Here is a 903,329-nt window from a genome sequence, read left to right as displayed (position 1 = left end):
GTCTATCATCTGTCCTCTTCCAAATTGGCAACGATTGGTGTTGCAATTGTTTTACTGAAGTCACTCCAAATAGACGGGGTTGTGAAGAGAGAGGAACGTCACCAAACAGGATGTTGGGTGTGTAAATGTTATAAAATATCTGGAGAGCAACTGGCCAACTTTTTAAATGTGGATAAGCTGTTCCCAAACATGGATCGACTGCCCAAGAGAAGCAGACATACAAAGAAAAGCAAAGGCTCAGACTTCCCTGGTGGCGCAGTGGTTAAGAATCCGCCTGCCAACGCAGGGGACACAGGTTCAAGCCCTGGTCCAGGAAGATCCCACATGCCACGGAGCAACAAAGCCTTTGCACCACAACTACTGAGCCTGCGCTCTAGAGCCCATGAGCCATGACTACTGAGTCCGTGTGCCACAACTACTGAAGACCACACGCCCAGAGCCCATGCTCTGCAACAAGAGAAGCCACCGTGATGAGAAGCCCGCAGCTGCTCACGGCAACTAGAGAAAGCCCGCACGCAGCAACTAAGACCCAACGCACTGAAAAATAAATAAATAAAATAAATAAATTTAAAAAAAGAAAAAAGAAAGAAAAGCAAAGACTAATAAAAGTAAGCAGATGAATTGACCAGGTAGGAAACCAAGATAATTCAGAGAACAGAAGAGAGCTTAAAAAAATCCTAATTATCGGGGCTTCCCTGGTGGCGCAGTGGTTGAGAGTCCGCCTGCTGATGCAGGGGACACGGGTTCGTGCCCCGGTCTGGGAAGATCCCACATGCCGCGGAGAGGCTGGGCCTGTGGGCCATGGCCTCTGGGCCTGCGCGTCCGGAGCCTGTGCCCCGCAACGGGAGAGGCCACAACGGTGAGAGGCCCGCGTACCGCAAAAAAAAAAAATCCTAATTATCATTTTCAAATCAACTACCCAGAAAACAAGAATGTGATAAAGAAGCAATCAGGGAACAACAACCAAAAAAGTGCTCTTGGAAATTTAAAAGAACATTACTGAAACTAAACCAAAAGTTAAGTTGGATGGCTGGAAGAAGAACTGGAGGAATTTCCCCAGAATATACAGCAAGGCAACAGCTATGAAGAGCTCAAGAGACACTAGACCTAGTGGAAGGGAGAAAAATATCAAAGAAATAGTAAAAATTTCCAGAGCAATAGAAAGACATGAATCTTAGAATAAGAGAATTTGTCTCATGGAAACACAACACGTTTTTAAAACACCCACATCTAACACATCCTCATGAGATTTAAGAACTTTCAAGATAAAAAGAATAAACTAAGAGCTCTAAGAGAGAAAGAATTCACTTATAAAGGAATTCAGAATCAAGCTTGCATCAAACTTATCATGAATGGTGCTCAATGCTACAAAAATGTGGAATAATTCTTTCAAAGTCTAAGTAAATATATATAAAATAGATAACCAACAAGGACCTACTGTATAGCACAGGGAACTATACTCAATATCTTGTAATAACCTATAATGGAAAAGAATCTGAAAAAGAATAAATATATATGTATGTATAACTGAATCACTTTGCTGTACACTTGAAACTAACACAGGGAATTCCCTGGTGGTCCAGTGGTTAGGACTCGGCACTGTCACTGTCAGGGGCCTGAGTTTGATCCCTGGTTGGGAAAATAACATCCCGCAAGCTATGCCACATGGCCCAAAACAAAAAGAAACTAACGCAACATTGTAAATCAATTATATTTCAATAAAACATTTTTTTTAAGTCTAAGTAAAAATCTCTTTGAATCTAGGTATTTAAGCCTTGCCAAACTATCATGTAAGGGTGAGGACAAAGTAAGTTCATTTTCAGATATGAAAAGACTCCCAAACCGAGCACATTATTGAAGATGTAAGTTGTGGATGAAAATGAGGGTGAAAAACCCAAAGATATGGGACCCAAGAAATGGGAGAACCAACCAAGGCATCCACTGGAAAGAAAACTGCAGAATCTCTGCAGTAGGGGGAGGGAGCATTCATTCAAATTAAGCAAGAGGTCAGTGCCTCACTGGGGAATTTCTTCAAGAAGAAAAATGGAAGGATTTATTTCAGGAGATGGAATGAGGGGAAAACTGGAAGATCTTAGCAACATGATGTACATGTACAGCTTTTTACATGTCAATCATAGCTCAATAAAGTAGTGTTTTAAAAAAAAAAAAAAACGAAACTGAGCTATTTGTAATGAGGTGGATAGACCTAGAGTCTGTCATACAGAGTGAAGTTAGTCAGAAAGAGAAAGACAAATACCGTATGCTAACACATATATACGGAATTAAAAAAAAAAATGTCATGAAGAACCTAGGGGCAAAATGGGAATAAAGACACAGACCTACTTGAGAATGGACTTGAGGATATGGGGAGGGGGAAGGGTAAGCTGTAACAAAGCGAAAGAGAGGCATGGACATATATACACTACCAAACGTAAGGTAGATAGATAGTGGGAAGCAGCCGCAGAGCACAGGGAGATCAGCTCGGTGCTTTGTGACCGCCTGGAGGGGTGGGATGGGGAGGGTGGGAGGGAGGGAGATGCATGAGGGAAGGGATGTGGGAACAGATGTATATGTATGACTGATTCACTTTGTTATAAAGCAGAAACTAATTAAAAAAATAAATAAATTAAAATAAATAAATAAATAAATAAATAAATAAATAAAAATAAAATAAAAATGAAGGACTTCCCTGGTGGCTCAGTGGTTAAGAATCCTCCTGACAATGCAGGGGACACGGGTTCGAGCCCTGGTCTGGGAAGATCACACATGCCGTGGAACAACTAAGCTCGTGCGCCACAACTACTGAGCCTGTGTTCTAGAGCCTGCATGCCACAACTACTGAGCCCACGTGCCACAACTACTGAAGCCCATGCACCTAGAGCCCATGCTCCGCAATAAGAGAAGCCACTGCAATGAGAAGCCCATGCACTGCAACGAAGAGTACCCCCGCTCGCTGCAGGTAGAGAAAGCCTGCGTGCAGTAGCGAAGACCCAATGCAGCGAAAAAAAAAGAACAAAAAAGGAAAACAGGTATTCACACAAAAACTTGTATATGAATGTTCATATCATCGCTATTTACAATAGCTAAAAGATGAAAGCAACCCAAATGTCCATCAACAGATCAATAGATGAACAAAATGTCCACACGATGGAATATTAAACAGCCATGAAAAGAAATCCAATTCTGATACATGCTACGACATGGATGAACCTTGAAACTATGATGTCAATTGAAAGAAGACAGACTCCAAAGGACTTATATTGTATGATTCCATTTATAGGAAGTCAAGAATAAGCAAAACCATAGAGACAGAAATTAAGTAGTTGTTGCTTGGGGCTGAGGAGAATGGGGACAAGAAAGCAAAAGGGTATGGGGTATCTTTGGGGGGGTGAGAAAATGTTCTAAAATTGATTGTGGCGATGGTTGCCCAACTCTGTGGATATAGTGGAAAACACTGAATTGTACACTTTAAAAAAAGAAGAAAAGCTGACTGACTCAGGGCATGTACTAGCTGAGTGGCTGTTAGCAAATTCCTCAATGACTTTTATCCTCAGTTTGCTCAGCTGTAAAATGGGAGGATGCCTGACTTCAATGTCACTGAGAAGATTTTTCTCATCTCATGCAGGCAAAACAGCCCAGCACCCAGTTCTTCTAAGTGACACAGTGGAGAGTGATGTTGAAACGGAGGAGGGCCCTATGATCCGTGACCCTACCCCCATGTCCTCAGCCTGCCTTTTGTCTGTGGAAAAACTTTAGCCAAAGAATAAGTTCAATCAGAGAAGTGAGAAAATGCAGAAACAAAGGAAAACAGTCCAACAAGACTTAATTATAATAGTTTAGTCACTAAGCATAGTCAAGGACCTTTCGTTCCTCCTCAAGGACTATAGATCATATTCTGAGCCATGTCCTGTGAGCTGTTTTGCAGATACTGAAACCCCCATCAGGTGGAAGATGTTAACTACATGATGACCAGACTGTAGCCATGACATAAGCTGCCACAATTCTGAGAACTGGCCTCAGAGAAATGGAGACAAACCGACCCTGGAACTGAAGAGTAACTGTACCTAAAACAATCAAGATGACACTGGTCAGACCACCGAGGACCAGTTTCAAGATGCCTGTCGGAGCTGCCTGTGCTGGTTCTGCATGTAGCCCCCTCCCTCCGTCTACAAAAGAGCTTGCCCACCTATTGGGCTGGGGTGGGTCTGCCTTTGGACAGGGGTCCACCCTTCTCCCCGCCCCCCATCCAAAATCAAGCAAACTTTCCTTTCCCCCAACCTGGCCTCTTTATTGGCTTTTGAGCAGCGAGTAGGACCCCACTTTCAGTTACAATGTTATTAGTAAAATTCCTAATTCCAACAACTAGGAATCACTTGTTTGTTCTTTTTCCTTTATTGTGTTGAGCCTAGATCAGAAGATGCAAAGGTGGGTCCCGGAAATATAGGCATGTCTATGGGCTGGGAATTTTCTTTGGGGATCCGTGTTCAGCAAATTCTACCATTTTGTCTTTGTTCCTGGGAAGAAAGATTGAAGGAGAGGTACCTCCTGCGGGACTTGTCAGACGCCGGTGCCCAGCTGGCTCAGGTTGACAAGTGAAGCGCGTGTCTGCTATACTAGTTTCCACATTGCTGGAAGCCTGCAAAGGGGAATCCACTGTTTGCTAATGTTGCAGTTTTCGCAAATGATCAAACTCGGCTCTCCCTCAAGAGCAGAAAAATCAACCTCAGTTCAGTGCACCCTTGGCCCAAATGGTCAACTCTGGATCTTTTGAGCCATCAGAAAGAGCTTTTCCATCAGAAACGACGGTTTTCTGCTTCTCCCTTGTGAAGAGACCTATACCCTCTTTGGGAAACCGCTGCTTTTCCCATCAATAGCACAGGCTAATTTTTCCCCCTTTCTTTAGCTCTGCAAATGATTAATCCGGCAACAGACGCGGTGATCTTCTATGAGCTGACCACCTTCGATTGGACCGATAGCCCATGAATTTTGGCAAAATGCCACTGCTTCCCAGCCATGCTCATCACTGAATGAGGGTGACAGGCAGATACGATCATGTTCATATCAAGGAGGCTCTGAGAATAGCATTTAAATGACCCAGCTGTGAGAAGAGGTCTCCAAAACCAGGAGACCAGACCATTAGCTTTAGCAGTGAGCAAACAGAAAGCCCAACAGTAGTACCCTCACACCTAGGCAAGGGAGGCCCCACACTGCACAGGTCCCCCGGTCTGGCTCTCTTCCGCCTGTGTATTATTACAGACCTGCGCCCCTCCCAGGGAAGGAGGCTATTATGGGACGAATTTTACCCTCCCCCAGATTCATATGTTGAAACCCTAACTCCCAATCTCTCAGAATGTGTTTGTATTCAAAGATAGGACCTTTAAAGAGAAGATTGAGTTAAATGAGGCTCTTAGGTTGGGCCCTACTCCAACGTGACTGGTGTCCTTATAAGGAGAGACAATTTGGTCAAAGAGACGCCAGGGGTGGGCACACACAGAGGGAAGACCACACAAGAAGGACGCTGTCTGCAAACCAAGGAGAGAGGCCTCAGAGGAAACCAAACCTGTCAAGACCTTGATCTTGGACTTCCAGCCTCCAGAACTGGGAAGAGATTAATTTTTTTTTTTTTTTTTTTTTTGGCTGCACAACGCGGCATGTGGGATCTTAGTTCTCCAACCAGGGATTGAACCCACGCCCCCTGCAGCGGAAGCGTGGAAACATCAACCTCAGTTCAGTGCACCCTTGGCCCAAACTGTCAACTCCGGATCTTTTGATCAATCAAAGAGAGCTTTTCTATCAGAAATGCCTGTTCTCTGCTTCTCCCTTCTGAAGAGAATTAGACCCTCTTTGGGAAACTGCTGCTTTTCCCATCAAAGCAGCATCCTAACCACTGGACCACCAGGGGATTCCCAAGAAATTAATTTTTGTGGTTTAACCCAGCCAGCCTTTGGTATTTTGTTATGGCAGCCCGAGGAAATTAATGCCAATGGGACATGCCCACTAGGAGTTTTGGGCTCCCCTCTGGACCATATTCTAGGTATGTGGACCACAGGATCCCTTGCACAATGGCCCCAGGCTCACTTCCAGGCCAGCAAGGGCCTCTACTTAAGGCCAACCTCTGAAGGGAAGACCAGAAAACCTGTGTGCCCAGCCCTGAGCCTGGGAGCCGCTGTCTGCAGAGGGTCTAAGGAAAGGTTGCTTCTGCAGGACAGGTGGCCATGTGTGTGCAGGTAAGTCTCTGTAAGTTGGGGAGAGGGATGTGGGAAGGAAGAGGTGGGGGTGGACCGTGGGCCAGGTGTCAGGGGCTGAATTTCCCTGTTCAGACATTTTCTGCACGTGACTACGAAGAATCTTAAGGCTATTCAATCGAGCCTGGCTGTCTGGGTTGTTTTGAAGTGTCAAAGCTGGGGGATGGCACACATTTCATTTAATAATTAGCCTGATCAGTAACTTTTAAACATTTATACATGGTATGTGGACCACCATGAACGTTGCTTTGGGGCCCTACAAATGTTGGGGTCAGGCCAATAGCATCCAACCAACACGGGAGTTGAGTTGGGGATCCCCCGGCCTTGGGCAGCCACATTCTCATCCTTCTGATACTTAGGGAAGGGGAGTGGCCTGTGGTTTCTCTCAAGCTGCATTTTCCGTCCTCTTAAACAGAGAGTCAGCCCAACATACCCATCTCTGGGGAGTTACAAGTGATATCTGCTGAAGTCATTTTTGAAAATACAAACCAGGGATGCTCATTCAGGAGGAGGGCACAAGAGCAGGATTTCAGTCAAGGAGGTGGGTCTCATTAGAAAGAGCTGGCCTGTCATTTGTGGTTGTCTGCGGTTTGCGTTCTTAGCCAAGCGGGGTTGCCATGGAAACCCTTTTTCAGGCCCCGTGGGCTGTATTCAGGTGCTTGTCACCCATGATGTCCAAATGTTTATTTGATAAAAATTTTAATGTGTTCTAAGTATTCGGAGGCTGCTCCCTGCATAATTGCTGTCCATGGAAAAGAGCGCAGTGTTCCCTGTGTTTCCAGTTCAAAGTGTAACTGTACCTTTCTCAGGAACAAGTTCAGCCACATGTTCAGAGACATGGCCCCAAAACAGATGGTCAGAGTTCTTTTTCCTCTGCTTCTGGGTATTGTCCAGCTGGCCTCTGGAGTAAGGTCCTGGCTTCCGTGGGCTTTATTCAAGGTTTCCTTCTGGGAGAAGAGAGGACAGATTATAAAATGAGGGTTTTTTTTTTTTTTCCCAGCAGAAATATTTATGCACATATGCCAAGGATCATACTGGTACCTGTTCAGTCCCAAGTGCAGGCTTCAGGATCGTTTTTGTAAGCATCATAGAAACCGAGAGAGGAAATAATGACTCTCCCTTGGAAGCACAAACTTGAGTGTAAATATTAAACTTTTGGTGAACTGGCAAAAATAAAACGAATTCCCAGATCGTACAGGGCCCTTCAGTCCATACGCCTGTGTGTGGGAAAGCAGCTCTCAGAGGAGATGTATGAGCTTGAAAAATGAAGCCAAATGTGGCTTTGGACCGGGGACAGCTTTGCCCAAGGCCAAGTCCAGGTATGTCTTCATTTGGATGCTGTTTAATGACACTAGTGCCTGATTCATTCATTATAATCTGAAAGAAACTTGACGATGTTACTAGCAGAGAGCTGGAAAATTGAGTGGAAGAGAACACACCTAAGAACAACAGAATTTCAAAATTTGAGGGTCAAATGAAATAAAAAAGGAGACAACGAGGGGAAAAAGAATGGGAAGTATGGCATGTTTTCTGGGGCAGGAAAGACTCTTTTGGTTTCGAGCAATAGGAAATCCAACACAAAATGGTTTAAGAGAGAAAAGGAGGGGTATGGCTAGATAAAATTAAAAGTGCAGGAAGCTTCAGGTATAGCTGAATCCAGGTGCTCCAATCGTCGTCACTCTCTCGGGCTCTCAATTCTGCCTTTCTCTGTATTAACTCCATGCCCAGGCTGGCAGGATGATGGCCACCAGGAGAGCCAGACTTGATTTTTAACCTCTCAGCACCTCCAGTGAAAAGAACCATTCTTTTTGCTAACCATTCAGACAAAATACTCGGAATTGAATCTCTTTAGACCATTGTATTACGTATGTATTTATCAAGCCACCACTGTGTCTAAGACTGTTCAATGCTCTAGTTGCCTGGGTCAGATGCCTACCTCCAGAGCCAAGGAAAACTCATAGACCAAATGTGGACTCAGTTCCCCGCACCCCCAGATTATATGGTTTTGTTAACAGAAGAAGAAGAAGGAATAGATGCAGGGCTGGGAAAAGGCACGATGAAGACGGCCCAGCTTTACCAAACAACGTAGTGCTCAGAGCATCAGTGCCCTACAGGGGCCACGACCTTGCTGACCTGTGAACCCAGCACTGGTCATCAATGACTCCTGATGTGTTTGCTTCCTCTGCCCGACCAGCACCTGGAGAACGGACACCATTTTGAACAACTGCATCTCATTCACTGCTGGCCCTGTACTCCACACACAGGCATTAAGAAAATGCTTGTGTGTCTGGAGAGAGGATTTGGAAGTTGCTGAACAGAAGTGAACATATATTTTGTCATTTCTTCTTGCCTTAGCTCACATGTTTGTGGTTTTGATACCTTGTCTTTAAGAAAGTGGCAAATCCCTCTTGTCACTTTCCTCCTCTTCACCCCCACCACTCTGCTAACCACAGGTGCTAGAAAAAGATAACAAGAGCTTGGATATGATATAAATACACGGGGTCTGGGGTGGATGTGGCTCTGAGATGCTGTTGGATCGTCAAGTGGAAGTTCTGCACATCCTCACTGGGGCAGCACTGAAAAAGCTGATAAAGTTGCGTTCAGCCTTCACTGGAGCAAATAACAACCTCTCCAAACAGAAAGTAAATCAATAGCGGCTGAAGGTTGGGTTTTCCTGGTTCAGAGGCAGAAGATGTGAATCATGTTCTCCTCTCTGATTCCCTTTTATGTCTCTGCAGACGTCAGTGCAGAAGAGCCAGCAAAGGAAACGGTGCATTTGGAGAACAGTCCACCTGCCCCGTGGAGATGAGTATGTTTAAGGAGATAATGTCACTTACTGAACCAGCAGGACCCTGAGACACGTTTTATACCGTTTTTCTGCAGGAATCAAGATGGTATAAAATCGGGCTAACTTCTCAGGGTTTTCCTTTGCTAAATTTACACACATGCACACACACACACACAATACACACACACACACACCAGCTTCCCAGATAGCACAGCCTCTACAGTGCCACACAGTAACAAATAAGCAAAAGAAGAAATAGCAGTCCAGCAGCCAAAAGTAATACTTTAAGTGTAGCTTTCGTTGGGGACTTGCCTGGCCGTCCAGTGGTTAAGACTGTGCTTCCACTGCAGAGGTTTGATCCCTGGCTGGGGAACTAAGATCCCATATTCGGGATCTTTATCCTGCAAAAAAAAAAAAAAAAAAAAAAAGAGTAGCTTTCATTAAGATCAAGTTTTTTGGTCGCAAGTATCAGAAGTTGGCTCTAGCTACTGAGCTCAGAAAAGCATCCTGCAAGGCTGTTGGGGAGCTCACAGAACCCTGGGCAGGACAAGAGAAGCAGCATGGAAGCTAAGACTCCAAGTACCACGTCCAACATCACACGGCAGACCCAGCCAGACGCAGAAACTGACACTGCTATTGCTGGCCCGCCGAGCCCCAGAGAAGACCCACAGCTGGTGCAGACCTCCCCCTCCCCTCAGGGATTCCACCTCTGCCCCAGGAACAGGTCGCTACATCACTGAGAAAGGACTAGTGCTACTCACACCGCCAACAGCTGAACCTCGCTTCAGGCAAAAGGACCAACAAAAATGGCAGCGCTAGGCTGAGCTATGTTCACGATGCCCACATTGGAACTCAAGTTGCATCTGGGTGAATCTCATTGACTCAGCTCAAGTGCATGTGCACATGGGGAGAGGCAGCACCTGGAGCCCTAGAGCATCTCTGTGTGTCCTTGCTGCAAGGATTACCATTTCCTGATTCTGAGCACTCTCAGTAGCTAGTCACATAGGCAACTGAGAGGGTCAGGGCGCCCATGGAGGGACCAATGGGCAGCTGCTCACGCCCCATGTATGTTACCGAAGGCACCCTTGGCACCCGGCTGTGGTGTAACCCACTGTGTGTGCAGCTTCCAGCTTTGTGGGATTTGGGCAGTAAACCCGGTACTCCGAGGCAGATGTTCACATGCTCCCCTTGCTGTGGCTGGTCAGTTCCTTGCTGTCATCCATCACTCCAGAACCATTAAGTCTTTTTTTCTTCCAGTTTTATTGAGATATCATTGACATATAGCCCCGTGTAAGTTTAAGGTGTACAGCAAAATGTTGTTACATACATCATGAAATGATTATCTCCAGTTCAGTGAACATCCATCATCTCATACCGATACAAAATTACAGGAAATGTTTCCTTGGATGAGACCTCTTAGGGTTTGCTCTCTTAGCAGCTTTCATATGTAACATACAGCCGTGTTCATTATAATTGTCATGTTACCTATTACATCCCTAGCCCTTATGTCCAATTCCCCCTCCCCCCAAACCCTGCCTCTGGTGATCTGATCTCTTTTTTTTTAAGCAGATATTCATTTTTAATTATTATTTATTTATTTTTGCTGTGTTGGGTCTTCGTTTCTGTGCGAGGGCTTTCTCCAGTTGCGGCGAGCAGGGGCCACTCTTCATCGCGGTGCGTGGGCCTCTCACTGTCGCGGCCTCTCTTGTTGCGGAGCACAGGCTCCAGATGCGCAGGCTCAGTAGTTTTGGCTCACGGGCCTAGTTGCTCTGCGACATGTGGGATCCTCCCAGACCAGGGCTCGAACCTGTGTCCCCTGTATTGGCAGGCAGATTCCCAACCACTGTGCCTCCAGGGAAGCCCCGATCTGATCTCTTTTTCTGTGAGTTTCTTTGTTTTTGACCATTAAGCCTTGTTGTCTACTTTTGGTGACCTCGGAGTTGTGGGAAACCAACCTGCTTTCCTGCCTCGTCATCAGCTTCAGGGTCTTCGTTCTGCTTATTCTCTGTGAGGTTGGGGTTCTTCCCTGACAGTCGGCACCCCGCAATAAGACCGGAGGTGGAGGGCCTGGCGGCTCGGACTCTGACTTCTCAAATGGGAAAATGAGACTCATAATATGAGAATTTCTCTGTGAGAGGCAGATTAAAGACATCCCCATCCTAAACCTTGGAACCTGAGAATATGTTACCTTCATGGCAAAAGGAGCTTTACCGATGTGATTCAGTGGAGGACCTTGAGATGGAATGGGTATCCTGGGTTATCCAGGTGGACCCAGTGTAATCACAGGGGTCCTTAACAGTAGAAGAGGGAGACAGACGCCACTCAGAGGAAGATGGGAATGCTGTCACAAGGCACAGAGAGATGCAACATCGCTGGCTTCGAAGGCGGAGGAGGGGCCGGAAACCAAGGAATGCCTCAGCCTCCCAAAGCTGGAAAAGAAGAAAACAGACCCTGCCCAGAGCTTCCAGAAGGAACCAGCGCAGCTGACACCTTGGTTTCTTAGCTTAGCAAAAGTCATTGCAGACTTCTGACCTACTGAACTGTAAAATAATGAACTTATGTTTGTTTCAAGCCACTTTCATTTGTGGTAATTTGTTACAGCAGCGATAGGAAACTAATACATTCCCTAAAGGTAAAAAGACTGTTCAAAAGATAATGAGCACCAAAAAAAAAAAAAAAAAAAGACAGGAAAGAGGAGACACAGGACAATGCCGTGCAGGGTCTGAGGTGGACAGGACAGGGCAGTGACATTTTAGGAGGTATCCTTGCCTTGTGTCCACTGGAAAAAAAAAAAAAAACGTGAGAGTTGTGAGTTAAGTTTTATTTGGGGCAACAAGAGGATGATAGCCCAGGAGACAGGCTCTCAGGAGCTCCGAGGAACTGCTCCGCAGAGGTTGGGGGCCGGGGGTCAGTAGACATGTGACTCTGGAGAGGGAGTGCGTGCAGTCGGGCACACATCTTGGCAGAAGGTGGCAGCTCGTCACGAGGAGCAGATGTCACCATTAATGACATTAGCGCTTTTCTAGACATGAGGAAATACTAGATTGGGCTCTTAACGTCTTCCTCTGAAAATCTCTAACTCTCTGAGGGCCTGTTCTGCCAGCTTTTCCCGGAGCACCAAGGGCCTCCTTCCTGATCTCCACCCGGAACTCCTTTCATGGGGTGTCAGAGGTCAGCAACAGCAGTGGCCAGTGACTTCACCCTTGTAGAGCAGGTGGCGAGTGACCGTTTTTGGTCACTTGCTGCAAAGGGAAATGTAAGAACAGACCCAGGCAATGAAGACTCAGCTCCTCAAAACTCAGTCCAGGCTCTCCTCTCTGCTCCATCTCTGTATCCTTCTCCTTGGTAAAGCTCCTCTACGACCTCATGATGATGTAAATGGGTGTCTCTCTGCCGCAGCCCTCCCCTCTGAGCCCCAGAAACTAAAGTCCCCTCCACCTGGCCCTGTTCCTTTCCAACCATCCTGGGAACTTGGCTGGAAAAAGTAGAACTCTCCTGAAATGGAAGATAATGGGGGTGAAAAACAACAAAAATTCCTTATTCAGAGGTATGGGTGGGAGTTGTTAGCTGAAAGCTTTGAAATACATTTTGCCTTTGCTTTATGGAATTGAAATAAGTGGTAAAAAAAAAAAAAAATTATTGGGGCTTCCCTGGTGGTGCAGTGGTTGAGAGTCCGCCTGCTGATGCAGGGGATGCGGGTTCGTGCCCTGGTCCGGGAAGATCCCACGTGCCATGGAGCGGCTGGGCCCGTGAGCCATGGCCACTGAGCCTGCACGTCCGGAGCCTGTGCTCCACAATGGGAGAGGCCACAAGAGTAAGAGGCCCGCGTACCGCAAAAAAAAAAAAAATTATTACTCTATGGTTATCGGGTTAGTCAGCGTTGTCCAGAGGAACAGAGCCAACAGGCCCCATAAAGAGAGAGACACGAGGAGATTTGTTACAGGAACTGACTCCGGCGATGATAGAGGCTGAGAAGTGCCACTATCTTCCATCTGCAGGCTGGAGACCCGAGAAAGCTGGTGGTGAAATTGGGTGCAGCTCCAAAGGCCTGAGAATCAAGAGGTGGGTGGTGTAAGTCCTCAGTCTGGGGGCACAGACCTGAGATCCCGGAGGCCGATGTGTCAGGGCAGGAGAAGATGGATGTCTCAGCCCTGCAGGGAGAGGGAATTTACACTTCCTCTGCCTTTTTGTCCTATTTAAGCCCTCGCTGTATGGGATGACGCCTCCCACGTGGTGCGGGCGATCTTAGCGTACAACAGATTCAATCGCCCATCTCCTCCAGAGACGCCCTCACAGACACACCCAGAAGTAATGTTAACCAGCTACCTGGGCTTCCCTCAGCTTAGACAGTTAACACATAAAATTAACTATCACATTGGAACGCCCTGGTGGTCCAGTGGTTAAGACTGCAAGCTCCCACTGCAGGGGGCACAGGTTCGATCCGTGGTTGGGGAACTAAGATCCCACATGCCGCACAGCCTAAATAAATAAATTAATTAAATTAAATTAACCATCAGAGTTATGAGACCCACACGTCTAACTAAGATCAAGGTAGAGATACTTGACTGTGTTTTCAGGTATGGATATAATTGCTGAAAAATACGTCTAAAATGTGAGGTGTGATTACAGATATTATACGGTTTCATTATGATTTTTTCCTGAGAATGGACATTCCCCAGCTCCAAAGTGCACTTATACCCAAGTCTGTTGTTTGACAATTTTCAGGAATTGGGCAGGGAAGGGAGGGGGGCTGCCTGGGATGGGATGATGGAAAGTTCTGGACTCCAACAGGTCTGCGCTTCCATCGGGCTCCCCACTCTCTAGTTACATTAAGAGAACTTAGAGTTTGGGTTGCAATTAACATGAATTTGAAATATGTGAAAATGGAAAAAAAAACCATGGGGCAACCTTAAAATATCAATAAAATCTCAATTATCAGCAAAATTTAAAACAACATGAATCTCATAAATGTATCAAAAGTCACATAAATGTAAAGCTGTCAGATAAAGTCAGTTGTGACCTGTGTGCTGTTTACTGACACATTTTGTTACCATTTTTTACCAGGTAAACAGAATTAGCCGCCAACATCTGTTAGGAATGCCTTGAACTAAATGTCAAGGTACCCCAGGCCTTCAGAAATGCATGTCTCCCCAAAGAGTAGTTTTCCTAAATTCTAATGTTTGTAAAGTCTCCAATGCAGAAATACCAGTGGCTATTCAACATTTGAAAAGATTCTCAACAGCACTGAAGATGGGGAAAATATACAAATTAAAACAAAGTATTTTTGGCTTCTCAGATTGTCAAAGATGACAACATGATGATATGGCCCGTATAGTCCCTACACTGTTTGTGCTCATGTAAAAGCACACGTTTTTGCTTGTCCAAAGGGATTGGACCCACTTGGAGGGCAACTTAGGAACAGCTCCAAGTGTGAAAGGGCAGGGGGTTTCTTTCCAGGGTGGTGAAAATGTGCATTGATTATGGCAATGATTGCACAATTCTGTGAATATACCAAAAACTGTATTGACTCTCAATTCTACTCTGAAAAGTATAAAAAGGTATTTGAACATGTGTAGCCCTCCTCCACTCTTCTGTACCACAGAACACAGAATACAGTTTGGCTACTTTATCAGTGTTCCCAAGAGTGGGATATACACTAATACCATTTTCAGTGCATGGGAGAAAAGTTAATTTATTACATACAAGGGATGCCTTAGGCCAGGCATAAGGCGTAACTCTCATGGAAACCCTAGCTGAGAAAGTGGTGGGTATCTGAAACGCTGGAAAACTGGAGATGGCCTAGAAGTTTCGCCAAAGGGATAATGGTTGAATCAATCCATTTGTCTAGTGCACTAGCCTTCAGCTATTAAACAGAATAACATAGACACAGATATACTGATATTTCCATGATCAACAGCTAAATTTAAAAGAAAATTGCACCATAATGTGATACCGCTTCACACCCACTAGAATGACATTTATTTAAAAAGACAGATTAAAACAAGTGTTGGCAAGGTGGTAGAGAGATTGGAACTCATACACTGCTAGTAGGAATGTAAAATCTGACAGCCGCTTTGGAAAACGGTCTGATGGTTCCTCAAATGCTCAAACGTAGAGCTACCGTATGACCCAGCAATTCTACTCCTTGGTATACACCCAATGGAAAGGAAAACATATGTCCTCTTAAAAATGCGTACATGAATGTTCATAACAAATGTTTTTCATAATAGCCAAATGTGTTTACAAAGTGTAAATAACCCAAGTGTCCATCCACTGATGAAGGAACAAAAAGTGGTGTAACCATACAATGGAATATTACTCACCCATAAAAAAGGAATGAAGGACTGAAACCTGCTATCACACGTGTTAATCTTGAAAACGTGTTGCTGAGGGAAAGAAACCAGGAACGGGACTTCCCGGGCAGTCCAGTGGTTAGAACTCTGCACTTCCACTGCAGGGGGCAAGGGCTCGATCCCTGGTCAGGGAACTAAGATCCTTCATGCCGCGCAGTGTGGTCAAAAAATTAAAAATTAAAAAAAAAAGAAACCAGGTGCAAGAGGTCACATAGGGCGTGATTCCATTTACGTAAAATGTCCTGCGTAGGCAAATCCATAGAGACAGAGTGTAGGCTAGTAGTCGTCAGGGACTTGGGAGAGGGGCACAGGGGGTGGCTGTTGATGGTTACAAGGTGTCTTTCCTGGGTGGTGAAAACGGGCATGGATTACGGTGATGGTTGCACAACTCTGTAAACATACTAAAAGCCGTCAAATTATACTCTTTAAATGGATTCACTGTATGACATATGAAGTATATCTCAATAAAGCAAGAAAGCAAGAAAGTTGCAGGTGAGGGACTTCCCTGGCAGTCCAGTGGTTAGGACTCTGTGCTTCCACCACAGGCAGGGGGCACAGGTTCCATCCCTGGTCGGGAACTAAGGTCTTCCATGCTGTGTGGCCAAAAAAAAAAAAAAAAAAGTTGCAGGTGAAATAGATGATGCCCAGGAAATGAAAGCTCACAGGCAGGGCTGGGGTTTGCTCTGTGCTGAAAAATATGCTGGGGTTGGGTAAGGAATATGTGAGGGCTCACATGTCTCTCTACCTTGCATATTAAAACAGCCAACATATACCTTTTTTAAGTGAAGTCTGTTAGATCAAACCAGCCTGACAGAGTGTTGATTCCTGGAAACTGAATGATGAATGTGTGAACATCACTGTACTCCTCTCTCTACCTTTGGGCAGGTGCAAAGTATTCAGTTATAGAAAGATTTTTTTATTGAAGTAGAGTTGATTTACAATGTTTCAGGTGTACAGCAAAGTGATTCAGTTATATACATATATATATATATATATATTCTTTTTCATATTCTTTTCCCTTATAGGTTATTACAAGATATTGGATATAGTTCCCTGTGTGATACAGTATGTCCTTGTTGTTTATCTATTTTATATATAGTAGTGTGTATCTGCTAATCCCAAACTCCTAATTCATCCCTCCCCCGCTTTCCCCTTTGGTAACCATAAGTTTGTTTTCCATGTCTGTGAGTCTGTTTCTGTTTTGTAAATAAGTCCATTTGTATCATTGTTTTAGATTCCACATATAAGTGATATCATATTTGTCTTTCTCTGTCTGACTTACTTCAGTTAGTTTGATAATCTCTAGGTCCATCCATATTGCTTCAAGTGGCAAAATTTCACTCTTTTTTATGGCTGAGTAGTATTCCATTGTGTGTGTGTGTGTGTGTGTGTGTGTGTATATATATATATATATATATATACATATATATATAAACACACACACCACATCTTCTTTATCCATTCATCTGTCGATGGACATTTAGTTTGCTTCCATGTCTTGGTTATTGTAAATAGCACTGCAGTGAACAGTGGGGTGCATGTGTCTTTTCGAATTAGAGTTTAGGTCTTTTCCAGATATACGCCCAGGAGAGGGATTGCTGGATTATATGGTAGCTCTATTTTTAGATTTTTTAAGGAAACTCCATACTGTTTAGAAAGATTTTTTTTAAGTAAGACAAATAACAACATCAAGATTATAATTTAATTTTAGCCAAAGTAATCGTAATAATCTGTATATAGTTAAAGCATGCAAAGGAGGTTATAATCTATACTAGTCATTATCTCTTGATGGGCTAGGGTGAGACATGGTGGCAAGGTACTCTCATTTTCTACTTTATATATTTTTTCATTGTTTGAATTTTTACAGCAAGCAGGTACTGTCTGAGAACAAAAAATTGTTCTTTTTCATTTAATTTTTATTTTATATTGAAGTATAGTTGATTTACAATGTTGTGTTGTTCTAGGTGTCCAGCAAAGTGATTCAGTTATATATATACTTATATCCATTCTTTTTCACATTCTTTTCCCATATAAGCTATTACAGGATATTGAGTAGACTTCCTTGTGCTATACAGTAGGTTCTTCTTTGTTATCTATTTATATATATAGTAGTGTGTATCTGTGTGTATCTGTTAATCCCCAATTCCTAATTTATCCCTCTCAACTGCCTTTCTGATAGGGGATGTTTTCAACTACACAGATAAAGCCAAGAGTATCCCAGCTGTTGGTCTTCCTGTGCTCTGTGTCCTCAGCTGGGCCACACGCGTCCGAAGCACCTTGCAGAGCTCTTGCGAGGCTGAGAGGGACTAACCCACCCAGGCACTCAGCCAAGAGCAGCACGAACCATCTCCTCTCCACCGCTTCCTTCACAGTGGCGTCAATCCTGAACAGAATTTTGATTTTGGTGAATCGTCTGCCGTTCACCCAAATACCGCATCACCGTTTTTCTTCTTTGAGCATCACCGTGTTTCTTCTTTGCGACGTGTCCTTTTGCCCTAGCCCCTAAAAGTCCTTCTCAGAGGTATGAGCCAGGCGCCTCCGTTATAAATTCATCTGGCAAGTCACAGCACAGGTGACCCGTCAGCACCAGAACACCAAATGGTTCTCCAGGGGTCTGAAAATTATGATTCTCTCCACATGTCCACCCTTCAACAAACCAGCATCCGTACAGACAGGCTCTGACCTTTGCAAGTTTGCTGAATGCCAGGGAGGGTCGGGAATATTCCTCGGGCTGACACAGAGCCCAGGGCCCTGATGCTGGCTCCGACGTGATTACGTCTTGCAACCAGCATCTTATCCAGGTAATTCGCTGCTGGACCTCTTTCTCTTCCCCAGCCTGATAAAACGATGCCGATAAAGCCTTTTGCAATCCCATGGAGGAAAACAGATCTCAGCTGGACCCACCACCGACAGCGAGTTTTGAAAATGAAGCATATTTTTTTCCTTTAAATGAAAGACTTTGTCAAGGTTTATGGTGAAGCAGGTCTAAATAACCTTGTAATTCATTCTCATCAGGGCCCTGGAGTTAAAGTCAATGTGTGAGTAGCCAGGGAGGAACGTGGTCTCCGTCATTCCCAGGAGCGTACATTTAGATGGAAAGTGGTAAGTGGAGCTGGGGAACATTGTGCACCCAAGGCAAATGTAGTCTCGTTACCAGGTAAGGAAATTTCCCTTGTCTTCCACTATCAATTTTGTCAGTGTTGCCAGTACTTTTTTTGTGGTTCTTATCCAACTCTAAAGAGCACATTGCTCTGTTGAAGACTGGAACCGAAAGGGATGAGGCTTGAGGGGGACACAGCTGCCCCTTGGGTTTGGTGGGACGGGCGGGGTCGCCTAGTCGGGATCGAGGTCCTCGCTCTGCCACCACGTGACAATGACATCCCGAGATGTGGCCTGGCTCGGACGAGCTTATCACTCAGGGCTCTCCCCAGCCCTTTAAATATTCACGCAACACTTTAAAAACTTCCCTATTAATCCATGCATTCATTCAAGGACTGTTCTGTGTGTGGAGCTCATTTCTAGGCAACAAGGGCACTACAGTTAATAAGACAAGAAAACCCCCTGAAGCCATGCATCTTACATTCTCCTGGAGAAAGACAGCTGATAAAGAAGCAGCTAAGGAATACTCTTAATAAAAAGTTATATCGTTAGCTGTGCTAACAATGTGCAGGAAGTTTGAAAACATTATCTCAAGTGAAAGAAGCCAGGCACAGAAAGCCAGGCCTTGAATGATGCCACTTACATGAAATGTCCCAGAAGAGGCAAATCCATAGACACAGAAAGTAAATGGTGCATGCCAGGGGCTGGGGAAGGGGAAATGGGGGGACCGCTGGTGGGTACTGGCTGTCTTTCTTTGAGGATGAAAATGCTCTAAAGTTGATGTGGGGATGGATGCACACGTCTGTGAATATACGGAAAACCACTGAGCTGTGTATATTCAAAAGGTAACGTGGAATATATGTGAATGATGCCTGCTGTATATTTTTGCCGAGTAAATGCTGCCCCAGGACAATGTGACTTAGTAAATGCTTATTGGTGATCCTGAGTTTATGGGTCAGCTGGGGGGATTCAGCTGATCTTGGCTGGTTGCTCCTGGGTCTGTGGTCAGCTGGAAAGATGGCTGAGGACTGGTGATGGACTCACGTGTCTGGTCATTGGCTTACTGTCGGTGGGGCAAGGGGACATGAGTGGCCCATGCGTCACCTTCCACTGGACTGGTCTGGGCTTGTGCACATGGTGCCCGCAGGATCCTGAGGAATGGTGTTTGAGTCTTCTGGAGACCTTGGAAGTGACACAGCATCACTTCCGCTACATCCTTCTAACCAAGGCAAGTCCCCAAAACAGCCCCGAATCAAGAGTCTAGACTCTTTTTTTAACAGCTCTAGTAGGATATAATTCGCACACCATCTAATTCACTCATGTGAAGTGTATATTTCAATGGCTTTTAGTGTATTCACAGTTCTGCATCCATCACCATGATCACTTTTAGGACATCCTTACTACCCCCAAAAGAAACTCTTCACCCTTTAATCTCACCCCCTAACCCTCCGATCCCCCAGCCCAGCCCTGTGCAATGACTCCTTTCTGTCTCTATGGATTTGCTTGATCTGGATAGTTCATATAAATGGAATCATACAGTACATGGCCTTTTGTGTCACATTTCTTTCACTTACACATTTTCAAGGTTCATCTGTGTGGTAGCCTGCATCCCTACTTCATTCTTTTAATTGCTCAACAATATTCCATTATATGGATGCCGCATATTTAACAGTTATAGACTCCTAGAATATTCTCCACTTCTTTATGGGGGAATGGCAGAGTCACACAGCAAGGAACACGGATGCAGGATGGGGGAGAATGGAGCCCATTTTTGCAAATAATCTACCCAGCAGCATAAATCAGTCCACATAATTTGGAGAGTGATTCGGCTGAATCTGTGTGAAGTCTGTGTTCCCTTTGTGGCAGACGTGGGTTCCCCTCTCAGCAGTGAGTCCTGCTTTTTTTTGCTTGCGTCGATTTTGTACAAGTGACAATAAGCCCAGTCTCAGGGGATGAATCATGATTGATCCAAGCCAAGCATGGCAATCCCATTCCTTTTGTCAAAAACTGGTCCAAGGTAGACATGTGACACCCTCTGGCCAATGACAATTAAGTGGAGTCCGCTGGGGGTCTCGGAGAAAGAGCTTCTTCCCTCATAAAGCAAGAGCTCAGCACAAGTACTCTTTGCCTATTTCCCAAATATTTTTAAGGGTCATTTTGATGCTGTGTGATTTTGGCCCTTTGCTCTATCTACAGAACTCTCATCTCATGTACTGGATTGATTATCATGCCTCCCCCCAAATTCATGTCCACCTGGAACCTGAAAATGTGACCTTATTTGGAAATGGGATCTTAGAGATGGAATCACAATTGGATGAGGTCATACTAGTTTGGGGTGATCACTAATCCAATGACTGATGTCCTTACAAGAAGAGGGAAATTCAGACACAGAGGGACATGGGAGAACACCACGGAATGAGGACAGCAGAGATTAGAGTGATGTGTCTACACACCAAGGACTGCCAGCATCAGGTTGCTAGGAGCCAACCCTGCCACCGCCTTGACTCTGGACGTTTAGCCTCCAGACTGAGAGGGAGTGAATTTCTGTTGTTTTAAGCCACTCCGTTGTGATACTTTGTTGTGGCAGCCTTACGAAAGTCATGCACCACGAGTTCCAGAATTTTTAAAAAATGGACAAATTCCTTACAGCCAACCACAGGGACAGGAAATGGGAGCCTGTCTGGGGACTAGAGGTGGAGGCGGGAGGTGGAATGGGAGAGGAGAAGGCACTCAGGGCTCTGGACGAGGCTTGCATCACACACCCCCATCCTCACTTTCAAGCCCTCCGTGCCCAGAGCATCCCTTGCTCCCAAGCTCAGCTCACCTGGGATGGGACAGGGTGTTTCTCTGCCAACAAACATGTGACCTTCGTCGTGATGACTAGAGTAAAAGCCTCCGTCACGCTCCACTCCCCTCCTCTTTATCGTAGGAAAGAAAATACACGGATTCTCATTTTAAAGGATTATGGGCCGTGGATGCCTGCTTTCCATGTGTTAGGAGCATATAAAAATGTTGGAGTGGGCTTCCCTGGTGGTGCAGTGGTCGAGAGTCCGCCTGCCGATGCAGGGGACACGGGTTCGTGCCCCAGTCCGGGAGGATCCCACATGCCGCGGAGCGGCTAGGCCCGTGAGCCACGGCCGCTGAGCCTGTGCGTCCGGAGCCTGTGCTCCGCAACGGGAGAGGCCACAGCGGTGAGAGGCCTGAGTACCACAAAAAAAAAAAAAAAAAAAAAAAGGTTGGAGCAATGAAAATGAGTAACTTGAGGTCTGCATACAATAAAGTAGTTTTATTTTCTATTATAAAGCAGTTTGGCTTGAGGTGACAAAAATATGTTGACATTTGGGAGGGCTGGAGTTTCTCCTTTGGTCAAGGACAAAGGTTGGTCTCTGGGAGGTCATTTAATTACCTACGATTGAGGCTCTGGACTGATTCTTCAAGTAAGAACTTGGATGAGTTTGGACATCCCAGAGAATGGTACCTGTGTGTCCTGATTATCATATGATACCCTGAGATTTTGTCTCCAGGGTTGCCACTTAGTTGATCGGTGCATGTGTATGCACACACACACACACACCTCACAGACATGCCTCCCCACATGCAGGTGCAACCACACAAACACATGCATGTGAACTCACATGCACACACGTAGACATGCAAAGACACGTGCACACATACACATAGATACATGTGCACATGCATATATACACAAATACACATGCGCACACATGCACACACACAGAGACACACACACAAACCTGACAGTCATGGTCCTTGCACACACACATATAGATGCACAGACACACATGAACACGTATACACATACACACACATGAACAGTCATGAACACACTCAGATATGCACACTGACATCTGTGCACACATACACATAGACATACACATACACAGCTCTCCCTACCTGACCACAGTCCCCCCGATCTCATCCCCAGTAGGCGTGTTCAGTGTGCTGTGGTGTGGCGGTCTCCTTGGGGTCTGATACTGGGGGTCCCAGGAAAACGTGGACCCCCGCTGCTTCCCTGCTGACTGTGTGGACGGCCTCTCAGGGAAGGATCATGAGACGAAATTCCTAGATCCTGACAAATCATGTGGATTCTGCCCCCACCCCTTGCCCATCTTCCCCGAGCCCTGTCACCCAGGGAACTGTTGCAGGCAGGGACCCTGATTGCGCGGCTGGTACTCTGAAGAACAGAGGAATCACCACGACAGCAGCCACTGCCCATAGGTGCCGAGAGGTCCGCGGAGAGTGTGCTGTTCTGCTTCCCATCAGAGTGGGCCTGGGAGAGGGAGCCCTTCACCCCCCGGTGTAACCAATGCTCTCTTCTCCACGACTGTCTCTTCCTACCACGAGGGGCCCCTCAAAACACTGCCTTCTTCTGTTGAGGAGATGCTCACGTTGCGACATAACAGTGCAGTGATGCTCAGGACATGCCCATCCTGTGCCACCATCACCTCCAGCAAGTCCAGGGCAATTCCACCCCATGAAAGAGAAACCCTGTGCCCCCCAGCCCTCACGCCCTATTCCTCCCCTCTCAGCCCCTGGCCCCCATCAGCCTGCTTTCTGTCTCTATTGCAGACCTTTCACGTAAATGGAATCTTACAGTTCGTGGCCTCCGCGTCTGGCTTCTTTCACTTAACATCGTATTTTTGAAGTTCATCCATGTCGAAGCTGGTATCCGTGCTTCAATCCTTTTTATGGCTGAACACTATTCCAGTGTATGGATACATCCCATTGTATCCATTCATGCCTTGATGGACATTGGGGCTATTTTCACCTTTTGGCTGTTGTGAATAGAGCTGTCATGAATATCTGTGTAACACTTTTTTGTTTGAACGCCTGTTTTCCATTCTTCTGGGTAGGAACCCAGGAATGGAATTGGTGGGTCATACGATCATCCCATTTAACTTTTTGAGGGCCTGACAAACTGTTTCAGCCTTTTTATTTAGCTTAAACTTTTAAAATAATTAAATCTAACACAAATACAGAAAGCTAAAAAGACAGAAAATTTTCAATTTATTATTAAATTATATTATATAAATTATTATATTAATAAGTAATTAATACACAATTATAAGATGAACAGCCTGGTAACTAGCTGGTATATAACTGGTATACCATCCAACCCAGAAGCCCCCTGGGTATGCCCCCACAATTATAATTCTACCTGTTCCTTAAGAGTAGCTACTATCTTGACATTTATGCATCATTTTTTTGTGTGTGTGTGTGGTACGCGGGCCTCTCACTGTTGTGGCCTCTCCCGTTGCGGAGCACAGGCTCCGGACGCGCAGGCTCAGCGGCCATGGCTCACCGGCCCAGCCGCTCCGCGGCATGTGGGATCTTCCCGGACCGGGGCACGAACCCATGTCCCCTGCATCGGCAGGCGGACTCTCAACCACTACGCCACCAGGGAAGCCCTATGCATCATTTTAAAAATCAGTGAACACTATAGCTTGGTGATCTTTTCAATCACAAACACAAAGTTCATTCCATTTAGTAGCTGTCTAACATTACACTGTGAAGATGAGCTACCGTTTATCTAACCAATCTCTGTCCTTGAATATGTGGATTGTCTCCAGGGCTTTGCTATGACCTTCAGAGGACTCCTCATCCCTCTAAGACCCTTGGGTCCTCTTCGGTGAAATGAGAGATGAGGAAGTGAGGAAAAGCATTTGGCAAAGTGTAAGGCACCATGTAAACACAGCACCAAGGCCTATGCTAGACCCTGATAGAACCCTAGGTGTCCAGGGAATGAACGTAGAGTGGAACCCAGTCATTAGGGGGCACCTTGCTAAGTCTGTGCAGAAAGCTGAATTCTCCTTAATAACCACACCAGTCTCCCCATCCCACCTGTTCTTAGAATGTGGCAGAGGCTCCTTTCCCAGGGAGGTGGTCTAAGTTCCTCCTCTTGTATCTTGGTGGGACCCAATGGCTGCTCCACCGATAGCATATGGCAGAAGTGATGCTACGTGATTTCCAAATCGAGGTCTTAAAAAGAATACAGTTCCTGCCTGGCTCTCTCTGGGAAATGCTCACTCCAGGGGAAGACAATCGCTTCACCATGCTGTAAGGAAGCCCAAATTGATGCACGTGGATTGACCCAAGCAAGAGATTAAAACGGAGAGACCACATAGAAAGATGACATGCTACACCCATGTGGAGAGAGTCACATGGAGCCTTACCTGACTTCCCTCTAGTTGGGATGGTTTCATATTCTCATTCCCAAACCAACCCTGTTGAGCAAAACGGGATTCTCATGACTGGTCTAGGGAGGGATACGGCTCTGTGGAAGGATGAGCATTCACCCAGTGATGACAGGTTCTTTTTGCGAGAAGGAAGGCAGGTGAATGCTTTAAGTATCTGCTGGAGGGGAGCGGAGGGGTGGCCGAGTGCAGGTAGAGCTGAGCTGGTCTTTGAAGGATAAGATGAAGGATGGAGAAAAGAAAACATCCTAGGAGAACTATGTGGTAGTGGGTTCTGCTGAGACTTTTTAAGCCTAAAAACTCCCAAACCTTCCTTCCAGAGTTGTGAGTTTCAATTCTTTTCCCTGACCAGCATTTTAAGATATTTGTCCGTGTTCAGCATTTTACCACTTGGATCGGAGGTCCGCAGACTTCTCAGCTGTTTAACTTAAGTACCCAAAGAATGGCACTTTCTTTTTCTTTTTATAAATTTGATTTTTAAAAAAATTAATTTATTTATTTTTGGCTGCGTTGGGTCTTTGTTGCTGCGTGCGGGCTTTCTCTAGTTGTGGCGAGCGGGGACTACTCTTTGTTGCCGTGTGTGGGCTTCTCATTGCGGGGCCTTCTCTTGTTGTGGAGCATGGGCTCTAGGCACGTGGGCTTCAGTAGTTGTGGCACACGGGCTCAGTAGTTGTAGCTCGTGGGCTCCAGAGCGCAGGCTCAGTAGTTTTGGTGCACAGGCTTAGCTGCTCCGTGGCATGTGGGATCTTCCCGGACCAGGGCTCGAACCCGTGTCCCCTGCATTGGCAGGAGGATTCTTAACCACTGTGCCACCCGGGAAGTCCAAGAGTGGCACTTTCTTATCGATTAGCGATTAGCGCTCTTGGCAGGGCTGCGGAATGTGTGAACCAGATTGAATTTCCCATCAGCCTTGAGCATCCCCTTAGTGGCAACCCGCTCCCATGGGGAGAAATCGATGGAGAGGTAATTAAGGACCTTGTAGTATCAGGGAAATAATTATGGGGGGGAGGAGCACAGTAGTTCTCAGATGTTGTGTCTTGCCAGGTAATTCATCAGCAAACAAAGACGTGAAGATTCCTTTGTGGGAAGGAAGAAAAGTGCTCTCGATATGGCAATCAAAGGAATTAGAGATGGCAGTGGAGGTGTCATTATTCCAGGACAGAAACTGCCCTTATTCACAGAAGGTGCTCAGGAAACCTCATGGGCTTTGCTTGCTGTGAGTGTAGCAGCGTGGGGTGGGACTTAGAAACATCAAATATTGGTAGAAAACAATCTACTCTGTGCTAAGCACATTGCACATGGAATCCAGGGAGGAGCTGAGCCACTGTCCTCCAGCAGTGAGTAACTAATGATAATATTAGTTCCCCGACCAGGGATTGAACCTGAGCCCTTGGCAGTGAGACCATGGAGTCCTAACCACTGGACCGCCAGGAAATTCCCTCAGTATCTTGTAATAATCTATAAGGGAAAAGAATCTGAAAAAGAATATAGAGATGTGTACAACCGAATCACTTCATTGTGCAACTGAAACTAACACAACATTGTAAGTCAACTTGACTTCAATTTTTTTAAAGGGGGGAGAAAAGCAGTAGTGTACGAAAATTTAAAACCTTGGGAAGCAGACTGTGGTGTGATGACAGTACATAAACAATCCATACTTGTATGCAATCCGGTTGCAGTATCCACCAAGACAAGCAAAAGCCGCGGCAGGCAACCTATTAAGTAGACCCAGACGTCCTCTGTTAATTCTCTTCCCTGGGGTGTGGGCTGCCTGGAGAGACTTCCACCTAACTGATAGAATGTAGCAAAAGTGCCTCTTACAGGAAAAGTCTGGCTTCCATTTCCCACAGTCTGTTTCCCTATCTCTGCTCCATCTCTTTTCTGGGAGAAGCGAGCTGCCAGGTTGAGACACCCTATGGAGAAGCCAGGTGGCGAACATCCGAAGTCCCGCCAAGAGCCGCGAAGTGAGCTTAGAATTGGGTCATCCCTTCGTCCAACACTGAGATGACGGTGGTCCCAGGAGACACCTTGATTTCCACCTTACGAGAGGACGCAGCTGAGCTCTGCCTGGATCAAAACTGTCTGGTAACAACTGTGTGTTGTTTTGAACGGTCAGGTTTGGGGGGTAATCTGTGACACAGCCCTAGATAACTACTACAAAGCTCTAGATGTAAACGTTTACCTATATTTCTACACATTCAGAGTAAGCGGACCTCAAAGTGTTCCTGTGACGTGAGCTGAGTATGAACAATTCACCGAAGCAGGACACACGGTCTGTTCCGTGCCACTGTTTCATCCGATGTTAGGATGTCTGAGTCTTTGGAGAACTGCTTTATAAATTCACCTGCCTGTCCTACAGTGGCCTTGAAGTGTTTTGTAAAAATTTGACATTCTGTTCAAAACCAGACGCAGCTCTGTAATCAGGGTACTCAAACAATAGAAGCATCACAAACTTTAGCTTTGAAAGCTTTTGGCAAATTGCAGTCACTGGGGGGGGGGGAAAGCTGGGAAGCAGGAAGACAAAGTTTATCCCTATGGAGGCATGTGATTAGCAGAGCAAATTAAACAATAAGGGTGCAACCCCACAGGAAAGATTTAATTTTGAAACATCAGAGGATTGTGCTTTGAAATATCCTGACCTGGAAGAAAAATCTTGTGATAGAGTTCCTCTATTTAATTAGAGAAATTGATATTCTGCGTCAGAATGGAGTAAAATTGAGAAGGCCTGCAATCTTGCAGGATCTAAATGTGGTGAAATATTACAAGAAACCTTAAGGAGAGGTCATTTATTTGATAGGTTTTGTGCTGTAAAAATATTTGTCAAAGAAAGGTCTTCTGAAGGAAGCAGAAAAGGACACGGCTTGTGAAAATATTTGGGCTGAATATTTGATTGTTAATTGCAATATTCAACATCTTAGTTTTTTTTTTTTTTTTTTAAAAAAAACCCTTTATGTAGCAGCTTTGGTTCTGAGCTTATATTAGATAGATTATATTAAGAAAATTGTTTTCTTCTTTAGAAAAATAACTGGGGCATAGTATTAAGGACACACATGACTAAGAAATGAATGAAAGGATGTGAATATGTACTGTGATGGTTAATGTCATGTGTCAGCTTGACTGGGCTTCCCAGATACCTAGTTAAACATTGTTTCTGGGTGTGTCTCTGAGGGTGTTTCTGGAAGAGATTAACATTTGAATTGGTGAATTGAATAAGGCAGATGGTTCTCTCCAGTGTGGGTGGGCATCACCCAATCCACAGAGGGCCTGAATAGAACAAAAACGCAGAAGAAGGGAGAATTCTCTCTCTCTCCCTCTCACTTTCCCCCTCTCTCTCCCCCTCCCTCTCTCTGCCTGACTGCTGACCTGGAACATCCATTTTCTCCTGCCCTCAGAATGGGACTTACACCATCTGTTCTCCTGGTCCCCAGGCCTTTGAACTTGGACTGAATTATACCACCAGCTTTCCCGGGTCTCCAGATTACAGATGGCAAATCATGGGACTTCTCAGCTTCCATAATCACATGAGCCAATTCTTCATAATCAATCAATCAATCGTTGGTTGTTTCTCTGAAGAACCCTCATCAATACAGGAACCAAGAATAATTAGCCTGCTTCTGTTATTTGTAAGTTAATATAAGACATTTATACAAAATATAGTAATATACATTTTAAAAATTAATGTAAAGAAGTTAACGTTTTTCCTGTCATGTACACAGACATCCGTTGTGTATGTTTTAGGAAGTGTTATAGTTTTGAAAGTAATTTTTGAATAGATTTTAAAGGTCCATCAATATAATAAAGCCAATTTTTCAGTCCCTTAAAATACTTTTAAAAGTACAGAGTGCTCATTATGGTTTTTTTTGGCTGCATTGGGTCTTTGTTGCGGCGCGCGGGTTTTCACTAGTTGTGGCGAGCGGGGGCTACTCTTCATTGCTGTGTGTGGGCTTCTCATTGCAGTGGCTTCTCTTGTTGCGGAGCACAGGCCCTAGGCGTGCGGGCTTCAGTAGTGGCAGCATGCAGTCTTAGTAGTTGTGGCTCGAGGGCTTCAGTAGTTGTGGCTCGTGGGCTCTAGGGCACAGGCTCAGTAGCTGTGGCGCACAGGCTTAGTTACTCTGCGGCATGTGGGATCTTCCCAGACCAGGGCTCAAACCCGTGTCTCCAGCATTGGCAGGTGGATTCTTAACCACTGCGCCACCAGGGAAGTCCTGTTAATTATGTTTAAAGCCTTCACTCCCAAAGGTGTCTTGGTTTGGATGATATGAGGAACGGAAATTTCCTCTCTAGAAACAGGAGTGATGGGGAGTGAGCATCCTCCCTGTTGGGTGGCTTCGTTGGCTCATGTAATACATTACTTCCTAGACTCTTTCCACCTTCTGAGATTTTGCTGGTAGTGTTGCCTTCATCAGCAATGCACTGTTTCTCCTTTATCCCATTAAATACCTGATGATTGAAGTGCTATAAGGCAGGGTCCTCAACCCTGGTGCCAAAAAGGTTGGGGACCACTGCTTTAAGGCCAAAATGTGGGATGTGCAGCACGGAGGGTACTTGGGATGATTTACGGTGTGCAGGGCAGGGCATTAGAGTAACCTCACATGCATCACGCTAGAAACGCTCCCGCTTCAATTCTCCATCATGCTTCCTGCATTCCACCCTTCGCCCTTAGAACTTCTTCTCTATCCAGTGAACAGAGCGATTCTTAGATCTCAGCGATTCACAGACCTCACTTAGATCATATCACTCCCCTGCTCAAAGCTCCCCGATGGCCCCCCGGCTCACTCAGAGGGACATTCCAGGTCCTAAATCCCTGCTCCATCCAGTCCTGCCCCCACCTCTCTGCTTCAGCCACACTGGCCCATGGTGGTTCTTTCTGGCCTGCAAATAACTGACAGTTCCAGGAGCTGGCAGTGCCACCATTGGGAGCATAAATGATATGGTGGATAGAATGCATGTGTTCTCACCTCTGCCTTCCCCCTTCACCCTTGCTATGGCTTCCCTGGGGGTGGAGTCTATCTTCTCCACCCCTGACACTGGGCTCAGCCACGGGATGCCTTTTGGCCAACTTGACCCTGGGGGGCTGTTTGTTGCCCGGCATTATCACAGCGATAGCTAACTAATACAGACAGTACATAAGATATGGACATCACTTGTCCATTCACTGCCCCAATAAGTATGTGTTGGCCACCCACTTTGTGCCCAGGACGCAGCAGAGAAGAAAGCAAAATCTTCTGGTGCTTACGTTCCAAGGGTGAAGACAGAAAACACCACGGAAAAGCAAATGCGTCTCAGGTGATAATAAATGGTGTGATGAAGTGAAGGGAGCTGCAGGGATAGGAAGTGACCAGGGTGTCAACAGAACCAGCAGGGAAGCCCACTCTGATGGGGAGACATTGGTTGAAGACCCATACATGTGTATCTGGGCAAAGCATTCCCAGAGGGAACGGCCAGCACAGAGGCTCGGGGACGGGAATGAGCTTGGAGTGTCCCAGGAGCAGCAGGAAACCCGACGTGGCTGGAGAGGTGGGCAAGGGGCAGGGGTGGTGGATGGCAACGAGGCCAGAGGCAGATGACACAGGGCCTTGGCAGGAGGCCAGCTAAGGATTCGGGGTTACGCTGTGAGTGACGAGATCTGACGGAGATTTTAAAAGAATCACCTTGTGGGGTCCATGGAGAATGGACTCTGGGCACCAGGGTGGAGCCAGGAGAGCAGAGTAGGAGCCCGGGGTGGGGGGGAGGGCTGGACCAGGACAGCGACTGTGGGAGCGGGGGTGGTTGGAGCTGGGGCGTATTTTGCACATGATGGGATTTGATGATGGAGATCATGTGGGCTGTGAGAGGAATGACAGCGAACACACAGCACTTGCCGTGTACCCGATACTGCTCTGATGCCCTGAATCCCAATAACCCCAGGAGGTGGGTGCCCTGTCTGTCATCTCAGGCGACTTGCCCATATGCAGTTTAGCAAGTGGCAGCGTGGGACGTGAACTTCAGTGGTCCAGCTCCAAACTTTTAGCCTTCGTGCTATTGTGCTCCTCAAGAGGAAATTTGGGAGGTTCAAGTCCCCCAGGAGAGAAGTGACTGGTCTGCAGGACAAGACAAGAGGGCGATGCCCGGGACCATGACAAACTGGTCCCTTGAGCTCCATGCTGCTGGCCAGCTGTGGGGCGCGGGGGACAGAGGGAGAGACAGAATCCAAAGGCTTCTCAGAAGAGACAACTGTGGATGGAGTCTTAGAGGTCGACCAGGTGCTCACCAGGTAGAAAAGGGAGGACACCCCGCCCCCGCCAATTCCGCCACCAGAGAGACACATGGGTAGGAGGTCTGTCCCAGACTGCTCGTAGGCAGCTCCATCCACTATTGTAAAGCACTGGGACAACCCAAATGCCACCAGCCAGAGTCTGGATAAAGAAATCCTGGCAAATTCATATACAAGAATACTAAGTATACTGTAGAGCACAGGGAACTATATTCAATACCTTGTAATGACCTATAATGGAAAAGAATCTGAAAAAGAATATATACATATATGTATAACTGAATCACTTTGCTGTACGCTGGAAACACACACTGTAAATCAACTATACTTCAATTTTTTTAAAAAATGGGGAAAAAAAGAATACTAAGTAGAGTGAAAATGAATGAACAGCTGCATCAACAGAGCTGGATCTCATATATGAACTACTGAAGCACGTCGTCAAAGGATACATTCGCTGAGTCCATTTATGCAAAACTTAAATGCATACGAAACTAAAAAACAATGTCCAGGGACACATACACACGCCGTAAAGTGATGCAGGCAAGACAGTGATAAATACAGAATTTACAGTGGAAGAGGACCAGGGAGGGGGGATGTGGGCACACGGCCAGCTCTGAGGGTTTTGGTAAACTGCTATTTCCTTCACTGGACAGTGGGTACATGGGGGCTTATTTGATTCTTCTTTCTAGGCTAGCTATGTTTTGTATGTTAGTTTTTAAGTACAGAATTTTGTATAGTTTGTGTAATTAAAAGGGGAGGGGCCTTCCATGTAAAAGGAAACGTGCACGCAAAGTTTAGGAACCCAAGGGGCTTGAGTTATTGGAGAACTGGGTAACATCACCTGAGAGGTGGAACCAGCGCCCGGCCCCACCCAGGCTTCACGCCTTCCCCTCCTTTACGTGCTCTTCTCCAAGCGCTTCCCACCAGATTCAGGAGGAGTGATCTTCATCTGCTCTCCTGCCCCGGCTCCCAGCATGGCTTCTGGAGAAGCTGGTGGGAGGGAGCCAGAGGCTAAAGCTGACCCGGGGTGTGTGCATGTGTGTGTGATTGTCTATGTGTGCATGTGTGTACATGCATACATGAGTTGGGTGCATGTGTGTGAGCCTGTGCATTTGTGTGCGTGTATTTATGGCTGCATGCATGTGTGTACTCATTCATGAACATGTGCAAGTGTGTGCATGCATGCATGAGTATATATGTGCATGTGTGTGAGCATATGTGTTCACGTGCATCACGTGTGATTGTGTACATGTGCATGTGTGCATGCATACATCAGTTGGGTGTGTGTGTGATCCTGTGTATTTGTGTGCATGTATTTATGGCTGCATACATGTGTGTATTCGTCCATGAATGTGTACATGTGTGTGCATGCATGCATGAGTATATATATGCATGTGTGTGAGCATACGCGTTCACATGTGTGTCGCGTGTGATTGTGTACGTGTGCATGTGTGCACACATACATGAGTTGGGTGCATGTGTGTGAGCTTGTGTATTTGTGTATTTATGGCTGCATACATGTGTGTATGTCCATGAACGTGTACATGTGTGTGCTTGCATGCATGAGTATACACATGCATGTGTGTGAGCATACGCGTTCATGTGTGTGTGTGTGTGTGTGTGTGAAGAGACAGTTGCTAAGCTCTGCCACTGGCACGTCCTCCTCTCAATGCAGAATCTGGAGACAAAGGGGGTCTTTATTTTACAGGCCCCACAGCTGACACCACCAGGCCTGCTGTTGGGAGCTGAGGACCAAACACCCCCTGCCCCCCAGGGGGAGCGAGGCTGCCCGTTCCCGCAGCAGCTGGACCATCTCCGGGGAGATGTCTGAGCAGGGCCTGGCATGCAGGCTGCTGGCCTGGCTTGGCTGCCACGAGGCTGCCCGGCAGACATTGTTCTCACAAGCCCCGGCATGAAGCGTGCGGAGGAGCCTCACCGAGAGCCCCCGGCTTGCCACTGCCACAGTCCTGACGGTTGGAAACTGGAGGTTGAAGGAAGCATGAATCCGCGGTGTGGGGACACGGCTGAGCTTGCAGACTGACGGCGTGAAACAACATGGACCCAGACGCTGAGAAAGGCACTGCCTCCTCAGTCCTCCCTGGGCCCCGCAAGGAGCCTCGGCGGGGGCTGGCAGCGTTGACACTGCCCCAGCTCCGGCCCATTGCCCTGTTTTATTGACAGGCAACTGTGTGTAGCTGCGTTCCTGGAATGTGATGGTTCCTTTTCATTGTTGGTGCATGGCCGTGGTTTGCCGTTCCAGGCAATGATATCACTTCCTTTTACAATAAATCCTGTGATGACCACACTCCCCTCCCCTTTTCTGTCCCCCTGGAGTTTGCCCTCCAGTCCAGCGTTTCTCTACAGCAGTCAAAGAAGGCGCATTTAAGCCCCCATGCTACCGTTGCTCTCTGCCCTTGCCAAAAAAAGTGATCAAGGAAAAAACATATATTAAATAGTACCTGGTGTCATGGGCTGGATTGTGTCCTCCAGAAAGATGAGCCCAAGTCCTCCCCGCTAGGACCTGAGAATGTGACCTTATCTGGAAACAGGGTCTTTGCAGATGCACTCAAGTTCAGATGAGGCCTTACTGGATTAGGGTGGGCAAATGTTTCCTGGGCTGAGCCTCTGTGTTGTGTCATTTTACTTAAAAGACCTCATTTTGTTCTGATGACAACTTGTGAGATGGAAAAGAGGTTCAGTTTGAGGAGATTCTGCTTAGAGGGTAAGATAAAGCAATCCAGGCAAGACCATCCATTAATAAAATGGGTGAAGTCTTCTGTAGAGTACTGACTGCTGAGGGCCTTGAACTTGGATGAAGGACTGAAGTCCTGAAAGAGTCCGAACAGGTAGAACGGGTAGCAGAATATGTAATACGCATCGGTTAGTTAGCTAAATTTGTTTCCCTTCCTGTGGAGGCCGTCTCCCAGACTTTCCTTGGGGAGCCACACTCCCCCACTCTTCATTTGTCTGGCTTGGGGGAGCTGAGTCTGACCCGTCTCTAGGGTGGCATGAGACCCAGTCCTGGGCAAGCCTAGTATTGCACCATCCCAGCCATGGTGATGGGCATGTGTCTGTAACCCTGCCAGTAGAGCCAATGAGATCAACGCCAAGACTTTCAGTGGAACTTTTGGTAAACAGAAACTGTATTTCCATGGGACTTAGAGCTGGTAGAATGAAAGCATAGAGCTCCTAGGGATCAGGAGCTCTTGCAGTCTTGTGGGGAAAGACAGAGAGTGAAGCCAACACAGACAAAAGCATATTCAAAAGGTGGGAAATGTAGGAGTCCTGACAACATAATGTGAGCTGCTGGATCCAGCCATACCTGAAATCCATACCTGGGCTTTTCACTTATTTAAACCAATTAATTCTGTCACTCATCACTTCATGACAGTAACATATTTCTCCAGGACTGAACCTTTGCAGAATAAGCAACATGAGTCAGATTACTTCTTACCAAGGACAAAAAAGTAAGACCGGGCTTCCCTGGTGGCGCAGTGGTTGAGAGTCTGCCTGCTGATGCAGGGGACGTGGGTTCGTGCCCCGGTCCGGGAAGATCCCACGTGCCACGGAGAGGCTGGGCCTGTGAGCCATGGCCGCTGAGCCTGCACGTCCGGAGCCTGTGCTCCGCAGCGGGAGAGGCCGCGGCAGTGAGAGGCCCGCGCACCGCAAAAAAAAAAAAAAAAAAAAAAAAAAAAGTAAGACCGTATAGAATCTGTCTCTTGGATGGACTTTCCCTCTCCAGGAGGTAAGAGCAACCTGGGCTAAGGAGTGTGAGACGCCATGGCTTTACTTCATTAGAATGATATAAATTGCCGCAATATGAATTGCCTGCCCCAAACAGACAAATTCATCCAGGGGTTGTGTTCCAACCTGTGACCCACCGTTGTGAAGGTTCTGAAGACAGGGGTGTGGAGAGTCTATTTTTCACGTGGATGAACTGTTCAAGAAAGGCAGTTTTGTTTCATTTTGGCCATAATGAACCATTATGCTGACTACTGAATTCTCTCACATCAAGGGCCAGAAACGCAGAGCTTGCCTGACCCAGGCAGGTGATGTAAATGCGTTAACCAGCTTGGCCGAGGGTGTATGTGTGTGTCCCACCCACCCACCCCCCACCCCTTGGAGAGGCAGGTACTGTGACAAATCAGAAAGACATCCCTTCCCAAGGACGTGGCTCCAGCTTATGCCCCAGGGACTGGAATCCGTCTTGACCTATTTTCAGAAGTATGGATTTTTTAAAATATAAAATCTGCTCATTTTCCACTGTTGGGTGTAGTGGTTTGAAGAGTATTCCCCCCCAAATTCACATCTACTTAGAACTACAGAATGTGACCTTATTGGACATAGGGTCTTTGAAGATGGAAGTAAGGTAAGGATGGAGATGAGATCACACTGAGTTAGGGTGGCCCTAAATCCAATGAGTGTCCTTGTAAGAGACAGAAAAGGACATACAGAGACACACAAGAGAAGGCCCTTGGAAGACAGCGGCAGAGACTGGAGTGATGCAGCCATGAACCAAAGAAAGCCAAGAGCCCCCAGGAGCTGGAAGAGGCAGGAAGTATCCTCCCCTGGAGTCTCTGGAAGAAACATGGCCCTGTGGACACCTTGATGCCGGACTGGTAGCTTCCAGAACAGTGAGAGCATTAATTCCACTTGATTTAAGCCACAGTGTTTGTAGCAATCTGTTACAGCGGCCCCAGGAAGCTGATATACTGGGTGAATTTTTTTAAATACTCAGGACCTGGACCCATTCCAAGCTCCCTCCAGCCCTCAGGGAGGACCGCCTCCACAAGGCCAGCAAGCGGATCTGAACACACAGCTCTAGGAACCTGCAGGGGTAAAGCACTGGTCCCTCGAGAACCTCTTTCTTTAGGAAGTGTTTTCGCAGCTGGACGAGGAGGGGACACCCACACGGAACACTCCAGGGAAGGAGGCTCCATTCCTTGTCACTGGGCACCTTCCATCTTGGGAAACGTCCAAACGCAGTTAAGGGGGGTTTGTCTACTCCGGTGCCCTCGAGTGCAGGCTCTCCGCTTCTTCACTTGTGGGCGTCCCCTCGGTCCCCGAGATATCTTTCTGGAAGACTTCCGGGCTAGCTGGCACCATCTCACAAGTGTCCTGGATACTCCTCCCCATTTCAAAACCCTCCCAGCCCCACTGAGCGGGCCAGGGGGCTTCCAGCTTGTTGCCCTGGGGCTTTTCATTCATTCGTTCATTCATTTTGGCTGTGCCAGGTCTTAGTAGCGGCATGCTGGATCTTTAGTTGTGGCATGCTAACTCTGAGTTGCGGCACGCCTGCAGGATCTAGTTCCCAGACCAGGGATTGAACCCGGGCCCCCTGCATTGGGAGCGTGGAGTCTTACCCACTGGACCGCCAGGGGAGTCCCGCCCTGGGGTTTTTCTGTCTCCACTGGGGCTGGCGGGCTGGGGGATGATGTGCAGACCCACTCAGCACTCAGCCTTGGCAGCCCAGAAACGAGCGGGGAGAGGGTGCCGCATTGGACAAGGCGGGGATGGGCCCAACGGATGGACGGATGGTCCCCATGTCCGCAGGCAGACAGCTCTGAGACACGTTTCAGAAGGGCCCACGGAATCCAGTGCCAGGTACCACAGTGGAAGCAACCAACTCGGTAACTTCTCTGTTACCTGCTCTCTCTCCTCCCCCGTTTCTCTTCCCCGTCCCCCTTTCCTGCTCTGGGATCCCACTGCAGTCTCTCCCCAGGGAGATGCAGCCTCACAGATGGGGCTGTGCTCTCAGATGGCATGTGAATCCCTCCGAGGCTAGAAATGAGATGCGCTTCATCTCACGGGCAATGAGGAAACGTGTTGGCTCTTATTACAAGAGAGGGTCCCATGTGTGAGAAAGTGAAATAAAGCTAAAGACACATGCAACCTATTATATTCGCTCTAATGAATTCTAAGTAGGCCTCAATACTACGTTGACCCTAAGAGGTTTTGGGAAAAATGACTTTTTTTTTTTTAACTATTTAATAGCTTTTATTCTACACATTTATAAAAGTAACAGTCTTGCCAGGGAAATAGTTTTCACCCAACCACCATATATCTGAAAGTATTATGTTAAAGTATAAACTCAAAATGAGGCCAAGTAGGATCAGTAATACTGGGGCTCATAACATAGGAGCTGAGACTTCCCGCGTCTGGAGGAGTTCCATAACCCTAGAAGAGCAGGTTCTGTTTCAACTTGGAGCAAGAATGGTAGACAGAGGTCTACAGAGGTCTACAGATGCAGGACCTAGTCCTGCATCAGCTACTTTTTAGTGTTGGTGAAAATGAAAACCATCCATCTGTTTTGATGCCTGTTCAGTCACACAAGAGAAAGCCATGAATGGTTCCCCACTTTGCACAGTCCGGTTTGCTTAGAGAGGACGTTTTCCCTGGGCATGTTGGAAAAATGGGGGAAACCATGATTTCATCTGTTACACCTTTTTTTTGCACACACTTTTCAGCCAAAACTGAATTTTGGTGGATTCTAACTGTATTTTTCTTCTCTATACAATTAAAAAGAAAAAAAAAATCTTTTTTAACCAAAATATAATTAACATATGACATTGTGTAAATTTAAGGTGTATATGTCGACTTGATACATTTATATACTGCACTATGATTACCCCAGGAGCGTTAGTTAAGACCTCTATCTCATTTTTACATAATTATCATTCCTTTTTTTGTGGTTGGGAGCGATCAAGATCTAGTCTGTCACCAGCTTTGAAGTTTACAATGTAGTATTGTTGACCATTATCACTATTCTGTGCATTCGATCGGGACTTATTTATCTACTAGTTCCCAGTTTGTCCCTTTAAACAAGGTGATTTTTGTATCAGAGGCATTCAAAAACTTTCTTGGCAGTTTTGGAAAATAGCCTGTAGTTCTATTTTCAGCCACTAGATGGCAGGGCAAACAAGAAATGGCAGACAACTCATGGGCTTAGTGATTGCTTGACCAGAGGGGGAGCAGGATCACCCTGGGAAGTGGTCTGAGCCCAAGTCTTGCTCTGCATCCAATTGCCTCACCACAGGGGATGATGCTACCCTGTCATCTTATACCGTTTTCAGCATAATCCTTATGCTTTCTGCAATGTTATTGTTTGCTTACGTGTTTACTGTCCGTCTCGCTCATTAAGACGAGACTTCCAGGAGACCTGAGACTTCACTGCTGCAGCCCCCAAGTTTAAAACCGAGCTAGCACACACGAGGTGGCTAAGGGGTGTTTGTTGAATGAATGAATGATAGGAGTGGAAGAATGAACGTGACCTCTGATCCACGCGAACAGGCTGAATCTCCTTCTCTGACTTTGCTGTTTCCGACGGCACCGGACCTCACTGTGAATGATGATCTGCACTTAACACGGTATCCAGGACATTAGAAAACTGCTGAATTCCATGGTTTGACTTATGTCTTTGAAATATGTGAGCCCTGAAGAGCAGTAAGCAAGAAGTCCTCTGGGTCTAACTAGCTCGGTTTGGGTTTAAAATTTAAACTGGCAAACATAAATCCACTCGGAGGCTTCTCCGATCATCCCTGAAGTGGGTCCATCCCCTTTGGGCTCCAGGAATGACAAATGGCTCAGACAGGATGGAAGCTGTAAATTCTGGCACATCGAGGTTGCCTGAGATAAATCACCCATCTGCAATGAGTCAGAGCAGGCAGAGGTTTTGCTGGGAGCGTGGGGAACACCGGGGATGCCCCATCCTAGAAATGAACAAGCCACGGGCTGAGGGATGGAGAGAATTCACACAGCAGGGCCGGGACGAAGGGTGAGGACAGTGAGGCTGAGTCTTGCAAGAGCAAAGGGCTTGTGGTCCCTCCCTCCATCTTCAAAGCCAGCAACCGGATCACTCGGCTTCCCCGTCCCTCCATCCTCACTTCTCTTGGCTCTCAATCTCCAGCCTCCTTCTCGCTTATAAGGAGCCCTGTGATTCCAAAAGCTCCCCCAGATAACCCAGGATACTCTCCTCCATCTCAAGGTCCTTCATCACATCCTCATCTTTTGCCACATGAGAGAATATATCCTAAATTCTAGGGATTTGGATGCGGACATCTTTGGGCGGAGGGCAGTACTCAGCCTAACACAATGCTGATCTGAGTTTGAACCTGCGGTTAATAGAGAATGAAGAAAAAGCTCATGGTCTAGGGGCTGCTTCCATGAAGTACAGTTAGCTTTGTTGAATAGGCCACCTTGCGTGGAGGACTGTGTGTCCTGCTTCTAAGGGCAGGGTCCAACCTTGACTGCTCTGTTCCGGCCACGGGATGGCCACTCTCTGTGAACTTGCTTCTCTCAAATGAGGGGCCCTGTGGGTGACAAATTCTTCCAGACCCAACGCCGACAGCATCCTCCAGGAGTCACCGGGGATTGTATATACACAAGGAGGATGCTGGGGTGAGCCCGCCCGGCCCGGGAAGGCTGGCCCTGTTTGAGACTGGAGACAAGAGTAGCTCCCAGGGACTGGTAACTTCGCTTTGGTTTCCAGACACACTGACAATCACACCCGCAAAGAGCACGTGGGGATCAAAGACCTAAGTCCGAGGTGTGGCCCTGACGACTTGGTTATTCCTCAAGGAAGCACGCGTGGGGTTTGAAGGTTTTGGGTGGCCTGGGCATGGGGTCTGACAGGTCCGAGGAGCTGTCCTTTGCAGTTTGGGGTAGGAGAAGGGCTTTATCAACACTCAAGGGTCTAGGAATTCCCTCGCGGTCCAGTGTTTAGGACTCTGTGCTTTCACTGCCGGGGGCCCAGATGGGTTCGATCCCTAGTTGGGGAACTAAGATTCCACAAGCCTCGTCGTGCAGCCAAAGAAAAAAAAAAAAAAAAAGAAAAAAAAAAAGGGTCTAAATGACAAATAGGGGCTTCCCTGGTGGCGCAGTGGTTGGGAGTCCGCCTGCGGATGCAGGGGACACGGGTTCGTGCCCCGGTCCGGGAGGATCCCACGTGCCGCGGAGCGGCTGGGCCCGTGAGCCATGGCCGCTGAGCCTGCGCGTCCGGAGCCTGCGCTCCGCAGGGGGGGGGGCCACAACAGTGAGAGGCCCGCGTACCGCAAAAAAAAAAAAAGACAAATAAAATGGTAAGATATCTAGAGTGTACATCGTGATGATATGCTATCCCTCAAGGAAACTGATCAAAACAGAAAATCAACTCGAGGACCTCCTACTCATCAGGAAAACCCCGTCCCTGTCCCTGCGGTGTGTCCTGGGCCTGCCCTGGGGCCTGTGGCAGGCAGGGCCCCTGCCTTAAAGCCTCTCACCATCAGCACATTTCTGCCTTAAAGGCATCACCTAGTGACAGCACCCGAGTTCCTCTTTCCTATTTCCCTTTTTTTCCCCATTTTTTTAAACATCTTTATTGGAGTATGATTGCTTTACAATGGTGTGTTAGTGTCTGCTGTATAACAAAGTGAATCAGCTATGCGTATACATATATCCCCATATCCCCTCCCTCTTGCGTCTCCCTCCCTCCCACCCTCCCTATCCCACCCCTCTAGGTGGTCACAAAGCACCGAGCTGATCTCCCTGGGCTATGCGGCTGCTTCCCACTAGCTATCTGTTTTACGTTTGGTAGTGAGATGGATGGACCTAGAGTCTGTCATACAGAGTGAAGTAAGTCAGAAAGACAAATACCGTATGCTAACACATATATATGGAATCTAAAAAAAAAAAAAAATGTCATGAAGAACCTAGGGGTACGACGGGAATAAAGACACAGACCTACTAGAGAATGGACTTGGGGATATGTGGAGGGGGAAGGGTAAGCTGGGACAAAGTGAGAGAGTGGCATGGACATATATACACTCCCTGATAGGTTTTAAATATCGGCGTGAACGTGAGAAGCGGCTCAGATGTGCATTCTGTCTGGCGGGGACGGGATTCAGAGCAACGTCAGTAATAAAGGGCTGCTTAATATGCCTTCATAAGCAGAGTAAATGTTTTTCTTTTTTCTGTTGTTTTTTTTTTGGCTGCACCACGAGGCTTGCGGGATCTTAGTTCACCAATCAGGGGGTCGAACCTGGGCCCCCTGCAGTGGAAGCACGGAGTCCTAACCACTGGACCACCAGGGAAGTCCCGAACTCTCAATTGATTTAAATGGCCTGTTGGAATTTTCTTGACTTCAGGAACATACTACTTTTGTGTTCGGAATGTAGAAAAATTAAAATCCTGGACCAAAAATGAAAAGGAGGGAATTCCCTGGCAGTCCAGTGGTTAGGACTCTGCGCTTCCACTGCAGGGACCCTGGGTTCAATCCCTGGTCGGGGAACTAAGATCCCATAGGTGTGGCCAAAAAAAAAAAAAAAAAAAAAGAAATAAGAAAAGTAAACAAGGTGACATGGCCATGGCCATACTCATTTTCTGGCCAGCGTGCCCTGCTTGGCGGCGTGGATGGATGACCCAACAGGGGAACGTCCCACTCTTCCTAATCCCGTTTTCTACAACAAATGCTACTTTTGTTCATGTCCACATCTGTACCCATCAAGTGAATTTATACAGTAATACAAAGTATAAACATTCATGTCTGGATCTGTCCAAAAAAATTAATTTTGTTGGCTATTAGCACTGCCAGAACAAGAGGGGGCGATTTTAGCATTTTTACCAAGTATGTGTGGAAGGTAGTTTTGATTTATGATGAGCTTCTCTTGTGAAAACATGCCAGGGCTCACGCACTGGCTTCAACATTCTGGAATTTTGACTGCCGGTCAGCCATGGCGATGGGCAGAAGGATGGCCCCCAAGGATGCCCACAGCCAGGTTCTCGGGACCTGTGGCGACGTGACCTCACCTGGCAGAGATAACTGCATTTGCTTATTAGCCGACTTGAGATCAGCCCGGGTTATCTGCGTGGGCCCAGTAACATCACAAGTATCCTTGAAAATGGAAAGAGGAGGCCGAGAAGGTCAGAGGGATGTGGGGTGACTCAGCATGCTGTTGCTGGCTTTGCAGAGGGAGGGAGGGGACCCCAGCCAACGGATGCGGGCAGCCTCCTGAGGCCGCAGAAGGCAAGAAAAGTAATCCCTGCGGAATTCCCTTGCGGTCCAGTGGTTACAACTTGGCAGTTCCACTGCCGTGTGCCTGGGTTCAATCGCTGGTCGGGGAACTAAGATCCCGCAGGCTGCATTGCTCGGCCAAAAAAAAAAAGTCCTATCTGCAGCCCCCAGAAAGGAAGGCAGCCTTGCCAAGACCTTGACTGTGGCCCAGTGAGACCTGCGTTACATTCCTAGCCTGCAGAACTCTGGGAGAATACATTTCTATTGTTTTAAGTCCCAGTGCTAACGGCACTTGGTGAAGGCGGCCCTAGGAAACTGCTAATAGAAACATCTCCCTTCCCACTTCTAGAGGCCAAGGTGTGGGCAGGGCCGTCCCTCTGAAGGGCCTGGGGAGCGGGGGGCCCTCCCTGGCCTCTTCCAGCCCTGGTGTTGCCGCATGCTCCTCGGTGCCCTCGGCCTGCGGAAGCATCACGCCGCTCTACGTCCATGGTCACGTGGCCGTCTCCCTGGGCGCCTGTGCGTCCAGGTTTCTCTCTTCTCCTTAGGACACCAGTCGTCCTGGATCCGGGGCCCAGCTTGATGACCTCATCTTACCTTGATTCCACCTGTAAAGATCCTATTTCCAAGTGAGGTCACACTCACAGGGTCGGGGTGGACACCGTGCAACCCAGCACAGCAGCCGGCGTTTCTCTACCAGGACGGCTCCTGGGAAGCAGGTCTGTTACAAGGAGGGTCTGGCCTCTCGTGCCCTCTGGGGTGCTTCAAACTTGGAGGCCCGTGTGCCCACGCTGTACAGAGTGGTGCTGGGTGCGTGGCTTTTTCTGCGTCCTTTTTTTCTTTTTGCCCCCGAGTTTGTGGTCCCCTGCGTTTCTCCTTAAGGCTTTGGCTAGCGGTGTGAGGACACTGGAAACGGGGTATCCCACACACCGGGGGCCCCTCTTGACAGGCTCGGGCCCCTGTGGGGAAGGGCTTTTGAAAACCTCGCACCCCGTACCCCGCTTCTTGCTCTCTGGACTCATGCCCAGCCCCCCACCTCCAGCCCCGGCAGGGAGAATGTCACGTTGGGATTCCACCACTTTCCCACGACCATAACGCTCACTTTATGCAGATGCTGGGATTTCGTAAAGCTCTCCCTTTTCTCCATTCTCAGAACCACAGGAGACTCCAAGACCTCCCTTGCCCCGCGTGGTCCCTGGCTACCACCCCACTTTCTGGTTCCCTTTAGGGCAAGGTTAGCGGGATTTTACGGGTGCCCAGCCCTCCCCTCTCTGCCGTCTGCAGACCCTCCCGTCCAGCACACCAGCCCTCGACAGTGGTCACCAGGGTCCCCATGTCTGACTCATTGCTCAGCAGGAGAGAGACTCGGTCTCCACTTCCTTCTGGAGAGACACCGCCACCCCTCATCCCTTTGACCTCGGAGCATGGGAGTGGCCACGTCACATCCCTTTTCTCTTGTGCCCTCACAGACGCAGGCTTCAAGCATCCTCTACCCAAACCGGAATCTCCTACCCAAATACTGTAGTCGGTGGAGCAGAAACCCCTTCGGTCACGATACTGATCTATTTTTAAGAACAACCGCTAATGACTGCAGCTCCGAGCGTCAGGGGAGAGTTGAGGAAGGATACGGAGAATTACGTGCAAGCCAGAGGTCCTGCTTGGCCCGTCCACCTTCAACTCTGCCACTGGAGTCCCAAGGTCCAGGTCAAGGGCTTCATCGTACATTTCTCCAAAGCTCCACATAGCTGGCCGCCTGCTCCCCCACTCCTATCCAAGCCGTCTTGCTGCGACCCAGAGCTACTGGAAAATCAGCCTGGCGCCTGTCGGGTCTTCACCGCCACGCAGCCAGGCTCCGGTGAAGTCACTTCCGTCTGGGTCCGCTCACCTGTCAGCCCCCTCCCCGCTGAGGCTCTGGTCTGGAGGAGACACCAACACAGGTAAGCCTGCAGGTGCAACACTCCGGCACTGGCTCGGCTTCCTTTGTGAGGCACGTGCCTTTCAGTCCATTTGGAAGTTAGTAAATGCTGATTTTTCATGGTTACGCAGCCTTGCTGTGTTTTGGTTTTTCCCTTGCATTTTGTACTGTTCACTTATTTAATACGTCCTAGTTCCATAAAGCACTTTTTAAAAGGTATTATTTCCTCTACAAGGCCTTATTTCCAACAGAGCAAGGTGTTACAAAGAACATTTAAAAACATCTGCTCAAATGACTTCATTCTACTTGAAGATGCCCGTCCACTATTTGGTAGGTTTTAATAACAGCAAATCAGTGTGTGCTGTGTGGCGACTTCAGATGATTACAGTACTCTGCTCTTCTTTAATGTGCTTTGATTCTCAAGCAACGGGGCTGTTTTGCACCAAGTGGAACAGTCTGAAAACACTGAAGCCCGTCCATTTTTTATTACCTAGAATTTAGAAGTGATCGGGGTTTTGAAAAGAGGCCCAGTGTCATTTTGAAAGGACTTGTTGTTTTGAAGCTTTTCAGTGTAACACATGCAGTGTTGTGCTCTCCCCACCTAGCGAGAAGGGGCCACCTCAGCATCTGGCTAGGAAGGGGGCAAGGGGCTCCAGCGGCCCCTCGGAGGTGGGACCCCCGCTAGTGAAGTGGGACGTATGGACGGCAGACGGACCGGAATGTCCCCAACTGCAGCCTGTGAGGTCTCTGTCTGAAACTGGGAGGCTCGTAAGCTCAGTCTTACAGGAGCTCAGCCTTAAGCGAAACCTTAGTCTTTAAACCCACCCACGATACCGTGTAGAAACAAGGCGCCCAGTTCCGCCCACCTTCGGGGGAGATAAAGCAGGGATGAGTGCTTTCCAGTGGATGACAAGGACACGTGCCTTCTGAGGCCAATAAATGCCGGCAAAAGGCACATATCAAAGTCTCCAGGGCCTGCACTCTTTAAATAAAATCCCTACAACAGCACATACTGATTTTGTGTATTTGTTTCTTCAGCTGCTGTTCAGAGCCATGTGGGGACCACGATCCGTAAACTCTCCAAATTCAGATGCAAAGTTAGAGGCTGTCAGTTCTGTGCCTGACTGGCTCTCCGGACAGCGTCCCCTTGATAGCAGAGCGTGTACCTACCCGGCTCTCTACCTGGGCTGATTCCCAGCCCCCCTCCCCGGGGGGTAGGACGGTGGCCCGCATAGGGCCCCATCTGCCGCCTTCACGTGCCCCGGCCACACGGAGCCCAGGGAAGGGCTGGCTCATCACACCTCCCTTTTCCCTTTTGTGCCCAATTCCCTACAGAGAAAATGTGTTTTCTGACGGCACGGGTTAATGGTCTTCAGTACGCAACAGATCCTCAAGACAGAAACTGTACCTCTGGGGGATTATGTATTTCCTAGAGCAGTGCTTTCCAACCCTTTTTATTTATGTTTTTAACCCCAACTCACACCTTCAGCCCCTCTGAGAACTGGTGTTACAGAGTCATCGGTCCGCAACCTGTCTGAACCCCACCAGTCACGACCTTCTTGTGTTTTTCTATACTTTGTATTAAAAACAACAAGATAACCCAAAACAAGTAGGGTGTTTGCATTTGTTTTTCTGTTTCTGCCAAACATAAAGTTCTATTTTAATACAGAGCAGGCTCAAGAATCACTATCCTAGAGAAATCAAAGAGCTGCGTCAGGAACAGGTATTTTATTGTGACTTTTTGTCAGTTCCTGACTCAGGACCCTGTACCCCGTGACAGTTCAGGAACCCTCATGATATCCACATGTAAACGCAAATACACGACGACTGTGGACAGACCACGCAGAGAAGGAGCCAGTGGGTCTCATATTCGAGGTGCTTTTTATAATAAAATTACGGCAAAAATACAGCAACGAATAAGACAACAGTTTATTAGACAAAATGAGAACCCCCATGTCACGGAGAACACCACGACCAGAGTCGGTGACTGCAGACAGCTCCGGTCCACAACGGGCACTCCCAACGGTCTCCAATCGCACCAGTGCTGCTCAGAAGGGGGGTTTCCTTCCACCCATCATGGTGGGTCTTTAGTCTCGATGGTACCAGAATGAAACTGTACACAAGGACTGACCAGGCGGGGTTTAAAACACGCATTAGGCTGCTCTGCAGGCTGAGACGGAACACACAGTCTTAAATAGTTTTTAATGAAACATCACGCTCTTAAGGAAAGAGCAACGAAAGAGCAATGGCGATGGTTTAAGAACTCAGCATTACGGGAAGCAGCAGACAGAACACATTCACCACCGGCCGGTGCCGAGGACCCGCACGGGCAAGATCTGTGGCTCATGAGAGAAACCATAAACAGGGCTTTTCTTTAAAACCTCGGCAGCACTTGACCACACTTTTATTTCTTAACAAATCCTCCCCTTCCTCAATATAAACAGATGTTTATTCATCGAAGAAAAGAAAGTGAGAACGTGTGTTGTGGGAAGGAGAGGATGAGATGTGTTTAAAATACCGGGACGCCAACCAGCACGGGTGTTGCCTCCCGAGACTTTGTACCCGCGGCAGCAGGTGTCTGTCAGAGGGGAAACCAGCTGCGGGGCGACCAGGGGCCTTTAGCAGGGCTCAACCACAGGAAGGCACTTACCTAGGCCACCGGGTGGAAAAGAAGGAACCAACCCCGGCACCACACAAGTTTTAGGGAAGTCAGCCGTTTGCTCTCCGAGCCCCCAGAGCACCTTCCCACGGATCTGTCCGTCCATCTGTCCGTCCAACAGACCTGACGGGGGTGCAGGAGCATCAGGTCCTCCTGCTGGCGGGCGTGCCGTTTGCTCTCGACCGCTGCAGGTCATATTTCACGGAAACAATAAGGAAGAGCAGGAGGGTAGCTCCTTGAATAGCAGCCAGAAGGAAAAAGTAATAGTTCAAATAGCAGCCGTTGATGTTGCCTAGAGAAAAGGAAAGAAAGAAGCAAGGAAGCTGCACTTAGAGAGAGTTTAAAAGATTTTATTTATTTAACCTGGTTCCTACGAAGGTCAGGGTGACTTTTAACTGTGGTCATTAAAAAAGAAAAAAAAGAAAGAGAGAAAAGAATCCTACCCCTAATTCAAAATACACAAGTGCTTTGTTTCCAAAGCCACTGTGAGTCAGCTGTGTCCCAACACGGGCTCCGGGCTGGGCCCTCCTGCCCCCACACGATGAGGAGCCCCCCACTGTCTCCACGTCAGATCCTGCAGCGGACGGCCCCTCTCGCCTGGGTCTACGGTCTGCACACGTGCCAAGACCGCGCATCGGGCCAGGACGCAGCCCGGACGTCACGTCAGGTGTGAGTGCTGGACTCCCGTGTCGTCACCTGACATCAAACAAAGTACCGTCACAGGCCGGGACAGACGGCTGAACACACACTCCACGCGCTAGGGGAAGGCAAAAGCTTGCTTTTCACGTTTCTCCTTAAAAACTTCAGGCTGCAGGTTGATACACAGGTGCCCACTTTAACCCTAGGAGCTGACACACTGAATGGCCAACTCTGGCCTGAGCACCACACGAAGCGTCCTACGTGAGAGGCTCCGTTCAGTGCCCAATCAATGCCGAGGTGGCGGAGGTTAAGGGCACGGACCGCGGAGCTCCACCAAGGAGGCTCAGACCCCAGCATCTTGGTCTCTGGGCCCAGGTTCCCTGCCTGTCAAACGTGGAGACAGCACCCGGGCCACACGGCCACCTCCTCTTCACGGGGCCCCGTTAGGAGCCCCAGTCCACATGCAGGTCTGGGGCCCCAGGGCTGTAAACCTGCCGTGTGTCCCCTGAGAAGCGGCCACGCAGCGTGGAGACGCAGGGCTGTGTGGAGGGGACACCAGAGCCGCACACAGCACGCCACCCCGGCTCCCAGCAAAGACGGCGTCACCACAGCCCTGGACGGTCTCCCGCTGACGCCGCTGGCCACCCACTGGAAAGGGCCAGGCCCACTGCCGAACAGAGGGGCAGAGAGGGGCGGGGCGTCAGCAGCATCTCTGGAGGACGCTGGCATCTTAGGAAGAAAGCTGCTGTGCTCTCTGACCGGCTTCAAAAGCATCTCCCATTGGCTTATTTAAAACGCCAGACTTCCTTTCCTCTGAAGGTCTCTGTCAAGCTGGGTTATTCTGGAACTTCCTTTTTCTATCTGAGCATATACGCGTTAAAATCGGACGTTTAACACTGCTTTTATTTAACAGACCTAATGAACAGATATAATACACGTGTTTGTATAATAAGCACTCACATGTTTTTAAAGAATCCTCACTCCTTCAGGCTGGAGAAGACAATGATTTCCTATGTTTACTGCTTTGGGAGGAGATCCAGTAATACCTACACTTTCTACCAGACTGTGTTATTTACTCAACAGTGGTCAGAGGGTTGACAACAGTGGTTTGGTCCTCGTTGCGGGTGGGCTCCACCCTGGACACAGAGAGCGCAGCCCCTGGACCCCGGTTTGCAGGCGCCAGCGCTGCAGTGCTGCTTGGTGCCATCTCAGCAAGGCTGTCGTCAAAACACCAATCACGCCGTTCGAAGTGCCGGCTCTGAAACATCAATCTCCCCAAACTAAGGAGTCATTTACAACTTCCAAAGCTCAAAGCCGGCAGGCCGAGCACACTGTGCACTGTGTCTTCCCTGCCAGGGCCGGTCGCAGTCTGGCGTTAGGAAGGGTATGCAGAACTGGGTCCACCACCTAAAAGTGATCACTCTGTACTTTCCTGGGCCTCTTCACAGACAGAAGGCAATTGCGTATAAAGACGGTAAACTCTGGATGTTTCATATTTGCTAAGACTGACTCCTGGGCCCCAATAAACAAGCTTCATGTGTCCCCCAGACATATGCACAAGAACATTCCCAGCTGCTTTATTTGTGACAGCCTCAAACTGGAGACACCACGAACACCCACACGCAGCAGAACAGATAAATGAATTCTGACTTATTCGTACGACGGATACTCTGCAGAAATAACAAAGAACCGATGGCTGGGATGACTCTGAGAACTCAGTGCTGAGTGAAAGGCCACGGCCACGGCAGAGGACGAGAGAGGCCACAGGACTCAGCAGGGCCCACCTCAGAACAGAGTTTATCTTGCCGGGGGCCGGGGGCTTAACTCAGAAAGGACAGAAGGCACCCTTCCACGTCCTGCATTTTGATCTGGATGAAACGCACACCAAGCTATGCACTCAAGACCAGTGCCCTCCACAGTACGGACGTGATCCCGTCTAAACAATAATAGTAATAGGACAAGCAGGCCTAGGGGAGGGCAGGGAGAGAAGAACACAACGAGGTGAGAATCTGGGGACTCCTCCTTCAGACGTGGTCCTGGAACCTGACGGGGAGTTATCCACGTGTCAGCCAGGAAACGCTGAGCCAGCCCCACTGCCGCCGGAGCCCTAATGCAGGCAGGACCTGACACAGGGCAGAGCCGGGGAGAGCCCAGGACACAGAGAAGCCGTGAAATCTGGGATCACACCTGCTGCTCCTCCTACAGAAACAAGGATTTGGGGGTGGCGGGGAGGAGGTGTCACCTGTCCCATTCTCTCTCCAAACCACCGCCCATGACAGCCACCTGCCCCTAACCGAGCGGGAGCCGACCTGCCACGTCCTCTCACATCACTGGACATGGGGCTCCGGGCAGAAGGGACTGGAGGGAAAACAAGGAGAGACCACCTTGCACTCCTGGACAGGGCAGCCGATCCAGGACACACGACAAGGCACTTCTTTTTCGTGAAAATAACACAACAAACAGAATCCAGATCCAACATCTGTCCACGTGTGCCACGTGCATCAATACTGGACATAAACCTCACAATGAAATGTTTTAAAATTACCTGTCAGAAGTAAAGGATGCGTGACAGGTAAACTACCAGTTATTAAGTTAGTAATGGCTGGGGGGGCGGGGGTGGATTAAATCACTGGAAAGCAATGAGAATGACAAAAACCAATCGATCCTTCAAGATACACATGAAAGTAAAAAACCAGAATCTATGTCTTAAGAACTACCGAGGTGTGGTCCCTATAACAAGTCTTTCTTTGAAGGAGGTCTGTCACACGTACAGAACAGATTCCATGACACCAGGAGCTCAGGAGAACTCCCAGAACCCTGTGTGACTGGACTTGCCCTCCGAGGGGCCGGAGTAACGAGCACAGCCCCTCCTCAGCACAGCCAGGAGGGCCTGGCCGCACACCACTGGCTCTCACAGCCGGACCAGCTGGACACATCACCAGTGGTGCCCGGGGGCAGCAGGGGCTCCGGTTTCTGGAAGCTGCATCAGGGGTCTCTGGGCCAAAACGCCCCCCTCAAGACAGGAATTTTAACCGAATCATGGGAGGGCTTTTGGAATTCTGCAATTTCTGGAGAACAGTCTCTAAGCTTTCACCAGATTTTCAAGGGGATTTAGAACCTAGAAGTGGCTCAGTACCCAGGGGGTACTGAGCACAGAGAAGCCACAAAATCTGGGATCACACCTTCTACAGGGGACGGCAAACGCCACAGGCCTATACAAGGAAAAGCAATATGGTGGTTTTTACTGGTACAACATACAAAGAAGAAACACACCTCCATCTCCTGAGTCTGTTTAAAGGCTATCATAAATATGGAAACAGCAAAGCTTGCATCTCTCGGGAGTGATTTTGCTCAAGTTGCCACCTACTGGTATTAGCTGTAAAATCCCATTATGATTAATAATGAGTAATACTTGTTTTTAACAAGGCAACTTATTATCTATCTCTCTTTTTTTTTTTTTAACAGCAGGAAATTAAAAGGTACCATCAGGAAAAGAAAAAAAATACGAAAATAAGATACTGGGTTGGCCAAAAAGTTCGTTAGGTTAGTGAATACGTTGTTCAATAAAGTTCTTCATGAAAATGAAAAATGTGGCTTTACTTAAAACCGAACAACTTTCTGGCCAACCTGATAAATGAAGGGAAATTTGTGATACAGATTTTATTTGCCTCATAATAAAATAAAACTAGTGCCGGACCTGAAGGTGGGAGGGTCAATCTACTCATCACAGACGCTCCGAGAAAACAGCAGCCACAGAGCTGCTGCTGGAGGCCAACCTGGGGCAGGAGAGGCCCACCCGTCCCCAGGAGACCATCAGGGACATGGGTAAACGAGGGGAGGCGGGTGGTCTGATGGGGCGCGGGGAGCAGGCCGGGGGCCCCCGGGGCAGCCCAGCGACGCTGAGCGCGTCTGGTCCTGGGCGCTCCACGCGGCCCGAGGACTGGGCTCTGGTCACTGCCAACGACGGGGATGGGGGCCGCGAGGGGGGCCTTACCGAAGTCCGTGTGGCTGCTCATCCACCCGATGGCCTTGAGGGACACCAGCGCCAACAGTCCTGAGCCCACGAAGGACCCGACGCCAGAGAAGAAGAAGAACAAGCCCATGATGGCACTCTGCATGGACTTGGGGGCGGCCGAGTACGCGAATTCCAGGCCTGGGGAAGAAAAGGAGGGCGTTTTGGGACAGGAGCAGGGTGCTCGCGCCGCGGCCCTCGGACACCCAGGCTCTGGGGTGCGGCTCGGAGACAGCACCCGGCGGGCTGCTCACCTCCTGCGGTCACAGCCCCTAGAAACTCCGCGAGGTGGCCACTCACCTCCCGCCTTCACACCTGAAGGCAGCATCTGACTTGTCAGCTCTTGGAGTTTCTCGTTCCTCATGGAGAGAAAGTTTGAAGAAGCAAAACCTGCCCACACTCTTAACTAACGGGACTTTGCACACAAAGTACTTAAAGGGGGGAAACCGACTCAGGAATTCTACCTGAAAGGCAAGGTATCTTAGAACAGTTCCAGCAGGGGCATCTATAAGCCGAATCACCACTGTGATAAGCAGACGTGGAGATCTGCACTGTGCTCTAAAGGAAGGGCCACCCCGTGTGACTTATTCCCTCCACGAGTTCATCAGCCGGTCCGCGTGAGCTCTGCAGGAGGCAGGAGAGGTGACAACTGCCGCCCTCCCAGCCCCACCCTCTGGGCATCGCTCATTTCCTCCTTCCCTTGCTCCCAGCAGCTGGGAACAGGCCTGCACAGAATGTACGTGTCCACATGCCACCACGTGATCTCACCAATAGGGAAGAGAGGCCTGTGAGCACAGGTTTTAAAAATTAGGTTTGCTTCCTTATAAATCTGAACGAAGACACTGAGAGCCAGGCAGTGATGGACCCCGAGGCCTGGCCATGGCGGCAGGACTGCAGGGCTTGGTTATTAGCAGCTGCCAGGCAGTGCTTACAGGGATCTTCCTTCTTTTATCCTCTCTCCTGTGGACCCTCTACGGTAGATGAACTTCATGTTGATGTTTTGGGGATCCTTTTACACCAAGAAAGGAGAGCCTCAGCCACAGCATTGCTCTTTCCCCACCAATTCACACTCTGCACCACAACTGCCCACCAGCACCCACCAAGCACCGTGCTGTTTCCGTCTCGATGCAGCCTAACAAAGAAGGAAACAGCACGGGCTTTATCGTGCTGAGACAGGACTGGACGCGGATGCCCCGACAGCAAGGAAACCTCACCTGCGATGCTCGCAAATATTTCACTGACGCCAATCAGCACGTACTGAGGGACCTGCCACCAGATCGGCAGATCCGCAGCGTAGTAAACGACATTTCCAATGGTCTGGTTAATGGTCTTCTCCTTCACGAGGTCCAGCCGTTTGCTTTCCAGAATTCCTACAATTCATAAGTAGGTTATGAGCATTTATTCATTAACATTTGCAATTAAACTAAAAAACTAGGTGCTTGGTACAAGATGTCTGTTGATGATTCTGAGAAATACATGAAAGGATAACGCCCAATGACATGGCTTCCCCCAGAAGCCCCCGACCTCAGGAATCCCCCTACTTTCAGCTTCCAAGGTGGGTTGCTAAAAGCAGTGGTCACGTGACCCACACCTCGCGGGGCTGCGCCCAGCGGCGCCTCGTCAAACCAGCACGCACCATGGTGAGCGCAACCCTCAAGTCTCCGCATCGCTCACCTGAACACCTTTTATTTCTTTTAAAAGAGGGAGCAGGGGAAAGCTAAACAGTCCTGCAATGAAAAGATTAATCGTGCTATTTACTTATCAGAAGGTCATAAATTTGGAGATGTTTTTCCCTTCAAGGGAACAGATTGAAGCTGATTCACTGACCGTCATCACTATTACAACTACCACTACTACCACTAATGCCGGTTCCCTTGTGCAGACGGGCTCAACCTTGTCAGCAAAGTACAGTGGTCCCCCCTTATCTCTGGGGGACACGTTCAAAACCCCCAGGGGATGCCTGAAACCCAGGACAGTTCCACATCCTACATATACTATGTTTTTTCCTGCACACACATACCTCTGATAAAGTTTAATCTATAAATCAGGCACAGTAAGAGATTAACAACAGTAACTAATAATAAAATAGAACAATTATGACAACATACTGTAATAAAAGTTACGTGAAGGTGGTCTTCCCCTCTCTCTAAATATCTCATTGTACTGTAGGTAATTTTCGGACCACCGATGACCATGGGGTCACTGAAACCACGGAAAGCAAAACCAGGGATAAGGCGGACGACTGTAACCCGGACTTTTCGAACCACCCTCTGCCCTCAGCAGCACCAAGACCTCACTGGATCATCGGTCATCTGCCTCGCGGGGCAGAAAGACATGGGAAAATAAGCAAGATCAGAAACAGCTACTCTCCACAAAACAAAAAATAAGCAGATCAAAATAAAGTTTAAAACAACAACGTGTAGGACCAATTTCTTAAGGTAAAGATGTCGCTAGGTTTTGTTTTTAAAGGGTTCTAATTGCAAATGAAAGAGTGGGCCATAATATCTAATGCATATGTAAAAATATACGGATTTAAAACCACATGAGGAAGGACAGGAGTCTGGGTAGAGGACAACGGAATATATTAAAAATATTCCTTTTAAAACCTGAGCATGAGAAAGGACCAGGGTATGACTGACTGGATGAAAGACAAACTCTGGAACCTGCAGCCCACAACACATCTCAAATGAAATGTCCAAACAGACAGAAAACACATCAAAGGGCCAAGGGAAAGGGAGACCTCCCAGAGGTGATCGACCTTCACACCCGTCCTGCGACTGAGAAACACAGAGCAGGCCCAGGCGTGCAGAGCGGTCACTGCAGAGCGCTTGCTGCTCTGGAAAGGGGCGCGTGCGGCCCGGCCCAGCGGTTATCAGGACGCTGGTGGTGGCATTAAGGGCCCTGTCCACAGCGACAGTTCTGCTCCCTGGCAGGGCAGCGGGCAGCACCAAGGGGGCCGTGGCATCAGCCTGGCTGGAGCGCCTTCAACGCACAGGATAAAGCACTGTGGGCTTCCTCTGCGTGGGCCGAGCTCCAGCCGGCCCGGGGCCACTGCCCTGAGACCAAAAGATCACTGCGCTGTGCTGGCCACCGACCCTCTAGCTGGAAGGGCTCCGTCCAACCCAAGAGCAGAGGGGGAAGCACCCACGCAGCCTGTTTTAGGGGAATAAATACTGAAGCTGGAGAAGACTCTTGTCCTCCACAGGAAAGGCAAGAGAGGCTTAAGACAGTGCGTATGTGTCTGTGTGTGTGTGCGTGTGTGTCTGCCTGTGTGTGTATGTGTTTGTGTGTGCGTGCGTCTGTGTGTCTGTGTGTGCGTATGTGCCTGCGTGTGCATGTGCATGTGTGTGGATGTGTCTGTGTGTGTGTGCGCACGCGTGTGCGTGATGGGGCAGTACTGGTGGGGACGATACACAGACTTAGTCCTTCTGCAAGGCCTGGCAGAGAACGGAAGTAACCTGTCGGACAGGACCTGTTCTGCGCTCTTACTAGTTAGGAAAGCACGGCTCCCTGAGGACGGGGGGTGAACAGGTAACGGAAACGAAGGGGCGCTGGCAAGGGGGACACAAATAACGAGGGTCGAGCCCCAAGAGACAAGAGCGTGAGAAATCACTGAAGCTCCTCTCTGGTGGGACGGCTGGCCGGACAGCGCAGAGAACAGAGGCCGAGGGAGAGTGCAAGCCCTCCAGACGACGCAGGGGCTGCGCAGCCGGCAGAGCTCCTGATGGATGGGACCAGGAGCACCGGCACAGACCAACATAAGGGCAGATGCTGGGAGAGCCGACACAGCCATCGACGGGCCGAATTCTTCAGTTAAAGACACGGACACACATCACGTCAAAACAAAAGAAAACCCAACGCTGCGGGCGAGGCAAGAACTAAAGCGTAAAGCAGCAAAGGTCTGAGTGAGGGAGAGGCCGAGCAGAGTCACCGAGAAGGGAGGCGTGCCAACCGCAGCGCATGGGCACCAAGAGAACACGCTGAAGGTCAGGTGCACGGCCCCACGGCCGCGGCGAGCCCGGGAGAAGCAAGCCAGAGCCAGCAGCTGGGCAGAGACAGGGGCGCCGGTCTCAGCGACCGTTGGGGTGTGAGCTGGGCTTCTGCCGGGCCTGAGGGTCCCCGTGTGCACCTCCTGCCACAGCGCTACTGCCCGAGGACGGCGCGTGCCCTCCCCAGGGACGACGCAAGCCACAGACCTTCGTGAGCGAAACGCTGTCATCTGCTAGGAATGCAGCGAGGCTCTGAGACACAGGAGCCCTCCCGGTCCTCACCAGAGCGAGCAGATGGAAAGATGATGCTTTGCCGGGCAACTGGTTGCGTCGGAGATCCAAGGGTAGACCCAGGTCCCGAACTTTATGGACACTTAACACCTGTGCCCTCGCGGGGCTCCGTTCTAATGGGCCCGCGCTGCCGCGTTCACCAGACCCCGCCCAGACCACAGCATCCCTGGACACGGGCCATCGCCGTGATCCCAGGCCCCTGGCAGCACTGGACTTCAGGGCTCCTGCTACAAGGGATCCGACCCACTCAGCTGATGGTAGGACAACCTGCGAGCCATCCTATGCAGCACCCCACGAACATTTTTAGAAAGTAACACTGGCCAGAACGGAAGCCTTGAAGTCCACGGTACAGAATTATAAAGCCAGGATCTTTCCCAACTCCTCAATTAAAGCTTTTTCATTAACAAATTGATATACAAAAGCATCAATATTATGAAATGAAAAAACTTCTCTAAAATTACTCTTGGATCAAAAAGAAAATAAAAACCATAGTTTCAATATTCGTAGGAAGAAAAAACACACTACAACAAATGAAAGCCAAGAGACCTCGGTAAAGCAAGAGTAACAGGACAATTCATGCCATTACGTGGTTTTTACTGTTAGGCAAGAAAGAACAAATAGACGTGAAGAATTTAACTCAAGAAATGAGAAAAAAAACCCACTAAATAAACCAAAGTTAATAGAAATTAATATCTTAAATTCTTCACTTAGAAAACATAAAAACAATCAAATGATAAATTCAAGACAGACATCTAAGGAAAAATTATAAAATACAGTCTTGGCAAGCCTAATAAAAAAAGAGCACATAAAAAAGGGAAACTAGAAACGAGGAAGAAAACACAACAGATTTATTTAAAACACTATTTTTATCTCCACTCTAACAATTTTTCTAAAACTCAATAAATGATTTACTAGGGACATTAAAAAAATAAAAAGCTTAAGTGATTCAAGAAAAAACAAGATCTGTACAAAACTGAGAAAAAGGTAGAAAAGTTATATTTCCTTTCAGAGAGGATGTACTCATATGATTTTCTAGGCAAAGACTTGGAACTTCCTTGGAGCAGACAGATAATTCTCATCCTGTTAAAATACTCCCTGCCTTCAGATAGGGAGTTTGGACTTCCCTGGTGGCACAGTGGTTAAGAATCCACCTGCCAATGCAGGGGACACAGGTTCGAGCCCTGGTCCGGGAAGATCCCACATGCCCCGGAACAACTAAGCCCGTGCACCACAACTACTGAGCCTGCGCTGTAGAGCCCGAGCCACAACTATTGAGCCCATGTGCCACAACTACTGAGCCTGTGCTCTAGAGCCCGTGAGCCACAACTACTGAAGCCCATGCACCTAGAGCCCACGAGCCGCACCTAGAGCCCACGAGCCACAACTACTAAAGCCCGTGCGCCTACAGCCCGTGCTCTGCAACAAGAGAAGCCACCTCAGTGAGAAGCCCGCGCACCGCAATGAAGAGTAGCCCCCACTTGTTGCAACTACAGAAAGCCCACGTACAGCAACAAAGACCCAGCACAGCCAAAAATAAATAAATATTTTTTTTTAAAAAAGAAAAGAAATAGGGAGTTTACCAACACCTTTTATGAAGCTGTATAACCCTGACACCAAACCAGACGGATGTTGGTTAGAAAGAGACGCACAGTCGCTCAATAAAAGCAGATTATTGAGCAGATTGGAATTAGCAGATTCCAATCAGACCTTTTAACAAACAGGGTGTATTTTAGAAATTCAGGAACAGTTAAATACCAGATGTTAAAATAAATGAAAAACATGAACAGCGAAAGGCAGGGTGGTGGAGTGGAATAAGGAGGGCGTGCGATCTTCCCGAAAACCAAACTAAGATATTTGAGAGAAACTCAACATTCATCTCTGCCAAAAAACACAAACTTGAGATAAAGCTTAGATATGTAACCGTCAGGAATACGTATGCAAACTCAGAGGTGAGAGAGAACTTTCCACAGTGAGGGGCTGAAGGTGCGCTCGTCGAAGTCAGGGATAAAGGGGGGCATCCGTCACCACCAGCAGCCTTGGAGAAAGCCAGGCCGCCCTGCCAAACAAGGAGAGACACAGGGAGGCGTAGCAGGAACCAGGAAAACGGGACTCCCCGGCGGTCCAGGGGTTAGAACGCAGCGCTCTCACTGCCCAGGCCTGGGTTCAGTCCCTGGTCGGGGAACTAAGGTCCCACAAGCCGCGCAGTGTGGCCTGAATAAACAAATAAATAAATACCTTCTTTTTATAAAGAAGGCAGGAAAAGAAACTATGTTAATTTCAAGACGAGCGACCATCTGAAAATAATTCACTGAAACTCAGAATTTTAAAATATCTCCTAGGTGAGAAACCAAACTACATAAAAGCAGTTAGGAATAAATCTAACATAAAATGTATAGGACCTAAATGAAGAAGCATATAAGACTTCACAAGACGTCAAAAACAAAATTAAAGGGAAAATGAAAAAAATGGGAAAAAATTATTCGTAAAATGAGATAAAATTCTGAGTAGTGACAATCTACACTCTATTACAAGAAAAACCCACTAGAAAACTGGTCACAACACACGAACTGTACACAGAATAGAACGTCTGACACATTTTGGGAAAAAGTCTTAAGATCACTCATAGTACACAATAAAGATATAGAATGCTGCAACCCTTCAGATAAGAGAAGATTAACAGAACACAATAATCAGTGTGACAAGGGCACGGTGAGATCAGACTCGTATCGGCATGCTGCTCTGGCCCTTTCATACGAGATGAGCACCCATGTGCGGACGCGTCAGGGTGTACACACAGCACTGCTTCAAGTAGGACAGACTGGAATCAACCCTCATGTTTAATAGGACTGGTTTTAAAAACTGATAGTATGGCCCAAAATGGAATATTATGTCGTTGTCAAAAACCGTAATTTAAATTTGTAATTGACTTGGAAAAACGGTATGTATTATATATAGTATACAAAAATAGCTTATAAACTGTGAATAGTCTGTTCCATTTCTGTTGTTTAAAAAAGAACAATTTAGCTTTAATAAAATATTCTAGGAAGATATAAACACAGGTGTAGGCATCATCACTGGATGGTGGGATTAGGGGTGAATGAAGGTCTCCTCGCACTTCTATCTAGGTTATCTAACGACTGTGGATTGACTCTGTGATAACAGTTTTTTAAAAAGTGCTGTAGACCAGTGGCTCTGAACACTTTCCTAATGAAAGCTATGACCCAGAAAAAGGCACTCAGATGATTCTGTCTCCATTCCAGGATGCTCTCCATGCCCTGAAGCCCGGGCACGTACTCCTGCCTAAAAACCGCTGTGGTAATAGGGCATCCACGGCACAGCTGAGTGGAAGAGCAGACCGTGAGGCACACGGATGGGTACCGTCAGCCTGGGATGACGGAAGGTAACTCTGTCATGTACACACATCAAACAAGGATGCAGTGAGTACACTTCCAGGGATTCGAGAAGTAAAGCGATTTCACTGCAGTGATGACCGTACAGTAAAACTAGAATCCTGAACGCCCAACAACAAAGCATTGCACGTGAATGTTTGACACAGAAGGATATTTTAGGTTTTTCTTTAAAGCAGGTGACGAAGTATAAACGCACACACACATCACAACATACATAATTTTTCCCATGCACTGCAGAATGGTGGTAGAGGATTTCCTTGGGCGGTGGAACTATGAGTGCTTAAATCTGTGTGTGTGTGAGAGAGAGCGAGAGAAGGAGGAGGAGGAGGAGGGAAATGAGGGGAGATGGCCCATCTGTATTTGGGGGATTTTTCTACCCCCCAATAGTAACAAGCACAGCTTTTATTACATTTTTATGGTTTCCTTACACTTAGTTTTCCTTAATCAGGCTCAAATCTGCTTACACATCAGTATCTCATTTTCGCAAAAACACAGAAGGTGTGTATGTATGTATGCAGAGACACACAAACGGGATTAGACAGATACACACCATCCCAGGAATGAGCATCTCTGGGAAAATTACAGTTGATTTTTATTTTCTCCTTTATGTTTCTAAGGTTCCCTTTTCTCCAGTGAGCATCTATGATGTTAGTAAATTAAGAACACACATAATTTTTAAGGGGCAAGGAAATCTGACAAATTAACACACTTCTTTTTTTCTCAAGCAGACTAGAAGAAACCCCTTGGACATGCCTGATTCTCATCTAAGAAAATTTAAAGAAAGAATTATTACCGGCAGGGATGGTACTAAATGGAAGATCCTGATTTATCATGGTTGAATGTAGTAAGTTAAAAGGCAAAATAGTCTCTTTTCTATTAAAACTTTGGTTTGCTGTAATGATTTCAGGTCTGTATTCAAAGGTCATTAATGTTCCAATTAAATAATATTCACTGGAGCTGGAAATGAAACGGCATGAAACACCAGTTACTGCTTACATTAAATTTAATACATTGTGCTTGAGTCCAGTTGCCAGGTATTTAAACTCTTTAAACCAGTGACCATTAAGCTCCTTCCCAACATCTGGCCACTCGGCAAAGAGAGCCTCTTTAGGACACCAGCCTCAGCGGTGTTTTCCGCGTGAGTGATCAATTCAGATGGTGAAGTTCAGAGCGGTCATGGTCACACAGTGCACAGCACCCGCCTCTCTGCAGGCGCCCGTGGCCACCTGACGACAGCCCGACCTGCTGAGCAGGAAGTGAACTGCCCGCACTTTTAAGAGAGCACTGCCTGTCCCGCTGGACAACCGTCCCCCGTCTGCTGTCGTTCCCCACGTAAACAGGCAAAGAAACCACCGGGAAGCCCCCGGGGTTCTCAAGGCAGCCCGGAGAAGCTATCCAGCCATAAATGAAACTGGAAGACAAGAAGGTATTAGAGGAACTAAAGCCGGAGTCTGCTAGAAAATGCCTGGGGAACCAGCAACCTCCCCTTTCCCACAGGGAGAGGACAAGGACTCCTTTCCAAGGGGTGTGACTGGCTGGTCGGGGCACAGAGAGGGGGCTCCCCAGCCCAGGAAGAAGCCGGGCCCGTGGCAGGCACTCAGGGAACCACCCCAGCACAGCGGCTCTGCCCATCACCGATTCTGTGGCATGAGACCTGCAATCAGAGCCCCGCTGTAATCCAGCTCTCGTTTGCTCTGGCTTACCTCCCCATGTGCACAGGACTGGAAGAGAAACGAATCACACAGAAAGCACACAGCAGAAACTTCATTCAGACACGCCCTCCCTTTAATTACCTATTTGATTAAGAAACAACATAATTGTCTCCTAAGATGTCCCAGTGTCTGGAATATAGAATTCTTAAGCCTAGGGGCTCATTTCTTTAAATCTGTTGAGTACTGTATCAATAGATAGTACTATATTTAGTACTGTGTTCACCCCAGCGAGAGTGGACGGAGACTGCTGTGAAGCACTGTCGGAGAATATTAAATTCCATCTCAGCAGTGCTTAACATTACATTCCTCATAACAGTGATGATATATAGGTGATTCAGGAATATCGGCTTTTCTTGTCTTGTTATATAACTAAGCTATTTCACAGTTCAATCATTTTCAAATATTAATGAAGAGCTCCAAAGCAAGGTGAGAAAGTCAGCAACACCTCAGTTTTATCAGCACATGATATTTCAGCTTATACTTCAGAATCTAAGATTTATGCAAACAGAATGGAGCCCCCAAAAGGTGTTGGAATACTCAGGCATTAGTTCTTAACCTCTTTCTTTTTTTCTGGGGGATGGAGGCTGGTTAGAAACCTGTATTTGATTTAAAAACAAAACAAAACAAAAAATCCTTTCTCTCCAGGAAGATGCATGTAAAATTTTACATAAAAGTGCAAAAGGTTCAGGGTATATGAAGCTGATTAATGGACCTGACATTAAGAATCACAGCTCTGAGGATTATTTAACACCTTTAATTTATGAAATTTCACCTACACAGCAATGAACAGTTCTCTAAAATCTAAGTCACTAGGAGACAACAAGCCTCCTTTTTTTTTTTTTTTTTTTGCTGTACGCGGGCCTCTCACTGCCGTGGCCTCTCCCGCTGCGGAGCACAGGCTCCGGACGCGCAGGCTCAGCGGCCATGGCTCACGGGCCCAGCCGCTCCGCGGCATGTGGGATCTTCCCAGACCGGGGCACGAACCCGTGTCCCCTGCATCAGCAGGCGGACTCTCAATCATTGCGCCACCAGGGAAGCCCAACAAGCCTCCTTTGATTCAACCCAAAAGTCACTTTCCAGAGCATTTCACTGGTTATAGTTCTAAAAAAACAAAACAAAAACAGACAAATCCTTAGGAAAAAAATCTTAAGCTTCATAAATGAAAAACTAGAAAATGAACATCACTCAGGGTTAGAATAACCCGTATATGTCCTCTTTTGAAGTACACACACTTCCGGAGTGCCATGCGACGTGTGGCCACATTCCGCATCACCCACAACCGGAACCGGAAACGGCTTCTCACCTGCTGCGAAGGCCGAGCACATCACAAAGAACATGCCCACCGCAATCCTTTTCAAGGACGATGGGAGCAGCCCGTTTCTTCTCAAGATGGGATCCACCACTTTATCTTTCAAGGGAATTAACAGGAGGATGAGCACAGCATCGAACATGGTTAGCCAGGCTGCCGGAAACTGGAAGTGGGAAACACAGAAGACACCTGCTTATTTTTCTGCAGTGTCAGCAGTCACTCGTCTGACAACTAACATGTAAATGGGAAAAGCTTATTTCAAGAATAGTTCATCGGGGCTTCCCTGGTGGCGCAGCGGTTGAGAGTCCGCCTGCCGATGCAGGGGACATGGGTTCGTGCCCCGGTCCGGGAAGATCCCACATGCTGTGGAGCGGCTGGGCCCGTGAGCCATGGCCGCTGAGCCTGCGCGTCTGGAGCCTGTGCTCCGCAGCGGGAGAGGCCACAACAGTGAGAGGCCTGCGTACCGCCAAAAAAAAAAAAAAAAAAAAAAAAGTTCATTTGTACAAAGTATAACCTTCTAGGAAAATAGTCTGTCTCAAGACACTGGTACTGAGAAAAGGCTTCTGTTTCTAAAGGGATTCGCATTTGTTTTTCTGTGCTTTCTCGGGGGAAAGAAGAATCAGGTGAAATATTAACGTCAGGAGTCAACTTAATTTAGCAAAGGACATAACCAATGGGAAACAGTCTCAGAAATAAGTAAACATTCCATTTCAACATTCCATTCAAATTCCATTTCAGCATTCAAGGAACGCTTTTAGTTCAAGCTAACTGATGTTATTACAAAGTATCTACCATTGGTAGAAGGAATCCATTTGTCAGGTAAACCCCCAAAGACAATTTTCAGATCTTTTCAACTGTTCTCACCGTATGAGGGTTGGTTGTAATACTGGAAATTTCTGGAATCTTCAAATGAAGACTTTGTAAAACATACGTCGTCTGCATCTGGGTGTAGAAAGCAGCTGTCATTACATGAGCGCGGCGGTCACTCACTCGCAGCGTACGCCCTCCCCCAGACCACACTGTGCTGAGACTTGCAACGCTCAGGTTTGAAAACACGGGTCAATTACTTGGTCACCGTAAAAGTCGTCTGGAGATGAGCTTTGAAATAGAAGTAACCATTATCCCAATGAGAAACCATATTCAAAGGTGGGGTCTGGCAAAACAGAGCATCTCCATTCTTAGCTTCGTTTTCAGGTTTTGAAAACATTTCAATCAGCAAACATGAGTCCGTAACTAAGAACAAGTGTCCAGGATCCTGAAGGCTCGTGACAAAGAAAGCCAGGAACCCTGCGCACTTCAGCGGTGGCCGAAACGAGTGCCGGGGCAGCGTTCACGGGGAGATAGAGGAAATTAAGCGTGAATGTCTCCACTCACTTGAAAATACACTGTCCAGTACGGTATCAACGCCAAGAAAACAGGGACAGTCTTGACAACAGCTTTCACGTCTTCCACTGTCTCTTCCGGGAATGGCCCTCCATGAGACATCGTACATGAATCAAACAGACTCTGTTTACAAGATTGCTGGAAGACTCCAATGCCTTCGCTTTGGGAAATAAAATGAAGGAATTAGTTTTCTTCCACCCCCAGAAATCGATTACTTGGTAACAAATTAAGTTTGGAGGTAGGAAACCAGCTTGCTGTGCTGAATTTGCTTCAACTCCATTCTGCTACCGGCTAATCGTCCCCACCCGATACAGCTACCTGGATTATTCCTCAACACTGGGACACGTGGACACAGCTGGCAGGAGGACTTCCTAGCCAGAGTGAGACTGTGGCCACCATCCTTTTCCTGAGACTAGGAGACATGGTAGGATCGCCCCTCACCGTCTGAAAGGTGGCTGACCTCATCCCCAGCATTGTCACACTGGCCACCAGCCCCACTGTGCCGAGGAAGGCCCGCAGTTTCATCCGAAGCTGATGACAACTACACCGGCTGCATCACTGCGTGAGCATTTGAAAAAATTACTGTGCTGGACTGTTTGGATTTTAAATTAGGTCATTTATCAAACGTCAGGACTTGAAGACCACACCGATTTCCTTACAAACCCGAGCTGCTTTACTTACTATTACACCAGTGTGACTCGGAGGGAGGCTTTCAGGGAGGCCACCAGCTCTTCCGTGAAGGAGGAGCTGAGAGGGGAAGGGGCGATGCTTCTGGTGATGATGATAACTTGACGATGTGACCTTCCGCAAAAGCATCCTCATCAGTTAGTTACCGTTAACTGGGCTCTGATTAGCTTACTGAGGCCTCACACTGATCCTATGAGAGGGGTCCTTTCCCACTGCACGAGAAGGAAGGCTTTACAAGGTCATTAACCCGCCCAAGGTCATACAGCCCTAACCTGTGCGTAAGGAGAGCACAGCTGGAGAATTCTCTAGACCATCAACTTTTCTGCAAGCTGGTCCTTTTCTAATTGTGCCAAGGAAGACTTCAAAAACCAACCTACAGGGAAAACAGATTCCTAAGTCCAAACTGACTTCACCACGCCACGTGTGCATTAAAACCCAAGTGTCCACAAAGCAATGGTGTCCTCTCGCAGAACTGTCTACCAGGTACCACCCACACAGACACACTGAAAATTTAACGGTATGTTTTGCTAATGGCATTCAATCTGCAGCCTAAACATCTAGGATCTGAAACCTTGCTTCTGCCCAATGAAAACGAGGCCCCGGTAAAGCACTACTGCTTGCTGCTGAGGCAATGAGGCTTCAACTGTTAAACATTCTTTAGTGGGGCCCCACCAGCTGCCGTTCTGAATTATGAGTCTGAACGCCACACTGACCCGCTAGAATTCCAGGGCACTGGGATGGTGAGATGTGCCGGAATTCCGCACGAGGACAGCTGAGGCAACTAGAGACGTTTAGCCTGGAGCAAAGGGGCAGGGCCATAGAGCTGCTTTGGTACAGCTTCAAATCTACCATGTGGGAGGAATGTCAGACAGCTGTTATGGCTCCAAGGACATAAATCAGACACACGCAGACAAGCCATGAGGAGGCAGACAGACGCGGGGTCGGCCTGCAGAACGTCAACCTCGGGCTCAGGGACTGAGCGCCCATCTCAACACCTGCCTTGATCAAAATATTCCGAGAGGCTCAACTCCAAAGGGTCCTGGGGACTTTTCTGGGGGGATGGACATACTCTGTACCCTGACTGCACTCTGGTTACATGATGGAATCTGTCACAGTTCCCAGAACTGTATAGGTAAAAGGGACGTATTTTACTACATGTTGTTGTTACATCAAAAAGTAACAACAAAAAAATTCTGAAGTCTCTTTTTGAGCTAAGTTCTGGACTTCTCTTCATTAATCTGCATCTAGGGTGACTGACCTTCCGCCACAGTTTGCCCAGGACTCCCCGGGACCCGGGACTTTGGGCTTTAAGACCTCAGGTCGTGGGCATACGGTGCTAAAACCGGGAAGTCCCCTGCAGAGGGGATGAGGGAGGTACCCTACCTGCATCTCAGTCCTGCTCTCCTGCCCTTCTCAAAGAGCGCTGCAGTGACCCCCGGGGGGACGGGCCACACAGACCCGCGCAGCAGCTTCCTGCTTAAGGAGCACAGACAGGCAGCGACCAGGTAGGCGGCTGCTTGGTTTCTCATTCAAAGGAATGCATCAAGTAGTACACTGTCTCTTCGATGCCCTCAGCAAGGTTCTGTCTTTATCACCTTTACACGACTACGTAGTCGGGAGCCTCCATCTTACATCAGCAGTGAGAGGAAGGTCAACGTGCCGGTTAGAAATGAAAAGCACGAGCCCAGGAGGGAGGCCGCTGGTCTGTCTCTAAGATGGAGACAGAAGTACCTCACACCCGCCTCCTGGAGCTGGTGTGAGACATTTCAACCTCAGCCCCGTGTCCCCCTCCACGGTGAGCACAGGACAGACATAAGCCAGCACTTTATTTATGACAGTTGGTAAGTCACGTGGAAAGCTGAGCCTGTGACGAGAATAAAGTGCTCACCCACTAGGACTGCGTTCCCTGATTCGCTTCTGGGGGCAGCACGAATACACCAGGATCCTGAACATGTCAGTGAAGGCGCTGCCGTCGGGCGGCTTGGTGATGAAGAAGGTCTGGCCGCAGAGGAAGGCCACGAAAGCCACTCCGATGCAGACAGCGGGGATGATGTAGCCGGTGACAAAGCTCACGTTCTGCTGAATGTAGGCAATGCCCCCCAGAGAAACGATTGCTCCCAGATTAATGCTCCAATAAAACCAATTAAAAAATCTTCTCGTGGCTTCTGGACCGCGATCTTTAACCTAAAATAACCGGGAGGAAAGAGACTTAAAAACATGTGATCATCCTCAAGGATGAAAAACATATACGAAGTTTTCATAGAGTACTATATCTTTATATCAATTGCTGTTGTCATCACAGGCTTTAAGCAAGGCAGCACATGGGAATTCCCTGGCGGTCCAGTGGTTAGAACTCTGCACTTTCGCTGCCCGGGCCCAGGTTCGATCCCTGGTCGGGGAACTAAGATCCCACAAGACGCAGCCAAAAAAACCAGAAATGTAGCCAATCAATCAAAATGGTGTTTACAGATACAACTGAGGGTCCCCTGACCAAAAAACAATGTATCTTACGCTTTTAATTACTACAGATTCTGGGTAGTGTTTCTCTTAACTATGCTTAAATCCAACAAATCCTAGAGAGTTTCTCCAAGTATCTCCCGTGGACCACCTGCTTTGGAAACGCCTGGCATGCTCCTTAAAAATACAGATTCACAGGACCCACGTTCCAGGACTACCCACTCACCACTTCTGGGGTTGGGGCCCAGGAATCTGCATTTTAAACAACTTTCCAGAGGACTTCTACTCACAGCCATATAGCTCCACGCCTTGATAAATCCGGAACAAGGGGAAAATTACAGAGAAACTAAAACCGCATGCTATTTTTAGACCAGGACGCCTCTCAATGGAATCAGAAGTTCTGATAAGGACAGAGATCCCTGGAAGGCACAAAAATCACTGATTTCCTGAACGCAGACAAACACAAGCACCAGGTAACACAAGCAAGTTCTAGGTGTGCACTCTCCACAAGACCTGCCCAGCTGGAGCCCCTCCTGGTGGGGACAGTCCGTGTGGGGTGGGCACCCCGTGGACGTCCCTCTGAGGATGGCTTCTCACATCTGCGTGGACACCACGAGAACGTGCTCTGGGCCAGCCAGAGTCATTCCTAGCCAGTTTCGCCTCATAAAATGTTTAAACAAACGTTATTAGCTAAAGGCTGATGCTGGATCGTGTACAAAGACTGTCAGGTGTTGCTGCCTTGGGAACTTCTGTTGTCTCGTCCTTAAGTTACAGGTTATGAAAAGGCTGGACAATTCCTGGTCCAGTAACAGATCTGAATTCTGATCCACAGAGCAATCTCCTTTTCTAAGTAAGAGAGGAGGCTTTCAATGGGGGTCTAAACAACCAGTTGTGACGCACAGAAACTACCTTTTTAGCAGTCATATTATGCAACATGACACTTTAACCTCTACTTTTTAAGATCAAAGTACAGGTGTAAATATATAGTCAAAATTGTTTGTCCCTCCAAAAAATTTTAATCCAAAATGATTAAACATGGATATTGTGATAACAAATAATATGCCTGAAGTAACTATCTGGTAACCCCCGTCTCAAACGGAAAATCTGAGTTCTAAATAAACCGCAGCAGGAGGAGCTTAAACCTGGCCCCCCCCACGTCAGAAGGGAGCGGAGGTCCTGGACCAAACGCTGGCATGATCACTGAATAAATGATCTGCACAGAGCAGGCCTTACATTTCTAAGACAGCTCTCCATGAGAACACAACGCGTTTATTTTTTTTATCATTTTTGGCTGCGCCATGCCGCTTACAGGATCTTACTACCCCGACGAGGGATCGAACCTGGGCCCCCCGGCAGTGGAAGCGCGGAGTCCTAACCACTGGAGCGCCAGGGAAGTCCCCACAGTGCGTTTAAATGTCACTAAAATGGACTCAAATATTCATGCTATCCTGGAAAGAGACCAGAAGGAAGAAAAAACTGTAAGCAGACACGGTTACAGAGAAAATGTAACTAAAGATATAAAAACAAGTAATTAGGGTGGGGGGGCAAGCTTAAAAGGGGTCCAGTAAACATAATATCTAAAGTTAATGCAGGGGCTTCCTGGTGGCGCAGTGGTTAAGAATCCGCCTGCCAATGCAGGGGACATGGGTTCAAGCCCTGGTCCAGGAAGATCCCACATGCCGCGGAGCAACTAAGCCTGTGTGCCACAACTACTGAGCCTGTGCTCTAGAGCCTGCGAGCCACAACTACTGAGCCCGCGTGTCACAACTACTGAAGCCCGGGCGTGAGCCTGGAGCCCGTGCTCCGCAGCGGGAGAGGCCACCGCAGTGAGAGGACCGCGCACCACAACGAAGAGTAGCCCCCGCTCGCTGCAGCTAGAGAAAGCCCGTGCGCGGCAACAAAGACCCAACACAGCCAAAAATAAATAAATTAAAAAAAAAAAAAGACAATATACGTATTAACTGAACTATATCTCGGCCCTTCCCAGTATCTACAGTGGCACAGCACACATCCTGGTAAACGTGGCAGTCGACTTATTTGAACTTCCGAATGTAATTCACTAAAATTACTTCAGGAACCTAAGCCTATCACTAGACCCTAAATAACCACATAGCAGTAATTTTCTTATAGGAGCCTGCCGGCTCCTATAAACCGCAAGTCACATGCCTCCATGCCCTGGACTGACACCCACACTTCATGTGGGTCACATTACGTCACCGTCTGTACACCTGCCTCCCGCCCTACCCGACCAAGGGTAAACAGGACCATCATATGATCGGCCAAAAGACACCGCTGCGGTCAACTCAGAGAAGCGCAGCTAAAGGAACAGGATCCTGGGGAGTGAGTCAGACAGTTGGCTGATTTGGAAAAATTCCTTTAAACACATAACAGCGCAGCTTTTTTTTGCCCTCTAGAAAAAATGTATCTTTGTTCTCTTTGTCTGTAAAAAAGAGTTCTTTCAGTTCACTCGTTCAGCTACAGGAGCCATCCATTTAGAATGGCTGTGACCTCTGAGGAAGGTTAATCACTCGGGGGAAAAGACAGGGCTGACATGATTTACATCAGCAGCCCCCCTGGACTCTGGTGTACGTACATCTTCCTTCAAAAGTCAGCTAAGGCCTCCTTCTCAGGGCTGCACAGCATGACCCCATTCATCTCTCACTCAGAGGGTTTCCTAGAGGCCCTGTATCGCAGACAAAGGCGTCAGGGATAGAGAAGCATAAAGGTACCTTCAAAGTATTACTCAGCCATAAAAAAGAATGAAGTAATGCCATTTGCAGCAACATGGATGGACCTAGAGATGATCATACTAAGTGAAGTAAGTCAGACAAAGAAAGACAAATACCATATGATGTCACTTATATGTGAAATCTAAAATACGATGCAAATGAACTTATTTCCAAAACAGACTCACAGACACAGAAAACAATCTTATGGTTACCAAGCCGGGGGAGGGATAAATTGGGAACTTGGGATTAACAGGTAACACACGACTATATATAAAATAACCAACAAGGTCCTACTATGTAGCCCAGGGAACTATATTCAATATCTTGTATAACCTATAAAGGAAGAGAATCTGAAAAAGAATGTATATAAATGTATAACTGAGTCACTTTGCTGTACACATGAAACTAACACAACACTGTAAATCAACTATACTTCAATTAAAGAAAAGAAATCCTGGGAGTTCCCTGGTAGCCTAGTGGTTAGGATTCCCTGGTGGCCTGGTGGTTAGGATTCGGGGCTTTCACTGTCGTGGCCCGGGTTCAGTCCCTGGGCTGGGAACTGAGATCCCGCGAGCCGCGGCACCTCTGGGGGACGCCTCTCAAATCCCCTTCAAAGACCAGCCAGCACCTGGCACAGAGCAAGCACCTTGGCTGAAGGGTACTAACATTTTCCTTTTACATGTTTTTTTCACTGAGATACAATTCTCATAATAAAAAGTTCACCCTGTTGAAATGTACCACTCAGTGGTTTTTAGTCTATTCACAGATGAGCAACCACCACCTCTGTCCAATTCCACATTTCTTGTCAAACCAACAAGACACTTCCTCTTACAGTAGCTTCCCTTTCCCCTCTCCTGACTCCTGGCAACCACTAGCCTCCTCGTCTGTATGCATCTGTCTGTTCTGGACATTTCACATAAATGGAATCATAGAACATGCCGTGTTTTGTGCCTGGCGTCTCTCAGTGGCATGATGTTTTCAAGGTTCATCCACGTTGAAGCAAGTACTTCATCCCTTTTTACTGCTGAAGGATATTGCACTGTATGGAGAGACCACACGTGCTTTATCCACCCATCAGTTGATGGACATCCCCTTAACTTTTTAGTAAAAAAATTTTTAAACATACAGAAAAGTTGAAAGAGTAGTAAAGCATACACTTCTATAGCCTTCATTTGCAGCCTTAGTTCTTTTTCTGTACATATATGAAATACTCTGTTGGCTGAACCATTTAAAAATAAGTTACAGCATCATTATTTCACCCCAAAGATTTCATCATGAATCTCCTACAAATAAGGCCATTCTTCTAGATAACACAAACCATTATCACACCTAAGAAAATTAACACCAATGCAACTTTATCTAATATGTGGTCTATAATCAATAGACCACAATCACAATCGTCCCAATAAATGGCTTTTAGAGAAGCTGGGCTCCAATCACGAAGCACACGTTGTGTTTGGCTGTCAAGTCTCTCTGATATCCTTAAATAGAGTGGCTCTCCTTTTTCCACGGCAGTGTCACGTTAGAGAAGATGAGGTCAGTTCTCCTGCAGAACAGCTCGTTTCTTTTTAAGATCCACATCTAATTACACACCAAAAGGGCACAAATTCTGTCGTGGCTTCTAGAGAACCTCTACAGAACCACTCATTCTTTTCAGGAATATTAATCCCTCGTCTATTATCTACTGGAGAGCAGGAATTTTTAAGTCAGACTTTCCGGGTTTAAACCCAGCTCCTCCACTCACGTGCTGTGGTCCTGGGTAGGTCACACCCCCCAAGCCTCCGTTTACTGTAAAACAGGGACAATTAGGGACATAAATTGTTGCAAGGTGTTAGATAAGGTCGCATAGGAAGAGCACTTGGTACAGTACGGGGCACCACCTAAACACTCAGGGTGCTCTTTAGTCCTGTGGCCTGGTCTTTAAAGATGGGTAATCCCCGTCCCGTGCCTTCACGGTTGGCCCATGAGCTGCCGGCACCCCCAAGGCCAAAGCCAACGTCACAGAATGCCCATCTCAGCTAAAGGACACATTAAGAAATCAGACCGGCACCTAAACCCTGGCTTGACCACTCACTGCCTATAGGACAACAAAAGAAATCTTTTTTGCACCTCCATTTCCTCATTTAAAACATGGGTATAAGATTCACACGAGGTTCAAATGAGTTCAGGTATGGAAAGCACACTCCATGGTGCAGAGAAGGAAGTGAAGAATTCAGGACATTAGGCAACTATTATTTCCAACATCATTATAAGGCGTCGCCTTTCACCGGGGTGATTAAAGTTCACATGCAGAGGCCAGGCTCTTGCACCCTGGCTCAGTCACGTACTAGCTCTGTATCATTGGGCAAATGATTTAACCTCTCAAGCCCCAGTTTCCTCAACTGTAAAATGGGCACGGTAACAACAGAGGAGTCCTATGAACTGACAAAGTACTCGGCACGGGGCCTGATGCACAGTAAGCCCTCCGTAGATGTTCGCAATCACACGGCTACTTAGCGCAAAAACCCAGGAGTTATCTTCCCTGTTGCTTGCATAAGATCCACCAGCAATCCCGGCCCCTCTACCTCCGTAACTTATCCTGAATCGACCACTTCACTCCATGTCCACTGCCCCTGTCCTAGTCCAAATCTCTAATCTCTCACCTGGCCAGTGAAACAGACTCCTACCTGATCTGTCTGCTGTCACCACTTCCCATACAACCTAGTCTCTATACCCGACGTCCGCAAACTTTTCCTGTGAAGGGGCAGGGTGTAAATAGTTTAAATTTTAAGTGATGTCCAGTCTGTCACAACTACTTGATTCTGCTACCGTATTGCGAAAGCAGCCACAGCATATGTGACCAGGAAGATGCAGGGCTGTGTTCCAATAAAGCTTTATTTGTGTGAGCTGAAGTTTGAGTTTCCTATCATTTTCATTTGCCACAAAAATATTCTTTTTACTTTTTTCCTATCGTTCAAAAACCTAAGTACCAGTCTTATTCTTAGCCTGTGGGCCCTCCGAAAACAGGAAGTAGGCCAGATTTGGCTGGCAGGCCACAGCTGCCAGGCCCACGCCCTACAGAGACTGAATTTTTTAGAAACATAAATCAGATCACATTACCCCCTGCTCAAACCCCAAAAGAGGCTCCCTACTGTATTCAAAACAGACCTCAAACTCTTTACATAGCTTCACTTCACGAAGCACCTGCCTGCCACCCCTGTTCCCACTTCTTCTTTTGTTTGAAACATACTTGTCGCATAACCTTCCGTAAGTTTAAGGCATACAGTACGTGCAGACTTGGTACACTGATGTGTTCTGTACTGCAACACGACTGCCACGGTAGCTGCAGCGTTCCTCTCTTCTGGCCCCAGGGCCTTTGCACTTGCGGAGGCCCAATCCAGAAACCCCTCTGCTCTCCCCCAGGTCTCAACCCCTAAAGGCACCCCCCCAACTCCTAAAGGGCCCCTCCTAAAGGAAGGAGGCCCCTCAGTCTGCAGCCCCCGCGCGCCAGCGCCCACCCTGCTTGGTCCCCCGCGGTATCTGGGTTTCCTGGCCCGCGGGCGACCCCGCCCCCTCGCCCCGCACCTGCGCGGCCCTCACCTGGTCGGCGCCGAAGGGCGTGATGTTGGCCTTGACGGCGCCCACGCCCAGGCCCACGAGCGCGAGCGCTGACAGCGCGGCGGGCGCGCAGTAGCGGGCAGGCGCGTCGGCACACGGCGGCGCCGAGCAGTTGCGGACGCGCGTGGGGCGGGGGGCCCCGCAGAGCGCCGTGCGAGTGGCGGGCGCGGCCAGCAGCGGGAAAGCCAGCATGCCGAGTAGATAGAGTGCCAGGCTGAGCAGGATGGCGCGCGCCCGGCCGAGCCGCGCGTCGGCGAGCCAGCCCCCGAACGGCGACACCAGGTAGGTGAGGCCCATGAAGAGCAGCAGCGCCTGGCTGGCCTGCGCGCCCTCCCAGCCGAACGCCGTGCCGTTGAGGAACAGCACCAGGTTGGCCGTGACGCCGTAGAAGGCGGCGCGCTCCAGCAGCTCCGTCAGCAGCACGGCCGCGCACGCCGCGCGCCGGCCCTCGAACGCCGCCCGCCGCGCGCCCAGCAGCGGCGTCCGCTCGTCGCCTGCGCCCGCCATACTCCCCACCGCTCACCGGCCGCCCGCCCCGCCGGCAGCTCCGCTGCGCTGGGCTCAGCCCGGCTCTGCCGCCGCCACCGCCCTTCTCGCGAGATTGGCCTCTCCGGCCTTCTCGGCCCGCCCCAAGAGCGTCCCTATTGGGCGAGCCCGCCGTGTCGCCCCCCCTTGACTTCCGGTTCCGCCCCGGAAGCCTGCCCGGGCGGGAGACCTGCTTCTGCTCGCGGTGGTGCCGGAGGGCAGCGGTGTGATCACAGAGAGGGTTTTTTTTTTTTTTTTTTTTTTTCCTTTTTGCGGTATGCGGGCCTCTCACTGTTGTGGCCTCTCCCGTTGCGGAGCACAGGCTCCGGATGCGCAGGCCCAGCGGCCATGGCTCACGGGCCCAGCCGCTCCGCGGCATATGGGATCCTCCCAGACCGGGGCACGAACCCGTATCCCCTGCATCGGCAGGCGGACTCTCAACCACTGCGCCACCAGGGAGGCCCACAGAGAGGGTTTTAAAAGTGAAATCACAGGCAGGCCTTCCGAGGTTCCGAACCCAGACTTCTTACGGAGGCTTCAGCCTCTGCCTGCCCTCCAGGCTAGTTTGCTCAGGCTGGCCCCTGCTCCCGCGCCCGGCCTCCTGCCTCCCTGCCCTGGGACCAGGTTTCTCTGTGCTCTGTTGTAGGATGAGTAACGGCATCCCTGGCCTCTGCTGCACTAGATGCCCGTGCCACCCCCCTCCCCAGTGTGACAATCAAATCTGTCTCCAGACGTTCCCAAATGACCCGCGGTGGAGCAAGGTCGCCTACACTGAGAACCACCACCTGAGAACAAGCTCAGAGCCTTGTTTCCTTGTCGCATGGCTGGTCTCCTGTTTTCCTTCAGCCCTCAACTGGAGTGGTGACTCCTTGTAAGCATTTCTTGACCAGCCCATCTAAAGTGGATCCCACGCGCATCCCCTTACCCTGTTTTAGTTTCCCCCATGGTAACTGCCACGTTTTTTGTTTATTCCTTTGTCCCCAGCTTGTACGTGGTCCCCACAATGATGAGCTCCATGGTGGCAGGGTTCTTGTGCCTCTTGTTCCTCACCACGCCCTCCAGCACCTACACCAGTGTGGGACATTACACTGGAGTGGAGCGGAAGAGTGTTCTCCAGAAACGGCCTCCAGCATGGCTTCAGAAATTGGGACCCAAGGCTGTCACAATTCAGTTCATCTGAGACCATTTCTTCTTCCTCCACCCTTAACTACAGCAAAAACCAGGATGGAGCAATTACCTAGGCTTGCTGGTAGGTCATCTGGGTAAGCAGTCCTTCCTAAAAGGCTTGAAGTAGCATGCATTAACTTTTTTATTTTTCAAAATGTCTGACATCTTGACTGTTGCCTAGCAAGGTGCTGGCACACAGTGGGCAGTAGATACATTTTTTTTTTTTTTTTTTTGTTTTTTTTTGGTATGCGGGCCTCTCACTGTTGTGGCCTCTCCCGTTGCGGAGCACAGGCTCCGGACGCGCAGGCTCAGCGGCCATGGCTCACGGGCCCAGCCGCTCCGTGGCATGTGGGATCTTCCCGGACCGGGGCACGAACCCGTATCCCCTGCATTGGCAGGCGGACTCTCAACCACTGCGCCACCAGGGAAGCCCCTCTAGATACCTATTTAATGAGAGAATAATCGGATGCCAAAATAGGACTTGTCCCACCCTTTCCGTTAGTGCTAATCATCTTCAGCTGTCAGCTGAAATGTCACTTCCCTGATCTTCCCAGACTAGAACAGATCTCCCTTTTATATGTCATTAGAGCACAGTATACGCTTTTCTTACACCGCACCCATTATAATTTATAATTATTTATTTTGTGAAGCTGTTTAGTAGCTGTCTTCAAAGCTAGGAGGGATGAGATTTTGTTTGTTTTTGTCTGCTACTATATTCCTAGAATCTAGGACAGCACTCTCCAGTGATAGATATGTGTGGAATTAACTGAATAAATGAATGACTGAATATTTGTTGAATTGTAAATGGTGCTGGAAGAATGTCTTATGTTCACCTAATTTTTTTTTGAGACTCTCGTGATATTCTACAGCATGTATTAGTATCCTAATTTCACTAGTGGAAAAAGCAAACCCCTCAAGATTCCGGTCTAGGATCACACATCTCGTAGGCATTAGAATTCAGACTTGAGTAAAAGGCTCAAAACTAATTCCTAGTCCAGTGCTTCTTCTACACCCCAGCTGGTACATAAGTCAAAAACTATGAGTGTCTGTTTTAAGACTGACGGCATGATACGCTCAGGCAAAGAGCAGAATAACGTTAAACGTGGAATGAAAATAAAGCCATTCAACTTGAATCATGTGGTGACTTGGTGGTGAAGCTCTGCCCAAAACAGATGTGCCATTTTGGATGACAGCAAGCTAACACAGTTGAGTTGTCTTGTTTAAGAAGGATAAAGCCAAGTGAAAGGGGGGTGGGAAGTGGGAGGTGGCAGTTACAGAGCTTAGGATGTGCACCCAGGACTCGTGAACACTTGTTGCTGGTCCGCGGGAGGTCTGCTATGCACCCCAATCTGGGTACCCAGAGGCTGCAAAACAAATCCAGCGGGCAGAAATGTTTTCATTTGGTTGCGATGTTTAAAAGAAGTGAACCAAGACCGTATACTTCAAGATTCCATTTCTATGAAATGTCCAGAGTAGGCAGCTCTGTAGGGACAGAACCAGACCTGTGTGTGATTGCCAGTGCTGGGGGGAAGGGAAGGTGGGGCAGAGACCGCTAAAAGGTGTGGCGTTTCTTTTTGTAGAAATGAAGTGTTCTGAAATCGTGGTGATCGTTGCGCAACTCTGTGAATATACTAAAAACCATTGAATTGTACACTTTAAATGGAGGAACTGTATGGTATGTGAATTACATTTCAATAATGCTGTTACCAAAAAAAAAAAGTGAGCCAACAGTTAAAAATCGGGAGGTTTCCCATATAAATTTGGATGCCCTGCTGCTCTTGAAAAAAACAGACGGGAGCCCTGGCAACACTGGGACGTGTGGCTGCCTGTGACACTAGTGACCACCTCCCGCCCCTGCTTGAACCATGCCTCTGGTATTTGTGCCTTTACGCATTCTTTGCAGGTCACAATGCCGAAGGGCTGAGACTGTGACCTGCTTTGGTGAAGAGACTGTGGCAGAAGCGTCCCTGAGCCAAGTCTGAGCGTAAACCTTAAGAATTTCTTTTGTGCCTTGGGAGCCCTGAACCAGCTACCTTGCTGGAGGGACCACGTGTTGGGGGAGATTCTGCAGCTACATGGAGAAGGGGTCCCGGTGCCTCAGCCTCCCAGCCCACCTTCCTGATGAAGGAAGACACACAAGTAACCACCAGCAAGACCAACAGGACAAACTGTCCGGCTGAGCCTCCACCTAGATCACAGAATTAACAGATCGTAGGTGAACAAATTAAATAATTGTCATGTTAAGCTGCTAAGTTCTGGGGAGGTTAGTTAGGCAGCATCAGGTCATGAAAACACACTTGCCTTCCCCCAGAGCCATGATCTGCTGACACCAGGTAGCCGCCCCTACCTTTAGACGGGGCACCAACGGTCTGGCTTACACAGATCCTCCCAACGCTCTGTTGTCTTATTTTTCTCCCAGTAGAGAAATTATTCCCCATATCTGCACTGTCCTCTGTCCAACTTAAATTCGTTCAAATTTCATCCAATGAAGTATTTTGTTTCTCAATCATACCAGCCACATTTCAAGTGCTCAGTGGCCCCAGGTGACCAGTGGCTGCCATATTGGACAGCACAGTACTGATCACTCCACCGCTACAGAAACTTCTGCTGGACAGCCCTGCTCTATATTAATGTGCAGTGGGCCCGCTTGGCTACTTGTCACCAACATCCACACCCTCTTTCTCCCTGCTCCCCACCAGCTACCCATAGAGCTCAGAAGAAACTAGCTTCATCTTTGTTTCTGGATCTGACTAGTCAACACCAGTGCTAAGTCTCTGATGCATCTTCGCAGTGTTCCGAAACCCGGACTCTAGCCATTCTGGATGTGAATTTCCCCTGGGGCCCAGGAGAAGACAACTGACATAGATGGGCCCAGTCAGGCTAAAGGAAAGGACTCTTACTCAGTGACTGCAAGAGAGATACACCCTTCCAGACCAGGCATGAATTAGGACGCCCATAGCCCTAGTTGCCTAGGGGGCAGCTATTTCACAATCATGTGATAAACCAGTGTAGGATGAAGCCAGCTGTGTGGATAGCACAGTAAAGAATCAGAGATGTCACATAACAAAAGATAGTAAATCTGACATTGTTTAAGCCACTGTGTTGGATTTTCTGTTACGTATAGCCCCAAACCACCTATTGTGATTCGATCAAAAAGTGGGAAAATAAAAAATATAAGGGGAGGGCTTCCCTGGTGGCACAGTGGTTGAGAGTCCGCCTGCCGATGCAGGGGACATGGGTTCGTGCCCCGGTCTGGGAAGATCCCACATGCCGCGGAGCGGCTGGGCCCGTGAGCCATGGCCGCTGAGCCTGCGCGTTCGGAGCCTGTGCTCCGCAACGGGAGAGGCCACAACAGTGAGAGGCCCGCGTACCTCAAAAAAAAAAAAAAAAAATATATATATATATATAAGGGGAGGGCAGCCTGATGTTTCTCCCTACACACACAGCCCAATTCGCTCTTAGAGTTTTCTCTCAGAAAACCCTTCGCAGGCTCTAGAGCACAGGCTCAGTAGTTGTGGCTCATTGGCTTACTTGCTCCGTGGCATGTGGGATCTTCGCAGACCAGGGCTCAAACCCGTGTTCCCTGCATTGGCAGGTAGATTCTTAACCACTGCGCCACCAGGGAAGTCCTCTTAGAGTTTTCTGCCTGGTCCCTGTGATCAGTGAGCTTGCAGCCTGTGTACTAAGCTCCAATGATTGAATACCTGAAGAACTGATAATTGATGTACGTTGTGTCTCACCACTTTGTTGGGTATTCTTGTGATACAGCCCCTGTTCCTGAAAGTAGTTGTATGAGTCTCTCCCATGAACCTAAAATAATCAAGTAAATAAAAGACCTAACTCATACAGCAGGCGTCCAGGGATAGGTGACACCGTCTTATCAAGTTTTCTGGGTGGCCTCTTTGCCTCCAGGGCCCTGTGGGAAAGAGGACCTTACTGCAAGTATGCTTGTGGTGTGGACTGGAATTGGAAATGTGCTGTTTCCTCAAAACCCAGGGCCCTTCCTTCTCCGCTGTCACCCTGTCCCCTATGCCTTTCTCAGAGCAGAACTCAGAGAAGATGCTCTCTGATGGGAGGTATTCAGAAACCACCCAAGGCTGAGGACATTTCAGTGGCTGCCGAATTTCTCTGACTTTTTTCATGATATTTCTGCTTCTCATTTCACATCTGCATGGCTCAGCCCTTGCGATCAGACAGTGGCATGTGCTTACTCACAGTTCCAGCTTTTCCTCAAAACGCTGGTTTACAAATAGTCATCATGGACTTTGTCCACCTCCACTCATCACTGGCTCGATCAACAAACAGCTTAACTAACACCTTCCCCACATGTCATGACGGCTCATTGGCAGCACTCACGGCCCGTGCTTCTGCTTTTCTGTTTCCCAGTTCCCTACAGAGGGACTTAGGCCCAGCTCACCTTTGTGCCTCAGGCCATGGCATAGGTCATTAGCTAACGTCGCAGGCCGTCTTTCGACTCTCCTCAGGTATGGAAAGTTGTCAGAAATTCTATGTATTGCAGGGAGTCCCTAGTGCAGCAGTTCTATCTGGCTGGGGATAATGTAGGTCGAAGCAGAAAATAGAAGGACTAAAAACGGAGCCAACCAGTGGAATGGAATCAAGTCTTGTTTTCTGGAGCCCAAACCAAAGCCATACCAACCTGCCTTTGTGAGAATGAATTCAGCTTTCAGAACGACCCGTGTTTTAGTTTTACAGAAGACGTGAGAGCATGTGACCAGGAAGACAGGGTTTGGTTTGACTGTTTGAAGCACTCGCTTCATTTGACCTTTGGAGCAGCAACCTCTGCTTCTTGGGTTCTTTCCCTCCTGGGTTGTAAAGACCCACAAGACATCTGCGAAAGTCGGGCATTCACAGATAAAAAGAGAGAGTGAGAGAGTTAAGTGAAAGAAAGTGAGCTTCCGTTTCTTCCTATTTGAAGTACAAGAGGTGAACAAATGTGGGACCACGCCTAGCCATTCTCTTTTAACTACCACTTTAAAAAAATTCCTTAGAAATATCTTAATCTATGTTGCAATCATAAAATCGATAATTGGTAGTTATAAGTGTATTTAGTTTGAAAACTAGGCCTTGCAGGAAAGATCGATGGAGATGAATCCAAAGGATAAAAATTGAAGCACATACATAAAATAATTCATCCTGTAATAGTTAAAGGCATTTCCAAATCCATGGGGAAAAGAATGGATTATTCAATAAATTCTGTTGGAAGAAAGTAAATGTGGGGAAAATTGACTTCACATATTGTACTGACGTAAACTCCAGACGGATAAAATATTATCATGGACAAATCGAAAAGATAAAAGCGTTAAGAGAAAATTGGGCAAATATAAAATCTCAGGAGCGGAATGCTTTTCTAAGTCTGACACTAAAGCCATAAAGGAAAAGTTAATTGATTTGACTCCATAAAGATATACAACTTATCTGTAAAAAAGAAAAGAACAATTGCAGTTAACAGCAAACAAACTGAAAAACATATTTGAAATACATAATGACAAAGTTGCTGCCCTATTCTTTGGAATCTTATGAAATGTATTAGATAAGCATCCAGTAAATAAAATTGGCAAAGTGAATGTCCAGGCATTATGGGGAAGAGCTGTCCCTTGGGCCTAGTCACCATCTATTCCTCCTCTGGTAAGAGAACCTGGATTTTCTAGGGAAATCAGTGCTCCCTGTGGTAGGACTGGCTGGTCCCCTAGGCTAGGAATGGTCATGTGACCTAAGCCCATCCAATCAGCAGTAGTCCATCTATTGCACTACAGCGGCTGGTTCAAAGATGGACATGCGACCCAAATTGGTGTAATCAGAGCTAACCCCATGACCTATTCTGGAGTAACCAGGAAAAAACATTCCTCTTTCTGCTACATTTGGAATTATAAAGATATAAGCCTGGAGTTGCTGGGGACCGTCTTGTGAAACCCAAGAATTAAGCAACCCAGAAGAAGGTTGAAATGAAGTGAGAAAGCCCTTGTTTCAAAATGACATTTTCTAGGCCTTGGTTCTGACCTTGGCTTAAAGTAGCTTTCCCCACCCCACCCCGGACGTTTCAACTGTGAGCCCATAAATTCTCATTTTGATTAAGCAAGAGTGACTTTCTGTCATCTGCAATTGAAAAAGCCCCAACTAATACAAGCAATACATACATATGCCTGCACAGAGAGACAAAAGAAAAAATACAGTGCCCTTCAGGAAAAAAATCAAGTTTCACCGATGATTAAAAAATGCAAAAAGAGGGATGCTTTGTTACTTGAATGGAGAAATACCCAGTGTTCGCAATGTTTTGGTAGATGAGTGTGTGTGTAAATGACCAATGCAGAGTTACATTGTACGACTGTTCTGGAGGACAATTAGTCACTTGTATGAAAACCACATTTGCCTACACTTTGAAAGTGGAATTCCATTTCTGGGAACTTAAGAATGTGTGCAGAGACTTAGCTATAAAATGTTCATTGCAGTGTTGCTTAAAATAGCAAAAAGAGGGCTTCCCTGGTGGCGCAGTGGTTGAGAGTCTGCCTGCCGATGCAAGGAACACAGGTTTGTGCCCCAGTCTGGGAAGATCCCACATGCCGCAGAGCGGCTGGGCCCGTGAGCCATGGCCGCTGAGCCTGCGCGTCCGGAGCCTGTGCTCCACAACGGGAGAGGCCACAACAGTGAGAGGCCCGCGTACCACAAAAAACAGCAAAAAGATTAGAAACAGCAAAGATACACAATAAGAAGGCATTGGTTAAGTAAATTACAGTGCTTGCATGCACTGGAGTGTTATGTAGTTACTCGCGTGATACTGTAGAAGTAGGTTCTGAGAAGTATTGCTGATATGTCATTGTATTAGTTTTCTGTGCTGTGTAACAAATGACCCCAACCTTAGCGGCTCAAACAACAGGCACCTATTATCTGGCAGCTCTGCAGGTTGGGAGACTGGCCATGCCTGACTGGGTTCTCAGCTCAGGGTCTCACAAAGCTGACAGCGAGGTGTGGATGGGGCTGAGATCTCACCTAGAGCTCTTTCCAGCTCCTGTGCTTGTGGCCGAGTGTAGTTCCTTGAGGTGGGGGGGTTAGGGGGGCCCATCTCACGCTGGCTGGCAGTTGGGGGCTGCTCTCAGCCCCTCGTACCTGCCAGTACTCCTTGTCACGCAGCCCCCCCTTTATCCCCAAAGCCAGCAACAGAGAATCTCCCTGACATCGTGTCCTCTCTCATACTTTGCATCTTTCCAACATCAGGAAATGCCCAGTCCCTTTAAAGAAACAGCTGTTGGGTTTGACTCACCCTGCATATGGAGGGCAACTGATTTGGGAATTGAATCACTTCTGCAAATTCTCTTCACAGCACCACCTGGATGGGTGTTTGAACTGGAAGAAGGTGTAAAACAGGAGGTGGGAAATCTTGGGGGCCAAGTTAGAATTTTGCCTATCACAATTGCAAAAAGAGCAGTAACTCCCCCCCCCCACCGAAGTGTAGAGTGTTCCTATTTTTTGGTAACAATCACACACAAAAAACAGGATAAAAGTTAACAACTGAGTCCGAAAGAGAGCCAAAGAATCATAGTAAAGAATTCACATTGCCTGTGTTACTTCGGGAGGTCTCCTGCTTTCTGTGTCTCAGTTTCCTCATCTGCAAAGTGGTGAGAACCATAGTACCTACCGTTTAAGACTGGGTGGGGGGACTGAGGAGTATGGCAGAGTGCTTAGAACATTGCCAAGCACAGGTGAGCACCACTATTACCATGATTATTTGTGAAGTCTGGAAAAACTTGAAACCAAAGTGTTTATAGCCTTTTTCTCAGATAGTGGGATGCTGTGTGATTTTAAAATTCTGTTTTGTTTATCTGTATGGCTATGTAACAAAACTTGGTTATGTAATAAAAATAAATTGAAAATTTTAAAGATTAACTATGGGCCTCTGCAAATAACAGGTTGTTACTGGAAGCAGTTAGAACATCTTCCCTTTAGTAAACCTCCGGTGTGCACAGAATTGGACTTGTGTCTCTTCCGTAATTAGAAATAGGAAGCCTTATAGCTGCACCAAATGCTGTCAGACTCACTGTCTCATTCAGCAGTGCTGAGAATCTTTGGGGAGAGCATCCTCCTGCTGAAAAGTTATGAAACGAGTCTGCCCAGCCATCAGAACAGCAGTGGGAATCACAGGCCTGCTTTCTTGCCCGAAGCTCAAGGGAAAATCACTTACTCCTGGTTGACTTCCACATGTTCATTAAACAACACTAGAAGGAACTAGTTGCTTTCAGACCAACAGCTTTTTTTTTTTTTGCATTTGGTCACTTTTAAGTGCTGTCAGTGAAAGCCAGAAAAAGGAAACATAACCACTGCACTTAAACCACAGTTCAGTTCTGCATGTATCTTTTTTTTTTTTTTATGAAGATCTCTTTCTCTCTCTCTCTCTGTCTCTCTGTCACACACACACAGCATTTGTAGTTCTCAGTACTATGGAGAGGAATGATGGTGCAAAGATGGAAAACTCTGATGGAAATAAAGAAGCAGAATGCCTCACTTATTAATATCATGAAGGGAAAAAAAAAGAGAAAAGCATGTCAAATGTTGCTTTTTTTTGGCTGCACCACGTGGATTGCAGGATCTTAGTTCCCGGATCAGGGATGGAACCCAGGCCCTCGGCAGTAAAAGTGCAGAATCTTAACCACTGGACCTACAGGGAATTCCCCTGAACTGTTGATTTTTATCACAGACCCATTTCTAAAGTCAATATGCCCACAGTGCCCTCCCTTGAAAACACTATCACTTTTATACAGGGTAGATAATTTTCCCTGGTGCTAGGAACTAAAGAGATGGTCTGAGCAACCACTACGATCAAAGGAAAAACAAATTTTTCTCTACATATATTTTAAGACCCTTATGTTAGAAGCATCTGGAGAAATCTCCTAAGAGATGCCAACAACCTTTTCTGTTCTACCCCCTGCCCCCCCTAATTATTTCTACATTATTCAATAATAACACAGTTGTCTTCGTACTCTTTTATATTACCTACTTGGGAGAATCATAAAAGACTTCATCAAAATGAACTAATTAACTATGATACTGTTTATAGTTCTTATTTTCCAAATGCGTAAACGGAAGCCATGAAAGGATAAAGTTATGGGCCCCCAAAGATATGTCAGAATCTCTTACCTCATGGAACTGGTGTATTCCAGAAAAATCGAATAAAAGCCAGTTTCAGCCCAGAAAATCCTATTGTGGCAGCACTGACTTTCACTAAAAAAAAAATTAGGAATGCACTCTCATGGGAATAAAATCTCACAACAGCAAATTCAGTGGTTTTATTTAATCCAACAAACATCTATTGAGGGCCTTCCCAGTGCAGGACGTTGTCCCCAGCAAGCGGAGGTTAGAGCTGTGGGTGAGCTCAGGACCAGGGTGAGGGGTGGGCTGACCACTCCCTGATCATGAAACATAATATGGGGTCAGTACAGAAGGGACAGAGAGCGTGGGGGGGAGGGGGAGGGCATGTGTGGAGAACAGTCCCAGATGAGTCACTGGGGGCCTTCGTACACGCAGCCATCTGTGAAAGGGACCTCTGAAGTGGATTGAATGGTAGCCCTGAAAAAGATAATGTCCACATCCTAGTCCACCGTTTTATTCAGAGTGGCAAGGTACCCAGCTAACAGACTGTATTTCCCAGCTGCCTTGGGTGGAAGATGTGGTCATGTGCACAGTAAGATAAAGTCACAGAGGCCGTGCGTAATTCCACGAGGGGCCCTTAAAATGAAATGCACCATTTTGCCCTCCCTTCTTGCTGGCCTGTAATGTGAATGTGATGGGTGGAGCTCTGTCAGTCACATTGCACCTAGAGGCCATCTTAAGAATAAAGGCCAGGGACTTCCCTGGTGGCGCAGTGGTTAAGAATCCGCCTGCCAATGCAGGGGACATGGGTTCGAGCCCTGGTCTGGGAAGATTCCCACATGCCACGGAGCAACTAAGCCCGAGCGCCACAACTACTGAGCCCACGTGCCACAACTACTGAAGCCCGCGTGCTCTAGAGCCCGTGCCCCGCAACAAGAGAAGCCACAGCAATGAGAAGCCTGTGCACCACAACGAAGGGTAGCCTCCGCTTGCGGCAACTAGGGAAAGCTCAGGTGCAGCGACGAAGACCCAACGCAGCCAAAAATAAATAAATAAAAATTAAAAAATAATAAAGAATAAAGGCCACACAAGACCGTGCTGGAGAAGAAAGAGAGAGGTCTCTGTCCCTGGTGACTATGCAGCCAAGATATAAACTTCAACTTCTTCTAACAACAGGAATACAGATTGAGCTCACAAAGGAATTGAAATGCACTTACAACCACTGTGGTAAACTGGGGAGCTCAGGTCCCATCTGTTAAACAAGGAGGCCACCTGACTAGGGGGTGCTTAAATGCCTAGGTTCTTCCTTAAACCAAAACCTAAGCTGTAAATGCCTCAAGGTTACAGAATTGAAACCTAAAGACAGCCAATCACAAAGAGGCAACTAGACTTTCAGCAGTAGCCAATCAATAATTCCCTTACTTTGATTATGCCTTTTAGGTATAAAAGCGTCACCGCAGCTCCTGTTTGTGGGCCCTCCTGGCCACTTCCGGTTCTGTGCTACCCAGTTAGAGTAAACTTGTGCTCTAACTAAAAATTTAAATAGCCCTCAGTTTCTCTCAACACTTCTGAAGGGGCACCTGCTTCTTAGCTCTGTTTACTGTGGGAAAGATGGCTGCTATTGCCCCACTCTCATTTTCAAGAGATACCAGAAATCCCTGGTGGTGGCCCCATGGAAGTGGACACTGCTCACCCTAGTCCCCTTGGGAGTCCACCCATGGCCTCCTCTGGTCCCTGTGGCAGGGAATCGGCCATCACCCCTGGTACCGACCACCGTGGAAAGGGACCCGCGGACCCCTGGTCCCCATGGCAGTAGCGCGCAGCCACCCTGGTCCCTCTGAGTGTGTGTGTGGGGGGGGGAGGGAGCCTGTGGCCAACCCTGGTCCCAGTGGCAGGGGACTGTGGCCACCCACCCCTTGTCTCTGTGCGAAGGGACCCGAAATCACCTCTGGTGACAGTCCCCATGGAAGCAGACCTGCGGCCGCTCCGGGACCCCCGTGGGAGTCCCTTCTGGTTCCCTTGGAGGGGACCCAGGGATCCCCTGCCGCTGGTCCCGTGGGAGGGGCCCCGCGCCCAGTCTCCCACCCCCCGGACACGCCCCCCCGCCGCCGCCCCGCGCGCCCCTAACCCCCGGCCCCGGAACCGGCGAGCGCGGGCGCGGCCTGGGGAGCGGCGGGAGGGCTGACGGACCCCAGCCGCCCCGGCCCGCGTCCCCGCCCCGCCCCGGGCCCGGCCTTGGCAGGTGGTGGACGGCCGGGCGGCGGCGGCGCCATGCGGCTCCTGTTCCTGGCGGTGCTCCGGCGGCACACGGGCAACGCCATCACGGCCCAGCGCGTCCGGTAGGTGCGGCGGCGGCCCGGGTCCCGGCGGGGGCACCGGCCGGGGGCGCGGGGGTCGGCCCGGCCTCCCCGAACCGCGCGCCCAAACGGACCGGCCGGAGGGTGCGGGGCCCGGCGTAGCGCGGGGCGGCGAGGGGCGCGAGTCCGGCTCCGGCGCGGGTGCCCGGGCCCCGCCCGGCGCTGCGGTCCTACCGCTCCCCTGAGGCCGCTCGGCCGCTGACGCCGCTGGTGCCCGGCGCCTGGGCGGCCCCGCGAGGCAGGCAGCGCGACGGAGGCTGCTCGGCCGTCTTCACGGACGCTCCGTATTGATCGTGAGCGCCCTAGGTTTGGGGAGGCGGCGCCGGAACGCGAAGTCGGGGCTTCGGGACACGGCACGTCTGCGGGGACGGGAGAGAAAGAGTACAAACACATGGGTGTAAATATACAGTGATACCTACAGACCCGTGTACACACACCCGCCAGGGCCGCTTGTGCGCGTGCGCTGTTTTAGGCGGGATGCTCCGGGGAGCCCTCCTTGTTAGAGTGACGTTTGCGCCGCATCCTGGGTGCGACGAGGGTCCCTTGAAGCTGGGGCGGACTGGCGGGGTTGGGCGGGGGGAGTAGGGGTGGACCAGGATTTCCAGGCAGAAGGCGCAGCAAAAGTGCAAACCAGTGTTACTGGACCTGCCATCCAAAGTAGCCTTTCCTTGGACTTCCCTGGCGGTCCAATGGTTAAGACTCTAAGCTTCAACTGCAGGGGGCACGGGTTCAATCCCTGGTCGGGGAACTAAGATCCCGCGTGCCTGCGAAAAAACAAAACAAACCGCCCACAAAGTAGCCTTTCCTCTTCCCCTCTGCCATTTCCACGTTCCCCATCTCCTTGCTTGGTTATCTTCTTAACATTTATCTTTTCCTGCAGTTATCTTGTTTTCTAGGTTTATTCCTCCACTTTTTCTCTTCTCCCTGCTGGAAGGTAAGTCCCCAGGGCAGGGAGGGAGCTGATTAGTGCCTGAAGTTTCATAGCAGCTTTTTTTTTTTTTTTTTTTAAGCAAACTGACTTGCTTCATGAAATTTCTCAATGGACTTCCCCTCTGTGGGCCTTCTTTCTCATCATCCAAATGAGTGATTGGGGCTACACCTCCCCTTTCACATCCCTTTCTCCTCAAATATGTTAGTTCTCCTAAAGAGCAGCAGCGACAGGATACATCAGTCTTCTGAAGTTCACGGTTAGGTTTTTCCCATGAGGATTTTCACTGCACAGGTTTATCTTAAGTCAGTGGCACCGCTGTCACTCATTTGGAAGGCAGCTATGCTCACCACTTTATTTATTTATTTTTTGGCCGTGCTGTGTGGCATGCGGGATCTTAATTCCCCCACCAGGGGTCGAACCCCTGCCCCCTTCCGTGAAAGTGTGGAGTCTTAACCACTGGACCGCCAGGGAAGTCCCAGCTGTCACCCATTTGGACATAAACAGCCAGGAGGCACATGGTGGTCTCTGCCCTCATGGAGCACATTCCAGTGGGGGGAGAGAGAGATTACAGGATTAACCAGAAACGAAGGAGGTGACTGGGGCTGCGGCTTCAGAGGAGGACTCTTTGAGGAGGTGACATTCAGGCCAAGACCCCAGTGACAGAAGGAGGCAGCCACTCAAGGATCTGGAAGGATGGATGGACCTGGGACAGAGTAATAGCACGGACACAGGTCCTGGGGCCAGAGCAAGCTTGACAGGCTTGAGAAACAGAAAGAATCCATGCTCTCTGGACTAAGGCAAAGAAGGGAGGTCAGAGAGAGGGGGGCCAGTCCAGCAGAGCCGCACCCATAGTTTACGCTGTGGAAACCCCTACCTCGAGCTGTACACCGGAGCTCAAATCTTCCAAAGGCTTGCAGCCACCAAGGGGCCCTCAGGGGAGCCAGGCGGGCACTTCCACGGACATGCAGCAGCGTGCAGGGCCCTTTAGTTACTTGGTTCTTTGTTTTCCTGGCTGTGCATGATGCAGAATAAAGATTGTTCCTTGTGCTTTGCTCTGTCTTCAGAGCCAGGCTTTGGTCTCCCCTTCACTCAGGAAGGATTGCTCGGGGGTGGGGGGGGGAGAAAAAGGGAAAAGCGGAAGTTGCTGGAAGACATCTTCTGTCTTGTGAAAGCCTAGGTTCCTTGAGGAAATGATGCTCGGTGTCCTGAAGGGGAGGGGAGGGAGGTTTCCATGGTGACAGGCTTCCCTGGGAGCCAATTACCAGGAAGCAGTGAGAACCAGAGGAGCTCCTCAAACGTTCTCTGGGGAAGACCCCTGCGACCCTCAAGGGACCCTGGTCAGCAGCAGAGGGAGTCCCCCCTCAAATGAGTAAGGTCGGGGTCCTCATCAGTCTAGCAGGGGAGGGTGTCTGAGTTAATTAAGAAGGGACTTAAAAGAAGAAGAAATGAGTCTGTTCTTGCACACTCAAGTTTGTAGTTGTGAATGAACACCCGATACATAAATAGCGACGCTGACTTGTGAGGGCACATCCGTACAGGACTGGACACGTAGGATGCTCTGGGGAACCACCCCACGCTAGACGTGGGATGGTTCAGGCATCGCAAACTGGTAGAAAGACCCAAGCTCTGGAGCAGACCTGCCTTCACAAGTCAGCTTCCCTGCTTAAAATCCCTAAGATCTAAGCCAGGTTACATAATTGCAGCTCAGACCTGCCACACAGGCTTGTTACCAGGATCAAATAGGAGTTAATACATTTTCAGTGTTTTGAACCAGGCTTGGTGCTTAGTACGCACTTAATGAACATGGGCTATTCGTAAGAATATGAACCTGAGTTGGCGAGGCAGGGAAGGGTTAGTGTCGGGGCGGGGTGTCTCAGGCAGAGGGGTAGCAGGTAGCATGTGGGCAAGAGCGGATCCCTTCCCAAACTGAGCTGTGCAAACTTAGCGGTATAGAATGTTCTAGGTCAGTGCTTCTCCCTGGGAGCAGAGGAGGAAGGAGTGATTTTGCCCCCGGGGACATGGAGTAGTACATGGAGGCATTTTTGTTGTCACAGCTGGGGGTGAGGGGCTCCTGGCATCCAGTGGGTAGAGGCCAGGTGTGCAGCTACACACCCTGCAATGCACGGAACAGCCCTACGACAAAGACTGAACGAGCTCAAAATGTCAGTGGTACCGAGGCTGACAAACCCCGCTCTCGGGGGAGTCTGCAGACGTGGCTGAGAGGCAGGTAGGATGCAAGTCACACAGGACCTGCAGTTTTGTGCCAGGCACGGGATGCAACCATGAAACGCTATCAGATTTATATGTCGTTGAAGATGGTTTGGGCTGCAGCCTGAAGGGTAGATCAGGATGGTGGCAGAGGAGATGCCATTTGGAAGTGACATATTTAAGAAGTGAGATGCACAGGGCTTGGAAATTGAATATGGAGAGTGTCAAACGACAAAACGATTACAATTTAGTAATGACGCTGATGCCCCTCATTCAAGGGAAAACAGTCCACGGATTGGGGGGCACAGCGCCTCCCAAGCAGCCTAGCCCTCTTCTGAGCGATTTTGGCTGAGAGCGAGTTTTATAGAATCTCAGAAGCAACAACATGGAAACAGGGCATAACTGGCTAGGCCATCGGGGATTTCCTTACAAGGTAGCAGGCCCTGTTTTTCTAGGGTCAGGGACCACGCCAAAGATGAGTCAGAGCATCGTGACTGATGTGTATTGTTTCCTTGACCACGAGGCCTGTCCTATGCACAGACTGACTTATGCTGAGATTGTGACATCAGCCGGGCCCTGGGGTGGCCTCCACTTTGTGGGTCCTGATCTACAAATTAACTTCATCAGGAGTGAGGGGAAAAAAAAAATCCACAACTTCCTTCATTAGAGAGGGAAAATACTGAGAGAAAACCAAGAAAAGCTGGGTATATTGGGGTCTTTGTAGTAACCTTGGACCTCTGCTGTCCAGGAGTTTTTTAGAAGGTGTAGGTGATGGAGAAGGCATGTGGGGGGAATGTTTGTCTGGGGCTTGATAACTAGAGAGGGAGTGTTTTATTGTCTGTGTGGCACCTTACATATCCTTTGGTACAATCAGTCTGCCCTGGGTCAGGTAACTTTCCCTTCTAACCTAGGGGCTGTTTGCTAGAATTTTTAAAACCCTAATCAGGGCCTACTCGCTGGGGTTGTCTCCTAAGCACTATAAATGTTAGAAACCTGCATCAGAGGTTTTTTTCACCTCTGAACAAAAAGGAGCTATGTTTGGGGTATGCAGTTTGCTGGCACTGTTACATGGGCTCTTGTGTGGATGAGAATCAGGGAGCCTGGCCTGCCCAGCAGCGCTGCTTTCTGCATCTCCATTTGGTCTGTGTCCCCATGGTGTCACCTGGGTCAGCTAGAAGCCAGGTGCAGCGAGGGGACCCACGGGTCCCCATTCACCTCTAATCCCCTGGGGCTGCCAACAGTTTCCAGAAGAACCAGGCAATCTTGAGGATCTCTAAATCAGGCGAAGGGGTTCAGATCAGTTGCTAACAGTGAAGGTCGAAACTTAAATTGCACAAGTCATAGATGTAAAAAAACCAAAAACAAAAGTCACACCGTTGCCTTAGTGACGAGGTAACAGGAGATCAGAGTTTCAAAGTGCACCTCCTGCTAGGCTAAAATAAATAACAGAGCTGAGCAGTTGGCCAGAGATCATCCACCTGCAAACCTAGAAGTATTTACTCTCTGACCATTTCCAGGGAAGGTATGCTGACCCCTTGCTCTAAACCGGACTATCAGAGACTCGCTAGACTACTGGGCCTCACACCTAGAGTTTGTCTGCAGCACTGCTAAGGGTTTAGGGAAATGCAGGAAAAGAGATGGAAAAGAAAGGAATTCCCTGCCAGCCCAGTGGTTAGGACCCTGCACTTTCACTGCCAAGGGCCCAGGTTCAATCCCTGGTTGGGGAGCTAAGATCCCGCAAGCCGCAAGGTATAGCCAAAAAAATCTTAAAATAGAATACGTACATACATACATACATACAAAATAAAAAGAGAGAGAGGTGGAAAAGAAGAAAAGGTGAAGGATTGAGGCTTCCTAGGTCCAGAGTAGGGAGTCCTAAAAGTCAGTGCTTGGATGAGCGCCCTGGCACCCAAGTGAATGCAGTGTCCCTGAGTGTGAGCAGCACTTTGTACAGTGGCTGTGACTCTGTGTTCTTCCTTCTGCCTTCATCTGGAAAAGGGTGTATAAAAGTGTTTTTATTTGAATGGGAAGCACTTTAGATAACAGAAGCAAACAAGACTTTCTGGAAACTCACTGGAAGGGAAAAAAAAAAGGAAGAAAGGCAAACATCATGGCATCCAATGCAACCCTGACCTTACTGCCCAGCTGCCTTCTGCTGGTCTAAGTTTGAATTCTGCTGTAAGTGCCAAGCATATGGGAAGGAAAAAAGCCTGAGCCTATTCAAGTTTTCTACTTTTTCTTTAGAAGATGCCAAGGAAATGATGCCGAAAATTTGGCCTCTGTGCCCCGGTGCCAAATTGAATCTCGGAAGCAGAGTTTTCGGTGAAGTAGAAAACAATAGCTTTATTGCTTTGCCAGGCACAGGGGGCCACAGTGGGCTAATGCCCTCGAAAACTGTGTGTCCCAACCCGGGAGGATTTGGTGAGGAGTTGTTTTGGTTTTTGTTTGTTTTGGCCAAGCCATGCGGCATTCGGGATCTTAGTTCCCCAACCAGGGATTGAACCCATGCTGCCTGCAGTGGAAGCCTGGAGTCTTAACCACTGGACCACCAGGGAAGTCCCTGAGGAGTTTTATAGCAATGGGTCAAGGGCGGGGTTGCTGATAAGGATCAGGGTGTGTGCAGGGCCTACATTCCTTTAATCTGGCCTCAGGTGGTCTGGTGAGCTTCTGTGGTTCTCAGAGGTTATCAAACTGTGACCTTCTCTCTGGAATGAAAACTGCTTTATCAAGTAGTTAACATTTTCCATTTGTTGGGGGTTTTAATTCTGCTGAAGAGCTCAAAGATATTGTTCTGTGTATCCCTTCAGGTGGAACCAGGACCTTGTCCCAAGGTTTCTTTTTTATAGTTTTATAGTTCTTTTTATAGTTTCTTTTTTTTAATTAATTTTTATTGGAGTATAGTTGCTTTACAATGTTGTGTTAGTTTCTGCTATACAGCAACGTGAATCAGTTATATGTGTACATATATCTCCTGTTTTTTAGATTTCCTTCCCATTTAGGTCACCACAGTGCATTGAGTTCCCTGTGCTATAGAGCGGGTTCTCATTAGTTATCTATTTTATACATCGTAGTGTATATATGTCAATCCCAGTCTCCTAATTCATCCCATCCCCCTGCACTGTTGTGTCCTGACTGCTCCCCCCTTGTCTCTGCATCCCCTCCCTCTGCTGATTAGCAACTGTTTGAACCTGCCCTTTGGAACTCAGGGGAGGTCATGGAGGCTGCAGCGTATTTCCTACCAACAAGGAATGGGGGACACAAAAAGGCTTCTGAGCCCAGTAGCCCCACAGGGTCCTGCTCAGTTTCAGAAACTGCAGATGCACTTTAAGTCAGTGGGAAGAGGCTATTTCCTTTCCTCCCCGTGATGTAATCATTGTCGCTTATTGTTTTCATTTGGCAAATATTTATTATTGAGCATCTCTAGTGGGTACAGCACTGTGAAGACCCTGGGCGTGGAGCCAGGGAAGGACAGGTGAGCCCTGCAGAAGCCAGCAGCCATTCAACCAGAGGATTTTTAGCACATCAGCTCAGTTCTAAGCCCTGTCATTTGAAAGAAGTTTCCAGCCTTCTAGCACGAACATGCGATTACACAGATTATTTAATTACAATATGATCCGTGCTAGGAAGAAGTGCTGGGTGGTAAGAGAATGTTCAAAGGACAGACCTAGTTCTAGGGGGGGTCCGGGAGGCTCCCCTGAGAAATAGTTTTTTCTTTCTCATACAGTTTTTTTTATTGAGATATAATTCACATACCATAAAATTCACCCTTTTAAAAACATCCAATTCAGTGGGTTTTAGTATATTCATAAAGTCACACACCATTGCCACTATCTAATTTCAAAACATTTTCAGCCGTCTCAAAAGGCACCCCAGACCCATTAGCAGTCACACCCCCCCCATGCTCCCTCCCCCAGCTCTGGACAACCACTAATCTTTCTGTCCCCATGGATTTGCCTATTCTGGACATCTCATATAAATGGAATCATACACTATGTGGTCCTTTTTGAGGACTTTACATAATGCATCAGTACTTAATTCTTTTATAGCTGAATAATACATTCCGTTGATGGGCATATCACATTTTGCTTGTCCATCCATCAGTTGAAGGACATTTGGGTTGTTTCCACTTACTGGCTACTATGAATAGTGCCGCTGTGAACATATGCGTATGAGAAATAACTTTTTAAGCTGGGGTTTCAAACCTGTAGGTTAGCTGGGTGAAGAGGGAGAGAGGTTGGGAACAGCATTCCTGGCCAAGGGACCTGTATGTGCGGATGCCCTGAGGCAGGAAGGGGCTTGTGGAGTTGAGAAGCCGAGGCAGTTGAAGAGCCAGCAAGAGAGAGCAGCTGGCCTGGCAAGCATGAGCCGAATCATTGCCACAGTGAAGGTTCTGGATTGAATGCTAACAGGATTGCAGAGTGAGGGACTGAGGTGGCGACATAGGGAGGGAGAGTATAGATTTGAAAATGATTTGGAAGGACCTGGGATGATGCAGCAGAGGAGAGACAAGATGTCAGAGATGCTCGTGGGGCTCTGGTGTGTGCTGCCGAGTGAGCAGTGGGCACTTCGCACTGTGTTACTCAACCGAACCTTGGGTCCACACGCCCGATGCACAGCAAAGCCAATCTACTGACACCAGGTTGTGGTGAAGGAAAGTACAGTGTTTATTGCAGGTGCCAAGTAAGGAGAACAGGCAGCTCATGCTCCAAAGACCCGAACTCCCCAGTGGTTTTCAGGGAAGTGTTTTTAAAGGCAACATTTGGGATGAGGGCTGCAGGGTGCATGCCTTTCTTTTGATTGGTTGATGGAGAGGTAACGGAGTGATGTTCTGGGAATCTCAGTCCTCAGGGTCCACATGCTTATGCTCAGTGTGTAGTCACCATCCTCCACCTGGGTGAGGGGTCTTAGTTCTTGCAGAACAACTCAAAGAGATGCATCAGATTGTTATCTGTATCACTTCAGGAGGATCTAGGACTCTGTTTTATCACTGAACTATTGTTTCTTTTCTTCTTTTAAAAATTTTTTTTTCCTTTTTTATTTATTTTTGTTTTTGTTGTTTTGAACTATTGTTTCTTGACTGCTTCTGCTCTGTTTCTGTGTCCCCTCCCTTTCCCTAATTAGTGACTTCTTGAGTCTACTCTTTGGAATTCAGGGAGGGTCTAGGAGACTAAAGCCTTTTTCTCCAAACAAGAAACGGGAGACAGGGAGGGGCTTTGGGACCCTCTGAGGTCAAAGGACTGTTGCCGTGGAGGGGATGGAGGGGCATGGGGGAAAGATAACCCGCTGTGGTCGGAGATTCTGATGGCTTACAAGGAGCTAGATGCAACAAGTGGATTTTATATCAGTGAACAAGAAAGACTCTAAGCTGCTGGTCTATAATCTTCGCAGAGATTTTCAGCCTCACATCACTGAAAACCCAACCCCAATCGGCCTGGACAAGGACTGGGATTTCGTGGCTTATTCTATAAGAGGTCTGGAGGTGGGGTGGGCTTCAGGCATGATTTTGCAGCTAAGATGACATGGGCAGGAGTCAGTGGCTCTCTGTGTCTTGGGTCCACTTCCCACTCCTGTCAGGTTTTCTTTCCTAGCACCTTCCAACCCTACATCCATCCAGTTCAAGCCCAGCAAGAAACAGTGAGTTTGAGTGTCTGAAAGTGCAGCCCCAGGTCCCAAATTGCATACCCCGGGATGGGAGTGTACATAGGTGGGGTGCTCTTGTTGGATCCGGGGGTTGGGTGCTTCCCGTTCAAATGAGTGGCGGGGACATTCAAGGCTGCAGGAAGCGGGGACATGGGAATGGATGCTATGAAGGCCACACGTTTCAGAGTGAAAGCTTTACTGATTCTTATCAATAAAGGAAAGGGGAGAAGCAGACCTGTGAACTTTTGAAGACTTAAGGGAATAACAAACATTGTTGGCATTGAAGGAGCAGGAAATAACTTGCAGGGGACGTGGTTAAAATTGGGAAGTTTTGGGGCTTCCCTGGTGGCGCAGTGGTTGAGAGTCCGCCTGCCGATGCAGGGGACACGGGTTCGTGCCCCGGTCTGGGAAGATCCCACATGCCGCGGAGTGGCTGGGCCCGTGAGCCATGGCTGCTGAGCCTGCGCGTCCGGAGCCTAAAAAAAAAAAAAAAATTGGGAAGTTTTTTCACAGAAATCCAAATACCTGGCTTCTCTTGGCGAACTGGCAGAACTGGCCACTGTGAGACAGTGTCTGCATGGTACCCACTGTCTAGAGCTGAAGAGGATTTAATCCAGCTTGTTCAGACATAAAGGGAGCCACGCATGTCATTTAAAACGTTCTAGTAGTCACTTTAAACAAAGCAGAAAGAAACAGATTAAATTAATTTTAATAATACATTCCCATGAACTCAGTATATCCAAATATCATTGCAGCATGTCATCAGTACAGAAATTACGAATGAGCTGTATGTATATTTTACACTCAGCACACCTCTGTTCAGACTTGCCATGTCCGCAGTGCTCAGTTGGCGCACTTTGCCTTATTAGACAGTGCAGGACTGACCCCTGCAGATGGGACCTTTCTCTCCCATTTGGTGGAGGGCTCCTCATGCCTCATGGTCCCCACTGCCCCCTGTCTCCCCATTCATCTATTTCAGCAGTCTGAGCTCAGCAGACATTTGGGTTTGAGACCTGATCTAGATGCTTTGCCTGTTTTGTGATTGTATTTTTGCTTCCTTTTAAAAAGAGTGATTTCCTAACAGTAATTCTCTTGAGTACAGGATTCCCATTAGAATTGCATTAAAAAAGTAGATACACTTTACTGTTTACAAAACACACCCACAAAGGTAATATGCACGGTAACACCATGTCCTGCAAATGGGTTATTGTCTCACTTCATTTACGGAAGGGCAAGGGGGATGGTGCCCTGTCCAGTTTACCTTTCCAAACTGGGGCTCACGGGTTCACGCGGGCATTGCATTCACACAAAGGCCTTCATCTTGCTGAGCTCCACCGTGGATTCAAGACCAGCATCGTTTCTTTTACTGTATCAGACATTTTTGGAATATTGTCAGAGAGTAACATTTCACAGCTCAACACAGGTGACTTCGCCCCACCAGTGACATGACACTGTTTCCCCCCCAGGTGAGCCTTGGTTGACATCACTGGGCTGCCAGTAGGTGCCGTGTCCTGTGAGAAGCATTGCTCCCAGCCAGCCGCTCGCACTCAGAGGCCCACAGCATGGGACGGCCTTAAGGAATATTAGATTCCTGTTTCCCATCTCAGGATCATGCAGGGGCTCATGGCTATGGAATGGAATGCAATTCGTGTTGCCTGCCCTATCTCTTTTTTTTCTCTTGTTATCTTTTTTTTTCTTTAATCAAGACATCATAGTTTATGGAAATTCACATAAGTTAAACACACAAATGATTAAGCCTTTTTGTGTACTCATTTAAAGAGGATGGCTTTCAGCCAGGTGGAAGCAGGTAGAGTCCCACTGAATCTTTGAATTTTGGGTCAGGGGTGTGCAAGGAGCTTCAGTCAATTCCTGGAACATGCTCAAAGTCCCTTAATTTATTGGAGATGCTTTCATTCTCAAAAAAATAAATAAATAAAAAGCCTTCCTTAAGCCAAATAAGCCAGAACTCCTGGGACATAATAGGTGCTCAGAGAATTTATTAGTTGAATCAAGTTATCACTCACAGAAGTGATGCCGAAAGCTCGGCATTGGTGCACCAGTGCCAAATCAAATCTCGGAGACAGAGTTTTGGGTGAAGTAGAAAAGAGTAGCTTTATTGCTTTACCAGGCAAAGGGGGGCCACAGCGGGCTCCTGCCCTTGAAACTGTGTGTCCCAATCCAAACTTAAAATTGGGAAGTTTTTTCACAGAAATTCAAACACTTGGTGAGGAGTTTTATAGTAGTGGTTCAAGGATGGGGTTGCTGATAAGGATTAGGGTGTGTGCAGGGCCTGGGCTCCTTTAATCTGGTCTCAGGTAAGATCTTCAACCAGGACCCTGCCCCTAGGCTGCGCTGTTGTTTCTTGGCTGCTCCTCAGCTGTCTCTGCATCCCCTCCCTTCCCTGATTAGCAGTTGTTTGAACCCGCCCTCTGGAACTCAGGGAAGGTTGTGTGGGCTGAATGAAGCCTGTTTCCTGCAAACAAGAAACGGGGGACACAGAAAAGACTTTGTGCCCAGGAGCCCCACAGGGTCCTGCTCAGTTTCAGAAGGAACCAGAACAGAGCAATTTAAAGGTGTTACAAGACAACTGGAAAGAAGGCTTGAGTATCAGTCCATAGAGAATTAAGATTAAAAAAAAAAACTATTCTGGAATATTAATGAGATCATAAAGCTAGTGTTGGGCTTCCCTGGTGGTGCAGTGGTTAAGAATCCACCTGCCAATGCAGGGGACACAGGTTTGAGCCCTGGTCTGGGAAGATCCCACATGCCGTGGAGCAACTGGGCCCATGCGCCACAACTACTGAGCCTGCGCTCTAGAGCCTGTGAGCCACCACTACTGAGCCTGCCTGTGCCCCGCAACAAGAGAGGCTGCGACGGTGAACCGCGATGAAGAGTGGGCCCCGCTTGCCGCAACGAGGAAAGCCCTCGCACAGAAATGAAGACACAACACAGCCATAAATAAATAAATAAATAAATAAATAAATAAAGCTAGTGTTGAAATGCCATTTGAAAATAGGTTTAATAAATCAAGAACGAGCCGTTATCTGTACCTAACCATTTATCAACACCTTTTTATTTTTGCCTTCTCATTTTAAAGTTTTAAGAAGATGGAATAACAATTGTTTCACCCATCCTCTGAAGCACATTGCATCCTTAGTTTTGCATGATGTGTATTTTTAGGCTGAAGCGAGCGGATAGCTAGACTGCCTGCAGGCTTCTGTCCTGGCTCTGCTTAACAGTTAGTTGCCATCAGCATTTCCAGACGAGTTTGGGGGTGCGTGGTGGCTGTGGTTCGGGCGGCTGTGATTGGATCGGCATTAACAGTGGAAATGATAAGATCAAGATACTCAGCATGCTTCAAGAGCAGAAGCCAACTCAAGTCTCCAGCCCTTAGTTTTTCTTTCTTGGCCCAGTGACAGCTGCAGTCTTGTGCATTTAATTTACAACACAAAAGAGAAAACAGAGAAAGAGAGAGGAAATTTAGCATTCCCGTAATATAGTAGGTGATGATTCTCACCATATTCCCCAGAGTGGGTGCAGGCTTGAGGATTTGGATCTAACGTTTCTTCAGAGGTCCTTAGTTCCCCTGAGGCTCCCACTGTATAAGCAGGTTGGTCATTTTATGGTCATTTTGCTTAAAGATTCTAGATCCTTCATTCTTCTATGTTTACTCTTATTATTTGATACACTATTGCCCCTAAGTGCAAGCCAGCTAATCCATCTGGTGTTCAGCTGAAGAGTAACAATCTTTATTATTGCTGGAGTTAGGGGGAAAAATGGCTATATTGGGTTTAAACTTTGTACTATAGTATCTTCTGGATGATTTAAGAGATTTTCAAGGGTAATTTTAAGTGTCCTTGATTGCCACCTATGTGCTGATTTTGTGTGTTTTTTCCAATTTTTTTTTTTTTGGAGTATAGTTGATTTACAATGTTGCATTAGTTTCAGGTGTACCACAAAGTGATTCAGTTCTCTACACACACACACACACACACACACACACATTCTTTTTCAGATTCTTTTCCATTATAGGTTATTACAAGATATTGAGTATAGTTCCCTGTGCTATACAGTAGGTCCTTGTAGGTTATTGATTCTGTAATAGAAGCACTAAGTACGATGTGACTGCCTTGTTCATATAACTGCATCCCAGAGTGATTGTGGTAGCGATGGGCTCGGAGAACAATGGAAACAGTAAGAGAGATGGCTGTGTTAGCAGCAGTGGCTTTCAGATTTCACCAAAGGGAGCTGGCATTGGGGAACGTTGGAACATGGTCATGGGACTCAGAAGACATGATGCGTTGCGTGTCCTGCAGGTGGAAGGGCTGGACTGGAGCTAAGGGTGTCAAGAGTGGGATGTGCCTGGCTGTGCAGGGGGTGAAGGCTATGAAGGGTACTGTGTGCTAGGCTAGGGCGTTTGGACTTGATCCCAGAGACACATTCAGCCATTAGTTTATTCAGTAAGCAAGACAGATCCAGGCCCCATTCTCATGGAGTTGACAATTGGGCTGACTACCCCAAGCCATTTGAGGTTTTTTGTTTTGTTTTGTTTGCGGTACACGGGCCTCTCACTGTTGTGGCCTCTCCTGTTGCGGAGCACAGGCTCCGGATGCGCAGGCTCAGTGGCCATGGCTCACGGGCCCAGCTGCTCCGCGGCATGTGGGATCTTCCCGGACCGGGGCACGAACCCGTGTCCCCTGCATTGGCAGGCGGACTCTCAACCACTGCGCTACCAGGGAAGCCCTGTTTTGTTTTTTAAAAATTTTTTTTTGGCTGTGCCGTGCAGCATGCAGAATCTTAGTTCCCCAACCAGGGATCAAACTCACATCCCCTGCAGTGGAAGCACAGAGTCTTACCCACTGGACTGCCAGGGGAGTCCCCATTTGAGGGTTTTAATGAACCTGGTTGTATATTCACGTGCACCTCAAACAATTTTAAAAGGTAATATATGCACCTGGTCAAAGAATCTAGCTATGCAAAATGGTGTGTGATGAGAAGATAATCTCTCCCCCACCCTGGTCCCTGGTCCTCTTTAGACAGATTCATTATTATCTATTTCTTCTGTATCCTTCTAGAGATGTTCTGTGCACACATACTATATATGCACAAAGTGTTCTTCACCTTTTGAAGAACACTTCATTAACGATGTGTCCTCTTTTCATTAACGATGTGTCTTGGAGTTCGTTCTAAATGACTTCACAGTGATATTCACTCTTTTCATGGCATCAGACCTGAGTACCTCATATGCACCATAATATGACCGGTCCCCTACTGATGCACACTGAGGTCAGTGTTAGTCTTTTTGCTACTTCGGATATAGCCTCGGTGCTTGTTCTTGGGTGCATGTTTTGCACTCATATCCAAGTGTGTCTTTGGAATCAGTTCTGAGAAGTGGAGTTGTTTGGTCACAGAGTTTGTGCATTTTAAATATATTAGCTGTTTCTACTTTGCCCACAGAAGAGGTTGTACCAGTTTACCCAGTATAGGAATGTTTATTTCATGAAGCCATAGGCAGACTTTTTTTCTTTACAAATTTTCTACATTAAAAGGATGACTGAAGTTGATCACCATTTCTCATATTTAAAAGCCCAATTGTAGGGGCTTTTTTGTTTTTGTTTTGTTTTGTTTTGTTTTGTTTGGCATGGACTGCAATTTTATGGCGATACCTATTTTTCTATTGGGTTGTTAGGGTTTCTTATTGATTTATGAGAGTTCTTTATATATTAAGCAAATTAGCTTCTTTCCTTTGGTAAGTGTTGTAAATAGTTGTTGTTTTCCCCCCCAGTTTCTCATTTGTCCTTTGATTTTGCTCATGCTATTCCTGCCATTCAGGAAGTTTCTTTTTGGTTTATCGGATTTGTATTTTAGATTTCTGTTGCAAGGAACTGAACCGAGATGAGAAGAAAAGAGACATATTTGAAAGATATTTGGGAGGTAGAATGGAAAGGCCATGGAGTATTTCTTGAAGCTCTGATAATGGGTGACTTTTGAATTCTTGATTAAAAACTGAGTCACAGATGCCTAAGCACAAACTTTGAGAAACAGGAGAAAAAAGTGAAATCAAAGAATTAAAGAAGGGAAGGGAGCTTTCTGGTGCAGCAAATGTCACTGGAAATGGCTGTGACTGCCTTGTGTCTCAAGGCTGCCAAACCTTCCTGAATTAGCCCTTCATCCTGCTGGCCTTGGTCCCAGCCATGGTCCCAGTCCCAATCCTGGTATCAGAGACTGGTGGATGAATGTATTTTAGGTGGGTTGTCTCTAAAGGACAATTCGGAAAATATGTATTATTAACTTTTGATTTGACTAATCTTTGGATTGGTTTTCAGTTTTAATCACAGCAGCAACTTGTGCCCTTTTAATGTTTTTTTCTCCTGTCTTTTTCTTTCTCTGTGTATTTTTTGATAAAGGGACCATCTAGAAGCTGCGGGTCACGTGTGTATTCTGAAAGATCCCTTGGACTTTGAAAGCCCATCCGAAATCTCCAACTTCATCAAGGCTGAGAGCTTGGAGGCAGCTATGGCTCTTCATCTATATAGAGCGGGTAGACTTTTGCCAGGTAACCCCCCCTTCCCCAAAGGTGGAGCACTAGCAGTCACAAAACCAGAGCGCCTGCGATTTCAACTTAAACATTGATGAAGCAGCTTATCCCTGCTCAGAAATGGAAGGGATAAAATCATCTTTTTGCTTTGCTCTTCTAAACGGAGTAGTTTTCTAAAAACGATGTAACTACACCAATTGAGAATGGATGCATATATACTGAAGCTACTTTTACGGCATGAAGAGTCTTTTTTTTTTACAAGGTTTTTTTTTTTAATAGATTTATTTATTTTTGGCTGCATAGGGTCTTCGTTGCTGCGCACGGGCTTCTCATTGCGGTGGCTTCTCTTGTTGTGGAGCATGGGCTCTAGGCGCGCAGGGTTCAGTAGTTGTGGCACATGGGCTCAGCAGTTGTGGCTCACAGGCTCTAGAGCGCAGGCTCAGTAGTTGTGGTGCACAGGCTTAGTTGCTCCACGGCATGTGGGATCTTCCTGGGTCAGGGATTGAACCCCTGTCCCCTACACTGGCAGGCGGATTCCTAACCACTGCGCCACCAGGGAAGTCCCTACGGCATGAAGAGTTTTATCCTGAATGTTTTTGATGTGTATTTCTTTTTTTTCGGTATGCGGGCCCCTCACCGTTGTGGCCTCTCCCGTTGCGGAGCACAGGCTCCGGACGCGCAGGCTCAGCGGCCATGGCTCACGGGCCCAGCCGCTCCGCGGCATGTGGGATCTTCCCGGACCGGGGCACGAACCTGCGTCCCCTGCATCGGCAGGCGGACTCTCAACTGCTGCGCCACCAGGGAAGCCCCTCCAGTATTTTTGATTCCCATATATTTCTGCCCTCCACGTTTTATCACTGCTGTTGTACTGTGTGTGCCTGAAGATACAGTCTGTGTCTCTTTCCTCTCCCTCTTGGTTCCTTGCCAGCACGGTGACTGTTATTATGAACAGCAGATCTAAATTTGAAGCCCTCTTTCTGTCATAAGCACCAGTAGCTCCAGATTAACCCATTTCCGAACAATACGCTTGGCTTTGATAGATGGAGGCTAACAACATTTTTCATGTGTGAAAATTGAAAGCAAATTGATTTAAAATCATCTTGTCTCACGTGATTAACCCCATGTCATGTTCATAACAGTGACACCTGTTCTATTCAGAAGAGCTGGGTAAAATTCAACAAAACCAAATATGCTCCCTACATTCTGGGAACTTCAGTTTTTGATATCATCGCTTTGGGATGGTTAGCAAGGGGTGTTTCCGAAGGTAAACTGCGCTTTGTTAATTATCCTATTTTGCAGGTCATGGAATTCCTTTTGGAATCATCTTTGGTGGAACTGATTTAAATGAAGACATAAAGCAGGGAGAAAAAAACAAAGTGATGGGAGAAGTCCTAGAAGAAGCCAGGTAATACTTAAGAGAATTTCACAGGAGTTAAGCATCTAACCCTTTTGGATGAAATTCACTGACACAAAAAAGACAGAGGAAACCAGTAGTTTGGGATGTTTACATCTTACCACGTAGAATCAATTTCTTTCTTTTTGTTCATCTTTCCTTTCATTTGCTGCCTGTTTATTTTGCCACAAATAGTCATTGTAAACAAGTTATTGCGCTTGAATAGTTCTTTGACTACAGTTAATATTGGACGAACGGGCTTAGAATGTTCTGAGTGGTGGAAGAAACAGAATTCTTGCTAAGAGACGATATGGATAAACTCAAGCTTTATTAGCACACAAATTGGGGTTGACTTTGCATCAGCTTTGCCCAAGTAGAATATTTTTTCCAGTTTTCTTGAGATATGACTGACATGCAGTGCTGTATAAGTTTAAGCTGTACAACATAACGATTTGACTTGCGTACTTGAAACAATTATCACAGTAAGTTTACTGAACATTCATCATCTCGTATGGACATAAATTTAAATAAATGGAAAAAAACCCTTTTTTCCTTGTGGTGAGAACTCTTAGGATTTACTTGCTTAACTTTCATGTATAACATACAGCAGGGTTAATTATATGTATCATGTTGTACGTGACATCCCTAGGACTTATTTATCTTACACCTGGAAGTTTGTACCTTTGGTTGCCTCCATCGAATTGCCTCTTCCCTAGTCCCCGCCTCTGGTCACCATGAATTCGGTCTTTTTTTCTCTGAGTTTGTTTGTTTGATTGGTTGGTTTTGAAGTATGACTGACCTACAACCCTATGTTAGTTCCTGTTACACAACATATTGATTCAATATGTGTCTACATTTGAAGATGATCCCCATGATAAGTCTAGTTTCCATCTGTCACCATCCAAAGATGTTACATAGTTACGTACTGTATTTACTGTCTATCCATCTACGTGATTATTTTAACTTGCTGGTCTCTGAGTTCAAGCACATTTTAACAACGCTGCCTTTTTACTTCCCCACCCTGCTCCCCCCAACATTTACTGGTTTTGATGTCGTATTTTACATCTTTTTGTTTTGCATCTCCCTTAACTGTGTAGATTGTGGTATACAGGTGATTTTCCTACTCTTTGTCTTTTAACCTTCCTACTAGCTTTATACACGGCTGATTTACCACCTTTACTGTATATTTTTCTTCACTAACAAGATGTTTTCTGGGGTAATTTTCATGTTTCTAGTTGTGTCAAGTGGAATCTCTTTGACGTGGTTCTTAACATATACGGATTTCTGGGCTATATATAAACCGTTTGTGAGAGCAACCAGTGACCGGGTTTCTCAGTAGGGTCACTGTGGGTATTTTGGGCAGGATAGTTATTCATTGTGGGGCTGCCCCGTGTGTCCCTGACTCTGGACACTGCGTGTCCATAGCACCTGCCGGGTACTACAGCAGTTAAACACACCTGCCCACATTTCTAGCCCCTGGGATGGGAGTAGTTACTGCCCCTGGCTGAGAACCCAGAGCTGTACTTGCCAACCTTCTTCGTGTCGAGGCATTCTTAGAAAATGATAATATCTGTACAGCATTCTGGAGCGAACTGGGAGGCTTGGTGGGGAAACAAAAACACCCCATTTTCTCTTTATAATAATCACAGTCATAATAACTAACATCATAATAAAATACAAATCCTCTCTGTTCATATAAAAATTGTGGAAAAAAAGAGCTAATGAAATCAAAAGAAGAAATATACTTGCGTACCCAAAGCAAAGCAAAGCACTCTTCTTGGCAGGCTTTCTGGGGTGATTCCACGGAAGGGTTGACGTGGGTGGATGTGGTCTCTACCCCCCATGCACCCACTGGCTGCTGATGATTCAGAGTCTCACCTGCCATCGAATCACCCTGAATTCAAAGCTTACCAAAAACCCAACCAGTACTGTTGAAGCATCCTTTCAACTCTAGTATATTTTTGAATCATTGTGGGGAAAAAAAAACCAAACAGGTGATGAATTTTTAAAATGTGGACACACTACTTTATTAATTGTTTAACCACTTTACTGAGGAATGATTGCCATGCAAAAAGCTGTACGTAATCGATGCACACAACTTGATGAGTTTGGAGACCAGTGTACACCCGTGAAACCATCATCCCAATTTATGCTCTAACCACATCCATCACCTCCAAAAGTTTACTCCCACCTTCTTTATTTTTATTATTTTATTTTAATTTTTATGATAAGAACACTTAACAGAAAATCTACCCTCTTAGCAAATTGTTTACCTTCAGTATTATTACCTGTAGGCTCTCTGCTGTACAGGAGAGCTCTAGGGCATGTTCATCTTGTACAACTGAAACTTTGTGACCTTTGACTAATACCTCCCTGTTTTCCCCTCCCTCTGTTTCCCCCTCTCCCAGCCCCTCCCATGCTACTCATGCTTCCATGAGTTTGACTACTTTAGATTCCACGTGTCGGTAGAATCATACAGTATTTGTCCTTCCGCATCTGGCTTGTTTCCCTGAGCATAAATATGTCCCAGGTTCATCCATGTTGTTGCAGATGTCAGGATGTCCTCCTTTTTAAAGGCTGAAAAGTAGTGTATGTGCATGCCACATTTTCCTTATCCATTCGTCTGTTGATTGACATTTAGGTTGCTACTATGTCCCCAGTAAGTGACCAACCATGAATTTTTTTTTCTTTCTTTTTTTTATTATTATTATTATTTAACATCTTTATTAGAGTATAATTGCTTTACAATGGTGTGTTAGTTTCTGCTGTATAACAAAGCTATACTAACCATGAATTTACTGTGCTCGTCTGTAACCCTTGCATGGCTGAGAAGCTGTGGGAAACCAGACTTCTTCAAGTGTATGTAACTGTCCCATTTCTGATCCACACCAAGGACAGAACCCCAGGTTCTATTTCGCAGCCTAATTTTTTTGTGCGGAAAGATAGGTGTCAATCTTGCCCCTTAAAACTAGGGTTACAAATAGATGGCATTGCATTTCAGGACACTGCTTCTTCCTGAAGACTTCCTGGACATAAATGTGGAAATGCAACCTTTTTAAAATAGAGAGTACGCTCCATGTATGTGTGTGTGTTTTACAATAAATGAAGGTATTAAAACAGTGTTGGCTCATCTCGAAAGGTGATCTATCATTATAGGTTTTCTTCTTGTTGTTGTTCTTACACCCTAAAAATTTATTGTCTTTAGATTCCTGCAGTTTGTAATGCACTGTCTCATAGTAGGAAAATCATTCTGCTTGGGAGAAACAATATGGAATTAATTCATCTTATGATATTATCATTAGCATTATTCACTGTGTTGATTTTTTTTTTTTTTTTTTTTTTTTTTTGCGGTACGCGGGCCTCTCACTGTTGTGGCCTCTCCCGTTGCGGAGCACAGGCTCTGGACGCTCAGGCTCAGCGGCCATGGCTCACGGGCCCAGCCGCTCCGCGGCATGTGGGATCTTCCCGGACCGGGGCACTATCCCGTGTCCCCTGCATTGGCAGGCGGACTCTCAACCACTGCGCCACCAGGGAAGCCCCACACATTGATTTTTATTTGGGGATATTGATTGGAGTTAGTGGGCAGGGAAGTTGCATGAATCACAGGTTTCTTGTCTGACACAATACAGCATACTTTTCTGTAGAACAAAGCATTGAACTTGTCTAGCTTTGTAACAAGTGTTTAATTTAAATAGTTATATTTTCCCTATAAGGTATATTTTTCAACTTTTTTAGTATTGAAAACTTTTCCTGTATGGTATAGTATGCGAACTTATTTTAGCATCCACTTTTTGGCTTATGAATATTATAGTATTTGGTAGTTATAAACACCAAAATTAAATAAGGAGTATTTGAAATTTGTGGAAATTGTTTAGTGAAGTCTTATCCAGGTGCATATTAGAAAAACTTAACATTGCCAAGCAAATAAGCAAAAGAGAGTTTGTATGAAATGAATTGCCTCACAAATACTCTCAGGATTACGGAATCAATGGCACGTGAAATTACTGTTTTGTAGGTCAAAACTGGTTGAATGTTGGTAATTTCATATGGTTTTTCAGTGTTACTAAAGATGTTTTTGACAAACAGACTTCTATGTCAAAGTAAGTGTGTTTTGAAATGGCAGTGTTCAATTGCAAAAGTGGTACTTTTATATTTTTCCTTAAAAATGTGTTATTTTATTTTATTTTTTATGTTACCTTAAATAATATTTTATTTTATTTTATTTTTTATTGAAGTATAGTACATTTACAATATTGTGTTACTTTCTGCTGTACAGCAAAGTGATTTAGCTTTACACATATATACACTCTTTTTTAAATATTCTTTTCCATTATGGTTTATCACAGGATATTGAGTATAGTTCCCTGTGCTCTACAGCAGGACCTTGTTGTTTATCCATTCTCTATATAATAGCCTACATCTGCTGACCTCAACCTCCCACTCCATCCCTCCCCCAACCACCAGTCTGTTCTCTACATCTGTGAGTCTTTCTGTTTCGTAGATAAGTTCATTTGTGCCATATTTTAGATTCTACATATAAATATCGTATGGTATTTGTCTTTCTCTGTCTGACTTACTTCACTTAGTATGATCATGTCCAGGTCCATCCATGTTGCTGCAAATGGCATTGTTTCATTCTTTGTTACGGCTGAGTAGTATTCCATTGTATATATGATCCACATCTTCTTTATCCATTCCTCTGTCGATGGACACTTAGGTTGTTTCCATGTCTTGGCTGTTGCAAATGGTAGAAATGTGTTATTTTAAATATCTTTATCTTCCAAGGATCTTTGGGCTAGAAACTCTCTTAAAAGGTTATCTATTAGGTGGGTGTAAAGCCAGGCCCACTGTTTCTATATGAAGAGCCACAAGAAAGACCGTGTAACCTGTGGCCCTGGAATAAGTGGCGTGTCTTTCAAGTTAGCTCCAGTTCACCCCTCTGACTCCGAAAACATTTTCACATGCACCTTTGAGGAGAACCTTCCCAAGACTCTCATCCTTCCCTGCCGTCTTAAACTGACGCTGTAGCTCCTACTGATGCCTCATCTTGGGTCCCGAAATGAGCAGGACGTGATGGTGGGGACGGTTACATGGGTGGGGGACAGTCACAGTCAGCTGCCGGGCTACCGTGCACACAGAGTCCGCTCCGCACACCTGGGACATTTTCCTGCTCTTTCCTCCCCCTCTCCACCCATCCCTCCCCCTCACCTGCTTCCTGTTGGAATTTTTTTTTTTTTCTTTTTTGCGGCACTCAGGCCTCTCACTGCTGTGGCCTCTCCCGTTGCAGAGCACAGGCTCCGGACGCGCAGGCTCAGCGGCCATGGCTCACGGGCCCAGCCGCTCCGCGGCATGTGGGATCTTCCAGGACCAGGGCACGAACCCATGTCCCCTGCATCGGCAGGCAGACCCTCAACCACTGCGCCACCAGGGAAGCCCCTCCTGTTTGAATTTAAAGCAGAACTGTTCCTTCTCTTACTTGTACACGTATACAGGCAGCAGGTATTTTTGCCCGTCTCCTGGGTGCCAGACACTCCAGGGGCTGGGGAGGTGGCCATGAACAGAGCAGCGTTCCAGCTCACGTGGAGCTGACATTCTCACCGAAAAGCAGAGCATCACGCTTGCCCAATGCGTGGCTTTAACATTCCACAAAACCCACCTTGAGAACTGCACTTGTGCATTTATTCATAAATGCTGTTATGGGGTAAATTGCTTGGTCTTTGTGTTCTTGACCTTATTCTTTGTTCGATGGCTCTTCTTGCTTTTGGTGTCTTTTTTTTTTTCTTTTCTGAAAGTTTTAGGCTGTCAAATAATTTGTTCACTGGCCACGTGGGGCACCCTAATGTTTTGCACAAGTCCCAGTAGTGGTGTGAGTGCTAGTCGAAAATAATAATAGCAGATGTTTATCAGATGTTAAATGAATTAGGGACCAGGAACTGTGACAGGCAATTTACATGCATTGTTTGTTCTTTGTTTGATTCTTAAGTTTCTCATTTTTGCCGATTTCCACAAAGGAAGGTTTCTGCACTCCTTGCAGTTACTATTTAGTTGCTTTTCTCTCCTTTTGATCCTCATTTCTTGGAGTAAAGTTGATGCCCTCAGAATACAGTTTATTTGTGTTTCTTGCCAATGTTTGGGGGACGTGGAGAGCATCTCGTAAGTGATGCCAGCAGTCCGATCCCTCCTGGGCTCAGATGCCAGGTCTGATGTGGTCTGGTCCTGCTTGCTCACGTTTATTCTACCCAAAGGGAAGGAGTCCGTATTTCTCCCTTAAGTAAGAGGCGTACGATTGGCTGTGTCTGCGATTGGTGGCTGGTTTTGGGAGAGTGGGGAGGGGGAAAAAGGAAGGCTTGGAGAAGACACAGGCAGGGGGACGTGAGCTCCCCTTTCCAGGTCATGCCAGTGGGGAGGAATCATCTATTAACCGTTCTTTTTTTTTGGCCACGCCAGGTGCCGCTTGCGGGACCTTAGTTCCCCGACCGGGGATAGAAACCGGGTCCCGGCTGTGAAAGCGCTGAGTCCTAATCACTCAACCTCCAGGGAATTCCCTATGAATGGTTCTTGGTTGCAACAATTTTTACTGCGCTGTTTGCGCACCGATGACTTTCTGTTTCTACCACTCATACATTTGTTAATTGGAATTCTACTATAAGGAAGAGTTGTCTGTTTGACCCCATTTACTTATTCAGTTATTTAGTTACATCAACACGGACCCATGGCTATTTATTTTATTTGACTCTATGGATTACCCATCACTCCCATTACTTATTTTGGTGCCCAGATCACCCCAGCCACGGCCATTGGAGATATTTTGAGTTGACTCCTGCATCCTTTCGACAAGCCCTTGCCATGTTTTGAGCGCTTTCTTACTTTCTGGCCCCATAAGATATTCCTGGTTCATTCCACGTGTACCCAGTCCTGCTTCTGGAAACCGCCATTTCTCAATGAATGGGGACATTAACTTCCCTAACCCATGAACATTCAGTAAATCTTGAACACTTTTGCCTGGTTTTCCTTTGGCAAAGCCAGTGGACCGGATCACCTGCCCCTGAATATTATCTAAGTTCCTTGCCTCTCTAGTGCATCTTGTTTTCTGTCTTTTTTTAAAATAAATAAATTTACTTATGTTATTTTTGGCTGCGTTGGGTCTTCGTTGCAGCGCAGGGGTTTCTCATTGTGGAGGCTTCTCTCCTTGCAGAGCGTGGGCTCTAGGCACACGGGCTTCAGTAGTTGTGGCACATGAGCTCAGTAGTTGTGGCTCACGGGTTCTAGAGCGCAGGCTCAGTAGTTGTGACGCATGGGCTTCGTTGATCCGCAGCATGTGGGATCTTCCTAGACCAGGGCTGGCACCTGTGTCCCCTGCATTAGCAGGCGGATTCTTAACCACTGCACCACCAAGGAAGTCCCTCTTGTTTTCTGTCTTTATCTCTGCTTCTCTCAACTTCCATGAAGGAACAAGAAACATAGGAAGTTTTGAGCTTCATTTGTTCATTTTCTGCAGACAGAACTTTTTTTTTTTGGATGTGAGTGGAGATGAAATGTAGCAGCCAATGACCACGACTAATAAAGATTGATCGCACTGTAAATTCAGCTACTTACCTGTCTCTCACAATTTGTTCCAAAGAGCTGTTTCACAGTTATGTTAATTAGATTCTGCCCTAATCATTTTCATTATTTTTGCTCACTTTCCTAGATTCGCTGTCGCTTTCACGGAGCCGATGAAGGAAGCAGCACAGAGGCAGTGGGTACGTGTTCATTTCACGTTTTGATTTGGGTTATGCTGCAAAGTTGCAGGATCAGAGAACAGAAAGGCAGTTTTATTAGAGCTGACAGGGTTCCCATCGGCACCACCCATGGTGGCCACAGCAGTGTGTTATGTTTCCCGTGTGTTGATGTTTTTTTATTTGGGTAGATACTCTTAGACCGTCACTGATTTTTTTTTGTTGTTCTTCTTGAATTGTAAAAATAGCCCAATAGCCAGCTCTTTTCTTTTTTGTTTTTTTGTTTGTTTTTGCAAATCTCTCTCTCTTTTTAAAAATATTTATTTATTTGGTTGCACTGGGTCTTAGTTGCAGCAGACAGGCTCCTTAGTTGCGGCACGCATGTGGGATCTAGTTCCCTGACCAGGGATCGAACCCGGGCCACCTGCATTGGGAGCGCAGGGTCTGGAGTCCCCCGCCAGATCTTTTCATGTTTTGTCTGTTTTCATCTTATTTGCTCAGATGGGATGATTTACGGACTATACTGTAAATGTTGCAGCATCCTTGTACACATTGGGAGTAGCAATCCCTTAGGTGGCAGCTGGAGTTTCCTAGACTAGACTCTTTATTTGAAGGGCTTTAATGAGTAGAGGGCTTTGTAGCTATACAAGTTAATGCATTTATTGACTTTTAAAATTCATTATGACTTGGCGGGGGGTGAAATGAGCTGGCGGGAATCTGAATCCTCCGTGGGGGGTTCTGTAGAGGACTGGTGGGCCTGGTGTCTGCAAAACTAAAGAAAAATCCAGCTGAAAGGTTGCTTTCCTCTGGTGGATCGTAGGCACGATGCTGTTTTCTCAGATGGTGACCCCTGGGCCACCGGCGTTGCTTGCCCTTGTGCTTTACCAGCAAACCGTTGTGCACAGCACTTAGGCCCTTGTCATCTGGAGGCATTATTCCTGTTGGTGGCATTTTACAGGCTGTGCACATTCTTTATCTATAGGCTTTCACTTTGTAACATCTACCACTTGGAAACGGCTGCAATGGGACAAGGGCAAATGCAGTATTTTGTGGGACTGGTCGACCTTTGCCAAAGCCCAGAGTACTGTGTGCACGTGAATGTGAAGATTCCCTGCAACCAGAGTGTGCATATTCTTATTTTTCACCTCAAACTCCCCAGGCAGAGAATCGAGGGTGCGTTTTTCAGTGCAATGTAATGAATGAAAAACGGCAAGCTTCCTGGCTCCGAGTTTCGTGTTTGTATCAGTTTGACTGTCCATCTGCCTTATGGCAGTGATGTACCAGTGGTTCTCAAAGGGGGATCCCTGGGACTCTTTCAGGATCTGCACAAAGTCAAACCTATTTTTGTCATAATGCTCAGACATTATTAAAGGCATGATGAAAGGCAAAAATGCCTTTTTCCCCGTGTGAAGAGCAGTGGCGAGGAAAATGGCTGATGCCTTCATCGTCATGAAAGCAGGGGTACCCATCTGCACTGATGGATTCTTCGCCATCACCCACTTATAGTTAAAAAAAAAAAGAGCCAGTTTTTCACTTAAGAATGTCCTCGATGGGCTTCCCTGGTGGTGCAGTGGTTGAGAGTCCGCCTGCCGATGCAGGGGACACAGGTTCGTGCCCCAGTCCGGGAAGATCCCACATGCCGCGGAGCGGCTGGGCCCGTGAGCCATGGCCACTGAGCCTGCGCGTCCGGAGCCTGTGCTCCGCAACGGGAGAGGCCACAGCAGTGAGAGGCCCGCGTACCGGAAAAAAAAAAAAAAAAAAAAAAAAAAAAAAAGAATGTCCTCGATGAAGCATAAAAATGATAAATTTTTATCAAATATTAACCTCTGAATACATATGTTTTTTTAATGTTCTGGGTGATGAAACAGGAAGTATGTATCAGCTCTTTCTGCTGCTTCTGAATGAGGGATGGGGGTTATCTTGAGGAAAGGCCCTGGTGCGACGTTGGGGTTGCAGACTAAACCAGCCATGTCTTAACACAATTTTTTATCTGAAGGACTGATAACCAAAGTATGGTTACTCAGACTTGGGCATTTGGCAGTCATTTTCTTAAAAATGACTCAATTGAGTCAGTCACTTCAAGAAAAACAACGGGAAGTATCTATTGCCAATGATATCATTTAAATTTTAAAGCAAAAATTAGAATCTGGTAAGCTACCGGGAGGTGGACAGCTTCCCCTTACATCTGTCCCTGATGAGATCAGTGGTTGTGTTGACAAATGTGAATTTTTTTTTTTTGGATGCTGTGTAATGAAATGGTTCAACATTTGCGAGCTCTGCATCACTCAGTGAACCAATATTTTTCAAATGACTAATATGTGGCATCACAGAATCATGCATAGATAACAGATCCATCAAAGTGCAAGATAGACCTAAGGATTCGAGTATATCAGGGCATGATATAATTTCAGGTTCCATATTGCAACTAACCTTTAAGAAGCTACCATTTGTTGAGTTTTAGTGTCATGTCCAAGAATAATACCTATAATGATCTGAAAAGGCTCCTTAAAGGCCCATATTAAAATATTCCTCCCCTTTCCAACTACCTATCAGCAAGAAGCAGGATTTTCTTTATACACTTCAGCCAAAGCAACATATGGAAACAGATTGAATACAGCAGCAAATATGAGACTCCAACTGCCTTCTGTTAAGCCGACATAAAAGAAAGCTTTTCCCTGCTGAAGCAAGTTTATCCTCCATGATTTCCCCCCCCCCCTTTCCCTAACTTCTTAGTTTTAAATGTCACCTTTCTCTGTAAAACCTATGGCCCTCCAAACCTGGTACAGATGTGTTCACTGCTGTATCAGTTATTTTTGCTACATAACAAATCACCTCAAACATAGTGCCTTAAGACAGCCATTTATCATTTATTCTTTGTGTTGTCTGGGCATTTCTGGCTGGGGTCAGCTCAGCGGGGCTGGGTAGTCCAGCATGGCTTTGCTTGCGTGCTGGGGCCTCGGCTGGGATGGCTGGGACAGTTGGTGTCTCTCTCCATGTGTTCTGTCGCCCTTTATTAGGCTCAGTGGCAGGAGAGAGCAGGCACCAGTGCATGAGCAGGCTGCAAGCTTCTGCCTGTGTGATGTCTGCTACTGTCTGGGGGCCAGAGCAAGTCAAGCATGGAGCTATAGCCTCTACCTCATTATGGGACGATCTTCAAGGTGGCCTTGAAAAGCAGGGATGCAGGAGGGAGCCGTTTATTAGGTCCATTTTTTTTTTTTTTTTTTTTTCTTTTTGCAGTATGCGGGCCTCTCACTGTTGTGGCCTCTCCCGTTGCGGAGCACAGGCTCCGGACGCGCAGGCCCAGCGGCCATGGCTCACGGGCCCAGCCGCTCCGCTGCATATGGGATCCTCCCAGACCGGGGCACGAACCCGTATCCCCTGCATCCGCAGGCGGACTCTCAACCACTGCGCCACCAGGGAGGCCCTTATTAGGTCCATTTTAATAATCCACCACACTTAGTGCTTATCCCTCAAGATTGTAACACCTATTTATTGATTGATTTATTTATTTTTGGCTGCGTTGGGTCTTCGCTGCTGCTCACGGGCTTTCTCTAGTTGTGGCGAGCAGGGGCTACTCTTTGTTGCGGTGCGCGGGCTTCTCATTGCTGTGGCTTCTCTTGTTGGGGAGCACGAGTTCTAGGCGCACAGGCTTCAGTAGTTGTGGCACGTGGGCTTCAGTAGTTGTGGCACGTGGGCTCAGTAGTTGTGGCACACGGGCTTAGTTGTTCTGCAACATGTGGTATCTTCCTGGACCAGGGCTCAAACCCGTGTCCCCTGCATTGGCAGACGGATTCTTAACCAGTGCACCACCAGGAAAGCCCCTGTAACACCTCTTTCCTTCACTTTTTGCACCATGTGGCTGTGAGTTCTTTGAGGACAGGGACAAGGTGTGGTTCACTCCTGTATCCCTAGAGGGTAACATACCACCTCACGTTCAATAAATTCTCGTCCAATTGACTTGGCCAGGAAGGGATCCTTCTTTACAACTTTTTATTACACAGATGTCCAAACATATACAAAAATAGCAAGAATAGTAGGGTGAACTCCTATGCGTCCACCACCCAGCCTACCATTCTCCAATCCTTTTTTTCTCTTTGGCCACGCCACATGGCTTGCGGGATCTTAGTTCACGGACCAGGGATGGAACCTGGGCCACGGCAGTGACAGTGCCGAGCCCTAACCACTGGACCGCCAGGAAACTCCCTCCAATCCTTATTTATTTGACTCTCACCCCCTGCCCCACCACTCCTGCACGCACACACACGCACACTTTTTTTTCTGGAATATTTTTTTTAAAAAGCACAACCACTATGCCCTTTTACTTGCACAGGATATAGATTTTTTTTTTTTGACACAAGCTGCATGTTATGGATCCATTTCTGTGCGGGAAGACCATAGCATGTGAGGAAGAAATAAAGAAGGGCTCAGGGATATTAACATTTTTATGAATATATTTTGGAAGAACTCGAGGAAAGGAGTATAGATGAGGAGAGGGAGAGGAACGGGGTCTTTGAGCTGCAGACACATTGAATTAGAGACAAATATTGGACTCGGGGATGAATATCCAGAATGTAGCTCAAAGTGTGGGGCTGTCGTCAGCAAGGGGTGCAGCTGGAGATACAGATGTGGAAGTCATCAGTGTCAAGGTGTACAGGATCAGTGATTATTCTTAGACGGGATTAACTTTTATTTTATTTTATTTTATTTTTGGCTGTGTTGGGTCTTTGCTGCTGCGCGCGGGCTTTCTCTAGTTGCAGCGAGCAGGGGCTACTCTTCGTTGCGGTGCGCGGGCTTCTCATTGCGGTGGCTTCTCTTGTTGCAGAGCACGGGCTCTAGGCGCGCAGGCTTCAGGAGTTGCAGCACGTGGGCTCAGTGGTTGTGACTCACGGGCTCTAGAGCGCAGGTTCAGTAGTTGTGGCGCACGGGCTTAGTTGCTCCGTGGCGTGTGGGATCTTCCTGGACCAGGGCTCGAACCTGTGTTCCCTTCATTGGCAGGTGGATTCTTAACCACTGCGCCACCAGGGAAGCCTGGGATTAACTTTTCGATGTAATGATGAGAAAACTGTGTTAAATGCATAGACCAGTTACGTTTTGGGCAGGCTTGCTAGCAGTGGTGAGAATATCCAGCAGTGTCCTGTCAAAAGATCTTTTTTTTTTTTTTTTTTGGCTACGCCATGCGGCAGGTGGAATTTCAGTTCCCCGACCAGGGATTGAACCTGGGCTCTCAGCAGTGAGAGCGCAGAGTCCTAACCACTGACTGCCGGGGAACTCCTGGAAGGATCATCTTACATGTAAAGATTAAGTTGACCATTTGCTTGTCACCCAGGAGGTCAGCCACACCAAATCTACCCTCATCCTAGGTTAGCAGTCTTTGTTTTCAGACAGATGCTTTTCCAAATATAATAACGAGGCATTTGAACAAAGAAATGGAGAAGTCAGCAAAAATTGTTTTGTCTTGGATGATGATGTCACAGGCAGCATCAAAAAAGCTCATAGGGCTTCCCTGGTGGCGCAGTGGTTGAGAGTCCGCTTGCTGATGCAGGGGACACGGGTTTGTGTCCCGGTCCGGGAGGATCCCACATGCCGCGCAGCGGCTGGGCCCGTGAGCCGTGGCCGCTGGGCCTGCGCATCTGGAGCCTGTGCTCCGCAACGGGAGAGGCCACAACAGTGAGAGGCCCGCGTACCGAAAAAAAAAAAAAAAGCTCATAAAAGAAAGGATGAATTTGTATTTATTGTTTAAAGTGGTGGAGGTTAGTTATTAAATTCGAATGTGAACCTGTTTTTTAATACAGCTTTAGTACTTTTTTTTGGTGGATGATTTTTCAATAAAGTTCAGCTCAATACCTTTATTTGATTAGTTTTTGCAAATGAAAACTGTGTAGAAATAATATAAAGGTTCATTGTTCAGCCATATCTATGTAATGCTTTGAGATGGATTTTTGTGGAGAGACTACTTGTAGTTACGTGTTCGGAACAGTGATGCAGTTTTTGAGTAGTTAAGTTTCATGCTGCATTATTGAACTGCCAGCTTTTGTTTTTAATTTTCTTTATTGTGGTGAGCAGGCTTGGCTCAGGTCCAAACTTAGTTAACCCTACGTAATTATTATCAAACCAGAATCAAATTCCAATTATCCCAGATTAGAAAGATTTATGGTCTTTGATTCTTACTGCTTTTGTGATTTCATGTAGAGTATGTATAGATAAATATCGTTTTGAGCATAAAATCCGGCCTAAAACTTGTTATTTTCTCAAACATGATTTTCATAAAAACACAGGCTCACTCTTGATACCAGTACTGTTAATAGAAATACAGTGCAACCTACAAAGATGAGCCATGGATGTAATTTACAATTTTCTGAGAATCACTTTTTTTTTTTTTTTTTTTTTTTTTTTTGCTGTACGCGGGCCTCTCACTGTTGTGGCCTCTCCTGTTGTGGAGCACAGGCTCCAGACGCACAGGCTCAGTGGCCATGGCTCACAGGCCTAGCCGCTCCACGGCATGTAGGATCTTCCCAGACCGGGGCACGAACCCATGTCCCCTGCATAGGCAGGCGGATTCTCAACCACTGTACCACCAGGGAAGCCCTGAGAGTCACATTTTTAAAAGTAAGTGGAAACAAGGAAAATCAGTTTTAATAATCTGTTTTCCTTAATCCACCTCCCGGAGTTAGCCAGCCTGCAAAGGGTAAGGGTAAGGGTACTCTCCCCAAGACTGCCCTCACTTTTGACACCGACGGCAAGTTCAGGGGGTCCCCATAACCTCCCTCAAGGTTGAGAAATGGCTTGAAGGACTCAGAACTCACCAAGAGTTACACTCACTGTTATGGTTTATTACTGGGAAAGGATACAGACTAAAATCAGCCCAAGGAAGAGATGCAAGGGGCTGATCCTCCATTGCCCTCTCCCTGGTGCCGTCAAGACATTTTACCCTCTGGCTGTTGATCTATGACCATCTCAACCTCCAGTTATTGATCTGAGACATATGCATGGAGTTTTGCCAACCCGGGAAGCTCACTGAGTTTGGTGTCCAAAGTTTATCCTGGGGCTTCATTGCATAGACTTGATTGACTGATTGTTTGCATGCATGGTGGAATCCAGTCTTCAGGCAGGTTGATACCACTTGGCCCAAAGTGACCAATTTCCATCACATGGGTGGTCCTTCCGGCATGGCCAGCCCCTCCCTACCTAAGACTGTTAGCTGTGGCTGGCCTCACCCTAGAGAAATACATGCCCCTTAGGAATCATATAGATTATTTCCCAGAAGCCCAGGGCAAAAACCAGACCACCTCTTGGCCAAGGCCAAGTTCCTAACTGCACACCTACTGTATCCAAAATCTTACTATTCCAACACATGAGCACAGGTGCTATTTCACATTTTTTTGGTACTCAGTCTTTGAAATTGAGTGTGCATTTTACTTTTAGGAGGCACATTTCCATCCAGACCAGCTCTGCTTCAAGGACTCAATAGCCTCACATGCCCAGGGCTGCAGTATGGGACAGTGCAACATACCACAGACATGCATGTGGGGAGCACCCTGTCTCAAGCTTTCAAAAACATATGCTCCGATCTGGTCGTGGGAGACATAGTAACAGGAAGGAGTGAAGGGAGGGTTTATTTTGCAAGCTGTGGGTTAATTTCAGCCCTCTGACAAAGCTAGGATGCTCCTTTGGAAACATTATTTTGGGACCTACTGTATAGCACAGGGAACTATCTCAATGTCTTGTAATAACCTAAAAGGGAAAAGAATCTGGACAAACAATAGATATGTATGTGTGTATAACTGAATCACTTTGCTGTACACCTGAAAGTAATGCAACACTGCAAATCAACTACGCTTCAATTTTTTTTAAAAAAAGGCAATGAGGGGGAAAAAGAAGAAACATTATTTTGGAGGCTGTGTTGATGATCATCCCTCTGCCTCTGGCCGACTTTACACAAATTAGTTTGATTGGATTTTGATAAAGGGAGTTTTATTTTATCTCTTTTAATTTGAAGTGCCTTTGTTTGGGCCCGTTGTTATTTTTTTAGTGTTGTTTATATCAGCCTTACTTTGATGTTGTGCCTACTTTGTAAGGGGCACTGTCCCAGGGGGCTTTTTACTGGCGTCTGCCTGCTATGTCGTTAGTACTTATCATCCAAGTTCAACATCGGTCGTGTTTTGGGGTACTGCTGCTCTGTTGGTTTGTGATATTATAACCTTGATTTGGTGTTTTTAGGAATTTGATTCACTGCACATGCCTAACTGTGATAAATGCATTGTGCAAATTTAAAACTAGCCTAAATAGAATTTTGATTTCTTGCTACAGTGTGTAATAGACCTTCAGAATACAAATTTGGGCACTTCTAATTCTAGTCCATGTTTAGAATACTTTCTCTAAATGCACCAGACTTTTACCAGAAAATGTAACTATGTCACCAATATAATTAAAAGCAAATTAGGTATACACATATCTTAATCGAAGGCTTTTCTCTCTGCAGAAACAATGATTGTGGTTTAATTTGTCTCCAGTGGGTTCAAAACCCCACAGGTCTGTGTAAAGTTTAACTGCACTGTTCACATGCTTTTTCTCATAAGTACTCAGCCAAGAGGACTGTCTCTAAATTCAAATATTTATTTATGAACTATTTTAAAAAAATCTTGAGCATGAGTAAATACTGTTTGACACAGTTATCGAATTCAGAAAAAGCAGAGTGATAACCAACATGGCACATGGATACACTTCGTTGAGGTTGGTGTTGAGCTAAGCTTCCTGGTATTGTTACTTTTTAGTGATTTTTTTTTTTTTTTTAATTTGGAAACTTTGAGCCCCTGCCTCCTGGGGCCTAATTTATCTACCCTGCCTTGGCACTCCTTAAAGAGAAGTAACTTTCTGGAAGCAGTTAGGCAATACCTAAAGAGTAATTTTCCTTTCATTGTGTACATATACTCATCACAATTCTTTTGGAAATTGAAATACGGAAAGCAAGACAGATCTCGTTGGCTGTCCCATGCCCGTTCATGGCACAGGGGAGCTCAAAAGGCTGACGTAGGTGTTAGTTCTTTTCTAATCTGGATGAGCTGCCTCTTGCCTAATTGCTGAATTATGTTGTCCTTTGAATTACTGTTACTTCTTCTTCTTCCTGCATGGCCCATTGCTTTGTATTTGATCATCTCCAAAAATCACGTTGACAGTGCAGGAGCTACGCAGACCACATCTTTTATTATAGTTTCTATTGTAACGTGAACTTAAAAACATCCACCCCTCTGTTTCATCTTTGGAAACCCTAGTTTGTATGCTGGCCCTCCTCACAAATATCCTGTAAGGGAAACTCCAGGGATTGGTTATATCTTAGGAAGCTAATCATTTTTAATAACTTCTATTAAGATTGGCTTCCCTCAGAGATTTCTTGATAGAACTGCACGTGTTCTTTGCAATTTTTCCCCCATGTGAGATCCCTGGGAATTGAAAAGTTTTAAAGGAACTCAAAGGATGGAAAACTCATCAATCTCAGAGCATAGATTCTGAGTTAACCTTTCCCATGACCTGGGGCACAAACTTTTGGAATGATCAGAAGCATTGCTCTAATTCATCAGATTGCAAAGGCAGAGAACCGTAGGGGAAGCTTTTGAATAAAATCAGCCATGATTCCATGTTATTTACTCCATAGATTTAACTGTATTTTATTTTGTAATCTTCCTGGGAATTTTCTTGCTGGCATTCCTATTTCTTGAGTTGCTGGGCTAGATTATGTGTTACACATTCATCCTTTGATTTTGCCCAGGGTGCCCAGGGTTGTTTTAGTTTCATCTTTATTTATAGCCTGTTTCACGTCAGATCCCATAAAACTGGATCCCAATTCAGTTCTCAGACGTCCTCCCCATCTCATTTGTGGATTTTTTCCTTTTCTTGAAAAATCTTTCCTTGTCTGGTTCAGTTGCAGTAATTTAGTGACAAGGTTGTTCCCCCTCCTTTTTATTTTGAACATTACTATTATTATTATTAATTTCCCACGCCACGTGGCTTGCGGGATCTTGGTTTCCCCGACCAGGGATTGAACCTGGGCCCTGGCAGTGAAAGCACTGAGTCTTAACCACTGGACCGCCAGGGAATTCCCTGAACATTATTTTCTTTCCTTACTTAAAAACAATTTCTAAGGGAAAAGAGGAGAGGGAGAAAAGAAGAGACCCGTGTCCCCTGAAAAATGCCCAATTTCTGTGTTTTGTGATGTATTTTGAAAGCTATACACTTACAGGCCATGATTTCTTCTAAGTAATTTGTAGCTATTTTAAAATGACTTTTAACAAAGCCATCATCAGAAATTGTAAATTAATATTTTTGCCACCTGTGGAGGATGAAATTGTGCATAGATTTTAAAAGTAATATTTATTGTGGATTCCGTTTGGTGGAAAGCTTAATTTCAGAAGGTTATATTAATAAAAGAATGGGAAATCTTTTTGTTGTTGCTATCTGTCTGGTGTTCCATTATAAAAAGGCATAAATGAGCATTTCGGTCTGTTACAAAGTCACATGTATTTATAGGTATTTATAGGGCACTGACTTTTTATATTTAGTAGTGGGTCAAATTAAGTAATGGTTTCTGACAGACTTTAAAAATGGAGAAAAAAATAGGGAATCTTCCCTCTCCACCCTTCCTACACACACACACACACACACACACACACACACACGAGTCTTCTTTTTCATTTTATGCATCAATGAGCTGATCTTCCAAGGGAAATGATATATATAAGGACTTCGACTCATGTTATTTCAAGGCAAGTGAAACAACAATAAACATTGAGCAAAGAAAGCTAATTTGTATTTAGAGCATTTTAATATAGAAAATGATTTTCGAAATCAATATAAGCCAATTGGCTTTTGCCAGATCGCTTTTCTTACAATGATTAAAAATAACTCAGATGCACGTTTCCTTTATACTGCCCCTCTGTTTTCTTGATTTGCTCGGATAAGATCTTCAAATACCATTTATGACATGCTTTAAAAGTCTATATTGGACTTGATACTTACTTGTTTTGGGGGGGAGTTCAATAGATTTTGGGGGAAATAATCCTCAGAGATAGGTAAAATCAGCAGATAAACCCAGACATTTCCATATAGAGTCAACTTATTCTGTTTATAGAGTTGAGATACCCTTTTAATTAATTAATTTCTGTTTGTGCCCAAAGGAACTTTCTTGAGAGGAGCATTGGGGGTTTACCTATTTCTAATTGCATGGCACAGTTCTAATGAAAATAGTAGTAAGGCTGTAAGCTCCATTTTGCCTGACAGTCATAAATTGAATTTATATAGAATTATAGTGAATCTGTTTTTGTCAAACACTTGTATTACCTTTAAAGTTAAAATGCTATCCGGGTATATTTTTGACAGTGCTTCAATATCCTTCTTATGGACATTTTTTGAGCCAATGTTGTAGACTTAGGTCTGGTTAAAGAAGAGGCACTCTTAGCCTGCACTCCATTCCAATACAATTATAATTTAACAAAAAGGAATATTTTAGGGCTCTGAGCTAAACTCTGATTTCAAGTGGCTGCTATAAACCGTTTTTTTTTTTTTTTTCCATTAAGGTTAATATCTTTTTTAACTAGTAGAGAAGAGATTTTTGAAGCTCTTTTTTTGCAGGCTTGCTATTTTAAGGACATTTTAGAAGGGGCTGCATCCTGCTGTGTGGCATATGGAGGAGGGTACTCGGGACGTTTAGGGGTCTCAGGTACCTCTGATGGATAAATATAAAATGTAACGCTAAGGTGAAAAGCAAAACCAAACCAAGACTTGTGTCTCTGTACCAACTTCCTTATTTTTTTTGGCCATGCCGTGCACGGCGTGTGGGATCTTAGTTCTCCGACCAGGGATTGAACCCGCACCCCCTGCATTGGAAGCCTGGAGTCTTAACCACTGGACCGCCGGGAAAGTCCCTCTGTACCAACATCCGTTCAGCCATCCTAGGATGGCCGGATGCTTCCTCTCCCAGCACCTTCCCATCCACCAGGCAGAGGGCAGGGTAACTCCCCCTTCTCCCCATTGATCGTCTCTCCCTTGTCGGGACTGCCTCACCTTTAGTTTTTCTCCCAAAACGTAAAGCTGATTTGAGGATGAAAGTCAAAGTGGGTCAGCAGACCATATGCAATACGCAGGATCCCGGTCACCTAGAGGACCACCGGAGCCCTTCACACACGTTTAGGTAGAGAGAGCCCGAAGGTGCAACTTCTGTGATGGCCACTCTTTACCTAGTTTAGTCGTTTCATGCATGGAGCTGATGTTTAGGCCACATGGTAGAAAGATGCACCTTTTTAGACTTTATCACCAAAATGACCATATCTTGGATCACTTACGAGAAACAGCCCTCTGCACCTACTTGACCCTGCTGCCCTTTAAGGCGGATTTCTCACTCTGCTCCCGTAACATCCACCTTTGGGTCTAAACCTGATTTTTAAAAATATTTATGTCACTGTTTCGAAACAAGCTTGAGAAATGGATTCTTTCTCTCTCTAGTAGTTTTGTGAAGTTCCGCCAGAAAACGCCACCAGGGATAGTAAGTATATATCTGGGGACACATATCTAGATGAGTCATTCAAGTGTCACGGTGTCCCTTGATGTCAAAGAGGCTTTTGGGGAGGTCCTTACAGGGTCCTTGAGACCCGTCCATTCACATCCTGTAAGAATCTACCCCCTGGTGCCTGTTCTCTTGTTTCCCAACATACTGGGTACCCCTCCCCCTCCATCCCCATCTCCTGCTCCGTCCCCTCCTCCTCCATCCCCATCTCCTCCTTGCTTCTCCAAAGGTGGGGAGTGTACTCTCTCTATTCAAGGATTTGTATCCACAAACCACATTTCCCAAAACTTCTGCCTTCAACCTCAGCTCCTGATATGCACCTGATGGGCTGTATCCCTGGCATGTTCTCTGTCTGAGCTTCATCACTTTTCTACTAACATAGTAACTATAAATTGGTAACATTGCATTATGCCTGATTTAAGGGACGTCTTTGTACTTCTAACCTTAGATAAGCCGTGTTTTTAATGGGCTGACCCCCATTAAAAGCAGAGGTAACTCTTTGCTCTGATAAAGTACTAGTCTGTGAGTGGCTGTGTAGATGATTCTTTGTGATGTTTTCCAAGAGGATATTTTTATGGCCTTCATTTTCTTTCTAAACAGCAATGGGAATGGACTAGCAAACTTACTTTTTTTTCTTTCTCCCCTCTTTTCAAAAGCCACATGCTAAGGATAAGATCTATGTCCAGAGTCAAGGTAAGAAATTTTAAATGTATATATATTTGAAAAAAAATGAGTCTTTTATCTTTTAGAGATACCTACTGAAATGAAATAACATGATGTCTGGGATTTACTTGAAAATAGTAGAAAATAGTAGAATTTATTATTTTTAACATTAAGATAAAAATAAGACTACATTATAAAAGAATAATTTAAATGTAGAAGAATGGATAAAGAAGATGTGGCACATATATACAGTGGAATATTACTCAGCCGTTAAAAAGAATGAAGTAATGCCATTTGCAGCAACATGGATGGACCTAGAGATTGTCATACTGAGTGAAGTCAGACAGAGAAAGACAAATATCGTATGATATGTAGAATCTAAAAAGAAATGATACAAATGAACTTATTTACAAGGCAGAAACAGACTCACAGATTTAGAGAACGAACTTATGGTTACCAGAGGGGAAGGGTGGGAGCAAGGGATAGTTAGGGAGTTTGGGATTGACATGTACACACTGCTATATTTAAAATAGATAAACAACAAGGACCTACTGTATAGCACAGGGAGCTCTGCTCAATATTATGTAACAACCTAAATGGGAAAAGAATTTGAAAAAGAATAGATACATGTATATGTAAAACTGAATCAGTTTGCTGTACACCTGAAACTATCACTACATTGGTTTTTTTTTAATAAATTTATTTATTTACTTATTTTTGGCTGTGTTGGATCTTCGTTGCTGTGCGCGGGCTTTTCTCTAGTTGCAGCGAACGGGGGCTCCTTTTTGTTGCGGTGCGCGGGCTTCTCATTGTGGTGGCTTCTCTTGTTGCGGAGCATGGGCTCTAGGCACGTGGGCTCAGTAGTTGTGGCTTGCAACCTTCAGTAGTTGTGGCTCGTGACCTTCAGTAGTTGTGGCTCGTGGGATCTAGAGTGCAGGCTCAGTAGTTGTGACGTATGGGCTTAGTTGCTCTGCGGAATGTGGGATCTTCCCAGACCAGGGCTCGAACCCATGTCCCCTGCATTGGCAGGAGGATTCTTAACCACTGCACCACCAGGGAAGAACCATTGACCCGCAAAATAGAGATCAGGGAAACAGTAGCTCCAGAGAACATGTAGCTGATTCTGAGCTTAGGTTTGAACCTGTGCTGAGCCCAGGGTCACACGTACAAGTCCACCTTATAAACATCACATTATCAAGGCTCTAGTGGTTTCAGGGATACTTTTAGCATCAGAATCACTCATCAAACGAACTCTTTCTTGGAGTCCCCATTTAAAAAACGATGCCCTGACTCAATATGCATAAAAGGGGTGTGTAAGTGTCAGGGCAGGCCTGGGGTTGGACCTTCCATTCCTTTGCCACAGCCCCTCATTTATAGCCATGGAAGACATTGGTGCTGCAGGAAAAACATGGGCTTTGATGCAGAGTGTGGGTTTGGACGCAGCCTCTGACACCTAACAATTTGTATCCCGATTAACCACGATGAACCTCGGTTTCCAGCCAGATAAACTAGAGGACTCAACCTGCTTCACAGGGATTAAGGGTTTCCAGGACTGGGTGGAACACATCCATTCACAGTCTGTGCTGGGGCAGGCGTGGAGTGGACTTTACTACAAACGTTACTAACTGTAGTTTGTATTAGTCAGTGTGAATGGCCAGCTTACAAGTGCCTTGGAGAGGCGGTTCAACGACTTAATTTACATTCCATAAAATTTCACATCTTTTCTGCTCTCAAGATAATCTGTTAAATGTTGCCTCTGGGGCCTCCCTGGTGGCGCAGTGGTTGAGAGTCCGCCTGCCGATGCAGGGGACGCGGGTTCGTGCCCCGGTCTGGGAGGATCCCACATGCCGCGGAGCGGCTGGGCCCGTGAGCCATGGCCGCTGGGCCTGCGCGTCCAGAGCCTGTGCTCCGCAACGGGAGAGACCACAGCAGTGAGAGGCCCACATACCGCAAAAAGAAAAAAAAAAAAAAAAAATGTTGCCTCTGGATTTTTGAAATCTTAAAATGTTCATTTTTTCAGAGAACTTTAAACTGAAAGCTGTCTGAAAAAGTGACATAGATAGCAGGAAATTATGTATGATTTAGAAGGTTGAGATGAGGAATTTTAAATACAGACATAATTTCTATGTAATTTCTTTTAGAGTTTAGTTGGGAATGTTTTGGATACCTGTCACCTATATGCATTTTTTAGGAACTTAAGCTTTCTGTGACCTAGAGACAGTTTGGCCCAGGAATGGATGGTGGGGTTGAAAGTGATGGATCTTTTCTCCTTGGGAACTGTGGGCGAATTTTATTTTATTTTTTATTTTTGTTTTTGGCTTCACTGCGTGGCACGCGGTATCTTACTTCCCCGACCTGGGATCAAACCTGGGCCCTCGGCAGTGAAAGTGCGGAACCCTAACCACTGGACCGCCAGGGAAGTCCCCTGTGGGCTCATTTTAAACCTCACAGGCTTGGAGAGATTCATGGGAATTCAGCAAAGCCCTCAGAACTTTAGTTCTTTATAAGAACCGAGTATGACGGTTATTTGAATGTCAACACAAAATAACTGGTTATGTCTCAACAACATGAACTTTCTTTTGTTCTCTTTCCTTTGACCCAGGAATTGCAACAGTGCCGAGCACCACCTTTAACTGGAACACCTTCCTTCAGCGTTCAGGTAAGAGATGAAAGCTTCTGGTAGGATTTTGACTCAAGTGCATCTTGCCAACTTGTGTCAGTTCCTTGCTAGGTTCACATGGCTTTGAAGAAGAGGCTGCCAGGGTCGAAGAAATGGACTCTTTGGGTAGAACAAAGGAGGGAGCAAGGCATGATTAGAACAAACTTCGTTTCTCCCCGTTTGCCGAGGTGTCGTCAGTGGCCCCATCCCGGTGAGGATGGGAATGCAGCTGAGACACAGGAGGAAGATTAGTGGCAGCCTCTCTGACGCTGCTCTTCAGACAAACCTCCCAAACACCTAGTATCATGTGACATTTGTCCTTATTAAGGATGCCAACCTCCTGTGTTCATTCGGTGTTACTTTATTAGCTACACACATAAGAAGTGACTCTTGTGGGACTTCCCTGGCAACCCAGTGGTTAGGACTTGGCGCTATCACTGATGGGGCCGGCTTCGGTCCCTGGTTGGGGAACTAAGATCTTGCAAGCCATGTGGCATGGCCAAAAATTAAAAAAAAAATGTGACCATTGTAAGATGGAGATCAGATTAAGAAACAAACTTTTAAACCACTTGAAATCTCAACACCTAAAAGGAACTGCTATTAGTGTTTTGATATATCTTTCTCAACAATTTTACATATATATATGAATGCTTTTCATGCATTAATATATAATATTAAATTATAGCTGTATTAACCTATTATATATTTTTGTCTTTTAAAATCATCATGTAAATATATAAATATGTGATATTTGTATATTTATTGTAAATGCATAATATGTATGATATCTATATTATTTATATTATATATAGATTATATATAAATTATATATAACTAGGTGTGACTTTATATTTTATGTTTAAATAATACATATGTATAAATAATCATATATATAATGATTTTTAAAAGACAAAAGTAGAGTCAAACTGTACTTACTGCTCTAACCTGCTTTATTTATTCATTATGTTAGTAACAATATGAGCTAACTTATTCTTTTTTTAAAATTTCTAAACTAAAGTAAAATTTACAGACTTCTAGGGTAAGATTAGATGAGTCCCGACAAATGTATAAATACCCTAATCCAGACAGATCCCATTTCCACTGCTCAAGAAAGTAACCTCTTGTGCTTTTCCATATTTAATTCCCATCCCTCTGTAAGGGACCCCTATTCCAATTTCTATCATCATCGATTCGTTTTACCTGTTCTTGAACTTCATCCAAGGGGAATCATACAGTAAGTACTTTTTGTGTCTGGCATCTTTTTTGCTCAACATAATGTTTTTGAGATTCATGCATATTGTGTGTATCTGTAGCTCCTTTTTTATTACCGAGTCCTATTCCATTGTATGGATGTGTCACACATTGTTTCTCTGTTCTCCTATTGATGGACTTTTGAATTGTTTTCCATTTTTACATACTATAAATAAAACTGCTCTCTCTCCACATTCTTGTGCAAGGATTCTGGTGAATAGCTTGAGTGTAGTGTGGATACCTGCTTAACTTCATAAAAGAACAGCCAAACAGTTTTTGAAAGTGTTGTACCATTTTACATTTCCACAGACATTGATGAGAGACCTAGTTATGGCACATCCTTGCCAACAATTGGTGTGGACAGTCTATTTAATTGTAGTTATCCTAGGGGATCATGAAATGGTATTTGATGGTGGTGTTGGGCATTTATGTATCGATATCTTCCTTGGTTAGGTGTCTAGCCAGGCCTTTTGTCCAAATGTTTTAGTGTGTTGTCTTTTAATTCTTGGTCTGCAGGAGGGTTTTGTGCTTTTTTTTCCCCCCTGGGTAGAAGCTTTTTGTCAGATACATATATTGTGAATGTTTTCTTCCATTCTCTGGCTTACCTTTCCGTGTTCTTAACTATGTCTTTTGAATAGCAGAGGTTTTAAATTTTGTTGAAGTCTAGCTTATCAGTTTTTTCTTTAATAGTTAGTCATTTTGAGTCCTGTCTAAGAAATCTTTGCCTACCCTAAGGTCGAAAAGATATTTTCCTTGTTTTTTCCTCCAGAAGTTTAAGCTTTTCCATTAGGATTGTAATCCATCTGAAATTACATTTTGTGTGTGATATTAGGAGGTAGGGATCAAAATTCATTTTTTTCTGTAAATTCCGGTATCATTGAAAATGTTTTTCAATGAATCGCTCTGGTTCCTTTGCTGAGAATCAGTTTACTGTGTGTGTTCCTTTGTGTCTGTATAAATCTACTTTTATGCCAGTATCATGCTGTCTTGTTGCTGTAGATTTATGGTACGTGTAGAAATCAGATAGGGTTATCCTATGACTTTGTTTCAGAATTGTTTTAGCTCTTCTAGGTTTTTTGCATATCCAATTTAGAATCATCTTGTCAGTTTCTATAAAATCTTGTTGCATTGAATCCACAGATCATTTTAGAGAGAATTGCTATCTTAACAATAATTTGTCTTAAGATCTCTGAACATGATGTATCTTTCCATTTGCTTGGGTCTTATTTATCTTCATAATGATTTGTACAGGTCTTTCATGTCTTTTAAAAATATTCTGAAGGATTTTATTATTTTTGATGTGCTATAAAGGTTTTCTTTTTAATTTCAGTTTTGAATTTTAGTTGTTGCTAGTATATAGAGATACACTTGATTTTTGTAATACATTGGCATTATATCTTGAAATATAAATTTATTGGTTCTAATTACATCATGTTTTTAATTCCTTTATGGTATTTAAAATTCTATAAATGTATCCAAACAATCCTTTTGGTTGGGAATTTAGATTTTTTAAAAACTTTTTGATATGCAGTGATGAAAGTGCTAGGATTTTAATCTTCATCTGTTTGCCCAATTGTTTTCTTAGGAGCAATTCCTAAAAATAGAATTGCTGGATTAGATTATGCATTTAACTAGAGCTTTCATACATCTTACATGATGTGTAAGTGTGTCACCTTGGAAAGGTGACATCAGGGTGCACGTCCATCAGAGAAGCTATGAGGGTACCATTTTCTCTACATGTGGTGCCATTGTGTTTTCTGTGCATGGTATGATCCAAGCATAATTACGGTGTTTCAGCAAAATTTTATTGTATTGTACAATATCTTTAAGTGTAAAAAGTTTAGTTGTCCACAAATGAAGCCCATAAGTTTATGCTAATTGGTATTATAACTGCCTTGCAGGCTGATCAGCCCTGTAATTCTGGTAAAGGTACTAGAACAGCTAAAATTATCTCAGCAAATGCAATTTGAGGCCTAAGAAGTCATCTCTTTTAACCTGAAATACTTCTCTCTAAAGACGACAATGCAGGGGTACGATTAGGGGGAGTTGAAGTTGCAGGTCCTGCTGTAAATCTTAGAGAAGAGAGTGAAAATGCAAAATCAGTGCCCTGCCCTCAGACAGGAAGACACCCCAGGCCTGTTTTTACTCCGAAAACTTCAGACAAAACCTCCAACACATACTCCGTGTCAGCATTCGCTTCCCTTGAAAAGAAGAAATTTCCAAACATTTGATTAGAAATAATTTTCCAAGTGTTTTACATCAATCTCAGCAAGAATGGCAGAACTCTTGTCAGCGTTACAAATGAACCCACAGCATCCAGTTGCTTTATCATGTCAGGAAGTGTAAGCTGTTATTCAGAACGGCTTATTATTCAGGAGGCCCATTTTAAATGGCCTGTTGCGGGCTTCTCTGGTGGCGCAGGGGTTGAGAGTCCGCCTGCCAATGCAGGGGACACGGGTTCGTGCCCCGGTCCGGGAAGATCCCACATGCCGTGGAGTGGCTGGGCCCATGAGCCGTGGCCACTGAGCCTGCGCGTCCGGAGCCTGTGCTCCGCAATGGGAGAGGCCACGGCAGTGAGAGGCCCGCGTACTGCAAAAAAAAAAAAAAAAAAAAAAAAAGGCCTGTTGTAAGGTTATTCCATCTTCTGTATATCAGAGGTCACTGTTGCGGTGTAACTAAGATTCATAATTTCCAAAAGGAGAGTGATTTGTCATCAAGGTCTGTACCCTGATGGTTACTTGTTTCACCAGTCGTACTGTTGAGTGATTAACGGAAGAGCCAGGAGATTTAAAATACTCCGCAGACAATATCCCCTCTTGGGAACGTTGGCTTCAGTTTACTCTTAATGTGTGCGATCAGAAGCTGTAAACGCATTCAGAATATATGGGCTCAGGGAAGCTCCGGCGGGGACTGCGGGAGCTGACTGCTGGAGAATGGCTTAAGAGTTAAGATGGAGAACTCAGCGGTGTCTCAGGGTTTTATGATCGGGTGTCTGTTCTCATTTGTACAGTCATTCATCTCTGTCAACTTTCAGACTCCAGAGGTAGACCATCTTTCTCACCCATCCTCTATCTCACCCTGGCCTCTGGAGCATTCTAAACCTATGATTGTGTTTTGTCACTTCCACTCTGGGCTGAGACAGTGAAAACAGAAGTTACAGTGAATTTGATGCAGACCGTTAGTGATCAAATACTCACCCTCTGGATTTCTATGAATTGTTAACCTTGAAATCAAGGGGAGTGGGTTGGGAAGGGCCTCACTGAACACTGAATATAAGTAGGCGGGTAGCGGATTAGTCCCCAGGGTTTATAGCCACCTTCTTAAATATCTAATGTCCATTTCAGGGTTTATTCTCCTTTAAGGTATGTCTCGGGTTTGCTGAGAATCTTCAGTTGTATCTCTAAGCCCAAGCTAACAAATTAACTAAGTCTCCTTAGTTTAAAACATGAAATCAGTTTTATGCCAACCAGATTCCATGATCAAACAGGTCAACTAGGAACAAATAAAGAATAAAACAGATTAAAGGCACTAAGTGGCATTGTTATAATTTTTCACGCGATGTTCTCATTAGCTCTTCTGATCCGAAGGTATGTGTTTAGACATCAAGTTAGTTATCTGGTCTTTGTGTTTTCAGGTACATCTTAAATGTTGTTATGATTCAGTGATCCAGGATTTTTGCTTTTAAATGCCAATAACTAATGCATCTAGAGTAACGGTGCCTCTCAGGCCATCAAATCCCGAAACTGTGAAAGCTTAACCTTGACCCGGACACACCTTCTTGGTTTTTATTTTCATTTTATTTCTATTTTCATTGTTTATTTAATTTTCTCTCTCTCTTCTTTAAAACTCTATTTGTATTTCTATATGGAAACTCTCATATGCAAAACTCAGATGGTCATATTTTCCTTCCTCAGGCTATTCCTAGGAAAACTCACTTGTTTTTTCACATGGAAAATTCATGTCTTTAGATCCCTGTATGCGTTCACAGTCCCCCAAATGAGATTTTTCAGCTAAAAGTCACTAAGTCTAATCAACAGAAGTTCTTGAATTCTCTTCTCCTTATAATCACGTGTGAAAAAAAGAAACAAAAAAGACAGAGCTGCTGGAATAGAAAACGGCAAAGAAAGTAGCTTAAACATGGATCGGGTTTCTATTCTAGAACCAGCGGATGGATGAGTCACTTAGAGGATTTGGGAGCATGGTGCTTAGTCTGTTGGGACCGCTAGGGTGCCAGACCATGAAATCAACACGTTTCATTTTGTAGATAAAAATACCATTCTCCAGGAAATGGTAATATCGGAAAGACACGTAAATGGTTGTATTTGTAAGGGATGAGTTCCAGCCTTGACTTGTGAGAATCCCAGATGTGAGAGGAAAAGTAAAGAGAAGAAAAATAAGCTTGGTGTTAAAATGAGGAAATGAAATCCACTAAACAAATTAGGTAGGTACCTGCCTCACCTTCAAACCTCTAGAGGCCAGTAGTTTTAGTTCTTTTTTAAAATCTGAGAATGAACACGGTACATTTCCCTAAAGTTGGCCAAGGCCCGGGGAGAAGCTGAAGTGGAATTACTTAGAGTTGATGTATCCATGAGGTCGGGCCTGAGACCTTGGTTGTTTGATCAGGATTTTTGAACTTCATTTCCTGAAAACGATATTGGTGTATGTGAAAAGTGCATGTAAACTCTCAAACCCAGATGTTGTCTCTGCATTTAATTAAAAAAAATTTTTTTTTAATCCTAGAATAAGACAAAGCCTTTGGTTCTTTGTTTGATCCTATTCTAATATAGGTTTCTAAATTCCCATGACATTTGATCTCCTGCCCAGGAAGAAGAGGGGGAAAGAGGCAAGAGAATATGGGATTAACTCCGTCTCCCTCTAGGGTCTGGTAGGTCGTGGGGGGTGGATCTCAAAATCATTTAGTGAACTGGGCAGCAGCACTTTAAAAAATTGAAATGAAATAGAATAGAAAATATCAGAGCGCCTTGTATGCAATAAATCTAAATGATTCTTTGAAACTGTACCGTGTCTGTGTGTCTATATGTATAAACACATATTTCATGTGTACAGGGTTGCAGTATAGTGTGTACATCTTACTGTAAGTCATAGTCAGAACATTCTGAAGATCAGTGTTGTGAATTATGGATTATTGTCTCTCGAGGTTGGCTTTCCTAGGGATCCTGGGGTGGGGTACGAAGAGGGCCACTTTTCTCCAGCTTTACCTCACCAGAAGGCCAGCGGGTCTTCCGAACCTGCTGTTCTGAGTCGCCAACACGTGTCAAATCGAAGTCAAGCAACAAAGTAGGTTTCTAACATCTACACTTGTCACAAATCAAAAATAAAGAATTAGATGCAGCCTTTTTACCGAGACATCATATCGGTTCTTTAAAATAGGGCTTTCTTTGGATGCCATCTCTGGATGCCGTCTTTGTGTTTGTTTTGTTTTTGTATTTACTTTTTTTCAATTTGGTAGTACAGTTTCTTTGATTTCCCCCTCTTTCTGGTACGTCCATGGTTCTCCTTCTGCCTTCCTTTTCTTCACTCCTTTTTTTTTTTTTTTTTTTGCGGTATGCGGGCTTCTCACTGCTGTGGCCTCTCCCATTGCGGAGCACAGGCTCCGGATGCTCAGGCTCAGCGGCCATGGCTCACGGGCCCAGCAGCTCCGCGGCATGTGGGATCCTCCCGGACTGGGGCATGAACCCGTGTCCCCTGCATCGGCAGACGGACTCTCAACCACTGCGCCACCAGGGAAGCCCTCTTCACTCCTTTTATATAGTTGAATGGATATTCCATGTATTTACATGATGAGGATGATGTAAAGGATGTTGTATCCTTCTCACTGTATCACACCTGGAGACACATAACATTACCTTCTTCCATTACTGGTGATTTTTAAAAAAATATATCAACTCTGTGTATGTGTGTGTGTGTGTGTGTGTGTGTAAATAAAGCCACATGCGCTGGGTTAAGGTCTCCTCCCTTAGTTAAGTGGGTGTCTTTCTCGGTTTCCCCATGTCCAGGTGTTATATTTCCTTTGTAATCAATAGGTTACTTTTGAGAAGGCACTTGTCATGTCTGCCCTCATCACACTTCCCCCCTCACCACTGTTAGCATTCATGGATGGTTCTTGCCTAACTCTGTAGGTTTTGGCTGTTTTTCACACCTGACCTTCCTTTCCTTAATGGTATTCTTCAATTTGTATCATTTTTTAAAATTTATTTATTTTTTATTATTTTAATTTTATTTTATTTTGTTATGGCCGCACCACTCAGCACACAGGATCCTATTCCCCTGACCAGGGATTGAACCTGTGCCCCCTGCAGTGGAAGCGTGGAGTCTTAACCACTGGGCCGCCAGGGAAGTCCCCTGCATCCTTTACTAAAGAGAAGAGCTTGTCTCCTGACCCCAGATTCAAATGCCTGACCTCAAATTCTTCTGATCTCAAATTCAAATTCTGGACATAGCCTCTAGCTTAAGCTTTTGGTCAGAGAAATATTCACTAAGGTCTGTATTTCTAAGGTTAGTTTCAATACTGAAAATATAGGAAAAATATATAACCAAAAAAACCTCCACATATCTCAATGAAATTGTCAACAGTTAATTCAGAGACTATAATAATGGTTTAAGGTTTTTCTAAGAGGACATCTGAATCTTAACATTTCAGTAAAGACTTTCTCCTGTGCTGGTTGTGTATTATTATTATTATGAGCTTTTGTGATTGTGTCAGAGTGCTGTCAATATATCTTATTACATTCATTCTAATTATATTACTACTCAAGACTTAAAGCACAGAGGGAATGAAATTATTTGCATTAAGAATTGCATGAGTGAAATGAATGAATGAAAACCTTCTCCTTGCATGATTTTATGTCCAATTACATATGTTTGGAAATGGTTAAGTTTTAGGCTAGCTTGGGTTAATATTAATAACTTCTTTTGCTTTAATGAAATTTTATAAAGAAGGCAAGGTGGCTTCTTTTCTTTTCTTTTTTGGGGATCCATGCCATGTGGCTTGTGGGATCACAGTTCCCCAACCAAGGATTGATCCCAGGCCATGGCAGTGAGAGCGCCGAATCTTAACCACTAGTCCACCGGGGAACTCCCCAGTATTTCTGTTGACTGCATGATCTATGGCTGCCAAACAAACCTCCTCAACAAATGGTGACTTAAAACAACCGCCATGGATTTTCTCATGATTTTGCGGATTGGCGGTTTGGACTTGGGTCATCCCTGCTTCCACTGTGTGTACTGGGCTCACTTGTAAGTTGGGCTGAGGCCTGACGGGTCCTGCGTGGGTGGTTGGGTCTCTCCTAAGGAGGCAGCCGGGCCTGACTGTAAGGCAGCAGCATCCCAGTGGGTGGGGACGCTGCACACCAGGCTTCCCACGGCCAAGACTTGGAAGTCACTCCCGCTCTGTTGTTGATGCCAGTCACCAGGTCAGCCCAGCATCTAGGGGTGGGGAAATGGGTTCCACCTCTCGCTGGGAGGGACCACAAAGAATGCGGTGACCTGCAACTCGCCTTACACTACAACTTGCAATGTAGCAAACCTAAACCTCTTATCTTATGTATCTGTGGGCAGGTATGCATTACGCGTGTGTCCCTATATATAGACATATACGAACTCAAGACATATACGAACTCTTATGTATCTGTGGGCACGTATACATTACGCGTGTGTCCCTATATATAGATATATACGAACTGAAGAGGACATTCCTATATAAACCATCTTTCTCGTTTCATAAAGAAAAGATTCTTCCTAACTGGAATTGCATGGAAATATTTTCTAGGACCTGTGGCTGACATTTCAGTCATAACGGAGTCAGTTCTTATCACCTCATCCTTCTGCATTGCAGCAAAAGTACCTTTACTTTATTAGGCCAAGTTCAGCTCAGGTTGCTGCACCAGGAGGAACAGTTAGTTCATGCAGTGAAATGCAGATAAAACTTAAGCGTGGGAGCAGCTGCCTGAGAGGTCAGAGCCCAGCAGCCTCTGAGCTGTGTCTGCGGGGCCATTGTCGCCAGGTCATCGATCCAAGTCCTCTTCGTTGAAAATACCTTGAACTCTTCTGTTGCAGAGATTAACCAAAGTGCTGACAACCTACACGTGTTTCTCCTGATCTGTGGACTCCGACAAGTGAAAGACCCTCTCTATTTGGTGGATGCATTCTCGGGTATGTGTTCTCAGGTGACCCTTTGCCTGCGGAATTCCACTCGGGTCCCTGTCTTCCCATGTCTCTCCTTAGGACTTTGAGTTTTCTCATTTTTTTTTGCCCATCAGCAGAACTGTTTCTAGATTGTTACTTTGGAAACAACCAGAAAAATAATCTCGCTGTGCAGTCATTTCAGTTGTTTCCTACCTTCCTGTACCCTCAGCTTCTCAGGAAATCATAAAACACAGCCAATAATGATAAGTCTAAAATAATTTTATCTGGCAATATTTTACACATGCCAATTTGTATGATACATTTGGAGTTTTGTTGCATTGCTTAAGTTAATCTATAGACTCTTCAGTATATTCTAAAATCCATATTGAATTGTGGTGGCATATCCATCCTAAGTACCTAATAAATAAGATATCTGAAAAATGTGCAACGTTCTAGAAAAAAAATATTTTCCTTAAAACCATAAAATGTCAAATACTTACATTTAAAATAATTATAAGTTGACATATGAATGAAAGCAAAATGATATGAAATAATTTATATTGTAGCGTAATTAATATTAAACTGATTTATGTTTTCAGCTGTGACTTAAAACCATTTTAAAAGTTTTTTTTTTCTTTTTTTCTCCCCAAGCATGGCATCAAGAGGAGCCCAACGTTTACATGGTTATCGTCGGTCCTGAAGTAAGTTGATCTGCCATAAGCATTGACCTCATCTCTGTTTTCCTCTTTATTCTTCTTATGTATTTTCTAAAATTAGTTTCTGTTGCTTTTCTAACCCAAAGTTTCTTGCTTTCTTAAGTATATAAAGTCTGTTTACCTTTTTAACAATGAACACCAGACCAAGGTTAAAGATTATGAGGCTTTATAAGACTTCACAATTAACTTATTGCTACAAAGGGTAAGAAATTCTTACGGGAATACAGAGGAGTCATATAAAGCAAGTCCATGTAAGTCGGTGTATAAGGCAAACGTGCCATGTGGTCCGGATCGTCTTTGAAACTTCCTGGAAGTGCTCAACTGACAAACACAGAGCTGTTCCTTCACCCGAGCACCGGATTAAGCCATTGACTTGCATTCAGGAGCTGAGTGGGGTGGAAAAGCACAAGAAATACAGTCTGCACTGGGGCATGTCCTTGCCTGTCAGTGGCCATTGTCTGGGGAACAGAGACCAGTGGCAGGGCTTGGAGGTGCTGTCTCTCACTCCCCGGGACTCGGGATATCCCCTCTCCCCTCCGGCAGATCCGGAGCAAGCATGTGCTCTGTTTCAGAGTCAATTCTAAGCGCTCAGGACGCAGAGAATCTGGGTGGTGACACACTGGTCATCTCGTGAAAGTGAACGCTGATTTGCTCCAAGCAGTTTGGAAAATAAAGTACGTATCCCGCCAGGTGGGATGTAATACTGCAGTAGCAGGGCCTTTTCTTTTCTTCGTGGGGCTTCTGTGCCAGGGCTGCACAGTGCATCCCCTGCGCCCTAGGACGGCTCACGCTTCCTTTCCCTTTTGCCCAGCCGGATGGCTAAGTCTGTGCATGTTAAATGCCTGCATGACCTCCCTGTTCTGTTCTGTAATTCCTCCTCTCGTGGTTTCCTAGTTCCCTGGGGACCCACCGAGCATGCAGGGGTTGGCAAGCTTTTCCTTAGAATGCTAAAGACCTTTGGAAATACTACATTTACCTCGAAAAAGGCCCCCTAGCCTAAAAACATATCAAGGGCTAGAATCTGTGTAGCCACACTGGTTGTCACATGGAAGATGAATCACCCCATCATCCATGTTCTTTGTTGGTGTAACAGACACTCACCCACACAGACACGCACATACCCAGGCCTGCACGCACATACCCACATCCATCACACACTCAGGGCCAGCCTTTTGATGGTTAACAAGATAATCCCTAGTGCACTAATGAATGCATGTTGAATAATGAATATTAGGTCCCATAGTGGCAAAGTTGTTACTATTATGATTTTAATTCTCTTTCCATCCTCCTGTTCGAAGAGCACGATTGGCTGAAAAAGTTTTAGTTTGATGCTAAATTCCTTGCTAACCAAGAGAGAAGGCCTGAGGTTAGAGCCATGGCGACAACAGTTATCCTGAAGGAATTTAGTAATGTGGCTTTCTTTTCCATTGTTTTTACTTTTATGGTTTTGTTCTACTTATGGTGTGTGATACTGGCTTTCCAACGCTGAAAATTTCCTTTAAAAATGAATTGATGTCACAAAAAGTAGTAAATAAGCAATAGTACAGCTGGGGCACAGATGTGACAAATTGTGAAAGTACGCAAATAGCCAAAGTTTGGGAAACAGTTTTCATCGAGAATCAATCAGCATGCCCAGTGGAAGAAATACCAAAAGAACAATGCTTGATGGAGAAAAACGTTCGCAAACATCTAGCTAATGATGATCTGATTTCTCTGTTTGACTTTTTCTGTCGGGTTTCCTTTTAAGGAAACCTAGAGGGAGGTGGCAAACTTCGAAGCACTAGTTTAGCACTAAATATGTGCCAGAAACCCTTTTCCAGAGACATAAAGACCAAGGCAGCATTTGAGCTGATACAGAGGTCAGAGAAGAGGGAGTGACCAGGCCACGTGGTGCTTTCCTGCATTTATTAAGCATCTTCATCTTTAACTCAGTTGCCTACAGGTGAAGGAGGCCATTTGTTTCATAAAGGCTTCCTAAGTCATAGTCTTTTAGAAGAAACACTGTTGTATTGTTTTTTACATTAAACAATTAGGAAGGCTTTTCCCTTCTCAGGACAAAGATATTTATTCTGCCATTTTTTTTGGAATGTACAACTTTCCCTCTCACTTTAGTTTGCCTAATTTTAAAAGAGCACTGAGTGTAAAAAATGTGTCTCTTTCCTCCTAATTTCACTGCAGGGAAAGTTGTCCCTCAGGCTTCAGGTTGGGAGGCGGTAGAGGAGGGTGGAGACTGGCCAACTGTGGAATGAATGGTGGGCAGGGCATGATTCAGTCACAGCAGGGTTTGCATTCAAAGATGCAGGCTCCCTTGTCAGCCTTGCAAGAGAAGCCACAATCCAGAGGCCTTTTTCTTCCTCTCTTGAAAAAATGCCTGTGTGTGTGAAATGTCTTATTTTTAACTGCTGGGAACTAATTAGACAAACGTACTTATGCTTGTCCATGCATGCGTGCATGCACATGCACTCTGTCTCTGTCTCTCTCTTTCTCTCTGTTTGCCTTGTTGGCCCTACAAAATGCATCTCTGTATTTTCTCTTTTGTAACTTCCAGAGGGAGGCAATCCGAAGTGGTTTTGAGCAAAGGCTGTCATGACTTTGCCTATTAAGGATCAGGGAGCAGAGGGTGACGTGAGCTGGGCGAGGCAAAGCAGGTTTGCAGGGACCGTGGAAAGACGTGTCTTGGGAAGCTTAAGTGCTTCCTCAATTCCAGGGGCCCCTCCTGTCTTTGTCCAAGCTAGTCTAATAAATCTCTGATATACCTGAGGACAGGATGCTTACTGGGCAAATGCGGGTCTGGGACTAGTCTTGTAGAATGCCCCACCCCCAAGGCCCCCGTGGGCCCATTCTGACGCTGCATCTTCAGCCACCAAGCTGGTTTGCTTGGGTGGAGCGGGAGCACAAAGCAACAGGGGGATGAACGAGAGGAAGAGGAGCCATGAAAGGGAGCTCGCGAGTGAAGGGTGGTGAAGAGTCACGATCTGAGGGCTGCTAGTCCTTAAGTTCATTGCCGTGAATCAGTAACGGTTCGCAAGCCCTTCTTCCACAAGGCACTCCAGTATCCATACTTAAAAACCCTCAAGGAAACGGGGAAAGGCATCCTTGGGTTGCAAATTTGCTGCTTAGCAAAACCAGCCGTAAGCACCTGGCACTTTGCAGGCAGGCACACTCAGCCCAGAGCTTTACTGAGATTTGCTCACTCCTCCTCCACCGACCGGAGAGACTGGATCTTCCAGATCTAAATCTGCCTGCAGGGATGCAGCCTCCTTCTCAGCCTTGCACGGACCTGAATGCAGAAGCGAAGGCTGTGGACCTGACTAGTGTTCATCTGTCTTGGTCCATCCGGGCGGCTATAACCAAGGACCGCAGATGGGGTGGCCGACAAACAACGGCGATTTATTTCTGACACTTCTGGGGGCTGCGAGTCCAAGATGAAAGTGCCAGCATGGTCATGTTGTCGTGAGGAGGCTCTTCCTTTCTTGCTGTGTCCTCGTGGTGGAAGGGGCGAGGGAGCCCTCTGGGGTCTTTTGTAAGAAAACTAATCCCATTCATGAGGGCTCCAGCATCATGACCTAAGCACTTCCCAAAGACCGCACCCCCCAAAACCATCACCTTGAGGGTTAAGATTTCAACGTGTGAATTTTAGGGGGGACACAAACATTCAGCCCCTAGGAATATCCCTGCCTTGTAAAAGGTCTTTATCAAATCTAAAGAGCCATTACAATAGCCATTACAGCAAACACCTTAGTGTCATCTTAGCAGACAGAATAATTTGAGTTTCTAAATTTCTAAGGCAGTACTTAGAATCCAATTAGTCACAAGCTCCTTCAAACCTCTTGTTTCCTTCTTGATTCCCTCTTCCCTACAAAAGATTTTTATTTTTATTTTTTTGGCCATGTCACACCGCTAGTGCGATCTTAGTTTCCCGACCAGGGATCGAACCCCAGCCCTCGGCAGTGAAAGCGCGGAGTCTTAACCACTGAACCGCCAGAAAATTGCCCAAAAGATTTAAAACCAATGTATGTAGACACACATTTCAGATCCTCCAGTAATTCAGATAAGGCTAGTGTCTGTTAAGTTTTATGTTTGTTTGCTTTTTCTCCATAACCAGTGATATGCTGGTCAATGTTTAAAAACGGTTCTGTTGGGGAGAGTGGGGTGGGACCCCCTGTTTTCTAACAGCCCTGTTTGCCTATTTCTATAAAAAAGCTCTTACCACGGCCAGACATCAAGTAAAGCCAACTCCTGCACGTTTTACCTAGTGACCCACTACACACACACACACACACACACACACGCACCAGAAACAAGCTTTATTAAACAATACTCTTGCTTCATGTATTTCACACACTGTTATTTTAAAAAACCTGTTCTATGTCTCTGCTTTGCTATTCCATGTCATTAAAACAAAGGTTATTTTTATTCCAAAATTGATTTCATGACGTGCTCCCTGATCGAAGTTTGGACAACACTGACTTGGGCCATGCTTGGTGGTGTGTGTGTGTGTGTGTGTGTGTTTCTCTCCATCCACTACATATATTCCCTCTTGAAAGCCAGTGCATTGGCTGCTTCCTCAGTGAAAGATTCCCTCCCCACATCTTGGTCTGGCTCAGATATCCTTCTTCTGACCCAAGCTCTTCCTCACTATCATTATAAGATTTCCAAGCATCTATCAGTTTTCAGCATCAAGAATTCAATTTAACATCACTTTTTTTATTTTTATATGAAAGCTTCTTTATTTATTTATTTTTAATTTTTGCTGTGTTGGGTCTTCGTTTCCGTGTGAGGGCTTTCTCTAGTTGCGGCAAGCGGGGGCCACTCTTCATCGCGGTGCGCGGGCCTCTCACTATCACAGCCTCTCTTGTTGCGGGGCACAGGCTCCAGACGCGCAGGCTCAGTAGTTGTGGCTCACGGGCTCTAGAGCGCAGGCTCAGTAGTTGTGGCTCGCGGGCTCTAGAGCACAGGCTCAGTAGTTGTGGCGCATGGGCCTAGTTGCTCCGTGGCATGTGGGATCTTCCCAGACCAAGGCTTGAACCCGTGTCCCCTGCATCGGCAGGTGGACTCTCAACCACTGGGCCACCAGGGAAGCCCCCAGCATCACTTTTGAATTCAGATGTAGGAGGAGACTAAAAGGATTTTACATTTGACATTGAATATTTGCTACAATGTTATGGGTTAATATGCTGATCTTTTGGAAATAGATTTGAGTAGTGGGTCAGAGGTCAAATCTTGGGACACATTAAGATTCATCTTGTAACCTTTATCTCTTAGAGCAGATCAAGCACCCTGAGTATTACAGTTATTTTTGACATCTACTGTGAGTACACTCTCCTTCCATTCATCTTTTTCTTTGTTAACTGCTAAGCTCAGTGATTGAGTAAACTCTTTAAGTCTAAATCACACACTTTTGGAGGACTGTAGCCTTTCCAGGTCATGTGCAGGGTCTCTTAGTACAAAATTGCATTGACTCTGTTAGTTACTTGTTATTCACTAACCTATTATTAGGGCCTATTATCAGGGAATAATCGCAGTGCATGCAGCAGTGATTCCCTGTCTCTCTGTACACATCTCTTCGCGGAGCCTGGTCAGATCCGAGACCCCAGTGAAGACCTGGCTACGCAGCTCAGCCAGTGCCCCCTTGGATGCCGCATCAGTCCAGCTTCAGCCCGAGGGAATTTATTAGGAGGTGACAAGGGCTACTAAGAGAATTGTTGTGGAGGCTGAAGACCAGGTTTGGCTGCATCCATTTCTTAGTCTCTGAAGCTTTCCCTTCAAGGTCCACGGTCCAGTGTGGGTTACATCCGCCATTTTGTAAGGAGAGGAACGGGCACCTGATTCCACTTCCACCAGACCACATACAGTGGGAGGAGTTGAGGGAGACGCCCAGACGAAGCGGAAGAGGTGAAATGGATGCCAAATAGTCAAAGCAAAACATGGATGAGCATGGCATCTGTGGATTACCTGTTTGTTTTCATGAGTGATCAAACAAGAACTGAATACTTTCATAAGTCACTTAATGGGAATCAATGTGGCCATTATTTGTTCTTGTTTGTCATCCTAACCAGACTGCATGCTCCCTGTGGAAAGGGGCCATGTCTATTCTATTCACTGGGATGTGTCCATGTGCCTGCAGCACAGTGACACTCAGTAAGTATTTCTTGAAGGAATGAACAAGGAGGTAAATAAAATTATATATATATAGTGAGAGAGTGAAATTTGCCACCCCAAAATGTCTCTTTGGCATGTGGATTATTACTTATTATTATTTCTAGCTATAAACAATCAAGGCCCAAAAGACTCAGGAAGAACCTTTGACCCTCCCCCTAACTGCCCAGAGAAAGTCCATCGAGCACCAGGAAGGGAGCATCACCATAGGAAACCACAGTATGAACTAGGTGTGGAGACGGAGGAGCCCAGCAAGGTGTGTTTGTTAAATTCCTCTGTGGCCCATTGTCTCTGCCTGTCCCAGCAAACATTTGTTCACCAAACATTTGCTTTTCCATCTCCATGTGAATTGCCTTCCTTCACTTTGAGGTCCCAAACCCCTACCCTCAACACCCTCTTCTGTCTTTAGCTGATAACTTAGTTTTCCTGGGTCTCTCCCATGTATACATGTAATTAAACTTGTGTTTGTTTTTCTCCTGTTCATCTGTCTCACGTCAATTTAATTCTTAGACCAGCCAGAAGAACCTCGAAGGGGAGAGGAAAATTTCTTCCTCCCAGACAATATACATACATATATATGCATATGTGTATATGTATTCATACATATACATATGAAGGTACATATATACAACAATATACATACTGTTCATGTAAATGAACACGGAAGTAAATGAAGATATCCAAGCCTATTGAAGTTTTACTTACAAAAGTCAGCATATTGCATCAAAGGATGATGCAATAAGGGGTAATTGCTACATTAAATTACAGCTGAGCACCATTGTCACTGCCAAGAACACTCTTTCCCTGAGGGAAAATCACTGAATAAACACCAGGGACCAAACATAATGGCAACATTGATTTCCATTAAGTGACCTATGAAAGTATTCAGTTCTTGTTTGATCACTCGTATAAACAAACAGGTAATCTGCATATGCAATGCTCATCCACTTTTTGCTTTGACTATTTGGCATCCATTTCACCTCTTGCGCTTCGTCTGGGCGTCTCCCTCAACTCCTCCCACTGTATGTGGTCTGGTGGAAATGGAATCAGGTGCCCGTTCCTCTCCTTACAAAATGGCGGATGTAACCCACACTGGACCGTGGACCTTGAAGAGAAAGATCCAGAGACTGAGAAATGGATGCAGCCAAACCTGGTCTTCAGCCTCCGCGACAATTCTCTTAGTAGCCCTTGTCACCTCCTAATAAATTCCCTCGGGCTGAAGCTGGACTGATGCGGCATCCAAGGGGGCACTGGCTGAGCTGCGTAGCCAGGTCTTCACTGGGGTCTCGGGTCTGACCAGGCTCCGCACAGAGACGTGAACAGAGAGAGAGGGAGTCACTGCTGCATGCACTGCGATTATTCCCTGATAATAGGCTGAGCTCTTTTTCAAGACATATTAACAGAATCAGTGCAGGCTAGAGGTGTGTCTGCCAGGACAGTGGAGCCCAGGGCCTGGACTGCATACAGCATTCACATTTGTTCCTGCCATGTCCAATGGCCGGACTCAGAAGGCAATTATCACACTCTTCTTTGGAATAGTATTGCTCTGCTTTTTGAGTGACATTACCCTTCTGCCAACGATTTATAAAATAGGAGAGTAAACGTTCTTGTGTGTGCTTTATATTTTAGATGCGATACATATGTTTCTTTCTGTGGTCATTCTTAGCAAGAACATTTCAAAAAGCAGGATCTCAGTCCCCTGTGAAGTCTATCTAATCCTTCATTACTGTTTGTTTACTGCTGGCAAGTTAGTTAACACCTTTGGACCAAGATTGCGTCATCTGTGTCAGGCAAAGTGTAGTCTTGCATGGCTGTGTAGCAGAGTGGTTGTGTGCTAGCTGGGTGCACTTCACTGCTCTGGGCCTCAGTTTTCCCCATCTGTAAAGTGGGTGTGACTGAGAGAATGTAACCTGCCTCATCATTTCTTGAGAGGCCAAAATGAGTGCATACTTGGCCCAGTGCCTGGTTTGTAGGCGGCATTGTACAGGCATTAAATGAAAGAACTTTCTGTGCTGATGTTTCCTTTCTGTGTTGACATGCTAGAATTCTGTTTTAGCTGCAGAATGGTTTAAGGCATTGGTTTTCTATTAAAACTTCTTTGATCTCTTGGTCCAACCATCTCAGCAAAGCATGTGGTTTCTGCTCGCAGCGGGGGGGCCGGAGTGGGTGCATTTTCTGATACTCTTTGATAAGCAGTGTGGTAGGAACATTCGGCTCGAGCATGACAGCTTAATGACTTTCCACCATAACTTCGTATATCAAAGATGATTTTCCTTAAGCCTGGGAGTTGAGACAATATATTTTGCTAGAAAGTAAATAAGCTTAGAAGGAGGAAATGAGAATTTTCTTTGCTGCTTGCAGTGCTTTCACTTTTTAAAATTTCATAACATGTGCTTTCATTAAATAAAAATATCTACCTTTCTGTTTTCTTTGCCTTGTGTTTTGTTCCCCTTGGCTTCACTAAGAGATTTGAAAATGAACTGATGCGGAAGACAGACCCAGAAAAGTTTAATGCAGTTTGTACTTTCAACTTGAAACTTGCTGTTATACCTTCAAAATTGTAGTTAAAGGGTTAGGTATTTCAGCTGTCTTGTAAAAAAAAATTTTTCCCTTCATGAATTCTTTTCCCCTAAATAGTTAATCATGAGAGCAGAAAAGTGTTAAAAAAAATTAAAAAGAGTGGGGCTTCCCTGGTGACACAGTGGTTAAGAATCTGCCTGCCAATGCAGGGGACACGGGTTCAAGCCCTGGTCCAGGAAGATCCCACATGCCGCAGAGCAACTAAGCCCGTGAAACCAACTACCAAGCCCATGTGCCTAGAGCCCATGCTCCACAACAAGAGAAGCCACCGCAATGAGAAGCCCGCACAGCACAACGAAGAGCAGCCCCCGCTCGCCGCAACTAGAGAAAGCCCGCATGCAGCAACAAAGACCCAATGCAGCCAAAATTAAATAAAATAAGTTTATTAAAAAAGATTAAAAACAAGAAGAATTTCTAACTAAAATTTATCATAAGTAAAACATGCATGTCAGAATTAATATGTATTGCCAAAAGAAGTCTTTCATTGCACTGTTTATCTTTTCATGATGGGATGTTAGGGTTATAATGCAATTCAATGGTTTAGGATAATTTGAATGAAAAGGATCAGAAGTGGGAAATGGAAAGGTAGAGCCAGTACAGAACTAGAATGACATTGGGAGGAAAGTGAACATGTCTAAGGAGAAGAGATGGACAAGTACCCCAAAAAGTAGGCCCACTTTTGGTGGGAGAGGGTAGAAAACTTTGGGAGGAGATGTTACTTCTGGTTTGGGTAACTGGGCAAAGTTTCTCCAAAAGTTGACATTTGTCTGTGCCTTGGGGGATGAATGGGTTTTAGGGATAGAGGGTGGCATTCCTGGTGGAAAGAAAGACATGCAATTAGGAGAGAGGTGAGAAGTGGAGAGTAAATGTTACGGAGTCCATGCTCATACTGCTCGCTGCACGGACAGGCCAGTAAATCAAGAAACGAGTCGCTGGAGCAAGGCACAGCAACTTTATTTGGAAAGCCAGCAGACCGAAAAGATGGTGGACTAGTGTCCCAAAGAGCCGTCTTACCTGAGTTAGAATTCAGGCTTCTTTTATACTAAAAGTGGAGGGGAGTGGTTGGTTGTCACAGACTTCTTGGAATCCTTTGTTCTTGCAGCTGTTCGTGAAAGTCAGATCACGCTGTTCCTGTAAACTTCCAACAGGACAAATGTTATATTCTCTGTTCTGCAGCTTCTTATCTCCATATGAATGGAAAAGTGTTATAGCTTTAAGAATGGGCTCTTGTATATTTCAGGCTACAGGCAACATTCTTAACTTGTAGCAAAAACAATAGAATACAAAAGTTAAAGTAAAAGAAACAGATCCCATATGGAGTCAGATTTGTTCTTCCCTGTTACATAAATAAGTAAGTAGGTAGGGGTTCCATAACCCACATGGGCTTTGTATAAACTATATGATAAAAATCCTTTGAGTAGAAACCAGAGGGGCAGTGAAACTTGGGTAAGAGTGCCATCTCCAGAGTCAGACTGCCTGAGTTTGACTCCTGGCGCAGCACCTTCCTAGCTGTGTGATCCTGGCCAAGTTACACCAGCTCTCTGAGCTCCACTGTCCTCCCTCCTAAAGTGGGGATGATGATGGCAGGATTGTTGGCAAGAAGTAATGCACACATAGGACTTGGCGTAGCTTAGGCCCAGAGTAAGCAGCGAGTGAGTACTGACTGTTAACAACAGCAGTAAGCAATAAATCATGCATGACTTTGAGTTTATTGTTTAAAGATCTTTCTAGCAATGGCATTGTGTCTGTAGCTCCTTGTATCCCTCTGTAACCCCACTGTTGCCCCTAGCTTGCAGAGCTCCAGCCTAAGGACAAGGGGGCTGAGTAAGAAGGTCTCTCTACAGTGGCTCCTGCAAAAATGACTGCCTGCAAGTCCACGGAGGGTGAAGCCCCCAGGAAGCAACTGACTACAAAAGCCTCTTGCGAGAGTTCTCCCTGAAGACCTAAAGAGACATTTCTCCAAAGAAGACATACAGATGGCCAACAGGTAGAGGAAAAGATGCTCAACATCGCTAACTATTAGAGAAATGCAAATCAAAACTGCAATGAGGTATCACCTCACACTGGTCAGAATGGCAATCCTCAAAAAGTCTACAAATCATAATGCTGGAGAAGGTGTGGAGAAAAGGGAACCCTCCTACACAGTTGGTGGGAACGTAAGCTGGTGCAGCCACTACGGAGAACAGTACGTAGGTTTCTTAAAAAGCTAAAAATAGAGCTACCACATGATCCAGCAATCCCACTCCTGGGCATATATCTGGAAAAAACTATAATTCAAAAAGGTACATGCACCCTTATGTTCATAGCAGCGCTATTCACAATAGCCAAGACATGGAAACAGCCTAAATGTCCATCGACAGATGAATGGATAAAGAACATGTGGTATATATATATATATATATATACATACATACATACAATGGAATATTACGCAGCCATAAAAAAGAACGAAATAATGCCATTTGCAGCAACATGGCTGCAACTAGAGCTTCTCATACTAAGTGAAGAAAGTCAGACAAAGACAAATATCATATGATATCCCTTATGTGTGGAATTAAAGTATAACACAAATGAACTTATTTTCAAAACAGAAATAAACTCAGACACAGAACAGACTTGTGGTTGCCGGGGCGGGGGGCGGGGGGGGGAGTTGGGGGGTGGAGGAGGGATGGAGTGGGAGTGTGGGATTAGCAGATGCAAACTATTACATACAGAATGGATAAACAACAAGATCCTACTGTAGAACAGAGGGAACTATGTTCAGTATCAAGAATATGAAGGTTACATATATATATATATATATACACACATACATATATATATATATATATATAACTGGATCACTTTGCTGTAGAGCAGAAATTAACACAACGTTGTAAATCAGCTCTACTTCAATAACATAAACTAACAGCAGCGCGCCCTATAGTGGAGAGGTGAAGAAACTCATCGTTACAGGACTAGTAGCTCGCGGAAACAAGACGTTATCACGTCCACTGAACTTCTGATTGGCAGGCGTTCCTTCCCGTGTCTGGTGCAAGAAATTGCTCAGAACTTCCAAACAGATCTGCACGTTCAGAGTGCAGCTATCCGTGCTTTGAGAGAGGCCAGCAAGGCCCGTCTGGTGGTCTCTTTGGAAGACACCAGCCCGTCTGCGATCCATGCCCAATGTGTAATAGTTAGGCCAAAGGACACCCAGCCAGCATGCTGCTTACACCGAGAACATGCTTAAGATGACCCAGATGGGAACATTGTTTAAAAAAAATTCTCTTCTTGTTTGATAGTTCGGAACGTTAAAATTTTTCCCCTGATGGACGCAAAAGGTACCTAAGTGTATGATTGTTGAGTGGAAAAATAGGGGGCAGAAATCAGAGCTGGGCAGTTTTTCCATTTTCATTTTGTATGTGAATTTTTAACGTAAAAGCAGAGACAGTAATTCAGGTCATAATGTTTCAGCAAACAAGTTTCAGAAGTTGAATTTTATAAAAATTATTAATAAACCTGTTAAAATATTCTGGATAATGCCAGCGTTTGGATTTTCTTAAAGCAAGTAAATTTCTTTTTTAAAAAATTTTTATTGAAATATAGTTGATTTGCAATGTTGTGTTAGTTTCAGGTGTACAGCACAGCGGTTCAGTTACACATATATACATATATGTATCTCTATTCTTTTTTAGATTCTTTTCCATTATAGATTATTACAAGATATTGAGTATAGTTCCCTGTGCTATACAGTAGGACCTTGTTGTTTACCTATTTTATATATAGTAGTGTGTATCTATTAATACCAAACTCCTAATTTATACCTCCCCTTCTCCCTTTCCCCTTTGGAAAGTTTTGTTTTCTAGGTCTGTGAGTCTATTTCTGTTTTGTAAATAAGTTCATTTGTATCATTTTTTTAGATTCCATATAAAGCGATACCGTATGATATTTAAAACAAGTAAATTTCCAGCTGACAGCCACTAAATGGTCTTTGCAGCATTTTAATCGTACGGTAGAGTCCATCCATTCACGACGCTTTTCTGAGTTGCTTTCCATACATGTGTTCAGTGGTTTGTGTCTTCTGTACTCTTCCTGCAAGTTTGTTATTAAAATAAATTAAGCTATAAAAAAAGTCTAGGAATAATTTCAGTTTCTTTAGGCATCCAGATTTGCTGTGTTTGCCGTCAAAGTGATGTCATGATCTCGGGGATGTAAGTGAGCTTTGCATTTCTGGTTCCTTGGGATACATCTCGGGCGTATGAGTAGTTTGAAGGATTTGGGGTTACACACACACACACACACACACACACACACACACACACAGCATTTCCTTGCCAAATGGAACTTAAATGAAGTTTCCGGAAAACACAGAATTATTCAGTTAGTATGATAAGCTCTCTAGGGATATCATATTCATTAAACTGACTTGGTTTGTAATTCCTGGTACCTACTGGTGACGTGTGAATTTGCTTTCACTTCTAAGCTCATTAGCAATAACAGGACAAGCTGGCAGACACTGCATTCGTAAAATGTGTTTACACCCTCATCTGCCTCTATCTTTTTTTTTTTTTTTTTTTTTTTTTGCGGTACGTGGGCCTCTCACTGTTGTGGCCTCTCCCGTTGCGGAGCACAGGCTCCGGACGCACAGGCTCAGCGGCCATGGCTCACGGGCCCAGCCGCTCCGTGGCATGTGGGATCTTCCCGGACCGGGGCACGAACCCGTGTCCCCTGCATCGGCAGGCGGACTCTCAACCACTGCGCCACCGGGGAAGCCCTGCCTCTATCTTTGAAGACACGTTTAGACTTTTGTCTTACACGTGCATAAATTTAAGAATATTTTGTCAGTTATTTTAAAATTGTTTTCATTGTTAATAAAACCATTGGAAGGGTGGTGCAGGGCACAACCAGTCTATTGATTGTTTCATTGAAGAGTTTGCAGTTGGATGAACCAGCTGTGATAAATATATTCTGCAGCTCCATCCTAACTAGGCTTAGAGGAACGCTGTGACAGATGGAAAGGTATCCCTTAAGATCCTCTTGGTACCTCAGTGAGTAAATTTACCTGGGAAGAGCTCATTGTGCACAAGGAGTATTACAGTTTGGCTTCTGATGGTTGGGAATAAGGTGTGCTCCTCTGTGGATGCGATGATTACTTTCAGGTGTTCCGGTGTCTTTCTCTTGCTGAGAAATGTGGCAGTGTCAATGGGAAAGTACACATTTGAGATTAAGTGTATACATATTTTTGTGTTAGTGGTGCCATCTGCAGATTTCATTCTTATTCTTTTCTGTTTTCTTCTACTGCTTGTAGAGCAGTTACTATGTCTCAGAAATAGCTGTAAGCACTGAACGTGTTTCTCATTTTATGAGATGAAGAACCCAAGGCCCAGAGACATCCATTAATGTATGCACGGCCATGTGACTAGCGACTGGTTTTGGGGGGATTTCACCCAGGTGATCTGTCTCCAGAGCCCCTCTCAGCCTGTACCGCCTCTCTTTCTGGCCTCTGGATATGTACATACAAGTTTGCTTGAAAACACGTGGTGTCAAAAATGTTGGTATAGCAGATCAGCTTGAAAACACTGCTATTAATTTTTGCATTAATTCAACAAACATTGACCACCAGGGATACAATAGGACAAAACACGGTGCCTGTCCCAAAGGACACATGTCCTCCAGATGTGAAATAAGAGTGAAATGCAGACTCAAGCATATTAGATTGTAACTAATTAAAAAGTTGGACTTGGTTTTTTAATTAATTTATTTATTTTTTAGTTTTCGCTGGGTTGTGTCTTCATTGCTACGCGCGGGCTTTGCTCTAGTTGCGGCGAGCGGGGGCTACTTTTCGTTGCGGTGCGCGGGCTTCTCATTGCGGTGGCTTCTCTTGTTGCGGAGCATAGGTTCTTGGTGCATGAACTTCAGTAGTTGTGGCTCGCAGGCTCTAGAGCGCAGGCTCCATAGTTGTGGCACACGGGCTTAGTTGCTCCGCGGCGTGTGGGATCTTCCCAGACCAGGGCTCGAACCCGTGTCCCCTGCATTAGCAGGTGGATTCTTAACCACTGTGCCACCAGGGAAGACCTGGACTTGACTTTTTAAAACTTGGAATATAATTCATATGCCATAAAATGCACCATTTTAAAGTATATAATCCAATGGTTTTTAGTATAGTCACAAAGTGTTGCTACCCTCACTCCTATTTAATTCTGGAACATTTTCATCACCCCCTCAAAAATCCCATACTCATTAGCAGTCATTCCCCATTCTCCCCACCCCCCCAGTCCCTAGCAACTACTAATCTACTTTCTTTCTCTATGGAATTGTCTATTCTGGACATTTCATATTAAAAACAGCCACAATTTATGGCCTTTTGTGTCTGGATTCTTTCACTTAGCATCATGTTTTCAAGGTTCATCCACGTTGTAGCATAAATCAATACTTCATTCCTTTTTGTGGCTGAATAATATTTCATTGTATGGACAGACCACATTTTGTTTCCCATGTATCAGCTCATGGATGTGCCCTTGGCTTTAAAATTGTGTGTCTGGGAAGGCTCCCTGTTAAAAATAAAATTTTAATGTGGTCAGATCCTTTGTCTTAGATGTACCAAGGGTTCCAACTCCTTCTGCCTCAAAGGTTTTATGACAAAATCCACCACTGTAATGAACCAGACAATCCTTTCAGTGAAGTGTTGTGTTGTCCGATTCTCCCTTGACTATAAATGACTTCTGTTTCAAGACCTTGGGTTGGGTGTATGGCTCCTGCGCTTTTGTACCTGGGGCTTCACCAGGCTCTTATGTTACAGGCCAAACAGGAATACAGTTGGCCCCCTGTATCTGTGGGTTCTGCATTTGCGGATTCAACCAACCATGGATTGAAAATATTCAGAAAAAGAATTCCAGAAAATTCCAAAAAGCAAAACTTGAATTTGCTGTGCTTTGGCAACTATTCCACTGTATTTATATTATATTAGTATTGTAAGTAATCTAGAGGGATTTAAAGTATACAGGAGGATGTGCATAGGTTATATGCAAGCACTACACCATCTTATATAAGGGACTTGAGCATCCGCGGATTTTGGTATCTGAAGGGGTCCTGGCACCAACCCCCTGTGGGACGACTGAGGGATGACTCTATATGTATATTTCTTTAAACTTTCTCTCAAGTCCTTCTCTTTTCTTTATTACTTTGTAGTAGCTGGACTCAGGGGTATTATTTCCTATTTGATTTGTTTTTTCCCTTTCTGAATTGTTAGGTTTGGCTCTTTTGCCATAATCTGCAATTCTCTTGAGACTTAGATTCACTTCCGGCTTTTCCTAAAATTCATCTTTGTCTCCTTTCAGGTTGATCCAGTGTTCACAAGGGAAGTAAAAGCCAAAGTAAAGAGGTAAGTGTAGGTGTTTTGCAGGAGAGGAAACCTAGTGACCGATAAATGATCCCAGTCCCCAAGCACTCACCGTGTCCCAGGCTCTGTTCCCAGCAGTTTACTAATAATTCCTCCTTTAATCGCCTGTGCGATTAGGGTGATCCTGTGCCATCCTAGGCGCTATTATTTTCCCCATTTACAAGCCAGGAGACTGATATCCTGGAAGCATCAGCAGTTCCCTAAGGGGCGGCAGCATGGACACACGTGTGAAGACGTGCAGCCTCACTAGGTCAGGAAGTTCCCAGGAAACCCACTTTGAGGTTACAATTGTCACTGATCACATTGGCCAAAACTGAAAAGACTTAAAACATCTGCTGGTGAGGGTGAAAATTGCTGCCACCCCTTTAGAGGGCAATTTGTCAGTCTTTGTTATCAATTGCATTTGTCTGCCAGTAACTCGATAACACTGGCTTACACACCCTGGCGCTTAACTGCTCACATAAAAAAATCTGGGGTCGTTGGTCCAGGACCAAGTAAGACTTCAGCTCCTGTCTTGCTGTCCTGCGGTCCCTACCTGTGGCTTCCATCCCTAAGGTGACAGTGGCTGTAGAACTCACTCATCACATTCCGAATTTTAAGTGGGGAGATGGGGAAGGACAAGAGCCAGACGGGTTACCTCCCATTTGGATCAGCCCCTTTTTATGTGAATTTCCTCACCCCCCACCCCAGGATTCCAGCTCCTCTCACTGGCCACGCCATCACCCCAGGGGCCTGGGAAACTGATTTCATCCCCATATGCAATCAGGTGTCTTTATGTTGCTCATAGATACAGAATGCATGTATGTGAAAGTATAACCAATCATGTGAAAGAATAACCTCAAAATCCTGAGACTGGTGGAGAGGGTTAGGGGATGGAGAAGAATGTCCATATTTTTGGGTGAAAACAAAAAAGAAAACAAAACAAAACCTATGTGACAAAGTGCTGGGAACCTGGGTATTGGTTGAGTTTCTCTATTTCTCTCTGTTTATGATACATCTATGATTCTCTTTCTGTGTATCTTTAAAAAAGAATTTGAAGAAATGTTGCATTATTAGGAAAGGTTTTTTTTCTAAATCATTCAGAGAAAAATGTCAAGAGCTGTATCTCTGACGTCCAGTATCTGAGAAGCACGTGTCTCCTTGGTCAGAGGGCTTCAGAATGACAGCGGGTGTGTTAACAGGCTTCCTCTCTCTCTTACCAGGGATGGCTATAGAATAGATTCTCACTCCAGTATGGTTTTCTGTATTGAATCCTTTAGCAGTAATGCTTCCCTGTGGATCTAGGGTATTTCTCCAAAATCGTCATCTCCCCTTCTCTCAGCCCCTCCGCGTGAGATTCCCAGCCGTAAGCTCTCTCTCTGCTCCGTGTTGTTCCAGGACCCCTGGGGTACGGTTGATCGGGGAGATGACTCGGGAAGACCTCCACGCGGTCGTGAAGAATTGCTTCGCGGTGGTGAATAGCTCTGTCTCTGAAGGCATGTCAGCCGCAATCCTGGAGGTAATGATCTAATGGGTACTGAAAGTGGCAATATGAAATGGTCCATCACCCCTTTTCTCAGTTATGGAGGTGATGCCTTTGTCAATAAAGTTGTGCGCTTCTCAAAGCTAACAGAGTGAAACGGCATTTCCTCGGGAGTTCTATAGTAGTTTTTAAGTTCTGTCTGGGGCTTAAGAATACTATTTCCTTTCTCCCTGCCATTTTTCCTCGCGAGCTACAAAATGAAATAAAACTAGGATAGTGTCGCCTCTCTGACTCGCCACTTAGCTTCAACGGGAAGACGGCTGAGGCTATGAGGGTCGGGACAGGATGTGGGGTGAAGGTGTGTTTTGTAGCGAACCTCCTTTTGTCTTGATGTCTTCTCCCTCTTTTCAGTGTGTCCTGTGATCCCAGAATTTAGGGGATAAGAGAGGGCTGGGCTTGGATTTCCCTGGCAGTCCAGTGGTTAAGACTCTGCACTTCCACTGCAGGGGACAAGAGTTCAATCCCTGGTTGGGGGGCACGAGTTCGATCCCTGGTTGGGGAACAAAGATCCCGCAGGCACTGGCGCAGCCAAAGAAAAAAAGAAAGAAAGGGTTGGGCTTGTGCACATGGAAGGGGGTGGGGCTTCATACACGGAGGAGAGTAGCTGCAGATGCACAGGGTGGTGGGCATGAGGGTGGACCTCATCTCTCTGTCTGGTGTTCAGCTCTGAAAATCTCTTACGCTACTTGGACTTAGTGTGCACAGCCCAGCACAACCGTGCAGTCTGTTGCTAGAGTTATCTGTGTTTTGCAGGGAGAGGCTGAAATAAAAAGTCCCTGCTCTTGATCCTGGCAGCCTCTGGATTGAGTGTATCAGCTCCTGGGTCAGAGGGACTTAATCCAGCCTCACAGCCCTTTGCAATCTCTTCTCCTCACTGAGCGTTTTACGTGATGGGGTGTTTTACCAGGATCACTTAAACTGCTTCATGCTGATGACCTGAGTAATCCCCAGCGTGCCTCTAATGCAAAAGGATTTTCCTTTCCCTTATTTCTCTGTCGGCTCACAGCACACTGGGTTCCTTTTCAAGAGTGATCTTAGCAAAGAGGAGACTCCGTCCCTCCCGTCATAACCAGCATTCAGTGCTGGATTTTCTTCATGTCATTAAATCACAAGCCATCCCTCGCATGGAATCTCCTTTAGTTCTCACACAATAGATGCCTTGTTGAGTCCTCTTGGTTAGCGCATGATAAAACTTGCTGTAGAAACAGAAACGTTTGGTGATTGACCCTCCAGGTCTTTAAATCGCGTTTCACATCCCCTTTCTCACGATGCTAGTTTCTTACTTCAGGGTCTACTTAGAGCAATGCTATTATTTTATCATGAGTATTTGTAACATCCATTTATTCCTTTGGATGCTAGTTGAATTTACCAGCCAAAGTTACAGTTTGTGAATTTCAGTGTTTCAGAGACCATGGTAAATAATTAAAGCAGGAAAAAAAAGCATGCTCCCTAAATTTAAGAAATGACTGATGTCGCATGCCTAATATTTTCTGTGAACGTGGCATCATTTAAAAAAGCAAACAAAGAACTAAAAACAAAATACTGTGAGTGGGGGTAACATATACTGATGCCTGTAATTCCAGTGTTCAGAAGCTTTCAAAGCACAAAGCTTGGATTTGTAACATTTTCATCTTCAGCCAGATGTTGAATACCTCAATACCTCAGTCTAAGCCTAATGATTAGCATTTATCTCCGTTGTGGTTTAAAATCAGCTTTCGACTAGAGTCACTGGAGCGATACATTGTACTCTCCCTGTTAGCTTTAAAAATGTGCATTCTTACAGTACCACGTCCTCAAGCCATTGCTGAATCGCTCCTTTGTATGTAAATACACATTTTTTTCTCCCCCCAACTTCTTAAGAAAAGGTAAAGTGGAATTCGGGAATGATTTTATAAGCAGCACACACAGCAGTTCACTGCAGATGAATTGCTGTCAAATTTCATTTACTTCAAAGGAAAGGCAGCTGTTGGCAATTCTGTCTGCCTTCAAACGTGGACACTCTGTTCCTTTTGAAAATTCCAAAATAACCTTTGGGCTGAGGGTTTTGAATGAAACTGATTTTAGGGGAGTCATGGAGGGTGGATTTCATTAGAATCAATTCAAAGAACCAAAGTGGTTAATCACAGAATAAGTGCACATCACTTTTGAAGGAAGGGATCCTTTGGCCTTTCAGAATTAGCTTTGTTTTGTCATGGAAGCATGTAAAAATCCATTTGCTATGACACACTTTTTATCTTTTGCTGATAAACTCCAAAAATCAAGCGTTAGCTGGATGCCCGGGCAGTAGAGGGGACATCCCTACAACGAATCTGTTGTTTCAAGTTTGGGCTTATTATGGAGTTGAACTCTACACAGAATTAGAAGAATACAAAAAATTATTATCATTATTAATTTTTGTTTTGCTTTGGCCATGTGGCATGTGGGATCTTAGTTCCCCGACCAGGGATCGAACCTGGGCCCCCTGCAGTGGAAGCGCGGAGTCCTGACCACTGGACCGCTGGGGAAGTCCCAGAAAGTTATTTGCTTACCCCACACTTCCTCACTGGGCGCTCCTCCCTGCCCTGGAGCACACACACACACACACACACACCCAACCTCCAGGTCAAAGTTTTCACTGCCCAGAGGAGAAGAAGGCATCTTCTAAAGCAAAGAGCAGTAAAAAGGTAATTCTTGGGCTCTTAGCTTCCAGGCCCAGGACCTAGTGATGAAAGATTCATTTCAGGGCTTTTCAAGGATAACTGTGACCCTGTGTCACTTGACCTTGGCTCATTTCAAAAGTGTGTGGGGCAGAGCTGTACCCTTCCCACTTTTATTTGTTTGTTTTTGTGGTACACAGGCCTCTCACTGTTGTGGCCTCTCCCGTTGCGGAGCACAGGCTCCGGACGCGCAGGCTCAGCGGCCATGGCTCACGGGCCCAGCCGCTCTGTGGCATGTGGATCTTCCCAGACCGGGGCACGAACCCGCGTCCCCTGCATCGGCAGGCGGACTCTCAACCACTGCGCCACCAGGGAAGCCCGCCCTTCCCACTTTTAAAACGGGAGGGCGTTTGGAGTTGTCACAACTAGGAGGCTGCTACTGGCAATTAGTTTGGCGGGGAGGGAGTGCAGACAGGCAAAGTATTTTTCAACGTGCGAGACAGTCTTTGCGTCAAAGGTCTGTCCCCAAGATGCCATTGGCGTCCCCATCAAGAAACGCTCTAAACTCCATGGAACGCACTGTGTGTGCACATCAGTGGAGCACTCAGACCAGCCCCATCCCCATGTGACAAGCAGTGATCATGGTGCTGGACATATGCCCAGTTAAGGCCACTGAAATGCACGCAGGCCTCTCTGCAAGGAAATCTGGACCCCAGAGATTTCAACCTAGGGTGTGCATCAGAATTCCCTCTGAGGCTTAAAAAACCATCGGTATGAATGACGGCACCCTGCAAAAGCTCTCTTGGCTGTCCTGACGCGGAGCCCTGGCGGCCGGGCTTCCAAAGGCTCTTCTGCGTGTAGACTGGGGGCCATGTCTCTGGAAACCTCTGTTAGCCCCGCTGAAGACGGTGCACCAGCGACAAAGCTTTTTTAAAAGGTCAAATGGGAAGCTTCCACCTACCTGCTGGAAGGTTGAAGAGCTCATCGGGGGGCAAGAGAAATTCAGTGACTGCAAACTCAACCGGCTGTTAGGTGCCCCTTCAGCTCTGATGTTTCCTCTTTTCTGTCCCAAAACAGGGCCCCAGATTCCAGGTTTGAGCGACTCTCTGCTCCAAGCCCCACCCCCTCCACTGCGCCTTTCCCTCCTCTGTCACGACCAGAAGGGGTTCAGAGGGCGAGCTCGCCCACCTCCAAACACCGTCTCATCCAAGACATTGCCAGTCCCGGTTCTCATCAGGACCAGCCTCACAGCACTGCTGTATTCTGGGACTTTGCCTTTCTTGCAGACACAGTTTGTTTCTAAAGAGGTGACTTCACCTGAAGAAAGTGACTTGTGAATCAGCCATCTGATTCCTTAATGCCATGTCTTGGCTCTATGAAAATAGTATTTCCATGTGCTTACTTATTCTTAAGATGCCTCCTTTATTTGTTTTTCTTTTTTCTTTTGTTGGAGTATAGTTGATTTACAATATTTTGTTAGTTTTAGGTGTACAGCAAAGTGATTCAGTTATACATATGTATATCTATGTATATTCTTTTTTTCTGATTGTTTTCTATTATACGTTACTACAAGATAATTGAATATAGTTCCCTGTGCTCTACGGTAAATCCTTGCTGTTTACCAGGATGTCTCCTTTCTTAAAGACAGTTTATTTTTAAGAGGGGGCTTTGAAATTAGTTTTCTCTGAATATACAGCTTTCAGAGAACATTTAAGTATCATCTTCCTCCACCCAACTCACAACTTCAAGACTCAGACTGTATTTCTCTCTTTCTTTTCTTTTTTTTTTTTTTTTTTTTTTTTTTTGCGGTACACGGGCCTTTCACTGATGTGGTCTCTCCCATTGTAGAGCACAGGCTCTGGACGCGCAGGCTCAGTGTCCATGGCTCACAGGCCCAGCCGCTCCGCAGCATGTGGGATCTTCCCAGACCGGGGCACGAACCCGTGTCCCCTGCATCAGCAGGTGGACTCTCAACCACTGCACCACCAGGGAAGCCCTCTCTTTCTTTTTGAGATATAGTTGATGTACCTTATAAGTTTCAGATGTTCACCATAGTAATTCACAATTTTTAAAGGTTATACGCCATTAATAGTTATTACAAAATATTGGCTATATGCCCTTTGCCGTACAATATATCCTAGTAGCTTACTTATTTTATATGTAGTAGTTTGTACCTCTTAACCCCCTACCCCTATCTTTCCCCTCCCCCTTCCCTCTCCCCACTGGTGACCACTAGTTTGTTCTCTGTATCTGTGAGTCTGCTTCTTCTTTGTTTGTTTGTTGTTTTTTTTGGGGGGGGATTCCACATATAAGTGATATCACACAGTATTTGTCTTTCTCTTTCTGACTTATTTCACTTAGCATCATGCTCTCCAAGTTCATCCATGTCGTTGCAAATGGCAATATTTCCAGATTGAATTTCACTCTTTCTGCTGATCTGCAGTTTTCCTTGAAGGCAAGGAGCATGTCCTCTACAACCTTGAACCCTCCCCCAAAGTCTAGCTTTGTAGCATCAATAATCCATCAATATTCATTGGATTGAGCAAAGCTAAACTACTATACGGTCTCACCTCTTTGACTCGCCTTTAACCAACTGGTCTCATCACCCAAACCTCCTGTGTCTTGCCCTTTGCAGGTTGATGATTATTTGCTGAATGAGGGACAAGGAATGGGTGATCTCACTGGCCCATGGCCTTACTTGTTTGTTGGGTGCTTGGTGTGCACTGGTTGATATACAAGTAAGTCTATACTACGGGAGGGATGATGGGATCTTTTTTTTTTTTTTTTTTGCTGAAACAGGGATATAAGCTCTGTCCTGCCTCAGGGTCGGCCGGTTCTGAGATTCTCTGATGGCCAGTTTTATAGATCTGCACTTGCATCTTCATATCTGTATTTATAGAATCTCCTCTCAATCTGTGTGTCTGCCACAGTTTCTCCAAAATGCACCGGTGTTTAACGACATCAGTGGATAAATGTACCATTTGGATTGGAAGATGTTCCAGGGCCCACCTGGGACAGAGAACAATGAGAACAGAGCTAGCCGTGTGCCCTGACATGTGTGATGAGCCTCTAGCGAGCCTCCCCTCATCCCCCTCATCAGTGGGATGAGATGAGACGGTCTGGAAGGCCTCATCTACGTGGAAGATTCTGCAGTCCCTTGACAGATGCCTAGAAATGGAATCACAGTGGGTCATGCCAGTTTGATGAGCTAATGACCTGAACAGGGTGACCAGCAGGGAAAGGAGCCATCAGACATCCTGTCGTCTCGCTCACCGTGACTATATTACGACCCTGTAACGTACATAGTCAATGTCAGCTTCAGCCATCAACCACCTAAGTGGTATGTGTGCAGAATGACATCTGAAATTTTCATTTACTCTGGAAAGTTTAGCCCCTCGTTCCCAAATGATAAAACTGGAGCCCAGGAAGAGGTCCGGTACCGGGTGTCGAACTTCGACTCCATTTCCCCAGAATGACTGATGAGCAATGAATTTGAGACCCTCCATGTTAGTCAAGGACGAAGCCTCCACCAGGGCAAGACCAACGTCTCACAAGTCCTGGCTTGTGCCCTTCTCCAAAATACCAGATGGCACCCACGGTGTGTCAGAACCCAAGGTCCAACCAGTTGGTTCATAAAGCACCTGTGACCTTAATGTTGAGATGTGGCCGTTTTGGGTTACTTTTTGCCTGTGCTGCTGAGTTTCCTTGTTCTGAATGTAGTGACAGTGGAAGGTCCCAATTTTTACCCTACAAGATGCGAGCAGAATATCACGACTTGGAGGCTTTCTGTGACCATGAAAGGCCACCATGAGAGGCTGTTGCGGTGCTGGGGAGGGGACTGTGAAGCTGGGGGCGAGCAGGAGGGCTCCTGTCCGAGCAGCCAGCCAGCTCCACCGCCTTCCCCGATGGTGGGAACAGCACAGTTTCGGGGGCAGAAAGGAGGGCTGTCCTCCCTCCTCCGACCTTATGCAGGGCCTGGATCTCAAACTCGACGTGTACTGGGAAGATACAGGCGACACAGAACCAGAAAACCAGGTGAGCTTACCCAGAAAGCTGCTGACGAGAAGATGATCCTAGTGTGAACCATTGACCTATAATTAATTTACGTTCAGATGCTTCTGGAACATTTGATCCACAAGCATTTCTTGAGCTCTTAACTATGTGTCACACATGGCTCCGGGCACTTGGGCGTTGGTGGCGTTTGTGCCATGTGAAGTCCTTGGAGTCAGAGCTTCCCATGGTAATATACTAAGCAGCTGAGATCGGGGGACTTTACCTTTCTGAAAACCGAATGTCACCCCTTCGTGACCAAATTGTTTATTACGTGAAATGAGACACCACCTGCCGATTTGGAGTGCCTAAGACATCCTTGTGTATAGTAAGAGCCAGAATATTGGTTTGCTGATAGCATCCCCTCAGGGCTGCCTCTGGACACCAAGGTGTGAAGGGATGTCCCTCTCACCTGCTGAAAGGCACCTGTCACATGAAAGCTGGGTTGGCCCCTGTGAAAGTCACCATGGGAGAGTCAATGCGGGAGGCTGAAATGGAGCTGGGAAGGGCTGGCCTAATCCTGTATGTTTCTAAATGCCCCCCTCCCGGGCAGGGGAGGCCAACACTGCATGCCACGCTTCTGGGCATCTTTTTGAGGGCTCGATGCCGGGTTGTGCCAGGCTATGGGGTGGCCCAGCCTGGCTGATCCCAGCCCTTTGGTACTGGAAAGGCTGCTTAGTGGATAATCGGGATGATAAATCGTGCCTGTCCTCACTGCTGTGCGATGCCAAAGGGACGTGTGCAGTCCTGGTGGCATTCGTATGGCGGCCCTGGAAGAAAATTACTCATCGGGGAAAGTAATGATGGTAGTTAAAAATGTATACTCTGGGCTTCCCTGGTGGCACAGTGGTCGAGAGTCCGCCTGCTGATGCAGGGGACGCGGGTTCGTGCCCCGGTCCGGGAAGATCCCACATGCCGCGGAGCAGCTGGGCCCGTGAGCCATGGCCGCTGAGCCTGCGCGTCCGGATCCTGTGCTCCGCAACAGGAGAGGCCACGGCAGTGAGAGGCCCGCGTACCGAAAAAAAAAAAAAAATGTATACTTCACGCTGCCGCCGAAGAAGTGTCAACTGAAGATTTGGAAAGAGAGGGTTTCTTTGTGACATCGCAGTAACGATGTCAGACAGACCATTACAGTATGTAGTTTCCCAAGACTCGCAAATGCAGTCAGTCATTAAGATTCAGTATGTAGTTGGAAAGTCTGGGGTTTGGATTGGGAACTCATTTTCGGTAAGCTTTTGTGCGGTGCCAGAGGTCCAGTTCAGCTAAGAAGTTATTCTCCCACAGACCGGCTCATCCGGCCACAGAAGCTCTTACAGCGATCGCCCACCTCTCCTTTGTTCTTTTCGTCCTCTTAGGCGATGGATTTGGAAGTCCCTGTGTTGGCAAGGAACATCCCTGGGAACGCGGCAGTGGTGAAGCACGAAGTTACAGGATTGCTGTTTTCCGACCCTCAGGTAAAGGAGAGTAATTTCCCCATGTTCACCTGGTCTGAGTAGCTCTCATCTGTGTGCGGTGATCAGAGTCTGTGATTTGCGTCTTTGTGGTTAGCTCTTGGTGTTCCCTTTATAATCAGTAGAAGAGAGTGTGGAGCACTGTGTCACCGTTGTCACATGGGCAGCCGCCTGGACGTGTCACTAAGAGAAACCTAGGGACTTTCAAGAAACCCGAGACTTGAGTTCTATTTCTGAGGCTGCTGGTGATGATCATTGTGACCTTGAGCCAGTCCCTTCCCCTCTTATATGCTTGGGTTTCTTTTTTTTTAAATTGATTTTATTGAAGTATAGTTAATTTACAGTACTGTGTTAATTTCTGCTACACAGCACAGAGACAGTTATACATTATATACACATTTTTTCATATTCTTTCCCATTGTGGTTTATCACAGGATACTGAATACAGTTCCCTGTGCTCTACAGTAGAACTTGTTTGTTTATCCATCCTACAGATAGTATTGGGTTGGCCAAAAAGTTCATTCAGGTTTTTTTTCTGTAAGATGTTACTTTTTGGCCAACCCGATAGTTTGCATGTGCTAACCCCACACTCCCAAACAGCCTTCTGGTTTCTGAAGCAGGCACTCTTCAGTTACCATCCTACACTTCCAGGACATCTCCTGGTGTTCAGAAGACTGCTATATATCCGATCCCTTGCAGTCCTTCAAAGCAGTGTATGGAAGAGGCAGTGTAGTTGTGTTTATACATGTGTGTATCTTGATATATGTGTATCTGAAATTAAAATAAAGGTGAGTGCAGCTGACAGTGGGCACAGCTGGTGGAGCCAGTGTCATCTGGGGCACACCTCTGTGCCAGGACCCCCCAGGACATGTGTGAAGGGGTCCTGGTCACAAAGTCTGAGGTTCCACGGATGTGCATACGCTTGAAGCCCTTGGAACCCTGTGCAGGGCACGTAGCCCGAGTCTCCAAGCTCTGTCTTGTCCTCCGTGCGATTACAAGAGCTAATTAGAACTCTTGCTCTTAGAGGTGTGATGTGGGCTGAAGGGGTTGATATACAGGGCTGAGCCGTGGTCACAGCGTGAGGTCAGGGCTCTGGGTCCCCGTTATCACCAAAAGGAGAGCCCATTGCTGCTGCCTACGGCTCGTGTCCGGTGGCAGCAAGAAAAGAATCTTAGGCCCATCCTTTGCTCTTCAAGTCTTTAGATTTAGAAATTAGGTTCTAGTCACTATCATCTTTATGAAGGCACATGTTATATACAGAAATAAAGGGGTTTATACTTAAAAGCTCGGGTCAACTCCAATATTTGAAAATTCCGTTTTTCAGCTTTCCTACCGCAGATATTTAATCCCAGATCGCTTCCCCTTCCCCGTAGTATAATTATGCGTCACCTAGTTGCACTGCCTTCTTATCACAGTCACGTGGACAAGATGGAAGCCAGCTTCCCTGGGGGAGGGGCAGGATTGCAGGGAGCCGGGCATCATCAGGTGCTGTGTGGGTGCAGCCGCTCACCTGGGAAACAACTGAAAGAGCAAAGGGCAGGCCCGGGGCTTATCAGTTATTATCTAACAAAAGGCACATCTAACACGAATGCCTTTCCTTTGAATAGCGGCCCCTAAAAGCTAAAGCAATACCAGCACATGAAGAGTGTGTAGCGGTTCCTTGCTGATCCTCCAGACAAAGGCATATGGCTTTTTACCAGGTTCTGCATCTCTCAACGTCAACGCCAGACAAGCTGGAGGTCACAGAATATTGTCTCCCCGTGGGCAAAGAGATTTTATTTTCATCTCCCCAAACCCAATGTCTATTTATTTTATAGCTCAATTTCAGAACCCTCTAATTTCGTCAGTGAGTGTCTGAATAGCCATCACTTATAAATGGCTGCATCGGGTCCAGGGCTAGAACGAGAGCGGTTTGGCCATCCTGACTTCATTTCACATTCCTTGTAAGGCATTCCTTTCAATATTTGCAAACAACTGTCCTATCTCTGACACGTCCAAGTTATTTCTGCCCGTTACCGGCTTCCTGGGAGTTATCAGACAGTTCCGCAGCACTCATACAGTTAAGGCGTGGGCTTATTTTGTTTCCAGCACTTTAATGTTACTTTTACAAAGGATGTTAAAAAAGAACAGAACGGTCTAGGGGGGAGCATCTGGGGGGAGGCTGCATTTTTTTAACACGTTTTGAAAAGTGTGCTCGACGCGGATGTCACACGTGACTTTGTTTTATAGTCACGAGCAGACTTGACCTAGCACGGAGTGGAAGCTGTTGCTTCAGAGCAGACATGCGTTTTCTGTACGTCAGTGGCCTTGGTTACTGTCATCTAGCTCAGGAGCACAGACGGAATCAGCCACTGGTTTGTTGCCAGTGTTTGCAAGGTTTACTGCAAGTGTGCATTCAAATAAGTATTCAAAGCTCCATTTCACTTATTGAGAAGGGACTTCCATGCCAGGGTGTCAGCCTCATTAAGTTAATGTGTAGATAGATGCATAGACAGATAGATACATAGATCCATACATAGATAAGATAGATACAGACAGACAGACAGACATGTCGAATGCAGAAAAATCATACTTTGGATTTTCAACAAAATGATGAATAAAAGTATTCAGCTGTGGTAGGAACAAAATAATCTCTATTTTTATACACCTCAGCCCTGGAAAACCTTAATTTAAGTGAAGCTTTCCAAACCTACTAAACATTGATTTTTTTTTGGTTAGTGCGACAGTCCCATTCTTTTTCTTTTTAAGAAGAAAAGAGCTGAGCTATTTTATGGCTACATTTTATAGCTTCGAAATTAAAAGCCATTTGACATTTAATAGAAACTGTGAATCCGTTTTCTCTCTCAAGGACAGACTTTCGAAGTGTGGCCCAAACTAATTTCGCTGGGAGGTTCTGTTTGTTTTTTAGGCAACTATAAAAAAAGTCATAACTTTCGGAATGATGATGATGATGACAGCTAACATTTATCGTGTGTATGTTATGTTCCGGTGTCTGTTCTTTGCCATCAGCATGGATTTACACTTTTATTAAGACTGTTTCATTTTAAATCTCTGACTTTTGATGGTCAATCAACAGTTTAATGTTTGGAAGAAGCAAGGCGTGTTGGAGACACATCAGCCTCCAAACTTTTGTTTGGGCAGAGCTGTGCTTGGGTCTTGAGTTTTCCCCCTTGAAATCTGAGTGATCCTGGGCACGTTTCTTCTTCCTGCGCTCGTTCCTTGATCTGTAAGATGCAGATAATGATGCCCGTCTTTGGGGAATAGCAGAAAGCACGTGGGGTGGAGTGCCGTCCTTGGGCTCAGAGGAAAGCTGCGTGGACGCAGAGTTAATCATTTTCAGGGTGCGCCGCTGGGTGAAGTTGTTTGCTGCTGCTCGGGAGCTGTACAGTCTGCTGAGCTCTTAGGTTTAAGCAGTGGAATTAAGCTCACTACAGTGAGACGTTCTCCTTGTGAAATCTGGCCAGCGTCATGCAAAATATCATTGCTCTCTTTCTTCTTTTTATTTTTTACTTAAAACAATTTTTAACTTTTTAACCAAACATTTAGAGTTCTTAGATGTTACATACAACTGTGATGTGTAAGCCCCCAACCAGTCCCTCTGAAGTGTAAAAAAGCACAGATGCAGGCTCGTCCAGTGTTTGTTGGATTTCCATTTAAGCCCAAAGGAAACTCTGGGCAAACTCTGCATGAACTAAAATGGAAGTCAGTCCAACATTTTTTTGCATGGATTTGTCCACAAGGTGACCATATTGTTCATTGTGAAAAACCAGGTACCTTTGAGAGTGAAAGGGCTGTTATTGATAATTATGCTGGGATGATGGCCATGAACCTGAACCAAATGATGCAGGTAAGGACCGTCTGCTTGAAGAGCTGGGATCAGATGCATAGCTGGTATTTGTTAGGGATCAAGGGTGAGTCCAGCCACGTAGGGGAGTCACAGTTTTCTAATAGCCACGTTGAAAGAAAATAAAAAGAAACAGATGAAATTCATATCAATAATGTTTTTTATTTAGCTTCATCTATCCAAACTTGCATCATCTCAACATGTAATTGATACAAACAATGTTTTTCCCCATCCCACCTGCCCATAGAACTGACCGTTGGTTTCAGTGCAATATAAAAAATTTTTAATGAGATCTTTACATTCTTTTTTTTTTTCGAGGCTCTGAAATCCTGCGTGTATTTTACCCACCAGCTCATCTCAGTCTGGAGATTCAATTTGTATCGAAATGCTTGGTTTGCATTGAGACTCCATACCATTTGCAGCTGAAAAAGTAGATTCACATGTCCAGGTTGTTGCAAGTATACTTGTAAAGCTTTGTAATACCTGAATCAAGCACCAGTGTTAAAATTTCAGTTTAAGTCCATTCAAGTGGATAATTTAAAATGCAGTTCCCGGGCACACTGGCCACATTTCCAGAGCTCCGAGTGGGTGCTGGGCGGCACTGCTCCCCGGAAAGGGAGCGATGGGGCAGGTGGTCCCAGCCAGGCACCACTGTAGGGACCTTGCCCGTTTCTCTTACTAATCCTCACGGGAACCCCACGCAGGTGTTACCGTGATGATCCCAGAGAGGGTGAGGCATTTACCTTCGAAGCTCAGCGGGAGATGACGGGGCCAGGACTCAAGGTCCCAGCCTGATGGGTGCTCGGCCACCCCTGAGAGCGTCTGCACGATTCCTCGTGTGGCTGTCTCGCCCTCTGTCGCTGTCTCTCCTTCTTTCTCTGTCTCTGTTTTTCCCTCTATCTCTGTATGTCTCTGTCTCTACCTTTGTCTCTGTCTCTCACTCTGACTCTCCCTCTCTCTGTCTTTGCGTCTCTCTCTCCTTCTTTCTCTGTCTCTGGCTCTGCCTGTGTCTCTGGCTCTCGCCCAGTTTTCTATGCCTGTCTCTCCTCCTCTCTGTGTCTCTCTTTCTCCCATCTCCGTCTTTCCTTCTTTCTTGATCTCCATCTGTTTCTGTCTTTCCCCCTATTTCTTTCTCTCGCCCTCTATCTGTGTCTCTCTCGGTGTCTGTGTCTCTCCCTCTGTCTCTGTCTCTGTCTCTGTCTCCCTCACCATCTCTCTCTTTCTCCCTCCCTCTCCTCCTCTGTTGCCTGGGCAGAGAGGGGACACTTTTCCATGGGACCGTCCTCTAAAAGGATCCTGCTCACCATTTTATCCGACTTCTTGGGGAGAACGGACCTCTTTCTAAGGCCCAGTCCTGCTTCACTTCTCTGCCTGTGGCTGGTCCCTGGGGTCAGAATGACCCAGAGGGCTGGAGGTGGTGGGGGGAGGGGGACGCCTCGGGTGGGCACAGCGCTGAGCGGTGCTGCACAGAGTCGGGCTTGGCCAGGTGAGGAGGATGAGGATGGAGCCACCAGGTGAGGCTCGCCGCTCAAGAAAGGCCAGGCCAGGCCGGGATCCAATGAGGGATGGAGCACAGGGCCCTTCCCGGCTCTGGTCCAGGCTTTTGCATTCCCGGCCGGCAGGCAAAGTCTGACATTCTCTTAAAATAGGAGGACGGGAGGACCTTTTTTCTTCTGCTTGTGGACTCTCCACCCGCCTTTACAGGGCAGGAGGCTGCATCTCGGACCTGACCTTCTGGCCTGACCTCTGCTGGCCGCCCGTGTCTCGCAGGCGACGTGTGCGACTCTCAGACCCGCCGGCTGTGCACACCTGCTCTGCATGTGAACAAGCACCTTGCGGTTAGGAGGCTTTTTTTTGAAAGTGAGAATTTTTAGCTACTTTATTAAATATATTCAGTTTCAAGGCTCTGACTGTCCATAATTGCCATGATGCAAAACATGTGTTCACGTGTAAAAAATACCCCTTCAACATGCTTTAAGAGGAATAACTGTGTTTTACAATCTATGCGGCGTGAAATATAATTTGATATTTAGAAAACCAGCTAATTGTAGTTTGGGGGCTTGCGATTAGGAGAGCGGCCTGCCTGACCCCGCCTGACCACACCAAAGGGACCCTTGGCCCCAGCGCCGCCGGCCGATGCCCCGCCCATCACCCTGTGAGTTTGTCCCTCTTCCCGGGGGCCTGGGGACGAGATGTCGGGACAGCAAATGCAGTGCCCAGCCCGCTCCAGGAATCAGCCCTGTAGGTGCATTTGCAGTTGATCCTGAAATCCAGAGTAAGGAGATGATGGTGACTTCTTGGCACTGGCAGAATTCAGGAGAGTGGCCTGTGCAGGACCCTCGGGGGCTGCAGCTGCCGGGGTGATGCTGTAGGAGAAGGCGCGGGACCCCGGCAGCCGGCTCAGGCCCCCTCCCCGCGGCCTCCCCCCCACCCACCAGTGCAGCGTGTGCGCACACGAGCAGCCCCGCACCACTGTCCTGGGCTCTATATCTACGTGCTGCTTCCATCCGTCCCCGCCTCTCAGGGGCTCTGTCCCCAGAATACTGCTGTATCCAGACCCTTACACCTTCCCCCATTCCAAGGCACTCCTGGGTCTTGTCTGGACGGTTAGAATGGCTTCTCCGCTCCATCCCGCACACCCTCCTCCTAGCAGCCAAAGGGACCTTTATAAAATGCAGGTGCCGTCCCATCCACTCGCGGTGCAAAACCCCTCTGTGACTTCCTGTGGCCGTAGAGAAAAGGCACCTCTTCCGGGGCTCCACGCCTCTCTTCCTCTGCTCCTTGCCCACCCCTGGTTTTTCCCGCAGCCGGGCCGCCGGGAGCATCCTTCCCCCTCGGCTTCACTGTCTCTTTCTTGAGAGGCTTTCCCCGTCACCCTCCCCCATCTTCTCCATCCCCGCCCCGCCCCCACGCCCTGTGCTTTTCCTTCGTAACCCTCTGCGCAGTTCACACGCGCGCCCTTGCTTTTATCGTACATGACCTCCCCGCCCGAATGAATGAATGCCCCCCGGGTTGGTGGTCATGCTGGCTTATTCACGTGGCCCCTCGTGGTGGTCCTGGCACAAATGGGTGCTCCACAACTATCGGGAGAGGTACTTACCCCAGGGCATTAAAGGGATAATCTTTCTTGGGTAGTAACCAAACACCTTTGGTTATTTTAGTTTGATGTGAATCTACACCGCATGCCACCCAGGTGTAGTTGAGCTGCTTTCTTTTCCTGTTTTCTTTGCAAAGTAGCAGAGGACAGCCTTGGCCCCTGAACTCTGCCCGGACTCCCTCCCTGGATGGTTCTACTCCACGGCCTCGCTGAAGTCAGCGTTCCTTGGGTGACACTGCCAGTTGGTGTCATGCTCAGCCATCTCCCCCGAGTACGACCAGGATGACTTAATTGCAGATTTCCTTGCACATTTCTTCTGGGTTTTGCTCTTTGCCTCTGACTTTCTGCCGCTGGCAACGTGCCCACCAGAGCCATCTCCCAGGTCCACCTCTCCTCTTCCAAGCCTTTCCTCACTTTCTTCCCTCTCCTTCCTGACATCCTCCTCTTCCCTGCCTTCGAACCAGCCAGGGGAGCATGAGCAATTTTCTGCCAGCTCGTGTATTGAAATGACGCTCTGGTCGGAATCTGGGAAGCAAGAGAGTGGGAAACACAGAGAATATTCCCTATCCTTGCTTTTAGTTTAACCAGTAGTTCCCAGATCTCATGGATCTGTGCGGTAGCTTTGCTCCATCCTCCCGTGAAGCAGCCAGGCCTGGTGTAAAAGGACCTCAACTCTGGGGCTGCACTGAGTTTAATTCCCATTTCTGCCAGTTACTGCTGTGCTACCTCGGGCAGGCTCCTGGACCTCTCTGTGCCCCCGTTTGTGTCTCTGTGAAAAGAGTCACAGTCATAGCACAGAGTCCTCGTCCCTTTTCTGCAATTCCAAAATCCAAAAAGCACTTGAAAAACAGTTTTATTTTTAGTAAGTTGGGTGCCACAACTCAGTTGGCAGCAGACTCATATCTGAGCTGATGTGAAGTTATTCCTGGCTTTGTTTATCCTGCTTGGTGGGACGATTCTTAAGTTTGATTTGGAAGTTCCGGTGTGTTGTTTATGGGTCGCTGCGTTGGACCCCTGGAGGGCGTATGTTACTAAAAGGGCACGTAGACCATTTTATTAAAAACCCCAAATCCTGGATTCTGAAACATGACTGGTTGTTACCTGGGTATAAGCTCTTGCTAACTGTTGACTGTTGTTATAAATTCTGACCAGTTCTGGCTCCTGTGGGAGGCTCTTGACCAGAGACCAGGTGTCACCGTTGAGAAGGTAGAGGACAGGTTGGCACCTCACCGAGGCTTTCTGCTTGACTCAGCCAGGCACAGAAGAGAATTGAAAGGCGGTTCGCTTTCTCACCAAGTGGTCCACGGTCGTCCACTACCGCTGCCTCTCACGGGCCACCCGAGAACAGTGGTCTAGATCACAGGCCAGAGCCTCCAGGGCTCTGCCCGTCACTCCTGAGTATCGCTGGGTTTGGGACCTGGCTGTGAGCGGGCTTGTTAGACGCGAGCGCAGGAATTGTCCTGTTAAAGGGCCTGAGCTTGTAGTGTGAGTGAACAGGACGCATAGCCGGACTCTGCAGCCGCCAGTCTCGGAAGGGACGGGTGGGAAAGAGGCAGATCAGACTCCCAGCTGCTGCCATTCAGCGGCCACGGGTCATGGTCAAGGGCCCGAGCCCCTGCCACCTTCTCTGGCTCTGCATCGGGCGGGCGGTGTGGACGGGGATGATCTACCGGGAAATTGCTTCTACACCTACCCAGGTTGGCTTCTGCTTCAACATCTGCCCAAGATTCTCACAGCTGTTGATATTCGTTTTAAAGTCAGCCGCTCTCTCTAACCATTACGTTGTCGTGTGAACAAGCAGCCCTCCCCAAACTCAGTTATCGCTGCCGCAAGTTTAAAAGATAGGCTGACCATGGAGAACAGTATGGAGGTTCCTTGAAAAACTGAAAATAGAGTTGCCATACGATCCAGCAGTCCCACCCCTGGGCGTATATCCAGAGAAAACGATAATTTGAAGAGATACATGCACCCAATGTTCATAGCAGCACTAGTTACAATAGCCAGGACATGGAAACAGCCTAAATGTCCATCGACAGATGAATGGATAAAGAAGACGTGGGGCTTCCCTGGTGGCGCAGTGGTTGAGAGTCCGCCTCAATGCAGCGGACACGGGTTCGTGCCCCGGTCTGGGAAGATCCCACATGCCGCGGAGCGGCTGGGCCCGTGAGACATGGCTGCTGAGCCTGCGCATCCGGAGCCTGTGCTCCACAATGGGAGAGGCCACAACAGTAAGAGGCCCGCATACCGCAAAAAAAAAAAGAAGATGTGGTATGTGTATATATATATTATATATATATATATATATACACATAATATATACACACACACACACATACACACAGTGGAATATTACTCAGCCATAAAAACGAATAAAATAATGCCATTTGCAGCAACATGGATGGACCTAGAGTTGATCATACTGAGTGAAATCAGACAGAGAAAGACAAATATCATATGATGTCGCTTATATGTGGAATCTAAAATACGACACAAAGAAACTTACTTACAAAACAGAAACAGACTCACAGACATAGAAAACCAACTTATGGTTACCAGAGGGGAAGTGGGGGCATAATTAGGAGTTTGGGATTAACAGATACACACCACTATGTACAAAATAGACAAACAACAAGGTCTTGCTGTATAACACAGGAAACTATATTCAATATCTTGAAATAAACCACAGTGGAAAAGAGTATATATATATGAATCACTTTGCTGTACACCTGAAACTAACACAACATTGTAAATCAACTATAATTCAATTAAAAAAAAAAAAAAGACTGGGAATTCCCTGACGGTCCAGTGGTTAGGACTCCATGCTGTCACTGTCGAGGGCCTGGGTTCGATTCCCTGGTCAGGGAACTAAAATCCCACAAGCCATGCGGTGTGGTCAAAAAAAAAATAGACTGAAGGTTTATGCTGAATAATTCCAAGGCTATTTGCACGTTCTTACAAGTGGTCCCCACTTTACCCAACGGCAGGAGTCATCGAGAGAACGGCTAACGGAATTATTATGTGGCCATGTGTCCATATACATCATTGTGAACTATGGCATTTGGATAAAGCTTAACACTAGACCAGCGAATGCTGTTTTGTGTAAGAAAAACAAGACAGATGCATGCACGTCACTTCTAGATGGATCTTGAAGTGTGATTCTCTCAACTTACAGTTGTCAATGAGATGAATCTAATCTTTTTTTTAATATATACATTTATTTATTTATTTATTTATTTTTGGCTGTGTTGGGTCTTCGTTGCTGCGTGCAGGCTTTCTCTAGTTGCGGTGAGCAGGGGCTGCTCTTCGTCACGGTGCCCGGGCACCGTTGCAGTGGATTCTCTTGTTGTGGAGCATGGGCTCTAGGCATGCGGGCTTCAGTAGTTGTGGCTTGTGGACTCCAGAGCGCAGGCTCAGTAGTTGTGGTGCACGGGCTTAGTTGTTCCACGGCACGTGGGATCTTCCCGGACCAGGGATCGGACCCGTGTCCCCGGCACTGGCAGGCGGATTCTTAACCACTGCACCACCAGGGAAGTCCAAGATGAAACTATTCTGTGGCCAAATAACTTGTGTAAAATAGGGTAGACACAGTTGTCTGTCTTATTCTAGTGTTTTTCATAGTCTGAGTCTCCAGAATCACCTGGGGGGGAACTGTTAGAAAATACGCATGTGTTATGGACTGAATGTTTGTGCCTCCATGCACTCACCCCCAAATTCACATGTTGAAATTCGAACCTCTCCTGTGATGGCGTTAGGAAGCGGGGCCTCCGAGAGTCCATTAGGCCATGGAGGTGGAGCCCTCACGAATGGCATTAGAGCCCTAATATAAGGGACCCCACAAAGATCCCTCGTTCCTTCTGCCATGTGGGATTACAGTGAAAAGACGACCGTCTCTGAACCAGGAAGCAGGTCCTCACCAGACACCGAATCTTCCAGCGCCTTGATCTTGGACTTGCAACGTCCAGAACTGTCTGCTGTTTATAAGCCACCCCCTGTCTGTGGTATTTTGTTATAGCAGCTCAGACAGGCTAAGACACCACTCCTGGACCTTGCCCCTGACCTACCCAATCAGAATCTTAAAGCGAAGTTTGAGGACCAGGGGCACAGACTAAACCTTAATGAACTCCAGGGTTCCGAGGAAAAAAACCACCATCCGCGATCTAAACGACAGCACATCTGTCAGTCTTCAGAAACCCCCTTGTCAGCATCTCCCATCAGTGAGCTGTTGTATTCGAAGCATCTGGAGAAGCAGCTTCGGGGTTGTCTAATTGAACATACCTTCCGAGCCTGAAATCCAGAGTTTTTATGCAATTGACTTTCCCTTCTCCTGGAAGAACACATATGTATCCCTTACAGAAGGTGGTCGGAACGCAATGCTCTTTCAAACCATCCCATGTTCAGTCTGCCAGCTCCCGTGTTCTCTCTGCATGAGGTGTTTGTTTCTCGTTGAGGGGCTCCCCTCTGCCCCGTGGCTTTCAGCTGACACGGTTATGAGAAGGATCCCAACAGGGATCTAAATATCCATCCTGTAAAACTGACACTGCTTCTCACGCCCTGGATCTGGCTGGTACCTCAGGGCGACAAGGCAGGTCAAAAGGATTTAGTGAGAAAATAATTTTTAATTGAAATATAGTTGATTTACAATATTATATTAGTCTCAGGTGTACAGCATAGTGATTCAATATTTTTATACATTATACTCTATTTAAAATTACTGTAAAATATTGGCTGTATTTCCTGTGCTGTATAATATATCCTTGTAACTTATTTATTTTATACATAATAGTTTGTACCTGTTTGTACTTATACCCCTATTTTGCCCCTCCCTCCTCCCCTCTCCCCACTGGTAACCGCTACTTTGGTCTCTGTAGCCGTAAGTCTCTTTCTGTTTTGTTATATTCATTCCTTTGTTGTATTTTTTAGATTCCACCTATAAGTGATACAGTATTTGCCTCTCTCTCTCTGCCTGACATACTTCTCAGTGAGTTTTCTCCACCAGCAGGGACTACTCAGTAAGGAAGAAAACTCTGAAAACAGTCAACTGCTAATTGAATAATTACGAAAACAAACCATGGTGTTTTACATGATTTTTTTTTTTTTTTTGCGGTACGTGGGCCTCTCACTGTTGTGGCCTCTCCCGTTGCAGAGCACTGGCTCCGGACGTTCAGGCTCAGTGGCCATGGCTCACGGTCCCAGCCGCTCCTCGGCATGTGGGATCCTCCCGGACCGGGGCACGAACCCGCGTCCCCTGCATAGGCAGGCGGACTCTCAACCACTGCGCCACCAGGGAAGCCCGATTTTTTTTTTTAACTTTAGAAATCTGTAACCTAAGCCAGTGTTTGCATACCTGTGGTCCTGGGGTGGGTCTGGTCTGCACACCTGTTTTGTTTAGTTTTCTGTTTACTTAAAATTCTGAATTAGTTGTTGGTATTTAGCATGGAGTGCTTTTACATAAATATGCCGAATTTCGACTTCTCTTGAAAAACACAGCAAACGTGGGAACAAGTGGAGGCCCCTGGTCACTGAGGCAGCCGGGGTTCAGCACTGCGGGCCTTCCCCACCGGGAGCTGGCGGGCACTTGAGTTTCCAACTCTGATCTAGAGCAGTGCCTACATCTGTTTTTGAACTCTCTTAAGATGTGGAATCCCAGTACTTGGTTTCTATTTTCTTTTTTTTTAGTGTGTGTACCCTTTAATGCCTCATAACTTATTATCATGAATAATTTTCAAGAATAGATCATTACATCACATAAATGATGAATTCTCCCCTCCCCCGGTCAAGACTTGGTGGTCAGATATGATGGGTGTTCTGGCGCGTTCTGCAGCTGACAGTTATAGAAAACTTTTTGGGCTTTGTTTGGGATGATGATGAATTGGCATTTGTACTTGTTTCCTGGAAGTTTTGCTACAGCTCTTATGACATGGTCCTTTGGTCCATTGGATGAGTGTCTGGTCGCTGGTACGGGTGGTTGCTGGGCATCTCAGTCCAAGTGGTCATTCATCCTCCAGCAGGTTACCTCAGGCTCCTTTATGGGGTGGCCTCAGGCTCCAAGAGGGCGAGAGTGAGAGCTGTTAGACCTTTTGGAGCTTTGCTTGGAAGTCAAACTACATCACTTCTGACCTATTCTGTTGGTCAAAGCAAATTCCAGAGCCAGCCCAGATTCAGGAGATGGGGAAACAGACCTCCTTCCCCCTTTATTGGAGGAGTGGGTGAGCCCTATTTCAAAGAGACGTTCATGCAAGGATGGGGGACTGCGGCCACCATCTTGCACACAGTAAATGACAGTCTGTATCAGCGGGCTTTTCTCATCGTCCACACGCGTGTGTTCAGAGTATTGACTTAGTTGTCATGGAGAAGCTGTTTTAGCCCAGAAGAAAATATTCCCAGGGCCTCAGGGAGTGACTATTACAATTCAAGAGTGAGATTTTTCTTTTCTTCTCTTTCTTTTCTTTCAGCCCCCCAGCCAGGGCTTTATGCCAACGGCCAAGGTGTTTCCCACTCCTTACCCAACTCTCTCTTGCTTTGTTTAAGTCAGTGTTTTCTGTTCAATCTTCCATGCAGAGAGGGAAAAAAAAAGTGCGCTTTATCACATCCTATTCCTAGAAACTCTCATTCAGGATTCCATTATAAAACGGTCATATATTCTATAGAAATCATAAGCAGGGGGTTGGGTTTTAGCCAAAGTGTCTGCATCAGATAAATCAAAGATCTGACCAGCATCATAAAATAACGTACCAAAGCTATAAGCCTCTCAAATAATTTAAATAAGAACGTTGTTCTCCTATGAGATGGGAATAAATATGTTACATTTTTATTATAAAAAGAACACCAATTTACCATAAAGTGTATATATACTACATAAAAATATAATTCCACTCTATCGTAAATATTGCTCTTTATATTGCTAGCTATAAAAATCATCCAACGTTTAATTAACGATAATTTTGAGAATACGTGGACGTTTCTTGCAAACGGCAAAGCACTGTGTATTAATCTTAGGCACTGTTGACTTATTGGAATTTACACGGGTTGGGGACTCACAATAATAATGATAGCTAAGTCTGGGCTAGGCGCTGCCCCGAGTTCTTTGTATTCACTCATTGAATCCTGTCAACACGCTATAAAGCAGGTACTGTAATTATTCCTAATTTAAATATGAAGAAACCGAGGCTCAGAGAGGTTACGAAACACACCCAGCATCACTCCCGTGAAGGGTAGGGTGTGAATTTAAATGCAGGTCTCCTGGCTGGTGAGCCATGCTTTGACTTAGGTGCAAATATAATAAATAATGTGTGTGCCCCTCCCCCCTCTGAATACTCTTTAGCAATCAAAAGAATTCTAGTTCTTTCTAATTATGAAGGGCTTTGATATTAAAAAGTGGCTAATTTTTCATTGCATCAGCGTCTGCAAGCATCAGTGAACATAGAGCAAAGCACTCTTCCTCCCTCTGAAACAGCAGAAGGAAAGTGTAGAAAATCGAACCGGTTAAATCCCCTCTCCCCTCCTTCACCCGTGGAGTGAGTGAAGGAATCTGGGCGTGGAGTCTGGGGAGTCTGGGGCAGGGCAGGGCTTACCCATCCAGTGCCCACTGCCCCTTTGGAGATGATCACTGTGGGGCTCAGAGAGGTTAACTAGCTTGCCCAAAGCCACACAGCTAAGTTATGTGTCGAAGAAGGATTTGAACCCAGATCTGAACCAGTGGAAGCCTGGTCCTTTCCACTCCACCAGGTGATGTTCACGATTTGAAGACACACTCCGTGCCCGGGCAAGATGAAAGGATCAACACAGTGGGAAACAAACGTGGCAGGGGTAGTGTTGTCTAGAATATAGGAGCTCAGATTCTGGAGTAAGACCTGACTTCATATCTCAGCTGATACAAAGGAGGGAAGGAACTGTGGATCTAAGTGTGGAGTCACTGTAAGGACTCAGTTACTGTGAGAAACAGCAGCTTTGAGCAATCTAGGGAAGAAAGATGGGGAAGCATAATCGATGACTACAGTATTTTTCCACGATGTTCACCCTCGCACATGTGTGTGTGTGTGTGTAATTTCTTACTCAGTCCCAATGTTTGCGTTAACGCACATCCTTCCAGAAGGTCCTTTTCTCCAGAACACGGTAGGCAGGCAAAGGACAGACCAGGAGCAAAGGCAGACGCGGGCTTTGGGGTGCGTTTGCAACCCCCCTTCACCAGTTACTTACCTCTCTTTCTCCTCCACCTCATTCTTTGCAGGAGTTTGTTCGGCTGGCAAAGAGACTGGGGGGCGATCCGGCACTAGAAAAACAACTCGTGGCCAACGGAAGGGAGTATGTGAGAATGTATCACTCGTGGCAGGTGGAGAGAAACACCTATGGGCACCTGGTCAGGATGCTGGAGGGAAGCAGTGAGGACTAAGGGCGTGCCCGGTGCCGTGAGATGCTCAGCCCTGGGCAGACACCCAGGGACAGGGCTCTGGGCAGAGGGGCCATCCAGTCGAAATCAAGCCGGGTGCATTGGAACCGTAGATTTATTTGTCATAAGACGATTCATCCAGAACCTCTCTGTGCTTCCAGGTAACAGCCCAGATGTGTTTCCTGATCAGTCCTCATGGAGATGCATTACTAATTGGGGCAGGGTAACTGGTTTTAAGGGGCATCAGGGAGAGAGTTTGATCAGCTGCTTTAGGACTTCTAGGGACAGTAAGGGCTTATTTGTAAGCCATCACAGGGAAGGGTAGGCCTCTCTCCCCTGTCTTCTGATGACCTGTAACCCATCACTGTCTGTTCAAAGAGCAAAAGCAAAAATCAGACGTGTTGGCTGAGAGGGGTACAGGCAGTGATTATAATGTGGTACAGACCCTGAAGCCAATCTGGGGCCCCAACAGATGTGCAGCTGGGCTCCCAGGCTCTTCAGGTTTCCGTCTCTAAACACTGGAAACATTGCTGTGCATGAGTTGACCTAATCAATCATGTAACTGAGAGAGCAGGGAGTGCTCTAAATAAGCAGGCCGACCCCTGCCCCGCCATAGGCTCCACCCACCTCCTGGTTGAATTTGGGTTGAAAACCAGTTGGAACGAAGCCCATTATCGCCCATGGCCTGGAAAATACTGGAGCCTGGTTCTTTGGGTTCAGTGTCAGGGACCCAGCATCAGGGACCCAAGGTTGAGTATCAATCTGGTGACCAGCCTCCAGCCCATTGCAGGACCGGCACTCGGGTCCCCTTGACCTTATCCAACACGGGACGAGTTTAACCAAGTGTCATCACTGTAAGGACGTCCCGGCTGCACCGGTGCTGCATCCCCCAAACCCTGTGCTTGTTTTCCTTGGTGGCGGTATGTGCCTCTGTTGGATCCTGAAATCCCTGCTTTCTCATGGACGTTCCATGTCAACAACTGGGGGCGAAATGCTCCGTTTCTCGTGGGAGGTGAGGAAACAACCTGGTCCAGAAGGAGGAGATGAAGGCGGCTCCAAGCCCGTCACAAGAAGCGTTTCCTTAGTGTTTGTTCCAGTACCTGCAGGCCCTGGAGTGGGGAGGAGGGATCCACATCATATTTGCCTCAGACTTCACAACATCTTGGACTCTTTTCTTTCCAACCATCCTATTTTTGTGAACGACCAAACCTACATCTTGTTTTTAAAAGAGTCAGACTCAGACCGAACGTCTTAAACTCTAATGACTTGGGGGGTAAGAACAGCACGTTTTGGATTCTGTACCGTGTCACTTCCTGTGTCGCTCTATGCCTCAATCTCAGAACAGGACCCCTTCCCAAAGGCAGTTACCTGGACCCCGAAGAGGCCCCTCGCACCCAGGATTTGCTGTCCTGCTAACAACACCCCTCACAATCCCCCCTTTTTTGGCATCTGAGGGTCACTAGGGTCGGGGCTCCCCTGTGGCCATAGAGAAGAGAGGGAGGGAGAAACAGAGTCCAAACTCCAGGTGGACAGCACCGTCTGAGTCTGGAATCAGCGATGCCAGCCTAAGAAAAGGCCGCGTGTTGCCCCGGGTACCAACCAGTGATGCTGCTGCTGATAAAATGCTGGTGGTCGGGAAGCTCCGCTCGCGTCCTGGTTGAATGACACGGTAGGTGCTTCGCTCCAGTGAGCCTCAGCTTCGTTCCTTCGTGTCTGTATAGAAACACTCCCACGTGCTGCATGCCCTTTGGGGAAGGGCATGTTGTTTTTAAATGAATAAAGTGTCACCATCCGCTCTAGAGAAAGAGCCCCAGTGTGTTTCTTGTGTGAGCCTTGTCCTGCAAGAAACAGACCCTCCACACCCTCCAGTCCCAGCACTTTAAAAGAGGATACACTGGAGCATCTCATTAAAAGGGGTTTAAAATGCAATTGCTGGGCTTCCCTGGTGGCACAGTGGCTGAGAGTCCGCCTGCCGATGCAGGGGACACGGGTTCGTGCCCCGGTCCGGGAGGATCCCACGTGCTGCGGAGCGGCTGGGCCCGTGAGCCATGGCCGCTGAGCCTGGGCGTCTGGAGCCTGTACTCCACAACGGGAGAGGCCGCAACAGTGAGAGGCCCGCGTATCACAAAATAAATAAATAAATAAATAAAATGCAATTGCTATTTTAATCCCAAAGTATAGACGTAAAAAAAAAATGCTTTTCTATAAATGTTCTAGACGCTCTCAGTTTCATACTCAGTTAACTTTATGTTTAAACATTTTGTGTGTAGTTTCCAATTTGCTGATGTACAGTTGCGGAGGACTCAAACAACCCATTTCCAGATAGAACTAAGATACTATAACCTTCACACGTGGAGGGAAAATGAATTGAATATAGCATGGTGTTATCTAGCAAAGAGGCGCCGTTCACACCTGGCTTACAACTTCTGCCGGAAGAACCCCCCTCCCCCTTTTCCCACACTCTCACTGCGAAGTTAAGTACAACAGCATCGTTTTGATCTGAAAGGTTTATCCGTTATCTTCAGGTTCCAAAGCAGGCTCTCCGTGCACGTGGGAATGGGCGGTCTAGCCTGATGCCCGGTGCAGCCGGCAGACCTAGAATGTGCTGCTAGGTGGTCTCACCATCAGTTGCGGATGGGATGTGGAAATCGTGTGCACCCTCAGCCGGCATTGTGGCTTCAAGGCTTCACTGCACTTCTGTGTCATCCCCGGTAAGAGTAGTTAGCACAGCTGCGTAAACTGTTCCCTTGAAGCTGCCTGGTACTTGACCTTGCAGTTCGTTTACTGCAGCCCTTATGAGATGCTGAAAGCTAGCTCTTGTCTTCTTTCTCCTTCCCTCCCTTTTTCACTTGGCTCTCCCCATGCCCCAGCCTCCCTTCCCCTTTCTGACCCCATCTCCCCTTGGAGAGTCTGGGGCCTGATGTGGAATGACACACAAGAAGTACCCCCCACCCAGAACCAACCCTCACCAGGGAGGCCACTTAGTAAAGCAGCAGTTTCCAGCCTCGGCTTTTAAAACTCCCAATGCTCGGGCTGCATCTCAGACCAATTACATTAGAGTCTTGGGGTCGGAGGTACCCAGACCTAAAGCTTCCCTGATCCGACGGGCAGCCACCATGCACCACTACTGACTGGAAACCCCCCTCTTGAATACGGACCAGAATTTCATAGAAAAGAAGGACCATCAAAGAAAAAGTTGGATTGTGACTCTGTATCCAGGAATGAATCCCAGCATTAAGAAAATAGGTTACATTGGTCTCATGTTTACTAAGATTTATTTCTGCAGGTAGAATTGAAACTCGAAGCGCAGGGCCAAAAAATACTTCGCACCAACAAGTAAACAAAACCATCCACGGGGATTTCATCAATATTCCACAGAGCTTCTCTTCATCCTTTGATGCTGAAGTTTTCTTTTGCAGCGTCTGCCCTGTCATCATCCTTACGGTCACTCGTTACCTGGTTCCGTCCTGCCAGAGCCTCATTTGCCTGGGTTTCAAGTAATTCTCCAAACTCCTTTTCGTCAATTTCAGGAAAATCCTGCATTTTCTGCAAGGTTTGCGATTTTACTTTTTACTTGACTTACATTGTGTTGGCACTTAAACACTTTGAACATGGAGCAGTCATTATGAGGGGCCAGCTCAACATTGGATGGGAAGGTATTAATTAGCATTAACACTTGGGTACAGCTGACAGAAAATCCAAAAGAACAGTGGCTGAAGCAGAAGATGAATACATCTTCTTCTTCTGTCAAGTAACGAGATTAACAAAGCACAGGTGGTGTTTCCCGGGGTCAGGGACTCAGACCCCTCCGTCCTCAGTATGTGGCCATCTCTACCTCTTGGTGTAAGGTGGCTGGCTACCCAAGCTCCACCACCATGCCTGAATTCCAGACTGATGCAAGGTGGGAGCAAAGATTTATTTCCTCCCTTTCAGGACAATTCCTGTTTCTGAGTACATACCATGCCCACACCCAGTTGCAAGGGAAGCTTAGGATTGCAGGCTTTTCTCTCAGCAGCCATGTGTCTAGTTAAAAAACAAGGGTCTGTTAATAAAAGAGAAGGGGATGAAAGACCAAAGCAGAACATCCTAGAACTATGGGACAGTTTCAAAAAGTACAGTGTGCATAATGAGAACACCAGAAGGAAAAGAGAGAAGGAAGCAGAAAAAATATTTGAAAACAGTAATGACTGAGAGTTCTCAAGATCAATGTCAGACACCAAACCACAGATTCAGGAAACTCAAAGATCACCAAGCAGGGTAAATGCCAGAAAAATATACACCTAGGGTTATCATATCCAAACTACAGAAGGTCAAAGATAAAGAAAATTCCTGAAAGAAGTCAGAGGTAACAAAACCCACCTCACTTAAAGAGGAAAAAATATAAGGATTATATCTGACTTCTGTTATGGAACCATGCAAACAAGATGAGATTAGAGCGAAATATTTAAAGTATAAAAAAAAAAAAAAAGAAAAGAGAGAGAGAGAGAAGGGGAGAATTCCTATTTGGAACAGCTTGCAGTGCAGTAGCCACTGTGAAAAACTGTTTTTAGATTCTGTAGTCGTTACAGCCATTCTACCTTTCAGTAATCACTGAAGACCTTTTAATGCCAAGAAAAGTGCCTTCCACAAGGTTTTCATTAAGCCTTGAAGGCCATCCCAACACAGCCCACCTTTTTCTCCCCAAGATCCCACTTGTATACAAGCCCTCAGCCAGGGCCATGTATCCATTATTACCCCAACCCCTGCAGCTCCTCAATTAAAAATTCAAGAGTCTAAGAGTACACGGGCTCCCATCTAAATCTCCTACGGTGTTTCTCTGTGTTGGGTGAAACATAGCCCTGGAAGACACAATAAAATGAAGTGTACTGACTCCATCCACATAATCCTGGTCTTTCCACCGGGTGTACTTCTGGTTACCCTGAATGAGTAAGCGCACCGCTGCTCATGTCAGAAGGTCTTGGGAAATACTGTAGAGATCGTTTCTGAAATGATCCATGAGCCATAGTTTGACTGAAACAAAGCAAGAATTTGCATTGAAAAACAAGATGCTGGGACTTCCCTGGCGGTCCGGTGGTTAGGACTCTGCGCTTTCACTGCTGTGGCCCGGGTTCCAGCTCTGGCTGGGAACTAAGATCCTGCATGCTGCGTGGTACAGCCAAAAAATAAATAAATTTTAATTTATAAAAATAAATAAATTTATATATTAAAAAAACACACGGGCTCCCCTGGTGGCGCAGTGGTTGAGAGTCCGCCTGCCGATGCAGGGGACATGGGTTCGTGCCCCGGTCCGGGAGAATCCCACATGCCGTGGAGCGGCTGGGCCTGTGAGCCATGGCCGCTGAGCCTGCGCGTCCAGAGCCTGTGCTCCGCAACGGGAGAGGCCACAACAGTGAGAGGCCCGCGTACCGCAAAAAAAAAAAAAAAAAAAAAAAAACACACACACACACAAGATGTCATGAAGTTCCAACATGCATAATGTTTCGGTTCAGTGTTTAGAACAAAAATTTTGCGTGGTCAAAATTATCTGCAAGGACTCCCCACAGGTCTGGCATATTCGGTTGTGTATTTACAGCCCTGCCCATTAAGTCACGTGCACAGGCAAGTGTTAGAACCAGGGAGGGAAGTTGAAGAACGTCACCCTCTGAATGTCTGGTTATCAGACGGTTCTCACTTTATATATAGAACTGAATCCCTAGAAGCACTCCCTGTTTCCCAGTGGGGTTTGTTCCATTCCCTTTTCATGTTCTCTATCTAACCATTCATCCATTCATTCGGCCAGTATTTCTTTTTTTCCCCATTGAAGTATAGTTGATGTACAATATTATATAAGTTATAGGTGTACAGTAGAGTGATTCACAATTTTTAAAGGTTATCCTCCATTTATAGTTATTATAAAATATTGACTATATTCCCTGTGCTGCACAATATATCCTCGTAGCTTACCTCATACCTAGTAGTTTGGACCTCTTTATCCCCTACCCCTATATTGCCCCTCCCCCCTTCCCTCTCCCCACTGGTACCCACTAGTTTGTTCTCTTTATCTGTGAGTCTGCTTCTTTTTGTTACATGCACTAGGTTGTTGTATTTTTTAGAGTCCACGTATAAGTGATATTGTACAGTATTCGTCTTTGTCTGACTTATTTCACTTAGCATAATGCCCTCCACGTCCATTCATGTAGCTGCAAATGACAACATTTCATTCTTTCTTACGGCTGAGTAGTATTCCGTCGTATACATGTACCAGATCTTCTTTATCCATTCATCTGTGGATGATCACTCAGGTTGCTTCCATAGCTTTCGCCAGTATTTCTTGCAGTAGTTGAGTCAGGCACTGCTCCCTGGTGTAGATACAGCAGTGAACACTCTTTGCCCTCATGGGGGGGTCTCTCCCTAGTGGGCTTAACTGTTCCCACGGACATGGATGGATGCCTGCTACATGCAGTCAGCGAGCATGGAGCCAACCCTCAGGAAGGATCAAAAGTCAGTGAGAACATGACCCACAGGGCAGTTACACCCCAAAAGTTGGAATGAAAACTGCATCCAAGGTGCTACAGCTAATTTCTAAGAGAATTTTATTAGACTCTAAAGGAACTTCTGGTAAAAAAAATGAATACAGAAAAAGGTGTGTGTGTGTGTGTGTGTGTGTGTGTGTGTGTGGCAGGGGAATTTTAAAAAATAACTTCATCTTTATCTGTGGCCACAATCTATTTTAAAGAGATTATTTTACAATGTACTTCTTTCTTCAAACTCATTACTAGTCCTTGAAAATCCAGGCTGAGAGAAATACCTTCCCCCCCAAATTACACAATTCTGCTAAATTACAACAGAAAAAAAAATTAACATCATGATACCTTTCTCAGTAGGAGCCCTTGAACTCATTCTATCATCTTCAGAAAGCCTCAGCTATAAGGAGAGTCATGCTTCAAAATGGATTTTCTTCTTCAGCATCTAATATAAAAATATGCTAAGTATTTCCCCCAAATCAGAAAGGTGAATAGCCAGACATTTGCAAGAAGCCAGAGAGTGAGGCGCAAAGTAATAGTAGGAGACTAGCTTTCTGACTTGGTATTTGGTGCAAATTCCTCCATTTCAGAAATAGTTGGAAGAACAGCTCACAGAGTCTAAAGATCTGCTAGGTTCCCGCTTGCTGAGAAGGGTTTCCTCTCTGTTTCCAAGTCTAACCACATACTGCTCGCTGTCCAGCGGGTCAATAAATCAAGGGAGGAGGTGGAGGACAAGGAAAATCAACTTTATTCGAAAAGCCAGCAGACAGAGAAGACGGTGGACAAGTGTCCCAAAGAGCCATCTTCCCCGAGTTAGAATTCAGCCTTCTTTTACACTAAAAGGGGGGGGGTGTGTGTGGCTGGTCCTTGCGAATTTCTTGGTGCTGGAATCCTTTGTTCCTGCATCTGTCCACCTAGGTCAGGTCACCATGTTCCTATAAACCTCCAACAAGACAAATGTTATTCTCTGTTCTGCAACTTTTTATCTCTATATGGGTAGAAAAGTGTTATACTTTTAAAGGTCAGGGCCTTGAGAATGAGCTCTCCTGTATTTCAGGCTCTAGGCAACATTCTTTGACAAAAAGTGCAGAGCCAGCACGACTCAGCACAGGCAACAGAACACAGGGGTTAAAGCTAAAGGAATAGATCCAACATAGAGTCCGGTTTGCTCTTCTCTGTTACGTCCTGTACTTTCCTATCCCGTCTCTTCCAATGTCTAAATGCATTTAGAGGCTCAGTGGGCATATAAACGATGAAAATACACAAAGTGCTTGAAGAAGCAGCTGCGTTTATGACTTAGAATGGTGTAATCACTCCAATTCTGTCAGTAATCACAAACATTAATTGGACCCCCTCTGTGTGCTGGGCACCGTGGGCCACGCTGATGACCTTGAACTTCAGCCGAGCCCTGTGTTCCTGGAAAACAGCAAAAGTTAAGAAATGCTCCCACATGCTTCTGTTCAGGGAAATGGTTTACTGCAAAGGACTTCCCTGCCCCACATGACTTAGATGAACTCAGGGATGCGCCCACGTGTACCTCTCCTTCCCCAGGTTCTGGTCCAGCCTCAGCCTGAGCCAGCAGACAGCCCATCCATCGAAGCCACCACCCGCAATAGGCTGGCCTCAGGACACAGCCTTCTGCCATCATCCCACTCCCCCACACCCGGCCCTCTCTAGCCTTGTGTACTCTCCCTAGAAAACAAAAACCCACTTTGCCCAAACCCACGAGATGCTTGCAGATGTTATCGTCAGAGGGTCCTCTCTGTTGCGAGAAATCCTCAAGAATCCTTTCCAATAAAATTCCTCTTTACTAAGTCAGGATTTGCTTCTTATTTGACAGTGCCTTATCTGCAGTATCTCAATCCTCGCACCAGCCCAGTGACTTAACAGGTGAGGAAACCGAGGCTATGAAACTGGTCCTGAGTCACGGGGCTGGAAAGGGATGGAGCCAGGAAGCATACTCAGCTGGGCTGCTTAGAGCATTTTCTCCTCTCTCTCCCCCGGGTCATTCTCCTCTGCCCCCTTCCCATTCTCTTTCTCTCTTTCTAATTCTCCCCCCTCTTCTCTCTCTCATTCTCTCTCTCTCATTCTCTCTCTCCCTCTCTCTCTTTCTCTCTGTCTCCCCCCTTTCTCTCCTTGTCTCTCTAACACTACATGTTGGAGATATGGACTATCTCTATATTGCATGCAGTTAGTTGTCAGCTAGACTCTAAGGAATCTGGTTTGCACACGAGTTAGACAAGTGTTCAACCCAAGTCAAAGGGAACTGAAAAGGAGCAGAATATGCGACCCCTAAATGTACCACTTTGGCATACGGATTATTTTGAGCTAAAGTCAGTACCCAGATGGGCGTGCACAAACAAACGTTACTAAATAACACTCATCTTCCATTCGTTTCCCCGTCTATTTACCTTCCCACAATTTATTGCCCCTCGAATCTCAAAACCCTTTTCCTTTGTCTTGTCACTTCTCCACAAATATCTTGCCCTTTGTTTAAAGGGTATATAAGTCTCCAGGTCTGACCACCTCTGTAGGGTTTTCATTTCATTTCTGTGAGCCTCCATATGCATATGAAATAAACCTTTTCCTCCCGTTCATCTGTCTTTTGTCATTCAGATTTGCAGGATCCGAGCCACTGAACCAAAGGGGGAAGAGGAAAAAGGGTTTTTTTTCCTCACTTAAGTTTTAATATCAGCGCGTTTATTTTGAATGAATTACATAGAAGAATCGTTCTTTGTTGATAAGTAGCACCGAGATGGAATCTTGATCAATAGGTCTTAAATACGATTTTGTTGTTTTTAGAGTGTTTTTTCTAGTAGCCTGGAAACAGCTGTTCGCTGGATAACCTCATAAGCTATGATACTGCCTTTATGCAAACATTTTTCTATTTTTTGGAGGCAGAATAATATACCAATATATTAACTAAGTATATATGTTTTGCATGCGCACACACAGATGTGCGTTAATTCTTTATGAAACTTAGACCATTTTGAGCTTACTGCATTTGGGTGTGGAGATGGGCATTGCCTGACCAAATTCAGATGCGGAAGAGTCAAATTCTTGGTGTTGAGTTGCTAAGAAGCCTTTTGAATTTCAGGAGAGAGGAAACAACCGTCTTGAAAACCAAGGCTTTTGAATTGCAAAGTAGGGGGTTTTGAGAGAGAGAAACGTTCTGCTGGACAAAGGACAAGGTCTGGATAGTGTATCAGAAGCAAAGTCCCGAAGGACCTGAGGCATAGTGTCTGTGCTTTCATTATCAGGTTGGAAAGAAAATAGCGGGGGAGTCAAGTCACCTGGGCTCGGGAAGTCGGCCCAGGCTAGGGCTTTGGGGGTTGCGGGGGAAGCGTTGGGAGAAAAGCCTGGAGCCTGGGTACGGGTGGAACAGGATGCACCCGCCCTCCTTTCCCTCCTCCTCCCCGCCTGGGGATGAACTAAATGCAGGGACCTGGCAATCAGGGCACAAGAGACCCCTCCCCTCACGGAGCTTTGGCCGGGTGGTGGGCCCCAGAGCTGCATCCTGCCCCGCAGTGGTCTCAGAGCTGGAGGGGAAGCCCCCTGTTCTAAAATAAAGTGTATTAATGGAAAATTTGAGGTGTAGCAGAGCAACAAATCAGCTGCCATTTCAAAGACAGTCTTTTTACTCACAGTCCCCAAGAGGAGGGGCACAGTGTGCATTGAGGACCGCACAGGGAAGCACCAGGGTCCATGGGGAGACAGAGGTTGCCTTTATCGTGGTTTCCACAGGAAGGAACGTGCCGAGCAGGGTGCGTGGCCCTGGGATGGGCTAATGTGAATACTTGCAGGAGCTCTGGGGCATAGGGACCGCCTCTGATTCTCAGGGACTCGGCCCCTGGGGATTAGGATGGGGATAGTGGCCCTGAGTGTGAGAACCCCACAAGACAGGTGATTTGGGATGTGGCTCTGGATTGGTTGGTTTGCATTCGAAATAATGCTCCTGGCCGAGGAGTCCTCCCCAGGAGTGGGGAGGACGATGGGGCGGGGGGGGGCAGGAGGTCGAGGCAAGGTGACTCAGGCGCATCACTGGGGTGTCCCGAACAAGGCATGTCCTGAGCGTGCATGCAGGGCAGACGTGAAAACATCACGTTTACAGAAGCCAGTGTGACAGGGAAGAGAAATCGGACTCCTCGCTGGATCTGTCTCTTTCACTGTGTCTTTTCATTGTAACCTTTCGCTGCTTTTACTACTATAATCGTACATCATGGCCTGCCTCGGGGAACCCTGCCCACCTGGGGATGGCTGCAGAAAAGAAAAAACTAACACGTCCCCTCCCCGAGGCTGGCCATTCCAGGAGATGTTTTGCAAGACTGGTGGCCCTTTCACTTGACTTCCTCACCGCCTCTCCCTCTCTGATTCTATAAAAGTAACTGGCATCCAGACCCAGATGAGATGGGTTTTCGGAGACACTCGTCTGCCGTCTTCTCGGGCTGCCGGCTTTCCGGATAAAGTCGCATTCCCTGCCTCTGCACCTCATCCGATTCATCAGCCTGTCGTGCGGTGCGCAGAGCGAGCTTGGACTCGGTAACACTAGAAATATGGTTAAAATACCATATTTCAGTGTCAGGGCCCCGAGGGAGAAAGGAAGGGGAAGGGGGAACCCTGAAATGCTTGTGTTTAAACCTGATGTGCAAGATAATAGTAATATTAATAATACCGGGCTTCCCTGGTGGCGCAGTGGTGGAGAGTCCGCCTGCCGATGCAGGGGGCGCGGGTTCGTGCCCCCGTCCGGGAAGATCCCACATGCCGCGGGGCGGCTGGGCCCGTGAGCCATGGCCGCTGAGCCTGCGCGTCCGGAGCCTGTGCTCCACAACGGGAGAGGCCACAGCTGTGAGAGGCCTGCGTACCGCAAAAATAAAAAATAAAAATAAAATAAATAAATAAATAAATAAATAAATAAATAAATAAAAATAATACCAGATGCTACGGAGAGCTCACCATGGGTCAGCTATGATTCTGAGTGCTTTCTGTGAATTTAATCTTCACAATAAGCCTAAGAAACAAGTATATTTATGATTCACATTATACAAATGAGGAAAGAGAGGCATAAAGAGGCAGAGGATATCTTAAGGTCCCCAGTTTGTGGTGATTTGTTATAGCAGCCATAGGAAACTAATACATCCATAAAACTCAACCTTAACTTGCCTGTGAAAAGTATTCGTAATACTGTTCTAGATGCTGAGGATGAAAGAGGAAACAGACTTTTCTGTAAAGCTTCCCTACTCCACCCTCCTTTATCAGGTGCAATTCTTACGTCTTCCTCCGTATTATCTCTGGTCCTTGTACTTAATTCCTCTATGGTCCTTATCACCTTATATTATAAGTTATTTTTAAATCGATCATTCCCTGAGAAGAAGACCAATTTTTCTTTCACGTCTCTTCCCTAGGACATTGCACAGTGTGTGACCGAAAGCATGTACTCAGAAACTACTTGGTGAATTAAATAAAATTGCAGATTTTTTTTTGCTCTTTTTGGCCGTGGCACGCCGCATGCGGGATCTTAGTTCCCCCATCAGGGATTGAATCCGCGCTGCCTACAGTGGAAGCGTGGAGCCTTAACCACTGGACCGCCAGGGAAGTCCCAGAATTAAATTAAATTGAATTATAAAGTTTTAATAAAGCCTTTTCAAAAGAAAAAAAAAAAGAGAGAGAGACAGAGGAAATGCTGACATGACAACTTTACCCGGAAGTGAGCGGTCGGTTGGGTCTTTCTTGTTGTCCAGCAGAATGAGAGCTTGATGGCATCTAAGTTAAGCTGCTACAGCAGATGCTGGGATATGTCCTTCATACTGTCCATCAGGAGGGAGGACTTCTTGCTCTCAGCCCTGTCTGATGATGGCCCAAGTTAGAGAACTTCCTTCCTGGAGGGCCCCCTGAGTCCAGGGATCAGCTGATGTGGGTTGTGGAGGCCCAACCTTCTCATCCTACCTTGGACAGCTCTGTGGGGATGAGTCCTTCTTTGGGTGAGCATTGCAGCACTGTGTTTCCAGACGCTTCTTTTCCTTTTCTTCCATGACAGTCTCCATCTCAGGGTCTGGTTCCTGGGGACCTCAACCTGTGACACTTCCAGAAAGAAGACATCTGATCTTTCCCACACTTGAATACATGGCTTGAGAAAGTTGCATCAACCACGTACAACTTTCTACATTTAGTACCAACTGTTCTTGCTTGAGAGAATATAAATATCATCCGATATGTCTTAGGAAGGCAAAATCTTTCTGAACTCCTAGTCAGAAAAAGTGATGGAGTTGTCAACTGAAAAAAATGCACAAAGTGAGAATTGTGAGTTGAGTTTTATTTGGGGCAAAATGAGGACTATAGCGCAGGAGACAGCATCTCAGAGAGCTCTGAGAACCTGCTCCAAAGAGGTGGCGGCGGGGGGGGGAGAGGTCAGTAGATAGGTGACTTTGGTGAAGGGGTGCGTGTAGTCAAGCACACATCTTGGCAGAAGGTGGCTGCTCGTCACGAGGAGCTGACGTCATCATGAAGGATTTTAGTACTTTTCTAGACGTGAGAAGATGCAAGAAATTAGGCTCATAAAATCTTCTCCTGAAACTATCTGAAGGCCTGTTCTGCCAGTTTTTCCCAGAGCACCGAGGGCCTCCTTCCTGATCTCCACCCTGAGCTTCTTTCAGGGGGTGTTGAAAGTCCGCGGCTGCAGTGGCCAGTGACTTCATTGTTGTAGAGCCAGAGAGCGAGTGACAGTTTTTTTTCTTTTCCATTATGGTTTATTACAGGATATTGAATATAGTTCCCTGTGCTCTACAGTAGGACCTTGATTTTTATCCATCCTATATACAATAGTTTGCATCTTCTAATCCCAGACTCCCAATCCTTCCCTCCCTCACCCTCCCCTTGTCAACCATAAGGTAAGTCCTTTCTCTGTATTTGTGAGTCTGTTTTTGTTTCCTAGATATGTTCATTTGCACTTGTGCCTCCCTCAGAGGGACAAGAGGCGCCACAAACTGGAAGTCTTGTAATCTTTTATAATTAAAATTAATGTTTGCTTCTTTCCTCTGCAAATAGTTCCCTTTCATCTTTCTTTGTTGGAAAAGGGAAGAGATGTATTCATGGAGTCCTTCTGCTTTTTTTAAAGCAGAATGTCACAGGTTGCTTCAGGAGATGTCACATCCTAGAATTAAAGCTTTCCTTGTTTGACCCACTCCAGAAACTTTGATGCCAAGCCCATACTCTTTAGGGGAGATATGTATGTAGGTGATTTGCCTAGGACTCTGAAAGTAAAAAAGTAGAAAATAAAAAAGGGATTTGCTGCATTAGAAAAGACTAGTGCGTAGAGTGTGGGCTCCTGTTGAACACTCGGGATGACCTAGCCCCCTCCAAGTCAGAGGTGGGTGAGAAGTAGCAATTCCAACAGACAAGGATGGTCCTCCCTATTTATCCCTACCTTGGGCTCATTTTATCCTGGGCTGCATCACTTAAACTCAAAACACACTTTTTTTTTTTTTTTTTTTTTTTTGCTGTATGTGGGCCTCTCACTGTTGTGGCCTCTCCCGTTGCGGAGCACAGGCTCCGGACGCACAGGCTCAGCGGCCATGGCTCACGGGCCCAGCCACTCCACGGCACGTGGGATCCTCCCGGACCGGGGCACGAACCCGTGTACCCTGCATCGGCAGGCGGACTCTCAACCACTGCACCACCAGGGAAGCCCAAAACACACTTTTAATATTCAGGGGTCAGTCCTTGTAGCCATCACATTGTGCTATTCTCCACACCCTATGAGTGGGTCCACAGGAAACTGTAAACAGGTCTGGCTTTCCATGTCACCACTCACACAAGCCAGTGCTTTTCCACACTTGATCTACAGATCACAGACACGTGAGGATTATGCAAAAGAACAAGAACAACGCTTTATTATAAGTTATGAAGACAACACAAGGGTTCTGGAAGGAAAACAGGGAGAGGGGAGGAGTCAGCTACAGGCAACAGGGGGCATCCCCCTGTTCCAGGGCTGAAGGGGACGAGGCTAGGGCCTCTTGTTTACTGTCCTGAGGACTCTGAGCGCTGGGATGGGACAACAGCCTCAAACCATCCACCTTTGGGGGCAAGACTGCAGGCCGGGGGTGGGAACGGAATGCGGTATCTCTGGGTGCCCAGTTTGCTCCAGGATCACAGAGGTTAGGGCTAAGACGTCCGTTTCACATCGAAACAGGGTCCACACGAGGCCCAGCCTGGGAGGACCCTCCCCAGACTTATTGGCTCAGACGAACCTTTTCCTCTTACACCCCGAGGTAATGATGAATCTCGGCCCGGAGGAGAATGACTTGGTCGATGGCCCAGTGGTTTTATGTCCAGCCCAGCGCCTTGCCCTAACAGCGAGGCGGCACCTTGCTGTGCCCACTGCGGAGGTGAGGCTGCTAGGAGTAGAGGCTGGAACCAACACGCCCCTAAAGGCAGCCTTGGCTGGGCATGGGCTGGGCCCTCCACTAGAAGTAGGGGGGCCCTGCCTGGGTGTGCCCCCAGGGATGTGACTTAAGATGGGGGTGGGCAGTAGTGTCTTCAAACCGACGCTCATTCTTATTGCTGTGGTGCTCGGGGTCCCCCGGTTCCTGCTGTGCGGCTGAGAGCTGAAAAGAGGCAGCTCAGATCTTGGGCAGCCGCTGTGCTCCCAAAACCCAGCTGGGTGCTGGCATGGGTGCCCACGGTGGAATTTGTGGATGATGCTTGGGCACGGCTGCGCTTAGCTGGGGGAGCTGGGGCAGAGGCGAAGGCTGGAGCTTTCCTTTTCAAATACCGGCGAGAGCTGTCGTAGGCGGGGGTTCCTCACTGCTGCCAATCAGGGGCCCCAGAGATGAAGCAGGGAAGGGAAGCCGCAGCAGCGGCAGGAGCGGGCCAGTCAGGAGCCAGGCTTCCGAGGAGGCGCCGGAGCACTGCTTCCTTCTCGAGGTCTAGGTCTTCGGCGGTGACCCGGAAACCCAGCTCAGGGGGTGGGGGCAGCCTCAGAGGCTCCCCTCGCCTGTGCGGCAGCAGAGGAAACCTGCGTTTTCGGGGCCTGGGACTGTCAGATGTTGGGGAGCAGTCCCTCCAGGGCCGTTTCTGCCCTCTTGTTGCCTCTGCATGCTTGTCAGGCTGGCTTTTTCTCTGGGAAACCACCGGAGCTGCAGAGGGCGACGGAGGGCCCTCCTCGCTCCCTTTCTTTGAGGACTTCTGGGGCAGCCCTTGCGGTATGGCGGGACCCCTCCTACTGTTCACGGGCGGGAAACCTCGGGTGGAGCTATACGAGCTCGTGATGGCGTTTCTTTTAGGGCAGGAGCTCATACAGGAGGTGTGGAGTGTCCTGTTGGATCTGTCTTCTGCCCTCTTGGCGTGGAGGTTTCTCTGCAGAGGTCCAGGCCTGGGCACGAAGAAAGAGACCCCCAGGGGCCTAAATGCAGATCGTGCGCCCCCGGTGCCATTGGGGCCGGTTCTCTGGTCGTCGTTCCCCCCTATGACTGTGGGGACTTCTTCCTGCTTGGCCATCCCTTCCCCGCTCTCTCCCAGGGTCCTCAACGCCGTCTGCTCTGTGCTGCAGTTCGGGACACAGCTGGGTGTCGTGGGCGGCACTGGCTGCCCCCGCGCCACACTGACAGTGACTGTGTCCACCGCGGACACTGAGCTGCGGGACATCGTGGAGGTGAGGGCACCCATCACCGCCTTCTTCCGATGGCCTCGCCTGCAGATGGAGATAAGGACCCCCAGAAAGGAGCGCAGGGCCTGCGGGATGGTGGAATGGGGTCTCAGAGACTCTGTGGCAAAGCGCAGATGCGGAGTCCCTGGACACTTGTGGGCTGGCCTGCGAGTGGATAGCCGGCCATAGACAGCTGGGTGACCCGGGCCGGCCACGGGAAGTCGGTGGGCGCGGGGAGCGGGCTGGGGGCAGCCGAGCCCTCCTGGCAGGTGCTGGTCCCCCAGTGCCTGGGGCGGGGGTGAGGGGCAGGGCCTACCTAAGTCACTGCCCATAGAGAACTTGGGTGAGATCGGTCCTTGGATAGAGGCTGAGCGCCGAGCACTCTCCTTCAGCTGCCAAGTCGGCCAAAAGTGGAGTGCGCACTGTTTGGCCTGTTGCTGGGATTTATAGCTCTGCAACCTGTGAGCGAACAATGGGCTTGCGTTTGCGGGACGCAATAAAGAGGTTGGGGAGGGGTGGCGCATGCGCAGAGTACACGTCAGGCCCTGGGGCGCACAGGTGAGGATACGCGCCTCGACCGTCTAGCGCTTCTGAATCTCCCGGGGTCTGAGGGTTGGAGGTGTTTGCCTTGAGGGTGATGAGCTTCCTGGCAGGACAGCTGGCCCTTCTCCCCTGGCCTGGCCCCAGTGCTGTCGGGGGAACTAACTGTACTGGACGGGGTCCCTGCCCAGCAAAGTGGAGCAAGGTTGCTGGCTGTGCAGCTCCCACAAGAGGCGGCAGCTTTGGCAGCAGCGCCTCTGCGTCCTCCTGCCCTTTCCCCTGGCGGCACTGGAGGGGAGAGCCGCTAAGAACGGAAGTGCCCACACCACCCAGATCCTGCTGGGGTGACACCTGAAGTGGTGGCCAGGGCTGGCTGAGAGGGCCATACTTACCATATGACCCAAAAGCCCACTCCTAGGCAATTAACCAAGAGAAAAACTTTGCACAAAACACGTCTGTGAATGTTGTAGCTATCTTGTCCACAATTCCTAAATATAGGACTATTGAGGTGATCCAATTTTCTTGAGTTTGTCATTTTTTAATTGTTCTTGGAATAACACTATGTATACGTATTGTTTCACAGTCTAGAGTTACTATTTTACCAATTCAATAAAATTCAGAAGCCTTACATCCATATAGATTCTTTTACCTTCCACTCTTTGTTATAGCTGTCATATGGGTCACCTTTATGTGACTTGAACGCCACCCTCTGAGACTGTGGTATCCTTTTTTCATACATATACAGGGAATTCCCTGGCGGTCCAGTGGTTAGGACTCAGCACTTTCACTGCTAGGGCCCTGGGTTCAGTCCCTGGTAGGGGAACTAAGATCCCGCAAGCCACGCAGGCGCGGCCAAAAAAAAAAAAAAAAAGTCATACATATATAAAATAATGAAGAGGATAATTTTTCCAGACACGTGCCATTGTTGTTGCCCTTCCTTTGTTCCCGAAGTTGCAAGCTTACTTCTTTCTTGTGTCATTTCACTTCAGCCTGAAGAATTTCCTTTCATGTAATATTTTTATAGCAAATTGTCTGGTGATGAATTCTCTTCGTTTTCTCTCATCTCCATCAGCCTTCGTTTTGGCTTTTGTTTGGCTTTCAGTCTTTAAGGATATCCCTGCTTTAAGGATATAATATCCTGGTTTGGTCTTTTCCTTTAGTACTTTAAAGATGTTATTCCATTCTTTTCTGGTCTCTATGTTTTCTGATGAGAAATCACAGTTCTTCAAGTTGACATTCTGTGATGTGTAACAGGTCGTTTTCTTTTGTCTTTTCACTTTCTTAATGGTGTCCTTTGAATCACAACAGTTTTACATTTTAGTGATGTGTCATTTATGCATAAGGGAGTCTTACTAGCTGGGAATTATTGAGACATTAAATCACATCCTCATCAGTATTTTGGTTATATAAATTAAAAGCTAAATGTGAAAGGGTTAGGGAAAGATTTGAATTAGTTCATTTCAAACTTTGCTATAGATGCTAAAGAACTCACCAGGGACATGTCATTCCCCTGTTCAAATATTTCTTTGTTTTTTTTCTTATTTACAACGTTGTGTTTAATTTCTGCTGTACAGCAAAGTGACTCAGTTATACACATGTATAGTCTTTTTCATATTATTTTCCATTATGGTTTATTACAGGATATTGAATATAGTTCCCTGTGCTCTACAGTAGGACCTTGTCATTTATTTATTTTATATATAGTAGTTTGTATCTGCTAATCCCGAACTCCTAATTTATCCCTCCCCCTTGGCAACCACAAGTCTGTTCTCTATCTCTGTGGGTCTGTTTCTGTTTTGTGGAAGTTCATTTATGTCATATTTTAGATTCCACACGTAAGTGATATCATATGGTATTTGTCTTTTTCTCCCTGACTTACCTCACTCAGTATGATAATCTCAGGGTCCATTTATGTTGCTGCAAATGGCATTATTTCATTCTTTTTTATGGCTGAGTAGTATTCCATTGCTTATATGTACCACATCTTTATCCATTTTTCTGTCAATGGACACTTTGGTTGTTTCCATGTCTTGGCTACTGTAAATAGTGCAAGTGACAATTTTTAGTTGTCAGGGTGAAGTCAGATCCCTGCTACCGGCCCACCTGTGCAGGAAGTGAGAAAGAATTCCCCAGGTGCCCACCCCATCCTTTAACTCTCTTTGCTGGGGCTTCCTTCCCCACCTTTACTGTTGACAACCCAATACACCCAGGTGAATTTGTATTGAGATGGGTGTTTTGCAGTTACCCACTCTCCCATTTCCACCTATCTCTAATAATCATACCAGTCTTGCGGCCCCTAATCCACGGGCATGGGTAATATCACGAATAGAATTTTCAAGGTGTTAAAAACATAATTCTACAAATGAGACTATGTCAGGCTTCATTTAACACATTAATGAGGGAATCGGTGGGAAATCAAAGCCAGTTTAAAGCACATGAGGAATTGATGTCTATGCAGTCAGTGAAATTCTAAGAATTATAAAATAGGATCAGGTACAACTGTAGTTATTGTTGTTGGCTTCTCATTTACATTGCAATTTGACAAAAATTATTTTAAAAATCTAAATGTTCAGATTTGTAACATGTCTGAGTCCTAATCAGTTACACACATGCACACGCACACACATACACACGTGCACGCACACACACGCGCGTGCGCACACACACAATCTCCTCCTCCAAACTCTTAACGCTGGCTACAATTAGTTGGTCCAGGAATGAACATTCAATCCAAGATAGGCAATCAGAATCTTTCCCTGAGAATTTTGAGATGGAAAGAGAGAAAAATGCAAGCAGAATGTGGAATGAGGAGAGAGAGACAGAGAGAGAAGGAGAGTTTAAGGCATTCATTTTCCAGAATCTGGTTGTTCTGTGTTTCTTGTCCTTTGGTTTAAAGTGACACCCCTTATCTTTAAAATAAGTTCTGTTTTGCTTCTGTTGGTTCGAGCTGGATTTCAGTGACTTCTTACAGTTACCTGAGTGCTGCTGGTGAGCAAGGCTGCTTGGAAGTCTGGAGGGTCATTAATACAGGGCACCGAAAGGTCAAGTTTAAAAGCTCTAAGCTTGAGCCCAGCCTTCGTGGCTCCTGAGGTTCCTTGGCTTGTAGCAGCATCACTCCAATCTCTGCCTCCGTCTTCCCAGGGCATTCTCTGTATGTTATGAACTGAATTGTATCAAATTCATATGTTGAAGCCCTAACTCTAAATGTGACTGTATATTGAAGGTAAGGCCTTTAGGGAGATAATTAAGAAAAAATAAAATCATTAGAATGGAGCCCTATTCCAATAGGACTGGTGTCCGTATGAGGAAAAGAAGAGCTACCAGAGACCTCTTTTGCTCCCCCCACGCCCAGAGGAAAGGCCACGTGACGATACAGCAAGAAGGCGGCCGTCTATAAGCCGGGAAGAGTGGTCTCCCTGGAGACCAACCCTGGTGGCTCCTTCACTTTGGACTCCCAGCCTCCAGAACCAAGAAAATAAATGTCTGTGGTGTTAGCCACCTCATCTGGTATTTTATTTTGGCAGCTTGAACAGACTGATACACTGTGTCTTCTTTTCTCTCTTCTAAAAGGACACTCGTTGGATTTCAGGCTCACCCTAATCCAGGGTGATCTCATCTTGGGATCTCACCTCAATTACATTTGCAGAAATGCTTGGTCCAATAGGATCATGTTCCAAGGTTCCACGTGGGCATATCTTTGGGGGCCCAATTCAACCCACTCCACCACCATGTGTAATTTTTAGCCAATTTAAGACCACCCAGGTATAAGCCAATGCAGGGCCTCTGTTTTTATGGACCGTAATGTGTGTGGCATGCTCTGGAGTTGTGCAGTGTACGTGGTCTCCTGCACAGACACGGTGGACCTTCTGGGAATGTGGGTGGAGGGCGGGGCATTTGACACCAGATCCCGCGAGACCATGTGGAATCAGGAGGCTGGTCCCATGGAAGAAGGGGGAGCATCAAAGCCCCCACTAAAGATGTGAGCACTTTAAAAAGTCATCCAACTGTCGTGCGCTTATCCTGGGAGTGGAATGGGTGTAAACTTTCTTTAGGACTATTTGGTTTTCTGTATGTGTGTGTATGCCTATATATGTAGATAAATGTATACACACAGAGTGCACAGAACAGCATCTCACTGAAATAACACTGTACTGATTCCTTCCTGCAACGAGCACTAAATATATATTTTTAATATATGTATACTTAAATATTTACTTAAATCCATACATAAGTATATATTTAATTAATTTATTTTCATTTATAAATTAAATATTTTATAAATTGGTAACTAGTTCTAAAATTATATGTATTTGTAAATATATAAATAAAATAATAAAAATTATCTATAATTAAAAATAAAATTATCCTATTTCATTAATTATAATTTATAATTATCTATAATTAAAGGTAAATTGTATCTATAATTTTTTTTTTTTTGGCCATGCCATACGGCATGTGGGATCTTAGTTCCCTGACCAAGGATCGAACCCGCACCCGCTGCATTGGAAGCACGAAGTCTTAACCACTGGACTGCCAGGGAAGTCCTTGTATCTAGAATTATTTAGATATAACCAAATACACAAATATAATTTATTATTTATGTATTTTATTAATTGTAATAAAAATTATCTATAGTTAAGAATAAAAAATTATCTACAATTATACATACAATATATTGTATTTACAAAATACATGATGTTATATATATATATATATATATGAACAAAATATATAAATATAACCTTTGACCTAGCAATTTCACCTTCAGAAGTTTATCCCAAAGACACAATCAGGGATGATTAAAAGCTTATATGAAAGGTAAATCCATCACAGTGTTAATTATAATGGCCAATGATTTCAAACAATGCAAATATTCAGAAATAATGGATTGGTTAATTAAGTTATTATATAGTTTTTACATGGAATACTGTGCAGCCTTTAGAAATTATAGTATAAATGATATGACTTGACAAGGAAACATAGGCACCCTAGTAAGTGGAGTATGATCTCAGTTTTATTAAAACTTACACACATATGTGCATAAACCAGAACCTGTAATGGTTCACACACGTGTCTTTGGGTGAGGAGGTTAGGGTTAACATTTATTCTGTGTGTTTTTTCTGTGGCCTTCAAGTTTCCCAAACTGACCATACGTTATTTTTGTAGGTTAAAAATGATATTTTTTTGTAAATAATAAAAGAGATGAAGCAGGAAAAATAATCGTTAAGCCCTGACATCTCCATCCCTCAGTGACTATGTCTGGAGTTCCCATTAGATCCAAACCCTAATATGAGATGGTAACGTGATTTCTGGAACAAACTAGCTGAGTCCACGACATGAAACGAAGGGCACCGTTCCCTCTTTTTCTTAGATGTCTCACGGGAGCTATGTCTTCAAGAAAGAGTCTTAAAAATCTTCATCGAGAACAAAAACTATGTTTCATTTAAGTATTTCATGGGCCTCTGGCTTAAGGCTGTATTTCAGTCTTCTTGGAAGTAGCTAATAAAATGGTAGCAAAGGGGGAGCTGGACGCAGAGGAAGAACACGCTTCAAATACGGTGCCCTAGGGCTGAAAGTGGAAATGTTTATTTCATAACCAGACCGGCACCTGACTTTAATCTGAGAAGGATTTTTTTTTCTTTCTTTTTTTTTTTTTTTTTGGTGTTTTTTTTCTTTGGCTGCGTTGGGTCTTCGCTGCTGCGCGGGCTTTCTCTAGTTGCGGCAAGCGGGTGCTACTCTTCGTTGCTGTGCTCAGGCTTCTCATTGTGTGGCCTCTCTTGTTGCGGAGCATGGGCTCTAGGCACACAGGCTTCAGTAGTTGTGGCACGTGGGCTCAGTAGTTGTGGCTCACAGGCTCTAGAACTCAGGCTCAGTAGTTGTGGCACACGGGCTTAGTTGCTCCGCGGCATGTGGGATCTTCCCGGGCCAGGGCTCAAACCCATGTCCCTTGCACTGGTAGGCAGATTCTTAACCACTGCGCCACCAGGGAAGCCCCTGAGAAGGTTTAAGGAGGAGAACTGAAGTCAACTTTACAGTTAACTCTGAGGTGGTGTGTAAAGGATCAGTATGGCCAATGGTGAAATTAACCTAATTGAAATTAACCGTTCTGTGACTGTCAGATTGTCAGCGTGTCAAGTCCACCTAAGACCCTACCCTGTGAAATCTTGACATTTGGTAGCAAGTGTGCTCAGTGGATTCACTGCAGGCATTCAGGATGCCAGCTTCAATTCAAAGGTAGCCAGCGTCACCTCAAGATTTATGACCAGCCCAGGAGTGACGAATTAGCCAAACGTGGATGATTTCTGAGCTGGCAGAGCTAATCTCTCATTATTTCATAACCTCAGTTATTAGAATTTGAAAACTTCCCAACAAGGGGCTTTATTTTTCCTGGTAGAAGACAGTGGTGGTGAACTACACTGGAAAAAAGAAAGTAGCCCTCTCTGTATGAGCAGTTTATAGCACGAATCAATTCAGAAACATATAATTAATACCTCATTGTCATTGGATGGGAAAACATCATCCATCTTTGGACTTTCTCGTCCTGCCTCTGGCTGAGTCTTCACTGGTGAGCAGTGAAGCTCAAACAACAAGGCTGCAGTTGGGGAAAATCTTTTTGGTTAATCTTTATCGCCCATAACACTTCCATGAAAAAATAAAGAAACAGTTTGTCAAGAGCTTGTCACAAGCCATGGAGGCTTCCATGTGGAAACGAACCATTTAATGCCTCAGTGGGAACCAAGAATTTCTCATTAAGTTGTCCAGTGTAATTTCATCATTCTGGAAAGTATTCCGCTGTCTTCTGTTCTTTTGGGTTGGATAGAAGCCAGTCGTTAGAAAGTCGACAGCTCTATCTAGGTGCCCAACTACATGGTCAGGGCAAAATTCTTGAAGCACGCTCTTAAGAGCCATTATTTACCACTTCACTCTTAATTGATTTGTGAGTATGTCTTTTCATGATTTGTTCTTTCACGATGGACACTTGGTTATTATCTCCATGCCTTCAACTACAATCCATTCTGATCTCATCCAGGTTTGCCTCGAATGGGGTTTATGCATTTATCCATTATCTGTTCTCTCAACAAATAACTTTGACCATTTATTATGGATCAGACACTGTTGTAGACATTGGGGAATTTGGCCAGGAACCAAGAAAAGGGCAAGCATCCTACCCTCACAGGGGGCTATCTTCTAGAAGGCCACATTCCTCACATTCCTGGGCATAAGGACCTATTTCTAGACCTACCAAGCCTTTAGGGAGATGGGAACCAATGTCATTTCTATCCCTTTACATGACACATCTTTGACTTGCATAATCACCCTTCTAGATAAAGGTTATTTTATCGTTTAAGCTTAACTTAATCAAGCATTAGCTGACATCTGATGGGGTCTGAACCATTTTCAGAGATTACTTGTGCCACAGAAAGGCCCAAATTATTACTGGGGCCCTGGGGAAATAAAATGAGAAGCAGTCACTTTAATCGAACGTTAAGCGATCCATCAAAATTTATGTGTGCCAACATGCCCATACATGCACACACATGCACACGTATCTCTAAGACTTTCACAGAGAAATGTTGCCCATCGGCTTATAGAAGCTATCTTTCTTCCCCTCTCTTTGGATTCAATATGAAATGGAAATATGTTACATGGACAGCAGCTACTATGTCTTTTTGTGTGTGTGTGGTACGCGGGCCTCTCACTGTTGTGGCCTCTCCCGCTGCGGAGCATAGGCTCCAGATGTTCAGGCTTAACGGCCACGGCTCACGGGCCCAGCTGCTCCATGGCATGTGGGATCCTGCCAGACCGGGGCACAAACCCACGTCCCCTGCATCGGCAGGTGGACTCCCAACCACTGCGCCACCAGGGAAGCCCCTATGTCTTTTAAACAGACCTTTAAAAATATGTTTGAAGGAGGACTTCCCTGGTGGTCCAGTGATTAAGACCCCACGCTCCCAATGCAGGGGACCCAGGTTTGATCCCTGGTCGGGGAACTAAGATCCCACATGCCGCAACTAAGACCTGGTGCAGCCAAATAAATAAATAAATATTTTAAAAAATATGTTTGAATTTCCCTAGGAATCAAGGCTTTTTTTTTTGTTTTTGTATTTGTAACACTTTATCGAGGTCACACTGTTTATAACATTATATACGTTTCCCATGTACAACATTATATTTTCACTTCTGTATACACTGCAGAGTGCTCACCACCGAACGTTTAGTTCAGGAATTCCCTGGTGGTCCAGTGGTTAAGACTCGGTGCTTTCACTGCAGGGGGCCTGGGTTCAATCCCTGGTTGGGGAGACAAGATCCTGAAAAGAGAGAAACTGGGGAGTTACTCAATAGGCCAAAAGTTTAGTTTCCATCTGTCACCACACCGTTGAGCCCCTTTACCCATTTTGCCCTCCCCTACCCGCCCCTTCCCCTCTGATAACTCTACTGCTCTGTTCTCTGTATCTGTGTGTTTGTTTAGTTTGTTTCTTTCCCTTTTCTTTTCTTTCTTTTCTTTTCTTTTCTTTTCCTTTTAGAGTCCGCACATGAGTGAAATCATATGGTATTTGTCTTTCTCCATCTGACTTATTTCACTTAGCATAATGCCCTCAAGGTCCATCCATGTTGTCCCAAATGGTAAGATTTCATCTTTTTATGGTGGAGTAGTATTCCATTGTGTGCGTGTGTGTGTGTGTGTGTATTTCACGCCTTCTTTACCCATGCATCTAGCGATGGACACTTAGGTTGCTTGCATATCTTGGCTATTGTAAATAAAGCTGCAGTAAACATGGCGGTGCATATAGCATAGGCGGGGGGCTCATGGCCCCTTCCTCCATCTTCAAACCTACAGCATAATATCTTCAAATCTCACTCTCTGCCCTCTGCTTCTGTCCTCACATCTCTCACTATGACTCTTCTATTTCCCTCTTGTAAGAATTTGTGATGACACTGAACCCACCTGGATGATCCAGGAGCTTCTCCCCATCTCAAGACCCTTAACTGAATCATACCTGCAAAGTCTCCTTTGCTATAAAAGGTAACAAATCCACAGGCTCCACGGATTAGGATGTGGACTTCTTTTGGTTGGGGGGTGGGTCATATTCCATTTACTACAGCATCTAAGTTGAGAGTTGGGGGAGGGGACAGAAACGTAGAGCTAATTTGATTCATCCCCATTCCTGGCTTCTGCAAATCCATTTATTCCACGTCCATCCTGTGACTGTGTCGTTTTGAGAATCAGGTGGCAAAGTGATCAGCTAATTACTACTCAGAGAACATTGATTAAATCCTACTGATACCGACCAGGGTTCTGGGCCTTCCCCAATCAATACAAATTGATCAGAGGCCAGAGAAGAAATTCAGGCAAGGCTTTGTTGGGGCCCCTGCTGCAGCAGTGGGGAGTGAGAACCAGTACAGGTTCCCTTGCTGGCTCCCCGAGGCAGGGTGAACCCGTTCCTTATATGGGGTGAGGGTAAGGGTGTGTCCAGGGGTCAGGCCGGAGGGATGACTTAAGTAGTCTGCCCACCCTTTGTGGTGTTGTGTGCAGGGCGCATGCACAGTGCCCTGTTTTTGCTCCCAGCTCTTCAGAAGCGACGGTTGGGTTTTTTTTTGTTTGTTTTGGTCTTTTTGTATCTTGTTGTCCATAACTTGCCCCAACTGTGCATGCACGCAGTTATTTTTAGTCCCTTATAACTTCTTTGTATTTTATTGCTTGAGGAGACATTTGTCTAGGTGCAAGCACTGCAGCAAAGTGTCCCAGCCCCCAGCCTGTCTCACTACAATGCACATTTGTGCCATCTTGCGCTAAGTAGGTTCTTAGTAAGATTCTGTGGAATTTATGAGTGATAATAGTGATAGCTTGCACTTATATAGTTCTTCCTTTGTTTCAGGTCCTGTTTTATTACATTAGTATAAATCTACACATTCTAGGCAGAAGGTAGTAAAAGCTTTCTCTGGAGGGTTATGGTGTTAATACATCACTGAAATTGTATTGTAGTTAAACCTATTCACTTTTTTCATTATTTTCAAGGAGTGCTATCTATAGAATTAACTCCCAAAAAAAAAAGGTGTCGGGCTTCTAATTTCAGCTTCCTTAGAAGACTATTTCCCGGGGAATAGGAGCAAAGATTAAAATTGGGCCTGAACAGCCAGAATTTATCAGGTGTCCATAAACCATTTCACTTAACAGCTCTTCTTTTTAAAAATGTTTATTTATATTTTATTTTTTGGCCGTACCATGCAGCATGCAGGATCTTAGTTCCCCAACCAGGGATTGAACCCATGCCCCCTGCAGTGGAAGCTCAGAGTCTTAACCACTGGACCACCAGGGAAGTCCCTTAATAGGCTACTTGTTGTTTTTCCACACTGTCTTTCATTAAAACAATCAGCAATGATTTAGGAGAGGAGCCCAGAAAGAGGAGGTGGGAGGGCTGCAAAGCTGACCCCAGTGTCTTGCCAATATTCATCGAGAGTCTCTTTTCCTACCCCTGGGTGGGAATCAGTCTGGCCTTTTGACTTGCTTTGGCCAATAGAATGCAACAGAACCAGTGTCTTATGAGTCCTGAGTCTGGACCCAAGAAGTGTTGCATGCTTCTGATCATTTTCTTAGAAACCTGCAGAACCGCTACGTAAATAAGCCCAGGCTAGCCTGCTGGAGGATGAGAGCCTTGGTGGGACAGAGAAGAGCCATTCCAGCTGAGGCCACCCTAAACCATCCGGCCCACAGCTGACCACAGATACATGGGCGAGCCCAGCCACAGTCAGTGAGCGTGGCTTAGGTCAGCAGGGCCACAGATTCCTGAGCAACAATTATAATAATTAACAAATCATTACAATAAATCATAATTCATAAACTGTATCATATATTACAATTAATAATAACAATACCTAATAGTAAAAAATAAGCCATCCATTTTCATTCCAAGTCACTGACATTTGGTGTGGTTTTGTTATGCAATAATAGATAAACAAAACAGAGTGAACTTGGGTGGGCTCTTCAGGCTGGATCTAAAAGAATCACAAAGATGCTGGCCATGTTAGGGTCAACCTTTTCAAGCATCAAATTGTCTTAACTAGTTCTAACTCAGAGGTAGTAATGTGATCTATACAGTTATTAAAGCCAAGCTGAGCCAATACTTTAAAATTGGGACATTTCATAAAGAAATCCCAATTTTGGCCCCTTTCCAGAAAATGAGACATCTGTTGATGCTGAGTGTGCCTTCCTCAAGGGCAGCAATGTGCTGCAGTGACTCTCGGCTGCTGCTTCTGGGGGGTGCATGCTTGCATCCTCGCCGCTTGGTTCTGACTCCTGTTGTCAGTTGCAGTGTTGAAAACCAAACTGGATCATCCTGGAATGTCAGGATTCTAGCTCCTGGCTGATTGCACACGTTTAAGGTCCTCCTTCTGCAGCCAGACTGCTTTGAACTGAGCCCTGGATGTGCCACTTTCTAGCTGTAATAGCAGGTATACTTCTCAATCTCCTTATGCTTCAGTTTCCTCATCTGTAAAATGGGAATATGAAGGTAACTTACTATACAGGTTTGTTGTGAGAATCCAGTAACTTACGACATGCAAAGTGACTTGTCCAGTGCTTGGCACCTTGAAAGCACTATGTGAGTGTTTGCTATCCTTATCATTATGTCTTTATTAATTTCTGTTCCCTGTAGGTATGTGAGTTTTAAAACTTCTGCTCGAATTCCCTTTTTACTGCTTTATATCCCACCCTGTTCCTGTGCTGTGAATTTACACCAGTGAAAAGAAAGGACAGCGGCTTGGAATATAGACTGGGGACATTGTAAGATTCCTAGGATATGGATTTTCAATTCTTTGTGGAGGTTTTCCATCGACTCCATGGTAGGAAACATCTCTAGGGCTATGTTGCCCTTAAGAAAATCCCACAGGTATAGCTACTTTGGAGTGCAGTTTGGCAGAAAATATTAAAAGTAAAGATGTGATACCTTGTGACTAGGAAATTCCTCTCCTTAAGGGGCATTCTAGCTTCCCTCTCATGGTGCGTGGGTAGTCAGGATAACATTTGTGCAAGAGTGATGATGTTTAAAATAAATTTAATTCTTAAAATTGGACAAAAATAAAGTTGGCTTCCTTTTTGTGTAGAGTTCTATGAATTTTAACAATGTATAGATTCCTTGTGCCTCCCTTTATTTATTTTATTTTCAAGTCAAATAAATAGTTTTTTTATTTCTAAACCAAATTTATTTTCTAGATCCTTGCCTCTTTTATTTTTCTAAAATTTTTAAAATTGGAGTATAGTTGATTTACAATGTTGTGTTCATTTCTGCTGTCCAGCAAAGTCAGTCAGTTATTTACGTACATATAGCCACTCTTTCTTAGATTCTTTTCCCATCTAGGTCACTACAGAGTATTGAATAGAGTTCCCTGTGCTATTCAGTAGGTTCCTTTTTTTTCCCTAATTAGTTTGTTTATTTATTTATTTATTTATTTATTTATTTATTTCTGGCTGCGTTGGGTCTTCGTTGCTGCATGCGAGCTTTCTCTAGTTGTGGCGAGCGGAGGCTGCTCTTCGTTGTGGAGCGTGGGCTTCTCATTATTGCGGCTTCTCTTGTTGCAGAGCACGGGCTCTAGGCGCGTGGGCTTCAGCAGTTGTGGCTCGCAGGCTCAGCAGTAGTGGCTGTCAGGCTCTAGAGTGCAGGCTCAGTAGTTGTGGTGCATGGGCTTAGTGGCTCCGCAGCGTGTGGGATCTTCCCGGACCAGGGATCGAACCCATGTTCCCTGCACTGGCAAGCGGATTCCTATCCACTGAGCCACCAGGGAAGCCCTAAGCAGTATTTTTCTGTTTTAAAATCTAACCCCTTAAATTAGCAATACATTTACATGGTACAAAAGTAATATCCCTGTTCCCCTTCCTCCTTTCACCCCAAACAGGTCATTATTTCATTAATTAATTGCGTATTATTACGGAGCATCTGTATGCAGAAGCAGATACAAAATATATTAATACTTTCCTCACTTTTTCATAAAAATAGTTGTCTGTTACACATACTGTTCTGTAACTTGCTTTTTTTTTCACTGAAATGTGTCTCTGTCTATATCAGTACACATTTTTCTCTTTCCTTTTTTTTTTTTCAGATGCACAGTGTTTGATTATATACTTTATTGGATAGTATAATGTAATTTATCCAACCAGTTCCTTGTTGATAGGTATATGGGCTGGTTTCAATCTTTTGCTATCACCATTCAATCTTTTGCAATGCAGCAGTGAATACTCTTGTGTACATGTATTCCTGCATTTGCACATATATGGGTGGGATATATTCACAGCGATAGAGTAGATGGGTCAAAGGTATGTGCATTTGTAATTTTGATGAACATTGCCAAACTAATCCATATGGAGCTTGTATCAGTTTACGCTTTCACCATCTACGTAGGAGCGTCTGCTTTCCCTCAGCCTCACTAACACAGCGTGTTGCCATGCTTTGGGATTTGTGCCAACCTGCTAGGTTAAAACATAATATCTCAATCTGCTTCTAATCTATACTTGTGATACTATAGAGTCAAGTTGAACCTTTTCCCATATGTTTGAGAGTAATTTTTTTCCCCTGTGAACTTTCTGCTCACAAATGGCATTTTCAAGTCTCTAATGAAAGACCTGGTTTTCCCATACCGGGTCTTTCTTTAGAATACCTTTACCTCCCTGCAGTTTGGGGGGTTCCTCAAGACCACCCTCAAGTTTTGATTCACTAGAGGAACTCCCAGAACTCATCAAAGATGTTATACTCATGGTTACAGTTTATTGCAATGGAAGGGTACAGAATAGAATTAGCAGGTGGAAGATGTGTGTAAGGTAGGAGTACATCATGTGTAGCTGGCTTAGCTTAGAGGAGTAGTACTTCAACACGGGCTCTTCAGGGGATTCCTGGATGACCCAGTTGGAGACACCTAGAACTTGAGTAAGGGGAAACACTGGGTCAGGGCTCTTGTATTAGTCAGTCTGGGTTAAGTGATGTCAACAGTGGCTAACACAGTTTGTTTCTTGTTCATGTAATAGTTCAGGGCATGAGTATAGTGGGCATCCTTCCACATGGTGACTCAGGAATCCAGGTTCTTTCCATCTTGTGGCTCTGTCCTCCTGTAGGGCTTTTTCATTAGGCTGGTGGATGGGGAGAGAGCCTATCCAGAGGCTTTCTGTGGTCCAGACCTTAATTGGCAGGTATCATTTCCACCCACATTGCATTGACCAAACCTCAGGCATTTGCTTTATTCCACTGCAAGGGACACTGGGAAATTCGGTTTAGCTGTGTTCCCAAGGGGAAAGGAAATTGGGTTTTGGTGAACCCTTGGCAGCATCTGCCACAGTCACTGAACTAAACAGCTTTATCTTCTTGCTTTTTCCTCACTGCTGGGTAGGACTGAGTTCACCTAAGCTCACTAGCATCAGAAGCAGGGGTGTGAGGTCAAGGAGGACCATGAAAGAGGAGGAAGGAAGGCACTTCAAAGGGGGAGACAGCCAGGCAGCCAGGAGGGTTCCCTGATGAATTAGTAAATGCTGGCTCCAGAATCTTTCCTGGATCACCCGTTAGTGCCTTCCTTGCCATGCAAACGTTGCAAAGTATTTTTAGCAAGGCCAGAAGTTCCCTTAAGCACCATAATTATCTCTGTTGGAGATATCAGGAGAGTTTACAGTTAAAGCAGGAGTTGGCTTTCTGCCCGCATGATAATAAGGTACATTCTGTGCTGTGTTTATGGCTTCGGGACAGAACATTCCTGCAGCAGCCTTTACATATGAACTGGGGACTCACTTGTCCTTTGGGGAGCCAAAGAGGCATAACTTGTCATCAGCAGAGCAGGGTGAGTTATTCTGACCCACACAGCTCCCAGCTCAGGAGGGAAGAAAATCAATCAGCACTCTGTGGAAAATCTTCCCTTGTTAGACCCAGCTCTGATGAGACCCCGGGGGTCTTGCCTGTCTGAAGGCAGCACACAGGCTGGCTTCCGTGGAAATGAAAAAAAAAAAAAGAAAGAAAGAAAGCTGAGGTCATGCAAGAGAGCTTTCTCAGAAACTGGGGGCTGTCTGAAGAGAAATAGAACCTGGGCATTTGCATCCCCCGAAGAGAAGTCATCTGTCGGTATAAATGGTCTGGGAGAGAGGAGGTCGATTGTGAGGGTCAAGAGAGTACAGTCGGGGGTCAGATTCCCCAGATGTGAGGTCAGGCACGGCCAATGACCAGCTCTGGGGCTGTGGGCAGGCCCTCTGTTACCTCGTACGTGTGAAGCGGAGCCTGCAAAGTGAGTCCTCGACTGGCCAGCAGAGGCTGATCGTTTCCCAGTCGCAAATGACCCTCAGATCTCAGAGACTGGCAACCACCAAGGCTCATTTCAGGCTCACATCGCGCGTCTGTCGTGACAGAATGGTTCCCAGCTGCGATGCTGCCACTCTCGTGGCAAGGGGGAGGACCATTCAACAACACTGAGAACTTCTTTTGGGAAGTAACGAAAGGCACGTCCTCTCACATCCCATTGGCTAAAGCAAGTCAGTGGTTATGCTTGACATCGTGATTCTCCCACAGAGACTGGTCCTTCACGGAGGAGTGGGAGGGACTATTTCAAACAATGATACAACCTCCCACAGATGCACAGTTCTTCGTCCAAATCCTCCGGTGCGCAGTTGAGCTTCAAGGTTTAGAAATTTCTGAGTTTCACACACACACACACACACACTCTCTCTCTCTCTCTCTCTCTCTCTCTCTCTCTCTCTCTCTCTCTCTTATCTATCTATCTATCATCTATCTATTCTGTCTACCATCCATCCATCCATCTATATATCTATAGCCATCCATCTTTACCTATTTGCCTACCTATCTGTGTATACAGATATACACTATATACACTCCCTAATCTATAATATAGATATATAATACATAATATGGAATAATATATTATGTAAAATATTTATATATAGAGAATATATAAATATAGAGAATATTTATATATTATATGACTATATACATATATACTGATATATTTGTATATTTACTACATACACCCTTTTTCTCTCTCCCCTAATATAAATTAATATGCTCTCTATGTATGGCGTATACATTTCCTCTCTCTCTCCCTTTGTCTTTTTATTTATCTATACATAGAGAGAGAGAGTGTGTATATATATATAGAGAGAGAGAGACAGACAGAGGCAGAGAGAATGAGTGTAGTGTCTGTACAGTTAGATAGGTGTATATATAGTAACATACTCGGTGTTGCCCACCCCTGGGGGAGCACCCCATAATAAAATTGTTTAATACTTACGCAGCAAAATGCCTACAAGAGTTATGTAAATGTGCTAAATAAGCACTTTACAGAGTTCCTCATTATTTGACCAGTACAGAGTTTTGCTGCAAACCTATGAAAAACGTTCCTGGATTTTGAGATTTATTTCTTGGATTTCGGAGCTGTGGGTTTGTGAGGGTGAGGAGAACCCTTCGTACCCTCCCTGGCCCAGAGCACGAACTGAGTAAATGTCACCACTGTCCTACGATTTTAGGAACTGGAGATTGTAGCACATCCCTTTGGCAAAACCAACAAGAGGAGACAGGAGGATTGAGGAGTGACAGTGACCACTCAGGAGACACTTCATGGCCCGAACCAGGAGGAACTCAACCCAATGGCTCCCCGTCCTTGGAGGAAGCAGGGACCGCAGGTTAAGAAGATGATAAACTGATGTTTGAGTCCCAGCCTCAGCATCTCTAAGTGCCTGACCTGGGACAGGTTACCTAACCTTTCTGTGCCTCGTCGTCCTCATCTGTGCAATGGATATTCTAAATTATTTTGTCTGAGGTTTTTGAGATGATACAAGAGGTTGTTTCCCTCGATGGCAAGTCATTGCTTTCATCAGCAAGGAGCACATGGTGGAAAAAAACTATAACCTTTGGGGGGAAGCATGATATGCCCAGGGGACGGTTAGGAAAGGAAATCATTGTAGGGAACATTCTTAAGGTTACAATAAGAGAAGGCAAACTCCTCATTTGACTGACAGGCTCAGAGGAGTAAAGTGACTTGCCTGAGGTCACACAGGAAATCCTTCACACAGCCTGCCTTGGGGCTTCTATCTTCTGATATCTATTTTGTTTCTGAAATACAGAAACATATCCCTTTATTTTTCAAATACAGAAGCAAATAGTCCCAAGTTTCTTAGTATCAGCAACCAGTGTCGGTGTGAATTCAGGCAGAATGGTAAGTGATCTAATAAGTACAATAGGTTGCGAACGTATTTACAAATCCGTGGTCAAGTGCAAGTCATACCCGTGAGAGCCAGGGCCCTAAAAGTTTCCTGCAAGACAGAAATGGCAAATTCATGTTCTAAAACACAAGCAGATCTGGAGTACTCAGCAAGCGTGCAGTCTCCAAGCCCTAGGTTAAAATTTAGAAATGACTGTCCCAAAGTATTCTTTCCCTTTGAGATGTCACCACAACTGAAGGCTGCTGAAAACTATTCAGAAAGAAGTTGTGCCGTGTCTGCCTGGGGTGCCATCTGGGTGGGGAAATCTATGGACTGTGACAGATGTCAGGAGACAAGTATATACAGGTATAAACTGTGGCAACTGGATGCACCAAATGAGATCATTCCAAGAAATATTTTTGGCTGCTTAGTCTTTGGACTTTATTATTCCTCCATAAAAAAAAAAAAGAAAAAAGAAAAAAAAAAAAAAGCAGGGACTCCCCATGGTGGTGCAGTGGTTAAGAATCCGCTTGCCATTGCAGGGGACATGGGTTCGAGCCCTGGTCCGGGAAGATCCCACATGCCGGGGAGCAACTAAGCCTGTGCACCACAACTACTGAGCCTGCTCTCTAGAGCCCGCAAGCCACAACTACTGAAGCCCACGCACCTAGAGCCCGTGCTCCATGACAAGGGAAGCCACCGCAATGAGAAGCCCGTGCACCGTAATGGAGAGTAGCCCCCACTCGCTTCAACTAGAGAAAGCCCGCGCGCAGCAACGAAGACCCAATGCAGCCACAAATAAAATTAATTAATTAATTAATAATTTTTTTAAAAAGCAGCCCAAATTAGTTTCTGCTGCTTACACTAAAGAACTCTGACTGAAAAAATAGGAGTCAAAACCATTCTTTTAAAAAATTTTCATCTCATCTCATTCTGTTAATTTTTTAAAAATTGTGATAAAATATGCATAGCATAATATTTATTATTTAACCATTCATAAGCGCTCAACTTCATGGACTCTCTATACCCAAAACATTTCTTCGTTCCCAACAAAAACTCTGAACCCATTAAACAGTAACTGTCCACTCCTCCCCTGCATCCCCAGTAACTTTTATTCTACTTTCCGTCTCTATGAATTTGCCTATTCTAGGTACCTTGTGTAAGTGGAATGATACAATGTTTGTCCTTCTGTATCTGGCTTATTCTACTAAGCCTAATGTTTTCAAGGTCCACGTATGTTGTAGCATGATATCAAATTTTCATTCTTTTTTTTTGCAGTACACGGGCCTCTCACTGCTGTGGTCTCTCCCGTTACGGAGCACAGGCTCTGGACGTGCAGGCTCAGAGGCCATGGCTCACGGGCCCAGCCGCTCCACGGCATGTGGGGTCCTCCCAGACCGGGGCATGAACCCTTGTCCCCTGCATCGGCAGGTGGACTCTCAACCACTGCACCACCAGGGAAGCCCTCATTCCTTTTTTGTTTTGTTTGTTTTTGTTTTTTGCCCATGCCACTTGGCTTGCAGGATCTTACTTCCCCAGTCAGGGATTGAACCTGGGCCTTCAGCAGTGAAAGTGCCAAGTCCTAACCACTGGACCACCAGGGAATTACCCTTCATTCCTTTTAATGGCTGAATAGTGTTCCGTTGTAGATACACACCATATTTGTTTATCCACTCATCTCTTGATGGACACTTGGGTTGTTTCTGCCTTTTGAATATTGTGAATAATGCTGCTAAAAACGTGGGTATATAAATAACTGAGTCTCTGCTTTCAATTCTTCAAAATCCTTCTTGCTGATCCCTTACAAAGGCACCCTGCTGGAAAACTTCATCTCTCTCTCTCTCTCTCTCCCTCCCTCCCTCCCTCTTTCTCCCTCCCTCCCTCTCTCCCTCCCCCTCCCTCTCTCCCTCTCTCCCTCCCTCCCTCCCCCCTCCCTCTCTCCCTCTCTCTCTCTCTCTCTTCCTCCCTCCCTCCCTCTCTCTCCCTCTCTCCTCTCTCTCTCTCTCTCTCTTTCTCCCCCCTTCTCCCTCTCCCCTTCCCTCCCCCCTCTCTCTTGCTCTCTCTCTCTGTGGGAAAAACAGCCCACACAGCTTCTTATTTCTCTCACTGAACACGTGTTGATGAATCTGAATTTAATTGTCTCTACTTTACTTTGGGGTTCTTCTAAATCATTAGTTTCTCAGCAAAGCTCTTTCATTATTTCCAGAACATTATTTGCTCATTTGTAATGAGGGACCTCAGCCAAGCCATTCCCTTCCTACTTCCTTCCCCGTCCCCTGTGAAAACTTACCATTCCTGTGTGCCACCTTTCCAAGGCTTGAAAAGTAATAACAGCCAATCTTACCGAATCATGTCAAAAATAATGGATTAGCATCACTCTTCCCTGGGAACGCATTTGCATCTGCTTAGGACCTAAAGCATCTTAACTGAAAGCAATATCAACTGCAGGGATTTCTGGCATCCAACTACCTAGATGGTGGGGAGGATAATTTGAGTTTGAGGACTTTTCTAGGTTAGGAAGCCCCCTCATCACAGCAGCTGGCCATCAATCTGGCTGTCAGCTTTGCACAAAGAAAGATGTGAGTCAGCCCCAAAAGCTGCCCCTGCCCCCAGCCCTGGCTAGCTGCTTGCATCTGCTTTGCCAGGGAACCCTGTGCATCCTGAGAGAGAGGCTATTGTTCACAGCCCCTCTCTCCCACTAACGGCCAGAAAATCCACCCAAAGGTCACTTTTGTTTTTGAGAGATGTGGCATTTTTTCAGTCAGTTAATGACAAACTGGGTAATTGAAGTGTGTTGGTCTGTGATGATACTCAGGTCAGGGGAAGACATACGGCTCATATTTGAACTTCAGACTTTGGGTGAAAGAGTAGGAATCTGCTTCTGCGCGCGTGCACACACACACACACACACACACACACACATGCTCTCTCTACCTCTCTCTCTCTCTCTCTCCCTCCCCCCAGCTGGTCTCCACAAGTCACAGCTGGTAGCACATGGGTGCCAGCTGGTCCTTTCAGATGGGTGTTTTGAAGTTGGTTTTAAGTTTTCTTTGTACCTTGTCTGGAGGCCAGCACATTCCAGAAGCACTGCCTGTATTCTTCCCCTGTAAGGGGGGTGGAGGGGGGATGGGAAATGCCTCTTTCTCCCCTCGCCAGGCCACGCTGCACACAGCATTCAGAGCCATCTTGTGCACGTTGCAAACAAGATCCTGACCCACCTAAGAGCTTCTCGTTGCTCTGAGAACCAAAACCTACTTCCTGCATCACAGCCACCGAGGTCCCCGCCATATGATCCCGCCCATGGCTCCAGTCTCATCTCCTGGCACTGCGCACTCAGGGTCCCCCCTGCCCTCTCTCTTTAGCCCCTCTGGCCTTCCTCCCGTCCCTCGGGCATGCTCCCACTTGGCCCCTGTGGTCCTCTCTCCTGCGATAACCAGCCCCCCACCCCGTGCTCAGAAGGCTGGCTCCAGGACCGCATGCTGTACAGAGACCTCGTGGTCCACCTTCTCCAAAGAGCCATCTACTCAGGACTTCACTGTATCACCAGGTTTATCACCTTCACGGCACGGGTCAGTGTCTGAAATGACCCAGTCCATTTACCGCTTTCCTCGTTCACTCTTAGCCCCCATCTCCACCCCTTACAATGAACGAGAGCTCTGTACGGGATCCCACACTGCTAACGCTGCCCGGCCAGCAGAGGATGCTCGAAGGAGACGTGGAAGATGAATGAATCCTTGTACACCTGGAATTGTATAATATTGTACATCAACTATACTTCAATTTTTAAAAAGTAGTTTATTAGTTTCAACCTCAACAGTTAATTGAAAAAAAGATTAAGAAGAAATAAAACAGTGAGTACGAATACAAACAAAAGGAATGGAGGAATGGCTAAGCACCTGTGGAGCTGCCAGAAAATTAAGTGACATAAGCTCCTAGCACTGGGGCTGGGCATGCAGTTGGTGTCACATTAATGTCATCTGTCATTATTGCAGTTGAGAAGTTTCACTGGAAGGCAGAGCTCACATCTGAGCCACAGTTCAACTTGGTGCGGGTTTCGGACTTTTTTTTAAAACTGAGCCACTCATAAAATGTTGGAGGGTTTACGTCAAATCCTGATTTCTAGATTCTTTGCCACTCCCTCTCATCACCCCCCGCCCCGCATCAGAAAGTCTGGCGACACCAGACTCACATTTCTCTGGCAGCAGCTGGCCGAGGTGCTGCGTTTCCCTGGGGGTATCTGGCCTGCCTCTCCACCGCTGGCACTGTTGGCCCGGCCCCCGGGAGCATCTGAGTTTGCAGGCCGAGTGGGCGCCTGGTGATCCTAGCAGGAGCCCTGATTCCTCAGGGTCTACCTCTCTGAAGCAAGGGCAGGGCTGAGGCAGGGGAACTGTAGTAAATCTACGCTCTCTTTCCTGACACTCCAGAGCCCCAGACGCATCCTCGGGCCCCTCATGGCTATGTGGTCTGGGCTGCAAAGCTGCGGTGCCTGGGTTTCCCTGAAGCAGACCGGGGTGGAGGGGGGGTGGTCCCGGATCTGGCTGACGCATCTGTGGGTGATGCTTCTCCAGCCCCCAGCTCTTTGCACCCATGTGAGCATGGGCTGCTTAACATCCCTGCGATAACTCAGCGATGGGCCCTTCTGACGCAGGAGTGGTCCATGGAGCGATTAGAATGGAAGAGTGGCCTGGCTGCTTCTGGCTAGGAAGCTTCCCACTGTGTCACCCTGGAATCTGTGCTGCTGCCCGATTCTCGGCTCCGGTGTCTGGGGCGAGGGGCTCGCCCTGGGGCTCTTTTTTTTTTTTTAACATCTTTATTGGAGTATAATTGCTTTACTATGGTGTGTTAGTTTCTGCTTTATAACAAAGTGAATCAGTTATACATACACAACTGTTCCCATATCTCTTCCCTCTTGCATCTCCCTCCCTCCCACCCTCCCTATCCCACCCCTCTAGGTGGTCACAAAGCACCGAGCTGATCTCCCTGTGCTATGCGGCTGCTTCCCACTAGCTATCTATTTTACCTTTGGTAGTGTATATATGTCCAAGCCACTCTCTCACTTTGTCCCAGCTTACCCTTCCCCCTCCCCCTCCCCATATCCTCAACCCATTCTCCAGTAGGTCTATGTCTTTATTCTCCTCTTGCCTCTAGATTCTTCATGACCTTTTTTTTTTCCTTGGATTCCCTATATATGTGTTAGCATACGGTACTTGTTTTTCTCTTTCTGACTTACCTCACTCTGTATGACACACTCTAGGTCCATCCATCTCACTACAAATAACTCAATTTCCTTTCTTTTTATGGCTGAGTAATATTCCATTGTATATATGTGCCACATCTTCTTTATCCATTCATCTGTCGATGGACACTTAGGTTGCTTCCACATCCTGGCTATTGTAAATAGAGCTGCAATGAACATTGGGGTGCATGTGCCTTTTTGAATTATGGTTTTCTCAGGGTATATGGCCAGTAGTGGGATTGCTGGGTCATATGGTAGTTCTATTTGTAGTTTTTTATTAATTTATTTATTTATTTTTGCTGTGTGGGGTCTTCATTTCTGTGTGAGGGCTTTCTCTAGTTGTGGCAAGGGGGGAGCCACTCTTCATCGCGGTGCGCGGGCCTCTCACTATCGCGGCCTCTCGTTGCAGAGCACAGGCTCCAGACGCGCAGGCTCAGTAGTTGTGGCTCATGGGCCCAGTTGCTCCGCGGCATGTGGGATCTTCCCAGACCAGAGCTCGAACCCGTGTCCCCTGCATTAGCAGGCAGACTCCCAACCACTGCGCCACCAGGGAAGCCCTATTTGTAGTTTTTTAAGAAACCTCCATACTGTTCTCCATAGAGGCTGTATCAATTTACATTCCCACCAACAGTGCAAGAGGGTTCCCTTTCCTCCCACCCTCTCCAGCATTTATTGTTTGTAGATTTTTTGATGATGGCCATTCTGACCGGTGTGAAGTGATACCTCACTGTAGTTTTGTTTGCATTTCTCTAATGATTAGTGATGTTGAGCATCTTTTCACTATGCCCTCTTTTAACTGATCCTCTGTTGATGGATGTAGTGGTTGTATTCAAAATATTTAATAACTAGTACTAACCCTGACCAATCAGAGTGGACCTGGCTATACACACCTGCAGGGACACAGCAGTGAACATCAGCCCCACTGCAGGTACACACAATTGCACTCTTACAGAACTTTTTCCCTCTCCTGAAAGCTGGAGAAGTAAAAATAAACACATACTGGTTTTTTGTTTTGTTTTGTTTTTTTTATTTTTTTTTATTTTTTATTTTTTTTGCTTTATAACAAATTTAATCAGTTATACATATACATATGTTCCCATATCCCCTCCCTTTTGCGTCTCCCTCCCACCCTCCTTATCCCGCCCCTCCAGGCGGTCACAAAGCACCGAGCTGATCTCCCCGTGCTATGCGGCTGCTTCCCACTAGCTATCTACCTTACGTTTGGTAGTGTATATATGTCCATGCCGCTCTTTCACTTTGTCACAGCTTACCCTTCCCCCTCCCCATATCCTCAAGTCCATTCTCTAGTAGGTCTGTGTCTTTATTCCTGTCTTACCCCTATGTTCTTCATGACATTTTTTTTTCTTAAATTCCATATATATGTGTCAGCATACAGTATTTGTCTTTCTCTTTCTGACTTACTTCACTCTGTATGACAGACTCTAGGTCCATCCACCTCATTACAAATAGCTCAATTTCATTTCTTTTTATGGCTGAGTAATATTCCATTGTATATATGTGCCACATCTTCTTTATCCATTCATCCGATGATGGACACTTAGGTTGTTTCCATCTCCAGGCTATTGTAAATAGGGCTGCTATGAACATTTTGGTACATGTCTCTTTTTGAATTATGGTTTTCTCAGGGTATATGCCCAGTAGTGGGATTGCTGGGTCATATGGTAGTTCTATTTTTAGTTTTTTAAGGAACCTCCATACCGTTCTCCATAGTGGCTGTACCAATTCACATTCCCACCAGCAGTGCAAGAGTGTTCCCTTTTTTCCACACCCTCTCCAGCATTTATTGTTTCTAGATTTTTTGATGATGGCCATTCTGACTGGTGTGAGATGATATCTCATTGTAGTTTTGATTTGCATTTCTCTAATGAGTAAAGATGTTGAGCATCCTTTCATGTGTTTGTTGGCAGTCTGTATATCTTCTGTGGAGAAATGTCTATTTAGGTCTTCTGCCCATTTTTGGATTGGGTTGTTTGTGTTTTTGCTATTGAGCTGCATGAGCTGCTTATAAATTTTGGAGATTAACCCTTTGTCAGTTGCTTCATTTTCTCCCATTCTGAGGGTTGTCTTTTGGTCTTGTTTATGGTTTCCTTTGCTGTGCAAAAGCTTTGAAGTTTCATTAGGTCCCATGTGTTTATTTTTGTCTTTATTTCCATTTCTCTAGGAGGTGGGTCAAAAAGGATCTTGCTGTGATTTATGTCATAGAGTATTCTGCCTATGTTTTCCTCTAAGAGTTTGATAGTGTCTGGCCTTACATTTAGGTCTTTAATCCATTTTGAGCTTATTTTTGTGTATGGTGTTAGGGAGTGATCTAATCTCATACTTTTACATGTCCCTGTCCAGTTTTCCCAGCACCACTTATTGAAGAGGCTGTCCTTTCTCCACTGTACATTCCTGCCTCCTTTATCAAAGATAAAGTGACCATATGTCCGTGGGTTTATCTCTGGGCTTTCTATCCTGTTCCATTGATCTATCTTTCTGTTTTTGTGCCAGTACCATACTGTCTTGATTACTGTAGCTTTGTAGTATAGTCTGAAATCCAGGAGCCTGATTCCTCCAGCTCCATTTTTCGTTCTCAAGATTGCTTTGGCTATTCGGGGTCTTTTGTGTTTCCATACAAATTGTGAGATTTTTTGTTCTAGTTCTGTGAAAAATGCCAGTGGTAGTTTGATAGGGATTGCATTGAATCTGTAGATTGCTTTGGGTAGTAGAGTCATTTTCACAATGTTGATTCTTCCAATCCAAGAACATGGTATATCTCTCCATCTATTTGTATCATCTTTAATTTCTTTCATCAGTGTCTTGTAATTTTCTGCATACAGGTCTTTTGTCTCCTTAGGCAGGTTTATTCCTAGATATTTTATTCTTTTTGTTGCAATGGTAAATGGGAGTGTTTCTTTGATTTCAATTTCAGATTTTTCATCATTAGTATATAGGAATGCCAGAGATTTCTGTGCATTAATTTTGTATCCTGCTACTTTACCAAATTCATTGATTAGCTCTAGTAGTTTTCTGGTAGCAACTTTAGGATTCTCTATGTATAGTATCATGTCATCTGCCAACAGTGACAGCTTTACTTCTTCTTTTCTGATTTGGATTCCTTTTATTTCCTTTTCTTCTCTGATTGCTGTGGCTAAAACTTCCAAAACTATGTTGAATAAGAGTGGTGAGAGTGGGCAACCTTGTCTTGTTCCTGATCTTAGTGGAAATGGTTTCAGTTTTTCACCATTGAGGACGATGCTGGCTGTGGGTTTATCATATATGCCCTTTATTATGTTGAGGAAAGTTCCCTCTATGCCTACTTTCTGCAGGGTTTTTATCATAAATGGGTGTTGAATTTTGTCGAAAGCTTTCTCTGCATCTATTGAGATGATCATATGTTTTTTTCTCCTTCAATTTGTTAATATGGTGTATCACGTTGATTGATTTGCGTATATTGAAGACTCCTTGCATTCCTGGAATAAACCCCACTTGATCATGGTGTATGATCCTTTTAATGTGCTGTTGGATTCTGTTTGCTAGTATTTTGTTGAGGATTTTTGCATCTATGTTCATCAGTGATATTGGCCTGTAGTTTTCTTTCTTTGTGACATCCTTGTCTGGTTTTGGTATCAAGGTGATGGTGGCCTCGTAGAATGAGTTTGGGAGTGTTCCTCCCTCTGCTATATTTTGGAAGAGTTTGAGAAGGATAGGTGTTAGCTCTTCTCTAAATGCTTGATAGAATTCGCCTGTGAAGCCATCTGGTCCTGGGCTTTTGTTTGTTGGAAGATTTTTTATCACAGTTTCAATTTCAGTGCTTGTGATTGGTCTGTTCATATTTTCTATTTCTTCCTGATTCAGTCTTGGCAGGTTGTGCATTTCTAAGAATTGGTCCATTTCTTCCAGGTTGTCCATTTTATGGGCATAGAGTTGCTTGTAGTAATCTCTCATGATCTTTTGTATTTCTGCAGTGTTAGTTGTTACTTCTCCTTTTTCATTTCTAATTCTATTGATTTGAGTCTTCTCCCTTTTTTTCTTGATGAGTCTGGCTAATGTTTTATCAATTTTGTTTATCTTCTCAAAGAACCAGCTTTTAGTTTTATTGATCTTTGCTATCGTTTCCTTCATTTCTTTTTCATTTATTTCTGATCTGATCTTTATGATTTCTTTCTTTCTGCTAACTTTGGGATGTTTTTGTTCTTCTTTCTCTAATTGCTTTAGGTGCAAGGTTAGGTTGTTTATTCGAGATGTTTCCTGTTTCTTAAGGTGGGATTGTATTGCTATAAACTTCCCTCTTAGAACTGCTTTTGCTGCATCCCATAGGTTTTGGGTCATCGTGTCTCCATTGTCATTTGTTTCTAGGTATTTTTTAATTTCCTCTTTGATTTCTTCAGTGATCACTTCGTTATTAAGTAGTGTATTGTTTAGCCTCCATGTGTTTGTATTTTTTACAGCTCTTTTCCTGTAATTGATGTCTAGTCTCATAGCATTGTGGTCAGAAAAGATACTTGATACAATTTCAATTTTCTTAAATTTACCAAGGCTTGATTTGTGACCCAAGATATGATCTATCCTGGAGAATGTTCCATGAGCACTTGAGAAAAATGTGTATTCTGTTGTTTTTGGATGGAATGTCCTATAAATATCAATTAAGTCCATCTTGTTTAATGTATCATTTAAAGCTTGTGTTTCCTTATTTATTTTCATTTTGGATGATCTGTCCATTGGTGAAAGTGGGGTGTTAAAGTCCCCTACTATGATTGTGTTACTGTCGATTTCTCCTTTTATGGCTGTTAGTATTTGCCTTATGTATTGAGGTGCTCCTATGTTGTGTGCATAAATATTTACAATTGTTATATCTTCTTCTTGGATCGATCCCTTGATCATTATGTAGTGTCCTTCTTTGTCTCTTCTAATAGTCTTTATTTTAAAGTCTATTTTGTCTGATATGAGAATTGCTACTCCAGCTTTCTTTTGGTTTCCATTTGCATAGAATATCTTTTTCCATCCCCTTACTTTCAGTCTGTATGTGTCTCTAGGTCTGAAGTGGGTCTCTTGTAGACAGCATATAGATGGGTCTTGTTTTTGTATCCATTCAGCCAATCTGTGTCTTTTGGTGGGAGCATTTAGTCCATTTACATTTAAGGTAATTATCGATATGTATGTTCCTATTCCCATTTTCTTAATTGTTTTGGGTTCGTTATTGTAGGTCTTTTCCTTCTGTTGTGTTTCTTGCCTAGAGAAGTTCCTTTAGCATTTGTTGTAAAGCTGGTTTGGTGGTGCTGAACTCTCTCAGCTTTTGCTTGTCTGTAAACGTTTTAATTTCTCCATCAAATCTGAATGAGATCCTTGCTGGGTAGAGTAATCTTGGTTGCAGGTTTTTCTCCTTCATCACTTTAATTATGTCCTGCCAGTCCCTTCTGGCTTGTAGAGTTTCTGCTGAGAGATCAGCTGTTATCCTGATGGGGATTCCCTTGTGTGTTATTTGTTGTTTTTGCCTTGCTGCTTTTAATATGATTTCTTTGTGTTTAATTTTTGACAGTTTGATTAATATGTATCTTGGCGTATTTCTCCTTGGATTTATTCTGTATGGGACTCTCTGTGCCTCCTGGACTTGATTAACTAATTCCTTTCCCATATTAGGGAAGTTTTCAACTATAATCTCTTCAAATATTTTCTCAGTCCCTTTCTTTTTCTCTTCTTCTTCTGGAACCCCTATAATTCGAATGTTGGTGCGTTTAATGTTGTCCCAGAGGTCTCTGAGACTGTCCTCTGTTCTTTTCATTCTTTTTTCTTTATTTTGCTCTGCAGCAGTTATTTCCACTATTTTATCTTCCACCTCACTTATCCGTTCTTCTGCCTCAGTTATTCTGCTATTGATCCCATCTAGAGTATTTTTTATTTCATGTATTGTGTTTTTAATCGATGCTTGATTCATCTTTAGTTCTTCTAGGTCCTTGTTAACTGTTTCTTGCATTTTGTCTATTCTATTTCCAAGATTTTGGATCTTGGAAATAGAATCTTGGATCATCTTTACCATCAGTATTCTGAATTCTTTTTCAGGTAGACTGCCTATTACCTCTTCATTTGTTAGGTCTGGTGGGTTTTTATCTTGCTCCTTCTCCTGCTGTGTGTTTTTCTGTCTTCTCATTTTGCTTATGTTACTGTGTTTGGGGTCTCCTTTTTGCAGGCTGCAGGTTCATAGTTCCCGTTGTTTTTGGTGTCTGTCCCCAGTGGCTAAGGTTGGTTTAGTGGGTTGTGTAGGCTTCCTGGTGGAGGGGACTAGTGCCTGTGTTCTGGTGGATGAGGCTGGATCTTGTCTTTGTGGTGGGCAGGTCCACGTCTGGTGGTGTGTTTTGGGGTGTCTGCGGACTTTTTATGATTTTAGGCCACCTCTCTGCTAATGGGTGGCGTTGTGTTCCTGTCTTGCTAGTTGTTTGGCATAGGGTGTCCAGCACTGTAGCTTGCTGGTCGTTGAATGAAGCTGGGTGCTGGTGTTGAGATGGAGATCTCTGGAAGTTTTTTGCCGTTTGATATTATGTGGAGCTGGGAGGTCTCTTGTGGACCAGTGTCCTGAAGTTGGCTCTCCCACCTCAGAGGCACAGCACTGAGTCCTGGCTCCTCAATTTGGGATGATGTGTTGTCTATTCATGTATTCCACAGATGCAGGGTACATCAAGTTGATTGTGGAGCTTTAATCCGCTGCTTCTGAGGCTGCTGGGAGAGGTTTCCCTTTCTCTTCTTTGTTCTCACAGCTCCTGGGTCTCAGCTTTGGATTTGGCCCCGCCTCTGCATGTAGGTCGCCGGAGAGCGTCTGTTCTTCGCTCAGACAGGACAGGGTTAAAGGAGCAGCCTCTTCGGGGACTCTGGCTCACTCAGGCCGGGCGGGAGGGAGGGGCACGGAGTGCGGGGTGAGCCTTTTGGGAGGTCTGGGGTCTTCTGCCAGCGTTCAGTAGGTGTTCTGTAGGAGTTGTTCCACGTGTAGCTGTATTTCTGGTGTATCCGTGGGGAGGAAGGTGATCTCCGCGTCTTACTCTTCCGCCATCTTACCCGGAACTCTTTTTTGTTCTGTTTTGGTTTGTTTTTTGCGGTACGCGGGCCTCTCACTGTTGTGGCCTCTCCCGTTGCGGAGCACAGGCTCCGGACGCGCAGGCTCAGCGGCCATGGCTCACGGGCCCAGCTGCTCCGCAGCATGTGGGATCCTCCCGGACCGGGGCACGAACCCATGTCCCCCGCACCGGCAGGCGGACCCTCAACCACTGCACCACCAGGGAAGCCCACACATAGTGGTTTCTTGTTTGCACTGTCTTCCTTCTCTGTATATTCATCTCTGGATAATTTTGGAGCCTGTATGTCTAACAGGATGAGCACTGGGTTAGGAATTCTGGCATTCTGTCATTTCGACTCATCTTCAATCAGGTCTTGTTGTTTTACCTGGGGTCTCAGGGTTCCCACTGTAAAACTGGGGCAAGGGACTTTTAAATCCGATTGAACTCAACAAGTTTCTTAAGGTCTGGTTCACCTAGCATCTCTCAGCAACGGGTAACCAAATCATTAATTGTAAAACCGCTCCGTGCCCTGGATGAGCCAGCCACTCAGAATCTGGCTGTTTCCTTAGATTGAACAGCAAGACCGCCTAGAAGTTGAAGATTTCGGTCTCTCATGTGGATAAACGTTAAAAGTACGTGCACTGGTGCCTGTTTAGCATCTCTGCTTTCAGAGCTAGCTTTACACAGAGAAACCTTTCCCTCCCCAAAAAAAAAAAAAAAAAAGCCAAATCGGGATCTCTTTTCTTCTTGAGGAACAACAGCTTAATGTCTCAGCCATTTAGAAACCAAATCACTGGTATGTTTACTAATGAAATGTTTCATGCTCTTTGGAGCCTTTGAGGGGAGAAAAGACACACACCCAGGCCTATCTATAAATCATGTTAAATAATTTCTATTCCTTTCCAAGGAAACTTTTTTCCCCCTCTGTGTGTTATATTATCTGTGTGAAACAGACACTGGCAGACGGAAAAATGACAGGACACTTTAAGCAAATTTAATGAAGTGGCTCCAAATATTGTATCAAAATAAATGAAGTGAATAATGCAAGAGTGTATTCCTGGGTCTCTTTTCACAACAATAGCCATTAAGTGAACCACACACCAGAGGCCATTCAGATGGATAGCTGAATGTAAAGGTGCCACTGTGATGTATTACATACCAGGAGACAACAGGCAGCTTCAATTGCTGTATTTAATTTCAGTAATTCTTTACGTCCACGAACTGGGAAGAAATAGGAGAGGGGAGAATGGGAATTACAGCCCCCTTGAGCCCAGGTTTTTGCTTTGGATTCCATCAAATATCCCAGATGGGTTCTTGGTTTTTGGGGTGTTTTGTTTGTTTGTTCTTGTTTTTTTTGTTTTATTGAAGTATAGTTGATTACAATGTGTTAATTTCTGCTGTACAACATAGTGACTCTTATACATATATATTCTTTTTCATATTCTTTTCCATTATGGTTTATCACAGGATATTGAATATAGTTTCCTGTGCTACACAGTAGGACCTTGTTGTTTATCTATTCTATATATACTAGTTTGCATCTGCTAATCCCAAGTTCCCAATCCATCCCTCTCCCATCCCACTGCTCCTTGGCAACCACAAGTCTGTTCTCTATGTGTGTGAGTCTGTTTCTGTTTCATAGATAGATTCATTTGTGTCGTATTTTAGATTCCACGTATGGTATCATATGATATTTGTCTTTGTCTGACTTATTTCACTTGGTATGATAATCTCTAGGTCCATTCATGTTACTGCATGGGTTCTTGGGTTTTAACTCTTCTGGGTCTATTGGTGGAACCCCCTCTGTTTTCTGAGGGAACATTACTCAGAAATTAGCGGCTCCCTTTGGGGTGGACCTTTGTCATCTTTTGATTGTGCAACACCGGTGATCCCTTTAGGGAAGCCCTCACTGTTCTCTGCTGTAGAAGCTGAAAGAGTAAGATTCTGTCTCTGACAGCGAGGGGTCAGCACGTGGCCTGGACTTGGCCAACCTGATTCTTTCTCCAAGATTCTGATTCTTGAGTAACAGGGAGGTAAGGGATATAGGAGGTCACACCTGTGGCCGGGACATTAAGTGGCTTTTGTCACCTTTGCCCTGGTTTCCAATATCTGGGTCTCTGTAGTCCCCTTGGTTCCTGCTCACTTCCCAGGTTTTTTATCCCTGTCTCTGATATCTTTCCAATAATGGGTCAATTTCCGTTGCTTGCCACCAAGAAAACTGACCATCTTAAATAAGCTTCTTAGAAGAAAATGCCTTTTTTTTTTTTTTTTTTTTTTTGCCACAGGGAAAGAGAGGTGAGGTATTTTTAAAACATCCTAGGGCTGAAGATAAGAAGACAATATGCCAAACACTCATTAAACTCTTGCTGTGTCAGAAGTGGTTCTAAGTAGTTTGTATCTATTAACTCAGTGCTCACATTATATTTTAAAGGAGTTCACTATTATTTCGATTTTACAGATTAGGAAATGAAAGGTGAGAGATGATCAATTACTTAAGTGCATCAAAGTAAAAAGTGGAAGGGCCAGGAATTGAACCCAGGGAGTCTGGGTCTCGTTCTTGCCTTTTAAGGATATTCCATTGCCTCTCTCGAGTGGTAAAACTGCCCACACTCAAGGTAATGCTAAACAATGAGGCAGGTCGGGGAAGCCTCTTACTGTGGTCCCAAGAGTAGTGACTTATTTGGTGGACAGGGTTTATTTTGATGCTCCTGTGGGTTCTCTCTGCATCCTCTCCAAACAAGGTACCTGAGAGCAATTTCCCATCACTATTGCCAGTTGTATCACATCATTCAGATAGCACAGTAGGCTAGAAATATTATTAATTTGGATATAATAGAGGTGGTATTTGCTGCTTTGGCCCATCACCTGGCAGCCGTGTGCTCTCTGTATAGGTTCTGGCTAAGCTCCCTGTACCTGTCCCTCTCAAACCTTATAGAATTAATATTCCTCTATCCAAGGACAAGTCACATCAAGGCCTTGCACACATGTCACTTTGTCATTTTCATACCGTCAGTGGACAGACAGCATAGCAAAAATGCCTAAAATTTTACTCAAAATGGCATGTGAGAGTTAGGAACTCTGGTGACTCAGAGTCATCTCTGAAATCAGGAAAGGTGATTTTGGGCTAATTTCACAGTAGCACAGCTGGGGATGCAAGAGGCTTGGTAAGCTTTCCTTGGGGCTTCCTACAATGCTGACAGACCACTGCCACCATCTCTCTTGGGGAAGGAGGAGCCTTTATTGATTATCACCCAGCCCAGACCTCTGGAATCCGTTAATAACGATTTATCTTTTGTGTTGACTGCAGAATTCGTAACTTGTGTAAGATTTATGCATCAAGTTACTCCTTGCCCCTCCCGCCCCAAGCTTCAGCCTCTGTTCTTCATGGGATTACTTAAGCTTTACCTGGCTACCTTTCCTCCAGGTATAGCTTTTCTGGCTTGGCCAACCTCCCTCTAATCTTGCAGATTTGGAAATACAACCCAATTACTCTCAATGTCTCCCAATTACTGTCCAGGTCTTGCATCTAGATGAGCACATATTTTTATTCTTCTTTATTCTCTACTGGGTTGATAAGCACCATGGACAGGTCTACTTATCATTACCTGGTGGTAATGACCAAGCTGAGTGAGTTCTGGGCTCAGCCTTGGTGTCATAAATGCATGATCGCCAGCACAGCCCACTTAACAGATTGAGAAGCTGCAATTAATATGATAACGTTTCACACAGGACATTTCATCTGCAGATATAAATCACAAGGAACATGCGTTGTGTTCCGCTAAAGTGAATTCAACTGAATCACTGAGAAGTTATGGTCTCACTGGGACAGCTGAATGCCTTGAAAACAGAAGTAGAAAGTGAAGGAATTAAAGTGAGTCTTTTTTTTTTAACGATTTTTTTTGATGTGGACCATTTTTTAAAGTCTTTATTGAATTTGTTACAATATTGTTTATGGGTTTTTTTTTTTTTTTTTTTTTGGTTTTTTGGCCATGAGGCATGTGGGATCTTAGCTCCCCGATCAGGGATCAAACCCGCACCCCCTGCAATGGAAGGTGAAGTCTTAACCACTGGACCACCAGGGAAGTCCCCTAAAGTGTGTCTTATCTGTAGCAGACATACACAGATGTAAGTTGGGATTGTCAGCTTGAGTTGCTGTGTGTATGTGTGTACATACATGCCACATGTATCTATGGAACAGGGATTAAGAATGCAGGCTCTGGAGGTAGCCTGTCTTCTTTCATATCCTGGGTCTGCTACTTATGAGATGTACGATGTTGGGCAAGTACCAAGGAACTCAGAATTGGAGCCCAGGCATTCTGGCCCCAAGTCCAGGCCTTAAGGCACCATGCTGTACTGCTTCTCTAGCATAAATAATAAGTCAAGAAGATAAAACAAATATCCTTCCCACTCCACCTTTTGTCCTCTGATTCTTTCCAGAGTCAAACAGAGTTACTAGTTTCTTAGTTTTTAAGATTTATTATTGTTTTTATTTTTTAATTGAAATATAGTTTCAGGTGTACTGTACAATGATTTGATATTTGCATAATTATGAAATGATCACCACAGTAAGTCTAGTAACCCTCTGTCCCCATACAAAGATATTACAATATTATTGACTGTATCCCTTATGCTGTATATTACATCCCCATGACTTATTTAATATATGAATACAGGTTTGTATCTCTTAATCCCCTTCACCTATTTTGCCCCCCACACTCTCCCCTCTGTCAGTCACCTCTTTGTTCTCTGTTTCTATGCATCTGTTTTTCGTTTTGCTTTTTAGATTCCACATGTAAGTGAGATTGTGGTATCTGTCTTTCTCTGACTCATTTCACTCAGCATAATACCCTCTAGATTCATCCACGTTTTCACACATGGCAATATTTCATTCTTTTTTATGGCTGAGTAATATTCCATTGTGTATATATAGTGTTTATTTTTGTATATGGTGTGAGGAAGTAGTCCAGTTTGATTCTTTTGCATATAACTATCCATTTTCCCCAACCCCATTTATTAAAGAGGTTGTCCTTTTTCCACTGTATATTCTTGCCTCCCTTGATATAGATTAATTGGCCATATAAGTGTGGGTTTAGTTACTGGTTTCTTATGTATTGCTCCAGTCATAATAGATTTTGATTAAGCGTGACCTAGTCCTAGTCCTTATATCTGCATGTTTGACTTAATGATAGAACACAGAGTGTTCCATATTATATAAAGACATCCTTCATTCCTTTTAGTATGCTTTACATAAACTCCACGGCATAGAGCTGTCCCTGGTGTGACACGGTGTGGGCAGTCCTGCTAGAGTTGACATCATGCTGGTGAACAGGGGGGTGGGCAGCTCAGCCAACACCCAGATTGACTTTTCCAGAGCCACCCACAGTGACAACATCCCCTTGATGGCTGTGGTGGCACTGTGGCCAACGTCTTCCCCAGAGACACCTATTTCGATGATGATAGAAGGGGTTCCTGGGATCCTGTGGTGACTTCATATGTCCAGGGAAGACCCCATGGACCCTCTATAACCATGAAAACTATAGAATCCTATGTGGCAACAGGAAGCCACACTGACTCTGGAGACTAAAGAATCATCATGGCCTTACCAGCGTGTATCAGTTAGCTATTGCTGTGTAACATCCAAGCACAAAAATCCAATTGCTTAAATTAATAAATATTTCTTTAGTTCCCGAGTCTGTGCATTGGCTGGACATTTCTTCTGATCTTGGTTGGGCTTACTGATGTTCCTATGTCAGTTGGTGAGTCAACTGTTAGATCGATTTTGCTGATTTTGGCTGGACTCTCGGGTGTCTGGGGCCTTGACAGGACGACTGGATTTCCTTTACTGCTCTACATGACTCATTCTCTGGCAGGCTACCCCAGGCTTGTTGACAGGGAGGCAGCGAGCTCCAAAGAGTGAGGAGGAGCAGGTCTCTTGAGACCTAGGTGTGGAAAAGCACAGTGTCACTTCCACCATACTTTGTGGGCTAAAGCAAGTGACAAGACTAGCTCACATCCAAAGGGTGAGGAAATACACTCTACCTCTTAATAGGAGGCACTTCAAAGTCATGTTGAAGATGGTGTGAAACACAGGGAAAAGAATTGGAGCCCCTTTTTGCAGTCAATGCATCACACCAGTAGAGTATACTGTCCCAGAAGCTTGGAGACACTTATGGGTTAAGAAAAGGCCTTGGAAGCCTGTACTGACCCCTTGGGGCCTGAGAGCTGGTTATAGCCCAGAGACCCAGAGGAGCCCCATGGACTCTGTAGCCAGTTCCCTGTTTATGGACATTTAGATTGTTTCCAGGGTTCTGTCATTAAAAAGAGCTCTGCAAGAAATATCCTTAGGCCTACATCTGTCTTTGTGCAATTGTGCAGGTCCAGTTGTGGGATAAATCGCCTAGTGTACTTTGGAGAGAGAATCTTTCTTTTTGGGTGGAGCGCTTGGCGAGGTATCTAAATAACTGCACCCAGGCTCCATACAAGAACGGATCTCCTTGAAACCTGCTCCTAGAGGCTGATTCATCATCGGAGGCACCAGTGTCTGGGACCAGCGGCCATCATCTGCACCCAACCTCTACTCATCATCCCTCCCCAATATTCAGCATTGGTCTTCCCGACAGCATTCCACTGAGTGCTTCTCCCGAGGATCCCTCTGCCGGGCACGCTGAGCCAAGGGCTGCATCAAATCAGATCTCTGTTGAATGGCTCAGTAATGCAGAGCATCCCGAATCCAGTGCTTCAGCCAGGGCTATTGTTTAAGGAGAGCATTCTTTGCCCATCTCTGACCTCAGGAACCCACCCAGCACCTGCAGGTGAAAGCCAGATGATAAGAGGAATGCTCTTGATCAGCACTGGAAGGGGGAAGGACCACAGAGTCTTAAATGCTTATTAATGGCTAGAAAAAGGACTGACGCTTGGATTTCTGGCATGATGATAAAAGGGCAGAGAGCGAAGTTAAAGAACTGGAATAAAATATCTCAGCATTGGGCTTCCCTGGTGGCGCAGTGGTTGAGAGTCCGCCTGCCGATGCAGGGGACACGTGTTCGTCACCCGGTCCGGGAGGATCCCACATGCCGCAGAGCGGCTGGGCCCGTGAGCCATGGCTGCTGAACCTGCGTGTCTGGAGCCTGTGCTCCGCAACGGGAGAGGCCACAACAGTGAGAGGCCTGCGTACCGCAAAAAAAAAAAAAAAAAAAAAAAAAAGAATAGAAAAAAAAATCGCAGCATTGAGCGGGCTGGTTCCCAAGCCTGGCTATACATCAGAGTCAACTGGGGAAGCTTTTAAAAATACAAACTCCTAGGCCCTGCCTGAGCTCTACCAACTCAAAACTTCTTGGGGCGGGGGGCGGGGGAGGATCTTTCAAGCCATATTTTGTAAAAGCTCTCCAAGTGGGTTTTAGGAATTGCTGACGTGGTCCAATGCTGAAATCCACTCCTCATCACCCGTGAAAGATGAACCCAGTGATATTTACAACCATGATAAGTTCTGTTTATGAGGACTGACTGTAACCAGGCAAAGTGCATTATTTCATCATGTCTCCTCCCAACTCTCTCTAGACGTACAATTATTAGTCCCATTTCCCACATAAAACAATTGAGGATTAGAGGGATGAACTGAGCAAAGGCACACAGCGGGGGAGTGGGCGAGCACAGATTCACATCAGAGACCGTCTGATCCCACAGCTTCTGCTCTCTTTATCCTGAACCGCTTCTTCTGTAAAATGGGGTTAGCAGGGGCTGCAAGCTCAGACCCTCACCCATGATCCCAAAGATTTTGCTCTCAACCCATGGACTTCCCTACAGCACTAAGGAGTAGGTTTTTGCCCATTGAAGATAATGCCCACAGACTTTTCTAACAACCTCAATCTGTTTGACTTAGAACAGAAAACCCTCTCTCTGGGGAACATAATAAAAAGAGAATATATATATTATTTATATACATATATATGAAGTGTGTGTATGTGCATACACACAGATGTGTGTACAGGCATGTGTATATAGGCATATGTATGTATGTGCATAAACGTTTATGTATCTATATATGGACATGTCTGCATGTGTATATGTATGTATACATGTGCATAAAGGTATATGTGTTTATATACATATATACGTGCATATGTGCATGTATGTCTATTTATCATCTCCACACACATCCAGCCAAGGAGACTGGAATCCACGGGCCTTCTTTGCACCACCTCTGGGAGAGCCTGTGAGATGGGCTCTAGGGCCCATGGCACAGCTTACCCATTGTCCCCAGAATCCATTCTTCTTGTCTTCCTTTTAATAAAAGGATTCCCTGCCCTTGACCTTAGCACAGGGCAGCCCAGGTGGAGATATTTGTTTGAGAGTTAATGGCCCTCAATAGCATCTACCTGGTTAGCCAAACTTAGACTCTGAGCCCACCTGCTGGCTGGGCACCCAGTACAGATCGGGAGGCTGTGATTCAGGGACTCTCCAGGTGACCTGTGACTTTTGTGACAGAAGATCAGCCACCTGCCTGTACTGTCCCACCAAACATGCACACAACAGAGTAAGGTAATCACAAACGAATTTGGAGTGACAATAGGAGATGGGGTTGGATGCTCTTGTAGCCCTAACCAATGACGTATACTGGGAAGTCAGGAGGTGGGATTCAACCTCTGGCTTTGCCACTGTGACACCAAGAAAATTCCTTTGATATTTTGGGGGCCTGATTATCAAGACTAGAATCTCAGATGATCCACATCCTCCAACTCAGTTCCTCAGATCCACTCAAGCAGATGTAGAAGATGATTAATAGCTGCTGATAATAGATTACCCTCCTTGCCAAGATCTGTATATTGACACATACAGCTCAGGCCATTTTTCTGTACAATTACACGTCCCCCAAAAAAGGGAAAATTTTAATTGCTCATATTGATCTGTCTCAGTGGTTTGAGGGGCATCAAGACTGACTGGGAATTATCTTCAAAGCCTTCATATACTTGAAAGCATCTCAGAAGTTGGGAGGAAACAGAGCATGGTCTGCTGTGCTGTGAATAACCAGTCTAGCCATAGAAAGGCAGTGAGGGAATCTCATCATCCCTATACACTAATGATGAAAAATCTGACAGTGAAATCAAGAAAACACTGCCATTTACCACTGCAACAAAAAGAATAAAATATCTAGGAATAAACCTACCTAAGGAGACAAAAGACCTGTATGCAGAAAATTGTAAGACACTGATGAAAGAAATTAAAGATGATACAAATAGATGGAGAGATATACCATGTTCTTGGATTGGAAGAATCAACATTGTGAAAATGACTCTACTACCCAAAGCAATCTACAGATTCAATGCAATCCCTATCAAATTACCACTGACATTTTTCACAGAATTAGAACAAAAAATTTCACAATTTATATCGAAACACAAAAGACCCCGAATAGCCAAAGCAGTCTTGAGAAAGAAAAACGGAGCTGGAGGAATCAGGCTCCCTGACTTCAGACTATACTACAAAGCTACAAGAATCAAAACAGTATGGTACTGGCACAAAAACAGAAATATAGATCAATGGAACAGGATACAAAGCCCAGAGAGAAACCCACGCACATATGGTCACCTTATCTTTGATAAAGGGGGCAAAGATATACAATGGAGAAGAAACAGCCTCTTCAATAAGTGGTGCTGGGAAAACTGGACAGCTACATGTAAAAGAATGAAATTAGAACATTTCCTGACACCTCACACAAAAATAAACTCAAAATGTATTAAAGACCTAAATGTAAGGCCAGATACTATCAAACTCTTAGAGGAAAACATAGGCAGAATACTCTATGACATAAATCACAGCAAGATCCTTTTTGACCTACCTCCTAGAGAAATGGAAATAAAAACAAAAATAAACAAATGGGACCTAATGAAACTTAAAAGCTTTTGCACAGTAAAGGAAACCATAAACAAGACCAAAAGACAACCTTCAGAATGGGAGAAAATATTTGCAAATGAAACAACTGACAAAGGATTAATTTCCAAAATTTACAAGCAGCTCATGCAGCTCAGTATCAAAAAAACAAACAGCCCAATCCAAAAATGGGCAGAAGACCTAAATAGACATTTCTCCAAAGAAGATATACAGACGGCTAACAAACACATGAAAGAATGCTCAACATCATTAATCATTAGAGAAATGGAAATCAAAACTACAATGCGATATCATCTCACACCGGTCAGAATGACCATCATCAAAAAATCTAGAAACAATAAATGCTGGAGAGGGTGTGGAGAAAAGGGAACCCTCCCACACTGTTGGTAAGAATGTAAATTGATACAGCCACTATGGAGAACAGTATGGAGGTTCCTTAAAAAACTAAAAATAGAACTACCATACGACCCAGCAATCCCACTACTGGACCTATACCCTGAGAAACCATAATTCAAAAAGAGTCATGTACCACAATGTTCATTGCAGCTCTATTTACAATAGCCAGGACATGGAAGCAACCTAAGTGTCCATTGACAGATGAATGGATAAAGAAGATGTGGCACATATATACAATGGAATATTACTCAGCCATAAAAAGAAATGAAATTGAGTTATTTGTAGTGAGGTAGATGGACCTAGAGTCTGTCATACAGAGTGAAGTAAGTCAGAAAGAGAAAAACAAATATGTATGTTAACACATATATATGGAATCTAAAAAAAAGAATCATGAAGAACCTAGGGCAAGACAGGAATAAAGACGCAGACCTACTAGAGAATGGACTTGAGGACACGGGGAGGGGGAAGGGTAAGCTGTGACAAAGTGAGAGAGTGGCATGGGCATATATACACTACCAAATGTAAAATAGATAGCTAGTGAGAAGCAGTCGCATAGCACAGGGAGATCTGCTCAGTGCTTTGTGACCACCTAGAGGGGTGGGATAGGGAGGGTGGGAGGGAGGGAGATGCAAGAGGGAAGAGATATGGGGATATATGCATGTGAATAACTGATTCACTTTGTTATAAAGCAGAAACTAACACACCATTGTAAAGCAATTATACTCCCATAAAGATGTTATAAAAAAAAGATATAAATGGTATGCATATTGGAAGGGAAGAGGTAAAACTGTCACTATTTGCAGATGACTTGATAATTTATATAGATAATCCTAAAGTCTCCAACCCCAAACAAAAAAAAACCCATAAACCAAAAACCAAAACAGAACAACAACAACAAAACACACCAACAAGGGAACACAGAGGACTTCAGGCAAGCTCAGCTTTCTTCCTAGCAGCTGAGGCCACACTGAGGTCCAAGCCCAGATTTCTGCCCACATCTGCCACTCACAGGAGTGGCAGTTGGAACCACATTCAGTCCTGCTGTTTCCTGACCTTAAGCTGCTTGGTGGGTCAGGGCAGCCGGGACGGGAGCCAGGAAGCACGGCTGAGTGGAACTTGCTTCCTTGGAACTATAGCACGAGCATCTCTATGTCGATACGCGTGCTTCAAAGGGCAGATTGGGAGAACAGCCTGCACAGAGGCCTTTGGGGACCGTCGGGCTCCTGGGCGACACAGCAAAGAGCAAAGCAGAGACGGTCTGTTCTTGGCTGCCTAATTGGCTCACACCAGCTCTGAGGCACTGGCGAGAAAGTCCCCAGTCGTTTCCCTCAAGTTGGTAGTAAGGATCCCAATTAGACCTCAAGAGACCTCTTCCCTCTCAAGATGCTGTGTTTGTTCTGCTCCTTCGGGCCAAGCTGACATTGGCAACCGAGTCATGCAATCCTTAAAGGGGAAAAAGAACCCAGTTTAGCATGAATCCGGTGGCCCCTCCCTCTGTGGTCCCATCTTTACAGGAAGGTTGGCTCTCAGGAATCCAGCCACTCACTAAACCAAGCAGCTTCTACTGGACGACTAGTGTATTCATCAGGTGGGAGTAGGTACTGCTGTAAAGAAACCAAAATAGCAGTTAGTGAAACGGAATAAAGGTCTATTTCTCGTCAAGAAGGGTCTGGGAGGGTCCGATCCTCTGCAGAGCCACGAGCGTCCTACAGCCACTCAGACCGTCCCAGCCTCCCTCCAACTGGTGGTGCTACATGCCAACGTGTGTCTTCCCCAAATACCGCATGACATCCCTTATATGTGGAAACTAAAATATGATACCATAAATAATAATAAAAAAAATAAAATATGACAGAAATGAGCCTATCTATGAAACAGAAACAGATTCATGGACGTAGAGAACAGACTTGTGGTTGCCAAGGTGGGGGGTGGGGTGGGGGGGAGAGGGATGGACTGGGAGTTTGGGGTTGGTAGATGCAAACTATTACATTTAGGATGGATAAACAACAAGGTCCTACTGTAAAGCACACGGAACTATATTCAATATCCTGGGATAAACCATAATGGAAAAGAATATAAAAGATGAATGTATATATGTACGTATAACTGGATCACTTTGCTGTACAGCAGAAATTAACATTGTAAATCAACTATATTTTAATTAAAAAAAAAACCCAAAACAAAAAACATATGTCTTCCCGGTCACGCAGGGAGGATAAGGGAGAGCATGGGGCGCTCTTGTTCCTGACGCCACCCCTTCTGGGAGTGACTTGTCATCCCAGTTCAGTCGTTGCCAGAACGAGTCACGTGGACCCAACTGAACTGCAAGGCCGGCTGGGAAATGTACCGAGAACGACTGTCTCTACCACAACTTCCGTGTGTCAAAACACACCCAAGTATTTGGGGGCTCTAGACAAAGAACGGAAACCCCTCTCTTCCCTGGGGATATGAAAAAGCCAGAGAAATGTCTGTTTGTCAGTAGACTTTGGAGGTACTGATTGGAGCACAGCTGGCAGGATTCTGACTGAAGTGAAGACGTCCGCACAGTGAGGTTGATCTGGGAAGAGGGGGGATATTTAATTCTTACCATGCTTCAGTCACAGACAGTAAGCCAGCAAGGTCTGTATAGAAGGAGATGAGAAGAGGTATTATCTTCTATGCCCCTCTTGAGGGCAGGAGGTACATCAACCTATATTTGTCACCCCTGAAGTGATCAAATCTGAAGACTTGTCTACTGGCCCAGGGGAAGATGCTGGTGTCACATCTATGAAGCAGCAAAACTACATTATAGTAGTTTCCTAAATTATTGTTCAGTTTCCTGGTTTCCACTAGGTGGCCAGCTTAATTTATCAGACTATGCCTTCTTCACTCATGCTCTGTAAACCATTCATTGTCTGCCCATCCATCCACTCACTCAAACATTCATCCATCCATCTCTCCATCCAAACATTTGTCCATCCATTCAAGCATCTAATCATCCATCCGTCCATCCATCCAAACATTTGTCCATCCATTCAAGCATCTAATCATCCATCCATCCATCTATCCATCTAAAACAGCCATCCATCCATCCAAGCATTTGTTCATCCATTCAAGCATCTATCATCCATTCATCCATCCATCCATCCAAACATTTGTCCATCCATTCAAGCACCTAATCATCCATCCGTCCATCCATCCATCCAAACATTTTCCATCCATTCAAGCATCTAATCATCCATCCATCCATCCATCCATCCATCTAAAACAGCCATCCATCCATCCAAACATTTGTTCATCCATTCAAGCATCTATCACCCATTTGTCCATCCATCCATCCATCCCTCCATCCCTCCAGACAAACGTTTACTGTTTGCTGACTCATGCTAGGCATGGCTCTAGTCATGGAGTACACAGCAGAGGACAGGTAGGACTAGATCCTTACTCTTCTGTAACTTACATTCTGCTAGGGAAGACACACAACAAACAAGAAAGGCAATACTTGGAAAGGACAATGTCAGAGTTGTCTACGAAGTCTGTAAAATGGGATGATAAGAGAAGGGGGACTTGAACGGGAGGGTGTGTGAGGCTACTCTAAGGTGGGCAGAGAAAGCCTCACTGAGGATGTGACCTATGAGCTGAGACCTGAATGGTAAGGAGGGGTCAAGCCTGTGACAATACGGGAGAACAGAGTTCCAGAAAGGAGCGGCAAAAAGGGCAAAAGCTCCGAGGTGGGGATAAGCGTCTTTTGTTAGAAGAATAGACAGAAGGAAACCAGTGGGGCTGGAGTTAGTGAGCAAGAGGGGCTGCAGTGGGAAATGAGGGAGGGCTGATGGGCAGTGCTGCATCATGCTGGGCCTGTCGGCCACGGTGCAAAGTCCAGATTTCACTCTAGGATTTATGGGCATCTATTGGAGGGTTTTAAGCTGGGGAATGACATGATTTGAATTATGTTTTTAAAAGGTCACCCTGTTAATTTTCATTTAGCAAACATTGACTGTCTACTTAGTAGATTCATTGAAGAGCCATGAAATGCTCTGGAGGCAGGGGGAGCAAAGGAGAGCAAGACAGAAGCTTTTAAACTTATAAAACAAACGTTGGCCATCGTGCTTTGAGTCCATTAGCGTAACTGGCGGATCGGACTAGACTGAACATCAGGGAAAAACCACCGTGAGAAATTCAAAGTCTGGCTGTCCTGGAAAGAGGAGGGGACACAGAGTCTGATGGGCCACGGGACTCTTTCATGGGGATCGAGCCAGAGAGCGATGGGTGGGTTTCCAGGGTGGACCCACACAGTTTGTTTGTGAAGGGATTTGCTACCTCATCTTTAGCATGAACCTCAGTTTTCCTGGGTCCTGTACATGTGGTTCCAGGGTCTTTCCGAATGTCCAGAAAACAAAGCTCATGGGAATGGAATTGTGGGTGGGAGATGTGAGGAAGCCAGGAAAAGCCAGTAGGGGATCCATTGCTTTGAGGGACCAACATCCATTTTTACGGCAAAAATATCTTGATTCTCCCTTTGAAGTTTGTCCTTTCTCACTCTGAGTCCCTACTTTTTGTTTTTGACCCGAGATTTAATGTACATTTATTCTTAACACGTGGACCATAGAGTATAATGATTTCATACTGAATAAAAGATATCCATTAAGCCAAAGAAGGAAAAAAGGAGGAATTTACATCAAGTTTTAGCTACATTGTTTGAAATACAAATATGTAGATTTTATCACTGAAAGAAATCTCAGTTGTGTTTCTTCATCAGAAACTTCAACTGAACCTAGAACTTTTCCACACCTCGATTAGAAAGAAAACAGAAAAAAACAAAAACCCAGAAAAAAAATAAACTATAAGTTGATGGGCTGCTAAAACAGCAAGGCACTAATCTCTCCCCTAGGCTCCAGTTGGAGGGAGATGTCTGTGATGGAGGCCTGAACGTTACATCTTGCAGGTGACACACTTGACTTATGTTCAGCTTGTGACTCCAGTCAGCCAATAGGGGTCAATTGAGGGACTTTATCTGAAAGTGTCAGGACACTTACTGTCTTTACTCTGAGATTCTTTGCTGTGAAACTGCCAAGGATAGGGCTTCCGGAGGCCACTGTATGGAAGAGCTTTCCCTGAGCCTCAAGTCAAACAGGCAAATACTAAGCCCAGAGTAAGAGAGGGGAAGAGATAGAACCCTGGGTCCAACCATTCCTGAAGCCAGCTTCACCTCTGCTTGTTCAGTCCTATGGAGCAATAAATTCTGTCCACCTCCCCTATTATTTTTCCTGAAGTCCAGTTAAAAAACAATTTTTAAAATCACTTGCAATGTAAACATCAGGATAGGACTTTTCCCCTCCTAAGGGGACTACTTCCTCCCTCTAGTGGGTAGAATTGTCTCCCTCAAAAGATGTGTTGAAATCCTAACCCTCAGAACCTGTGACTGTGGCCTTATTTGGAAAGAGGGTCTTGGGAAAGAGACAAGGGATTCCAAGGATTGCCAGCAACCAACAGAAGGCAGGGAAGAAGCATGGGACAGATTCTCTCCTTCACAGCCAAGGGAAGAATCAATTCTATTAACTCCTTGATTTTGGACTTCCGGCCTCCAGAACGGGGAGAGAATACGTTCCTGTTGTTTTAAGCCCCCTAGTTTGTGATATACCTCCCAAAAGACATGTAGCCTTTTTTAAAAATCTATTTATCTATCTATTTATTTATTTATGGCTGCGTTGGGTCTTTGTTGCTGCATGTGGGTTTTCTCTAGTTGTGGCGAGCGGGTGCTACTCTTTGTTGCGGTGCGCGGGCTTCCCATAGCGGTGGCTTCTCTTGTTGCATAGCACGGGCTTCAGTAGTTGTGGCACACGGGCTCAGTAGTTGTGGCTCGCAGGCTCTAGAGCGCAGGCTCAGTAGTTGTGGCGCACGGGCTTCATTGCTCCGCGGCATGTGGGATCTTCCTGGACCAGGGATCGAACCCGTGTCCCCTGCATTGGCAGGCGGATTCTCAACCACTGTGCCACCAGGGAAACCCTGAGACACGTAGACTTAGCACTCTTCAATCCTCCTATCTACGGGAGGCTAGATTCACAGATTAGCACTCCCCACCCTCCCCCCCAATCATGTGATACACACGTCAGCTGGGGCCAGATGTAGGCAAAATGTATGGTAGAGAACTTAACAGGAAGGTTTTTGGGGCCAGTCAGGGGTCAAACTTGCATCCGGATCTCTGGCCACAGCATCCTCTTTGCTCATCACCCCTCAGGTCATCACTGATCCCTGGGCTGGAGGACCTGAGCCGCCCTGGGGGAGCATCCCTGCTTCACCCGCATTCCTGCCGGAGCCTCCATGGCTGCAGCCACAGCAAAGCGAGGGGGGCGGGGGCATCCCCGGTGCGGAGCTGATGACTGCATCTTGGAAAATGGCACACGGGGTAGTTAACTCACAGTTCTGAGCTTCCCCAGAGGGAAACAGACAAACCATTCTCTTGCTCTCCCAGGGTGTCCTAGCACAGCGTCATTTGTAAAGTGGGTGTGAAACCGAGGAGAAGGTGAGGCTTTTCTAGATAAGACACGTTCCTGGAAGCCCAGTGCCCTGGTGGGTCCGTAGAGCAGTCAGCTGCCCGGGGTCTGCACACAAGTTTAGCTGCCCTAGACCTCTGGCCAGAGGCTGGTGTTATGGCCTTAATTGTGTCCCCCAAATTCAGGTTTTGAAGTCCTGACCCCCCCAGTAACTAGATGTGACCTTGTTTGGAAATAGGGTCTTTGTGGATGCAGTTAGTTAAGACGAGGTCTTCCTGGAACAGGGTGGGTTCTACTCCCACTTGCCTGGTGTTCATCTAAAAAGGGGAAATCTGGACACGCACACGGGCGCATCCTGTGGAAAACAACACCACGTGAACCCGGAGACAGAGACGGGGTGAAGCGACTGCAGGGCAAGAGACACCAAGGGTAGCCGGCCGCCCCCGGGAGCCGGAGAGGGGCTGCACCAGAGTGTCCCTTAGAGCCTCAGAAGGAACCAACGCTGTCGACACCTGATCTCAGACTTCTGGCCTCCAGACTGTGGGAGAGCACATTTCTGCTGTTCAAGCCGCCCAGCTTGCCGGACTTTGTTAAGGCAGCTGGTAATGGATTGCTCAAGTCTGGGGCACTAAAAGCCGCAGGAAGCCATGGCTTCCACTGGGGGGCGCTGATGATCCCGGTTTCCATGGGCTTGGGGATCTGGTCTTAGGAAACAGGACTTGAACTCACTGTCTCAGAGAGGGGGGCGGGGCTTGGCGCGGGAGGTGGAAATGAGCAAGCGGGTCAGGCTGGGAGGAACCCAGCAGCATCACTTAGTTTATTCACACCCCCAAAGACACCCTGTTGAAAAGTCAGTTCGTGAAGGCGTTCATAGCATTTCTTTCTCAGGCTCTGGATGCACAGAGGGCTGTGTGATCATCGTAAGCTGTGTTCTTTAGGTGATGTTCCCTCTCTTCCCAGGAGACACAGAGGGGTCCGCTCCCTCTTTCATATAACAATACACTTCTCCTGATGCTGTCTTGAGAACACACAGCTCCCTCTGTCTATTTTTGTTTTCTGCACTTGTGGGTTAGAGACATGGCTGGGGAGAAGTATTTCCCTATTAGAGGAGAAACGGTGACATAGACGGCAAATGAAAGTTTGCCCTCTGGGTTGGCGAGACTGGGTGTGGAGAGGCCTGCAGAGACGTCTGCCTGGAGACAACAGCAGCAAATTCACCATGTCCAATTAGGGCCAAGCTGGATTGGAAGCCCCATTTTTCCAGAGTGTCTGAATTTTCAAGAGAAGGCAGAGATCCAGATTTTTTAGGTGAAATGGCCAGAGTCTTAAATGTCGACTCAGTCTTTTTCTATTCTGTAACCTGTTTTATTATCCTTCATACAATTTATGACCATCTGAAAATTATTTCATTTGCTGTTAATCCCCCCAGCCCCGGCTAGAGGTAAGGTCTTTGAGCGCCGGCCTGGGTCTGTTATATTGACCGCTTACCTCCTGTATTTGCACTAGTTCCTAGCACATAGGAGGTGCTCAATAAAATCCCAGGTGAATAAGTGAATGATCCATCACTTGATACTGTTTGCACAAAGACAAGGATTTCACGCAACTTCTTTTTCTGGGGAATCGTCTCGGGACTGCATTTGATTATTAGAGGAATCTAAAACTCAACCTTTTTAAAAACACCCCAGCCCAGAGTCACCACGGGCACATACGTGCCTCAGGACATTGACCTCTGAATGTACGTGTGAGATCCAAAGACGGGACAGAGCCCTTTTTGCTCCAGCCCAAAGGGAGGCTGGACTACACGCTTGCCTGCATGTTTCTCACTTACAGCCATCAGTCAGCAGGCTTTTAGCAGAGAATTGCACATGTGATTGATTTGCAAATCCTTTCAGGTCCTGAAGGAGAGATACTTAGTACACAATGTACTTTGTCATCATGTGTCAACATCGCCTCAATGCAGAGAGAGGCATTACGCTAGGTAAGACTGTAATTGGATTGTTGCTGGGATCCTTCAATCTGCTTTTTCGTTTCCCCAAAGCTCAGCTTTGGAGAGCCATTTGCCATGGATGCCAGCCGCTGGGAGGGGGTCAGTGTGTAGAAAGACAAAGGACAGCGATAAAGCCATGGAAGGCAAATTTTATATTTACAGTCGGTAAGTTTATAAATATATATTACATTCTTACTATCTACAATACATTCTGCACGCAGACGGATTTGAGAGGGGGCAGCGGCAGTGTTATGCCACGGAACATCACACGGGAAAGAATGAAAGAAATGAGAGGGGGTTACTGAAAGCAAAGGATTGTCCTTGAAAAGGGGTGACAGTTTAATCACCCAGCCAGACAACATAAGTCAAGTGGGGGACAGGAGCAGGTAGCTGATGGCTGCTGGAATTCTCAGTCTTAGAGCAAACGGACAGCACCTTAGTTTGGGGGAGAGTGCTGAGGTCGAGAGGGTGAACTGGTGGAATTTACACACTTGATCTCAGAAGAATTCAATCATATGCATAGAGACTGAGAGAGAGACAGAGAGAGAGAGAGACAGAGGAAGCAGAGAGATAGGTTCAGAGAGGCACACAGAGAAAGAGAAACTGACCTTAGAACCCAACCCTTGAATAACCCAGCTCTCTGCCCCATAGGTGGTTACCTCAGGTCCCTCCATCCCTCCAAGGTGGAGAAGAAGCCTCCCATGCCCGCCCCCCGCCCCTGTGTGTGAAGGGGCTAGGCTTCCTGCCCAACCCACCTCATCGCACACCCCGAGTCCCAACTCTCCCCGCCCTGTACGCTCCGTATGGACACCCAGATTTATCTCATCAGCCTTGAGCAGCAGACTGGATGGGACTGTCCACAGGCGCATCACAGAACAGACATCGCTTTCCAGAAAAGCAAGGGGAAGGAGCACCCCTGGGTGTTGAATTCCTTGTGAGCGCTGCTGACCCTCCAAGACCAGCCTCTTCAAAGAAGGACACGTGTGAAGTTCGCCCAGTGGGGCTTCAGCGTAGAATGTCACCTGGTGGTTGACACAGATGCCACAGTGGAAGAGAGGGAATGGTGACACTGCCCTCCACTGCCAAGTGACCAATGACTTTTGGAAAGGTGGCGATGTGGGGCATGGCGGGGGGGTACAAACGTGAACATAGTGAATTTGCTAAAAAAAATTCTGGTTCTTCGAACCCAGTTGAAAGTCTATACCCAGGCTCCCTAGTTTACTAGTAAAGGAATGCTCTGAATGGCTCAGAGCGTTTTTGTTTGTTTGGGTGGTTGTTCTTGGCATCTAGTTACAAAGGTATTGGTGGCCTATTTGCCCTCTTTTTCCCTTTCAATCCTTGTCAGCGATTGCCTTGCTTTGCCCCAGCCTTTGGGAGATAATAACTCGAAACCCTTGCTTCCCAAGAGCTGACTCTAGATGGCGCTAGACTCCACCTCTGCTCATGCTCACAGCCAGATGTGCTGCCCGAGGTCCAATGACACGCTTCCTCCCGTCCATCCCCTTGAGCCCAACCTGAGTCTCATTTTTCTCCTGTGGTCCACAACATTGAATATGGCAGCTGTGTGGCTTTGATGAAAGAAAGTGAGACGGCAAGAGAGGGACTGTTCTCTCCTGGAGGCTCTCTGAAGTTCGGGGATTCAGAACTCATCTTTCTTCCAATGTAAAAATCTTGCCATGCGTGATAGACCCCTTCACATTGACAGAAACATTGGACCCTGGAATGTGGACATCAATTCCAACTCGGGGCCGCCCCAGGGGAGCCAGGGTCATTTTCTGTGGCTCTGTGGATAGCGTCACCCTGATCTTGTCCTGTCTTTTTATTTCCCCACCGGGCACACCGTTGCCCCACATCCCCAAGTTAAAGGCCGAAAGGTGAGTGAGAACCAATGTCTGTGAAGGCCCGGCTTACACGTCTTCATGTAATCCTTCCATGTAGCCACGTGACTCTTGGCATCCCCCAGGGTCCAGATCCTGGCAGACCCAGTTCATGGCATCCTCACTGCTGGTCGCTATGGAGTTCACGGTGGGGCATCTATCATCCGTAGAGACGGTGGTGAAAGTGGTGAATTTCACTCTTTTCCTTTTTGAGGTAGGGGACGTTGGGGGCTCACTTTTCTCATCTTTCCCATCCATGAGTGTGGGTCCTGAAGATGTGAACAGCTGTCCATTGATGCTGTTTTGGGAGTTTGTGCTGAGGAGATACTTACTCTCTTCGAAATCCATGCCCCTGTCGATGGCAGTGATCTGCTCATCTTGGGAGGAAGACAAGTTGATGTGATTCTCCAACAATTCGGCCCGGTGGCTCAACCCAACCCAGTCATGGTAGTGACTCATACCTTCTTGTTCTTCGAAGGGAACCTGTTTGTGCCTGTACTTTAATGCAAAGGTCACACAGTTTATTAGGAAGACCAAAATGGCCAGGCAGAAGACACCCAACAGGGCATACATCCCGATTTCCAAGTCGCTCAGCCCTTTGGAGGCCTGTGTGAGGTCATTCTCATCCATTTCTCCATAGCTTCTGGGCAGGTCCACCTGGGCTGGGAAGCTGGTGAGGTCAATGGAGATGGTCTGCAGATGGCTGTCATCATCCAAAAGGCTTTCCTGGCCGTAGGTCTTCTGGAAGGTGGACCTTTCCGTTGTGGAGCCCCTTCCTTCCCTGAGGCCCACGGAAGGGCTGCCGTAGTACCGTCCCTCTTGACTCCCCCATTCGTGTGAGGGTTTTTTGGGTCTTCTGTCACTGACGTTATTATCCAGGCGACCTCCTGCCCCCATGTGTCTGCTGTCACTGGTGTTGGGATTGGCATCACTTTGGCCAAATTTCACTTTGATGTTGGCTGTCCCCACAGCCAGCACACTCTTCCGCTTGGATTTCTGGCATGATTCACAAATAACCATTTCGACCTTCACCAGGGCACCCTGTCCTTCGGCTTCAGCAGTGATTATAGGCCACCTGAATTTGGGGTCTTGGTGGACAGAGACCACCTTCTCATCCAGTGATGTGGCCATCAGGGAGAAGTCTTTTGCATCGTAAATATCCAAGGGGGTGACAGAGCCATCACTGAATTGGACCCAGCAACTGATGGCTGCTTCCTGTTGAAGAAAAAAAGTAAGTTCATCAAAATGGGCCCCAAAGCTCACTGAACACAAAGTCTTAGTAAAAATAGACACTCTGTCACAAAGATAATACTACAAGAACAAAGGGAGACCTTTTATCCAGTGTAGAAATAAGAGGCAAGAAATACTAAGGGTATGAAAGAAAATGAATTCTTGTAAAGATGTAGAAGCCAAAGAAAACTACAACAGCAAAATGACAATGATGAAACAGGACCAGGAATAACACTCCCCAATAAGATTTGCTTTCTTTCCTGAGGTGCTGAAAGAAAGATGGCTTCTTTCTGCGGTGCAAGATCTACTTCTGCATAGTAATCAGCTGCATTATCAAAGGAGATTTACCGGTTAGTGCGGTCATTTACAAATGTTACACATTTAAACGAAAAATGTTTATTACGTTATTTTTAAGTTGCTTTAATACCAAGTCTCCGTGCATTATTCACAACACAGGTTAAACCCCCTGACCTAGACAAGGGTGCCCCAGAGGGGCTGCAGGCTTTGGTTGTGTTGGTCCTGCTACATCAGCATCTAAGAATGGGTTTGTATTGGCTTATGGACAGTCTTGGCTTGGAGGTGAAGAGTAAAACCAACCAGCCAGAGAGAGGGTTAGGGCTAGGGTTAGGGGTGGGGTTGGGAAGGGTTAGGAAGCTTTCTGTTGGGAGAATCTTTGTCTTCCCTTCCACTCTCCAACCCAACCAGTTGGGGGAAATTGGGAGACCCAAAATAGCCAGGGTCAAGACTTGTGTCCATCTCAATCCCTCGTCTTTTTACTTTGTTGCTTTAGACCAGCTTTCCTTGGGACTAGTCTGTCCAGGGAGATTGTAATAGACAAGATAACCTCTAAGGCTTCAGTTTCAGTGAAGATGTCATTGGCCTTGACAGCAAACTGGGAGGCCCATTGCTCCCTCCTCCCTCCCCCTAGCTCCCGGAGAAGCTGCTCTACTCCAAACCCAGAAGGATGCGCAGCCCTAAGAGGCTTGTGTGCCTGTCCACCTGGCCACAGCTGACTGGACCCAGGGGACGGCTGCTGTCAGAGCCACATTCATCTCTGCAGCTCTGAGCCAGCCTGCATCTCTCCCTCCAATGTGAAATCAGCAAGATGGGAGGGGCTTCCCTGGGGGCGCAGTGGTTGAGAGTCCGCCTGCCGATGCAGGGGACGCCGGTTCGAGCCCTGGTCCGGGAGGATCCCGCGTGCCGCGGAGCGGCTGGGCCCGTGAGCCACAGCTACTGAGCCTGTGCATCCGGAGCCTGTGCTCCGCAACGGGAGAGGCCGCGATAATGAGAGGCCCGCGCACCGCGATGAAGAGTGGCCCCCGCTCGCCGCAACGAGAGAAAGCCCACGCACAGAAACGAAGACCCAACACAGCAAAAATAAATAAATAAATTAACACTAAGATGGGAGTGAAGCACTTAGTGGTGGGAAGATGAGTCGGAGCTCATATAAGACTGGAGAATGAAGCCCCACTTGGGAGCGACCCACGAGGGAGGAGGTGTAAGCAAATGTCTGGGCACAGCATTTATTTAATGAGATAATGGACATGAGAGAGACTGTTGTTGACCCCCCAGTTTCCCCAAGTTCTTATAGCTGGGGTCTAAGAGGGTCCCACTATCCTTGTAATAAATCCTGTGTTATTTAAACTCGCTTGAGGGGACTTCTCTTTCTTGCAACCAAAGAGCCACTGACCACGATAGAAGGTAAGTTTTCCTGGTGGTATCTGGTCTTTGAACTGAGAAGGGAGCTTCTCACATATGACTGGTGGTCTCTGCTTCTCCTTCAGCACAGCCAGTAAATACTGATCTTGTTAGTCATCGGCTTGGGCTGGCTGCTAAGTGGAAAATGCCTCCATGACACATGGCAGAAGCCACTGGATGTGACCTTGGTTTACCTGGGCCTTCTGATTGGCTGTGAAATTGCAGCAGGAAATTCTAATGCACATTGGATTTCTTGAAACTGAAAGGCCGGAGCCAAGTTGCAGGCAGGGACTAAGCTCCATCCAAAGCAAGCAAGCACGGAGCAAACCTCAGGGTCCCGTGCCTAGCTCTGCATGTCAGAAATGGATTAGCTCTGTGGCCTTATTCTAACTGTGTCTTATCGCTTCCTTAACTCCTAACTGGCAGTCACCTGATTTGATCGCCCCAGGAAGACAGGAAGAAGCCTCGGGTTATTTCTCCTTTGCTATCTGTAACTTGCATCCTGGCTGGCATCATGCCCTGAGAAAAGGGAGGTTTGTCTTTGGCAAGAATTCATATCCGTTATTGAGATCATCCACTTTCAAGTGCTTTCTGATCCAAACCCCTGCACACAAAGACCCCAGTGAAAGGGCAAGGAATTAGCTAACACCTGGCAGGGGAGCCTTCAGTGATGGGTACGGGCTGGGAAAACGATAAGGCTCTGTGTGTTCAGGGGCAGGTCCAGCTTAGCCCACCTTCCTGCCCAAACATAGTCACAGCCTCAGCTGGTGCAAGAGGGGGCCCAGATGGTAATGTACCTGCCGAGGGGAAGGCTTCCAGGAAGTGCTCCTGACCAATAAGGAAAGCTGCCCGAAAACCCCCTATGTGGGCTGGAGGCCTTCTAGCATCACCACAGGAGGACAGTCCTGTCTCATGGGGCACACAGAATCAGTAGCCTGAGACCACTGTCCTTGGGCATTAAACAAGGCTCACCAAAGGCTCCATCCAGTTTCTTTCTAAGAAATAAAGTTTCTCCATCTCAGATGAGGGTGGAGATCACATGACATTTCCAATTGCCCTTCCAACAGTCTTCTTTGTTTGGAAACCATCGTATCAACACACAAACATGCACCACACGATACACACCACAACATGTACACATACACAACGCACACTACACACGACACACATACATAACACAAACATACACATACGCACAGTACACACTCTATTAGAGCACACTGGTTTCCAGTAAAGAAAAAGAAGGCCGTGACTGAGGTCACCACCGGCTCGTTACTTCTGCTTTGAGCTAAATGACAAATATGGAAGCATCTCCTCCAATCTCCTTCCGACCCCCAGACCCGTTACCCCATTTTTTTGAGCAGGGACTTAGCGGAAGGCTGTGGACCCCTCCTTGGAGTCTGTTCCCGCCCTCATTTTCACCCCACTGCTCGGGGAGGTCAGCGGGGTCCAGAGTCAGGACCGTCCGGGGGTGGAGAAGCAGCACGGGGGGCGCGATGGGGCGCGAGGGGCCTGCGGTCCAGCCTCTCCGGCTGCTGCTGCCTGTGATCCTTCACTCCTGGCGGCCTTGCTGTGTGGCATCTCCGCCGGGGGCGCAGGAAGCCTGAGGCTGAGCAGCTGCCCCTGCACGACGCCCTTCCAGACTGCGGAGCACCCGATGTGCGAGCCCACGCTTTTGCGGGACCCCTCCTCCCCAATCAGTGATTCCACCACACGGGCAGCCTGATCTAACGCGTGACCTCACCCCACTGCGCGACCTCACCTGACGTGTGACCTGCTCAGGGCGGAAGCCTACCCAGCGAACGACCCCACTGACGTGTGACCCAACCCCACCATGTGACCCCAAGAGACGTGGGATTCCCCCGCTGGTGTGGGCCCCACCTGCTGTGTAACCACACCTGGTGTGTGACCGCACCTGATGTGTGACCTCACCTGGTGTGTGACCTCACCTGGGGTGTGACCTCACCTGGGTGTGACCTCACCTGATGAGTCACTTTACATGGTGTGTGACCCCCACCATGTGTAACACCCCCTGGATATATCACCCCACCTGGTGTGTGACCTCACCTGGTGTGACCTCACCTGGTGTGACCCATTTGCTGTGTGACCCCCGACATGTGACCCCTTCCCACGGTGCCCCATCCCCACCCCACACCTGTCTGGGCCTTTGCAGAAGTTCTTGAGCCACCGCAGTGGCGAAGATGGCTCTGTTGCTCCCAGGGCTGAGCTGCAGGGAGAGGGACAGCCCTGCCACCAGCTGGACCCCGAGGTCTGTGATCATCACCTTCTCGTCCAGCACGGTGATGGTCTTCTCGGCCAAGATGGCATCTGACAGAGGCGACAGGATCTGAAAGACAGAACCGACATAGGAAGGAAAAGCTCTCTGTGGTTCCAGAAATCCCCCCGATGGTGTAAACGATGCTCCGTGCAGGGGGTGGATAGGGACAGACAGAGCCAGAGGAGCCGGAAAGAGCAAAAACGGGTCTTTCCCACTCAGGCCTTCTTCTAAAAGGTACAGCTTGCTTGTGAAAATATAGCGCATTTTTTAAGTAACAGCAAGATGGTGTCAAGGACTGGATGGGGTAGGACCTGGCATGCCACCCATCGAATAGACTCCACTGCCTGCCATGCACTGCCCGCAGACCTTGAGCGGAAGAATTAACATTTTCATTCATTTCAGCACTAACTTTACGATTCTTCTACAGCATGGATCATTTCTACTATTACTTAGTGCATATTTTGTTTAAAATTATTTTATGTAAATAATTTGTTTAAAAAAGCTTCATAGCGTCATAGAAAAATGGTTTTGATATGCTAGTTATATATTTCTATATTTCTCTCTTCTACACATGATCACCAATGACCAGTTACACTCAAAGAAGAGACGGTTGGTCCATGTACCACCTAAAGCATCCTGTGTGTCACCGGGAGCTCGCACTCCACACTTTGGGGAACACTGAGCAGTGACATTTTGGAATATCAGCTTCCGTCATCTGATAAACTCATCTGCGAGTCCTACCCTTGACGCCGATGTCCCAAAGTCTCATTTGTCTCTGGACATCTGTGATGTCCTGGGGAATGAAGCTTCCGTTCAATTTAGACCCTGAAGAGGAAATCCTGCTTTGGAAGGTTGTCTGTGGAAGCACCTTTGCTCTCCCCGCCCCTCATCCAAGTTACAAAGTGCTGATTTAGACGCCCCTCTGTGAATCCTTAACCTTCTGGGTGAAACAGGTTTCATTCTCCCTTCCCCAGCTTTTTTGATGTATTTCTCTTTTCAAGTTGTTGCTGATATTTATGAAGATATATCTCAAGATAGTTTTCCCTGGATTCATTAAATTCCTTTATCAAAGCCCCATATTTCTATTCAAATACCTTCTTCAGCTTCTAAATCTGGTTAGGACAACTTGAATGGCACTGGGTATGAAACATGAGTCCCCAGAAGAAAGTGGCCAAATGAATTTATAACTCAGGAGGACTCCGTGGGCATAAATAAGAGGGAAAAACGAAGAGTCTCAGGAGCAGATGCCCCACTAGGACAATTTTCATGTTTCACGCATGGGAAGCTGGCCCATTCACACTCATTGATTTTCACAGAAATACCTGATTTCTGAACAGTGTTTTATTGCGTCTTTGTATTTAAATGATCATTTTGAGTGGTTAGTGTCAAGTTGTCGTCTTGGTTCCAGTTTCCAGATATCAGCATCACTTTAGCCCATGGACCAACTTTAATTTAGATCTTTCAAGCAAAACTCAACTGTGAATATTACAAGTGCTTGTCTATGGGGCAGATATGTTTTGTTTGACATCATAATACTTCAAAATGGGATGAATGGCCATCCTTAAAAAAACAGATGATTTCGTATGAAAGACAGATTTCTAGCTATTCTGGAAAAGTTGCAGCATCTCTCCACACTGAGCTCCCATTTCCTCTTGGCACCTTTTGGAGATGAGTAGCAGCCTCCCTTTGCCACACTCCTCACCACTCCCTATTGTCCTTCTAACGCTTAGGGTCCAAATCAGTCATCCTCCTTCACCTGATGCCCTGGCTGCTTTCCCCACAGAGAGTACCTTCTCAGCTTTTAGAGAGCATTGGAGCATGTGACTCCTGAGTCCCAGTTCAAAGTAATTTACTTTCCCCCTTGAATAAAATGATCTATTTTATTTTTATTTTTTTCCAGTGGCTAAAGTATTTTATTAAATTAAGTACGTCATTTGCAAATGGTTTCATATGAAAATTTAAAAGCAAAGTTATAAAACATTTTTAATAAAACAGTACAGAGTTAACAGCAAAATTACATTTTCTTGATTGTACAAATAAAAACATTTTGTTTCTGATAGACTGTCTGAAAATTTTATAATGTATTCTCCAACTGACAGCTGCAATATTCTATTTTAATGAGACGTCTCAGGGTTAGTTTAATCATTTGATAATAATGGGTTCAAAAATGATCTCTCTTAAATATCAGCCCATTTTCCAGAATGTTTTAAATCTTCTACAATCCAATATAGTTTCACTTTTAACTGCTTTAGAAACTTCACTGTTTGGCTAATAGGATGATCACCTCTTCTATAAATGGGGCAGTCACTGAGGAATAATATTTGCTTTCAGACAGGAGGTAAGTGACTCCCAAGTGACCTCCCAGAACCGTGTCTTGTGAAAGTGTTTGTTTCAAAGCTCCCATGCTGCATACTGGTTCACCCCATCCATTCCTAGCAGTAGGTGCTTACAAGACCAGTGGAATCATAATAACTCTGTTGCTTCCTTCAGTACATTTCTGAAATGCTCCAGGTTTCATCATGTGGCAGCTGGGACCTGGTGGAGACAGCTGAGCATCATGGCGGGATGGGAAGCTTTTCGGTGACCATGATCAGTGAGGTGGAGTGACCAAGTGAGAAGCTGCTGGCCACACCCATGATTCTGATGAGCTTAGCCCACCCCAAGAACTTTTTAAAAAATATTTTTCAATGACAAAAATTTTATTTTATATTGGGATATGGTTGATTTACAAGGTTGTGTTAGTTTCAGGTGTACAACAATGTGATTCAGCTATACATGTACATGTATCTGTTCTTTTTCAGATTCTTTGCCCATATAGGTTATTACAGAGTATTGAGCAGAGTTCCCTGTGCTATACAGTAGCTCCTTGTTGGTAGTGTGTATATGCTAATTTCAATCTCCTAATTTATCCCTCCCCAGACCTTTCCCCTCTAGCAGCCATAAGTTTGTTTTCTATGTCTGTGAGGCTGTTTCTGTTTTGTAACAGTTCATTTGTATCATTTTTTAAGATTCTACATATAAGATTTATCATATGATATTTGTCTTTCTCTGTCTGGCTTACTTCACTTAGTATGATCATCTCTAGGCCCATCCATGTTGCTGCAAGGTATTTCATTCTTTTTTATGGCTGAGTAGTAGTCCATTGTGTCTATATACCACATCTTCTTCATCCATTCATCCATCGATGGACATTCAGGTTGATTCCATGTCTCAGCTGTTGTAAATAGTGCTGCAGTGAACATTGGGGTGCATGTTTCTTTTTGAATTCGAGTTTTTGTCTTTTCCAGATATACGCCCAGGAGTCGGATTGCTGGATCATATAGTAGCTTTATTTTTAGAGATTTTGTCCCAAGATAGTAACATCCACCATGTCTTAGAGACAAACAATGTCTTGGAGTTTCAAACATGACTCATCCTGAGAAGCCAGTCCATCATTATACCTCTTCTGTTGTTTATTTGACAGCTTCTTTCAGTCTATTCACTCTGAAAATGGATACTGTCAAATAGAGCTACCGTATGATCCAGAGATACCATGCCTGGGCATACATCTAAACAAAACTCTAATTCGATACATGCACCCCAATGTTCAGAGCAGCACTATTTACAATGGCCAAGACATGGAAGCAACCTGAATGTCCGTCTACAGATGAATGGATAAAGAGGATGTGGTACAGATATACAATGGAAGATTACTCAGCCATAAAAAAAAGAACAACATAATGCTATTTGCAGCAACAGAAATGGACCTAGATATTATCACACTAAGTAAAGTAAGCCAGACAGAGAAAGATAAATATCATATGATACCACTTATATGTGGAATCTAAGAAAATGATAAAGTGCACTTATTTACAAAACAGAAATAGACCCACAGACATAGAAAACAAACTTACGGTTACCAAAAGGGAAAGGGGGGGGAACAAATTAGGAGTTTGGGACTAACATATACACGCCACTATATATAAAATCGATAAGCGACAAGGACCTACTGTATAGCACAGGGAACTATATTCAATATCTTGTAATAACCTATAATGGAAAAGAATATGAAAAAGAATAGATTTATACATATGTAGAGCTGCATCACTTTTCTGTACACCTGAAACTAACACAACATTGTACATCGACTCTACTTCAATAAAAAAATAAAAAAGATATTGCTCTAAGTGACAACAAACAGCCGAGTTCTTGTCTGGGTAGAGACGTGACAGGAATACAGAGAGTCCTTGCATTGGGGGTTTCTTACCTGAATGGTGGTCATCCCGAGCTCCTGGCCAATCAGGACTTGTCCCCCATGCAGCCTGGCAATCCGGGGATCCTCCACCTGCATGAAGTCATTTACCAGCTCTGTGATGTCCACCTGCCAATCTGAGCCCAGCAGGTGGGCCAGTTGCCCCCCGGGCTCAGCCACTTCGGCCACAAACTGAGTCAAGACCCGCACCATGGCGTGCTGGTACTGGAGAGTGCAGCCCCGGCCTTTCTTCTCATCTTCGTCCTCTTCCTCGCTGTCCCGAGCTGGCCTGTCAAGGGGTCAGTTCGATTGAACAGATGCTGATTTGTTGGGTCAACGGTTGGGGGCTGGGGGTGAAGCATGGCAGGGGCTGCAGAGGTGAGTGGGCATGAGCCCTGCCTTCGGGGAGTTCACAGCCTGGTGGGGGGGAGCTCAGACAAATGTGCAGGGGTGATGCTCAGAATATCTGAGCACTGCTGTGGCCTGAGGACTGACCAGTCAGAATGGGCTGGTGTGGTCGGCAGAGTTCTAAGATGTCCCCCATGAGCCCCATCTCCTGGTATTCACTTTGTGAAATTCCCTTCCCTTTGGGTGTGGGCTGGACCTAGTAAAAGTTTCTTCCAATGAAAGATTACAGTGGGACTTCCCTGGCGGTCCAGTGGTTAAGACTCCGCGCTTCGGATGCAGGGGGCACGGGTTCGATCCCTAGTCGGGGAACTAAGATCTCACATGCCGCGCAGTGTGGCCAAAAAAAAAAAAAAAAAAATTACAGCAAAAGTTATAGGATGTCACCTGCAAGATTAGGTTTTAAGAAACTATGACTTCTGTCTTGTTCAGCCCTCTTTCCTTGGTTCTTCTCTGTTGCCTGCCCTGATGAAGTCAGCTGCCATGCTGTGTGCGGCCCTATGGAGCCATCTTACAGCTGGAAACAGCATCCTCTGGCCAACAGCCAGTGAGGAGCTAAGACCTCCCAACAATCACATGAGCTTGGATGTAGGTCCTATCCCACCAGAGCCTTGCGATGAGACTACAGCTCCAGCTGACAACTGGACTGTAGCTTGCGAGAGATCCAGCTAAGCCTTGCCTGGATTCCTGATCCAGAGGAACTGTGAGATAATAGGTTTTTCTTTTAAGCCACCTGGTTTTGGGGTAAGCCACTAAATTATGTAGCAATAGATAATTAATACAGTAAGGCTCTGGATGGCCAGTATAGCCCTACAAACCAGTACACAAGGGAAGCGAGTGTTTAACTCAAGGTAAGGTATTTTGTGATAATCAATGTAGAAAGGACCAGGCAGGAGGCAGATGTTAGCCTCTCCCTCAGCGTCTGATGCCTTATGGGCTGTCAGTCCTCCCAGCACCCTCACGGTCTCCATCAGAAGAGCTGCTCACTCCTGGGAGTGGTTCTCTTGCCGTATCTGAGCTGGACAGTTGTGACAGCATCTGGACTGTTCACGAGCACACTGGGCCAGTCCTTGGGTGAGTCTTTCCCTGCAGCCACTTGCCCTCAGTAGCGTCAGTAATCACGCTGAACGCCATTCTCCCAACTCAACCTCAGAAACCCCTGTGGTTAAGGAAAGGGTCATTGCTGAAACCATCTTCCAATGGCACACAGGACCCAAGCCTTCATTCCTGAAGCCCTGCCCTCTCCCAGGTGCCGTAAGAACTCCAAGGGGTGGACTTCCAAGGGAAGGAACATAAAAGCTGCCCCTCAGCTAAGCACCAGTTCACTCCTCCCTGCTGAGTACCCGGACTCCAGGAATATTTCCTTGTCTACGTCTTCACATGCTCACTTTTGACTTTCTACAAGTCCCTTGTATACGATTCCTTAAGCATGGGTTTCTCCAAGGTGACCAAGTCTCTGAACAAAACTCTCTTTGTACCTGATGCCTGTTTATTTGCCTGATGTGGGGGGTGCAGACTTATCAGTCCATCTAATGCCATCAGAGTGATGCACCAGGCACACAGGTGACAAGCTTCGGACTTCATCTCCCCAAGGGAAAGTGATCTCAGTGTTTCTGGGCTGGAGGGACAAAGAGACTGCCCAGGTCAGGCAGCATCTGCTCAGACAGCTCTCTAGTGGACCTCTGTTGCTTGGGGCCTCCAAGAATCAATTCTTCCCTCCTCCTGGTATTGACCTCTTGGTTCAGGCAGGGTTGATCTCTTTCCCTAGCTCCTCTGGCCCCAGCCACGGGAATGTGGCTGTAGCCTAGCTGGCCAATCAGTGTATTCTGTCTCCTCCCCCTCCCCTCCTCCTCTCCCTCCCCCTCCCCTCCTCCCCTCCCTCCTCTGCCCTCCTCTCCCTCGCCCTCCCCTCCCCCTCTCCCTCCCCTCCTCCTCTCCCTCCCCCTCCCTTCCTCCTCCCTCTCCCCCTCCCCCTCCCCTCCTCCTCTCCCTCCCCTCCCTTCCTCCTCCCTCTCCCCTTCCCCTCCTCCTCATCCTCCTCATCCTCCTTGTCCTCCTTGTCCTCCTTGTCCTCCTCCTCCTCCTTCTCCTCCTCAGCTACAGTGATTGGATCAGGAATGGACATATAACCCAAGTGAGGATAACACTTAACTCCAGGGTTCTTGCATGAGTTATTGGGCAAAAGAGGATGTACTCTCTGCACAGTCACAGAGAAGTTAGAGTGAAGGTCTGGAACCTCATGAGAAAAGCCTGATGGATGATGAAGCCAACACAAAGCAAGCAGGAGCCAAGAGGTGGAGAGAGAACCAGTCCTTAGGGTACCAATGAACCCCTGGAACCAGACATGCCCGAAATCAGCTACCCTGTAAACTTCCGTCTTCAGCCTAAGCGCACTTGACTTGGGTTTCTGCTGTGGAGCCTGACCTGCACACCCACCTCTTGTTGGAGACAATGGGGACTCTCCAGCCCTTGATCTGGTTGAGCTCGGTGTCCGAGACCTCGATCTGCAGGGGCAGACGAGGCACCCACACCATCATCTCCAGAGGACTGGTCAGGTGCTGGTACGTGAAGTTCACCACCACGTTCACCTTGCCCTTCATCTCCTTCCCGTTGACAAAGACGTAGTCACATCTGTCAGAAACCTGGGCAGAGGGGAGAGAAGGGTGGGGGACGTATGAGCTTTTACCACCTCCCAAAGGAAGAGCAAGAGAAAGCGGAGGAGGAAAGCAGTGTCGTGACTCCTTTGGGGTCACAATCACGAGGAGTTGGTCCTAACGTGGACACTGGATTTTGCTTTCCGAGACAGCAGAGGCAGTGATGACAGATGCCACGGGGCCCCATCCACCTCTCCCGGGAGCTCTTCGACTGGTTGGGCACACTCACCCCTACCTGCTGCAGGTGCTTTGCTGACAATTTGTGCTGCACCTCCTCTGACAGACTGCCCTTAGGTGCTGCAGCCGAACCTGCAGAATTACCTGGGTGTTCTGTTCCGCTCAGCCCACGTTTTTGCCTGATGATGACCTCCTGGTTTGCCTCAAGGAGGGATGAGCCGTGTGTATAGTTCGTGACCTGGAGCTCCTCTGGGGATCAGCCGAGGCTCGATTCCATCTGAAGCCATCCCGGCTCAGCTTCTCCCCTTTCTGCATCCGGCCTCCCTCACCCCCACACGGATGTCTCCAGAGAACATCCTCAGTAAGTCATGTGCAGACAAGCTCCCATCTTAGCTGCGTGGGCAGATTCCCAGATATATTCCTCATGGGTCCTGGGAGCCTCTCAGTGGGATTCTCCCCACCTGCCCACCATGGTAACTAGCTCAGTAATTCACTTGCCGTCTCTTCCATTTAGGTGTCCTGTCCTGCCCCCCACTTCCGCCTCCACGTCCTGGAATCAGTCCCCAGATACACCCGCCGCCCTCCAGTCCGTGGCTCAGGCTCTGCTTTCCAGAGAATCCAGACACGTTCATCCAGGCCCATGTTAGCTCATTTCATCCTCAGAACAACCCCAAGACGAGCATTCCCATTAGTCCCATATTCCAGATGAGGAAGCTGAGAGTTAAAGGAGCTTGACTGTGGTCCCACGATTCGGCCCTGGGGTCTGGCTGTGGAATCCACGTTCTCCAGTTGTGCTGGTCCACCAGACTGCTCCCCTCTGCCCACGTTTGACAGAAAAGCCAAGTTCAGAGAAAAGACCTTGTCCCGTTGTCTTTGTCTCCCAGCTCTCCAGGGGAGCTCGTGCTCATCCTAAGCAAGGCTTGGGGCAAAGCTTTGGGGTCGTGTGGTAGCACAGATGATGGCTCCCAAAGATACCGGGTCCTGATCCTCGGAACCGGTACATTACCTTATTTGGCAAAAAGGACTTTGCGGATGTGATTAAGTTAAGGATCTGGAGATGAGCAGGCTACCCTAGATTATCCAGGTGGACCCTAAATGTAATCTGAGTGTCTTTATAGGAGAGTAGCAGAGGGACATGCGACCACCGTGACAGAGGAAGGACATGTGTCACCAAAGCAAGATGCTACACGGCCGGCTTTGAGGATGCAGGACAGGGCCAAGGAATCCAAGGAAGGCGTCTCTAGAAGCTGGAAGAGGCTGGGAATCATTCTCTCCTAGAGCCTCTGGGGGGAGTGCGACCCTGCTGATACCTTGTGGAGCTGATGAAGGACTTCTGGCCCCCAGAACTGTGAGAGAATACATGTCTGTAGTTTTCAAGTCACTTTTTTTTTTTTTTTTTGGCCACACTGCACAGCTTGTGGGATCTTAGTTCCCTGACCAGGGATCGAACCCGCGCCCTCTGCGGTGGAAGCACAGAGTCCTAACCACTGGACCACCAGGGAAGTCCCTAATGTGTGTGGTTTTAAGCCACCGGGTTTGTGGTCCTTCGTCCCAGCAGGAGATGGCCACAGAGAGGGAGAGGAGGATGGGCAGAGGCCCCGAGGGCTCCTTCCCTGCTCTGGGGCTTGGCTGGTTGAGCTTGGAGGGAGGATGGGCAGGAGCAAGGCCCCTGGTTTATTGAGCACATAATACATGTCCGGCTGAGCAGCTGAACACATCCCAGGTGTGGCCCCAGTTAGTGGTCATGAGAACCCAGGACGTGGGTGCAGTTACTGTCAGTTTACGGGAGGTCAATCTGAGGTCCAAGACATTAGGTACCATTTCCCAAGGACGCACAGCTGGGAAGTGGAAAAGACCAGACTCAACCCAAGTCTGCCCCCAGCTGCCCCGCCTCCGGCACAGGCATCCCTCTTGCCCGGATGCTCTCTCGCAGTCTGTTGTTTTCTAAAGGATGCAGGCCTTCCCTGCAGCACTTAGAGGGGTGTGAAGGAAAGCAAAGCAGAAATCACTAGGTTGTTCAATCATCTTAGAAAGGCTTGCTAATGATGGCGCCTTTGATCCTCCTGGGGAGGGAACAAGGGCACAGCACATACATGGGGGCACTGGGAGGCTGGGCATCCAGGGGCTGGTCAGTGACTTGGAGGGAAGCATGGGCCCAGGTCCACTTATGAGCTGGAGCTGGTGATCCTCCTATAGCGGAAGTACTTAAATCTGATGAAAGGCAGAACGGAACCAGCCCACGTGGCTCTATTGTAACTTGTGTCCTGGCCACGGCCCTTTCTTCTTCAGGGCTGGCGAGTCTTGAATCTTAGGCTTTCTCTTTTTACGCCTTTCAAGTCTGAATCAGGCTGAACTGCCATAGATAAGCCAACAGAGAGAGAGCGAGAGAGAGAGGAAATACAGACAAGACTTGGTTTCAGATTTTCTGGGCCCTCTTGCCAAACCAGGGGTTCTGAGAAAAGACATGTGGAGATCATGGTGGGTAAAAGCCCACCCCCTAAATCCCCCTGTGGATGAGAGATGCAGATGCCTGGTGTGCTGGGCATAGCCATGAGTATAACATTAAGTCTTCATGTTTTTTTTGTTTTGATTTTAAAACTGTGTTTTTTCCTTGAGGAAATAAAAAAAGTTGGGGCTAGACACGGGTAACAGGGATGAGGAAGGTAAGCAGAGGGAAAGCAGGGCTTGACATCCAGGCAGTTACTCTTAGCAGACATGCGTGGAGGCAACTGATGCCCGGGACTTGGAAAGGCGGTGCTGGGTCGGAGGGGCGGAGCGCTGAGGTAGAGATTGTGTGTGTGTGTGTGTGTGTGTGTTTATGTCAAGTAATAAGAACAGCACCCACATTTGATGGGAGGTTTATAAGTCTCCGCCCCCGACTCCTCTGGTTTTCTGTGCCCGGCCCCTGTCCACGCTCTGCGTGTGGAATCATCACTAAAACTGTTTGCCAACCACACCTGGTTCTTCCTTGGTGGCATGGTGGGACTATCCTTCTGGCTCACCTGTTTCACTCACCTGTTGACGATGAGCTGTGAGTGGAACTGACACGGGTCAACTTCTGTGGGAACATTTTAATTTCCCATGAGGGACCTTCCAGAGGTCCCTGTCCCTCCAGCTTGGGGCCCGGCGGGGGAGGAGGTGGTGACTGCCTCTCCAGCCTGGGCTCCGAGAGTCTGTGACAGGGACAGCCCCCCACAAAGCCACAAGGGACAGGCGGCATGGGTGGCAGGTACACCTCTTGTTTGAAGTCACTGACATTTCAGACTATTTGTTACATCACATTGATGGAGCTTATTCTGACCACTGCAACATGCCTGGGCATAATCTGATAAATAAAAATAATCTATTTTAATAAAAAGAGAACGACAAGTCTGTTCTCTAGGTCTGTGAGTCTGTTTCTGTTTCATAGATAAGTTCATGCGTGCCATATTTTAGATTCCACCTATAAGTGATATCATGATGTTTGCCTTTCTCTGTCCGACTTAAGTATGATCATCTCTAAGTCCATCCATGTTGCTGCAAATGACGTTGTTTCATACTTCAATAAAATAAATTAAAAAAAAATAGAACGCACCAAGTTAACGGATGGAGTAGGCTAGGGCTGGGTGGATAAGATCTACGAAGACAGATAAGATAATCAGATGGCAGCTGAGAGGATCCTAATTCTTGCAAACTCGAAACAAGCCAAGAATGTAATTGGGGTCTGCGCCAGGGGCCAGAGGTCTTTGTCTTAAACAGGCTACTCACGCCTCATCCCTGAATGCCAGGGTATGGGACCTCCCCGCCTCAGGCTAATGACTTTCTCGTGATTAAAACTGCACGCAGGGCTTCCCTGGTGGCGCAGTGGTTGAGAATCTGCCTGCTAATGCAGGGGACACAGGTTCGAGCCCTGGTCTGGGAGGATCCCACGTGCCGCAGAGCAACTGGGCCCGTGAGCCACAACTACTGAGCCTGCACATCTGGAGCCTGTGCTCTGCAACATGAGAGGCCCATGCACCACGATGAAGAGTGGCCCCCACTTGCCACACCTAGAGAAAGCCCTCGCACAGAAACGAAGACCCAACACAGCAAAAATTAATTAATTAATTAATAAAACTCCTACCCCCAACATAAAAAAAAAAAAAAAACTGCACGCAAACGGAGTAAGTAAAAGTCAGGGAGGAGACACATGGGGCCTTTCAGGCTGCACCCTGGAGGAGGGTGTGTGTGAAGCTGCAGAAGAATTTGAGTAGAATATAAAGACTGAGGGCTCCTGGGGAAAGACTTTGCGGGTAAGGAAGTGGGGTTTACTCAGCCTGTGTGCTGGGGAGTTTGGGGGCATGACACCTGCCTGGGGGGGACGGATGCTCGTGAAAAAAGCATGGCCGTGAGTCTGTGGTGCCGCTGGGACCTGCCTGTTGTTGTCCTTGCATGGACGGGACTCCAGCCTAGGAGGCATCAGAGATCTTTCATTTTGGGTAATGCTTGTGACTCAGCCCAGATGCTGCAAGTTATGGCTGCTACTGCCTTGCTGGCTCTCCTGGTCTCTTGTTGCTTCCAAAAACTTTCAAGTCTGTCCAGAGGAAGCAGCAAAGGAAGAGAAGGAGGAGGGGGAGGGGGAGAAGGAGGGAGGGATGGGGAGAGACTTGGAAGGGCTTCCTCTGACCTCCCTGGCCTCGCTGGAGATGCCTGGTAGTGGTGAGGTCTTCCCACCCCTGCTCATCCCTGGGGCAGTCTGTGGCCAAACACTGGCTGTATGAGCACATCTTAGGACAACCTCTGCAGCACCTCTCAAACTCCAGAGCCCGCCTGGGGGAGCAGGGTCTCCTGAACCCCATCTGTGGAAGGCTGAATAATGGCTCCCAAAGATTTCAGGTCCTGATCCCTGGAACCTGTAAATGTCACCTTCTATGGAAAAAGGGTCTTTGTGGATGTAACTAAATGCAAGTTTGTGAGATGAGAGCATCCTGGATTACGGGCCCCGAATGCAATTCCAGTGTCCATATCCGGGAGAGGCAGAGGAGGATGGACACAGATGAACAGCCGCCTACGTGGAGAGAAACAGATGAGGCAGACGCTGGAGTGCCGTGGCCACAAGCCAATGAATGCTGGCGGCTACAAGCAGCTGGAGCAGCTTCTCCCCTGGAGCCCCCAGAGGGAGCATGACTGCAGCCTCCTGGCCTCCGGACTGTGACAGAAGGCATTTCCGTGGTTTTAAGGCCCCGAGTCCGTGGTCGTTTGCGGCAGTGGCCACAGGAATCTAACACACCATCCTGGCCCACCTCTTCCCCTGTCCTGTCCTGCCCTCTCATCCCTCACCCCCTTACTTCCCGGGGGTCTTTCCTCAATGAGTCTCATGCACATGGTGCCTGAGCTCCAGGGCACCTGACCTAAGACTTGTTGACGTTCATTTGGGAAGACACCAGCCTGGCGCCCCCAAGGGCAGACCTGGCCCCCGACTGCATCCTTGACGTCTGCCCAGGACAGACCAGCTGAGAAGCGTTCTTGCAAGAGCCGATGGGGCAGAACTGGTCCTTCCAGCCCGACATCCATCTTTCTCTCCATCTACCTCAACGTTCCATTTGACTGTTAACCATTACAAACTCCCCCTGGGAGCTGAACCAGAGAAACGGGATGGTCTAGGTGAGCTGACAAGACCTGTTCATTCCTTCGTGTTTAAATACAAGTGACTGTACATGTCCAATCATTCATGGCAGTTAAGTTAAAATGAGGCCATTCAGGTGAGAAGAGATTAGGACACACGGAGAGACGTCAGGGGGGCTCACATGCACTTCCATTTCAAGGGGCACAGGTTTGATCCCTGGTGGGGGAACTATAAGACCTCACGTGCTGAGCAGATAGGCCAACAAAGAAAAATTTAAAAAGACCTGAGACATCTTGGCCCCAAACTCCAGCTCAGCATCTGTTTCTGCAGAACTCACCTGTCTTAGCTCAGGCTGCTATTAAAAAATGACCAGACAGGGTGGCTTATAAGCAGCAGACATTCATTTCTGACATTTCTGGGGGCTGAAAGGACAAGATGATGGCTCCATCAGATTTGGTACCCACTACCTGCTGCATAGACAGATGTCTTCTCTTTGTCCTCACAGGGTGGAAGGAGTGAGGGAGCTCTATGGGTCTCTTTTATAAGGGCACTAATCCCAAAGTGAAGGCTGCATCCTCCTCACCTAATCACCTCTCAAAGGACCCACCTCCTGCGACCATCACATTGGGCACCAGGTTTCAACGTATGGATTCTGGGGGGAACACAGATCCCTCAGTCTATAGCACCAGCTATGACATGAGCTTCTTAGTATGTCCTTTCCTCCAGGCAGCCCTCGAGTTGTCTCGTGTTAGTGGAGAATGGTTCATGTCAGCAGGTTCCTCACCTTGAATGGTCATGGACCAAGGTCATGGTTCCGATGGTTGAGTTTCTATGAACAGGGTGCTACGTAAGATGAGGACTGACTACATTTCACTGTTATTTGAAACCATGTGGAATATTGTCAAAGAAGAATAAAATCTAACAAATGCAGACCTCCAAGATCTTCTGCAGCCCTGATAGTGGATTGAATCCTCCCAGATTCCTGTCTACCCAGCACCTCAGATTGTGACCTTACTTGGAAATATGGTCTTTGCACATGGAATTAGTTAAGATGTGGTCAGACTCGATTAGGGTGGATTCTAAATCCAATGAGAGTGTCCCTGCAAGAAACAGAAAAAGACACAGAGAGACTGAGGGAAGAAGGCCAGTGATGACAGAGGCAGAGCTTGGAAGGATACGGCCACAGCCAGAGGATGCCTGGAGCCCCCAGTAACTGGAAGAGGCAGGAAGCCTCCTCCCCTAGAGCCTCCAGAAAGAGCACGGCCCTGCCCATGCCTTGATTTTGGAATTCAGGCCTCCAGAACTGCAAGAGAATGAATGGAGTGACCCAGTTTGTGGCAATTTGTTACGGCAGCTCCAGAAAATGAGCAGACCTCCTAGGTGAGACCTCCCAATTAAGCCCGTGAATCTCCATTTTGACGGATGCACGGCTGATTCTCATTTACACTGACAGTTCAGAGCTACTGACAGGAGGTTGTCCCGCGCCCAGAGAAGGGGTAGTTCTATTACCCGCTCATTCCACAAAGAACGGGCTGATCTGAGTAGCTTCTTACAAAGATGAAATCCACCCGTCTGTTCTGAAAGGCTCTGGCTTTGACTTCATCTTCTAAGGTGAATGAGGACTGATCATGAAGCCCCGTGTCCCTCTCAATCCTTCAACAAAAGCCCGGCTTTCCTGGCTGCTTTGTGCCGTAGGATTCTCTGCTTAACATCCAGCAATGCTGGACAGCAATCCTTACGAGGCTAACATAAATGCCACCTAAAACACGTATCGCAAATGCAGTCTGATGATGCCTGTGTCCACTCAGCGTTACCTACTTAACATGTTTATTCACCACCGCCGTAAGTGATGTTACTGGTGGTACAGGGGTCCTGGATCAGCAGTTCAGGGGGTGCCCCTGCAGCCCCTTTTGTTTGGTGGAAGTGGTGGGGTGGCAGTGCCATGGCTGGAAATGACTGCTACATTTCTGACATCCCTTCCTCCCTCCTTCCCCCTCCCTCCCTCCATGCATCCGTCCCTCCCTCCCTCTCTCCCTCACTCCATCCATCATTCATCCATCATCCATCCATCCATCCATTCATCCAACCAACCAACCATCCATCCATTTATTCATCCATCCATCCATCCATCCATCCATCCATCCATCCACCCATCCATCCACCCATCCATCCATCCATTCATCCATCCATCCATCCGTCCAACCAACCATCCATCCATTCATTCATTCATCCAAACTTCCATCCATCTATCCTTCCGTCTTTCCCTCCCTCCTTCCTTCCTTCCTTTCTCCCTTTATTATTTAAATAATCTTATTATGGCTTATTTTCTGTTTAACGTTTTTATTACCTACAGATAGGTGTACACATCATGACTGTTCTTCTCAATGACATTTCACAGTGAACAAACTCATCACCTGAACCCAGTTCAAGGGCCAGAGCGCTGTGGTTCACACCGGAAGCCCCTCATGCCCTTCCAGTCCTAGCCCCACCCCCGACCTGAGTAAGGGCTAACCTCTTTCCTGATATCTTTGCTTAGTCTTCCCTGTTTTAAGCCTTTGGTATAAATGGGATCACATCCCCTGTACTTGTGTCTGTGAGACTGATTTATGTGGTTCATTCCTTCTCATTGTGTGATACACCACAGTTTATGTATCCATTCTCCTATCTGTGGACATTTGGGGGTTTCCAGTTTTTGGCTCTGACACACAGTGCTGCCATGGACCATCATACATGTCTTTGGGTGAACAGACACAGGCTTTTCTGTGGGTACATACGTGGGTCACAGAGTTTACTTGTGCCCCACTTTTATTTGTACAAGAGTGCACAGAGCATTCTTTAAAGATGCAAACTTATATTACTACCACATGACTCTCTGGACACTATTCTAAAAACTCATCCAAGGTTCTCCACTGCTTTAGGGTAATATAGTACATTCTTCACATAAGCCACCAGGTCTGACATGGTCTGGCTCCTGCTGGGTTCCTTGGTCTCATGCAACACAACTCTCCTCCTTGACCCTGCATTTCACTGCCTTTCAGTTCCCTGGAGTTGGAAAGATGGGACAGTCTCCTTAATCAAGACTCTAGGATGTGATGGAATCCATGGACGAGTGGTTGGGTCTTGGACATCTAGAAGGGTGAGGATGGTGAGGAAAATCGGGCTCACCCCCACCTGGGCATCATGGAACTCAACAGAATTGGCTGGAAATCACTAACTAAAGAGAGGTGAGGCCAGAACACATTCCTTTTCTATTAACAAGTAACACTCAGACTGCATGAAAGAGAAAACACATATGCAAGCATAGTAGAGACATATTTTAGATGGGAAGTGGAAAAGGGAGTCAGGAATAGTGAGTCTGCTAGATGGACACCAGGAGTCTGCAGGCACCCTGGCCGTCAGGAGGGCTGAGCACTGCCCCCAGGCTGGTGGAAGCCCGTGCCCAGGACAGCCACATCACAAGCACCAAGGTGGCACATGATGTTACCTGGATGAGTTCCTGCTACTTCCTGGCAGGACTGGCTGCAGGCTTTGGTGCAGGGGGCCCAGCCGATGGCAGGTGAGGGCAGCCACACCCCCCTTTGGCTGGACACACTCTTTTTGAGGGCATGGAGGAGGGTGTAAGCAAACCATCTTAGGGTCCCCCGTTTCCCTTCCCAAACAGAACAAAAGAAGCAGGGTAGCAACCTTACGCAGAAACATCCGGCACAGATTTCTTCGGCTTTTGACTGAATTTTGCAGTGAAAATGCTTCTCCAGGCCACCTGCAGAGAAGTGCGCCCTCCCTGCCTCTTGGCAGGCACCACGTGGGGCTCCTGTCTCCAGCGAGGTCTCCCAGAGGGAGTCCCTTCTCCAGTGAGACCCCAGATCTGTCCTCACTCCCAGAGCCTTCCTCTGGTGCACCCCGGGCAGGCGAGGGCAGGAGAGGCTGGATCAGTTAGGAGGTCTGACGGGTCATGCTAAGCCCGAGGGCTTGGCACAGAGATGGAGAGAACATACTGTCTCTTCTCACTTAAAAAATGATGCAAATGAACTAATGTACAAAACAGAAACAGATGCACAGACAGAGAAAACAGACATGATTACCAAATGGAAAAGGGGTGAGAAGGGATAAATGAGCAGTTTGGGGTTAGCAGATACTCACTACTATATATAAAATAGATAACCAACAAGGACCTGCCATATGGCACAGGGTACTATACTCAGTACCTTGTAATAAGCTGTAATGGAAAAGAATCTGAAAAGGAATACACACACACACACACACACACACACACATATATATGGCTGAGTCACTTTGCTGTACACCTGAAACAAGCACAACATTGTACATCAACTACACTTCAATCAAAAATAAAATGATAAAAAATTCTTCTTGGGTAAAGGAACAGCTAACCAACCCTTGTCATTTCTTAGCGAGAAAGGCACAAGAATACTGCAAATCTAAATTTACATGACTGATGGAGAATGATAGTAATAACGGCTAACGTTTAGACAAGCCACAGCCCGGGAGAAAATATCTGCATGCATCTGATGAGGACTGGCATCCAAAATATACAAAGGATTCTTAAAACTTAACAATAAGAAAAAATAAAATAAAATGGGTGAAAGATCTAAACAGATACCTCACCCAAGAAGGTACACAGATGGCAAATAAGCACATGCAAAGATGCTCCATATGCCATCAGGGAACTGCGAATTAAAACAACAATGAGATACCACCACACACCCATTAGAATGACTAAAATCCAGAACATGAGCACCATCAAATGCTGGCGAGGATGCAGAAAAGGGATACTCTCCTTCATTGCTGGTGGGAATACAAAATGGTACAGAGCCACCCTGGAAGACAGTCTGGCAGTGTCTTACAAAGCTGAGCATATTCTCACAATATGATCCGGCAATTGTGCTCCTTGGTATTTACCCAAATGAGCTGAAAAACATATGTCTACATGAAATGTTTTTAGCAGTTTTATTCATAATTGCCCAAACTTGGAAGCAACCAGGATGCCCTTCAGCAGGTGAATGGATGAATAAACTGTGGTCCATCCAGACAAAGGAGTATTCAGTGCTCAAAAGAAATGAGCTATCAAACCAGGCAAAGACGTGGAGGAACCTTAAAAGCATGTTGCCAAGTGAAAGAAGCCGATCTGAAAAGACTACACACTGTATGATTCCAACTCTATGACATTCTGGGAAAGGCGAAACTCTGGAGACAGGAAAAAGATCAGGGGCTAGGAAGGAGGGAGGGGTGGATGAACAGGCAGAGCACAGAGGATTTTTAGGGCAGTGAAGCTAGTCTGTATGATACTGCGATGGTGGGTACATATCATTATGCTTTGGTCAAAAATCATAGAAGGCACAACATAGAAGTTTCACCAAGAGTGAACTCAAGAAAATGAAATAATGCCATTTGCAGTAACATGGATGGACCTAGAGATGATCATACAAAGTGAAGTAAGTCGGAAAGAGAAAGACAAATATCATATGATATCACTTATATGTGGAATCTAAAATATGGCACAAATGAACTTAGTGATGAAAGAGAAAGAGACTCACAGACATAGAAAACAAACTTATGGTTACCAAAGGGGAAAAGGGATAGGAGAGGAATAAATCAGGAGTTTGGGGTGAACAGATACACACCACTATATATAAAATAGATAAACAATAAGGACCTACTGTATAGCACAGGAAACTATATTCAATATCCTGTAATAAACCATAATGGAAAAGAATCTGAAAAAATATGTATACGTATGTATAACTGAATCACTTTGCTGTACACCAGAAACTAACAGAAAGTTGTAAATCAACTATACTTCACTAAAAAAGAATGGAGACTATGAGCTTTAGTTATTAATAAAATATCAAAACTGGTTCAAAAAGCCCCCCTAGTGTTTATTATAGTATTTTCTATACTCCAGACACTGTTCTAAGTGCTTTTCGTGTTTTATTTAATCTTTATAATAACTGAGTGAGGTAAGTGTTGTTATCATGACTATGTTTTTGAGAGAGGAAACTAAGGCATCACATGGCCCAGGTCACAGCTGTCAGGAATCTAAGCATCCTGGCTCCTGGGGCTGCACTTTCAGGCTCTCGCCTATACTGAGCCTTGGACTCCAACCCAGAACACACCAGTCAGCTCTGAAATGACAGTCTGCTCTCAGACTGCATGGCCATGCAAAGAAATACTTTTGTCAATAAGTACAGGTGGGCTTCCCTGGTGGTGCAGTGGTTGAGAGTCTGCCTGCCGATGCAGGGGACGCGGGTTCGTGCCCCGGTCTGGGAAGATCCCACATGCCGCGGAGTGGCTGGGCCCGTGAGCCATGGCTGCTGAGCCTGGGCGTCCGGAGCCTGTGCTCCGCAACGGGAGAGGCCACAACAGTGAGAGGCCCGCGTACCGCAAAACAAACAAGCAAACAAAAAAGTACAGGTTTCCTCAATGATTTTTTAAAATTTATAAAGATTTGTCATATGTTGTAAACATTTGAGATTGGCTTTTCAAGTCTGAACACCTCACTGGAGATTTTCTTCTCAACTGTTAATTATTTTGCAGTATAAGAATTGGAAGTTGATACAGGCTCATGGTGTGAAGTCAAACAGAACAGGAAGAAGCAGGTGCAGTGACATGTCAGCCCCTCCCCCTCCCAGCCTGAGCTCTCCCAGCTCCCCACCCTGAAAGTAACTGTCATCATCAGTCTCTTGTGCCTCCTTCCAGAAGGCTCTATGCAGGTACAAGCATTTAAGTATATATTTTCTTATTTTTTTTAGAAAACATGATGGCCAACATTCTATGTTCTGTGCTTTTTCCTTAAAAAATATAGCTTGTGGGTAGTTCTAAATCCTTCTCCGTCCATTTCAGGTTTCTAATGTTCAAGAGCTTAAGAATCAAAGCCATACTTTTGAGTTGCCATATCCCACTCCTGGGCATATATCCAGACAAAACTATAAATCAAGAAGATACCTGCACCCCAATGTTCATTGCGGCACTATTCACAATAGCCAAGACATGGAAGCAACCTAAGTGTCCATCAACAGATGAATGGATAAAGAAGATGTGGTGTATATGCAATGGAATAGTACTTAGCTATAAAAATGAATGAAATAATGCCATTTGCAGCTACATGGATGGACCTAGAGATTATCATACTAAGCGAAGTGAGTTAGAAAGAAAAAGACAAATATCATACAATATCACTTATATGTGGAATCTAAAATATGACACAAATGAACTTAGCAATGAAACAGAAACAGACCCACAGACATAGCAAACAAACTTATGTTACCAAAGGGGAAAGGGGGTGGGGGAGGGATAAATTAGGAGTTTAGGTTTAGTAGATACACACTACTATATATAAAATAGATAAACAACAATGTCCTGCTGCATAGCCCAGGGAACTATATTCACTACCCTGTGATAAACCATAATGGAGAAGAATCTGAAAAAGAATATATATATCTGAATCACTTTGCTGTACACCTGAAACTAACACAACACTGTAAATCAACTCCACTTCAATTAAAAAAAAAAAGCAGGGGATGGTAGAGATTAAGTGTCTGATTTCAAGAAGCTGATGGCATCGTCGGGGGCAAAGACACACATTCAGATCACGGTGGGATTGAGAAAATGAAACAGAACCACTGCCAGGCTGCAGAGGGATGAGGGAGGGGAATGGAGACAGGGGAAAAGGCGATATTTTAACTGAGACCTGAATCTTAAGTCATGGGTCAACCATGAGAGGACATGAGCTGAGGGTATTTAGGCAGAGGAAAAAGCAAGTGTAAAAGTCAGACAATAGAAATGACCATGAAATCTTGGAGAAATAAAACAAGTGCAGGGGCTTCCCTGGTGGCGCAGTGGTTGAGAGTCCGCCTGCCGATGCAGGGGACACGGGTTCGTTCTCCGGTCCAGGAAGATCCCACATGCCGCAGAGCGGCTGGACCCGTGAGCCATGGCCGCTGAGCCTGCGCGTCTGGAGCCTGTGCTCCGTAACGGGAGAGGCCACAACAGTGAGAGGCCTACGTACCGAAACAAAACAAAACAAAACAAAAAAACAAGTGCAGGACACGATGGCCGAAGCCCAAGGGAGAGAAGCAACGTGGGTGAGTGGAGGTTGGCAGGGCCAGATCGTACACGGTTAAGGTGAGGAGGTTAGATTTTAGGAAAAGCACTGCATAAGGCCATTAGGACGCTTTGTGCATGGACCTGATTTACGTGTTTAAGAAGCCACTTTGGCTACTTGGTGAGACGTGGGCTGTGGGGAGCAAAAGGGCGGAAGGCAACATCCCCGGGTGGATGCTAATGTCAGTGCGCGAATGTCTGAGGAGAAACAGGATGTCTGCATGGTAGCAGGGTGCCACCCCGAGATTAACTGCAAAGGGGAACAAGTAACTTCGCAGTGGAGACACCTGCCATGTCATCAAAGTGAACATCACCGGAGAAGAAACCACACTGATATCCCATCACGGCACTGTTGGGCTGTGTTTGTCAGAAAAGCATAACCTCCATCTAATCAGGAGAAAATATCAGACAGACCCAAATCGGGAAACACGCCACAACATATCTGACCGGGACTCTTCAAGAATGCCAAGGTCATGAAAAATAAGGAAGGACGGAGGGACTGTCCATGGTGCTCACCTGGCCCCAGGAGGACCACGTACTTTTTTAGATTCCATGGATAAGTGATGTCACATGGTATTTGTCTTTCTCTGTCTGACTCAGCCATAAAAAAGATGGAAAGAATGCCATTTTCAGCAACGTGGATGGACCTAGAGATGATCATACTAAGTGAAGTAAGTTGTATACAACTTTTGATGATGCATGCATGCCCTCATTTTTCTTGGATGAATTTGCTCAATTCCGGATCCACGCCCCGGACCTCCAAGTCTCACCTGCAGGCGCACGTACTTCTGTTTCTAAAACAAGTTGAGTTATAACTTACTAGCCAAATGTGCACGCATCTTAACTGTACAGCCCGGTGGCTGCTTGCACGTGTGTACACCTGTACAGCTCTCCCAGCTCCAGACCACCCGCAGGCCTCCCAAAGTATCCCTCATCCTTCCTTCCATCACTCCCCAACCCATTAACCCTCATTTTGGCTTTTCTTCCTATGGATTAGTTTCACGCGGTCTAGAACTCCATAGAGAAGAAATGATATTGCATGTCCTCTCTTCTTTCCGGCTTCATTAGCTCACCTTTAGGCTTGTGAACTGTGTCCATGCTCACTGCTCTCATTGAGCAGCATTTCATTTCTTTCTTTCTTTCTTTCTTTCTTTCTTTCTTTCTTTCTTTCTTTCTTTCTTTCTTTTCTTTCTTTCTTTCTTTCTTTTTTGTGAGAGAAGTATTTCATTGTACGAACCCACGACTCTATGCTTATCTATCCTCCTGGCTCATTTCCAGCTTTGGGCAATCACACATGATGCTGCTGTGAACATTCTCGTACCAGCCTTTTTTTTTAAATTAAAAAAATTATTATTGAAGTATAGTTGATTTACAATGTTGTGTTAGTTTCAGGGGTATAGCAAAGTGATTGAGTTATACATATATATAATATATACATATATATATATCTATTCTTTTTCAGATTCTTTCCTCATATAGATTAAAAAATATTAAGTATAGTTCCCTGTGCCATACAGTAGGTCCTTGTTGTTTGTCTATTTTATACAGAGTAGTGTGTCTATGTTTATCCCAACCCCCTAATTTATCCCTCCCCACGCCTTTCCCCTTCAGTAACCATAAGTTTTCTTTCTATGTCTGTGAGTCTGTTTCTGTTTTGTAAAGAAGTTCATTTGTATCATTTTTTTTTAGATTCCATGGATAAGTGATGTCACATGGTATTTGTCTTTCTCTGTCTGACTCAGCCATAAAAAAGATGGAAATGATGCCATTTTCAGCAACGTGGATGGACCTAGAGATGATCATACTAAGTGAAGTAAGTTGTATACAACTTTTGATGATGCACGCATGCCCTCATTTTTCTTGGCTGAATTTGCTCAATTCCGGACAGACCTATGTTTCATCCCCAGCACTTCCTCTTCTTTCTTAGCAGATAAACTCAGTTTCTGCTGAGCTATTGATGTAATTACATTTCCCCAGCCCATTACAATGAAGTGGCTGCAGCTATAACTAATCCCAAGAGGAAGACGAGAAGAGAATGGGCTGTTTACCTTCGGGATGAAGTACATCCGAATAAGCCTGGGATGGGGGTGGGGAGATGCCTGATGGTTATTAATGATGCTTCATGCTTTTCTGTCAGTTCCCACAGAGCCATGATGCGACCCGGCTCAGAAATAATGGGACGTCTTCCTGGAAGTGTGCTCGTTTCTAGAGGGATTATGTATGTTGACATTAGAAAAATCTAGACCCACCAGTAGGCACTCTTCTGGGATACTATCTCCTAATAGAAATTGTATCTGAGCGGTTGAGCACCGCATCCTGGAAAGTCATCCCCTCCATCCTTCCAGCATTTAGCAAGAAACTAGCTCAGTGGGTCTGAGTTATGACAACATAAGAACACAATTCTTCCAACTCAGGGCTCCTTAATCTTTGTGTGATGGAGAAAACTATTTATTTTTCTTTAATTTCCATCTGGCACAGACTAACACTTTTGTAAAATACAATAAAAATGTGTTTGGAGGATGTGTCAACGTTGAGTTACTATAAGCCTTTCTATCAATAGATGCTTACCCTTGACTTCTGTACCTGGCTCATTGAGGACATGTAGCAGAGAATATGTGGGTCTGGGCTCATCCACGGACCACCCTGAGCTCACAGCGATGAAACACAGTCCTCTCCCTGGCCAGAAACTTCCTCTTGAAACATCATCAACACGGCATTCCTTGCCCCTCCCCATCTCTTACTAATTTACACAGTGCACAGGGCCAGGTCACCTTCTGGAGGATATGCCCTGCTTGCCCAGACATGCCTGACCCAAGCATGCTTCTCTGTGAGATAAGGGGAGCTCGGAGCATCATGTGCTTCTTAATAAATTTCCCTTTACTTTTGCTCAATGCGAAGCAAGAAGTACATGGGCTTTAAAATTAGCCCAGGCCAGATGTACAGACAGAATATTGAAATGCACTGATAATAATATCTATAATCGCTCTCTATATTTATATCTATGTATCCATATTCATCTGTGGCATCTATTTCAGTGGCATTCCAGAACCAATTAAAAACCTTTGCACTCAGTCATAAAAAAGAATGAAATAATGCCACTTACAGCAACGAGGATGGACCTAGAGATGATCATACTGAGTGAGTAAGTCAGACAAAGACAAATACCATATGATGTGCCTTCTATGTGGAATCTAAAAAAATGATACAAATGAACTTCTTTACAAAATAGAAAGAGTCACAGACATAGAAAGCAAATTTATGGTTATCAAAGGGGAAAGAGGGGACAGGGATAAATTAAGAGCTTGGGATTAGCAGATACAGACTATTCTACATAAAATAGATAAACAACAAGGACCTACTGTATAGCACAGGGAACTCTATTCAGCATCTTGTAATAACCTATAATGGAAAAGAATATGCAAACGAATAGATTTATACATATGTATAGCTGAATCACTTTTCTGTACACCTGAAACTAACGCAACATTGTAAATCAACTCTACTTCAATTAAAAAAAAATCTTTGGGTGGTTTTGAGACCTTGGGGACATGGCTTTCTCTCTCTTGTCTCCATCTTTTTTCCTTTTCCAGCAAGATCTTGTTTGCAGTTTCTGGCCCCCAGACCTGTCCTCCAGCAGAGTTCCCGGAGCACATGAATGTATATAAGGTAGGGACAGATGTCAGAAGCAGTGAGAAATGCTACCGTGGGTTTCTTTTATCTTCGTTTAATTAGCGTAGATAACATCTCGTGTACCTGAGCTCACTCAAGGCTGCAAGCATCCCATTCGTATCTAAGGAATTTGCCTCATTGAAGAACAAAAATACGACAGCGCTATGGGATGGTGGGTGAATGGTATGGGAATAGCTACATGAAAATACGTATACATTTGGCAGGAATTTATATTAGGGATTGAATTAGCATTCCTTGAATTAACACAGGGTTCTACTTCAATCCATTTTTCAAGAGTCTGATAAAATGAACTAGAACCAAGAGTTTTTTTCTATCTTAGTAGCACTAAAATTTTAAATTTAACAAAGAGCTTTTCTCTTATTAGCATCAGGTGGTTACAAGAGAGGGCTAAGGGCTACATGAAAGGACGTGTCACAAGCGCTAACAGATTGGGACACTGAGATGCCGAGAGTCACGAGGAGGATGTCACAGCTGCGGTGATTTGGGGTGTGGGATGCCCTGCAGTTGGAGATGACATCGGAAGGATGCAGTCCAAACTAACTCAATGGTTTCAGGGAAACATTTAGAGGAAAAACATTTGGTGTCAAGGACCGACAGGAATGCCCATCAGTCACAGAGGCCGAGAGAGAGGGACTCATAAAATGAATGGACACATTTGCGTCCAGGCTGTCCTATCACACTGAAGGTACCAAAGCACACATTTCCTTGACTAAGTTTTTGAAATTTCTAATTACTCATATCTAAAGAGTGCTTTTTCTCCTCACCTTAGGATCTTTTAAAGAAAGACTAACTCGTGGTGTGGAACAACACACAGACAAACCTTTCCGGCCCCCTCATGCCAAGTGCCTCCCCAAATCCAAACCACCCCGGAACACCTGAGGCTAATTTCATTACAAAGGCTGAGATTCAACAATCATCAGATGTGGGGAGACTTGTCCAGGACCTGAGGCTTCCAGCAGGTCCGGAAGCTTTCCCAGGAGCCAAATGTTTGTCCTTACTCATATACAAATGAAAGCAAATAAGTGAAATGCCCAAGAAAGTCGACCATTCAAGAATATGTAAACAACCTACGCTCCAGGCATCTGCTAAATATTGGGGCTTTTGAAAACGCTTCTATTTTACCCTAGAGTTTTGGCCAGGATGAAAGCAGAAGGCCACAGAAACACTCCCTCAAGCCAAGAAAGAAGCAACTAATTCAACCACAGCAAAACAGATCTTTGCTTAGTCGGTGTATCTAATTTTCTGAATGAAGATGTCTGGCTGATCAAGAGGAAGGGTGAAGAAGACTGGCATTTTGTGCCGGACACATCCTGTGTCTCATCTCATACCTGCTCCCCTGTGACGGTTCCTACTGCAGTCAGCATCTGCAGTCGTAGCCCAGAAGATTGTCTCCGACTCCCACACTGACACCTGGAGGAACCTGTTCATGGGGGTGACCAACCGTCCCGAGTTGCCCAGGATGGAACAGCATCCTAGGATGTGGGACTTTCAGCACTCAAAGTGGGGCAGTCCTGGGCAGATCAGGACAGCTGGTCCCCTCCTGTTGGCCGCAGGGATGCACGTGCACACTGGAAGTGCAAGAGCGCTAAGAGTCCTGGTTGCCCCTGGACCAATGGGGGATGGGAGCTGGTAGGGGATTACTCCCCTTTGTGGTGTCCTGGGCAGATGATTCTCAGGTGCCCTCTGCATGCCTCCTACGAGGGTCCTGAGCAGGACTGAGCCCTGTGGCCTACAGCTCTCTGGTGGCTTTCCTCCTTCCCTGTGTCACTCTCCCCAGTTCTCCAAGCCTGCTCCTTGGGATAACACTGAAGTGAGGTGGACCCTCCATCTCCACGTGGGCACATGGCTCAGGACTCGCTGAGTAGAGCATCTCATTTCCTTGTAGTCTTCAGTTAGTTGAAGGTGCAACTGGCTGATAAAAGTTCTATCCACAGCAGTTGTTGGAGCCATGGGAATATAGGCAGGTATGTATTTCCTCCAGGGTTACTCAGCTGGAAGAAGATAAACTTAGAGCTGTTGGAAACCACATTTGCCAACTAATAGAAGAGCCTGCCTGAGAACAAACCTGGTACTTAGGGAAGTAGAGCCAAGAGCTGGAGAGAGACAGGTCCTCGGGACAGCTCTTGAGCTGCTGGATCCAGCAGTACCTGAAGCTCATAGGATTTTAAAGTTATAGGAACCAACACAGTATTGTGTATATATGTGTGTGTTTGTGTGTAAATTAGTTTGAGTTGGGTTTTGGTCACTTGCCAGAGAAAGAGTTCTGAAAACCCAAATTACTAACAACAGAGTTACGTATGACACTGTACTTTCTCCAAGCAGTCTTGAAATGTTTGTTCTCATCAAGTACACAGGCACAAACAAACAGCATGGAACTCTAGCGGGGGCATACTGCTTTCCCTCTGCCCACCCTGTGATTCAGGACTGGCTCTGTTTCCTCCTTCTGACAATAGCTTTAGCTCAAGGTAATTCTTTTCCCTGATGCAGACAGGGGTTGGAAATGATTTAGAGCCTTTATTCTTTGCCAGACACTGTTCCAAGGACCCTGTGCACATTATCTCATAGAGGCCACGTGACCGATGTGTGAGATAATTTGTATTATTATTCCCATTTAATAGTTAGAAAACTGAAACTCCAAGAGGATAGCTTGTCCAGTGGTATTCAATAAGTAACTGATGGAGTCCTATTTCAAGCCTAGGCTGCCCACCTCCTAGCTTGGGTTTTTCACTGTTACAGGAGATACAGGATTGTGTTCTTGGCCCTTACAAGGCATATTTCCAAGGACTGAGGGAGACTCTGGGCTCAGCATGTCAGAACAAGGTTGTCTGTGGTTAATGGTCTGATCTTTGATGGTGGACAGACTAGCCCACTGTAACCACTCATTATGGGGTGACGCTGGGCACTTAAGCAAAGACCTAAATGATTCCTCTCATGGCCATTCCTTTGATTATCCCACTTCTTCTGGGATAGACCTCATCCTGCAATTGGCACAGGTCTTGGCTGGACCCATCACAGCACCTGGCTACAGTGACTTGTCCAAGAATGTGCCCTCAACCCAAGCTGGACCAATCAGAGTCCTGCCCTGATATTTTGCTTCAAAGGAAAGTCTATGAAGAGACATTCTTTCATCCTCTCTGGTCATGGATATCCATGGTGGAAGAAATACATGAATTTCTCATAACCATGCTCCCATTGCCATGGGGAAAGCTTGCTGGAGGTAAGAGGAAATTATGTGAACACAGGTAGGAAAGACCAGCCAAGATGGAGAGATCAGAGACTGAGGACAGTTCCTCGGTCTTTTCTGATCACTCATGATCTTGACAGTTCAGGGAGTATCATTCAGTTATTCGGGAAAATGCCCCTTGATTTGGATATGTCTGGTATTTACTCATGATTCAGTTGAGGTTACACATTTTGGGGAACAGTGGTGTGCCTTTCTCAGGGGGACATAGCACCACTTCAAAACTCTATTCGAATTTGAAAAAGAATAGATACACGTACATGTATAACTGATTCACTTTGCTGTACACCTGAAACTAACACAACATTGTTAATCAACTATATGCCAGTATAAAATAAAAATAAAAAAAAGAAAGTTCTATAGCTTCCATGTATAAGTTCTAAATGAAAACCAATCATCATCATCACCTTTTATGATTGCCAACCCTGTGCCAGGTACTGTGTGGATTACTTCATAGTCACGAACTCATTAACTCTCACGAAAATCTGATATGATAGGTATTATCACTACCTCCATTTACCAAGTTAGAAACTGCAGGTCAGGGAGACTAAGTAACCTGCCCAGGGTCACACTGGTAGTAAGTGGTTAAGTTACACCTTGAATCCAAGTCTTAGGGACTGTATGCCCCATATTATATTCACCCCTCCTCGAATCTGATATTCGCCCCTTTCTGCCCATACAGTGTTCAGTGCTGCAATGTGTCTACTTTTCTAAATTCCCTTGAAGGTGCTTGGCTAGGTGATACCTTTTGGACAATAGGAAATAAGCTAATGTGTTCTGGGAATCTTTGCTTTCCTGATATAGTTTGTACTCCTTTCTGTTTCATTCGGTGCCCTGTTTGGAATGTAGACCCATGGCTGGAGGTGAGGCAGCCACCTTGCAACCATGAGGCAACAAACCTGAGCAAGAAAAACAACCTGCTCAAGAAGGTGCCGCAAACTGAAAGAAAGAGGCTGGCTCCCTGTTGGCATTGCTGAGCAGCGACAACAGCTCTGGACTCCAACCTGTGGACTCCTTGTCACAAGTCTAATCACAAAAATAGAATTTTGGTTTTGCTTTTGTGTATGTAGCTCCTGGCAGATCCTTGTTAGTTTTAGTGATGTGGGATCCTGACTGATCCCCAAACACAAATACAGCTTCCTTCTGTTTAAGGCATGGTAGTTTCTAAACATGTTTGGTAAAATTTTTAGTCAAATTTGGGGGCCACCAAAGTCAAATGGCTACAGAGGGTATATACCATAATATAAATAATAAATAACATAAATAAATGAGTTAAATGTCAACTAGAAAGCTCCCTCCCCGGCAGAAGAAGAGCAGCTGTTAGATTATCTCGCGGCTGCCTTGTGAAAAAGGGGGTCAGCTACCAGTTATTTCATTTTCTAAGAGAAGCTATAAATCCCATTTTAATATAACTTCTAATGTAACAATTCTAGATTTTAAAATCTTGGCCACTATTCTAAAAGTTTAAGGCCAAACACAATGTGTGTATTGGCTGCACATGACCCAAGGACCTCGAACTGGCAACCTCTGACAGAATAAAAAGCTGGCATCATGGTATTTATTTATTTTAGGGATATAGGCGAAGAAAAGTGCTTCAAGAAAGCAGGCTGGAACTTTGTGATCTTTGAACCAGCCACAAAAACAAACGGTTAAACCACGTTGACAAATAGAATCTTCTCACATTGTCATTGTTCATCAACACAGAGGCTGGAAACCATGAAATATTGTGACGGGAAGCCTGTTCTTCCAGCCTCTGCTGTGTCTCTAATTGTAGCACACACACCAATGACCCCACCTTCATTCTGATGACAAATGGTTGCCCCAGACTCAGCCTTGGACACTGACTTTTAGAGCTGGAAACAGCAGCCCTGACTATTTTAGTAAGAACACATTAAAATCCTCCCCTCACCCAAACACTGGCTTTTTTTCTTTTTTTTTTTTTGCAATATTAGTTGAGGCCTGCAGGGAGCAGGAAAGCTGAGTCCCAGTTTATAGTTAGAAAAACAGAGAGGGGGAGAAAATTATCAATTCTCCAAGATCCAGCAGGAGGAAATTTGATGTCGCCTGGAGCACATGATGGCTTGGCATGACTCTCAAAGTTTTTTTCTCTTTCCAGTAGAGTTTCTGGCTCCAAAGAAGGGGTGTGTGTGTGTGTGTGTGTGTGTGTGTGTGTATGTTGGTTTCTGAGTTGCTGTTACTTGCAATGCTGGTTTTCAGAATCTTCGACTTCCATGGCTAGAATGGCCACCTAACCAATCAGATACCAGCTGTAGACTCGCGGTTCAGTCAGAGTGGAATCCTACTGAACGCCCACCTTGGTCACAGAGAAGACCCAAAGGGGTAAAGACAGAGGGAGAGAAAGGAAGCCTATTTACCTGACTGATTCCACTTGCCACTGGTAAATAATGACATAAAAACACATTTGAAATCTTGTCTCTGCCGCAGAACTGTTGCCTGGTCAAATAAACAATTGGTTCTTCCAAAGGCTGTATGCACTTATTTTAGTGTATTTCAAAGTCTGTAGAAATACATGCGTTTTTCAAACCTGCCATGAACTTGTCCCTCTTTTTTGTTTATTAGGATATTATTCACATAACAATAATATTCAACAATATTAAGCATACAGTTTGATGGATTTTGGTATTTGCATACAATTGTCACAATCAAGATACGGAACAATCCTTCACCCTGTGAGTGTCCTCACGCTCCTTCTTATGGGATTCCCTTCCCACACTCCTGACCACAGGTGACTACTCATTTGCTTTCTGTAGTTATAGTTTTATTTTTTCCCCAGTATTTCATACAACTGGAATCCTACAGTATGGAATTTTTTATGTTTACTTCTTTCATGTAGCATCATGTTTTTGAGATTCATTCACTCCTTTTGATGGCTAAGAAGCATACTCTCGTATGTGTATAACACAATTTGTTTATCCATTCACCATTCACTGGACATCTGTTCTTCTTCCAGGTTTTGGCTTTTATGAATAATATTGCAAGCCCCGAATTTTGCCTTGATTTTTAGCACTGCACATCACACTGATGGTCTTGCAGATCTTACTTAGAAATATATAAAAATAGAGAGATGGAAATAACTTGGCTTTAAACAAGTTTGTCTCTGGTATCAGTAAAACTATGAAAGCCACAAGATAGTTGATGCCTTTGGTGTTTAGGTTCCTTCTCAGTTTCAATGGCCAACACGATTAGATGGGAAATCATTCATTCAGCCAACAAATGTCAATTGAGCACTTTTTTTTTTTTTTTTTTCAGTACGCGGTCCTCTCAGTGTTGTGGCCTCTCCCGTTGAGGAGCACAGGCTCCGGACGCGCAGGCCCAGCCACTCCGCGGCATGTGGGATCTTCCCGGACCGGGGCACGAACCCGTGTCCCCTGCATCGGCAGGCGGACTCTCAACCACTGAGCCACCACGGAAGCCCTACATAGTTTTTTTTTAAATTTTTTTATATTTTTAGCTGCGCTGCAAGGCTTGCAGGATCTTAGTTCCCTGACCAGGGATCGAACGCCCGTGCCCCCTGCAGTGGAAGTGCAGAGTCTTAACCACTGGACCCCCAGGGAATTCCCTAAATCAATTCACTTTAAAACAAACAAGCAACACATTCTGGGCTTCCGTGGCTGGGCTGGGACATTTTCCCTGCGGTCCTCCAGCCTCTGTTGCTAGGTGACAGGGTGTTGAAATAGAGCATTTTTCTATATTCCTGCCAACTTGAAAATTCCATCAGCCGAGGTCTTAATGCAGAGACTCCAACCCATCTCATCTTCAATCTGCATTTTGATCAGTGTCAGGGGAGGGAAAGCAGGGGCAATTGGACTTGTTAACTCTCCAGTCCTCTTAACTTTCTGCTCAGTAAGGCAGGCGCACCACGAATGTGCTTGAAAATCCCCCGGGTGGGACCTGAGATAGGTCTGGGCTCTGGCAGGAAGGCACTGCAGTAAGCAGCAGTTTGCCTTGGTCTGGCTGCCCTTTCAAGAATCTCCAGCCACTGCTGCAAGGGCGTTTTCTCACCCAGACAGAGAAGGATTCTGGAGCATCCAGGGAGAGAATCAGCATTCCTGGAGGCCGGCTCTCTCTCTCTTCTGTAACACAGAAGTTATATCCTGAGTACCTGGCATTTCCTCCTATAAATTTCACCCCCGCCCCTCCCTGTTGCCTTCCACTGCTCTGAATCACAGGTCTTTGCAAACCATTCCCAGGTTTCAATGTCAGCTGGCTTCCAGGTAGGTCAGGCCACCTGGAGGTAGGGGTGGGATGGGTAGGAGTGGGGATGCTGGGGGATGTCCCCACTCTTTCTGTGTTTTCCATAGCATCTCTGGTAGGGGCTGGGTCCCTCCGTGGTTCTGGAGACACCACCTCCTCCGTTCATCCTTCCAGACCTACTGCTAATGGTACGTGCTGTTGCTAATCTCTCGATTCTTTCATGATGTCCCCTTTGCCTTTTCAGCTCCCTGACACCAGTCCCACATCTTAAGTTGCCTCTCTGGAGCTTGCTGCCTTGGTTTCCAGTGTCCTGACTGGACTTTGCTTAATGCACTGACTTTGTATCCAGACTGGCGCCAGGTATGGGGAGAGAAGAAGGATTCAGACATGATGATGTATCAGGTGCAGGCCAGAGAGACGTGTGTAAGGCATCCTTGGGAGAGTGGGCGCTCACCGATCACAGAGCTTAAATGTGGCATTGCCCACAGCAGAGTCTGAATATGGTGAAATCAGGGGTTTCTGCCTACATAAATGGAAATAGATGCTCTGTAGCTTTTCTGTCTCTCCCCTGAGGCTGGATCTCGGCGTTCAGGTCCCAGGGAAATGTCACAACCTTCTAGGCTCTGTTGGGGAGAGGGGAAGAAGAGCTGTACATACTAATCATTTCTACCTTCGACTTTTCTGTGCTTCCAGCTGACTTGGTGAGGCATGTTCATACTTCTAAACAAATATAATAAATATTCCACCTGAAAAATGAATAAGTGCTTTTCAAAACTGCCAAATCAGAAGGAAGTTGGCTTTTCAAAGAACCCCAGGCTCGGCTGATTGTGGCCGCCACCAATAAGACCAGAATTTCCTGGGGACCCCCTCGTTTTAATTGAGAATCAGGAGACAGGCAGAGTTATCAGGTGAAGTTTATTGGGGTGACTCTGGGGGTGGGGGGTGGTGCTCCTGCATCTTCGCCTGTGAGCCTGGGAGGATGTTGGCTCTGATTTCCGCTGGGGGTCATTTCATGGACTGGAACCTGACATGGGAAATGTATTTTGCAGGAGTGAAGCCCTTTAGAAGTCGGGAGATGATAATCACAGCTGCCCATTGCAGGCAAGACCATTCAGAACATTTACTAAGTTTCTAGTTATTCTTTCACTGTTACAATTTTCTTTGAAAATCATAATTCATCTTATGTTTAAAATGCACGACATCATCACGTTTCATCGCCTCTTTTTTGACAACTGAGAACAGCTTGATAGATGGCTGGGTGGTCCGCAGACCACAGTTTGAGTTGTTCTGGGGATGCAGTGAGGGGGAGTGAGAGAGAGACAGTGCACTGTTGGGATTATAGTTCAGTAAGGTAGTAGAGACACAGGCAGGTACCAGCATCCAGAGGGACACCTGGATCATTCAGATTTGAGTGCTACCTTCCTGCACATTTTCAGAAACTGTGGAAAATATGCTTAAGTTTCCCCAATTTTGCAATTTATATTAGAGAGCTAGGATGAGATGACATAGATTTATTCAATAAGTCAACAAATATTGACGCTTTAGCATCCATGAGGATTCAAGATTTACAGAATTGTGCAGAAGATGGATCTCGCTTTTGGGTACTCTTTCTTCAACGTTTGGCATCCTCAGATCATTTAATGAGGATTTGGATGCAAAACACAAATTTATAAATAAAAAATAGTATCTTAAAATTTAATAACAATGATACTTATATTACTAAGAAGGGTGGTATTTCTGATAACCCCCTGTTATATCTCTGAGTCAATGACAGATAGCTTGCACCCTAAGCCATTTTTTTCACTCACTTGGTTACTTTTCTTTCCCTTCCTTTCTTCCCTCTTCTTTCTTTCTTTCTTTCTTCCTTCCTTTCTCTCTCTCTCTTTCTTTCTTTTTCTTTTCCTTCCTTCAACCCCCCTTCCTTTCTTTCTTTCAAGTTTTTTTTTTAATGTGGACAATTTTTAAAGTCTTTATTGAATTTGTTACAATACTGCTTCCATTTTATGTTTTGGGTTTTTGGCTGCGAGGCCTGTGGGATCTTAGCTCCCTGACCAGGGATCGAACCCACAGCCCCTGCACTGGAAGGCGAAGTCTTAACCACTGGACCACCAGGGAAATCTCTCTTTCTTTCTTCCTTCCCTCCTTTTTCTTTCCCTCTTTCCCTCTTTCTTTCCCCCTTTCCCTCTTTCCCCTTCCTTCATCTCTTTCTTTCTCTCTCTTCCTCCCTCCCTCCCTTTCTTTCTTTCTTCCTTCCTTCCTTTCTCTCTCTCTCTTTCTTTCTCTCCCTTCCTTCCTTCCATTCTTTCTTTCTCCCAGCTCATCAGAGATAGCAGGTGGAATGCATTGGTTCTAACAGTTCTGTATGTCTGAAATGACCACAGACCCAGAGCTTTTGGTGTGGCTTTTAATTGTCAACTTGTTCCTTAGAGTTATGTAATTCCTGCCCCTTTTGCTGCACACCCCCTAAAAGGACATATTCCCAGGACACCTTTGATCACATTTACACCTCTGTGGCATTACAGAGTCAAGATCAAGAAGCATATTTTTGTGCTTCTCTGGTGGCACAGTGGTTGAGAATCTGCCTGCTAATGCAGGGGACACAGGTTCGAGCCCTGGTCTGGGAAGATCCCACATGCCGCAGAGCAACTGGGCCCGTGAGCCACAATTACAGAGCTTGCGTGTCTGGAGCCTGTGCTCCGCAACAACAGAGGCTATGATAGTGAGAGGCCCATGCACCGCTATGAAGAGTGGACCCCCCTTGCCGCAACTAAAGAAAGCCTTTGCACAGAAACGAAGACCCAACACAGCCAAAAATAAATAAATAAATAAATAAATTTTAAAAAAGCATATTGTTGACCACAAAATAATGAAAAGAATATGAAGTCATCTAACATTTCTTTCTCATACACACAGGGAACAGCATACACACAGAACTGTTTTGTATGAAACACACGTTATCAGTGATTCCTTACATTTGTAAAATAAAATATTTGTGAGAATACACAAATACGAATGATTGCTTTTCCACATAGAAAGCTACCTGATAAAGGAACTTACCAATACCGTATTTCACTCTCTCTCCAAGCATCTCTCACATTCAATTTGCACCTGACTTTACAAGCTTCTTAGAACTAGTGTGCTATGTACTCATTTTATGGTACAAGGAATACATACATCTTTGTTGGTGATTATGTAATTTTGATTTCTTTACCTTTAACCATGATGCTAGTTTGGTACTAAAAGCATTATGTTGCTCTTGTTATAACAGGTTTATTAGAGAGGTACTTCTTTTGAAATGTCGCAAACATTTCCATGGCTTCCTGTCAGTTTAATAAAATCCAATTTTCAGGGAGTCATTATCATTCTTACCAGTTAGTCTTTTCTCTTTCATGAAAGCTCATCATATTTTCAGATTCACCAGACTCAGTACATTCAGATCTACACTTGGGATTTGTCCACTCTTTATGTTAATATCATCATTCTAGATAAAATACTAATATTACTATTTTAATCACTCAGTTTGACACTTAGTTAGCCTGTGTGGAGTCACTGACCTATTTTTATGAATTCAGAATATAATGACAGCACGATAGAAGCAATCCACCTTGCATACTTAACAAATGTCAATGAAACCCACAAATTATATAAAAATACAGTAGTTGATATTAATTCCACCCTGATCACTGAATGTTCACTGCAAATAAAACCCCAGACCATCTGGTCTTTGCAATGCCCACATAACTTTAAAGTTGTAATGATTATTAAGAACAGAATGTGGTTTCTTTGATAACCACAGCTCATCTTATATTTACAATGTATGACATATCTAAGTCCATTGCTTTTTCCTCTGCAGCTGTCAAAGCACTTGCTAGATGGCTAGATGTAATCTATTGGGAGAAGGGTGTGGAATTTATAGCACAGTGTGTTGGTGGAAGAGTAGTTCAGTTTGGCTGGAAAAATACATTTTTCTTTTCTTTTTTTTTTTTTTTTGCGGTACGCGGGCCTCTCACTGTTGTGGCCTCTCCCGTTGCAGAGCACAGGCTCCAGACGCGCAGGCTCAGCGGCCATGGCTCACAGGCCCAGCCACTCCGCGGCACGTAGGATCTTCCCGGACCAGGGAACGAAACCGCATTGGCAGGCGGACTCTCAATCACTGCACCACCAGGGAAGCCCTGGAAAAATACATTTTGACAGGTGAGTGGGGGACAAGATGGGACTGAAGAGGAAAGCAGAGGCCAGATCGTGAAGTACCTTGGTACTGATGAGTGATTGGTCACGTTTATATTTTAGTAGCTTGGAGAGGGTAAAATTGGGGTTCCAAGGACGACATTGGGAGTTGTTGTAGAAATTCGGTGGAGGTGATGGTGGCCTGGTTGAGGAAAGTCGTGACAAAGAAGGAGAGAAGAGGACAGCTTAAAAATACATATATTAAGGAAAATAAGTCTCAGATCCTGAGTAGATCTAGTGGTAGACTCCCAATTAACAAGCACATGTATGTGTAAGCTGTGCAGGCAGGGGGAGGAAAATGAAGAAGGAGGAATCAGGAATGACCCTTGGCTTCTGAAATAGAAAATACAGGTGGATGAGGAGGTTTTGGAGAAAAAAGTGCTGCTTTTGATTTTGGACATCTTGCGTTCAAGTGGCCCATGTGACCAGTGAGCTGGCACATGGCATAGACACCAGAGCTCAGGACAAGCAACTGAGTTGGAATTCATATTTGAGGATCGTCATTTGGTGTAGATTTGTATCCAGAAGTTAAGTGAAACCATGGAAACGGGTGGAATCCCTCAGAGTCATACGTGACATCATGAGCAATGAAGAAGCAGAGGATGGAACATCTGTGTTTAAGCTGCCAAGTGAAGAATGCTGCCTGCCATCCAGGTCTACAGGATTGAGTCACTCACCACTGTGGCCGCTGACCTTCAACATACCCTGAAAGGAGTTCAGGGTGGAGATCAGGAACGGGGTGCTCCGTGCTCTGGGAAAACTGGTGGAACAGACCTTCTGATAGATATTTTGGGGAGAAATTTTGAAGCTGGATTCTTGCATCTTCCCATACTTTGAAAAGCACCAAAACCATTAACTAAGACATCTGCACCTCTGACTGGCAGAAACCTTCTACCGAGATGTGTGCTTGGTTGCACGTACCCCCTTCACCAAAATCACATACATACTGGCCTCCCCCCTTATCTCTTCAGAACAGTTTCTCAGAGCCACCTGAGAGGCTGTCTCCCAAGCTATTGTCCTCAGTAAGATGCTGAATAAACTCGACTCGCAGCTTTTATATTGTTTTGTTTTTTTTAAGTCAACAAAGTCTTAGCCAGAAGGATGAGTCATATGAAGGAACAGGAGAAAAACTGGAAGAGTGTATCATGGAATTTCAGGGAAGAGGGTTTTTCAAGGAAAAAAGCGTGGTCAATTTTGGCAAATGTTGCTGACAGTTCAAGGAGGATGAGGATGGAAAAATGTATCTTTTTTTAACAGTGGTTCTGTGTGACCCTGGAAGGAGCATCTTTAACCAAGTGATACAGTAGATGACAGTAGGTTGGGGGTCGAGAGTGAATAGGGGATAGGAGAGGACATCGTGGGTGCAGATGATGCCAAGATGTTTAGCTGGGAAAATGCCCCAATCTGGCCACTAACTGGAGGGACACCTATACAGAAGGTCATGCCTTTTTTTCCCTTTTATTATGGAAGGAAATTAAACATGTTGATGTCTGGGGAAGACACCTGTCAAGTGAGACAGATGGGAAAGACAAATATCATACGATATCGCCTATATGCAGGATCCAAAAACAAAATACAGGGCTTCTGTGGTGGTGCAGTGGTTGAGAGTCCGCCTGCCGATGCAGGGGACATGGGTTCGTGCCCCGGTCTGGGAGGATCCCACATGCCGCAGAGCGGCTGGGCCCGTGAGCCATGGCCGCTGAGCCTGCGCGTCCGGAGCCTGTGCTCCGCAACGGGAGAGGCCATGACAGTGAGAGGCCTGCGTACCGCAAAAAAAAAACCAAAAAAGAAAAAAACAAAACAACAACAACAAAAAAACAAAATACAAATGAACTTATTTACAAAATAGAAACAGACTCACAGACACTGAAAACAAACTTATGGTTACCAAAGGGGAAAGGTGGGGGAGGATAAACTAGGAGTTTGGGATTAACAGATACATACTATTATATATAAAATAGACAAACAAGGACCTACTCTATAGCTCAGGGAACTAAACTCAATATCTTGTAATAACCTATAAGGGAAAAGAATCTGAAAAAGAATATATATACATATGTGTATATACGTGCTGTACACCTGAAACTAACAGAACGTTGTAAATCAACTATACTGCAATAAAAATACATAAATAAAAAAGAGAGAGAGATGGGATATGCAGAATAGAAAAGGGAAAATCGAAAAGACAGGGACAGGTGGGATTCAGAGAGAAACAGTTTCAGCTATGATTCTAAGCAGAGGAAGGCCACCTCATCCCCTGTGACAAGAGGGGAGGAAGTTGGGATGACTATAGATGCAGGGGGGCATATTGATCTGTTTCTGATTTCTCTGTGAACTAAGAACTGAGCTGTTGCCTGAGAGGAGAGAGGTGGTAGAGTTAAGCTAGAAGAGCACGGGACGGGCTACCCTGGTGGCGCAGTGGTTAAGAATCTGCCTGCCAATGCAGGGGACACAGGTTCGAGCCCTGGTCTAAGAAGATCCCACATGCTGTGGAGCAACTAAGCCCGTGAGCCACAACTACTGAGCCCGCGTGCCTAGAATCCATGCTCCATAACAAGAGAAACCACCGCAATGAGAAGCCCGTGCACCACAACAAAGAGTAGCCCCCACTCGCCGCAACTAGAGAAAGCCCGCATGCAGCAATGACGACCCAACGCAGCCAAAAATAAATAGATAAAATAAATAAATTTTTTCAAAAAAGAAGAGCATGGGGCACGTGTAAAATACCCACTGTTGAACGTGGAGTGAAGCGCCTGTGGAGCTGAGATGAGCTCTGGTTTGAGGAATCCAAGATCATCATCAATTAAACAATGTATCATGGCTGATTGTGTTTCTGAAGGAATCTACACTTTGCTACAGCATCAGTTCCTGGGGAATACTTGTTGGACCGTCCGTTGTTTCAGTCTGCACCACACCCACTGCATCCTCTGTTAGATACAGAATTCCTATTTTCCTTGGGGAATCACCTCTCTCCCACTCACGGGCCAGAGGGTTCAAACAGCTCATTTCAGAAGTGACATCACCCAGGTCTAGCCAGTCAATCAATTCCATTCTGCCTGCTCACATGGATTGGTTCAGAGATGGGCAAATAACCCCAAATTACCAATCAGACTCAGTTCCAGGACACCAGTTTGAATTACTGGAGGAAAGAATGTCTCTTTCTACTGCATTGCTGACAGCGTGGGTCATGTAACTGAGTCTGCTGATGTCCACTTTGCTCAAGAATGAAGCCAACATGCAGGCACCCAGAGAGATGGGTAGGGACTGGTCCTGATGACAGTGTCTGAACCCCTATCCCTGAAATCAGAAGCACCCGTGGACTTTTCAGTTACATGGGCTAACAATTCCCTTGGGGATTAAATTTTCTAACCTTCCAAATGAAGGGCCCTGGCTACTACAGAAGGACATGGCCTGATAGATTTGGGCATGGAAAGGAAAGTTCTCAGAGGTAACTAAAAAGAAGAAAGCAACAGGACTTGGCGACTGACTGAATATGAGAGATGGCGAGACAGGAGTTTTCCAGCGTGAGTGAGTGGAAGGAGGGTGATGCTATTTAGAGAAAATGCAGGTCACGAGTTGAGGGAGATAACAGATTTGGCTTTAGGCGAACTGATCTGAGATGTGGTTGGATCACTGCAGGCAGAAAAATCTATGCAAACAAAGCTTTGAGAATTCAGGGGATGTAGTGTTTAATGGAAAAATGTGGTTCATTTCTCTCAGAAATGAGAAGTGTGTAGCTGCAGGTGTGGATCAGTAACCTGAGAGTGAGAGAGAGAGAAGGAACAAGGCTGAAGACAGGACCTTGTGAGATGCCCAATTTGCAGGATGAATGGATGGATGAAGAGAGAAGTCACAGAGGTCGGTGGGAAACCAGGAGTCCTGGGAAGTGGGAGGATGTGAATGCAGGCAGATGTTATGAGAAAAATAAACATTTTACCAAGAACACTCAGAAAGACGGGAGAAGACAGGTGGTTGGAGTGGTCTGAGGTGGGGACAGGGCAAGGAATGGTCATTCAATGGTCAGGACAGCGAGGGGCTGAGGGAAGGGACCAAGCTGAGCTGAAGAGCAGAGGGCGTGTGTTACGGGATCGGAGAGGGATGTGCAGGTCATCCTGAACTTAAGGAGCTGAAAAGTGGCACAGACTGAACACTAAACTCAACACGTGTAGAGGCCATCTGATGTTTCTTTTATTCCCCCAGCTTCACTGAGATAAAGTTGACTTGCAACATTGTGTAAGTTTAAGATGTACAATGTGATGGTTTGATACATGTTTATATTGCAAAACCATGACCACAGTAAGTAAGGTTAGTTAATATCTCCAGCACCTCATATAGTTATCTTTTTTTTTTGTAATGCAGACTTTTAAGAACTATGTTCTTAGCAACTTACAAGTATATGATACATTATTGGTAACTACAGTCACCGTGCTGGACATTAGATCCCAGAACTCACCCGTCCTATAACTAAAAGTTTGTACCCTTGGTCCAACATCTTCCCATCCATCCTCCATCCCACAGCTCCTTGCAACCATCAATCTATTCTTTGTTTCTATTAGTTCATTTTATTATTTTTTGATGTTTTTTAATTGTGGTGAAAGTCACAATATAAAACATACTCTTTTAACCACATGTAACTGTACAGTTCAGTGGCACTAAGTACATTCACATTATTGTGCAACTCTCACCATCATCTGTCTCCCAGATTTTTCACCTTCCTGAACTGAAACTCTGTCCCCATTAAACACTAACTCCCCATTCCCCCTCCCCACCAGCCCCTGCCCCCTGGCATCCACCAATGTACTTTCTGACTCTATGAATTTGGCTATTCTAGGTACCTCGTATAAGTGGAATCAAACAGTATTAGTCTGCACCTAATATATATTCGGATGCATTTTTAAGGTTCTATTAGTTTATTTTTTAAAGATTCTACATATAAGTGATTTCATGCAGTATTTGTCTTTATCTGATTTATTTCGCTTAAGATAATGCCCTCAACATTCATCCATATTGTCTTAAATGGCAGGATTTCCTTCCTTTTTATGACTGAATAATATTCCCTTGGATATATATATATATATACACCACATTTCTTTATCTTTCATCCACCCATGGACACTTAGGTTATTTCCACACCTTGGTTATTGTGAAGAGTGCTGCTATGAACATGGGGGTGCAGATACATCTTTAAGACAGTGCTTTCCTTTCCTGAACACACTATTAGATGCACCTTTATTCCTTGCGCTTAAAATAATACTGAAAACAACAACCAAAAAATCTGAGCAGAAGCATTTAACTGAACGCCGTAGACTTTTAAAACAGGCTTCAAATATAAAAACCCAGAACTTTCTGGTTAGCAAAACTTTCTGCAGACATTTAGCATGATAACTGAATTATCTCAAGGAGCTATTTCAGAGAGCTGGGAAATGTTTGTGATAGATTCCTTCTATGCTAACAAAACAAAGGCAAGCATATAATATCTCACTTCTAAACCAATCCTTTATGTGTTTCCAGTAATTTTACAGTCTCTTATGTAACTGTTAATGTGTAAGAAGTTAGATCATAATCCCACTCTTTTCTTTCAGCTTCCAGTAAAGCATTACTTCCCAGAACTTGCTGGTTTTATGTCGAACTGCTAGGTTCTCCCTATATTTACCTTATCGTTTTGGACAATTCCAATTTTTTTCCTGACTTTTCATTTTTCACAGCCCCAGCAATGCCAAGATTTTTGTTAGGATCTTGTTTAAAAACTAAAGCTTTGAGCAGATTCCGAGATGAAACTTTCTTCTTCCTCTATGTGCTCAAACCCACTTATTTTTCACTGTTACCCTAAATCCCTGAGTCATAAATTTCTCTTTGCTTCTCTCTACAACCTGGATTGATTCTCACCTGGTGGGCACATTAACACGCTGGCTGGCTTCTGTTCCAATTATTTGGTACCTTGGCCATTCTGGACCATGAACTGTTTTGGGTACCAGCTCTCCTTCGTAGGAAACAGCTAAACAATCCCCTGAATCCTCTGCCCTCTTCTCTCTCCTCAGACCCTAGAACTTGGAACTTATACTCCCTTCTTGAAAAATAGTTGGAATAGACAGGAAAAACCTAAATGCCCCTCATTAAGAAACAGATTAAATAAATCATGGTACATCCATGCCACAGAATACTACAGAGTGGTTAAAGCAGAATGATGCAATTCTATGTATGTGTGATATTGTGATTCATAATAAGAAATATATATTTGGTCTTCTCCATGGTTCCTGACTCACAGCTCCCCAAACCCTTGGAATTTCCTCAGCTATAAAAACAATGGGAGCATCTTTTGTTGTAATATTTGGTCTCTTGTCCTCAGTTCCCAAAAAACTGTTTCAGAGCCATAAAGATGAAGTGGGTGTCTTATTATTCATAACAAGCCCCCTTCCACCTCAACAGCATTCACGCTAATGAGGTGACTTTTGGAAATCCTTTAAAGGTGGGGAAGCTGGCTGCCAGGGGAAACACCCTTGAATAGAGTGTTGGAACTTTCAGTCCCACTCCCTGATTTTCTGGAGCAAAAGGGAGAGGGGCTGGAGGTTGAATCAATCACCAATGGGCATTGATTGAGTCAATTTTGCCTATGTAATGAGGCCTCCATAAAAACCCCAAAAGGATGGGGTTCAGAGGTCTTCCAGGTTGGGGTATCAGAACACATCCATGTGCCACTGTGTCAGGGCCCAAACTTCACTAGGACAGAAGCTCCTCTGTTCAGGACCCCACCTTATGTATCTCTCTCTCTCTGCCTGTTGATTTGTATCCTTTAATATCCTTTATAATAAACCAGTAATCTAGTGAGTAAACTGATTTCCTGAGTTCTGTGAGCCATTCTAGCAAACTAGATGAACCCAAGGAGTAGGTGTGGGAACCTCTGATTTATAGACAGTTGATCAGAAGCACAGGTGATGACCTGGACTTGCAATTGGTGTCAGAAGTGGGATGGGGGTGTGTGTTGTAAGACTGAGCCCTTAACCTGTGGCATCTGATGCTGTCCCCAGGTAGAGAGTGTCAGAATTGAGCTGAATTGTAGGACACCCAGCTGGTGTTGGAGAATTGATTGCTGGTGGGGAATTCCACCCCTCCCCCCAAACAGACACACATTTGAATTGATTCCTGAACTTTTAGTATGCTAATCTGATATGATCTCCGAGTTTTAGGGTTAAGTGGAAAAAGCAAGGAGCAAGACCCTACAAATAGTGTGATACATTTTTGTATCAAAAAGGAGGCGGTTAGAACTGGATGGGCATTCACTGGGCATTTGAACTGGTTGCTAAGTAGAATAGGTAACTCATTTGGATGAGCTGGGCACTGGGTTCCAGGTGTGACTTTACATCATTTCACTGTCAAGACAGCATTAAAGTTAATATATGAGTCCTATAACCAGACAGCCTGGGTGCCAATCCTGGCTTCTCCACTTACCATGAGTCACCATAGGCAAGTTATTTAACCCCACCAACCCTCAGTTTTTCCATCTCTATAGTGGGGATAATAATAGTACTTACCTTATATGGTTGTTACAAAGATTATGTGAATTAATATATGATTATTAATTGGCTCATACTAAGCACTATATGAGTGTTAATTATTATATAATCCCTGGTTGGAACGCTTTACCATGGACATGTAAAGCCTTTGGTAAATTAGGGGGAAATGTGTGAAAAAAATAGATGAAGGTAAAAAAGTAAAACATTTCACACACAGACCCTGAGTTGGACTCAAAAGACCTCTTGTCAAGCCCAGGAAATGAATGATCTCTTCTCTTCACTGCCTGCCACCTCAGCTCCCAGCATCACCAAAGATGAAAGCAGAGAGAAGCAAGGCTGCCTAGAGAAAAAGACAGTACTTTTGAAAAGGACTGAATAACAGTGTCCACATGCAATAAACACCAAAGGACATGGTACCCAGAGGTTCTCAAGTTGGGGGGCTCCAGGCATCAACTTGAAAGTTGACTTGAAAATTCAAATGAACACTTGGAGCCTCCATCCCACCTTCTATCGTGAGACCTTTCCTGGCCTGAGAAACTGAAAATATCAAGAGCTTCACACTCTTCCTGTCAGTTCAGTTCAGAGCCCACTTCCTCTTCACCTCTTGGTCATGACCCTGTGGCTCTCTTTGTACATCCCTGTGACCCCTGCATGGTCAACGCCAAATTCCCTTCCTCCCCCTCCCCCTCCCAGAGGTAGCAAACACACCAGGCTTTTACTGATGGTTTCAGAGTAAGAGAGGGGTCTGCTGGGCAGCAGAGGACAGACAACAGTTCCCCCTGCATGCTGGACAGACTGCCAGCAGCACAGAGTTGCACGTCCGACCACTAGGGGGCGTCCCTTGACCATGGAGCTCCATCGTTTCTTCCCAGTCCCTTCTCTTTTCTTCCTTCCAAATGTCAGTCTCCAACTTCCAGGTTGTTGCTTCTGTTCTTGCAGCACTCGCTTCATATTCGTTCCCTCCTTCCAGATGATGCCTCGTCCTTAGGGTTAAAGACAGTAGCGGGGGCTTCCCTGGTGGCGCAGTGGTTGACAGTCCGCCTGCCGATGCAGGGGATGCGGGTTCGTGCTCCGGTCTGGGAAGATTCCACATGCCGCGGAGCGGCTGGGCCCGTGAGCCATGGCCGTTGAGCCTGCGCGTCCGGAGCCTGTGCTCCGCAACGGGAGAGGCCACAACAGTGAGAGGCCCGCGTACCGCAAAAAAAAACCCCCAAAAAACAAAAAAAAACCCACAGTGGCGGGGTGGAGACAGTGCCCGGTGGAGGGGGTAGTGGCTTACTTTCTGTCTTTTAACAGCTATTAAGGTGGCTTCCTGAATCTGTCAGCAGTTTCCTGAACCCAGGTTCTCTGATACAGCTTTGCCTCTCTCTCCATCCCTCTGCCAGGCAGAGGCGGGGTTGGAGGACCATTGAAACAGTCATCCAGATTAGGCCTCCTGTCCTATGCTGAGAAGCGGTTGCCACAGGCCCCCTTGAGGATGACCTACTTTGCTGTGTCAGAATCTCATCATTCTAAAAATGGTGTTAGGAAGCATCTAATGTCCTGGAAAAAGGGGGCAGTAAAAACCTTGGGGGCTTCTAAAGCAGGGCCCTCCTAACACACCTTTGGTTCTAGGAAGGAGGTAGATTTTTTAAAATCATGTGAAGGTATTGAATGACCCCAAGAGGGGAATTCATCAGGAGTAAATGACTAGTCTGCCTTGGTGACTCAGGATTAGGACAAAAGCCTAATGGTTTTGTTTTGTTTTCTTTGCAGAGCATGTGGTTTCACCTTCTGGAGTGTCATGTTTTGGAGAATAATGGTTTTCAGTTTTAGACTGAATTGTCTCTCCCCACCTCCAATTCATATGTTGAAGCCCAGTACCCCACTCCTCCCCACCACCGCCAAATGTCTTTGGAGATTGGTCCTTTAAGGAGGTAATTAGGGTCATAAGGGTGGGACCCTAATCCAATAGAACTGGTGTCTTTATCAGAGAAGGAAGAGACATCAGGATCCTCCCCACTCCCCTGGCCCTCACCCATGCACAGAGGGAAAGCCATGTGGGAACACAGCAAGAAGGTGGCCATCTGCAATCCAGGAAGAGAAATACTGGAAACCAACACTGATGGCACCTTGAGCTTGGACATTCAGCCTTCAGCAGCGAGAAAATAAATTTCTGGTGCTTAAGCTGCCCAGTCTGTGTTATTTTGTAACAACAGCCCGAGTAGGCTAATACAGTGAACATGTGAAGTAAGTGAGTGCTGATCTTGGCATCTGTGCAGGCCTGTCTCAGACCTGGGTTAGCAAGGTCTCCACCTCAACATCAGCCACGTGGCCCCTGGACTCTGCAAACCCAGGTCTTGACAGTGCCGCCACATGGCTGCAGGATACAACAGCAGTTGTGAACCTATCACAGGGTGACCTGTATGGGTGGGAAACTTCCCCCTTGCTTCCCACCTATGCCCCCATCCTCCTTGTTCTCTGCAAGCCCCTGTAGCTCTTGGACAATGCATGAGTGGGTGGCCATGGAAAAGAAGATTCTAGACATCCTGATAATAAGGCAGGTGTGTGCTTAAGAAATTAGTTTGCAACAATACAAGAGGTAATTAATTGTATTTGTGTCCAAATTGGTGAAGCGTTTCATGAGATAACAATGCTAAAGCAGCTGCAGCAGTTATTGTTTTTTTTTTTTTTTTTTCGGTACGCGGGCCTCTCACTGTTGTGGCCTCTCCCGTTGCGGAGCACAGGCTCCAGACGCGCAGGCTCAGTGGCCACGGTTCACGGGCCCAGCCGCTCCGCGGCATGTGGGATCTTCCCGGACCGGAGCACGAACCCGCGTCCCCTGCATCGGCAGGCGGACTGTCAACCACTGCGCCACCAGGGGAGCCCAGCAGTTATTGTTTTAAATAGCATTTTAATCTCTTCCTCCTATAGCCAAGCAACAGCTACTATGAATTCAGCGAGCTCTGGGGCTGTACCGTGTGTGTGTTTTTTTCTTTCTGCCTCTTTGGATACATTCTCTGCCCTTCCCTGTCCGTGTCCTCCCCCAGAAAGCCGACGTCCATGAATCAGATCAACAGATCTCCTTTTCCCACTTAGAGTCTGGGCTGGGTTTGACCAAAGGAAGACAGTGACAGGAAATCAGCCTAGGTGCAGGGAAAGGCTGGGGTATTTATTCCTCCCTGCGCTCCCTGCCGGGGTGTTGACTGGCCCCTGGTGCCTCGCGTTCCTGTATACAAGGGCATAGCTACTCAGGGGCAGTGTCTCTCCTGCTGTGACTTCTCCTGGGGTCCAGCACCAGCTCCTTCCCGCTGCCTCTCCCCACCCCAGGAGTTAATGGTTTCCCGCTGTTACTGTTTCCCGGGCTCTCCATATGGTCTGCCCACACCTCTGAAAATGCCCTCCATTCAATTCTCTTCAGTTACCTCTTCCAGTTTCCCGCTAACCCTGAGTGGTACAGGGTAATGGACTCCTATTCTACTCTCATTCAGTTGTCTCGACTCCTTAATCCGCTTCACCCAAAATTACAATCTATTCTGTTAGGAATGTTTAGCTGCATCAGCTGGATGGAAATTGGTGCCTAATGATTGTCTGCTCTTTGTCCAAGTGTGTGATTTCTGTGACACTGCATGGCCTCTTGTGGGACCGAGGACCCCAATACTGTGACCTCCAGCAACTCAGTGAGTTTCCCCATGGGCAGCTTGATTGACAGATATGCAAAGTCTTCAGGAAAAACCCACAATGCATGCGTGGGGTCTGGAGGCTGTTGAGAGATCATTTCAGCTCCCGGCTTTGTGCCCACCAGGACCACGTTTCCCGGTCAGCTAGCGGCAAGAACTGGATATGATCCATTTGCTCTGAACCAAGTCAAGCACTGACGTCCGTGGTACCCACAGTTCTACACTGGCCCGGTGGCTCCTTCACCACAGTAGAATCTGACTGTGCACCCACTGGAGTGGCTGCAATGAAAAGGGCTAAAGGCATCATTTAAACATTGCTTGAACGTTGGCAAGAACGTGGAACGACTGGAACTCAGACTCGGTGGGTGGGAAGTCTGGCTGTTTCTAATTACAGGAATCATATACCTAGCTTATGACCCAGAAATTTTACTCACATTTACAGGAAAGCCATGAAAATACATGACCACGTGAAGACTTAGAAATGTTCACACCAGTATTCATATGAGCTAAAAACTGAAAACGTCACAGGAAGACATACAAACAGTGGTATATTCAGACAATGGAAAACTACACAGCCATTAAAAGGAAAGAATTATTGATTCACACAATCACATGAATGAGTCTCAGAAATATTGCACTAAATGAAAGGAGTCTCCTACACATACTGAATGATTCCTACTAAGCAGCTAGCTTCCCTGACAACTCCTATAAATAGCTGGCATCTAACACCAGACTACCGGTGTCTAGGTCGTCCACTGGTTTACCAGCTGATAGGGTTGCTTCACACCTGCCAGGTAAAAAGCAACAGCAGCAGCAAGAGTCAGGGCCCCTCTGCAGGTACCCTGCAGCCCTTGGTCTCAGCACATCTCTCCATGGGATGATGAAAGATCAGGGGAACCTGCCTTCTCTTGCTGCTTCTTGATTTATAATTTTCCCCATGGAAGCCCACCCCTTAACACGTATTGTGTGACGTTGTGGACTTTGCCGTAACTCACTTTGCACAAGAGGAGACATAACGTAGGTCTACAGGATGTGCGTCTCTGTAACATTTAAATAATCTAATTAAAAAATATTATTTAGGGCTTCCCTGGTGGCGCTGTGTTTGAGAGTCCGCCTGCCGATGCAGGGGACACGGGTTTGTGCCCCAGTCCGGGAAGATCCCACATCCCATGGAGCGGCTGGCCCCGTGAGCCATGGCCGCTGAGCCTGTGCGTCCGGAGCCTGTGCTCCGCAACAGGAGAGGCCACAACAGTGAGAGGCCCGCGTACCAAAAAACAAAATTATTTATTTAGGCTGCACTGGGTCTTTGTTGTGCCATGTGGGATCTTTAGTTGTGGCATGCGGGTTCATAGTTGTGGCATATGGAGTCAGTTGCAGCATGCATGAGGGATCTAGTTCCCCAATGAGGGATCGAACCCAGGCCCCCAGCACTGGGAGTGCAGAGTCTAACCCACTGGACCAGGGAAGTCCCTAAATAATTTAACATTGAATTCAAAGGGCAGTTTGACAAGTTGGGAGCCAGCCCACGCCCCGCATTCAGAGTTTCTAAGATATGCGAGCTCAGGGAAGTGCAAAGAATTACCTTGGCCCAGAATACTACAGAGGCTGCCCTGAGCACAAGGGCTCATGCACTCTGTAGCTGCTCAAGGAATGTGTGAGGAGGGGTGGAGGGAACCCTCCAGAAGAAGAAAGCTGTCGAAAATGAGTCTTATTCCTCTGATCTTCTTGTAGTGGTTTCCAAAACAATCAAGCCTTTTGCAAAAGGTAAAAAATGATAGCCATATTCACAGAGATAAGATGACAAATTCAGAGTTAATAGAAGGAAAAGTACCAAGTCATGATGATTCTTGGAAAAATGTATTCTCTTTTGAAAAAAGTTAAGTTATGAGCAGTGGGAAAATTGCAGCTTTTTCTATGAGATAGAACTGTGGTTTCTCAACAGAAAGAAAAGTTCCCACTGCAGGTAATGGTTTCACTAGAGTGTCCTGTTTAGGCTTTTCATTTCATCCTCTCATCCTTTTTTCCCCAATAATATAGTTCACATACCATAAAAACAACCCTTTTTAAGGGTGCAATTAAGTCGTTTGAAGCATATTCACAGAGTTGTGTAACCATCACCACTTCCAATTTTCATCACCAAAAACAGAAACCCTAGACCCATTAGTAGCCACTACTCTTTCCCCCTTCTGCGGGACCTGGGCAACCAATAATCTACTTTCTATCTCTATAGATTTGCCTCTTGTAGATATTTCATATAAATGGAGTCTTACAATATGTAGCTTTTTGTCTCTGGCATCCTTCACTTAACAGAATGTTTTCAAGGTTCACATGTGTCGTTACATCCCTAGAGCCATCTCAGGGCCCCCCAGCTTTGGCACTATTGACATTTGGGGCTGGATAATTCTTTGTTTGGTGGTGCTGTACTTTGTACTGTAGGCTGTTTAGCATCATTCCTGTCTTCCACCCACTAGATGCTAGTAACATTCCCTCTCATTTTGGTGGCAACCAAAAGCATCTCCAGATATCGCCAATTGTCCACTGGTGGGGGGAATCACCCCCCGTTGAAAACCACCGATCAGATCAAACCTCTTCCCCAAACCTGTCCCCCAACTCCTATTACCATTAAAATAAATAAAATCCGCGAGGTTAATTTACTTCCTGAAATCACATAGTTAGCTAGTGGCCAAGAGAAGGACCAGAACTCTAGCACTTGATACCTACTTTATGTCTTTTTAGCATCTACCTTTCAAATTTAACTTGACTGAAATCAGGCTGCTTTTTACCCAAATAGCATTTTCCTAAAGCAGTGGTTTTTAAACTTCACCATGCAACTAAATCATCTGAAGGGCTTGTTAAAATATAGATTACTGGTCACCACCCTCAGAGTTTTTGATTTGGTGTTCTTAGGTGGGGGCCCAAGAATTTGCATCTCTATCCAGTTCCCAGGTGATGTTGATGCTACTAGTCTGGGGATACCGCTTTGAGAACCAGCGGCTGAGAGTAAGCTCATACTACCCTTTATTACGGACTAAGACTCTCAAACACAAATATCTGCTGTGGCCAGGCAGGAAACATAACTATGAGACATGGTGGTGTGAGGATGTTGTAGCTGGAGCTGTGGCAGCCATTCTGTGACAGTGAGTAAAAAGCCAAGAGAATCACTGGAAGCCAGGTTGGAGCCCTGATATCAGGGGCTGCTGACACAGCCACATCTGGAACTGGCAACCTCTGGACATGTCATCTTGTAGAATGGATTATAACTCCTATTAACCACTTTTAGTCTGTTGTTCTATTACTTTTATCTGATGGCAGCTTGAAAGATCCAATCCCATCTTAGAATGTAAATACACTGAGGGAAGTTACTTCATCTGTTTTTGGTTTATCTCTGTATTTCCATTATCTGTTATTGAAGAGTGTCTGACATTCAGAGGGGTTTCAAGATGTACTTATTGAATGAATAAGTGAATGAATGAATGAATTTACTGCTATGACCCTTGTCAAGCTTCAGTCATCCATATATACCATTTTCATTATTTTTGCCATGTATCTAAATACCACTTCTACTATTACTTTTTTCTTTTTTAACAAAAATACCCTCAACCTTCTTCCAAGCAAAATATTTGCAATCCAAGTTTTGATATGTTACTTATATTTTTCTAAGAGAGTAAATGAAATACACTAATACTGTGTCTCAAGAACATCCATCTATGTACCACCTAGAATCCTCATGCTTGCTATGGGTTGTAGTCATGTCCACACTTCAGGATGCCCTGCTAGACCACAGCCAGTCCTTAATTGGGTCCAGGGCAGTCTGACTTTTTTGTGAATAATGAGGAAGTCTCCAAATCCCTTTCTCATTTAGAGCTGCTCCTTCTAGGTCAGGGGTGAGGTAATGAGGGGAAATTTTTCCTGAGTGCTCTTATCATATGCAAACTGTGAATAAATAAAAGATAATGACATCTGGGCTTCCCTGGTGGAGCAGTGGTTGAGAGTCCGCCTGCCGATGCAGGGGACATGGGTTCGTGCCCCGGTCCGGGAGGATCCTACATGCTACGGAGCAGCTGGACCCGTGAGCCATGGCCGCTGAGCCTGCGCGTCCGGAGCCTGTGCTCCACAACAGGAGAGGCCACAGCAGTGAGAGGCCCGCGTACTACAAACAAACAAACAAACAAACAAAAAGATTTCCAGCCTGGGGGACTCTTCAGCCCATGAGTGGATGATCTTTTCAACACCGGCAGTTTCTGACCCTCATATTGCATTAACCCAATCTTCTTTTGTGATTTATATTTATGCCGATGTTCAATTCTTCCACCTTTTCCTTCCCACAGCCTCAATTTCCTCTCCAATTCTTTTTGTCCTGATAATATCATTTTTGTAGCTAAGTCATAGGCTGTCACTTTACATTTATGAATGGAGCAAGAAATGTGCGTGGTTATTTTTATGAATGTTCATAATGACTAATGCATCGATCAAATTTCTAGGAAGGGGTTTAACTTCTACCTAATGGACTGTCGCCCCACTGCCCACCCCAAATGCTCAGCTTTTTAACAATCTGCCTGTGCAGGACAGGTGATGAAAATCTGTCATTCTTTTTCAGATGTTCTTTTAGATACTGTGAAGAAAGCCAAGCCTATCTTCCAACTGCTTGATTTTCAGAATAATTTTAAGTTGTGGTTCAAGACAAGAGGGAAATGCATATCTATTTTAATAAAAATTGGACGAGAATGAACCTAGCCTGGCTATACAAATACTCCTCCAAAGTCATAATGAGGCCATCTGAAGAAACGATGCTCTGCGTTTGCAAGGGAGATGCAGCGTGGTGGGCTGAGATGACTCCGGGGGGATACGCAGAGCCAGGTTCTCATGCCACCTCTTACTTGTTCATCTGATATCAAGTATGTCACTTAACATTACGTATTTCAGTTTCCTTATCTGTCTTACAAGTTTTTGTAAATGAGGAGAATATAAGAAATTATTCAGAAACCTGTCAAGTGCTACATAAATAAAATCACCCTAATAAGGCTAGGGCAGCTTGACAAAATTTATTACTGTTGCAAATTCAATTGTGCTTTGTCTACCTAACTTCCTAGAATTTGTATCCTTAGCCTTCCAAGCTTGTTTTTGTCACACCCAGGGACTGTCTAGTTTTAGCAGAATGGAATCTCCCATAGGGGTTAGGATGTAAGGCAAAATAGTTTGGAGAGCCCACACCCCACTTTCAAACTCCTTAGAGCAGCATGGCGTTGGATCTGGAGACTGTCTTAGTAATTCCAACATGGTCGTGCCTCCTCCCAGCACTTGACTTGGTCACCATTTCTTTGGTTGGGCAGTGGATCCAGTGAAGGGGCTTGTACCAGGGACCACGCTGTGTGGAACTAGGTATTTTCAAAAGCTAGTGCAGGAAGATGCTCACATCCGGAGAAGCATCTGGGGAGGAAGACGGTCAGGGGAAGAGGAGATTCTGGCTGCCTTCTTGCCATTGGCCCCAGGGAGCTCCTCTGTGTGTGGAAAGTGGGTGAAATCTCCTTATTATTTGATTAAGACTTCTCTCTCTAAGCTCATGCATGTACTTGAATTTCCATGACTAATTCACACACGATGTGGCTCCACTGGGCTCAGAGGCAGCTGCCATTTATAGCTATGACTCCTGAACTTCAGAAAATCTTCCCACCACATGGCAAAGGCCATGGAGAAAGTGGGTCTCCAAGAGATGTCTGAATATTAGAAACACAAGCTTTTGCTCTCTACGCTAGAGAGATGACTCCTGGCCTTCTGGAACTTGCCATCCTCTAGCCTCTTTGCTTGGATGACTCTCTCTACAACTGAGCAGAGAATACACTTCTTTTAATTACATGCATTAAAATCCATTTTGAGGCTTTTGTTGTGGCCTCTGAGAGAACGTGAAACATCTCACTGTCAGTAATTAGCTTTGCTGAGGGGCAGCCAGTGATGGCGGGTCTGGCGTTGCTCATCACAGCTGTGAGGGCCAAGTTCAGAGGTTAGCGTCTAAGAAATAAAACTACTTTCCTTGGGCTTCCCTGGTGGCACAATGGTTGAGAGTCCGCCTGCCGATGCAGGGGACGCGGGTTTGTGCCCCGGTCTGGGAGGATCCCACATGCCGCGGAGCGGCTGGGCCTGTGAGCCATGGCCGCTGGGCCTGCACATCTGGAGGCTGTGCTCCGCAACGGGAGAGGCCACGACAGTGAGAGGCCCGCGTACCGCAAAAAAAAAAACAAAGAAAAAACTCTTTCCTTGACATGCGCTGTGGGCACTGCCCACTGCCAGCTGTGATGAAGCAAAATGCCACGCGCAGAGGTGTATTCAGCCTGAGAAGAAAAGCTGCCATTTGGGAAACAGTCTGTCAAACACGCTGGAAGGGAAATACGCCAATACAGCCAAGGATCGCCTTCAATGGTCTTGCCCGAACTTCACAGCTACTCTGCTCTTTAACATGGCGCATGGCTTGGAGATTCCTTACCAATGAAGGCACCCAGAGTCCTGAAAATTTGTTGGTAAAACCACAATGGGTGAGATTTAGTTCTCAGGAAATGGGGAGTTGATGGAACTAAAGGAAAAAAGAATGACATTAAATACTTATAGGTGGAATCACAAGGAAGGGTTACTCTCACTTGTAAGTTAGGTTCTAAGTCAATGAATTCATTCATTAAAACAAATGTTGACTGAGGGCCTAATGAGTGCCTGATGAGAAACGTCCCCATATGGGCTCCATCAGTCAATACAACAAACAAAAATCCCTGTTCTTACGGGTCATGTATTCTACTGAGGGTAAAGAGACAATGAACAATCAATATGATAAATAAGTACGTTACACAGTAAGTTGGAAAGCGATCCATGATATGGAAAAATAGATCAGAGTAAGGAGGTTGGAGAGCCCATGAGATTTTACATAAGACGAGTAGCCTAGGCTTCCTTAAAGCCTAGAGGAGCCTTAAAGAGGATGAAAAAACAAGAGTAGTCAAAATGACTATCAAAAGCCCTTAAATTGCTTTAAAAAAGTTATAGAATACATGATATGGATGAAAAAAAAAAACAAACGGCTGCACGTTCATCCCATGCACGTGCATTTGCTACTGTGCTTTGCTGATGTTGCTACCATCATGAGATCAATGTCTTCACCCCTTGCACCTGGGTTTGCTCCTGTGGCTGCTTTGACCAACGGATCATGAGCAAACGTGAAACAAGCTGAGGTTTCCAAAGCACGTGTGCAGTGAGCTTCTTCCCTTGCTACCCCTGGAACCCTGGGACCACGGTGAGAACGGCAGGAACTAGCCTGCCCGAAGATAAAAGATGCATCGCAAGTCACACCCACACCAGAGCGGGATGCCAGACTGTAGACCGTCCTGCCCCAGATGAGCAGCCAGGTGACTGCAGCCCTGTAGATGTCAACTGAGCTGGCCTGGGGTGAGGCATGGCTCAGAGAAGAGCTGCCCTTTGCCACACAGATGGGGCTGGGCAAAATGTGGTCTCTGGAGGAGGATGGAAAACCCATTAGCAGGAGGAATGGGATGGATGAGGAACAAGAAAAAGGGGCCACAGTCCATTCACAGTCCCAACAATGACTCCCAGAAAACCCAAGCCCAAGCTGCTATTTCCCACTGCCGGGGAGGGGGCCCCTCTGGAGGCGGCTCTTTTGGAGAAGATAAAGGAGCTAGCTTCTCAAGCTGCAGGACAGCTGTAAAGAGTTTCCAGCTTCTCTCCAGTTTGGGAGCCAAGACACAGGGGGCGGGGGGGATCCCTGGTGTCTTTCTCTGTGGCAGACAAGGAATCTGGTGTGATCCTCCCCAGCTGTTTCAGGATCCAGAGGTGTGGATAGACGTTGGTGCTGCTTCTTTTATTTCCATCCTACCAAGGCCATTGGGCGGTTCAGGCTTGGAGAAACCATGGCTTCTCTCTATCTGTTTAGAAGGCAAACAGACCCACAATGAATTGTACAGTTTCTCACTGGCTGTGCAGTGCTCACATAGGAAGCTGCTGAACTGTGGTCTTATGAAACATGAACTTGTGTCTGATGAAGACGGGGCAGCTTTTATCTGGTCCCCAGCTTCCGGGAAGTGACACCAGGGAGGTCAGAGCACTGTCATAAATGGCAGAATCTACACCTGCCATTCTCTCTGGACCACTGACCAGTGAGCTTCATTCAGGAGATGTCCAATTTATTCTCAAACAGCACAAACAGGGAGGAGAAGGCAGTCTGTACTTAATTTTCTCCTCTCTCTCTCTCTCTCTCTCTCTCTCTCTCTCTCTCTCTCTCTCTCTCTCTCTCTCTCTCTATATATATATATATATATATATATATATATATATATATATATATATATATATATATATATATATATATATATATATATGTTCCCCGGGGAATGAATCCATTCACATGGTTTCAACAGCTAACTTACATGAAAGCAATTCCAGCTGGACACGGCTAGCCCACAGTTCTTTGATGAGCACCCTGACTCATGCTGAGTGCCTGTATATGCATTTATCCACTAGTTCACACACTCATTCAGCCATTCATTTATGGATTTATTCAACACTGACATACTGAGCCGCTACTGTGTGCCCGGCACCATTCTGGGCATTCGGAAGATGCTGAAGCCAAAATCGTCAGGTCTTTGCTTTCATGGATCTTAGAGGGAAACTTTCAGATAGTGTTAAGCTCTGTGAAGGAAATGGTGGGAAAGATTAAGCAGAGCAATGGGATGGCTTAAGATGGGGGTGGTCAGGAAAGGTCTTTGAGAAAGTGACATTTGAGGGTCGAGGGACGGGAAGCAGGTGGCCATCCCTGGATCTGGGAAAGAGCATCTCAGACAGGAAACAGAAAGGGCAGAGCCCCTAAGTCCCTTCTTTAGTTTCCCAGCTCATCCAGAATTGGCCTCCAAGAGAAAAGGAAAGAAGACCCGGGTAGTCATAACACGGTGAGCAGGGCTAACACGGTCAGGGAGAGGGTCAGGGGCCAGAGGACGTCAGGCCTTGTAAACCATGGAGAAGAGGTTAGATTTTTTTTCCCTGGTGGGATGAGAAGATACTGGAGGGCTTCAGCAGTGAGAGGACGTGATTTGATGGAGTTTATGGGACCACAGAAGGACATACGGAGACCCGTAAGAAGGATGTTGCAGTTATCCAGGTAAAGGAGGATGGTGGCTGGACTCAGGTCCTAGTAGTGCGGCTGGGGTATGTGAGCAGATGCAGGAAATGCTGCAGGCAATACATACTCATTATAAACAAACTAAGTTCAACCATTTTCTGCAAATCTGTTCCTTCTCTCTTTTTATTTTTATTTTTTTGCAGTCCACGGGCCTCTCACTGTTGTGGCCTCTCCCCTTGCGGAGCACAGGCTCCGGACGCGCAGCCTCAGCGGCCATGGCTCACGGGCCCAGCCGCTCCGTGGCATGTGGGATCCTCCCGGACCGGGGCACGAACCCGTGTCCCCTGCATCGGCAGGTGGACTCTCAACCACTGCGCCACCAGGTAAGCCCCTTTCTCTTGCTTAAAGGTCAGGTGCCGCTCTCCACCCAGAATTCTGGGAGCCTCTGAACTTCCTCCTCCTCCTTCGTTTCGGACACCCAGTCAGTCACCTAAGCCTGCAGACTCCATCGAAAGAGAGCCTCTAAAATGCATCCTCTTCTCTTCAGCCCTGTTTTATCATGTCTCGCTCAGACTATTACAGTGACTTCCAAATTGATCTCTCTGCCTCTGATTCCTCACCCTGCTTTGACTGATTCTGCAACACGAGGGAGATTTTTCCGAAATGGAAATCTGAAGATGCCATTCCATTTCTGTAATCCATTCAGTGGCTCCCATTCCTATAGGATAAAGCCTGAACCTTGGCAGGGCACACGTACTGCTCCCTAGATGACGCTTTCCCACCTCTCCTGCCTTATTGCCCAGTGAGGTCCTAGCCCTAACTCTAAGCAAACCTGCCGGACATAGAATCCAGGCTGTTTCCCCTCTACGCCTTGTTAAAAGCCATTCCCTTTGCCTAGGATGCATTCCTTCTAAACCACATACTGGATGAGAGTCTGTGTGATCTCAGATGACCCAGCCTCAGCGTCATCCTCTGACCATCCTCTTCCGCTGTGTAGCTGTGACTATTCCCTCCTATGTGTCCTGCTATACTCAGTTTATTTTTCTATCATCTCCCATGCAATTCTTTATTGCACTATTTCGAAAAACTGTTTTTCTTTTAGTGCAGACAGATTTCTCTGTTTCTTACTGCCACCATGTGTTGTATTCATCTCAGTGTCCCTAGCACCTAGCAGAGCATCTGACACACATCAAACACAGAATATAGCCGGTGGAAGGCATGAGCGTAGGTAAGAAGGATTTCTCTGCCACCCAAGTGAATGAAATGTGGAGCAAAAGCAATTGACCTTCCTGCTGACTGGTGCATCCAGCAACCAGAACATAAGCAACACCAAAACCAACCACACTTGCCTTGGTGGGAGGGTGTACTGGTCAGGTTTCTCTAGAGAAACAGAACCAGTGGGATGTATGAGTGTGTGTGTGGGTGTGTGTCTCTGTGTTTGTACACATATATTTATATATACATCTATAGATATCAGTGGGTATCTGTATCAGATATCCATACCTGATATAGTATCTATATCAGATACTTTGCTATATCTATGTATCTATCTATCTACCTTTGTATCTATCTATGTATCTATGTGTCTATCATGTATCTATATATCTATGTATCTATCTTTGTATCTATTATCTATCTATCTCTTTGTTATCTCTCTACAGATCTATGTTTTTATATCTATGTATCTGTATGTATATTTGGCAAAGATATAGATATATATAGAGAGAGATATTAGATATATAGATATGGCAAAGTGTCTGATATAGGAACTATATCAGGTGTATATTTGATATCGATCTATGTTTTTACAACTATGTATCTGCATGTATATTTGGCAAAGATATAGATATATTATAATATATATAAAGTTATTAGATACATAGATATGGCAAAGTGATGTAGGAACTATATCAGATGTATATATCTGAATCCAGATATAGATATATCAATTGATAGCTATTGATATTGATATCTGTCTATGTTTCTATCTGTCTACCTATGTATTTATGTCTTTGTCTATCTAGAGAGATTTTGAGGAATTGGCTCATGAAATTGTGCAAGCTGGTAGAACCGAAGTCTGCAGGACAGACCGTCAGGCTGGAGACCGAGGGGAGGGCTCATGCTGTGACTTGAGCCCAAAGGCAGTCTACTGGCAGCATTCATCCTTCCTTGGGAAAGGACAGCCTTTTTTCTATGAAGACCTTTACCTGTAGATGAGTCTCACCCACTTTACAAAGGGCACTCTGCTTTACTCAAAGTTTACTGATTTATAGCTTAACCTCACCTAAAAACTACCTTTACTGATGCATCTAGAACAATGTTGGATCAAATACTCAGGTACTGTGGCCTAGCCACGTTGACACCTAGACTTTACCGTCACACAAGGGAATGAGATCATCCAGCTGTTTGATTCTGTGCTGCTGTGGAACACATTGCCCCAAAGCTTAGTGGCTAACACAACAACCATGTTATTGTTTTTCGAGATCATGTGGCTTGGCTGGAGCCCATCTGGGTGGTCTCCTGCTGGCCTCCACTGGGATTTCTCATGCTGTTAGATAGCAGCATGGCTTGGAGGAGATGGTTGGGAGGTTGAGACTCCCCTCTCTCTCCACAGGGCTAAATAAAGCTTCTTTATGACAGGTGGATTTAAGAACAGGTATTCCAGGAGCCAGCCCGTATGTGCACTTATCAAGCCTCTGGTTGCATCACTCTTGTTAAAATTTCATTGGTTAAAATTGCCACATGGCTAAGGCCAGCATCAGTGTGGGAGAGGACAACATGAGGGTGTCAATACCAGGAGGCCTGTTAACAGTCAACCACAGCAGTCAATGCCAACCTGCATGGCAGTCTTTGATGCCAGAGGGCATGTTATAGGCGGAAGTGGTACCCCTGATGCTCCCTGAAAAGAGACCTTCCTGTCACTGTCTTCTCACCAGTGAGAAAGTTCTCTGGAGACAAAGGCCTTTTCCTGTCTTTGTTTTCATCACTGCCCATCTGTAAGAACTTACCTTTACCTGTGCCCCAGGTGCATTTCCATTTCCACAGCACTGGAGCTCTTAGATTACAGAACTTCTAAAAGGAACCTTGGCATCTTTTAGGCCTGAGGTTACTTACAATGGCCTTTCAGCCACATTTGGCTCATGGAATTTTGTTTTGTTTTTTTATTTTTAACATGTATCTGTTGCCACCATTTAAAAAAATGAGAGATTTTACTTTCAAATGATGAATATACAAACAAAATGTGGCATATCTATATAACAGAATATTATTTGGTCATAAAAAGTAATGAAGTACTATCCATACATGGATGAACCTTGAAAACATGATGCTAAGTGAAAGAAGTCAGTCACAAAACACCACATATTTAATGATTCCATTTATATGAAATATTCAGAGTAGGCAAATCTATAGAGAAAGAAAGATGAATGGTTTCTTGATGCTGGGGGGTGGGGATGGAGAAATGGGGAGGATGATAGCTAAAGGGCATAGTGTTCTTTTGGGGGCAATGAAAATATTCTAAAATTAATTGCGGTGATGGTTGCACAACACTGTGACTCTACTTAAAAAGCTGAATTGGACCCTTTAAATGGGTGAATTGTATGGTATGTGAATTATATCTCAATAAAGCTGTTACCAAAAAAAAAAAAAAAGAGAGAGAATTTACCTAAAACTCTGGGTTTCTAGTTTCTCTTGAAGAGTTACTAGCTCTGGCAGCACTGGGGCCATGTCTGGTCACAGGGACGATTATTTGGGGCTGAGTGGTGGCTGGCCCCTTGAAGTGGGGACTTTCTCCCCAGTTTTACAGAAAGCCCACCACTCCGTTTTCCCTCCAAAATTAAGTTACATGCCGGATGCAATTTATCGTTGAGCGAATGTTGTTTTTCTTTTCGTGGAGGCACATTTCCCTGTGACCGTGGTTTTAACCCAAGAGAGACAAGAAAAGCTGGCCTGGGAGAGTGATGTGCTCCTCAGACACCCCGCCACACACACACACAGAACCCACTCGTGTCACTGCCCTGCTCTGTGCCACCACTGAGTCTACAGTCCTTGGCCAGACAGACTCAAATGGAGCCAGGCAACTGTGCATCCCCGTCAGTAACAGGGCAGGGAAGAGGGAAGGATCTGGACAGGCTCCAGGAGAAGTGGGGATGCTCTCCTCTCTCATGCCTCTCACTGTCAGAATTCCTCACGTCTCACAGATGACCAGTACGGAACCCAGAAACTGGTCTCATTTCAGGAGCGCCTGTCTGTCTTTGCATTTCAATAGAGGACCGAGGTTTTCAGAGCTACGCTCCTCTGCGAGCTGTCCTTTGTATGAGCTGTTTCAAAGCAAAAGAGAAGCGTACTTGCTGATGGGCTTTTGTGGGGCAAAAATGCTTACAGGAATCGGGGGCTTAAGGGCTGTGTCACTCCTGGGCACATTCACGGCATCCCCATAACCTACAGAAGGGCTACACTGGATTTAGTCTCTTCATGGCTTTTATATGTGAAGTTCAAGACCACCCATCCTCAAGCACAATCCACTCTAAGAAGATGCACTTGTGATCACATCCTCAGGGCGGTTTTGTTTTTCCCCCCAGTGAGTGACCTCTTCTTTTTGGCCCTGTATTGTTCAGCGATAGTTCACTTAGCTGAGTCTGACTCAGAGACGGCTTCGTGCTGCTCCCCTTAGCACACTTCCTCTTTCCTACAAAATCATCTTTGGTTGTTTCATCAGAAATGCGATACATTAAATTCTGGGGAAATCTACCCAAAAAGAATTCAGAGTAATGATAGTAAAGATGATCCAAGACCTCAGAAAAAGAATGGAGGCACAGATTGAGAAGATACAAGAAATGTTTAACAAAGAGCTAGAAGGTCTAAAGAACAAACAAGCAGAGATGAACAATACAATGACTGGAATTCCAGTGAAAAACAGGACAGGTGTTCAGGTGAAGGCAGGACATGGGCCTGTGTGTTTCTACTTCAGGTGACCTGAGCTGACACAAGCCTGAGCCTCACACGAGAAGAACGGGGACTAATTTGCTAAACAAAGCAAACAGAACCTGGGTAGAAATTATTTCATGGAATCTCAAGGCTAAAACCAATGCACATGAGCTGGGTTGAACCTGGACTGAAAATGTTTATTTTCTAAAATTACGGAATCATCTTGGAATTGAACTTGAAGCTGATCTTACAGGTTAAAATTCCCACTTCTATCTCCAGGGAAAGAAGATGCAGGAGCTCGTTTACGCCACCCCAAGAAATGGACCAAAGGTTACACAGAGCATCAGTAATACGGATGATCACCTACATATGAAAAAACACATCTAAGCTTTCAAGAAAAGACAATTTCCATTATCTATCAGCACTAGGACAAAGGGCGTGGCAGGATAGAAAAAACGAATCAAATTTTCAATTCAAAAGAGCTTTTAAAACAAAACAAAAGAACAAGTTATCACATGGCAAGTTCTTGATTAATTTGTCTACCTAGAAAGTGATTTTTCCCCAAATATATCAACAGTTGGTGATTTAGTATGTCCAACATTGTAAGCTTGCTTCTCAAAATCAGTTGGTTTAAGATTTCCCATAGGAATGCTTAAAGTTTCTATCTATTTATCATCTATCTATCTGCCTTTCCATCTGTCTATCCATCCATCATCTATCTGTCACCTATCTATCCATCAATTCATCTATCTCTATCTATCTATCATCCATCTATTATCTATGTCTATCTGTCTATTATCTGTCTTCTATCTAGCATCTATCTGTCTTCTTATCTATTATCTATCTATCTATCTACCTATCATCTACCTATCAATCTATGTAGTTTGATAGGTAGTTATATCTAGTTATATCTTCCTTTCCATCCATCTATCCATCCATCATCCATCTATCATCTATCTATCCATCCATCCATCAATTCATCTATCATCTTTTTCTATCTATATCTATCATCCATCTGTCTATTATCTATGTCTATCTTTCTCTTATTTATCTTCTGTTTATCATCTATCTATCTATCTATCATCTACCTATCAATCTATCTAGTTTGATATGTAGTTATATCTAGTTATATCTGCTTTTCCAGCCGTCTACCCATCCATCATCCATCTATCATCTATCTATCCATCCATCCATCAATGCATCTATCATCTCTATCTATCATCAATGTATCTATCTATCTATCTATCTACCCATCTGTCTATCATCTATCTAATCATCTCCATATCACTGAATTTAAGCAATTTTGCTCTGAAATAGACTGCATATAGAGCTTCTGAAACAATCCAGAGACCCTGGAAAAGTGTCTTATTTTAATGAAGTGATTTTCCCCAGACAGCACCGTGGGAAACCTCTAAACAGAGCTGCCACAAGAAATCCTCAGACCAGTTGAAGGTTGCACTAAAAAGTCCAGATCTGGCATTGAGTTCCTTGACTCCCACTGACAGCAGAGCTCAGAGAGCCTTGAAGTCTGCAAAATGCCCGACCCTTCCTTGAGGAGGTGGCTGGGATTCCCGTGGAGGGAGAGTAAGTCCAAAGAGGTCTGACTTGTGCATCTGTTCAGAGTGCAGAAGCCTCTGCATATTTGAAATCCAGGTGAGCCAAAGCCTCCCTTCTGGCACACCTCCGGCTTAAGCCCTGCTCCTCTGGCCTGAGATGGGCATTTGTGTTTGCAGCCTCTGTAAGGAGCCCTCTGGGCTCACCCAGCATTGGCCCAGCTTCGCCTCCTTGACGCCTCTGCTGGGCCAGACTTGAGCTTCACTCCTCCCAGGCCATCACGTTTCTCCCTGCTCCCCTGGAAAGGGGTCCAGGCACCCCCTGTGGAGAAGAGGGCTCCGGGCTGCCTCTCTGCACCTCCCTCTGCATGACCGTCCACCCCATCCCTTCGGCAGTCTGCATTTTCACGGGTCCCCACTTTCTGAAGGAGGGCTCTCCCTTTTTTTTGTCGTTTATTCATCACAAATTGTGTTTATCTGTGATGAGCACCCTGGAGAATGCTGGAGCCAGACAGCCTGGTTCCAAGCTTGGGCATGTGCCCCGGATGCCTCATCTGTAGCACAGGACACACCTTATGGGGACTTTAGGAGGGTGAAATGAGTAACGGGTGTAAGTGCCCAGGACAGTGCCAGGACCAGATGACCACAAAAGGTTAGTACACTTGTCATTATTTGCTAAACTGTAACGGCAATTGCAAATTCATTGCAAAAATGACAACGTCATTTTTTACAGAACTGATTTTGCATAACATTAGCATCTCATGTTCTTCAGAATTCATTAAATTAAATATTTATTCATAGAAGCACTATTTACAATAGCCAAGGCATGGAAGCAACCTAAATGTCCATGGACGGATGAATGGATAAAGAAGATGGGGTACATATACTCAGTGGAATATGACTCAGCCATAAAAAGAATGAAATAACACCATCTGCAGCAACATGGATGGACCTAAGGATTATCATACTAATTAAAGTCAGTCAGACAGACAAAACAAATATCACATGATATCTTATATGTGGAATCTAAAATATGATACAAATAAACTTATTTACAAAACAGAAACAGACTCACAGACATAGAAAACAAATTTATCATTACCAAAGGGGAAAAAGGGGAGAGATAAATTAGGAGTTTGGGATTAACAGATACACACTACTATATCTAAAATAGATAATCAACAAGGACCTACTGTATAGCACAGGGAACTATATTCAATATCTTGTAATAACCTATAATGGAAAAGAATCTGAAAAAGGCCATATATATATATATATATATATATATATATATATATATATATATATATATATATATATATATATATAACTGAATCACTTCACTGTACACCTGAAACATTGTAAATCAACTATACTTAAATAAAAAAAATTTAAAAACCTAAACTTTAATACATTTTAGATATTATAATTTTACATGTTATACAAATCTGCAGTAAATCATACATTTCTAACATGACACATGTGGAATAACTATTGTCAATTTAATATAAATAATTAGTTGCTACAGGCTCTCCTACATCTTTAGGTGTGAGTCCCCTCCACCCGGAGAGAGCTTCTTTGCCCCTCTTCTTCGTGGGTGCACACCTAGCCCCCCTTGCACTTAGGTAGGACCATGTGACTGTGTTCCAGCCAATGGCACATGAGCAGAGGTGCATCACTTTCAGGCCTGGGCATCAACCATTGTGCATGATTTTCCATGCTCTCCACATCTCCACCAGATGGCGCTAGAGGAGCCCCAGGGGTGGAGGAGCCACAACAAGGAAGGAGCTCGGGTCCCTGAATCACCATGTGGAGGATGACAACCAACATCAAGATTGGACTGTTTCACAAAAGAGAAGTAAACTCTGACTGTGTCAGGGCCCTTAAACATGGAGGTTTATTTGTTACAGCCGTAAGCCTTACCCTAACAGATACAGACAGAGAAGGGGAATGGGAGAATACTAAGAAAGTAGCTTCAAGGTATTGGAGGAAAATGGGGCTGGAGGGACTTAGGTGAGGGTGTCAGGGATGTAGTGGTGATGCGGGGGTGAGTAGGGAGATACTGGAGTGAAAGTCTGAAATAGTATTACTTAAAAGGTATTTAAAAATTAGCACAGGTTATAAACCTCTAGCATAAGCATGAAGCCAGAACCTTTAATTTTTAAAATAGTAATAAACTCAGCTGTACAAAGTGGATGCTTCTTCTGTGTACGACTGCATCCTCACAGTTAGAAGTGATGGCTTGTAGCTGTCTGCCTTCTAAGAAGTGATGAATCATTGTGTGACACTGGAGGCTTACTTGTGTCTTTTCCTGCAGAGTCATACTTCTAACAAGTACAAAACAGAGCAACGGGGAATTTCCACAAAGAGGGATACCTGTGCTTATTGGGGTAGATAACAATCTCTCCACTTTAATGCAGTCATATGTCAAAGCAGCAGTGTCTGATCACTTGTGTACAACCTTCACTGTTTGTCACTCTACCCATGTACCACCTGTCTTTTCATTTACTAATATGTTTCTTTACATCTTCTTTATACTAACAACTTTTAAAATTTAGTCTGGTCCCAAGGAAGAATATCCATAAAATCACAGTTGGACGTCCAGACATGTTATCCTAGTAAACATTAGAATAAATAGAAACCTACTAACATAGAAAACGTTCTTCTCACCCTCTAGAAAAAATGATGTGTATTCTACCTTAGAAAACACTGCATGAAAGGATCCAGGGCATGAATTTTCCTTAAAAGCAAACTGCTCAGTGTGTGAACCCTGGAGGCCTTCCAAAATCACTATTGTGTTCTTTCAAAGTCTTACCTCAGGGGTGAATTTTCCTTTGGAAATGGCATTCATTTTTAGGTTGCTATTCAGTGAGAGACTGTTTCCCAGTTCTGAGCCATGGAAAACACAGCAGTGCTCACTGTTCAATTTCTCTGAGCTCATAATTCTCGCCCTAAATATCAGATGCACCCCACCCAGTGAAACACATCCTCTTGGCCCATATTTTGGGTGACCACACATCCTGGTTGGCCCAGAACAGGTCAGCTTTACACCTGTTATCATGAATACTGTCTCCTTCAATTCTCAAAAGTAGCCCAGTGTGAGAAATATACTAAATTATATTCTACCCATAAGCTGTCCCGATGACAGTATTCCCTCAGCATCTGAAATCTCAAACACAGCGTCTGTAACATTTGAACTTCATTTCTCCTCCCATCCCCCATGAACCTGCTTCTTCAGTATTTTGATGAATGGAACCACTGTCCCCAAATACGCTCAAGCCACCCATGGCTGATCAACCAAAGGGGTCGGGATTGCAAGATAAGAGGTTGTTCTATTGGGGGAGGGTAGTGTTCCTGAGAGGAACTCTCTCTGGTCCTCAGTTCCCCATGAGAGAGGAGAGGAAAGTCCTTGAGGGGTTACTGTCCATCAAATGATCAGATGCTAAATCACCTACAGCATTTGGAGGTGTCCAAACTATCCCCTCTCACAAAGTCAGAGGCTGATGATGCACGATCTGAAAATTTGGGAGCCCATGGACTAATAAAATGCCTGATACTGCTTGGAGATAATGAAAGTGAGAAGAAAAGGATGGTTTGATGTGAAAACTCTCAAGTTGCAAACTGAGCGTAAGGAAGAGGGTTCCTGCTCAGGCTTTGGAATCAGGGCCAAGAGATTAGAAAACGGTGGGGGTGAGGCGTGCTCGCTGGAGGTAAGAGGGACATGTAGAGGAATGTGGAGCATAGCCCCACCCATTCCTGCAAAGTGAAGCTGGATAGGAAGGGCTGTACTGGCCTGGAGCCAGCAGTCCAGGCATCCCTACTGATGGATAAAACGTGTGATGTTCAATCTGGAAGAAGATGTGCATGGCCACGGCAAGCCACGGGAGACCACGTATGTGCGTGGCCATGGCAAAGCCACCGGAGACCACGTATGTGCATGGCCATGGCAAAAGCCACAGGAGACCACGTATGTGTGTGGCCACAACAAAGCCACAGGAGACCACGTTGGGTTTTTCTTTCTCCTGTTGTGTCACCTCCAAGCCAGAGACGTTTGTTCAGGAGAAAAGGGTGTGTGTGACACTTCTTCATCTAAATATCAAGAGAGGCACATCCAGTCGGCTGAGAAGTTGGCAAGATGGCAGTGGTAAGCAGGGCAATGTGCCTCCAAGGAGGCTGACACCCTGGTTCCTGGAAGCTGTGCATAGGTTGGGTTACATGGCAAAGGGAAATGAGGTTGTAGATGGAATCAAGGCTGTGATCAGCTGACCGTGAGCCATGGAGATCGTCCTGGGTGATTCCAGTGGGTCCATCATAGCAGTGGAAAACAGAAGCAGAAAAAGAGAATCAGAGAGAGCTGTGACCTTGGAATAACAGACCAGTCAGAGATGCAAAGCTTTGCAGATGGAGGCAGGGGCCACAGACCAGGGGCTGAGGGGGGCCTTTATTTACTTACTTTCTTTTTAAAAAATATATATATATTTATTTATTTGTTTATTTGGCTGCACCAGGTCTTAGTTGTGGCATGCATGCAGGATCTAGTTCCCTGTCCAGGGATCAAACATGTGGCCCCTGCATTGGGAGCGTGGAGTCTTCACCACTGCACCACCAGGGAAGTCTCTATTTACTTTCCTAAAGGCAGATTTAAAATTTTAAGTGGGAACATCTTTGAAGTTTTAGCCAATACACCTCCTGCTTTGTGCATTTAGACAAACCTTCCCTAAGGATATTGAAAAGTAAAAAAATAAATACCTTTTTAAAAGCATTTGCCTAAAGCAGACTTTACAGGCCTAGGATTCTGTCCCTAAAGGACGACTGAATTCATCTGTCCTAAGACTGCTCTTTTCTCCTTCCCATTTGTAACATCTCTGAAACCAGGACGCACTTTACAATTAACAGTGTCAGCCTTGGGTCATGTTTTTAGCTGCAGCATTTTTCTTTCTTAGTGGTACTTGAAATCAATGTGAAAATCAATGATGGATTAAATCAGATGAAATATGAAAATTGATTTATTCTTTCATTTTTTATAAGTATTGTATTTTATTATTTTGTTATTATAGCTATTGTAATCCTTTCTGTTTTTACGAGTTTTGCTTTCACTCAGAGACAAAACTGGAATCACCACTGGTTTTAATATTAAACCTATTTTTTCCCAGTATTTTCCCAGGTTTTTTCCCCCTTGCTTTATTGAGATATACTCGACATACAATACTGTGTAAATTCAAGGCGTACAACGTGATGGTTTGATACAAGTATATATTGTGAAATGATGATCATAATTAGGTTAGTTAACACCTCCACTACCTCACATGATACTGGTGATGATTTTATTTGTAGTGAGAACATTTAAAATCTGCTCTTCTAGCAGCTTTCAAGTATATAATACAGTATTATTATTGTTTTCTACATGATGTACAGCTTTATTTTTTGGGAGGGGGTACCTTGTTTTCTAAAATTAAAAAAAAATTAAATTGAAATGTAGTTGATCTACAATGTTTCAGGTGTACAGCAAAGTGATTCAATTATATATATATATATATATATATATATATATATATATATACACACACACACACACACACACACACATTCTTTTTCAGATTCTTTTCCATTGTAGGCTATTACAGGATATTGAATATGGTTCCCTGTGCTATACAGTAGGTCCTGATTGTTTATCTAGTTTATGTATTGTAGTGTATATAATACAGTATTATTAACTGTACACAAGGCTGTACATTCGATCCCCAGAACTTACTCATCTTAAAACTGAAAGTTTGTATCCTTTGACCAACATCTTTAGAGGATGATAAAGTCAAGGAAACAGATTTTCCCCTAGAAACGTCCTGAAAGGAATGCAGCCCTACTGACCCTTTGATTTCAGCCCATATTGGCCTTCTAATCTACAAAACTGTAAGATAATTAATGTGTGTTACCTTAAGTCAATAATTTTGTGTATTCTTTTTACAGCTGCCATGGAAACTCATGCAGACTTCAAAGGGATTCGAGCAGTCCCGTCACTACAGCTATCTATCCTCTACAGCAGCCAGAGACCTCCCGCCACGTTCAGACAGATGGCAGCCACGCTCTGGTCCAGGCCTGCGGGCTCCTGGCCCCATCACGGTCAAGGCGCAGTTCTCGTCTCCCCACAAGCCTTCACCGAACTGTCCCTCTCACCATTGCTCCCAGCTCTTCCCCGACCCTGTCTCTCACTCACTGCTCTCCACTGGTGCTGCTCTGCTTCCTCCCACACACCGAGGGGTTCCCACCTCCAGGCCCGTCCTTGCCCGAAATGGTCCCTCCTCTGCTCACACTGACGCACTCACTCAGCTTCTAGATCTGGACCCAGTGCCACTTTTTCAGGAGGTGTGGACATTTTATATACACATATATATGTGCACACACATACACCTTCCTGAAAAGGCACAGAGGAGGAAGATAGGATATATGTATGAAACTATTATATAGGATATAGGACTACACATATATAAAGGATAAATATAGAATATGTATATGAAAAGAGGATATCTATATATGTGGAACTATCATATAAGATATAGGACATATACACTACCTATGTATAGGATAAATATAGAATATATGTATGAAAATAGGATATTTATATATGTGAAATTACTATATAGGATATAGGATGTATATGCTACACATATATAGGATAAATATAGAATGTATATATGAAAAATAGGATATTTATATATGTGAAACTATTATATAGGATATAGGATGTATATACTATACATATGATATATATATGAAAAGACTATGTAGGAAAATAAGTATATATAGGATATATAGAAAAGTGAAACTATCTCTTCTTTTCCTCCCCTATAAAGGACACTATATAGATGAAACTCTCTTTAGGATATAGATAGATAGATTATATATAATATACATACATATATGTAATATGTATATTAATATGTAAATAAATAATACACAAATAGGGTATTTACATAGATATCCTATTTTTCGCCTCCATGGAAGAAACTATGTGAAACTATATATATATGAAAGTATACATATAGGATATATATCTCCCTATATATTAAACTATATATTATAGCTTATATAGGATATAATACATATAAGAAAATATCTCCTACTTTCCTTCTCTGTAAAGTATATATATGAAACAATATTTGTGAAGAAATATATGTAGGATATAGGAGATATATATACATGAAAATAGAATTTTCTGTTTTCCTCTTCGAATCATGAGGGCAGGGCTTTGTTTTGCTCACTGCTGAATCTACAGCACCTGAATCATGCCTTCTGTGCATCAAAAACTCAGTAAGTATTTGTTCAATGATTTATGTTTATAATTAAGCTCTTCATTAGACTAGTTATAAGCATTTCAGTGCAGTTTTAATTTTGAATACCATATGGGAGCCTCCACAATATTTTCTTAACTTTGGGCCTCTACAGTCTTAATCTGGCTCTGTAAGAAAAATAGTATTTCCATGCACAGTGGTGGCCCAAATGCTCATCTCTGGTCTTCACCAATACCTGAGCATTATCTGGGCTGGCGCTCTGATGTTTCTTACGGCCTGACTTATGTTCAGGCCTGCTGGAGGCCTGGGATTTGGGATGGATCTCTGAACCCTCCATCCAGTTGCTCAGAGATTTGAGGGTCCAAAGAGGACCCTCATCTGTGATTTGAAACCACACTGATTCCCCTCCTTGACTGTGACCATTGCCTCCAAACTGAGAAATCTAACTCACTAGTTTTACTTGGAAGGGCCCTAAGCTGGGTTTTTATCTTGGTCACAAACACTCATTATGCTCCTGGCACTTTCTCTCCCTCTCTTCTTGGATCAAAAATCACTCCCTCAGGGGAAAGCCAGCAGAAACTTCTGCAACTCACCCTAAAATTAAAATCAAGACTCTGTGTCAAGCTCTTGTGAGACAGAAACCCTCAGTGCCAGGCCCTGAAGGACAAATAATGAAAAAAAAACCCAAACTTTTGGCCAAGTATAATCTCAAATTTTGGATTCCACATGTACACTTTTGCCATCCTTCATCCCCCTATTAATTTTAACTTCGTAGAAGCAGAAGATAAGGATATGCTGCTGGGTTAGTACTAATTATTACTGCTATCTTCATTAATGAGAATTTCTGATGTAAGTTGGGGTTTGAATCACAGCAGGTATGTTGTACATTCAGATACATTTTAAATGTGATGTGCGAGCTGGTAGCTGTTTGCCTCATTTTACCACCAATGGAGGTTTGACTCCTAAATCATCATGCAAAACACTACCATTCTTTTGTTAGGTTTCAAAAGGACAATGCAATGGCTTTGTGCCAATGACATGCATCCTGTACATGACACAGTCTTTAAATGCCTGAGCACTGAGTCAGAGTTTAAAAGGGCTTATGACTCATATCTCAAGCTTTAATGCACCTGTTGTCAACATGTTTTCCTTCTTCATATAACAATGTCCTTGTAGTCACAGAATTATAAGTCAAAGAAATAATTTCCATCACAGAAATGGAGGGGAATTAGCCAGGCTCACCATTATAGGTGTGTTAGAATCCTGGAAGGTGCTGTGCCTGCAATTTGGGCTTCTGCCACCAGGAGGTGCCCATCAGGAATCCTTTGGCTGACAATGAACATCTGGCTCCAGGTGTACAAAGATGATGCCTATTGGCATCAAGCAAACAATACATCCGAAATCCAAATTTCACAAAGTATGTGTGTTAACAAAAAAAATCAATGTAACAGAAAATACCATGGGAAGGGAATGGAAGATCTGATACTTTGTGCCTTGCTGGATGTTTATTAATGTTCAGTACAAATCTAGGTTTATTCTACCATTGATTCATTCCACAAACATTTATTTATTAAGTAACTGCTATGTGCCAGGCCTTCAGTTAAGTCCAAGAACACAGAAATGAGTCTGACAAATACCCAGTCTAGAATGTCTCCAAACCTGGCAGTCTGTCCACACATAAATAACTGAGGATAACCACATTCCAAGCACAGTCACAACTTTACCTAAGAGTTAAGGTCTAAAGAAAGGTGCCTTCACCTCTAGTGAAATTACTCTTGAAAAATTTTTTAAATTGGGGCTTTTCGGACCATGAATGTATTGTTTGACCTCTAAAGTCTGACTTTTGTCATTTTGATCTTTAGCATCTTGGAAGTAACAGTGTACAATCCTCCTGCACAGACTAATTGCCTACCCAGTGTCTGAGAAAGAAACACTCAGCCCCTGGCTTCTTGTTACCATTTAAGCTGCCAAAGAATCCTAATTAGCTGTCACAGTTCTTCCTCCATGTAGGAAACAGAAAATATGGAGGAGGAGCAATGGAGCTGGATCCCTTTCCTCCTGACTTTGCCTTTACGTCCAAGATGTTATTATCTCTACAGCCACCCTCATCAAATCTTTACTCTTTTTTGAACCAGACTAACAGAGCCATTTTAATACAATTCTGAATATTACCCATCAACTCAATATCCATCATCAGTTGGAACTCCTGCATATTTTCTCTTGGTCATGGAGGAAGTCCCACCCACCATCCTTGAAATGATCTTGCTTTTTTTTTTTTTTATGAAGGTTCAGGGAAATTCCACTGCACAATGAATATATAGATGTCTCCTCACCCCAAAGAGGAGAATGTTGAGCTGGGTTGTTTACTGATTTTTTTCCTATTGAAGGGAAGTTTCCCTTGAATATCAGAATCTTCCATGTCCCACCCAAGAGATGGAGCTCTTCTCCCTGGTCCACTTTGTGACTTTATAGATAAGACCCTTCCTTTCAATAGCTATCGATAGAGTGATTGCTATTGTTCTAGGCACCAGGAAATCAGCAATGGTCAAACCAACAAGGCTTTGGCCTCATAGGGGTGGACAGTGAACAGATAAACAAGGTCATGGTGATAAGTTCCAAGAAGAAAAATAAACCAGGGAAGGGGGATGGGGAATGGTTGAGCTAGAGTGTTGCCATGTGGACTGGAGACTTTGGAGTTAAGACCTGAAGGAAGTGAGGGGGTGAGCTGTGTGTGCATCTGGCAGAAGAGACAGCAGATGTGTGGAGGTCTTGAGGCAGGAGCATGTCTGTGAGGTCCCCTGAATCTCCAGAAGGCAGTGTGGCTGGAGGGAAAGTCCGGAAATGAGGTCAGATGGTGAGGGTGCACAAGGGAGGACTGGGAGATTGGATGGTCTTCGTGGCAATTGTAAGGCATTTAGCTTTTACCCTGGGGGAGATGGAGATGCCACAGGAAGATCTTGAGTAGAGAAGTGATGTGATGTGACTCACATTTCTAAAGGAATGCTTTCACTGATGGGTTGAGAATAGTTTTTGGGATGGAAGACAAAGTCAAGAGCAGTAACACCAGTGGGGAAGCTTGGGGAAAGTTCACTTTACCTTCTAACCTTGACCCCACTTATTCAGTTCTAAATTAAACTTGGAAAGATTTTGTGCAGATATTCCTGAAGTAAGGGATGTAGCTAAAAGGCAAATCGCTACTCATAAAACGAGTATACAAGTGATCCAAGTGGCTCTAATCGATTGATTTCTCAACACAATGCAGAACCAAATTTGTCATAGGAATGTTATATCCATTTTACAACTGAAGAAACTGAGGAACAGAGAGTTTAAGTATCTAGGCCTGGTTCTCATCTGTAAACATCAGAGCCAGGATTTAAATCCAGGCAATTTGGCATGACAGCCCCAACTCTTAAGCACTGTGTGTACTCTTTTTGTAAAACAATAGTCATGTAGGATGTGGCACTGTCTGCACCTTTAGATCAGACATATGCTGCTCAGTTTGCTGCTGTCCCCACTACTCCATATTTTCTTTACACATTTAAGTTACTGTGTGGATCTTGTATTCTAGGGTTATGATCCCTGGCCTTGATGTTCTCCAAGATCCCTTATGTAAATTCTCTATAAGTGAGGTGGTATGGAGAGGTTATGTGGTCCCTTTCTAGGTCAAAGATGCCAAAGAGGTTTCATCTCTCTTTTTTTTTTTTTTGCGGTACACGGGCCTCTCACTGTTGTGGCCTCTCCCGTTGCGGAGCACAGGCTCTGGACGTGCAGGCTCAGCAGCCACGGCTCACGGGCCCAGCCGCTCCGCGGCATGTGGGATCTTCCCGGACCGGGGCACGAACCCGTGTCCCCTGCATTGGCAGGCGGGCTCTCAACCACTGCGCCACCAGGGAAGCCCGGTTTCATCTCTTATACCCACGATTGATGGTATTGAGAAGGACTGCCAGGAATGTCTAAGCATAATAGAAAGATGCGTTATATATTCGACTGGTGATGTTGAGAATTTTGTGTGAGGTATGTTTGCTGATGCTGCCCTTGGCTAACCCAGGATGGAAGGCAAGGTTGGCTTGCCCTCTCTGACACACTTTATCCCATTTTCCCAGTTTTCCTCATTTTCCCAGGAGGCAGAATCTCTGCTTGTCCTGATTTTGACTCTCAAAGAGGAAACTGATCCAAGCAAGTTCATTCTGACAACATTTTCAGGAATGGAGATATACAGTCTCTCGCATAAGTATGTTCAATTTGACAAAGGAGTGCAGGGAGAATTAATGCTTAGCCCAATGGTATGATGTCTTGTTGGAGGGACTGCTAGCATCCATGCATGGAGGAGTTATTTTTGGCTGGGAGTGTGGGCTCTCCATGTGCCATGGTAAATAATCACCCATGAAGGAAAGGCCTGCACAGAGTCCTTGAAGAGAGGTGGGCAAACGTTTTCTGTAAAGAAATGGATAGTTAAGTATTCTTGGCTTTGCTGGCTTTGCAGTCCCTCTCACAGCTACTCAGCTCTGCCACAGCATTGCTAAAGCAGCCATGGACAATAATAAATAGATGGGTGTTCCTAACTTGTTACCATGGCAGCCATAGTTTGCCAACCCCTGTCCTGAAGGATGAGTGATAGAAGCGAAAACAAAACAGGCCTTAGAAGTGGGTATCATGAATCTTGGTTTCTAATGATGTGTCAGAACTCTGTGAGTTCATAGCAGCATTAGTCACAATAGCCAAAAGGTGGAAGCAACCCAAATGTCCATCGATGGATGACTAGATACATAAAACGTGGTCTATGCATACAATGGAATATGATTCAGCCTTGAAAAGGAAGGAAATTCTGTCCCATGCTCTAGCATGGCTGAATCCTGAGGACATTAGGCTCGGTGAAATAAGCCCGACTCCAAGGACAAATACTGTATGATCCCACTTATATGTGGTACCTAGAGTGGTCAAATTCATAGAGACAGAAAGTAGGATAGAGGCTACCAGGGGCAGGGAGAGGGGGAATTCGTGTTTGATGGAGACTTAGTGTTTAAATGGGTATCGAATTTCAGCTTTGCAGATGCAAGAGCTCTGCAGGTGGATGTTGGTGATGGTGGCACAACGTGAATGTACTTAATGCCACTGCACTGTCCGCTTACAAATGGTTAAGATGGTAATCTTACGTTATATGTATTTTGCCACACACGCACACACACACACACACAAACAAACCTCTCAGTGCCTCAATTTCCTCATTTGAACTATAAGGATAAAAATAATACTATTTCTTGGGGTTGCTGTGAGGATTAAAGAAATGCTCACCTGCTGGGTAATGAACACCCAACACTTATAGAATCACTGTTATTTCTATTATCATTACTGGTATAGTGCTTCTATCTATATTTAACCTGTATCAGGAATCAAGACCTACTAACAATTCTGAAATGAGGCTTTATATGTTAGAAACTGACAGGTGGATAGAGAAGAAGAGAATTAGGGTCTAAAAGGTGGGTCAATGATTGAGGAAAAGAAACACTGTTTTCTCTAAACTAAAACATTTATTCTTAATCAAGCAACAAAAAATTCTGACACTAGTAAGTCAATTTCAGGGGAGGAACACTATTATTTGGTGTCCAAATAGGATGCTGTGACAGGAAGAGATAGCACCAGGTACACAGACAGAGTTAATGCCGTACAGCCTACAGGTGCTTTTTCTGCCTCTGAAGCTTCATTTGCATCCATTAGGGTCTCCACTGATGGTGGGGGGACAAATATGGGTCCAGTCCCTGCCTCCAGCACATGGCTTCACCCCACTCTGTAGCTACAGATTCTATTCCTATAATGAGAGATTTATTTCCAAAATAACCACCCATACAACCTAAATATCCGTTGATGATGGATGAATGGATAAAGATGTGGTATATATATATATATATATATATACAATGGAATATTACTCTGCTGTAAAAAAGAATGAAATGATGCCACTTGTGGCAACATGGATGGACGTAGAGATGATCATACTGAGTGAAGTAAGTCAGACAGAGAAAGACAAATGTCATATGACAGTGTTTATATGTGGAATCTAAAAAAAAAAAGATTCAAATGAACTTATATACAAAACAGAAACAGGCTCATAGGCATAGAAAACAAACTTATGGTTACCAAAGAGGAAAGCGGGGGGAGAGGGATAAGTTAGGTGTTGGGATGAGCAGATACAAACGACTATATATAAAATAGATAAACAACAAGGTCCTACTGTAGAGCACAGGGAACTTTGCTCAATATCTTGTAATAAACTGTAATGGGAAAGAATCTGAAAAAGAATATATAGATATATATTTCTGAATCACTTTGCTGAACAGCAGAAGCTAGCTCAACATCGTAAATCAACTACACTTCAATGAAAAAAAAAAAACAACTGCCAGCAGGATTTGCTGAAGGACCGGATGCGGGAGAGAGAGAGAACGGGAAGTCCAGGATATGCCATGATGCTGCTCTGAGCCACTCGAAGGATGGATGTGCCATGTACTGATGTGAAGGGGCTTCTGGAATAAGTGGGCGGCGGCGTGTCATGCAACGTGCCACGGGGCTCCATCGTCTTCTCCCATCTCTGCCTTCTCTCCGAGCAACTAAGGACAGGCATGTGCCTCTAACTTGTGGTCCTAACATCTGAAACGGGACCCGGCACTTAGCGGCGATTCAAAGCTGCGTTTGTCCACGGCCCCCTCGTGGGTGGAAACGTGCCCTGGGGCTCTCATGGGGGCAGAGAGGGCCTGCAGTCCCTGCGCAGAGCAGGCAGGAAGGCTAGTGGGCTTTGTCTAGTGTCGGGACCACAAGGATGGGAGTCCCCCCCACCCCCGGACCGCATCCCTCACCAGCCTGGGACGTTTGTTGGCATCTCACAGCATCAGAAGAGGTGCCGGGATGCCTCTGTCTCCACAGTGGGTGGTGGCAGCATGACAAACCCCTCTCCCCTGCCGACTGGCATCGTGCTACAAGCTGCCTGGAAGAGCAAACTCAGTCCCCCGCCTGGCGCATCCCCCCGAGGGCCTTTGTTTTAGATCACTTCTGCGTTCAGTTTAAAAGGAGAAAGAAGCCAGAGGAAAGGAAAGAGTCTTCGGCGCTTACAGGAGGCCCGGCGGGAGCTGGTCACCTCATCCCTAAGTCAAGGAGAATTCTGCAGGTTGGCCAGGGGAGCGGAGAACGGTGGTGAATCAAAGCTGGGGGTACTGGTGTACTTTATACCCACACTGACTTTCCACCAACGCTTTGTGCACTCAAATCACCTCAGAGCGTGGCTGCATACGTGTTCATCTAGCTTCCCTCCGCTTCCCAGCCGGACGGTCGGGGGACCGGAGCCTCGGTTAGGATGGTGGTCCCTCATCCCTTCGCAACCTCCCCAGGAGGTGGGGAAGAGGCCACAAGCACTGGGAAACGCGGAAGGTCAGAGCATCACAGACCAAGACTGCTCCCCAGACCAGTTCCCATGATATTCTATTCCTGGGCAGGGAATGGAAGTGGCAGGCTAACCAGAGCGGGATCGGGGGGGATCCCGGAGGGCCCCGTGGTCCCAGCAGCTCAACGAACACGGATGCCGACACGACAGCGGATTTCTGCAGGGGCCTGGGAGGTGTCGACTTGCCTTAATGACGGCTTCATCGGAAGATCGGCACTCCACAGACTTGAGATCGGTCACGGCGCCGTCCTCCTCCACGGAGACCACCTTCACCGGCACGGCCACCGTCTTCCCAGTGAGAATGGCTGTGTTCAGGATCTCCGCCTCCTGGAAAACCAAACACATCCGACGGTCACACCCCTGCACGTCCGCGCGCAGACCGCCTTCCCCAGCCTCCCTACAAAGAGCTCCACCCTCACTCGGGCTCAGACCTGGCACAGGGCACCGGCCGAGGGGTCACGGCGGCCAGGAGACAGCGTTCCGCCATCACCCAGACTCACGCAGGGAGAGTATCATGGAGAAGGCGTATCATATGTGGGGGTGAAGGAGCAAATGCATCACTAACATTATGCTTGACAAACCTCACCATGTGCCTGGAACTGCCCTAAGCACTTTGTAAATATGGACCTACGAATTCTCGCAGCATCACAACGCGCATTCGTATTCGCTCCATTTTGTGGATGGCACAGAGAGGTTTTGTCACTTGCCCAAGGTCACACTGCTAGGAACTAGTGAAGGTAGGATTTGAACCCAGGATGTTCAGCTCCTGAGTCCATGTGTTCGCCATTCCAATTGGTATAAATCTACACAAAATGATTCCAATGTAAGCAGTCAACTGTTGACCAGAGGAGCAAGGTGCCTAGATTAGTAATGAAGCAGGGGGCAGGCAGAGGCTGTGAGAGACCCTCACTCTGTAGGCTGTTGCTCAGGCTTCTTTCACGTCCTGTCAATTTTCACATCCTGGCCTCTGTGCTTGTCTGGAATGCTATGATGGCCCCAGTGACACTCCCAGAGCCCCATCAATGTGACACACGCACGCACAACACACACACGCACCCCCCCCAAGCACGCATTTTCCCTACTAAACACTCCCTCCAGAGCTCAGCTCAACACACGTGTCCTGTGGGACACCCCCCGCTTGCCCCTGTTATTTGCTTGCAGAGGCCGAGGACATGACAGCCCCTCAGAGCCCAGGAAAGAAAGGCAGGGCCTCTCCTTCAGGCACCCGACACAGCTGCCGTTTTACTGTTACTTATAGTCGTTCAATCCTTTCATCCCTCTTCTAGATGGTAAGCTCTGCGGGCTGCATTTGCTTTCTGTTCACCAGAACCTCACCCAGAGCCCGTGGAAGGCATGGAGAAGGGCCCAACAGGGAAGGAACTGGAATCCACATCAGCACGAGCATCTCCTTGCTGTGTATCTCAGTCCTCTGTGCATGAGTACCTTCTTTTTTTAATTTTAATTTTTATTGAAGTATAGTTGATTTACAATGTTGTGTTGGTTTCAGGTGTACAGCAAAGTGATTCAGTTACATATATACATATATTTATTCTTTTTCAGATTCTTTCCTATTATCGGTTATTACAAGATATTAGAGTTCCCTGTGCTATACAGTAGGTCCCTGTTTATCTCTTTTATATATAGTCGTGTATATCTGTTAATCTGAAACTCCTAATTTATCCCTCCCGCACCTTCCCTTTTGGTAACCATAATTTGTTTTCTATGTCTGTGATTCTATTTCTGTTTTGGAAAGAAATTCATTTGTATCATTTTTTTAGATTCCACATATAAGTGAGATCATATGATTATCTGTCTGCATGAGTCCCTTCTTCTTGGCACTGGGTACACACGTGACTTTTCCCAGACACTGAGCAATAATCCTTACTCTGCACTTCTCTCCCCAGTGAGCCCATGCCTTCTTTGGCTACTCTTATACTGTTGTGGATTGTGAACTGGCACAGTCCTGGGAGATCATATGAGCCCATTTCTCAGATGGAGAACATTGAGCCCTAGGAATCTCATTCTTCTCTGCAGAGATTGTCACTTCTAATCACATGAAAATCAAAGTCCCTGGGCTTCCCTGGTGGTGCAGTGGTTGAGAGTCCACCTGCCGATGCAGGGGACGTGGGTTCGTGCCCCGGTCCGGGAAGATCCCACATGCCGCGCAGCAGCTGGGCCCGTGGGCCATGGCTGCTGAGCCTGCGCGTCTGGAGCCTGTGTTCCGCAACGGAAGAGGCCGCAACAGTGAGAGGCCTGCGTACCGCAAAAAAAAAAAAAAAAAAAAAGTCTATGTGTAACCCAAAATCTCTATATAACAAGACTTCCAAGTTCTAGCCCATGGCATTCTCAGTTCAACCGCCGTTCATCACATGTCCATCGTGTTCTAAGAGGTTCTGTGTCAGCATGCACACCGAGTTTCTTCTGTCAGTCTGAACTTGACTGACCTAGCCTTGGTACAGCAACAAGAAAACATCTGGACAGGCATTAGGAGCTGTTTAGGGAGACTTTTGCATCTCTTAGAGACAAGCTTGCAGAGATTCTGGTTAATTTGGTTTTCATGTGAAATCACAAATGCCTGTTCAGCCGCACGCCAGAAGAAGGCATAAAAGTTTCTCATCTTAAAATTACATAACTGTTTTCCTTATGTCAACTTTCCATTTATTATATAAGATCTTACTTTTCCTTTATAGGACTTGGTTCATTTTATACTTAGCTCATTTGGTTTAGCCTTTGGAAATGATAATATATATATACACATGTATGTATATAAATATATATTTTGTTCCTTTATTTTAATTCTAAAAGACAAGACTACAGTTTGTAATGTTCCTGAATTTCAAAGACCATGCCTCAAACTGTCTGAATATGCATAGGCCTCCAAATACCCCATTGCTTATGCACCTTTTTTTTCCCTCCCCTGTGGGTTCCCAGCCAGATTTTGTTTTATTTTGGGTACAAACATAGTAAAAGAATAAAGGAGCCCAGTCAGAATGCGGTGCTACTTTCTGTTGCTTCTGGGAAGGAAAAAGGCCGGGCGTATTTTTCTACTCTAAAGGGTAGAGATCAAAAGGAACTATTCTTACTTTGGGAAGAAGTGGAAAAAAGCATTTTAACTCTCGGGCCCAAACTGGCCCACTTCGCAGGGAAAAACAGACTAGAGGAGCAGCATTAGGACACCAGTATCAAAGAAAACAATTTTTCACATCAGTGGTGGAAAAGTAAAGAGCATGTCTGCTCCAACTCATAAGGCCTTTAATGCATTTGCAGTCAGGTCAGCATCACGAGAATCGACCCTGCGGTAACCAATGAGCAGCTGTGAGCCCGCACATCTGGGGTGTTTTCTTATCCTCTAAACAGAAAGCATCACTCTGCCTGCAGGATCTCGTTGGGGATTAGGGACTGAGATTTCAGGCTTGGTATTCCCCTGCCTTCTCTGTGCAATTCTTTGACATCAAGAACCTTCTCTTAACTCTGCTCAATATTCGGTAATAACCTAAATGGGAAAAGAATTTGAAAATGAATAGGATATATATATATATATATATGTATGTATATACATATATGTTTACAGAGTATCTGTATAACTGAATCACTTTGCTGTACACCTGAAACTAACACAACATTGTCAATCAACTATACTTAAATATAAAATAAAAATTAAAAAAAAGAAACCTAGATCAAATCCACCCAATAATCCATGGACTTCATGGTTATAAAAAGCAATATATTCCCTACCGCTTTTATTTTTTAAGTTGTTGCTGTGTTTTGTTTGAATTAGTTAAGTCTGTTTCTTTCACTTGCATTAATAAAGTTTTGAGTAGTGCAAAAAATACAATAAAAAATAAATAAGGTGAAAAAAAAAGGAACCTTCTCTTTTGCATCACTGGCTTTCTCCAGGACGTGAATGGTGTATGGATGGCTCACAAAAGTCTCTAGACAAGAGGGTGGTGGTGAAAGTGCCCGCTGAGCCCTGGCTTGGGCTGAGACGTCATCCCATAAAACCCTGGAACTCAGCTGCCTTATTGCCATGAGTTCACCTTATCAGAGCCCCTGCGCCTAGGAAACAAAGGCAGCATCTCTTGAGAAAGCTCTGTCTCTGTTCTTACTGATAGTTCCACGCTCGCCTTCTGCCACATGGACATCCTGTTCTTGCCAGTAAGTCCTTCCTGGGAATCTGACAACACAGCTGCAGAACTTCAGGGTCACCAGAGGATAGGAGGGAGTATGGGTTGGGGAAGAGGAGCTGACTGTGGCACCAGAAAAAGGGACAACCTCATGAGTGAGGTCACACATCCTTTTCTTGGAATCTAACTCATTATCATCTATTGTAAGGAAACAATAACCGTCCTCATTTTGCTGGAGAGATGATGACCCGCATCTCGTTTTGGAAAGCCCCTAGAATAGATGCTGGGATGAGGACTCAAGGGCCACTTGTTTGGGAGGTTCAGGAAACTTCAGGAAGGGAGTGGGGAAGGGATACAGGGAGGAAGAGGCAGCCAGTGAGGGTGTGTGTCCTGCCAGCGACCACAGTGGAGGCTGGAGCTTAGTCCTGCAGGGGTTGATCTCTTTTACAAAATATACCGTGCATTTTATATATTTCAATATGTTGAAATGGATTATGATATATTTCCCTGCGGGGAAGTTATCTGAAATCACCCCTAAAAATAATTCCACGGAGGGGCAAGGGAGCTGGGGTATTTATACATTCGTCCAGCCTGCTGTGTGTGCAGGCAGACAGGCTTCGACAGTCCCAAGGAAAGCTCCTGGCAGACGGTAACACTGGGAATTGGTCTGGAAGGGTGTAAGGGAAATGCATACAGCATCGACAGTCTGCTGTGACTTAAGTGTGAAGTAATTTGTCATATGGAGGTCTAACGGATTGGAACCAACATTAGAGTGTTTGTTTGTTTTTTAAAATTTTCCTCCTGCTTCTAGGATTCCAATTTTCTCTTTGTGTATGAGCACAGTCATTTGTTCATATGCACTCTTGAAAATTAATTTTAAAACAGAGGAGAAGATAATGGGTACAGGAAAACATTACATGAGATGGGGAACAGTCTAAAACACGTCAAAAACAGAAACAGACTCACAGACATAGAAAACAAACTTATGGTTACCAAAGGGGAAAACAGGACAGAAGGATAAGTTAGGAGTTTGGGATTAACAGAGACACACGACTATATATAAAACAGAGAACCAACAAAGACCTACTGTATAGCACAGGGAACTATATGCGATATCTTGTAGTAACCTATAAGGGAAAGAATCTAAAAAGGAATATATATGTATGACTGAATCACTTTGCTGTACACCGGAAACTAACACAACATTGTAAACCAACTATATTTCAATAAAATTAAAAAAATATATATCAAGGGGGCTTCCCTGGTGGCGCAGTGGTTGAGAGTCCGCCTGCTGATGCAGGGGACACGGGTTCGTGCCTGGGTCCGGGAAGATCCCACATGCCGCGGAGCGGCTGGGCCCGTGAGCCATGGCCGCTGAGCCTGCGCGTCTGGAGCCTGTGCTCCGCAACGGGAGAGGCCACTGCAGTGAGAAGCCCACGTAACCACCCCCCCGGAAAAAAAAACACATCAAGAGATGGATCTGTGTGTTAGAGACAGTTTGTAACTCACCCAGTGTGCATTATGCCTTCCTGCCTACTTACCAAAATGCCAATTTCGTTTGAGGCTGTAAAATGCCCAGCTAAAATTATTACATTTCTTTGGCTGCACTTAAGCTGTGACACAGTTCTGGTCTGTGACATATAAAGGGCAGTCACTGGGTGAAGCTTCCATGGAAGTTAAAAAAAAACCAGATTCTGAAGGTGGTTTCGTGCCTACCCTTTCTTCCTTCCCACTGTGCACAGATGATGCCAGAGTTGGCGCTGTCTCTTGTACCCCCAAAGTTGGAGTTTGCTGTTAAGAGCCACACGGTTCAGTGTAGTACAGTTGGTTAACAGTGAGGAAGCTGATATGGGACCATTGGGTTCAAATCCCACCCTTGACACGATTCACTGGGTGACCCTGGGCAACTTAACTCCATTACAAAAATTGTTTTTTATTAAATATAATTTCTTTTTGGCTTAGTTCCCGAAATCCATGCTCCCTGCACTGGAAGTGCAGAGTCTTAACCATTGGAATGCCAGGGAATCCAAATTACTTAACTCTTTTTTTTTTTTTTTTTTTTTTTGTGGTACGTGGGCCTCTCACTGTTGTGGCCTCTCCCGTTGCGGAGCACAGGCTCTGGACGCACAGGCTCAGTGGCCACGGCTCACGGGCCCAGCCGCTCTGCGGCATGTGGGATCTTCCTGGACCAGGGCACGAACCTGTGTCCCCTGCATCGGCAGGCGGACTCTCAACCACTGCGCCACCAGGGAAGCCCCAACTTACCTAACTCTTGGTACCTAAAATTTCTCAACTATAAAATGAGGATAACAGTACCCACCCTTGCGTTTGCCCTAGGTTGAGGTGAGTTTATAATTGCAGAGTGTTTACAACACTGCCTGGTGCCTAGGAAGTTCTAAGTGTTCGATAAAGACAGTAAGTCCCTTACATACGAATCTTCAAGTTGCGAACCTTCAAAGATGCAAACGTGCATTCCATCAACGTCCGGGGTGAGTGCAATTGCAGCTCGCCGTCGTCCCCTGTTGCTGACGATCCTTCAGCTCTACCATCTCCCTCCTCCTCTCCCTCCTCCAGTCAGTAACTCTTCCTGCCTGTTCACTTGATGCCAGCCCCTGGATGCCAGCTGTTGTACTGGTACTACTGTACATTTCAAGGGACTGTATAGTAAGATTAAAAATGTTTTCTTTATTTTTTGTGTTTGTTTCTTATGTATTATTTGTGTGAAAAGTATTATAAACCTACTACAGTATAGTATTATATAGCTCATTGTGTTAGCTGGGTACCTAGGCTAACTTGGTTGGACTTCAGAAGAAATTGGACCTACTCACCCGCTCTCAGAATGGACCTCAGAATGGATTTACTGGACCCAAAGGTGCATGATGACTGCAAAGGAGTAGTGTCCCCCAGAATTCCTGTCTGCTTGGAACCTCAGAATATGACCTGATTTGAACATAGAGTCATTGCACATATAATTAGTTAAAATGAGGTCATGTTGGGTTTGAGTGGGCCCTAATCCAATGACTGGTGCTCCCCATAGGAAGAGAAAACAAAGTCAGAAGCACAGGGAAGATGGTCCTGTGAAGATGGAGGTGGAGATGGGAGGGATGCAGCCACCAGCTGAGGAGCATCAAAGATGCTGGCCTCACCAGAAGCTGGAAGAGGCAGGAAGTGTCCTTCCCAAGAGCTGCCAGAGGGAGCATGTCCTGTTGACAGCTGGATGCTTGATCTGGAGATTCCTGAACTGTGAGAGAATAAATTTCTGATTTTTTTTTAAATTGAAACATAGTTGATTTACAATGTTGTGTGAATTTCTACTGTATAGCAAAGTGATTCCTTTATGCATATACATATATTCCTTTTCATCTTCTTTTCCGTTATGGTTTATCACAGGATATTGAATATAGTTCCCTGTACTATACAGTAAGACTTGTTGTTTATCCATCCTATATAGAATATCTTACATCTGCTAACCCCAGACCCCCAGCCGGTCCCTGCCCCCACCCCCTTGGCAACCACCAGTCTGTTCTCTATGTCTGTGAGTCCGTTTCTGTTTCGTACATAAGTTCATTTGTATCATATTTTAGATTCCCCCTATAAGTGATATCATATGATATTTGTCTTTGTCTGACTTATTTCACTTAGTATGATCATCTCTAGTCCATCCATGTTGCTTCACATGTCATTATTTCATTCTTTTTTATGGCTGGGTAGTATTCCATTGTGTATATGTACCACATCTTCCTTATCCATTCATCTGTTGGTGGACATTTAGGTTGTTTCCATGTACATTTCTGTAGTTTTAAGCCGCCGCATTTGTAGTACTTTGTTAGGGCAGCCCCAGGAAACTAGTACAATGACTGAGTCCCGAGGAGAAGCAGCCTGGATGCTGGATGCCCCGCAGCACTAAGCTGGGACTGCTTCCTCTGAACACAGCTGGAGAGAAGACTAAAATCCTGCTTACTTCATCCTTCTGTGTTTGTGTGTCCTGTTACTCACAGATAATCACAATCCCATCTGACACATCCTGGAAGGAAGAAATCCTCATCAGTTTTCACAGGTCTTAGGCTGAAATAAGCAAGTTAAATTGTCTATTGTCCCTTAATGAGAAGAAAACAATGTCTGGACCTTCAACATTACTGTGGCTTTTGGAGATCATTTTAATATGAGGTTTTGAAACGATCCCACGTTTGTTAAACTGGACAAACACGGCTGGAATAAATAAATGCGGTGTCGGCCGCATCCACTGCTTCCTCTCTGAACGAAAGCATCATAGATGAAGCTGTGGGCACCCCACTGGAGGAGCACAGAGAAGGACAAACATCCCATTAAACAAACAGAACGGAGTACAAATGGAAGCACCGCCTTCGGCTACGATGTGCGAAGCTCGGTTCCATGTCTGCATCTGGGAACGTTGGAGGCTTATCTGATCAAAGCGGAATGCATGCTAACACATATATATGGAATTTAAGGGAAAAAATGTCATGAAGAACCTAAGGGTAAGACAGGACTAAAGACACAGAGCTACTAGAGAATGGACTTGAGGACACGGGGAGGGGGAAGGGTAAGCTGTGACAAAGCGAGAGAGTGGCATGGACATATATACACTACCAAACGTAAAATAGATAGCTAGTGGGAAGCAGCTGCATAGCACAGGGAGATCTGCTCAGTGCTTTGTGACCACCTAGAGGGGTGGGATAGGGAGGGTGGGAGGGAGGGAGACGCAAGAGGGAGGAGATATGGAGATACATGTATATGTATAACTGATTCACTTTGTTATAAAGCAGAAACTAACACACCATTGTTAAGCAATTATACTCCAATAAAGCTGTAGAAAAAAAAAAAAAGCGGCATGCAGCCCTATCCCTTTACCTCCAAGCAGGGCGTTTCACATCTTTTAACTCAGCGAGAGAGAAATTTGAAAGATGGGCATTATGAGGAGTTGGCAATAAAGTTAACTGGCACACTCAGCTTGCTTTTACTTAGATTTACACAAAGATAGCATTTCCTCTGGGCACATATAAGGCCAGAAGAAGAGGGTGTAAGCTCTCCAACAAACAAGATTTGAGTGAAATATCAAAGTAAATTTCCTTATAATATTTTTAAAGGAAAATAAAGAGTTCCTGGGATGGACAGCTTTCGTTTTCACCTGCTCCGAGTCCTTCGGTGTAATAGGACTTCAGTTTTCCTTTGGGGAAACCATCCCTTCTTTTTAGGACTGAAAATCACCATAACCCTCTGCCCCTGGCCACAGGAGTCGGCAGACCTCTCTGAAGCTATGACAGTCAGGTCCTCCTACCCTGGATTTGAACTTCATTCAAGGAGAGTGAGGCAACGGCCAAGGATGTTTCTATTTCGTTCGTCCCATTGGCGGCACCTGGAAACGTCTGTCATTTGTCTTCTTACCTGTATTTCCACTAAGGTCCTGGTTCCTGCCTTTTTAACTATTTTATATACTCTCTGAGAGAGCCTGGATTCATTTGATAAATTCCTTTTTAGAGGGTAGAACTTACGTTAAGTTTTCTCACCACACACACTAGTAATAATAATAGTAATAATAATAGGGGAGGGAGGAAACTTTGGGAGGTGATGGGTATGTCCATGGTCTTGGTAGTGGTGCTGTTTTCACAGGTACAGTAAGTCCCCTACATACGAACGAGTTCCATTCTGAGAGGGCGTTCGTAAGCCCACTTTGTTCTTAAGTCCAACAAAGTTAGCCTAGGTACCCACCTAACACAATTGGCTACATAGTACTGTACTGTAATAGGTTTATAATACTTTTCATGCAACTAATACCTAAAAAGCAACAACACAAAAAATAAAGAAAACATTTTTAATCTTACAGTGCAGTCCCTTGAAAAGTACAGTAGTGACATACAAGAAGAGCTGGCACACAGGGGCTGGCATCGAGTGAACAGGCAGGGAGAGTTACTGACTGGAGGAGGGAGAGGAGGAGGGAGATGGTAGAGCTGAAGGATCGTCAGCAACAGGGGACGGAGGGCGAGCTGCAATTGCACTCACGCCTGACGTTGATGGCTCAGGTGCTGGTTCCTTGCTGGATTCAAGTCTATCTACCTTCTTGAAAAAAAACGACCGAGTGATGTCTGGGTAGTAGCTCTTTTTTTCTCATCGTAGATGACACGGTAGCACTGGATTGCATTCTGAATGGCTGCTGCAGCCTTCGTGTACCGTTCTAGGTTCGGGTCCTGTGCCTCAAAATCTAACAGTGCCTTCTCAAATAAGGAAAATCCCCTGCCACTTCCTGCATCGTGAATCTCTTCGGTTCTTCAGTTACTTCTTCTTCCTCTTGTTTCTCACAAAAGCACAACCACTTGTAGAGGATGCACACACATGACAATGTACGCCAGACACGTGAACTAACTTATTTGATTGGACATGTGGATGGATGTTCACATCTTTGAAAGTTAGCAACTTGAAGGTTCATATGTAGAGGACTTACTGTATATACGTATCCCCAAACTCATCGAGTTGTATACTTTAAATACATACAGCTTTTTACATGTCAGTCATACCTCAAACGTGGTTAAAACAAACAAACAAACAAAAACAGAATCATTTTCTTTTGCTTACAAAGAATCCTACTTGATAAATTCAACCAGGAGACTTTAGATGAAAGCACATTGTTTTATAGGGTTTCCTTCTAATTCGTATTGAGAGGCAGACTTTTTATTTCTTTAATGATTATCAATTTGTTAGCCAATCTGCAAACTGGATACTGCATTAGTTTGAGTTTTCCCCCAAAGCAGAGCCTGAGACAAGGCTCTGGATTGAGTTAATTTATTTGCAGTGGGTGGGAGTGAGGGGTGAGGCATGGGAGGCAGAGAAGGAGGGAAAGCCAACAGTAGGCTGTGCACAGGCTGGAAGCACGCGTCCCCTAGGGGTGTAACCTCCACACCCGGGCACAGGTTCCCAGGATGTAAGGAAAGCCCTGGACCCACCTGTGGGAAGTTGACTGAATGACTCAAGCTGGGACCAGGTCAGGGAACTGCCCAGAGGAGGGCTGAGGGCATGTGACAGGGCACCAGCGACAGCAGCTCCAGAAATGGCCCCAGGTGTTAGAAAGTTGCTCCCATGTCGGGTAAGAAATTTCCCCGGATAAACTCTGAGACAAGTATTTTACTTAATTTTTTAAAAAAGAAACACACCTGGACATTCCCGTTTGCATGGAAATATGTGGGCAGAAATCACACTAATTTAAACAGCAGGTTTCAGAACTCATGCTTCTTTACTTGCCTGCTTATCATCCTTGGAGAGACTAAAATAACTTATCACTGAATAAGACCATATCAAATGCTCCACTGAAGCAAAGACACAAACATGGTGGCATTCCTACGGGTCATCAGGAGATGAAGAATTCACACACCCTGAATCAAAGATCTGCACTGAGAGCACTGGCAGCATCTGGGGAGCTGACCTTGTGCCTTCAGGAGTACAGTTGAGACCTGCCTGCAACCTGCAACATTCTTATTCTTTTCCTGATACTTCTGCAACTTCCTGTATTGCTAATAGATTTGTTGTTTTAAAAAAAAATAGGTACTCGGGCTTCCCTGGTGGCACAGAGGTTAAGAATCCGCCTGCCAATGCAGGGGATACGGGTTCGGGCCCTGGTCCGGGAAGATGCCACATGCCGCAGAGCAACTAAGCCCGTGTGCCACAACTACTGATCCTGTGCTGTAGAGCCTGCGAGCCACAACTACTGAAGCCCGTGAGCCTAGAGCCTGTGCTCTGCAACAAGAGAAGCCACTGCAATGAGAAGCCCGTGCACCACAATGAAGAGTAGCCCCCGCTCGCCACAACTAGAGAAAGCCCGCGCGCAGCAACGAAGACCCAACACAGCCATAAATAAACAAATAAAAATTAAAAAATAAATAAAAATAAAAAATAGGTACTCGATTTCTTACCATATTTATCCATTCTTCAAAATATCTTGGAACTAATGTGCAGTTTTGAGAAACACTTGTCAGTCAAGGATCTTAGTTGCAGACAACAGAATCCACTGTAGCTCATTTCAGCTGAAAGGGATTTGTCGAGTGTGGGCAGAGCCCTGCACTGTTGATGGACTTGAAGGAACAGTCTCCAGCCCACCTCCCAAGATCAAGGCCTGGAGCCACAGAGTGTGCCCACCATGGACTTGCCACTTCTACCATGATTAGGAAGCTGACAAATCAGGCAGATTGCTTTAGAATCTCATTACCTCTCCCCAAATCTCAAGCAGCCAAATGGATGCCCACATACTTCCTTGCCCCAGCGTTGGAAACAAAGCATCACAGGTGCCTCCAACTGGCAGAAACTAAATCGCAAGCCTAAACCCTCACAGACACTTTGCTCTCTCTCAGGAGAGGCTGCATAAAGTAGGCTTTTGGAATTTACCTAGAGAAGATGAGATTTATACTGTGGGGAGCTCTAAGGATGCCAAGAGGGTACCTCTGGGGCAGCTATAAATGATAGTTTTCCACTACATATACCAACACTACATGTGCTGGTATTTTCCTGATGTTAAAACACAAGAAGGCATATTCTGTTGTCTGTTAATTCCCTTAAATTAACATTTTATCATATTGGCATTATTCACCCTCTGATTTTCATGCCAACCCCAATGACACAACCAATAATATCTTATGATTCCTTGTGCACAGCAGACTGCATTCTAGGACTTCAAATGTCAAAGGGATATAAGAAGCGAGAATTTAGGTTTCATACTAAAATAAGTACACTGCTGACTTAAAGACGGATGCCCAGATCAGGTATAAAAATGATTTTTCGCCTTCTTGCCAAAATATATCATATTTAAATGTGACATTTAAAATATAGGTGAGGGGAAACCCTAAAACACCAGTATGGCATGGGTACCCATCAATCAGAAGAGATGCCTGGCCAGTCAGTCTAGATGTTGGTGGGTATGCCATGCCGTGAATTCCAGCTTACACTAGAGAAAGGAAGGCTCAGCAACTATGCCATTTGCGCCTCTGTATTTTCCATCCTTGCTGTTACGTAGGGCCATGTAAACACTTACAGTCACTAAAATGTTAGGGTCCATGTTGTTTGCTCCTTCTGGGTTGAGGCAGTAAAGCTTTCAAGCACAATTATCTATTCTTATCCATTCTTTCTCATCACCTGCCCTGACTGAAGAGGCTGCACATTCCAGGTGGCTCAGCTCCAAGATGGTAGAGCCTGTTAAACCCAAGTCAGTGTATGGAGAAGAGCTTCCTGCCGCCCCATGTAGGACACGAAGCAGGAGTAATAAAAATGCTTTCCTTGTCTTACGGCAATGAGACATCAGAGCTACTTGTTACTGTAATCTTACCTAATCCACCCTAATCCACACTTCCCAACTCCAGTTTCAAGAAGTATATATTCATTGAGTTCTGGACTGTGCCCCCAGCCAAAGTAGATGGCTCAGGTATGAAAACTCAACACTGCTAGGTGACTGGCCCTTCATCTCCTGGTTGACTGGCTTGATTCCTGTTGAAATGAGCTGGGGCAGATCCAGCCTAAGTCAGTGGGGGACCTAACATCTCTGCAGCCATGTTCTTCCTTAATGTGATTCCCTCACTGCAGTTAATTTCTTAAATCTTTTCAATTCACTTCCCAACAAAGATCAATAACCTAATAAATAGAATAGTGACTCATCACCCTGTCTTTGTCTCTTGCTTGTTTGGCCAAGCTCTGTTATTCCAGCGCCCCTGCCTGTGCCCCTAATGAATACCAAACATGCCAATTCATACCACATTAAACAGAAGAGCCATTAGATGACCACGGAAATACTCTCATTAGCGATAACGGTGCATCACGATAAATACTCTCTGTGCTTCTTTTAACAAGTGAAAGCATCAGTCAATTTGGCACGTGCATTGCAAACAAATTTATAAACCACTCTGTTTTTTTAAGGTACATCAGCCCTTGGGTTTAATGGCTGTCGTGTGGTATGGAGAATTATTTCAGCAGCCATACGGGGTAAAATAAATTATTCTCTCTCTCATGGGGAAGCAGGGAAATGTCATACCACAGAGCCCAAAGGAGGCTGACAGTCTGCTCATGCCTTTCACCAGTTAGGCTGTTTTTTTGGACGCCACTGAACCACAAACCCAATGCACAGTGTGTTTACATTTTTATGTGAATTTTAAAATCTTATCAAGGTTACACAACCTCGTTGTTAAAATATTACATTTGTGATAAAAGGTTTATCATAAAATACCACGAAAAGCCATCCCGCCCATTTTTGTTCTCAGGTAACCACTTTCAACTCTCCTACTATGTTATGAAGACTTTTTTCCATATATCTAAATATCTAAATAACATGCTCTATTACAGTTTCTTGACATAGTAGGTTCAAGTATTATCTACTGATTTTCTGGGATGATGGATGAAACCTTCTCTCTCCCTCCACAGTCTCTCCTGTCCCAGTCCTTATGATTAGGTTCCTGTTTTGGTCCCTCTATTAGCTATCTCTTTCATTTTAAGCAAACATACCTCTCATCAAGAGATAACGTGTTGACTCCCGAGTGGTTTAAAAGTCTGTTTGCCCAGTTTTGACACCTTTCCTATGCAGAAGTGGAGTCTAGGGGCCCTTCCCTGCATTACAGGTTGGCCTTAGTGACTCACGTCTGAAGCTTAGAATGCAGTGGAAGTGATGCCCTGTTATTTCTGAGGCTCGGTCATCCAAGGCAATATAGCTTCCACCCGGTTTTCTCCCTGGGGACCCTTGTTCTTGGAATGCAGCCGCCATGCTGTGAGGAAGCCCAGGTCACATGGGGAGGCCACTGTCGTGTAAATGATCTGGTCGGCAGCTGAAATCCAGCACTGACCCACCAGATACATCAATGAGGAGGCCTTCGAGGGGACTCCCCCAGCTGAGCAGAAGCCAGCCAGCTGAGTCCTGTCAACTCCCAGAACCATGATAGAAAACAATATAAATGACAATCGCCTTGGTTATGCCACAACATGCACTTTTTTATGCAGCGAAAGGTAACTGAGACTCTGCACACTTTATAAGATGAGAATATTAGCACGGCTTAAATGCCCCTTCAGCTCTTAATACCACATTGACCTCCCAACTTTTCTCATTTCTAACTTTTCCTTTTATCCTCTCAAGGTTGATAATATCTACATTGTGTCCTGAAGTATAATGAAGCCTCCGGTGCTTTTACAAAGGTTGAGTCTAAAAGCTGGAAACCAGTGATGGATCCATTATACTCAAACAAATATTGTTCACTGGGCAGCAGAGGTTCTCCGTCTAGATGCTATTGATGTTTGGGCCAGAAAAGTCTTTGTTCTCGGTCTAGTCTCTGCACTTTACATATTTAGCAGCATCCCTGGACTCAGCACACGAAATGCCAGTATCATCCTCCTGTTGTGACGGCCAAACCTGTCTCCAGACTTCACCCAACGCCACCTCAGTTGAGAACCACCGTGGTAGGACTAAAGAGTGTTCTAGGATCCATTTCTTTCCACTCTAATATTTACAGATGATGGTGTTACTGATCACCTGTCTCTTCTACCTTTCTCAGTTTATCATTTTCATAACCTTCATTGTTGTCAAGCTCTTTACCGACCTCTCCATTCTCCTGGGGGTCTTCCCAGCAGAACTTTCTGTGCTTCTGTTCCAACAGATACATTCTCCAAGGAAACAGCATAGATGTAATTTGGGGACTTTCCTTTACTAGATTCAGGGTTTAATAAATATATGCAGCAAAGGATGGAAAAAAATTTAAATGCTAAATCAGGAGGGAGGGAAATCCTTGATTTTCTTCATCAGCAGCAATTACAAACTCTACTGTGTACAGGGTTTCGTGCAAGCAGAACTGGCTGTCTGTAGTAGATGTGCCTTTGAAAACTGAATGTAAAGAAATTTTAAAAATCTTTTTGTGTGTGTGTGTGCCAGTGGAGTGCACTGTTAAAAATGATCCTAAAATGGTATGATTAAGGTCTGGCTCAAATGCTACATCCTTCCTAATCTCTCCAGGTAGAAACAATTGTGTAAAGTTTATTATAGATATTATAGAAAATAAATTATATATGGAGACAGTAGAGCATAGAGTGAAGAATACTGACTCTGGAATAAGGCAGCCTGGCTTTGAACCCCAGTTTCTATACCTACTAGCTCTGTGACTCAGGCAAACCAGTGCCTGCACTGTGCCTCAGTCTGTTCATCTGTACAATGGGGGTTGTAAACGTTTCCATGTTATTGGGTAGACGTGAGGGTTGTATGCATGAAAAGTACTTAGAACTGTGACTGGCTTGTAGCAAGCAAAAATACATGCCAGCTATAACTGGACAAAACTAAAATTCAGAAAGATACATGCACCCTTATGTTCATAGCAGAACTATTTACAATAGTCAAGACATGGAAACAACTGAAATGTCCATTGAGAGATGAATGGATAAAGCAGATGTGATACACACACACACAGACACACACACACACCATGGAATATTACTCAGCCATAAAAAAGAATGAAATAATCCCATTTGCAGCAACATGGAAGAACCTTGAGATCATCATACTAATTGAAGTCAGACAGAGAAAGACGAATTTCACATGAGTCACTTCTCTATGGAATCTAAGATATGACACAAATGAACTTATTTACAAGACAAAAACAGACTCACAGACATAGAGAGCAGGCTTTGGGTTGCCAAGGGGGAAGTGGAGTGGGGGAGGGATGGATTGGGAGTTTGGGGTTAGTAGATGCAAGCTATTACATATAGAATGGATAAACAACAGGGTCCTACAGTATAGCACAGGGAACTCTATTCAATATCCTGTGATAAACTATAGTGGAAAAGAATAACATAATACATGCTAGCATTGCGATCATCATCCACTCTGCTGGACCTCAAGACCCCTTCCAGTCCTGCCTCGTACCCTGTGGGAACAGGAGAAAGGCAGCCCAGTCTGAAGGATTTGAGCCCCAGCTTTACACAGCTAAGCGACCTTGGGCATATCGCGTACGCTCTCGGGGGCCAAGTTTTCTCATCTTAAAAGAAGATCTAAATGAGATATGGTAGAAGCCTCCCTCTGCGTTTCCTCCTCAGGCTCTGGACTCAGGCTGCCTGGGTTCAAAGCCCAGTTTTGCTCCGTCCTAGTTCTATGACTTTGCAAGTTACTTAAACTCTCTGCCCCTTGTTTTTCTCATCTGGGAACAGAGCTCTAAATAGCATCTATCTCTGAGAGTTCTTTTGAGAAGCAAAGGAGTTAATGCATGGGAAGTGCAAAAACCGTGCATGGCATTATTAAGTTTTCACTAAGGTTGCTTATCATCAGTAGAATCATGCGATACACACCATGACAGACACGTATTCAATATGTTCTTGGCAACTGACACAGCGAGAGAGGGAAGGAGGGAGAAGGAGGGAGACGAAACCGTCACACCATTCAGTGAAATCCTGCTGCGTGCTGGGGGCAGGCAGGAATTCTCTGTTCCCTCAGTCACTCTCAGCAACACAGCCCCTCCCACTGGGAGCACCGTACTGCACTGACAGTCACTCTTGGATTAAGGATGTATTTTTCACACACAGCCTCCCCACCCAGAAGCCAACTTGGTGCTCAACCAAGGAACGCTAATCTGCTTCGAGGCCGGAGGAAAAAACGGGAGGTTTTGAGGCTTCTAGATTGTATCTTATCAGCGGTTGAAGGAATTTTCAAGGGCAAGGTGGACTGCGTGTTATTTTCACGTCACACATTCACTTTGGAACCCGAAATCCCATAGAAGATGGGCCTCCACTCCCATGTGCTGTGCCTGGCACACAGCAGGCTTGCAGAGAGACGTGGTTGAATGAAATCTAAAATCATGAGTTCATGCAGATGGCCGACAGGCACACGAAAAGATGCTCATCATCGATAATTATTAGGGAAATGCACGTCAAAACTACAAGGAGGTACCACCTCACACCGGTCAGAATGGCCATCACTAAAAAGTCTACAAACAATAAATGCTGGAGAGGGTGTGGAGAGAAGGGAACCCTCCTGCCCTGTTGGTGGGAATGTAAGTTGATGCAGCCGCTATGGAGAACAGTATGGCGGTTCCTTAAAAAACTACAAATAGAGCTACCATATGATCCAGTAATCCCACTTCTGGGCACATACCCTGAGGAAACTACAATTCGAAAAGATACATGCACCCCATTGTTCACAGGCACTATTTACAATAGCTAAGACATGGAAACAACCTAAATGTCCATCGACAGATGAATGGATAAAGATGTGGTACGTATATACAATGGAATATTACTCAGCCATAAAAAAGAATGAAATAATGCATTTGCAGCATCATGGACGGACCTAGAGATGATCATACTAAGGGAAGTAAGTCAGACAAAGAAAGACAAATATCATATGATATCACTTATATGTGGAACCTAAAATACAACACAAATGAATATATCTATGACACAGAAACAGATTCACAGACCTAGAGAACAGATTTATGGTTGCCAAGGGGGAGGGGGGTGGGGCAGGGAAGGACTGGGAGTTTGGGGTCAGCAGATACAAACTATTATATATAGGATGGATAAACAACGAAGTCATATTGTATAGTACAGGGAACTATGTTCAATATCTTATGATAAACCGTAATGGAAAAGAATATGAAAAAGAATGTATATATGTGTGTGTGTGTGTGTGTGTGTGTGTGTCTAACTGAATCACTTTTCTGTACAGCAGATATTAACACGACACTGTAAATCAAATATACTTCAATAAAATTTGTAAAAACTTCATGAGTTCTTGGCCACATTCATTCTTCATACAAATCCACATCAGGCTTATTTCTGGAGGAAACATCTGGGCAGGACTGCAGGATGATGCAGCTCAAACCTGGAGCATTTCTCTTCACATCCATGTTTCCTATGGAGGTTTTCAGAGCCTCCAAGTGAGGGCTCACATGGCATCTCAAGGGATGGGGCAATTCTCATACAGTTTGCTCTTGTCTTGAGTGGCACTGTATCTCTTGGTCCAGACAAATGTGCCCAGACTCGGTGTCTCAGGACATGGTATCAAAGCTTTGGTTTCAACCAGGGGCCTGGGAGGTGATGATGGTAATCTGGTGAACCTGGGTCTCATGCCTGATCAAAAGTGGGCAGTTTTAACTCCAGCTAAGGGATGCCTTGTAGGAACGTGGCCCTGGGGTTTGCACATTTCCAGATTTTTTGAGAGAAGCCAAGAATCAATATTTTTATGTGAGATCTCCTGATTTTTCTTACATTTGGCTCACCTTTGGTGAAAGCCCCTTGGAAGCCCAAACAGAACACATTTACAGGTTGTGTTGGCCTGTGGGCTCCAATCTGTGACTTCTGTCCTAGTAGATAATAATCATCCCTAACTGTAATGTCCTTTTGGATAAAAACGGGAAGAGTTTGAACTCTACTTGTCTGCACTCCCCAGCGAGGTGAGGATTTTCCCAGGACCCCAATTCATCTCTTTGGGTCACCCCACGACCCCTGCTGTCTGGGAATAAGGTCCCCTTTATTCTGGGCCACCTGAAGAAATCCCCTGGTATCACAAAAGCACTGCTTACTTTTGCATTACTAATTTCAACTCTTATTTAGCATCAAGTTTCAGAATTAAGAAGCTAGGTGACAGCTGTTTAATTAAGTCCTTAAGCTGATTAGACAGCATTATTGAAATCCCCTCAAGGAAGAATGTATAGCTGCAGGGAGAACCCAGGGCCATGCTGCTGCCCCTGTTTAAATTCTGTAAGATGCTAAACCAATCAGCCAAGCAGTCTTGACATCTTCAAGGATGTGGTCAAATATAGATTTTTATTTATTACATTAACTTCTACAGAAGACTCCAAATGATAACAGTAACACGAACTTCTTTAGATCTGCTAAGCAAACGTGTCCTGCATTGAAAAAAAAAAGAAAAGAAAAGAGAAGAAAAAGGAATTTATTGGGGGTTTCTCAAAAAGCACTTTATGACGTACAGAAATCCCAAGTGTTTAGTTGTGTTGTATTAGGAGAAGGGTTTGAATTAACCCTTGGTCCTCACATAATGGGCTGTAAATCCTCCTCCTAATTAATAAGACAAAGGCATATTAATGAGTTAAAGACCTTAAGCCAATTTTGTCTTCAACATTTCTGTTTTTAAAGTGGAATTTCCAAGGAAGAAAGGAAGCCACCATTTTTTGCCTGATTTTAAATGTGAGTCTGAGGTTGGCTGGACATCCCAGCACTGGAGAAAGAGTACAAAATGATGGATTTTTTTTTTTTTTTAATTTCCACTTTTAAATTCCTGTCTGGGCAACACTGAGCAGATGCCAACAAAACATGGAGTGAAGAGAATGTCAAAGATCTCACAGGCAGAAAGAGAGGCTAGGAGAAAAATTCCCATTTGCCTAAATTTTTTAGAAATGGAACATAAGTTTAACTTAAACATTTTTTAAATCTCATTTTTAATTGAAGTATAGTTGATTTACAATGTTGTATTAGTTTCAGGTGTACAGCAAAGTGATTGAGTTATACATATATATACACTCTTTTTCATACTCCTTTCCGTTATGGTTTATCACAGGATACTGAATATCGTTCCCTGTGCTAAACAGTAGGACCTTGTTGTTTATCCATCCTATAATGGTTTGCATTTAACTTTTGAACTGAGTTTTAGGGGGACGTTTTCAGGAGCCTGTGGAGGCATGGTGTGACAGATTTTGTGCGCTGGTTTTGTGTGCTGAAAATTTCACCTCCTTGCTCAAGGCACAGAGGTTTTTGTTGTTATCTATTTTCCAGACAGCTTATGGAGATGTAACTCACATATTATACAGGTCACCCATTTAAAGTTTACTGTTTTTTTTAAAAAATTATTTATTTATTTATTTGTTTGTTTTTGGCTGCGTTGGGTCTTCGTTGGTGTGCAGGCTTCTCACTGCAGTGGCCTCTCCTATTGTGGAGCACGGGCTCTAGGTGCACGGGCTCAGTAGTTGTGGCCTGTGGGCTCAGTAGTAGTTGTGGCTTGTGGGCTCTAGAGCGCAGGCTCAGTAGTTGTGGTGCACGGGCTTCGTTGCTCCGCAGCATGTGGGATCTTCCCGGACCAGGGCTCAAACCCGTGTCCCCTGCATTGGCAGGCGGATTCTTAACCACTGCGTCACCAGGGAAGCCCTATTTACTAGTTTTTAATATATTCACAGATACGTGCCACCATCACCGCAGTAAATTTTAGAACATTTTTGTCATGTCAGAAAGAAACCCTGTATCCGTGACTTTTCTTCCCCTCCAATCACCACCCCTACTCTGACCCTAAGTGATTACTCATCTATCTCCTGTCCCTAGGGATTTCTCTGTTTTGGATATTTCAAAGGAATTGAATTATGCAATATATATATATATATTTTTTTAACCTCACTTTTTTTTTTTTTTTTTGCAGTACGCGGGCCTCTCGCTGTTGTGGCCTCTCCCGTTGAGGAGCACAGGCTCTGGACATGCAGGCTTAGCGGCCATGGCTCACGGGCCTAGCCGCTCCGCGGCATGTGGGATCTTCCCGGACTGGGGCACAAACCCATGTCCCCTGCATTGGCAGGCAGACTCTCAACCACTGCGTCACCAGGGAAGCCCCTCACTTCTTTTTAAATTTTAAAAACTGAGGTGTAATTGATGTATAACATTATATGTTACATGTATAAAATATAGTGATTCACAATTTTTAAAGGTTATACTCTATTTATAGTTATTACAAAATAATGGCTATATTCCGCCATGCTGTACAATATATCCTGGTAGCTTATTTTTTAACTAATAGTTTGTACCTCTTAATCCCCTACCCTTCCCTCTTCCCTCTCCCCACTGATAACCACTAGTGTGTTGTATTTTTTAGATTCCACGTATAAGTGATATCATACAGTATTTGTCTTTCTCTGTCTGACATATTTCACTTAGCATAATGCCCTCCAAGTCCATCCATTTTGCTGCAAATGGCAAAATTTCATTTTTTTTCATGGTTGTGTAATAGTCCATTGTATATATATACCACAACTTCTTTATCCATTCATCCATTGATGGATGGACTCAGGTTGCTTCCATAGTTTGGCAACTGTAAATAATGTTGCTATGAACACTGGAGTGCATGTATCTTTTCAAATTAGTGTTTTTGTTTTTTGGATATATAACCAGGAGTAGAATTGCTGAGTCATAGGATAGTTCTATTTTTAGTTTTTTGAGGAGCCTCTGTACTGTCCTCCATAGTGGCAGTGCCAATTTACATTCCCACCCACAGTGTAGGAGGGTTCCCCTTTATGCATATCTTTGCCGGCATTTGTTATGTGTGTTCTTTTTGATGATAGCCATTCTGACTGGCTTCCTTTACAAAGCATAACGCCACCAAGGGTCATCTATGGTGTGGTGTGTATCAGCGCTTCATTCCTCTCATGGCTGAATAATATTCCTCAAGGCATGGAGTTTTACTGTCTTCCATTTTGCAAAAGTCAATTCTAATGCTGTTCAAATCAGAGTTTGTAAATTAGGGATCTGTAGACTGAATCCAGCCCACAGACATGCTTTGCTTGGATTATACAGATTTAATTCTTTTTAATGGGTCACAATATTTAAAAATTGGTACCTATGCAAAAATCTGGATTTTGGGTTTGTCTTGAAAAATCAGAGGTGCAGGCAATTCTGGGGCATCATTCAGTGGGCATGGAGTAAGTGACCTCTCTCCACTTCACCAAATTCCACTTCTTTGTACAACATGGCTGACCACAGGAGGCTTTGAATCTGGGGTCCATTGTTTAGATCTTTGCAGACTGGCAACATGTGTAGAATTCAGCAATGCCAGGATGCAAACATTGCCCAGTCCCAACACTAAAGCTAAAATGTATCAGAAAGTATGAAAGACACAAGGGTAAGAACCCAACTTCCTTTATGACACTTTTTTAAAGCAAATTTTAAATCCAGTGATTCACTGCCCTCCCTGATGAGAAAGTCTGACATATGACAAAAATACCATTGAGTGCACTTAGCATATATCAAACATTGACAGCTCTGGATGTTGGTGAGGGTTCTTCTAAGAAACTTAAACTTCATTTATGGCCTCCAAACAGCAATTCCATGAAACTCAGCATGAATATTTAATTTATGTCTGTTGATAGAATCCTCTTGATATTGTAAAGTATTTGCTCTTTGAAAATGGGGGAGTTTTTGCCTATAATCTTGAATGAAACCAGCTGTCAGACCCTTTTCCCTATCACTACAGAAAAGTGCATGTCAAATTGTCAAAGGCAACAGAATTTTCCATAGGCTGGGAGAAGTTTATTGGTTTTATGAAACCAAGGAATTAATTCAGTTGAGGTGGAAAGGACATACAAAATTAAGAAACATGAAAGGACTTCATTTAACTGAATGGGTGCACCTAAAAGTGGGTCTTGTTTAGCATCTCAACCCTCCAGGGGTACTGTAAGTGGTTCTGAGTGCTTTTCTGACCTGCAAGCCACAGGGATCTCAGCAAGACTTATTGGTGGGGCTTGGAGCCCAGCCTTGATTATCTATGCTAATGAGGATTCAGTGGTACGGCTAATTTGAAATGGTGTAAAGTCCAAAAGTCATTTGCAATTTGGCCCTGGAATATATTATGTGCTTTTTCTTTTTTTCACCAGACTTCTTAATTATGTTTTTCTTAGGCTAATGTAAAAATGAATTTGCATGTCTTGAGCCCAAACTAATTAGGAAGAGAGCGGACACAATTAACATTATTCTGGGAGGCAAGGGAAAGTCCATTTGGGATTTTAAATTGGCCATAGTCACCTGTGCATTGACTTCAGCCTCATAACGTCTTGGCCATGGAAATGATTTTCAGGGCCCTCCTTCCCTTTCCTGGTGGTGGCAGGGCCGGTGGTGCATTTCAGAGGGACAAAATCAGTCTTTTCTGCTGCTCCCCCTGTCTGAGCCTTTATGTCACCCAGTCTCTTCTCGGTATGTAAGCCATTGATTCTATGATTCCTGGGTGTGGCAGTCCTCAGACCAGAAAGATGGATGAGGATCATGGGGGCTTGAAGCAAATGAAGATGCTCACAGACCCTATTTCAAAAGGAAGCTCTGCTGATCAAGCTCATGGACTCTGATCCTACTCTCAACCTGTCTGAAAATAGAGAGAAACATGGGCTGCAGCAAAGCAGCTGCATTTTCAGGGTGTTTCTGGGGCCACGTTGCCATGGAAGATGGTACCCTAGGAGGTGATGTCATTCAGTTCTGGGATATTGAAACCAAGCAGGACCCTGTGGGGCTCCTGGGCACAAAGGCCTTTCTGTGTCCCCTTCCCTGAGTTCCAAAGGGCAGGTTCAAATAGTTGCTAATCAGGGAAGGGAGGGGATGCAGAGACAAGGGAGGAGCAGTCAAGACACAGTAGTGCAGCCTTGGGGCAGGGTCCTGGTTCCGCCTGAAGGGATATATGTAACAATAGCTTTGAGCTCTTTGGCAGAACTAAAACCCCACCAAATGGTGTTAAAATGTTAATTATTTGATGAAGAACTCTTCATTCCAGAGAACGTCACAATTCACCCATCACCACCTGACGCCAGATGATCTCTGGATTGATCAGCAACCCTGCCCCTAGACTATAAGACCCCACAGCCATCCCTCCTCCCCTGGGTCGGGACACAAAGTTTTGAGGGCATTATCCCACTGTGGCCCCCCTTTGCCTGGCAAAGCAATGAAGCTATTCTTTTCTACTTCGCCCAAAACTCTGTCTCTGAGATTCAATTCGGTACTAGTGTACAGAGGCCGAATTTTCAGCTACAATATTCACATTCTGTTCATTTCCAGAATACGTCTCCAGCTCTGACCTTTCCCATGAGCTCCAGACTAAGATGTTCCCTACTTACTCTACCTCTCTGCCAGGTGTCTCAAACTCTCTGGGTCCAAGACACAACTCGTGATAGACTCCCTCAAACCAGCTCCTCTTTTCAGTGTTCCGTGCCACTGGGCACCTGGCTGCTCCAGCCAGAACATCAGGCATCATCATTCACTATCTTCTCTAGCTCATCCCCCACGTCACATCCATTCACGAGGTACTGGCCGTGGAAATGGTGCTGTGAGCATTGTTCCAATACGTTCTGTCAACCCAGCCACCTCCTTCCACCTCCACTGCCATCACCTTAAATCAAGCCACCACGATGTGTAGTAGTCAGGGTTATGAAAAAGCCTTTGAAGCCCCCATCTTGTTTATTTTACTCCATAGGAGAGTAGCTGTCGCTCTCAGAAATCATTTTTTCCCTCTGAATTTATTGCCTGTTTGACCACATCAGAAGATAAGCTCTAGAAGGGCAGGGCTTTTGTGTGGCTTCTCACCAGCCCAGAGCTGACCCCAAGAGGCAAGTGGGACTCGCATGTCAAACTTCAGAGGACCACGTGCTTAATGCAGGACTCATCAGTACTCCTGGAGTTGGTGTTGAAGTCCGTCCCATAAACGTCCATCTTCAGCAGTCACTCTGCATTACGGCCAGGTTCTCTTTAATATTTTGTTCCACAGTGAAAGCTAAATACATCCTTGGTGGATCCTCGTAGAAATATCTCTAGTGCTCCACATTGCCTGGCTGGAATTGGGAAATCTTGTCACATCCATTACAGCTCGAAGTGAAAAATGAGTCACATGTCTAAAGTGACCAGACTTCATTGGACTTTGTACAATTCAGAGCAAGAACTTAAGGCAGTGTTGCTTCATTTGCTGGGATCGCCATGCTATGACCACCGTGTGTCACCCATTATCATCATTATTTTTTATTTGGTTCAGCTGGACTTTGGCAGGAGTGTTCCTACTGACGGGCAGCCAAGGCAGCATCTGCTGCTGATGAGTTCAGCTGGTCGCAGCACAGTGTTATGAGCCCAAGGCCATGGGTTCACCCTACTTGGCTGTAGTTTTGCTCAAAATCAGCTGCTAATTTTTGGAATAAATATTCTAAGCAAAACAGAAAGACAATGACATCGAATATAAATGTATCTCATGACTTTCAAACCAAATCTTTAACCCAAATTCTGGCCAACAGCTTAACATGTACAAGAGGAAGCATGGGCATATCAGAGCCAAACCATCTTGTCCTCCTAACGCTCTGGGGCACTCGAGGTTGAGTCCAGAGCACTGGTTCTCCACCAAGGCTATGGAGGATAATCCCACAGGGAGGCCTGAAAAATACCAATGCAAGCGACCCCACCTCGAACCAGTTATATCAACATCTGGGGAGGGAGACTCAGACACCAGTCTTTTTTTCATATCTTCACTAGTGATTCTAACCCAATGGTTCTCACACTTTGCTGCACATTAGAATCACCTGGGGAGATTAAACATACTGATGCCGGATCCTGCACTCATGGATTCTGATTTAATTGTTATGGGTTGCAGGCTGGATCTTGGGAGGTTTCAAATCTCCCCAAAGTTCACATGAGAACCACCGAGAATCATCTCTGTCCATAAAGGTCCATAAATGGTCACTTTCCTTAGTGATTCAAAAGTACTCTCCACTCTGTCTGATGTATAAAACACCTGGCCCACGCACCAACATGGCCCAAGACAAATGACTAGACAGAGAGTGCAATCAGCAAAGCCGTGTGAAGCAAGAGGTTGACTGCTCAATGTTGAAGGAATATTAAAAGAGAGTGATGGTGCCGTAAAGGAAAAACAGAAGCAAGGGAAGTCGGCTGAGTGCAGAGCTAAATTCAGGAAGAACCACGAGAGCTCTGACTTCCCTGTTGGACCCGATCTGGTCCAGAGGTTTCAAGCTGTAGCCCAGGCGAGGCACTGCCTCATAGCTCCAGCTCTTCTTTCAGGTTTCCACTCCAATACCATCATCTCAGAAGGGCTTCGTCTCAAACTGATTTACTATTGTTTGTCCCAGGCCCCCAGCTCACAGCCCTCCCCACCCTTCCCCCATTATGACGCGTCCTTTTTCATCTTCAGTTGTAAATGATCTTATTTTTATACATATTTAGTTTTAAAATGTAATTTATTAAATATTATTACGATTTAAACATGAAAATAATTAAAATGATTGAGTAATTAAGATGAATTATTTAAACTTTTAAAATGTCTACCTCCTATGCTAGACTTTAACATGTGTGAGCACAAGAAGGATGTGTGTTTTGCTCACAGCTCTGAGCCCATCCCAGGATGTAATGATGCACAGTGCTGGCTTCCTTTCAATCATCCTTGAATGAATGGATGGATGAATGTTACTACGGTTTTTAGAAGAAAAGAATTCTTTTCTTTCCTAGACTTATTCTTCTTTTTCATACTCAACGCCCTCAAACGGTAATTTTTCTTTAAAAAATGATGTCCTGCTATAGTGGCTTTGAAAGCTCTTATATCCTAGCTCATTATAGGATATATTTTTGGTGAGAGCAGGATTGATTCTGTGAAATATGCTTCCTAGTTTATTGGAGAAACTGAAGCAAACAAGGTGATAAATACCAATGCAACTTGGGAGAATAGATTGAAATCACAAACTGATATTAATTTTTTTTTACGTGATTGGGTCTCTATATTGCCAAGGGTCAATGGATTAAAATAAAAACAGCAAAGTATATATTTTAAAAATCACTACCGGGCTAAGTTTTGGAATAAATATTCTAAGCAAAACAGAAAGACAATAAGATCGAATATAAATGTATCTCGTGACTTTCAAACCAAATCTTTAATGAGGGCTGTAAAGCCTACTTTGTTTTCCTGACCCATAAGTCAGACATGCGCATAAAAACAGGATTTGAAATGTAAATTCTGCTCAGCCTGTGGCGAAACGTGACTTTAGGAGTTTGGCCATTGAGAAGAATTCGTAAAAGTGATTGTAGAAAAAAATTCAATCTAATCTGTATCTTCTTTATTGCAATGCAGGAAGAATGGTCAGAAATTAAAGAATGGAAATTTAAAAAAGGGAAAAGCATGAAGATCATGCTGTTGGTCATTTGCGAATCTAGGGAGGCTTGGAAATGGGGAATTGAGAAGCCATTATGAAAAGACATGATTGGTCTTATAATAATATTCTTAGAAAGTCCTGCAAGTAAAGACTTCCAAGCCTTTCTCATTGTAGGCTCTGCAGCAACACTTAAATAGCTAATCTTTTCTGACTGGTTCCAAGAGAATTTATGTTAATGCCCACTCTGTGCTCAAGAAAATAAATCTGAGCTTGACTTTGGCTTTCAAAGACTGTGCCTTGAAAAATCTACATTTCTCCAAAATCTGATTTATAATGACCTGTAGTCTTGTTCTCACCTGCCCTGAACACAAAACCCGTATTCCTTTGCTGCTTCTTTACCAGAATGAAGTACATTTCATGAAATTTCCTACTTTATCTAAATCTTTTTAAAATACCATAGGCACACAGAATCACAAATCCATAAAGAGTGCCAATAGTAATGACTTCTTGTGTTAATTGGATAGGTTTTTAATAACTGATATAGAAGTACTATTATTGTGGGTGAATATAATGATTTTTATTCTCAAAGGCAATCTATGTGAGTGAAATCCATTATCCTAAAAGTATTTTGATAAGGAGAAATCTGTGGAGAAAGGGCTATGCATCTCGCCTGCTATTGTTAACTCCATTAAACATGCTGAATAATTAGCTGGCCGAAGACTCTCATTAGGTGTACATTAAATGGGTATTTAAGGCATATCTGAGACACTTCATTAAGAGTGACATGGTAAGCTTTACTGCATACCTTTAATAAACATTCTAGTTAAATTAAAACTTAAATTTATGGTCACTCTTACACTTTGTTTGAGAACAGAGTATTGCCTTGAAGTCTATTCTATTTTTTTTTTTTCCTCCACAAGGACCAGTCCTGGCCATGTTACATATTTCATAACTGCTGTGTTTGGGTATAATTTACATACAATAAATTCAACCACTTTAAAGACTTTGACGTTTTAGTAAATGTATACATTTTTGCAACTAACACCACAATGCAGTCTTATTTTTAAAAAAATTTTTAACATCTTTTTAAAAAATTTTATTTTATTTATGTATTTATTTTTGGCTGCGTTGGGTCTTCGAAGCTGCACATGGGCTTTCTCTAGTTGTGTCGTCAGGCTTCTCATTGCGGTGGCTTCTCTTGTTGCAGAGCACAGGCTCTAGGCACACAGGCTCAGTAGTTATGGCACATGGCCTCAGTAGCTGTGGCTCGTGGGCTCTAGAGCACAGGCTCAGTAGTTGAGGTGCATGGGCTTAGTTGCTTCATGGCATGTGAGATCTTCCTGGACCAGGGCTCAAACTGGTGTCCCCTGCATTGGCAAGCAGATTCTTAACCAGTGCGCCACCAGGGAAGCCCTTTTTTTCACATCTTTATTGGAGTATAATTCCTTGACAATGGTGTGTCAGTTTCTGCTGTATAACAAACACAATGTACTTTTAGAATATTCCATCACCCCTACAAAGTTCCTTCATATCCCTTGGTAGTCAGTCCTGACTCCCAATCCACAGCTGATTTTTTCACTAGTTTTGTATTTTCTGGAAATTTCATGTGTCATCATACAATACAGCATCTTTGGTGACTGGGTTCTTTCACTTAGCATGATGTTTTTGAGATGAATCTATGTTGCTGTGTATATCAATCATTTTCTTTTTCACTACAGAGTAATATTTCATTATGAGGATATAACACAATTTGTTCAGACATTTGCCAGTTAATAAATATTTGGGCTGCCTCATTTGACTATGATGAATAATGCCTATTTGAATATTCACATACATGTCTTTGTGTGGACATATGTTTTCATTCCTTTTGGAGGGTGGAAATCCTGTGTCACAAGGAAGTTTATGTAACTTTGAAAATCTGCCAGCTGTTTTCCAATGATGCTGTATTGTTTACCTTCCTGCCAGAAAAGTATGCAGGTTCCAGTTTCTCCACATCCTTTCCCACACTTGATCTTTCACATTTTAGCCATTTTAGTGAGTTGTATAGTTGTATCTCACTGTGATTTTACTGTGCATTTACCTAATAACTAGTGCTGCTGAATATATATAGATTTTAGATTTTATTTATTGTTTATTTATTTTTATTATTAATTTTGGCTGCGTTGGGTCTTACTTCCTTTGCGGCATGCAGGATCTTTGCTGAGGCATGGGGGGTCTTTTGTTGAGGCGTGAGGTCTTCTCTCTAGTTGTGGTATGTGGGTTTTGTTTTTTGTTTTTTGTTTTTTCCCTCTTCTCTAGTTGTGGTGCACAGGCTCCAGGGACACACGCTCTGTAGTTTGCTGCATGCAGGCTCTCTTGCTGAGGTGCACGAGCTCAGTAGTTGTGGCACGCAGGTTTAGTTGCCCCGCGGCATGTGGGATCTTAGTTCCCCGACCAGGGATCGAAACTGCATCCCCTGCATCGGAAGGCAGATTCTTTACCACTGGACCACCAGGGAAGACCCTTGAATATATTTTTAATGTGCTTATTTGCCATTTGTATATCTACTTTCATGAAGTGTTTATTCAAATAATTTGGCTATTTTTATAGGACTGTTTGCTCTATATCCTGATTTATAGGATTGACATTGAATTATAAGTGTTTTTAATACACACTGGATACAAATCCTCTGGAAAAGATGTTATTTTTTGAGTCCCTTTGGTGTCCTTGAGTGACTACAGTATTGGCATAATCCTGGCCTCATAAAATAAATTGGAAACTTGCTTCTAATTTAAAAGAGATTGTGCAGGTTTGGTATTTTTTTTTTTTTTTTTTTTTTTTCTTTTTGCGGTATGTGGGCCTCTCACTGCTGTGGCCTCTCCCGTTGCGGAGCACAGGCTCTAGACGCGCAGGCCCAGCGGCCATGGCTCACGGGCCCAGCCGCTCCGCGGCATGTGGGATCCTCCCAGACCGGGGCACGAACCCGTATCCCCTGCATCGGCAGGCGGACTCTCAACCACTGCGCCACCAGGGAGGCCCTGTTTGGTATTTTTGAATTTTTAAAATTAAACACCTTTGTTGGCATATATCTGTCATGCAATCAACCACACATATTTAAAAGTCTACGGCTAAGGGCTTCCCTGGTGGTGCAGTGGTTGAGAGTCCGCCTTTGAGAGTCCGCCTGCCGAAGCAGGGGACACGGGTTCGTGCCCTGGTCCGGGAAGACCTCACATGCCTTGGAGCGGCTGGGCCCGTGAGCCATGGCCGCTGAGCCTACGCGTCAGAGCCTGTGCTCCACAACAGGAGAGGCCACAGCAGTGAGAGGCCCTCGTACCGGGAAAAAAAAAAAAAAAAAAAAAAAAAAAAAAAAAGATAAGATGAGGTCTTACTGAATGAGGGTGGGTCCTAATCCAATGACTGGTATCCTTGTGATAAAAGGGAAATTTGGACACTGACACAGAAAAGGGGGAATGCTACGTGATGGCCATGGCAGAGATTGGAGTAATGCATCTACAAGCTAAGGAATGCCAAAGATTGCAGCCACCAGGGTTAGGGTTAGGGTTAGGGTTAGAGAGGCAAGGAAGGATTCTCCCCTAGAACCTTCAGGGAGACAGCATGGCCCTGCTGACCCTTTGATTCAGACTTCTACCTCTAGAAGTGTGAGAGAGTAACTTTCTGTTGCTTTAAGCCATCCAAATGTGTGGGAATTTGCTAAGGCAGCCTTACGACACTAATACACTTTGTCTGGAACAATTGTGATTTCAGTCCCCCGGGTCTGGACCCAGATTTCCTGAACACACTCCCTCTCAACAGTTTAACAGAATTGGTCTTCTCTTAGCAAGGAAAAGTGAGAAACGGCCATTAGGTCGGCAATCAATGATGTCTGTCTCCCTATCCAAAAGGATGGATATCCATTCTTTCGCATTAGAGATCCAAGTGGACTCAGTGTTATTGCAGAACATTTGGAAGCTACATCTAAACATAAAGAAGAAAATAGACATAAGCAGGAATCCTACCATCCAGACAGAGTTACTGTTAAATTCTCATTGCATATCCTCCAGGACTTTTTCCAATATGTATGAATATTTGTTGGTTTCATGTATAAAATGACTCCCTGGGGCAAGTTATCAGAATCAGCGTGCAGAATAACTCCTTGATTTGTGATTTAAAAAAGAAGGCTTTGTGATTTTTAAGTGTTGAATTCACCTCTGTCATCATTATATTTTTATGGATATTTTCTCCCTCAGACTGAACTCTTCAAGGTCGAGGCACTGGGCCTTGTTTATATTTGCACTAATGCCCAATTTCTAAGGTACTTACTTCAAGTTCAATATACGCATACCTAAGCCTATACTTCCCCCACAAACTTGGTTTGCTTCAGTTTTCCTCATCTTAGAGAAGGACATTACCTTCTCTCCAGGTGTTCAGGCTATCAGCCTAGGAAGTTCATAGACATCTCTTCACTTCCCTGTGCATCACTGTGTTCTCTCTATTCAACCTTCTGAATCTCCCCCTAGCCAATCCCCCTCTCTCCATATCCATCCCAATCCACAAACACCCTCATCCAAGCCACCATGTTCTCCTGCCTGTGTTTTGGCAATAGAAAGGACTCACTCATTGGCTCACGCACGTCTAAACATACTCCAGCCAGAAAACTCCTTATAATCTCCTGGTACCCCATTCCGCTCGCCCTTCCCCACCCCTGGCCCCAAACCAACTTCAATACTTTCCATTGCTCTTGGAATAGCAAACCTTCCTTGACTGGCTCACAGGCTCTGAGTGATACAAGCCGTTTGCTACCTTTCTCCACTATTTATGACACCTTCCCTGCTCTCTGTTCTCCAGTTGGAGTCCTGCTTCCTGCATCTCTGTGAGATGCTCCCTCCTGCTCCAGATTCTCTGCATGTGTTGTTTCCTCAACCGGGAACACCGTTCCATCCCCTGGGACCCTGGTTCTCTCCCATCTACCCTTTAGATCTCTAAGTGTCACTTCCTGGGAGAAAGCTCTCCGACCTCTCTTAATAAGCTAATCTCTGTACTGTAGCTTTTCTAGCACGTCCCATCTCTCCTTCATAGTACTTGGCAGAGACAAAGTTTTAAATTTATTTGTGTAATTATTTGATTAAGATCTATCTTGCTCACCAGATTCTGTGCTCCCCAGGGGCAGAGACTGAATGGAGTGCTGGGAAAAGAGCAGAAGATAAAAGATATTTCCTGAATAGATGATGCATAGAAGGTGCCAGTAATTATAAAGAGGAATGCAAGAAGGGAGAAAACCAAACTTACTTAAGGAGAGAAAAAAATGCATTATCCCCTTTGATCTCACTCTTCTGAGGGAGAGAGAGAGAGAGACCCTGAAGATTGAGCCACTGATCCTGGGTGTTTGGTCAAGGGGTGCTTTGTGACATCCATTCCTAGTGGTCAAATGGGTCTCAATTGGGACACTAGAGTCCATTAATCAAAATGTCATTGCAAAAGTGGCTGTCAGCACTATTCTTTCCTATCTCTGGCAAATGGGATTTTACAGCTTCTCCCATTGACTAGTTCTAGAGTTTAATCCTCCTTCATTCAAGAAAGGTTTCCTTATGTCTAAAAATTTTGCTTTTCATCTTAGGGGAGGAGTAAGGTTTCAGAAGCCTCTTATTTTTGGTGAAATATGTATGCATTTAGAAAGGGTATAGAATGTGTGTATATGGGTACATGGACAGATAGACAGATCTATGTATGATAGATAGATAGATAGATAGATAGATAGATAGATAGATAGATAGATAAAGACCATTTTGATGACCCTTATACTTTTTGCTTTAGAATCTATTTCACTTGATAGTTATATAGCCACACTAACTTTCCTTTGGTTAGGATTTGTTTAGTATATGATTTTACAATCTTCTACTTTCTTTCTGTGTCCTCACTTTTTAGGGGTGTGTGTGTGTGTGTGTGTGTGTGTGTGTTTAACACAAACATACAACTGGTGTATTATATTTTTTAAGTTTAGTCTGACATTCTTGGTCTTTTAATTGCAGAGTTTAATTCATTTTCATTGGTTATCATTACCTATATGTTTGAATTCATTTCTTTTGTGATTTGTATATTTTGTGCTTTCTATTTGCCTAGGCTTTTAAAATGTGTGTGATTTCTTATTTCTTCCCTTCTTGTCTTTTTTTTTCTGATTTTTTATTGTTATTTTCTCCTTTCAATTTTTCTTCCTCTTCTATTTTCTATACCCTCATCTCCCCACTATTTTCAGTAATTACTCCAGAGGTTTTATTTTTAATGGTCAATTGATTCATTCTTTAATCATTTAATTGTTATTGTACTGTGACAAAATGCCAGACCGTGGGAATGTGAAAATGAATAAAGCATCCTTGAGGACACTAGAGTTCAGTGAGAGAGGCAATAGTTTTAAATTAGGGTCTACAAGTATGGCCCAAAGCCTGGCTTTCCCATAGCTTGTGTATGGAAAACACTGTTAATGGGATGCAGAATCTAGACTTTGCTTCATGATTCTGTTCAAAACCGATGGTTGGATTTAGCCCTCCAACACAGCAAGGCAAAGCAAAGCAAGCACACGTATGCACGCACCCACACATTCACACACGTGCTTTTGCCGCCTCTGGTCAGAATAGATGAACCATCGTACAAATCTCTAAACGCTTTTTTGAATGTAACGTAAGCATGTGGAGCGTTATAGTTGTGGTTAAAAGCACTTTTACTTGCTCACAGCTTTTCCTCGTGGTAGGTATTTCCTATTCGATTTTACAGATGAGGACTTGTGAGTTTAGTAGTCAGGAGAGTTGAACCCAAGATTTATGAACAAGTCTGGCCCTCTTTCTATTATACTGCAGTTACTGGATAAGCATAATTTGCATACAGGACATATTTAGGTGATATCTGCCTTGTTGTTGGTAGGCTGTAAACGTGTATACGGGTTAGAAGCCCTGGGGGTGGGGCATGCAAACCTCAGCTCAACCTAGTCCTACTCTGCATACACGTGCAGGTGCTGAAGCAATATAATTTTGCACCCCAGATTAGAACAGCTGCAAAGGGTTTGATCTTTGGCTGATCTCTTTGTCAACACAGGGCTTCATCTGCAGTTATTTTGTAAGTCTCACTGTTATCATCAGGTGAGATGTGATTTCCATTCTTGTATAGGTGAGTTTAATGAAATGTAAATTAGATTCTTTAATGGGATTTTCTTTAGCATGAATGAGAAATATAAAATGTCAATATCAAACAGTAAATTATTCTTGACTAATTTTTTAATGGGTTTAGCTAACAGCCCATTGAATACATCTTAGATAATCACTTCTAAGACCCCCGCATCTTGGAATTTTAATTAACTGTTGAAATGCTCTCGTTTTGATGGATTTCATTTTCTTGGGTAAGTGAAGCAGGTACCTGCCTTAGGTTTACATCTGGGATCTTAACACCCCTCAGGGGAGGAAGTGCTGGGGACTCCAAATACTCACAGTCACTGTTCCCACAAGGATAGGGAGAGCGGTGAACAGTGAGGGGTGTCACGGAAAGTGACTGCCACTGACCACAAAACAAAGGACAAACATTAACATGTCTACATGCACGTTGAGTCTACTGTGGAGAAATGAGAAAGGGGCAAGAAATGAAGTGGAAACTAGGAAAAGTGAAGAGGGTGGACTTAGGAAGATGGGTTTATTACACCAGAAACTAAAAATCTAAAGAGCAACTTAACAGCTCTCTCTTAAGCAGTGAACAGTATTCCATTGTCTGGATGTGCCTCCGTTGGGTTATTCATCTGTTGAAGAACATCTTGGTTGCTACCAATCAGGGCTCAGTTATGAATAAAACTCCTCTAAACATTTATGTGCAACTCATTTCTTATTATGTTAGTATATATTTCTGGATAAAGACAGGTTTTGCCCTTGATCGATTTCTGATGTCAGCTGATAAATTAATAGCTGTCACTGCCCATATTTTTATGGGGTTGTGGTGTGTTTGTAAAGGGCAGTGACAGCCAATGTAGTAGGAGACAGGGTATTGCTATGGGCTGCAAAGCAAGTAGTGGGCAAAGTGGTAAAGAGAGAAGAACATTGACACAATATAAAACAGAACCTGAGAACTGGCATCCCAGAAAGCAGACCTGGTCCATAGATGGGTTCTGCTTAGCCTGCCTAGTGTTAAAAAACAAAAACAAAAACAAAAAACAGAGTTACTTGCCAGCCTTTAAAAATCAGGAAGTTTCACATAAAAATAAAGAATTAGGGATTTTATTGAAAAAACTGGAAAATCTGCTAACTCGAGGTGTTATTCTGGCAGACATCATTTGACTGAGTTGAGAGGCAGATGCTCCCCTTAGGCTAGAATATGTGTATTGGCTGATTTGTCATCTTTCCTGCCTGGCCCTTTTCATAGCATCCACTGACTTCTACAGGCATTTATGTTTTTCATCTCACAAAGAAGGGTACCATGTTCATAGAGAACTTAAGGCAACTGAAGTTCTTTTAGAGGAAAGATCACTAGAAGAGAAAGGAAGGATGGTGTATCATGGCAAGACGGCACCAAGCAGAAGCATCGAGGCTGCTTTTTCTTACAACATACGAACCTAAGCTGGTAGAAGAAGAGAGATGGAAATCAGTGGAAAGAGATGGAATAATAGCTCAACAAGGTCACAGAGGAGACTGTACACAATAGGATCAAAAGTTCTCATACCTGAGGGACTTCCCTGGTGGTACTGTGGTTAAGAATTCGCCTGCCAATGCAGGGTACACGGGTTCGATCTCTAGTCCGGTAAGATCCCACATGCCGCGGAGCTACTGAGCCCATGCACCACAACTACTGAGCCTGCGCTCTAGAGCCCATGAGCCACAACTACTGAGCCTGCATGCTGCAACTACTGAAGCCCGTGCACCTAGAGCCCGTGCTCTGCAACAAGAGAAGCCACCACAATGAGAAGCCGGCGCACCTCAATGAAGAGCAGCCCTCGCTCGCCACAACTAGAGAATGCCCGCGTGCAGCAATGAAGACCCAACACAGTCAAAAATTAAAAAAAAAAAAAAGTTATACCTGAGACATGCCAAATACATTATTATTATTATTTGTACAGCAGAGACTAACACAACATTGTAAAGCACCTATATCCCAATTAAAAACAAAAACAAAAACAAATACAAAATACATTATTATTTAGCGATAGGACAGTTTCCTTCATTTACTGGAATGGGAGGGTCTTTTATGGTCCAGAATAAATTATATACTCATACAACCAATTTTTTTCTGCTCATTAAGTTGGTAACAAAGGTATGAAAACTGTACACACTATAGTATGGATTTTTTTGTTTATGTCTCTTGTTCCTTAATCGAAAAGGTGTTTCAAAAGCCTTCTGAGTAGCTCATTTTGTTTTCTAGAAAAATGTATGTCAGCAAATTGCTAAAGCTAAAAATCGGGAAGTCAAAGTACAGATTTTCTTTGGGAAGTGGACAAATTGTTATCAATTTATATTTCACTAATTCTTCAGATTTGGGCTTAGTCGTAGAGTTTTTTCTACATTTCAGGCCTCAGAACATAAACAGGCAGCCCTCACATGTGCGGAGGGCAAGGATTGGGATCAACATGTAAAATGATGACATTTACAAGGGATGTCTAGACCAGATTGTCAATTTCTCCTTCCCTGGCTTTCAGAATTCTCAACACATATTAAGCTATCAGCCTCCTAAAATATTACTAAAATAGGTCATGCTCTGGATTTGGCAACTAAATGATATTTTCTGGTATATAGATGACCACAAAAACCAAATCCTGAACTGCTTTTTCTCCTGTAATATTGTTCTGTGGTTTCTCATTCTTTTTCACAGACAGGAAACAAAAATTTAATGTAAATTGTCCTGATAAGATTCACCGGGACGTGGAACAAAGGATAGACACAATACTATAGAAAATAACTAGACACAATACTATCTACAATAACCGGATATAATACTGTCTAGAATAATGAGGCAGAATACTATCTAGAATAACTGAAATAGTCACTAGCTCTCAGGAGAGTTCCCTCATAATGGGGGTGGGGATGTCCTTCCACAACATCTCAAGTCAAGGTGCAGGTTTGGCTAGTGTGGCAACAGAAAATGATTCTGCCTGGCTAGAAAGGTGTCACTGAAATTGGAGGCTTCCAGCCTCAAAGAGCAGTTTTTCATGATAAAACTTGAAAGAATAGAATAGGAAACTCGTTGTGCTTTGAAGCAGCAAAGTTCCAAGCTAGCAATGACATTTTAATAGATAAATAAGATTGCATTGATTGAATATTTCTATACCTATAACACAAAATTTAGGTCAAATCTATAATTATTCTCTATCTTGATATCATGGAGTGGAACATCTGCAAGTCTATTTGCAAAGAAGGGTAAAATGTTTTCATATCAAATTCAGATACCTAATAATTCGAATCATTTTTGACTTGTGATTTTGAGACAAAGGATGATTGCTGAGGAATCTACCTGTGTTGAAATGTTTGCTGAAGGAAACAGCATTTGTTCACTTAATGCTGAAACTGTCATAGATAGTTGATTTCCCCATCAACTCTGTGCTAGAATTCAATATAACCCTCTGATCTCACACTAATTAACTCAGCTATCATGAAAGGATGCTGTGGACACTCTTAATATTATAAAACAGTGAAGATATTCCTCCTTGCAAAATTCATTCTACAAGTAAAATGAAGATAACTCTAATGGATTAATTTTAAAATCGAATTCAGAAGCTCATTGTGGTATAGCATAGAAATCAGTGAAAGTGCTAAATGAGAACAAAATAAATGGTTATTTACTGCCACACAAAGGACTTAGAAGCTAATGAGAATGGAGAGGTTTTTTTTTAAATTAAAAATTCTGTTTTAAATTTTCTTTTCAGACAAGATTGGTTATTATAGAAGCTATCTCATTTCTAAAATCCCACGACGCTGTAAGACAGCTTGTTAAGCATAATAAAATCACCTTACAATCATGTAGGTAGTCACATTTCAGAATAGTGAATTAAATTGAAAAATCATGTTTATAATCAGTGCTTCCTGGGGAAGCCCTAAAATGCTTTCCAAATCTTTGACTACCTGAAGTACCCTGTCACATCCAGGCATCATACAGTTGCTTGAAGAAGGTCTTAGCATTTAGAACTACCTGCAATTACTATGTCCATTTATTAGTTTATTCATTATCTGTCTTGCCCCCCCCCCAGAAGAGGCACCACCAAGAAGGGGTTGGAGGATATACTTGGTTGTGGGGGGAGTGAAGACAGCTGTTGTCCTCAGGAGGTCACTGTGTGACAGGTGAGTGGCTGTGGTCCTGGCCACCTAGCCTCCATCTAGCTGCCTCTGCTGGCCTTCTTCCATGTCTCCTTCCAGATGGAATCTCCCTCCCTTTGCCCCTGCTGGGTGGCCTGGGTAGTGACTGGCACGGAGTCCCTTTGCCCTACTGGCTTCTGGTTTGGTTCCTGGATGGGTTCAGCCAGTGGGAAGCACCAGAGAAGTGGGAAGCTCTTGATGGAGGGAAGTTAGCACCTGGTCCTCCTACTTGCAAGTTTTCCCCTGATGGCTCCATCCCTTTTACTGAAGGTCTCTGTAGCTATAAGTCAGCCTTAGCCACACAACCCTCTCTGTCTCCCACTTCTGATAATTACTTTCTCTTCTCACCCAGTCAGGTTTCAGGGGTCTGCTGTCACTATCCGTATCACATCCTGTGAACATCTCTGCTAAATTCTTTGTTAAAACTGCCTCATATCTCCGAATGTGAGTGAGTCATGTGTTTTCTACTGGGACCCTGAACGATCCACTGTCCATTTTCTGCATGTGGTTCTAGGGTTTCCCCTGTGATTCTTTAAGCCATTCAGTATCATTTCACATATATTCCTTTTCTGTCTCAACCAGCCAAGGAAAATATCTGTTATTGCAACTGAGAGCCCCAGTAGACACAGCAATTGGTCACTCCACATGGGCAAGACCCTGGCCCAGCTATGGGGACTGGCACATAGTAGGAACTCAGTATATGTTTGTTGAATGACTGAATGAGTGTGGCTAATGAAAGAAGACTGATGATCCAACACATGTCACAATTATATGCAATGAATTCTGGGACATTCAAAGTTGTTCCCCTGGAAAATCATCTATTTACTTCATTGCTCCAAGTATTCTTGGAAAACGATGCGACCAACAAGGGCTTAATTTCCAAAATATACAAACAGCTCATACAGCTCACAAACAAAAAACCAAATAAACCAATCAAAAATGGGGAGAAGACCTAAACAGATATTTCTCCAAGTAGACATCCAGAGGGCCAACAGGCACATGAAAAGATGCTCAACATAACTAATTATCAGAAAAATGCAAATCAAAACTACAATGAGGTATCACCTCACTCTGGTCAGAATGGCCATCATCAAAAGTCTACAGATAATAAACGCTGGAGAGGGTGTGGAGAAAAGGGAACCCTGCTACACTGCTGGTGGGAATGTAAATTGGTGCAGCCACTGTGGAAACACTATGGAGGTTCCTCAAAAAACTACAAATAGAGTTGCCATATGATCTCGCAATCCCACTCCTAGGCATATATCCAGAAAAGATTAAAACTCTAATTCGAAAAGATAATGCACCTCAATGTTCATAGCAGCACTATTTACAATAGCCAAGACATGGAAACAACATAAATGTCCATCGACAGATGAATGGATAAAGAAGATGTGGTACATATATACAATGGAATATTACTCCGCCACAAAAAAATGGAATAATGCCATTTGCAGCAACATGGCTGAACCTAGAGATGATTATACTAAGTGAGGTAAGCCACAAAGAGAAAGACAAATATTATATGATAGCATTTATATGTGGAATCTAAAAAATGATACAAATGAACTTATTACAAAACAAAAACAAACTCACAGACATAGAAAACGAGCTTATGGTGACCAAAGGGGAAAGGGGTAGAGGGAGGGAGAAATTGGAAGTTTGGGATTAACAGAGATAAAAAACAAGGTCTTATTATGTAGCACAGGGAACCATATCAATATCCTGTAATAAACTATAATGGAAAAGAATCTGAAAAAGAATATATATATTACATAACACAACACTGTAAATCAACTATACTTCAATTAAAAAAATTCTTCAGAACTCTTCTTTTGGAATTACTTTTAGAGTAAAACAGTTCATTATTTCTGTACATTGCATGGAGGCAAGCGCTTATTTCAATTTGCTCAGCAGCACGAATCCTTCTCAAGTCCAATCCTCTTGCACATCTAATGAGGGTTTGGGGCAGACAGAGCACTTCTGCACAGGGTGAATTAAAAAAAGCCATGAAGTCCCCAAGCTGCCCTTAGATCAAAGGTCCCTCTTAGACCAAATGTCTACTTATGCTTAATACAGTGAGTGATTCATTCATTTTTCTCTATGGGGTGGTTTAAAATGATTTAATGACAGAACTGCCCATTTTCCCCACGAATATACGGTGCTAGTGGCTGAGCCTGGGGAGGATAACCAGATCCTCCAAAGACAAGAATACAAGCCTGCCTGGAGTCAGGTTCTGGTCCTTTGGGGGAAGGTCATGTACCCCAGGCTCATGAGATGGGAGGAGAGTGGGAGTTACTAATTCATAGTATTTCTACCCCAGATTTCCTGGTGCAGGGGAGTTGTATTTTACATAAGAAGTAGTTTAGGTCAGCAGGTGCATAAGGTAGAACTCCGTGTAATCAAAAAGAGTTTTGAAAATCGGCTTAATTGCCCATAAATTTCAACTTCCATGGTTTCATGTGTGCAGCCCTACCCAAACAATTCTCATGCATGATGAAGTTTGGAAGCACTGAGCAAGATGAAAGGAAGGGTGGGAAGGCAGCTCCCATGTGGACCCTAGGCCACTGAAACTCCTCCACCTTGAAGTTCACCATCAAACCCCTTGCATGGATGAAGGATGGATAAATAATTCTCAAGTGTCCCTGCTCGTCTGCAGGAAGTCCTTCATTTTACCTTATAGTAAGCCTCTGACTTTCACATGTTCACATTTTCCTTGAAGACTCCATGAGATGGAGAGGCTACATGTGGTGTTAAAGTGTTAAGGTCATGGTTTGGGGCACAAACTCGGGCTATCACCTACCTTCACTCTCCCCTTTTTCCAGGACACAAGGCTGGACTACATTTCCCAGCTTCCCTTGCTGTCGGGTGTGGTCACATGACTCAGAATGTCCAATGAATGGACTGAGATGGAATAACGAATGCTCCTTGGAGCATCTCCTTTAAGAGAGCAAGGGTGCCTGCTGCATGTTCTTTATCGACTTGTGTGCCTGGACGTCAGATGTCATGCCTCTAGGGAGATGGCAGAGACACAGGATAGAAGGAACCCAGGCCCCTAGATCACTATTTGTATGAGAGCTCCTTGTTAACTGCAAGTGTCAACCTGTAGTTTTATGCGAGTGAGAAATACTTCTATTATAGCTGGGCCACTGCATTGGGGAGCTTATTTGTTACAGCAGTTTAGTCTCCCTAACTAATAATACAAGGTAGTCAAATCATTCACCTATTTAATAAATATTTATGGATCTACATCCATATGATGAATAGTATAGAGCCTCCCTGACTCGTATATTTCAAAATTTCAAAACCTGAGAAAATGAGAGGATTGTTTAGAAAATAAAAGGAGGGACATAGGCATAAGATCTCAGCCCAATAAAGAAAGAGAAGAGGGGCTTCCCTGGTGGCGCAGTGGTTGAGAGTCCGCCTGCCGATGCAGGGGACACGGGTTTGTGCCCCGGTCCGGGAAGATCCCACATGCCGTGGAGTGGCTGGGCCCGTGAGCCATGGCCGCTGAGCCTGCGCGTCCGGAGCCTGTGCTCCGCAACGGGAGAGGCCACAACAGTGAGAGGCCGGCGTACCGCAAAAAACAACAACAACAACAACAACAACAACAACAACAGAAAAAAAAAAAAAGAAAGAAAAGAACCAGAATATGGACAGAGTCTTTTGTCTAGAGCAGAGGACTGGTTGTGGGATATGCTTGTCCCCCTGAGACGGAAGGGCTGTCCATGGGCGTGTGTGCATGCGTGTGTGTGTGTGTGTGTGTGTGTGTGTGTGTGTGTGTGGCTGCAGGGACAGGGGGCAGGGGGCAGGGGGTACGAGGAGAGAAGGTGATTTCTGACCTCAGGCTTCTCGCCATCACCGCTGGGGAAGCAGTGGGCACCCACAGATGCGACTGGCGGCGAAGCCAGGCAGAGCACACCACGGGTTGCCTCCTGGAAAGATTCCAAGTTCCTAAGCGTTGCCTGGAACCCTCAGACAGCTCCCAGTTCACGCGGCCAAGATTACCGAGGCAATGGCCCCCCAACAGTGACCAGACTGGGTGGGCGATCGGAGGACCCGATGGGCCCACCCCACCCTAAGTCCCAGTACTCTGAGCTCATTCACCACACGTTTAAATGACCTCAGAAACAAACAAACTGACACCGGGGTTAATTTTCCAGCCAAACCATAAATAACGGGGTCTGGGAAAAGTAAGTTGAGTGACAGCAAAACAAAGGAATATTTCTTGGTGAACTGAGCCTGTCCACTGAGATCTATACCCACCAGAGTCAGGCTTTGGGTGTTGAGAAAAACGGAGACCTCAGATCTCCTAGTCAGGAGTGGGTTTTCTGTTCCGTGTCTCAGCTGAGCAAAGGGTGGGCGTAGCAAGGCAAGTAGCCCTGGAAGGAAGTGCAGATTTAGCTGGCTCCTTTCTGGTGCCTTTTGGGGGATGCCTCTTTTGTTTTCACTTCACATTGTGGGAGGGAAAGGGACCTACTTTCCCGAAAACTCTAAGACTCCTAGCTGAGCATCTATGCTTCCAGGTGAGCTGGGATCTGGTGATTCTTCCCATGGTAACAATTAGGAAGAGACATAAAGGCACAGTTGTGAAAAATTAATCTCCTACCAAAGCCATTTGAATCGAAAAAGCTCTTTGAAAGGAACTGGGAGTGGGCAATAGAAAAACTCAAAATGAAACCCAACCTCGCAGACTCTCCCAGAAGGGATCGGACTTAGGGATGCTGGCTTTCTCGGCTGAAGTGGAGGAACTGATGTAGCGATAAGGCCGATGACTGATATTATCTTACTGTGGGAGGGTCTGGTGCCAAAAAGAACTGAAGGCACAAATCCTCCAGCCAGGACATCCCCATCATGTGGGGTTTTGTGGGAAATTACCCAAAGGAGAAAACTGCGTGACAAAGCAAGACTCAGATTGAGGAGGGCTTTGAAAAGGGTGCCTGTGCTTCATGGCATCCCTTTGAAGGGTGGGGAATTTAAGTATGAGCATGGAGCGTTCCGTGGCCTTGGTGCAGTCCCCAGCTCTGCCACTTACTGGATCTGGGACTTTGGCAAATCAATCTTCTCCAGTTAATCTCTCAGATGCTTCAGTAATCAAATGGAACTAAATAAGAGTATCTAAATTGTAGAGGTGTAGGGAGGATTCAATGAGACCATGTCTTTAAGTAGCTTATGGCAGTGCTTGGAACATTCAAGGGACTCAGCAAATGTCATGGAGTTTTGTTTCTCCTAAGAGGGCACGTCTGACAAGGACAAGGCTCTTATGACCACTTCTGGGATGGGCCCTGCCCAGCGACACGTCTGTGAGTCTTCTTTCTCATCTCCCCCACCTCCTGCATCCCCTTAGGATCTACACATATCTTTATTTATGTTAACCAGGTTGCAATCCAGTCTTTCTAGCCTTGAAGTCTCATCTCTCTCTCTCCACTGTCCCTGGGTAGTGGTCAGGACTCTTTGGTTACAACCCACAGAGAACCCAACTCAAGCTTAAGCTGAAAGGGAATTTATTGTTTTGTAACTGAGGAGTTCAGGCAACGCTTGATCCAGGGGCTCAAACTGTGTCCCCCTGCAGGGACCTGATTACACCCCATCTCAAAGTGTCAGCTTTGCAAGAGTTAGCAAATAAAAATACTGAATTTCAGATAAACAATTTTTCTTTAGTAAAATGATGTTCAAATATTGTATGGGACATACTTACACTAAAAATTATTTGTTGTTTATCTGTATTTTATCTGGCAATCTTATGGCTTTATACATCCTCAATTTCCACCTCTTTATCACTGCACCCCCTAAGTGCAACCCATCTCTGTTCTCCAAGATCAGCACTCTTGCGAGTAAAATAGCCACAGTATCGTCAGACTCCAAGTCTTCGAATGATGTCCATAGAGGGAGAGGAAAATAATTTACAAAGGAGGGAGTTTTCTCTTTTTCAGAAGCACTAGCAAATATCTCCTTACTTCTCATTGGCTTTGATTGGGTTTACTAGCCGTTCAGGAACCAATCACTATGTCCTCTGGGGTGGAGCATGTTGAGTGGCTTACATCACTCCGGGCCACCCCTGTAGTTGGGAGTGGAGTTAATCCCACCCAAGTCATGGCTGACAGAGGAAGATGGCACCGTTTGAAAGATTCTCCCATAAAGAGGATGGCTGGGTGCTGGGGGTCAGATGAAACGTGTCCATTTTCCCAAGTAGCTCTTCTCTGATATGACACATCTCGTTTTTATTTAATTACCAGCAGGAATCCTAGCTTTGAGGCTTCCTGGGATTTTAGGCACCATCCATAGGCAATTATGTGAACAGATTCTCCAAGAGCCCGCTCTGATGTTCTAGTACTGGGTCAGAGATCCGCCACGTGATATGCAGCATCCTAGCCCACCTGGAGAGGCCATGTGTCCACACGTGACATGCCAAAGGGACTTGGGAAGAAATGAGCTCAAGGAAGAGTGAACTTACCTGTGTTTGACAGGTAAACGGAGCTTGGCAGTAGAGGCAGTTCTAGTGGCAGCCTCCTCCCCGTTTTGACTACCACCTGCCTTTCTCCTCCTCAGGCCACCCCATGATGTACTCCCAAGGAACCAAAGCCTCTTCCCATACCAGCCTAGTCCAGGAGTGAACATGTGACTCAGATCTGGGCAATCAGAGCTTCACATTCTTTTGGGCACAGCAATGGGTCTACATATGGCTATATGACTTGTGCAGAGATAAGGCAGCAGAAGAATGTCACTGGGGTTTCTAAGAGATGCCACTGGATTTGAATCTAGGAGGATCAAACTTGAACTCGAACTACTGTGGGCATCTGGACACCACATGGCATTAAGCTGTCTGGGAATGAAGCAGGCTCAAGAGATGGAGAGAAAGCAGATCCCAGTGACCTTGTTTGAGCTCCTGGATCCAGCCGCACCTGAAGTCAGTGCTCCTATTACCTGTTATTTACATGTGATGTACAGTTACATGAGCCTTTTCTACCTAAGCCATTTTGGGTTAGGTGATCTATCTCTTGCAACCAATAGAGTCCTAAGTGATGCAACAATTAAGAGAGGATGCACAGCCCTCACACTCTACTGTTTAAATAGGACACACTTTTTTTTTTCCATAAAACTAGACACATGTGTTTGAGAATTCTATCTGAATCCCTTCTGGATGGCTAATCCTGGCCAAGTCATTTAAATTCTCTGAGCTTCAGTGTCCTCATTTATACAGCTGGGCTAGATCCCACCTTATTTACAGGGACTGAGGATTGTTTTTGAGGATTAAATGAAGTCATCTACGTAAATCAGAGAGTACGTATATGAGCCACAGTCAGAACACTCTATCAAAGGTAATTATTATTATTATCAATATCATGATTAATAATAGCTGGAGAATCAAACATGCACGTATATAAGGGGACTCTATTCTGGACCTATTCTGCAAAAATGGAAAAGGTGCATTCCGTGCCTATAAATGGCTTATCCTCAAATTAAGGAATAAATCATTCCTAATATATATTGGCTTATAGTAGGCCAATGGGAGAAATCATTTCTGAATGGGAAGTTATGTGACAGTCCTAAATGAATTCCGATTGACATCTGCAAGGGGAAGGATAATGACCCGAGCCATGTGTTCACTTTTTGCCTTGGTGCCAGAAGCCAGTCAATTTGCTAGTCAGTCACGGAAGATAGGCTGCCTGCTTTGCGTTCACTCATTTGTTCAATTTTTCATTTTCTTGTGTAATATTTCTAGGCACCCATTATCTGGGCTTGAATGGCACTGGACATGAATCACCTCCTTTCAAAGAACTTATAGTGAGAGAAACAGACAGAAAATAAGCAAACAAATAGATCGACTGGGTACATTGAGCAAATGATAAGTGCTATGAAGTAAATAAATAGGATAATGGGGTAATGTGTGTCTTTGGTCCAGTTTCCGGAAGCAGGGTCCGAGATGGGGTTTTGGGGTGTGTGACTTATTGAGGGAGTGGTCTTTAGGAAACACTATACAGTAATGAGGGAAGTAAGAATATGTCTCAAGCAGAGTCCGGGCTTGGTGGAGCCTCACGGGCTTCTAGGGCATCAATCATACAACATGAGTGTCCACAACTTAGATCCATACATCAACCAACCGTTGGCTCTGGGTCACCCTCAGGAGAGGGAAATAGGGGTATGAACATCAGTGGAGATGCTGGGGTTAGAGTGTAGATCTGGGGTTCCCAAATTAGCAGTGAAAGAAGAGGGCTGTGTGTGGAGGCTTGGGTCACTCTCAGTCTGGGCAGTTGAGCAGAGCTATCCAAGGAGACCAAGAAGGAGTGGGCCATGAGGTGGAAGGAGAAAAAGCAGGAGAGCCTGAGAGAACAGCCAGTGTCTGGAGGGAGGGAGGCATGCACTGTCTTAATTCCACGGGGGCTGGTGGTCAGATGAGAAGAGAGGGGCCACCACTTGACTGAGCAGGCTGGACTTCCTTGGTGACTGTGAGAAAGCGTGGTTTCAGCCAAGTGGCTGGGGCCACAGCTGCCTCAGACCGGATGGAAAAAAAGTGAGAAGTGAGCCAGGCACTAAGACACGCATTGAACAATGTTTCCAGGAAAGTGGCTTGTAGCTGGAGGAGGAGGGGGAGGTCTAAGGGAGGGTTTTTTTTCAAATTGAAGACTAGTTCCTGAACCATACTATATAAGTTACAGGTGTACAAGCTAGTGATTCGCAATTTTTCTAGGTTATACTCCTGCTGTTATTATAGAATATTGGCTGTACAACACATCCCTGTAGCTTATTTCACACCTAGTAGTTTGCACCTCTTAATCCCCACCCCCTATATTGCCCCTCCCTCTGCCCTCTCCCCCTGGTAACCACTAGTTTGTTCTTGATAGCTGTGACTCTGCTTCTTGTTTGTTCTATTCACCAGGTTGTTGTATTTTTTAGATTCCACGTATAAGTGATGTCATTCACTGTTTGTCTTTCTCGGTCTGACATTTCACTTAGCATCATGCCCTCCAAGTCCATCCATGTTGCTGCAAATGGCAAAATTTCATTCTTTTTTTATGCCTGAGGAGTATTCCATTGTATATATACACCACATCTTCTTTAACATTCATCTGTTGATGGACACTTAGGTTGTTTCCGTATCTTGGCTGTTATAAATAATGCTGCTGTGAACACTGGGGTGGATGTGTCTTTTTGAATTAGTGTTTTCCTTTTCTTCAGATATATATCCAGGAGTGGAATTGCTGGGTCCTATGGTAGCTCTATTTTTAGTTTTTTGAAGACCCTTCGTTCTGTTTTCCACAGTGGCTACACCAATTTATACTCCCACCAACAGTGTAGGAGGGTTCAAAGGGAGGGTTTGTATTAGTCTGTATTAGCGAAGCTCGGCCTTCAACAACAGAAATGTAACTTTCTCACAATTCTGGAGGCTAGAAGTCTGTGATCAGGGTGTCAGCAGGGTTGGTTTCTCCTGAGGCCTCTCCCTTTGGCGTGTAGACGGCCGTCTTCTCTCTGTGTCTTCACTTGGCCATCCCTCTATGTGTGTCTGTGTCCCAACTTCTCTTCTTACAGGGATACCAGTCATTAGGGTCATTAACTTAACTGAATCACCTATTTAAAGACCCTCTCTTCAGTTACATAATCTTCTGTGGTGCTGGGGTTAGGATTTCAACATATGAATTTGAGGACATTACATTACAGGATACTACAGCATATTTTCTTGTTGATACAAATGGGAGAAATTGATGATGTAACAGAGAGGAGGAAATCTCAGGTGGCCATGTCCTTAGGCTGGTTAGAGGGGATGGGTCCAGCGGCACCAGCACATGGGGCTGGTCTTTTCCCAGAAACCCCTGTAACTGAAAAATTCCCTCCAGAACCTACACTTGTGTATTACTGCCTGTCATGGCTGCTCATGTACTATTTGTTAAAAGGATGTACTAATAAAGCAGAGTTTCAGCTAATTTCTTATGGTAATATCCTTGATCTTGTCAAAAGACCTTAACTGTATAAGCAATTAGCTTTGAAAATATCAGTGCACACAAAGGCATAACAAATGAGTTTTCTAATTATTCTTCCCTGCCAGAAGCATCAGCTGTTTTGGCCTTTGACAGGAACCTTCTAACCCTTGTAGGTATGCCATTAACTTCTAGGTACGTACTGAGTTCTGGGCATGTTAAAGGTATAACGCGGATGTCCCAAACTCAAGTGTCTGCTGGGTTGGGGAAGTTTATGATGGGTGAATGACTACAGAGGATCAGAGCCATGAGATTCTGGAAAGCACACACTACAACTAAAGAAATAATTGTGGAAGAACGTGGGTTCAGGGCTGCCTGATGGGTCTTTCACAAAAAAGGCAGCAGAACACAGGAAAAACTTGAATGTATCCTCGTCGATATGACCCTAGAGGCTCCAGGGTGCCACCTCTGGTCTGGGGTACCACCACCCCTTTCAGAGGCTCATGGTCCATGCAGAGGAGGGTGGGGAGGTTAGCAAAGTCCACGCCTGGGGTGTTCAGAGCACAGCTCAGGACAGGGCCAAACAATAACTATAACTTGTTAATACTTGTGTTCTAGGTACCTCATCCTCCAGACTAGTCCTACCCTTCCCCAACCTGCTCAGTGACCTGGAGGTTGACCAGCATGGACTATCCATGGCTCCTTGGCCTTGGGTTTCAAGTTGGGTTAGTCCAATGGGGAGCTCCAGCAGCAGACCAGAGAGAAGGGAGAAAGTAAATCTCAGGATTCATTCCCCTGTTTGAGCACCTACTCTCTGCAGGGTCACTGCTTGAGCACCTACTCTTCTCTGCAGGGTCGCTGTGGGCTGGCTGTGTCCTCTGCCTGAGGCCATTGCTCATGCTCAGTGGTCCTCTCCACCTAGCGTCCCTCTGGATTAGAGTAACTGCACCCTCTACTCGTTTCTTGAGATCTCCGGGTGGAAAAGTTTCCTTGTTGTTACTAATCCTGACACACGACACTGTGCTTTCTTGCTTCCCTGCACTCCTTTATTATACTCTTCTCGAATGCCCCCATTTCAGCGTTCTTTCTTTTTTCTGATGGGATCTAGAAAACACCAATAATGTTGTTGACCATGTTCTAACTAGTTGGAGCTCACTTCATCAAACACTATATTATTCCCATTTTGCAGGCAGTAAGACCGAGGCGTAGACTTGCCCAAGGTCACACAAATGGTAAGTGGCGGAGCTGGGGTTTGAACTCAGGCAGTCTGTCTCCAGAGGCTGTGCTCTTGACTGCCATACAGAGGGAAGCCCTTTATACCAAGATAGGAGGAGGCCACAGTGATCAGGACAGTCTTAAAGATGAGCTACCTTAACCGTGTCCTGAAGGATGGACATATGCAGAGAGGAAAAAAGGAAGAAGGAAGGAAGGACACACCAGACGTACGACTGCTGTGAGCAGAGGAGGGGATTCTGTAGACATGTCGAGGGGCTGATGAGGCAACTGTTCTCACCCAAGAGTAAAGTAGAAGTCCCAGAACAGGGGAAAAGGAAGCAGAATGACACGGCAGGCAGGGTTCTTTAGAACCAATAAGAAGGGTCTGAATATAAGACAGTGAGTGTAAATAGTCAGTATGATATCAGATTCAAGTGACAGGAAATTAGTTGAAAATAGACTAAGAGAAAGAAAAAGGAACTTGTGGACTCATGTGACTGGGAGTCCAGGGGTGGGCGTAGCTTCAGGGGCGTTGGAGTCTGTGACCTGAAGGAGAGTATCGGTCCCCGCTCTCTCCATCTGTTGGCTCTGCTTGCCTCCATGATGGTGGTCACTTTTAGGCAGCCCCTGTCCCAAAGTCCAGGCTGCCATCATCCTGAAAGATACAGTCTTGGTGGGAAGAGAACGGTCCTCTCACGATCGTTCCTACAGAATCCAGGACTTCACTCTGAGCTGCCTGGCTGGGGTCTCATGCTCACCCATGGACCAATCACCAGGGCCAGAGGGATGACATGCTTTCATTGGTCATTCCAGGACCAAATGACCACCCCTGGAGCTGAGAGGTGGGGGTCAGCCCCATCTGAACCATGAGGAGTAAGAGTGGGGCAAGGATGGTTCAACAAAGAAAAACTGGGTTGAATGTCAGGCAACTAAAAGAACAAACGTCCACTATAACGGTAGATGGCAAGCCACAGGAAGTTCTTGAAAATGAGGCGACATGGAAGATCTGTCTGAGAAATCTGCTTTTGCTCGGCACGTGGCGTGTAGAGCTATATACGTGGCCAATAATCTACAATGTTGTGTAACACACCTGTATGCCCTTCCTCACCTTACCTGAGCCCCATCTCCCTCGGAGTCACACCCAGTGTTCTTCCTATGACCTGTGTAGCCATGCACGAGGGGTCGTGTTCCTCCTGCATCCTCACTGCTTCTGTGAATCCATCTCTTCTCTTCTCCCCTTGGTACTTAAACACCAGCCACCACGGCCACCTCCGTGGGTCTGCATCACTCTCCCATGGCAGGCTTTTGTACTTGTTACCCTCTCTGCTTGCAGGGCTCTCCCCGCAGAAATCCAGGTGCTCAATCATTGTCTTCCTGCAAATGTCATGTGCTCAGTGACGTCTTCTCAGACCACCCTAACCAACATTTCTAACCCCTCCCCTCCCAGACACTGCTGTCCCTCTTACATGCTTTATTTTCTTCTCTTTAGCACCTATCAGTAACAGAGCATGCATCTTACTTATCTCAGTTATTATGTCTTCCCAACAGGGATGTCAAACAAAGGTGTTTTGTTTGTTCTTCACTTAGCTTGGCACCTAGTAGGTGCCTAACAAATAAACATGTTGAGTTGTTTGGATGAATTCCACCTAAACCTGCTCCATTGGGGGTTTCTGTCTTGGCTACTAAGGTCACTGATGGCCTTTGTGTTGCCCTACTGGACGGACATTCCAACCTTCTTATCTTTGCAGAGGCGACATTAAGCACAGATGTTTCCTGCCTCCTTGAAACACTTTCTTGTCCCGGCTAATGTGTGTCCAGTGACTACCACACAGTGCTTCCTCTTCAGCCTCCTGGGCTGGCTCTTCCCTCTGTGCTCAGTCTATCAGAAGCCAAGTGCCAACAGACTCTCCTCCTTCCGTGTTCATCTCCCTCCATTTCCGCTAGGACCGCCCGATCTCACCCAGATAGGCACGTCTCCAAATGTTGCTCTACCTTTTCTCTCTCTGGGCCATGCCACATCCCCATCCATTCTTTACCCAGCCTCAGAACGAGCTTTCAACAGACTCTCCTCCTTCCGTGTTCATCTCCCTCCATTTCCGCTAGGACCGCCCGATCTCACCCAGATAGGCACGTCTCCAAATGTTGCTCTACCTTTTCTCTCTCTGGGCCATGCCACATCCCCATCCATTCTTTACCCAGCCTCAGAACGAGCTCCCTCATCGCTGCTTTAAAAACCTCCAGTGCCTTCAGATCACACCTTGCAACCAAACCCACCTTCTCACAAGCCCTGAGATAGGGCACCCCCCAACACTCTGAGCTCCCCCGTGTCATTCTTTCTCTGGATCATCACATTCCAGCCACAAATTCCTTCTTTCACTCTTCAAACAGGCCAATCTGGTTCCCGTTTGGGATTTTCCACTAGCTGTTCCCTCTTCTAATTACACTTTTTTCTGATCTTTGCATTACCAGCCCTTTCATCTTACTCAGATCTCAAGACTTTGTCAGAGGGAAACTTCCAGATACCCCAGCCTCAGGGGGTCCTGCCTATTGCCTTACCTTATGTCCTTTCCTGAACAGTACTTATTCTGATATTTTCTCCCCACTCCTTTTTTCTTGCCCTCCATTCCTTCTTTCTTTTCTTTTCTTTTTCTTTTTCTTTTTTTTTTTGCTGTACGCGGGCCTCTCACTGCTGTGGCCTCTCTCGTTGCGGAGCACAGGCTCCGGACGCGCAGGCTCAGCGGCCATGGCTCACGGGCCCAGCCGCTCCGTGGCATGTGGGATCTTCCCGGACCGGGGCACGAACCCGTGTCCCCTGCATCGGCAGGCGGACTCTCAACCACTGCGCCACCAGGGAAGCACCACTCCTTCTTTCTTGATGTCTGTTCCACTAGAATGTTAGTTACACAAAAGCAGGGATTTTGCCAACTTTGTGCTCCGCTACATTTCCCAGGCCTAAAATGGTGCGTCGTATGTAGCAGACGCTCAATAAATATTTGTAGAATGAATTCATGAATGAATGAATTCATTATTCATGGACAGCATGGCAGATAGAATTGAGAGGTGGTTATCAGCGTAGGATGACTGCAGAGGGGGAGGAGATAAGCCTGGTGACTTCGTACTTAGAATCCTCAGGGACCCTTGTTCTCAGCTCTGCTTCAGCTCCTTCCCCCTCAGTCCCACTGGCAGTCTGGTCCTTTGTGTCTCATTATTGGGTTAGACTTAGACGCAGCTTCCTCCAAGCAGAGACTAGATCTAATTTCCACGCTGTATGCAGAACCCAGCATCTTGTTAGTGAAAGTGCCAGAACAACAGGGCTTCAGCTACTGCCACTTAGTGATGGATGGAATGTGACCAAGCTCCTCCAAAAGGGAAGGCAGAGGCGTGAATTCAAAGGGGTACCATCTGATGAGTGAGTGACACTGACAGCCGGACCAGAATGGGAAAATCCAGCTGAGGAAGAGAGGAAAGGGTCTCATAGGAATTTGGTATGCTCTGGCTTTTCAGAGTTGCAGTTTGTTTTGATTCTGTTCTTGGTGCTGGTGTCCTGTAGGCAGATAAGTTTATGCTGGTTCTTCCTCTGTTCTTCTCTCATTTTTCTTCCTGCAGTGATGTATCATCAGCACCCCTGCTAGAAAGGTAAGTGTTGTCAAGAGCAGGTTCCTACAACCAAAACTCAGTAGCAGCATCAGGATCACAAACCCAGCCCCCGCCTGCCTGGCCTGGCTACCACAGAAACCGCCTAGAGCATAGGGTACCACCTGAGTTTAAATTCTCAGACTGAAGCATCAAGGATGACTTCTGGAAAATGAAGGTATTTAGACAATCTATTCAAGAACTGTCTGCATCATTAGGCAAGATGGTACTAGCCTGCATCTGTAATCTTATATTTCTGTGAAAACAAAGCTTCACGACATACTCTACTTAAATGCGATTAGAATCAAGTCTAGACAAATCTCCATCAAGTGACAGAATATGAAATGCAATCGCATATTTAGAGGGTTTCCCTCTGATCTCTGGAAATGCCTTACATTCTTCACAGTCAAAATCCCACAGAGTTGGCCTGAGTGTGAGAGTGTGTGTCAAGGGAATGGCTGGGTGATAACAGCTTATGGCTCAAGTCGCAAAAATATGTGTTTTACTAGGCAAGTGAGATTCTAAACTGTTCCACCAACAAAAGGCTGAGCTGCTTTCAAATTAGTCCTCATCCTCCAAGTTGGTCACATGTCAAAATATTAGCCTCCATTTGGAATTCATCACAGATAATTACAGTCATGACAAGGTTTAACTTGCATTTTAAAACTGGTTGTCATTGAGTATCTTCCAGGAGCATCGGTGGGCCTGGTTTTCTGAGATACAGGGATACTTTTGCCATAGACAGTGGTTCCCCATGACAGTTGCCTCGAAGCCTTCATTGTTGAGAGCAAATAAAGAAATAAGGCTCATATTTTATAATGCCACAGATGTGCACATAATGGTTTTGTTGTTGTTGTTGTTTTTGGGGGGTTTTTTTTGGAGTATATTTTCCCTAAAACTGTAGCTTTTAAGTCATGTTTGTGAAGCTGACTTGAAAAAAAAAAAAAAAAAAAAAAAAGGACCAAGCCATGTTTTACTGAGACTGAGTGATGCTGTCAAGGGAAACAAGACAAAAAACCACCTCCTAAAAAACCACCACCAACAAAAAAACAAAAACAACAACAATCCCCCCCCCAAAAAAAAACCCAAAAGCAAACAAACAAAAAGAACCCCAGACAATCCACTCTCAGAAGATTGGGGGTTTCCTTTAGTGGGTATTCAAGAAGACTGCTATTCTCAGCTTTGTAACATCACAGCTAAAAGCAGGGATAGAGAGTTTTCCTGTAATGTTCTGGCTCGAAAAATTATAACTCTTCTGTAGAAGGAGAGATCTCAGGAAGATTTTCCTTCTACAAAGTTGGGGTGGTTGAATGCCAGGTACTAAAACATCTCAGGGGTGATAGGACCAGAAAGAAAAGGACACCCCAAGCCACATAGCACTTGTCTCTTCCAAAGAAGGTCCTTGGGGCACCAGAGATGACACCTGAGCTTGCTAGCAATGCAGAGTCCCAGGCTCAACTAGACCAACTCAATCAGTCTTCACTGTAACCAGATCGCCAGGGAATCTGTATGCAGATCAGATCTGGAAGGTACTTTTTTATCAAGTCGGGGGATCAAGTCATCAATAACCCTTGACTGTAATACCGAAGGATCACCTACCAGCTTTTTTTTTTGTTTTGTTTTTAATTTTTATGGGGTAGAGTTGATTTACAATGTTGTGTTAGTTTCTGCTATACAACGAAGTGAATCAGTTATACATATACATATATCCACTCTTTTGAAGGTTCTTTTCCCATATAGGCCATTACAGAGTATTGAGTAGAGTTCCCTGTTATACAGTAGGTCCTTATTTGTTATCTATTATATATATAGTAGTGTGTATATGTCAATCCCAATCTCCCAGTTTATCCCTCCTCCCCCATCCTCCCCCACCATCCCCAGTAACCATAAGTTTATTTTCTATCTCTGTAACTCTATTTCTGTTTTGTAGACAAGTTCATTCGTAGCTTTTTTTTTAGATTCCACATATAAGTGGAATCATATGATATTTGTCTTTCTCTGTCTGACTTACTTCACTCAGTATGATAATCTCTAGGTCCATCCATGTTGCTGCAAATGGCATTATTTCATTCTTTTTATGGCTGAGTAATATGCCATTGTATATATGTACCACATCTTCTTTATCCATTCTTCTGTCGATGGACTTTTAGGTTGCTTCCATGATGTGGCTATTGTAAACAGTGCTGCAGTGAACATTGGGGTGCATATATCTTTTCGAATTATGGTTTTCTCTGGATATATGCCCAGGAGTGGGATTGCTGGATCATATGGTAATTCTATTTTTAGTTTTTTAAGGAACCTCCATACTGTTCTCCATAGTGGCTGTACCAGTTTATATTCCCACCAACAGTGTAAGAGGGTTCCTTTTTCTCCACACCCTCTCCAGCATGTATTGTTCATAGATTTTTTGATGATGGTCATTCTGACCAGTGTAAGGTCATACCTCATTGTAGTTTTGATTTACATTTCTCTAATAATTTGTGATGTTGAGCATTTTTTCATGTGCTTTTTGGCCATCTATATATCTTCTTTGGAGAAATGTCTATTTAGATCTTCTGCCCATTTTTTGATTGGGTTATTTGATTTTTTTGATTTTTTTAAAATATTGAGCTGCATGAGCTGTTTGTATATTTTGGAGATTAATCCCTTGTCGGTTGCTTCATTTGCAAATACTTTCTCCCACTCCGAGGGTTGTCTTTTCATTTTGTTTATCGTTTCCTTTGCTGATTCATGATTAACTTCGTAATTTGAAATCCCCCAGATCTTAACATCTTAACACTTAACTCATGAGCCTCTTCACAAATTGGATATTTCTTTACTATTGAAACACAGTCTTGTCCTTAAGTGTGATTGCACCTGACTTCTAATACAGGACTCACCATGTTTTTATTTTGCCAGTTATGGAGACTGAAAACACACCTAACTTAGACACGTCCTGTACTTGCCATGGTAAAGAAGATACATTCTCTTTGCTGTGCGTCCCATCGTTGTGGAATAGAGAGGATGAACTTTAAAGGATCACCTTTCCCCTAAAAATGGGGAGCTGGGCATGAATGTTAAAAAGAATGGTGGCTACTTTGTTCCCCCTGCCTCTCCCCCTACAGGAACGCTTTTACTCAAAATTGTGGGCTCTTCAAGCTTATAGAAAACAGGACAGAAAACTATAATGAGGTATCACCTCACACCAGTCAGAATGGCCATCACCAAAAAGTCTACAAACAATAAATGCTGGAGAGGGTGTGGAGAAAACGGAACCCTCCTGCACTGTTGGTGGGAATTGGTACAGCCACTGTGGAGAACAGTAGGTCCTTGTTAGTTATCAGTTTTATATATCGTAGCACGTATATGTTAATCCCCATCTCCTAATTTATCACTTCTCTCCACATTTCCCCTTTGGTAACCATAAGTTGGATTTCGAGATCTGTGAGTCTGTTTCTGTTTTGTAAAAAAAAGTTCATTTTTATAAGTACAACCATTATGGAGAACAGTATGGAGGTTCCTTAAGAAACTAAAAACAGAGCTACTATAGGATCCAGCAATCCCATTCCTGGGCATATATCCAGAGAAAACCATGGTTTGAAAGGATACATGCACCCCAATGTTCATTGCAGTACTGTTTACAATGGTCAAGACATGGAAGCATTGTATGCATGGAAGTATCTGTCAATGTCCATCGATGGATGAATGATAAAGGAGATGTAGTACATATATACAATGGAATACTACTTAGCCATAAAAAGAATGAAATAATGCCATTTGCAGCAACATGGATAGACCTGGAGATTATCATACTAAGTGAAGTAAGTCAGACAGAGAAAGATAAATATCATATGATATAACATGTGGAATCTAAGAAAAAGATACAAATGAACTTACTTACAAAACAGAAACAGACTCACAGACTTAGAAAACAAACTTATCGTTACTAAAGGGGAAAGGTGGGAGAAAGGGATAAATTGGGAGTTTGGGACTGACATACACACACTACTATGTATAAAGTAGAAAAACAACAAGGATCAACTGTATAGCACAGGGAACTCTGCTCAGTATTCTGTAACAACCTAAATGGGAAAAGAATTTGAAAACGAATAGATACATGTATATGTATAACTGAATCACTTTGCTGTACACCTGAAACTAAGACAACATTATTAATCAAATATATGCCAGTATAAAATAAAAATTAAAAAAGAAAAAAAAAGAAAACAGGACAGAGTCTGCTCCAACAAAAGATGCCCCTGCAGTAGAATACTTGGGTCTGGAACTTCTCAGAGGATGGCACTGGGGGAGGTTTCAGTTAGTGCATGCATATGGCGTGAAAACAACACATAGTGAGATGCATGGTCCCCACTTTATTCTACCACCAATGGTTCTGAGGACGTTACAGGGTTTGATGCTGATGCGATTTGATCATCCTTCAGACACTGCCAACACCTCCACTTTTTTTTTCCTTTTAACAAAGAGCAAGAAGCCTTTGCCTGGCAAGCAGATGCATTGGGATTGTTTGCTTTATAATGCTGTTATTTTTACCGTTACCTTATTGTAAGCAGTCACAGCGATAAAAGCGATATAAAGTGTCTTTTAAAACCTATTTATTAAAGGAAAAGTTGAGTCTGTTCGAAGAAGAGCATGGAGCTGTTAGCAGAAGTAGGAACACAGAACTGCCACGCAGGTTGTACTTGCGTGACTAAAATTGGGCCAAGCCTGCTGTGATCTAAACAATAACGTGTATATTCATATTTAGTATCGGTCTATTTCTGTGCCACTTCCCAGCTTTGAAAAGATGCTAAAAATGCAAAACACGTGCTCAGAAAATGCAAACTCCTTGTAGAGTTGAGTTACCAAAACAAATCGTTCAAGAGGGACCCAGGGCAGCTCAACTACAGCACCCCAGGGGATGGGAGGACCCAGAGGTGAAGGTCAGAGGGATCTGTGTTCCATCTTTTTTCATTCTGCAGTCGTTTTCAGATCACTTCCAGGTCTCAGGTCCCTTGTGAGTCACTAAAACTATTCTTGAGATCAGGGAACTTTCCCGCCCCCAAAGGGGTGACATCTACAAGGATGTGAGCCTAACCGGGTCTTTCAGACTCTGTCCATTTAGGAAAAGGATATCTATGTAACTCCCTGATCATTCTTGCATGCAAACTTTCTCTCTATATTGTTACCCAAAGATAAAATGTTTGCTACCCAAGGCACCATTTCGTTGAATAGCAGCTTTGATGGGAACGGAGTCATTGGCAACTCTGAAAACCATAGTGTCAATCTGCGGGGAGCGTGCAAAAAAAAAAATTTTTTTTTTTTGAGATAGCTTTCAAGGACACGGACGATAAATCTATGAAAAGAGAGCTACTTACAATCCAGGGATTTATGGAATATGCCAGTTATTTGTGTCTTTGCTTTTGTCAATAGCAGTACAATTTGCTGTTGGTGCCGGAATTAACCACCGACCTAAATCCTAGCAAGCTATCAAAATCTGTTTCTCAGATAAAGTCGTGCAGGAGTGTGATACATTTATCAGTGCCAGGCACGAGGCCACTCCACAAAGGGGGCTGTTTGCGACTCCTTTCAGAGCCGGACAAAGTGGAGAATCAGAGATGAATCACAACCGACTTACACGGAGAGTTTTCAACCATCACTAAGCGCTCATTGTTTAAAAAGTACAATAACACGATCGCTGTCTCCTGGTTTCCTGCAAACTATTTAAGGATAATGACACCCAATTTGTTTACCTAATGCACATCCCCAAGAATTACTGACAAGGCCAACATGATTTATTGTTCTTACATTATGCAAAGTGCTCTGGGGAGATCATGGCTCATTATGCAAAATCAAAACCATTGCTGTTCACTTGAATGAGTCCCAATGTGTCATTGCCAGGTACCCTCCTTGACTGACGACACTGTTTGTTGGTGTTCCGCTGCCGAGGAGTTCAAGGCAAGACCGAAATGCAAGTACGCAGTCTTATGGGGGGTGATGCAAGTTTGGACCAAAGGCTGGGCTTCCAAAGCCAGCGTGAATAAAGCAGCACAGAAGGTGCTCAGTAAATAAAAAGGTGAACTTCAGGGTCTTAAAATACAAATGGGAGAGAAAAAGGTGGCTGTGTATAAAACAGAAACTTTAGAAACAAGCCTTCCTTTCTCCCTTTAGTTTTCTGGCTAGAGGGATTTGGACTTGTGTGCCTGTGAGTCTCTTTAAAAAAAGAGATTTATTCTTCTCAACCACCAGACTTAGCGGTATCTCTGTCAGATTAGAGCTTCATCATTACTCTAAAATATTTGATAGAAAAAAGTTCATTTGATTAGCGATCTACTCAGATTATCACAAAAAATTTCAACATTAAATTTGTCAAGGGAAAAAAAAGAGGTAGCTTCAACCGTTGTACACTTTTGAATGCTTGTAAAAATTTTTTTTATCAACTACTCATCAATGCTATCAAGAATTTGAAAGGTTCATTAAAAAAAAGATTTGATGCGGCCATTTCAAGAATATTTAAAAGTTATGCTCAGGCATGCCAGGTAAAGTTTCTCATTAAGAAATTTAAAAGGTTGTATTTGGAATTTATAAACAAATTTAGTATCTAACGTTTTTCTTAATTGTTTGTATTGTGTTTTTCCTATCATAATCGTATCCTCATAAGAAATATACCACTTTTTCAGGGACCCCCGTAGATGCTCTAAAGACGCTCTCAATCCCCCCAGGGCTGCTCAAGTGTATACTGACGATAAAGCTTGGTACATGCTGATACCGAGAAAGATTTCATAGGGGTAAGAACGCCCCTCTCCTCATATCATCTTTGAAAACTCCCATCTCTCTGTAGAGACAAATGTCCAGGCCTTAGTTGAGTATCAGCTTTCTGGTCGACCCTCTGCCTTTTGCAACGAGCGAATCCAAGCCAGGGGGAGAGATCAGAGAACTCAGGAACAAGGTGGTGCCAACAATAGGTCCTCCTCAAGACAGACCTGGTCCTAGGCTAGCTTGAGTCTTTTTTTTTTTTTTTTTGCTTTATTGAGGTATAGTTGATTTACAATGTTGTGTTAGTGTCAGGTGTACAGCAAAGTGATTCAGTTATACATGTGTACATATTCATCCTTTTTAAGATCCTTTTCTCATATAGGTTACCACAGAATATTGAGTAGAGTTCCCTGTGCTATACAGTAGGTCCTTGTTGGTTATCTATCTTATATATAACAGTGTGTGTGTGTTCATCCCAAGCTCCTGATTTATTTTTCCCCCCACGTTTCCCCTTTGGTAACCATAAGTGTGTTTTCTATGACTGTAAGTCTGTTTCTGTTTTGTAAATAAGCTCATTTGTATCATTTAAAAAAATTAGATTCCACATATGAGTGAAATCATATGATATTTGTCTTTCTCTGTCTGACTTGAATGTAAGTTGGTAAACCACTATGGAGAACAGTATGGAGGTTCCTTAAAAAACTAAAAATAGAACTACCATATGACCCAGCAACCCCACTCATGGGCATATACCCTGAGAAAACCATAAGTAGAAAAAATACATGCACCCCTATGTTCACAGCAGCACTATTCACAATAGCCAAGACATGGAAGCAACCTAAATGTCCATTGACAGATGAATGGATAAAGAAGATGTGGTACATATATATAATGGAATACTACTTAGCCATAAAAAAGAACGAAATAAGGCCATTTGCAGCAACAGGGATGGACTAGAGATTGTCACACCGAGTGACATATATCAGCTTGAGTCTTAACTGCTCTCTCCTTTACATACCACCCCCAACCCCTGCAAGCCCTCAAGTGCAATGCAAGCTTTCACAGCACATTTCCTTGAGGTCTCTATGAGTTCAGCACAGCAGCAAACTTCATATCACAGTGGTGGACATCAAATGAACGATGAACTCAGAGTTGGGGAAGGGGAATTCAGGGACTGTCATTCCTGGGAATGACTCAAGGACAGCAACCACACACACACACGGCCCCGAACGCTCCTGGGTGATGCTGTGTTACTGCCGGGTGACTAGAGAAGGTCAATGAAATACCTGGGGAGGAATTCTTCAAAGAAGAGAAGGGATTAGTACAGAAGGGAGCAATAATGATTTCATTCCAGACCAAACACTCTAAGACTCCATCTTAACCCCAGTCTTTCATCTGGGTCCCAGACACTCTTGACTTTGAGACAAGAGAGCAACATTGTCAACTTTCTAGGGTCAAGTGACCATTTAACTGCATTTGGATTCCTCCTTAGGAAACAGGAGAACTAGTGCTGTTTGAAAAAGTCACCTGTGGCACGAAGAGCTTCTGTGGACTTTGGGTCTGGGAGGAATAAAGAGAATTTGGCTTTAGAAAGAATCAGGCTTTCCTTCCTTCAAAGATATCTACTATGTAGTCTTAATAGCCAACCCTGGGTGGTCCAGAGGGTAAGAGAAATGCAGAGAAATGAGCAGAAGACAGGATAAGCGTCATGGGCATTAACAACTTGCTCAATTTGGGACAATATTTATTTAGATATCATTTTGCTGTTGTTGCTATTTAGATCAGAGGTCTCCCACAAATGCCTAGATGGGGCCAAAAACGGAGGGGACTGGGTGGGTCCTGAGGTCAACTGGGAAATGCAGTGTCTGAATTGGACAAGCTCAGCTGGCTGTGACCAAGCATGGGTTCTCACCTGCAGTTCTTAGTTTTACAAGAGAACTCAGACATCCAGAATTGACATAAAATTTGCCAATGTTACACGTAGCAGTGAAATTTAATTTTGTTTTCTCTTAGAAAAAAGCTCTGTGAGTAATCAAAATGCCCTTCGATAGGTGAATGGATAAACAAGCTGTGGTTATTGTTTGTAGATTTTTTGATGATGGCCATTCTGATCGGTATGAGGTGATACCTCACTGTAGTTTTGATTTGCATTTCTCTAATAATTAGTGATGTTGAGCATCTTTTCATGTGCTTTTTGGCCATCTGTATATCTTCTTTGGAGAAATGTCTATTTAGATCTTCCACCCATTTTTTGATTGGGTTGTGGTTAATAATTAAGTATTATTTAGGGCTAAAAATAAATGAGATATCAAACCATGAAGAGCCAAGGAGGAACCTTAAATGCACATTCTTAAGTGAAAGAAGCCATCTGAAAAGGCTGCCTACTGCCCAATTCCAACTTACAACATGGAAAAGGCAAAACTGTGGAGACAATAGAAAGATCAGTGTTTGCCAGGGGTAGGGTGGGGGGATGAATAGGGAGTACAGAGGATGCTGAGGGAAGTGGAAATACTCCATATGAGACCATTATAATGGATACATTTCATTACACATTTGTCCAAATCCATAGAATGTACAACATACAAATGAACCCTCATGTAAATTAAGGACTTCCAGTGATAATGGATGTCAGCATAGGTTCATCACTTCTAACACATGTACCACTTTGGTGGAGAATGTTGACAAGGGGGTCTTGCCTATGTGGGAACAGGGGGTGAAAGGGAAATCTCTGTGCCTTCCCCTCAATTTTGCTGTGAACCTAGTACTGTTCTAAAAATATAAAGTCATAAAAAAAGGTCCTGAGTAGCCCAAGCCCAGCATATCTGACTCATGGGACACCAGATTGCAACTTTTGATTCAAAAGGAGAAGTTACTATCATCTAATTAGTGTGTAAGAAAGACACTTAGGGAAATAGGATTTTCTCTCACAGATTAATGGTCAGTACCTAAAACTCGGTGAAACCAGTAGCACATTAAGTAAGTAACTCTAATGGACCTTGGCAAAATAATAAATGTTATGGCAAAGGATTCTTTTTTCCACTTCCTTTGCTTCTTAAAGAAATTTTAGGAATGAAGACTTTGTACTCATTTAGGAGAGAACTGCCCGAGAGTTCCAGCAACTTGCAAAACATCGTTGCTAAAACTGCAAACCTGGAGTAGAAATGGTAACCACACTTCATGCTGTTTGAAAAAAACAGTTTGAGAATTCCCTAATGGCTACAATCTTTAATATTTGATTTCTTTTTTTTTGGTAGGAAAGCCCCAAACCTAGGAAATCTTTTAGCAAGAGATTAAATAATGAATTAGGGCCAATACTTTAAGGGTGTTAAGTCAATGGGAATCCCACCATCTCTAAAGGTGGAGCTTTTGGTCTCATGAGTGAAAACTGAGAAATCGTGCAAAAAATTTTCTGTCCACCCTTCCCCACGGCTCTGTCACACGACTTGGAAAATCGATAGCAGTACAAGTATCCTATATGATGATCTCATTTTTTTTTTTTTAAGGAGCTGCGTCCATTCCCTTCTAAATGACAGGACTTCATAAAGGACAGAGTCAGATAATTCCATTGTATCTTAAGTCGAGTATGTTAATGTAGCCTGAATTAATTTTCTTGGTGTTAAAGTGCAAACTGGGCTAATAAAAGTGACAAACTGACTTTTCTAGAGAATAATGTGCGGCTTATGAGGAATGGCAGAATAAATGAAAATTAGCCTCAAGACAATGTTAATTATCCTCTATCCATTAGAAGGAAGGGAATTGAATTACTCATTTTATAGCAAAGAAAACCCTTCTGGCTTCCTGAAGGGAAAATATAGTATTTAATGTTCTAATTAAGGCTAAGAATGTAGCTGTATAGAGAGCAGAGGAAGTGAAACACACATAGTATATTCGGGATACAAACTGTGAGTGCCATCTTGTTGAGTTCTTTTAATACCCTCATCATCCCTCTAATTTGTAAGAAGGTAAGTCATAAAAGGCATTCAAGACAGGTGCCATAATGGTAGTCATTTCTATGACACACACACTGACCCTGGGAACACACCAAGTCGGTGTATTACTGCTGATATAATTTAAACCAATATAATTGTGTTTACAGTGGAGTCATAATACAGTGTTTGTTTTTTCCAAAACAAATAACAAAAAATGAATATCAAATGATTGATTTTTTACAACCAACAGACATTTCCTTAGGTCTTTTACCAAGTCCAACTCCCTACTCCGCTGTGGATCTTCAGAAGCCGGCTGAGATGGGCTCATGCTAAGGCTGCTGGTGGATATGCACGTACTTCCCCGTGGTGTGAGCCTGAATTCTGTGGATGCAGAGGCATTTGTTTTGCAAAATTTCGAATACTGTGGCTAATCTAGATTGTCAACTCACTGAGAATGGAGAGAAACTCCTTGATGCCCAGTGGCAGAGTGTAGTGCTTAGATGTAACCAATTATCTTGTATGTCTAGATAAACGGAACCATTAAACCCCTATCCCAACTCTGAATCTGCTCTGGTGGTTGGATGCTAACAGCTCACAGCTCAGGAATCCCTGAGAACTGCCTTTGGCCTATGGGACCTGCCTCCCCTGCTATTATCTGGAAGGTTCTGCTCTTCTGGAAAACCAACCCAAACCACTGCCCCAGTCGGACTGATTGGGAAGACAAAAGACCGTCTTCTTGGCTTGAAGGGGGCTCATCTCATTGATGCATTCACACCCTAGAGCTCTCCATGGGGTCAGGCTGAGGATGGGCTTCCCTGAACCTTTGCCTAGCTTCTCACTCAGCTATCTGGTTCCCTTCCTTCTCTCCTTATAGGTTTCTCCTGAGAACGTTCCCTCAATTAATCACTTAGACGAGAAACTTCATCCCACTCCTAGAAAACCCAACCTAAGACAGAGTCATAGCCGTGATATCCCTAACCCAGAAATAAGAGTGAAGAAAAAGCTAAGGGTTCCTGAGAGGGCAGCTGTAACCTGACTCCATCCTGGGCTGAATTCCAGAAGGAATAACAGCACCTTCAGGTAAGGTTGGGAATATGAGGGCAGAGGGAACAGAACCCCCCCCCCCAACTCCATCCCAGAGCATAAACTGGGAGCTGACAAGGGGTAGCCCCTGAAGACAGCAGCTGAAGTATAAAAAGAATCTGCATGAAGAGACGCACAGACTCAGAAAACAAACTTATGGTCACCAAAGGGGAAAGGCGGGGGGTGGGGGGAGGGAGGGATAAATTAGGAGTTTGGGATTGACATATACGCAGTACTATATATAAAAGAGATCACCAACAGGGACCTACTGTACAGCACAGGGAACTCTACTCAATATTCTGTAATAACCTAAATGGGAAAAGAATTTGAAAAAAAAATAGCTACACGTAGATATATAACTGAATCACTTTGCTGTACGCCTGAAACTAACAGAACATTGTTAATTAACTATGCTCCAATAGGAAATAGAAATTAAAAAAAAATAATGTGCATGAAAATAAGGGTTGAGACAAACATGGACCTTGCTACATCTCCCAGTGGCACAGGTAGTAGAAAGGGCACAGTCGTGGCTTGGAAAGCTGGCGTGTCTGCAGAGGCCAGTGGTCCCGATGAAGACCCGTATCATCTGGGTTGACCCACAACCCCAGGTGGAAAGAGGGACTGACCCGGAAGTTCAGGGACCTTCTCTTGAACCCAGGGCATGATGCGGAAATAGGAAAGTCCATGGAATTTGTACCAGATCCTGGAGAAAGTGTGAGTTCAGACTTTGGATCACCTGAGATAGAGGTGGAATGCAGGAGAAAATGAAACTCAAGTTGAGAATTAGAAAATTACATACATTTACATTTCTTGCATGGCTAAGTTACTGAGATAATGGTTGTACCCACTAGGCTTCAGAAGCATTTCAGGTCCTGATAATCTGTTGGATGCTATGGCCCCAAAGCACATGCTATGAAAGGTAAAGTATCTAAATTGAAGCACAGGGCTGGTGGTGCTTTTCTCACTTGTGAGGCCAGATGAAGGCACCTTGGTCAGTCTTGTGGGTATAATATTAGCCTTTCTGGGAACCTGTACCTGAATATGTGAGTTTCCTGGGCACAAGAAGAGAAAAAATCTTTGACTCCCAGGTCTGCTCAGAGGCTCTATTTACACTGAGTAACAAAGGGGACTTGTCAGGCAGGAGCTGACAGCCATAGATCTGTCATTCCTTTATTCCGTCACTCAGGCATTCATGAATCACACAACTATTTACTGAGCATCCACTATAAATTAGGCGTTCTTCTTGGCTTTGGGTATTTAGCAGTGATGGCAGCAGAAAAGGACTCATTCTGATAGGATTACATTCTAGAGGAGAAGAAAGGCAATCCATAAATAAATTATCAATATAATTTTAGACAGTGATAAGCGCTCCAAAAATGATAATCTCTGTTTCCTACATGTCAGACCTTCTCATGAATGCTTCACAGGACCTCACTTAAGATGCATGGAATTGTTGTCCTAATTTGATAGAAGCAGAAACAGAGCAACAGAGGGTTGAGAGATACGCTCAAGGTCAGGGCTAGGAAGTGGTGGAACATAGTTTGCAGCCTAGATAGTTCAGTTTCGGTGTCCATATGACTGTGGTTGGCTGTCACCAGCCTGGCATTCTACTGTGGCCAAGTTATAGACCCGCCTCACTGCATTGCTACACTGTTGCACACTCAGCAGGACAGGACAGCCTGGCAGAGGGGACTAAATGTTGGGGTCAGACCGGGAGGGCTTCTTCAGATAAGATGCTTGGGAACAGCCTCTCCAAGGAGATGACCTGCAATCTGCAATCTAAACAATGGAAAGGAAGCTTTTAGATATCAGCTAGATGTCCTCTAGGTGACATCTAGAAGAAAAGTATTCCAGGCAGAGGAAATACCAAGTACAAAACCCTAATGTGGGAATGAGCTTGGCACCTTAGCAGGATGCAAAAAGAAAGCTTCACACCAATTTGTCCCTACATAGGGGAAATTCTCAGCAAGGGACCCCATCCGCCTACAAACTATAGGAATCCCTTACTCTTACCATCTCGGACATGATGGGGGTTTATGTGGTTCGTATGTTTGACCCAAATCATGTACCTCATGCACTTTAAAATTTTCTTGGTGTGCATTAGAAATCCTTCCAAATTATCCACGCTATCTATTTTTTCTCTCACCTCTGAAATGGGATTATTATGCTTGCATACATATTAAAATACCTTTGACTAGTTTTTTTCTAGAGTACTGGATGATTGTCAAAATATCTCTTTGAAAATGGAATTGCTCTCCATTCCACAGGATGGACAGATAAGGCAAGTGGCCACAGAGGGTTAACTGGCTGGGCTTCGTACTCCAAGACTCTCAGGCCACTTAACGAGATAAGCATAGTAGTTCCTCTATGATGGACACCAACTTTTCCAGACAATTTCTGTTCTCTCATTCAATGCAACCATGCTTCGGCGGGTAGTGTCTCCAAGGAGGAGCTAATTCACTCCCCTCTCCCGCCCACCTTGAATATGAGCTTGCCCTGGGATGATTCGACCAACAGAACGTGCTGAAATGACATTTGAGGCCATCAGCAGATGGGCAGCTTCTGCTTCCTTATTCTTGAAACACAACCCTAAATGCTCCCACTCAGAACCCAGCCATGAAGCTGTGAGAAGCCCCCATTGGGGGAGGGGTCACGAAGGAGAACCAAGGCTCTCCAACCCAGCCATGACCCAGCTCACAGCTGACGGCCACTTCTGGGCATGCAAGTGAGGCTGTGAGACCATCTGGGACATTTCAGTCCAATCCAACACCCACATGACCAAAGTCCCCACCTACATCCCTTGGAGCAGAAAACTGCCCAGTTTGTCCCATAACCACGAGAGATCATAAAACAGCTGTTGTTTTAAGGCATTCAGCCACAGACAGCTAAAACAATCCCTTAATGTCAAGTAGTGTGCCTGAACAGATTGAAGGCTGAGGGTTCTTTGAGCTTGGAAGCCATGGCTCCCGTCATGCTGACATTCAGGACAGAAGGGAATGCGACACAGAATTTGACCCTGCGATTCCACTGCTGTGTGGACACCCCAAAAGAACTGAAAACAGGCAAACAAAAAAATATATGCACCTGTTCATGGCAGAATAATTCACAACAGCCAGAAGGTGGGAAACTCCCCAAAAGTCCATCAACCGATGAATGGATTAGCAAGATAGGGTCCATCCCTACAAAGGAATCTGATTCAGCCATAAAAAAGGGATAAAGTGCTGACACGTGCTACAAAATGGATGGACCTCAAAAACATTATACCAAGTGAAGGGAGTCGGACATGGAAGGTCACATGCTGTATGATTCCATTTATATGAAATGACCAGAACAGACAAATCCATAGAAACAGCAGCATGCAGCTTGGTGGTTGCCAGGGGCAGGGCGAAGGGAGTGGGAGGAACTATTTCACGGGTATGGGGTTTCCCTTTGGGATGACAGAAATGTTCTGGAACTCGATAGAAGGGGTGGCTGCATAACTTTGTGACCGCAACCAGATTGTTCACTTAAAGGGTTAATTTTATGTTATTTGAATGTCACCTCAACAAATTATATTCAAAAGCAATTATATTACCTTCATGCCACTAAGACAGTATCCTTAAGTGGTGACGCTGTCCTTTGTACACGAGGGACCTGTTTAAATCTCAGATCGGGACCATAATGCAAGAACAGGTCAACAGTAACCAGATAAAAGGTACCATTCTGATTCCAAGAATTGGGACACCATCCCCAGGTCACTACTATTGATCGATGACATAACTAGAGAAAAATATGTCATCGTAAAAGGGAAATGATTGAAACTTATTTTCACCTTTATCTTCTCAAGTAAGTTCCTATTTTGATACTTTTCTATTTAAATCAAGTTGCCTAAAATATAGATGTGAAAAGGACCTACTTTCTCCTTCCATCATTATAAAAAATATAATTTCAGTCCACCTCACTCTTCTCTTCCTACACCAGCAATATTCTTCCTTCTGCTTCTGCAGTTTATCTATCAGAAGCTGCTTGTCAGAGAGACTGCTAATCTAGATTTTTCTTTAGCCATAGTTTGTGGTAGAAATGATGTAACTTTACTAACCACATCTCACAGTTTCATAGTCTATTTATTCAGATTGATGCTTTTTAAAAACATGTTATGGAAGTCTCTGATTTTCTTCTTGCTAACAAGAGAGGTTTTTTTTTTTTTTTTTTTTTTTTTTTTTTTTTTTTAATGAACAGTTTATAGAAGGCTGTGGCCACCAACCCCTGAGTCCAATTATGGAGAGAAGGTTTCTCTAGTTGTGGGTTCACTAGGGAAAAAAATCAAACTAAAAATAAGGTAGCTAGAATCAGAGTTTCAGACATACCAGCTTGCTACAATCCACTTTAGATCGTTATACAGGGAAACCAGCTGATGACAGACGCAGAAAGAGTGCAGAACCCAAAATATATGTGGACCATGGTGTTTCACTCGTGGTGGCAACTAAAATTCAGAAAACATCACCATGGCCATATTTGAAGCTGTCCTGATCTTCTTATAGATCAGCTGAGATATATTTTAGTTACAAGGAACATGGATAATCTGCTGGGAATGTGACCAAGGAGACAGGCTTGAAGGAGTACATCGTGGGGTTATTTTTAAGAGTGAAAAGTTGGAAAAACAGGACATGGGTAAATAAACCACCGAGGGCTCAGCACACTGAGTGCTACTGTAGTGGCAACGATGCTTTGTGCTCATCACATTGCATCCTCTTCTAGGTACTGGAAACGTAAGATTTCTCTGTCTCCCTGATTCTTAGGCTGGGAGCATGTGATGGAGAGCTGGCAATCGGGAATGAGAGCCGGGGACGATGCACTGTGTCTGTTCAAAAGCAGTGAAGAGCAAGTGTATGCCCCTAGGACCCAGATCTTGGAGCCTAAATAACACCTCCAATAAAAGGAATCAGGGATCCTTGGAGAAATGGCAGATTCCAGTCTGTGACATGAAAAGTACAAGGTGAGCCTGGGAACTCGTATGATGGTGGGAAATTTAAAAAGGGCTCAAAAAAAGGATGGTGACATCCCCAAAAGACACAGGACCAACTGGAAGCGTTTTGAATGGACACATCTGGGATCATTTGAGCCAGAAACTAAATCATGAGAGCGATGGATTATATTCCACAGAATAAAACAAATATCCATGGGTCCATAGCTGATATAAACACCTAATGGAATATATAAATGAACTGCAATTAATAAATATAGAAGCAATGATGGAAATAGAAAATCAGCAGGGGCAAACACCACAGTGATGATTGTTTCGGAGTAGAATCATCCAAAGATGCTACAATTTGTGGGCAAAGTGTGACAATGAATAGGATATTTACATAGTCTCAAAGTATCTCTACAGTTATTTAATACATAGGGGAAAACAGAAACGTCACAGTTGATAAATCAGGCAGATGCTCTCCTAACCAAACACCCTAAGCTAACCTCACCTGTAACAGGATATAATGATATCATCCACCTGCCAATACAACACACCAAGAAAGGCACAGCATAATTTCCATGGTATTCAAGCCAGAAAAGGACATCCTGAATTTAATCACAAGGAAACATTAACCAAACCCCAACTGAGGCACATTTTACAAAATAATTGGCCAATATTCATTAAAAATGTCAAGGTCATGAAAAACTAAGACAGTATAAGGAATTACCCCAGAGTAAAAGTGTGTAGCCCTGGACTAGCTCAGTCATGCCAGAAAAGGGCGTTAATGGGTGGAATTCAAATAGGTCTGTATTTAGTCACAGAGTTCCATATCAATGTTTATTTCCTGGTTTTGATCATTGCACTGCGGTTATGTAACACGTTAACATTTAGGGAAGTTCAGTAAAGGGACCATGGGAACTCTTTCCATTATTTTTGCAACATATTTTTAAGCCTAAACCTATTTCAAAATGAAAAGGGAGCAAATACAGTCCATGTGTTTCCTTCACCCCTCTCTCTCCTTTCCATGGCATTCTTGGAAACCATGTATTGAGGTGGGAGTATCACGAAATGGAAAAAGCCTGGATCCCTGAGTCACCAGATGAAAAAGCTCCTTGCCAACCTGACGGTAACTCTACATGAGTGAGAAATACATTTCTGTTGTGCTAGGACCCTGAGATTTCAAGGGACGTTTGTTACTCTATTATAACCTACATTATTCTGGTTAACAAAACTATGTGATAGTTAACGGGAATAGCTGGTTCTATGTGTAGAGACGTGGGCTGATCTCTAGAAATATTGCTGATTAAAGAAAAAGGAAGTTGCAGGACAATAGTTTCAGAATGACACCTTTTATGTTGAAATAAAATTCAAAAATTCAACATAGGTTTCACCTGTGCAAGAATGTGTACGTGTATGAGATGTGGATGAATGTGTAGGAAATATGTATATTTTACATGTGCATGAATGTGTATATAAAAGCCTAGGAAAAGGTCAAGAAGGATACACAATTGAAACACTGGTCATTCCTGATGAGGGGAGAAGGCATCAGAGTGTATATAGGATGGGAATTTTATCTGCATATTTAAAATATAATATATTCAGAAATCATTCTTGTAATTAAAATTGAGAATAAAAGCAGGCCGTCTGTTAACTTGTTGACCTCAATGAAGTGATTTGTAAACCCATGGCAAAGATGTATTTTCATAACAGATATCATTAGTCTGGTAGGGCCAGACTCTCTATTTACTGTATAATGAAGTTGCATTTCCCCAGAGGATAAAGTCTCAGAGTCAGAGCAAATGGTAGAAACAGCATAAAGTTCATTCCTCTTAAAATTTTCCTTTAACTGTCCATAAAGTACACTGTAGACGGTTTCATGTATCCAATGCAATACAGTGGTTTTCATGGACTTAAATGTTAAAGAATCATTAGGCTAAAGAGAGAAGCCAGACAAAATTCTAGTTGCAGATGTTTGGGCTAACTCCCTGCAATGTTAAGTATACAATCTCTAACAGTCAATGGCTGGAAAAACATCCCTGCATGATTTCTTCTATTTTATTTTAATACTTTGTGTCTCTAGTATAAGGCATGCTAATAAATGTGTCCATTGTTGGAGAATTAAGTAAAATAATGAAGTTTCATCTTCCTGGGGTTCATTTCCAAAGATAGTTCATAAGTTAAAGTAATTACAGCCCAACTTCACTTTGCGGGCTTTCTTTTTTCTTTCTTTATTTTTTTTTAATTGGAGTATAGTTGATTTACAATGTTGTGTTAGTTTCAGGTGTACAGCAAAGTGAATCAGTTATACATATACATATCTCTACACTTTTTAAGATTCTTTTCCCATACAGGGCATTACAGAGTATTGAGCAGAGTTCCCCGTGCTTATACAGTAGGTCCTTATTAGTTATCCATTTTATATATAGCAGTGTGTATATGTCAATCTCAATCTTCCAACTTATCTCTCCCCCACCTCTTAGCCCCTGGTAAGCACAAGGCTTTCTTAATGGGGACCACATCTTGTCTGTAGTCTTTGCATTTGGCTCTTCCTTACAAAGATCTGGAATGATTACAATTCTCTTGCTTTCTTCTTGTGCATCCAGACGTTTTGTCTTAATCTGAGCTACTGAACTGTGACTCAGTCCCCCATCTCTCTCCCCCTACCCGCACCTGGATGGACCAACTTTTGAGACACTTATTCAATACTTTTACAACAGCATGTAGGCAATAGAGGAAGATGCTCAGTAAAAATTGGGGGCACAGGCTACGAAGTTGGAATTTGAGGTCTCTTCAGGGTTTGTTTTGACTTGAATATTAAGATAGCCCATGGACCTCAGGGTTCCCTCCAGCCACTCCAGGGCTCCCAGGTTCCCTCTGGGGTCCTGTATCACTGGGAGAGGGAGGATGGTGAGGGAGAGAAGATCGTTGGGAGAAGGGCTCAGGAATGATTACAAGGCCATTGCAGAGCAATGATTTCTGGCCTGAGCAGAGGCTGGGAAGCTGGGGAAAGTCAAAGTAAGCATCACTTCCAAGGGAGAAGGCAAAAAGGTTTGCTGCAGGGAATCAGAAAGACAAAGTGAATGCATTTGAAGAAGCCCACGTGAGAAAACCAGGAGGTTAGGGGAGATAGGGGAGAAAGCGCTTTAATGTGAGTCCACAGCGCAGCCTGTGGTGGGGAGGAAGTACTGCAGGCTGAGATGATTAGAGCATGCCTGTCACATATGATGGGGCTTATAATCAAAAGAATATACATATATCAATGGAACAGGATAGAAAGCCCTGAGATAAGCCCACACACATATGGTCACCCTATATTTGATAAAGAAGAAAGAATATACAATGGAGAAAAGATAAGTCTCTTCAATAAATGGTTCTGGGAAAACTGGACAGCTACATATAAAAGGATGAAATAAGAACACTCCCTAACACCATGCACAAAAATAAACTCAAAATGGATTAAAGACCTAAATGTAAGGCCAGACACTATAAAGCTCTGAGAAGAAAGCATAGGAAGAACACTCTATGACATAAATCACAGCAAGATCTTTTTTGACCCACCTCCTAGAGAAATGGAAATAAAAACAAAAATAAACAAATGGGACCTAATGAAACTCAAACGCTTTTGCACAGCAAAGGAAACCATAAACTAGACTAAAAGACAACCCTCAGAATGGGAGAAAATATTTTCAAATGAAGCAACTGACAAAGGATTAATCTCCAAAATATACAAGCAGCTCATGCAGCTCAATATCAAAAAAAAAACCCAATCCATAAATGGGCAGAAGACCTAAATACATTTCTCCAAAGAAGATACTGCAGATTGCCAACAAACACATGAAAAGATGCTCAACATCACTAATTATTAGAGAAACGCAAATCAAAACTACAATGAGGTATCACCTCACACCGGTCAGAATGGCCATCATCAAAAAATCTACAGGGCTTCCCTGGTGGCACAGTGGTTGAGAGTCTGCCTGCCGATGCAGGGGACACGGGTTTGTGCCCCGGTCCGGGAAGATCCCACATGCCGCAGAGTGGCTGGGCCCGTGAGCCATGGCCGCTGAGCCTGCGCGTCCGGAGCCTGTGCTCTGCAACGGGAGAGGCCACAACAGTGAGAGGCCCGCATATCGAAAAAAAAAAATCTACAAACAATAAATGCTGGAGAAGGTGTGGAGAAAAGGGAATCCTCCTGCACTGTTGGTGGGAATGAAATTGATAGAGCCACTATGGAGAACAGTATGGAGGTTCCTTAAAAAACTGAAAATAGAACTACCATATGACCCAGCAATCCCACTACTGGGCATATACCCTGAGAAAACCATAATTCAAAAAGAGTCATGGACCACAATGTTTATTGCAGCTCTATTTACAATAGCCAGGACATGGAAACAACCTAAGTGTCCATCGACAGATGAATGGATAAAGAAGATGTGGCACATATATACAATGTAATATTACTCAGCCATAAAGAGAAACAAAATTGAGTTATTTGTAGTGAGGTGGATGGACCTAGAGTCTGTCATACAGAGTGAAGTAAGTCAGAAAGAGAAAAACAAATACTGTAGGCTTACACATATATATGGATTCTAAAAAAAAAAAAAAAAGGTTCTGAAGAACCTAGGGGCAGGACAGGAATAAAGACGCAGACATAGAGAATGGACTTGAGGACACGGGGAGGGGGAAGGGTAAGCTAGGACGAAGTGAGAGAGTGACATGGACATATATACACTACCAAATGTAAAATAGGTAGCTAGTGGGAAGCAGCCGCATAGCACAGGGAGATCAGCTTCGTGCTCTGTGACCACTTAGATGGGTGGGATACGGAGTGTGGGAGGGACACACAGGAGGGAGGGGGTATGGGGATATATGTATAGGCATAGCTGATTCTCTCTGTTAAACAGCAGCAACTAACACACCATTGTAAAGCAATTATACTCCAGTAAAGATGTTTAAAAAAAGTACATATATATGTATAACTGAGTCACAACATTGTAATTCAATTATGCGTCAATAAAATTTTAAAAAGAGAGATTGAAGAACATTACTAAAGGACAGACTTATGTCAACTGGTGCTATTCATATTCTTTGTGTGATTCATTGAACAAATCCATTCTCATCAGTAAGAAAAGATATTGGTCCCTGTAAAGATACTTCCTCTCCCATTTCCCAAGCATAGCTCTGATGTGGTCAGTAGAGCAGTAACAGAAGAAATCTGTCAACTTCCTCCCCATTAGCCTGCCTGAGCGTAGCAAATACTAACACTTGAGCAGCCAAAGATCCTCATAAAAAAGAGGGATCCACTCACATATGTCTCTTATTGCCAGTCAGATCACACCCACGAGAGCAAATGAGGTTGATCCATCCTTTAAAAAGAATCCTTTAACTAGAGAAGGGCAGGGTTAATTACCAAAGGAAACAGACTAGCACACTTCAACCTATCCTCGGGCATCTCAATTCCAGCCTCAGATTTATAAACTTTACTTCTGGTTCCTTATATCCTGACACCAACTTTCCTTGGTATAGAAGGACATGGATCAATGCAAGTAGAACCACCCAGAAAGTCCAGTTGGTATTCCTGAGGATTATAAAGACATTATGTTTAGTAATATTTGATGATGAATAATACAGACATACACATGATCAATTATGCCATTGTGTGGGACAAGATGTATGAATAAAAAGTAGAGAAGAAAGCAAAAGGAGAGAAGAATCTTTTCCTGGCTTTTAATTTCCAAAAGTCTACACTGGAATAGAAAAAAAAAATACAGCCAATGTCAAGATTTGAGGGAACACTCAGTAAGAGCAAGGGTCCTTTAACTTCCTGAATTTGCTTCCTCAAGCTAAAAATAGGGGAAGATAGTCAGTGAAGAAGTGGGGTTGGCGGGTTTCACATAGAGTCTTTGACTTCATGCTAAGGAGAGATGGGATCTGAGAACAGAGAATCTATTCCATTACTTGCTCCCTGTGGCAAGTTCCCAGGGATGTGGAGGGTCTCTGGAGAGAGGAATTGCCTGAGATCTCACTAGGCTGCCAGAGCATCTTGGACATGTACCATGCCCTGGGTTGTAGAGAAGCAGACAGTTCTTGTGTGCCCAGGAGTGGCTTGGAAGTAGCCAAGAGAGCTTCTGGACCTGAAAAGATGTTTTACTATATAGATGAGGGTAAAACGCTTTTCCCAGTGGCTTGTGTGCACGGGAATTTTCATGGACCAAAGTGTAAAAGCCAGATGGGAGAGCTGGCATCTCAGAAGATGCTCACATGAACAAATTATACGTACTCAGATGTCCCCATCTCCATACGCTTTGGAAATACATTCTGGGACTTCCCAGGATGTAAACAATCCAAGAAGGAAAGGGGAGGTGGGGCTTCACAGCGACTGAGATTAGGTTTCTGACAACTAGCTTAGCAGAACTTGGAAACTTGAAACAAATCAAGTTATTGAAAAGTAATAAAAATATTTATCTTGCATCTTGAAGTTTATGGCTCAGGACACCATTCCCATGGATGGATCATGAACATTTATGTAATCAGAATAGTGAGTGATACGGACCAAAGTTCAATGTTTCTTCCATGATTCAGAACACACTTCAAGATTTTCGGTGTCTCACATGCAAATTATGGGTACAGGGAAAATCACTGGCTGGCAGATCTTTACGTCTGTTTCCTAATCTGCAAAACAAGGTCATTGGCTGAAATATTTTATAAAGTGAAACAATGCAATGAAGCTTATCATAAAATCATAAAGTTTGTCATAAAATTGCTTGCCCTGTGTTAGTGATTTGGGGCTCAAACAAGGAAGGCATCACAGGGAGGCATCTCACCATGGTGTGTGAAGTTGTTTAGCAGAGCCTCCTGCTCAGGACAGAGCCTCTCAGCAGGGCCAGAGCCTTTCTCACTCACCCAGACAGCCAACCTTCTGTCTCACAGTGGGAGCTTGGTGGACAGGTGACACTAGCAAGGGCTGCAGGAGGGGCTCTGGGAGGGTTAAGTATTTCTTACATAGAGTTTCAGCTTGTCTTCCTGTTTTCAGTACCACCTCACAATGATTTCCAAGATAACTGGAACCTCCAAGTCCTGAGCTTTTTTATTCTCTCTCTCCCACACACACACTGCCTCTCTCTCTCTTAATCAATATATCCCCCAGACCTCTCTGCAGGTGGTTAGCTACCTCTGGTCTGCTAATTCAGTGACCACCTGAGAGTCTTCTTTCCACAATTTCAATATTTTGTTGAAATCTCTTATATGACTGTTTACTTTTTTTTTCAGGTTATGGGTGTTTTGAAAAAAAGATTCTTCACTGTTGCGATGGTTAATTTTATGCATCAGCTTGACTGGGCTATGGGGTGCCCAGAGCCTTGGTTAAAACATTATCCTAGGTGTTTTTGTAAGGATGTATTTGAACGAGATTAACATTTAAAGCAGATTGCTCTCCATAATGTGGTGGGCCTCATCCAATCAGTTGAAGGCCCGAATAGAACAAAAAGAACAGCCCTTGCCAAGCAAGAGAGAATTCTCCTATACACTGCCTTTGGACTTCACTGCAACAGTGGTTCTTCCTGGCTCCATAGAAGATGGCCTTTGGACTCACAATGGAACATTAGCTGTTTGTGTCCTCAGTCTGCTAGTCTACTCTGCAGACTTCAGACTAGCCAGACTCCATAACTGTTCTTTATAATAAATCCCTTCATATATATATATATATATATGTATGTGTATATATATATATATATAATATATATATGTATGTGTATATATATATAAATAATTCTGTATATATACATATATAATGTATACATACATTAAATATACATATATAATGCATCTATTATATATGTATACGTATACACATATATAATGTATATATGTGTGTGTATATATATACATATATATGTAAAAGTAAAATGTATATATAGGCAGACCTCATTTCATCGTGCTTTGCTTTATTGTGCTTTGCAGATATGGTGTTTTTATTGCAAATTGAAGGTTTGTGGCAACCTTGTATCAAGCAAGTCTGTCGATGCCCTTTTTTCCAACAACATTTGCTCACTTTGTGTCTCTGGGTCTCATTTTGGTCATTCTCTCAATATTTCAAACTTTTTCAGTATTATTATATTTGTTACAGTGATCCGTGGTCAGGGATCTTTGATGTTACAACTATGACTTGCTGAAGGCCCAGATGATGGTTAGTATTTTTAATAATAAAGTATTTTTGAATTAAGGTATGTATAGTGTTATTTTAGACATAATGCTATTGCACATTTAATAGACCACAGTATGGTGCAAAGATAACTTTTATATGCACCAGGAAACCAAAAAATCCATGTGACTCATTTTATTGTGATATTTGCCTATTTGCAGTGGTCTGGAACCAAATCCACAGTATCTCTGAGGTCTGCCTGTATATATACTATTGGTTCTGTTTCTCTGGATCACCCTAATACAATCAAAAATATAAGTAAACAATCCACCACAGAAATCTAGATTTGGCAACAGTAAAGCCTTTTGATTGTGTTGTATGTATTGGGAGAATTTGAATGCATTATCCCATTTAAACCTCCCAGTGGTGTTGCAGAGAGATGCTTGGATTGAATAACAACTGGATTGTCAAAAGGAAAATGGCAGTGCAGGTATTTTTTAATATGAAAAGTGTTTTCAGCCTTATTGAAGCATAATTGACAAATGAACTTATAATATATTTAAAGTGCAGAAGATGATGATTTAACCTATGTATAATTGTGAAATGATCGTCACAGTCAAGCTAAATAACACATCTATCGCCTCACCATTACCTTCTTTTTGAAAGAACACTTTACGTCTACTCTCTTAGTAAATTTCAAGTAAAAAATACAGAATTATTAACTCTAGTCACCATGCTGTATACTAGATCCCCAGAACTGATTCATCTTATAACTAGAAGAGTGCACCCTTGGGCCAACATCTCCCCATTTCCCCCACCGCCAGACACTGGTAACCACCATTCCACTCTCTGTTTCTACGAATTCAACTTTTCTTTATTTAGATTCCACATATAAATGATACCAGAGAGTGCTTGTGTTTCTCTGTCCAGGTTATTTCACAGTCTCATGTCTTGGAAGGAATGTAAGTTGGTGCAGCCATTATGGAAAACAGAATGGAGGTCCCCCCTTCCCCCCCACAATTTAAAATAGACCTACCATTGTTATCCAGTGATCCCATTTCTGGGTATATATCCAAAGGAAATGAAATCAGTATCTGGAAGAGAGATCCCCACCCGTGCGTTGCAATGGCTGCAAACTTATTCACAATAGCCAAGATACGGAAACAACCTAAATGTCCATTGATGGATTAAAAAAATGCGTTATATGTATACAATGGAATATTATTCAGCCATAAAAAAGTAGAGAATCCTGCCACTGGTGACAACAGATATTTTAATCTAACTACACTACACCAGAGTTACTTCTCTAATCACCTCTAAATCACCTTTATGTTCTGTTCTAGAAGCAACAAGATATTCTTTGGGCAGGATGGAAGAATCTCCTGAGTTATGTACTTTACCTTCATGCTTTTCACAGCCATGCAGCATGATCAGCGGACAAGTGTTAGAAGCTTCCAAACCATGCTCTTGTTTCTATGGCTGAGTACTAAGTAAATCTGGATAAAACCTGTAATTCTGTTTTACTGTAGTCTATCTTCCTCCCCATAGTTCCATAATGTCCTCGAAACATCTAAGGCATCTAAGAAAGAAAAGGCACCCACTTCTTCCAAATAAATCATAAATAGTCACTCAACCTGTGTTGTACAGAGAGCAGAACCCGAGGCAGAGGTTATGTGCTATGAATGCACGAGGGGCGTGCCAGCCTTGGGGCAGGAGTGCCTGAAAAAAGGAGAGGGGCAGGGAAGGAAGGAAACTGATGAACACACGTGAAGAAGCTGGCCAGTGTTTGATATCAAGCATGAGAAATTGCCCAAATTTGCCAGACTCTCTTCTGGGAGACCATACTAATGGATGCTTCTCAGATTCGTCCACCTGGGGAGGGATTTATCCACTAGTTTCCATCTTTTGTTGGTCAAAGGTGTGCCCTGCAGGATGCTAATTCCTCTTTGCTTCTGGGTAGCATGTGTGTACTTGTCCAGAAAATCTTGCACATTTCAGAGTGAACAAGAGAGCCCTAGGGTGGGACAGCACAGGCCTAAGGTCAGGCACTGTTTTTTTGTGTGCCAAAGCAAATTCCCTGGTGTCATTAGGGAGTTTAGTGCTACAGCAGCTGAAAAAAACAGCCCAATGTCCTTGAACCAGGTAGACCTGGCCTTCAGAGAAGGTCCGAAATAGCACAAAGATGTGTAACTGATACTAATTCTTTAGTCCAGCTCTCTTACACTGCCCTCCAAAGGCCATGCTGGATGATTCTGGCCTGGCTAAATTTCACAGTGGGTACAGGGCAAGTATCCTGATGACAGTGTTTAAGCTCCTGGATCAAGCCATACCTGAAATCTATGTGCAGACTGTTTCTTACAGAAGTCAACCAATCTCTCTTCTGTTTCACCTAGTTGAATTGGGTTTACATTCACTTGCGACAAAGGGTTTTAATAATTTCACATTAGACTGATGTTTCTCAAAAGCACATTTTGGTCCAAAATGATATAAAGAATCATTTACAGAAAGCCAGGGCAGCTCAGAAAATGTTTTATGTGTGACAACTCATGACAATCTCCACCATCCCACCTCTCATCAAACTGGACATTTTTAATGAACAACTGACATTTTTTAAAAACTCTTGGAACCTGCAGACACTATTAATAATCAGATATCATTTTCACATCTTCATTCGCACTAAATTTAATTCACTGCTGAGACAAAAGGGAAGGGTACCCAACATCTTTCTCAGATGTCCTTCAGGATGTTCTCATAGTGGTGCTAAAGAAGGGGAAGCTATCATTTCTATGAACCTTTTGTTCTGTAAAGTTAAACCAGTTTCTTCAATGAACCATGCCGGCCTGACTGCTTCCCAGTCGCGCCTCATCATTTTCACAGGCAAGTGTCAAACCTCAAGCCCTTTCCTTGTGCTTTCAAAATCTGAAATTAGTCAAACACAAAGATAACTTGAGTGCTTTAAAAGTTGACAAAAAGGTGCAAAAATGAAGAAAAAAATAAAACCTCACACTTTTTTTTTTTTTTTTTTTTTTTGCGAGTCTCTACACATTTGGAGTTTGGGCACAAAAAAGATTCATAGAATAATGACTGTTTTAATGGGCCTTTCAAAATGTACAGGGAAGCCAACTAATCTTAGAGGCGATGGTGAATACCTGAGCAGCTACTTAATAAAGATGCAGGAGTGTGTGGTGTGAATGCAATACTCCCATTGGCCAATCAATGCTCAGAGAAGCTATTAACCCACAGAGCAAAAGGCACCTTGCCAGATAGTTATCCTGTAAAAGGAGAGAATTCTGAGAGTCATAAAAACGGGAATGTCATTGACCCGTTCAAGTAAAAAGACATTCGACGTTGTTTGGTAGCCAGGGCTAGGGATGGAAGCACAGGGCTACAGATACCCACTGGGCACCCGCCCAACTTAAGAGCTCACACACATACAAGTACCTGTTAAGGACCTTGTATTAGTTTCCTATTGCTGCTGTTAACACATGACCACAAGCCTGGTGGCTCAGAACAATGAAAATGGATTCTCTTTCACTTCTGCAGGTCAGAAGCATAAAAGCAAGGTGTCCACAGGGCATGTTCCTTCTGGAAGCTTCAGGGGAGAATCTGTCCCATTGCCTTTCCAAATATCCAGAGGTTGGGACTCCCCTGGTGGTCCAGTGGTTAAGAATCTGCCTTCCAATACAGGGGACGTGGGTTCGATCCCTGGTTGGGGAACTAAGATCCCACATGACGCAGGGCAATTAAGCCCGTGCGCCACAACTACTGAGCCCACGCGCTCTGGAGCCCATGAGCCACAACTAGAGAAAAACAAAAGCCCTGGTGCCACAACTAGAGAGAAGCCCGCATGCTGCAACAAAAGATCCCATGTGCCGCAACTAAGACACAACACAGCCAAAAATAAATTAATTAAAAAAACATATACATATCCATACATATCCAGAGGCTGCCAGCATTCCATGGTCTGTGGCCCCTTCCAACATCACTCCAATCTGTTGCTTCCCTCCAGCTTCCTCTGAAAAACCCTCACGTGCGTGTCCTACTGTAGCCAATTCTCTGCTTCTCTCCTTTATCAGGACTTTCGTAATCACGTCCATATGGATGATGAAGGCAACCTCCTCATGTCACACCCTTAACCACATCTGCAAAGCCCGTTTTGCCATGTAAGTTAACATTCCCAGGTTCCAGAATTAAGGATGTGGACATCTTGGGGGCCATTATTTATCCCACACTGTCTTGAAAGTGGATGATTGAAATCAAAGCACAAACTCTCATTCTAGAAAGGACTGTCCCATTGGAGCAAGCCCTAGGTTTGGCTGTGTCCTTTATTCAAGCTTCTTGTTAATGCTTGATTTTTTTCCAGAGTCTGGTTTCTCAGGTCCCTGTATTATAAATATCTGGATCCTCTTCTGGGTGTTTGTATAGGGCACAGAGCTCGGGGCCGGGGTGAGGGCTCACGGCATTGTCCCACTCTCCTTCTCTATCTCTTAACATTTATTCAGTAAATGTTGAGCAAAGACCTTTTGGGAGATGTTTAAAGAAAAGAGACTCATACAGGAGACTGAAGTGTCCATGGTAATTTATCTCATCATCATCAAACTTGCTTCCAAAGCATAGACATTCTTCTTACTTTTCAGATTGGGAACCAAAGCACTTCTGTTGTATTAGGCACTGTTCTAGGACTTTTATGTATTATTTAATTACATCTACCTTCCTCCCCAAGCTGAGTGGGTGGGTATCATTGCCTCATTTAACAAATGAGGAAACTGAGGTTTAGGGAGATTAAATGAAATACCCAACACCAAGAGCAAATAAGTGGCAGATACAGAATTCACTCTCAGCCTTGTCTAATTTCCGGGCTCTGCCTTTTAAGCACCATATTCTATTCTCTCAAATGATGATGTCTCCAGAAGGGAACAGAATATTTTAAGCAGGTGCATTGTTTGTTGTTGTTGTTTGTTTGTTTAATTTTTATTTTATACTGGAGTATAGTAGATTAACAATGCTGTGTTAGTTTTGGGTGTACAGCAAAGTGATTCAGTTATACATATACGTGTACCAATTCTTTTTCAAATTCTTTTCCCATTTAGGTTATTACAGAATATTGAGCAGCGTTCCCTGTGCTGTACAGGAGGTCCTTGTTGGTTGTGTGTTTTAAACATAGCAGTGTGTATATGTCAATCCCAAACTCCCAGTCTATCCCTCCCCCCGACCCTTCCCCTCTGGTAACCATAAGTTCGCTTTTCTTTTCTTTTTTCTTTTCTCTTTTCTTTTCTTATCATCTATCTACAGCATTTATCTTAAGGACATACACTGTAGCTACTGTGAATCCTAGCAGATTCCCAGGCTCCAAAGACTTTGCTTATGAAGAGTCAGAACAGGGCTTATCCATATTCATAAGGCTTGTCTGCCACACTTCCTACGGCTGGGCTGGTGCCTCTGAAGGGCTCCGCCTCAGTTAGCCAGCGGCGTACCACACGGAGCATTTATTCTCAGCATCCCTGATCCATAGATCAGCTGGTGATGCTCTGCTTCAGGCTGCGGGTCAGCTGGGCTCAGAAGGTCCACAGAACTTGGCTCCAGGCTCCACATGGGGTTCAGGTCTTCTCCACATGTCTCTCATTCTTCTGGGGCCGCCTGACTACAGGGCATGTTTTTCTCATAACGATGCCAGAAGCACAAGAGGGCAAACCCGGCCACGTAAGCACATTTCCAGCACCTGTTCCACTCACATCCGCCAACATCGCCTTGGCCAAAGCAAGTTGCATGGCTAAGTTCAAAGTTAATGGGAAAGGAAGTGAACTCCACCCACCAGCAGGCAGGGACGCAGCTATAAAATACTGGACGGAGGGCTGGGGTCCCAGTGTAATCTACCACAGCCTGTTCATATCTGGTTTGTTTTCCCTCACTGATGGTGATTCCCTCACTCCTGCATCTGCTTTGAGGGAGGAAGAACCAAAAAGTAAAACCCAATGTATTCTACTCCACTTACAAGTTCTTACTCTTAATTCCATCGCCATATATTGAATCCATCCCCATATATTGAATCCACCCCCAAGCTCTAAGCATCAATGTTTCCACCCGATTCTTCATCTGCACTGTCTCGCTGCAGCCCACCTCCAACGTCACTGGATGCTCAGAGCCTCGAAGCAGTGCCCTTGACTCAATACATCCCCTCTGGTTTTCACACACTGGCTGGGGTGATCCTTTAAAGTGTAAACTCCCTACCTTTCAACTCTGCACTTACAATAAAATTCAAATTCCAGATCATGCCCTAAAAGACCCCATCTTCTCCAAGGTCCTGCCAACCTCTCTCATGTCATCTTGTAACAGTCCCCCACTCGGACCTCGTGTCCCAAGCATACCTGGGTCTTTTTTTTTTTTCAGCTCATGAGTAAGTTATTTATTTAAGCCATCTGCTGCCATAAGCAAAGGGATGGACGACCAGTATAATGGTCATCAAGTATAATGGTCATTAAGTATAATGGTCATCACTGGATACAAGAAGGTGAGCTTAAGGTCCCCTTAAGCAAAGGGACGGAAGATCAATATAATGGTCATCAAGTATAATGGTCATCAAGTATAAAGGTCATCACTGGACACAAGAAGGTGAGCTTAAGGTCCCCTAACTTTTTTGGTCCATGTGTGCAGAGTAATGGCCCAAACTAGTGCTGTGGTCTCCACTGTAGTGGTCCAGGTTCTCTTTATTCATCTTCATAGCCAGTTGGAAGCAGATTCACATGAGGGTCATGGACAAGGGTATGGCCACCATCTTCCCAGGGAAAAGGCCTTGGACCTGATGCGGAGATGGGGGTAGTCAACTGCCTCCGGTCTGTCCTCCTCTCCGTGGCGCGACTTCAGGAAGACATCCAGCATGCTCGCTCCACCCTGGGGAGTGTCACGAGGCAGGTGAGGGCCTTCCACATGCGAGCTGAGCCCTGCTCGCTGCGGGCACCACTCGAGATAGGCCGACTCAGCTGCAGCCCGGAGCGAACTAGCGGCCCAGAAACCCGGGATCTAGCTGCCGCCACCATTTTCAACCGGGATCACCGCCTACCTGGGTCTCCTCATTTGTTGTTAGAACTTGCTGTTCTCTTTGTCTGGTGCCCTGGGACCCTGGATCTTCACACTGCTAGCCCTTCTTGATATCCAGGTCTCTTAAAGGCTAGCTATGCTCATAAAGAAGCCTGCACCTTCCCACACGCACCACGAACTAAACTGTTCTAAACTGTTCGGATTTTGGCATCACTTGGGCAGTGCCAGTTTCTTCCTTAGAAAGGAATTTAACTGACAGAAGAGACCTTATCAGCCCAATTCAGCATTGTACCCCAAATAGGAAGCACAGTGCGAGCTTATATTCACAGCTTGCTAAATATTGCATTGAATTCAAAAATGATCAAAGGCATCTGAACAAGAAACTCACATGTGCTCCAGAAAGTTGGAGAAAGCATGGCTTCATAGAGATTACCAGAAACGAAAGCACTATTGCTCTAAGTCTGAGCTGTTCATCAACGTCAGCTGACGCCTACACGCATCACTTCTATTTGGGAAGTGGAAGCTTGACTTGAGTTTCACGGAGTCCAAGTGTCACTGTCTTCCTGAGGCTTGGCCAAGGGCCCCCAAAGAGTAGGACATTGAGTTCTGTGCTAGTTACCAAGTCAAGGTAAAGGAATTGGGAAGGAATATATGTCTGAGGACAGAGAGTTATGTGATGTACTGCAAAGCTGATGAAAGATAGCATGATAGGAGTGTGAGCTTTGGAGCTACACTGTCTGAGTTAGAATTTGGTCAGTTTCTTAGCCTCTCTTAATCTCAGTCTCACCATCATTAAAATGAGGACAATAATAGCACCCACCTCCTAGGTTATCATGAAGATTAAATGGGTTAGTTCATGCAAAGCCCTTGTGAGCACCGCTTGGTACATAGTGAGCAATCCATCTGGCTTGGCTATTATTAGTATAAATAAATATTAATTTGGATCAAATTGTAGATACAAGCAGAGAGAGAGAGGGGAAAAAATCATAATAGAGCTGTTAAATAACACTTGTTATAATTTTCTGTGGTGCCTTCTCAAAATAAGGTCTTCTGTAAATGCCACTTCAAATCTCAGAATTCAGCAACTCACCCACGAGCCAGCTGTCAGGGAATGGGTTTAACTCGTAGAAGTGGTTCTGTTCAGCCATTTCTTTTTCTCTGACAATGTTATCTCAGGGTTACCCAGTAGAAAAGTTACACTGCTTATTATAACCACAGTACAAACAAGGCCTGGGATTTATATAACACCTTGGATAGCAAAAGCTAAAAAGCACATCTAAGTGATGCAGTCCTGTCTCTTTTCACAAAATCCACTCAAAATCAAGAGTTTGATAATACTGTCCCCTGAGCAAATAAAGAGATTAAGAAGAAATCAAAGAACTTCTTCAGGGAGACCCAGTAGAGAAGTTCCATAGCTGAAAAGAGGTCTGAAAACCAATGTTAGCATACCAAGCCTTCAGTAATTTACCTGCCTTTACATTTTCAATTTGTTTACTTATGTTTCATCTCTTTCCAAAAAAGGAATTGGAAATATATTTAATAGGTCAAGTAAGAGATCCTAAACTGCATTCCATGGAACAATTACAGATGGTGGTCATCGTGACTTGGGAAAAATTCATTGGCAAAAGGATTCCATGGTGAAGAAAATCTTAATTCCTTTCATGCAGAAAAGGATCGTTATTTACAGTTCTGGGTGGTCTTACTGTGGAGAATCCTGATAACTTTGGTTAGCCCAGCATTTTACATCCCTGGCAAAGCATTTTTTAAAATACAAAATCAATAGTACTCAGGGCACCAGTGTTCCATGGATCATCTGTTTGGGACATGCTGACTTGAGGAAATCATGGTGCAGAGAAAAATGAGGGTGATAATGAGAAGTCCAGGGTCAGGGGAGTGCGTATCAGTCCAGACCACCACCGTCTTTGCGTCCAGTTGCTACAGGCGGGATGCAAACGTGGCCATCAGCATCCTACAGGCCAAGGAAAGGGTAGGAATACAAGCAGTCCTAAGGACCAGCTTATGAACAACAGGTAAATCTGGAAACAGGTAGTTTTGGGGGATTTGGTGAGCCTTTAACCCAGGCTTCTTCTTCAAATATTTCAAGATTTGAAATAAAGAAGCAACACAGAACACCGAGCAAAGACTACCCTGGATTTTTTTCCCTAAGCAAATTTAGCAATTCCAAATGTAACGCGTGACATTCATAGAGGTACTATTTAAACTTGTTTTAAAATTAGTGCTACTAGTTTGAAAATGGTAGTGTATATTAATGCAGAAAGATTTTAGAGTTTCTAGAAGTAGAGAGAAACTCAAAAACACCATGGAAAGGATATAATTTTTATAAATGACAGCAGCTATAAGGTACCTATCGTGCACCTAACAGAGAGCGGGCATTCAGCAAATGACTCCCTTGTTGTTATTATTACTGCTGTTTAAAAAAACCAAACCACCAAAAACACCCGTGGAAATACCACAGCTTAAGCTTCAATGTTGTGCTTAGTTGGTAATTCAAGCCTAGAGATTCTTTCTGGCAATGAACATCTGATTTATATGAAGGTCATAACCTTAACATAACCTTAACTCTTCTTCCTATTTCCCAAGCATCCCCGAATTTACATATCGAAAACTAATTTTTAAAAATTTCTCCTTGAAACCATGCCGTCCCCTTCTTCACCTCTCCAGTTCGTAGCAAACACCCCCTTATTTCCATTTATTTGAAATCAGACACAGACTTATCAGGATCCTCTTCTTTCTCTTGATGCCCACATGACCAGCCACCAGCAAGGCTCAACAGCTCTTTCTCATTATAATACAGTTAGTCCCCTGCATATGAATGAGTTCCATTCCGAGATCGCGTTCTTAAGTCCAATTTGTTCATAAGTCCAACAAAGTCAGCCTAGGTGCCCAACCAACACAATCGGCTACATAGTACTGTACTGTAATAGGTTTATAATACATTTCACACAAATAATACATAAAAAACAAGCAAACAAAAAATAAATAAAACATTTTTAATCTTACAGTACAGCACCTTGAAAAGTACAGTAGTACCAGCTACATCACTGCTGCTTTTATGCTTGCTTCCGGACATCCTGGGCTTGAAATAAAGGTACTGTACTACTGTACTCTCTACGGTACCATACAGTAAAGTACACAAAAGCACAACCACTTGCAGAGGATGAAAGCACATGACAGTGTACGCCAGACACGTGAACTAACTTACCTGATTGGACATGCGCACGCACGTTCGCATCTTTGAAAGTTCGCAACTTGAAGGTTTGGATGTAGGGGGCTCACTGTAACCTCAGGTAACTTGACTCTGCCCCCTTCTCGTTGCCCCTCCCTCTTCCATCGTTCCCCTCCAGGATGCTGTAGAGTAGTCCGCAAATTCTCCTGCTGCCTGCATCGCTGCTCTCCTCCAATACAATCTCCACTCACGAAGTATTTAAAATCCATAAAATATATATTTTAAAATTTTCTAATTGACATCCCCCAAATTCTAACTGCTGCCCTTGGAATAAAATCCAGATTCCCGCTTCAAGCTCATCTTGAGACACTTTTCTCTGACTCTTTGCCTTCTGGCCACCCTGGCCACTTTGAGCTGTTTTTTGACTTAGAACCCACCTGTAGAAGGTTCCTTCTGTCTGCAGTGCCCACATCTCCTGAACTGTGTAGGACTGACATGTCTCTATCCCTCAAGCCTCAGTTTAAACACCACCTCCTCAAGGCTGACCTTCTCCGATTTTCCAAACTAAGTGTCCCCCTTCTCCAATCCTTAATTCTCCATCACTATATTCTGTTTGATATTTTATAGCATGTTGTCTGATATGTGCAATGTTCACTTATTTATTTATTTATCTGTTCATTATCTGTTTCCTACATCTTTACCACTAACATCATGGGAGTGGGATTTATCTCTGCTTTATTTACCAAACCTTACACTTTACCTAATACATTCAAGACATGTGAACACACACAGACATACATATTTGTAGAACATATGCATGATTGAACGAATGAGGAAAACTCCACAAAGGATTCTTTATGAAAAAGGAATATAATTTGATTTCATGGTACAGTATGTAAATAATTTGTAAAACATCTGTGAAAGGATGATTCACTAATTAATTCCCTTCCATTTTCTCTCTGTCACAAAATCCACTTTGGCCAACATATCAAAATACAAGCAGGGCTTGCTGACTATCATTTCCCTTGAAAATAATCAATGACCCCTTGCCTGTTTAGAAATCATAAATTGATTGGGGCTGCAAAATAAAATAATTCTCCAGAAAGAGCAGAATGCCACTTAGTTAATTCTCAAATGAATAAGAAAACATGATAAACAGCCCATGCCACTTAGCTGGATTTATTAACTAGAGTTTAGGAAAAGAAAGAGCAGTCATATTTCAGCCATTCTTTCTGGGACATTCCCAGCTACACGTGAGCAGAGAATATTCGATGAAATGAGAATGTCCTAGGTAAGTGGTCTCTACCTGCCAGGACGGGGTGAATAGCAGACTCTAGGTGGATATTGATTAATTCTCCATTTTAGATGTTAATCTAAATGACATTCTTAGAGGTATTATAAGGGAAGTAGGTAGTTGCTGGAAAGGAAGTAGGTAGCTTTTGGTCAAAATTTGTAAGGAAAATTAAGTAAGGATAAGTAGCTTACGTAAGAGAAGAGTCAAAGAGTTAGTCCTTAGGATGCATGAGATGCTCTTCTGAGCCTCAGTTTACCCGTTCATTGGAGGGAGGTCGACCCTTCCTCTCTTTCTGTCACCTGTGTAACCTCCTGAACAAACACACTCAGAAGCCAGCTATGTAGTATGGCTGTCAAGAGCAAAATCCATCATCATTATCTTCTCTAAAGAGTGAACTCCAGGGCTTCCCTGGTGGCACAGTGGTTAAGAATCTGCCAATGCAGGAGGCACAGGTTTGAGCCCTGGTCTGGGAAGATCCCACATGCCGCGGAGCAACTAAGCCCATGCACCACAACTACTGCGCCTGTGCTCTAGAGCCCATGAGCCACAACCACTGAGCCCACGTGCCACAACTACTGAAGCCTGCGCACCTAGAGCCTGTGCTCTGCAAGAAGAGAAGCCACCGCAATGAGAAGCCTGCGCACTGCAACGAAGACCCAATGCAGCCAAAAATAAAAAATAAATTAAAAAAAAAAGAGTGAACTCCACCTGGGTCCTCCACCCTACATTCCCGCTGGTTCTCTGTGAAAGTTGAGTCTTAACTTTCTTTTTATGGTTGCTGGTGACATGTTGCTGTTGTTAAACACAGAGGTTTAATAGGCGTTGTTAAACTGTCCAGTCACCTATTTAATTACTAGTTCAGCAATTACTTTACCACAACTAGGCACCAGATTATCTCAGTAGCTTTTGTTCCAAGATTTGTCTTTACAGCCCTCTGGGGTTTGTCTCCTTAATATAATTTTGGTTCTATCTCTCTCCACACATGAACGTGGGCGGCGTCTTTAGGGATGAAAGTAGGATTGGGATTGGAGTGACACATGGTTAGAGACGCTCTGTAGGTGATGATCCAACCTGCAGTCTGGTTTCAGAAGGACTCCCAGCCTGACCATCTAGGGCAGAGCTGGGCTTCGTGCAGGACCCGTGAAATCTGACCTTCATTGTCCCTATTTGCTAACTGGCCCCCGCACATTAGAAGGGCCAGGAGTCTTACAGACTGAACCATTAAGGTGTGCTCAGTGAAGCTCTTATTGGAAAGAGAAACACAGGGCACTCCAAGCTCACTGGAGGTTAAGAGGCGGTCAAATCACATAAAAGGGAATCCTGGGGAAAAAAAGAAAAGTGAAGCTAGAGCTCAGAAAACTCTAAGAAAGCAGCCTATAAAAACTAGAACTGAATCACTCTTTACAGCTGGAACGTTCCCACGAGACACCTGGCTGAGTTGGAAGTGGTCAGTGGGAAAAAGTCACTTGTCACCAAGCAGGGTTACAGAAGGAAGCCAGATTTCTAAAAGTTTTGAGAAAAGAAAAAAAAAGTTCTATGGACAGAAAATCTAGATGAGGTCTGACCAAGGGGGAAAACTGAAATTCTGATTTCACAAAGGCAAATGATTGCTAGAGGAAGAAAAGCCAAAAACATCTGAAGGTCTAAGTTTGGCCAGGGAAGGGACAGCTTGGGGGCTTGTGGTGAGAAGTGGGTCTTTTTTTAAATTTAATTTTTATTGGAGTACGGTTGCTTTACAAGGCATTAGCTTCTTGCTGTACAGCAATGTTAATCAGTCATATGTATACATATATCTACTCTTTTTCCTTTTTGTTTACCTTTTTATTTTCTGTTGGACTATAGCCGATTAACTATGTTGTGATAGTTTCAGGTGCGCAGCAAAGTGACTCAGCCATACGTGTACGTGTATCCATTCTTCCCCAAACTCCCCTCCCATTCAGGCTGCCACATAACATTGAGCAGAGTTCCCCGTGCTCTACAGTAGGTTGTCATTAGTTGTCTATTTTATACATAGTGGTGCATATATGTCAGTCCCAATCTCCTTGAGGGAGGATTCCTAGAGCATCAGTCAGGGTCCCCACAGAAAACAGGAGGGCAGGTGGAGGAGGGTTAATTTAGGAAGGTGGCGACATAGAGGGACCATAGAAAAAGCGTCAGTAGCCTGGAGCCAGCACCTGCCCTGCTGTTGCCGACCCTTGGGGGTGGAGGGACGCTGTTGCAGAGAGATAGCCAGGAGCTAAGAAGCTCCACCTCCCTCCATTGTTGCCCTCTGGGCTCCTGCTGGGGTTTCCAGAGGCTTCTCTCTGGCCAAATCTGGCTGCAATCCAGAGGCTCTTGAAGTCCTTTAAGGCAGAATATGCAAGAGGATGGCAAAGCAAACGGGTCTGCCCAAGCAAAAAGAAGATTCCAGGCACAAACATCTAGGAAAAGGAAGGCTTCTGGAAAATGATATCAGCTACCAAAACAACTCATTTCCATTTCTGCTTCGATTCCATTGTCAGAAAGTCATCAGAGCAGAAGTGAGAGTGATTAAGAAGGAATTAGACCCCATTGGGTGAGTAATTTGCAAGCCATCACCGAGCCTTTTTAAGCGAGAGCAAGCCTCCAGAACTGGGTGTATCACTCCGAGGGACAGACAGACAGACTTTGTAGTGTTTTTGCTGAACCTGTTAGGAACCATATACAGACAGAGAGGCCCCAGAATAATTTCCAATGAACAAAAATGGAGAGGACAGAAAGCCGGTTATGAAAATTGCAGATCAGTAAGCCTGAAATCAACACAGACATAGGTGCAGAAAAGGTTGTTAAAAATATCATGCGTACTTTAACAAAGAGCTACCAATCCCTAGAAGATGCTATGGCTTCATAAGGACATGTCATGCCTGAATAACCTCCATTATTAATTGGTTGGATCTTACATGCACCATCGTTGAATCATCCAACAAGTATTTTGAGCCCCTACTATGTGCCAGTTAATGTTCTAGGTGTGTGGATACTGCATCCATCAAGGTGGATGAGCTCCCTGTGTTCAAGAAATCTAAAATCTGGTGGGGAAAAATACTCGCAAGGAAACGTAAAAATAAGGAGGATAAGTTCCGATAATTAAAGGTAAATCAAAGCAGGTGAGCCATGTGATGGAATAAACATGTCTTGATGGTGGTGGGTACAACACTGATTTCTTCACTGATTGAAGAAAACTTATACAGAAGGACAGGACGAGTGATGAGTCAGCTGTGAGACATGCTTGTGGAAGAGACCTCCAGGCAGGGGAACAGCCAGTGCAAACACCCTGTGGTCAGGGGAAGTTTCAGGAACACCAAAGGATGGGAGTGTGAAGCTTACCAGCAAGGGAGCTGGTTTTAGGAAATGAGGTCAAAGAGGTAGGGAGGGACCAGACAATGAAGGGGTCTTTGAGTCTTAGTAAGAACTTTGAATTTTGCTATAAGTGTGGATGGAATTGGATGCAGTGATCTTAGGCAGAAAGGATGGGTAGGTATCTGGTGTTTCGAAAAGATCTCCCAGTTGCTATTGGGGAAAATGGATCAGGTGGGAGTGGGGGCGTGGCAAAAGTAGAGGACAGGAGACCAGGTCGTTAGGGCAAAAAATTAAAGTGTCTTGTACTTGGGAAATAGCAGAAGAGATCAAACTCAAGGATATACTTTGGAGACAAAACTAATAGGGTTATTGGTTGGCACGTAGGGTACGAAAAGTCAGTACCATGGACAACTCTTAGGTTATTGGTTTGAGAACAGATTTCAGGCTGAAAACATGAGAAGTAAAGGTTTAGGGAAAACTTTTTATTAATTTTTAGAATATGGTAGACATGTTGAACTGGGATATTGGTCAGACAGTGATAGAATATCTCGTCATGTTATTGTGGACAGTGAGAAGTGATACGAATCTGAATGAGGGGGCATCTATGATTTATTCATCTGAGACATTTTTGAACACTTACTGTATACTATGACCTGTTTTAGATTCTAAGAATAAACATGTAAGAAAACACACAAAAATTCCTGCCCCCATGGACTTACAGTTTGAGGAACCAAACAATAAACTGAAGATCAAGTGAAATAGATGGCATGTCCGCTGATGTCTTGTACCAGAGTATTAGCTGGATATATGATCAGGTTCTGGATTTATTGTGAAGGTAGAACTATCAGGACCAACCAAGAGATTGGATATGAGGTCTGAGAGTGAAGGATTCCATAATTTGGGTCTGAGCAACTGGAACTATGGAATTACCACTGACTGAAATGGGGACATTTCCAGAAGGAATACGTTTGCAGGGTGAAGATCAGGGTTTTGGTTTAGGACATGCTAGTGTGAAACGCCTACTGAACAGCCAAGAGTAGCTGTGGAAACTGGAGCTCAGGGGAGAATTCCAGGCTGGAGACACACATTGTGGAATGATCAGTGACTAGATGATATTTAACATCACAAGAAAGGATGCAATCACCAAAGGGTTAGATTAGGCAGAAAGGAACTCTAAGGACTTCCCTGGAGCAGAACAGGTAGGTAGATGAGAAGGAATGAGAAAAGGGGTTCAAGAAAGTAGCCCATGAGTTCGGAAATAAAGCTGGCATGTGTGTTAATCTCAGAAGCTTTGGAATTCCACAGAGGATGCTGTCCTCATCCACGTTCTGTTCAGAATTCCTAATGAATTGAATGAGGACACCGATAGGATGCTAATTACAGTTATACATGACATCAAGCTGAGATGTATCATCAAAATGCTCCATCACAGATTCAGGATCCTAAAATATTTCAAGGAGCTGGAATGACAATGGACTGCATCCAACGAGCTTAGCTTCCTGGCCCCAAACCCTCACTGAGCCAGAACAATCATCGGTAAGATGCAGCTGAGGACCCACATGTGAGAAGAGCACAGATCTATGTAACTGGGAGTCGGCAATGCCAAGCAGCCTCCCAAGAAGGGTCATGGCAAACTGGCTGGAATTCGGGGGAATATGTTGCCCAAAATAAGATATTAAAGCCCAGCTCCACTCTCTTCTTGTCAGTTCATGCCCTGAATACTATTTTCAGTTCCAGGACTAAAAATTAAGTTTGGGATCAAAACTGAGACTCGTGGACAACTGAATGCTGAAAAGAAGAAAACTGTCATCTCCAAGGACACTAACCAACCCAAGGGTATTTAGGGAAGAATGCCTGGCATAGTTAGACAGTGATAACAGTTGAAAGAACTGACAGATATTTAAACTGGAGAAAGACTGGATTTGCCAACTCCTCAGGCAGGGAAAACTATGCTTTTCAGCTCTCTTGTAAAAGACGATGACGCTAGAAGAGGCTGGAAAGGTAGGCAAGGGGTAGATCACAGACAGTAAGTAGGCTTCACGTGCCATGTTAAGTATTCTGGTGTCTCTTCCCAGAGCGATAAGTCATGTCATTCACATGTTTCAAACAGAAGGTAGTAACATCATCAAAGCTGAATTTCTAAAAGATTACTGTCTGCAATGTAGAGAGCAGAATGCAGAGGGATTAAGAGTGGATGAAACATATGTTATGACTGGAAATGAAGATAATTTGAACTACAACAGTGGCAGTGGATATGGAAGAGAAGGATGGGTTTGAGAATTAGGAGGTAAAATCAAAAGTTCTTGGTACTGTGTTGAATATAAGGATACGGGACAGAGGGGTATCAAAGATGACTTGAGTGGGTAGTGAAATGGCAGAGATGCCATCCACTAGATGTTGAACATTACAAATCTCTCTCTCTCTCTTTTTTTTAATACTCTTCTGTAATGTCATTATTTATTTATTTATTTGTTTGTTTGTTTATTTTTTTATGGCTGTGTTGGGTCTTCGTTTCTGTGCGAGGGCTTTCTCTAGTTGTGGCAAGCAGGGGTCACTCTTCATTGCGATGCACGGGCCTCTCACTACCGCAGCCTCTCTTGTTGCGGAGCACAGGATCCAGACGTGCAGGCTCAGTAGTTGTGGCTCACGGGCCTAGTTGCTCCGTGGCATGTGGGATCTTCCCAGACCAGGGCTCAAACCCGTGTCCCCTGCATTAGCAGGCAGATTCTCAACCACTGTGCTACCAGGGAAGCCCTCTCTCTGTCTTTATGTATACATCACCTATAGCTAAATTATCTCTATCATTCATATTCATATCCATATTTCACCCGTATCTTTACTTTTACCTATTATGTCTATGGTGTGGGTTTCCCTAAGAGGCAGGGCACTATTCTCTATACCCAGAGAAGATCAATGAGAGCCTGTACATTCCCTAGTGGGGGTGCTGTAGAGGGAATTCCATCATAACATGGAAAATTCATACGCTGTTGTGAAACATATCACGCTGATCTAACAAAATGTCAAGAATTCTATTCAATGGATGGGCTCAATGCAGCCGTATTTCATAGATAAGAAAAGAGAGATATGAAGACAGAAACTTGCCAAAGTTACTATGAGAAGGGGTGACAGCGACATGGGTTTTATTTCTTGGGAGTCTCATTTATTTTGTCCTGTCATTCAGAAAGCTCTTAACATCATCCATCTACCACTTAGTCATACCATAGCTCTGCATTTTTGTCTTCCAGTTTGAAGATAAATGTATAAAGGATCATTGCATGAAGTATACCTTTACCATCCACTCATGTGTGGGACTGGTGTTGCATGTTTGCTCATCTTTAGGCACATAGATGTGCCTTATGTCTTGCATCTCTGTTCAGAGGGCAAGTGATGCTTCTGCATATTCTTACTGGCATAGTTCTACACTTAAACCCTGCTGGTTAACAAGTACCAGACTCTTTCTAGCTGTGTAACTTTCAGTAGCTTATTGTCCTTCCACGAGTCTCAGTTTTCCCATCTGAAAAATGGCCATGATGCCTCTCATGTTCTTGTGAAGCTTAAATAAGAAGTTCTATAAAGAGCCTACCTGGTGAGTCAGGTAACAAAACACAATAACTCCCTAGATAATCAATAAATGAGACAGTCTCTTTCTTTTGCAGGATTGAGCCCTTTTCTCAGTAATGGAATTGTATGCTTAGTATGATTCCCCAACTTCATTACCACAAAGGGAATTTCTTTAAATTAAGGACAGAATTTTCTAGAAAGACATGGGCCCTGGGTTCCATCACTACATGGATTCATAGACTGGGAGGTTAACTTTGCCACCTGTCTTGTATCTCGGAAATGAGTTCAAACTTTTCCTATTTTTTAAAAAGATGAATCTGTTATACACAGTAAGAGGTAGGTAACACCTAACCTGCTTATATCCGTTAAAAGAATTAACTGGCTAGTCACACATATTTTCAAAATGGAGAAAGGCAAGATTTATGGATAGAACTCTCAGATCTCTGGTAACATGCTTAGCAAAATCCTTTTCTTAATTATTCCATTGCTTTTCCATATGTTATCTTATTATACTTGCATATAACTACAAATTCATAAGGACTGATAGCCTCCATTTCCACTTTAAAATTGTCAGGCAAACAGATCTGCATGGAACACAGCGAGCAGTTTAAATGCTTCCTGTCCCACAGTTTGTTGCTGACAGGTTTAAGAAAAATAAGTTCTGTTAAAAAAAATCACTTTGCACTGTAAGTACTACATCCCTCGGGTAGTAATTCTGAAGAATTCTGCTGCAGGGCAGTCATTCTGCTGTTTTACAGTACAGCTGCCTTTTTAGACAAGGCATAAAAAAGTCCCTTCTTCCTGTTACTGTTAATATTTCTCATGTTTTTACAATTAAAAAAGCTTAAAGAGTAACTTCTTCTATCTTTTCTGATCTAGTCATGATATTCTCCGACACATACGATCGTTCTATTAGTAGCAAAATGGATACACATGCACTTGCTATGGCCTTGGGGATGAACTCCAAGCTTTGTGAACACATTCCAAACAGAGAAATTAACAGACAAACACAATCTAGTCTTAGATGAATTAATCAACCAAAGACTCACCACCGGCGAGCCATAGAGAATTAAACTGATTCTGAAGGAGAGTGCTGATTCTTTAGGAAAATGTGATTAGAATTAGTTTGGACTTGAGTTTCAGATTGTCCGATTACTCTGTTTCATGTTTGTCAAAATCCCTTTTAATGGGAAATTCACAGGTTATAAATAAACACATTTCAAGGCTTTAAACCTTGGCTGACACTCAATCTTCAGCTTTTAATATCACCAAGCATTTCAGATCAGCTATGGATGATGAGCTATAGCAGGACCAATATGTTTGCTTCAGTGAGGACCACGGTACCGTTGGTGATATTCCCAAGGTGGGAAGTAATTTGTTTCCTACTGTACACAGGTGTGTTTTGCTAATGAAGGATGGGTTCTTTCTTCACATGTCTATTATTTTGATTTTTCGATCACCTTTTCTATAGGAAGTTTTTCACTGTTTTTGTTGGAGGTTTTAAGGTTTGTTTTGTACGTGATATGGAAAGGTAATTAACTCCTTTCACCCAAAACCCTATGCAATCATATTTGTCCTGTATTTTTCTGCCAGGGATTGTCTAGGCAACTTTCATGTAATTTCATGTTTCCATTCTTCCTTCCCTCCTTACTATCAGAAACCTGATTTTATTCAAATATCCATCCTTACTTACAGCCTGTGGATTCAGAGAATGCTGACGCTACCCGCCCTCTTAACCGAGCATGTCAGTACTATCCCCTTGGCTATGATGAGTTTAGGAAGCCAGCCTTAGACTTTTCAGAATATCTGGTGACTGTTTAGGGGCCGGTGATGGCCTAATCTGAATGAGCTGACCAAGAGGAAGGACTTCCGTTTGATAGTTGGAGGACAGCTGTTCTTCTTTCTCTGGCTGGATCCCTTTGCTCCAGTGGTTTGGTGATAACCAGGAAGGGAGTGTGGAGGACAGGGTCCAGCAACAACCGAGCAGGACTGAGAGGATTACAGTGAAACAGGGTTGGCACCTGCACTGGCCACCCAGACACTGCCCCTCTAAACTCCTTAGGGTGTGGCATGAGAAGTTTGCTCCTTGTGTCTGCATGCTTGAAGTGGGTCCCCTGTTTCTTGCATTCTGAAAGTGTCTCAACTGATAACACACTGACACCTGATAAATTCAATAATAAGATGCTTAGGCATCCCACAGTCTGCTGGCCACAAGCTAAAGGCTCAGGAGAGCTGGCAGTGTAAGTCCAGGCTGAGTCTGAAGGTATGAGGAACAGGGGAGCTGGTGGTACACATCCCAGTCTGAAAGCAGGACAAGATGAGATGAGATGTCCCATCTCTGGGAGGGAGAAAAGGGACAAATTTCTTCCTTTTCTTAGTTTGTAATGTAATATTAATATAGTATAACATAGCATAATGTTAAGAAAAGGAGAATAATAATAGATAATTATATAATATATACCCTCCCTCATCTGTCTGTCTGTCTCTCTGTCTAGATATATATATATATATATAGAGAGAGATATATATAAATACATAGATATAGAGATAGATATATCTATGTCTCTATCTATGTCTCTATCTATCTCTCTATCTATTTCCTATTGATTCTGCTTCTCTGGAGAACCCTGACTAATACAGGAGGAGAGAAAGGAATAGGGGAGAGAGAATAGGAGGGAAGAAAAAGAGGAAAAGATAGTCTCCTCCACCAAAGTAAGCATAGGAAAGTGATGTCTTCTGCATTTGCATTCATAACCTGCTCTTTGAAGCAAAAGAGAAATTGCATTTAAGGATAAATCAATCACTTTTGCTTAGCCTAAATTTAAGGGATAATTGAGCCACACAACTGAAAAGACTGGTTTATACAAACGGAGAAGGCAGATTTTTTTTTTTCTTATTTGCCCCATGGTAAAGCTCTAACTCTGCATTTACCACCCATCACACAAAGATTAATAAAGAAGTTGTGGAATTGTTACTTAAAAAGGAGTTTTCTTTAATTCTACGCCAACTCAAATTTCAGCATCTATTGAAATTTCCACTTTTCTTAGCATCTGTCAAGAAAATAATGTTTTTTTGTGATAACTTCCCAGAGTTAAAGAAGACTGGGAAAATATTTCAGTCCCACATGAGACAACCACGACTTTGTGAAAACACATACTTTAATGTGTTATTTGAAAAAATTTTTCAAAAATTTTAGTATTTTTTTTCTCATTATGACTGTCACGTAATTACCAACATGTTTGTATTTAGATTTTTCATGTTTTATATGAAATGAGATTTCTCTACTTTCCCATATGCTTTACAGCCAACACTGGTGAATGCTGAATGGCTCCTTATCTAAGACAAACATGGTGTAAAAGAAAAAAATATAAGGTTCCCTGGAGACTCTCTTATTTGGGGCTGTTTTTCACATGCTGTTCTATTACATGACATCTGCATCTGCATTAAAAAAATTTTTTTTAAACATCGTTATTGGAGTATAATTACTTTACAATGTTGTGTTAGTTTCTGCTGTATAACAAAGTGAATCAGCTATATGTATACATATATCCCCATATCCCCTCCCTCTTGCATCTCCCTCCCACCCTCCTTATCCCACCCCTCTAGGTGGTCACAAAGCACCGAGCTGATCTCCCTGTGCTATATGCAGCTGCTTCCCACTAGTTATCTATTTTACATTTGGTAGTGTATATATGTCAATGCCACTCCCACTTCATCCCAGCTTACACTTCCCTCTCCCCAGGTCCTCAAGTCCACTCTCTACGTCTGCATTTTTATCCCTGTCCTGCCCCTAGGTTCTTCAAAAAGAATAAAATACCTAAGAATAAACCTTCCTAAGGAGACAAAAGACCTGTATGCAGAAAACTATAAGACACTGATGAAAGAAATTAAAGATGATACAAACAGATGGAGAGATATACCATGTTCTTGAATTGGAAGAATCAACATTGTGAAAATGACTCTACTACCCAAGGCAATCTACAGATTCAGTGCAATCCCTATCAAACCAGCAATGGCATTTTTCACAGAACTAGAACAAAAAATTTCACAATTTGTATGGAAACACAAAAGACCCCAAATAGCCAAAGCAATCTTGAGAAAGAAAAACGGAGCTGGAGGAATCAGGCTCCCTGACTTCAGACTATACTACAAAGCTATGGTAATTAAGACAGTATGGTACTGGCACAAAAACAGACATATAGATCAATGGAACAGGATAGAAAGCCCAGAGATAAACCCACGCACATATGGCCACCTTATCTTTGATAAAGGAGAAAAGAATATACAATGGGGAAAAGCCAGCATCTTCAATAAGAAACTGGACAGTTACATGTAAAAGAATGAAATTAGAACACTTCCTGACAGCATACACAAAAATAAACTCAAAATGTATTAAAGACCTAAATGTAAGGCCAGACACTATAAAACTCATAGAGGAAAACATAGGCAGAACACTCTATGACATAAATCACAGCAAGATCCTTTGTGACCCACCGCCTAAAGTAATGGAAATAAAAACAACAATAAACAAATGGGACCTAATGAAACTTAAAAGCTTTTGCACAGCAAAGGAAACCGTAAAAAAGATGAAAAGACAACCCTCAGAATGGGAGAAAATATTTGCAAATGAAGCAACTGACAAAGGATTAATCTCCAAAATTTACAAGCAGCTCATGCAGCTCAATATCAAAAAAACAAACATCCCAATCCATAAATGGGCAGAAGACCTAAATAGACATTTCTCCAAAGAAGATATACAGATTGCCAACAAACACATGAAAGGATGCTCAACATCACTAATCATTAGAGAAATGCAAATCAAAACTACAATGAGGTATTACCTCACACCAGTCAGAATGGCCATCATCAAAAAATCTACAAACAATAAATGCTGGAGAGGGTGTGGAGAAAAGGGAACCCTATTGCACTGTTGGTGGGAATGTAAATTGATACAGCCACTATGGAGAACAGTATGGAGGTTCCTTAAAAAACTAAAAATAGAACTGAATCTGCATTTTAAAGTCTCGAGTTCTTACTAAAAAGACAACAAATGCTTCATTCATGTCTTGACAATACTTTTGGATAGTGGAGCCACCAGGTTTTGTAGAAGCTATGTAGCCAGACATCTGAATTCTCAGTCTTGTCTAATGGGTTTGCAGGCTTCTTTGCAGAGCAAATCTGCAAAATCTATGAAAGTTCACCTCTACTGGGTAACATAAAGAGGCACAGTGGAATCCATTTGTGACCCTTCCAGCATCCAGTTCTTTCCTCTCCCATTAACAGCCACAGATATTTCTCTGAGGAACCATTTCTCTTCCCCCTGGGTTTGGAAAAATGAAGATGTGCAATCTGTATAGTCTTCAGCATTTTGTTACCAAGAAGGAATCAGCCTGAGGATGAATCTTGTTCCTGGATGAGAATATGGATGAGAGAATTTCCAGGAAGCAGACTCAAATCAAAATCAAAACAAAACAAACAAACAAACAAACTCAAAACAAAATCAACCTATGATATGTTAGGTATCAAGAAATACCATGACGGAAAAGAAAATGAAGATAAGGGGGTTAGAGTTATTGGACATGCTCATTAGATAGGGTGGTCAGGGAAGGCTTTTCTGATGAAGTTGGATTTTTACAGACCATGATCTTGACCACATGCTATGTAATGCCAAACTCTGACCCTGACATATAAGCCAGGTGGAGCTGGATGGTCTCTCAAAATTATGTGGATCCTGAGATCTTCCAAAATTTTGAATTGGGTTTAGGTGGTCTCTCTTGTGAGAAAGATAAATTTCACAGATAGGAGAGACAACAGTGGCTTGGAAGTTGACATAAATGTCTGAAAAGCCTATGGATCGTCCATGCAATGCCATTTTCTGAGAGGTGTTTTCACCTTCTGGTAATTGCTGCCAAGATTTCAGAGGTCTTGGAGTGGTGCCAGGCCTTGAGAAATAATTCAAGAGGCAAGGAATTGTTGGCTCTGAGATTCAGTGGCAAGTGTGCTCATAAATCGGTTACCACCTCTCTCCTTCCTGTACCACCTTCAACTCTTTGATAATGAGGTTAATTGAAAGGTTAATGGAAGGTGTACAGCTAACAAATTTTTATATCGTGCAGTGGATATCACCAAAGAGGAAGATGATGATGTTAACCAAACAGCATGAGGGACACTGAGGCAGATTTAAGAAGAATAAACATCCTGAGGGTGGGGACCTCCCAGGACTCTGAAAAGACGTGAGACATTCATTTGACTGCAAGTGTCAAGAAGGGTTTGGTCAAGAGGGGAATTAACAAGCATGGGGCTGAGTTGTTAAACCTGAGATGTTGATCAAGGCTCAGACTCTCTGCTCTGGCTTGCCTGAATCTTGTGGAAACTCTCCACAGAGTGGAATACGATGGGAAATGCATCCCTCTTTACTGCAGAAAATACACGTTCCTCATGCTAATGTTACCTTTTAAATTTGTTTCTATTTTTAGGGAAGTCTTCAGGCAAGGAGGTCAAGCCTTATAGCATGACTGGACCCCATGGGAGGGATGTTCTCAACCTCCAGAAGGAGAAACTGAGACAAAGATAAGAAGAGGCTATGTCTACATTAGACCAGAGATGGGCAAATTATGGCCTGCCAGCTGTAGTTTTTGTACAGCCTGCAGCTAAGAGTAGTTTTTATATTTGGAGAGAAAAAAATAGTTTTTACATTTGGAAAAAAATCAAGAGAAGCATACTTTTTTGGGTGACACATGTACATTACATAAAATTCAAATTTCAGCACCCAGAAATAGTTCTACTGGAACTCAGCCACACCCATGTGCTTCTGTGTTATGGCTGCTTTTGAGCTACAAGAGTGGGGTTGCCTTGCTGTAACAGAGACCGTATGGCCTGCAAACCTGAAAATATTTACTACCCGTGCCCTCACGGAAAGCACTTGCCAACGCCATTGTTTTCAGCCCTATTTGAGCTATTGCTCCTTTTATATAACAAATGAAGTAGTGCTGACTTTATTATCCCAAAATAAGAACCATAATGAATATAATCTACCAACACACATGCTTAAAAAAACAATATAATGTCTTAACTGAATTATAAAAGGAGAAATAAAAGCAAATCGTTTATAATAAAATAATATGTATTTCAATGTATGCATTTGGGGGCAGGAAGTATACAATAAGACATAATGGTGCATCAGATACTTTCACCTAATTGTAGAAGAAGTGTGAATAACACAACGATCAGTGCATATGGACACAGATGCTTGTGTTGGCAACACAAACCCCACAACTTGTATTGATCCTGTTCCTTATCCAGAATGTTGACTGACAGGAGCTGATGCCATTGATAGAGCAACACAGCCATCGAGAGACTGTGGCCCATCAGGGAAGGAGGTAGGGGAAGCAAAACCCAACCTTTCTCTTCACCCAATATCTGATCTTCTTCCATTGCTCTCCACTGACTGGACCCAACCAGAATCCAGTGGACAAAGCAGTCCACTGGAGGCAATCCATACAGGAAAGACTCCAGGGGCATAGCTCAGGGTGCGGAAGAGTGGAGTGTGGGTCCACAGACCACGTGGTGAGCGTGCAGACCACCACCTCAGAAAATAGCATGACAACCCTCTCAGCTTCCCAAGCCAAAACCTTAGCACTGTACTGTCTAACCTGATAGCCACCAGCTCATATGGCTATATACATTTTAATTAATTCGATTACATAAAAATTCAGTTCCTCCGAGATGTTAGCCACCCTTCCAGAGCTCAATAACCCCACGTGGCAATGGCCGCCATATTGGAAGGCTCAGATTTTAGAACATTTGCATCACCTCAGAGAGTCCTATTGGACTGTACCGTCTAGTCTAGGCTCTTTCATCTCTCCCATGCAAACACACTCCTTGTCTATAAGCAGGTTCTGACGGCTATACTTAGAAAGGACATCCCGAGACCTTCCATTTGTCTTCAGTATCACCATCCTCCTAGCCCAAGGTCTCATCTCTTTCCACTTGGACCATTAAAGTAGGGCCTCCAGTATGGTCTTTCCATTTCCATTGTTGTCCCCCGCCCCAATTTATTCTTCCCTTAGTGTTCAGTGTGATATTTAAAAAATAGATCATGAATCAGATGAGATTTAAACACAGTAACTCAGAATCCTACTGCACACACCATGGCTGATTAGGTACCTAATCCAGTGTCTGCCTGCTCTGACCTCATCTCCCCATTTCACTATTCCCCAGCTGCACTGGACGTTCTCCATTCCAAGGTACATCGAGCTGGCCCTGCTTGGGCATCCACTTCTCCTTCTGTCTGCAAAGCCAGCTCTTCTTGGATCTCCCCATGCTGGATCCTTTTTTGCAGCTCAAATGCCACCTCTGAAGAGATGACTCCATCTCAAAGAGCTCACCCAGCCAGTCCTCCTTCTTCTCAACATCCTGTTCTATCTTCTTCCAAGCATAAGTCAGTTCTGAATCCATCTTGCTCAATTATTTTTTACTTATTTTTTAAGTTAAACTATACTTGATTTACAAAGTTGTGTTAGTTTCAGGTGTGCAGCAACATGATTCAATTATACTCATATATATATTCTTTTCCGTTATAGGTTATTACAAGATATGGAATATACTTCCCTGTGCTATACAGTAGGTGCTTGTTGTTTATCTGTTTTATATGTAGTAGAGTGTATCTGCTAATCCCAAACCCCTAATTTATCCCCCTCCCTTTCCCCTTTGGTAACCATAAGTTTGTTTTCTATGTTTGTGAGTCTATTTCAGTTTTGTAAATAAGCTCATTTGTGTCATTTTTTTTAGATTACACATATCAGTGATATCATATGATATTTGTCTTTCTCTGTCTGACTTACTTCACTTAGTATGATAATCTCTAGGTCCATCCATGTTGCTGTAAATGGCATTATTTCATTCTTTTTACAGCTGAGTAGTATTCCATTGTATGTATATACCACATCTTCTTTATCCATTCATCTGTCAGTGGACATTTAGGTTGCTTCCATGTCTTGGTTATTGTTAACAGTGCTGCTATGAACATAGGGCTGCATGTGTTTTTTTCAAATTAGAGTTTTCTCTGGATATATGCCCAGGAGTGGGATTGCTGGATCATATGGTACATTTTTACTTATTTACCAGCCACCTCCCCTGAGCGGGATACGAGCTCTGTTATCCCCTCCACACAAAGGCCAGTGCCTGGCACGTAGAGGGAACTCAGTGCAGGTTTTGTGAATGGACTGCCTTTCTGTAGTGTCTACAACATGAGTTACATGATGAGCATTTGTCCACTGAGAGCAGTTGGTTGTACAGTCTCTGGGGCTGTAATAACCACACAACAGACAACAATAGCAGTAAGTCTCCGATTAGTTCTGTACCATGTGTCTTTAAAATCCCTGAGGTGCAGCCGCTGCTGTCTCATTATAAATCACCTCTGGAGAGGACAGCTCCTTAGGGAGCATCAAAGGCAGCAGAGTGGGCTGAAAAGAAAAGGCTGTGGCTTTATTCGTAATAAATAATTCATTTTCAGATGACTTTTCCTATGTCAGTAAGACTTCTCAATTTCATATTTTTATGAGTGTGCTTTCTTGCGTTCGCATTTTCCGAAGATCTCTTTGTATACTGAACTGGTCAACAGCCTTAACTTCGTTTTCACCTAACTTTGTTTTCGCGGTGCAGTGCACGAGTTGCGAGCACAGACTCTGGAGCTCGTCAGTCTAGAAACTACTTCCAGCTCAGCTTCTCAGCTGAATCGCTCGGGGTCATTCTTCAAACACAGTGTGCTTTCATCCATCTGTGAAATGGGAATAAGAGTAGTACCAGCATCAATGGGTCTCTGTTAGAACTGAAGGAGTTAATCCCTAGAAGGAGGTACCTAGAGCCATACCTGGTACATAATAAACAGTAGGTACCTGGTGTCATTATTACTGATGCTGTTTAGGGGGGGTCATGGTGACTCAGCAGAAACACAAAGCAAGAGTGCGTCTCGGAGCAGAGATTTTTCTCAAGGCCTGTTGCAGCATCTTAATTTGCACTTGGTTGAGAAAGTGTAAAAATCAAAGCAGTGCTGTGCTATTCAGTGTGACTGAATTTCCAAAAAGTCTTGAGGAAAACAACAGAGGGTATCTGGCGTACTAATTAACAGGCTGACACAGAAAAAGGGTATCACGAAAAGTCAAATAAAAAGGGGCCAAGAATCTGCTTTCATGCCAAAAATTAAAAAAGAAACTTCATTACTGGAACCAGAAAAGACAGTTTCCTCCCATAATTTGGGAGCTTTTTCTCAAGTTCTGATCTCAGAAGGTGACTGTCATGGACAACGACCTGTGCTAAGTTCACAAGTGATGGGGGATGAAGCAGCCAGTGTGACCCTATTCCACAGACCCGTATGTATCCCAGTGGGTGGTAAGACTGTTCTCTGTGCTTCTACTATGAGTGGTGCCCTGCCTTCTGCCAGGTGTACAAACGGGAAGGGGACATCATTTGATAACAATCACAGAGTTGGCAGGAGATAATTCAGGGAAGGCGGATGAGCCACAAGATTAAGTCCTGAGGGTTCTAAAGATGAGGGGAGGGTGCAGTGGATGAAAAGGCAGTTCATTTTATTTAACAAGAGAAATGTATTCAATTCAGGAAAGCTTACTGAAAATGCATTTATTTCATCAGAAGCTTTACAACAGTAAATTATATGGTTATGAACATGTGGGTGAGTTTTGTCTGTGAGGTTTACAGAAATGTAATTTCTACTGAATCCTAGATTTAGGAGGACATGCCCTGATCAGCAAGATTTAAGAAGATGCAAATAAGATGAGAAGGGATGATGTTATTTGATGATTACTTTCTTGGAATCCCAAGAATTATAGAAGAAAGAACTCAAGATTCAATCAAGTAAGTGAAGGGTCTGGTGAAGTCTTAACTGCATGGCTCCTACCTGCCACTGTCTGGGTTACAGAGGCCCTTAATGCAAGCTCAGGAGAAGAAGGCATTTGAGTTGGAAATAAATGGAAAGTCAGGAGTGGTGCACTGGAGTCTAGCTGCTTCTACTTTGGAAGAGAGACTTGGAGATCAGAAGGGTTTAGGTGGGGTTCAAACAATAAGTTCACATAAGGAAGGACTTGGAAGGTCAAATGGACATCCTGAGTTTAGGTCTTCCGAAGCATCTTGGCTATGGCTCTTGCCCATTTTGGCTTCCAATGGTGTGATCTCAACGGGCAAAAAGAACTCAGGAGTGTCTGAATTCCCCAACTTGACTACTGTCCTCGATGTGAGCAAGGAAATCATGTGGTAGACAGAGCAGAAGAGCCAACAAGAGTCACGTCTGGCTGTAAGGATCCAGGAGGACCCCCTGGAGGAGGTGGCACGGGTGGTGGGCTATACAGAGAAGTCTGAGTTGTATCTGTGCTCCCATGAGTGTCACATTTGTGGAAAGGCTTGCAATACATCAGATTGCACCTCACAAAGAGCACATGGCACGTATGACTCTTTGATCTTGCTTAAAAAGCTCTGTTGGTCTTCTCCAAGCAGCTGCAGGCCTGGGTCTGGGAGACACACCTGTACTCTTATAGCATCTTATGTAGACACCATGAAAGGCTGCCACCGCCAAATCACTTTAGGGTGAGAGTCCTCCTTTGATTTTTTTCAAGGATAACCTGTCTGTCCAGACTGTATCTCCTGATTACATTCCATCTAAAGTCACAACTCAAGTCCAATCACTAAAATTCAGTGGTCAAGGCTGAGACACAGCGAAATAAGAAACTCATCAGAAACCCAACACGGTAAAACGGTGTGTCCTTACAAACTAGAGGAGAGCTGAGTCACACACATCCATCCCACACTTAGAACAGCTACCACAGTTATGGTACCTGAACAGCCACTGCCCAACAGGAATGAAAATAATGTTTGTTTTATTTTAAAATAAAGAGCACATGTTAATATGTTTGAAAGGATATTCCACTAGCTGGTATGGCATTCAAAGTGATGAATATCAGTATCATCATGTCTGAATCCTGGCGGAAGCTCAAAACACTTATTTCAGTGGAAACTCAGGAGGCAGATAGGAGAGAAGAATAATGAAGTGCTTGAGAAACTGGGCACCCCCTGCCACCCCAGAAGGATGTGTTTCAACTCTTCTAAGAAATGCAAACATTGCTCTCCAGAATCTGACACTGACATGCAGTTACAGATATGCACTAATTAGATTAATGGTGATGCTCACTTAATGACCTTTTCCTCAGAATTATATCCCAAAGGACAAAACAAAACAAAACAAAACAAAACAACAACAACAAAGATTTACCCACGAGATAGTAAGGCATCATTTCCTGAACAGAAAAAAAGACTAATGTGATAAAAGTCCTAGAAATACATGAACGGATTAAAAAAAAAAAAAAGAAAAGGTTTTAAGGCCATAGACATCAGGAAAAAATATGCAAAATATCGAGGAAGAAATAAACGTCTTTTGGAAAGTGAGCTTTGAATGGAAGGGCTTAACTGCATCTCATCTCAAAGCTTTCCTGGAGATGGAATTATACATCCTACAAAGAATAGTGGGTCATGTGCTCACTCCCGAGTTGATCTCAAATCCTTAATAAGAGTACAAGGAGTCACAACTGCATTTACTTTTAGCATTCTTTTCTGAAGATTACAGTTCCACCTATTCAAATATGCTGTGTGCGGGTATTTTAATATTTGGAGGTTTTATGAGAACACATAAAACAGGCATGTTTTTTCTTCTTGGTTATAATTAGGGGGAGAGGAAGGATGTCCATTATGGAAAAGATCAGTAGAGTTGACTACATAAAAACCAAACAAATATCTTCCCCCCAAACGTCTGCATGCTATTATATATATGATCTGCGACATCAGAAGGCAAACAGTAAATTGGGAGGAATATTTGCAGTATGTCGATCAAAAGGCTGGTATCACTAGCACATGGAAACTGAAAATAGAAGGTGGCTTCCAAGGGCTGGGAGTAGGAGGATGGGGGCTAGTGTTGAGTGAATGTAGAGTATCAGGGTTGCCAGATGAAAACATCCTGGAGATCTGCTGCACAACAAGGTGAAAATATTTAACAGCAATACAGTGTACAGTTAAAAGGGATCGAGATGGTAAGTTTAATGTTTTGTGTTTTTAAACAACAATGAAAAAAATACTTTTTTAAATGACAAAATAAGAAGTTGAATTTCCAATAGGAAAAGAAAGGTGGCTAAGATCAAGTGTTTAATAAGGAAATGTTTAAAATGTAAACAAAACAGGGCCAATCAAAGCCACACTGAGATATAAGTTTTGCTTAACAAATGGTCTACTTTATGATTTTAATATTCTGTGTTAGTGAAGTTGCAAGGAAATGGGTATCATTACACACAGCAGGTGGAATAGTAAATTGGTTAAACTTTACAGAAGGTGGTTTGGTGACCGTTATCAAAAAAATATAGTATTGCAAATCCTTTGATTCCCATCCTTTGATTCAAACGTATTTCTAAAGGTTTATCTCAGGGAATTAATCAGAGATGTGTGCAAAGATCAGAGGGCAAAAAGGTAAATCATAGGATATTTTATAATAGAAAATCCTTTAAACATTTCAAGTTTGTGTGTTGGTATCATGGAGATATACAGAACTTTGGGGTTGGGTCTAAAACTACAACTTTTTTTTGCCAGTGCCAATAATGTTTAATATATTTTAAACAAGTTTAACATAATACACTGAAAAATACACAGATCATAACTGTACATCTCCATGAATTCTCTCTCCTAAAGGTAGCCATTACCCTTAGCTTTATGGTTTAGTTTTGCCTGATTTTTGAACTTTATGTAAATATAACCACACAGTTTCCACCCACCCCTGCTTCTTTTGCTCCACACTGTATTTTTTTAAATTGAAGTCTAGTTGATTTACAACGTTGTGTTAATTTCTGCTGTACTGCAGTGACTCAGTTACATATATATATATATATATATATATATATATATATATATATATATATACACACATATACATACTTTTAAAAAATATTCTTTTCCATGATGGTTTATCACAGGATATTGAATATAGTTCCCTGTGCTCTCTTGTTGTTTATCCATTCTATACATAATAGTTTGCATCTGCTGACCCCAAACTCCCACTCCATCCCTCCCCCAACCCCTGCCCCCCAGCCCCCAGCAACCACCAGTCTGTTCTCTATGTCTGTGATTCTGTTTCTGTTTTGTAAATAAGTTCATTTGTGTCCTATTTTAGATTCCACATAGAAGTGATCTCATATGGTATTTGTCTTTCTCTTTCTGACTTACTTCACTTAGTATGATCATCTCTAGTTGCATCCATGTTGCTGCAAATGGCATTTCATTCTTTTTTATGGTTGAGTAATATTCCATTGTGTATATGTACCACATCTTCTTTATCCATTCATCTGTCCATGGACATTTAGGCTGTTCCCATGTCTTGGCTATTGTGAGTAGTGCTGCTGTGAACACAGGGGTGCCCTCCCAAATCTGCTCTCAACATAGTGCTCTTCTAAAAAGATACATCAGTGCAGCAGCTGCTGTGCTGAAAACCTTCCATTGGCTCCCCATCACATTTAAAGATTCACCTCATTCTAGCTTACAAGCCCCTGTGGGACCCTGAGCTCAACTCAAAGTATTCTCCCCTCATGGACTTATTGTGGTCCAGGTGCGCTGGCCTTCCCTCTGCCTCTCTAACATTTCAAGAATGTGTAACACAGATGAGTAGATAAATAGATGCAATGATATCAGACGTCTTTCAAAATCTCTCAGTGAATGCATAATGAACAAAAAAAAGTAAAGATGAAATAAAATGGCAAAATGTCTGTTTATGGAAGGTAACCCCCCTAAAAATGGCAAAAGTCCTTTTACCAGTCAAGTCAAAGGTGAAATGAAGCAGCTTTCTCTGGAAAAGAGACTCAGAACACTCCAAATACAAAAGACTGGGGGTCGGTACTCTGAAGACTTTACTCTTAGTTCCAGAGGAAGATGCTCAGATAGTATTAGTAAAAACTCATCAGACCAAACATGTTTTGTTTGGTTTTTTTGCGGTATGTGGGCTTCTCACTGTTGTGGCCTCTCCCATTGCGGAGCACAGGCTCTGGACGTGCAGGCTCAGCGGCCATGGCTCACGGGCCCAGCCGCTGCGCGGCATGTGGGATCTTCCTGGACCAGGGCACGAACGCGCGTCCCCTGCATCGGCAGGCGGACTCTCAACCACTGCGCCACCAGGGAAGCCCAGACCAAACATGTTTTAATGTAATTCGTTCATTTCAGTTCAAGAATCGTGAGCATCCCCCAATGTTCCTAGCAGCATTATTTACAATAGCCAAGACACAGAAACAACCTAAGTGTTCATCAACAGATGAGTAAAGAAGATGTGGTACATATACATAATGGAATATGACTCAGCCATAAAAAAGAACAACATTTTGCCATTTGCAGCAACATGAATGGATGTGGAGGGCATTATGCTACATGAAATAAGTCAGAAAGACAAATACTGTAGGAAATCGCTTATATGTGGAATCTAAAAAATACAACAGGAGGCTCATAAAGATGAATACAGAATGGAAAACACTCAGGTGCCGGGATGAGGGACCTCTCTGAGCCTCAGTTTCCTCATGTGGAAATGGAGGAGGATTGTTTCAAATACTGCTCATTACCTCAGAATACCTATTCTCCTCTTGTTCCCTTGTAACAAAACCTGAGCAATGTGCCATGCTAAAAAATCAATTTATAAGCCTTTCTTCCAACTAAGTACATCCATATGACCAAGTTCTGGCTAACTGGATATACCCAGAAATATTATGTTGGATTCTTGTGAAGACTTCTTGCAAGGGAAAAGGAACTGACTCAGTTTGATTTGCATTCTTACTTTTTCTGGTAAGCAGAATATGGATATGCTGGCTGGCACTCCAGCAGCCATTTTGGACCATGAGGTAACCATGAGGATGGAATCTATACCCTTGACTGTTGAAGCAGAAATAAAGATGGAGCCTGAATCTCGGATAGCATGGGGAACCATACCAGCCCTAGACCACCAACTTTAGGAGTTCTTTTACATGAAAGAAGAAACCTACTTGTATTAAAGCCACTATTGGCCTGGGTAGAGTGGAGTGGGGTTTGTTAGGGTTACGGTAAGGGTTATGGTTAGGGCTTGTTCTCGGCCAAATGCAATTCCTAACTGATAAAAGGGTCAGCTAGGTCTTAGTTGAGATTCTTTCTAGCTCTGCCATTACACACACTTCTGTGATTACACGTATCATAGCCAGAAACGTTGACGTAAGGTGAGAACGGTTTCAGAGACCAGCGGCGGACAGGGAAAGAGGCTCTTGTGAGCGTGGGGATTCCTGTGAGTTGTGAAGCACGAGGGGGTTTGGAACAGGTGGACAGACCAGGCGGGGGAAATGCTGAGCGAGGGAACCAAGCACACCGCCCGATAAAGCGCCAAGCAATGGAAGCCGCTCAGGGCACCACTAAAAGCTCATCAGACCAAAGGTGCCAAAAGGGAGCAAATTCAAGTAATTACTTATTTGAGACAAATGGTCTCGCCATCCCCAGTAATAGAAGCACTAATAGCCTAAACGAAGGAGTGCCTGCTGTCACACATGAACTAATGTACCAGGGGAGGCTCGGTGCCTTTAACAGAAAAGAAATCGTTATGAAGAGCCCTCATCAACTGAAGGACCTCAACAACTTTGCGTTTCCTAATGCACAGCATAATAACTAACTTATTGTCACTAGGCAACTGTCCGCGTCACCTTGTATTGAAAGACTCATTCCTGACGTCCTTTCACAGCCACATAAGAACACTTGTCAATGGTTCCTAATAGATGGTGAGGGGGAGAGAGCAGGCTGTCGACGGATAGGTCAACCCATCCCTCACTTCCGACAGTAAAAGTACTGTTGTAACAGGAGAAAGCTCAAGTTACCGTCCGCAGACTCACAATCCCAAGGCATTTGAACTGGGAAAATTCACATGAAGAAGATGTGTTATTCCTTTGCAGAGAGGCCCCGGGGAAAGGCGGGGCTCGAGAGGGCATGAGTGTGCTTTGTTTAGGTGCACCTGGGTGATTAGTCTTCCCACAGGCAATGTATTCTGTTGCATAGCAACCAGGGGGTGGGTCCTTTCAAGGACGAAAGCCCACCTCTGTTCCACAAATCCTAGGAAACATGTGGACAGACCTAGAATCCTAAATCCTTTAGAGGTAGATGACAAGTTATACATGGATGGCCTGTGAATGAATTATAGTTAATGCTTTCTTAAATAAGCTTGATTAAAAAAAAATTAGTTCTAACAGGAACAAACTGGTGTTTCGCATTAAAACTATATTAACGGCATCTCTTGAAAAGTCAGTAGATATTAAGAATTCAGAATCCGGCTTGGTTTTCCTTCATGGCAAACATGGCAGGGCCTTTTCACTGGGTAGGTGTTTGTCAAGTCACCTGCCACATTTCACTCAGATACTTGATCTGTTTGGTCTCTGCAGGTGTATGTGTTTGAGATCCTCGAACAGTCTCCAATGTATCATACAAACATCTTGATTAAATCATTAATACTTTTCATACAATGGAAGACCCAAATCTAATTCCTGGATTTTGATTACTTTCTCAAGAATATTCTAAAGATATTATTTAGAAAAACTTTTTTTCAGAATTGGTGATTTGCAGTAACTTCATCTTTCAGTTTCCCCCCACCCTGGTTCTGAGCTCACTGATATGTCCCCACTGTGTTTGGGTCGCGGAGTGGTACCTTGCCTTTCCCTGAGGTCTGTATTAACAGCCCAGGGCAGGGACATTCTTACCATGGCCAGTGGGATGACGCCAATCAAGTCCTTCTGGCTCACGTAGATCTTGGAGACGCCCAAGTCAGACGTGATGTCTCCTGGATATTCAACCTGCCATGTAACAAGCTGTGTGGCTGGCGGGTCACTGGGCTCCTGGATTTCTACGTCGATCTGCATGACTTCATAGGAGGCACCCTCCGCACTGGAGAGAAGGAGAGAACAACTTTGAGGACTCGGGTGGGCACCTTTGGCAGGCCATGGACTATTTCAATGTGTGTTCACATCGTCCCTGCAAAGAGCTTGTCAGAAACACGATTCCCAGTGTCCACTGACAGATGAATGGATAAAGAAGATGTGGTACATTTATACAATGGAATACTATTCAGCCATAAAATAGAGCGAAATAATGCCATTTGCAGCAACATAGATGGACCTAGAGATGATCATACCAAGTGAAGTAAGCCAGAGAAAGACAAATATCACTTATTTGTATCACTTATAGATACCACTTATATGTGGAATCTAAAAAAATGATACAAATGAACTTGTTTACAAAACAGAAATAGACCCACAGACATAGAAAACAAACTTGTGGTTACCAAAGGGGAAAGCAGGGATGGGAGTGGAGGAATAGATTAGGAGGTTGGGATTAAAAGATACACACTACTATGTATAAGATAGATAAGCAACATGGATTTACCGTTTAGAATGGGGAACTATATTCAATATTTGTAATAACCTATCACAGAAAATAATCTGAAAAGGAATATATATGAATCCCTTTACTGTACACCTGAAACTAACCCAACATTGTAAGTCAACTATACTTCAATAAAAAAAGAAAGAAAGAAAAAAAAGAAATTCGAACCCCAAAAGAACAAACAACCTTTAACAAGATTCACAGCCTTGGCATGGCCTTAGACACCATCACCCAAACTTCCCAACTCCTGTTTTCTGTGAGCCTCTCAGAGTCCCCAGGACAGGTGTTTGTGGATAATTACAGGAAATGCTGATTGAATTTCCTAAATGCTTTCTTCCCCGTACTCCTTCTAGGAGGATGGAGGATAGGATTCTTTCCCTCACTCCCAGTAATCTTTTTGCTGCCTATATTGGATTTTCCAAAGCCACGGTCCATTCAAGTTGTATGCACAGAATTTTAAAGGACTTTGAGGGTGATGTGGCTTTGTTACCCAGTGGGGGTGAGAGAGAATGGCAGAGAATCAGAGCTGAGGCATGAACAGGAGGATGGGACCACAGGACCCACACGGATGAACAAAGAGAAGTAGCCAGATGTTACCTGGATATAGGAGTCATTCTGACAATGATTAGTTTTTAGACAGTCTGGGTTTTCTAGAAACACGTATCCAGAAATGAATCCAAGTTAGAGTATCAGGATGCCTTTTGCAGCTATTTTGGTTAGTTTAATTTACTGGCTACCACTTCTTCTTTTTCATAGTCTGCTTTTATAAAATCTGTGCTCTTCTAAGTGACAGGTTAAAAAAAAAAAGGAAGAGGTGGTGCCAGCCACTCCCTGAGGGAAGAAGTGAAGAAACAGAGGTGAGAATTCACCTGGGAGGCAGCAAGGAGAGACACCTTTTAACCCTTCGTGACCAAAGCCCCTTCCACCTATCAGATCCTTCTCTAGAGATTTGAATTTCACATAATTGCAAAATGACCACTGAGTCTGACATTTAGGAGGACAAAAGGTTTGGCCTTTTATATACATATGACCAAGCTATTGAGACTTCTCTATCACACCATCAAACCCATGCAAATGTATCAATACAAAGCTCAGAGATAAATGGTGGTGATTTCGGGGAGCCTGCTTCTTAAAGTAAGGGATGAGGTGGGATAGTGGGATATCAGTGGTGACTAGAATAAGAGGAGAGAGGGAGGGAGGAAGGAAACAAGAAGAGGAGGAGGAGGGCAAGAAACAGAGAATGAAGATCAGAAGTACTGCCCAAAGAGACAGCCCCCGTCACAGAGGTTAAATTCCTGCATGAGCACTGCTCTCTCACACAGAACAGGAGTAGCTACAGTTGTTAAGAATCCGCCTCCCAATGCAGGGGACACGGGTTCGAGCCCTGGTCTGGGAAGATCCCATATGCCGCGGAGCAACTAAGCCCATGTGCCACAACTACTGAGCCTGCATTCTAGAGCCCGCAAGCCACAACTACTCAGCCTGCATGCCACAACTACTGAAGCCCGCGTGCCTAGAGCCTGTGCTCCGCAACAAGAGAAGCCACCGCAATGAGAAGCCCACACAGCACAATGAAGAGTAGCCCCCACTTGCCATAACTAGAGAAAGCCTGTGCACAGCCATGAAGACCCAACACAGGCAAAAATAAATAAATAAATAAATAAATTTATTTTTAAAAAGTGATATCTATCTATCTATCTATCTATCTATCTATCTATCTATAGATATATATATATACAATAGAATACAACTCAGCCATGAAAAAGAATGAAATGCCATTGGCAGCAACATGGATTGAACTAGAGATTATCATAATAAGTGAAGTAAGTCAGAAGAAAGAGAAAGACAAATATGATATGATATCACTTACATGTGGAATCTAAAAAAAGGGTACAAATGAACTTATTTATAACACAGAAATAGAGAGGCACCTGGTTTTTAAATCCTACAAGACTCACTCTCTCTTGGCTTTTGAAAGAAAGATGTTGAACTCTTTAAGGTAAACAGTGGTTGTGATAAGAATTGGAAACAAATTGTGTCAGCCACAGTGGACTGATTCCCTCTCTAGGTTTCTTTTCCTAAGACACATACTGTTGTCTTTTTGGAACTTCAAACGAGGGTTTCCACAAGTACAGGAAACTTGGGATTGTGATGCTAGAATGTATCCCGGTTTTTATATTTGGAATTCGCAAGCTTGTCGGTATTCCTCTCCTGTTCATGAAATGGGACAATCCTTCTTTCGGCCGTTCTGAGCCTTGCCTTCTATGTTTAATCACAAAGAAAGGGAGAGTTGCAGAGTAGAACTGGTACGAGCTGAATTCAGAAACTCAGCTCCACAACAGAGGTGTATGGGAATTCCTTCAGAGCAGTAATTCCTCATATGCAGTAACGTGACCCTACTCCATACTCTACACTGTTCCCTCCTGTTTTTTCCTTCCAGGTGCACTAACCTCAAGCAAACTGAACAATCCTGGCCTCCAGTGGAATATGGGACTTTCCGTACCGCCATCTCCCCACATTTCACTCATGGAGTTCACTTTATCAGAAATACCTTTATCCATCTCCCCATAGAGTCAAATTCTTCCCATTCCGCAAGACCCACCTAGAAGAATAACATCAGCAATAATTTTTAAAGTGCTCTATTTACTTCCTCTAATTTTATTCCTTCAGTAACCTTGCATGGTTGTCCTATCAAGTTTGATTTTCTCTTTTCCCTTAGATCCCTTGTCTGGGAAAGATGTAAAGAAAACACAGTTTCTTTTGAGCTAACTTTCCTCTATCTGACGCGCTGATGAAAACACCCTAAGTTGTGAATTCTTAACCTGGAGACCACAGCAAACTTTAGGAAGGTTGTGTATCCTGAAATTGTATGTTTTTCTTGAATGATTCCTTAGCTTGCATGAGCTTCTCAATATTTCTGATGCAGGAGGGTGTGCACCAGGTTCCTGACAATTTCCTCTGTAAATTCTGCATATGGTGATCTAGCTTTGGAATAGCTCATCATGTGTGTCTTGTCGAGTCAGTGGAAATTTGAATTTTAATAACTTTTTGTAAATATTTAGCACTTGAGAGCTTCCAGAACGCTTGCATATTTGGCAATATTTACCACTTCTTCATGTTTAACTGGAAAGCTAAGGACTGTACCTTTGCAGTTGGAGTGTGTGTTTTAGCCTGAAGCATCCTGAAAAGAGTAGCCATGCTTAGCCTGTGTGGCTAGCACAGAGGATAATGCCTGGTATCTGCTGTGTTATAGGAGATAAATAGAGTAGAATTAAGTAGAATTTTATATAATGTGTCTGCATATTTTACATGTGGTGGTTCTCCACTTTACCTAGGCATTAGCCTTGCCTGGGCAGGGGGAACTTTCCTGGTGGTCCAGTGTTTAAGACTCCCCACTTCCACTGCAGTGGGCACGGTTTGATCCCTGGCCAGGGAACTAAGATCCCGCATGCCACACGTCAAAAAAACCAAAAAACAAACAAACAAAAAACTGCCTGGGGGAATTTTACAAATAAACCAATGGCCAGGCACCACTCAGATTTCTGATTGTTCCTGAGTGGTGCCAGGCACCAGTTTTGTTTTATTTTCTCTTTTCTTTTTCCTCTTCTCTGCTTTTCTTTTCTTTCTTCCCTTCCATTTTCCTTTCTTTCTTTCCTTCTTTCCCTCTTTCCTTCCTTCATTTTTCTTCTTTCATTCTTCTTTCTTTCTCTTTCTCTCTCCCTTTCTTTTTTCTTTCTTTCCTTTCTTTCTCTTTCTCTCTCCTTTTCTTTCTTTCTCTCTCTCTCCCTTTTTCTTTCTTTCTTTCATTCTCTCTCTTTCTCTCTCTCTTTCTTTTTTCTTTTTCTTTCCTTCTTTCTTTCCCTTTCTTTCTTTCTTTCTCTTTCTACTTCTTCTCCTCCTTCTCTCTCTCTATCTCTTCCCTCCCTCCCTTTCTTCCTTCCATCTTTCTCCCTGTTCTTTTATCCAGGTGATTCTATTATGCAACCAGGATCATGAACAACTGTGTTAGAGGTTTATAAAGGTTTAATTATGTGGATATCCATGCTCTTGGACGTATTTTGTGTGTACTGGTGTTAGAAATAGAATGTCCTAAGACAGTGGATTTGGGAAATATGGTCAGTAAAAACGTGAAGACACAGATGAACCAAGAAGAAGAAACATTCAGGGTTTCCGATGTCCCTGAGTGTGAAAGTGAGGAGGGACAAGAACAGAGTTCCAGCCAAGGGGGGCAGGGGGGCTGGATAAGCATAAAGCATTCAGATGCCACTTCTGGTGGCCCTACACCCAGCCCCACCCTCCCTACCTCCCTGCTGTCCACCCCCCATGGGCAAGTCAAATAGTTAGCAACATGGATGGGCAACGCTCGATGTGTGAGCTCCATCTGGAAGGTGGTACTGCTGTTGAGTGTGGGCAGGGTTTGCTTGGAGAACAGTGCAGTCACCCACGGAGAGGCTCAGGGCTGGATCACATAGAGGCCTCAGCACACTGTGGGCATGGAGCTGCCTGCAGGTTTAGTTTCTCCCACCGGTGTAGCTGCTACCAGCACAGGTAAGCTAAGAAGCCACCTTCCTGCCCTGTCTTGCTTGCAGCTGTCCTTTGTATGGAGGATGACAGAAGTGGCAGCAAAGGAAGGAATGCAGAGGCTCTCATGGGCACCTCAGATCCCTGCTGACTGGCTCCACATGTGTGGGTTTAGAGGGATGTTTTGTAGTTTATTCTCTTTGACAGAGTAGATGAATAACATCTCCTCGATTTGAGGAACTCTTCTCATTTTCCAATAACGTTCCTCTACATGGGCCCCTTGGTACACTGGGCTCAAAATCTAAGCCTTTTAGATAAGCAACAAGGACTTAAACTGTATAGCACAGGGAATCATGCACATTATCTTTTAATAACCTACAATGGAATATAATCTACAAAAATGCTGAAACACTATGCTGTACAGCTGAAACTAACACAATATTGTAAATCAACTATACTTTAATTAAAATCTAAGGTTTTTTTCACTAGGAAGGGCTCCCTTTGAATAAAGACACACGGTTGGTGACATAGCCTGAGGCCTCCCCAAATTTAAGGAAAATAAAATGCCCTTTCAGGGAACAAGACTCTGGGTCAGCTCAGACACAGGCAATGACCACATCCTCCAGGACCACGGCTCCAAACTCTAAGAAAGGAAACTAAACGTGAGGCTTTGCAGGACCGCCTCAGTGCATCCCAAGTCCAAGAAAGGGCATCATTTTCAAACAAGAAGAAAAGCCTTGTTTTGGGATTGTCATGCTTCTTTTTCCAGAGTGATGGAACAACTAACCTTCATTGAGTACTTTTAATGTGATAAGCACTGTTTTAAGGGCTTTTTATGTCTTACGTCACGCAACCCTCAACATATTCCAATAAATAACTGTTATCTACTCGCAGTTTGTAGACTAGAAACCTAGGCTCAAGAAGGGGAAACTATTTGTCCAGGGTCACCCAGCTACTGTGTGCAGGAGCCAGGCGATCTGGTCACAGGATGCCCACTCCTGATCACTGGGTTCCAACCCCCCCACCTCTTTTTCCAGTGTGAGGACAGGCATGCTCATTAGCATGAGGCTCATTAAAGCAATTTCTCACCCCCCAGTAGAAACACAGGTCAGGATGTTACATAGGGCTTCTTCAAGACCCCCAAACTGGATGCTTTGAGTGAATTCTGCACAAGCAAAGCTGGGACATTTCTGTAACAAGATGCTTTGAGATGAGCATGTCTTGATGGTCTTCAGACAACTCTTTAAGTTCCGTGATGTGTTGATAAATCAAAGCAGAGATGGGGAAATGAGAGCTTTAGATACGGAAGCCTACCATTCATTTGGAGAGATGAGAAACCAAGCAGACACAGACCTGCTAGCCCTAGAACAGTTAAGAGCTAAGTGTTTGAGATGCAAGTCAATGCATCTTGAAGTTACCTGTATTTCTCTCCAGTTTAGAAAACCAACATATCATGGTAGGTCCTTACAAAAGCATACCAGTGATCAGACTGCGTTCTGCCACCACACACGTGGGCAACTGGCTTCCACTGCAAGTAAGCTCCTGGGGTGGGCGGGGGAAGAAGAGAGTGAAATTCCATTTCCAACTTAGGCTTTTCCAGATGGCTCTCTAAAAGATAAATGGGTAAAATTTCTGGAAACAAAAGTAAAGCCGGAGAGAGGGCGAATCTATATCTGAATGACCTTCAGATCACAGTCCTTAGGAAAGAGTTGGAGATTTCTTCCCAAAACTTCAGGACACTTTCTAGAGGTCATATGAATGAGAGCCATTTATGGTTGGGGAGCCAGTTATGGTGGACAGTGTCAGGGTTCCCCCCAAATCCCCTCATATCCCTTCATCATTTCCACATGCCTTACCCCTGGCTTCTAAGTGCTTTTTCTTTTTATAATTTTAGGTTTTTTAGTCTTTATACAATTTTTAAAGGTTACTTTCCATTTACAGTTATTACAAAGTATTGGCTATATTCCCCGTGTTGTACAATACATCCTTGAGCCAATAGTTTGTACTTCCCTGGCGCCCAGCCCTATATTGACCCTTCCCCCCTCAGTGGTAACCACTAGTTTCTTCTCTATATCTGTGATTCTGCTTCTTTTTAAAATTATATTCACTAGCTTGTTGGTTTCTTTTGGGTTTTTTGTTTGTTTGTTTGTTTGTTTTTGTGGTACACAGGCCTCTCACTGTTGTGGCCTCTCCCATTGCGGAGCACAGGCTCCGGACACGCAGGCTCAGCGGCCATGGCTCACGGGCCCAGCCGCTCCGTGGCATGTGGGATCTTCCCGGACCAGGGCACGAACGCGTGTCCCCTGCATCGGCAGGCGGACTCTCAACCACTGCACCACCAGGGAAGCCCGCTTGTTGTATTTTTTACATTTCACATATAAGTGATATCATACAGTATTTGTCTTTCTCTGTCTGACTTACTTCACTTAGTATAATACCTTCTAGGTCCATCTACGCTGCTGCAAATGGCAAAATGTCGTTCTCTTTTATGACTGAGTACTATTCCATTGTGTGTGTGTGTGTATACATACACATCACATCTTCTTTACCTATTCATTGGTTCATGGACACTAAGGTTGTTTCCATGTTGTAAATAATGCCGCTATGAACACTGGGGTACATGCATGGTTTCGAATTAGTGTTTTTGTTTTTTTCAAATGTATACCCAGCAGTGGGATTGCTGGATCATATAGTAGCTCTATTTTTAGTTTTTTAAGGAACTTCCATATTGTTCTCCACAGTGGCTGCACTAGTTTCCATTCCCACCAACCCTGTAGGAGGGTTCCCTTTTCTCCACATCTTAGTGCTTCTGTTTTTCATGATATCGACCTGTGACTTTCCTTGGATGACTCTTCTTGAGTTTCTGGAGCCATCTTGCTCACAAGTGCAAAGAGCTGCACGTGCCTCAGTGTTTCCTGCCCTGGGAGATGGCCCTTGGCCAGAGTCTGATGATGCAGCAGGCAAGCCCAGCTCCCTGGCCTCCAGTTGGGTCAGTTTGGGGCACTGTGCATGCTCCAGAGTCTCCCCATGGGATTAGGCTGAAGCCACCCTGCACGTAACTTCCAAAATGGCATTAGTGCTCGGGTTCTTCTCTTCTTCTTTTACTCTCTCTGCTCTCTTCTTGGTTTCTTGGGAACTCTTCCTTCATAAATCACTTGCACACACATGCTTGTCTCAGGGTCTGCTTCTTGGGACACTGAAGGAATTTTTCAAGTAAGGAGGACACCAAGGGCAACTGACAAATGCTATGTGACAGATTCTGGCAATGAAAGAGAAAGGAGGAATGCGTGAAGGGGCGGAGGTGCCCCTATTCAAGGTACTAAGCTGTCCCAGCTCCACTTGGAGAAACCCTCCTGACCAAGCCCATATTTGTCTGCAATGGCATTTTGGAAGTCTGCATCAGACCCAGACATGGGCAACCAGACGTCTCCCAAATGCAGGAGCCGTGGTCCTCATTTTCCTTCCCTTCACATCTCATTTTCAAGATTAAAATAAGGATATTACTCAAATTGTTTCTTCTTAGACATTAGCACAGGATTAAAATTTTCCATTACTGGCATCTTTTTTCTAGCTTTTTCATTAGCATATTCAGAATAAAAACTTTTCATTATGAAGTAAAATATACTCAATCCCTTTAATACATGTACTTTATAATGAGATTTTTGTCCCCATAAATTTGTCTTCTCACCTCCTCTTGTTTCTGCCTTATAATACTCTGAGGTCTGGTAACCAGAGTGATTCTAGAGAAGAAAAATGGAAAGGTTGCAGCTTGAACGAAATCATGCTGCATTTCTTCCTTTTATTCTGTGCTTCATTGCTCTCTGTCCCAATATTTACTTCATTCATTCATTCATTCATTCAAATGATATTTCTGTAATTCTTCTTATCTACTCGACACTCTTCTGGGTGGTAGAGATGCAGATCCAAAGTGAGCTTAAAAAGATGGAGATCCAGCGGTCGCCCAGACCAAGCTGATTGTGAGCATCTCTTTCCATCTCCACACGCAGTGACATCATTTTGGTAACTTGACACTGACTAGGAGGGGAATATTTTTTTCTTTTTTTAAAAAACTTTTATTGGAGTAGAGTGGGTTTACAATGCTATGTTAGTTTCTGCTGTACAGCAAAGTGAATCAGTTATACATATATCCACTCTTTTTTAGGTTCTTTTCCCATATAGGCCATTTCAGAGTACAGAGTAGAGTTCCCTGTGCTATACAGTTGGTCCTTATTAGTTATCTATTTTATATATAGTAGGTGTATATGTCAATCCCAATCTCCCAATTTATCCCTCCCCCATTACACCCTGGTAACCATAGGTTTGTTTTCTACATCTGTAACTATTTCTATTTTGTAGATAAGTTCATTTGTATCCTTTTTTTAAGATTCCACATATACGTGATATCATATGATATTTGTCTTTCTCTATCTGACTTATTTCACTCAGTATGACAATCTCTAGGTCCATTCATGTCGCTGCAAATGGCATTATTTTGTTCTGTTTTATGGCTGAGTAATATTCCATTGTGTATGTGCACCACATCTTCTTTATCCATCCCTCTGTTGATGGACATTTAGGTTGCTTCCCTGTCTTGGCTATTGTAAACAATGCTGCAATGAACACTGGGGTGCATGTATCCTTTCAGACCATGTTTTTCTCCAGATATAGGCCCAGGAGTGGGATTGCTGGGTCATATGGTAGTTCTATTTTTACTTTTTTAAGGAACCTCCATACTGTTCTCCATAGTGGCTGCACCAATTTACATTCCGACCAACAGTGTAGGAGGGTTCTGGGGGGGGAATATTTACACCATGGAAATTGGCAAATGCCATAACTCAGGGTTCCCTCCAAACCCCCAAAGAGAAGATGGCTGAAGATCCTTGCTCTTCTCAAGCATACAGTCTAGTGGGGAAGATGGTCACGCAATAAGTTGTCACTTCAAAAATTGTAAATTGGCCACTGTAAGAAAAGGTGAGAATCAAAGGTAGCTGGCGAGATACAAGCTACGTTAGAGGACCCTGGTGTAGTCAGGGAGACATGGACACGCTCCCTGGGGCAGCAGGGCTTGGGTTGTGATCTCTATACAGGATGGGTTCCAGGCAGAAGGAACTGCACATACAAACGCCCTGTGCTTGGGGGAGCAGGGTAGCTTGAAGAAAATAAAAGAAACTGGTATAGATGGAACACCCAGAGGGTTTGGAATTGAGGCATGAGATGCAGGGTGGGTAGAGGGAGACAGTCCTTGTAGCCACATTCAGAGCATCTTTCTTTCCAGAGTCAGCAAACTATGGCTGGTCAGTCAATTCCAGCCATAGCTTGTCCATGCACAGATCTTAGGCTAAGAACACCTTTGATATTTTTAAACATTGTCAGAAAATAAATACGAATATGCAGGCTAAAACCCCATTGTAGTATTCCCCCACTGAATAAAGTCTTCCTTACTGTTTAAAAAAAAAAAAAAGAATATGCAGGCTACAAAGCATATGGCACACAAAGTGGAAAATATTTATGATCTCACCCCTTACGGGAAAAGTTTGCAAATCTCTGCTCTTTATCATGAGAAATGGGAAATTATTAAAACTTAAAAAAATAATAAACTAACATTGATTTCAATATGTAAATGCTTGGAAAAAAATCATCACTGGAAGAGATTAGGCGATGGGCAAATATTTATTCCCACTGATGAAAAATAAATTTGGGTTTAAGAGTTGATCTGAGACTGTTCTGAGTAAGAAAAATAGGAAATGAAAGAGCAAGGGTGCAGGCAGAACTCCTGGAATAAAAACTGCAGCTAGGATAAGAATTCACAGACCAGACTTATTTGTATAAGATAAGAAAAAGTATAGAATGACACAGAGAACTCTATTCAAAATCCTATGATAAACCATAATGGAAGAGAATATTAAAAAAAAGAATGTATATATATGTATAACTGACTCACTTTGTTGTACAGCAGAAATTAACACAACATTGTAAATCGACTATACATCAATTTTTTTTAAAAAGTACAGAATGGTCTTAATTGAACTAGGAACAATAGGTCAAGCCAAATTATAGATCACTGTAATGGGAGAAAAAAAATGGAAACAAAAAGTGACATTCTTTCAGATAGGTTATGAGACCTACAAACTGTCTGCAGAACATTAGCATTTGAAACAGAGTAAGGGACATTCTTCATTGTGTGGAACCATCTGTCATCCTGGGCCCTGCCCTATAGGTGCTGAAAGCAAACCCCAATTATTAGTTGTTTATTTATTTTATTTTATTTTATTTTATTTTATTTTTGCGGTACGCGGGCCTCTCACTGTTGTGGCCTCTCCCATTGTGGAGCACAGGCTCCGTATGCACAAGCTCAGCGGCCATGGCTCACGGGCCCAGCCGCTCTGCGGCATGTGGGATCCTCCTGGACCGGGGCACGAACCCGTGTCCCCTGCATCGTCAGGTGGACTCTCAACCACTGCGCCACCAGGGAAGCCCCACACCCCAATTATTATGACAATTATTATTATGCTGAACCACACCCAACACTCTCTAAAGAGAAGCACATACCTGCTGTGTGTCTAGGATCTTTACTCTGATTTATCTGTCCTTAGGGAGTCCTTCTCTGAACCAGGTGGGGTTCAGAAGTGGTCATTTCCTTTCTTTTCTCCCAACTGCACACCGTGTTTTGAACACCGCGATCCTCCATGTAAAAGTGTAGGATCAATGGGCATGAAGGTGGGGGGATGCACAGAACAGGAGGAGGGATTCTTGCTGAGGTCTTGGGATGGGGGGAGAGGAGCAGGCGGTGATGACTTGCTCATTCCACAGCGTAGGGAGTGTGGGATAGGCTCCCCTGAAACTTGCGACCACAGCTAACCTCCATCTGACCACCCAGTGAAGGTTCCTGACCAGGGCATGCTGGGTGGGTTTGCAGTGGGAATGCGGAAAGAGGGTTTTCCAGATCAGTCCACGGATGGGTGGGGGTCAGGAAAGGCTCCCACAAGGAAGTCAATCCAAGAAGAGGTGAGGTCTCCCCTAGAAACGTGGCCATCGCCTTCTGGGCCAAGAAATTCCTGATTCCTTACCTGGATTCCTCCCACTATGCAGTATGGTTTTTGCCTTCCTCGTTCTGATGACAAAAGTGGCTTGCAGAGTCTGCATTTCAGCCTATGGCTCCTTCCTGGATAGGCCCACTGCTGGGGTCTGATGGAGGGGACCCTAGGGGTCAAGAAGTCAAACCATGTATGGGTTTGTCCTTGTCTAGAAACACAAATGAAGTTTAGCAGTCAGGGCATCCTGGGGTACACCAGGACATTGCCACCTGCCAAAGCAGCCCTAGAGTCCCACAGTCTAAATGGGAGTCCATCAAAAGGATGAACGGTTTGAAAACATCACGATGGCTATAGTGTTGAGAAAGGATCAGAGGTGGACCAGAGAATCCCCAGTAGAGATTCAAAAGAAATGAGGTTGTAGGAGAGACACACTTGAGCTTGGGTGGGCGGTAGGAATTGGTAGGACCGATGCTCACGGTGTACGTATACGAGCTTCTGTCTTGATTTTAAATTTTAAGCTCCTGTTGGTAGAGCCCCTGTCTTCCTACCCAATGACTGTCTCCACTGGGTACCACCTTCTACTGCAGATTTGCAAGAAAACAGACACACCACAAAGGTATTCACGGCTCCTGTTAACCACAAAGACACTAAAGCATATAGACCAGCCTTCCCTGCAGCAAGGAAGGGTAAATGAAGAAACTGAAAGCAGGGAAGATACTTGAAGAAATATAGGGGCTCCTTGTATCTGGACAAGGACTCTGTGATGTGCCACTGACAGAAACGTAGACCTCATTCAATGATCTCTCCTCACTCAGCATCTGCATCCTAAATGTCCATCATAAACGTCATTGTTATGCAAATTATTATATAGAGAATGGCTAAACAACAAGGTCTTACTGTATAGTACAGGGAACTATATTCAATACCCTGTGGTAAACCCTAAGGGAAAGAATCTGAAAAAGAATGTATATATATGTATAACTGAATCACTTTGCTGTACAGCAGAAATTAAATCAACTATACTTCCATTAAAAAAATAGAAAAAAACAGATTGAAGTTAAAAAAATTAACTAAACGTCATTGTTGATTGCTATTTGTATACAGAATGCAATCACAGGAAAATACCATGCAAATCTACTGCAAAGGGATGTTTTTAATCTTTTGAAAGATGTTATATTTAATAAAATCCACCAGTGGAATCTTGGATAGAATTGCTTGCATTACTTGATTCACACATGAAATGATTGACAAACGGGGACATGGCAGACATGTTAGTGTTTCAGGGAAAATCAAGAAGGAGGATAACAATTTAAGAACTTCAAAAACATATGACATGACTAACAAAAGCACGAGATAAGCCTTTGATAAAAGTTGATGAAGACCTAGACTACTTTTTCAAAATTGATCAAAACTGAAAGAGGGTTTTTTCTTTTTCCTTCTGAAAGATTACCTCTCCCACTCAACCAATACTGGTTTCAGTCTTTATCTGAGAATAAGGCCATAATTCTAATTATAACTTCTGTTTATTTAAGGTGAAATAACCTGATCTTCTCTGTCTTAAGCTTCATTTATAAATGGCAAGTTCCTAATCAAACTCATCTGTAACTACTTTTATTACGACATTTCAACCTCTATTTGGCATAGATGGATTTTTTTTAGAGTATAGTTGATTTGTTACATTGATACAATTTTGATACAATGTTGTGTTAGTTTCAGGTGTACAGCAAAGTGGCTCAGTTATACATATACATATATCCATTCTTTTTGAGATTCTTTTCCCATATAGGCTATTACAGAATATTGAGTAGAGTTCCCCATGCTATACACTAGGTCCTTATTAGTTAGGTATTTTATATACAATAGTGTGTATATGACATAGATGGACTTTAAATGATTTTTTTAAAGAGTATGTATTATCCTCAGTGAAAGAGGGTTTCCAACACTCATAGTAAAAGAGACACAGGGATGAAGTGGGAGGGATGGAGAGTCAGAAACCACGAAAGGTCTCCGCTCAGAAACAGGAAAGAAAGGCAAAATCCTACTTAAAAGTGAAATATTCTTGGAGTGACCCTGGAAGTGCCCCCCACACCCTCCCACCCCCATCAGGAAGTGTTTTCCACACGTGAGTTGAAACTTCTGCTGCAGACAAATATAGAAAGAAAAATATACTAAACTCTTTCCTCTCCATATCATGACATTTTCTTAAACATATTCACTTGGAGATGGAGAGATATTTTATTTTATGTATTTCTTCTCATCAGGAGTTTTTTTTTTATTATTTAAAAAATCTGATTTGTATGGCATAGACACAATAGCATCCTTGCCAGGGCTGCGGACGGTTCGAGATCACATCGCATCTGCATAAAGGGGTAACAGGAATGCCATCAACTCTTTCTACTCAGCATCTCTGATGAAACCCTAGATGCGCCTTGGGCAGAACACACAAAATCAGAATACAGTGGAATTGGCAAGGAAGAGGAGTAAACTAATTATGTGCAATTAGCTCTGAATATCTCAATCTCTCCTCTTTGGGTATTAGCCAGAGGGTCTATCTTTGAAACACCAGCTCTGCATGCAGGCTCCTTCACCCTTGTAACTCAGATTGACAATTGTACGTGGCACGGCGTTTCCCCTTAGTCTTTGCTCTTGATAATTTTTAATGAAAAATATTTCCTCTGCGATTTACTGCATAGTACAGGGAACTACATTCAATACCTTGTAATAACCTATAATGGAAAAGAAAATGAAAAAGAATATGTATATAATACATATATTATATATATGTATAACTGAATCACTTTGCTGTATACCTGAAACTAATACAATATTGTAAATCAACTAGTTTAATAAAATTTTTTAAAAAAATTAGTATTTCACAACTTCAAAAAATGTTCCCTCTAATCCCTCGACTTTTATGTATTTATATTTTAAGAAGAACACACTAAGAGGAAACTCTTTCTCAGCAGGCTATGTCAGCAGACGGGTCAAAGGAAGGCAGTTTGGAATGAAATTCTTTGTGTTTTGACAAGGGTTTTTAGTACCTCGTCCTAGGGGAAGCGCCATAGCTCACAAGTGATGGCCAAAGAACTGTCTCCATCAGGAAAGCAAGGTAGGATTCCCCAAATGTGCACCTCTGACAGCTAAATTGAATGTAAAATCTTAAGCACAAAAATCTAACACCGTCAGATTGATCCTGAAAGAAACAACAAGCAAAGACGAATTTTCTTTATCTAGGTGTGATCACTTGAAGCACGCAATTGAATTGCTGGAGTGGAAACAAAGGTTCTCCGTTCATATGAAAATGCAAACAGGATTATTAATTGATAGAGATGATCATCCTAGCCCTCCCAATGGTTTTCTCAACTTCCATCTGATGCGACAAATGAAAGCACTGAGAGAGAGGCTCAGTTGTTTTATTCTTTTGCAATAAAAAACCAATTAAAATATGTATCTAGTTAACTGCTCCTAGAAGGCGAGGATTCTGTTTCTTTAGGCTTACCTGGTCCACTCCCACATGAACAAGCCACACCACACCCCAAGATCAGTATGTAATTGTGCTTCAGCCCCTCATGTGCTCCAGGTCTGAGGTTGAAGAATTAATTTGCTGGTTGAGTTACTAGAATGTTAATGAATTTCTCAGTATAAATGTCAACACATTCACTTAAGCTTCATGATTTAAATATAATTAAAGATAAACTTTATGTCAATGCTGGCTTTATGGTTTGGAACATGATGGGTGATTTGCTGAAGTCTCACAAACCTGCTGGAAAGGAGAATTTCATCAAGAAGTTTGTTTTTCTCATATAAGCAGTTGTGTTTGTTATCAGTTTCAAGTGAGGAAAGAGAAGTCACTCACATTATTTTATTGAAGGCTTCAAACATCCACCTATTAACCTTCACAGTTCAGGTCACTCCCAGAGAGATTTTACAGCATGGAAGTTTATTTGGTCTTTGTGAACATTCTCTAAATGAGATAGTAGCTATAGGCAGGGAAATGTAGTGGTTGAGAGAATGGACTTTGGACCGAATTACCCTCAGAATAGAATCCTATGTTACCAGTTATGTGATCTAATATTTAATCTCCTTAAGCTTCAGGTTTCTCAACTATAATATAGTCAATAATCACAACTACCTCAGCACAAATGATCCCATTGAATCATCATCACCAGGGCAAGGACTCCCTCATATACCCATGCAGGTTGTGCACTGCCCAAGTCAAAGACATACCGCACTGACTGTGTGAACGATGCCCCTAGAATTGTTCAGTGCACCACCTGCACACTGTACTCAGAGGGCTGACCAGCATACCAAGAGATAGATGCGATTCTTGATTTATTACCCATTTTCATATCTGTTTCTCTTAGCAGAGAGTAAATGCTTTGAGGACAGGAAATATTCCTTCCCTTTCTTCTCATTTCCTTCCTCCCCCCTTCCCTCCCTCTCTCCCTCCTTTCTTTCATTTCTTTCCTTTCGACTGTTTCTTTTACTCACACTTTATAGACCCTATATGTTTTAGGTTCTCAGTAGATTAGTATTCCATAATGGGGTGATTCGATAACTGTGTGACCAATGTTGGATTTACTCAAACTCCATTTTCCCCTCCCTCTTTACCAACAGAGCCTGATTTGTTCAAGTTGAAAATACCTAACCCCCACCAACAAAAATATAACTGGGGAGCTAGGTTATGTGTATACTTCTGGCCAATAAGATATAAGCAGAAATCTATTTGGTGGAGCTTCCAGGAAACAAGATTTTCCTCTGATAGAGAGGTGGAATTTCAGAGGGCATATGCTCTTTTCACCCACCCTCCTTTCTCTTTCTTTCGTGAAACACTGATATGATGCCTGGAGGTGCAGCTGCCATCTTGTGATTGTGAGGTGGCACAGGAGGAAGGTAGAAGAAGGAGACCCCATTTCTGCCACAACGAATCCAATAGTCATTCACCACTTTAAGTAAAGGAGAAAATAAACCAACATCAAATATATTATGCTCGACCTTATAATAATTCAATAACTTATTCACTACAGCAGTCGGTAAACACAGAGCAATTTACAAATAGCCCAGTCACAGGAGATTGTGATTCAGGCAAAACATCTGCAGTTGTGTCTACACTGCAGACTCAAAATCGGTGTCATTTTAGAACAGAGGTTTATGATGCTGGCTGCACGTTGGGGATCACCTGGGTTGCCAGGTAATACTGATGCTGAGGTTCCGCCTCCCACAGTGTTTGATTTAATTGGTCTGGGGTGTGCTTTGGGCATGTCTTTGGGTTTTAAAAAAGTTGCCTTGCATGATTCAACTATAAAGCCACGATTGAGAACCACCATTTTTGAGTGCAAGGAAACTAAACTGTTTGGGGCAGTAATCCTATGAGATTTGGGGAGGAAGTTTGGAGAAGGGACCATTTAAGTCAATGTCCTCACCTGGACAGCATATTAGAATCACCTGAATCAGTTGAAGCCTCCACTGAATTGGAGGTCAGCATCCCCTTCTCCCCATTCCTTCCTTCCCCACTTCCTAATTGTTGTATCTCCCCAAAGCCTCCCCAATAAAACTTCTGCACCCAACTCTTTTCCTTTAAGTCCATTTCCAGGGAACCCTACCTAAGAGAGAAGCTCTGTAGAATACATAACGAAGGGAAGGGATAGAGATTCCACTTTTGATATGGTAGGCACAGGAGATGTTATGGGCTGAATGATATCCCCCCAGCATTCATATATTGAACTCCTATTCCCCCCCGTACTTCAAAATGTGACTCCTTGGGGAGAGATGACTCCTTTAAAGAAGGCTTTCAGCTTAAATGAGGTCTTTAGGGTGGGTCCTAATCCAAACCAATTGGTGTCCTTATAAAAAGCGAAGATTGGGAAACAGACACACACAGAGGAAAGACCATGTGAAGACAGAGAGAGAACATGGCCAGCTACAAACCAAGGAGAGAGGCCTCAGAAGAAATCAGCCCTTGAGCTCAGATTTCTAGCCTCTAGAACTATGAGAAAATAAATTCCTGTTGTTTAAGCCACGCAGCCTGTGGTCCTCTCTTATGGTAGCCCAAGCAAACTAATACAGAAGGCTTCTCTGGGCATTGGGCATTTCAAACAAGTCATAATTCAAGAGTGATATGAGCCATGGGGACATCTTAGAGAACAGCATTCTAGAAAAGAGAAGAGCAAATGTATTAAGCTCTCAACCTACATTGAGAAATATTAAAAGAAACAGTAGAATAAAAATGAAATATTCTTCCTAATTGTTGAGATATTGCCAAGGGCGTGGTCTGCCATATTCCATAGTGGCCCTTCTCTGAAGACCAATATAAAACATCTACTCAGGTGTTGTTACCAAGAGAAGTTGTGCACCTACTGAGTAACTAGTTTGGATCCATTTTGTGGTCACATTGAATCTTTTACTTGACTGCATTCTTTGGTCTGTAGATCACTAGGACTTTTTTTGTGTGTGTGTGGTACGCGGGCCACTCACCGCTGTGGCCTCTCCTGCTACGGAGCACAGGCTCCGGACGCGCAGGCTCAGCGGCCATGGCTCATGGGCCCAGCCGCTCCGCGGCATGTGGGATTTTCCCGGACCGGGGCACGAACCCGTGTCCCCTGCATCAGCAGGCGGACTCTCAACCACTACGCCACCAGGGAAGCCCCAATCACTAGGACTTTAGAAAGAAACATCTGGTCTACCCCCTGCAACTGAACAGAACCATGCGGTGTATATTTCCATTATGAATCCCCACTTGACTTTTCTGTCTCCATCCAAGTTTTCCTTTCCTTTCCTTTCCTTTTCCCTAATTATTTATTTTTTTAAATCTTTTCTATCATTAACTAGAGTAATCAACCACTTGAAATCATTTGTGGAATGAAGTAGGTATAATTACACAAACTATGAAGTATTCATATCGTCAGCATGTTTGAACTATGGTCACCATCTTCAAAGTCAACACATCGCATTATTTTGTAATCTTATAAGTCTCTGCTATTGCTGGACAGTATCCTGAAATATTTGCGTGCATCTCTTTTAATGACATTTAATAATCACTATCGCCTCTTTTCTTTTTCAAGGCCACATCAAAATAACCACTTCCTCAAAGTGAAACGTCAAAATACAGTGGAGAACAATTAGGTCCCCTACACCTCAAAGGGTATTTTAATTAAAAGCTGTGAGGGTATTTTAAGGGTGAGAACATGCACATCATACATCCAGTTCTGTAGAGCCAGGCAAGTCCAGCCTTTGAGGCCGCCTTCCAAGTCTAAAGTGGATATTCCAAAGTTGATCAAAGCAACGTTACTTTCAGTTATCCAGTACTTTGGGGGCAGTTCTGCCACTCAGCACTCTTGAAGCTAATTGAAAGCTGTAGTCAGGCTGTGTCCTGAAACACACACACTTTCAAAGTTGTCAATGGCTAGGAGTAGGTTTCTCAGGAGGTAATCAAAGGTTTTGGGGAGAACCTGAGACAAATAATGTCAAAGCCAGCTGAAAGCTAAAGAGCTTTGGCTGAAACTAAAAATTAAATAATGGGGTCTCTCCATGCTTTGCTGGCTCCCTTTTAGGGCTGTCTGCCCTGAGCAGAAAGGGCCAGCTCTAAATGGAGGAATGCTGCCTTTCCATTCAGCTACTTGCAGGATCCCATTTCCTAGCTATCGGGACTCGGTGAACTGTGGCAGAGCTGAGCTATTTTCAAACCTAGCCATCAGCACCATTATTGCTGGCTGTACATTTTTAGCGAGGACTCGGATGCCTTTGGAAGGTTTAGTCAACACAAATGGCAGAGCTGATGGAGTAAATTTTGCAATAAATGTCTTAAGCAGATTCAGAGACAGAAACAAATATAAGCTCTGAGTGGTATTTTCAATCACAACATATGCCTTTGGATGCTGTAGGGAGTTAATTGCCCGGGAACACTGGTGTACTCAATCAGATAGGTCTGTTGAGAATAGGCCTTTAATTCAATCAATGGATTACATTTAATGAACTTGATTATGGGTAATAAACGATGAAAATGTGTTATCCTGGGGAGGGCTTTCATTCTAAGATGTGATTTAATGTGGAAATACTCTTTCAGTCCTGTTTAAATTTGTTCACAGCCCTGCTGTCAATTACACACACACACACACACACACACATACAGAGACAACCATAGGTGGTTAAATTACATGCTTAATAGATTTTACTCAATAAGAATAGAAAGAAGGGAAGATATTCTGCACAGTTTTTACAGCTGCACCTGTTGTCTAGGTGGCAGCAATCACCAAAGGTCTATGAATGAATGAATAAATGAATGAATGAAACTGGGCTGAAGATGTCTCTTTCCACAACAAGACATTTGGATTAGTAAGTGGGAAATACATATAATTTTAAAAGATACATGCACCCCAGTTCCTAGTGCAGCACTATTTATAATAGCCAAGAAATGGAAGCAACCTAAACGTCCATTGACAGATGCATGGATAAAGATGTGGTATATATATACAATGGAATATTACTCAGCCATACAAAAGAATGAAATAATGCCATTTGCAGCAACATGGACGGGCCTAGAGATTATCATGCTAAGTGAAGTAAGTCAGACAGAGAAAGACAAATACGATATCATTTATATGTGGAATCTAAAAAATGATACAAATGAGCTTATATATTGTACAAAACAGAACAGGCTTATAGACATAGAAAACAAACTTATGGTTACCAAAGGGGAAAGAGGGGGAGAGGGATAAGTTAGGAGTTTGGGAATAACATATACATGGCTATATATAAAATAGATAACCAACAAGGACCTACTGTATAGCACAGGGAACTCTACTCAGTATTTTGTAATAACCTATAAGGGAAAAGAATCTGAAAGAGAAGACACACACACACACACACACACACACACACACGCATAACTGAATTACTTTGCTGTACATCAGAAATTAACACAACATTGTAAATCACCTATACTTTAATTAAAAAAAAAGAAAACAAGTGGGAAACACAACTGTTGAACCTGAGATTTAATCACAAGCCTACATTATCAGAAACACCCTTAGTAGTAGGAAAAAAATGCCAGTATTCCTCTCCTGGCATAGTTGAGTTTTAATAGGAAAAACTATTCTACAAAACTACGTTTTATGAGAGGTGAGTGACAAGAAGCTTTCACACATAAATTGAGATGTTACAGAGGGAGAAATATTTGCTTACAGACATAACCCACAGACCTTGCTGAGCTGTATAGTTTATTCTCTTGCAATGCCAGTGACAAACCAAAGTTGGCCTTACATTTCTTTATAATATCTCTCTGGTATTCCCTAGACCCTGAAACTTCTTCATTTCATCAGTTCTAAGATGACTTTTTCCCTTTTACATTTTCATCCCTTTGAAATTGGCATGATGGTGTTGTCTTTGCAAATGTGTGAACTTGGTTGTTTCACCGCTGATGTGCCTGAACAAATGCCACCCTTAGATATTTTTTAGTCAACAATCCACTTCAAGGGACATTTGAGGGAGGAATATGAGTTCTGGCTGTGTTATGAAAACCTTTCAGTGACATCGTCTGGAATATCAAGAAAGTGTCAAACTCTAGCATTGCTGCTAGAAGGGGTGGCAATGGTTCGGAAGAGAATCCTGAAGACAACAGTTAAGAATCCTTTTAAGAAATGCTTTCCTCTTGAAGGTGAGAGGGTATTACCGGGTTGGCCAAAAAGTTCGTTCGGGTTTTCCATAAGATGTTACAGAAAAACCCAAACATACTTTTTGGCCAACCCGTACATACTCTTCAAAACCGGGGTCACTGATAACTCAGAGTTGACGTGACTCAAAGAAGTTAGACTCGATAGAAGAGGGTTAGAAATGTCATAGCCAATTTATTTTGCTCTATCTTCCTTTATGTGATAAAAACGTGAGTCTAAATAAGTCTAAAAGAGATCATTCATTTAGCATAAACAATTATGAAGAAGAAAGATGGTGTCATAGTTTAAATGGCAGAGCTTTTTCTTATGGCAATCAACATATTAGTACATTTTATAACCTGTGGCACTTTAGCTCTAATAGAATATGGTAGTAACAATATCCACTTACACGAGAAGGCAATTAATAAGGTACGTTTCTGAAAACTCTAGACAAATATGTAATACTCTGCTAATTATCTTGAGGATTCACTTAGTAGGCAAACACATAATGCAGAAAAGAAAACTTTCCATTTCTTTACAGGAAATATTTTTAAATGATCAATACTCAAAGACTGCACATTTATGGTATTGAGTATTTTTAATTTAAATTTATATTGAGATAATTGTAGTTTCATGTACAGTTATAAGAAATAACAAAGATCTCCTTTACCCAGTTTCTCCCAATGGTAACATCTGTGCAATATCACAGTCAAAATATTGGCATCGATTTAATCCACTGGTCTTATTCAATTTCTCTGGTTTTACTTGTACTCATTTGCGTGTGTGTATGTGTGTATTTAATTCTACACAATCACAAGTATTGGTTTCTGTATCCATCACCACAATCAGAATACCGAAGAGTGCATCATGACAAGGATCCCTCATGTTGCCCTTTTATGGCTGCATCACATCCCTCCCGTCTCCCTGCCCCCCATCCCTAATCCCTGGCAACCGCTATTCTGTTCCCCATAGCTAAAATGTTATCATTTCAAAAATGTTATATAAATGGAATCATAAAATTGTAACCTTCTAGGATTGGATTTTTTTTTCCACCCAGCATAAGTTTCTGAAGATTCTTCCAAGTTATTGCATGTATTAATAGTTCATTCATTTTTATTGCTAAATCAGGTGTTTTAAAGAAAGAAAATGGATACTGGATCTTTTTGAGTATTGTTTTGAGTGGGTATTCGGATAAGTGTATGAAGAATGTCATTTGTATGGTCTCCGTAAAGGATAGAAGTGATCCTTCGAGGCTAGTAGTAGCAAATTTGATATAAATCATTTAATCACGCCTGTGAGGGAGGGCTGTAAGATACAGCTGAAACTCACTGATAATTCTAGAAGCTTACTGTATCTGAAATCATCTTTTCAACACCTGTATTTTCTTTTTACAACAAAGTTACTGCTAAGCTCAACTATGCCTTTTGGTATGTGATTTCTTGTTTCTTTCCTCCTACAAACTCATAGATATACAAATAAACAGTGATAAAGTTGCCCAGAAAACCTAGCAAATGAGGAAGATTAGGCTCTGAATGACTCGCAAAAGGATCATCTGTCTCTGAGAACACTGGAAAGCACTTCTATCCTTTCAGACAATCACCCGACTTGGAATTACAGCTTTTCATTGCAGTTAGGTTTGGAACATTCTTTCTGTTTTTTTTTTTTTTTTTTTTTTTTAGAATTTATTTAACAAATGCTTCTCGAGTGCCCGCTGCCATGTCTGAGGTAGATTTTCTTTTTATGGTTCCCATTTTTCACATGAGGAAATGTAAACCCAGGATGGTTACAAGAGTTTCCCCGGGTTCTGTGGCTCTAAAGGGAAACCCCAGTATCTGATTCCAGGCAGTCTGATGCTAGTGTTGCCTCTACTCTCTTTTCATTGTTTACACTTTTCACTCAAGTATATGATACCTATGCCACGTGGCATAGGTGCAGAGCTTGACAACTTTTCACAAAATGAATTTGCTGGGTAATCAGCAACTGGATCAGGGAACAGGAAATTAACACCGTCCCAGAAGTTTCTCTCCAGATACTGGCCTTTTGCCAAACAGTAACCACTTATCTGGCTTCTCAAAGCATAGATTTGTTTTGCCTGCTTTGGTACTTGAAGTAAATGAAATTACAGAAAGTGGACTCTCCTATGTCTGACTCATTTAAAAAGACCTCATCCCTATTGCTGAGTACCATCTTAGAACATTTATTCTCAGAGCAATATAGTATTCCATTGTGTGACTGCATTGGAATTTATTGATTCATTCGACTCTTGAAGAGCAGTTGAATAGTTTGCCATTTGGGACCATGTTCTATGAATATTCTAGTACATTATCTTCTGGTAACATACATGCACCCATTTCTTCTGGAGTATAATTCACTCAGGAGTGTAATTGTTGGGTCAGAATCCATAATCTGGGCTTCCCTGGTGGTGCAGTGGTTAAGAATCCACCTGCCAATGAGGGGACACGGATTCGAGCCCTGGTCCGGGAAAATCCCACATGCCACGGAGCAACTAAGCCCGTGCACCACAACAAGAGAAGCCACCACAATGAGAAGCCCGCGCACCGCCATGAAGAGTAGCCCCCAATCGCCGCAACTAGAGAAAGCCCGCATGCAGCAACGAAGACCCAACGGAGCCAAATAAATAAATTTATGTTTAAAAAAAGAAGGTGCAGACAAAGATTTGTATTGAAAGTATTTGGGGGACAGTTGGATTAGCAACACCTTCAAACCTTATGTATAAAAAAGATGAAAATGCAATATTCAGCTACCTAGTCAACTACGAAAATTTAAAAGAGCTTATTGAAACTTTGAGTGAATTCAACAAAACTGAACAAAGCAAAACAAACAATGAATAACAGTCAAAAGACAGCTGGCAACGAATTGCATCACAATAGGATGGGCTCCACAAAGCTGTCTGTGGGTAAATCTCCAAGAAACTAATGTTAGGTAGGACCCCTGGGGATTTAGACCATGCTTTTATCTTTTCTGCAGATAAAAACATCTCAAAACTCAAGGTTATCCCTTGGTTCCTAGGACATCATTTGTTTCCCTGGCTCTGTTTATGGAAAGAGGGTCTACACCAGGTTATTGTTCCACCTCTTCCTCAAGGACAAACCCTGGCTACTCAGTGTGTGCTCCACGGACCAGCGTCTCTTAGAACTGGTTGAAAAGAACACTATCACGCCTGCTCCAGACCTCCTGAAGCAGAATCTGCATTTGAACACAATCTCCAGGTGATTCATACATACCTGACAGTCTTAGAAGCACTGGAAAAAAATGCCCTCTATTTCTTCCCATGTTAGGCTACAAGTGCTTTTGCTTCTGTTTTAAAGCATCACGTTCTATTTTAAATTTTTGGAAATTTCAAAAGAGGAAGCCAATCATCCCTATCTCCCAAGATAGAATGTGTTGATAGACCCCCTCTTTTTTTTTAAAGTGGTGATGGATTTTATTTTATTATTTATTTTAAAAAATATTTATTTAATTATTGGCTGCACTGGGTCTTAGTTGCGGCATGTGGGATCTTTAGTTGAGGCATGTGGGATCTAGTTCCCCAATCAGGGATCAAACCCGGGCCCCCTGCATTGGCAGCATGGAGTCTTAACCACTGGGCCACCAGGTAAGTCTGATAGACCCTTATAGAGCAAAACCGTTCCATTTATCTCTATTGTCTATAATATACATACGTCCCAGAAACCAGTTTTGTCCCTCTCTGCATCCAAAGAGCATTTTAAACGGTTAAAGTACTTCTTAAACTTACTGGATTACAGATTTACTAGGATATTTGCAGAAAAATAGTTTTGTATCTTGGTTATTCCCAGTGACCTGAAAATAAGCAGTTGATGCATTCACCTCCTGCCCACCACACTGGCTCAGTAATTGATCTCTGACTCTCTGGTTGGTTTTTAAGAGAACAAGACTGCAATTTCCCTCTTCTTTAAATATGCAGCAAGAATTAGTCGGAAACACAAATCAAATTTCCTATGCACTGACAGGAGAGTTAGGAGACAAGATTAACCGCTAAAAATGTCTGTCTTATCTTTAGGTTTAATAATTTAGAGCTTGAATTGTTTGCTCAGAAGGCAAACAATGTCTTCTGTTGCATATTTCATGACTGTATTACAGACAGCAGTGGGCCGACCCACTGGTGCCTACTTCACGGATTCCTCGGGGAGAGAAGCTTTATTAGGGAAGAGGAGGAAGAGGACGGGATCAACACTGGGATGCCAGCACAGATGCTCGGGGAGAATCAACGCAGGGTAGTGAGTTTAAGAACCTCTTAATTAATTTCCACCAGAGACAGGCCGCTCTGCGGTGTATGCAGTTCACAGGCTGCTTCTGCAACCTCCTGCCCCTGATGTTCTCTCTACACACTGGCCAATTAGGACAACACTTCCCTGATAATTCACTGTGCCTCAGTCCTGTGTAACCAACTGGTTTATGGGATGCACACAGCCCTAATCCCCTGTTACATCAGGCCATCTGACGCTGGGAATGGAAAGACCTCTGCCCAGTTATGGAAACAGTAACAACAGCATAGAGCGATTGTCTGTTTCAAAGGGCTGAAGACACTAATACTAACACCAATACCAACACTAATACTAACCCTAATACCAACACTAATACTAACCCTAACACGAATACTAATACTAACCCCGACCCACAAACCCAACACTAATACTAACCCTAGCACTAATACTAACCCTAACACTAATACCAATACTATCCCTGACTTTAACCCCAACACTAATACTAATGCCAGTGTTGATGCTAATACTGTGCTATGTTCATACCAATATGAATGCTAATACCATGCTAATACTGAAACGAATGATATTCTATAAATAAAATAATAAAAGCTAACATAGATTGAGCATTCACTATTTGCTCTAAGCTATTTAAAGTTTTGACTCATTTAATTCCTAAAAACCTCTCTGAAGTAGAGATATTCCCACTTCCAGGAACAGTTGAAGAAACCCAAGCAGAGAGTGCCTAGGTTACTTGCCCAAGGTCAAATGTCTGATGAAGACAGAAGATTTGAAGATGGGCGGTCTGATGACATAGTTGAGGCTTGTAATTCCCCTCCTACCTGGGGAAATTTCAGGTGTTAACCCCACAGATGGGTTTCTAGGACGTGCCGTATAGGAACCCCTGCTATCAGTGAGCATCGGGACCTCCTCTTTCAGCATCAGGATCCCACTTTGCAGCACCGAAAGCTCGCCACCAGCCAGGACGCTGGAGGACCAGCTGGGGAGGAAGATGGTTGTGTGACAGGGATTATCACTGTTGTGGACGCACGGATGTTCCTGTACTTTCTAATATCAGTAAACTTTTCTAGAGTATAGTCTACACCAGAGGCTAACAAACCATAGCCTAAGGCAAATCAGGCCTGTCTCTGCTTTTGTACATAAAGTTTTATTGGAACACAGCACACCCACCTGTTTACAGATTATCTGTGGATCTCTAGTGTCACAACGACTGGGAATGAATACTTGTGCCGTCAAAGCAAAGATGTTTACACCCCGACCATTTTCTGGTCTATAATTACCACCTGAACTTCTTTACCCCTTCACCTCCCCCTGCCCCCATGATGATCTGGAGTCCACGCCACTGACCAGAAACAGGTTTCCAGTCCTTCTGAAGTTTCTAGAAAGCTGCAGGTAAAAGGCACAGGTGAGTCAACTCAAAGTGGCTTCAAACACAAAGAAAGCATTAAGTGCTTTTTGGAACTAAAAAGATCAGATTGACGCTGGCTTTAGATGTGGAAGGAGCCAGAGATTCCTGAGGTCCTCTGGTCTCCACATGGCTGAGCCATGAGTCAGGGCAATTCTCCAGAGTAGAACCCAGGTGTTCTCACTGGCAGAGTGGGTACAAATGCTGGGAGGCAACAGATACGACTGTCCGTTATCACCTCCCATTTGCTGATTTCAAAGGACTGTTCTTGGTCCTCATGCTTCTTCTTGCTGGTGACTCTGTGATCACCAGTCCTCCTGATCTTGTCACCTGACACTACCCGGGTCAACACTTTCTATCTCAGGCTATCTTATTGAGAGAGGGGATGGACTCAAGAGCCAGGCTGTGTTCTTAGTCCCAGCTCTGTACTCTGGGTGGGGTGCTGGGAAAGTTACTTAAATTCTGTTCATCTTAATTTATTTATTTGTAAAATGTGGGTCTTAATATTACCTACCATAGGATTTGTGTGAATCTTAATTACTTAATACGTGCTAACACACATACATACATATGCACCATATATATATCTAGCACACTGTAAGTTCTATATATCTGTTAATTATTATATCTGCTGATTATTAAGATCATTATTCTTTCCATGGCTACCTTTCTCCCTTTAACCTAAGAAAGTCAATCCCAAGTTTCTGCCATTAAGCATGCTTCTTGTAATTTCACTATTTTCCTTAGGTGAACTCACTTCTACTTGAACACTGACACAATAATGACGTAATCATAAGATTATTAGCAGATGATATGGTGTGCTTGCAATATACCTGTTCTAAACATTTTGAATACATTATTGTATCTGTTGAGAAAGCCCTCCCCTCAAAGGACACTGATAGGTCAGTGGTGCTCTAAATGAGATCCCGAGGCCAGCTGCATAAGGATCCCCGTGAACTTGTCAGAAATACAAGTTCTTGGGCCCCCAACTATGTATACCAAATCAGAAGCTCTGGGTGGGGCTCACAACCTTTGATGTAACGCCCCCAAGCCCAATTTTCATCCCTTATGTGAATTTGATGCATATAAAATTTGAGGACCCCGTGATGTGATAACCACATTTGAGAATATCCGCACTATTACCCAAGGTGGCAAAATCAAATGCTTATGAGGACCAGACAAGTACTGCAAGTGAAAAGACTGGGCCAGGAATAAGAAAAATAATAAGACAAGATGGATGGTAAATGACTCATGACGGTCCCCTTCACGTTGAAATAGGCATCAGAGGGAGAGATGTGGCTACCTGGAGCTGAGTCCCATCTTAAGGCTCTACTCATCTCCAATCTACGTTACAGATGTTTTGGATCCTTCAAGATGCTAGATGCCCAGATTTTCGGGTGAAAGCCCTTGATTTTTCAAACAAGGCATGTAATTAATTTTAATTTAAGCACGATTCAACACCACATCCCAAGGCAGCAACGTAAATGTCCACCGACAGATGAATGAACAAAGAAGATGTGGTATATAAATACAGTGGAATATTACTCGGCCATAAAAAAGAATGAAATAATGCCATTTGCAGCAACATGGAGGGACCTAGAGATGATCATACCAAGTGACTTAAGCCAGAAAGAGAGAGAAAAATACCATATGATATCACTTATATGTGGAATCTAAAACATGCTACAAATGAACTTATATATAAAACAGAAACAGACACAGAAAAGCTTATGGCTACCAAAGGGGAAAGGAGGTGGGGGAGGGATAAATTAGGAGTTTGGGATTAGCAGATACAAACTACTATATATAAAACAGATAAACAACAAGGTCCTATTGTATAGCACAAAGAACTATATTCAATATTCTGTAATAAACAATAATGGAAAAGAATATGAAAAAGACTATATTATATATTCTTATATATACATTTATCTTATATATATCTTTTATGTATGTATATATACATATATATATATATATATATATATATATGTTTGGATCACTTTGCTGTACACCAGAAACTCACAGGACATTGTAAATTAACTATGCTTTAATTAAAAAAAAATCCTATGGGATAACAGAAGACTTATCTGTGTAACAGACTCAGCCTGTGGCTCTGAGTTTCTGATTTCTGATCTAGACTGTGAAAGTTCCTGGAGGGAAGGGCTATGCTGAATGGACCATCTTTGCCCAGTGTGTGTGATTGCAGAGGCACAGAATGGTGTTCACCGAATAAATGAGTGAATGAATGAATAAACCAAAAAGGGCACTATCCAGCTCTTTGTTAAAAATGTCAATCCACCCTGGTGTGCCAATTGGTTTAAATGGTCAAAATTTAGAGTCAGTGACTTCTGGGGATTTTTCCCGTCTCTTTCCAGGAGAACAGTGCTCGTGTCTGAGGAGTGGCTGAGAGTATGTTACTGGGTTTGCTGAAGACATACTTAACCTTCTTCCATTTGGATGGCGCGGGGCCAGACTGCAGCTTTCATGTTCTCTTTTTGAGAGAGGCAAAGGTCAAATAATTGCCGTAGGCTGCTTCTCAGAAACTTGGCTACATTGAAAACTATTCTCTTCCCCCTATCCTGAAAAACATTTCAAACGCTCCTCTGGAAAAGTCTTGAGTGGCTGTGCTCTCATGAAGATAAATAGACTCCAGCTGGCTTGAACACAGCCAGCAACTCATGGCAAACTGAAGTGGTTTCCCTCTTGCAGGTAACATCCATCACTCAACAATGCCCATCATGACCCACAGTGGTGCGTGTACACAGAAGGAGCAAAGCAGTGCTCGCCAAGTACCGAGCCTGGGAAACATAAATATCACCCCAGAACTCAATCACTGATCTGTCAGCCTTCTCCAAAGACACATCCACCTCGCGACCAAATAGAAATATTTTTCTTGACAGGCCCATCGTTTAAAATTAATATGGAAATAAGTGACAAAACTTTTCATCATCACCACTTCCTCGTTAACAAGGCAGAATTACAAGTTGAATTAAAAGGCCTCCATCTCAAAGCAGTTTTGTGGCATTGCACGGTTTTCAGTAACAAGCCAAGAATGCTAAACCATTGATCAAACTCTGCCATCTCAGAAAGATGGGCGGGAAAAAAATAAAACTGGCTTCTGAGCTGGGAGTTGTAGCTGTTACTGTCAATTACGATTTCTGCTGAGAAACATGAAGAGATTTTATCCTGGCTCGCTGCTGCTTCCTTCAATACGTTTTTGTAAGAACTGGGGATACAAACCCTGAACGTGAAAGGAGGTCATTACAGTTGCCTGCTAAGCTGAAATACTACTCGGAAACTTGAGGACTAGACCCAGTTGGTCAATAAAATTATTGAGATCAGTTTGCTTAGAAATGACAGTAAGTGTTTTTCTCACTAATCACTAACTAAGGAAACAGCTAGATCTCTGGGGACCTGCATTATTTCTTGGAAATTTTGTGGGAGGTTCTAGAAGTGATAAAGGACTCCCAAACCTGGCCCATCCCGGAGTTGGGGGAAGTCGGAAGAGGTATCCCAGGGGGAAGGAGTTTAGAAGCAGGGGTACATCAGTGCAGCATCTGATGACATTCTGGGCTTGGTGGCTCTGATGTGCTAAACTGTGCACATAAGATGCCCCCAAGGGAGATCAGCTCGGTGGTTTGTGACCACCTAGAGGGGTGGGATAGGGAGGGTGGGAGGGAGGGAGACGCAAGAGGGAAGAGATATGGGAACATATGTATATGTATAACTGATTCACTTTGTTATAAAGCAGAAACTAACACACCATTGTAAAGCAGTTATACTCCAATAAAGGTGTAAAAAAAAAAAAAGATGCCCCCAAACATACTCAATGACGTCACATCACACCTGCTGAAAACACAACAACACTGAAAAGACCACATATTTTATGATTCCATTTATATGAAATGTCCAGAAAAGGCAAATCTCCAGACAGAAAGTAAGTATGTAGTTGCCTGGGGCTGGTGGCAGGAAGGGAGATTGGCTGCAAAGGCTCGCGGTGATCTTTTTGGGGTGATGAAGGTGTTTTAAAATTGGATTGTGGTGACGGTTACACAACTCTGTGAATATGCCAAAAGCCACTGAACTGTACACACAAAACAAGGGAACTTTATGAAATGTAAATTATACATCTATAGAGTTCTTAATAAAACATGACAGTGAGGACTCTGTCATCCATCCACCGTGCTCTACCTAAGCACCCCTCCAAGGGTATGAGTACTCCAAACCATCTATGAGTTTCTACCACCAAGTAGAACAGGAGACTGAAAATAGAAATTAACTTTTGTTTTCGATTTGAATTTTATTTTATTTTTTTAAACAGCAGGTTCTTATTAGTTATCTATTTTATACATATTAGTGTATATATGTCAATCCCAATCTCCCAATTCATCTCCCCCCTGCTTCCCCCCTTGGAGAAGTAAACTTTTATTATGAAGTATTAGAGGTGCCTTTATTTACCCATTAGATGGGTGTCAATTATGATGTCTGACAGTGAGAAGGCGAGCAAGAATGAGGAAGTGGTATTCTAGTGTAAGACTGGTGGGGTGGTGAGTTGCTAAAGCCACTTTGGAGAGGAATTTGGCTGTACTTGGTAAAACAGAAAATATTCATAACCCAGAGTCCAGTAACTCTCTAGTACATACCCGAGAGAAACTCTTTTTCATGTACTCATGGGGATATGCATGAAGATGTTCATTGCAATAATGTTTATCCCGGTGAAAAAGAGACAACAACAAAAATGTCCAAATAAGCAAATGAGCCAAAAAAGGATGTATTTATAGAGTGAAATACTATTTAATAGTTAAAATAATCTAGAAAAATGGCATAGATGATCTTATCTGCAAAGCAGAAATAGAGACGCAGACGTAGAGAACAAATGTATGGATACCAAGGGGAAGAGGGGGTGGGTGGGAGGAACTGGGAGATTGGGATTGACACATATACACTATAGATACTACGTATAAAATAGACAACTGATGGGAACCTACTGCATAGCACAGGGAAGTCTACTTAATGCACCGTGGTGACCTAAAGGGGAAGGAAATCCAAAACAGAGGGGATATATGTATATGTATAGCTGATTCATTTTGCTGTACAGTAGAAACTAACACAACATTGTAAAGCAACTATACTCCAATAAAAATTAATTTAAAAATAGTTTAAATAACCTGATGCATATATATATTTATATACATGGTATGTTTCTATGTGTATATGTATATATATTCACACATATACGAATATGGGTATGGATTAATCTCAAAAAGCAAATTCACTGAAAGAAAAAATTGCAAAATGATATGTTCAGTATCATTATTTATGTAAAATGAAAATAAATACACATCCACATAAAATTTAAAGGTGCACACCAAACCAAGGGCAGAGGTGGGTCACGGGATGGTGGGGAAAGAGATGGGAATGGAGAAGGCAGTTGTGGAAGGAACTTCTAACTGTCTCCTGTATTTCATTTCCCTTCCTCCTGCTAATAACAGGAACCTCTGATTTGTGAATTGAGCGTATGGCCCACTAATATCATACCATGTGCTTAGGTGTAGACATGCGACTAAGCTGTATCCACTGGAAGAGGAGAAAAAATCATTTGTGCAACCCCAAGGTCACATCCGTAAGTGGGATGTGCTTATTGGCCACGTGCCCTTTCCCTTTCCTACTAACTGAAAGAAGGACTTGATGGTGCTGGGCCATTTGTGTCCATGTGGACGAGGGCACCATCCTAGAAAACAAGACAATGCAAGGAGCCTGGGTTTTATAAGACGGTGTAGAGTGGACTTGCCTTCCTTATCTGGGTGGCTCAGCAGCTTGGATTTCTGTGGGAGAGATGAACAAATCTTTTATCCTGTTCACATTGCTAGTGATTCTTTCTTAAAGCACCTAAACTCAACACCCTACATAAGGTCATATTTAAAGATGATGTTATATCTGAACATTTTTATTTCTTAACAAATCCAAGAGCAAATATGATAAAACCAAATTGTTTTTCATGTTTATGGAGGTAAGCTATGTCTACATAGTTTTTTCTACATCTGTGTTAGTTTTTGTGCTTTCCTGAAACTTTCAAATGTACCCAAGAAAATATAAAGACAGTCACGTCACTTGTACACCTGAAATTGTGATTTAAGATCTATTTCCGGGGACTTCCCTGGCAGTCCAGTGGTTAAGAATCCACGCTACCACTGCAGTGGGCCTGGGTTCGATCCCTGGTCAGGGAACTAAGATCCCGCGTGCCACGAGGTGCTGCCAAAACAAACAAACAAACAAAAAATTCTGTTTCCACAAGGGATCTATCCATTTGTTTGGTTTGTGGGTAACTTGTTTGATGTCTCAGGCATTTATTTAATGCTTCTCCCAAGCCCTGAGCAGAAGAATAACCCCATTCTTAACCTTATAGGAATATTGCCAGTATGCTCCCAGTTTTTTAGTGCCAAGGTCTATACAGAACCCATAGTTCACTTTGAGCATCTCACTACACACAGTGCATCTGAGAATAGAAAACACAATGGATATTTATTAACCTCTTCAAATAGCCTTTTATAAATTCCTCTTTGCCCTGTGAGCTTTCGGAGGAGTCTTCCTTCTCTGCGAGATGGAGTTTCCCAAGCCCATCACTCACGAAGTGTGTGGTTGTCACTTAGGGTCAGAAACTAGCCTTAATTGTGTTCTTGATGGACAGGGGTCTTTAAAACTCCACCAGTCCTTAACTGTGTTATGCATTTAACCTTTCCAGTGAACACCATAAGACTTAATGAAATATAGCCCCAGAAGGCAATCAGAGTGGTCTCCATCAAAAACTTGATTGAACACTTTCTCGTTTCTTGATTCCATTAAGCCTATCCTGGGACTGAGGATAAACAGAGAAAAGAATCTGGGAGTTGAGAATTCAGGAAAACTTTAGTGACAATATCTTCACTGCCTGGGAATGTGTCTGACATAATCAGTGATCATTATGGGTTGGTTGAATGATTTTCCAATCAACAAATAATTCTATGCTGTCTCTGCCAACATTTTTCTTTTCCAAAATGGCCTAGAATGGAAAGCAAAGCTTGATAGCAGCATCCACTCTTGAGAATTCACATCTGCTTTAGCTACACTACTTTGATTCATCTCAAGTTATGGAGCCAGAAGTCTTCCAAGAAAGCAAAGTCAACCCGCAGACATGGAGTTGACAGATCTCTGCAACCAGGGCCTCGTATTTAGGGCCAATACTTTGGTTCCTACATGGGAATGTACTGGGGAAATAGTGTACATAGTACCTGAAAGTCACAAGAAATGAGAGGAGAGTGGATTGGGGAAACTTGTAACCCAGGAGTTACAAGCGAGATACAGAATGCAGACTAGGTGAAAAGGCCAAGTTCAGGGTTGGTGGGAACAAATACATAAGGCCAAATCTCCAAAATTATTATCCAGATGAGGCAGGCTGGGACCTGGGACCTGGGCCCCTTTGCTGCAGGGCCTGCACCTGGACAAATGTCTCCTCCAGCAACAAAATACAAAGAAACTATAGGGACTAAAAATAACTGCATGTATGCCTAGTTGGGGCAAATTATGGACAACAAGATACAAAAAGACCAAAAACCCAACTGCCACTTCTGAAGAGCTGGGAGCAAAAACAGGGTGTCGGGAGCAAAAGCAGGGTACCGCGCGTGCCCCCTGCACATACCACCACCAAAGGGGTGAGCAGACCTCCTAAGCCACGCCTCCAGCCTGACCCCTGGACCCACCCCTACCCTCACCCCATAGAAGGAAGCAGCTCGCAACCCCTCAGGGAGTGATCAAGGGAACCTGTTGTTTGTTCTCGTTACTCCCCACCCCCACTGCTGCAGCAGGGCCCCCAATAAAGCCTTACCTGAATTTCTTTTCCAACCTCTTATCAATTTCTATTGATTAAGGGAGGCTAAGAACCCTGGTTGGTATCACAGATGCAGGCACATCAGTCAACAGAGAGTCCTTTCAGTTTGAACTTGTAACAGATGCTGGGAACTCTAGTCCTGCCAATGGGTTAAAATGGCCCACACCCCTCTTTCTATGCAGAGCCATTTGGGCTACTTTGGCAGTGAAACTGATTCATTTTGCATCTCCAACATCCAATAAATGAACCTCAGGGTCCAATCCACTCAACACTGATGTTTTCAAATCAGTAGGATGGAAAGTGAGTTGTATAATTTGTACTTCCTGGAAGAAAAATTCTTGGGGAAAATATATAATCTGGAAGCCAAGCTGCATATATAATATTTTTCGCATTAACTCTCAGTTGTTCCATTTGAGTGGGAAAACTACTATGACCTTTGTGGGAAAAACGTGAGTCATACATAGCGTGTTGGTCATTTAGAGGTTATTCAACAAAGGAAAAACAGAGCACAATTTATTGTGGTCTGACTTCCCAAAAGTGAATAAAGTTCGGCGCTCACGTCAAGTCCTCTTAGGACTTTTCTCCATCTATAGACCTGGGGTGAAGCTTCTCCTTCTTCCATGACATCCTGGAGTTTTCCCTGAAACCCACTGTCAGTTTAATTTTTCTGCACCGAGTTTGGCCATGATGAAATTGCATGCTTTGGGGCTGCAGAATGAATGCCTATCATTCTGACCCATCTCCGCTCCACCACCACAGTCTATTCACGAGGAAATGGTGAAAGAGCTCTGGATTCTGCAGAGCCCCTAGAGGGAGTGTACACATAAAGGTGATGGTTATAGGACCACCCAAGGTGCCAGTATTAAAAGATGTGCTTTACACACACTAACCCATTTAACCCTCCTCCTGACCATATGAGGAAGGAATGTTATTCTCCACTTCATGAATGATCAAGTGGAGGCACAGAGAGGTTAAGCAACCCCTCCTAGGTCACACAGGTAATGAGCAGGGATTGGATCCCGGGATTCTGGCTCGAGTCTGCGTGCCCTTCCCTCTACTCCTCTGTTCTCCTGCCTCTTCACTCTCCATGTCCAGCAGAGTCTGGCACTCTCTAGACATGTGACCATGTTTAAGGATGTGAACAGACCCAGCAAGGTCAGCCTGTGGAACGACGCACTTCTTGATGCATCCGCTGGCTCCGTGATGGTGGTGCCCGTGTCGCAGTACCACTAGGGGAAGTGGACAGAGCGGGGTGAGTTCACAGGGAAGCCCAGCCACCAAGCCTCCATTTCCATCCATTTCCACAACCCAATGTCTCCAAGGACAGAAAACAACTACCCCAGGCAGTCTGGGGGGTAAATGTGCTTCTTGACTAGTCAGGTCCCATGTCTGCACTTAGCATCTACTTTTGGAATTTGTTGTTGCTGTTTGTCTAGAGAATGGCAGAGAAAGATGGGAAACTCTTAGGAGAGTCTTGATGATAAACTTGTAACAGATTTCCTAGAAGTCTGCCCCTAAGCCTTCATGAAAGAAATCAAACTCATGTGGTATCTAGAATCCTACATTCGTTTGAGCCTGTACAGCTCTGGTCAATGACATTTTCACTGGGGATCAAAAGGAAGATGGGCTGTAATAGTCCCTCTGAGTCCCTCTGAGAAGATGCCTGGGAGGCAGGGGCTAGTGTGTATCGCAAGGTCTAGGAGATTTCCTCACTGGGGTACTCACCGGAAATGTTCAATCTCAGCTAGTCAACATGCCTCAACCCTTTAGTTCAAGGATGGGACATGGTCCATCCATTTCATTTTTTAACTGATGGGATAGAGAAAGTGTTTCTTTTGCATTGGCCATGAGGCTGAGAGGATGGGCAGGGAGTCTGGTGGGACAGCTGGTGAACAGCAGACAGACTAAGGATCTAGTCCTGGGGCTATTTCCCACAGAATCCAGAGTCAGTCTTATTTCTGAACGTCTGCTTACATGCACCAACAAATTCTCCTTTGTTTAGTAGCTTGGACTGTGTTTCCAGCCACGGGTTATCAAAGAAGACCCATCCAACAGAATCATTTACCAGGATTGTGGTAGGCTTTTTAAAAGTCCCAACTCAGTGTTAAATACAACTTATTAAAGGACTTTAAACAATAGTCTTCATTAGAGGTCCTTCCTGGCCACCTCAATGCCCAAAGGATAAAGTTCCCATGGCTTGAGTAATGCTACTGCTTGTTATCAAAGACCTGTCAGGCAAGGCAACTGCTACAGTGAGCCTCAGAGAGATGAGAAGATTCATCTAGAATGCTCAAAAGCAGCAAGTGGCTTTAGAAAATGCTCCCAGGCATGTCTCTCTTAGGAGAATCTAGACACTTCCTTTAGAATACACACATATCTCCCTAAAAAAAGACAGTGTAGCAAGGACTAAATTCACAAAACAGATGTTAGGAGTGAAGGCAAAGCATTCACCTGAAGGGAGCAATCTCAAATAGAAAACCGCATTAATCATTTTAAATAGATTTTGACCTGTGAAAATTCAGCTCACACATAACTTTTGAGGAACACATCTGGTGTGGAAAGTGCAATGCACTTGTAATGGGGAAAAAATCAGACAAAAGCAAGGACCCCTCCTGAACAATTTGGTCAATGTTCATTTATGTGTCCGGTTACCATCTCTTGGGCATCTACTGTGTGTCAGGCAAGGTTGTAACAGCTGCAGATACAGAGGAACATGAGAGGGGAAAAAGGTCCCTGAGAAAAGGTCCCTGCTATACACATTCTGTTAAGTGACACTGGGTTAGTGTTTTCTTTTTAATTAAAATTTTTTTTTATTTTAAAGTTTAATTTTAAATAAATTTTTAATATAAATATAATTGATTTACAATGTTGTTTTAGTTTCGGGTATACAGCAAAGTGATTCAGATTTTTTTTTACATTCTCTAAAAATCATAAATTCATGACGATGCTGTAAAGTGGATGGAGAATAATGAGGACATTAATTAGAAAGGTTGGTCAGGAAAGGCTCTCTGCACAGGTCACGTTCAAGAAAAGAGCTCTATGAAGGGAGAGAGCCAGCCAACAGATATCAAAGAGAAGCATGTTGCAGGCACGGGGCAGGGCACGAGCAAAGGTCCTGACGTTAGTGTGTGCTGGGCGTGCTCGAGGGATGGCAAGGATGCAGTGAGGTCAGAGAGAAAATGCGCCAGAAACCCTGCAGCCTTTCTCCTTGACAAAGACTTTGGATTTTATTCTGAATGACACAGGAAGTCACTTGGAAGTTCTTTAGCAGAGAAGCTATACTTTTTGCATGTTAAAAAGAGCACTCATTTTTTTTTAAACATAAAAAATGGATGGACTATAAGAATAAAGGTATAACAATCTAATCGTTGGACCGTGGTGTGGATGTGAATAAAACGGGGACAAGTCTTCTCAATGTATATCTTTCCATATCATTTTGATTTTTGAGAAACTTAAAGGTTAGTTATTGAGAAAAAAACATACATATGAGAATCTCCGTGGCTGCCGGGTGACGGGTAGTCTGCGGGGCTGAGGGAAGAAGCAAGGAGGGATGCGGGAGAGGGGAGCTGGCAAGTGGCCCGATTAGGGTTTCTTTTGGAGAGCAGACCCAGCAGCATTTGCTAATGGATTTAGGGTGGGCCTTGGGTGACATAAGGAAGTCCAGGATGGCTCCTTCGGAGACTGCCATGTTTCTTCACAAAGACAAATCCCTCTCTGACGACCCTTCCCTCCCACAGTTCATCACCTGTAGGGATCCAGAGTAAGTAGAAGACTTCCTTTGAATCTTAAAAAAGAGGGGAAACAAGAGTTTATGAAAGATACCGGGTTTTTGTTTAGCATTCTTTTTTTTCTTCTGGAGGGGAAATCTTAATCAAGTTCTCTATTTTTAGATAATGGTGCATTAGGCAAATTAATTAAAATGCCCAAACGTCCATAAAACTCAATTTGCTAATTCACTCAGAAACCCCATAGAAAGAGAAGTAGCCTTCTTCATAAATATACATACAATTTCATGATGGTTATATAAAAATGAAATTTCAGACTTGTCAAGACTTTAGTTAGGTATTTGTATTTTAGAGTAATTCAGCTTTAGCTTTACAACCTATACTTTTTTAAAACAGTGCCTTTTTATATAATTAAACTGAAAGTGACTTAGGAACAAAGAAAGGTTTTTAAGCAGACTTCAATATATAGTTTTACAAAATACATTCACATATACATATTTATACACAAATATTTATACATATACATACAAACGTATATACGTGCACCTGCATATATGCACACATACGCTCTGCATGTGTTAATGCAGACATGCATATTTATGTATAAGCACACACATGTGCACACACCATATACACATGGTGCACGCTGGACATGCACATAAACTTTCAGTAATGAGACGACAGAGACTGGGCTGCTTCACAGGTCATGTGTTGTATAATTAGATTCTCATGTGGATGGCAGCAAGCACCCCACTCACCCCAAACGGTGCAGTATGCCACCTATACTCCCAGGAGTAGCGCTCTCAGACACAGACACAGGAGATGTGAGTTCTGTTTCCAGCCTATTAATTTTTCTCCTTGCCTTGTTTCTCTCTGCCCCAACACACCCTGTATATTAATGACAGATTAATTTTCTTTTATCAATGTCCCTCTTAGATAAAGCAAAGGTCCCCTCGATCCAAGAAAAACTTCTACAAGAAAAGGCAACTCGAAGTGAATCTTCTTAAGCCAGGGCCCAACGTTACAAAATCAACAATGAAAAAACATGTTAAGGCTTGATTAAGACTTAATTTAGGAAGCTAAAGTTATTAAAATCAGTTTGCTTCATAGCACATCAGCAAAATTTAGGTCCTAACTGCAACTATAGACGGGTTCTCAGGAAAAACAGAGAATGCAAGCCAAGTCATTCCCTAATTAACACAATTTTTACAGAGGTTAAAAGTGTTAATTTGTTATATATAAACCTTTAAAATGCAACACCACACTTGTAACTCTCTTTGCCATCTCTTCATCGGTAAGAATCATGGAATCCTTACAAATGGGACGTGGCCCCACCCCTCTACCAGTCTCTAAGAAGTTCAGAGAAAAAGGCGTAAGGCTTTAATAACTTATTAATAAATGATAAATAATTTAATAAAGTCATGTATTTGTTTTATTGGACACGAATATAAAAATATCTAAACCATCATGGTAGGATGATTTGAAATGTCATCATTAATAGATGCTAAATTATTAAAATACACAAGTTCATTTCTGGATTTTAAAAGTCTGTGCCATTGACCTATCTTTTCCAGAGAAGCCTTTCCTGGCAATCCAACCGGATGTAGCATCCTCCTGACCCTGGGCCATCACCCCTCACAACACACTGTTTTATTTTTACCATTACTCTTGTCTGTAAGCATTTTCTCTTTGTCTCCACAAATTACAACATAAGGGATCTTGCTTTCTTGCTTATCTTCAGCACTAGGACAGTGCCTGACATGATACATACTCACTGAATATGAATTTTTTCCATTTCTGTATCAGCATTATGTAGTTATTAGCACGTAGATTTATAGTTTATTTGTAGGATGTGTCTTCCTTCATTACGTCCTTTTTAATGAAATCTTTTGGCTCTTTTAAACATTCGTTCTTCTAGATGAATTTGAGAATTATTTTGTTATTTTTCTGAATACCCTGTTAGGGTTTCAATGAGCGTAATATTGCATTTATAAATTAATTTGCTGTGAATCTGCCACTTCTTGGTATCAGCTTTTTTTTTTTAATCATCTAGGAATACGGAATGCTATTTCAATTACTTAAATCTGTTTCTTACCTCTTAGTTGAGTTTGGGAGTTTTTTCCATACTGTTCCCAAACAACTGTTCTTGAATTTATTATTGGGTATTTGACACTTTTACACAAGGCCATTTAATACCATTGAGAGACGTTCAGAGGAAAAATAACAAAGCATGCTCTGGGTCAGCGGCTCCAAATCTTTTTGGGTCATGAATTTCTTTGAGAAGATGATGAAGTTTAATGACATTTATGAACTCTCTGTACATATGAAATGTGTGTATGTGTGTGTGTCTGAGTTTCATGGGTTCCATGACAATGGGTTGACCATAAGTTAGGTAAACCTTCTGTAATGACTTTTTTTTTTTTTTTTTTTTTTGTGGTACGTGGGCCTCTCACCGTTGTGGCCTCTCCCGTCGCGGAGCACAGGCTCCAGACGCGCAGGCTCCGTGGCCATGGCTCATGGGCCCAGCCGCTCCGTGGCATGTGGGATCTTCCCGGACCGGGGCACGAACCCGTGTCCCCTGCATCGGCAGGCGGATTCTCAACCACTGCGCCACCAGGGAAGCCCTGTAATGACTTTTTAAGTACAGAAACTGACACACAATCAGAGAGAAATCCTCTTTTATTTAAAGAGATCATTATGTCCGTATGTCTGTACTCCAACTTATGTCTTTCTTGGGGAAAAAAAGAGTGAGGAATAGAGGTAAATTAAGGTAGAAAGCCTGTCCATCTGACTCTTATACATACGCATGCACACGCACCCGCACCTGTGTGCTCTTAAGTTCAGGAGAGGACAAGCAAAGCAGTATGAACATTTTTCTGGATCCTCTTGGAGAAAACATAAAAATTTTCTGTGTCTTTAATCATTTCTGTTCCAGCAACAAAAACACCACGGGAGGAAAATTTTCTTCCTGTAGATGTTGAGAACCTGGTGGGTGAATCACCTGTAGGAACTGTGAATGACTGCCTTCAGCAATTTGGGAGGTTATTTTGTCAGCAGTGTTCTGAAACTGCCCTGTATTGTTCTAACTTCTGTAAAATACACAGAAACATTTCTTTACATGTGGAGTGTGAAGGCACTGGGTATAATATAAACAGTAAATACACATATTTGAACAGTATTTTATTTCATATTTATATGTTACAGAACTCCGACTGTGGAGCTTAATAATGCATATAAGATAGTAAACATCATTCACTCAATTTGATACACACACAAAAGCACAACTCAAATGCCTGAATGGCCCAGAAAGTTGGACATGTTTATAAATGGATAGACAAAAAACTAGAGGGTTGTAAAATCTGTTAACAGCATTTAATTGGGTAATTGAGCATCACCCAATTGGTAACGCTCCAGGAAGCTAATATGCTTTTAGAATAAATCTTTGTTTCTTTAAACTTTTTATTTTAAAATATTTTTATAATGAACATTCAAATAATAAAAATCGTAATCATCATAAGCAACAAAGCTATTTCCACTCAGAGAGTAAAAGGCATACTATCACAATATAATACAAAAATTCATTTGAATGATGAATCCTAGAAAAAAGATCTGTATATAATGAGATCATCGGTCAACATTACATGAACAGAGCCTGATAAAATGGCATCACTATTGGGTTCTCAGGATACAGCCCTTAATTTAAGGAGGTTACCCACCACCAACGCAGAAGTCAACTCAGCAGCTGAGTGTACTGTGTATCCAGCTGCTGTGAGTTCTTGGGCTCTCACTTTGACAGCTTTCTAGGGCTGTCAACCTGGAAATTGATGGATAACCGTAAAAAGGGCCCAGCAGCCCAAACCCAAGTCCAGTCTGAGTGAAACTGCATTTGGAAAGAAGTGATGCTTGCATGGTTGCTTTTAAAATCACCCTTCATGCACTCAGATACCTCGTTAAAAATACTGGGTCCTCATAATAAAGATGTTGGTGCATGTGTTGGGATTAAAGGGAAGATGTCTTGACATTTCCCAAGGATGGACCATTCCTTTACAGGGATTTCAGGTCCTCTAATACTTTGATCATCTGCTTGGATCACCTGGCATGCTTGTTTCCACACAGAGATACTGAGGTGTGGAGAGTCTATGTAACTCATCCCAAATACAAGTTGATTCTCTCATTTTCCCAATGAGAATATTTCTCCAAGTTTCTTTTCACCAAATTGGATATATCTATATTTATATCTGTATCTATATGATATACATAAGCCTTTAGGGATATAAATGAACTCATCAAATACCTAATTACACAATTTTAATATTTTAAAAATTATGTAATTGTGACATATTGATTTGGAAATATTTGTTTCCCATGTTGAAATTTTATGATAATTTTGTACAAACTCTCCACATATCTTTTGAACATAACTTAACTTAATTGGATACACACACACACACACACACACTCACACAATCTATATATATATATGATATAGAAGACTTTAGGGATATAAATGAACTCATCAAATAGTTATACAAACGTCTTTAAAATTATACAACGTATACAATGATATATTGACTTTGAAATGTTTATTTTTCTCATGCCGAAATTTTATAATTTTGTACAAACTTTCCACGTCTCTTCAACATAGCTGTCTTTGTCACAGACATAATTTTTTTAGTGATTCAAGATTTTTATAGATTATACTCCATTTCAAGTTATTATAAAATATTGACTATCTTCCCTGAGCTGTACAATATATCCTTGTAGCTCATTTATTTCATACACAGTAGGTTGGACCTCTTACCCCTATCGTGCTCCTGCCCCTTCCCTCTCCCCACCAGTAACCACTAGTTTTTTCTCTATAAGTCTGTTTCTGTTTTGTTATATTCTTTCCTTTGTTTCATTTTTAGATTCCACATATAAGTGATAATTTGTCTTTCTCTGTCTGACTTATTTCACTTAGCATAATACCCTCCAGGTTCATCCATATTGTTGCAAATGGCAAAATTTCATTCTTTTTTATGGCTGAGTAATATTCCATTGTGTGTATATATAAGGTATATACCATACATATTATGTATATAATGTATATACCATATACCACCTCTCACAGACACCATTTTTCAATCACAGTTTTTCAGAAAACATGGTTGTTACCCCCATAAAGGTTGTTTGAGGACATGTGTAACCATTTATGATATTAACACTGTAAGTTTTACTCCAAATATTATATTTTACTTTCTGAAAACCAAGAGGGAGAAAGCCATGCTTTGGGGACAGAATAGTGGAAATGAGCCAATCTCGGACTTTCGATGCATCGAGTCTTGGGACGTCTTCATCTGGACTATTTTTTTTTTCTGAGAAAAATATAATCCTCTTTTGCATTAAGTAGGTTAAATTATAGTAGTACAGTTTTGGCCACACAGATTCAAACACTATCTAATCAATGTACGTTTCTGGATAGTTAATATTATTGGTTTGAGATCAAAAATTCCTATAGAAAGTAAGCTATGCTATTTCCTACCGTTTGGGCATAAAACTCATTTGGGAAGATGGGGTGATTTTTGCATCCTGAGAAACATAGGTTATATTAGAAAACGTTAGATAAATCCCTTTTTCAGCAAGAAGTATTCTAGAACATTTAGCCTTTGGAAGATGGTAATACATCCCCCAAGGTTTTATGTTCCACAAATATTTATTACATGCCAAGTAATTCGCTAAGTGCAACATGAAGAGGAAACTCTTACCTTGACCTTGGAGAGATTATACTCTATCTATTCTAGGAGACAATCAAACAATATGCTAAATACTGTAATAGAGGTTTTGGACAGTGATCTATTGAAGTACAAACAAAGGAGTAATTATTCTTTCCATGAAGTCATATGAATTAAGTATTAGGAACACCTTAGCTGGCCAAGAATTAACAATGTCTTACACTCAATAAGCACTCACAAGATACTTTGTAAATAAAGATGTTTAAAAAAAAGATACTTTGTAAATGGAATTAAAGCATTTCACCCTCCAGGGAGAACACGACCCACACATACCTCTGAGTGCCCTGGCCCTGTGATGCCTTATTATAAAGAATCAAAATCAAGTCACTACAACTGAACTTGTGTGCCTGGCTGACTCCTGTTCAGTCTTCCTGGATCTCTTCGTATAAGCCGGGATGCCTTATTACTCTTTCTCCTGACACCACACACTTTCTTCTTAGCGCTTATTACAATTTTAAGTCATGTGTTTGTTTGGTGGGTTTTTTTTTTTGCGGTACGCGGGCCTCTCACTGCTGTGGCCTCTCCCGTTGTGGAGGACAGGCTCCGGACGCACAGGCTCAGAGGTCCAGCCGCTCCGCGGCATGTGGGATCTTCCCGGACTGGGGCACAAACCCATGTCCCCTGCATTGGCAGGCGGACTCTCAACCACTGCACCACCAGGGAAGCCCTGTGTTTATTTTTAACGTCCGTTATTCAAACAATATTGGAACCTTTATGAGGGAAGGGGATGGATCCTCGGCTCGTTATTTTTTCCAAACGTCCAGCACATAGAACACACTTTATAACCACGTTAGCTAAATGAATGAATTTCAGGGTTGCTGTGAATGTGTGATAGCCATATTTGAACTTGATATTAATAAGTCATTTCTTCCTTTGCAAGTAGAAGGTCTGGTTTGACATAGAGACCATTTGTGATAGGGAAATGTCAAGACAGAAAGGAAGTTCTATCTTTATAATTTGAAAAATATCTTATACAAGAAACACAGGTGAGTAGACATAGATAAATAATGTTTTCTGCCTGGGACTAGATTCACTTCCCAATACTGTCTCTGACCCAGAGGATCTGTGACTCAGGAGACATCTGCTGAATTACCTTTAAAGTGTAAATGTCATTCAAGGGCAGTGGGGTCCACCTGTGGACCTCGCCTGCAGTCCTCACGTTAGTATCTAGTTGGTGCCATAGGATCCACGTCTTCTGCAATGATGCTCTCCATCCCATCCTCCAGCAAACTCACAAGTGCATGTGGTTGCACGGAAAGCAAGCAGTGCCTGCCTTTAGGGACCATTCATGATCAGACAATAGGTGGAGGCTTTGAGATTTTCCCTGAGATCAATGAGAGCCTGATTCTCCTTTGGGGAGTTCAGACCTCTGCTAGTCTTTGCTAATTTATGGCCACTCTTGGTTTAGAGGTGGGTTCTGTTTGGCTTAAGAAAGTTAATACATTCCCTTCTGTATGGGGTTGCATAGTAACCCTCAAATATCCATGTGTACAGACTTTATGATGATGCCAAAGCGATATGCATTCAATAGAAACTGTACTTCGAAGTTTGAATTTTGATGTTATCCCAGGCTAGTGATACATGGCACAGTCCTCTCTTGAGATTCTGGGCAACAGCAGCTGCATCTCTCATCAGCCATGCCATCACCAGGGTAAACAACTGACACACGACCATCCTGGACCCAGACCACCATTCTGTCCTTCACTTTCACTACAGTATTTAACAAATTACATGAGACATTCAACACTTTATTATAAAATAGGTTTTGTGCCAGATGATTTTGCCCAACTGTAGGCTAATGTAAGTGTTCTGATCATGTGTAGGGGGGCCAGGCCAAGCTATGATGTTCAGGAGTCCAGATGTATTAAGTGCATTTTCAACTTATAGTATTTTCAACTTAAGATGGGTATATCGAGACATAACACCATTGTAAGTCCGGGAAATTGTGGACTTGGAACCTCAGAAGAACTTGACCTTATTCGGAAGTAGGTTGTTATGGTTGTAATCAGTTAAAATGAGGTCATACTGTATTAGGGTGGAACTTAAATCCAACAGCTGGTGTCCCTAAATCCCAACGGCTTGTCACAAAGGCAGATAAGAAGGCCACGTAAAGATGCAGGGGCACAGATGCACGTGGGGAGAAGGCCATGTGATGATGGAGGTGGAAATTAGAGGGATGCAGCTACATCCAAGGAACACCAAGGATTCCTGGTAACACCAGAAGTTGGAGGAAGCAAGGAAAAGTCCTCCCCTAGAGCCTTCAGAGGGAGCATGGTCCTGCCTACACCTTGATTCCAGACTTCTAACCCACAGAACTGTGAGAGAATAAATTCCCATTATTTGAAGCCACCCAGTTCGTGGTACTTTGTTCCAGCAAATTAGGGGCAGGAAACTAATACACCATCTTTTTTGTATTTTCCTTGGGGAATCACCATTTCCCCAGTTTAACCCCCAGGTTCAGGTGGGGCTAATGCCATCACTGTGTTCCCATGGTGATCACAGGACCCAGACCTGGCCAATCAGCCTTGGCTGTGATGGGGTCAGGAAGAGGGATATGACCCAGTTTTGGTCAATGAGAGAGCAGTGAATCACAGAAATTCTGTGGCACCTACTGAAGAGTCTCTCTGTTTCCCCTGGATGCTCTGGGATGAGGATGTAAGTTCAGGCACTACTGCAAGTATTTTGTCACCATGAGGGAGACAGGTGCTGGCAGGAGACGTGTGTGCAGCTTAAAGATGAAGACTTCTACAGAAGAATATGACAAAGGAGATAACACCCCTGGCTCCTGGTAACATCACTTAGGGTAACCAATAAGCTTAGCCTGAAACCAGAACTAACACTCTACTTTTCAGTGGCTTGAGCTAATATTACCTTTCATGGGCAATCTACCTCAACTTGTACTTTCTGTTATTTACAACCAAGAAAATCCTAAATATATATATACTTGAAAAAGGCTATACTATATATAGTTTTCTTCACTGCATCTACGTTTAACCCTACCCCATATAAATGTAAATTGCGAAGCCCATGGCCTTTTGTTTCAGAGGTAGCAAGTTATCTTTAGAGTTTATATATAGTCATGTCTTTCTGTAAAATGTAAACTTATCTGGGGGCTAACATTTCTAGGGGAGCGTTAATTTTTGTCTTGTCCTAGTTGACTATCCCTCACCATCTAACCAAAATGAACCTAGACATTAAAACTGTTGTAAGTAAAAATTTAAGACAAGTTGGGCAAATTAGTTTCATCCTGAATGGCCATCCTTAGACCCTGGTAGTAATTTCTGGAGAACAGTGTTAAGGAGGATTCTGAGTTCATGACAGCTCAGGGGAAAAGTGTGCTGTGATCAATTAATGATGCCTGTTAGAGCAAGATGCTGTCTATATTTATCACAAAGAACATTCTGAAGTTCATTTAAAAGATTACACATTTTGGAGGGGTTATCTGGGCCACTTCCATTTGCAAGAATAATTGTCAGTCATCTCCATCTCACACCAGTCAGAATGGCCATCATAAAAAAATCCACAAAGAATAAATGCTGGAGAGAGTGTGGAGAGAAGGGAACCCTCCTACACGGTTGGTGGGAATGTAAATTGGTGCAGCCACTATGGAGAACAGTATGGAGGTTCCTGAAAAAACTAAAAATAGAACCACCGTATGACCCAACAATCCCACTACTGGGCATATATCCAAAGGAAAACACTCCAAAAGGATACATGCACCCCAATGTTCACTGTAGCACTGTTTACAATAGCCAAGACATGCAAACAACCTAAATGTCCATCGACAGAGGAATGGATAAAGAAGATGTGGTGCATACATACAATGGAATATTACTCAGCCATAAAAAGAATGAAATAATGCCACTTGCAGCAACATGGACGGACCTAGAGATTGTCATACTGAGTGAAGTAAGTCAGACAGAGAAAGAGAAATGTCTCGTACGGTATTGCTTATATGTGGAATCTAAAAAGAAACGATACAAACGAACGTATTGACAAAACAGAAACAGACTCACAGACTTAGAGAAGGAACTTATGGTTACCGGGGTGAAGGGTCAGGGGGAGGGATAGATTGGGAGTTTGGGATTGACAGGTATACACTGTTATGTTTAAAGCAGATAACCAACAAGGCCTACTAGCACAGGGAACTCTGCTCAATACTCTGTAGCAACCTAAATGGGAAAAGAATTGGAAAAAGTATAGCTATGTGTATGTGTATAACTGAATCCCTTTGCTGTACACCTGAGACTAATACAACATGGTTAACCAGCTATACTCCAATGTAAAATAAAAAGTGTAAACCATTGTCAATCATCTCCACACACAACGGCCACTGACATACTCTGCTAGCTTTTACGTGAGTGCTGCCAGTTCCAAATCGTGTCTAAAGCAGCAGAGTGCACTTTCCCATGATCAGCATCATGGCAGACCAGCTCAATAAACGAAGAAAACAGCAGGGGGAAAAATGCAAGCCAACAGGACGGCCAGAACAACCGACAGGGAAGCTATTTCTTTTGCTGGCTCGATTGTGTGCTTTCTCACCGAGCTCAGGTCCTGCAGGGAGTCACAAAGGCAGGTAATTATTCCTGCTGCTAAGAATCTGTCAGCCCAACAGACAGAACGGTGAGGGATAAAGCCCCTGGTAGACACCCTCCTTTCTGTCTGCCTCTAAAATCTGTCTCCAACTAAACCAATACAAAGTAGGTGCAACCTCCAAATATGTTTCGAGTACTGACATAGGATACCCAATATTAACCTGTTAACTGGCGAAACATTCCAGGAATGTTTATATGTTTCCATATTTAATCATTGCATATGGTGTCTGAAGTGGGTCTTTGGTAACTAGTCTTCATCCAGTTAAGAAAATTCTCATCAATTCCTACAATTTGAATTTGTGTATCTATTTTAAAAACCAAGAAATGGCATTAAATTTTGAGACATTTTATTTAGACGTTCATGAGACATCCATTGAGATGAGCATGTTTTTTCATTTATTCTGCTAATCAATGATATTAATCCAGTCATTCTCATCTAAGGGAGATTTTGCTGCCTGGGGGACATGTGGCAATTTCTGGAGATATTTTGTTGTTGTTGTTTGTTTGTTTGTTTGTTTTGCAGTACGCGGGCCTCTCACTATTGTGGCCTCTCCCACTGCGGAGCACAGGCTCCGGACGCACAGGCTCAGTGGCCATGGCTCACGGGCCCAGCCACTCCGCGGCACGTGGGATCTTCCTGGACCGGGGCACGAACCCGTGTCCCCTGCATCGGCAGGCAGACCCCCAACCACTGCGCCACCAGGGAAGCCCTTCTGGAGATATTTTTGATGGTCATATCTGATGGTGGAGGGTGCTATGACATCTAGTGGGTAGAGGCCAGGGATGCTACTAAATATCCCACAGTGCCCAGGACAATATCCCCCGACCCCTCGACAAAGAATTATTATCTACTCCAAAATGCCAACAGTGCTGAGACAAACACACCAGTCTGGAGACATTGCTAATGCTGATCCCCCTAATGTCCTAGTGTTGAATTCCTAAAGAGCTACATTCCAAAATAATCTCGACTTGGTCATATTTTTAATACACGGTTGGATGTGATTTACTAATATTTTATGTAGGATTTTTGCACCTATGCTCGTAAGTGGTTGACATTTATTTTTCTTTGTTTTTCAACTCTTGTCAAATTTTGTGATCAGGGTAAAGCTAGACTCATAAAATAGTTGGGAATCTTTTCTCCTGTCAAATTTTATTTATTTATTTAGATTAACATGTAGTACAATTCCATCTTAGGGTGTGCATTTCTGTGAGTTTTGACAAGAGCATCGTTATGTGACCACCACAATAGTAAAGATACAGAAAAGTCCCATCAGCCTTCCCCCCAACTCCAAGATGATTTCCTTGTCCTGCCTCTTCATGGTCAAATCCTCTCTTAACTTCCTTCCTTCCTTCCCTTTTCTCTCTCTCTCTCCCCCCTCCCTCCTTCTCCGATATTCTTAATTTTAAAATTCATACTCATTGCCATTAATCAAACCATACAGTGATGTCAAATAATGCTTCTCTATTTTTCTCTCATTCCCATTCCTTACTGGCACTAATGGTAGTATTTAAGAGAATATTTACGTACTTGGGGATTAGGAAATGTCCTCTACAAGAGACAACAATTCACATCCGTATAATTTTAAAACTTTTGTTGGTGAAAGTCACCACCAGCAAAACCAAAAGAGGGGTGTGTGGTTGCCATATCACCACATAGAAATGTTGCCTGCTCGCCATAGGACAAGAGTGCCTACAGTGGATAAGATAAGACAGACAACGAGAAACAAAAACATTAGCAGAGGGTGTCAACAGGCAAGTACCCAAAGAGAAGCTGCTAAAGGCCAAGAAACATCTGGAAAATGTTCTTCCTCATTAGTAGTCAAGTCAATGCAAAATAGAACCACAAAGATAACACTTTTCCTTATCAGATTAGCAAGAAATAAGCGAACATCTAAGTCTGGGAAGCTCACTGGTAAATAAGAGCTTCTAGAAAGCAATTCAGACAAATGAATTGCTTCAACATTCTGATAATTAATCTGGCCAATGTCTATTATCCTAAAAAACTCAACATATTCTTTGACCCATAAATCTCACTTGGGAATCTATCTACAGTAATAAAGTCCCCAGTAGGTAAGGATGTGTGCAGAATTATTGATACTGACAAAAATATTGGGAAGAGACTTACCTGTCAGTAGGTGAATGGCTGAGTCAATTATGGCTAAACTATTCTTTCGATTATCATGCAGATTTTTAAAAAGAGAAAGAATTCATTCTATAGGTATTTCTCTGGAAGAACATACAGAACATATGTTTAAGTAAAAATATGTTAATCCCTTATGAAAAAAACATGCATACACATACAAACACTTATTTAGACAGGTGTGGCTGACAGTTTAAGTGTGAAATGAGATCATTTGATAGTTTGCTTTCTTTCTTTTTTCCTCTCCTGCATGGTAACACGAAGAAGTGTTCTGCAGATTAGAATCAAACTAAGGATGGAGATCAGCCACAGTGGACTCACATGACGGAGTGCATTGCAAGTCTCTGCACTGGTGACAGTCCCTGTACCTGCCCTGTCTTGTCACACCAAATATACTCTCTTCTGTGACATTTTGGTTACATTCTCATTAGAGGCCTGATTCTTCCAAAGTTGGGGTGGCGAATGGATTTCAAGAGACAAATTTGGTTGATTGGTAGTGGCAGCCTGGAGCCACATCAGGGCTCGATGAGAAAGCATCATGATTGATCACCAATGCCTTCCACACATGGGGGAGGGGATGGGTGAACAAGAGTCTGCATGCTGCCAACCTAGTTCTAGATGCTGTTCAAGACAGGTGTTCTGGGATGTGAAACAGAAATCGCTGTGTCCATCAGTAGAAGACACTAGTACCAGATACCTTCAAAATGTCTCCATACATAAATATTAACTCCTAATATTATCTATGGTAATATCTGTTGATTTGAAATAGAAAGATGTCACAACTTTGGACAAGGAAAGCCCACTGCATCCTAATTTTTAAAAAATATATTGCCCAATCAGAGCCATTTAGGGCATGAAATTCAATTCATTAAAGCCAGACAGATCATAAGTCTGAAAGTCCTTCAATTTTTTTAAAGGCTTTTTTTTTTGATGTGGACAATTTTAAAAGTCTTTATTGTATTTGTTACAATATTACTTCTGTTTTATGTTTTGGTTTTTTGGCTCTGAGGCATGTGGGATCTTAGCTCCCCAACCGGGGATTGAACCCACACCCCCTGCATTGGAAGGTGAAGTCTTAACCACTGGACCACCAGGGAAGTCCATACTTCAATTTATAATAGCCTCCTTTTTTTAAAAAAAAAAAAACTTTTTGGCCGCATCCCATGGCATGTGGGATCTTAGTTCCCTGACCAGCCTCATGGGAAAGTCTCCTGGGCAGCTTTGGCTGAGAAAATATTTAACACTTATAGGAAATTACATAAAAATTTTCCAACCTTTTAAAAAAAATCACCTTCACAAGCATGTATTATTTTCTATGAGTATTATAACTGTCTGCTACTAATGACAGTTGGATGATGATGATGGTGATAGTGGTGATGATGATGATGATGATGATGGTGATGGTGGTGATGGTGATGATGATGATGATGGTGATGATGGTAATGATGATGATGATGGTGGTGGTGGTGATGGTGATGATGATGGTGGTGATGATGATGATGATGGTGACGGTGGTGATGAAGACAGTAATGATCACTGTGATGATGGAGATTGTGAAGAAGGTGATGATGATGATAGTGATGGTGAGGGTGGTAACAGTGATAATGATGAAAGGACATGAGGAGGGGGATGACATGAGGATGGTGATGGTGATGATACTGGTGATGATGGTGATGATGATGATGGTGATGGTGGTGGTGGTGGTGATGATAATGAAATTTTGAAGCATCTCTGGGCATGGATGATTTACTTTCCAAAAAGCTACTTGTAAGTCTTTTCATTTGTGTCCAAGGGGAGTCTATGACAAAACTTCCAAGTCCTTCCAAAACAGGACTTCCACTGTTTTTACCATGAAGTCTCCCAAGAATGTCATACTTTTCTCCTCAATTCACACCAGGAATATAGGTGTTAAATATTGGGGCTGACTCTCCAATAAAACACTCACAGTTTTTTCCATCCCATCATCCTTCCCTTGCCTCGCCCTGATTTTTGGCTTAGCCAAGGCATTCCCACCTTTTATGTGATAATACTCTTTAGCCTTCAGAATTCTTCCTGTTTTCGGATGACTCCTAAACATGAAGAATTCTTCACTGTGAAATGACTTTGGGGTTTTAAAAAACAGGTATTGAAGTACATTTTAAATAGTATTTAATTCAACCATTGCTGGTGTACATTTCAATTATTTTAATTACATTTACCAAGTTGTGCGACCATCATCCTAGATCAATTTGAGGATATTTCCATCATCCTAGCAAGATCCCTCATGCCCATTTACAGTTAATCTCCATTTCTACCCTAAGTCCCTGGTCACCATTAATCTACCTTCTGTCTCTGTAGATTTGCCTTTCCTGGATATTTCATATAAATGGAATCATGCAGCATGTGGTCTTGTGTCTGCTTTGTTCACTTAGGATCATGGTTTTGAGGTTCAGCCATGTTGTAGTATATATCAATAGACCATTCCTTTTTATTGCACAGTATTCCTTTGTATGACTATAACACATTGTGCTTATCCATTCATCAGCCGATAGGCATTTGTGTTGTTTCCAATTTTTGATTATTATTAATAATGGTGCTAAAATCAATCATGTGCAAGTCTTTGTGTGGATATATAATTTCATTTCTCTTGGGTAGATATCGAGCACTGAAATTGCTGGGTCACATGGTAAATTCATGTTTAACATTTTAAGACAAAGTTTTCCAAAGTTGCTGCACCATCTTCCATTCCCATCAGCAGGATAGGAGGGTTCCTGTTTTCCACATGCTTGTATTGTAGGTTTGTTTTTTAATCCCTATGTTTGTTTTATCATAATGTAAGCTTTTATATTCCAGTTGATTTTAACCTAATTTACATTATAGGATTAAGATACACCCAATGTTCACAGCAACACTATTTATAATAGCCAAGATGTGGAAGCAGCCCAAGTGCCCAACAACAGACGACTGAATTAAGATGTGATACATATGCAATGGAATATTACTCAGCTATAAAAAAGAATGAAGCACTGCCATTTGCAGTAATGTGGATGGACCTAGAGAATATTATGCTTAGTAATAAGTCTGACAGAGAAAGAAAAATACCATATAATGTCACTTATATGTGGAATATAAAAAATTATACAAATGAATATATATACAAAACAGAAACAGACTCACAGATATAGAAAACAAACTTGTGCTTACCAAAGTGGAGAAGGAAGAGGGGAGGGGTAAAGTAGGGGTATGGGATTAACAGATACAAACTTCTATACATAGAATAGATAAGCAACAGGGATTTACTGTACAGCACAGGGCATTATCCTATAATAACCTATAATGGAATCAAATCTGCAAAAATACTGAATCACTATGCTGTACACCTGAAACTAACACAATATTGTAAAGCAACTATACTTCAATAAAAAATATTAATCTCTTTTTAAAAGCACTTTGGAAGCACGACAACATGCAGATGACTAATGACCATGGTGGTCAAGAATAAAGTGACCACACACAGCCCCCCTGATATATTTTAATCCTGCCCTGCCCTCCTTTCTGAAAGTGGAACTTTGCTCCTATTTACATAGTCAACTAGAAGTGATTCTGTGATACTGATGTGGGGAGCAGGATATGGTATCTGCAGCTGACATTCACCAAACACTTTCCAAGAACAAGCATCTACTGAAGTAATTTCCAGCTTTATTGTGTGTAATCTAGAAAGACCCAGTGAAGCAGCTTCAGCTGTCTCCATCCACAGGTTCATAGACTGATGTTTGGAAAAGTTCAGCACATTCCTCAGGGCCACACAGGCCATAGAGGACTGAGTAGACACATGAAGGCCTGCTTGTTCCATCATGAGATCTTTGGGAGAAGAGTCTGATAATTGGTGCATGTTTGAGGAAGAACGGGACACTGCTGTGTGTGGCGCACAGATTTTCAGGGGCCCATGAAACTGGCAGCTGAGAGACAACCATTTCCCCATCTAGATCCACTGAAGGTCACTGTTTGTATTGGCTAGAAATTATGTTCAGGTGCTTGTAAGCGAAACCAGAGGAGTGATTCATTTTTCTCAAATGCCCACAAGTCCAGAAGTAGGCACTCCAGGCTTGCATAACATCTCCTTGTGTCTTCATGACCTAGTGCATGGCCTTCATCCTATGACTGTCTCATGGTCACAAGATGGCTGCACCATCTCAATCTTTCTATCAATAATCCAGGAAGGGAGATTATGAAGGAGAAAACAAGGAGAAAGGAGGCTCCCTGAGCAAAAAAGCAAAACCTTTCCAGAAACCTTTTGGGAGCTGTTTCATAGGACCTCACCTATGAGCAGAGGAGACTCAGAAATGTAATCTTATAGCTGAGACAGTTATTTCCCAGTGCAGAGTCAGGATTTTATAATAAGAAGGAGGATGGAGAAGGCAATGAGCAGTAGTTGCCACACTAATGTCCAAATGTCTCTCATCATGCTGAGATGCTGAACACTCCCCTCCCTCTTTGATCCTGTCTTAAATTGTTAAAATGCTGGAAGGAGCATTTGTAAGCATGAAGTTCTAAGTAATAATAGCAGCAGCTAATACATGGTGCTTACTCTGGACCAGGTACTCTTCTCTAAGCTCTTTCCGTGTATTAATTAAATTTAAATCTCACAAACATCATGTGAGGGAAGCACTATCATCATCACCATTGTTCAATGGGGACACTGAAGCAAAGAGAGGTTGAGTAATTTGCCTCGAGCCACACAGTCTGGAAGTGGCAGAAGTGGGAGGGGCCACGGGGCAGCGTGGCTCCAACGTACATGTTTCATTCATCTGACCCACTGCTTCTCACAAGCAGAATATGTGGTCTCGTTCAGAGACCTACAACCTCTTAAAAGATACATGACCTTGGCCAAGTCACTTTCCTCCTGCTGAAGCTTTCTGGCTCACGTGAAATGGGGGTGATGACACAAACCTCAGAGGAAGTTTGTGAGGAATACATAGGATCCCACACGTGAAGCACACATACTAAACAATCCTCGTATTATCAGTGCGTTTGCCGAACTGTTTATCATCTACTCGATTTGAATCTCCTTGAGGGTAAGAACAACGATGTGTGGATGATGAGAGGGAGACAGACAATCTAGGAGGTAAACTTGCAAGGTCTGGCCAAGAGATAATGCTCCATCACTTCTCGTGTCCAGAATATAGAGCCTAATATTATGGAAGCACCCTCTGCTGTTAGTTCAATCCTGGTCATTTTCGCTCCCTTTGCATCCCAGTTTTCATAAGAAAAATGTAAAATTAAAATGTACTTTTAAGAGAATGGGCTTGAGGACACAGGGAGGGGGAAGGGGAAGCTGGGACAAAGTGAGAGAGTGGCATGGACATATAAACACTACCAAATGTAAAATAGATAGCTAGTGGGAAGCAGCCGCATAGCACAGGGACATCAGCTCGGTGCTTTGTGACCACCTAGAGGGGTGGGATAGGGATGGTGGGAGGGACACGCAAGAGGGAGGAGATATGGGGATATATGTACAGGTATAGACGATTCACTTTGTTATACAGCAGAAACTAACACACCATTGTAAAGCAATTAAACTCCAATAAAGATGTTTTTAAAAAAAGAAAAAAATATACTTTTAAACAACTGCATTTCTGCAAGAAAGTAAATTTTGTAAATTTCCTACAGGAGGAAAATAAAATAGTCGATCTTAGGATACCGCTAGGCAGTAAGTATTAAGCTTTGACTTTACTTCAAGGGTGATTTTCATTTTAATTGCTATATTAACAGATTTTCCAGGTATCAAGTCCTACTGAGCTGATCCCAGTCACCCTTTCCCATCTTATCTCTGCTCTTATTGCTGTGTTTTCAAACCTCTCTAGGATTAATGGAAATTTCTGGATGGGTCATTTAAGCTTCTCTAAAAATGTATATATGATAGTAAATGTTTTCACCTACCTGACAAAGAAAAACACAAAATCCATGAAGAGTGGATACAGGGACAAAAAACAAAAACAGAAGCACAAAGAAGAGAAAACCAAGAACACGGTTAAGTCAAATGTAACAGAATTAGGGATAAGAAATCCGTTGCTTTTATGTGAATTTATAAATCAATTTTTAATTGGATAACTCAGCATCCAGGTGTACTTTACAAATATGTCACAACACAACAGCATCATGTTAACAGAACATCAAAACACCTTACCTTTAAAACAAAAACAAAAGAAAAATAAAACCTTCAGGGCCCGAGTGTGAAATTTAAATGATGAAGACCAAAGAGTGGCTTCGATTTGCATTTTTCTATTTTGTAACTTTGTGATTAATGCTATCCATGTTCAAGAATTCTTAACAAGCGTTATTGCTTGGATGAGGGATTTCATTGCTTTTATTTGACACAGAGGGTTCAAACAGAAACCTTCATTTTTATTTATTTTTTTAGCCCTAGGACAAAATCTAGTTTTCCTTGGTAGAGAAACAGATTAGCCATGGCCAGTTCTCAATATTCACAGAGGCTGACATAAAACACTATTTGGCAAACAAATACCCAAAACAAAACAAAACCCAAAAAACAATATTTGGCTTCAGGAGGCATTATGCTTTTTATGTAAATGCATGCCTTGGACATGTTCTCAAGGGAAAAGCTATTAGGATTCATCACCTGGTCCTCACTCCTTAAGAAAGCACTTGATGAGAACAATGAATTCCTTTCACTACTGCGGGGGTGGGAACAGAAACATGCCATCAGAGGTGGCTGGATGTTCTCATTTGGACACAGAAGACTCCTTGGGAGCAGCTGAAAAAGTGTGAATTTTGCCCCTTAATTGCATTCAACAGTTCAACATCACTCATCAGAAATCACTCATCAGAAATGACCAGGTCTTCGGGAATCGCGCCCTAATTCTACAGGAAGATGGATTATATGAGCTGGGTCTGTCCGTCGGGGCTCAGCTGACATTCACAGACACCCCCCTTGTGGTGGAGGAAGGGGGTTAAAGATGGGATGACTTTACAAAATCATTGTCAGCGCTGGAGAAACTAGCCCCAGGGTGGGATTCAGGAACCCACAGAGGAGGACCACCACGGAGCAGCTGCAGCCTTTACTAATTAGGAATCCAGAATTCAGGAAACGTTGCCCCACCAGTGGCTCCTAGGACACACTTCAGCGCTGGTTGGGGAGGTTTTGCGAGAAATGCTGGATCCAGAACAGCTCTGGCCCTGCCAGATCCACACCAGGGAGGGGATGCCTGGCACCTGCTGCTTCTAATCTTGTAAGGTAGTTTCGCATTTTGATTATGTTTGAGAGCATCTGATGGACAGATCCTTAATCTGCAAGATCCTGGCTGCCAGAGAGTCTGGGAAGTAGAGTTTTTAGCTTTTCTGTCTTTCAAGTCTCAGAGGATGTTGACTGGGCCAGCTGACCATTTCTGCCGCATCTGGGTTTAAATCCAGCTCTGCACTTTGCCTGTGGAACAGCCCGAGACACAACTCCGCCTCATGTTCCTCATCTGTTAACAGTGATAAGCGTCACCTTTCTCACAGGGTTGATTGTGAGGATTAAATAATCTCTATGAAGCCCATGACAATTTGCAAATGCACAAGAAACGCTGTGACTTCCCTGACCTTTCCCGTGGGTACGATTCCCCAGCTGCCAACAAGAGCAGACTGAGATGGAGACTCACGGGAAGGAAAATGTTCTGGCTCCTTAAACTTGGGGAGGGAAGTGGGGAAATTGCTAAGAGGAGTGGAAGAGACCAGCATATTTCTCAGCCAAATTAGATTGAACATCGAGCTCACACTCTGGCTGGGCTTCGCGGATGCATACCTGGTGGAGGGAACCTGGCCTGAGATTAAGTGTTAATGCCGGTCAGCTTAGACCCATTGGGCATAGGTCCCAGGAGCTCAGGTTCATGTTCTTCTGCCTTATTCCGGGGAGTTTCCGAGGATGGGAGCTGGCCCGCACATCCTTAACATAGCGAGTGGGATGGATGCCTCCCACCTGTATCTCATCAGGTCCTCACAACTTCCCCTCAGGGAGGCTACTGTCCTTAGCCCATATTTGTGACAAAGGACACTGAGTTTCACAGTGATTCAGTGACTCGACAATCCCAGCAGCTGAGTCTAGAGTCTGCGCTTTTCCAGTTCAACAGGCTGCTCTCTTGGATTTCCCAAATGATTATCCCTCTTGGCTACAGATGTTCCAGAAAGCCAACTTCTTTCCTGTTTACCTCTCACAGGCTACGAAGGGCAAAGACACATCTGTCATGTCTGGGCTGAGAGCCTGAAAACCCAGCTGCCTGGAGTGTCTCTCATCTTCGCCAAAACGATGCAAAACCAGGATTCCTTTTGGGTATTGGATGCCAACCTGTGGGCCCTACTTTACAAACCAGATCCAGCTTCCAACCACATGTTCCCACCTTTATCACTCCTGCTCTGGTGCAAGCCATCCCGGATAATTACAATAGCCTCAGTGGACCTAATGTACCACCGTGACCCCTACAATTTCTTGTTCATGCAGCAGCCAGTAAGGACTCAGAAGAGGCCCCTCCTCTCCACTGGTTTCCCATCTCACTCTGGACAGAACTTAACTGCTCACCACCTGCTCAAGTCCCCGTATGATCTGGAACTGGGCTACTTGGTTGACTCACCTCCTATCATACCCTGCTGCTTCTCTGCTCTATCCCCACTGGCCTCCTTGCTTTCCTGAAGCACAGCAGTCACAATCCTGCCCCAGAGCCTTTGCACATGCAATTCCCTCTGTCTTTAGTGCCCTCTTCCCACATACGTACAGGACATTCACGTCTCTGCTCAGATGTTACAACATCAGAGAGAACCTGCCCTGCCATTCAGTACAAAATTCCACGGAACCCTACTCTACCACCTTGCTTTATCCATCTCCAAACACTTATCATTGCTCACAGGTTATGTACGTGTGTATGTTTGGATTTTACTTCCACCCACTAGAATGTAAGTTTCTTTTAATGCATACATAGGTCAGAATTGTTTTTTTTACTTCTTAAATTTTTTTTTATTGAAGTAGAGTTGATTTACAATGTTGTGTTAATTTCTACTGTAAGCAAAGTGATTCAGTTATACATATATATATGTGTGTATATATATATATATATATATATATATATATATATATATATATATATATACACATTCTTTTTCATATACTCTTCCATTGTGGTTTATCACAGGATATGGAATATAGCTCCCTGCTGGGCCTTGTTATTTATCCATTCTATATATGACTTTGCATCTACTAATCCCAAACTCCTAATCCATCCCTCCCCCTCCCCCTCCCCCTTGGCCACCACAAGTGTGATCTCTATGTCTATAAGTCTGTTTCTGTTTTGTAGATAAGTTCATTCGTGTCCTATTTTAGATTCCACATATAAGTGATATCATATGGTATTTGTCTTTCTCTTTCTGACTGACTTCACTTAGTATGATCATCTCTAGGTCCATCCATGTTGCTGCAAATGGCTTTATTTCATTCTTTTTTATGGCCGAGTAATATTCCATTGTATATCTGTATCACATCTTCTTTATCCATTCATCTGTTGATGGATATTTAGGTTGTTTCCATGTCTTGGCTATTGTAAATACTGCTGCTATGAACATAGGGGTGCATATATTTGTTTGAATTATAGTTTTCTCTGGATATATGCCCAGGAGTGGGATTGCAGGATCATATGGCAACTCTACTTTTAGTTTTTGGAGAAAACTCCATGCTGTTCTCCATAGTGGCTGCACCAATTTACATTCCCACCAACGGTGTAGGAGGGTTCCCTTTTCTCCACACTCTCTCCAACATTTGCTATTTGTAGACTTTTTAATGATGGCCATTCTGACCAGTGTGAGGTGGTACCTCATTGTAGTGTTGGCTTAAAATGCATAGGTCAGAATTTTTAAGTACAAGCAACAAAAATCAACACTGATGGACTTAGCCAGAGAAGGAAGATGAGGCAGCCCCAGCATCTCCCAGAGGAGGAAAGCCAGGCTCAGCATTAATCATCTGGGAGCAGAGGTAGACGGGATGCTGCAGACCTGGAAGCACAGGGGCATGTGATGCTTCTAACAAGCAGAAAAAGCTGAGCTCACCCGATGAAAGCTTAGTACCTGCCGTGGAGGTCGCTGTTGCTGCAGGGGCCATGTGCATCACACCTCACAGCCATCCCCACCTGACCTGCTTCACACCTTTACGTTACTCTCCTGGCCCCTGCGGGCAACTGAATTTGATGGTCAAATCAACCCTAAAGGTTGGTTTCTCACCTCCTCGCTTTTCCCACACCACCTCTCTACCTCAAATGTTCTCCGCTCCATTTTCCTTGGCAAACTCTCGATTCATCTTAGGGCTTACCTCGCCAAGAGACTCCTGGAACCCCCTGGTTTGAGCACCTTAACTCAATGCTCAGATAAGGCACCTGTGCAGACCTGTATTCCTGCCCTTGCCCCATCACTCATCCCTCCTGCTAGGACTAAGTGCCAACATCTATGGTCTGGCACTGCTCTACGAATACTATATATAACCAATCATTTATTCTTTACAATGATCCAACAAGGAAGTACGGTTTATACCATCTTCATTTACAGAAGAGGAAACGGAGGCACAGAGGGTTGAACGAGCTTGGCCAAGGATATTCACCCAGCACGTGGCCAAGTCAAGACTTAGTCTCAGGTTACCTGGCTCCAGAGTCCAGGTCTCTATTTACTATATGAGACTATCTCTCCTGTACACTAGAGTTAGTTTATTGAAATGTCTCCTTCATTAGTGAGAAAAGTCCTAGAAGGGAGGGGATTTGTCTCTTCCATCTTCTCCTTCTGTTGCTGCATCTTCTCTTCTGACCTAAGAAGGATATTTTCATTCTATGGTAACTCACATCTACTGTATGTGAGACCCTAGAATGTCATTCAGGTCTGTATAACCCTGGAAAGAATACCAGGGATGGTGTTCCAGGTTGCTTCTCTACCAAAATATTGCCCTGGTGACACTTTTCTTGTTCCTTGGTTATTGGATATGAATCTAGAATCATAAACTTAGGTGTACAAGAAATATCAATGTCTCTGTTTTCTCAAATCACTTTCTGATTCCAGACCCAATCCATCTGCCTGGTGGGACATTTAGCCTTTGTTATGCTCAAGGATTTTTCCCCAATCCTCTTGTTAAAGAGTTTTAAAAGAATGGAAACATGATCGTATTTGTATTTCCAAAAGATCAAAGAATTAAATTAAATGTAAAAAGACCTTTGACGATGTCAAGTGTTGGTGAGGATAGGAAGTAACTGGAACGCTCCTACACTGCTGGGGGAAGGGGTGGAACTTGGCATAACCAGTTTGGGAAAGTGTTTGCCAGTGTTCATGCTCAACATACCTATTCCTTATGACATAGAAATCCCATTCCTGAGTATACATCCTTGGGGAAAGAGTGCTCATGTTCACCAAAATGCACATGCAATGATGTGCACAGGAGTATTCTTCATAACAGTCCCAATCTGGGAACAACACAATTACCCACCAATCAACAGAATGGATAAATCTTGTGCAGTAGACATATGCAATGGTGACCACACAACAACAAAAGAAAACACTCCTCCTTACAATAGCATAGATAAATCTTGCTGCTATAATTTTGAGCAAAAGAGTGTATACTCGGGCTTCCCTGGTGGCCCAGTGGTGGAGAGTCTGCCTGCCGATGCAGGGGACACGGGTTCGTGCCCCGGTCTGGGAAGATCCCACATGCCGCGGAGCGGCTGGGCCCGTGAGCCATGGCCGCTGAGCCTGCGTGTCCGGAGCCTGGGCTCCGCAACGGGAGAGGCTGCAACAGTGAGAGGCCCGCGTACCACAAAAAAAAAAAAAAAAAAGAAAAGAGTGTATACTCTGTGACTTCATTTCTGTGAAGTTCAGTAACAGGGAACACTAGGTTATGGTGAGAGAGGTCCAAATAACTCTTTTCCTCCAGTGGAGGCGGGTCCTGGCACAGAGGGACGAGAGCATCTGTTGGGATGATGGAAAAGTTCTGTATTTAGATCTGGGGGGGTGGGGACCTGACTGCATATATGACATTTCATCACGATTGACACTTAAGGCTTTGCACATTTACTGTATATATCAGAACTTGATAATTAAAAAAAATATATTGTTCTATCACCAATTAGTAGTTGAAGAGAAATAAATTGTAATTAAATGGTAACTCAGACATAATATCACAGAACAGTATGTGTTTTGAGAATCAATTTAATTGTCAGTTCCATGTATAGTATGCCATCTGCTTTGAAAGTTTTTTTTTTTTTTTTTGCAATTCTCAATGGAATCCCTTTCACAATAGCTTCCTGGCCACTAATTCCTCATTCCAAATCCCCAGGTTTTATCCTGGCACAGGATTAAAAGTAGACCAATAGCTACAGGATTCACAACTCTTTTCCAGGGCTTTACTCCTACAAACAACACTGCTGGAAGTTAGGGGGAAAGGACACTAAAGCAGGATTTGGGACTTTGGGAATGACTAAATACATGGGAATTAATATTAAATACCCCAAACTGGAAATGCACAAAGTTAATCAGGTTTACCTTGGGGAGCAGATTCCTTTCTTTGGGGGCTCTGAAAAGCAGTACGCGAACTTCTGTTTGAAAAAAATATCCTCATCTGGTAACAGAAAAATCCCTGTAAGTATAAGGTCAGTTCAAACGCCTGATGGCCAATGCTCTGCTTGCATTTATGGTGAGACCATGTTTTTTTTTTTTTTTTTTTTAATTTTTAGAATTGCACTATAGTCGATTTACAACGTTGTGTTAATTTCTGCTGTACAGCAAAGTGATTCAGTTATATATATATATATACATTCTTTTTAAAATATTCTTCTCCATTATGGTTTATCTCAGGATACTGAATATAGCTCCCTGTGCTCTACAGTAGGACCTTGTTGTTTATCCATCCTATATATAATAGTTTGCATCTGCTGACCCCAAACTCCCAATCCATCCCTCCCCGAACCCCCTCCCCCTTGGCAACCACAAATATGTTCTCTATGAGACCATGTTTTTTAACATTAGCTTAGGTCCTCCCCACTCTCTGCCTTTTTTTTTCTTTACCCACTTTCTCTCCACCATTCACACATAGGTTAGTCTGTTCTGTTCTTAGTGTTCAGCATAAGGGCAGACACAGAGTGTCTTCCAGGCACTGACATTTTTGAAAGTGTGGTAGATTATTCTATCGTTTCCAAATACGTGCTGGTGCTCGCTTTGGTAGGATTCTGCTTTCCTGCCTATTGACATCAGGCTTGGGCATGTGACTCACTTTAGCCCATGGAATATGGGCAGAAGTCACAGAGGGCACTTTGGGGCAGATACCTGAAGAATTATGATGTGGCTCCAAGATCTCACTTTTCCGCAAAACAAACCTGTCCTGACAGCAGCAGCTCCTTTGCTCTTGTCCCAGAATGGAAAAGAGGAGGCCCAGAGCTAAACATCACCAAGTAGAGGCTGGCAGTGAGAGTAAAAAGCAAGCTTCGGTTGGCATGAGCCCCTGAGACTTCGGGTTCATGTGTTACCTAAGCTGACTTCTACAAAATATAGTTCTCCTAGGAAACAGGAAGGATGCAGGTGCATAGAAGAAGTAGTGGATTTTGGAGGATCCATGATAATTTAAGAGTGAAACTTCCCGTTGTCAAGACACAAAGTTGTTTTTTTCAAATAACTTTACAAGGTAGATATTTGAAAGGAAAGCAAGGAATGAGTAGAGATCGTGGATGTCTGATTAAAATGGCCAGGTTATCTCCCTAAGACTCAGGGAGAGAAGGCCGTAGATGATGAAGAGATTTAGAGAGTGAAGAGCCATGGAGACTGTGACTCATCTCTTAACTAGAAGCAAGAACCCAGAGAGGAAATGATTGTGGGGTGTGATGAGGCAAAGGACTCAGAAAAGAGGGTGGAGTTTCTCCAGATTCAGTGATGTAAGAGCATGATGATAAACATCTCACGTGTCCCATAGAAGCATGGGGGTATCTAAGAGGCATCTCCATGCAAGTGACCTGTAGCAGGACAGATTCATGGTGTAGAAACAACCCGGACAGACCCATACCTGAAGTCCAGGTAGACCTCAGACATCTCAGGAGATATCAGTTGGCTAAACAATGGTCAAATCTGACATCCCTTCACCTTCCTCTCGAATGCTTGGCAACTGCAGACCACTCAGAACGTAGATACAATTGTTCAAAGAGACTGGGAGCCTGGATAGGCAGGGTGAGTGTGTGAAAGAACCTGAGTTGATTGAGATTGATAGGCCTTCTTCCAATAGGATGGAAGTTTGAAACAGACACTAAGATCAACTACAGAAAAATCATATTAAGTCTCACTCATGCGAGTTTTTAGATTGGGACTTGTATCCATCACTATTCTATTTACCAATTATTTTTGAGGTTTTCATTTATCTAAGTTTGATTGGTAATTTTATGGATTTAGAGTCCAGTCAGGAAAACACCGACTTTGTTTGGAGTTTAACAGGGTGACTTTAATCCAGGGGATTAGTTTAGAAGATGCTGTATGTTCACAGAGATGTGAAAAATTATATGAACTTATCTGTATACATAATACATTTCAGCAAAACTTCAAAAGGTATTGGAAGAACCAAAAACCATACGAGGAAATAGCGAGGCAACCCAGGGATCAGTGATGGCAGCAAGCAACTCACCTCTCTAGGGAGGGAGGCAACCAGAAGGAGGTGGTCTTACCAGAGCCAGAAACTGAAGCCACCTGATAGGAGCTGGAGTCATGGCGGAGGATGTTTGGTGTTAGATGGGGCTACAGGGGAGGCATGACTGCTGCCCGAAGCAGAGACAAAGAGACAAAGAGACAAAGAGACAAAGAGATGTGGGGGTGGGGGGGAGAGGGAGTGGGGAGGGAGGGGTGGGGAGGGAGAGAGGAAGAGGGAGAGTAGAGGGGAGAGAGAAAGGGAGAGAGAAAGGGAGGGAGAGAGACAGGGAGGGAGAGAGACAGGGAGGGAGAGAGACAGAGAGAGAGAAAGAGACAGAGAGGGGGAATGAGAGAAAAGGAGGGGGAGGGGAGGGGAGGGGGAGGGGAGGGGGAGGGAGAGAGGAAAGAGAAATCATCCTGAGTTCTCCTGTGTCTCAGCTCTCAAAGTTCCTAAACTTGTCTTCCATTGGCTGAACCTTACCAGCAACCAAGGGATGAGCAAGGGAGCCTGAAAAATGGACTTTGGAGCAATCAACCCTTTGTGATCGGGAGTAGTGCAAGGAAAGTGTGCAGAAGGGATCTGTGAGCAACTTGCCAGAAATGCCTGGTTCTACATCTGCCCAGATTTAGTGCAGTCGTTCTTGGGAGCGAGCTCCATGCCTCCGTGTTAAAGTAGAAATGATCCTGGACTTAAAAGGCTCAAGATTCTTCTCTTTCCCCACCGTGCAACCCTGGGAAAGTCACTGAACAGCCCCCATGTACTGAGGGATACAAGCCAGGACTCACAAAGCTGTGAGGGGGTGGTGGAGTCTTTGGATTACCCACCCAATTCCCCTTCCATTCTGTCATGGCACCTCTTGAGTGGCATAGACGGAATTGGAACAGGGTGCTGGAAATGACCATAGTCTCAAAGCACAGCAAAACACTGAATACATATTTATGGTTGATGGTGCTAGAATTCACACCCAACACAGTACAAGCTGCGTTTGGGTAAGACGGGGGAGGGGGACTCTCCTTCCATGAACACAGTCCAAATAAGGACAAGGGAAAAGTCACATGCATTTTGTTCATGACCCAAAGTGTTTCTAATTCCTTACCTTTACTCATCTTGGTATATGACAAGAAACAGCCTCATGGATGCCATGGGATGCTGCCCAGATCCCTGCTTCTGGATGAAGGCAACGATTCCCCAGCTGACTGGAGCATTGGGGGTGGACAATCTCTGGGAATTGCCCCCAGATAAAGAGAAGCACCTCCCCTGGGGTCCTGCTCCCTCCCGGATAGAAGCTCCCATCAAAAGACTGGTCAAGGTGAATGCAAAGACCTGGTACCCTGGCTTCACCCTAGCTCCAGAGCTTCCCTTGGGGTGGGCTGAGACCTTTGTAGAAACCACATTGAATATGCCCAATCTTGCTTTCTCCATAAGCTTTTCCCAAGGACACACTTCCAAACACGCCCTGTACACACCTATCTCCATCTCAGAGCCATTTCCTGGGGACCCTGCCAGAGATAAGTGTGCATTTCAGCAATGGGATCCTCAAGGCTATCTGCCTCCTGCACTGTGTCCCACGCCTCAAGGTCCCTATAACTCCGTGGCACTGCAGAACTCTAGCATTTGAACCGTCACGTCCCATTCTGATATCATCAAAAACTGCTTTACATGCCCTCTGATGGGAGGATAAATATGGGAAGATAAAAGCGAAGCTTGTTGAGCAATGACTCATCCTAAGATGGATGCCCAGGTGTCCTTGGACACGGTCTCCCATGGCCTCCCCCAACTTCCGCCTCCTTATCTTGTCCTCACCCTGATTCCGCCTCTTCCCTTTCTCCCTTTCTCTACACGCCCTCTCGTCCTGCCCCCTCGCCCCTTCCCAACTGCAGTTAACAGGTTTAATTTCCACTTTCTTGCTCACAGCTTCTCTCCTTTCCTCTGGAGAGCCGCCCTCCTCTGCTACTGGTCCATGTGATCCAGAAGCTGTGTATGCTTTCCTCCTCAGATCCAGAAAGAAGCATCTAAACCAGGCCTGGTCAATAAACGTATTTCATATTCTTTGTCCAAAGCCATTGCTTTCAGTTTGACCATTTGATCCGAATGACTACAATGCTCTAAATCCAGCATTTATTTTTCTCTGAACTGACAAGGGAAAGAGTTTCTTTCTTTCAGAATCCAAAGTACTAGGCTCTAAGCCTTCAGTTTCTGGAGGCCATCTTTTCACTGCCTGAGGTGTTTGCCTGAGACTAAAGCCAACCCAGAGGAAAGAGGAGACAAAGGTGGAAAGAGGTTAAATGATGGGATCATCCTATGAACCCCTGGATCCAGCTATACCTGACGCTCCCCCCACCCTGGATTTTTCAGCTTATGAGTCAATCAATTGCCTTCTAGGCTTAAGACAGCATGGGCTGGGTGTCTGTCCCTTGCAACTTAAAAGTCCTAGAGTTCATCCAAATAAATCAATCACAGCAAATCTCACAGCATACCCCTACATGGCACATTTTTATTCTTAGGCATTGCAGGCCAGTCTTCCCAGGAAGCTGATTCTGAGGTGGATTTACATGCAGAGAATTTATTGAGCAGTGTTCCTGGGACAAACATCTGTAGGGGAAGGAAGGAAGGAAGGAAGCAGGATAGGGCAGAGGGAAAAGTCGAACTGTGATGCCGTCACAGGGAGCCTACCCCCAGGGAGGTATGGAGCTTGGGTGGCCCTTCAGGGCCGGAGGTTTTACACAGCTATGTCCTCCAGTCACTGGACAGGGGCTGCCTCCTGGAAAGGAGCCAGACACCGTGGATGCTGCCCAGGGCAAATCCAGAAGAGGGGCTACGTTGATATGTATTGGCTGCTCTCCTCACTCCCCACCCCAGTAGCCAGGCCGGGGGAAGAGCCTCAGGGCTGGAGCAGAAGATCTGCGGGGTGGGGGGCAGTGCACCAAGACCCCCACCACTGGTGCAGCGAGTCCTTGAGGGCAGAGAGAACGGGAGACGTTCGAGAGAATATGGTGTGACGTGGTCAGTCCTTCCATCCCTAATACCCAGGGCTGCATGACTGCTGCTTAAACGTGACACAGCCTGACTTCCAGGGGTGTGCAGAGCGCCCTCCAGAGCCGTGCACCTTAGCTGCCCTCTGGTTCCTATGCAGAGATGACTTATCTATTCATTTGAAGCTATTTGCTGAAAATCCAGTGTGCCAGATGGAGGAGGTACAGCAGGGAATGAAGGGGACAAGATCAGTGCCGCCACGTGGAATTAGATGAGCCGATGTATTTATTAGTTGATGCTGAATGTCCACTTTTTTTTTTTTTTGAACAACAACCAGGGACAATTTTATTTTTTATTTTTATTTTATTTTTTTTTTTGCTGTACGCGGGCCTCTCACTGCTGTGGCCTCTCCCGTTGCGGAGCACAGGCTCCGGACACACAGGCTCCGCGGCCATGGCTCGCGGGCCCAGCCGCTCCGCGGCATGTGGGATCTTCCGGGATAGGGGCACGAACCCGTGTCCCCTGCATCGGCAGGCGGACTCTCAACCACTGCGCCACCAGGGAAGCCCAATTTTATTTTTATTTATTTATTTTTGGCTGTGTTGAGTCTTCGTTTCTGTGTGAGGGCTTTCTCTAGTTGCGGCGAGTGGGGGCCACTCTTCATCACGGTGCGTGGGCCTCTCACTGTTGTGGCCTCTCTTGCTGCGGAGCACAGGCTCCAGACACGCAGGCTCAGCAGCCGTGGCCCATGGGCCCAGTTGCTCCACGGCATGTGGGATCCTCTCAGACCAGGGCTCGAACCCGTGTCCCCTGCATTAGCAGGCAGCTTCTCAACCACTGCACCAGCAGGGAAGCCCTGAACGTCCACTTTTGACATGAACATTTCTCAGATCTCTGTCCTTAAAGAGCCCCGTCCTCCCCTGCCTTCGGAGCAGTAAATATATCCACTGCTCCACGTGCTGTGGCCAAGGCAGGGGCATGAAACTCATTTAAGGGAGGGAATTAAAAGCTGCAGTCAACAATATCTTCCAGGTTTTGGGTTTTCTCCTTCTGTTACTTTAAGAAGGAAAAATGTTGTAAGGGGTGAGTTCTTTATCAGAAACAGCAACTGCGCCTGCCCACGTTTAATCAACTCGTCTGGCCGTGAGACCAGGCTGGCATTAACTGTCTTCAGGAACAAAATGCCTCCGATTTTGAACATACAAGTAGCATGCGGCAAAGTCCCCAAGTGGATACAGCATTATTTAACTATCATTTTGACTCTAAAATAGGCTAACCTGCAGTGATAGAAACCTACAGCTCTGGAATCCCAGGTGCTGAGTTTGTCCTTCACAGACAGAAACTGACAATTTCTCTGTTTCTCTTCGCATCTCCCCTGACGCAGAGAAGTGACTTTTCGGCACAGAAGCCAGTGAACACATGCACAGTTTGCTTTTCCAACTACTATTCAAAGTTGCACTTCCTCCAATTTTATCTTTTCTTTAAAGAGTTATTTTTAGGTCAGTAAATAGTCTGGCTCAGGGATTTTCTACTTCAGTCATTCTGGAATCTGATGTTTGTTCCATATGCATGCAAATGGCACTCTATGCAAACTTAATATTTTTATTAAATTGACTTGCTTTCTTGACTTAAATACATTCATTTGGAAGGGAAGTTTTATTGCACAACTGTTAAGTGAAAATGGTGTCATTTGCCATACATAGAAGGCGGTCGTAAACACAGGCAAGGAGCAAATAAACAACATGATTAATTCTAAGTGTATACTGCTGCCTGCCAAAGGCTCTACCTCTGACTTGTATTTCACTGTGGAAAATGAGGGAAGCGAATACTGGGGTTTAAAGATATCCTGGAATGAATGGATAAAGAAGATGTAGTACCTACCTATACAATGGAATATGACTCAGTCATAAAAAAGAATGAAATAATGCCATTTGCAGCAACATGGATGGACCTAGAGATGATCATACTAAGTGAAGTACGTCAGACAGAGAAAGACAAATACCATAGGATATCACATATGTGGAATCTAAATAATGATACAAATGAACTTATTTACAAAAAACAAAAATAGACTCACAGGCATAGAAGATACACTTATGGTTACCAAAGGGTAAGGAGGGGAAAGGGATAAATTAGGAGTTTGGGATTAACAAATACACACTACTATATATAAAATAGATAAACAACTAGGACCTACTGTATAGCACAGGGAACTATATTCAATATCTTGTAATAACCTGTAATGAAAAAGAATCTTAAAAAGAATATATATATATATATGTATATATGTGTGTGTACACGTGTGTGTGTGTGTATAACTGAATCACTGTTCTACACCTGAAACTGCCACAACATTGTAAATCAACTACACTTCAATTAAAAAAAAAAAAAGGACATCCTAGTATCAAATAGAGCCTTCCTCTGTAAGGGAATCCGCATGGTTGGAAAAGAAAGGAAATGAGGTTCACGTTCTTACCCTGTGAATCATCGTTATCTACTGCTGGGTCCACGTACCTGCATTGAAGCAGCTTCAGCTTTCCCAGATATACAATAACGTAAATATTATACACGGTCATTCATTTGGTGATGTGGAAAGAGCATCAGGATCAGGATACCTTAGTTCCTTGTCTCTGCCACTAAACTAGCCGTGTGAAGCTACCTAATCACTTTGCCCATGTGGGTACCACTCATCTGAGTTGTAATAATCTGTAAGTCTGGCTGCCAGCAAACCATGAGTTCTGGGAAGTTGAAAATTACATCTTATGCGTTGCTATCTTCAGGACAGGAACAAAAAGAGATAAGGTCTGTAGAACTTTCAGCATCATGCTCGGTGCGTTGTAGGTCCTCAGTGAATTTATGAGTTGAATGTCTGTGCACCAGGCACTTTACATATTAATCTCTTTATTCTTGACAATTATACAACAGAGTGTTCATTCTGTGTGTTTTACAGTTAAGGAAACTGAGGCTTACTTTGGTTAAATAACTTCTTCAAAGCATGTAACAATATATGGAGAAGTGTATGTATACATATATATTTTAACTTTTTTATTCTGAAACACTTCAAGCCCACAGGGAAAACAGAGGCAAAGACATAATGAAAGCTTTCAAATCCTGCACCTGGATGTAAATGGCTGTCTGTGCTTTGCCATATTTGCTTCATCTCGTACTGAAAGGCAGAGGCACTTAAACGTAATATAGTGGTTTGTTATTAATTCCTACACTATACTTTCTGCTATAGACTGAATGTTTGTCACCCCCCCACCCCAAAATTCATATGTTGAAAGGCGATGACCAATGTGATGGTGTCAGGAGGTGGGGGCTTTGGAAGGTGATGAGGTCATGAGGGTAGAGCCCCCATGAATGGGATTAGTGCCCTTGTAAAAGATGACGGAGAGCTCCCTCTCCCCTCCTGCTATGTGAGGACCCAGCAAGAAGTTGGCCGTCTGAAACCCTGAAGAGGGCTGTCACCAAAATTCACCCTCACTGCTCCCTGACCTTGGACTTCCAGCCTCTAGAACTGTGAGAACTAAATTTCTGTCCTTTACAAGCCACCCAGTCTGTGGTATTTTGCTATATAGCAGCCCAAACAGACTAAGTTCCTATTTGACACAATGCCACTAACATATCACAAATCAAACATTTTCAAATGACCAAAAGTAATAAGACATGTTGTGTACTCCAAATCTTCTAAAAGAAAGACAAGTTACCCAGGTATTCCACCTAGCCATTAGTCCCCAGTAAAGTGCGGTGAAGATTTTGCAGCTCTCTCTTACCCCCATCTGACTTGCCTGCTTTGTATCTTCTGATAAGTGAGATTTCACTGTTCACAGTGGGAATAGAGTTTGATTGAGGGGATGGGGAGGGTGCTGGAAAGAGCATGACTATTGGTGTTGGGAGGTCCAAGGTTCAAATCCCAGGTCAGTCACTTCATCAGTCTTGGGCATTCATCTATTAAATGGTGACAGTTAGAAAAATATCAACTTCATAAAAATGCTTTGCAAATAAGTTACTTGAGGACAATGTTTAACCCTGCCTAGTGCTCAATTAAGGAGCAGGGAACTGACCAGGTCAAGTTCTAGTAACCTTGCAGTGGGTGGTTAAGACTGCACTATAGGTTTCCACCACACCTACCTGGGCTTCTGAGGCTTAGGAGAAGGCTCTGAGGTGTAACACATCTTTATGTCTTCAGATTTTGTTGGGGAAGCAACCATTATATGACCCTACTCTCCTAATCCACACCCTAAGTGTGGAGCATTCCTGAGATGGAGGCCAGGTGATGAGCACTGTTTGGTCCAGATTCTTCTTCCATATTGGGAGAAACCTTTCCCACAGAATGAACTTCATAGTATTGGCCAAGGATGTGGTCATATGGCACCTGGCACCAGCCCCACCAGTATATCTGCCCTCCATGGGGTGGAATCGAGTCTTCACCTACAGCACGAGAGGGGGACCTGCAGCCCATTGCCTGGTGTGGGCTTTTGGGAGGCACCTGACCCTTCTTCCTGTGAAGAAAGCATGCCAACCTGTGCCTTGTGTGTTGAGCCCTCCTTGGCCTCTCCAAGCCTGGAGAAGATGCAATGGCCCTCGGTCTGTGGGCACCTACTTCCCATGCTTGGCATCATCAGAATCTTTGTCCTTCACACCACAGAAGGCCTCCCTTGGGGTTGGTAGGTGGATCTTCCTGACTCCCCCGGCTATGCTAGACACCAGCACAATTCCTGTAGAATCTCAGCATATATGTGGTTACTTATACAAATGCAGCTTCAAACGACATTGACAGTCAGGTTGGCTGGCCACCCAACTGGTCAGCACCTTGAAGAGGGATGCGATGGGCGACATGAATATGCTGCCTTCTAGAGCCTCACAGTGTGAAAAAAATCTCAGCACACGGAGTATGAGTCCAGGGTTTGAAAGTTTACATTTTCCTGCAGTGTGGTCCTCGGTATCAGCCAGCCAGCGGTGTCCTTGGGAACTCCAAGACAAAGCAAACCCCCTAAGACAGAAACTATGGTCTACTCCGTGCTGGGGGATAAACGGATATGTTTGATTAGTTTAAAGTGAGTGTATCGGTCTTGTAGTGAGGGATTTTCAAAAATGATTTTTGACTCTAAGTGATTTTCAATGATGCTTTGATTTCAGTCTGATCCTTATGTAAGTTAAGATTCCAGGTATGATTTTTAAGTAGAAGTGAAAGGCACTCCTATTAGAAAAGAAAAAAGTGAACTCTGCTATGTTTTGAAACATTATTAACGATAATGTGCTGATAGTAGCCTCGGCAGTGAAACTTGCAAATTCCTCTGCTTCTCTGCAACAGGCAGGTATTAGTGCTTATTAAATAAATCCCTTGGCATCCAGACACGCATTGCGTCCCTGGAAAGTTTCCATAACTTCTTATCAAGTTTTCCTGGGCTCTCCAGCAAGTGTGTCTGACCTTTGCTTCCTGATGCAGTGAAACTTAAATCATGGTCCACAGATGCTCTGTCCTCTGTAAATGCTCACTTCATTCACTTCATGAATTTCCCACAAAGTGACTGAAGCTCCTCAGTGTTGTCAAGGAAGATAAAATACAAAGATGTTGGCAAGGAGGTCTTCATACATATACAGCACCAAAATCGGCTGGAACTTATCCAGCTGGCAACACGGAACCCTGATAAACAGGCATTAATCATGTAGAAGCATCGTTACAACTCAGATCTACATGACTGCATAGCTGCACCCCTTTTATGCATCTTGTTCCCCTGTGTAAACTTTTTGCTGCATATCTGGTGCCTGCAGACTGAACACTAGTTATATGGAACTCACACAGAAGTCTGAGTGGCAATCGCAGAGTAATACATCATGTAAATTAATGAAACATTCAGAAAGAAGGGAACCAGCATATGGATAACCAAGCAAAACTATTATGCAAAAATCTGTAAAGCCAAAGAAAGAACTTTATGAAGCAGAGGCAACGTGAAGTCGTTAAACATGTCAAAAATCAGACACCTGACTATAGAGGTTTGTCATTGTCTCAATGCGGCCTGCCTAAGTTGAAGTTTTTCTTGTGTAACAGGAAGGTCAGATAAAGGATGGCCAGGATTGAGTAGCAGCTTACTAAAGGCAATAGGAACCCAGGCAGGAGGGGAAACTGAAGATGTATGTCACTTAAGTATATTCTCCTAGAAGCTCCACCTGGAAAATTCCACCTGTGCTTATTACAAGAACCGTGTCACGTGCCTTCTTAGTGGCAAAGAAGTCTGGGAGGATGGTTTCACCTAGAACACTGCTCTCTTCCACTGATAGTGGGAAGGGAGTGCAGAATTGATATTAGGTAGACAAAGAGCCATCTGCCACGGTGACATAGAGGCTAGAACAAATAGCTCATCTTGAATCTGGGTCCCTTGAGGTCAGTTTAAAGAGATGAAATGCTATCTCCCGGCCCTGGAGCATGCTCACCTTCCCTCATTTCCTCGGAGACACCACATGGGAATCATGATGGATGATACCTCCCCACCACTTTGCAGAGCAGCTAGGAGAATTATTGGATTTTGCCTGAAAAGAGGGCAGTGCAGTATAGCGCCTGCCTGGGGGCGGCGGGGGGAGTAGTGTGCGGACCGTGGGGAGAAATTCTCTCTGTTCATTGTGAGGACAACTGTAAATGGATGTGGGCTGACAGATGGAGAACCAAAGTCCTCAAACTTGCTCTCTTGTCTATCAGTAAAACTCGGAAGCCACCTCCAAAGGGAAGGATGCAGTTTTCATCATCCACATTCACCCACATTCACAAAGGGATGCTGGTTGCATTCCTTCCTCTTGCTTTTCCTGGATGTTGATGTAACTTTTGTCGGGGTTATTATCTTCATCACAACCCAAGTCTGCGATTGTGTTTCCCAGCCAACATCCGGGAAAATGAAAGGGTGCTCAAATCGGTGGTGAAGTTATCTTAACAGAAACATCCTGGGAATTCATAAGTTGATCATTTTTCTTTCTTAACCTTTGTTGATCCATGGTTTGAGTATTTTTTAAAAGGAAGGAAGGAAGGAAGGGAGGGAGGAAGGAAGGAAGGAGGGAGGGAGGGAGGGAAAGAAACCTGTTTTGTGCCTCTTTTGTTTTTAGATTCACTCTTACCCCTCCATCCCCCATGCTGTGCAAAAGTTTAACCAGGATACAGTGTAAAGATTCTTTTGCAACATTTTAGGATTATCTTTGTATTCTAGCTCTTAGCACAAACCCAGGCATATTGCAAATTATCTAAAAAATCTTTGCAGACGAAGTGAGCATCCACATCTGTTTGTTTCTGCCTCTTGGCTTCTGTGTGTGGCAGTCCTTTGCCTAGAATTCCCTCCCACAATGTCCCATCCTTTCTAAACCCCAGTTGTGCTCAAAGAAGGGGTTAAAGCTGTTCCTCCAACTGGACAGGACCCTTCCTAATAACAACACATGTTCACCTCAGTTGGTTGCAAATAATAGAAACCTCAAACTAACTGAAGCCAACAATAATAATGTAAAAAAAGGTTTATTTCACATGCAATGAAACAGTCTAGCAGTGGCTGGACCCAGGGCTTCAAACCAGGTGCAGGCTTAGCTGCTTCCTCTAGTTGTTTTTTTTTTTTTGGCTCTTTTCTAGCTTCATTGGGGTGTAACTGACAAATAAAATTGTCATATTTCAAGTGTACAATGTGGTGATTCCTCTTGACTGGGCGATCTTCCCTGTGACTTCACTCCATGCCCTGAACAGGTCCCGAGAGCTCCAGGCTTCCAATGCTCAGTGCCATTAAACCCACGGCATTGGAACCGTCTCTCCTTTGATGTCTACCCAACAGTTCTAGAATTGAGTCCCATCATGTCTTGTTTACTTGGCTAGGGTTCTATACCCACTCTGGAGATAATCACTGTCCCTGCTGTGTGTGTACGTCTGTGTATCTGTGTTTGTGTGTGTGCATGTGTGTCTGTGTGTATCTGTGTGTGTCTGTGTATATGTGTGTGTATCTGTGTGTCTGTGTGGGTCTCTCTGTGTGTGTATCTGTGTATCTCTGTTTATATGTGGGTATCCCTGTGTGTATCTGTGTGGGTGTCTGTGGGTACCTGTGTGTGTATCTGGGTGTATCTTTGTGTGTATCTGGGTGTAACTGTGTGGGTCCATGTATATGTGTGTATCTGTGTGTGTGCCTGTGTGGATATCTCCGTGTGTGTATCTGGGTGTATCAGTGTGTGTCTGTGTATATGTGTGTATCCCTATGTGTGTATCTGGGTGTATCTGTGTGTGTCTGTGTATACGTGTGTGTATCTGTGTGTAGGTGTGTTTGTGTGTGTCTCTGTGTGTGTGTGATGCTCTGTTTACTCTCCTCTTGTTCTCATATCCCCCCTGGAGCCAGTGTTCTGTCATTTACTCAACCACATGACAGGACAGTACAGGAGAGGTGGCTGGAGTTCTGTTTCTCAAACAGATACTAAGCAGCAACTATAACATTAACTCTCTACTGTCACTCATGTTACACCTTGTATTATAAACCTCTGCAGAGTTTGACTATCATCCCTCAGGCCAGAACTCCTTGAGGTCACATTCTGTGTCTTTGGGCTTTGTTTCCTGTCAGTGCTAAACAGAGTGCATGACTATCACACGTTTCGCTGAATGACAGTTTTGAGCATCACTATTGACACTGAACAAGGATATTTAACTCTTCTTGAACTACTGCATGAGAGACATTAAATTACTATTAATAGTGAAAATACACTATGGAATTTTGGAAAAGATTAGACTTCAGATGCAGAGCTTTGGGTGTAAGGCCCTCCCCTCAGCAGTGATGGAGCGGTGGGTGTGATGCAAGTGATGGACTCAGGAAGCAAAGCCAACAGGGGCAGAAACATCTGGGAAACAACCAAGGCACGTTCCTATGAAAGATTTTCCTTGTGAGAACATCATACAAGGCGCTACCACTGACTTTAAGAGGTCTCCCATTTTGCTTCCAGCTGGGGGATGAAGGAGTTCTGAGATGGTTGATTTAAGGCACTCCAGACACAAATGACACTTCACTAACGAGTGAAACATGTCTTTACCAACATGATCAACCAGATGATCCTTCAGTTGGTGTATGAGACAAGCTTACGAAGCCTTGCATTTGCCCTTCAAAATGGCGAGAGCTTTCTCCCTGGAAATCACCTCTTTAGTCGCTGCATTAGCCAAGGATGATATGGTTTAAGAAAGAGCTGATTCTCCTGCAAGAGGATGTCCTTCCTGCTTCTCTCTGCCTTTCCTCTTCAGTTTGCCAACACTTCCTTCTGAGCCATTGTCTATGACTATCATTGCAATCCAAGAACTCCATGGCTGCAAACACTGGGCGTGACCTCCCATCTTTTTTTTTTTTTTTTTTTTTTTTTTTGTGGTACGCGGGCCTTTCACTGTTGTGGCCTCTCCTGTTGCGGAGCACAGGCTCTGGACGTGCAGGCTCAGCAGCCATGGCTCACGGGCCCAGCCACTGCGCGGCATGTGGTATCCTCCCGAACCGGGGCACGAACCCATGTCCCCTGCATCGGCAGGCAGACTCTCAACCACTGTGCCACCAGGGAAGCCCTGACCTCCCATCTTTAATGATGACAACCAAAGTTAAGGGCAAGAAATCCAGCTAATTAACAGCCAACCTTTAGAGAGTTTGAAAAGAGTCCAAAAGGCAAAGAGCGCTCATAATCCAGCTTGAATGCCTGGAACCACAGGCAACAACATGTCTAAAGCAAACAGATGTAGGTATGGGAGCCCAAAAGCTCGCAGGGTTCATCAGTTAATGTAGTCAAGTGTCTGGGCTCTGGCTGCTGATTCCAAGAGGGAAGCTGAGTTTATCCAATAAACATGTATTTGGGTTCTATTACATTCTAGAATTATAAAAGTGTAAGGTAGTCAAAGACAAGTATATAAAGCCACGGGGATACGACACACACAGTGCTGAGGCATGAGTGATTCTAGAGAGTAGTTAAGAATGAGCAACGCTTGGGGGCTGGGGTGTTGACATCCTGGGTTCAAACCTGACAGCAGCACTTAAACGCTGTGCATCTTTGGGCAGAGTACTTAACCTTTCTGAGTCTCCATTTTCCCAGCTTTAATTGAGAATAATCACACACTTGTCTCACCAAGCTTTTCTTTTTTAGTACTACAGGAGGTAATATGAATGACTTAGTTACTATTTTAAAGATTACACATTTGAGGTGGAAGCTGACTTCAGCAAAGCGATCACAACACATTGTGATGACAAACACACAGAGTAGAAAGGACAGAAAGGGAAGACAAATATCTTAGGAGGAGGATACTGGGAAAGGCTTCCAAAGAGAGCATCATTTCCCTGGGTGCTGAATTATTACTAAGAATTCTCCATGGCAGAGGGGGTCGGGGGAGGAAGAAGGGAACTGTGGGCAGAGATCACAGCACATGCAAAGCCATCCTGTGTTCCGGAAGGGGTCTGATACAGGACCCCTTAAAGCTCTTCCGCTTAAAGAGCAGGAAGCAGTGGCCTCAGGAGAAGCTGCTGGTGAGATGGGTTTAGACCATCTTGCAAGGAACTTGCCTGATGCGAAAAGGAGATTGAACCTGTCCTCTGGGGAGCCAGAGGCTTTTAGTTCAGGGTGACACAATGGCTGTGTTTTTCCCGAAGGACAACCCTACTTTTCGTGTGTAGAAAGGACTCACAGGGAGGGACAGGGCAGGCAGGGAAATGATTTCAGGGCCCATTGCAATCACCCAGGCAAGACACAACGGTGGGAGGTGAGGGGTTCAAGAGATGCTTAGTAGATGGAACACCCAGACCGACGTGATTGACTGGATGTGCAGAAGAAAGGATATTGCAGACGTTAAGAGAAAAACCTCCAGACTCAAAAAGCACCTGCTTCAGATCTTCATTTTGCCACCTAACCACTCTGTCTGGATATATTATTATGCCTGCGGATACGGTTTCCTCATTTCTAAAGTGGAGATAATTTTAGTGGCTCTTTTTTAGGGCCCTCATGAGGATTAAATAAAAGAACGTATAAAAAGTTGTTAGCATAGAGCCAGATACATGGAAAGCGTCCAGTAAATGTTAGCGGCTGTTACCGCTGATTTTATTACTGTTGTCATTATAATGATCGTGGCGGCGCTGGGGGTGGGGAGAGGAAACACACCGGGCTCTGTGTTCTCCGCACTCCTGGCGAGCCTGTCTCAGGGGTCCCCTGGCTTAGAAGACAACCCCAGAATCTTCCCTTCTTTCCAATCACTGACTCCCTAGAGTGTCTTCAGATTCTTTCTGGAACAAATGGAGCTGGCCTTCCAGATGGCCCTCCTGCTGCAGATATAACACAAACAGTCCCTGTGCACGAAATCAAGAGTTTGTGTTTGTCCCTAAAAAATGAAGTGGCAGGGCTACCAACCATTTTCTTTTGAGCTGTAGGTAACGCAGGCCTCTTCATCTGCTCCCTTTATCAGTAAATGATCTTTAGAGCTGGGTTTTCTCTATTAATATCACCCCTCGCACCAACCCATCGGCCACCCCAGGTCCACGCCCCTTCCTTCTGCTGTGCTCTGGGAACCCCTCTAGGCTGCATCTCCGAGATCCCTTACTTCCTGGCTTCTGGTTGGTTTTGGACAAAGGGCAGACGGAAGGGGTGTTTATATCCCAGTTCTACCCTGATTTGCTGCCCCATTTCTGACAGGAGCTATGTCTCTCCGTGGTGAGAGCTCCTACCCCCGGGGCCTTCCTCCAGGGGTCCAGCTCAACCTGTGCTCTGATGATATCGTTTTCTCCCTCTGTCTTCCAGACCCGGGGAAGTAAGAGCTTCCTCCTGCTGTTGGTCACTTATTGGGTCTTTCTTGCTGCCCACACCTCTGAATAATCTCTGCATAATTGTTCCTCGGCATACTCACTGTGTGCCTCTTCTGTTTCCTGGTGAGACCTCGGCTGTAACAAAAATAAACGGGGCAAAAACTCAGCCAGCCTGGCTCATCTTTTGGTATAAGGCCTCCCTCTCCACTGCAAAGGATATTAAAAAAATTAAAGTAAAAACAACAATATAATAGTGTTGCTATTTCACAAGCTGGTATTTGCCTTACATCTGAGAAGGAAAGGAAGAGGACTGTGTGTTCCTTTGTTCTCTCTTTTTTTTTTTTTTACGATGGGATTTGAGTCCACTGATAATGGTATCACAAGACACAATCTAAGTTCATTACAATTTTCTGCCTTTTCTACTAAAAGATCTTGGGAAGTGGTTTAATCAGACGCATCTGATAAGGATAATTACACAGGGAGCTTTGGGCATCACACAGAGAAAGAAATGGATTTGGGAGAACTGCTGATGAAACTCGGTCCTAAGGGGATTTGAACACACAGCCTTCCAAGCAGGAAGGAACAGGAGACAGGCTACACAACGGAGTTCCAAAGGAACACCGTGCAGGTGCTAAATTATTCCCCAGAGAGGCCCACGATGGTTATGAAATTCATCAGATACAACCTACAGGAAGACTGGAATTGAACACACACACGTAAGTTGGCTCTCCACTTCTGACAGTTTCACCCAGCGAAGTGGAGAGAGATGACATCCAGCTCACGGCTGGTAGGTAAGACCCACTGAGTCATGGACCTGGGAGCTGGAAGGCAGCTCAGAAACTGTGGACTCCACTGTCTCCCCTTAGACAGAAAAAGGAAAGATATTTTTCTCAATTATCAAGAAAGAGCCCAAGGCTAGCATTTGCTGTCTGAGGCTTGGAACATCACAAGTTTCCTGAATGAGCGCATCAGGGCTCGGGGCTCAGCGGGCTGTAATGATACCAGAAACACCTCCCTGTGTGTTCCCTGAAGATCTCCGTAACTTTCCCGTCACCTTGACTCCTGGTGACATTCTGCTGGATGGATATCCTGGGCAGCTCAGAGAAATCACCCAGAAATGAGGACAGGCTGCAGACCGGCAGTTCTATTGGTGTCCATAAAAGGGTCCCTTCTGCAGTCAAAATCAAGAAAGTAGCCGTTTTGTTCAATGACCAGGATCAGAACACTCTTTCCTCATTTGCAATGCTTTGTTTTTGCACACTGTAAACGACGGGTCACACAAACTCAGTCATCAATCCATCAGATGTTTATGGAGCCCCCGTAACTTGCCAGGAGCTGTTCTTGGTGCTGAAGTTACGTGGTGGACAAGTTAGACAAGTTTCCATGATGGTGGGCCATGCAGACCATGGCAAAATGATTTCCATTTGTCATGGAAGTATGTATTTTAGAAAATGTGAATTGCCTGGCTAGAAGTATTCTAGGACACCGGTTAAAAGCAAGACTGCATCCAGACTGGTGTTATGAATTCTTGAGCAATATGAATACTTGGGACTTGCAAAAGAGAAACTGAACTTCCCAGCAATACTCAGAGGATTTTTGAAATCACAGGTTATTCTTAAAATACTTCCAACACTCTTCACATCCTTTACTCATTATTATGGATAAATAAAGTGTGTCTAATAAGTACTACTTTTCATTGCATTTACAAATAACGAGAGCCCATGGTGAATATTCCAACACGAGAAAACACCAGCGAACATTTTGGGGTAGCCTCTGAATAAACTTACATTAAGATTTCATATCAAGGTTAACAGCAATCACAGATTGGGTGCTGAAATGACTGATTTAAGGACTTATTTTGCTTCGAAGATGTGTTATTTCTTGATATGTCATCCCAAGTGTTGACATAAAGTATGCTGTGTGTAAAAACATTTTGCCATTTCTTTTATTAGCAATAATGAAACTCACTGTTAGCAGAAGACAGGGCCTCCAGCAAACATCATAAGGGGCACAGTTACAAGCAAGACCCATTAGATCACAAGGGCTTCAGTCCTATGTGCTGTGGCCTCACTGTCCCCAAATGTCCACCTTATCCCTCAGTGCCACTCCCAGTGTCCCCTCTCTTGTTTTTCCCTTGACTTTGGTGGATTCTCCTGAAGCAGGACACCTCTGTGTGGTTTGCTAAGCTTTAATACTTGTGTGTGAATTGTCATATTTTTTCTAGATTTCCCCACTCATTTTTCTTAGGATTCAAGATTTGGAAGAACAGATATGTTTCTCAAGACAGGCTGGGAAGAAATTCCTGCCTGAGAACACAAACTCATGCTGTCTGGGTCTGAGGAGCTGCTGTGACTTTGGATGTGTTTGCTAACCTTCTATGGGACTCCATTTCCTACTCTGAAAAGGGCATAAAAATTAGCACCAATGGCATGGAATCACAGTGAGATTCAATTCTTGAATGTGTAGAAAGCAGGGAAAACAGCGTTGGCATGTCGCTAGCACTGAATAAATGTTAGCAGTTGTTAAAAAGGTTACAGTGGGGGGATTGCTAAAGACTACATACAGATGATGAGGGACGGATTGCTGAACAGACTTACTATGTGTTTGCATATGTGCGTGCGTGTGATCAGTGCCTATAGAATTCAGAGAGCTTGATCAGAAGGAGAGATACCAGGAGAGCCACACACACAAAGACCTATTAAGGTGATTATAAAGACCTTATTTCCCATTGAGGTGCTGATGAGAAGAACATGCTCAGATGCCTGTGGCTATAAAGGCAAAAAACCCAGACTGCTGGAGACAGAGTAATGGAAGCGAAGTTGAGAAGCAGGTGTGTGAAGCATCTCTCTGGATATCAAGTGTGCATTAAATGAGCTAAGGTAACGCGGGCTTGTCGGATGTGAACGGAGGTGGTCCTCAAAGAGGGAATGGGGCTCTCTGGCTGCCAAGCTCATCAGCGTGAGTTTAAGTTACAGCAGAGCTGGAAGTTTTAAGGCAACTCTGCTGAGCAAGGCTGAAGGTGATGGGGGTGTCCAGTCAATGTAACTACAAAGAGTAGAGGCTTAGAGGAAATCAGCTGGATGGAGGAGGGAAAGACAAGAAAGCACAGAGGCTTGAAGTTCAGGGTATTTGTACTGGAAGGTTCCGTTCAGGAAGATGAAGCAAAAGCCAAGAGAAAGACAGAGAACCAGAAAGGGGACTCCGAGAACAAAGCCATGTGTAATCAGCTATGGATGCAGGGAAAGAGATTTGAACAGAAGCCCTTAAAGGGCAGGAGTAAAGATGTGGACTGAGAAACCAGACCCAAAGGCTCTGTTAGTCCAGGGGCCTGAGAGGTGAGAGGGGTGTTTCCTTCGTAGATAGACATAGATGGACTCATATGAAAAAAAGTAAATAAACAAAACAAAACAAAAAAACAAAAACCAAAGAGAAACCAGGAAAGTGAGACAAAGTCTTTATCCTTGTGTCTCATGAAAGGATCAATCTAAAATTCCATATTCCTTCTGACTCATTCATTTGTCTTTTTGAGGGTCTTCACATCAAACAGGAAAGGCTCGAAGGGGCTGAGCAGATGTGTAAGCTCTTCTGCAGAGACCAAGGAAAGAAGAGAAGAGAAGTAAGTGATGGGTGATTGGTACACATAGGTAGATACATACAAATGAACATGTTCTTCTCAAAGATGGAAGGTTCAGTTCAAGAAGACTAAGCAAGGAGGCATCACAGGATAGACATTCCAGGAAACGCCAAGACCATATCTCATTGGATTCTCCAAAATTCCAGAAGGTAGGCATTGCTATCTCGTGTCACAGATAAAACACTTGAGCAGGAAGAGTTAAGCGACTTTCACTCCAGGCTTCAGAGCCAATAGGTCGTGAGCTGGGATTTGAGTCAGATCTGAATGACATCAAAACCTAGGGCATTTCTCCTAAGAGGAGTCCCCAGGCAGAAGAGGTAGGAGAGAAGAGAAATTCACAAACTGAGGAGAAGTGAATCTTTGGTGTGAGATCACTGTAGGGGCATCTTGTTCTGAAAGTTTAAAGAGAGGGATGAGTGGGAGATGTTGTTTAAAGGAGTGCTTACAAAGCTCATTCCATAGAAGAAGAAACGGAGACAGAGACCAACAGAAGGTGGCAGAGATGGAAAAACAGAGAGAGGGGACCATGGAGGAAACCTAAAAGGAAGGAGGGCGGTTAATTTTCATCTTAAGATGGACAAGGAATTTGAAACATTGAAATGGTATCACAGACCAGAAAAAAAAAGTGTTATAATCTGAGTTGTAATTTTTGCATTTGTATGATGGAAATAAAATGATGCTTAGGACAGGGTTTTATGGCTGCCTTTGCAAAGGAAATTATTATGAAATCTATGCGATTAATAAATGCTATTCACATTACCACTCTCTCAGCCCTCGGACTATTGTGGAGGTTGAAGCATAACACACCCAATTAATTTTACAATGGCACTAAATATCCCTCTTTGTTAGACAGAAATTGCCTGCATAAACAAGGCTCCAGCAATTAAATTTTGGCTACCCTTGGGATATGGTAATAAAGAATTCTTTTGTCCAATTAACAATTTCAAATTGATTATAAACGGGACTTGGAGAATGGGAGGTCAAGGCAATAGAGAATTAACCCACTGAATTCCAAGCCTTCCATGGAATGAAACACGTAGTCCATACCCTGTCCATCTTGTGTCTTTCACTGTTTTTATGAGAAGGGAGGTCTTGGCAAATAGAGAGGCAGCCTCCGTCGCCTTTGATTCAGGAAACCTAACCCAGGAATTCTCGGAGCTCACAGCAAACCCCAAAGATCTTGAACTGACAAACACCTGAAATTCTTATTTTAAGAATTCTGACCTAAGGGACACACAAAGGGACACTGGGTCCAGCCAACACCACTTGTTCCTCAGATACAGTGGATCAGATTGTTTTGGACAAGAGCTCACAATGGAGACAGTCCTTCCTGGGATCAAACTTTGGTTTTCTCTCCTACTAGCCTTGAGCAAGCATATCCCCTTAACATCGAATGAACTTGGTCAAGATGAACAGCATCCCCTAGCCCCATTTCTCTCATTAAAAATACGGATATTCAGGGGTTTCCCTGGTGGCACAGTGGTTGAGAGTCCGCCTGCCGATGCAGGGGACATGGGTTCGTGCCCCGGTCCGGGAAGATCCCACATGCCGCGGAGCGGCTGGACCCGTGAGCCATGGCCACTGAGCCTGCACGTCCGGAGCCTGTGCTCCGCAATGGGAGAGGCCACAACAGTGAGAGGCCCGCGTACTGCAAAAAAATAAAAATAAAATAAAATAGGCATATTCATAGTTTCTGTATCACTGGATTAACATCAACAGTGATTGACACAATGCAAGAAAATCGCGTGGCACAGAGAAAGCTCCACAAATAACAAAGCATTGCTATTTAAGAATATTTTTGTTGTCATTTGCTACATGCCCAATCCAATTAAATGTCAAAGACTGTCATGTCTGGTCTCCCATTCAAAGTTGGTTTGGCAGGAAGGGATGGTGTAACACTGGTTGGCTGAGTAGACTTTTAGGTCTCATATAAAAGTTTTCTTATCTGAGCCTCAATAAATCACTCCTTCTCACAGTAATAGCTGTTATGAATCTTCTACTACCTATAATAGCTCTTGACAATGACATTCATTCATTAACTCACTCATTCAATGAACATGTATTAAATACACTCCGTGGGGAAAGCACTGTTCTGTAGGTACTTCAGAGATCATTTGGGAACACTGGGCAGTCTTCCTGCCATGATGAATTATGTGTATTGCCCCCAAATTCACTGTGTGCGCTCTTAGGTGTTCTCACACATGACTTCCTTAGCCTGGAATGCTTAGTCCCTGGTGGCCTGTGTAGGAAACTCCTACTTATTCTTCAACATGTAGCTAACATGTCACTACCTCCAGGAAGTCTTCTCAGATCTATCCAGGGTTGCGTGAACAAGGTAGATTCTCCAAAGTGTCTAGTGAGATACTTTGCACTGCTGTAATTACTTACATCTCCCCCTTTAGTCATTAGCCCTTAAAAGGTAGAAATCTGACAAACAGAGAATCCGACAGACTATGGGCTTAATAAAAATGTATGTTAAATGAATAATTGAAAATAAAAATTAAAATATGCATTCATGATTACAATCCAGCCAAGAAAATAAGTACTACTGCTTTTATAAGTACCTGAATGAAAAAGTCAGTAACACAACTCTGGCTTAGACCAAAGAATTAATAATAATTTATTGGATTAAATTCCTGGGAAATTCAAATGGTGAGTCTTGATCCAAACCTGGCTGAATTTAGAGTTTAAACTCTGTCTTCAGGACGTGCTTTTCTCTCTCTCAATTTTATTCCCAAGCAGATTCTCAAAGATGGTGATTGAGCCCTTCCAAGATTAAGTGATATCAGCTCCATACCACCCGTGCAAAGAGAGCTATTTTCCTAATAGCTCCAGCCAAAGTCCTGGGATGGGATCTTATTGGCTATGCTTGAGTCACATGATCATCTCCAACCAATCACTGTGGCCCAGGGGAGTGGGCTGTTCTGATTGGCTGAGGCTGGATTACCTGCCCACACCTGTGAAAGGGAGCAGGTTCTCCTCACACACTCAGGATGTAACAAGGGGAAGAAGAGGCAGGGATGCCGGGCAGCCAGAAGAGCAGACCTCCACCTTTCAAATCTTATGAAGAAAATGAGATGCATCATAGGAATTCGGAAATGATGACAGGGCGGGCATGGAGGGGTCAAGGCACTTGCACTTGGCCTTCAAACCAGGAAGAATTTAGACAGGTAGACGGGGCTCTTACGGGAAGAAGGCACAATGGGGTGATGCGTCCAGTTTTGCGTTTGAGCAATTATAATGGGCTAAACATTTGGAAATACGGTTTAGAACCAGCTCCCCAAAGGCCTTGAGTGCTGGGCTGCAGGCGCTGAATTTTATTTGGAAGCCAGTGGAAGACCACTGGAGCTTTTCACTCGGAAGGAAGATGGCTGGACCCTATTCGTGCTTTAGAAAGATGAATCAGGCAGCTGTGCGTGCTATGCCCTGGGCGGGCGTGGAGAGAGCGTTTCAATCATCCAGGTAACAGGTAACACAGGGCTGGCATCCTATGAAAAGCACACGGGACAATGGGGTTGTAGAGCAGCTGGGTAGGGAAAGGTCGCTCCTGAAGTAGTTTTTCCACCCAGACCAACTCTGCACTTCAGCCATTTGGCGTCTGGGGAGGGCATTTATGAGAAAAGCCAAGATGTTTTCAAGCGCTAGCATTACGAGGCATTACGCACAGCTGCATTTTTTTTCTGGCTTCTGCCTCCCAGGGGTTGCTTTTTCTTTCTCTTGCAGAGAGAAGAGGGCGGTGAGCTAGGAAGGTGAGTTCCGTCACTCTCTGGGGCGCTCGGACCCTGAGCAAGGCCACTCGTGGCTGATTCCTCCCAACGGTGATGACCAGAGACAGAGAAGGCAGAAGAGCACATTCGTGGCTCCCTTCATGGACACACGGACATCAGCATTTATTATTGCAAAAGACACGTGGATGATGCCGATGCAAATGTCACCCAGGCATCATTCCTGCATCCCCCGGAGGTGGGCGGGGGGGACGACAATGAAACAAACAGAGTTCGTCCCCACCCCGGGCCTCAGAGAAGCTCCGAGCATCTACCCAGCCTCAGGAGACCTTCCGTCAACAGCTTCTGGTTTTCGTTTTTTTACCTTTTTGGCTTTCCAAAATGCAAATCATGAGGCCTTCATCAAAAATGCAACTAGATCCATAAATGTTTCCCCAGTTGTATTTTGGTGATTACACTTCTTTCAAATCCTCCTTAGCAGCCTCTCTGTGTCTCTCTTCACACTTCATGAAACAATATTTTCCATAAGATACTTTGCAAACTGCTCTCTCCCCCGACAGTCATATATTTCTAATAACGCCAAGCCAAGGGTGCGTGCTGCATGCTGCATTTTATTTTGCTTTATCTTTATGATTAGATAAACCAGTTTTAATGTCACACCTTTAAAGTCTGGCTTCTTCCAGATGGAAACAGATGTTTTGCTTTCTTGAAGGTGCCTTAATGAGGCGTTCTCTGAAAGAGGCCCAAGTGGTAAGACAGGCTACTTAAATTCTCCTCTCTTATGCTGTGCTCCAAACCTGCATGTCACCTAACAGGGCGGTCCCCAACCTTTTTGGCACCAGGGACCGGCTTCATGGAAGACAGTTCTCCCACGGAAGTGGGTGGAGGGGGGGATGCTTCAGGTGGGACTGCGAGCGATGGGGGGCGATGGGGGCAGCAGGTGAAGCTTCGCTCGCTCGCCGGCCACTTGTGTCCTCCTGGGCAGACTGGTACTGGTCCGCAGCCCCGGGGTTGGGGACCCCTGACCTAACACATTCAAACAGCAAGAAAACAAAACCTTTCCTCCCTGACTTAATGAAAAAAATTGGCCCACAAACAAGGGACCTTAAGATCAAAAAGAAAGAGTTTGGTTACATGCTCTAAAGTTACAAGAGACTGTATCTTTAAAAAATTTTTTTTTTTTTTTTTTTTTTTTTTTTGCGGTATGCAGGTCTCTCACTGCTGTGGCCTCTCCCTTTGCGGAGCACAGGCTCCGGATGCGCTGGCTCAGCGGCCATGGCTCACGGGCCCAGCCACTCCGCGGCATGTGGGATCGTCCCGGACCGGGGCACGAACCCATGTCCCCTGCATCGGCAGGCAGACTCTCAACCACTGCGCCACTGGGGAAGCCCTAAAAATTTTTTTTTTAAATAAGGTTTTTAAAAATTATTTTCTTATTTCAAAGTAACATACGGTAATTGTAGAAAATTAGGAAAATGCAAATCAGTAAAAAGAAGGAACAAGAATCAGCCACAAATATACCACTTGTATATAAGTTTTTTTTAATATAAAACAATTTGGGTATTTTCTTTTTTTACTTTAAACTGTGTACCTTTGTAATCTATCTACCTACCTGTCTATCTCTCATCTCTCTCTTTTCAGTGAGGTCAGACTATACATACTTTGGGCGTTTCCTTTTTTTCCTTCAACAATATGTCATAGATAGCTTCAAAGGAGTTACTTTCAAGTAGTTCTTTGCTTTCCCCCCGTTCCCTTTCATAGAATGACCTGATAGCTCTTTAACACTTCACATTCACTTATTTTGAATTATTTGATATGGTTTTTTTAAAAGTGTTTTGTGAACAGCCTCATAGTAAGTTCAATTGGTTTATGAAGAATTTTGACTAAGAAAGTGTCAAGGCAGGCAAAGAAAGCACAAGCAAAATGACCAGGACTAGAGAAGTGTTAACTAGAAACATAATATTCTGATATTTAAATAAAAACAAACCACTCCAATTCCCAACTTGTCTCAGAGCTCTTGTGACTTATATTTCAATTCAACTTCCACTATTCATAAATTGCTATTGTAATTGTATTCCTATGGGTGACGCAAGGGCCTATAGTCTCACAGAATGATTGCCTTTTAGATATTTATTGCATGTTTCACCCATATGAGACTGTATCTTATGCAGTCATTCAGAGAGCAAGATCGCTACTTTTTTGTCTTCCGTTAGTACAACAGACATTTATTCATTGCCTCAAATCAAGAGGTTAAAAATGTCTGTCTTGATGAATAGATAAAGAAGATGTGGTACATATATACAATGGAATATGGCTCAGTCATAAAAAAGGATGAAATAATGCCATTTGCAGCAACATGGATGGACCTAGAGATGATCATACTAAGTGAAAAGTGGGACAAAGACAAATATCATATGATATCGCTTACATGTCAATTTAAAAGAAATGATATACACATGAACTTATATACAACACAGAAATAGACCCACAGACATAGAAAACAAACTTATGGTTACCAAAGGAGAAGAGGGGGGAGGGATAAATTAGGAGTTTGAGATGAACAGATACACACTAGTATATAAAATAGATAAACAACAAGAACCTACCGTACAGCACAGGGAACTATACTCAATATTTTGTAATAACCTATAAGGGAAAAGAATCTGAAAGATAATAGATATATACGTATATGTGTAACTGAATCATGTTGCTGTACACCTGAAACTAACACAACACTGTAAATCAACTATACTTCAATAAAAAAAAGTCTGTCTTTTCTAGTTTCTATGCACGCAAGACATTTTTGCTTTTGAGTCTACAGATGCTTAAAACAATTAACGGGATGAGAAGTGATAGGAGTTCTCAAAGTGTGTCCCAGCACCAACTGGGAGCTTGTTAGAAATGCAAGTTCTCCAGACCTGTTGAATCAGAAACTCTGCGAGCAGAGTAAAAACACGATCTGTGTTTTTACAAGCCCTCCAGGTGATTCTGATAAGTGTTAAAATTTGAGAACCACTCCTGTCGGGTAACTGAGAAATTAAAAACAGTCTAATAAGAGAACAGAGTGTTTATTTCATCCATCACTCAAGCAATCACTGATCACCTGTTCTGTTCAAGATACATGACGTTGACCATGCCACCGGGCACAGAGAGTGAGAATACTACTCCTAATCGCTGCTGTAGTATAGCTCTTCCTTTCTTACAGAGCCAGACAGAATGCCCCTTGGATGCTTCTGAAATTTACGCAATGCCTGCAGATTACAAAGGGCCAAACACTGCGGGTTTCCCGCTGGGGCAAATCTGTGTCAAGGGAAATAAGACTTTCCCCTCAGGAAGCTGAATGGACAAACTTCAGCTTCAGTCTTCACATCACTTCGATTTTGTCATTTGTTGTCTCTGCTGAAGATCAAAACCCCAGAAGCACCTCTGAAGTGGAATCACAGAAAATGTCTGGCAAGCTGAAGCTAAGAAACTTGAAACTGAAATTCCCCAGCCCCTGTTGGACGCAAAGATAACCCCTATGAATGACCTCCTCTCCTTCTCGCTGGGGTCATATTCCCCTTCAAGCCTTTATAAGGCACGCTGAGTGGAAAAGGTATTGACTATGTAATTTTGAAGAGGGATGGAGTGTGGCTGCCGGGCCTGTGTATAGTATGTGAATCAACCTGGAATCTATAGATGGGAAGATATTGGGCTGATCAATCTTTATTCCCAGGCCATCCAGCAAAGTAGCGTCTTCAGCTCTCCCCATAGACAGCTCATAAAGTGGGGGTAGTGATCAAGGGGTCTAAATTTGTAGTTTTGACTATAAAAGCAATTTGCTTTGTGGAATTGTCATAAAAGATGAATGCATTTGGGTGACGAATTTCAAAAACAATTCCTCTGGGTAACTTTGCAAGGCTTTGTCGCAGGTTTCTTTATGAAGTTACCAAGCAGTTTTTGAGTATTTTTATGGGTGTGTGCGTGTACATCCTTTTAGGTGACTGAAGTGCCTACCAACACATCTGGAAGTGTAATTCATACTTTGCGATCCTCTGAATGACATGAACTAGCATTTATTAAGGACTCCCTATTTTGTGTCAGGTGTTTAATGGGGTTTTGCTTATGATTCCTGATTTAATTTATCCTCCCGATAATTCTATGTGTGGGGTATTTAATTTTCGTCTTTATTTTTCGGGTGAGGAAATTATTGCTATAGCAGTGATGTAACGTGCCCAAGGACACATAGCTAGTAAGCCAAGAATGGACCCAATGTTCTTTGTCTCTAAATCCTGTATTTCTTAAGGGGGTTACAAATATTGTGGAAATTGTACATGCCGGGTTCCAGGCCACATGACAACATGCAACGATGTGTACAAATCTAGAAACAGCTTCTTCCCTCAAAAACGGACATTTAGGAAATGAGTTGCTCCTTCAAGGGGCTAAAACTAGCCCATACATTGTCTTAGTACCTTTTGCCCCTAGAAAAGCAGAGGAAGGTTGCCATTTGTGGTGAGAGTCTGCAGGTAACCAGGGCTACGTGTAAGTTAGTAAATGATCAGAGAACTAGTCCGCAGGGTAAGAAGAAAACAGTAGAATGTAATAAAGATGAGGAATCATGAGGGCCCAGAGAGATGAGAAAGTAGGTACCCGAGAATTCTGGGGACCTATGCAAGCTGACCATGTGTCTTCCACTAATTTGTAAGTATTTGGATCTTCAGCACGAATCCTTCATGACATAAGCAAGCATTTGTGAGTTTCTCCTTGTGACCAAATATCCACTTAACTAGGATATAAACTACAGTCTAGGAGCTACAAGGAAGCAGATATTCAATCTTTCTTCTTCACCATTGCTTCCACATGCCTAGCACAATACTGGCTACATCACAGGTACTCCACCAAAAACTGACCAATGGGTGAATTAATTCCTTAAATACATGGGGTTGGAAACCACATTTCTGCACAAACAACACAAGCTGACTCTGAACCCCTGATCTGTGCCTTTTGGGTGGAACTCTGGAGACTTACACAAGAGGGCTTTCCAAAATGCAGACACTGGCAAAGTGGATCAGTGTGCGTCCCCTTTGTTTTCCTTTCAAAGATCCGTCTTCTCCCCTTCTAACAGTTCCGATGCCTGTATTCATTCAGGTCAATGGATGACAGAGTTATTTCTCAAAGCTAATCCTTCAAAGGCAGCTGCATTATAAGAGAGGATTCTGGGATACAACAGTCTTCCAAACTGTAGAAATACTATTAATAACTACATGTGTGCATAGATGAATTCTCTTCTAAAATATTACCCATTAATTTGTTGAGTGCTTGCTCTGGTCTAGGTCTAGTGATGCTTTAGGTAATTTATTATGTTTGATCCTCACATCAATCCATCAATCGGGTGAAGCTGGTGTGATTATTCTCTTGCTAGGGCTGTAGAAACTAAAGCTTAGAAATGAGATATTTTGTATAAGTTCACAGAAAATAAGTAGAATAATTGGTGCTCAAATGATGTCCATGGCACCAAAGTGTGTAGGGCTGACATCCAGCTCACTGTCCTTTTGTTCAGACTAAACCAGTGTCTCTACTGACCCACTGTCTGGAGTGGAAGGGATCCAGTGACAGAAGGCTGGACAGATACACTTAACACTGTGCCACACCGGGAGGTGAAAATTCCATCAACTTGCATGGCTCACGTCGACCATCTCTAACCTACAGGCCATGGCAGGGGCAGTTACAGGCAAAGACTAAATCATAGGATATGTCTACTGGCTCAGTCTACTGGTCTATTTGTTCAATTCATGTATCTGACTGTCATGCCAGGAGATATTTCCTGGAATGTGTGACATTGACCTGTAGATGTTGGCACCATATTCTAGCTTCTAAATATCTGAGAGAGACAGAAAAAGAGAGAGGAGAAGACACATGGAAAGCTAAGGTTCTAGGTAGGCTGTGCTCGGGGGGAAGAAGCTTTCCTCTGCCCTTCTAGGTTCTTCTGGCTGGTCTAAGACTTGTGAAGCAGATAAAGAGGAAAAAGTCAAACAAAAGTTTAATCCCATGTATACTTGGAAGACACCCAAGAAAACTGAATAACTCACCCAAATGGCTGAGACCCTCACCTTAAATACCATCTTCAGCTAAAGACAAAAGAGGATATTGGGGTAGAGGTTTGGGACCTCAAAGGGGAGGGAGGCAATATACATGGAGATGGAAAAGCAAATGTTTGGTAAATAGATGTTTGCTGGGCCAGGCAGAGACAATGGAACACAGAGAGGAATTTAACAAACAGACCTTGCACGTTCCCCCCTGCCTCCACAGCTAGTTCAAACTATGGTACAGGTCCTAGATCTACATTCTTTAGGCAACTAAGGGGAAAGGTAAAAACTTCCTGAGTCTTCTGTTTTTTTTTTTTTTTTTTTTAAAGAATAAACCTAAATGAATCCTCATGCCAAAGAGACACATTTTGGGGTGGCATATTTTGCTCTCCTACAGTTTTTGGCCATAATCTGCTCGTTCACTGAATATTTCCTCTGTCCCTACTCTGCACCAATATCACATAGTCACTCCTGAGCATGCAAAGGTGAATAAAAGACTTTAGGAAGCTTGTACGTTGGAGGAGCTAACAGGAAACACACAAGGGGGCAAGACCAATGTGTATAATTATAAACTGGGTCATTGCTATTAGCAGGCTGGGTCTTGAGAGTGCACACCAGGGGGACCCATTCACTAGGTGAACAAGAAAAGTGACATTAACTGAGACATAAAGAGTAAGCTGGACTCAGCCCCATAAGTAGTGAGGGGCCAGCATAGATGAAGATCCTGGTGTAGAAATAGCTTGGTGTTTCAGGAACCTCAGAGAAGGCCACTGTGGCTGGACTTTCCCAGATGTGGGGAAGGTGGGATGTTGAACTTCGGTAGGCATCTCCCATCTGCCATCTCCCATTCCTGTGCTACTCATTCTGTGCACATGACTCTTCATGCAGTCGGACCTGTAGAAACAGGCTTCCCTCCACAAACTGCTTCTTCGATTCAGGGAAGATAGAAGAGGACACACATAAGGCACAGAGAGGGAAAATAATGGGGTCAGACCTTCTTGAAAAGTAGATTTTGTCTTCAATCTGTCCAACACAGTATTTTCAATGCCCCCTCTTTATAACAAATATTTTGTTTTGTCCTCTTTCATCTCTAAAGTGAAATTCATAGATAAGGGGATTATCTACATCCATAATTCAAAAGAAATATAATAACTTAACCATAAGGTAATGGATCAATGAAAGGAAAGTGATTTCTAATGAAATAATATGCATATCAATGTGAAGATGCACCACATGACTACTTTGAAAGGCATGAAGAAGTCGTCAAAGGCTTTTGCCATTTGAAGACGTATCATGAATGTGATACCATGTAAAGTGATAGAATTCTCTGGAAAGCTATACAACTTTTGAAAAAGTTCTGAATTCAATGGAATGCAATCTTGTTTTGCCCAGTGATTGCATCCTCAAAATTTGGTGTCTATTAAAACGATGCAAAATACATTGTGTTTATATATAAATAGCATCAAGTAGTAAGATCAAACACTTATAAGTAGGCTACCAATCTTTCATCACCATTGTCCTGTAGGGCATTTGAAAATTGTGTGTGCATGCAGGACTTGATTCTCTGTTGGATGGACAGTCCCCCACACTGCAGGGCATTAGACATCCCTGGTTTTTGTCCACTAAACACCACTGGCACCTCCCAGTAAGTGTGTCAACCAAAAGTAATGCCTCCTACACATTAACAAAATGTCCCCTAGGCATACGTGTGTGTGTGTGTGTGTGTGTATCCATGTGTGCACGCAGTGGGAGAGATTGCTATGGAAATTTGTGGGGCTGTTGCTTTTGGTTGAGGAATCACCGTTCTGAGAAGTGATGCTGCTTGTGACCAGAATGACGAAGACACCAGGATGACTTCCCAAGTTTTACATGACAAGGTGACCCACGGCCATATTGAAATATATTTACGTATTAATAAAGGAGAATGAAAACAACATGATAAATGGAATGTCATATTCCTGAAAAGAAAAATTCATAATTTCAAAGGCATCCGTCCCCCCGCCAATTAACCTATAAATTTATTACAGTTCTGATCAACATACCAATAGTAGTTATTAGGAGATTTTCCAAGACAATTTTTAAATCCACACGAAGGAGGAATCTGCAAGAATAACCACCACAATTTTGCAAATGGTGAACCATTACGAAGGAAATGTGGTACCCATGATTAAAGGCAAAAGTATAAAGTTCATACTATTAAAACAGTGTTATACTTGTTCAGTGGAGAGGGGAGCAGGGGATGAAACAGAATATTGAGACCAGAAATAAATGGACTGGATTCACATGTAGAGATTTAGTACACACCAAAATTGGGCACTTCAAATCAGCAGGAAAATAAGACTATATATTTAGTAAATGGTCTCAGAGCATTTTGGTTATCCATGGCAGAGTTGGTGGAGGGGAATCTTTAAGGTGTCTGTGAGTTCAAATAGAAAAATGAGAAAATGCAAACTGAAAGAGTACAGCAAAGTGGTTACAGCAAACAAAGTGAATCAGAAATGGTAGAATGTAACAGTAGATTCAATGTGAAGAATGACCCCTACCTCCCAAATGAGCCAGTGTTGAAATTCAGGATGAAAAGCTGCATGATGGTTAAAGGTCACAGTGCTCTGACTATTCATTTTTTCAAGAAATATTTAGTTTCTTCTAAAAAATAAAATAACATAATTAATTAATTAACTAATTAATTGATTTGTGGATCCCCTGCACAAAAACTAAATTAACTCCCAAAGCCTTGGCTCTCTGACTCTGGGTGTTGCACACTTTGCTTAGGTAACAGAGTTGCTCAGGTGTACAGAACCTGGCCCAGGTTACCCTGACCTTGATCATCCCATCACTACCTGGGGCCAGTGATGGACACCTGCCACTCAGTTTTATGCTAAAGCTCACTTCTCTAAATTAATTAAGAGCACATCTCTGAGCTTGCCATGCTGGAATACTGTCAGGCACACTTTCTCAACCTGGACATTTTGAGCCAAATAATTCTTTGCTTTGGGAAGCCATTCTGTGCACTGTAGGATGTTGAGCAGCATCCCTGGCCTCTACCTAATAGATGCCTGTAGCAAACCCCTCCCCTGCCAAAAATGTCTCCAGAATTTGCCAAATCTACGCACACTGAGAACCACTGATATGAGATGTGATATTTGATTTCTCTTGGTAGTCATATGACTACCAAGAACGTACGCAAACTCTTCAGCTGTCTTAAGATTGCTCCTGCGCTTTACAGGCTTAACGTATTGAGATATTCTAGGCTAACTCTCATATATGCCCTAGGCCCAAAGGGGAAGGTCAAGGGAGAGACAAAAAAGAACTAGATAATTTTTTAAAGTCTTGTCTTTTCTTCACTAGATTGTCATTTTCTATTCGAAAAGTATCTCCTCCTCTTAAACCTGGCCTCTTCTTCAAGGTCTAAGTTTGGAGAGAATCAGGTAAAAAAATATATTTGACCAAACTGACAAGGCTAGGGTTTGAATTGGCCCTTCATCTGTGGGGCAGTTCTGAACTTGCAGGCCAGTATTTCATTTGGAACTAGACCGAGGCACCCAGCGGTATCTCTCTAGCCCACACCCCAAACCTCCTCAGTGTGCTGACAGAATCTCCCTCTTGGCTTCAAAACTGACTACGTATGTAGCTGTGTCCAAAATGTCTTGTATAACTGGCAAATCTCAGAGGCTGGGGAGTGTTCCTGGATCCCCACCCTAAATCCAAGAGCAGGGAGGCAGGATGCTGACTTCAAATTTTAGAATCTGAGCTTCATGAAGAAGTTTTCTTTGAATGGAACTGAAGCTACAATAAAATGTGACTACATGCTTCTTTTTCTTCCTTTTTTTTTTTTAGGATTTGGTATTATGCCCTCCAACCTCACAAAGGCTTAAAATATGTTAGAAATACATAAAAAAAGAAACCTACACACATGGATGAGGACATATTCGCTGAGCACTGCTGGAGCCGAATTCATTGTTCCCTCCTCTCTGCTCCCTGCCCTCTGCGGGATGTCCAGTGCCTGCATCTTTATTTTACACCCAGTTGGTTGGGACCATCTCAAGAACTTGGTGTTGAGATGGAGCTCTTTCAGACCATGGTGTTCTCTCAATCGCCTTTGAATCTTCAGCACCCAACAAAGCATGTGAAATGACTTTGATTTTAGTTTGTTAACAAAGTATGCTGAAAACCAGAGAAGTTTTTATTATTATTATTAAGGGAAGTAGGAAGGGATTGGACCACATGAATAAGCCCTGGTGAAACAAAGCAAAACAAAACCCTCATTTCTGCAAATTTATGGACTCTGTAGCTAAATCACGAAGGAAGAGAATGATCTTCTTTACTGGATGAATGTCTGGATTGGAGATCAACTCTGGAGTTCCTGGGAGGATGGAATCCTGATGGACACGACTGGGCTTCATCGCCTCTTAAATATTGATGGAGCTCCCAGGATGTCCCAGGCACTGGGGATACAGGAGTAAAATTGCAAAAATAAAATAAAATAGCAAAAAATAAAGTAAAATAAGATCCTGTAGCCATCTAGTGGAAGATGATGCTCTGTGGACCAGCCAAATCCTCGGAGAGCCTCAAGCAGAGCTTTGAGTGGTGCTGTCCAATAGAACTTCCTGCAGCAATGGAAATGGTCTCTAATATAGGATCATCTCATCCTGAGTCACATCTCTGAGACCCCACATTCAAACATTTCTTTAGGGTCAACTGGAGGATGGTGGATTTCCAGGGTCTAGATAAATTTGTTGCCATATTTAGAAAGTAGGACAGTGCTAAGTGTTGGCAAGAACATGGGGAAAAAGGACCCATCCTGCAGAGCAAGCTGGAAGAACATGCTGAAATGAAGTAGACACATCCCCTGCTCCCCAGGGATCCCCTTCTGAGACACATCCAGAACGCTTCTTATTTTTTTTATTTTTTTTGCGGTACGCGGGCCTCTCACTGTTGTGGCCTCTCCCGTTGAGGAGCACAGGCTCCGGATGCACAGGCTCAGCGGCCATGGCTCACGGGCCCAGCCACTCCGTGGCATGTGGGATCCTCCCGGACCGGGGCACGAACCCGTGTCCCCTGCATTGGCAGGCAGACTCTCAGCCACTGCGCCACTAGGAAAGCCCCACCCAGAACGATTCTCACGTGGGACCATAAGGCGTGCGTGCGAGGATTCTGCTGCAGCGTTGTCTGTGCAGCAGGGCTCTGGGGCCGACCTGGTACCCTTGACGGGGACGGGCAGGCACAACGTGGTCCACGAGCTCTGTGGGATATTTCCCAGCAGTTAGAGGTAGCTCACTAGAGCCACACAGATGGACTGTATAATCACGGGGTCACGTGATTAAAGTAGGAATCAGAAGAAGATCTAGGGTATATCAGAAGTCCAGAGATCTAGAACAGGTACACACAGCTACACGGGTGGACTCTATAATCACAGGGTCACATGATTAAAGTAGGAATCAGAAGAAGATCTATAGCAGAAGTCTAGAGATCTAGAACAGGTGGTTCCTACTGAACTAGAACTTAGGGAAGAGATTCATACACAAAAAGATCCCATAAAACTCTATAAGAGCCACCTTTATATAAAAGGAGAAAAATGTAAAACAATTTACAGAAGGGGAAATTCAGCGGACCAACAAATATATGAAAAGATTCTCAATCTTAGTCATGGCAAAGGAAAGGGAAACTAAAAAGATACCAGCTTTCACCTACAATACTGTCAAATTTTAAAAATTAACCTTTACTATGTACATTGAATTAGTAAATGAGCTCTCATATGTTACTCGTGATAATGTTAATGGCCACACCTTTTGGGAAGGTGATTTGGCAGTGTTTACTAAGATTAAAACTGCACATACCCTTTGACCAAGTAAAACTACTCTTGGGACTTCCCTGGCAGTCCAGCAGTTAAGACTCCAAGCTTCCACTGCAGGGGGCAGGGGTTCAATCCCCGGTTGGGGAACTAAGATCCAGCACGCCATGAGGGGTGGCCACAAAAAAAGATTGCTCTTGGGTGGCCCCCAGTGAGCCATTTCTCCCAGTATTCACACCATTCTGTACCCACCCATTGCAACACACCCACATAGATACTGGACTTGACCATGACACTTGCAGCATTGGCCAATGGGACTTGAGGAAGTATGAGACATGAAGAGGTTTGGATCACTCCCTCTTGGAAACCTGAGACCACCATGTTGTTAGAAACTTCAGCCACATTGAGAGACCATCGGTTGGAGAAATAAGGGGTCCAGCTGACCAGCCAGAATGAGGTCCCAGACGTAGGGCCTTAGTAGAGCTGTTTCAGCCAAACCTAGCCATTCAAGCAATCCCAGCTGAGACCTCAGATGTCATGAAGCAGAGCTGAACCATCTCCACCATGGCTGTAGCATTACTCCAGTGAGTGGAGTGGTGAAAACTGGATGCAGCCAGAATGTCCACCAACAGGGGGATGATGGAAGGACTACATCCATCCTACAGACTCATGTGTGAGGACCACAGAAGGAAAAATCTTACACCTGCCCATCCAAACACATACCATCCTATCATAAGTGAAAAAGCAAACGGCAGCATCGTGAATAATCCCGATTTTGTAAAAATACATTCAAATCCTTAAATAAATGCAAAATAAATGTGTGTAGGAGCAGGAGAAAAGTGAAAGACTGCATTGGGTTGTTGACACGAGTTATTTCAGGAGGGTGGGAGGAGGGACACGGTGAGGTGGAGATTATTGACTTTTTAAATGTGTTTTTAAAGTAATGCACTCATTACACGCACGACTCTGCTAATTAAAGAAAATCTAATGAGAAAAATGGGAGCGCAAAACCGGTTTTTAAAAAAGATCCGCCTCTGAAAAAATCAACATCAGAAAACTCGGAGAGTAAAGCTGAGGGTGTCTGCAAGAACTTTCTCTCACGAATTTTAAATACAGCATCTTTTTTTTTTTTTTTTTTGCCATCCTTAAATTCAGATTAATTCTGTGAAAAGTTTCAGTAGCCTTTTTCCACCTGGGTTTTCAAGATTCATTTAATATGATCGTTTGGCAATTTTCCTAGCAAGTTCCATTGGAAAGGGCAAACATCTGGTTTTATCTCTGGGAACATATTTACTGCGTGTCTGAGGTGTACTAAATGATCAAACCTTCCAGAGCACAAGGATTTTAATTCCTTGTGCTGATGACCTGAAAGCTTAAAAAAAGATCTTGTTTTCTAAATACCATATTCATGGAACAAATGGCCCCCAAATGCTGCTGTCCGATAGATCCCTGTCATTGTGTTTCTTTTTTTGTAGGAAACTTCTGCCTGTACAGTAGAATCTGGACAAATTCATGCCAATAAGCTTGACTTTTTCTTTCTTTTGTCTAATATGTTGTTCTCTACTTTGCCTTCCCATTGGAATCTTCCAGAAGGCTCTGGAAAAAATAAAGATGCCTGGGTCCCACCCAGAGATTTTCATCTAATTTGGATGAAGCCTGGACATGAGGATTTGAGAAACAAACCTCAAGTGATTTTAATCTGTACCCAACATTAAGAGCCATTGGTGTTATGATGAATATAAGTCATAACTATTCTCAATGAACACTTAACATATTCTTATCTTGTTTTTTTCAAATCCATGACAAATTGAATTATATTTCATAGTTTTAATATGGACTTCACTTTATGGAAGTTGAGTCGTTTGAAAATTGGTAAAAGAAGTATCATTTAATTTAAAAGTTCTGCTAACCAGGAACATAATTTAGAGTGAACACAAGCCTTGTGTGAATGCTAGAGGTTTTCAGAGGCTGGCATGTGTGTCTCCATGTCAACATATCAATGCCTCACTTGAAACGGACACAAAATATAGTGTCCAGGACTCGGTGCTGTAATTAGGTAGCATTTCATAGCTCTTTTGTAATATTTTATCAAGGTTGTAGCATTTCTTTCACAAAATTCCTTCCATAAGGTAACCCCTGATAAAAAGTATCTGCATTTCTCAATGATTTTTCTCTAATTTAGTTTGAACTTGCCAAAACATATGTGGACAAGCTCTCTTTAAAATCGTGAACGTTCCCTGAACTGATCTTTACTCAGTTCTTTATTTTTAAAAGCATGTTTCGAGCACTTGATTTACTGCCTCAAATTCCCCTAAACTCTTCCTCTGGACCATACACTTCTCCAGGGGACAGAAAGTTTGTATTCACAGTGCTAGGCACACGATAGGGTAACTAAATGCCTGCTCCCCTGGTTAATATTTTTGCCTGGCAATGTTGCTTGCTATAAAATATCATCCCATGCACTAGAAAGGTCACAAATATTCTGGCTTATTTGAGGAAAGGTCATCAGCTCTCCAGGGACTTGACAAGTAGTGTATTTGCTCTATGAGTGGTGAGACAGACTTCATCTTGTTGCTTTTCTCAAAAGGTCTGACATGTTCTCTTGCAACTCCTGTGTCTTCATCAGCCAAGGATACTATAACAAAGTACCACAGACTGGGTGGCTTATAAAAAACAGACATACATTTCTCATAGTTCTGGAGGCTGGAAGTCCAAGATCTGGATGCCAGTGTGGTATGGATATGGTGAGAGTCTCCTTCTAGGTTGCAGCCTTCTTGCCTCCTCTTATAAGGGCACTAATACCATTTGTCGGGGCTCCACCCACATGACCTATTCACCTTCCAAAGGCCCCACCTCCAAATACCATCACACTGGGCATTATGACAATGATTTCTGGAGGGACACAGATATTCAGCCCATAACATCTTGATCTGGGAAAAGAGTGGCATCCACCCTCCCCTCTCCTCTCTGTCCCCACTTTCTGAGAAAGTTAGAGGCAAGTTAGCATCCTTAGCTCATTTACCAAGTGCTTTCCACAGAAACTTAAAGGAAGTTTATTAACTGAAATCACCCCTAAACACAGCTTTCTTCCATTTATTAGAAATACCTGGCACATATCAGAAAGAACGCCACATAAGAAATCCAAAGATCTAGGTTTTTAGAATGTGACAATAATTACAACACAAATACCACTGACTGGGCTCTTGCTAAGTGGCAGGCGGGGGTGCTCCTGGCCCCAGACCCCATTTGTAAGGGACCCCGCTCGGTCACTCCTTCCCACAGGACCAAAGGGGCAGGGTCACCTAAAACTGTGACATGCTTCTAGACCATACTGTGGGGACCCAGGGGAGATAAGAATGTGAGTGTTAAGTGTTTAATTTGGAAGGTGATCTCTACAGCAGCCACAGGGGAATGTGAACGTTGGGAGGGAAGGGAAGGATGCCAATACATGGTGTGTTACAGGGCATGTGAATCACTGTGGGCAACAGGGTTCAGTCTCTCTGGGGAGCCCCGGATATCTCGCCCCAGATAACCCAACTGTGCACGGGTGAGGGAGCAGGTTGGGGGCAGCTCTGAGTGGCATGAACCCTCAACACATCCAGCCTGCCCCACAGATGAGCTGAATGCACTCCAGCCATCAAAACAAACAAACAAACAATGACAAGAAAACCAGAAAAGTCACAGGCGACTGCATTTGGCAGCTGTGAGGTGAGCTTTCAGGGCTATGGTGAGGGCAGTGGGGCTAGGAGTCAGGCAGTGTCAGTGTTCACCCTCCGGGGACCCTACAACGTGGTGTACCAATGGACCAAACCCACTTCCACATCTGCACATCCTCTTCCTTGAGGATCCTCTAAAGGACGGACCCACCCTGCCCACATGTTTACGGCCAGACCCAAGCGGTGGCCCGGGGGCAGCTCTTTGTAGAGCTGCACCAAAAGGACTCTTCAAACGCCTGAATGTGTCCCTTGTGGATACTGAGGCAGTAAGCGTGGGACATGGTTGCAGCCTGCTTGTCCCACGGCAGGCAGACTCCAAGGCAGAATCTGAGGACTCACGTCCAAGAATTCTGAACTCTAGCGTGGCATCCCAGGTAGTTATGAAGGTAGATTTGTCATGGCAGGAGGAGAGAGCATCTTTTTTTTATCAGTTTGTTTGCTTGATTTACAGCTCTTGAGCATGGAGACCTAGGTTGTGTGCAGCAGGTGCTGTGGGTGCCCCTCCTGTGGTCCTGGGCTCCCCTACTCAGGCGCACTCAGCCTGACTTCCAACTGCCAGGTCAGCATCTCTGTGCCTCGGGGCTTCTGCTTACTGCTGGAGTCTGCTCTGCTGCCAGGACAGCAGGCAGAACAGGCAGAGGAATGGGGCTCCCGGGAGCCACTTCCAACAAAAGCTTGATGGGCTTTGGGATAGAAGTAGCCCAGGTTCCTCACCCTGGGGTGGACGCTCTCAGAGCTTCCCTGTCAGGGGGAGGCTACAGCCATCCATAGGAGGGACGTGCTTGATGATGCCTTTTATTGGCTCGATTCCCTGCCTGGTGTTTTCCTTTGTGTCCACAACAAATATCTGCATGCCGATGCTTGTCTCAGCACCTGCTCCGGGGAGAATCCAAACCAAGATGGCGCATGGGCCTCCATTTACGTGCTTGTCCCAGGCCTACAAATGTGAGGTATGGAACTGGCGTGACCCCTCTGTCTCATGCGTAGTGGTTAAGAATCTCACTCACTACTGCCAAATGAACAAGGTTATGATGATGCCCATTCAAAAATGCTTTGAGCGTGAAAGTCCTTTGTCCAGGGTCCCAAAGTAAGACATAATAATAAAAAAATGCTTGGACCTCAGCACTGTCCCTTATTTGCTGTGCATCCTTGTGCAGGTGGCATCTGATGCTCATGATGGGGATGATGGGGAGGTCGTATCCACCTGACCTATTTACTGGGCTGCTGCCAAGGTCCAGGGAGGTGATGACACTGAGAGATCAGATACACTATAAACCATGACACGGATATCAGGATTATTATGTCCACGCTGTCCTAACCTCAGGAGCATGGAATTGGGCCCCCATCTCTTCTCTACCTGTTTATCGTTTTCTTATTTCATCCTCCTTTTCCTCCCCTCCTTCCTTCCTTTCTGAGGATTGAATGATAAGAATGAGGATTTCTTATTCTATGAAAATCACAATTATTTTGTAGGAGGAATTTTTCTTCTGGAATCAAATTTTTAAAAAAATATGCAATTTTCTCCATGAATGTCCGTCTTTCTCAGTGTCACTTCAGTGGAACAAATACTAAGGTCTTTACTCTGGACTCAGTGCTCTGCTAGAACCATGGAAACATCAGACATCGGCATTCCTACTCAGAGAGCCTACCAGCTCTTGGGAATACATGTGATCTATAATCAATGTTTATTGGGTCTCAAAAAGTGTTTGGGCATCGAAAGAAAACAACAATATAAGATACTACCTTATTTATTTAAAATAAAATGATAAGGGATACTTGTAAATGTAGATGTGTCACTTGTATATGTTAAGTGACACACATTCACTGGCCCTATGGTGTTGACAATTGCAGCTGTAAATGTTATTTGGCTTTGGCTTTTTAAAGAACGCCATTTTTTATGTGTTTTAGTCCTGTGAGATCATTTGAGGGAAATGGGAATCATTAGATTAGAATATAATTATCTCTTTTAAAACTTTATTTTCTAAAACATGCAAATAGTATTTCTAAACAGTAGACGAGTTCGTAATTACAGATATGCAAGTGGATTTTTAAAATGATCATTATAAAATTCCACCATCCAGAGATAATCACATTAGCATTTTGGTACAGATTTTCTGAAGTCTTTTAAAAAGTATCTATAGGGGCTTCTCTCGTGGCGCAGCGGTTGAGAGTCCGCCTGCCGATGCAGGGGACACGGGTTCGTGCCCTGGTCCGGGAAGATCCCACATGCCGCGGAGCCGCTGGGCCCGTGAGCCATGGCTTCTGAGCCTGCGTGTCCGGAGCCTGTGCTCCGCAATGGGAGAGGCCACAGCAGTGAGAGGCCCGCGTACCGCAAAAAAAAAAGGATCTATAATACAACAGCTGTCCACACGACTAGTTGACCCATCCCTTCAGAACAGAGACTAAGCCCTCCTTCTTACTGTCCATCTGGTCAATGAGAGAGAGAGAGAGAGAGAGAGAGAGAGAGACATAGGCCCATAGGGACAGAGACTAAATTCATGTGCCTCCCGAAATTATAGTAAGCATGCTTTTTCTTAAAATGCTTTGGGCTTAACCTATATCAAGGATATCTTTCCAAATCTATGTCATCATATCTAATGGCCTCATACTATTCTGTTTAATGTAGCTACTATAATCCATTTGGTCAATTCCAAATGACTGTATATTTGAGTTTTTCTAGTACTGATCTACTATATACAATACTCAGAAAAAAAATGAGCTTCTACACTCATTTCAGTGCACTTGACATACTCTGTCAAACTATTTGCTGTAGGTCTCCAGATACCCACTTGGGTTTCTAAGACACACAAAAAAATCAGTTCCTCCAACTCTCAGCCAGAAATTTGCAAACTGATGACCCATAGATGTATTTTGTTTGTCCTAGACAAACAATATTTCCAGTATTTGAACATGCCATGTGAATGTCTGAACGTCTTCTTCCTCAGAAAGATCTCTGGCCACCCTAGATCCACAGCCTCATCCAGCAACAACAAGCAGAGTCTGAGTTTCAGTGCCCTGTTAGTCTGCACCCCAGTTTCCACAACAACCCCCTCCCCATACCCTACTCACAGTTTGTACGCTCATTTATATTTTCTGCCTGCCCTCACTCCTGAGTCATTTCAATGTGTGACCCTCTGTTGGCCGCCATGCATTTCTTTGTCATTGAATGGCACCAACCTATGTCATCCTACAAGCATTGGAATCTGGGCCAAAATATGAGGTCCCAGCAACTTCAAACAACTGAGTCTCCTTGAGGCTGAATTTTCCCTCTGACCCTATCACCTCGTTAGCTCGTGACATTTGTGAATATCAAATGTGATAACTCATGTTGAAATCCCTGTGAATTCAGCACCATCCCCAACGAACGTGTGGTATAATCATCAGCCGGTGGGGAAAATCTTCCTGGTCTATTAATATGACCACTTTTGACTGCTATATAAAAATGAGGGCAAGGGTAGGTCAAGACCAGTTAGGCTACTGCCCCACCCTATAACATAACAAAACACCAAATTTACAATATTTATGTAAACAATGCTCATTGGCTGTTCACCAAAGACCATTTCTTCTCATTTGTGGCACAGAGCTAGACTACATTGCCCAGGCTCCCTTGTTGCAGAGATGGTCATGTGGCTGAGGTCAACAGAACCTGAACGGAAGTGATGTGCGGCCACTCAGAACACATCCCAACAACCTCTCCCATGATCCTCCCTGTTCTTCCCCCCCTTCATTCCATCCTGATGACTTTGGTAACCTTGGAAACCATGTGCTGAAGACAATGGGACCAACACTTGAAGGAGCTTGGATATGTCAATCTTTGCTTAGTGGAGAACTATCTATTAGCAATACCTGTTTGGATTTTACATGCGTTGGAAGTGAACTTCACTTGTGTATGAGCCATTATCAGTTTGGGTGTGTATGTTAAAAGAATAAAAAAGAACGTTCCTTATTAAAGAGTGTCAATGGAAATAATCAATAAACCAATATATAATAGGAAGAGAAAAGAATTTTATTCATGCCAAACTAAGGACTATAGACCAGGAGACACAGATTCAAGAAGCACCTGAATTCTGTTCTGTCGAACTACAAAATGGGGGAGGCTTAGAAAGGCAAAAACTGCAAAATTACATAAGTTGTTTCTCAAGAATTAGGACTGGAGCTGGCAAGAAGTAAAGGTGCTTGTTAAGCAAGGATTGGCTGGGGTCTGAAATGGTTGCTTAGTTACAAGGAGAGACCTTAAGACCATAAGGTTGCAGCTGGCAGATGCTAACAGATACTGTTTTGAGAATGGTTGGCGGTATCCTTGAGTCTGATACAGTTCAGAAAAATTCAAGTTCTCAGTAATACAGGAACGTGTCTAAACCCAAGTCCACAATGGCCACCCAGCTCCATTTTTGATGCTTGAACCACAGTTGCTACATTTTGAGTTTTTAAAGGCATTCTTTTATTTAATGGTTAAAGCCTAAGCACAATGCATGTTTAATAGGCCATAAAGAGGTTATTTTGTTTACCCTAAAGTTCAAGTGAGATCACATAGAAGCCAGAACGACTTCCCCACACCTCAATATGTAAAAATTTCTTCCATCAGTAGTTTGTAATGTCTGAAAGATTATCAGGTCAAAAATTTTCCTGGATTTAGTTATGAGTTTCTTTTCTTTTTCTGTCTTTTTTTTTGAGTTAAAATTAGTAAGAAAAAATAGCAAATGTCAGTTCCAAGCCAATTAAGAATAGTTTTGGTTACAAATGCAGTACTTGGAAACTGATTATGAAATACTTCCTGGGAGACACATCTTCTTGCTCACAGAGTTTGCTGAAGAGCAATTAATTTTTATTTTAAGAAAACATGAGAGAAACAGACATTTCACGAAGGAAGACATACAGATGGCCAAGAGGCACATGAAAAGATGCTCAACATCACTAATCATTAGAGAAATGCAAATCAAAACTACCATGAGGTATCACCTCACCGGGTCAGAATGGCCATTATCAAAATTCTACAAACAATAAATGCTGGAAAGGGTGTGGTGAAAAGGGAACCCTCCTGCACTGCAGGTGGGAAGGTAAATTGCTAGCCACTGTGGAGAACAGTATGGAGGTTCCTTAAAAGACTAAAAATAGAACTACCATATGATCCAGCAATTCTACTACTGGGCAAATACCCTGAGAAAACCATAATTCAAAAAGAGTCATGTACCAAAATGTTCATTGCAGCTCTATTTACAATAGGCAGGACATGGAAGCAACCTAAATGTCCATCGACAGATGAATGGATAAAGAAGATGTGGCACATATATACAATGGAATATTACTCAACCATAAAAAGAAATGAAATTGAGTTCTTTGTAGTGAGGTGGATGGACCTAGAGTCTGTCATACACAGTGAGGTAAGTCAGAAAGAGGAAAACAAATACCATGTGCTAACGCATATATATGGAATCTAAAAAAGGTACTGATGAACCTAGCTGCAGGGCAGGAATAAAGATGTAGACATAGAAAATGGACTTGAGGACATGGAGTGGGAGGGTGAAGCTGGGGCAAAGTGAGAGTAGCATCGGCATACATACACGACCGAATGTAAAACAGACAGCTGGTGGGAAGCAGCCGCATAGCATACGGAGATCAGCTCGGAGCTTTGTGACCACCTAGAGGGGTGGGATAGGGAGGGTGGGAGGGAGGCTCAAGAGGGAGGGGATACGGGGACATATGTATGCATATGGCTGATTTGCTTTGTTGTGCAACAGAAACTAACACAGTATTGTGAAGTAATTATAGTCCAATAAAGATCTATTAAAAAAAAGGGGAGAGAGAGATTTTCAGTACAAAGCAGTCAAGAAAGAAATCTGTCTATAAAGTGCTAGAACATAAATGCACTTAGATGGACAGCAGAGAACATCTAATTATATATCATATTATTAAATACACCATCACAGAATCACAATTGGTGCACAAAATATAACTCTATGCAGCCCCCATTTTTCTATATCACCTTGCATATTCCACTCATCACCTAATCACATCTTACCATTTTCTTTTTGCCACGTTACTCATTAGAAGGTCTTTTTTTCCCCCTCAGTGGTCCAAAGGAAATGCAGTGTACACACAAGACAAAGTTGACTTTGCCTTTCATGTGATGACAGTACCATTTTTTTGGCAATGACACCCTAAATTTTGTGTGAAGGGGCATCTATTTCCCATTACTTAGAGTCACAAGAGGCTGCCCTACCCTCAAGTACCTAAGTCTGCCATGAACCAAGCCTGGACAGTGGGGCCTGTCCATACTCTAAGGCTCAGAGAGACACATGGCCCGAGGCAGATCACAGAGTTACAGGCCCGGAACTTTTGTTGGGATCGTTGTGAATTAGCAATCCTCCTTTTTCCTGACGTTATTGTCTACATGGTGGGCCCAAGCCACCACATGGAGTCTCCTGAGAATAATGAATAATAAAGCTGAGTCCAGCAGTGGAAAAGCCATGCCCTCAAGACACCACCATCTGTGTTCGCATATCCAGCTGTACCTGAAGCTATGTATGCTCTGTACTTCTGGGTCCTTGAGCCAATAAATGTGTGCTCTCTCCTTTTTGTTTTTGTTCGTTTAATTCTGAGTTCAGATTTCCTCACTTGTAATCAAAGAGTCCAAATTAATCCAACAGTGAATGGAAAAATATTTTCTTATAGCTACGATGATTAAGCATCTATTCTATGACAGGCATCAAACTTGGTAATGCATAAACCCACTCAAATGTCCAAAACAATATTAAAGGTGATGTCAGTGAACATTTATTAGGTGCTCGCTGTAGGCTGGACAGTGTTATAAGTAATTTTTATGTTGAAATAGTAGTAGATACATATTGTTAAAAAATTCAAACAGTACAATTTAGTGTACAGAGGGAAGCAGCCGCATAGCACAGGGAGATCAGCTCGGTGCTTTGTGACCACCTAGAGGGGTGGGATAGGGAGGGTGGGAGGAGGGAGACGCAAGAGGGAAGAGATATGGGGATATATGTATATGTATAGCTGATTCACTTTGTTATAAAGCAGAAACTAACACACCATTGTAAAGCAGTTATACTCCAATAAAGATTAAAAAAAAAAAAGTCTCTTCACTTTCCCAGACCTCATTCCCCAGTTCTTTTCCTCAGAGTTAATACTATAGCCAGTTACTCTGTAATCTCTCGGGAATATTCTATGTAAATAAATGTGCATAGTAATAATATGCACAGATACATGGAGGTGAGGGTGCGTTCATTTTTAACCCATACAACACCAGCTAACATTAATTGACTGGTTATCATGGACTAGGTACAATTTTAAACCCATTACACTTGTTATTTAATTCTCATGACACTCGGGACGTAAGTCATCCTATGAGGAAGATGAAACACGGATAAATCAGAGAAACCAACCAGGCAGTCGCCTTCCAGGCATGAATTCTAGAAGCCACCCTGCTTGTGGACGTGTTAGGAGATTGATAAATAACATCCCAGTTCTCCACCGGAGTTTGCAAGAAATTGAGGGATGAAGCTCAACTCGTGCTGTCTTGTGATCAGGGTTAGGTTGTAGGACGTGTCTCAGGAACACCTTTGGGAGGGTGGAGGATTCTTAAACCTTTCCCTTCCATGTGAGGAAAAGGGAGCCCTCCTACACTGTCGGTGGGGATGTAAATTGGTCCAGCCATTATGGAAAACAGTATGGAGATTCCTTAAAAAACTAAAGATAAGAGTTGCCGTATGAGCTAGCAATCCCACTCCTGGGCATATATCCGGAGAAAACTCTAATTCGAAAAGATACATACACTCTAATGTTCCAAGCAGCATTATTTACAAAAGACAAGACATGGAAACAACCCCAGTGCCCATCAACAGACTAACGGATTAAGAAGATGTGGTATGTATATACAATAAAAAAGAATGAAATTCTGGCATTCGCAGCAACATGGATGGACCTAGATAGTACCATGCTTAGTGAAATGTCAGACAGAGAAAGATAAGAATTATGTGATATCACTTATATGTGGATATATTTTTTTAAATTTTAAAAATAATACAAATGGATGTATATATAAAACAGAAAGAGACCGACACAGAAAACAAACTTGTGGTTACCAAAGGGGAGAAGGAAGGAGGGCTGGACAAATTAGGGGTATGGGGTTAACAGATACAAACTACTATGTATAAAATAAGCAACAAGGATTTAGTGTAGAGCACAGGGAACTATATCCGGTATCCGGTAATAACCTATAATGGAATCTAATATGCAAAACTACTGAATCACTATGCTCTATACCTGAAGCTAACACAATACTGCAAATCAGCTATATTTCAATAAAATCTTTCCCTCTCTGTCTCACTCCCACCATCAAGTCCAGAGTTTGGGGCAGAACTCCTGTTGGAAAGTTAGAACCAACAGATGCAAGCTCATCCACCATTCCTGCCTCACGCTGGTGGGGATGGAGAGGAAAATTAAGAGACACAATCCCCGTGGTTCAGGCATTTAATAGAAACTTGGATTTAGGTGGAAAATTAGGCGGATGCCACCTACCTAGTAAATAAGAGGCCAGAAATGCTTCTCTAGTGCCTGTATATGGACCCATGAAGAGAGAAAGCTATTTGTGTTTTCTTTAGCATCCTTCTTCACTTTACGGGGAATTAAGGATCAGAGGAGTTAAGGAATATGCCTAAGGTCACATAGCTAAGTATCAGGATTGGAAAATCTCTGTCTCCAAAATGTGCACTCACTGTCATGAGACATGCTGCATTGAAACACAGGGGCCGCCTACCTGCAGGCACACCTTTTCTTTTTGACACGACTCATGCATCTGATTTTCTTAACACTGTAAGCGTATGTCTGCCATGTGGACAGGATATGCAAATGACTTGTTTGCCTTGGCATATTAAGAAGTGAACAAAGCAGTATAAATCAGCTTATATGTAATAGATTTTTCAGCTTTAATCACTGGCATTGCCTCCAATTCTATTCCTGTGCCTCTGCTGGTCTTTGATAATATTTTATTGTAGAATGATTACCCCTCCCCCCGAGGAGAAAAAAAAAGACAAAGCAAGTCACATCCCTCCTCTAACCTCATCAGTATCTTCCCATCACTGAATCAAATCAGATGTCCGTATCCTGGTTTCAGTCCTATCTCTCTTCCTCTCAGCTCTAAGCATCCTGACCTCTTGTTGATTCCCAAACACTTGAGGGGTCTCCCCTGCCTTCAACAGTGGATGTCCAGTGTCTAGAACAGCGCTTGGCACGTGATACATGCTTCGTAATTATCAGCTGAATAAAAGGGCCAGCATTTCCAGGCAGGGCAATGAGTATTTGAGGCCAGCATGGTGAGCAGGAGGAAAGCGGCTCTGAATGACAGGGTCCTGTAGGTCTGGAGAAGGGGAGAGGGCAGAGGCGGGCTTGGCTGTATTTTGAAAAACCTAATTTTCTCAACAAAGTGGTAAGGAATTTAGCCGTAAGATAATATGGGTTTCAACTGTCAAATCAGATTCACACCAACAATAGATCAAAGCCGTCATCAAGCTTTACCAATAATTTCAAGGATACAAATGTTTAGGCAAAGCGGGAACAGCTTCAGGACAGTAGGCATGGACATTCAGATTTTTCTCTTCACTTTGCACACAGCTGGCCCAGGTGAACATCTGAGGTCTCCAAGTGGTGCTTGTACAGAGTGCATGTCACTTAGAAGAAAGCTGGCAGTCATCAAGTCTCGGTTTTATATGCAGATGGTCACTAGCTGATGTGATTTTCCTACGAGCCATGACCCATAACTCCATCGATTCCAGTTTTGTTTATGTGGGCAAAGAATGTCTCCTGCCATTTCAGTAAAGAAAGGATGGTGCAGCCATCAAGCCACTGCAGCCACCCCTGAAGGCGCATGCAACCCTGAGGGGATTCAGGATGGAGAAAAGCAGGATACTGACCCTAGATAGTTAAGGTTCATATCAAAGGAATCATTTCAATAAGCCCAGACTCTTGCATCTTCCCATCCATAGAAAAGTGTTAAATTCATTAAATTGATATGTCTGGGTTTTGTGAATAGCAGTAATCTTTTGATGTTCGACTACATGTGTTTTTCCAGCAAAAACTTCTATATATCCTGGCTCCTCCCAGACCTCTTTGGAGTGGTCCCTCAGAGCTCTGGGAGAGGCTGCCATCTACCATAAGCAATCTTAGGCTGAAGTATTACCGAGATAAGGACACTTCTGCCAGCAAGTGCCAGGAGGTCTGTCATTATGTTATTGAATTGGTCGACTGGACCCGTGCTGGGGTCCTAGCCTCAGCTGAGGCCCCCCGTCCCGGCCAGGGAGGCTCTTTTTCTGCTCGGATGAGCACAGCCAATAAGGAAACCAATGCTGAGAGTGGAACAGCACACGCTTTATTCAATGGCCAAAGAACGGAGAGGTGAGAACTTGGTTCGCAAATCAACTTCTCAAGCCAATTCAGGCAGAGACTCCATATATAAAACAGGGTCAAAGTAAAAGGGAGGGAATTGGAAAGACTGGGGGAATATTCATGACTCATCCAAGAACAGGGGGTATGGTTCAGACCCAGAACTGATGCAACTCTCCTTTTCGGTCCTTGTCTGGTCTTCTCCGGTGGTTGTCATGGCAACTGTCAACTGTTATGGCACCAGATGTGTGTGCCATTTAGCTAATGCATTACAATGAGTGGATAATGAGGCTCAAGGTCCACTGGAAGTCAAGTCTTCTGCCATCTTGGACCTCGGTGGTTCTAACCAGTTCTTGTTTTTCTTTTTTCACCTTCCTCCTGAAACCTACAGTAATTGGCTTCCATTTGAGGGAGGGGCAGGGGTATGATCCTGGGATGACCGCCTTGGTAACAATTAGTGAGGGGACAGAAAGTGAGATGGAATCACCTGGCTTCCTTCTTTCTGGAGGTGTCCCCACCACTGCCTCCTACACCGACGGAGAGAATTATGAACCTGCTGGTTAATAAGCCTTGCCTTCCAAACCAAAAACTGATGGAGAGCTTTGAAGCGTTTTTAAAAAAGGAGTAACACAGGACACGATTAGACTGTCTTTATATCAAGGAGTTGCTTCGGATCACCCTCTAAAGAGAGGGGCACTGCTTTAACATCCTTGGGGTAAGGACCATGGCTTAGGTTTTTTTTTTTTTTTTTTTTTTAAATGGTGTGGTGTTGGGTGAGTGCTTTTTTCTTCTTTTTTCCCCTCTATTTGTTTGTTTGTTTGTTTGTTTATTGGCTGTGTTGGGTCTTCACTGCTGCACTCGGGCTTTTGTCTATTTGCAGTGAGTGGGGACTACTCTTCATTGCGGTGCCCAGGCTTCTCATTGCGGTGGCTTCTCTTGCTGCAGAGCACAGGCTCTAGGCTTGCGGGCTTCAGTAGTTGTGGCGCATGGGCTTAGTTGCTCTGCGGCATGTGGGATGTTCCCCGAGCAGGGATCGAACCTGTGTCCCCTGCATTGGCAGGCAGACTCCCAACCACTGCACCATCAGGGAAGTCCTCAGGTTTTTTTTTTTTTGAATCTCCTTCCACCCTGGGGTAAAAATGTCAACCTCTCAACCAATGTTTTTTGACGTGATTACAAAATAATTAGGAGTTTCATTTTGACTTTTACAAATTCATTGCAAAATAAGATATGATAAATAGAACACATGGTAGGTAGGGGGTCTAGAAATTCACTATGAACACACAGAGAACAATACACATGCTTTTTTTTTTGGCAAGAGATTTATTATTGGAGAGCTTAAATTTTTTCATTCATCACCGTACCCTTCACATTCAGTACAGTACATCCATACAATTAATATTTTCCTGAATGAATTTATTGAACGAACACCAGTAAAAAGAAATTCTAAGCTATTGAGAAGGAGAACTGCTATATTTAGAAGTGCACTTAATGGATGGGGGTGGCAGGGTTGAGATTTAAGGTGCACATGCGCTCAGAGAAAATTACTAAGCCCTTTAGGAGAGACTCTTAAAAATCAGGAGACATGCTGAACTGGTTTTAGCAGCAATGGAAAAAGAGTATCACGAATGATGACAAGGCTGGCTTGTTGAAGAAAGAAAATTGTTTGGCCGTGTCAGTCTGGACCCCCTGATGCTGAAAGAGTAAAGGCTTAAGCAGAGCACAAAGGGGGCGATTACACTAGTTAACGCGGGAAATGATGCCGGCACGGATAATGGGCAGGGTAAGGATATATTTCGGGAATGTTCCAAAGGTCGTAGCAGGCAACTCACCAGCCAGAAATATTCATGTGGGAAGAAAAACAATATGGATCTCAGTAGTAATAATATTATATTTCCCTATTGCAACTTAGAGTGTGTGTTGGGGAGGGGATGGGATGGGGAAGTCGTGAACCACCAGTACAAGGAGAGGAATAAGAAAATCCCAAAGGTTTCAGTGGCTTTCACGAAAGTAACCACTATGCACCGACCAAACCCAGAATGCAGAAGACTTTTTTTTTTTTTTTTTTTTTTGCGGTACGCGGGCTTCTCACTGTCGTGGCCTCTCCCGTTGCAGAGCACAGGCTCTGGACACGCAGTCTCAGCGGCCATGGCTCACGAGCCCAGCCGCTCCGCGACATGTGGGATCCTCCCGGACTGGGGCACGAACCTGTGTCCTCTGCATTGGCAGGCAGACTCTCAACCACTGCGCCACCAGGGAAGCCCCTTAAGACCATCGAAAGTCATGGGGTACCGATTATTTTCTATTTATCTCCCCTTCGCCCAAGATTCATGCTACACCTCCTGTGAACCCAGGGGCTGACTCAGATGGACCACATCCCCCAGGGGCTCAGATCAAGGTCTCCCTTGGCCTTCAGCTTCCAAATGGGTTTGCCCATGGGATTTCTGGCATGGGACTAGAAAACAGGAGGATAGGTGTGGGTTTTCTTTCCCTCTTCCCTGCTTTATTCCAGATTGCATATGGTGGCTGTATTTCTTCAAAAGTCTAGCTTGGGACAGCTGGTCCCTCATCTGTGAGTCCACCACTTACTGGGCCCTATAACTCTGTTCCCTTCCTCCCCTTGTCAAGCAAGAGTCATGGCTTACTACCCTTGGGAGTCTCTGGGGCACCAGTACAGCCGTTATTTCCCTTAATCCCGCTCTGACCTCACTCTACTGAAGTCTCTTCCATTCGAACCGTCTGGAGTTTCTTGCTGGAACCCTGGCTCATACGAAGTACTTCGGATTCTTTCACAAGGTATTTGAACACATCTAGAATTCCAGAATGACCTGGGAGTGTCGAGTGGCTAGAGCTGCGAGGCAGAAACCAACTGGAAGGTATTAGAGAAATCCCATTATTTGAGGCTCTTTTTTTCTTACTTAGCTACAGGATACTGACAAATTTCCCAGGCTTGGTTGTTGTGTTTCCCCTTGGAGCAGTGAAAATTAAATAGATAAAGAGAAATCACACTAACACCCTTCCCCCATGGTTCCCCTTCCCCCGTGAACCCAGAGAGGAAAAAGGACATAGGAAGCCCAATAATAAAATGTTCCAGTGGTTTCTCAGAGAGTTAAGTATCTCCAGGCACCATTAGAATGAATATCTGCAGGGCTGTAACTTCAAGATGAGACACAGCCTACCAAGACCTTGATGACTAGAAACAATGCTAATTGCAATTTCCCAAATCCTTCTCCTTCTCAGAAATCTACTGGTTGGTTTGGGTCAGAATGCAATTCAAATACACTTTTAGACAAAATAAAATAATCTACTCAGTCTAGAATAATGTCTCTAATGAGCACCTTCTCTTTGCCTTTACCAGCTAAGCTTCTTTGGTGGCAAGAAAGAGAGTTTGATTCAAGGTTGTTTAAGAAGAAAGAAGTCTCACATGGGAATCCAGGACCACCCTATGGAATCTAAGGCTGGGGATATACAAGGACTCAGACAAGAACCAAAGTTAGGGGTCCGTACGGTCAGGGCTCTCTCTCTCCTCACCTCTGCTGCACCCCAAGCATCACCTCCATTCTTTCTCTATTTCTCTATCATCTTCTATTTCTCTGCCTTTGAAAAACATGCCTGCCAAATACACTGAAGTGCCAGCTTGCCTCTATCCAGTCACTCATTTAAAATATTTATAGATTCCTTATCACATGCACTGTATTATTCTAGGAGCTGGTGAAACCGTAGGGAGAAAAAAAGGAAGGTGACAAAGTTACTGCTCTCGTGAAGTTTGTTTTCCAGTGGGAGATACAGGCCATACAAAAAGAAAAAAAAATATATATATATATATAAATGTGCTACATGATTTATTTTATATTTTATCTAATTATTTACTATCATATAACTATATAACATAATAAAATCACATCCTAGAATACGTAAGTTTGACTTCTAGAAGATGGTTTTACATTGTAAATGATAAACCCTGGAGAGAGGACCTGGGTGACATTGATCAGAACAGATCATTGTACTAGAGAAGTGAACAGAATACGGTCAGAAATTAGTGTATGACATGAAAAGGCATGGCTATGAGGTTAAGCATGCTTCAGATATTCTTTGCATTTCTAGAGCAGAAAGGCAGTGTTCTCCCAGTTGACCTTGGTCCGTGAGATCAATGGTGAGGACAGAGGTATGTAAGGAGGATGCAGAGACGCCGAGTTCTGACCTTCTTGGACCCACAAGAACACATAAACTGAGCACACCCGTGGAGTCTGGTCCCAATATAAGAACTGTTCCTAACGTTCAGATAAGGGGCTTCTTCTCCATGCTGGTGACATCACGAAGAAAACAAAATGAAGCCAAGTGGATAGGAGTGAGGCATTCTGTGCTACTAGAAACACAATTTGGGGACCTTCTTTGTAGGGGAATCTTTAGGGTAAGTTTGAGGAGGAATTTGAGTATGATCTCACCAAGAGTGAGATTATATATGGGAGGAGTTGTCTTGGTCACAGCAGTGTCACTTGATGTTTCCCCCATAGTGAGATCCAAGTGGGGAAGCAACTCACATGATCTCATCTGTCCCCTTGTCTCCAGCGTGGCTTAGAGGAGCTCCCTGTGTGGAGGAAAGAGACGACCCCAGCCTCTTAATGGCTGTCGTGAGTTGCCTGGACCACCAGCGGCTGTGAAGTCTGCATCTCTACCCTTGCTGCTGTTAGAAGAGGTAAAACACGCCCAGAGGACATGGGGTGGGGTCTTCCCAGACAGAGTGAGGCATTTAAGTGTCTGCTCCAACCCTTGATGAACAAAATATGTCATTGCGTGTACATACGCTCAACTGCAGCCTCAATGTCCCACTTCCCCTCTCTCCCTGTTTCTGATGGACAAAGAGAAGTTCTATCATGGGTTCCCAGGGACATGCCTACTGAAAGCAGCTCTTTTGCCTCTTCCCTGTTTGCCCATTTCTGTTCCCCTCTAACCTTAAGGTGGGGGGAAATGGCTTATTATGGGGTTATATGAAATCATGTGTGTGAAAGTTTTGAAAATTGTAAATCACTATAGAATTTAAAGAATCTTTCATTCAATAAAAAAATAGAAAAAAAAAGAACCTAATTATAGGAATGAGATCACTAGGCAGTCTAACCGAATTCCTGACATGTTCTCTCCTGAATGCACACCGTGACTTGCCTAACCTGTTGATTCTTCTCCTAGATTAAAAGAAGTCAGAATAAAGAAAGCAGTTAAAAAATGACTAGATCTCTACCCCCAGGGGCCCCCTTAGCAATCCTTCAGGCAGATCACTGAGGCAAGATAACATCTGAAGAGTCAGCCAGTCTGCACACAATGGAGAATGATGCAGAACCCACACCTCCCCAGGAATTCCCTGGTGGTCCAGTGGTTAGGACTCTGTGCTTTCACTGCTGAGGGCACAGGTTCAATCCCTGGTCAGGGAACTTAAGATCCCGCAAACTGCGCAGTGTGGCAAAACCAACCAACCAACCAACCAACTAATGAACAAACAAAAAAACCCAACCTCCTGCCTTGATGATTCACTGAGATTCTTACCCCTTTTTTCCTTTAAAAATTGTCATGGTTGAGCACGATCTTCGGAGTTGGTCTCTGGACAGGAATCCACCTCCCCAGATCACTGGCTTTTCTGATTAAAACAACTCTCCTTTCTACTGGCACTTGCCCCTTGAATTACTGGGTTTTGAGTGGTGAGCACCTGAACCTGAGTTCGGTAACACTGCTTGCTCCCGAGCTGGATTCCTCTCTGGCAGGGGACTGGACGTTCAGCTCATGAATGGCCAGCATGAGCCGAATGCTTAATTGTATTTGTGTTATTATGCATCTCATTTTCTACACCAATGACCATGGTCCTTCATGGGCATCTGATAAAACATCACATGGGAGTGATAATAAGTGTTTTATGGCAATTCCAATGGTTTACAAGAAAACTGGGCAGGTAAAATGAGTTTAGCTTCAAGACATTGTCATTTCAATCATGATAGCGTTTGCTTCTTTTCTGTTTTCTCCCTACACGTTCCCCTGTAAATAAGGGTACAGTTTGAGCACCTTCTGTCTACCCCAAAGCACAATACCCTATATAAAGAACAGAACCTAGAAATTGCAGCATCAAAGTAAAATTAAATTTCAGGCTATAGAAAGAGCTCCAGAATGAAATAAAGCTTCCAGGATTAAGGGGAAATTCATACTTAAAATGACAACCAAAGTGAAAACCGTTTCAAGAGATTGAAAGACTCAAGATCTATCTCCTCAGGTTAGAGAAATGAGGCAGGGGAGGAGAAATGGAGGTTTACTTAGACAATCCTAAATACAATCTCACGTCTCATGATTTCTGAGGCTGCTAAGGAAAGTAGCTTGGCGAGCCACCCTGCAATCTCTCTCCCCCCCCCATCAAAAAAATCTGATTATATCAGACAGATGTGCTCATTTCTCATTTAAAAACTTTCTAAAACCTCCAGACTTCCAGAATATCCTCAAAGCAATAACATGGAAAAAAATATCAAAAGTTTGCAGCAGATTCTAAATTCAACTAAGGCTAACTCCCAGATGGGAGTTCGTGATGATAACTGCCTTGAACATCCTGAGACCTGGATTCTAACAGTCCAGGCTCAGAACAATTTCTCCATCTGTGAAATATATGTCTTGCACCAAACAATCCCTAATCATAATTTCTGTGATTTTCTTAATTCAAGTGATATTGCGGACCACCGGGGAGACAATATCAAGTATTAGATAATGGCTTCTCAATTTGGCAAAAGATGGGAAATCACAGGATAACAAATGTTAATATATTCCCCACTTGAAGTCACAGATCAAATGAAGAGACACTCAGAGGACATCCTCCCAAAGACTTAAAAATTTTGATATAAGCAGTACCCATACTTAGAAGCCTAGGGGTCTCAAGCTCTATATCTTTAGTCATTTAAAATAATTGCTTTTGCACACTGCCTGGAACCAGAAGCTCTTCTTCTTGTGCCATTTTTGCAATTCTGTGACATGTACTATAAAATAAAATTTGACATTTTTATACTAACTAATGGTATATAGTCAGAACTGTAACCTGCTGTAAAAGACAGGTCTGCAAAGGGCAGAAACCCAGCTTCAACTGGTTTTAGCAAATAGACATGATTGGCTCATGTATGTGACAAGCCTAGGGAAAGTATGGACTTCAGGTAGAGCTACATCTAGGTGTAAAACATGGCTATAAGGAATCTGGACCTCACCATCAATTGGATGCTTTCTCTGTGCATCTCTTCTTAGGAATAGTTATGCCACATTACTGGCAAATTAATTACCAGCCGCTCTAAGTTTGTATTCTACCATTCCAGGTAGAAAGAGCAGAAAGAAAAAACAAAAAGCTTATTTCCTGCAAAAGTCATGGGACTGATACTCATTGAACCCACATATATATCTCTCACTCATCTACCTATACATGCGTCCAGGGGAATTAGCTAGATTTGGACCACGTTGCTGTCTCCCCTATAGTTAGAGGATGGAGTTAGGTCTATTGTTAGCAAATGAACTGAGAATTGGGGAGGATTGGTCCCACTTTTATTTAGTTATGTGTTAGTGTCTTTTGCCCATAGAATGTAAGCTCCATGAGGGCAGGAAAGTTGTCTGTCTTATTTGCTACTGTATCCCTACTACCTATAATATCGAATACCACATAATAGGCACACAACAAATATTTCATGAATGAATGAAAAGAAGAATAAATGATGGTCCGCCAAAAGCAACAGAAGTCCAGTACCCAATTTATTTTGTAACCTTATAATAAGTATAGAGTATCTGGTTGCAGTCTACAAATCTGTAAATCACCAGAAACAGACTTACAGATATCAAAAGCAAACTTATGGTTACCAAAGGGGAAACACTGGGGCGGGGGATAACTCAGGAGCTTGGGACGAACACACACACACACTATTATATATAAGATAGATAACCAACAAGGACCTACTGTTATAGCACAGGGAACTCTACTCAATATTCTGTGATAATCTATATAAGAGAAGAACCTAAAAAAGAATGAATGCATGTATATGGATAACTGAATCACTTTGCTGTACACCTGAAATTAATACAACACTGTAAATCAACTATACTCCAATAAAATTAAAAAAAAATTAAAAACCCAAATCTGTACATCGCCAAGACTTATTCTATATTGTTTAGTACTTTCCAATTGCCCTAATATGTATGTGTCACATGCAGAGTCTACAGAAGATTCCCCATCTGGAGAAGGAGAAAAAAATCCCAAACAGTAACATATACACACTACTAAGTATAAAATAGGTAGATAACAAGGACCTAATAACCTATAACAGAAATAATCTGAAAAAGAATATATATATAACTGAATCAAGTTGCTGTACACCTGTAGCTAACACAACATTGTACATTAACTATACTTCAATTTAAAAAATGGTTTAGGGCTTCCCTGGTGGCGCAGTGGTTGAGAGTCCGCCTGCCAATGCAGGGGACACGCGTTCGTGCCCCGGTCCGGGAGGATCCCACGTGCCGCGGAGCGGCTGGGCCCGTGGGCCATGGCCAATGGGCCTGTGCGTCCGGAGCCTGTGCTCCGCAACGGGAGAGGCCACTGCAGTGAGAGGCCCGCGTACCACCAAAAAAAAAAAAAAAAAAGGTTTAAAAAATCCAAAACAGCAAGTGGATTATGGACAGAGTGTTATGGGAGCAGAGAGAAGAGACAGATACTTTTATCTTTGTTCAGGGGGCTAGGGACTGGCGATGCCCAGAAATGGGGACATTTAAGCTGAATGATAAAGCATGCGTACATTTGGATAGGCAGAGAATGGAGGGAAGGACATTGCAGGCAACGGAAACAGCATAGGTAGATGCACAGAGAATTTGTTTAAAAAACAATCTTAAATATTTTATTCACATACTTTGAATCTACACGCTGCAGCTGTTTGATAAATTGCATTTCACAGCACCATCACTTAGCTCACTCAGGCATCTACCCCCAAGTGGTAACCATCATCTGTACCATCAAGCTTTTTTAAACCCACTGAATCAATCATAACAATACTATGGAGGGGGCTGAGATGCAGGTAAAGAAGGATGAGAAACAGGCAAAAAGACGGACCCAAGTTTCTGGAATGTTTCTTCTCTCTGAAGTTGCAGCCGAGAGTCTAGTAGGTCTTCCTTCTTTTCCTTCTGTTTTGAAACGTATTCGTCCAGATTCTTCCTTCTCCTCTTCCTCTTCCTCCTCCTTCTCTTGTTTTCCTTCCCTTTCTCCTCTTCATCATCTGAGCCCTCGTTCAACTGTTCTCTTATCTCTCTGGAACTCCAAAGCTTCCACGCCCCCTGCAAATTCATCTAAAGCCTATTAATTCCGACATCTAACACTTCATCACTGCGGACCTGTTCCTCTCTGGCTCTTCCACATATTCTATTTGGTCCACTGCCAGTCAGCATCGTGGCCTTCACGCTGTCCCTCTTCTGTGTACTCTTGAGTATACAGTCTAATCCACCAGCTTCGTGAATGACGATTTTATCCTCTCCTCTGAGAGGATGGGAACAGCCGTGAGCTTCAACTTGAGGACGGCAAGTGGTGCTGGAGGCATCTATGGACCAGACATGCTGAACAGACAGAGAGATTCTAGAATCTGAAGGGCTCAGGAGTGTGCTACAGAGTTTTGTTTATATCATAAAATATTCTTTCCAGTTTTTAAAATGCTATATAATATGTGAAAGGTAGTGCTTTGGAACTCTTTTTTCAGGTGTTGGCATGGAGGGAATATTTGATTTTAAAAAATGAAACTGGGAATATTTCAGGAGAGAATCAATTCAGATCAATGGTAGTGATGACAATTAAGCACTGACTGCATGCTGGTTGAAGCAATGGACAAACCAAGACATGAAAGTATAAAGGAAACGGACATTAAGTAAACCTTTATTTTAAAGTAATTTCTCAGGACTTCCCTGGTGGCGCAGTGTTTAAGAATCCACCTGCCAATGCAGGGGGCGTGGGTTCGAGCCCTGGTCTGGGAAGATCCCACATGCCGCAGAGCAGCTAAGCCCGTGCACCACAGTGACTGAGCCTGTGCTCTAGAGCCCATGAGCCACAACTACTGAGCCCGCAAGCCACAACTACTGAAGCCCTTGCACCTAGAGCCCGTGCTCTGCAACAAGAGAAGCCACCGCAATGAGAAGCCCGTGCAGTGCAACAAAGACCCAATGCAGCCAAAATTTTTTTAAAAATTAAAAAAAAGATTTTCTCTCCTTCTCCCCCCCCAAACATCCTCTTCTTCATCCTCCTTTTCACTAACAGAAGTATTGTGTAAGAGAAAGAGACTGTTTGAATGCTAGACCTGAAAATTCCTAGCTATGTGACCATGGGAAGGTTACTTCATTTACGGACCTGATGCTTCCTCCAGTATAAAATGGAAGAGTATCTATCCTGGAAATTGTTATAGAAATTAAAGATGTCACATGTATCAAAGTGCCTGTAAATGCATATTCCAAACTACGTATACCGGATAAACTAAGAGTTTTAAAAAATACCTTCAGGGAGTAATCAGGTACAGACAGACCTCACAGATATTGCAGGTTGCATTCCAAACCACCATAATAAAGCTAATATCACAATAAAGGTAGTCACAAGAATTTTTTGGTTTCCCAGTGCATATAAAAGTTATGTTTACACTATACGGTAGTCTATTAAGTGTGCAACAGCATTATGTCAAAAAAACAAGGTACATACCTTAATTTAAAAAGACTTTATTGGGACTTCCCAGGCAGTCCAGTGGTTAAGACTCTGCTCCCAATGCAGGGGGCACGGGTTTGATCCCTGATCTGTGAACTAAGATCCCACATGTTGCACCGCTCAGCCAAAAAAATAAAAGACTTTATTGCTAAAACGTGCTAAACATCGTCTGACCCTTCAGCAAGTCGTAATCTTTTTGCAATCCTAACATCACAGATCACCATTCCAAATATAATAGTAATGAAAAGGTTTTGAGATATTGTGAGGATTATTGAAATGTGACATAGAGACACAAAGTGAGCAAATGTTGCAAAAATGGCGCCAATAGACTTGCTCAATGCAGGTTGCCGCAAACCTTCAATTTGTAAAAAACACAGCTTCTGCAAGATGTGAGAAAGTGAAGCGCAACACGAGGTCTGCCTGTATTAAAAATGAGTGAAGGGTCCTGGTTCTCAGGACTGTGTCCTGATGCAACCTGGACTGTGATTCCTCCAACAGAGGGTACCCACTCCACTCGCACTGATTGTAGCCACAGTCTGGCAGACCCAGATCTTGTCGATTTGCATGGGAAGCAAAAGGCTACATTTGGATGTAAAATTTCCCAAATTCTAAAAGCACAGGAGGAGGGAAATAAAATGTATATGTAGCCCTGATATGGCCTGCAGTTCACCCTATTGCAACCCCTGATTATACATGTTGTTTACTGAAGCTACCATTTTGATCAATCAAACCAATTGCATGATTCAGAACCTCCCTGCCTGCTGTATGGAAATGTGTAAACCTGTGCCAGCTCAATTTCTCTGAGGCCATTTTAGAGGACTTGGTTTCTTTTACTTATCACCAGAAGGCTGTTTTAAATACTTGGAAGGTCAGATGAGGCCATATTTAAAAGTTAACTTACTTTTCAATGAAATTTATTGAAGTACAGTTTGCATATTATAAAAGGAACCCACTTGAAGCATATAGTTGGATGAATTTTGACAAATGTATTCAGTCATGTATCCACAATCAAGTTATAGAACAGATCCATCAGTGCAGTAAGTCCCTTGTGAATCTGTGTAGTCAATTTCCAGCCTTTTCACTGCCCTAGGTAACCCCTAACATGCTTTCTGTCACTATTGTTTAGATTTGCCATTTATCAAATTTCATATAAATGGAACAGTACACTATGCACTCATTTGTTTCTGGCTTTTTCTACTCAGCAAAATGTTTTTGGGATTCACCCATGTTGTGTGCATCAGTACTTTACTCCTTTTAATTTTCGAGTTTTATTCCATTTACGGGTACTTGGAAGTGTGTTCATAAATCACCTGATGGGGACTCTGGGTTATTGTGAATAAATCAGCTGTGAATAAATATGTAAATATAAGTCTATCCGTCTTTTTAATAACTAATAGTGTTGAATATTTTTTTCATGTGCTAAGTTACCATCTGTATATGTTCTTTTGTGAAACCTCTGTTCAAATGTTTTGTCCATTTTTTAAATTGGGTCACATTTGTCTTCTCTCCTGGATGCCAATTCTTTGTCAGCAATATGATTTGCAACTATTTTCTCCCAGTCTGTGAACTTGGTTTCAATATCAAAAACAATATTCTGTATTCTACAGAGTTTCCACGTCCATCACCTCATTTTATCCTTAGAAAAAACTTGCCAGGGAGGGAGAAGACACGTTGTATCTTAATATTTCAGACGAAGAAAATAAGAGGAGAAAAAATGACTTATTTTATGTTACACAGATGTTAACTGACAAATATCGTGCCATTAATTAGATCTGCAGTGTTTTTAACCACCTCCGAAATCATTCACCGAAAGGTAAGCAATATGAAAAGGACATTGTTTTCTTTCTTTTTTTTTTCTTCTTCTTTTTTGTTCCCTGATGTATCTCCAGGGCTTAGAACTGTGCCTGGAACATAACAGTCGCTGAAATAATTGTTGACTAAATTACTCTCTCTTTTCATAATAAGACTAAGGTCTGACTGATAGAAAACTGCCTGTCACCCAACCTCTTTCTGTGTTTTACTGACTGTTCCTCTCCGTCATGTGACCTAAGTCCCAGCCACAGCGATTGGTCCAGAGAGAGGCACATGACCAAGGCTGGTCCAATCAGAGTAAGTCTCAGGATTTCTGGAGGAATTAATTAGAGAGACACTTTATTGTGTCTTTCCTACTGGATTGGAAAGTGGGATGATTTGATGCTGGAGCAGCTGTACCCAATTTGCCATGAAGAGAGGTGACCTTTCGGAGAATGTAGCCAGCGCAGAGAAGAGCCAGATGACAGACAGAGCTTTAGTAATGACACCAGCTTCTAAACTACAAATCCAGATTGTGTAACAAAACAACAGTAAATATTTATCATCCTCATGTTCTTTAAGGTCAGGGATTTTGGAGCAGCTTAGTTGGGTTGTTTTGGCCCAGGGTCTCTCAGGTGGCTTCAGGCATCTGAAGGCTTGACTGGGCTGGAGGACGTGCTTCTGACGAGGCTGAGGCACAAGGCTGGTAAGTTGGCAATGGCTGTAGCAGGGGTGCTTCTGTGCATCCCCACATGGCCTTTCCATGGGCTACTTGAGTGTCTCCATATCATAGCAGCTGGCTGGCTTGTGCCACAGCGAATGTTCCAACAAAGAGCAAAGCAGAAGTGGTAATGTCATTGATGATCTGGCTTCCAAAGTCACACATCATCACTCTGCTATGCTTTATTCATTAGAGGCAAGCCACTAAGTCTGACCCACACATAAAGGGAGGGTTATTAGACTCTGCCTTTTGAAGGGAAGAATGTCAAGGAATTCCTAGACATTTAAAAAATTTATTTTATTGAAGTATAGTTGATTTACAATGTTGTGTTACTTTCTTCTGTACAGCAAAGTGTTTCAGTTATACATATATGTGCATCCTTTTTATAATCTCTTCCCTTATGGTTTATCACAGGATATTGAATAGAGTTCCCTGTGCTATACAGTAGGACCTTGTTATTTATCCATTCTATATATGAGAGTTTGCATCTGCTAATCCCAAACTCCCAGTCTGTCCATCCCCCAACCCCGCTCCCCCGTGGCAACCACCAGTCTGTCTTTAGACGTATTTTAAAGCCACCACACCAGCCATACTTGAAGCTCTACTTCAAGAGTTTTCTGTTTCATGAGCCAATAATTCCACCACCACCATCTCCACCATATCTCCTAGTTTATTCTTTTTTTGCACCTTGAGTAAACTAGCTGGACCTGGGTTTTCTGCCACTTTCACTAGAAAGAGAGAATCCTGATATAGAAATCAGAAATATGTCTTCTCACTCTAAATGTAGCATTCCTTCTGATACACCATAGCTGTCAAATTATGGTCTGATTTTTGACACTGAAAGGCTAGATTTTTATGTTGTGTATACAACACTGGGGCTTCTTAAAAAAATCAATAGTAACACACACATCTCTCATCTTGCTTACCTCAATGAAATGACATAATTTATCTGTGCACATGAGCTGCATGAACACGCAAGGCTGTGTTTTATTCTCTTTGCATCCCCCGTGCCTAGCAAAGTGTCAGTTGTAAATTAGATGTTTAATATACATTTGCTGAACAGGGCAGATTGAATTGCACCGCTTGAAATGAGTGTCAGTGTTCAAGATGGTTAGAATTCTGCTTCTATGATACATTCTTTTAATAGTTATGATTCGTTGGAAGCTGCAGCCCCTCCATCAGGAATGCAACCCTCCAACTGCAGCCCTGTTCTTACGGGAAAATATGGTCCAGTGTGAGACAAATATGCTCTACGATTAGCGATGTTCCAGAATGCCCAGTGATGGAAAACAAGAACTGCCAATAATAGAATTGCTCTTTAGTCATTCAGAGAGACTCATTTAATCAAAGCCTTCCAGCACCAAATGCTGCTTTGTACCATGAGAGGCAGTTTCCAAAGAACATTAACTCTTACATCTCCCCAGAACTCCAATTCAGCATGTTTTTTAATATCTATCTATCTATCTATGTATCTATTTATTTATGGCTGCATTGGGTCTTAGTTGCGGCATGACGGATGCTTTCATTGCTCTTCATTGTGGCTCGCGGGCTTCTCTCTAGTTGTGGCGTGTGGGCTCCAGAGCGCGTGGGTTCTGCAGTTTGCAAGCACGAAGGCTCTCTCCTTGAGGCGCGTGGGCTTAGCTGCCCCGCGGCATGTGGGATCTTAGTTCCCCGACCAGGGATGGAACCCACATGTCCTGCATTGGAAGGCGGATGCTTTACCACTGAACCACCAGGGAAGTCCCTCAGCATGTTTGGAAATCAGCATTTACCTCCTAAGCACCGTGGATACAATGCTACCCACTTGAGTTTCCTCATCTCTTAATCTAGATGCCTGTCAATTTTCCCGGTAGGAGACCAGGCAACCACACACATAACTGTCCCCAGAAGTCAAAACGCTGTGTCTCATTACTATCAGTAAGTTGGTTTTCAGACCTTCACTGCCTTTTTTTTTTTTTTTTTTTCTGTACGCGGGCCTCTCACTGCTGTGGCCTCTCCCGTTGCGGAGCACAGGCTCCAGACACACAGGCTCCGCGGCCATGGCTCGCGGGCCCAGCCGCTGCGCGGCATGTGGGATCTTCCGGGATAGGGGCACGAACCCGTGTCCCCTGCATCGGCAGGCGGACTCTCAACCACTGCGCCACCAGGGAAGCCCTTCACTGCCTTTTAAACTCATTTCAGGAAAGACTTTTTGTACACACACCTCCCCTCACATACTAGTTACGAATAAAACGAATATGAATAAATGAATGAATAAATAACTGAATGAATGAAGAGTCTGAGAAACAATGAAATTTGACATTTGAAACTTTATTGGCCTTATAAAGTCTTGGAGGGGCACTGACAATGAGGCCAGAATCACGCAAAGTGCTTTTCATGCATCAACCTCCTCCATCCTTAGGACCCCTGAAGGCATGTGTCACTACTATGTCCATTTCACACATGTGGAGAGTGAGATTAGGAGGCCATATATCCCGGCCAACGCCACACAGCTGACAGGTGCCAGGGCAGGGACCCTGTGAATCCACATCACCGTTCACTTAACCACTAAGCTTTCATAACTCCGGGGGACCTTACTTGAGTCAAATGATCTTTCAGTGCAGCATTGCGGCTGACAGCTCAAGCTTGGGACCCGTCTCCTTGGGGTTTGAGACTTCATTCTGCCAATATTGCAGGAGTGAACTAGGGAAGTGTCCTAGATTCCTTTTGCTGCTGTAACAAATTACCACAAACTGAGTGGCCTAAACCACACACATCTATTCTCTTACAGTTCTGGAGGTCAGAAGTCTGAAATCAAGGGTCAGCTGGGCGGGTTCTTTCTGGAGACCTCAGGGGAGCATCCATTGCCTTGCCTTTTTCAGCTTTTAGAGGCGGCCTGCATTCCTTGGCCCCTTGGCCCTTTTTTGAATCCTTTAAACCCCTGATTCCATTGTAACCTCTCTATTTCTATAATCAATCCTTCCTCTACTTCCCCCGTGTAAGGACCATTGTAATCACATTAGGGCTACCAGGGTAACTCATGATACTCTCCCCATCCCAGGATCCCTAATGTAACCACATCTGCAAAGACTTCTACCCGGTGAGGTAACATATTCACAGGTTCCAGGAATTAGAACATAGACAGTTTCTGGGGGGAGGGAAGGAGGGAGGCATTATTCAGCCTACGCCAGGGAGTCACTTAGGTTACCTAACTTTTGCTGGATCTCCGTTTCATGATCCATAAAATGAGGATGGTATTTTTGCCTTTACTGTTGAGAGAATGAATCAAATGAGCTCAGCGTAGAGTAGTTATAAGTAATACACTCAGAAGATGTTGGATCATACTCATCTCTTAATAAGTGGAAGATATTAGCAGTCGATTTACTGTTTGGAGGTGTCCCAAAATAGACATTATACTGTAATGTAAAGGGCTAATCTGAGGTTCTGGGAATATCTAAAGATGGAGGAGATGAAGGAGGGCATTAAAGGCAGCAAAGCCATTGGGGCTGGAGGGACCACAACTGCCCACCCAGGGTGGGATTGACCTGAGCTCCATCTTCAGTGGTGTCAAGCCATCTCATTGCCCTATGTTAAAATAGCCCTCGCCAATAAATACTAAATGAAACTTCCCTTCGCCATGCAAAATTCAATTCACATCTTCTCATAAACCTTGCCTAAGCCTTCTGCTACAATTTCTTAGGCTATAACCCCATCACAAGGTCACTGTGAAATTAGTTTGGAGGCAGTTTTCTCTGTGGCAGGCATGGGTGAATAAGGAATAAGGGAAAATTATGCTATTTTTTATATTTGTGCTTTAAAAATAAAATTCAACTTCTGATACTATCCATTGAATCAGAACTTGTTGATTTCCTTTATTTTATATGATTTTGATATATGTCCTAAGAGTATTATATAATGGATCAATTCCAAGGTATCTTACTAAAAGATAAGCAAGGTACATTATATCTCATCAGCATTGCAAGTATTTTCAGTAATCCAATCCAAAGTGAATTTAGCTTTGTGTTCTTAAATGTAAACACACACAAAAATGTATAATGTATGTAATTACTAAGATAATCAGAAGGCAATCATTTTTCAAAGATAATTCTTTTTCCAAGGAGAGTAAATGATTTCATGAATACCTTGACAGCTCCCCTCAAGCCAACCCTGGTTTCAGTCCTGAAGAAAATGTGTGTATTTCTCTATGGCAAGTTTAGAATAACAATAAAAGAATTAAACCTTCTGGATATTTTATGTAATTAATAAAACTAATCTATGCTTATTGTAAAGACTGGCAAATGTCAACAAATGAAGGATAGACTTAAGATCCATGAGAACAGATATTCTGTTTTGTTTAGCATTGAACCCATGTACAATACAGTACCGAGCACATGCTGGGTTCTCAAAAAAAAAAAAAAGTGTATGGTCTGAACTGAAGAGAAAATAAATATCACCCATAATCTCACTGTTATTAAAATTTTGTGATAGAAATTTCATTTTTAGCCTTTGGACTATATTGTATGTATGTGCATACATATCAGTAAATTAAGAGCATTTTCTTTTACCAATAAATCTTGAAAATAGCATTTTATTGGCCCTGTCACATTCTCCTATGTGAATATGATCAAGTTTTTTAATCATTCCCCTATCCTTAATGTTTAGTGGATTTAAAAATTTTTAATATTAATTAAAGTGTGAAGACCATGCTTAATATTTCAGATTAATTATTTAGGATAAGTTCCTAGAATATGGGACCAAAGGGTTAATCAATATTTTAACAAATCCTGGCACATACAGATATACTGCTTTTCTGTATGGGAACTTCTATGAAGATTTTCTGTTGTTCACAATTATACTTATGTGAAGTTGTACTAAAATATACTTTTCTCAAATGCAGCATAGAGGGGTTTAGGCTTTAACATGTTACAGATATTTAGTCCTTGAAATATGTCTAACCCCACTTTTTTTTTTTTTTTTTGTAGATAGTGGCCACTTTAATTCGCACAATGATTGATACAAACCATTTGAAGGCAATAAAGCAGTTTGACACACAGAAGTTTTTGGCATGAAAGTGAAGAGGGGGTGAAGAGAAGAGAAAGATGCTAACATTTTGTCTCACCCCATTTTAAGACACCTAAACTTTAAGAAAGGGTTATTAATCTGGTGTCCATGGAGATGGAATTCAGGGATCTTGGATGGGAAAAATGCATTTATATATATATATATTTATCTATCTAGCCATGAACTGAAATCTATCTATCTATCTATCTATCTATCTATCTATCAATCTATAATTATCTGCCTTTCCATCCATCTATCCATCCATCATCCATCTATCTATCCATCCATCCATCAACTCATCTATCAACTCTATCTATCTATCTATCTATCTATCTATCTATCTATCTATCTATCATCTATCTATCTATCAATGTTCTATCTATCTAGCCTTGAACTGAAATTTAGCATATCCTTCAAAAATAAATGTAGGCAACGACCAAAGTAGTGGTGACGGTGACTTTTCAGCAATAGAAGTCACAGTGATCTTCATATCACAGTGCATTTGTAATAGAGATTTCGAAATATATTCCACCCTTAATGTATATTTAAAAGCACAGTACTTATCAGACGTGCTGCTAGGCTTCTTTCTTAGGGTTTTATTAAGGAAGCACATATACCACATCACAATGGAAAATATTTTGAAAGATGTAAAAGAAAAATCTATGCACACAACCATGAAGCCATGTATATTGACAAACATCTTCATTCCAACTTACTACTGGTATTTAACAATCATTCTTTCCACACAGCCCCTTCAGGAACCCATATTGTCTCATTTCTTTGCTAGGGCTTCACACAGGTTTCCTCTGTAAGGATTTGTTAAAACAAGCACCTACACACCACACAAAATGCTGTTCTCATCCACGTTCCATTCAGCTCCAGGAGTGTGTAATCAAAACCACATTTAGCAAGTATCTCAGACTTCAAGAGTTCCATGAGGAAAATGGTGAGTGGTTATAGACAAACAAAACACCCTTGACAAAAACTGATGTCGACTGAATTGAAAGAATACCTTGGTACGTTTAAAGAGTCCCACGTGACTTCTGCACATTGTGAAATTGACCCTAACACAATTACATCCTTCCTCTACAGGTATTCTGTCCACACCTGAAAAAAACAACAACACTTCTTTCTTCTGAAATATTTCAGACTTCAGATTATAGGAAAGGGGTCACTGACCTTGCAATGTGAATCATCCTAGGCATCTTATTTCCATGGTGTAAAAACTGGATCTACCTTTATGACAAAGATGAAAGAGCTAGAGTCCCCTGCATTTACTGACTGGCATCTTTTGTTTAAAGAAACAAAACCTCTTTAAAATAGTGAGATGAAAGCTGTAATTAGAATGGCTGGTCAGTGGGTCATTTCTCCTCGTGAGTACAGAACATTTAAACTGAAGTTACGTTTTCCTTTAAGAGGAAGTTTTCTAAAACTTCTAAAAGAGCAAGTTTATATAAAAAGAAAAGGAAAATAAATGTAGAAAGAATTCAGGTAACCTGGTGCCTGATAACTTAGTGGATCCCAGTGAAAAGCTGAAAATCAAGTAACTTAAAATGAGATCTAGAAATTGTATATACAGCCACCCCTCAGTATCTTGAGGGATTAGTTCCCACCCTCACCTCCATAAATAGCAAAATCTACGGATGCTCAAGTCCCTTATACACAACGGTGTAGTATTCGCGTATAATCTATGCACATCCTCCCATATACTTTAAATCATCTCTAGGTTACTTATAGTACCTGATGCCATGTAAATGTTACATAAAGAGTTGTAAATACAATGTAAATGCTATGTAAGTAGTTCCTGGTGCGAGCAAATTCAAGTTCTGCTTTTTGGAAAATTCCGAAATTAAAAAAAAATATTTTTGATCTGCAGATGGTTGAATCTGTGGATGTGGAACCCGTGGATAAGGAGGACTTCCTGTACATGGACTCATACAATATTTCATGGCATGTGACTGGCTCCTACCTCTCAGTATACTTCTGCGATTTATCCAGGCTTTTTGTTTTGGGGGGGGTTTATTTTTGCCATGCTGCACAGCTTGTGGGATTTTAGTTCCCCGACCAGGGATTGAACCTGGGCCCTCATCAGTGAGAGCGTAGAGTCCTAACCACTGGACCACCAGGGAATTCCTTATCCACGTTTTTTCATGCATCAGGAGATAGTTCCTTTTCATTGCCATGTAGTATTCCATTGCTAAAATGTAGCACAGTTTTTAATCCACTCACCAGCTGATACACATCTGGGTTATTTCCAGCTTGGGCTATTATGGAAAAAGCAAAATTATGGATTCAGAAAAGAGACAAGTGGTTGTCTGGAATTAGGGAAGAAGTGCGGATTCATGGCAAACGGGTAAAAAGGGAATTTTTCTGCTGATGGAAGTGTTCTTAAACCAGATGGTATGATGGCTGGACAAAAAAATAAATTTTCTAAAACTCATTTAACTGCACACTTAAAATGGGTTAAGTTTAAGGTATATGATTTATAACAAAACCTTTTTTTTTTTAAAGAGCTCTAGGTAGGAGTATAAAGTCCCATGCCCTATTGCTAGTTTTTCTAACTATGTCTCAGTTCAAGTACCATTCCTAAGAAGTGAAAGTCCACCAGGCTAACTGCTGACAAAATCAATCACCAGGGTTAAAAGACTAAAAAGTTACCAAAGAAACTCCTTGTACTGGCACACAGCATGGAAGATGAGGGCTGTCAGAGAAAGATGCATTTAGAAATGATAGCAAATCCAAAACATGGACACTTAAAATCAGACATCCCATCCAAGAGAACAATAATCAGAGTGAAATTTTTAGAACATAAGAAACAAGGTGACGCTCTTCACAGTTGGACAGTAAATAAAGCTTCTTTGGATGAATCCCATAATTTTTCTTTTGTTTCTTTTTTTAATGTTCCATGAAATACTATTATCTTTCTAAACTGCTCCCCGGGGCTTCAAGAAATAGATGATCCAATTACAGCATTTGCTTCAGCAAGCTAAGCACACCAGGGAAACCTGGGGATTTCAAGATGCTTGGTAGGGTGCTGACAGCAAAGGACTGTCATGGAGTATGAAGGCACAGATCAGACTGGAGGTCCGTACAGCTACACGATCAAAACACTGGCTTCCCCAAAGAACTTGGCCCTCACTCTCAAAAATATCTAAGGTATGTGCAAATCTGTGCACCATTTTTTTGCAGTGGAGACTTACCAAAACAAATACAACTACAAAAGCTCATAAGCCTTTTAAAATTAAAATAATTTTATATTTTGCATTGTGCATATATATTATGCATACATATGTAGTTATAAATATAGACATGTATAGGTAAGTTATAGATATGGATATATATGTAAATACAGAGACAGAGAATAAAGATATACAGATATATAGATACCAATTTATATAGATATAGACGTGTTTTTTCCTGTAGGACTTTTATTGATACTGTTTTCCTTGTTTGGAAGGAAGGACCCTAAGGGCTATGTATCCATGGCTGTAAACACACACATACACACACACTTGTGCACACACACACATTCACTGAAGTTTCAAGTTCAGAAATTTGCATGAAGACAAATATTAGCCCATGGTTTTCTTGATGGGATGTTCACATATCACATCAGATATTTATGCTACTGCAGACATTTTTGGTCATTCCAATGAATGAAGATGCTTTGTGAAATCACAAGCCCAGGGCAACTCAACATTAGCCATGACCTATGACCCTGGAGAGTGTTTATGAAGTATTCTGATGAACACCAGCAAGTGGCATCATACAATTATTGTCGCTATTATGTTATTATTTATGCTGCATTGGTGTAGCTCTAGCAGAAAAAAACAGTCGGTGTTTTTGATTACAGTGCCCTGGAGATCCTATCCAAAGCAAAGGCAATTTCCCCAGTAAAGATGCTCAGCAGTAACTCACTGCTGTTACCCGCTGAAAGTGGGTGTTAAATAATTTAATTCTAAATTTGGTAGTCTACTTGGAAATGGGAGATGTTAAATACCAAATATATGGATGTAATAAAAGTAAAGCAACACAAAGGTAAATTAAGGCAAACCTCACACTTCCCCGTGAGACTGCCTAATGGGATTGTATGCGTGTCAGGAAGTGGAAAATGAGTCAGCCTGAGGTTTAATTTCATAGGGAACCGGGCTCATAACTCTCCTTCACTGTAATGCCATGTGCGTGAATGATCACCGCTTCCTTTCCTAGTCTATATGTTTCTAATGGGAGTGATACAAATAAGCTTACATTTCCTGGGACACAACTCAAATGCTATTTTAGGAAGATCTTAAAGCACTCTCTTCCAGGATGCCTGCGAAACATCCTTGCACACCTTCCTCTGGGTTGTCTTTCAAATGCTGGTCTTTTAAGTAGCAGCCATGTCTCATCCCGTTTATATCTGTATTATTTCAGCATTTTTCTGTGGGTCTCTTTTTAGAATTACTAGAGTGGTATCATACTGTATATGTTATTATTCAAGTTTCCCACTCCCCTTAACATTACATTTTCAGGTCAAACTGAGACAGGCTGGGAACTGGGACCTGCGACCCTCTGCTGTACTGCTTGCACCTGGACAAACCTCTCCTTCAGCAACAAAATACAAAGAAACTATAATGGACTAAAAATTACTGCTCCGCATGAGCAGTTGGGGCAAATTATGGACAAAAAGATACAAAAAGACCAAAAACCCAACTGCCACTTCTGAAGGGCCAGGAGCAAAAACAGGGTGTTGGGAGCAAAAGCAGGGCACTGCGCATGCCCCCTGCACTCAACACCACGAGAGGGGTGGGCAGACCACCTAAGCCACACCTCTGCCCCAACACCTGGACCCACGCCTACCCTCACCCCAGATAAGGAACAAGCTCGCGCCCCCTCAAGGAGTGAACAAGGGAACCTGTCCCTTGTTCTCGCTCCCCACTGCTGCAGCAGGGGCCCCAATAAAGCCTTTCCTGTATCTCTTATCCATTTCTATTCATTAAGGAAGGCTAAGAACCCTAGTTGGTAACAAAATTAGTGTTGATAAACATTAATTACTACATGTAGGCAATTCTTCACAGTTGCTGCATAAGTTTCAATTATATGAATGTATCATTTTTAAATCAATTCACCTTTTGATGGATATTCAGGTTGCTTTCAACAGTTAGTTATTTTTTTAAAATGCAGCAATGAACACTCTTGTGCACATCCCTCCATATCCATGGCTAAGATTTCATCTGGAGGAGAGGTACCTAGACCTGTCATTTTAGGGTCACGTGGATGCATGTTCTAAAGTCAGTAGCCAGTAGGTCCTTGTTGGTTATCTATTTAATATATAGTAGTGTGTATATTTTAATCCCAAACTCTTAATTTATCCCTCCCCCTCCCCTTTGGTAACCGTAAGTTTATTTCCTATGTCTGTGAGTAAGGGCCTACTGTATAGCACAGGGAACTATACTCAATATCTTGTAATAACCTATAATGGAAGAGGATGTAAAAAAAGAATATAAATATTTATATATATGTACAACTTTGCTGTACACCTGAAACTAACACAACATTGTAAATCAACTATATTTCAATAAATTTTTTTAAAAAAGTCAATAGCCAGATATTGATAAGTATCTCTCCAAGGAGGACACACCGTTTTATAATTCCTCCAACAGTGTATAAGGATTCTGTGTTCTCCCTTATTCTCAGAAAAACATTTTATTATTTGCATCTCTTTTTCTGCCAATACGATTAGGAGAAATGATACCTTGTTGTATTGGAAACAATACCTTTGTCTGTTGTATCCCTAATGCAGAAGTTATTAAAACAAACTTGGATGGAAATGCTTCTGACAAATTCTAAATGTAAAGACAGTCTTAAAAAATGACACAAATGAACTCATTTACAAAACAGAAACAGACTCACAGACTTAGAAAACAAAGGGGAAAGGTGGGGGGAGGGATAAATTAGGAGTTTGGGATTAACGTATACACACTACTAGATATAAAGTAGATAATCAACAAGGACCTCTTGTATAGCACAGGGAACTCTACTCAACAGTCTGTAATAACCTATATGGGAAAACAATCTGAAAAAGAATAGATACATGTATATGTATAACTGAATCACTATGCTGTACACCTGAAACTAACACATTGTACATCAACTATACTCCAATATAAAATATAAAAAAAGAATAAAGACAATGGGGAGCCTTTGTTCACACCTGATACAGACTCCATGTACAACTAATGTAATTCATCTGGTACTTTGAGAAATTGTCAGTTACGCTATGGAAATAAAGTATAATCTTTCATATCTAGGAGGACTTGGGTATGTGTGCTGCATATACTATGTAGTCATATTAACAGTTTGACGACAATTAATAGATGGGTTTTCTTGAACTAATGTTCTTGATTGATTATTTCAAAGTTTGTCTGTTCACATGTAGGATTATATAAGAGTCTCACAATAGTCTGGCGAAGCTGACATTGTTAGGGCCGATGGTACAGAACAGGATGTTTTACCTCTTGTTCCCTCTCTGGTGAAATGTGAGATGGCTAGCATAAAAATGAGAAATGAGTATTAGATTTCCTGAATCTTACACCCATTCTCTTCCTACTCTTTGTGAAGGCATTATCTTTCAGGTGGAAATATGTATGACTATTATAATCCGTAAGAGCCAATGATAAGGATACTGAAAGCATTTAAGGCATCAAAAAAATCCCACTCACCACAGAAAAGACATAACATTTTGATAACTTTATATCATTGTCTCAGGTTTTGTTGTTATTAAACTCAGGTTCTGGATGTCAGTAGAGCTGAACTGTCTTGCTGAAGACAGATTGCTAGAAAATACCTCTAATCAAATTATTATATAAATTAAAAACCTCAAGTTCTTTTTTTTCCATCGCTTGATCTGTTATCCTGAACCAGTCAAGCAGCAGTAAATTGCAATCATTAAAATTGCTTTCTAAAGCAAAACCGAACATTTTTAAACAATCTATAATATCTCCATTACGAGTAATTTTTGCCCAGAACAACAACCAAAAAAAAAGGCCAGATCTTTCTGGCTTCAACTTTGGACAAGTCAGCAGATGAATTAAGCATCCTAAAACTGTCAGTATGCCACTCAGCAATGACAAGGACTGATGTCCAGACTCTATTAAACAATGTTCCCAGCCATGCTGCATTATAACTTTATTTTTTGTTTGTTTTCCATATCTTATCTTTTCCTAATTAAAAAACAATCTATGTTCACTGTGGGACTTTTCAAAAATACATACTGAGTCGGTGAGGGGGAGACATACTGAGTCAATGAATCACAAGTAATATCGCCATCATAGACAACAGCCTGATGGAATATCTTCTAAATTTTCCCTGTCCTATATTTACTGATAAACAAAATTGGTATTATTTCGTAGGCCCTTTTGTAATCAACTGATTTTCATAACAGATTTATCAAGATATTATTCATATGCTATCAAAGTCACCATTTTAATGTTTACCATCCAGTGGTTTTTAGTTGAACAACCATCAGCACTATTTAATTTTAGAATATTTTTATTACTTCCGAAAGAAACCTCATAGCCATGACCAGAATCTCTCCATTTTCCCCTCCCCAGGCAACCACTAAGCTACTGTGTCTAAAAATTTGCCTCTTCTGGACATCATGTATAACTGGAATCATACAATGTATGGTCTTTTTTTGTCTGGTTTATTTTACGTAGTACCATGTTTTCAAGGTTCATCTATGTTGTAGCATCTATCAGCACTTCTCCCTTTTCTATTGCCAAATAATATTCCATTGCATGGATAGATCACGTGTTTGCCCACTCATCTATAATATATATATGACAAATGCTGCTGTGAACTTGTGTGTTCACATGTGTGGACACTTGCTTTCAGTTCTCTTAGGTGTAGAAATAGTAGTGCCGAATCTTATGGTAACCAGGTGATCTCCAGCTGTCCCTGTGATCATTCCTTCTATATACTCTTGCTTGATTGGTTTTCAGGTGTTTCTCTTCCTTATTTTCACCTCTTTCTCATTCTCTCTTCTGAAGGTTCTCTTTCTCCTAAAGTTTTCTCTCAAGTTCACTGAGTTCATTTTCTACAGCAGCAAATCCAATAGACATTGAGTTTCTCAACCCATCTTTATCTCACATGGCTACTTCTCCTTGCTGGCTTCCTCTGTCTTTGAAGATACCACGCTTATTTGGAATCTGAGACCACTGATCAATGCTTAAAATCATCTCTATTTCATGCACAAAGTTCCATCTTTGTCTCTGATTTTTAAGAGTTTTCCCCAAAATTCTTATGGTGATATTTTCATATGCCTGTGGGTTTTCTGCCTGTTTGGGTACCTGCTCCTCCCCCAGTAACGGCCTTTTATTGTTACTGGTACAGAGAGGAAATCTTGCTGGCTTTGACATGCCCATGCTCACCTGTACCATTACCTACTGGCGATATTAGGAGATAGGCCTGATTTTTTTTTTTTTTATGCCTGGGTCTCCTCCACTCACATTCCTGGTCCTTTTCTTTTCTTTTCTTTTCTTTTTTTTTTTGCAGTACGTGGGCCTCTCACTGTTGCGGCCTCTCCCATTGTGGAGCACAGGCTCTGGACACGCAGGCTCAGCGGCCATGGCTCATGGGCCCAGCCACTCAGTGGCATGCGGGATCTTCCCAGCCCGGGGCATGAACCCGTGTCCCCTGCATCAGCAGGCGGACTCTCAACCACTGCGCCACCAGGGAAGCCCGGTCCTTTTCTTTTTAATGCACAATTAAGATTGGCGATCTTGTCATCCTCCTTCAACTCAGTCCTGCAGTTTTCACAAACACTTCTCTACGTTTCTAACATCCACATGATAACTTTTCTTATTTATTTATTTACTTAATTGGAGTATAGTGATTTATAATGGTGTGTTCGTTTCTGGTGTACAGCAAAGTGATTCAGATATACATGAATATGGTTTATTACAGAATATTTAATATATTAAATGTACTTAACAAGCACGGGCAACATCCTGATTGAATATCTTCTAAATTTTCCCTGTCCCATATTTATTGATAAACAAAATTGTTATTATCTCTCTTCCATTATTGTTTATTACAGGATTTAATATATTAACAGTTCCCTGTGCTATACAGTAGGACCTTGTTGTTTATTTATTTATTTATTTATTTTTATTTTGTTTTATTTTATTTTTTCTTCGGTATGTGGGCCTCTCACTGTTGTGGCCTCTCCCGTTGCGGAGCACAGGCTCCGGATGCACAGGCTCAGTGGCCGTGGCTCACGGGCCCAGCTGCTCCGCGGCATGTGGGATCTTCCCGGACCGGGGCATGAACCCGTGTCCCCTGCCTCGGCAGGCGGACTCTCAACCACTGTGCCACCAGGGAAGCCCCACCTTACTTTTTTGAACAAGTGTAACAGAGGCCATTCAATACGTGTATGTGCAGATTTGCATCATTATACATAGAGTAACAGAGATATAGTGTAATTCTAGAACATCAATAAACAAATATTTATGGAGAGTCCCAGATGCTGCTGTAGGGACTGGAAACAGCTACCAACCAGACTGACACGGTTCCCCAACTAAGAGTTTGCATTCCACAGCTTCCTCATTAAGCAAAGCCTTCCTGGCTGCAGTGTAAGAACTGGATTCCAAAAAAAGAGAATAAACCTCTGCATATCATAACACACGTGAGTACATAAATCACATAAAAATGTACATGTGTATATAGGCACATATTTAAACACATATATCATATATATGTTCTGTATACACAAACTATGTATACATATACTATACATATACTATGTATACATATATGATGTATTACAAAGACACATAATGTACTGTATATGCACATATAGTATTCTATATATACACGTACACATATATTACATACATAGACATACATATGTGTGTTTGTGTATGTCTGTGTGTGTACATATGCTTCTTCCATCATCTAGACCCATAGCAGGAAATAGAAAACTGACTTCAGAATCTACAAAGGGATAAGGAATATTCTCCATAGTGAATGGCATGCTGATACCAGACCTTTGAAGGACTCAGTTAATAGTCCATTCAGGGAATTTGTTTCTTAAAGAAGATACTGTTACAGATAAAAGGGGGGAAAATGTCCAGGACCACACATATGTATGATTTGATATGTTCTAGAGCTGTTGGTTTTTTGTTTCAGTTAAGGAAGTGTTAAAACCCCTTGGGAGTACCTGTCGTATTTGATCCATAAAAAGGCAGCTTACACTTTATACCTTAATGGGGATGAGCTGCCCTTGGACAGTTTCATTATTTCTCCATTCCCAAGAAGAACTGAATGAATACTTAGCCAGAAATTCAATAAAATGTTTCAAAACGGTTCAAATCTCTCTGCATTTCATATTTAACACTACAATCACTACTACTCCCACTAACCCGCAGAGTAAATAGCAAGAAGAAACAAGAGGGAAAATCAGCACATTGGTTGAGACTTCTCCCAAATCCCCCCGCTCTTTCTGGTAAAGAAGAGTAAAATATCTATCCATCTATCATCAATCAATCAATCAATCTATCTATCTATCTATCTATCTATCTATATCCATCTCGTCTACCTATCATTATCTATCTACCGAGCTACCTACCTATCTGCCTATCTATCTATCCTTCCTAATTTTTGCTAACTTCGCAACACAAAGGAAATCTTTCACGGAGGTGGCATCTTATTTCCCAAATCATATCACTGGCACAGACACCTTTGGAAGTGAGCTTATTTGTAAGCTCATGAAGGTACTCCGTGTGGCACAGCATTACTATGTAAACATTTGGGGCAGAACTCAGATACAGACTTCTTCTTTTCCCCTCTCATCTGCTTTACAAGCAAATCTTCAAGAAAAACATCTTGAAACACTGGTCACAAAAGGAAAGTCACAGGCCAGAGCTTGACAGTTGATAACCTGAATCCCAGAGCACCCACATGAAACAGAGCACAGAGCGAAATCCACATCACATCACCCCCAAACTGGCATCCAGTGCTCTTTGGAAATAAACCCCCAAAAAGCAGAATAGCCGCCAGCTGAGATTCATGACCTCTATATTAGAATAAATAATGGAAAATAAATATTTTCCAAACATTGAGCTATAAAGTTCAAAAAGCTGACTCCTAAAATAATGCTACATACCTAGGATTGGTCCATTCATAATTATTTCAATTGCCAGCAACATAAAGAGCAAAAATCAACCAACCTAAAAGTGGCAAAAACAGATGACCAGATCAGAAATATTTTGGAGCCACAAATGAGGTTTCGGGAAACAGAAATTAATCAATAACCACTGAGTTTCCAAGTCTCTGCCCAGCTGTGAATAGACTGTTTCTAACTTGGTGGGTATCAGAGACAGAGTCACAATTCCCTATAATTCCACAGCAGATCATTCACAGGTCCATCAGAAAATCCCAGCACAAAGTGCAATCCACGAATTATATTTAAACGACATGGCAAATGTTAAAGGCACCTTTGTGTGCCACGAGATCTACAAGCTCTGGGTGTTTTGTTTTGTTTTGTTTTGTTTTACAACAAACTCTTGCTTGAAACACTTGCAAAATGGGCCATTTTATCAGTACTGCCCAGACTTTTCGTTTTACCTAATCATATGGATTAGAAAGAGGCCGTGTTGCAGTGGAACATCATTTCGAGATAAATTCCATTTGCATGGAGTAGTCCCTGCAGGTGACCCAGGGCTGTGCTGGGATTGTAAGTAGGTCCACTGTAAATAATAGCCCACCTTTTTCCAAGTGAAGGATTCTATCCATCTCACCTGGAAGCACTAATAATACAGACAACGCACCCCAAGTGCAAATCGCGGTGAAAGTGGCTGTCAGCAAATTTGGGAAAAAGGAGGCCACCGTTGCAGCTAATCTGAATATATGGCAGGCCGCTGGGACTCACCTGTTTTCCGAGCCAGCTGATTTCTTCTGACAAACGATGACAGCTGGTGTGTACTTCCCAGCGTAATCCGTGCTCTTCTTAACCTCCCACACGGAAGGGCTGCTGGCTCTCACCCCAATGATGCTCATGCCTTTCATCACCTTTACCCTGTTGGAGACAGCAAATGCACAGCTGAGACGGCTCTGGGGCATCCCTGGGTTACCGCTGCTTCTGGGGACACAGTGCACTTAATGGCCCATTGTCACCTGCCAGGTGTAAGCTCATGTTTAATAGAATTTAATCACACACTGGCAATCCCCTTCCAATCCATCTGCCCTAATTTTCCCCCCAGTCATTCCTTCCTTTAACAGGGGAGCTAGGAAGAGTACACTGACATAGGCAAGCATCAGTCACATAAAGAAACAGAGTAACGCTGTGCTAGTGGAAGGCTTTACTTTTAAGAAAATTAACTGAATACCCTTAGACTGTTAAAATTAAATAGAAAAAGGAAATTCATTAACACTGCAAAAGTGGGATTAAAAACAACAATGCACATTCTTTGAATGCCTTTTCCATGCCAGGCACTGATGGACCGTTTGTCTGTATTATCTCATCTAATTTCCCAAGCAACGTTCCAAGTTCAAAGGTGGGGAGGGGCTGCAGCTCAGACAGGTTCGGGAATCATGATGGTTCATAGCAAAACACAGGTGCTGAGAGGTGCACAGATGCACCTGACTTCTACGCTTGTGGTCCTCCCATGACATCATCATCATCATCATTGTCATCAGCAGGACCCTCGTCCCATTATCATCACTATCACAACAAACCAGGTGCTCTTCTGAGTTCATGGCAGTTTTATCTCATTTCACTCTCACACAAGCCCTGTGAGGTCAGTACCATTTTAATTTTCACTGACCAGCTGAGCAACCAGGGGGATCAGGCGGCAGGTGACCCAGGATTTGAAATGGCTCCCAACCATGGCGCCAGTCCACCCAGGCTCAGTGCTTTCCTTGGCATCACATAAACTTTCCTGGTGCTGAAGCCACTTACTTGACCTGGCCAAGTCCTTCGTTACCCAACACTGGCCAGTCCCTGTCCTGAGACCTAACATCTGCTCAGACGTTAGACAAATTTGCCAAAGGAGGTGTGCCCTCCATCACAGACTTGGCTTATTATTTCTCTCTTCCATTCACTTATTCCTTCCTTCCTTCATTCATGGAAAGGGACAGGTGACACGCTTATAGGTTTTTCTCTAGGATATCAGAGAAGCCAGAAGAGACAGGCAGAAGGATGTGCAGCAAAACTGGTTTCCTAGTATTTGCCCTAATGTTTCTCTAAGAGATTTCAAGTGAAAAAACATATATGGGACTCCCCCGCCCCAATTACCCAGAAGGAGGAGAAAGGTTCTGGAGGTTGAATTAATCACCAATGCCTAAGGATTTAATCAACGATGACTGTGTAGTGAAGCCACCATTAAAATCCAAAAGGAGGGGTTTCAGAGAGCCTCCAGGGTGATGAAGAAGAATGCCACTATGCGCCACCATGCTGGGCTCCAAACTCCAAGAGGACTGACGTGTCTTTGCTCTCGACCTCACCCTATGAATCTCTTCATCTGGCTGTTGGTTCCTGTGCTTTAATATCTTCGGTAATAAACCACTCATCTGCCGTGTGGCTGACAGAGTCATGGTGCTCCGGCCTGGTGTCACGCCTGAGCCTCAGAGGTGGGAGAGCCAAGTTCAGGATATTGGACCACCAAAGACCTCCCAGCCCCATGGAATATCGTTTGGTGAGAGCTCTCCAAGAGATCTCCACCTCAACGCTAAGACACAGCTCCACCCAAGGGAGAGCAAGCTCCAGTGCTGGACGCCCCATGCCAAACAACTAGCAAGACAGGAACACAACCCCACCCATTTGCAGAGAGGCTGCCTAAAATCATAATAAGTCCATAGACACCCCAAAACACACCACCAGACGTGGACCTGCCCACCAGAAAGACATGATCCAGCCCCAACCACCAGAACACAGGCACCAGACCCCTCCACCAGGAAGCCTACACAAGCCACTGAACCAACCTTACCCACTGTGGGCAGACACCAAAAACAATGAAAACTATGAAACTGCAGCCTGCGAAAGGAGACCTCAACACAGTAAGTTAAGCAAAGTGAGAAGACAGAGCAATACACAGCAGATGAAGGGGCAAGGTAAAAACCCACCAAACCAAACAAATGAAGAGGAAATAGGCAGTCTACCTGAAAAAGAATTCAGAGTAATGATAGTAAAGATGCTCCAAAATCTTGGAAATAGAATGGAGAAAATACAAGAAACGTTTAACAAGGACCTAGAAGAACTAAAGATGAAACAAGCAACAATGAACAACACAATAAATGAAATTAAAAATTCTCTAGAAGGAATCAATAGCAGAATAACCAAGGCAGAAGAACGGATAAGTGACCTGGAAGATAAAATAGTGGAAATAACTACTGCAGAGAAGAATAAAGAAAAAAGAATGAAAAGAATTGAGGACAGACTCAGAGACCTCTGGGACAACATTAAACGCACGAACATTCAAATTATAGGGGTCCCAGAAGAAGAGAAAAAATAAAGGGACTGAGAAAATATTTGAGGAGATTATAGTTGAAAACTTCCCTAATATGGGAAAGGACATAGTGAATCAAGTTCACTAAGTGCAGAGAGTCCCACACAGGATAAATCCAAGAAGAACCATGCCACGACACATATTAATCAAATGATCAAAAATTAAATACAAAGAAAAAATATTAAAAGCAGCAAGGGAAAAGCAACAATTAACATACAAGGGAATCCCCATAAGATTAACAGCTGTTTCAGCAGAAACTCTGCAGGCCAGAAGGGAGTGGCAGGACATATTTAAAGTGATGAAAGGGAAGAACCTACAACCAAGATTACTATACCCAGCAAGGATCTCATTCAGATTTGACAGAGAAATTAAAACCTTTACAGACAAGCAAAAGCTAAGAGAATTCAGCACCACCAAACCAGCTTTACAACAAATGCTAAAGGAACTTCTCTAGGCAGGAAACACAAGAGAAGGAAAAGACCTACAAAAACAAACCCAAAAGAATTAAGAAAATGGGAATAGGAACATATTTATCAATAATTACTTTAAATGTTAATGGATTAAATGCTCCAACCAAAAGACATAGACTGGCTGAATGGATACAGAAACAAGACCCTTAGATATGCTGTCTATAAGAGACCCACTTCAGACCTAGAGACACATACAGACTGAAACTGAAGGGATGGAAAAAGATATTCCATGCAAATGGAAATCAAAAGAAAGCTGGAGCAGCAATTCTCATATCAGACAAAGTAGACTTCAAAATAAAGACTATTAGAAGAGACAAACAGGGACACCACACAATAATCAAGGGATCAATCCAAGAAGATATAACAATTGTAAGTATTTATGCACCCAACATAGGAGCACCTCAATACATAAAGCAAATACTAACAGCCATAAAAGAGGAAATCGACAGTAACACAGTCATAGCAAGGGACTTTAACACCCCACTTTCACCAAAGGACAGATCATCCAAAATGAAAATTAATAAGGAAACACAATCTTTAAATGACACATTAAACAAGATGGACTTAACTGATATTTATAGGACATTCCATCCAAAACCAACAGAATACACTTTCTTCTCAAGTGCTCATGGAACATTCACCAGGATAGATCATATCTTGGGTCACAAATCAAGCCTCGGTAAATTTAAGAAAACTGAAATCATATCAAGTGGCTTTTCCAACCACAATGCTATGAGACTAGATACCAATTACAGGAAAAAAATGTTAAAAATATAAACATATGGAGGCTAAACAATATGTTACTAAATAACCAAGAGATCACTGAAGAAATCAAGGAGGAAATCAAAAAATACCTAGAAAAAAATGACAATGAAAACATGAAAACACAAAACCTATGGGATGCAGCAAAAGCAGTTCTAACAGGGAAGTTTATACCAATACAGTCCTAGCTCAAGAAACAAGAAAAATCTCAAATAAACAACCTAACCTTACATCCAAATCAATTAGAGAAAGAAGAACAAAAAACCCCCAAAGTTAGCAGAAGGAAAGAAATCATAAAGATCAGCTCAGAAATAAATGAAAAAGAAATGAAGAAAACAATAGCAAAGATCAATAAAACTAAAAGCTGGTTCTTTGAGAAGATATACAAAACTGATAAACCATTAGCCAGACTCATCAAGAAAAAAAGGGAGAAGACTCAAATCAACAGAATTAGAAATGAAAAAGGAAAAGCAACAACTGACCCTGCAGAAATACAAAGAATCTTGAGGGATTACTACAAGCAACTCTATATGCCAATAAAATGGACAACCGGAAGAAATAGACAAATTCTTAGAAAAGCACAACCTTCCAAGACTGAACCAGGATGAAATAGAAAATATGAACAGATTATCACAAGCACTGAAATTGAAACTGTGATTAAAAATCTTCCAACAGGGAGATGCATGAGGGAAGGGATGTGGGAACAGAGGTATATGTATGACTGATTCACTTTGTTATAAAGCAGAAACTAATTAAAAAAATAAATAAATAAACTTTACTTTAAAAAAAAAAAAATCTTCCAACAAACAAAGGCCCAGGACCAGATGGCTTCAAAGGACAATTCTATCAAACATTTACAGAAGAGCTAACACCTATCCTTCTCAAACTCTTCCAAAATATAGGAGAGGGAGGAACACTCTCAAATTCATTCTATGAGGCCACCATCACCGATACCAAAACCAGACAAAGATGTCACAAATAAAGAAAACTACAGACCAGTATCACTGATGAACATAGATGCAAAAATTCTCAACAAAATACTAACAAACAGAATCCAACAGCACATTAAAATGATCATACACCATGATCAAGTGGGGTTTATCCCAGGAATGCACGGTTTCTTCAATATATGCAAACCAATCAATGTGATACACCATATTAACAAACTGAAAGATAAAAACTATATGATAAACTCAATAGATGCAGAAAATGCTTTTGATAAAATTCAACACCAATTTATGATAACAGCCCTCCAGAAAGTAGACATAGAGGGAACTTACCTCAACATAATAAAGGCCATATATGACAAGCCAACATCATTCTCAATGGTGAAAAACTGAAACCATTTCCTCTAAAATTAGGAACAAGACAAGGATGTCCAAAAAAACCACTATTATTCAACACAGCTTTGGAAGCTTTAGTCACATCAACCAGAGAAGAAAAAGAAATAAAAGGAATCCAAATCAGAAAAGAAGAAATAAAGCTGTCACTGTTTGCAGATGACATGATACTAAACATAGAGACTCCTAAAGATGCTACCAGAAAACTATTAGAGCTAGTCAGTGAATTTGGTAAAGTAGCAGGATACATAATTAATGCACAGAAATCTCTTGCATAGCTATACACGAATGATGAAAAAATCTGAAAGAGAAATTAAGGAAACACTCCCATTTACCGTTGCAACAAAAAGAATAAAATACCTAGGAATAAACCTACCTAAGGAGACAAAAGACTTGTATGCAGAAAACTATAAGACACTGATGAAAGAAATTAAAGATGATACAAACAGATGGAGAGATATACCATGTTCTTGGATTGGAAGAATCAACATTGTGAAAATGACTCTCCTACCCAAAGCAATCTACAGATTCAATGCAATCACTATCAAACTATCAAAGGCATTCTGCACAGAACTAGAACCAAAAATTGCACAATTTGTATGGCAACACAAAAGACCCTGAATAGCCAAAGCAATCTTGAGAAAGAAAAACAGAGCTGGAGAAATCAGGCTCCTGGACTTCAGACTATACTACAAAGCTACAGTAATCAAGACAGTATGGTACTGGCACAAAAACAGAAATATAGATCAATGGAACAGGATGGAAAGCCCAGAGATAAATCCACGCACATATGGTCACCTTATCTTTGATACAGGAGGCAAGAATATACAATGTAGAAGAGACTGCCTCTTCAATAAGTGGTGCTAGGATAACTGGACAGCTACATGTAAAAGAATGCAATTAGAACACTTCCTAACACCATACACAAAAATAAACTCAAAATGGACTAAAGACCTAAATGTAAGGTCAGACACTATAAAACTCTTAGAGGAAAACATAAGAAGAACACTCTTCTACATAAATCACAGCAATATCCTTTTTGACCCACCTCCTAGAGAAATGGAAATAAAAACAAAAATAAACAAATGGGACCTAATGAAACTTAAAAGCTTTTGCACAGCAAATGAAACCATAAACAAGACGAAAAGACAACCCTCAGAATGAGAGAAAATATTTGCAAATGAAGCAACTGACAAAGGATTAATATACAAGAAGCTCACGCAGCTCAATATCAAAAAAACAACCCAATCCAAAAATGGGCAGAGGACCTAAATAGGCATTTCTCCAAAGAAGATATACAGATTGCCAACAAACACATGAAAGGATGCTCAACATCACTAATCATTAGAGAAACGCAAATCAAAACTACAATGAGGTATCACCTCACGCCGGTCAGAATGGCCATCATCAAAAAATCTACAAACAATAAATGCTGGAGAGGGTGTGGAGAGAAGGGAACCCTCCTACACTGTTGGTGGGAATTTAAATTGATAGCCACTATAGAGAACATTATGGAGGTCCCTTAAAAAACTAAAAATAAAACTACCATATGACCCAGCAATTCCACTATTTACAATAGCCAGGACATGGAAGCAACCTAGGTGTCCATCAACAGATGAATGGATAAAGAAGATGTGGCACATATATACAATGGAATATTACTCAGCCATAAAAAGAAATGAAATTGAGTTATTTGTAGTGAGGTGGATGGACCTAGAGTCTGTCATACAGAGTGAAGTACATCAGAAAGAGAAAAACAAATACCATATGCTAACACATGTATGTGGAATCTAAATTAAAAAAAAAAAGGTTCCGAAGAAACTAGGGGCAGGACAGGAATAAAGTTGCAGACGTAGAGAGTGGACTTGAGGACATGGGGAGGGGGAGGGGTAGCTGGGGCGAAGTGAGAGAGTGGCATGGACATATATACACTAACAACTGTAAAATAGATAGCTAGGGGGAAGCAGCCGCATAGCACAGGGAGTTCAGCTTGGTGCTTTGTGACCACCTAGAGGGGTAGGATAGGGAGGGTGGGAGGGAGACGCAAGAGGGAGGAGATATGGGGATATATGTATACGAATAGCTGATTCACTCTTTTATACAGCAGAAACTAACACAACATTATAAAGCAATTGTAGTCCAATAAAGATGTTAAAATAAAAACATATATGGAATGGTAGGGATATAGTAAAAGGACAGTGCAATACATCACAAACAGATGTATAAACTGCTGCAAAAATTCATGTTTCCTGTTGTGTTTTCTTTTCTTAGTCCCTTGAGGAAAATTAAAAGGGTTTTGAAGCAAGAAAGCCAGGGGACAAATGGAGCAGTTTGATGGGTGACTGGGTGGGAGATGCTGCCAGGAGGGGCAGCCCTGGAGGAGGTACACTCCCCAGATTTACAACCGTGGCACCTGTATGAACACAGAGGCAAGGAGGTGGGTCCTGAGCGCATCTCTTAAAACCTCACTCTTGTCATCAGAGGAGATGATGCAGGTCACCCCCTGATATTAGGACCAAGGCCGGAGGAAAAGTTGATGTCTTTAGGACTGGCGCTTGGCGAGAAAAGGACATGCCTAATAGAACTAAGAACGCTCTCTCCCACAGAAACAACTTGAAGACATACTGTGCAGAAGAGTTAACATTGCAGCTCTGAGACCACCACCCTAGAAAGGCCTACTGGCAAGGCTGGCCCCTGACTGGCATCTGGAAACTTGGATTTCAGGAGCGGTTCCCCAACTCCTTAATAAAAGGGGAACACTGAGCCTATGCTTTGTGTACAAACAATATAGCTGCTGCTGGACACCTGCTTTCTTTCTGGTGATCTGGAGGTATGGTGCCTGCCAGGCAATGGTGCCCAGGGGACCCACCCCCAGTAAGAATTCTTGGCCCCCAGGCTTGGATGAGCTTTTCAGACAGACAACACTTTACCCCTGTTGTCACAACTCATTGCTGGAGGGGTGAAGAGCATCCTGTATGATTCCCTGGGAGTGGACTTTCCTGAGCTTGTGCCTGGTTCCCCCAGACTCTGCCCCATGTGCCTTTTTCCTTTGCTGAATTGCTTTGTGTCCTTTTGCTGTAATAAATCTTAGCCATGATTATGACTCTACACTGAGTCCTGTTGAGTTTTTCCTAGCAAGTCATCAAACACAGGGGTGGTCTTGGGGACCCCAAAACACATACTGATTTGACTGGTCTACAAAGACAAGAGGAATTGCTTTTCACATGTGGCCCCCAGGGCTAAAGCTAGCATTTTTAGAAGGTGAGTGCCATGTAAAAATGTTTTGTGTTGTAAATAATCCTTGTAGAAGCCAACGTTTTGAATGCAGTCATTTATAAATTGGGAATTGCATGCACAGGCCAGAAATCATCTGACCTTTTGGCGACACATGCTATGATTCCTCATTTAAATTGTAAGCAACTAAGATGGGGTGATGAAAAAAAGTTCAATTCACTATGGACAGCTGCTATTATATTAAGATGAATTCTAAGTGCTGTCCCAATTACTGTGTACTGGAATTTTATTGAATCAAATTTGCTTTAAATAAATAGGTCATCAACCTGGATTTGGCAATCTTTTTATTATACAGGAACTGTCAGTAGCCTAGGCCTTTTCTGATATAGAATGGGCTCTTATTTTTCTTAAATTTTATTCACAGGTAGGTCACTTGGAATTCAGATAATGGTTCTCCAATGAATCATTTTCAAGTTCTTAGGAAAGAACATGGTTGCATATTTAATCCAGAAGTACCCAATATCTGTTACTAATAATTCTAGGGCAGCCACACAAAGTTGTAATTTATAGCATTATTTCTAAGGGGAGATTCTGAAATTTAGTGCAGGGCAATAGGAAATTGTCTTTTGTAGACACAATGTTTTCATAAGAGAAGACACATGTCTACAGCATATTTCAGATGTTCTGAACTGGATAAGAGGTCCCTGATCAAGAGACATCACTGAATAGAGTATGTACAGCAAGAATGAATGTGTGCAAGAAATCGAGTGGTTATTTCTCAGAGACACATCTATGTTATACACTGAACACGGTTTATGTTGGGTTCATAGTTTTGAAACACTTAGAGTTGTAAGTGGCAGCGTTTTGGAACTATTAAGATAATCCTTAGAGCATGTGAAATTTGGCTTCACTGGGTCTGAACCAAATGCTAATTACTTCCTTTGTTTATGACAGCTGAGTTACTTACGTTCATTAGTGGAAGTTTTATAACCTACTTGTGGTTCAATAAATCCAGGTTACACTGAAAGCTTCATTACACAGAGATAAACATAGCACTTGATTTCCAAACACGTTTGTTATATATTTACACTTAATAATATATCTACTATAGTGATTTGGGGAAAAGCCATAATTTCCCCACCATAGAATGCACATGCACTGTGGACTGGAATAAACACTGCTTGGCTTAAAGGTATATTGTGTTTTTAAAACATAACAGAGCTATTGTGTGTGTGTGTGTGTGTGTATGTGTGTGTGTGTGTATATATATATACATACACACATATATATATACACATACACATACACACACGCAAATATATCCATACGTAGACATATATACAAATGCAAACATAAAAACACACACATATATATGCACAGAAATATAAGTACAGAGATATACACATATACACAGACATATACACACATACACATACAGATATATATACATACATATATACACATACATATATACACAAATATATGCACACATACACACACATATAGACATACATATAGACACACACATAGACACACATATGCACACAGTGACAATACACATGCACACACATAAACATACATACACACATAGACATACACACACAGACATACGTGTAGGCACAATATGTATATATACACATACACACATATATACATATATACATATATACATATATACACAACACATATACACACAGATATAGGCACTCACATAAACACACATTATGCATGCGTATACACACATACATATATACAGACACATGCCCATATATACACACACGTACATACACACATATAGTGTGCATGTGTGTGCTCGAGGCACAGTATCCAGCAACAATGGCAGCAGCCAGCAGCGTGGGATCCGAGCTGTGTGGTGTATGCATTTTGTTGCTGCTCCACCACATCCCACCTCTCATATGCTGGGTAACAGAAGGATGCAACACACTGCCAGGTGTTGTGGGTTTGGTTAGTGGCATCCTTTCCGATTAACTGATGAGAAACCTGTCTTTCCCCATTGGGAAATTATCCACATTTCCCCTTTGGGAAATTATCCACATTTATGCACATATTCAGAGTATTAAAAATTGCTATTGGAAAATTATAAATATTTATACTATAAACCTGAAAATATGCAATAAATATGAATGAGATTTTTTTAATTAAAAAAAAAAGCCATTCTAGAGCTAAACGAGTCCTGTACATAATCCTCAGTCTTTCCAAGCATCTGGTTTTCCTCTGACTCTCAGTTCATTCATAAGAAGGTTCCAGGGACCCGTCTTTCCTAAGGGCACAAATTCAGAACAGATGTGGTGAGTAGAAATAGGACAGATGGGGCTGCACACCAAATGGGAAGCACACCCGCAGGATGAATATGGATACCAATGGTTAGAAGCTTTGGAGGATGTGACGGTTCCCCCCCTACCAGCACCCCTCCCCCCACCAAAACTTAAGATACAAATGCCTAAAGCAGGTCATGAATATTATGAGTAACACTAGGCGAGTAAACCAAACCTGTCTTTTGTTTGCTTACTTGGTCATTGGTTCATTCAACAAACACTTTCTGAGTCCCACCTGTTTTCCAGGCATCATTCACAGTACTGGAAATTCATTAAGAATAAAACATACCTGCTTCCTCTTGACATGGAATTAACATTGTAGTGGGAGAGACAGAACACACACACACACTCACACACACATTTATTATGTTTATAAGTTCTATGAAGAAAAAGAAAGCAAGACAGGGAGATGGAGAGCCCAGTATGGGGTGGCTATCTTAGAAGATTGATTTTATTTTATTATCCACATACCTGCAAAATGGTAAAGCCAGCAACCAAACCATGTGGGCAAGTAGAAGGGAAAAGGGTATACTTTGGGGGGAAATCTTGCCACCCCAAAATGTGGCATTCAGATTATTTCAAGCTGAAAACAAACATGATCCAAAAGACTTAGGAAGAAACTTTGACCTTCCCCCTAACTGCCTGAAGAATTTTGATAGAGGGCCTGTTACAGGAACTGAGCTGTCACCAGAGATACCTGCAAAGAATATGGACCAGGTGTGGTGAGGGGAACTCATAGAGGTCAGAGACCTTGCTGTGTCCCACTGTCCCTGCCTGGCCCAGCAAACAGTTGTTCACCAAACATCTGCTTTTCCGTCTCCATGTCAGTTGCCTTCCTCCCCACTAAAGTACTAAACTCCTACCCCCAACATCCTCTTTTGTCTTTAATCGAGGATGGTATTTAAGGTGATAGCTTTGGCCATACTGGCAACTTACTCAGCTTTTGTTGTCTCTCCCCTGTATACATGTGATTAAACTTTTGTTTGATTTTCTCCTGTTCCTCTGTTTCATCTCAATTTAATTCTTAGACCAGCCAGAAGAACCTAGAAGGGGAGAGGAAACTCTCCTCCTCCCCAGCAATACACATTGGATATCTTCTAGATTCCATTTGATCTTTGCCTGGCATGTGAGCGGGGAGTACAATTCTCCTTGTTCCTACTGAAAACAGACCAACACCCAACAGTCAAGGATGCTATTTAAATATTCCACGGCTCATTATGTGAGAGTCCAGTTTACGGATTCCTTGGGAAAACCAAAGCCTTGATATAGACAAGGTCGCTCAACACAGCCTCCCAATAAACGATGGATGAGTTGGGAAGAGGTGGAAAAGGAATGCAGAAGGTGTCGCATGAGCACATCACATTTCTGGAAAGACAGGGCAAGTTATTTGCCTCATTGATACTAAAGCATTAAGTGACCACACTCTGAACTTCCCATATGTGCATGATTAGAATAGGGCCACCTCATTCTTTAAATGCTACTGAATCTCCCATCATGGAGTCATCAAATAAATCAGCATACATGCAAGAAAAAAGTCCTATTCTTTGTCGAACATAATGAACTCTACAAGATACAGTGTGCCAAGTCCATAATGCCTGGTAAAAAATCATTTTTCTCATTATTATTATTATTATTAATTTCCCTTGTTACATAGAAACCCGGACACCTATTTTGAATCAATTTTCACTCTCCTTCCATCTCTTCCATACAAAAGTCACTACCCAAAGCCCCAGTTTTCCTAAAAAAGCAAAACAAAGTGAAAAAAATCCATCCGTGCATTCTCGTGGGAGGTGGAAGATGCAGACTTGAAGTTCACATTGGTCTTAGACGTTCCATATTTCGCCAAGGCCATAATCTCAGCAGAGCAAGCAGGATGAGTATTTGCAGAATAGCAAGTCTGGTTGGCTTTCCTCAGTAACTAGTGTTTGGGAACATTAGACTCTCTTCCCTGTTCCCAGGGCACCGAGAGGCGCTGGGGGCTGGGATGTGTCTGGTTACCGGCTTTGGGCTAAGACCTAATTTTATTGTCTCTTATGAGCCCCAGTCCTCTAATTTCACTACAGCACATAACAAAGCTGGATTGCTGTTTTCTCTAGCCTTCAAGGTTACCAGGGTTTTAGAGGGACTGTTTAAATATACTTCTTTAATTAAGGGAAACATTCTAAACTAAAACCAGAACTATGGTTAGCTAACATATTTTCAGGGACCCTTTTCTGAGGGATGGTTACTTTTTTTTGTTTTAGAAATATTTTTATTATTTTAAAAAAATGTATTTAATTTTTTTGGGGCTGCGTTGGGTCTTCGTTGCTGTGCACGCACTTCAGTAGTTGTGGCACGTGGGCTCAGTAGTGGTGGCTTGCGGGCTCTAGAGCACAGGCTCAGTAGTTGTGGCACACGGGCTTAGTTGCTCTGCGGCACGTGGGATTTTCCCAGACCAGGGCTCAAACCCGTGTCCCTGCATGAGCAGGAGGATTCTTAACCACTGCACCACCAGGGAAGTCCCAAGGGATGGTTACTTTTTAATTAACATTTTTTTCATTGAAAATAATCATACAGGCATGTTGGTGAATGTTCCAATATTACAAAGGGGGAAATACAAAAAGTTTCACTGCAGAATTCTATCCCCCTACTTCTCCCCAGTTTAGTGTCCATTTTCTGGGTGATCAACACGTTGAGAAATGTAGATCTTTAAAAAATACCAATGGCAACACACTGTACGCACTTTTATGCATCTTATCTATACATATACTTAAAAATGTATCTTGTAGTACATCTATATCAGCATTTAAAGATCCACTTCCTTCTATGCACTACTCCAGTGTGCAGATTTATATAACAAGATCTAATTGCCTGGTGTCATCTGATGGACCCATAGGTGGCTTCCAATCTTTGCTACTACAATCTGTGCTTCAGAGAATTTCCATACACAATCAGCTTTGCACACACACAGAGCAGGTCTACAGTGTAAATTCCTAAGAAAAGAAATTGCCAAGTCAAAAGAGATGCCCATGTACAATTTTGATAGAACTTGCTAAATTACCACTCAGAGAGATTCTACCAATTTGCACGTTCACTGAGCGTGTCTTAATGTGTCTTTTTGATCACTACAGATCTAATAAAAACAATATTTCATCAAGTCTTAGGGGCACTGAATATTTTTTTATATCCCTATAACCTTTTTTACTAAATGCCTGTTCACATCCTTTGTCCATTTTTCTATTGTTTTGTTGGTCTCGTTTTTAATGTCTATTAGAAAACTGATTAGTAAGGAAATTAGTCCCTTGATCCATCTGGAATTCATTTTAGTGTGAGAAGTGAGTGAAAGACGGATCTAGCTTTACTTTTTACCCGTATAGTTTCTACCAGCACTATTTATTAAATGATTCACCCAGTATCTGTTGATTTAAAACGCCATCTTTAATATGCACTAAATTCATCTTTTTTAGCCTTACTTTTCGCCTCTCCATTTGCTTTTATCTATCTGTCTGCCTTCTCACGCGCCAGTACCCAAATGTTTTACATACAATAGCTTATGACGTTTTAATATCTGGCTGGGCTATTGCCTTCATATTCTTTCCTTTTCTTCAGGAGTATCTTGATGCGTATTTTAATAGGAATCATTTCTGTCGGCACATTTTCAAAGGTGCCTTTCAGTTTGCAAGAAAAAAGAAAAGAAAAATGTGCTCCTGTAACATCCCTCTCTGAAACTGAAGCTCATACGTGTCAATCAATTATGAGGGGTGATGGCCACAGCAGAAGTTATCTCTTCAAAGGGTAACAGGCAAGTGTGCTGCTGTTGGGCGCAGGGTGACTGCTGGATCTGAACACAACACCGGCTGCTTCACACACAAGGTTCTTTACCACAGTGATAGCCTTCCAGGGATTTGTGGTTTGCCTTGAAAGTATTCCAGTTCTTTGGGGAACAGCCTTGGGTCCATGTGGGGCTACCCTTAGCCAATCAGCACTCTTCTTCCTTCTGGTCACAGTGGTCCGGTCCAATCAGCACTCTTCTTCCTTCTGGTCACAGTGGTCCAGTCCAATCAGACTGATGGGCTTGGGAATTTTCCAGGATCTACAGGAAATGAACCGCCCCCTGCCCCACACCGGATTCTCACCACTGACGTAACCAGAGCCTTGGGAGGGTGTGGAACTTGAGCTATTGTGCTGTGCAGGGACTGAGCTTGAAGTGACTCGAGGAGCCTGGAGGAGACAGATGGAGTCTGGCTGGTCCTGGAGTCCTGACTCCAACGGTTAGAAAAGAACGGAGACCAGGCTTGAAGATTCCTCAAGCAGACAAAACCATTTACCCACAACAGCAAAACGAAGTGCAGCTTCTTTCATGAACGTAAGCGAAACTGAACTTGGCTTATGTCTTGTAAATGGCTCTGATAATCACAAAATAAACTTAAGTCATCTTCCTAAAAATGATGCAAGATCATCACTTTGAACCAATCCCCTGCCATCTGGAAACCCCCGTGGTAATAACCTATAGTTGTAAAGGTTAAACCATCCTCATGTCCATGTTATAAGCCAACCTGTAACGTCATGCCTCTGAGCTTCACATTCATTTTGAATTTGAAAGCTCCCAGTTGGAGAACTGTTCTTAGAAGCACGATAAACTCTTAGTAAATACTCTTCAATTGATCTGGTGGCTTTAACTTGCTGTTTCTGGATTTTTGACATAACCAAGTCTGAAGCAAGATCTACACTTGCCTTTTCGTTACCAATTCCCCATTAGCTATCATCCATCCAATTCCATTCCATCCCACGTTTTACATTTTGTTTTCATCATTTTGAGTTTGGGCTTTTTTTTTTTTTCATTTTTACCTTTACTTTTTAAAAAAATGTGATAAGAACACTTAATGTGAGATCTACTCCATTAACACATTTTTAAGTGCACAACACCATATTTTATTCATTATATCTGCAAAGACTGTATTTCCAAATACAGTGTCTCCACAGGTACTGGGAGTTAGGAATTTAGGAGGACAGAACTCAACTCACAGAAAGGTCAGTTCAGTGGGTTCTCTGAGAACTCTAGTGGACAGCCTTTTATTAATGCAATTCCACCCAAACGTGACAGACAATTAAAATTTGTTCTAGCCGATATTCTCCAACTAAAAACTGACTAGAAAGCGTCCAGTGAATCAATTAGTGAATGTGTCTTTGCTTAAAACTTCAATGCTTAAATAACACTTTTTTTTAATTAATAAACTTTATTTTTAGACTGTTTTAGGTCTACAGCAAAATTGAGCAGAAAGGAGAGAGATTCCCTGTGTACCCCTTGTACCCCTCCTCATCACACAACCTTCCCCCACCAACATCCCGCAGCACAGTGGATGGACCTACAATAACACCTCATCATCACAACTCATACTGTGTTTCTGGAGAGAAAAATCAATACACCACATAAAAGAATCTTATCCAACAAAGTGAAGAGATGTGTGGTTGCCAAGGGGGAGGGGGGTGGGGGAGGGATGGAGTGGGAGTTTGGGATGAGCAGATGCAAATATCATATGAAAAATGGATAAACAACAAGGTCCTACTGTAGAGCACAGGGAACACTATTCAATATCCTGTGATAAACCAGAATGGAAAAGAATAGAAAAAAGAATGTATATATGTGTATCACTGAATCACTTTGCTGTACAGCAGAAACTAACACAACACTGTAAATCAAGTGTACTTCAATTAAAAAAAAAAAAAAAAGAATCCTGTCCGGAAAATGGTATAATTTTGCAAGGGCAGTTATGGAGATAAGATGTAGCCTCATTTTACAGATGAAGAAACTGAGGCACAGAGAAGTTAAGCAAGTTGCTTAAAGTCCCACAACTAATAAATGGTAAGAGCCAGTTCCAGGAGCCCTACTCTTAGCCACTATGTTCTACTACGACATTTCTCTCCCCGTAGGGTATCTTTTGGCCATCTTGACAGTCTGCACCCTCAGCTACCTTCCCTGTCCCTCTAAGGATACATGGGGACTTGGCCCATGGATACCTCTATAGCACACAATTACCATCAGGCTGACATAAATTTAGACCTCGCCTCACCAAGCCCTGACGATCAGGTCGTTGAGTAACCAACCCTTTAGGCAATCTCCTCTCAGAACCCAAACACTGCTTGCTAGCAGGGACCCTTCTGGCCTTGGAATTCCTGATGACTTTTCTGGCAAATTCCTCTCTTCCTGATCAGGGTTTCTCTGACCCACTGGTGGCAACAGAGACACACAGCTCACCCTGTTCCCACTACCTCTGGCTCGTTTCTTCTTTCCACAGTCCCTCAGCCCCACACTTATGTCCTTGGAGGTGGTATTTGGTCTTTCCACATCCTCTTCTCCCCCTCCTCCTATATATTGTGCAGTATAACACAATCTATTGATTTTATCTGTCAGGCCTCCCTCATGGCATGTGACCAAGGCAGGCAGGGATCAGGAAGACTGCCAAGAGATTCTACTCTCACTCCATAAACCTGACTTTCCAACGGATGGTCTCTCTGAGGACAAGAGAATCCCACTTTGGAAGTTAGGACCTGAATATTGACCCTTTTTATTTCTCTCTTTGACTTCCAAGCTGTACCATTCCCTGCCATGATGCCCTGGGGTGGCTTCAACTCTTCCAGCTCCCCCCTGAATTCCACACCTGTCAGTTGCCTTCACATGTTATTGGCCAAAGCAAGTCACGTGACTACACCTACCTTTAAGATGGGGGTGGGAAAGTTGATCCTACCATCGGCCATTCTTAGGCAAGCAGATGCCTTGAACTAAGAAGAAAGTCATTTACCCACACAAAAGTATTTCCAAAAAATTATAAACTTTCTCATTTTACAAATGAGAAAATAAAGACTTAAAAGAGATTAGAAAGACTGGCTGTTTCCTTAGAATACCTGAGTGGCCTGTAAGACACACAAAGGAGAGGGGACACATAGGACATGTATTGTCACTTGCTGAGCATGGCAGTTGGTGGGGCTTTACTCAGCTTTTCTTCCAGGTAGGAGGTAGGATTCACTTCTTCACTCCCCTTTGAAGTGAGGTATGGGCTTGTGGTTCTGGCCAATGAAATGTGGGCTAGAGGGGCATGCATCACATTTGGTGAGGCTGGAAGAGTTAAAGCATACCCCAGTGACTGTGAATGCTCCAGATGGTGGCTTTCCCATCATCTGGGACCCCAACTGAGGATACACCAAAGCAGAGGCACCAGCAGATGTGCAATGTGACAGAGAAATAAAACTGCGATTTCAAAGCACCGAGGTCTGGGGGTTGTTTGTTACAGCCGCATAACCTAGACTATACTGTCTCTTAGAGAACTCCTTCTCTGACTCCTTTTCCTAGTAGCAGGTAAACTGAAGGCTTGAGTAAGAATCTGTGAAGGTTTACTCAGGCTGGATTAGGTAAGAGGCAAACTGACCTGGTAGTCATTGGAAAGATTTATTCTTTGGGTAGAACAGAGAGAATTTTCCAGAATCTATGGCACTCACTGGGTGAAAAAGGACACATTCCATTTTTAAAAATGCATTTTATTGAAGTATAGTTGATTTACAGTGTTAATTTCTGCAGTACAGCAAAGTTATGCATATATATATGTTCTTTTTTGTATTTCAATAGTCCTATAGAAATTGGCAATATCTTTCTTTTGATGCAACTTCTTTTTATAAATTAAAAAAAATTTTTAATTTATTTTTTATTGAAGTATATTTGATCTACAATATTGTGTTAATTTCTGCTGTGCAGCAACGTATTTCAGTTATATTGTACATATATATACATTCTTTTTTACATTCTTTTACATTATGGTTTATCACAGGATATTGAATATAGTTCCCTGTGCTCTACAGTAGGACCTTGTTGTTTATCCATTTCTATATATAATAGTTTGCATCTGCTAAACCCAAACTCCCAATCCACCCCTCCCCTTTGCCCCCTCCCCTTTGGCAACCACAAGTCTGTTCTCTATGTCTGTGAATCTGTTTCTGTTTCATAGATAAGTTTATTTGTGTCATATTTTAGGTTCCATATATAAGGGATACGTGCCCTTTTTGAAGCTAGTTATTATTCCACCGTGATGTGTTTTCCTGTATTTTTATATTTAAAACAATCCTGATAGAGAAACTTGATGCTGAAACCTTGGGAGCCAAAGGTGAGGCCTTAATCCCTCTGTTTTCACACCTGGAAAGGGGGGTTTATTCAACAAGGGATGGCTCAGGATTCCTCCTCTCTGATTGCCCCTTGGAGACTGTTCTTTTGTGCTGTAACTCCTGAGACTCCTGAGCGACACTGAAGCAGAATCCTCAGCGGCACACCTGAACCAGCTCCTCTGTTGACACTGCGTGGCGGCCCTGCACAGCCCACATGCTGCAAGGCTGGTATTTGTCAGCAGCCGGCTGCTTCACTTTCTACAACACTTAAGGAACAATTTCACAGCCATTACCACCCTGCAATCATGACACTGTCTGGAAGCTAAGTATTAAGCTGGTTGCACACTACAAAGCAATCCAGGCGAGATGAAGACAGACACTTTGATAAATAAGGAGGGACAGCTTGTACATTTTAATCAGTTGACTAAAATCTCCATTCAGCTTCACTTTCATCACCTCAGTCCACTTGGTGTTTAGCGGATATGGGAGGCTGTCTTTTCAAAGATGACCCCAAGAGCATCTATCTCTGGTCCTACGTGCCCTTCCTACACTGTGAGCTTGTCTCTCCTTCCATGAGGAGGAAGGCTTGCATGGAGGGCGAAAGAGATGCTATGAGACTGTGAATTATGTCATAAAAGATACATCAGCTTCCACCGTCTTCCCATGATGCTGAGCTCCCCCTGAGCAGTCTGAGACTGCCATGCTGTAGGGTAGCCCCACCGCTAATGAGGCCATGTGCCAGGGTTCTGGCTGACAAGCCCAGCTGAGGTCCAGGAAAGAGCAGGCATCCAACATCAGGCATGTTTGCAGTGAGACTTCAGAGGATTCCCTCCATCAGTGGTCTTGTCTGACCTCTTTGAAGCCTTCCTGGTTGAAGCCTCAATCATCATGGAGCAGAGACAGTTACTGTGTATACAGCAGTCCCCAGTGCCTGACACAAGAGAATCCATGAACGTAAGAAAATGATGGCTGTTACAGCATTAGGTTTGGGGTGCTTTGTTATGTAGCACAAGAAAATACAACAGCGTTCTGATGCAAAACTGGAAAACCTTTGCCCGCCTGCCCTTGGTTTCCATTGGAGGCTAGGCTCTACCTGGGAAGGTGGGTCTCTCCCTTGGAAGTCATAAATGGCAGCCCATGGACTGACTTTAGCCTACAAGTCTCTTGTCTGACATCGTTTTATTCCATTTTGAAAATCTGAACCAGTTGTTTTAAAATTAAGACATTTCTGGGACTTCCCTGGGGGTCCAGTGGTAAAGAAGCCACCTTCCAATGCAGGGGACGTGGGTTCGATCCCTGGTTGGGGAACTAAGATCCCACATGCCACGGGGCAACTAAGCCCACGTGCCACAACTACTGAGCTTGCATGCCTCAGCTGGAGAGCCTGTGTGCCACAACCAAAGAGAGAAAAACCCTCACACCACAACTAGAGAGAAGTCCACACACCGCAAGAAAAGAACCCGCATGCCTCAACGAAGATCCTGCATGCTGCAACTAAGACCTGATGCAGCCAAAAATAAATAAGTAAATCAATAAATCTTTAAAAAAATAAATAAATAAAATTAAGGCATTTCCTTTAAAAATCCACATCATTGGCTTGTCTTGAAACACAGTATTGATATAATAATACTTGATCTGCTGCCTTAAACACCAATTGGCTGAGACCGCCACCTGTCAGTAGTACACGTGTTCTTCAGTTTTCCATGGTCTCCACCATCCCCTAGTCATCTCCAAACACAAACATCTTTCTTACACCCAACCTGAATTAATTCACTCAATTTTATTACCTGCCCGTCCCCTGAAGGCAACTGAGTTTGGGACCCCTGCTTTTGCCCTCGGAATTAACAAAGGGTCCGATGTTGCTTTTGCATCAGCAACTATAGAGTCTAATGATTTAAGTACAGTCCTGTGACATTAAACAACAAATGGAACTCAACATCCTCTGATATTTTGGTTGAGGTGATGAATATATTACTGGAAAGACAGAAGTAACATACATGGGCAGAAACAACAGTAAGTCCTCTTCTGACTGGGAAGTCCTTGTACAGTGATTAGTGAGCCTTCTCTCCTGCTCTAAATTCCTTCCCATAAGGTTGGAAAGGAGTATGTCTGTTGAGGCCTGAGAGTCAATGAATAAACTGTGTTTAGAAAGAAACATCACAAAGAAACGAGGGAGGTGAACCCATGTGTTACATGGACAACTTCCCGCCAAACCATTCTCCCTATTCCTGATGGAGTTCCAGTCACTTGAATTATTCTCTCCTCTAGCTCTTCTGTGACTTAAAACATCCAATCTTCCAAACAGTGTATCCTCCCCAGCTATTTTACTGTCTCTCTGTGTCCTTCCAAGACACCAAATATCCCACCAGTTCTTAGGCTGCCAGTGAAAACAATGCCAATAGGAATTGCACTGTGTCACTGAACCCATCACAATGCCTCCTTGTCCAACTTGGAAAGAGAAGCTGATTGTACAGAACTTCAACTCATTGTTTACTGGGGCTCAACAGCCCGGTGGCAGTGATGTAGAGCTGGCTGGGTATCAGCCAGATTGAATGCATAAGGAAATATTTAACCTACAATAGAGCATATTTGAATTTGAGAATGCCCTAATGAAAAGGCAGGTTTGTTCCAGGCATTACCTTTCAAAGAGCAAGCCTGCAGGTGGCATGACCTGGGTCTGCAGACACAGAATTACCCTGCATTGACCCCCTGACAAGGTGGTAACTTGAGAAGAGTTGGATTGTCTACTGGGTAGAACAAGTGTCCGGCCTTGTGAAATTCACTCACAAAAAAGCTAGGGAAACAAGAGACATTTATGGCCAAGGTATTGATGTATAAAAGGACATTAGATTGTCATCAGAAGGAAAAGGATCTTTTGGACTTTTGAAAATGTATTTTGTAGTTCATATTTTATTTCTGTTTCAAATTAATTCGCAGAATAAAGTGGGTCTCATGATTTGACAGTGCCCATGACTTTCCGGCTCGTAACGTGATTCTGCTAATGAACGTCGAATCTCCCCTAGAATCTGAACAGAGTGAAAACAAAAAGGAAAGATAAAGACACTAAACTTGCTTGTGATACAGAGTTAAGTGAATAGATGTTTGCTGACATTATAGTTCTAGTTGTCTATGCTCCTTCCTGTAGATAATATAGATGAAAATAAGAAAGCTGGGCATGTATGTCAAAATTGGATAGTTACGTCCTAGGCGACTGGGTTACAAGTGACTTACATATTTTGCTTTGTATTTTCTCCATCAAGACACCCTTTTCTATCAGGAATATGCAGGAATTATGTACGAAGGGAAAGTTTAGAAGATGTCACATGCAGTGTTACATTTCCTTTTCGCCTTCATTGCTTGCATATATAATTGGGCTTCATACAGCCTAGGAATGTGCAGGGCAAAGGGAAAAACATTCACTTGCTTTCCGAGCTGTTCATCCTCGAATGTAAACATCTGCAGCCGACCATCCCCCCATCAATTGTCCACACTTCCATCCCCCACATCACTTGTCCATGCATCAAAGTGGGAAGGAAAGGTATCTCTGTCTGGGCTACTACTTCTGCCAACACCTGACCACTTGGCCTCTGGATCTGCATTGGGCTGAAAGAGGTCCCTGAAATTCTGCTCCATCGGTCCAAGCTCAGGCAAATCCCGACACATCCCTCATTACAACAGGGCGCCTCTCACATCTTCCTCTGGCAATGGACGGGGGCTTTATCTCTCAAAGGTGCTGGAGTGAGAAGTACAGGGTTGTCTCTGGATTTGGTGAAAATTTGCTGGAAAGACCTCAGATGCTTCTTTCTATAGTAGGTTCCCCTTCTTTTAAATCAGTGAATGGAAATAATATTACAATTTTACTTGGACCTTTTTTAACATCAGATGGCCCAGTAACCTGGTCGCCTGGCTTGTAAAGATTCTGAAAATGCACTGCCCAAAAAGGTAGCCCATGGTCATGTGACTCTATTTAAACTTAAAATAGTAAAGGTAAAATAAAACAAATTCTGCTCTTCAATGGCATAGCCAGAATTCGAGAACGTGACAGCCACGTGCAGACAGAGGCTACTGTTAGATAGTACAGGTAGAGAACACACGCATCAACATGGAAAATTTCATGGGATAGCGATGCTCTTGAATAATTTTTACAAAACTAGGCATGCCCAGGCACATTTTAAAGTTGACATTTAAAGCTTTCCCTCCTCAGCAACAAAGGTTGAAATTTGCAGTATATTGTAACGATTGACATTTTAAAATTAAACTGTTATATCATTCTTTTAAAAGTATTCACTGAAATCGAAATATCATGGTGATTTGATATCTACCATTATTTGTTTTAAAAAGGTACACAGACAACCCCTTCTTTACCAGGCTTGATTTCTTCTCTTTTAGTTTGCATATCCGTTTTATTTCTTTCAACAGAATTTTACTTTAATGTGTTCTATTTTTGTGGCAAAGTCTTTTATTGACCACTCTGTCATACTTCTCTGCAACAAATATATGTATATAAATTCAAATTTATTTTTCCTGGTGTCCGGAAGTCTCTAAATATGGTTTTTAAAATTCTAGATTGAGATGCATTACAATTATGTTCAGTACGTGCTTAAGAAAAAAATATATATCTATAACTTTGAAAGAATAATTATTCAACATAAGACAGTGAAGGATTAGTGGAAATGCATTGATTAATAACAGGAATGGGGTTATATAGTCAGGAGAGTCTATCTTATGCTCAAGTAACAAACAACCCTGACTCTTACGGGTTTAAATTAACAGATTTATTTTTTGCTCAGATCTGACATTCTATGTGGATAGGCAGGAATTCAGACTGATGGAACTCATACTGTGATGGTGGCATCACTGCACGGTGCTTTAGAATTTGCCAGCCAAAGGAAGAGAGAGCAGAAAATATCACCATGTGTTTTATACATGCTTCTGCAGGGAAGTGATGTACATTTTGGCCAAAGTAAGTCACATGACTGCAGTTTATTTCACGAGACCAGAGTAATGCAAGGCTCCTGTAGGGTCCCATCCAGATAGAAAGACTGAAGCAAGTCTAGAATGTTCCAAGTGGAAAGTATTTAATACTAGGAAGCAGAAACTATTGGCAAGCTGGAAATTGAGGGCTGGGAAGCTCCTTCCAACTATCTCCACCATCTGCTGCATGAAAATGGATGATTTCCAGCACTATCTCCCCAGCTGCTGGGAATCTCCAGCACCTCTGAGAAGCCACAGGAGAACCATGCCTATTCTTTTCTACTTTCCAAATCCTCATGCGTCTCCTGGGCAGACTCACCCAGAATGATGTGGGGAAAGGGCGTCTGGGAAGTGAAGGTGCAGGTTTCTGCCCTGAGATGCAGAGAATGATATAGAAGGGGTATCAGTTATGGTGAGTTGCTAAAAGCTGCTGTAGTTCAGGAACCTTCTTCCCCAGTTAGGACGTATCAGTGGATCACAGGGCACATTTCATGTATGGCAAGAATAAGACAGTCAACTTCTGTTACAATCCTGCATCTCCATGTCATAGGTGTGGTCCAACGCACTTCGCTACAGCGACATCACTCAGGGCTCTCAACTCCTTAGAGGAGAAAAACCACATCGTGATCCATCCTCAAAAGGGATGTTTTAAGATCTGACAATTCGATCAGGTTCCCCTCCTGCTTTGTTGAAAGCAAAGCATTAGAAATCATGTGGTTTACAAAAGGATGTGTTATCTAGTCATTAAGAGTAATCTGCTTTCTCAAAGGCATGCAGCAACATCACTAAACTGGCTACCGGTTGTCAGCTCCTATGCTTTTACCCAGTAGGGCAATCCATCATAGGGAGATCCTACGTGGGTGGATAGAGCAAATACGAAGCTGACCACCTTGACGGGTACTTTCTTAGCAGATCAACTTTAGGAAAGACGTAGAGAACTCAAAAAACAGATTCTCTTAAAACGACCTATGTCTATATACTCCTTGAATGGCTTGGTATAACCCCAGACATACACATGCCCCAGTTTAAAGACCTTTACAATTTAACAATTCCTTCAAAATTCCCAAAGAGGAATAGAGCTCAGGTAGATGAATAATCAGAGCACAACCCTCCAACACCCAACTGAACACACCAGCTATTTTTCTTCCAGCAGCTACAAAGACTCTGAGTTTTCTGCACATGTAATATTTTGTACGTCTTGAGAGGTTACATGAGGTACTATCTGAGAGAATAGAGAGGAAATCTATTTTAATTTCATTCCTCTTCACCTAACATGCAGAGGTTAGAATTTAACCTTGAATGCTTCTTCCTCCTTAAATCAGAAGTGTTTATTAATAGTCTTTCTACCTTGGGCTCAGTGCTGGAAGATACCCCGCAAAAGTCGACTAGACAGATTCTTTGATATTAAACCCACTTTAAAAGACTTCAATTTCTCTATAATATTTTTTGATGTAGAAAGAACAAGCATACGTTGCTTTCCGCCGTGTGAATCTAACCTAAATCCGAAAGATACAAGGGAAGTTTTCATATTGAAAATCTGCTGGTAAAATAAGAAAAGACATGGGCATGGCTTCAAGTAAGACGAGACGTGTGAAGTGGAATGGGGTGTGGGTGGGAAATGAACACCTGTAGAGGCCAGAGAAAAGTATAAACATTACAAGAAGGCATACTTTGCTTCAACGTGAAGAGTGCCAGAGCACTCAAAGCTAACTGAAGCTTAAGGAGGCCAACTCATGAAGTGCTGCAATCTGTAGATCTCCAAGAACGGGCCCGATTACCCATCGGTGAGATCCAAGGGTTTTACAGTAATTCCCCTACATATGAATGAGTTCCGTTCCGAGAGCGCATTTGTAAGTCCAATTGGTTTGGCAAGTCCAAGAAAGTCAGCCTAGGTACCCAACTAACACAATCAGCTCTACAGTACTGCACTGTAATAGGTTTTTAATACTTTTCACACAAACAGCACATAAAAAACAAACACAAAAAATTAAAAATTTTTAATCTTACAGTACAGTATCTTGAAAAGTACAGAAATACAGTACAACAGCTTGGCATACATGGGCTGTCATTGAGCGAACAGGCAAGAAATAAAGATACTGTACTACTGTACTCTATACAGTACTGCACAGTAACTTACACAAAAGAACAAACACTTGTAGAGGATGCACGCAGGTGACAATGTACACCAGACATGTGAAATAACTTACGTGATTAGACATGCGAACGCATGTTCGCATCTTTGAAAGTTCTCAACTTGAAGGTTCATATGTAGGGGACTTGCTGTATTTGATAAATTAAAAACATTTAATATGCATCATCTGCATACCTGGCACTTGCTAATTGCTAGGGATATAGCAGCGCACAAAATATTCCCAGTTCATACTCTCACAGAGCTTATCACCTAAGTGGAAATGAATCAGTCAGGTTAGGGCATGTGATGCTGCAGTAACAAATAACACCTAAAAAAAATAAACAATACAGGTTTATTTCTCATTTGTGCACCTGCTCACCCAGGGTCAATGACTTCCTCCCTCAGGGGCACCAAGAGAGGCTGTACCATCTGGAATGTTGCCAGACCTTCACTGGAGAAGAAAAGATGGAAATTTTTTCACACCAGTTTTTACTTGCATCCACCTCAGAGGGACTTGTCACTTTCACTTATTTGTCCTTAGTCTGAGCAAATAATATAGCATGCCTAACTTCACGGTGATGGGGAAATATAACCCACTTCTCTTCCTAGAGAAGATATTAGTGGATGGTAGCAATGGTCAATAAACGGAGACAGATGATAAGCGACTGACAGATCATGGTGAGAGTAACGAAGAAGTCGTCTAAGATGCCATGGGAAAGTAAATAGGGGATCTAATTGAGGTTGAGAGATTCAGAGAATGCCTCTCCAAGGGGATGATGCTTAATTTGGGAGGGAAAGGAGCTAGTAGGATAAGAACCTAAAAATCCTGTCCCACTTAGAGAGTCAATGACCTTATAATTCTGACTCTAACCTGACTATACCTGTGCCTAATGCAGGATAAACACTCTGAACATCTCATCCAACCAGTGTCTGAGCACCTGCTATGTGAAGTTCTTTCCCGATGCCCTTGTATGAAAGCCTGTGTCCCTCTCTGCTTGTGTAGCTATTCACCAGGGACAGAAGGCAAGGCTAGTTTCTCCAGAACTAATCTCATTTATGGAACACTAGGCATGCAATCAGTGCTGTTCTTCAGAGAAAAAGACTCAGAGTTTCTTCATGTCACTCTAAGAGTTTCACTGATTGAAAATCCACAGCAGACAAGAACCAGGAGTACCCGAGGTACCACAGGAGTTAGAATAAATTATGGAGAGCAGTCTAGCACAACATAAGCTATTTAGAGCTGCATAATATACCCGCAAACTCTTATTAAGGGCTGTGGTTTTCAACCCTATGAGACAGAAACTAGTTATCATTATGCATCACCACGAAAGCAGATTAAAATTAAATCAATTTGTTTATCTCTGGGTTCTGTGCCCAATTAACCGTTCAGAAAGATGAGCATTCTGTCCAGATAACAGGACAACCCTCATTCAAATCGACATATTAAAAATATAAATCTCGGGAGGTTTCAGTGCTGAATTTAATTATCAAAAGAGCAGAAGGCCAGCTTATGAATGGTTTGTACTATGAGTTAGGGCTGGAATTCTTGGACACCATCCACTTGAATGAAAGGTAGGTAAAAATTTTCTGTATATAATAATTCCGATCATAAGTGGATTTCTCTCCAGAAATAGAAATGCCACTTTATTTTGATGGCTTTTGTATGTGTGTGTTGGCATATATACATACACACATTTCTTAAAAAACGTTTTACATTTTTTGCTCAATGTAAAAAATGTAAAAAAAATGTAAATGTAAAAAAATGTAAAAAAATATTTTACATTGAAACTTTGGTAGAATACTCTATGTATGTAATACTCTATGCATTTACTTATACTCTATGTATTTATAAATTAATAAAATTTATGGAGGCCTTTGGCTTCAACTATCCAAGGATTTTCTCCAACTCCCAAGTATCTGGCTCAAAAGTACATGCCTCTGAGTGTGGATAATCTATTACAGCTGATTTCCACTGGATGGTCCACGCCCAGGTAATTCTTGGATTCCCAAATCATGTGTTTGACAAGTGACACTGAATTTAGCGATTTTTCCATAGTAGAATGTAACGGATTGGGAGCATACTCTATGCTCAGTCAGGAAGCTAATGTTGCTTCAGGACCAATTAGCCCAGTTTAAAGAGTCATCCTTACTAGCAAGCAACACTACTTTTCATCAAATTAGTTAAGAAATCATTCACAGACAGATAACCAGACAACAGAGAACAGATTAGAATAGACACTGTGAGTAGCCCTGGGTCCCCCAAACCTCCTGGAATCTCAGGGAGTAGTAGAAATATCCCCATCCTAGCAGAAGGAAGACCCAGATTCCAGCTCAAGATCGGGCAATCACTAGCTTTTTCTTGGACAATGAGCCCAACAATCTCCCTGAACCTCAATTCTCAAGAATCAGCAAAGCCTGTGTGAGTACAAGACCTTAACCACTGCATCCTCTGCCATTCCCCAAATTATCCCCACGCTCCCATATGGGTGTTTAAGTGCCCATTCTCTTCCTTGGTCTAGGATACACTATGACCTCTTCTTCACCAGGATAAATCTTATGCTTCCTTTGTGACTCTGTTGATAGAAAGTCCTCTAGTGAAGTCATCCCTGATTTATCCTTCTTTGACCAAGTTAGATAAACTTCCCCTGTTCTCCAGCAGTACTTCTATTATGGCATCTACCACCTTGCATGTAATCAACATGCAATCAATGTGTAATTTATCATGCTAAATAGCAAGCTCCTTTATCTGTGTACTTCTCATCAAGATCACCCTAGCCTCTGGCAGAGTCTTATGCAGTATAGGTGCTCAGTTAACAGGGTGACATCACATGGGTTATTTTAGGGGGTGCTTTAATTTACTGCAGATATAAAACTGGGATGCTAAAATTATATAATAGTAGATAACTGCGAGATGTAACTCCCCAAAATAACATTTAAACATACAGTATTTCTCTGTCCCCTCCATCTCCTCTGTTCATCTCTATAAAACTTCCAAGACCTTGTTCAAGGACCATGGTGACATAAATGTCCACCTTCCGTAGGAAGGTGACATCAATGTCCACTTTTCCAGAATGTACGCAGCTTTGGTTTGCTCTTTTATGTATTTGTTTGTTTGTTTGTTTTGTTTTGTTTTTTTTGTTTTTCTGTGGTATGTGGGCCTCTCACTGTTGTGGCCTCTCCCGTTGCGGAGCACAGGCTCCGGGCACGCAGGCTCAGCGGCCATGACTCACAGGCCCAGCCGCTCCACAGCATGTGGTATCTTCCCGGACCGGGGCACGAACTCGTGTCCCCTGCATCGGCAGGCTGACTCTCAACCACTGCGCCACCAGGGAAGCCCTCTTTTATGTATTTTTGATCCTCAGCGCTTTGGTTCTGTATACAGGTGCACCATAGTTGCAGATATATATGGATGTTTTTCCCCATCCTTCTTTCTTCTATTCCTCTCTTTACCCTTCTTGAGGGATAGAAGGACAACAACCCAGTTCTGCTAGAGAGACCCAGAATTGGTCAGCACCATAGAACAGTTAACCTATGTGAAAGCTTACGAGAGAGGTGTTCATTTCTCCGGTAGATGTTTAGTTCTCTAAAATCTGAAGGACGTAAAGCCTCCTCCTGCACTGAACATCAAAGATCAAATAAATCTGTCCTTTCAGGAAGAATTCCTGGGGACCCTGGGGGAAGAACAGCCTGATTGGGCAAAGACATAAGATTGTCAGGGAGGAAAAAGGGAAGGCTGACAGAGAATGAAACCCTTACCTGAATGTCCATCTGAGACGGAGTTTTGTATCCGGGGGTAATAATCAAATGATTTTTAACAACTGGTACCTTACTAAAACCAGTCAGGACAGCCATGCATTCTTATTTAGCTGCCCCTGATCTGGGATGGCGGGGGCAGGGGGCGCTAAAAGGAAATGGTACCGAAGAAAGCATCAAACCCTTGGCCAGCTGATAGAAGGTAAGTGTTTATTTCTGAAGACAGAGGCCAGCTACTTTTACACACTGGCCGTATTTCAGGTAGACTGACAGAGTGAACAGACCAAGAGGAACATAATACAACAGTGTAAGGTGTTTCACAGGATTTTCACTTATTTCTCCCATAGAATCTGGTCTATGCAACAAATTTACTGATTATCTTCTCAACCTGCCTGATTTTTTTGATGAGAAGACAGACACAAGAAGTTGAATGACACACCCTTGGGAATTCCCTGGTGGTGCAGTGGTTGAGAATTCGCCTCCCAATGCAGGGTACATGGGTTCGAGCCCTGGTCCAGGAAGATCCCACATGCCATGGAGCAACTAAGCCCGTGCACCACAACTACTGAGCCTGCACTCTAGAGCCCGTGAGCCACAACTACTGAGCCCACACGCTACAACTACTGAACCCCGTGTGCCTAGAGCCCGTGCTCCGCAACAAGAGAAGCCACCGCAGTGAGAAGCCCGTGCACCGCAATGAAGAGTAACCCCCGCTCACCACAACTAGAGAAAGCCCGCACGCAGCAACAAAGACCCAATGCAGCCAAAAATAAATAAATAATATAAATAAATTTAAAAAAAAGAAAAAAAGAAGTTGAATGACACACCCAAAGTACAAATCACTGATCAGTGGCAGCACTGGCCTTAGAATCTGCTTCTCCTTGACTTGTTGAATTTATTGAAATAAAAGCAGGCATCTTTCTGATGGGTCGGGTGACACAGTTGCAGTGCAGTCATAGGATCTGACAGGGTTAATGGACTAAAAGGAACTTGAAATAACAGCCTGGTGCCTTCTGGCGAGACAAGGCTTGAATCCTCTGGGCCAAGGTCGTCTTCTTCGCTCCTCAATAACCTTGAGGACAAAGGGCCTCACGACCTCCTTGGACAGCTGTCTGGAGCATCCGCTACTTTTTTTTTTTTGCAGTACGCAGGCCTCTCACTGTTGTGGCCTCTCCCGTTGTGGATCACAGGCTCCGGACGCGCAGGCTCAGAGGCCATGGCTCACGGGCCCAGCCGCTCCATGGCATGTGGGATCTTCCCGGACCGGGGAACGAACCCGTGTCCCCTGCATCGGCAGGTGGACTCTCAACCACTGTGCCACCAGGGAAGCCTGTAGCTTTATTTCTAATAGCCCCAAATGGAAACACCCCAGGTATTTACCAAGAGAAAATGGATAAACAGTTGATGGCATTTTCAAACAATGAAAAATTACTTAGCAATAAAAGTACTGATACATACAACTACATGGATGAATCCCAAAATATTATTTTGAGTGAAGGACGTGTTCATTACACAAAAGAGTATGTGTTGTATGATTCTATTTATAAGAAACTCTAGACAAGGCAAATGTGATCTGTGAGGGAAAACAAAATAGAATAAGGATTGAATCTAGTGGGGGAGAGATGGGACTGACCAGGAAGGGGCATGAGGGAAATTTGTGGGGTGATGGTAATGAGCTCTAACTTGAGAGGGTGATACCTTGGTTGGTATTCATCAACTAGTACATTCCAAGTGAATCATTTATTGGAACTCATCAACTACTGCATTTCATCATATGTCAATTTTATAGTAGGAAGAACAATAAACAAATATTGAACTCTAGTTAATGATATGCAGGCTGAAATATTTAGGTGAAGTGTATGGTGCCTGATTTTGAAATGCATCAAAAATAAGATGGATCAATAAATGCAAAGAAAGATACATTGATAAATGTATGATAAAGCAGATATGATTAAAATGTTATTTGTAGAATCTAGATGATTGGCATGGGTGTTAACTGTAAAATTTGATTAACATGACTGCATGTTTAAAATTTTTTATAACAAAATGTTGGGGAAGGGGCTTCCCTGGTGGCGCAGTGGTTGAGAGTCCTCCTGCCGATGCAGGGGACACGGGTTCGTGCCCCGGTCCGGGAAGATCCCACATGCCATGGATCGGCTGGGCCTGTGAGCCATGGCTGCTGAGCCTGCGCGTCTGGAGCCTGTGCTCCGCAATGGGAGAGGCCACAACAGTGAGAGGCCCGCATACCACACACACACACACAATGTTGGAGAAATATGTATGCCTGAACTCCATCCATTTTGAATCAAAATCTTTGGGGATATTAAAACCCAAAAACTTCACAAAACTTTAACAAAAGCTCAAGCTATTACACATACTGGAATTTGTATTTGTTTTTCTAGGGAATGGATGATGTTACAAGAGCAGGAGTGGCAGTTGTGTGCAGAGCAAAACACATTACAAACTACACTGACACCCATTCACTTGTCTGACAGTGCGGAGGGGAGATGTTATGGATGCCCTTTTGAGCAGGGAGGAAGCTGAAGTTCAGAGAAGGAAAGTGATGTGTCCAAGCTCACACAGCAACTCAGCATCCGAGTTACAATGCACATCTAGGAATTGAGTTCACGGCTCTTTCCCATATTTGGGAAGCTAAGGTTTGCTGTATCCTTCAGGGTTCTCAGATATCAAATGACAGGTGATGGGATACAAAATGAAGTAAATGAGAAAGACCTCCAACTAAGGAAGCAGCAAGGTCAAAAGGATAGAAGCTACAAAGAAGCCTGATGCCAGAGAAGAGGAGATGCAGATGCCAACCATTCCACCATGGAGATGGCTCCACGTAGAGATGGAACCAGAGGGACAGTGCAGCCAAAAGTCTATAGGAGGGCAGATCATTTCTTCATCACGTCTGCCAGGAGGTACGTAACAAGTCTAAAGAGATCTTTCTGCCACCCAGAGTGTGTAAGGAAGCTTTTCAGAAGAACTGGTCACTGAAATAGAAATCCTCAGTCTCCCGGGCGATTTTCATCACATGAGCACAGTTGATGGTCCCTGCATTACTATGGCTTCCCAGCTGCTGTTTGTTGAAATTATTCAATGCTCTTTGTTTACATGCAAGTGTTAGAAATCTCTCCAAAAATTAGTGAGTAAATAATTCTTTATGGTCAAAAGTGAAATGATTACAGGAGCTGGTTGGTAATATAAATGGGCTGGGTGTCAAACAGGAAATAGGAAGTGATGGCACCAGTCAGAATGGCCATCATCAAAAAGTCTACAAACAATAAATGCTAGAGAGGGTGTGGAGAAAAGGGAACCCTCTTGCACTGTTGGTGGGAATGTAAATTGATACAGTCACTATGGAGAACAGTATGGAGGTTCCTTAAAAAACTAAAAATAGAACTACCATACCACCCAGCAATCCCACTACTGGGCATATACCCTGAGAAAACCATAATTCAAAAAGAGTCATGTATCACAATGTTCATTGCAGCTCTATTTACAATAGCCAGGATGTGGAAGCAACCTAAGTGTCCATCGACAGATGAATGGATAAAGAAGATGTGGCACATATATACAATGGAATATTACTCAGCCATAAAAAGAAACGAAATTGAGTTATTTGTAGTGAGGTGGATGGACTTAGAGTCTGTCATACAGAATGAAGTAAGTCACAAAGAGAAAAATGAATACCATATGCTAACACATATATATGGAATCTAAAAAAAAAAAAAAGGGTTCTGAAGAACCTAGGGGCAGGACAGGAATAAAGATGCAGATGTAGAGAATGGACTTGAGGACACAGGGAGGGGGAAGGGTAAGCTGAGACGAAGTGAGAGAGTGGCATGGACATACACACATTACCAAATGTAAAATAGATAGCTAGTGGGAAGCAGCTGCATAGCACAGGGAGATCAGCTCGGTGCTTTGTGACCACCTAGAGGGGTGGGATAGGGAGGGTGGGAGGGAGACGCAAGAGGGAGGGGATATAAGGATATATGTATATGTATAGCTGATTTACTTTGTTATACAGCAGAAACTAACACACAATTGTAAAGCAATTATACTCCAATAAAGATGTCAAAAAGAAAAAGACAAATAAAAGGAATGGAAGAAAATACATCTGAGGTACTATACATGGAGTTGCCAGAGTGGTTGAATGAATGATGAATTGTGTCTTCTTTACCCTATTTTTATTTTTTCAATGATCAGCTATAGTCTTATAAAGACAAATGCTATTTAATTTTAAATATATTTAATAATGATGTCTCTAGAATCACATCCAAAAGGGAAAATAGAAAAATCATTTATCATCAGTATTCATATGAACATTAACAGAATGATCTTTTTCAACTGTGCCCTACAATGTTGGATTAAAACAGGAAACTTCATTGCAGCAGTGCAAATGGTTTAAAAGAACTCACTCTTTTTTATTTTTTTTAGACAAGGGGGAGATCCCTGCCAGGGGTTCTTTTTCATTTTCCTGAAAAATTTATTTATTTATTTATATTTTTAATTTAATTTTTAATTGAAGTATAGTTGATTTACAATGTGTATTAGTTTCTGGTGTACAGCAAAGTGATTCAGTTGTGTATATATATATATATACATATGTATACATATATACATATACACATATATGCATATATTTATATACATATATATAAATATATACACACACATTTTTTTTTCATATTCTTTTCCATTATGGTTTATTACAGGATATTGAATATAGTTCCTGGTGCTATATAGTAAATCCTTGTTGGTTATCTATTTTATATATAGTAGTGTGTATATGTTAATCCCAAACTCCTAATTTATCCCTCCCCCTCCCTTTCCCCTTTGGAAACCGTAAATTTGTTTTCTACCTCTGTGAGTCTGTTTCTATTTTGTAAATAAGTTCATTTGTATCATTTCTTTTGATTCCACATGTAAGTGATATCATATGATATTTGTCTTTGTCTGACTTACTTCACTTAGTATGGTCATCTCTAGGTCCATCCATGTTGCTGCAAATGGCAGTATTTCATTCTTTTTTATGGCTGAATAATATTCCATTGTATACATGTACCACATCTTCTTTACCCATTCATCTGTGGATGGATACTTAGGCTGTTTCCATGTGCTGGCTATTGTGAATAGTTCTGCTATAAACCTTGGGGTGCATTTTCATTTTGAATTAGAGATTTCTCCAGAAGTTCTTTATCTTTGGGGAGGGTTGGGGAGTAATTGGTAACTGGCTACAGATACAAGACGAAATGCTCCAAATATATAGATAAATATCTATGTCCAGCTAACCATTTTGCTATTTCCTACTCCAAGTCTAGATCCCCACACAGATTTTGACGATTAACTAGCACCACAGGGGAAGAATGCTGAAACAGGTAATACACATTCTTGAGGACAGCCGCTTGATTTCCACTTGGTTCATCTGGGCCGGGGGAGGAGGCTGATCTTCACGGCTGGTTTAGTAAATTTACTGCCACAGCCCCGCAGTGAGCAGAGAATGACCACATCTCAACATAAAAACATTTATTTCAATCTCCCCAATAGGATTGTCCATTAGGCAGTGAATCTTCTGTTGTAAGATTGGTGTGATCAGACGGACTTCATTGCCTGGATTGCTCCCCAGACGTTTAGAGCACATTTCTCTCTTTTCTGAATTTCGCCATTTTTCATCATTTCCTCCTAAGACTATGTTAAATGCTTTCCCCTTCTGTCTTTCTGGCTTCAAATCCGTTACACTATGCTCCCTTTTAGTTACCACTAAAGATACATATTTAGTTGGTCTCATCTTCCTTCATAAATCAATTTCTTCAGTATCTTGGTTCATGTGTTGTCCTATTTATTTTTAAATTTTTTCCTCCTACAAACCCCTTCCGATTTGTGTGCATCTATCTGTTAATAAGGTGTCTGCAATGAAATGCACTTTTCCAGGTTTCATCTCATTTTGTGAGTCTGAGATGAGCAAACCCTTCCCATAGCTCTCTGCCACAGCTCCCGAGACACCAAGAAAAGCCAGATCAGGGTAGTCCCTTTCCTGATACAGTCACCACTGAAACAGATCTTTTTAGCACATGGCCACCCCAAAGTCTCTCTTAAAACATGTGAGACCCCTGTTCCCACCAATTACCCGTTTTTCATATCACAAGTTCAATTTAAGGTGCAAATTATTCCAAATGCCATTTCACGTTTTACCCCTCTTTTTCATCATGCCCAAAGAAGAGGGCAAAGAATTTCACTCCCTTTCCTCTTGGCTGGCTGTGTGAAGGAGAGATGAGGGTTGTATCACTTAGGGTAAAGTTGCGGCGGCTGTAGCAGAGACCAAAAGTAACAGTGCCATCCATAAAATAGCAGTTCCTTTTTTATTTTTTTCTATTTTTTAACTGAAGTATAGTTTATTTACAATACTGTGTTAGTTTCAGGTGTACAGCGAAGTGATTCAGTAATTTTTTTTTAAGATTCTCCTCTCTTATAGGTTATTGCAAAATATTGAGTATAGTTCCATGTGCTATACAGTAGATCCTTGGTTTTTTTTAATCTATTTTATATATAGTGGTGTGTACATGTTACACCCAAATTCTTAATTTATCCCCCCCCAAACGTTCCCCTTTTGTTTTCTATGTTGGTGAGTCAGTTTATTTTGTAAAGAAGTTTACTTGTATCATTTTTTTTAGATTCCACATATAAGTGATATCATATGATATTTGTCTTTCTCTGTCTGACTTACTTCACTTAGTATGATCATCTCTAGGTCCATCCATGTAGCTGCAAATGGCATTATTTCATTCTTTTTTATGGCTGAGTAGTATTCCACTGTATAAATGTACCACTTCTTCTTTATCCACTCATCCGTCAGTGGACATTTAAGTTGCTTCCATGTCTTGGCTAATAGCAGCTTATTTATTACGCTGTGTAAGCAGCCCAGGGCTCATATGGTGGTTCAGTGGTGATGGGGTTGGAGCTCCTTCTGGCTTCTCTCTCCATACTGTCCTGTCCGGGAAGGCTCCCTTCCACATCCTCCTTCTAACCAGCATGGAGGAGGGAGGGAGACTTGAGGGCCTGTCACCTTTCTATGGCACAAGTTGAAAACTACACACACGGTCTTCATCACATGGCATATGGCGTCATCCAGTGCAAAGGGAAGTTTAAATGTCCCGTCTTTATCATCAAGTGACCAGAAAAAGTTGTGGTTGTGTTATAATGAGGAGGAAAAAGAAGAAAAAAAAAAAGAATGGTAAGGACAACCAAGAATCCCAAGCATCCACAAGAGGGATGAAGGTAGAATACCTTCAGATCATTGGGAAGGGAGGAAGAGGTAAATCAACTCTGAAGAGCAGAAGAAAACCCTGGAATGAAGTTGAGGAAAAGAAGAGGCATTGTGAAGGTCCTGGCAAAGGAGATGCTCTCCCTGGCTTTCTACAAGTTCCTGATTCACCCGTGAATGACAACATCACTTACCTACGACAGGTGTCTTCCCTGTGAGGATGGCTGTGGGGAGAGAGCGCTACAGCATGCAGCCTCCAGGTCATAAAACGTTGTCATGTTTCAGTATCAACTAGAATATCATAATGTTTCAATATCAACTAGAATAGCACACTCTGGAAGAGGCTTAAACAGAAATGAACACATAGGGTGCTTTGTAGTGTTACGACACATGCCACTCTCTCTTATTGAAAGCAGCATTCACAACAAATAGAATTAATTCCACCATTCAATCAACATGTAGAATGAGATTGGTTTTTGATTTTGGGTTTGTGTTTTCAGAAGTATGATGGGGCCATAAAGATACTTATCAAGTATCTGCTATGAGACAGTCCCTGAAGGTAGAGTGCTAGATGATTTTTTTGAAAGTCCTGCCCTCAAAGAAGCTTTTTTTCCAAGGGGCAAGCGTTGTTAGCCAAATAAATTTGTGCAGAATTCATTCCTACAGGAATGAGAAAACAGGAAACATGGAGGGTTTTGAGCTCAAGAGCGCATGATGTCATGCATATTTTGATTGCTTAAGAGTTAATTGAAAAGATGAATGAAAAAATCATCTTTCCATAAGAAATTCGAGATGGATCCAGACTGACAGTGAAATTCAGCACCAACAACAAAAGTAGTCTTGAGTGAGTAACCTAGAGAATTTGCACTGATCAAGTTGAACATGGATCTAACATTTGAAAAAAAAAAAGGCTTTCATTGCTCTAAATCACATTATTTGTTCTAGTTTCCATTATAAAAAGTAGCATATTTCCCTGAATCTAAGACCACCTATTTGCAAGACATGTGATTGTTCATGTATGACTAGGAAGGCAAAAACACTGCTGAATATAATTGTAAGACACCACCGAGTTAATACCCATCTGATTTCAGGGAGTGAGAAAAGAGAGTGACTTGGAATTGGTAAAAAATGGTGAAATGTCTTGCTTTCCTGTCGCAGATGGTCTTCTATCCCCCGGTTCTACTGATCAGCTTTCTAGATGGAAAAATAGGTTGTGAGAACAGCTAAAAGGCAACCCCAAATTACAGACTGTTGAAAGACTACTCTTGCCTATCCTAAGTACTATGAAATTAGCTTTGCTTGGAAATCTCCCATTTCACAGGATAATCCAGTAGTCCTATAGAATTTGGTAATACCTTTCCTTCGGCCCACTTTTTTTTTTTTAATTTATAAAACTTTTTTAAATTTATTTTTTTATTTAAGTATAGTTGATTTACAATTTTGCATTAATTTCTGCCGTGCAGCAAAGTGATTCAGTTATACACATATGTACATTCTTTTTCATATTCTTTTTCATTGTGGTTTATCATAGGATACTGAGTATAGTTCCCGGTGCTATAGTATGCTATATGTAGGACCTTGTTGTTTATCCATTCTATATGTAATAGTTTGTATCTACTAAACCCAAACTCTCAGTTCATCCCTCCCCCACTCCCCTCCCCCTTGGTAACCACAAGTTTAATCTCTATGCCTTTGACCCAACTTTTAAGTATTTATTAGGCAGCTATGTTTACAGACGTCTGAAAGGATATAGGCACAAGAATATTCTGCAGCATTACATGAAATGAAGACTGAAGACAATCTAAATATCCAACCGTCAGTGACAGATGACATAAATCATGGTACATTTACCCAACACAATACTACCCACCTGTTAAAAGGAATGAGTCAGCTCTATGTGTTCTGAGATGGAACTTACATGGAAATACCATGTAAGATACATTGTTAGTGGACACAAAGCAAGATGTGGAACTGTGCTTTATTAATATGCATGAAGACAGAATGAGGATTATACAATACAGTTGACCCTTGAACAATGCAGAGGTTGAGGCACCGATCCTCTGTGCAGTGAAAAATCTGCAGATAACTCTGTGGGCCTCTGTATCCACGGTTCCTCCACAATCTCAGATTCAGCCAACTGCTGATGTAGTAATCACAACACTTGTGGCTAAAACATGAACCGTGAAAGCCCAGAAAGAAGTGAGCCCCTTGTTTTTGGTAGGAGGCCTTGGCAATCTGTCAAAATGGAACCTTTAAAGATTTCTGATCGAAAAGAGTTCACATATAAGTGGACCCGTGCAGTTCACACCCATGTTGTTCAAAGGTCAATTGTCTATACGACTACATAATCTTGTAATATCCTTATATATAACATGGATTATATGTAGGTAAAAGCAGATGTCTGAAAGGAGAGACCCAAGGAAAAGGACACAGGTCAGAAACTGGATGACTGGGCGACGTTGGATAGAGGATTATTCTGATAGCGTGTATCTTCATACCTTGTACTTTTTTCATGTATATATATATATATATATTGCCTACTCAATAATGATGAGTAGGGGGAGGAAAGGGAAGGGAAGCAGGGAGATGAAAGCCAGAATACATTCCCCAGTTGGCATGAAATCATGTCCAGGAGTACCTAGAGCCCGTTGAGCTTTGGGTCTCTGTGAAGTTTCTTTCAACAGTCAGAATACACATTTCGTAAGACCAATCACTACGAAAATAGGTTAACTGGTGAGAGACAAGGGTACATATAGGGTCAGGGAAGTGAAATGTTTCGAACGTCTCTCGTTCTGACAACGTACAAGCTGGTAGGGTCCCAGACAGCACAATGATGGTGAAGGCAGCTTTCCTTTATGGCACGCTGGTAAAACTATACCAACTCAAGGAAACAGAAGATGAAAACGCCATGTGACCCCAGATATTTTATGACGCCGTAAAAATTCCATTACCCAGCATGGGAGAAAGGCAAGTAAAACTGGTCACATACCTTGGCTGAACTCAAGTGTGTTTTAATATATCAATGAAATAAATCAGGTCTCAGACACCGGAAAGCCAGGAAAGGCTTGGACTGATTTTAAATGTACTGGAAAGTGGATGGGTAGCAAGAGGCAGGGAACGTGTAGAGACTGAGTTAAGAGAAAAAATATCGATGCCAAACACTAACAAATTAAGGTTTTGGCTTTGGGGGGAAACCAGCATTTCTCAAAGAATGAAGACCAACTTCTGCGTGGAAGAGGTTTTTCCTTAGTTGCTCAGTATTCACTATTTTAGGCTAAAATAAATAAGCATGGTGCTAAATTTCAAGGCTATACTTCTCACCTTCAATCCTCGGGAGGTATAAGCAAGGGCAGCTGTGATCAAATGTCATAGGGAACTCCTCGACTTGACAGGGAGTTTTCTAAAATATTAAGTTCCTTAAAGCTTCTAGGGTTTTTGAAGCTTGCATGATTTCAACTACTGCTCACCAGTGCTTTTCCTTTCCCTTACCTCTCCACGTATCACCCTGATCTTAAGCCACCACCCATTATGTATCATTTGATGTCAGACTAAGAGAAATCCTTACAGGTCCCATTTTGACAGCTTTCCAAGGCCTTACCAAAAATAAGGGGCTTGCTTCTGGGCTTTCCTGGTTCGTGTTTAAGCCACAAGTACTATGATTACTACATCAGCAGTTGAATGAAACTGAGATTGTGGAGGAACCATGGATACGGAGGCCCACGGAGTTATCTGCAGATTTTTGAATGCACAGAGGATCAGTGCCTCAACCTCTGCATTGTTCAAGGGTCAACTGTATTGTATAATCCTCATTCTGTCTTCGTTCATATTAATAAAGCACAGTTCTGCATCTTGCTTTGTGTCCACTAACAATGTATCTCACATGATATTTCCATGTAAGTTCCATCTCAGAACACATAGAGCTGACTCATTCTTTTTAACAGGTGGGTAGTATTGTGTTGGGTAAATGTACCATGATTTATGTCATCCATCACCAACGGTTGGATATTTAGCTTGTCTTCAGTCTTCATTTCATGTAGTGCTGCAGAATATTCTTGTGCCTATATCCTTTCAGACGTCTGTAAATATAGCTGCCTAATAAATACTTAAAAGTTGGGTCAAAGGCATAGAGAATAAACTTGTGGTTACCAAGGGGGAGGGGTATGGGGGAGGGATGAACTGGGAGTTTGGGGTTAGTAGATATAAACTATTACATATAGAATGGATAAACAACAAGGTTCTACTGTATAGCACCGGGAACTATATTCAATATCCTATGATAAACTACAATGAAAAAGAATATAAAAAAGAATGTATATATATATATATATATGTATAACTGACTCACTTTGCTGCGTGGCAGAAATTAATGCAACATTGTAAATCAATTATACTTCAATAAAAAATAAATTTAAAAGAATTTTATAGAGGCTTCCCTCGTGGGGCAGTGGTTAAGAATCCACCTGCCAATGCAGGGGACACGGGTTCGAGCCCTGGTCCAGGAAGATCCCACATGCCGTGGAGCTACTAAGCCCATGCGCCACAACCACTGAGCCTGAGCTCTAGAGCCCGGGAGCCACAACTACTGAGCCCACGTGCCACAACTACTGAGCCCATGTGCCTAGAGCCCATGCTCTGCAACAAGAGAAGCCACCGCAATGAGAAGCCCATGCACTGCAACAAAGAGTAGCCCCCGCTCGCCACAACTAGAGAAAGCCCGTGCACAGCAGAGACCCAATGCAGCCAAAAATTAAATAAATAAGATAAAATTAATAAATTTAAAAAAATTTTATAAATTAAAAAAAAAATGGACCAAAGGAAAGGTATTGCCAAATTCTACAGGACTACTGGATTATCCTGTGAAATGGGAGATTTCCAAGCAAAGCTAATTTCATAGTACTTAGGATAGGCAAGAGTAGTCTTTCAACAGTCTGTAATTTGGGGTTGCCTTTTAGCTGTTCTCACGACCTATTGTTCCATCTAGAAAGCTGATCAGTAGAACCGGGGGATAGAAGACCATCTGCGACAGGAAAGCAAGACATTTCACCATTTTTTACCAATTCCAAGTCACTCTCTTTTATCACTCCTGAAATCAGATGGGTGTTATACTTGGTGGTGTCTCACAATTAGATTCAGCAGTGTTTTTGCCTTTCTAGTCATACATGAACAATCACATGTCTTGCAAATAGGTGGTCTTAGATTCAGGGAAATATGCTACTTTTTATAATGGAAACTAGAACAAATAATGTGATTTAGAGCAATGAAAGCCATTTTTTTTTTTCAAATGTTAGATCCATATTCAACTTGATCAGTGCAAATTCTCTAGGTTACTCACTCAGGACTACTTTTGTTGTTGGTGCTGAATTTCACTGTCAGTCTGGATCCATCTCGAATTTCTTATGGAAAGATGATTTTTTCATTCATCATTTCAATTAACTCTTAAGCAATCAAAATGATCCATTCAAAATATGCATCACATCATTCACTCTTGAGCTCAACACCCTCCATGTTTCCTGTTTTCTCATTCCTGTAGGAATGAATTCTGCACAAATTTATTTGGCTAACAACGCTTGCCCCTTGATAAAAAGCTTCTTTGAGGGCAGGACTTTCAAAAAAATCATCTAGCACTCTACCTTCAGGGAGTGTCTCATAGCAGACACTTGATAAATATCTTTATGGCCCCATCATACTTCTGAAAACACAAACCCAAAACCCAAAACCAATCTCATTCTACATGTTGATTGAATGGTGGAATTAATTCTATTTGTTGTGAATGCTGCTTTCAATAAGAGAGAGTGGCATGTGTCGTAACACTACAAAGCACCCTATGTGTTCATTTCTGTTTAAGCCTCTTCCAGGCTGTGCTATTCTAGTTGATATTGAAACATTATGATATTCTAGTTGATACTGAAACATGACAACGTTTTATGACCTGGAGGCTGCATGCTGTAGCGCTCTCTCCCCACAGCCATCCTCACAGGGAAGACACCTGTCGTAGGTAAGTGATGTTGTCTTTCACGGGTGAATCAGGAACTTGTAGAAAGCCAGGGAGAGCATCTCCTTTGCCAGGACCTTCACAATGCCTCTTCTTTTCCTCAACTTCATTCCAGGGTTTTCTTCTGCTCTTCAGAGTTGATTTACCTCTTCCTCCCTTCCCAATGATCTGAAGGTATTCTACCTTCATCCCTCTTGTGGATGCTTGGGATTCTTGGTTGTCCTTAACATTCTTTTTTTTTTCTTCTTTTTCCTCCTCATTATAACACAACCACAACTTTTTCTGGTCACTTGATGATAAAGACGGGACATTTAAACTTCCCTTTGCACTGGATGACGCCATATGCCATGTGATGAAGACCGTGTGTGTAGTTTTCAACTTGTGCCATAGAAAGGTGACAGGCCCTCAAGTCTCCCTCCCTCCTCCATGCTGGTTAGAAGGAGGATGTGGAAGGGAGCCTTCCCGGACAGGACAGTATGGAGAGAGAAGCCAGAAGGAGCTCCAACCCCATCACCACTGAACTACCATATGAGCCCTGGGCTGCTTATACAGCGTTATAAATAAGCTGCTATTAGCCGAGACACGGAAGCAACTTAAATGTCCATCGACAGATGAGTGGATAAAGAAGAAGTGGTACATATATACAGTGGAATACTACTCAGCCATAAAAAAGAATGAAATAATGCCATTTGCAGCAGCATGGATGGACCTAGAGATGGTCATACTAAGTGAAGTAAGTCAGACAGAGAAAAACAAATACCACATGATATCACTTATATGTGGAATCTAAAAATAATGATACAAATAAACTTCTTTACAAAACAGAAACAGACTCACCGACCTAGAAAACAAAAGGGGAAAGGTAGGGCGGGAGGGATAAATTAAGAATTTGCGAGTAACATATACACACCACTATATATAAAATAGATAAAAAACAAGGACCTACTGTATAGCACATGGAACTATACTCAATATTTTGCAATAACCTATAAGAGAAGGGAAACTGAAAAAAATATATAACTGAATCACTTTGACCTGTGGATACACCAAAGAAACAGGAATTGCTTAATGCCAGAAACACAGAGCACTTCCTACGGCTTCCCCCTCCATATTCAGAAATGGTTTTAAAAGCTTTCCTAAGCTGATGTAGCTTAGTAACCCCATAAGCCACATAACCTCTTTTGAGACAATGATTTGCCTCTGTGCGATTTGTGCATTTAAGATTCGTCAAGAGATTTTATTGACGGTTATCAGGTAGATTGCCAGCTAAGCCAACATTAATGGCCACGTCCAGAGGAAATTAATAGGCTGTTTCCCTAACCGTCACAGGAGCAGTGATGATCAAGAGAGGTTCTCAGCGACGCTGGTTCCGTTTTCAGTGGAACCAACGTAAAAAGGGATAGATTACCTACTATACATTAAGCCAAACTATAGGGAATATTTGGAAGTACGGCATCCAATCAAAAATGGCTAAAATAATTTTCCACTGAGATTAGAGAATGTGCGTGGCCAAAAACAATTTCAGTAATCATATTCAACATTGCACCAACATCTTCAGAGCTTTCCTAAATCCTGTAGAAATTATCCCTCAGTATTGTACACTCTGCCTTTTCATACTGATGTTTCCCAGTTGCAAATCTTTTAAGTTTCTTGGAGCAGATTCCTTATCGTCCAAGTATATCCTGTCTTCCACCTCAGACACGTTATGTGTGCTTAGTATGAACATAACTGACACTTGCTGAAAAGCTTTCCATATCTGGGACTGCTGTCTGGATTGTGGACAGATCACTTCCCATGGCTCTAAGAATGAAAGCAATGTAAGTTTACCTTATTTAATAGACTCGGGGTCTCTAATCAGAGACGGGGAGAGTGGAAAGAAAAGTACAAAGCCATACAAGTTAATAGTTTCTTTTTACAGAGGAAGAAAGGAAGGCTGGAGAGAATTAATTTGCTCCTAGACACAGATCATGTTCCAAGTAGACCCTGGGTGGGAAACCCGATCTCCTAATTAATTCTCAGTGAAATCAGATACTATGCACACATGAATGTGAATAGAAGCTGACATTTAAACCTGTCATTAATACAACAACACTATATCAAGTGCTTGCTTTGTACCTATGCTGTTTCAGATCATGAGGGTAGATTTATGGATCTTATATTCTAGGGAGGTGGGAGGGACACAGGTAGTACATGTGTAAACAAGGTAACTTTAGGAAATTAAATGCAGTGATGTAACAGGGATGTCCCTGGTTGAGGACAGAGATCACCTCCCTCCGTGGGGCATCTCCAATGAGTTAATAGGAAGCAGCCAGCCAAAATGGCAAATGTGAATTACTAGACCCGATTCTTCACCCCTTCCTGGATTCACACCCTTTGCTACATGACTTCACAGTTCCTCCCATGAAAGGGGCAGGGACATTTCTCCACCCTTCACTCTGAATTCAGCCCATGGGATGTGCTCTGGTTAATGGAATGAGGCAGGCAGGCCTTTGAGCCAGTTCTCAAGAAGTCTTGTGTATTTCCATCTGTGCTCCTGCACTTTGTCTGTGGCCATGAGAACATCCCTAGGCTGGCCTGCGGATCCCGGGAGCAAGAAGACAGGCATGTGGAAGACAGCCAGCCCCAGAAGAGCCAACTGGTCACAGATGTGTGAGAGAGCCCAGTGGAGACCAGCAGAACCACTGAACTGACCCCGGCCTGCATCAGCTGATCTCTAGCCAACCTTTGACTACCTGGTGACATAGGACCTATAGAAAGGCTGACTCTTTCATTTCATGCTGCCTGTCTTTGGGGGATGTCTGCTCTGCAGCACTGTGCAGCCATAGCTTCACTGTATGTGCACACAACTGCACTGATACACTTGGGAAGAATTTGGAAACAGATGTTTCCAAAAAATGGAACAATAATGTCGAACGCTCCAAGGAAAGTTTAGGTCAGACTTTGAGGAACAGAAAGGAGTCCAATGTGACTGAGCAGCTCATTAAATGTGTGGAAGCCCACAGAACGTGGTTCCAAACAAGTAGAAAGGGGTTAGATTGAGTGTGGTCCCGTGGGACATGGTGGAGGTTTTATCACAGCTACAATGGAAAGATATTGGAAAGTTGTAAAACTAGGAACTGACACTACCTGTTTATCTTGTTGATACATAACTGAATACTCTGTAGAGCATCAGGTACAGGCTGGTGAGAAGAGAAACAGGTAGACGAAAGCAGGCTATTTCAATAGTTGCCATGAGACAATATACTTCTTCATGTCCCTGAACAAGTGTATTATATACGTGTATGTATGTGTGTGTGTGTGAGCACATATATATAATACATATATACATGTATTATATACATACTACATTACATGTATAATCAGTTTTACATATACATATATATTATATATACACTACATTACATATATAGTATATTATATACATTACATATATAATCAGCTTTATCGTATATGATATATACTGTACCTATATATTACATATGTATATATGTATATATCTGTATCTGTATTTAATAGTGGATAATATTATCAAGATAGTGGGCCACAGTTGTGCTGATATCAACTGGGGGAATATTAAAAAGAACAGTGATATAAACCTGCTTGATTTATTTGCATAAATCGGTGACCAGAAAGTCATAAAATATTTTTCAGGTCCTGAAATAGGTACAGTTAGAAATAAAATATACCCCAATCTTCTGTAATGAACACCCAGTATTTACATAAAACAGAGCTGTTGCATTTCCCAGGGTGATAAGTAAAATGATTTTATAAAGAAAAATGTTCCATCAGAATTCCCCAGAAGCAGATAACACACGCACACAGTCCAAGTAAGAGTGTCCCCTGAGAAAGCAGTATTATCTCTCAACCCATCCTATAAACAGGTTCCCTCAGGCAGTCCGAGGATGAAAATGTTATTACCCTTCGAGGACCATGGAAAAATTCTTTGAAAAATAAAAATGTATAGCCTGGAAATCCAAATATCATGTTTAGGTTCTCACCTGCCCTTTAACTATGACATAGCATTTAGAACTTGTAGGTATATTGGCTGAACCATTCTCTGCAGATCACAACATGTCCCAAAGGTGGCTCGGCCATTATCCATAGACTGACCATTTCCCATCTGGCTTGGACCACTGGTGGAGCTCAGACAATCCTAGAATTTCCCACAGAGTTCAAGCTGGATCTTGCATTAGATGCGCTTTATTGGGGGGTGATGAGTCCATTCAAACATGTTTTTTTAAATGCCATTTGAGGGACTTCCCTGGTGGCCCAGCGGTTGAGACTCCATGCTCCCAGTGAAGGGGGCCCGGGTTTGATCTCTGGTCAGGAAACTAGATCCCATATGCCACAACTTAGAGTTCTCATGCTGCAACTAAAGACCCCTCATGTTGCAACAAAAGACCCCGCTTGCTGCAGCTGAATGATACCTCATGCTGCAACTAAAAGATCCCGCACGCTGCAACTAAGACCCGGTGCAGCCAATAAATAAATAAATATTTTATAAATAAATAAATAAAAATTTAAAATGTCATTTGAAAGAGAGCAGTGGCATATCAGAATTCAATCGAAAGTAGTAGGGAATACATGAATTTCAAAGGTGGGAGCTCAGCCATGACATTCTTTGCACACACACACAAATTCTATAATAAAATTCGACCACAGATATAAATTTTTGAGGGGTAGACTCCTGGCACACTGTAAGCAAGATTCCTAGGACAGACTCTTAGGAAACGCAGGAGTGTTTTCACACACTTTATCTTCCATGAGAAAAATGCATCCTACGAAATGCTCTTTAAAAAAAAATTCTATTCTATCTATCTATCTAACTATCTATCTATCTATCATCTATCTATTTATTTATTTATTTATTTATGGCTGTGTTGGGTCTTCGTTGCTGCGTACGGGCTTTCTCTAGTTGTGGTGAGCCTGGGCTACTCTTCGTTGTGGTGCACGGGCTTCTCATTGCGGTGGCTTCTCTTGTTGCGGAGCACGGGCACTAGGCGGGCGTGCGGGCTTCAGTAGTTGTGGCACGTGGGCTCAGTAGTTGTGGCTCGCGTGCTCTAGAGCGCAGGCTCAGTATTTGTGGCGCACGGGCTTAGCTGCTCCGTGGCATGTGGGATCTTTCCAGACCAGGGTTAGAACCCGTGTCCCCTGCATTGGATTCTCAACCACTGTGCCACCAGGGAAGTCCTGAACTGCTCTTTATTCCTTTCTGGCCTGCTGAGGAACACAGTGCAGACTGGAATGACTCTCAGGCATGGCTGCAAGAGGGCTGTAAAGACAGACCTGCTGCAGGTCAAACCCCCACCCCCCAGCCATCTAAACTCATCAAATGAGACAGACATCTGAGCAAAGCTTCCAGATTCTGGAGTTTCTGTGGTTTTTCTTCACCTCAAATACAGCCATCACTCTCTCTCGCTAAGCAGCACGTTCCTATCTCTATTGCAAAATTAAAGGTAATCTTTTGTGTGTTTGTATTTTCTATTGTCACTATAGTTCTAGGTTTGTTTTGGCCCTAATGGCAGAAAATAAGCAAAAAATGGTCCAATCAAGATAAATATAAGTCAAAGGAATAGCACCAAGAGAGGAAAAATAAAAGCAACAACAACCAAAAACAATGGACGGAAAAGTCATGTTTTACTGAAAAACTGCTTTGATTTCTGTATTATATTGGTCGTGGATATCGGACATCGATTTCCCTGCGTTCCAAGATTTTTTTTCCTCTTAATCTGATGCCACAAGCCATATTTCCACCTCTTCCTCACCCAAAGTCCATGTGGATTGGTGGGTTGATTCTATCCCAAGCTGAGCTGGGCATTTGATCGAGGCCTGGACCATCATACCTTTTCATAGTATTGCATCATATTTGTCTCACAGATGGATATTTGATGTGATTAAACCAGCCACAGAAAATCCCTAGGCTTCTGAGGGATAGCGGGGACTACTCTCTTTGCCCTGGGCTTGTTCAGGGACAGAATGCACACTTGAGGTTTCTGGAAGCCATATTTTCATCAAGGAGGGGAACCAATGGAGAGCAGAAAGCAGGGCTGAGAAGCAGAGAACTATTTATTGCCATTGGCTGTGTTTTAATCCTAGAACCAGCCACACGTGAAAACAGGGCCACCCTTCGAATTCCCAGTTTTATGAACCAATAAATCCCTCATTCTGCTTAATCTGGTTCAAGTAGGGTTTCTGTCCCTTGCAATTAACACATTCACAACTAATATATTTTGGTGCATGTAATTGTAATTCTTTGTGTATAATCTAAGGCAGAAGTAATAATAAATATGTGACTTGAAATGACAGAAGCTTTAAATACTAGTGGTTATATATATAATCTTCATACAAAAAATTCCCTTCCAGTCAAATAATAAAGAATTTGAAACCAACACATGACTACTCCTATCATATAATTTGTTTCATCCATTAGAATGTATAATCGGGGCTTCCCTGGTGGCACAGTGGTTAAGAATCCGCCTGCCAATGCAGGGGACACGGGTTGGAGCCCTGGTCCGGGAAGATCCCACATGCTGCGGAGCAACGAAGCCCGTGAGCCACAACTACTGAGCCTGCACTCTAGAGCCCACGAACCACAACTACTGAGCCCATGTGCGTAGAGCCTGTGCTCTGCAACAAAAGAAGCCACCGCAGTAAGAAGCCCACGCACCGCAATGAAGAGTAGCCCCCGCTCACCGCAACTAGAGAAAGCCCACGTGCAGCAACAAAGACCCAACGCAGCCATAAATAAATAAATAAAATGAATAAATTTATATAAAAAAGAATGTATAATCGCTCAGAAGTTGTGACATTTTACATAAACTTAGAACAACAAAAAATTTCACTGTCATGAATCAGTAGAACTCATGTATTTTGTAATCCATGCATTTTAGATGTTCCATCCATATCTCATGACTGTTGTCATGATCGCTTGTACTGAATGGATTCTGATTATTTATTTCTGTCTCTCTAGTTGGAGTCTATTCATGCTTGTAACTTCAGTACATAGGACAGCGTCTGGCAAAGAACTTGTGCTCAGTCAGAACATCTGTAAGGGCCAACTGATAACATTAAAAGCCATCAGGGGACACGGGGAGGGGGAAGGGTAAGCTGGGACGAAGTGAGAGAGTGGCGTGGACATATACACACTACCAAACGTAAAATAGATAGCTAGTGGGAAGCAGCCACATAGCACAGGGAGATCAGCTCGGTGCTTTGTGACCACCTAGAGGGGTGGGATAGGGAGGGTGGGAGGGAGACGCAAGAGGGAGGAGATATGGGGATATATGTATATGTATAACTGATTCACTTTGTTATAAAGCAGAAACTAACACACTATTGTAAAGCAATTATACTCCAATAAAGATGTTAAAAAAAATAGCCATCAGGGAAAAAGGTTAAAGGTGAAAGCTGGGCAGCCTGTCTTTGTTTATTACAACTACACTGTGAGTTAAGAATGTGCAAACATCTACCCATATCTCAATATCCTATCTTCCCCAAGAAACAAATACTGATGCCAGGACATATTAATGTAGCTATCAAGAATCTCTTTAAATTTTGCTTCTAAAAGCAGACAGCAGTAAGGCCTGGATGCTGCTGGCTTATTTAAATGTAGGGAAGAGACAATGACAAAATGAAAAGCACAAGAAAAAATAGGTGAAGAATAGAAAAAAGAAACACAGGAAGGGAGAGGGAAGTTGAGGTAATATTGAAGGATTATACCAGTCACCTCCGACTTTCATGACATCAGCTTTCTGGCCTAGTGACTGCATTTCTTTGGGCCTAGTATTGATTTCAGTCACAGGGACATATGCTATTTTTGATTTAGAACATCACAGATATCATCATTTCCAGACCTGACCCAATCGCCCAGTCTCTGGTAATTGTTTTCATTTGAACGAGGAAAGAAAAGATGCATTCAAATCACTACAATGCAACTAACCAATCGGAAAATGACGTAGATAGGAAAACTCCCTCCCTCATGCCTGAAGCATTATCATACTTAGATGCTGAAGCATGAGATTTAATTATCATTGTCGTTATCTAAGCTTGACTAGCCGCAAATGAATTTCAAGTTCCAGGTACACATCTAAGGCACAAAATTAAGATGCTGTCAGCACACTTAATATTAAACAATACAAATGCATACCTTCCTAAGAAAATAATTCTAATTAAAATAGCCGTGCCCTTGGGAGAGACAAGGGGAGTGAACACTTGGAGATGTGAGATATCAATTTCAGAACAAAGATTTTTCCCACTTGAGTGACGTATCCACATACGAATTTTAGAATTTTCCTCTTCATAGTGCAGATATTTATAAAATTGAATCATTTTTTCCTTAAAACTTTCCTTAGTTTAAGGAAAATCCAAGACAAACCCAAGACGACCTTGATGGGGCTTACTCTTAAAGCTTCTCATCATTGGTCCTCTTTCAGATTTTTTTCTCGCCTATTTTGTAGTTTGTGTTCTGTGTCACACAAAAACACATCAATGTGTCAGTGAAGACTTAAACATGATGGGTGTGATTATAAAAGTGATGTGCACTTGTGGGGACATTACTGTGGATTTCCTCTCTTACTAATTCATCCCTAAATGTACATGTACAAAATACAAAGTAGGAGGCAACTGGAAAAGGACACAGATGCCCTCACTTTAAACCCTCAACATCCTATGAAGGTTCTAACCTCTCTCTCACCTCCAGGAAAAAAACGACCTTGTCGCACCTTATATTCTCCTGAACAGTCCTTGATTGACACTTGGATCTCCGGGCTATAAAATTCTCTAGTTTCTTTTGTAATAACTTCATACCTCCTACACAGCTGTTCAATTATTAATGGAGCAATCAGGGCTCCAAATATAGTATTTGTATTTAGGGAGAAAATGTGCTGATTAGCAAACACTCATTTGGAAGCCTTGAGAGTCACGTTTCCCACTGTAAATTAATAACCAGGCAATGGAGTTTTCATATATCCCTATTTTTACGGGTTGGAGTTCTAGGTTGCAGTCAACAGCAGCCATATTGAATCTGTGAAGGCCAGATAACCAGGCTTAGTTGCTTGGAAGCCAGAAACAAGGCAGCCAGGAAAAAGGCTCTGCTCTACCCCAGAACTGTTGTAGCAACAATATCACAGCAGATGCCACTCCTTCTGTGCAGCTGTACAGGCTACGGATTAGATGACACACAAACCAACAGAGCCGGCTAGGAAGGACAAGACTCTCAGCCACCATGCTTCGTAATTTCTCTGCACAGGGTAACCTGAGCTTTAGTGGTGCTCACTTCTCCCCCTCGGTCTTGTGAGCGGTGTCTCCTTGGGAGAGCAGGTTATAGACAGAATCCTAGCTACGAAGGCCTTTGGGAAATGTCATTTTAGGGTTTTTTTCATCCTTCACAATATAAAAGGAAAGCTGGAAGGGAGTCAGAGTGGATATGGATGGAGACAAACTATAGATGCCTCTACAGACTTTCTTGAGTAAAACCTGGGGCAACTCACAAGGAAGATATAGAAGGATGAGCCACGTGGGGAAGCTGCTAAAATTCCCCTGTATCCATGGGGTGGTATAGATTTTTCTAGTTACCAGCTTGCTTAGAAAGAAGCCTGCAGAGAAACTGAGCAGGGACATAGCTTTGATGGGAGTGGATGACAGTTGAGGACCAGGCTTAACAAGATGGAACCCATGAGCACACCAGCATCGCCCTCCATCACTCCAACCCAAGACAGGTACTACCAAGCTGCCTGAAACTTAGAAGCAGCTTCCTGGAAAAGGCAACGAGAACTCCAAAAGAATTGACCAAAAGAACCACACTGAATTACCTACGACCGACTGAGATGACTTTTCTGCCGCTTGGGTAAAAAGAAGGGGGCAAGAAAGAGAAATTACCTTAAATTTGGAGGAATACAACTGCATCTCTTATGTACCTGAGTATATCATCTGATGTAAGCACCCTCTACAAAAATGCTCGGTGTAGAGTGTAACTCTCAAAATGAAGCCTTATTCGAAAGCATGCATTTGTCCATAGAAAGGGCAGTAAATGCAATCGTTCCTTTGCATTTCCAATGAGGCTTTATTATGCTCTTCGGCCGTGGTTGGTTTTCTTGTCTCTCTTGGCAATGAAGAAAGAGACTTTGTTCTCATCTCTGTATCTCCAGCACTAACATAGTTCCTGGCTTTTTGAGCACAGGTGGTCCCCACGTTTATCCTGAACAAGAATCCACGGGAAGAACTCAGAGAACTCAATAAAGTTGTTAGACTCACAGTTACGGTTTATTACAATAAAAGGACACAGACTAAAATCAGCAATGGGGAAAGATGCATAAGGGCAGGGTCCAGGAGAGGTGAGATGTAGGGCTTCCTGTGGTCCTCTCCAGCAGAGCCATACAGACAGTGTGTATTTCTCCCATCAATGATGTGTGATAATATGCATGGAGTATTGCCAGCCAGGGAAGCCCACCTGAAGCTTGGTGTCCAAACATTTTGGAGTTTGGTTCCATAGGCATGGCTGACCTTAGTCTCCATGTCTTAGAGACTTAATCTCTAAGTCTCTCACCTTAGTCTTAGCTGCTCCAAAGATGGAGGTGAATCGTTCAGATGGATCAAAGGCTCTGCCATAAATCATACTGTTGGCATGGACTACCTGGCATGGCCCCAGGTCCCTAGGTGAACAACGATTCTTATCAGTCAGCACATTCCAAGGGCTTAAAGGTTGCCTCCCAGGAGCTGGAGACTTAGGACCAAAACTGTCTTCTGACAAGGTTAATCTTTTACTGCACCATTCAGTGTTTGTTGAAGAAACAATCTCTGACGAATGAATAAGTGAATGAATGAATGAACGAATGACCAATTCCAAAGTAAATTAAACAGGGACTTCCCTGGTGGTCCAGTGGTTGGGACTTCACCTTCCAATGCAGGGGGTGCGGGTTCAATCCCTGGTCGAGGAGCTAAGATCCCACATGCCTTGGGGCCAAAACAACCCCCCAAAAGCATAAAACAGAAGCCATATTGCAACACATTCAATAAAGACTTTAAAAATGGTCCACATCAAGACATCTTTAAAAAATAAAAATGAATACGTATTTTAAATGCCTCTTTCTATATCTATGAGCACTTAGATTTCATACAGCCTTTCCTCTACAACTCTCAAAGATCTAGAGGTTGCTTGCTGAGTTGTTCATGGCATGAATTCATCTTTTAATTCCATCAATCAGCTTATAACATACTTTTCGAGGTCGGCATTACCACCACCCAAGCGTACTGTACCAGATGATGATCCCGAGCCCCCAGTGGATGTGCTGGCTGGGGTGGAGGAGACTGACAGATGAGGAGATATTTCTGCTAGATTCTGTGAAATATTGATTGCTATGGGGAAACCAGATAACACACTGCTAGAAGAACAGAATCACCACAAATCCCTGGTTTTTAAACGAAAATCACTGTGAAGGAACAGTGACGTGTGTTTTAAGGAGTTTTAATTCAGCCCTCTTGACCCTGCAGCGGCAGAAATAAGAATGCTGATGTTTATTCATTCGAAATGCACCACCTTTCCACTTAGCAGACTAGAGGAGTCTGCAAAGGCTAACAAAATGCCAACTTTTCTACAGGGGGTGGGCTATGATTCCAGCCAGGGAGACTAAAAGTTCTCTTTCAAAACCCATCTTCATTCTATCCAGATCCAGAGTTGTTTTTCATCCGCAAAGATGGAGCCTATGTTGATGATGGATGAAGGTTCAAATGTCACAAGAAAAGGTAAGAAAGTCATGAGGCAGGACAGCTCTTAGGCAACCACAGCTCACAGTTGACAAATGACGGATACCATTAATAAGAGGCCAGTTTGTTCACTGGATGGAAATGCAACTGATTTTCTTTTTGAAGCCTGTACAGAGTCCCCTTTTTATTCACTTTGTTTCTGGGAAAAAAATGCTGAGTTTACAGATAAAGAACAAAACTATGTGCCCTGCAGAAAACTACATCACTCCTGTTAACGGGTAAACCCAAAATATCAATTTATTGACCCATCAGCTCCCGTCTTTCTCTGTCTCTGCACCATCCTTATTCCTTCCCAGCCCATAGTTCCAGACAACTCTCGTCTTATGTTGGCTATAAAGAAACCTATCAGAGAAGGTGGCTCTCAAGGCTCAGGTGTGCCCCCAACTGCCTGGTGGGCTTGTGAAAACACAGATGGCTGGATTCCACCCCCAAATCTTCCAGCTGCATAGGTCTGGAAATTTTTACTTCCAGTAAGCTCTCAGGTGATGCTGATGCTGTTGATTGGGGAACTACCCTTTGAGAAGCACTGTCTTAGAGATTCATCAATATATCACTCAAAAGAAAATTACAGGCGTCTTAAGCTAGGATAAGGAGGTACATGACAAGAGCATATGATAAAGGGCAGCAGGAAAGTGGGCTCGTCTGACCTCTAAGGTCTTGTCAAAGATTCATGATTCATGCCTCCCTCCTCCCCTGGGCATGAGTGGTCTCCCAGGAAATATGGTGGCCTCTTGCAAGGTTATAGGAAAACTGACCATGATGCAGGGCTTAAGGTAATTGATCATGGTTATTGACAAGCTTAGATTCTGTCTTCTGATCACACCAGGGAGGGGCTGGTGCTCCCCCAACCCAAATGCTGAGCTGGCAGGTTGGGCTCAAGATTCTGCCATACCATCCTCCTGCTTATGCGCTGGTCCCAAATCCCGCTGGAGGGGGAGCCAGGGCTGTCTCCATCGAGCTCAAGAGCTGGGACCCCTCTCCTTTAACACTTTAACCCTGCTAGGTCTCCACGTGCTGCTCTAGACAGCAAGGCTAACTGGGACCCACACACCTGCCACCTCTCCTATTTCTGTGATTTTCTTCCCCGCAAAAGCAGTGTTCCACAGTTTGGTGTATATGCCTCTTGCCCATTTGCCGTTGTTTTAAAGACAACTAGAAAAAAAAGGATGACCTTTTTTGGGGGGGACATGGACGTATGATCCAAAAGCCTTTGTAAGAGGCAGCGGAAGAGTTAACAGGTCTTCCTCCCTGGTCATTTGTTTCATATGCCTATTCCTGCAACTGTATGCCTCTCTCCAAACAGACGGATTTGTTTAAGAGTAAAGATTATGCTCTCACTCAACACTTCTCAATGTTGTGGTTAACGTGGAGATTCTGATTCTGTAGGTCTGGTTGGGGTCAGAAATTCTGTTTCTAACCTGCTCCCAGGTGATGTGGTCCAAACTTACTTAGCACGGTCTTAGCTCACATTTTTCTTTTTTAATCTCATGAGTGTAGAAGAGTAATTAGTACATACTGGGCCCCAAGTTTAATAAACACTTGTTTAATAGGAATATATAAGCACTCTACTTCTGAATCAGTCACAATTCTTAGTTGCAAGCAACAGAAACCAGTTCTGGTGAATTTCAGCTTTCTTGTTGAAATGAACAAGAATCAATTGCAAGGTTACTGTCCACAGAATTGATGAGAGCTTTGGGGATGGGCAGAAAGTTAAAAACCCAAATACCGATGGGGGTTTTGGAGCTGGAGCAGTCTGGTTAGAACCTTGTCACTCAGAGGGAGAGGACCCTAACCATCACTTCTTTGTATCTCTGTTTCATATTCATAGTTCATGGAAGGGATGCCTGGTTGGCTTGGTTTGGGCCATGTGCCTGCTTCACACAGGAAGATGCTCCACACAGAAGATGAATGAGATACATCTCTCTAGACTGTATCCAGTTGGTGAAAATAATTCCACTGAAGGAATCAGGGCTGCTCTGAGAAAAGGGAACTGTCTGATGGGTGTGGCAGAGGGCACCCATCCTCTTAATTCAAGAGAAATTAATGCGATCAACCTGAAGATCATTAGTACATGTCCTGGGTCATTGATTTAAATGAGTCTGTGTTGACCAGCCTTGAAATGATATTATCATAAAAAGAGTTTGTCACCAGGAGTTTTATAGAAACATAGAAACCAGACCCCTTAAGTCAGAGTTTAGAAATCAATAGGTTTCTGATCTTGAGCCAGTTATTTCACCTCTGAGTCTGAATAATAAGGATAATAATCCAGGATTTAAATCTTGCTGATCAAGTGCCCATCGATGGATGAATGGATAAGCAAGATGTGGGATTTACAGGCAATGGAATATTATTCAGCCTTAAAAAGGAAGGAAATTCTGACACAGGCTACAACATGGATGAATCTTAAAAATAGTACACTAGTGAAAGAAACCAGACACCGAAGGACAATCCTATGGTTCCACTTATGTGCAGTCCCCAGAGCAGTCACATTCATAGGGACAGAAAATAGAATGGTGGTTGCTAGGGGAAAGGGTAAATGAGGATTATTGTTTAATGGGTACAAAGTTTCACTTCTGGATGATGAAAATGTTCTGGAAATGGATAGCAGGGATGACTGCCCAACTATGTCAAAGTACTTAATGCCACTGAACTGTACACTTAAAAATGGTTAAAATGGTGAATTTTATGTAATGTATGTTGTGTTTTTTTTAAAAAAGGTTATTTATTTGTTTGTTTATTTATTTATTTATTTATTTTTGCTGTGTTGGGTCTTCGTTTCTGTGCGAGGGCTTTCTCTAGTTGCGGCGAGCGGGGGCCACTCTTCATCGCGGTGCGCGGGCCTCTCACTGTCGCGGCCTCTCTTGTTGCGGAGCACAGGCTCCAGACGCTCAGGCTCAGTAGCTGTGGCTCACGGGCCTAGTTGCTCCGCGGCATGTGGGATCTTCCCAGACCAGGGCTCGAACCTGTGTCCCCAGCACTGGCAGGAAGATTCTCAACCACTGCGCCACCAGGGAAGCCCGTAATGTATGCTTTATCACAATGAAGAATCTTGTTGAATTAAATGAGACAGTACATGTGATGGGAAAACACTCAGAATGTAACAGGTAGCATTTAACTCCTATGTCCACTTATCCAGTAGAGAGTTTTCCATGGTCGGTGTATCCTATGAACTGATCAGCATTAATTCACCCATTTATCCTACGTCTGCCCTGTGCCAGACAGTGGATCTGGTAGCAAAAACACAAACACAAATAAGACACAGTCATGAGCTCAAGAAACACACTCTCTAGTGGGGATTTATCCCTCAATTCCTGCCGGAGACAGGAGCTTCCGCTGCAGCTCATGAAGACAAAGGCACATTGCTCTCCTTTAGAAACCAGATAAAGAGGGGGAAGGGGGGCAGTATGTTATCACCGTGAACGGACACACGCGCTATACTTTTTTCCATCTTAAAACTGGGAACCCAATTCCTCTAGACAGCTCCAGCAACAATACTCCCTAACATATTAATGGATCCACTCCCTGTTCCAGTACAAAACCTTCACTTCTATTTCTTCCTTGTCACCCACTTCAATAAAACATGTAAACAACTCAAAACACCTGAGATTCTTTTTCTAGAAGTCAGGCCATCTCCTGGAGGCTTGGGGATTCTGCTGGAGGTGCTCTGAGAAGCTATCATCCAGCCAAGCAGAAGGGAGAAAAGAGTTCTGATCGCTTCGGTCCACACGTGCATGTCCAGCATCACTTAAAATTTCAAATGTATGAATTTGGGGGCTTATAAGCAGGCAAGGAATGGATGACATTAACAGGAAAAAAAAAAAAACCGATTTAGGAGGTGGCTCTGTTCGTCCACAAGTGAATTACAAATGTGTTTGTAGGATGTGTGGGCAAGTAAACAGCACATAATCTCAGGGATTTACAGGGCAATTAGGTTAAGTACTGACAAAAGTGCATTAGTCAGACACTGCACTAATATTCTGATAACAGACCTGAGAAGCACAGGTCCAAATTGCTCCCCAGGGAGAAGCTCGCATTCGCCTAGATCCAGGAAGAAAGCAATGTCATTAATCCCCCCACCTCAGGATTGCAACACATCTGAGTTAGATGCTATCACTATCTAGATTTCACTTAGAAGGAAATTGAGGCGTGGAGAGGTAGAATGACCTGCTCAAGCATGACCATACGGCTAGGGTATTTTTAGGGTAATTAACAACCGCTGCCCTCACACTTTACACCCTGATTGTGCTGCCCTATCCAGGAGGGATTCTCTTGTCTGTAGTTTTGCTTCTGGATTTTCATCTTGGGGGGTTTTCCTCTCCGTTATCCCCCAAGTACATCTGAAATGAACACGGTGGAGGAACTGGAGGGCTGTACAACTTTCACACCTGTTCCTTCTTCCTGGAAGCTGGGGAACCCAAGGTTTATTTGAAGCCTGAGACAACAAAATTTTCATTCTCACTCACAGCAGGTCCAATGGGTATTGTCTGGCACTCTCCTCCATCCACTGACTCAAGGAACCAGGCCCCCTCCATCCTGTGATGCCATCCTATCAACACAATACTTCCAAGTTCATCCCATCCCGGGAAGAGAGAGATGGAGAAGGCACACTGATGCTGACTTTCCCTGGACTTGCGCCTGGGATCTGAGGTGATGTACTAATTCTCTTCACATCCCTGTGTGCCGAACTCAGTCCCATGGTCCCACCTCAGACCATAAAGGAGGCTGGGGATGGAGGAAGGCCAGTGGACTGCAGGTATTCATGGTCATCTCAGCAACAACTGGAATGCAGAAAAGCCAGCACGGATACCCAGGCAATGTGGCTCCAGAGACAATGCTCTTGGACATTAGTCAGTTAGCTGTGTACTTAGGTACAAATAACAAAAATATAACTGGAGCAGCTTAACCAAAGAGGCATTTATTTTTCTCACATAACAGAACGTCCAGAAGCAAGCTACCTCTATGATCGTTTTAATAGATCTGTGATGTCAAGGTCAGACGGAGTCCTCTTTGCTGTAAAGAGGCTGGAAAGGTGGGTGAAAGCTTTGTCATGAGTGGCCTGGATTAACCAGAGTTCGGATGCAGAAGAAGAAGATAAGGGGACAGTTGACAGCCAGTCGGGGCAGATCCAATCATTCTGCTCTATTCCCACTGGGTTGGAATACTTCTATTCTTGGAGCTGAAATTCCAATCACATTCACCTAAAATATCTTGGCTGTTGTGAACTACAGTACTGAATTCTGCTAAAAGGGGGCTGAACTTCATTGAGCAGTTACAAACCGAAGTGCCCACAGGGACCAGGTAGATAGAAAAAATGAGCGAAATAGACTGGGTGGGGACCGTGGAAAATTGGGACCCCCAAGAACGTGCCCCAAGGAAACACGGCGGGTGGCAGCTCTCGATGTCAGCAAGTCATGGCCACACAAAGCAAGTCATCCCACATCTCCTGGGACTGCAAATGATAGTATAAATGTGGATTTTGTGTGACGTATCCTGATTCTAAACGGTTGGCACTTGCTAATTAATTTGTAATGTGCCTTTCCACCCCCAAACCTAGAATGGTTCTGCATTCCTGAATCACAGTTGAGATGCTAACAGAATAGATTTGATCAAGCAGGAGCCACTGGGATTCAGAGAAGGAGAAAAGTCCAGATGGACAGGAATCCCTACCCCCAGTCCCAAGATCGAGATCCTGTTAAGGGACTACAGGGACCAGACCTGCTTGATGACAGGGAACAAGGTAAGAACGAACTTGGGATTGGATTGAAACTAGGACCCAGGCTGAAGGACCTCCAGCAAGTCTGCTGATGCTGAGTGACAGAGTTCCTGCAAAGAAACACAATAGCACCTCGTCTAAGGTCTAAGGAAGGACTGAGCCCTGAGCTCCATGCTTGTGGACAAAGTTTATGTTTGGGAATGTCCCTGCCAATGAAGGACTTATTACCTAATTAAAAATGGAGTCACTCAGCCAATTTCCCCATGTTTAGCTAATGTCCCAAAGTGTTCCTATTCGTACGTATTCATCTGTCCTGGGTTATCCCATCCTCTCTGCCGTTGTTTGATTTTTTAACTTCAGCCAAATTGCCTTCCTTTAAACTCAATTAACTTTTGCAAGGAAAGGTATCACCATAACCTCATTTGCTGAACTAAATTCTCTTAATGTTCCCATTACCAATTCCTGTTTTCAGTGTTTCAAATGGGAGGATCATCTGACATTTGGTATAAAGGTTGCCATCAGTAGTGTTGATGAAAATCGTTAAACTTGCTTTGATTCAAATTGAGCTTCAGTCATCATTTTCCTCTTAAACACCACCAAGACTTTTTTTTAAAGGACGTTTCATTTTACAATCGAGTGCACTGTCCTAACAGGAGAGGGACATTTAGGACATAAAAACCAAACTTTTCTCTAGAAAGATATCCAGAATTAGCTGTATTTGATTACAGAACCCTAAAATAGCCCAAAGTCACCCAATCCAAGTCAGCAGTATCTCCGTTCTATACATATCCATGTCTGCTTTTGTCTCGAAGCCTGTTCCACCTACGAGAGCCGTCTGCCAAATCTTTGGGGTCATCTTTGACTATGCTCGCTCTTGCTCTCACAACCAGCCCACCACCAAATTCTGGCAACTCAACCTCTGAGACTGAGCCAACATCCAGCCACCTGTTACCACCTTCCCTGCCCCCACCAGGGAGAGCCACCATCTCCTCTGGTCCAGACTATCATTGTAACAGCCTCTTCTATTTGTTACCAAACAAAAGTTTGTGTGCCCGACACACAGTGAGGCCAAACAAACCCAAACGGCAGAGTCTGGAGCAGAGAAAGGTTTATTGCAGGGCCAAGTAAGGAGAACGGGTGGCTTGTGCTCAAAAACCCAGAACTCTCCGATGGTTTTCAGGAAGAAGTTTTTACAGGCACAATTTGGGGTGAGGGCTGCTGGATGCATGACTTTCTTCTGATTGGTTAGTGGTGAGGTAACAGGCGGTGCTCCAGGAAGCTTGTGCTCAGCCTGAAGTTACCATCCTCCACCTGGGTTGGGGCCTGAGTTCCTGCAGAAGAACTCAAAGGTATCGTTAGGTATACCCCTCAAGGAGGACCCAGGATCCTGCTTTAATCACGGCACTATTGTTTCTTGACTGCTCCTCCTTTGCTTCTGCATCCCCTTGCTTCTCTGGTTAGCAGCTTTCTGAATCTGCTCTTTGGTATTCAGGAAGGTCTAAGAGGCTGAATGAAGCCTATTTTCTACAAACAAGAAATGGGGGACACAGAAAGGATTTGTACCCCAGAGGCCCACAGGGTCCTGCTCAATTTCATATTCTGCACACAGAAGCCAGGGGCATCCTTGGAAAATACACCAGGCCATGTTATGGCCAGATCCAAGCCAACAATGGCCTCCCATAATGTTCAGCGTGAAGTCGAGGTCAAGGTCATAGTCTCTCCTGCACCTTCACTGGCCCCCAGGTTCCTGCCCATCCCCGCACCTCTGACCACGTTCTTCCCTCTTGTTCTCACTCCAGCCACAACTGCCTCCTTGAGTTCTCCAAGCCAAGACATGCTGGTCTCCAAGCGATTGACACAGTCACTCCCTCTGCCCAGAGTGCTGTGACCCCATCTCTGCCAGCTCTGCCCATCAAGGAGGCCTTCCCTGTCCAAACAAGGAGCAGCCACCTCCCTCCCACCACCCCAACCCTCTTATGCTGCCGTAGTTCTCTCCAGAGCACTTAGTCCTGCCTTAACACAGAATGTGTCAGGGAGGAAGAGAGTTTCCCCACCGCTTTTAGGTTCTTCTGGCTGGTCAAGTCCAGCAAGAAAATGATCCTTAGAACTACGGACAGGAATATAAGGGAAAGGTGACATTTCAAAGTAAGAGACCCTCATTACACTGAAACTTGAGATGACTGAATATGTCTTAGTATATGTTCCCACCCTTCTGCTGAGTTCAAGAAGTGCCATGACAGTCCTAGTTTGACCTCATAGGATCCAACACTCTCCTGACCGACGTGAAGGAAGAGCTGGTGAGCTAAGCCTGACGTCTATTCAAAGGATGAGGAAGAAGGCAGTCTTTACCCCCTCCCCACTTTCCTTTGATTATAACAATGTAGCCTGTTTAATTCTTGGGGCAAAGCCCCCTCACCTACCCCCTTGTATCCCTCACAAGCATCCTGTATGAATAAATCTATTTCCTGCTTATCACTTTGTCTCTCGCTGAATTCCTTCTGTGCTGAGACACAAAGCACCTGAGCTTCCGTAAGTCCAGACACCAGGTGAGTGATTCTAATTAAAAGACGGTGGGTTCAAGTCCCAATCTGAGGTGCACCGTTTTACCAGGAAAACTGAGTAAGCTGCAATATGGCCAAAGGCATCACCTTAACTACGATCCTCAGCTAAAGACAAAAGAGGATGTGGGGATGGCAGTTGAGGATCTCAGAAGGGAGGAAGGCAATTGATACAGAGATGGAAGAGCAAGTGTTTGGTGAGCGAATATGCTCTGGGCCAGGAAGAGACCATGGAACACAGAGTGGACCCCATCCCTCCCTCATCACACCAAGCCCGTAGTCTTTAAAGAGATGTCTGGTGGTCACTCTGTTCCCAGCTACACCCCTCGATCTAAATTCTTTTAGGCAGTTAAGTGGGGGCGGGGGGGGAGTTTCTTCCTGAGTCTTTTGGGTCTTGATTGTTTTTAGCTGGAAATAATCTGCCTGCCTAAGAGGCATTTGGGGCAGCCAAGTGTTGTTCCCCTGCAAATGCATTCACGTTTTTATTTTCTCTCTCTCTCCACTAGAAGGTACATTTCACGAGGCAGGGACTTTGCCTATCTCTTCACTGTTGCATCCCCACTGGCCACAACCGTGGGCTTGGCACCGTGTCTGTACTCAACAAACGATGCACATGAAAGAGGCCCCTGGCCCCCGGCTTTAGCATCCTATTAGAGTTAGCCGATGCTCGTGGGTACCAGGCACGGTCCCCAGTCTCTCAAACATTCTCACATTAAATCTCCCAACTATGTGAGGTAGGTTCATTATCCCATTTACCAAGAAAGAGTCTGAGGCCCAGGGAGGCAAGAAAATGTGCCAGAGGACACACAGCTGCTTGACAGAGGCAAGCTGTGAACCCAAGTGGTCTGTGTCCAGGGCGCCTGTGCATACCTGCTCGCAGCCACTCCTGCTGAGTGCTGTTATTTTATTTATCTATTTATTATATTTGTTTATGCCCAGCACCCGCTTGACTTTTTGGAAAAGTGAAGAAGGCTGTACTTTCTCTGACTTAAAACCCTGAAAGGTCATCCATCCTCAGTGAGGGAGGGGACTGCTCCTTTTCTCAGAAAGAGATGCACTGGGTCCATGGAGAATGATCTCGGTTTAGATACACGCGCTGAGCCCAGCGAAGGTGGACATGTTGGGAAAGCGAGTCTGCTAGACCCTGGGGGGACACCTGCCACCAAGGAAGGAAGGCTGTTCTCTCACGGGTTCAGTCCTGGATGGGAGGCAAGGACCAAAACCCTGCAGATCCATTAAAGATGGCTGTGACCCTGGGACTCTTCAGAGCTGCCAGAACACAGGAGATGCTCTGTATGCAAACGCAGGGGAGTCCTCGAAGATCTTAACATATCACGTGGGAAACTGAATGTGAATACACTGGGGGAAAGGAAACCTAGGGAAAAGTTCAGAGGTCAGACACTGAAATGGTTCTCTGATGTTCCACACCCTATATCCTGGGGCAGGTCCAGCTTTTCAAAATATAGAAAAAAAAAAAAAAAAAACCCAGCTAATCCCCCACCTCCCTCAGGTGGGAGAGGATCCATAACTATACTCACCAATAGGGCTTGCTTTCTTCTCTGCACTCCTCTACTAAATGTTATTATAAATATCATGAGCCACTGGCGATTTCTATAGTGGAGACATGCCTGCTTTATCTCCCCAGCACCCCTGTCTTATCTGTGTGGTCCCAGTGGAGCTGTCAATCATGGTGCCCTACTCGCTAGTTACAGGCATGACCATGTGACACAGGACGCCCAATTAGAATAACCCATTCTCATGGCCATGGTGCTTGGTTAGCGTATGGACAGATGACCCAGTCTAGGATGGTAAGAGCCCTCCTTTGGACTCTGTCCCTGCCAGTGGGGTAAACCTGGCTTTGGGCAGGGGCACCGAGGAATAAAAGTTAAGGCTGGAGTAGGCATCTTTCTAGGATACATGGTGCAATGTAAGTTCATCAGCAATAGAGGAAAATGAAAATAACACACAGAGGAAATCAGAGCTGAGAGCAAGGTAAGAAGGAGAGAGAAAGAGAGAGAGAGGGGGAGAGGGAGAGAGAGAGAGAACCTAATGGGAGCACTTGACTAAGTGGATCCAGCTGCCCAGGAAGCCAGAAGCATGCTTTTTGCTTAAACCAGTTGGACTTGGCTTTTCTCTCTTATTTAACAACAACCAAGTGAGAGAGTGGCATGGACATATATACACTACCAAACATAAAATAGATAGCTAGTGGGAAGCAGCCGCATAGCACAGGGAGATCAGCTCGGTGGTTTGTGACCACCTACAGGGGTGGGATAGGGATGGTAGGAGGGAGGGAGCTGCAAGAGGGAAGAGATAAGGGAACATATGTATATGTATAACTGATTCACTTTGTTATAAAGCAGAAACTAACACACCATTGTAAAGCAATTATTCTCCAATAAAGATGTTTAAAAAAACAACAACAACAACAACCAAAAAAATCCCTAACTACAAATTTTAAGTAACATTTTCATGTTATTGTGTTGTCTTCCTTGCTGGATTCTCAGCTCCTTACAAAGCAAGAAACTCAAATAGACATTTGTCTATATCTTTCCACCTCAACCCAAGCACACAGCACAATTTCCTGCCTATAGGGCATCATTAAATAAAATATTTGGTTGAATAATCCAATACATGAATGAGCTCATCATATACCCTTGCCTTTGTTTATCTTATCTTGTTTTCCTGGAAAACTATGTGGCAGAGAATATATAATCTTTAATTATAAAGCATATCAAAGTTTATTTAATTATCATCTCTTGATGGACATGTAGCTTGTTTATACTTTTTCAACTTTACAATCCTATTATGATTATCCTTCTCCAGGTCTTTTAGGGGCTGATGCAAACATTTCTCTATAACAATGAACTCTACGACCACGAGAGCTATAAGCCTTCGACTTTCCTTTAGGGTCCTGGCAGGAAAAAGCTGGAATATCCAAATGGAACATTGAAAAGCGTTTTATGAAGAGCCTATTCACAGAGATGTGGATGAGATTAAGAAAAAGCTATATGGGACAGTGAATCACTCTGGGACAAGGAGCTTTGTAGAGCCCAAAGGGACAAATGGAGGGCACAATTACCAGGACTCCTCAAGATCAACATGAAATACGCACTGCAAACGCAGAGGCTGCCAAGTAAGGAAAGCAACCACGGTCAACTCAGGGCCCATCAGGAGGATGACAAAGGAAAACTCCTTGGGCTCACCTTCTATCTGACCTCAGATCTCCTGCTAATGTGCCCAGTGGCTGCGCTCCCCAGAAACTAGGGGGAAAGTGAGCTTCTTGGTTTACTGCATCCAGACATCCTCTCCAGGCACAGAGCAGAGAGAAGGGAGGAGAAGGGGTGTGGCGAGGCTGAGCCGGATGCCCGTGCAACACTACTGGGAATCCTGCTATTTTCCCTAGTGACGTGGGGCAGCTTCTACCCTTCCATGCCTCACGGTACTCAGACCCACTGCTGGTACTGGCAGATGTCTTAGCATTGGCCAACTCGATAGGTAAGGATATTGCCTCACTGGCTATTTCATTTCTCTGTTGACCATCTTTTCATAGTCTCATGAGCTATTCCAATATCCTCTTCGGACTTGCCCATTCATACCCTTTGCCCATGTGTCTTTTGGGTATTCATATATTTTCCATTGATTGTGACGAGGTCTGGATATTTTCTAGATTCTCCTGAGCCAGTCTTTTCAAGATCATCCAGGTCTGGCCCTGGTACCCAACGTTTTTTAAAGTTTCAAGAGAAAGATACAGAAATATAATTTTCCCCAATCAAGTGACATTATCCTTTGGACCTGTTTTCACTCCTTACAAATTACTGTTCTACTCCACCCTAGGAACCTACACTCCAAAGGTTTGTTTTTGTCGGGTCGATACCCAGAGAGCTAGTGAAGGGTAAAGACAAAAGCAGAGAAGCCAGTTCTGTCTCTAGGATCAAAATGTTCGCAAGACTCTGGTGTCCCAGGTAATGAGCACCTCCTCCGTTTCAGACTGATGTTATTCTTACAGTTTTTGCAGATTGCTTCAGCCTGCAGACCTGCAAAGCAATTACTGTCTCCAGCAGTTAGGGTGTGGTTGAGATCCGCCACACCTTAGAAACACTAGTCAAACATGAGCTATTTCAAAGAAAGCCCTGCACAGTAGTTGCATTATGTAAAGACAGGATTTATTACCTACAACACAATTAGTTACTGTACACCCACAGGAATTTCTAACCCCCTCTACTTGTGTGGTTGCATTTAAACAACACCTACTCAGAGGGGGTAGGTGAAGTCTCAATTTGGGATGTTTCAAGATGATTGCAAATTACATAAATAACTCTAACCTTAAACAACTTAACTTGGAGAACTGCTCTTCCTGTCAAAAAGGATATAATTCACTGTAGCTGTAAGTGGTCCGTGGCTATTATAAACTTATCAACTTACAGTTGTTTTCCACTTGTGTTTCCTTGGAACACTAGCTTCGAATGGAATTTTAATCAGTATTAGGCTGAGAACAAAAAAGCTCCATGGTCTATTAACTTTGAGAAACACTGAGTTAAATAAAGCGAAACAGGTCTCTCCTCTGCGTGTCTTCTCAGAGGCCCTACTGGTGCAGGGCTTTGCGATACTCTGGGGCGGTAGAACCAGGATGTAGTGTTCTCCAAACCTATTTCATGATAACCTGGGTTATGGGCTGTATGTGTTCCCCTCAAATGATTTTAGAATATCAGCTTCCAGCAGTTTCAGGAAACTTTGATCAGGAAAGAATGAGCCGTTGCTATTTATATTATGTTTCAAATTTTGCTGAGTTTCTGAAGGACAGGTCCAAGAGAGGGCAAAGTGATACTGCAGGGGTCAGGAAGGGTGGATGGACAGAAAGTCTGCTCAGGCATGACCCCTGGATGCCACCGGATGTCTTACCAGTGGGTGGAGTTGGTTGTATCACAGACAAAGTGGTTGTTAGGCTGAGAGCCCTGGCCAGTCATTCATACACTTTTCCTTCCTTCAAGAAATACATATTGAGCACCTACTACATGCAAGGAACTGTGCTCGGCTTTGGGGATTCAGCAGTAAACAAGCAGGACCTGGTCTCCAGCTTTGTGGAACTTGCTGTCTAATTGGGGAAACATACAATAGGCAAGTAGATAAATAAGCGAACAAGGCAACTGCAGAAAGTGATTCGTGTCGCTAAGGAAAACGCAGGATGAGGATACTGGGTGTGATCACCCTCTCGCCTAGCCTCTCTCATCTTCTAGTGAAATTTCTTCACTCACTTCCTACCGTCTTTAGAAAAAAGGCAGTTCCTTACGGTGGTCAACAGACCGCATGGGGTCCTGCTGCTACCACATTTCTGTGTTTATCCATTCCTCTCTCTCTCTCTCTCTCACACACACACACACCCCTTCTCTGTCTCTCCCTCCATCCCTCCTTCTGCGCCAGCCAAGCCCAAGCCCACCTACAACCCTCTGCTCCCGTCACAGTGCCTTTGCATGTGCTGTGCCCTCCACCTGGCATATTCTTCCCTCCTCTCTCCCCCTAAATAGGCTCCTTATCTTTCAGATCTTGCCTAGAGCGCCTCTGCCCCCGGGGGCAGCTTCTCTTCACACCCCCTGAACCTTCTCAGAGTATCAGGTAAGGCTCCTTGGTGGCACTTCCCCGAATGATAATGGTGATTTCTATTTACCATGTCCCTCATTCTACCGCTCGCGCCTAGAGCAGCGCACGATATAAAGTTATGCTGCACACGTTTTTGATGAATGAATCCATCAAAGCTCAGTTCACCTGTCTTCTTCGGCCCCCTTCTTCCCCCTGGAAGACATCATCCTCAATCCCCTTAATTTATCTCCGCGTCTTCCATCGTATCCATCTGCCATCTTCTTGCCTACAGTTACTGAAGAGCATGTCTTATGTTTCCTATGACTTTATTTGTGCTCTTGTATTTTACTTAGGAGTTCGGTCCTCCCGTGAATGCATAAGAAAGAAAATTGTACAATCAAAATCATCCTTGAAAATCCCTGCCCCCCACAAGGTCAGTATTTACTACGACTTCGTACACAAACCTGTGACCATATATTGTCTCTCAGTGTGGCCACAGAGAGGGGTAGACTGCTGTATTTTGGTTGAGAACCAGATGGTATAGTGTGGCTCCTGATGAGGGGACACTCTGTATAAAAACATGAGCACAAATAGTTGAATGTTTGAAGTTAGCTAACTGTTTATTTGGTAAAAGTGCAATGTATTCAAGGGGGAGGGGCACATGAGGGGTATGGAATTCAGAGATACAGACTATGTATTTTATTAAACTACGTATAAAATAGATAGCAACAAGGATCTATTGTACAGCACAGGGAATTATTGCCATTGTCTTGTAATACTTTTAATGGAATATAATCTATAAAAATACTGAATCACTTACGCTTTACACCTGAAACTAATATAATACTGTAAATCAACAGTACTTCCATTTTTTAAAAGTGCAATGTATCCTTGAAGAGCAAGATTTGTTTCTGATTTATCTTTGGATTTAGACAGCAATTGAAAAAGAGCTTCGCACACAGCAGGCAGTTAATGCGTATCTGCTGGGTGGCTGGTTACCTAGTTTTTCAAAAGTGCGTATTTTGATACATACCAAATACACAAAAAGTGTTTGCATGTGAGGTCGGCATGAAGATTTTCCAGATGTCCCCGTTGGCCTGGGAGCTTGGGTTTATGCCTGTTGTCTAGATATAATAATGGGTACTGTTTATTTTCAATTGAAAAGTGCCCTGGTTTGGAATGTAAATTATATGTGGCATGTGTGTGTTCGAGAAAAACAGACAGATGGAAACAATGCAGCTCAATGGTTTATGTTTGGAGTTCAAGGCAGTAGACACAGAGAAAGAAAGAAAAGAGGAAAAACCTTCAAAGGTTCAGAGGACATCCAGGAGTCAGATGGTGAAACCAGGAACTTGAGGACTGCAGAGGCTGTTCATTCTTTGTACAGGGATTGTCTTGGAATAAACAAAAGGGGTCAGAACATTTCCTGTGTCACAGAGAAATGAGGTCTCTTGGAACACTGCTAAGAAGGAAGTACTTGAAACATTGAAAGAAAGCAAATAGAGACGGGGCTGTTGGCCAGACCCAGTAATTTCCACCTAATCTGTCGTTCTAGTGATCACAGTAGTTCTCAATAATAACTGGTATTTACTGAAAGCTTATGACATGCCAAGCCACATGGTGAATCCCCCCCAGGCCTATTCTTTTACAATGACTATATGGGGTACAGCCCTATAGTTATGATCAGTATACCCATTTTATAGATGAGAACACTGGGGCTCAGAGATGTTCATCAACTTGCCCAAAGCCACCAGAGTAGGAGGTGGAAAAGCCGGGATTCAACCCAGGGCTGTGATGTCAGAACCTGCTTCCTTCAGGGCTCCTCTACACGTGCTCCTGGACAGAGGTTAAAAGCTCTGCACAAAAGCCCTGCCCTATCCAGACATCTCACCCAGTACCATCCCATGAGAAAGAACAGAAAGCAACAAAGTCCAACCTTAAGAGTAAAGGCTTCATCCAACCATCCAAAGGAACAGAAAGGATTTTCAACATACCTCACAAACCTCCAAACCAATAGAAGCAATGGATTCAGACATGGCTTTTGAAACGTTACCTATGAACAACTTCATGTCATAACGACAACGATTGAGGGAAATTCTGAACATCCCAACTGAGTGTTTAGAAGCACAGACTTAGAAAAGCAAACAGGCTCTCGAGGAGTGAAGCAAAGGGGGTGGGGAGGAGATCACAGACCTGATGACCCCTGGTGAGGCATGTGACAAACTTAGCTGGGAAAAGACCCTTTGGAGACAAAATGAGATGTCAGGATTCTGCAAAGTCTTGCCTCCCAGACAGCTGCACCTTCATCGAACAGCTGCATTCAGACAGTGCATATCTTTCTGACTGACAATCGGAAGGATGTGAACTTGGTGAGCAACGCCATTCTAAGGAAGAATCCCTTGTTAATAGTTGTGACTGTGACTTGTGGACAAAGAAGGTCACAGCCTGTCATTTTGGTAAACAAAATATGTTGTGGCCATAAAGCCATTAGTCTTAGCAGCAAGCCCCCTGCACCATGGTGTGTCCAGAGGGGAATTCAAGATGAAGAAAAACAGGATAATGGCCCTACAGAATTAAGGTGCATTTCAAAGGAACAATTTCAACAAGCCCAGACTCTTGCGTCTCCCCATTGTCGATGAAAAATTAATCAGTTGGGCTTCCCTGGTGGCGCAGTGGTTGAGAGTCCGCCTGCCAATGCAGGGGACACGGGTTCGTGCTCCGGTCCGGGAAGATCCCACATGCCGCAGAGTGGCTGGGCCCGTGTGAGCCATGGCCGCTGAGCCTGCGTGCCCGGAGCCTGTGCTCTGCGCAACGGGAGAGGCCACGACAGTGAGAGGTCCACGTACCGCAAAAAAAAAAAAAATCAGTTGATCTGACAAAGAAATGGAAAATTTTATTCGAGGCAAACTGGAGGATTATAACCTGGGAAGAGCATCTCAGAAAGCTCCCAGAACTGTTCTGCCCAGAAGAAGTCCAGGCACAGTTATATAAGTTTTTTGAGACAGAGGGCTGTACATTAAATGATGTATCATTGACAGCTTACATGATCCAGACCTAAGCATCATTGTGGCCCCTTACAAGATGAAGAAGGAATGTCATCTTTTAAGGAGTTGTACTGCTGATGCTGGGAGAATGCTCCTCTCTATGGCTGAGCAGGTATTCCTGCTGATGGCAGAGGTTTGGTGCATGCATGATGCAGATACACGATGCCCAGTGTGGGGAGAGAGGAGGCCAAAGAGCAGAGAAAATTTTTTTCATTTGAATTCTTCTTGTCTTGCCATAAAATATAAATTTTATTTCACAATTTCCCCCTTTTGATCATTACTTTTTTGGTAGAAAGCATTAGGTGATCAAATATTCAGTCCCTTGAAGCCAAGGTGCTTGCTATCCCAAACATATCACACAGGAACCTTAGAATTTGACTATTAATTCACATATAAGTAAAAACAGAAAGTATTTAAAGGAATTTTAAAAAGCCAAAGGAAACTATATGAAGACATTGCTACAGCATTATTGACAACCAGAGAACCAGACAAGCATCATCAATGCACTGTGACTAGGAAGCATTTGAAACTGAAGTACGCTGTGGGGCTCCTGGGCATGGAAGCCTCTCCATGTCCCCCGTTTCTTATCTGCAGGTCAAGGCATACACATAACAATATCTTTGAGCTCTTCTACAAAACTAAAACCCCCAACAAATGGAAGATGCTAACTACTTGATGAAGCATTTTTCAGAGAAGATCAGGAGACCCCCTGAGGCCAGATTAAAGGAGCACAGGGCTTGCACACACCCTGCTTCTTACCAGCAATCCCACCCTTGACCCATTGCTATAGAACTACTCACCAAATCCTCCCGGGTTGGGACACACAGTTTTCCAGGGCCTGAGCCTGCTGTGTCCGCCTTTGCCTGGCAAAGCAATAAGGCTCTTCTTTTCTACTTCACCCAAAACTCTGTCTCTGAGATTCAATTGGGCACCGGTGCACAGAGGCTGAGCTTTTGGCATCAAATTTGCAAGTATTTTGCTGCTCACTCGTGAAAGATTACTAAGGATACTGAAAATTATAATTTGCTGCTTTTTAGGCAAAAGGAAGAGAGAGAGAGAGAGAGAGAGAAACAGAGAGACAGAGAGAAAGGGAGGGAGAAAGGGAGGGAGGAAGGAAGGAAAAAGTAGAAATACTATGCTCAACTCTGATGAGATTAATCCTCAATTCAAAATTCATTTACAATCCTCTGTTTCTCCCCCTTCCTACAGAGTTGGATCCAATCTTGGGAGCTCAACCTAAGAGCCATTATCATAAGGAGCCCATCTCTCTCTCATTTTACCTCCTGTTTCCATCGTGACTGTGTTTTACTTCCCCTGGATCAGCCTCCACGCCACTAGATAAGGCTTTCGAGTCTGGGCACTTGGCCAGCCCCTCGTGGGAGGTCACCCCATCTACTTTTTTCTCTATTCTAGCTATGAATCTTATGAAAGCAACCAAAATAATCTTAAGACTCTCTCTTAGATGAACTCTTTCTCCTGTTAATCCCATCCTCCCACCTTTAATTCCTGGTCTTTGCAATAGCGAACCTCACTAGTGATGCCCTTAGTCTAGACACTGGGTGCACTCATTCACACCACCTGTAGTTTTCCCTGCACTTTGGCCCCCAACCCCTGTCAATACCCCTAAGTAGACTGCAAGCCCCATGGTCACTTCTGATTAACTTCAAATCCCATGTGCATGAAAAATGTTGCCTGCCTTTTCAGTAAACAAAGGACGTTACAGCCATCAAGCCATCACATTACAGCTGCCCAGACCCTGAGGAAACTCAGGATGGAAAACAGGATGCCTGCCATCTAGCAGTCAACTGATGCAGCCAGCACGCCTCCACCGTCCCCCCCAACAGTGCACCCTGAGGGGACTCAGGATGGAAAACAACATGATACTGGCCCCAGAAAGCTGAGGGGCACATCAAAGGAATGGTTTCAGGGCTTCCCTGGTGGTGCAGTGGTTGAGAGTCCGCCTGCCGATTCAGGGGACATGGGTTCGTGCCCAGGTCTGGGAAGATCCCACATGCCGCAGAGCAGCTGGGCCCGTGAGCCTGCGTGTCCAGAGCCTGTGCTCCGCAACGGGAGAGGTCACAACAGTGAGAGGCCCGCATACTGCAAAAAACCCCAAAAAAACAAAAAAACAAACAAACAAAAGGAATGGTTTCAGTGAGCCCAAACTCTTGCATCTTCCCAGACATAGAAAAGCACTACATTCCTCAACTTGAGATGCCTGGTTTTCTTTAACTAACAGTAATCTTTCGATGTTCTGACTACCTGGTCTATTGTGGCAAAAAATCCTATAGATCCCGGCTCCCCCCTGCGTCTTCAGAGCAGTCCCTCAGAGCATCTGAGAGGCTGTGCCCTGGGCATAAGCCTTCAGTGTTGTCTGCCAAAGAAAACATAACTCTCAACTTTTAGGTTGTGCTTTTTCTTTTTCCATTCAACACCCACATAGGGATAAGTGTGGAGCCCGGCTTATAACAGAGGGCAATTCACATGGAGATGGAAAAGCAAACGTTCCATAAACAAAGTTTGCTGGGCCAGGCAGAGACAACGGGACACAGACAGGACTCTGATCTCTAGGGCCCGTTCCCTCCCACCACACCCAGCCCATTTTCTTTGCTAATATCTCTGATGATAGCTTTCTGGAAACAAACCCTCCATCTAAGTTTTTTTAGGCAGTTAGAGGGAAGGTCAACTTTTCTTCTGCAGTCTTTTGGAGCTTTGTTTGTTGTCATCTTGAAATAATCCGCATGCCAAGGAGACGTCTCGGGGTGGCAAATTTTGCTCCCCTAGGTCACCAAATTATGAACAAAGCAAAACCGGGTACCAAATGAGATGAGCATCTTCCCAACAGGCTTTGGCTGGCTTGTCCCCTGTATTTTTTCTGAATGCGTCACGACACTTAACATGTTAGGGATCAACCATCCAGGGGTATTTTGAAACCAGGCAAATCCGAAGTTTTCAAAAGTCACATAGTTTCCAATTCTAATAAAGAGTTTTTATCTGTTTCAATTCAAGAAACAATATAAACCCAAAGATCTGACTTTGGTCCAAATTAGGGAAATGTTGGAAGCTGCTGGGGGAATCTGATCTGTAGGACAAACTTCTGGCTAATACCTGGGCAGCAAGAAAACTCATGACATCTTTTGTATTTGTCACCTGAGAACAAACAGAGGCATAAACACCTGAATTCCACAGGAATTCAGGAAAGGGCGCCTACTAAGGGTTCAGTAAACACAGCCTCTGTGGCTTGTATTCTCCATGGGCGTTAATCCCCTTTGAAGTTCCGGGGACCAGGATTACCGGCCTGAGCCTTCCCCAATTAGATTCATTTTATCAGCTCTTTGGGAATCTAAGTACCTCCGAATGACGTCTCCCAGTCTTGGTGGAAGTGTGATGGATGAGGGCAGAGGCAAGGCAAGGAAGCTGCTCACACGCTGTCAGGGTCCATCACACTCAACATCCATGTCCCGTTTACCCCCGGGCCTGACAGCCTTCTTTCAAATTGGTTCATCTTCTTATGGCCACAGAACCACTAATGTGTTCTAATGGGATGCTCGGGAGGGAGAGGAACGTAAACACGGCCACTTTGGAGGTGTTTGCCACGAATCTTAAAAATACTCCGCCAATAACTTCTGAGTTTTGGGTTCCCATCTAAGTTAATAGAACAATATTAAAAAAAAAAAAATCCTTCTCCCCTAAGATCTGTCTCTCTTACAGAGGAAGCAATGAACTTGTGCTGAACCTACAAGATTCTCAGAATATAGTCTATTCTGCCTGCTCTCCCTACAACCGCCCAGCTCTCCCCAACCTGAGGTTGTTCAATCCTGGGGGGTCCCCTGGAGGTGCTACCCTTGGGCTCAGTTCAGTGCCTTGAACTGAGTAGGTGCTTATGAAATTGTCCAGTATGGACAATTTTTTTTTTTTTTTTTTTTTTTTTTTTTGTGGTACGCTGGCCTCTCACCGCTGTGGCCTCTCCCGTTGCAGAGCACAGGCTCCAGACACGCAGGCCCAGCGGCCATGGCTCACGGGCCCAGCTGCTCCACGGCATGTGGGATCTTCCCAGACTGCGGCACGAACCCGTGTCCCCTGCATCGGCAGGCGGACTCTCAACCACTGCGCCACCAGGGAAGCCCTGGACAATTGTTTTAAATTCTAAGTTTATTCATTCTCCTGTAGAACTTTAATTCTATTAGAATCTTGGGTGCAAACCTGATGCTTTTTATATCTCTTTCTTGGACTTCACTAAAGGGTTCATGGGATCAATCGTTTTGTATCTAAATGAAAATGTCAGACAAGGAAAATGGAATCTGGACGTGTCAGCATTGGAATACCTTATTTTTAAAAATTCATTTAAGGTAATTTGTTTTATAGAAAAAGCTGCATCATTCCTGCCCTCTTAGTATTTTCTGGGCTTGCACATTAATGTGAAAACAAAGAGGTTTTTCCTTTTTTAAAATGTGCATTAGAGTTTCATTAACACCTAAGAGATGACAAAAATAAATAATTTTAAGCCACTTATCTTCACTTTGTGATTTACTTATTTTAAAATGTTATGCTGCTTTGGGGAGCAGAAACCGTGTCTGGGTAAGGACTTGTACCTCCTGGGCATCTTGTGCTGCTCCTTTCTTGAAATCTTTGAGTTTCCAAGCCAAGTCTACAACTGTAATAAAATGTCGCCCCATAACGTAGCTCTCTTGTTGCATTTACATATACATAAATTAGACTGAATTACGAAAGAGAACATTTCTAAACCTTCTGTCTGATGGCGATCCTCACCTTCCCCCATGGTCCCAGCAACCACGTACCTGGCTGTGGCATGTATATTATTTGCCTAAAAATGTTGGTGGCTGAGGTCTTGCGTCATTTCATCTCTGCGATATCTCTATAAGAGGAAGTCCTAAAAAAACCTAAACAAACAAATGCAAATGGAAAAGAGATTGCCCCACAGAGAGATGGAGGTGAACAGGGGCGAAGCAGCCTCAGACAAAGGAGGAGAAGTAATGCAGGTGAGTCACCTGTCTGTCCCCACGACCTCGGTTCCTGGCAAGCGCCCTCCATATCAGTAAATACCTTCCCTACTCTGCCGTCTTCACTCCAAGCAACATCTAAAATTGAAACCATGGGTCAGAGACAAGTACTTAGTTTTCATTTGATGGCACAGGGCTCTCATCACTCGGAATCAAAGCAAGTTTTCATAGATTACATTAGGCAGAGATGACAGTTAAATATCTGGAGAAGTAGTCTGTCAACACAGAGCACTGTCCACATTCCCGATCTGGTTATTCCCTGGCGTTTGCCCAGGGGATGAGCAAGTATCTTTGTACAGATGCAGGGTGAGTGTGTGTGAGAGACAGAGTGAGAGAGAGACAGAAAGGAGGAGGAAAGCGCAGCGGGGAGATGGCCTGGATTCAAAAGTCAAAAGTGTTAAAAAGAAAAACACAAGCCCAAGATGGAGTCACATATGTGAGCCCACCGAACTGGGGCTTAATATCTAATTCACCTAACTGAAGCTTCAGCCTCCAAAAATGCAGTCTTAACTGGTCAGTCAGGAATTTCCTGGTCAGCACCAATGAGGTCACCTATCACAAGGGCCCTCTCCATCCCCTGAAGGAAGATAGAGTATCTGACACATAGACCCCTTCCTTCTCTCACAGGTAGGTTACCTAAGCCCAAAATATTTTTTTTTACATCTTTATTGGAGTATAATTGCTTTACAATGGTGTGTTAGTTTCTGCTTTATAACAAAGTGAATCAGTTATACGTATACATATATTCCCATATCCCTTCCCTCTTGCGTCTCCCTCCCTCTCACCCTCCCTATCCCACCCTCCCTATCCCACCCCTCCAGGCAGTCACAAAGCACCGAGCTGATCTCGCTGTTTTAAGACCTCTTAGTCTTGCCTTTAAAAGCCTCTCCCTTTCTGTAGCCCTCTGGAGATCCCCTCTCCTCGCTAGATGGGAGGCTGTCCCATTCATGAATCGTTCAATAAAGCCAATTAGATCTTTAAAATGTACTTGGCTGAATTTTGTTTTTTTAACAAAAGTGAGATCTGAGTCTCCTTTTCATTCAGGGTGAACTTCTTCTCCACTTTTTGGCAATCGAAGACCATGTCAAGACTAAGGACAAATGAGGATCAGACGGTTACAACACAGTTTTGCATTTATAAAGTACCCATAATGAGAAGTGACTTAAAGATGTCATAGACATAAAACTGCTGGGTACCAAATCCCCCAACACTGACACACACACAATACTGCCACATGTATTTCTCAGTACTAAATGGAAAAACACACACGGGTCAAATTTCCAAAGCAAAGATGACTCAGGTGTACATAACCACTCTAACTGCTTTGGATAAAATCCCCACGTCATCTTACAATAGCTTTTTTTTCTCAAAAAGCTTTTATTTAACAAAAATAGCCTTTTTGGTTAAGCTTATTCCTTCCCTACGCAAGTGACTCAGCAATTTGTTCAGTTAGTTACACTGTATTCAAATCTAGACTTTTTCTCTAAACTTTACACTGAAAAATGAGTTTGTGAACCTGCTTTTCTCTTGGATTTTCATAAAGTGAATTATTTGAATACCTTGGGAAGATCATTATTAGGAAGTTTCCTAAGTTTTCTTTTTTCTATAAAGAAACCATGGATTAAACTGATAATCCCTCTTCAGTTTACTTTCCACACAGATCTAAAAATTCTAGGATCAGGTTTGCATATTCTGTGGCAGGCGTGGTCCTATCTATGTCCATGACCCAGAGGGCTTCATGCCCGTCTCAGCTTGACTGCACCTTAGCCAGGCTTCCCCAGCCTTCAGCCCTCACTGAATCTAGACAGCCTATCCATAAAGGCCCCTCCCTCCCTTTTTTAGAGCATTTACTTTAGAAACCTTGTCACCAGTAAGTTCTCTCTCCGCCCCCTTTGAGGTGTTTTAAAATCTTTTTAAAAGCCTCTTGACAGTTTTGTCTTTCTCAAGGAAGGACCTGGGAGCCAGGCCTTTGAAAAGTTAACTTCAAGGGAGACAGTGCCCTCGGCCTCCCAGTCTTCTAGGAAGGGAAGGAAGGTGGGTGAGAGCCGTGCTCTAAGTTGTCAACCTCCCTCTGGTCGGGAAGACGTGAGGAAGTCTACTTTCCTTTGGGTCAAGCTGATTAGCACACACAGCTGGCCTCAGATCTCACATCCCAGCTCTTGCAAACCCCTCTGACCTTCTTCAGGGGAGCTGAGCTCAGACTGGGTCCTGGTCTCTCTCCTCTGTTGCAATAGCTTTGAAGAAAGTCTTCTTGCTTGTTTATTTTAACTCTATCCAGTGCAACATTTTTGCTTTGATACCTGTTTTAATTCATTACTTGCTACAACAAAATTGTGATCTAAGTATTATCGTTTCTCCATTTTACAGGTAAGGGGTCGTGACAGGCCCCAGGTCCCACTGAGTGTATCTGCTGGGAGTCAAACTCAGGCTGAGATTCAAATTCCAGAGTATACTTCTTACCCCATACAGAGTAAGGAGACATGTTTCCCTGGAAATATTTTACAGGTTAAATTTCTTAAGTCTCACACTTAAGCCAACTCCTTCACTGTAAGTGCTGATGGCCACTTCTCTTCATTTGCAAAATTCGAGGTGAAAAAAAAAATCAATATGAGCTATGAATCTGCCATGCCTCTACTGAAAAGACCCTGAAACAGTTCTGTTGCTTTCTGGAGACTTTGAGAAAAGGGCTGAGTATGATGCCACTTCTCAAATAACTTCTCTGTACCCAAAATGACACAGGGTTCAGCCCACCAGCCAGGTACTGGAAGACATTCTCTATGCACCCATAGACATTTCAAAGTGACACAATACACCTAAAAGAAGATGGCAGAATAGCTAGAACCTTGTGTCCTTACTTCTTTTATTAATTTGATCTTACACCATTATCTTGATTTCAGAAGAGTGGAGAGCCCTGCATGAAACAGCTCCAGTAAGTGAGATTCAGAGTACAAAGTTACCTGCAATTCCCAGTCCCCCTGTATCCCTCTCTGTAAATTCCATGAAGTTGCACATTGTTCTAGAGGAAAATGAATCATCTGACTTTGAGGATGATTTCTCCTGTGATAGCAGGAGAGCAAGAGTAAGCTCCACGTTGCATGGGAAGCCCAGATTTGCTGCCTAATGGATGATAAATAACCCCCAACCTTCACCCATAAATATTGGGACACATGCGGGGTAGGAAGGGCATTGTTCTAGGTTCAGCCCAACCACTTGGATGATTCTGTGAAAAAAGGTGATGTGAAGACCACACGTGGAATTTTGGAATTAAATTTCCTCTTTCACTGCCAAAAACTGAACAAAACCTATTGTTCCTGCACCACTGAAGGTACATGGAACGTGGAACCCTCAAATCTTTTAACAGTTGTGGACACTACTGGCGCCTCCTTATAGAATGTATTCTCAGCTTTGGCGGGGAAGTGATCAACCACACAGGTGTGATGCTTCTAAGCATCGTTCCCGGGTAAGCATAATGTGACAAAGCGGGCTCTGCAGTTATGTGTCTAAAAGGTAATTAACGCTGAAGGCGTCCCCATTGCTTCCTCATTTGGCATGGCAAGTGTGCAGGCAAGGCACCTTAGATTAAGTGGAGATCCACGGAGCCCTGGGAAAACCAGGCATGCCCAATGGCAGAAACAAAACCCACGGGTGATATTTGCAAAAGAGGATGCATTTCTAATCATCAAATTCTTGGAGCAAAAAGTCCACTACGAATGGACTTCAATTTGAGTTGGCAGTTTCTAATACTGTATGAAAAGTAATAATTGTGAGAGACACTAGCCATCAGGAAACACTTATTTCTATTGTTTCAATATGTACCTGCACAGAATGTTCTTCGTGTAGCTCCCACTCATTTTTCCCACTTGATAGCTCTCTGCCCACCTCACTGCCCTGGTAGCTTAGACTACTGACAGAATATCCCACCTGGAGTCCACATTTGCACACCGGCTGCTCTAAAGAACATTTTCTACAGGGCAAGTACCAAGCAACATCTTAAAAAATGTAAATCACGAAGAACTAAAAATAGAGTTGCAATATGATCCAGTAATCCCACTCTTGGGCATGTATCTGGACAAAACTATAATTTGAAAAGATACATGCATGCCAATGTTCGCTGCAGCACTATTTACAATAGCCATGACATGGAAGCAACCTAAATGTCCATCAACAGATGAATGAATAAAGAAGATGTGATACATGTACACGATGGAATACTACTCAGTCATAAAAAGAATGAAATAATGCCATTTGCAGCAACATGGATGGACCTAGAGATGATCATACTAAGTGAAGCCAGACAGAGAAAGACAAATACTGTATGATATCACTTATATGTGGAATTTAAAATATGACACAAATGAACTTATCTATGGAACAGAAACAAAATTAGGGACATAGAGAACAGAATTGTGGTTGCCAAAGGGGAGGGGGTTGGGGGAGGGATGGATTGGGAGGCTGGGGTTAGCAGATGCAAACTATTATCTATAGGATGGATAAACAACAAGGTCCCACTATAGAGCACAGGGAACTATATTCAATATCCTGTGATAAACCATAATGGAAAAGAATATAAAAAAGCATGTGTATATATATATATATATATATATATATATATATATATATATATATGTATAACTGAGTCACTTTGCTGTACAGCAGAAATTAACACAACTTTTTAATTCAACTATACTTCCATAAAAATAAAGTAAAAAAAAACCTAATCCACATCGCCTGCATTGCACATGATTTCCAATGAAGCCATCGAGAGCCATCAGGAAACTCTACAAAGCTCCATTGCGTCCTGGCTCAAGTGAGTTTCATCCTGATGAGTCTCATGCGGCCACAGACTCTCAGACCCCTCCCTCCCCTGCACGTGCTCTGCCTGGGCCCCGTGACAAGAGCACTACAGCACCCAGCTGAGGAGCTATTGTCATAACATCTGGAGCCGAGTTGGGGGCGGTGGCATCTGAGATTCATTCCCCTGCCCTTGTCTTTCAGATGAGTTCAAGCAGCTTGGAGTATGCTTTTCCTTGTACAATAGCAAGTCCAGCAGCAGTGACTTTTAAGAGCCCATTATTCTATTTTCAGATTTTAACCGTGCAAATGTCTCAATGCAGCTCATTTTGTGGCTTACTGAGCTGTGTTATATCATGAACATTCTCCAAGTACAAACTGAACATGTCTCAGAGAACAATATTAGAGCTCCATCCCATCTTAAACCAAGCAGAAAATCCAGTGGTTTAGAGGTGTGGGGATGGCAGGATTGCTAACAGACAGAGGAGATGCTGGCCGGGAGGTCTAAGGCTACATGATCTGAGATTAACTGGGCAGCTCTGAATGGAAGGGGTCTCTGTTGTCAGACAGAGAGAGAGAGAGAGAGAGAGGATGGAAACAGGTGAGATTTCATCATAGACTTTGAACAGTTACAAAAGCAAATGCATTAGTTCATCTTCTTTAACCAAAGAAAATACTCCCAAGTTCCACCTTCTGTGATTGCTAAAAACAAACTCATCAGATCCCAAGCAAGAGAGGGCAAAAGGCCCTCATACACAGCAAGTGCTGTTATGGATGTCAGCCGTAGAAATGACACAGGGGCTGGTTCGTGTCCAATGAGAAAGAACAGCTCCTGGGAGGAAGTACAGTAAATCATTGATTGTAGCCAGAGTCACTGCTTTACAGATGCCCAGACCAACCAGATGAACTCTCTTTTTCCATCCTTTGCCTGTTTCCACTTCTGACCCCTGGGTCCAGCTTATCCTGTATTCTCTAACCATCCAAACTCAGGCCAAGCTTCCAGTCCCCAGCTCAGCAACCAAAGCTCTCTGCGCGATGGATTTGTCCCTAATAGGCTCCATGGTTTGGGATCGGCTACCTTGCTCTGAGCTTCATTTTCTTCAACTACCAGAAAATGTAGAATTTGGACAAGAACTGTCTTTCATACTTCAGGTATTCAGGTAGACCCTTTGTGACATTTTTCGGAATGTATATACCACCGATCTTGTTATAGACTAAAGACTGTCCTTTTTTAAATAAATTTATTTATTTATTTATTTTATTTATTTTTGGCTGTGTTGGGTCTTCGTTGCTGCACACAGGCTTTCTCTAGTTGAGGCGAGAGGGGGCTGCTCTTCGTTGCAGTATGCAGGCTTCTCATTGTGGTGACTTCTCTTGTTGCGGAGCACAGGCACTAGGTGCACGGGCTTCAGTAGTTGTATGTGGGCTCTGTAGTTGTGGCTTGTGGGCTCTAGAGCACAGGTTCAGTAGTTGTGGCACATGGGCTTAGTTGCTCTGTGGCATGTGGGATCTTCCTGGACTAGGGGTCGAACCTGTGTCCCCTGCATTGGCAGGTGGATTCTTAACCACTGCGCCATCAGGGAAGCCCTAAATACTGTCCTTTAAATCAATACACTTAAAAAATACATTTATTTTGAAAAGAAACCTCATGTTATTACTGTAAATTGAACCCCATTAGCACTCTAGAAAAAGTCTTGGTTTGGTGACGGTATGTCTTTGACACCTATCTTTGCTGGAATCAGAAATTTTCAAGAATTAGAGACATGTTAAACACATTCTGACTACAACTGAGAATTTCTCCTTGACACCACCAAAAGGACTCACAAATAATTTGAAAAGGAATTTCTTTCTCAACTCTGGGCTCACATATTATATGTGCTGAGTCACTGAACCACCTAAAATCATTTCACACACCCTGATGAAGAGGTTGGCAATCTACAACCCATCCATCCAATCCTGCCCACCGCCTGCTTTTGTAAAGAGTTTTATTGGAACACAGCCCAGGACGGTCATTTATGTATTTTTTGTGGCTGGTTCCTCTACACAGCGGAAACTTGAGTAGTGACAACAGAAACTGTATGACCCACAAAGCCAAAAATATTGACTATCTGGCTTTTTACGGAATATGTTTGTCCACCCCTGCACTAGTGGATGTATGCAATTCTTAGAACATCACTGTATCTATGAAGCTTCTTCCCTGAGTGCATAAAGCTCCTTCCCTTTGCTTCTCAAACACATTTCTGTTACAGACTCATCACTGCCTGAATTGTTTGTCCATGCATCTTGTGGCTTTAATTGACTATCAGCTCCAAGAAGGCAAGAAGGACTCAGAAAGAACGTTACTTTGGAATCAGAGAGCCTGAAGTTGTGAACACAGAGAGGTGACTAACCCTCAGGAGATAAGGTCTGGTTCCTTATCACGAAAGGAGGAATTATAATACCTATTATGACAATTAAAGAATAATAAAGGTTCAGGGAAAACTCTAATTCAAAAAGACACATGCACCCCAATCCCAATGTTCACTGCAGCACTATTCTCAATAGCCAAGACACGGAAGCAACTTAAGTGTCCACTGACAGATACTATGGGTAAAGAAGGTGTGGTACATATATACAGTGGAATACCACTCAGCCACAAAAATGAATGAAATAATGCCATTTGAAGCAACATGGATGGACCTAGAGATTATCATACTAAGTGAAGTCAGACAAAGACAGATATCATATGATATCAGCTATAAATAGAATCTAAAAAGTAATACAAATGAACTTTTTTACAAAACAGAAACAGACTCACAGACACAGAAAACAAACTTACAGTTACCAAAGGGGAAAGCAGGGGAGGGAGGAGGGGTAAATTAGGAGTTTGGGATTAATATATATACACTATATAAAATAGACAACCAACAAGGACCACTGAACAGAACAGGGAACTCTCCTCAATACCTTGTAATAACCTATAGTGGAAAAGAATCTGAAAAAGAATATATATAATATATATATAACACTGAATCACTTTGTGGTACACCTGAAACTAGCACAACACTGTAAATTAACTATAATTCGATTAAAATGGTCTAAAAAATGATATAGGTAAACCACCAAGCACATCCTATCACACTCAATGCATATTTTGAGACTAAATGAATGAAAAAAACCCATCAATCAACGTATTTTTAACACACTGATTTTTCTCTTCATTCTAAGTTTAGAGCCCTTAGATCTGTTAGTAATTATACCCAATCAACATTAGCCTAGTGCTCTAGGGCTACAATGTCCAATAAGGTAGACGCTACTCAATGAGATGCAGGCCTCTTCTTAACTGAGTTGTGCAGTGGGTGTAAAACCTGTCCTGGATTTCAAAGCCAAGTACAAAACAGAAGACTGTATCATGAATATTTGTATGCTGATTATATGTAGAAATGACCATAGTTTGTATTTCTTGGATTAGATAACCTACTTTATTAAAATTAATTCATTCTGTTTGTTTTTATTTGTTTTTAGCATGGCTACTAGAAATGTTTTTCTATTTATTGATGTATTTATGTATTTAATGGGAGTATATCCGATTTACAGTATTGTGTGAGTTTCAGGTGTACAGCAGAGTGATTCAGCAATACATATACATGTATCTATTCTTTTTCAGATTCTTTTCCCACGTAGGTTATTACAGGGTATTGAGTAGCATTCCCTGTGCTGTACAGTAGGAAATTCTAAATTCTGTATGTGACACACACTTGTGGCTCACATTATATTTCTCACGGCCACCACTGCTCCATAGTTGACAAAGTGCATTTCTCCTTCATGGTTCACCACTACCATTGAGCAGGAATGACCTTGCCCATCTTGCAGAGGAGGAGCCTGGGTGTCCAAGAGGCTAAGCATTCTGTCTTGAGGGGGACTTGCTCGTAACTGCCGGTGCCTGGACGCCCACTCCTAGCCTGCCTCCCACATAACCAAGCCTCTCTTGGTCATAATGGTCAGCTAGGGCTTCTTACGTCTCTTCATATCCACGTAAGGGAGGGGCAAAGGCTTTTGTATCAGGAAATATTTCAGGAATACAAAAGACGTTGCTGTATTAGAGTCAACATCCATGTGGACACCACCCAGTTTAAGAGGTAGACGCTCTTCCCAGATCCCACGGAACTCTCTCCTTCCCTCAGAGGAACTACCACCATGAACTTGCATTTATCACCATGAACTTGTGGTCATCGTTCCTAGGTGTGTTTTTATACAAATATATGTATGCATATAAATATAGTTATATTTATAGAAACGTGCATATACACACATGCACATATGCACACAGATATAAATACACATATATTACACGTAATATATATGCATATGTTTTTAAAATATATTTGTTTTTTTTGTTTGCTTGTTTGTTTTTTGCAGTGTGTGGGCCTCTCACTGTTGTGGCCTCTCCCACTGCGGAGCACAGGCTCTAGACATGCAGGCTCAACAGCCACGGCCCACAGGCCCAGCCGCTCTGTGGCACGCGGGATCCTCCCGGACCAAGGCATGAACCCACGTCCCCTGCATCGGCAGGCGGACCCCCAACCACTGCGCCACCAGGGAAGCCCCAATATATATTTGTTTTTAATATATGTGTTTTTAATATATATGTGCGTATATTACACATGAGCCAGAGTACTATTTTGCCTGTTTTTCAGATTGCTACAGGATCACATCATGACTTTTCAACAACTTGCCTTATTTGCTGACTGTTTGTTTGCATTTTGGGGGGAATTTGTCCATTTTGATGCATAAGCGCTACTTTTTAAACTCACGTCCATTGCACTATTGTATGCATAAGCTACATGGTTTGTATCCAACTCTTTCCCTGATGGAAGCTCAGATGGTTTCTAATATTTCTCTATTGCAGTGAGTGGACATTTTTGTAGCTGCCTCGGGTTTCAGATGCAGAGACCTTCAAAGATGTCTGTCTAGAAGAACTGCCAGGTCACAGAGGAAGACCCTCTACTTGGCTAGATATTGTCAAATTGCTCTCTTGAGTGGACACACCAATTTCCACGCCCACCGCCGGGGAACCAGTGTTCCCATTATCCCACCTCTCATCAGAATTTGCCTTTCTGCCAATAGGATAAATATGAAATGACATCATATATTTTGCGTTTTCCTGGTTCCTGGAGATACAGAGCATCTTACTGGCTGGTGACATTCTTTCCTCTGAGAACGGCTTATCCATGCTCTTTGTTAGATTTTCTATTGTGTTGTTTAGCTTTTTCTCACTGATTTGCATGAGATCTTTAATTATTCTGATCTTGAGTTATCCTTTGTTGTTTCAGACTCAGCCTGCTTTATGATTCTCTTGTCATATACTTTACATAGTGTGACAAGCACAGGGCCTATGCTTGAAAAAGAAAAAGGATTAATGATGAATTGTTTTCACCCTTAAGGATGTATCTATTTATGCTCAATTGTGATACAAGTCGATTTTATCTGCAACAAATCCTCAACGCCCTGTCTAAACAACTGTATTTTATTAACATAGAATTTGATTTCAATGAATAATGCATCACATAAATGGGAAATTCTGCTCTAAAATTTTCATATGATACACACTTTCACTCAAATAAAATTTATTAGAATAGTGTTATAAATTTGTCTGTATAATTGGTAAACTAAACCCTCAGAGTGAATTAACAACAGACTGCCAAGCAAAATGGATGACTTCCGCCAAACCTCATGGTCAACACACTTCATATGGCCTCACTGGGGATGCTGGGAGGGGAGAGAAAACCATCTACTGTGGGCAGACATAACTCTGCAGGCCTTCGGTTCGTTTTTTCATTTAATCCTCACAATAATCCTGTAAGGTCGTGTTGGAATAATCTGGGGTAGGCTGCCCCCAAATGTGCCTCGGGACATATTATTCTGAATTAAAGTTACTTAAGAAATGGCCCATGCAAGAGAGACACTCTAACCTTCCATTTCTGTCTCCCTGAAGCAGAAATAAATCTCCCATGACAGGGGATTTGCATCTGCAGGTAGAAGGACACCCTACCTTCTACCTACCTGAAGGGGAATTCAGGCCAAGAAGCCTATATAAACAAACCTTGCTACCGCTTTAACTGATTACCCCAAGCCCCAACTCTGTTTAGATTCTTCACCAACTGAGCACCAAAACCTAAGTTTCTTTGTCCTGTCAGTTCTTCACCAGTTGATTCTTCTTCATCTAAAAAGTATAAAAGCTGCCTGCTTTGGCCACTTCTTAGGTCCCATTTCTATGAGACTGAAACCAAGCAGGACCCTGTGGGGCTCCTGGGCAAGGAAGCCTTTCTGTGTCCCCCATTTCTTGATTACAGGAAATAGGCTTCATTCAGCCTCCAAGACCTTCTCTGAGTTCCAAAGGGCAGGTTCCAACAGTTGCTAATCAGGGAAGGGAGGGGATGCAGAGACAAGGGGGGAGCAGTCAAGAAACAATAGTGCAGCCTTGGGGCAGGGTCCTGGTTCCCCCTCAAGGGATACACATAGCAATAAGATATTGAGCTGTTTTGCAGATAGTGAAATCCCCACCAGGTGGGAGAAGTTAACTGTGTGCTGCCCACAAGCCCTAGACCCCAGACCAACTGGAACCAGAAGGTTGATGATGCCAACTCCCACTTACCTCACCACCAACCAATCAGAAGAAGGTCCACGAGCTGACCACGCCCTCTTTGAGCCATTGCTATAAAAGTCCTCACTACCCACTCCAGGCTGGGGGACACAGTTTTCAGGGCGTTAGCCCACTGTGACCCCCTTTGCCTGGCAAAGCAATAAAGCTATTCTTTTCTCCTTCACCCAAAACTCTGTCTCCAAGATTAATTCGGTACCAGGGTACAGAGGCCAGATTTGGCTTCAAGACCACCGTGTTGCAGGAGTAAAATTTTTTTCTTTTTCTTCTGTTCAACTGTCTTGCATCAATTTTACTATCACTCCACCCACAGCACTCAAGAGGGGTACAGGGGAAATTTCCCCCTCCCTGACAGTGGATATTATTTTCCCGTGTTTTCAAATGAAGAAACTAAATACTCAGGGAGGATCAGGAACTTCCCTAAAGTCACACCATGAGTGATGGGGTCAGGACTCACACCCAGATCTTTTATTTCTTATTCAACAAGAATTTTCTTCTACTGCACCAGGTACTGAGTTCCAACAAGACAGATAAATGAGGGATCATCACTCAACTGGCTTCCAAATGCTTCCTCTTATGGATCCAGCCCCAGATGTTGAGGATGGTAGAGGGTAGCTTGGAGTTGCATTGTCGGCTATAATACACCCACTGCCCACCCCCCAGCCTCCCCCCAAAGTCATCAATTAGCTAAATACCAACATAAACATAAGAAAGCATTTCAAAAAGTAAGAGAGGGCCCAGAATGAAATGGAAACCTTCTTTATCATTTGATTGTGAACTTGTTATCACCCATCACTCTACGGTCTTTGCAAAAGAATTATGATGAATACAACTATTCTTCTCTAATCCCTAGAGAAACCTTAACTCTAAAAAATGTGGTTTCAGTTACATTCTTCATTAAATTTGCAAACTATTTCAGATACACAGTAAGACATAGATACCTCACACTCAGCTAAAGAAATGAAATATTACAAATCCACCTGAAGTCCCCATGTAACTTCCTTACTGTTTGCTTCACCACAGGCACCTCGTCACCCCTCCACCCAGCCACCAGGTATCCATCTCCTACCCTGTACTTGGTGTTGCAGTTCATATGTATATAATTACACTCTCAATACACACATAAATCTACATCTATGTTTATATGCAACTATTTTGCAAGTTTAGAGAAAGTATATCACACTATCCATGCCTACCTAGAATTTGATCTTTTCCCCTCACTATTGTGTATGTGATATTGACCCCACTGTAGTGCATTCCTTCTCTCTGCTGTAGGATATGCATTGAATAAACATTTCCTAATTTATGTATGCATTACTTTTTGATAAACATGTATGTTGTTTTCTGTGTTTTTCTATTAAAAGCAATGCAGTTTTGAACAGTCTTCTATTTATCCTAGTTGAGATGAGCAAGAGCATCCACAGAAATAGATAATTTTAAAAAAAGAAAAAAAAACAGAATTACTGGGTCATTTGCCAGATCATGTATCTTCAATTCAACTCCACGTGGCCAAATCACTTTTCAAAACAGTTGTAACATTTGATCTCCTCACTGGCAACACGTTGGAATTCCCATTGTTTCATTTCATCCCCAACAGTTGGTCTTGTCACACTTTTTCATTTTTTCACTCTGACGGGTTTAAAACAGTCCCTTGATGTGGTTTTAATTTTCCATTTCCATGACTTTATTTCATTTCATTTCTTTGTGAAATTGAGCATCTTTTCTATGGCCATTAACGATGCAGGTTTCCTCTCTTACGAATCACCTGTTCGTTCACGTGTTGTTTTTCCATTTTATTTTTAATATTCTCCATGATAGGGCAGCTGCTATGACTTTTACACCTTGAACGCTTTATAAGTAAGTTACTACTACTTTGTTTGAGCTTGAATATTGGCTGGCTCATAGGTAAACAGGGAAATCAGAAGTTAGCATATATAAAGCCCCAGGGCATCCCCAAAACCACTTAATCTTTCTACTTCACTGGCTACTGAATCCAACCCAGCATCCCTACACATGTATTAGCACCTGGCCATGGTGTTCCTTACGTAGTCCTTAATCCCAGGCAATGAATGAGTTTTTGCCTAGTTACCATATTCCTTTCTGGATGTGCCAGTATGCTTGTGATCATTTTGTTGTGTGTGTGTGTGTGTGTGTGTGTGTTCTTTTTTTTAGATTTTTAAAAGGAAGCTTTATATTGATGAAAATAACAGGAAACCAATATCAGTGGCTGCCAACAGAAGGTGTCTTCAAAAAGAAACACAATGGAAAGAAAACACCGTCATGAAAAACCAGCCTTTATGGTGTTCCTTGCCTGTTCTTTTCTGCTTGTTTGGTTGGTTTTTTTGTTTGTTTGCTTTCGGGGTTTTTTGTTTTTTATTTTTATTTTGTATTAGAGTAGAGTTGATTAACAATGTTCTGTTAGTTTCAGGTGCACAGCACAGTGATTCAGTTATACATATACGTGTATCTATTCTTTTTCAAATTCTTTTCCCATTTAGGTTATTACAGAATATCGAGCAGAGTCCCCTGTGCTACACAGTAGGTCCTTGTTGGTTATCCATTTTAAATATAGCAGTGTGGACATGTCAATTCCAAACTCCCAATCTATCCCTCCCCCCACCTTCCCCCCTTGGTAATAAATTCATTCTCTGAGTCTGTGAGTCTGTCCCTGCTCTGCAAACAAATTCATCTGTATCATTTTTCTTTAGATTCCACCTATAAGCAACGTCCCATGATATTTGTCTTTCTCTGTCCAACCCACCCCATGCAGCATGACAGTCTCCAGGTCCATCCATCCCTTATTCCCAGGCAATGAATGAGTTTTTGCCTAGTCACTGTATTCCTTCCTGGATGTGCCGGTATGCTTGTGATCATTTTGAACACTTAACCCTCTCTTCCAGCAAGGAGAGAGCCACTGTGATACCAAAAACAAGGACTTAATCACTTTGATTTAAAGATGTAATACCCCCCTGTTAGCTGAATCTATTCTCTTCCTTTGTGACTGAGCCTCATTAATGCTATAAGGCAGGGAAGTTACAGGGGGATAGTGCACACCCGTGGTTCCCAATTTATTTTTAACCTTGGTTCATTTACACAAAATAAAAGATCCATTTCTTAGGCTGTTTCCCCACCATTTCCTACTCCTCAGTGCGGGGGAGGAGGTGGACTGAACTAGCAAAAATAAGCACAGTATTGGGAAATATATACATTTTATATGTTTAATATAATAAATATTATTTATATAACATAAATATATTTAATATAATATATATTATATACTTAAGATAATAGAATATATTATAAATTTCCCCAAATTGTACTTATTTATTTATATATATTGCTCTTATATTTATATACATACCTGGAGCAAAGGGGATATGAAAACAGTTATATTTAAACCACAGCATATCTTTCAGTGTGGTTAATGGAAAGTTCCAGGCTATTAAAGAAATAGTCTCTCCAGCATCACAATCATTCTGAAGTTAAACAAACAACCCCAAAAAAGTTAAGTGGATAATGTTGAGAGTAAAATAAGCAGGGTCGTTCATAACTGAGAAGCAAGAACAGCAACGACTGAAAACTGCAAACAACTCAGGACATCTTCTCATGGCCATTCTCTGGGCACACATCACACAGTAGGGGCTTTGTATTATTGCAGGGGTTATGGGGCTATAGCCTCTTTAGTATAATAACAAGGTCTTCTGCAAATTGCACTAAAATACTGATTTTAGTCTTTGAATTCCAAATTTCTGTAACTTTGATAACTCAGCAGATTCCTAGGAGTGTCTTTAGTCACATGTAAAAATGAAATCTATGGTCTTGCAAACCATTTAAAGAATCAAAGCAAGGGTGTGCAGCTTTAGATCAGTTGGCCTAGAAGGGGGCTCTGATAACCTCCACTAGTGCTTTGAAGCCCAGTTTAGGAATCACCAATGTAACACATTCTTTGGATCAAGGTAACCCACTGGAATTCCTGCCTGGTTCTCTCCAGCGAGAAGAGAATCATCTATTTCTGATAAAATTCAGCAGGAGACTGCAGGGCCTGCCTCTGCCTAAGAAATTTTGATGGAAAACACTCAGTCACTCATTCATTCACTTATTCATTCATTCAACAATTATTAATACATTTTGAGCACTGATGGTAAGTAGAAAAATAGCCCCCAAAGATATCCATGTCCTGCTCCCAGGAACCTATGACACTGTTATACTATGACACAAGGGGGATTAAGGCTGCAAATGGAATTAGTTGCTAACCAGTTGGCCTTAATGTCAGATGATCTTGTATTATCTGGGCATCCTGATATAATCGGAAGGGCCCCTCTTATGTAGAAGAGGGAGGCAGAAGGTCAGAGTTGGAGAGAGATTTAAAGATATTATGCTGCTGGGTTTCAAGATGAAGGAAGGGGCTACAAGCCAAGGAATATAGGCGGCCTTTGAGGAGCAAAGAAACAAATTCTTCCCTGGAGCCTCTAGGAAAAAATGCATCCCGGCCCACACCTTGACCTTAGCCCAAGGAGATCCATCCACTTCTGACCTACACAGCTATAAATTATAAAATTAGCTGTTTCAAGCCACCATGTGTGTGGTCATTTGTTACAGCAGCTACATGACACTAACACAAGCACCACTGTTTGCCAGGCATGTGCGAGGGGCCGGGTGCAGTGATGAGCCCAACGGGTCTGTTCACATGTCTCTGGCCATGACCCCACCGTCAGCCCACAGTCCAAGACAGTACTTAAGAAAACAAGTCATAATATATTTTAAATTGCCTTAAGTCCTTGAAAGAAGTTAATGTGATGTTAAGGAATAAATTAAGTTGACACATTTTAAGTAAGATGGTAAAGGAAGCTCCCTCAGACAAGGTGGCCTTTCAGGCAGCCAGGTGAAGAAAAGAGAGATGAGAGCCCAGTTGGAGGTCATGATGGTTGGACATACAAGAGGAGAAATGGCCGGAATAGGGCTGGAGAGGTAGGCAGGGCCCAGATCATGCCAGGCCTGTTTGGACTGATTTCAGTCTAATGCAATGAAGCCACTGGGACAACTGAGCCTGACTGCCAGCTTGTAACCGAAAGTGGGGTCTCGCTGCTCGCTGCTCAAAAGCCAATAAAGAGGCCAGGTTGGTGGAAAGGATTTTTTTTGCTTTATTTTGGATGCCAGCAACCTGCGGAGGGGGACACCTGTCCAAAGGCCGACTGCCCCACACTGACAATTGGGGCAAGAGCTTTTAAAGACAGAGGGAGGGGGCTCCAGGCAGAACCAGCACAGGCAGCTGTGACAGGCATCTTGAACTTGGTCATGTCATGGTCTGATCAGCATCCTCTTGATTGTTCTAAGTACCGTTAATCTTCAGATCCAGGGTCGGTTTGTTCCCATTTCCTTGAGGCCAGTTCTCGGAATTGTGGCAGCTTATGTCATGGCTACAGCCTGGTCATCATGTAGTTAACTTCTCCCACCTGGTAGGGGTTTCAGTGTCTACAAGACAGCTCCCAGGACACGGCTCAGGATCTATAGCCTATGATCTATAGCCCTTGAAGAGGAACTAAAGGGCCTTGACTTTGCCTACTGACAAAACTATTATGTTATTATTTAGTCTTGTTGGACAGTTTTCCTTTGTTTCTGCATTTTTCTCACTTCTCTGATTAAACTTATTCTTTGGCTAAAGTATTTCCAAGACAAAAGGCAGGTGGAGGACATGGGTGGGAAGGACCAAAGGGCCCTGCTCCAGATTTCAAGCTTACGGTGCAAAAACAGGCACACAAGTTCATCGTGAAAGATAGTTCTCCTTGGAAGAAGCCTCAAGTTATCTTGCAGTTCATTCTATTTTGCTACTTTTACTTTAAAACTAACTGAATCAAGGGAGACAACGGAGAGTAGGTAATCTTGGATGAGATTAATTCGGATCAGAAAAAGCCAGCAGTCACTCCAGGACTGGAACTGAGCTGCCCACCAACTGTAACCAGCTACATTTCTGGATCAGTGTTTTTCAGCCCTTAATTCTTTCATTACGGCTCCCTACGGAGACTTTTTTAAAATAAACTTTAAAAAATTTTAAAACCGTTTTAGAAAAATGGCTAAGAGAGTACAGATCTAATCTGTAGATCTAATCTGTAGATCTAATCTGTAGATCTGACCTACCCCACACTCAGCATCTTCTATTCCTATAGTACGTTTGCTACAATTCATGAACCAATATTGGTACATGATTAACTAAAGTCCATAAGGCATTCAATTTTTTACTTAATGTTTTTTAGGGATTTCCAGGATCCTATCCGGGGTATCATGTGATATTTTTTCACCAAATCTCCTTGGGCTCCTCTTGGCTGTGACTGTTCCTCAGATTTTCCCTCTTTTTGATGACCTTGACAGTCTTGAGAAGTACTCACAGGTATTTTGTAGAATGTTCCTTAATTGAAATTTGATTTTCTTTTCCTGATTAGACTGGGGTGAAGTATCTTTGGGAGGAAGTCAATACATGTAAAATGGCATTTCCCTTATATCATGTCAAAGGTACGTGCCCATCTGTGGCTATCGGGAGCTTTTTCAGGTGGCTTCTGTGCCTCTGGCATATTGCTCTCTCTGTGTGTGTGTGCGTGCGCGTGCACGTGTGCATGTGTGCCAGCACTTCCATTACAAGATGTTCCAGCTCTCAGAAGCTTTGTTACACGTATATTTCCTAATCACTTTTCCCTATGAAATTGTAAGACCACAGATGCACTTATATCTGTTAAGTACTTTAAATATATCTGTATTTTCTACATAATGAGGGAAATATTCTTTTTGTCCCCCACCCTGCCCCCAGCAAAGAACAAATTATATGCCTTTGGGGGGCAATTCTAACTGCACTGAAAGTGCATGATCTATACCTGTATTTACCACTTCTAAAAAAGCCATCACAATGATGGTACCAGGTCACCATATATAGCTTCCAGCCTGCTCCTTGCTAGAGAGAACAGCTGGATAAATGATTGACTCCTGTCTAATTTAGAATTGCTCTTTTCCTTAAGGGCTGCTCAAAGACTCAGGGTGCTTGACACCTGCTCAAGGAGGAAATGCATCTATCTGAGAGAAATGAAAAGGGTATATGCCATTGAAATGGAGGGAGAGATTCTAAAAACCAAAGAAACCAACAAACCACAGCCCTTCATAGCTAAAACACTTTCCTTCCATTTCTGCCTCCTCTCATTTCCAAGAATTCCTCTCCTACAGTGTTGGATGACTCTGAGTTTTCAAACTTTACGTAAGGACACCGATAGCTGACTTCACAAACCGTGAGCAGCCGTGTTCATCACCCCAGCGTGGCCTCAAAGCCCTTCATTTGTGCTGTAACTGGCTAGAGCCGAAATGAGCTGCCAGTCGCTGAACCAGAAAACAGCATCATCTTAAAAGAGCCATTTCTGGGATGGGGCTGCATTTTGTCTCTTTTTGGATAATGCAATATTATGAAAAGAATGCAAACACCCAGAAGCAAATGTGGTGACTTTCTGCATGCTGAACCGTTTGGATACAGGTGAAAAAGTAGCCATGGAGATACAATGTTAAGTGAACAAACTTCTCGTTCGGTTTCTCTAGCTTGCAGGCGGGCTCCCGTGAACCCAGGCTCCCAGGATGCCCCGGCGCCAAGCCAGCCCCCAAAAGAGTGGGCTCTGATCCCTTAGGCAACAACGAGGAAGGACAGAGCTGACTCCAATCTTTCCACCATCAGTAGGGATGGTGGAAACAAAGCCTCCAAGCAGACCTATAACCACCACTCAGATATATGTTTGCAATTAAATTCTGAAGGTCATGATTTCAGAGGGCAGCCTCCCCTTCGAAGCAGCAAGGGCTTGAGGTCTATAAAACTGCGTGGGTAAGTGAATGGCAATGAACACAGTGGGCCATTTGTCTTTCTGTCATGTGCAAAGCACTTGGCATCCAGTCATGGGTGGTGATGGTCTGCGGGAAAACAGTTCTGGTTAAAGGAAGGAAAACCTGAAACTGAGATGCTGAGTGGTGAACACGGGTTGCAGACAGTTTCCTGAGCTTGCAGACAAATCACATGGGCTTCTGAAAAGGAGGCTTGGTACCTGGCATTTTCCTTTGTGTATGTGACTATTAATTCAGAACACCCAGGCCATCGCCACCCTGGACTGAGCACAGAGGTGGGTGGTAGATGTGGACCAACCAACCAATTCTCCTACTGGACCCTGCCTTCCAGCACCTTGGGACAGTGAACCATTGAAATCAAACAATACAAGGGGACTTCCCTGGTGGTCCAGTGGTTCAGACTCCATGCATCCACTGCAGGGGGCACAGGTTCCATCCCTGGCTGGGGGACTAAGATCCCACAGGCCACACAGTGTGGCCAAAAAAATACATGTAAATAATGCAATTTTAGGTAATGATGTGTGCTGGAGAGAATTGCCCTGGAAAGTATCTCTGAGGAGCTGACATTTGGAATAGACCTGCTCCCTGACAAAGCACAAACTATGCAAAGATGACAGGGAGGGACTTCCCTGGTGGCGCAGTGGTTAAGAGCCCGCCTGCCAATGCAGGGGACACGGGTTTGAGCCCTGGTCCGGGAAGATCCCACATGCCGCAGAGCAACTAAGCCCGTGCACCACAACTACTGAGCCTGCGCTCTAGAGCCTGTGAGCCACAACGACTGAGCCCACGTGCCACAACTACTGAAGCCTGCATGCTTAGAGCCCATGCTCTGCAACAAGAGAAGCCACTGCAAAGAGAAGCCCGCACACCTCAATGAAGTGTAGCCCACACTCACTGCAACTAGAGAAAGCCCATGTGCAGCAGCGAAGACCCAACACAGCCATAAATAAATAAATAAATACATACATGCATTTATTTATTTATTTATTTATTTATTTAAAAAAAAAAAAGACAGGAAATGAATGAGCTTTCCAGGCAAAGGAACCCACCAGAATCCAGTAACCCCTGGTGATGACAAAAACCACTAGTTTGAGCAATTTAGATAAACAGTTGCAAATAACTTAGGTAAAGTAAGTCAGAAAGGTCTTAGAATGTCTTCTTTCATGTCTCCCACAAGCCTTCAACAACTGTCCTTTGTCTAATAGGGGATTTATTCCTTGTCATTAGTGAACAATTCATGGTTTACTCCCTTCCCTTAAATTCGTTCCTTACTTTCAAGCCTTTCATTCTATAAATGTCAGCTCCACAAATCAGCATTTCAGACTATCAGGGAAACCCCAGTAGCAAACACCAAATTGTACATTAAAGATGGCTACACATTCTTTGCTACTCCTTCGTTGGAAGGTGATGTCTGATTCCCTTGCCCTGCAACCTGGGCTAGTCCATGAACTGCCTGATAGACAGAATGGCTTCTGAAGCTAGGTCCCAAACAAGACTGAAACTTCAGATTAGCTCCTTGAATCATGAATCTCTGGAAGCCAGCCTCTAGGTAAGATGTGTGGCTATTCTGAGCCCAGCAAGCTGTGAGAAGTTTGGGGATGGAGGATGCAAGGCCACATGTAAAGAGGCCAAGGGTGCCATGGTGCTAGGTATGTGAGTTTAGGAGCCACTTTGTCAGTGGGGTTCTAGCTGACGGCACTTGGAGCTGAGATGAACCTCCCAACTGAGCCCTTCCTGAGTTTCTGACTCAGAAAGAACTGTCAACAAATTAAAAGCTGTCTTAAGCCACTAAGTTTGGGATGGTCCCTTATACAGTGATAGAGAATCAGAATACATCTCTTTTATCAAGAATCCCAGCATGATCAGATTGATTGCACGGCTACTCAACAGGAAACTTCCTAAAATGTCTGCCATAAAGGGAAAAAAGGTCATTTTCTTATATTCCAGCTACTTAGAAATTCTCAAAAACGAATTAGTGTTTACTCACATCCCCTGCTTCTATAAACTGTAAGGGAGTAGTCAGCTTGAAAAGTTGTTACTTTGTGAATTGAGAACAACTTAACTGTCTCCTAATAATGGGTAAGATAATAGGTGAGTAAAAAACAAACAAACAAACAGGGGGCTTCCCTGGTGGCGCAGTGGTTGAGAGTCTGCCTGCTGATGCAGGGGACATGGGTTCGTGCCCTGGTCCGGGAAGGCCCCACATGCCGCGCAGCGGCTGGGCCCGTAAGCCATGGCCGCTGAGCCTGCGCGTCTGGAGCCTGTGCTCCGCAACGGGAGAGGCCACAACAGTGAGAGGCCTGTGTACCGAAAAAACAAACAAACAAACAAAAAACCCAGAAACAAAAGCCAAAACCCTGCTGCTCTTCTCTGTTACGTTTTGTGCAATTAGTTTTAAGAACACAGAATACCTTTTTTTTGTAGATTATTATAAATAGTTTTAGCAATATTACAATATATGACAGGGTGGAGTAGATTTTGATTATGACTATTTTCTTACGAAATGCCGTTCAGCTCTTTAAAAAATAATACCTATTTCAGAGACTGATTCAGCTGGATTTATTGAACGGTAGTCTCTAAAATCTTCCAGGTAGGTATAATGAACAAAAGGGTGGCTCTCCTTAAGTGAAAACCAAGGAATTTTATTTGGGAACGCCTGTGAGTTAAGAATAAAGTGGATGAGAAACAGAGACACAGACACAAAGAACAAATGTGTGGATACCAAGGGGAAAGGGAGGGGGGTGGGATGAATTGGGAGACTGGGATTGACATATATACACTATTGATACTATGTGCAAAATAAATAACTAATGAAAAAAATTGTTTAATTACAGCCTCCGATGGTCTTAAATTTTCTATCTGCCATTGTAAAATGTCCTTATGTGAAAATATTTCAGAATGGAAAAATAAAACCTACAAACTTGCTCTGTTTAAAAAAAAGAAAAAACCAAAAAGTATAAAGTGCATGTGATTACCAGGATGCATCAAGTAGATGACCCAGAAAGAATGCTATCTGAGGTGTGAGAGGAATTATCACTGGGTCATGATTCAGAGTCACCATCTCCGTTCCCAGAAAAAGACAAGAATTATGCTTTACCGGAAGGGGTGAGAGTAACAGGTCGTGGAGGAGGATGGAGGCTCGTGGATGGGATCAAACACATATTGTAAAAGAAGAGACATGCCTCGATTACTGGAGGTGATGCAGTAACATTATATGGACATATGAGGAAGTGATAAATAAATGGGAAAGGTGATTCATTCTGTCCCCAAGTGCTTTGAGACCTCCGGGGGATCTTATGTCTAAGATGCAAATACAGCTCCAGGGAAAGTTGTAATGATGTCGTCTTCTTCTTATCACCTCTGAAACAGGCGCTTCCTCTCTCCTGCTTCTTTTGCTTGCATCCCCTATTCATTATACTCCTGACAAAAGTCTGGTTGAACTGGCTGTGGCCATCCAATATGGAGGACCACATTAAGTGGATGGCTCTGTCCAGTGTTGTACTGAATACAACTCACTGACGTGGCCTTGCTTAATGTTGGCGTCCGTGTTGATCCCAAAGTCTGGTCCAATCAACTGTGCAAGAATAAAAGACTCACATGGCATAAAGCTGCAGGCTGGTGCTTTCCTTAAAAGAGGGCTGTCCAGCTCAAGCTCAGGTACAAGAGCTACTCATACATCTTGTGCCAAAATATACCACCTTGACACTCCTTGTTTGTGGTGCTGAGGATACGCCGTGATCTGGCAGAAGATACACCAATGGGATTTGGCAAATCAGTCTCCATCACAGATAGTTTCTATCTTATTTTCTCAAATTGACATCCTCTTGACACAATTTGGTGAGAACATCACTATTGCCACCATCTGGACTGAGGCAGGAGTTACGTGGGGGACTAAAACCCACTACCACCAACCTCCCTCTGTGAACTCAGAATGTCACCTGCCCTATCAGTAAACAAGCCCTCAGCCACTGCAGCTGCCCTGCTCCCAGCTGTGCACCCTGTGGGGATTCAGGATGGAGAAAAACAGGATACTGGCCCTAGATATTTCAGGCGCATATCGAAGGAATGATTTCAGTAAGCCCATACTCTTGCATCTTCCCAGACACAGAAAGCATTAAATTCTTTAACTTGTGTTGTCTGGTTTTCTTTAATGAACAGTAATCTCCCGATGTTCCAGCTACCTGGATTTTGTTGCAAAACCCCTTATATATCCTGGCTCCCCCTTACCTCTTCGGAGCCATCCCTCAGAGCTCTCGGAGAGGCTGCCTCCCAGGTTTAAGTCTTCAGAAAGTCCACCTAATAAAGCATCATTCTCAACTTTTAGGTTGTGCATTATTTTTTTAATCAACATCTCCTACAATGTTTATTTTTCCAAAGTCCAATTTACTTCCGGAGTCTTAATGGACCATTCAGATACCACTGCTAAAATATAAGCCACAGTGTAGCAAGTTGGGGAAGAAGTATCTAAAAGAGAAAAAAAGTCTCTAGCAGGAGAAGTTGTTTGCATGGTCTGGGTTCAAGGGAATCTCCCACCAGTGGCCATGGGTATACAATGCCTCTTGACTTCAGCTGGTGTTTGAAAGCCACGGACACATGCACATTTCTGTGGCTATCCCAAGGCCACTATGTTTTCATGGAAATGAAGCTGCCAAAGGTTCACTTCTATTCTTCAGGGGCTTCTGGAGTTAACAAATAAAAAGGAACTCACTGAAAAGCTAATTTTCGCAGATTGCAAAACACATTTCGAAGATGAAGAAGGTGGAAAGGTCATTTGGTGCTCTGAAAACACAGTGCTCCGGTGATGTGCTGAGCTATTAGTCTCTGAAGCCCCATTAGCCAGGAGAGTGGACCTCATCTTCATACCTCCATAAAGGCCAAACTGTAGTCGACAGCAACACAGCTGAAGGACGATTTGATGAATCTGATATGCACCTCAGGACGTAGGTGGGAGCACAGTTACATGTGCCTTTAAAACATTCTCTCCAGCTGGGTCTCTGTTCTCACCTGTTTTACCTCTGAACGCAGCAGTACTGCTAAATGAGCAAAGGAATCAAAGCAAATGCTTACTTGCGTATCTATCGGTATATACACATACGGTTAGTTGACAAGTGACCAAAGCATTTCACTACGCTTTGGCCAAATATATGCTCCCCTATGAATTACACGCTCCTTGTCATCAGGGGTAAAGTAAAAGAGAAATACAATAGCAATGCAGCAAAGACGGAACTGGTATTTTCTCTTTTCTGCTTCGTAAGTATGCCCCCACTGAATTCATCAAATAACACAATTTGACAGAGTGCACAAATCAGTACAGGGCTAGATGTGTCCCATGGGATGTTCGAGTCATATAAAAAGTCTATGATGGGTGTGTGTGGGATGAACTGGGAGATTGGGATTGACATATATACACTACTATGTATAAAATAGGTAACTAATGAGAACCTACTGTATAGCACAGGGAACCTGACTCAGTGCTCTGTGGTGACCAAAATGGGAAGGAAATCCAAAAAAGAGGGGATATATGTATAAGTATGGATGATTCACTTTGCTGTACAGCAGAAACTGACACAGCAGTGTAAAGCAACTGTACTCCAATAAAAAAAAGTCTATGGTATCTTCTTAGATGATTGGCTGGAAGGGTAAATATGATTAATATTTGAGAAAGAAGGAAACAATTAAGCTCTAACATGTGGTATAGCTCAGAAGTGTAATAACAGTTCAGGTGAGGGAATATTTTCGGGTGAGAGCAGGTAGGTTAGCTATTCTGGCAGGACACATGCTAAGAGCCTTGAGATCAAACACGACCCATGAGCTGGGTGTAAGTTTGAGCCTTCTCTTTGTGGTAGCCTGGCCATATATCTCACAAAGAAGATGAGGATAGGTCTAACTTTTGCCTTAAACTCAGAAGTCTCTTTAGAGTGAAGATAGCATCAAGCCATCTTTAAGTTGCATGTGGAGCTGTTTCCACTCAGTGGAATTTGCTGGCTCATCCATCTGTGGATGGTCTCTTGCCTGGTCCACCTCTGCTCCCTGAATTACTCACAAGGAGTATCCAGGTTCAAGCAGGGCAGCCTTGTAATTCAGTAAAGCTAATGACCTAGGTGGATAGAACACACAATCTTGGCTTTTTCTGCCCAAGGCTCAAATCAACTGACCTAATAAGACAGGTAAAAATATGAGTCATTAACAATTAGGACTGGGCTTCCCTGGTGGCGCAGTGGTTAAGAATCTACCGGCCAATGCAGGGGACATGGGTTCGAGCCCTGGTCTGGAAAGATCCCACATGCCACGGAGCAACTAAGCCCATGCTCTACAACTACTGAGCCTGAGCTCTAGAGCCCGTGAGCCACAACTACTGAAGCCCATGTGCCTAGAGCCCATGCTCCACAACAAGGGAAGCCACCACAATGAGAAGCCTGCTCGCCATAACTAGAGAAAGCCCACTCGCAGCAACGAAGACCCAACACAGCCAAAAATAAAATAAATAAAATAAACAAATTTATTAAAAAAAAACAATTAGGGGGCTTCCCTGGTGATGCAGTGGTTGAGAGTCCGCCTGCTGATGCAGGGGACATGGGTTCATGCCCCGGTCCAGGAAGATCCCACATGCCGCGGAGCAGCTGGGCCCGTGAGCCATGGCCGCTGAGCCTGCGCGTTCAGAGCCTGTGCTCTGCAATGGGAGAGGCCACAACAGTGAGAGGCCCGCGTACCGCAAAAAAAAAAAAAAAAAAAAAAACACAAAAAAACAAACAAACAAAAAAAACAATTAGGACTGCGTTGGGCTGCAGATAATAGATTTAATCACAGCAGTTTAAAAAAAAAAAGGGAGATATTTTTCCCGTGTAAAAGAAATCCAGATGCAGATGAAAGGCAGAGCTGGAGCTGTGAACTGAAGAAGTTATCAAGGACTCAGGCTCCTTCTACCTTCCTGCTACCATATCTAGATCATGACACTCAGTCTCCTGGTCTCAAGTTTTATTCTCTATACCCATCCTTATGTACCAGGAAGGAGGAAGGGTGAAAGGCAGACAGTGTGCCCTGGTTACCTCTGCCCTCTTTTATCAAGACAAGAATAGTGTCCCAACAAGTCTCTTCTAAAGATCTCCAGTTAGATCTCACCAGAACATACTGGAACACTCCAGGGTCTCAGAGTGTGTGGGATTTTCTGTGGGCGCTTTAAGAGCAGACTCTGCTTCTACAGCTCTCCAGCTCTCCCACACACAAGCTCCACTGACCTTCAAAGCCAGATGTTCTGGGGCCTTGTCTTCCTGGTTCAGGACCCCTGGGCTAGGGAGACTGATGTGGGTCTTGGATCCCTCACTCCTTGGGGAAAACCTCTGCAACTATAATTATCCTCCTGTTTGTGCGTCACCTACCAGAGGTGAGGGTCTTGACTACACTGCATCCCTGCCCCTCCTACCTATCTCATGTGGTTCCTCCTTTATATCTATAGCTACGAAAAATCTTTTCTGCTAGTCTTCAGGTCATTCTCATCAACAGTTGCTCTGTAGAACAGACGTGTAGTTGTTAAGGGGGAGGGGGGTGAGGGAGGGATGGATTAGGAGTTTGGGATGAGCAGATGCAAACTATTATATAGAGGATGGATAAACAACAAGGTCCTACTGTAGAGCACAGGGAACTCTATGCAATATCCTGTGATGAACCATCATGGGAAAGAATATGAAAAAGAATGCACATACATGTATAACTGAATCACTTTGTTGTACAGCGGGAATTAACACAAGATTGTAAATCAACTAGACTTCAATAAAATTAAGAAATAAATAAAATAAAAATACTTGCTCTGGAAGTTGTTGTAATTTTGGTGTGCCAGGGGGACAGGTGAGCTCGGGGTCTTCCTATTCTGCCATCTCGGCCACACCGGAAACTGAAGATTTTAACTGGATGCTTTGCCCCCCTGAATTACATGAGTAGTTTATTAGCAAGAAATAAGGGGGAAATGGATGTTGGCTAGGCAACTAGCAGCTTTTGGCAGACTGACCACGAATTAATTCTACATAATTGATAGCAAAACAATGTGTAGTCCATCTGTGACTATCCAAGTAAAGGAACAAAAGGAGAAGAGAGACTTTTAATCCACGGCAATGAATATATCCCCCTCTCCAAATATTTATATTTGTATTATGAGATTCGCTTGGGGGAAACTCTCCTCCATGGGATCATGTAGTGCTTTTTACTTTCTGTTCTTATAGGTACAAATCATATGGGATTAAGTGACTTTGAAAATTATTCTCAAATTAGGAAAAATCACTCTTTGGGGGCCTTTTTCAAAAGTCATTCTACTGTATTTGTCTTTGTCTGACTTACTTCACTTAGCATAATGCCCTCCAAGTCCATCCATGTTACTGCAAATGGCAACATTTCATTCTTTGCTATGGCTGAGTAGTAGCCATAAAAATGGCAAATACTCCATGATATCACTTCTATGTGGAATCTAAAATGTGGCACAAATGAACCTGTCTACAAAACAGAAACAAGACTCACAGCCATAGAGATCAGATTTGTGGTTGCCAAGGGGGAGGGGGGTGAGGGAGGGATGGAGTGGGAGTTTGGGGTTGGCAAATGCAAACTATTACATTTAGGATGGATAAACAACAAGGTCCTACTGCAGAGCACAGGGAACAATATCCAATCTCTTGGGATAAACCATCATGGAGAAGAATGTCTATATGTGTGTAACTGGGCCACTCTGCTGTACGGCAGAGACTGGCATGACATTGTAAATTAACTATACTTTGATAAGAAAAAAAGAAAAGAAATACAGTTAGCACTTGCTACCTGCAAAGACTCCCGCAGCTTCTGTGTAAGAACAGGCACGGGGTAGGTCCCAAACGCTACCCTCTTCCACACTTACCAGTGGTGCCTCCAACTCGGCTGATGGGCAATCCGAGGTGTGGAGATTTCCTACGACCACACAATAGCAGTGATGCTCCAAGAACGGGATGACCGAAATCTAACCCAGGTAGAAAACTAAGAACCAGAGGGATGTGTAGATCTATCAGCCTTGGGAGATACCTCTGTCTTTCATGGAATGTGCAGTCCTCAGAGTGATGCAAGCAGGGCTCAGTATCTGCCTGACAGATATGAGAGAAAGGCAGGAAACCAGAGCACATGCAAGATGAAATAGGGCAAAAGGCAGCAAAACGTGGTTCTCATGGAAAATTAGAAGCAGAAAGCAGAGGGATTCAGAAAGGGACTTATGTTATACTTTTTGTTTGGTTGGTTTGGTTTTTTTTTAATTTTTATTTTACATTGAAGTATAGGTCATTAACAATGTCATGTTAGTTTCAGGTGTACAGCAAAGTGATCCACTTATACATACACATGTATCTATTCTTTTTCAAGTTCTTTTCCCCTTTAGGTTATTACACAATATTGAGCAGAGTTCCCTGTGTTATACAGTAGGTCCTTGTTGGTTACCTATCAAATATAGCAGTGTGTATATGTCAATCCCAAACCCCCTATGTTTTAATATTCTATTTAAAATATTGACCTTTCAGACACAGAATAATTGAACACGACACGTCATCATTTGCCGAGTCATTTGCAAACAGTTTCATGGGGTTTGTAGACTTTCTAAGATATGAGCATCTCTATGGGTAGAGATTATTTTTATTACCATTTTTTCCATATAACATGTACATATATATATATATATATATATATATATATATATATATATACACACATGACCACCTTTTATATACATATACCTATAACATGTATTTTTCACACTGTGATAGGCATATAGGAAACATTCAAATACATTTTGATTTATTGCCTAATAATTAAGAACTTCAAGGCACTAATCTGTTTTAGCACATTTTGAAAAAATCCGCAAAACTCATATTCGATGCCTTTCTTCTGTATTTGAGAACCACCCGGATTGAACTTGGGAAGTCTTGAGGGGCCTTCAATCACTTTCTCTTTTTATATGAAGTATATTCTATTTTAATTCTTCTTCCACAGGAAAAAAAAAAAAAACCCTCATTTCTCTCTTAGGCACACTATGGAAACAATAGCTCAGAAGTCCTTCCCGGGGTGCCACCAAAAAATCTGAACTGGGGTTTGAGCCGGGGGGAAGCCGAGAGCTCGGGGAATATTGGGAAGACACACGTGTTGACATTTGGCCAGAGTCTGTACAATATTTCTTCCTCATTTGCCAAAGCAAAAAAAAAAAAAAAAAAAAATGGAATTTGGAAGCTTTTGTTAAAAAATCTTGGAACTCTTTCTGATGTTTCCTTCTCATTGGAGTGAGGAGGTGCTAAAAATTTCTTTTGGCAAAAGAGAGAGGAAACGAAAACAAGGAAAACATTGAGATAATATATAAAAACTATTGTTTCAGAATATCCCAAGCAGAGGCAAAAGAAGAGTAAACACTGACAGCCAGAGGAAAGAAGCCACGTGGGAAACACTTTTCATATTCAGGAGCTTGTATTACTTTGGGGGGAAGACAAGCAACTTAAGATCACTGGTGGATCTCAATTTGTGAAATAGATGTGCTCCAATCCCTGGTGAATTAGTTGTTTCCAATAGGTTTTCAATGTCAAATCGAGAATGAGTTTCCACTATATTCAATATTCTGTAATAAACCATAATGGAAAAGAAAATTATATATATATATATACTGAATCACTTTGCTGTACACCTGAAACTAACATTGTAAATCAACTACTCTTCAATTTAAAAAAAAGTTTCCATGAAAAAATATGCACCCCAATAAATTAAGGTGAGTGCATTCTTGGATAAGAAGAAGCAAATATGTCTAGGACCCTGGCCAGGGAAGGCTTTATCATCACTGTCAGAAATCACAAGACCAGCTATTTGAGTTAATTAAAGAATGTAGCATATTGATAAATACCAATGGGAGTGTAAGAAAGTGAGAAAACAGAGCTGGCTGACGTGGTAAGGAAAGGCTATAAGGAAAAGATACGATAGTGGGGCTGAAGTGTTGAAACAGTCTGGAGCAAGGGTGGGGAACCAAGCATGATCACAGGAGTAACTGGGTAAGGTCACGGGGGAGAGGAAATCCCCAAGGAAACAAAGACACAATTCTGAGTGGAGGTACTGATGGATCAGAAGGGCAGTCCACGGTGTAGGGTAAGGGGACAGGCACCCTTAACTACTGAAACAAATACAAAGAGTTCATTTGTAAATTTAGGAGAGACCGTAGCTCATCTGACCTGGAAGAAAAGAGATGGAAAAGCAAGGTAGCAAAACAACAGCGCTGCATGGCTTGCATTCCTCTAAATCACAAGCCTAAGAGTAGACAACAGAACAGTGGGGATCAGACCACAGAAGATGAAGGGTTAAAGTAAAAGGAAATGTAAAGCATTTTGAATGTCAGGATGTACTTCCCAACTCCAGGTTGCTCTAGTGATAGAATTCCTACCTCATAGTAATGACATGATAATGGGGGGAAAATGCAAAAGAGGTAAACAGTGATTAAGGGGAAAGTGCCGTGTTATCTACCTTTGAAGACCAAGAATAAAATCATGAGGGATGTGAGAGAGATGGCCATGGACCAAACCAGCATCATCTGAGCACGTGGCCAGGTCTCATGTTTTCACGGCCTCTGAGTGATGCTAACCACGTGACCAGTGGCATCTGGCCAACAGCATCTGGGCAAAATGGTGTCCATTTCCAGGATGGTCCAAACTCCCTACATGACCCTCCACACTCACTTCCTGCCTACTGACTGGAAGTGAAGGACTTCAAGTCCTATAGGATGGCAGAGCCTCAGGGGAGCCTCAGTCCCCACATCCTCCACGGAAGCTCCCTAATGAACTCTGAACTCTGTGTGAGCAAGATACACACACGTATCTGAGATGTAGTGGTTGGCTTGTTACAGCATCTGGAGATACCTACTCTAACTAACACAAAGAGAAAGACCATGATTTAGGTAACCAAAGCTAACCAGAGCCTGTATACTTGAGAAGAAACAAAAAGAGACCATCTGGGTTGAGGCTGACGGCAGCAAGGTCAGTGTTAAATTAACAAGAAATATGGAGTTAAAGATTGATAGTTTCATACAATTAAATTCATCCATTTGACACGTTTGTTGAGTTCTGACAATCTGATAGAGCCATGTGATCATGCAATCTACATGCATGTATATCTGTATGTCTGTATATATGTATAAATATTTTGCTGTCTGTTTCTATGAGCTTTCAGACCTGTATTGATTCAGGTAACCATCCACACAATCAAGAGACAGAAGTTTCCTCACCCTCTAAACCTCCCTTGTGTTTCCTTTTGTACTCAAGACATCTCTTCTCTCAATCCCTAGCAACCACTGACCAATTTTCCATCCCTATACTTTGCCTTTTCCAGAATATCACAGCAATGGAAGCACACAATAGGTGGCCTTTTGTGGCTGGCTTCTTTCACTTAGCACACTGTCTTTAAAGCCGATTCTTAAGAAATGTTGGCGAGAGGGAAAAATGACACAAAAGTGGTCAGAGTTGGTAACTGATGGATCTGGGCAACTGGTTCCTGGAGGTTCATTATTTCATGCTTTCTACTTTCATACATGTTTGGAAATTTCAATAATAAAACGGTTTTAAATTTTGAAAAAAATAATGTCTGTTTCTTCTGGTCGTATATAAGCACTGCTGCTTAAAAGGAATCTAAAGATGGGACTTCCCTGGCCGTTCAGTGGTCAGGACTCTGAGCTTCCACTGCAGGGGGCACAGGTTTGACCCCTGGTCGGGGAACTAAGATACCACAAGCCGTGCAGCACGGCCACAAAATAAAAAATAAATTAGTATCTCTTAAAAAAAAAATTCAAAGAAGCCAAAGACCCTGGACTGAGAAAAAGCCTGGACTCATTCAATCCAGACCACCTGGTATTGGAATTATGCTGGCATCCCTGCAAGAGGCAGGGAGTAAACAACTGACAGCTTCTAAGTCTGCACTTTTAGGATCTGTTTCCAGCCTCTAACGAAGCCAAGAGGCAATATCCTATTTCTCCAGCAAAAACCAATCAAACCTTTGCTCTTTTCCAATCTGAGAATTCCTTAAGTTTCTGATTCAAAGGCTCAACAGAGCAGAAATAGGCCAGTTCCTTCTCTAAGATGAAACTTACCTAAAATGAGGGAACCTACTGTAAACAATGGATTTTGCCCCTTTTCCAAGGTGACACAGGTCTGTAAGGAGAAAAGACCTAATTTTAGCCCTGAGTACCGTCACCCCAACAGCCCAGCACAGAGAAAACTCCCGCCGGCAGACAGCGGATGACAGGGGAAGCCTCAAATCTGTGCATCCGAGATCCTCTCCATTTGTACTTGTCTGAAAGATAAGCCCCCCTGAGTTTTCTTTGCTGTTAATATAGTCGAGAGTCTGAAAAGCAGAATTAAAATAAGTCTTCCTCAAACCAATGGAAAAGGGCATCAGGTGCTAATTTTGAAGGCATCAAGGAATTGAAATCAGCTTTGGAAAGGGCGCATTTTCTGAGAAGCATGTTGGAAATCCAGGCAGCCCTGCCACGGGTTGTCCCTTCTGGCGAAGAAAATGGATAGATCTGCCTTAAGAAAAGGTGGCTTTTCATGCACTTTTATTTTACTTAGGTAGATAATGTCAGAAACTTTACTTTCTTCTGAGAATGTGTATTCAGTTTCACCAAAGTAACCCGATTTTCAGACATCTTTTCCCAACAAATCATGTCTGCAGTAGCACAGCGATTCTCTTGTTTGATTAATTCTTGGTTTAAAAGATACTCCCAGACTGAATTCTTAACTCCACATTTACTTTACATTTTAATCCTAAACCCCATCCATTCTGGGGGAATTTTCCACATGGAATGTGGTGCTGGATTTATGACACCACCATCAATATTACTCTTTTATATTCTGGTTGCTTTTAGCAGGTAAGTTTTGGCCCTCAACAAATAGTTTCCTCCACTTCTTTTGTTTTCTTTCAGCAGTATCTAGAAAGTGGTAATATGCTGGTCTTCAGAGCCACATAAGATTGTCTACCAGTAAGTAACGAGAAATGCCTAGAAAACACGAGGTGATTATGGTAGAAGAATGTAAATCCTGATGAGTCAAAGAATCAGTGAGAGGATGGCTATAAACTTCTTTGAAGATTATTGTGTAGGTGAGAAAGGCAGTCTGGAATTCAACTAATATGTCATTCCGTGATAAACAAGAAGGAAAAGTTTCCTTAGGATAATAATAATGGTCTCAGCCAAGGATGATCTGGACCCTGAGGAGACATCTGGCAAGGGCTGGAGACATCTGTAGATCACAACTGAAGGAGAAGGAGGGCTACCAGTTGGTAGAGGACAGGGATGCTGCTCGAAATCCTACATGTCTTAGAGCAGTGTCCCCCTCCTCATCCCCACACAGAGACACAGCAAAGAAGTATCCAGTGCAGTCAGTGGTGCTGGGGTTGAGAAATCCTGCCTTAGGATAAGAGCTGGGAAAAACTTAACCACAGAGTCTGAGATGCAGGACCAGAGATAAAAGGTCGTCCCATTTCCACATCAGCAAAGCTGGGCTCTACCAACACACAGAGAATCTTTTCACGCTTTTAAGTTCATCATGGTCTTTGGCTTTACATTAATCAAAGCACTCGATCCCCTGAGACATATGGGGATTGACTATGTGTCAGACACTGCACTGGGGTTTTGAGCACGTGTAAGAAAGGAAAGAGGTCTGCTCACGTGGAGCTCACAGAGGGAGGAGACCAAAACAGTCAAAGCACAATGACCCAAACAGCTGAATTCCAAGCAGTGGTAAGTTCTATTAAAGAACATATTAAAGCAAGATGATGGTGGGAAGGGAGGGACCCTGCTTGAGATGTAATACTTAAGTAAGACATACCAATATCTATGTATCTATGTATCGATAGCCGTCAGTCATCCACCCATCCACCCATCCAGGTAACCACTTATCCATGTATCTTTGTATCTGTGTATCTACCTACCTACCTATCCATCCTTCCATCCATCCATCCATCCATCCATCCATCCATCCATCCATCCATCCTTCCATCCATCCATCCATCCATCCTTCCATCCATCCATCCATCCATCCATCCAACCATCCATCCATCCTCTATATCTATCTATCTATCTATCTATCTATCTATCTATCTATCTACCTTCATCATCATCATCATCATCATCTATCGATCATCTATCTATCTGCCTTTCTATCCATCTACACTATCCCTTCTTTAGCCCTCACTTTTCTCACCTAATGTTTTGGAAAACTTTCATATCACAAAAGCTATATAGTTTTCTGTGAATAGTATTATGCTAATGTAAAATAACCAATATCCCTTTAATGAGCACTTCAGTGATCTGCAGATATTGCCCTATTATCTTCTGCATTGAACAATGTGGAATGTTACTGCGGAAAAGTCTATAAACAGCCTGAATTTCTTCCCCTGGTAAATGACAAGTGACTCACTTTTTCCTTACAAAACATTTTGAAATCCGGAAAGTATCACTCACATACACAGACACGTACATAAGTATATATAAAGCATTAATTGAAATTAGATATATGTAGTATAAAGAAAAGAATATATATCACAAATGAACAGTTTAAAAGACAATAGTAAACACTCTTGTACTAGCGCCCAGGTTACAAACTAGAATATACCCAGTATCGGGGCTTCCCTGGTGGCACAGTGGTTGAGAGTCCGCCTGCCCTTGCAGGGGACACGGGTTCGTGCCCCGGTCCGGGAAGATCCCACATGCCACAGAGCGGCTGGGCCCGTGAGCCATGGCCGCTGAGCCTGCGCGACCGGAGCCTGTGCTCCGCAACGGGAGAGGCCACAACAGTGAGAGGCCCACGTACCAAAAAAAAAACAAAAACCCATATATATATATATATATATATATATATATATATATATATACCCAGTATCTTTGAAGCCCCCTGCATGTTTCTTCCCATTAATATCCTCATTCTCCCCACTGAGAACTATTATTCTAAATTTTGTGTTCATCTCCTTGTCATTTTTTATAGTTTTACCTAAATGAATGTATATATCCATCATCCACGAATACTTTGTTGTTAATGTATGCCTAATTTTTAATCTTTGCATAAATGTATTTTTCTGAATCTTTCAATTAAATATTTTATATCAGAGATTACCCGTAGGGATGTAATTGAATCATTTTCATGAATGTATAGGATTCCATTGTAGGAATATGTCAACATTTATTTATCCATTATCCTCCCAAAGGTCGTTTGGGACATTTCCAGTTTTTTGCTATTAAAACAGCACTGCTAGGAATATTTATGTATGCCTTCTGGTAAACAAATACAAGAGTTTCTCTAGATTCTATACTTTAGAAGTGGAAATTGCGGATCATAGTGTATGCATATCTTCAACACTGCTGGGTGTATTTCCTACAAAGGCGGCACCAATTTTGCCCACCAGGAATAAATGAAGGTTTCCTTTGCTCCTCATTCTCTACAACTTGTGGTATTATCAGGCTGCCTGACTTCTGGCAACCTGGTGGATATGAAATTGAAATGTGTAATAGTTTTAATTTGTTCTCTGATTTCTAATGAGATGGAGTATCTTTTCTATTTATTGGCTACTTTGTGTTTTTTCTTCTGTGAAATGTCTGCTCATATTTTTTACCCATTTTTCTTTTTGATTATTTTTCTTAATGAATTATAGGCATTCTTTATATATTCTGCATCCTAATTCTTTGTTGGTCTTGATGTGTTATAAATACCTTCCCCCAAATTATGGCTTTTGATATAAAAAAGTACTTCTTTTAAAATATAGTCAACTGTATTAATTTTTCCTTTGTGGTCAGTGTTTTGGTGTCTTGTTTAAAGAAACCCTTTCCTCCCAGAGCTTGTAAAGATATCCTTTAGCATTTTCTTCTGCATTGATTTCTTTTTTTCCCTTGAATACCAAATTGATCTGAAATTGATGTTTAAGAGATCTGATTCCTTTTTTTCTCATTTGGATATTCAATGTCTCAGTGTCATTCCTGAAAAATGCATCCCTTCTCACTGATCTGCAATTGTAGTTCCCTTACACAAAATCTCCTTTTTCTGTTCATTATCCTATACACCTATTGTGTTCCACTGTCACACTGTTTGATTATCTATGACTTTCAAATAACCCATCTATATTTTTCTTCTCTTTAGTGTCCCACCTATTCTTGACCATTTGATCTTCATATAAATTTAAAAATCAACTTGTCAAGAAGTTGATTTGCATTGGATTGGAATTGCATTGACGCTACAGATTAATATGGGGGGGGGAACTGTACACTCTTCTATCTCTGAACATGGCATATCCTATTTCTTCAGTTTTTTGTGAATAATTGTTCTACCTGAATGATTAGCTAATTAGCAATATCACTGAAATTTCATAATTAGGATATGTCTTGGCATTGATTTTCGTTACTCATTTTTTTCTGTAACACAGAATACCTTCAGATCTACAGATTTAACTATTCCTTAGTTTTAGGAAAAAATGTATTTGTGAATAAATTTTTTTGGTTCATTTTGTGGAATTCTGGGCTCTAGGACAGTAATCATCCTTATATTGGATTAACTTTCTTCTCTTCTCCCAAATTCTTTTTTTATATAAATTTATTATTTTATTTATTTATTTTTGGCTGCGTTGGGTCTTCGTTGCTGCACGCGGGCTTTCTCTAGTTTCGGCAAGTGGGGGTTACTCTTTGTTGCGGTGCAAGGGCTTCTCATTGCAGTGGTTTCTCTTGCTGCGGAGCACAGGCTCTAGGCACGCGGGCTTCAATAGTTGTGGCGCACGGGCTCTAGAGCGCAGGCTCAGTAGTTGTGGGGCACGGGCTTAGCCTTTCTGCGGCATGTGGGATCTTCCCGGACCAGGGCTCAAACCCGTGTCCCCTGCATTGGCACATGGGTTCTTAACCACTGAACCACCAGGGAAGCCCCCCAATTTTTTCAATCTTTGCATTTCCCCAGCACTCACCAAGATTATCTCCATCTTTTCTATATATGCCAATAATTCCTCTTTAAACTATGTCTATCCTGTTCCTTGTTTTTGATTTCTATTTTGCACAGTTTGGATCTTCAATTCATGTATTAGCTCTTTGGTCTACCTTATTATCTTTTTCATGATTTCCTTTTTATATTTTAACTCTTCATTTATGAAGTTCATGTTCTTTTAAAAAAAATTTCTACCTATTTAAAACTCACAGAAAAGCATTACTTTTGGTTTATGTTTCTTCCCAAATAAATTCTTCCTCTCTCTTATGTAGTTGTATTTCCTTCCTCCCTCCCTCCCTCCTTCCTTCCTTCCTTTTCTTTTTCCTTCTTTCTTCCCTTCCCTTCTGCGATATATTTACATAGATGAACTGCCATTTCTCCTGTAATCTGATTCATGCCCAACTTGGACAACTCTGATCCACACCCAGGTCTTCTATTTGTGTGGATAGAACATGGATGAGTTTTACACAACATGTGTTATCTTATAAAATATACACCAACACCTGAGTTTTCAACAGCCTGGGGTCACGGAGAGAGGAGGAGAGTTCAGGCAGGGCTTTGATGGATGGAATTAGGACCTGTTCCCCCTTTATGCAGTTTTTCAGATGCTCTGTGCCTGAGTCCACTCAACGCTGTGTGTGTTGAGATGGGAAAACAGAAAGGGAGAGAGGGTCAGTATTGTATTTCTTCCATCTGCTTGGAATAACCTTGGGCTTCAGATTACAGCTCCAATTCCTCTCTGGGTCTGGGATCCTTGCTTTTGATAAAGACAAGCAGCCCTGGATGTGATCTCTTTTATCATCAACAATCCTTCCACTGCCCGAAATGGGAACAGAAAAGACATACAAACCCTGATTTTTCACATTTGCATAAGGAGTTCACAGCCTGAAGAGGAAAAAAGATGATCTTGCTCCTCTGTGTTCTCTTTCTTCTGCCTCTGGCTCTTCCCAAAGTTGTTATCATATTTATGATGTTTTCTGTTTGGGTAAATTCATTTCTGCAATTGCTTACGACCCTTCTGCCTTTGCTCCCAGCTGGGGCTGACACAACTGACAAACCTTCATGATTGTCTCTGCTTCTGGTACAATATGGAGTTGATTGGAAAAGATATTCTGCTTTCGTAAAGATTATCTTTTCAAACAGCTACACCCACAGAGTCAAGTCAGGGAACAGAAACCACCGCAGATAACTGACCAGAAGGGCTTTAATACAGAGGACTGGTTACAGAGGGGCTGAAATTGCTGACAGAACAACTAGATGATGGTGATGCAGCCCTGATATAAATAACTGCAGGAAGTCTTTTCTCCTCGGGTCAGAAGGACAAAGCAAGGAGGGGGGATCCTAAGAGGCCAACGGCAAAGTCTCCCTGTAGGATTTGGAGCCATGGCACAGGCTGCCTGGCGGAAGCTGGAACCACAGATGGATGAGCTTTCTGGCCTGAGCAGGGACCAGGGAGCAAGAGAGAAAACTATCCCGACTTCTCCCATCTTCCCGGCCACAAGATTCCTGCCATTGGGCCCCATTGGCCGAACCCACCAGAGGCCAGATCTGGATAGCCTAGGGCATCTGGGAAACGCAGGTTACAGAGGTGGACCTACTGAGAGTCACAGCAGAGCAGGAGAAGGGTGAGCTGTAAACTGCAGAGCAAGCAGCCTCAGTGCATCACCTCTGTCCTTTCGCAAGTACAGCTTACTGGCGAAATTTTCTATGATTGCTAATGACTTACTACTGCAGCTAACAAACTACCCTAAAACTTAGTGCTTTAGAACACCACCATTTTGTTATACATCACTTTTTATGTACCAGGAATCTGAGCAGGGCTCAGCTGTGAGATGTGTCTCCTCCACCTGGAATTGCTGCAGTTCCCTGGTGGTACTAAATTGTCGGCTAGCTGACCTACAGTGGCCAAGACAGCTTCATGCATGTGTCTGGGGCCTGGACAGGAATGGCTAGAAGATGGGGATCACCAGGTCCCCCCAACTATGGAGCTTCAGAGCTTCTCATGGGATCTCCCAGAAGACGAGCTGGACTTCTTACAGGAGGCTCTGGGCTCTAAAAACAAGTGTTCCCAGACACCTAGGTGGAAAGTCACAGCTTCTTAAGAGTGTCTAGCCTCAGAAGTTCCAGATCCTCACTTCTGCTATAGTCTACCTGGAAAGAAATACACTGAAGCCAGACTCAAGGGGCAAGAGGTGGGGAAGAGCATCCAAGTATATAAGCCATGTTCAGGTGTCATCTCTCTTTCAAAGAGGCTTTGAAGGAGGGGAAACTGCACACTTGTGGTCAGATGCACTACGTTGATTTTTGCACCTACATCACTCAGCTGATTTCTGTCTTACTCTCGAGCTGATGCCTTCCCCAGGCCTTTGTTTGTGTGTTGATGCCGGAATGATTTTTGCTGGATTTTAAAAAATCAATTTACTTGCATACCTTCAAAATTGGGAGAGAGAATTCTGACATCTGGGTCCGCTCTCCTGTCTCCTACCAGCAGGTGCTGAGTCAGTCGCTTTCCTAAGTGATCCAAGAAAATGCCTCTTCAGCAGCTTTGAACATGCTCCTTCGTTTGTTTCTTCTTCATCGTTTAAGTCGGAGGTGACCTGCGCCTTGTGTTAACATGGCCCTCTTTCAGAATTAATTGACACTGTTCAGTGTGAAGTGACCCGAAGTCATCTGTTTGCATTTCAGCTGATAACTGACACATCCCTTGGTTGACTGGTTATTTCCTAAATGCCTGATCTGGAGCCATGCAACCTGCTCAAGGCTCACCTGTCGTCTTTCGTTTACACCATCAACACCTGGAAAGGTAAGAGCCCAGAGACTGAGGCTCAGTGACCTTCGATGACCTTCCCAAGGGTGCACAGGCAGTGAGGATGCCAAGATAGGTGCCCGTGGTCCTGGCTCCATTGCCCTGTGCCCTTCCTCATAAACCCATGTGGTCTCCAAGAGGTCTGCCCCCTGGATCTGAAATTGCCATTCCTCGTGATAATTATCAGTGTCCGAAGTGCCTGGAAGGGCCCACAATAATCCAACTAGCATCCTTCGGAGCTCTTTACTCTGCAGTGACTTGTAAGCCTGACAGATGCTCATGATGGCGGACTCACCTTCAACTGTCTATGCTCCAAAGCACTGTCTTAAGTTGGCATCTTATCCTGCCAAACAGACCCCCCATGGTCTCTCTCACAGCACCGACTACTCGGTACAGGGCTGGGTCCGTGTCTCTTATTTGCTGTTACATCCCCGGCACCAAGCTTCACACTCAAGAAACGTCTCCTCAATAAGGGAAATGCTTCAGGTAATTCATTCTCTTAAGTGCTTTTAAAAAGAATGAGATTTAGGAGTATTGGTGTCTACCTTCCTGCCTCACATTGATGGAGAGGGATTTTCCAAAACATGGGTTCTGGGATATAGGTCAGCGAGGGCGAGTTCTCCAGACCTCAAAGTAAATGTGTCATGAGCTCTAGGGCGTCTGTCAAGTTATTCACCTCTTGTGTTTCTGTGTCCAGTTCTGGAAAACACAGGTGATAAAAGCACCTACTTCGTGGGGTTGTTCTGAGGATTAAATGTGTGAAAAACATTTTAAGCACTGAGAACAGTGTCAGACACAAATAGATACTTAATAACTGCTGGCTATTATTATTACCATTATTATTATATTCAGCTATCTCCCCAAACTTCCTGGACCCAGCACATCATTCCTGTGTTCCCACGAGTAACCCAGAAGAGGTACAGAGAAGTCACATCTGAAGGTACTGGGAGAAGGATATGAAGACATCCCCTCAACAGCCTCTGTGGCCAGCCAACCAAAGACCACCTTGGAAATGGAATCTCCATGGATACCAAATGAATGAACACATGACACCAAAGACCGAAACCCATCCCCAACTCCTCCCCACCTGGCATTGTATAATCCTCTACCATCTCCCCACCCCTTTCCACCCCAGAACATAGACATGTGCCTGGGGGCAGGGAGAGGCCATAACACCCTGAAATGGCTGAGTGTTCTCACCCAACATGTATCTACTTTTGCTCACCCAGATTTGCAGACCCAAATTCACACCAGCCGTCAGAGCAATCAGCCAGGTACAGCCGTGATACACTAGTGAACCCAGCCCTTTCCCTCCAGTGGCTTTCAGTCTAGTTGAAAAGGAGACTGTCAGGTGGGTCTACCATGCAGGGGATGTGATAAGGTCCTTACACAGAGATGAAGGTCAGCTCAAGGTTACAGAGTATAAACAGCAATGCCCAGAAGCTGGCATAGCCAAAGAAGATCACAGAGAGCTTTGGATGCAAGACTTCGATCCCCAGAACCTCTTCATCTTAAAACTGCAAGTTGGGACCCCTGGATCAACATCTTCCCTTTCCCCCTCCCCTCAAGCCGCTGGCAGCCATCCATCTGGTCTCTGTATCTGCGAGCTTTTGTCAGGCTCCACATATAAGCGATAGTATACAGAATCTGTCTTTCTCTGACTTACCTCACTGAACATAATGCCCTTGAGGTTCATCCATGTTGTTGCAGAAAAAATAGAAATCACTATCTCAGAGAGGTTACCTGCTCCCTGCTGTCCACTGCAGCATTATTCGTCGTAGTCAAGACATGGAAACAAACTGAGTGTCCGTAGTGGGTGAATGGATAAAGAAAATGTGATGTATATACACAATGGACATTATCCAGCCATAAAAAAGAAGGAAATCCTTCCATTATCTTCTAGAACTCCCAGCCCTGCCAAGTTGGCCAAAGTCAAGTTCTCTTGCTCATGAGACAAGCCTCCCACTAGAACATGGGAAAGAGATTGAGTGAAACCTCAGGCAACTTTCCCAGTACCAATCTGGGAGCACAGCTGGTGTCACCGTTGGTACCTTCCTCCTTTCTTCTCTTCCCCCAAGAGGATCAGAGCCATCAACCTTGGTCCAAAAAAGTATCACTAGAAAGGAACCATAGCTGTCAGGTGATGAAGGGATTCTTGAGTTGGAGGCCACTATGGATTAACAGCTTGAAATGTGTGAAGTCCGTGAAGTTGTGTATAGAAAGGCTGTGTGTATTGTTACACAGTGGAGTTTGCACATACATGCATTAGACAATGAGACTCAATTATACAGGGTGGGGGGCACAGGGGACTGAGAGAGAGAGAGAGACAGAGAGAGAAGGCGGTTTAAATAGTTAAATTTCTAACTTGACCATTCAACTCAATAAGCGTAGCCCAGGACAGCAAGAAGAATGACATGAACCCAATGGCCCCCAACTCCAGCTGCAAGTCCGAATCTCTTGGACACCTTTTTCAAAAGACTAACACCAGACACAATATTGTAAATCAACTATACATCAATTAAAAACAACAATAATAAAAGAGATCATGAAAAAGATTGAAGAACATTTTTTAAAATCTGTTCACATATAGCTTTAGATTTCTGTTACCTTAAGGTATATGAACTGTAATAATAGACGGATAAACTACTTAAAGAAACTCCTGTGCAGGCATTTAGTTTCCTGGGTATTTTTGTTACTAAACAAAATACTAACACCAAGGCTCCACCCCAGACCGGTGCTGGGGCCAGAGGATCTTAGGAGCAGTCACCACTGGAAGCAGTGGCCTCAGCTCATCTCAGCTCCAGGTCCCTCTTACAGCACAAGTACCCTAATACGGCTGCACCCGACGCTTGTCATCTTGTATATATTACATGGCCTTGAAATAGACTAACCCTTTCACCTCAAGTCTAACAGAAGAACCTGCTCTCTGGCCCCTCCCTTAACAGAAGGTACATGGAGCGGACTCATGGAACCAGTGACAGCCATTCGATCCCCCAGTCATTGACGGGTGTCCAGGGCGGGCCAGGTAGTGCATGAGAAACGAGGAAAGGGCGGCGAGCAGACCAAAGTTTCTGCCCTCCTGCAGCACGCACTCAAGAGGAAGTAAAAACGTGTAGCAGGTACAACTTAAGGGATTTTCCAGAAAAGTTGGACTCTACCCAGGGTTACCTTCATTCTAAACTGGGAACCTCCCTCTGCGTTAAGAGCTGAATTTTTTCCCGACAGCCACAGTCATGGTTTTTCACTTGCAGGGGCGATTTTATCCCCAAGGGGACATTAGGAAAGAGCTGGACCCATCTTGGGGGATCAAAATTCGGGGCTGTGTATACAGTGCGCTGAGGCCAGGGACGCTGCTAACCGTCCTACAATGTACAGACCGGACTGCCCCTCACAACAAAATGTCATCTGATCCAAATGTCAATAGCCAAAGGCTGAGACATGTCTACTCTTTTGGATTATAACCCAAACTGTAAAGTAAATATCCAGATGCCCTTACTGAAATAAATGAATGGTTGAATAAAAAAATACATGAGGGAGAATAAACACATTTCACCTGCAGGATTCAAAAAAAATTTACATAAATATACCACCCACAAGGAGGCAGAGTGTAATTCCGTAATTGTGAGCTGTGGATCATCACTTCCTTCTGGAAAATACAGTATAGGGAGTGCAGAAAAAAGCAACTTTACAGACGAAAAACCCGAGAAATACCACCCCAGCCAGCGACCAAATTTCACATCAACAGTGATTAAGTCAGGGTGGGAGTATGTGTTCTTGATCCAATGCAATGAAAATGGCATTTTTCGTTTGTTTGTTCTTGAAAATCCCAATTGGCTTTTATTTCAAGATGATGGGGGAATAAAAAAGAGCACAGAGATACACCTGACGTCTTTGTGCCTTTACCTGTGCTGTCCCCTTTGCCTGAAATCCCTTTTTTTTGGCCTATAAAACCACTACATAATCAACAAGGACCTACTGTACAGCACAGGGAACTCCACTCAATATTCTACAACAACCCATATGGGAAAAGAATCCAAGAAAGACTAGACACATGCATATGCACAACTGAGCCATCCCACTGCACATCCGAAACCAACACAACACCGCAAGCCAACTACACTCCAATCAATACAAAACAAAACAAACAAACAAAAAAAAAACCCACTACACACCAGCTCCCTCTCCTACCCCGGGCACAGACAGCAAGTAGGTATGTGAGCCACTGGGAGCTTCCCAAGAGTCTTTGCACCTTTGATTATAGTAAGAACAGAAGGAACTTCTGAAGGGATTCGTTGTGCCGGGCCGGGGAGGGGTGCTGGGCAAGAAGGCTGTTGCATCTACACCAGGGGCGTCCTCCCCCTCCCACCCTGTGCATTGCCAAGGCTAGTGCCCCCGTGCCTTATTAATTCTTGAGACCCAAAATATACATCCAACTAACCTTTCATGTGTTTATTTTCTTAGATTAGCAGGCTGGGATTTATGGCCTGCAGCTAAGAATATTACTGGCTACACCAGGGCATAGTTTATCTGAAATAGAATAAGGAGAGATCTTTTCCTGGTCCAAGGTAGGTTCAAAAGCTACATCATTCAAGTGAATCAAGTTCAGGGCCAAACCACCTCAAACCACCACATATTATTTCTAACAATTGAGATTCCCAAACCACCAAAGAATATGTTTTGAGGCTTATCAACCCCAGGCCCACTTTGTCCCTTGTCAAATATTCTTACTTTATTCTCTTTCTCTTTTGTTTACAACTCTTATCTTTGCAAGAATATCTGCTTGGTAATAATGCCTTATTCGGAGATGGCCTTAGGTCTGACCACAGTCTGGGCATGAGATTCTTAACAAACTCTTGAGTATTTAGCATGTAAAACTGTAAAGACTTCAGCAAAGTATACGTATTGGTTAATAATTAACAATATGCCCATTCATTCATTCATTTAACCAATCTAAGCATATCTCTGATTTTGAGAAAAGCACCCAGGTATCTGAGTGCCATGCCTCTGCTCTGGACCTTTCCACCTGCATTTTCTGGAGTATCAGGGAACCAAACTAATGCTATGCAAATATCTGGCTTCAGGCTCACATTCAGATCTGACAACGAGACTCCTTTGAAATTGACTTCCTGTGGGAAGAAGCAACCAAAAAATAGGTGGGAAAAGATGAGCAAGAAAGAGCTTTCGAGGCCTTTGATTCTCCGGACACATAATCAGGTGATGAGAGACCTAGGATGCTTCAGACATTAGCTCTCTGCCGGGGAAGGAAAGGAGATGGGGTGGTGAGAACATGCAAGAAAGGGTACAAGTGCTGTAGGATGCTTCTGTTGTCCACTGGAAGGAAAACATTCTCTGAAATTAAAAGGGATCCTTAGATGTCTAAAGAACAAACGCGTTTTGCTTTTCTTCCTTTGTGGAGGTCTGCTTTGGAAGACTCGAGCTCCAGGAGAGAACAGAACTTCTAAGATGACAAACAGCCCCATCCCGGTTTTTCTCTGTGCAATGGTTAATGCACACACATGCACCCTCCCAGCTATTTTTGTAAATTGCCCTTACGGATAATTTGCACGACAAAACTTGTTTCCCAGAATGGAAGCTGAGCCCCTGTGTGTAGCCACAGTCACCCAGAGATCACAGGTGCAGAAGTGACAGGAAGGTGGCAGTAGGTGGTCAAACAGTGTCTGCAGCAGGACTCTTGTTGGAGGCACAGGTAATTTGGTCCCCCCTCCACCCTGGCCATCCTTAAGTGGTGAGGGAAGTCCTGCTGACAGCTGATCTACAAAACATTAGCCCAGCTCTGGATCTCATTAGCATTGTCACGGCTGAGTCTAGAAACAAGTCACCATTGCTGAGGAAAGCACCCAAGGATACTTGGCTGGATCCTTCAGGGTTATTTACAGCAGATGGCCAGATAGAGCAGGCCCATGCTAATTCTATATATTTGGAAGCTATGCTAAATGAGTGTCAAATTGGCTCCATTAAAAAAGATACACAGTTTTATTATTTTCTAATTATGACAATTCCGACTAAAGGCTAATGACATTACCAGATCCAGGTTTCCCGTCAGCTGTTTTCATAAACAGATAAGACTCATTGCTAATTAGAGCATGTTAAGTATTCAACAGACACATTATTAATGCCAGCCTTTAACAAGATGGAAAGTGTGCCACTTTACCAACTTAAACACACATTCATGAAATATTTACTGATTTACTATTGTCTTAACTAGAAAACTGATTTTTTAAAACACCTTTCTAATTGATGGACTCTGAACACATACACTTTGGCTCTACATCCAAAATTTTCCAATCTTTTGACTTGTAAGGGGAGCCACCCAATCTAGATGCTTCAAAGATGCTTCTTTCTGAATCTGCGAAGACTTGGAACCTTTAGATTATGTAGCCCGGGAGCAAATTTCTCCATGTTGCAGCTTGCTGATGACAAGACAGCCCTCAGGACTCAGAGGAACACCTTAGTAGGCAGTGGATTGTGGCTGGATGCACAGCTATTTGTGAAATTTAATTCTACATATATAACCGATTCCCAAAAAAAACCGATGTGGATATCATCTCCTGGAGAGTTAAAACTTTAAGAGATTCTGGTTCGTAAACCAGGGTCCAGGAAATCAACAATCAGTAGTTGGCAAACAGAAAAAATGTCGGAATATGAAATCATGTGATTTCCCCTTATTCAAAACCTTGAGTTTCCATCAGCAAAATATTTCTCTATATAAACAGCCATCTCCACGAAGAATATTATATAAGACTGTTGTGCCTGAGAAAACCAAGCACAGAGCTAGCACACCAGCCAGAGGGCCCATGACCAGCTCAATCTAGGTCTGATTTCTGAAGAACAGAAGGGAGAGATCATGAGGGCTCATACCCACAGATGTGTTTATGTGCCCTAAATCCCTGTGCTTAATCCCCAGATGCACCTCCAACCCCAGCCAAAGGTTTTACCTTCCAACAATCAGCCAAGTTCAGTCATGAGGTTAATGCCGTCTATTGGTTTCTGTTTCTTCAGTTGAGATTAAAAGGGAATTCCCAGCACTAGCTCACAATCAACAAAACTGAAATGTGCAAAGTATAAGCAAAAGAATGACTCCTTTCTTAAACTCACCCACCCCTTAACAAACACAGAAAGAAAGAAGTTTAAAAAAAAAAGAAAGAAAGAATGGGAGAGGGACAAAAGGGTTGATCATTACTGGATGTACTTTAAAAACCAACATATAAATGTGTGCCATGTCCACTAACACTAATATGTTCGGAGGTCATAAACAAATTTGATTACATGGCACTTCAGATCAAGTTTCTGGAGTATGTAGCAATGTCAGGACATATTTAGTGACCTAACAACACTTATACCAAATAGCTGTTATAATCAGACTCATCTGTATTTAAAACAAACGAACCAAAAAACTGTTATGAAAATCCAGTCAAACCAAGGCAAGTAGCTTCCCTCCCATACTACATTCCAAAGAGAAAATGCACTCATTGTTTTTCCTAAAGCTCACAGTACTCACTTTAAATGTCTCGTCTTTGGTATATTCTTATATAAGACACTCAACGAATTCTACTGGATAGCCTTCACACTTTTTGTTCTTTTATATTTTGAGCACTAAGCTCTATTTCCAGAGAGAAATAAAATAACTTTGAGGTTGGTACCATAGAGCGCACTTAGAACTCACACGTTTGGAAGAGATTTTGAGTTGGCAGAGCTGCATCCCCTACCCTTCCCCACAACTGTCGCCATCCCATTTGCAGGCTGATTTCAACTGTGAGCCATTTATCCTAAAACCTGCTGAGAACCGCCTGAGCCAGGGCACAGGCAGGTTAGCCTCCTCCCGGCTTTTCTGGGATGGCCCGGAAAACCTATGAATGAGAAGGTCTTCACCGCCCAGCTGCCAACCCGGAGAGATCCAGCTGGTCTCTCGATTTGACAGTGAACACGGAGTCTGTAAAACCTGGAAGGATGTTTCTACCCCGGACAGCGCTAACACAGCTCTCCGGATCAAATAGACGGGGTTCCCAGAAGCACCCTCTGACCTTGGAGATGCTACAGGGAGATACTCCCAATGAACTCACCTCAGCGTGAAGCGGTCCTCGGTGGAGTTTTTGGAGATGGAGACGGGAAACGTCAGCACATCTCCCTGCCTGACTGTCTTTGGCACGTACTGCACGGCCACGTGGTTGTCCAAACGCAGCTCTCTCAGGGGCGGCCGGCTCGGGGTCTGGTAAAGAAAAACGCTCCCGATCCTCTGCAAGGGAGGCCCCGACTCATCGATGTCGCTGCGGCCCGGCCGCATCCCTCCGGCTCTCCTGGCACAGTCTCCGTGCTCGTCCCCCGGCTGCAGGGCGTAGTAGAGCTCCACGGGGCTGCCCTCGGGGGGCTCGGGCGACTTCTTCCTCCCGGCCACCACCGTGGGGGGCCCGAACCAGGCGGCCGGGAGCTCCAGCTGCGCCACGCACAGCCCCAGGGCCCCCTGCAGCCGGCAGCTGCTCCTCACCTCCCGGGTCTCCCGGAAGGCGAACACCCGCAGGCAGGGCAGCCTCTGCACGGGGCCGGCGTCGTCCCAGTCCCTGCCCACCACGTGGAACAGCACCTGCACGCGGGGCCGGCTCAGGGAGACCTTGTCCCGCAGGATGTGCGCTTTCAGCTTCCAGTTGAGGGAAAACGTGCTGGTGAATCCAAACGGGCTGGAAGGCAGCATCAAGTCCTGGGGGACCACCTGCTCGATGGCGAAAGGCCCGTAGCTGGCATTCAGGACGGGGAACCTCTTGGATTTGTAAATCAGAAAGGACTCCACGCGCGACTGCAGACTGGAGTTTCTCATGATGTCCTGGTTGGCTTCCTTCAGGAAGAAGGACACGTCCGCATGGTGGATGTGGTAGGTCACGGGGAGGTAGGTGGGCAGCAAGGAGAACCTCTGGATGCTTTCCAGGATGCCGCGGCTCGCCACCACTGTCGGGATGAATCGGGGTTCAGGGGTTAGAGACTCCAGGGCAAGGGTACCGATATTTCAGATCTCTTTGCACCTCTCCCCCCCCTTTATAAGGACTGCCTTGTCTTTGCACTAATTACGCAATTCTTTACTCAAAAGGTCTTACTTAAATCAACTCATCTTATAGGAAATATATTTCTTTAAAAACATTGATGCCACTGGAGTAGACAACAGGCATCACTGGCCATGCATAGAAGCTAAGTGTGCAAGTAAATAAATTTCAAATCATGCCTTTAATTTTCAGCTAGCGGTCCTGGTGCCTTTAGGAGGTGATGGGTTATGCCCAAGACTTGTTCTCTTTTCGTTAAAGGGAGAGATCCTCATGAGAAAGGTCTTAAAAATGTGCTGGCATCCAACAGAGAAGGGCATTCCCGTGAACTCAACCAGATGGACCAAGGCTGGAAACGAGAATGACCTTCTCAGCATGTGGTTTGAGGCTGTGTCCATATTCCACCCAATACTATTTTATGTTCCACCAGATACACCCGCCGCACGTAAGGACACAATGACCATCGCGAAATGATAAAGGGCATTAAGGTGGGCAATCACATATCACTTGGACATCACACACTTTCCTGGGGGTTAAGCTGAGAGATGGAGAGAAAAGACCTCGGAAGGATCATGCTAGGAGGAAACCTCCAGAAACAGATGAGATGGGCTGACCACGTCTGGTCGGGTCCCTGTGTCCCTAGAACCCAAGAACCAAGGGGATTCCATCACTCATCCTTCGTAAAAGCTATGTTGACCCCAATGCACAGAAAGCATTCTTTTTTTTTTTCTTTTTCCTTACTAAGCATATCCCTCCCTCAGGGGGAACATTCCAAAATGTTATTTTTACATCGTGCCTTATATTTTGGAAGAAAAACACAGACACAGAAATTACATAATTCAAGAACCAACTTAACAGGCTTTAGAAATGGAAATTATTGGCTCTGGGATCACTGACTTTCTAGGCAAAGCTCCACAAGTTATCTGAAGCCCTTCTCATTAGTCACCCTGTAAGTATCACTGGTTCTTTTGCAGTAAAAGCAACTGAAGCCCTGACATTCATCAGGCCAAACTGTTTCAGAGGCTCACGTGAGCACACTTTGCGATGCATGATGCCTACATGAGCCTGGACCCCTCTTGGCTGTTGTCTGTGAACAGAGGAGGAAGCAAAGGACTCAGAGAAAGGGGTCTTGACTGTGGCTTTGCTGCACAGATCTCGAGAGAGAACAGGCAAGTCACTGAGCCTCTCTGCCTCTCCTGGACTGGTCTGAATGAAGTAGGAGGGCACCAACCCGAGTATGGAGGCCCCCATCCAGTTCTAACAGTGCAGGATGCTCAGCTGTGGTCCATCCTGCTTCTAGACAAGAAGCCAGCTTGACATACACTCATCCTGAGTTGATGGACAGCCCCAAGGGAAGGGCTCCCTCAATTCCATGGCATCATCCAACTCAGCCCAGGCTGAGCGCCCCAGTTCAGCAACGAAGGTGTCTATGGCCCTGAACCATTTGAAACTTCCAGTATCTGAGCAGTTTCGATTCACCCAAGCGGCGATTTCATATGATTCAACCTAATACATCAGAATTTCTTTGTCAAACATCAGAATATCATAGACCTCACAAGAGACCTCATTCCTTTATCAGGACTACATTTTTCTTAACGCTCTGGAAATCCCTCAGGATTTATATTTTCAATAAACGTGTATCATCACATGTGAGTTTTTCATGAAATTGAAGCACAAGCAGTGAGTTTCGTGCTCATGTTCAGGGTTGAAGCTTTCTCCTTCATCCCATCTCTGGGTACCACCTCCCCTCCCCCACCTTGCTGGCTACACTCCTGTGACTGCTCAGGCTGTGTCATAAATGGAATGCCTCCTTTGACTGCATGATTCTGCGTTTATATGCACCATCGATGTCCTTCTGTAGATCCCATACTTCCTTATCACAGGACTTCATGCTCTTCTGTAATTCCCTTCATGCCCCAGTGGGTTATATGCAAGTGAGCAGAGATGACATATGAGCCTTTTCTCTGTTTTATTCATAGTCCCTAGAAGAGCACCCGACAAATACTAGCTTCTCAGTAAATATTTGAAAAATGAACGAATCAACAAGTGAATTATGCTTCCAATATTACAAAAAGCAGATTATATTTTTACGTCAGGATTTTATATGCTGTCTCCTCCAATACTATCACTCTATAATTAGAATCTTCCATCCTTTTATCCCATGAAGAGCTCCATGTAATCTTGGTGATAAAAGACCTACATCCATCACACAGTGCCCCCTGATTCTTTTTTTTTCTTTTTTAATGTCATTGGAGTACAGTTGACTTACAATGTTGGGTTAGTTTCAGGTGTACTGCAAAGTGATTCAGTTATACATATACATGTATCCATCCTTTTTCAGATTCTTTTCCCATTTAGGTGATCACAGAATACTGAGTAGAGTTCCCTGTGCTACACAGTAGGTCCTTGTTGGTTATCTGTCTTATATATAGTAGTGTGTAGATGTTCATTCCAAGCTCCCGATTTATCCCTTTCCCCACCCCACGTTTCCCCTTTGGTAACCATAAGTTTGTTTTCGAGATCTGTAAATCTGTTTTGGTTTTGTAAATACGTTTTAAAAAATGATACAAATGAACTTATTTACAAAACAGAAACAGACTCACAGACGCCCTGATTCTTATAAATGCAGCTTGGCACCACTCGGGTTGTCATCACACCAGCCTGTCTTTCATTGTAGACACTGCTGAAGCCAAATAGCCAGGTTATAGATAGTCAAACATTAATACCAGACACCGAGGCTCTGTGAACTTTCCTGTTGGAACATCTGACCCCTATTTGAGTACACCAAACTAAACTGTGCAACTAATTACATATTCCAAGGGCAATGGCTGTGGGTCCTCTGACTTTATTTGGGAAAGCAACCAGGGGAACACCACGGACATCATTCAAAGGGAAGTCATTTCTAAGCTTCATTCCACGAAGAGCCTATTTGTCTTTTAGCCTAGTATCTGACCTACATGTTTATTGCTTAAAAATGCTCCAAGTTGACCTAAAGCTAGTGTTATTTCCTTTTTCTGTCTTTTTTTAAAAAACAAAATTCAAAAAAGAATGTTCCACCATGCACAGAATAGATTAAGAAGGAAAACTAATTAACCTCAAATCCCCACGGGGGTGGCTATTATAACCTAGGAGCACCAATTCCACATAAAAAAAAAGAGCAAGGTATCAAATAACAAAGAAGTTGCACGTGGTAAATCTCACTTAATAACCCATTAAGAAAAAAAATTACGTTTGATTTTGGTGCTGTGACTTTATATGCTTATTTGAAAGAAAGTGACATGTTCCCATCGTTAAGCAACGCAGTGACCTCATAGAGATTTTCTATTAATTTACCATTTTGAAAACATAATTTCCCCTAAATAATACTTTTATGAAACCTAAGAAAGACGGTGATTTGAGCACAGACCTTTAAAATTTCCCCTGAGTGGACTCAAAAACAGTAACTAAGGGAATATGGTAATAAATAAAAATCTGTGTCTGTGTTGAATATTCAGTGCAAATTGCACGCCCTGGCCTGGGAGAATTCCTGAGAAATTAAATGGGATACCAATGCCTCATGCAGAAAATACAGCATGGTGAGGGTTGCCAGATACAACATACAGGAAACGCAGTTATGTTTCCATTTCTAATTGACAGAAATGTTGCATGGGACATGCTTATAATTAAAAACAAGAACAAAATTTGTTGTTTATCTGAAATCCAAATGTTACTGGGCACCCTGAATTGTTGTTGGCTAAATCTAGCATCTCTAAGCATGACATCATAAAAGAAGATGATAGCCTGGTGGAACTACCCTGATATTTCTAAGAGCAAAGGCCACTGTATCCCAGGAATGCCCCACACTGGGTAACGTTCCTGATGCTGGCTGCTGACAACATTTGTAATCAGCTGAATTGAAAGACTCAGGAGTGAGTTGGACCACACTGTGTAGAAAACCCCAGAATCAGGGCCTCTTGCTGATGTGGAACAGGAGGTATGACACAGCGTCACTGTGGACTGAGTCTGAGCCAAAGCAAAATGACTTACGGGACACTGGCCCCCAGTGTAGCAGCTGTACCAAATTGAGAGAAGGGAGAGTACAACAATGGTCTGAGAATACCAGGAAAGCCAACACATCCCCATGCTGCTCAGGCTGCTGCATCACCGATATGGGAATGTAGGGCCAGCGCCCTTCCAGGTGGACATTTCATGTGCAGCTCTATCAAGAGCAAGTGGAAACCAAATGGAAAGAACAGGAAGCCACCCCACTGTGTCAGGGAAATGCCAATGCACTAGAGGCTACCCTCATTCAAGGACAGCTAGAGAGAAGGCAAATACAGATGAAAAACAGAAGGAGCATAAAATGTTTGTTTCATAAATAAAAACTGCAAAATCAAAGAAGGGCATTTGATAGGGCACTGAAGAGACAGGAACAGCAAAGCTTTGAAGGGTGGTTACCACAGAATACTGATGTATATTTTACACAGAATAACTTCTATGCTCTCACTAATCAAGAAAATGCAGGACCCTTGTTATTTTATAATGAAATAAGACTAAGATGGAAGAAGATACGGCAGTATTAAAAGCAAGGGATTTAAAATGGTTTCAGAAGCAATAAAAAAGATATGAAAAAGGAGAAAATTGAATTTATCCTGTGTAAAAGAGAATGTGTGAAGCTTTCCCTGAAGCTAAATGGAAAAGACAAGAAATGAAAATGATGATCAGTGCCAGGCTGCAAACATGGGACATATTAGATATGTATACAGATAATAGGGCTTCTAAGAAAAATAGCAGAAAAATGCAAAAGAAGCATCATTAAAAGACAATCGAGAAAGGAAAACAGTCCTGGGGTAAAAATAAATAAATATTTCACTGAATTCCAAGGAAAACTGGAAACACCACCTTTTAGGTATTTCCTAAAGTCATTTCTTAATGTCAAGGATAAATAAATAATTCTATAAGTGCTTATTTAAAAATAAAACAGAAATTCAAAAAGAAAAATATCAACTGGCCTCAGTTGTATCTACCGTACAAAATTAAGTCTTAAAAATGATAAATATTTCCATAAATCTGATGGAGAATGTTCAAATTGAACAATTCTCTAACCTAGAGATTTTCCTGATAATATGTGAGGACAGGAGAAAGATGCAAGGTTACAACCTATCTGTCCTTCCTTAAGAAAAAAAAAAAACAAACAAACACTGAAGCCTATTATTCAGGCAGCCAGGAGGTGGTTAAAGTGTAATATTCAGAAACAGGAAGGTCATGACATAAACATGAAAACATTTAAGCATCGAATAAATTCAAATACAGTTTTAAATGTAGGCAAAACCAACAAGGTCAAAATAGTTATTGATCAAAGAAAAACCATAATCCAAACATTATATTATTTAAAAATCATAAACTTGGTAAAAATGCCAAAAGAAACATGAAAAGAAAAAAAGTAAAAGGGTACTAATTTTGTATATCCATAGAAGTGGCTTTATTTTTGTCAATGGTAACCAAATAAATATATATTTAACTATAATTTTTTACAAGTTTAAAATCAGGCTGTTTGGCTTACAAATTGGAAAGGGAGAGAGAGAAAGAGAGAAAACAGAAACAGCTCATTGAGTGATATATTGAAATTACAGAACACAGATCATCAAGAAAGAAAAATGATAAAAAGCATAAAATATGATGAAAGGAGTAAGAACAAATTTGTTAATTATGACACTAAATATAAATGAGTTAAACTCTACTGTGAAAAGACAAACACTGTCAGGATGACTCAAAAATTATAAGACATATGTCCTATGTCTCTTGTTGCCAATAATAAAAACTTTCCTTTGGTCCTTCTTAATGCTTTTGGCTTTGAAGTGTATTAGGGTGGGCCAAAAATTTCGTTTGGGTTTTTCTGTAAGCTGTTACAAAAGCCCAAACTTTTTGGCCCACCCAATATTTTTTTCCTGAGGTTAAGACAGCCATCCCTGTCCATGTTTTCCTTGTTTTTTGTAAGCATTTTCTTAGTACAACATTTTGCCTGCTTTTATTTTGTGTAACTGTGTCACTTTTCTTAGTGTCAGTGTCAAAATAGATTCTGATTGTAAGCCTCCACTTGATTGGTATGTTTGAATTTATTCCTGCTATCATATTCTAAACTTAAATGTCCCACAATTGTGTGTGTGTGTATGCGTGCGTGCTTCATTTCTTCTCTTTTGCTGGATGGATTTTTATGTGCTCCTTTTTTCTTTCTAGAGATTGAAAAATGTTATAGAGGTTCTTGATTGTCAAAGAAAAAATATGCATTCAAATTGATTAATCATCAAACTGAAAATATACAAATTTGAATTGATTCATAACCTTATCACTATGGCAAAATATTCTGGAATTTCTGTTTAATAAATCCAAATGAAAGACAGTTCACTCCACTCCAGTCTTCTCCCTTAAAAGTTATATTTGAAAAAAACAAAATCTTAACATAAAGGAAAGAAGACTTTCTATCTCCAGTAAAGTAGGAATAAGAAAGCAGACCAAAACTCAAAACAAAAACAATATCCAACTTAACATGAATTGGATAGCTTTCCCCAAGAGTGAATGAAGGTCTCTTCATGGACCAGAAGGGTCTAAACATGCTTAGAATGGCAAGACCTAAGGATGTAGCAGACCCCATGATAGCTGTGGTTGATGGGGAAACCCTGGCACTTCCCTGCTTCCTGTGACCTTGCTGGGTCCCAGGTGAATGTGTCAGAGATAAAAAGGAAAGTAGATGGCGTTACTGAGAGCTGGGACACACTAGGTATTCTGTGAGCTTCACTACATTCCTGAAAGCCCCAGACTGAGATGAGAGGTATGCCTCTAGGAACTTGCATTAGAGGTTGTTCAAGACACAAAGCCAAATCAAAGTTCCCAACTGGCTCAGCTCACTCCCCTGGCTCCTTACTCCTGGGTACCGTGGTTGCCCTATGCAGAGAAGAATAATCAACTGTCCCACCCAACCCCTAACACATGCTCAGCTGATGACTTGTACTTCGGAATCCACCAGAAAGGAACTCTCTCATCTTCCCTCCAGCAAATCTGACAGCAACTTAGAATTTGCTACCCATCTTTGCCTATGATGATAAGCATCTCCTTTTCCTTCAAAAATAAGTCCTTAAGGTCCAGCAACTTTTCCTTCTCAAGCTTCCACATCATCTATTTCTCCCTCCTCAGCTGGATAGCTCATCGCAGTATAAAAACCTAGTATACTCAAACTTCAAAAACAAACAAAACTGGCCTTTGACTCTGAATCCTTTTTTCTCTACCACCTCATCTCTCTGCTTCTCTGCATACACATATGTAGGTATAGAGTCACTATTATAAATATGCTTTGTACCTGTTTATATTTATGTCAATGATAGTAGACAGCTCCGTAAACATGCACGCACACACAGATGCACACACAGACACACACACAGTGTTGTCTATGGTCACTGTCATGGGCCATATAATGCCTCCCACCAAAGATATCCACAACTTAACCCTCACCTGTGAATACATGACCTTCATGGCCTAAGGGACTTTGCAGATGTGACTAAGTTAAATGTTTTGAGATGGGAGATGAGCCTGGTTTATCCAGTGGGACCAATGTCATCACAAAGGTCTTTATAACAGAATATCAGGAGTTCAGAGAGGAAGAAGATGCTTCTTTCTGGCTTTGAAGATGGAGGAAGGGGCCATGAACTAAGGCATGGAGGCAGCCTGTAGAAGTTGGAAAGGCAGGGAAACAACTGTCTTCTGGAACCTCTGGAAGGAATGCTGCCTGGGGAATAATTTTAGACTTCTGACCATTGCCTTTCTCTTTTAATGATTGCAAGTGTCATTTATGTCATTTTATATTATTTTCCCCCTTTTGTAGATAAGGTAATCGAGAGTCAAAGGGACGGACAACTTGACCAAGGTCACACAACTAGTCAGCGCCCAGGGGGGACTGGAGAAGGTAGGTCTAGGGCAATGGTGGCTGGACCTGGCAGGCAGGTGCAGACTCGCAAGAGCTGCTTCTATGTATCTCCTTCCAGCTCCACATCCAGTAACTTCAGGTGCGTAGATGCCAGTCGCCCATGGTGGGAGTGTTTACACTATGGACACTGGCAAACCCTACAGACCAGGTGTCCATCCTCCCTCCCATCAGAGCCAGTGATTAAACACTGATCCTATTGGTCTGCTGCCTGGGCTTGAATTCACCACATTCCACTGTGATCCTATCACTTTTTCTGTTACCATTAAAAAGATTTCCTTGGCTCTCCAACGACTCCCATGTGAAATTTACATTCTGTAGCTCAACGTTCAAAATCTCTGAGTATTCACAGCCATCCTCCCTTCCCAGCTTCAGGATCTTGCTATCTGCCACATCTAACCTACACTCCGACCAGACTGAGCGGTCATTCATCAAGTGCAACCCTAGGTTCCCTCTTCTGCTGCTCTCACCCTCCGGGTTGTCCTGCTCTCTCCCCAAAGCAAACCTCTAACAGGAAAATGGCCATTTGTTCTAGAACACTGCATGAGGGCCTCCAGATCTAAGAAGCCCTCCCCATACACCCCAGCCAAATGGGGTCTATGTCTATGCAGCATTGTGATTTCTCCTTGGATGTGTAGCAAATTCTGCTTCGTATCACAGTTAAGGGAATTCGTTTTCCCCACTAAATTATTTATTCAATGACAACACTTACTTCGTTCTGGACACTGTTCTATACTCTCTAGAATGATCAAAGAATGTAATACTCCCAGCACCCCCCATGCGTTAGGTGCTTTTTATCATCCTCAGATCACAGTGAGGAAACTGAGATCCAGAGAGGTCAAGGGACTTACCTAAAGTCACACAGGTGGTAAATGGCAGAGACTGAACTTCAACCCAACAGCCTGGCTCCTTTAGCACTAAGCAATGTGACCCTCAAGGAGGTATTCAAGGACCCAGCCCTGTTGTGTTCACCTTTCCATATTAAATCATGCTTTTGCCAGAAGGTGGCTTGAGTTTCAATGGCACCATGCTTGATTAATTCCCAGTGGTACACAGAAAAATGTATTTTTAAAAATTGTAATTAGCCGTGCACCTCTCTTAATGAATACTGGAAAAATATAATTCGTACATCAAGCCCAAGAGTCATGATTGTTATAGCTGAGGCTGACCCAAAAATACATATTTTTTGGTGATTGGTCTGCAGCAGCTGCTTGAATTTCAAGTCCAGGGCTTTCAGGACCTGCTGTTTCAGCAAAAGCTGGGAGATGACACATGTGATGCCCCCAGAACCCAGCACAGAGCTGAACACATTTGGGGGGCTTGTCATGTATTCTTTAAGTGAGAAAATGTTAGCTCCGGGGAAAGACACAGGTTGTCCCTTGGGATTTGTGTCAGGAAAGGGACACTTTTTGAAGACCTTGAAAATAATTGCATCCCTTTTACCCCTTCCCCCCAGAACACTGTGGGGGGAGGAGGGTGGGTAAAAGTATAGGAGAAAGGTCCGTTTACAGAGGTGAACACATTTACTTTATCCACGTGGTTCTTAATTTGCTTCTAAAACGTTGAATTTGTTGCTTCCGATATTTCAGAAGGGAATCTGTCTTTGTTTCTCAAGCACATTTTCATACTTTGAATGATTGAGGAAACTAGTATCTGACTGCAGCTTCCCAAAGGAGCCTGACAACTAAAGAACGTAGCCGGCGGCAAATGCAGCAGATTTAAGTGTAGATTTAAGTGTGAGAAGCACTCTAGCTTAAAGAATAATTTGTTATGAGAAATGTGTTTGGCGGCTGTGGAGTTCTCTTAAAAGATACGTTTCTGTCTTTATTTGTCCTGTCATTCATGGCTCAAATAATTGTGCCAGGAGCTGTCCAAGGTGCTGGAGAGACAGGATTAAACAGAAGGAATGATATCCCTATCCTCACGAGGCTGACATCCTAGTGAAGAAGGCAGATTTAAAAACCAAGTAAAGAAATAAACTCATGTAATGTAATTTCATGCAGCAGGAAGAGCCATGAAGAAAAATAAACGAGGGTGCACAGATGGAAGCATGGCCAGTCAAGTAGGCCTGTAACCTGAAATAAGGAGGCTGTAAGGAGAGTTATACGTTCCCATATATATTAATCATTTTTAGTCACTGTCAGCCTTTACATTTCACTAGCTAAATGCAAAAGCCTGGAAATCAAATGGAAATTCAGGCAGTCTTAACCAGGGGCTTTCCACCCCAGGACTACTGAGGATAATTCTTTATTGCAGGAGGTTGTTTTGTGCATTGTTGACTATTTATCAGCATCCTTGACCTCAACTCACTAGATGCCAGTAGAACTCCCTTGCCCCATTGTGACAACCATAAATGTGTCCAGACGTTGCCAAATGCCCCTCAGGGTAAAGTTGCCAGATAAACACACAGGGCATCCATTTATATTTGAATTTCAGAATAATAACGAATACTTTTCTTAGTGTAAGTACCAAATATTACATGGGACATTCATAGTTTATTTGAAAATCAACTTTAACTGAACATTTTGTATGTTTATCTGCTATATCTGGCAACCCTAAATGGGAAGCAAAACCATTCCTATTAGAGAACCATCACTCCAGTTTTACAATTTAGGAAATTGTACGTATATATGCCACGTACGTATGTAAGCAGGCACGCGTGTCAGTCATGGATATATATGTTGAAAGGTCACATCAAATGCTCTGACCATCCAAAGTAGCGAAGGCATAACTGCAAAAACCTTCCGGACAAAGTGAGTGTAGGAGACCCACTTAGATGAGATTCTATTACCAGAGTCTGAAAATAGAGATAAAATTCATGTCACACTCAACATGGTATCTTTTTCCTTACAGACTTGACACAGAGCTTTTAATATCGCAATGAACAATGATGTCCAGAGTTCAGTCATAGCTACACTCTCATACAGGGCTCATGTGAAAGCATAATTATGGTCATATTTCCAGAAGATGAATACCTGGAAATACCTAATAACTTCTCAATACCTCAGAGAAGTTGGAGTTCCCTTTCTCTCTGCCCCATTCATTGCATGCCTTGGAATCTATTCCTAGACATAAAAAAATAAATAAATAAATAAATGCTCAGAAAAGTTTATATTGTTAGAATGTTCAGAGCGGTGTCAGGCTTAAAGTGAAAAATTAGCAACAAACTAAATATCCAGCCAAAACTCTACATAACCACTACACATCTATTAAAATAGCCAGAATCCAAACACTGACAACACCAAAAGCTGGTGAGGATGTGGAGCAACAGGAACTCTCATTCAGTGTTGGTGGGAATGCAAAATGGTGCAGCCACTTTCAAAGACAGTTTGGCGATTTCTTATAAACCTAAATATACTTTTTCCATACCATCCAGCAATCATACTCCTTCATATTTACCCAGAGGAGTGGAAAATTTATGTCCACACAAAAGCCTGCACAGGAGCGTTTGCAGCAGCTTTATTCATAATTGCCAACCTTGGAAGTAACCAAGAGGTCCTTCAATAGATTAATGGATAAACAAATTTATCCATTAGTGCATGCAACAGTGAGGAGGAATCACATGTTAGAAGAGGGACAAGAGAGAAGGGGTCCGATTCCTAGGTGACCCCAGTGCCGCCACATTAGCTTGGATGTTTATGCAAGAGAGAATCGATTTCTAGTTTGTTTCAGCCACTGTTATGTTGTAGCTTCTATTACAGCTGAACCTAATCCTAGCTTTAAGACAGAGTCATATCTTTCTGAACTCTGTGTTCCAGCAATGGGCTCTCCATGTGTGGCCCCGCACTGGCAACATCAACATCACCTAAGAATTCGTTAGAGATGCAAATTCTCAGGCCCCACTGCAGACCTACTGATTCAGACACTCTGGTTGGGACTCAGTAATCTTTGCTTTCACAATCCCCCAAGGGGTTCTGATACATGTTACAGTTTGAGAACCACTATTCTAGTCAGTTTCCATAAAATGCTTCTGCTATATAACATGCAAACATGCATGCAATGACTGCAAACATACATAAAAATCCATGTGCAGAAGCATTTTTTGTGGTTGTTCAAATGGAGATCCCTCTTATCCCAGAGAATTTTTTTTCCTAATTAAAAATTGCAAGACTACTTCAAATCATGTGTGTGGAAGAGCTCCGGGTTCTTAGGAAGAAGTGGTGGGTGGGGGATGATAAATCCAATGGAATTTTTTTAAGATGTAACCAGCCAGGCATCCTAGACAATCTGATTTAAGAAAGTCTGGTCCCATCTACACCTGGCACATTTCACTTGAGCTTCTGCATACAAATTCCGTAGCTACTCTGATGGTCTTATCTGGTAACCATGACTGAGAGGGAGGTGTGTGAGTTCTGGCCATAATTTTTGAGGTTGCAAAGAATCAAACACAGAGGAAAAAACAAAACCCTCCTGCTATCACTGGGTGCAGTGATTCTCACCCTCTGGCCGTCATCTGAATCACTCAAAGGGCTTGCCATGCTGGGGCTTCACTGCAGAGCTTCTGATTCAGGAGGTCTGGGGTGGGACCCAAGAATTTGCATTCCAACAAGTGATACTGAGGCAGCTGGTCCAGGGGCCATACTTTGAGAACTACATGCTTCCTGCATCCTAGGCCTGGAAACTCACCTGAGAACTGTCCATATGGGTGGACAAAAAAGATACCTTGAGATGCCTTGTAAGGCCATGTACAAAGTCCTGCCTGACAAGGCTGTGGCCTCTGTCTCCGGCTGTGGCATCCCCCCTGGTCCACGTCCCTCCATGCACACTGCCTTTCATGCCCTTTCTCAAATGCACTAAGCTAACTCCTGCCTCAGGGCCTTTGCACTGGCCCCTTCTTCTGCCTGAAATGCTATTCCTTTTACATAGCTAACGCTTTCTCCTCGTCCAGGTCTCAACATTAGAAGCACCTCCAAGTGGCCTAAAGTAGCCCTACCTGGTCACTGCCTCATGCCCTGCTTAGTTTCTGCCCATCTTAAATTGTCTTTTCTATTTGTTTTCTTGATTAAACCTGAAGACCCCTCCTTCTTTGTTGGGTCCTTGGAGCAGAGATCTGACTCGACTTGCTTATGGCTATGGGTTCAGGACCCAGAACAATACCAGGGAACAGAAGGGCATTAAGTAAATGTATGAATGAAAGAATAAACAAATAGATACATGAAAGGATACTGGGCAAACAACTCAAAGCCAATCTCTCTAACTCAGGGTCAGCAGCTCATTACCCCCAGACCTGCCCTTGAGATGGTCGTCGCTGCTGAACCTTCCTGAACGCCCGATGAGATAAACGCTAGTGAGGACGATGCCACCTGGATACAGAGCACTGATTTCATGTCTCATATCGGACCTCATGACAACGCCTAAGCACCCCAACAGCCGGATACACACGCTCAGTATGTAGGGAGAGTTCTTCATTAGGTTGCTTATATTAAAACTGGCAGGGCTTCCCTGGTGGCGCCGTGGTTGAGAGTCCGCCTGCCGATGCAGGGGACACGGGTTCGTGCCCCGGTCCAGGAAGATCCCACGTGCCGCGGAGCGGCTGGGTCCGTGAGCCATGGCCGCTGAGCCTCGCGTCAGGAGCCTGTGCCCCGCAACGGGAGAGGCCACAGCAGTGAGAGACCCGCGTACCACAAAAAAAAAAAAAAAAAAAAAAGTTTTTTTGAAAGAATGGGTAAGAAACCAGAAGGATGGCAGCCTGCTGAGAGCACTGTCAGGGCTGCGGGCAGGTGGAGAGAGGTCTCCTAGGAGTCCCCCACTTCATTCCATCATAAAAGATGAATACAGATGCAGAAAGTAAAGAATGCAATATGACATGGTGCCTGGGGAATCTATCAGTCCAGAAGCTTCGCTAAAACCAGAACAGAAATAAAATGTGCCCTGTTTTCTTTAAAGCATTATCAAAGACATTCACATCTAATAATATTTTTTCTTGTTTCTCAATTCATTTGCCAACAAGTTTTGTTTCTGGGTGAGCACAGCTCAGTTTTACTCTTTTTTTTTTTTTTTTTTTTTCTTTTTGCGGTATGCGGGCCTCTCACTCTTGTGGCCTCTCCCGTTGCGGAGCACAGGCTCCGGATGCGCAGGCCCAGCGGCCATGGCTCACGGGCCCAGCCACTCCGCGGCATATGGGATCCTCCCAGACCGGGGCACGAACCCGTATCCCCTGCATCGGCAGGCGGACTCTCAACCACTGCGCCACCAGGGAGGCCCAGTTTTACTCTTTAATAGGAGTAATTATAATTAATGTGCAGTCCACTCAGTTTTGCCCAGAAATTCTTTCTCTCCAGCAATCAGCTGCTTTCTCTTGGGAGAACTCTGGAAGGTGGGCAGCACAGAGCAAGGAACAGTCATGACCTGAGAAAACTTAGCAGGACCATCATAACCTGTGAGACTTGGTCCTCGTAAGCATATCAGATGCCTGGGAAGCAATGGCACTTTTGACTTGGGAGTAAATTATGTTTCCCTGAGTTCAGGTTCTGGCCCCTTGGAAAAGAAAAGAGCCAGTTTCAAATCCTCTTTTTAAAATTCTACTTATTAGAAGTAGAAGACCTAAATAGACATTTCTCCAAAGAAGACATACAGATGGCCAATAGGCACAAGAAAAGATACTCAACATTCCTAATTATTAGAGAAATGCAAATTAAAACTACAATGAGGCACCACCTCACACTGGTCAGAATGGACATCATTAAAAAGTCTACAAAATAATGAATGCTGGAGAGGGTGTGGAGAGAAGGGAACCCTCCTGTACTGTTGGTGGGAATGTAAATTGGTGTAGCCACTGCAGAGAACAGAATGAAGGTTTCTCAAAAAAACTAAAAACAGAGTTGCCATATGATCCAGTAATCCCACTTCTGGGCACAGATCCAGAGAAAACTAATTCAAAAAGATACATGCATGCCTATGTTCATAGCAGCACTATTTATAATAGCTAAGAAACAATCTAAGTGTCCATCAACTGATGAATGGATAAAAAGGATGTGGTACATATATACAATGGAATACTATGCAGCCATAAAAAGAACAAAATAATGCCATTTGCAGCAACATGGGTAGATCCAGAGATGATCACACTAAGTGAAGTAAATCAGAGAAAGACAAATATCATATGATATTGCTTATATGTGCAATCTTAAAAAATCATCCAAATGAACTTATTTACAAAACAGAAATAGACTCACAGACATAGAAAACAAACATGGTGACCAAAGGGGAAACTGGGTAGTGGAGGGATAAATTAGGAGTTTGGGATTAATATATACACACTACTCTATATAAAATAGAGAACCAACAAGGACCACTGTATAGAACAGGGAACTCTACTCAGTATCTTGTAATAACCCATAATGGAAAAGAATCTGAAAAAGAATATATATATATATATTTATATATATATATATATTTATATATATTTATATATATATATATTTATATATGAATCATTTCTCTGTACACCTGAAAATAACACAACACTGTAAATCAACTAGACTTCCATAAAAGGTTCTTTGTTTTGAAAAAATTCTACTTATTAAATTCCAAGGTTGCCTTCATCTGGCAAAGGGGTAGCTGCAGTTGTGAAGAGTTATATAGCGGGCACTGGTTCTATACTATTCCAAGAGGAAACTGTCATTTCCCCAAACTCATGCTGAGGAAGAAGCCCAGGTAGATGGTGGCAGAATGTCACCCTCACGGGTCTCTGTTACTTCTTTTTTAAAAACTCTCCCCACTGCCCACAGCAGATGTTGTAACCTGGGCTGAATCTGGCTCCAGAGACTGTTTTTTATTTGATTCTGCATGGTGCTATTGAAATTCACATTTAGCTCTTAAAGCCAATATCGATAAAACAGAAGACTTCAAATAAAAATTTTGATTTTACATTTTTCTTTAAAACACTGCATGATGTGAGAAATCTGTGAATCCCTCACCATACGGCAACAAGCCACAGAGCTGTGCCCCTTAGATGGGGCATGAATTCACTACTTGGCCACGGTCCACACCCAGCCCTTATGCCTCATTTATGTCACATACTTACCCTGACGGGCATTTGATTTTTTAATCTCTAGGCTGTAAGCTCATTCACAACCCCCCCCCCCCGATGTTTAAAATGACCATTCTGGCTACTACAGGGAGACTAGGTAGGGTGGAGGGAGGAAGGATGAAGACGAAGGACCCGACGGGGGGTGTGGCAGTAAGCCAGGTGAGAGAGGACGGTGGCTTGGGCCAGGGTGGAAGCAGTGCTGGTGATGAGATGGACCTGGTTTAAGGCAGATGTTCTGCTGACGGATGAGACACGGCGAGAAGGACACACAGTGCACGTAGCCAAGCCAATCTTGCCTATGTTCCCTCCCATCCCATTCTCCCCCGTTTTCTTCCCCCCTCGCAAAGCACAATGGAAAAATCAGAAGATACAAGTGGAGCAGCTGGCCATCCACTGTCAGAGATGATGACTCCAACAGCTTGGCGCTAAGAACATCATGACAAAACAAGGACAGTACTGGCCAGCAAGGAGAGACCCAGTGCCAGCTCCCCTTGAAGAATAAAAACTCATGATACTTAATTACCCTTAATGAGGTATCATGCTTGTTCTGTTCATGCCGCCCTTGTATTTGGACCCAATGAAAATGTAAGATATCATGGATAAAGAGAATATATTGGCAAAAGCCACAAATGAGGTCCAAAAAAACCCTTCACCTATTGTTTTAAGGTGTTTCAGCCACTTGAAATGAGTTTCTGTCCCTTTCACCAAAATTCTATTCAGAATATAAAGAATCGGGTCATATTCCACCTCTTCAGTGAAGCTTTCTTTCTGATCATCCTCATCTGACCCCATTTGTCTCTGAACTTCTACAGCAATTATTATTTGTTCAGTTCATTGTGCAAGTAGCCGCAGAGTTCCATGCAACATTCCCTCTATTATTCTGGAACGGCTACTTAGATTATTAATTGTTATGAACAACAGAATACTTTATCAAATCCATAACCCTATAAACTCAATTAAAATGAAGTTTACCCAAAATGAGATCTTATATTCTTTGGGCACACTGATATGACAAAAGAAAAACACTTCCATATTTTAACAAAAATTGGAAATGACTTGTTTTATTTAGAATTTAATTCCCAAAATATTTTCCATTCCCATCCACATGCAGTGTTCTTAGGACTTTAAAAAAAAAAAAAAAGAGGATAAAGTTCTAAAGTGTTGGAGAATTTGGTTTCTCTACTCACAGAAATGTAGCTTCATATGGAGACACCATAACTAAAATTTCCAAATACATCTAAACAAATATACTATTTCTCAGTGGTAATATAGTACAGAGACCAGGAGACAATCAAATAGCAAAGAAAGTGCATATACAAAAGACAGGGACTTTAATCCTCATAGATAAAAAATATCATGGATCAATGTTATTTCCACAGTTGCTAAGATATTAGATGCTAGAATAAATCTGAGTCACCCATGTGACAGTATGACAACAAAATATTAAAAGTTAGGGGCTTCCCTGATGGCACAGTGGTTGAGAGTCCGCCTGCCCATGCAGGGGACACGGGTTCGTGCCCTGGTCCGGGAGGATCCCACGTGCCGTGGAGCAGCTGGGCCCGTGAGCCATGGCCGCTGAGCCTGCGTGTCCGGAGCCTGTGCTCCGCAATGGGAGAGGCCACAACAGTGAGAGGCCCGCGTACCGCAAAAAAAAAAAAAAAAAAAAAAAAAAAAGTCATCGTGGTCTCACCGAGACACAGAGCAGCTGCCCATTATCTGATCTGTTGGGGGAAAACTAGCTCCACACTCTGTTCATCTCTTCAGTTCGTAGCCATTGCAGCAACATCACCAAGACTCATCTGCAACCAAAACTGAAATTAAAAAAAAAAAAAAAAGGCTGCCCCCGATAATCTACAGGGCCATCCATCATGCGACAGTCTGCAGCATCTCTATAGCCAATAATGCACCGTATCGATCGGCCATTATTGAACCAGCAGATTAAATGACTCCTCCGTTCATTTATCAAAATCTTATTTGAATCGTCTCAGCTATAATGTCCTACCAAATACCAAGAAGAAGCAATGAGATTAGAGATCTTGCCACTAAACCTAAGTAGCCGCATTAGTCCTTGCTGCGTAATGGATGGACTTAAAATAACCATTGTCGGCAGCCACAGTCCCACCAGACACAGGGACAGAATAGATGCTTTTGCAGGAGAAAAGAAGGAAGAACGGAAAGCAGGGGAGGGGGAAGGGAAGGAGGGAGGGCGGGAGGCTGTGCGAACACAACATGCACCAAGCATTTATACACGGCCTTCTACTAAAAGCTCCAGAGATAAAGAAGAAAAGAAAAAAAATCCCAACACATTACAGCAAGACACGGGAACACCCACGTGGCAGGGTAAGCTATTCACCATCTATTGGGGGACGAGTTCTCCTTGGAGATGGTGTCCCCCATCCTAAATGATCCAGTCAGACCCATGCTCCCTGATTCTCTGTCTTTTATCACAAAAGCAGACCCACGTCAAAAGCAAATTCTTCTGAGCACCATCATACCAGGGATTTTAATTCCCAAAAGAAGAGGGTCAGTGCCATCTGAAGAGTAGAACCCAATTTCCTTCTGCAAGAAAACTCTGTTAGAAGACAGTGAAGCCTCATCCCATTGGGTTCTGTTCACCCTATGCGACCCAGGAGGAGGGAAAGGGAGCCAGAGCTGGTAGGAATGCTGGCTTGTCCTAGACCTCCCTCAGGGGACGGGGCCAGAGGCCACTCCATCCTTCCGCCGGAAGGGGCGCAAGGCTCCAGCCCAAGGGTGGGGCTTCAAGGTAGAAGAACAGAAGGACGGCCTCCACCTCATTCCTGCCCAGGAGGTGTGAGGGGATGGGTGGGTCATCCACACACGCACACAAGTCCCAGCCCCGTACCTGCCCTGTTCTGCTTCAGAGGCTTACCTGGCCTTTCAGAAAAAGAAATGCTTCAACCACATCTGAATTCCCACTACGGGGGACAGGTGAGGGAGGATGCCCAGGAGGGAAGACTTCCCGCCTCCCAAAGAACTGATGAGCCCCCAGCCAAGATAAGGTGTGCATGGAGGGGGGCAGGCATTAACTTTGATCACACCTCCATCACTAACCCCATCAACACTCTCCCTGCAAGCATCCCTCTGGAGTATGTTGCCCATTTCCTTCTAGAATTTTGACTCATACACTAATGCAGAAGAGTTTTGTGCCTTTCATAGTTTAAGCTTTTAAGATATTCACATATCTTATCAACACTTCTATAATACATTTGGCAAACATTCACACCTTTAGGGGTTATTATATACCAGGCATCATTGCTGGGCCTGGGCAATTCAAATGAATAAGGCGGGGTATCTACCCAAAGACGGTTGTTTTCAATGCTGGAAATCCCTGTGTTTTCTGATATGTCTATTTCTACCCCGGCAGCTACAGAAGTTTTCATCACTCCAGGTGTCAGCACCCTTGTTACGCTTACACATACTGATTCTACTGATTGACACCTAATTATTGATCACTGGAAAAAATATTCTAGGGTTTTCGAAGATCTCACATCCCCGACACAACAGAGCATAAATGAAAGCATGGTAGAAAAATACATTATTTTCTGGCTTGTGCTACAAAGTCTGTTTTGTACCCACCGAAAAATCACTTTAAAACCACTCAATTCCTTTAAAAAATAGTAAGGTGGTTCTATTATAAGATGAATAGACAGTTCACTCTGGAAAAGTAAATTGATGGGATGGGAATGTATTTGTACTTTTCTGCCACTTTCTGTTAGCACAAAGATTCATTCAATACACCATTAAGGTACCCTCAGATCTTCCGATTTAATTATGACATTAAAGATGGATGTCACTTTCATATTTGGGGGTTCTGATCTATGTCCAACATACAGCCTTGCTGAAGAGCTTTGGAAAAAGTATGGTTTGTATCAGTGCCATCTCCCAGTGAATTTCTACCCTGGCTTTGATGTAAAGTGTCTCCCAGGTGGAACAGCACAAATTCTTGAAATATTGATGGATATTACTTCGTATTCCACAAACAGAAACATACAGGGCAGGTGTAGCAGGATGATATTTGAAATATGAAGTTAATCTCCCGCCCAATGCCCGAAGACCCTTGGTACAGTCGGCCCCCATTTTCTGACAGGAGATACACCATTCCTTGCTGTTCTCTCGGATGAAGACAGAGCCCAGGAAGTTCTTCCTTGTTTTTCGGGGTTTTGTTTGTTTGTTTGTTTGAATTTTTTGGCCGCACTGCATGGCATGTGGGATCTTAGCTCCCTGACCAGGGATCAAACCCACGTCCCCTTCACTGGAAGCACAGAGTCTTAACCACTGGACCACCAGGGAAGTCCCTCTTCCTTGTTTTTGATTGTTAAAATGAAAGTCTTATAAAAGACGGGAAAGGATTCATGGTGTAGGCCATAGATGATGAGTTTCAGTGAAGTTTCCAGGGGCAGAGATGGGTAGGAACACAGACACTGATGGAACCTCTCTGGAAGGGATCTGGCCCCTGCCCCATGGAGTAAGCCAAGCCTGTGCTTTTTTTCTTTTTAAGTTCTGAGAGATCTTTCTTTTCTTTTTTTTTTTTACATATTTTTAATGGAAGTATCATTGATTTACAATGTTATGTTAATTTCTGCTGTACAGCAAAGTGTCTCAGTTATACATATACACATTCTTTTTCATATTCTTTCCCATGATGGTTTATCACAGGATACTGAATATAGTTCCCTGTGCTCTACAGCAGGACCTTGTTGTTTATCCATCCTATGTATAAAAGCTTACGTCTGCTGACCTCAACCTCTTACTCCTTCCCTTCCCCACCCCCTCCACCTTGGCAACCCCAGGTCTCTCCTCTATGTCTGTGACTATCTTTCTGTTTCACAGACAGGTTCATTTGTATCATATTTTAGATTCCACATATAAGTGATATATGATATTTACCTTTCTCTTTCTGATTTACTTCACTGAGTCTAATAACCTCTAGTTGCTGCAAATGGCATTATTTCGTTCTTTTTCATGGCTGAGTAGTATTCCATCGTACATATGTACCATATCATCTTTATCCATTTGTCTGTCAATGGCCTTTTAGGTTGTTTCCATGTCCTGACTATTGTGAATAGTGCTGCTATGAACATAGGGGTGCATGTATCTTTTTGAATTAGAGTTTTGTCTGGGCAGGCCTGTGCTCTGAATCAGGGTAGACCCCAGGGAGAGAGGCAGCCAAAGACTCAGAGAGCCAAAGGCAGCCGGTGCTTGGAGAACCTCTTAGAATATCCCATGCCTTAAGCAAGGATCTGGCTGAGAAAGGCACTAGATCTGAAAGAGCCTCGTGCACATGAGAGGAACCTCCGCAGGAACCTCCACGGATAGATGTGCAAGGATGAGGGAGGATGATGAACATCTCAGAAGATGCAAGTGTAGGCAAATGACATGAGGAACCCAGACGGCCACCCTAGACACTCCTGGGCACAATGCATGTTCCCCAGAACTAGGACAAAGCCTTGGCACTGGGCCAACTGGGGGCCAGCTTCTGCCCCCCCCCCCGCCCCCAGTGAAATGAGTTCAGAACAGAAGCTGACTCAAGTTACAAGGGGGAAGTGTCTGGGGCGTTCAGATGCTGACCTCAAATCTTCAAATCTCATCTCCATCTTCTGGTCGTGCTGTGACTTTAGGGACCTGTCTTGACCTCTCTAAGTAGTTTTCTCCTCTGTCAGCTATGGGGATTATCAGCAACCGTATCCTAGGGTTGAGGGATTTAATGCGTTGATCCATGAAAACTAGTGTCCGGCACTTTGTTAGGCCTCAATAAATAGAAGCCATTGTTTCAGAACAATAAAGACACATTCCTTTACCAGCTACTCCTCATGTGAGAAAGAATAACCAGGTCTCAAAAGACCCTTAAATCGCCAATAAGACATTGACAAAGATCAGTAAGTAAATGCACGACAGCAGCAAGTGTGGAGAAGACCATTAGCATCTCTCAGGATGGCAGGAAAACTAAGAGGAGGAAACACTTCAGCTGTGATTCAGCTTGTATGTTCTGCAACATGGCGGCCCTGCCAGAGGACCACTGAGGCCGTCAGGATTGGGGCTTTTTGCACAGGCCGCTGAGTTAGAAATCAGGCAATGTGATTTGAAGTCCTGACTCTGTCACTTTGGATGAGCCATGCAAGGTCCCAGGGACTTCCGTAGCGTATCTACAAAATGAGGACGGTCTTCAAGGGGCCGTTTTAGCTTTGAATGTCTGAGATATTGACACACTGGGCAGAGTCTTGAGGTTTTCATCCTTGAAAGAAAATGGCAAATCACCACAGCTGACCTCAGAGACTTTTAAAGAAAGCCGATTCCAGGACCGTGACTGGGATCGTTATTTGTTCCTGAACTAATAACATCTGTATCTTTAACATATCACAGAGTATACAAAATGATGAGCTGAGTGTATTAGTCAGGGTTTTTCAGAGAAGAGGACCAATAGGAGATAGATGATAGATAAAAAGATGATAGATAGATAGATAGATAGATACATAGATAGATACATAGATAGATAGATGATAGATAGATAGATAGGTAAACGATAGATGGAAAAATGACAGATAACAGATGTTGGATGGATGGGTGGGTAATAGATAAATGATAGATGAATAGATAGATAGATGATGGATGGACAGCTAAATGATAAACAGATGGACAGATAGGTAGATAAATGATAGATAACAGATGATGGATGGATGGGTGGGTGGGTAGATAGATAAATGATAGATGAATAAGATAGATAGACAGATGATGGATGGATAAATGATAAATAGATGGACATATAGGTAGATAAATGATAGGTAATAGATGATTGATGGATGGATGGATAAATGATAAATATGTCAATAGATAGATAGATAGATAGATAAATAGATACGGACATAGATGAGAAAGAGATTGATTATAGGAACTGGCTTATGCTGTTAGAAGTCCCATGAGGGACCTCTGCAAGTTGGAGACCCAGGAAAGCAGGTGGTGTTATTCATTCTGAGTCAGAACCTCTGAGAACCAGGAGCACTGATGTTTGAGGGCAGGAGAAGATGGATGTCTCAACTCAACTCGAGAAAGGGTTTGCTCTTCCTCCATCTTTTTCTTCTGTTCAGGCCATCGAAAGATGGGATGATGCCCTCCCGTGTGGGTAAGGGTGATCTTCTTTACTCAGTTTACCAATTCAAATGTTAGTCTCTTCCAGAAACACCCTCCCAGACACACCCAGGAATCATGTTTTACCAGCTCTTTGGGCATCCCTAAGCCCAGACGAGTTGACATCTAAAACTGACCATCACACTGGGTAAAGAATATTAAATGCTTTTGTGGTAGGCTCTCCTGACAAAGGGAAGTGCCTTGTGGCAGGTACATTAGAATGACTTCCAACCAAAAAACGTTTTTAGGTTCAAATACTGAAAAGTTTCAAGGACAGCCTTCTGAGAAAAGGCGGCTATAGAGAAAATGCATTCCTTCTGTGTTCTTAAACAATTAAGATTTGCTCCTTGTACAGCTGCAGAAAACATATTCCACTCCAACAAAATTTGTTCCATGAGAAGTCAGTTTCCCTGGGGTGCCTGTGACCTTCCGTCCCTCAGAATCCTTTAAAACCAATTGTCAGGTGGAGGCACGCATTGGTGCAGGCCCCGTCCTCCAGCTCTGGTGATTCTCTCTGCGGATCGCCTCCATCCCAGAGACTGAAGTTGATGAAAGCCCTGTTCTTTGAAGCACTGGAATGCAAGAATCTCATCAATTTCAATGGCCTTCTGGCTTCCAGAAGAGAAACCTGCTGGGAAGTTAGACCAAGGGCTCTGACCCCACACAACTGAGAAAAAGAACACACCGCCTTTGTTTAAAGTGACTGAGGATCCACCGGGGCAATCACACCATGAAAGCATCCCCGAGAAGGCTTTCAGGAGGCTCTGTCCAGTCCTGGGGTAAAACTCCAGCCTCTTGTCCTGAGTCTTTGATCACAACCACCTCGGCTCATCTTGGTTAAGGCACCTGCTTTCCGTGTCTCTGCTCATGGTAAGAAAACCTGCCCACGTCCATGTAGCCTCCATCCTGTGTCGGAAAATTCCTAATCTGTTCTTAGGGTTTATAGTAGACAGAAGAATGCCTTCCCTCCCCTCCACCAAAGGAATCCACATTCGAATCCTCGGAGCTTGTGAATATGTTACCTCACAGGGCAAAAGGGGCTTTATAGATATGATGGAGTCAAAAATCTTGAGATGGGAGATTATTCTGGATTATCAGGGTGGGCTCTACATGATCCCAAGGGTGCTTAAGAGAGGGAGGCAACAGGAGACACAGTGGTCATAAGGAATTGGACCAGGAAGACAGAGAAGGGCCGGGAGCAAGAGGGCAGCCTCTAAAAGCTGGAAAAGGCAACGAAACTCCCCTGGAGCCTCCAGAAGCAATACAGCCTTGCTGATACCATGATTTAGCTCACTGAGACCCATTTCAGGCTTCCGACATCCAGAAATGCAAAAGAAAATTTAAAAGTGTGTGTTTAAAGCCACTAAATCTGTGGAAATTTGTTACTGCCACAATAGGTAATTAATCCAGGTATTTGTCATGTTGTAAACTGCCTGAGGGCTATGGAACCAGACTGTGAGGGTAACTAACTTTATCTTTGGTATATATATATATATATGTATTACCCAGTCATAAAAAAACAATGAAATAACGCCATTTGCAGCAACATGGATGACCTAGAGATTCTCATACCAAGTGAATTAAGTCAGAGAAAGACATCATATAATACCACTTATACATGGAATCTTAAAAAAATGACACAAATGAACTTAGTTACAAAACAGAAATAGACTCACAGACATAGAAAACAAACTTATGGGGAAAGGGTGGGTGAATAAATTAGGAGTTTGGGATTAACAGATACACACGGCTATATATAAAACAGAGAAACAACAAGGTCCTACCATATAGCACAGGGAACTATACTCAATATCTTGTAATAATCTGTAATGGAAAAGAATCTGAAAAATAAAAAAATACATATATATATACACACACATATAACTGAAGCACTTCGCTGTACACCTGAAACTAACATAACATTGTAAATCAACTACACTTCAATTAAAAAAATTCATCTTCCTCCTCTGTGCAATGGGGGTACTAGCTCACAGGTTATTTTCAAGATGATTACTCTTCAAACAATGCCCAGCACATATCAAGCACGAAATCAATGTTAGCTTTCACTATCCTATTGAATGTTAATTTTTAAGTGTTTACTATTGCAAATGCTACAAAGTTAAGATAGCTCCTGGGAGGTACTTTCCTTAAATCTGTGTGGAAAGCATTATTGTCACATTTAAAGATTCTACTCCAGAGCCTCCTGGAAAATTCCTACTTAATTATTAAAAGTAGGTGGGGAAGGAGATTTGTATTGCCTGCAGCAAGGGGAGAAAGGCTGAAACGGAGCCCATGACAAATACATATGCCTGTGGGTAAGTGGAAAAAGCAGCACTAAGTGTAAAGAGTATGGATTTTGCAGCCCCACATATATCCCAGAGTCTTAATGCTCTCCAGGCTTTCAGGGCTGGAGGAGGGTGAGGCAAGAGAGGGGCCCAGAGCTTAGAACACAAGGAGGCGTTCACTCTCCAGCACAATCCCTGGACTGCAGGAGCTGGACTGAGTGCCCAGGGCACCCCATCCAACTCACCCTGGTTCCACCCTGAGCAGACCCCAGTGAGGAGGAAGCCCTCAAACTGGAGACTCATAAAGACCTGGGGGAAACATGTAATGGCACTGAGGCAGGGAAGCTGGATTCATCTATACAACATCACCTGCAAAACCAATCAGGAGGATTGGCTGGAAAGGCTGGGTAGGCAAAGTTCTACCCCATAGCATTTGTTCATCTTTAGACCATTTCCCTGCAATAGTGACGCTTCCAGATGGATGATAGATAGATACCTAGATAGACAGATGCATAGACAGATAGATAGATAGGTAGATAGATAGATGGATGATAGGTAGATAGATGATGGATGGATGGATAGATGGGACAGATGGGTGGATGTAAAGGCAGATAGATGATAGATGGATACATGGATGGATAGATAGATGATACATAGATGGTCAGATGGAAGATGACAGATAGGTAGATAGATAGACACAGATAGACAGATGGTGGATGGACTGATAGCTAGATGAGATAGACAAACAGATGGTGGATGGACTGATAGCTAGATGACAGATAGATAGGTAGATAGAAAGAAAGGTAGATAGATGATAGATAGATGGGGAGATGGATGGATAGAGTCAACAGCCACAAACGCAGACTTAGTCATTGTTTTAAGACCCGAGGTGGTCCTGCTCAGGGATCTGGGAGTGTCTTCTAGGCTGTGTGGTAGTTGCCACCTTCTCACGACCAGCCCACGTGGACAGTCCTCTCACTCCACCCATCCCCAGCATCTTCTGGTCCTGCTACTCTAAACTGAGAGGTGGAGCCCCAGATTGCATGGGTCCAAACCCTCCACCTCTCTCACTAATCTCCCCATTGCTCATTTTCTGCATTTCAAAATGGAAATCCTAACAGTGGCAAGAGGACACCCCATGAGTTGATGTCTGTGTCGGGTCTTAAGAGTCGGGTCTGGCACATAAATGATGGCTGGAAAGTGTCAGCTATTGGCATCATCATAAAGAATAGCATCTGTGCTGCTCCTATCTGTAGGTCCCTCAGGACACAGAACACACAGAACATGGCACACACTCAATAGGACATTTGTTAAATAAATAAAACAAGAAGCAAATTAATGAGCTTGTGGGGCAACTTCCAAAGATAAGGGTGACGTAAATAGTTCTTCTGTGTAGAATAAAGGTCTTTGATTCTACCTTTAGCCCATAAACTGTTCTTCCCCACCTCCAATCAGAACCACCCGGCCCTATTGAGTGAGGATGCTGGGGAGGCTCTAAGGTGGGCCAGGTGTGGACACAGCTCTTAGGGGGCGGTGCACCCATCAGTCAGGCACCTGCCCTGGAAGAGTGAGCCAGGCCAAGGGATGAGCATTCCAAGACCGAGAACATCTACAGATGAATGAAAAAAAGTCAACTAATCAACTTTCCAGCTCGAGGAGTGACACTTACAAGGGCCATGGGGACACAAGAGGTTTGAACAATCCAGTCCGAGAAGCCAGGGTGACTGGAGCACAGCAAGACAGGCTGGTTCCAGGTCATGCACGACCTTGCAGGTCAAGAACCTGCGTCTGATGCCCACACTGCTATAATTAAAACGGATAGCCTACTGTACAGCACGGGGAACTCTGCTCAACGTTATGTGGCAGCCTGGATGGGAGGGGAGTTTGGGGGAGAAAGGATACATGTATACGTATGGCTGAGTCCCTTTGCTGTGCACCTGAAACTACCACAACATCGTTAATCAGCTATAGTCCAATAGAATATCAAACTTTTTTTTAAAAAAAGAACCTGCGTCTTCTCTTGACCGCAATGAAGTTATCAAAGGATTTTAAGCTGGAGAGGGATTTGATTTCATTTAAACTGGGAGGGGATGGCTTCTAAGGAGCCAGGAGCAGAAGTAGGGGGGAGACCACTGAGGACATTAACAAGGAAAAAGATGTCATTGTCCTGGACCAGCAGAGTGAAACAGGAGAAGCGGAAATGTCACGGGACTGAAAATGCATGAAGGACAGCTCAGAGCTTGAAAAGAACCATAAAGCCTGGGGGTGGGCAGCGGGTTGAGGTGCTTTGTAATATTGAAAAAGAATGTTTTATTTTTTTCTCTCTCAATAAAGAAACACTGGGCTTCCCTGGTGGCGCAGTAGTTGGGAGTCCGCCTGCCGATGCAGGGGACACGGGTTCGTGCCCCGGTCCGGGAGGATCCCACATGCCATGGAGCGGCTGGGCCCGTGAGCCATGGCCGCTGAGCCTGCGCGTCCGGGGCCTGTGCTCCGCAACGGGAGAGGCCACAACGTGACAGGCCCGCGTACCAAAAAAATAAAAAATATAAAAAAATAAAGAAACACTATTTCTCATATATATACCCAAGCCATTCTTGCTGAGAGGAAGGAGATGTCATCATTTATGTAATCCTTTACTGAGGACCTCCCAAGGCCTCAGGATTTGGCGACAAGGGTAAAATGCTTTATAGCCTTTACAGAAGCCCCAGTGGAGTGGGAGAGACACACGTTCACAGAACTTCAGAGTACAGTCCTGGCCTCCCCATTCCAGAACCCACTTCTCCTGCAGTGTCCCCATCTCTGTGGACAGAACCCTAGCCTTCCCTTGCTCAGTACCCTCAAAGACTCTTCGTCTCAGGCTCTATGTAAAATGTATCATCCAATTCTGTTGGCTCCATCTTTAAAAGATGTACCAATGCCACTACTTCTTCCCACCTCCAGGGCTACCTCTCTTACCTGGTTTCCTAACTGGTCTCCTCCCAACACACTCCTGCCCGTTCCTCCCTAGAAATCCGTTCTCCACCCAGCAGCCAGGGAGCCGGCTAAGTTGGAAGTCAGCCGAGGGAAGCCCAGAGGCTCTCCAGTCCCTTCCGAGGAAGTGGCACTGCCTCTACAACAGCCTTCCAGGGCCCGAGCCACTCTCTTTCCGCTCCCTCCATCCAGCCACACTGTCCTCTGCCCACCGACCAGAACTGGCCAGCTGCCCTCCCCACCCGGGCCTTTGCATCTGCCTTTGCTCTACCTGGACTGAGCTCTGCCCAGGCATCCACATGGCTCATTCCCTTGCCTCTTCCAAGGCGATACCCAACTGGTACTTTCTCACTTCCACACATTTTAAAGTCACACAGACACACTTTAACTCACCTCCTTGCTTTATTGTTCTATCTAGCACTATCAGCATATATGGAGAGAGATATAGATAAGGATATAGACGATGTAGATATAGTAAACATGAGTTTAAACATGGGTTTGAACTGTGAGGGTCCATTAACACCGATTTTTTTTCAATACTAGATACTACAGGACTACAAGATCCTTGGTGGGTTGCATCCATGGAGGCAGAACAGCAGATGTAAAGGGCGGCCGACTATAGCTGTTTAATTTATATGCGGATTTCCAGCTTCGAGGAGGGTGGGCACCCCTGACCCCCTCCACCGCATTGCTCAAGGGTCAGCTCTATGTGCATGTATATTATATAGTTATTTATCTGTGTATTGTCTGGTCCCCATGATTAGGATGTAATCTCCATGATCAACCGCAAGAATCTGTTTCCTGTGCATCTAGTACAGGGCTTGGACATGGCACATGTTCGATAAATACTTGTAGAATAAATGGGTCTCTATTTAGAACAATTTAGAAATTTACTATTTAGAAAGTAAGCAACAAAACAGAGGGTTGTAAATCAGTATAGGCACAGAGCACTGCACTCTCTCTGCCTGTTAAAATGAAACAATGTTGCAAAAGACAATTGAGTCTAAAAGTATCTCACTGTAGTTTTGATTTGCATTTCCCTGATAATGAGTGATATTGAACATCTTTTCATGTACCTGTTGGCCATTTGGATGTCTCCTGGTTAACTTAAAAACCAGGAGTTTCGCATTTAGAAATTGTGTCGGGGTCATGTTCCCACTCAGCCATGATTGGACACCTGCTACCGTCGTGAGATGAAGGGTTTATTCTCCCATCCTTCACCTGCTCCATCACTTCCTGTCCTTCTGAACTTTCCAGCACTCATTAGCTTCCTCATAGCCATGGATTCAGGATCCTGCCTTTCAAATGCTGGCTGAGGGACTTGGCTGGTGGTCCAGTAGTTAAGACTCCGAGTTTCCACTGCAGGGGGCATGGGGTTGATCCCTGGTCCAGGAACTAAGATCCCGCATGCTGTATGGCACAGCCAAAACATTAAATATTAAAAATAAAAAAAATAGGGGCTTCCCTGGTGGCACAGTGGTTGAGAGTCCGCCTGCCGATGCAGGGGACACGGGTTCGTGCCCCGGTCCAGGAAGATCCCACGTGCCACGGAGCGGCTAGGCCCGTGAGCCATGGCCACTGAGCCTGCGTGTCCAGAGCCTGTGCTCTGCAACGGGAGAGGCCACAGCAGTGAGAGGCCCCCGTACTGCAAATAACAATAATAATAATAAAATAAAATAAAATGCTGGTTGGTACATGAAGGTAACTTTGGAAGTCGTTTGCTTTCGGACCACCTTAGCCAAGGCTACAGACAGCACCATTATCACACTCAACAGGACATTCTCACTATGATAAACTGCACAGAAAAAACTGCTTGTATTTTGTGCGTTACACGTGGACTGTCTGACAAGCCCACATCTGCATCTATCGACAAGGATTGGCAACTCCCCTGCTAACATGGTGATGACTCTGTATTCTGTTTAAGAGTTTTCCTTAGAAAGCTTAAAGCCAGTTCCAAAGGGCTTTGCTGGACAGGAAGCTGGTTTTAGAATAATTTCACTTTGGCTGTCCTCACTCTGCCTTGTGATCTTAACTAAAAACAGCCTCATCAGAGACTAATTCATACATTAATTTTGCATAATGTATCACCAAACTTCAACTATTATTTGCTTAACAAAATCCTATTCTTTAAAATGACAAGGGGAGAAACATCAATTTGCAACTACTCTGCCCCCCTCTCCCCGACACACACTACCATGAAGATTTTTTTACGTGAATTATATTCCCACCTTCTCAGATGTGGGGGAAAAAAACGAGATGACTTCAGTATTTTTTGAATGTTAAAAGGGGGTTAACTTTTTGCTATATTTTAAAGGCTTATGATTACAGTTTTACACCCCTACACACACACACACACAATGTGTGTGTTCCATCACTGGAAGACAACACAAATGTAAGAAATGCTAAGGGGGCTTCCCTGGTGGCACAGTGGTTAAGAACCCACCTGCCAATGCAGGGGACATGGGTTCGAGCCCTGGTCCGGGAAGATCCCACATCCCACATGCCACAGAGCCACTACGCCCGCAAGCCACAACGACTGAGCCTGCGCTCTAGAGACTGCAAGCCACAACTACCAAGCCCATGTGCCACAACTACTGAGCCCACGCGCCTAGAGCCCATGCTCCGCAACAAAAGAAGCCACCACAATGAGAAGCCCGTGCACCACAACGAAGAGTAGCCCCCGCTCACCACAAAGCCTGCGCACAGCAATGAAGACCCAATGCAGCCAAAAATAAACAAAATAAATAAATTTTAAAAAAAGAAATGCTAAGAATGTGAGACTTAGGTCCAGTGGCACCTGGTATATACTCTTCTCCTCTTACATCCTAAGAAAAGGCTCTGATTCTGTCAATATCTTGATAGCAGGAATTTCTGAAGGAAGAGCCAGCAAATCAAACTTTCATGCATCAGAACACTGGGAAAAATAAGCCTTAAATTCTCTGTGGCTAGAAAGCTCTATCAAATTATCCTTTGACACTATTTGGAAATTTCGAGACTCTAACATTGCATCCAGAGGGTTTTGCCTGCTAATACATGACTCAGGACTGTCTAGCTGCAAACAGGAGCAGCAGGGTGGCTAAACGGCAATCCAGGGAGATTTAAGAAGGCTCTAGGGGTTGATCACTGCGATACTGCTATTTATAAGAAGAATTATACATTTGGTCTTTGTCCCCATTTCTGGCATAGAGCTCCTAAAACCCCCGGAATTTCCTGTTAGGAGAGCTGGAAAGGTATCTTTGGTGATGGTAATGAGGTGACTTTTGGACCACGTCTAAGGCTGAGGGCTGCCTGGCAGTGGATCCAACCATCTGACTAGAGGGTTGGAACTTTCCATCACTCCCATCCCCACCCCATCCCCAGCTCCACACTGACCACAGGGAAGGAGAGACGGGCTGCAGGCTGAATCAACCGTCAGTGGCTAATGATGTAATGAGTCATGCCTCTGTAAAGAAGCCTCCATAAAAACCCAAGGGGACTAGATTGGGAGAACTTCCGGGTTGATGAACGGGTGGAGACTTGGGGAGAATGGTTCCTGGAGCTCCATAACCTTTCCCATGCCTTGCCCTATGCATCTCTTCCATCTGGCTGTTCCCTGAGTTATAGTCTTTTATAATAAACTGGTAATCTAGTGAGTAAAATGTTTCTCTGGATCTGTGAGCCACTCTAGCAAATTAATCGAAGCCAAGGAGGGGGTCATTGGAACCTACAATCCATAGCCGGTCGGCCAGAGGCACAGGTGACAACCTGCACTTGTGACTGGAGCCTGAAGCTGGGAGCGGTCTTGTAGGGCTGAGCCCTTAGCCGGTGGAAGCTGATGCCGCCTCCAGGTAGACAGAGTCAGAGCCGAGTTGAACTGCAAGGCACCCCGCCAGTGTGGGAGCCCTCCTACTCCACCCCCAACACACAGTCCTTGGAACTGGTCCCAGAGCAGCAGCCACTGAAACAAAATCCGACCTGGCAAGGACAGAGCCCTGAGCAGCTTTGGGGATTCAGGAGTGGGAACCGGAAGAAATCATCTCCAAGATGCCCCAGCTGCGGTAAGATAAAGCCCCACCATTTCTGGGTTTTGTGCCACTCCACTAGGAAATAGCATCTGATTGGTCCAGTAGTGGTAGGAACACATGCTCCTGGCCAGGAGCGGGGAGGTGTCTTAACTGATAAGTCCACCGAGCCCGCATCCAACGGAGGAAGGATGGTACCCAAAGCAACTGGCAGGAGGCTGCTGGAGGAATGGGGCATGGAGGGTCAACAGGCAAAAGCCACGGAACTCCATCAACCTGTATGTTACATGTAACTTTCAGGACCAAAAGGCATGGCTGCTTGCTCCTGATGAGGATTTGCTTAGGGCAAGTAGAGTGAAACTTGTCTCTCAAAAGAGATGGAGATGGTTACACAGGCTTCTCTGTAAACCCAGATTTACTGGAAATATTTCTATCAGTTCAGCCACCCTCAGCACTTAAGGGTAAGAGTCTTCCAAAATTCCTTTTGATTTGCACCTTGCACTAACAGCAGGACCTCCCAGACTGAACACCCCACGGGCATCCTTTCTCGGCGCTCTTGTCCGGGAAGTGCCAAAAGCGCCGCGATATCGAAAAATCCAAGAAACACAATGTAATGTATAAAGTCCTTTAACGCCAGTAGCTCTTGCATTATTCACATCAGAAAGAATCTTTTCCCCTAAACTTCATCCAGTTGATTAAAAGAAGGAATTATTTCTGTATAGGCCTTCCAAAAGTTCTCCAAATTACAAAGAGATTCTGGTAAAAAACACTGCAGACCAAATCTTGGATTTTCACAAATCAGTAAGCACATTTACTTAAACAATTTAGAATAACTTGAAATGCTTTCTTCTCCTGAAAGATAAGGGTAGACTGACAACTTAACTGAAGAAAGATACGCACAGTCATACACAATCACACAGTATTCAGCAAGTACTGGAAATGACACACTTAAGATCCATCAATTTCAACAAAAGGAAATTAAAATAGTACATTTCCTGCGTGTTTTCTATTATATAAGGCGCATCTGTCCACTTGATGACTGTATATGACTCTCCACTGATGAAAGGCACCGTGGTGGGAGAATACCTTTAACTATGACTTGATGTACGTGCCTCCCTGTAATTCTTTTCTAATCTTCGTCGTAACATTTTCCTTTATTCCTTCTCTGGGTGCCTCCCTCCCCCCACCCCACCCCCAACATCCCTCCATCAGGCCCTGATACTCCCAGGCTGCTGTATCACTCCCTGATACTTCCCCTTTCTGTTAGAGCATAAATGCGAAGAATAAAAGCAAACTCTTTTGAGTGTGAAAACGAAGGGCCACCCAGCCCTATACAATAGATGTTGAAGAATAATGTGCTTTATTCAAACTCTTAGAAGTAATTTTCTGGTGTGAGGAAGGGGAAAAGAAGAAGAAAATAGATGTTGGGAAGTGTCTATGAAATGGTACTTTACTCTGCCTTCCCCTCAGAACCGCCTCCAAGGGAAGCTGGGGTGAGGTGACATAGAACCCTCCCCTTCCAGATATATTGGGAGGTCCCAGAGCAGAGGCAATCTGTGCCCTCAATTTCCACGCAGAATCTCGGGCGGCATCCAGACCTACCAGAGTCCCCCACTCCTCCACGACAAGAAAATCCAGAGAGCTGATATGAATGGCTATTAAGTGAGGACGCTTGAGAAACTGAGGCAACACCACTAATAGTCTGGTGACCCCAAAGAAGAAGAGGAGATCTATTCTCCCAGGGTCCACGCTCTGTTGGAATCATGGGTCTGGCCCTATGGTAGAACTAGACCTGGACCAGCCAGCCAGGGAGCAGGTGAGAAGATGATGCTCTCAGAAGATGCCAATACAGATGCAAAGGTGGAAAGGGCTGGAATCCGGATGGGATAACGTGCATCTAGCTGAAGCCCCACGACCTGGGACTCAGATCCCACCCAAAGGGAAAAAGAGGTGGCCAGAAAATCCTCAGAGATTACATTTAAACCACGGTGCTTTTACACTTGATTAAGTAGCCTGAAAAATCACCTCCACTGGGGCAGGGCGTTGTGTAACATAAAGAATAAAGAGACAGCAATTCCGTCTTCAGCAGCATGTCGTCCGGACAAAGACTTGGCCCTTAAAATCGAGAAACATTCCAACTTACACTTACGTGGGGACTTGGAGGCATCTTGTGATGTCTTAAGTAAATCGAGCAGAAATGGGTTTGGGAAATCTGCTGCGTTTTTCACCAGGACAACACAGAGACAGGCAGGCATTTTCCTACAGCAATAACGTTCTGCTGAGAAATATTGCCCAAAACTGGGAAACAAGGCAAGAGCGTGACTTCTGCCCTTGCGTTATCATTGGTGAACAGGCTCACCCAAGGGCTGTTTAATTACCTAGAAGGCACCCATGTTTGGCTTGGTTATTTACTACTGGCCTGGGGTCTGTACACAGTGAAGCTATACATTAATTTGGGGTTATGGCTTAATGCCCTGTGGGACACTAACCAGCCTTGCAGCTAACTCGGCAAGCTCAATGTAACATCACTTTATCAAGTTGCCCATAAATACCCAGCTCCTCCAAGGTGCGCAGAGCCAACCGTGCCATCTACCAGGTTTCCTCATTTACGAACTAGGGGTGTCACGCTCATGTTAAGTGTTGGCATGTGTTCATGGTATATTTTTATGAGAAGTGTTAGTACATTTTTGACAATTGCATTTCAACACTACAAACAGGGGATAAAGTACCATATTAGTCCTAGAACTTGAGCCCCCGTGATCAATCATACTCATTCACATACTGGGATTCTGGAGGTAAACAAAGCAAGTGAGTGTCACCTACACTCATGTTTGCCTCTAGGGACGAGTTATCTGTTTCTGCCTCTTCTGTGTTTTATCAGGTGAAAAAAAAAAGGGGGAGTTTCTCCGGCACCCTACAGTAGCTTATGACTCTGAATTTGGAAAGAAAGGGAAGAGAATTCAGGGGGAGACTTGAGGGCAGCGTGCTCTTTCTCGGACAAGGGAAGAAGATGACAGAACCCTACCTCCCACCCATTCCTGCCACAAGTACAAGGTCAAGCCTCCCTTCTATGAATGCCCGTCTCTCCTCCAACAGCCTGGTTTTCTCAGGTCCCAGTTCTGGTCACCCCACCCCAGACAATCATGGGGGAGATTCTCTAGCATAGCTGGGCTACCCAAGTACTCCCCGTAATACCCATGATTTTATTTTTGCCTGGGCCACATGATACACACATCCGAATAAAAACAAGAACACAAGTCCTGGGCTTCCCTGGTGGCGCAGTGGTTGAGAGTCCTCCTGCCGATGCAGGGGACACGGGTTCGTGCCCCGGTCCGGGAAGATCCCACATGCTGCGGAGCAGCTGGGCCCGTGAGCCATGGTCGCTGAGCCTGCGCGTCTGGAGCCTGTGCTCCGCAACGGGAGAGGCCACAAGAGTGAGAGGCCTGCGTACCGCAAAAAAAAAAAAAAAAAAAAGAACACAAGTCCTATCTGTCCTTCTGGAACCAGTTCATTTCACTTAGCACAGTGACAAGGAAAACTGCTGTGTGATTCCACTTCTGTGAGGCGCCTAAAATAATCAGGCTCATAGACGCGGAGAAGCAATGATGGTTTCTAGGAGGGGAGGGGAGGGGGGATGGGGGGTATCTAATCAGTGGGTATAAAGTTTCAGCTAGATGAACAGGTTCTAGAGGTCTTCTGGAAACAGAGCCCACAGCTAACAATATCACGCTGCACACTTAAAATGTTAAGTGGGTAGATCTCACGTGACGTGTCCTTATCACAAGAAAAACCTAAGCAAAACGTGGTATGCACCCACAATGGAATATGATTCTGCCTTCAAGAAAGAAAGAAATCCTGACACATGTTACAACATGGATGAACCTTTGAGGACATCAGATTACGTGAAATAAGCCAGACACCAAAAGACATGTACTGTGTGATTCCACTTACATTAGGTGCTTAGTCATCAGATTCACAGGAACAGAAAGTAGATGGTGGGTACCAGGGCCTGGGGGAGGGTGGGATGAGGACCCAGTGTTTAATGGGTGCAGAGACTCACTTTTACAAAATGAAAAGAGTTCTGGAGATGGATGGCGGTGATGGTTGTCCAACACTGGGAAGGTACCACTGTTGTGTTCACTTAAAAAGGGTTGAGATGGTAAATTTTATGCAACACATATTTTACTACAAAAAAATAAAATTTTTAAAAGAAAACAGAACCAGAGTTCTAAGGAATGATTTTATTCAGTGCCAGAATAATTCAAATCAAGTTTGTTTATCACTTGCCCAGCGGCCCAGCATGACAGCTCCCAGGGCTCCACCCTCAGCAGCTGGCATCCCACCCTGCCTTCTTCAGGGCCTGAAAGGTTGGGAGGGCTCTGACACTTCCTTCCCCAGTGGAAGCCATTGTCTCTCCCCCTCCCTGGGCATCTCTCCTTCCCTGTCTCTCTCAATCTCTCCTCATCCCTTTTCCAACGGCTGGCTATTCCTTAGAAGACACTAGGTCTTATCATTACAGATATGTGGATTCAACACACACAAATATTACTTCTTTGGGCAGATTCCTTTCATTTTTTTAACTTAATATTTCTTTTATATCGAAGTATAGTTGATTTACAATGTTGTGTTAGTTTTAGATGTACACCTAACTGATTCAGTTATACATATACATATATCCATTCTTTTTCAGATTCTTTTTCCATTTAGGTTATTGCAGAATATTGAGTAGAGTTCCCTGTGCTAAATAGTAGGTCCTTATTGGGTTTCTATTCTATATATAGTATGTGTATCTGTTCCGTCCAAACTCCTAATTTATCCCTCCTCCCCTTTCCCCTTTGGTCACCATAAATTTGTTTTCCAAGTCTGTTTTGGAAATAAGTTCATTTGTAACATTTTTTTTAGATTCCACATATAGTGATATCATATATTTGTCTTTCTCTGACTTACTTCACTTAGTATGATAATCTCTAGCTGTATACATGTTGCTGCAAATGGCATTATTTTGTTCCTTTTTAATGACTAAGATTCCGTTGTGTATATATATATATATACCACATCTTCTTTATCCATTCCTCCTTTGATAGACATTTAGGTTACTTACATGTCTTGGCTACTGTAAATACTGCTGCAATGAACACTGGGGTGCAGGCATCTTTTCACAACACACACAAACATTCTGTTGCAGTAATCATGAAAATGAATACAAGCTAAAGTCAGAGTCAAGGGAAAAGGGAGAAGACCACTATCCAATTGTGTTATCTAACTCATCACTCCTAAGATGTGCTAAAGAGTTCTAACACCAAAAATGAGATTTAAAAGCAGCCCCCATTTACTAGCAGGCAGACTTTGCCATTATTTCGAAGATTAATAGCACCTGTGGGACGATGGGATCCCGGCATTAAGGAAAAATCCAGTGTGAGATGTCTTCTTTTTTTCATTTCAGGCTTTGTGGCAGAGGGTCACTGCTAAAAGGTTGCCAATTTAGTTTGTTCTGACCGTGTACCTGTGGTTTCAAATACCATCTATATGCCGATGACTCAAAAATTCATTTTCTGGGCTTCCCCGGTGGCGCAGTGGTTGAGGGTCCGCCTGCCGCTGCAGGGGACACGGGTTCGTGCCCCGGTCCGGGAGGATCCCACATGCCACGGAGCGGCTGGGCCCGTAAGCCATGGCCGCTGGGCCTGCGCGTCCGGAGCCTGTGCTCCGCAATGGGAGAGGCCACAGCAGTGAGAGGTCCACGTACCGCAAAAAAAAAAAAAAAAAAAGAAAAAGAAAAGACAAATTCATTTTCTCAGCCAAAATCCGGCCATTGAGCTGCAGACCCCTGTGGCTAGCTGCCTGCTCACCAGCTTCATCTGGATGTCTTGCTGGCATTCCGCATGCAACTTGTCCAAAGCCAGCCGCAGGATCACTCCTGCCCACAGTCTGTTGTCTAAGCAGACGGTGGGAATCCCGGGGACCCCCTTGTCACTTGCTTTTCCTTCATTCTCAAAGTACTCATCTGCCAAGACCTCTTAACTCCACCCACTACTCCCCACTGCTGTCACCCTCACCCACGTCACCTCCTCAGCCAACCCCATGGTCCTTTTTTTTTTTTTTTTTTGCGGTATGCGGGCCTCTCACTGTCGTGGCCTCTCCCGTTGTGGAGCACAGTCTCCGGACGCGCAGGCTCAGCGGCCATGGCTCACGGGCCCAGCTGCTCCACGGCACGTGGGATCCCCCCAGACCGGGGCACGAACCCACATCCCCCACATCGGCAGGCGGACCCTCAACCATTGCGCCACCAGGGAAGCCCCCATGGTCCTTCTTGAAACCACTCAATGCAGCGAGAGTCAATTACCGTTTGTTCCTCTTTAACGCAAACACGATCGTGCCTCAGCTTTGCAGAAAAGCCTCCGAGAGCATCCACAGCTTAGGGAAAATCCAAGATGCGTCCACCCAGGACCTCCCTGCGCCTCCCCCTCTTCATCCTCCTCACCACCCGCTGCCCCTGGCCTCGCTGTGTTATCCACACGGGGCTTCTTTATTTTAGTGTTTGGTTAAAGACACTGGCCTCCTTCCTGCCTCAGAGTATTTGCTGATGTTACTCCCTCTGCCTCGCGTGACTTCCCTTCCTCCTGTGTGACCCCTGCTCCTTCCTTGTGATCTGGTCTCCCTGGCATGTACTCGGGAAATCCTCAGGAACGGAGCAAATGCCACTGCTGGAAATTCTTATAACACTTCTGACCTTAATTGTGCTACCACTGAAATTCATTATCTGGAGAAAACCATAATTCGAAAAGAGTCATGTACCACAATGTTCATTGTAGCACTATTCACAATACCCAGGAAATGGAAGCAACCTAAGTGTCCATCGACAGAGGAATGGATAAAGGAAATGTGGTACAGATATACAATGGAATATTCCTCAGCCACAAAAAAAGATGAAATAATGCCATTTGCAGCAACATGGATGGACCTAGAGATGATCATACTAAGTGAAATAAGTCAGAGAAAGACAAATACCATATGATATCACTTACATGTGGAATCTAAAAAAAATGATACAAATGAACTTATTTACAAAACAGAAATAGACTCATAGACATAGAAAACAAACATGGTTACCAAAGGGGAGGGGGGGGTTAAATTAGGAGTTTGGAATTAATATATACACACTACTATATGTAAAATAGATAATCAACAAGGACCTACTGTAGAGCACAGGGAACTCAACTCAACATTCCGTAATAACCTGAATGGGAAAAGAATCTGAAAAAGAATACGTGTGTGTGTGTGTGTAACCAAAAAAAAATAAATTCATTATGAATGTGACTTGTTTTTACTTGGTGTCTGCTTTCTTCACTAGAATAAGCACTGAGTGAGGGGTTACTCTTATTTAAGTCACCTCTGTATCCCTAGAACATCCAAATGCCTGGCAACAGGCAGCCATACTATATATATATTTTGTATGAGTGAGCAAAGGAATGCATGATTATAACATGTATCCAAGGTGGTGCCAGTCCCTCTAATAACAGATATGAAATTTAACTCATTTGGCAGCTTTTGTACTTAATTAAAAATCCTTCCAACTTAAATACTTTCTGAAGGACCCAGAATTAGAAATATTGGAACTTTCATGCCTTGGAACTTTCTGTTTCTAATTATTGTTTGGGGAAGACATGTTTGGAACTTCTGAGCATTCCTAGCCTCAGATCTTTTAAGGTTATCTACTAATTTATAGATGCATAAACTAGAGCTCTAGAAGGGCAGTGACGCTTAAGTAAATCTCAACCTTGCAGCACTTGTTCCATTTCTTATCCACTGAGCTATGTTCCCACACTGAGACTATCCATTTGGACAAAATTTAAAGAAAACATTTGTTAGAATTGCACCTTCGGTCATTTTTATATGCCATTGATAAAGTGTAAATTAATATAATCTTTCTGAAAGAGAAACTGGCTCTTAAGTCCAAAGACCCTTTGAACCAGCATTGAGAGTGGAAGCTTGGCCCTCAGGAGACAAGAGCTCAAAGTCTGCACCAGCTCATCTGTAAAATGGAGATTATTCTAATGACTTACTCATTAATGAGTAAGAGAGAGTATCTAAATGAGAGAGTATCCAAAAATTACAGTGCCAGACACACCTAAGAATTAAACTTCTGTTATTATTTTATCACCCCATGTAGGGATTTATCCAAAAGAAAAAAAAAATCAAAGATAAGCAACAGCTGACGCGTATCAACGTCGTTACTGACACACCATTGACAACAGTGAAACATCAGACAAAACGTTGCTTTTAGGTAAATAAACCAGTGAGAGAAGACAGGATAAAACACTAAAATCAAACTCCCAGAGGCCATTAAATGGGACTGTGGACTACGACATTTCCTCTCTCTGGATACACAGGAAGTCCACCCTGAGATTCAGAGAGGGTCACATGTCTGAGATTTAGCCCATGGAATGGACAGACATGATTAAGCCAGCTCCAGATCTGGTCCTTAAAATCATGCCCTTTTGTTCCTCAAAAAAAAAACTAGAGTTACTATAGGATCCACTAATCTCACTCTTGGGCATACATCTGGATAAAACTCTAGTTCGAAAAGATACATGCACCCCTATGTTCATAGCAGCACTATTCACAATAGCCAAGACATGGAAGCAACCTAAGTGTCCATCAACAGATGAATGAATAAAGGAAATGTGGTACATATATACAATGGAATACTACTCAGCCATAAAAAATGAATGAAATAATGCCATTTGCAGCTACATGGATGGACCTAGAGATTATCATACTAAGTGAAATAAATCAGAAAGAGAAAGACAAATATCATATGATATCGCTTATATGTGGAATCTAAAATATGATACAAATCAATATATCTGTGAAACAGAAACAGACTTACAGACATAGAGAACAGACTTGTGGTTGCCAAGGGGGAGGGAGTGGGGGAGGGATGGATTGGGAGATTGGGATTAGCAGATGAAAATTATTATATATAGGATGGATAAACAACAAGGTCCTACTGCAGGGAACTATATTCAGTATGCTGTGATAAACCATAGTGGAAAAGAATATGGAAAACAGTATATGTATAACTGAATCACCTTGCTGTATGCCAGAAGCTAACACAACACGGTAAATCAACTATTCTTCAATAAAATATCAACTAGAAAAAAAATCACACCTTTTTAGATGTCCAACTCTCTCTGCCCTCTTCACATTGATCTTGGAAGCTCTATGCTCCAGAAGAATCACTGTATGATTCAAGCAGCCCAGATACCTGGGTCAGAGCATGGAGTATCCTCAATAGAGAACCTCCAACCAGAAACTCTATATAAAGGAGACTTTTCTTGATGAAGAAATATTATTTGCTATATGAAACTACTAATAGTCACGATTTATGTGTTACCACAACCGAAACTGTCCTGTCTTGACTAATAGTTATGCCAAAATACATACATAAAATGGAAAGTAAGTGTTTATGATCCCAGATAAATAAAAATCCATAAATATGCGTCGAAAAGAAGGAAGGATGTTCACCAAAATGTCAACAGTTGCTCTATCTGAATTTCATATATACTAAGTGACTTTTATTTTCTTCTTTTTTTCTTCTATATTATAATACTTGTCCTATGGATAGCTTTCATAAACCACATTTAGTTTCAAAATAAATTTTAAAATAATAAAAACACATATCATCACACAGCCAAATTCACTCCAGGAGTTAAACTTTTGGCATTAAATTCATCCAGATCATTATGATATGAGAACCCATTGAGAGCAATTATCCTCCAATAAAGATGTTAAAAAAAAAAAAGAATACATTGAGAGAAATGATGCATGTGGCTAGGATTCTGTGGTGGGGAGGAATAGGTGCTTTAAATATAGGAATTTAAGTAACAAAATAAGCACACCCAGCCTGAGCCCATTTGTATTGTAAGTGTATTTAATAGCACCTGGCACAGTGCATGGCATTTAGGAAACCCTAATTATCCTACGGTTTACGCATCTTCACTCTTTTAGTCCATTAGGAGATCAATGCCTTAAAAATGGTAAGAACTCAGTAAACATGGGTTGAAGGATTCCATTGTAACACCTAAATAATGCTTTATACGTGGTACACATCTGCTGTAATATTAGCAGAAAGAGTGAGCTTTTTTCTGGAGCAGACACGCCCACCCTCCAGCATTGGGTTGGCTGCCTCTCATACAAGGCCAAGTTCACGTACCCTCCCCTCCGCATCCTCAGATTGAATCCACAAGCCTGAACTCTGTGCTCAGCTGCCCCCTCCCATCTCAGGTCCCAGGATGAGCCCCTGGACTGGACCAATCCCCGTGAACCTAGAGGATGCAGTTTCCCCCAGCACCTCTGAACTCCCCTGTAGCACCACAATGGATCTGGCTTCCCAAACGTCTGCCCCCGAAGAGCTGATAACAGCCTGGAATTGCAGGGGCATTTCATCCAGTGATATGTCGGAGTCATTAAGGAAATGCCAGGTAGATGCACCTCCATCCTCCCTGTTGGACTGCCCACCCTCTCCCACGTGCACAAAAAAGTGATAGCATGCAAGCTTTGCCTCAGAGTCTGCTTTTCAGGAAAGCTGGGCTGACAACCCGGAGCATTCATGTCTCTCCAGGTCCGCTTTTAACTTGCAACAGCTTCTGTTTGCAGCTACGACAGGTTCCTGGAAGCTGAGTCCACACCCCTTCCCCAGAAACGAACTTGAAGACCTGGGCTAAGTCATGAGACTATTGCATATTCCTGCCAACAGTGAGGGGTGCACATATGAGCCCATAGCCAACATGGATCCCAACAGGTGAAAATCAAGATACACTATTCAAATGCTGGACTAATATGCTCGCTTCCCCCTCTGGACTGGGGTTAATGCAGCGATTTTTCTGCCATGAGAAACACCAGCTTGAGGATGAAGCTGGTCACCTGGCCCAGAACAGAACTGGAACAATCAGAGAGAAGTGAAGCCAGAGCTTCCAATATACAGTTAAAACCCTGGATCAATCTGTACCTGATGTCAACTATCCCTAAATGTTTCAACTACGTGTGCCAATAAATTCTTCTCATTGTTTAGGTCAGTTTGATTTGTCTTCTTTGTTATTTGCAAACAAAACATGCTCAGTGAGGGTAGGGATGGATATTTGATTATCTAAAATAGTTCAAAGGGAGGCACACTGAGGTTTGTTTGTTTGTTTGTTTGTTTGTTTTTTGCGGTACGCGGGCCTCTCACTGCTGTAGCCTCTCCCATCGTGGAGCACAGGCTCCGGACGTGCAGGCTCAGCGGCCATGGCTCACGGGTCCAGCCACTCTGCGGCATGTGGGATCCTCCCAGACTGGGGCACGAACCCGTGTACCCTGCGTTGGCAGGCGGACTCTCAACCACTGCGCCACCAGGGAAGCCCAGATGGAGTTTTTTTAAAAATCACCCAATGCTTCTCCAAAAGGGTTGTTTTTATTTTTGTTTGTTTGTTTGTTTGTTTTAATCCCGGAATCAGGCTCTATTACAATAGTCTCATGACTTAGCCCTGGTCTGCAGGTTTATTTCCAGGGAAAGCATGTGGACTCAGCTTCTATTAGAGACTATTCCGTCAGAATACAGAGAACTATTCCAACTCTGCTCAACGTCCCTGTTCTGTGCGGGTATTTTGACTGTCTCCTTCCCACCCTCCTGAAGTCGCTGGCAGTTATGCTCATGTTAAGTGCAGCGTTAGCATTCTGCCTTCGTAAGCAAGTAGGTGAGACAGACAATGCTAATGGCTGAAGATGCCTCATCAAAGCTGCAAACTCCAGGGACTTCCTGTCACGCCTATTTTCTCCTGACTTAGAACCTGGCCCAATTCACAAGAGCCAGGCAGTCCGTTTCTGGAGTCTTTAGCCATTTATCGTGCAAATCAACTGGTTTATCCCGGTTTGGGGAGATGGATTGAAAAGCTACTGTCGTCACTCTCACAGCCCCTTGCATCAAGTCGCTGAAAAAGCATCCAATGATTTGTGCCACCCACGCAAATACACTAGGGTGGGTGGAAATGCATCTATTGAACTCCTACAGTCGTCGTTTTTCCTACACCTTGCTTGAAAAGTACAAAAGGATCTATTCTGTGCAGATAGAATTAACAGCCCACTAACTCACAACTCCAAGGCGCAGTTTTTAACAATTAAGTTTATAAGAAGAAACACGACTCACAGTTACCACACTAAAGGTTGCAAACTGGACTCCCAGGGCTAAAGCTGACCTATATGAATGTATTTTTTAAATTGTACTAGAGCTCAACTTTTTAAATGAGAAATTCCATGTGGAAAATCTAGATTTCTGCCTCTTTTTCTGAATTATCAAAACATCAGCTGCCCTGGGTGTGGCATCTGGAATGTCAATCATCAGCTTCTCATTGTCTTATACCAGCCTGCTTTACACATATGTTTCAACTAACTGTGCCCTCCTGTTATGTGAGTCTTTTAAAGCGTATCCTTAGAGTACAGACTTGTGGTTGCCAAGGAGGAGGGGATTGGGGGAGGACTGGATTGGAAGTTTGGGGTTAGCAGATGCAAACTATTATATAGAGAATGGATAAACAACAAGGTCCTACTGTAGAGCAGGAACTATATTCAATATCCTGTGATAAACCATCATGGAAAAGAATATGAAAAAGAAACGTATATATATAGATAACCGAATCACTTTGCTGTACAGCAGAAATTAATACATTGTAAATCAACTATACTTCAATTAAAATTTTTTTAAATAAATCATGTCCTGTCTTTGTTTTTAGATTGACATCTGACTGCCCATGAAAATCTTCCCAGTAAGACAAGACAGTGTTGAGAAAGGCTTTGAATAATAGAAACCCTCTGTGTTTACAGTGTAAACTGTGATTATCTCATCATATTCATTTTTTTTCTTTTTTTTTTGCCTCCTAAGAATTAGAAGCATGTAATATATATTAATACAATGTTTATGGAAAATAGGAAACCATAAAGTCTCTTCTCTCCTCCTGAATTTCCACCCCAAATCCAAACTCTAATAAAATAGCAGGGTCAACAAAGATGAAAAAGCAAAATTACTTCCACACAACAGGAAAATAATTTGAAAAAGAACTTCACAAATTATAGGCTTTTCTCACCAGTGGTCTTTTCCCTGGATATGAACAGGTTACAGATGTTCCAGCAACAATCAGATTCTGAGAAATCAGTAGCATATTCCTTGTAGAGAAAATACTAACACACACACACACGTATTCGCATGTGCATGTACGTATGTGATGAAGTAACATGGCAGACTCTATTCATTGCCTGCTAATAATCAACCTCCACCAATTCCTTGAAAATAAACTATCTGTTCAGGTAGTAAAGAAATACGGGTCCCTCTCGGGCAGCAAGAGAACCCATTCTTGGCCTGGGATTGGTCGAAAAGCAGGCATATGATCTGGTTCTGGCTATAGGAAAACATGCGTGTGCTTCAGGGCTGAAGTGTGTATTATCTAGATTCTAGAGGGAACCCCTGGGGTCATCTCATTCTAGGGAAGCTATTTTACAACTGTAGGTTTTAAATAACCTATTCTCACTAATATCCACACCCATTCCCCAATAAAATGGCAAAGCCATTTTAGGAGAATGCCCTGTGTGTGTGTGTGTGTGTGTGTTTCTTTATTTCTGTGTTATGTTTTTATCTTTAATTGCGGTGCAACACACAATACACATACTATAAAAGTTACCGTCTCCACCATTTTGAACTGTGCAATCCAATGGCATGAAGTCCATTCACATTGTTGTGCAACCCTCACCACCATCCCTCTCCAGAGCTCTTTTCATCTTGCAGAACTGAAGCTCTGTTCCCATCAAACCCTAACTCCCCATGGTCTCTCCCATCCTCAGCCCCCATCACTCTTCTCTGTGTTTCTATGAATTGGACCACCCTTGAGAACCTCACGCAAGTATCTGTCCTCATGCAGCGTCTGTCCTTTGTCTCTGGTTTATTTCACTTAACATAATGTCCTCAAGGTTCATCTATACTACAGCATGTGTCAGAATTTCCTTCCTTTTTAAGGCTGAATACTACTCCATTGTATGTATATACATTTTTTAATCCATTCATCTGTCAATGAATACTTGGGTTGCTTCTACATTTTAGCTATTATGAATAGTGCTGCTGTGAACGTGGGTGTTCAAGTATCTCTTTGTGTCCCTGACTTTGATTATTTGGGGTATATGCCCAGCAGTGGGATTGCTGGTTCTTGTGGTAGTTCCATATTTAGTTTTTTGAGGCACCTCCATCCTCTCTTGCATAGTGGCTGCACCAATTTACATTCCCACCAAGAGTGCACAAGGGCTCTGTTTCCTTCCATCTTCCCAACACTTGCTGTCTCATTTTTTTCAGTAGTGCTCATCCTGATGGGTGTGAGGTGATCTCTCCTTGTCACCAGGTTTTTCTGCCTGGAAATGCATCAGTCACTTTGAGATTGCCAAGTGACAAGGATGAGGAAGAAGCCAACACAAGGGTAGAGCTTGGGACCTGATGGCCCGTCAATAGCTACCATGATGCTAGCAATCACCTCCCTCCAGACTTCTGTGCAGATGGAAAAATCTACTTCTGTTTACTTACGACCCCCATAAATAGGGCTTTCTGGTTTTCTAGCCAAAAGCATTCATCATGTGATAGCAATCTATTACGGAATGTCAGCATGTTGGGGTTACATCTTATGTTGGCAATTTGGTTCTGAAGTCACCAGCCAAGGAGAAAATCACATTTGTTTCCAATTATCTTTGAGCATCTCCTCCACATAAAATACAGTCAACGTGGTGGACGTAAGCAAGGCTCTATAGATTTGGCGGTTGCAGAGGAAAAGATTATATACTTGGGGTTTGAAAAAAATACTTTTTCATCTTATGAGAACTGTGCTAATGGGATGGAAGAGGAGATGCTTATCAGCCAGAAGCTGGTGCCCCCGCCCCTCACTTCCTGACACAGCCTAATTTCAGGCTGTGTGAGGACACGATTCCCCTCCAAAAACTGCCTTGACTGGAGAGGGCAGCAAGACCTCCTGACACTCAGGTAGAGAAGATGAGGTCTTGGGAAGGACTCGTTTGGAAGTTAACAAATCCTGGGAAGGCCATTACAAAGGGGTGCTGACCACGTGCATCTGAAGGAAGGCCGAGTACTCATCCAGGAGGAGTTTTGGGTTCTATAAAGGTGTATTTATCCAGGGGAGTAAATATTGAAGGTTGTAAAGAATTCACACAGTTGTCCAGGAAAACAAACCATTAAGGATACATTAAGTGAGTTAGGATACACAAAATAGAATTCTACTGGTGATGGGAGGGACTGATTTCCTTATTTCGGTCACATTTATGTACCATCTTGGAGACAGAAATTCTCTCAGTGACGTGAGAACGTGACATGAGAACATGTCACTGAGAACCAGCTGCAGTAGGTGTCTTATGTTTAATTGAATACTTGCATCTCACTAAGATCTGAGAGGCACACAGCACCGAAGGCCCCTGAGGATTGTAAAGTTTTTTGTTTTGTTTTGGTTTGGTTTGTATTGAATGTTTTGGATTCCAGACACTTGGAATGATTTGGAATTCCAAATGATTTAGTGCTTTGGATTCCATTACTTGGAATGATTTGGATTTAGAATTCAGGATGATTTAATGATTTGGATTCCATATACTTGGGAATCGCTTGGGTCATTTAATTTGAAAAAAGAGAGGATCAAAGATGGGGACAAGTAAAGTATTTCAAAGAAAGCAACTGTATCAAATATCTAAATCCTGCCCACCACTTGCAGAAAGGCTTCACACCAACATAACAGTTGCATCCAATTTCCTGCAGGAAATAAATAAATCCACAGGCACTGTCTGCAATGGACCCTTGAAAACTCAGCTCTCGGGCAGCACACATGTGGATAAATCATGAGTTATTGTCTCTTCCCACTTTTTTTCATTTGCATGTAAACAGAATCTAGATGTTTCTAAAAGGAACAGGAAGCCCTATCAGAGCCCGAAAGGACTATTTAAGGTAGCAGAAGCCCAGGACTGTGTAACTGTGTTGCTGAAAATTCCAAGGGCTGGGTGAGCCCAGGTCCCTGGACCTGTCAGCACAGAAGGGCCGTGCTCTTAAGCCAGTTGGAGCTGGGACTTCTTTCTCCCCCATCATTCATCTTCCTTAGCATCTTTGAGGAAAGGAGGAGACATAGATGCTGACAGAGTGCACAAGATTCATCGCTGTGCCACTGAGAAAAAGACGTAAGAGGAAACAGAACTCTTTTCATCTCTGGGGCAGAACGGCATGGGGGAAGAGGCAGGGGATTGTTCGAGGGAACTGGGAGGGAACACAGGCTGCTTTTTTGTGCGTTGGCCATGCTGGATGCCTGGAGATTTTGGGCACAAATGTCCTCTGGGCAGAATAATCCCATTCCTGGGGGATTCATTCTGATGAAATAATTGCATAAAAATCCAAAAAGGTATAGTCAAGCAATCACGAGTTCAACGTGGAAAGCCTACCGTGTGTTATCTTCTGTACCAGGTGCCAGGGCTGCAAAAGTGAACAGACAGATATACTGCGGTGGAGGGAATGAGATGGAAAAGAAGGAGAAAGCAGCAAACAGAGAATGATCAGAGCTATGAAGACAACAGAAGATGACAGCTGAGCAGTAGCAGATAAGGGCATCCAGTTTCGATGGACTCAGGAAAGTCTTGACTGAAGAGGTGGAATTTGAGTGGAGGGGAGGGCTGACCATCAAGAAAGAGTTGGGTGAATGAAGATGTGGAAGTAGCAGAATATTACAGGCAAGGGAACAGCTAGTGCAAAGGCCCTGAGGTGGAGATAAGTTTGTCCTCTCTCAAGAACAGAAAGAAGGCTTGAGAGGCTGGAGGGTGTAGGTTAAGGGTATCTTTTGTACACCCCAAAGATGTTCAGACTAGGATCATCCAGACTAAGGAAGAATGGAAACAATCTAAATGTCCATGAATGCAAGAAAGTTTAAACAAATAGTACATCACTGGATAAAGTATGTCTGGGTTAGCTGGGACGCCAATGTCAGGTGGATGGGGTAGAAATTCCAGCTCTCCCACCTACAATCCATGGAAACTTGGGCAAATTCCTTAACATCTCCATTTTCTCAGCAGTTAAATGGGGATAATAATGTAGCGCTGTGGGTTATCATGAGTTTTTAATGCTTATAAAAATTGTGCACGGTGCTGGGAAGTGACAATTTACCATGCTTTCATGGGGACACATTACATGTGTCCATGGGCTCCATTTCCTGTCATTCATCTCTACTTCTTTGGAAGTCATTTCTTTCTTCTTTTCTCCTTTTATAGCCCACGTCCCTCTTCCTCACAGGCCCACCCTATAGCTCTTAAGAAAATCCGCCTTGGGTCCAAACTCATGAACAGTGACTGCCCATGGGTCTTGGTCCCAAGTCTGTGTTTGCCAGGAAGGGATTTTCATGGATGCTACCTAAATCAGGGGTTATCCCAAGGTGAGGTCCATCTTAGACAAGCAGGTGGGGTGTCACTGTATTTGCTGCATCGTGGTTGAAATCACGTTTGGATGGGGTGGAGGATAAGCTGGGATGGAAAACCCAAAATTGGTGGTAAAAGTTAGGGAGTGAAAGGTAACCTGGGCAGACACTCTAAACACATGATTGCTGTAGTGACACAGTGATTATAGTAGGAACAGAAAGGTAGAGTTTCTGATAACATGGGAAGGGAACAAAAGCACAAAGCAAACTCACATACACAAGGGTTGTGGCTACAATAAAATATGCACATATGTGGGCAAAGACTGGGACGGAACTGGCAGAAATAGGAGACACAGTATTGCACTGAATTTGTTACTGGCTCAGCCTGCAGAATCAACTGGATTCCAACCAGTCCCTGTCATTTCCCGCAGGATGGCCTTGGACAAGCTGAGTGATCCCCGTGCCTCAGTTTCCCCATCTGCAAAAGTGGGGGTAATGACAGCTCATACTTCACAGAACTCAGAGGATCAAGCCAATGAATAGGATAAATAACCTGCACAATGCCGGCATTCATTTGGAAAGCACTGAGTCAATGTTAGCCATGACTGTTAGAGCCGTGGAATTAATTGGACTGCAGCTTCCTTTTCTTTCCTCACGTTTTTCTTTTCCTTTAAAAAAAGAAACAAAAACCACTCTCCATAAGTGTTTAACCTTAATCCCCACAGATGTTAAATAATCCAAAGAGGAAAAGACCTGTATTCCGCAGCTGTGACTAGTTAGAGAGGTGTTGCTATAATTCTGATTTATATCCTGTCTTTATCCCCATCCTTCTGCAACCAGGGCTCTGTATAACCAGCAACCCCCAAAATCAAACACTTGGCCTCAACTTATCTGATGGCACCCCAGCTGCACACTCCAGGCATCAACCTTGCAAAGTATCTTGCTGAAGGGAATGTCCTAATTCGCCAAAGAATCAGGCTTCTGAAACCCAGCCGGGCTGCACAGAGGGATCACTCTCAGGCTACTGGAGAGAAGTACAAATCGCCTCTGTTCCCAGCTCAGTGTTGCTAAAGGATTCTCCGGGCTGTCACATTTCTGCCACCGTTAGCATTTCTGTGACAGAAACTGAGGCCAATTAACCAAGTGATGGAAAGCAACCCATGTCTGTGGAAGAGACGTGGGTAGATAAATACAAAAAGTATAAACGCAGGAGAAAACCAAGGAAGTGAGGATAAAGCCACAGAGATGACATCAAGTCACATGTGCACTCTTGTTAAAAGTGACTTCATTCTCGTCCCCAGGGACACCCCTCGCTTTGCACTCTTGCCATATAGCAGCTACTAGAGGCATTAAATCTGTTGCATAAACACACACACACCAGTCATAATTATGGTAAAAAATATATACACACAAAAAATATATATATATGTGTGTCTGTATATATGTGCATATGTATGTGTCTATGTGTATATATATATACATATATATATATATATGTATATATATATATAGACACATACATGCATATTTTTTGATACTGAGTACTCTATGCTACCCTGCTTCAACAATAAGAAAAAATAATCCTCTTCTGTCTTGGTGAGAAACCAAGATGCAACAACTAATGAGCCTCAAAACGGAGTTGTAATGAATTTTGTATTTGTGCTGTGATTTGAAAAAAAATCATTCCAGGAAGGTTGAAAAGGGGGTATATAACTTTAAACCCTTTGCTCCGTAAAAGTAAAATCCTGGGAACAAAGAAGGAAAAGATGATATTCCTGTGCTGGGATGCTTTGAATCTTGTTCAAGATGCCAGATACTCCGTAATGCCTTGACCTCAATCCCAGGAACCGTGAAACACCTAGGAGGGCCGCAAACTCTGCCCCCCGGGGCACCTGCTTTAACACATCTCATGCTTGAGAGTTCAAAGGGCTACTACCAAAGAGATTTTAGGACTACTGTTTGGGAAGTCTTTTCAGAAGCTGAGGTGGAAAAGCTCAGCCGCTTCCAACAATTCTGTTCTTTCGTTATTTTCAAATACTAGTGACCGCCCACCCCCAATTTCCCAAAGTCTCTCTCTTTTGGTTCTTTCTCAGGGACCAGTGGTTGACAATGGAGTGAGCTCAGCCCTACTCGGAACACTTCCTGGCTATTAATTAGCTACTAGTTAAAGAAGCACAATGTCAACCCATCATACCTTATACATCACAGAAAAATGGAAGCCTTACCTTGCTGCTTCTATTTTTTTAGCTGTAAATTTTTTTGTAAAAATTACTCAATTCATTTTTTCAAGCATACTTGTTGATACACATATGTAAATTGGATACTTAAGAAGGAAAAGACTGAGTTCCTTCATGATTTATGCAAGTTCTTGCTCCTTAACTAGGAAAAAAAGTAACAAGAATAACTTGTCAGGTCTGAGCTGCATTTTCAGGTAATAGGCTTCAAAAAATTCCCTCTTTCCAGGGAGGAAAAAAAAAGACATCCTATTTAATCATCAAGTCAATTGCTTCTTTAGCTGTTTTTAATCAACCTCTACACACCTGAGTAGGAAAATAAATCTGTACCTTTGAATAGTGGCGTTTCCAACCACAAAGTCAGAGACTGGGATGTCTTTTTTTATTACCGAAGGTGTTTTTAAATTCCTACCATATATATGTTCAATTCTGTTATTTTAGAAAATTCTGGGGAAGAGCTGAGTGGGTCTATACATTGTAAGACTCTTCCAGGGTAAAATGTCATTTGTGATGTTTGTTACTGTTATATCCTGTGCCATTTAGCTAAGTAGGAATGGCAAACCCAAATTCCTAGGGTTTCAGGGTGAGTCTAATATTGTGAAGGTGAAAACTTAGTCAGGTTGGAGCTGCAGGAAATTGGAGCTCATGCCCCATCTCGAGAAGAAGTTAGGACTCTGCTGATGATTATACAGAAACCAGACACCCTTATTTTTCACTATGTGACAATGATAGATTTTTTTAATGGCAATTAATCCAAACTTTAAAAAAAGATAACTCTGTGAGGACAAATAAAATACATCTGTGAGTTAGATAATCAACAGCTTCTCCACTGGACCAGAACAGCCACCTAGCCTGTCCCATTCCACCTCTGACTTTCCAGCATCAGAACCACCAAAGAGTAACTATTTCACATCCTATGAATATGGGACCATTTGGGAGACTTTATAAAGCACCTCTTGAGGACTTTCCTCTTTTCTTGTAATACACCAATTTCTTATCATGCTTTCAGAAAATACAAGGGCATCATCAACTATCGCCAAGTGCACCCCAAATATCAAACAAAAATCTCAAATGCAAAAAAATTTTAATTTGAAGAGCAAAATGAGGAATGACAAGTTAAAATCACTCCACAAAGTATGTATCATTTTTAACAACCTAAGACAAAGAATCTATAAAAAAGGACAAACCAACAGAAACCCTTTCTCCCTCCCTGCAGTATAAAAGAAAACTATTGTCATAAATTGCCCTTTGAATGAAATAATACCATTTGCAGCAACATGGATGGACCTAGAGATGATCATACTAAGTGAAGTTGGTCAGAAAGAGAAAGACAAATACCATACGATATCACTTATATGTGGAACCTAAAATATGACACAAATGAACTTATCTATGAAACAGAAACAGACCCACAGACATAGAGAACAGATTGTGGTTGCCAAGGGGGGAGGGATGGATTGGGAGTTTGGGGTCAACAGACGCAAATTATTATATATTGAATGGGTCAACAACAAGGTCCTATTGTCTAGCACAGGGAACTCTATTCAACATGTTGTGATAAACTATAGTAGAAAAGAGTGTGACAAAGAATATGTATATACATATATATATATATATATATATATATATATATATATATATATGTATAACTGAGTCACTGCTGTACAGCAGAAATTAACACAACTTTGTAAATCAGCTATACTTCAATAAAATAAACTTTAAAATAAATAAACAAATAAATTGTCCTCTTTCAATTTTAAAAAGTTTTCCTAATTTGCTATACAAGCTCAACTACCCAGATTACATAGTTCCCAAGCATGATGCTCAAACAACCCAGGGTAGACTCTGGGCTCAATCCTAAAGTCTTGAGAATGTGCATTGATCTAGAATGAACTCAGTTGACAACACACTGGTAAAAAGCATCTGGAGAATTTGTCAGTAGTTATTTCCAGCTGTTTGTTATTCCTGGAAGACTCCTCGGAACACTCGGCACCATCAAGTTCACATTAATAGGACTCGGTCACCCCACTGGGTACAGTAATCCTGTGCATCAAAGATGCTTTAGAAAATTGTTTGCGAGTTGCTGTTGCATTGGGATGATTTTTGACAATCTGAGACTCTTACACTAAATAAATGTTTGGAAAGGATGATGGTAAAAAATAGTAGATTGAACTCTGACCCAGATATGGTTTTACTTTTACTTATTTGGGGATACGATGCTGTGTGGAAGAAGCTGCTATATTCCTAACATTGAGGAGCTTAAATTTTTGTACTTTTTTTTGGTAATTTTTAATTTTGGGCTGGGAGTTCTAACATGTCTCTTTCAACCACACCTGGACTGGGCCATCATCATCAGACAGCTCCTGCTGCTGCACATGACAAGGGACTCAGTTTGTGGATACAAGGACAATAATAAAGGCCACATGGACAAAAAAAGGACAGTGGTTTCAACAACTTTATCTGTCAAGGAAATGTCCTCTGGTGCTGAGCATTCTAGGACTGGAATTGTGCCTTCATAACCAGAAGGGAACTTGGCTCCTTCCATCTTTTCCCACCTATGTCTTTAAAAATTCTCATGAAACATGGTGGTTGCATCAGTTCCAGCCATCACATCCCAAATCCAGGAAGGGGCTTCCCTGGTGGCGCAGTGGTTAAGAGTTCTCCTGCCGATGCAGGGGACATGGGTTCGTGCCCCAGTCCGGAAAGATCCCACATGCCGCGGAGCAGCTGGGCCCGTGAGCCATGGCCGCTGAGCCTGCGCGTCCGGAGCCTGTGCTCCGCAACAGGAGAGGCCGCAACAGTGAGAGGCCCGCGTACTGCAAAAAAATTTTTAAAAAAAGAATGGGACTCCAAATCCAGGAAGGACAGAAGATTAACAAAAGGCCTTTGCATTTTAAGGACACTTCTGGAAGTTTCCATTTCACACTTCTGCTTGCAATCAAATGGCTACAGCTAGTTACAAGGAAATGCAGTTTTTACTCTAGGTGGCCATGTCCTTTTTAAAATTAGGGTCCTGTTTTTAAGGAAGAAGAACAGATATTGGGAAAGACAATGAGAAGGCTCTGCCTTAGTAAGGGTCCCCGCTATTTTTCAGTCACAGCCCCTGTGTTGGCAAGTCTCATATACTTATGGTTCAGTATTATTATCATTCTTATTAATTATTGACTATTGTGGGACCACATGCATTTACATATAATTCTCATAGCCATCCTGCAAGGTAGCACTCTCAGCCCCGTTTCATCAGGGAGGAATCAGGCCCAGAAGCTAGAGCTGCCCAAGGAGGCACAGCACGCTGTGTGAAGAGCTGAGCATCCCCTCCAAAGTAAGGAGCATCCTGCTCCCTCAGAGATGCCCTACAGCCACCACGTCCTGCTGATCTAGTCCCCGCACACCTGGCTTCAAATCGACTGAGATGCATCTCGCTCAGCCTGCCCAAGTCTGGGGACTCACTGTTGTTCTGACACTTGGGTATCACATACCCATTCTCACTTGACCCATCAAGTAATTATTCAGCCCTACTATGTGCAGGTCACTTTGTGAGCTCCGACCTTTCTACCCATTAGGTGTCTGCAGGCTAGCAGGTCTTAAAGAGGCAGCCAGGGTTTTAATTTAGCTCATAGGTTTTTTTTTTGGCAGGGGGGGAGTAAAATGTTTTAAAATCTTTTGTGAAAATTAGTTACTAACCTTTAAAAGTCAGGTTTCCCATCAAAATCTGGATGTCTGTCTTCTTATAAGAAAGAGGACCGATAACCCTGGGCCCACATTCCCATCAGGATGGAGAAGCGGCTCTCTCCTTTAGCTAGGATGCATCTCCATGGGGACCATGGTTCCACCTGGTCTGCATCACTTCAATTCACTCTACCTGCCTGGCTCTGTGGGCATTTGAGTTTATGACCCATGGGAACGGGGGATGGAATTACACAGGGAGGTAAGCTCCAGGCAAAGGCTGTAATAACTGAATTTCAAGCTTCCACAAGCCCTAGTACCTGCTACATAGATAAATAACTAAAAAGGACCTCAGGGCGATTAATCCAGGGCATTTTATCATCATTAAATTGAAGAGAAAATTGAAACAGTGGCTAGAATCTCTCTTTGATCTCTAGCAAAGGGATGTTAATAGCCACGTGTCTGGGGAGAGAGCTGATTAACACGGAATTTAGCGGTATTCCTGTAACAGACATTATCAGGAATGTTCCTAATAAATGAATTTCTGACTAGCTCTTGAATATATGAGTGAGCAGATTCTTTGGGTTGCTATGGCCATTCGCTCTTGGCAAGTGAAAGCATCTTGAGCTTTGTGGGCTCAAAGGAATATTTGAGGGGTGCAACATGAATGGTAAAGGGGTATTTAGTCAAAGGCTCTGTTGCAAAATACATTTCTTTTAAAATCTATAACATCCTAAGATCAGGGTTTGGTTTTAAGTTTCTTAAGCCTCCCAGTAGAAACTAACAATACACAAATTACCACATTTGTCTTTCTTGGCCCTTTATCTATAAATGTTAAGGTGGTTCATCTGTCTTAGTCCATGCACACCTCATAATATTTCGGACTTGTGTGTCACAGAAATAGTTGCAAGCATGAAATGAGACAGACTTTGCAAAGCAGCCTAGGAAAAATTCTACAGATGGCCAGATCTGAGGCCGACGTCTGAGAGTATTAGTTGGGGTACTATAAAAAGTGACCCCAAAATACAGCACTTATACAACACGAGTTTACATTTTTTCTCACATAGGGAGTCTTGGGCTAGTAGGGCAGTTCCAAAGTTTCACCATGTGGCTTCCATCTCTGGGTCCAAAATGGCTGCTTCAGTTCCCACCATCACATCTACATCCCAGCCAGTGGGAAACAAAGATCCAGGAAGCACTTTAAATCAATTCTCATTTCTCACTGGCAAGAGCTTAATCCCACAGGCTCACCAAAATACAACAAAGGTCAGAAAATGCAGCCTTGAACTATATCCAAATGCCCAGCTAAAACTTGGGAGTTACACTATTAAAGGACGAAGGTGAGAAAGGATACTGGTAAGCTATCAGCCATCACACCCACACTAGAGAAGGGAGCTCTTCCTGAATTTAAAACACAAAAAGTCCAAAATATTCATAGCCTTTCTGAACACAGCTTCATATGCAATGCAATAATAACTCTTGACGGACAGAGGGACATTCATGAAAAGATTAATGCATCACATGATCCTCAAGGTAAAAATACGTGGAACCATGCATCACAGCACTTCAGAACATGCGCTCTGCAGTTGGACCCTTTGTATTGGGGTTAGGAGATATTTGGTCCTGTCCAAACGTCCATAAGGCATCTGGTCCATGCCAAAAGGTCTTTGATATATGGTCCTGTCCAAAACCATCTGGCATGAGCCAAATATGCTCATGGACATTTTAGACAGGACCAAATTTCAAGGACCTTTTGGTGTGGACCAAACATCTTATGGACATTTTGGACAGGACCAAATGTTCTGCGAAGTGTATTTGAATGTTGCTTCTAGTCCTTTCTAGCTGTTTGACCTTGGGCAAATGATTCATTCTCTCTGTGCCTTTGTTCTGTACTGGCAAATACTGGATAAATATAGAACCTATCTCAGTGGGATAGTGTGAGAATTAAATGGCATAATGCTTGCCAAGCTATAAAATCATGCCCAGCTTCAATCCCCAAAATCCTGCCTGCGCCCCAGACAGTGGGAACGAAGGGAGATCATGGGAACCCATGCTTATTTCTTACAAATCAAAGTCAGTGACGAGGCATTACAGTGACGAGGGTTACTCCTGCTCATATCTTACTGGTCAGAAATGAGTCACACAGTTTCACCTAGCTGCAAGGGAGGCTGGGACATGGAGTCCTGATGCATTTTGTGCTCTGAAAATTCCAACCAAGAGGAAAGTGCTCCACAATGCAGCTCAATTCCTGTTCACTGGAACCCCCAATCATCTTTCCAGAACCGGGTGCTTTTTTGTTTGTTTCTGTTACCTTGGTCGTGTAGTTGGTAGGTGAAGTCTTTGCTAGTAAGTATCACCGCAAACTTGGAAACCCAGTATCCTTCTGCTTCTCTGAAATGGTCACTCCAGTTTCTTGAAGCTTTGGGGTTTGAAGACTCATGAGAGAAGTTTCTGGAAAGAGCCACCCTATCAGACTCATGGTTTTCGTTCCAAAGCCCTCCTAACAGACAACTCTGAGAGCCCAGGGATAGGTCTGATTCAGTGCGCGGTTCACAGTTAACTGAAAACTGGTGAGCTTTGGTCTTGCCTCAGAGGGTCAGTGGGGTGAGAAAAACACTAAACAAGTCCTATGTTCAGAGATGCAAATGGTCAAAAATAGGGTCATAAATATGATCTCAGTCTGTAAAGGATGTTGCTGGTAATAAATTGCTTTCCTCCCCATCATGCGGGTTTTATTCTCAGAACCTTCCATGGATGTGTTACAGTGCTTGGAATTGCCTTTTTCTCATACAATGCACAGAGCTCATGTGTGGCCAAACTGGAACTATAGTCCAAGTTCAAGTATTTTCATTTGTAGGGCCCGGATGTGCAGGGCAAGTGTTGCAGACAAAAGCAATAGGGACAACAGGTCTTTTGTCTTCAAGTTCTGACAGTTGTTTGATTTGAACCTCATGTTTGGAATAACTTCAATTTTGAATATTTTGGTTGGAGTCAAAAGCTCGGTACTTGCGTCTTATGAAAAGTGAAGCTGGTGGATAGCACTAAAGCCAGTGTGTGAACAGTATGAATATTAAAAATATTTAACAACTGGTTGAATGGTGCTTGCTGGTATCCTGTGCCAGACCTATCAGCAAGGATCACTTTTGCCTGTGAAGCAAGAAAGGGTCGTAGATGATCTCTGAAATCCCCCAGCAAGGCACAACATTATAAATGATCAGAATGTCTTTCCGTAATTCCAACAGAGTCAGAATCTTCATGTTTGCTTTCATCTACCTTTTCCCTCCTCCAAGATCGGAGGAGATAACAGTTTCTTTAGAACATCCCCAGGTAAAGTCACTGGCTGGCATTTAGTGCCCATTTTGTAGGAAAAACTCATCTTGAAATCTGAAAATTACTCTCTGAGTAGCAGGATGCTCATTCCAGGAAGAAAACGAAGCATCTCCCATCTGTGCGCACGGGGTGTATTTGTCCTCATTGGTGGTTTTTTTTTCTTCTTCTTCCTTTTTCAATTCTTAAATTAACTCTTTAAAATCCACTTTCTTTATCATTCACGATATTCAAAAGTATTTATTCTCCTGGCATGGTATAAGGTAATAAACCCACTCCCAGCCCATGTGCCGGCCACGCAATTTCTCCCTTTCTCTTCCTTTCATCTTTGTTGTGTCTGAAAGCACGTATTTAAACTTAAAATCAATGAAGTTGAAAAGTGTATGATTTAATTCCCTCCTCCTAGCAAACAACCTCTGGGTGAGTTGAAGAGCAATCCTGCTAGGATCGTTAGGAGGCTTTTACCCTGCAGCGAACATTCCTCAGGGTCCAGAGCAGAGACCTTGCATCTTAACGATCCTTGCAGAGTGTCACATCGCGTGTGCGCACAGCAACTTTCTGAAGGATGCTCCACAGCGTTCTAGCTAATCCTCAAAGGCCACCTCTGGTACCAGCCACGTGACACAGGTTAAACACTGGCAGTGTGAATTTTATGACAACCACCACTATTTCTGCTTGAATAATGCACTATCGGCCCACTTAGTGGCAAGCTTATCTTTGTTGCCACCAACATACTGTGAGCTTTCAGAATCACGAGCTTTCACGTGACAATCCAAAATCCCTGGCGTCAGCGGCCTCAGAGCCTTTTTTCAGCTAAGATGCACTGGGTACCCACTGTGTGCCAGGCACTGTGCTAGGTGCCAGGATTACAGTGATGAGCTGGGCAGACGGCATCCAGGCTTCCTGGAGGCCCGAGCCTGGCCGCTGCATCCCACAGCTGGCCTGAGCTACTCATTTACACCATCTTCCTTGTAATGCTCAGGTCCAACTTTTCCATAAGTTCTGAGGTCAGCCCTGCCACTCGCTGGGTGGGATGTCTGGGTGCAAACAACCTTTAAGGGACCAAGTCTTCTCATAAGTAAAATGGTTATAATAGTATCTACCTCCTGTCAGGATTAGGATAGCACACAGGACTGCCTGGTATAGAGAAGGTGCTAAATAAATGGTGTTTCTGGACACCAGCCACTCAGTTGCTACATCTTCCAATGAACACTGCATACATGAAGCAGAGTGGCCTTTAGAACCACTGACTCTGCTCAGATTTATAAATCTTCCCACGCAGTGTTTGCGTGAAGCCTTTTAAAACGTGGCCTCTTCCTTCATGGCTGCTAAGGACTGAATCGTGTCCCCCCAGATGCATATATGGAAGCCCTCACACCACCCCCGTGGTAGTATTTGTTAGGGGGCCTTTGGGAGAGGACCAGACATTGATGAGGTCAGGAGGGTGGGGCCCCATGATGGGATCAGTGTCCTTATTAACAAGAGGAAGAGACACCTGGGCTCTCTCTCCACCCCGTGAGGACACTGTGAGAAGGTGGCCATTTGAAGCCAGGGAGTCCTCACCAGAACCCACCAGGCTGGCACCCAGGTTTCGGAATTCCAGCCTCCAGAACTGAGAGAAATAAATCTCCGTGGTTTAAGTCGCCCAGTCTATGGTACTGTGTTATGGCGGCCCAACTGGACAAATACAATATCTCATATAGGATAAATGTTGGCTAAAGGATGCACCAAGCTCTTTCCTATTGTAAACATTTAAGTCACCTCTTTAAAATAAGTGTGACTGTCAAATGAACTCTTGTACGAAACAGAAAGAGACTCAAAGACACAGAGAACAGACTTGTGGTTGCCAAGGGGGAGGGGGGTGGGGGAGGGATGCACTGGGAGTTTGGGATTAGCAGATGCAAACTATTATCTATAGGATGGATAAACGACAAGGTCCTACTCTAGAACACAGGGAACTAGATTCAATACCCTGTGCTAAATCATCATGGAAAAGAGTATGAAAAAGAACATATATGTATGAGAGTCACTATGCTGTACAGCAGAAATTAACCCAACATTGTAAGTCAACTGTACTTCAATTAAAAAAAAATCTCTAAATAAGTGTGACTGTGAATATCAGATTTTAAAGAATCATCTTATCACTTGGAATAACAACAGTTCATGATTGGTATGCAGTTTTTAAAATCTGAAGCAGCCCTCCATCCTTTCATTATAGATCAGAATTCCTTAAACATAACTGATCTCTGTGATCCCCAAATTACAGCTCCTCAAACTGCCACGTGCGCGGCACCAGATCCAGCCGATGTGCCTCTAGGTGCCCACCCGGCCCCATCCCCACTCCCAGCCGCATCTTCTCAGCTTCACGCTGCCCCCGCTTCCTGCAGGCAGGAAGCAACCGTAAGTGCATCCCACTTCGTCTAAAAGAAGATGGGGAAGGTGGGGACATACGCGCCCTCCAGAGCAGTTACCGAATCTTCGTTCTGGCTGGTTATCGTCATGAGGAACCGTTTGTTACGGTTGCCTGGTAGCTGGTGAGAAAACAGAAATCCAGATTTTTTGCATGTACTCGCCCAATTTTTAAATTTTGGAAACTAACCAAAATTCTTAACGTTACCGTGTGAGCAGATGCTTTGCGAGCTTCAGAAAGCAGGCCCTGTAGGACATCACGGGTAACCTCTGGCATCAATCCCCATATAGACCTGGATAAGTGACACAAGCTCTCCTGTTCTTGAGGTGAATTCATGGCCATCAGCAGGGGTCAGGAGGAAGCTCAGAAGCAATCGTGTTCTAGGGCTTCCCTGGTGGCGTGGTGATTAAGAATCCACCTGCCAATGCAGGGGACACGGGTTCAAGCCCTGGTCTGGGAAGATCCCACATGCCGCGGAGCAACTAAGCCCATGTGCCAGAACTACTGAGCCTGCACTCTAGAGCCCATGAGCCACAACTACTGAGCCCAAGTACCACAACTACTGAGCCTGCGCTCTAGAGCCCGCGAGCCACAACTACTGAGCCCCCGAGCCGCAACTACTGAGCCTGCGCTCTAGAGCCCTCAAGCCACAACTACTGAAGGCTGCGCGCCTAGAGCCCGTGTTCCACAACCAGAGGAGCCAGTGCAGTGAGAAGCCCGCGTACCACAATGAAGAGTAGCCCCCGCTCGCCGCAACTACAGAAAGCCCACGTGCAGCAACAAAGACACAATGCAGCCAAAAATTTAAAAAATAAAATAAATAAATTTAAAAGAAAGAAGTGATCGTGTTCTGGAAAGGACCCCCGCCCAGAAAAGCCTCCCCTGGCAGGAGTTGCAGGGGGCCCAGTGTCCATGCTCTGGAATAGCTGCATCCTCTGCCGCCTCTACATCATCGTTGTCAGGTGGAAGGAAGAGGCTCCAGAACCTTCTGGGCTGCTGGCAAAAGACCTTTCCCCTCCCCCACCCACCCCTCTCCATCTCTCTGTGCCTCAGAATTAAGCACTAATCAATGAAACAGAGAGAGACTCAGAGACTTAGAGAAGGAACTTATGGTTACGAGGGGAAGGTGGGGAGAGGGATAGTTAGGGAGTTTGGGATTGACATGTCCACCCTGCTATACGTAAAATGGGGAACCAACAGGACCTACTCTATAGCACAGGGAACTCTGCTCAATATTCTGTAATAACCTAAATGGGAAGAGTTTGAAAAAGAATAGATACACGTATCTGTATAACTGAATCACTTTGCTGTACAGCAGAAATTAACACAACATTGTAAATCGACTCTACTTCAAAAAGATAAATTTTTAAAAAAGAACTAATCAGTGTATGTGCTTTATCCTCATCTATTTCTGATGCTACAGGAAGCCCCAGATTCCCTGATCAGCCCCCATCCTTCAGGCTCTAATCCACGTGCATTAATACAGGTACAAGCGCAAGCACCTCCCAACCCACCCCACTTCCTGTCCCCTCTCCCACATTCTATATATTCTACTTGCTTTTCTGTACCGCTTCAATAGACTATAAGGGTGGAGGCAAAGATTTTTATCTCTTTTGTTCACGGGTGTGTATCCAGGGCCTGGAACAGTGCCTGGCATGCGGTGGGTACCAAAGAATCTGTGGTGAATGGATACGTAAATGAATGATTGAAGGGATAAATGAGTGCAGGAATACATGAATGTAGGACTAAATGAACATGTAAATGAATTAACTCGTGAATGAATGCAGGAATAAATGTATGCATGTGTGCAGAGATGCATGAGTGAATGCAGAAATGAATGCATGGATGCATGGGTTCATGAAAAAATGTAGGAATAAATAAATGCGTGCATGAATGAATGTACAGAAGAATGTACTGGATGATGCCACGGGTTTAAGCCTGGAGTTGCGTGCCCGCACTTCCGCAGTGGTCCGGTTATTTCTTGGCTTTTGTGAACAGAAGCCATCAGGATGAGTGAATGCACATTGCTCCCATCACCTGGACCAGAGCACGCCCACTTACCTTTCTGTTAGACATTGGGTTTAGCATTAAGATTTTAAGCTAAAAAGTAAAAACTTGTGCTTATATTTTAAAAGTATGAACCATCGCTGCCTTAGTTGAGCAAAGCTGGAACGAGAAAAAATGTTACAGAACAAGGGCACGGACACACAACCCGAGTTGGTGAGAAAAAGGCATAAGTTACAAAGGTCCTTTGTGAGCAATAAAATACAAGATGATGGGGCTGATCTACCTGTAAAGCTATGCTCTTTCACCAGTTCCTAAGAGACGACCAGGGCATTAGAAATATAGAATTTTGACCTGAAGGTGATTTGCATAACAACAAAAGCCCCAACTCATCTTTCTGTCTGACCAGAACAGCTCACCGCAGGAGCACAGGCATTTGAATGGCCACAAGATTAAAAGCTTCCTTGTTACTGTGTCTCAGCAAAGCAGAAAGTCCCTAAGGCACAGGAAAACACGACTCGCTCCACAAACCTTTCAATGTGTACCTGACTTCCCGGTAATCAGAAATGAAGTTAAATTTATTGAATTTCCTGACAGCTAGCTCCTTCAAGCCTTTTTTTTTTTTTCAATTTTACTGACTCTATTTATATGTGGGTTGTAAGTTTCACGGCTGATGCTTGTCCATCAGAGCTGCCAAGGTGTGGAAAGGACCCCATATCCCAGAAAGAAACCTACAGGAAGGGACGTGCAATTAATCAGTTCCCTGACAGGAGCAAAGACAAACTTTCATGGGCATGATGTCCTCGTGTCATGTTTCTTCCTTCACTCCAGGGCAATGATTTCATTCGACATCCAACTGGATGGTTTCATGTTGTCACAGAAAATAAAAGAGAGGGAAGGAAAATAGTGAAGGCAGGAGCTCCAAGCGCATTTGCGTGGGATGGGTCAGTGGGGACTCCCACTGAGACAGAGAAAGAAGGGACCGGGCAGAACACACAGCAGATGGGGGAATCCTGAACTGTAAGTGGCTTTGGACAGCTCTGCCTACCCCAAATCAGGGGAGGCCAACCCGGGAAATACCACTCCCCTTCATTGTGCAGTCTCTACCAAAAGTTAAAAACTTTAACCACGTTACTCCAAAATGCCTTCATTTTAGGAAGGAGGGAGGGAAGGAGGGAAGGGAGGAAGGAAGGAAGGGAGGAAGGGAGGAAGGAGGGAGGGAGGAAGGAAGGAAGGAGGGAAAGAAGGAGGGAGGGAGGGAGGGAGGGAGGGAGGGAGGGAGGAAGGAAGGAAGGAGGGAAGGGAGGAAGGAGGGAAGGGAGGAGGGAAGGGAGGAGGGAAGGAGGGAGGGAGGGAGGAGGGGAAGGGAGGAGGGAAGGGAGGAGGGAAGGGAGGAGGGAGGGAGGGAGGAAGGAAGGAAGGAGGGAAGAGAGGAGGGAAGGAAGGAGGGAAGGGAGGAGGGAAGGAAGGAGGGAAGGAAGGAGGGAAGGGAGGAGGGAAGGAAGGAGGGAAGGAAGGAAGGAAGGGAGGAAGGGAGGAGGGAAGGGAGGAGGGGGGAAGGGAGGAGGGAGCGGGAAAGACCATGGGGAGGGAAGTAAGAAGAACGTCTTCCACAGAAAGGGCCTTCCTCATTTTACAGACAGTATTAGGATTCTCTGTCTGAATTCTAGCACCAGCTCTGCCAAAGAATAGTTTTGTGAGCTTGGGGATATCTTTTCTCTTCTCTGGGCCTCTTTCCTCCCAGTACATGGAAGCATAGCACTAGATGGTCTCCAAAGCTTCTGCAGCTCAATCTTACTGCCGAAAAAGGTTAAGTTTTATCTGTCCAGATTGTCCCAAAAGTAGTAACAACATTTAATTGATTTTCCCTAAAATCTCAGTCCTATGCATTTCAAGAAGGACCACTTTCCTCCCAAGAGGAAACACCATTCCAGATGCTTCTGGTAAAGCGTGGAGTAAACCACAGGTTTATCTTTGCTCCTCCTCACCTGAAACCCTATTAACAAGACCAAATGGAATTTGAGGAGGAAAAGGAAGATGGCCGCCAGGACAAAGAACATGCAGGACAGACAGCATCAGATGCATGGTAACTGCCAGGGGAGGATAAAAGGCTGATGGAGCCATGAGGGCAACTGTGCTTCCAGAGCAGAGAAGTCAGCAGCCTAAATGCCCACAGAGAAGGACAATGCTGGAGAGAGAGCAGATGGTCCCTGCTCATCCCAGGAAGACCCAGACCTAGAAACATCAGGCCAGGGGAGGTGGGGGGCAAGGCAGGAGCCTGAGGACAGGAGAAGTGACACAAGGTTTGTACACCAATCCAGACCCCTAGGTCAGCCTCCCCTCGCATCCAGGCAACTGCCCTCAGGACACAGGAAATTTACACAAATTTGAGTATAAGAGAAACCAAGGCATTCAAATAGTGCCTTTTCTGAACTCAATAGCTGGTGAAACAAAGTCATGACAAAGGGTCAGCAGGTTGCTGGAAATGGGTATTTCTTTTCTCTCTTTTACGCCCACAGACATTCAGGAATTAGATTTTCTTTTTTTAAAATTTTTATTGGAGTATAGTTGATTTACAATGTTGTGTTAGTTTCAGGTGTACAGCAAAGTGAACCAGTTATACAGATACATATATCCACTCTTTTCTTTTTCTTGTTAAGATTCTTTTCCCATATAGGCCATTACAGAGTACTGAGTACAGTTCCCTGTGCTATACAGCAGGTTCTTATTAGTTATCTATTTTATATGTACTAGTGTGTATATGTCAATCCCAATCTCCCAGTTTACCCTTCACCCCCCTTGTCCCCTGGTAACCATAAGTTTGTTTTCTGCATCTACGACTCGACTTCTGTTTTGTAAATTTGTACCCTTTTTTTTTGGTTCCACCTATAAGCAATATCATTTATTTGTCTTTCTGTGTTTGACTCACTTCACTCAGTATGACAATCTCTAGGTCCATCCATGTTGCTGCAAAGGCATTATTTTGCTCTTTTCATGGCTGAGTAATGTTCCATTGTATATATGTACCACATCTTCTTTATCCAAGGAATTGGATTTTCTCAAAGAGTAGCTTAGAGTAGATCCCTTCTAGAATTCTCGGTTTAAACTCCTATTTCCTCTGTTCTAATGAATGCCCCAGGGATCAATTCCAAACACTAGGTTAGAAGCTTTGTGAGAGTAGGAATTTTGTCTTTTGCGTACTAACATCCTCAAAAGCATGTAGCTTAATAATCTGCATGTAGTTGTATAAAACAGGAAGCATGAATCAAAACTTGGAAGTTCAAGGATCAAGGATGGGAGATTACTGCCCATCTTAATTTTCAAAAGAAAAAAAAATCATTATTTTTCGGCAGGATGGATAGATACGCACATACACACACACACACACACACACAGATCACCATACTCAAAGCAGAAGACTATCTGAGGTCTTCAAGAAGGCTTTCACACACAAAATATTTAACCAAAATATGATTCAACTCAGGAGGGAGAAATATAACCTAGGGCATGGATTGGTTCATCCATCCATAGAACAAATATTTATGGAGCGTGTACGTTGAGCCACACACTGTGCTAGGTTTTGGGGGACTTGTCAGTCACCAACTCAAGGAACTAACATTTTCTCCGAGGAGTTGATACTGGATGTAAAAGACAAGGAATCAAGCCATGGAAGGAGTTGGGGAAAGAGCTTTCCAGGTGGATGGAAGAGCAAATCGACAGACAGGAGCTTGGCGTCTGTGGGGAACAGAGAGAAGACCAGTGCGGCTGGACCCTGGTGAGTGATGAGCAAATGATCGGAGAAGTCAGGGAGATAAAGAGATCAGTTCCTGCAGCGAGTCACAGTAAGGAGTTAGAATTTTGCTCGAAACCTGATTGCAAACCATGGTGGTGGGGGGAGGGAGGGGTGGATAATCCAGAATCTGCAAAATCTCCTCCAACACAGACTCTAATACAACATCACAAAGCAACTGTACTGCAATTAAATAAACTAACACATAAACAGAATTTTAAAACAGAACCTGCAATCTCCTACAACAGAGACTAATACAACATCGTAAGGCAACTGTACCCCAATTAAATAAATAAACACATAAACAGAGTTTTAAAAAAGAATCTGCAATCTCCTTCGAGACTCTAATACAACATCATAAAGCAACTGTACCCCAATTAAATAAACACATAAACAGAATTTAAAAGAAGAATCTACAATCTCCTCCAACAGAGACTAATACAGCACTGTAAAGCAACTGTACCCCAATTAAATAAACACATAAACAGAATTTTAAAAAAGAATCTGCAATCTCCTTATGTTTATGTGTTGACACATCTTTTCAACCACTGATTAAAGACAAGTGTGGAGGACAAGGGCTGCAGCAAGGAGCCCCCATAGGAGCCTCAGGCACTAGCCAGCAAGGACATGATGGCTTGGAGATGGATGGGGTCATGGAGACAGGGACAGGTCAATGGACTGGGGATCTATCGAGAAGGATCGTGGGTGTCTTCTACATTTTTGCCCTATAACCACAAAATAAGGAGTCTCAAAATCTTATCTTTTTAATGAAATATAGTTGATTTACAAGGTTGTGTTAGCTTCAGGTGTACAGGAAAGTGATTCAGTTCTACACACACATATATATATATATTCTTTTTCAGATTCCCTTCCATTATAGATTATTAGAAAATATTGAGCAGAGCTCCCTGTGCTATACAGTAGGTCCTTGTTGGTTATCTATTTTATATAGAGTGGTATGTATGTGTTAATCCCAAACTCCTAATTTATCCATCTCTCAAGATCTTGTAACCATGGAAATTTCTCGATAACCCTTAGAAATCCACTAAGAAGCAGAATGTGTCTTTCATCCTGGGTGGTCTATCGGGACAGCACGTGTCTATACTCCATAAATGAGCACACAGACTCCTTTTTGCTATCATTGTCATAACTGTTTTCTCTACAAATAAACATCTTGTATCCTCCCCAGGAAGCCCTGTATCTGAAAGAAAAAGAATGCTTAATAGATACTAGTTGAATTGCATCTTAATAACTCTCCAGAGGATCAGATTATCTTGATTTAGAAGTTTCTGAATTTGTTTTCAAAAGAAAAAAATTGTAAACTGCTAACTACCCAAGGGTCAAATGTACCCGGACCTTTAATCCAGTATTTCCTTTCTGTCATCTATATTCTGGTGACATATCCCCATTTCATTCTCCACTGGATGTGTCGTAAGTTTAATGTCAACTGCTTACATTTCTTTCATTTCAACAGCTTGCACAAACTGCCTGGCTAGACACAATCAAATTAGCAGTGTCTGGTCAAAGGCAACAGGGCAGAGAAGGGGGTAAAATCAGTGGAAATTGTCTCATTAGAATCACAAAGGCTTACATTTTTATGAGTTGCTTCAGGAAACAAGTTCTGAAATATATTTATCAAAAGCAAAATGGCAATAAAACTCACAGAATCAAACCTACACACTGACGACAAAAGAGAAATTGACCTCTAACAATTAATTATGTGGAACATTTGAATAGTATAGAAAGTTATAAAACCTGTTTCATCTTTTTTCAAATAAACTGTTGCTTCTAGAAAAAAGGAGTGAGAGAAAGCTACTAATTCTGTCAAGCAAGAGAGGTGGTGAAAAATGTTTCAAATGGCTTAAAAAACTATCATTGCCTCGAACCCTGACCATTTTAGAATACAAAGGAAAAATTTTTTAATGTAGACTCTTTTTCCGGTCCAATCACAAACATCCTATTCTTTGGGAGGAATAGACTGAATTAACCTCCACGGTAACCAATCTGTGCTTCCCCACACATTTCCAAGAACCAAGGTCATGTCTTCTCAAAATCTAATTACCAAATGAATCTTTCCATTTCTACCCAGCTTTCATTTTTTTTAGGCACTGATGCCTGGAATCCTGGCTGAAAAAAATCAATTTGAAAAGCAAACATTCTAATAGCCATCAGCAGAGTTAGACAATCTACAGATATGCTTTTTAGAAAGCATGCTCCATACACCCCCTATTTTGCTACACATTAGGGCGAAGACCAAAAGAAGCTATGGGACCTCTTTTTCTCACACTCTCCCTCAGAGAGGAGAGATATCCCATTTTGATTTTTCCAGGGTGTTGGAAAACTATTTGTTATTTATTACAGTGCTAAGCTACAGGGGTAAGTGAACTGATCTCTTAGAGAGCCATTCAGACTCCAAAGTAAATGTCTGAATTACTCTGGGTAGAAAAGTCCCACATTACTCACCTCTGGACGGACTAAACATCACAGTTAGGAGATGATTCCCCATGGCAGGCTAGCTTAAGGTACGTGCACTGCTATATGTTTGCTTTTCATTGTGTCAGTTATTGAAGGGCAAAACAATCAGAAGCCCCAGCGTTGGAGCTCATTTCAAACTATCCCTCTTGTCATCTATGTAATCTCCTTAGGGTCTTTCAACTCAAGGGGCCTCAATTTCCTCACCTGTAAAATGGGAGCAATGTGTACAGGGTCGTTATGGGAATAAATGAGACAGGATATGTTAAATGAATAGCACATGAGAAGCATTCCATAAATGTTAGCCATTTTAATGAGCACTCATTCACTCATTCATTCCTCATCCAGTAAATGTTTACCTATTAGCTGTTAGGTATGGTGCTAAGTACAATGTATTGCAAACGACCAGACCTAGTCCCCAGCAGCATGGAACACACGGTCTAGTGGAGAGGGAGAGGCATTCAACAAATCAGTACACCCATACATACATCAGAAACTCTGTGATAACTGCTAGAAAAGAAAGATGGTTCCTTAAGGGACTTACTGAAGAACTCTCACTAGGATTGGGGGTTTCTGAAAAAACGATCTTTAAGAAAGTGACTTTAGGGTGGTCCCTGCTGATCCAGTGGTTAAGACTCCATGCTTCCACTGCAGGGGGCACAGTTTTGATTCCTGGTCGGGGAACTCAGATCCTCGCATGCTGCCCACGACTTGGCCAAAAGAAAAAAAAAAAAATAGTGACTTTAAGGTGAAGACTAAAGGATGAACAGACATTATCAGAGGGAAGAGTCAGGGAAGCTCATATGTGGCATTTTTTTTCTGACTAGAATTTATTACATTTTCACTTAGTCTCGAAAATATTAAAAAGTCCAAAGAAAATTAATATCACCCATAATCCACCACCAAGAGGCAAACTGATGTACATTCCACCAAATGTTTCTTTCTAGGATATATATATATATATATATATATTAGGTGACATTATATATACCCCCACACATGAATTCTTAGCCCTGTATATGAATGTGTGCATTAGAACCATCATTTTTACTTACTATTGTGTTTTGAGCCCTTCCCCATGCCCTCAAGAATTCTATAATAAACAAAGATGGTGAGAATATATTTGAAAGTAGATGCACATCATCCAATTTTTTTTCCATAGGAAGAATTCTCCAGCTGGGTTGTGGGATGAAAGGGCAGGAATATTTTAATGTCTCTCCTAAGTATTGCCTTTGAAATATTGGTATGATTGTCCAGGCTCCACTCTCACCAGGAGTATGGGAGCGGCTTTTCACTCTCCTGCAGGTTAGGTCCCTAAACCTCTGTCAGTGTGTTAGGGGTGAACGGTCCCACATCATTCCTATTTCTTCGGTTTAAATAAGGAATGACAATATTTTTCAGATTTTATTTTAGATTATTTTGTGAATTGCCTGTTAATATGCGGTCTTATTTTTCTATGTTAGCACTGGTCTACAACTACTTGTTAAAACCACACTGTATGTTGTCAGGTATTCTGAAAGTGTTGACACAGGTCAGCAAGACACTTGTATAATTTTAAATACGGTATTTTATTTAAATATGGTTATTTTTGTCTGTAAGTAATCAGAGCTATAGACATTTTTAAAGCTGTTCTTTTATATATACACACATTATGGCCAGGCTTTCTGTTTTATTCTATTGAACTTCCTATTTTTAAGCCTGTACTGCAGTATCTTATTTATTTTTAAAGTGTGTTTTAATATCTTACAGTGAAGTGTCTTCAAAATTACTCTTCCTTTAAATATCTGTCTTATTACATATAGTCATTTGTCTTTCTAAATAAATTTCGGAACTATTTTGTCAAGTTACCGTTAAATAAAACACTGCTATTTTGATTGGAAAGGTAAAATTATAGATTAATTCCAGAAAATTATAATGTTGCCCCTTCCCTAATTTCACATAAGTGGTCTTTTCTGCCTTCATTTACATTTTATAGATTTTAGTTTTGTGAACCAGTTCCTTCAATTTTCTGCATTTTTATTAAGTTCTTCTTAGATCGTTTATATTTTTGTTATTTGTGAGTGGGATCTTTTTTCCACGTTATTTGCAAAGTAATTGTTGCTATTTGGGGGCAACGTGATAGATGTCTGAGTTTCTCTAATCCTCTAGAAAGACATCATATCTTCTCTCAATAATTATTTTCCCCTTGAGTAAATAAAAAGAATATTCACACATATATGCATTTCTGGAAGAAACTTAAAGAATATTATTAAACTTTATTTCATGTGAGCAGGCAGGCTGAAGAAAATTGGCTTTGGTTTCTTATTTAGCACCAGTGTACACACATTTATTTGAGTAATCTACACTGCTACATCACTGTGTCCATAGTGGGCATCCCTCATTGTGTTGTTACTTATATTTTGCCATTACATGTAATGTGGCAGATACTTGACTCAGATACTGTGTATAACTCTGGAAAAGTGTCACCCTATTCCTATCGTACTGTTTCTATTTCTTTAAATCAGACATGACTACTGGATTTAATCAAAATTGTTGTTGGTATAGATCAGGAAGTCACCTTTACCCTTAAAAAAACTAAAAGTAGAGTTACCATATGATCCAGCAATCTCACTTTTGGGCATATATCCAGAAAAGAGGAACACTCTAATTCAAAAAGATACATGCACCCCAGTGCATGTATAGCATGTTCATAGCAGTGTTCATAGCAGCACTATTTACAAATAGTCAAGACATGGAAGCAACCTAAGTGTCCATCGACAGATGAATGGATAAAGAAGATGTGGTGTGTATGTATACATACATATACACAATGTGTATATATACACAATGAAATACTACTCAGCCATAAAAAAGAATGAAATAATGCCATTTGCAGCATCATGGATAGAACTCAAGATTACCATACTAAGTGAAGTAAATCAGACAGAGAAAGATAAATATCACTTATATCTGGAATCTAAAAAAATGATACAAATGAACTTACTTACAAAACAGAAACAGATTCACACACATAGAAGACAAACTTATGGTTACCAAAGGGGAAATGGGGGGAGGGAGGGATAAATTAGGAGTTTGGGATTAATAGATACACACTACTATATATAAAATGGATAAACAACAAGGACCTACTGTATAGCACAGGGAACTATATCCAATACCTTGTAATAACCTATAATGAAACAGACTGAAAAAGAATATATATGTGTGTATATATATATGTATAGAATCACTTTGCTAACTCAACATTGTAAATCAACTATTCTTCAATTAAAAATAAAGTTACCAGGCTTCCCTGGTGGCGCAGTGGTTGAGAATCTGCCTGCTAATGCAGGGGACACGGGTTCGAGCCCTGTTCTGGGAGGATCCCACATGCCGCGGAGCAACTAGGCCCGTGAGCCACAAATACTGAGCCTGCGCATCTGGAGCCTGTGCTCTGCAACAGGAGAGGCCGCGACAGTGAGAGGCCCGCGCACCGCGATGAAGAGTGGCCCCCGCTTGCCACAACTAGAGAAAGCCCTCACACAGAAACGAAGACCCAACACAGCAAAAATAAATAAATTAATTAATTAACTCCTACCTCCAACATCTTCTTAAAAAAAAAAAATCTGGAGGCTCTAACACCAATGCAAATTTAAAAATAAAATAAAATAAAAATAAAGTTACCTTTAATAACACATATCTTAATATTACACCATTCTTGCAGATTTTTAAAAGGTTTTGGTTTTATTAATGTATTATATTACTCCACTTGACATGTCAGTATTTTATTGGAGTTTTTTTTTGTTTTGTTTTGTTTTTTGCGGTATGCGGGCCTCTCACTGTTGTGGCCTCTCCCGTTGCGGAGCACAGGCTCCAGACGCGCAGGCTCAGCGGCCATGGCTCACGGGCCCAGCCGCTCCGCGGCATGTGGGATCTTCCTGGACCGGGGCACGAACCCGTGTCCCCTGCATCGGCAGGGGGACTCTCAACCACTGCGCCACCAGGGAAGCTAACAGTAACACATTAAAAAAAAAAAAAAAATCTCTGCAGCTTGGCAACAAGACATGAACATGATTAAACTGATGTATTATATTTATTAATATAAACATTCTGCAGAGCTAAATAGGTTAAGTGGTTTTCAGTTCCCTAAAGGAATGAAAAGAGCCACGATAATTAGTAGAAACATAACTAAACTCATTGAATTTGTATTAATTTAACTGCATGGAATTAGTCCAATTTGGGCAAAAAAACCCACAAAAGGTTAAGTAGTACAGGAAGATTCTCAGCCCCATCTAATTTGTGCCCTGGAGGAAGCAGGGGATGGGAGACAGGCTCCAATGTGAAGCTCAAGGGGCCTTACTGCACAGGGTCCCCTCTGCTGAGGGGAGCATCTTTGAGAGGGAATGAAGGGTCGTGGAGTAGGAAGGCAGGGTCTGGCTTTCCAAGGGCCGCCTGGTGCAGAGTTCCTGGTTTCTGGCTTGAGCAGAAGTTGCAGACCGGTGACCCACAGGCCAAATCCAATGTCCCAAATGCTTTTGTGTGGTCTGCACAACGTTTTAAAAAATGAGCGGTTAAGAATTGTAAGACTTCAGGGATTTCCCTCACGGTCCAGTGGTTAAGACTCTGAGCTTCCGCTGCAGGGGGCACATGTTCGATCCCTGGGAGGGGAACCAAGATCCTGCGTGCTGTGCGGTGCAGCCAAAAAAAAAAAAAAAAAAAAAAGAATTGGAAGACTTCACAGAAAAATATAGATTTCAGGTATCCTCTGGATGCGGGAAGTTCTGCTGGGCTGGCATTGCACCGGTCAGCTGTCCCTGGGGAGGGTAGATTCTGTCCCTAGTGGGACACAGTGCCCTCCACCGCCTGGTTCCTCCTCATCAGCCCAGTTCTGAGTCACTGGGTCTCACACTTGCCCACATCATTCACTCTCGCGATCTGCCTGGTCCTCATGAGCATGTGTGTTCTCCACTCCTGCTGCAGAGGAATCAAGAGGCCCTGATGCTGAGGATTATCAGGGCAATGGGCACGGGGCTGTCAAGAAAGGGGTGGGGGAGCCCTCTCTCCCCAGCCTCTGTGAGGCTCACCCAGGGTGGGGTGGCACAGGTCCTCTGCACTCAGCTCTACAGCCTGGAGGCTCAGACTCGGCCCTTTGTGTGAGGCTTTTCATATGAGTCCTCATCATATTTCCGTCAAAGCTCATTTTGCCCTGTGATGCTGGCACAAAAATACTCTGGTCACAGGACACACTGCCTCAGGCTTACATGTTTATTTGTTACACCAGCTTCAGAATGGAAGCTGTCCTTGATGATCATCAAACTCCAAAAAAGTTCTCTATGTGACATGAGGCCCAACCCCCAGTCTCCCTACTGGTGCCTGAATGTTCCCCACAAGAAAGCCCATCATCATGTACTTGAATATGCGGCTTCAGAGAAACCCCTCCAGAGATGCTAAGATACAGACTTCACAAGGGGATACATCTTGCTATTGATAAAAGAAATGCTCCCAAATTGAGGTGTGAAGTCATTCTGGCTTATGCATGAGTTCACTTGAATGTGATGCTAGCTAAGATAGCCTGTTTGTGTCCTATCAAACAGACACTGTACATTTGTTTTCATTATTAAAGAAAAAGGTGCACTGACCAGAAGTAAAGAATGTCCACATTAAAAATAAAGACTGGGACTTCCCTGGCTGTCCAGTGGTTAAGACTCCGAGCTTCCACTGCAGGGAACACAGGTTCGATCCTGGTCGGGGAACTAAGATCCCACAAGCCATGCGGTGCAGCAAAAAATAAAATATAAAATAATAATAATAATAATTTTAAAATAATAAAATAAATAAAGATTAAATGCCTTCCTTCCTGGGACACCAATGCTGGTCCTCCTTCAATGATAAGACTCCCTTCCCAGGTGCCAAGGCCATGCTGACTCGCTGTGTACGTGCTGATCTGGTTTTCTTGAAACCTTGAAGGAATATATTCCTGACTCGTTTGATGGTCTTTGTTCTGACGAGACATAAAACTGTGCTAAAAACCATGCTTTTCAGGAGCAGCTCCTCAGAGCTATCTGAGAGGCTGTCTTCCGGGCTAGAGTCCTCAGCTGGGCTCAAATAAAACTCTTTTCTATTCCTATTATAGACTGTTTACTGATTATTTTCATCGATTTTACTAATCTTTCCACGATGTTAAAAGGGGATGGAGGGAGCAGTGGGGAGGGAGTTTAAAGGAAGAGGGTGTGTTTAGAACCGAAGCCTATAGTCTAAACCAGGGGTCCCTAACCCCTGGGCCATGGACCCATAGCGGTTTGGGGCCTGTTAGGAACCGGGCCGCACAGCAGGAGGTGAGCAGTGGGCGAGTGAGCGAAGCTCCATCTGTATTTACAGCCGCTCCCCATCGCTCGCATTACTGCCTGAGCTCCGCCTCCTGTCAGATGAGTGGCGGCATTAGATTCTCTCGGGAGCGTGAACCCTACTGTGAACTGCGCATGCGAGGGATCTAGGTTACACGCTCCTTATGAGACTCTAATGCCTGATGATGGGAGGTGGAGCTGAGGCGGTGATGCTGGTGCTGCGGAGCGGCTGCAGATACAAATTATCACGAGCAGAGAGGTTTGACTGCACCGAGACCATAAAAAAATCAACTGCTTAGGGCTTCCCTGGTGGTGCAGTGGTTGAGAGTCCGCCTGCCGATGCAGGGGACACGGGTTCGTGCCCCGGTCCGGGAAGATCCCACATGCCACGGAGCGGCTGGGCCCGTGAGCCATGGCTGCTGAGCCTGCGCATCCGGAGCCTGTGCTCTGCAACGGGAGAGGCCACAACAGTGAGAGGCCCGCGTACCGAAAAAAAAAAAAAATAGAAATCAACTGCTTGCAGACTCATATCAAAACCCTATCGCTGAGTGGCAAGTGAAAACAAGCTCAGGGCTCCCACTGATTCTGCATTATGGTGAGTTATAGAATTATTTCGCTATAAGTTACAATGTAATAATAATAGAAATAAAGTGCATAATAAATGTAATGTGCTTGAATCGTCCTGAAACCGTCCCCCCTGCCCTGGTCTGTGGAAAAATTTCTTCCACGAAACTGGTCGCTGGTGCCAAAAAGGTTGGGGACTGCTGTGCTAAACTCCTAAATTAAGGGGAAGGGGGTTCAGAAAGGACGCCAAGGATGGAGAAAATGGAAGATTAAAGCATCAAAGGAAAAAATGTTCATCTTTCAACGAGTCTATATGGAGATTATTACAGGTCAGGCCCTGAGCTAGCCTCAGTCGCCCCTGAGCTCCTGGGTCTCTCTCTTCATGAAGTTGCCTGGTTAGGACTCCAGATATGGAACAACAATTCTGTCTTGTTCACGGTACACAGAGGCAAAGAGTGGTGTGTGTGTGTGTGGAAGCCTGCCATGGGGCAGCCATGTTTAGAGGTGCAAGGAAGGGGTAACGGGTACATACTGCTCTCTGAGCAATTTCACAACAGCCAGACACACCTTGGCCTTTAATCAACACAGCTACAGCCTGTGAAGCCTACAGACATGTCTGAGCATGTAGGATATTGGTTAACAGTAGGGTTTTTCCCCCTTTTGGTTTAAAATAATTGCCAAATGAAAAATGGAGAGATTTTTACATGAAGATGCAGATTTTCTGAATTCTCTTGGCAACCAAGACTGAAAGACCTAAACACAACTGGATGTCCATTCACTGTGACCATCATTACCCACCTATGGTAGCCCAGGGCCAGCCTGCGCCTAGGAATAGGGGCCCCTCACGCTCCCAGCACATCACTCTGGGCCCTGCTCTGCATTGTTGCCTGCCTGCAGGAAGGGTTGTGACTTTGGGAGACTGGCCATAAACGCCTCCCCGCCAAGGTGGCATTCACCAAAGAAGCCGTAATACCCTGATCCTTCCATCGAAGTTGACAGATGGAAAGACATACTTCTCCATCCCCAAGCCCCGCCATATCCAGTCCCTACGCTACTTTATAGAAAATTTTAAAATAGAATATTCTTTCTCAATTGGTCATATTCTGCACCGCTTCTCCCTCACAGCCCTCGTGTATAAACTTCTCCTCTTCGGCACTGCTGCTGTTGGCATTTGTAGCTTATTTTTGTAAAGTTGAGAGAGGATTTAATGTGGTTGTTCAAATCCGTCTTTGGTTTTTCCTTGTCTTCTACCTGAAAACAATTCCTGCCTGCGAAAGGCAGGCAGGCTGAACCTATTCTGATTAGGTCGGACCAATGGAGATGAAAATAGCTACATGTGATTGAAGTCCAAGAGTAGCTGAAAAACAACCAAACAGCCATTCACTTACAGCTGCCCTACATTATTCCACTATCACTCCTTTTAAAGCAATCTGTGCTATCTTAGATAGCACTCTGGCTTAATATTCAGCATCATCCAACGGAGGGAGGTTGACTTAAGGGTGCTGATTAAGAGGGAACAATGAACTCCAGAGCAGCAGGAAGTCTTGGGAATTAGCATGAGAAAAACCTTAAAAAATGTCATTAGTTAGGCTAACAAAACTCACACTGTCTGTCTTCTGATTTAATACCATGTCATTACAAAATATAGGACTCTACTGAGGAAACAGTGATTTCACTTCTCAGCTGAAAGGAACTAGGTGCATGTTGAATATGATTGATAACGATGAAAGAAATTTGTCACACAAATATTGTATGGCACAGCTTAATCACAGACTCGACACGGTACTCCCCTACCCTTTCTGCCTAATAAACTCTATTCTTTATTCAAGTCATGGGAACAGCAGAATTAGATCTCAAACAGAGATGTGGAATAAAAAGAGGGACCCCAAACTGCCATAACTCATCTACTCAAAGAAAAACACTATCAAATTGGGTCAGAAAACAAAATCTACCCCTATGTGAAAACTGGAAAGGGTAAAAATAAAGATTGGGCACTGGTCAATCAAGAAAGCAGGGGTTGCAATAGGAATATAAGAAAAAGTTAAGTTGAAGATCAAAAGAACAAAACGAGAGAAAGACAATTTATGGATACGAAGAGTAAAATGTACAATGTAGACAGTGATTATAAACTCTTAAGGGCTTACTTGCATAACACTGGAATATTAAAAATAGAATTATAGATTGAAATATATAAAGCAAAAGTTGAAAAACACAGAAATAAGGAGAAATCGGGCAGAAGACATTAGAAACAAGAAATATTTTACATACTACTTTTACTTCTGACAGATCACGTGCATGAAGAACGGAAGGAAGAAGGGCTTCTCTGGTGGCTCAGTGGTTGAGAGTCCGTCTGCCGATGCAGGGGACGCGGGTTCGTGCCCCGGTCCAGGAAGATCCCACATGCCGCGGGGCGGCTGGGCCCGTGAGCCACGGCCGCTGAGCCTGCGCATCCAGAGCCTGTGCTCCACAACAGGAGAGGTCACAACAGTGAGAGGCCCGCGTACCACAAAAATAATTAAAAAAAAAAAAAAATGGCCAGCCTCCAGTTAACCTAATCTAGGAAATGTGAGCAGAAAAAATAAATGATGAAAATTAAAAATGAGAGAGGGTAAATAAACACAGATGCTCTGGAAATTTAAAGGCTTATAATACTGTATAAATTAACCCAATGTTGGGACTTCCCTGGTGGTGCAGTGGTTAAGATTCCATGCTCTCAGTGCAGGGGGTCTGGGTTCGATCCCTGCTCAGGGAACTATATCCCACATGCATGCCACAACTAAGAGTTCACATGCCACAACTAAGGAGCACATGTGCTGCAACTAAGGAGTCTTCCTGTCGCAACTAAGACCTGGCGTAACCAAATAAATAAAATAAATTAAAAATAAAAAAAATTTTTTTAATTAACCCAATGTTAATATATTATAAAACTTATCAAGGAACTGCTCCTAGGGAAAAGCATTTGTACTTAGGAGGAGAAGAGGAAGAGGAATGTCTAGCTAACCAATAATAGAAGGCAACTTTCCAACCTGGAATCTACCAAAAACCTACAACAAAAAACAAAAATTAATGGTGAAACTATACTGTACCAGCATTGTTATTAGGGCAGAGTACTTCTATCACCAGCATTTATCACTAGAGATCTAGTGAAGAGAGGAAACAAAAATAAATAAGCAAGAGATATATTGGATTCAAAAAAAAAAAGAAAAATATTATCCTTTGCAGACAAAATACCCATATATTTTTTAAAATCTAAGATACTCCACAAATCTGAAATAGTCTGTTTTTCCTTATTTTAAAAATCTGAAGGAAAAAAATCACAAAATGTTAACATTTCCTCATCTGGGATGGTTAATAAATAAGTGACTATTACACTGTTTCTGGTTTTGTGTGTCTGTGTGCGTATGTGTGTATATGTGTGTGTATGTGTTTGTGTGTTCAACCTTTAGCAAAAAAGGGGCAGCAGGGGATGGAAATCAGACTGCCTTGGTGGCTTGAAATGTAAATTGTTTCAAATAGTCAAGGAAAATATATACACAATCACTGTTTAACCTGTTCCCCAGCACACAGAAAGAAGAGCATTCTAGAAAAATACCAATATAGAAATGTATCAAAGATAGAACTTAAATAAAATTTAAAAAAATTTAAATCAAATCAATTTTGGCAGGATTATGTCTAAGTGGAATCATTCTAGGAATAAAAAGGGAAACATTAAAACATTTATTAATTTATTATTCAGCACATTAATAGAGTGAAAAAGAAACATACAGAACCATCTTGAACACTGCCCAAAAGATCCATTTAAGGAAAATCAAAATTATCCCTAATTAAAAATTAAGTCCCAAGCAAAATAAAAGAAATGGGTATTGTTAAAGAAAAAAAAAAGTATTAATATTTACCACTAATGATATTGCATGCCTAGAAAACCCAATCAAAACTACATGAGGGCTTCCCTGGTGGCGCAGTGGTTGAGAATCTGCCTGCCAATGCAGGGGACATGGGTTCGAGCCCTGGTCCGGGAAGATCCCACATGCCGTGGAGCAACTAAGCCCATGTGCCACAGCTACTGAGCCTGCACTCTAGAGCCCATGAGCCACAACTACTGAGCCCGTGTGCCAGCCTGTGCTTGGCAACAAGAGAAGCCACCACAGTGAGAATCCTGAGCACTGCAATGAAGAGTAGCCCCTGCTCACCGCAACTAGAGAAAGCCTGCGCACAGCAACAAAGACCCAACGCAGCCAAAAATAAAAATAAATAAATCAATACTACATGAAAACACTGTTGCTTATCTTTCAATATCTTGTAATAACCTATAATGGAAAATAATCTGAAAATATCTATATATCCAACTGAATCACTTTGCTGTACACTTGAAACTAACACAATATTGTAAATAAACTATATGCCAATAAAAAGAAAACTATAGGAAAACGATGATAAGAGCATTCAAGGAGGAGAGAGTCGACATAATTAAAATACAGAACCAAGGACTTCTTTATACGAATCCATAACCAGATATAAATGCAATGATGGGGAGATTCCATTTATAATTTTCAAACAGAAACACAGTATCAACGAGTAGATTAACAGGAAACTTGTCAGGCCTCTTTAAGACAATGTCTATACTATACTCAGGAACAGAAACTGTTTGGGAAAACATGAAAGCTATCAGTCCCTTTCTAAGGTGGTCTGTTGGCTCCGACATTTGTGTACCTTGGGCAGGGACTGCGGCCAGCTTTGCCCTGGTGCCACCCCCTTCCTCTGAGGCTCACACCAGCTGGTGTTACCCCACCTCCCATTCTGGGTGCCCCCCCATCCCTGCTTCACCACAACACCTAAAGTCACCCAGATCCTCAGTGCCTGGTGACATTCTCAGTGACCTCAACAGCCACAGAGGTGACCCTCCAACCTCTGGGCCCCCATTTCCTTCCCTCCGCCTTCACCTTCTGAGGCGGGCAGAATTATGGACCCCCTGGAAGATTCCTGCCCTAATCCTGGGGACCAAGAGTATGACAAGATACCACCTTTGAACATGTTACTTCACATGGCAAAATGGACTCTGCAGATGTGATGAAGGTTATAATCGACTGTTCTTAAAGGAGGGTGGTCGCTTGGATCATCAGGGTGGACTCCACATAATCCTGGGAGCCCTTCAAAGCAGATGCAGGAGAGGAAGCCAGGCTGAAGGGTGCCCTGTGCCACAGCTGGATTTGAAGATGGAGCCAGTAAGGTGGGAGATCCCAGTGAGAAACACGGACCTCAGTCCTATGCTTCCCAGAAACTGGACTTTTCCAACAGCCTGAACAAGTTTGCAAGCAGATTGTCCCCCAAAGCCTCTAGCTGAGAGGCTAGCCTAGCAGACACCTGGTTTTCAGCCCTGTGAGACCTTGGGCAGAAAACCCAGCTGGGCCCACTGGGACTTCTGAGGCAGAGAAGAGGCACCCTCTTAGCGACAGTTCCTCAAACCAGAAATAGTCGAGTCATTCCTGATTCCTTCCTTTCCTTCACCCCGCCCACTCAGTCCTTCAGTAAATCTCGCTCATCTCACTTGCGAAGTATCTCCCGAATCTGTCCACTTCTCTCCAGATCCAGTCCTCACCCTAGTCCTACTCCTACTCATTACTTCTGAGGACCACGGTGAAGAGGAACCACTGGTTTCTTTCCTTCCTCCCTTCCCTCCAATTCACCCTTCATCACTTGTCAGCGTGAACTGAAAAAACGTAAATAAGATCATCTCACTTCCTGTTTAAAACCCTTTACTGGCTTCCTGTTTTACTGTGAATAGAACCTAAGGTCCTGAGTCCAGCAGTCCTAAGTGTATTGAACTCTAGCTTAGCTTCCCAATGGCTTTTCCAAGGTCAGAGTCTTTCCCAGCCATGACCCTCTTTACTAGCTAAGGGATGACCACGCCAGCCAGCATTCAGCCCCTCCCACGACTTTCTTCCTTTCCCCAGGACCACGGCTCTGCTCTCGTTCTACGATGCCTTTCTCCTGCTATTCATTTTACTGACACCTTTGCATCTTCCATGAGTCGGCTTACACTTAACTGTCACAGAGGCTGTTCCAGACAAGCCTATCTCAAGCCCCTCCATCACCTGTTACTCTCCATCAAATTACCTTTTCCTTTCCTTCCATTTGGAATCATGTGCTCCCCATTTGTCCTCAGACTCCCCCGCCAGTCTAAGAGCTCCATGAGACTGGAGACTTTTCCTAGAACACCCAAGATGCTTAGTGGCTGTTTATTGTCAAACTATTTCAAGATATAAACAAGGGTGTTAATGATGGTGCAGTAATTCACCTAAGGGCATTTGGTAAATAAAGCTTAGTACATACACACAGTGGATGAATATGCCGCCATTAGGAGAGTGATTTAGTTTCTCGTTCTATAAGAACATGTCAGAATCCAGAATATATTGCTGAATTAAAATAGCTGGATGCAAAAACAGCGAGTATGATATGATTCTTCCAGGCACTGCTTGGGAGAATTGTTAAGCAACATGATAAATAAGTAAGTCCCTGCCACCTCTCCGGGAGGATTGCACATGTACCCAGCAATCAGGACCAATCCACGCCTGCAGCTATTCGGATGGGTGAATGTTCCTGGTGCTGTTCCCACCCTCCCGAGCCCCAGGTGCATAGCTCGAAGACCATTTGGCCGATATACTGTCAAACCACTCCAAGCATTTCTTTTCAATTAGATGCATATGCAATATCTCTCAAGGACTTAATTTTTGTTTCTAAGCAGAGGTGTGTCTGTGCTTGGGTGTGTCTGTCTGCCCCTGTGACTGTTGGAAAGTCCCCCAAGCATGAATGGTATTTTCTACGGGTGGTGGGATTTCAGATACTGTATTTTTCTGATCTAGGCTTGTCTGCACTGTCTGAATTTCCTACAATTAGTTTGTATTCATTTTCCAATTAGAAATCAGAGCTCTTTTCCTTTGGCAACAGAGACAAGTACAATGATTGAGAAGTGGTTTGAATTCAGTGTCCGTTCAGGAAAGCTACTGACCACCGAGAAGCATCATTGGTCACTGCAAACCAGATGACTCATGGCATTTCATTTGGTCTGATTTTCTCTCCTCCCTCACCAGGCCGTTGGGATACAATGACCAAGGAAATTGGGTGCAGGATTACCTGCTCTACCCACGATTACCTCTTGCCTAACATTTACCTTGAACAATAAAACCCACCAAGCAGGCAGCCACAGTCAGACTCTTTAAAAAAAACTGCCTTGGGCTTCCCTGGTGGCGCAGTGGTTGAGAGTCCGCCTGCCGATGCAGGGGACACGGGTTCGTGCCCCTATCCCGGAAGATCCCACATGCCGTGGAGCGGCTGGGCCCGCGAGCCATGGCCGCGGAGCCTGTGTGTCCGGAGCCTGTGCTCCGCAACGGGAGAGGCCACAGCAGTGAGAGGCCCGCGTACAGAAAAAAAAAAAAAAAAAAAAAACAAAAAAAAAAAAACTGCCTTATTTCTACCTCAACACTTCAAAATATATTTTCTAGAGCACTTGCCCTTTTTTTGAGAATGTAAAAAAAAAAAAAATCTGTCAGAATATAAATATCTGTGCACATGGGACTACAAATAAAAACTTCACCCTTTTACAAATATGATTTGCATCTCTTACCATGCGTTGGAGTATCTGTCAGTTGTATGCCCCACATGGAGGCCAGTGGAACACGGGGAGATATTAGCTCCATTTTTCCAGACAGAAAAACTGAGTTACTTACCATGGGGCTAAGTGATTGCAAAAGGCCCATTCGACCTTCCATCCTGCTTGCATCAGAGAAAAACTAATTATTAATTACATAAAAACAGGCGTAAAATAAAACACACACAAATAGAAAAAGTCCAAATAAAAGAGAAGCAAATTCTCTGTTTGAGCCCATAAAAGGATGATAAAAATGATGAATACCACAATTAAGATGAAAGGGTAGAGATCTATTTTGTAATCACCAGTCTTCCCAAGTCTAGGGGAAAAGGTTTATTTCCAAGACATATCGAAGGCTGCCTGTGAGCTCACCCTAAGACTATTTATTGTATAGCTTCTGTGGCCTCTCCAATCTGAGGCCTTTGATTACAGCATTTGCCAAAACGAATGCAGACGATGTTCTCATGCATGAATGAATATTTCTAAAATACTGAGATCGTTCTATCAGAGACAAAAAATCTGGAAAATAATCACCAACAGGAACATAAATAGATACCATATTTTCCTATTCAAATAATGAGTCAGCTTTTATGACAGTCATCCAATTTTATCCAAGAATAGCACTTGGCTAATTAGACAGGAGTCAGTTTAATAACTAGCTGACATTAATAAGAAGAGAAATGGATTACATGAAAAATTGTTTATGACTGCAAAAAAAGAACTGTAAAAAACTGGTACAATATTGTATGAAATTAGAGGGATCATAAGTTCATTTCTTATAAATATGCAAGGGCTACAATTAAAATTCCTCGCAGTAAAAGCTTCACTGCACCTTAATATATTCATGCATTCATTCACTGACGATGTATTTATTGAAGACCTACTAAGTGTCAGACACTGTTATGTTTTTCTGATGTTTTATTTCTGCAAGGGACAAGGAACTGAGTGCTTTAGCAGCCGGCGACCACAAGCTTCTTGGTAATCATCCTTCACTGGGAACACCAGAAGCAGAAAAGTAATCAGAGGCAGAAGTCCACAGATTCAGTCTCTGCATTGAAGAGATTGGGGAAATCAAGCTGGGTCTTGACAACCAAGCATCTTCTCTCTGTGGAGCCTCAGAATATTCTTGCTCCGTTTTCAGTTTGAGAAGTGAAGGAGGCTTCATTTCAGCCAACAGGAAGAATGGAAGGAATCAAGACAAAAAGTGAAGATAAGAAGAGACGTGTGTGTTTATGTGTTTTTCCAAGATGGTGGGTTGGCTTGAACCCGCCATCTTGGAAATGCAGTCTTCAATACCTGAAGTCTGTATTGACAAATGTGTACACTTGAGTGCTCACGCAGCAGCTGTGTTCACGGGGCACAGGGAAGAGCGTGTTGTTGTCATTCCTTAGGAGCTACTGGAATTTACCTAACAGCCCCTTCCCACCCCGTCCCCTGCCAATTGCACCCAGTCCCTACCTTGCTGGAGAAAGCCTTCCAGTGGAAAGAAAACACAGGATCATCCATCGAATACAAGAGCACTTTCTTGGACTATAAATTGCTTAAAGACAAGGACATTTGTTTCATCCTTCTTCAAACCACCCCACCCTAGAGTGCCAACACCACACTTCACTCATGGAGGTTGACTTATGGAAAACTCAAGAACAGGAGCCACAAAGGAGAGTTGGCCTCTAGCTTCATCTTTCATTACAAAATAATCGGGTAGATAAAATATGCTTAAAAATCATAACACCGTGTAGACGTTAACTTAGATGCTGGGTGGGGAATCCCTAGCTCTTGAGATCTGGGTAATACTGGTTCTAGCCCCCAATTGCACCCTACATAAAGGTACAAATCCATCCTAAGGTGTGTGTGTGTGTGTGTGTGTGTGTGTGTGTGTAATTTAGCACACTGAACTGTGTGCACTCTGGCACCTGTGGAATCTGACCTCTGGCATTTCTTTAAACCTGTCTAAATATCACTTCCTTCACCTGTGAAATGGGAATAAAAACAAGCTTTATCAGTGAGAATAAATGTAACATGCTTTGAACAGTGCCTGGCATATACTAAGGGCTACGTGTTAGTGGTCAGTGAAGTCGTTGGTGTTTACCACTACTACTAGTACAACTACTACTATGATCATTACTATTGTTTAATTCCATATTTTCCTCTGATTCTGGGCATGTTTTTTTTTTTAAACAGTCAGTCAACAAGGAACTGCTGCTCACCTAAAGTATTCACAAGTGTGATACATAGTATTTGGGGGCTAAGGCTGGAGGTGGGAAGGAATCCCAAGTCTAACTGGGAGCAAAAGGTCCCAAGAGTACGCAGGCCACTCCTGCTCTCAGATTCTTTCTGACCCCACCTAAGGCTTCTCTTAGCTTCCCACCCCCATCCCCCATGAAGAGCAAAGGGTCACTTCCTCTCCTGGCTCCTCTCCCCCTCACCTCCTTCCTCTCCTCTCACTCCTTCTCTCTCCAATCTCTGAGATCTTGGCCGTGGCAGGAACCAGCCCCCTCAAGTACCTGAATTCTTTCAAGGTATTTTTTTTCCTCTGAAGACTCTTCTCCTTCTACCGGGAATTCAAGGACCAGTTGTTGGAAATAATGCATTTCAACCTCATCATAAGTCTCAATATTTACAAAGCTCTTTTCCATCCGTTGCTTCATTGGCACCTCCTAACAACCCTGCCAGGTTAGTGGGCATTACGGTTGCCCCTTTGCAGGAAAGGGAGCCAAGAGCAGGGAGTCTACGGGGTTGACTCAGGTGCGGCAGAGCTAGGACACAGACCAAGGGCTCTTCACTCAAATCTGGTTTCCACTCTGGAACATGACCCATACCTTATGCAGATCTTGAAGTCAGATTTGGCTATAAGATTCTCTAAGTGGAATGTTAGCATTTCATTGGAGGTAGACCATATATCCATTTATATCAAAATACACTCGCTTATGTTTTATGTCCAAGACAATACCTTGAACTTCACTTGGAGAGCGCCAACTGTAAATTAAATACGTGTGAGGGCTCCTCCATGAAGGAGTTTACATTTGGGGTCTAAAGATATGACCTATATGCATGCAAAAGCTAAAACAAAAGGCAAAATTCAATTAGGCAACCCCCAATTTTTAATTAATAAATCCGAAAAAAGTCAAGAAAAGCTCTGATCCATCTGACAAGTAGCACAGGTGATGGCAGCCTCTCTGGTCGGCCCCTCCAGTCTTATTCTTCACTTTCCTCCCCTCCTCCCTTCCCCTGTCTCTCCAGCCCTCATCCGAACCTAAACCCAATCTAAACCTGTTCTAAGAATGGAGCAAAATTAGCCACGCTAAGGTGGCATTTTCTGGTTCTGATTCTAATCTTACAAATCCCGTATTAAAAGCAGTCCATGGTCAAAATCATTTGTAAAACACTGGGCTCAAGGAATGGAGACAGGTTTCCTCCCTGTGGGACTTCTTAGAGTCCTTAACATAAACATGTGTGCAGTAAGCTTGCATTTCTCAAATACATTTAACCAGAGAGGACCTTATTTCACGGAGAAAGTCATGGGGTTGGTTTTCTCAGGAACACACCAGCAAAATGCAAACTACGTAGAGAATGACTGAAGGAATTCAAAGGGCTGAACTTCCAAGGGTTTGAATTTTAACAAGTGAAAACGACAAAGCCAACTGGAATCTCCATCATCAAAAAATAGGCCAATGGAGATCTACAAGGCCTTAATTTCCAAAACATACAAACAGCCCATACAACTCAATAACAAAAATAGCAAACAACCTAGCAAAAAATGGACAGACCTAAATAGACGTTTCTCCAAAGACAACATACAGATGGCCAATAAGCACATGAAAAGATGCTCAACTTTGCTAATTATTACAGAAATGCAAATCAAAACTACAATGAGGTACAACCTCACACCAGTCAGAATGGCCATCGGTAAAAAGTCTACAAATAATAAATGTTGGAGAGGGTGTGGAGAAAAGGGAACCCTGTACACTGTTGGTGGAAATGTAAATTAGTGCAGCCACTATGGAGAACAGTATGGATGTTCCTTAAAAAACTAAAAATAGAGTTGCCATATAATCCAGCAATCCCACTCCTGGGCATATATCCAGAGAAAACCATAATTCGAAAAGATATATGCACCCCAATGTTCATTGCAGCACTATTCACAATAGCCAAGACATGGAAGCAACCTAAGTGTCCATCTATAGATGAATGGATAAAGAAGATGTGGTGTGTGTGTGTATGTATTTATATATATAACTCAGCCATAAAAAAGAATGAAATAACGCCATTTGCAGCAATGTGGATGGACATAGAGATTATCATACTAAGTGAAGTAAGTCAGACAAAGAAAGACAAATATCATATGATATCACTTCTATGTGGAATCTAAAATATGATACAAATGAACTTATTTACAAAACAGAATCAGACTCACAAAGAACAAACTTACAGTTACCAAAGCGGGAAGGGGGGAGGATAAATCAGTAAATTGGGATTAGCAGATACAAACTAATATATATATAATAGATAAACAACAAGGACCTACTGTGTAGCACAGGGAACTATACTCAATATTTGTAATAACCTACAAATGAAAAGAAACTGAAAATGAATATATATATATATCTCTGAATCACTTTGTTGTACACATGAAACTAACATGACATTGTAAATCAACTATAATTCAGTAAAAAATAAAAATAAAGAAAATAACATACAAAAGCCAAAAAAAAAAAAAAAAACCCAAGTAGGTGAGAGCAGGTGCTGTAGGTGAACGACCGAGACCACAGGCTTTCTGTGTTGAGGAGCTATTTTTTGATCGCCTACCCCTATGTCAGGCAGCATGCTAGGTGCTGAAGGTGTCATAGTGAAAAAGACAAGATGTGGTCCTTGGACTCGTGGAGCAAGTTCAGTGGAGGAGACAGAAAATTAATATATCAGAGGCAAGCTAGAGCATCAAAAACATGACAGGACAGAGGACAGATGGCAGCAGTGGGGTGGTCAGCTCCTACCATAGAGCACAGGGGACTAGAGTCAATATCTTGTAATAAGCTATGATGGAAAAGAATGGAAAAAAGTATATTTCAGGGCTTCCCTGGTGGCGCAGTGGTTGAGAGTCCGCCTGCCGATGCAGGGGACATGGGTTCGAGCCCCGGTCCGGGAAGATCCCACATGCCGTGGAGCGGCTGGGCCCGTGAGCCATGGCCACTGAGCCTGCGCGTCTGGAGCCTGTGCTCGACAATGGGAGAGGCCACAACAGTGAGAGGCCCGCGTACCGCAAAAAAAAAAGAGTATATTTCATATGTATATAATATATATATATATATATATATATATATACAAAAAACTGAATCACTTTGCTGTACACCTGAAACTAACACAACATTGTAAATCAACTCTACTTCAATTGTTTCCAGTGCAAAGATAAAAGAATGGTGTCCTCCTGCTCACCAAGGATGGGCTTGTAGCATGAGCAAGAAAGGAATCTCCTTTGCTGTGAGTAACCCGGGTTTTGTGGCTGTTTGTTGATATCATGTAACAGAGCCCGCTTCCTCAGGAGGGTGACAGGGAGGGCTGTGTAACCCTCCAGACGTACCGTTCCCCTCAAAGTTGACCTGTGTCACTCCTGCATCTCCCCTGACGATTCTACATGGTGAAGGGCACCGGGGGCTCAGCGCTTCTCGCTCCAAGAACACAGTCTTCTTTTTTTTTTTTTTTTTTACATCTTTATTGGAGTATAATTGCTTTACAATGGTGTGTTAGTTTCTGCTTTATAACAAAGTGAATCAGTTATGCATATACATATGTTCCCATATCTCTTCCCTCTTGTGTCTCCCTCCCTTCCACCCTCCCTATCCCACCCCTCTAGGTGGTCACAAAGCACCGAGCGGATCTCCCTGTGCTATGCGGCTGCTTCCCACTAGCTATCTACCTTACGTTTGGTAGTGTATATATGTCCATGCCTCTCTCTCGCTTTGTCACAGCTTACCCTTCCCCCTCCCCATATCCTCAAGTCCGTTCTCTAGTAGGTCTGAAGAACACAGTCTTTTATCAGGAGTAAAGACGTCCCCTTTGAACTCGACCCTGGTGAATGCAGCCACTCTGGACTGAACAAAGTGCTGGGACCCTTGCACAAAGTGACAACCACTCGGGGTCAGGAAAGGCCACCCAGGTGCCCCACGTGGTCACATCACACAGTAATTTCAAAAGCCAGAACGTAGGGCTGGGACTTGACCTTACAGGGTGAAGCACACTCAGCCTGGTCACAAGGCACAGTGGGGTCTAAAGGCGTCTGAGACGGGGAGCCCCCAGAATACTGCCGTGAAATACAAAGTGTCAGGGTCCTTTTTAAAACAAAAATTGCCTGTATTTAAGGTGTGCCACGTGATGATTTGCTTTACGCGTACACAGTGAAATGATCACCACCGTCAAGCTAGTTAATCTGCCTCCTCCCACAGGTTCCATCTTGGGGGAGCTGAGCGCGCCTGAAATCTACTCTCGGTTAATTTCCAGTGCTCGGTACAGTATTTTTTTTTAAATATGTTTATTTATTTATTTGGTTGCACCAGCTCCTAGTTGTGGCAGGTGGGCTCCTTAGTCACATCACGGGGGCTCCTTAGTTGTGGCATGAGAACTCTGAGTTGCGGCATGCATGTGGGATCTGGTTCCCTGACCAGGGATCTAACCTGGGCCCCCTGCATTGGAAGTGTGGAGTCTTATCCACTGCGCCACCAGGGAAGTCCCTCGGTACAGTATTATGATTAGAGTCGCCATGCGGTCCATTCCTCCCTAGACTTGTGCATTCTACACGACAGCAACTTTGGAGCCCGCGGCCAGCATCTCCCCAACCCCTACCCTCAGGATCAGTCCGGGGCAGGGGAAGGGAGCAGTGATGGAAAGGAGGTGAGAGGTAAAATAAGGCAGATAGAAACCTTGCTGTGAACTACACGTGAAAGAAAGAAGAGGCCAAAGCAGTGTGAAGATTTTCTCAGAAGCTGAGTACATGCATTATGCCTGGAACTGAAATGCAAAACCAAAAAAAAAAACAAAAAAACCAGGGGAGATGGGGCTCTGCTAAAAGCTTTATTCTAAACATAGGGATTTGATGAAATATGACAATATTTTAATGAATATAATATGATCGTCATTTGGTGGTTCATCAGGCAATGGAATCTCTCACGGCAATAAATACTGATGCCCGCGGGTAATAGTTGAGCCCTTCTCTCCCTCTGCTCTCTTTGCATGCCTGACCTCCTTAAATCTTTCCTACGAACCTATGAAATAAATATTACTATTAGCATCCCCATTTCCAGGTGAAGAAACTGAAGTTTCAAGAAATTAGGTAACGTGCCCAACGGTACCCAGATAACAAATAGAGTCTAGAGTCTTGGCTCAGAATTCGTGCGTTCGTCCTTAGATGGTCAGGGACCGCTGAGAACTCTGGAACACAGGATAAAAAATATGAACGTTTTACCAACACTGCCTTACTTCTTTTTTACCTGGCTCTCATATAAGCAAAGGGTAGAATTTGCAAAATACTACTCCGTGCAATTTTAGCTTTATGGTTTATTAGAGTCCACGGTAACGTCTGTCCTTCCTAATTATTAGTTTTTGGAACCCATGTTCTAAGCAAGGAACCTCCAAGGCAACTTAGCACTTCTTGTTTCCTATTCTGACATTTCACGAAATTAAATTTTATAACATTCCTCACCGTAGACGAAGACATCCTTAACCAATGAATTAGAACATCTCAAGTGTAAAAAGGTGTCTGAGGAAGTTGCTGTTTGTCACGGGAAGAGAAAAGTTCATTTTCCACCGCCCTCACCTCAACTAAGTGCATTCTGAGCTAACAGATGCAAAGTGCTTGGAATTATGTTTTTAATGTGAATATGGAAACTGAGAAAGCACAGCCATTAAAAAATAAAATATGTAGAAGCTGCCTGCTACATTCACTAAGTGATTAAAAACGTAATCTTCCTGAAGAAATGTGCCACATATTTGTTTATATTAATGTTAATAACTTGCTAACTAATGATAAATGTATGATAATTTATTCTAAGTGAAATGAAGTGTGCCCTAAAGACAGACTCTGTAAATGAAAGCTTATGCTCACCCGAGTTTTGAGCAGGCATATGAATAACTATATTCTTTTAGTGCAGTGAAAATGACTGTATGCAAATTACATGCAAAGGTACCCACAGTTGCCAAATAATGGCAAATCAGGGGGAGGAGGGGTGGGTCTCAGAAGCAGAAATTACTGCAAAGCCTCTGTGAAATGATCTTGGGCTCTTTGCAATGGCTCAGGAACTCCTCTCACAGGGCAAGGGAATTTTCAAGAGCCTGTTCTTTGGGCATATTTAAGATTCAGGATTCTCAGTCTTGGTTTCTCCCGACATCAATAGCATTAATAAAAGCCTCCTAATGTGATATTGTGTGCATTTAGAAATCATCAAGCCAAACTATTTCTGTGAATTTAGAAATTATATAATTATCCATATAAATAATGTCCACAATTCTAATTTATCCATGCAGATACATCTCAAAATATCTACTAAGCATTCACAATGGTCTTTCTTCCCCTCATAACGATCATCTATGATGTTGGTACCATATGACACTCAAATTAAAATCATGGTATTATTTGTGGCAGACGTGGTTGGTGAGCAACCTGAAGACCTTTATCCTCACTCTTTGCTGAAAGGAAGGGAGGGAGGGAGGGAAGGAGGGAGGGAGGGTAGCTATCACCAATGTCAGCACGCAGAATGTTACATCAAACCCCGTTCAAAACTCCAGACAGGGCCTCCCTGGTGGCGCAGTGGTTGAGAGTCCGCCTGCCGATGCAGGGGATACGGGTTCGTGCCCCGGTCTGGGAGGATCCCATATGCCGCGGAGCGGCTGGGCCCGTGAGCCATGGCCGCTGGGCCTGCGCATCCGGAGCCTGTGCTCCGCAACGGGAGAGGCCACAACAGTGAGAGGCCCGCATACCGCAAAAAGAAAAAAAAAAAACTCCAGATAAAACCCCAGGCTCTAAGTGTGTCTCCTTTTGAGCTATACTTCATTTCTTACTTGTGAAAAAGAATCCAGAGTGTGATCTCACTGAGCTCCGTATCTCTCAGGGACAGAGTGGTACAGCGGTCAGGCTACATTATCTGCCGGCACCTCCAACTGTAAACTTGGGATAATAGTAGTATCTACTCCATGCAGTTATTGGACGGATTGAGGAAGAGAAAGAGAAGGAGAGAGAGAGACAGAGAGATAGAGAAAGACAGAGACAGACGGAGGAGAGAGAAAGAGAGAGATGGGTAGATGCATGATATACACACGTCTTCTAGGATGGCACGTGGAATACAGTAAGTCTTTTATCAGGGTTAGTATTATTACAGTGGTTATCACAAGAACTGAAACCTGAGGGGTTTAGTCAGAATTTTCAGTAACTGGTGACAGAAAAGTCAACTTAATTGGACACAAGCTGAGAAGTGATTTTTACTGCTATATGCTACTTAAATGTCTGAGTGGCAAAGGGTTCGGGTGTCCAAATGGTCTCAGCATCTTCTCTCTCCCTCTCCCTCCCTCCCTCATTTTCTCTGTTCCTCCCAGACTCAGCCTATAAGTCAGCTCCACCCACAAGCAGCCCCCCTGCTACCTTGACCTTGGAAGGGTCAAGGTCAAGGGAAATGTAATAGGGACTACATGTGATTGGCCAAAAAAAAAAAATTACCATCAAGCCCTTTACAGAAAAGTTTTGCTGACCCGTGCACTATACCATGGGGGGGGGGGGCTGTTTACTTATGACACGGGGATCGCATCTGTCCAGTCTGTGTCACAGGACAGTGGGAGGATCAAGCCTGATGTCTATGGAAGCGATGTATGGCTTACCCAACAGCAGTTAAACACCAGCACTGTCTGTCCTCCTTCTGGGTCTCTGTTTTTGTCCCCTGCGGGATGGAGGGCTAATTACACAGGTTCAGATGCTGCCAGGATGTGTTCAGCTCTGCCTGTTACCATTGCCCCAAACCTGACCATGACCCGATGGAAGGCTCCCTTTATTGAGTTTCACATCTCTGGGTCTGGGGAAGTCCATCTTAGGGGATGCCGTCAATGACCCCACTTTCACCTGTCAGGGAGCTTTTCTCTCTGTGGTTCAGTCCTTCTATCGCACGTCTCTCTTACAAAGAACCAGAAATATCCTCTGATGCTTTCTACTGCTTCACATCTACCCCAACTCCAGCTTGTCACCAGCAGAGAACTGCCCTTGATATATGGGACTCTGCACGCTGATGTCACTTGCAAATTACAAACAGCTCTTGCAGATTTCCAGGCTTGGTTCTGAAAAATCCTCGTGCCTGAGTTTAGGTTGCCCTTCGGTTTAGGTGTACGTTGGCCCCTGAGACATTTCTCTAATTAAAGCTGTCCTAGGGTTTATTTATGAAATTTGCAATGGAATTATTTTTAATACAGACCATATGTCAAACACCCTCACTCACACATCCCCCAAATGCAAGCCTATTTCCCTTAACTCACCGTTAAAGAATGTTTCCTGTTTGATTCATTTATTTATTTATTTATTTATTTAATGTGAGTTAGTGCTTTTTATGAAGAATAAAATGGGAATTCTCCAGTGGTCAGGACTCCGCGCGTTCACTGCTGAGGGCACAGACTCAGTCCTGGCCAGGGAACTAGGGTCTCACCAGCCCCGCGGCCAAAAAAAAACACAATAAAATTACACCACCGTGAAGTCCACACCCCTGCCCCACAGATACCTTCCTTAAACAAACAGCACTAATTCCCACCCTCTCCCCTAGGGCAACGCATCAAAGCATTTGGTGTGTGTCTTCCAGAAATACATACTTCTCAACCAAATATAAAATCTAGGTTTGTGGATCTCCACTGCTGTCTCCAAATGCCCGCATCCCTAAAAATAATGGGAGATTTTTTTTAAAATTCCTGCGTGCTGCATGGGGCAGGGGGTGCCCAAGATTTTTCCCTTTGAAACAAGCTCTCCAAAAGAGTCTGCTCCCCAGCCTTGTTTTGGAATCGCTGGCGTGGGTGTCAGCCCAGTTGCCCTCTCCCCAGAAGGGCTTTGGAGCCTCGTTAGAGTCTGGAGCTTGTCTGGAGCTTTTCCTGCATTAAAGGCAGGGGTCACACAGAGATCTGCAGATGGGACCCAGCCCACAGAGGGGCTGTGGACCAGCGCAGCATTGTAAATAATTTGAATCCAACCATCATAAGTGGAAATCGCATGTTCTACTTTTCCACAAGCTGCATACTAGACCATTTTATACCTCAGGACCCAGAGCTTTTCCACATTCTACCAGGAGCTGATAAAATGAACAAAAGTTAGATAAAAACATGCCCAGATCTTAAAATATACCTGCTGCTGAGTGAAACAGTAAGAAACAGAAGCAAGGATGTAACATAACACCCATCAAATGCATTAGCGCATACCTACAAACCATGACTATTTATTTTACAAAGATACATGATATTTGAGGCTCCATATCAAATGCCTTAGGACAGGCACCCTCGGGGAAGAGAAATGGACTAGGGTTAGGAGGTAAGGGAAAAGCAGAAAGTAAAGCAAGAAGGGGTCCTGCTAGGGGTTAATGACAGTCTGACCTCAAACTGTTAGGTTAACTCAATTTTCTGTATTTGAGGTTTTCGGTTTGTTTTTATTAAGACTGTTCTTTAGAGCAGTCTTCGGTTCAGAGCAAAATAGAGGGGAGGGTACAAAGATTTCCCTACGCCCACACATGCACAGCTCCGCCATCATCGACATCTCCCACCAGATGGTCCATTTGTAACAACTGATCAACCTACGTTGACACATCAGCAACACCCAGAGTCCAGAGTTTACAACAGTGTCCACGTTTTTTTTTAAATATATATATACATTTATTTATTTACTTATTTACTTATTCATTCATTCATTCGGCTGTGCCGGGTCTTAGTTGCGGCACGCAGGATCTTGGTTGTGGCACGCGTGTGGGATCTAGTTCCCTGACCAGGGATCAAACCGGGGCCCCCTGCATTGGGAGCATGGAATCTTAACCACTGGACCACCAGGGAAGTCCCAAGGGGGTCACTCTTGGTGTTGTACATTCTATGAGTTTGGACAAATGTATAAGGACATGTAATCCACCATGAAGTTCTCATATAGAGTATTTTCACTGCCCCCAAACCCCTCTGGGCTTTGCCAAATTCATCCCTCCATCCCCGCCCCCCTAGCAACCACTGATCTCGTTCTTGTCTCCATAGTTTTGCCTTTTCCAGAATGTCACAGAGTTAGAATCATACAGTGTGTAGCCTTTTCAGATTGGCTTCTTTCACTTAGTAATATGCATTTTATATAAAGTCATAAAAACAAAGCACCCAAAAAGATTATTATATGAAAAAAAAATGTACTGATTGGAAAAGTGAAAAAACCTTGAAATTTATACTTGTCAAATTCTGTAGCAGGATATTTACTGCAGGCCCAATAGCCACGTACTTTCCCCAATTCTCCCAGCACCTCTGCAGCTGGATGCAGCCCCGTGATCAGCTGTGGCCAAGCACTTCCACAGGTCACAGACACAGCCTGGCTTACAACTCAGCATTCGGAGCCAGTGTGCAACCAGGCAGTCTCTTCTCTGACACAGGGAGCCTCCAAGCCAGAGGGCACACCTACCAGCTCTCTACTCTTCCACCAGCCTGATCCCTGCACATGGGGACTCTGCTGTCCTGCAGGAAATGTGTGATGAGGGTGAGAAAAAACCCTGTCCAGTCCTGAGATTTTACCGTACTCAGCATGTCCCAAGAGTCCCAACTGATGTAACTGTATCCATACATCATTTGCAATCCAACTATTATATTTTTACCTATTAATTGAATTTAATGTGGAGCAAGTGGGTTTCACATGTTTCAGAAGACAGAGGTGGAGCCTCTAAGAGTATGGGCGCTACCAGGTCCTTAAAAGTCTCCGCTACTATCGTTCCACACCTGGCAGAATGCACCGCCTCCAGCACCTCCCTGATCTCTGCAGGTTGGGGCTTGGATCTCATGATCCTGGGGTCCTCTGGGGACAGGAGAGAGAGTTTTCCATCCACTGGCCGTCAATATCTATACGCTGTTTTGCAACGTCAGAGAATTGTTGTTTGTGAGCTAAAGAGTTCTTAAATTGAGTGTCTTGTGTCTCCAGGGATGGAGACCGAGTGTGTATGTGTGAATACCGACTGGGAGCAGGTAATAGTACACAAGTACATTCTGCATTTTCTAAATATGAAGACGTATACATCATTAGCTCTTTATCAAGCAAAAGTAGTGCTTACCTACCAACATAACAACACTGTTTTCCTTCTATTCACATAAAAGAAACACTTCCCATAAATCATTAAAGTCAGAAAAAGGGTTCCCCTCTCCAACACCGTAAAAAGAGATGAATTACTGCAGTAAAATGACTCCCTGGCTGTCTACTGATGGTTACAAACTCACAGTTAGTAAAATACAGCAGTCTTAGGCAACGATTATTATACTTGTATCTCTACAAACCTAAAGATTTGGGCAGCTTTGAAAAAATTACTTTGTGGCTGTAGGTAGTAACAGACTAGTTAAGGCAACCGTTAACAAATCTATCCCCCTAATTGATTCCAAATTTTACAAACCAAAGAAAAAGCAAATGAAAGGGGGGAAAAATCTATTCTTTACCCAGAGGGAAAAGGAATTTGATTCAAAGACATTTGTTAGGAAATGAAAGACATGACTTTAGCGTTTCATGTGTGTGACAACCACCATTTAAAGTAATGTCTCTGAGGAAAAGTTATGTAATTTATACAGCAACAGATGTGCTGCCGAAATCTAACAATTATTTTTATTTTATTAAAGGTGCTGCTTGCTTCATTTGGAATATGTATGTTTGTGGCAAATACTTCCTGATAATTTTCTTATTTGACATCTCCCCCAAAAAAGAACTTACTCCCAAGAATATTACTTTTTAATGGGAAATAAATCTGGAAATACCCAAACTAAACTCAAGCCCTGAGTGTTATTCCCAAGGTGGGGAGTTTAGTAGTGAAGACTTGAGTATGAAATTCACACATGCAAATGAATTTACTTAAATTACTGGGTTTACAAACAAAATGTCTTCTAAAGCTTTCTGTGGGTTCAAAAATAGCACCTTGATTTTGTCATCCTCAATGAGGCAAGTTCTCTAAATAGAAGCAACTATGCTTTTAATGGAAAAGGAAAGAAAGAAGAAACGTATTCCTACTCCAAACTTGCTCAGACCTTACTGATTTTTCCACCTAACTAAAAGCTTTAGGGGGTTCTGACTTGTTAATATTTTTAACCCAAAACTTAAATGCAGACTATTTATTCCCCCACTACGTGACGTTGTCTGCTTCAGATTGAATGCGCTGTGACCTCACATTACTTCATGGGTCTGGCTCTTTGGAGCCCATGAAATTTACATGAAATGGTTTCATGCTACCTGCAGATGAAAAAGTCGAGGAAAATTTACAGTATGGAAGAAGAACTCCAAAAGCCCTGGTATGGCTAATTTAATACATCTGTCATATACAATTACACACAAAATGTAATCCAAAACATCTATTTTTTTTCCCTCTCTCCAGACAAAAAATAAAGCAATTGCCCAGATTTGGAATTAAACAGCTGTCCCACCAAACAAAGGTACACACTTCTGACTTTTTTAATGAACAAATACCATTTGATCATTCAGCCTGCTTTTCGGGGCAGTGGCTCGCTCCATCAGAGAAACTGCTACACCAAATTCCTGGTCTTAAACCATTTAACCGTTTAAAACTGTTTAACCTAGATGCGGCTCTGTAATCATTGCTAAGCTGTATTAAAAAAAAATCTGTGATATATTTGAGAAAGCTTGTCCTCAATATAAAAGAAGCTCTTAAAAAAAAAAAAAAGATGGACACCCCGACGTTCAAAAGTTAACCTAGGATATGAAAACACAAAGTTGATTCTCAAAAGAAAAGAAATAAAGGGGGGGGAAACCAACAAGAGGATGATTTAACCTACTGGCAATCAAAGATATGCAAGTGAAAAGAATAAAGAGATATCGTTTTCCCTCACGATACCAACTGCAGCCAAGGGGGCAGGGAACAGAGATTCTCAACACGACAAGCCGTGTATTGACTACACCTTTTTGGAGGCAAATGTAGAACAGGATTTTCCAAGTTCAAAAATTAAAGATTTTAAAAATAGTCTTGGCCCCAGAAATTCCACTTTTAGGAAACTGCCTTTTAATAAGATTGGACAAAATGTCATAGGATATGGCTATAAAGAGAGTTATCACAGCACAACTGCAGAAGCACGAGAAACCCTGCACCAAACTGCAGGACGTCACCGGGAAGGTCTGACGAGAGAGAGAAATGCACACGCCTCCAGGGCCTCCAATAGAGATACACAGTAGGTGCTTGAAAGAGTGTTTACAGCCCAGCGTGTATCTGATTTTAGCAAAGAAAAACGTGAGGGCAAACCAAGACAAATTTTTCTGAGCTCTGGACTCACACACCAGGCCAGCAAGGGTTCAACCCACTGGTTTCTGCATTTTTCATTGTAAAATCAAATGCACCCTGGGCAGTAAACAATATTTTTGGTACCCACTGTGTACGTATATGTGTGTGTGTGTGTGTATATTTGAACTTACATTCACACATAAATAAATACATAAACATATATATATATATCACATATATTATATGTAACACATATACAGTGCAAAAGTATATTAGCACAGCAGTTAAGTGTATATAGTTCACACATAAGCAATATTTAATATCTTTATATATATGTATAGACCATATATTCTGTACTACATAGGTATATATGTATATAATACAATATTATATACTCATATATATTTCCCTTATGTGTGAATTGGGTACACAAAGTACTATAATAAAATATTATGTTCATTATAAAATGTAATCTCAAAACTTTTTCTATCCTGTGATAAACCATAATGGAAAAGAATATGAAAAAGAATGCAGGGCTTCCCTGGTGGTGCAGTGGTTGAGAGTCCGCCTGCCGATGCAGGGAACACGGGTTCGTGCCCCGGTCCGGGAAGATCCCACATGTCGTGGAGCCTGTGCGTCCGGAGCCTGTGCTCCGCAACGGGAGAGGCCACGACAGTGAGAGGCCCGGGTACCGCAAAAAAAAAAAAAAAGAAAGAATGCATATATATGTATAACTGAATCACTTTGATGTATAGTATAAATTAACACAACATTGTAAATCAACTATACTTCAGTAAAGTAAATCTTTTAAAAAATCTTTTTTCTAAACACCGTTTAGGATAAAATATAAGTTGTATGTAAGGAGAAGCTCCACTATTTTCGTCCCACACCCCCCAGTGCATCACCATCTGTGGAAACCACTGCTCAGAAAGGCTCATTTTTCTCCTCCTTTCAAACGCAGCTGGGGTCATGGACGAGCAGGGAGGTTGGGAGGGGAAGGGACCTGACTGTCGGGCAGCCCTGGGCAGGGAGCCACACACACGCACCACCCCCCGGGCTTCAGTCCTCTCATCCATCAGGCTCCAGCCAGCGCAGCCTCACAGGCCTGGCATGAGGAATAGTGACATGCGTGTGTCAAGTTCTGGCACCCAGGGATAGACCCCTTCATTTGGATGCATGTCCAGTGGTGCTTCGCTGTAAGTTCTCAGTACATAACAAGTAGAAATGAAAAACAAAAACCTTCCAAGTTTAACCCAGGAAGCGAATAATCCTAGGACAAAAGTAAAAAAAGAAGGATATTGAAGACCTTCTAAAATGCACAAAGTATAATAAAATGTCCAGTTTGGTGTGCTATACAAATGGCCCATCGGCCTTCCTGAGGCCCCAGCAGGAGGCTCATGAAACAATCCCTTCTCCAGTGACTACAGATGTGGGTCCAGCTGGCCCCTTACTGCCCGGGGACTGAGCAAGTTTCAGATGCTCTCTGAGCTTCTGTCCCTGATCTGTCGGCACAGACGACAGAGACCAGCCCCCCCGCAAAGGACTGTTGTGCCAGTTAAATAAGAAAATACCCACAAGACCTACTGTACAGCCCAGGGAACTACACTCAATATCTCTTAATAACCTATAATGGAAAAGAATCTGAAAAAGAACATATACATATATAACTGAATCACTTTGCTGTACATCTGAAACTAACATGACATTGTAAATCAACTATACTTCAATAAAAAAATATTATTGGGAAAAAAAAGATAACACCCCACTACAAGGGCTGATATGCACTAAATGCTTAAACACTTGAAAGTATTACTGTTAATAAAATCACTAAATTTAAGAATAATCATTAATTGAGTTTGCTGTTTGATGATAAAACCGTGGGAGTCTTTAGGAATAGTATAACTTAAGTTTATTCAACTTTATCACAATGCAGAGGTACAAATTTGGAAACAGTAAAAAAAATATATATATATATATATATATATATATATATATATTATATATATACACATATAGACACACACACACCCAATATATATACACACAAATATACATATAAAACACATTATATACGATTGCATAATACATATGCTATATGCACATGCATGCGCACACACACACTTACATGTGTGTGTATGCATATATAGTGTATATAAGTCTTTTATATATTATATAAGTTTTAAAACGCTCAATAATGTAGCCACCAAAAGTTTTCAAGGTGCTAGCAATCATGTGTTTCCTCCTTGGAGAGTATCAAATCTCAATTGGAAGAGAAAAAGATTCTGAAAATCCACTTCTAAGATTAAAAGAAGGAAAACAATCACCATAGGTGGGTGTTGCAAAGCCCCCCGTAAGATCGTCTAATTAGACTGACTGATTTTTTTGTCTCCCTCATCAGAGCTGAGAGAGGCTGGAAACCCTAGTTTAATCAACCCTAAGCCCCCCTGCACCTCCGAGGAAACCTTTCCTTCAAAGCCATGAACTTCATCCAAGAGTGTGTTAATTTTACCTTTTGTATTTCCTGCCCTCCTCTATGGTAATAATGAGGTACGCTGAAATGCTAATGCTGTTTGGAATTTTTATTTAAACTCTTTCTTATACTTTTGCCCTAAGTTCTCGCCTTTTAATAGACAAAGTTACGATTCACAGGGAGAGGCAAAGACAGAAAGAAAAAAGCAGGAACAATGAGAGGCTGAAAGATGGATTCATCAATACTAAAACAGTAATTGTATTTCAATGAGAATCCCCCAAAGTACCAAAGCAATAATCTCAGGACTATTCTGTTGGATAAATAGGTCTCTAGTCCCTTTAATAAAAATTAAAGTAAGATAGAGAAGTAATAACAATATTATCATATTACATATAATTATATATAATTATCCATCAATATATAATTATATATTATATAATATATTAATATACAATTATGTGTTAATTATAATAAATATAAGAGTAACAATAATAATAACACTAATATTCATTAAGTGCTTACTCAGAGCCAGACCTGCACCTTTGTGTTTTAATTTCGTTAACTTGAATATCACAACAATCCAGTTTTTCCACTGAGTCCGACAGACACCCACCCCTGAAACATCCACTCAGAGATTTCAGATAGGTCACAAACCAGCATCAAATAGGACAAAGTCCCACCAGGAAGAAGTTACTCTCTCTTCCATGTCTTTTCCACCCTACTGGTTTACACCAGAAGAACATTCAGCTTCATGCTGCTGTATCTCTGGTCTCTCTCTGGATGGAGCTACAACAGGTCATAGTATCTAGTGAGAGAATCTTCATCCCGTTACTTTTCACTGTGTTTAATTTTTATTTCTATTTTTCATAAATAATTCAGGTTTCCCATTTATATTTATAATATAAATATATATACATTTTTATTTAAAAAGCATCTCTTTCCAAAAAAAAAAGGACATTAAGCAAACAGTAGTACTGTTGGTTCCAGATATAGTAAAAATTGTAAAGGTGAGACACAAGTAACTCAAGTTTGGGAATCTTTGGCCATGCCCATCAATGTGGGTAGTCTTCTTTTTTTTTCTTTTTTTATACATTTATTTATTTTATTTATTTATTTTTGGCTGTGTTGGGTCTTCGTTGCTGCGCACGGGCTTTCTCTAGTTGCGGTGAGCGGGGGCTACTCTTCATTGCATTGCACAGGCTTCTCACTGCAGTGGTTTCTCTGTTGCAGAGCACAGGCTCTAGGCACACAGGCTTCAGTAGTTGTGGCACACGGGCTCAGTAGCTGTGGCTTGCAGGCTCTAGAGCACAGGCTCAGTAGTTGTGGCGCACGGGCTTAGCTGCTCCACAGCACGTGGGATCTTCCCAGACCAGGGCTTGAACCCATGTCCCCTGCATTGGCAGGCGGATTCTTAACCACTGCCCCACCAGGGAAGCCCAAATGTGGGTAGTCTTTGAAAAGTAGTCTTCAACAGACTGCTTAACTCTGACAGTATTTCTTCAATGTATTTGATGGCATGACCCACTTTCTAAAGAAGAATCTCCAAAGATTGATCTACACAGTGTCCCTAATCAGTCCACATAAGACTTTCATTTCAGAATTTTTTTAAGAAGCTAGATTTGCTTGTTTCATTTTATTTCATTTATTTTTTTGGCTGAACCACATGGCTTGCAGGATCTTAGCTCCCAGACCAGGGAGTGAACCCAGGACACCGCAGTGAACGTGCCAAATTATAACCACTGGACCACCAGGGAACTCCCATCATTCCAGAATTTTTTGAAACATGGAAAATGACACATTTTAAATTAAAAAGGAATATGACTCAATAATAGATTAAGATTTTTTATAGATTTATTTATTTATTTTTATTTATTTATTTAGGCTGTGTTGGGTCTTTGTTGCTGCGCACAGGCTTCCTCTAGTTGCGGCGAGCAGGGGTTACTCTTCGTTGCTGTGCGTGGGCTTCTCATTGTGATGGCTTCTCTGGTTGCGGAACACGGGCTCTAGGCATCCGGGCTTCAGTAGTTGTGGCTCCCGGGCTTCAGTAGGTGTGTGTCTCATGGACTCCAGAGCACAGGCTCAGTAGTTGTGGCCCATGGGCTTAGTTGCTCCGCAGCATGTGGGATCTTCCCGGACCAGAGTCTGAACCCGTGTCGCCTGCACTGGCAGGCAGATTCTTAACCACTGTGCCATCAGGGAAGCCCCTACATTAAGATTTTTAAGAACACATCTATTGAAAATATTAAATTCTTAAATACTGAATTTTTCAAACATTTATCACATTCTTACCATAGTGGAATATTTAAAAATTATGGCATGGGTCCAGCTCATATGTCATTATAATTTCACAGGAAACACAAGACATAATTCAACTACAGGGAATGGAGAACAACACAAAAAATCATCCAATGAAAATCATCCAATTGTAAAATGAATGGTATTGACAAAGTACTTTTATAATCAAAAAGGAAAAGGATCAAAATTACCCAAAGAAATAAACAAAAAAAAAAAATGAGAGAATCATCTCTGGTGTCTGTGGGCAAGATGCTTGGAAGAGAAAAGGTGAAGCTCAAATGTGAGGTGTCTGCTGCAGCTTTTGTACTTTAAACCTTCTCCATGTTCCATTCTTATGAAATATTTAGTCCAATCTAGGCTGTGTTTCTGTTAGGAGTGAATACTTTCTGGATAATGTGAAGAGGTGCTGTCCCTTTTCTAAGCAGGAACAGAGACCACATACAGGATGAGTCCATGTGACAACTTCTGTGTAATTTAGAATGTTTGTACTGCAAAGAGATTGCTTTTGTAATAAGAAAACACCATACCAATCACATAAAAAAAATGACTACTGATAAACTAATAAAACAGATACTGAAAGATACTTTCATGACCAGGTTAACTAACATGTTACCTGGAATCTATCAGAACTTATCCATCCCATGGAATGGGCATCCTTTTCTATCTTGTCAATATTAAGATGCACATTTTAACATATCTGAAAACGGGATAACTCTTACAAGATGACATCTTATTTTCAATGACATACAGCAACTTAAACCAATTCCATTTCATGTGCTGGTAAAAATTAAGAGGGAGAGGGAGAGAAAGGCAGAATAATTTAAAGGATGCAGGTAAGCCTGGGAATTATTCTTCTACATGAGCATCTGTCCTGGAGGGAGTGTGAGGTGGGGGACACACCCATCTACCCTTTCTTCAGACTGCTGGGTCCCCCTAGGCCTCTCATAATGTAAGTATCTTGCTGAGACAAGTGTGAGCCCAACATTTAGGGATATTACTTAATCACTATTAAAAGATCCAACCTTTTCACCTGAGGCTCATCCGAAGAGAGTGGGATCTTTTCCAGCTTTGGAAGAAAACCTTCCTGTACTGGACTCCCTGAGAAAGGCAAGTGAGCCCTTCAAGTATCTCTAAAAATGATGGAGCACCACTGCACTTTTAGACACATCTAAGTCTAAGCGGCTGCCTTAAGCCTACAGTAGTGAAATCACGTTGGCAGGTCCAAAAGAGCCATGCCCTCGCCCTCTCAAAGTTCCAGAAGTCATCCTTCCCTTAGCCAAGGGATTGAATCCCAGCCCTTCACAGACTAATAACAATAGCACATCGAGTTAGAATGCACTTTCCATTTGAGCTTTAAGTGGTGGAAGTCCCACGAAGAGAAGCGCTCTCCATTTTAAAAAGGATGGAGTCACCTAATTCATGAGACAGGAGGGACACTCCGGACGTTTGGCCAGGATTATGCTCCATCGTCAGCTAGCACTGACCTCCTTCACCACTGGTGTCAGGTCGGTGAGAAGGTTTGGGACTTCCTGACAAAAACGCCCACGGAATAAACCAGTATAATAGTTAAAACACTCCTTTTCTCTGTGTTCTCAAAACAAGAAGTTTACCTGTTGGTAGAGACAGAACTGGTGAGGCCACTTTCCTTATTCATTATTTTTCAATATCCAGAGGAAAATATATTCAAACTATCCAAGGGAAACAAACGTGAAATTGAACATATATACACATATGTATACATATATGTGTATAAATAGGTATATTTTTTTAAACATGCATCCAAAGTAAATCTGTTTTGCGGCTAATAGTCTAGCGATGGCTAATAATCAAAACACCACTTTCCTATAAGAATGTCTAGATGCAGAATAAATTGCTGAAAAATAGGCAAGTCTAAGAGTACCTTCTAAAAACCAGAGCAAACTTGAATGGCTTTCCCTCATGTCACTCTTCTAGAGCTATTAAGACTAGCATGGGGCTTCCCTGGTGGCGCAGTGGTTGAGAGTCCGCCTGCTGATGCAAGGGACGCGGGTTCGTGCCCCAGTCCGGGAGGATCCCACGTGCCGTGGAGTGGCTGGGCCCGTGAGCCATGGCCGCTGAGCCTGCGTGTCCGGAGCCTGTGCTCCGCAACGGGAGAGGCCACAGCAGTGAGAGGCCCGCGTACCGCAAAAAAAAAAAGACTAGCATGTCTGTCCCACATTAATCAGAAATCAATAACAGCAAAACCATTTGTAACCGTTTAGGGAAAGCAAAACTTGGACGACTAGAAGAACCATGCCTATAATCACCACACACTGCCCTCTATCTTACTAGGTTTAAATCTACTAGATTAAAAAGAAAAATTTCTAGATATATCGTATTCAAATGTTATCCTGCAAAGGCATGCCTCCAAAGCTAGTTACAAATGCATGTTACATTTATCCCAAATTAAAATGATTCTCAAGAGCAAAATCACCATGTCTTAAACAGGTGTTAGTAAAATTCAAGTAAAATGATCCTAACAGGCTTCTCATTATTACTTTGCGTGGTCAGCTGTCATTTAGATTCCCCACGTATTTACCGTCACTCTTCCTGCATTTGTACGCTTTCCATTGGGGGTCATGTTCCTTCTATTTGAAAAATGCCTTTTAGTATCCCTTTCACTGAAGGTCTGCAGTGACAAATTCTCTTTGTTTCTGTGTGTCAGAAAACATCATTATTTAGTCTTCATTTCTGAGTCATATACTTTTCATATATAGAATTCTAGGTTTTAACAGTTAATCCTCCTTCTGCGTTTTAAATATGTGGTTCTACTGTCTTCTGAGTTTTATGTCTGTTGAAAGTCAACTGTAAGTCTTACTGTGGCTTCTTTCAATTTAAATGTCATTTTTCTCTTTTTAGCAGCTTTATGATGATATACTTGGATGTGATTTCCTTTGCATGTATGCTGGGGGATGTCATCGCACTTCTTGAAGCTGTATCTGCGGCTTCATGTTTTTCACCAAGTTTATAAAATTCCCTCTCTCTCTCTCGCTCTCGCTGTCTCCTCTCTTTGCTCTTCATAATATTTTCTATTGACCTATATTCCAGTTCACCTCTCCTAATTTGCTCTTAAACCAATTTATTATATTCTTAACTTCAATTACTCTATTATTCGGCCCTTGAACTTTCACTCAGTTATTTTGCATATATTTTAATTCCCTGCTAAATCTCTCCATCCATCATGACATCTATTTTCTTGCATACACTTCTTATAGTTATTTGAAAACCCATTATGAAAATTCCAGTATCTGGATCACCTCTGGGTCTATTTCTGCCCCCTCTGCCAGTGGTCCTGGCCTCTGGTATGCCTAGAAATTTTTGATTGAATGCCAGACAATGTATATGAAAAGCTGTAAAGACTCTGGCTTATGTTAACTCCCCGCAGACAGGATTTATTTTGCTTCATGTAGGCAACTGGACTAAAAGGGAAGATGATTTTAATCCAGCCTGCCACTGAACTATTTCAAGGCTGATTTTGAGTTTTGGGAGGGTTAATCTATTGCTGGTTCACCCTTATTCTTGGCCTCCGGCCCTCTGGGAACCCCAACTAAAAGCCTGTTTATGGGCCCGGGTTCCTTAGCAGGCCCTGAACTGCATTTCTGTCTCTCCTCAGTAAATGCATAACGAGACCACCCAGAGCCCCCCACCTATCAGCTCATCAGCCTCTCAGCTGCCACTTGCTCTTTAATTCCTCAGCCTTTCAACTGCTGCTGTTAGTTGGCAAATACTTCAAGAAAAACAGAGGACAGATGCAGAATGCTGGGCTCACTTCTAAGCTTTCTCCTCCTCTCTGCCTTCTTAAACTCAGTCCCTGCTGCTTTCGTAACCTTGATCTCCAGTTGTGATCCTTCTCAGTCCGACGGACTTCCAACAACTCTGATCTACTTTGTTCCTTCTTAGCTGTGGCTCAAAATGTGGACGTGCCTTGAGTCAAAAAGTGGTTCAGAATATGAGGAACACTCAATGCATGAATGCATGTCTCTTCTGTGGTGGGTTACAGAGATCTGCACATTCTATGACACTCCTCCCATGGAGAGATGAGGTCTGCCCTTGAAGCTGGGCAGGTTCTGTGACTGCTCTGACCTACAGACTATGGCTGAAGTGATATTCTGCCATGCTCCAGGTGCAGGCCTTAAGAGCCTGGTAGCTTCCCCCTCCTGTCTCTTGGAGTAATTGCTCTGGAAGAAAAGAGGTGCCTTGTTAAAAAAAAAAAAAGTCTGACTACTCTAAAACCTCCATGTTGTGAGGAAGCCCAAGCCCGCCACATGAAGAAGCTACAGTGCATCATCCAGCCCAAAAGACAGACATGAGCATGGAGAAGGCTCTGACAACTCCAGCCTCGACTGCCAACTGCCCACAATGGTAATGGGGACCCCAAGCAAGAATGACTCAGCTGAACCCACCAAGTCCAAGAACCATGAAGGATAATAATAAATTATTTTTTAAATTTTTACTGGAGTGTAGTTGATTTCCAATGTTGTGTTAGTTTCAGGTGTATGGCAAAGTGACTCAGTTATACATATACATATATCCACTCTTTTTTAAGATTCTTTTCCCATATAGGAAGTTACAGAGTACTGATAAATTATCGTTTTAATACCCTAACTCTGTGGGTGGTTTGATTCTCCATAACAGATAACCACACATCTTCTTTCTTCATGTTTTGGCCTTTTGGTAGTCTGTCCAGTGTGTGTGTGTGTGTGTGTGTGTGTGTGTGTGCCTGTGGTGTGTGTGTGTCTGTGTGTGTGTGTGTGTAAAATGTTACTCCATGTCACTGCTTGACCTCAGTAAAAGATCTAGTCTAATTTGAGACAGCCTATCACACAGATATAGATGTCGTGCCCATGACAACCATAAAATCATTCACTAAGCCTTCAATGCAAACAGCAATCACAGCAATTTTATTGTGTCAGAGTAACACAGACAGACCCTTGTGGCTGTTCCCCTCACTCCATTCGGGCCTCTCATCAAGTTAACTCGTCAAAGACACACTTTCCAACCCTCCTCTGTCATTTTTAACTCCCTTCACCGTCTTTCACTTTCTTTGTAGTATCCATCACAACATCATATATCCATTCTTCTCCTCTCTGCAAAGTCATTTCCATAAGTGCTGTGTGACAGTCTTTCAGGCTCTTTGCAATGCCTGGGCACATGATAGGAATTCACTTCCCTACCCAGACAATGTAGTCGTGTATGTCTACATGGTTGGCTGTGGCCAATGAAAGGTGAGAGGCTGACATATGTCCCTTCAGCATGAAGAGCCAGAAAACACTTTGCCACCCTCTCTTTCCCTTCACAGTGTGATCAGCCTGGGTCCCAGAGTGAGAACCGTGCCAGGCAGAACCCACAGCTGAAACTCAAAGGATACACAGGGTGAAGAGACATAAATCTCTGCTGTTTTGTTTTTTTACAATTCAATATATAAGTATTTTTCTTTTTTAAATTTAATTTATTTTTTATGGAAGTGTGGTTGATTTATGGTATCTTGTTAGTTTCAGGTATACAACACAGTGATTCAGTTATATATATTCTTTTTAAGATTCTTTTCCCTTTTAGGTTATTACAGAATATTGAGAATAGTTCCCTGTGCCATAGAATCTTTGTTGTTTTCATTTAAACACCAGAAATTCAGGGGACTATGTGTTACTGCAGCATATCACAGCCCATCCTGACAGTATCAAGCATAACTTCCTGTGTTATGATCACTGCTACAGACCAGGCCCCTTAGTACCTAGTGTTGTACATAAAAGTATCTGAAGATGATGAACGAATTTCAGGAATTCTCGTCCCAATGTATTTAACAAGTAACTAAATTTTACAGACAACAAATAATTCTCTCCATGACACTTCAAGCCTAAGGGCAGAATTTCATAGAAAATCACCTATCCCCAAGTTTGTTATCATTTTACTTGATTTTATTCATAAGTAAATCATAATCCAAACATAACATTTTCTCCAAAGCAAGTTGTTCACCTTCACTCACCCAAATTATCATGTTTTTAAAGCAGGAAAGAAGAATATTATCTGAAACAGAGGCGTGCTGGCTCCAAATCAGAAGCATTACATGTAATTTGTGGCTTAGCAATGACTTTGTATCATTAGCAGATTATTAACCTACTCAATTAACTTGTAAATAAGTGGAAGTTGCTTGCCCTCTGGACGGACCATGGGCATCACAATTCATTCCAGTAGGATTTCCCCTCTGAGCTGCAGGTATTTTCTTTGTATCTGATATCTGAAATACGCAAAGATAATTTCTTAATGGTCCCTTTGAAAATTATCACAGCAGTTTTTTAAAGACTTCAGGTGCCAATAGTCCCTTAAGGATCTGCCCTTAAAGGAAACGAGGAGGAATCGGGACTCAGAAGTGACAATTATTGTTCCTTGATATAGAAAAAGAACTGTCACCTAGTACATAAATACTTCAGCTTAGTCTTGAGATAAAAATGGCTTGTTTTGATAAGTTGGTCCTAGCAGCAAGGAGATCTGAAAATCAAAAAAATATGCGTTTTCCAATGAGGAAAAATGAAGAAAAATATCTTAAGAAGGTAAAATAGTCCACATGATTCTCAGCCAGGGCTACTTTATGGGTAGAAGCATGTACTAGGCATCTGCAAATGAAAAGTTTTATTTTTAGGAAAATTTGAGCACTTTGGGTTTTTTCCTTGCGTTTGTCTTTTTGATTGGATACTTCAATTTCTCCCATTTCTCACTTTGAATCATGAAGATTAAAAATCATTTTGAGGGACCATTTGAATCATCACTTTCAAAGACTCAACTGCCTCCTTGATTATTCTGAGATGAAACCAACCAGGTTTAAGGTCCCTTCGCCCCGTGTGGGTTAGCACATGTCTGATCAAGGAGTCCACAGTGAAGAAGAAATGGATTCTCATGTTCTCACACATCTTCTTTTTTTGCTTTGCTCAGTTCCATCCCATTGACCCTGTTAATACCCCCTTTCTTGTTACAGCCCAGCCATCTTTCTTCCCAATCCTACCTCTTGTCTAACTGGAAAATTATCATTTTCACACCCCAGACAGGAGTGTGGACTCAGTAATTAAAAGGCTCCAGAGAAAAACATGTTCTATGCAATCACAGACAGGAGGTTGTAATGCAAAAGGTCAGACCATAAGCATCTCTGGTTTTCCAACTTCCATCTTTACAAAGGGACATCTCAAAGCCTCTATGGGGGTATGGCCATGTCTGATCCTATCTCATGTTCCAAACACAAAGTTATTTCATTTTGTTATTTTTCTGAATAAACATACAGCTTTTTAAAACATTATTTTTGAGGATACAAATGAGCTCTTCTAAAATGCGGAACTAAATTTAAAGCAAATACAAACATAAAACCATACTTCTGGCTTTTTTTTTGGTTGGGGGGGCACAAATTCTCCCTTAGTTTGAGTAAGCAATCTAAAACCAAGATCAAGACCAAAAACCTTGGAATTTAGTTTGCTTTGACTCTACCAAAAACTGTTTTATTTATTCAATAATTAAACCTGAATTTACTAGAGTTGTATGGATATAGCTACCCATGATTAATACATATACAATATAATTATTAAATTACAGCACCACTGACTCCCCAAAATATATATATATACATAAACACACACACACACAAACACATACACACACACACACACATACACACACACACATAGATTTATTACTTTGAAAAACTAGCTGGTCACTTTATGAATGTTACCGATCGGGGAAGCTGGAGACAAAAGAGCAGGAAGGAACTAATCTTTACAGAGGTCAACTCCTTGCCAAGCATTTCCTACATGTTTTCTCATTTGAATCTTGCTATTCCTATAACTGTGACATCAGAACAACTCATCATGCAGATAAGAGAACTGCGTCAGAGGATGTTCAGGTTAAACAGTTAATAAACAAGCAGAGCTGGATTTTTCACAATAGCCAAGACATGGAAACAACCTAAATGTCCATCAACAGATGAATGGATAAAGAAGATGTGCTATATACATAAAATGGAATACTCAGCCATAAAAAAGAAGGAAATAATGCCATTTGCAGCAACATGGATGGACTTAGAGATTATCATACTAAATGAAGTCAGTCAGACAGAGAAAGACCAATACCATATGATGTCACTTGTGTGTGGAATCTAAAATATGACACAAATGAACCTATCTATGACACAGAAACAGACTCACAGATGTAGAGAACAGACTTGTAGTTGCCAAGGGGGAGGCGTGGTGGGGGAGGGGTGGAGTGGGACTTTGGGGTTAGCGGATACAAACAATCATATATAGGATGGATAAACAAGGCCCTACCGTATAGCACAGGAAACTATATTCAATATCCTGTGATAAACCATAATGGAAAAGAATCTGAAAAAGAATGTATATATATGTGGAACTGAATCACTTTGCTGTACACCTGAAACTAGCACAACATTGTAAATCAACTCTACTCCAATAAAATAAATTTTAAAAAACTAAGCAGAGCTGAGATTTTCCCTTGTCACTGAACGACCACCTGAACATACCCGTGGGCTCTCTACCACATCTCTCCACAGCACACCTCACTGCCTAGCTTGTCCAATAGGGATACTTGGGAATGTTCATAACAGCCAAGAGAAAAACGCTCACAGACGTAACCATGGCCTACCTGTTTGGTAAGAATTTCCAATGCAATGGAAGCTTCCATATATTCGTAGACTTGAGCTTTGAAAACTCTGGCTGCTGACTTAATTTTTGGAGTTCTTTAACGTGAGAACTGAGGAATGAATAAGCCCAGGTCTGAAACCAGGGGTGACTCTCTCTCCAGTGTTCACTTGACTTTGGCGGGGCCGTGGTGGGGAGCGTGACACCAAGGCAGAGGAGGGAGCAAACCAGATGGGTTTCCTCCAGAGTTCTGGGCAGAGAATGCTCCAGAATAACTCAACACTCAACCCACTGATAAATCTGCCTTTAAAAAAATTATTTTATTGAAGTATAGTTGATTTACAAAGTTCTGTTAATTTCTGTTGTACAGCAAAGTGATTCAGCTATACTTCTATATGTATTCTTTTTCATATTCTTTTCCATTATGGTTTATCACAGGATACTGAATGTAGTTCCCTGTGCTCTACAGTAGGACCTTCTTGTTTATTCATTCTATATGTAATGGCTTACACCTGCTGACCCCAAACTCCCACTCCACCCCTCCCCCACCTCCCCTCCCCCTTGGCAACCACAAGTCTGTTCTCTATGTCTGTGAATTTGTTTCTGTTTCACAGATAAGTTCATTTGTGTCATACTTTAGATTCCACATCTAAGCGGTATCATACAGTATTTGTCTTTCTCTTTCTCACTCACTTCACTTAGCATGATAATCTCTAGGCCTATCCATGTTGCTGCAAATGATGTTATAATAATTCTGCCTTTTAAATCGGCCAGGCTGGCCCTTCTGAGGACATATACCAGCTGCTTATTTTAAAGCTTATGGATTATATGCAGGATGGATAAACAACAAGGTCCTACTGTATAGCACAGGGTACTATATTCAATATCTTGTAATGAACCATAATGGAAAAGAATATGAAAAAGAATGCATATAGAAGTATAACTGAATCACTTTGATGTACACCAGAAACTAACACAACACTGTAAGTCAACTATACTTCAATACAATAACTCTTTTCAAAAAAAGCTCATGGGAAAACTTGCCATGCAAATATGAAAGCGGATGTAAGTGGGACAAAAATATCACTGAAAGGCGACATCGAGTTTCATGTAAATATGAGATGTACACCATGTAAGGTTTCGGGGGGGTGTTGAGCTATAAATGTTGTTCTCATCTCTCTCTGTTTGTAGGGGTCTAGGTGTGAAGAGGACATTTTATAAATATGTTCTCTGTAGAAACCAGAATGTTTTCTCAAATACTTCCCAGAGTAAGGAGCCTGATGGGTCAGAAATTGGTGTCATTCCAACAGAGGAAACTTTCTGCAAATACACCTGAACCTTTTAGGAAGGGTAGCAAATCAACAGACCGAGCTGCATATTTGGTACAAATGCTTTAATTACGATCAACTATGAGTTATTAATATGTATGCTAGGACACACAAACTGAGGACTTTTCCACGGCAAGAAACAAAATAAATGTTTTCTTAATTAATTTCTTTTCAAAGAAAAGGGCCATCAAGAAATAACAGCAGGCTTCCCTGGTGGCACCGTGATTGAGAGTCTGCCTGCCGATGCAGGGGACACGGGTTCGTGGCCCGGTCCGGGAAGATCCCACATGCTGTGGAGCGGCTGGGCCCGTGAGCCATGGCCACTGAGCCCGCGTGTCTGGAGCTTGTGCTCCGCAACGGGAGAGGCCACAGCAGTGAGAGGCCCGCGTACCGCAAAAAAATAAAAGAAATAACAGCAGCCACTTTGATCGGTTCTAGCAGATTCAACCCTATGAAAACTGATTTCATAAGCAGTTACTGGTGCGTGTAGATCTCAGCACTGAAATAAGGGTGAGACTGAGGTCGATTACCTACTTTGGAGGGACATCTCAATATTCATTCAAATATTGGCTCCGTTTGGAAGATACAGCCTGTAGTCTGAATCCTTTTGTCCAAACATCCAACACAGATGTAGGCAAAGGCAGATGCTGCTATCCATAGGGGAAACCGACTTCTACAGAGTGAATCAGGACCCAATTTGCATACGGAGCTAAGCCCAGCACGTGCAACGCGCTTTCTTCTCCATGCTGAATAGTTTCCCAATTATTTGGAAATGAGTTGACTTGCTTTTCACATTTAGAATTTGAAAACCTCCCAACTCATTATAGACTTTTTTTTTTCTTTCTTAACCAGTCAGAAGAGATTTTCCTCAGCCTTTCATCATAAATAGTAAATTGAAAAATTGTTCATTTATCACAAGTTGCCACACTGTGGATGAAATGGCACACATGCCAGCATTTACACTGCTCTCAGCTGGAGATCTCTGTAACTTTAGGAACACATAGAAGCCGGTCTGAAAAGACAAGGGTATTGACTACAGCATTATTTACCACCATGAAAAATTAGAGGCAAGCCAAGTGTCCGCCATGATCAAATAAATGACAGGATGACAGCATTGTTTGATTTTGTAAAATCTGTGTGTGCCCGTGTGCCGCTTCCCTACAGCTGTGCATGCTGTGCACTGCACAATTCCAGGGGGCATCCACATCACAGTCTATGTCATGGGCAGCAACTCTGTCTGTAAAGGGCCAGATAGTCAAGATTCTAGGCTTTTCAAGCCGTAGGTCAATGCCACAACTACTCAACTCTGACATTTTAGCAAAAAGCAGCCAAAAACTTTATATTTAGACAGTGAATTGGAATCTCATCTAATTTTCACATGGCATTAAAAATCATTCTTCTTTTGATTTTTTAAACCATTTTCCAATGTGAAAACTGCTTTTAAGCTCAAGGGCCACACAAAAACAGGTGTCATGCTGGAAATGACCGTCGACCCGAGAGCCACAGAGTTCTGACCCCAATCTATATGAATGTCACCAAATGAACGTGTGCCCTATACAGTCTGCACTGCCTGACATGAAAACCTCATGCAAACGCAAAAACAAAGTCTGAAAATTTTCACACCAAAGTGCGAACAGATGTTATCTCTAAAACTTTTTGGGGTGGGGCTACTGATGAAGAACTTGCAAGTTTTACCTTATTTGCTGAGTATATGTATTTTTCTCAGTAGGAATGCACAACCAATTCTTTCCAAAGGCTATAAAATGAGACGGAGCTAAAGCTGATTGTTTGGGGTCCACACTTAGGTAAAAGTGATTCCCCTGGGTGTCCGAGCAGTGGTAGCCCCCGAGAGATGGACAGGAAGAGCTGTGTTTACAGAGCAGCACACTGGGGGAGATGGCAAGGCTTCCTATGTTGTCCTGAAAGGTGGTTCCACAAGGGAGTGCTTTATCACAATTCATTAAACTGTCATTGATGTTTCATGGACTTTTCGGTGTGTGTTTTCCGGTGGATGATGGAAGGAGTTCCCAAAAAAGATTCTAGGATAGAGTAATCTTTCTTCTTCTGAACACTCTCCAAACTTCCCTGAAACAATCAGGAGGCTGAGTCTGGTCATTAAAAATTAAAATAAATTGTACTGTAATTAAATATCACATCTAAATTGCCACCCTTTAGTCCACTTCACTGCCGCAAAGCCTCCATTCGGTAGGATGGAAGACGGATGGAAATTTTCTCTGAACTCTGTAGAAAGATCTGAGACCCCATCACAGCTTAAGAAATACCCGGTGGGGCTTCCCTGGTGGCGCAGTGGTTGAGAGTCCGCCTGCCGATGCAGGGGACGCGGGTTCGTGCCCCGGTCTGGGAAGATCCCACATGCCGCAGAGTGGCTAGGCCCGTGAGCCATGGCTGCTGGGCCTGCGCATCCGGAGCCTGTGCTCTGCAAGGGGAGAGGCCACAACAGTGAGAGGCCCGCCTACCGCAAAAAAAAAAAAAAAGAAATACCCGGTGAAAAATGAGTTCATGGGACTTCCCTGGTAGTCCAGTGGTTAAGACTCCGTGCTTCCACTGCAGGGGGCACAGGTTCGATCCCTGGTTGGGAACTAAGATGCCACATGCTGCATGATGCGGCCAAAAAAAAAAAAAAAAAAAAAAACCCAAAACAAAATCTTTGAAAAAAAGAAAATGATTCCACAAGAGGATTTCTTTGTCCTGTGTCCCACCTCCATCAATGCCTGCTCGAGTCAGCAGTTACAAAAGGAAAGTTACAAGATACTACTGTGTGTAATCCACTCTGGCATAATTTAACTTTGGAAATCACCGTCATTTTTAAATGAGAGATAAGGGCTTCCTAGACACTTACAAGGATGCTATGGTGTCCTAAACCCCCAAAGAGAAGCACAGGAAACAGACCAGGGATAAGGGGGAGATTCAGCTGGCTGGAAGGACAGTGCTAGAGTACCATATGCTAAGGTTCTTCCCCCAAGGTCAACTCCTCAGCCAGCCAAGAGCCAGAAGAGGACATATCTCGCAGAAAACCAAAGCAATGACTTCTTCAAGCTTCACTTGGGCTGGTGTCAGGAGCCCAGGACACTCCCCCATTCACTGCAGACTGAGCCTCACTCTTGAAGAGCCTGTTTTGGGGTTGACTGGGAGTCTGGACATATAAGAGCCTTTGTGGGCTGGATCCCTTCAAAAGGACCATCAGAATCTGTTAAGGAGGGCAGATGTCCAACTGCCAGCCCCCCATGGCTGCCCGCCCTCATCTGGTCCCCTGCCCTGCCCTCAGTCCCTCCAGGATCCAATTATGTATCTCTTCTCCTGTGCTAGTTTTTAAAATCACTCCAGGTGCACTGATACTTTTGTCTTTTCTTACAATTATTTGTGTAATTGACCTCTCTTTCTGAAAATGACGTAGTGTCCTGCCGCTGGTGGCCGCTTGGTTATCACGGGCTGAGCAGTTCAGGAGAAGGGGTTAGGACCAGGATGACCCCAAATAATTCTGTTTTTCTTTCTCTGTGTGTGTGTCTACTTCTCCACATGTTTGATTTCCTCTCTCTTTTCTCTTCCTCTTTCTAATTCTGATGCCGCTTTTTTTTGTTGGTTTTCTTTTTTGCGGTACGCGGGCCTCTCACTGTTGCAGCCTCTCCCATTGCGGAGCACAGGCTCCGGACACGCAGGCTCAGCGGCCATGGCTCACAGGCTTAGTTGCTCCGCGGCATGTGGGATCTTCCCGGACCGGGGCACGAACCTGCGTCCCCTGCATTGGCAGGCGGACTCCCAACCACTGCGCCACCAGGGAAGCCCCACCTTTTCTTTTTAATGAACTAGTTGCCCCCATTTTTTAAATTGGGATGTTTCTCAGAAACACCTGGATTGTCCGTTTCTCGTGGACACTTGGAAGTCCCGGCCACAGGGCACTCACCCTGCACCTGGGAACAAGCCCTTGGCCTTGGGTGGCAGCTGCACCGAGGCGTGGCCTCCACTCCCCGGGTCACCAGCCCCACTCAGCCCGCTGCCCCTCCCTTTCCATCACCCACCTGGCCTCTGACGAATGCAACCTGTTAAGACAAACTGCACAATTTGGAAATACGGCAACAAGCTCACTCGTGCCCTTTTAAAATCATTCAAGAACATTCAACAGCCACATCGAAATGTCACGGCATCCTCTAGGGAAAGGGGACTCCACTGGACTTACTATTTACTATCGATTAGGGCCCAGACTCCATACATGGAGATGTTAAGTTGCAGAAGACTGACAAGCTGCAAACGACTTCTGTCCAGGAGAGACGCAAAGCCTTTCTGCCACATGGAAAAGAAACCTCAGAGGTGACTGTTTTACTGCCCACAGGGTGTCAAACTTTACAATCCTATTCCAGCTTTCTTTTACTTTTCCCACTGAACGTGTGTGTGTGTGTGTGTATCAGTTTCTCACAATCCCCTTTTTCCTAGATTCACCATGTCGCCAACTCCAAATCCGGCTTACTTTGTTCCATTAGGTTTTTAACGTAACACTTTGAAAAAAATCACAATTTTTAGAACGTTCTTCTCTGACAAACCTTTGATTCCTCCAGGGGGATGAACCCAGGGATGCTCCGGGTTCCACTGCAGGGGGTGTGCGTTCGATCCCTGGTCCCTGGTCTGGGAAGTAAGATCCCACAAGCCGCACGCTTTCAAACTCATTTTATGAGGCCAGTCTTACCCTCATAACATAACCGAGCAAGGACACCACACACACACACACAAAAAGGCTGATATCCCTGATGAACACAGATGCAAAAACCCTCAACAAAATATTAGTGAAACGAAATCAACAACATAAAAGAATCATACACCATGATTAAGTGGAATTTATTCCAGGGAAGCATGGATGCTAAGTAAATAAATAAATAAATAAAAATAAAATATAAGACTGATTTGGAAAGCCACAAAATGCAGACGCTCTCACCCCTACATTTCAAGCCCCCAGATGAGGTGGTAATTTCAAGTTCAGTAGCCAACCAGGGAAAATTCATCCTTGCTGAGGACTTGCCGGCTCTCTCCCTGCCTGATGAGTCAACGACAAACAGACCCACCTTATGGAGCGAAGGAGCCACCAACGTCACTGGACAGCTGCACATTTATGATACGTTCAATGCACAGGCATCTCTCTGCCCACAAAGCGCAAAGCATACCTGCCCTTTCTGCTCACCCTGGGCCACTAGTTCTATCTATTCCACCTGTGCTGTCTGAACTTTTCATTCCCAGTAGATTCAGACTAATTCATAGCAGCCACTGAGGTTGATCGTTTGTGCCTTCTTGTCACATCCTGGGGGCTACCAGCTGACATCCTTAAGAAATTTTAGAAGTAAATCTAATAGAGGGCCTTTCACACCCTCTATTAGATTTATCTGTTTATCTGAATTCCATCAAGAGGGAACACAAGTAGAATCAGACCTAGAATGGGTCTAGGATTCAAAAGCTCTTAGCTAAGCCATTTACCTACATGCTGCCCAGAACCATTCCATTGTAATAAAATAAAAACACCACTGAAAGTTGACACCACCCTAGGCTAAATGCTTGATGCTTGAAGAAGAAGCAAGATGAGCTTAGTTTTAAAAAATTTAAAAAAAAAAAAAGCCACAGCAGCCAAGCTACAGGACAGAAGCCCCTGACAACATGCCTCGCATCTTGATGGAAAGAGGATGCTGGTGGATGCAGACCCTCCCTCCACAGCAATGGAGGAATTCCAGGGCAGACTGAAGTGAGGATTCAAGGCCACTCATCAATTCATTCAGATTACTGAGGCACTGAAAAGGAACGTGGACTTGGAATGGGCAAGAGGCTGGTTGTCAGACAAACAAGTGCTGTGTCACATAAAAGTCACTACAATTTTTAGCTCGGGCAAGAGTTTGAATTACAGACCTTTGTGTCTGTCTTACAAGCTGGGTTTAAAAGGAGATGGTTCTTCTGTGGGAATGCTGGCAGGGAGCATTGGGAACCCTCACCAAACAGCAAGGGGTTGGTTCTGGACCATCGCTAAGGGACCAGCCCAAAGGCACGGAAACCAGCAGGTATCCAGATGCAAAACCGCAACCTTCTTGCTGGGTAACCCCTGCCGAGACTGAGATGCAGAGCATGTGACATTTCGCGTTAAGATGGGGAGTCTCCTAGTTTAAGTAACCTGCTGGTCAGTTCTTTTGTAAAATCAGTAGTCTTATTTTGCACAGCCTAATCTTTCCAATTTACAATGATGGATTTTTGTCTTTGTTTGTTTTTTTGCATATATCAAGTTGCCTACAGCAGCCCTTACACATCTGCACCCAAGCAAGATGTCCATGAGCCTGGCCAGTACTGCTTCAGGATAACACATGTGTCCTCAGACCTATCAGAAAATGAGAGCACCGGGAACGATATTTAATATCTTGTAATAATCTACAAGGGAAAAAAATCTGAAAAAGTATATATATATATATATATATATATATATATATATATATATGTACACACACACACACATATGTATAACTGAATTACTGTGCTGTATATCTGAAACTAACACAACAATGTAAATTACCTCTACTCCAATTAACATAAATAAATAAATAAATACATGTAAAAACATATATATTGGGACTGGTGTGAAATCAGTGGCTTTCCCCAGAGAAGAAGAAAGTCTCCTGTAGCCCCAGCACATTTTAGTATATAAAATACTAGTGCGGTGATATCCTGGTCTGGGATTTTTGGGTGGAGGAACATAACAGAATCTTTCCTGTCCTCTCCTGGTGACAGCGCCCCCATGAACTGCTGCAGCCTCTGCAATCAGTAGAGTCCATTCTTCCAGCAACTGTGTTTAGTCTAGGGCTGTGGTGGTTTTGAAATATGTCTGCAATTTCTTCGGTCACTCATCCCCTTAACGTGGCAGCCTACCTGTATCGCTGCCAGCCCCACTGCAAGCTGGAACTGCTATTCGCTTCCAAAGAGTAGCACGTGGTGGAGATGATGGTGAGATCACAAAGGGCATGGTGGCACCCAGCCTGCCCTCTCCGGGTTGCCCTCTCTGGGGAAGCCAGCGCCACCTTGCAAGGATGCTAACAGCTTTGAAAAGTGGCCCAGTTGGGAAGGAACCAAAGCCAACTGGTCAGCCTTGGGAGAGAGCCATTGTGGAATAATTCTCCATCCCAGCCAAGCCTTCAGATGATTCCAGACTTCAGCCTTCAAGCCTCCCAGCTGAGGCCCCGGACATCGCAAAGCAAAGAGAAGCCACTCCCACAGGGCCCTGCCTGAATTTCTGCCCTAGAACCTGAAATGATAAATGGTTATCTTGCTTTATGTCACTGTCATTATCTGGAGGTTGTTTGTTCCTTTCTGTCATTGTCACCATCCAGAGGTTGGTTATTATAGAGGAACTGATAACTAATACAAGGGCTGAGCACATGCCCACAGGCGGTCCAATAAAAGGAGGGGCCTTCGGTGGTAACCATGGGAAAAGAGGAGGTGTTTTTCCTGCTGACCATGAAGCCTGGGGGGATATAAGTCAGGAGCTGCTGGAGGCCACCAAGTGAGCAGACTGCTTGAGAAAAAGCCAATCCTGAGAATAGAAACAAGAGATGGGGAGACACTGAGTGCTCATGATGTCACTTGAGGTGCTGGATCAAGCTAGGCCTGAAGGCCAACTTGGAATTTTTAGTTGTTTGAGCCAATACATCTTCCCACCACCTGTGTTTTTACCTTAAGTCAACCTGGGTTGGAGTTCTCTCATTAGGTGTTCAAAGACCCCTGACTTGACACACTCAGTGTTTCCTGGGCTGCCTCTAGCAGAGTAGACTAGGTAGTACACTTGATCGGCTATGTCCTTCTGAGGCAAATGGGTAGGTCCAAGTGTTTGGAGCAAGAACAATCCTGCTACCTTGGCCACAGCCAATTAGACTAAGGATTAGGGAAAGGCAGTCCAAAAGAGGTGAGAGGTACCCAAACGCCTTGTGATTCCTTATGGAGTCTGCTGTCATGAACTTCTGCTCCTTACAGGGTCTCCTATGACAGACCCTATTTCCTAGTGGGAGAAGTTGGAAATCCAGAAAATAAACAGGCACACAAATAAATACACAAGATAATTCCAGAGGTAGATGAGTGCCGTGAGAGAAACAGGACAGAGTATGGCCCTGGGGAGCTACGTGCACTGACTGGGCAGGGAAGACCCCTACCCCTGTTCGCCACTCGGGCACCGAATGCAAAGGTGCGAAGCCTGGGGAACGATTTCTAGGCAGAGGAAACAGCAGGTGCAAACACTGTGAGAAGGAAATGAACTTGAAGGTGGAGTTCCACGAACAGACCAATGTGTCTGGTGTGGCTAGAACATGGGGAGGGGGAGGGGATACCAGGAGATGAGTCCAAGAGAAGCAGCAATGAACACTGTGCAGTGAACAGTACAGTAGGAACTTGGGTTTATTATAGGTGTGATGGTCTGCCTTGCATTTTCTCCAAGCATCCTGGCTGCCGTGTGAAGAATGAACTGTCAGGAGTTAAGAGCCAGCAGGCTAATCCATAGGCTGCACGGACTCAGCACACCTGATGGGATTACTGAGGCTGCCTCTGTGCCCTCCCTGCTCTAAACTCTTTACAGCTCTCATCTCACTGAATTCTCACAATCCCATGGAGGAGTCATTTTCTAATTTGCATTTGGGAGTCAAAGGAATGGAGGAATAGCCTTGCCCATGGGCAGGTGCCTAGCAGGTTGAGGGGTTTGGATTTGAACCCCGGCAGTCTGGCTCCAGAGTCCCATCCAGCTGTGATACTTCCCTTGCTGTGTTCCAGGTCGGGGGTTATCCCACTATTTCAGACGGTGTCTGCCAACAACCCAGAGGCCATTTTGAGGAGTTGGTTTGGGTTTTCCTATCACACAACTGTGGTTCCATTCAACACACCTGGGGGTAAAGATGTATGTTCAAGGCAAAACCAAACCGATAGTGACTTAAGTAGTGATAGCATGAGGCCAGAGATGCAGTGGGGTTGACTTCAAGTGGGTAGAAGGTACTTCTTGGGATAAGAGAAATCATCTATATCTTGACTGTGACAACGCTGACATGGTGCATACATTTGTCGAAATATCACTAACTATACAACGGAAATGGGTATGCTTGATTGTATGCAAATTACACCTCAATAAAACTAATAGAATTCATTAAGTCTATATTCATTTCTAGTAAATAACTTCTTTGGATTTCAGTGAGTATATCCTATACACACAATGAAAAGCCGTATTACAGCTTCCGGCAGAACCTCCTGGAAGATGTATGCATGAGAAAAGGCTCCTTCAGTCAGCCCTTGTGATCCAGGCAAACTCCATCCATGCAGGATTTCATGTAGCAAAAGCATCTGGGCTGATCCAACCCATCCCACCACTATGCCCTGCACCTCTGTAGGCAGGTGCCAGCCGTAAGCACAGCTGATTCAAGTAAAACCTGGCCAGATGTTTCAGAACCCCAAGACCACACAACTGGCCTTCTACGGCTGAAACAAGCTGATATTCCGGAAGTTCCTTTCTCCAGCAGCTCAGGATATAACAGACTGCCCCCCATGCCCTCTCTGCCCCCCATCCTGCCCCCAGCACTTTGGCTCTCCTCCAGCAAAAGGAGCAAGTTCAGAGGCACCTGTCTGGCCATGAAAAGGCAGGGAGTGAGGCAGGAGCCCCCAGCAACAAAGTGACGGCAGCTTTACATCAAAAATCCAGACTTCCAAGGACCTGGACCCCGCTTCACCTCTGTGGGTTGCAAACTGGCCACTTCCTCACCGTACCCAGCCCTTAGAACTGTTCTCAACCATCACAGTGTTTCTGTTTTGCTTTGTTTCTTACTTACTTTTGAATGTGAATGTCTTAAGGCAGGACAAGACACTCCAGCACCCCCTGCACCCCACTATATTTTGTCCTATGCCCAGCCAATTCCCATAATTAAAACACCTCCTGGCACCTAAAGATATGTGTCCATCAACTCTGCTTTAGACAAAGCACTGCAAGCAGACACCTGCTCAAGGTCAGCACCAAGGCACGGAATGGCCTTTTTCAGCTTAATTGTATGCCCCAAATTAAATATAGTAAACTAGAAAAAGTAATTCTTTTTCAAAGTACGCACGAAAATCCTTTTTCATCTGAATTAGGAGCAATTATCTTGCTATGCTTCTTGAGCTCTACATTACCCAGTGGAGATTTACGGAAGGAAGGCTTTAATGATGAATTTTTCCACCAATGGGCTTGCAGCGCGAGATGAATACACATACACGTCTATATCTATATCTGTATATGTCACACCCATACCTATATCTATACCTGATATATTAAAAACTCTACCTGGCCTCTGTCTGGGTCCCTGTCACCGAGCTTCAAAAACCCTTGGAGTTTTCCTCAGTGATAAAAGACTTTGCTATTCACAAGTGTATGCAAATGAGGTGACTTGTGGGCGGGCCCTTAGAAAATGTCAATGGAGGGGCTGACCACACCAGAAACACCAAGCAGGTGAGCAGAGGGATAGAACTTTCAGCTCACACCCCAATCTCTGGGAGATGAGGCGGCCAATAGTTTAATTAGCCATGCCTTTGTGATGAACTCCATAAAAATCCTCTGACCTCTACACTCAGTGGAGCCACCTGTTGGTGAACACATCCAAAGCTGAGAGGGTCATCTACCCAGATTTCCCAAACGAGTTCATCAAAGCTCTGTGTCCACTGCCCAGACCTTGTCCTGGGCCTCTCTTCCATTTGTCTGTTCCTGACTTGTGTCCTTTATAATAAAACCATCATTGTAAGTACAGTGTCCAGTGAGGTGTGTGAGTTGATCTGAAACCAAGCGGGGCCCTGCTGGGGCTCCTGGGCACGGAAGCTTTTTGTCCCCCGTTTCTTGTGGGCAAGACTCCAGCCTCCATGAGCTTCCCTGGGTTCCAAAGGGCAGATTCGAACAGTTGCTAATCAAGGGGGGGAGCAGCCAGGAAACCACCTGAGGCGAGACTAACGGGGCCAGAGAAGCTCATCAAGATGAGACCCGACTGCCTGAGACCCTGCGCACACCCCAGTCTTGTCAGCAACCCACCCTTGAACTATTGCTGTAAAACTCCTCATCAAACCCTCCAGGGTTGGGACACACAGTTTTTGAGGGCAGTAGCCCACTGTGGCCCCCTTGGCCTGGCAAAGCAATAAAGTTCTCCTTTTCTACTTCACCCAAAACTCTGTCTCTGAGATTCGATTTGGCACCGGTGCAGAGGCTGAGCTTTCGGCATCAGTTCTAGCAAGTTATGAAACCCCAACAAAGGTCATGGGGACCCCCGAATTTGTAGCCAAGTTGGACAGAAGCACAGGTAGCCTGGGGACACCCCTTGCAGCTAGTGTCTGAAATGAGGGGGGTCCGGTTGGAATTGAGCCCTTAACCTGTGGGTCTGAATTGACTCTGCAGAGTTAGTCGGGATGGAACTGAATTGTAGGATATCCAGTCCACGTCAGGGAGCTGGTGTCACAGACATTATCGATACCTACATCTATACAAAGAGACAGAAGAGTCCAGTGGCCACTAAGGCTGCCATCCCCAGAATCGGGACCCTGGGACACACACCCACTTCTATTCTGAAGGAGCCCGTGACCCAGGAGTAGTGGAAATCTATTGTTCATCCATGTGCAGTTGCAACTTGGGCCTCAGGCCAAAGACAATTCATCATGGAACTAACCATCATGGAACTAACCAATTCATCATGGAACTAATTCATCATGGAACTAACCATGATCCATTGCAAATCCAATGAGAGTCAAGTCGGAAACTCTTGGGAAAGCCTCAGGGCAAAGCAGTGTTCTCTTTCTTTTCTGCTAAAGTTGCCCAGTGGATAGGATGATGCAAAACTGAAGTTGTTAACAGTCATCCTGGCACCACGAGGGCAGGGCTGCCCAAGAATGAAAACAACATAAAATAAAACAGAGCCAAGAAACAGAAAGAGATGGAGTCCTGATGGCATCTCTACGCCAAAATGCAGAGTACCCCGGCCTTTTAGTTATGAAAGTCAGTAAGTCCCTCTTTCTTTGTGAGACAGTTTGAGTTGGGTTTTCTGTCATTTGCACCCCAATGAGTCGTGAAAATACGCAAGGCTGAAATCCAGTTAAACTCCTCCAGCAAACAGAGGCAACTTAGGAAGCCTCTAAATATTGGTTCTACTGTAGATGCTGGAACTAGCTCACAGCAGCTTTCAGGAGCCAAGGGTTAAATCTTCAGGAATTTCGCAAATCATTTGTTAAACTCTTAGTAGCTTGCAATTAGCCACGCATGTGTGAGAACCAATTGCTAAACATTTACCAGCAAAATACTGGTTGTAGTTCTTGAGTCAAAAAAACTGTCTTCAGAGGTCAGAGGGTGGTTCAAGGCCAGTCTTTGAACCCCCTCTCAAAATCCCCCCCAAGCCCCTCCAGCTTTGATGGTCCCTTCTCATTTTCAGCCTCCACAGGTCGGGCCCCAGGAACTGGAGGGGAAAGGGTTGTGCAGAAAATGCAGCGTCCTATCCACATCTGCCGGGTCTATGTAGACTTCCCTTTTTCACAGTCTAGACTCAGACAAAGATACGGGCTCCTGGAGGCCGTCAGATTCTTCAAAGCTGCCTAGACACACATGCTGCCGTACACCTTCCAGTAAGTTCCAGCCAAGACCAACACAAGACCACTTTCTAATTTAGGGACTTCTCAGCGTTGACAGCGGGCTACACACATAGGACAAAATCCCTCTACTGAGTTGTTAAAGAAATAGACAGCAGAGCCTGTTTTAATACCTGGTCTCTTTTTCCCAATAGGAGGAACTCCCCCCCAAGAAAAAGTAGGAGTTGAAAGGCACAGAATCCCTAATCCGAAGTGGGAAAATGGAAGACAGTTACAGCATCGAGAATGTGAATTCTGTGATCTTGATCTCCAAATTGAATATCCCAATCCACTGTAATGCAGCCTCTGCTCAGGGCCCCCAGCTGCGGTGTGATCTCCTCAGCATTAGCTGTTCAAAAAAATTTTTATCTTCTTTTTTCCTCCTTTTATTTATTGATTTATTTTTTAACATCTTTATTGGAGTATAATTGCTTTATAATGGTGTGTTAGTTTCTGCTTTATAACAAAGTCCATCCGTTACACATATACACACGTTCCCATAGCTGCTGCTTTATAACAAAGTCCATCAGTTACACATATACACACGTTCCCGTATCTCTTCCCTCTTGCGTCTCCCTCCCTCCCACCCTCCCTATCCCACCCCTCCAGGTGGTCACAAAGCACCGACCTTGACTGCAGGATGACTTAAGTACGTATCTTCCTCCCAGTCTAGAAGCTTTAAAGGCAAAGTCTGCTCCTCCCAAGGAAGAAACGACATACAAGGAAGTTGTTTAGAGGCATGTTGTTCATGTAATGTGTCCATCTAAGAGCCAAAACTGTGAAGCTGTTACAGCCAAAGCCAACGAACAGTTCTGAAACCGAGCAGGACCCTGGGGGGCTCCTGGGCACAAACGTATTTCTGCTTCCCCTGGCCCACCCCCGTTTTCTTGTTTGTGGGAGGCTTCATTCAGCCTCCAAGACCTTCCCTGAGTTCCAAAGGGCAGGTTCAAACAGTTGCTCATCAGGGAGGGGAGGGGATGCAGAGACAAGGGAGAAGCAGTCAGGAGACAAGAGTGCAGCCTTGGGGCAGGGTCCTGGTTCCGCCCCAAGGAATACACATAAAGGTATCTATGAGCCCTTTTGCAGATACTGAGACCCCCATCAGGTGGGAGAAGTTAACTGTCTGCTGCCCACAAGCACGTAGACCCCAGACCGGTCAGAACCAGAAGGTTGATGACGCCGATTCCCGACTACTTCACCGCCAACCAAGCAGAAGAAGGTCCACACGCTGACCACGCCCTCTTTGAACCATTGCTATAAACCTCATCACTACCCTCTCCAGGACAGGATTTTGAGGGCATTAGCCCACTGGGGCCCCCTTTGCCTGGCAAAGCAATAAAGCTATACTTTTCTACTTCATCTAAAACTCTGCTCCGAGATTCAATTTGGTACCAAGGTACAGAGGCCGAATTTCGGCCACAGCTCTCAGTGCACTTTTCAGACACCTCTCTGTCTATGGTGTGTAACCCCAAACACAAGTTTCTGGGTTAAATGCCGAAGGGGGATGTCAACTGTCCATGCTTGGATGGGTAAGGTGATTTCTCCCACATCAACAAATCCATTAATAAAAGATGTACTTTGCTCGAGATTCAAATAAGTTAGAGCTGAACGTGTCCTTGGAAATCATGTAAATTTATCCTTCACACAATACAGATACAGAAAGAGAGACCCAGGTGCCTTTCAATAAACACCAGAAAGCATATTCCATGGAGGCAAAGATTTCTTCTTTCAGAACAGACTAGGCAGCTCTCCTGGGAATACCTAGATCTTACTCTTGTCTTGTTGGAAGACCTAAACCAGTCACATTTCTGGCCTGATTGCTCTTTTAGAAAAAGAAAGTGAGGGAAACACTTAAAAATTCTTGTACTATGATTGTTGTAGAGGAGACACTGTTTTGATCGAATAGTTCAGACGGTTATTTTTCCTTTAATTCATTGCATCAGACATGCAACAAAGACTATTTATCTTCAAATCTCTTTGCCTCTCCTTCTAAGATCTGATGGGAGAGGGGCCCTCTGAGCAGATGCATTATTCTGATTGTGAGTAACAAAATGGAAAGGCACGCTGCATGCCAAGAGGGAAAAAAAGCTGTTGTGATTGTCATTACCACACCATTTCACTGATTTACTGCAACTCAAAGAAGGGCAGAAATGAAGACAATTAAAAGAGAACCAGACTGCTGTTGCCTACATGATTATAAAAACAAACAATAGGAATTTAAGCTGATTTGTCAAAAGCAGCAGGAAGTTCCAGCAACAGAATTTTTAAAAGCCCAGCTCTTTGCTGAACTATTCCAATGGTGAGACACTAAACCAGCGTGAACCCCTTGCACAAAGGAGGATACATCTCCTCGAGGTGCTACGACCTTGTTTCAAATCAGCTCTTTTACAAAGATACTCAATCAAATCCACCAACAATCAAACTCACAAAGATATGACTCCACAAAAGCAAAAACATACCCTTTGTTTTCATTTTTGTGGGTAAAAAAAAAACCAAACAGGTTCTTTTTGAGGATAAATTTCATATAATTTGTGAGAGAAAAGTATTCCAGGAAGAACTGAGAGTTAAGGAGATGACAAATTTTTTGAATGTAAATTGGATTGTGTCCCTCTGTTTTTTTAAAAACTCCCATCAACTTCCCATCGACTTACCCTCTGTGAACTGTTTTCTGCCTGCATCTTGGATTCCACTGCCTACTGTTCTCTGTATTGGCTACATCCCACCCCCAGGAACCTGCTTACAACAGGGGTCAGAAAACCAGGGATCCTGGATTGAATCCAGACTGCCATCTGTTTCCATACAGCCGCAAAGTGAAAATGGTTTTTACGTTTTTAAATGGCTCCCCCCAAAAATTAAAAAATAGAGGAAGAATATGTCAAGACATGTGAAAAGCATACGAAATTCTAATGCAAGTGATTATAAATAAAGCTTTACTGGAACAGAGGCAGGGACATTTTGTTTACACAATGTCTGGCTGCTTTCACATTGCAACGAGAGAGTCGATTGGCTGTGACAGAGGTCATAGGGCCCGCAAAGCCTCAAATACGTGCTAGTTTGCTGAACCTGGCTTAGAACATCAAGCTTACTCATACTTTAGGGTCTTCACGGGGACTCTAGAAAGTTCTGGTCCCAGATATCCTCATAAATGCCTCAGGTCTTGTCTTAACTGGTTCAGGCTGCTGTGACAAAGTACCGTAGATGGCATGGCTTATAAAGAACATAAATTCATTCCTTACAGTTCTGGAGGCTGAAGTCCAAGATCGGGGCACCAGTATGGTCGGGTGCTGGTGAAGACCTCCTTCCTTCCAGGTGAGAGGGCCATTTTCTCACTGTAACCTCACATGGCAGAGGGCAGAGGCAGGAAACAAGGGCACTAATCCCATCCATGAGAGACCCACCCTCACGACCTCACCTAATCCTAATCACCTCCCAAAGGCTCCACCTCCTAAGACTATCACATTGCAGGTAGGGGTTTAACAATGGAATCTGGGGGAGAAACAAACATAACAGGTCTCTACTTAAATGTCACCTCTACTGGGATGGCTTCCCCGACCACCTCATCCACAGACCAACCCACCTCATTCTTGATTCGCTCCATATTACTTCCTTCCTGGTGCACAGCATTTCTGAAATTATTCTGTACCTCAGGTTTTTTTGTCTGCCTCCCCACTAGAATATAAGCTCCATGTGGGCATACTCTTCTGTCCTATTCACCACAGTGCCCTGCACATGTAGGCGCTCACCAAATATTGAATGAATGATGAATGAATGATTGAATGAATGAATGAACTCACAGCAGAGAAAGCACCAGGATGACTGTCTGGCCTGAACCTGCTATGCCCAAAGGACCTCCTTTACAATGCTGTGTTAGTTTCTGCTGTACAGCACACTGAATCAGTTATACATATACATCTATCCACTCTTTTTTAGATTCTATTCCCATATAGGTCATTACAGAGTATTGAGTAGGGTTCCCTCTGCTATACAGGAGGTCCTTATTAGTTATCTCTTTTATATGTAGTAGTGTGTATATGTTGATTTTTTTAAATTAATTTTTTGTGTGTGTGTGGTATGCGGGTCTCTCACTGTTGTGGCCTCTCCCATTGCAGAGCACAGGCTCCAGACACGCAGGCTCATCGGCCATGGCTCACGGGCCCAGCCGCTCCGTGGCACGCGGGATCTTCCCAGACCGGGGCACGAACCCGTGTCCCCTGCATCGGCAGGCGGACTCCCAACCACTGCGCCACCAGGGAAGCCCTAAATTGATTTTTATTGGAGTCTAGTTGATTTACAGTGTTGTGTTAAGAAGCGTCAATTATTAAACGTAAACGTTGAATGCCTCACAGAATTTGGGCATTTCTTCTGCTTCTGGTCCTCTTCTATCTTCTGCTTAAATGTAATAATAGACTCAAAAAGTAATGAAACGATGCTGTCCTGACTCACCCTTAGAAAGGCCTTATAGGTTCAAATTAAGACAGTGTTAAAGGGAAGAGACAGGTTCATCCAGCAGGCTCGGCTCAGAAGAGTGACACTGCCATCCTGGCCACTCAATGGCTCGGAGCTGCAGTTCAGGGATGGGACGGGTGACAAAATGAGCGAGGCCGGTTTGGTGCGGGGTCTGAGGCAAACAACAGCCCTTTAGCCCCCAATGAGGGACCCCCGGCCAGGCTTCCAACTTTCAAAGGCACCAGAGACCCAAATGCACGTGAACTCTCCTGGTGTGAAAATGTCGACAATTAAGAAAACAACACCCATTGATCAAACACATGCCTACAGGCAATGTCTGACCTACCAGCTGCCATTCTGTCAACTCTGGCCTGGAGAGTTCCACATAAACCAACATTCCCACATTCACTCATTCATTCATTTTTTACAAGAGCTCTGAACCTCTTCTCTGACTATGTTCTCAGCATTGGTAAGTGGGTTCCCTCATGCTGTACACAAATTTTCACCACTAAAGGGGTGGGAAAGGAGCTCAGAGTGTTCATTCCATTCCACATACAACTGTTTGGTGATTTACACTCAGCCCTTAGCATCCTCCTCAAATCATTATTTCCAACTCAGCAAGAACTCTCCACTTAGAAGCCTGTGTTGAGATGCAGTGGAAATAATGGCTGGCACTTCTCCTGGCCATCTCCGTGGCCATGGCTGTACTCCCCTCATGAGTGTATTTGTCAAGACTCTTTCAGCAACAAATGACACAAACCTAAATCAAATCAGCTTAAAGGAAAAAAAAAAGAGAGAGAGAGATTTTACTGACTCAGGTAACTGAACTGTTCTGGGGTCAACCTGGTGGCTTCAGGCATGGCTGGATCAAGCCTCAAATAACACCATCACACTTGTCTTCTCTCTGTGTCTTTGTGTTGGCTTCATTCTTGGGCTCTATGAGGTGGCCCCCAGCAACCCCAGCTTGCATCACCCTGACTGTCATTCATCCCCACAAAATGTGACCTTATCTCTTCCAAGGTTTCCACCAAAAGCCATGAAACTGTCTCCCGTCTACTGAAACTGGATTAGGTACCAAGCCTCAGCTCAATCACCGTGGCCAGTTGGATGGAAGGTGGTGGCTGCCTCACTCTGGGTCCATGTACCCACATCTGGAACCAGCCTCACTCTAGGGACTGATATGGGGGATGGGGTGACTCCCCCAGAAGGAAACAAGATGAGACTGTGAGTAGTGGGATGGAGGCTGGGTGTGCAAACACACTTTCTGTTCACTGCGATGGGCGTGAACCTCCTCCCCACCTCAGAATGCAGTATATCTTTATGAAGAAACAACCTCCTTCTGACCTCGTGAAGAAAGAGCAACAGGAAACCATCACTACTGTCCTGAGACAGAGTGAAATGGCTAAGGTGCAGCCACATTTGGACAGCCACACACGGGTGAGATGAACTACAGAGAGAGATGCTCGTGACCTTTCCTTAATCCCAGCCACTTCCTGCCCATGTGTCAGACTCAGGAACCCAGCTGATTGACGGCTGATTCCACCAGGCACTTGTGAGCCAAGGGAAGCATATGCCCCTATCTGCTCAGCTGAGAAGCATCCTTAAACGCTTAGGACAAACAAGGTCAGAGTGTCATTCATCTGCCTCCTACTGGCAGCCTGCAAATCAACAGGAGCCAAACAGCAGGTATGTTCTTCCAGAACAGCAGCCTAATTCTACCTGCTAGCCAAATACACACACACACACACACACACACACGGCGATAACCTAAGCCTCATCCCGCAGCCTCCCCACAGAGCTGTTAGCACCGATGACCACCCATTCCAGAAAGCTGACTCCTGGGTGTCTCTCCTCCCAATACACCAGAGAGGTTATTCTAATACCTTCATATCAACCACTCACTGTAACATACATGCGTGAGGCTGCACGGACTTATCTTCAACCCCAGAGTGATGACTAAAGCCTAGAATCGATCTTAAGGACGATTTTTGCCCTAAGATTTTTGTCCCTTTTGCCCTAAGAACTGAGAACCTCTGTATCCCCCCAAGGCTTAACCAACAAGACTAAAAACTAAGACCATCTACATTGAAACGGCCTTACGATCTGTTCCAGGCAATTCCCGTCCAGGAAGATAAGACTGTGAAATAATACGGAACCTCACCGTTGGCTTCAGAAAATTGCTGAAAACTGTTTTACGGAAACAATCTATTGCTCACCTGGGCAGAGGCCCATTTTCAGAGCAACATATGGCTCACCTGGCCTCAAAGCTCACTTATAAAATAACTGTGGTTCCAGCTTCCCTACAAGCCCCTCACTTTGCTGTGCACCTGATCCCCTAACTGAAAGGCTCACCTTAAGCTAGTGGGGCTCAGACTCCAGAATTCTAAATATCCATCCCTGACCTCCCTTTTCTGGGATACTACTGACAGTCTCAAGAGGTGCCTTTTTTTTTTTGGCTGTACCGCGTGACTTGCAGGATCTTAGTTCCCCGACCAGGGATCGAAGCCAGGACCCGGCAGTGAAAGCACTGAGTCCTAACCACTGGACTGCCAGGGAATTCCCAAGAAGTGCTTCTTTTTTTTTTCTTTTTTTACTGCAGTAAGTAATAAAATGAGCTCTGATTAATTAGACGAGTATACTGGAGGTCTTTGGGTGATGAATGGCTGCCACCTCCGGGGGTTTCCTGGAATGTCCCTGCAGATTTCATTCCCAGGCTCCCATGTCAGCTGGCTGCAGGCAGGGCTGGACCAACAAGACCTACTGGCAGGAGACTGGAGGGTAAAAGGGAGAGATGCCAGGGTCTCTGTCCCCTCACATTGGGGTGTCTTCCTTACCCTGCAGTCAGCTGCATCTTTTTCTTTTGGCAGTCCAGCAGGTAACGCTTCTCCTGGAAACAGGACAGTGGGGACCCATCTCCTCCCCTTGTCCCTTCAGTCTGGAGATGCTGGGGGGCCCTGCTGCAGGCAATCTCTGAATTCCCTCAGCTGCCCCCAAAATGAAAGAAGACGATGCTGTGAGAAGTCGGATGGATGCGAGTGTGCAAACATACATTCTGTCCACTAGGATGGGCATGAATCTCCTCCCCACCCAATAATGTGGTATATTTTTATGAAGAAACAACCTCCTTCAACCTTGGAAAGAAAGAACAAGAGGAAACTATCACTATTGTCCAGAGTTGAGACTGAGTTTCTTCTACTAAACTGATGTCTTCTCCTAAATTCCCTGTGTGGACAATATTTTGACATGCTTTCTGTTTTCCTGGTTAAACCAAAAGGGATACATAAAATAATTCCACTAGGGAAGTAAATGTTGTGAAATAAATCCAGAACATCACCTCATCCCCGTATCACTGCCCCACAGCATCTGTGCCTCCGAGTCAAAATCACCTAGGAAGCTTTTAGAACTAGACCCTTGTCTGGGTCCCATCACAAATCAAATAAATCAGCATCTCTGGGTCTGTATTTTTTAAAAGTTCTTGCCTAAGATGCAGAGAACAGGGGGAAAGGACTGTTCCCCTCCTAACAAGAACAACAGTAACCAAAACGCTGGATACACTACAGACTAATAGGGTTTCACAAACACATCAATGAGCTGAGGTTGCAGAGAAACCAAATATCCTGAAATCCAAGAAAAGAGAGGTTCCTTCAAAAAGACGAGAGACACTGGCTCACCTGTGCCAGAGCTTGGGCAGAAGAGACTCCAGGTGCCGTGCAGGTGGATTCTGGTATTCAAGGTGGACAACCTCATGGCCAGATGGGGGATCATGGCAAAGAGATGGAAACTTAGAAAATGTCAGATGGGAATGTTAGAAATAACATAATAATGAAAAGCCCGCAGTCAGAGATGAAGAATATCTTCAACGGGCTTATTCGTAGGCTAAACATGGCTAAGGGAAGACTCAATGATAGGAAAACAGGTCAAAAGAAGTTACTGAAACTGCAACACTACGAGAAAAAAAAAGAAGAGTGAGAAAACAGAGCATCTAGGACCTGAGGGACAATGTGAAAAAGTCCAGCATATGTGTAATTGGAATCACAAGAGAAGAAAGAGAGAAAAGAAGGAAATACCTGAAAACAGAACAAGTGCTATTCCCCATAATAATGAAAGTTATCAAACCACAGACCAAGAAGCTCAGAGAATCCCAACCAGGATAAATAAATGCAAAAGAGCACACATCTTATCCAAATTGCTGAAAAAAGAAAGAGAAAGAGAAAACTTTGAGGGCAGCACAAGAAAAAAGACACATTACAAACAGAAAAACAAAGATAAGGATTTCAGTAGACTTCTTCTCAGAAGCTATATAAACCAGGAGACAGCAAAGTAACATCTTTAAGTAAATACTTTCAGAACTAAAAGTAAAGGTTTTTCAGAAAAGTGAAAACCAGGAATGCATCACCATCAGATCTCTGATATGAGGTTCTTCAGGAAGAAGAAATATATTACCAGACAGAGACTTGGAACTACACAAAGAAATGAAGACTTCTGGAAATGGTTAAAATGTAGGTAGATATAAAATCCATTTTTTTCTTACTTACAGTTGTTCTAAAAGATGACTGATTGTATAAAGCAAAAACAATAACAATAGGAAAAAGCATAAAAAAATGCCTGACCCATGATAGAACCTAAATATTCATTTCCTTCCCCCATTTCGTTTTTTCCAGTAAAGAAAATATGTTTAAAAATTAACAGTAATAACTATATACTGTGGGTTTATAGCATATGTAAAAATTAAAAATGACACTAATAAAACTAAAAGTGGGAGAGACGAAGTGTAAATATACTATCTGGAGGTTCTTACACTATATGTGAAGTGGTGTAATATTCTTTGCAAATTAGGTTGTAATAAATTAAAAGTCTGTATTCAAAACTCTAGGGCAATTACTGCAGTGATTTTAAAAAGGTACAAGTGAGGGGCTTCCCTGGTGGTGCAGTGGTTGAGAGTCCGCCTGCCGATGCAGGGGACACGGGTTCGTGCCCCGGTCCGGGAGAATCCCACATGCCACGGAGCAGCTGGGCCCGTGAGCCATGGCCGCTGAGCCTGCGTGTCCAGAGCCCTGCTCCGCAACGGGAGAGGCCACAGTAGTGAGGCCCACATACCGCAAAAAAAAAAAACAAAAGTACAGGAATTCCCTGGTGGTCCAGTGGTTAGGACTCTGCGCTCTCACTGCGGAGGGCCCAGGTTCAGTCCCTGGTCGGGGAACTAGGATCCCACAAGCCACACAGTGTGGTCAAAAAAAAAAAAAAGGGTACAAGTAATAGCCCAATAGTAGAGATAAAACAGAATTATAAGTAATGTTCAATTAACTAAAAAACAGTCAAGGGGGTGCACAGGAAACAGAAAGAATACCATACAACTAGGAAGATGGTAGATTTTAACCTAATCGGATATGAAATTATATGACATGTAAATTGTCTAAACACACCAATTACAAAACAGATTGTTGGAGTGGATATAAAACAACACCCAGTTATATGCTATCTAGAAGACACACACTGTAAATATAAAGACATTAACCGGTTAAAATTTTTTAAATACAGAAAATATACTATGCAATCACTACCAAAAAAAAATGAAGGAACTATATTAATGTCAGAAAAAAGAGACTTCCAAATAAGCAATAATACAAGGGGGAAAAAAAGAGGTATTATATGCTCATAAAGGGGTCAATTCATCTGCAATATGTAACAATCCTAAACGTGTTTGCACCTAACAACAGAACTCCAAAATACATGAAACAGAAACTCACAAAACTAATAGGAGAAACAGAAAAATCCGTAATTATAATTGGAGAGGTCAACACTCACTAAATAGAAGGAACATGTAAACAGAAAGTCAATCAGCATGTAGGATACTTGGACAACATTATCAATATAACATTCCCTTCAAGAACACAAGGAGTAGTTAGCAAGATAGACCATATTCTGGAACATAAAAAATACTCAAAAATGTAAATGAATTAACATCCTACAAAGTATATTCTCTGAGCAAAATGGAATTAAACTAGAAATCCATAACACAAAGGTATCCAGAAAATCCTCAAATATTTTAAAAGTAAACAACAAACTCCTAAATAACATATGGGTCAAACAGGAAGTCACAAGGGAAATTATGAAAAAACTATACAAATTGCATGAAAACAAAAGTCTAACATAAAAGTTTGAGACAGAGGTAAAACAGTGCCCAGAGGAAAATCTGTAGCATTAGATGCTTATATGAGAAAAGAAGAAATGTCTGAAAAAATGATCCAAGCTTCAATGTGAAGAGACCAGATAAAGAGGAGAAAATTAAACCTGAAGCTGCGAAAGGAAATAATAAAGATCAGGGCAGAAATCGGTAAACATGAAAAAAGAAAACAACAGAGAAAAATAAAATTGAAAGCTGTTTCTTTGAAAAGACAGGTAAAAATCTTAAACCTCTAGCCAGACCGAGAAAAAAGAGAAAAGAACATGCAACTAATTGCAGGAATGAAATAGGTGGCATCACTACAGATCTCAAGGCATGAAAAGGCTAGTAAAAGAATATTACCAACATTATTTCCAGAAATTCAACAATTTAGATAAGCCAGACCAATTCATAAAAACACAACTACCAAAACTTACTCAATATAAGATAATTTGAATAGCCCTAACACTATTAAATTGAATCAATAATTTAAAAGCTTCTGAAAAAAGATTCCAAACAGAGGCAGTTTCATCAGAAAATTTAAACCAAACATTTAAAGAAGTTCTAGCACTGCATTTATAGTCTCCTCCAGAACACAGAACAGGAGGCAACACTCCACATTTCACTCTATGAAACTGGTATTACCCTAATACAGAAACTAGACAAAGATAGTACATAGAAGAAAACTACAGAAAATAACTTAGATACAAAAGCCCCACACAAAATATCAGCAAATCAAATACAGCAATGTATTGAAAATTATACCATGACTAAGTTGGGTTTGTACAAGGAATACAGAGTGATTCAATTTGTGGAAATCAATGTAACCCACAATATCAACAGACAAAGAAAAATCATACGCTTGTGGCAATTGATGTAATAAAAGGATTCGTCAAAGTTCAACATCTATTTATGACAAAATCTGCCCATAAATTAGGAACAGAACAGAACTTCATCTCCATATTTTTATGAAACCCACATATTTCATAAACATATATATTCATCTACAAGAAACCTACATCATAGTTAATGGTGAAAGACTGAATGTCTTTCTCCTAAGATTGGAAACAAGGCAAGGATGCAAATGCTCCCCACTTTTACTCAACATCATACTGGAATTTCTAGCCAGTACAAAAGGAACAAGGGGAAAGGCATATTGATTGAACAGTAGGCAATGAAACTATATTCACAAATGACATGATTGTCCATAAAATGTTACCAAGAGTCCACCCAAAAAAAGCTACTAAAATAAATAAGTTTAGGATAAAAGGTCAATATATAAAAATCGATTTTATTCTATATATTTGCAATAAATTCACATTTTAAAAAGAATACTATTCACAAATAGCACCCGAAAACCTGGAACACTTGGGTATAAATCTAAAACGTTTGTGTGGCATCTGTATTCTGCAAACTATAAAACAGTGGTGATAAAAATCAAAGAAAGCCTAAATAAATTGTCACATGTACCATGTTCGTGAATTAGAGAGTTCATCATTATTAAGATGGCAGTTCTCGGGCTTCCCTGGTGGCGCAGTGGTTGAGAGTCCGCCTGCCGATGCAGGGGACGCGGGTTCGTGCCCTGGTTTGGGAAGATCCCACATGCCGCGGAGCGGCTGGGCCCGTGAGCCATGGCCGCTGAGCCTGTGCATCCGGAGCCTGTGCTCCGCAACGGGAGAGGCCACAACAGTGACAGGCCCACATACACACACACACACACACAAAATTATGAATCACTATATTGTATACCTATAACTTATATAATATTGTACAGCAACTGTACTTCAATAAAAAATAAAGTTTATTGAGATTTATTTTATGAAAAAAATTTTAATTTAGATTTTAAAATTTAATTTAAAAAATGTTTTTTAAAAGAGGAAGCCTGATTTCTAACTGGGGTAAGATGGTTCTTTGGGACACCTTCTTCTCTGTCTGCTGGCTTTCTGAATGAAGTCACTATTCTTCACCCCAACACTTCATCTCTCGATTTGTCCCATCGTGTGGGAGCAGTACTAGCCTGGACTAGGTAACATCTCCAACAACCTGGAAGGATATGAAATGCACTGGGCTAAGTGAAAGTAACATAAGGTATGGTAACATGTATATAAGATTTGGTACCATGTGTATAACATTCTGGAAAAAAAGCAAAACTTTAGTGACAGGAGACAGATCCATGGTGGCCAGGGGATGAGGGTAGAGGGAGAGACTAGCTCGGAAAGGGTAGGAGAAAACTTTGGGGGTGATAGAAATGTTCCCTGTCTTGAGTGTGGCAGTGGTTACAAGACTATATGCATTTGTCGAAATTCACAGAACTGTACAAAAAGGTGAACTGTACACCACGCAAATTTACCTCAATTAACCTGACACTCACCCACCCCACCAAATACCTTCTCACGAGATTCCACTGTGCAGCCAGCGTTCAGAATCCCTGCTTTACTCCTCCACGTGGACAGATGTTTTCCCTTGACGGCTTTGCTTCATGGTTCTCAGCCTCGATTTCACATCAGAATCAATTGGGGGGGAATCTCTCAAAACCCCCAACGCCTGGATGTCACCCCAGGGTATTCTGATTTCCTTGGGCAACGGAATGTTGGAAAACCTGACAGGTGATTCTAACATGTAACCCAGGCTGAGAACTACCACTCTAAAGGCAATGCTTTTCCAAGAGGATGTTCCTCTCACTTTGGAGAGAAAATTTCTACAACTACGTACCCACTAGCACATTTAAGAACTGATATCTAATATTTTTCATCACAGTTTCAACGGTTGCTAAGGGTAAGGTTTCCTGGGTATTGTACACCTTGACAGTTAACACGAAACTGTTACATCACTCTTTTAACTGCATCCCTTGGAATATAAATAATAGAATGACTTGACACCTACTTCCAACCATTGATGAAATCTTTAAAAAATCTTCTTTAACAATGGCAATCTTACATTGTTCCTTTTCCCCCTAAACTCACATTTCCATTCTGATTCCCATACAGAATTTTATCCTATTGTGATATACCTTTTTTTTATTGAAGTATAGTTGATTTACAATGTTGTGTTAGTTTCAGGTGTACAGCAAAATGATTCAGATATATATAGAGATATAGATAGATAGATTCTTTTTCAGATTATTTTCCATTACGGGTTAGTACATGATATTGAGTATAATTCCCTAGGTCCTTGTTGCGTATCTACTTGATACACCAGTAGTGTGTATATGTTAATCCCAAACTCCTAATTTATCCCCCCACCCACTTTCCCCTTTGGTAACCATACGTTTGTTTTCTATGTCTGGGTTTATTTCTGCTTTCCATATAAGCTGTTTAAATGATGAGACCGACAAGGTATTAATCTCTAAAATATACAAACAGCTCATAGAGCTCAATATAAAAAAAAAAAAACCAACCCGATCAAAAAATGATCTAAATAGACATTTCTTCAAAGAAGACATACAGAAGGCCAAGAGGCACATGAAAAGATGTTCAACATCGCTAATTATTAGAGAAATGCAAATCAAAACCACAATGAGGAATCACCTCACACCGGTCAGAATGGCCATCATCAAAAAGTCTACAAATAACAAATGCCCGAGAGGGTGTGGAGAAAAGGGAACCCTCCTACACTGTTGGTGGGAAGGTAAGTTGGTGCAGCCACTATGGAGAACAGTAGGGAGGTTCCTTAAAAGACTAAAAATAGAACTACCATATGATCCAGCAATCCCACTCCTGGGCATATACCCAGAGAAAACCATAATTCAAAAAGATACATGCACCCCAATGTTCATTGCAGCACTATTCACAATAGCCAAGACATGGAAGTATCCTAACGTAATGTACTTTTAATCTTGAAAGTAATGTACCCATCATCCTATTACACTTTGCTACAACAAAAATATAGGTGTGTCTATACTGAACTTAAATTTTTTTGTTTCTTCTTACTAAAAGATTCTCAGTATTCAAAAACTTCATCAAGTTGGCATTGTTACAATTATATTATGACACAGCATAAATACATTCCACATTTTGATAATTTTTTTTAAAAAATAAAAAGTACTTCTCTTCTTGTAAATGTACCTCTTAATGAGCTATGGGGTGGGAGTGTTATGCTGCTCTGATTAAATTTGTAATTAATAATTGTACCTGGGGACTGTGGAGGCTTTAACACCTGGGAGAAATGAATCATACAGAGCAAGACACTAGATGGATGAGAGGTACCTTTCTATTGTAAATTCAAAGAAGGGGTGTGTGTGTGACAGAGAGACAGAGAGGAAGAGATAGAAGATGCACGGGGTAATTGTAAATTAACCTAGAGGGATCAAGTTTAGGAACAAATACATACAGAAATTGAGGATTTGTAAATGCATTTCTTTTCAAATATCTCCACTTACATACCCCTCAGAGGGCTTTGCATGACCCCTCCATTCAAATATTCTAGTGTCAAGGGCACTCCTCCAAATAAAGAAATAATGTAAAAACAAAGTAGTAAACAAAATCAAGCAATTCCTGGAAACTAAAAGTAAATATTATCCAGCAGAGATTGTCAATTCACACAGCCCCAGGGCCCAGCAAAATGACCTAAATGAGTGAAGCTCTGCGGATTCCAGAAACACTGGGATTCCACTCCAGTGTTCATCTCCCCACATTTGACAGGCACCCAAACCCAGGGCACCAGTTCTCTAGTAGTCCAAATCCAGGGATAATGCAACTAGGAAAGAAAAGAAAAGAAGATGGACCCAGTGCAGAGCATCTGGTAGTGACAGCTGCTGTCCTGCTTGGAACCATTGTTGACATGCAGAAGTATCAGGGCTGCTCACCATGGAAAAGAAGCAGGAAAATCCAGGCTCTCGTGAAAATCTGCTGATCTCCAAATAATGACAAGACAGTCACCGCGAAAGCCACACAGAGCGTATTTGCAGGCCACGTGTACCACCTGACACCATCTGTCAATCAAAAGCCACACCCCTGACATCCAACTACAGGAGGAAATCCGAAGGCTTTTAAAAAAGATATTCAATACCTTTAAGTTAACCTTAAAAATGCATTCCAATACACAGCAGGTGCAGACAAATACTGTTTGATTCCACTTATACGAAGTACCTAGAATAGCCAAACTCACAGAGTCAGAAAGTACATTGGTAGATGCCAGAGGTGGGGGGGGAGGGGCACGAGGGGTGGGGATGGAGAATAGGGTGTCAGGGTTTAATGGGGATAGAACTTCAGTTTAGGAAGGTGAAAAATTCGGGGACTCCCCTGGTGGCGCAGTGGTTAACAATCCTCCTGGCAATGCAGGGGACACGGATTCGAGCCCTGGTCCGGGAAGATCCCACATGCCGCGGAGCAACTAGGCCCGTGTGCCACAACTACTGAACCTGTGCTCTAGAGCCCGCGAGTCACAACTACTGAGCCCACGAGCCACAACTACTGAAATCTGCGCACCTAGAGCCTGTGCTCTGCAACAAGAGAAGCCACCCGCAATGAGAAGCCTGCACACCGCAACGAAGAGTAGCCCCCGCTCACTGCAACTAGAGAAAGCCCAAGCACAGCAACGAAGACCCAATTCAGCCAAAAAAAACCCCAAAAGTTCAGAAGGTGGATGATGGTGAGAGTTGCACAACAATGTGAATGTACTTAGTGCCACTGAACTGTACAGTTAAATATGGTTAAGATAGTATGTTTTATATTATGTGACTTTTGACCACAACAAAAAAAAACTTTTTTAAAAAAGATTCTTGTAATAACGTGTAATGGAAGAGAATGTAATAAAAGAATATGTATTTATATATTTATATATATGTATAATTGAATCACTTTGCTGTATACCTGAAACTAACACAACATTGTAAATCAACTATAATTCAATAAACATTTTCTAAAGCATTTTTTTCTTCCTTATCAGTTGAAGGCATATGGCACCCTACTGCTTTATTTGTTTTGCATCCTTTAGAATCATGAGGCTTGCTTTTAAATTCCAATCATTAAAGAATAGTATAAATGTCCTTTCCCTATCAAAAATCTCTTTACCACATCCAAAATAATTCTGGAAAAATTACTTTAGGATAGTTAAAAGGTGACATTTGGCCCAAATGTGCACTGCAAGCTTTGGTCCTTCCCAAAATGTAAATATTAGGTTATCTATAATACCAGAATATCCTAGAAACTGTTCTTCCACTTTGTTTTAAGGTTACATTTATCTGAAGTACAGGCAAAACCCAACTCCCTAATGTGTATTGCCTAATTAAGGAATTCAGCAGAACACTAGATTTATGAGGACCAGATATGCAGAAACTAAAGGGAAAAGTCAGAACTCAATGGTAAGCTGCTTTTACATTTCTGTACATCAAAATCACTGTTTTCCCTCATTTTGTTGACACAGTTCCCTTGAAAATGTAAATAATATTATTTAAGCTGTTCTTTCTCCCTTTCAATAGAATTCTCAGTTGTTTCACTGATCTCACATTTCAAAATATTGAATGCTTGTAAAACAAGCCATTGTGTGTTTTGATGCTTGCTTTTAACAGCCCATCATGCAAATATTTATTCACAACAGTTATTTCCATTGTGCATAGTTTTCACATCTAATGAAGGGCTCTGAAAAATTATAATCATTGAAACAAAAGCATACAGTACATTTAAACAAACATCAAAGGATAAAGTAACTTCTCCAAGAGGGGACAATTCTATACTGGGAGTTGTCGTCTGGGCAAGAATACAAAATTCTCATCTCCCCGCTTTTGGTAAAAGTATTCTGAATTATTTTGCATAAACTGCCTCTCATTTTCTTATCGGGTGGTCTAGGTGGGTTCCTACTCCAGGCTCCAAAGGGGGAGCTTATTGGCTAAACTTGAGCCAATCAGCCTGCACCTATCCCATCCTTCTGTGCTCAGTCACTGATTCAGAAGACTCACAGAGCAATGTGGACCTTTAAGAGGCAGGTCCAGAACTTTGATGGAATTGTTGAGAGATATGCTCTATTTACTGAATTTAGGGTAAAAAGGTGTAATTCTGAGCTGGGGAAGCATCTTGCTTAAATGAAGGACAGTGTGCGTTAGAACAGAACCAATACAGTTAAAGAGGAGCAAAGAGAGTCTAGGTCCCTATGGCATCACGTGAGCACCTGGATCAAGCCTTGCCTGATGTCAGTCACCCCCCAGAATTTCAGCTATGTGAACCATTACATTTCCCTTTTCCTTTAGGCAGAGACCATTAATGTTTACCAAACAAATACTGGGTCAGCCAAAAAGTTACACCCAAATGAACTTTCTGGCCAGCCCAATACATTCTCCTCTACCTTTCCCAGTCCTCCCTGCAGTTAGATGGAGGCTCTGTTTCTAATGCTGGTCAATAAGATGTGGGTATAATGAAGCCATTTCCAAATCCAGACTTTAAATGCATCCCACGTAAATCCCCTAGGTCCTCTCATCCCCTACTGTCATGGGTTCAAAATGGCATAACTACAAAGTCAAAGAGGGTCAACTGGACTCTAAGCAAACCAGAAATAAACCTTTGTCAAATTAAGCCACAGAGACATGGGTTTTTACTCATCTGTATATTACATGTGTACTATATACATATGTATGTGTTATGTATGTATGTATGTTTTATATGTGTGTGTGTGTACATATATATATATATACACATTACATCAGAGTCTACCCATCATACTAGCCCATCCTCACTAATGTATCCCTTAGGCAATTTTAGATTTTTGTTTTGTACCTGCAACCAAAAGATGTCTAGTTATTCATCACTAGAAAGCATTTCCTTAAATAAATCAAACTCAGGCAGAATTCTTCCATCCAATCCATGGCTTCTTGGGGAAGCCATGCACTCTGCTTCCTATTCCAGAAAAGGAGTCTCAGCTGAAGACCTGCTTTGATTTCTTCCTTCACAGCATCTGTTAAAGGTTGACTGAGGATAGTAACCTAGAGGCCTTTGGGAGAGAATAAAACGGTACCTCCTCTTGAGAGCCTCCAGTTCAAAGAAACCCAAGGAATACTTTCAAATCCTAGAAGACTGTCTAGAAAAATCAAAACTGAATCAGCCATTAATTGAGCACATGTTCACCAACACCATGACCAGCAACATGAGAAACACACAATAAGGGTCTTTGTTTCCTTCCCACAGTCCTCTTGGGAAGAGAAAAGTTACACAGATGAGATATTTGAACATGACTTTTTGCAAGGTCACTGAAATCAATTTTAACAAGCTGAGAGTTTCTTTGGATACCGAAGACGGGCACATTTCACACCAATTGCGGGTCTCTTCCAGAACTGAAGAGGCTGGGGTCCTGACAGCAAGGTAGGCAGGAATCTCCTGATTCTGGGGTTCCAGATCTGTCTTGGGTGCCACTGGACAGACGCACCCATCTGAAACCCAGAGAGAGACAACGAGCAAGGAGAGGCACCAGCTAACGAGATCAGTCCTTCTTGCAGAGAGCGGAAGAGCGTGTGGTTCCGTCGGGAGCACCCTGAGGGAGGGAAGCACTGGGTCCTCTGGGCGCCGACAGGAAGGCAACGGTGCTAGTGGGACCTGGGCCAGAACAGGAGATACTGTGGCTGGGGCTTTCTGCTGGCTGCTGCTGTTCCTCCCCCAGCCTGGGTCCCTGGTGTGCACGGCGGGTCTATACACCGCCTCACACAATTCAGGAAATCCATCTCTGCCAGAGCAGATTCTGTTGTCAGCAACTGAGAACCTTGGCCGACAAAGAAAAAGCAAAGATCATAGAAAAGACCTCTTAAGGGTTCTAAGGGGAAATCAAGGCTGCCATTCCTTCCTCTCTCCGCTTAATCAAACACGTTTCCGTACCTGTATTCGTTGGCTTACCCGAGAGAGGTAGGAGTTCAGGTCTCAGTGTCCAGCACTTCGAGGGCAGAGTTGATTTCATATTCATTGACACATCCTCAGAGCCTACCTCACTGTGTTTGTAACTTGCCCTCAACAAACTAATTGTTGGATAAATAAATCAAAGCCCTTGGTGCTTAGTACGGGTGACAGTCCCTGTGTCAGACAAAGTAGGAGAGCTAGGTCAATCTCAGGGCTGAACTTGAAGAATTTTTGCTGTATTTAAGCAGCAGGGGCCCTTTTAATTCTATCAAAGTCACAGAATCAAGGAATTCAGATTTATTTATTTTTTAATAAACTTATTTTATTTATTTATTTTTGGCTGTGTTGGGTCTTCATTGGTGTGCATGAGCTTTCTCTAGTTGCAGCAAGGGGGGGCTACTCTTTGTTGCAGTGCGCAGGCTTCTCATTGCGGTGGCTTCTCTTGTTCCGGAGCATGGGCTCTAGGCACGTGGGCTTCAGGAGTTGTGGCTCATGGGCTCTAGGGCGCAGGCTTAGTAGTTGTGGTGCACAGGCTTCATTAGTTGTTGCACGTGGGCTCCAGAGCACAGGCTCAGTAGTTGCGGTGCACAGGCTCCAGTAGTTGTGGCACGTGGGCTCAGCAGTTGTGGCTCGCAGGCTCTAGAGCGCAGGCTCAGTACTTGCAGTGCATGGGCTTAGTTGCTCCACAGCATGTGGGATCTTCCTGGATCAGGGCTCAAACCCGTGTCCCCTGCACTGGCAGGCAGATTCTTAACCAATGCGCCACCAGGGAAGTCCCAGAATTCAGGTTTAAATGTCCACCTGCTGTTTTGATTCTGTTCTATGATAGTGATTCCCAAACAGCATGTCCTGGAGAGATTTCATCTTCCCAGGTAACTAGATCACATCCTTCTCACTGAATTTCTAAATGCATTTTCATTTTCCCTCATAACCTTGAAACTGCAGGCTCTTTACCTCCACATTATCTGTTGACCGGAGTCCTCTTCACATAGCATCCCCAGGAGCACCCACTGTAAGCAATTCTGCATCTTCCCACTGGCCACAGACTGTATGACCTCACCTGCTCCAAATGCACAGCCTTCAAGAGGCAAGGCATCGCAGGGCCCTGGACCACACGTGGAGGAAAACAGCTTCGGGGCCTCAGAAGCCACATCCTCGATGTGACTCTCTCCATGACACATTTTGAATACTTTTCGGGGCCACCAAGGCACTCAGCAAAGATTGTGGGATACAGCAGACACCCACAGTGCCATCGCTAAGGGCATCAAGGTTCAACAGAACGGATGCTTTCATGTATCGCTAACACCTGTACAAAAAGGTAAGCCTGTCTGGAAAACAGCTTGTCAACAAAAGCTCTACCCATACTCTTTGGCCTAGTAATTAAATAACTGTGATTCTCTTTAAGAAAGTAACTCAAAGCACAAATTATGCACAAAGATAATTATTTCCTCATAATAGCAGAAAACTATAAATTATGTAATTGTGCAAAAAGAGCTGAAAATTTTCAGCTATGGTGCAGACATTAAAAATATATCCCTGATACATTTTTAAAACATGAGGAAATGCTTATATAAACATATGAACTCAAAAAAGTCAAAAACCAATTATGTGTCCCAGAGACAGTGTGAACACAACCGCTTTTAAAATTCATAGAGAAACAGCTAGAACGAAAGACATCAAACTGTTGAGGCAGTCATCTTCGGGTAGTGAGATTATTTATTTTTACCTCTCCCTCATGTCAGGATTACTTTGAAGTAGCTTACAAAAAATAAATGCACTGGGATAGAAGTAAGCAAGGAAGCAGACAAGAGAGACAGAATAAGGAAAATAAAATAAAGCCAAGGATGAAGCTGAGTCACAAGATGTGTCTCTTAAATTTCCTAGACTTATAAATAGCAAAGTTGCCTCAGAGACTCCTAGGAGTTCAAGCAAAGACAGACACTTGGAAATTCACTTAGAAAATTCACGGTGTTCACAGGATACAGTGTAAACTATTTCTCAGGATAAACACAGCTTTTTTTTTTTTTTTCCTGGTACTAAGGCCTGAGAAGTATTTCTTAGAAAAGGAACTTGGGAAAGAAACAGGTTTTTTTGTTTGTCTGCTTTTTTAAATTTAATTTTATTTATTTTTTATACAGCAGGTTCTTATTAGTTATCTATTTTATACATATCAGTGTATATATGTCAATCAAAATCTCCCAATTCATCTGATAAAGTCCTTAAATATCCCTCCACTCTGTCTGTGCACATGTCCCTCTCAAGCTCCTGGCGCTGTCCTTCCCCAGCTGGCATTTACTGCCCCAAGTTCAGCGGGCTGCACTATCCACTTATCTCAAGTGTTAGACTGTTCTAACTTCAGATCCTTCCCAGAGCAATTCTGCCACACAGCATCCTTGCCCTCCTTCTGTGAACCTGCTCCTCTAATGAAAGAGCATCCCATCTGTTGTCACAGCTGGTCTCGACACAGACGTCCACCATGGACGGGCTGGGATGGGGTCCTGGGACGAGAGCCTGCAGGCCGTGCTCAAGGTCGACACCGGCCATCAGACACCATCAGGCACCCACGAACCGCCAAGGCTCAGTGCCACCCAGGCGTGTCTGCCCAGCGTGTTGACAAGGATGCTGGAGTGAATGCAAACTTGGTCCCCGGCTTCAGAGAGCAAGAAACACACATGTCTTCCTTTTTATGGGATGGAACTTCATTTCTATTTGGATTCCCCATTTCACCCAGTAGCCAAACAATATCCCCCGCTTCCAATTATTACAGAGATCACATGCAAGCTCTGAAAGATTCAAAGTGCCCACGACAACCAGGAGGGTTCACTTCAACGACAGACTTTGTCATTGGTCCAAATGGCATCCGGTCTCCTGCGGTCAGTACAGGCAGACCACAGATATGCCTCCGTGATCTTGACCTCAGGGCCTCCTCAGGCTGATTGGGCTTCCTTCCGCCATGTCTGCTCCAGCTTCCTCAGCTGATCTGGGAAATATTCTGCCACTCTCAGCACGTCGCTGGAGCTCACTGCCTGGTCACTGCACACAGACATGCCTTCTGCTTTTTACAGCAGGTTCTCTTCCTCTATGAATCTCCAAATATATTTGAGAAATCTAACTTACATTGCTCTAACTCATCCTTGGAGTGAAGTGACACAGAGCATCTCAAAAGCACTCTGGCATCTGAACTAACCTCCAAATCCTCCTTCCCTCTCCCCCCGGTGAAAAAATATTTACTGAGGTGAAGAAGGAGAGGGTGTGCTCAGAAAACACATGCCCATGAACATATGTTTTTCCAAATCTTTTGTCTTTTGCTGGAAATCTAAAGTCAGGAACCTGGCTTTTCTGTCCTGGGCTTTCTGCTGTAGCAAGAGGCAGTGGTTGACATGTTTTACCTGCTAAAGAGATGAGACTTAAAGGGTGATGAGGATTAAGGGCAGGCAGAGAATTGGCGACATCAACATCGGTTTTGATATCAAAATCTTTTCCTGCCACGATGTCCTAAGAGATTGTGTCCAGAACCTTGAGGATCTCAGCGAGTTATATTATAACTTAAGCATATCCCCACCTACCAACATGGCTTTCCCGACCAAACACACAAACAAAAACAACAACAAAACTGCAGTCTGACTGCCACCTTCTTTATTTAGTGAGTCTGCTCAGCAATTCTCCCATAAACATAAAAAGATACTATTTTTCACAAGAGGAAAATAACCAATGTCATTAATGGCTAAAAGCTCTTTGTGACTGCCTGTCCTTTCAAACGTATATGAAGTCTCGTTTCTCGGCTTTAGTCCAGAGAAAGAGAGAGACAAAAGTTTTTACTCCCTTTCAACTGTTTCAAACATATTTCTTAACCTCAGTTACTGCTCTCCTGTCATGACAATATGTACTTAATCTCGTTTTGAATACGTGTCACAAGTCTTTTTACTTTAAGTTCAAGGGCCTTCCTCCCCTATGGATACTTAATTTCTGGAAGTTGATGGGACAGACGTCTTGGGTGATAGGTCTGTATACAAGGGACCCTTGGAACCCTCCTACACTGTTGGTGGGAATGTAAGTTGGTGCAGCCACTATGAAAAACACTGTGGAGGTTCCTCAGAAAAATAAAACTAGAATTACCATATAACCCAGCAATTCCACTCCTGGGCGTATGCCTGGACAGAACTATAATTCAAAAAGATACATGCACCCCTGTGTTCATTGTAGCACTATTCCCAATAGCCAAGACATGGAAACAACCTAAATGTCCATCAACAGATGAATGGAGAAAGAAGATGTGGTACATATATACAATGGAATATGACTCAGCCGTAAAAAAGAATGAAATAATGCCATTTGCAGTAACATCGATGCAACTAGAGATGATCATACTAAGTGAAATAAGTCAGAAAAAGAAAGAAAAATACCATATGATAGCACTTATATGTGGAATCTAAAATATGGCACAGGGCTTCCCTGGTGGCGCAGTGGTTGAGAGTCCGCCTGCAGATGCAGGGGATACGGGTTCGTGCCCCGGTCCGGGAGGATCCCACATGCCATGGAGCGGCTGGGCCCGTGAGCCATGGCTGCTGAGCTGGCACGTCCGGAGCCTGTGCTCTGCAATGGGAGAGGCCACAACGGTGAGAGGCCCGCGTACCGCAAAAAAAATAATAATAATAAAATATGGCACAAATGAACCTATCTACAAAACAGAAACAGACTCACAGACATAGAGAACAGACTTGTGGTTGCCAAGGGGGAAAGGCGGGGGAGGGATAAATTAGTAACTTGGGGTTAGCAGATACAAGCTACTATATATAAAATAGATAAACAACACGGTCTCACTACTGTAGAGCACAGGGAACTATATTCAGTATCCTGTGATAAACCATAATGGAAAAGAATATAAAATAAAGAATGTCTATATGTGTATAACTGAGTCACTCTGCTATACGACAGAGACTGGCATGACATTGTAAACCAACTATACTTCAATTCAAAAAATAATAAAATTTAAAAAAAATCAGTACTCTGACACTTAAAACATTTTTAATAAATAAAATCTAAAAAGAAGCCAAATCTTGAAAAAATAAATAAATAAAAAAGTTGACCCAAAAAATTAATTTAAAAAATAAATAAAAGGGACCCTTAAAACTGATATTAAGTGAAGACGACCCTGGCCTCAGGTTGTTGGGTGATCCTCTTAATTCTTCCTGGATTTTTTTTAAAGCAGATTTTAAAAAATAAATGAAGAAAGTGATATAGAAATATCCTGAGTCTTTGGTCTCATGTCACGACAAATCCATGCTGGATTCCTGTGGTCACCACTCACTTCTGCTCTAGCACCTTCACAATATTCTCCCCATAATTCACTCAAGTTTGTTGTCTGGCATCAAAAGTCAAACTCACAAATCCACATGTTCACAGAATCCAACATTCTCCTTTTGGAAACAGGAAAAATATTTGTCTGCCTTCATGCTACATGCTTCTTCCTCGTTATTTACAATTTTACTAAAAAGCTACCCATACTTTTAGTCCTGGTGAAACAGAGGTCACGTCAGTCTCCCCTCCTCCCCCAGGGCCCACGCATGTTAGTGAAGCCAATGAATGACGGGATGCTGGGATTCAGAGAGCACAGCTGAAGACTCTTCAGCATCCTGGCCTAGGAGACAACCACACAATTTCACATCATCAGATCCCCCCCTCCACCTCTGTAACAGCCTTGGGATTAAAATCCATGTTTTAGTTCCTTTTAGGTATCATTCCCGATTGCTGCTGGAGAAATGAAGGCTGAGAAAATTAAAAAACAGGGGTTTCACTTATTCATTCCTTCAACAAACAATGAGCCACATCCAAGGCTCAGAGCTGAAACTCCACGGAAACCCCTCTGCACTCAAACTTCAGCATGTCAGGCACCACACATAATTTTTGCCTGACAAATGGATTCATTTTTAGTTATTATACATAATCACGAGCAGAATGTAAAACAGTTAACAGTGTGGGCTGAAGCATCAGAATTCAGACTGTGACACTTTAGTTGTAAGAGCTTGGACAAGTTACTTATCTGAGTTTCCATTTCTGCGTCTATAAAATGGGGTGAATAAAATCTAACCCATTGGGTTTATCTGCAAATTCACAAAAAAACACTTTCAGCAATCACTCAGTGCAGTGCCTGGCATACAATTTTAAATTACTTTAAAATTCACTGTTATTATTATCGACAAAAGTATTTCCTGCAGCACTTTGAACTACTGGGTGGAAAAAAACCCCCAGCATCAAGCCATTTTACTGCTGTGCAAAGTTCCTTTCAGCAATAGTCTACAGTCTTAAGGATACCTAAAAATTTATTGAGTCCTTGCAGTGTCCAAAGTACTAAACTCAATACTGAAAAGAAATCAAAGAGAGAAAAATACACAGAGGCTGCCTCTAGAGGTACTTAAAATTTAGGAGAGGAGACAGAAAATGGTTTTAGAATGTGTCACCCCCGTAGAAGGTTGAAAAGTGCCTCCCCACCCTCACCAAAAGATATCTGCGTCCAAATCCCTTGAACCTGTGAATGTCACCGTATTTGGGGGAAGAGAGGGGGAGAGGGGTCTTTGCAGGTATGATTAACGTAAGATGGGAGATGATCTGGATTATTCCGGTGGTCCCTAAACGCAACCATGTGAGTCCTTACATAAGAGGGAGGGGATGGGAGGTTTTAGACACAGAAGAGAAGGAGGCATGAGGACAGACCTGAGAGAGATGGGAAGACACTACCTTCAAGTGATGTTGCCAGAAGGTAAAGACCGCCGGCACCCATGAGGAGGTGGCACGATTCTCCCCTAAAAGTCTCCTGCCAGCACCTTCATTTTGGCCCTGGGACACTGATTTTGGACTACTGGCCTCCAGAACTACGTGAGAATGAAGTTCTGTTGTTTTAAGTCACCATGTTTGTGGTCATGTGTTAAGGCAGCCACGGGAAATTTACAGACCGTCTGATTAAAATCCATCCCTACCTCCTTCTATTCCTTACCAGTGCCTGGGAAGGAGCCACCACAGAATTCATCCCCCGCCTGGACCATTTTGAGAGGGAAAGAGGCTGCTATTACTAGCCTCACCAGGACGCCATGGGCAACTGGTGCTGGTCCAGGTGAAAGAGGACATGCCACGGATATCCCCACACCCTACCTGACCTCTGCCCATCTCTAGTTCACTTCCCACCCTGTCCTTTCACGCAGTACCACAAGCTCCACGGCTCTCTCTCCCGGCCACACAGGCCCTCTGGAGTCCCCGTACATGTCTGCCCCCTCCCTGTAAACACCAACCCATCCCTCAGATGCTTTAAGTCCAATGCCAATATACCTGCGCTCAGAGATGCTTGCCCTGTCCCTCTAGCACACCGCAGTTGAAAGTTTACATTCCTTTACATAACATTTTTATACAATGTATAATTACACTTTTATATAATTAACATCTTTCTCTATCTCCTCTATAAACTGCCAGTTCCGGGAGCACAGTAACCGTATCTGTGTGGGGTTTTCTCACTACTGTAATCCTATGGCCAGCATGGCGTGGGGTATACAGTTGGTGCTCCAAAAGCAGCTATTGTGATAAAATAAGGAAGGAGAGGGGACCAAGGAAACCAGGAGGGGAAAGGAAGAGGGAACTGAACACCGAACTGGTGGGTTTTGAGCCCATGACTTAAAACCATGGACGGTTTGTGTACTTTACAAGCTAGAGGAATGACTGGCAGTGAACTATCCTGAATCGAGCGACACTTTAGTACCTTCCTGACCCTGTGTCCTCAGAACACCGGCAAACAGTTCTTGCAGAATTCCATGCTCACTCAAAGCCTGTGGCCTTTAGTATTTGTTGAACCATCAAATTTTATGGATTTATGGATGGATGGATGGATGGATGGACGCATGGAAGGATACATGGATGGATAAAGACTGGTTGAATAAATGGGTGAGTGGATAAATGGATAGATGAATTTAAAATACAGGGTAGTATAAGCTTCTGCAATAGCGTATTTTTGGAATTTTTGTTTTGTTTTTCATTTTTTCTTGGCTTTCAGAGTTGAACTAAATTAAACAGAACTTAATACTTAGAATTCTAAATTTCTATGCCTATAAGTATTTCTTATAAGATCATATTTAGTACCTAACTTTTTAATTCAAGAAAAATGAAACTTCTTGGTCTCCCCATTTCCTCTCCTTTTAATTTTGACAGTGTTTAAATGTAAGCAATAAAGTTTAGTCTGTCTCTCTCTCTGTGTCTCTGTCTCTGTCCCTGTCTTTCTCTCCCTCCCTATCTCTCTCTCTCTCTCTCTCTCTCTCTCTCTCTCTCTCTCTCTCTCACACACACACACACACACACACACACATACTCACACACCCCAATGTGCTCCCTCCTGGATACTTCTTCCTCCCCTGAGAGCCTGGACAAGGTGTCACTGTAAACCAAAGCGCCTTCCAGTCCAGAGCTGTGGGAGGATATTTCCTAAATAAGAGGTGATGCTCAGCCACCCAGATGCTTCACTTCTGACCTAAGAGGGAAGCTATCAAGGTGGAAACACTCTGCGCGAAGGTGCCCTCACAAAGCCACTGCCCAGGAGGCTGGCTGCACTCTGCCACGGGATGCAGGCAGAGCATGTGCCCAACACGACCCACGGACAGGGGTCCATCACCACAGGAGCTCCTCTCCCGGGATCCCAGACCTCTGAGTGTCTGCTTCTCAACGGCATTTGCAAGAGGACATAACTCTGGGGGATACAGGTCAGGGTCATCACAAGCAGCCTACATGGTGCCACCTTCCTGACTTTGTATTGAAAACCTGCCTGGCTCTTTGCCCATCTCTAATCTCATTAATTTGTCTTTGGGCCCCTTTACTTTCCATGCCCTGCCCGCCCACCCCCATGAAATGAATAGCAACATGTTAAAACACATCTGCAAGCTGGCACAGCTGTAATCTGCATCAGGTTCCCCAGGAAGGCTAGACTCTCTAAACATAAAACACAAACTCTCTGACAACTTCATATAAGGCTGCTCTCCAGGAAAGGCTGGGACTGCACACCAGTGCTGGTAAAAACTTTTTGTTTCATAATAGAGTTCCCAGGTCCCAAGGGATAGAACTGCAAGTGATGAAACTTTATTTTTATTTGATTTTCAAAAGATCTATGAGGTTGCTCTATGACCAATCACTTCCTGCTCATAAAATTTAAACATATGGGTTCAAAGACGTTAGCCTGGTAATGAAAATCTGTGCACATCTGTTCCTTCAAGTCTTCATCTTTGGAAAGAACTAAGGCAATGCAGTAAATATAAAAATATGCTGAAACACATATTTAATATTTGGTAATAATCTCCATCTTTCCATCAGACCCAGACAAATTAGGCACTTTTGATGGTGTGTGTCTATGCATATGTTTCCTTCCAATTAAAATCCTCTTAAATATAGTCCATCTTGGATTTCAAGCTTTTTTAGAACTTTCAGGTGGTCGGAGGATCTGAGAGGGGAAAGTGATGTGAACATATGGGAAAAAGAACTGAATGGTCCATGTGTTTAGAATTCATACCTGCACCAGGAAATTTTCTACAACTGGAAGGTTTCAGGGCTCTGAAACTCAAAATATGTCATAGGCGGGCTTACAGCATCCTTCCACAAGCAGAGACCTCCACGTCAGAGTTCCTCATGTTAAGGACATTTTCAGTGTCTCCACTTGAAAAGTCCAGAACTAGCAGGGCAAATACAGTTCTCTTCAACCCTGCTCAGCCTAATAAAGAAATCAGTAACAGAACTATGTGTGTACCTAACCGAGGAAACATAACAGTTGGGTCATATTTACAAAGCTTTTCCGTACCTTAATAAAACCTTGTTATTGCGGCATAAAAACAGAGAAGTCTATTCCTATTATCAAACCAAGTGACAACCAATAAAAAACATGCCTCGTAGCCATAGGCAAGCAAGTCTGCTGGGCTGTTGTTGCTGTGGATCTGGGTTTTTTTAACCTCACGTCTGCCTGGGGTGGATTCACTGAATTCATCGAGCTTTTCTTCCGTTTCTTGTGCACATCACAAATCCCCGAGGCGCTGGTCCTCAGAATTGTTCTAACTCATAATTAGGTGACATGAGCCCATTACGACTGCACTTGAAAAGACAGCCAAGCAGGGTGGGCATAGGTCACCCTCTTCCTACGTCACGCCAGCAGAAAAGCCGGCTATTGTCAGATTTAAAGCAATGTAACCTCAATGATGCCTGAAGAGCTCAGAGAACAGAAAATTTCTGTAATTAAAAAGGCTCTGTGCATGATAATTGGCTTTGAAGTTTCTGAGAGAGATCTCATCTCGAAAATCTTCTCAGGAAAAAAAAAAAACTCTGTTTACAGGGATTTGGGGACACACATGGGAGACTGCTAAGATGCCCCGCTTTGCTCCTTATACATTTCTCTGTAGGAAAGAGGCCCCTGTGGGAACCCCACACAAATAAAGAGACCTGATCAGTAAGGAGAAAGAATAGCGGGTCCTTTCTACAACCTCCGGTGTGACTCGAATAATTTCCCTTCAAGGAATTCGTGTCCTGAGCTTCCAAACTTGCTGTGCCAATGACAGACTGGGATGGAGACAGATGAGGCAAGCAGATGCGGAATCCCCGCCTTCCTCACAGCTGCAAGTCAGGGGCTCTGCTGGGATAACGCAGGTGACAAGCAGGGTTTGAAACTCCGCGTCCACCCTGCACGGATGCTGCCCCCGGACAAATAGCCACAGAAGGCAAAGGGAGAGAGAAGCCTCTCTTAGGGAAACGCAGGGCCACCTCTCCGGAGCTAGCCCCATGCCACAGGCACAGGAGCCCACGATGCACGCAACAGCACTCCCATACAGAGGCGTGCTCCGGCATGATTTCCTCACGGGTCTGTGCCAGTAGGAAAAGTCAAGCCCAAATTCCTGAACCTTTCCAGGAGGTCACTTCAGTCCCTTCCTCTGACATCTTGCTCAGCCCTCCCAGGGCCCATCTCTCCTTTCAAGGTTCCTCACGGTCCCCTCCCAGAGTGGAACACGCGGTCGGGGGAACGAGGCTCTTTTTCCGCCCTGGCGGTCTCACTCGGGCCTCCAGCCCCAGTCTTCTGGGGAGGCACCTACTACGAGGGGCAGCGGGAGGATCTCGGCCGCCGCACGCGCGCGTGTACACGCACAAACGCACACGCACACCCACTCTGCCGGCCGCCCCCATCCATGCACGCCCTCCCACACACTCACTCCCAGCAAAGTTCGCCCCGGGGCCACAGAGGGCGGCGGCGTCCCCTTACCTTTGGAGAAGAGGGCGGCCAGGCTGACGAGCACGGGGGACCAATGGTGCCACAGCGTTCCCATCGTAGACGCGCACATCCCGGAGATCCGGAGCGCAGATCGGCGGCTCCCCGGAGCCGTCTGGGCGGTGAAGACACAGTCGCCAAGCGCCCGGAGGACCGGAGCGGGCCGGGAGGGCGAGGGAGCGCCGGGCTAGGGGCGCGAGCGGCCGCGGCGCCCTGCGTCCTCCTCCCGCCCGTCCATGGCCTGCGGGAGGCGACACCGCGCGCCGCTCCGGAGTTGCTCTCCCGAGTCCAGCGCGCGCGCAGGCAAACCCCACCTCCTTTTCACCCCCACCAGGATATTTTTACTTTCATCCACGCGAATTTGTTCCTTTCCGTTTACCCAGCGAGGACTGGCTCCCAGGTGGCCCCCAAAGGGCGCATCCGGGAGCGCGGGGACGCGGGGCGAGCGGCTACGGGTGGGCTAGCGGGCGACGGCGGGGCGGCGGGGTGGTGGCGTCCGGGGCGGAGGCGGGGCGGGGACCTCCGGCCGGGTGGCCAGGCTCCCGGAGCGCCGCGGAGCGCCCGGGCGCACAGCCCCCATCCCGCCCGGCCGCGCCCCGGGGCGCGCGCCGGCGTCCAAAGTTTGGCGGGGCGCAGCCGCTGCCCGCGTCGCCCACCCCAGCCCCGGCCCCGGCCCCGGCCCCGGCCCCGGCCCCGGCCCCGGCTCTGGCTCGAGGGGCCCTAGGCGCGCGGCGCGCACGGCCCGCTACGGGGATGCGGGGCTGCCCCCGGCGCCGGGGGGAGGCGCTCCACCCGCGCGCGGAGGAGGACCTGCAGGCCCGGGGACCTCGCCGCCCGCGATCGGCCGAGCCTGCCTCCGGCACGGACGCGAGCGCCACAGAGCCCCCAGCGCGCTAGGGGTCTGCCTTAAAAATTAGTCTTTTTTAAAAAAGCCCCACCCTTTCGGAGTGACAGCCGCGAGCCCCAATCCGCACAGCCAATCCCTCCTCCCGGGTCTGCCCCTCACCCACCCTCCCGGCCACCCCGCCCTGCGCGCGCGAGCGGGAGGGGGCCGCCTGGGAGGCGGGCGAGGACCGGGAGGGGTCTGCCTGCTCGGAGGAGGAGGGAGGGAGCTGCCCGCTCTCCCAACAGGTGTCAGGAAGGCCATCTGCTTTCTCTCGCTCTTCAGACCTCAAGCTAAGGGCAAGTCCTACAGCCTGGGGGTTTCTAAGGCTCTCCGCCTGCCAGTGAATACAAAGATGCCTGTAGAGGCCCTCACCCCCGCGCCTCAGTCTCTGGGCAGGAGGACCTCTGACTTGCCAGGCGTCCTGAGGGCCATGCTGACCCCGCCCCTATCCTGGAATGACCACCAAATCAGTGATCCTAAAAGAATCCCGTCCTGACTCCCCGCTGGCCCATTTGGAGCTGGGAATGGATCCATTAAGGGCCAACGCGGCCTTGAGAAGAGAAGAGACAAGTTCTTCATTTATCCTTCCTGAATCCCTAATTAAGACACCCCGGAAACCAAGGCCACAAAGCATCAGCGTATGATTTTAGCCCAAGGACTTCCCCATGTGAGCCTTTGAATTAACCAGATCAGAAATCAGAGTGAGGGAAAGCGTTTTGAATAGTTAAAGAATACTGCAAACCAACAACCACCAAGTCAAATGAGGTGAATTTACCTCAGAAGGTAAAAATGGGTCATCATCATCCGGCCAAGGGAGCCGCAGATATTTTAGTCTAGATGCCGGTGGTTGCAAAATATACCAACACTTTAGGAGTGTTTAGCTTTCAAAGTTTCAAAAGACTGTCTGTCTGGGTTTCACTCCTGGTGATGATATGTGCTTCTACTTTATTCTACGTTTAATTTTCTGAATGTCTGTCCTGTTTTTCTTTCCTCTTTCTGCCTTTTCTCTTTGCTTCTCTCTCCTATAAAAATTCTGAAGAATTTATGCAGCAAGGAACCTAAGAGATTATACATTTCAGTGCTTCTGAAACTTAAGTGTCGACATCACCTGGGACGTTGAGAACCCTCCCCCGCCATTCAGCAGGTCCAGGTGGTACTCAAGCTTCTGCATTCCTAACAATTGCCAGGTGATGCTGATGCTTTCCATCCAAGGACCACTGGTCTAGTCCACTATCCCTTCCACCTCAGTGAAAGGGAAACTGAGGCTTAGTCCCCGACACACCTTCACCTGGCCTCTTAGTGGCAGAGACAGTAAACTGCTCAAAATGCCAACTCTAGCTTGCCAGAGTCAGTTTCAATGTGAAACTGAGTCTATTTTAAAACATGTTTCCAATTTATTGACTAGGAACTAATGATCCCTATTGTTTACTAAAAAAAATCATTTTATATATTCTAAATCAAATCGAGATATTCTTTTCCAGAATTGCAGTCACTAGAGACCTTTTTTTGGGAGGGAAGTGGTATGTCATTGCAAAAGATTTTCTCTATCTGCATCCTCAGGACTAAAGGTGGCTGACAGATTCCATGGTAAATAATTTCCCCATTATACACAGTTGGCTTACAAAGTTTTTTTCTGCTCTTTGGTGTGGAAGCTTTTGGGGGAAGCTGCAACTCCAGATACCCGATCAGTGGCTAAAATAAGATGTAAGCATGGCTACTCACTCTCCAGAATGCTGTTCTAGCTAACACATCTAATCTTCTTTGGGTAATTAGCACAACTAATCCTGGGAGAAGCAGTGCCTTAGGAAGATTTGCAAAAGAAGGCTGAGGCCTGCCAGCTCTTTAGCTGTGCCCCAGGCCTCTGGGACCACTTCCCATCCGAAGTGCCTGGCTTGTCTCTCTCAAATTAATTGTGAGAAATCTGCTTTCCTCCAAGAATATGTGTTTCCTCTGCAAGGCCATAAATCAATTTGTAAGCCTAATTTTGTCAGTAATTAAATAGTACTAATTGTTCGTGCTGTGTGGATTAGGCTGTGACACCAGGCAGTTTGGGTTGTCGTCTTTCCATAAAACAAAACGTTTTTCTGCAGCAGTTTCCAGAAAAATTAGGAGATGGTAAAGGTGGAGTTCAAGGATTGAAGGGAACTGTCCCATTGGTGGTTAGAAGAGGCTCTGGGTACCACAAGGACGGGGCATCTTTAAAACAGGATCAGTGCTCTTCCATCCCTTCTAATCACACCAAGGAGAAAGGCTCAGGCCTGAGCAACTCTTAGAAGAGAACTTTTCACAATTGCAAAGCCCTTGTTTTTAAAACCAAAGGCAGGGCTTCCCTGGTGGCGCAGTGGTTGAGAGTCCGCCTGCCACTGCAGGGGACACGGGTTCGTGCCCCGGTCCGGGAAGATCCCATGTGCCGCGGAGCGGCTGGGCCTGTAAGCCATGGCCACTGAGCCAGCGCGTCCGGAGTCTGTGCTCCGCAACGGGAGAGGCCACAACAGTGAGAGGCCCACATATCAAAAAAAAAAAAAAAAATTAAACAGTGCAGGTGAGGCTGAGTGAAGCCAGGGAGAGCGAGGAAGGAGGTGAGGACAGGGGACAGATAGGAGATACGCAGAGCCTTGTTGGGATTTGGGTTGGTGTAAGGGATTTGGGAGGCCAGCGTGGGATGTTATATTATCCTCCAGGATGGAGAAAACAGGCCGGCAAGGCTGATCAGCATGGAAGTCCAGGCCAGAGAAGGAAATCTGTCTGACGGCGTGTGGCTGGGCTGGTGGCAGCCACCCGCGTTTGGAGCGCCAGCCTCTGTGGTCCTTGAGAGATGCCACTTCTCAGCCTGGTTGACCGAGGCTCCTCTGTTGAGGGTGGGCTGTCTACGCACAATCAGGAGGAAAATGGGGGTGTCCGTCTGAAGGTCTTAAGCCAGAAAGCATCCTTCCCAAAGAAAGAGCCAGCCCCCACCTAATCCTTCATGAGCACTTGATCACAGACGAAAGAGAACACTGATGCTACGACCACTGTTCTGACCAGATCCTGAGCCAGGATCCCATGATGAGCAAGATGCATCCCAAGGACCCAGTTTCTCTTCTCAGCTCAGCACCAAATGGTCTAATTTCTTTAGCCCCTTTGAAATCAGCGTTTCCAGTGGGCTTGAAAGGCTGGGTCTTGTGTTCCATACACCTTTTCAGGGAGTGAATAAACCCCTTTTTGTGGACTTCGAATCAGATGTGCACATCCCGGGGTTGTGATGGATGGAAGGAAATGGCTCCCTATCCCTGGCCAAAAAAAAAAAAAAAAAAAAAGTTTATGAAACTGACACAGAGGGAGTTGATCCTGCCTGGGAGGAACTCAGAGCAGCCCCAGAAGGAAACGCTTTATTTGGCAATTTGTAGAGTTTGCCAACATCAAAGGGAAAGTGAGCACTGCAGGTTGTTACAAGCAAACATTCCACAGCTTCAAAGCTGAAATCTGAGGCCACTTTCAACGGACTAATTTGGAAGTTACTTAAGGATGCTTTGGGGAATAAACAAATGGATGTAATAGGGCTGGGAAGACTTCTGGCTTAAAAAAGCTCTACCTTTTCCTCTTAATAAAAGTCCTCCAAGATCACCCAGTAAATCAGGTGTACGCTCCAATTTCTTCCCGACGGCTAGCTTTTCTCAACAGTATAGAGTTCTCTGCTTGGAATTTCAATAACTTTCTCTCATCTTTTCTCTCACAGATATGTTGGTCCAAGTCAGGATGTAGGGTCCCCACCTCCAAACAGCCACAAAAGTCTTTAAAAAGATTATCTCTAACAGTTCTCAAATACCAGTTTTTCATTTTATCCAAAGCTCTCTGTCAGTTTGGTGTTTAAATTGATCAACATAAGAGTCATCCAGTGTGATTAAATATGATCAATTATTTGTAAATTGATCTTTGTCTCGTCGCATGAGACATCTGGAGAAAATGACCAGTGACGTCAGTGACCTCTCTGGGTGTAAAAGTAAATGCAGTGACCGATGCTCTCATGCTCCAGTGTATCATTCGAGGGATGGTTTAGAAGATTATTTTCAACTCTAACCCCCAAATAGTAAAATATATGTGACGCTGGATAAATGTTGGTTTTGTGGTTATCGTAATGCATCAGAAAGGCGGCAAAGCAACACCTAGAAACGAGACCGTCTCAAGATTTCCTTTTGCACAGCCAGCAAGAACAGCGGAGCAGAACTGTAGTCCTCTGGCGCCGGGGAGGCTGGGGGTACCGCCGCCCGGACTCACAGCATCAGTGGACCTGCAGCGACCCCTAGTGCTGAAGAGGTAGCAGCTCATCTTCTTTTCCCATCCAAGAATAAATGAATTGACATCTCCCGCTGCAACCAAAGGTCACAAGCTGTCATGTTTTAATTAGTCAAATTATATTTTTTTAAACTAGAAATGTATCTTATCACATCATTTTAACAAAGGAAGAAGGTTGCCAAGCCCTTTGCACGGTGGTGAAGGAAATCCTGAGGCTGGAAACTTGAGCCTTATATGCTCCTAAAAGTGTAAATAAAAACATCATGGAATTGACTTAAGAATTAAAACATAAGCACTTATACCGCGTGCGCCTTCCGTAATACTCGAGTTGAACTTGGGTTGTTCTTTAAAATCTGTCAAGCAACTGATCATTTGTAAATGGGTATATGCACCCATGTTGATTATTCAACTGAATGTTTCCAAACAAGAGGATGGATCAAATGGGTCTCTTAAGTAAAGGCAAAATCCCTGGTTCCCTTGGGGGAGTTTAAAGAGTTACATAAGATGTGTTCATAACAACACTATTTACAATAGCCAAGACATGGAAACAACCTAAATGTCCATCAACAGATGAATGGAGAAAGAAGATGTGGTACGTATACACAACGAAATACTACTCATCTGTTAAAAGAATGAAATAATGCCATTTGCAGCAACATGGATGCAACTAGAGATGATCATACCAAGTGAAGCAAGCCAGAAAGAGAAAGACATATACCATATGATATCACATATGTGGAATCTAAAATGTGACAGAAATCAACCTATCTATGAAACAAAAACAGACTCACAGACATAGAGAACAGACTTGTGGTTGCCAAGGGGGAGGTGGCTGGAGGAGGGCTGGAGTGGGAGTTTGGGATTGGCAAAGGCATACTAGTATATATAGAATGGATAACCCCAGGGTCGTGCTGTAGAGCACAGGGAACTCTATTCAATATCCTGTGACAAACCATAATGGAAAAGAATATAAAAAAGAATATGTGTGTGTGTGTGTAAAAAGAAAAAAAAAGAGTTACATAAGAAAAAGAGATCTCCGATAGAGAGAACACTGGGTCCTGCTCCTGGAGAAGACACTTTCCATGTGGTTTAGAGATGAGTGGGGTTGTGAGACGTCTGGAATCATACCAGCGTCACTGACAATGGCAATGACCATTTAAAATAGAGAATCTTAGAGCTGGGGCAGCCTGGCCATCCCCTACTGCAATCCTCCCACATTGGATGTGAGCAAATAAAAACCAGAAAGAGAATTCATTAACTTAATTATTGCTGCCTTTTAAAAACACTGCTATTAGGATAAAATAATTTAGGAAGTAGAAGTCTGAGCATAAATTGCTCATGACCATCAAAATGGGCCCCTTCTACTCATCATTTTCAGTGAGATCCAAAAGGAGCTACTAGGGAGTGTCTATCTGCAGCTGTTATATGTTTAAAATAAACTAAAATACAAGTGGTTGGAGTTTCTTTTCTTTTCCTTTGATTCTGACATTTCTGTACTGGGGCCATTATGGAAATGACTTCTAGAAAATCTATTATGAGGAAGGTGTGCTTAAAACATATTTACTTAGCAAACATTTCAAAATTCTTTCCAAAATTAGCCTTCAAGAAGCTACAGTTTGGGGACTTCCCTGGTGGTCCAGTGGGTAAGACTCCACGCTCCCAATGCAGGGGGCCTGGGTTCGATCCCTGGTGGGGGAACTAGATCCTGCATACATGCTGCAACTGAGAAGTCTGCATGCCGCAACTGAAAGATCCTGCATGCTGCAACTAAGACCTGGAGCAGCCAAAATAAATAAATTAATGAAAATAAAATTATGGACTTCCCTGGTGGTCCAGCGGTAAAGAATCCACTTTCCAATGCAGGGGATGCGGGTTTGATCCCTGGTCGGGGAACTAAGATCCCATATGCTGCGGGGCAACTAAGCTGGCGTGCCTCTAGAGCCCTCGAGCCGCAACTAGAGAGAAGCCCGCACGCCACAAGGAAGAGCCCGCGTGCCTCATCTGAGACCCGACGCAGCCAAAAATAAAAATAAATGAAAAAATAAAATAAATCTTTAAAAAAAGGAAAAGAAAAAATAATCTGAACTTCATCAAAATTAAGAAATTAAAAAAAAATAAAGTTACAGTTTGACTAAAATTTCCATGGTATCAAAACTAGAGTTAAGTCGGAAGCAGCTGCATAGCACAGGGAGATCAGCTCCATGCTTTGTGACCACCTAGAGGGGTGGGATAGGGAGGGTGAGGGAGATGCAAGAGGGAGAGGATATGGGGATATATGTATACATATAGCTGATTCACTTTGTTATACAGCAGCAACTAACACACCATTGTAAAGCAATTACACTCCAATAAAGATGTTATACAAAAAAAAAAAACAAACAAACTAGAGTTAGTTACATATGCACCCACTTTGAGTGTATGCTTTTTAATAACTGGCAGGTTCTGAAACCATATACCTTGTTGCCATATCTAGCACCACTGTGTTTCGGCTACAAGACTGGCCCCCTGGTCATGATGACTGTCTGGAGGTGGCACCTAAGCCCAACTCCTCACAGCCCTGCCCCAGGACCTTTGCACCTGAAGTGAGAGGGGGAAATCCATTTCCCTTTGGATACCTGGAATATATGATGCAAAACTGAGAAATTGCTGGCCATGTTACCACCTCCGAATGATCTGGAGGAAGCAACACAAGGAGAATAGAGTTTAAGAGACAAAGCCTGGCTGCCGTTCCAGTCCCTTATTCTGGTCATTTCTCATGTTCCGTGCAATATCCTAGTTTCCACATAAACTCCTCTTCTTTAACCTGGTCCAGGTTGAGTTGGTTCCTCACTACCAGAAGATCATCTTTCATCTTTCATCTCTCCTCTAACCTGACCCACTGGTTGAGCTCCTGTTCTACCCGGGTTGAAGGAACACTGGAAAGAGTGAGTTGGCTCTTGACACTCCTTAGACAAACCCTGGCGTGGCTGCCCCCTCCGTGAAAAGCTCAGGCCCCCAAGTGCCCTCCAAGGCCAGCTGCGGGCTGCCCCTCCTCTCCTGCTTCAGCAAGACCTGCCACACTTCCGGCACACAAGCTGTGCCCCTGATGCAGGGCCTCCACACGGACTGTTCCCTCTGCCAGGAACACGCTTCCATCCCGTACCCGTATGGCTGGCTCCCTCACTTCATTCTGGTCTCTGCTAAGGATTCCTTCGTCTTTCTTGGACACAATATTTAAGTGGCAACCCCCATCGCTTTCTCTCCTCTTACCCTGTGCTGTGTTTCGTGTCACTTGTAAACACCTGTCTCTCTCCCCCACCTGGAGTATAAGCTCTCTGAGAACAAGAACTGTGTTTTGCTCACTGCTCTATCCTCATCGCCCAGAACACTGCAGAAAAATGCAGTCCCTCTGTAACATTTTAAAAAACAAGTAGGGGGCTTCCCTGGTGGCACAGTGGTTAAGGGTCCGCCTGCCAATGCAGGAGACACGGGTTCAAGTCCTGGTCCAGGAACATCCCACATGCCATGGAGCACCTAAGCCTGTGCACCACAACTACGGAGCCTGTGCTCTAGAGCCTTCAAGCCACAACTACTGAGCCCACATGCCACAACTACTGAAGCCCATGAGCCTAGAGCCCGTGCCCTGCAACAAGAGAAGCCACCGCAATGAGAAGCCCACGCACCGCAATGAAGAATAGCCCCTGCTCACTGTAACTAGAGAAAGCCTGTGCACAGCAACAAAGACCCAATGCAGCCAAAAATACATAAATAAAATAAATAAATTTATATTTTAAAAAGACCCAACACAGCCAAAAATAAAATAAATAAAATAAAATAAATTAATTTTTAAAAATAAATAAATAATAAAAAGCAAGTAAGTCAGAGAAAGACAAATATCATATGATCTCACTTATATGTGGAATCTTAAAAAAATGATACAAATGAACTTACTTACAAAACAGAAACAGACTTAATGGATATTGAAAACAAACTAATGCTTACCAAAGGGGAAACATGTGGGGAGGAATAAAACAGAAGCCTGGGATGAGCACACACACTATATATAAGACAGATAACCAACAAGGACCTACTGTATAGCACAGGGAACTCTACTCAATATTCTGTAATAAACTAAATGGAAAAGGAATTTGACAAAGAATAGATACATGTATATGTACAACTGAATCACTTTGCTGTACACCTGAAACTAACACAACATTGTAAATCAACTACACTCCAATATAAAATAAAAAAGAAAAATCAAGTAATGAATCAGCAATTCCTTCCCCACCCTCCCCCGTCTCCCCCAGCCTGAGGGGAAGTGTGCTCTCCATCTTATTTGAAGGGCACACTGCTTGGGTACTATTTACCTGCTGTCTTTGGGCAGAAAAACTGGTCAATTTAATGAATTTAACATTGAACTCCAGCTTGGAGCTCACTTAATTAGACCACTCATTTCACTGATGGGGAAGCAGATACTGAGAGAAGCAATGTGACTTGCCTTGACTGTATTTTCTTTTCCAACAGGGCAGGGGTGTTAATATGAAACTCACCACAGCTGATTATTTCCCAGTTCTCCTGTCCACCAGATGACTTCCTGAGGCAGTGCGGTGGGGTGGTTAGAGGGATGCCCTAACCCATGTGCTTGGATTTGAATTAATAGCTGTGTGACTTTGGCCAAATTACTTAACCCCTCTGAGCCTCAGTTTCCTTAACTTAAAAAATATATAGAATATTACTATCACCTAACATGTTGGGCTGTTACAGAATTAATTGAGAAAACCCACATAAAGCATCTACATGGTACTTAGCATCCTAGCATATAGTTACCATTATAATAGAGAACTATTGCTAGTGACTGTTTCCTGCAGGAATAGAAATGTATTTTTCAAAATGTCATGTTTATCTTTGTCCAGTTCCCTATTTAACTATATGCACAATTTATTGTGTTTCTGCAGGATCCAGGCCAGGAACAGATTTTCTTAGTATGATGTTGAATCAGCCTGTCTGATCCATGAGGATCAGACTTATAAATGAAAGTCTTGTTTGTGTCATGCTCACATTAGATCTCTTAAAAACATGAATCATTAAGAAGTCAGAGAGACAATGCATGCAAATCAACTTTACTCATCCTGGAGTTTAAGAATCTTGCTCTTTTTTCAGTTAAAAGTTTTTCTTTTCTTCACGCACGCACACACACATACACGCGCGCGCACACACACACACACACACACACTCCAAGGCTTGGAAAACAACAACAACAAAACAAGATGCCTTATGTAACTGCAAATTTTCCACAATGGAGAGTCCGCGGGTGTCAGTTCTGTTTGTTGATTTTTCATTTGGTGCACACAGTTAGGAAAAAGAGCTGACTAAGATAAAAACCGTGTAACATTTCCAGGTTTTGTTCTTGAGTTGTTGCATCTCCAAGTTCCAGTTGAGTGTCAGACTTGCCATTTTAAAATGGTGTTGCTGGGGTGTTTATAGAACTTTTGCAGCCTGGCAGGAAGATGGAGCCGCTCACCTGCGCTGGGGGATGGTGCCCTGTCCGGAGCTCAATGCCCCCGCGGTGAGATAACTCAGTGGAGAAAGGAGCAAGTGCTCTTCATCGTCTCCCAAGGTCAGTACAGATGCCCGCTTCCCCCTTCCTCCTCCAAAGCACCCTTGCCCTTGACGCTCTGCCTTCAAGCTGGTTGGGGAAACCAAGACCACTTGAACTAATGCTAATAAATAATTCATTGCTAATTCCCATCATTTACTTCATCCAGTAACGCCAGCCTCTCCCCACCAAGCTCCAAATAAACATCCTTTCCCAAACTGCAACATCGTATTTTCCAAATATGGTCACAATGATGTCCCCAACCATCTGATCTTCTCAATTTGATCTTAACACCCTCCCCCATCAGGAGGTGGCGTCTCTATCCCCTTCCCTCGAATCTACATGGGCTTGTGCCTCACAAGTAACCAACAGAAAAGTGATGCCATGGGCAGTGTCGTGAAAGAAGTCTGACTGCCTGTGGGTGGGGCCAGCTGAGTCGCATGGAAAGGTCATGTATCAGTGTTCCAGGGAGGGGTCTTAATCTTCAGAGCCTCTAGCTGAGACCCCAAATAGGCGAGTCCAAGAGCCTTCAGATAACACCAGTCCCCGGCCAACTGGTCAACCCCTGCGCAAGGCTTCCAATCGAGGCCCTGGCCAGTGTGGAAGAGAGACCCAACCCAACAGTGTGAATTCCTGACCCACAAAATCTGTGACCATAAAAAAAAAGTTGTCATTTTATTCCATTGAATTTGGGTGGTTTGGTAAGCAGTGTGGGTAACCAGAACACTTGCTAACAGCAAAGTAGTCCTTTGTTAATTTCAGCTCAGCACAATAACTAATTGGACATCTACATTCTGCCAGGCTCCGGGGATAGAGAAATCATAAATGGTCCCTGTCCTGCGTTTGTTGTGACCCATTAATTTGTAAGTTAAAGAAAGCAACCCACAAATTGAAAATTTGAGGGTAGATTCTTCAGGGATGGCTGGATCCAGGTGGTCAAATGGAATCACCAGGCCTTAGTCTCTCTCCACCTCTAGGCTTGACTTTCCCCAGTGTTGACATCTCTCTCTGACAGCCCCTATCCATCCAGTGGCCCCCACAGCTACTCTCTTACAAATCCACAGCCCCAAATCTAGTGGGGAAGGAACTCCTTTTTCTGATGATTCCAACAATAGTTCTCAGTCTGACTGTTAGCTTCTCAAATAGGACCACAGACACACTGCTTAATTCCTGTGACTGGAGTCTGGGGATAGTCTAGTTGAATTGGATTTGAGCTGTTAAAGCTACGCAAGCCACACATACTGAGAGTAGGAAGAGCTGTTTCACCAAGGAGAATCCTACTGTGGTTATCCAAACAGAATGGTTTGTGAGCATCCAGTAACAACACAAGGCTGTACACCCTGCTCCACTGGAGGGAAGAATGGTTATCAGTGTGCTCAAGAACGTCCAAGAATATGAACACAAAAATTCTGGGGGCCTCCTCCTGCTTTTGCAGATGAAGAAGTCAAGACACAAACACTTTGATGGCAAGTCAAGATTGCACATGGAAACTGTGGACTAGATGCAGGTCTTCTCATAGCCAGTGCCTGGCTGCTTCTACTGACCTGTCCCAGACCATCAATCCCACACTTCAGACACACCATTGATTTCTGATCTCCAGATGGAAGGGATTTAAGCTCATGATTATTATTTTTTTAATTAAAGTATAATTGATTTACAATACTGTTAGTTTCAAGTATATAGCAAAGTGATTCAGTTATATATATATATATTTTCAGATTATTTTTCCTTTATAGGTTATTATGAGATATTGAATATAGTTCCCTGTGCTATACAGTAAATCCTTGTGTTTTTTAATCTACTTTTTGTATAGTAGTTTGTATCTGTTAATCTCATACTCCTAAGTTATCCCTCCCCGCGCTTTCCCCTTTGGTAACCATAAGTTTGTTTTCTATGTCTGTGAGTCTGTTTCTGTGCTGTAAATAAATTCACTTGTATTATTTTTTATATTCCACATCTAAGTGATATCATATATTTGTCTTTCTTTGTCTGACTTACTTCCCTTAGTATGATAATCTCTGGGTCCATCTATGTTGCTGCAAATGGCATTATTTCATTCTTTTTTAATGGCTGAGTAATATTCCACTGTATATAGGTACCACATCTTCTTTATCCATCCCTCTGTCGATGGACATTTAGGTTGTCTCCATGTCTTGGCTATTGTGAATAGTGCTGCTATGAACACTGGGGTGCATGTATCTTTTTGAATTAGAGTTTTTTTTTTCTTTTCCCGATATATGCCCAGGACTAGAATTGCTGGATCATATAGTAACACTATTTTTCGTTTTTAAAGGAACTTCCATACTGTGTTCCATAGTGTAAACTCATGACTATTGATTCCAACTTCAGATAAATGGAACAGTAAACCAGAAACAAGTTCTGTTAGTTTTTCCTGACTTCCACCTTGTCAAACTCAAATCCTTAAAGCCCCCAAATCTTGCAAAGTGTAGTATGTGAAGGACAGCATTGTCTGGTTCAGTCCAATGGCTCACAGCTCTGTTCCTCTTAGAGTAGATATGACCAAGGGTAAGATAGTGCCCCATCTAAGCCTCAGTTTCTTTACCTGAAAAACAGGGATTGGGGGTGAAAGTAAGGTTCTGAGCCTAGGCTGAGATGTGGTTTTGAGTTCATGGGATGGATGAGATATAGCATTTGGTTAGCATGGGTTGATTTGCAGGGTATGGTGGGGCTGGCCAGGAAGGTTTTCTGAGCAAGCACCTCGTGGTAGAAGTGGGAAGCTGGTTGCCGTCATAGGTGTGTTTTCCCAGAACCTCTCTGCAAATCCTCCCATAACTCCTTGTCCCAGACACAAGACTGGGCCTGTGGTCTATACTGGACCCACCATACCAGCTCTGCCGTCTTCCCCCAGGCAACAGTGACTGGTCCATGGAATGAATGTGTAACCCAGGAGAGAACAGTGACTGGTCTACTGAGTGGATGTGTAACCCAGGAGGGCCAGTAAGAGTCCTTCCCTGAGAATTTTCAAACTGGATCTTGGAGATAGAAGCCCTTATTTCTCCTTGCTGAAGAGCTGAAAAGCTGTGAGATCCAGAGCCACCAGTAACTGTGTCCTTCACGAGGTAAAAAGCAGATCTGAGAGAATTAACCCAATCTTTAGTGAGCAAGAGAGAATCCCGAGGGAATCTGAGAGTCTGGTTCCAGATTTTCTTCGCACCAGATCTGTGCCTGCACTTTAACCATTTTATAACATGAACCAATGAATTACTCTTTTGCTCGAGCCCTTTGAGATGGATTTCTGCTGAGTGATGGCGAACACCATAGACTCTTCTCCAACTATACCTGAGAGACGACTTCTAAAAGAAGTAGTGACGGGGCCCGGGGAAAGATGCCGGAAGAGTAAGACGCGGAGATCACCTTCCTCCCCACAGATACATCAGAAATTCATCTACACGTGGAACAACTCCTACAGAATCCCTAATGAACACTGACAGAAGACCTCAGACCCCCCAAAAGGCAAGAAACTCCCCACATACCTGGGTAGGGCAAAAGAAAAAAGAATAAACAGAGACAAAGGAATAGGGACGGGACCTGCACCAGTGGGAGGGAGCCGTGAAGGAGAAACGGTTTCCACACACCAGGAGCCCCTTCGCGGGCGGAGACTGCGGGTGGCGGAGGGGGAAAGCTTCGGAGTAGCGGAGGAGAGCGCAGCCACAGGGGTGCAGGGGGCAAAGCAGAGAGATTCCCGCACAGAGGAGCGGTGCCCTCAGGCACACACCAGCCCGAGAGGCTTGTCTGCTCGGCCGCCGGGGCGGGCGGGGCTGGGAGCTGAGGCTCGGGTATCGGCTTTCAGTTGGAGCGCAGGGAGAGGACTGGGCCTGGCGGCAGGAAGAGAGCCTGAAGGGGTTAGTGCACCACGGCTAGCCCGGAGGGAGTCCGGGGAAAGGGTCTGGAGCTGCCGAAGAGGCAAGAGACTTTTTCCCCTTTTGTTTCCTGGTGCTCGAGGAGAGGGCATTAAGAGCGCTTCTTAAAGGAGCTCCAGAGACGGGCGCGAGGCGCGGCTGAAAGCGCGGACCCCAGAGACGGGCGTGGGACGCTGGGGCTGCTGCTGCCGCTGCCAAGAGGCCTGTGTGCGAGCGCAGGTCACTGTCCACGCCCCCTTTCTGGAGAGCCTGTGCACCCCGCCACTGCTGGCGTCCCGGGATCCAGGGACAACTTCCCCGGGAGAACGTTCGCACGGCGCGCCTCGGGCTGGTGCAACATCACGCTGGCCTCTGCCACCGCAGGCTGGCCCTGCATCCATACCCCTCCCTCCCCCCCGCCTGAGTGAGCTGGAGCCCCCGAATCAGCGGCTCCTTTAACCCCGTACTGTCTGAGCGGAGAACAGACGCCCTCCAACGACCTACACGGAGAGGCGGGGCCAAATCCAAAGCTGAGACCCGGGAGCTGTGAGAACAAGAGAGAAAGGGGAATCTCTCCCAGCAGCCTCAGAAGCAGCGGATTAAAGCTCCACAATCAACTTGATGTACCCTGCATCTGTGGAATACATGAATAGAAAACGAATCATCCCAAATTGAGGAGGTGGACTTTGAGAGCAAGATTTAAGACTTTTTCCCCTTTTCCTCTTTACAACGAATTATCCCAAATTGAGGAGGTGGACTTTGAGAGCAAGATTTATGATTTTTTTCCCCTTGTTCTCTTTTTGTGAATGTGTATGTGTATGCTTCTGTGTGAGATTTTCTCTGTATAGCTTTGCTTCCACCATTTGTCCCAAGGTTCTATCCGTCCGTTTTTTTTTTTTAATTTTTTTTAATAATTACCTTTTTATTTTAATAATGCTACTATATTTTAGCATACGTTATTCTATTTTACTTTATCTTCTCTCTTTCTCTTTTTCCTACCTTCCCTTCCTCCCTCCCTCCCTCCTTCCCTCCCTCGTTTCTTTCTTTCTTTCTTTCTTTCTTTCTTTCTTTCTTTCTTTCTTTCTTTCTTTCTTTCTTCTTTCCTTCCTTCCTTCCTTTCTTTCCTTCTCCCTTTCTTTCTTTCTCTCTTTCTTTCTTCTACTAATTCTTTCTTTCTACTTTTTCTCCCTTTTATTCTGAGGCGAGTAGATGAAAGGCTCTTGGTGCTGCAGCCAGAAGTCAGTGCTGTGCCTCTGAAGTGTGAGAGCCAACTTCAGGACACTGGTCCACAAGAGACCTCCGAGCTCCACATAATATCAAGCGGCGAAAATCTCCCAGAGATCTCCATCTCAACACCAGCACCCAGCTTATCTCAATGATCAGCAAGCTACAGTGCTGGTCACCCTATGCCAAGCAAATAGCAAGACAGGAACACAACCCCACCCATTAGCAGAGAGGCTGCCTAAAATCATAATAAGTCCACAGACACCCCAAAACACACCACCAGACGTGGACCTGTGCACCAGAAAGACAAGATCGAGCCTCATCCACCAGAACACAGGCACTAGCCCCCTCCACCAGGAAGCCTACACAACCCACTGAAACAACCTTAGCCACTAGGGACAGACACCAAAAACAACAGGAACTACGAATCTGCAGCCTGCTAAAAGGAGACCCCAAACACAGTAAGATAAGCAAAATGAGAAGACAGAAAAACACACAGTGGGTGAAGGAGCAAGATAAAAACCCACCAGACCTAACAAATGAAGAGGTAAGAGGCAGTCTACCTGAAAAAGAATTCAGAATAATGATAGTAAAGATGATCCAAAATCTTGGAGATAGAATAGACAAAATGCAAGAAACAGTTAACAAGGACCTAGAAGAACTAAAGATGAATCAAGCATCAATTACAAACACAATAAATGAAATGAAAAATACTCTAGATGGGATCAATAGCACAATAACTGAGGCAGAAGAACGGATAGTGACGTGGAAGATAAAATAGTGGAAATAACTACTGCAGAGCAGAAGAAAGAAAAAAGAATGAAAAGAACTGAGGACAGTCTCAGAGACCTCTGGGACAACATTAAACACACCAACATTAGAATTATAGGGGTTCCAGAAGAAGAAGAGAAAAAGAAAGGGACTGAGAAAATATTTGAAGAGATAATAGTTGTCAACTTCCCTAGTATGGGAAAGGAAATAATCAAGTCCAGGAGGCACAGAGAGTCCCATACAGAATAAATCCAAGGAGAAATACGCCAAGACACATATTAATCAAACTGTCAAAAATTAAACACAAAGAAAACATATTAAAAGCAGCAAGGGAAAAACAACAAATAACACACAAGGGAATCCCCATCAGGTTAACAGCTGATCTCTCAGCAGAAACGCTACAAGCCAGAAGGGAGTGGCAGGACATATTTAAAGTGATGAAGGAGAAAGACCTGCAACCAAGATTACTCTACCCAGCAAGGATCTCATTCAGATTTGATGGAGAAATTAAAACGTTTACAGACAAGCAAAAGCTGAGAGAGTTCAGCACCACCAAAGCAGCTTTACAGCAAATGCTAAAGGAACTTCTCTAGGCAAGAAACACAACAGAAGGAAAAGACCTACAATAACGAACCCAAAACAATTAAGGAAATGGGAATGGGAGCATACATATCAATAATTACCTTAAATGTAAATGGACTAAATGCTCCCACCAAAAGACACAGATTGGCTGAATGGATACAAAAACAAGACCCATATATATGCTGTCTACAAGAGACCCACTTCAGACCTAGAGACACATACAGATTGAAAGTAAGGGGATGGAAAAAGATATTCCATGCAAATGGAAATCAAAAGAAAGCTGGAGTAGCAATTCTTATATCAGACAAAATAGACTTTAAACTAAAGACTATTAGAAGGGACAAAGAAGGAAACTACATAATGATCAAGGGATCGATCCAAGAAGAAGATATAACAATTGTAAATATTTATGCACCCAACATAGGAGCACCTCAATATATAAGGCAAATACTAACAGCCATAAAAGGGGAAATTGACAGTAACACACTCATAGTAGGGGACTTCAACACCCCACTTTCACCAATGGACAGATCATCCAAAAGGAAAATAAATAAGGAAACACAAGCTTTAAATGATACATTAAACAAGATGGACCTAATTGATAGTTATAGGACATTCCATCCAAAAACAACAGAATACACATTCTTCTCAAGTGCTCATGGAACATTCTCCAGGATAGATCATATCTTGGGTCACAAATCAAGCCTTGGTAAATTTAAGAAAATTGAAATTGTATCAAGTATCTTTTCCGACCACAATGCTATGAGACTAGACATCAATTACAGGAAAAGATCTGTAAAAAATACAAACACATGGAGGCTAAACAATACACTACTTAATAATGAAGTGATCACTGAAGAAATCAAAGAGGAAATAAATAAATACCTAGAAACAAATGACAATGGAGACATGATGACCCAAAACCTATGGGACGCAGCAAAAGCAGTTCTAAGGGGGAAGTTTATAGCAATACAATCCCTCCTTAAGAAACAGGAAACATCTCGAGTAAACAACCTGACCCTGCACCTAAAGCAATTAGAGAAAGAAGAACAAAAAAACCCCTAAAGTTAGCAGAAGGAAAGAAATCATAAAGATCAGATCAGAAATAAATGAAAAAGAAATGAAGGAAACGATAGCAAAGATCAATAAAACTAAAAGCTGGTTCTTTGAGAAGATAAACAAAATTGATAAACCATTAGTCAGACTCATCAAGAAAAAAGGGAGAAGACTCAAATCAATAGAATTAGAAATGAAAAAGGAGAAGTAACAACTGACACTGCAGAAATACAAAAGATCATGAGAGATTACTACAAGCAACTCTATGCCAATAAAATGGACAACCTGGAAGAAATGGACAAATTCTTAGAAATGCACAACCTGCCAAGACTGAACCAGGAAGAAATAGAAAATATGAACAGACCAATCACAAGCACTGAAATTGAAACTGTGATTAAAAATCTTCCAACAAACAAAAGCCCAGGACCAGATGGCTTCACAGGTGAATTCTATCAAACATTTAGAGAACAGCTAACACCTACCCTTCTCAAACTCTTCCAAAATATAGCAGAGGGAGGAACACTCCCAAACTCATTCTACGAGGCCACCATCACCTTCATACCAAGACCAGGCAAGGATGTCACAAAGACAGAAAACTACAGGGCAATATCACTGATGAACATAGATGCAAAAATCCTCAACAAAATACTAGCAAACAGAATCCAACAGCACATTAAAAGGATCATACACCATGATCAAGTGGGGTTTATTCCAGGAATGCAAGGATTCTTCAATATACGCATATCAATCAATGTGATACACCATATTAACAAATTGAAGGAGAAAAACCATATGATCATCTCAATAGATGCAGAGAAAGCTTTTGACAAAATTCAACACCCATTTATGATAAAAACCCTGCAGAAAGTAGGCATAGAGGGAACTTTCCTCAACATAATAAAGGCCATATATGACAAACCCACAGCCAACATTGTCCTCAGTGGTGAAAAACTGAAACCATTTCCACTAAGATCAGGAACAAGACAAGGCTGCCCACTCTCACCACTCTTATTCAACATAGTTTTGGAAGTTTTAGCCACAGCAATCAGAGAAGAAAAGGAAATAAAAGGAATCCAAATTGGAAAAGAAGAAGTAAAGCTGTCACTGTTTGCAGATGACATGATACTATACATAGAGAATCCTAAAGATGCTACCAGAAAACTATTAGAGCTAATCAATGAATTCGGTAAAGTAGCAGGATACAAAATTAATGTACAGAAATCTCTGACATTCCTGTACACTAATGATGAAAAATCTGAAAGTGAAATCAAGAAAACACTCCCATTTACCATTGCAACAAAAAGAATAAAATATCTAGGAATAAACCTACCTAAGGAGACAAAAGACCTGTATGCAGAAAATTATGACACTGATGAAAGAAATTAAAGATGTTACAAATAGATGGAGAGATATACCATGTTCTTGGATTGGAAGAATCAACACTGTGAAAATGACTCTACTACCCAAAGCAATCTACAGATTCAATGCAATCCCTAGCAAACTACAAATGGCATTTTTTCACAGAACTGGAACAAAAAATTTCAAAATTTCTTTGGAAAAGTAAAAAACCCCGAATAGCCAAAGCAATCTTGAGAACAAAAAACGGAGCTGGAGGAATCAGGCTCCCTGACTTCAGACTATACTACAAAGCTACAGTAATCAAGACAGTATGGTACTGGCACAAAAACAGAAAGATAGATCAATGGAACAGGATAGAAAGCCCAGAGATAAACCCATGCACATATGGTCAACTTACCTTTGATAAAGGAGGCAGGAATGTACAGTGGAGAAAGGACAGCCTCTTCAATAAGTGGTGCTGGGAAAACTGGACAGGGACATGTAAAAGTATGAGATTAGCTCATTCCCTAACACCATACACAAAAATAAGCTCAAAATGGATTAAAGACCTAAATGTAAGGCCAGAAACTGTCAAACTCTTAGAGGAAAACATAGGCAGAACACTCTATGACATAAATCACAGCAAGATCCTTTTGGACCCACCTCCTAGAGAAATGGAAATAAAAACAAAGATAAACAAATGGGACCTAATGAAACTTCAAAGATTTTCCACAGCAAAGGAAACCATAAACAAGACGAAAAGAATGGGAGAAAATATTTGCAAATGAAGCAACTGACAAAGGATTAATCTCCAAAATTTATAAGCAGCTCATGCAGCTCAATAGCAAAAACACAAACAACCCAATCCAAAAATGGGCAGAAGACTTAAATAGGCATTTCTCCAAAGAAGATATACAGACTGCCAACAAACACATGAAAGAATGCTCAACGTCATTAATCATTAGAGAAATGCAAATCAAAACTACAATGAGATATCATCTCACACCAGTCAGAATGGCCATCATCAAAAAATCTAGAAACAATAAATGCTGGAGAGGGTGTGGAGAAAAGGGAACACTCTTGCACTGCTGGTGGGAATGTGAATTGGTACAGCCACTATGGAGAACAGTATGGAGGTTCCTTAAAAAACTACAAATAGAACTACCATATGACCCAGCAATCCCACTACTGGGCATATACCCTGAGAAAACCATAATTCCAAAAGAGACATGTACCAAAATGTTCATTGCAGCTCTATTCACAATAGCCCAGAGATGGAAACAACCTAAGTGTCCATCATTGGATGAATGGATAAAGAAGATGTGGCACATATATACAATGGAATATTACTCAGCCATAAAAAGAAACGAAACAGAGCTATTTGTAATGAGGTGGATAGACCTAGAGTCTGTCATACAGAGTGAAGTAAGTCAGAAAGAGAAAGACAAATACCGTATGCTAACACATATATATGGAATTTAAGAAAAAAAAATGTCATGAAGAATCTAGGGGTAAAACAGGAATAAAGACACAGACCTACTTGAGAATGGACTTGAGGATATGGGGAGGGGGAAGGGTAAGCTGTGACAAAGCGAGAGAGAGGCATGGACAGATAGACAGTACCAAACGTAAGGTAGATAGCTAGTGGGAAGCAGCCGCAGAGCACAGGGAGATCAGCTCGGTGCTTTGTGACCGCCTGGAGGGGTGGGATAGGGAGGGTGGGAGGGAGGGAGATGCAAGAGGGGAGGGATGTGGGAACAGATGTATATGTATGACTGATTCACTTTGTTATAAAGCAGAAACTAAAAAATAAATAAATGAATAAATAAATATAAATAAATAAATAAAGTAAAATAAAATAAAAGAAGTAGTGACAAGTAAGGGGAGAGCTAAAACAGTGAAATTTGGGCATCAATGTCCATGGCCTCGTCTGTTCTCAGGGACACAAGGACCCTAGAGTTATAAGGATGGAAGAAATAAAATAAGATATGGAAATTTTCTGGCCCATAAGAGTTACTCAATAAATATTATCTCTCTTTAGTATACTTATCACATGTATACATATCTGCAATTTGCATCAGTAATAGACTTTCAAAGAATATTGACATTCCATTGGCCTTAAAAGCTACAGTTGCAACTACAACAAATGTTCAATCTTGATTGTTAATTTTGTCATTATTCTGCAAGTGTGTCTAGCATTAAATCTCCTGAAGAGTAGAACACTCGTTCATTAATTGGTCATAGACTACAAATAACCATCTATCCTTCATTGTTAGAATCTAGGGTTCCTGCTGAAAATGTCTTTTGCCTGCCAATACTAAATAGATTTTTCATTCTTCAGCCCACTGCCGTTTATCTTTTCTCCATGAGTCTGTGGAAACCATTTCCAATCGTGTCACAGGTGACCTACTAATTGTGAATCTCAAGGATGAGCCTCCTCCTGAGGCTGTGATCCCGTGGCTTTATAAAAATTTTTTTTGTTTTTTTTTCCTTCTCTGATTCCTCCTTAGTATTAATCAGTGGGCTTTTCCCCCCTCTATATACCTCTTAAGTATCCTCTGGGAATATATTCTTTCTTCAATTCTATGTACCCTCCTTGGCATCTTATGGGCATTACAGCCTCCACCAGCAGCCATGAAGAGATGACCCCATATCTAGCCAAGAAATTGCTCCCAAGATCCAAACTGAATTCCCAAGTGCCTATTGGACACTTTCTATAGGCTATTAACACTTAATTTTTTATTCTAATGTCACAAAGGGACTTCCCTGGTGGCGCAGTGGTTAAGAAGCTGCCTGCCAGTGCAGGCGACATGGGTTTGAGCCCTGGTCTGGGAAGATCCCACATGCCATGGAGCAGCTAAACCCGTAGGCCACAACTACTGAACCTGCATTCTAATGCCCTCAAGCCACAACTACTGAGGCCACGAGCTGCACCTACTGAGCCCAGTGCCACAACTACTGAAGTCCGCGCCCCTAGAGCCCATGCTTTGCATCAAGAGAAGCCACCGCAATGAGAAGCCTGCGCACTGCAACGAAGAGTAGCCCCCGCTCACCTCAACTAGAGAAAGCCCGCACGCAGCAGTGAAGATCCAACACAGCCAAAAATAAAAACAAATAAATACATTAAAAAATAAAAACTAAAAAACATCATTCTTTAAAAAAAATGTCACAAAATATATACCTTCTATCCTTTTTCTGTCCCTTGTATCTATAAATGGCCTTAAATATTCCCTAGTTGTTCACTGAATTTGAAAATCTTCTCAAAGACTTACCTCCCCCCTTACCCTCTACATAAAATTAATTATCAATCTCTGTTGACTCTTCATCCTAAATACATAAGGATTTTCTCTTCCCCTCCTTCCGCACTGCCACCGCCCTGGTTCAGGTCTTTTGTTTCTCATGTAGGATGTTGCAGGAATCTCTATGTTATCTTCCCTGTTTCCCTCCTTTCACCTCCGCACAATCACAAGAGTGATGTTATTAAAATACAAATCAGATTGTGTTCTCTTCCTGCCTAAGCTTTTTATGACTTTCCAATACCTTCCGGTTCATGCCTCAAGCCCTCACAGGAAGCTTGTCCCCTGTCAAGCCTCGTCTCCCACCTCCGTTCCACATATTCAGGGGTCCAAGCTCTGCAAAAGCAGCCCCTTGGGTTGATGGAGCTCTTTTTCAGCTCTATGCCTTTATGGGTGTTCTGCCGTTTTCTCAGAAAGGCAGCAGTTTTCCTTTGCTTCCCTGGTGAACTCAAGCTTGAAGACTTAGATGATGTGCCATCTGCCCCAGCAAGCCTTCTCTGACTTCCTCAGGAAGAGACACACTTGTCAACCCAAATTTCTGACAATGCTGCACTTGAATGATGAAGCCTCTTTCCCCTCCCATGGAGTGTGGGCTGGACAAAGCAACTCGCCCCTAATGCCTAGAGTGTGGCAGAAACTATGGGGTGTGACTTCTGAGACTAGATCTTCGAAGGCATCTTATCCTCCCCCGAGCCCTCACTTCCTTAGAACACGTGATTTGAGAGAAGTCAAGTGCTGGCTCATAAGGATCCTCAGGCTGCCCCATGGAAAGAACCAGGTGGCTAGGATTTGAAGCCTCTGTCGACTGAAAAAATGTACAACCTAAACGTTGAGAATTATGTTTTATTCAGTGGACAAAACTGAGGACTTAAGCCCAGGACATAGCATCTCAGATCGCTCTGAGGGACCGCTCCAAAGAGGGGGGGAGCCAGGATATATAAGAGTTTTTGCAACAAAAACCAGGTAGTAGAACATCAAAATGTTACTGTGCATTAAAGAAAAGCAGACATCGCAAGTTAATGAATATAGAGCTTTTCTATGGATGGGAAGATGCAAGAGTCTGGACTTGTTGAAATCATTCCTTGGATATGCCCCTTAGCTGTCTAGGGCCAGTATCCTGCTTTTCTCCATCCTGAATCTCCTCAGGGTGCACAGCTGGGGGCGGCTGCAGTGGCGGAGGGCTTGATGGCTGCAACATTCTTTGTTTACTGATGCAGCAGGTAGCATTTTCCACCCACCCCTCCTTGCAACAGTAACGCAAGTGAGGCATGTAAAAGGTGCATCCTCCAGCCAGACAAGCCTTCAATGATGCAGCCCCAGCTGACATCTTGGTGGCAACCACGTGAGCCACCCAGCTGAGCTGACCCACCCAGAATTCCTGACCCACAGAAACAATGAGATAATGAGCTTCTCTCTAAGCCAGTAAATTTGGGGCTTGTTTTATGGCAGTAGATAACTAATATAACCAAAACCTGCCAACCAGCAAAATAGTTTGATAATTGTCCTGACAGTCTTTTTCTGGGCATATTTATACCCCATTCCCCTCTCCCCTCCCCATATGCTAAATATTGTTTCATGGCTGGACACTTTGTGCACATCTGTCATGGTTTTTCACAGTTGTAGAGCTCCCAGACGTTATGTTACCTTCTTTGACCAAACCACTCACTTCCTGCCGTTGGAGATAAGGTGATTTACAATTGTTTGCAATTAAAAACAGGCTTGGAATATTACAATAGATTAAAATTTTAGTGCAAGATATTTCCCTCAGGATAAATACTATGAGTATAATTTCTACATAAGAGAGGACACACATGCCTAAGTCTTTTAATAAATATTTCCAACTTGTCTTCCAAAAAAATCTGAGCCAGAAATGTGCAAGACTACAGATTTCCTCATATTCTAAACACGTGGACAGTTTTGGCCCCAAGGGGATATGGGACATATGTCATATGCAAGACATTTCTCAGGGTCAGTACTAGAGGGAGATGGTGCAAGGGGCATCTAATGGGTAGAAGGTTGGATGCAGAATGACCCTTCCCCACAAAGAATTATCCAAAAATATTAATAGTGCCAAGGTTGAGAAATGCTGTCTGACCAAAGATACCAGGGCATTAATATTTCAAAAGTGGTTTGCCATTTGATAGTTGAAAAGCATTATCTCATTGTTTTAGACTGGTTTTTAAAATAAATTTATTTATTATTTTTTTTAATTTTTGGCTTCGTTAGGTCTTCGTTGCTGTGTGCGGGCTTTCTCTAGTTGAAGCAAGTGGGGGCTACTCCTCGTTGTAGTGAGTGGGCTTCTCATTGCAGTGGCTTCTCTTGTTGCAGAGCACGGGCAGGCACATGGGCTTCAGCAGTTGTGGATTGTGGGCTCAGTAGTTGTGGCTTGCAGGTTTTAGAGCGCAGGCTCAGTAGTTGTGGCACACAGGCTTTGTTGCTCTGTGGCATGTGGGATCTTTCCAGACCAGGGCTCGAACTCACGTCCCCTGCATTGGCAGGTGAATCCTTAACCACTGTGCCACCAGGGAAGTCCCTAGATTGTTTTTACTTTTATTTTTTGTTTGTTTCACTTCTAATAAGTGTACATTTTTTTTCACATATTTTCAGTCCTGTTTGGTCACTTGCCTACTCACTACTTTTCCCTATTTCTTTTTTTTGTGTGTGTGCTATGCGGGCCTCTCACTGTGTGGCCTCTCCCGTTGTGGAGCACAGGCTCCGGACATGCAGGCTCATCGGCCATGGCTTACGGGCCCAGCCACTCCGCAGCATGTGGGATCTTCCCGGACCGGGGCACGAACCCGTGTCCCCTGCATCGGCAGGTGGACTCTCAACCACTGTGTCACCAGGGAAGCCCCTCCCTATTTCTTTAATAATGTGCTAGACTTTTAAGGTGGTTGGTGTGAGTCCTTAATAAGATGTTGATGCTTTGTTGTACATAGCAAATATTTTCCCCCAGTGGTTCATTAGCTCTTAAGTTTTATTTATGGTCTTTAAGGCATGAAGGAATTTGTTTTTGTTTTTGTGTAGTTGAAACCATCAACTTTGAAGTGTCTTCCTTGGCTCTCAGGCTTGGGAGGGCTAACTTCACACTGAGAACTGCTAATTAAGCACCTCTATTTTCTTGGTTCCATCTCCTTAGATTTAATTCTTTCATTTGTCTGAAATTCATCACACCCTGTGGTGTGAGTTGAGCATATAATTCTCTTCTACATCAATAACAAATTGTCCCAATGCCAGCAATTAAGCAGTCTTTATCTTCCCTCCAAACAGAAATATAAACAGTATGTTTAAACTTCTTAAGAGCCTAAAAACAACATTTGTGAGATCATAGGGATTATGAGGCAATAAGTCACAATTTTCCTTATGCATTAACTTGTCTTAGTCATGAGAAAATGTAATTACAGACATACGCTGAGTGTATTTTACCTGAATTGGTACTTCACATGAATGGTTAGGAGTTTAATATTTGGCAGCCAATCCTAAACCAACGCATTTTGCTTTTCTAGTATAAGGTTACTCATGAAAAGGAATTGCTTTGTTCCAAGTAATGCACTGTTTGCTACCATACAGCATGAACACATAACAACAGAATTTTTTCATATTTCATGGAGTTTTAATCAAGCTATTTCATGTACCATGGCAGAAATAAAGCTTTTTCTTCTTGATCCCCATTGCAGAATTTTAATGGCCATATTTAATCTTAATTGAATACGAAGGAATGCCCTCCCAAATTTACAAGTGTCCTTAGAAAGCGCTGTGGGATCTTGTTTCATTATTAAGTTTTCTATCAACTGGACACAAGGCTGATAAATGCTGTAATAAAAAAGCTTTCATTAAAACAAGGAGGTAACTCGCCAGGTAAACTGTGTCTTATTGCCATTTTAATTTTCTTTATTATGGATTTATGTTTCCAAGTGCATTTATTTATTCCCTGTTGACTGGCAACTAGGAATGAGGGAATGCTTGCTTCAGAGAAAAGTGGCCTTTGCCCTGGCAGCTCTTAGTGCATATGGAGAATGACCCTGTGGAAGATTTACAGCCTGGCCCGAGGAGCCTCAGGAGTAATTAGGGCCACATTTCACTGTCACTCCCACTGTCTCAGGCTCCCCCGGGACCCACCAGGTCTTCTGCGCTGCTTCATCCTCTGAGGACCCAGCTCTCCATGGAGTCCCTCAGCCCCAAGCATGCACGATTTCCTTTTCTCACACCATCTCTCCTCTTCTTTCCCTCTGCCACTTTCGCCCCTCATCTTTGTCTCCTCCCACTCTGAGGAAACATCCTTTGCAACATCAACATAGGTCCAAAGACTCCTCTAACCTGTCTCTGCACGGTGGCTCCTGGCAACCATGTTTGCACAGTGGGAGACTCTCTCTGTTGATCAGATCATTGGTAGGTCACTGTCACAAGCCAGACCCACCAGAGAGCTTCCCCACAGGAGTGTCTAGGACCTGTGGATAGGTGTCTTCCATCTGCTGCAGGAGCTGAGCTGCAAAGGAGGGCACATTAAAGACAAAGAAGAACTGAACTCACTAGCACAGAGCAGTGGATACAATGCAGAGCTCTTATAGCTGCATTCCATGGAAAACTCCTGGGTATATATATTTATATTTACTCAAGTTCTCATGAGATATCTGTTACTTCCATCCAAACATACAAAATTCCCCCACAAAAATCTTCCCATGATAACATGACCAACTTAGCTTACTTATGTGTAGGGATGGTATTAGGATTATTAGAAATAATGATTGAAATTGTCAACAGATCTATATTTTGTATAGATTTTCTTGCTGTGTGAAGAGAATATTCCATAATGGTCTAGATGAGGGTTTATGTATATGTTTATTTGAATTGGATAAACTGGACTCCGGTGATTGACTTACAGACATGAAGCTAAATAATGGATTAAAAAAATGTAAAGTCTAATAGGTAAAAATAAAATTTAAAAATCACAAGAAATAATCTGTGGGGAAAAGACAAAGGAACCAGATGCGGATGAGGAACCCTCATATATTCATGGCAGGATTTTTAAATGGTGCAGATGGTTCAGCCATTAAAAAAAAAAAAAGAAGAAGAAGCACTGACACAGGCTACAATATGGACAAACTTTGAAAACATGACGCTGGGTGAAAGAAGCCAGATGCAAAAGGCCACATGCTGTGTGATTCCATTTATATGAAATGTCCAGAATAGGCAAATCTATAGACACAGAGGTAAATTCGTGGTTGCTGGGAGCTGGGGGTGGGGGAAGTTGAGGGGTGACTGCTAATGGGCATGGGGTTTCTTTTTGGGGTGATGAAAATGTTCTAGAATACATAGTAGTAATGATTGTACAGCCCTCTAAATATGCTAAAAAGCAACACATTGTACACTTTAACACGATTAATAATTTTTTAAATTTAGTTTTTTAACATCTTTATTGTAGTATAATTATTTTACAATGGTGTGTTAGTTTCTGCTGTATAACAAGGTGAATCGGTTATACATATACCTATACCCCCATATCCCCTCCCTCTTGTGTCTCCCTCCCACCCTCCCTATCTCACCCCTCTAGGTGGTCACAGAGCACCGAGCTGATCTCCCTGTGCTATGTGGCTGCTTCCCACTAGCTATCTATTTTACATTTGGTAGTGTATATATGTCCATGCCACTCTCTCACTTCGTCCTAGTGTATACCCTTGCCCATCCCCATGTCCTCAAGTCCATTCTCTATGTCTGCATCTTTATTCCTGTCTTGCCCCTAGGTTTTTCAGAAGCTTTCCTTTTTTTAGATTCCACATATATGTAACACGATGAATTTTATTTTATGTAAATGCCATCTCAATTCTGAAACAGAAAAAGAAAGCAACCAAGAAGGAAGAATAAATGCTATTTGCTCATTGGACTGAGCCCGCTGAGATCTCTCCCTGCTCTGGACCCTCCTGCCTGCAGTTCTCCACTGGGATGGCCTGTTTCACAGTCCCTCCTACGAGAGCCTGCTTTTCATGGTAGACTGAGTGTCAGCTCCTTAAGCTCGGAGGCTGTGTCTTGGGTTCAGGATCCACCAGCACCATGCTAGAGCAAGGCAGTTGGTATCTGTTGATTGACTGATCATTAAATGACTGATTCCATGAGAGCCATAAATGCCCAGCCACTCTGAGGAGGACGGGAATGTTGTTTAGGCAAAACTGGAAGACAAGAGGGCAGATTCAGGCAGAAGGAGTGGGTTTCCTTGGTAATCAGGGGGTGAATCCAAAGAAAAAGACAGGTTCTTTGGGCTGGAATTAGAAGAAATAGGAGACGTTGAACGAAACAAACTTCTCCCAGATCCAGACAGACACTGAACTAGGGAAAAGGCTATACTCAGTACTCTCTTCCTTCCAAGATGAAGGAATCTCTGTTAAAGAATGTCAGTATGTTCTGTACCCACAACTACTTCTCTCTGCAGAGGGGCTCCTCAAGTCTTTAAGTGATAGCTGCAGAAATGACAAGAAAAAGAAAAAAGATATCTCAAGTCTGGGATTTCATCATAGTTTCCATTCAACCCCTTTAAGAACAGCAGCAGTGGTGAATCATGCACAGAACACACTAAACTCGAAAGAAGTAAGACAATTCATCCACACCCCCGGCCTCCTACACGGAGCTTGACACAATGGAGATTGCTAGAAGCTTCTGGAAGAGTGACACAAACCCTGAGAGCAGAAGATATAATCAGAATTGACAAGCGTCCTCAACAAGCTTCTCAAAATTCAACAAGTGAACACTCCTGCATTTTACCTGCTCTGGGTCCATTCTTTTAAGATAAAACAGCTCCCCCAGTCAAGCTAAGCAGGTTGGATGGTGCTGACCTCAGCCCTAGTCCTGGGATGGATGTAAGGTCCAGAGATGGTCCATCAAGCATCACACTCCTCTGCTTCAGTGATTGGCTGAAGGATGGACATGTGACCTCATCAGAACCCATCATACCTCCTCTTAGGTCTTTTGCTGGAGCCATCAGAAGGGCACTAAAAGATTAGGAGGTGGATCTGAGCTGCGCCATTTGCCATCTGAGCACCATGAACAGGTGATGTTGCCTGGGAGCAAAAACAACCCAGAAGACTGGAGAGCTTAATGGTGAAAAGAGATCAGTCTATTTTTTGAGCACCTGAATCCAGCCATACCTCCATACCTGAAGCTAACACCTCCTATCAACTTTATGGTTTTATGAATCAAATCCCCCTTTTTGCTTCTGTTAGTTTGAATTGCATTTCTGTCATTTGCAACACAGAGTCCTAACTAATTAACCACCAAATTGCCCACAACATTAAAAACAAAATGGATTGCAGGATCACCAGGTGACATGGTACCCTTTTTCAGAAGTAGTGAAGCACCTCACCACTGTTGTATTTCTTCATTAGTTCACAAGGTAAACTTTTACCTGGTACTTATGATTTGTTACTTGCTGTGGTACATTCAGAGGAGATGACTAATGGTTAAAACAACAGGATCTGGGATGGCCAGAGCCAGCTGTGAGCTTGGACCTCTTTCTTAGCCCTAGATCACAATGTTATGGTGGGAATTTAATCAGATCATGTTTATAATCCACACAGCACAGTAACTTACACATAGTTTACACCCCTTAAATGTTAGCCAGTACTCTTAAAAAGTTCAAAATATGGACACTGCTCTCAAGCAACATGCAATCTAGGAAACTTTTCTGCATGAAACAGTTGCAGTTAATATCCTTGACTAAGAAAAGCCATGTAAGGATTTCAAAGCATCTGTACAATCATTTACCTTAACAAAATCTATGACCGCAGGTGAAAAGAAACCTAGAAAAAAAAAATTAAGCCAACTGCTAATGAGATACTGTTGTATTTCTTTTAGGGATGGCTAATTGGCTTCTGGCAGCCTTAATAAAGGAGGAGAAAATGACACACAGCCTCAACATAATCAAAGGCCCTCAAAATTAAACAATTCCATGAATAATTCACTCTCAAATCTGTTTCATAGGAATAAAAAATGGAAAACAATGGTCTGTTCTTCAACTGACATCAGACGTGCACAGAAAACACCCAAGATATCAAATTAAATAAGTATCATTAATAAATAATTTGAATTGCATTGCCTGATGTGTTGAATAAACAGCATCTGCATCCCAAAAGCTCAGGGGCGCTCAGCAAAGACAAAAAAGAAGGAAATTCATATTCCATGGGGGCTGGTTTATATTTTAATAATGTATGATGATAAACGCTGCATTTTCCTTTTCTATTTAATTATTATCTAATAACAAAACGTTGGGGCACTAATGGGATTTTCAAAAGTAATTTTTCTTTTATTGCATCCCTTCCATCTGTGCCTCTTATTTTCAAGCAGAGAGTTGAGTTCAAGCCTTTGCAGGCACCGGTGCTGTTCCTCCCCCTTCCCCACCATTGTCAATCCCGCACCACTGACCTTACTTTCAGATCCATCCTGGCTCTGCCCCTACCCTCTTCTGCATCGCAGAGGCTTGACCCTTAAATTTTACTTTCCCCCAGGATCCCTGGCCACCTGGTTTCTCCCTAGGTTGGCCAACAGGGGCTCAGGTGGCAGGAAAGGTGTCCCCATGGCACCAGTTCTCACCAGGCAGCCTCAGAACTGCCATCTCCCTCCGTGAGCTTCTAGCCCTAGGAGTTCTGATTTCCTCACCATCCTCTGTTTGGCTTTTCCTCTCTGCCAACAATTTTGACAAGTGTCCCAGATCATGCCCTCCGGTGAAGTAGCTGTTGTGGACTGTATTCCGACCAGACACTGACTAAAGTACCCACTCCCCGTCCCCTTCTGCTCACACTTATCCCCTTATACCTCCTGATGCCTCTCGATCAGAAGATGCTACTTCTTCTTCCCCTGAGACTTGCATCTCCCATGAGAACACCACCTTCTGAACAGCCCTCCAGAGTGGACCTCTATCCAATGATCCTCAAAGGATATCTTCCATCTCCTGGCTCATGATGTTCGGACAGAAAACTTCTGCTGAAGCTCACACAAGCATATTCTCTACCCATCCTGGTGTCTCTTCAATTTTGACCTTTAAGACAATCTACTAGTTTTATTGAGAACTGGTCCAAGGCACTTTTCTAGCATTGCTTTGGGGCCACTTCCATCTGGGAGCCTCTTGTGATGCTCTGTCCTCTTTCTCCCTTCACATCCTCACATCCTAGAGGTTATGAAGAGGAAACTCATCCCAGCTCTACTGAGTGTGTGATCTTGAGCAAGTAACCTCATATCTCTGAGCCCGGTTTCTTCATTCTTACACCCAGTTGTTCCCAAGGTCCTACTCTGTACAAGGGAAATAGTAGTAAACAAGATTACATAAACCATGTCTTATTGCAGTTACATTCTAGCAGAAGAGAGAAGCAGTAATAATTAATTTTCCTTATGTTGCTTCTAAAGATTTAATTATTACTGTGATAATTAATACAAGGGAGAAATATAAGAGCATATCATAAGGGGAGAAAGATATATATATCTTTTTATATATATAAATATAATATATATAACAATATATAATGTATATTATATATAATATAATAATATAATATAATATATAGTAATTATGATATATATAACATATCTTTATATATATATATATATTTTTTCCTGAAGCCACCATTTTCTCCCTTGGTCCTTCCAACCACAATGCTATGAAATTAGAAATCAACTACAAGAAAAAAAACTGTAAAAATCACAAACACATGAAGGCTAAACCATATGTTACTAAACAACCAATGGATCACTGAAGAGATCAACGAGGAAGTCAAAAAATACCTAGAGACAAATGAAAACAGAAGTCCGATGATCCAAATTCTATGGGATGTGGCAAAAGCAGTTTTAAGAGAGAAGTTTATAGCAATACAACCTCACCTCAGGAAAGAAGAACAATCTTAAATAAACAACCTGACCTTACATCTAAAGCAACTAGAGAAAGAAGAACAAACAAAACCCAAAGTTAGTAGTAGGAAAGAA

At 43.6% G+C, this 903,329-nt stretch overlaps 3 protein-coding genes across 4 annotated transcripts; 1 reads left to right on the top strand and 2 right to left on the bottom strand.

Annotated features, from left to right (window-relative positions):
* Nucleotides 1-45,757: 45,757 nt before the first annotated feature.
* Nucleotides 45,758-73,403, bottom strand: SLC15A4 (solute carrier family 15 member 4). Its single transcript, XM_081251734.1, has 8 exons — nt 72,709-73,403; nt 65,832-66,127; nt 63,248-63,416; nt 62,738-62,815; nt 61,868-62,036; nt 52,377-52,532; nt 51,145-51,303; nt 45,758-46,803 (listed from the first exon to the last, which is right to left on the bottom strand). The coding sequence occupies exons 1-8, from the start codon at nt 73,231-73,233 to the stop codon at nt 46,655-46,657; spliced, it is 1,701 nt and encodes a 566-aa protein (XP_081107860.1). The 5' UTR covers nt 73,234-73,403; the 3' UTR covers nt 45,758-46,654.
* Nucleotides 73,404-85,422: 12,019 nt separating this feature from the next.
* Nucleotides 85,423-179,191, top strand: GLT1D1 (glycosyltransferase 1 domain containing 1). Of its 2 annotated transcripts, none has more exons than XM_081251727.1 (12): nt 85,423-85,856; nt 101,061-101,209; nt 102,491-102,596; nt 110,275-110,326; nt 123,512-123,548; nt 126,121-126,177; nt 135,505-135,600; nt 136,225-136,274; nt 152,345-152,388; nt 153,784-153,904; nt 161,970-162,068; nt 177,234-179,191. In XM_081251727.1, the coding sequence occupies exons 1-12, from the start codon at nt 85,789-85,791 to the stop codon at nt 177,393-177,395; spliced, it is 1,041 nt and encodes a 346-aa protein (XP_081107853.1). In that variant the 5' UTR covers nt 85,423-85,788; the 3' UTR covers nt 177,396-179,191. The 2 variants fall into 2 exon arrangements, with proteins under 2 accessions (XP_081107853.1, XP_081107854.1); XM_081251728.1 differs by lacking the exon at nt 177,234-179,191 and adding an exon at nt 167,614-167,790.
* A 64,996-nt stretch (nt 179,192-244,187) lies between these two features.
* TMEM132D (transmembrane protein 132D) lies at nt 244,188-870,579 on the bottom strand (the record flags this gene model as incomplete). The annotated part of the gene is made up of 9 exons (XM_081251621.1): nt 244,188-245,372; nt 249,241-249,432; nt 253,610-253,883; nt 256,436-256,641; nt 327,565-327,705; nt 442,403-442,586; nt 586,961-587,107; nt 711,754-712,630; nt 870,501-870,579. 9 exons carry the CDS (start codon nt 870,577-870,579, stop codon nt 244,188-244,190), a joined length of 3,285 nt encoding a protein of 1,094 aa, XP_081107747.1.
* Nucleotides 870,580-903,329: the final 32,750 nt, after the last annotated feature.

Source organism: Mesoplodon bidens, assembly GCF_964165515.1.
Source record: "Mesoplodon bidens genome assembly, chromosome: 13".
In the NCBI taxonomy this organism is placed as follows: domain Eukaryota; kingdom Metazoa; phylum Chordata; class Mammalia; order Artiodactyla; family Ziphiidae; genus Mesoplodon; species Mesoplodon bidens.
Note: the sequence above shows the minus strand (reverse complement) of the source record. Positions and strands in the feature narration are given on the sequence as shown.

What these genes read in the sequence shown, in the direction of transcription:
- SLC15A4 (XM_081251734.1), bottom strand. Translation starts at nt 73,233, where the DNA reads ATGGCGGGCGCAGGCGACGAGCGGACGCCGCTGCTGGGCGCGCGGCGG. An exon ending in CGCCCTTCGGCGCCGACCAG is followed by an intron (nt 66,128 to 72,708) that starts GTGAGGGCCGCG and finishes CGGTTATTTTAG; the next exon opens with GTTAAAGATCGCGGTCCAGA. An exon ending in AGGGAACGCAGTCCTAGTGG is followed by an intron (nt 63,417 to 65,831) that starts GTGAGCACTTTA and finishes TATTTCCCAAAG; the next exon opens with CGAAGGCATTGGAGTCTTCC.
- GLT1D1 (XM_081251727.1), top strand. Translation starts at nt 85,789, where the DNA reads ATGCGGCTCCTGTTCCTGGCGGTGCTCCGGCGGCACACGGGCAACGCC. An exon ending in AGCGGGTAGACTTTTGCCAG is followed by an intron (nt 101,210 to 102,490) that starts GTAACCCCCCCT and finishes CCTATTTTGCAG; the next exon opens with GTCATGGAATTCCTTTTGGA. An exon ending in TGCTGTTTTCCGACCCTCAG is followed by an intron (nt 162,069 to 177,233) that starts GTAAAGGAGAGT and finishes CATTCTTTGCAG; the next exon opens with GAGTTTGTTCGGCTGGCAAA.